The sequence below is a fragment of the Chiloscyllium punctatum genome, chromosome 14 (assembly GCF_047496795.1).
Source record: "Chiloscyllium punctatum isolate Juve2018m chromosome 14, sChiPun1.3, whole genome shotgun sequence".
NCBI lineage: Eukaryota > Metazoa > Chordata > Chondrichthyes > Orectolobiformes > Hemiscylliidae > Chiloscyllium > Chiloscyllium punctatum.
In genome coordinates, this window is record NC_092752.1 from 37,487,077 (window position 1) to 38,640,509 (window position 1,153,433).

Genomic DNA, 1,153,433 nt, shown 5'->3' on the forward strand with positions numbered 1-1,153,433 from the left:
CCGGACCTCTGTCACCACACTCCATACCAGGCCACTGTAGCCACACCCATACGGGGACACAGCCACCACACTCCATACCGGGCCACAGCCACCACAATCCATACCAGGCCACTGTCACCACACTCCATACCAGGCCTTTGCCACCACACTCCATACCGGGTCACAGCCATCACGCCCCATACCGGGTCTTTATCACCTCACTCCATACTGAGCCACTATCACCACATTCCATACCGGGCCACTGTCACCACATTCCATACCGGGCCACTGTCACCACACTCCATACCGGGTCTTTGCCACCACACTCCATAACGGGCCACAGCCACCACATTCCATAATGGGCCACTGTCACCATACTCTATAAAGGGCCACTGTCACCATAATTCATACCGGGCCACAGTCACCACACTCCATACCGGGCCACTGTCACCACACTCCATACCGGGCCACAGCCACCACACTCCATATCAGACCAGTGTCACCACACACCATATCAGGCCACTGTCACCAAACTCCATACCAGGCCACTGTCACCACACTCCATACCGAGCCACTGTCAGCACACTCCATACCGGGCCACTGTCACCACACTCCATACCAAGCTACTGTCACCAACCTCTATACCAGGCCAACTGCCACCTCACTCCATACCGGGCCACTGCTACCTCGCTCCACACCGGGTCACAGCCATCACGCCCCATACCGGGTCTTCGTCACCTCACTCCACACTGAGCCACTATCACCACATTCCATACCGGGCCACTGTCACCACACTCCATACCGGGCCACTGTCACCACACTCCATACCTGGCCACTGTCACCACACTCCATACCGGGCCACTGTCACCAAACTCCACCCAAGCCACTGTCACCACACTCCATACCAGGCCACTGTCACCACACTCCATACCGGGCCACAGTCACCACACTCCATGCAAGGCCATGTCACCAAATTCCATACCAGGCCTCTGTCACCACACTCCATAAAGAGCCACTGTCACCACACTACATACCGGGCCACTGTCAACACACGCTATACCTGGCCATAGTCACCACACTCCATGCCAGGCTATTGTCACTAAACTCCATACCAGGCCACTGTCGTCACATTCCATACCGGGCAACTGTCACCACACTCCACATCAGGCCATTGACACCACACTCCATACCGGGCCACGGCCACCACACTCCATAGCGGTCTACTGCCACAACACTCCATACCGGGCCACTGTCATCACATTCCATACCGGACCACTGCCACCACACTCCCTTCCAGGCCACTGTCACCACGCTCCATACCAGGCCACTGTCACCTCACTACATACCGACCCACTGTCAACACACTCCATACCGACCCACTGTCAACACACTCCATACCGACCCACTGTCAACACACTCCATACCGACACACTGCCACCACACTCCATACCAGGCCACTGTCATCACCCTCCATACCGGGCCACTGTCACCATATTCCATGCCGGGCCATTGCCACCACATTCCATACCGGGCCACTGTCACCACACGCCATACCAGGCAACTGTCATCACCCTCCTTACCGGGCCACTGTCACCATATTCCATACCGGGACACTGTTACCACACTCCATGCCAGGCTATTCCCACCACACTCCACACCAGGCCACTGTCACCACACACCATAACTGGCCACAGTCACCACACTCCATGCCAGGCCATTGTCACAAAAATCCATACCAGGCCTCTGTCACCACACTCCATACTGGGCCACTGACACCAGACTCCATACAGGGCCACTGTCACCACACTCCATACCGGGCCACTGCCACCACACTCCATACCGGGCCACTGCCACCACACGCCATACCGGGCCATTGCCACCACACTCCATACCGGGCCACTGTCACCACATTCCATGCCGGGCCATTGCCACCACACTCCATACCGGGCCACTGTCACCACATTCCATGCCGGGCCACCGTCACCACACTCCATACTGGGCCACTGACACCAGACTCCATACAGGGCCACTGTCACCACACTCCATACCGGGCCACGGTCACCACACTCCATACCGGGCCACTGCCACCACACGCCATACCGGGCCATTGCCACCACACTCCATACCGGGCCACTGTCACCACATTCCATGCCGGGCCATTGCCACCACACTCCATACCGGGCCACTGTCACCACATTCCATGCCGGGCCACGGTCACCACACTCCATACCGGTTGGCTGCCACAAAACTCCATACCGGGCCAATGCCACCACAGCCAATACCAGGCCACTGTCATGACATTCCATACCGGGACACTGTCACCTCCCTCCATGCCAGGCTATTGCCACCACACTCCACATCAGGCCATTGACACCACACTCCATACCGGGCCATTGCCACCACACTCCATACCAACCCACTGCCACCACACTCCATACCAACCCACTGCCACCACACTCCATACCAGGCCATGGACACCAGACTCCATACTTGTCCACAGTCACCACACTCGATGCCAGGCCACTGTCACCACTCTCCATACCGGGCAACTATCACCACACTCCATACCAGGCCACTGTCACCACATTCCTTTCAGGGCCACTGTCACCACACTCCATACCGGGCCACTGTCACCACACTCCATACCAGGGCACTGTCACCACACTCCATACCAGGCAACTGTCATCACCCTCCATACCGGGCCACTGTCACCATATTCCATACCGGCACACTGTCACCACACTCCATACTAAGCCACTTTCACCACACTCCATACCAGGGCACTGTCACCACTCTCCATACCGGGCAACTATCACCACACTCCATACCGGGCCACTGTCACCACACTCCATACCGGGCCACTGTCACCATATTCCATACCGGCCCACTGTCACCAAACTCCATACTAAGCCACTTTCACCACACTCCATACCAGGGCACTGTCACCACATTCCATACCGGGCCACTGCCACCACACTCCATACCAGGCCACTGTCACCACACTCCATACCAGGCAACTGTCATCACCCTCCATACCGGGCCACTGTCACCATATTCCATACCGGCCCACTGTCACCACACTCCATACTAAGCCACTTTCACCACACTCCATACCAGGGCACTGTCACCACACTCCATACCGGGCCACTGCCACAACACTCCATACCGGACCTCTGTCACCACACTCCATACCAGGCCACTGTAGCCACACCCATACGGGGACACAGCCACCACACTCCATACCGGGCCACAGCCACCACAATCCATACCAGGCCACTGTCACCACACTCCATACCAGGCCTTTGCCACCACACTCCATACCGGGTCACAGCCATCACGCCCCATACCGGGTCTTCGTCACCTCACTCCACACTGAGCCACTATCACCACATTCCATACCGGGCCACTGTCACCACATTCCATACCGGGCCACTGTCACCACACTCCATACCGGGTCTTTGCCACCACACTCCATAACGGGCCACAGCCACCACATTCCATAATGGGCCACTGTCACCATAATTCATACCGGGCCACAGTCACCACACTCCATACCGGGCCACTGTCACCACACTCCATACCGGGCCACAGCCACCACACTCCATATCAGACCAGTGTCACCACACACCATATCAGGCCACTGTCACCAAACTCCATACCAGGCCACTGTCACCACACTCCATACCGAGCCACTGTCAGCACACTCCATACCGGGCCACTGTCACCACACTCCATACCAAGCTACTGTCACCAACCTCTATACCAGGCCAACTGCCACCTCACTCCATACCGGGCCACTGCTACCTCGCTCCACACCGGGTCACAGCCATCACGCCCCATACCGGGTCTTCGTCACCTCACTCCACACTGAGCCACTATCACCACATTCCATACCGGGCCACTGTCACCACACTCCATACCGGGCCACTGTCAGCACACTCCATACCAGGCCACTGTCACCAAACTCCACACCAGCCACTGTCACCACACTCCATACCAGGCCACTGTCACCACACTCCATACCGGGCCACAGTCACCACACTCCATGCAAGGCCATGTCACCAAATTCCATACCAGGCCTCTGTCACCACACTCCATAAAGAGCCACTGTCACCACACTACATACCGGGCCACTGTCACCACACTCCATACCAGGCCACTGTCACCATACTCCATACCGGGCCATTGCCACCACACTCAATACCGGGCTAGTGTCACCACACGCCATTCCGGGCCACTGTCACCACACTCCATTCCGGGACACTGTCACCAAACTCCATACTGGACCGCTCTCACCACACTCCATACCAGGACACTGTCACCAAACTCCATACCAGGCCACTGTCACCACACTCCATACCAGACCTCAGTCACCACACTCCATAAAGAGCCACTGTCACCATACTCCATACCGGGCCATTGCCACCACACTCAATACCGGGCCAGTGTCACCATACTCCATACCGGGCCATTGCCACCACACTCAATACCGGGCTAGTGTCACCACACGCCATTCCGGGCCACTGTCACCACACTCCATTCCGGGACACTGTCACCAAACTCCATACCGGACCGCTCTCACCACACTCCATACCAGGACACTGTCACCACCCTCCATTCCAGGCCACTGTCACCAAACTCCATACCAGGCCACTGTCACCACACTCCATACCAGGGCACTGTCACCACACTCCATTCCGGGCCACTGTCACCAAACTCCATACCAGGCCACTGTCACCACACTCCATTCCAGGCCACTGTCACCACACTCCATACCAGGCCACTGTCACCAAACTCCATACCGAGCCACTGTCACCACACTCCATGCCAGGCCACTGTCACCACACTCCATTCCGGGACACTGTCACCACACTCCATACCGGGCCACTGTCACCATACTCCATACCGGGCCACTGTCACCATACTCCATACCGGGCCAATGCCACTGCACTCCATACCGGGCCACTGTCACCATACTCCATACCGGGCCATTGCCACCACACTCAATACCGGGCTAGTGTCACCACACGCCATTCCGGGACACTGTCCCCAAACTCCATACCGGACCGCTCTCACCACACTCCATACCAGGCCACTGTCACCAAACTTCATACCAGACCATGTCACACCACACTCCATACCAGGGCACTGTCACCATACTCCATACCAGGCCACTGTCACCACAGTCCATTCCGGACCACTGTCACCAAACTCCATACAGGACCTCTGTCACCACACTCCATACCAGGCCACTGTCACCACATTCCATGCCAGGCCACTGTCACCACACTCCATACCAAGCGACTGTCACCAAACTCCATACCGGACCACTGTCGCCAAACTCCATACCGGACCACTGTCACCAAACTGCATACCGAGCCACTGTCACCACACTCCATGCCAGGCCACTGTCACCACACTCCATTCCGGGACACTGTCACCACACTCCATACCGGGCCACTGTCACCATACTCCATACCGGGCCAATGCCACTGCACTCCATACCGGGCCACTGTCACCATACTCCATACCGGGCCATTGCCACCACACTCAATACCGGGCTAGTGTCACCACACGCCATTCCGGGACACTGTCCCCAAACTCCATACCGGACCGCTCTCACCACACTCCATACCAGGCCACTGTCACCAAACTTCATACCAGACCATGTCACACCACACTCCATACCAGGGCACTGTCACCATACTCCATATCAGGCCACTGTCACCACAGTCCATTCCGGACCACTGTCACCAAACTCCATACAGGACCTCTGTCACCAAACTCCATACAGGACCTCTGTCACCACACTCCATACCAGGCCACTGTCACCACACTCCATACCAAGCCACTGTCACCAAACTCCATACCGGACCACTGTCGCCAAACTCCATACCGGACCACTGTCGCCAAACTCCATACCAGGCCACTGTCACCACACTCCATGCCAGGCTATTGCCACCACACTCCATACCAGGCCACAGTCACCCAACTCCAAACCGGGCCACTGCCACCACACTCCATACCAGGCCACTGTCACCAAACTCCATACAGGACCACTGTCGCCAAACTCCATACCGGGCCACTGTCACCACACTCCATACCTGGCCACTGTCACCACACTCCATACCGGGCCATTGCCACCACACTCCATACCGGGCCACTGTCACCAAATTCCATACTGACACACTGTCGCCAAACTCCATACCAGGCCACTGAAACCACATTTCATAACGGGCCACTGTCACCATACTCCATACCGGGCCATTGCCACCACACTCCATAGTGGGCCACTGTCACCACATTCCAAACCGGGCCACTGTCACCAAACTTCACACCAGCCACTGTCACCACACTCCATACCAGGCCACTGTCACCACACTCCACCGGGCCACAGTCACCACACTCCATGCACGGCCATGTCACCAAATTCCATACCAGGCCTCTGTCACCACACTCCATAAAGAGCCACTGTCACCACACTACATACCGGGCCACTGTCACCACACTCCATACCAGGCCACTGTCACCATACTCCATACCGGGCCATTGCCACCACACTCAATACCGGGCTAGTGTCACCACACGCCATTCCGGGCCACTGTCACCACACTCCATTCCGGGACACTGTCACCAAACTCCATACCGGACCGCTCTCACCACACTCCATACCAGGACACTGTCACCACCCTCCATTCCAGGCCACTGTCACCAAACTCCATACCAGGCCACTGTCACCACACTCCATACCAGGGCACTGTCACCACACTCCATTCCGGGCCACTGTCACCAAACTCCATACCAGGCCACTGTCACCACACTCCATTCCAGGCCACTGTCACCACACTCCATACCAGGACACTGTCACCACCCTCCATTCCAGGCCACTGTCACCAAACTCCATACCAGGCCACTGTCACCAAACTCCATACCGAGCCACTGTCACCACACTCCATACCAGGCCACTGTCACCACACTCCATTCCGGGACACTGTCACCACACTCCATACCGGGCCACTGTCACCATACTCCATACCGGGCCAATGCCACTGCACTCCATACCGGGCCACTGTCACCATACTCCATACCGGGCCATTGCCACCACACTCAATACCGGGCTAGTGTCACCACACGCCATTCCGGGACACTGTCCCCAAACTCCATACCGGACCGCTCTCACCACACTCCATACCAGGCCACTGTCACCAAACTTCATACCAGACCATGTCACACCACACTCCATACCAGGGCACTGTCACCATACTCCATACCAGGCCACTGTCACCACAGTCCATTCCGGACCACTGTCACCAAACTCCATACAGGACCTCTGTCACCACACTCCATACCAGGCCACTGTCACCACATTCCATGCCAGGCCACTGTCACCACACTCCATACCAAGCCACTGTCACCAAACTCCATACCGGACCACTGTCGCCAAACTCCATACCGGACCACTGTCGCCAAACTCCATACCAGGCCACTGTCACCACACTCCATGCCAGGCTATTGCCACCACACTCCATACCAGGCCACAGTCACCCAACTCCAAACCGGGCCACTGTCACCACACTCCATACCGGACCACTGTCACCAAATTCCATACTGACACACTGCCACCACACTCCATACCAGGCCACTGTCACCAAACTCCATACCGGACCACTGTCGCCAAACTCCATACCAGGCCACTGAAACCACATTCCATAATGGGCCACTGTCACCACATTCCATACCGGGCCACTGTCACCACACTCCATTCTAAGCCACTTTCACCGCACTTCATAACAGGCCACTGCCAGCACACTCCATACCGGGCCACTGTCACCACCCTCCACACCAGGCCACTGCCACCACACTCCATACCGGGCCACTGTCACCACCCTCCACACCAGGCCACTGTCACCACACACCATACCAGGCCACTGTAACCATACTACATACCGGGCCACAGTCACCACGCTCCATGCCAGGCCATTGTCACAAAACTCCATACCAGGCCACTGTCAACATACTCCATACCGGGCCATTGCCACCACACTCAATACCGGGCCAGTGTCACCATACTCCATACCGGGCCATTGCCACCACACTCAATACCGGGCTAGTGTCACCACACGCCATTCCGGGCCACTGTCACCACACTCCATTCCGGGACACTGTCACCAAACTCCATACCGGACCGCTCTCACCACACTCCATACCAGGACACTGTCACCACCCTCCATTCCAGGCCACTGTCACCAAACTCCATACCAGGCCACTGTCACCACACTCCATACCAGGGCACTGTCACCACACTCCATTCCAGGCCACTGTCACCACACTCCATACCAGGACACTGTCACCACACTCCATTCCAGGCCACTGTCACCAAACTCCATACCAGGCCACTGTCACCAAACTCCATACCGAGCCACTGTCACCACACTCCATACCAGGCCACTGTCACCACACTCCATTCCGGGACACTGTCACCACACTCCATACCGGGCCACTGTCACCATACTCCATACCGGGCCAATGCCACTGCACTCCATACCGGGCCACTGTCACCATACTCCATACCGGGCCATTGCCACCACACTCAATACCGGGCTAGTGTCACCACACGCCATTCCGGGACACTGTCCCCAAACTCCATACCGGACCGCTCTCACCACACTCCATACCAGGCCACTGTCACCAAACTTCATACCAGACCATGTCACACCACACTCCATACCAGGGCACTGTCACCATACTCCATACCAGGCCACTGTCACCACAGTCCATTCCGGACCACTGTCACCAAACTCCATACAGGACCTCTGTCACCAAACTCCATACAGGACCTCTGTCACCACACTCCATACCAGGCCACTGTCACCACATTCCATGCCAGGCCACTGTCACCACACTCCATACCAAGCCACTGTCACCAAACTCCATACCGGACCACTGTCGCCAAACTCCATACCGGACCACTGTCGCCAAACTCCATACCAGGCCACTGTCACCACACTCCATGCCAGGCTATTGCCACCACACTCCATACCAGGCCACAGTCACCCAACTCCAAACCGGGCCACTGTCACCACACTCCATACCGGACCACTGTCACCAAATTCCATACTGACACACTGCCACCACACTCCATACCAGGCCACTGTCACCAAACTCCATACCGGACCACTGTCGCCAAACTCCATACCGGGCCACTGTCACCACACTCCATACCGAGCCACTGTCACCACACTCCATACCGGGCCATTGCCACCACACTCCATACCGGGCCACTGTCACCAAATTCCATACTGACACACTGCCACCACACTCCATACCAGGCCACTGTCACCAAACTCCATACCGGAACACTGTCGCCAAACTCCATACCAGGCCACTGAAACCACATTCCATAACGGGCCACTGTCACCATACTCCATACCGGGCCATTGCCACCACACTCCATACCGGGCCACTGTCACCACATTCCATACCGGGCCACTGTCACCACACTCCATTCTAAGCCACTTTCACCGCACTTCATACCAGGCCACTGCCATCACACTCCATACCGGGCCACTGTCACCACCCTCCACACCAGGCCACTGCCACCACACTCCATACCGGGCCACTGTCACCACCCTCCACACCAGGCCACTGTCACCACACACCATACCAGGCCACTGTAACCATACTACATACCGGGCCACAGTCACCACGCTCCATGCCAGGCCATTGTCACAAAACTCCATACCAGGCCACTGTCAACATACTCCATACCGGGTCATTGCCACCACACACCATACCGGACCACTGCCAACACACTCCATACCAGGCCACCGTCATCACATTCCATGCCGGGCCATGGTCACCACACTCCATACCAGTTGACTAACACAAAATTCCATACCGGGCCAATGACACCACAGCCAATACCGGGCCACTGTCACCACACTCCATGCCAGGCTATTGACACCACACTCCACATCAGGCCATTGACGCCACACTCCATACAGGGCCACTGCCACCACACTCCATACCGATCCACTGCCACCACACTCCATACCAACCCACTGCCACCACACTCCATACCAGGCCACGGACACCACACTCCATACCAGGCCACGGACACCACACTCCATACTGGTCCACAGTCACAACACTCGATGCCAGGCCACTGTCGCCACCCTCCATACTGCGCAACTGTCGACACACTCTATACCGGGCCACTGTCACCACACTCCACACCAGGCCACTGTCACCACACTCCATACCGGGCCACTGTCACCACACTCCATACCGGGCCAATGTCACCACAGTCCTTATCAGGCCACAGCCACCACACTCCATACCGGGCCAATGTCACCACAGTCCTTATCAGGCCACAGCCACCACACTCCATACCGGGCCACAGCCACCACACTCCATAACAGGCCACTCTCACCACACTCCATACCGAGCCACTGTCACCACACTCCATACCGGGCCAATGTCACCACACTCCATACCGGGCCAATGTCACCACAGTCCTTATCAGGCCACAGCCACCACACTCCATACCGGGCCACAGCCACCACACTCCATAACAGGCCACTCTCACCACACTCCATACCGAGCCACTGTCACCACACTCCATACCGGGCCAATGTCACCACAGTCCTTATCAGGCTCAGCCACCACACTCCATACCGGGCCACTGTCACCACACTCCATATCAGGCCACAGCCACCACACTCCATACCGGGCCACAGCCACCACAGTCCTTATCAGGCCACTGTCACCACACTCCATACTGGGCCACTGTCACCACCGTCCGTACGCGGTCACTGTCACCATGCTCCATACCAAGCCACTGCGATAAAGTCTTCGGTAAAAAGTATAAATATAAAGGAAAAAAATTCAAAGTTAAACATTACAGTCCATCTTACAATTAGATAGGAAATAAGGAAATAGATTTAAAAGTTCAACAGTTCTTTCTTAAGTGCTAACCCAATTGGTAAACTCTGAAGATAATGCACAGCTTTGGCTTATATTCTCAATAACATGGAATAATGACGGAGTGATTTGATTGAGTGTTTGGGGACTTTGAACAGAATTGATAGAGCAGATGGAGAGGAACCTTTTTTGCTGATGCAGGTGGATAGGTTAAGGGGGCATAACATCAAAATCAGAATCATTCTGAGAGAGACATCTGATAGAATTTTATACAAACCCTTCTCTGGGAACGAGCAGGCAGCTAGTGAACATAAAACCGGGAAACCTGCTGTGGATTCCTTCATCATCACCAACCTGCCTCTGCTGGAAGTTTATTTCTTCCATTGAGGCCGAAAGCCCAGTTTTGGATCAGCCTCACACCTTCAGCCTCTGATGCATGTTCTTTGCTGCCAAAGTTTTCTAAATCCAAGAACAGGCTCAAACCAATTTCTGGGCCTTGGTGTTGAGCAATAGCTACTGCTTCCATCATTTTGGCACAATGATCTCTGAAGGTTACAACCTGTAATTAGGAATACATTTCAGAAGAGAACAGAGGATGTTGTTTCATGAATCAAAAGAAGCATTGTTCATTCATGACATCTTTCTGTCTGAGTCATAGTTTACTAAATGACATGCAACAGTTATGACAAGTTTATGAACAATTTCTAAAAGAAATAACTGGTATTCTGTTAGGCAGACCAAGGTGTGTATTCAGAATTTTGAAGTGTTTACATAAAGTTAACATCACAGCAACATGACTTCCACTTAAAATTTCAGATCATTCTCACAAAGGTTCCTGATCTGACTCCAGAGCAGGTTAAGTAAGAAATTCAAAAATTGTCCAGTTTTAGTAGCATCAAGACCACGGTCCATAACAGAGCTGAAGAATGTATTGCTGGAAAAGCGCAGCAGATCAGGCAGCATCCAAGGAGCAGGAGAATCGACGTTTCGGGCATAAGCCCTTCTTCAGGAATCCTGAAGAAGGGCTCATGCCTGAAACGTCGATTCTCCTGCTCCTTGGATGCTGCCTGACCTGCTGCGCTTTTCCAGCAACACATTCTTCAGCTCTGGTCTCCAGCATCTGCAGTCCTCACTTTCTCCATGGTCCATAACACCAAATCATTGGACTTTTAATTAGAATATATGTTTCTTCTTTTACGAAAAAACATACAGGCAAATAATCCCTATCAATGTAAATTCAATGGCTGTCAAGAGAGTAAGGGAGAGGGAACCTGCAATGTCACATATGATGAGGTGACAAGGAAGCTTCAACGGGATGAACTTAAAATGGAGAACCACACTAGACACTGACCTGTAATCTCATGGGAGTTACCTCAGACTGTGAACATGAGGTAGAGAAGACAGCAGTCCGAATGAGAGACATGTTTTGTGTCTTCCTTTTTCAAGAATACACAAGAGTAGAGAATAAAACCCATTTTAAAAGCTTGCCTATGAGCACTAGTGGAAGAAGGTGCACTCATGAGCTCATGTGCTTGTGTTTACTGGCCTGTGTTTGAGTGTTGGTGTGCTAGGAATGTCATAGTTGGAGAACCATACTACAGTGGTCACTACTGTGCTTCAAATAAAGGCCTCCCTCACTCTGAGTGCAAGAAGCTAACTAACCAGCAAGCCAATCAAAAGGAAACAGGACAAAATAAAAGTTCTGAATTGGGGGAAGGCTGGTTTTAACAAGATAATGCAGAACCTGACCACAGTGGATTAGGAGCAGCCACTTGCTCCAAAGTCCAGATCAGAGCAATGGGAGACATTTATGAAGTAAAAGTGAGAGCAGAGCACCAACACGTTCCTGCAAGGATAAAGGAAAGCACCAAGTATAGAGAAGCCTGATTCAAGATTGGATCAGAAAAGATAACAAGCTTATGGTAGATGCTGAAGACTTAAAACAGCAGATGCCCTAAAGGAATATATAGTGTGGAAGCGTTTGTTGAGAAGAGAAATCCGGGGAGCAAAGAGGGAACGTGGAAAAGCACTCATGGGTAATATTCAGGAAAATCCAAAGGCATTTTCTCAGTGTGTTAGGAACTAGAGAATAACCAGGGAGAGAGCAATATCCATAAGGGACCAAAGTGAAAATCTATGAATGGAGCTGGATGACATAGCTGAGTTTTAAATGAGTATTTTCCAACTGTATTCACAATAGAGAAGGACAGTGCAGGTCCAGAAATCAGTGAGGGGGCTATGAGATACTTGAACAAATTAACATTGCAAGGGAGGATGTCTTAGCTGGCCTGAAAGTAATTAATCCCTCAGGTCCAGATAAGATGTAAACTAGGCTGCTGTTTGGCAGAGAGATTACAGGAGCTCTGACTTAATTTTCAAATCCTCTGTGGTCACAAGACAGATGCCAGAGAACTGGAGGATAGCTAATGTGGTACTATGATTTAAGAAGGATGATAAGGTCAAACGAGGAAACTGCAGGGCAGTGAGTCTGACATGTCTAGGAGGGAAACTATTGGGAAGAAATGTTGAGGGCAAGAATTAATTGCCACTTGATCTGTTCATGACATCTGGCATTTTTCAGACAGTCTCTTGCCTCTTTCTGCATTTGTACCAAGTCCTGTATGGATGATATCAGCTGTTTCTTACCTGTAGGGATCTGGACTCCAATAATCTTTGAAGATCTCAATAGTCACACCCTCCATCAGCTTTGGGCAAGTATTAATGTGGTACTCATTAGCTTGAGACCCTGGACCTAACCTAGAACACGTCCACACTGAGCTGACAGTGGAAGATACAGGTGAATACTGTACTTGTGCAGATTCTGAGTCATCATCCCCAAATGTGTTGGTCAAAGTGGAGTTGGAACTAGGAGTAGGCGGCTTCCTCTTCATTGACTTGTTACATGGACCTGCCGTGGTGAACAAAGAGAATTAGCCCATAGCTTTGCTCAATTACATTTCTCAATGATTTATCAGGCTCAACCTTTCTGTCCATTTGTCAACAGCAGATGCAAAACCCCAGTCTCTCCATCAGTACACACTTGGGCTTGGTACTCCATGACAAATCCTGCAACGTTCAAAATGGGTAAGGATTCTGATAGCAGGTGACCCTCCTTCAGTCATATTGAACTCTTTCCAATTATGGATAGCTTCCTCCTGTATGACCACTTTTTGAGTATGCATACCTCTCACACCCAGGGGTTGGTGGAGGAGAGAGATTAATACATCTGACTTGCAGGAAATGGGTACTTTTCCATATGTCTTTCAAATGTCTCTGCTATACATTTAGTTCATGAAGTAACTGTGATATTTGGCACCACTGCCAGCATGCGACACTTGGCTCAGGTTGATTTGTCTGGATATTTTCCAAACAACTTGTCCAGATATGTCATGACACACCTCTGGAGCAGGTGGGTCTTGAACCCAAGACTCCTGGCTCAAACGTAAGGATACCACCACTATGTCACAACAGCTCTAAGAATGATTCGTTCTTACCAGACCAAAAGAGGATAGATCATTGGTGAGTCTGAACACAGGCTTGGCTTAGTTAACAAGATGGTCATTTGCACGGTTGCAGTCAGTATGTTTGACATGACTAGTTCAGTATAATTACTAAGGATCCTGTAGAACTGTACAGGGTACATCTGCTCCCTTTAGGTTCTCAGGTAGACCTCACCTACCTTCCACCCAAAGACTAAACAGGAGTTGCTGGAAAAGCTCAGCAGGTCTGGCAGCATCTGTGGAGAGAAATCAGAGTTAACGTTTCGGGTCGAGTTATCCTTCCTCAGAAATTGACCCAAAACGTTAACTCTGATTTCTCTCCACAGGTGCTGCCAGACCAATGAGCTTTTCCAGCAATTTCTGTTTTTGTTTGTGATTTGCAATATCTGCAGTTCTTTTGATTTTCATCCAAAGGCTGTTTGACATAATCAGATCAGGTAGGACTAGTGCAATTTCGACGTTAACTCCTTCAGAAACGTTACCTTACACTGCATTAATGTGTAATAATCAAAATATCTTTTTGCCTTGATGGCAGTGCCCTGTTAATGGTGAATACCACTGGTGTTGCCATAATAGCAGCATAAAACAGCCAACCCCCCAGGGGCTGCAGCAGGGCTTCCTGCTGCCTCGACTCCACTGGCCCCTGGGGGGGACTTTAACAACCACGAGGGCCGCGGTGCGGGTGATGACAAAGGACCCTTTACTGGGTCGCCGAGCGGCGGAGGGGAGGTAGGTGTTATCCCCGCTCCTCCCTCCCAGACTGTTTTTCCGGGGGCCTTGGCCCTGGGGGATGACCTTTTCCTGGGGGATGACCTTTTCCCCAAGGAGCCAGGCGTCCCGGTGTCGGGAGGAGAGCGGGGCCCCGAGCCTCCGCCGCCCGACGACCCGAACTCGGGGCGTTCCGGGACGGGGTGCGCCGAGGAAGGTACCGCCGGTGACCCTGGGGGTGGGGTCGCCGGGGGTTCGAGGCCGGTTGGCGGCGCCGGACCAGCCCCCATCCTCTCGGTGGGGGAGGGGTCGGCGACCGAGGGCGACCTCCCGGAGGAGGGTTCGGGATCGGTGGCGGACACCGGGGACGACGCGGACTCCGTCTGTAGTGACGTTTTTGAGTCCCAGGTGCCCCCTGCCGATCTCCCCCTCATCCCCCTCGAGGAACTCCGGGAATTTGTCGAGGAAACTCGAGGTCGCCGGGATAGAGCCCAACTGGCGCTCGACCGCTGGAGCTCTTTTGAAACAGTTTATTGGTCGGCCCACGCTGCTCGCCAGGCGCCTGGGCTCGACGTCAACGAGCGAAAGCGAGTCAGGAACTTCCTGGGGGCACTCCTGGTGAGGGCGAGGGACTCCTGTGCCCCTCCCTCGTCCTCCCAGTAATTGTATTTGTTTTTTAAACTGTACTGGTGGTGGTAGCACAACGCTTCCGACATGGAGACAACTATAGCCAGCCTCAACATCAACGGCAGCAGGGAGTCACAGCGCAGATTCCAGACCCTCTCGGTCCTTCGGGATGGGAGGTATGCGGTGTGCTTCCTGCAAGAAACCCACACTACCCCGGGAGACGAAGCCACCTGGCTCCTGGAGTGGCGAGGGGGGGTCTACATGAGTCACCTCACCCGCAGATCTGGCGGGGTGGCTATCCTGTTGGCCCCGCATTTTCAGCCGGAGATCTTGGGGGTCAGGGAGCCGGTGCCAGGCCGTTTGCTTCACCTGACGGTTCGGCTGGGGGGCGCGGTGCTTCACTTGGTGAACGTATACGCTCCCCTGGCCGGGCCGAGGCAAGCGAGCTTCTTTCAAGAACTGTCCACTCATCTGGCTTCCATCGACGAGAACCAGTGCGTCGTCCTCGGGGGAGATTTTAACTGCGTCCTCGAGGGCAGGGACCACGGCGGTACCCGCACTGGCTGTGCGTCGGGGAAGAGGTTGGGGGACTTGGTCAAGTCCTTCGACCTGGTGGACGTCTGGCGGACTCTCCATCCCGACTCCATCGCCTTCACCTTCGTGAGGCCTGGGGTCGGAGCGTCCAGAATCGACCGCCTGTACGTTTCGCGGGCGTACGCCTCCTGTTTTCCGAAGGCCTCCACGCGGCAGGTGTCGTGCACGGACCATCGCCTGGTGTGGGCGGAACTCCTTCCGTTCGGCGCCAGGCTCGGCTCCGCGTACTGGCACTTTAGCAACCTGCTGCTGGAGGACGAGCGGTTCCGGGACTCGTTTCATCGTTTCTGGGCCGGCTAGAGAAGGAAGCGGGGAAGCTTCCCCTCCCTGAGGCTATGGTGGGACGTGGGCAAGGCTCACGTCCGCGTCTTCTGTCAGGAGTACGCGAGGGGGTCGACCAAGAGGCGGAAATCCAGGATCGTGGAGTTGGAGAGGGAGATGCTCGACCTGGAGTCACGCCTCGGTCAGCCCGACGCGGACCCGGCCCTGCGCGGGGTGTACGAAGAGAAGAAGGCCGCGCTCTGGGACCTGCAGCTCGTCGGGGCTCGGGGCGCGTACGTGAGGTCGCGGATCCAGCTCCTACAGGACCTGGACCGCGGCTCCCCCTTCTTCTACTCGCTGGAAAAAAGGCGCGGCACCCGTCAGCAGCTCCTTGTGCTGCTGGCCGACGACGGGTCCCTCGTCTCGGATCCGGAGGGCGTCAGGGCCCACGTCCGAAACTATTACACGGCTCTGTTCTCTCCGGATCCGTCCAGCGAGGACGCTCGCAGAGTTCTGTGGGAGGACCTGCCGCAGCTCAGCCCGGAGGACGCCGGAAGGCTCGACGCTCCCGTCACTTTAGAGGAGCTGACCGGCGCCCTCGACCGGCTCTCGAGGGGCAAAACCCCGGGGCTGGACGGGCTGACTGTGGAGTTCTTCAGGGCGTTCTGGGACGTCCTGGGGAACGACTACGCACAGGTCCTGGGGGAGTGTCTAAATGCCGGACAGCTGCCCCTTTCTTGGCGCAGGGCGGTCATCGTCCTGCTGCCAAAGAAGGGGGACCTTCGTTCTTTGAAGAACTGGCGTCCGGTCTCCCTCCTCAGCACGGATTACAAAATTTTCGCCAGGGTGTTGTCTTCTCGCCTGGCTTCCGTGCTGGCCCACATGATTCACCCGGACCAGTCCTACACGGTCCCGGGCCGGAGGATACACGACAACGTCCACCTGGTCCGGGACCTGATCCATTTCTGTCGACGGGCTGGTCTGCCGAGCGCCTTCCTGTCTCTCGACCAGGAGAAGGCGTTCGACAGGGTCGATCACGAGTACCTGCTCGGGACTCTGCGGGCGTTCGGGTTCGGGACGCGGTTCGTCGCCCGGATCCGACTTTTGTACGCCGCCGCAGAGTGTCTGGTTAAAGTTAACGGTTCCCTGACGGCGCCCCTTCGCTTCGGGAGAGGAGTGCGTCAAGGCTGCCCCCTGTCCGGCCAGCTGTATTCCCTGTGCGTGGAGCCTTTCCTGCGCCTCTTGCGGAGGAGGTTGTCGGGGCTGGTTCTGCGCGGCGCGGGCACGGGGGTGGTCCTCTCGGCCTACGCCGACGACGTGCTCCTCACTTTCACCGACCCGGCTGACCTGGGGAGGATGCGCGAGTGCCAGGCCGTGTACTCGGCAGCGTCTTCCGCCAGGATCAACTGGGCCAAATGTTCCGGACTACTGGTCGGTCCGTGGCGGGTGGACTCTCTGCCGGAGGAGTTACGGGGGTTCAGCTGGAGTACCACCCATCTCCTCTACCTGGGGGTCTACCTCAGCCCGGCTGAGGAATCCTGGCCGGCCAACTGGCAGGAGCTGGAGGCCAAAGTCTCGGCTCGCCTAGGCCGCTGGACAGGACTGCTCCGAGTGCTATCTTACAGGAGTCGAGTGCTGGTCATAAACCAGCTGGTGGCCGCCATGCTGTGGTACCGGCTGGTCACTTTGGTCCCTCCTCCTGGCTTTGTCGCTGACATCCAGAGAACGTTGGTCGACTTCTTCTGGGACAAAAAGATGCACTGGGTCGCCGCGCAGGTTCTGAGTCTCCCTATCGAGGAGGGCGGTCAGTCGCTGGTGTGCGTCCGCACCCAGGTCGCGACGTTCCGCCTTCAGACCTTGCGGCGATACCTTTACGTCGAGCCTCCTCCTAGGTGGTGCGTCCTGGCGACGTATTTTTTCCACCAGGTGCGTAACCTCAACTACGACACGCAGCTCCTGTTCGTCGACCGTGACGGTTTGGAGGTCGCCCTCAAGGTGCTGCCTGTCTTTTACCAGGACCTGATCACTGTCTGGAACATGGTCGAATCGCGTCGCGCCTACCCTCCGGCTGGAGTAGCGGCTGTCGTCAGGGAGCCGTTGCTCAGGAATCCGCACCTCCGTACTCGCGGGTTCGAGTGGCTGTCGGAGGGGAGGGCCGTGGCGGCGAGGGTGACCAGGGTCGGGGACGTGCTGGGTGCCGGGGGCCTGGGCTGGACGCTGCCGCAGGACATAGCTAGCAGGGCAGCGGTAGACGTCCGGTACGTGGCCACCGCCATCCGACGCCTTAAAACGGCGGTGCTCGGACCCGACATAGTGCACCAGTTGGAGGACGCTCAGGTGTGCGGTGGGATCCCGTCCGCGCTCACCCCGGCCCGGACGGAATTTCACATTGGCCCCAGGGTCCCGTACTTCCCGCGGGAGCCTGTGCCCCACAACCTGAGCCGCCTCCGGAATTTTAATTTTGTTGCTTTTAGGGACATAAAAAGGAGGGCCCTGTATCGACTGCTGCTGCACACCGTCCACCTCTTCTCCCTCATCCACCGTCCGGACACGCCTTGGCGTGCCCATTTGCCACCGGGCGGTGGAGATCCCCAGTGGAGGGCTCTCTACACGGGAGTCCTCCCCCTTTCTCTCGGGGATCTGGGGTGGAGGGTGCTGCACTCAGCAGTCCCCTGTAACCGCAGATTGCGGTGGTTCACGGACTCCCAGCCCAACTGCTTGTTCTGTGGTGCTGTGGAGTCCGTGGACCATGTATATATTGGGTGTGGGCGTTTGCACTCCCTTTTTGATTTCCTCAAAAACCTTCTCCTCTGTTTCTGGCTGCACTTCAGTCCCACGCTCCTGATCTTCGGGCACCCGGTACGGAGGAGGGAGGGCAGGTCCGAGGACCTCCTCGTGGGTCTGCTCCTGGGCCTGGCCAAACTGGCCATCAACAGGTCCAGGCAGCGGGCCGTGGAGGGGGTCGTTAGGGCCGACTGCCTGCCCCTCTTCCCGGGTTACGTTAGAGCCCGGGTGTCCTTGGAGAAGGAGCACACGGTGTCCACCGACACCCTGGAGTCGTTCAGGGAGAGGTGGGCGCCGCAGGGAGTGGAGTGCATCATTTCTCCCTCCAACTCTATTTTGATTTAGTCCCTACCCTCCCCTTCACTGTTTTGCTCACACAGCATTGCCCTTTGATGTGAAGGGCAGTGCTTGTCACTGGGCACTCGGGTGTTTTCCTATCTTCCTGGTGGTGGAAATTGAATAAAGATTCGTGCCCCTTGTGTCTTTCACTGTGTCTCACATCTGCACACATACACACCATGGGTGCTGGGGAAAAAAATAAGCACTACCGCACTTAGGCGGTAGTGTGGGGGTTTTAAAAAAAAATGAAACAGCCAACTTCACCTGTTGCTCAAATCTTTGATATACCGAACTCTTCCAGGGCAATCAGAGATAGACTACAACTTTCAGAGTCTTAAGTAGTTGACTACTTAGTTTCAAACAGTGAGAAGTTGTCAGACCAGTGTAATAATTACCTCACAGGATGATATTGGTGTGCCCCTATTTCAACACAAGCTTGTACAGTGAGCAAAAGGCTCTGACCCTATTTCCCAGGTTGCAGATTAGACCAATCTTATAGAGTGTGAGTCTTGAGGAATCCCAATGAATATATTGGCCAGTGAGGTAGTCTTCTGCTAAACAGTAGAAAACCCTGCCAGATTTCTCAACTAGCACGTCAAAGAAAGAAAGCATATTTGATTTCTCCATTTCAAAGGTGAATTTAAGGGCAGGATAGACCCCTTTAAGACATGCAAGGAAATTTTTAAATACAGATGTAGATTCAAATACAGCAAACACATATCTGACATATCTGAAATATGCAAGAGGAGGAGAAATTCTTCTACACGCAAATGGCAGTAGAAGTTTGGAACTTGCTTCTAAAAATAGCAGTAGATGTCAGATGAATTGTTAAATTTAAATCTGCAATCGATAGCTTTGTGTTAACCAAACATACCAAAGAACATGGAGCAGTTGGTGGGGATATGGAGTTAGGTCACAGCGATGATTTCATTGAATAAAGGAACAGGCTCAAGAGCTGAATGGTCTATTCTTGTTCTTATGTTACTATGCTCCCAATCCCTTCTTGGCACTGGAAATATCACTGGATGCATGTCCTCTATGACTAATGATCCGATCCAGGAAAATTGGCCAAAGTGAAGGATGATTCAGAAGAATGGGTGGACGTTTTATCCAATTGTTATCCTGTCTCAAATCAAAGGCAAAACAAAATCCTGTCCTATCGCTGGATACAAATGATAAGCAGAAGCCGTAGTGGATATTTTATTTTTTATGTCCAAGAGAGCAGGGGGCCATGTGTATCTCAGCAATATTTCTTAATGATGCTCAAAGCATAGCTCAAGCAGTAAACTTTTCTGCCCTATACTCCTGAATATCACAGATGTTAATGCCTTTTGGGTAACCCAGTAATACTAATGCCTCCAAACATGAATGCCTGAATTTAGTCAGGCCATTAGGGAAGTTGTCAAATGGAGGCCTGAGAATGGTATGCAAAATTTGGTTTGTGAAATTAAATACTTTGAAAAGAAGAAAGCAATCGTTTAAAAAGGGAGAACAGAAGTGTCTTGAGTAAACGGTTAGTTCACTGATGCCCTGCTCCTAGGAATAGATTTGTAGGTAGGACAACAGAACATGAGCTTCTACCCTCCAAAACAACTCTCCCTCAAAATCTACTCTCTGACCAGGCGCAGAGGACAGTGAATTGGCCTTGCATTTTAGACTGATTCTTAGGATTTCAAGCTGCAAAAGGTTTGTTGGAGAATTAAGATGAGAAAATTGGTCTGGTAGCCAGTACTGTTTCTAAAGCTTGGGTTTAGCGTGACAGAGACAAAAGCTTTGAGGTAATTTTCTCAATTACTGTATTTGCATTCCTTCTATTGACAACTGTTAGGAGATTATATTTAAAGTGCTAGCCTATATTATTGTTAAATACCTCCTTCATCAACATAAATATATGTGTTTTTGATTCCATTCTGGAGTCAGTACTTCAATTACATTTTTTCCTCATGCCAACACAACTTCTCTTGTTCCTCTTTCAGCCTCATTAACATTGTAGGCGAATTTTATAAAACTCCACTTATTTACATACTGAATCACAAATAAAACTCCATAGATGGATGGAGTGAGGGCTAGAATTTCTGGCAATTATTCTCTTTTGTAACAGACAGAGAGCAGGAAATGTTGAAGGAAAGAGCCAATCCTTTGAACGAAATAAAGAAATGACCATTTACTTGAATGAGGCAGCTTTATCCAGTTTTGTGCATTCATGTCTAACCGTGCAGCTAAATTTCCAATAGGCTGGGAAATTGTAACCGATTAAATGGAAAATAAAATCATTTTTAAATAGGAGTATAACATAGCTATCTTCATTTCTTCCATGCTCCTCAGGTGGTGAAGGCAGTGAAGTGATATATCACCAAGATGTAACGTAATGTGGTACATTGATGATTTCTCTGTCATGTTATGACATGTATGTTAGCTTCTCTAGCATAAGGATGAAGCTTGGATCACATAAATACTGAAAAAAAGAGCATGAATTTTTATTAAAGCTCCTGTTATCTACATATATACAGGGATTTGCAAGTCTGGGCACAAGCTAATTTGAATGTGTTGCATTGTGCGTCTCTCAGTGTGTAATGCTGCAGATGAAAAGGGATCAGCAGGACTGGGACTGAGATCTTTAGACCATTAGACCACATGCCATTGTATGGTGATGACAGCATGAGCATGCCCTTTAAAGTTATATCACAAGGCATAAGCCAGTACTCCATTTTCTTAACAATTACACAGACATGTAAAAACAGTGTTACCACAATGAATGAATCAAATTTTGATATAATATTTTGACACCTCATTCTGGTCCGATGATTGTATACCCATCTGTCGGGGTATATGTCATTCCCAGATGCTCTTGGCTGACAACTTAGTTGTTTTGCTGTTGGTTGGTGTTACTCAGCATCACCATACAGTCCTTGATGTTGAAAATGTCTACCTCATTCTCTGCACACATGATTGGTATTATATATCGGTCTGAGCTGATTTTGGTTCCTTCACAATGTAGTACCATGGTCAGTCATTACCTCAAATGAACTGGGCTGATTGCATATCTTAGATATCTTTGCTGGTATCCAGGTATTTGTGAGCAGGTTTCTATCTCACACTCTCTGTCCTGTGCATCACTGTGACAGTCCCCTACAAACCTGATGATTGTGCATCTCTTTCATTCTTTTCTGTCTTTCAGGACGGAAATCCTGAGCTGTTGCATTCTCACCACTCTGATTGCGATTTGAAACTCATGAATGGTTACCATGATCATACTGGTGTGATACTGTGCATACTGGTTGTCTTATCACCGCTTGACCGCTTGGTATGTACCAAGTGGAAGAAGTTGGGACTCATAACTGAACCTGCATATTAGCACTGCAGTGTCATTATGCCATTGTACAAAAGGGATGATTCATTGTACACTGTGAGATAGTCTTCAGTATGTTATACCATGAAGTGCCACTTGTTGGAGTACATACCTTTTAGGATATAGAGTGGTAATATGGTAGATATAGATATTTACAAAAAGAAATAAAACCAGATAGGCAACCTGGCATCAGTCTAGGCAGTAGAAATGCCACCCCACCAACTGTGCAAAGTCCTTCTTACTAATAGCTGGTAGGATAGTGCCAAAATTGTGAGAGCCATCTTACAGTCAAGCAACAGCCTGATTTAAACATACTCAAAGAATTACACCTCATGGACAATATCCAAGACATCACCAGCATCATCCCTGGATATATCCTGACCCACCAACAGGATAGGTCCAGCAGAGGTGGCAGAACTCTGGTAATTGAGAGGGAGTTGTCCTGGGCATGCTCAACATTGATTCTGGACATCATGAGCTCAAACGTGGCATCAAATCAAACATGGGCAAGGAAACCACTTGCTGATTATTATGTACCACCTCCTTATCTTGGCAATGTTGAACACCACTCTAAGGAAGCACTCAGGGTGACAGTGGCACAGAATGTATTCTGGGTGGGAGATTTCATGGCTACCACCAAGAGTGACTCAGCAGCAGCACTAATGATGACATTGGTCAATCCTAAAGGAGATAGCTGTGCGACTGAGACTGTGGCAGATGATGAGGGAACCAATAAGAGGAAGAAATATTACTGACCTCATTCTTACCAATCTTCCAACTACAGATGAATCTGTTCATGAAAATATCAGTAAGAGTGATGACCACACAGTCCTTGCCGAGACAAAGCCACATATTCACATTGAGTAAACTTTACATTGTGTTGTGTGGTACATGAAACCAGGACAATACTCACTTACAATACTAATGGAGTTGTAACAAAAACAAAGCATGTTGGAAATACTTAAGGAGATCAATGGAGACTGGAATTTAATGTTTGTGGTGTCAACACTGTTCTCTAGTAAGACAACTGACAGCGAGCATACCTTGGATATTCCAGGTCCTTAAAATCCAAAGACAATTTCATGACATTCAGGCATTTACCTGATTGGATTCTCAATCCTTGTCACCCTCGGCAGAATTTTGCCACCTCTTAGAGCTGTTTTCAGGGTGGGTAGATCTTTACCTATTGGTGGTCTGGGAATCCAGCATGTATCTCTGTTTGGCATGGGTTACTAATGTAGAAGCATACCACCCCATTCCTCACCACCACCACCATAGGGTGCAAGCAATACATTGTATTAACCCACCTGCCAATGGCTGAATAATACCCCCAGTAAAATGAGGACTTTCAGTGGACTACATGGAGCCTCGATTGGCTTTTATGTAGAAAAGCTGCGCTCAAGCCTTCCTGCCCAGCACTAAATTGAGGGGGACTCCGAAAAGCAATGGAATCTCCACAATACACACACTCTCCGACACTTCCCAACTTGCCCTCCTGAAGCAAAGGAAATTAAAATTCCAACTGAGCATCACTAATCTGAAAGATTAACTCTATTTCCCTGCAGAGATTGCCTGACCAACTTCTAGCATTTTGTGTTTTTGAGTCGGTTATACAGACTCACCGGTATTTTACTTTTGTGCTGTCATAGTAATCGTTGTTTGAATGAGGCGTGAAATTGAGGCCCTATCTGTTCTCTCAGTGGACTCAAAGGATCACATGTTATTGTTTGAAGAGGAGCAGAAAAGTTCTTCCAGTATCAATGTCAACTTTCATCCCTTGACCACACCTAAGGCAGATAGTCTGATCACTTATTTTATTGTTTGATGTTGATTCCCAGGTAAGCAACATGCCAATTTCAACTCTCCCAAATTTTTAGAGTTATACAATCATACAGCATGGAAACAGACCTTTCGGTTCAACTCAGTCCATGTCGAACATAATGCCAAACAAGTCTGACCTGTCTGTATTTGGCCCATATCATTCCAAACATTTGTTAGTCATATATTGTAACTGTACCCATACCCACCAATTTCTCTGGATGTTCATTCCATATACTAACCATTCCCTGTGCAAAAATATGCCTAGCATTTCACCTCTAAAGCTTCCTCCTCTCCCCTTAAAAATATGCCCCAGTCTTGAAATCTCCCACATCCAATAGGTTAAAATTTTCCTGTATACACACACACACACACACACACTCACACACACGCACGCACACCTGCTCACACACACACACACGCGCGCACCTATGCACACACACATTCGCACACACCTGCTCACACACACACACACACGCGCGCGCGCACACACCTGCTCTCACACACACACACACGCACGCGCACACACCTGCTCTCACACACACACACACACACACACACACACACACACACACACACACACACACACACACACACACACACACAAATAACTTTTCATCTTGCTCAGGCAAACTGGATTCCGAATAGTTACATGGCTAACTTCATTTTAACCTAAATTTAAAGACAAACAATCCAAATCAATCTTATAAACTTGATAACAATATTGAAACATCTTAAAATCCATCACATTTGTATTATTTTCAGGAATGCTCGAACACTTGATCTTTGGGCAAACACAGCATTTGGTACTAGCAATGTGTTACAAGTAGAAACTGTGGGTGATCAGTTAGTCTGTTTTCACAATGATACTGCTTGAGACCAGAATTCAACCTGGACACTAGTCCAACTCCCTGCTTTTTTTTTCAGTCAGGTCTGGAGTGACTGGAACAGAGGTCAGCAGGTGAAGGCCATAGAACAGGAGTTCCCTGATTGGGAGCCCTGGCTGACAGACATAAACAAGAGTGTCCATGCAGCATTGCCCTTTGTGGAGGAGGGGCACTGCTGGTCACCGGGCCGCTCTGGTGTTTCCTTTCATCTGGGTGGTGGAATATAACGAAAGATTTACACACGTGTTGTTCTTCACTGTGTCTGACACCTGCACACACACAACATGGGTGCTGGAGAACAATAAACACTACCGCTTTTTGGTGGTAGTGTGGCTGAAAAAAGAGAATACAAGAAAGAAAAATAAATAAAAGAAAAATAAATAAACAAATAAGAGTGTCTGGGTTTCTGCTCACTCTAGGAGCTAGTTCTTAGCCAGCTGGGTCAGTGTCATGTACTGTGCATGCGTAAATAAAGGGTGACTTGGTAATTGGAGGACGGGAAAACATTGTGGCTGGAAGAGCTTTTTTTGAGGTATTTTAAGTGTTGGAGGTGATTTCCTTGAATTCCAGAAGCAATTATTACTGTTTATTAGCTGCTGCATTGTTTTGGAACTTCGGGGAAAAAAAAGATCAAAACAACAGCACTTTAAAAAGGAGGACAATAGACAAAGGTAGAAACCACATGGTCAGAGAGAGAGAGAGAGAGAGAAACCTACACAGTCAGAACGAAATCTGGCACAGCAGTGAGCTACCACAGCTACTGCCTGAACTGTTTGAGTTTAAATATACATAAGGGGCAACTTTTTCATGCAAAGGGTGGTGTGGGTATAGAATGAGCTGCCAGAGGAAGCGGAGGAGGCTGATACAAATACAACATCTAAAAGGTATCTGGATGCGAATATGAATAGGAAGGGTTTAGAGGTATATGGGCCAATGGGACTAGATGAATTTAGGATATCTGGTTGGCAGGAACAAGTCAGACAGAAGGGTCTGTTTCCGCCCTGTACATCTCTATGATTCTATGGATACTGGCATTCGTGGGGTTATTTCAGTGTCTTAACATCTATAATGTTTACCTGAAAAATTGCAATGACGACCTAAGCCTCAGTTTAACTCTGAAGGACAGCATGTCCAATCAAGCAGCTATTGGTATAGGCACTGTGATGTTGCATCTGACATTCTGCTATTGACTTCAATATATTTTAACCAGAAGGATGTGGCAAATGCAGGGGTGTTATAACAATTCTACCCTTAGATGATATATTTCAGGAAATAGCTCTTATCCTCCATCCACCAGCACCATCACTGTCCAGATTCTTTATCCCTGGTCCTAAAAACACCAATTCATACCGGGTATGGTTACACAGCTACTGGCTGACTTCTTGGTAGCTCACCGAACGAAGCATTCATCTAGATAACAGATAATGAACGTGCATGTCTTTTCGGTGAAACAGAGCTGCAGCAGCAGCAGCAAGGTAAATAAGTTCCACTGGTAATCACTCATAAAGTGTTTCCTCATTCTTAAAAAGCAGTAAAGTGGTAGCTGAAAAGTCATCTATTGTTTTCTATTACATTCAATCAGCCAGTGGATGGCCTCAGTTGAAACAAGCCTGGAAATTAATAATCCACTAACTCTGAACTGAACTATTCAGTTACTGAAGAAAGCTTTTAATGAAAAAAAAATAAGCTTGACTGGAAATTTAACACACGATATGCATAGATTTCTGGGTTTAAAGAGGATAAGATAACAGGAGGATTTCTGTTTATTATTTACCTTTCAGCCTTTGAAATATTATTGATTTGATGGCTTCATTTTACTTACCAACCCTTTTCAGTCCTTTGCTAGCCCAAACTTCACTCTGGCCCTGATTTGCAATGAGGTCTCACCCTTCACAGTCTGGGAAAACAAGAACACAAACTTGCACTGCAATAAAGTCATAAGACATGGAAGCAGAAGTAGGGCCATAATCCTTAACTCCATTTTCCTGCCTTTTCCCCATATCCTTTGATTCTCTTACTGATTAAAAAGCTATTTCAGTTTTGAATTTACTCAATGTCCCAACCTTGACAACCCTGAGGTAAATAAATTCACAGACTCATTACCCTCTAGGAGAAGAATTTCCTCCTCATAGCTGTCTTAAATATGCCTTATTCTAAGATTATGCCCTCTGGTCCTAGACTCACCCATGTTGCACCTTTGCTGTCAAGTCCACTAAGATTCTTGTACATTGCTGTAAGGTCTCCTCTCATTCTTCTACATTCCAATGATTTTAGACCCAATCTACTCAACCTATCATCCGAAGACTGCCTTTCCATACTTGGGATCAGCCTAGTGACTTTTCTCTATACTACTTCCAATACTAGTGTATAGAGTCATGGAGAAATACAGAAAGGAAACAGACCCTTTAGTCCAATTCATCCATACCAAGCAGACATGCTAAATTAACCTAGAATCTTTTGCCAGCATTTGACCCATATCCCTCTAAACAATTCGTATTCGTTTGCTCACCCAGATGCCTTTTAAATGTTGTAATTATACCAACTTCCACCACTTCCTCTGGCAGCTTATTCCATTCACGCGCCACCCTCTGCATGAAAACCTTGCTCCTTAGTTTCCTTTTAAATCTTTCCCCTCTCACCTTAAACCTATACCCTCTACTCCTGGACTCCCCCGCCTTGGAAAAAAGACCTTGTCTATTTACCCTATCTATGATTTTATAAAACACGAAAAGGTCACCCCCTCAGCCTCCTATACTTCAGGGAAAATAGCTCCAGTCTGTTTAGCTTCTCCCTGTAGCTCAAACCCTCCAACCCTGGCAACATCCTCTCCAATCTTTTCTGAATCCTTCCAAGTTTCACAACATCCTTCCTATAGCAGGGAGACCAGAATTGCATGCAATATTCCAATAATGGCCTAACTAATGACCTGAACAGCCACAACATGACCTCCCAACTCCTATACTCAGTGCTCTGACCAATAAAAGCAAGCATTCCAAACGCCTTCTTCACTATCCTATCTACCTGTGACTCCACTTTCAAGGAGCTATGAACCTGCACTCCAAGGTCTCTTTGTTCAGCAACCCTCCCCAGGACCATTAAGTGTATAAGTCCTGCCCTGATTTGCCTTTCCAAAATGCAGAATCTCACATTGTGTAAATTCAACTCCATCTGTCAGACTTTGGGAAATCAGGAGGGCAAAAAGGGGATGTGAGATAGCTTTTGGCAAATAGAGTTAAGGAGGATCCAAAGGGATTCTATGAATACATTAAGGACAAAAGGGTAACTACAGAGAGAACAGGGCCCCTCAAGGATCAGCCACCTACGTATGGGACTACAGGAGACGGGAGAGATACTAAACAAATATTTTGCAAGAATGTTTCCTGCAGAAAAGGATATGGAAGATAGAGGACATGGAGAAATAAATAGTGGCATCTTTAAAAATGTCCATATTACAGAGGAGGAGGTGCTGGATGTCTTCAAATGCATAAAGGTGGATAAATCCCCAGGACTTTATCAGGTGTTCCCTAGAACTCTGTGGGAAGCTAGGGAAAAGATTGCTGGGCCTCTTGCTGGGATATTTGTATCATCGATTGTCACAGATGACGTGCCGTAAGACTGGAGGTTGGCTAACATATCACTATTTATGAAAGGTAGTAAGGAAAAGCCAGGGAACTATAGACCAGTAAGGCTGATATCAGTGGAGGGCAAGTTGTTGAAAGGAATTCTGAGGGACTGGATTTATACATGTTTGGAAAGGAAAGGACTGATTAGGGACATTCAACATGGCTTTATGCATGGGAAATCATGTCTCACAAACTTGATTGAGTTTTTTGGAGAAGCGATAAGAGGATTGATGAGGACATGATCTATATGGACTTCAACAAGGTTCCTCATGGTAGACTGGGTGGCAAGCAATAGGGGAGAACTAGGTATTTGGATACAGAACTGGCTCAACAGCAGAACACAGAGGGTGGTAGTGAAGGGTTGCTTTTCAGACTAGAGGCCCATGATAAGTGGTGTGCCACAAGAATCGGTGCTGGGTCCACTGCTTTGCATCATTATATAAATGATTTGGATGTGAACATTCGAAGTATGGTTAGTAAGTTTGCGGATGACACCAAAATTGGAGGTATAGTGGACAGGGAAGAAAATTACCTCAGAGTTCAAGGGGATCTTGATCAGATAGGCAAAATGTGGATTTATCCATTTTTATGTGTTTTAAGATATCCAGACTTCCTTCTCTGTAATATGGACGTTTTTCAAGATGCCACTATTTATTTCCCCATGTACTCTATCTTCCATACCTTTCTGCACAGTATACACTGATGTAAAATACTTGTTTAGTATCTCTCCCATCTCCCGTGGTTACATACATAGGTGGCCTTACCAATCTTTGAGTGCTCCTATTCTCTCCATTGTTAGCCTTTTGTCTTTAATGTATTTATAGAATCCATTTGGATTCTCCTTAACCCTTTTTGCCAAAGCTATTTCATGTCCCCTTTTTGCCCTCCTGATTTCCCTCTTAAGTATACTGCTATTGCCACTATACCCTTGCAGGGAATCATTCTATACCTGACATATGTGTCCTTCTTATTCTTGACCAAAACCTCAATTTCTCTAGTCATCCAGCATTCCCTACACATACCAATCCTGCCCTTCACCTTAAAAGGCATATACTGGCTCTGGACTCTCATTACCTCATTTATGAAAGCTTCCCATTTTCCAGCCATCCCTTTACTTGCAAACGTCTGCCCACAATCAACTTTTCAAAGTTCTTGCCTAATACCATCAAAATTAGCTTCATCCAATTTAGAATTTTAACTTTTAGATCCGGTCTATCCTTTTCTGTCACTATTTTGAAACTAGAATTATGGTCACTGGCCCCAAAGTGCTCCCCCAGTGACACCTCAGTCACCTGCCCTGCCTTATTTCCCAAGAGTAGGTCAAGGTTTCTACCTTCTCTAATAGGTATATTCACAAACAGAATTAGAAAATTTCCTTGTATACACTTAACAAATCCAAGCCCTATGGCAGTCCCAGCCTAAGTTTGGAAAGTTAAAATCCCCTACCATAACCACCCTATTATTCTTACAGATAATAAAATCTCTTTACGAGTTTGTGTCTCAATTTCTCACAGATCACTGGTGATCAAATGTGCAATCCCAATTAGACAATTATCCCTTTCTTATTTCTCAGATCCACCCAAATCTATCCTTAAATTAAGCTCCTGCACTACCTGCCTACCTTGCTTACCTTTCCTGGGGTTAACCCGTCTATCTGACTATATCTGCAGCTTTTCTCCCTTCCTATAACTGCCATCCATCACACCCCCTTGCTCTTGTAAATTCCTGTCACTCCAACCAATCCATTCAATCTGATGGAATTCACAACCAACGGCATTTATTGCAGATATAATCCTCAGTAACCTGTAAACGCTCCCTAAACTCCACATCTGACAAGAACAGCATATCACTCTACTAAAGGGCCATTTATCCTTAGACAGTATTCCAGCTGTGATCTGACATGGGCCGTGTACAGTTTTAGCACTTTGTTGTTTCTCTGAGATTTTAGTTTCTTTTGCCAGTTAACTCTTTACCTACTTGGTTTATTTATTCATTCATGGGTTGTGAGCATCACTGGTTGGGCCAGCATTTATTTTCCATCCTATATTGTCCTGGAGAAGACGGGTGTGAGCCCTATTATAGCTTCCCCAGTCTCATTCTCTCAGAGGTCCATGTTAACCTTTGACCTCTCTCTTCCTTTTCATATATTTAAAGAACCTTTCAATCACCATCTATATATTACAGCAAACTTCGTTTCAACTCTTGATTAAACTTCAAAAATATAAGCCATGAGTATTAAGTTAGCCTGAAGCAGTGTTTTGTAGAGGAATAAAATGGTGCGATTTTCTGGGTCTGCAGATTGGAAAAAGCAAAAATGGCCTTTAGTAGAGTGATATGATTTTTCTTGTCAGATATGAGAGTTTACAGAGAGGTTACATGCTACTGAGGATTATATCTGCAATAAATGTCATTGGTTGTGAATCCTATCAGATCAAATGGATCCGTTGGAGCGGTAGTTAATGGCAATGAGGAATTTACAAGAGCTACAGGGTGTGATGGATGGCAGTTATAGGAAGGGAGAAAAGCCGCAGATGCAGTTCCATAGATGGGTTAACTCCAGGAAAGGTAAGAGAGGTAGGCAGGTCGTGTAGGAGTCTTTGTGGTTATCCCCATTTCAAACAAGTATGCTGTTTTGGAAAATGTAGGGGGTGATGGTGATGGATTCACAGGGGAATGTAGCACGAACAGCCAAGTTTCTGGTATCGAGACTGGCTGTAATACAATGAGAGGTACGTTCGGTTCCAAGAGATTGATGGTGTTAGGGACTCTCTACTCAGAGGCACAGACAGACTTTTCTGTCTGAAAAATCAGAATGGTATATTATCTCCCTGGTGCCAAGATCAAGAATGTCTCAGAGAGGGTGCAGAATGTTCCCAAGGGGGAGAGGGGCCAGCAGGAGCTCATTGCACACATTGGAACCAACGACACAGGAGGGGAAAAGGATGAGATTCTGAAGAGAGAATATAAGAGAGTTAAGCAGGAATTTAAAAAGGAGGTCCTCGAAAGTGGTAATATCTGGATTATTCCTTGTGCTATGAGCTAGTGAGCGTGTAAATAAGAGGATAGAGCAGATGAATACATGGCTGAGGAGCTGGTGTATGGGAGAAGGGTTCACATTTTTGGATCATTGGAATCTCTTCAGGGGTAGATGTGACCCTATACCTGCGGTAACCTGTACAAGAAGGACGCATTGTACCTGAATGGGAAGGGGATTAACATACTGACAGGGAGATTTGCTGGAGCTGCTTGGGAAGATTGAAACTAATAAGGTGGGGGGGGGGGGTGAGATCCAGGGAGATACTGAGGAAAGAAGTCAATCTGAGACTGGTACAGTTGAGAAAAAAGGCCAATCAAACAGTCAGTGCAGGCAGGGACAAAGCACAGAAAAAGGTAGGACTGATAAATTAAACTGCATCTAATTAAATTATTTCAATGCAGGAAGCCTAACAGAGAAGGCAGATGAATTCAGGACATGGTTAGGAACATGAGACCGGGAAACGTCGATTCTCCTGCTCCTTGGATGCTGCCTGACCTGCTGCGCTTTTCCAGCAACACATTTTTCAGCAGGGATGAGACTGGGATACCGTAGCAATTACAGAGACATGGCTCAGGGATGGACAGGACTGGCAGCTTAATGTTCCAGGATACAAATACTACAGGAAGGACAGAAAGGGAGACAAGAGAGGAGGGGGAATGACGTTTTGGATAAGGGATAGCATTATAGCTGTATTGAGGGAGGATATTCCCAGAAATACATCCAGGGAAGTCATTTGGATTGAACTGACAAATAAAAAAGGGATGATCACCTTATTGGGATTGTATTATAGACCCCCTAATAGTCAGAGGGAAATTGAGAAACAAATTTGCAAGGAAATTTCAGTTATCTGTAAGAATAATAGGGTGGTTATGGTAGGGGATTTTAACTTTCCAAACATCGACTGGGACTGCCATAGTGTTAAGGGTTTAGATGGAGAGGAATTTCTTAAGTGTGTACAAGAAACATTTCTGATTCAGTCTGTGAATACACCTACTAGAGAAATTGCAAAAGTTGACCTGCTCTTGGGAAATGTAGCAGGGCAGGTGACTGAGGTGTCAGTGGGGGAGCACTTTGGGGCCAGCGACCATAATTCTATTTGTTTTAAAATAGTGATGGAAAAGGATAGGTGAGATCTAAAAGTTGAAGTTCTAAATTGGACATGATCTGGAGATGCCGGTGTTGGACTGGGATGTGCAAAGTGAAAAATCACACAACACCAGGTGAGAGTCCAATAGATTTGATGGGAAGTACAAGCTTTTGGAGTGCTTCCTGATGAACCACCTAATGAAGGAGCAGTGCTCTGAAAGCTAATGCTTCCAAATAAGCCTGGTGGACTATAACCTGGTGTTGCGTGATTTTTAACTTCTAAATTGGAGAAAGGCTAATTTTGACGGTATTGGGCAAGAACTTTCAAAAGCTGGTTGGGGGCAAACGTTCACAGGCAAAGGGAAGCTGGAAAATGGGAAGCCTTCAGTAATGAGATAACGAGAGTCCAGAGAAAGTATATTCCTGTTAGGGTGAAAGGAAAGGCTGGTAGATGTAGGGAATGCGGGATGACTAGAGAAATTGAGGGTTTGGTTAAGAAAAAGAAGGAAGAGTATGTTAGATATAGACAGGTTAGATCGAGTGAATCCTTAGAAGAGTATAAAGGCAGTAGGAGTATACTTAAGAGGGAAATCAGGACGACAAAAAGGGGACATGAGATAGCTTTGGCAAATAGGGGTAAGGAGAATCCAAAGGGTTTTTACAAGTACATTAAGGACAAAAGGGTAACTGGTGAGAGAATAAGGCCCCTCAAAGATCAGTAAGGCCAGCTATGCATGGAACCGCAGGAGATGGGGTAGATACTAAACAAGTATTTTGCATCAATGCTTACTGTGGAAAGGAACATGCAAGATAAAAATGTAGGGAAATAGATGGTGACATCTTGAAAAATGTCCATATTACAAAGGAGGAAGTGCTGGATGTACCTTAACGCGTAACACATAAAGGTGGATAAATTCCCCGGAACTGATCACGTGCACCCTAGAACTCTGTGGGAAGCGAGGGAAGTGATTGCTGGACCCTTTTTGAGATATTTGTATCATCGATAGTTGCAGTTGAGGTGCCAGAAGACTGTAGGTTGGCTAACACATGGAAGGTGGTAAGGACAAGCCAGGGAACTATAGACCGGTGACCCTGATGTTGGTGGTGGGCAAGTTGTTAGAGAGAATCCGGAGGGATAGAATGTACATGTATTGGAAAGGCCAGGACTGATTAGAGATGGTCAACATGGCTTTGTGCGTGGGAAATCATGTCTCATGAACTTGATTAAGTTTTTTGAATAAGTAACAAAGAGATTTGATGAGGACAGAGTGGTAGATGTGATCTTTATGGACTTCAGTAAGGCATTCGACAAGGTTCCCTGTGGGACTGATTAGCAAGGTTAGATCTCATGGAATACAGGGAGAACTAGCCATTTGGATACAAAACTGGCTCAAAGGTAGAAGACAGAGGGTGGTGGTGGAGGGTTGTTTTTCAGACTGGAGGCCTGTGACCAGTGGAGTGCCACAAGGATCGGTGCTGGGCCCTCTACTTTTCATCATTTATATTTTTTTTTGGATGTGAGCATGAGAGGAATTGTTAGTAAGTTTGCAGATGACACCAGAATTGAAGGTGTAGTGGACAGCGAAGGTTACCTCAGATTACAATGGGATCTTGATCAGACAGGCCAATGGGCTGAGAAGTGGTAGTTTAAGTTAGATAAATTCAAGGTGCCGCATTTTGGGACAGCAAATCTTAGCAGGACTTATACACTTAATGGTAAAGTCCTAGGGAGTGTTGCTGAACAAAGAGACTTTGGAGTGCAGGTTCATAGCTCCTTGAAAGTGAAGTCGCAGGTAGACTGGATAGTGAAGAAGGCGTTTGGTATGCTTTCCTTTATTGGTCAGACAACTGAGTACTGGAGTTGGAAGGTCATGTTGCTGTTGTACAGGCCAATTTAGGAATATTGTGTACAATTCTAGTCTGCTTCCTCTCAGATGCTATGAAACTTGAAAGGGTTCAGAAAACATTTACAAGAATGTTGCCAGGGTTGGAGGATTTGAGCTATAGGGAGAGGCTGAATATGCTGGGGATGTTTTCCCTGGAGTGTGGGAGGCTGAGGGGTGAACTTACTGAGATTTATAAAATCATGAGGGGCATGGATAGGGTATATAGACAAAGACTTTTCGCTGGGGTGGGGGAATCCAGAACTAGATGGCATAGGTTGAGGGTGAGAGGAGAAAGATATAAAAGAGACCTAAGGGGCAACATTTTCACACAGAGTGTGGTATGTGTATGGAATGAGCTGCCAGAGGAAGTGGTGGAGGCTGTTACAATTGCAACATTTAAAAGGCATCCGGATGGGTATGGAGGGATATGGGCCGGGTGCTGGCAAGTGGGACTAGGTTGGGTTGGGATATCTGGTCGGCACGGTCGAGTTGGACTGAAGGGTCTGTGTCTGTGCTGTACATCTATGACTGGCATCTTATGAACCAGCACTCTTGCTTATCTGGCAAAAATTACATACCCAAATACCACGAGGTTTACCATATAATTCTGTCCAATTATTGCTTTTCATTTATTTACCTCAATGTAAATACATGTGTTGTTTAATCAAATAGTCACACAGAATATCAATAGTTGATTCAATTTTGAGTCAATTTCTCCTCAAAAAACAGCAATCTCCACAATGTCCGAGTACTCAGTTAAGGGTGGGAGTAAGAAGGCACATTGGCAATGAGTTTTATTTAAGGCAAAATTGTATTGTTATTTAAGTGGCTTTTGCTGTAAATAATATATAACAGCGATGTGTATACTCTCTGATTGCATTTCTATTACTGAATGTATGCTTTTACATTGATTATCCAGACCTCTTGATTATCCGGATCATTTGATCAATTGGAACACTGCTGGTTAATAAGAGGTTTAATGTATTTGCAAGTTGCCCCTCAACGTTTATCTTCTTGTTTTAATTACTTATTTGGCGTCTTTTAGCTGTTTAAAAAAAATTATCTGGTTGACCACTAGTCATTGCCACATCATTGTATTTTATTTCTTTCAATTTGATCCAATTACCTATCCTTATTAATCATGGTTAGCTTATCTCCTTCCTAGTGTCCTTCTCTCTCACCAGGAAACATGTTTGTGGTGTACCCTGTGAACTATTTTCTTAAATATCTGCCATTGCTCTTCAACTGCCTTTGCTGGGAAACTCCTTTTCCAACCCAGTCCAGTTACTATTGTCCTTATTTCTTTGTAATTATTTTTTTTCATTCAGTACAATTGTTTCCAATCTAAGTTCCTCCCTCTCAAACTGAATACTAAACACTACCCTGTTAAGGTCACTTGTCCATAACCAATTTTTTAACGCTGGTATCACTTATTAAACTTGCCAAATCCAAAATAGCCTGATCCCTTGTTGGATCCACAATATACCATTCCAGGAAACTGTCACAAATACCCTCTTTGAATTCCTTCTCAAGGCTACCTCTTCAAATCTAACTATCCCAGTTTACATGAAGGTTAAAGTCATCCATGATTAATATGATGCCTTTTTGACATGCCCTCACTTTCTCCTGGTTTACTCTCTATCTCATCGTATAGTTCCTGTTAGGGGACTTACAGACTACACCTACCATGGTCTTCATCTCTTTTTTTGTCTCTTAACTTCACCAACATGGCTTCCACGTCTTCCAATGCTACCACAATAAGAATGAGGCATTCCCATTTTATCCATTTGGTGATGCTAGACATTTATCAAAACCATTTACACTGGCTACATACTTCAGCTAATAATGTTCATATTAACAATGTCCATTTGAAATGTTTTAGAAAGCAGCCTTTACGCTGAAACTTCTATGGGAAGTGACACATCTGGGGAGGCTGTAGCTGTTGGTCACATGTCCTGGGTTTATATAGGAACACAAGAATATGAGAAATAGGAGCAGGAGTGAGCTACTCAGTGCCTTGAGATTCTTCACCATTTAATGAGGTAATTGCTGACTGTTTACTTCAACCTCATTTTCCCACACTATGCCTATATGTTTTTAATAAAAAGGAACCTATTAATTAAAGTTTTAAACATACTGAATAACTGAGCATTCACAACCTTGTGGGGCAAGGAATTCCAATGATTCATCACACTCTTGCTGAAGAAATTCCCCATCTATCTTAAATGGTGCTCTTTACTGTGGGACCATTCTCTGGTTCTGTACTCCCAGCCAGGAGAAATATCCTTCCAGCAAATACCCATTTAATCCCTGTAAGCATTTTGTATGTTGAATTATATCACCCTTCATTCTTCTAAACTTGAGAAAATAAAGATCTAGTCAATTTTCCTCCTTCCTCATATTCCTTCCATCTCTGGAATTAGTTTAGTGAATCTTTGCTGCACTCCCTGTAAAGCAAGTACAGAACAACCTCGGTTATCCAAACATCAGTTATCCAAATTTCAGATTATCCAAACAAGATCTCAAGGTCCTGTATATGCTTCCTTTGTTTACGATCAGATCAGTTATCCAAATAAAAGATTCCCCACCCCTCTTGTTCGGATAATTGATGTTGTTCTGTATATCTTTCCTAGGTAGCCATGAGATGGAGATGCTGGTATTGGACTGGGGTGGACAAAGTTAAAAATCACACGACACTGGGAGACCAAAATTGCGCACAATACTCCAGATGTGGTCTCACCAACACTGTATATAATTACAGTAAGGTATCTTTGTTGCAATTTACTATTACTTGGTCATATAGGCCAACATTCCTTTTGCCTTCTTGATTGTTAGCTGTACCTGCATTTTTAACATCCAAGTCCCTTTGAAGTTCAACACTTCCCATTTTCTCACCCTTAAAGAAATGCTGAATATTTCTGATTTTCCTACTGAAATGGCTAACCTCACATGTCTACACATTATAACCCATTTGCCAGATTTGAGCCTAATCACTTAAGCCTCTCCAAATTCACTTGAAGCTACTTTGCTGGATTCTCAGCATTCGCACTTACAGATAGCTTTGTAACATCTGTAAACTTAGAAATATTGCTCAATATTTTATTCCCACGTCAAGGCTTGAATACAGTAAAAAAAGGCTGATAGTTCAGTCAGTACTGAGGAAGCAATACATTGTCAGAGGTGCTATCCTTAAAATAAGATGTTAAACAGAGGGCCCATCCTTCTGCTTAGACTGCTATTAATGATCCCATGAAACTATCTTAAAGAATGACAGGAACATTATCCATGGTGGCCTAAACAGTATTATCCTTCAGTCAACATCACAATGAACATATTTAACAGGTCATTATGACATGGCAGTTTGAGAGGGTTTGTGTGCGTATTGGCAGTAGTGTTTTCTATATCACAATGATGACAGAACTTTGAAAAGTATTATATTGACTGTAAAGTGCTTTTGAGATGTCTGATAGTCATGAAAAGGGTACAGATAAATGCAGGGTTTTCAAAAGGATTTATTCAATAATCTCCCATGATGTTGCATATGGGGAACCAAGACTGAAAGCATGACTATCTATTTCCTTTGAGGGAAGGGATTTCAGGTAATAGTCCCAACTGGCAAAGTAACCCTGTGGATTATTAAGAACTCATTGAATACGGGCAGTCAAACAAGTATCTCTCTCTGGCACGGAGACTGATCACCTGGACCGTTGGGTTCGAAATTCCATCAGCCAAGACCTGCTATTTCCAGGGATCCAATAGCCAGAAGGGAAATCATTCATTTCTTCTTCTTTCAGGGTGGGGCTCATGAAGTGAATAGGGTCTAGAGGAAAGGTCTTTCAAAAGTGGAAAGTTTCACCTAATGTGTGGCTTGCAAGAGAAATAGGATTAGAGGATGAGGAAATAATTGGATTTGTGGACAGGTGCGATTCAATCAACATTTTATACTGCGTTAATTTATGCAGCGTTTTGCTTGCTTACTATTTCACAGTTAAGATTTACTAATGATGTCCATAGGTTTCCTGGAGCATACCTGGAGCAGATGGATGAGGTGCTGCAGTGCCACCAGTGGTTGGAAGATGTAGTACAGGATAATGATTTTACATAAGCAGTTTATATTAAAAATGTAGCATTGGAATTTATATTATAGTTCACAAGAATCAAGCTTGTATACAAGAATGTGTTGAAGGTAACTTTACTTGTTTAGGTTTTACAGAAAAACATGCAGTATAATCAAGTGCCTGCTCCAGATCTGGAGGTGATCAAATGGAGTTGAGGATCCTTTGCTTTTCACGACAGCTGGAATACAACTGGCGCTTGGAAAAACCCCCAGTAAACTAAGCTCATAACCGAAAAAAAGTTTGTAGATGACTCAATTATTTTTCTATTATTTGTTCATGGGTAGTGCCTACTAGGCCAGTATTTATTGCCTATGGTAATTGCCTTGGAAATGATGGTGAGCTATGTCCTCATGATGAGCAGTCCACATGATGTAAGTACACTCCTATGCTGTTGATGAGGGAGCTTTAGGATTTCAGGCAAGATCCACAATTTGTATTTTTTATTTCTCCATGGATAAACAGTATGCTACAATCACCTTAGACAAGAATGAGTAAAAAGGTAATTAGTAGGACAAGAGAAAAGTCTCAACAGAATTGTTAATTTACTACTCCCAAGGCAAGGAACAATGTCTTTACCTGCAATGGATATTATGAACCACAGAGGTCATGAACAGATCTCCAGTATCTAAAGAAACAACCAGGAGAGGTACTGAATCATAACTAGTGCAAAGTAAACCAGTCTCAAAAGTTGTATTCACAAGAGATTTGGCTGTTGCGCATTCCACCCCAACCTCATAGCAAACTCAACAATTATAGCAATTACACACACTGGAGTAGGGCATTCTGACCCTTGAATGGTGCTCAACTATTCTGTTTGATACGGACTGATCTACACCACTATTCTATTTACCAGCCTTCTTTCTACAATCCTCAATGCTCTTATCTAGCAAAAAACTATTTGTTTCAATCTTGAAGTTTTCAATTGAGCCAACATCCACAGCACTCTAGGCCACAAACTCATTTATGAAGTCAGACTTCAAGATTCCCCTCTAAAATAACCCAGCTCTAATTTTAAGGTTCTTACCTTTACTTCTTAATGGTCTCACCAGAATTTCTACAAATCAGTCCTACTGAATTCCTTAATTAGCTTAATGAGATCATCCTTCACCCTTCTGAACTTGTATATAAAACATACTTCTACAACTGGTCTCGTACTTAACCCTGTATGTGCTGGCATTTTTCTTCTGAATCTATTCTGTGCCCCTTCTAAGGCCAATATATATTAATTTCCTGAGCCAAACCAGCAATATCTGTAACAAGATCATGGTGCCATTTGCTGGGGAAAGATCACCTGTCACTTCTGCTGTTAAGAATCTCACACAGTCCACCATCAGATGGTCACCACAAACGTGACCCAAAACCTCCAGCTGTCATTCTCATTCTCTATTTTGCTTTCTCTCTTGTCATTGGTCTGCCAATCCATTCTCAAGACATAGCACTGCATCTGTCAATTGGTCACTTGAACATGTTCTGTACTCAACACTAAATTTGACAATTTTAGATCGTACCCATTGAGTTTCTTTGGTAGCTTCTTTATTCTTCATTTAATTCGATCAGGCAGAAGATACAGAAGCTTGAACACACAAACTAGCAGGTTCAAGAACAGCTACTTCCTTACTGTTATATGAAGACTGGCAAATGGACTCTCCAACTTCAAATAATGTTGATCTTGTTAATGTTTATCTCGTTCATGCACCTCCTGTGTAGTGTAACCTGTATGCCTCACTCTGTGATCTGTATGTGCTCGCTTACTATGATCTGCCTGTACTGCTCGCAAACATTGCTTTTCAATGGACTTGGGTACACTTGACTACAAAAAAAAACAAATGCAAATCTTGTATTCAGTTACCAGCTATCCTACCATTCACTACTTTTCTCAATACATCTTTTGTTCCTTCACTTAGCCCACTCATACTGGCCTTGCAACAAGTGTCTTGATATTTAATCTCACCCACCTGACCCGTGCAAACTTTTGTTTTAATTCTTCTATTTTCATTCGCTCGAAATGTTTAATTTCCAATTCCCTCCAATTCTAATGAATTACCAATAACTGAATAATTCCAGCATTTACTAGCTTCATATTTCCAGAATCTGCAATATTTTTGCATTTGAATTTGCTTCGGATAAAGGATGCATCTTAGCCAAGGCACTGGTAAATATCTTGATCCTTTTATCAAATAGTTCATATCATCTTTTATATTTACTTGAGATTGGCAAGTGGGGTTTTCATTAACTTTTCATCTGAAATACAGCATCTTAACAATGCAGTACTATCTTAGAATGGTATTGCAATGTCAGCCAAGATAACGTAATCAGGTGCTGCAGAGTGATTTGAACTCTCAATCTCAGAGTTAGATACCAACTGACGTAAATTGAAACTCAAATTTGTGCAAGCAGTAAAATAACAATGGAGATAACTACTGGAATATGATCAAGTAACAGTGATGTGTTTCTCCCTCACGGTTTGTGTCACATCTGTATGTGCATGTTTATATCCAACTTAATCTGTTAGGAATGTGTTCACTAGAGCTTAGAAGCTCAGAAATCTAAAAAAATAAAATTCTAACAAGGCTATACAGCCTAAATGCAGGAACGATGTTCCTGCTAACAGAGGAGTCCTGAACCAGAAGTCACAGACTAAAGGATACAGGGTAGGCCATTTGGACTGAAATGAGAAGAAATGTCTTCACCCAGTGAAGAGCCTGTGAGATCCTCACCCTCGTCTAATACACAAGAATGCTGCCCATTCCTAAGAGGGCATCTCACCAGCAAATAGAGGTCTTTAGGGTTAACTTCATTATCATCCAACTCAATGGTATCACCAACATTGTTGCTTCATTTACCTTCTGAATGATGACGCGGCAAGGTTGCTGACTGATTTCTCCCAACATCGTTGGATGCTAAGGGATGGCACTTTATACAGGCCCTCATCATCACAATTCCAGTTGTGTCACTCGTGTCTATGTACCTGTACTGCACTGATCATACAGCTCAGTTAAAGTACAATGAAATCTGCTGCTGGCTCTCGAAGTACAGAAATATTTGCAGTACTCAATGACCTAAAATCTTAAGTCTATTCAGCCAATTTTCAATTTTCTGATCTGATCAGCTTTTCAATGAAATATTGTACATTTACAATAAGAAACATTTTCCCACTTAAAATACTATGTACATGAGTGCTTTAAGATGCTAAAAACATTTGTATCTAAAATTAGAGTGGCTGGTTTTTGCTTCTAAATGGGCCCTATTCTAGTTTTAAGTCAACATGCTAGATGTTCATACTCATTACTTAATCAATCTTTGGAAAAAACATGATATTAATACTCAATATCCATTTAAAATGTCTCCAAGATAATAGCTGTTCACTTCGCTGTGGTAAGGCTAATACACAACAGGTTGTAGTCCACAAACTGTTCACCTTGAAATATCCTTCACAAAAGATTACAATAAAAGATTCATGCTTTTCACAAACTGGACAAAATAAACAACAGCTAACATTAGAAATCAGAATTCATTTTCTTCTAAGTAGTTTTATATGCTGACATGTGGAATACGCTTGGTCATATACCTGAGACTATAATCAAGTAATTTGATCTACATATATCAGGCCCATTTGCCAGTCACTTATTTCTCCATTTAATGCTTGACAATTGCTGATTTCAAGAAATTTGTAAGAGGAATTTCTATGTTCATGTCTTGCAAAAGTCACAAACGGGCCAATGGATCATAAGTTGATAAGCATATGCCTTGACATTATTATTCATGGAGCTGAACACTGATGATCCACTCAGCATTACTCACCTTCATTGAAGAAGAACAAATGGGAGGGAGAGAGTGCAGAGATGGGGAGAAAATGGCATCTGAATGACTTTAAAATTAGAACAAATATAGCTTGAAAAGTTTCTACATTAGACCGGAATCACTTCAGCTCTGCTGAAGAGTCATGTAGACTTGAAACATTAGCTTGCTTTCTCTCCATGGAATCTGTCCGACCCGCTGTGATCTCCAGCATTTTTTGTTTTCAGTTCGGAATTAAATCAATTTTCGTAACATCAACATTCCTTCAGAGATGTGAATGTCTACACTGGACAAATACAGTAATTGATGAAGGTCTTTAAGTGAATTGGAAAAATAGCCAGCCGGCTACACAGTCACTTACTGTGCAAGTTTAAGTTACTCTTGATTTACAGCATTATATTATGCAAATCAACTAGTGATGATCGTTGTCTTAATGTGTTGGAGATCATCATTACTACCTGGATTAAAATGAATTTTTTATTCAAATCTGTCTTATTCTGGATAAAATACACCAAATCCAAAGGAAATATTCTAACATCCCAAATCACTCTACATTCTATTTCATGGAATTTCAGATCTAACAAGAAACTTCAAAAACAATCCAAATGCTCTATGCTTATTGTTCAGTAGTACTAAATATAGTCAAAATTTACTTTCACTGAGACACAGCAGCAGACTGGAGTCTGATATAAAGCAGCAACGTTTTGCATTTGCCCACTGAGCAACTATGTAGCATTAGATGAAGGGTTTAATTCCACTTTGAATCTACAGTGGTGTAAATAACTGAAAATCAGTGTTTTTTTTAAATTGAAGCAAAGTCCTTTAAACAACGGCTAATTTTTCAGAAGTTGGACTACGTTCCCTAAGTAATTCACGTCAAGCACTTGGGAATATTTGAGAAATGTAGTAAGGCATGATGGCATAAGTCTACTTGGAACATTGCATTAGAATCTAAAATATGTAGAAAAGATTCAGACAACACAAGTATTTTCATTAATTTATATATTTCTGCCTTATATAGTTAACATATGCATTTTCTTTTGTGCCACCCTTAATTCTTCTCAGTAAGTAATGCTATTTGTTATATTCAGAAATGAGTAAAATTTCAGACAGCTTTTTGAAATAAATACCATAAAATAATAGAGCTTCACATAATAAATATTCTTTACAACAAAAAGAAGTTTTGAGACATTTTAAAACACTTGTAATTCCTCAACTTTTTTTTTTACATAAAATATACACATGATATAGCCACTGTATGGCTCAATACAGAACTTATTGGGGCAAATTTAGGAAAATAAACCAGAATACTGTCTCATCAATTTTACGTCAACTTGACATTTAATTATGGATGTCACAATAAAATACAAAGATATTTATCAAGAGCATTTTGCTAATACCTCTGATATCCAGTTATCACCTCAGAAAATATTGTTATTCCTCTGTATTAAACACCATTAAACTAAAAAATTAAAGGGGCATTCTGTACTCCTGTATTAAAAACACCCACTGGGGGGTTAGGTTGAAATAAAACCCAAGGCTGACCTATCTTGTGAAACAAAACTGTTTTACAATATGCTGAACATTGTTCAGAATACTACAAATTTGCTATTGTTTGGACAAGTGCAGAATTTTGAATTAAGATAAAACAAATTATATTCCTTTCTTTATAAAATAATATTACTCTTTCCTATTGTTTGATTAACTTGTTTAAACATAAAAGTAGTGTGAAGAACTTGAGGCATGCAGTATACTACAGATTTTGAAATCACACTCGCTCACTGTGTATCATCCAATGAACCAAGTTGTATACTTTGAAAACTTGGATCATATTCTTCTTTCTAACAGGTTGCCAGGGACTTATGCATTGTAACAGAGGGAAACATTCCAAGGTCAGCTAAATGTTGTAAAACTATAAACTGAACCAAAACAGCACATTAACAGTTTCTCGACAAATAACAAACAATGGAAATCTTGTCAATTAATACAGCTAAACTAATGATACCTGTTGCTAAAGTAGTTTGAGGTGGCCAGAATATGCACTCCCATTCAGAGAAAAGCACATTGAGTACAAAGCAAAGAACACAGCTTTATTCTCATATCTGCTTCATCCCTTAGTTAGGGAACAGGGAAAAGCTTACCTGGATAATTTTGGGAGAATTTTGTGACAGCACAGAAACAAGTAACAAAAATTATAAAGAATTAATCACATTACTTTAAACGTCAGAGAACATCTGGCTCTTTCAGAGTGGGTATTGTTTTGTGATAGTCACTCCAATGCAGGCCATTGTATTGTGACCACTGCACCAGTGGTTTCCCTTAATTATCTTGTTGGTTTGCAATTGTATTGTAACATCCATATATTAAAACAGATTAAAAAACCCCCTCAGAATCTGGTTAATTAGTTTCACTTACGCTAACTTTGTTGATGATTTTGTAAAGAATACCAGAATATTTTGTGCAACATGAAAAAAAAATCTGTGGACAATAGGGATTAGTTAAGGGGGCTGCTTGCAGGTGAGAAAGCAATGGTTTACTCCTGTGAAGTGATACAGATGTACCTTCACCTCTGGGGACCTGAAACATTCACGACCCTAAGCCTGACAGGCAGAACTGGAGCTGTACCATGTTGACAGAGAGCATCCATCTCGCGATTGTAGAATGGGTAAGATTAAAACAGTTGCTGCACTTTGACATCAAGTCTGAGGCTGAAGTGGATAAACACACAGGCATGATTTCAAAATAAAAACATGTAAAAAAAAGCGTTAAAGATCTTGGCTGCCCCAGATCAAGAGGGCTTGTCCTCCCCTGGAGTGGGACAGCTCTTGAGTTTGCAATACACAGTATTTGAATTCTTGCATCGGCACCCAGGCCGGTTTACACGGTCATAGCACCCCTGGCAAAGTTTAATACAGCCCTTAGCTGGAAGGTAGCAGAGTAAACAGGGCAGAAACAAGGACATTAAACCCATGCACAAGAATCTGGAGCAGCAGTGTGAATGGGAGCAGGAGCAAGGATTATCAGCACAGGAGTCTTCGTCATCATTGGAGCAGTGGTAGAAGATTCCCTTTACTAAGCACATGCACGTACCATACTCCACCATGCTCTCTGCTGAGCACAGGCACTGCCTGTTACAAGCCAAACGTGAAGGGAGGGTCCTCGGTGCTGTACACTCTCTGCACTTGCATTTCCCACATTGCTCACATATAAACCTATGCTTTGCCAGATCCTCCTTCCCTAAGCATTTCAGCTCATTGGTTGTGCAGAGAGACGGTTTAGGTTGTATTCTAACCATCCTGTCCGATCTGTGGTGGCTGGAGGTTGGCCGTGATGGTGGTGAACGTCCCAAAAGCCCTTGCTCAGATGACGCACTACTGTTGCTCCCTGAGCTAGCTGCACTACCCGTGCTGGTCGATCTGCTCAACACAGGCATCCTGGTCGAGGAGTGGTGACCAGCATGTGTGTGGTGAGTGGACCGATGCTCATAGTTATTATTCACATTGATCGGTATCACTTCGTGAGTCCTTTCATGCTTCTCATGCCGTTGTGAGAGTCTGCTGCTGTTAATGCTACTAGCCTTCTTCGCAATGGCAGGGCCTTCTGTGTATTCATTGCTGGTCCTGATTGCTTTAATCTGATCGAGGGATAAAATGGCAGTGTGCTGCAGCTCCCGTTCATAGTCCAGTCTCTGCCTGCTGTTGAGAGGGGGTTGCTGGATTACCACCAATGAACCACCACCGCCATGCTGAATACGGGTCTCCATCTGCGGCGATCACAAATTCCAACATTCACCAGAGGCTTGGCATGCATCTGAAATTCTGCCAAAACAAGTGAAGAAGAAAAAGCTGTGTTAGAGTCACATTGTTACATTCAGCAATAACTTACGGGATCACAAGGATCCCAGGCTACTGCGAAAGAATAGATTCAGAAAGCACTTAACCAACTGGACCGCAGCCACAGCTCCCACAATGAAAACTGCATTTGGATTCACAAGACAGTCTTGCTGGCAACAAAAGTTATTTCTACTTTGAGCCAGATACTGATTAATAGTCTGTACACTCATTCAAACTCATTAGTTTGCAATGGGAAGGCTTTCCTATTTCTTGGTAAGATTGTTCAATCTGTCAGGAATGGGGTCAATCCAGTGCTTGTCAAATTCTGCAAACAACATGGTGCCACATGAAGGCAAAGTCTATGGAGAGAAAGCTTTGAGGGAGGCAGGAAAGTGTTTTTTCTCTTTATTACAGCACTTTTGGTTTTTGTGTATTAATGCATATTTCATGTACTATACATAAAATATACACACATTTGCACGAGGGGAAGGCAGTGTAGGGGAAGTGCTAAAGTCACTAGAGTAGCCATCCAGAATCCCAGGTTTATGTTCTGAGAACAATGTTTTGAGTCAGAATCCAATAAAAGTTTGGAGTAAAGAGCTAGCCTCATAGTGACCATGATTTCAACTATTGTAAAACGACACTGGCTTCACTAATTCCCCTTAAGGAAGGGAATCTGTCATCCTTACCTGATCTGGCCTACATATGGCTCTAGACCAACAGCAGTGTGGTTGACTCTTGACTGCTCTCAATCATCTGTGGAAAGTGGGCGAGTTAAGAAACTCTAAACAGCGAGTCATCACACAGTGCTTAAGGGAAGGATCGGTATTGTTGGGGGGGAAAAAAAATACATTCTGATGAAGCTTTTCATCTTACAATCAGGACAATTTACGAGAGAAGTGGAAAACTAAACAGAGGGTGCAAAAGCAAGATGTGCCATTTTTTGAGGAACATTCAAGTTCTCAACTACCAAATAACTACAAATGATAAGTATTGAAAGGCAAGGGAAAATAGGCAAAGATAATGACTGAACAAAAACAGAGACTGCTGGCAAAACTAGATTTCAGGCTTATCAGTATCTGTGGAAAGTACAGTTAATGCTACGTGTCTGGTGATTCTTCATCAGAACTGATGACAGCTAGGTAAAAATGGTACTACACTGAAGACAAAGTTAAGGGAAGTTATAAATTATTGTAAGCTGGGAGAGACAAAAATGTTGGAACACCAAAGGTTTTTCCAGATATGGTTTGATGTGCGTGTGTTTGGGCACATGCATTGTTTTTGGGGGTGGACGCACGGAATTCAAAACACCGGAGAAAAATATGCACCCAAGATGAGCAGCATCTAGGGACTGCTCAAATAGGATGATACACAAATATGGATGAGATTTGAAGAGAGTTTGATGGAATACAGTGAATTACTGAAGATCAAGAACTAACATATGAGGGAAGAAACATTTAGGATTGAAAAGGAATCATTAAGATTAGTTTTTATCAGTTTTCAAAAAAAAAAGTATGGAATTTTTCAGGTCAACAGTTATAAAAATGTCCAAAAAAGTGTGAAATCCCTGGATGCTCACATTAATAATCTAGCTCATTTTGCATGTTATAAATGCTGCGCCCATCATAGGTGCAATATGCACATATCTCCAGACTCCACTTTTGGCAGGGATGGAAACACCACTGAAATTTGGACTTTTTTTGGAAAAAAAATACACAGGTCCCATTCTTTAGGTACTGCACTTGAGACTACAATATTTATATTGCAACAAACATAGATTTCCATTCTCAAATGAGCATAAAGCAACAACAGCAACACACTGGCACGGTTTACACTGGCTGGTACTTTTCACATTCACGGCCTGAGGGGTGATCTGGGGGAGTGGAACCATATACCCATTATAGGGCCTGTGCAGTTTTCACCCCAAGGCAGTGAAAATTGCCAAGTCCTGATGGTGCAAGGAAAATCACTGCAGGTGAACATGGTCGTGAGTTTGTTAAAAACCAGAGGACAAAGACTTGCTTGGGTCACAATTTTCAAATCTGTCTGCCAGAGTAGCAACTAAACATAGTTTTTTTTTCTAATTTTGCTTTGAAAAGAGACTGGATAGTGAGAAACCAGTTAGGAGAGTTTTCTGCCCCGGCAGTGTGGTACAGAGAGGAGTAACATTCCTGACAGGCAGTGTGCATATGAGTAGGGGTTGGTGACCAAAGAAACGCAGTCCTGCTAACATCGGAAGACAAGCTATAGAAAAGGTTCTTCTTTGCTTAAATTCTCAAGAGTTCCATACAACAGGTCACTTCAATCTACTTCACCATACACTGCACAGGAGTTTTCACCACAGGAAGAATACAATTTGACATCTGCAATGAAAACGAATAACCATTCTTTTTGCTTTTTCTACCCCAACCCCGTCCTTTTGAACATTTTTACGAGATCTCCCACCTTCTCATTCCCTCTCTGCTTTGAAACTTGTCTCTTATCGGAGCTCTCACTTTCATTTTGTTTTCCTCTCCTGATCAACAGCCAATACTTTTCCCCCAATGGAAAGCTTGGTGTCCAGGATCGGTTGGCTCAGTTGACTAGACAAAGGTTTCTAATGCAGAGTAATGCCAACGGGATGTGTTCAATTCCTGCACTGCAGGAGGATACCATGAAGGACCCGCCTTCGCAGCTTCTCCCATCACCTGAGACATGGTGACCCTCAAGTTAAACCATCACCAGTCGTATCTTGCTAATGAGACAGCAACCCAATGGTCTGGTACGACTATGATTACTTAAGGAGCGCTGTAGAAATACAGGTTGAAAATTACTTTAACATTTCCTTTGGCCCATTCGACCTTGCCCATGTAGGTGACAAACATCATCCTTTACCTGTTGACTTGGAAACCGGAGAAATGCAGGGTTGACCAGTCCATTTGTACAATAATTTACTTCTCCATTTGACCACGCAACTGAGAGCTAGAAACACCCAACCTATGAATCACAGAAATATCTACCCCAGATCCTGACACCACATCACAGTATTGGAGAATAAAAGCTTTTATAATTGAGAGTTATATCTTTTTCTCCCCAAGGATGTGCAGTATTACAGATTTTAACCTTGCCCAAGACAGGCATAACAAAACAATATGGCTGTCCAAAAGATTCAGTAGCCTGAGCTGTTGAAATCTGTTTTTAAATTCTAGGCTACCTCATAATAAAGGCACGTTCTTGCCAAGAGCAGAACCATTATTGTATTTTCCTTCTTCCAACCTTTGCTCATACAGTGGGTGGAAGTTTACACAAGTGGCTCAGTGAAAGGAAAAGGTCACTAGCACCAACTCCCACACTATACAGTTAATCACTCGCTGCTCTCAAACACAGTCACTTTTCAACAGGTACTTCGCTGTTGAAAAATTAAAAATAGTTGCATAATAAAGATCAATAAAATTTAATAAATGAGTATCATTAAGCAGCCCAAGTGACAAATGATATAATGATAAGAGAAATAAATCACATTTAAACTGCTTATATCATAAATTAAACCTTTCACAATTTTAAGAATGATTAGACATTCATAAGACACTTCCCTGATGTCTCAGCAAGTCTGATGTTCAATCCCTGCTCTGTACAGTTAGCAGATTTCAGCTGTAATAAAGGCTTGGATTTCTGGGATACAAAAGGAGGACACAGGAAAGAGAGAAAAGAGATCACATTTGATCAAAATCCATAGCCTTGTGATCCTCTCTTTACAACCGCTGGTTCCTCACTAACAATCTGTCAGCACTCATCTACATTTGCGAATGCCAGACAGGAGGAGACACCCGATGGCTTATTAACATACAGTGAATGGGAGTGACTAGCGCTTCAGCCTCTATCTCCAGGAAATGAAGGGCAAAGTAAAGTACATACTGATACAAGTACAATGTTGAAAAGTGGTAGTGTTAAGTTGTTCATCATCCACGGTCAATAAAGACCCCCTTCCCTACCACGAAATCATTTTAAATTGCAGATTACCCTCACAGCAGCTCAGTGAATCTGCTTCAATGCTGAATAATAAAAACAAGCAGCAGTGTACATCCAACTAGATGGAATCTTTTAGAATTAAGGAAAGATCAAAGAAGAGTACCAGGGATGAGAGCATAAATTGCTGAGTGGCCTCAATTCCCTACCTAGAAGACCATCACACTGGAAATCCCACATGCCTTGATTTCACCAGCCTGGCCTCCCGTTGGCTGGATTACTTAGAACAATATAATCTTATCTGGAATGGGAGGGGCAAAACGTTCAGTCTTTGCACAAGCGGTGGTTGTGCCTCAAATTATCAACGCTCCCAGCAGAGAATGTGCACAGAATCACATCAGCATTGGTTCTCCAAATGAACAATTTCCTTAGTTCTAATCTTCTCGGGGAGGCATGGTGGCTCAGTGGTTAGCACTGCTGCCTCACAGCACCAGGGACCCAGGTTCAATTCCAACCTCGGGCGACTGTCTGTGTGGACTTTGCACATTCTCCCAGTGTCTGTGTGGGTTTCTCCCAGGTGCTCGGATTTCCTCCCACAATCACAAAGATGTGCAGGTTAGGGTGAATTGGCCATGCTAAATGGCCCATAGTGTTAGGTGCATTAGTTAGGGGTAAACATAGGGTAGAGTAGGGGAATGGGTCTGGGTGGATTACTCTTCGGAGGGTCGGTGCGGTCTTGTTGGGCCGAAGGGCCTATTTCCATTCTGTAGGGAATCTAATCTAATCTAATCTACCTTGCAGACCTCCTCTTCAGACAGCAGTCCAACTCCAGTTGAATCTGCCTCCATCATGCTCTCAGGCAGTGTGTTCTAGACCTTAACTCCTCACTGCCTGAAAGGTTTTGCATGACATGTTTGGTTCTTTTACCCATGACTTTACATCTGCACACTCTCATTCTCCATCTTTTCACAGAGGGGAACAGTTACTCCTCAGCTATTCTATCCAGGCCCCTCAGAGGAAACATTTTCTTTCTTAGATGTGAGAAACCCATGGAGAATAGGGCTACTGCAGTAAGTTAAATTCTGAAGATACAAATGCACTCAGGACATGTAATAGTGATACATAAACAACTGTTTTGTTGCTACATTTGAGTGTGAAAAATTGTAACTTATTGTCCTCAAAAGACTAAAAATTAGTCTAAAAATGACCAGAGGAGAAAATAATTAAGCTTATACTGACACTATAAAATCGTGCTGATTTTTTTTTTAAATACAAGAAAGGGTTACTAATTGTATACAATATTTTAAAAATAAAAATGAACTTTAATCTTCAATTTTTATTTTAAAAAGATGAAAAAAGTGGAGTTTGCAGCTGGGGGCTAACATATTAGTTTCTTATGCACAACACTGGCCAGAGGACAATAGCAGAAACAATGCTTACTGCTATCAGCCTTCAGTAAGTATCATGCCATCATCTTGGAGATAGTGAGAACAGCAGACACTGGAGAGTCAGAATGGATAAAGAGTGGAACTGGAAAAAAGCACAGCAGGCCAAGTATTTCCTCAGCTGCTGTTTGACCTGCTGTGTTTTGCCAGTTCTTCTCTTTATCCACTCATAGCATCATCTGCCTGCTTTCTTTCATAGTTGTTTTGAGCACAGAACTGTGAATTACAGCACCATATCCTTTTTCAAAAATCATTCTAACGGCAATGGCAATAGAGATGACAAGGGCAAATGCAGCACAATTAATGAATTGCATACTTAATACATAACCACTATTCCTACAAAGTAGCTATTGATTATATAAAGCACTGTACCCAAACAACCTTGCTTCATTTCTCCCTCAAACTAAAAGGTTGTGTCAAAAGTTTAAAACTGGAAAGATATAAGACTATATAATATATTGCATTAAACAGAGGAGAGCAATGGGTTAAAACAATTTCTCTAACCAGAGCTGCCAGGATCTGCTGGATTTCCTGAAGCACCTGGTACTCTACTCCTGTGGCAGATTACACCAAAAATGAAACACTGGAACTCGGTCAAAACAAAAACAGCAATAAACTGGGAGACTACCACCATGTGGTATCCATAATGTGGTTTTAATTTGCAAGCTTCCACAGCGTTGCTTAGTGCTAGGCTTATTTTTGTGCAAGACGCATTTTTTGCCTTAAAATGCCACAAAAATGCAACCAACTCACTCAGTTTTCCACACGTTATGGTATGGCTAATAAATACAATACTGTCCTTAAAATACTTGTACAAATATTACTGATTTGGAAAAAGCAGGAAAATTATTCATGACTTTAACAATGAAGTTTGGAAACTCTTCCCACCAGAACCATTAAGGTTTGATTTCACTTCAGAATAAAGAGCAGAGGCACAGTTGAAGGAATGAGAACTGGGATGTGCAAAATACCCCCCCAAGAACCACGCTCTGACTGGAAATTAATTAGAGTGAAACATAACTATTTTGCCATTTAAGCACCAATCTGACTAGATGATATCTGCTGTAAAAGCATTCCTTGAAAACTTGTGAAGCACCGAGTCTAAGAATGCAGTGTCTGCCTTTCTTGAGAAGCAACAACATTAAGTGTGAGGTTGGAGCTAAATTTGGAGCTCTTGTGGTGTAGTGGTAAGGTCCCCAACTCTGAACCAGGAGGCTCAGGTTCAAGACCACCTCCTCCAAAGGTGTGTTACATCATCTCTGATCAGGTTGATCGGAAAATATCTGTGAGTGTTGCTGCTAGAAGATCCAGAATCAAGTGTGTTCAACCCGATTTCCAACCCTAAACAGCAGCACCTGAAGCATTACTTTCCACGACTGAACCTCACCCTGAAATGTCTAGAGCTTAAGCATATCCAATTAAGGGATGTGGTAAATAATTTAAATATTAGGCTTTCAGTCCCTTAGGCAAGTAACCATTGAATAACTGGTGTAAGATAAATTGAGACACAGAGAGAGAGAGAGAGAGAATATTAAAGAGGTCAGGGTGGAGACAGAAAACTGAATTCAAAGCCCCAGCAAACTAAAGAATTGCTATCTGTATAGATTTTAATTTTAAAAACAGGACATAATTCTCAAGGTTAAAAAAAGTGATTTTTTTTCCACAATTACTGACCCACTGAATGGGCTGCAGCCTCAAGCCATGTGATTCCAAAAATGCATATTCTTGCAATGTTAGTTATAAAAAAAACCAGCAGGCATTCTCCCACTTTAAATCAAATGAGGATCTAGATAGACTTTCTAACATACTATTTAAAATGAACTGGATTGATGGAATATTCATTCAACATTGACCAGAAGTGAGTAGTTACAATATTTTTTACACAGTTTGAGTAGGAATAATTGCCACGGTTCCTAGACATGTTCAACTAAAACAAAAATGGTGATTTTCTGATACCGGTCTGACACCTTAGCCAACAGAACATTTGAGTCTGAGCAAAACTGGGGCAAGAATGGGTAGTGGTGCTCAGTGAATTGTTCTTGCATGGATACGAAGGGCTAAATGGCCTCCTGCCATAGTCATTCCACGGGAAGAATTATCCCATTATTACAGAGAACAAATCAAGTTTATTTTTCCACAACTTTGTAGATACGTTTCCATCATTTAATTGATAGTTATCTATTACTTCATAGCCAAAGCCTATGATGTTTTATCACAATGCGATGTCAGGAAGTATATTTTAAAAATTTTCATAGTGGATGAGTTAACTATAAATCCAACACATTTGCTTTTGTCACATAAGTATATATCTTACTCTTTGCAAATTACCATTTAAGTAAAAGGTGAATGACGGCCAGGTTTAGAAGTCAGATCCTCACCAGCAGAACATACTGTACTGCTGAACCCCTGTCAATGACTCAAATTCAAGGCGTCTCGCTGGAAACTACATCCGCAGGAGCCATTCGGCGCTGCATATTTTAACATGGCTCTTCACCACCAAGGTTTAACAAAACTATTCAGAGCTTGGGAACGCACAAAGAGACCTGCACGCTAGCACCTGCAAGTCACGGAAACAATGCACCCTCAGACTGTTTCGGTTCTTTTAACAAACCCGGGGGGAAAAAAGAATATCCAGTGATTTACAACTCGAAGGTGCTGCCTGTCTGTGCTTGCAAGACAGCGACCGACATGCCGGGGGGGGGGGGGTCACACACCCAGAGACTGACCCACTTCCCTCCGCCCCCCCCCCAGTGACTAGGGTCACCCAGGTACGAACCTCAACGGACTGAAACCCTTGCAGTCGAACCCCCTGCCCGTCCCCAACAGCTCACACCATTCGTGACCTTGGCATTTGACTTTGGTCTCTGGCCTGTGCTGTCTTGTGCTGGCAGAGCTGCCGGATTTATTTTTTACCGAAGGTTTTGCAGGGGAGGGGGCTCCCATGGCAATCCTCATTAACAAAAAAAAACAAGAAGCCACCGACTCTGAAAGGGGGGGGGGGGCAATCAAGCCACGTTTTAGGGGTTTACAAGTCGGGAAGTGACTAACAAATAAAGAGGAGGGGGGCAGCTCCTGGGGACCCCCCCCCCCACCACGGAAAGGTAGCCCCCGTCTGCAGACACTGTCCCCAGCACGTCGGGGGGGGGGGGCGGCCGATGGGAACCACTCAAAACAAAAAAAGAGACAAAGTCCCATACGCTGAATTCACACACAGCTAACCGGAGAGGGGGGGTGGGCGCGGTGGGGGAAGAGAAAACGCCCCCTTCGCTCCTCAGCAACTCTCACCACATCGCGCTCTGTAAATAACTGCAGCTTTCAGCTTCTTTGGAGACTGGATCGCGCAAGGGGAGAGGGGGGGGGGTGGGAAGAAGGGTCCCATGCCACTTCCAATGTTACTGCAGGATCAGAATCCCCTGCGCTTCAGCCCACGCCGAGGAACGTGAGTGCTCCCCCCCCCCCCCCCCCCCACACACACACACACACACACACACACACATCACCTTGCTGCAAACAAGCAATCGCTGCTCCGAAACTCCGCACACACTACCCTCTGGCAGCGCGATGGGCCAAGGGGAAAACGATCCACTCCACATTCACGAAACCCCTTCCCCCTCCTTCGATTCCTTGCTAGCAGTTTCCCGACGATGACCTCAATGTAAATTACTCAGAGAGACAGACACAGAGAGAGAGAGAGACAGAGAGAGAGAGAGCGCACTTCAGGAGCCCGCAGTCACAGGGTCTCGGTTTAATCGATCGTTCACCGAGCCCACGAAAAGTAGCAGAGAGAGAGAGAGAGGGGTGGGAGGGGAGTGGGGGTGGTGGGTGGGGGGGTGAAATTATGAATGAATCGAGTAGCAGCAACAGGCTGGCGCTGGGAAGGTATGGAGAGAACCACACGGGGGCGGAATTTCCAGTAACAACACTGGGGTCATTCAACTATTTTGACCATTTTCACAAGTGGAAGAGGATTCAACCTGAAGATTACAATCTCCAGCAACAGAAAAAAAGTAAACATTCCTTTTTGCATTTAGGGATTAAAACCATATTGGAGGGGGGGGGGGGGAGTCCAACAAGCGTTTGTAAAATCTATCCAATTAGATACAGTTTTAAAGTTATAAATTATTGAGGGATCTTACCTATTTCCATATATCCACCAAGTACAAATCCATTTTATTGCTGCTTTTGCCAAGTCTTTTCCAAGGTAGATCCCCAGACTGCAGCCTTTACATCAAAACCAAAGTGTGTATTTACAAGACACGCCGTCGGGATCGAAAATAAGACTGAACGGGAGTGCAATTTGTCGAGCTGAGGGGAGCAGGAGCCCGCGATGCACTGACCCCCGAGATGCAGGCGTGCCGTGCGGCTGCAGGGTGCGGGAGAAGGGGGATGGCTGGCGGGGCTGCTGACCACTCGCGGCGCACTGGCCCTCCCCCGTCCCCCCGTCCCCGGTCCTTCGGCTGACTTCCTCAGCGGCGCCTCCCCGCAGCAAGCTCTCGCTGAGGGTTAAGTGGCTTGAGGGCTGTCTCCTGGCTCGGGGACTCACGCTCTCCGCAAAGGCTCTTGTTCCCGCACCTTTGGCTGCCTCACACGGAAGGGGGTCACCTGCAGCTGCATCGGTGTGTCCTGCTCCCGATTGCTGGAGGGGTTGAAAGAGCTGCCACTCTTGTCTGTGCTTGTGAGAGTTGCAGCCTTGCTCCTCTCTGCACGGTGTTATGGAGAGAGAGAGACACTGTGTGGTCAGCTATCTCTCGGCACGGCGAGCTGCTCTTCCCCCAAAAAAAAGCCGTAGCTGCGCCAGACTGCTCCGCTCTCCGATTGTCCTCAGTGCCACTGGCGACCGCTCGTCCCGTCCCCTCCACCGCTAGCCCCGCACGAACACACACACCACGTTCCCCTCGCCCTCATTGGTCGCCAGCTCGCATTCCACCGCTGCTCATTAGCCGCAAGAGCGCATTCCACCGCCGCCGATTGGTCCCCGTCTCCGGCTTTAGGGATTGGGCGGGGGGGGGGGGGAGGTGAAACGAAGAGGATACGGCGCATCCGGTCGGCGCTGATTGGCTGGGCCGGTGCAGGGCACAATCATTGGGCGCTGATTGGACAGAGGCAGGAGGGTCCCGCCTCCTTCCCCACCCCTTTCCCTTGTTCCCAGGACGCGGATTGGTCGGCCCGGAGAACACTGGGTTGCCGCTGAGAGTAGATTGGTGGGTAATATCCCGCTAATTGGGTCAGAGGAAACGGCGCATCCGACCAGACAAGATCACTGCAGTACTGGCTGGCTGTCTCTATTTTCATTGAGACTTCCCAGTACAACTTCCTCTGCAATCACTACGATTCACACAATTCCTATTCTAGCCTAAATCAGTTGGGTTGAATTTCATAGGAATAATTTCATATTAGAAACATTAAAAAATCATTAGTTACTATTAGAGTGGGTATCAAGCCTACTGGAGTTCTCACCAAGTTTCGCCCTAATCTCAGTGAGATTTAAGAAAATACACATTTTGTACCTTGGCTGTTGAGGCACACCCTCCTCAAACATATTCTCTCTCACACAGAGAGACATAGCTCTCCGTGTCCTACAAAAGAAAGTTTCCCTAATGCTGAACGAGCCATTGGAGAAAAATCATCTCTAAGCCCCTCACGCCGCCTTGGGCCCTCGGCGGCTTTATTATTCATTTGTAAACTAAACCGCAGACCGGAATTGAGTGCAATTCTCCCTCTATCGCATCCTGCTGGTTCCCATTATACAGAGAAAGCTTTCAGATGAGAAAAACGAATGTGGTTTACAAAAGAGGCAGAGGAAACATTCATCAAAAAAAAAAGACCCGCAACGACGAAATCTCGCTTTCAAAGACCGTCACTGAGCACGTACAAGTAGTTTAGAATTTTTTTTTGAATTTCGTTTGGGGTTTTCTACTTACCAGCAAAAAAAAAGAAATCCCCGCGTCGGAATATCGGTAACCCAGGTACTAAGGAGCTGAACTTTTCCAACAGCCCCTACCTTTGGATAATGCTTTTGTGTTCAGATTACACGGGGGAGTGGACGGGGGCGGGGGGGGGGGGGAATCCCGACTTCCTAAACTCCTCTTTGTTGTAGCTCCAGTCATTTGAATGCACCAAAACAACTGTCTCCTGCCACCGAACACACGCTGAGAATGTTAATGCCAGCGCAAAAACTTCTGAATGGGGCGGGCAGCCTACGCTGAGTGTCTTCAGAAATAATTTATGAGGAATATTGAATAATTCCTGGCTGGACCCATTAAGCGAATTAGAACTGCGAAATGGGACAACTTGTTTGTTTATATAGAGAGAGGCAGTGCGTGTGTTCGCCTGGGTATTTTAATGATACATTTAATAATCTGGCACAACACATGAATGTCTTCCGTTCATCCTGAGTACAGTACATCTGCATTACCAAGTACAGACGCTTCCTTTGTTGCTGTGCTGTCTCTTTGAATGTTCCTTTGGGGCGACCTAGTACCTTTGGCTGGTTCCATTTGCGCAGGAAGTCGCTCATTCATTAGCCCTCTGGCTTCCCTTTCATCTGTAGTCTAACTGATCATTAAACCGCCTTTCACGCCGGAACGGCTGAAGACCCGTTTAAAGAAATTAAGGGATTTATCTGTTGGTCCATCAACCCTTCCAGACCAGTTATCGGGGGTGGGGGGGGGGAGGAATTTCATTAGCCGACAAGATGTCAGACCCGGAGGCCAAGGAACTGACCAAATGGGGGCTTCAAAGAACTCTGCACGGCAACGTCAAGTTCCACAGGAACTGCACCTGGAATTTAAAGATCATCTACCCTGCTGTGGCGTGTTTGAACATCCAGGCGTCCAAACATTCCCCATTCTACACCAACCCCCCCTGTCCGGAACAGATACAAATCCCGTCCTGGAAATAACAACAACAAAAAGGAATTCAAGGATCGATTTCATACAGTCAGACTTAACCAAAAGGATTCATGTGAGAACTGACCCAAACCCCTCCCTCTTTATATGAAGGACATGTCAAATCTGAAAATGAACTGCAATCTCTGTGTAATTCATATTTTAGTGAGGAATATTGCCGCTCAAATCGGGTTGACGAGAGGCCAAAACATTGCACACCCTCCCCCCAATCTAGCTTTAATTGTATTTTGTTTTTCAAGCGATACATTGATATATCCACCTTGTTAAAGCACCAGGCTTGTTTTCCCATTGTCCGTGGTGTAGAGAGGCACAGGCACGGAATGAGGAAATCAAACCGTTTCACCTTGGCCCACAGACTCCCGATACATTTTAGTGGGTATGTTGTAGGTACGTTTTTACTAACTCCCTTTCCTACTCCCCACCCCCATCCTCCCTCTTCGGCACGTCTTCTGCGACAGTGCTGGCAGTTCTCTTTGATAATCTTTAATTGTATCCATTGGCGTAAACTCCCTGGGTGCCATGGGCTCTGAATCCAGGACACGTCCAGTGCAATGTAATTAAGACATTGCAACTGTACAAAATAGATAAGCACCCACCCACAAACTTCATTTATGATTACTCTTCCCCATGCTGGGAAAACGATCTCCCCTGTGGAATAGGTGTGCGATCGGTGGGTGGGCGGGGGTCTCAATGATTAGATGTCCCTCGCCACGACCAGGAAATCCTTTCCAAGCGACTACTTACACATCCCTATTACCCCCAAATAACAAACCGGGGATAAGGAAATGATCACCTCCTTCAGGAATTTGTAGAGCCGCGTTTGCTGCAATGGGCCCGAGCATTGGGCGAATCGAGGTAAACATACAGGAACTAGTAGAGGCGCGATTTAGTCTCTGTGCTAAACTCTCCTCACAAAAGCATGAGAGCTCTGCAATGCGATTTGAAAAGTGCGTGCGTGGAGATTCAGGGCTGTTATCTCCCTGCCAATGAAAAGGCCGGCGGAGCTGTCAGCATACTGTAATATGCCATCACCTGGGCGTGCTGCTGCTCCTCACATTGAGCGAAAGCTTGGGTTTGATTTCCGAGGCCTCCTTTCCCGGTGCTGGCGGCTCCCGGGAACCCAGTGGGAAGGGACAGGCGGGAAGGGCGGATCGTGAAATGGGTCTCGCTCGGCAGATAGTATCCAAGCTTCGCGCTACAAATGGCTCTGTGGTTTTTTTGGTTATCTGACATTGATGGACGCTGTTTACTTTTTGATATGGTAAATGTGTCAGTCAGGGTCTCGGCAGAACCAGTCACCCCAGTCTGCTGTATTACACATCGGGGCTGCTGCAAGACACACTGTGTTATGGTAATAACTTACAAAGCCCTTATCAGCCAGTGCTAGAAAGATCTTGGGTAAATTAGGGCTGTTCGTTTTTTTTTAAACCGGAAAACTATTTTACTTTGAAACGTTTTGTAGCAATGTTTAAATCAGAACTTAAAACAATTTTCCACATGGCAGGATATTGATACATACCAAACAGTAAAAGTATTTCACAACGTACATTCGAAATGCAAACATCTTCCCAGCTGGAGTGAAGAACCATGTGAATGAGGATTGGTTTTGAAGTGCCCTCATTGTGTTTGCTGGGGGTTGGCACATTTCAAATAGAAGGGCAGTCACAAATTGCAGAGAACCTCGATTGTGCTTCTCTTCCCCCGCACCCACGCTTGGGCAAGAACTGAAGCCGTTTTGGTGTGAAATCTCCGCTCATGGGCGGTGTATTTAATATCGTTTCTGCAACTTTGGAACTCTGTAATGGATCGCGTTTGACAATTTCTTTGAATGGAGTCAGTTTCAGCCAAATCCCGATGATGACCTGGGTTGGCATTTTCTTTTTGCAGCAACACAGCAGAGGGCAGTAACTAAGGACACTAGAGCAGTACCCTGCATCAGCAACAGTATAACTACAATCCCCGAACAAGCCTCAAGCGACGCGACCAAAACAGCGTTAGAACCAGGAACCGCTGCAGGACCTGACTGCATGTGAACAGAGAAATACAGTTACTATTTCGAGTCACAGAGATGTACAGCATGGAAACAGACCCTTCAGTCCAACCTGTCCATGCCGACCAGATATCCCAACCCAATCTAGTCCCACCTGCCAGCACCCGGCCCGTCTCCCTCCTAACCCTTCCTATTCATACACCCATCCTGATGCTTTTTAAACATTGTAATTACACCAGCCTCCACCACTTCCTCAGACAGCTCACTCCATACCCGCACCACCCTCTGCGTGAAAAAAGGTCCCTTTTAAATCTTCTCCCTCTCACCTTAAACCTTTACCTTCTAGGTTTGGATTCCCCTAAACTGGGGAGAAGATCTTGACTATTCACCTTATCGATGTCCCTCATGGTTTGATAAATCTCTATAAAGTCACAGCTCAGCCTGCATGCATTCTTCAGAAATGCAGTTTGCCTCAGAATGATACTGACCTCGAAACGTGAACTGTTATTTCTCTCCACACGGATCCAGCCAAACCTGCTGAGCTTCTCTAGCACATTGGTTTTCAGATCTCCAGCATCCCCGGGATGTTGCTTTTGTGTTAAGGTTAGAACCAGGTCTGATTCTGATGGTACTGGGCCAACTGATTCTCTGATGGTTTCCTGAATTTTGTTTTTTTTTTGTTGTTTGTAGCGAACTGCAGTAGTTTATATTTCTGGGAACTGCATCCCTGCGATAATATTGAAGTGGCTGCTGTACCTTTTCGAGCCCAGTTGCAATCTCATTTCAAGCTACAATACCCCCGTGTGGTAAGGTAAAGAGGACACTCTCGCCTGGTGCCCACTCAGGCTTTAAAATGCCTCGCAAATCCAGGATTTATTTCTCTAACCTTACCCAAAGGTTAGGAAAATGAAAGATTGCTCTGGGCATATTGTCATCAACATGTTTGATGCACCATGTTACTCAAAGACAAACTCAGTGCAGGGGGAAGGAATCAAGTCAGTAGGATCTTCCTAGTTCCGTCTGGGGGCAAATAGACGTGGGTTCAGTTGAACTGTCAAAGTCATTGAACAGAATCACCACTCCACAGCCACAGCAGTTAGACCAGCACCACGTGATAAAAGGCAAAGTTGCCATAATCTTACCAGAGTATAGTGGTGCTCTCCCATGCCAGAGGGGTGGCTGCTGGTGGTTTAATCAGAGGGTCACCAGGCCACAGGCCAGAGGAGAGGTTGACATGGAGAGTCTTTCATGGTAACCTCAGCTGGTGTGGGAATTATACCCAACACTGTTATACAATTTCACATTCAGCCAACTGAGCTAATCAGTTCAAAAGGTATAGGAACAGAATTCGGCTATTCGGCCCATCGAGTCTGCTGTGCCATTCGATCGTGGCTGATATGCTCCTCACCCCCATTTTCCTGCCTTCTTCCCATAATCCTTCAACCCATTACCAATTAAAAATCTGTCTAACTCCTCCTTAAATTTACTCACTGTCGCAGCATCTTTGGAGTGGCGAATTCCACAGATTCACAACCCTTTGGGAGGAGTAGTTTCTCCTCAACCCTGCTTTGAATTTACCAACCCTTATCCTGACTCTGTGATCTCTCACCCGAGAAAGCTCCACAAGAGGAAGGATCTGCTCCACGTCTATTTATCCATACACTTTATCATCTTGAATACCTCAATGTGATCTCCCCTTATTCTTCTAAATTCCAGAGAGTATAGGCCTAATCTGTTCAATCTGTCTTCATACAACAAATGGTCCCCCTCCTAAGTGATACCTTGGCTGAGGCCATGAAGTGTTGTCCTCATCGGATCTTTCCTGGTTACGTGGTATCACAGTGTCACCCCAAGCTGTTATCATGGTTTCCTAATCTAATCTAATCTAATCATGCTTTCCTTCTGGCATTCACGTTTGCAAAGACCCCTGAGAAAGGGATGCAGTGTTTTGGTAAGGTTACTCCCAACCGCTCTGTAAAACAGAGCTTCTATGATTTAGGGCCTTGAATCAAGGGATAGACACTGAGACAAACAGCAGCTGCGGCTGGAAAACCATCCATTAAAGCCAAAATAAAGTCTTTGTTCTGCCCCAAAACTTGCTGAACCTGCAGCTGTCTGGGACCAGCATTTCAGACTTTCACTTGGCCTTGGTCAAAGAGGGGCATTGGAACTTGGAGAAGAGAACATTCAGGAAATAAAGTTAAAAATCACACAACACCAGGTTAGAGTCCAACAGGTATATTTGGAAGCACTAGCTTTCCGAGCGCTCCAATCAATCGGAGCAGCGCTACCGCTTCCAATTAAACCTGTTGGAGTATAACCTGGTGTTGTGTGATTTTTAGGGAGTAAGTGAGGACTGTAGATGCTGGAGATCAGAGCTGAAAATGTGTTGAAGACACATTTACCAACCCTTATCCTGAGAAGAAGGGCTTATGCCTGAAACGTCGATTCTCCTGTTCCTTGGATGCTGCCTGACCTGCTGCGCTTTTCCAGCAACACATTTTCAGCTCAGTTGTGTGATTTTTAACTTTGTACACCCCAGTCCAACACCGGTATCTCCAGATCATGACTACCATTGAGGGACTGGCAGCTGTGGAAACCCAAGTTCAATTCAAAGACCAAATACGTGGTTTAATTTGAGTGAGGGACCGTGGAGTGTCATATACTGCAGTTAGCCACATTGCATGGGCATTACACCGGCTCTTCCACGCTTATAATTCCACGCATCATTTTTATAGCGTTTCATCTTTAGAGAAACCCCTGCCCCCGCTAACTAAGCGGGGAACATTTCACAGCAGCTCGAAGCCAAAGGCAACCAGAAGTTCCTCCTGGGGAATAGCGTGGAGAGGGTATTACAGCGGGTGGAGGGTAAACTGGAAGCTATGAGCTGTTTCATCATTCTTTGCTCGTTTGGATTCGCTCTGATTCAAAGCTCACTCATTATCACAATCTACTTTGTAAACTATAACATATGCACTGAGTGGAACGTATGCCAAATTGTAAACAAAGAACAAAGAACATAAACCATTTCGGAAAAAAAAAGTTGGTTGGGACAATACTTCAAACTAAACCACGATAAAAGACAAATGAGGGAAAGACTGCTTGATGTCAGGAAGCTCTTTGCACAGAGTAACCGGGCTGTGGAATGGGCGTCTGAGGAGATGAAAGCCTCTGAGTCATTTAACAAACAATTGAATGTGACGGTGAGAGACTGCCGAGTCTTTCTGGATGGATAAGCTAACAAGGGCCTTCCTCAACTCTATCGATTTGGTGATCTGGCCCTTCACAATTGATTTGCAATCTGCAGGGGTGTCAGAGTTCACTATGTCGAGTCTCGTTCTGCTCAGGCTGTTTTTTTTTTACAAAAAAATAGTCCACTCCAAATATTTCTGATAACAGCCCGTTACATTAGATGTAGTTAATGTAGCAATACATTATGCGGCTGCATAATCTTGGTAGGATTCGGTTATGTCGCAAGTTCAGTTTCCGGTCATTCAACTCATACGTTATGGTGGCTCAGCGGTTAGCACTGCTGCCTCACAGCACCCGGGGTCCTAGGTTCGATCCCGGCCTCAGGCGACGCTCTTGAGTGGAGTTTGCACATTCTCTCCATGTCTGTGCTGGTTTACTCCCCTTTCCTCCCACAATCACAAAGGTGAGGTGAATTGGCCGTACTAAATCGCCCAGCGTGTTAGGTACATTATCCCAGAGGGAAATGGGTCTGGGTGGGGTCACTGATTGGCCTTGAAGGGCCGGTTTCCCCGCTGCGGGGAATCCCAGCGCTTTGGTCGCACCTAATTAAGGGCCGAGCCCTCAAGACACTCCTTTGATTGACAAAGGTTGGGAGCATTGTGAAAATGGCTCCGTAGACCCGGTCTAAAGATGAACAAATTATGACTAAACTTCAGCGGCGAATGCGTTATGGGACGGGAATGCGGTGCAGGGGCTGCCCGCGTCTATCAGTCAATCTCACAGAGAGAGCTGGGTTCCCGCCTGGTCTCCCCAGTTCACACTGAGCTGACCTCGGCCATCACTCTGACCCCATTCAGTCCAGATGTAACCGTTTCAAACGATCCCAGTAATCGTTTTCAATTTAAAAACCGGAAAAAAGCTTTGGGCGTGGGATTATAGTTGAGAAATTCCATTTTGCAAAGCGCCGGTTCATCACCAGATCCCGGTTTCTGTCTCCCGGCCGGGACAGCCGGACCAGATTCAGCCGGGACTGTTCCCTCTGGGAGCTTTCCTGCAAATCTGTTTGCGGCGGATGTCGCACAGCTCCTTCTGGGGGAGCAGCGGGCGGAACAGCTTCGCGGCTTCCCTCCTCATTCTCAACTCAAAGAGAGTCAACCAAAACCCTGAGGTAGATCCCAGCAGCTACAAAGGTCGCAAATGTTCCTGGAACCGGAACTCATCGGAAGTCAATTTGCTCAGCAGAGATAGAAAATGAACTGAAACCTGAGTTCATGTTGGTCCGGGAATCCCTCCCGTTTACCAGCTTCCCGGTAATTGAATTCCCCCATCCCCAAAGTACTGGCGGTCACCAGGAGATTTAGAATCTCCTCACTTTAAGGGACTGAGACTTAAAAACAACAAAATAGGGTCCTGGCGAATGAAGCTCTGATTTAAATTACTCCCGTTTCTTTTAAAGAATGCCCCCTTGGTTCACCAGCAGAATTATTTTCATGCCAAGTATTGGGTACACAAGAATGACATCCTTAAGCCAAGCAACATCGGAGTCCATTTGGCCCGTTATCCCTGTGCTGGATCTTTGAAAGAACTATCCAGGCCCACCTCCTTCCCCATGGTTGAACAATTTTCCCCACATATCCAACTCCCCTGAAAGTTACTGATGTACCTGGTCTTACCAGACAGTGAGATTACCAAACCTGATCTCTCCACACCAGAGGCTCCCTGCCTCATTCCTAATGAAGGGCTTTTGCCCGAAACATCGATTTTCCTGCTCCTGGGATGCTGCCTGATTTGCTGTGCTTTTCCAGCACCACTCTAATCTTGATTCTGAACTCCAGAATCTGCAGTATCCAGAATCTTCCACCTTACCAAACATGATAACAACTGTCTTTTTCTTTAGCGTTACAGTAGCGCCTCGACATACGAACGACCCCGTTCACGGACAAATCAATTTACGAACAGGATTGTACATAAAATTTTGCTTCAACGTACATGCGAAATTCAAGGTACGAACAAAGGTACGAACGCAAAAAGCCCGTGTGCGACCATATGGTTTCATTGTTCTGCTTTGCTACGCGCTTGTTGAACACAAAAGCTCTCGGGCCCTGCGTGATCTCATTCAGTTCCTCTTTGGCGCATGCGCTGTGAACATCGTTCGTTGCTACATCCAAGTATTCTTACGCTATCCGAACAATGGGAAAAATTGATTCAGTTCGCAAACTTTTCGGTTCGCGAACCGGGTCCCAGAACAGATTAAGTTCATAAGTCAAGGCGCTACTATAATTGAAACATAAACATGGTCATTTTGGTTCAGCCTCTGAGCTGAGGACTGAAATTTATAGAGCCAGTACATCAAAAGGTGATCATCGGGAAATTATGACCAGCTGACTCCCAAGTTCAAATTTTATAATTTGAAACATGTAGGAAAAAAGGAAAACTGAAGCAATTAAGCATGGCCGTCCTTTGAGAGAATTGATTAATGTGATGCAGAGATAACTCTAGGGTAAGTGAAGCTTGATTTCCCATGGACTACTCCAGTAGGGTTACTGAGACAGCAAGTGCAGTAACATCCACATTATTGAAAAACTGGACACTGCAAAGTCTCCAAGCCGATTCCTTCAGAAGCCCAGCAGAAAAGAAACAAGACCCCTGAGCAATTCAGAGAACGAGCAACCCCAGAGGAACCTCAGTTATCCGGCATTCGATTATCCGAATATCAGATTATCTGCAAGATCGCAAGGTCCCGATGCTCAACTAAACTGTAATCCAACATTGGATTATCTGGAATTGGATTAACCAAGCAAAATACTGCCTGCTGTATCCGTTGGATAATCAAGGTTCATCTGGTATCTTTGTTCCTTTTGAAAGTCGACCTCTTTGAGGGAATCATGCAATAAACCCTTTACATAGGACTCTTGAAAAGACTGTGTCTTTTTATTTTTGAGGTTTTCTTAAATTGTGGACTGAAATTCGAATTTTTTTTTCTTAGATACTTATTGTGAACATACTTGCATTACGTGGGTTATTAACAGTGGTTGCAGATGAACTGGAACTGAGAAGGTGATATACAAATGGAGCTTTGGTTGGTAATGAGTAGCAGATTCGTTTGTAGACTGGTGATAAGTTAACAACGACAAAGGCCTTCAACCTGCCAACAAACATAAAACCATAAGATATGATGCAGCATTAGGCCATTTGGTCCATCGAGTCTGCTCCTTCATTCAATCATGGCTAATATGTTTCTCAACCCCATTCTCCTGCTTTCTCCCGATAATCATTGATCCCCTTACTAACTAAGAACCTATGTATCTCTGTCTTAAATATACCCAATGACCTGGCCTCCACAGCTCTCCGTGAGAATGAGTTCCACCAACTAACCCCCCTCTGGTTGAAGAAATTCCTCCTTGGCTTAGTTCTAAAGCATTGTCCCTTCTCCCTGAGGCTGTGCCCTTGGGTCCTATCTCTCCTACTAGTGGAAACATCTTCTCTGCTTCCACTTTGTCCAGGTCTCTCAGTATTCTGTAAGTTTCATAAACATAGTTCATTCCAGCGCAATACAGGCCCTTCGGCCCTCAATATTGTGCTGACCTGTGGAACAATCTGAAGCCCATTTATGCTACACTATTCCATTTTCATCCATATGTTTATCCAATGACCATTTAAATGCCCTTAAAGTTGGCGAGTCTACTACTGTTGCAGGCAGTGCGTTCCACGCCCCTACTACTCTCTGAGTAAAGAAACTACCTCTGATATCTGTCCTATATCTTTCACCCCTCAGTTTAAAGCTATGTCCCCTTGTGATAGCCATCACCATCTGAGGAAAAAGGCTTTCACCGTCCACCCTATCTAACCCTCTGATTATCTTATATATCTCAATTAAGTCACCTCACAACCTTCTTCTCTCTAATGAAAACAGCCTCAAGTCCTTCAGCCTTTCCTCATAACACCTTCCCTCCATACCAGACAACATCCTAGTAAATCTCCTCTGAACCCTTTTCATAACTTCCTGTAATGTGACAAGAACTGTATGCAGTACTCCAAGTGCGGCTGCACCAGAGTTTTGTACAGCTGCATTATGACCTCATGGCTCTGAAACTCAATCCCTCTATCAATGAAAGCTAACACATCGTATGCCTTCTTAACAACCCTATCAACCTAGGTGGCAACTTTCAGGGATCTATGTACATGGACACTGAGATCTCTCTGTTCATCTACACTACCAAGAATCTTACCATTAGCCCAGTACTCTTTATTCCTGTTGTTCCTTCCAAAGTGAATCACCTCACACTTTTCCACATTAAACTCCATTTGCCACCTCTCAGCCCAGCTCTGCAGTTTATCTATGTTCCACTGTAACTTACAACATCCTTCAGCATTATCTACAATTCCACCGACCTTAGTGTCACCTGCAAATTTACTAACCCATCCTTCTCTGCCCTCATCCAGGTCATTTATAAAAATGACAAACAGCAGTGGCTCTAAAACAGATTCTTGTTTCAATCGCATCCCCCTCATCCTTCCAAACTCGTGAGTACAGACTCAGAGTCATCAACTGTTCCTCATATGACAATCCTTTTTTCCCAAGGATTATTCTTGTAAACATCCTCCAACACCAGCACATTCTTCCTTAGATACAAGACCCAAAACTGCTTGTGATATTACAAATATGGTCTGACCAGAGCCTAATACAGTCTCAGCAGTACATCTCTGCTCTTGTATTCTAGTCCTCTTGAAATGAATACGAACATTCCATTTGACTTCCTAAGTGCCAAATGAACTACAAGTTAACCTGAAGAGAATCCTAAACTAGGACTCCCAAGTCCTTTTGTGTTTCAATTTTCTGAAGCATTTTCCATTTAGAAAATAGTCTACACCTCTATTCTACCTACCCAAAAGGACGAACTTCACATTTTCCTACATTGCATTTCACCAGCCACTTCTTTGCCCACTCACTGAGCATGTTCAAGTCCTTCTGTGGCCTACCCGCTCTCTCAACACTACTTGTCCCTCCACCTATCTTTGTGTCATCTACAAACTTGGCAACAATGCCCTCAGTGCTTTTGTTCAGTTTGTTAATGTGTAATATGAATAGTTGTGGTCCCAACACAGATCCCTGAGCAACTCCTGGCTGCCATCATGAAAGAGGTCCATTTTCTCTACTCTCTGCCTTCTACTAGTCAGCCAATTCTCTATCCATGCCAGTTCCTTGCCCCAACCCATGGACTCTTATCTTATTTAGGAGCCTACTGTTTAGCGTCTTGTCAAAGTCCTTCTGGAAATCCAAATAGATCACTTCCACTGGTTTTCCTTTGTCTAACGTTGTCATTACCTTCTCAAAGAATTCAAACAGATTTGACAGGCATGACCTCCCCTTAGATGAAGCCATGCTGACTGAGCCTATTTTACCATGCACTTCAAAGTATTGCGCGATCTCATCCTTAATGATGGACTTCTAAAATCTTACCAATAGCCAAAGTCAGGCTGAAAGACCTATAGTTTCTGGTCTTCTGACTCCCTCCCTTCTTAAAAAAGTGTGAAGTAGTTCACTTTGGAAGAAGTAACGGGAATGCAGAGTACCGGCCTAATGGTAAAACTCTTGGTGGTGTAGATGAACAGAGAGATCCTGGTGTCCTGGTGCATAAATCCCTGAAAGTTGCCACCCAGATTGATAGGGTTGTTAAGAAGGCATATGGTGTGTTAGCTTTTATTGGTAGGGGGATTGTGTTTCAGAGCCACGAGGTCATTCTTCAGCTGTACAAGACACTGGTAAGGCTTCACCTGGAGTATTGCATCTAGTTCTAGTCACCACATTATAGGAAGGATGTGGAAGCTGTGGAAAGGGTTCAGAGAACGTTCACTGGGATGTTTGCCTGGTCTGGAAGGATGGCCTTTTGAGGAAAGTCTGAGGGAACTGAGGCTGTTTTCATTGGAGAGAAGAAGGTTAAGAGGTGACTTAACTGACATGTATAAGATAATCAGAGGGTTAGATAAGGTGGGCAGTGAGAGCCTTTTTTGTCAGATGGTGAAGGCTAACATGAGGGGACATAGCTTTAAATTGAGGGGTAATAGATTTAGGACAGATACGAGAGGTAGTTTCTTCACTCAGAGAGTAGTAGGGGTGTAGAAAGGCCTGCCTGCAACAATAGTAGACTCGCTGACATTAAGGGCATTTAAATGGGCATTGGACATAGATATGGATAATACTGGAACAGCATAGGTTAGATGGGCATCAGATTATTTTCACAGGTTGGCACAACATCGCGGGCCGAGGGGCCTGTGCTGCACTGTGATGTTCTATGTTCTATTAAACAGGGGTATAACATTAGCCATTTTCCAGTCTTCTGGTGCCTGACTCCAGTGATTCCTGAAGGATCACCACCAATGCCTCTACAATCTCTTCTGCAGTCTCCTTCAGAACTCTGAAGTGTAGTCCATCCGGTTCAGGTAATTTATACACCTTCAGATCTTTCAGCTTCTCCAGCACCTTCTCCTTAGTGATGACCACTACACTCACCTCTGTCCTAATTCTCCTGAAATTCGGGTATACCACTGGTGTCTTCCACTGTGAAAACTGATGCAAAATATCTATTCAGTTACTTCATCATCTCTTTCTTAACTATTACTACTTTTCCTACCTTATCTTCCAGTGGTTCAATGTCCACTTTTGCCTTTCTGTTACCCTTTAGATATTGAAAAAGAAATTCTTGCAATCTTCTTTCATATTGGTAGCTAACTTAAACTCATATTTTATCTTCTTCCCCTTCCTTAGTTTTTTTTAGTTATCCTCTGCTGGTTTTTAAAGGCTTCCTAATCCTTTGGTTTCCCACTAATCTTGACCATATTGTATATTATTTTTTGCTTTTATGCTTCTCCGACTTCCCTCATCATCCACAGGTGCCTTGTCCTCCCCCAACTTGGTGCTTTTTCCTTTCTGCTGTGTGTCCCAAACTATGTGGTTCTCAAGTAATTGAGCAGTTTCAGACTGTGAACAGGTTAGAGGAGCTTTCAAACAGCCACCAGTTTAGGAGCTCTCTCTGTTCCCTGCAGAAAAAAACAACTTAAACCGGAAGAAAACCAATTTATCTTTCTTTCAGAATTTGTTGTCAGCTGTGATTTTTAGTCCGAACATCCTAGAGTTTTTATCAGTGAGCTAGCCATCCTGTTTGTCTTACAGACCACAGAAGACATCCAGAGAAGGATGACTTAGAAGCAGCATTCTGATTGGTAGAAGAATCAAAGAATCATATCAGCAACTGCGTGAACAGGAACTGAGTTCCTAGTTATCCCTTGTCTGTATAAGAGCAAATTTATAAGGGGTCTTGAGTTTTAATTAGTGGAGTTCATATACTGATGGTTAATAATTTCCCTGTACTGCTTTTCCATGCTTTCTGTCAAAGAGTGTGGAGCTGGAAAAGCACAGCCAGTCAGGCAGCATCCGAGGAGCAGGTGAGCAGGTAAGCTCTTCATCAGGAATGAGGGGGTGGCCTCAGGAGGCTGAGAGATTACTGGGCTGGGGGAAGGTAGCTGGCAACGCGATGGGTGAGGGTGAAGGTGATAGGGCGGAGAGGAGGGTGGAAGGATAGGTGGGAAGGAAGATGGGCCCTTTGGACTGTTCAAGAGGGCAGTGCCAATTTGGAGATGACCGAGGGGTGCAGTGAGAGACTCAGTGAGAACCTTGACTAGGGAGGAAGGAAAATCTTCACCCCCACCTTCAACCACCTATTGTATTCCCAATTGCCTTCCCCCCGGCCCCCACTCCCCTCCCACTTATCTCTTAGTCCCCATGGGCCACCCCCTCATTCCTGATGAAGGGTTTATGCTCGAAACGTCGATTCTCCTGCTCCTTGGTTGCTGCCTGACCAGCTGTGTTTTTCTAGCACCACACTCTTTGACTCTGATCTCCAGCATCTGTAGTCCTCACATTCTCCTCCATGCTTTCTGGCAACCTGGATCTAAAAGGTATGTGCTGAAAATGTGTTGCTGGAAAAACGCAGCAGGTCAGGCAGCATCCAAGGAGCAGGAGAATCGACATTTCGGGCATCAGCCCTTCTTCAGGAATGAGGAAAGTGTGTCCAGCAGGCTAAGATAAAAGGTAGGGAGGAGGGACTTGGGGGAAGGGGCGTTGGAAATGCGATAGCTGGAAGGAGGTTAAGGTGAGGGTGATAGGCTGGAGTGGGGGTGGGGGCGGAGAGGTCAGGAAGGAGATTGCAGGTTAGGAAGGAGGTGCTGAGTTCGAGGGATTTGACTGAGACAAGGTGGGGGGAGGGGAAATGAGGCAACAGGAGAAATCTGAGTTCATCCCTTGTGGTTGGAGGGTTCCTAGGTGGAAGATGAGGCATTCTTCCTCCAACCATTGTGTTGCTATGGTCTGGCGATGGAGGAGTCCAAGGACCTGCATGTCCTTGGTGGAGTGGGAGGGGGAGTTGAAGTATTGAGCCACAGGGTAGTTGGGTTGGTTGGGTCCGGGTGTCCCAGAGGTGTTCTCTGAAATGTTCTGCAAGTAGGCAGCTTGTCTCCCCAATATAGAGGAGGCCACATCGGGTGCAGCGGATGCAATAAATGATGTGTTGGAGGTGCAGGTGAATTTGTGGCGGATATGGAAGGATTCCTTGGGGCCTTGGAGAGAAGTAAGGGGGGAGGTGTGGGCGCAAGTTTTGCATTTCTTGCGGTTGCAGGGGAAGGTGCTGGGAGTAGAGGTTGGGGTGATGGGGGGTGTGGACCTGACGAGGGAGTCACGGAGGGAGTGGTCTTTTCGGAATGCTGATCGGGGAGGGGAGGGAAATATATCCTTGGTGGTGGGGTCCGTTTGGAGGTGGCAGAAATGACGAAGGATGATATGATGTATCTGGAGGTTGGGTGGGGTGGTAGGTGAGGACCAGTGGGGTTCTGTCCTGGTGGCGATTGGAGGGGCGGGGTTCAAGGGCGGAGGTGCGGGAAGTGGAGGAGATGTGGTGGAGAGCATCGTCGATCACATCTGGGGGGATATTGCGGTCTTTGAAGAAGGAGGCCATCTGGGTGTACGGTATTGGAATTGATCCTCCTGGGAGCAGATGCGGCAGAGATGAAGGAATTGGGAATATGGGATGGCGTTTTTACAGGGGGCAGGGTGGGAGGAGGTGTAGTCTAGGTAGCTGTGGGAGTCGGTCGGTTTATAGTAAATGTCCGTGTTGATTCGGTCACCCGAGATAGAAATTGAGAGGTCTAGGAAGGGGAGGGAGGAGTCTGAGACGGTCCAGGTAAATTTGAGGTCGGGGTGGAAGGTGTTGGTAAAGTGGATGAACTGTTCAACCTCCTTGTGGGAGCACGAGGTAGCGCCGATACAGTCATCGATGTAGCAAAGGACCATCAACCCAGATGGCCTCCTTCTTCAAAGACCGCAATTTCCCCCCAGACCCATTCTCCTCCATTGCCAGACCATAGGAACACGATGGTTGGAGGAAGAACGCCTCATCTTCCGCCTAGGAACCCTCCAACCACAAGGGATGAACTCAGATTTCTCCAGTTTCCTCATTTCCCCTCCCCCCACCTTGTCTCAGTCAAATCCCTCGAACTCAGCACCGCCTTCCTAACCTGCAATCTTCTTCCTGACCTCTCCGCCCCCACCCCCACTCCAGCTTATCACCTTGACCTCCTTCCACCCATCGCATTTCCAACGCCCCTCCCCCAATTCCCTCCTCCCTACCTTTTATCTTAGCCTGCTGGACACACTTTCCTCATTCCTGAAGAAGGGCTCATGCCCGAAACGTCGATTCTCCTGCTCCTTGGATGCTGCCTGACCTGCTGCGCTTTTCCAGCAACACATTTTCAGCTCTGATCTACAGCATCTGCAGTCCTCACTTTCTCCTCTAAAAGATATGTACATTGGGGAACATTGAGTACTTAATTTTAAAAAGATAACTTTTGTGACAACTTCAGACTACCTGGCCTTGATTTCCAGCTGCTGTGGGTGGCACAGTGGCAGAGTGGTTAGCACTGCTGCCTCACAGTGCCAGAGACCCGGGTTCAATTCCCGCCTCAGGTGACTGTCTGTGTAGAGTTTGCACATTCTCCCCGTGTCTGTGTGGGTTTCCTCCGGGTGGTCCGGTTTCCTCCCACAGTCCAAAAAATGTGCAGGTTAGGTGAATTGGCCATGCTAAATTGCCCGTAGTGTTAGGGGCAGTGGTAAACGTAGGGGAATGGGTCTGTGTCGGTGTGGACTCGTTGGGCCTAAGGGCCTGTTTCCACACTGTAGGGAATCTAATAAAAAATCTAATACTGGTGAGGGGTAAAATAGCTACATGTTGCTTTTTCAAAACCCACTGATTATTTACAGTAAGAGAAGGGAATTGAGGATTCAGATTTCTCTTATTTGTGTCTGTGAAATGATATGCAAGTGGATATGCTCTGATGAAGTTAAGTTATGCCCATTGCTTTTGTTCCCCAGGCACTAACTTCACTGATCTCCAAAGCAACAATCAGAGGTTGGCCCAGCTTGTTGACAATATTGCCGTTAACTCTGACATGGAATCCTAACCACATACCCATACCAACTGTTTCCATTCCTGTAACATGAACTGATTGTGGTCCTCCTTCAGCTCCTCTGCTGTTGAAACACTGATCCATGGCTGTGATACTTCTGGATTTCAACATGTCAATGCATTCTTTGCCAGCCTCCTGTCATATACCCTCCCTAAACGTTGCTGCCTATGACAGTTATCTGACTTGTACCAAGTCCCATTTCTCATCACTCTTCTGCTTGCAAACTTAAATAGATTCTAGATTCCCTAAAGTGTGGAAACAGGCCCTTCGGCCCAACAAGTCCACGGCGACCCTCTGAAGGGTAACCCACCCAGACCCATTTCCCTCTGACTAAGGCATGGCCAATTCAGCTGATCTGCACATCTTTGGACTGTGGGAGGAAACCAGAGCACCCAGAGGGAAATCCACACAGACAGGGGGAGAATGTGCAAACTCCACACAGACAGTTGCCCAAGGCTGGAATTGAACCTAGGACCCTAGTGCTGTGAGGCAGCAGTCACTAACCACTGAGCCACCATGCCACTTAGATTGATTCCAGGTTGAAAAATGCCTCCATTTCATAATTATTATCTTTGTTTTCCAATCCCTCCATGATCTCACCTCTCCCTATCTGTGTAATCTCCTCCAGCAATACTAAACAGTGTGAGATATATGGCCTTTTCTGATTGTAGTTTCTTGATCAACTTTGAAATTAATCTCTCCACACTGTGATAATTGTGCCTTCTGTTGTCAACCCCCAAAACTCTCTAATTTCTTCATTTAACACCGTTTTGTCTCTGCCTCCTTTAGGACTGTTTTAAGAACCTACTTCAGGTCATTTAGGCTCATAGTTCTCCCAAAATATTATGTTAATTGAGAAGAGCACACACCGTACAAATTGAACATTGAAGCTGGGGCCTTCTAGTTTTGTACTGCTCAGCATTACACAAGGTGTAATCAGTATCTATCAGCAATCTTGTCGTTATATTGTTGAACTGGGATCTGGTACCAGTATCTCAGCAGAAATGATCTGTGTACTTGATATATCCAAGATTTTATGAATATAAACTGACTCAGTCAAGTGGATGCTAATGATGCATTGAGTTTGGATATCTAGTCCAAACAGCTAATTTGGATTCTATATGAACATCGGGGCACTTACTGCAGTGATCATAACTCTGCATATCCATGAGAAATCATTAGAGAATGATAAGCAGCAGGAGAACTAGCAATTTTTTTTTCTTTCTTCAAGCCTTCAAATACTGCGTGGAATTTGAGTACTTCTTCTGCCACTCAACTGTGACGTTCCCATTGTTAAGACATCTTGTTAGCACGATTATTTGTTTGGCCACAGTGAGAGTATTGTGGATTCCACAACCACCTGATGAAGGAGCAGCACTCCAAAAACTAGTGCTTCTAAATAAACCTGTTGGACTATAACTTGGTGTTGTGTGATTTTTACCTTTTAGGGAAGGAAACTGCCATCTTTATCTAGCCCACCCTGCATGTGACTCCAGACCCACAGTAATATTGACTCCCAACTACTCTCTAGGCTATTAGGAATGGACAATAAATGCTGGACTAATCTGTGATGTCCACATCCTGTGATTGAGTAAAAACAAACCTTCTTGGCACAAGGGAAACAGAGAGAGATTTGATAGAGGGTGGACATGATTTGATAGAGGGTGGACATGATTTGATAGAGGGTGGACATGATTACGATGGTGTTAGATATGCTCTTTGAGTACACCGTACAAGGACTGGAGGGACCCAGATTTAAAGTTTTGGCTAAAGTAAATAGGCACATGTAAGGAAGAACGTTTTACTCAGCAATAGTAATAACTAGGAAGTTAAAAAGGTTACAAAGTTACAAATGCTGAATGTTTCAAAAGCAAATTGGGAAGCTGCTTGAGGGAAATAAATTTTCAGGGCAACTGGTGAATGGAATTGACTGGGTTAATATACAGAGAGCTCTACAGAGAGCACTGACTCAGTGGGCCAAATAGCCTTATTCTGTCCTGTATTTCCTCTTAGAATTGAGTATTATACTACATGGTGATATTATGCAATGAGCATATTGGGATTTGAATTTATATAACTATTGAGGTGTCTAATATTAATGAAAGCTAAACGACCCAATTAAAAATATTCTATCATAATGCATTTGTACTTCCTTTGAAGACTCTGGGATTAATAATCTGGGATTTTCAGAGTCTTTCAAAGAATTCCATGTGGACAAATAGCTATTAATAAATGAATACAAATGTGCATCTTTCATAAAATATTCTGATGCTATTTACCTGTAGCACCCATCATGTGAATGTGCGATTGTTAGCACCATAATATGCAGGAAGTCCATCTGTTGATTCATGTACAATCCATATTTTGTGAATGCTTTTTAAAATTCATTTGTGGGTTGTGGGTGTTGCGGGCTGGGCCAGCATTTATTGCCCATCCCTCGATGCCCTTGAGAAGATGGTGATGAGCTGCCCTTCTTGATTTGCTGCTGTCTATCTTCTGTGGGTTGACCCCACAATGCCCTTAGGGAGTGAATTCCAGGATTTTCCATGTCAGGAGGGGAACTTGAAGGTGGTGGTGTTCCCATATATCTGATGTTGAAAAAGTGGGATCTTGGACAGAAACCCACAACTGCAGAAGCGCATTACTAACAGTCTCCAAGTAGTCAGGGCTTGGGGAAAGTCCTAAGATGTTTAGAAGTCAGTTTGAAGGAAGTTGCAGAAGCAGATGCTGTGGGGTAACAGAGAAGACATACTACAATACTGTTAAAAACCTACTTTTAGGAAAACCTAATTGAAAGCTGAATTATCAGTTCATTTTAAGGGTTTCAGGAAGAGGTATTACCTAAACATAATAGCATCCAGTGAATACACAGCAATTTGCCAAAAGGAAGCCGATTACAGCTATGCCAGTTGATCAAAAAACTCCAGACGGAGAAAGGGTAACTTCTCGTTAAGACTTAAGTATCTATAAAGTATCGAGCATTTAATATTTAGATAAAAACAGATAACTCATATTTTCTTGTATATGGAATATAGTCATAAGAGACTGCCAATGCACTTTTAACAAAAGAATGAAAAGTTTCTTACACAAAAAGAAAACACAAACTATATGACACTAGCCAAGAAAAATGTTGAAGAATATATTCCAGACACCAGAAAGTAAGAGTAATCCCTTTATCCAAGTAATAACTTTACAGATACTCACATTTTACTGAGAAGTTACCCTTTTTCCATGTTAATGTTCGGTGACCTCCACGAGTGAACAAATACAAAAGTGAACCTTCTGGTCTATCAAGTTTCCTTCTGGAATCTGACTTGTTCCATATTACCATCAGCTAGGATTAGAACGGTGGTTTGTGGCTTGACACTGCCTGCAAGGATCTGAAAGTTGTCAAAAACATTTTCATAGTTTTATTTTAATTCTACCTGTACTCTAGAAATAAAAATTCTTGTCAACAAATTCAAAGCCAATCATGATTTGCATAATTTTAGAATTGTGGTCTTCATCACTGTCCTTTAAAATGCATTAATAAAGAAAATGTTTTCAATAATTAGCAAGTGTCACACTACATAAACAGCTACAATATACAAACAAACAGGGAACAAGTAGAGGCTCCTCCTCCCTTTCAGCCTACTCTGCCATTCAACGAAACCTTTGCTGATTTGACTTTAACCTCTGCTCTACACATCTGCGTGTTCCTGATAATCAAGAATCTATCAACCTCAAATAAAACAAAGAACTGTGGGTGCTGAAGATCTGAAATGAAAGCAAAAATTGCTGGAGAAATTCACTGGGTCTGTCAGTATCTGCGAAGGGAAAACAGTTAATGTTTCAAGTCCAGTGACCCACCTTCAGTTTAGTTCCCCCCTAAGAGGAAACTTCATTTCCACATCCACCTGATCAAGTTTCGTCAGGATCTTTAGAAGAGCTTTCTCTTCACTGGGGAGTCAATTTCTCAGACAGTTTCACGTTGGCTTAGTGGTTAGCACTGCTGTCTCAAAGCACCAAAGACCTGGGTTGGATTCCAGTCTCGTGTGACTGTGTGGGGTTTGCATGTTCTCTCATGTCTGTGTGGGTTTCCATTGGATGCGTCAGTTTCCATCAGATGCTCCAACTTCCTTCCAAAGATTTATGCTAGAATGGGGGATTTCAAGATCAGGAACACATTTTTCAGGTTAAAGGAGAAAGATTTAAAAAAGACATGTGGGGTAAATCTTTTACACGGTAGGGTGGTTTGCATGTGGAATGAACTGCCTGAGGAAGTGGTGAATGTGGGTACAAGATATTTGAATAAGTACATGAATAGGAGAGGTTGGAAGGGATATTTGCCAGGAGCAGGCAGGTGGGACGAGTTTAGTTTGGAATTATGTTTGGCATGGACTGATTGGACTGAAGGGTCTGTTCTTGTACTGTATGAGTCATAGAGTCAGAGAGATGTACAGCACTGAAAGAGACCCTTCGGTCCAACTCATCTATGCCAATCAGATATCCCAACCCAATCTAGTCCCACCTGCCAGCACCCAGCCTATATCCCTCCAAATCCTTCCTATTCATATACCCATCCAAATGCCTTATAAATGTTGCAATTGTACCAGCCTCCACCACTTCCCCGGCAGCTCATTCCATACACGTACCACCCTCTGCATGAAAAAGTTGCCCCTTAGGTCTCTTTTATATCTTTCCACTCTCACCCTAAACCTATGCCCTCTAGCTCTGGACTCCCCCACCCCAGAGAAAATACTTTGTCTATTTATCCTATCCATGCCCCTCATGATTTTATAAACCTCTATAAGGTCACCCCTCATCCTCCGACGCTCCAGGGAAAACAGCCCTAGCCTGTTTAACCTCTCCCTTTAGCTCAAATCCTCCAACCCTGGCAACATCCTTGCAAATCTTTGCTGAACCCTTTCAAGTTTCACAACATGACTGTATGGCCTATATGTGCAGGTTAGATGGATCGGCCATGCTAAATTGCCCTGTATTACCTAAGGATGTGCAGATTAGTCATAGTAAATGCAGGGTTATGGGACAGGGTAGGGGTCTGTGTGGGATGCTTGATGGGCCAAATGGCCTCTCTCCATACCGTAGGAATTCTATGACTCTACATGGTTTAGGGGTAAATGGAGCAGTTCACCATTATATTGCAGATGTACTCCTATTGTTTTAGTCAGGACTTATTCAGTCATTTTAAGAAGCCCTGTTTCTGTCCATCATAAAGATGACAAGGAAATTAAGCCAATAGTGAAATGCACCCTTTATCCTGCCTTAGCTGTTCATAGTTAATTTCTATAAGCTTCCCAGTATATGGGGTGGGACGTTGTGAAGAGGGGATAGAGGGGTGTAGTTACTCAAATATACGGTGCCCTGAAGTACACATAGGTCAGAAAATGTGCAGAGGATCCCAGGGATAAGCTGATGATTGCTCAGGCAGGCATAAAAACATTTGGAGTCCCAATTCATTCCCTCCCTCAGGCCCAAAAGATAATAGAGACTTCTTCAGGCAGCTGTCTGGCCACCAACAGCAAGTGCTGAGCCTGGTGAACAGGAGCAAAATTGTCCCTGGACTTGCTTCACAATCTGTGGTTCAAAGGCCAGCCCTGCAGAGGGCTTGCTCTTGATATTTGATGGGAAATGCAGGGAAGGACAATCGTCGGTACTGAGAGCTGCAGCAGATTTCAAGTGTACCGTGTCTGTGGTCAAAACTGACCGCAGGCCACTCTAAAATATTATTGTGGTGTCAGTGCCTGGAATCTCAGTTACAATTTAATAAATGTGCACTTTTATTCTTAATTTGAACAAATTATAGACAGGGAGAAAGATGAAGAATTTATATTCCAGTGACTTTTGTACATTAAGCCAATAGTGAAAAATTAATAAATCATTAATGAAATGGGAAGTACGGCCAGCCTTGTAAATTATATTCATTGAGAACTCACATTCTTTGTTCATTCTAATACATCACTAACCTTAAAATGTTTGATAGCTTTGAGCACTGGTTGTATAGCTCCTTCCTCCTTACACTGTTATTCCACAGCCTCTATAACCATTTCAAGTGCCTGGTGAACATGTGGCTGAAAGTTATAAGTAATTGCCTCTTTTCAGATTCTATTGTTTCGTCATTATTTGTCTTTTTCCAGCCTCATTATTGTCCTTCACATCACTGATTATGTGATTTGTTGTCTTTTACTGAAAAGTTGCTCAGCAATTTCTAGATTATATGAAATAACTTGGCAGCTTCATAAATGTCACTGATAGGAATTTGGTGTTAAACAACTTTGAACTAAGCCTTAAACACAATACAGTCATGTAAATGATCAGAAAATTGCTGACTGTAAGTGGATCAGGTGACAGTGCCTAAAGTCCCCAAACTGTTCTTGTTTCACTCCACCTCCCCAGGCATTGTTATGGATTGTAGATGAAAGTAGACACTTGTTCCATGCTGATCAAGGCTGGTTCTGAAATTCATATTTTGGCATCAATGTTTATTCTTTCCAATGTGATAAGTGTCAGTTTCAGGAGAAAGGACATATTCCACAATTTGCAATTTGAGATTCAGTACAGTTTTTTTTTAAATTTCAAAAATATACTTTATTCAAAAAGAATCTCTTTATACATAGTCACAGACGCAGCTCAGTCTGTACAACAGCATATGAAGGAAACAAAACAAATAAATGATAGTTGTTTGACTCTATCCAAACAAACCAAAGGCAAGCCCTACTTGAAGGTTATTATATTTACCTGCATTTGAGGCATGAGGAGGGTCCAGTATCTGAACGGACCCCCCATTTAACTTCAGCAGGAAATCCTCCAACAGTAACCTTTCCCCACTGCCCCTTGGCAGCAGCTCCTCCAAGCTTTAGTGTGTCCCTCAGCATGTAGTCCTGGAGTTTGGAATGTGCCAGTCTGCAACACTCAGTCAAGGTCAATTCTGTTCTGAAGACCAACTAGTCGAGATACTGTGCAGTATACTATTCTGAGTTGCTAGTGAGGGACAACTTGCTTCGCACTAACATCTATATCAGTGATTCCCATGTTTCTTTGGCCACGTACCTTTTCAGTTGTATAACCATTTTGTGCACCCCTACAGACAGTTTATTTTAAAATTAGATTACTTACAGTGTGGAAACAGGCCCTTCAGCCCAACAAGTCCACACTGACCCTCTGAAGAGCAACCCACCCAGACCTATTCCCCTACACCTAACACTACAGCCAATTCGCCTGACCTGCACATTTTTGGACTGTGGGAGGAAACCGGAGCACCCGGAGGAAACCCACGCAGACACGGGGAGAATGTGCAAACTCCACACAGACAGTCGCCTGAGGCGGGAATTGAACGGGGGTCTCTGGCGCTGTGAGACAATAATGCTAACCATTATGCCACCGTGCCTAATTATCCCTATCCTCACCACACTCCTTACAAACCTGTTCCTCTTTCCAACTCCAGTTCCCCTCACTTACTGTACAATATCTCTTCCTAATCCATTTCTTCACTGACTCATCCATTCATTTATAAGACCCTTTCTCAATCGCTTCTCTTCCACTCTCTCACTTGGCAGTTCCTCATTCCAATCTCCCCCAATCACTCACTCAAGTGGTCACACCCACTTCCCCATACTGCTGCCCCTCCGTACACTCACACATGCAACAACTCCTGTTCCCAAAGACTCCATCCCCAATCATTCCTTTTGCTCAGTTGTGAGGCTGCTTCATCAGCTTGTTGGCCTTGACCAGGCAAGCCATAGCCACCCAGTAGTGCGCTGACCGCTGAGTCCAGTCTGCCCAATCAGCCAGCATCATGTAAGTAGCTGCAGCTTTTTGCACCCACCGTCATACTGATGCTGATGCACATGTGACTCCACTCACCGTCCTGCTGCTCCTTCAGTCACAAGTTTTTTTTCACTTCCCCTTGTTGCTAATAAGCGCAACGTCTCATTCAGAGTGCCTACCAGCAGCCAGCATGAGGGAGAGAGTAACCTGTGGTTGGAGGGAGCAGTGGTTAGTGCTCAGCCCAGAGGGTTAAAGACTCCTGGGCTACTGAGAGGGTGAGGTAGAAGTCAGAAAAAAAATGTCATCCTTGAAAGTGTGCGATTACACAATTAAGAAAAAAGTACCCACTAAACACATCAGCCATACCCTCTTTTAGGGTGTGTACCTGTCTGAGGAAACCATTGCTCTACATAGTGGTGTAACTCCAATCTGTCAAGTTCACATTCACTAACCTCCAGAAAGCCGCTTCACATGTTGGGTATGTTGTGTTCTGGCTACATCACTCATGTTCTCAAGCCATCAGTTTAATTTATTAAATTCCTTGAATTGAAGCATCAACTAGAAATTACTGAACTCCTTTCTTTACCTATTTTCTAGCTTTGACTTTCTGCCTTCTATCACCAGCTTTATCTCTCCCTTCTGACTCTTCATTGAGGATCTCATCCCACTGCCAACAGTTTGCAATATTCCTCACAGCACAGCACTAGTTATTAGTTTGGAACTTAATAGAACTGGAACTATCAGGTTTTATACATTCCCAAACTGGTCTGGATGCCTGAGGAATCTGTAACAATTATTCCTGCACTATTGCTTCAAACCACATTCACCTGCGATATCCTCAAGTTTCTGTACTCACTAGCATTCTTAGGAGCCATTTGGAGATTATTAACTTTGAGGACCTGCTTTTAAAATTCTTTCCTACCTAAAATCTGCCTGCAGGACCTCACCCATTTTTCCATCCAATGTTATTGATACCAATATGAACCGTGAACTGTAGTGTTCACCCTCCTTTCTCATCATTCAGTAATATCCTTGAAATCTTTACATATTCGCTGAACTATAGAATTTCCTGTTGCTCTTGTTCTCCCCCTCCCCCACCACCTCTGCACAGCCGAGCCCATCTATGGCCTTGGTACTAACTGTATCCCCCAGAAGAACCATCACCATCAACAGTATTTACAACAATACCAATTAAAGAGTGAAAGGTGCTCAGGTAACTCCTGCACTAACTGCCTGCTCCTCCTTGTTTGTCTGGTAATACCTCATGCCCTCTCTACCTGCTTAGTCTTAAACTCCAGGGTGACCACCTTCTGAAATGGGCTGTCATGTAGTGATACCAGCTTCTGCACATGCTCTGAAACCAAGAGCTTGAGTTCTCCCAGCTGATGACATTTCATGCATAGTAGATTGTCCAGTACATGAGAAGCATTCTGGTAATCCCACTGGATGCACTGTTCGATAATACTGAAGTCCCCTGCTTATATTTATTAGTTTGATAACTAACATTTTTGGTTTAACGCATTGCCTTAACATAGCAAGGGAAAAATCACCAAAACTAATATTCAGCACTGTTCCAAAATTTAAATGGTCTCCCATTTAAAGCATTCTCAAAGAGGGTCATGGGTCTTTGAACTATCTTTCTCAAAATTCAGCAGAAGCAAAACATTTTTTTGCGTTATTTGAATTTTCTTTCGAGGCGAAGATAGATAAACTAGGGGTTAGAAGGTTATCAGGAATGGCAGGAATTTGGAGAAACTGGTTCAATTGAATGGCAGAGTAGGCTTGAGGGGATCAGTATCATTTTCCTCCTAACTTCTATGGTCGAACTTCAAACTTCATTCCTTGCCTCAAAGATGCTAAGCCTGGGTCCAGAGTTGGACAACCCTCCCATACCCCAATTGCCCATCCTTCATGCATGTGTCCCCAGCAGTATACTGTTTGACTCTGTGTGAATTCTAGACAAGTTTGATCTTGGTATTGTATGACATTTATACTTTCCATTAAAAGTAACTACATAGTAATCAGGAACAGAATTAGACTTTGCTTTTCTCTCCTTAGCCTGAGAGCATGAATTGTAATCATCTACTATCACAATGAGCTAAATGGCAAGTGGAAAGAGATTATCATTAATCCAAATATTTATCTAAAATCAGATTACTCAGCACAGATCAGGGATTCAACAAAGAATTTTTGTGGGCTAGTTTGCCTCAGTATCATTCCAAGTGGTAAATTTAAAATTGAGACTTGTGTGGGGGCATGTCATTACTATTGTTTATTCTCAACAATAACATAACAAGTGAAAACGGCATTTAGCAGAATGTATCTCCACTGTGGTGTGTTACCTCAGCGTTATTATAATTATGTAGCTCTTCCCTGAGGCTTTTCCCTGACTGTTGATACTATGTAACTACAAAGCCAAAAACATGTTTTAATTAAGACATTCCATCTACCAATGATGCATCAAAACAATAATCTGCTCTGAAAAGTCTGTTCCCACTTTGACAGTTCTATTAAATTACACCACAGTAACTGGAACAATCTGTAACATATTAAAACAATCTGTAATATTCTAACCAAAAAAAACTCATATTATTCTAACAAAATTCATTCTATCTCCATAAAAAAGGATCTCGTTCCACACTTTTTCCAAAGTGTATCAATTCTACGTTGAGTCATTTTTCATTCATGTATGAAGTTTCATTGATATCTGTCTCGTACTTTTTGAGATATATTCTATACAGACTGATAGGGGGCAAAAACATTTCCTCCACCATATAAAAGATGTAAAATAACAAAGGAAAGATAATCAGCAAAATGTGAGAGGAAACAAAATGAACAACATAGTATATCTCGCTTAAAATTGTCATTACATTCCAGAAATGTATGACTTTAAGTGAATGCAAGTTTCCACTGCAACTTACGTTGAAGCTGGAGTTAGATTCCTTCAGATATTTGCTTGCCTGGGAAAAAAAGAATATACAAGTTGAAATATTTTGCATCACATATGGACCACTGTGCATTCAGAGCTGAAATACTTTGCAAAATAAATCACTAAGCATAATATAAATCCTGTGTCAATTCACATTTACTTGAAAACATTATCTGAGGATTATTGGACAACGTTTTTTCTTCTTCTCCAAATAGATGCCTCTGTATCAGTTAATGCCATAAATTATCCCTTTTGTTTACTTTGGCACTGATTGTCCCATTTGGTTTCTCTTGAAAAAAGTAATGATTTATCTAATCTAATCTAATCTAAAGCTCCTGTGCGTTCCCATGGCACCAGCTGGATCCTGATGTCAGATGACGCCAATGCTGATTGGTGGACAGTGCAATGAAATGCTGTGTGAGGGAATGTAAAATGGGAAGTACCAAAGTAACCTGAACAGACTGGCGCTAACAAAACAAAATGCAAACAAAACAATGTTGAGTGGGACAATGTGAAATAAGGGTTTGCTGTATATTACTAACTCCTACTTGGTCTGAATGGAGCTGTGTTGCGTTCAAGGGTCTAGTTAGCTCAGTTGGCTAAAGCATGGTGCAGGATAATCCCAGCACAGGGTTAATACCTGTACTACCTGTTGGGCCTGCTCTTGGAGCCTGTCAACACATGGCCTAACAGAAATGATGATTAGAAATCCATCCAAGATGTAACAAAGGGTGAAAGGAGAAAGTTACCCCAGGCTAGTCATCCACTGCCACCTCCAAACAGACCCCACCACCAGGGATATATTTCCCTCCCCACCCCTTTCCGCCTTCCGCAAAGACTGTTCCCTCTGCGACTACCTGGTCAGGTCCACGCCGCCAAACAACCCACCCTCCCATCCTGGCACTTTCCCCTGCCACTGCAGGAACTGTAAAACCTGCGCCCACACCTCCTCCCTCACCTCTATCCAAAGCCCTAAAGGAGCCTTCCACATCCATCAAAGTTTTACTTGCACATCCACTAATATCATTTATTGTATCCGTTGCTCCCGATGTGGTCTCCTCTACATTGGGGAGTCTGGGCGCCTCCTGGCAGAGCGCTTTAGGGAACATCTCCGGGACACCCGCACCAATCAACCAAACCGCCCCGTGGCCCAACATTTCAACTCCCCCTCCCACTCTGCTGAGGACATGGAGGTACTGGGCCTCCTTCACCGCCGCTCCCTCACCACCAGACGCCTGGAGGAAGAACGCCTCATCTTCCGCCTCGGAACACTTCAACCCCAGGGCATCAATGTGGACTTCAACAGTTTCCTCATTTCCCCTTCCCCTACCTCACCCTAGTTCTAAACTTCCAGCTCAGTAACTGTTCCCATAACTTGTCTGGACTTGTCCTACCTGCCTATCTTCTTTTCCACCTATCCACTCCACCCTCTCCTCCTTGACCTATCACCTTCATCCCCTCCCCCACTCACCCATTGTACTTTATGCTACTTTCTCCCCACCCCCACCCTCCTCTAGCTTATCTCTCCACGCTTCAGGCTCACTGCCTTTATTCCTGATGAAGGACTTTTGCCTGAAACGTCGATTTCGAAGCTACTTGGATGCTGCCTGAACTGCTGTGCTCTTCCAGCACCACTAATCCAGAATCTGGTCATCCACTGCAGCTACCAAGCTGGATCTTTCTGTCTGGGATTATGTGAAATCAATGAAGGAAATAGAAACAGGAGAATGTACCTTTCATCCATAAAAACAGTAAACATTTTTGCATATATCTAGCTACGCAAATCGCGCTGTTTGTAATTATTTACAAATTGGACATATTTGAAAAATTCAGCCTTTCCACTACTATTTTGTATTTAAAGGTACAACAGGACAGATTGAAAATCTAGATGCTGTTGTATTATGCCTCATGGTTAGTATGCCTTGAACAGAAACACCGATGTTATCATCACTGCATTTAAAGTATGAAGGGCTCACACCCCAACCCTGGGATCACATGAAGCATTGCACACCACTGGATCAAAGTGCACTGTAGTAACGGGATAGCTTAAAATGAATCCAAATATTTAGGTATCTGAGGAATGTAATGTCTGTATACAATAAGTAACACAATCAGTGTCTGTTTGGATTCTGCAACACTACAATAACTATAACCAGTCTCTTATATTATGAGGGATAACTTGAGATTTCTGCATCAGGCAGAATACCCTGCTGGAGGGAAACTCACTTAATGGTCAGTGGTATTTTATAAAATACTCCAACATTTGGTCAGCAGATATTTGGAAAACTGACTGAAGACCAACGGTACATGAGCTTTGGATAACAGAGGTTTTGAACGAAAGGACAATTTCAACAGTCTCAGTTTTGGTGAGTACAGAAAGCCATACATCTGTAGAGGCCCTGGTTATGAAGAAGACAGAACTGATTTATTTTTGATGAGAAAACAGTTTCTTTCAAGATCCAAGAAAGTGTTCTATTTGCAAATAAAAATGCCAAAGTTATAAATACAGCCAGTACTAAAGGCTACATTCTTTAAGTACAGTGAATACGCTACCCCTCCTTCTCTTTTACAAAAATAATCTGAAGGCTGCTGATCCAATTTATATAGAAGGTTTTGAAACCACAGCACGTTTAGAAGAAAATACTGTTTATAAATACTAAGAAAAAACAGCATTTACACAAACAGGCTTACCAGCCTTGTACAGATATTTATTTCTCCAACTCAGTGCAACAAAAAAGCTCACATTGTCCTTGGCTTTTATTCTCAGAGAGGTTGTAAAAGCAGCAATTCTGAAGAGTCTGGGCTTGGATGGACTTCAGGGCCAATTTGATTATAATGAACAGATACTGCCTCAGCAAAATGGCTTACAAATACTTGTACAATGCAAGAGGAGTGGCCAGTTCTCCCAGCTCAGCTTCTCTCTGGGTTGGTTTTAGCAGTCTGGCTGTTCACTGAAAGCAGGCAGTCAGGCCGTGAAGCTGCTGGACCCAAAGAAGCAGCTCCAGGCTGATCCTCCCTCTCTCTGACTTCTCTCCTGTGTTTGATTTTTTTTCTTTTGGCCAAGGGGTGTTTCTGAGATTGTTGCAGGAATGTGGAACTGCATCCTAAAGTTGGGATAATCTGTGGTATTCTGTTCTTTTTTGTTTGTGCTTAATTCGGTAATCTTTTTGAAACTAAGTGGTTTGACTAATTGCATCACTCCTGGAATATCCACTTTACACCTGCCTAAAACAACCAGCAAAGTTAGGGTCTGGGCTACTGTCTGAAAGTGTTTTGAGAAGGTCTGGCCTGGTCCATAACAATGTGATGTGATTAATTTTCCTCAGCCCACCGCCTGAAGGAAGAAACTGCAACAAAACTGCAATTCTTAAACCCTAAGCCTACAATTCCTAAAGGAGTAACAACATGGGGAAATAATGAGTAGAAATAAAAAAGGAAAAACAAAAGGAGAGAAAAATAATACCAATAAAACAAATAAAGACACTGCAATGTAGTCCATATCTGAAATAAAACTGAGACTTGCAAAACAATTGGGGAGGCAAACACTTAAGTATGGCAGATTTATTGGACTACAAATATTCAAATAATATACACACTTTCATTTACAGACCAAGCAATAAATGAACTGAGAAAAGAAAAAGAAAATTGCTTGCCATCAGTAGGTAGTGGCTTTGCAGAATTAACATATCCAGTCATTCAATGGGCAACCAGAAAGATTCAGGAAGATCCGGAATATTCTGAAAATCTAAATCCTAATTAAATGTAAAATTAGCAGATTCCAACTTATATCATACAGAGAGCAAACCCAGCGTCGATTAAACTGTTTGTTGGAACATGATACGGCAAAGAGGATGGCTGTAACTTTTCCAAATCGGAACTTCAGTAAAGATTCTTGACATAGTTAATGTCTCTAAACCCCCCATTAAAGTCTTTAGGAACGATCAGCCAGGTAAGAGAGAAGGCCTATATAAATGACGTCTTAACTGAGGATGGATGGAAATATAGAAGCATAGTAGCAGGCCAACAACAAATGCATGCATCAGCTACCGGCATTGCAGTAATCAGCAAAACGCCACAAACCGACAGAATCTGTAACAGAGGCAGCTTGTCACATCCTTCCAAAAACTCTCTAGCTTTTCTTGATACCTGCAAAGCACATGGCACCGAAGAACTCTGGACCTGCATGTGCAATACATCTGTTCCAAATGTGAAGCCAGGTCCAGACAAAACACAGGCACCAACAGCTACGGTAGCAACACTGACAGCTGGGCAAGTTTTAAGCAAGTGTACAAATGCAAGCGTGTCAGTGAAGTTCAGAGTCAATGAAGTGAAAGGCAAATTTTGGAAGATGACCAAGCTTTCCTATTTTACAACTATTAATATCCAAATCTTCTGAACCACCAGGATGAAACATAAATATAAGTAAAGTTTGACACAGGAGCTCATGTTAACATATCACCATTATGCATTGAAAGACATGAAGCTCAGCCAATGAAAGACCATCTTACAGTGTATAACAGATAACCAATCTCATATATTGGCAATCTCAAATGCAAATACTCAGATGGTTTTGACATGATCAGAAATTTGAAGAGGATCCACTTAGTTATAACTCCACTTAGAACTTCTAAGGAATGGGGCTTTGCTGGCTGAGAGTTTTTTTCCCTCATCCCCAGTTGCCATTGAGAAGGCAGTGGTTCTTATCTATAACCATGTATATCTGTTTTGGATAAGCTTTTATCTTTGGAAAAAAGTGGTGTGTGTTAAGTTTCACAGTCTGTACGTCTTTAAGACCCATGCTCATAATGTCATCGCTTCCTTATAGCTCTTGACTTGAGAGTACAAAGGTCTCATTCTAAGCCATGAGGTTTGAGATCCAGTCCCACCTGCCCCATGTGTGTGTCATAACATGTCTGAACAGGTGGATTCAAAACTTGGATAAAGGTCTCATACTTCATCTTATCCTGGGATCACTTGAAGCATGGCATGCAACTGAAAGTATAGACTCCAGTTCTGAAGAAGAGTTGTGTCAGACTCGAAATATTAACTGTTTCCTGTCCACAGATGCTGATAAAGCAGCTGAGTTTCATCAGAACTTTCTGTTCTTATTTCATGTTTCCAGCATCCACATTATTTTGCATTGATTAGTCCTATATAGTGTCTGACTTTCAGACTAAAAGAATGTCATTACACCATACATGATTTCTTTTTAACTCGCAGAAAAGAATAATATCACTTTTATTGTACCAGAAGCATAGGTACATCAAAGTTCAGTATCGGTCTCAAAATGCCAGTCACCCTGAAAATGTCAGTTTTTCAAACCATTGAAATGAATCAATCTGGGTGGAGAATGAGAATGACGCATCCTAAATTTCATTTTATGCTTGTTCTTAATCTTCAAAGGCCTTTATGCTTCAACATCTCAGGATGTTGTGATTCTAAAGCCACTTTCCCCATCCAATGACTCAGTCAACATTTTTCAGAAGGACAAGGTGACAGGAAGAATTGCTCAAGTGGAATTCAACTTACACATGGTGACTCTGACTGTGTCACAGGTTATACTTTCAACAATCTTACACCTCATTTCCTCAATCCAATGGTGTGGCTGTTATTATCTGACTAAATCTGCACAATATGAGGCCATGAGTAAGTGCAAGTTACTGTTGGCACAGTCATAGCTGATGCTGATGGGAGAAGCTTTACTTTATTCTACGCACATTTTAAAGTCAGAACCTGGCTTCAATTCACATTTATTCCCTATATTTTGTTAAGAACATAGAAACTAAGTTTATTGGAAATGACTGAAACTCCTGGCGGCAGGCCAAAAAGCAGACACTGTGCTATTCAAGAGGAGTTCTCCCCCTCACTTGTGGGAACAGCTTCAATGTGACTGATGCCAACTTGAGAGAAAGGAGTGAGATATGTCACTGGTATGCTTCTGGGAAAGAAAGCTCATGACTGAATGACTAAAGGGCTTTTAAAGGGATAGGAATCTGAAACATGCTTACATGATTACTCTTAAGTTTTGATCATTTGTGCAGGTGAAGAAAGGAACATTAGCACAATTTATTCACATCAACACTGAGTAATTTATCACAATTAAGATTTATTCACAGCCTTTCTGAAGGCAGCCTATATCCCTGTGTGTAGCAGACAGAATATTTACATTCTGACTGGACTTTGTTACTGATACTGATTCCATTTTCCTTGGACAATTTAGAGGTTATGCACAGTGTTGGTCTAAAGGCTAGCATTCAAGCTCAACAGGTAATAAAGAAGCTTCATTTCAAAGGGAATGATGTACAAAAACAAGGAGGCCTTGCTAAAACTTTAAATGGTACAAGACACTGTCAGGCTACAGTTGAGATAGTGTGAACATTTCTGGTCGATTATCTAATGAAAGATATACTGGCATTGGTGACAGTCCGGAGAAGATTCATTATATTGATCTTGGGGTATGGTTTTTTTAATATAATGAAGATAAGTTGGGCTTGTATTCATTGAAACTTAGAAGAGGCAACCTCTATAACATATAAGATTCTGAGGGTGCTTGGCAGGGTAAAAGCAGAGAGGTTGCTTCCCCTTGTGGGACAGTGCAGAACCACAGGGTTTAATCCCAGAATAAGAATTGTCTATTTATGACAAAATTGAGGAAAGATTTCTTCTCTCAGAGGGTGGCAAATCTCTGGAATTTTCTTACCATAGACAGTTGTCAATGCTGGGTCACTAAATACATTCAAGGCTGAGATAAACAGATTAGTCAAGGAGTCAAGCGTTGTGGTGAAAAGGCAGGAAAGTTGAATCAAGGATTATCAGATCAGCCATGATTGCATTGAATAGTGGAGAAGATTCAATGGGACGAATGGACAATCTCTACTCCTTTATCTTATGATCTTCCGGATATACCTAGCTTGAACAGTTCTCATTTTGAACTTAAATATGTGGAAGTGGCACTCAGATATTACTCTCGAGTCCTAACGCACCTTTTGGTGTCATCAAAGTCTATTGCAATACCTTTCTTAAGCTACACACAAGCACACATATGTATACATGAATGCACATAGACTGTACTCACATAGATAACATTCAAGGAAAGGATTTTGCTTCCTCCCAATTTTAACCATGTTCTTAGCTAAAATCAGCCAACTTCACATAGTCCTGGGTCTGAACTTGGACATCTTGGTTTGTACAACTCGGTATCAGACTATTCAGTGGTTTTAATGACGGCAGCTTCAGAAAGAGAAGGCTGGTTAATCATTTGTCACTAAGTTACTACATTAAAATATAGAAAATAATGGATGTCAAGAAAATGAAAATGACATCAGGAGTGGTGGTATAAAGCTTAGTTTTAACTACTTGAAGAAGGATATTAAAGGGAGGTAGAAAGATTTATGGGTGCCTGGCCCCAGCAGATGAAAATAAAGGCCCTAGAGATTTAAAGAGGGATGTTATACAATAGGCTGAGTTGTTAGAGTAGGAAATATGGGTAGGCATGTTAATCAACCGCATCTGACAAACGTGTCTCATAACACCATGTAATGACTCAGATGACGGGAAGGAAAGCTATGTATCCAAATTTGCCAGTGGCACAAAGGTTGGTGGCATTCTAGGTAGTGTAGATGTATAAAATTGCAAAGATATTGGTTGGTTAAGTGAATGGACAAAATTGTAGCAAATGAATTTCAATGGAGACAAATGTGAGGCAATTCACATTGAACCTCAAAAGGACGTTGCTGTGGGTCTGAAGTCACATGTAGGCCAGATCAGATAAGAACAGCAAATTTCATTCCCTAAAGGACCTTAGTGAAACAGATGGATATTTACCCCAACAACTGGCAACAATTTCATGGTCAAATTAATCTATTAGCTACAGGTTTTGTTCAATTCACGGTCATGGTGGGATTCAAATCCGAGTCACAGAACATTACCTGGCGCTCTGGATTAATAGTCTTGAGATAACAACACTAAACCGTCACCTCCCCTTGTCTGAAATATGAAAAATTCGAAAAAGCGCAAGCCTAAAGAAACTGAGGGATCCTGGTCATGAACAGGGAAAGAAAATAATCAAAAATGCGAACGGAATGCTAGTTCTTTGTATTTAGAGGAGTAGAAGTCACGCTTCAATCATCAAATAAAGCCCTGGCTAGACGACACCTGGAGAACATTGAACAATCCTGGGTACCATACCATAAGCAGAATATATTGGTCTTGGAGGGAATGCAATGTAGACTTACTACAAAGATACATGGACTGCAGGAGCTCCCATCACAAAGTGAAAGTAAAGAGAGTAGGTGTATTCTTTCTGGAATTTCGAACATTGAAAGGTGATTTGATCAAAGTTTTAAATTATTTAGACAAACTAGTGAGCAGCTCTGGGTTTTAAAATTCTCATCCTTGTTTCAGAATCTCTTGTCCCTGACCTGCATGGTCTTGCCCCTCCTCATATTTATAATCTATCCTTGCACCATAATGCTCCATGATAACAGAGTTCCTTTAATTCTGGCCCCTGATTGGGGGGGGCATGGTGGCTCAGTCATTAGCATTGCTGCCTCACAGGTTTGATTCCAGCCTCAGTTGACAGTGTGGAGAAAGTGAGGACTGCAGATGCTGGAGATCAGAGCTTAAAAATGTGTTGCTGGAAAAGCGCAGCAGGTCAGGCAGCATCAAAGGAGAAGGAGAATCGACATTTCGGGCATAAGCCCTGCCCGAAACATCGATTCTCCTTCTCCTTTGATGCTGCCTGACCTGCTGTGCTTTTCTAGCAACACATTTTTAAGCTCAGTTGACAGTATGTGTGGATTCGGCATATTCTCCTGTGTCTGCATGGATTTCCACTGGGATCTCCAGTTTCCTCCCACAGTCCAAAGATATGTAGGTTGGGTGGATTGGCCATGCTAAATTGCCTATAGCGTTCAGGAATGTGCAGGCTAGGAAGATTGACCATGGGAAATGTAGTGTATAGGGGAATGGGTCTGGGTAGGATGCTGTCTAGGGGGTTGGTGTGAACTCAATGGACGAGATGGCCTGCTCCCAAAATGTAGAGATTCTGTGAACTGATTTTAATTGATCCACAATTGATGATCACATTTTCAGTTGCCTAGGTTCTAAGCTCTGGAATTTTCTTCCTAACCTCTCCAATGCTTAACCTCTCTTTCGTCCTTTTAAACACTCCATAAAACCTATCTTTGACCCAAGTATTTGGCTATTTGCTTAAATATTGCCTTATGTGGCTCAGTTTCTATTTTTGCTTTAGAACTCTCATGTGAAAGCCCTTGGAATACTTAAGAATACTATATATACAGAAAATGTCATTGTGAACAGAGAGAAACTATTTCCGTTAGTTGGGGAATCTAGGGCTAGTGGCGTATTAAAAAAATTAGACCCAGAACTTTCAGAAGTGAAATCAGGAAATATTTAATGCAAAGATTAATAGACATTTGGAATTCGTTTCTGGTAAACAGAAATTTTTGCCAAATTAAATGTATTTTTAATTTTTCTTGGAATCACTGGCTGGATCAGCATTTGCTGCCCATCCCTGAATGTCCTGAGTAGGTGCTGGTGAGCTGGCTTCTTGAACTGCTGGAATTCTAGGGATGCAGGGCCACCTATAATGCTGTTAGGAAGGAAGCTCAGCATTTTGTCTGTGACAGTGAAGGAATGGTGATGTATTTCCAAGTCAGGATGGCGTATGGCCTGGAGGGAACTTTCAGTTGATGGCGTTCCTGTGCTTTTGTTGTGCTTGTCCCAGTAGCTGATAGAACTCCTGGTTTAGAAACTGCTATCAAAAGAGCTTCAGTGAACTGCTCTTATGCATTCTGCAGATGGTACACACTGCTACTATTCTGCATCAGTGTCAAAGAGACTAAATGTTAAAGATAGTGAATGGAATGGACTGTCTTGTCCTGGATGATACCAAGACTCTTGACCGTTGTTAGAGCTGTACGGAAGAAGCTCTGGACAATGTGGTCAGGCTGAAAAGGCAATTAGAGTCATAGGGTCATAGTGATGCACAGCATGGAAAACAGACCCTTCGGTCCAACTCGCCCATGCTGACGAGATATCCCAACCCAATCTAGTCCCACCTGCCAGCACCCGGCCCATATCCCTCCAAACCCTTCCTATTCATATGCCCATCCAGATGCCTTTTAAATATTGCAATTGTACCAGCCTCCACCACATCCTCTGACAGTTCATTCCATACATGTACTACCCTCTGCATGGTATGTTCCATTTCCATGTGCTTTCTTGGAGGCAAGATTCTTGTAGAAAGACGAAAACAATCGATGCATTTAATGGGACAAGATAAGACCCCATGGCATTGGAGGTAGTATTTTGGCATGAATAGGAAATTGGGTAACGTGCAGAAAATGAGTTATTTTTCAAGTTGGTGACGTGCAACCATTGAGGTTCCATAGGGATTGGTGCTGGGTCTTCAACTGTTTACAATATATATTAATGGCTTGGAGGAAGGAAGTAAATAGAGATCCTGAAAGGTAAAACATTGGCAAATGGAAAATAATACAGGGAAACATGCATTTGTTCACTTTGGAAGGGAGAACAAAAGAACTGAATATTATTTAAAGGAAGAAAAAGTGTAGAAAGTGCATTACACCGGGACTTGGTGGTATTTGCACATGAAACAGAAAGTTAGCATGCAGGTCAGCAGGTAATCAGGAAGGCTAATGAAATATTGGCCCTTATTTCAAGGAGTTGGAGGAAAAGACGTCTTACTGCAACTGTAACAAGATGCTGGTGAGGCCACATCTGGAGTACAGTGAGCGGTTTTTGTCACTTTATTTCAGGAAAGATATCATTTCATTGGATACATTTCAGAAAAGGTTCCCTGGGTAATCCCTAGTGTGGAAGGATTGTCTTATGATCAAAGGCTAAATGGGTTGGGTCTCTGCTCACTGGAGTTTAGAAGAATCAGAGGTGATCTCACTGAAACATATAGAGTTCTAAAGGGGCTTGAGGGTAAATGCTTAGAGGATGTTTCCCTCATTGGAGAGTCCAGCTCAACAGGAAATAGCCTCAGAATGATAGGGTTCAATTTGAGATTGAGATGAGGACGAATTTTTTCTCTCAGAGGTTTTAGAGTCTTTGGAACTCCTTGTCACAGACAGCTGTGATGGATCAATTCTTGTTCAGTCCAGGAATCAAGAGTTATGGGGAAAGGGCAAGAAAGCGGAATGTGAGGACTAGCAGATCAGTCATAATCCTATTTAACAGTGGAGCAAACTCAAGGAGTCCATATTTCTTATGGTCATAATTCATTCCATTGTGGAAATGGAGTGAAACCTTCAGGTTCTGAGGAAGCATCATACCAGACTCAAAACATTGCGTCTGTTTCCCTCTCAGACCTATTGAGTTTCTACAACATTTTTCAGGTTTCCAGTTTTCACAGCATTTTGCCTTTGTGGAAATGGATTGGAACTACCGGTCAGTTCATTAAATTGTCAAGATTAAATCATGTGATTTCAAGTCTCCCCAACTTTCATTGCTGCCACTTACCAAGGACTAATGTCTCTGCTAATATAGCTCTTGCTGTAATAGCAGCTGCTCTCCTCCAATCGAATGTGACTCCGGTGTCCAAATGGGAGACAGGTTGACAGCCATATCCATGGACCATGCTGAAGAGACTTCTTGAAGCTGAAGCACAGTTGTCAACAATAATTGCATGGGTTCCTGGAGGCTGCCTCTGGGAATATTGCATCTAATATCCCAAAATGGAATTGAGGCCAGTGCTGAGATTGTGTTGCACCTAGACATAAATTCAGTGCATGGTTTCTATAAACAGCAGAAACTAAACTAGAGGTCATAGAATTGATTAGTGAAAAAAAACCTGGAACTACATAAATGGGGTGAATAAAATGGCTTTTGGCAAGTGCGAGGTAAGTGAAGTGATTCATTGCAAGTACAGCTACACAATCCTTTATATAAAACGATCCCAAAGTTTCTTTTGTGACGTTTTTTCTCCATATCAAGGTTGTTTGGTGTGTAAACATTTAACCCCACCCCACACCCACTCAGATGTGACATGGTGGCGTGGCCCAGCATTGGCAGGAGTTAATTCTGTCTCAGTGCTGGTAGTACTCACAGGTGCTTCTGTTCAGTAAGATTTAAAAATATTTCACCACTAAACTGTCAATTATTTCAAAATCTGAAAAAATCTGAATTCCAAAAACCAGCTGGCCCTGAGGGTTTCGGATAAACGATGGCGTACCCTGTATATCAGCAATTTTTCTCATTGTATTTTACTCAACTCACTATAGTAATTGGCATTTCAGCCCTTTTGGTGAGTATCATGTCCAATTTCTGTCCATCTTAGCACATGCTGTTCCTGGAGCAACTTGCCACTTACTAGAGATCCTGGAATTGACTGGCTTCCTCAGCACTGATGCCATATTTAAAAGGTCACTGAACATCTGCATAAGCACTGTCCATCTGGACCAAGCCAGGTTCTTGATACTGGATTAGTGTTGCTGGAAGAGCACAGCAGTTCAGGCAGCATCCAACGAGCAGCAAAATCGACGTTTCGGGCAAAAGCCCTTCATGAGGAATAAAGGCAGTGAGCCTGAAGCGTGGAGAGATAAGCTAGAGGAGGGTGGGGGTGGGGAGAAAGTAGGTTCTTGATAGTTGACCCAGACAAGGCAGACAGGAGGAAACTTGCTGTGAAGGCTTGGTCATGGAGATTCTATTGGACAGAGTGGTGTGCAAGCAGGACTTGCACTTCCCCCTGGACTGCAGTGGATGCCATGATGCCAGTCTGATTCAAGGTTCCACCCAGGTTAGAAGTGTCTCAGCGAACTGGAGGTGTGCATACTATGTGAATGAATGTAAGGTCCACCATCTTCTCTGATACCTCTCACTCACTTTATTTATGCAACTGTATCTAAATACCACCAGTGATCATTCTGTATCACTCTCATTATTGCATGTAACATCTTCCCCACTCGCCTTCACCCAACCCAAGCTGTGACATTACTAACACTATACAGCCTTTGGGCTGCATGCATGCCTCCGAGTTGCGAAGTGTTCTTGCTGTGGCATTACAATGACAGCTGCCAGAAGAGCCCAAGGTGCAGCGATGAAGTGGCAAAGTGTCCTCTAAGTGAATAAGATGTGCCTTTAAAGATCATAGCTGCTGGCACATATTAACAAGAAAAAGCAGCATGGTGGCTCAGTGGCTAGCATTGTTGCCTCATAACGCCAGGGACCCGGGTTCAATTCCAGTCTCGGGTGACTATCAGTGTGGAGTTGCACATTTTCCCTGTGACTGTGGGGGTTTCCTCCGGGTGCTCAGGTTTCCTCCCACAATTGGAAGATGTGCAAGTCGGGTGAATTGGCCATGCTAAATTGCCCATAATGTTCAGCGATGTGTAGGTTAGCTGCATTAGTCAGGGGCGAATATGGGGTAGGGAAATGGGTCTGGGTGGGTTACTCTTCAGAGGGTCGGTGTGGACTTGTTGGGTCGAAGGGCCTGTTTACACACTATAGGAATTCTAAAAAAAAATTGCCAAAGTCTGTGGACCTGGTGTGCTTGAGGCTGGTGCCATAAACTGTGCCTGAAATGTTAGTGCCTGTTGACCAACACGGATGTTCTTTAGAGCAAACACCAAGTTCAACCCACCAAGAATACTTTGTGGTTTCCAAGTTGAGTTTTCCTGACATGAAGTTTGCATGGCAGGTTTGGGATAATTGCAACCATGGTGAACTGGGTAGTTGACAAAGTGTTTAACAAGTCATAATGAGTGTCAGTTGGGACCTTGCTACTGCCTAGCAAGAATCTTGCAACGCTCCTTGTGAATACAAGATGCAGTGAGATGATCTTGATTTTGAGATGGGTCTTGCTGGACATCTCATTCTATTATTCATCTCACCATGGCTCACGTCACTCAGAGCCTACAATAACAAAGGGAATTGGAAAATACTTAAATGGAAATAAATACAGAACTATGAAGAAAGAGCACAGATGGATTAATTAGATAGTTCTGCATAGTATTATCATTCTCTCATTCTGGAATGGAAGCTGGAATTTGTGATGGAATGGTTTTGTGGGGTGGGATGGAGTGCACATTCCAATTTGGACGAAGCTGCTAACATCTGGTTCTGCCCAGCAAGTTGGTGGGGGGGGGGAAGAAAGGATTTTAAGCAGTCCAATGTTTGGTGGCTTCTATACAAGGACAGGTTTTCTCGAAGATTAAGATTGCACTAAAGCTGCTCTGCTCAGACGCTTGACAACTTTGGAAGTTGTTTTTATCAGTTGGTATGAACCTAATGCAACATTTTTGGGTAGTATACTAAGAGAGTTCTGCATTATTTCAAATGTTGTGTGCTGCATTGGGTGAAATGGCTGAGGCTGTAGCTGCTGTCTCAGACAAACGTAAATGATGCCATGCTGTTGTTTTTGAAGAAACGCAGGGCAGGTGCCACTGATATGTTGACTGACATTTATTTCCAACCAATGCCTTAAAAAATAGAAAAGTAAAGCAAAGCACCGTGGACTTTGGGTATCTGGAATAAACACCCAAAATACTGCAAATACTCTGCATATCTGTTAGCAACTGTGGAGAAAGAATTACAGTTAACATTTCAGGTTAATGATGAGATGTGGTCTTTAGATCAAGTCTCTTGTGACGAGTGAGGAATTTTAATCCTTTACTACTTCTTCAGCCTGTTTCTCTTCCTGATTTTCTTAATGCTTATGAGAATCTTTGTATTTGTTTCTGTTAAGGATCCATCTCTTAGAAAAGACTACATCCCATATTTGAAGTAACAAGATATTCATCAGGGCTCCTGTTCCTGACTATCAGATGGAGTATGGATAGGATTAGACTCATTAGTGACATTCCCCACAGTCACACAGCTAACCAACACACTCTTGGCTCAGGGATGAAGCTGACCATTTGACCAGAAGTCAGTACCACCAAACCAATATCTTCAGAAAATGAGGGAAGAAAACTAGAGAATGAGAGAAACCTTCAAGTAGCTTTTGTATTTGCAGCATTTCAGATATTTATAAAGCAGAAACAAGAAATAACATAGAGTATATATATTTGTAAAACATGATAGGAGGTGTCTTACATTCAAACACACTATTAAATGACTTCTCTATACAACCACAATGGGGATAGAAAACCCCCAGTACATATTGCAAATAGGAAGCATGAGGTTGTTTAATTGACATGCTATGTTGCTGTACCAAACTCCTGAGAGATGAAGTGGTACATGTGGACTGTCAAGACTAGGATACATTTCAAAGTGGGACAGTCGTGCACAGGGAAGGTAATGTCCACTTTTCCTATTCACATACTGCTAAAAGGGCCTTTTAAAAGCCTGGAAAAATTTTCCTCTACAGGAATAATGTGTGGCAAAGTTAGTTAATTATAACAAAATACCAATTAAATATAGTTGATTTGAAATATCAATCTTTATTTGTTGAAATTAACACATGGAGGTTCCAAATTTATTACTTAATTTTTTTCATAATGAATTTGATGTCTTCAATAAATGAATTTCATTTCATTCTTATAGCATATGAAGTCCACTTTGCAGCTGGTAATCAGTATAGAAGTCAATAAGCTTCTGAGGTATCCTTGGAGTGACAATTTCAAATGACTGCTCAAAATGTCTTTTCATAATTATCTTGGCCTCAAGATCTTCTTGCAAAGCCAAGAGGGCTGCTTCTCTGCAAATAGCAACGATCTGAAAAGAAAGGTCAATAAAAACAGAAATGATTTAGAGCAGAATTATTTGTTGGTATAGAACTTAAACAATTATTAAAAAGAGAAGACAAAGTTCTTTGTATTGCACTCATCAAGACTGAAATGCAATCAACCTAATTTTGGAAAGGAAACAACGTATTTTATAGCATGAGAAGTTGTTATTGATTGGTTGTTTAACAGAGGCATGGTGATGCAGCCAGGCTGTTAATTGCCAATCTTACTTAAATTGACTGTAATTGAAGCCAGGAAGCATTGACAGTGACTCTGAGAGATTGGCTGTTTCCATAGTCCATTTTGTTCCTCATTGAAAAGGTGCAATGTATAGATATGTTCCTTTTGCAGGAGCTTGTGTGTGAAGAACTGAGCTTCTAGCACATACAAGTAATTGGAATAAGTTAAAAATCACACAACACCAGGTAATTTGTCCATCCTAGTCCAACACCAGCTCCTCCAAATCAAATAATTGGAATGCTGCCCATGGCAAATGATCAAAGAGATTAGATTAGATTAGATTACTTACAGAGTGGAAACAGGCCCTTCGGCCCAACAAGTCTACACCGACCCGCCAAAGTGCAACCCACCCAGACCCATTCCTCGACATTTACCCCTTCACCTAACACTACGGGCAATTTAGCATGGCCAATTTGTGTGGTTTGATACAGTCTACCGTTGTTGAGATGAGTGACCTACATACCTGGCATCACATTTGCATTGAATCTCATTATACATTTGTGTGGTGGGCAAGACATCTTTTTGAGTTGATGGCAGCATCCTGTGAGTGGGGAATAACACTTGCTTGTTTATAGAATCATAAGGCACAGAATAGGCTCTTAGGCAATGAATCTTCCTCGACAAAATCTATTCTAAACCCACACTAGTCCCATTTTCCAATAATTGGCCTATTACTTTGAGAATTATGATATTTCAAGTGCTCATCCCAAGTTCTTTTTAAAGGGTGTGTGATTTTCTGCCCCAACTACTGTCCCAAGCAATGCATTCCGGGTCCCACTAACCTCTGGGTAAAAAAAAATCTAAAATCCTCTCTCAACTTCCTACCTTTCACCTTAAAATTATGCCCCTTTGTTATTGGCCCTTCATCTAGAGGAACAGCTGCTTTCTCTCCACCCAGTATGTGCCCCTCATAATCTCTCAATCAGGTCCCCTTTCGTCCTTCTCTGCTCTAAAGAAAACAACTTGAGCTTATCCAGCCTCTCTTCATAGCTAAACCGCTCCATCTCAGGCAACATCCTGCTGAGTATTCTTTGCAGCCGGTCCAGTATAATTACATCCTTCCTGTGGTGCGGTGATGAAAACTGCACACTGTGGCCTAACCAAAGTTTTGTGGAGTTCAACATAACCTCCCTGCCACATAATACATGCCACGATTGATAAAGGCAAGTGTCCTGTTTGCCTTCTTAACCACACTGTTAACCTGCTCTGCCACTTTCAGGGATCTATAAACAAGCACGTCAAGATCCCTTTTGCTCCTCTGAGCTTCCTGATGTCCTGTCATTCATTGCGTACTCCCTTGACTTGTTACTTCTTCCAAAGTACACAACCTCACACTTATCACGGTTCAATTCTATCTGCTGCTGAACTGCGCGTCTGATCAATGCATATATATCCCCTGGTAAGCTACAGTAACATACTGCAAAGTAGTAGCATAAGAGAGCTCACTTCACCTGATGCATGAATTTTGAGGCACCTTTCCCTTCCATAGTAATCGAAAGTGGATTGGGCACAGGAGAATCTTTTTTTCTTTAGTTCAGGAACACCGAAGAATTCTGATGACTATAAGTCCAGTTATCTTCACTGAAACCAAAGATAAAACTTGGGACTGTCCCTACCTACGTAGCTTAATTTTGTTTTTATTCACTGTATGTTTTAGTTTATTTTTATGTCTTTAAGGATGGCGGTGGAGAGTGGTGACACTATACAACACTTTTCATTGTTTTTTGTAATAAGATACATGTGACAATAAATAAATTAAAGCAAGATTTGGAGATGACGGTGTTGGACTGGGGTGTACAACATTAAAAATCACACAACACTAGGCTATAGTCTGCCAGGTTTATTTGGAAGCATTATCTTTCGGAGCACTGCTTCTTCATTGTGGATTCCACAATCACCTGATGAAGGAGCAGCGCTCCACAAGCTAGTGCTTCCAAATAAACCTGTTGGACTATAACCTGGTGTTGTGTGATTTTTAACTAAATTAAAGCAAATCATTTTTTTATTGAAATCCTCCTGACTAGATTTACTAAATAAAGTGTTAGCAAAATGAATAACTTGCTGATTTAACACTTGTCATGATGTCAGAATATTTTTATCACTTGTATAAATTGAAGTCATTTTATTTTACATTGTTGGTATTTTCCTGACAGCACAACGATATTACAATCAACAGCTCTGTTGCACTACAACTCTGTTCAAACTAGTTCACCATCACAGTCCTTGAAATTCAATAGGAAGGAAGAATTTGGTGAAATCTGATGAAAACATTCTTGCGTTATGATGCTCTCTCTGCAACATGCATTCATTCCAGAATGGGAAAGAAACTGGATTAGTGCCAGACTACACTGGATCTGTGTCGGTTTGGCATTCAGCTACTGATAGCTGACATGCTTATATTAGTGCTCCTTATGATCAACATTCACAAAGTCGATGGCTGCATTCTTTCTACTCCAGTATTACGTGATAGCTGACTGTGGTGCTGCCCATAGTCAGACATCCTGACAACTTATAGCCTATGAGAAAATAAGTTGGGGGCGGGGGGGAATGGGGGTTGGTATACTGTTTGTCGCTATCTCAGGATGTCTCAAAATGCTTTCCCATCAATGAAGTACGTTTGAAGTGTACTCACTGTGGACAGGAAATTCAAAAGTCAATTTGCAGATGGCAAGATTTGACAAATAATAATTGAAACAACCAGATCATCTGTTTTAAGCTTCTGGTTGAAGGTTAAATGTTGACAATGACATTGGTAGACTCCCAATGTCATGGAATCATATTCATCCATTAGAGTAAAAAAGCAGACACATGGTTTAATGCAAAAGCTGAAAGATGGCATTACAAACAGTAAAGAACCCTATTAGTACTGCATTGAAGGATAGTGCTCGGTTATGTGCTCAAGTCCCTGGAGTGGAACAACGAAACAATAAAAGATTTCTGGCACAGTAAAACGGTTGAGTAGCACATATACTATCACATTTGAATGAAAAGTAAGTTGATGTGGTAAAGGACAAAAAGTCTTGAACATCAGTTGATATCAAATTAGGAGTTTAAAAAAGTGAGGGCTTTTGTCATTGGGTTTAGGGGAGCAATAAATCTACTTTGTTTGAAATACATTGCATTGAAATGTGCAATTCTCAAGTTTTCAAATCTGCTAGCCACAAATAGATGTAAAGTCCGATAGGCTAACCCCAAACACAAAGAAACAAGTGTCAATTAAGGAAGACCTTTTTTTGTTATCTCTGTCAGTTACATAGAGGTAAATTTCATTTTTAGTATAAATTTGTACATCTACTCTGACCTCAAACCAGTGGTTCTTCATCATTAAATCTTTTAACTATCTCTGCCAGATACATCTAATTACTATACAATGTGAGTCAACGGCAATAGCACTTACTGAGTTGAGCTGGGCAATAGAGAGCAATTATACATGGAGTCGGAAGAGAAAGGCAACCTTTTATCTAGATTAGTCCAGGGCTTCCTACATTCTATCCAGTTGATCACTTCAGACATTCTGTTGTATCATCAGTTTTAGCCATTGTTTCCACAGTACAGCAGAAATTAATTAGTTAAATATCCTTATTTCATTAAGCCAAAAACTCATATCAATTGCAAGGGCAGACTCATGGGTAAATGACTCATGGGAAAGATATTGGAGAAGAGAAATAAGTAAGGATAGAGAGAATAAAAACTCAATGCATTACATTTCGATTGTTGCTTGTCAAACGCAGATTTCAAAGCGAAAAGCGATTTTTCAAGGAAGTATTAACCGGTGACTGACATGTGGAATAGTGAAATAACTGAAACTAAAAGCACTGAATTTTTGTTGGGTTGAATATGTGTGAGCATCTCATTCTTCATTCAGTACGCAAGATAGAAAGTGTTGGCAAACTATTCAGTTCCAGGGAGAGGGGATGTAGCTTCACCTGACAAAGCAGAGGCTGAGCCAGTACTTTCCCTTGTTTCACCAACCAGGGATTATGATCTGAGATCAGGATAAGTGGAGACCTTTTCGGTATGAATGACCCATTCACTACCTTCATTACCTGAATCATTCTAAGTTACTATGAGCAGCTTCCCAATGAAGTGGAAGCAAGTTCTTGCAATCCCAATGTAATAGGTGGTAAAAATGTAGCATTGTGCAAAATAACATGAACAATTCATATGACACTTCTTATATGAGGGCAACAGTTCATGGTGCTTAACATGGTGAAACCATGAACACGTGGAGCAGGGAAAGAATGAGACTTTGAAGCACAACATGTTCAGACGTACAAGTGCTATCTTGGGACCTAGATACAAGTGATAACTTGGTGCAGATGAGGAAAGAGGGCTTCTTTTTAAATATGCTTTTACTCAGCTGTTAGTGAGTGTTCAAAGCTTTATTGGGATGAAGAGATAAAGTTTAGTGAGCTTTGAAGAATCCCTGAATTCAGGCAGAAATTTAAACTTGTATGGAGAGATAAGATATTGCATTAAATTTAGAGATTACATTGTTAAACCTACTTAGTACAATGACATATAATAGTTGACTTTTCCTATCCCTATAACTTAAAATTCCCCGTTCTGTACCTCTCATCCCACTGGCAAATCAATACTTCAGCTTCTCGCTCTCTAAAACTCTATAGCCTCTTATCTTTTGAGCATCCTTACATGCCATCTTTGGTCACCTACCTAATTACACTTCATGTGGATCAATGTGGAGTCGACTCTGCCTCAATGCTTTTCTACTTTAAATATGTTTTATCAATGCTGTAATAAAGGAGTCAGAGTAGCAAAAAGTAATCAATCAGAATGCCCTATTTCTTAGAGTTGTTAGTGCCTCCACTGAAGTTGGAGTTAATGAAACATATTTAGAAAATGTGGGCTGGATTTTCCAAAGAGAGGTAATCTCATACAGATTGTCACTTTGTTCCTTTTTAAAATCCATCAGAAAATTCCAGTCAGGGCTCCTTCAGAGTCACAGAGCCATACTTCCATTCTGACAGATTCTTCGTAGTATAGAAGCATAAGGGGATAAAGGGAACATGACCATCCCCCACTCCCCCTCACAGTGGTCAGTTGCAATATTCAGAGTCACAGAGCCATACTTCCATTCTGACAGATTCCTCATAGTTTAGAAGCATAAGGATATAAAGGGAACATGACCACCCCACACAGTGGTCAGTCACGATATTCTGAAATTTAAAGGCCACTTATTACAGACAGTCAGTCTGACTGCTCCTGTGAATGGGTAAGGTAGGGCAAGTGTGAGGTTAGGATGCCTGGAGGGAGGGCAACTAAGTAGGGTTCCAATGCACAAGGTGACAAGGGCACTGGGGGTGGGGGGGTGTGGGTTCTGGGTCTCTTAGCTGAACCAGGGCTGAAGAGGGTTGGGAGGTAGGTGAATGGAGTAGGGCAAGTTGGATTTGGCAGTGGGGAAGTGAGCTGGATAAAGAGAGGGATGTTAGGTCAGAGGTGAGGTGACGTTTGGAAATTTTAGGTAAGTGTAGTCAAAGAAATGTATGTTAAATTAGGGATCAATTGAATAGTTAATCAAGAATTAGACTAGGTATTAAATAATCTAATTTCCCCTCAGGACGGGAAAAACTTCTGGCTGTAAGAGCTGCTCCTTTTTTTGAGGTATTTTAGGTGTTGGAGGTGATTTCCTCGAATTCCAGGAGCAGCAATTACTGTTTTATATGCTGTTGCATTGTTATGGAACTTTGGAAAAAAAAGTCAAAACAACAGCAGTTTAAAAGGGAGAAGAGCAGACAATAGGAAGCACATGGTGAGGACAGAGCAGGAGAGAGAGAGAGAGAGAACCTGCACAGTTGCTACCTTTGCTGTTTGAATTCGTGTATCGCTGGACATCGGAGTGCATCTGGGAAAATTAACAAACAGTGAAATTCACAACTAATCTTGGAGGAACTGTTGGGCGAAGTTCACAGCACAGAATCAGATAAGGTAATTGTTGTTTTAAATCTGTCCAAGAGAAAGGCTGCAGTAGTGTGTATAGTAGATTCTTTCTTGATGATATGTTTTTTGGAGATAAGTCTCTTGATTAAACTTAAAATATATGTCATAGCTATTAATTTAACCTGGGGCAGTGTTTGTAGAGGAATAAGATGGTGTTATTTTCTGGGTCTGTAAATTGTGAAGGAGCAAAAATGGCCTTTGCAGTGATATGTACTTCTTGTCAGATGTGGGAGTTTAAAGAGAGTTTAAGGGCTACTGCGGATTATATCTGCCATAAATGCTGTTGGATGCGAATCTTTTCAGATCGAGTGGATCAGTTGGAGAGACAGATAGAAGCGATGAGGAATTTGCAACAGCAACAGTATGTGATGGATGGCAGTTATAGGAAGGGGGGAAAGTCTCAGATACAGTCACATAGATGGGTTAACTCCAGGAAGGGTAAGAGAGGTAGGCAGCTAGTGCAGGATTCTTTTGTGGATATACCCATTTCAAACAGGTATGCTGTTTTGGAAAATGTAGGGGGTGATGGATTCTCAGGGGAACATAGCACAAACAGCCAAGTTTCTGGTATTGAGACTGGCTCTAATGCAACGAGGGGTACGTCGGCTTCCAAGAGATCAATTGTGTTAGGGGATTCTGCAGTCAGAGGTACAGACAGACGTTTCTGTGGCCAGCAGAGAAAAAACAGAATGGTGTGTTGTTTCCCTGGTGCTAGGACCAAGGATGTCTCAGAGAGGGTGCAGAAAGTTCTCACGGGGGAGAGGGGTCAGCAAGAGGTCATTGTCCACGTTGGAACCAACAACATAGGAAGGGAAAAGATTGAGATTCTGAAGAGTGATCACAGAGAGTTAGGCAGGGATTTAAAAAGGAGGTCCTCAAGGGTAGTAATATCTGGATTACTCCCAGTGCTACGAGCTAGTGAGGGCAGGAATAGGAGGATAGTGCAGATGAATGCATGGCTGAGGAGCTGGTGTATGGGAGATGGATTCACATTTTTGGATCATTGGAATCTCTTTTGGGGTAGAAGTGACCTGTACAAGAAGGATGAATTGCACCTAAATTGGAAGGGGATTAATATACTGGCAGGGAAATTTGCTAGAACTGCTTGGGAGGATTTAAACTATTAAGGTTGGGGGTGGGGTTGGGACCCGAGGAGATAGTGAGGAAAGAGATTGATCTGAGATGGGTACAGCTGAGAACAGAAGTGAGTCAAACAGTCAGGGCAGGCAGGGACAAGGTAGGACTAATAAATTAAACTGCAAGGGGCCTAACAGGGAAGGCCGATGAACTCAGGGCATGGTTAGTAACATGGGACTGGGATATCATAGCAATTACAGAAATATGGCTCACGGATGGGCAGGACTGGCAGCTTAATTTTTCAGGATACAAATGGTACAGGAAGGATAGAAAGTGAGGCAAGAGAGGAGGGGGAGTGGCATTTTTGATAAGGGACAGCATTACAGCTGTGCTGAGGGAGGATATTCCCGGAAATACATCCAGGGAAGTTATTTGGGTGGAACTGAGAAATAAGAAAGGGATGATCACCTTATTGGGATCGTATTATAGCCCAATAGTCAGAGGGAAATTGAGAAACAAACTTGTAAGGAGATCTCAGCTATCTGTAAGAATAACAGGGTAGTTATGGTAGGGGATTTTAACTTTCTAAACATCTACTGGGACTGCCACAGTGTTAAAGGTTTAGATGGAGAGGAATTTGTTAAGTGTGTACAAGACAATTTTCTGATTCAGTATGTGGATGTACCTACTAGAGAAGGTGCAAAACCTGACCTACTCTTGGGAAATAAGGCAGGGCAGGTGACTGAGGTGTCAGTGGGGGAGCACTTTGGGGCCAGCGACCATAATTCTATTTGTTTTAAAATAGTGATGGAAATGTATAGACCAGATCTAAAAGTTGGAGTTCTAAATTGGAGAAAGGCTAATTTTGACAGTACTAGGCAAGAACTTTCGAAAGCTGATTGGAGGCAGATGTTCGCAGGTAAAGGGACGGCTGGAAAATGGGAAGCCTTCAGAAATGAGATAACAAGAATCCAGAGAAAGTATATTCCTGTCGGGTTGAAAGGGAAGGCTGGTAGGTATAGGGAATGCTGGATGACTAAAGAAATTGAGGGTTTGGTTAAGAAAAAGAAGGAAGCAGATCGAGTGAATCCTTAGAAGAGTATAAAGAAAGTAGGAGTGTACTTAAGAGGAAAATCAGGAGGGTAAAACGGGGACATGAGAGCGCTTTGGCAAATAGAATTAAGGAGAATCCAAAGGGGTTTTACAAATATATTAAGGACAAAAGGGTAACTAGGGAGAGAATAGGGCCCCTCAAAGTTCAGCAAAGTGGTCTTTGTGTGGAGCCTCAGAAAATGGGGGAGATACTAAATGAATATTTTGCATCAGTATTTACTATGGAAAAGGATATGGAAGATATAGACTGTAGGGAAATAGATGGTGACATCTTGCAAAATGTCCAGATTACAGAGGAGGAAGTGCTGGATGTCTTGAAATGGTTAAAGATGGATAAATACCTAGGACCTGATCAGGTTTACCCGAGAACTCTGTGGGAAGCTAGAGAAGTGATTGCTGGGCCTCTTGCTGAGATATTTGTATCATCGATAGTCACAGGTGAGGTGCTAGAAGACTGGAGGTTGGCAAACATGGTGCCACTGTTTAAGAAGGGCGGTAAAGACAAGCCAGGGAACTATAGACCAGTGAGCCTGATCTCGGTGGTGGGCAAATTATTGGAGGGAATCCTGAGGGACAGGATGTACATGTTTTTGAAAAGGCAAGGACTGATTCGGGATTGTCAACATGGCTTTGTGCATGGGAAATCATGTCTCACAAACTTGATTGAGTTTTTTGATGAAGTAACAAAGAAGATTGATGAGGGCAGAGTAGTAGATGTGATCTATATGAACTTCAATAAGGTGTTCAACAAGGTTCCCCATGGGAGATTGATTAGCAAAGTTAGATCTCATGGAATACAGAGAGAACTAGCCATTTGGATACAGAACTGGCTCAAAGGTAGAAGACAGAGGGTGGTGGTGGAGGGTTGTTTTTCAGACTGGAGGCCTGTGACCAGTGGAGTGCCACAAGGATCGGTGCTGGGCCCTCTACTTTTTGTCATTTACATAAATGATTTGGATGCGAGCATAAGAGGTACAGTTAGTAAGTTTGCAGATGATACCAAAATTGGAGGTGTAGTGGACAGCGAAGAGGGTTACCTCAGATTACAACAGGATCTGGACCAGATGGGCCAATGGGCTGAGAAGTGGCAGATGGAGTTTAATTCAGATAAATGTGAGGTGCTGCATTTTGGGAAAGGAAATCTTAGCAGGACTTATACACATAATGGTAAGGTCCTAGGGAGTGTTGCTGAACAAAGAGACCTTGGAGTGCAGGTTCATAGCTCCTTGAAAGTGGAGTCGCAGGTAGATAGGATAGTGAAGAAGGCGTTTGATATGCTTTCTTTTATTGGTCAGAGTATTGAGTACAGGAGTTAGAAGATCATGTTGTGGCTGTACAGGACATTGGTTAGGCCACTGTTGGAAATATTGCGTGCAATTCCGGTCTCCTTCCTATTGGAAAGACGTTGTGAAACTTGAAAGAGTTCAGAAAAGATTTACAAGGATATTGCCAGGGTTAGAGGATCTGAACTATAGAGAGAGGCTAAACAGGCTGGGGCTGTTTTCCCTGGAGCGTCGGAGGCTGAGGGGTGACCTTATAGACGTTTACAAAATTATGAGGGGCATGGATAGGATAAATAGACAAAGTCTTTTCCCTGGGGTCGGGGAGTCCAGAACTAGAGGGCATAGGTTTAGGGTGAGAGGGGAAAGATATAAAAGAGACTTTTTCATGCAGAGGGTGGTATGTGTATGGAATGAGCTGCCAGAGGATGTGGTGGAGGCTGGTACAATTGCAACATTTAAGAGGCATTTGGATGGGTATGTCAATAGGAAGGGTTTGGAGGGATATGGGCTGAGTGCTGGCAGGTGGGACTAGATTGGGTTGGGATAGCTGGTCGGCATGGATGGGTTGGACCGAAGGGTCTGTTTCCATTCTGTACATCTCTATGACTCTAAATGGATATTGCTGCAGGGTTCCAGGTATATGGAATTTCAAGGGGAAATCTTTTGATGTCTGCTTCATTGAGTCTTGTGCAGGATCTCCATCTCCAACTCCCATCTCCACTTCAAGGGCAATGATTTGCCCATTGGAAAATCCAGGCCAGTGTGTCAAATTATTAGTGCCAAACCAAACTAATGAAACAGGCCCAAACTAGATACCTTGGGAATGAGATGGCCTTCACTGATGACAATGTTTAGATCTCAGGAGATGCAACAGTGCAGTCAATGTCAACTCAGATGAGTTCTTCTCTTTATTATCTCACCTTCCGCTTTAGTATTCATAATATTCAGTTTAACTTGAGCAGCATTTGACAGAATTCACTGCTGTTCTGCATGACAGCCTGATAGAATGGCTAGGTTTTGAAATGCCCACAGCAAATGCATTCCACACATGAACAGAAATAAATACACAAGCTCTGCATTCTTCCAAATAAACACATCTTGTTGTACTTATTCAATGTGCTGTGGAGAAAACGCCATTCAGTGGTAGGTCTGGGACCACAAATAGTTCAATTAGGTTCTTTATGGTTCACTGTAAGTTCTGGACTTCCTTTGCTTTTGCTGTGTACATTGCAACCAATGATAGATTAAACAAGGAAAAAATAATAAAACTTATCTCAGACAACTTTGTTCTCTCATCAACATAGCCACAGGAATTGTGAAGTAATAAAGCAAGGAGAGATATAATATTGGTGATCTATAACTAAAATACACAGTTTCAAAATACAAATATTCTCCAGTAATATGAGCAATTCGCTTCGCTGCTTTTCGAGTTTGCTAATGAGCTAATGAGTTGTGTGCAAGTGAGAGTACAAGGCTTGTTAATCATTATTCAAATTAGCTTTCTCACCAGTGATCCAAAATGGAGCCTGTCAGTTAGTTAATGTTAAACACCTGTTTCCTTTATTATGCCAAACATTCACAAAATCAAAGAGTTGTTATGGTGCAGGAGAAGGGTGTTTGGACCATTGTGTCAGCATTGGCTCTCCAAATAAGCATATGATTTAGTGTCTTCTTCTGCTTTTTACCCACATCCTTCACAATGTTCCTATTTAAATAATCATCTCATACCTTCTTGTAAGCCAGACTGAACCTGCTCTCCACCATAACTGCAAGCACTACATTCCAGACCGGAACCACTCCTTTTATGGAAAAGCTTTTTCCACAACAACACATTTGCCTCTTTGAAAATTTGAAAGACACTAAATCGGTCTCTTCTCATTCTTGATTCAGGAATAATGTCTCTCTATTTTATGTTTTGCACTTTGTTGAGACTTCATAACAATTGAGTGGCTTGCCAGACCATTTTGGATGCTATTTCGAGTCAACCACATTGCTGTGGGTCTGGAGTCACATGTAGGCTAGACCAGGTGAGAATGGCAGATTGTTTTCCTGAAGGTCATTTGTGAACCAGATGGATTTTGCTAATAATTGACAATGGTTTCATGGTCATCCATAGATTCTTAATTTCAGACTTTTTTAAAAATTCAAATTCTACCATCTGCTGTGGCAGGATTCGAATTTGGGTACCAGACATCAGTTGAGTTTCTGGATTAATGGTCTAGTGATAATTGCCTCCCCTTAAGTCCTATACTATTGAAGTCCTATACTGTCCTCCTCACACATTACCATACATCCAGGTTTTGCATCATCCACAAAATTTTGAAATTGTCTAATGCATACCAACATCACGATCACTAAAAACCAAATTTTGGGGAAATCCATTATAAAACATGCTCCACTCAAAAAATATCTATTGTTCGTTAGTCTTTTTTGAATCAATCAGCCAGTTTTGTGTCCATGTTGCTCCTGTACTTGTTATTCCATGAGTTACAGCTTTTCTCAAATGTCTGTGTGGCACTACATTGAACACCTTTGAAAATCCACATATGCCACAATAACAACATTACCTTCATCAACCCCTTCTTTTACCTCTTCAAAAAACAACTCCAGTATTAGGTAATCATGATTCGCTCTGCTGACTCTCTGTTATCAACTCATCTTTTTCCAGGTAACAACTAATTCTATCCCAAATAAATGCTTTAGGAATTTCCCCAAGAGTGAAATTAAACTAACTGGATACCAAGAATAAATTTATCAATTAAAAAATTACACCACAAAAAATGATTTTCAAATATAGCCCATGAAGTTTTGTGTTATCAACATAGACATGGGAGCTAACTTTATGTTGATGGATGGTGTCACTAAAGTGTAACATGTAAATAAGGAAACGCCGAGATGATTGTGCATAGATGGGAAGTGATGTGCTGACCATGGAAGTAGATCACAGATAATAGGACGTCAAAGTGATTGATGTGATTGGCAGAGGTGAAGGAGGATAAAAAAGGATATTCTGAGAGAGCGGCATCACATGGTATGCAATGGTAACGTTGACATAGTTTGTTTGTGTATTGTATGCAAGGAGTAATCCAGAGCAAGGAATTCAAAAAGAATGGCGGGAAGGGTAGACATGGTAATGACAAGCTTGAGAGAAGACCAAGAGGCTAGAAAGTGGAAAATGGGAAGTGATTGGGGGAGGGCAAGGTTAGAAAGAGGCGGAATTGGTCTTCTGAAGAATGACTCATGACTTAAAGTACCACCCTCTCCCCAACTTCAAGAGCAGAATGAGAACAGGGATTAATGACCATTTTTGCTTTGCCTTCTATTTGTTTTTCAGATGCTGTTTGAAAACAGTGCAGTGAAAGAAAATCAGGCCTAAGAAGTTTATTATCACTTTTTAAACCTGCTATTCTTGTCTATTACCATTAAGCTAAACACACAGAAGAAAATATGGTCTTGTATTCTTAAATGATGGTCTTGACATTTGCACTTTATGGGTAATTGTGGTGTTCCACTTCATTCACCAGAATAAATTATAAACAGTTATACACTCCTATAAAGAAGGCTGCATTACATTAGACTAACTATGATAAATTCTTGGCTGTACTCAACAGTGGAAAAATGCATGCATATGTGAATGATCACTTTAGGCTATTTTATGTTTTCCTTTTGTAGAAATTAGAGCTGCACATTCTGCTAATGTCATTACAATTGGTTGAATTATAAAAATAAAGTAAGAATTGATTTTGTTAATTTTCAAGATACGTTGCTGGTGAACTGACAGAAATGGATCAGAGAACGTTCAACTCAACCAATTAATATGTACAATCATGCAAAACTACCAACCAAAAAAAGACACCTTCAAAATTGGACTGGAATAAAATTGTATCACGGGTTTGCAGATGATGAAAAACTTTATTGAGACACGATTATAGAACCATAGTCATTATAGGAGGCCATGCTGATTTTATTTTATGGCACTTGCCTATATTTTACTAACATGGAAGAGAAGATTTTATTAACTACTACAGAAATTAAAATGCTTTTGCAAAGGTAGCAGATGTCTGTGAGAAATGTTACCTCAGGTGGAAAGTACATTAAATAATATTCTTTTATACTGTCAATGTAGCTAAAAATAACTTATCTGCCTCCCACTCAAACTTCTATTAAATTCGTGGTGCTTGCAAGTTGAGGAAGTGCTTGTCATATAAAAGGAAATTTAGGGGCTCTTGCGGCACTTTGGTAGTGCCGCTACCTTTGAGTTAAGAGGCAAGAGTTCAAGTCCCACCTGCCCCAGATTTGTGTAACTCAAAGTAACATCTCTGACAGGTTGATTAGAAATTATCTGTGGTGGAATATTTGCAGTGGTGTGCATAACTGCTGTGGGAAATATCAGAAGTTCTCATGTGTTCTAGTTCCTCCTTAAATCTAAAATCACACATGCCGGACTTTGCAACAAATGTAGGTTGGTCTTGATGATAGCACAGTATAAACTTACCATAGTCTCTAAATTAATGACAGAATGGGTTCCCTATCCTTTATTTGATGTGACCCAGAGATGTGGTGTTACTGTTTAAAAAGTTAGAATTCTCCTGGGGAATGTTATTTCCTAAACTCTCATTAAATTACGTTGACTGATTTTGGGAGTGACAGATTCCTTTTTGATCAGTTGCTTTTATTACATTTACAACAAGAGGTAACAGCAGATGTAGGCCATTCAGTCCATCAAATCTGCTCTGCCATTCAATTAAATCATGGTCTGATGAGATAATCCTCAACTCCACTTTTCTGCCTTTACCTCATAATCCTCGGTTCCTTAATGATCAAAGATCTCTGAATTTCAACCTTGAATATACTTAATGACCCAGCCTTGAGAGCCCTCTGTGAAAGAAATTACTCTTGTCTTAAATGGGCGATCCTTTATCTTGGGTGACTGTGTGGAGTTTGCACATTGTCTGCATGGATTTCCTTCGGATGCTCTGGTTTCCTCCCACAGCCCAAAGATGTGCAGGTTAGGCGGATTGGCCATGATAAATTGTCAATAGTGTCCAGGGATGTGTAGGGAAATGCAGGGCTATGGGGATAAGACAGTGGGGTGGGAATGGTGATGCTCTTTGGAGGGTCGGTGCAGACTCGATGGGCTGAATGACCTCTTTCCGCACTGTAGGGATTCTATGATTATTAAGGGCTTTTATTTGTATTTCTGTTTTGGGAAGACGAGGAAGAGGGATCCCATGTTGACACATTTGTAGGAGATAGCCTTAGGTTTCCATTATTATTATAATGGATGTGCCCTAACACAAGGCCTCCATGGACTGCAGTGGTTCAAAGCAGAAGCTTACCACCACAGTTTCTGTAGTATTAGAGATAAGTCATAAATGCTTGCTAGTGACATCCATATACCATGGATGCATTTTTAAAAATCTCTCGACTTAAATTATCATTAAACCAAAATGGGGGACCACGCAATATACTTATTTAGCTTGACTTTGTAAATCATTTTCTTTGCCAACCTCTGCTTTTTTTACTTTTCCTTATTCTGCAGACATGAGCATTGCGAGCAAGAACAGTATATATTGTTGGGCCTCTCACAAAGTGATGATGAGCATTCTTATTGAATCATTGCACTTTACACGTATTGAAATACTGTTACATAAGGAGTTTAACTCTGACAATGAAGGAATGGTGATATATTTCCATGTTTGGATGATGTGTGACTTGGAGAAGAACCTGAATGTACTTTCAACTGTTGCCATCATCTTTCTAGGCATTGTCACTAGGCAAGTGAAGGAAGTGATTTTAAAAAAAGTTGCTGAAGTGCATCTTGTAGATAGTGCACACAACAGACAGGTGGAAGACTGTTTTTTTAAGATGGTGAATGGGTTGCTTATTTACAAACTACTTTGCCTTGATTGGTGTAAAATGCTGTTGTCAGTTGCAACTATTCAACCACTTGAAGGGTATTCCAAATCAATCCTGACTTGTGCTTTGTAGATTGTGGAAAGGCTTTATGGAATCAAATAATGAGTCACTCTCTGTAGAACAGCCATTGGTAAATGTGCTCTGTTAGTTACTGCATTTATGTGGGTGGTGGAATTTAGTTTCTAATCAATACAAATTCCCAGGATATTGATTGTGAAAGACTGAACAATTATATGCCATTGAAAGACAGTGGAAAATGGTTGAACCTTCTATGCTGGAGATGGTCATTGCTGGTATTTGTACAGTAGGAATGTTACTTGCTTCTCCGCAGGCGAGCGAGCCAGGTTGCTGTCCAAGTGCTGCCTGTGGATATGGATTGCTTCCTTATCTGTTCAATTTCAAATTGGATTGAACATTGTGTAATCATGAACAAATAACTCCACAGTTGACCATATATTAGAGGTAGGAGTGGTTACTGATCCAGTACCTGAGGATAGTTGGACCTTTGCATATTGTCCTGAAGAACTCTGAGCTCTAGACCTGGGGCTGAAATGATTGGCCTCTGACAACCAGAAAAGCAGATTTCTTTGGGATGAGATATGATCCTAGTCATTGAAGCCCTGATCGCACTTAGCTTCAGATTTACTATGTCTTATTGGCATTACACTTGGTCAAATACTGCCTTGATGTCAAGGTGTCATGACGATGGATGAGAACCTCAACGAACATTTCAAACTTTTAATCTCAACACATGCTTATTAAAAGATCGCCGCACATGCATCAGATTGAAAATCTGGTTCGAACTGACAGAATGCCTGCAATTAAGTATTCAATGATTCTCACTGGTCACCAACTGTGGCTGTGTGGGAAACTATACTCAATGTCAATCATGGTCCTGTATAATCCCCTGGAAGTGGGAAGTAGTGTGGAACCAGTCTAATAGTATTTCCCATTTGTTTTTGGGGATTCTTGCTGCTTCCAGTCATGCTCTCATAGGCTATTAAAAATTCAACTCATTAACCCTGTTTCTCTTTCAACAAATTTTGTCTGATGTGCTGAGTACTCCTAGCCTTTGCATTTTAATCTGCATTGTCAGGCTGGGTATACTTCAGATAGAGGCTCAATTATTGGCAGTTATCACTGTAGGAATTAATCCTGCAAGATGTCGTGAGGTGCTGTGGGTAATTGTAATTTGGGCTCTGCCACTTTCTTCTCAACGAACCTAAAAAAAACCTACCAAACCAAAAATAACTTAGCAGCTTAACATGCAATTAGGCATCTCCTGAAACATACCTAAATATGGAAAACATTGTCATGTGTAAAGCTGCAATATCTGTTTCTCAGTGTGGACTTATGAGTCAGTGAATATAGGAGATAGGGATTAAGCCATAGTTCCAAGAATCATGCCCAGAATCCATCAAGGGCTAGGGATGACTGCAAACCTTTTGCATTCACTGCCTTTGTTATGTGTCTGTCTTTAAAAAGAAATATACAGAAGAAATAGGAATGAATGACTATATAATATTTAGGTTGCTTGTGCTGAGTACATAAGTATTCATTCAGGTTCCTTGCATTGGATACATGCTTGATGTGTGTTGCTTGCCATGTTCAATGAGCAACATGTGGGTCTACCTTCTGACATAGCAATATTACACAGTGCCCAGAGATATGACCATGTCTGGTACTTTTAGGATTACGTACAGTTGGCAAAACACAATGTTTCTCACTCTCTGATTGTGCACCACATAGAATGAGATGGAGTATAGATACAGTGTAAAATAATGTCAGAAGGTGAAACCAAATATTCATACACTTGTGGTAGAAACCTCTTGTAATGCAGAGGATTGTTTCAGACCTTGTCCCTATGTTTCAGCTGTAGGAAGGGAATAGAATTTGCTCTGGCACCATGTTCATGCTGCTTGAAGTTGCTCTTCATTGCAGTAACTCACATACACAAAAGTAACCACCCTCTCCTATAGGGCCTTTAAAGGCGTGCCACTGAGTACACAGTTCTCAACCTGTACCTGTCTTTGACTTATCGGTTGCAAGACATCTTTACAAATGATAACAGCTTTTTAACAGCTGTCAATGCCAGATAATCCACCCTAAACATATAGCACTTCCAGTGCCTCATATGCTGTGTGCACAACTATTAGTCATTAACTTTATTTCCTGATGTCACAATTTTTGATCTTACTTTTTTGTCAACATTTACTATTACAAATGGTTAGGTCAACATTTTCCAATGAACTTTGTTATGTTAACTGTCACAATGTAATTGCAGGCTGTGGTTACCAGCTGGAGACAGCTTAACTCTCTCTACCAGCAACATTGCAATCTCACAAATTCATTACTATTCATCGGATGACTGTGGATAGCACTACTGGCAATTTAATGGACAATCTTAATAAAGTGGCCTTACATTAAGGGGTCCAGCGGAAGCAACACAAGCATCCGCACTATCGAATTAATTAGAGTTGCAGCATTGCCATGCCGAGTCTCTGTTGCTCACCTATATATCTTTGTTAAACAAGCTTGCTAATAAATAGGTTTCTCTAAACCAGAAAGAACACATTTCCTTTCAATAATGCAACAAAATAAGTCTGTATTTCCACATTCCTGGGAGCAATTTTCTGTACAACATTTTTGATACTTCAGGTTCTTAATCAGGTATAAATATAACATTTTGTTTATCCATTTAAATTGAGACACAGAATGCTCAAAATATCTGGTGGTCATCTCCAAAACATAAGAATCATTCCTTATAAGTTAGATGTGATATTAGCCATATATGCATTGACCTATATAGTTTCTCAATTTTCACAATGCTTACAAAAGGTTACTGGAATAGTAATGATTAAACACAGCAATGAAACAGTTAAAATCAAACTTGGTACGTATTAGCTTAATGTTTATATATCTTACACAGCACTAATTAAACCTTTTCCATCTTCTGCTGAAAAGTATATTTGGGCGACATGCTTCCAATTATTATTTTAAATTCTGAATTGACAGTAACGCTTTGTTATTGCCAATATCCGCTGAATGCAGCAAATCAACATTTCTCATGTATAGCAGTAAACTGTACAAGACAGCCTTTATTCCTATTACTGTTAGATAACAAAGCCCTTTATTTATCATCCGCCTTGTTAATATTTCAGACAACTGTTTTAATTTTTGGCATTTTTAGTGTCAGAATGCAGGAGAAAAACTATACTGATAACAAATAGAACCATTGTATTCTATTGCAGTTTGCAAACCTGGCTTATCGCTGATCACAGGCTGATCTTTGTGAGTCTCTTGAGACATACAAAAATGACTGGTCAGCAGTAAATTCTAGATATCTACACAGTCATTAATTGATCAGGGTTAGGCAAGCCATTTTCAAGAATGAAATTGCCTTGATATTTATGCAAGTTTGTCCCAGTATGAACCCATAATTCCATTGCTTGATCTCCCATTGCTTGCTGAGTATCAATGAAGCGTTTTTTTTAAAGCCCTTAACACCTGTACTATTTGACCAGCAGCTCATCACAGTGATATGACTGCATGGGGGGAAGAAACCAATGATAGTGAAATTGGATTTACATTGACTTTGAAAACATTGTTAACAGGGATTCAAAAAGTGAGGGATGAAATAGTGGATTTCACTTTAGAAATCTCATAAACCCTACTTTACGTTAATTTCTCAGCTTATTTCCAGAAGTCAAAGATCCAAACTTGCATAGTGTTACATGAGCACTAGTTGCTCTTCTGTAGCACATACAAGTGCCCACTTTCATTTATGATTTTAAACAGTTTTGTTTCATTATTCTTCTGATGATGGACAACTGAATTCAATCCTTTTCTCACGTGATGTCTAGATGCATGCATTACAGCAGGTCAGAGTCAAGAATCTTCTCTAGTGAATGGAAGAGCTTTGAATTACACTGAGTATAATAGTGTATCAGTGCATAAGAGTACATTTCAAAGTGCACAATTTTAAAATAAAAAAACTTTATGTATCAGGATAGACCTATTTTAGGTCAAGAGCTTTTGAGGCACTTCTGATGTAATCAAATTATGCAAAATGCAGCTCTGTTCTGGATGTAGGTTTGCTGGCTGAGCTGGAAGGTTCATTTCCAGACTTTTTGTCAACCTACTAGGTAACATCTTCAGTGGGCCTCTAGGCGAAGCACTGTTCATGATTCGTGCCTTCTATTTATATCTTTGGGTTTCTTTGGGTTGGTGATGTCACTTCCTGTGATGTCATTTCTTGTTCTTTTTCTCAGGGGGTGGTAGATGGGGTCTAACTCGACGTGTTTGTTAATAGAGTTCCGGTTGGATTCCATGGCTTCTAGGAATTCTCGTGCATCTCTCTGTTTGCCTTTTCCTAGGATGGATGTGTAGTCCCGGTCAAAGTGATGTCCTTCCTTATCTGTATGTAAGGATACAAGTGAGAGAGAGTCATGTTGTTTTGTGGCTAGTTGGTGTTCATGTATCCTGGTGGGTAGTTTTCTGCCTGTTTGTCCCATGTAGTATTTGTTACAATTTTTGTACAGTATTTTGTAAATGGCATTAGTTTTGCTTCTTGTCTGTATAGGGTCTTTCAAATTCATTAGCAGCTGTTTTAGTGTGTTGGTGGGTTTGTGGGCTACCATGATGCCAAGGGGTCTGAGTAGTCTGGCAGTCATTTCTGAGATGTCTTTGATGTAGGGGAGAGTGGCTAGGGTTTCTGGATGTGTTTTGTCTGCTTGTTTGGGTTTGTTGCTGAGAAATCAGCGGACTGTGTTCATTGAGTACATATTCTTTTTGAATACACTGTACAGGTGATTTTCCTCTGCTCTGTGTAGTTCCTCTGTGCTGCAGTGTGTTGGCTGGTTGAAATAATGTTCTGATGCAACTTCGTTTGTGGATGTTGGGATGATTGCTTCTGTAGTTCAATATTTGTAGTTCCATATGTGTTGTTTTCATGTAGATGCTGATTTGAAGTTGCCCATTGGCTGTTTGCTCTACTGTGACAGTAGGAATCATGAACAGTGCTTCGCCTAGAGGCCCACTGAAGATGTTACCTAGTAGGGTGACGAAACATCTGGAAATGAACCTTCCAGCTCAGCAAGCAGACCTACATCCAGAACCTCAACCTGAGCGACAAATCTTCTTAAAACTGGCTATGCAGCTCTGTTTTTTGTAAAATCTATTGTGGAACCAATCTCAAGTACATTAAGTCACTTTTAAATTGAAAAAGTAGTCCATAATGTTTATTCATCTGAATATAGGATGAATAATATGACTGCAGGGCTCAGGACTTTTCCGATTTATTTTTCTCAGCAGTGGACAACCTGGGTGCTGCAAGAATCAGCACTACCTAAACTTGAAATCCTGGCTTTGCATTATACACCCGTGTAACATGATAATATGAAAGCACCAATTCAGAGCAATTGAATGAACAGAGAGACACAGTAGCATTTGCCCATATCACTGAAGAACATTGCACGCAGGTAATACTACTCATGCAGAGGAAGGAAGGTCAGCCATATAGTGTTATATAATGTTAGCAAGGCACATCTAATTATATTAATATGTCATTACATACTATCACACCTCAGTGCAAGAATCTTGACTGACTTGCCTTGTCCTAGCCTTGGAAAGTTGACACCAAGGAGAAAGTGAGGACTGCAGATGCTGGAGATCAGAGCTGAAAATGTGTTGCTGGAAAAGTGCAGCAGGTCAGGCAGCATCCAAGGAGCAGGAGAATCGACTGAAGAAGGGCTCATGCCCGAAACGTCGATTCCCTTGCTCCTTGGATGCTGCCTGACCTGTTGCACTTTTCCAGCAACACATTTTCAAAGTTGACACCAACTGTAGTATGTCAAGATATCAGTGACAATGTATCCCAGTGCATAGCATTCTGCTCTCATAATGGTTATAAATTCTGGTATGCCATAAATATTTTTCTAGTTTTAGTGGTGTCAGTCATTCTTGTAAAATGTCTGGGAGCCTTATTTATCAGAGGCTGATTCACACTGCCGTATATATCTCTTTCTGCATGTTCTAGGATGAAGCACATTAATTATATACTAGATAATCATACCTTTTATATGAACACTATTTAAAACTGAGATTCTGTGAGGGGAAGTGAAGCTTAATATAAATAGTAAAGCTGCTTTATTTTGTATGGTTTAAAAAAAAATTGTTCAGAGGATGTGATTGCTGCTGACAAGACCAGAATTTATTGCCCATCTTTAAGTGTCTCTGGAAAGGTGATGGAGACCTGCCTTGAACCTTTCTTATTTAAATTCACTATTGTAACTATCTGCCTTGTATGCTTGCTTATGTTCCCCCTTAAAGGCGTCCATACTATTTGCTTCAACAACGTCTTATGGAAGTGGTTTCTACACCCTCACCACTCTTTGGAGAGAGAAGATTCTTACAAGTTTTTCTATTTAGAAGGCACAACTCCAAAGATCAGCCATGATTCTAGGTGTGCTTGGGGATGCTTGAACCCTAGGTAGGGGATTTATTTATTTAATTTGTAGCAGGCAATGGGAAATGGAGATGCTATCATGCCTTTCTAGTTGTGTCAGTAGTTCCCACTTCTGAGAGTACAGCTAACAATGTGTCCGAGCTGGTTGGCCAGAATCGGAAGCCTGCCCTTAATCATACAGGGCTTGAGGTTAATTTTTAATTGCCCTTTAGACTCTAATCCCAACATTTGTGAATTCCTCAACCAGCTGTACATGGAGAACAGGATCAAAACCCAGCAACACAAATTTTGCCCACCTGTCAGGCCTCAGGCTGTCTTTCACGGACTGGTGGTGCTAAAAATCTATATCCCAGCAAAAGTCATGTCTTACGGAGTGGAAATACAAAAATAAAATTCTGGTCATAACTTTTTAAGATGTGTCATGGCTTTTAAGTGCTAATATGCTGAGACAGATGAAGCTCTGCATTCACTGTCAAAAATCAAACCATTTTAATTGAAAATAATTGTCATTTTGAAAAAGAAAGACTGTGCCATTTAGACTATGAAGACTTGAGATTGAATCTCTGGTTAGGTTAAGTTGTCTAACTTTAATCAGAGATGAAATAAGCACTACATCTGACTTTAGATTCAAGGTGGTAAAAAATCATGGTGACTACTGTGGTATCCCTATCCAATCAACAGTGCTGGAAGGTACATGTGAATGTGTGACAAGGAGGTAGGATGGACCTGAGTCTAAAAGACCTACTGATACAGTCTTTGCTCATACGTAAACAATAGCCATAGTATAAGACGGTTGCTGTTCTCCAGGGGACTTCAGTCTCTCATGAATTAGCACTGTCAGGAGAAAAGTGAAGAATAAAAAGGAGTGGAAAAATAACTTCTAGACCAATGCAGTAGCACAGCAAGTGACATAAACTTTGATCTTTCCATTCAAATATAAAAGTATGAAAATTTGATAATAAGCTATATAAGCAAAAGAATTTGATCACAAAAATGGCCAAAATTTGGAATGTATCCACCTAAGACTAGTTATCCTGATGCAGCTAAACCAAATTCTTGCAATTTGGCAAATTTGTATCAAAGTATATGCATAAAAATCAATGTTATGTCTATGAATATATCATTTGAGCAATTCACTCCAGACATAAGATTTTGTTTTTAACTGTAAGGAGTTCAAACTTTGAGATTATTTATTTGCCTCACCTTGTAACTGGAAAGGAATTATTCTAGATTATAGTCAAAAACCCTAGTGGACAAAACTGAACTGGGAAAGGCCGAGGAATAGGATATCTGCTGAATGTCTTAACTAAGGTATAGCACATAGCATTGAGGACTAAGATGATAATTTGCTTAAGGTATAGAACAGGCATCTTCATACCACAGGAAATGCAGCAAGTCACGGATCAAATGGCCCAAGTATTTCATATATAGGATAAAATGCTACTATATACATCCAATGTCTGCATGGACACTCCACATTGAAGAGCTTTGTAAAGTTGCAACAGGATTTTTATTAGTTTTTATAATTCAAGCCCTTTCTAGAGATTTGCCCATTTTTGTGATCATGGATACTTTGCCTCACTTTGTATCTCATTATTAATACACTTGATCTTTTTTTTACCTCTCCCTGTTTTAAGGTCCTCCTCAGCCATATATACAGCCAGTGCAATATGTATCTTTTCAATTCTAGGTGCCTTCAGTTCACTAGTGAGTATCTCAGAGTTTAGAAGTTAAAAATTTAATCAATGAGCTGGCCCATTGGTTCACTGTGTTGGTTTTTACACTGAATGAAGGCTATTAGCACTGCTGATCAGGTGTGTGTCAGGGATCACTTAGTGGGATCATCATTTACTAGTATCCAGTAATGCTCCACTGAAAGCTGCTCTCATAATGGCCACAGTCAGTTAAAAAAAAACTATCCACACTGTAACAGGAAGATCAGATTGTAACAGCTGTGCTGTACAATTGAACTCTGCTGGCACAAATATTCTTTTATCTTCCTAATATTTCTCCATGGTCATCTGGAAGAAGACTTCAAGTTTGCTCCACTTGCTTCAAATGCCGATTGAAAAGAGCCCTACATTGGGAGAAGCAATTGATGCACTCATTTCCCCAGCTTTCTGCACTACACACACACATTCAGACAATAAGTGGGTACTGTGACTAGAGCAACATACACCAGAGAAACACAGTACAATAGCACCATTCTGCAACCTTTGATGAGAGGTGTACCTTCTTCTTTCCAAGACTTTATGTTCTCCAAACACCTTCCAGAATCTTTCAGTGTTTTGCTGAAGTCACAAGGATTCACGCATTAATTGTTCAGTTCTACAGTCATTAGTTAAAAGCAAAACTTTACAGAAAATGGTGGGAGAAAATACCTGTCATCTTGTAATTTGAATTACTTTGCTACTGAGAACAAACACACATGATTTACAGAAGGAATTACTAATACATTGCTTGGAGTTGGATAGTTCCAGGAGAAATGCCAAAATCAGAACCTGAATCTTTACAGTACGTTTATTGACTTGTTCAATCTTTGACACAAACAACCATGTGAACCTTTGAAAGATAACGGAGAAATTCAGCTGCCCTGAGAAATTAATCACAATGGTTAACAGTTCCATGAAGTTCCACTCATGTGTGATCTGGATGACAGTGCCTTATTCCCTCATTTATGAACTTTAAACTGGATTGCGTGCTCGCTCCAATCCTCTTCAACTTGTTTGTTTCAAAAATTAGATTAGATTACATGACAATGTGGAAACAGGCCCTTCGGCCCAACAAGTCCACACTGACCCGCCGAAGCGTAACCCACCCATACCCCTACATTTACCCCTTACCTAACACTACAGGCAATTTAGCATGGCCAATTCACCTGACCTGCACATCTTTGGACTGTGGGAGGAAACCCACGCAGACACGGGGAGAACGTGCAAACTCCACACAGACAGTCGCCTGAGGGGGGAATTGAACCCGGGTCTCTGGCACTGTGAGGCAGCAGTGCTAACCACTGTGACAACGTGCCGCCCATGAATGATCTCTGATGCTTTTGATGATGGTGATCCTGGCTTTGGAATCAGATTTTGCATAGATGGGAAGCTGCTCAACCTGAGACTGCTGGAGGCAAAGACTAAAATGTCCAAAGGGCATGTTTGATGATTTTCTGTTTGCTGATGAGTGCGCAACAGTTCGAAATTAAAAGCTGGATATATGTGCTTGGACTTACTCTTTGATGCTTACAACAACTTTAGCTTTATGATCAATACAGAGAAAACTAGAAAGTGCTATACAATTGTGGAATCATATTGAACAGTAGATGTTTTATTCTGGAGTTTGCAAGTGCAGGCTAGTTGAATACAATCTGAACTCTAATTAAATTAGATTCTCTACAGCGTGGAAACACGTCATTTGGCCCAACAAGTCCACACCAACCTTCTGAAGAGTAACCCACACCCCTCCATTTACCCCTGACTAATGTACCTAACACTATGAGCAATTTAGCATGACCAATTCACCTGACTTGCACATCTTTCGATTATGGGAGGAAACCGGAGCACCCAGAGGAAACCCATGCAGACATGCGCAGAATGTGCAAACTCCACACAGACAGTCACCCATGAGCAACCAAAGGAACATTCTTTTGATTTGATCAGCCAAACTCCAGGACATATAGCCAATGAACCTAGCATCACATCCACAATGAAATTTATATACAATGCTGCTCAATTGTGAGATAGAACATCCTTATGGACTGATGGCAGCATCCTGTTAGTAGAAAATACCACTCACCCCAGTCTCTGCATAGCACTTGTTGAACAATCATAAGTGCGCTAATGACTACACTAACAAACATATTAAGACAACCAATCAAGTTGTGACATGGCTCATTTATGCTGGCTAGAAGTGATATATATTCATACAACACGACCTGTTCTCTGCAAACAAAGAAGGAATATGCTCTATCCTTGTGTCTTTTTAAAATCACCCAGGAACTGACAGAGCCTATAGCTCACCATTGCGGAATCTCTCAGTTTATCAGATTTAACTTGTCAATCAATCAGTGCCCTTTTCTCCTATGTTATAATTTGTTTATGAAGTTTAGCATTCTTATATTTATCCCGATTATTGTAAAATGGAAAGCTTTCATAATATGTTTCTAGTTTCAGCAATATTCAAGTTTTTCTATGACCAAGTGACTGTAAAACAACATTCACATTTTTAATTTAGGATTTGCTTCAGGAGAAATTTAAATAATTTTGAAACTAGAGAGAGCGTAAAGTAACAGTTTTAGGGAGGGAGTTTCAGGTAGTAAGGTTGAGACGACTGAAGGTGATGCCATGGATTGTAGAGCAAAAGGAAATTAGGAATAATTAGGAATTACTGAAGCAAGAGCAGCTTCAGCTGAGTAGAAGAAGAGGATCCGCAAAAGACAGTTGTGTTGTGTGTGAATTGGAATGGGACCAGCATCCTTGGCGGGGGGGAACATTTGCTTGTGCTGTTTGGAAGGAGGACAGGGGAGCATGTGACTGGAACGGTCTCTTTGATCCAGATAGAATGCTTAGCACGGAGAGGTGAACAGCCAGATTTAGAAATTTCGAAGTGTCAGCAACTGAGTCAAGAAAGCTAAGACTTTATCAGTGAATTTGGCAAGTTTGGATGGTATTTATTTTAGTACTAGGTGTTTGATGATCAATGTAAATGAGTTGCGGTTACAAGTTAAAACATGGGGTATGATGCCACTATTGTCACTGAGACATGGTCGAGAGAGGGACAGGACAGGCAGCTTCCAAGCTACAGGGTCTTCAGATGAGATAGGAATCGAGGCAAAAGAAGATGAGATATCACAGTATTGGTCAGATAATCTATTACAGCACTAAGGAGACATGACATCTTAGAAGACTGCTCATATGAGGTAGAACCTGAAATATAAAAAGGAGCAATAACATTCCGGGGACTGTATTGTCGACCCCAAAACAGTCCGAGAGAAATAGAAGGGCAGATATGTAGGCAAATTTCAGAGAAGTGTAAAAATAACAGGGTAGTGATAGTGAGGGATTTCAACATTCCCAACATTAACTGGGGTAGCTGCAGTGTAAGCTTTAGAGGGTGTGTGATTGCTCAAATGTATCCAGGAAAGCTTCTTAAGCCAGTATGCAGATGGTGCGACAAGACAGGGGGATAGTCCTCATCTTAATTTTAGGTAACAAAGCCAGAGAATATAGGTAGGGCTCTAAATGAATATTTTGTGTCAGTATTCACTGGTGAGAGGAACAATGTGGGTATAGAAATCAGGGAGAATGACTATGATATATTTTAAAAAGTTATCACAGACAGAGAGGACGTTCTGCTGGTTTGGCAAGCTTAGAAGCAGATAAATCAACAGAATTGGATGAAATATATCCCAGGCTGTTAGGTGAGACAGGGGAGGAAAAATAATATCCAATCTCTTTGGCTATGGGAGAGGTACAGAGGACATTCAATGTGGTCCTGTTATCCAAGAAGGAAGGGATAAACCAAGAAACTAGAGGCCGGGCAGTTTAAGTTCAGCATGGGGAAACTATTGGAAGCAATTTTAACAGCATTAGTTTGTACTTAGAGAGGTAGAGATTAATCAAGAACAGTCAGTATGGTTTGGTTAAGGGGAGGTCATGAATGACCAATTTGAGTGAACTTTTTGAACAGGTGACCAGGTGTGTTAATGAAGGTAATGCTTTTGATGTAATCTACTTGGATATCAACAAGGCTTTTGATAAGGTCTCAAATGGGAGACTGATATCAATGGTAAAGTCCCATGGCATCCAAGGTAATTTGGCGAATTGGATCCCAAATTAGCTGAGTGGCAAGAAACAGAGGGTGATGGTCATGTGTACTGGTCCCTTAAGGGAGCAGGATAGCAAAATAAGATAGTTAAGAAGGCATAAAGGATGCGGGCGTTTATTAGCTGAAGCACAGAGTTTAAGGGAAGGGAGATTATGCTGGAACTTTATAAAAAATTGGTTCGGCCACAGCTAGAGTATTATTGTACAGTTCTGGAATTCACATGAAAGGAGGGATGTTATTGCAGTGGAGAGGGTGCAGAGGAGATTTGCCTGGGTTGGAGAGTTCCAGTTATTAGTAAAGATTGGGCAGATGGGGATTGTTTTCTCTGGAGCAGAAGAGACTGAGGAGTTACATGATGAGATGCATAAAATTATAAGGGACTAGATAAAGCAGGCAGGAGGGGAGATCAGTGATGGGGGCGTAGAGTTAAAGTTATGGGAGGTGATGAGAATTTTCTTTTCATTTGGAAGGTTTCAAGAATTTAGAACGCACTGCATGTAGGGGTGGTAGAAGCAGAAACCCTTATAACATTTAAGAAATACTTACATGTGCACTTAATGATGCCAAGGCATACAAGGCTTTGGGCCAAGTGCAGGAAAATGATATGAATGAATGATTTATTATCACGTGTATTTTACAGTGAAATACAATTAAGTACAGTGAAAAGCTTTTAATTGTCACCATAATCCGGCGCCATTTTGATAGTTTAAGAATAACAGAAAATGAAAAGATATAGCTTAAAGAGGTTTACCTGCATAGGGGTTCTGAGTTGACCTAGAACTACCACTACCTCACCAGACCCAACTAACTTCGAAGTTGCTGATCCTTGGCACTTTCTTTCACCTCTGGACTGATTGACCTTTGCCATCGCCTCTGCCAGGCACACCAATGTCGGAGGCTATCAATGCAGTTGATGTTGCCATAGTACCTTCTTGCCACTGCCATTGCGGGACCCTAACAATGATGAAGGTGCTGATCCTCAGGTGCCATCTTTTGTCAGTGAGCTAATCCCAGCGGTGTTACCTCAGGGTGTGTTCACCTTCACACTGGGCTCACTCTCTCTCTGCTGTTGGCAAGACCACCCAGTCAGGTTTCACACACTTTCCTAGTTTCACTCGTTAATTTAAGACATTTAGAAGGAGAATGCCATGATCTCTGATTATGTGCAAATTTCCTTTTTGGTGACTTTCTGTTTTTTTTAACTGACTTGTACATAATATCTCTACAATCTGGGCAGTCCTAATTTTCTGTGCAGATTGCCAACAATGAACAGGCCAAATTAATCCAGCTGGAGTCACAGTACTTACAGAATACAATGTCCATTTACTGTCAGATTCGGCACATAGTCTTCCATTTCTACTGAAATATTTTCTTTCATCACAGCGCTGGTAATGATGTAATAATTCCCAAAATGCATTCTCTTCAAGTTCTCAGGATGCATCCTTTTCTGGAACATGGATCCCCATTCATAGCATCTCTTTCTGGAATTCATCTTTATTGTTGCACATGAAGAACACCCTAGCATTCAGTATCTGATACTGTAAACGTTGCCTGTGAAACGTGTTTTTACAGAAAGGGATCTTCAAAACATAATTTGATGGAATTATGCCACTAGATTCTAAACAGATACACATGTTTAAGAATTACCTGACCATACAATTGGTATTTTGTGGTGCCAACAATAAAACGCAAACTGTCCGGTAGACTGGAAAATACACTGTTTCTCCACACAAGGGAAATGAAAGCTCCTCAGACATTTTGCAGTAGTATAGCCTATCTAGGCACCATATTTTTTTGCATACTCGACATTTTAGTCTTGAAGCTCTCATCAGCTCTTTTCGGATATTTGCTGCTGGGAAGCCATTAACTCCTTCATTCTCTTTCCCATGTTGATACAAGCCACTTGACATAATTAAACAACAGTAACGCAGTTATCCCATTATCGTAAGTTTTCTTGTCACCATATTTTTCAGAACAGTCCTCATTCCATCGATAAAATGCAAAAGGGATTTTGTCCCTGCTCCAGCTTCTGTTTTGCATTTGTGGCAAAATTAACTGCAGTACCTGATTTGGAAAACTTTCATCAAGCTGGCTTCCCCGTCAGCTGTATTGTCCACTTACACCAGCCCCTCTCCTCCCTCTTTGTTATCCTGATTAGAATAGTCAGGCAGTTTTGGCCAGTGCAGAGTCTGTGGGCCAAAGGTCTTTTTTCTCTGCTGTAGGCCTCTATGACCCTCTGATGACTACGGATAAGATCTTGAAGGAACAAGAGATATTTACAAAGTTATGAAGGAGAAGCTAATAGATGGCTTTCTAAACAAGAACAAGGGTTTTTAATTCAGTGCACTAAGGAACAGGGAATTTAGTAAAAACACGATTGATAGTTCAAATGAACGCGATATGGCTGGAGAAATTGCTCATGCAGGATGCAACTTCTCAGGCCAGGAAGAAGGAAGTTCAAGAAATTAACAATATATTTTGTATTATGCATCTGATTCATTAATTATTGAATCCCAGATCAGGAAATACTTGGTTCACAGTATAGCCATTCACAACTACATCACCACTTTGGTGAATTAATGCATTACGTTGAATAGTTTTTTACATGGTGGATTATTTATATAATATTGACTTGTGGTTTTGCTGCATCGTAGAAGGAGAAACTTCCCTCAGGGCTTTTCCTGAAAGTTACTGTGCAATTACAGCTCTACAGACAATATCAGAAATATCAAGCATTTTATCAACTTGCCCAGTATTTCACATGCTGTGTGAAAACATTATTCAAAATTGATTTTCATCTCTTGATTATAACAGCATGCATGTATGCTTTGCAAAGTAAATTTTGGCATGAAAAATCACTTCTTCTTTCTCAAAGGACATGTTATTTATTATTTAGTTTAGTGGATTCCCAATATTTTATACTGGCAATGACAGAGATGGTTAACTGAGTTGGCTGGATGGCTGGTTTGCACTAAAGAGTGATGTCAACAATATGGGTTCAATTCCGACACTGGCTGAGTTCACCTTCTCAATCTCATCCCTTGCCTGAGATACGGTAACCCTCAGGTTAAATTCACCAGCAGCCGTTGCTGTCTAATGATGGGACAGCTCTATGGTCGGCTGGACTGTGACAACTAATACATTTGCAATAGCATTTCTCAGCCTTTTTGCTCTCCAAATCATTAAAAATAAATAGCAACTTATTTTAAGGAAATTCTTTCTCCTCTCTTCAATTTTCTTTCTAACTCCATCCACTTAACTCATGCTGACATTTGGTTGCCAATACACTCCTAGCAAAGAGGTTAGTCACAACATAACCCCAGAGCCCGGGACATGGAAGACATCAAGGCCCAATAACCAGGGCCTAGGTCTCAAAGAAGCTTGTTTGGGGATGGGGCTGTTGTCCTTGGGCTGGGGTAAACCTGCTGTCCTCAGGTTCAGACCGGGGCCAGTAGCAGTGCCAGGGCTTGTGAATTCTATGCTTGGCTCAATTTTTGCGGCTTGAGAGTAGGGTATGTGAATTTTGCACAGATTAAAGTTAAGTTGCACCTTGTTCTTATCCAGTCACCAAAAGCATTCTCTAGCTGTGGTAACTAAAATGCAAATTCAATTAGTGAACTAGACTTCCTGTTGAGTTTGGGAAATCAGGCAGCTTTCCAAGTTTGGAAACCTGAGTCATCTTCCCATACTCACCATAGTTGTTTTTCCTGGAAATTGGATAGCCAGGCTTCCCAAGACCTGAAGCAAAGTCAATGTAGTAATGGTGGTGAATTGAGTTGTTAGAAGGGCTGCGTAGGTTGGCTGGGTTAACAGCCTAACGCTCCAAATAAAAAAAAGTTCTTAAATCCTTTAAACCTCATCCCAAACTTCCATTACCGATGCCCTCTTGGCACCTCCCCTCCCATCACCATATACCCTTCACCTCCCCTCACATTTCCTTGCTTCTTCTGTGTCCCCTCATAGCACCCATCCCTCCTCCATGCCTCCCAAACATGCTAGGCAATCTGATATTTCTCATGCTCCCTCTTAGCTCTCTCAAATTTGCCATGCCTCCTCTAAAAGTCTGCACCTCTCATGCCCCTGCATATTCCCATTTCAAATTCCATATATCGTCCTATCCCCCAATGTCCTTTGAAAGCTCCCATGTCCCAAGTATCCTCCAAATCCTCTCACCCTGTCCCTCAGGGTATGTTTGAATTGAATGCAAAAATGTTTAAGAATCTAACTGAGCTGTCACATGCAAAGACACTTCCTACTAAGTAAACCTTCTATCCATAAAACATCAAAGAGAGATAATCCTTTAATGACATCAATATGGTCAATAAAATGTGAACATAGTGGTTCTATATCTTTTGAAACCAGTAGCTTTCATCATGGTTCCAGAAATCAATCAAATTTCAGGAAAATGTCAGCATCTTAAAAACAGGAGTCCAGTGAAACTGAAATACACTTTTATTAAGCTAAAAATGGTGTTTCGTTTCCATTTCAAAGCAGTTTGTTTATCAATTAATGCAGTGTACTGGTGCTTACATTTTCATTTGTTAACATTCCACGAAAGGAACATTTTTTTGCAATACTAAAGATGGCTGTGCATTAAATTTCAATCTAAAACATGGCAATAAAGTTTCCCAGAACATTTTCCGACTATCCTGAATGTATTATGGCACTTTTTTGTTCGGAAAAGTATACTTATGTATATCAACAGTAATGGAATGATCAACCTCTCTTTGCAGAGCAGAGACATGTAATCAATCAGTGCATTAAAGCACATCTACAGTCCAAAATAGTCTAAGAGTAACATTTAAAGGAGTCAATACATTTAACAGCTGTCAAAATATGGTCTACTAATCTTATCTATTGTTATGAAGTTGAAGGTGTGTACTGTACCTTTAAGAGAAAGTGATTGCTGCTCTCAACTGAGAGATTACTTGTGTATATGACTAGATGTCAGTCCCAGAGTGTACTGGAAAATTGAAAATATGTAACATTTGGCTGAGAAATGGATACCTGAGTTTTGGTTACTGTTTTAACAACAATTCAAATTTGAAAAATGTGTTGCTGGAAAAGCGCAGCATGTCAGGCAGCATCAAAGGAGCAGGAGAATCAACGTTTCGGACATAAGCCCTTCTTCAATTCAAATTTAACCAGTTTAAATTATGCCCCAGGATACTAAAACCCAATCGAGTTTGAATGTATTGTTTTGCCAACATTGAATCAATGAGATGATCCGACGTTGGGGGATATAAAATGCGAACATTTTCAAAATTGGTCAGAGAGTAACTGCCGTAGAGACAGAAACACAGAGAGCTAATTGCCCATCTAACATCTTGATCTCACAGAAATTAGAAAACACTCTCTATCAAAAGTATCTTTTCATATGAAACATACTCACAGTAAAAAGAAAGAAGACGAAAGAAGAAAGACACAGAAAACGATAGCTGCCGTGTGGTTTTGAAATTAAGTTGATGTAATTTTAGTAAGTGTCTTATTGGAACAGCATTTTATTATAGAGTTGGAGGCAGATAGTAAGCAGTTAAGAGAAAGGGGGGGGCTTAGGGTTGTGAATAGTTGTTGTTTAATGTTCACTTTTAGAGTTAAAAAATAAATTGTTTTCTTTAAAAATAGTGGATTTTGGAGGCTCTCTACCAACAAACAAGAACTGGTATGAACTGAATTTAGAGTTGAAGAGTGTGGTGTTGGAAAAGCACAGCAGGTTAGGCAGCATCCAAAGAGCAGGACAGTCAATGTTTCAGGCATAAGCCCTTCATCAGGACTGAATTTTTATCAAAGGAGTCTGAAACCAGTTAGACATGAACAAACTGGAATCTCCTGTTTGATTTACATGTTTATGAGATGTTCACATATATAGAAAAAGAAAAATTGCTTATAACCATCTAGCTTGGAGATAATTAACCCAGGCTTGGGAATACACAAATGAGCTAAATTTCAGACAACTGTTTTGCCAGAGCTGGGAGTGGAGGATTTGTACCCAGAGCTGGAGAAGATTTGTCTCACGCTCTCAGGTCTCTCAGAAAAAACAAAAGCCAGACACTGCAAGTTATACAAACATCAGAAAACCAAGAATACACAGATATCTGCAATATTGACTGTTGCCATTGACTAAGGATATATCTAACTGGCTGTAATCTCAAATTAAAATCTAACACTTAAAGAATACAATCAGGATTTTAAAATGCATATTATTTTACCTTATTTTTGGTTCTGGATGCTATCCCCTTTTTAACTTTACTTGTCTTTGTGTGTACATGCTTCTGATGTTACGTTTTTATTATTTTTCTTGGGGTTAACAAGCACAGTAATAGAATTGCTCTTCCAGTCATTCGAGAAAATGTGTAATAGGCTTCCTATTGTTTCTGATGAACCAGATAATGGCATTTTAATTGCAAAGAGGTATGGTTGCATGATTTTAAAAAAACACTTTTTCTGCAGCCAACTGAGGAGAATTAAAAAGGGGAGAGCCAATTCACCCCTTCCTTACTTAGTTTTAACATAGTTCGTGTTGGAATGCTCCAGACTCCTCAGCATTCTTTCTCTAGTGGTCACAAACTCGCCAACATTACTGTTTGAGATGATTTGTAGACACCGGTGTGGGACTGGGGTCTACAAAGTTAAAAATCACACAATACCAGGTTATCGTCCAACAGGTTGATTTGGAAGCACTCGCTTTCAGTGTGCTGCTCCTTCATCAGGTGATCAGATGCACAATCACCTGATGAAGGAGCAGCTCTCCGAAAGCTAGTGCTTCCAAATAAACCTGTTGGACTATAATCTGGTGTTGTGTGATTTTTAACTTTATACAAGGTCTGAGATGCACTGCAAATTTAAATTTTCAGTCAAAATTCCTCAGGTCTAATTTCTTGAAGCCATTCACCTCTCATTAGAAGTCAAAACTCCAGTCTCCTGTCTTATTTTTTCCTCTTAGTGCTATTGAGTGCTACAATATTCTTTCATATTGTCTTAATTCTCATGCTAGTGCTGCTCACTGCCAATTTGTGTGGTGGGTACAGTAGCTGCAGTACAAAAATTAATTTGCTAGGTTTGCTAATATGGTTGCCAGGCAATCCCATCTGCAATTTGCTAATCCGTATGGCTCAGTACAGGATGGTGCATTTTGCTTGCATTTCATAGGGTAGGACATTGAGGTCTTCTCCAGGTTTTAGGTACTTCAAACATGCCAACACTTCAGTCAGTATTGGGCAACTACTGCACAGTTGGAGAAGGTACCTGTTAGATGAGAGATAATCTAAGACAAATTCACCTGGTGTCCTGGGGAACAAGATTTCATCACAAGGCTCTATATGTAACATTCTTATGTACAAATTGGTGCAATGTATTCCTACGTTAAAATAGTTGCTGCATCACTGCATTTGAAATGATTTTCTGAGATACATGATCACGTGCTATCCAAGTACAAGATTTTTATTTTCTAAGTTTAATAAAGTTCACTTTCTTCACCCTCTAGTTTATCCAGCAGAGCACTGTTGAGAAAGCAACTACGATAAGGTATCTCTGCCAATGCTGCAACTGATAAGAGGTTACAACATGTCTGGTTTGACTTGTGCTTTTAATTTTCAATCTGTCCCTTTGGATAAAAGCCCAGACTTTACTTACTAGTTTGCCTTTCATGGTCCAGTGATGATCAAGAACCCATGCGAGAAATTGGGCAGAATGCTGCACCCAATCATTCTGTTTCATAGCATGTTGCTGAAATAATGTGATGTTCCATTGCATTTTACTGCTTTACTTTTACAGGATTCCCTCCTCCACAATGGAGGTACTTGGCCCTTTTTGTATACAGTAATTTAAAAAAAAAGTCTTAATCTTATTTTATTTCGTTAAGGCTACACATGTACATTAACTTGTTCTACCTTTGTTTGCTTTTGCATAAACTGAATGAACTAGACTGCTGGTTTATCGGTTTATGCTTAAGACAGTTTCTCAGTGACCTTTGGGTATTTGTGCCACCAGTTACATCCACACACAGATTGTGCTTACTTTTTGAAAATCCCAATTCAAGTTTACCAAGTTTGCCAAGACCCATTCATTTAACCACTTAAGATAAATTAAAAAGCAATAAGTGTTTTCTAATCATCATTGAACAGAACTCTCATACTTCGGCAAATTGTATAATTCCAGTCAATACTTTTAAGCAGTGGACAAAGACAGGCCATTAAAATGGTCGCTGCAAGTCATGTAGCTATAGAATTTGAGTGACAAATAGCACCTAATTTCAAGTGAATACCAAATAAAAAATGGACATTCATAGCCATTTGGAAATTCACACATCTCCTTGTTTATGGATGGGTCAGAACAAAGGGACAGCAGAATCCCTAGATTGTCTCTTTCCAGGGTTGACTCACAAAAGAGATCAAAGTTCAATCTAAGTGAATGGACATGACCAAGCTTCTGTGATAATATAATGGTTTTCCCATCCAAACTAGACTCGGTGAATGTCAAAGATGTTAAGCAACACAGGACATTTGAATCAACTTCAGAATTACCTTTTTTTGTAAAAGGACTTTGAACTTTTAAAAACACAAACAGATCAGCCATGATCTTATTGGCTGGCACTGCAGGCTCCAGGATCTGAACGGATTACTTGTGCTCCTATTTTGCATGCTTGTATACAAGCCATAAAGCCACCTGTTCATCGGTCAGAAATTAAGATTATGAATTAGCTACAAGTCACCAACCAATCAAGGTGGTTAACATTAATACCTTGGCAGTGGAAGATTCCAAGAGAGAAGGACTCCCTCAACCTATTCTAACTTGAAGTATACCTCAAGCTAATCTCATAGAATGTTGACTACAAGAACCCACACAAGTGCTGTGAATCCTTCACTTCACAAGGTCCTCACTTCAACTTTAAAGCATCAACTGAATTCAAGAAACCAGGCCTGCCCATGGTATAGAGGCTCAGTTAAGCAAAATAATTCAAACTGCTATATTTTTCTGGCTCTGGCTGACTATGGAAGTGAGAACAACTGTGTGAGACATCACAATTAAATCAAATGAAATGTATGAAAATAAATACCTATTTTATAACTTTCAAGAGCTAGCTGGTGGAATGATTTAATTGTGATATGCACATCAAGGGTGAGAAAACTCACACCTGTTTCACACAAAACATTATGATTGTATGCAGAAGAGAATACATAAATTATATCCATGGCAAAAGCACTGATGTAAATGAAATATAGCAATGATAAAACATCCATTACTTAATACTTTTGTCATACTTACATGGAACTTCATCTAGAAAATGTTCACTCATACCATTGCCAACATTGAAACAAATTATCATGCACCTAAAACATTACCATAAATGTTCAGGTCCCAAGAATGAAAAAGGAAATAAAACAAAAAAAAGACTTTGCAAGGATAAAGTGGGTAATTGCAATAGTTAATGAAGAACTGAGTTACGCCATGAAGGAAGATCTCAGGTTTGAACTGCAATATATACGTTGCTCAATTTCAGCTTGACTCGCAGTAAAATTATTACAATTGGCCTTAGTATCCCTTAGTTATAGAAGTTAAAAATAATCAAGATGAGAAATAAAACATTAAAACCCTCAAGTCTCTACTACCACTGAATGAACTCATGGCTGATCTGTATATTAACACTCTCTACCTCCATTACTTCAGAACCTTGTCATAGTTTTACCTAACAAAAATCCATCAACCTGCTTGGAACATTTCAACTAGTCAGGCTTCAAGGAGGTTTTGGGACTCACTATCCACCACATACATTTATACACTGCAAGAGGACAGAATGGAGATAGGCTGACATGGCTGACAATTGTGGAGTAGTCTGGAGGTGCTTACTGTGAAGAAAGACTGCTTGGGTATCTTTAGTTTATTTTTAAACAAAAATACATATTATTTTAAAATTTGACAATGTGGAATTGGGAGACTTCCAACCTAGTATTTTTCATCCTGTTGAATCGTGCGAAGAAAACATGCAATCAATATTTATTACAACCCTTTTGTGAAGGTGTTGGCTCTAGATGTGATACATCTCTTGGAGTATCTCTCTTCACTCCAAGAGACTGATATCTTGGTTACCCTTTAGGGGAGAAGTGTAGAGTACTGAAGTGTCAAATAAAATTACCGGAAAGCTTAATGCAGACTATAATACATTAGTATCGAGTGCCTTATTATTTATGGAGAGTGTGTGCTACTGCTATATTTTGTCATCTTCCATCATGTAAAATAATTTTTCTCCTGTGCTACTTCATTTCAGTAAAGCCTAATCAAGTTGACATCTACTGCTGCTGGGTATATTGGCCCTAAAAGAGTTCTTAAGCAAATGAAAAATATTGATTCCATTCCTGAGAGTCCTGGTTCCAATTTTCTAGAGGAAATTAAATCATGTATAAATCAACTGTCAGGCTCAAACCTACCAGGAGTGAAATGTTACTTCCACTAAAGAAAAAAAAGGAAGTCTCTGTTACATTGAGGACATGCCAAGAGAAATAAAACTTTGCCGAAGCCAATATGAAAGCTATTTCAGATAATCAAAGTGGGTTAGAAAAGGAATCATATACTGTCTGACAATTTACACCCAGGCTATGGTTATTGAGGAAAATAAAAAAAAGATTTTTAGCCATATACCAGGAGAATATATAAAATATGATTTATTTGATAATCATTTATTCATTTCAAATTGCATTTTTAGGGGTTAATGGCTATAGACAAATTGTTAAACTGTGCTTGTGTGATTTTTTTAAATATACTGTTGTACCTTATGGTGGTAGCAATGTGGGTTTAAACACTGAAATAATTTAATCTTGAAATGACTGGTGTTCAGTTGGCTAAAGGAATTGTTAGCAAGTGCTTTTCCTGAATTCAGTGCTGTCTTTTCCTGTCAGGCTAAGTGACTACTGCCGGTCCTATAATTTGATTTGGATGCTTATGATGGGGAAAAGCTTCTCACAGTCTCACAACAGTCATCTTGACAGAAGCAGTTTAGGTCATGAGTTTTCCCAGCACAGTCACAAAGGAGAGGAGTTAAGGACCTTTGCTATACTTTATTTGATCAACAGAAGCACTGTATCGATTTATAACAAAGAAAGAAATCTTGGATATGGTTGATTAATTTTTGAAGAACTTACTAAAATACTCCAATAAATATTACATCAGTATCTAAAAGAACAGTACTTACTAAAGAAGATATGGTTACACAGAAACAGGAAACAAAAATTATGTTTTTATGTAGTGGCTATCAAACCCAGCACTGCCCCAAACACTTCACAGTCAAGTGACTTTTCAACTGTAGATCCCATTATAATGTAGGAAATGGAATATAACTAGATGATTCAATTTTGAGTTCTGAAGTTGGTTTAACTATTTGGACTAAAAGGTATAGGGAACAAAGTTATTAGATAATGGGCTGACTGGCATATCGAACTTAGAACATGTAATAAGGCTTTGCTGAAAACCCAGAATTCCATTAGTCTATTGGAACCCATACATACAAAGTAAAACACTATTTGTTTGGCAGCTTTTTTCTTAAATCTATTTGGCAAATTGCTCAATTTTTATCTTCATACTAAACAAAGTTTTGGTTTGGATTGTAGTTTCCACTAGTGATGCTTTAAAGGTCTGGTTGGCTGCCACTTGTGTAGCATTTTAATAACAGGTGCTTTAAAGGAAGTTTTGATTTTTATAAGCATTTCCACACATGGAATTGTTACATAGAGTTCTGTTTCTCGGTCATGTGTAAATTGAGTGAATGGGCATGTAAATGCTATGAGATGGCATGGACAGTACAGGAACCATGGTGGAAGGTTGGCTGAGGGTCATGTAATGGCATGGATGGAGCATGGAAGTAGTGGGGCGGGGATGTGATGGGTGAGGGCTGGAGAGTCTAATATTAAATTAAATGACTGGTATAATGTCAAAGCAAACAGAGATAAGCCTTTTAACTAGCCCTTGCCTCAACACACTGAGGCCGACTCCAAAGTTGTTAAGGATGGCAAGCCTGACTCCATCCCACCTAAAATGATAACTGTACTTTGTGAGGCCCATTTTCCTTAGATAGGTGCACTGAGGTGAATTTTCTTGACTGCAGCCGCCCATCTTCTAACATGAAAATCCAGCCCATCATTTGAGATTATAGGTACAGACATATTTCTAAATGTGGTCTGCAAAAGATTGGCTTGCCAATGACATTCCAGGCTACAGATTTGGATTTCTCCAATAGCATTATCTTAGTTGCACCTATCAGAAATCATTGGGTAGGGCTTTTCCAAGTTAAGGGCCTGATCTCTGGTGTGGTTTTGGGCTGTGTTTAAAATCTGTGAGGCCCCTTGCATCTTTGTTTTCTATAGTTGTCATGGCCTAACTGGTCAAACTTTGAAAGCAGATTCCTGTCCTGAAAAAACAAACCAATGAAATGATAGATTTTTAAACTGAAAAACCTGGCAGTCTGAACAGCTAACCCTGCACCCCCCCACCCCAAATTTCAAAGGATTCCAGTCTCCCTGCTCCTGCTCTTACAAGTCTTCCCATTCCCTAACATACACAGGTCATGGAAATTTTCAAGCCTTAAAATGAAGCCACAATGAGAAAAGGTTTGGAAAGAGCTTCATTGGTTAATTCAAACCTAAGTGTCTTTTTCATTGATATATGATACATAAAAAGATGGAGCAACCAGAAGGTCAACCACAGAATTGTGATCATTTCTACCTGTATAGCTTCCATTTAATGGTTCCAGTGCAAGGAATACATTACAAAGACAACAGAATTTGGCCTTTTTTGAAAATAGTGAAAAGTTGAGAAGCAGCCCCTTCAAAGAGCTGAAGAGAGGCTGCAACTTTTCATATTGCACATTTTCATGAATTATAAACAACTAAATCGCATACTTCCTCGGAGTCTGTGAAAGTATTTAAAAATGAAAAGCACAAGACCATTCTGTCTCCACCCAAACAACAATGTGCAATTATAAAGTGCCTTCACTGTAATAAAACACCCAAAGGCACATCACAGGTTACCAAACAAAATTATATTTTGTTATAAAGTATATTAGGAGAGGTCAGAAGCTTAGTTTAAGGAATAACATACAGGAGAAGATAGTTAAGAGTTCTTGGGAAGGAATCTTCCAGCTTAGGGGTCTAGGCAAGTAAAAGCAAAGCTCCTGTCAGTGGAATGATAAAATTTGAGAATTTGTAAGAGGCCACATTTAGAGGAAGACGAAGTTGAGTAACTGAAGGTAGTTACAGACAAAGAGAAAGTGTGGCTATGGAAGGATTGAAAATAAATGAAAAATTTAAAATTCAGGCATTGTCATGCTGGGAAGTGAACAGCAGAGTTTTCATAGCTTAAAAATGTATTGCTGTTAAAAGTTATGGAGAGTGTAAAATGGAAAGGTAGCCAGGACAACAGTGGAACGATTGAAACGAGAGTTTTAAAAAATGCATGGATTATTCACATTTTACATAGATGATTTGGATTTGGGGACCATGTCTAGGGTGTCAAAGTTTGCAGATGACATTAAGATGTGTTAAAAATCATACAACATCAAGTTATAGTCCAACAGGTTTATTTGGAAATATGAGCGTTCAGAGTTCTGCTCCTTCATCACCCTACCCCAGTCCAGCACCTCTACATCATGATTAAGATGAGTGGTAGAGTAAAGCTTGAGACAACTGTGAAACTTTGCAGAGGGACATAGATAGTTTAAGTGAGTGGGCAAAGGTCTGGCAGATGGAGTACAATGTTAATAAATGTGAAGTCATCCATTTTGGTAGGTATAACAATAAAAAGGACTATTATTTGAATGGTAAAAAGTTGCGGCATGCTGCTGTGCAGAGGGATCTGGGTGACCTTGTGCATGAATCACAGAAGATCGGTCTACAGGTGCAACAGGTAATTAAGAAGGCAAATGGAATTTTATCCTTCATTGCTAAAGGGATTGAGTTAAAAGCAGGGAGGTTATGTTGCAGCTGTATAGGCTGCTGGCGAGGCCATACCTGGAGTACTGCGTGCAGTGTTGGACTCCTTACTTGAGAAAGAATGTACTGGCACTTGAGGGGGTGTGGAGGAGGTTCACTAGGTTGATTTGGGTTAGGGGTTTGGGTTATGAGGAGAGACTGAGTAGGCTATGACTATAATCATTGGAATTTAGAAGAATGAGGGGGGATCTTATAGTAACACATAAAATTATGAAGGGAATAGATAAGATAGAAGTAGAGAGGATTTTTCCACTGTCGGATGAAACTAGGACACAAAGACATAACCTCAAAGATAGAGGGAGCAGATTTAGGACCGAATTGAGAAGATACTTGTTTACCCGAAAGCTTGTGAATTTGTGGAATTCCACATCTAGTAAAGTGGTTGAGGTTTCTTCATTGAATGTATTTAAAGCTAAAATAGTTAATTTCCTGAACAGTAAAGGAATTAAGGATTATGGTGAGAAGGTGGTTAAATGGAGCTGAGGCCATGAAAAGATCAGCCATTGAATGTCAGAGTGGGCTTAAAAGGTCAGATGGTCGACTCCTGCTCCTATTTGTCATGTTTTTATAGATCATTTGTGCAGTGAATGAATTGAGGCAGTAGTACAGGACTCCTATTTTACAAAGGTGTCTTAACTGGTCCTGATGAAGAAGAGGCTATAGAGTCAGTCGCTCAGTTCAGGAGTTGCCAAAGTTTGAATGATTGTCTTTATCAAGAGTCAAGGGTAGCTTTATTTGTCATTCCTACCATATACAAGTGACACTGTAAAAATGAGACAGGACCAAGGTGTTACTTGGACAGCACAAAACTACACGATCATATGCAGGGCTGCATAAAGTGCAGAAGAAGTGCAAAAATGCAAGACAGCACAGTAATTCCTGACACTTCAAGACAATAGGCAGAGTGGTATACAAATTACAGTGTAATAGAAGAATGATAATTAATAAAATATTGTTCTAGCAGCAATTCAAAGTTGTGTAAACAGTTTCAGATGGAATAGAGTCTGATCATACAGTGTTAAGGAGCTTGATGGCCCGGGGGAAGAAACTATTGCACAATCTGGCCGTGAGAGACCAAATGCTCCAGTATCTTCTGCCTGATGGCAGGACGGAGAGGAATTTGAGTGAGGGGTGTGTTGGGTCTTCTACAATGCTCTTAGCCTTTCGGATGCAGCGTGTGGTGTAAATGTCTATAATGGAGGAAGAGGAACTGTGGCTGTCCTCACTATCCGTTACAGGGTCTTACGATCCGAGATAGTGCAATTCTCGAACCATACAGTGATGCAGCAGCTCAGAGTACTCTCAATGAACCCGCTGTAGAATGTGGTGAGGATGAGGGTGGGAGGTGGGCTTTCCTCAGCCTGCTCAGGAAGTAGAGACGCTGCTGGGCTTTCTTGGCTATGGAGCTGGTGTGGAGGGACCAGGTGAGATTCTCCGCCAGGTAGACACCAAGAAATTTGGTGCTCTTCACGATCTCCATGGGGAAGTCATCGATGTCCAGCAGAGAGTGGTCATTCCATGCCCTGCTAAAGTTAATGACCATCTCTTCTGTTTGTCCATGATATGCACCAGTCCGTGAGCTGCTACATCTCCTCTCTTATGCTGACTCGTTCCTGCTAATGAGACCCAATTACAGTCGTGTCATCAGCAAACTTAATGATATGATTTGAGCAGTGGACTGCTGCATAGTTGTGTGTCAGCAGGGTGAGCAGCAGTGCACTGAGCACACAGCCCTGAGGGGCCCCCGTGCTCAGTATAATAGTGTTGGAGTTGCTGTTCCCAATCTGGACTGATTGAGGTCTCCCAATCAGCAAGTCCAGAATCTAGAAGACAAAACTATAGCTCGCACTTGGTCTTTATTGAACTGGCTGTAAGATGAGTGCCTGCAGTGAGTGATTCTAGGTCACTTAATTATGGTAAACCAGGAGACACACTCTCACAATGAGGCATTTCTATTCTCAACATCTCCCCTTTATTGTGATTTTCCCAAGTTACACTATGCGCACAACTGCTGTCATGAATTAGCAGTTTGCTATTCTCATCAATCTCAGCAGACTCATTGCACAAATAAAGTTTAATCTTATAGAGGTCTGCATGATGTGGACTATGATGAGAAATGCAGCAGAAGGGTACACAGGTCCAGTGATGTCCATCTCGCATTAGGAACAACTTTGTGCGTTCTTTAACTTATGGGTGTTGATTCTTGCTAGGCAGCAGTGAGTTACCCATTAACAGGGATTATTGCTTGTTAATGACCTGATTAACTGTCAATCTCACTTCAATCCTACTAGATACTGCAAGAAAAGTGGATGCTGAGAATTCTTGACATGAAAATTAGAGCAGATATCTGGCAACTTTATCTAGCTATGTGCTCCAAAGGACCTTAATAGTAGACGCAAGGCACCAACGTAGAATATTACAGGACAGTACAGGTCCTTTGGCCCTCAGGACATGCTTCATGGGCACCGGCCACAGGCCACATGGACTCTGTATCCATCAACATTGGCATCTGTCATGCCAATCTCTGAGAACCCAAATGGCACATCACTGATCCACTTGCAGTATGCTTCTAAACTTGAATGCTGCACCTTGGGGTGCAACGGCAGTGGTCATCGTAATTTTGTGGCAAGGACGCTGTTCTCTCAGGGGTACGCATCCAGTTTCTGGATGGGGCAAGGCTGCATTTCCAGCCTAGTTGTTTGCTTTCAGAGTGCTCACTCATTTTGAGCTTACTTGGATGCTATCAACATTTCTGTGTTGTGTTACCTTACCTTTTGCACTTTCTCTATAAATACCAAGCTCACAATGCAGTTGTATTGCCTTGCTATTTAACGCAGACATAAAGTCAGAATGTTTGTCATGGTTGTCAGCAATCCTCAGTCAAGAGAAATAACTTTGACCACTAGCCACAGTAGGTCAGGACTGCCTCTGATATCAGTCCAGGGGCTTGGACACGGTCCGTTTAACTGCTCAAGGCAGTCAGAATCAGGATTCTCTCCTCATAAGGGGTAAGGAGCCGAATGCTAGGCAGTACATGAGCCATCCTGACTCTTCCTGCCCTAATTGGGGTGCTTTCCTCATGGAATGAGAGGTAGGCAAGTATTAAGACAAATGAAAGCGGGTGGGATAACTGTTAGCTTTAGTGTTGTTGGAGAAGGGTCCAGAGTGAGTGAGTAGACAGCATTGTAACAGCAGAATTAGTGGTGTTGGGTTTGGGGTGGGTCACACCGAATGAGGGAAGTTGTTGCAAGCAATTACGCATGACCTCTGATGGAAGGTGCATACATAAGTAGAGTAGCATAGATAGAGTGAGTGTGAGGTCATGGAGGGAGGATCGAGGCAGCTACACTGGAGGAGTGGAGAAGGTCAGTGACCTTTTTTCTACATTGCTGTGCATTCTGCCAGGCAGCTGGGACTGTATTGATACAGGTGGCAACCTAAAATCAGACTGACATGGTCTGATGATCTGGCCTCCACTGCTGGTTATAGAAGATGAGGACATCATATCCCTACAACCCCTTGTTGACCAGGGCCTTCAGGTACCTGCCAATTTTCCCTTGTTTGTCGTGCCCGGACAAATATCAGGAACCATGCAGGCTAGCTGTGGACTAACAACACTTGCCCAGATGCATAACAGCATTTTTAAGATGACACCAATGCCAGGGATGTGCATCTGGTCTGGGATAGCCTGGTAGTGGTAAGTCATTCTGGGCATGGTGAGTGGTCTCCCTTGTCTTTCATACTTGATCATTTGCTTGAAGCAGATAAAGTGTGTTTGCCATACAAACTAATGTAGGTGTGAAGTTGATGTCGCATGGTGGCATATAGTGACATGTCCACCCCCTGAACTGTTCAACACTTCTCACCATTACAAGCTGTCTGCCTCTCCCTTTCTCAGAAAGGCAATGAAAGCCACAAAAGCTGCAACCTGTAAGTTAGCATTAAAGACCCTGTGCACTAAGAAAATAATGTAAAGTAGACAGAGGCTGGCAAACTCCAACTAAGAGTAAAGTAAGCTGGCATTAAGAAAGCAGATAATGCAACCTGTGTAGACTTATGAGATTCATTTGTAATCCCCGCACTCAAAGCAACTAGGCAGAAGCATGCAAGTCACAAATATCCCACTGTGCTCCACTGTGATGGTTTCATAGAGCTAAAATGGTGTGTGAGTTGGTTTGATGATGATGATGTGTGAAACTGGTGGTTTGCTGATGATGACTTGCTAAGGAGGAAGGTGGCCATGAGCATGCAAAAATGTTGCTTTGAAGAAGCAGTTGCATGATGGTAGGGATGAGCATTCGGTGAGCTGCAGCCACAAGGTACCTGCGCTGATTTACACGTTGGGAATTGGTACCATCTAGCTTCTCAGGGTTGGAGAGGGGGATTGGAATTGGCATATGCATAAAGTGAATTGAAGCTTTAATGGAATGCAAGTACATCAAAATAAGGTTGTCTCTGCTCAATGCTGAGATTCTGAAATTGTTCTTCAAGGTTTGAGTGAAGCATCATAAAAGTTTTTCTCAACATCGAAGCTCTGACTTCTTCATGCCCTTTGTAATTTCCCTCTTGTATAATTGTTCACACACCAGGAGGAAAGAGAAAAAGTCTGCCCCATGTTTGAACAGTTAGTATTATTGTGATTCCAAATGTTTACCGAATTTCTAACTGCTCCTTCACAGATTTTAAGAACCTTGTATGTCAAGGTTCTCACATAAGGTAAGGGTGGATGGCAATTAAGGTAATATATTAGGATGAATAAACAATTGAATAAAGGATAGAAAACAAAGAGTAAGAATAAATGGATCCTTTTCTGGTTGAGCTTTTGCAAGGCTAAATATTCCTGAAGAAGGGCTCATGCCTGAAACGTCGATTCTGCTGTTCCTTGGATGCTGCCTGACCTGCTGCACTTTTTCAGCAACACATTTTCAGCTCTGATCTCCAGCACCTGCAGTCCTCACTTTCTCCTAAATATTGTGACCTCAACTACTCACAAGAAGGGCTGAAAACAATGCAGCCAAACATTTTGAACATCTAAAGCATGTGGGAAAGTAAAGTGCGAGGAGAACAGACACTAGGAAAGGATATAGATGGACCAAGAGAACATGCAAAGAGGGTGCCGAGTATGGGAAATGTGAGGTTATTCACTTGTAGGTCGTGGGTGTCGTTGGCTGGCCACAATTTACTGCCCATCCCTAGTTACCTCTGAGGAGATAGCAGTAAGCTGCTTTCTTGGACTAATGTAGTACATGTGCTATAGGCAAACCCACTAGGGAGGGAATTCCAGGATTTTGGCCCAGCTACAGCGAAGGAGTGGTGATATACTTCCAAGTCAGGATAGTGAATAGTTTGGAGGGACACTTGCAGGTAGTGGTGTCCCCATGTCCTTCTTGAACTAAGTAATTGTGGGATTCCAAGAAGCTATCTAAGGATCTTTGGTGAAATGATGCAGTGCACCTTCTAGCTAGTACACACTGCTGCTACTGAGAGTTGCTGCTGAAGGGATTGGATGTATTGATAAATACTGAATTGAGAAGCTGCAGCTGTAGAAATCATTGTGAATTATTCCTGCTGTATGGTATTCATGCAATGGAGGCCACTCTTATTTTTGTGCATCAGGTTTACAGTAAAACTGGTGAACCTTGCATAAAATGACTGCAGATTTGGCACAGATTCTATAACAATCCTGAAAAAGGCTCCTTGCAGGAATTTTCTCCAACAGCTATGGAGAGGTGTCTCTAACCCTCTTCACAGTGTCAAGGTTAGTATACTCATCCACCCACAAAATACCACCATATAAAGCAGTAAAAATCTTATGCATGTACATATTGCCAAATGACAAAGCTCCTCCAGCACTGCACTTCTGTTCCTTTACTGGTTTGACTTGTAGTTAAACCAGTCTCTGATCACAAACTAGACCTACACCACTCCCAAACCTGATGGCTGTGACTGGCTCTTGGGCCAAAACATTCACATAAATCTCTCCCTTCCAATGCCCTCCAGTACCTGAACTTCAGACACCAACACTTCAATAGCTCTGAGCGGAGTTTCTCAAAATGTCGACAGTCACTGTAGGTGTGGTTGTCCAGGATCTTTATGCTCTCTGCAAACCTTCATACATTGTCTGCGTTGCCAAACCTATCTGCCTCTTCTGATCATTTTTTCCTCGTGTAACTAAAATTGTATTACAGTTAGGGATTATTTTTAAGGTGCTCTAGTTCTTGATCCTTTGTTTTACATTGCGTTATGTCTTTTGTTTATCAGCTTTTTTTATCTCAAGTTTTGTATCTTATTGATATATCAAATCTGAAGTAAGCACCCATTCATTGCTTTATTTAATATTAAACTTATCCTCATGGATTGTTCAATGAAAAAGCTTAATAATACATAACACATGATTAAGTCATTAGTCAAGTGAATTACTTAACTGTACTTCTTGACACTACCATTTCTGATGTCCCATTTTCAAGCTTGCTACATCACCTTTGCATTGTTTGTTTATCACTTTATATCTGTGTCCTCATGTTCGTTTTTTTCTGAGCAGCAACAACTTCTTCCTATCCACTGTGTCCAGCCTGCTCTCAATATCAATCTATCATCATAACAGAAGTTTTTCATTCCTGGGACAGTTTTGGTAAATTGCTTCTGTATTTCATACATCTTTCGTATAATGTAGCACCTGCAACAGAATACAATACACTAGCTGAGGTCAAACAAGCATCTTCCTGCAATGACAGAGTTGTTCTACGAGAAAGGTTTGGGTAGAATAGGTCTTTGCTGTCTGGAGTTTAGAAGAATGCCAGGTGGTATTGTCGGTACCAAGGGCAATGGTTGTAGGATAAAAGGTCAGTCATTTTGAAATGAAAGGAGAAATTCTTTCACATACATCGGTGAAGTTTTGGAGTTCAATGGATCGACAGCTATTCAAGGCTGAGAACGTTACGTTTTTGGACTAAAAGTCTGAGGGTGGAAAATTGGGACTGACTTTGACGATCAGTCGTGCTCTTATGATTACATGGAAAATGATGTTTTGTTGATGGATCTTGTCATTGAGGGGCAACAAGTAGATATTTTGCAAACTTTTTAAATGCTCAAGTTTATCCATTGAAGATTAATGCCACAACCATTGCCTGCCATCTTTGGGCACGATTTAAAAGATGGTTAAAAACTATAGTGTGTTTCTGGATCAGAACTTTCTTATTTTGTTCAAAACCACTGTTACATTTGGGCTTTTTAAAACTTTATTCCATGTTAACAAAAAGTTCTTTTTTTAACTTTTTCAGTTTATAAAAGTTATTCACTTAAGCTTAAAAATACACTGTTCAGAGATGGTCAGAACACTAACGAGATGTTATCTCCATTATTCTTCACAATTATATATCATTTATTTTAATTCTAAGATAACTCTCTTCTTAAATTTCACAAGACTGCTATCATTAATCCAAGTTAGCTTAATTACCTTCAGGATGCTTTTCACTCACAGGAAATCATCCAGCTGGTTTATGCAAGCCTGCAGCAAACTCACTGTCAGCATGAACTGATAAGCTGTTCCAGAGATCAACTACTCTTTACAAAAAGAACTTCCTCATGCCTAATATAATTTACTGCTTTTGTGACTCGTACTGGTGTCTCCTAGTCTTGCTCTGTCTACCTAGCTCAAATACCCTGTTCTTCATTATTTTTAACAACCTCTCATATTTCCTTGAAATAGCCTTTTATCTTGCGCTGCACACCTCACTCGTCCAGTTTTCAATGCTTATCATGATAACTAAATTGATTTGGAGGAGCCGGTATTGGACTGGGGTGGACAAAGTCAAAAATCACAACACAAGATTATAGTTCCACAAGTTATGGTGACTAAAGGCACTTAAACTAGGTAATAAGTCAGTGGCCTTTCTCTGAACCTTGACTACTCAATTGACCAACAAAGATGTTCTGTATTTCACTGAAGAAATTGGATATTGCCAACACCATTGGCACATAGGATGTCCTGCTGCTACATCAGCCCACGTTCAAAAACAGCCAGGCATTGCTGTTCGCAATCATTCCTATTCCACAATGTATTCAAAGAAAGTCATGTGGGATCCTGCCTGGTCTTAACCACATCCAGACAGAATTTTACATTGACAGAATTGCAAAACCTCATTTACATTAAGGTTCAGAACTTTTGAATGAATCAAAAATCACATTGTTCACATACAAAGCTGCATTGTCAAAATCTCTGAATGACCGTTTCATCCAATGTATTTGTCTTTATCAAACCAGCAAAGAAATGCATTTTAAATGAATTATTGTAATGCCATGTGGGCTGATTATTTTGTTTCCCTAGTTTTGAGGATCACTTGACCTGAAACATTAACTCTGATTTTTGGTCATAGATGCTGGCTGACCTGCTGAGCTTTTCTAGCAATTTCTGCTTTTGTTTCAGATTAATTTGTTCTTATCTTTAAGTATTGAATAATTGAATAACTTGCTGTGGCTTACTGCTTGTATGCATTACTCAAATGTAGGAATATTCTATTAATTCATGCCTGTGTGCATTTGTCAGATTGCTTGATATTTTCCACAATGGAAACTAGAGCACGTGATATATTTGGGAAGACTCTGGCATAGTGGAAATGTCACTGAACTAGCATCCTGAGGCTCAAGTTAAAGTCTGAGGACATGGGTTCAAATCCCACCTGGTGGAATTAATCAACAAAAATATCTAGAATGAAAACTTGTTGCAGTGGGTTGGCCTTCATGGAGCCCTGAACTTGGTGGCTAAAAAGTTGGTGATGATGCGAAGATGTGGTTTAGTGGCTGGCTGTTAATCAGATGGAGTGGTATCTTTATCCCACATCAGACAGTAATCGGGTCAGGCAGAAGCATTAGCCACTTGTGGGACACATACAGTCCCCAGTGGAGAATGCACGTGGAGTTGGATGTGAATTCCAGCTGGTGCAAAACCCAGTGAGGTCTGTGAGGAGGAAGGGGGTCAAGTTTGTGATTGCCTGGGAGGTGGAGGAAGGTGTGCAGGAGAGAAGTATACAAAGGCATGGTGTTGCAGGCAGGGCAGTACAACAAAAGAAGTATCCCCTTCCTTGCCCACCACTGACCTGTGTAACTGAAATTGCAGAGCTACACATTGGCTATGAGTAAAATACTGACAGAGGAAGGATAGGCCCAAGAAAGGCCAGGCAGACTGTCTACATCTAGTAAAATTTCATACAGATCAAGAATGAAAGACTAGGTGGTGGGATGTCCACATCCCATGAAATAATAAGGACATCCTGCATGATCTACAGTAATCAATATCACACTTATGGAGCATTTATTAATTTTGGGCACATTGTCCTTTTCTAATTCACACACTGGACATGTACATCATTGGTTGGGCCAGCATTTATTGCTTGTCCCTAGTTGCCCTGAGGAAGATGGTGGTGAGCTGCCTTCTTGAACCTCTGTAGTGTGCGCGCTGTAGGTAGACTCATATTTGAATTGAATTGAATTGAATAGAATCATTTGTCACATGTATTCAATATAAAATACAGTGAAAAGTTTATACCGTCGCCATGCACAGGTGCCATTCATATTAACTTAAAATAAAAAAAAGACAACTTAAAGAGAGTCCAACTTTTCCTTTTCCACTGCAATAGTCACACTGTGGGCTTCACTAGCCCATGCCATACTGCTGCCAGAGTCTCATTCCAGGACTCTATTAGAAATGGTTTTCCAGGATTTTGACTCAGCAACAGTGACGGAATGCTGATCTATTTGCAACTTAAGGTGGAGACTGGCTTGGTGGGAACTTGCAGATGGTGTGTCTCCATACATCTGCTGCCCTTGTCCTTCCAGATGAAAATGATCATGGGTTTGAAGGTGCTATCTAAGGATCTTTTGTGAATTTCTGCAGTGCATTGTTGGTGGAATGGCTGAATGTTTTGTGGATGTAGTGCCATCAAGTGGGCTCCTTTGTCCTGGATGGTGTCAAGCTTCTTGAGTGTTGTTGGAGTTACACTCATCCAGGTAAGCAGGGTGCCATTCCATCACATTCCTGACTTTTGCTTTGTACATGGTGACAGACTTTGAGGAGTCAGGGGGTGAGTTACTCACTTCAGGATTCTGGCCGGCTCTTAGAATTAGAATTCAATTTTATCGTCACATGCACTCAAGTATAGGAATATATAAGCTCAGTGAAAAGTATACAAAGTTGTCATTCTCCTGTGCCATCTTGATTACAAAACCTGAATCTTAAAAAAATTCAGCAGCAATAAACAAAAGCCACAAAGTTAAAAGAAGTTCAGATCTCAAAGTCTAAATCTTATCTCCATAAAGGTGTTTAGAACCACCGATACAGGCACTGGGGCCTAACCGCGGTTTAGAGTCTTGGTCAGCCTGCTAGGCTTGCTTAGTTGCTGGGAGGAGCCATGTTCTTGCCACCATCTCTGAATGCTGGAGGAGCTTTGCCACCACTGCTGGCCCCAAATGCCAGGAGTATGTTCTTGCTGCTGCTGCTGCCATTGCCGCCTTCAATCGCCAGAGTGGGCTGCAACCGCTGTGGCCACCTGCCAGAAGGCTGCTGCCATTCCGTCAGCAGACCACTCTCCCTGCCAATACGGCAGTACTGCCATCTCCGATTGCTGAGAGGAGCTCGGGAGGAATCACATCTGTGGCCATTGCCACTTGATCTCTGGAAGGAACCATATCTGCTGCCGCCGCCCGAGACTGTTGGGAGGCGGCCACCATTCCACATATGGCTCAAGTTTGCTGCCATCCAACCTGTGATGTTGCAAAGGACTTCAAAGAAAAGAAAAATAAAGGTAGAAAAGAAAACAAAAAGATAAGTAAAATGAAAAAAAAGAAAGTAGATGGGAGTGGATGAGATTTGGGCTCAGACGCTTGCATGCAGCCCTACTACTCTGCCACCATCTTATCAACAATGCTTGTAGCCACTGTATTTACATGGTTAGTCCAGTTAATTAATGGTAACTCCCAGGATGTTGATAGTGGGTGATTCAATGATGGTAAAACCATTGAATGTCAAGGGACAATGGTTAGATGGTCTCTTATTGTAGATAATGATTGCCTGGCATTTGTGCAGCACAGAAGTTACTTGCCACGTTTCAGCCCAAGCCTGGTATTGTCGAGGTCTTGTTGCATTTGGACATGCCCTACCCAAGTATCTGAGGAATCACGAATAGTGCTGGTCACTGTGCAATCATCGATGAACATTCCCACTTCTGAGCTAATGATGGAAACAAGGTAATTGACAAAGCAGCTGAAGATGATTGGACTTAGAATACTAACCTGAGGAACTCCTGCACAGATGTTCTGAAGCAGAGATGATTGACCTCCAACAACCACAATCATGTTCCTATGTGCCAGCTATGGCTCCAACCAGCAGACAGTTTTCCCCTGATTCTGACTGACCCCAAGTTTTACACGGGGTTCTCGATGCCACACTCAATCAAATATGGCCTTGATGTCAAGGACAGTCACTCTCAGCTGACCTCTGGAATTGAGTTCTTTTGTCCATTTTTGAAGAAAGGCTGTATTAAGGTTAGGAGCTGACTGGCCTTGGTGAAACTCAAACTGGGCTTCAGTGAGCAGGTTACTGATGAGTAAATGCTCCTTGGTAGCACAGTGGACAATGCCTTCTATCACTTTACTGATTATTGGGAGTAGACTGAAGGGGCAGTAATTACCTGGATTGGATTTGTTCTGCTTTTTGAGTATAGGACATTTCTGGGCAATTTACCACATTGTGGAACAGCTTGGCTAGTGATGAAGCTAGGTCAGGAGCATAAGTTGTCACTGCTAGTGTCAGAATGTTGTCAGCGTCCATTGCCTTTGCCTTCAACTGTTTCTTGGTATCACATGGAGTGAATCAAAATGTTGAAGACTGGCATTTGTGATGCTGAGGACCTCTGGAGGAGGCCGAGACGAATCATCCACTTGGCACTTCTGGATGAAGATTGTTGCAAGTGCTTCAGCTTTGTCTTTTGCATTGATGTTTTGGGCTCTCCCATCTTTGCTGATGGGATATTTGTGGAGCATCCTCTTCCAGTGAATTGTTTGATTCTCCACCACCATTCACGAATAGATATGGCAGGCCTGCAGAGCTTTAGTCTGATCCATTGGTTGTGAGATTTCTTAGCTCTATCACTTGTTTTTTTTATGATGTTTGGAACACACGTAATCCTGCTTTGTAACTTCACCAGATCTATCCATCATTTTTACGTAAGACTGGTGATGCTCCTGGCGTGCCCTACTGCACTCTTCATTGAACCAGGCTTGATAGCAATGATATGGTGAGGAATATGCTGGCTATAAGGTTGCAGATTGTGTTGCAGTACAATTCTACTGCTGCTGCTGCTGCTGATGAACCCAGAGTTTTTAGACACAAGAGATTCTTGACCGTTATCAGGTCAAGACAAAAGTACTGAAGAAAGCTCTAAGGCGACTATCCATTGCAGCGCCAGCTAATGGCATAAGTCAGACACTGGAAGCCTCATGTGGTCTCTGTTGCTATTGTGCAACTAGGTTAGATTTAAGAAATCTAACTCAAATAAAACTCAGAGGATCCAAACTTTGAAGTAATTAGGTCAAGATCAGTGTCGCAAGTCAGAGAACTGGTAATATTTTGCATGCATCAATATGAAAGCTTGATGTTGAGTGATGATAAATTTAATTTATTTAGAAAAAGAATTGAAAATTTCATACAAGCATAATGTCCACCAGAGGACATTATGCTTTCTTTTATTGGTCAGAATATTGAGTACAGGAGTTGGGAGGTCATGTTGCGGCTGTATAGGGCATTGGTTAGTACAGGAGTTAGGAGGTCATGTTGCAGTGTACAGGACATTGATTAGGCCACTGTTGGAATATTGCATGCAATTCTGGTCTTCTTCCTATTGGAAAGATGTTGTGAAATTTGAAACGGTTCAGAAAAGATTTACAAGGATGTTGCCAGAGTTGGAGGACTTGAGCTATAGGGAGAGGCTGAACAGGCTGGGGCTGTTTTCCCTGGAGCGTCGGAGGCTGAGGGGTGACCTAATAGAGGTTTACAAAATTATGAGGGGCATGGATAGGGTAAATAGACAGAGTCTTTTCCCTGAGGTCGGGGAGTCCAGAACTAGAGAGCATGGGTTTAGGGTGAAAGGGGAAAGATATAAAAGAGACCTAAGGGGCAACCTTTTCACACAGAGGGTAGTACGGGCATGGAATGAGCTGCCAGAGGAAGTGGTGGAGGCTGGTACAATTGCAACATTTAAGAGGCATTTGGATGGGTATATGAATAGAAGGGTTTGGAGGGATATGGGCCGGCTGCTGGCAGTTGGGACTAGATTGGATTGGGATATCTGGTCGGCATGGACGGGTTGGACCAAAGCATCTGTTTCCATGCTATACATCTCTATGACTCAAAGTGTTGTCAAATAATGAGATAAATAAATACTTATTGGCTATCAACATGTCACTTATCAATAAGTTAGTTGTGCAACAACAATCCAACAAATCCATAATTTATATAAATATCATTCAGTTTAAGATTGGGTGTTCTCTTGGCTTCTTTGGGATTAAAGTTTGAATGAAGTCCAAACTTTGCATTCCTGTAAGTGACAATAAAATAAGTTGAGACAGTCGCAATCCAATCATAATGAATTTCGATCCACTTCATATAATTGGCCACAATTTGAGATAACTGCCCTCAATAAAGACGATGCATGGCTCATGAAGAAACAGAAATGATTAAGCTAGTTCATTGCAAGGCAGGAAAGTATGTTTTCAGTTGTAGTAGTTAAAGTACATTGTTTGGGCATGTTAGAAGGATCTTTACGATGTAGTTAGTAACTGAAAATGCCATTTACATTCATTTGCTGGTTTGCTTAATGCAGTGTTAATTTGTGCTCATGCAAAACTTTGTTGATATTATCCTAATTCACACCAGCTACTACAGACCTATCAACCCTTTGACTCTGCTGGCCTTAGTTTCAAGCTATATTTGAAAGTCTCAACATTTTCAACCTTGTGCTTAAAACCCATCGTATCTCTCTAACATTCTTTAACTCTATAAAAACTCTCCACCCAGAACTTACCATTCCTCTGCTATTAATCTCTGATGCACATTCCTTTTGTCCCACCATTGATATAACTTCAGCAGTCTCAGTAGGGACTGCACTTTGAAACTATCTTCACAAACCTTCCATTGTGCATCCCCTTTAACACAGAGATAGATAACATCGAGTGTACAGCAGTGAAACAGACAATTTAACCATTTTGGTGTTTATGCCCGACATGAACTCTTCCCACTCTATTTCAATTTACCCCACCAACATAATAACTGATTTCTTTCTCCTTCACTTGGCTTCCCTTAAATGGACCTGCCACTCATCCTATTTGATCCTTGTGGTAGTGAGTTCCACTTTTCAAGATTCTTTATACAAGACAAAGTGCCATATAAGATATTAGCATGTACAATTAAAGTGCATAAAATTGAGGATAGCGTACTGACATGGAAAGAGAACTGATTGGCAGATAAGAAACAAATAGGAGTAATACACTGATCTTTTCCCAAGTGGCAGCCAGTGACAGTGGGGTATCACAGGGAGCAGTGCTTATCCCCAGTTATTCACAATATATATGACTGATTTATATGAGGAAAAAATGTAATATTTCCAGGTTTGCAGATGGCATAAAGCTGGGAGGGAGGATAAACTGAGAGGAAGATGCAGAGATGTTTCAGTGTGACTTGAATCTGTAGAATGATTGGGGAAATGCATGACAGATGAAATATCATGGAAAAATGTGAAGTTATCAATTTTGGTAGCAAGAACAGGAAGGCAGATCATTAAGGGTGGTGGTATAGTGGGAACGGGGGAGGTGTAATGAGGCCTGGGTGTCCTTGTACACCCATCAAAGTAAGCATGCAGGTGCAGCAGGCAAGTGATATGTTGGCCCTCATTGTGAGAGGAATTGAGTATCGTAGCAGGAATGTCTTCCTGAAATTGTGCAGAGCCTATAGAAGACAATCCCCTATACCAAGTCTCATCCTCGTGAGCCTTCTCTGAACCACCTCCAATGAAATTATATCTTTCCCTAAATAAGGGGACAAAAACTGCTCACAGTGCTCTAGATATAGCAACTTGTACAACTGCAGTAATATTTCCCTACTCTCGTACTCCATCCTCTTGCTTTCCTGGTTATCTGCTACACTTGTGTGCTAGCTTTCTGCATTTCATTCACACATACCCTTAATATCTTTGTGTTGCAGCTCTCTGAAGTTTCTCTCTATTTATAAAACCAGGAGACTAAGTTAAATCAGCAGCCCTGAACATATTGAATGATGGGAGTAGGCTCAAAGGGTTGAACGGCCTACTCCTGTTTTTGTTTTTCATGTTTCTATATTTTAAAGAAGATTCTTCTAAGCTTTCAACTGGATACATTGGTGACAATGTTATATTTACAGTCCCATCAGTACGATGAAATTGGTAAATTGTGGTTTTACTTTGTCCTTTTCCTGATGACTGAAACATTACTGAATCTCTGTCCATGCATTAGCTAAAGTGCCAGACAACTTAAAGAAACAAAATGTCTGTCTGATATAACAAGAGTCTTAAGGACTAAAATTACAAGCAGGACAACCACACTGGTTTGTGGCTAGGCTGGTCTTAATAAATTACGTTCACTGAATTAACATGAGTTCAGGAGCTGCAATCAGTGACAGTCTGCCCTTGTTTAAATTGAAACAAACCTTGGCAGTTAACTGTCAGATATCATTAACTGGTAATATCGTTTCCTTGGCAACATCTCTATCAATTGGAGTCCACTCGCAGATCAATCAGCATATAAATCAATGGAGTTTAAGAGTAAAACACTCTTAGAATTCATCTCAGTTCTGAACATGATTTGGAGGAGTTGTGATTTCAATTTCAAATTTTAAAACATTCTCAACAGTGATCCCCTCCTTTCATATTTTCCTGAATTTTGGCATAAAAGATGTTTTTCATTGCATGGCTCTTTAAAACTTGTGTACACCTGCATCAGGTGGTATTGTGGTAGCATTAACCACCAATTGCCTTAACTTACTAAAAGTAAGGTATGTTAATAAGCAGTTTGATTGCTGTAAGGAAACAATAAATCTATATCAGAATATGATGTTTCATCTAAGATATAATACTCCACTGTGGCTGAATGTTATTAAAAACATTATAATTATATTTTATCAAGGTTTGTTTTGTATCTAAAGCAATGGGGAAGGCCATAGCAACTAGTTGACTTCTAAATTTTGTTTTGTTAATTATGAAAATTCACTGAAAGCCTAATAATATAAAAATATGCTTCCACTTGATAAAAACAAGATGAACAAGGAATACCCTGACATTGGTGAAGTACAGTTTAGCCTTCACTGCTTGGGCATTAATCTAGTGGAGCAGATTGCTGCTGTTATAGTGTTTGACTGGTTTTCGTTCCATTGATTGCAATTAGAATGAATTTCTGGTAGGTTAGTTAACAAGTAGGCAATCCATTCTACCAGACTGATGTCCAGGCAACAAAGACAAAAATCTACCTCAATGGGACTAGCTTACATATCAGAAATTTCTGGACAGCCCACTTACAAAGTACATGGGTGGCAACCTGAATAAGGTAGCCTGAGCTAGGTGTAACAAAGGTACAGCTTTGTGGTTTCAGGTTCAAAAGAATGTACACATACAGCCATTAAACAATAGCCCAATATATCTTTAAACATCTGAAGGAACATCTGGGACCCAGTATTTCCTCTTAAACATAACATCATTGAAGCAAACATTCTGCATATGAGGGCATGTTTGTCTTCACCCATTATTCTCAGAAATGAAAGCAGTGCATTTTCATAGGCTAGGGAGCTGGTAATTATTAAACATGCCTGCACTGGAATAATCTTCAGGCTTTCACTATCTTACTTTTCTCTCTCATTGTGTATAAGTGTAAACATACTATGCAAGTGGCCTCAGACAGACAAAAAAAACTACCACCAACTGATTCCACCTGGGTCTTACCAAAGGTTGGGGTTATATGGTACCCTCCCCACAGGATATAAGGAAGAAAACCAATAATGACAGATTGAAACTGGGCACTCTTTCGTATTTGTGCACAGTCACAGCGACACATGCTTTATGGATTAGGGTGGCCAAAGACTGTTTCCACGAGCACTCTCTCTCAGCGCAAATTAACTGCTATGTTTATTCAGCTTTACCTTTAAAATACTGCAAAGTCCTGAGGACTGGGGTTAAATTCAAGGCAGAGCAAATATCTGATTTTCCATTCTTAGCTACAAAATGAAAATTTTTCACAGCACCATTCAGTTCATCATTCTTGCTCAGTGAGGGGAGTTAACCATTTATTGCTCCTCTATACTCGGCACTTACTTCATATTTATTTCTTTGTCTTAGAATACATTTCTGTCTGATTACACCTCTCTGAAAGCTCTGGGATGTTTTGTTAATTTAAAGACACTTATTAAAAGTGAAGGCTGTCCTATGGGGGGTGATTAAATATAATGGATCTCTACTCTATGGAGTTGAGGAAAATAAGAAGTGATCTCACGCAATATGTACGATTTTGACAGGGCTTCATGGGGCAATTGCGAACAGGCTGCTATCCCTCTTTCAATAATAAGGTGACACTGTCTCCAGATATGGTGTAGCCATTTAGGACTGAAGGGAACTTTGTGCAAGGGGGTTATGATTTTTTGGAATTCTCTATTGCAGAGGGCTCTGGATTCTCTACTGTTCAGAGTATCAACAGAATCTTGGTTGTTAATCTGATCTTTCATTGTGGAACCAGAATCACTACTGGACATTCACAGGTGACAGGAATGGAGTTTCCAATTTATTATCTGTCCATGCAGCCCTGCTCTTACTATTCTTCAAGAATCAGGTACTGTATTGGGAGAAAGGACTGCCCTGCCATTGCTAACCTCCCAACACTTTCATCATGTTACAATGATCTATGATACAGGGAGACACTTGATAGCATTTTCCTCTTTATGTCTTTTGATTTCCACGACGTTTATAAGGAAGGTCCCGTTAATTTAGCTACCACTTCGTGGAGCAATACGAATCCCACCACAGTACTATCTGAATCTTCCAGTTGACCACTGGCTGGTTCCTTTAAGCCTGCCATAAATATTTAACTCAAAAAACATGTCCAAGCTCATAGTATAGTCAGACCAATGGACAGAAATCTCATACTGACTTTAAGGGAGGATTTAAACCTGAGATCTTTCAGTTGAAACACCCAAGCATTATTTTAATAAAGATCAAGTTACCAGCTCACAGGCTATTTCAAACAGTTGTTGCCTGTTTACTTCACAAAATTGAATATTAAAAAAAAAGGGTGGCACAGTGGCTCAGTGGTTAGCACTGCTGCCTCACAGCACAGGGTCCTGGGTTCGATTCCCGCCTGTTTGTGTGGAGTTTGCACATTCTCCCCGTGTCTGCGTGGGTTTCCTCTGGGTGCTCTGGTTTCCTCCCACAATCCAAAAATGTGCAGGTCAGGTGAATTGGCCATGCTAAATTGCCCGTAGTGTTAGTCAGGGGTAAATATAGGGTAGGGGAATGGGTTTGGGTGGGATTCGCTTCGGAGGGGCGGTGTGGACTTGTTGGGCCGGAGGGCCTGTTTCCACACTGTAGAGAATCTAATCTAAAATTAGCAATATCTATTTGTTACCTAAAACTTTGTGTACTTCCTGTATCATATCTGGTAAATTTAAAGCTGCAACTGTTATACTATTGCTTTTGCAACAAGGCAATCACTTCCTTCAAAATGTTACAAAACACTCCATACATTGAATTATTATACTTCACATCACAGAATCATGCAATTGTTACAACACAGAAGAGACTATTCAGCCCATTGTCTCGTAATAGTTCTCTGAATGTGCAATTCCCCTACCTTCCCATACACTTTCCCTTTAAAGATAGCAATCTAATTCCCTTTTGAATGCCTGAGTTGAATTCACCATACTATCAGGCAGTGCATTCCAGATTCTAACCATTTGTGGTGTATGGAATAATAGAACATCAGGTGTAACTTAATTTTAACGAGTAAACTTTATGCAGTACCAATCTACAGAAAAGTGCAACACACAGAATGGTTGTCTACAGTTTCTATCACTGTAGAAACAGGGCTATTAGTAAGAAATAAATAGCCATGGTTCATAAAGATCCATAGACTTCATTCTTCATTAGAAATAATAACCACAAGAATGATGAATTTTAATGGTGTTGGTGCTGCTCCTAAATTGTGGAGAAACTAGGTCTCCAAGGACTGATCAGTTTAACTGAATCAACATTAGCAAACTTGGGTTAACTTTCAAAGTTAATATATTCTTGACTTTTAGGATACAGATAAATGAAAAATCCATAATAAGTATAAAAGATTGAACACATAGGAATTCTAAGGTTCCTTCAGGACCATATAGCAAAACACATGACCCAGTATTTTAATAAAACAGGAAAGTCCCAGTTCCAATATTTGGTTGCTGTCTTCAATGATTTCAGTGTGGAAGGCTTGTGCATACAATTGGTCTCTGTTAACCTTTAATAAAACAACAAATTGCAGATGCTGGAAATCTGAAACGAAAACAGAAATTGCTGGAGAAACTCAGAAGGTCAGGAGAGTCCAGTGACTCTTCATCAGAATTCAAAGTTCTGAGTGAGCCATTTGTATCCAATGAATGACAGAGCAAAATATGTACTTTTGCTGACATTGTGGTACTTCCTCAAAACCATTTAGGTAGAAAAACATCTGAAATATTTAACAAAGTTATCGTGGACAAACCACTTAATAATGACCAGTGGTATATATCTTGGATATTAGGCTAAGGCTTTCTAAAAAAAGCCTAAAGCATTTTTTTAAATACACATATATTTCTTTCTGAACGGAAGTATTTGCATCAACAAGAGAATCTTATCATACACAAGCAAACTGGATCCATTGTTGCTCAAGAGTGGAGATCCAAAAGAACTAGACACTCTTGGGATATCTGAACACCTTTGCTGTGGGTGTCAATAGTTGTGCATATTGCAGCGTACACTGCTCTAAAATTTTGAATCAGATTGGTTTGCAAACCTCTTTCAAGCTGTTGATGTTGGTAAACAAATACCATTTCACTGAAAATTAAATGTTGTTTGGCACTTCTAATCCAAAGCGACTTTGGTCTTCATTGTATTTATATGGTAACTTTACGAAAGCTAGTGTGCTTCCAATTAAATGTGTTGGACTATAACCTGGTGTTTTGTGATTTTTAACTTTGTACACCCCAGTCCAACACCGGCATCTCTAAATAGCCCAATATCAGGAACACTATTGGAGACAATACGTAAAGTCAACAGAATAGAAAGTTTGAAACTAAACATGCCAGCTCTGGGAGGCTCCCTTGAGAATGGCGTACAGCTACCTTTTTATCAGAGAAACTGAGACACCGCTCCCTGCTGATCAAAGCTAAAGTCAACAATTCCAAAACATCCTGTGGTTTCAATTATTTAGCATTTGATTGTAACCCAATCAACATATTCACATCAGAGGCATAAGACGCAAATAAATGTAAATTCAGATTGTGCTGCCTGCATGTCATATCTCTCAAATATCTCACTTAGACCTTGCACGAACTAACTGTAAACCTATTGAACTGTTCACATTTTTTTGGTCAAAGAGAAATTATCAGTGGCTTAACCTTTTATCAGCACTTGAATAAATTCTCATTATGAATACTGCTTACAGCACTGCTGTCAAAATCGAATCAGTTATGGAACTGCACAATGCCAATGCTCTAACAACATTATATAGAACAATATTTGGCTGCTTTCTTTAAAACATTTTTTTTTAAAATCAAACTAAATGTGTGTTATCTGTTGTTAACTGGTAACCTCAGTAACTGAAGAAATTACTGGACATCAGATGAACATTGTTACAAACAACATCCTTGTAAATCTTTTCTGAACCCTTTCAAATTTCACAACATCTCCTTAAAGATTTCTAACAGACTTACTGGGTTTGACCTTACTTTGATGAAGTAGTGCTGATTCAGCACTATTTTACCATGCATTTCCAAGTACTTTGCAATCTCATGCTTAAAAATGGACTCTACGATTTAACTAACAACTGCGATCAGGCTAACTGGCTTATAATTTCCCTCCTTCAACAGGGATATTTCATTGGTCAGTTTCCATTTCTCTGAGACCATCCCTGACTCCAGTGATTCTTGAAAAATCACCACCAATGCCTCCACAATCTCCCCAGCTTGCTCCTTCAGAGCTTTGTAGTATTGCCCATCTAATCCAGGTGATTCATCCACCTTCACAACTTTCAGCTTCACCAGCACCTTCTTCTTCGCCACTACATTTACCTCTGCCGCCTGACTCTGTTGAAGTTCTCGTATGCTACTGGTGTTTTCCTCCAAGAAGTCTCTTGCAAAGTGCCTTTTCAGTTCTTCTGTTAGTTCTTTGCTCTCCATTACTATTTCTCTGGCTCATTTTCCAGTGTCCAATTTCAAGTTTCGCCTCTCTCTCACCTTTTATATATGTACAAATAACTCATGTAATCTTATTTTATTTTACTCACTAGCTTACCCTTATATCTCATCTTCTCCACCCTTAACTGCTTTTTAGTTTTCTGTAGGTTTTAAAAGGCTTCCAAATGCTCTGGTTTCTCACTAATCTTCACCATTTTGCTCGCTTTTTCTTTTGCTTTTGTGCTGTTCCTGACCTCCCTTGTCAGCCATGGTTGCTTCTTCCTCCCCCTTAATATGTTGCGTGGGAGAAAAACTTGGATTCTTTGCTTTATACATTGCATGGGTTTCCTTTATCTAATGAACTTAAAATAGGTCATAGGTACATTTTGGGTGTTTAAATTGCTACTAGATGGCAGGGATGTTACTGGAAAGCAATCCACTTATGAATGTTGGGAGTTGCAATTTCTTATAGGAGAAGGAGAATCGACGTTTCGGGCATTAGCCCTTCTTCAGGAATGAGGAAAGTGTGTCCAGCAGGCTAAGATAAAAGGTAGGGAGGAGGGACTTGGGGGAGGGGTGTTGGAAATGCATGAGCCCTTCTTCAGGAATGAGGAAAGTGTGCCAAGCAGGCTAAGATGAGCCCTTCTTCAAGATGCTGCCTGACCTGCTGCGCTTTTCCAGCCCCTTGGATGCTGCCTGACCCGCTGCGCTTTTCCAGCAACACATTTTCAGCAGTTGCAATTTCTTATCCAAACATGTATAACAATAATCCTGACTATAAAAAAAAGTATTATCTTGTTTATTTAAGGAGGAAATAGAAAAATTGAGCATGGCTCAAAAGCTGGAGTAGGAGGGAAAGCATCAACTTTGAGACAGTGGAACCAGTTCAGGTGAAGTTGAGGTCCTGGACAGTCTCCACCAGAACAGGATGGGATGAATATCATTCCAGGGTGCTGCTAGGAAGGCCTTATATGGGATAGGCAGTGATTGTGAACCTAAGGGCAGACTCAATTTTTAGACTTTGGCTGATAGATGACAAGTAACATTTGTTTACCAGGTAATGATCAACTCAAATAAAAGAGAATCTAACCATTCCCTCCTGATATTTAATGGCATTGCCATTGCTGGATTCCCCACCGCCAATGTCTTAGGGGTTACCATTGACCAGAACTGCATTGTACCAGCCTATAAATATTGTAGTGACAAGAGCAGGTTAGAAGGTGGTAATTCTGTGATAAATGATCCATCGCCTGACTCCATGTCCACCATCCCCAATACAAAAGTCAGGGGTGGGATGGAATAGTTTTCACTTCCTTGCATGAATGTAACACCATTCAGTACGAAACAGTCTGCATTATTAGTCCCACATCCACCATGTTCAATAATCAATTCCTGTACCTCTGACAAACTGTGGCAGTCTGTTGTCCTCAAACTTCTAGTGGTAGAGAATTGCAAGTTTGGAAGGGGCTATCAAAGAACCCTTGGTGAATTACTGCAGTGTATCTTGTAGATGAGACACATCCTGATTCGGGATGATATTGGGACCATTATTTCACTGTCACCAGGTCAAAGTCCTGGAATTCCCTTTCTAACTGCATTGTGTATGTATCTACACCCCCTGGACTGCAGCGATTCAAGAAGGCAGCGTACAACCACCTTCTCAAGGCCAATTAACCCAATTTATGGGCAATAAATGCTGGCCCTCATATTCTGTGAATGGTTTTTTAAAAAAAAACTAGCCTCAGTGTTCTATCTAATACGCTCACATCAGTTAGCTACTAATAATCTCTATCAAACACAACACATATGTAACACTGATTGCCTCACATCTTAGCTCTGCCGTAAGTCGCATACTGTATCTCATAGCTTTCATGTACTACTAATTATTCATCCATGTCAGCTGCATCACTCACCCACACACTTCCCTCCCTCTTGCAGGGTAAGGTGACAACAGCATCTGATTGGAAGGTGACTGACATAGCTGCATATCCTTACTCCAAGGAGATGGGTTTGTCATTATTGGAGCAGCTGAAACAGAGATTCAAATCCCAACAAGCGTTGTTTCTTTTTAAAAAGATCTTTTGTGCAAAGTGAGCTGGCAAGTCCAACATCACTAAAACAGATTGCTTTGTCATCATCTGCTGATGTTGGCTGGACCTTGCCATTTGCTATATTAAAACCGTGATTACAGTCTTAAAAGTAATGAATTGGCAATGAAGTACTCGCTCGAAGACTCCCAAGATTTTGAATGGTACTATATACAAGTAACCCTCCAATTTCATTGGTTCCAGAAAGCATATAATTTTTGCCACATAGACAAGCAGACAGATAAATACATTTGCTTGTTGCCTTGCAGATATGTTGTATTTTATTGCGTGTGTCTGGTAATTTGCAATAGCAGTTTGCTCTATCATAAAAAAAAACACACCATTTCATCAAGGTGTGTTTTTTTTAATGACAGTTCAAGAAGTGCTCGCTTTGGCAGTAGACATACTAACATTGGAACGATACAGAGAAGATTAGCATGACCCCTACACAAGGATGACATGCAAATTTGTGAAGCGTTCCACATTTTGGGGCAGCACGGTGGCTCAGTGGTTAGCACTGCTGCCTCACAGCACCAGGGTCCCAGGCTCGATTCTAGCCTTGGGCGACTGTCTGTGTGGAGTTTGCACATTTTCCCCCGTGTCTGCCTGGGTTTCCTCCGGGTGCTCCGGTTTCCTCCCACAGTCCAAATATGTGCAGGTCAGGTGAATTGGCCACGCTAAATTGCCCATAGTGTTAGGTGCATTAGTCAGAGGGAGGTGGGTCTGAGCAGGTTACTCTTCGGAGGGTCACTGTGGACTGGTTGGGCTGAAGGGCCTGTTTCCGCACAGTAGGGAATCTAATCGAATCTAATACGTAAGACTTAAGAAAAGCTTAAACCAAAAAGTGTTACTAAATTGTTTTGCAAAAGAGCTTGATGTGACTAAGATGGTTTCCTGGAAATAAACAAACTTAAAATTGAGCTTTAATCCAGACCATTTAGCCAACTTAAAAAATACTAATATAGCAACTCCAGAACCTACCATTCCCTTCTCAACTATTTTCAGTTCTGAGCTTAACTTAAACAAAATAAGTGCAACTGCTGTAACCAAATAGAATAAATGACAGAATATTCAGACTGTCTCTGATTGTTTCCCCATGCTTTGGGTTTTCTCTCTGTTCTACTTATAGACAGCTCCCTTATTACTCTTTTCTTAACTGTTTGATGGGGAATCAACTTGTCTTATTTCATGCTGTCAGATAAAGAAATTATTCATGGATTTCTTAATGGATCTATTAGGAATTAACTGATATTTATGTGCTTAGTTTTGAATTTTCCCACAAGTGGAAACATCCTTCCGATCAAAACATTCATAAATTATCAAGCAACCTTTCAGTTTTCCCTTGTTAAGAGACAAAAAACCCATTTAATTATACCCTCTCAGCTTTGGTCTTATTCCTGTACTGAAATATGGTTAGTTTCATACTCAGTGGCATAAACCTTCCAATCTCACTACACACAGCCAGCTGGGAACAGGGTATGCGTAACCTTTAGAAAAACATCTGGCCTCGTCAGGTTGGCTTTTTCTCACACAGTTAAGTTAAATCACTGAGAAGCAGTTCATCACGGCAAAGACAAATACAAAGGTGTTCATTAATCAATGATTAATGTATTTCAGGGTTTGTTTGGACATGTGACTTCTCTTTGTAACTACATTTATTCTACAGTGGATTAATTGGCAATTAGCGCTCACATTCAAGTTCACTGTTGCTGCAGTGATGATGTTTTTTGACCTTCAATCAATGAGTACGAAGTTCTGATTTTTTTTGACAGCACAGAGACTAATTTTTTTGCAACATACACAGGAGAAACAATGGTTCCAGTGAATGCTAATGGCTGCCATCCAATCTTTATGTGCACTTCAATGAAGTGCAAACAATCAACTATCTGATTGAAACAGGTTTTCCTGCTATTCGAAAAACATTACTGCAACTTCAAAAATATTATAAATGTTCACTCATTTCTCGATAATGTGAACTTTTCATCACAAAGTCAGAAGTGTGAAGGCTCTTGGTTCCATTAACAGCTCCTCTATCTTAGTCAGCAGAGATACAGATTTATAATGATGCCTATTCATGTAACAGCTACATGTAAATGCAGGATTTGATATATGGCTGACAACCATCTCCTTTGGCACAATTACCCAATGTCACACCACACTACGAGCCTGAAAATAGGATAACATGTCTAATGCCAAAGCAAACAGTATTCACCAGAATTACCTACCAGCTAGGTGTTCTCCCTGCTAATTCAAAGGAATATAAACCTCTGCACACTCAAAATGATCTATACCGAGACTTGATTTGAGTTTATTTCCTCCTTACTACTGAGTTATGAGCAAAAATAGAACAAGACCAACTATATTTTAGAAACTAGAATAAACTAGCATGGTGCTTTTTCACTAAATTGAAAGGTATCCTGAGACTGAAACTGTCCTAGTATTCAGATCCAAAGCATTGCAACTCCAGAACATTATGGGGGAAAAAAAGTTTACAAAAATGCTAATATTATTGCATTTATGTGAAAGCAGATTCCCTTTCACAGCATGTAAAACACAGCAGTATAGGGCAGCAATCTTTTTGATACCACAGTCACTACATTGAATTAAGTTTTGTTCCATTAATGGAGATTGTCCATTGGAACTTATTGTGGCAGTTTGTTCCGGTTCTTACTTTTTCATTCTCCACCTCTGTAATCACGACACAATCATTCCTATTAACATACATTTACACTGAACAATTCAAATGCTATTAAGAAGAAAAGAATATTGTGGCACTTTATGGTTGAATAAACACCAAATATACTGAAGGGAGTATGTAGGAAATCTGCGAGTTAAATCTTTGTTGTGTCAGCTACATATGGCATAACTTATGGTTTTTTTTACATGTTAAAACATGAATTTATGTTGATTTTGATTTGAATATTGCAGTAAAAATCTTGTTAATTGAATGGTCCCCCATTCAGGTGGCCTGGTTTTTTCACATTATTGCCTCCTTTGGGATTATAACAAAACTGATATTTCCTCTGGGATGCTAATCACAAAGAGAATGAAATGGGTTTGCTGCAATTTTCCATCATTTAAAAAAACATGATTTTATATTTAATGTTGCTGCATTCATAAGGTAGCTTTAATGAGTACTATTAAGGCTCAGACTTTCATGGAGACAAATAATTTGTCTCTTTCTGTCTTAGAAGAATTTAGTAAAGACAATTTGACATTTGTAGCCAAGAAATAGTGGGTCCCCTTAAAATCAGCAGCTGGGAAAGTGAAGATTGCCACTTTAAGCTCAAGTAAGGAAAGGATGCTAATGTCACTGTTCGCAAAATTGCAAACTTTGAATTAGAAGAAGAGGATGGCTTTACAGAGAAATGAAAGCAAAATGAAACAACATAAATTTTAAAGAGGGAAACATTAAAAAAATTCAAAGGGAAAGAGAACCAGAACAAGAAACTTAGGATGGAGAAGGAGAACGGGAAAGAAAAAGAAAAATCAGTGAGGTGGGAGTATAAGATGCACTTTGTCATTTTAGAAATGTGTCACAAAACTTAAGTAGTCTGAATAAAATTGGACTATGACTCTTATTGAATGTTTTCACAGGGAAAGCTTTGAAGATACACTTATCTCTTTCAGAAGAGCAATTAAGATGACGATGACAGAGTAAAGAATGATGTTCTCAATGCCTATGAGGTGGTAGCAGTGACTTACAGAAAAATAATGCTGACATTTGACAAAAAAAATGGTCAGACCTTTGTAGGCTTTACTGGAGAAAAACAGATGAACATCAATAGGTGATGTTGATAATAAATGTTAAAGAAACCTCTGAGGTTTTTAGGCAAGTGATTTCCCTGGAAAAATTCTAAAATATTATCCCTTTGGGAATAGGGTCCCACCTAAAAGAACAAAAAGTTAATAAAATAAAGAATGATAAGTAGTGGCCTATGGTTACAAATGAGCTCATAAGTCTTACAAGTCACAGTAGTAGTCTCTAGTTTGGAAACTTACAGAGAAATTGGAGATCAGAGCTTTACTAGTCAAAATAAATCAGGTTCTAGTGAAGAAGATGGAGGCTCTCTTCAAGTTAATAAAAATGAGAGGATGGAGGATAGGTTTGGCTCAAAAAGACTAGAAAGATAATCTTGTCATAAAGAAGTACATTTGAAACCTAAATATTGGAAATGGAAAAAACAAGACTGCAGCAATCTTGGCTGCATAGCATAGGAAATACCGTCCTTGTGAGTAAAGTTTGTGAAAAGGAGGTAGTTTCAGATGAATCAAGGTAGCAGAAATTACAGAAGGCTTCTGTTTAAGTGTAAAGTGTGCCTACAATTTTCAAATCAGGCTGACAAGTGAATTTCTACCCTTAGCATATACTGGAATAACACAATCACTGATGGTGGAAGATGATGTGAAGTTTTCTCCAGATCACTGAATGCAAAGTGCATGGCATTGAAGCAAGTTTTATAGGACTAATTTAATTGTAACCATATTAATGCTGGTGTTTTTTCCAAATTTGCCTTCTGAAGTTGTGGATATATTGTTAGAAAATGACTTGTCTGGGGATACGATATGTGCATTTCAGATGGTTTCAGGAACGTCTGCTAAGGATGCTGAAACTGATTTTACAGGGAAAACTGTATGGCTAGAAGAACCAATTCTTTGTGAATCTATGCTGAACTTGATCTATTGATTAAAGATACATCAAAGAGTTAGAATCTGAGCTCACTGGTTTAAAAATGACTTTGGAGCATCAAGTTAAAAAGGAAAAGGTAAAGGCAGCTGAAGAAATTTTTACAACAATCTGAAATAAAAATGCAGGAAATGAATTCACAACATATAGCAAAGTAAATCGCAACTGTACTCAAAAGGAATGATGAAAAATACAGAAATATGCTTTGTCAGAAATTGAGAAAGCTGGGTCAAGCACTAACACTATACATTGCAGGAAAAAAATATTTGTTCTTGATCATAATTTGTAACTTCAGAAAGAAGACACAACAGTTGTTGAAACTGAATTGGAAAAGCTCAAGTGGGATAAGGAAAGTGAAGAAGAGATTAGTAAATTTGTGAATGAAATTAAAATGATTCTTATGCTTTCTTGGCTGGCCTTCAAAATAACTTAAATAAATTTCTTTACGTAACTAAACAGGTCTTTACTTGGCAGAAATATGGCAGGTAAAATTTAATTCAGTGACATGTGAAGTGATTAAACTTGGCAAGAAGAATGAGAACAGGCAATATAAACTTTACAAATGAAGGCATGGGGTATGAAGAAGACGTGAAGCTGAACCTTGATAAAACAATGGTCAAGGCACAGCTAAAGAAATGAAACCAATTCTGGGCACTGCACCTTTGGAGGACATCAAGGCCTTTACTGGGAGGGTTTCCAGGGTTGAAAGACTTCAGTTATGTTGAGAGACTTGGGAAGCCAAGGTTATTCTACTTAAACAAGAGAAAGTTTTGGGATAGAAGTGTCCAAAATAATAGTGTATTGATAGAAATAAATAAGGGATAACTATTTTTAGTTTCATAAGGGACAGTTGCAGATATCTTTTAAAAATGACAAAAGAACCACAGATTAGTTAGATTACTTACAGTGTGGAAACAGGCCCTTCGGCCCAACAAGTCCACACCGCCCCGCCAAAGCGCAACCCACCCATACCCCTACATTTACCCCTTACCTAACACTACGGGCAATTTAGCATGGCCAATTCACCTGACCTGCACATCTTTGGACTGTGGGAGGAAACCCATGCAGACACGGGGAGAACGTGCAAACTCCACACAGTCAGTCGCCTGAGGCGGGAATTGAACCCGGGTCTCTGGCGCTGTGAGGCAGCAGTGCTAACCACTGTGCCACCGTGCCGCCCGTGCCACAGGTGATAAGAGCTTTTATGGTCCATATTGCATAGCCTGAAAGCAACGTGGGAGCAAATTTAACACTAACATTCAAAGGAAACTAGATCAATTGAAAGGGAACATTTGAAAGGAAACAAAGAAAGAGAAGGTAAATGGTACTAATTCTATAAGAACATTAGAAGAATTAATTTAGGTAAGAAGAACCAAATTACACCACCTGTGGTATAACCTGTTAAGATTCAACATAAAGAACTTGATGCATGTAACTATAGATATAAAACTGCACACACTACTTTCTAGGTTATAGTTTATAGATTGCCATAAATCATATTTGTAAATATAAGATACCGAAAAAAATCCACGTATTTAAATATTAACACAAGCATAAAAAAAATTTCTCCAACTTATAAATGCCCTTCTGCTCATGAAAGTTCAGCCACTTGTTATAAATAAAACTGTCAAACTAAAGACAGCAAGCTCCTATAAACAGCATTGAAATCAAACACCAATTAGTCTGTTTTGATCGTGTTAACTGAGGGAGGAATATTGGCTATGAAGTTTGGAGAACATACTATTTTTCTTCAAATAGTAGCTTTAACGTATATATTGGCAGGATTCAAATTTGACATTTCATCCTGGAGGCTACACTTATTAATCATTCTGCACTTTCTTACCCTGTACTAAATTAAATGATCAAATTGAGGAGTCGACTTGAAACCATGGTTTCATGTCTCAGAGGTAAGAGAATATATCAAGTTATTCAATATGATCCATAATATCACTTCAAATAATAATTTGGCTCTCTCTTTCGGTTGCTGATTTATTTGCTGTGCGCTTCTACACTTTTCATATTCTTCAAGAAAAACTCAGCACTCGTCTCAAGCTAAACTTCAGTATTGGAGCTCTTGTCTCAATAAATACCAAACCCCTGATAAGAACAAATGAATTTACCCTTGCAAGTCCACAAGGACAAGAGTAACTTTTGGTATTTGCTACAGAAATGCAGTGCTCACACTTGTATAGCATTACCAAAAGTCCACAACCAATAGAAATAAATACAAACCAACAAAATTTAAACAAAGTCAAAAAAGATAATGAGAAAAGCAGACAACTCAAAATACAAAATTTGGCAAAGACTTGGGTGATCCTTTCTGATGAGTTAAAACAATTTCAGATTTTATCAGAACAGTCCCTTGTCAAAATGGACAGCTTCTGTTATTTGGTTGATTTATCATTTTTGGAATTGACCTGAAATCAACAAGTCCAGCAAAAAAAATCCCTAGTGTGTAGCATCTGTGCAAACATCTTTGCACCCTCAGATATACTTACTTTCAGAAACCAGATAAATTACCATTTTATATCTATAGTTACAACTTTCCCAACCACACCCCCTTCAGAGTATACTCAGTAGATTGTTGTGAAATTTCAAAATGTTGCCCAAATTTCACAGCTACTCTGGATGCCAAATGGATGGTCAATAAACAAATCAGCTTTTGTCGTACACAATTATGATTGAATGAAAGTACAATGTAATTCAGCCAATATTTGCCAAGTTATAGCATAAATAAATGTAATTTATTAACCATAAAAAAACAGTTGTTGTGAAGGTCAAAACACAAAGGTACTTTGTAATGAGAGAGAAATGTCAAAAGAGAAATAAACAATGTCTTGATCTTATAAAGAACACTGTGTGCTCCTTTCAGCAAAGCCTGTCCTGCTGCCAAAGACAGATAAAGATAAACTATCAGGAACACATCAAACAGATTGCTATGATGTTAAGTCAATCACCTTGACTTCTGTGATTGGCACAAAACCACAGTTCCTAGATGACCTAGGAGTCACCACCTTTGTACAAATCTACATTGAAACTCCAAAAGCAGAAAGTGCTCAAAATACCGTTTCCAGATACAGGCAGAATACTAGAGATATGCAGATAGTTTATTTCCTTCCTTCCTTTGTAAGTTTTTTTCTCTTGTGTCTTCAATGTTTCTACTGCTGATTCTTAAATCAGATGGTCTGGAGTGAGAGAACATGTTTTTGATTTGTTTGGCAGCATATATTTATATATGACAGGATGAAGGGATACTGGTTATTTATTTCAAAGGGGAAAATGAATAAGAAAAAGGAGCAAGAAGGATCAAAGGAATAAATTTTCTGGGTTGTGACTTGATATAATGGATGCCCAATACATCACATAACACCAATACGGCATAATGGTAAAATTAAATAGACCCTTTTTTTGTCTTTTGCATGTGATGAAGCTGTAGACACTTGCATTTTGAGGAAGAAATATTATTAAATACTTACTTCCCACTCTCCTCATCCTCCTAAAAAAAACTGTTTTCTATAGCCGTTAGACTGAGCAAAATGGAATTAGTGCTCAAATCGTTTGCCTTCTCACTATTACTCTCAAGCCGATTTCTCTTCAGAAAGTCATCTAATTATCTAATTAAGTCAGCTTTACCAGCTTCCCCAATTTCACCTGTCTGTTACCTTTTGATGAAAATAACCCTGTTAGATTCCCATCCCAACTGATATTTGAAAACTTCACTGTAATGGACAATTTGCTTAATCAATATTTCCATTTCTCTCACAGAATTACAAAGATGTGTGATTAATTTTTAACATTCTTTGCTTTTTTGGGGGAATGTTTCATTTTAAACTGAAAACCAAGGAAACCAGCTTTAAAAGAGCTACCAAGCCTAATGATGCCCCACCTCCCCTCTCCATGAGCTTCCAGTTGCCTGCCACTTCTGACAGACACCATGTTCCAATTCCAACATTCCCATCTTAGCCTTACTGCAGAGCTCCAGTGAAGCTCAGAGTAAGCTGGAAAAACAACACCTCATTGTCTGCTTAGGTGCCTTGAGGCCCTCAGGACTGAGCATTGAGTTTAAAGATTTCAGAGCCTGAACACCTACCTCCATGTTCATTACCCAGCACAATCAAGCCAATTTCAAATATCTTTACTGCTTTTTAGCACCCATTCAGCATTTATTTCTCTCTTTAATTATCATCAATAATCCCTTTGTTTGCCTCTCTTCTTTGTTCTCTCCTCTCAGCACTGTCTCCATATATTCTACTCACTCCTTCCCCTCCTCCCAGCCCCACCCTCTGCCCTGCACAAATACTACCATTTTGCCAGTTGCTTTCAGTTTTGATGAAGTGTCAATTGACTTGAAACATTAACTCTGCTTTTCTCTATACAGATTCTCCAGACCTGCTGAGTTTCTCAGACAGTTTCTGATTTTGTTACATGCAGTAGTACATTCACTGATGAACGGTCTCACGTATCTCCAATTGGGTTAAGTGAATTCATAGTACTCTTGGGATCAGTAACTCCTGTCACCACAAAAAAAGAAACAAGATTGAAGAGTTCTACTGAAATTAATCTGAAATATTAAATCTATTTTTCTCTCCACATATACTGATTGACTCGCTCAATGAACACAGGCAGTTCTACTATTAAGTGGTGATGTCATGTTATAGAAAATAGTGCATTAGAAACAATGGGCCTATAGGAACGACAAGGTTGGGGCAAACCACCAAAAACATCAAGAAAAATCTAAACAAAAATAGTAGTTAGCCTAACACAATCAATAGCACAGTGTAAGTACACTTTTAAATAATAAATTTCAATGAAATAATACAGTAAATTTAACACTTTAAACATTTAAGGGCTTCTGAGTCTGAGTTACAGTACAAAACTGTATTAAGACGGGAATGAGGGTCATCATTGGCATCATCATCATTTTTAAAAAAAAGGACCTAAAATCACTGAACACAGCATTGTACCTTTCATGAAGCTCTTCACTAAAAAATGTGCAAGCCAGCTGACCAGGTGAAGTTGATATGGAGTCCACTCCTCTGCGCACCGCAACACCCAGTGCCAGGGATGGAATTGCACAATAACCAATAATAGTTCTCTTTATTTAACAAAGGTCCGTAATTCACAAGTCGCATTACAGACAAGTCACGTTTACGAAACGTGTTATAGAAGTATTTAAAATAAATGAGAGCTAAAATGGTTGTACTTAGTTCGGATTTCCATGAACTGCAGTAATGTGTTTTTATTTCAGGTTAATAGAAGTAGTTCTGTATATGCTTAATTTCTTTTTGAATAAGTCTTTACAATCTTGTGCAATACAGTTTAAATTTATTACAACAACATACTTGTTGCAAGTTTCCTTCTTACACCAGAGAAGTTATTTTTAAGAATGGCCTAAATGTTGTTTCTGAGCTTTCAGCTGAAACACTGTGGAAAAAAAACCAGCAATTTTGTACACGCTATACTGCTTTCAACAGCTATGATTAAAACTGTTACAACAAATATCAATTTCTGCAGACTATTCTGATTACAGGTCTCAGCTCCTGTAACTTACAGCTGTCCGTCCTCCAACATTCTGGCGGATTATTACTAAAGCTCTCATCTTCCAGAATTTTATTGCACTGTAGGAAGCAGCAATGATGCAGACTGGATGGAATTAGTTGCAACTCAGTTCAATTGTAACAGAGACTTTGCTAAACATCTACCCCAGACAAGGACGTACAAAGTGACTGTGCAACACGTGCTAACATGCCAAGCTACCCTTTCCTTCCAGTTCCCTTGGAGACAGTTTTCAACATTCACTGTGTCTAAAGTTCTAAGTATATTATTTAGACAAACTGTTGTGTGTGCGTGCGTGTAGGAAGTAGTTACTGTTTACACCCCCAAGGATGAATGGATGTAAAGGCTGACCTTGTAAAGCTTCAACCACTAACAAGGCCCAAACTAGAAAGAAACAGGTGACCACCACACAATATATTTCAACTGAAGTGATTGGTTATTCAAGAATAATGACGCAAACAGCATCGATGAAAATTGTGTTGAGTTAGGATGGGAGTTAATCAATCATCGACAGACTAATTAAGAGGAGTAAAGATATATATCCAGCCATACCACTAGGCATACTAATGCCAAGTTTACAACTTGGGTCAGACACAATGTCCAACTACTGTCTTTTCATACTATCCAAGCACGACAACTTCAAAATAAGTTGCAATATCAATCTGTTGCACCAGCACAATAGTTCAACATTTCTTGCTACCATCTTCACAACGCACTGAGCAAAATGGTGAAATGACTTACAATTAAGTGACATGAATTCTGTATGGGTGAACTCGTCTGTTTTTGTAAACTTGTGCTCACAAGGGATTTGATCTTAATTGTCTAAATTTATTTCACCAAGCATGTTTAAGAGCTGAAAAAGGAAAAGACACTGCCATACAATTTAACATGATAGTATTTGATTTAAGAAGGTCAATTTGCCAACTTCTTGCATTTATAATTCAAACAATTATAGAATGGTTATCACACAGAAGTTGACCATTTGCCCTGTCATTTCTGTGCCAGTTCTTTGTAAGCCCACTATCTCATGACCACATATTTCTTTTCTCTTTAAGTACTAATCAAATTCTATTTTGAAAGTCACAGGTGATTCTGTCTCTGACACTTACAGGCCATGCATTCAGATTTCACTCACTGTATTAAAACAATTTAATTAATGTCATTGCTGACTCTTTTGCTAATCATCTTTAATTGATATTTTCTGGTTGCCAATCTTTTACCAATGGGAACAATTTCTGCTTGCTCCTCTGCCTAGACTTTTCATAATTTTGAGCACTTCTGTCAAATTTCTTCTCAAGCTACTATTCTTAGAAGAGAACAGGACCAGTTTCTCTAATCTATTCATATAAATGTACTTGTACTCAGGACACCTTGTCGATGTTTACCTCAGCTCCAGAATATTTCTGTGACTTAGCTACCAGATAATCCAAGCTGATATCATCATTGATTGGCATGGTACGAAACTGCAGTCTGAAGATCTCTGCTCGAGTGGCTGCATCGGGCAGTGGCACATATATAATGCGGTCAATTCGTCCTGGACGCATCAAAGCCTGCAAGAAATGAGAAAATCTTACACAGTCTGAAAATTCATGCACACAACTCCACAACTAATGCAGTCTAATAAACACTACCAAGCAGTAAAGTGTCCTTTGAAGTGTCACACTACATTACAATGCAACCGGCTATCATTCACATTACTGAACCAAATCACAATGCTCTAACAATACAGTTGAAGCAGAATGTGTTGCATATTCCTTGCATTCTGTATTCTACAAAACAAAAGTGGATACAAGGGGATGTGGTGGTCGCTGAAAAGCTGGGAGAGAGACAACACTCTTTGGGCAGTAGAAGCATCACCTTCAGTATGCAGAGCTGTGCAGCATTGGGCATGACAAACCAGACAGGACTTAATTGACAGCAGCTTCCAACAGATGCGAGTTGGGTGAAATCATCATTCACTGACTGAAAATTTGCTGTTGCTCAAAAGGCAAGCATCCTGTTTATTTCCAGAAACAAAAGCAGTCTTTTTTTTATTTATTTTCCTTCAGGTTTCTCATTTAATAACAATGAATGTTTTCAACTGTTCAAAGGTATCGCAACATATGATACTACTACAGTGATCAAAGACAAAATGTCATGCGATGCCAGGACAATAGGCATTCCTTCAGACAAGGCTCTAACATAGTACGGTACCAAGGATGGATGTGATGTGCAGCTTCATTCTTGTAACAATCAGACCCATGATGATGTAAAGTGGCAATTAATTTCTAATTTCCACTGAAGTGTCTCCCTGTGCCAACTATATAACCCTAGAGGTTTTCCTTTTTACTTTCTCACCCAGTATACTTACTGTGGAGGGCTATTCCTAGTTGGCAGCAAATGGCCTGGTGCACAGCTGGGCTATATATATGGCTCTGGTGGCAAGAAACCCAGAAGGTGACGTGGAATAGACAAAGTTTCTTCCGTGGGGTGGGGGAGTCCAGAACTAGAAGGCATTGGTTTTGGGTGAGAAGGGGAAGATATAAAGGAGACCTAAGGGGCAGCTTTTTCACGCAGAGGGTGGCACGTGTATGGAATGAGCTACCAAGGGAAGTGCTGGAGGCTTGTATAATTGCCACTTTTAAAACGCATCTGGATGGGTATATGAATAGGAAGGGTTTTGGAGGGATATGGGCCGGGTACTGGCAGGTGGGACTAGATTGGGTTGGGATATCTGGTTAGCATGGATGGGTTGGACCAAAGGGTTTGTTTCTGTGCTGTACATCTCCATGGCTTCTGCCACTGATTAGTGCACAATAGACTGAGAGCAACATCAGTAAGGTGGGGTGTATGTGCAATGAGGTGTTTGGCAGAGGACTGCATGAGAAAACTCAGCAGAACTCAGAGAAAACCCTCCATCAAACTCCCTGAAATTGACACCTACCTAATGCTGACTAAAATTTAGCCCATAGTCAGTGTTCTTTTCCTATAAATGTTTTTGCATGTCAGACTCATGACTGACAGACTACACTGACTCTATTACACTGAGACAGAGAGAGAGAGAGAGAGAGAGACAGAGATAGAGACAGAGATAGAGAAGTGGGGGAGGGAGGGAGAGACAGACAGAGAGATTGAAGGGAGCTGAGTAACATGATGTCATCTAACTGTCTTAAAGGTACAGTCCCTGTGTGGGCTGCAATCTGCATCATTATACAACAGACTTACCCCAAGGACTACCAGAACCAAATGCTTAACCCCCTGGAGCCATCATCACAAGCAGGAAATTTAGGCCTCACCCTCAACCCAAACAATCCATCCATAAATGTTTGTCTCTACTTTGAAAGGTCTAACAGCTTTGCTTCTAATAATTTAAGCTTCAAAATCCATGCATCTATATTTTTGCAGAGCATATCAACAAAAAAAAAGTGAAATAAATCTTCTTCCAACAGGTCAGCATGATCTCTTACTTAGGATAAAGCTTCATGCCATTTCAATATTAATCGATTCTGTCTTTGACTATTGCAATAAATTAGTCTGTTCAGTTGTTTATTGGCAATGATTGGAATTGAAGCAACTTTCTAATACAACTGCTTATATTTTCCAAACTTTTATATTTATTTAAAGTTATGTGCCATGTCACAGAATTTGAAATGGCAGTATTTGGAATGGATAAACAAGAGAATATTTCAACTTTTAGAGCAATATTCAAACTGATGGCAAAACAGGTCTGACAGAGGTGAGTGGTGTTCCATTAAAACTTAATATTAAAAAAAGTAAATTGTTATTAACTACAATAGATTCCCTCAACTGCTTTACAACCAAATCTAATCAGTGGGGAAAATATTTGCTTTAGGGAATAATATTTGGAGCCAAACGTTAAAGTCACCTGCGCAAAAGAATCAACTCAATGGAAGAATAGAAAAAAATCAGGCAAAGAAAAACATTTTTAAAAAGTGCCTTACTTTTTGCGCAATGCAGACGAATGTGAGGAGGTTATGCATTGATGGACACCTTCAAGCATATGTGATTAGGTTAGATTCCCTACAGTGTGGAAACAGGCCCTTCGGCCCAACAAGCCCACACCGACCCTCCAAGGAACAACCCACCTAGACCCATTCCCTGACGTTTATCCTTGACTAATGAGCCCAACACTACGGGCAATCCAGCATGGCCAATTCACCTGACCTGCACATCGTTGGACTGTGGAAGGAAACCGGAGCACGCAGAGGAAACCCACGCATACACAGGGAGAATGTGCAAACCCCACACAGACAGTTTCCCGAGGCGGAACTTGAACCCGGGTCCCTGGTGCTGTGAGGCAGCAGTGCTAACCACTGAGCCACCGTGATGAGCATGAGTGTGAGTCAAAATACTTGGAACAATGATGAAGTGAAGGAGTGATACTATAGGAGCATTTATAGGCAATTCTATTGGTAACATTTCAAGATTAAAAGTAGGTCTCTGGGTAGTATTGTAGAACAGAGAGACCTAGGGGCTCAGGTACATAATTCTTTGAAGTTTGTGTCACACGAGACAAGGTGGTTAAGAAGGCATTTATAAAACTGGCCTTCATTGCTCAGACCTTTAAATTTAGGAGTTAGGATGTCATGTTGAGGCTGTACAGGGGTTGGTGAGACCTCTCCTGGAGTCTGTGTCAAATTCTGGTTGCCCTGTTACAGCATTGAAATTTTTAAGCTGGAAAAGGTTCAGAAAAGACCTACCAGAATTTCTGTTGCGAAGAATGGAGTTATAAGGAGAGGCTGGATAGGCTGGAACCGTTTTTCACTGGAGCATAGGAGGTTGAGGGGTGACCTTAAACAAGTTTATAAAATCATGAGGGGTATAGATAAGGTAAATGGCAGGTATTTTTTCCCTAGGTTAGGCGATTTAAATACGAGGGGCATATTTTTAAGGTGAGAGGAGAAAGATTTAAAGAAGACATCAGGGGCAACCTTTTTTTTAACACAGAGTGTGATTGGAATGTGGAATGAACTTCCAGAGGTCGTTGTGGATGCAGGTGCAGTTGCAATGTTTAAAAGACATTTGGATGAATATATGAATAAGAAATGTTTGGAGGGACATGGGCCAAGTGCAGGCAGACAGGACTGGTTTAGTTTGGGATTATGGTAGGCATAGACTGGTTGGACCTAGGAGTCTGTTTCAGTGCTGCATGACTCTATTAATGGATAATTATAAGAGAAACAAAGAAAAAATAAATGCTATCTCTATGGTTATTTATGTAATGAAAATATTAATCATAACCATTGGGAAATAAATTCAGCAGTATGATTGGCACCTCTATGTGCTTTGAAGATATAAGACATGTCTGACACTTGGTTTATAGATTGTGACAAAATAATTCTGCATTCAAGACTTTTATTTTTCACAACTGCCACAATTATGAGCAGTGGGAGAAAGCAGGATATCATTGCAACTGTATGTGTTACTGTTAAGATTAATATTACTGAAAAAAAACTGTTTGATAGTCACTTATTCTGTGCTGTAAACAGACTCACGTTTAGACATTCTAAATTGCTACATTAGGCGATGAAGGATAATTACGTAAATCCTGGACAAGAAAACAACTGATTCACAAAGAAATTGTACCCAATTCCTGAGACTTTTGCAATGTAACTTTCTACTCTGCCATGTTACATGGTGAACTGCATTTGTTATCATAACAATTGGCACCTACACATTGTCTTCAATGTACAACAATGTCTAATGTTCTTCACAGAGGAGAACAGGATATCTTGCATTGCTTCACCCCTGGTCTAATGTTGCCCTTCATTTCACAACGATGAGTGATAAAGTCTCAACACTATACTGTTGTGCAAAGTTGGATCACCAGTTCTGCAATCTACAAAAATGACCTTCATTTGTCCACAAGAAGTTACAGGAAAATTATTTTGCCTACTTCAAGGCTACTGAAAGATTCAATACAAATCCTGGTTGTTTGCAAGTTTTAATAACTTACAGAAAATACTTCAATTCTTTAAACCAGACAAGCATTCAACCTAATCTTTATAAATCAGTGTTGCTGTAAGAAGAGTAAAAGGATCCTCTGTACCCCAGGACTGTCTGTTCCAAATTTCTTGAAATGTTTTATTTCAGGCTGCCGCCTTTGACAAACATGAACTGACATAGTTAAGATTAGACAATAATGTGATTTTTAATGTAGCGTTGGTTAGTCTACATGCCAAAAAAATCTACTTAATATTATGGGCTGCAATTGAAGTGTTGCAACAAGATAAATAACTTAAGAATGGGAATATTCTGCAGACACTGCCAATGGGAGCAACAAACTATATAATGTGGGTGTGTTTGTCAGTGGATAAGGAGGTGGGTGGTGGGGGTTGTGGTTTTCAAACTTTTGTTTTACATATTGCAAAAAACGTTTTTCAACACATTTTTTACATTAGTTCTGCCTGAAGAATTTGAATCTTGGAGCAGCTTCAATGAGTCACAGTTGGCTACCTGAAGCTGGCCATGAAAGGAATTAAATGTACGTTCAAAACCATATTCATACAAATCAATGGGGCCACAAGCAAATCAGCATGGTCTTGTACATTTCAGTCTGGCCATGTACAAATTTGCACTGTCATGAACATATCAAGTGCTTATTAGGAATATGTCACAACAATGAGAGTTTACCCTGCCAGAATGGGGACAAACAGCAGTGAGTGTTTGTGAAGTCAGACATATTTAGTGTTTAATCAACATGGAGTCTCTGGAATCCTGCAGGCTGTTTCTGTCAGGATGACAGGTTTGGAATATATTCAGCAAGGATGAGATCTGCCTAGACCAGCTCCTGAAGGGGAATTACCATCCTTCTGTGCAATTCTGCTTTTTTTTTTGTAACAACGTGAATAACTGCAGAACTCATTTAGTGCCCAGAAGCAAAGGCCTTTTTTTCCCTCCTCCTCTCAGCAAAGTAGAGCTATCCATCACTTAACAGACTTACTTCCTGTTTTGAAGCAGTTGGGGAGGTATAACTTCCAACCCAAATACTTGGCTTGGCAAACCACACTCGTGTTGATGGACACATTTAGAACCACTTCATTCAACCTGAATTTTGGTGTAGTGCAGGAGGGGGTGGGGAGAAACAGTACACGACTGAAACAGCTGGAGGAAAGGTTCGCTGAATCTGCCATCTGTGACTAATACCAGTTTGCGAAGTCAACATCAGCGCATTAACCTTTTTAAAGAAAAATCAGATTTTAAAATGCATTTTAAAAAGATGTCCTTTACTCATGAAAAAAATACTGTGCAGAAACAGTTGGCTTTACAATAAGGTGCTGCAATTAATTTGACCAGTTTGGTAACCAACTTGATAATATTAGTCTGCCTTTATATAAACAGGGGAACAGAAGCTGTTTTAAAGGAAAGCAACTGAAATATATTCATGCGTCAAAAAATTTAAAATAAAGTAGAAAGCAATGCCAGCATAATGACAGAAAGAGAGGCAGTAAAAGAGCCAGGATTGTTCACACATTCCTTCAGATGCAAATATATTTAATGAATAACTGAAACCTTACACACCAGAAAATGGTCAAACATCAGTGGTCTGTAAATCTTACTATAGACATATGTTTCCTCACACAATAATGTGTCAAGAAAACCTGAGTAAAAGATCACTCACAAACCAATAAGGGCACAAATCAACTCCCATCTATTTGGCTATAACATCACTCTTATGTAGCTAATCAACCAGGCAGCTTAAGGGCCACCTTTATCTGGGTTTTGTGAAAACAATTTTTGCATATTCTAACAGTTGTGCTGTGCTGAGATCTTTAACTTCCACAATTTGCAGTGTTTAATATTAAATAATATATAATATGGTGGGTTTACTTAACCGTGCATTTCACTATGAACCAAGCCTCCTGTTACAAGTAGGTGAGAAGAATAGTTGTTAAATGGCTTTTCAACACTCCCTACTGAAGTTTATGCTGAAGACTGGTCACTCAAGGGAGGAACAGGAGAGCTAGTCTTGCTTGCAGGTTCAGGACAGGGTGAGTGAGTGAATGAGTGTGTGACTGAGTGAATTTGAGTCAGTGAATGTGAGTCAGTGTAATTTCAGAATTCCAAAGCTTATTTAAATAATTTGCTTATTTAACTTTTACTTCCAGATTAAGTTGCTGTTGAGCCTAATAAACTGCTGTGCTGCCAGCCAAATCTGAACAACACCATTCCTGATGCACTCAAATTTTTAAATATTAGATTCAACCTTGACAAAGGTATATTTGTTTCTCACCTTAATGAACTTTCTTCAAGGTTGAACTTCACTAGGGAGCAACAAAATGCTATTTGACAATTATTATTCGTCCCTAACAGAAGCAAGAAACTTGATTCATTGTGAAATATATGGAGTTAAAATGGCAGTGGACACTGAACAAGAAATGTACAACACTGAGCCAATAAGTATTCCACTCTGACAATAAATGCTCAAAATCTCCACTCATACTAAGGAGGAGGGAATTAAAATTCCCCTCAGTGTCAGGGAATGTAAACATCACAGTTAAATCCAATTCTGATCTCAGCAAACACACTGTTGTGTTGATCATTGTTAGACTTCTGTTCATTGCTGAAGCCTGATCCCTCAATGAAATTCAAACCAATCCAATTGTGACCTGGCAAAATTCCACCTCGTGCTCCTAGTGTTTTGTTTTGGTTTATTGCTTGAATTTTATTGGGGGGGTGGCAGTGAGTGGATGTTGCGACTTTTTTCCTTTTCTTGGCAGTAAGGTATGGTTTTAAATTTTCTGCAATATGACAAGGATGCCAATTGCAGTAGACTGTTGGACATTCCAAGAGGTGGTATCGTTATGAATTACAGGTTAGGAAATATATGCCATTGAAATCATATGTAAATTCAAAAAGCAAAGTTAGGATCCTTTTGTTCAAGAGAGGAGAACTTAGTAGTCAGTCTTGTTGACTACATCTAGCAGATTGCAGCCAATCAGCTCAAGTCACTTTGGTAGTACTAGTCAACCAACAATCCACCTTTGTTTACTCGCTGGAAAAGATTTAGTGTTGTGAATTTCTCTGCACTTGAATTAGGAATCATTTTATTATAACTCCGATCTCTCAAAGCTGTTGTAGATCATAAATCTCTGGTAATCTAACATTCTTATTGTGTACTTCAAAAACAACAATCCTGGTTTATCAAATTGTTAAATTTATTTTCTGTTTGAGAAGAAAAAAAGATGAAAGACAGTAGAACGATAAAAGGAAACAAGAAAAAAATTTCACACAATGCAATGAGTTGCTCCTCATAAGAAAACAACTATTAAGAATCATAGCATCCCTACAGCGTGGAAATAGGCCATTAGGCCCAACAAGTCCACACCGACTGTCCAAAGAGTATTCCACCCAGACCCACTCTCATACCATATTGCTCTACATTTACCCCTGACTAATACACATAGCCTACACATTCCTGGACACTGGGGGCAACTTAGCATGGCCAAATCACCTCACCTGCACATCTTTGGACTGTGGGAGGAAACTGAAACACCCGGAGGAAACCCACACAGATGTGGGGAGAAGTGCAAACTCCACACAGTCGCCATTTAGAAATTAGGATTAATTAAAGCATCTAGCATAGTTTTATAATAGATTTGTCATGCCTGACAAATGTAATTATTTTCTTTGAGAAATAATAGCATGATGATAAAAGACATGTATTAGATAACGCAACCACGATTTTTAAAGGTTATAATATAGGATGGCTGTTGATAAATTAAGGCATTTAGTATTGATGGAAGTTTGTTGACATGAATAGTATTATAGATCAGACCAAATGCCCTCAAGATATATTAAGAAGATAATCTAACCCTAACTTTTTCTTATTTTAAAGTTAAGTGTAAGGCATTGTGTTGCAGATGAAATTTGATTGGTCAAACTACCAGACTGGGGAAACAAAACACGCTTTATAAATGCTCTATAATTAAGATACAGACAAAATAAAAGAATTGGCTTAACTGTAACTCTATCAAAATGCCTAACAAAATAATATACATAATAACTACTAACAATTAACTGCTCCAATATAGTAACATCCCATAAACACACTCTTGGCAAACACAATTCAAAATAAAATAGATCGTGTCATATGCAATTCTAGAAGCAGGACAACAACCTTAACTTTCAGCTGTAACAGAGAGAGGAATAAGAGCTTCTATATCCAACTTTAAGACTTCAGCAACTGCGACTGAAAAACTAAAACTAAATATCCTGAGTTTCACCCCACCCATTCAGGCTGCTTCTATTGTTCCAACTTAAAAAAAAAACCCAAGGCCTCACAAGATGTTTACTTTATTGGCTTTGGAGCAGACTGCTCGGCATAACTGCCTCAACCTTCCCAAAAAAAGGACAAAATACACCTCTTAAAACCACAGCATCATCATAGTGTGGTGCTAGTGAAATAAAAAGAAAAACAGAAATACCTTGAATGTACATAGTGCCTTTTACAGGCAAAGGGATTCTGAAACATTTTGCAGCCAATTTTCAAAGTGTCGTCAATGTTGCTACGTAGTCAACACTGTAGTCATGATTAATGAACAGCTTTTGGACTTACGATTCAACATTATCTGAAAATCTATAAAACACGGTGGCACAGTGGTTAGCACTACTGCCTCACAGTGCCAGAGACCCAGGTGCAATTCCCGCCTCAGGCAACTGTCTGTGTGGAGTTTGCACATTCTCCCCGTGTCTGCGTGGGTTTCCTCCCAGTCCAAAAATGTGCAGGTTAGGTGAATTGGCCATGCTAAAGTGCCCGTAGTGTTAGGTGGAGGGGTAAATGTAGGGGAATGGGTCTGGATGGGTTGCTCTTTGGAGGGTCGGTGTGGACTTGTTGGGCCAAAGGACCTGTTTCCACACTGTATGTAATCTAATCTCAACAGGTGTGTGGATTTCCTCAGCCACATTCATTGGTATTACGCATTTCACTTGCTCAGTTTTGTAATGGGCTTGGCATTTTGCAGAACGAAGAAAATAAAAGAAGCATGGATTGAAAACTGGAGGTATCATTCAGTATTCAGAGGGTTAACAGCAACAACGCACGATGGAACTTACTTAAATCTCAAAGCACCAAGCTATCAGACTTGTTAGAAAATATGTTGTTCATGCATTGCTGTCCAGATACTTCGGGCTTAGCTGTGAGAACTGTGGAGAGATAGCATCTTGCCCACAGTATACAACTTCAAACTTGAGCCAAAATACAGATCGACATCTGGATTGAGATCAGGATCTGACTATACCTGAGCACCTGTTTCGATGAAGCAGCTGATTAGCCAGCAGTAACTGAGCATGGCACGACTCTGACAAGGTCAATTCTAACTTTCTAAAAACACAATGACTGCAAATGGAATATGGGTTTTTAAGAAAGGATCAATTGGTTTGTAAAATAGTACCCTATGCACCCCACTTTATATTAGCCTGTACAGACAAACTTCAAAGCAACTTAAAAGATAATTTCTGATTAATCATCTCCCGAGCCTCTATAGCAGTTTTACAGCATTTTTAAATTGAGACTCAGGTGTACCCGAGAACTCTGTAGAAAGCATGGGAAGTGATTACTTACTGAGATATTTGGATCATTGATTGTCATAAGTGGTGCCAGAAGACTGGAGGTTGGCTAACATGGTACCACTATTTAAGAAAGGTGGTAAGAAAAAGCCAGGGAACTATAGACCAGTGAGCCTGACATTGGGTGGTTGACAAGTTGTTGGAGGGAATCCTGAAGAACAGGATTTACATGTGTTTGGAAAGGCAAAGACTGATTAAGGTCAGTCAACATGGCTTTGTGTATGAGAAATCATGTATGATTAACTTGATTGAAGTGTTTGAAGAAGTAACATAGAGGACTGATGAGGGCAGAACAGTGGACGTGATCTATATAGACTTCAATGAGGTGTTCGACAAGGTTCATCATTGTTTACTGGTTAGCAAGGTTAGATCGCATGGAATACAGGGAGAACAAGCCACATGGATACAGAACTGGCTCAAAGGTAGAAGACAGAGGGTGGTGGTGGAAGGTTGCTTTTCAGACGGAAGGCCTGTGACAAATGGTGGTGCCACAAGGATCGGTGCTGGGTCCAGTTTTTTTTGTCATTTATATAAATGATTTGGATGTGAACATAGGAGATATAGTTAGTAGATTTGCAGATGACACCAAAATTGGAGGTGTAGTGGACAGTGAAGAAGTTTACCTCAGAGTACTATTGGATCTTGACCAGATGGGCCAATGAGTGGCAGATGGAGTATAATTTAGGAAAATGTGAGGTGCTACATTTTGGAAAGGCAAATCAGGGCAGGACTTATACACTTGATGTTAAGGTCCTGGGGAGTGTTGCTGAACAAAGAGACCTTTGGATGCAGGTTCATAGTTCCTTGAAAGTGAGTTGCAGGTAGATAGGATAGTGATGTATGTTTTCCTTTATTGGTCAGAACATTGAGTATTTGAGTTGGGAGGTAATATTGTGTCAATACAGGACAATGGTTAGGCTACTTTTGGAATAGTATCCCTACTATAGGAAGGATGTTGCGAACTTTGAAAGGGTTCAGAAAAGATTGACAAGGATGTTGCCTTGGTTAGAGGGTTTGAGATATCGGGAGAGGCTGAATAGGCTGGGGCTATTTTCCCTGGAGCGTCAGAGGCTGATGGGTGACCTTATAGAGGTTTATAAAACATGAGGGGCATGGATAGGGCAAATAGACAAGGTCTTTTCTCCGGGTTGGAGGAGTCCAGAACTAGAGTGCTTACGTTTAGGGTGAGAGGGGGAAAGATTTAAATGGGACCTCAGAGGCAACTTTTTCACGCAAAAGTTAGTGCATGTATGGAATGACCTGCCAGAGGAAGTGGTGGAGGCTGGTACAAGTACACCACTTAAAAGACAGCTGCATGGGTACATGAGTGGGCAGGGGGGTGGTTAGAAGGATATGTGCCAAGTCCTGGCAAATGGGACTAGATTAGGTTAGGATATCTGGTCGGCATGGACGAGTTGGATTGAAGGCTCTGTTTCTGTGCTGTACATCTCTATCACAGCACTGCTGCTTCACAGCACCAGGGAGCCGGGTTCGATTCCAGCCTCGGGCGTGGAGTTTGAACATTCTCCCAGTGTCTGCATGGGTTTCATTCGGGTGCTCCGGTTTCCTCCCACTACCTGAAGATGTGCAGGTTAGATGAATTGGCCATGCTAAAATTGCCCACAGTGTTCAGGAATGTGTAGGTTAGGTGCATTAGTCGGGGTAAATGTTGAACAATAGGGTGGGGGAATGGGTTTGGGTGGGTTGCTCTTCAGATGATGGGTGTGGACTTGTTGGGCCAAATGACCTGTTTCCACACTGTAGGGGTTTGATGATTCTATATCTATTTCCATGTGGGTGCAGCAGGCACTGCATGAACAAAATGATTCTTAGAGAGACACCAGCAGCGTTGGTGTGGTCAGATTTTCTTTCACAAGTGTTCTGGCATATTGCTTGAGCTTCTGACTTGCTTGTTCCATCTTCATGTCGTAGTTGTCGATTTTCCCAATCATGAGTAGATGGTAGTCAATAATTTATTTCTCAAAGTCAATGGTAGATCAATCATTTGGACACAAATGTGAACAATCCAAGAGGAAAATGTAGATGCGGTTTTGCATTATTGCATTAAGTATGAACATTCTGACTGATCTCTGTTTTCCCATTGCTAAGCCAGTCCTTTTAGTGAGTATAGTGGTATAGTAGGTGATTGTATTGTTTTGTTCTAGAATGCCTGTTATAGATACGTTCCAAGCTCGGAGCTAATGTGGAACCACAGAAACAGAGGAATGTAGTAAGCAGTGAAGAAGACGGGGAACAGATTTGACAATGGAGAGGGTGGATTGACAACAAGGATGGTGAGATGTATGGTCCAGAAAAGAGGGGCAGCAGGAAATGAGGCATTGTGGAACAAAATGGAGCAGGGCTGAGTATCACAGATAGTATTCTATGCATAAGCATTCACTGAGATTATCAAAGACACTAGCACAATCTTGCTGTAGCAGCCAATATTAGATGTCCCCTCCACAAATAAATTAGATTTCCTCCAATGTGGAAACAGGGGATTTAGCACAAACGTGGACATTGAGCACTGAAAGGCCTATCAGAGTAGCCAAAGGGAATGGTAGCTGGCAATTTATTAAGAATGGTGTGCAAACGGACCGGGTGCTGGCAGGTGGGACTAGATTGGGTTGGGATATCTGGTCGGCATGGACAGGTTGGACCGAAGGGTCTGTTTCTATGCTGTACATCTCTATGACTCTGACTCAATTGTGCATGAGCTGGAGCCACAAGGGACACCAGATAAATCTTAACAGCCAGAACTTTCAAATGTGTCTAAATGCAGTGTAAGTGTTTCTATTTCAGAGTGCTCTTCTGCAACTGTGCTGAATGAAACTTATAGACTCATTTAAAGATAGTTGTGTGAATTTATTTCATGGTGCTTTGGTCACCTGCTGTGCTCCTGCCTACTGAGAAGAAAAATGGCACACACTACAGGAGTATGTATGTCTGGCAAGTTGCCATAGCCAAGGGAAAATGCCACTTATTTGATGCTTTAATTCCAATAACTGGCTTCCTACTACTGCCAGATGAGTTGCTGGCCAGGCAAGCAGACATACTGCCCTTAACAAAAGTTACAAAGGACCAGTCTGATGAGCTGCCCGCTAAATAACCATCTCGAAGAAGCAGGAAGAAATCCTCCCATAGATAGCAACAAAGAAAATATCGGGAACTATAAACTGAGAATACAAAATATTGCTTAAGTGAAAAGAACCCATAGTATAAAATTAACATAAAGTAGAAACTTAAATCGAAGAAAGTTGCTTAGGGAAATATGGTCCCATGATATAATGAATAAAAACTCTAAATTAATCACAGACATATTGACCTTTTGTGCAAGGTGCTTTTTTTAAACTAAGTCTTCAAGCCAAGCCTGACTAATAATGTAATTTCTACGAATGGCATTTGCTGATTACTCAAAGATTTCCTACGTAAACACGGAATGTCACATCTTGTAGAGTGCCATGAAGCTTCAAAAGAGAGAAACTTCAAAAGGCAGAGGTGAAGGGCAATCTAATTACCTTCTCTCAATAGGAAAGCATCTCCTGCAGATCACATCTGGACTGTGGGCATGAGTCAAACTCCATGTTTGTATTTTTCACTTCCAGAAATATACAAAAAAGTTCTTAAAAATCAACTGTGATCCTGGTCTGTATGTGTTTGTGGGCTGATGCATAAATGTGGACTAATGTGCAATGAAGGTGAGTTTAAAAACAGCCATTAGACATCCGTGGATCTGCAGACAAACAGAAAAAGCACACTCTAGAAGCCAGTCACTGTCAAAAAAGGAACAGGATGACTAAGTTTAGCTAACTTGCAAAGCCAGGAGTTTCAAAATCAAATGTTCAATTACCAGCATCAAGTACCACCCAATTAACAGCTGCAATGTTTTACCATTTACTTTCACTAACAACCCTTAGACTGATCTGTATATCTTTTAATTTCTTTTTTGGATTCACTTTTTATTTCTACTGTGTGGATCTGTAATGCATTATACTTCTTCTTGTGTTATATGTATTATGTTGTGTGTTATTTATATGAATATATATTAATAACCTAGTCCTTAGGCTTCAGGGCACAGTTTCACAATTTGAGGATGAAACAAAAACTGGATGCATTGTGAATTATGAGAAGGTCAGTATAGAACTTCAAAAAGGATACAACCAAGTTGATGGAATGGGTAGACAAGTGGCAGGTGCAATTCAATGTAGAGAAGTGTGAAGTGATTCATATCTTTTTAGGAAAAAAAACTAAAGAGACATGACAAAACAAAGGGTATAATTCTAAATGAGGGTGCACAGACAAAGGTACCTTGGTGTATATCTCTACATGATTGAAGGCAGTATTACAGATTAACAACATGGTTAATAAAATTCTAAACAAAAAACTGAAACAACTGTAGATGCTGGAAATCAGAAACAAAAACAGAAATTGCTGGAAAAACTGTGAGTCTGACAGCGTCTGTGGAGAGAAAGTAGAGTTAACGTTTTAGGTCCAGTGACCTTTCTTCAGAACTGATGCCAGGAAAAGGTTGGTATTTATGCAGAAGACAGGGTAGGGTCATCCAATTTGGGTGACCACTTTGCAGAATACCTAGGTGCCGTTCGCAATAACGACCCTGTTGGACCACTTCAACACACCAGTATGTTCCCTGGCCGTCATCTCTGTCTCAATGCTCCAGCAAACCTCTGGGCTGCTACCACACAGAACCCATTGTCAGCCACTAATAGTTTCCATTGGCAGCTATTCATTTTCCCAGGCTGACCTTTACCCACTCCTTCGTCTGTCCAACTGCGTTTTCTCTCTTTGGGCTCTATCTCCACACGTTGTTTCCTCCTCCACTATCGACCCACCCCATCTTCTGCATAAATACCAACCTTTTCCTAGCTACCACTAGTTCTCAAGAAGGGTGACTCAACCCTAAATGGTAACTCTGCTTTCTCTCTAAAGATGTTGCAAGACCCGCTGAGTTTTCCAGCAGTTTCCATTTGTGTTAATCAAGTCCTTACTTAGGGTAAAAAAAAAACTATAGCAGAGAGGTATCAGAAGGTATTCTAACTCATACTTGTACTAAGTAAGTAATTAACTAACTAAGCAGAGATGGCTGGGCAGGTGATGTGCTGTTGCTGTATGATGTGGGAGCTGGCTGATCCCACTGTGAACGGCAGTGACCACATCTGCAGCAAGTGTTGGTTGCTGGAAGAACTCCAGATCAGAGTTGATGATCTGGAATCTGAGCTTCAAACACTGCGGCATATCCGGGAGGGGGAGAGTTACCTGGACGCTTTGTTTCAGGAGGCAGTCACACCTGGGAGATTAATTAATTCCCACTCAGCTAGTGATCAGGCACAAAAGAGTGTGACTGTAAGTGAGGCAGGTAGGGGGACCCAGAGTTCAGGAGTGGAGGAGCCTCAGCCCTTGACCTTGTCCAACAGGTACGAGATTCTTGCTCCCTGTTCGGATGAGGAAAAGGGCTCTGGACAGGATGACCCAACTGACCAAGGCACCATGGTGCAGAAGGCCATTCAAGAGGGGGGAGCTAATAGACAGGTAGTGGTTATAGGGGATTCTATAATTAGGGGGACAGATAGTATCCTTTGCAAGCCGGATCGGGAGTCTCGCATGGTGTGTTGCCTGCCCGGTGCCAGGGTGCGAGACATCTCTGACCGGCTTGAAAGGATATTGGAGCGGGAGGGGGAGGATCCAGTTGTTGTGGTCCACGTTGGTACCAACAACATAGGCAAGACTAGGGTGGAGGACCTGTTTGGGCATTACGAAGCACTAGGCAGGAAATTGAAGCACAGGTCCTCAAGGGTCATAATCTCCGGATTACTGCCCGAGCCACGTGCCAATTGGCATAGGGACAAGAAAATTAGGCAAGTAAACACGTGGCTAAGGGATTGGTGTGGGAAAGAGGGATTCCACTTCATGGGGCATTGGCATCAGTTTTGGAACAGGGGGGATCTGTACCGTTGGGACGGTCTCCACCTGAACCGATCAGGTACCAATGTTCTGGCGAAGAGGATAAATAGGGTGGTCAGTAGGACTTTAAACTTCTGAGTTGGGGGGAAGGGAAAGTGAAAGGGAGTATGGAGGTAAATGGAAAGATAAGCAGCAGGATAGCATGTTTCCAGGCGGATTTAAAATTGAGGCAGACTGAGAATGCAGAAAAAAGCAAGGATAACTTAGGACATATGACTTACAACATCTCTAATAAGGAAGTTAGCATTAAGGCACTTTACCTGAATGCTCGTAGCATTCATAACAAAGCCGATGAATTAATGGCACAGATAATAGTGAATGATTATGATGTAGTAGGCATCACAGAGACTTGGTTACAGGGGGGTCAGGACTGGCAGTTAAACCTCCATGGTTTTTCGACTTATCGAAAAGACAGAGAGGTGGGCAGAGGGGGTGGGGTTGCCTTGTTAGTTAAGAACAAAATTAAATCTATGGTATTGAATGACATAGCGTCGGATGATGTGGAGTCTGTGTGGGTGGAATTGAGGAACCACAAAGGCAAAAAAACCATAATTGGAGTTGTGTACAGACCTCCTAACAGTGGTCAGGACCAGGGACGCAACATGTACCGGGAAATAGAGAAGGCATGTCAGAAAGGCAAGGTTACATTGATCATGGGTGACTTCAATATGCAGGTGGACTGGGTAAATAATGTTGCTAGTGGATCTAAAGAAAGGGAATTCATGGAATGCTTACAGGATGGCTTTTTGGAACAGCTAGTCATGGAGCCCACAAGAGAGCAGGCTATTCTGGACCTAGTGCTTTGCAATGAACCAGACTCTATAAAAGATCTTAAAGTAAGGGAACCCTTAGGAAGTAGCGACCATAATATGGTAGAGTTCAGTCTGGAGTTTGAAAGGGAGAAGGCGAAATCTGATGTAATGGTGTTACAGTTGAATAAAGGTAATTATGAGGGCATGAGAGAGGAACTGACTAAAATAGACTGGAAGCAGAGGCTAACCGGGAAGACACTAGAGCAAAAATGGCAGGAGTTTGTAGGTATAATTGAGGACACTGTACAGAGGTTCATTCCCAAGAAAAGAAAGATTAACCGGGGAGGGATTAGACAACCTTGGCTGACAAAGGAAGTCAGGAAATGTATTAAAGAAAAAGAGAGATCCTATAAAGTGGCTAAGAACAGTGGGAAATCAGAAGATTGGGAAGGATACAAAAGCAAACAGAGGATAACAAAGAGTGTAATAAGAAATGAGAGGATCAAATATGAAGGTAGGCTAGCCAGTAATATTAGAAATAATAGTAAAAGTTTCTTTCAGTACATAAGAAACAAACGACAGGCAAAAGTAGACATTGGGCCACTTCAAACTGATGCAGGGAGCCTAGTGATGGGAGATAAGGAAATAGCAGGAGAACTTAACAAGTACTTTGCGTCAGTTTTCACAGTGGAAGACAGGAGTAATATCCCAAAAATTAAAGGGTGTCACGGGGCTGAGCTGAGTATGGTTGCCATTACGAAAGAGATAGTGCTAGAAAAGTTAAAAAGTCTTAAAATTGATAAATCTCCTGGCCCTGATGGGATACACCCTAGAGTTCTGAGAGAGGTTGCTGAGGAAATAGCAGAGGCATTGGTTGAGATCTTTCAAGAGTCACTGGAGTCAGGAAAGGTCCCGGACGATTGGAAGATGGCTGTAGTAACCCCCTTGTTCAAGAAAGGATCAAGGCAAAAGATGGAAAATTATAGGCCAATCAGCTTAACCTCGGTTGTTGGTAAAATTCTAGAATCCATCATTAAGGATGAGGTTTCTAAATTCTTGGAAGAGCAGAGTCTGATTAGAACAAGTCAACATGGATTTAGTAAAGGGAGGTCATGCCTGACAAACCTGTTGGAATTTTTTGAAGAGGTAACAAGTAGGTTAGACCAGGGGAACCCAGTGGATGTGGTCTATCTGGACTTTCAAAAGGCCTTTGATAAGGTGCCACACGGGAGACTGCTGAGCAAGGTGAGGGCCCGTGGTGTTCGAGGTGAGCTGCTGGGATGGATTGAGGATTGGCTATCTAACAGAAGGCAGAGAGTTGGGATAAAAGGTTCTTTTTCAGAATGGCAGCCGGTGACGAGTGGTGTCCCGCAGGGTTCGGTGCTGGGGCCACAGCTGTTCGCATTATATATTAATGATTTGGATGAGGGAACCGGGGGCATTCTAGCGAAGTTTGCCGATGATACAAAGTTAGGTAGACAGGCAGGTAGTACTGAGGAAGTGGGGAGGCTACAGAAGGATCTAGACAGGTTGGGAGAGTGGTCCAGGAAATGGCTGATGGAATTTAACGTGAGCAAGTGCGAGGTCTTGCACTTTGGCAAAAAGAATATAGGAATGGACTACTTTCTAAATGGTGAGAAACTTAATAAAGCCAAAGCACAAAGGGATCTGGGAGTGCTAGTCGAGGATTCTCTAAAGGTAAACATGCAGGTTGAGTCTGTGATTAAGAAAGCGAATGCAATGTTGTCTCTTATCTCAAGAGGGTTGGAATATAAAAGCAGAGATGTACTACTAAGACTTTATAAAGCTCTGGTTAGGCCCCATTTGGAGTACTGTGTCCAGTTTTGGTCCCCACACCTCAGGAAGGACATACTGGCACTGGAACGTGTCCAGCGGAGATTCACACGGATGATCCCTGGAATGACAGGTCTAGCATATGAGGAACGGCTGAGGATACTGGGATTGTATTCGTTGGAGTTTAGAAGATTAAGGGGAGATCTAATAGAGACGTACAAAATAATACATGGCTTTGAAAAGGTGGATGCTAGAAAATTGTTTCTGTTAGGCGAGGAGACTAGGACCCGTGGACACAGCCTTAGAATTAGAGGGGGTCATTTCAGAACGGAAATGCGGAGACATTTCTTCAGCCAGAGAGTGGTGGGCCTGTGGAATTCATTGCCACGGAGTGCAGTGGAAGCCGGGACGCTAAATGTCTTCAAGGCCGAGATTGATAGGTTCTTGTTGTCTAGAGGAATTAAGGGCTACGGGGAGAACGGTGGCAAGTGGAGCTGAAATGCGCATCAGCCATGATTGAATGGCGGAGTGGACTCGATGGGCCGAATGGCCTTACTTCCACTCCTATGTCTTATGGTCTTATTCTTTATTAGTAGAAGCACAGAGTACAAGAGCAACAAGATTACGTTAAACTTGCCAAAAGAAAGTACTAGTTCAGTCTGAACTGGAGTTATTATGTCAAATCTGGGCATCACATTTTAGGAAATTTAGATTAGATTAGATTACTTACAGTGTGGAAACAGGCCCTTTGGCCCAACAAGTCCACACCGACCCACCGAAGTGCGACCCACCCAGACCCATTCCCCTACATTCACCCCTGCACCTAACACTATGGGCAATTTAGCATGGCCAATTCACCTAACCTGCACATTTTTGGACTGTGGGAGGGAACTGGAGGACCCGGAGGAAACCCACACAGACACAGGGAGAACGTGCAAACTCCACACAGCCAGTCGCCTGAGGCGAGAATTGAACCCGGGTCTCTGGCGCTGTGAGACAGCAGTGCTAACCACTGTGCCACCCACAGAGAATATGGGAAAGATTTAGAGAGTTCAGTAACTATGAATGAGAATAGTTCCAGAAATGTGGAACTTCGGTCACATAGATAAATTAGAGAAGTTAGGACTGTTTTGTTGAAAAGGTTTGTGTTACATTTCACCACTAAGGTTACCTGCTCACCACCAGAATTTGCTTGCCTCATGAACACAATGTGATAGGTACACAGAAGCAGGAGTACGAGTAGGAGTAGATCAATCAGCCTCCCTGCATTCTAGATCATAACTGCTCCATGTTATGCTACATAATTTCTCAAATTGAGGCAATGATTACATGTGTCAGAGTTAGGAGAAATTAAAGATCTTATATAAAATTCCCTAAACAGAATCAGCACAGCACTTTCAGCTTAGTGCTTTAACATTTACCAGTGGAAACTTAAATTGAGAACTAATGAAATTCAGTATATATCAACACTCAACAGTAAGCATTTATCATTATAAAACTTGCCCCTACATATTGACGTATGTTAGTGTGAAAATGTTCTTTACAGTGCGTGTTTGTCAGTGTGAAATTGTCAGTACTGATAACTGACATGTGAAGTAACGGTCCATTGAGCTGCGATAATACAACAAAGCTTCAAGGGCCCACAGCTGGTGGAACGGCCGGGCATTCAGCTTCGAAAAACAGAAAAATGTAAAGAATTTTAATTTTGTTATTTTGCACAGGAAATGCATTTAAAAAAAACTCCCCGAAGCCCCATACAGTGAAGTCCTTCTTCTGTAGGATAACAACACTTTATATTTCACTTCAAAAATGGAAGTACTATAACAACAAACATATTTGATACTGAATCCCAAGAAATGGTGTGCAGAATATTAAGTCACAGCTGTGCAGACTTATGGGCTTTCCCTGCTACACACTGAGTAATCTCTGACTTGGACTGTTTCCCACATCCCACTCAGATTAAGCCAAATAAGAGGACATTTGTACAACCATATGGAAGCCTGCTGCACATTCTGCACATGAAGCGTCACCTGTCAAGGGTACCATTCAATGCTTACTTTTCAGGTCAGATTAAGCAGGCAACAAATGGCCATTGCTTCTCTGTTCTTTACTGCACATGCCACTGAGTACCACTAACTTTGAGCAGTCCTGTTTAGTACAAAGAGTCAATGTTAATCACTACACAGATCAATAAAAATAATACACAGCTTTTTAATGTTTCCTGCATTTTTTCAAAACTGGGCAGCTGGTACAACCAAGTGAAATAACAACAGACTAGTGACATGAACTACAAACACAAGGACGTTCCCCTGCACTTTCTAATATACTCGTAGCTGATACTCTTTCATTTGGGGCCAGTAATTTATAATTTTAGCCACCTTTCTTCATTGTATTTATTATTCTGGGTATGTGATTGGCTCACAGCTTCCAATACTATGGCTAAAAAAGTTAAAAGTACAAAGACAAGTTGTATGGACAAGGTTTGTAGCTAGGACAATTGAAAGTTTCAAAATTGAAACTGATCAGCCTTTTGTTAATCCAAACTGAAACTCCATTTGAACAGGTTTCACCTCCTTCAGCATCTGGTGTTGCCATACTTTAGATTAGATTAGATTAGATTACTTACAGTGTGGAAACAGGCCCTTCGGCCCAACAAGTCCACACCGCCCCGCCGAAGCGTAACCCACCCATACCCCTACATCTGCATCTACATCTACATCTACCCCTTACCTAACACCTGACCTGCACATCTTTGGACTGTGGGAGGAAACCGGAGCACCCGGAGGAAACCCACGCAGACACGGGGAGAACGTCGCCTGAGGCGGGAATTGAACCCGGGTCTCCGGCGCTGCGAGGCAGCAGTGCTAACCACTGTGCCACCGTGCCGCCCACTGTAAAAACTGTAGAAACTGTATGAATGAACTGTAAGGTACACAGTTTGTTGTATGATTCATTAGATAGCATGAAAATAGAAAGCCTCATGCTCTTTTAATTGAACGTTTAATTAGGAACATATGACATGGAGCAGAATTAGACCATTTGGTCCTTCAAGTCTGCCCTGTCATTCAGTTAGATCTCGACTGATCTGATTGTGATCTCAACACCACTTTCATGTCTGTTTCTTCACAGTTCTCAACTCCCTTGTCTGTCAAAAATGTCTCTAACTGTTTTGAATAAATTCAATGGCACAGCCCCCAGTAATTTCTGGGAAAGAAAATCCTACATATTAAACAGAAAAGAAGTTCTCACCTCCACCTTAAGAGAGAGATCTTTCGTTCATAAACTGCGTCTTTTAGTCTGGTCTTCTCCACAGAGCAAATAGCCTCCCAGAACTCATTCCATAAGGTCCCTCAGAATTTTATGTATGTCAGTCCCCATTATTCAAAACTCGAATGAGTACAGGCCTGGTCTGTCCAATTTTTCTTGGCAGGACAGCCCCTTCATCACAGGAATGAGTCAAATGAACCTCTTTGAGCACAATTACTGACACAGGGAATGGAGTCAGGAGATGTATACCTGTAAAATTTCACTCTGTCAATTAAACTATCCCAAAGAAAAAACTGGTTCTGGTTCATTCCTTCACCACCTTGTTATCAAGAGTTTAACATACCTAACCTCAGAGTTTTTGATAATGATCCTCAATGCTAAGTGTTCTGTTCCTTAGCAATTCTGTATGCTGAAGTGCCCGAAATAATGTTATGCTAGTTTTTGTGAATATCTGAATTTAGCCTAATTCAGACTGCTTCAGGCTCCTTCCAGTCTTTTGAAAATACAGGATATTCTGGTCGTTTTCTTGATGCGTCAATAAGTATATGCACCAGCTATTATAACAACCACAAAGATTGTGGGTCAATGTGGAGGCAGCTGCAATTAGTATGGCTGAAGCCCAGTTCAGCTGCTGTTAGCATGACTGGTGGTGAAAATTAAAGTCAAAACTTCTATGGGAAAAGGAATTATTAGCTAAAGGTGTTATTATGAGGGGTATCAAAAGATTGCTCAAATAGGTGGGTTTTTAAAGAGAGAATTATGCAAGGAAAGGGAAGTGGAGAGGCATTTGGATAGAGGTAATTCTAGACCACTGGATCCTAAGTGTTGAAGCCAAATCCATTTGTGGTAGACTGCGAGTGGGAGAGAGAAGGAAAATAAAACAATGTTAGAATCTCAAAGAGGACTGAGGGCTGGAGTAGGTTACAAAACCTTTGACATGGATAGTGCAGGGACATGAATGGTTGTTGCAAGTTCCGGGGTTTATGTGTTTCAGTAAGAACGAGGAAGTTGGTAAAGAGGGGGAGGTTTGGCATTGTTTCTCAAGGACAGTATTACAGTGGCAGAAAGGACGTTTGAGGACATGTCTACTGAGGTAGTATGGGCTGAGGTTAGAAACAGAAAAGGAGAGGTCATCCTGTTGGGAGTTTTCTACATGCCTCTGAATATTTCCAGAGATGTTGGGGAAAGGATTACAAAGATGATTCTGGATAGAAGCGAGAGCAACAGAGTAGTTGATATGGGGGACTTTAACTCTCCAAATACCAACTGAAAATACTGTAGTTCAAGTACTTTAGATGGGTCAGTTTTTGTCCAATTTATGCAGGAGGTTTTCCTGACACAGTATATAGGCAGGCCAACAAGGGGAGAGGCCACATTGGATTTGGTACTGGGTAATGAACCTGGCCAGGTGTTAGATTTGGAGGTAGGGGAGCACTTTGATGATAGTGACCACAATTCAGTTATGTCTACTTTTGCAATGGAAAGGATAGGGATACACTGAAAGGCAAGAGTTGGAGCTGGGGGAAAGGCAATTAGGCAAAATTTAGGATGCATATGATGGGGAAGGAAACTGCAGGGGATGGGCACGATTGAAATGTGGAGTTTATTCAAGGAACAGCTACTGCATGTTCTTGATAAGCATGTGCCCATCAAGCAGGGAGGAAGTGGTCAAGCGAGGGAGCTGCGGTTTCCTAAAGAGGTTGAATCTCTTGTTAAGAGGAAGAAGGAGGCTTATGTTACGATGAGATGTAAAAGCTCAGTTATGTCACTTGAGAGGTACAGGTTAGCCAGAACGGACCTAAAGAGAGAGCTAAGAAGAGCCAGGAGGGGACATGAGAAGCCACTGGCAGCTAGGATCAAAGAAAACCCTAAAGCGTTTGATAGATATGCCAGGAATAAAAGAATGACGAGAGTAAGATTAGGGCCAATCAAGGACAGTAATGGGAAGTTGTGTGTGAAGTCAGAGGAGATTGGAAAAGCATTAAAAGAGTATTTCTCGTCAGTATTCACACTGGAAAAAGACAAGGTGGTCGAGGACAATACTGAAATACAGGCTACTAGACTAGATGGGATTGAGGTGCATAAGAGGAGGGGTTAGCAATTCTGGAAAGTTTAAAAATAGATAAGTCTCCTGGGCCAGATAGGATTTATCCTAGGATTCTCTGGGAAGCCAGTGAGGAGATTGTCGAGTCTTTGGCTGAGATCTTTATGTCGTTATTGTTTAGACTGAAGACTGGAGGATAGCAAATGTTGCCCCTTTGTTCAAGGAGGGGAGTAGAGACAACCTTGGTAATTACAGACCAGTGAGTCTTACTTCAGTTGTGGGTAACGTGTTAGAAAAGGTTAGAGTTTATAATCACCGAGAAAGGAATAAGTTGATAAGGGATAGATAACACAGTTTTGTGACAGGTAGGTTGTGCCTCACAAATCTTATTGAGTTCTTTGAGAAGGTGACCAAACAAGGTGGATGAGTGGAAATCAGTTGATGTGGTGTATATGGATTTCAGTAAGGTGCTTGATAAGGTAAGCTATTGCAGAAAATATGAATTCTCATGGGATTAAGGGTGATTTGGTGGTTTGGCTCAGAAATTGGCTAGCTAAAAGAAGACAGACGGTAGTGACTGATGGGAGATGTTCATCCTGGAGTTCAGTTACTAGTGGTGAACCACAAGGATCTGTTTTGTGGCCACTGCTGTTTGTCATATTTATAACTGACCTGGATGAGGGCGTAGAAGGATGAGTTAGTAAATTTGCCAATGACACTAAGATTGGTGGATAGTGCTGAAGGATATTCCAGGTTACAGAGGAACACAGATAAGCTGCAGAGCTGGGCTGAGAGATAGCAAATGGAGTTTAATGCGGAAAAGTGTGAGTTGGTTAACTTTGGAAGGAGCAACAAGAATATAGACTACTGGGCTAATGGTAAGATTCTTGGTAGTGCACATGAGCAGAGAGATCTTGGTATGCATGCGCATATATACCTGAAAGTTGCCACCCAAGTTGATAGGTTTGTTAAGAAGGCATACAGTGTATTGGTTTTTATTGGTAGGGGGATTGAGTTTCGGAGCTATGAGGTCACGTCACAGCTGTACAAAACTCTGGTATGATCGCACTTGGCGTAGTGTCTGCAGTTTTGGTCACCACATTATAGGAAGGATGTGGAAGCTTTGGAAAGGGGTCAGAGGAAATTTACTAGAACATTGCCTGGTATGGAGGGAAGGTCTTATGAAGAAAGGGTGAGGGACTTGAGTCTGTTTTCGTTGGAGAGAAGAAGATTGAGAGATGACTTAATTGAAACATATAAGATAATCAGAGGATTAAGTAGGGTGGACAGTGGGAGCCTTTTTCCTTGGATAGTGATGGCCAGAATGAGGGGATATAATTTTAAATTGAGGGTTATAGATATAGGACAGATGTCAGAGGTAAGTTCGTTACTCAGAGATAGTAGGGGCATGGAACGCACTGCCTGCAACAGTAGTAGACTCGCCAACTTTAAGGCCATTTAAATGGTCAATGGATAAACATATGAATAATAATGGAATAGTGTGGGTTAGATGGGCTTCAGATTGGTTTCATAGGTTGGCGCAACATCGAGGGCCGAAGGGCCTGTAATGTTCTATTAAACTGAAAATGGTTGAAATCACAAACAAAGATAAGGACTTTAGAAAGGGGTTTTACCTTTTAAATATGTTTATTGGTTGTGGGCACCATTGTCATTATATGTTATTGTATTGCCTGTAAAAAGCTAGGAGCTAATTAATAGGAAAGAATTGTATAAGTGCTCTAAAGAATAACATTTATGGCTACACTGGAGACTTCTAGTTTTCATGTAATATGGCACAAAGCAAGTTTCCTACCATGCAGCACAGCAAGTTAAAATATAAAAAAAACTCAAGGCTTTCTAAACCTGAAGTATGATTATTTCCAACATTTGGAAGCCTAAAGCAGCCAGAATACACAACAGCAGGTAAACACCAGTACTTATTGCCTACTTGAACTGCTGCAATGTGTAATGTGGGTTTACCCACAGTACTGCCAAAGAAGTTGTCAATAGGTTTTGGTCCAGCACGATTGAAAGAATAGCCATGAATTTCCCTATCAAGAAATGTATTACTTGGATAGTAGCTTATAAGCAGTGTTCACATCTATCAGTTGCCCTTATTCATCAATATAGTAGAGGTTGCAGGTTTGTAAGGTGCCATCAAAGAAATCTGCACATGTAGTTGCTGTCTATCTTGTAAATGGGTGAAGAGAATTCACTGACGCTGATTACATTGAATGCCAAAAGAAAAGTTTAGGCTCTGTAAAGTTGAAGATGGCTATTAGCTGGCATCCTTGTGGCAAAAATGGTATTTGTAACTTAATAGCCCAAACTTATTTCCCTAAAGGATTAACTGAATCAGATAGGTTCTTACGAAAACCTGATAGCTTCACTATCATTAGTATTGATAGTTTTTTAAGTCATGGAATGGGTGTCAATGCAAGTCAATGAGATTAGGGGTAATGGATGAGGAGAATTGGTTAAGAGTGAAATACAGGCAGTAGAGTTTTAAATCTGACAGCAATTACAAAGAATGTTTGGGCAATCTGGAGAGCATTGCAAGAGTCGAGATTGGAGATGACAAAGGTGTAAATGAGGGATTCCACAAAGTATGTGGGAGGGTGGTGACACTACAAGGATGGAAAGAGAGATCCATGTGATAAAAATGATTTAGGGTTGAAGTGGCTTTTTACGGCAATGAAATTGATGGAACTATTTGAGGCAAGTGGTGGTGTTACATTCTTTATATATTAAAGAATATTCTGCCCTCTTCGTGCATCTCTAATTATCCACCGAAACCCATTCCCACATCCTCACCCTTCTCCTGATCCCATCCCACACAAAAGTCTTGTCTGAGCCTAAATATTCTGGATCCATTGTTCTCTTTGTTGCAGGATGTTTAGCAAGACACCCTAATGAGATCTGCAGCTGCTGGGATCACTAGATCTTGCAAACTAATCTGATTAGCCACCATCTCTGAAGGGGAGGATTCCTGTCCAAGCCCATTTCCACTTGTTTTGGTCGCTAGCAGCATGTTATCACAACAAACTTACCATTTTTTAGGTCATGATTGGAGTTTGGGGGTGGGGGGGGGAGGGGTGGTGTGAAGTAGAAGTGGTCAACATTCCTGTAAATTCCAAACCAATAACCAGCTACAATCAAATTCTGCAATTCATCTGAACGAGGGAGTGGACAAAATGGCATGAAGATTTCTATTTTCATGCTACCTAATGAGTCATGCTGGAATTATGCCTGTTTAATGACTAACAGCATGATCATATTAAGCTGTGATGCCTTCTACTGTTGACTTGCTTGGTGACGCCATTTAGGTAAAAACAAGGACTGCAGATGCTGGAAACCAGAGTCTAGATTAGAGTGGTGCGGGAAAAGCACAGCAGGTCAGGCAGCATCCGAGGAGCAGGAAAATCGATGTTTCAGGCAAAAACCCTTCATCAGGAATAGAGGCAGGGTGCCTGCACAGTGGAGAGATAAATGAGAGGGGGGTGGGGGTGGGGAGAAAGTAGCATAGAGTACAATAGGTGAGTGGGGGTGGGGATGGAGGTGATAGGTCAGAGAGGAGGGTGGAGTGGATAGGTGGAAAGGAAGATAAGCAGGTAGGACAGGTCTTCCTGGCGGTGCTGAGCTGGAAGGTTGGAGCTGGGGTGAGGTGGGAGAAGGGGAAATGAGGAAACTGGTGAAATCCACATTGATGCCATGGGGTTGAAGTGTTCCGAGGCAGAAGATGAGGCGTTCTTCCTCCAGGCATCTGGTGATGAGGGAGCGGCGGTGAAGGAGGCCCAGGACCTCCATGTCCTCGGCAGAGTGGGAGGGGGAGTTGAAATGTTGGGCCACGGGGCAGTGTGGTTGATTGGTGCGGGTGTCCCGGAGATGTGTCCTAAAGCGCTCTGCTAGGAGGCGTCCAGTCTCCCCAATGTAGAGGAGACCACATCGGGAGCAACGGATACAATAAATGATATTGGTGGATGTGCAGGTGAAACTTTGATGGATGTGGAAGGCTCCTTTGGGGCCTTGGATGGAGGTGTTATTATTGACGACCGACTTGACATTGACATTTTTACAAACCCACCGACTCCCATAGCTACCTGGATTACACCTCTTCCCACCCTACCTCCTGCAAAAATGCCATCCCGTATTCCCAAGTCCTCTGCCTCCACCGTATCTGCTCCCAGGAGGACCAGTTCCACCACAGACCACACCAGATGGCATCCCTCTTTAGAGACTGCAATTTGCCTTCCCACGTGGTTCAAGATGCCCTCCAATGCATCTCGTCCACATCCCGCACCTCCGCCCTCAGACCCCACCCCTCCAACCGGAACAAGGACAGAACGCCCCTGGTGCTCACCTTTCACTCTACCATCTTTCGCATAAACCACATCATCCAAAGACATTTCCATCACCTCCAAACGGACCCCACCACAAGGGATGTATTTCTCTCCCCACCCATTTCCGCTTTCCACAAAGACCGTTCCGTCCGTGACTACCTGGTCAGGTCCACGCTCCCCCTACAACCCACCCTCCCATCCTGGTACCTTCCCCTGCCACCGCAGGAAATGTAAAACCTGCACCCACACCTCCGCTCTCGCCTCCATCCAAGGCCCTAAAGGAGCCTTCCACATCCATCAAAGTTATACCTGCACATCCACCAATACCATTTATTGTATCCTTTGCTCCCGATGTGGTCTCCTCTACATTGGGGAGACTGGACGCCTCCTTGCAGAGCGCTTTAGGGAACATCTCCGGGACACCTGCACCAATCAACCACACCGCCCCGTGGCCCAACATTTCAACTCCCCCTTCCACTCTGCATAGGACATGGAGGTCCTGGGCCTCCTTCACCGCCGCTCCCTCACCACCAGACGCCTAGAGGAAGAACGCCTCATCTTCCGCCTCAGAACACTTCAACCCCAGGGCATCAATGTGGATTTCACCAGTTTCCTCATTTCCCCTTCCCCCACCTCACCTCAGCTCCAACATTCCAGCTCAGCACAGTCCCCATGACCTGTCCTACCTGCCTATCTTCCTTTCCACCGATCCACTCCACCCTCCTCCCTGACCTATCACCTACATCCACACCTGCATTCACCTATTGTACTATATGGTACTTTCTCCTCAGCCTCACCGCGGTCTCAGTTATCTCTTCACTCTGCAGACATCCTGCCTCTATTCCTGATGAAGGGCTTTTGCCCGAAACATCGATTTTCCTGCTCCTCAGATGCTGCCTGGCCTGCTGTGCTTTTCCAGCACCACTCTAATCTAGACTCTGGTGATACCATTTGCAGAAGAAGAATGATCACTTCTGCCGGATACCAAAGGGGAGGCTTAAACAATGGAATTCTCCCCCATGTATTGCAGGAAGAACATGTTGAGGAAATAAATTAATTATGCGTGTAGATACTGAGGCACAGATCACTATGCTTCTTTGCCACTATCCCACTATTTTTACGTATGAACTCTTCTGCATGTATGAACTTGTGAACTTATACTACTTTCTAACCAATCTCTAGGAATTCTGAAGTTGTTGTGCTGATTTATTTTCTAATTATGACTTCCTTGTAGCGTAAATCAAACTTACCTCTGTATGAGCTCGTGTGCCACAGCAAACCCCCTAAGCACAGAACTGAAGGGGAAATTGGTGGGTCAAACCTGTGTCATGTTCTTCTGTTACTTATTACAACTGTTCAACACATTCCTTTCAGCAAATGTGAAAGCCTCTGATTAATGGTAGGTCGGGGTTTATGAGCTTCCCCCCCACTTCCATTTTGGAGGCCTGTTCATGTCAAAGATTTTGATTTTGATTTCGGGTGGAATTGGGGTATGAAAGGGAGCAGCAAGCTTGCACACAGACGCCTAGAGAAATATTACCTTCTAGACTCTTTTTTTTAAACATATGCAGGATCCAAGTCCTCCCAAACACAGCAGAAATCATAAGTTGGCAAGTGAGTGAAAATAGGAAAGCAGTAGGCCAGCTTCAAGGAAATCATGAGAACAGTTCCCTGCACAAATCATTTTATCAGACAGATCGGGAAGTGGACACCTGTCCTTTTGGTGGGAGGAGCAAAGATTGGTGCAGAGAGTCTCCTGAGGATTCCTGTGGAGTCTGGAGAAGCACTTTTGTTTTTTTTTTAAAGAGATCTAATGTCGCTCGGCAATCTTCCAACCAGGCACCTGTCTTCAGCAGGTTTAACCTGACAGGAAATTCACCACGACCTTCCTGTTCAGGCCTCAGATAGAAATGACACATATCATCTTCTCCCGATTCTTAGTATTCATCACACAGTGTATGCCAGTTTGGGAGTTTGTGAGGTTAGGGAGATGGCAGTTAAAATCAAGACAAAAACATAAAACTACCCATTCCAAGAGTAAATTTGGAATGAACTATCATCCATTATATAGAATAAAATAAAATACAGGCATACTGAATTATGTTCCTAATTCCATTTCTCAGACACAGAATTAAGTGAAACATAAATTGAAAAGCAAAAATATTGTAAATGTGAATATTGAAAATGAGAAGTGCATTTGTTACATGATGTGTTCTTTCCTGGGTCAGGTCTTTTTCGTGACATTCCAGCCACGGTTAACATTTGCTGCATGAAGCCAACTGTCAAAACACCAATTACTTCAAGAATGTTTAAACAATGTTTCAGGCATGGAGCCAACTGGCTCGAAAATGCACAAATTAATACAAGCCGTATGTAAAGCAACGTTTTATTAACTGTACATTCCTTTCAAATACTACAATGTCGGGCCCATAAAAGCAATAAATTAGGTGGCATGTCTGCATATCACTGGAAATGAGGTTCTGACATACTAACTGTTTCGATAGTACTTTTGATATGGTCTATAATTATAAATTGTTCCTTTTTTTCCTTTTTCAGCAATTATTCATCAATTAATACAAGAAACCATCAATACAATGGTAGACTCCAAGAAGATACAGACAGGCAGAAAAAATACACAGTTAAGTGGTTCATGAAATTTAACAGAGAAAAGAATGAAGAAATACATTTTGGTCAGGAAAATGAGTAAACGGTACATCAAATAAAGGGTACCGTTCCAAATGTATTGCAGCAACAAAAATACCATTTGGCACATGCACAAACCATGGAAGATGGCAGGGCAGGTTGAGCAAATTTGGGTTTTGGGTTTCAAAGATTGAGGCATTGAATATGAAAACAAGAATCTGAGTTATCCAAGATGGAAGATAGGAAAAATCTCTGACTGCAACAGGCTGCTCCTTTTTTGAGGTATTTTCGGTGTTGGAGGTGATTTCCTCAAATTCCAGGAGCAGCAATTACTGGTTTATATGTTGTTGCATTGCTTTGGAACTTTGGAGAAAAAAAAAGTCAAAACAACAGCACTTTGAAAAGGGAGAGGAACAGACAAATGCAGCACATAGTGAGGTCAGTACAGGAGAGAGAGAAAGAAAAAAACAACCCACACTGCTCCCTGACACAGCAGTGAACCTGCGCAGTTACTGCCTTTGCTGTTTGAATTCATGTATCGCTGGACATTGGAGTGTATCTGGGAAAATTAACAAACAGTGAAATTCACAACTAATCTTGGAGGAACCTGTTTGGGAAAGGTCACAGCACAGACACAGATAAGTGAATAGTTTTAAGTGCGGCCTTACACTAAGTCTGCAGTAGTGAGTACAGTGGGTTCTTTTTTGATACACGTTTTATTGAGATATGTCTCTTGATTAAACTTAAAATATAAGCCATAAGTATTAAGTTAGCCTGGAGCAGTGTTTTGTCGAGGAATAAGACAGTGTTATTTTCTGTGTCTGCAGATTGGAAGCAGCAAAAATGGCCTTTAGTAGAGTGATATGCTCTTGTCGGATGTGAGAGTTTTGGGAGAGTTTACGTGTTACTGAGGATTATATCTGCAATAAATGCTGTTGGTTGCGAATTCTACCAGGTCAAATGGATCTGTTTGAGTGACAGTTAATGGCAATGAGGAAACTACAAGAACAAGGGGGTGTGATGGATGGCAGTTATAGGAAGGGAGTAAAATTGCAGATACAGTCACATAGATGGGTTAACTTGAGGAAAGATAAGAGAGATAGGCAAGTAGTGCAGGAGTTTTCTGTGGCTATCCCCGTTTCTAAAAAGTATGCTGTTTCAGAAAATGTATGGGGTGATGGATTCTCTGGGGAACGTAGCATGAGCAGCCAAGTTTCTGGTATTGAGACTGGCTCTAATGCAATGAGGGGTATGTCGGGTTCCAAGAGATCGATTGTGTTAGGGATCTCTCTAGTCTGAGGTAGATAGACGTTTCTGTGGCCAGCAGTGAAAAATCAGAATGGGGTGTTGCTTCCCTGGTGCCAGGATCAAGGATGTCTCAGAGATGGTGCAGAATGTTTTCAAAGGGAAGAGGGGCCAGCAGGAGGTCATTGTCCACATTGGAACCCACGACATAGGAAGGGAAAAGGTTGAGATTCTAAAGGGAGAATACAGAGAGTTAGGCAGGAATGTATAAAGGAGGTGCTCAAGAGTAGCAATATCTGGATTACTCCTGGTGCTACGAGCTAGTGAGGGCAGGAGTAGGAGCATAGAGCAGATGAATGCATGGCTGAGGAGCTGGTGTATGGGAGAAGGATTCACATTCTTAGATAATTGGAATCTTTTCTGGGGTAGAAGTGACCTGCACAAGAAGGACGGATTGCATCTAAATTGGAAGGGGACTTATATACTGGCAGGGAGATTTTGTAGAGCTGCTCGGGAGGATTTAGTAAGATTGTGGGGGGTGGGGGGGGGGGGGGGGGGAGGGGTGGTGGGGTGTGGGACCCAGGGAGATGGTGAGGAAAGAGATCAATCTGAGACTGGTACAGTTGAGAAAAGAACTGAGTCAAACAGGGCAGGCAGGGCCTAAGCAAAGAACAAGGTAGGACTGATAAATTAAACTGCATTTATTTCAATTCAAGAGGCTTAACAGGGAAGGCAGATGAACTCAGGGCATGGTTAGGAACATAGGACTGGGATATCATAAAAATTACAGAAACGTGGCTCAGGGATGGACAGAACTGGCAGTTTAATGTTCCAGGATACAAATGCTACAGGAGGCAAATGAGGAGGGGGAGTGGCTTCTTTGATAAGGAAAAACATTACAGCTGTAACTGAGGGAGGATATTCCTGGAAATACATCCAGTGAAGTTATTTGGGTTGGACTGAGAAATAAAAAAAGCTCAATCATCTTAATGGGATTGTATTATAGACCTCCTAATAGTGAGAAAGATATTGAGAAACAAATTTGTAAGGAGATCTCGATTATCTGTAAGTATAATATAGTGGTTATGGTAGGGATTTTAGCTTTCCAAACATAGACTGGGACTGCCATAGTGTTAAGGGATTAGATGGAGAGGAATTTGTTAAGAATGCACAAGAAAATTTTCTGATTCAATATGTGGATGCACTGATCAGGGAAGGTACAAAACTTAACCTACTCTTCGGAAATAAAGCAGGGAAGGTGACTGAGGTGTCAATGGGGGAGCACTTTGGGGCCAGTGACCATAATTCTATTAGTTTTAAAATACTGATGGAAAAGGATGGACGAGATCTACAAGACGAAGTTCTAAATTGGAGGAAGGCCATTTTTGATGGTATTAGGCAAGAACTTTCAAAATCAAGATTAGAGCGGTGCTGGAAAAGCACAGCAGGTCGTGCAGCATCTGATAAGCAGGAGAATCAACATGTTGGGCAAAAGCCCTTCATCAGGAATGAGGCTGGGAGCCTTGGGAATGGAGAGATAAATGGGAGGGGGTTGGTGGGGGGAGGTAGATGAGAGTGCAATAGGTGGATGGAGGTGGGGGTGAAGATAGCTTTCAAAAGCTAATTTGGGGCAGATGTTTGCAGGTAAAGTGATGGCTGGAAAATGGGAAGCCTTCAGATTTGAGATAATGAGAGTCCAGAGACAGTATATTCCTGTCAGGGTGAAAGGAAAGGCTGGTAGGTATAGGAAATGCTGGATGACTGAGAAATCGAGGGGTTGGTTAAGAAAAAGAAGGAATCATATGTCAGCTTTTGACAAGATAGTAAAATGAATCCTTAGAAGACTATGAAGGCAGTAGGAGTATACTTAAGAGGGAAAACAGGAGGGTAAAAAGGGGACATGAGATAGTTTTGGCAAATAGAATTAAGGAGAACTCAAAGGGTTTTTACAAATACATTAAGGATAAAAGGGCAACTAGGGAGAGAATAGGGCCCCTCAGACATCTGCAAGGTGGCCTTTGTATGGAACCACAGGAGATGGGGGGAGATACTGAACAAGTGTTTTGTATCAGTATTTACTGTGAAGAAGAACATGGAAGATACAGAATGGAGGGAAATAGATGTGACATCTTGAAAAATGTTCATGTTACAGAGGAGGAAGTGCTGGATGTCTTGAAACAAATAAAAGTGGATAGATCCCCAGGATCTAATCAGGTGTACCCTAGAACTCTGTGGGAAGCTAGGAAGTGATTACTGGGCTCCTTGCTGAAACATTTGTATCATCGATAGTCACAGGTGAGTTGCCAGAAGACTGGAGGTTGGCTAACGTGGTGCCACTGTTTAAGAAGGGTGGTAAGGACAAGCCGGGGACTACAGACCGGTGGGCCTGACGTCAGTGGTTAGCAAGTTGTTGGAGGGAATCCTGAGGGACAGCATGAACATGTATTTGGAAAGGGAAGGGCTGATTAGGGATAGTCAACATGGCTTTGAGCGCAGGAAATCATGTCTCACAAACTTGATTGAGTTTTTTGAATAAGTAACAAAGAAGATTGATGAGGGCAGAGCGGTGGACGTGATCTCTTTGGACTTCAGAAAGGCATCTGACAAGGTTCCCCATGGTTAGCAAGGGGTAGATCTCATGGAATACAGGGAGAACTAACCATTTAGAGAGAGAACTGGCTCGAAGGTAGAAGACAGAGAGTGGTGGTGGAAGGTTGCTTTTCAGACTGGAGGCCTGTGACCACTGGAGTGCCACAAGGATCAGTGCTGGGTCCACAATCTTTTGCCATTTGTATGAATGATTTGGATGTGAGCATAAGAGGTACAGTTAATAAGCTTGAAGATGACACCAAAATTGGAGGTGTAGTGGACAGTGAGGAAAGTTATCTCAGAGTACAACAGGATCTTGATCGGATGGGCCAATGGGCTGAGAAGTGGCAGATGGAGTTTAATTTAGATAAATGTGAGGTGCTGCACTTTGGGAAAGAAAATCTTAGCAGGACTTATACACTTAACGGTAAGGTCCGCGAGAGTGTTGCTGAACAAAGAGGCCTTGGAATGCGGGTTTATCGCTTCTTGAAAGTGGAGTTGCAGGTAGACAGGATAGTGAAGGCGGCGTTTGGTATGCTTTCCTTTATTGGTCAGAGTATTAAGTGCAGGAGTTGGGAGGTCATGTTACAGCTGTACAGGACATGGGTTAGGCCACTTTTGGAATATTGCGTGCAATTCTGGTCTCCTTCCTAGTGGAAGGAAGTTGCGAAACTTGAAAGGGTTCAGAAAAGATTTACAAAGACGTTGCCAGGGTTGGAGGATTTGAGCTACAGTAGAAGTTGAACAGACTGAGGCTATTTTCCCTGGAGCGTCAGAGGCTGAGGGGTGACCTTACAGAAGAAGTGGTGGAGGCTAGTATGATTGCAACATTTAAAAGGCACCAGAATGATTAGGAAGCGTTTGGAGGGATATGGGCCGGGTGCTAGCAGGTGGGACTAGATTGGGTTCGGATATCTGGTCAGCATGGATGAGTAAGACCGAAGGGCCTGTTTCCATGCTGTACATCTCTATGACTCTAAAATTAGGATGAACATTTATTAACCTCTTCTTCAGACTTACTTGGAGAGCTGCGTCCAACTTTGAGCATGCAGTAAAGATGGGAAAGCGTTCAACAGGGTGTAGAAAACATTTACAAGAATTTTCCAGGATTTCAGTTATGTGGATTATGGAAGAAGCTGGGCTTGTTCTCCTTAGAGAAGGGAGAGAGCAAGTTTAATAGAGGGCAGGATATTATAGGGACCCGGGTGAAATGGGTCACGGTGAAATTTATGGCAGAATGAAATTAGAAGTCCGGTGAGGCCTACCTTGTCTTCGGAAGTATCTTGCTCCATCTTGTATCTTGCTCAATTGTATATGTATTTGGCGAGTGGAATGACATATTTCTCATTAGACATCAGAGAGTTGCCAATTAAGATGGATTAGAGCATGCTAAGTGTCTACTTGATGTAGCAAATCACCTTCTTAATACACAGCTTCCCATCTTACTCAACATGCCAAACAAGCTAGATAGCAAGAATTCTTGTTGTAGACATCAGACTGGATAATGATGACTTCAGTTCACTGCTAGCTGCATCCAACCTCCATCTGGCACCAACATCACAGGACACTCTCCATGGCAATGGCATCCGACATTCATCAGTCTGTAAGAATCCTCATGGCTCATCTCCAATCCAGTTACAAGACAATTTTGCACTTCAATGTGCTACAGTTGCATCTGCAACTATCATTGTAATACTGCTACAAGGCCACTGTGCATTCAGGGACATACACCCAGCTCATGGGCTAGACCAGGCTACATCTCTAGCTTGTTTACTCATGTCCTAATGCTCATTCTCTCTGAGCCTAACTAGATGCTCATTGCATCCCTACCTTTCTGGGCTTTGCCCTCTTAGCCACAACTACAGGCTCATATTACCTCTGTCTTGCCTTGCCGTTCAGCACAGACATAACAGCAGGAAGATTGTCATAGCTGGCAGTCGTCCTCAGTCAATTCAGTTCAAAGAAAAAAAAAGGCAGATGTAAGGTTTAGGAAACTGAAGACAGACAGAGCGCTTGAAGAATATAAAGGAAGCAGGAAAGAACTTTAAAAAGTTAGAAGGTCTGAACGGGGACAATGAAACGTCCTTGGCAAACAGATTAAGGAAAATCACAAGGTGTTTATAAGGAGCAAGAGGCTAGGTAGGAAAAGGCCAAGTCCACTCAAGGGAGGTGGAGGAAATTTATGCATGGAGCCGGAGGAAGTGGGTGAGGCTCTTAATAAATACTATGCATCATGGGGTGGTCAGAGTCAGGATCCTTTCCACACAGGGTATGAAGAATTGAATGTTGGGCAGCCCAAGACCCATTTTGACTTCTTCTACCCTATTATGGGTTGTTTCCCTTGTAGAATGAAAAAATGAATGGGGGTGATACAGCTGTTAGTGCTCTCAGGGACTGGGGTGGGTGAGAGTGAGTGGAGATCTTTTAGGCAATACAATATAATTAAATAGAAGAATAGAATAGAATAGAATACCTACAGTGTGGAAACAGGCCATTCGACTGAAAGAGTCCAAACCTACCCTCTGAAGATCATCCCTCCACCCATCTCTGTCTTCCTCGTGGTTAGCACACCTAAGCTTCACATCCCTGGACACTATCAGCAATCTAGTGTAGCCAATCCACTTAACTTGCACATCTATGGACTGTGGGAAGAAACCAGAGCACCCGGCAGAAACCCAAACAGACACAGGGAGACATGCAAATTCCACACAGACAGTTGCCCAGGGGTGGAATTGAACCTGTGACGCAGCAGTGCTAACCACAGAACCACTGTGCTGCTCAATGGGGAGAGTGGTACAGCATGAGTTTTGGTGGGAAGTGAGTACAGTAACAGAGACAGAGTCAGCGTAAGGCATCAGGGAGAAGATGGTGGCACTTATGCTGGCAGAGTGCAGAAGATCTTTGACCTTCTTCCTACATTGTTATGCATTCCACCAGGCAGCTGAGACTGCACTAACCCAAGCTGGTATGATCTTGTGTTGTGGCATCCAGTGCTGGTTCTGTGGGGATAGGTGATGCCACATTTGCACCATCTTGTCCAGGAGGACTTCTAGGTCCCTGTCTGCAAAGTGGTGTTGCAATTTCCACCTCTCTGCCACATCCTGGATGAATGGTAAGAACAATGCTGTGCAACTCCGGACTGACAGAGATGTCTGGGTGCACAACAAATCTTTAAAGATGGTGCAGGTGTAAGGAATGGCACATAATAAGGTGCAATGGAATCAAGCATGACGGACGCCATAGTGGTGGTCTGGACTGTTGAGAGGCCATGTTTGGTAAGATACAGCAAAAAATCTCGCTGGATTGCAAAATAAGAATGCATCCAAGAAAATTCAACACAACTTACACTTTGCCAAACAAAATGTAAGATTCAGCCCAGAGACATTCAAAATGTCTTTGGGAGTCCAGGCCGTGCAGATGTAAGAGAAAGTGTTACCATTGGTGGAAGTGTTGAGGATTAGTGGAATACTGATTTAAGGTGATTAGTGTAATAGTCAATGGCAACCTGATATGAAAGATATTTTATGCATTTTTTTAGTATCTGGAATGCACTGCTTACAAGTGCAGTGTAAACAAATTCAATTGTAGTTTACAAAGGGAACTGGATAAGCACTTAAAGAAAAACAATGAGAGGGCTGCAAGGAAAGTGAGGAGGAGAACCAGTTAGCTGTTGTTGTGGAGAGGGTGAGGTAGGCCGAATAGTTTTCTTCTAAGCTGTAGCTAACCAAATTTTCTGGGGACGAGAAAGCAAAGACCCATACAGTTGTTATTGATCATTCTTATACTTTTAATTCTGTAAATCTTTTATAATCTATAAAGAAATCTGATCTGTCTCACTGCTGTTGTAACAGTTAGCCATGAATATATGAAAGGATAGTCTATTTACTATCAGACTAACTAATATGCTGTATTTTCTGTACCATTTTCCCCACACTTGAAATACTAGTTCAAATCCAACCATGACAAATGATGTAATCTGCATTCAATAAAAATCTGGAATTAAAAGTTTGTCCAATGGCGACCACGAGTCAATTCTTGTTTAACAAAACAAACATCTGGTTAACTAATGTACTTGAAAATGAAAATTTACCATTCTTACCTAGTCTAGCTAGCATATGGCTCCAAACCCACAGCAATGTGAGTGTCATAGAGTCAGAGTCATAGAGATGGAGAGCATGGAAATAGATCCTTCAGTCCAACCCGTCCATGCCAACCAGATATCCCAACCCAATCTAGGCCCACCAGCCAGCACCCGGCCTATATCACTCCAAACCCTTCCTATTCATATATCCATCCAAATGTCTCTTAAATGTTGGAATTGTTCCAGCCTCCACCACATCCTCTGGCAGCTCATTCCATACATGTACCACCCTCTGCGTGAAAAAGTTGTCCTTTAGGTCTCTTTTATATCTTTCCCCTCTCACCCTAATCCTATGCCCTCGAGTTCTGGACTCCCCGACCCCAGGGAAAAGACTTTGGCTATTTATTCTATCCATGCCCCTCATAATTTTGTAAACCTCTATAAGGTCACCCCTCAGCCTCCGACGCTCCAGGGAAAACAGCCCCAGCCTGTTCAGCCTCTCTCTATAGCTCAAATCCTCCAACCCTGGCAACATCCTTGTAAATCTTTTCTGAACCCTTTCAAGTTTCACAACATTTTTCCGATAGGAAGGAGACTGGAATTGCAAGCAATATTGCAACAGTGGCCTAACCAATGTCCTGTACAGCCGCAACATGACTCAATACTCTGACCAATAAAGGAAAGCATACCAAACGCCTTCCTCACTATCCTATCTACCTGCCACTCCACTTTCAAGAAGCTATGAACCTGCACTCCAAGTTCTCTTTGTTCAGTGACACTCCCTCGGACCTTACCATTAAGTGTATAAGTCCTGCTAAGATTTGCTTTCCCAAAATGCAGCACCTCGCATTTATCTGAATTAAACTCCATCTGCCACTTCTCAGCCCATTGGCCCATCTGGTCAAGATCCTGTTGTAATCTGAGGTAACCCTCTTCGCTGTCCACTACACCTCCAATTTTGGTGTCATTTGCAAACTTACTAACTGTGCCTCTTATGCTCGCATCCAAATCATTTATGTAAACGACAAAAAGTAGAGGGCCCAGCACCGATTCTTGTGGCACTCCACTGGTCACAGGCCTCCAGTCTGAAAAACAACCCTCCACCACCACCCTCTGACTTCTACCTTTGAGCCTTTTTTGAGGTATTTTAGGTGTTGGAATGACCTTAAATTGCTCCGGAAATAGCCTAGCAAGCTATTGTATCAACCCGCTACAAAGCCTAATGAAACTGGATGGACCATTTGCATTGACAGAGGCATGAGAAATGGCAACCCAGTCCTGTCTATCCTGCAAAGTCCTCCTTACTAACATGGGAAGGCTTCTGCCAGAATTTGAAGAGCTATCCCACAGACTAGTCAAACAACAATATGACACTGTCTGTGTAGCATAATTTGTGGGTATAATCATGTCCCAGGTGCCACCATTACCACCCATCAGTGTGTCCTGTTCCAGTGGCAGGGCAGATCTACCAGAGGTGATGGCACAGTGGTATGCAGTTGGGAAGAAGTTATCCTGAGACTCCAGATACAATGAAATCTTGAGGCAGTGGGTGAACCATAAGCAAGGAAATCACTTGCAGATGATCAATCCAACACTATGGAAGGTTTTAGATTAGATTAGATTAGATTGTTGTGGTTCTGTTCGCCGAGCTGGGAATTTGTCGAACAGAACCACAACAACGAGCACCCGAGCTACAAATCTTCTCCCAAACTTAGATTAGATTAGATTACTTACAGTGTGGAAACAGGCCCTTCGGCCCAACAAGTCCACATTAACCCTCCGAACAGCAACCCACCCAGGCCCATTCCCCTACATTTACCCCTTCACCTAACACTAATGGCAATTTAACATGGCCAATTCACCTAACCTGCATATTTTTGGACTGTGGGAGGAAACTCACGCAGACACTGGGAGAATGTGCAAACTCCACACAGCAGTTGCCTGAGACGGGAGTTGAACCCAGGTCTCTGGCGCTGTGAGGCAATAGTGCCACCGTGCTGCCCAAAATATTTAAATTCCCTACAGTGTGGAAACTGGCTCTTTGGCCCAACCAGTCCACACCGGCCCTCTGAAGAGTAACCCACCCTCCTCTGACTAATGCACCTATCACTATGGCAACTTAACATGGCCAATTCACCTGACTTGCACATCTTTGGACTGTGGGAAGAAACCGGAAAACCCAGAGGAAACCCACGCATACACGTGGAGAATGTGCAAACTCCACACAGACAGTCGCCCAAGGCTGGAATCGAACCTGGGAGCCTGATGCTGTGAGGTAGCAGTGCTAACTACTGAGCCACCATGCCGCCCTTGGCAAGGTTGTGGCCCTGAACTTGCTGTACAACTAGCCAAGCTGTTACATTTCAGTTTGAAAACTGGCATCTATCCAAAAATGTAGACAATTTCCCAGGTATGCCATTATAAAACACAGGACAAACTGTACAATTATGCTCAGTTCAGGTAACCTCAGAGACACTCAGGTCCTAACCTCATCACAGCCTTGATTCAAACATGGGCAAAAGAGCTGACTTCCAGAAGTGATTGCCTTTGGCATCAAGACATTATTTGACCAAGTGTGGAACAAGGAAGCCCAGCAAAGGGGAGTCAACAGGAAACAGGGGAAATCCCTCTGCTGGTTGGAGTCATACCTTGCACAAATGAAGGTGGGTGTGATTGTTGGATGTCAATCATCTTAGACCAAGGACATTACTGCAGGAGTTTGGAAATATATCACTGTTCCTTCATTGTTGCTATGTGAAAACACTAGAACACCCTCCCGACCAGTATTTTGGGAGTAACTGCAGAAGTTCAATAAGACACTTCACCATTACTTTCTCAAGAGTCATTAGGGATGGGTAATAAATGGCCACATTTTAAATAAAGTCAAAAAAAAAGCAAAGCATGAAATTAACACTATTCAAAGTTAGTGTGCATCGAATTCCAAGTACCATGTCAGCAAAACAATATTGAGTTTCAGTTGGAATCTGGTCTGTCAACTGCAATAACACAGGTCTGTTTCTTTAAAATAATTTATCTTTTCCGACATTCAACCATTTTCTCACTGCTGTCACACATCTGAGTATCTTGTTCCGCAGAACCATATCATGTAATTCAAATAAAATGAAATTGGGAAGGAGAAGCTGGAAAAAAAAACAGACAGAAATGAGGAACTACAGATTTTTAGAAATGAAGTCACAAATGAAGAGGAAAATTTGAGAGATAATATAGGCAAAAAAAATCATAGAATTCAGGCAGTGGATAACAAATACAACTGATAGCAGGAAACAATATAAACTTGGGGGACAGCAATACTGCATGAACAGTGGATATGATGGGATGTGTGTTTAGATTATAAATGAAAAAGATCTTTCAGGCCATTTTGATCTCATCCTTCACATATAGTAAAATTACCATTTTCCAATACAGTGTTGCCCTTGGACAATGAAACTGGACATTATCAGTAATGTATGAAAGTTAGTACTGATGTTTGAGACATAGACCCATGGTGTGGTGTCAACAATTAGGATTAGTAAAAGATCTGTCACTCCAGTTAATGATTATCAGATAGCTTTAAAAAATAACTCTCAAAATGCACAGCCCTCAAAGGGGATGCAAGTGTAGACAAACCCGAGAGTACACTTACAGAGCAGGTTGAGAAAGTGATTAAAAAGGCACAAGGGATCCTGGATTTATAAAGGCTTAGAACACAAACGCAAAGACGTTGTGGTGAACATTTTGAAACCTCTGGTTGAGCCTCATCTGGAATATTGAGTCTAATTCTGAGTACCTTGGGGAAAAATGTGAAAATATTGTAGGAAGTATAGAAAAGACTTAAAAGCATTCTAAAATGAGGAAATTTAGTTACATGGATATATTATAAAGGCTTGGAGAATGAAAGTTTAAAGCTGATGCGACTGAATGTTAAAAATCATGTCTGGGATGTAAAAGGAGTGGACAGGGAGAAAATGTTCTAAATGACGGAAGCACTGAGAATCAGAGGTCACAGGTTTAAGGTGATTGGGGGGAAAACCCAATAGAAACACAAAGATGATTTTTTTTAATCCTGTGAGTTAATGATTAGGATCTGTAAAGTAGTGCCTGAGAGTGTAATGAAGGTAGACAGAATTATGGTTTTCAATAGGTATTAGATAAACAGGAGGGAACTGGTTGGGTATAGGTCGAGCAGAATTATTCACGCAGAGAGCCTGTACAGACATAAGGGTTAAGGGACCTTTCTCTATGCTGTAGCCATTCTGTGACGGTATATTTGCATGTTACTCAGAATTTCAGGATTTATTTTTCTGTTATTCTTTCATTTGCTGTGGTAACACTGACAAGGCTGACATTTATAGCCCATCACCAACTGCCACTGAGAAGGTGGTGGTGAGCTTTGTTTTGAACTGTGGTTTAGACTTACAGAGGTCTGGAGCACAAAAAAGGCACCTTCAGCCTATTGCATCCATATTAGTCAAAACAACCAGCGAACGATTCTCATTCCATTTTCCAGCACTTGGCCCATAGCTTTGTATGTCTTGACATCACAACTGCATATCTACATACTAAGTAGTTATGAGAGTTTCTGCTTCTATCACCCTTAAAGGCAGTAAGTCCAGATTCCCACCACCCTCTGGGTGAAAACATTTCTTCTCACACCCCCTCTAAACCTTCTGCCCCTTCCCTTAATTTATGCTGCCTGGGCATTGATCCCTCCATCACTGGATAACATTTCTTCCTGTCTACACTATCTATGTCCCTCATAATTTTATACATCTCAATCATGTTTCTTTTCAATCCCTGCCTGCTCTAAGGGAAAAAAAATCCCAGTAAAACCAATCTCTCTTCATAACTGAAACTCTCCAGCCCATGCAACATCTTGGTAAATCTCCTCTGCACCCTCTCTAATGCCATCATATTTGTTCTATAATGACAGTTCCAGAAATGAATACAATGCTCAAGCTATGGCCTAACCAACATTTTACACAACTTCAGCGTAACTTTCCTGCTCTTAAACTCTGCTTCGACTAATAAAAGCAAGAACACCATATGCCTCCTTAACCACTTTATCCACATATCTTGGTACCTTAAGGGACGGGTGTCCAGGCACACCAACGTGCCTCTGATTCTCAATGCTTCCCATGGTCCTCCCATTCATATGCATTCCCTTGCTTTGTTTGCCATGCAGAAAAGATGTTCTGAAAGTGCTTGTAGAAAATAACACAACAGTTGTAGATTTATTGCCATGGGTGGCATTTTGTAATGTGTGGCAGAACAATGTTTTCTTTCTGCATATAGCATTGAGTATGAATTTGTTGGGGATGTCTGTAGTTATTTGTCTAATGCCTCATTTGAGTTATTGTTGTTTAGTTGTGATTTAACTAACTTAATATTAAAATAAATAAAGTGATTACATAGATATTTATTTTCAGAGATTTTAGGATTGTATAATAATAATTTAGTATTGTACTCTCAACTCTTCCATATATATTTAACATTTTATTCCTCCTTTGCACAGATCTTAATTTATTTTCTTGATATTAACTTTGGAATCAACAAATTCAATGAAAATCAACTTCCCTAGACATAGGCACAAATTGATTTGTCTATTTGGGTATGCAGTGTGGAGTCACAGGTAGAGGCTAGGAGTTGGAATACACATGCCCTTTGAATTCAAAGTGCCTGTTGTAGCTGAAGAAGTGGCCTGTGTTTAAAATGATAAATTAATACACAAATACATTTTTTTCTCCTACCACTTCCTCAGCCCACCCAGTGATAACACTTCTCCTTGAGCTGACTGGTCAGTCATAGCTGGCTTGCTCATGTCCTTTATAAGAAGAGAATCTGTATTTTATCATACTGGCTTCCATGTGACTCCTGAATCATAGTAATGCGGTTGACTCTTAACTGCTCTCTGAAATAACCAAGCAAACTACTCAGTTGAATTTAGAAGATCACCACCATCTCCTTAAGGACACTTTGGAATGGAAAGTAAATGATGGCCTTGCAAGTGATGCACACAGCCTGTGAATGAACTAAAAAAAAGTAGCCTGAGAGACAGTGAAGACCAGAAATCCTCCTGTGCAGCTGATGGTAATGCAGAAGGTTGAATGTGGTTCACATATTTGCAAAAGTCACAAATCATCTTCACTGTAAAAGCCAGGAGGTTTAAAATTCTCTCTCAATGCTTCATCGAGTAAGATACTTTTGGACCATTAGCACCGATAAGGAAATGCATCTGCCAAAGTTCTGTCAGAGTGTTCCCTAACCAGTACTTTCAGTGACTTTAAAAGTGCCGACAGTTTGTCCCATTGATGTTCTTTGTTATTTGCAATACTTGATAAATGGGTACATTAATTCAAGCTCTTTGTATCATGATACAGGAAACTATTTAAAATCACAGAAAATAAATGACATGCAAACACCTCATTCACAACTCATAAACTTAACTCATAACCGCAAGCCAGAATGGCCTCTCAAGGTCAAAGGTAAGGGAATGTTAAAGGTGAAACGACTAGAATAAGAAATCAACCTCCACTCATGACTTGGAGATGCTGGCGTTGGACTGGGGTGTACAAAGTTAAAAATCACACAACACCAGGTTATAGTCCAACAGGTTTAATTGGAAGCACACTAGCTTTCGGAGTGTCGCTCCTTCATCAGATGGTTGTGACACAACCACCTGATGAAGGAGCGATGCTCCGAAAGCTAGTGTGCTTCCAATTAAACCTGTTGGACAATAATAACTTGGTGTTGTGTGATTGTTAACTTCATTTATGTCACCCTTTACATTCCTCTAACTCTGACACTAGAGGTCATTCTAACACCCAACAGAGTGAATAAATAATTTCTTTCTATATCCGTTGCCGTAGGACAAAGCTCTCCCAGAATTCCTTTGGAATTCAAAACTTGATTTTGTACTCCGTTATCATGTCTCTACTGTCTAGCCAAATAATAAGACTGGTTACACCCTGATGTGTTAGCCAGTGTCTTGTGTTAGTAGGGGTTCTGTGGTTAGCTTCCATTTCATAAAAGTGTCGTAACCACAAGAAAACCTAGTAAATTTCCCTAACTTTGCTAACCTCAAATTCAAGAACCATCCCCTTTCCCTATCCCAAGTTGGTTTAGTTTACATCTTAATATCTTCTCATTTAGTCATCTACAATGGCTGACATGATAAGTAATGGTAAGCAACCAGATCATCGGTGAAGGCCGAAGCGTGATTTTTGGCAAGCAGGTATTTCAGCTATTTATGCTTTGGGGAACCATTCAAGCCAATGAAACGACGATCAGAAGCCGACTGACAGCTCTACAAAAGTGACCAGCTGAAAAACAGTTCTGATCATAGGCCTAAGATATTGTTACTCTGAAGGTGAAATGCAGCATGGGCTGTGAAAGCTTAAATTGCAGACACGCCCAGGTTTCACCATTTGTAGTGCAGTTGATAGTTCTTTAACGTTTTTGAGTAAGTGCTCTGTGTATATGAATTGATGCTTTCTGTTGCAACATTTGACTGACAAAACACGAAAACAGTGATCATGAACTATTCTTCGCCCTCTCTCCCTAGTTTGCAGAAGAAGTTCTCCTCTCTCTTTTACCTCCCAGTACATGTCACTACGCTTTCTCTTCTTTTGTCCTTATTCCACAATGACAGCACTATTCACTTCCTCCTTAATATCTCAAACCTAAGTTTATATTTACAGTCTTCTCCATTTTCTCAATCCAATATGGTTTTTTCCTGCATATTTCAAAGCTGGAAATCCTTCCTAACTTTTTTTTTATTTTATGTGATCTTTAAACCAGCTGGTACATAGTCCTTACTATCTAGTTGTTACCTCTCACTTGGAATCATGTTAGCACTCTATTTCCCTATCCATTCAGTGGTGTCATCAGATCTGGTGGGTGTGTTGATCCAGAAAATGTCGGTTATAACTAAGGGGCAGTACCCCTACTCTGACTGCAATCCCTGCTAATCAGTACAAGGACAAATCTGCAGATGATTGGGAAGAGACTGTGACTTGGGAGACCAAAAGACTCATTGTGGGCTCTCAGGGGATTACCTTTGCTTCTCCTGCACCCGGGAACTGCCCAGAAAAGTAAACGGCTATAATCTTCCATGGTTTCATCATTGCCTTCAGCTGTGATTCTGCTTTCATGTTGAAGATAGTGAGGAACTCTTCCACTTTTTCCTTACGTTATGTTCAGCACAGGTAATGTCACTGTGCCTGATTTTGGCACTGAATGCAATATTCTAGCTGTGTTAAAATTAGGGACAGTGTCTCTTTAACTACAATCTTCCATTCCAATTTGAAGTGTACAATATATTGTGCAACAGGAAATTCTTACTAATATTTCACTAACAGCTGCTGAGCAGTAAATAACATTTTTTGAAAGCAGGCTAATTACTCAATAGAAGTTGACTGTGTGTAAACAGTGGGTCCTTGACTGAAGACCAATGGATTGTTTTTAACCCGTGGTAAACCTATTCTTGTTGAAGCAATTCTGTTTGTAAGGAGTTTGGCTTGACCATATGTAGCATGTATATGTATACAGCCACACAGATGGCTGGTCCAAAACTCCACTAGTTCTTGGAATTACTAACATAGTTAGAATGGCTAGGGTCAGAAGGTGAGAATGGAAGGAGAGCTGAAACAGAAAAGTTCAAAACATTTCCACTAATTAGTAACCACGCTAAAGAAGTGAATTGAAATGGAAAGATAAAACAGAACAATCAAAATGCATCAGGGTAAGAATAAAAACAAATGACATTAAAAGAAGGTAAAAGTTTTCCTGGAATTAGATTAACACTTTAGAATTATATCTTTCATAAAAGTTGCTCATTGTCATGATAGCAGTAAATATGGATTAGCAATTTTCAAACTTGATCTTCTGATTTTAATATTTTCATGACTTTCATATTTTTTAAAGGAAATACTGACTTGATATCACTGTAATGGTAACCAGAATAGGTTGAGCTGAACTCAATGAAGCAAATGTGAGATAAATAAACACAGTCTGAGTGAAAATTAACATTTTCTTTAAAGGCACTGAAACTCAGTCAGACATCTCCTTCTTTTGATTTACACCATTTTGGAACTTTCATATATTGGGATGAAAGTCAATAGCAGATTATCCTTCTTGACAAGGAAACAATGATGTCCAACAGGGGAATATACAAGTGAAATATCTTCTAGGATAACATCTTTTGAGCAGGAAAGAGGAAGAACATGGATTGGTAACAACAAGAACTGAAAGACTCTGTCTTACCCATTTCCTGATAAAGCAGAAATAGCCATTCATGGAGAAGCCAAGGATTCTATAAATTTCACTGCTGCTGACGATGTAAAATATTAACTAAACTGATTCAAATTTCACAATTCAAGATGACTGAAAGTATGTTGAATTCTGTGTCTATGTTGCAGCTTTGGTGACCATGTTTTCCCCTGCCTGGACCTATGGTCTTGAATTTCTTCTCTAAATGTTTTTGCCTCATTGGGTTACCCTCTCCTCCTTTAAGATACTTGTTAAGATCCACTACTGAGCAAGATTTTAGTTCATTCTCAGTGAAGCTGGAAATACATTTATATAATATATGCATATATTTAGGATTTGATAATTTTTTTATATCACTCAGGATTATTTTAAATAAGGAAATTTTAAAAAAAATGTAAATGATAATGGTAGGATATCATTATGACTTTTCTTCTTCTAATTCCCACACAGAAATCTGTCAATTTGACATGTAAACCCACAGGCTTTGAGCAGAATCCTAGGCAAACAGGGAGGAAAGAGTTAATCTAGGGACTGGATTAAGAGTGTGATCATTGAGAGGGATGGAGAGAGAAAATGGTGCCTTGTGGCATCTGGGAGAATGCATAACAAAACTAGAGGGAACGCCATATTGGAACTCGGAGGTCCGAGGAGGAATCAGTGAGATTGCCGGAGATAAAGATAGATACAAGTGCTGGGACAGCACTCTTGAACCTTCTGAGTCACAAGGAGTCATGGAAAAGGCACACCCCTTCCTGAGCCAGAAACTCATGTGTCAACAGGGAAGTGCAAATCAGATTTCCAATTTCAGTGTAGAAGTTTATCTTAAGTATGTTAAGGAAGTGTCCTGTCTCTCATTAATATAATAATGGGTGTATATCTGGTCTGTGTTAATAATTATAAGCCTACCCACCATTCTCCATCCAGCATGGGGGGGTTAATATTGAGCCCTGTGTGTAAAATAATAGTCTACACTCTCTGCATGATGAAAATTGAACAAAAACTGTAATGGCGAAGCACATATCCATTTCTTATTTGCATATTGAGAACGTTTAGGAAAAGCAGGAAATATGCAGGAGAGAAATTACACCAACATGCAGAACCAGAACACCACAAATACTTTGAGAGAGGAAATCAAACATATGAAAATGAATGCATAGCACGCGATATTTTACAACTCTATAGCCTCTGGTATCTGTTTAAGCATTGAAATTGCTTTAGCCTCCCAGGTCACTAGGAAGAAAAGTGACCAGAATTCCTGCTCCTAATATTTATCCAGTGACCCTTGCTAGCCACGTACAGATGTGAGTTAATGAGGATAAGACTAGGTTTAGCTCTGATGTAACCAGGTAAACTAGGTCAGGACTACAGCGAGCATTAGAAGCCAGACTTAGATACCTGTGTTAACAACAGAGGGCCCACACATGATTACATCATAATGCAAACACTTAAATGTTGTATTTCAATTCCCTTAAAGTTGTTCTGCATGACATGATGGTTGACCAGTGTTGTACTCAGTTTATAGCACATATCCACCTTTAATATTAGTTGTGTACATTTAGAGGTTTGTCTTCTGGCTCATACTGAAGAAATTATCAGTTCATATTTGAGACTGTTTTCACTAGCAGGACAACAAAAATATTATACAAGCAAAAACTTAATTCATCCAGTTTATGTTACAGTGCAGTTGTTTATCAGGACTGTAAGACACCTCCTTAGTAAGTCGTAAAATCTGTCATAAGCAGAACTAAATTTTTTGCAAGCATTAAGGAAATACAGAGTATTACATAAATGGTTGATGTCATTTTGACCGCAGTGCTGAATTGGGATAGAATGCAGCAACCCTTTAAAATGTCCAGGTCAGATGTCTACCAATTAGGGAGCAACACTTGCTCATCAACCATACTTAGGATCTTTAAACAACTCGGAAGAGCTGAAGTTATTTTTGTAGAATGAGTGAAACCAGCAAGAGTGCTGTGATTGACCGAAGAAGCCCACAGATCTCACGTGGATCAGGGAATTTTGTTGAACATAATTGAACTGACTGTGAACAATCATTGGAAAAGCGCATACTTGATGAAGAATGGTTACTTGGATGATATGATCAGTGCTCCTGGAAATACATCCAAGCAAACAGTCAGTGTCTTAAGGGGAGGAGGAGCTACAGGCAGGGGGATTGGGGCAGAAGAACCTGATGGCAAAATTGAGAGAAAAAAAAAGCAAACCAAATGGAGGCAAAAGTTTAAATTTAATATATGATTTACTCACTTAAATACTTCATACAGAAGTAAATATTGATTGAAACTACAAGTTATATTAATTCTATAAGGCACTTTCATGTTTTATTGAGCTGATCTTATACTTGAGAAAAGGAAGAAAAACCGATACAATCCTGCCATTAAATTCCTAAACCAACAACATATTTACATTGTTTGCATTTGACTATTTTCAAATGGAACACATGAGGAACAACCAGATACTATCGAACTTCAGCTCACCTGCATTTTGCAATTCATGGCACATATCCTGCAGCTTCTTTATTTAAAGTTAAGGTCAGGCATATTTCAAAATTGTAAATTGTCAGGTTTTGTCTATCGGAAATAAATATCTCCATACCTATGTTAGGAATTTAGAAAACAATTCTCAGTAATTGCTGGTGAGACAGGAAGGAAATGCTTTTGAAAATAGGTCCTAGGAATGTGGGTAGAAGATCAGACTAACAATGTTGAAGCCAATAGGTGGGTGTACACTTTAACAACTGTTTCTACCTGACAGTCATATTTGTGTTTCCACAAAAGAAGTTGGATATAAAATGCTACACAGGAACCACTGCAGGTAAATACTCATGAGGTTTTTATCTTCTACATACAAGATTTATTCTTTCTAAGTAGCAGTTTTTACAGAGCAGCCTCCAGGCATTCCAAACCAGATGTTGCCTAATTGTTTGCTATCATTCAGATGATATACTGGACAACAGGTACAGGTATTTGAACCTGCTCTATGCTTTTCAGATTTAAGGAACAGCACTGATCAGAAACCTTGGAATCCTTTTCACGCAACAAACTTAAGGGATTGGAGTCTGTTGCAGGGTTCTCATTCCAACACAGGGCTGAATTCTGGATTGGGAACTTAGAACTGCCAGTGACAAAAGCCTGGAAGTAATTTTTGAGGAGGGAGCTGGGCCCCATTCAATTAAGGACGGTGAGTGTGTTTCCAAGAGATGAAGGACATCAGCTACTTCATTGTCAGAGATGCGAATTGCTGATCCAGGTCAGGGAAAGAGAGAAAGTCTCAAGAAGAAAATTTAAAAAAAAATTACAAATACAAAAAGGCCTCAGCAGCTAGGTTACCAGCAAGGAGGATAAACCCCTCCAAAATGGCCTAAGGCCACAGCTGTGGTCTACTGTTATTGAAGATGGGGTGGGACATCCAAAAGCATTGAACCCTCTGTCTGCCATGGAGAAGCTGTTTGCATTCCTCAACCAGGCTGCAGCCTCTGTGGAGATGGAATCTATATGCCAATCATTGGTAGAGTGGTCCTAATAAAGATAATGAACTGGATATATGCTACTTGTGGGTAATAAACAGTTTTCTACTACAGCTCCCTTAAACTCTCAAAAGCGTCCAGTGGGTGGAAGTATGCTGACAAAATCAACTGTCAACCCCTGGCTGTGGGTAGGTCCACCTCCTTTGCTGCCTCTGCAGCCATTTGAGAATTCAACCCAAGGTGTTCACAGAATGATGAACAGTAACTTGCTGGTACAAGCAACTGATGGCTCAAGGCTAGTAAGCCAACTGTGTAGTTGGCTTCACCAAAATGCATCTCTGGTTACAGTTGTTATTTCTCAAGATGATCTAAAATTAAATATTTGATTAATATTTATTAATTCTTTTTTCTGGACTAACCTTAAAAATCTTCTCAATGAATTTGTCCTGATGTAGATGCCAGCAATGTCACAATATTGTCTACATGCCACAACTCACAGGGCCAGATTTTCCATTCAGTTCAAACAGAGACAAATACTAACTTTGCATTTTAAAAGTCGTCATTCTGAGCTAGCAAGAACATCCTTGTTCAATGAAAAAGCATTCACGCATACTGTTCCTTATAAAATTTGATGCCAGGTAGTTTTAACTCATCCGAGTGAAGGATGGAAAACTAGCTAGATTTTCTATTTGTTCCAATTCTCAAAACCCGCAATTACATGAAGACTTGATTGGTGCAATTATGTGCTTCAAAGTTCAAATTGCTGACTGTACTCAAAGGCTGATGATGTACCTGCATGGTATGTTCAAACTTTGCCTGAAGTCAACTGTACAATATCTTGGTTTTCTGAGGCATCACTTTAGATGTTCCAGAAACAACAGAGCTGGAATCTCACATTGTACCAATCTGTGAATTGCTTCTGATTCATTGGCTTATTATTGGCATACGTGCAAGGGCATTGGGGATAAAAAGGGTAGGGATTGCCAAAAATCTTTAATTGGTTTCAAACATTGTCAGCACTGTCTTCAATCTGTTTAATAGCCACAGGCTAGATTTTGCTCACTGCGATGTTTGGGTAAATTGGGTGGATTCAGGTCTTAGGATTCCAAGGCTAATAGGAAGTGTCACATGTATCCAACAGGCTAAAGTTCACTGAACAGCTTACATATTAGTGGGGCCTCATTCAGACCCAATTTCATTTTGTAGATTTACCACTAGAATAATGCATTGGAGGCCCACATATTTGTGAAACTATGTTGCTGGATTATTGTTGTGATCGGGAGCAATGGATTGCAAGAGCTTCTGACTTGAAGAAATATAACATCACTTGTTGTTATGAGTGGTGTTTCCAAATGGTCAAGTCACAGCAAGTCACACCAAGTATCTGAAGGTCTCAGAATCAAATGTGTTTAAATTCTAGTCTGCGGTCACCTTAGCTGGCACAGCAGTTAAGGCAATTGTTCTCTAATCGGTGAGTTACAGACATAGTGAATGGGATAGCGAGCTACCTTTCCTCTGGGACTGTGTCCCACTCCAGCACAAATGCCTATGCTATGCTCATCTCTAGGTCTCTCTTCCTTAAACTCCTGTTCATGACTGCTTCACCACGTCTCAAAATCAAACTCTGATTGTGAATGCAGCAGCAATATCTCCACTACTGTGCTCGAGTCTGTCTGATCCCAACCTCATTACCACGCAATGTGCTGGGTACCAATATCGACCACCTCATGATCCTCAATAGTGTTTCTGCTACTTTTCAGCAAGGTCATGAGCTCAAGATGAAGTAATGAACCAATAAGTGTCAAAATATTATTATTTTATATAAAGATCTTTAAATGCATACTACATCATAAATATTAAAATATGTTGTTACAATTTATTAGTTCTATATGGCATGTTACTATTCTTATTGCTATTAGTGTTGGATTCCAGGGTTACATTAATTTCCAATTATTGAAATAGAGACACACAGGAAAAGGGTTTGGGAAACACTGAGTTTAGGTGATAAAATAACCCCAAGAAGACACCTCCAAATAAAAACAGCCATGATTTTCATGCATCAGGTCTGTCAAGGTTTCAGGTCAGAACCCTCCATCAGGACTGGGGAGAGGGAAGGAGCCTGAGAAATAGAGGACGCCACACGGGGGCAACGAATGCAAAAAATCAGGTTATGTTTACCTGCATTTCCTCTAATCTGATTTATTGCATCTGTTGACCCCAATGTGGTTTCCTCTACATCAGAGAGATCGAGTGCAAACACGAGGACCGGTTCAGGGAACATCTATGGTCCGTACGCTCCAATCAACCCCACTTTCCAGTTGCCAGCCATTTCAACTCCCCTTCCCCCGATGATTTGTCCATCCTGGGCCTCCCCCACCATCAAAATAAGGCCACATGCAAACTGGAGGAAGAACAGCTGATCTTCTGCCTTGGAAACGTACAACTATATGGCCTTAACACAGAATTCACCAACTTTCAAACTCCCCACCCCCACCTCATCCCAGGTCCAGTCCTCCCTCTCACCCTGCCTCCAACCTGACTTAGCCTGTGCATCTTCCATCCCACCTATCCTCTCCACCCTTCCCAATGACCAATCACAATGATCTCCTACCTGCATCCACCTATCGCCATCCCATCTATCTTCCCCCAGCACCCCTCTTCCCCCTCCCCAGTCCTGATGAAAGATTCCAACCTGAAATGTCAATTTCTCTGCTCCTCTGATGCTGCTTGACGTGCTGTGCTTTTTCCAGCGCCACACTTTATCGACTCTGACCTTCCATACTATCTCCCGATCTGCCAAAGTTCAAAACCTAAGCTCAGAGAAGAGCAGATGCATTGAATGTGGAGGGGTAGAAGTGGTGGTGGAATGGCACTTCAGAGAGAACCTACTTGTTTAAGATGGGAATGGAATACACTGGAAGTTTTGGGGATGGGAAGGGTGGTAATGAGGAGAGGAAGAGGAATATAGTAGGACAAAGCATGTCAAATTTCACCAGCATAATATCCAGCTCTAACAGAATTGTTCATACCATCATGGTTCATATCATTATCATTGCAAATTTTGAAAATTGTACTTTTGTATGTTTGCACATGTTTAATTCCAGAAAATAAAACTGCAAACATTTTGAAGAAGGCTTGGTCTTGACATTTTGATGTTGTCATAAAAGATGATATTTTTAGGGATTATTATGAAATACAACAGATGATTACTGTATGAGCAAAAGTAAACTTCCAATAATTGCTTCCAATTTCCACACCCAACTTCTGGGGCTAAGCTGTACCAAATCAGACCTCTTGCTGCCACAACATCAATTCTGAAAGATTACGTTGTATTCTTAATTACAGAATATGACAGATTTGGCACAAATACCTGCGAGGGACTTCTTTCAGACATAACATCTAGTTCCATAATTTCAGATCATAACCGTCAAACCCAGTTTTTGTGAAAAGCAGCTGCTGATAATGATTCTGCTGTTGCCATTTATACCTTCTATCAATGGATGCTTTGTTTCTACACTTGGCCCTTTTGTCTGTGCCTGCCATTTAATTACTTAATGACCCTTGTTTTTCACGTAGTTCCTTTTATTCTCTCTTGCCCCTCTTTTTCCTGTTTCTTTTATTTGTAACTTGTATCAATTCTGATGAAATACCTAAAATACCAAATTTGTTTCTCTCTCCATAGATACTACCAGATCTGCTGATTGTCCCAGCATTTTTTGTATTTATTTTATATAAGTACCTTGTAGAAGTAGATTTTATACTAAGGGTAAGTGATGGCAGAGGGGTAATGTCACGGGACCAGTAATCTAGAAACCAGGTGAATATTTTGGGAACATGAGATTGAATTCCACAACGGCAGGTAGTGATGTTTGATTTGAATAACATTTTGAATTAAAAGCTAATATAATTGTGACAATGCACTAATCATTGATTAAAATCTTACTTGTATGGGTTTTTCTAATAAAGTGTCAGCAAAGCTATTTTGCACTGGGATTCAAGAATTAAATAATTATTTATAGTCATTGAATAAGTATTTTCATGGCATTTCTTCAGAAGAAAGACACATTTAAAGGTGAGGTTGTTCCTTAAGAAGAGGGTTAACTCTTGTCATAAACTACAATGACATCAGTTATCAGTGTAACTGATTGTATATTCCATTGTATATTCTAGTGAAAGGCCAGGGCACTGCTGCCATTAGCTGAGCAGTAAGGGTCCCAAAACAGCAAGAAACAATAAAATGATATGTCTTTGATGACACAAGATCATTTTTGTCACAGGCTTCTCTATTTACATCAGGGTATAAAGTAAATACCTGACCTAAAACGTCAAGAAAATGCAGATGCAAATATGTTATGCATGTAATTATACCATGCAGAAATTGTTTTTTGCACTTTACATGTGACTGTCAATCCCTGGCACCAATTGCATATTGGCTCATTATGAAACTTCCACCTCCAGGCTATGAATCTATGTTGGTAAATTTCCTGCAAATACACTCATTCAACACAGCTGTAAAATTAAGCCTATAATTTAAGAAAGCAGGAAACCAAGTACGTTTTGGTGTTTTATGGCTATTTTTAGAATAATTTTCACTTTATTTTCCTCATTGCTCTTTAAACTTTCTCTTTTTAGCATGTATTTGTAAAACATCAACATAAATCATATTGAAAGGTATTGATGATCATGCAACCTGAAACCTGCTGTGACTATGTGAATGAATGATAGTTAGTTGACTTGAAATGATAACAAACTTAATATGTAAAGTTTGGTGAGAGATTTGTGCTTTCCTTTTCTGATTCACACATTTCGACATTCTAAACTTTGCTAATGAGGTTTTCAGGAATTTTGGTTGTAATAGATAAATGGGACACAAATGGGGATACTTCCCTGATTTTCCCTCCACTTCCCTTCACAAGTCTCACAAAAAGCAGTTAAAGTTTTGCCACTGGGGTGAGGTAACTAGATTTATCAGTATAAATGAAGGTAGTTGCATAAGATCCTGTACAGGAGGAGTTCAAAAGATGTAGTCATTAATATGAGATGTGGTAGCAATGATCAAATACAAAACAGTGTCCTTAAATTGTGGATTGCTAGAATTACACCAAGTCAGCAATCCTGAAGCCATGTGTATTTATTATTTATTTATTTTTAAATCAATGGAATAAACAGAATGAATCATTCTTTTTCACACTTGAAGACTTAAACGGCCTCCCCATATTCTTAGAAATGGTGTTGCGGGTTTTTCAGAATTAGAAATCCCTATTGACAAATCTCCTTTTTTGCTCTTTTCCTCTCTTTCCCACCTTGCAGCCTCAGCCATGACTAACCCTTTATTGTAATTTTACATCACTGAATAGCACTGAACAATGTTTCAGTGTTATTAAGTGATTTTTTTTTAAAAAAACGTACATGTCATCCTTTCATTGGTTGCTGAATACATTTTATCCTCCTGTTACTACAGGGATTCAGAAATCTTAGATGGTTAAATCTTATAATTTAGCAGTGCAACATGAAAGTGTCTGAGAAGAGCAATTAGGAGGAAAGAGGAGAATAGAGAAGGCCCTTTTTGAGAACCAAGTTTGTTTTGCTGTCAGCATGATACCTGATCTACCTGTCTCTCTTGCATCACCTGAATACCACTGCCTCAGAATGGCAGCAGCTCTCCCCTCCAGCCACGTGAATAAAAGGCATTAACCTGCCAGTGTTAATCTGCACACAGGAAGTTAGATCACTTTCAGAATCAGAAAACATTTAGGTTCGCCAAACAAGATACTCCAGCTGGCTCCTTTCAAACACAGGAAAGATGTAAATCTGGATCGAAATGTGATATCTCAAAGTGTTCCATTCATCTACGCTAATCCACATAACATTGTGCAATCAGGAGGGAATGGAGGTGGAGAGAACTTTTTGACACATTTTCTTGGCCATTGCTGATTTAAAACAGAAACATGCTTTTCTACATATCATGTGCACCAACTTTTTGCCTGAAATGTTCCTGTAAATTAGTAAGTGCTTAATCTAATGAAACATGAAATGCAACATTTCATATGAAGCATTTTTTTTGCAGTAAGGCAGCGAGTACAACAGAGACATGCTTGTTGTGACTACAGTTAATCCTGTGTATATTTATTTTCTTGTATACCTGGAAGCATATGAGCATAAGCCTTGTTGCATTACATCTCCAGAATCATCTAGGGAAGGACTGTAAAGGCATCATTTGCAATCAGATGCAAGAAATAGGAAAGGTTAATCTGTAATACCGATTCCCAAAAAACTGGCTCAGTGCAGAATGAGGCTGGATTGGATGCTTTGGCCTTGTCGGCAACAAGAATAAGCTTAAGAATGCACACAGCACCTGCACCCGTGTACAAGGACGTACTGTGTATGCTGTATCAACTACTCTCTAATGCACTTATGGTTCAACCTCTTCTTGTCAATACTTTTGATATTAGTACAGTCATAGAGTCCTAGAACAGGAAAATAGTCCAACTCATCCATCCAGATAGCCTAAATTAATTTATTCCCATTTGCCAGCATTTGGCCCATATCCCTCTAAATCCTTCCCATTCACATATCCATCCAGATGCCTTTTAAATACAGAGGAACCTTGATAATCTGAATATCGGATTATCCAGCAAGATTGCAATGTCCCGAAGCTCGGCTAAACTAAGTTGTCTGGCATTTGATTATACGGAATTTGATTAACCGAACGAAATACTTCCTGCTCGTGTCCTTCAAGGTAATCGAAGTTCCTCTGTATTATTATTGTACCAGCCTCCACCATTTCTTCTGGCAGTTTGTTCCATACACGCACCATCTGTGTGAAAACGTTGCCCCTTACGTCCCTTTTAAATCTTTCTCCTCTCAACCTAAAGCTATGTCCTCTAGTTTTGGACTCCCCCACCCCAGCTATTCACCTTATCAATGCCCTTCATGATTTTATAAACCTCTGTAAGGTCATCCCTCAGTCTCTGATGCTCCAGGGAAAGTAGCATGGAGGTACAGTCTTAAATTAAAAGCTTTTAAAAAATACTCTAAAATATTTGCTGACATTCATTAACCCAGGGGAGATGTTTAGCTGCAAAGATTAGAAAGAAACCTGTTAGTGTGTAAAATATCCCAGCTAATGTAGAAAGGCCAAAAAAGCCTACACCCAAAACAGCTTTCCAAAAAAGGAGCCATTTCTCAACAGATACTAAAAAGGCTCATTTCTCCAAAGCTTCATATCAACTTTAACTATAACTGTCAAAAGCTCTTAAATGGAACAAGGAAAATAAAATTTGGCAGTAACAGTCGCGATCCAGTCTGCATTGTTGGAACTTGCATTAGTTCTACAGAGACAGAAGCATAATAATGTATCATTGACTTACTGATTTATACATAATATACCTGACTATGAGCAAGCATGAAATGCCAGAACCTGGGGCATGCACATGCGTGTGTTTGTTTAAACTGTGTGTGCATTTGCATCAAACGAACACGCGGCATAGACAGATCTGCTCCAAACAGAAAGTGGTTTAATCTCTCCCTGTGCTTGCACAGGCAAAACTGAAAGGGGAAAATTACCTGAGGAGAAAAAGAGCTTGAATTACAATCCTCTGCAATTAATTTATTTTTCTTTCATTCCAAAAACAACTGTATTTGTCTAGTTTGTGAAGTAAGCATTGTTTTAAAGTGTGCATAACAGAAATGATACAGTTTTGTACTTGGGATAATTTGATGAAAGTCTTTAGAGCACTTTTGCTGGGATCAGTTGTAAACTTCTAATGTGTGCCTCAGGAAATATTCAGTCCCACAGTACATATTTATTTTCCTCTCTCCCTTTCATATCTCTTTTTGAGATTCCAAGGAGCTTTGGAAGCATATTTATTCTTGGCTCAGTTCCAGAACAATGGGATGGCTTTTACACCTCAAAAAGGGTGGACTGCACCCACGATCACAATCACGTAAGATGTGATGATGTAGGGTTGGCAATCCGAGGCTATTACACCAGTCTCAATATTATGGAAGATGAGCAGGCATGGAACCTGGAAGCCTCCCCTTCACTTTGAAATCACCAATGAAAAAAACTACTGAGCTTGTTAAAGACACAACTGTAGACAATTTTTCATTGCTAACTCAATTTTTCAGGTGCTAGAGGGGAAAAGGTTTGGCCTTGTGTTTTGCCATATGTAAGAAGGTGGAACACAGATAAAGGACTGCTAATGGGACCATGGTTTTATAGAACAGCAGAGTCTGATGGTAAATGTGCACCATTTGTATGTTTTTAGGACTTAATGTTTTTCACAGTTTTGGAAGAATTAAGGAGAGATTGAAAGGACAAGGTACCATGTATCAGTGGCTCTCACTGATTTCTCCCTCACAGCATAGTCCTTCTCTTGCTGACATCCCAGTTTTAGTGACCAGTTGGGGACAGAAACCCTTCTCACACTGATAATTGCTGCCTTTGTACTGATGGCCACTAATTGGTTATCCAAAGCTTGATTTGTTGAATTGCAACAATGGTATTGGGACTAAGTAGAGCTTTCACTTGCCTTTCTGTCTTTTTTTCACTCTACCAAAAAACATAAAATTCAGCCCATCATTATCTCAATGTGACTCTCCAGATATCAGGAGTATTTTGTGGGCTATTCTTAGCTTCAGGATCACCCTGTATCCAGGTCCAGAAAAGGACTCATTGATAAAGGGACTTGCTCTGGTTCTTGGCAGCCCTTTGGAACATAATATCATAATAAAACCCCACTTTCTGACAGGCAATTTCATGAAGTTCCTTGAACACAATCTCGCATGCAGTACAAAGGAGCTAGGAGAGATATCCTCAATGAAAGTTAACAGTCTGCGTATCATCCAAAGAATCTTGGTTGAAAGCAATTTTCACAAAATATGTACCTATTTGGATCCTGGTTTAAAATTCACATGGTAGGAATTTTGTCCTCATTGAGAGCACCAGTTGCTTTTGTTGGACCAACATTTTGTTTTTTTTGTGTCCTATGAGAGCAGAATGCCTCTTCAAAACCCGTTGTTCCAGTAGATGAGGAATGGTTCAACAGCTCGTCTTGAATAGAGGGACTGTTATATCCTAAGAGGGGAACACATTTCAATAGTGACCCTTATCTCTAGATGTGCAGCTGTGATTCTAGATCGAAAGTTAGAATACATGGAATAGCAGAGGCAATAGATCAGCCTGTACAGTTAATGTAGGAGTTTTCCAGCATTTTGAACAATGTCTGGATGTTGGTAGATCACCTTTTGTAGCATTTGGTGACTTTGTCGGCTTTTTTAAAGAAGCTGAGATGATTCTGTGGCTATAGGCCTGATTATGAGGCTGAGCCACTTATGGTCATAAAAGTGTGGGTGCCAGTAAGGAGCCTGGGCTAAGGAGGCAAAAAGGGTAAAGTAAACAAGAATGTTTAATGGCTTTTTATGCATAATCCATTGTGATGTACAGGAACTATATCTTCCATTTCTTATTAACTTTCAGGGCTTTGTTGGGGAAAGTCTGTCAGGAATTGACATCTTAGAATCTTCACCTTAAATCATTAATCATATTATAAAGCTTCTAGAAATACTTAAATTTAAAAATAAAGCTGCTGAAAGGGTCAAATATCACAGTTTATCAAGCATATTCTGCGCCAAAGGAAATTAGAATAATCAATTTTCACATGCACACAGCTATATATTTCATTTTAAAAGGATCTGAAATGTAGTTAAGCTTGAATTAAATAAAATTAACTGTTCCTAATTCACAATTTTGAACATATTTGAAATTGTTGTAATGTTAATAATCCGTCATTTTCTATTCACCTCTACCACCAAAACAGTTGGCAGAACTGAAATGGGGTTAGTAAAACAAAGCATGTTTCCGCCTCCTGTTGTACCATGTGGGAGTGAGAGTAAGCACATTCTTCATGTCATCATGGTAATGTATTTACAAGGGAAGAATAGCCAGGTATAACCTTTATAAGATCATATCTGTCTCTTGATTAAATTTTAAAAATATCAACTATAAGTACTAAGTTAGCCTGGAGCACTGGTTGTTAGAGCAAAAAGATAGTGCTATTTTCTGGGTCTATAGACTTTGAAGGAGCTAAGATGGTTTTTAGTAGAGTGAAATGCTCTTCCTGTTGAATGTGGGAGTTTAGAGAGAAGGAAGCATATGCCAGGTATAGACAGGAGAGATCGAGTGAATCCTTAGAAGAGTGTAAAGGCAGTAAGAGTACGCTTAAGAGGAAGGCAAAATGGGGACATGAGATAGCTTTGGCAAATAGGGTTAATGAGAATCTCAAGGTTTTTTATAAAAGCATTAAGGATAAAAGGGTAACGAGGGAGAGAATAGGGCTCCTCAAAGACCAGCAAGGCAGCCTTTGTGTGGAGCCGAAGGAGATGGGGCAGATACTAAACGAGTATTTTGCATCAATGTTAACTGTGGGGGAGGACATGGAAGATATAGAATGTGGGGAAATAGATGGTGACATCTTGAAAAATGTCCATATTACAGAGGAAGTGGTGCTAGATGTCTTGAAACTCCTAAAAGTGGATAAATCACCAGGACCTGAGCAGGTGTACCGTAGAACTCTGTGAGAAGCTAGGGAAATGTATGCTGGGCCCCTTGCTGAGATATTTTTATCATTGATAATCACAGGTGAGTGCTGGAAGACTGGAGGCTGGCTAACATGGTGCCACTGTTTAAGAAAGGTGGTAAGGAAAAGTCAGGGAACTACAGAGCCTGACATCATGGTGGGCAAGATGTTGGAGGGAATCCTGAGGGACAGGACGTACATGTATTTGGAAAGGCAAGGACAGACTAGGGATAGTCAGCATGGCTTTGTGCATGGGAAATCATGCCTCATGAACTTTATAGAGTTTTAGAAGAAGTAAGTAAGAGGATTAATGAAGGCAGAGCAGTAGATATGATCTATATGGACTTCAGTAAGGCGTTTGACAAGGTTCCCCATGGGAGATTGGTTAGCAAAGTTAAATCTTAAGAAATACAGGGAGAACTAGCCACTTGGATACAGAACTTTCTCAAAGGTAGAGACAGAGGGTGGTTGCGGACGGTTGCTTTTCAGACTGGAGGTCTGTGACCAGTAGTGTGCCACAAGGATTGGTGCTGGGTTGTCTACTTTTTATCACTTATACAAATGATTTGGCTGTGAACATAGAAGGTATAGTTAGTAAGTTTGCAGATGACACCAAAATTGGAGGTATAGTGGACAGTGAAGGTTTCCTCAGAGTACAAAGGGATCTTGATCAGATGGGTCAATGGGCTGAGGTGTGGCAGACGAAGTTTAATTTAGATAAATATGAGGTGCTGCATTTTGGAAAAGCAAATCAGAGCAGGACTTATGCACTGAATGGTAAGGTCCTGGGGAGTGTTGCTGAACAAAGTAACCTTGGAGTGCAGGTTCATTGTTCCCTGAAAGTAGACTCGCATGTAGATAGGATGGTGAAGGAGGAGTTTGGTATGCTTTCCTTTATTGAATATAGGAGTTGGGAGGTCATGTTGAGGCTGTACAGGACGTTATTTAGGCCACATTTGGAATATTGCGTGCAATTCCGGTCTCCTTCCTCTTGGAAGGTTGTTGTGAAATTTGAAAGGATTCAGAAATGATTTACAAGGATGTTGTCAAGGTTAGAGGATTTGAGTTATAGGGAGAGGCTGAATAGGTTGGGGCTATTTTCCCTGGAACATTGGACGCTGAGGGGTGACCTGATAGAGGTTTATAATATCATGAGAGACATGGATAGAATGAATAGACAAGATCTTTTTCCCGGGGTGGGGGAGTCCAGAACTAGAGGGCACAGGTTTAGGGTGAGAGGGAAAAAACTTAAAAGAGACCGAAGGGGCAACGTTTTCATGCAGAAGTTGATGCGTGTATGGAATGAGCTGTCAGAGGAAGTGCTGGGGAATAGTAAAATTACAGTACTTAAAAGGCATCCGAATGGGTATATGAAGAGAAAGAGTTTAGAGGGATATGGGCCAAGTGCTGGCAAATTGGATTAGATTTGGTTGGGATATCTGTTCGGCATGGACGAGTTGGATCAAAGGGTCTGTTTCCGTGCTGTACATGTCTACGACTAGATTGGGTTGGGATATCTGGTCAGCATGGATGGGTTGGACCGAAGGGTCTGTTTCCATTCTGTACATCTCTATGACTCTATATGCAAGCTACATGATGATTCATTTCAATGCTGTTTTGTTGTATGTTTGAAAAAAACATTGCTAAATTTATTTTAATGAAGATTGTGCTTTTAGTATTCCTAACTTCTTTTAACAAACATTAACCCAATCATAAATGTTATTTGCTCGCAACGCAAAAAAGTTGCCAGAACTCAAAAGCTGTATTCTGCTATTACTCACACAGTGTGATTTAACATTACAATTACATTTAATAACAACTCATTAATGATTTCCTTCCCTTTCTTCAACCCCTCCCATTCTTTCATGGTGAAGGGGGAAGAAATTGTAACGATGTAACTCTTTATCTTAAACTTCGGATATCCAAAAGTGCATTATAAGTGAAGTACTGTTATATATGCTATTTGTTCTTAAGAGGTTAATGTTCATGTTACATTGGTTTCATCCATTCTGTTGGTGTCACACTCACTCTATGGAAGAAAGGTGTTCTACTCTTGCTTTTGGAGGGAGCAGATGTACCTATAACATCTTCTTATGCTCTTAATAATTATAGCATTCCACATGCTGTTGTACTTATTGCTATCATGCAAGTAACCCTCAAAATAGTGCCTCTCTGTAAATACCCTGCAGTGGTGCATCCTGTATTGTTAATCACTACTTAGGCCTAATCAAAGAAAAGACAAAGGAGATCCGCTGGCATCAAACTATCTCAAACAATTTTTATTCAGTACCACATACTGATAGAAGTGGCAAAAAGCACAACGTGCCAACAGCGATAATCTGGGAAAATACCACAGAAACAACAAATTCATGAATGACAAGATTAATCAAGTTTAAATTCCATTGGTTGAGGGATTACGGAGGGTGGGACATTGTGTGTTTTTTTTGCCACTTCTGGAATAATGACATGACAATTTTTACATTGAATGTAACAGATTATTCAGACTTCGAAATCGGGAAACTTACTTTATGTATTCTCCACTGTAATGTGTTAAACTCTCCTTTAAATGGTCTATTGAGAATAGAATGTGTCCATATTACCCAAGAACTAACCATGCAATAATATAACCAAGGGGTGCAATTGCATATCTGTTCTTACACGTGTCTTCTTCAATTTTCACAAAAGTAGACGGAGTAAATATTTGGTGAGGCCACATATTAATAGTTAAAATAACCTGCTGCTGCTGCTTATAGATGGTCCATCCAGGTGATCTGCTGTCATCAAAATGAACCAGTTGCATTTTTATAGCGCCTTTAAAATTGAAAGATAACACAAGGCATATTGCAAAATAGCAGTCAGAGAAAGAAATGGATGCCAAGTCAAGGAGGGACCAAAAGATTCATTTCACGGTGAGTAAATATCCAATGTACTTGACAGCATCTGATTCACTCAGCTAAGACAATTAATAAAACTGTACATGAAAATATGATAGCTGGATCACAATATCCATTTGTTACAATTGCATATAGATACTTTAAAGGCTTTTGAACCGAATATGGACGTGCAGCAGATCTTTCCTCTTGTGCGGCTTTCTAGGGTGAGAGATCACAGTCTCAGGATAAGGGTTGGTAAATTCAAAGCAGGGTTGAGGAGAAACTATTCCTCCCAAAGGGTTGTGAATCTGTGGAATTCGCCACTCCAAAGATGCTGCGACAGTGAGTAAATTTAAGGAGGAGTTAGACAGATTTTTAATTGGTAATGGGTTGAAGGATTATGGGGAAAAGGCAGGAAAATGGGGGTGAGGAGCATATCAGCCACGATCGAATGGCACAGCAGACTCGATGGGCCGAATAGCCTAATTCTGCTCCTATATCTTATGAACTTATGAACGTTCTCTCAACCCACTGATCAACAAAATGTTGCACCCAGCATGTAAGACCGTAAGAACAAGACAAGGAACAAAGTCTCACATTGATCAGTTAGATCAACGAATCATGAATTAGCAGTGAAGGTTTGAACCAGAAATTTCCATCTAAGATATTAACTTCAAAATTAATCAAGGTACAATAAATAGGGAAAAAAAATAAAAGATTAGAGCAAGGAGGGATAAAATAGCAAAGAATATAAAGGAAGAAAAAACGTATTACAGAAAGCAAACCATCGAGTGCACACTGACTCTCTGAAGAGTATCCCATACAGACACCGTCCCTCTATCCCTGTAACCTTGCATTTTCCATGGTTAATCCACTTAGCCTGCATATCCCTGGATACTTTGGGCATTTTAGCATGGCAAATCCACTAACCTTTATATATTTGGACTGTGGGAGGAAACAGGAGCACCAGAGCACCCACAGTGCTAATCATTGAGCTACCGCACTATGTTTATTAAAATTTCTGACAATAATTAAAATCTGAAGGAAATCAGTGCCAGAGGGGTTATTTGACAGTAATTAAGATTTAAAATGCCATAAGCTCAAATAGCAATTTCATGCCATTCCATCCGTTTCAAAGTGAGCATCTCTAGTGAAAGTACTAAATTGGGTGAAGACTAACTACCGCACTATTTGGCAGAAATAGGGAATGTGAATTGGGAGTGACTGTTTGAAGGTGATTCCACATCTCGGATGTGGGAATCTTTTAAAGGCCACTTGATTAGAGTTCAGGACCACCATGTTCCTGTGAAAATGAAACATAAGAATGGCATGATTCAGGAAATTTGGATGACGAGAAATTGTGAGCTTAGTCAAAAAGAAAAAGAAAGCATATGCTAGGTTTAGGAAATTAAAGACAAACCCCTCAAGTAAGTCAAAGATAGCAGGACAGAACTCAAACAAAGAATTAAGAGGGCTAAAAATGGCCACGAAATGTCTTTGACAAACAGAACTTTTAAAAATCCCAAGGCATTTTTTATATATATTGTACACCACAGATATATGGAGCAAGAGGGTAGATAGGGAAAGAGTAGGTCCACTCAAAGACAAAGGAGGGAATTGATCAGTGGATCCTGAGGAAGTGGATGAGACCCTTAACAAATACTTTGCACTGGTATTCACAAAGGAGAAGGACATGCTGGATGGTGAGTCTTGGGAATGGTATGTTAAAATTCTAGGCATGTGAATATAAAAAAGGAGGTGCTGCTCGGTGTTTTGAAAAGCATTAAGAGAGACAATCCCCCAAGATCTGATGGGATCTATTCCACAATGCTGAGGGTGGCAGGTGAGGAAATGATTGAGGCCTAGTACAAAATCATTATATCATGTTAACTCACAGGAAAGGATCCAGAGGACTGAAGAATAGCCAACATTGTTCCTTTGTTTAAGAAGGGCAACAGGGACAATCCTTATGTCAGTGGTAGGGAAATAACTGGAGAAGATTCATGATATAATTTACTCACATTTGGAAAAATATAGACTTATTGGTGATAGACAGCATGGCTTTGTGTAGAGAACATTGTTTCTTGCAAACTCAATTGAGATATTTGAGGATGTGACAAAGAGGATTGATAAAGGCAGGGCAGTGGATGTTGTTTACATGGACTTTAGCAGGATATTTGACAAGATCCCTCGCAGCAGGCTGATACAGAAGGTGAAGTTACATGGGATCCTCAGTGAGCTGGTAAGAAAGATGCAAAACTGGCTTGATATTAAAAGACACCGAGCAGCTGCAGAATGGTGTACTTCTGACTGGAAATCTGTGACTAGTGGTGTTCCACCAGGTTCGGCGCTAGGACTCAGCTGCTTGTAATATATATAACTGATTTAGAGAAGAATGTAGGCAGTGTGATTAGTAACTGTGCAGATGAAATAAAGATTGGGAGAAGAGTATATAGTGAGGCGGATTGCCAGAGGATACAGCAGGATATAGACAGGCTGGAGACTTAGTTGGAGATAAGGCACATGGAGTTTAATCGAGACAAATTCGAGGTGATGCATTTTTGAGATCCAATACAGGAGGGAATTACACAGTAAATAGCAGGACACTTAGTACCATCAACATATAGAGGGATCTAGGTGCACAGGTCAATAGTTCCCTGAAGGTGGCAATACAGATGGATAGGGTGAACAAGAAGGCATCTGGTATGCTTGTTTTCATCAGTCAGGGCATAGAGTATAAAAATTGTTAAGTCATATTGCAGTTGTACAGAACTTTACTTAGTCCATATTTGGAGTATTTTGCACAATTCTGGTCACCACACTGCCATAGGATGTTGCCTGGTTTGGAGGGTATTAGTTATGAGGAAAGATTGGACAAACTCGGTTTGTTTCCACTTGAATTTTGAAGGCTGAGAGGTCACTTGAAAGAAGTTTACAAAATTATGAGAGGCATGGATAGATTAGCCAGGGTAGAAATTTCAATTATGACTGAACATAGGTTGAAGGTAAAAGGGGGCAAGTTTTTTTTTTACAGAGAGGATTGTAAGTGCTTGGAATGCACTGTCAGAGGTGGAGGAGGAGATGGATATAATAGTAAAGTTCAAGAGGCATCTTGACAGATATATGGATAGTCAGGAAATAGAGGGATATAGACTGATTAGAAGCAAGAGGTTTCTGGTTTAGAAAGGCATCACATGTCGTCGCAGTCTTAGTGGGCCAAACAGCCTGTTCCTGTGCTGTATTTGTTTTTGTTTCTATGAGATATGATTGCTTAGAGTTTCTGGAGAAGCGTGATATCTCAGATAGCAATTTCTTAATTTAAACATTTAACTGGGCATGTGCAGCTGCTGCAAGTTGTTGTCTGTACACCTTTCCCACTCCCAGTCCCATCAAGAAAAATAATCTGGCATTGTTAAGTACCAATGCGCTCATTCCTCAAGCGAAGTAGTGGTAAAAAGCTCCAGCAAGTGTATTGCTAAACCAGATGATCACAAGTTCAATATCAGACGAAAACAAAATTTGGCACAGGAGTCATGCTTTTCAGGGTGGAATAGTCAGACATCATCTACCATCTAACGTCATGTACTTTGATTAGTGACTTAGGAAGAGGCAGTCAATAAACTGCTAATATATTACAGAACAGTACCCCAGATTAAATCAATACTTTCAAGAAATGGGAGAAAAGATTAAGTATGTATTTTATGCAAATTCTACATTAACTCTTCAGTCTTAACAAAACAAACCTCACATCTGATGTTCACTTTGAGGTGGCAAGGATGGTGTGGGAAGTTTGAAAATATCCGGATGCTCAAGGAAGAGGGTGAGGTGGTCTTGTTGAATGCACCAAATAGACCCTATTATATTTTTGCTCTTTTATTTAGTGCTCAGCAGACAGCAACGTGGGTGGTTGTGGGATGGTGACTGACAACTGGCAGTAGGGAATTTTGATGCTTGGGGATAGTGGTGGGGAGAGAAGTAGGGAAAGGAGGACCTCATACAATCACAAGAAAGTTAGAGAAGGTTAGTGATGGGGTTTGTGGGAGGAAAAGGAGAGATGGAGAGGAAACATTGGGCCACTGGGGCTAGAGAGTGGAAGTTATGGATTTCGAAAGGGGTGAGAGCAAGGCCACAAGCATTAAAGAGGAGACTGAAGGTTGGGGGGAGCATTCAGACTCCTGCTGGCCCGCAAGTAGTGTAGGTAACATGCACCAGATCTTGTGGACTTACCAGCTTCCAATTCCTTTTACAACCAGGTATTCTGATTGGTGGGAAACTTATGCTTCATGTGTAAAAAATTAAATTAGTTTTCCAACTGGAATGTGGGAATCTGATTTACATATGTTAATTAATGTCCCTCCTCTTCATATTTGAGAACTCACTTTGGACACTACCCAGCAGCAAAATAATAACAACCAGCATATATTCAGCACATATTTGGGGTTGCATTTCCTGCTTTGCCGTTTATAATTGCCTGCCACCACAGAACCTTTCCTAATTGTCATGTGGGGTTAATGCCAAGCACTGATGTTCATTAGCAATGCAGATTGTTACAGCTGTATAGGGAATGCATATGATGCAGCAGATATCAAAGAAAACTGCTCCAATCCAGCTGGTTTAATGGTGCATGCTGCACAGTACAGGTTGCCTCTCTACATTTCTTATCTTTTCAGCATAATGACAGGATTTGCTGACTCCTTCCTTCAAAAAGATGGAGATCACAAAAGGAACACCTGGAAAAACACGGATGTGGCCTCTTTTACTTATTGTCCTTCTAGCCAATCAACCTCTTTGAAAATCAATGCCCCTCAGCCACAGGAATGCTAAACAATTCTTTTCAGCTACCTTAGTCTTCTCATCTAGCTTTTCACACGCCAGGAAGTTCCATTCGCAAGACTTCTGCTTGTACATGTCTCCACCAAAACAATGCAACACACAAGGTGTATTTTACCGTTATTAAAAAACCAACATAGTTAACATCAAAAGATTTAATTAGCTAGAGAAGATAAAACGTATTTATCATAATGCTTCAATTGTTAAGGAACTATTTTCTACTAATAAAAGGTTAATTTTTTTTAGTAATCAAAATTATAATTCAAATGCTATCACTACTAACATGACTAAGTGTGAATGTTCAAAATATTGCAACACATTAAAGAATTCCTGTTTAAAAGATAAAGAGAAAATGATAAGTATTAACAATAATGAAAGTTTATCGAACACATTTTCTAAATGCAGCTAACCTCAAGGGTTAAAAGCTTTTTAAGATTGACACTGTGCAAAAAGTAATGATTTGAAAATGTAGACATGAAAAATTGCACACTATGAGTTTCTACTCAATTCAGTAATATGGTAGGGGTCTACTCTTGATCGTTATTTTTGCCAGTCTTTTCTCTTTCTGTTTCCTGTCAAGCAGCCAGTTTACGCTAGTCTTCATAATCAGTGCTGGCAGGGAGTTAAACTCTTGGGAACGTCACATAGCCAAAATCTACAATGTCCTCACCCAATGTCTATATACGTACAGACAGCAAGTATCCCAAACCTGGGAATGTTCATTGACTTTCTATTCAAATGCCAGAAACCCTCAGAACATTTGTTGCATCCTTACTGCTGCTCTGAGTGAACTTTAGATTAATGTGGCATAGATGGAGGAAAAATCAAACCAGGGATTCTCCTGGTTCATTTGGCTCAATTACTTGCTCTATTATATGAGGAGCACAACTGGCAAGTGAAAAGTATAAAAGAATGAAGCCTAAAGTTGCACCAAGAAATGAATTCTCTTTGTGGAATTTGATTCTTCGTTGTCAAAGATTTAGGGATACCATCAATTAGGTGATCTAACATTTTCGTTACTTGTTCAAACTTGACATGAGTTATGCTAGTATAAAAGACAGATGCAGACTTCTCCATGATTTAAGAGCAAGGTCTTAGAGGGAAACCACACTAAATCACTCCTTGCCTAATGTTTTCAATTGTCAGGTTGACAATAACACTTCACAACAGATTACCCCATATATCAGGCTTGCAAATACATCCAAAGAAACTTTGGCATGTTAGCTGACACCACAGAGATAGTGTAACTAGAATGACCTGGAACAATATGAACTATACTCACTATTCAGTAGACTGGATGTTGTTTATCAGTTGGTTTAACTATTATTTTGCCACAGAATCAAAAAATCATTGTCCGGGTCAACAAATGCCCTTAGTTATGGCAACCAAGAACACAAAGGGTCTACGAACATGAATAAAAATGTTTTTTTTCCAAAGGAAGAAGCGTGCGATGCAGATAAAATTTCAGTACCATTATTTCCTGAGATAAATAAAACTCAGATACAATCTTTGGCAGTAATTTCAGATATAGGCGTACGACTATCTTATCTATACTGATTATAACAAGGTCAGCCAGGTGGGCCTCACAGAATATGAGTCCCCTGATTGGGCCTGTTAATCTGGTCCAATCAGAGGCCTCTAGTTGATGGAAAAATACAGGAGGGTCAGATATCCTGTTCACTCTGACAGTTGGCTCTGAGGGAGCTGGATCAGTGTCAAGGTCTTTCCATGTTGAAATAAAAGGTGACCAGGTAATGGGATATCATTATGGTGTGGAGTTATTTCACCATCAACATGTCAAACTAAGTAAAGTGGGTCTACTACTGATGCATAAAGTGACTAACATGGTGTACTCAAATAATTGCAGGCAGAGTTTTAAAGTAGGAAATTGAAATTGTACTAGGTTCTCATTCAACTAGCAAAAGTCACATACTCAGATAGTCATAGAATCATATAACATGGAAACAGACCCTCTGGTCCAACTCGTCCATGCTGACCAGGTTTTCCAAACTAAAATAGTCCCATTTTCCTGTGTTTGGCCCATATTCCTCAAAACCTTTCCTATTCATGTACCTATCCAAATGTCTTTTAAATGTTACAACTGTACCTGCAACCACCACTTCCTCCGGCAGTTCATTCCATATGCACACTACCCTGTGTGAAAGAAAGCTGCCCCTCACGTCCCTTTTAAATCTTTCCCCTCTCACCTTAAAATTATGGCCTCTAGTTTTGAACTTCCCTACCCCAGGGAAAAGACTTTGTTATTCTCTTTATCTATGCCCCTCATAAATTTATAACCCTCTATAAGGTCACCCTTCAACCTCCTATGCTCCAGGGAAAAAAAGTGCCAGCCTTTCCCATCCTTATAATTCAAGCCTTCCAGTCCCGGTAACATTATTGTCAATCTTTTCTGCATTCTTTCCAATTTAATAGCATCCTTCCTATAACAGGGTGACTAGAATTGTAGGCTGGACTCCAAAAGTGGCTTCACCAATGACGTCCAAACTCAATACTCTGACAAATTAAGACAAACGTGCCAAATGCCTTCTTCACCGCCTGACCACCCGTGAAGCCACTTTCAAGGAAATATGTACCTGAACCCTTAAGTCTTTCTGTTTGGTAACAGTCCCCAGGGCTCTACAATTAACTGTGTAAGTCCTGCCCTTGTTTGCCTTACCAAAATGCACTATCTCGTATTTATCTAAATTAAACTCCATCTGCCACTCCTCCCACTGGCACAGCTGATCAAGATTTGGTTGTAGTCTTAGGTAGCCTTAGCTGTCCTCACTGTCCACTATACTACCAATTTTGGTATCACCGCAAACTTACTACTTGTGCTTCCTGCATTCTCATCCAAATTGTTTATGTAAGTAATTTATCATTTGACTGATTTAATGTGTTAGTTTGTCAATAAGCTGAAGATCATCAGGTAGTCACCAAATTAAGCTTATGACATAAGAAAAAGCAAGAGGTTTCAATTGCATATTTCTAACAAGTACACTGTCGAATGTAAATTCTGGAAGCATGTTCAATAGTGACAATTCCAAAGGTTTTGTATTCCAAGAAATCCTGCTCAAAATAATTTTCACTTCTCATTATAGGTTTCATTGGGTTAGGTTTCCAATTCTAATAAGGTACCTACAATCGAAGGCACAAAAACCTGAATGGCTTGGTTGGCTCTTTCAGGAATCAGCCAATAATAAAAGGTCTGAAACCCTGAGCCTTAAAAGAATTTCAACATGCACAATCACCAAATGTTGTTAATCGGATTTATCATTAATTAGATTCCTATGACCCAGATCTTTCAATAACTTGCCTCAATGTTGCTTATAATACAGAAAATTTTAAAAAATATTTCATAAAGGCATATTGAAATAAAAATGAACACAACTGCAAAAACAATACTATGATTTTTAAAAATTAAAGTATGGGATCTATGCATCAACGGAAAGTTGGCAAGACATTTATTTCCCATCCCTAACTACTCAAGAGGAAATGGTAGTGAACTGCCTTCTTGAACGACTGCAATTCATTTGGTGTGTTGAGGAGGAAATTCAAGGATCTTGACCCAAAGCCAACAGTGTATTTTTAAATCTGGACGGTGGGTGACTTGGAGGGGATATTGTATGTGGTGGTATTCCAAAGCATGTGTCATTTTAGAGGAAGTGGTTATGAGTTTGGAAGATGTTGCCAAAGAAACCTTGGTGAATTGCTGCATTGTATCTTGTATAAGATACACCCTGTGCAGGTGGGTTAGAAGGTGTGAATGTTTAAGCTGGTGTTGGGATGTTAAACAAATATGTTGCTTTATCCTGGATGCTGCAGAGCTTCTTTAGTGTGGTTGATGTACACTCATCTTGTGTCTTGTAAAAGGTGAACAGGCATTGTGGGATCAGCAGGTGCATCAATTGCCTCAGAATACCCAACCTCTGATCTGTCAACTGCAACACTATATGGATGGTTTAGTAAATCGTGACCTTCAGAATAATGATACTGGAAGATTTGTTGATGACAATGCCTTTGAATGTCAGGGCAAGGAGATAAAACCCTTTTGTTGAAATGGTCATTACCTGGCATTTAACTGGCTCAAATGTTAATTGAGACTATTGTCAACTGAAGTCCCAACTTTGGTAGTTTTTGCTACATTGGTGCAGAGTTCCCTCAGTAATTGAGGAGCTGCACATTGAACCAAATGCTCTGAAATTATTAGCAAACATCCCCACTTCTGACCTTATGATGAAATGATTAAATATGCTTGGGCCTGGGATTAATTTGAGGAACCTCTGCAGAGATGTCCATGCTGAAATGATTGGTCTAAAACAAGCACAGACCTTTCCTTCAGTTAACCAGGGCCAGGATGAGAAATCATGGGCTCAAATGCTGCTCCTGTTTCTGTCTCAATTGACAATTCCCCTAACCTCCATTTTTAATCCTCAATAGCTGTCAAACATCTTAGAGATGTGCCTTATATCCTACAGAAAAGGACAGTGAAGCACAGGAGGAGGTCATTCAGACCTTTGAGTCTGCACCAGTTCTTTCAGCAAAAAAATCTACTTATTTGTACCTTCCCCATGTTCTTCACCAAGTATTTATCAAATTTCCTTTTGAACAGTAATTTGAATCTGCGTCCACCACAATATCAGTGAGGGAATGCATTCAAAATCCCTACCATTATTTATGTAAAAATTGATCTTTAAGTCACTCCTGATTTTAATTCAAAACAATTTAGATAAACTTAATCTAGATCATTGGATTATTGACCTTTAAGCCATTGGAAACATTGTATTTATTCTCACTCTGCATAAGTTTATACACCTCCATCTAGTCGTCTTAGGTCCAGGAGAACAACCATAGCTTCTCTGTATTCCTTCACTCCTGGGAGGTGAAAATTTCTGAACCCTCTTTTTAAGCATTCACATCCGTCTAGTGCACAGTACTGGAAACCACAATCTTTGTAAGCTCAAACTTTAAATAGGTTCAGCAAATTTCTTCACTTTGTAAGACCTTCAAAAATCACAGGTTTCAGTATGATACACTTTACAACACAGCGTTATGAGATATGCCACCTGTTCTGCTTCCTTGAAACTCGCCCCATGCCAGAGGTTAAAATAATTTTCTTTTGAGAGTTCTTCTTCAGATTTTCCAGAGCAGTACCTTTTCAGTTTCAGATCTCATTTCTCATTCTCACTAAATCATATATTGGGTGCTGCATTTATGTATTAACAATACCCTCTGTATTTACGATGCCATATGGGACATTATTAGACTCAGACAGAAATAGAATTAGAAGAATTCATCAATATCCTTAATCATTATTGCTCCATTAAACTTCATGCTACAGCCCAGAAGGGAAACATTAATTTCCTTGACAATTCCTTCACATTTTTCAAAAGAGGCATAAATTAACAAGTTTCTTTTGAAAATAACTATTACTGTACATACTTTTATGGCAAATAGCCATCACCCTTGACACACCTTCTGGTGAGGCCACAGCTAATGTATTTCCATTCCCACATGTGCACAGAGCTGGAACATTTCAAACAGACAGTTACTACTCTATTGTTGTGACCATCCTTATTTTAGTTTTATTTTCTCATTTTTGGTTTGGAACTATGAGCTGAAGTTGAGAAGCAAACTTTGAACAACAACTTATTTTAGAAAGGAGGAAATAGCAAACAAACTGATTTTTACTTAAGAGAACTAAGCTAGAAAGATAAATTGCAGATTAATTACTGTCCGAAGAACACTACAGACATTTCAGCACTAAGATGTTCTAGACTCAGACTGTCAATTGGTTGGATGGTGAATTAGTCAAAATGGATTGATGCTGACCAGCCAATCACAGAGAATGTTGGTAAAAGAGTGGAATAATAAGAATAAACCACTCGTGACAAGGGTTTTGAAGTTGTGAGTCAATTTTGAAAAAGCATCTGGACGGTCCTGCTATGTTCTATTCTCTCTCTTTGGTTTTCACTGCAGTTGTTGACTTTGTTGGTTGTTCTGATAAGAAAATATCCCTCTGTAAGAAGTGAGGGAATAATCCTGGAAAGCTAGTGGACTTATTTGCATGAACTGGTGATTTCAAAATTCAAACAGGATCTATAGTTTACTTGACTCCAACAATTTCATTAACCAAGGATTTCTGAAGGCCTGGTACCAATTTTGAAACTGTTCAACAGGCAAATTACAATTCTTTTTAAAATTTAATTTATCCCTTAACTATGTATGTCTGTCTGTCAATTTTTGTGGGAGTTTTGATTAAGAGGGATTGGGCTTAGATTCTAGATATTAAGTAGGCTGCCTTGTTATTTATCCACATTCTGCTAAAGTTACATTATTAATTACAAATTGTTAATTTTTGTTTAAGTTATAAATTTTCTGCCAATAGCTGTTATTTTTAAAGTCTGGTTAGGAATAATTGAGCAATTTTAAGGTCATTGAATGTTTTAACTGTACTATGTTGTGAATCCAGGGAGAGGGTGGGAACCTGGTTGGGTTTGGTTTACTGTCCCCATTCCAGATTTAAAATTTTAAAGAGGTTTGTCATTACAAATGTATTTACTGCATTTATCCATATAACTGCTTCTGTACTTTTCAACCTTAAGTTAGAACACCCACACTCTTTCTTTTTATAATTACTTACTTCAGTGATTTCAAGTCTTCCTGGTTACCATTTTGCTGTGTATTCCTTAGTTGACAGGTTTAAAACTGTTCTTTCTCCTTTTCAGGCTGCGCTTCCCCTGCAGTCTCTTTCCTGCCCTTTGTGCAGGCTCCAGCCTTCTACCTTTCCCCTGGGAATGCTGTTCAAGTTAATAATGTTGCAGTATCTGGTAAGCTCAGCCAATTCTTATCACCTAGAGTGAACCAGACTGACTGAAGACTAGCTGCTGTAAGTGCTGGAGACTTTAGTGAACAAAGCAAAGAAGATTTGTACTAAGGAGGCAATTAAAGGAAAAGAGAGGGATAGAGAGATGGAGAAGTTCAGGGAGATATTTAAGTGTATAACCTCTAAGTTCTCAATGGTAGTGGTCTCGCTTTCAAAAGGGACGTAGACAGAAAACTGGAAATTATAGATCAGTCAGCTTTACGTTGGTAGTGAAGGAAATGCTAGAGTTAATTATATAAGCTTTAATAGCACCTGGCAAACAGTGGCAGCATTAGGCAGAGTCAGAATGGATTTACAAAAGAGAAATCATGCTTGACAAATCTGGAATTCTTCAAGGAGTTAGGTGGATGTGGTTTATTAGACTTTTAGAAGACATTCAATAAGGTCCTATACAGACATGAGCATATAAAATTAAAATGCATAGGATTGAGGATAGTGTATTGAGATGGATAGAGAACTGATTGCTGCAAGGAAACTCTGAGTAGCACTCTTCTTCTAATGGCAGCCAGTGACTAGTAGAGTACTGCAGGGATCAGTGCTTGGACTCCAGTCATTCACAATATATAGCAATGATTTAGATGAGAGAACTAAATAAAATATTTCCAAATTTGCAACGTTGGGTTGGGAGGGTGACCTGTGAGGATGATGCAGAGATGCTTCAATGTTATTTGAACAAAATGAGTGAGTAGCAATGCATGGAAAATTAAATATAATGTGAATAAATGGGAGGTTATCCAGTCTAGGTAGTAAGTACAGGAATGCAGATTATGATCTGAATGACTATAAATTGAGAGAGGGGAAATTTTAATGAGGCCTTGTAAACTAGTTGCTAAAGCATGCAGGTAGCAAAGATGACCAATGTATGTTGGCCTTCATAGTGAAAGGATTTGAGTACAGGAGCAGAGATGCCTTGCTGCAATTATACAGTGCCTTAGTGAGATCACACCTGGAATATTGCAGTTTGTTGTCCTACAAAGGGAGTGAAGTGAAGGTTTACTAGACTGATTTCAGGGATTAAAGGACTGACGTAGGAGGAGAGATTGAATCGGTTAGGATAATATTCCCTGGATTTCAGAAGAATGAGCAGGTATTTCACAGAGAGAGATGCAGAGGTTCAGGGTGATGCTAAAGTGTATAACCTCATAGTTCTTGATGGTAGTGGGCTCCCTTTGAAAAGGGATTCAACACAGTAAGAATGTTTCCGAGTCCAGGAGCAGGATGTCGGATAAGCCACTTAATACTGTGATGTGAAGAAATGTCTCACTCAGATAGCAGTGAACCTATGGAATTATCTGCTACAGAAAGCAGTCAAGACCAAAACATTGTATGATTTCATGATGGAGTTGGATATACCTATTGGGTCTAAAGGGATCCCGGAATATAGGGGAAAAGTAGGAACAGACTGTTGAGTTGGATGATCAGCCACAATCGTAATGGATGCACAGCTGTTTTGAATGGCCTACTCCTGCACTCATTTTCTACAATTCTATATTTAAACAAAAGGCCGTTTGGATTGCAGAGTTTGGGCATGCGTTAGTGTTATAGGAATGATGGTTAGAGGAAGTCAAAAATATAGGGTGGGCAAAGTCAGAAAGGGCTGTAAACACAGGATTCAGTGTCTTAAAGTTGAAACAATTAAAAACCAGGAGTCTGAGTCTCCTTTTGAGTATGCTCAGCGTGTTGCAAGACGAATTCTTCCTCTCAGGAGGTCAAAGATGATTGTAAAGGATCATGGTTAGAAGCATTCTTAAATTGTACACCTGAAATATCAGAGGGATTAATTCGCCAGTTAAAAGAAAAAAGGTGTTGTGGAGCCTGAGAAGGTGGACAGGCTCCCTGTTGCAGGAGACTTGTCTTAATGACTCATCTTATGGTCCTTCGGCCCACCCTCTTAAATTTCTGACTGATGCACTATCTAAGCTGATGGCCTTAGCATCATGGCATATTATTATAGTGGGGGACTTTAATTGCCTTATGGATCCTATGCTGAACAGAATGCCCAAAGGCTCCCCAAATCTTTCTTCACAATCTAAGCATATGGGTGATCTATGTGTAGAACTGGGGTTGATAGACGTTTGGAGATGTTTACACCCCACTCGCAGAAATTGTACATTCTTTTCCAATCCTCATAGATGCCACACAAGGATTAATTATTTCCTAACTCCCGCAGCTTTCTTAGATTTGGTGGTATCCTGTTCAATTGGGAATATTGCCATCTCTGATCATGCAGTGGTGTATTTAATGCTTAAGACTAAGGGTGATGCAATGGGCTCATGGTACTGGTGAAATAGATCCTTCATCCTCAAGGACACTAAGTTTGTAGAATAATTCTTGATGAAATTTGAAGCATTTTCGGCCACCAACTCAGGTTCAGCTAGTAATCCGTCCATGCCTTGGGAGACTGCTAAGGCCTATGTTAAAGGGATAATTATCTCTTACTCTGCCAGCCGGAAGCAACAGAAGGGGGAGCAGCAGCGTCTGCTCAAGGCACAACTGAAGGCACTTGAGACGGCCTATCACAGTAGGCTATCAGTGACTAAGCTGCAGCGGATCACAGCTCTCCGATCCACCTTAATCTCCACACTCACGCAAACTGCAAGGAAGGAATATTCCTTTGTGAAGCAGAAGCTGTTTGAGCACAGTGATAGGCCAGGTAAATACTTGGCATTTTTGGTCAGGAAGAAGAATGCCTCCCAGTGTATTACTTCTATTAGGGAAGGGAATGGGACTCTTACTTACGATGCTAAAATGATCATCGAGGTGATTCACAGGTTTTACTCTGAACTTTACCAGTCTGAATGCTGTGAGGACAGATGGGATAAGATGGAGCCTTTTTCTTTTGGAATTTGGATCTTCCCGGTGTGTCTGCTGAGCAGGTGTCTTGCCTTAGTGCTCTGTTAACAGCCCAAGAGATACAGGAGGCGGTGAAGCAACTTCAAAGTGGTAAGGCGCCCAGCCCTGATGGTTTGCCCAGTGAGTTTTATAAAGAATTTGTAAACATACTGTCAGGACCGATGCTAGACAAGTATAACTATTCATATAGTCATGATTGCCTCCCGCCATCCTTGGGAGAGGCTAATATCTCCCTTATCCTTAAGAAAGGGAAGACGCCAGAAGACTGTGCTTCTTACTGACCCACCTCACTTTTAAACTCTGCTTTTAAAATTTTATCAAAGACTCTGGCATTGAGGTTGGAAAGGATGTTGCCCTCTATTGTTATGGAGGATCAGATGGGCTTTATAAAGGGTTGCAGATCTTCTAATAATGTTAGGAGACTGCTTAACATGATTCAAGTGTGCCAGCAATGGTCAGTTCAAGGGTTGGTGGTTTCCTTGGACACAGTGAAGGCATTTGACCAGATGAAATGGCCATATCTTTTTTATACCCTGGAGCAGTTTGGCCTGTGTGAAGTGTTTACTAGATAGATAAGGGTCCTTTACAGTGATCCTATGGCAGCAGTTCTCACTAATGGTATAAGGTCTGATCATTTTAACATTGGTTAGGAGCAGTCAGCAAGGCTGTCCCCTTTCACCTTTGCTCTTCACATTGGTGGCTGAGCTGCTGGCAGAGGCCATTTATGGGGACCCTAATATACCTAGCCCAAAGATAGGGTCAAAGGTGCATAAGATCACATTATATGTGGATGATGTTCTCATTTTATTGCTAACCCGGCAGAGCCTGGTGTCCTATTTGATACAACGTATTAATTCATTTGGCTTTTTCTCAGGTTACAAGATCAATTTTTCAAAATTGGAGGCCATGCCTGTTGGGGTGTGTGTGTGTGTGTTGGGTTCCCCTTTAAGGTGGCCCAGGGAGACTTTCTTTATTTGGGTCTGTCACCTCTAGTTTTGATCAGTTATTCAAGGCTAATTTTGTTCATTTGTTTGACAAGATGAAACAAAACCTTCTAAGATAGGGGGGCTCTTCTAAAATCATGGCTAGGTTGAGTTGCTCTTATTAAAAGTAATGTTCTTCCTTGCTTATTATACCCTCTGCAGATGCTTCCCTTGCTTTTTCCCAGACAAATGATTCAGAAATTAAATGGTTGGTTTTGGTCTTTTTCAAGAAATTGCAAAAACAGGTAAAATCAGCAATTTTAATGATTACCATTACTGTGTGACTAATCCTTCGCAGTTTTTAACTGCTATTTACTTTTGCATTGAATAATGTCCTTTATCTCTCTATGAAGGCTCTGGAGCTTTGATTATTTCTGTTTGCATTATCGTCATAAATCTAGCAACAAATAAAAAGAACATAAAACCATAGGGCCCTGCCAAGGTCAGAAGTGGAGGCAGATATGGGCCCATTCTAGCCAGCATGGAACCTTCCTGATTCAATCTCCAGCAAGAGCCATTTTGGTTGAGGCAGGTTCAGCGTCGGCTCAGCTACCTGTCCCAATAAGATAATAAGCAAATTAAGACACTTGTTGGAGACAGATAAAGAAGGTCAACAAGGATTTTCCACTTGGCTTCCAGTTTCCCTGGTGAGAGAAGGGGCAGTTTAACTGCGTGGAGGCAGGCACCCAGCAGCAGATGGAGGACCCACATCCTATGTAGATCTACAGGCCCCCCATGGCTGACTAGATAAGGATGCAGCCAAGATCCACCCTCTAAGTGGGCTTCCCCACACCCATTCCCCAACAATGGTGGTCTGGTTGTTTTTGTTCCTTTTTTAAATTAACCTTTTAAAGAAATTGGTGAGACAGTGTCTTTATGTTGATACATTTAGTTAGTTAGTACTCCTCTCAAGTTTGAAGGCCCGAGATTAGCCCACTGGTTTCAAACACCGGCCCACCAGATTGAATTGGATAGGGAACTTGCCTCTTTCAATGTCAATAAAGGGGTGTCCCAGTCAAAATCTGACAAAATTGCTGCTTCTCCTACAGGTGAGTTAACAAGGCGAATCTTGTTTCCCAATTCCTAAGTGAAAATTCAGCCTCAAGTGTTTGCAAAATAATGTTAAAATAAGTTAATAAAGGAACATTTAATTCAGGAAATAAATTTGCAATTACACTGCAGCTGGTATGGAACACCTCTCAAGTAATGAACTCCCACCAGTTTGCTTCCTTGTAACATCAGTTTGACAATTAACAACTAAATTAAGGACAAGATCTTGCATTAAGATTAAAGTATAAATAAGTTGCAAGTTGGCATATATGAAGTTTAATTTTGATGCAAGATTATCCTTTACTTCAAATCCTGGGAGTATCTGAGATTTTAGTGTATGAGACAATTGTAAAAGGTCTGAGACAGGTTACTTGATACATTGCATCTGACAATTCCTTTTCTCTGAGTGACAACAAAATGGAAAGCAAAGATGCACTGGGACATTCAGGCGCCTGCAACACTGTACAAAGGGGAAAATCTTAAAAGTGTAATTGGTATCCTGGCTTTATTTTCAATCTCTCTGCTATCTATCATCATCATGATTCATGCAGATGTTACAATAAAAACAAATAAATTGGAAGCTGCAGGTGAAATTCAATACAGTAAAGAACAGATGCATTAATGGTCTATTTTTCCTATGTTCTTCTATCAGCAACTCCATTGTGCACAATTCCCCGCAAGAAACACTGTATAAATGAGACGATTCTGCCAACTGATTATTAATTATGAACCAAGAGTGTACACATCATTCCAATTTGTCTGTTGTGGGAGTGGTGAAATTAAAAAAAAAGCTTTTTACTTATGCCTTCTGGTTAGTTTTGTTCCACAGCTAAAATATAGTTGATGGAGTGTTTGTTTTATGCAAATAAACGTCTATTCACAAATATGTCTTAGGTAAAAGAAAATCCTCAAGTTAATCTATCACAAAAGATATTAATGTGTTAGTTAGGAAAGGAAGCTTTAATAGAAGATTCTCTGGAGCACATGGCTTACAAAAGTCTTCGCAATGAATTAAGGTTATATTTATCACTTATTCTTCATTTTATTAATATTGTATATTTGCTGAAATATTGAGTGTCAATCACATTGTCAAATTATTCAGTAGTGAATAATTGGGACAGAGTATTCAGAAAAAATTATAGAATCTAAAGTGAGCATCAATAGGTATTGCTATTTGATTGAGCTACTTGTATGTTAGCCACTTGTCACTCTTGCTCCCTTCAACTATCACACTTAGTAATTTATGATCTCTAGCTCTCCTATAGTGATGTCATCAATATCTGCGAAACAAACAAATTCAAAATATGATGAGTTATGGATAAAAAAGTCCAAAAGGGACCAATAAATCAATTGTAATTCCATGAAAATGATTGTCCTTAAAATAAAATTCTCAATGTTCAAATTTTACAAATCTGTATACATATCAATGGTGTCAAAGAGATTTTGCACCACCACGTCAGATTTGGTGTCACGGGTTTAATTTGATCATATTTTCTCATGAGGTATGTTTCAGTGGATTGGGTTCATATTCACTGGAATTTACAAGAATGAGTTGACCTTACTAAAACACACAAGATTCTCAAGGGGATTGACAGATATGCTGAGAGGGCGTTTCCTCTCATGAGTTAAAAATCATACAACATCAGGTTACAGTCCAACAAGTTTAATTGGAAGCACTAGCTTTCAGTGCGCCACTCCATCAGGTGGTTGAAGGAGTGGCGCTCTGAAAGCTATTGCTTCCAATTAAACTTGTTGGACTATAACGTGGTGTGGTGTGATTTTTAACTTTGTACACCCCAGTCCAACACTGACATCTCCAAATCATGACTCCTCTCATGAGGAATGCAGAACTAGCAGCACAATGTAAAAGATAAGGGGCCTCTCATTCTAAAAGAGGAGGAGGAAGAATTTCTTTTCTTAGCGGATCCTTAGTCTTTAGAATTCTCTTCCACAAATAGTAGGGACTACTGGGTTATTTAATATATTAAAGAGTTAGTTAGAACATTTTTGATTGACAAGGGAGTTGGAGGGTAGTGGAGGACAGGCAAGAAAATGGTGTAAAGTCACAATTAGATCAGCCATGATCTTGCTGAAACACACAGCTGGCTTGATGGGCTAAATGGCCTATGTTTGCTCCTATTTTTGTGAATTTATCATGATTATAAAAGGCATCATCTATGAAATGGTTCACAAAGTCAAGAACACCTCAACTTGAATTAGAAATTCTAACATTCAAAGATTCTAGATACTGAATTTTAATTATAGAATAGTCAATTGCTCAAACAAAAGAATAAAAGGCATGTTCAAAGTTTTACTCTAATATCAACATGTGAAAATTGGGACACACTGTTTTGGAAACTATCTTGCGAAAAAGCATAATGTAGATTTTCTGAGACAAGAACAGCGATGAGAAGATACATTTAAGAGGATAAAGTTTAAAAATAAACCTTGGACTGCATTTTAAACCAGCATTTTGTGTTTATTTTCATTAGGATTGTGTTTGCTGAATTGAAGAAGATAAAGGAAGACTTACTACCAATGTTCAAAATTATGCAACAGCTTGAGAGAGTGAATAGTGAAAAAATATTGAATGAATAAGAAGAGGATGTGATATCAGGAATTGCATTGAAAGATAAAATGACAGGAAAGGGTTATTCATCCATGAGTGTGAATGCAATTTCAACCAGAGCTACTAAAGTCAAACCCCATTATAAAGCTAAATAAGCAACATGCAACTGCATAAAGAACAATATTAACAGGATACAAAGATAAGAGCTTTAACATAGAATTGCCACTGGTACTTTTACAATGGACCAAAAATGGCTCTTTCTAAAACTTTCATTTGTAAAAGATGTGTAACATACACAAATACATTCACATGGTAAGAAAGGAAGCATAATTTGTTGAATTGTCATCAAACTGAGTTTGAATTCAAATCAGATCTTAGAATATTTTCACAAGCTTCAATTTAGGCTTAAATAAATAAACAAAGAAACACTAGGGAAGATTTACTCCAGTATGTATATTGAATATATAAATAAGCTGATAAATGATGAATTTATGATTTTGTTGCACATAACCCAGTAATGAAGTCTTCCTCAACTGTGTCTGCGCATGGCCCTCCTGATAAGACCATAAGACATAGGAGTGGAAGTAAGGCCATTCGGCCCATCGAGTCCACTCCGCCATTCAATCATGGCTGATGCGCATTTCAGCTCCACTTGCCAGCGTTCTCCCCATAGCCCTTAATTCCTCTAGACAACAAGAACCTATCAATCTCGGCCTTGAAGACATTTAGCGTCCCGGCTTCCACTGCACTCCGTGGCAATGAATTCCACAGGCCCACCACTCTCTGGCTGAAGAAATGTCTCCGCATTTCCGTTCTGAAATGACCCCCTCTAATTCTAAGGCTGTGTCCACGGGTCCTAGTCTCCTCGCCTAACAGAAACAATTTTCTAGCATCCACCTTTTCAAAGCCATGTATTATTTTGTACGTCTCTATTAGATCTCCCCTTAATCTTCTAAACTCCAACGAATACAATCCCAGTATCCTCAGCCGTTCCTCATATGCTAGACCTGTCATTCCAGGGATCATCCATGTGAATCTCCGCTGGACACGTTCCAGTGCCAGTATGTCCTTCCTGAGGTGTGGGGACCAAAACTGGACACAGTACTCCAAATGGGGCCTAACCAGAGCTTTATAAAGTCTTAGTAGTACATCTCTGCTTTTATATTCCAACCCTCTTGAGATAAGAGACAACATTGCATTCGCTTTCTTAATCACAGACTCAACCTGCATGTTTACCTTTAGAGAATCCTCGACTAGCACTCCCAGATCCCTTTGTGCTTTGGCTTTATTAAGTTTCTTAAGTTTCTTAAGTTTCTTATGCCCGAAATGTCGATTCTCCTGCTCCTTGGATGTTGCCTGACCTGCTGTGCTTTTCCAGCACCACACTCTCGACCATGGCCATCATATATTGATTACAGGTTTGATAGCTTAAATTCTTCATATCATACTTTTGTTAGTGTATTTTCATTGGATACAGTTTACAATAGACTGGATATGTACACAGCCTAATTAAAAAAAAAGACAACTGATGAACCAATAGTTTTGTGTCATATTTTCCTTCCTATACTTTGTTATAAAACAGATGCCCATGAATGCAGAACATAACAAGCAATTAAGGACAAACCGCTCCATGTGATTCTTTAGATGAATTTTATATTTGCTACGCACAGAGTTTAATATTAATATAGAATGAATATCTTCACATTAGAATGAAGTATTAAAATTGTTTCATTACCTTGTCCTGTCCATTCTACTGCACAACCTCCTTCACTAAAAGGATGGTTAATTCGATATTGGTACTGCTTAGTTACTGCTCTCCTTCTCTAATCCTCACAACAGAAGATAGAAGCGGGGTTGTAACAATAAACTGGCTTGGAAAATCCTTTGTGTTGTCTGCCTTAATTTTATCAATGGTACAATATTGATCCCTTGGATCAAGACAAGGTCAGTTTTCTAGCAGTGTATCATGTACTGTAAAGAGGTGTTAATCTAATGTTTAGTGTAAAGGAACAGTATTAGTTAACGTGTTTCTCTTTGTTCCCATGCAACATTCCACACAATTTAGTGACATATTTAAGTTCTGTTGTGAGAATTAGCCTGTCAACACTCACATAACAAAGATAGGATGTCAAAAGAATAACCAGCGCCCATGGAACAGCATCTCAAAATGAGTCAGCACATTCAGAAAAGGCAGGGAGAAGAAGTAAATGATTATTTATTTTCTTTCATTCTTTAAGATGAATTTCAGAGTTTATTTCTGCAATTTTCTGTCTCTCTCTCTCTCAAATTTCATCCGAGAACTGCCATTTTGCCAGATCAACTCACCTCCATTTCTACATTTAGGAGAAACTGTGTGCTGGATGTTCAGAATTACAAAATCTACTCTAAGGTATAAAGCAACGCCATGCAGCAGCATGTTTAGAAACTTTTTTTTTAACAACAAGTATTTCATATTTTCAGAAGTTTAGAAAAAAATTAAGTGTTGCAGACTGTGTCTGAAGAATTCACTCCAGAATATGACAGGAAGTTCTTGACACCATTTGGCACCATTGTAACGCAATAGTTAGCACTGCTCTCTCACAGTGCTAAGGACCTGGGTTCGAGTCCAACCTCAGGCGATTGCTTGCGCGAAGTTTGCATGTTCTTCCTGTCTGCATGGATTTCTTTCGGATGCTCTGATTTCCTCCCAATGTCCAAAGATGTGCAGGTTAGGTGGATTAGCCATGCTAAATTGCCCATAGTGTCCAGGAATGTGTAGCTCGGCAGATTAGCCACAGAAAATGCAGAGTTACAGGGATAGTGTACAGGGTGGGTCTGGGTGCAATGTTCTTCGGAGGTTTGGTGTACACTTGATGGGCTAAATAGCCTACTTCTACACTGATTCTACGATTATGATTTATATTATGTACAGAAAATGATCAGGCCTGGAGGACACTTTTGAAAGTAGATACTCAGCACGTTATTTTCCTGCACACAATGAAGGATGGTTATTAACCTCACTCATAGACACAGAGATGTGCCAGAGATATCATACTCCATGCATCCTACATGATGTTCATCTGCTATAAAAGTCAAACGTGATTGAATTAGATTGCCATCTTCTAGTGATAAATGCAGACAATTAACAGCATATTCTATGGTATGCACAAAGCACAGAGGTATGTACAAACTTCACCAGATTGATGTCCTTCTTTAAATAAGACAGAAGAGGAAGAAAATCCTGTTCATGCTGAATATAAGCATTAAAACTGTCATGTGATTTCAGCATCTTTACGTTCAATGCAGGTGCTGGAAAGCTGTCCTTTTCAAAGTGACATTGTATTATAACAAACTGGATCTTCATCCTACCTGGATGTTAATGAACCTATTCCCCGAACCACGTCAATATGAGGATTATCAAAGCATCACATCAATTCTGCACTGCCTGCATAGAAATCCATACCCATGAAATGTGATGGTGCTTCTACAAAGCCTAAAGAGATTTATGTGCTGCAGAAGGACATTGTGCTGCAGCAAAAATTAAATCATTTCATATCTGTTGTTCCAAGTAAATAAAATTGTCACTGAACTATTTGCAGCAATTTCTGCAAATGCAAAATCACCCCATAGACTTATGTGTGTGTGTGTCATGAGAAAGAAAGTGTGTGCGTGTGCATGCGTGTAAGTGCGCATGAATGCGTTTGTGTGTGTGCATGCTGGGTAAAGTGTGTGTGTGTGAGTGTGATGGAGTGTGTGTGTGTGTGAGAGACAGACAGTGTGTTTATGAGTAGGTGCCTACGTGTTTATGAGTGAATGTTTGTGTGTATGTATGCTTGTGTGTATATGAAAGAGTGTATCGTGTAGTTGGGTTGCCAGGAGTGTGCTAGTTACCAAACATGCACACATGCAAACACACTCTCTAGCGCAGACACACATAAGTGTATGAGGTGAATTTGCATTTACAGAATTATATTTGCAGGTACATTCTATTTTGCTCAAAAAGCACACAATCTGCAGGTAGTCAATGCAGGCAGTCAATCCATGTAATATTTTATAATTTCCTACTTTGGAAACAGAACCAGTCTGACTCAAGATTGGGGTACAGACAGACTCTAACCACACACATTGTCTGAGATGTCACTTTTTTTTAATACAACCTTAAATTACCTTGAGAATGTGACTTAAAAGAAGTTCTGGGATTTACATATTAATGAACTGAAACCTGCAACCCATTCTAAAAGATGAAAGATTTAACAGCAATATGGGTTTGTTCAATATACCATTGCAGTTGCATGACACTGAATTTTTTGCGATAAATTCTGCGACTTGTGGTGCTACTCCACAACCACCTGAAAGAGTGGCGCTCCGAAAGCTGGTGCTTCCAAATAAACCTGTTGGACTATAACCTGGTGCAGTGTAATTTTTAATTACAAAAGTAGGGAGTTCTGCATTTCTGAGAGGAGATTCCGTTCAGGGTCCCCTCAGAAATGTGGAGCTGTACCTTCATTTTAAAAGTTCTTTCATAGTATACAATATGTCAGGGAAATGCACACCATATCCCCTTTCCACAGCAGTTAGCTGTCATACTTTGATATTCAAAAGTCCTCACAGCCACCTTGACACATGCTGTTGAACTGTAATTGGTAAGGTAAGCTTGATGTTAGGGTTCTGGGAGGGTTGGTAGGATGCCAAGTGGATAGATTGCTACCTGGAGTGGGGTTGAGTGCGAGGTGCCAAGAAAGTATTTAGGGTAGGCTGGGAGGACTGGAGAAATTGGGATCAACAAGGGTTGGGGAGGTTAGGTATCAGTCTGGAGGAGTACAAGTATGGAAATAGTGGTGGGCATTGGGGAGAGATCAGGTTAGGCTTCATGTCAAGTCTGGTCCTGTGGGCATAGAGGGATGGATGATGAAGCCTGGCAACAGTGGTGGGATGGATTAAGTGTGAACTGTGGCCTCATGCGTTAGTACTTCTACAGCTTCTGCCATTTACAATATACTGCTGTCCTGCATTAGCAATTCCAAAATCTCGCTTTTTCCAGATTAAATTCCATTTGCTATTTCTCTGCCCAAGTCTCCAGCCAATCTATATCCTGTTGTATCCTCTGGCAGTCCTATTCACTATCCACAGCTCCTCCAATCTTTGTCTTATCCACAAAGTTATGCATCAGGCCACCTACATTCTCCTCGAATCATTTATATGTATTACAAACAACAGGGGTCCCAGCACTGATCCCTGCAGAACATCAGTGTAAACAGATCTCCAGTAAGAAAAGGAAACTCTTCCACCGCATCTCTCTGTCATCTATGACCAAGCCAGTTCTCTATCTTACTAGCTCACTGCAGATCCCATGTGACTTCACCTTCAACTTCAGCCTGCCTCGAGGGACCTTGAGAAAAACCTTGCTAAATTCCATGCAGACAACATCCAACACCCTGCTTCCATCAATCATTTTTGTCACTTTCTCAAAAAAAAATCAATCAAGTTTGTGAGACATGACCTCCTTCCGCACAAAGTCATGCTGCCTATTGCTAATAAGGCCATAATTTTCCAAATTTGAATCAACACTTTGAATGTCCCTAAGAATCTTCTCCAATAATTTCCCTTCCACTGATGTAAGACTTGCTGGCCTGTCATATCCCAGATTATCCGTGTTGTCGTTAATAAACAAAGAAACAACATTGGCTAATCTCCGGTCCCCTGGGAACACTTGTACGATCAAAGAGGATACAAAGATTCTGCACAAGGCCCCAGCAATTTCCTCACTTGCCCCCAGTATTGTGATAGATCTCATCAGGTCTACCTTAATGTTTCAAGCAAGCTATTAAGCAAGCTTTCACTGGTACATAACAAGGGCATTATAGGAGAACTATATGTATAAAACACCTTGGAATTTTCCTTATTTCTGTTTGCCAAGGACATTTCATGGTCCCTTTTAGCCTCCTAAATCATTGTTTAAAGTGTTTTTCCTGCTTTTTAAATATTCTTCGAGGGCTCTACCTGTCTTCAGTTTCCTAAACCTTATATATGCCTCCTTTTTCTTTTGTTGAGACAAAAAAAACACTGCAGATGCTGGAATCCAAGGTGGATTAGCAGGAGGCTGGAAGAACACAACAAGCAGGAAGTGGAGAAGTCGATGTTCTTCAAGAGCCTTTTACTTTTTGGCTAAGTTCACAATCTCTCTTGTAATCAACTGGCGTTTAAAAGATTCCCATATTGCAGATGTAGATTTACCCTCAAACAAATAATCTACATTCCCCCGTTCTTGTCTCATATTGCTGACATTAGCTTTCCCCCAATTTGGTACTTTTATCCAGAGACCATCTTATCCTTATCCATAAGTAACTTAAAATTGTAGAATTATGATACCTATTCCTGAAATCATTCCCCACTGAAACTCTGATCACATGGTTGGGCTCATTCTCCAAAACCAGGCCTAGTGTAGCCCCTTTCATATAGTTAGGTTATTTACATATTGCTTAAAGAAACCTTCCTGGACGTACCCATCAAACTCACCCTCTTCTAAGCCCTTGGCACTAAGAGTCTCAGTCAATACAGGGGAAGTTGAAATCACCCATTACAACAACGCTGTTGTTTTCACATTTTTCCATAATCTGTCCACAGATCTGTTCCTCAATCTCCTGCTGGCTTTTGGGAGACCTGTAGTATAACCATATCAAAGTGATTGTACTCTTCTTATTCCTGAGCTTTACCCATACAGTCTCCACTTGCCACCTTCTCTCAATGGCTGGATCAGTACTCCTCCATGTTGAACACAATTGAAAGAATCACTCAGGGTATTAAGGTTACAGATTATCCTCTCGTTGGAGAACTCCGAAGTACATTCCAAAGAATCATTCAGTAGTAGCACTGATTGGGCGACTGAGTTCTGTAGAACATATTTGCCTGACTGAATCTGCAGCAGGTTATGAGAGAACCAACACAAAGGAAAAATCTATTTGGATCCATCCTCCCCAATTTACCTGCCACTGCACAGTTCTTGTAGAGTAGGACCATGTTATGTGGCACCAACTCTATGCTAAATGTAATACAATTTAGAACAATTCAAAAGATTAAAAGTGGTCCATCATAAGACACGGTGGGCGATCAGCAGCAGGGGTTCATTCCACTACAACCTGCTAATTCATAGCCCAGTAAGCTTCTTTCTTCATAATTAACTTCAGCCAATGGATTGAACCTGATTCAAACAGCAGTGCAGGACAGCACACCAGGACTAACACCAACACCAAAATGAAGTCACAACACAGGATTCCAAGCATGCTGTGGACAAAGCTAAGCAATCTTACAACAAATGGACTGCATGAAAGCACTGTCAGAGTTTTAAACTGAAGTGGAGAATTAAACAATATGAGGAGGATCCAAGAACATATCATTTTCAATAATGACTAAATCCAACACACAAGTGCAAAAGGCAAGATTAAAGCACCTGCAAACGTACAGCCAAATGTGCCAACTGGATAACGTATTTCTTGCATTCTGATGCTTGATCCCAAAAACAGCAGAGTACAATTTGTACAACAAACGATATAAACCCTGACAACATCCAGCTTGTATCGTTAAGACTTTGACTCTAGCACAGTGATTCTTGAAAAATAATCCACAGACACAGAGGTCTGTTGGAACATTCCAGGGCTTGCAGGAAATAAACTATCTACTCTAAGTCAGAAAGAAAAACACAAGTGGGAGAAAAGGAAGAAACAACAAAAAGGACAGCTGTGCACTTCTTCTGAATTAATGGCAGTTAGTGTGAGAGTCTTTCAATACAAGGCAAGGACAGACAGAGACAGAGAGAGAGATCATGGAAGGCAATGTGGACATATACAGTAAGCAAATTGTCATTATAATCGTGCCCAGCCTGCAGAGCACTTCCAATATTGTCTACAGCTATTAAACTCTTTTTAAAAAAATTCATAGAATCATAGATTCCCTACAGTGTGGAAACAGGCCATGCAGCCCAACAAGCCCACACCGACACTCCAAAAAGTAACCCACCCAGACCCATTCCCCTTCATTTACCCCTGACTAATGCACAAAACCTACACATCCCTGAACACTATGGGCAATTTAGCATGGCCAATTCACCTAACCTGCACATCTTCAGATTGAGAGAGGAAACCGGAGCACCCAGAGGAAATCCACGCGGACATGGGGAAAATGTGCAAACTACACAGACAGTCACCTGAGACTGGAATTGAACCCAGATCCCTGAGGCAGCAGTGCTAACCACTGAACCAACCTGCTGCTGTGAAAAAAGCTATAGGTTTGGACTTACTTAAATCATCCACCACGTTGTTGCAATAATATAAATTAATTATATGACTAAATTACACAGATAAACTGGAGTAGATTTGCATAAGTCTGTAAACTATTTCTAAGAATGTCACGTTCAAATGAGTACTCTGTAACAACTGAAGGAAAGGATATGCAACTGTTTACAACAAGCTATTTTGTTTTACTTAAAATAGTATATTGCTTTGAACCTGTTAAATATATATATTTAGTGTGTGACTGCTTTTAATAGTGATTTGGCCAATAAATGTTTGTATTGAAAGCTAAGTATGAGATTAGCAGGCAATCTTTGACTACATTAAAGCAATGCAGTTGCCATGGATGAGAATATTAGAGGAGTCACATTTATCCTTTATCTGTATTGTCTCATTATTGCCTACATCAATTAAATAGTCTTCACCCTGCTCAAGTAAGTATTTACTGGCTGTGATGCAGACATTTCTGAAGTACTCCATAAGTGCAGCACTTTGTGTTACAAGTAGTATTTGGAATTACACTTTAGATTGGGCATCATTGTTGACTAATCCATTTGAAAAGGGATACATTTACCATGTCTCTACCTAGCTGGTGGCATATACCTCAGGGTGAAAAATCATTCATACATATTTGTCAATTAAAAAAAAGCAAGACAATTCAAAACAAGACAATTACTGCCCTATCAGAATATTTTCAACCAATAACAAAGTGATGGAATCGGTTGTCAGCAATACAGGTTATGTCTCAAACCCAGATGTCTGAATACTGGAATTGTCCATAAACTGTACATTTTTATAAACAATTATGCATCAGTTTTATTTGTTATTAAATGAGTAAAACACTGGGACAATTTCAGCCAAGGACTGCTCTGGCATTGTGGCCTGCTGGACTAGTTATTGGCTTCACACAATGGTGCCTTCACACACTCTGAATGGCTCAGCAGGGTCTAACATGTTAATCTTACTAACACGTACTCAGTAGGTACTCATGGCCAACGTTGTGTATCTCATATGCTGCAGGCAAGGATGCCCAGAGGCATGGTATATTGGCGAGACCAAGCAGATGCTACAGCAACGGATGAATGGACACTGCGCACCGGGGAACACTTCTTTTGTTACAAATTCTGTCGTATGATCCTGCTCCAGAGCTACCTGATGAAGGAGCAATGCTCTGAAAGTCTGTACTTCTAAATAATACTTAGAACCTGGTGTTGTGTGATTTTTAACTCTGTCCACACCAGTCCCACACCAGCACCTCCACATCTTGTCGTATTATTTAGCTTCCTTCAAGTATTATTTCTTAACTAGTACACGTGAACATTTTTAGACAAAATATTTGGATAGTTTTCAGCCAAATTTATAGTTGCAAATCAGTGTAAAGATTCATCTACACATTAAATCAATGAAATGCCTCAACATCATCAGAAGAGTATGTTCTACTTTGCCATGTAATATTTTCATTGCAAAATTTCTTGTACTCTTTTGAGTGGGGATATCATTTATTGCCATGAGAAGAACTTTCATATATACAGCCCATTATCTACAGCCAACAGAATTTTGTTAAGAGACATAAGTTATTTCATATTTCATAGTGTGGAGACAGAGTGCCTGAAGATGTAAGGTGAAAATCTAAAGGTGAAAGCTGAAGGTGAAAAATACTTCAATAATCTGGGTTATTGTGAAGAAACATGAAACTATTTGTCACTTTTGATAATGATAAGAGATCAAAGCTGACAGTGTGCCTATGTGGATATGGGTGAAGACAGAACAAATTACTGCAGATGCTGGAATTTGTACTGAAAACAACAAATGCTGGAAATCACATGTGGGTCAGGCACCATCCATGGAGACAGAGCAAGTCTAGATGGCTCTTCATCAGAGCTTTTGATTAGATACCCAACATTATGGAAACAGGCCCTTCAGCCCAACAAGACCACACCAACCCTCCGAACAGTAACCCACCCAGAGCCAATCCCCTACCCTGTATTTACCCCTGACTAATGCACCTATCTCTACGGGCAATTTAGCATAGCTAATTCACCTGACTTGCAAATCCTTGGACTGTGGGAGGAAACCGGAGGAAACCCACGCAGACATGGGGAGAATGTGCAAACTCCACACAGACAGTCACCTAAGGTGGGAATCAAACCCGCGTCACTGGCACTGTGAGGCAGCAGTACTAACTACTGAGCCACTGTGCCGCTGAAGTGAAATGTGGAGGGACAGCATTTATGCTATAGTTCAGAGGGGTGCTGGTGAGGGTAGTGGGTGAAGGGTGCTAATGGAGAAAAGATGTTAGTAGTTTACATTAAGTGAGCGGAATGTGAGAATGGCAGAACAGTTGTGGTAAAAACAATGACTGCAGATGCTGGAAACCAGATTCTGGATTAGTGGTGCTGGAAGAGCACAGCAGTTCAGGCAGCATCCGAGGAGCAGCAAAAATCAACGTTTCGGAAGAACAGTTGTGGTGCCCCACAGTATATGCAAAAGGCCAAAAAATACTATCCAGCTCCAAACATTGAAATGAAGCATTAGGTGTACTGCTGTCCCCTGAAGCTATACACTGCAAGGGGTAAAGGCCATCAGGATAAACAAAAAAATCAGCTAGAAAAAGTGTGTGGAAATCCTTTTAGAATTATTGAAGGGTTAATGAGTAGATTTTTTTCTGCAGTCCAGGAGTTGTCAATAAAGAATGTCAACAGGAAATAAAGGAAGTAGATAATTCAGCACCTTGCTTTCAATTGTTAATTCAGAGCTTTCTTTGCCTGCAGCTCATTTAGGTTAACGAAAGATCAAACATATCCCACCCAGGGTTTGGAATCCTGACATCATTTGCTGTTTAACATCTGATCACAATCCTGTGTCACTTAGTTTTACCCAGTGAGTAATAATCAGCCACTTGCTTCACAGCTAACTGTTTAATTCAGTCCAGGACAGGAAGCACCCCACAGTGCCCAGGCGCACCTCATGCTGAAACTAACAAAAACTGGCTGTCACATCTCCCTGAAAGTGACACAGGCACACACACAGACAGCAATGCGCTATGCGTCCCTGGCCCCATCACCTCCCCCATGGCCACGCAGTTACCAGACAGTGGAGTACTCAGTGATAATACTTAACACAACTTTTGTCTACTGTGTTCTTGGAGGAAACTGCTCCAGTCACACTTTTATTCTTTTGGCACAAATCCTGTATAAATGAGGCATAGCAAACAAATAGAGTGGCCATCAATCAAAAAGTAACATTCCTCTGTTAAAGTTGTGATTGATGTTTGCCCATCTCTCTCCCTTTCTTTTTGAATGGGGACCATATAAGACATAGTCCCATTCAATTCATAGTTCCATTTCATATAAAATATAATAACATTTTCTACTAAAGGCAAAATAATTAAAACTTGCTAAGGGGTATGAGCATTCCCTCAGTTTTTGGCAAGTAGGAGAAAGTGAGGGTTGCAGATACTGGAGATCAGAGTCAAAAAGTGTGGTGCTGGAAAAGCACAGCCGGTCAGGCAGTATCCGAGGAGGAGGTGATTGGATGCATTGAGCAGAAGCTTGACCCAGTGACTGATAATAGTTACGCTATCTTACTCGTCACCGTTCTTTCAGCAAGGTGTTGATTTCATCTTGCGGGATAATTTTACTACTCTCTTCAGGCATTTTGTGCAAGTAGTTGTTGTTTCATTAACAACTTGCATTTATATAGCACCCTCAATGACAAACAGTTTAAATGTCTTAGTGCTTTACAGAGGGCTGTAAAAAGTATAGACAAAATAGATGCAGGAACTCTAAGCCATAGTCAATTGGCTAGAAATGTAATTAAACACGTCATCTTATTATTAATATGTCACATAATAAACTGGTACATTGTATTTATGTACTGAAATAATACAACAGATAAGATGTCAATGCTGGTAAATTAATTTTGTCCTTTCAACATTCATTAAGGGGAAAGTGGAGACAAACCTGAAACAATATACTGTAAACTGCTCGGAAACGCTTCACTGTAAGGTAATGTCTGCATTGTAGCCACTTTAGTGACTTTATGACCATATAAACATAACTGAAAATGTGTTGCTGGAAAAGTGCAGCAGATCAGGCAGCATCCAAGGAACAGGAGAATCGACGTTTCGGGCATCAGCCCTTCCTTATGCCCGAAACGTCGATTCTCCTGTTCCTTGGATGCTGCCTGACCTGCTGCGCTTTTCCAGCAACACATTTTCAGCTCTGATCTCCAGCATCTGCAGTCCTCACTTTCTCCATATAAACAAGACCTCCTTTCTAAAGAAGTAAATGGGTATTTATTTATCTAGAATATGTACAAGAAAAATCATTTATAAATATCAATATTTTACTCTTTCTGACATACATTCTATAAAGTGGCTGAAATTATGCCTCTTACACGAGCGACCCATCAAAAGTCCTATACAATGAGAATAAAACTTGCTTAAAATACTCCAGAATTATCTTTTTGGGTTTGTTCAACAGGTCTTTACAAATTCAATCATAACAATTTCTGTCCCTCCCCACAGTGGTCTTGGTTTGATCTGACAAAAAACTGATTAATCAGTGAATTACTAAAGTTGTAACAGATCTTGTTTAGTCCAATGAAGAGTTAGCACATAAATGCCGGTACGTCTGTTGGGGCTCTTACAATTGGCTGCTGTAATTTCTGTGGAAGATGAGCAGAAATCTCACTTTGGATATTAAACTGAGTGTGCCCGGGAGGAAATTCCCAGCAAAAGAGGTGCAGCTCAACAAAATATTTTGAAACATTTTTACAATATTTTGAAGACAAAGTTAAGACAAGGTGCAATCAAGCGATACAAGTCACAACTGCACCATATTTGATTACATCTGCTGTTTGAGCTGATCTGCAAAAATAGAATTCTGGAGCTGGTTTCAGCACCTCAGAGCATTTCTCTTATCAGAACACCTCCTTCCAAAATTTCTGACAGAGCCAGTGGTGGAGCAATAACGTGTTTTTGAATCTAATACGTTTTACTGCTAATACTTGACTGAGATTCAATCCTGAAGGACACTAGTTACGCAGTGCACAGGGCTCAATAAAGTATGTTGAAATAGGAAAATGAGAACAATACCTTGTTCTACAAGCACAAAATAGTCAGACTTAAGGTCAGGGAAAGATGTACCTTTACCGCGTGCTTCACTGCATAACTTAATATTCTATTGACAAGGGAAAATAAACATGTTCTTGTTTTACATTCCATACCTCAACAACTTCTTCATTCCATTTTTCTTTACTTAAATCACCGTCAGTGGGTACATTTATGGAATGCATGCCCTGACTCATCAAATTTATTGGAATGTCAGAGGGAGTGACAGTTGTTGCCACAATGCAAGCCCACAATGGTACAACTGCTGGGCAGGCAGACACATGCTACCAGCATAAGCAGACATTTCTACTTACACTTGATGTATGCTCAAAGTATAGTAACCTTCTACCACAAAGCAGTACTGGGTACATGTGATGCATCATAAGATCAAAACTCCTACATAATCGCTATTTACTTTGACAAACTTTGACATGGCAGCATTCCTTGATAATAAAATTTAAAAATGCTTTAGAATCCAAGGTTTGGAGGTACTGTAAGCTGCAGCATTGTTTATTTAACTAATTTTTCAGAACTTTATGAACCATAATCTGTGAACCATTCTTTAAGCAGTAAAGCTTCTCTTTGGAGGCCAATTTTCTGCCTTTAATTTGCCCACTCCACTGCATATAACACCTCATCCTTTGCCTCAATAACGATCTGATCTCTGTTTTTGAAAGCAGCAATACCATTTATTGGTGACAAATGACCTCAATGCTACATTCAATTAGCCATTTTTTAAGTAAAAGTTGCACAAATGAACAGTAGAAAGCTATATGACCACAAGAGGTGTCACATACAGGTTCAAACTGATTGGCATCCAACATCTGCATGCACACAATACCAACAACAATTACTGTTCAGAAATCAGGAGCTGGAACTTTGGCTGATTTTTCACTTCTATTGTCCAACTCTGTTACATCATCACTGTCAGCTGAGATTAGTTTACAGAACAGGGATCAGAGATCCAAAACTGAGCTCTCCCTGGTCTGTCTAGTTCAGCTCACTGATATTTCATTGACCATTCACAGGCACTCTTATACCTTGGTTTCATGGCTTGGAGGTGCTGGTGGTGGACTGGGGTGGACAAAGTTAAAAATCACACAACACCAGGTTATAGTCCAACAGGTTTATTTGTAAACACTAGCTTTCGAAGTTCTGCCTCTTCCTCAGATCATAAGACTTATGATCTTGCGTCTTAAAATCTTATTCTCCACAATCATCCGAGGAAGAAGCTGGTGTTGTATGATTTCTAACCATGGTTTCAGGCGTTGTGTCTCATAAAGCACTCTGATTACCTTTGTTAAGATTTTCCCACACAATAAAGTAGACAGTTTACAATATTTTCAGCTGCAGTTTCACAAATCCTGGATTTATATAAACTAATGCTTCATAAATATTGCCAGGGTTGGAGGATTTGAGCTATAGGGAGACGCTGAACAGGCTGGGGCTGTTTTCCCTGGAGTGTTGGAGACTGAGGGGTGACCTTATAGAGGTTTACAAAATTATGAGGGGCATGGATAGGATAAATAGACAAAGTCTTTTCCCTGGGATGGGGGAGTCCAGAACTAGAGGGCATAGGTTTAGGGTGAGAGGAGAAAGATATAAAAGAGACCTAAGGGACAACTTTTTCACGCAGAGGGTGGTATATGTATGGAATGAGCTGCCAGAGGATGTGGTGGAGGCTGGTACAATTGCAACATTTAAAAGGCATTGGATGGGTATATGAATAGGAAGGGTTTGGAGGGATATGGGCCGGGTGCTGGCAAGTGGGACTAAATTGGGTTGGGATATCTGGTCAGCATGGACGGGTTGGACCGAAGGGTCTGTTTCCATGCTGTACATCTCTATGACTCTGGAAAGAAATTATTAGTGAAGACAAATGTGGATCTAATACAGGAAGACACAGAAGAATCTATAATGGGGCATGAGGAAATGGCAGAAAAAGATAAACTAATACTTTGTGCCTGTCTGCACAGAGGAAGATACAAAAGCAATTGCAAGAAGGCGGAGGACGGAAAAAAAACTGTGGCTGTAAGAGCTGCTGCTTTTTGTGGTACTTTCAATTTTGGAGCTGATTTCCTCAAATTCCAGGAACACTAATTATTGCTTTATAAGCTGTTGCCCTGTTTTGGAATTTAGGGAAAAAAAGGGATCAAAACAATGGCACTTTAAAAAAGGAGGAAGTGAGACAAAGGCAGAGATTGCATGGGAAGTGATTCAAATGAGAAAGAAGCCTACACTGCTGTCTGATCCAGCAGTGAATCTGCTTTTGTTGTTTGAGTTCAAGTACCTCTGGACATAGGACTGCATCAAAGAAAGATCAACAAACAGCAAAATTCACAGCTGACCTTAGAGAAACCTGTGTGGGACAGCTTACTGCAGGACAGCAGCTAAGTGGATAGTTTTTAAGTGTAACCTTATTGTTATTTTTTGTAAATCTACAATACTGAGTAGAGTGGTTTTTTTTGATTATATGTTTTATTGAGATCTGTGTCTTGATTAAACTTTCAAAACATAAAATATAGGTACTAAGTTAACCTGGAGCCTTTTAGAGCAGTAAGACTGTGCTATTTTCCAGGTCTGTTGATTGTTAAAGTGCAAAGATGGCTTTTAATAGAATGGTTTGCTTTTGCAGCCATATGTGGGAGATTGGGGAGACCTTCCATGTTATTGAAGATTATGGCTGTAAGAAATGTGCTTTGTTGTGGATCTTATTGGATCGTGTGGATCAGTTGGAGCCGCAGTTAGAGGCAATGATGAATTTACAGAAGCTAGAGGATATGATTGATGGATGTTATAGGAACAAAAATCAACTGAAGACATAGTCAGATAGACGGATGATTTCCAGGAAATGTAATGGAGGGAGACAGGTAGTGCAGGGGTCTCCTGTGGCTGTCCCCATTTCAAATAAGAATGCTGTTTTGGAAAATGTAGGGGGTGATGATCTCTCAAGGGAATGTAGCAAATATAACCAGATTTCTAGTAATGGGACTGGTTCTAATGTAACGTGGGGTACCTGCGGTTTGAAGCGATCGGTTGTGATAGGGGACTTTCTAGTTAGAGGCACAGACTGTCCGGTGAGAAATCAGAATGGTGTGCTGCCTCCCTGGAGCCAGGATCAAGGAAATCTCAGAGAAGGTGCAGAATATTCTCAAAGGGGAGTGGAACCTGCAGGAGGTCATTGTACACAAAAAAAGTAATGACTCAGGAAGAGATAGGAATGAGGTTCTGAGGAGAGAATAAAGGAAGTTAGACAGGAATTTATAAAGCAAGTCCTTGAAGGTAGTAATATCTGGATTACTTCCAGTGGCATGAGCTAGTAAGGGGAGGAATAGGAAGAGAGCAGATGAATGGACGGCTAAGAAGCTGGTGCAGGGGAGAAAGGTTCACATTTTTGGATCATTGAAATCTCTTCTAGGGTAGAAGTGACCTGTGTAAGAAGGATGGATTGCACCCGAATTGGAAGGGGACTAATATACTGGCAGGGAAATTTGCTGGAGCTGCTTAGGAGGATTTAAACTAGTAAGGTGGGGGTGGGGGGGTTGAACCCAGTCTGACAGTGAGGAAACAGATCAGTCTAAGACTGGTACAGTTGGGAAAAGGAACAAGTCAAACAGTTAGGGTGGGCAGGAATAAAGCAGAGAATGAGGTAGGACTGATACATTGAAATAAATGCAGTTTAATTTAAGAGGCATAACAGGTAAGGCAGATGAACTCAGGGCATGATTGTGAACATGGGACTGGGATATCATACAGCGGTGTGGCTCAGGGATGGACAGGACTGGCAGCTTAATGTTTTAGGGTACATATGCTAGAGGAAGGATAGAAGGGGGGGGGCAAGAGAGGAAGGGGAGTGGCGTTTTTGATAAGGGATAACATTATGGCTGTACTTAGGGAGGATATTTCAGGGAATACATCCAGGGAAGTTATTTGGGTGGAACTGAGAACTAAGAAATGGATGATCACATTGTGGGTCAATGTGAAGGCAGGAATGTGTGGTGGTCACCCTTACAGATACTGTCATGGACAGATGCATCTACAGCTGGCAGATTAGTAAGGATGAGGTCAAGTATGTTTTTTCCTCATGTTGGCCCCTTAACTACCTGCGGCAGACTCAGCCTTGCAACCATATCTTTTAAAACCTGACTAGCTCGATCAATAATACTGTTGACAAGCCACTCTTGGAAATGAACACTGAATCCCCCACCCAGAGTACATTTTGTGCCCTTACAATCCTCAGTCCTTTAAGTGTTGTTGAACATTAAGGAGTACCAATTCCAACATGGTTTATTCCTGCTCCCAGTTCTTATGTTTCCAGGGCATCCTTGTGTCATTACAAAGGATAAGCGGCGACCCCGGATTTCCGAATCCAGAGAAAGTGGAAAGCAGAATGCAAATGATTGGAAAACACCAAGCAACAGTTACTACAAAATCAATGAAAGTAAATCTGTTCTGTCAGAGGCGGACAGAGAATACATGAGGCAACAAAAGTATCAATGATGGCAGCAGAACTCTGTTTAGGAGAAACTTACTTTCTCTATGTCCAGAAGCTAAGTGGCAGTGAGGTTAAATAGATATCAGCAGCAGCACATATTTCTGGTCAGATTCAGAACTGTGGGCTAATGGGGATTGATAGAGACTGAAACTGTAATGTTACCATTGCGGGCTGGTACTGTCCTCTCGACATTATTAAAAATCTATGGAAAATGATACAACCATGACTGTATCGTCTGCACAATGACTTCATGGTAATTTCACTGGAGTAGTTGTTCCACAGGCCTATACAGCTCAGAAGGTGGTCACTTGGCTAACTCTTCATTAAAGTTTTACTAAACAAAATCTTGCTTTCCCCATCGTCTTGAAGCATTTTTGGATTCAAATATGCATCTAAATTTCCCTTAAAATATCAAAGAATACATTGCGCAAATACATTCTTCAGTCTCCAGTCCCTCAGGTAAAACAGCACACTAAGAGGTGTTTGAAAAAAATGTGTTCAGATCCTCTACTATCGCCTCTGATTTTGTTCAATTGCTTTGGGTGCTTGCCATTAAGTCTCAATAACTTAAAATCCATTATTTTCTGTAGTTATCTTTAATAATTGTTCAAGATTCTCCTTAGTTTACCAACATTCTTGTAAAAATCGATCCTCTTCATTCCCAAGCACTCCTACATTCTCTTTAATTATAATCTTACTTTTCATATGCTTATGAAAGCTTTTACTATTTCATTTGTGCGAGCAGCTACCATCTGTTTGTATTCATCTGTAGCACTTCAGGAATCCTGAAGAAGGGCTTATGCCCGAAACGTCGATTCTCCTTCTCCTTTGATGCTGCCTGACCTGCTGCGCTTTTCCAGCAACACATTTTTAAGCTCTGATCTCCAGCATCTGCAGTCCTCACTTTCTTCACAGTATAAATAGGACAAGTTCAGCAGCAAGGAAGTCAAATGTTGATCTGTTGCCACTGGCTGTATTATACCAGGTGAAATGTATTCAATGTGCTATTTGGTAATGAAACAGCTGCTATCTTGACCTTTTTTTTGCTTTGTTGATTTGACAATCATTGACAAATTCATTTTCTTACATGAAAACAGAAATCAATATTTATATATACTTCTGCCTGAGGGTTGAATTAGGCCAGACAGGAAGAGGAAGCAGAACTTGAAAAGAGCTTGTATTTATGAAGTACATTTTAGGCCTTTAATACTGTCAACCAAACCTCAAGTGCTTCAATAGAAATAGTTTATTTTAAAGTAGTCACTGTCAATTTATACACAAAAATAGCAACTGATATTGGTACAGAAAGATGTAGTATGTGGTAAGATCATATTTGGCAAATTCAACTATTTCAGAGATGGTTGTTGAGGGATTAGACCAGAATAGTCTTCATCGACTTCAATTTATGCTGTACAATCTTGTGAATTTTGCAATGTCTCCTCCGCAATCCATATCTACTCCACTGTCAGCTTTGGCTCAATCCTTCCAGCCCCTATGGTGTCCCTCCCCACCAACAACTTCACTTTTTGCCAACATCTCCATAACTCCCACTCTTATACATCCCTATCTCACCATCATCATTAAACATTCCCCAATACCAGACCTCTACATCAATGCCCCCCTGAGTTTGCCACCTTCTGCCTATTTATAACACCATCCCAATTTCTCCAGGCACCCCACGTCAAAGTTCCAACGAATTCTTCAGCCTAACTTCCAATGTCCTTCTGGAGTCATGGTGGCATAATATGTGCTGAATTGTACCACAAGTAAATAAACATTTCTTCATTACGCGAGTCTTCTACTATTATACAAAACTGTAACATTCTAACTGTTTGCTCTGTAGCAAAACCACACAACACTCAAATTAGAGAAAACGTTCAGTTTCTCTTTATATGTGGGTACATCACCAAACGATCACACAGACAGCAGGGATCAAAAGTGACAGGGAATTCTAAGCTTCTCCTCAGGCAGCAAATGTAAGAGTTGGAAGGATCCTATAACCAAGTCAGCCATCCACTACATTCTGCCAACCTCCTCCATTTGCACTCAACCAGCAGTAGTGACCCTTCCCACTCCAGCTTGAAAACAGGTGGCAACCATGGCATGAGTAGTAGTGGGTCAAGTAATGGTAAGAAAGTTGACAGAAACCTTTAGCAGAAGCAACTCTAAATTAATTAACGTGTTCACCGGAGCCCCTGAAAGAAGTCAAATCCTGCCCCAGACATGCCGAGCTGTATCGGCCTTGGCATTTTGATTTTTGCTTTGCTTGTTTTCGGAACTGTGAATGTCATTGGCTTGGCCAGCATTTATTGCTGATCCATAATTACGCGGAGGATAACTAAGAGTCAACAAAACACCTGTGGTTCTGGAGTCATATGTAGGCCAGACTAGGTAAGGATGGCAGATTTCATCCCTAAAGGACATTCATAGGCTTTAACCAGATGAGCTTTTAACAACAATCTGCAGTGGTGACACAGTTGCCAGTAGACAGGTTATCTATTCCAGAGTTTTCAAAATTCAAATATCATTATCTGCCATGATGGGATTTCAACCCATGTCCTCAAAGCTCAGTAATGAATTACTAGTACAGTGACATGACCACTACGTCGCTGCCTCCCAAAAATGAAGCTGTTTTTTATGTTTGCCAAGAACCAGCATGACCTTGCACTATGAAATGCTTTCAAAGAGATGATGAAGTAATACAAAACTTCATGTAGTATAACCTGAAGTGGGATCGGCCAGTTGGAGACACACGGATGCAAGGAATAAAGACGGGAATACAATGAAATAAATCCTGTCCATTGTGATGATTTTAGTGATGATCACTAGAACAAGCCATGGAGGTGACAGCCTAGTGGCATTATTGGTACACTGTTAGTCCAGAGACTCAGGTAATGTTCTGGGGACCTGAGCTCAAATCTGACCATAGCAAATGGTGAAACTAGGAGATTACAAATCCACTGCCAATTGTCGGAAAAAACAATCTGGTTCACTAGAAAACTCTGGGTTTATGCTCGATGGAGTTCAGAGGGATGAGGGGGATCCAATTGAAACATACAGGATACTGAATGGCCTGGACAGAATAGATGTTGGGAAAATGTTTCAATTGTTAGGAGAGACTAAGACCCAAGGGCATAGCTTTAGAGTAAAAGGAAGACCTTTTAGAATGGAGATAAGGAGAGACACCTTCTGCCAGAGAGAGGCGAATCTGTGGAATTCATTGCCACAGAAGGCTGTGGACGTCAGGTCATCAAGTATATTTAAGTCTAAGATACAAAGGTTCTTGAGTATCGGGGGATCAAGGGTTATGGGCAGAAAGTGGGAAAATCAGGCTGAGAAACATTTCAACCATGATTGAATGGCAGAACAGACTCGATGGGCTGAAGGGCCTAATTTCTGCTCCAATGTCTTATGGTCTTAATGTCCTTATCAGATCTGACACTACATGTGATTCTAGGCACCACAGAATGTGGTGGATTCTTAAGAGCCCCTCTTGGCAATAAATGCTGACAGTGATGCCTTCTTCCCATGAATGAGTAAAAAAAAAGATAGTATATAGACACCAGAATAAAATCTTTGTGAAAAGATTTGTTATAGCAAAGGGTTAGCCTAACTATCACACAAATATGGCTAAAATCAAGCTTAATCTCTGCAGTGATAAGCTTCTCTTTGTAATGATCCCAGATAAAATGAATTTGAAGTTTCAGCTCTATTCCTAGAGGATACAGGCACATAACACAAAAATGTCAATCAAACTAAAAGTGTAGTACATAACTTTTCAGAATTACAGTTAGCTCATGATGGGTGTTGACACTTTTGAGTGAAAGCCCACTGGAACAGGACTGTTGTGCACCAACAGAATCAGGGCTGCCACAAGGTGGTAGTCTGGCAATGGGCAAACACGTGTTGAAGAGCTAACAAAATGCTCCAGTATTTATTTCTCACCACAACTCAATAAGGATACCATTTGTCTAATGGTGGGAAGTTTATCCTTCCACTGAGATATGTTTGCATTAATCATTTATGCCCAGCACTGTTGACATACACAAATGTGAAACACTACTGGTAACCCATTGCACACACATGACTATATTTGCCCAATACATGCTGCAGGGTGAGTGATAGTTCTTGACTGATAGTTCTTAAATCTACTTTCCTGCTTTATCCCCCAGAATCTTTGATTCCCTTACTGATTAAAAAATTGCCTATCTCAGCCTTGAATACACTTAATGACCCAACCTTGATGGCCCTCTGGGGTAAAGAATTCTATAGATTCACTACCCTCAGAGAAGAATTCCTCCTCATCTCTGTCTTAAATGTGCAACTGCTTAATCTGGGATTGTGCCCTTTGCTCCTAGACTCCCCCACAGGGGAAACAGCCTTTCCATATCTACCCTGTCAAGTCCCCTGGGAATCTTGTATGTTTCAATAATGTTGCCTCACATTCTTCAATATTTTAAAGGGTACAGGTCCAATCTAGTCAACCTCTCCTTCATACCTGGCATCAGTCTTGTGAATCTTCTCTGGACTGCCTTCAATACCAGAGTATATTTCCTTTGGTAAGGGGTCCAAAACTGTGCATAGTATTTCAACTGTGGCCTAATTAGTGTCTTGTACACATTTATACTCCATTTTCTTTGACATAAAGACCAACATTCCATTTGTTTTCCTATTATATGCTGAACTTGGGACGGTAGCTTTTCCATTCATGGGCAAGGATTCCAAAATCCATCTGTTCCATTGCTTTTTGCAATCTTTTCCCATTTCAATAATATTCAACTCCTTTACTCTTCCTGCCAAAGTGCATAACTTCACATTACATCCTACCTGCCAAGTTTTTGCCCACTTGCTTAACCTGTCTACCTCTCAGCAGACTCTTTGTGTCATCCGCAAACCTGGTGATAGTACATTCACTTCTCTCATCGAAGTCTTTAATATATATTATAAGTAACTGTAAGCCCAGCACTGAACTTCACTAGTTACAGGTTGACATTCTGAAAATGCCCCATTATCCCAACTCTCCATAAGTGAGCCAATCTTCTATCCATGCTAATATATTATCTTCAACAAAAGGGCTTTTATCTTAAGTAGCCAACTGTTTGATACCTCATCAAACACTGTCTGAAAATCCAAATATATTACATCTACTACTCCCCATTTACTTATCTTGCTTGTTACCTCCTCAAAGAATTCTAGTAAAGTTGTCAGGCTCGATTTCCCTTCATGAATCTCTGCTTGATGATATTACCTCTGTTATTACATCATAATAGACTCTAAAATGTTCCTGATAACAGACATTAAGCTAAACCAGCTTAAGCTAACCTTTTGTCTGTCTACTTCCCCTTTTAATAAAGGCATTATTTCAATCCTTTTGGGGCATTTCTAGAGTCTATGGATTCCTAGAGGATTACTACCAGTGTATCCATTATCACCATACCTACTACCCTTAATATCCTAGGATGCATCCCCATTAGGTTCCCTGGTATATTTTTCCCCTTTTGATAAATATTGTTAATTATTTCCTCTCCTTCCTTTGCACCTTGTATACTTAGCAATTTTGGAATGCTTCATGTCTTCAACTGTGAAGACTGATGCAAATGATTTATTCAACTCTTGCACCATTTCATTGTTCCCTGATATTATTTCTGCAGCCGCATTCTCTAAAGGGCTTATGTTAACTTTGGCCTCTTTCTTATATTTAATATATTTAAAGAAACCCTTGCTGTGTGTTTTCATATTACTTGCAAGTTTACCCTTACAGGTTATTTTCTACTTTTCTTTGGTCATCTTTTGACGGTTTTTATAACTTTCCAATACTCTGGTTTATCACTAATCTTTTCTACAATGGAAATAAACATACAACCTGATGCAAGCTTAACCTCCCTAGTTAAACAGGGTTGGCTTATCCCCTTCCTAGAATCCTTCCAGCCAACTGGAATATGTCTTTGCTTAAGCCATGAACTATCTTCTTAAATGTCTAACATTGTTCTCAAACATCTTTGCTGCTAAACACCTTTTCCAGTCTACCTCAGCTAGCTCTGCCCCTCTTCTTTTGTAATTACCCCTAAAGCTTAGCACAATTGTTTAAAAAAACATAAGAAATAAGGACATGAGTAGGCCATTTGGCTTCTCGAGCCTGCTCTGTCATTCAATAGGATCCTGGCTGTCCAACATTCCTAACATCCTTTTTCCTGTCTTTTGCCCGTAACCATTGACTCCATTGATCAACTTTGATCCACTGACCAAGTTTCAATCTCAGCCTTAAATACACACAAGGACTCTGTCATCACAACTCTCTGTGGCAAGGAGTTTCAAAGACTTAAGTCTTCTGAGTGAAGAAATTACTTTGTAACTTTGGCACTCCTTTATTCTGAGATTATACCCTCTGGTTCTAGACTCTCCCATAATGGGAAATGTCATCTCAATGACCCTGTCAAGCCCTTTAAGAATCTGATATGTTTCAATGAGATCACCTCTTATTCTTTTAAACTCCAGTGGGTACAGCCCCAACCTGTTTCAGCCTTTGCTCATAAGACGATCCTTCCACACCAGGGGATCATCTAATGAACTTTATCTGAACTGCCTGTAATGAAATTATATCTTTCCTTAAAAAAGGGGACCAAAACTCCTCACAGCACTCCAGATGTGGTCTTATCAGCACCTTGTAGAGTTGAAGAAAGACTTCCCAACTCTTATACTCCAACACCCTTGAAGTAATAGCCAATATTTTATTAGCTGTCCTGTTTACCTCTGCCCCTGTGTAAGTCTGTGTCTCATGCATAAGTATCCCCACTTAGTGTTTCAGTTTTCTGCAGTTTTTCTCCATTTAATTAACACTTCATTTAAATAATTCTTCTTCTCTCCCTTCCAAAATGAACAACTTCACATTTTCCCCCATGTTATACTCCACTTGCCAACTTATTGCCCACTTCCTTAAGCTATCAATATCTCTGTATACCATTTGTATCCCCCGCGCAACATACCTTTTTACAGAGTTGTGCTGTCTGCAAATTTGGCTACAGTATATTCATTTCCTTCATCCAAATTTCCAACCCAAGTTCCTCCCTGTCAAACAGAATTGGTTGCCAGAAAAAAAACATTCCAAAGTTGTTCTCAAAGCCACCTTAAGATAATGCAGCATCTCTAACTCCTGGGATTCTCTTGTCCAAGAACTTTCAAATTGCACATATATATATGACACAATAAATATTCCAAATGATGATGATTTATTTAACACCTAACTTTAGAAAGATTCCCAGGGAATCTTACAAATTGAAATTACAGTGACCTGAGAAGGCAAAGATCTGGAGCAGTGTCTAAAAGCTTGGTCAAATGATGGGTTTTGAAAAAATGGTTAAGGCAAAGAGAAAAGTGGAGGAAAGGAAGGTTTTAGAGCGAGTTCCAGAGAGTGAAGGCAAGGTGACTATAGCTTCAGTGGTAAGGCAAAGGGAGAAGGAACAACACAAAATGTCAGATGATGTCTCCAAGTGCTTCTTAGTCTATGATATATAATTGAAGTATTGTTGCTATTTTATTGTCCTAAATTATTTTATGGGTGGGAGGAACACTGGAAGAGGTGTTACGACTCACTGGGGGGTGCCTGTGCATGCCTCTCTATTCCTGGCGTCATATCAAATGTTAAACTGTTTTTAATAGGTACAAGAGTACTCAAATTTACCCAGCCAAGATTGATAGAAAGCAGGGACCAGATTTCTGCCAAAAAAATATTATTTATTACAAATAATTAGGCTGTAGCTACATGTAAACTGACATAAACTATTGCCAAATAAAATTATTGACTAAAACTCTAATTTCCTTATAAATTCTGCTTTATACACAGATAAACAAATAGAAAAATAGATTATTGGTAGGAAAATGGGAAAGTCTTTTCAATGACCTTTGCTTTCCAGTTCTGATATTAAGATGATTCTTCTTTGTCTCGTCAGACCCCTTATTGTTCAGATGTCTTTCTCTGTACTACTTACAAACATGTGGAAGTACCCACAGTGGCTGATAAACTTGGAAAATATCTCTGATCTGTCAAACGAAAGGTCACACTTTAAAGCAAATGTTACACAAAAGGTAGCAGGCATTCTTCAGGTTCAAATTGAAGTTTTCATGAAGAAGAACAGGTAATGTCTGGGTTGGGAGAAGATCAGCACTTCTTTTTTTCTCTTTCTCTTTCTCTGTAACTTGCTTCCAGCTCCAAGCTGCTCAGTCACCCGAGCTAGCAAAAGATATATGCTATCGGACAGATAACTGTCACTAGTCCATAGACTAATCAACTTGTTGCTGCCAACAGGAGCTGCATCAGTACACACCCTGAGCTCCAGATTATCTGCAACCCAAACTTCATTTGCTGCTTGTCCAAACAATTGTTTACAAAGCCTGCCATAGGTGTCAGGTTACTTGCTCTCAAAACTGCAACACTTTCAAACACTATTCTTTTAAAAACAACATTTTTTTCTAAGTTCAGCCCACAGCTTTTAAAATAGACAAAAATAGAAAAATGTAGTCTTACAGAGGTGACAAACATAGATTAGGACAGGTCTCTGAGCAAATTAACATAATTAACAAACTTAATGTGATGAGTCATTGAAAGTTGGAAAAGGATAGCGAGAAAGATAGATGATGAACAAAGAAATGTTAGTGGGGACAGAACACAGACAGCAGTGTTTTGGGCAAATCAGAGTTTATGAATGTCTGGACATTAGAAAACTGGACATTGGAATTATTAATCTTCAGATGACAAAAGCAAGGATAGGCATTTCAGCTGCAAGTAGGTTGATACGCACAGAGATGGGTATCTTTGTAGGACTGAAACAAATGGTGGCAGCTGGGATGTGGGGCTCAAACTTTAGCTCATGGATAAACAGGATACAGTCCATCTCAATGTCATCAAGTGGCAGGTACTGGGTTGAAATCAGCAAAAAAAAACTGTTCATCGAAGTCTTGTTCATCCATCAGCCTTGTGTTGGCTGATACACATTTGCTCCTGATCTGACAATTTTACTTGGAAAATTCTCATCCTTGTTTTCAAATCCTTCTGTGATCTCAACCTCTTTCTCTTCCTCCAGCTTTACAAACCTATGTTTCTTCAATCAAGGGCATCCCCAAATTTAATTGTTCTACTAGTGTTAGCTGAGCTTCAATCTGCAACAGCTTTATCCTTAGGAATTCACTCTCAAAACCCATCCTAGCTCCTTTCTCCTTAAATTAATCCACTCTTGACAGAATCTTTATTTATCTTTCCAAAATATCTCTTTATTGTATATTTTGAATCAAATCTACCTACCAATCCTGTTCAGCAACTTGTGATGCTTTCCTGCTTTAAAGGCTTTATATAAGTACAGCTTATTGTTGTCACAATGGCAAAGGGAGTTCCAGGATTTTTATCCAGTCTCAATGAATGAATGGTGGCGCAGTCTGAAATCAGCATTGTGAGAGCTTGCACAATAAGCAAGAGGTCATGGCTTTCGAAGGTGCTATTGAAGCAGGTTTGGTTGGTCATTGCACTGCATCTTGTAGAATTAGTACAATGTGGTAAGTGTATGGAAAAATGATTCCTGACTGTAGCACGATTAGTTTGTATGTGATGTGCTTTTGCGGATAAATGAGATGATCTTTCTCACTAAGTGGACAACAGATATGTAATTGTCACTCACTGCTCCTGAAATAGATAGACTTTGTACAAGATGGGGTGCAGGTTGGTGGTAAAGCTTTTTCAGTTATTCACTTAACTTGTCATTAAACCAGTTTACATTTCAATTGCATTGTGAGAAACTGCACTGGCTCATTCAGTGAATACATGTGCTTTTATTAATTTTGTTCCAAAGTATAGATGTGGCAGAAATTAGATTTTAAAAGAATATTTTTGACTGTAAGCATTATAAAAGACTTTGCAGAAATAATGAAGTCGGATAGCCTTCATGACTTAGATGGAAATAACTTCCACTAAATAGAAATAAATTCCAATAATTCTACACTTTTCTACCAAGTTAGCATGTGTGATGGTTTTCAAAAAAAAACAGGATTTATCTGGGGCTTCATGTAAGGACTTTATAAATACAAATCAAAAGTTTTCATGATATGTAACCAATCATTCAAGCTTATGAGGTGAGGATATAAATTATTCCATCAATTTGTGTTCTTGAATCATAGATCACAGCACCTTCATCAGCACCAACAGAGATGAGTTTGAGCAGCAGCTGAGTTACAATTCTCTCTCTTCGCCCTTTGTCCTCACTAAGAGAACTACTTGATGCATAAATTCATAGAAAAGCCCCAACTCTCTGAACTACTCATTGTCATATATCATGGTGCTCTGTTTACTTTGTGTTGTTTGGAATGATTCTCTCATTAACTGTTCATAACACTTTAGCTATTTACTACCAGTGGTTTGTAGCCAGGATAAATTTCCTTTCATATTATCAACACTTTGCACGTACTTGTTTCCACAATGTTTATTATATTAAATGTGCAACATAATTTTCTTGATAACCATTTACAGCAAATTCAGTTTGTTAGTTTGTGGAAATCAGCAAAAGGAAATTATATTAATTGACTGTGTTGTCAATAATTAGGTTTGATTTGGAAGAAGATGCAGCTCATTAATTTCTGCAGAAGCTTTTATTCTCCATTTTCTGTCCATTTCTTCTGTAGAGCTAGACATCTGATTAGATATGGTTCCAGGCCTACCATTAACCAAATTAAAATTCTTTAAGGATAAGAATAGATGATGCCTGTATGTTTGTTTGCAGTCAAGGCTGACATTGCCCTAAGACTCAGAAAAGTGCACATTCTGGTAGTCACTTGTCCACAACGAAGATTGGGAATCTTGTCGGATTTGGTTCCTTTCTTGGCTCAAAGATGGTTAAATCCTTTGCTGATGTGGAATATGAGTGATGGCAGATTGGCTATCTATCATTCATCTTGCCAATTTTCCATTTCTATTGACTTCACCCCTGTAAGTTAAATCAGTCCTTTAATGTCAGCTGTAGCTGTTTAAGATGTCAGAAATCAATTAATGGCACAGATTAGGTACAGATTAAACCAGGACATTCCTTGCACCATAAGAGATAATATCAAGGGGCAGATATCTGTGAAAATTAGTGTATTATCCCTTCCACTCATAGAACTCAATGTTCAGAAGTAAATCTAAAAGAAAGTTGTAATACTTTGAAAAGTGTTTCTCCAACTTTACCCCATCACATTCTTATATCAAAACTTTATTTTGTTAACTCTAGCAGTTTTGGATCTGGTCCTACTGTTATGATCTCAACTGATGGTAATATTTGACAAGTCAGATCTCAAGATGAAGTCGAGCTTGATAGATCATAAGTTTAATTTTTTTCCAGTTGGTTACCATAGTGAGTAGCCATTGAACATAATCATACAAGGTTGTTCTTGCTTTAAAAAAAACACATTTATAGCATGAAAAAAGAAGCGGCTGTAACAATTTAGAAAGATCATAACATAAACAGGAAAGCAAAATTTCAGTCTTCTTCCTGGGCTATATCATCTTCAGATACTCAATCCCAGTGAAAATATTAGCTCACAGGGCTTGCATAAGTTGATGTAATCCTAATACAACGTATGCTTTACACTTCTGAATTACATAGTTCTATGTGTAAAGAGGATTTTATGACAAAAGTTTTTTAAAAACTTTTTACAGCCATATATTTCCAGAGGGCCTTCATTTCTCTTACTCTGTAACCATTCCCACAGGCTTGACTAATAGTATACAACATTATGTAGAGGTGATGGTGTTGGACTGTAGTGGACAAAGTTAAAAATCACACAACACCATGTTTCAGTCCAACAGGTTTATTTGAAAGTACAAGCTTTCGCAGCACTGCTCCTTCATCAGGTAACTAGCTGGGCAGGATGCATAGGACACAGAATTTGTAAGTAAAAGATCAAAGTGTCATAGAACCAAGCAGCGATCAAGGAGCCTTTTCAAAAACTGCTGCACAAAAATGCGAAAAGGGAATGGACTATAGTATAGATAACGCTGTTTGATACAATAAAGGTGAAGATAGCATCTCTGCTAATCCTTGTACATTTCAATGAGTGTATATGTCACAAAAAATCCATCAGAAAATGTAATAAGTGCTGTACTTTCATGGTACAGTGAAGAAAGCAAACAACCATTTGTTTATGCCTCTCACCTGTTGTTGGACCCTGAATACAATTATTCGACTGGAGGGCAAGAAGCACTAACCTGCATCTATGACTGTGAATCATAGCACATAGAAGTAGGCCATTTAGCCTCTTAAGTCTGTTATACCATTCAATGAGATCATGGCAGTTCTGTGGCCTTATTCCATATAGCTGCCTTTGGCCCTTATCCCTTAATATCTTTACTCAACAAAAGCATACCTATCTCACATGTGTCTCTAGGTCCAATGATCCAATGACCAGTCTTCAGAACTAATTGTGTTTTGCTTTGTTCTTTTTATGGAAAGCAATGTGGTTAATTCGGCTGAGCATCCCTCAACATCTGATCAGACTAAAAAAGTGAGCTTGGTGTAGAGGGCATCCTGCGATATTGAAACACACCTCTGTGAGTAAGAAAGCTGTAAGATATTGGCTTTGCTCCATTGTGAAAACTGTGGCGTTCACAATATTATGCCAACAGTTTTTAAGAGTTCAAGAAGTGGATACTTGTCTGAAATTCTTACTTTGTTGCTACCTTAAGATTGATGCATTCTGTTAAATCTGCCATTTTTGTGTCATGAATAACTAGGCTTTATATTCTTGGGAATTAATTTATTTTCTCAATTCTATTGTCTGCTTTAAGTTGTTCTAGCTTTTGCGTTACTTTGGCACATGTTACTAATGGAAACAGTCTCAAACCAGAAGAATGGATGGATCAACATGAGGAGCATAACAGTATTCCTTAATTTTCTCAAACCTGGTAAATAAGGAAGGATAAAGTTGCACAGAGTCAATGTCATTGATCACATTGATGTGCACACCAAGCCAAGCTTAATGTACAGATTGAACTCTGTAGGACATTTTGCCTGTGTGTAGAATGTGAACTTTTACATGGCAAAGTTTTGCAGCACTGTTTCAAAAAAAAGAGTAATTGTTCACTAAACCTTACAAGTACCTGTTGCAGGACAGAGAAAAGATTGAGACAGGTAATGATAGCAGAGTTTGTCGCTTAGTATAGATACTTTGGTGGTAATCAAAACCATATTTGTAATGTTTGTACTTCATAGGGTTGATTCACCCTGACCAGCATCAACTAGTGCACAATTTTTGATTTTTCTTTCATCAGCAATGGTTGCACTTTACTTCTTTCCCCATGTTCTTTGATCTCAAGGAGTAATAATATTACATTTTATTGGTTTTTACATTTCCACAAACCCCTGAAGACAATTTATAAACAGCCTACTCTTTTGGTGCAGAATTTCAAATTAAATCTGCACAGCATCTTCTTTCTTGGCAAAGGCAAATAATGAAGTACTGATTTAGTTCCTCAGCTTGGCACTCTGCCTCTATCTGCAAGTATCCTTTATGGATTTTAATCAACCACACCCTTTTGCTACCTATATGCCTGTAGATTATGAAGGTTGATCAGGACCGAAGAAGTTAACTAATTCCACTATTTTGAGGTCCGGAGAATGAATAAGTAAAGGTAGGCCTTTCTATCATTTTTTTTTCATTTCAACATGCCAAGAACAAGGGTTAAGTAAAACAACAGATAGCAACAACCTTGGAGGGAGGGGTAAATTTTGCTTGCTGTCCAAGATTTAATAAGTAGTATTAGAAGAGGCTCTTTGTACATTGGAATATTAATCAAGCCTCGAGTGGATTGGCTTTTTCTCATTCCTTCATGGAATATAAGTATCAGTTGCCAGACCCACACTTATTGTCCATCTGTAAACACTTTCAGAAAGTGATGATGAGCCACTTTTTCATCCAGTGTAGACCATGTGTGGTACAGGTACAATTACAGTGCTGGTAGGAAGGGAATTCCAAGATCTTGAGTAGGCTACAATGATGCAACAGTGATTACTTTCAAGTTAGGATGGTCAATGTTTGAAGGAGTACTTGCAGGTAGTGCTGCTTCCTACAGTCACACTCTTTAAAGGTCCTGTTGAAGGACATTGGTAGGGTTACAGCACTGTACTTTGTAGATAATAAAGGCTGTAACCATGATATACTGATGGTGTAGGTCTTGGATGATTAGACTGACATCAAAAATCCTATCTATTGTGTCATGTGGCACTACAACCATGCTGAATGGGACAGATGTTAAACACATTCAGCAGCTTAGAACTGGGCATCAGCAACAGCAGATTATATTCAACCAGAATGTGTAGCCTCATATCCCTTTCTGCTATGATCAGCAAACCAAATCAACCTTGAAAAGTGCAGGAGGACATGCCAGCAGCAACACAAAGCATGCTGAAAAATGAAGCCTGGTCAGGCTATAACACAGGATTACATGCATGCCAAACAATGGAAGCAACATACAATACATAGGGCTAAGTCACCCTCATGACCAATTTATCAAGTATAAGCTCTGCAATCCTGCCTCATCCAGTCATGAATGTGCAGACAAATAAATAGGAGCTGGATCCTCCAAAAATATTCTCATCCTTAATAATGGGGAAAGCCTGCACATTAGTGTAAAGGACAAAGCTGAAGCACTTGCATCGACCTTCAGCCAGAAGTGCCAAGTAGATTAATCATCTCAGCTTCCTCCTGAAGTTCCCAGCATCATAGATACCAGTCTTCAGCCAACTCAATTTACTGGCATTTACCAACAATGTGGAAAATTACAAACAAAAACAAAATTACTGAGAAAGCTCAGCAATTCTGGCAACTTCTGTGGAGAGAAATCCAAGTTAATGTTTTGAATCCAGTGACCCTTCCTGAGTTCTGAAGAAGGTCACTGGACCCAAAACGTTCACTCTGATTTCTCGTCACAGATGCTGCCAGACCTACTGAGCTTTTCCAGCAATTTTGTTTTTGTTTCTGATTTCCAGAATCCACAGTCCTTTTGGTTTTAATGTGGAAAATTACTTATCTGGGACAAATCCAACTGGAACAATTTCTGCTCTATTAGTCTTCTGTCGATCATCAGTTAAATGATGGAAGGCATCATCGATAGTGCGATCAAGCGGCATTTTCAAAGGTATAACTTATTACTCATACTCAGTTTGGGTTTTGTCTTGGCCACTCAGGACCAAGGCTAGATTGAGATTGGTCTAAGATGGTCAAAACAACTAAACTCCGGGTAGAAAGTGAGAGTGAGCTGACCTTGATATCAAGGCAGCATTTGACCAAATATGGCATCAAGATACTGGAGACAGTGGGAATCAATTGGAAAACGCTTCATTGGTTGGTGTCATAGCTTGCAGAAAAGGTGATTGTGGAGGTCAGTCATCTCAGACCCAGGACATCACTGCCAAGCTACCTCAAAGTAAGCATTTTCTAATCAACTTGGTCAGAAATGTTATTACATACCTCTGAAGAAGGTGGGACTTGAACCTGGGCGTACTGACTCAGAGGTAGGGGAGCTATCATCGCACTACAAGATGCTTAAATCTTTAACTAATAGTTTTTTTATGAGTTAATGTTTCACCATCTACCATGGTAGGATTTGAAACCAGGTCGCTGGAGCTTTTTCTGGGTCACTGGATTATTAATCCAGCAACAATACTACCATATCATGGTTCACCCTGACAACTTCCTCAAAATCCCGTCCTGGGCCCAACCACTTCCAGCTGCATCAACAATGATCCTGTATCCTCTTACTGATTGGAAATCTGTCTATCTCAGCCTTGAATATAATCAACCACCCAGCTACTATGGTCCACTAAAGAATTTCACAGAATTGCTATCCTCAGAAAAATTATTTGACAGTTTTTTGTTGACCAAAGGCAATAGTAGGTACTTGAAGTTAATCAGCCACCAAGTGGCAGTACAGGTTTAAGACAGTAAATGGCAACTTCCGTTCCCATGTTCCTAATTGTACATGCCATAGTAAAAAAAATCATAAGAACAGTTTTGAAGCAGGTTCAAAATCTTAACTATGTTTCTCTCTCCATTGATGTTGCCAGGCATGCTAAGTATTTCCATCATGTTTTGTTTTTATTTTAAATGTTTATGTCCTTGTCCTTTGCTTGGCTTTTTAAAACGTGCCTGCCATTTGTCTACTTTGACTATTTCACTGTAATGTTATTGGTTTTTGTCTCTTTAGCTAAACTGTTTCCACAACTGTCCTAGAGGCCATGAAGGTTTAATAAACTGTTTGGAAGAAATCTGACATGTGCTTCTAACTTGCTCTCATGTTTATAGCTGAAGCAGAGCCAACATACGCTAATTGGAGTTGCACTGCAGGAAGATGTTTATGTACTAATTAAGCCACTTCCTGCACCAACTGCTTCTAAGAAAGTAAGGAATGCATGGCAAAAAGCCATTCAGACGTACTAACGTCATAGTCTGCCAATGTTTTTATAAGGTAAAATCGTACTTGAAAATTTTGCACTTTATTTAACCTTGAGTACCAGAGTTAGCTTTTAGCACCTTAACATTAAATAAAAGCTTTATAAATACTGAATATAGTATTTCTCTGAAGGAAATTACTGGCCAAGATAAAACACACTGGAAGAATAATTTATTTATGTTTCATTTCTCAAGCATTTCAACATAAGATATAGAACAGATCAGCAGCAGAAATATGGAGCTAAATCACAGCTTGACCCTAACAAAAGTGACCAATTGCAGGAAATCACACATATATGGCACGCAGTGAATTACTTCAGAAACTCACATTCGTATTTCTATATAAATCTGCATGCAAATGTTGTTCTCCATTTTGAGATGTGTGGAAGAATGACCTTTGCTGACGATAGTTTCAACCTATATTTTTTCTGAAACTCTTTTGTTCTGTATACTGACATGTTCATTAGCCCTTTGAATTTTTTACCATAAAAATATAGATGGGTAGTATAATAACAAGTTCTGTTCGAATGAATTTTAGTGGCAAAGGGGAAATTATGTCAGAATATGAAGCAGCCTGGGTCCGCATGTAACCATGTGGAAGACATTCAGGTTGTGTTATTAAGTAGCATGTAAAGCTTGCATCATAGAAGTGTTAAGTAATTAGTGTTTCCTACAACAAAAAACAAACCACCTTCCTTCAATATTCAATCACGTTACCATTATTTATTTCCCTGTAACACCGTCCAGCCAATCACCAATGACCGATGAGAAACCGAACTAAAACAAGCATATAAATTGTTCCAAATTCAAGCTTTATGTACAAAAAGATGTTATGAATTTGCTGTCTGAAAGCTACTAACTGAATTTTAAAGGAAAAACAGAGGTCACATTCCAATAACTTGCATCAATGTATCTTCTAAGCCATTAAAATGGAGACAAACAGCCTGCTAAACCTCAACAGAAACGATGGAAAGGTATGAGAGTAGGGTCCATTTACAATCCCATTGGGAAATCATCCTGACAATCACCTGGATACTGAACAGGGTGAGGACAAATCATTGCATGGAATCATTTGAGCTTTGGGACACTGGCTATGGAAGGAAAACACTCTAGCATAATACAGTAATGTCAGTCAGCCAATTGGAGTTGATTTGCCAAGATCATATTTGGGTTACCAGGCAATTGGAATGAGAGGATCATATAACAAGTCAGTTAACTCTATCTGTGCTTTCTCTGTAGACCAATGAGTAAGAATATCCCATCTGACTTTCCCTCCCACTCACACTCAATATCCAACTTGCAACCTTTGAGTCATAACTCCTATTTGACTATCCATATCATGTCAGCAAAGGGTACAGAATCAACTTAGCTGATGCTATCTCTGGAGTAAGAAATCAATCAACCATAAACATGTTAACTGCCTCAATACCAAACCCAAAATGACCACCAAGTTGAGCCTGAAGCCAGCCTTGTCACCAACCTCAAAATCTGTGTACTCATTTAATTTTACTCGACTTTAAATTGTTCAGCATATATCTCCCCAATCTGTTTGTGTATATGAGAAAATTGGAACATTTTTATTATTTTACGTAGATTGGTTAAGCATGATAAATATATATATATTTTAAGTGATTCAAGGAAACAGGTCTGTGTCTTTTACAGTCTCAACACATAAATGGTTAAAAACTCATTGAATTAGTAAGTATATCCTTTTGAAAAAAATACATTTTGGTGAAGTCATCTTTACAATGAAACACCGTGGCTCCACTGCAGCAGCAGGGGCAGTGAGGGCACGGACCAAGGGAATGCTGGGAAGGTAAATTTTCCTGTTAAATACTAAGCTCGTGAATAGGTGGAGCAAAGGCTCAATGGAAGTGGATGCGGACACAGGGATTGCTGGGTACATGAACTGATTTATTTGGGCATTGGCTAAACCCGAGACACGACATGTGTAATGTCTCCTACCCGTCCTCCTCCTCCTCTAACCAAAATAAAAAAGACCGTGTGGAGGGTTAGTAAGGTAAGGCTCTTTATAGGTTTGTTTATTCAATCTCTCTTGGCAATTTAGAGTGGAGGAGTTGGAGGCTAGGGCAGTTGATTGCTCCTCTTGCAGGATGTGGGAGGTAAGGGTCACCACTAGTGTCCCTGCTAACTTTGCCTGTGAGAAGAGCACCTAACTCCAGCTGCTCACAAACCACGTTAGGAACTGGAGCTGGATGAACTTCGAATCATTTGGGAGATTGAGGGGGTGATAGAGAGGAGTTATAAGGAGGCCATCACACCTAAGTTACAGGATAAAGGTAGCATGGTGACTGTCAGGAGAGGGAAAGAGAATAGGGGCAGACAGTGCAGGGACCCCGTGTGGCCAGCCCCGTGAACAATAAGTATACCGTTTTGGATACTGTTGGAGGGTCTACCTACCAGGGGAAAGCTTCAGCGGCCAGGTCTCTATGGCTTAGGAGGGAGGTGGTGGGAGAATCGGAGAACGATAGTGATAGGAGATTCAATGATGAGAGGAACAAACAGGAGATGGTATGTTGCCTCCTGGGTGCCAGGGTCAGGGATGTCTCAGACCGAGTCTACAGGATTCTTAAGGGGGAGGGAGAGCAGCCAGAAGTCATGGTACACATCACTGCCAATGACATAGCTAGGAAAAGGGATGAGGACCTGATAAGAGAATATAGGGAATGAGGTTGGAAGTTAAAAGGCAGGATCAACAGAGTTGTCATCTCAGGATTGTTACCGGTGCCATGGGCTAGTGAGGCTAGAAACAGAGAATGAGTGCAGGGCTAATGTAGGAGGGAGGGTTTCAGACATGTGGATCATTGGGACACATTCTGGGGAAGATGGGACCTGTACAAGAAGGACAGGTTGCATCTGAACTGGAGGGACACCAGTATCGGGGCAGGAGGTTTGTTAGACTATTCGTGAAAGTTTAAACTAGTTTGGTGTGGGGTGAGAAACAGAGATACGGATGTGAGGATGGGGTAGCTAGTGAACAACCAGATATAGCATGCAGAGAGTTTGAGAAGAAGGATAGGTATTTGATAGGGCAAAGTTCTAGTTAGTGTGATGGGTTGAAGTGTGTCTATCAGTACTTGGAATAATGATGGTGTGGCCATTATGGAGACTTATATATCACAGGGGCAGGAATGGTTGTTGGATGTTCCGGGGTTTAGATGTTTCAAAAGGAATGGGGGGGGGTGGCATTGTTAATCAGGGATGGTAGCACAGCTGCAGAAAGGGAGGTCGTCGAGGAGGATTTGTCTCCAGAGTCAGTATGGGGGAAAATAGCAACAGTGGTACTATTGACTATCTGAAAGAAGTCGGTGGGGCTTTTGTCATTGAAAATGGGCTTTAATAGACATTTGCAGATGACACAAAAATAGGTGGAAAGACTAGTTTTGACAAGGATACAAACAGCTTATGGTGAGATATAGACAGGTTAAGTAAGTGGGCAAAAAGTTGGCAAATGGAGTATAATATGAGAAAATGCAAAGTTGTTCATTTTGGAAGGCAGAACAAAAGAAAAAAATATTATTTAAATGGAATGAAACTGCAAAAATCTGTAACACAAGGGACTTGGGGAGCTTGTGCACAAAACAAAAAAAGCTGGCACACAAGTGCAGCAGATAATCAGGAAAGGTAATGAAATGTTGGCCCTTACTTCAAGGGTGTTCGAGTATAGGTGTAGGGAAGACTTACTTAAACTGTACAACAAAGTGCTGATGAGACCCATATCTGCAATGTGTATTTCAGGCAGAGAGAGATTGATTCTTCATCAGTAGGGGGAACAAGAGTTATGAGAAAGGGCAGGAAGATGAATGTGAGGAATATCAGATCAGCCATGATCTTATTGAATGGCAGAGCAGATTTGAAGGCTGAAAGGCGTACTCCTGTTCTTACATTTTATGATCCTATGCAGCATAATCTTGACTTGTTACTTGTCAGTTAGATGCCTAGGTCCTGTTGGAGACTGGCATTAACTGCTTCATTATTGGATGCGTTGCAGATGAAGCTGAACATTATACTATCAGCCCTAACTAGATCAGCTCTGAACTTATTATGAGGGAAGACATTGATGACATAACTGAAGATAGACCACACCACATCTATTGGTTCCACTTTGACCACATCCTCCGATATCTATCTAACATATTTAACAACCTAAGCTTCTCTTTTATGATCACTCATCCATAGAAGATCTCTTACCACGAGATAACTAATTACTCTGTTTCATTACACAGCACCTTTTTCCTGGTTGACTACACAATGTATTGTCCTTTGCACAAGCTCATTTTCCCCACTATTTTTGTCAATAAGATTTGTCCAGACTTTGTGAACTGTTGAATTGCCTTGGTTACAAATTCCTTTAAAGTCTTGATCCAACTGAGCATTTAAAGGTCAATATTGCTGATCCCACCTGGAATGTGATGCAGCTCAGGCATTCTCTCAACTTGCATGGGACTCTTGAAGGCTGCCCAGTAACACCAATCATGATGGCCACGGTTTTCCTGGAGGTTCTTCCTATGAAGAGACCGAGTGCCCAACGTGGGTCAGTGGTTAGCACTGTTGCCTCACAGGACGAGGGATCTGGCTCGATTCTACCCTTGGGTGACTGTCCTTGTGGTGCTTGTATATTATCGCCATGTCTATATGGGCTTCCTCTAGGTGCTCCAGTTTTGTTCCACAGTCCAAAGACGTGCAGGTTAGGTTGATTGGCCATGCTAAATTAGCCATAATGTCAGAGGATGTGTAGGTTAGATAGATTAGGCATGGGAAACGCTCGATTGCAGGGACAAGGTGGGTTTGGGAGGGATGCTCTTTGGAGGATCAGTGTGGACTTCATAAGCCTAATGGATTGCTTCCATACTTTTTGTACTGAGGGATCCGGCATCATGAAAAGGAGTGCTTGATTTTCACATTCTTCGTAAAGCAATTGGTAACACAGCATTTAAGGAAATATGGTGAGGGACACACACTAGACCTCTGGTACATTATTAACAGATGTTGAAATTAAAAGCAGAAGTGTACTTTTACTCCACCCCCATACAGTTGAGATGTGCTGCCTCAGCAAATGACATGAAGGATTGAAACAAGTAACAATCACATACATAATAAATATTGATCTCAGCATGACGAATGGCAACAGTTGGGGTTAAATTGGTGAACATGTGGAAACCAATTCCAAAGCTGCGTAAATGTATCTACTTCCATTTTAACTGCAGCAGATTTGGGATGCAGCCAAGTAACCCATTCTTTGGAAGCTCCATGTTCAGATCTTGGAAGGCCATAATTGCAACTGGGTTCCCAATGATCAGGCAGCGAAAGGGAAACAGCAACTGTTTTCCACCAAGTAGGGTTTTTTTTCTGGCATTCCTTGTGGGCCAAGAGGAAAATGATTACTTTCCTTTTGATATGAGCTGTCCTTACCTGTCATCTTCCATAACATCTTTCCCTTCAATTTCTCTCAAACCCTTTCCACTGACATCTCCTTTGCTGGCTACTACATTTACAGAATCACTCTCCAACTAGGTGAGGTGATGGCCTCATGGTATTATCACTAGACTCCCACCATGTCCAACAGGGGAATTTGAATTTAATAAAAATATGGACGTAAGAGTCTAATGATGAACATAAAACTATTCTCGATTGCCAGAACCAAAACACATCTTGTTTATTATTAGACTCTTTGTCCTTACCTCAGCTGGCTTATATGTGACTCCAGACCCTCAAATGTGGTTGGCTCTAGAGGGCAATTAGGAATGGGCAAGAAATTTTGGCCAGTCAGTGACACCCACATCCCATGAATGAATAAAAAAAACTCTAGTTGTGACCATTTGATATAATTCATTTTAGGCTTTCACCCACAATGGTTAACCAATCTTCAGTCAGGTAGGCTGTTAGATTGGGAACATAGTTAAAAAAAACTATATAAAAAAATTATAATAAAGTCCTGCCAGACTCAATTCGTGGAATTCCTACCTTTCACAGTTAAAAGACTCCTACCATTGTTCACTATCCAACTACTGGCAAATATCAGGGCTAATATGTCATGACAGCTATCTGTAAGGATTCAACTGCCATGCACCTTTAATTTCTGAAAAGATCATTCTTTCTATTTGGGCCTACAGTTAAAGTTAGAATTAGACTGGCGGAGGAAGGATGTCAATGTAATGTGAACATATTGTGCCAAGTCATACAAATCTGTATATATTTACATGTCCTAGCTTTATTCTCCCGTGATTTTGCTCTTCAAGTTAAAAACATCTCCTTGTACATTCCACCTAGACATCTATACATTCCTCATGTAGATATTTTGTTCTTCAAATCCTCTCAGGATTACACACAGCTGTTATTGTCTGATATCAGAAACAGAATCTTAATATATTTTTTAATAATGGCAGCAGGTTCTACTGTCAACATGTGCACAAATCCCTATGAGCCAAATGACCCCTCTCTCTGTCTCACCAGATGATGATGTCCTCTGTTCACAGGATGTTAGAGCTTAATATGGAATCAACATTAAATTACAAACAATTTAAAATTTGAGGGTGGTGAAGGATGACGGTAAAATAAATTCATCACTATTTCTTAGAATGACTATTGATATTTTATTGAGAATGAGAGTTTTTTTATGTAATGCTAAACAAAATATCTCATTATTATACTATCATTGGAGATTTGCCAGTTAATCATTAATACAAAAACATTAAATTTGATGAGTTTTGGGTAAATGGCATAAATATTCCTGGCTTTGAGAAAATGCCCACACATTTTGAGACCCACCTCTAAAATGCATTAATGTGCACAAACTGTCAGGAAAAACGTAAATGCCAAATTCATAAGCCGCACCCACAAGGTAGAACAAACATCACCCAATCACAACGCATTGCCGTCCATGCTCTCAGAACTAGATTAGATTACTTACAGTGTGGAAACAGGCCCTTCGGGCCAACAAGTCCACACCGCCCCGCCGAAGCGTAACCCACCCATACCCCTACATCTACATCTACCCCTTTCCTAACACTACGGGCAATTTAGCAATTTAGCCAATTCACCTGACCTGCACATCTTTGGACTGTGGGAGGAAACCGGAGCACCTGGAGGAAACCCATGCAGGCACGGGGAGAACGTGCAAACTCCACACAGTCAGTCGCCTGAGGTGGGAATTGAACCCGGGTCTCTGATGCTGTGAGGCAGTAGTGCTAACCACTGTGCCACCATGCCGCCCACTAATCACAACATTGTCATTAAACTAGCAGATACAGGAGAAGCCACTGTCATTCAGAATAGAACAGACTACTGCAAGGAAGTGAACCGACAACTGAACAACCAGGAACACTGCAGGCAATTTCTGGCCAATCCGACCAAAGAACACACACCCGTGAACTGAACGGATCAATGAAGACTGTTGATCCAATCCTACAGAGTTCCCTACGCACTCTCATCCCACATACCTCTCATGCAGGGGACCTCTTACTGCCTTCCGAAGATACACAAAGCCAACACACCTGGTCGTCCCATTGTTTCAAGCAACGGAGCCCTGTGAGAACAACTCTGGCTATGTCAAAGGCATCTTGAAACCCATTGTATAGGTGATCCCCAGTTCTGTCACGATACTACACATTTCTTACAGCACCCATGGACTAGTCAAACCAGGAACATTCTTCGTCATAATGGACGTTTTGGCACTCTACACCAGCATCTCTCACAATGACAGCATTGCAGCAACAGTTTCAGTACTCAGTACCAACAACTGCCAATCTCTGAGCACCATCCTATAACTCATCCGCTTCGCTCTTGACCACAATGTCTTCATCTTTGACAACCAGTTCTTCATCCAGACACACCAGAATAGCCATGGGGACCAAATTTGCACCCCAATATGCTAACATTTTCATGCAAAGTTTGAACAAGACTTCTTTGCTGCACAGAACCTCCAACCAGCACTATACACCAGATATATTGACGACACATTCTTTCTCTGGACCCATGGCCAGGTGTCACTGAAACAACTACACAGTGATATTAACAAGTTTCATCCCACCATCAGACTTGCCACGCACTACTCTTTAGTATCTGTCTCATTCTTGGACACATGCATCTCCATCAAGGAAGGCACCTCACTCTACTGTAAACCCACGGACTACCTCACAATGCTGCATTTCTCCAGCTTCCACCCTAAATATATTAAAACATAGGACAAGCCCTATGCACACACAGGATCTGTTCAGATGAGAAGGAATGTGACGGACACCTGAAGGTGCTGAAGGTCATCCTCATGAGAACAGGGTACGATGCTCAACCCAACGACTGCCGGTTCTGACGGTGCCACAGCGAGAAACCGTAATGAGCTGCTCAGGAGACAGACACGGGATGCAGCAGATAGGGTACCCTTCATTGTCCTTTACTTCCCAGGAGTGGGGAAACTACACTTGCAACACACTATCAATGAGGGCGAACACCTCACCAAGACCTTCCCTACGCCTCCAGTTCTTGCCTTTAAACAACCAACAAACCTTAAACAGACGAATGTTCACAGCAAACTGCCCAGCTTTCAGGACAACATCGATTGCAGCACCATATAACCCTGTCCGGGCAACCACTACAAAACGTTTCAGAATGTCTACGTGGATACTACCATTACTGTATGGACACCATCCACCAAGTACATGGCAGGTACTCGTGTAACTCAGCCAATGTTGTCTATCTCATAAGCTGCAGTCAAGGATGGCCCCGAGGCATGGTACATTGGTGAGACCAAGCAGATACTACAACAACGGATGAATGGAGACTGCACAATAATTGCCAGACAGGGATGCTTCCTCCCAGTTGGGAAACATTCAGTGGTCAGGGAGGTTCAGCATCAAATCTTAGGGGGACCATCCTCAAGGTGGACTTCGGGATACACAACAATACAGAGTGATTGAGCAGAGGCTGATAGCCAAGTTCGGTACCCATGAGGATGGCCTCAACTGGGACGTTGGGTTCATATCACACTACAGGTGACCCCACTGCACTACACACTCGCACATACACTCACACGCACACTCTTACAGACACACAATACACCCCTGAAAGGCGCACACACGCAAACGCCCTCTCAAATGTGTACGTACACACACACACACAAACACCCACACACATATGCATGCGCGCACACACAAGTCTATGGGGTGAATTTGCTTTTGCAGAATTGTAATTACAGATACATTCTATTTTGTTCAAAAAGCACACAATCTGCAGGCAGTTAATCCACATAATCCTTTATAAATTTCTACTTTGGACACAGACAGACTCTAACCTCACACCTCTAATGCATTGTCTGAGCTTAGATGTCACCTTTTTTTTAATAAAACCTTAAATTATCTTGAGAATGTGATTTGAAAGAAGTTCTGGGATTTACATATTAATGAACCAAAACCTGCAATCTATTCGAAAAGATGAAAGACTTAACAGCAATCTAGCTTTGTTCAATATATCGTATCAGTTGTACGCAGGACACTGTGATCTTTTGCTATAAATTCTTTGTCTTATGATCTTGCTCCACAGCTACCTGATGAAGGAGCAGCGCTCCGAAAGCTAGTTCTTCCAATTAAACCTACTGGAACTATAACCTGGTGTTGTTTGGTTTTTAACTTTGTCCACCCCAGTCCCATACTGCACCTCTACATCACATGTATAAGACGAGCTCTCTCTTCCCAAACATCCTGAGTAAAGAGTTTTATTCCTATGAAGAGTACATTAATAATTCTTTTATGTTTGGCAATGGATTCATGTTTTTAATTCAAACACTTTGTAGATCAGGATATTCTAGTTAATACAGTTTGCAGTCCTATCCAAAGAGGCAATCAGTAAATTGACAGTTGCACAACATTTTTGTGAATTCAAATTTAGTTCTAGGTTTTGGCCCCAGTCTCCCATTATGTCAGAATTGAGGGAACAATCTGTGTGCTCTCTAAGGGTCAACTTTACATTTGGCTATACATTAGATACAATCTGTTTCTGGAGCCTGAAAAGTTGTCATAGTTTGCATTTTCTTACATAATTATAGAGGAAATTGTTGGAACCACTGCTTTTTTTTCATTTTTGGTTTGGAACTGTGAAGTGGAGTGTTAGACTTTGGACTTTGAGTAGCTGCAGAATGATATTTGTATTTTGGAACTGACCTGGAAAGTTAATTGCAGATAGATTATTGCTCGAAGAACAAAGCAGATGGTTTGGCACCCGAAATGTATCATGCCCAAGAACTGGCAGCTATTTAGATGTTAGAAGGGGCAATTACAGGAAGGCTAGAAATGGTCAGTCAAACAAATAGAATGCCGAAAAAAAGGAAGGAGAAATCGAATTGAATTGGTTTTGGCTGTTTTTTAGGCAGAAGGCAACTTGGCTGTGAGACGTGCTAGACCAATTTTTGTTTGCAATTTAGTTATCCTCCAGTTATTAAACTATTGAAAGTTCTGAGAAAATAACTCAGCGTTATAAGACATACATAAAAGTTTCCAGCGGTTGGCAAAAGCTGATGGCATTGACCAGGGACTTTGAAATGTCAAGCAAAATATAATGTCCCACATGCCTGTGAACAACTCATTATCCAAGAGTTGCATGAAGGTTTACCAACAATTGTTCAAGACTGCTTAAGTGAACTGGCCAGTTACAATTCTTTTATGTTACTGTGAATTAATCCCTTGACAGTGGCTGTCTAAGTATGAGAATTACAGGCTATGATCAAAGAGGATTGGGTTTAAAATCATAGAAATGAACTTGTTGTTTAACTTTGCTCTACTAATATGTTCATAAAAAGCTGTTAATTTCGTTTTAAGCTATAATCGCGGTGTCTAATATCGAGTAATCATAAACTCTGTAAACAGGGCAATTTTGAAGGTCATTGAATATTTTAATTTCACTGTGTTGTGATATCCAGTGTCAAGAGATAAACAGACCGTCACTTGAAGTTAAATCAACTCCTTAATACACAAATTTTCCTGAAGTTTTTTTAAAAGATAAAAAGTTGCAAACCTGAGTGGGTTATGTAGCTTTTCTTCTAACTTCTATAAACAGTTCACATTGATTAAATTTAAAAAATACAGAAAGTAGCTATCTTCTAATTTTTCTCTCAATATATGATACATGCATAACACAATACCTCTTCCTGAACCCAACCCAGTGCAATGCTGAGGTATTCTGTCTCAATTTAGATAGTGTAGCAAAATAAAACTATACTGCTGTCAGCAGGCTAAGACAACATTAACACTCCACTATGTTCCACATCATCACATTAATTCATTCAGATTTATGCTGAACTTTAATATTCTTTCATTGCGACATAAAAAAAACAAATCAAACTGAAGAACAGGATGTCTGCGGACCCAAGTTCAGTATTTCCTCCCAGTGAGGCATATTAAAAAAAGGCCAGAGAAGAGAAACAGTTGAAAATTCTGGCACACAGCTCTGTGGTATTCACACAGGAATTTCTCAAATGACTCAAACTAGAGCAGAAATAGCAACGTTGAGACAATTCCAAAGGGAACACTGGTTTAGTTCAAGGATTTGCGTCAATAGAGGGTGAGGGATGCACATCCACCGTCTTACTTTACAAACCAGATGCAATAAATTATATATCACAAATAAACGTCCATTGACAACATCCTTGTTTTAGCTTGAACTTCAGCACAGCATTAAATTTTGTCTTTATAGGGTGTGGGGAAAAGAAATGAGGACTGCCAGTTGACTTTCTCTATTATGTCACGTGGAGACTGCCTTTGATAATCAAAAAAACACTCATATAAATCACTTACTTTATTTACACGTAAGGAATGGATACAGGGATTGTCAGTGCCTGTCGGATAGCAACTAGGCATGAATCAACACTTCTGGGAACAGCAGGAAAACAGACAGGGAATGGGGTGGGGGAATGGCTGTAGAAAAGGCAATTTAAATTTTCATCAGCGAAACTCAAGGGAATCTTGTTTAAAAATTACAAATGATTGAGATTAAAATGTTTAATATAACAACAACAACAACAACATGTTCTTATTTTGTTCAATTCAAAAAGTTTTGAGAATTTTTATGTTTAAAAATTGATGGTCAATGATGTCATGGGGTTACCAGATTGTAAGGATGACTAAGTTCTGTATCGAATAAAGCAGGGAACTCAATACACATAGTCAGTGCTGAATCACCTTGGGCTTTATGACTTCTAACAATGTTATGTTTGCTTCTCAACAGTCGGCTCAAATACTTAAACCAAAAGATATTCAAAACATGATTTTGAAATGAAGAAAAACATAGAAGAGTCTTAATCATCCCTTTTACAATTAGCAGATGAGGACTCAGGAAGTGTAACAGTTAGTCTCAACATTCCAGAATGGTGGGAAGGGGTCATGAACAACCACGGCCAAGTGAGTGGGCAGCCAGCTTTCAGGTTTCTGCCTATACCTCTCAGAAGTAGCTAGTAAGAGACATACATGTTAAGCACATGGAGCAACAAAATACCATATGTTACATCAAGCCTACAAGGCCTTTCAATGTAATCATGGCTAATTTTGGACTTCAACACTATTTTCCTCCTCATATCACTGGATTCCCTAACACACCAAAAGTCTTTCTATCTTAGTCCTAAATATATTCAATGATGGTGTATTCACAGCCCTCTGGGACAGAAAGTTCCAAAGACACTCCAAGCTTTGAGTGAAGAAGTTTCACTTCATCTCAGTCCTAAACAATCAGTTCCTTTACCTGAAGCTGTGCCTTCCTGTTCATGATTCTGGAAACAGGGGAAACATTGTCTCAGTGCCTATTCTGCAAAATCCCTTCATTATCTTGAATGTCTCAGTAAGATTACCTCTCTTTCCTCATTGCTCCAGAGAAATAGACTCAATTTTCTCAGCCTCTCATTATAACATAACCTTCTCATTCCGGAATCAAATTAGTGAATAATCACTTCAGCAATTCCAAAGCAAGCACCAAAACTGCACATAATATTCCAGGTGTGGTCTTATTAAAACTCTGTTCAAATGTAGTATGTGGATAATTGCTTCCCAACCTCTATTCTCTTACCAAAGGAATCGTTAGCTGTTGCTTGATACTGATACAAGTTGACATGTTCAATGTTAGGAACTCAGCAATTGGATCTATGGTGTGGATCATCAAATCAGCCATTTAATACAAACAGTCCTTCAAATGGATTCTATTTAATTTGTATGGATGCAAACATATACCAATAACAGGAATAAGAAAACAAAATTGTAAGGGTTCAACATCATTAATGGCCTTATTCCAAATCAGAACAATAGGTGTTGAAACAGGACTGTTCCCAAGAACAGAGGTATCATTGTAATAAACCATCAATCCTCTAAAATGTGATTAACTCTTTTCAAGCTTGTTTGAATTATAAAACTAGATAAATGGCTCCGATTCTCTGTAAACCTGCAAACCACGAGAAGACTGCTTATTTAGTTCCAACGAAGTACCAATGCTTTGTTTTACATATTTTAGCCTCACTACAATGCAATCTTCAGACTGTCATCTTAGACCTAGTCTCCGTCAGCTCTGGGTCCCAAACACTGAGTAACTGGTTACTTTGAAAGCACATCTTTTAAACACAGAAATAAATATTTACGAGTTCATTCAATTGGAAAACAGTGGGGAAAGAATTTGTAACCGTCAGATCATAATTCACTTTAATCAATGGCTGCATCATGCAGCAGTTATTCCAAGTAAAATCTGGTCTCCTTCCTATCGGAAAGATGTGGTGAAACTTGAAAGGGTTCAGAAAAGATTTACAAGGATGTTGCCAGGGTTGGAGGATCTGAGCTATAGGGAGAGGCTAAAAAGGCTGGAGCGTCGGAGGCTGAGGGATGACCTTATAGAGGTTCACAAAATTATGAGGGGCATGGATAGGGTAAATAGACAAAGTCTTTTCCCTGGGGTCGGGGAGTCCAGGCATAGGTTTAGGGTGAAAGGGGTAAAATATAAAAGAGACCTAAGGGGCAACGTTCTCACACAGGGTGGTGCGTGTATGGAATGAGCTGCCAGAGGATGTGGTGGAGGCTGGTACAATTGCAACATTTAAAAGGCATTTGGATGGGTATATGAATAGGAAGGGTTTGGAGGGATATGGGCCGGGTGCTGGCAGGTGGGACGAGATTGGGTTGTGGTATCTGGTCGGCATGGACAGGTTGGACCGAAGGGTCTATTTCCTTGCTGTACATCTCTAAGACTCTATATCACCAAAACTCTAAACATTGCTTATTTGACCTTGCAATGTTCAATAATCACAACATGATCAAATGCAGGAGTCTGTCTAAAGTTAATATTCTCAACAAAGATGGCTTCCTTTTAAAAAACTAAATATATCTGCAATTATTTAATCTTCTCCACTCTGCTCCAATTTTGCATGTTTCGCTTGCTCTTTCAGTGCTAAACTCCACACTGATCCACCTGAACAAGGCAAAAGAAACCTCAGGCCAACCTTTGTAGGCAGATTACAGCATCGAAAGGCCCTTACACAAGTCTGTGACCAGCTGGCTACACAGAGTGTAACAATTAGATAATAGCCGGGCATTTAAATGGTCATTGCATAGACATATGGACAAGAATGGAATAGTGTAGGTTAGATGGGCTTTGGATTGGTTTCACAGGGCAGCGCAACATTGAGGGCTGAAGGGCCTGAATTGTGCTGTAAGGTTCTATATAATAGGCTGAGATTAATGTGGAGAAATGCAACGTTTATATTTGGAAAGAAAAACAGGGAATGGGTGCATACACTGAAAGAAATATGCTACAGAGATAAAATCAAAGACATCATCATAGTATCGCCGCTGAATTCATTATCAGGTCATTTCCACACATTGTAACTTGAAAAAAAGAGTAAAGCACAATAATTAGAAAAAAAACACAGCCAGCACATAGTTTTGTTCTGCAAGATCAAGCTAATGCAACATGCCCACAGCTTGGTTCTGGTGCCCAGAACTCAAAATTGACAGAAAAAAAAACAGACACAAATTCATCCATGATTTCAAGCTTAACCTCCTCTAAATATAGTCCCTTGGTAGTTGGTGTTTCCCACGATATGAAACCGCAGTGCCTGGATTTTCCCTTCCTAAGGCGATATGACCTGCCGAGGAAGTGACACAGTACATCCATCACCCATTGTGGTTAGTTGGTTAATGTAGTAGACATTGCTGTGAGTCACATTCCACAACCACAGCAGGGTAAACCCAAGCATTGGATCACTAAACTGCTTTAACAGGGTAAAAACAATGACTGCAGATGCTGGAAACCAGATTCTGGGTTCGTGGTGCTGGAAGAGCACAGCAGTTCAGGCAGCATCCAAGGAGCAGCGAAATCGACGTTTCGCACACAGAACTACTTCACACTGTAACAAGTATACTTTGTTTAGACACACACAATAAAATTGTCAAGCTGTAACCACAAATAGAAACAGCAATTAGATTAAAAAAAATTGTTAAAAACTGAAGCATATACATTGAGTGCAGAAATTGTCAGTAGCAATGATCTCATACAAAACATTTTGGCTTTAGAAAGTTTATTGCTGTAGTCACAATAGTAGAGGAATACAATACAAGCATTCAACACAATCAGGTTAGCAACAGTAATTTCAACACTGAATACATAACTTTCTGAAAAAATAGCATTGCTAACTCACATTAAAAAAATAAAGACAATACGTGCAGTTTCTTAACCCTTTGATGCATTGCCTTGAAATAGACAAAGAACAAATGCAGCAATCAATTGAAATTTAATGCTTTATGGCAGATGATAATAGTTGAAAGACTGAAAATCATTCAAATACTGGTGAAATTGCAAGACATGAAGTATAAGGAAGAGTTGATCATAAGCAGACTATCAACAGCACATTAACAATTAACAAAAACGTAGCTATCACAATTTATCAGATCCTAAACTGGGACATCTGCCAATTTACCAGATAAAATGCTATAGATATAACAAAGAATTTTCTCAGGAAAGTTAAACTATGATGGAAGTATCAAATTATAAGCTAGATTAACTATAATGGCTTTAGAATAGAAAATGCCCAAAGGACCAGCAGTGAAGAAAAACTTGGCCTGAGTAGAAGTATTGCTTGAAACTTCCATTTAAGGAAATTAAATAATAGTATAAAAACTTAAATCCAAGAATGAAGAAATTTAATAACCTCTTAAGGTTGAAATTAAAATTTTCATAATACTTTAGAGAATAGATGAAAATGATAAATCTAGACACATGAGTATGAGAATCAATTTATCATATTGTGTGGTCATTTTGATTTGATACATTAGTACATGATAAGCAAAGGTCGGTATGATTTAAGTAAGCCATCGATAGTCACAGGTGAGGTGCCTGAAGACTGGAGGTTGGCAAACGTGGTGCCACTGTTTAAAAAGGGTGGTAAGGACAAGCCAGGGAACTATAGGCCAGTGAGCCTGACCTCGGTGGTGGGCATGTTGTTGGAGAGAATCCTGAAGGACAGGATGTACATGTATTTGGAAAGGCAAGGACTGATTAGGGATAGCCAACATTGCTTTGTGCGTGGGAAATCATGTCTCAAAAACTTGATTGAGTTTTTTGAAGAAGTAACAAAGAGGATTGATGAGGGCAGAGTAGTAGATGTGATCTATATGGACTTCAGTAAGGCGTTCGACAAGGTTCCCCATGGCAGACTGATTAGCAAGGTTAGTTCGCAGGGAATACGATCGCATGGAGAACTAGCCATTTGGATACAGAACTGGCTCAAAGACAGAAGACAGAGGGTGGTGTGGAGGGTTGTCTTTCAGACTGGAGGCCTGTGACCAGTAGAGTGCCACAAGGATCGGTGCTGGGCCCTCTACTTTTTTGTCATTTACATAAATGATTTGGATGCGAGCATTAGAGATACAGTTAATACGTTTGCAGATGACACCAAAATTGGAGGTGTAGTGGACAGCGAAGAGGGTTACCTCAGATTACAACATGATCTTGACCAGATGGGCCAATGGGCTGAGAAGTGGCAGATGGAGTTTAATTCAGATAAATGCAAGGTGCTGCATTTTGGGAAAGCAAATCTTAGCAGGACTTTTACACTTAATGGTAAGATCCTAGGGAGTGTTGCTGAACAAAGAGACCTGGGAGTGCAGGTTCATAGCTCTTTGAAAGTGGAGTCGCAGGTAGATAGGATAGTGAAGAAGGCATTTGATATGCTTTCTTTTATTTGTCAGAGTACTGAGTACAGGAGTTGGGAGGTCATGCTGCGGCTGTACAGGACATTGGTTAGAACACTGTTGAGATATTGCGTGCAATTCTGGTCTCCTTCCTATCGGAAAGATGTTGTGAAACATGAAAAGGTTCAGAAAAGATTTACAAGGATGTTGCCAGATTTGGAGGATTTGAGCTATAGGGAGAGGCTGAACAGGCTGGGGCCATTTTCCCTGGAATGTCGGAGGCTGAGGGGTGACCTTATAGAGGTTTACAAAATTATGAGGGGCATGGATAGGGTAAATAGGTACAGTCTTTTCCCTGGGGTCGGGGAATCTAGAACTAGAGGGCATAGGTTTAGGGTTAGAGGAGAAAGATATAAAAGAGACCTAAGGGGCAACTTTTTCACGCAGAAGGTGGTACAGGTATGGAATGAGCTGCCAGAGGAAGTGGTGGAGGCTGGTACAATTGCAACATTTACGAGGCATTTGGATGGGTATATGAATAGGAAGGGTTTGGAGGGATATGGGCTGGGTGCTGGCAGGTGGGACTAGATTGGGTTGGGATATCTGGTCGGCATGGACGGTTTGGACCGAAGGGTCTGTTTCCATGCTGTACATCTCTATGACTCTATGACTCTATTTGCAGTGGAAAATAGCTTCCGTTTTTCAGGGAATGCTTCTCAAAAATATGAAACCTGGAAAGCAAGTTGCAATAAATTTAAAATGGACAGCTGAATTGGCCAAAATTTCATTGATGTAATTTAATATGGATAAGTGAGGAGTTATCCATTTGGTTGGAAAATTAGAAAGGCAAGTTATCAGCTAAATGGAGAGAAACATCAGAGTGCTTCATTGCAGAGCGATCTGGATGTTCTTGTAGACAAACTGCACAAACTAGTAGACAGGTACAACAGGCAATACGGAAGGCAAATTGCATTTTGGCATTTATTGCGAAGGGAATGACATACAGAAGCAGGGAAATGTTGCTGCAACTGCTTAAGGCATTAATGAAACCACATCTGGAGTACAGAGGAGGAGAGATGAGGGATTTGTCTTCTGAGAAGAGATTGAGCAGTTTAAGCCAACAGTTTCTGTGGTTTAGAAAAATGAGAGGTGATCTAATTAAGGTATATAAAATGCTAAAGGAATTGACAAAGCAGACATAGAGACGATGTCTAGATCAACAGACCATCGTCTTAGAATAAGGAGTAGAAGAAGTAAAAGAGAGATGAGGAGCAATTACTTCTCTCACAGGGTTGTGAATGTATGGAATTCACTATCCCACAGTGCAGTAGATACTGGGAATTTGAGTATAGTTGATGGTCGCATTTTTAATAAGTAATGGGTTGAAGGGTGAAAAGGAGTGGGCAAGAAAGTAGAATTGAGGCCAAGATGAAATCAGCCATGATTGTATTAAATGGTGGAGCAGGTTTTGTGGCTGAATTGCCATGATGTAGACTTCGACTGACACAGAATTTAAGAAATTCAGGTATTCAAGTCAGATTTGCATTTCAAACGTATACACAAGGGAAAGTGTGGATATATAATGAAATCGATGTCATCTTTGCAAGCAGATCATTGTCACTGGGAGCACCACTATCTAGTCTGAAACAGCTGCTGTTGTTTCTATTCTGGAATTCAGTTCTACACTCAAGCGGTTTTCACCTTTATGACATTGCTATTGGTACCTTGCCTACCAATAATATTTGATCTCATGATCTCTTCCTGCCATCAAAGCCGAATTTCTTTAACTTCCCGGCCAAACTTTTTTTCAAAAAGGTCACTACTCTAAAACCTGTAGGCCTTAATATCAACATGACAACCACCAATTCTAACTCCCAATCTCAGAGAGACACAGGAGAGCTAAAAAAAAATTAAAACGCTGTATTAGAATCTTTGCTTTCTCACCTTAATTCTACACCCTCCAGATTTGGAGTCCCCTACCCGAGGGCAAAGACCTTGGTTATTCACTCTATACATATTTTTCATGGTTTTATAAACCTCTATAATAAGCTGGATATCCGAAGGAAGCCTTTGATTTCCATTCTACCCAATCATGGCCTCTCTCGCCGTTCTGCTACGGACTTCTCACCTTATCTCCCCAACCCAATCTCGCACGATCTCCCCCCTCCACCCCACAAAGACATTTATTTTGTCTATCTGCCCACCCCCATTCTCTTGTTACCTCCTGCAGTGCCCTCTCTCCATGCAATCTCTGAATTCTTTACTCAAATTGTGCCCTCTTTCTTCTCCTACCATCTCCAGCCTTTCGTTGTCCCTTTTGCCTGTTAGGATCTTTATCTTCAGTCTCTCATTCACATGCGCACACACACACACTTCAAAAGTTGCTTCATTTCCCATAATCATCATTACAATCTTCAATGATGCTTTTGTTCCCATTCCCAATCTCTTGTTCAAATCATCATTCCCTTTCTCAATACACTGCCATTTTATCCCTTACATTGATTATCTGATCTAAGCTGCTTGTAAGACAGCTCTCTCTACCCAATCCCCCTCAAATCTACTGAGTCATAGAGATGTACAGCATGGAAACAAATCCGTCAGTCCAACCTGTCCATGCCAACCAGATATCCCAACCCAATCTAGTCCCACCTGCCAGCACCTGGCCCATATCTGCAAACCCTTCCTATTCATATACCCATCCAAATGCCTCTTAAATGTTGCAACTGTACCAGTTTCCATCATTTCCTCTGGCAGCTCATTCCATACACGTACCACCCTCTGCGTGAAAAAGGTGCCCCTTAGGTCTCTTTTATATCTTTCCCCTCTCACTCTAAACCTATGCCCTCGAATTCTGGACACCCCGACCCCAGGGAAAAGACTTTGTCTATTTATCCTATCCATGCTCCTCATAATTTTGTAAACCTCTATAAGGTCACTCCTCAGCCTCCGACACTCCAGGGAAAACAGCCCCAGCCTGTTCAGCCTCTCCCTGTAGCTCAGATCCTCCAACCCCGACAACATCCTTGTAAATCTTTTCTGAACCTTTTCTTGTTTCACAACATTTTTCTGATAGGAAGGAGACCAGCATTGCACGCAATATTCCAATAGTGGCCTAACCAATGTCCAGTACAGCCGCAACATGACCTCCCAACACCTGTACTCAATACTCTGACCAATAAAGGAAAGCATATCAAATGCCTTCTTCACTATCCTATCTACCTGCGACTCCACTTTCAAGGAGCTATGAACCTGCATTCCAAGGTCTCTTTGTTCAGCAACACTCCCTAGGACCTCACCATTAGGTGTATAAGTCCTGCTAAGATTTGCTTTCCCAAAATGCAGCACCTCGCATTTATCTGAATTAAACTCCATCTGCCACTAGTCAGCCAATTGGCCCATCTGGTCCAGATCCTGTTGTAATCTGAGGTAACCCTCTTCGCTGTCCACTACATCTCCAATTTTGGTGTCATCTGCAAACTTACTAACTGTACCTCTTATGCTCGTATCCAAATCATTTATGTAAATGACAAAAAGTAGAGGGCCCAGCACCGATCCTTGTGGCACTCCACTGGTCACAGGCCTCCAGTCTGAAAAACAACCCTCCAGCACCACCCTCTGTCTTCTGCCTTTGAGCCAGTCCTGAAATCAAATGGCTAGATCTCCCTGTATACCATGAGATCTAACCTTGCTAATCAGTCTCCCATGGGGAACCTTGTCGAACGCCTTACTGAAGTAGATATAGATCACACCTACTACTCTGCCCTCATCAATCTTCTTTGTTACTTCTTCAAAAAACTCAGTGAAGTTTGTAAGACACGATTTCCCACGCACAACGCCATGTTGACTATCCCTAATCAGTCCTTGCCTTTTCAAATACATGTACATCCTGTCCCTCAGGATTCCCTTCAACAACTTGTCACCAGCGAGGTCAGGCTCACCGGTCTATAGTTCCCTGGCTTGTCTTTACTGCCCTTCTTAAATAGTGGCACCACGTTTGCCAACCTCCAGTCTTCAGGCACCTCACCTGTGACTATCGATGATACAAATATCTCAGCAAGAGGCCCAGCAATCACTTTTCTAGCTTCCCACAGAGTTCTCAGGTACACCTGATCAGGTCCTGGGGATTTATCCACCTTTAACCATTTCAAGACATTCAGCACTTTCTCCTCTGTAATCTGGACATTTTGCAAGATGTCACCATCTATTTCCCTACAGTCTATATCTTCCATATCCTTTTCCACAGTAAATACTGATGCAAAATATTCATTTAGTATCCCCCCCATTTTCTGAGGCTCCACACAAAGGCCGCCTTGCTGATCTTTGCGGGGCCCTATTCTCTCCCTAGTTACCCTTTTGTCCTTAATATATTTGTAAAAACCCTTTGGATTCTCCTTAGTTCTATTTGCCAAAGTTATGTCATGTCCCCGTTTTACCCTCCTGATTTCCCTCTTAAGTATACTCCTACTTTCTTTATACTCTTCTAAGGATTCACTCGATCTATCCTGTCTATACCTGACATATGCTTCCTTCTTTTTCTTAACCAAACCCTCAATTTCTTTAGTCATCCAGCATTCCCTATACCTACCAGCCTTCCCTTTCAACCCGACAGGAATATACTTTCTCTGGATTCTTGTTATCTCATTTCTGAAGGCTTCCCATTTTCCAGCCGTCCCTTTACCTGCGAACATCTGCCTCCAATCAGCTTTCGAAAGTTCTTGCCTAGTACCGTCAAAATTGGCCTTTCTCCAATTTAGAACCTCAACTTTTAGATCTGATCTATCCTTTTCCATCACTATTTTAAAATGAATAGAATTATGGTCGCTGGCCCCAAAGTGCTTCCCCACTGACACCTTAGTCACCTACCCTGCCTTATTTCCCAAGAGTAGGTCAAGTTTTGCACCTTCTCTAGTAGGTACATCCACATACTGAATCAGAAAATTGTCTTGTACACACTTAACAAATTCCTCTCCATCTAAATCTTTAACACTGTGGCAGTCCCAGTCGATGTTTGGAAAGTTAAAATCCCCTACCATAACTACCCTATTATTCTTACAGATAGCTGAGATCTCCTTGCAAGTTTGTTTCTCAATTTCCCTCTGACTATTTGGGGGGTCTATAATACAATCTCAATAAGGTGATCATCCCTTTCTTATTTCTCAGTTCCACCCAAATAACTTCCCTGGATGTATTTCCGGGAATATCCTCCCTCAGCACAGCTGTAATGCTATCCCTTATCAAACATGCCACTCCCCCTCCTCTCTTGCCTCCATTTCTATCCTTCCTGTAGCATTTGTATCCTGGAACATTAAGGTGCCAGTCCTGTCCATCCCTGAGCCATGTTTCCATAATTGCTATGATATCCCAGTCCCATGTTGCTAACCATGCTCTGAGTTCATCTGCCTTCCCTGTTAGGCCCCTTGCATTGAAATAAATGCAGTTTATTAGTCCTACTTTGTTCCTGCCCGCCCTGACTGTTTGACTCCCTTCTGTTATCAGCTGTACACGTCTCAGACCGATCTCTTTCCTCACTATCGCCCTGGGTCCCATCCCCCACTCCCCCCTCTCCCCCTCTACCCTCTACCCCCCCCCCCCCCCCCCACCTTACTAGTTTAAATCCTCCCAAGCTGTTCTAGCAAATTTCTCTGCCAGTATATTAGTCCCCTTCCAATTTAGTGCAATTTGTCCTTCTTGTACAGGCCACTTCTACCCCAAAAGAGATTCCAATGATCCAAAAATGTGAATCCTTCTCCCACACACCAGCTCCTCAGCCATGCATTCATCTGCTCTATCCTCGTATTCCTGCCCTCACTGGCTCGTACCACTGGGAGTAATCCAGATATTACTACCCTTGAGGACCTCCTTTTTACATTTCTGCCTAACTCTCTGTAATCTCCCGTCAGAGTCTCAAACTTTTCCCTTCCTATATCGTTGGTTCCAATGTGGACAATGACCTCCTGCTGGCCCCTCTCCCCCATGAGAACATTCTGCACCCTCTCTGAGACATCCTTGGTCCTAGCACCAGGGAAACAACACACCATTCTGCTTTTTCTCTGTTGGCCACAGATACGTCTGTCTGTACCTCGGACTACAGAATCCCCTAACACAATTGATCTCTTGGAAGCCAACGTACCCCTTGTTGCATTAGAGCCAGTCTCAATACCAGAAACTTGGCTGTTCGTGCTACGTTCCCCTGAGAATCCATCACCCCCTACATTTTCCAAAACAGCATACCTGTTTGAAATAGGTATATCCACAAAAGACTCCTGCCCTCGGTGCCTACCTCTCTTACCCTTCCTGGAGTTAACCCATCTATGTGACTGTATCTGAGACTTTCCCCCCTTCCTATAACTGCCATCCATCACATACTGTTGCTATTGCGAATTCCTCATCGCTTCTATCTGTCTCTCCAACCGATCCACTCGATCTGAAAAGATTCGCATCCAACAGCATTTATAGCAGATATAATCCGCAGTAACCCTTAAACTCTCTTTAAACTCCCACATCTGACAAGAAGTACATATCACTGCAAAGGCCATTTTTGCTCCTTCACAATCTACAGACCCAGAAAATAAAACCGTCTTATTCCTCTACAAACACTGCCCCAGGTTAAATTAATAGCTATGGCTTATATTTTAAGTTTAATCAAGAGACTTATCTCCAAAACATATCATCAAGAAAGAATCCACTATACTCACTACTGCAGCCTTTCTCTTGGACACATTTAAAACAACAATTAACTTATCTCATTCTGTGTTGTGAACCTCGCTCAACAGTTCCTCCAAGATTAGTTGTGAATTTCACTGTTTGTTAATTTTCCCAGATACACTCCAATGTCCAGCGATACACGAATTCAAACAGCAAAGGCGGTAACTGTGCAGGTTTTCTCTCTCTTTCTCTCTCTTCTACTGCCTTGTTTCCTCTTTCTTCTTAATTACCTTAGTCAGTACACAAGGATCCATCCTTGGTTGTAGCCTTATGCCGTGATTTTGAGTCTGTCAAATAGGCTGACTTTCAATTTGGTCAGCTGCCGGGTGGGAAATGGGAGGAAAATAGTAATTTCCTCAAATTAAAATCAATAGCCTCTACGTCACCAATCTTGGTGGGTTTTTCCTTCGCTCCCACACTCGCCCGACCCTGTATCTTTAAACGCCAGGGCAACTAACTCTCCATGAAGCTGAAAACTGTGCCTGATTTAAATACGACTCCCTTATCTGGGGAGAATCTTCTCTCTGCATGTTAGGATGGTAGGAAACGTTCATTCTCAATCTTTTGTCTAACCCCTCTGCATATGTAGAGAAATCGGTCTTTCAGTTAGACATGATTTACTCAACCTCAAGCAACACTCCTTGATAATCTTGAACAAAAATCTCTCTCTCAAATTGAAAATTTCAATTACACCAGGATCCCCTGCCATTGGCATGGAAGGGTGGTTAAAGACATGTATGGAGTGACAGTGATGGGGTGTACTGCACATACGGAGAATAAATTCCACTTTTCTGCTCCCTTTTGTGTGAGGAAATGTTTCCCAATTACAATGCTGAATAACCTAGCTCTGATTTTAAGAATACATACGGTTGTAGTCAGCACCATGTGAAACAACCATTTAATATCGACTGTGTCTCTTCATCTTAGCATTTAGAGTTTACAATTGGATTACTCAATAAACTTCTCATCTCAAGAAAACACAAGCTAAGTTTAGGCAACCACTTTGTATTTTAACTTGGAGCCTCGGTTTCATTCTGGGGCATTGAAACTTCCTTGGTCTCTATTTTGTTGGGACTAATACAGCTGTTGCACGTCTGTAATTTCCCTTTTAAACTCCTGTTCTTTAAATTGCAGAACTTCTTACAACAAACCCTTCTTTACTTTACTCTCCAGACACATCTGTCTTTCCTCCTTCTTATAATCTATAGGATGCTGGGTGAGATATCAGCTAATCACTTCTTCCTAAGTTAGCTCACTGTTGGAAATTTTTTCCAGCGTTCAGATCAATTTCTGTAACTCCAGATAGGATTTCTATCATGGTCAATCAAGAAAATCTCCAAAGAAAATCCCAGCCCGTTTCCATTACTCTTCCAGCTCTGGTAGCTCAGTATGTGTATGCGGCTTTTAGACTTCTTTCTTAAAAAAAATTCATTGTGTGGGGCAATGTATTTTTCTTCATTCACAGCAGCCTCTATCTGTGAACGACATGTTTTCGCTGCTGTTGGAGATCTAGGCAAGGAAACGATTCAGGAGGCTCCAGTCTCATATTATCACCAAAATGGCTGTATAAGATATTATAATCAAGTAGGTGCTCTCGTGGGGCAGTGGTAGTGTCCCTACATCTGAGCCAGGAGGCCTGGGTTCGAATCCCACTTGCTCCAGAGATGCATAATTAAATATCTGAACAGGATGGTTAGAAAATATCTATTACTACCAAGTTTGATCGTTTCAATACATGCTATCCAAACACATGAATTAAGTAAGGCAATAGTCACAGAATAGCAATCAGAAATAGCCCTTGAATTTGCTCCATTTGCTCCAGTTCTACTGCAGATTAGAAACAGTGAAATCTGTTTAGTATTGCAACAACCAACAAGGCCTGAGACAAAAAAAAAGTCTGTGTTGCAGAATTTTAAAATATAACGCCTTTTAGCCTACGGTGCTTGTTCCTTTGTTTCTGGATAATCTTGCTGCTAAAAGAACAGTTTGAACTAATTAACCTCAGTTCATGCCATAAGAAGCTCTAAGCTGTTTAGCCAAGGGATTTAAAAGGTTATTGCTGCCACATTCACACACAAAAAATCTGACATAATTAGTGGAGAGTAGTTCCTAGTTTAACCCCTTCCAACACAGAGTCATATCAGATGATTTCCATTCAAAAATAATAAAGATACATGCTCTTCTCAGGAGTAAAGGGGTTTTTAAATGTTTCACTTCCTGAATAAAAGCAAAAAAATCTAAGCTGAACAGTTCTTTTTTCTTCAGTTTTGTTGAGTTTCCACAGATAGCTTTTACTTGTTGTATAACAATCTATACGAATGAACAAAGTAATTCTTTTGACCAATGTTGGAGTGAGATATTTTTAAGAATGGACTAAAATATTTACTGGCATAGGGATTGGATTTTATGAACCAGCTTGGGACTAAGTCAAACATTCCCCCACCGTATCTAACATTCTTTCCGCCTTTTACAAAGGCATTAACTTTTTACGGAGTACTGTTGCATTTAATCTGCTAAAGGTGCAAAACAGGCTTACAAGAATGGTAAACAATTTGAAAACTCAAGAACGATTGAACAGGTTTGGTTTTTCCTCTAGAAATGTACTGAGGGTCTGCTAACAAGAGGTCTTCAAATTTTTGAAGGGGTTCCATAAGGTGGGTGAAGAGAGAATGTTTCTCTTTAGGGATAATACAAAACTCAGATTTTCATAGAAGACAGTCACTACTAAATTAAATAAGAAATTCAAAGGAAACATTTTTATTTAGAAAGCGGTACAAATGTGGAACTTGGCTTCCACATGGACTAGTTGAACAAGTAACCTCCGTGCATTTAAGAGGAGGCTAGATAAATACTTGAAGAAGAAAGAAGTAGAGGATTAAACAGTTAAAAACTTGGTTAGAGACGCAAGTTTTATGAAGTGTCATAAGTGAATAACGTGAGACAGAGAGGAGAGAGTTCTAAGATGGAAGTTCCAGAGCTTTGTATAAATATCATAAATAGGTCCTGGATGCTTTTGACAAATGACACTCGTGCGAGTTAGTGAGTGTTATTGAACTATTTGCCCTGTTTACAGAGACACATTTTTAGCAGGACTCCTTTAGAACCTCTTTCATCAGGTTCTGGTTCCATGTGAATGGCATCACTAATAATACACAGCAGGTAATAGCATAACAGCCATTAACGTCATACTGCACCTCATCCCAACCTCCAAGTCCTTCATTCTCACCAGAAGACATCTGCATCATAAACTAGTTTATTTATCTTATTCTCCTCTCCCATAGCTGTTGGGTCTGAATCAGAGAAAGAAAAGGAGAGACTGTGGTGGTTTGGTTAATCTGCCTGAAAATCTTTTTTGTTTCTTTCAGAGGAGGGGTCGCAACACAGGCAGCTAGTGAAAGAGTATGTGAACAGTCAGCTGAGATATTAGATATCCTCCTGCTTATTCAAGCATCATTCCAAGTCTCTAAGGGCCGCTTGCTGGTAGTCAACAATATTGATCTATTGCATCTGAGGACGCTGTGGTCAGTGTTGACCAAGTAGTAATGAGCATGAACCAAAGGACTCAAAACTTAGGCTAAGTCAGTTCTGGCCCTGGACCTAGACAGACTGCCCAAGACAGAGTGCTGGTAGTACCCATACCTTAGGTAAATAATTGAAAATCATGACTGTCCTTCTGCACGGTCATCCAAGTTGGCCTCTATGACACTTGATTAAAAAACAGGCAGGAGACTTAGAAGTAAAATTTGTAGCCTCTAACCTAATAGAAGTCCCGAAAGGCATCATTCTGTTGTATAAAAGGTGCTGACCAGTAATGAAGCAAGACCAGGTGGATGAGGTCTAAAGATATGTCATTGGGCTTGAAATGTTAACTCTATGTCTCCCTTCACAGGTAATTGCCAGACCTTCTGAGTTTCTCCAAAATGTTGGTTTGATTCAAGATCTTCAATAGGGCACTGTCTGTATAGCCTCCCTCATGCCCCCTCCACCTATTTAGTTTCACCATTGACTTGGTATTGAGCTCAAATAATAATTTGTACATGACTATAGGAGTCAGTGAAATGCATTTTCTGTAGTCTTAGATATATTCTGCGGTGGGGTCAAGCCTTGGAAACTTGGATTCTGTATGGTATCTTTGCTAGCTCTTTTTAGGAGGGTTACCAATGTCTTAAGATCTGTCTAAGTTGTAAATTTGAGGACTAGGACATAGCCAGAGATCTTTTCTTAGGGTGGCCATCAGGGCTTCCTTATTGATGATCACATATCTTTGCTGCATGAATGTCAGTGCCCCAGAAGCATGGTAGACTGATCAACCTGTGTCATTACATTGGATCTAGAACAAAAACAGCTCCTAGACCAATGAAGGTGCATAAACTATAAAAATATTGGGCAGGTCTGGGTCATAAAGAGTCAGAGTTTAGATAGACATAGGCCAGGTCAAAAGCTGTCATGGGAATGATTTCCAGTAATAAGCCTGGCTCGGTTTCAGAAATAGACATTGTAATGCATGGATTTGCGTTAGATTGAGTAATAACTTATCCAATTGGTTACTGTGCCTATAAAGTAAGGTGTTCATTGCCACTCAATAGGGGTGAAAAAGTCCTGGTGGCTGCTGTACCTCAAGGATCTATTACCCCAATGCATCAATAATTTAGATGAGTAAGGTGATGGCGTGCCTGAAAGCACACATATGAGCAGCTTGAGACTAGCGCTTGAAAATGTTGCAGCACCACCTGCATCCTGCTCCACCATGGCAGAACAATGAATGAGAACATTATCCACGTCGATGTGATTCTGTTGAGGCCCATGGAGACACCCATCATGTTACGTTGGAAGATTTCAAAGGAAAGTGATTAAAATTCTTAATAATAAATGTGGTTGAGATTTTGGACTATCTATCAAAAGGGGTCTGCAAAATGCTGCTCGTACATTCCATTTTGTAAAGACCGAGTTCCCATGAGCTTTGAAAAACTGACACTGATGGTGAATTTCCCACCCTGAGGCTACATTTATTGACATAAAGGTGTAAAGCATTGCTATGATTAGATAATAGCATCAGACCAGAGCACCAAAAAGTGAGCTAGGCCCATGGCTTCAATCTCCATTTTGATCTTTTATAAAAGAGGGCGTGGAATATTTTTGCAGGTGAACAGACACATCTGCATAACAGTTGGCTTTAGGGTGATACACCAAGCCATTTGAAGCTTTACTTGTTTTGTGAATAATGTTTGGAAATTGTTCCTTCAATTTCTTTTCACCCTTGACCACAACGTCTTCAGCTTTGACAACCGGCTGTTTATTCAGACACGTGGAATCGCCATGGGGACCAAATTTGTAGCCTAATATGCCAACCGTTTCATGCAAAAGTTCAAACAAGACTTCTTTGCCATGCAGGACTTCTGACCAGCGCTATACACCAGATACATGGACGACATTTCTTTCCTTTGGTCTCACTGCAAGGAATCACGAAACAACTACATAGTGATACTAGCTGAAAATGTGTTGCTGGAAAAGCACTGCAAGTCAGGCAGCATCCAAGGTATAGGAGAATTGACATTTCGGGCATGACATTGATTCTCCTGCTCCTTGGATGCTGCCTGACCTGCTGCGCTTTTCCAGCAACACTCTGATCTCCAGCATCTGTCGTGCTCACTTTCTCCACATAGTGATACACATTTCATCCCACCATCAGACTTACAAGGGACTAATCTTTAGAATCAGTCTCATTCTTGGACACATGCTTCTCCATCAAAGATGGACAGTTCAGCACCACACACGATTGCAAGCCTACGGATAACCTCACGATACTATATTTTGAGCTTCCACCCAAAACAAATTAAAACAGTCAGCCCCTATGGACAAGCCCTATGCATACAGAGGATCTGCTTGGATGAGGAGGAACATGATGGATATGTGGAGATGTTGAAGGTTAGTACTCATAAGAACAGGATACGATGCTTAGCTAATCGATCGCCAATTCCATCATGGCGTTGCAAAAAACTGCGCACACACACACACACACTCTCTCTCTCACAAGCACACTCACACACGCACTTGTTTACTCTCTCTCCCACATTCACTCTTGCATGAGTGTTCTCTCTCTCAGTCTCTCGCACTTGCTCTTGCACATGCTCTCTCTCTTGCATTCACTCTCACATGCCCTCACTGGCACTCGCTTTCGCACGCGTAAACTCTCTCGCACTCACTCTCATGCTCTCTCTATCTCATATTCGCTCTTGCGCACACACGTGGGGTCTCTCCCACACTCGCTATTACACCGCTCTGTCTCTCTCTCTCTCTCATGCATGCCCTCTACCACTCTATCTCATGACTGCTCTCTCGCGGTCTTTGTCTCCGGCACGCATGCAGGGTCTCTCTCACTCGTAGACGCTCTCTCTCGCACCTGCTCTCGTGCGCATTCTCTGGCATTTGCGCTCTTTCTCTCGCGAGCACTCTTTCACACACTTCCACTCGCTCTCACGTGTGTTCTCCTTCTCACACTCGCAGGCACGCTCTCTCTCGCACATGCTCTCCCTGTCACTCTCGCTTGAAAGCGCTCTCTCTCTCTCTCTCTCTCTCGCACTCATGCACAGTCACTCTCACACACCCTCACACTTGCTCTTTCCCACACTCTCGTTGTCTCCCGCATACCGTTGGCTCTCTCGTGCACTTACGCTCTCTCACTCACTTTTGTGTGCGCTCTCTCCTCTCTCTGTCGCATGCACTCTCTCCCTAACGCGCCCACACCCTCTCACTTGCACTTGCTCTCGCAGGCGCACAATTTCTCTCATGCTCTCTCTTACATTTGCTCTCATGTTCTCTCTCTCACTCACTCTCGTGAGCACTCTCTCCCTCCCTTGCACTCACTCTCTCTGTCTCTCGCACATGCTCTCGTTCTCTCTAATGCATACACGCTCTCTCACTCACTCGCACTTGCTCGCTCTCGCACTCACTATCGCAAGCACACTCGCACTTTCTCTTGCGCATGTTCTCTCCCTCCCTTGCATTCGCTCTCCACCTTGCACTCACTTTCACACTTGCTCTTTTTCTCTCACTGTCGCACACACACACCACCCCCATTGTCACACACACACACACCACCCCCACTGTCACACACACACACACACACACCACCCCCACTGTCACACACACACACACACACCACCCCCATTGTCACACACACACACACCACCCCCACTGTCACACACACACACACCACCCCCACTGTCACACACACACACACACACCACCCCCACTGTCACACACACACACACCACCCCCACTGTCACACACACACACACCACCCCCACTGTCACACACACACACACACACCACCCCCACTGTCACACACACACACACCACCCCCACTGTCACACACACACACACCACCCCCACTGTCACACACACACACACACACCACCCCCACTGTCACACACACACACACCACCCTCACTGTCACACACACACACACCACCCTCACTGTCACACACACACACACAAACCCCACTGTCACTCACACACACACACACCACCCCCACTGTCACACACACACACACCACCCTCAGTGAAAGACACACACACCACCCTCAGTGTCTCACACACACACACACACCACCCTCAGTGTCACACACACACATCACCCTCACTGTCACACACACACACACCACCCCCATTGCCACACACACACCATCCTCACTGTCACACACACACACAACCCTCACTGTCACACACACACACCACCCCCACTGTCACACACACACACACACCACCCTCAGTGAAAGACACACACAACCCTCACTGTCACACACACACACCACCCCCACTGTCACACACACACACACACCACCCCCATTGCCACACACACACCATCCTCACTGTCACACACACACACACACCACCCCCACTGTCACACACACACACACACCACCCCCATTGCCACACACACACACACACCACCCCCACTGTCACACACACACACACACCACCCCCACTGTCACACACACACAGACACCACCCTCAGTGAAAGACACACACATCACCCTCACTGTCACACACACACACACAACCCCCACTGTCACACACACACAACCCCCACTGTCACACACACACACCATCCCCACTGTCACACACACACACAACACCCACTGTCACACACACACACACCACCCACTGTCACACACACACACACCATCCCCACTGTCACACACACACACAACACCCACTGTCACACACACACACACCACCCACTGTCACACACACACACACCACCCACTGTCACACACACACACACACCACCCACTGTCACACACACACACACCACCCCCACTGTCACACACACACACACACACATCACCCTCACTGTCACACACACACACATCACCCTCACTGTCACACACACACACACACACCACCCTCACTGTCACACACACACACACACACCACCCCCACTGTCACACACACACACTACCCCCACTGTCACACACGCACTACCCCACTGTCACACTCACACTACCCCCACTATCTCTCACACACCACCCCCACTGTCTCACACACACCACCCCCACTGTCTCACACACCACACCCCCACTGTCTCACACACACCACCCTATCTCACACACACCACCCTCACTGTTACACACACACACAACCCTCACTGTCTCACACACACCACCGTCACTGTCTCACACACACAACCCCCACTGTCTCACACACACACCATCCCCACTGTCTCACACACACCACCCTCACTGTTACACACACACACCACCGTCACTGTCTCACACACACACACACACAACCCCCACTGTCACACACACACACCATCCCCACTGTCACACACACACACAACCCCCACTGTCACACACACACACCATCCCCACTGTCACACACACACACACAACCCCCACTGTCACACACACACACACCCACTGTCACACACACACACAACACCCACTGTCACACACACACACACAACACCCACTGTCACACACACACACAACACCCACTGTCACACACACACACACCACCCCCAATGTCACACACACACAGACACCACCCTCAGCGAAAGACACACACATCACCCTGTCACACACACACACATCACCCTCACTGTCACACACACACACACATCACCCTCACTGTCACACACACACACACCACCCTCACTGTCACACACACACACCACCCCCACTGTCACACACACACACTACCCCCACTGTCACACACACACACTACCCCCACTGTCACACACGCACTACCCCACTGTCACACTCACACTACCCCCACTATCTCTCACACACCACTCCCACTGTCTCTCTCGCACACCACCCCCATTGTCTATCTCGCACACCACCCCCACTGTCACACACACAACTCCCACTGTCACACACACACAACTCCCACTGTCACACACACACACACCACCCCCACTGTCACACACACACCATCCCCACTGTCTCACACACACCACCCTCACTGTTACACACACACACCACCGTCACTGTCTCACACACACACACACACAACCCCCACTGTCACACACACACACCATCCCCACTGTCACACACACACACACAACCCCCACTGTCACACACACACAACCCCCACTGTCACACACACACACCATCCCCACTGTCACACACACACACACACAACACCCACTGTCACACACACACAGACACCACCCTCAGTGAAAGACACACACATCACCCTCACTGTCACACACACACACATCACCCTCACTGTCACACACACACACACACACATCACCCTCACTGTCACACACACACACACATCACCCTCACTGTCACACACACACACACACACCACCCCCACTGTCACACACACACACACACATCACCCTCACTGTCACACACACACACACACACCACCCCCACTGTCACACACACACACACCACCCCCACTGTCACACACACACACTACCCCCACTGTCACACACGCACTACCCCACTGTCACACTCACACTACCCCCACTATCTCTCACACACCACCCCCACTGTCTCACACACACCACCCCCACTGTCTCACACACACCACCCCCACTGTCTCACACACACCACCCTATCTCACACACACCACCCTCACTGTTACACACACACACAACCCTCACTGTCTCACACACACCACCGTCACTGTCTCACACACACAACCCCCACTGTCTCACACACACACCATCCCCACTGTCTCACACACACACACACAACCCCCACTGTCACACACACACACACCATCCCCACTGTCACACACACACACACCCACTGTCACACACACACACCCACTGTCACACACACACACAACACCCACTGTCACACACACACACACCACCCACTGTCACACACACACACACACACACCACCCCCACTGTCACACACACACAGACACCACCCTCAGTGAAAGACACACACATCACCCTGTCACACACACACACATCACCCTCACTGTCACACACACACACACACACATCACCCTCACTGTCACACACACACACACCACCCTCACTGTCACACACACACACACACACCACCCTCACTGTCACACACACACACACACCACCCTCACTGTCACACACACACACACACACACCACCCCCACTGTCACACACACACACTACCCCCACTGTCACACACGCACTACCCCACTGTCACACTCACACTACCCCCACTATCTCTCACACACCACTCCCACTGTCTCTCTCGCACACCACCCCCATTGTCTCTCTCGCACACCACCCCCACTGTCTCACACACACCACCGTCACTGTCACACACACCACCCCCACTGTCACACACACACCACCCCCACTGTCACACACACACACACACCACCCCCACTGTCACACACACACACACCACACCCACTGTCACTCACACACACACCACCCCCACTGTCACACACACACACACACCACCCCCACTGTCACACACACACACACCACCCCCACTGTCACACACACACACACCACCCCCACTGTCACTCACACACACACCACCCCCACTGTCACTCACACACACACCACCCCCACTGTCTCACACACACCACCCCCACTGTCTCACACACACCACCCCCACTGTCACTCACACACACACCACCCCCACTGTCTCACACACCACACCCCCACTGTCTCACACACACCACCCCCACTGTCTCACACACCACACCCCCACTGTCTCACACACACCACCCTATCTCACACACACCACCCTCACTGTTACACACACACACAACCCTCACTGTCTCACACACACCACCGTCACTGTCTCACACACACAACTCCCACTGTCTCACACACACACCACCGTCACTGTCTCACACACACACACACACACACAACCCCCACTGTCACACACACACACCATCCCCACTGTCACACACACACACACAACCCCCACTGTCACACACACACCATCCCCACTGTCACACACACACACAACACCCACTGTCACACACACACTCACAACACCCACTGTCACACACACACACACACACACACACACACACACAACACCCACTGTCACACACACACACACACACAACACCCACTGTCCAACACACACACAACACCCACTGTCACACACACACACACAACACCCACTGTCACACACGCACACCACCCTCACTGTCTCATACACACCACCCGCATTGTAACATACACACCACCCTCACTGTCACACACACACCACCCTCACTGTCACACATACACCACCCTCACTGTCACACATACACCATCCTCACTGTCACACACACACACCACCCTCACTTTCATACAAACACACACCACCCTCAGTGTCATACACACACACACCACCCGCAGTGTCATACACACACACACCACCCTCACAGTCTCACACACACACCATCCCGTCTCACACACACACACTACACCCACATACACACACAACACCCACTGTCACACACACATACAACACCCACTGTCACACACACATACAACACCCACTGTCACACACACACACAACACCCACTGTCACACACACACACAACACCCACTGTCACACACACACACCACCCACTGTCACACACACACACCACCCACTGTCACACACACACACACCACCATCACTGTCTCATACACACCACCCTCACTGTCACACACACCACCCCCACTGTCTCACACACACCACCCCCACTGTCTCTCACACACCACACCCCCACTGTCTCACACACACCACCCTATCTCACACACACCACCCTCACTGTTACACACACACACAACCCTCACTGTCTCACACACACACCACCGTCACTGTCTCACACACACAACCCCCACTGTCTCACACACACACCATCCCCACTGTCTCACACACACCACCCTCACTGTTACACACACACACCACCGTCACTGTCTCACACACACACACACACACACACAACCCCCACTGTCACACACACACACCATCCCCACTGTCACACACACACACACAACCCCCACTGTCACACACACACACCATCCCCACTGTCACACACACACACACTGTCACACACACACACAACACCCACTGTCACACACACACAAACACCCACTGTCACACACACACACACCACCCCCACTGTCACACACACACAGACACCACCCTCAGTGAAAGAAACACACATCACCCTGTCACACACACACACATCACCCTCACTGTCACACACACACACACATCACCCTCACTGTCACACACACACACATCACCCTCACTGTCACACACACACACACACACCACCCCCACTGTCACACACACACACTACCCCCACTGTCACACACGCACTACCCCACTGTCACACTCACACTACCCCCACTATCTCTCACACACCACTCCCACTGTCTCTCTCGCACACCACCCCCATTGTCTCTCTCGCACACCACCCCCACTGTCTCACACACACCACCGTCACTGTCACACACACAACTCCCACTGTCACACACACACAACTCCCACTGTCACACACACACACACCACCCCCACTGTCACACACACACAACCCCCACTGTCTCACACACACACCACCGTCACTGTCTCACACACACACACACACAACCCCCACTGTCACACACACACACCATCCCCACTGTCAAACACACACACACAACCCCCACTGTCACACACACACCATCCCCACTGTCACACACACACACAACACCCACTGTCACACACACACTCACAACACCCACTGTCACACACACACACACAACACCCACTGTCCAACACACACACAACACCCACTGTCACACACACACACACAACACCCACTGTCACACACGCACACCACCCTCACTGTCTCATACACACCACCCGCATTGTAACATACACACCACCCTCACTGTCACACACACACCACCCTCACTGTCACACACACACCACCCTCACTGTCACACATACACCACCCTCACTGTCACACACACACACACCACCCTCACTTTCATACAAACACACACCACCCTCAGTGTCATACACACACACACCACCCTCAGTGTCATAAACACACACACCACCCTCACAGTCTCACACACACACCATCCCGTCTCACACACACACACTACACCCACATACACACACAACACCCACTGTCACACACACATACAACACCCACTGTCACACACACATACAACACCCACTGTCACACACACACAACACCCACTGTCACACACACAAACACCCACTGTCACACACACACCACCCCCACTGTCACACACATACCACCCCCACTGTCTCACACACACACCACCCTCACTGTCTCATACACACCACCCTCACTGTCACACACACCACCCCCACTGTCTCACACACACCACCCCCACTGTCTCTCACACACCACACCCCCACTGTCTCACACACACCACCCTATCTCACACACACCACCCTCACTGTTACACACACACACAACCCTCACTGTCTCACACACACCACCGTAACTGTCTCACACACACAACCCCCACTGTCTCACACACACACCATCCCCACTGTCTCACACACACCACCCTCACTGTTACACACACACACCACCGTCACTGTCTCACACACACACACACACAACCCCCACTGTCACACACACACACCATCCCCACTGTCACACACACACACACAACCCCCACTGTCACACACACACACCATCCCCACTGTCACACACACACACCATCCCCACTGTCACACACACACACACACCCACTGTCACACACACACACAACACCCACTGTCACACACACACACAACACCCACTGTCACACACACACACAACACCCACTGTCACACACACACACACCACCCCCACTGTCACACACACACACACACCACCCCCACTGTCACACACACACACTACCCCCACTGTCACACACGCACTACCCCACTGTCACACTCACACTACCCCCACTATCTCTCACACACCACTCCCACTGTCTCTCTCGCACACCACCCCCATTGTCTCTCTCGCACACCACCCCCACTGTCTCACACACACCACCGTCACTGTCACACACACAACTCCCACTGTCACACACACACAACTCCCAATGTCACACACACACACACCACCCCCACTGTCACACACACACCACCCCCACTGTCACACACACACCACCCCCACTGTCACACACACACCACCCCCACTGTCACTCACACACACACCACCCCCACTGTCACTCACACACACCACCCCCACTGTCTCACACACACCACACCCCCACTGTCTCACACACACCACCCTATCTCACACACACCACCCTCACTGTTACACACACACACAACCCTCACTGTCTCACACACACCACCGTCACTGTCTCACACACACAACCCCCACTGTCTCACACACACCATCCCCACTGTCTCACACACACCACCCTCACTGTTACACACACACACCACCGTCACTGTCTCACACACACACACAACCCCCACTGTCACACACACACACCATCCCCACTGTCACACACACACACACACAACCCCCACTGTCACACACACACAACTCCCAATGTCACACACACACACACCACCCCCACTGTCACACACACACCACCCCCACTGTCACACACACACCACCCCCACTGTCACACACACACCACCCCCACTGTCACTCACACACACACCACCCCCACTGTCACTCACACACACCACCCCCACTGTCTCACACACACCACACCCCCACTGTCTCACACACACCACCCTATCTCACACACACCACCCTCACTGTTACACACACACACAACCCTCACTGTCTCACACACACCACCGTCACTGTCTCACACACACAACCCCCACTGTCTCACACACACCATCCCCACTGTCTCACACACACCACCCTCACTGTTACACACACACACCACCGTCACTGTCTCACACACACACACAACCCCCACTGTCACACACACACACCATCCCCACTGTCACACACACACACACACAACCCCCACTGTCACACACACACACAACACCCACTGTCACACACACACTCACAACACCCACTGTCACACACACACACACAACACCCACTGTCACACACACACACACAACACCCACTGTCACACACACACACACAACACCCACTGTCACACACGCACACCACCCTCACTGTCTCATACACACCACCCGCATTGTAACATACACACCACCCTCACTGTCACACACACACCACCCTCACTGTCACACATACACCACCCTCACTGTCACACACACACACACACACACACACACACACAACCCCCACTGTCACACACACACACCATCCCCACTGTCACACACACACACACAACCCCCACTGTCACACACACACACAACACCCACTGTCACACACACACACACAACACCCACTGTCACACACACACACACAACACCCACTGTCCAACACACACACAACACCCACTGTCACACACACACACACACAACACCCACTGTCACACACGCACACACAACACCCACTGTCACACACGCACACCACCCTCACTGTCTCATACACACCACCCGCATTGTAACATACACACCACCCTCACTGTCACACATACACCACCCTCACTGTCACACACACACACACACACCACCCTCACTTTCATACAAACACACACCACCCTCAGTGTCATACACACACACACCACCCTCAGTGTCATAAACACACACACCACCCTCACAGTCTCACACACACACCATCCCGTCTCACACACACACACTACACCCACATACACACACAACACCCACTGTCACACACACATACACCACCCCCAATGTCACACACACATACCACCCTCACTGTCTCACTCACACACCACCTGTCACACACACCACCCTCACAGTCACACACACACACCACCCCCACTGTAACACACACACACCACCCTCACACAGACACACACACACAGCACCCCCACTGACACACACACCACCCTCACTGTCTCACACACATCACCCTCACTGTTACATACAAACCACAATCACTGTCACACACACACCACCCTCACTGTCACACACACACACCACCCTCACTGTCACACACACACACCACCCTCACTGTCACACACACACACACAACCCACAACTGTCACACACACACCACTTCCACTGTCACACACACCACCCTCACACACACACACACACCACCCCCACTGTCACACACACACACCACCCCCACTGTCACACACACACACCACCCCCACTGACACACACACACACCACCCCCACTGACACACACACACACACCACCCCCACTGACACACACACACACACCACCCCCACTGACACACACACACACACCACCCCCACTGTCACACACACACCACCCCCACTGTCACACACATACACACCCTCACAGTCACACACACACCACCCTCACAGTCACACACACACACCACCCTCACAGTCTCACACACACCACCCTCACTGTCTCACACACACCACCCTCACTGTCACACACACACACACACACACCGCCCCCACTGTCACACGCACACACCACCCTCACTGTCACACACGCACCACCCTCACTGTCACACACACACACACCTCTCCCACTGTCACACACACACCACCCTCACTGTTACACACACACACAACCCTCACTGTCTCACACACACCACCGTCACTGTTACACACACACACCACCGTCACTGTCTCACACACACACACACACACACACAACCCCCACTGTCACACACACACACACAACCCCCACTGTCACACACACACACACAACCCCCACTGTCACACACACACACACCATCCCCACTGTCACACACACACACACAACCCCCACTGTCACACACACACACCATCCCCACTGTCACACACACACACACCCACTGTCACACACACACACAACACCCACTGTCACACACACACACAACACCCACTGTCACACACACACACAACACCCACTGTCACACACACACACACAACACCCACTGTCACACACACACACACCACCCCCACTGTCACACACACACAGACACCACCCTCAGTGAAAGACACACACATCACCCTGTCACACACACACATCACCCTCACTGTCACACACACACACATCACCCTCACTGTCACACACACACACACACACCACCCTCACTGTCACACACACACACACACACCACCCCCACTGTCACACACACACACTACCCCCACTGTCACACACGCACTACCCCACTGTCACACTCACACTACCCCCACTATCCCTCACACAACACTCCCACTGTCTCTCTCGCACACCACCCCCATTGTCTCTCTCGCACACCACCCCCACTGTCTCACACACACACGACCCCCACTGTCACGCACACACCACCCTCAGAGTCTCACACACGCACCACCCTCACTGTCACACACGCACCACCCTCACTGTCACACACGCACACACCTCTCCCACTGTCACACACACACCACCCTCACAGTCTCACACACACACCACCCTCACACACACACACCACCCTCACACACACACACATACCAACCCCACTGTCACACACACACACACCACCCCCACTGTCACACACACACACGACCCCCACTGTCACGCACACACCACCCTCACAGTCTCACACACACACCACCCTCACCCGTACACACACCAACCCCGCTGTCACACACACACCACCCCCACTGTCACACACACACACCACCCCCAGTGTCACACACACACACCACCCTCACTGTCATACACACACACCACCCTCACTGTCACACACACACACCACCCTCACACACACCACCCCCACTGTCACACACACACACCACCCCCACTGTCACACACACCCACCACCCTGTCACACACACCCACCACCCTGTCACACACACACCACCCTCACTGTCACACACACACACACACACACCACCCTCACAGTCTCACACTCTCGCACGCACCACCCTCACTGTCACACACACACACCACTCCCACTGCCACACACACACCCCACCACCACTGTCACACACACACCACCCTCACTGTCTCACACACACACACACACCAACCTCACTGTCACACACACACACCACCCTCACTGTCTCACACACACACACACACACACCACCCTCACTGTCACACACACACACCACCCTCACTGTCACACACACACACCACCCTCACTGTCTCACACACACACACACCACACTCACAGTCTCACACTCCCGCACGCACCACCCTTACTGTCACACACACACACACACCACCCCCACTGTCACACACAAACACACACACCATCCCCATTGTCACACACACACCACCCCCATTGTCACACACACACACCACCCCCACTGTCACACACACACCAGCCCCATTGTCACACACACACCACCCCCGCTGTCACACACACACCACCCCCACTGTCACACACACACCACCCCCATTGTCACACACACACCACCCCCACTGTCACACACACACCACCCCCACTGTCACACACACACCACCCCCATTGTCACACACACACCACCCCCGCTGTCACACACACACACACACCACCCCCACTGTCACACACACACACACCACTCCCACAGTCACACACACACCACCCTCACTGTCACACATCACCCACACTGTTACATACACATTTCACTGTTACACACACACCACCCTCACTGTCACACACACACCACCCCCACTGTCACACACACACACACACACACACACACACACCACCCCCACTGTCACACACCACCCCCACTGTCTCACACACACACACACCACTCCCACTGTCACACACACACACACCACTCCCACTGTCATACACACACACACCACTCCCACAGTCACACACACACACCACCCTCACTGTCACACATCTCCCACACTGTTACATACACATTTCACTGTTACACACACATCACCCTCACTGTCACACACACACCACCCTCAGTGTCACACACACACAGCACCCCCACTGACACACACACACCACCCTCACTGTCTCACACACATCACCCTCACTGTTACATACAAACCACAATCACTGTCACACACACACCACCCTCACTGTCACACATCTCCCACACTGTTACATACACATTTCACTGTTACACACACATCACCCTCACTGTCACACACACACCACCCTCAGTGTCACACACACACACCACCCCCACTGTCACACACACACACCACCCCCACTGTCACACACACACCAACCCACTGTCACCCACACACACCACTCCCACTGTCACACACACATACACCACCCCCACTGTCACACACACATACACCACCCCCAATGACACACACACATACACCACCCCCAATGTCTCACACACACACCACCCTCACAGTCACACACACACACCACCCTCACTGTCACACACACACACACCACCCTCACTGTCACACACACACACACCACCCCCACTGTCACACACACACTCCACCCCCACTGTCTCACACACACTCCACCCCCAATGTCACACACACACACACCACCCTCACTGTCACACACACACACACACACACACACACCACCCTCACTGTCACACACACACACACACACACACACCACCCTCACTGTCACACACACACACACCACCCCCACTGTCACACACACACTCCACCCCCACTGTCTCACACACACACTCCACCCCCACTGTCACACACACACTCCACCCCCACTGTCTCACACACACACTCCACCCCCACTGTCACACACACACTCCACCCCCACTGTCTCACACACACACTCCACCCCCACTGTCTCACACACACACTCCACCCCCACTGTCACACACACACTCCACCCCCACTGTCTCACACACACACTCCACCCGCACTGTCTCACACACACACTCCACCCCCACTGTCACACACACACACTCCACCCCCACTGTCACACACACACACCACCCCCACTGTCACACACACACACCACCCCCACTATCACACACACATACACCACCCCCACTATCACACACACACACCACCCCACTGTCACACACACATACACCACCCCCACTGTCACACACACACACCACCCCCACTATCACACACACATACACCACCCCCACTATCACACACACACACCACCCCACTGTCACACACACACACACCACCCCCACTGTCACACACACACACCACCCCCACTGTCACACACACACACCACCCCCACTATCACACACACATACACCACCCCCACTATCACACACACACACCACCCCACTATCACACACACATACACCACCCCCACTATCACACACACACACCACCCCACTGTCACACACACATACACCACCCCCACTGTCACACACACATACCACCCTCACTATCACACACACACACCACCCTCACAGTCACACACACACACCACCCCCACTGTCACACACCACCCCCACTGTCACACACACGCACCACTCCCACTGTCACACACACACCACCCTCACAGTCTCTCACACACCACCCTCACACACACACCACACCCACTGTCACACACACACCACACCCACTGTCACACACACACACACCACCCCCACTGTCACACACACCACCCTGTCACACACACACACACACACCACCCTCACATTCTCACACTCACCACCCTCACTGTCATACACACACACACCACTCCCACTGTCACACACACACACACCACCCCCACTCACACACACACACACACCACCCCCACTGTCACACACACACACACCACTCCCACTGTCACACACACACACACCACTCCCACTGTCACACACACACCACCCTCACAGTCTCACACACACACACACACCACCCCCACTGTCACACACACACACACCACCCTCACAGTCTCACACTCACCACCCTCACTGTCATACACACACACACCACTCCCACTGTCACACACACACACACCACCCTCACAGTCACACACACACACACACACACACACCACCCCCACTGTCACACACACACTCACCACTCCCACTGTCACACACACACACCACCCTCACAGTCTCACACTCACCACCCTCACTGTCATACACACACACACCACTCCCACTGTCACACACACACACACCACCCTCACAGTCTCACACACACACACACACACACCACCCCCACTGTCACACACACACACACCACCCTCACAGTCTCACACACACACACACCACCCCCACACACACACCACCCCCACTGTCACACACACACCCCACCACCACTGTCACACACACACCCCACCACCACTGTCACACACACACACACCACCCCCACTCACACACACACACACCACCCCCACTGTCACACACACACACACCACCCCCACTAGCACACACACACACACCACCCCCACTAGCACACACACACCACCCCCACACACACACCACCCCCACTGTCACACACACACCCCACCACCACTGTCACACACACACCCCACCCCAACTGTCACACACACACACACCACCCCCACTCACACACACACACACACCACCCCCACTGTCACACACACACACACCACCCCCACTCACACACACACACACCCCACCACCACTGTCACACACACACACACACCACCCCCACACACACACCACCCCCACTGTCACACACACACACCACCCCCACTGTAACACACACACACCACCCCCACTGTCACACACACACCCCACCCCCACTGTCACACACACACACCCCACCCCCACTGTCACACACACACACCACCCTCACTGTCACACACACACCCCACCCTCACTGTCACACACACACACACACCACCCTCACTGTCTCACACACACACACCACACTCACTGTCTCACACACACACACCACACTCACTGTCTCACACACACACACCACACTCACTGTCTCACACACACATACCACACTCACTGTCTCACACACACACACCACACTCACTGTCTCACACACACACACCACACTTACTGTCTCACACACACACACCACCCCCACTGTCACACACACACACACCACCCCCACTGTCACACACACACACACCACACTCACTGTCACACATCACCCACACTGTTACATACACGTTTCACTGTTACACACACACCACCCTCACTGTCACACATACACCACCCTCAGTGTCACACACACACAGCACCCCACTGACACACACACACCACCCTCACTGGCTCACACACACCACCCTCACTGTTACATACAAACTACAATCACTGTCACACACACACCACCCCCACTGTCAGACATCACCCACACAGTTACATGCACATTTCAGTCACACACACACACATACCACTCCCACTGTCACACACACACACCACCCCCACTGTCACACACACACACACCACTCCCTATCACACACACACCACTCCCTATCACACACACACACCACCCTCACAGTCTCACACACACACCACCCTCACAGTCACACACACACACCACCCCCACTGTCACACACACACACCACCCTCACTGTCACACACACACACACCACTCCCACTGTCACACACACACCACCCTCACAGTCTCACACACACACCACCCTCACAGTCTCACACACACACCACCCTCACAGTCTCACACACACACCACCCCCACTGTCACACACACACACACACCACCCCCACTGTCACACACACACACACCACCCCCACTGTCACACACACACACACACCACCCCCACTGTCACACACACACACACCACCCCCACTGTCACACACACACACCACCCACACTGTCACACACACACACCACCCTCACTGTCACACACACACACCACCCTCACTGTCACACACACACCACACTCACTGTCTCACACACACACACCACACTCACTGTCTCACACACACACACCACACTCACTGTCTCACACACACACACACCACCCTCACAGTCTCACACTCTCGCACGCACCACCCTCACTGTCACACACACACACACACCACCCCCACTGTCACACACACACACACACCACCCCCACTGTCACACACACACACACACCACCTCCACTGTCACACACAAACACACACACCACCCCCACTGTCACACACACCACCCCCATTGTCACACACACACCACCCCCATTGTCACACACACACCACCCCCACTGTCACACACACACCACCCCCACTGTCACACACACACCACCCCCATTGTCACACACACACACACACACACACCACCCCCACTGTCACACACACCACCCCCATTGTCACACACACCACCCCCATTGTCTCACACACACCACCCCCACTGTCACACACACACCACCCCCACTGTCACACACACACCACCCCCACTGTCACACACACACACACACACCACCCCCACTGTCACACACACACACATCACCCTCACTGTCACACACACAACACCCTCAGTGTCACACACACACAGCACCCCCACTGACACACACACACCACCCTCACTGTCGCACACACATCACCCTCACTGTTACATACAAACCACAATCACTGTCACACACACACCACCCTCACTGTCACACATCACCCACACTGTTACATACACATTTCACTGTCACACACACACACACACACCGCCCCCACTGTCACACACACACACCGCCCCCACTGTAACACACACACACACCGCCCCCACTGTAACACACACACCCCACCACCACTGTCACACACACACACACACCACCCACACTGTCTCACACACACACACACCACCCTCAGTCTCACACTCTCGCACGCACCACCCTCACTGTCACACACAAACACACACACCACCCCCATTGTCACACACACACCACCCCCACGGTCACACACACACCACCCCCACTGTCACACACACACCACCCCCACTGTCACACACACACCACCCCCACTGTCACACACACACACACACCACCCCCACTGTCACACACACAAACCACCCCCACTGTCACACACACACACACCACCCCCACTGTCACACACACACACACCACTCCCACTGTCACACACACACACACCACTCCCACAGTCACACACACACCACCCTCACTGTCACACATCTCCCACACTGTTACATACACATTTCACTGTTACACACACATCACCCTCACTGTCACACACACACCACCCTCAGTGTCACACACACACAGCACCCCCACTGACACACACACACCACCCTCACTGTCTCACACACATCACCCTCACTGTTACATACAAACCACAATCACTGTCACACACACACCACCCTCACTGTCACACACACACACCACTCCCACTGTCACACACACACCACCCTCACAGTCACACACACACACACACAACCACCCTCACAGTCACACACACACCACCCTCACAGTCACACACACACACACCACCCCCACTGTCACACACAAACACACACACCACCCCCACTGTCACACACACCACCCCCATTGTCACACACACTACCCCCATTGTCACATACACACCACCCCCATTGTCACACACACCACCCCCATTGTCACACACACACCACCCCCATTGTCACACACACACCACCCCCATTATCACACACACACAACCCCCACTGTCACACACACACCACCCCCACTGTCACACACACACCACCCCCACTGTCTCACACACACACACACACACCACTCCCACTGTCACACACACACCACTCCCACAGTCACACACACACCACTCCCACAGTCACACACACACCACCCTCACTGTCACACACACACCACCCTCACTGTCACACACACACACACCACCCCCACTGTCACACACACACACACCACTCCCACAGTCACACACACACCACCCTCACTGTCACACATCACCCACACTGTTACATACACATTTCACTGTTACACACACATCACCCTCACTGTCACACACACCACCCTCAGTGTCACACACACACACAGCACCCCCACTGACACACACACACCACCCTCACTGTCTCACACACATCACCCTCACTGTCACACATCACCCACACTGTTTCATACACATTTCACTGTCACACACACACACCACTCCCACTGTCACACACACACACCACTCCCACTGTCACACACACACCACCCTCACAGTCACACACACACACACCACCCCCACTGTCACACACACACACACCACTCCCACTGTCACACACACACCACCCCCACTGTCACACACACACACCACCCCCACTGTCTCACACACACCACCCCCACTGTCACACACACACACCACTCCCACTGTCACACACACACACCACTCCCACTGTCACACACACACCACCCTCACAGTCACACACACACACCACTCCCACTGTCACACACACACCACCCTCACAGTCACACACACACACCACCCTCACAGTCACACACACACACCACCCTCACTGTCACACACACACCACCCTCACTGTCACACACACACCACCCTCACAGTCACACACACATATACCACCCTCACTGTCTCACACACATACCACCCTCACTGTCTCACACACATACCACCCTCACTGTCACACACACACATACCACCCTCACTGTCTCACACACATACCACCCTCACTGTCTCACACACATACCACCCTCACTGTCTCACACACACCACCTCACTGTCACAGACAGACACACACCACCCTCACAGTCTCACACACACACCACCCTCACTGTCACACACACACATACCACCCTCACTGTCTCACACACATACCACCCTCACTGTCTCACACACATAACACCCTCACTGTCTCACACACACCACCTCACTGTCACAGACAGACACACACCACCCTCACAGTCTCACACACACACCACCCTCACTGTCTCACACACATACCACCCTCACTGTCTCACACACATACCACCCTCACTGTCACACACACATACCACCCTCACTGTCACACACACATACACCACCCCCAATGTCACACACACATACCACCCTCACTGTCTCACACACATACCACCCTCACTGTCTCACACACATACCACCCTCACTGTCTCACACACACCACCTCACTGTCACAGACAGACACACACCACCCTCACTGTCATACACTCTCACACGCTCCACCCTCACTGTCACACACACACACACACCACCCCCACTGTCACACACACATACACCACCCCCAATGTCACACACACATACACCACCCCCAATGTCACACACACATACCACCCTCACTGTCTCACACACACACACCACCTCACTGTCTCACACACACACCACCTCACTGTCACACACACACACACACCACCCTCACAGTCGCTCACACACACCACCCTCACAGTCTCTCACACACACCACCCTCAGTCTCTCACACACACCACCCTCACAGTCTCACATTCTCACACCCACCACCCTCACTGTCACACACACACTCCACCCCCACTGTCACACACACACACCACCCTCACTGTCACACACACACACACACACACACACACCACCCTCACTGTCACACACACACACACACACACCACCCTCACTGTCACACACACATACACCACCCCCACTGTCACACACACATACACCACCCCCACTGTCACACACACATACACCACACCCACTGTCACACACACACACCACCCTCACTGTCACACACACACACACACACACACACCACCCTCACTGTCACACACACATACACCACCCCCACTGTCACACACACATACACCACACCCACTGTCACACACACACACCACCCTCACTGTCACACACACACACCACCCTCACTGTCACACACACACACCACCCTCACTGTCACACACACACACCACCCCCACTGTCACACACACACACCACCCTCAGTCACACACACACACACCACCCCCACTGTCACACACACACACCACCCCCACTGTCACACACACACACCACCCCCACTGTCACACACACACACACACCACCCCCACTGTCACACACCACCCCCACTGTCACACACACACACGCACCACCCCCACTGTCACACACACACCACCCTCACACACACCACCATCACACACACCACCCTCACACACACCACCCTCACACACACACACCACACCCACTGTCACACACACACACACCACCCCCACTGTCACACACACACACACCACCCCCACTGTCACACACACACACCACCCTCATGGTCACACACACACACCACCCTGTCACACACACCACCCTCACAGTCTCACACTCACCACCCTCACTGTCATACACACACACACACACCACTCCCACTGTCACACACACACACACCACTCCCACTGTCACACACACCGCCCTCACTGTCACACACACACACCACCCTCACTGTAACACACATACACCACCCCCACTGTAACACACATACACCACCCCCACTGTCACACACACACCACCCCCACTAGCACACACACACACACCACCCCCACTAGCACACACACACACACCACCCCCCCCCCACACACACACACACACACACCACCCCCCCCCCCACACACACACACACACACACACCACCCCCCCCCACACACACACACACACCACCCCCCCCCCCCCACACACACACACACCACCCCCCCCACACACACACCACCCCCCCCACACACACACCACCCCCCCCACACACACACACCACCCCCCCCCACACACACACACCACCCCCCCCACACACACACACCACCCCCCCCCACACACACACACCACCCCCCCCACACACACACCACCCCCCCCCACACACACACCACCCCCCCACACACACACACCACCCCCCCACACACACACACCACCCCCCCACACACACACACCACCCCCCCACACACACACCACCCCGACACACACACCCCACCCCCACTGTCACACAAACACCCCACCCCCACTGTCACACACACACCCCACCCCCACTGTCACACACACACCCCACCACCACTGTCACACACACACCCCACCACCACTGTCACACACACACCCCACCACTGTCACACACACACCACCCTCACTGTCTCACACACACACACCACTCACTGTCTCACACACACACACCACTCACTGTCTCACACACACACACCACTCACTGTCTCACACACACACACCACTCACTGTCTCACACACACACACCACCCTCAGTCCTACACACACACACGACCCTCAGTCCCACACACACACACCACCCCCACTGTCACACACACACACACACACACACCACCCCCACTGTCACACACAACCCCCATTGTCACACACAACCCCCATTGTCACACACAACCCCCATTGTCACACACACACACCACCCCCACTGTCACACACACACACACCACTCTCACTGTCACACACACACACACCACTCCCACTGTCACACACACACACACACCACTCCCACTGTCACACACACACCACCTTCACTGTCACACATCACCCACACTGTTACATACACATTTCACTGTCACACATACACCACCCTCAGTGTCACTCACACACACCACCCTCACTGTTACATGCAAACTACAATCACTGTCAAACACACACCACCCTCACTGTCACACATCACCCACACTGTTACATGCACATTTCAGTCACACACACACACACCACCCCCACTGTCACACACACACACACCACTCCCTATCACACACACACCACTCCCTATCACACACACACCACTCCCTATCACACACACACACACCACTCCCTATCACACACACACCACTCCCTATCACACACACACACACCACTCCCTATCACACACACACACACCACTCCCACTGTCTCACACACCACCCTCGGAGTCTCACAAACACACCACCCTCACAGTCTCACACACACACCACCCCCACTGTCACACACACACACCACCCCCACTGTCACACACACACACCACCCCCACTAGCACACACACACACCACCCCCACTAGCACACACACACCACCCTCACTGTCTCACACACACACACCACCCTCACTGTCTCACACACACACACCACCCCCACTGTCACACACACACACCACCCCCACTAGCACACACACACCACCCTCACTGTCTCACACACACACACCACTCCCACTGTCTCACACACACACACCACTCCCACTGTCTCACACACACACACCACCCCCACTGTCACACACACACACAACCCCCACTAGCACACACACACCACCCTCACTGTCTCACACACACACACCACTCCCACTGTCTCACACACACACACCACTCCCACTGTCTCACACACACACCACCCCCACTGTGTCACACACACGCACCACCCCCACTGCCATACACACACACACCACCCCCACTGTGACACACACACACCACCCTCATTGTCACACACACACCACCCTCACTGTCACACACACACACACACGCCACCCTCAGTCTCACACACACACAACACCCTCAGTCCCACACACACACCACCCTCACTGTCACACACACACACACCACCCTCAGTCTCACACACACACCACCCCCACTGTCACACACACACACACACCACTCCCACTGTCACACACACACACCACTCCCACTGTCACACACACACCACCCCCACTGTCACACACACACCACTCCCACTGTCACACACACACGACCCTCACTGTCACACATCACCCACACTGTTACATACACATTTCACTGTTACACACACACCACCCTCACTGTCACACACACACCACCCTCACTGTCACACACACACACATACCACTCCCACTGTCACACACACACACCACCCCCACTGTCACACACACACACACCACTCCCTGTCACCCACACACACCACTCCCACTGTCACACACACACCACCCTCACACACACACCACCCTCACAGTCTCACACACACACCACCCTCACAGTCTCACACACACACCACCCTCACACTCTCACACACACACCACCCTCACACTCTCACACACACAGCACCCTCACACACACACACACCACCCCCACTGTCACACACACACACACACCACCCCCAGTGTCACACACACACACCACCCCCACTAGCACACACACACCACCCTCACTGTCTCACACACACACACCACTCCCACTGTCTCACACACACACACCACTCCCACTGTCTCACACACACACCACCCTCACTGTCACACACACACCACCCTCACTGTCACACACACACCACCCTCACTGTCACACACACACCACCCTCACTGTCACACACACACACACGCCACCCTCAGTCTCACAAACACACACACCACCCTCAGTCCCATACACAAACCACCCTCAATGTCACACACACACACACACACCACCCCCACTGTCACACACCACCCCCACTGTCACACAGACACCACCCCCACTGTCACACACACACACCACCCCCACTGTCACACACACACACACCACTCCCACTGTCACACACACACGACCCTCACTGTCACACATCACCCACACTGTTACATACAAACCACAATCACTGTCACACACACACCACCCTCACTGTCACACATCTCCCACACTGTTACATACAAACCACAATCACTGTCACACACACACCACCCTCACTGTCACACATCACCCACACTGTTACATACAAACCACAATCACTGTCACACACAAACCACAATCACTGTTACACACACACCACCCCCACTGTCACACACACACACACCACCCTCACTGTCACACATCACCCACACTGTTACATACACATTTCACTGTTACACACACACCACCCTCACTGTCACACACACACCACCCCCACTGTCACACACACACACACACACACCACGCCCACTGTCACACACCACCCCCACTGTCACACACACACACACACCACTCCCACTGTCACACACACACACCACTCCCACTGTCACACACACACACACCCCCCTCACTGTCACACACACACCACCCTCACTGTCACACACACACACACCACCCTCACAGTCTCACACGCACCACCCTCACTGTCACACACACACACCACTCCCACTGTCTCACACACACACACCACCCCGACTGTCACACACACACCACCCTCAGTCTCACACACACACCAACCTCACACACACACACCACCCCGACTGTCACACACACACACCACCCCCACTGTCACACACACACACCACCCCCACTGTCACACACACACACCACCCCGACTGTCACACACACACACCACCCCCACTGTCACACACACACCACCCCCACTGTCACACACACACACCACCCCCACTGTCACACACACACACCACCCCCACTGTCACACACACACACCACCCCCACTGTCACACACACACGACCCTCACTGTCACACATCACCCACACTGTTACATACAAACCACAATCACTGGTCACACACACACCACCCTCACTGTCACATACATATTTCACTGTCACACACACACCACCCCCACTGTCACACACACACACCACCCCCACTGTCACACACACACACCACCCCCACTGTCACACACACACACCACCCCCACTGTCACACACACACACCACCCCCACTGTCACACACACACACCACCCCCACTGTCACACACACACGACCCTCACTGTCACACATCACCCACACTGTTACATACAAACCACAATCACTGTCACACACACACCACCCTCACTGTCACATACATATTTCACTGTCACACACACACCACCCCCACTGTCACACACCACCCCCACTGTCACACACACACACCACTCCCACTGTCACACACACACCACCCTCACACACACCACCCTCACAGTCTCACACACACACCACCCTCACTCACACACACACACACACCACCCCCACTGTCACACACACACCACCCCACTGTCACACACACACCACCCCACTGTCACACACACACCACCCTCACAGTCACACACACACACACACACACACACCACCCTCACAGTCTCACACTCTCGCACGCACCACCCTCACTGTCACACACACGCACCAACCTCACACACACACACACACACCACCCCGACTGTCACACACACACCACCCCGACTGTCACACACACACACACCACCCCCACTGTCACACACACACCACCCCCACTGTCACGCACACACCACCCCCACTGTCACGCACACACCACCCTCACAGTCTCACACACACACCACCCTCACAGTCTCACACACACACCAACCTCACACACACACACACACCATCCAGACTGTCACACACACACACCACCCCGACTGTCACACACACACACCACCCCCACTGTCACACACACACCACCCCCACTGTCACACACACACCACCCCCACTGTCACACACACACCACCCTCACAGTCTCACACACACACCAACCTCACAGTCTCACACAAACACCACCCCGACTGTCACACACACACAACACCCCCACTGTCACACACACACAACACCCCCACTGTCACACACACACAACACCCCCACTGTCACACACACACCACCCCCACTGTCACACACACACCACCCCCACTGTCACACACACACCACCCTCACAGTCTCACACACACCACCCTCACAGTCTCACACACACACCAACCTCACACACACACCAACCTCTCACACACACACACACACACACCATCCAGACTGTCACACACACACACACACCACCCCCACTGTCACACACACACCACCCTCACAGTCTCACACACACCACCCTCACAGTCTCACACACACCACCCTCACAGTCTCACACACACCACCCTCACAGTCTCACACACACCACCCTCACAGTCTCACACACACACCAACCTCACACACACACACCACCCCGACTGTCACACACACAAACACCCCCACTGTCACACACACACACACCACCCCCACTGTCACACACACACACACCACCCCCACTGTCACACACACACACACCACCCCCACTGTCACACACACACACACCACCCTCACATACACACACACACCACCCTGACTGTCACACACACACACCACCCCGACTGTCACACACACACACACACCACCCCCACTGTCACACACACACACACACCACCCCCACTGTCACACACACACACACCACCCCCACTGTCACACACACACCACCCTCACTGTCACACATCACCCACACTGTTACATACAAACCACAATCACTGTCACACACACACCACCCTCACTGTCACACATCACCCACACTGTTACATACACATTTCACTGTCACACACACACCACCCTCACTGTCACACACACACCACCCTCACTGTCACACACACACACACACCACCCTCACAGTCTCACACGCACCACCCTCACTGTCATACACACACACCACTCCCACTGTCTCACACACACACCACCCCGACTGTCACACACACACACCACCCCCACTGTCACACACACACACACCACCCCCACAGTCACACACATACACCAACCTCACACACACACACCACCCCGACTGTCACACACACACACCACCCCCACTGTCACACACACACACCACCCCCACTGTCACACACACACACACCACCCCCACAGTCACACACACACGACCCTCACTGTCACATATCACCCACACTGTTACATACAAACCACAATCACTGTCACACACACCACCCTCACTGTCACACATCACCCACACTGTTACATACATATTTCACTGTCACACACACACCACCCCCACTGTCACACACACACACACCACCCCCACTGTCACACACACACACACACCACCCCCACTGTCACACACCACCCCCACTGTCACACACACACACCACCCCCACTGTCACACACACACCACTCCCACTGTCACACACACACCACTCCCACTGTCACACACACACACACCACTCCCACTGTCACACACACACACACCACTCCCACTGTCACACACACACCACCCTCACAGTCTCACACACACACCACCCTCACTCACACACACACACCACCCTCACTCACACACACACACACACACCACACACACACCACCCCCACTGTCACACACACACACACCACCCTCACTGTCACACACACACACCACCCTCACTCACACACACCACCCTCACTCACACACACACACACACACCACCCCCACTGTCACACACACACACCACCCCCACTGTCACACACACACAACAACCTCACACACACACCAACCTCACACACAAACCAACCTCACACACACACACACCACCCCGACTGTCACACACACACACCACCCCCACTGTCACACACACACCACCCCCACTGTCACACACACACCACCCCCACTGTCACACACATACACACACCACCCCCACTGTCACACACACACACACCACCCCCACTGTCTCACACACACACACACACACACACACACCACTCCCACTGTCACACACACACACCACTCCCACTGTCACACACACACACACCACCCCCACTGTCACACACACACCACCCCCACTGTCACACACACACAACAACCTCACACACACACCAACCTCACACACACACACACACACACACACACACACACACCACCCCGACTGTCACACACACACACCACCCCCACTGTCACACACACACCACCCCCACTGTCACACACACACCACCCCCACTGTCACACACACACACACCACTCCCACTGTCACACACACACACACCACTCCCACTGTCACACACACACACACCACTCCCACTGTCACACACACACACCACTCCCACTGTCACACACACACACCACTCCCACTGTCACACACACACACCACTCCCACTGTCACACACACACACACCACTCCCACTGTCACACACACACACACCACACCCACTGTCACACACACACACACCACTCCCACTGTCACACACACACACACCACTTCCACTGTCACACACACACACACCACTTCCACTGTCACACACACACACACCACTTCCACTGTCACACACACACCACTTCCACTGTCACACACACACACCACTTCCACTGTCACACACACACACCACTCCCACTGTCACACACACACACACCACTCCCACTGTCACACACACACACACCACTCCCACTGTCACACACACACACACCACTCCCACTGTCACACACACACACACACCACTCCCACTGTCACACACACACACACCACTCCCACTGTCACACACACACACACACACCACCCCCACTGTCACACACACCACCCCCACTGTCACACACACCACCCCCACTGTCACACACACACCACCCCCACGGTCACACACACACCACCCCCACTGTCACACACACACCACCCCCACTGTCACACACACACCACCCCCACTGTCACACACACACACACACCACCCCCACTGTCACACACACACACACCACCCCCACTGTCACACACACACACACCACTCCCACTGTCACACACACACACACCACTCCCACTGTCACACACACACACACCACTCCCACTGTCACACACACACACACCACTCCCACTGTCACACACACACACACCACTCCCACTGTCACACACACACACACCACTCCCACTGTCACACACACACACCACTCCCACTGTCACACACACACACACCACTCCCACTGTCACACACACACACCACTCCCACTGTCACACACACACACCACTCCCACTGTCACACACACACACACCACTCCCACTGTCACACACACACACACCACTCCCACTGTCACACACACACACACCACTCCCACTGTCACACACACACACACCACTTCCACTGTCACACACACACACACCACTTCCACTGTCACACACACACCACTTCCACTGTCACACACACACCACTTCCACTGTCACACACACACACCACTTCCACTGTCACACACACACACCACTTCCACTGTCACACACACACACCACTCCCACTGTCACACACACACACCACTCCCACTGTCACACACACACACACCACTCCCACTGTCACACACACACACCACTCCCACTGTCACACACACACACACCACTCCCACTGTCACACACACACACACCACTCCCACTGTCACACACACACACACACCACTCCCACTGTCACACACACACACACCACTCCCACTGTCACACACACACACACACACCACCCCCACTGTCACACACACCACCCCCACTGTCACACACACACCACCCCCACTGTCACACACACACCACCCCCACTGTCACACACACACCACCCCCACTGTCACACACACACCACCCCCACTGTCACACACACACCACCCCCACTGTCACACACACACCACCCCCACTGTCACACACACACACACACCACCCCCACTGTCACACACACACACACCACACCCACTGTCACACACACACACACCACTCCCACTGTCACACACACACACACCACTCCCACTGTCACACACACACACACCACTCCCACTGTCACACACACACACACCACTCCCACTGTCACACACACACACACCACTCCCACTGTCACACACACACACACCACTCCCACTGTCACACACACACACCACTCCCACTGTCACACACACACACCACTCCCACTGTCACACACACACACACCACTCCCACTGTCACACACACACACACCACTCCCACTGTCACACACACACACACCACTCCCACTGTCACACACACACACACCACTTCCACTGTCACACACACACACACCACTTCCACTGTCACACACACACACACCACTTCCACTGTCACACACACACACACCACTTCCACTGTCACACACACACCACTTCCACTGTCACACACACACCACTTCCACTGTCACACACACACACCACTTCCACTGTCACACACACACACCACTTCCACTGTCACACACACACACCACTTCCACTGTCACACACACACACCACTCCCACTGTCACACACACACACCACTCCCACTGTCACACACACACACACCACTCCCACTGTCACACACACACACCACTCCCACTGTCACACACACACACACCACTCCCACTGTCACACACACACACACCACTCCCACTGTCACACACACACACACACCACTCCCACTGTCACACACACACACACCACTCCCACTGTCACACACACACACCACCCCCACTGTCACACACACACACACACACCACCCCCACTGTCACACACACCACCCCCACTGTCACACACACACCACCCCCACTGTCACACACACACCACCCCCACTGTCACACACACACCACCCCCACTGTCACACACACACCACCCCCACTGTCACACACACACCACCCCCACTGTCACACACACCACCCCCACTGTCACACACACACCACCCCCACTGTCACACACACACCACCCCCACTGTCACACACACACCACCCCCACTGTCACACACACACCACCCCCACTGTCACACACACACCACCCCCACTGTCACACACACACCACCCCCACTGTCACACACACACACACACACCACTCCCACTGTCACACACACACACACACACCACTTCCACTGTCACACACACACACACCACTTCCACTGTCACACACACACACACCACTTCCACTGTCACACACACACACCACTCCCACTGTCACAAACACACACACCACTCCCACTGTCACACACACACACACCACTCCCACTGTCACACACACACACACACCACTCCCACTGTCACACACACATACACACCACTCCCACTGTCACACACACACACACACCACTCCCACTGTCACACACACACACACCACTCCCACTGTCACACACACACACACCACTCCCACTGTCACACACACACACACACACCACCCCCACTGTCACACACACCACCCCCACTGTCACACACACACCACCCCCACTGTCACACACACACCACCCCCACTGTCACACACACACCACCCCCACTGTCACACACACACCACCCCCACTGTCACACACACACCACCCCCACTGTCACACACACACCACCCCCACTGTCACACACACACCACCCCCACTGTCACACACACACCACCCCCACTGTCACACACACACCACCCCCACTGTCACACACACACCACTCCCACTGTCACACACACACACACACACCACTCCCACTGTCACACACACACACACCACTCCCACTGTCACACACACACACACCACTCCCACTGTCACACACACACACACACACCACCCCCACTGTCACACACACACCACCCCCACTGTCACACACACACCACCCCCACTGTCACACACACACCACCCCCACTGTCACACACACACACACACACCACCCCCACTGTCACACACACACCACCCCCACTGTCACACACACACACCACCCCCACTGTCACACACACACACCACCCCCACTGTCACACACACACCACCCTCACTGGCTCAAACACACACACCACCCCCACTGTCACACACACACCACCCCCACTGTCACACACACACCACCCTCAGTCTCACACTCCCGCATGCACCACCCTCACTGTCACACACACACCACCCCCACTGTCACACACACACCACCCCCACTGTCACACACACACCACCCCCACTGTCACACACACACACACCACTCCCACTGTCACACACACACACACCACTCCCACTGTCACACACACACACACACACCACCCCCACTGTCACACACACACCACCCCCACTGTCACACACACACCACCCCCACTGTCACACACACACACACACACCACCCCCACTGTCACACACACACACCACCCCCACTGTCACACACACACACCACCCCCACTGTCACACACACACCACCCTCACTGGCTCAAACACACACACCACCCCCACTGTCACACACACACCACCCCCACTGTCACACACACACCACCCTCAGTCTCACACTCCCGCATGCACCACCCTCACTGTCACACACACACCACCCCCACTGTCACACACACACCACCCCCACTGTCACACACACACCACCCCCACTGTCACACACACACACACCACTCCCACTGTCACACACACACACACACCACTCCCACTGTCACACACACACACACACCACTCCCACTGTCACACACACACACACACCACTCCCACTGTCACACACACACACACACCACTCCCACTGTCACACACACACACACACCACTCCCACTGTCACACACACACACACACCACTCCCACTGTCACACACACACACCACCCCCACTGTCACACACACACCACCCCCACTGTCACACACACACCACCCCCACTGTCACACACACACCACTCCCACTGTCACACACACACACACACACCACTCCCACTGTCACACACACACACACCACTCCCACTGTCACACACACACACACACACCACCCCCACTGTCACACACACACCACCCCCACTGTCACACACACACCACCCCCACTGTCACACACACACCACCCCCACTGTCACACACACACACACACACCACCCCCACTGTCACACACACACACCACCCCCACTGTCACACACACACACCACCCCCACTGTCACACACACACCACCCTCACTGGCTCAAACACACACACCACCCCCACTGTCACACACACACCACCCCCACTGTCACACACACACCACCCTCAGTCTCACACTCCCGCATGCACCACCCTCACTGTCACACACACACCACCCCCACTGTCACACACACACCACCCCCACTGTCACACACACACACACCACTCCCACTGTCACACACACACACACACCACTCCCACTGTCACACACACACACACACCACTCCCACTGTCACACACACACACACCACTCCCACTGTCACACACACACACACACCACTCCCACTGTCACACACACACACACACCACTCCCACTGTCACACACACACACCACTCCCACTGTCACACACACACACCACTCCCACTGTCACACACACACACACACCACTCCCACTGTCACACACACACACACACCACTCCCACTGTCACACACACACACACACCACTCCCAATGTCACACACACACACACCACCCCCACTGTCACACACACACACCACTCCCACTGTCACACACACACACACACCACTCCCACTGTCACACACACACCACCCTCACTGTCACACATCACCCACACTGTTACATACACATTTCACTGTTACACACACACCACCCTCACTGTCACACACACAGCACCCTCACTGTTACATACAAACCACAATCACTGTCACACTCACACCACCCTCACTGTCACACACACGCCACCCTCACTGTCACACACACACACGCCACCCTCACTGTCACACACACACAACCCTCACTATCACAGACACATCACCCTCACTGTCTCACACACATCACCCTCACTGTTACATACAAACCACAATCACTGTCACACACACACCACCCTCACTGTCACACATCACCCACACTGTCACACATCACCCACACTGTTACACACACGCCACCCTCACTGTCACACACACACACGCCACCCTCACTGTCACAGACACACCACCCTCACTGTCACACACACACCCACCACCCTCACTGTCACACACACACACACACCACCCTCACTGTCTCACACACACACACACACCACCCTCATGGTCTCACACACACACACACACCACCCTCACGGTCACACACACAGACACCACCCTCACTGTCACATACATACACACACCACCCTCACTGTCTCACACACACCACCCTCACTGTCTCACACACATCAGCCTGTCTCACACACACCACCCTCACTGTTACAAACAAACCACAATCGCTGTCACACACACACCACCCTCACTCACTCACACACACCACCCTCACTCACTCACACACACCACCCTCACTCACTCTCACACACCACCCTCACTCACACACACCACCCTCACTATAACATACACACCACCCTCACTGTCTCACACACACACCACCCTCACTGTCTCACACACACACCACCCTCACTGTCTCACACACACACCACCCTCACTGTCTCACACACACACACCACTCCCACTGTCTCACACACACCCCACCCTCACTGTCACACACACACACCACCCTCACTCACACACACACCACCCTCACTCACACACACCACCCTCACTCACACACACCACCCTCACTCACTCACACACACCACCCTCACTCACTCACACACACCACCCTCACTCACTCACACACACCACCCTCACTCACACACACCACCCTCACTCACACACACCACCCTCACTATAACATACACACCACCCTCACTGTCTCACACACACACCACCCTCACTGTCTCACACACACACCACCCTCACTGTCTCACACACACACACCACTCCCACTGTCTCACACACACCCCACCCTCACTGTCACACACACACACCACCCTCACTCACACACACACCACCCTCACTCACACACACACCACCCTCACTCACACACACCACCCTCACTGTCTCACACACACACCACCCTCACTGTCTCACACACACACCACCCTCACTGTCTCACACACACACACCACTCCCACTGTCTCACACACACCCCACCCTCACTGTCACACACACACACCACCCTCACTCACACACACACCACCCTCACTCACACACACCACCCTCACTATAACATACACACCACCCTCACTGTCTCACACACACACCACCCTCACTGTCTCACACACACACCACCCTCACTGTCTCACACACACACCACCCTCACTGTCTCACACACACACACCACTCCCACTGTCTCACACACACCCCACCCTCACTGTCACACACACACACACCACTCCCACTGTCTCACACACACCCCACCCTCACTGTCACACACACACACCACCCTCACTCACACACACACCACCCTCACTCACACACACCACCCTCACTCACACACACCACCCTCACTCACTCACACACACCACCCTCACTCACTCACACACACCACCCTCACTCACTCACACACACCACCCTCACTCACACACACCACCCTCACTATAACATACACACCACCCTCACTGTCTCACACACACACCACCCTCACTGTCTCACACACACACCACCCTCACTGTCTCACACACACACACCACTCCCACTGTCTCACACACACCCCACCCTCACTGTCACACACACACACCACCCTCACTCACACACACACCACCCTCACTCACACACACCACCCTCACTCACACACACCACCCTCACTGTCTCACACACACACCACCCTCACTGTCTCACACACACACCACCCTCACTGTCTCACACACACACACCACTCCCACTGTCTCACACACACCCCACCCTCACTGTCACACACACACACCACCCTCACTCACACACACACCACCCTCACTCACACACACCACCCTCACTATAACATACACACCACCCTCACTGTCTCACACACACACCACCCTCACTGTCTCACACACACACCACCCTCACTGTCTCACACACACACACCACTCCCACTGTCTCACACACACCCCACCCTCACTGTCACACACACACACCACCCTCACTCACACACACACCACCCTCACTCACACACACCACCCTCACTCACACACACCACCCTCACTCACTCACACACACCACCCTCACTCACTCACACACACCACCCTCACTCACTCACACACACCACCCTCACTCACTCACACACACCACCCTCACTCACACACACCACCCTCACTATAACATACACACCACCCTCACTGTCTCACACACACACCACCCTCACTGTCTCACACACACACCACCCTCACTGTCTCACACACACACACCACTCCCACTGTCTCACACACACCCCACCCTCACTGTCACACACACACACCACCCTCACTCACACACACACCACCCTCACTCACACACACCACCCTCACTCACACACACCACCCTCACTGTCTCACACACACACCACCCTCACTGTCTCACACACACACCACCCTCACTGTCTCACACACACACACCACTCCCACTGTCTCACACACACCCCACCCTCACTGTCACACACACACACCACCCTCACTCACACACACACCACCCTCACTCACACACACCACCCTCACTCACACACACCACCCTCACTCACTCACACACACCACCCTCACTCACTCACACACACCACCCTCACTCACTCACACACACCACCCTCACTCACTCACACACACCACCCTCACTCACTCACACACACCACCCTCACTCACTCACACACACCACCCTCACTCACACACACCACCCTCACTATAACATACACACCACCCTCACTGTCTCACACACACACCACCCTCACTGTCTCACACACACACCACTCCCACTGTCTCACACACACCCCACCCTCACTGTCACACACACACACCACCCTCACTCACACACACACCACCCTCACTCACACATACCACCCTCACTCACACACACCACCCTCACTGTCTCACACACACACCACCCTCACTGTCTCACACACACACCACCCTCACTGTCTCACACACACACACCACTCCCACTGTCTCACACACACCCCACCCTCACTGTCACACACACACACCACCCTCACTCACACACACACCACCCTCACTCACACACACCACCCTCACTCACACACACCACCCTCACTCACACACACCACCCTCACTCACTCACACACACCACCCTCACTCACTCACACACACCACCCTCACTCACTCACACACACCACCCTCACTCACACACACCACCCTCACTATAACATACACACCACCCTCACTGTCTCACACACACACCACCCTCACTGTCTCACACACACACCACCCTCACTGTCTCACACACACACCACCCTCACTGTCTCACACACACACACCACTCCCACTGTCTCACACACACACACCACTCCCACTGTCTCACACACACCCCACCCTCACTGTCACACACACACACCACCCTCACTATAACATACACACCACCCTCACTCACACACACACCACCCTCACTCACACACACACCACCCTCACTCACACACACACCACCCTCACTCACACACACCACCCTCACTCACACACACACCACCCTCACTCACACACACACCACCCTCACTCACACACACACCACCCTCACTCACACACACCACCCTCACTCACACACACCACCCTCACTCACTCACACACACCACCCTCACTCACTCACACACACCACCCTCACTCACTCACACACACCACCCTCACTCACTCACACACACCACCCTCACTCACTCACACACACCACCCTCACTCACTCACACACACCACCCTCACTCACACACACCACCCTCACTATAACATACACACCACCCTCACTGTCTCACACACACACCACCCTCACTGTCTCACACACACACCACCCTCACTGTCTCACACACACACACCACTCCCACTGTCTCACACACACCCCACCCTCACTGTCACACACACACACCACCCTCACTCACACACACACCACCCTCACTCACACACACCACCCTCACTCACACACACCACCCTCACTGTCTCACACACACACCACCCTCACTGTCTCACACACACACCACCCTCACTGTCTCACACACACACACCACTCCCACTGTCTCACACACACCCCACCCTCACTGTCACACACACACACCACCCTCACTCACACACACACCACCCTCACTCACACACACCACCCTCACTATAACATACACACCACCCTCACTGTCTCACACACACACCACCCTCACTGTCTCACACACACACCACCCTCACTGTCTCACACACACACACCACTCCCACTGTCTCACACACACCCCACCCTCACTGTCACACACACACACCACCCTCACTCACACACACACCACCCTCACTCACACACACCACCCTCACTCACACACACCACCCTCACTCACTCACACACACCACCCTCACTCACTCACACACACCACCCTCACTCACTCACACACACCACCCTCACTCACTCACACACACCACCCTCACTCACTCACACACACCACCCTCACTCACTCACACACACCACCCTCACTCACACACACCACCCTCACTATAACATACACACCACCCTCACTGTCTCACACACACACCACCCTCACTGTCTCACACACACACCACTCCCACTGTCTCACACACACCCCACCCTCACTGTCACACACACACACCACCCTCACTCACACACACACCACCCTCACTCACACACACCACCCTCACTCACACACACCACCCTCACTGTCTCACACACACACCACCCTCACTGTCTCACACACACACCACCCTCACTGTCTCACACACACACACCACTCCCACTGTCTCACACACACCCCACCCTCACTGTCACACACACACACCACCCTCACTCACACACACACCACCCTCACTCACACACACACCACCCTCACTCACACACACCACCCTCACTCACACACACCACCCTCACTCACACACACCACCCTCACTCACTCACACACACCACCCTCACTCACTCACACACACCACCCTCACTCACTCACACACACCACCCTCACTCACACACACCACCCTCACTATAACATACACACCACCCTCACTGTCTCACACACACACCACCCTCACTGTCTCACACACACACCACCCTCACTGTCTCACACACACACACCACTCCCACTGTCTCACACACACCCCACCCTCACTGTCACACACACACACCACCCTCACTCACACACACACCACCCTCACTCACACACACACCACCCTCACTCACACACACACCACCCTCACTCACACACACCACCCTCACTCACACACACCACCCTCACTCACTCACACACACCACCCTCACTCACTCACACACACCACCCTCACTCACTCACACACACCACCCTCACTCACTCACACACACCACCCTCACTCACTCACACACACCACCCTCACTCACTCACACACACCACCCTCACTCACACACACACACACCACCCTCACTCACTCACACCACCCTCACTCACTCACACACACCACCCTCACTCACTCACACACACCACCCTCACTCACTCACACACACCACCCTCACTATTACATACACACCACCCTCACTATTACATACACACCACCCTCACTGTCTCACACACACACCACCCTCACAGTCTCACACACACACCACCCTCACTGTCTCACACACACACTCACACACTACCCCCACTGTCACACAACGACCACCACCCCCACTGTCACACACACACCACCCCCACTGTTACACACGCTCTCTGTCTCTCTCACACACACAGTCACATGCACACAGTCTCACATACACACACAGGCTCTCTCACGCTCACGCAGTCACACACGCTCTCTCACACCGTCACGCGCCCTGTTTCTCTCTCACACACGCAGTCACGCACTCTGTTACACGAGCGAACAGTCAGACACGCTCTCTCACACACAGTCAGACATGCTCTCACATGCAGAGTTGCGCACACACAGACACACACAGTCACACACACTCTCTCTCACACACTCTCTCTCTCTCACACACACACACACACACACACACACACACACACACACACACACACACAAAACAAACTGGGGAGAATTATTTCATTCAAGATTCTTTTCTGACCTCAGCTGAAAACAGATTCGAAGTGGGATCTCACACCTGACGTGCATTGTCTGGAGAGATATCATCTCGTGTACATTGATAAAACCTTTAATTATCTGGGGACAAAGACTTGAAAGGAATCTGGATTTGCATTTTAATCAGCAGCCTACCTCCTAACTGACTGAAGGATTCAACAAGGGAAGCTAGTTTTAATGTTGTTACCTTTTTGTTTGTACACACTGTGTCTTATACCTGCCTATGTACCAGGCCTGAGGAAGGTGTGGAGCTCTGAAGCTTGAAATTTTGGTTGGTCCATAACCTGGTGTTGTTCTGAGTTTTGACCTTGGTGACCCCAGTCCAACTCTGGCATCTCCATATCTCGCTGCCGAGACATTACGTGGCCTCTGTGGATCAGTAAGGAAGACTCCTATTTGTGAATCACCAATGATCTCAGTGATTGTTTTCCCTTGTGATGAAGAGTGGTAGACACCTGAACTTGTCTCTTCAGTGGTGTGCCCTGACCGTGGAATCAGAGGTAATTGGCTGGCTGGAGAACACAGGCTTCAATCAAGGAGGAATCATCTTCCTGTGCCCAATTTAACCATTTGACCACATATAAGTCATTCCCCTATGCTCTCGGATTAACGAACCTTCATTCCCCTATGCTCTCGGATTAACGAACCTTCATTCCCCTATGCTCTCGGATTAACGAACCTTCATTCCCCTATGCTCTCGGATTAACGAGCGCCGATGTCTGTCACCATGCCTAACCCCGCCCCCACGCCGATCTCCGTCACCACGCCTAACCCTGCCCCCACGCCAATCTCCAATACCATGCCAAACTCCGCCCCCCATGCCGATCTCCGTCCCCGCCCCCACCCCCAACCTCGCCCCCACTCCCAGCTCCAGCCCCACACCAGGTCCTCGCTCCCAGCCCTGCCGTGTTTTCACCATCCCTCCAGAACTACCCCTCTCTGAGGATGAAATATCAGTCCTCAGCAGAGGCCTCACCTTCATTTCCCTACGCTCTCGGATTAACAAGTTCAACACACTGTGTGAGATCGAACAATTCTTCCGCCACCTTCGCCTCCACGCCTACTTCTTCAACCAACATTCTCGCCCACCCTCTGATGACCCCTTCTCCCACCTCCAACAACCCCATCCACCTGGACACCCCGTGCTGGCCTCTTACCCGCCCTCGATCTCTTCATAGCCAACTGCGGCCATGACATTAACCGCCTCAACTTCTCCACCCCTCTCACCCACTCCAACCTCTCACCCTCGGAACATGCAGCCCTCTACTCCGTCCGTTCCAACCCCAACCTCATTATCAAACGAGCAGATAAGGGAGGCGCGGTAGTAGTTTGGTGCACTGACCTTTACACCCCTGAGGCTAAACGCCAGCTCGTGGACACCTCCTCCTACTGCCCCCTCGACCATGACCCCACCTCCCACCACCAAACCATCATCTCCCAGACCATCCATAACCTCATCACCTCAGGGGATCTCCCATCCACCGCCTCCAACCTCATCGTCCCACAACCCCGCACCGCCCGTTTCTACCTCCTGCCCAAAATCCACAAACCTGACTGCCCCGGCCGACCCATTGTCTCAGCCTGTTCCTGCCACACCGAACTCATCTCTGCATACCTCGACACGGTCCTGTCCCCCTTAGTCCAAGAACACCCCACCTACGTTCGAGACACCACCCACGCCCTCCACCTCCTCCATGATTTTCGTTTCCCCAGTCCCCAACGCCTTATCTTCACCATGCACATCCAGTCCCTGTACACCTCCATCCCCCATCACGAAGGACTCAAAGCCCTCCACTTCTTCCTTTCCCACCGACCCAACCAGTCCCCTTCCACCGACACCCTCCTTCGACTGACTGAACTGGTCCTCACTCTGAACACCTTCTCTTTCCAATCCTCCCACTTCCTCCAAACCAAAGGAGTAGCCATGGGCACCCCGCATGGGCCCCAGCTATGCCTGCCTCTTCGTCGGATATGTGGAACAGTCCATCTTCCGCAGCTACACTGGCACCACTCCCCACCTTTTCCTCCGCTACATCGATGACTGTATCGGTTCCAAAACCATACAACCCAGATGGCCTTCTTCTTCAAAGACCGCAATTTCCCCTCAGACGTGGTTGACGATGCCCTCCACCTCATCTCCTCCACTTCCCGCTCCTCCACCCTTGAACCCCGCCCCTCCAATCGCCACCAGGACAGAACCGCACTGGTCCTCACTTCCCGCCCCACCAACCTCCATGTACAGCGTATCATCCGCCGTCATTTCCGCCACCTCCAAACGGACCCCACCACCAGGAATATATTTCCCTCCCCTCCCCTATCAGCATTCCGAAAAGACCACTCCCTCCATGACTCCCTCGTCAGGTCCACACTCCCCACCAACCCAACCTCCACTCCTGGCACCTTCCCCTGCAATCGCAAGAAATGCAAAACTTGCGCCCACACCTCCTTCCTTACTTCCCTCCAAGGCCCCAAGGGATACTTCCATATCCACCACAAACTCACCTGCACCTCCACACACATCATTTACTGCATCCGCTGCACCCGATGTGGCCTCCTCTATATTGGGGAGACAGGCCGCCTACTTGCGGAACATTTCAGAGAACACCTCTGGGACACTTGGACCAACCAACCCAACCACCCCGTGGCTCAACACTTCAATTCCCCCTCCCAATCCGCCAAGGACATGCAGGTCCTTGGACTCCTCCATCTCCAGACCATAGCAATGCGATGGTTGGAGGAAGAGCACCTCATCTTCCGCCTAGGAACCCTCCAACCACAAGGGATGACTCAGATTTCTCCAGTTTCCTAATTTCCCCACCCCCCACCTTGTCTCAGTCAAATCCCTCAAACTCAGCACCACCTTCCTAACCTGCAATCTTCTTCCTGACCTCTCCGCCCCCACCCCACTCCAGCCTATCACCCTCACCTTAACCTCCTTCCACCTATCGCATTTCCAACGCCCCTCCCCAAGTCCCTCCTCCCTACCTTTTATCTTAGCCTGCTGAACACACTTTCCTCATTCCTGAAGAAGGGCTTCTGCCCGAAACGTTGATTCTCCTGTTCCTTAGATGCTGCCTGACTTGCTGCGCTTTTCCAGCAACACATTTTCAGCTCTGATCTCCAGCATCTGCAGTCCTCACTTTCTCCTCATATATAAGTCAAGTATTCTTCAGTGAGCCAGAAGCTGTTATTAGCAGCAGTGTGGATTTTTAAGTTTTCGATTTGGAGCTAAAAGTTATCTCCTGCTTGAAGTGCTTGCAAATGCCTCCTTTCATGGCAGATGTTGCACTGTGAATCACTAGCTAGTCAGTCTTGGCAATGATGTGTTGTTTTCCCACCACAAAGACACCTCTTTGTATTCATTAACCCATTGCTAATTGGCTAAACAGCAGACGATCATGTTTGCAGACAGAACGTAGGTGTTCTGCAAAGCAGTTGACCGATCAGCAATACATTTCCCTAATGTGAGCACTGAATACAGCAGACTAGATTGAGTGAAGTGTAGGTAAACTACTGCTTCACCTGGAATGTATGTCTGAGGTCTCAGACAGTGAGGAGGAAGTTAACAGGCAGGTGTTGTATCTTCTGCGATTGCATGAGAAGGTGTCGTGAGGGAATGGTGAGGTGTTGGGATGGAGAAACAGTGGAACAGGGTGTCCCAGACAGAATGATCCCTGCAGAAGGCTGACAAGGTAAGGGAAGGCAGGGAAATAGGTGTCTGGTGGTAGCAGAGGTGATGGAAATAGCAGTTTGTGATCCTCTGGATGCAGATACTGATGATTGAAAAGTGAAGATGGGGGACCCTGTTGGCGCTGTTGGGAGAAAAAGAGAAGGGGTGAAGACAGAAATGCAGGAGATGGGTCAGAAAAAGCTGAGGGCCCTGTCAACCTTGGTGGTGGGACAAAGGTAAACTTTTTTGAGGCCCCTCTGAGGAAGGTGATATTTGAGAACAGATGCAATGAAGGCAGAGAAATCAGGAGAATGGGATGGTATCTTTACCAATCTCGGGTGTGAGGATGTATAATCCAGGTAACGGTGGGAGTTGGTAGGTTTGTAATGCATATCGGTGGTCAACCTAAGCCCACAAGTGGAAACAGTGACTTTGAGGAAGGGAAGGGAGGAGACAGAACTTGACCAGTTGAAGGTAAGAGCAGGGTGGTAGTTGGAAGCAAAATGTATCCATTCTTTCAATTTTGGGAGCGAGAGGGAGAGGGAGGCAGCACCAATAATGTCATTAATGTTTCAAAGAAAGAGTTATGGGAGGGTCCTCAGCAGAAATGAAACTAAGCATTTTCCATGAGCAATATGATTGCAAATGCTCTTTCCAGAGTTTAAACAGCAAATGGTGTAAGAAAAACAATCAATCAGTCTGATGTTATTTTAATGCTATGATGTTTAAACACCGCTAATCCTAATTATTACATGTACTTAGAGTTAAGCTGTTGTAGCTTTATTAGTACAATACCTATACATGCAAATGAGTAAATAAAAGAGTTCTCTGTACAGTCTGTAATCGGCTATTTGTTAGATGTTTATGATGATAAGGACTGGTATTTTCAAAACCATTGCAAAGAAACAGTCATTGTGGTTAAATCTCCTTTCTTTCTTTGTGTGGTGATATCCTCTTTTGTTTTATTCATTTTAATTATGCAAGCCAGCAAGCTGTGAACATTTTGGCAGTCAGAAACTTGGTGCTTCAATGTTCGCTACTTTCGAGTCCACCCCTAATTGCTGATTTCATTTCTGTTTAGTAATGGGGTGGGGCTTATTTTCAAGTTTCAATTTGTCACTCAAAATAGTACATGGGTTACTGAAAAGAAGTTCAAGAGTTACAGTCAATCAGATGGAGTGAAAAAGAAAGAGGGAGGAACAAAAGGACATAGGCACAACAGTAGGCTATTTAGTCCATTGCGCCTGCTACATCACTTAATACGATCATGGTTGATTGAACTCATCAATGACTCTAACCAACACGATGCCCATAACCGTTTACGCTATTGATAATCAAAAGTCTACTTTAAACATATTCAAAGATTGAGCTTACACAGACCTCTGGGATTGAGAGTTCCAAATATTAACCACTCTGAGTAAATAAAATGTGTTTTCATCTTAATCCTAAATGGCATTCCTCTTCTTTTTAAATTGTGCCAACTGGTCTGGACTCCTCAACAAGGGGAAACATCTTGTCTATCCTTTTAAGTATTTTGTAGGTTTCAATGAAATATCTCTCATTATCTAGAGAATACAGACTCAGTTTGTCCAATCTCTCTCCGCAGGACAGTCCTGCAATCCCAGAAACAAGTCTGGTAAACCTGTTTTAACATAGCATAGTAAAGCTAATGATTTGTTGTTCCAAACTGTGAAATTTTGAGAGGTTCCAACACTTTAAAAATAAATTACTGGTCCCTCGCCAAATCGTAACATAAATGTGATGGTCTGGTCTGGGATCATAATATGGGGCACCTGAAAAATTTTTATGCAGTCAGCCAGAGTCAACATTTTTTGTGTTTGACTAAATTATTTGCTTTTTGAAGCAGTAACTATCAACATGAAATAGATAAAGGGAAACCTGTACAAGTAGTGTATGTAGAATTTCATGTTAGTATACAAAATAGGAAATCACCCTTAGTTGGTCATTTATTAGCATGGATAGAGAACTGGTTAGCTAGCAGAAACAGAGAATAGGCATAAATGCATCATTTTTGCATTGGCAAAGTGCAGTGCCATAGGATCAGTGCTGGGACTACAACTATTTACAAACTATGTTGATGACTTGGATGAACAAATTGAGTCTATGATTGATAAGCTTGTTTATGACACGAACATAGGGAGCAAAGTTATGACAAGGTGGCTAAGAGACTTCAAAGGGATATAAATAGGGTAAGTGACTTGAAAGAGTTTAACCGATGGAGTCTAATGTTGGAAAGTGTGAACTTGTCCACTTTGGCAGGCAAAATAAACAAAAGCAGCATATTCTTTGAATGGATGCCCTTACCAGATATAGGGATCTGGATGTCCTAATAAAACGTTAGTATGCAAATATAGCAAGTGATGAGGAAGGCAAATAGGATTCTGTCCTTTACTGCAAGAGGAGTGGAACATAAATGTTGGATGTTGCACTACAGGTGTATAGAGTATTGTTTACAGGAATGTATGAGATATCCAGGGAAGATTAACTGAACTCATTCCTGGGAAGAAGAATTTATTCTGTGCGGCAAAGGTTTTCAGATTGGGCCTGTTTCCAGATTGGACCAGTTTATTACAGGTGATCTTACTGAAACATATGAGACCCTGAGAAGAGTTCAGCGTGTGGATGCTAAGACGTTGTTTACCGTTATGTGCGAGACTAGAACTAGGAAACACGATTTAAAGATGGAGTCTCCCATTGGTGATGGAAACAAGGGGAAATGTCTTTTCTCAAGGATTGAGGGTCAGTGGAACTGTCCACCAAAGTGAGTAGTGGAGACAGTGTCACTGAACATTTTTAGGGCAGAGATTGATGGTTCTTTAACAAAGAAAGGAAACAAAAGTTATCAGAAACAGGCAGAAAAGTGGAGTTGAGGCAAAGCTATATCAACCATGATCTTACTGAATGGTACAGCAAGTTTTGAGAAGCTGAATAGCAAGGCTACTCCTGCTCCAGATTCATACATTTGCATGCTAAATAAAACAAATAACGGCTAATGCTGAAGATCTACAACAAAAACAGAAGTTGCTGGACAAACTCAGCAAATCTGGCAGCACGCTGCCACACCTGCCGAATTTCTCCAACAATTTATTTTATATATCTGTATGTATGTCTAGCTTGATGTCACTTCCTGCCACACGGTGTGAAGATGGCACCAATGAACAGGAAAATAGTATCAGTAACATAATAACTGATGGAGAAGCTCACCCTTACTTACACAAGAGTGTAATATAAAATGCCTGAAATAAGAAGTCATGATTACTTGCATACAGATTTTCATATCAGCATTTGCATTTGTCTTACAACACATCTGTTGCTCTCAACTTGTTAATGTAAATTCTATTTGCTGGGAGTCAATATTTTCCTCTGAATTAGAATTTAAGGTTTGTTCATCAGAACCTCAAAGAATTACTGACTCAATCTGTAAAGCTCTGAAGGGAAATAAGCAACTCAGCACTTGTGAAATTGTGCACTGACCCACTAATTGAATCCCTCTGCACAGAAGAAATGAAGTAAAGGTCACTGGATGCATTTAATTCAGATCATCTTTACACTAGCAGTGTTAAGTGCAACAGGAGAGAACATATTTTATAAGAACGTCCAGTGCAGCACTGAAGTGTCAGAGCTGGCAAGATATCTGGGTGTTCAGCTGGAGTTTCAGTGATCCAAAGAGCAGTGAGTTTTCCCCATGACCTGACCAAAATTCTTTGTTCAATCATCATAACTATTTAATTCATTTCATTGTTGTTTACTGTGGTGCAGAATAACTGCTGAACATTCCTATAATAAGTAACTGCACTTCAAAAGTAATTAATTGCATGACATGCTGAGACATTTCCAGGAGGTGATAAGACACTACACAATCGCGTATATTTCAATGAAGGTAATCAAAGATGTCTTGTTTCACTGGAGTTAAACTGTCAAACTATCTATAATGACAAACACTGAAGCATCCCTATGTAAACAGATCTGGCACATCTGGGGGTCTCATGAACTGTATAATTAAAATACCCTACAAGAATATTTGACCTTTGTCTATTCAAAGAACAGAAAAACCTAAATGAAAACAATGAAGGTCTGATTATTACCTGGATTTCTCTGTAAATCTAACTCCTTTTTGGCACCACCACAGTACTGTCAACATTTTATTTTGTTTCCATCTCAGAAGTTTTGAAGCTAGCTTTAATCATGTAAAATTTGAAGCAGACACAAAGCTCTTCTAAGGTTTTTATTTCACCTTGAATTAGTGTCTTACATTTAAAACACCTTTCATCATCAGCTTGTATTGCCTTCGGGTGCCTATAAATTCCTCTTTGTCTCTGTAGTGCTGTCTATCAGGTCATGTCATCAGTTTTACTGCAGGCAAGAGACACCACACCTCTTCCTGAGACAGAGACAACAGAACAATTACCAAGTCAGGCCTCAATAGCAACCATTACAACCATTCTTCTTTGCTTAGCAACTTATCAGAAACAGGTCACTAAGTTAAACAAGGTTACATTCCCAATGGTGAAATTCCCTGTAAAGACAATCTAAATTTGTTTAATATTACATTCCACGACACTGCAATCCTGTTGCTATAAATCCTATGTCATATGATTCTGCTCTACAACCACCTGAAGAAGAAGCAGCGCTTCAAAACCCAGTGCCTCCAAATAAACCTGTTGGACTATAACCTGGTGTTGTGTGATTTTTAACTTTGTACATCCCAGTCCAACACCGGCATCTCCACATCACTCCAGTGATAGATATGGCTGATATCTTGGCTACATGAGTTTGTGTGTGTGTTTAAAATTGTGTTGCTGGAAAAGCGCAGCAGGTCAGGCAACATCAAAGGAGAAGGAGAATCGACGTTTCGGACATAAGCCCTTCTTCAGGATTCCTGAAGAAGGGCTTATGCCCGAAACGTCGATTCTCCTTCTCCTTTGATGCTGCCTGACCTGCTGTGCTTTTCCAGCAACACATTTTTAAGCTCTGATCTCCAGCATCTGCAGTCCTCCTTTTCTCCTATGTGTGTGTATGTGTGTAAGAGGCACAGAAATAATATATAGGTTTATATCTGCCCCTCCTTAGCCACCTGACGAAGGACCAACGCTCCAAAAGCTTGCACTTCCAAATAAACCTGTTAGACTGTAACCTGGTTTTGTGATTTTTTAACTTTGTCCTCTCTACTTAAGTAATTCCTACTGTTCGTTACATTTCTCTGTATTAGTTTCTCAATTCACTAAAAGCTGATTCAAACCCCAGCTCATTACGACAAACATGTAAGTTCATTCATGGGCAGTTTAAAACTATTTTTGAACCCTGTTCAAGCTGTTGAATGTTAATTTAATAATTATGTTAAGTTGATTACTACAGCAGCTAAAATAAATTATCTGGAGGGCATCAAGTGTCAAAGCAAGAATATAACAATCTGGAATAAAACTATACTGCAGGAAATGAGAGAAATTCATAGGAAATGCTTCCATACAGTCAGCATATTCCACATGAAGAAGAATGTGGATTTATAGTTGTTCCGTTTTTTTTGCATATGTAAGCCTAAGTCATATTTTACTTTTATAATATACTCTGATTTTATTTATATTATTTCAAATTTGTTTGCATAACTGAAATATTGGAAGGCAGGTGATTTACTTCTTTATGTCACATTAATTTGATTTGATTGATTATTGTCACATGGTAGTAAAAAGTTTTGTTTTGTGTGCAATACACACAGCTCAAACCATGTGGAAGTGCTGCCAGAGAAGGTGCACAAAGAGCAAGGTCAACATCTTTTTTGAAATTTGAGAGGTCCATTCAGAAGTCTAACAACAGTGGGCAAGCAACTTATCTTGAATCTGTTGGTACGTGGTTTCAAACTTGTGTATCTTCTGCTGAATGGAAGAGATTGGAAGAGATTACAACCGGGGTGGGAGGGGTCTTTTTAGTAGCTAATTGTTTTAGTTACCAGGAGATGCACAGTTCTACCCATTCTTTCCCTGGAAGAAAACAGCAGGCTTCCATTCAGAAATATTGCCCCTGAATATTTAAAAGATTTTGAGAATTTGTTTGAAGCAAAAAAAGTTTCATAGTACAGAATAATATTGCTGAAAGGTATAACATTTTGTTGAAGCATTTCATCCAATCATCAGGAAAATATTCAAAATTACAAATGGTAAGGGGAACAATATTTTTATACTGCATGAGCAGAGTATGCTGACTGGTTGGCAAGTGGATTCTGATTGGTAAAGATCTTTCCAGGGAGAATGCATGTCCCTGTGACGTTCTTCTGCCACTGCTTCAATGCAGCCAGAACCAAGACCAACCAAAGACAAAGTCACCAATCCTCAGATGCCACCTTTCTCTGCGGGCCTACCCTCCCTGACATAGCAGCCGCCAACTCCGATGCCAGGTCCTATGCTTGCCCTGGAAAAGTAAATAAGGGCTTACTCGAGTTGGCTCTGGGCTCACTGGCTGCGATCATGAGGTCCAAGTTGGACTCACTCAAGTCCATTCTGAGCTCATTTTCATTGGTGAAGGCATTGCTCTGAGGAATGAACCAGAGTCTGTCACCTACTTTGTTCAGTTGAATCAGGCATGTGCACATTTCCAACTGTCGAACTTAATATTGAATCCAGCTGTTTTCAGTATAGATTCCAGCATCTGCAGTAATTTGCTCCTACAGGTTAAGAATTACTCTGACAACCAGTTTAAGGTAGTCAAAACTGTAGTGTACTGTATTTATCAATATTAGAAGCTACATAGGTTAATACACAGGGTCCTGTTTTTTGAACGTATATTCACACTGGGCTTATTTTAACTGGACTAAATAGGTAATAGCTACTCTATGGTTCATTCTTCAGGGCAATGCTTTGACTCATTACAGTCAAGTGGTCTAGTTTAAATTTAGACAAAACGTAACAGTTAAAAGTCAATTATTCAGTGGGCGGCACGGTGGCACAGTGGTTAGCACTGCTGCCTCACAGCGCCAGAGACCCGGGTTCATTTCCCGCCTCAGGCGACTGACTGTGTGGAGTTTGCACATTCTCCCTGTGTCTGCGTGGGTTTCCTCCGGGTGCTCCGGTTTCCTCCCACAGTCCAAAGATGTGCAGGCCAGGTGAACTGGCCATGCTAAATTGCCCGTAGTGTTAGGTAAGGGGTAAATGTAGGGGTATGGGTGGGTTGCACTTCGGCGGGGCGGTGTGGACTTGTTGGGCCGAAGGGCCTGTTTCCACACTGTAAGTAATCTAATCTATTCAACTACAGTATTCAGCAAGTCAACATGTCTATTAACCAGAGTCCACATCCCAGCCAAATCAGCTTGCTCTGCTTTACAGATCAAAATTGCTGTTCCCTTTTACACTGCAATTCATAGAACATAGAACAATACAGCGCAGAACTGGCCCTTCGGCCCACGATGTTGTGCCGAACACTTGTCCTAGCTTAAGTACCTACCATGTACCTATCCAATTGCTGCTTAAAGGTCACCAATGATTCTGACTCTGCCACTCCCACAGGCAGTGCATTCCATGCCCCCACTACTCTCTGGGTAAAGAACCTACCCCTGATAACCACCCTATATCTTCCACTCTTCACCTTAAATTTATGTCCCCTTGTAACACTCTTTGTACCCAGGGAAAAAGTTTCTGACTGTCTACTCTATCTATTCCCCTGATCATCTTATAAACCTGTATCAAGTCACCCCTCATCCTTCGCCGTTCCAATGAGAAAAGGCCTAGCACTCTCAACCTATCCTCGTACGACCTATTCTCCATTCCAGGCAACATCCTGGTAAATCTCCTCTGCACCCTCTCCAAAGCTTCCACATCTTTCCTAAAATGAGGCGACCAGAACTGCACACAATACTCCAAATGTGGCCTTACCAAGGTCCTGTACAGCTGCAACATCACCTCACGACTCTTGAATTCAATCCCTCTGCTAACGAATGCTAATACACCATAGGCCTTCTTACAAGCTCTATGCACCTGAGTGGCAACTTTCAACGATCTATGAACACAGACCCCAAGATCCCTCTGCTCCTCCATCTTACTAAGAACCCTACCGTTAACCCTGTATTCTGCATTCTTATGTGTCCTTCCAAAATGGACAACCTCACACTTGACAGGGTCGAACTCCATCTGTCACTCCTCAGCCCAGCTCTGCATCATATCTAAGTCCCTTTGCAGCTGACAACAGCCCTCCTCACTATCCACAACTCCACCAATCTTCGTATCGTCTGCAAATTTACTGACCCACCCTTCGACTCCCTCTTCCAAGTCATTAATAAAAATTACAAACAGCAGAGGACCCAGAACTGATCCCTGCAGAACTCCACTTGTAACTGGGCTCCAGGCTGAATATTTACCAGCTACTACCACTCTCTGACTTCGACCGGTTAGTCAGTTCTCGATCCAACTGGCCAAACTTCTCACTATCCCATGCCTCCTGACTTTTCGCATAAGCCTACCATGGGGAACATTATCAAATGCCTTACTAAAATCCATGTACACTACATCCACTGCTCTACCCTCATCCACATGCTTGGTCACCTCCTCAAAGAATTTGCGTGAATGCAAGATGAAAAGCTTTGATAAATTGTATCTTTTTCAGTCATAAACCATAAGCTGATCTCTAGTATGTCCCAATAGGTCAGGGTATCATGTAAGCAAACTTGACCCCTATTATTTCTTTTGCATTTTGAAATTTTATATTTCATCTGCAGAGAGCACAGTAAACTCATGAGAGTTTAGTACATACCCAGCAGGAATTACTATTGTCAGGAAGCCAAGATACGTTCAGCAACTGAATCATTGCAAAACCTGTAGTGGACGGCTTTTTGCCATTAAGAAACAATAAATTTCACAGAAAGAGTTTCATGGTTAAAACAGAGAATTGCTTCTGCTTGCATTCACCATTCAATCCATTCTTGAGTCAGCTGGATAAGCAGAGAGGAGAGATTAAAACATTCCAACACAGAGAAGCTTTGCTAATCAGTTCTGAAAATATTGTCAGAACCAGAGGACACAGTTTAAAAATAAGGGGTAGGTCAATTAGAACAGAATTGAGGAGAAACCTCTTTACCCAGAGAGTGGTGAAAATATGGAATGCTCTGCCCCAGAAGGCAATGGAGGTCAAGTCTCTGAATACTTTCAAGAAAGAGATGGATAGAGCCCTTAAAGATAGTGGAATCAAGGGTTACGGGGATAAGGCAGGAACAGGATACTGATTGTGGATGATCAGCCATGATCATAATAAATGGTGGTGCTGGCTCGAAGGGCCGAATGGCCTACTCCTGCATCTATTGTCTATTGTCAGAAACCAGCCTTTTCAAAGTTGATATGTCTTATGCTCACAATCTGTTTATATATTCAGAATACAATAAGACCTGAGACAACATTTACTGATGAAAATAATACCCTGTGGATTGCCTGGCCTGGAAAGACAGAACAGCTTGCTGGTAGGTTTTTTCTCACTCTCCAGTGACATAATTATCAATGATCTGAAACAATCATATAGTATACATGAAAATGTCATCAAGCCACGCAGACAGACAATGCTGGATTACGGTCTCTTGATTCTGTATTGTATAAAGTTTCACATGGCTCATTTGTTTTGACCTAAAATTAAAGAAATTTACCACTTGAAGTTAAGCTTCATTCTACATTCCCACTTATTTGTTCCTCCAATCCTATCTGCCCACTCCTTAGTTCTAGATCTGTACTGGACGATATTTGAGTAGATTTGTGTGTGTAGTGTAAGTGTGTTATATAAAGAATATTTACCCTATCAAATGAGTAATTCAATTTTTCTTCACTCTACATCTTGCAAATACCGCAATAAGTTCAGGTGATTGTTCTTCAGAGGAGTCAAGACAGCAGTTGCAAGGACTAACTTGCTGAAGGCATCTTTGAACAGTACAGTTAAATCTAGACAGCAATGATAATTAAGTGTACAAATGCTCCATGCAGCTACTTAGTATATTAATACACATAGTTTAATGGGTATGGAAAGTGCTGAATTGAGGTCTCAATTAGGAAATAGCTTGTAAAAAAACCAGATTTACAAGTGGGTAATCCCGATAAAATTTAAATTCGCTGGGGTTACAGAAGACTAAAATTAACGAATAAATATAAGCAAGCTGCAGATCTACGTGGAACTGTTGCTGAATACACTCAATAGAGTTGCCACCTTTCAGGATTTCTCATCTCCTTCTTCAGTCTCAGAATCTTTGGGTTGCATTATGTTCAGGTTTGGTGTATTAAAATAAATTGAATTTGCCAAGTTGTTCTTTCAAAATTCCACAGGTGCAGGCAGGGAAGATATGTACTCAAACCAGACAGCACAGCTTTTGGAAGGTAATTACTTTACTCATGCAATTGTCTTATTCCAGGCTCATAAGCTTAGCTGGCCCCCATTCAGTCTTAAATGACCTGCCATACCAAATTCACATTTTCTGGGGGCTGGAGAAGTTTTCTATCATCTAATTATATATTGGTTAGTATATGCACATCCTGACTGCAAGATGTTAAGACCTTTTTCTGGAGTGACAAATGACCTGTCACACTGAATTCAAGCATTCCAAAGCCTGAGCAAGCACTGTACATTTTGGGTTTGCAATGCCTGTCCAACATCTGGTTGGAAATGTTCCTCTAGTGAAGGAGGAATGTAACAGATTTTATTGGTCGACCTGTTGGTAGACAGGCAGTCATCCAACCAGCATCAGACACCTCTCCCAGGTACCCAAAAAAGGTTTCGAAAGTAGAGTTTTCGAAAGGTAGATTTAGACCTTGGTCCTGAAAATAAAATCCACGGGGTAGTTTTCATGTTTAGAAGCAAAAGGAATACCAAAATGAATCAAACTAGTTCACAAAAGAAGTGTGTGTTTCGTTATTTTGCTCATTTAAAAAAAAACGGAAATAAAACTATGTAAATGGATTTTGCTCTATTATTCTCTGTGGTCACTTGCTTTCTTTGAATTAAAACAATTTTGTATTTCATAGTTGGTCTTTACTTTCAGATGGTTTGATCCTCTTTTGAAAAGTTGTAGAGTCACTACAAAACAGGAAGAGGTTGTCCACCCACTGAGTTCATCTCAGAAAAGCAATTCAAACAGTACCATTCATATCCTTTATTATTGTCCTCTTGTAAAACTATTTCCTCAAATGCCTTACCAAATGGCAATAAGGTGGTTTAGCAAAAAGATTTAAGAACAGCTTTATATCTGAAAATGACATCAATTGCAGAACTCACACTGTATACTTTAAACTGATTGGAAAATTTAAGATGGAAAAGAAAAGCAATAAATAAATTGGATTTGCACCACATTAAAATTTAGCTGATTCAAAACTTGAAATAACAACCAGTAAAAAGTAATATAAAAATTAAATGCTTCAACAATAATGAAAATAGAGCATCCATTCAAACATGGCTCAAAGTCACGTGTCTAACCTCATAGATAAAACTGAAATGCCCCTAATCACTTACAAATGTGCTTTGAACAAAAATAGTTTATCTAATGGTACAAGCATCACAACTGAAGCATTTTATAGTTGAATATGAATAAGCACATTTGAATCAATATCATATCATCTGGATGGCTTCCAAATATTTTACAATCAATTAAGTTTGGAACTGTTGCTGCATAGGCAAATGCAACAATACATTGTGGAGCATTGGTGTGTACAGTCATCAAATGAAATGAGTAATTAGCAAAACCTACAGAATTAGCAGAGGGAAGAATGCTGACCAGAAAAATTTTGCATTTTTTTTAAAATGGGATGTGTCATATACCCACAGAGTAGGTATATACCTCTATGTCATATACCTCTATGCCCACAGAGTGGTGGAGAGTGAGGCTGTCAATGATTACAAAAGTAAATTGGCTCAGCACTTGAAGGCAATAAATCTGCAGCTTTACAGCGATATAGCAGGAGGATGGTATTGACTGGATTGTTCCATTGACAGTCACTATGCACTCGAGCATCCTCCTCCTGCATCACAAAGATTAAAATGACTCCAATGGTTATGAAAAGGCAGCAAGGACCATTTTAACATATCCTGTCCAAAAGCTGACAGTTTCAAAAACATTTCTTTGATACTGAAATGAATTAACAGCCGAGATTATTTGCTTGTGTCCGGAGGTGGAGCTTGAATTTACATTGACTCCTAGATCTCGATTTTAAGTTTCTCAGCCTCTTCTTTTACATGACTCTAGGCCCTCACCTACTCCCGATTTCTGTAAACTGTCCCATTCCATCAACCCTTCAAGATAACTGTTCTTTCAGTTCTGGCCCCTTGTGCACCTTTAAATTAGACCACCACTGGCAATTATGGCTTCACCTGATACACCCATGAGCACTGGAATTCACTCCCTGAAGTTCTCTCCGCCTCTCTATTTTGTTTTTTTTCTTTAAAGCCATTTCTTAAATGCAGAGAAAATAAAGAGAGAAACAGTGGTAATACTTCAAATTGATGATGATGACCCTGCAGCAGAGCTTTCTAAAATATTAACTATTTTCTCTCCACAAATGATGCCTGCATATTTGCAGCATTTTCTGTTTATATGTCAGATTTCTAGCATCTGCTAAATATTTGCTCTTGCTCCAGAATCATAAAGCTGTACATTATGGAAAGATGGTTTGGTCCAACTCCTCTAAACTGACCAGATGTCCTAAATTAATCTAGAGCCATTTGCCATGATTTGGCCCAAATCTCTCCAAGCTCTTCTTATTCATCTACCCTTCCAGATGCTTTATAAATGTTGTAATTGTACCAGCCTCCACCACTTTCTTTGCAGATCATTCCACACACGCACTACACTCTGAAAAAATTGCCCCTAGGTCCCTTTTAAATCTTTCCCCTTTCACCTTAAATCTATGCCCTCTAGTTTTGGACTACCCTAGGGTAGTAGACTTTGGCTACTCAGCCTATCCGTGCCTCTCTTGATTTTACGAACATTTTTTAAGGTCAACCTTCAGCCTCTGAAGCTCCAGGGAAAACAACCTGAGCCTATTCAGCCTCATCCTATAGCTCAAACTCTCCAACCTGGCAATATCCTTGTAAATCTTTTCCAAACACTTTCGAATTTCACAACATACTTCCTAAAAGTAGGGAGACCAGAATTGAACACAGTATTCCAAAAGTGGCCTAACCAATATCCTCTGCAGCCAAAAATCACCTCCCAGCTCCTATACTCCATGCACTGACCAATAAAGACAAGCAAACTAAACACCTTCTTCACTGTCCTGTCTACCACAACTCCACTTCCAAAACTTTATTCAACAACATTCTCCAGGATCTCATCGTTAAGTGTGTAGGTCCTGCCCTGACATGCCTTTCCAAAATGCAGCATCTCACATTTGTCTAAATTAAACTCTATCTGCCACTCATCAGCCCATCAGATTAAGGTGCTAGGTTTTAACCTATCTTTTTGACTAGACTTGTGATTATTTGTCCTAATAACTCATGCGTTAGCTTGGTGTCAAATCATGTTTTCTAAAATGTAAAGCATTATAAAGTGCCTTGGGACCTCTTAATTTACTAAGTTAAAAGCACTATATAAATGCAAGCTGCAGTTCAGTCAGAGACTCCAGGACAGCTGCAAATAAAAGGGAGAAAAATGGTAACACAAGTACTGTAGCAGCTGCAGGAGTGGCTTTAAGTGTGCCTAACAGTAGTGTGGCTGAGTTAATGCAGCCATGTCTATACTGATGAGCTAATTGTGTGTAAGACAGATGGTTTGATTCTAGTACTTGAAAAAAGAATGTGGTGAAGGGCAGTGACTGAAGTCCTACTTGGAAGAAAATCTTAAGAAGAACTGTCAAATTGTGGCCACAGTTACTTTCTATAATAGTACTGAGATTTATTGAAAGAAACAGCTACATGAGAAGAGACAAAAGTATGTACAAGGCGTAAGGAGAGTACAGATAGTGGTGTACAGGGGAAGAAGGAAAGAAAAGAGAAAACGGAAATACAACAAAATAGAGAGAGAGAGAGATAGATAGTAGCAGAGTGCACCCCACTAAGGCCTCACCCTGATAGTCAATTGCCTAAACATACAAGATCAGAATACATAATTCTTAGAGAACATAAGAACAAAGATATCATCTTTAGAACAGTAGTTTTGAAGCAAACATTTCTGCTTTGATTTTTAAAGTTATAATTTCCTCCAGAATTGAGGTTTGGTGACTTTTTGATTTTGAGGGGGAGAAAAGCTAGAAGAGACATCTGGTCATCTTTATATGATCAAGTAAACAGTGGTGTGTTTTAACTCGCCCACTTCAACACATCATATGCATAAACAAAAACTGTTCATAAATACTTAGTGAATATAATGTCATTGGTAGGTATATTATAACCAATTTATTATATAAATTTTAATTGCTCTGAAAATTGGCTCATTTCTAGGGCACTCGCTGACTGCCAAACCATATTTTTGATTTTTTTTTGTTCAGGCATGTTAAGTAAATATATTTTTCCAAATCCACAAATGCTGAAACCACAGTGCTCTCCATTCCTGCTACTATAGTTGCTATCTTGCAACAGTTGTATTAACCTCTTTTTGGCCTTCATCCTTTCTGGAAAAAATGTGAACTCCCAAAAAGTAATATTATCATACTACTGGGTTTATTCAGTTTCTGTAAACTCACTTATATGTGTAACTGCCCAACACTCACCAGTACCTTTGTTAGAAGTACTTACTCATGCAATCAGGTAAACTGTGCCAATCAGAAGTGCAGGAAGGGCAGTCTTTCCACCCACCCAGGTAAGTCTTGAAATAGTATTCTTGTCCCACAGACAGTAAGCTTTTTTGCTTATAAAAATAAGAGACAAGTGTATTTTGAATTGACAGCTAAACTCTAAACTTTATTGTTCATGAAGAAATGGAATAACTTGTCTATAGTTCTCCTATAATGCACACTTGTTAAATGTGATTTGGTTGCAACGGAATTTGTGAATTGTGGACTTTCTAAAATAAATATAACTCCTGTTCGCTGTTCTGCGATTCCATCCCAGGCACTAGCTGAACAGCAAAACCCAGCCTTCAGGGTCTTCTGTCTGCAAAACGCAAATTCAGTGTGTTCAGCTAAAACAGGAATGCAATCAGCTCTGCCGGCCTTGAAATTTAGATTGAAACTGGGAATTGTAGTCTACTTTTAGAAGGAACGTTATTTCAAATTGGGGGGAGAATCTTGAGGAGGACTGAATTTCCACATCGGCATTATGTAGTCAGTCAGCTTGCGTGCTTTCTGGTGAAGAGCTTCATGAAAGGTATGGTGCTGTAGTCAGTGATTTAAAGTGTTAAATTTACTGTATTATTTCATTAAAATATATAATTTAAAGATTTACTTAGATTGTGCTACTGTTTGTGTTAGACTAACTACTATTTTTGTCATGATTTGGAGATGCCCGTGTCGGACTGGGGTATACAAAGTTAAAAATCACACAACACGAGGTTATAGTGCAACAGGTTTAATTGGACGCACACTAGCTTTCGGAGTGACGCTCCTTCAAACGTCGCTCCAAAAACTAGCATGCTTCAAACTAAACCTGTTGGACTATAACCTGGTGTTGTGCAATTTTTTAACTTTGTACTATTTTTGTATCAATTTTTATTGATATTTTTGGTGATTTGCCCCAACTCTGTTTTTCCTATAGGCTCCATTCTTTATGTTGTGCGATGTTCTATAACACCCTGTCGCACGGGAACATAATTAGCACATTATAGGAGAAGTACCTGTACACAGTATTCAAGGTATGGGATAAAGTCAATAGAAAGAAAGTATCTTAACCCAGAAAAATAAAGACAAAATCAGCTTAGATCAGGCCAAGAAACATGAAGGGTAAGAAAACATTAAGTGCAGTTGTTTATAGGCCCCCTACCAGTATATATCAGAACATAAATCAGAAATTAGATGCTCATGTCACAAAAATTATACTGTAATCATTAGGGAGTTTAATCTTGATCTCTACTGAGCAAACTAAATTTCCAGTTACAAATTTGAAGGATAAGTCCATAGAATGTTTATAAGATGGTTTTCTAGATCAGTGCACCTAGGAACCACCTGGAGAACAAGCTGCAGTGGATCTAGCAATATGCAATGAGAAAAGGTTAATTGATAATCTTGTAGAAACGTGGCCCCTAATTAGGAAATACCATAACATGGCAGAGTGTTACACTGAATTTGAAAATGAGTTAATTCAATCTTAAGTTAGGGTTTCAGTCTTTCAAGCCGAGATAGCAGGTCTGGAAAGGTAGAAGACAGAGGGTGGTGGTGGAGGGTTGTTTTTCAGACTGGAGCCCTGTGACCAGAAGAGTGACACAGGGATCAGTGCTGGGTCCACTACTTTTCATCATTTATGTAAATTATTTGGATGGGAGCATAAGCGGAGTTATTACCAAGCTTGCAGATGACACCAAAATTGGAGGTGTAGTGGACAGCGAAGGTTACCTTAGATTACAACAGGATCTTGATCAGACAGACCAATGGGCTGAGAAGTGGTAGATGGAGTTTAATTTAGATAAATGCGAGGTGTTGCATTTTGGGAAAGCAAATCTTAGCACAACATATACACTTAATAGTAAGGTCCTGGAGAGCATTGCTGAACAAAGAGACCTTGGAGTGCAGGTTCATAGCTCCTTGAAAGTGGAGTCGCAGGTAGACAGGATAGTAAAGAAGGCATTTGGTATGCTTTCCTTTAATGGTCAGAGTACTGAGTACAGGGGTTGGGAGGTCATGTTGCGGCTGTACAGGACATTGGTTAGGCCACTGTTGGAATATTGCATGCAATTCTGGTCTCCTTCCTATCGGAAAGATGTTGTGAAACTTGAAAGGGTTCAGGAAAGATTTACAAGGATGTTGCCAAGGTTGGAGGATTTAAGCTATAGGGAGAGGTTGAATAGGCTGGGGCTGTTTTCCCTGGAGCGTCAGAGGCTGAGGGGTGACCTTATAGAGGTTTATAAAATCATGAAGAGCATGGATAGGGTAAATGGACCAAGTCTTTTCCCTGGGGTGGGGGAGTTCAGAACTAGAGGGCATAGGTTTAGGGTGAGAGGAGAAAGGTAAAGGGGCAACTTTTTCACGCAGACTGTGGTACATGTATGGAATGAGCTGCCAGAGGAAGTGGTGGAGGCTAGTACAATTGCAACACTTAAAAGGCATCTGGATGGGTATATGAATAGGAAGGGTTTGGAGGGATATGGGGTGAATGCTGGCAGGTGGGACTAGATTGGGTTGGGATATCTGGTCGGAATGGACAAGTTGGACTGAAGGGTCTGTTTCTGTGCTGTACATCTCTATGTATCTAAATACAGCAGTCAATTTGCCATAAGTAACAAGTGAGATAAATAATCAGATAATTTGTTTCAGTGATGTCAGTCAATGGAGAATCACTGGCCAAAGCATTATACTGCCTTTTAAATTGTCGCAAAAAAGTTCAATTTAACATATCACTCAAAAGCAGCATCATTAACAAAGCAACACTCCCTTAATATTTGTAGTGAAATGTCAACCTGCATTAACTGCTACAGCCTCTGGAGTGGTACCTGAACTGATGCCATTGTATTTCAGAGACAATATTTGATTGCAAACAATAAACACACACAACCCTGCTTCACATCCAGGCTTCTGCTCTGTCATCTGATGAAGGGCTTATGCCTGAAACGTCGATTCTCCTGCTCCTCGGATGCTGCCTGACCTGCTGTGCTTTTCTACCACCGTACTCTCGACTCTGATCTCCAGCATCTGCAGTCCTCACTTTCTACATCTCAGTATCCACTCTGATTTGGCTTCAATGTATGTTTATGCTTGGTAAAACAGTCAAGTTGGAAAGGAAGTTGTGGGAGAAGCGTTTTAAAGAAGTTCAGAGTAATCAAGTATACAATTAAGGACATATTTAAACTATGTAGTTTAAAGAGCATTTCTGTTTTTATTGTGTCCAAATCAAGGAGTGGACAGGGTTTGATAATAGAAGTTATAGCAGGCCCGAAAAACTGGTAAATGAAGAGATAAGGTATCAATACATTTTTTAAAAAACTATTTGTAAATAGTGAAATGCTCCTGACTACCCAATCAGAAAATAACACTCTTCTGCTACACCTGATATCCTTTTAATAAGACATTTAATTCCCCCATGGCTGCAACACATTTTTTTTAATATACCCTCCAGACTAGACCATGTTAACTAACAAATTTCATCGATGCATCTTATTTTTAAGCACTACAATTGGCTTCAGTGCCCTTGAAAGAGACAACTGGGGAGGGGAAATAAAATTCACCCACTCTTACCAATTAGGCACACTTACCCATAACTCCTAATGAAAAATTCACATTTGCAGACATCTGATAAAGATAAGGTCATTTGAACCTTTAAAACTGTACATAATTAATAGGTTATTGACAAGTCATTGCATCATCTCTTACATAGAAAGAAAACCCATTTGAATGAAATATTGGTGCTTTCACAGCATATCGAGTTGGATCTCAACATGAGACAGCACCTACAGGAAAGGAAATGATTTTGTTTTAAAGAAGAAATATTCCTCAATGTGAAGTAGTTCCTTAATATCGCTTCTGACTGATATTTTGAGCTCCTCCACTGACACTGCACAAAGAATATATATCTTTTTTATCCTTTACTCTGATATTACAAATACTGTTAATGAAGACACAAAATGAAAGCATCAAGGGTAAAATTTCACTTAGGCTACAGTAGTCATACTCACTAGCTGGAGAACCAGCAAGAGGTTTTGCTGCCTACTTAGAGAACCGTTGCCAAATTAATTGCAATCAGATCCTGATCTGAGCAACTGGGTCTTCCCTGGAATCAAGATCCCAAAGGCTGAAATCACAACAGATCAAGAACTGACAGTGAATTACAAGTCAGCAGCTGTGTCTTGCTCAATAGTACCACCAGGAAGATGGTAGATGCTGCTGGCAGTCCACCTACCTGAGGCCCAAGATTGCTGAGGGGCCAGGCCACAGGAGGGTAATGGGAGGAGGGAGGGTTGCAGGGAAGGGGTTGGCCATAAGGGCTGGGGTGTAGCTCTCAGCAGAGAACCCCACCCGCCTTCAAACAAATGATCCCTCCCTTCAATACTGGAATGTCACAAGCAATTTTGACAGGGTTTGTTTTTCAGATTTCTCTCATACTGCTGGATGACTATTAGCAGCGATAGAATGAGGTCCTTGAGTAAGTCTTCCCATCCTGAATTTACCTGGGTTGGAGACAATATGTTAGAGATACTCATCCACCACCCTCCAGCCTGATTAAATTAAATTATACCCTGCCCACAAATACACCTTTGTTACCTATTAAATGCCTACCATGTATTTTCTGTAACACACCTATCACTAAATTCCAAAAGTTATGTTGCAGAGGATTGCAGATGATTTACAAAAGTATATTTTACAGAAGGTGCAAACCAGGAAGAGATAACAGAGTAGGAAGCAATCAGCTCTTAAATCTAGAAACAATAAAGAGGGTCACAAAATATGCAGAGCTGAGAAATATATTTGTGTCCTCAGTAAAACAAATACATAGCCAGAAGGGTTAATTTTAACAGCTAATAGCAAACTTTTAGCTCTTCATTGAAAGCTTCTGCATATGTTTCCAGGTATTAAGTTCAAATAATTTATTTCAAAGTCCTTTCATCCTTTACCTCTACTACTCAGCTTTCTGATAAAGCTGCACATCTTTTACTTATCTCTGTCCTGGGAAGTACTTTCAGGGGTTGGGCTCTACCACTGGAAGTCTGAGCTTGAAACTGATTCTTGACAAACCAGACTGATTATATTGTTTATACACAAACAAAATTGTTCTAAACAAGTTATTTGAGAGTCATGGGGCTTTATTGAATATCGTGGGAAAATTTATTTAAAGGAAAGAAGGCTCTCTATCACAGAGATTAATAGTTCACATGCAGAGGAAAGGGAAGTTTGTTCTTTGTATGCCATCTCTCTGTTAATGCAAAACATCCTTGTCTTCAGAGAAGGCAGCTGTCAGCATATTCACACATACACATGCACACACACAATCCTGTGTTCTCATTGTGGAAAGCCAAGGGGAAAGCTGAATCAGGTCTCATGCGTCATCTGTACCAGGATCAGTGACACTCGCGTTATTGCTGCTTCCAAAGCAGCAAAATTAGAAATTCAAAATACTCTATAAACAAACTTTTGGACCATAAAAGACCTGACAAGGCATAGCAAGTTTCTACACTGCATGGCTTCTTCCCCTCTGCTGGCTCAGAACCTTGCTGCAAGGAAGAGACTAGCAACATTAACATCTAGGAACATATGCTGGATTGTAAAAGTACTAAATGTGAATTCAAAAGTTACTAAAAATTCAACAAATTTAATTACAAATTATCACATAAGTTTACCATGTTTATCAAGGTTAGTGTAACAGCCACACAACTCTGTACATTGCTGCACCATGTGTGGGATAATTGGAGAAGACTGTGTGAAGAACAATACTGCTCTTGTGTATCACTGTAATTCATTGCTGATTCAGACATCAATCTCTTGACTTCCTGCTGTCTGGAGCTTTGCTCATATGACAAGTTTCAACCCAAACTGAATGTGGCTTGGATTCAACTTGTGTGGACATTTTCGAGTGTAAAACTGACACTCTTACATTTGCCACTCTTGCTATGCCATTTATTATTAGTACAGTACTTAGAACGCAAAAACAAGTCTAAAGTAAATCTGGAGATCAGCTCTAGTGTAGACAAATAGATGGTATATTACCATGACATCACTAAACTGAGGCTGAGCTTGTTCACCGCTGTGTCTGGCTCTAAGCCTTCTTTCCTTTCCTATTTACAATATTGATTACAAATTTACATTATTAGATCTCAATAGTGGTGGCCAAACTGATGCAGTAATGGCCACTTATGGTCAATTGTCAGAGATGAAGCAGGATTTTCCAGTTAACACCTACATTCTCACAGGTAGCAGGAGCAGATAAGCTATCTACACAAGCTTCTCTGTGGCTGAACTGGTGACCCAGCTGGAACATTCATTTTTTATTTTCAATTTAAAAACATTGGAGGATAGGTACTTCTATCTTTGAGTAGCCTGTCCCTCACTAACCTGCCCTGGCACCTGCTGGTTCTAATTTGGAGGACATTTTCTTGCCAATCCAGCCTCAGAATCTGACAAACTTGCCCTCTAGCCACCAACTGGTCAATATGTGGCAAATCAGTGAATAACTGTTTTCCAAACATGCAAGGTTCTCAGTCCTATTGAAGACAGTCAATGGGATCCTGAAACCCATAGAGAAAATCCTGTCCTTGGAGTAAGTTTGATTTAAATCAGTTTAACACAGTTTAATTTTAAAAATCTCCCTCTCAGTGTTTAATATTTTCCTTTTATTAAATTTAAAGATTTAACTATTTTATGCTAATATGTGGAAGGTTGGTGGGCAAATCAATGGCAGATGCATTCCTGATGAAGGGCTTATGCCCGAAACGTTGATTCTCCTAACCTAACCTACTGTGCTTTTCCAGCACCACACTCTTGATAATGGCAGATGGAGTATAATTTGGATAAATATGAGGTTAGTCACTTCGGAAGCAAAAGCAAGAAGACAGATTATTACCTAAGTGGCTGGAACATGGGAGAGGGCAGAGTGCAGCGGGACCTGAGTGTCCTTGTGCACCAGTCGCTGAAGGTAAGCATGCAGGTGCAGCTGGCAGTAAAGAAGGCAAATGGTGTATTGGCCTTCATTGCGAGTAGTTTTGAGCAGGGATATCACAGTTATAGAGGGCCTTGGTGAGGCCACACCCGGAATATTGTCTGCAGTTTTGGTCTCCTTTTCTGAGGAAGGACGCTCTTGCTCTCGAGGGAGTGCAGCAAATTACCAGGCTGATTCTAACTGGACTAGACAGGGTGGATGCACAGAGGATATTCCCATGGTGGGTGTATCCAGAACCGGGGTCACAGTCTGAGGATTCGGGGAGGACCATTTAAGACAGAGATGAGGTAACATTTCTTCACCCAAAGAGTGGTGAGCCTGTGGAATGCATTACCACAGGAAGTAGTTGTTGCCAAAACATTGAATGCATTCAAGAGGTGGTTAGATATAGCACTTGGGCAAATGGGATAAAGCAGGATTAGGCTATTGAGTTGAGAGATCAGCCATGATCATGATGAATGGTACAGCAGGTAGAGCCTACTCAGGCTCAAAGGGCTGAATAGCCTCCTCTTGCTCCTTTCTTCTGTTTCTCTGAATGCCATGTAGTAACATTTACATTACCTTCTGCTCAGAAAGGAAGACCTTGCACTTAGGTTAAGCATGTTAATTGATTTTAATCTACAAATAGTACTTTCAGGCTGCAGGAAAAGGGTTTTTCTCATGGCTCCTTTCCCAAAGTTGGTGGATAGGTGTGTCTCTAAACACACTCATCAGAAGTTATCTGGCTGTCTTGACCTCTGCTGTGCTAACTAAGTTCAGCTGCAGATTTGCACAATCTAAAGCTATTCCTGGATTGGGATAGAGAAAAAGAATCTCTGTTTGGCCTCATGGTGTTGATTTCTATTCAGCACCAGCTGCGAAAGATACATTTGTATGTACAATAGCTGAAAATAGAGATTGTTTTGACAGTCCCAACTTTGATTGTTGCAATACTCACATCTCTGGGTAATACGCATTGTCTAGATTTAATGATGAATGGTAATGACCGTGAGATAATCAAGATGGCAGTCACCATCCTAGAATCATAAGCCAAATTAAACAAAAGATCTTAAAAAAGATAATCAGGGGAAAAAAAAGAAGAAACAGGGAAGAGGAAAACTATATGGTAACACTTTCTCATTCATCCAAGATTTCAGTTAAAATTGTAGTGATTGGCTACAAGATAGCCAACAATAATAAAAAAGGTTCATTTTCTCTGATTTTGTTCATATAAATGTTTTGGCAAATCCTTTAATCTTTACTGAGGTTTTTGTTAAGGCCAGGACCCCTATGATAATTTGAAATTATCCTTCATGTTGCCTCACCACTAACCAGATGGCGCCAAGTGACACTTGAACAGCAATATAGCTGATAACTCGTAAATAGCACCTTTAATGCAAAGAAACATTCCAAGGCACTTTATAGCAACATTATAGAATCAAGTATGACTTTGAGCCATATAAGGGGATGAACAAAATCTTAGTTAAATATGTAGGTTGTAAGGTGTGTCTTAAAGGAGCAAAGGGAGGATGAGATATAAAGAAGATATTCCAGAATTTGAGCTCAAAACAATTGAAGGCACGACCATCAATGACTGACTAATTAAAATTGGGAATGTATAAGGGTCCATTACTTTTTGTCAATTACATAAATGATTTGGATGCGAGCATAAGAGGTACAGTTAGTAAGTTTGCAGATGACATCAAAATTGGAGGTATAGTGGACAGCAAAGAAGGTTACCTCAGATTACAACAGGATCTGGACCAGATGGGCCAATGGGCTGAGAAGTGGCAGATGGAGTTTAATTCAGATAAATGCGAGGTGCTGCATTTTGGGAAAGCAAATCTTAGCAGGACTTATACAGACCTTAATGGGATGGTCCGAGGGAGTGTTGCTCAACAAAGAGACCTTGGAGTGCAGGTTCATAGCTCCTTGAAAGTGGAGTCGCAGACAGATAGGATAGTGAAGAAGGCGTTTGGTATGCTTTCCTTTATTGGTCAGAGTATTGAGTACAGGATTTGGGAGGTCATGTTGCAGCTCATTGGTTAGACCACTGTTAGAATATTGCGTGCGATTCTGGTCTCCTTCCTATTGGAAAGATGCGTGAAACTTGAAAGGGTTCAGAAAAGATTTACAAGGATGTTGCCTGGATTGGAGGATTTGAGCTATACAGAGAGGCTGATCAGGCTGGGGCTGTTTTCCCTGGAGCGTCGGAGGCTGAGGGATGACCTTATAGCGGTTTACAAAATTATGAGGGCATGGATAGGATAAATAGACAAGGTCTTTGCCCTGGGGTCGGGGAGTCCAGAACTAGAGGGCATAGGTTTAGGGTGTGAGGGGAAAGACATAAACGAGACCTAAGGGTCAACTTTTTCACGCAGAGGGTGGTACATGTATGGAATGAGGACGTGGTGGAGGCTGGTACAATTGCAACATTTAAGAGGCATTTGGATGGGTATATGAATAGGAAGGGTTTGGAGGGATATGGGCCAGGTGCTGGCAGGTGAGACTAGATTGGGTTGGGATATCTGGTTGGCATAGACAGGTTGGACAGGTTGAAGGGTCTGTTTCCGTGCTGTACATCTCTATGACTCTATGCGCGCCTTTGGCTTGGAAGGCTATGCTGTTGGAGGAGGTTACGTCAATACAAAAGGACGAGGCTTTGGACAGAATTGATAACAAAGATGAAAATTCTAAAATCAAGACCTTACTTCACCAGGAGCAAACATCATCAGCGAACTCAAGACTGAAACGGGTGTGGAACTTCTTGTGTTTACCAGTTCTCTATTCATGCTAATGCATTACCCCAATGTCGTGAGTTCCTATCTAGCGCAACAAACTTGTACTTGGAATCTTATCAAATAACTTCTTGAAATCCAAATACACTACATCTACCAAGGAACCCTCAAAGGGCCTCCAGCAAATTTTCAAATGCGGCAGCATGGTTTTGGATGACTTCAACATTAGATCATAATTAGCCATAGTTCAAAGGGGACCTTTGATATCTCTCTGTTACAGAAAAACAAGTGGTTATACAGTTTGTATGCTAGTATGCAGGTAAAGCAGGTAAAAAGGAAGATTACTAAAATTTTGGGATTTATTGCTAAAGAAGAGCATATAAAAGTAGGGAAGTGTTGCTGCAACTGAACTAGGCACTAGTGAGACTGCACCTGGAGTACTGCATACAGTTTTGGTCTTCTTACTTGAGCAGGGATGTATTTGGATTGGAAGCAATTCTGAAGAGGTTCAATAGATTGATTCCGGAGAAGAGGAGTTTGTCTTATGAAGAGAGATTAAGCAATTCAGGCCTATGGAATTTAGAAGAATGCGTCGAGTTCAAATTGAGGTATGTAAGATGCTAAAGGAAAGTGACAAAGTAGATGTGGAAAGGATGTTTACTCATGAGGAACAGCCTTGAACAAGAGGTCATAATTTTAGGATAAAGGGTAGCAGATTCAGAACAGAGATGAGGAGAAATTAATTCTCTCAAAGGGTGGTGAATCAATGGCTTATTACCCCAGCATGGTAGATGCTGGGATACTGAATAAATTGAAAGACAGATTTTAAATTAGTAATAAGTTGATGGATTACAGAGATCAGGCAGGAAAATGGAATTGAGATAGAGATGAGATCAGCCATGATTATACAAGATGATGGAGCAGGCTTAAAATGCTGAATTGCCAACTCCTGCTCATAATACTTATGTTCTTGAAAGGCAGTACTCCACATCAAGCACGATGGAAGGCGAGGAAGCAATGGAAGCAAGAATTAGTGGAGACATTGACTAAAGTGTTCTAGAACATGCTGGATTCTGGGAGAGTTCCAGCATATTGAAAAACTGCTAATGTGACTCCTCTGTTCATGAAGGGAGTCAGAAAGCAGGAAAACATCAGCCATCTGTCATTGGGAAAACACTAAAGTTTATTTTCAAAAAAAGAAACAGCAGGACATTTAGAAAAGCGTAGCACAATCAAACAATCAACAAGGTTTTGTGAATTCAGAAATCATGTTTGACAAATTTGCTGGAGGCCCTTTGAGGGTTCCTTAGTAGATGTAGTGTATTTGGATTTCAAGAAGTTATTTGATAAGATTCCATGTACAACTTTGTTGCGCTAGATAGGAACTCACGACATTGGGGTAATGCATTAGCATGAATAGAGAACTGGTAAACACAAAGAAGACAGAAAGTTGGTCTGTTCAGTGTGGAAATGTATCACCAATGGACAACCACAAGGATCAGACCCAAGGTAGCAATTATTTACCAGCTGTATGAAGAAAGGGGCAGAGTGTAATATATCTAAATTTGCTCATTATAAAATATAAGTGGGAGGGCATGTCATGAAGAAGTCATACAGTATCTGCAAGAACACATATATAGGCTGAGTGAGTGAACAAAAACTTGGCAGATGTAGTTTAATGTCAGAAAGTGTAAAGTCACATACTTTTGTAGAAAGAATCAAAAGGAAGACTATTATTTGAATGGACAGACTTCAAAAAAAGTGCAGTGCAGAGGGATTTGGGTGTTTCTTTGTTCTTCTGTTCATGAATTAGCACAGCCTGCACAATAACTGAACCTACACTATTGGTGTCATTCTGCACCAGACTCAAGTGGTCCAGTCCACTCAGCTCACTGAAACCTATAACTCAAGTTTACAATGGGTAAAATGTGAGGGACTAGCTGGAGGTGTGTGGGAGTAATTGAACCTAGAGGTAACAAAGGCAGGAATGAAGGTTTCAATAACAGATGAGATGATATTATTTTAAAATTCAACTGAGAAGTTCAAACCACTTTCTACTCTTTCATAATTTTAAACATCCTATAATTTTCTCTCTTCAATACTATATATTCACTGAAGGGTGGCATGCTGGCTTAGTCCTTAGCACTGCTGCCTCACAGCGCCAGGGACTTGGGTTCAATTCCATCCTCAGGTGACTGCCTACATGGAGTTTGCACATTGTTCCCGTGTCTGCATGCATTTCCTCTGGGCACTTTGGTTTTCTCCCACAGTCTAACGATGTGCAGGTCAGGTGAATTGGCCATGTTTAATTGCCCATAGTATCCAGAATTCACAGGTTAGGTGGATTAGCCATAGGAAATATAGAGTTACAGGTATGGGATGGGTCTGGGTGGGATGCTCTTTGGAGGGGCGGTGTGGACACAATGGCCCGAATGGCCTGCTTCCGCACTGTAGGAATTCTAGGATTCTATGAGGTATTGAAAACCAAATTTATTAACAGCCTTATTAAAGGTAGAACTTAATTTATGATGTAGCATAATGTAGCATTCACTTTGATTCTTTTCAGCATAGCACAACCATATAATCATAGTAAATCTGCAGTAAATCCTACTCCCAGGACAAAAATAAGTAATGCCAGGAATTGCAAATTCCCATAGAACTTCCTAGAGTATAGACAACAGGTGTGGAGCACTGACATCATAAACAAGCATGACTAAGTAGGATATGTTGGGCAGCTACGTGACAGTATTCCTCATTGGGATACTCTGAATTAAAAGAATATCTGAAAAACGTCTCAACAGGGAAAAAAATGATATGCAGTTAACATTTGTTACTTAAGTGACAAATCTTCATAAGAAACGCAATATTGTTCAAGACAACAATATAGAGCAAAATGAATACACCCATTTTGCCAGAAAATACTATTATAAATATTTTTTAAAGCATAGTTCAACTTCTTTGAAGAAAATGACTAATCCACATAAAAACTACAATGACAGTGCTTACAGATATAGAAAGAATACATTTTAAAGATTTCAATATATAAATGGAAAATAAGAGGTACACTGTATTACCACACTGTGAGAACCAAATTACCATGCAAAACTTGGAAAATCTGAAACTATGAACTAGCAGAGATAAATGAAAATTAAAAATATTCTATTTTGAATATGCAAATATATATTTATACATGAGAAGTGAAAAAAGGTGCAAAAATTCGGTGCAGTGATAATGGAGATCTTCATTGGCCTAGCATGGACTCGAAATTAAAAGTCTCTTGGACAAAGACAAGGAAGCATTCCTGAAATATGTACGTTAGGTTTTTTTTAAATCAGTATGTTTCCAATCTAACAACACTGGAAGCAGCACTGGATCTGTGCATTTGCATAACAGTGATCATATCATCATTCAGTTTAGAATGATCATTAAAAAGGACAGAAAAAGCAAAGAGGGTTGAGTTGGAAAAACAATATTTTCCATGTGGATCAGGCAAAAAGATTGCCAGGTAAAACAGCAAATTTAAAAGATGGGAGACCACCAAATGCATAATTGTGCATTGACTAGATATATTCTCACAAAAAGGAAAAGAACCCAAAGCTAATTTCTGGATTGAAATGGAACAAAAGAAGGAAGCTTAGGATAAATGAGACAGCAGGAACCAATCTGAATACAAACAGTAGAGGAGTAAAAAAAGAAAATAAGAGGAACATAGAAATTTATGATTGTAGATTAGTAGGCATTGTAAGAAGCTTTTATAAATGTATTTCATGACAGTAAAAGTAGTAAAGGAAAGAATGAATCTAATTAGGTACAAATGAAGATCTTGTGGAGACGGTGAGCGTGACTGAGTACGAAATGATTATTTTCAATAAGTCTCTGCTAAAGAATAAGATAAACTTAATATTAATGTAAAAGAAGAGGAAGAGGAGAAATTCAGTAGGATAAAAATAAAGATAGGCTCTTGCTACAGAGTACCAAAGCAAGGAAGCTATGATAAACCTTCATAAAACACCAGTTAGGATCTGGTTAGAATACAGTGGCTAATTCTGGGCAGCAGAGTTTAGGAAAAATGTTAAAGCTTTGGGGAGCAGCAAAAAATATCAACAGGGATATGGGACTTTAGGCATGATGTCAGGATTGCCCAATTTAAAGCAGAAAGGTGTGAGGGGAGACATTATAGAGATGTCTTCAGTGACACGAGGGTCAACATTCAAAGAAGACAGATTTTAAAAAGAAAAAGGGGCCAGAGGCAACAAGAAAATCACCATTAATGCAGCAAAATTTTATTATCTATATATTGCTGGGAAGCATGTGGAAGCTGATGCAACAGCATCTTCAAAGGATGACTGGATGAATAACTTGAAGGAAAATATTGCAGGACTATAGGGAAAGGGCAGAGGAGGAGAACTAATTGTAAAGTTCTATTAAAATAGTGGCAAAGATATAATAGGGCAAATGGTACACTACCATGTGATAATCAAGCTATGATTTGAGAAGATAGAAACAAATTGATAAAACTATCATATGTCAAGAGTGCAGCAGTTACTTGACAGTCATGAATGGCCACACCTCCTGGATAACAGTGGTTAGCATTGCAGTGGAGCGAATATATCATTTTTGCCCACAAAAATGTAGGAGGAAGTGATATTTCCTATCACCAAGAAGATATATTTAAGTTAATTGCAGCTGATATGAGGAAAGATGTTTGATTATATTTGCTATAAAAGAGGGGGTTAAGTGTCATTGCTTCAGAAAAACTCTAACCTCAAACTACGAAATGTGACCATTTCAGATGTTGAGACAAACAAGATTGGAGACATTTCATTTGGTAAAATTAGCAGAGTACATGCCCAACAAAATCTTCATTTTAGTCTGTTCTGAGTGATCTCCCTGGAGTATAATTCAGCTTCTTTATCACCAGTGGGTTAAGAAATAACAGGGGATAAGTGAAACTGCCTCCTTAATGAGTCCATTACAATGCTAACACATTAAAAAGATGATAGTCTTTAATTTATAATTCTCTTGCTGTTTAATACATATAACAATAACGAATACCATTACAACAGCAGTAAAGTATGAACAATCAACTTCTAATTTCTATCATCTATTTACTATACTCAGACCTTTCATAGACTAAAATATTTTCTTAAAAAAGACGAAACATGGACCTAGAATGGCTGTGGTGGTCATCTAAACCACAGATTGAGGCTACCCTTGGGAGATTCATGCAGAATAAACAAAGTCATCTGCACTGAAATCACCATTTTTATCTGAAGAGATCAAAATCAGGCAAATGAGTCTTTGCAAAGCAATTCACATTTCTTGGTTAGCTCACATGTATGATAAGTTCAAGTATGGGGACATGAAAGGCTTGAAGGCCAGTTAGCCAGGACAATGGGGCTAGAATTCAGAATATGCAGTGAACCACATTTCAACAGCTTTTGAGCAGTGGAGAAAGAAGTAAAATGTATTTGCAATGAGAAAACCTAGAACTTTCTAAGTTATAGAGTCTTAGAGATGTATAGCACAGAAACAGACCCTTCTGTCCAACTCATCTATGCCTACCAGACATCCTAACCTAATCTAGTTCCACCTGCCAGCACTTGGCCCATATCCCTCCAAACCCTTCCTATTGATATACACATCCAAATGCCTTTTAAATGTTGTCACTGTACAAACTTCCACCATTTCCTCTGGCAGCTCATTCCATACACGCACTGCCTTCTGTGTGAAAAAGTTGCCCCTTAGATCCCTTTTAAATTTTTCCATTCTCACCCTAAATCTACACGCTCTAGTTCTGGACTTCCCCAACCCAGGGAAAAGACTTTGTCTATTTACCCTATCCATGCCCTTCATGATTTTACAAACCTCTACAAGGTCACCCCTCAACCTCTGAAACTCCAGGGAAAACAGCCCCAGCCTATTCAGCCTCTCCCTGTAGATCAAATCTTCCAACCCTAGCAACATCCTTGTAAATCTTTTCTGAACCCTTTCAAGTTTCACAACATCTTTCCAATAGGAAGGAGACCAGAACTGCATGCAATATTCCAAACGTGGCCTAACCAATGTCGTATACAGCCACAACATGATCTCCCAACTCCTGTACTCAACACACTGACCAATAAAGGAAAGCATACCAAACATCTTCTTCACTATCCTATCTACCTGCGACTCCACTTCCAAGGAACTATGAACTGCACTCCACTTTGTTCAGCAACACTCCCCAGGACCTTACCATTAAGTGTATAAGTCCTGCTCTGATTTGCCTTTCCAAAATGCAGCACCTCACATTTATCTAAATTAAACTCAACCTGCTACTCCTGAGCCCAATGGCCCATCTGATCAATATCCCATTGTCCTCTGAGGTAACCTTCTTTGCTGTCACTATACCTCCAATTTTGGTAGCATCTGCAAACTTATAAACTATACCTCCTTCATTCACATCCAAATCAGTTATATAAATGATGAAAAGCAATGGATCCAGCTCCAATCCTTGTGGCATACCACTGGTCACAGGCCCCAGTCTGAAAAGCAACCCTCCACCGTCACCCTCTGCCTTCTATCTTCAAGCCAATTCTGTATCCAAATGGCTATTCTCCCTGTATTCCCGGTGATCCAACCTTGCTAACCAGTCTCCCATGGGGAACCTTGTTGAATGCTTTACTGAAATCCATATAGATCATGTCCACTGCTCTGCCCTCATCAATCCTCTTCATTATTTCTTCAAAAAAGTTCAATCAAGTTGTGAGACATGATTTTCTACGTACAAAGCCATTTTGACTATCCCTAATGAGTCCTTGACTTTCCAAATGCATGTAAATCCTGTCCCTCAGGATTCCCTCCAACAACTTGCCCACCACTTACTCTTGACTGTTTCTCTCATTCTCTTGGAATCCAGTACATCATAAAAAGTAAATTAGGAAAACCATTCACTGACAGCATAAAAATATCTACGGGTTCCACTTCTGCTAAGAAAACAAGCTAATTATTAAACAATCATGCTCTCAAAATTCAACAATGCAAGAACTTCAAGGGCTGTTTAAAACATCAATTTTCCTCTGCTCTGACAAAAAGTCTTCTGGACTCTAAATGTTAGCTTGCTCCCTCTATCTATGCTGCCTGACCCACTGTGCTTTCCAGCACTTTTAATTCCAGTCACTTTTCTTCTCCCTGTCTGTACCAGAAACGCTCTGCTTCTTAATATCATTATCTGTGTTTGCGCGCGTGTTGAATGTCACATTTCTTGGGGTTCTGACCCAAGCTGTGCCAGAAACAGGCAATTTGAAATGACTTTCCCTGAATTAGCCAAACAGCAGTCAATGTATAAGCCTGGCATCCAAGTCAGTCCAGCAAGTGGACTCCATAACAGAAAGAATTGTAATCTACCATTGTGAGTAAAGGAGAGAATGAGCATTTCGATCCTGAGGAACCCTCTAAACATCCTTTAAGTATTTTTAAACAAATGACCACAGTTGCTGGGTCACTATCTTGGAAGGGGAGTGTAGCTATGTCTAGGTGAGCAGGAAGTGCCTAAATGCTTGCAGGAGAGCTTGCATCCCAATGTGCTATTAGTAGGTCACCTTCATGCAAGTAGACAGCAGGCTAAGTGGAAAATTCCACCCTCATCTCATTTCTGGAAAAATGACATGGTGTGAGATGGTGCTGGAAAACTAGTATATTGGCCAGCCACTCAAATGCCCATCTCAATTGCAGGCAAAAGTTATGTCTGATTTCACAGTACAATTGTTTTCAGGGATTGAATGAGCGTACATTAGATAGATTATATATAAAAGAGTATACATATAGATATGCAAAAAAAACTATTCTTTAAACCAAATAATTTGGTGGCTTGGCAAATTTTGAATGCCTTTTCTATGCTATATTGTACTGAGAATTTTTCTATGTTAACAATATGAAACAAATAGAAAATTTGCATCCTGTTTTTAGCAGTTAAGCCTGCTTTTCGATCTTTCCACAAATCTTAAAAGAATAAGTTACAACTCTCCATTGGTTAACAGAGAGTCATAGAGATGTATAGCTTGGAAACAGACCCTTCAGTCCAACCCGTCCATGCTGACCAGACATCCCAACCCAATCTAGTCCCACCTGCCAGCACCCAGCCCATATCCTTCCAAACTCTTCCTATTCATATACCCATCCAAATGCCTCTTAAATATTGCAATTGTACCAGCCTCCACCACTTCCTCTGGCAGCTGTATATATTTCTATATACATACGCACTTCGAAAAGACCAAAAAGAAAAGGCAGATCATCTGTGGAAAAGCAGGGGAGTGGTACTAATTAGATTTTTGGTTTGTTTGTAGACATATGGCAGAGTAAATAAGGAGCAGAAACAAGGGAGTAAGGGGCTCCCAAAGGCACCAAGGTGTTATTTGTTTTGTTGCGGAAAGCACATTGGGGGTTACATGAGGGGGTTTTAGGATCCTGTGGATGAAGGAAGCAAAGTGGAATGAGTCCACTTAACTAGTCTTCAAGAACCAATGTCTCGAAAGCCGCCTGTCTTCATAATTAAATATGTGCAGACATTCACGAGTAGCTTTGGAGGGCGGCACGGTGGCACAGTGGTTAGCACTGCTGCCTCACAGTGCCAGAGACCCGGGTTCAATTCCCGTCTCAGGCGACTCTCTGTGTGGAGTTTGCACATTCTCCCCGTGTCTGCGTGGGTTTCCTCCGGGTGCTCCGGTTTCCTCCCACAGTCCAAAGATGTGCAGGTCAGGTGAATTGGCCATGCTAAATTGCCCGTAGTGTTAGGTAAGGGGTAAATGTAGGGTTATGGGGGGGTTGCGCTTCGGCGGGGTGGTATGGACTTGTTGGGCCGAAAGGCCTGTTTCCACACTGTAAGTAATCTAATCATAGTAATCTAATCATAAAAAAGGCTGCACTGGTCGCATGAAGTGACAGAGCATGGAAACAGACCATTCGGTCCACCTCACCCATGCCGACCAGATATCCTCAACTGATCTAGTCCCATTTGCCAGCATTTGGAGCATATCCCTCGACACACTGCATTTTGCATGTGTTGCTGCAAAGGTAAGCTGGGGTGACACCAATGCAATTTGCCCTGCAACATTACCAATGGAACCTACTACTAAGGCATTAAATAATGATGGGCAGACAAATGCATTTAAATGGAAGTTAAACAAGAGTGCACGAGAAATTAATGAGGCTAACATGTATAAAGAAAATTATTGGGAGAGAGAAAAAAGGATACAAATTTGTCGTATTTCCAAAATGAGAAAACACAAGATATCCTGCTATAAATAAAACTTATTTCAAAAAGAAAAATCTCTCCTTTAAATAAAAAGCAGGAATTTTAAACTACATTATTGTGGTGCAAAGTATTTTGTAACAGTCAATATCAGGAGCTTCAAGTAGAAGAAAAACATTGTGAAAAAAACAGCAGGAAATGAACATGACTGTAACCACTTCATGATGAGAATATATTTAATTTAGTTAGCCATTAGGGCATATGGGAAACACTCGTCAACTTCAATTGATACAATTTTTCTGTTCTAATCTTCCTTTCTGCATTCATGACAGACTGCTCATGAAGTCTCACAAACAATCAAGCTCTGAGCTTGGGACACTGGCCCCCAGAATTCTATAACTTCATCTCAAGTCTACAAAGCCCTGCTTTTTTCTGTTACTGTCTGTCAGAGAACACAGGATTGCTGTGCCTTGGGCTACAGAGCATGGGCAGCCTGTTTACAATTACTCAATTCCTGTTTTTAATGATTCTCCTTCAATGACTACTAACTGCTAGTTTTGTTCTTCAGGAACAAGGGAGCTATTAGTGAAGCATTAAGGAAGGAAGGAAAAGGGAAAGCAAGGGGGAAGGCTGCCAGGCTCAGAGGCAATTCAGAAGTTGCAGCAGTATCCCCTAAGGTTTTACAGGCACATATTTGTCATGGCACAAACAAAGTTTTATCAGATGAAAGACATGACTATTTACAGGTCTGAAGTAGTTGAATCCCTTAAAAATTGAAGGGTCATAGCTATTGCCTTTCCACACCCTGTCTACCCCACCTCCTATCCTCCCTATACATGTTTCCAATGTCTCAATGATCAGGCCTTGCTTCCATCTTGTTCTTACATGAAATCCATGCTGACAATTGCCTTGACCTCAAACTCTGCCTAATTTAGCAGTGCTGAATTGTGTGCATAGAAATGTACTTTGCATGACCACTGATGTCTCATAGTACTTTACAACCAATAAACTATATTTGCAGTGTAGTCAGTGTCAATTTGTGCACAGCAAGCTTCCACAATGGCCAGATAATCTGTTGTTTTAAAATACTGAGTGGAAATGAAACTTAGAAACAAGCAGCAGGAGTAGGCAATTTGGCCATTAGAGTCTCTGCCAAGCATTCAATAGCTGATCCTCTATCTCAATGCCATATTCCTGTTTTCTCCTCTTACCTGTTGATGATTTTAAAATCTAAACATTTATCCCTTTCTTGAATATATTCAATGATGTGGTCTCCACAATCTTTTGAGGTGGGGAATTCCACCAGTTCACCACTCTGAGTAAAGAAACTTTTCCTCATCTCAGTCCTAATTGGTCTACCCAGTAGCAATGAGTTTATGTCTCTCTGGTTCGAGACTCCCCAAACAGGAAAAACAGGCTGCATCTAATCAGTCCAGTCCTGTTAGAATTTTACATATTTCATTCATCTCCCTCATCAATGTAAATCTTGTGAATACAGGCCCAGTCAAACTGAGCTCTCCACAGAGTACAGCCCTGCTATCCCTGGTATTAGCCAAGTGAACTCCACTGCACTCTCTATGGCAAATATATATTTCCAGTACCACCTTGCTCCCTTACATATTCCACTGTCTCTCCAGCTCCAGGGTTTCAAAAAGGTCTCCTATCATTCTTCTAAACTCCAATGAACATAGTCCCAACCTATTCAATCTCTCCTCCGAAGAAAACTTCTCCATATCTGGAGTCAACCTACTGAGCCTTCTCTGTTCTGGTTCCAATGCCAGTATATCTTTCATTAGATAAAGGGACCAAAATTGTTCACAGTATTCCAGATATGGTCTGACAAGTGCCTTGTACAGTTTTAGCAAGATATCCCAAAGTTTATTTCAAAGGGAATGGAGTATAAAGGCCAACAGTCCATTTGTCTCCCCCACTGAACTTGGATGCTAGCTTTTCCTGATTTATGCATAAAGAATCCCAAATCACCGTGCTGTACTTTTCTGAAGTCTAAGTGAATTTCAGCTCTTCTGTTCTTCCTGCAAAAGAGCTGTACCTCACATTTCTCCACATGATATCCCATTTGCCAAGGCTTTGGCCACTCTTTAACATACTCTTCTGTTGACTCATTGTGACATTGTCACTACCTGTCTTCCCACTTATTTTTACATAATCTGCAATCTTGGTGATAGTACATTCACTTCTGTTATTTGTTATCCAAGTTATCAGTATAAACTGTTAATAATTGTGACACCATCACTGATCCCCAGGGCTTATGGTCCTATGAATACTGGAAATTTCAAAACAAATTAATCCTTCGGAAGAACTGGGTGTATGTTCAAAACAAGAATTGATCTTTGTCTTTCAATTGTTGCCAAACTTGCTATATATTTGCAGTATTTGCTGTTGCTGCTGCAATCTATGAGCTGTACCGAGATCAGACAATGATATCCATGACGTGCAGTAGCAGGCAAAAAGTAGTAAAAATAAGCATTTCAATAATGATGGTTTGACAATACCTTTACATAGATTTTATTTTTCTTCTTTTTTTAAAACATTTAAATGCTAATTTACTACATATTCTAAACATATTTTATCTTATTTTTAGTTGCTTTCAAGTTTATTTATGTTTTCCTCGTTCCTTCCTTCTCTTCATGATGAACTTTAGTGACCAGAGAAACCTTCTCAAAATATTTTCAATTGACTCAACTAGGTTTTAAAAGTACATTTTTGAGCTAAAAGCTTTGATTTGTAAAACCAATACAGCCATATCGACATAACCGCATATCAAATCTTTAAATTGAAAATAGTTGCTCAGTACTGGCAATTGAAATTCAATGTGGATTCTTTCTGATGTCTTAATGAATAAAGTTAATTTAAGGAAAGGATAAATAAAGACATATGTAATTGATAAATCTTGATTTTGACACAATTCTAATCTGAATGTACAACTGCCATGATTTGGAAATGCTAAAACAGTGACTGGCACCTTCAGTTGAGCATGATTATTTGCAACCTTCATGAAGCAATATATTCAGCTTCCAAGCACACCATGCCACTAAAGCCATGGAATGCATTGGTTGGCAGACAATGGCATGATTCAGAATGGCTCACAGATTATTAGGTGCAATACTGAAGGCTCCCGTGGAACGAAAGAGCAAGCCTAGTGTTCAAAGTGGAGAACAGAGACCGCAGAGGTCCTGTACATTGGTATTCACATGTTCCACACTATTACATTTTTCAGACAAACTATCATATCTCTCCAACGCTTCTTTCTATTCCAGTACAAAATAGCATTTAACAGTTACCTGCCTGACAAGGGGAACATGACTCTAAGATGAGGTAGCAATGCAATTGGTAATCAGGAGCAGAGTGGCAGAGGCAGACCTTTGGGACATTTCACTTAAAGATCTGCGTTTCCTTATATATCTACAACCAATCCTGATCCTTTACCTCTCAAACTTTACCCCACTTCAATGCTCCATATGATCTCATCTCACACATCCAGTGCTTGTGATCACATGTACACCATCCTAACCCTAACAACTTAACCAATCTAGGTACCCGGAAGCAGGATCCTGCAGATGTATGGATCCTGCAGATGGAAAAGGAAGAGGAGTGACTTTGTGCCCTGGAGAAGGAGAAGGAGTACATCAGGAGAATAAGGCACTGCTTCAATTATTATCAATGTCAAAAGGATCCACTCAGAGACTGGAAGTCTGAGTTCCTCACAGGATAGGCTGGAATATCAATCCTCATATTGAGTCGCACTGGGCACCAGCCACAGTAGTGGAAAGGAACACCATGATCTTCCCAGGGAGAAGGGAACAAGCAAGATCACATACGGCTCCGCTGTAAACAACTCAGATCAAGCTATTAAGCCCTGCTAAAGAAAGCAGCTGATAGATTTAATAAATCTATGTTTGGGTGACTCTGGACTGCTCAGTTGAAAAGGCCTTGCAGAGTCTCATCTGCCCAGAAAGCTGTCCTCTGGTAGGCCAATGAAATGACTACCTCAATGTAATGGTGTAAGAATAAGACAGTTGTTGCCTAAAAGTTTCTCTTCAGATACTAGCATTTCTGCTTCCACCTCTGTCCCACCAAAACCCACACATGGAGCATTTACCATGGCTAGCCTACACATCCCTGCACACTATAGGCCAATTTTTAACATGGCCAATCCACCTAACCTGTATATCTTTCGACTGTGGGAGGAAACCCACGCAGAGACAGGGAGGCTATGCAAACTCCATACAGTCACCCAAGGCTGGAATCAAGCCTGGGTCCCTGTCATTGTGAGGCAGCAGTGCTCACCACTGTGCCACCATGCTGTTCATTCTTACCTATCTCTGTGTCATCTGTAAATCCAGCTAACATGCCCTCAATCCACTCACCCAAGTTATTGGGATATAAATTGTAAAATTTGAGGCCCCAGCAAAGATCTTGCAGAACCCCATTTGTCACATGCAGCCTTTCGCATATTGTGTTTTCTTCCAGCCAACCAACTTTTTGAGGAAGGGTCTCTGGATCTGAAACATTAACTCTGATTTCTCTCTACAGATGCTGCCAGACCTGCTGAGCTTTTCCAACAAATGTTTCTGATTTTCAACTTCGGCAGTTCTTCAGTTTTTATCAGCCAATTTTCTATCAATGCTAATATTTTACCCCCTACAACTTGTGATTCTACTTTGCGCAATAATCATTTTTGTGGCATCTTGTCAAATATTTTCTGAAAATCCAAGTACACCATGTCAGTGGGTTCCTTTTTATCCAGATTGCATATTAGACCTTCAAAGAACTCGAATAGATTTGCTAAATAAGATTTTTCTCCTCCAAGGTGGTGGTAGAGGGTTGTTTTTCAGACTGGAGGCCTGTGACCAGTGGAGTGCCACAAGGACCGGTGCTGGGCCCTCCACTTTTTGTCAATTACATAAATGATTTGGATGTGAGCATAAGAGGTACAGTTAGTAAGTTTGCAGATGACACCAAAATTGGAGGTGTAGTGGGCAGCGAAGAGGGTTACCTCAGATTACAATAGGATCTGGACCAGATGGGCCAACGGGCTGAGAAGTGGCAGATGGAGTTTAATTCAGATAAATGAGAGGTGCTGCATTTTGGGAAAGCAAATCTTAGCAGGACTTATACACTTAATGGTAAGGTCCTAGGGAGTGTTGCTGAACAAAGAGGCCTTGGAGTGCAGGTTCATAGCACCTTGAAAGTGGAGTCACAGGTAGATAGGATAGTGAAGAAGGTGTTTGGTATGCTTTCCTTTATTGGTCAGAGTATTGAGTACAGGAGTTGGGAGATCATGTTGCGGCTGTACAGGACATTGGTTAGGCCACTGTTGGAATATTGCGTGCATTTCTGGTCTCCTTCCTATTAGAAAGATGTTGTGAAACTTGAAAAGGTTCAGAAAAGATTTACAAGGATGTTGTCAGGGTTGGAGGATTTGAGCTACAGGGAAAGGCTGAACAGGCTGGGGCTGTTTTCCCTGGAGCATTGGAGGCTGAGGGGTGATCTTATAGAAGTTTACAAAATTATGAGGGGCATGGATAGGGTAAATAGGCAAAGTCGTTTCCCTGGGGTCAGAGAGTCCAGAACTAGAAGGCATAGGTTTAGGGTGAGAGAGGAAAGACATAAAAAAAGAGACTTAAGGGTCAACTTTTTCACGCAGAGGGTGGTACGTGTATGGAATGAGCTGCCAGAGGAATGTATTGGAGGCTGGTACAATTGCAACATTTAAGAGGCATTTGGATGGGTATATGAATAGGAAGGGTTTGGAGTGATATGGGCAGGGTGCTGGCAGGTGGGACTAGATTGGGTTGGGTTATCTGCTCGGCATGGACGGGTTGGACCGAAGGGTCTGTTTCCATGCTGTACATCTCTGACTCTATGAGTGCTCTTACGAACAGCTGCATGTTTTTTTTCCTTTCACTAAATCATCTGTGGGTTTGTTTTTGCACTTATTAATGACCACCAGTAAATCACTTGTGTTTTCCAAGTGATTAATTTGAATGCAAGCCTCATTAAGGTCAATGCAGACCATCAAAGGTAATGGAGAGTTAGGGAGGGGGCTAAATTAAAATGGAGTTGGAATCTTGAATTTTCTATTGCTTCTATAACCTCCTTAATGATACAGTTGAACACCACCACACACAAATTTCAAGCTAAATGGCCCATTGTCTCTTATGTTTTCCCTCTGTCTCTTCTTGAATGAAGAAGTGAAATTTGCTACTTTTCGGTCTAATGGGACATTTTAAGAACCTAGCAAAGCTAAGACAATTAATATCAATGTATCTAATACCTCATTAGCCACCTTTTTAAACCCTTGAATGAGTTCCATTAGGGCTTAGCAGCCCCATCAGTTTGCTCAGAACTGATTCTCTGGTGACAAAGTTCTTCTTTCCCTTCTGTGTTCTGATTTACAGTATCATTAGAATATCTTTTGTATCCTACCTGGTGAAGTCAGAAACAAATGTGTTCATTTCATCTGCCATTTCCTTATTATGTATTGTGAACTCCCATTATTACACTTCAGATTGCCAAAATTCACTATTTATTCTTCACCTGTTTTCTTACCCGTAGAAACTCTTGCTATTTGATCTTACAATTTTAGCTAGCTTTCTCATGTACTCTAATCCCATTAGCCTGATTAACATTTTAGTCATTCCCTGCTGAAATTTATGTCCTGACATATCATCTGACCTGCCACTATATGCGTTTTCCTCAAGTTTGATGTTTTCCTTAACTTCTTCCTTTAACTATTTTTATTATTCTGAATGTCAAGTCTTCTCTAATGATTTATCTCATAGACTCGTATCTCAGTTCACTTCAACATGTTTCAGTTTGATGCCAACATAGTTGCAATTTTTAAAGCTAAAAATAGTATAAAACTCATGATTCTTCTTTTCAAACTGAATGAAAAATTTAATCATATAAGGGACACACACATCTGTGATTTCAACATAATGGTATGAAGGCCAAGTGATTATACGTTGGCTATTACTATACAGTGCGTTCTGGTACAATGCATGTTTCATCAACGCTAATTGGCTACAGCGCGACTGACGAATTATAGACACAGTGTTACACAAACTTTCTATTAAACAGGCATAGCGATTTTCTACAGTGGTTTCCCGTAGTGTAATTTTCTGTAATGTGAGGTTGTACAGCAATGCAACTGTCATGTTAAAACATGCACTAAGGCATTAGTTAAACAAAAGCGGGAATACAATGAAAAGTTTTGGGTTCATTATCTAAGTAAAGATATACTGGCATTGGAAGCAGTCCAGAGAAGATTCACTTGGCTGATAACAGGTACGGAAGAACTGTTTTAGAGGAGATGTTGAGTAGGTTGGGCCTGTACTCATTGGAGTTTAGAAGAATGAGAGGCAACTATGTTTAAACATATAAGATTCTAGGAGTCTTGACAAGGTAGATACGATGAAGTGGTTTCCCCCTGTGGGAAAGTCAAGGATCAGAGGGCATTGTCTCAGAATAAGAGTTCGCCCATTGAAGACAGAAATGAGAAGGAACTTCTTCTCTCATTGGGTAGCAAATGTGCAGAATTCTTTCCTGCAGAGGGCTGTCAAAGGTGGGTCAGTAAGTTTTATTCAAGGCTGAGATAGTCAAATTTTGAATCAGGATTGAATCAAAGGTTATGAGTGATATGGACCAGGCCAGAATCCCTCAAAACATTTCAAGAAGGTAGTCTAGATCCTAACTTTTCTAGTTGTTTTGAGCAGGTGTAAGGTGGATATTCCAGGAGCGATGCAGCTTGTCCAACCACTCAGTTGTAAACAAAACACAATTTATTTATAGACTACTGAATGAAACATGAACAAAAGAGAACCAAATTTAGAATAACATAACTTATCTGAAAACTCAATCGACTCTATCGCAACCTAATGATGTTGTTCTAAATACTTGCAACATCCTCATAAACACTGCCTTTGCAAAAAAAGGTAAAATCAAACACAGGTTCTTACAGGAGAGATGTCAGAAAAAGAGTCAGCAAGAAAACTTTTGTTGAATCCGGGAACCATTTCCCCACCGCTCCAAACTGACTGCTTGCTAAAACCAGACCAAACCAAACCCTGAACTGGGAGAAACAGCTATTCTGTCTTTCATTGGACTAGTGTTTTGAAAGAAAGACTTAAAAGCTTTCTCAAGTAAATATTAGCAAGTTTTGAGAAGATTTGTAGCTCAGGTTGAGGTTCTGGATGTCAGTTTGCTCACTGAGCTGTGGGCCTCCGGGCGAAGCTCTGCTGATAATTCCTGCTTTCTATTTATATGTTTGAGTTTCTTTGGATTAGTGATGTCATCTCCTGTGGTGATGTCATTTCCTGTTCTTTTTCTCAGGGGGTGGTAGATGGGGTCTAACTCGATGTGTTTGTTGATAGAGTTCCGGTTGGAATGCCATGTTATCTCAGTCGAAGTGGTGTCCTTCCTCATCTATATGTAAGGATACCAGTGAGAGAGGGTCATGTCGTTTTGTGGCTAGTTGATGTTCATGTATCCTGGTGTCTAGTTTACTGCCTGATTGTCCAATGTAGTGTTTGTTACATTTCTTGCAAGGTATTTTGTAAATGACATTAGTTTTGCTTGTTGTCTATATAGGGTCCTTCAAGTTCATTAACTGCTATTTTAGTGTGTTGTGGTCTACCATGATGCCAAGGGGTCTGAGTAGTCTGGCAGTCATTTCCGAGATGTCTTTGATGTAGGGGAGATGTCTTTGATGTTAGGGTTTCTGGACGTGTCTTGTCTGCTTGTTTGTGTCTGTTGCTAAGAAATCAGCGGACTGTGTTCATTGGGTTCATAGGTGATTTTCCTCTGCTTTGCATAGCGCCTCTGTGCTGCAGTGAGTGTTGGCTCATTGAAATAAGGTTCTGATGCAGCTTCGTTTGTGGGTGTTGGGATGGTTGCTTCTGTAGTTCAATATTTGGTTTGTTTGTGTTGTTTTCCTGTAGATGCTGGTTTTCAAATTCTCCATTGGCTGTTCGCATTACTGTGACATCTAGGAATGGCAGTTTGTTGTTGTTTTCCTCCTCTTGAGTGAATTTTATGCCAGTAAGGATGGTCTTGAAGGTTTCCTCTAATTTGTTTCATTTAGTGATGACAAAGGTGTCATCCACATAGTGGACCCAAAGTTTGGGTTGGACGGTTGGCAGAGTTATTTGTTCAAGTCTCTGCATTACTGCCTCTGCTAAGAACCCTGATAGCCAAGATCCCATGGGTATTCCGTTGGTTTGTCTGTAGGTTTTGTTGTTGAAGGTGAAGTGGGTGGTAAGACATTGGTCCACTAGCTTGACGATACTGTCCTTGCTGATGAAGTTGGTGTTTTTGGTGTATGTGCCTTTGGGTCTTCTAATCGTGTAGGCAGTGTATACTTGGCCAGGTTAATGCTGATTGATCAAAGAAGACCATTATTTCATCCTCTTCTTAGTATCTTTGATGATCTTCAGGAATTCTTGGATCGAGTGGATGGAGTGGAGTGAGTCTTCTACTAAATGTTTTAGTCTTTGGTGTAACTCCTTGGCCAATCTGCAAGTTGGTGTTCCAGGTAGCGAGACTATGAGTCTGAGGGGGCTTCTGGTCTGTGAATTTTGGGTAATCCGTAGAAGCTTGGTGTGTTGGATCCATCTGGTTTCATTTTTTGGAAGTCAGTCTTATTTATTTCTCCAGATTTCTGAAGTTTTTTGAGTAGGGCGGTGATTCAGTTCTCTAGTTGTGGGGTCGGGTCTGTCGCCACTTGTTGGTAAGTGTTGGCATCTGCAATCAGTGTGTTCACTTTTTCAATGTAGTCTGTTTGATTTAGAATGACTTTCAAGCGTCCTTTGTCTGCAGGTAGAATAACAATGTTTTTATACTTTTTTACTCTTTCCAGTGCTTTCCTTTCTTTTAAAAAAAGTATTGACTGTGTTTCCTTCCTTTTTTCTGTTTAATGTTGGTGCGACTACCTGTCTGATAGTTTGCTGAGTTTCTTCTGTGAGTTGGTTGTCTTTTAGTGTTGTTTCTAATGCTGCTAAGAAATATTTCTTGTCCGCATGCTGGCAGTTGTAATTTAATCCTCGTACTGAGACGGCTTTTTCAGTGTCTGTTAAGGGTCGGTCAGAAAAGTTTTTTTATCCATGCTTCTGTGTTGTCAGTGTAGTTACTTTGTGTAAGTTTGTCTAGGTTTTTCTGCAGGTCTACTTTTTTCATTTTCTGCGTTTGTCGCTGTCTAATATCTATGCTTGTTGTACTGTGTCTGTCCATTCATGGTCTGTTTCATGAGTGAGTAAAGATACTTGGTGCAAGCTTTCCCGGTTGTATTTACGGAGTCTGTTGTGGGCATCATCAATCATTTCTCTAAGCATTCTGCGGATGGCTGTTTTGCTATGTTATTCTTTTGGCTAGTGGGGTGTTAAGGGGAGGTTCGTACTTAAGACATTGCACATCAACTAGCCACAAAACGACATGACCCTCTCTCACTAGTATCCTTTCAGACAGATAAGGAAGGACACCACTTCGACTGGGACAACACATCCATCCTAGGATAAGCCAAACAAAGACACGCACAAGAATTCCTAGAAACCTGGCATTCCAACTGGAACTCTATCAACAAACACATCGAGTTAGACCCCATCTACCACCCCCTGAGAAAAAGAACAGGAATTAACATCACCACAGGAGATGACATCACCAACCCAAAGAAACCCAAACATATAAATAGAAAGCAGGAATTATCAGCAGTGCTTTACCTGGAGGCCCACTGAAGATGTTACCTAGTAGGATGATGAAACGTCTGGAAATGAACCTTCCAACTCAGCGAGCAAACCTACATCAAATAGATATTTCCAGACACATCAGAACCTCTGCCTTTATGACCCCTTTTGAAACAAAAACAAGGACAACATAACCTTATTAAAGGAGCAGCATTATCACATGGGGAAAGATATAAAAGTGGATTTGTAAATTATTAGATCAGCCGTGATCTCATTGAATAATGGAGAGTCGATGCGGTGAATGGCTTCTTCTGTACCTACAAATTTTGTCTTGTTGCGGTCACTGTATCCAGAAATGCCATTACAAAGGTCATTAATAAATCCTGCCTCCTTAGATAATACCAAATCTAAAATGACCTACTCTGATAGTTTCTTAGAGTTGCATATTCTGGAACCAATTTTGAAAGTATTAAAATAATTCCTTATCCATATTACAATTGTCCCAATTTGATTCTTCCAGGTTATTAAACATCAATTAAAATCACCCATGATTATCACCATCCCTTTATCACAAACACCCAATATTTTGTCTTACAGATTTTAGCTTACATTGTGGTTACTACTGCTGGATTATATTATTCCCACTCCTGACTTATTTTTCTTACTTTCCACATTTGCACTTAAACCGATTCAACATGTTGATCTTCTGAACTGAGGTCATCTTTAACTATTGCACCTACGCTATCTTTGATTAATAGTCCCAAACCTTCTATCTTTACACTGCTTCCTATTGTTCTTATATATTATACATTCCTTAATATTTGGGGCTCCAATTTTGTCTTCCTGCGTCTACATCTCTGCAATGACTATCATATCATATTTGTTTACTTGAATGTATGCTATTAATTTATTTTGTTGTGACTGCTACATGCATTTAAATATTTATTGTACTAAATAGAACAGTTTCAGTGCTGCCATCCCATTCCAGCCAGAGAGGTCAGCTTTAGGGAACTCTGAATGAAAGCCTCAGGAAGTCAAACGACGAGCTCTTAATGAGCCCTCTAATGGCCTCAACACAGTCTATTAAGAAGCCTTCACCTTCGGGCTGCTTCCTGCCTTTCTGTTTTCAGAAACATCAGCAGTCAGAAACAGAGGTTGCAGAATGGCACATAGACTGCTAGTGACATCTTTTCTTGCATTTTATCTTCAAACAGCTCAGGAAAATTTAGCCGAGAAGGCTACTAAGCTGACTGCTATGTATTGCAGCCAATCCATAAATTGATCCCTTGTGTCTTAATGATAGGAACTGGATTCAACGTTTTGTCTGATAAAAGTACTTTACTGTTTCATCATAATCTATCATTTATATTTGACTGTTTTTTGCTTTATGGTTTAACAGTACATTGACTTTGCTCATTGCTTCTCAACAGCGTTTGGTTATTTCAACACGTTATGTACCACGAGACTTTGAGAAACATTTCCTCTAAGCCATTAAAACTGTTAGTGACTTGGTTGATGTTCTACAGATAATACTGAAGTTTAATTACTGAAGTCAAACTAATGAGTCTGTTAGATACCCAACTGATTGCTCTTCCTTTTGAATAGGCATGTCACACTGGCCTGCTTCCCATCAACTAGTCAGTGTCCAGTGATGAGCCATGATCTTGTCTTTGCATTAAAAATCTTCCTTTCTTGGGTAAATGATACCCATCCTGGAATATTAATGTTTTGGATCCTTTTAGTCTTATTAGATCTCCCATTTCATAAAAATATCAATGTAATTCACCTTGTCTAAGTTATTGGCATTTGAGGAGTGCATATTATTCATTTTCCCTTTGAGTAAGTAATTGTTTTATTCAGAGTGTTTGCTATCCCATCTTAATCTTCTAATTGCAAACTTCTGGTATCTTTTACAGTTCCAACTTTTCCTTTCACTATTTTACTGAAGGTCACATCTGAAAGTATAGTCATCTTCCATTACAATTAAAGAAATACTTTGCCTTTCACAGTGAAAATTCTAAATTCATAATGACAAGTGAGTAACTTATTTTTTTCCTTCTCAAATTAAGGAAATACAGTACAGCCATATCAGAGTTTTAAGGCAAACTCCGGAAGGTTATAATTCACAATGCTGTCTCTCAGTGCCAGACTTGCATGCATTCACACTTTTGGTCTACCTGCTGCATGAGCTACAAAGGTTGAAATAAAAGAAAGTTCATCAACAGTGGACCACATTAATTCGTGAAGTTGGTATTTGTGGCAAGTTGTACTGGTGTCTCCTCAAAACATAATCCTGGGCAAATAGAAAAGTGTTGCACATGCAAAAGCCACAGTGAAAATAGCAAACTTGGCAAGTCATGAAGCAGAACGTAATAACAAATTACATCCTTAATCAGGTATGGAAAAATAATTATGAAATAAATCAGTTAGGAAGAAAATGTACTAATATCACACTAGATAGGAAATAAGGCAATAATCTAGATTGATCAGTTAGGGAATAATTATTTAGACATTAGATGCTGTAGGCAAAGTTTCCTGGACTAAAACAGTTGGGCATGTTAATATTATGTGGCACCACTGCAGACTTAAAATATTACCCAACCGAACTTCCTTGAGCTGTTTTTGATCAGGAAACCTTGCTTGCAACACCTAATATTTAACATAATTATCTTCTAAATGACCAGTATAAGTTATTACCTTGTTTCCTAAAAGGGTAAACCAAGAATGACTAATTTCAAATGCAATACCCCAGGATATTCTGCTTTGATGTACTTCCAGTATATCTTGTTTATTCAAATGAACCATTCCTGACCCCAAGTGGTTTTCCAAGTTCATATCATTTTGCACACTTGAGGAAGACAAAGACAGTTAGTCGAGGTTGAATTAGTCACAACTCGCTGTGGGAGTTAGTCTGAGAGAAATGTTGCCTACTATGTTTATTGACGAAAGTGCAAATTTACTCAGATAAGGGAGTCCCAAATTTTGATGTATTAATGGACAGGAATAGACTACATAGCTTTTCTCCCTGACACCTAAATATGGTCAATGTGGAATATTAAGCTTAATATTCTTGAATCAATCACAAGAAAATTAGTCTGGGACATGATATAATGCATACAAAGAATGCATAATAGTTTTTGAGATCCAAATTCCTTCACAATAGGAATAGTTAGCCACAATTCATAGAAGCTAGCATTCTGAAATTACGATGTACTGTCTTCAACTGTAATGGAAAACTGCCAGCAAATTATGACACATCTGCATTGGTAATTATTTAATGTTTCAAAACTATCTAGAAAATCAGCTAGAGATCAAATTGACTTGATTGCAATAAATAGATATTTCAGAAACTCAGTTAAACAGTCAAAATCATATTCTTTGGCAGTATGTAATAGCCATACAGTGGTTGCTACAATAGAAGTCAAGCTGAAAATTCCTAAGAAAAAGGAATTCCAAAGAAATAGGATATTTAATTACTGAAATATTCTGTCATTAAATAAACATTCTAGGTAGATGATAATAACAACCTTGCAGGTGGAAGAAATGACAAATGCAGAAGAGAAGTTCAACATGTTCAAAGAGGTCTTGACATATGGATGGATAAATAAGAAAAACAAAACTGTTGTATTCAGAGCATAACAGACTGAACTATAATATAAAAAGTGCAAAAAATGAGAATGACAAATGGTTAAACAGCAAACACATTTCAATCAAAACAATAAAAAAAATCATCTCCTTAAAATTTGTTAATGGCATTTCAAAATAGAACAGTTTGATGAAATGCTTGAAATAAAAGGATGGTTCAATTTTAATGAAAAAGGACTGAATCAGGAAATTATGGAGTAATACATAGAAGAACCACACAATGATGACAGAGGACCTTGAACAATAATAAAAATTAAAGCACAGGCTCAGAATATTTTTTTTAAAGGCAGTGGAGTACATTATGAAGACAAAGAAGAGTGGGAAAGAACCTGTATTGGGTGAAGGAAGAAAATTATTGAAACAACATGAGATTAAGAACTGAATAAGTGACTATTATCATTAATAACATCTACAATTCAGGGATAATGGATTAGAGTGGTGCTGGAAAAGCACAGAAGTTCAGGCAGCATTCGAGGAGCAGGAAAGTTTATGTTTCGGGCAAAAGCCCTTCATCAGGAATACAGGCAGAGTGCTGGAGGATGGAGAGATATATGAGAGGAGGGTGAGGGTGGGGAGAAAGTAGCATAGAGTACAATAGGTGAGTGGGGGTGGGCATGAAGGTGATAGGTCAGGGAGGTGGGTGGGGGAAGGTAGCAAAGAGTACAATGGGTGAATGGGGGTGGAATGAAGGTGATAGGTCAGAGAGGAGGGTGGAGTGGATAGGTGGAAAGGAAGATAGGCAGGTAGGACAAGTCATGGGGACAGTGCTAAGCTGGAAGTTTGGAACTGGGGTTAGGTGGAGGAAGGGGAAATGAGGAAACTGGTGAAGTCCATATTGATGCCCTGGGGTTGAAGTGTTCCGAGGCGGAAGATGAGGCTTTCTTCCTCCAGGCGTCAGGTGGTGAGGGAGCTCCATGTCCTCGGCAGAGTGGGAGGGGGAGTTGAAATGCTGGGCCACGGGGCGGTGTGGTTGATTGGTGCGGGTATCCCAGAGATGTTCCCTAAAGCGCTTTGCTCGGAGGCGTCCAGTCTACCCAATGTAGAGGAGACCGCATCGGGAGCAACGGATACAATAAATTATATCTGTGGATGTGCAGGTAAAACTTTGATGGATGTGGAAGGCTCCTTTGGGGCATTGGATGGAGGTGAGGGAGGTGTGGGCGCAGGTTTTGCAATTCCTGCGATGGCTGGGAAAGGTGCCAGGAAGGGAGGGTGGGTTGTAGGGGGGTCGGGAACCTGACCAGGTAGTCATGGAGGAAACGGTCTTTGCAGAAGGAGGAAAGGGGTGGGGAGGGAAATATATCCCTGGTGGTGGGGTCCATTTGGAGGTGGCGGAAACGTCGTCGGATGATTCCATGAATTCAGGGATAATGCCAAGTAATCTCTTTTTAATCACCTTGCCAGAGAAACCAGGTACAATAGACTGTGAGGTACACAAAACAATCGACTTAATCATTCATATAGTAAAAGATCATCCTCAGAATCCAAAGTTAGGGAGAAAATTTAAATGGATACTTCTGAAGTATGGTTATATCCAAAACGTTGACTTCTCCACCTCCCGATGCTGCCTGACTTGCTGTGTTCTTCCAGTTTCTGGTTTGTCTACATGCAGATTACATTTTGTTTTCTCTTTCACAATGTCACAACATCTTTTAAAAACTTTGACAGGATGAGCTATTGAAATGCAAACTGACAACTACCAAAGTAGAATATGCAGAAGAAATTTACGAGGATGTTACCATGACTGGGAAGTTTTAGCTATAAAGCAAAGATAGTATTGGTCGGATAGTTTTCTTTGGAAGACAGGAGGATATTGTAAGAAGATTGAAGACCAATAAAATAATGTGGGGCCCAGACAGAATGAATAGTAAGAATTTATTTAGAAGGGAAGGAACCTGGGGCGTTGATCAAAGTAACTGGTAGAAGAAGCGGAGGATTTTTTTCACCTGGGAATGATTTAGAACTCACTACTTGAAAGGATGGTAGTGGCAGAACACAATAACATAATTCATAGGTGTGAGGTAGAACATAGGGGTCCTCGATCCTACACCAAATGCCTGATATTGGGCTTCAAATCCACCTTCCTGCCCACTCCCCATAACCGTCAACTCTTCCAGAGACTAAAAATTTTTTTTCTCAAATAATATCACATTTAAAATTATTTGAATATGCAAATGAAGTGCATAAATATAAAGGTATCGGCCAATAGCTGGAACATGGGATGAGGCTAAACACAAAGCTGAATTATCTCATTCTGATATACAAACATCTCAGAATCTATCATATAAATATACAAATTAGGAACAAAAGCAGGCCATTTGGCCCTTCAAGCCTGATTTGCTTTAATTAAGATTATGACTGCTCTCATTGCTCAGAATTCCATGTTTCCATCTACCCCAGACTACCTTTGAATAGCTTGCCAAATAAGAATCCTTCATCTCCAACATGAGAATATTCGATTATCCTGTTTCCATTGCTTCCTGAGACAGAGTTGTAAGGTCACACAACCCTCAGAGAAAATATTTCCCCTCAGCTCTGTCCTAACAGGGTGACCTCTAATTTTACTGGTGTGTCCTAGTTCTGGAGTTACCAAATCCTTTCCATGTCTACCATGTCAAGACTATTCAAGATCTTACAGCTTCAATAAAATCATTCCCCACTCTTTTAAACTCAATTGCAAACAACAGTCTGTTCAACTTTTCACCATAAGACAAGCACTCTATGTTACATTCCAGGTATCAGTCTAATAGACTTGCTCAGAACCAACACAAAACACAACCACAGGAACATAAGAACACTGGAACAAAGTCTAGGCTGTTCCACAAATGAGATCATGGCAGAACTGTGGCCTAACTCCATATACCTGCCTTTGGCCTATATCCCTTAATATCTTTGCTTAACAAAGATATAGCTATCTCACATTTAAAACTAACAACTGATCGAGCATCAACTGTCAGTTGTGGAAGGGAGTTACAAACATCTAGCACCCTTTTTATATGGAAGTTCTTTCTTCCTCTCCTTCACGGTTTTAGACTTTGCCCCTTAGTTCTAGAATCCCCAACCGATATAAACAGTTTATCTTTATCTATCCTGCCTTTTCATGTTAATACCTTGAAGATTTCAATCAGATCACCCCTTAACCTTCTAAATTCTAGGTAAAACAAGCCTCATTTGTATAATTTCTCCTCATAACTTAAACCCTGAAGGTCAGCTATCATTCTGGTAAATCCATGTTGTATTCCCTCTAAGGTGGTGCCCAGATCGGTGCACAGTACTCCAAATGGGGTCTAACCAGGGTATTGCAGAGCTCAGCAGAACTTCTGCATCCATGTATTCCAGTCCTCTGGATATAAAGTCTGGCATTCCACTATCCTTCTTCATTATTTTTTGCAACTGTTCATTCATTAATGCACCTGAAATCCCAAGTCTTTCTGGACATCCACTGTATTTAACTTCATGCCATCTATAAAATACCCTGATCTATCCTTTCTCGAACAAAAATGAATAATCTCTCATTTAATGAGGTTGAACTCCATCTACCACTATGCCCATTCACATATATTATAAATATCCCTTGCGATTTTATGTGATCATCTACATTGAAATGATGACTTTCTATGCCATTATCCAAGTCTGCAATAAACAATATGAATAACTGAAGTGAAACACACATCTTTGTGGAACGGTACTGATCACATCCTGTCAACTTGAGTCAACTGATCACATCCTGTCAACTCATTATCCCTACTTTCAGTCACATCAGTAATTTGCCTCCATTCCATGGGTTTCTACTTTCATTAAAAGTTTATGTGGGATTTTATCAAATGCATTCTGGAAGTCCACATAAACAACATCCATAGACATTCAACAAAATAAAAAGTACCGTGGATGCTGGAAATCAGAAAAAAAACAAATTGCTGGAAAAACTCAGCAGAACTTGCAGCAACTGCGGAGAGAAAGCAGAATAAATATTTCCTGTCCAGTAATCCTTCTTCAGAACACCACTTTGTTTTGCTCCATTGATGCTGCTAGGCTTGCTGAGTGTTTCCAGCAATTTCTGTTTTTATCCATAGACATTCCCCTATCCACTACCTTAATCACCTCTTCTAAAAATTCAGTCAGGGTTGTCATGCATGACCTACCTGTCATGCTGTCTCTTCCTGATTAACTGAAAATTTCCAAGGCATTCAGATATCCCATCTTTACTTATAAACTGCAACAATTTCCCCACTACTGATGTTAGGCTAACTGGTCTAAAATTCAGTGGTTTTCCTCTTTCACCCTTCTTAAAAAAAAGTAGAGACGTGCAATTTTCCAACTCAGAGGGATGACTCCTGTATCTAGGGAGTATCTGAAAGACTCTTTTTAAATAAGGGGACCAAAACTGCACACATGGAGATGTGGCCTCACTAATGCTATGCAGAAGTTATTTTATGTTCAATTCTTTTTGAAATGAAGGATAGCGACCTACGAACAGCTGAATTACTTGCTTCAACTTGTATACTAGTTTTTTTTGTAATTTATGCAGTTGGACACCTAAATCCTGCTGCACTTTGGTTTTCTGCAGTTATTCTCCATTTAAACAATATTCAGCTACTTTTTTCTCTCATCAAAGTTGCCAATTCCACATTTTATTCCATCTATCTGATTTTTGCCCACTCACTTAAGCTATTGGTCTGCATCCTGGTTATGTCACCTTCCCAGTATATTTTCCTACTTTGTGTCATTTGCAAATTCATTGTCATTCCTTCGCTCCACTCGTCTAAATCATAGATATAAATTACAAAAAGGTGACGATCCAGCACAGACCTCTATGGGACTCCATTTGTCGCACCCAGTCAACCTGAATGCATGCTGTTTTCTGTTAAGCGCCAACTGTCTATCCATTCTGGAATGTCTTAGCAGCTGCAGGCAAATAAAAGTTCTTGTTTCTTTTTCTTTAAAATAAGTCGACTGGTTACCTACTTCTTAGCTGAAATGAAAAGTTCAGGCTGCTCTAAGCTTCATTTATGACTAAAAATACAGAGTTTCTAAAATGGAAGCTGCCTACATCAGGACATTGCCTGCATCTGAATCGCATCTTTTCTTGGCAGGAATCTGCAGTGGAAGCTGTGGAATTAAACTCCAGTATGCAAATAATTATGGGGCAGTAAAGGCAGCTGGAATTGCGAGGGCATCTCCACAGCAGCCACAAGTTCGGTTCTTAGAGGTGTCTACATACTATTGAGGGAATGTTGATATTATCATCTATTTACTATGACATTTATTTGGACAATTTCCAAAAGAAGCTGACTTATTCTGGTGCACAGTTCACAAGACTGTTGTATGTTGGCAGATGATTTGATGACAGAAGATACCAAAGTCAATGTTGTTACTGCCCTCAGTCAACAGCTGCACACCATTACTTTGAATACTAGTAGCTCCAGGACCGACAAAGGATTTTCTCCAAACTCTGCCCTATATGTACTGTCAGCATACTGACTGGATGTAGATGAAACAAAACATATTGGCATGTTAATTTCCTGATTTCCCAAAATGCAATCCTTAAGTAGAAATATCAGACATCGACCTTACTTACCTTAATATACCTTTTTCATATTTGCAATGCTCAATCTTTCTGTTTTGAAGCAAGCTAACAATCCCTTTTCTTTTTGTCCTGCCATTGCATTCTTGAACCTTACACATTTGGATTAGATTCCCTACAGTGCAGGGACAGGCCCTTCGGCCCAACAAGTCCACACCAATCCTCTGAAGCGTAACCCACCCAGACCCATTTCCCTCTGATTAATGCATCTAACACTATGGGCAATTCATATTTGCTATGTTCAGTCATCAATATAACTTAGTTCTGAGATGAAAGTACCAACTGTGCTAAGGTAGAGGTTTCACTAAGTTCACTATCTAGGTTCTTTAGGAACATAAAACCTTCTACATGAACATCTAAAATAGTTTCAAATCCAATCACTGACAAAAAATAATTTAGTGTACCACATTTCTCTCAATATGAAGTTTACATCAAAAGCAGCAACATTTTGGTTTTCCATGTCAGGATTTATAATTGAATAAAATAATAGTAAAATTTATTAAACTGCAATCAAATCTGCCTGGCCAACCTTCACGAACCTCTTATGTTAACAGAGACAATAGACACTGGTAATGTAGTAGATGTAATTTATTGAAATTTTCCTTAAGCTGCCACATAATAGATAACGCAGCTCAGTGGTTAGCACTGCTGACTCTGAGCACCAGGGATCCAGGTTCAATTCCAGCCTCGGGCAACTGTCTGTATGGAGTTTGCACATTCTCCCCCTGTCTGCGTGGGTTTCCTTCAGGTGCTCCAGTTTCCTCCCACAGTCCCTAAGGTGAATTGGTCATTCTAAATTGCCTATAGTGTTAGATGCATTAATCAGAGAGAAATGGATCTGGGTGGGTTACGCTTCAGAGGATTGGTGTGGACTTGTTGGGCCGAAGGGCCTATCCCCGCACTGTAGGGAATCTAATCCAAATGTGTAGGGTTCAAGAATGCAATGGCAGGAAAATAAGAACAGGGATTGTTAGCTCGCTTCAAAACAGAAAAGAGTGAGTAGGAATAAAAAGTAGTTATTCAGAGTGTCAAAAGGTGGGAATTAGTGGTCCACAAAGATCAATGCTGGGACCATTGATATTTACATGTCACTTCAAATTAAATAATTTGGACTTTGGAATCAAAAATGATTTGTAAATTTGCAATGGCACCGTAACAAGTCAAAGGAAGGGCATTAATACATTTGCAGAATGGGTGAATAATTGACAAAAGAAGTTCAACATAGGTAAATGTGAGGTACAACTTTCTAGTAAGAAGACTAGGAGTCCATCTAAGCGGTGGTGGAGTACAGGAAAAAAGAGAATTCAAACAGACCAATTACTAAATGTTGCCTAAGTTATCAAGGTCATAAACCAAGTGCTAGGATTTATCTCTGAAAGGATATAATTTAAAAGCAGGGAAGTTATGTTCAACATATTTGAAACGTTACTGAGTTCACACATTAAAATACTGCTTGCAGTTGCTATTACAATAATACGAAAGAAAAGGATATAGTATCATTAAGTCAGAAGAGGCCCTTCAGCCCATTGAATCTGTACTGACTTATCTACACTAATCACACTCTCCAGTACTTGATTTGCATTGATTTATTGTCGTTGCATGTATCTAGATACAGTGAAAAGTATTGTTTTGCATGCTCACTAGACAAATCATACCTTACATAAGTCAATCAGGGAAATAGATCAGAATGCAGAGTTACAGCGACAGAGAAGGTGCAGATAAAGATCAAATCTAATATATGACAGGCCCATTCATAAGTCTGATAACAGTGGGAAAGAAGTTGTTCCTAAATTTTCAAACTTTTGTATCTTTTGCCCAATGGAACAGAGTGGAAGAGAGCATAGCTGGGTGGGAGGAAGCTTTGATTATATTGTGTGCTTTCCTGAGGCAGCAGGAAGTGTAGACAGGGTCAATGGAAGAAAGACTGGTTTTTGTGATGGATTGGGTGAAGTTCATGACTTGGTAATTTCCTGCGATCTTGGATACAGCAGTTGCCATTCTAAGCTGGGATGATTCTGGATAGGATGCTTTTTATGGCACATCTATATAAATTGTTAAATGTCTTGTAAACATGCCAAATTTTCTTAGCTTTCTGAGGGAGTAGAGGTGTTGGTGGACTTTCTTGACTGTAGCGTCAACATGGACGGAACAGGATGGATCATTGATGATATTTACTCCTAGGAAGCTCTCAACCACATCCACCTCAGCATCACTGATACAGACAAAGGTGTGTCCTCCACTCTGCTTCCTAAAGTTGATGACCAGCCTCTTTATTTTGTTGATATCGAGGGAGAGATTCTTGTCTTTACACCATGGCACTAAGTTCTCTATCTCTTTCCTCTACTCTATCCCTTTGTTGTGTGAGGTCCAACCCACTATCATGGTGTCATCAACAAATTTGTAAATGTAGTTAGTGCTGAATTTGTCCATACAATTGTGAGTATATAAAGACTATAGTAAAGGGCTGAGTATGCAGCCTTGCGAGTCACCAGTGTTGAGGATTATTGTGAATGAGGTGTTTTCACGTATCCTTACTGATTGTGGTCTGCAGCTCAGGTATTTGAGGATCCAGTTGCAGAGGTAGGGGTGAGCAGAGTCGTAGGTCTCAGAGTTTGGAGATGCATTCTTTTGGATTTATGGTGTTGAAGGTGGAGCTAAAGTCAATACAAAGGGGTCTGACATAGGTGTTCTTGTTATCTGGATGTTCTGAATGAGTGTAAGGTCAAGAAGATGGAATCTGCCATTGATCTTTTGTGACAGTAAGCGAATTGTAGCAGAATGAGGCAATCTGGGAAGCTGGAGTTGATGTGTATTGTTATTAACCTCTTGAAGCACTTCACGATGATCGATGTAAGAGGCATAAGGCAGTAGGCATTAAGGCATGTTGCTTGAATTTTCCTGCACCTCACATTGGAGTAGGAGAGGTTAAAGATGTCTGCAGATACGCCCACCAGCTGGTCTGTGCAGGATCTGAGTGCATGGCCGAGGACTCCATCTGGGCCAGTCGTTTTCACCTTCAAGGCGGCCAATCTGAAGTCTGTAACGGTGACTGTTGGTACAGTTGCACCCGAAGCTGTCGGTGTGGGTGACATCAGTTCACTGACCTTCTGTTCAAAATGAGCATACAATGCATTGAGCTCATCAGGAAGGGATGCATTGTAATCAGTGATTCAACACGATTTTGCTTTGTGGTTTGTTATATCACATAAAACATGCCATAATTGACGTGTGCTCATGTGATTAGTCTGGAACTCTAGCTTAGTCTGCAATTGCCTCTTGGTGTTCCTGATGGCATTACGAAGATTGTACCTAGATTTCCTCTATAGGCCAGGGTCACCCAACTTGAATGCCTTAGACCTGGACTTCTGTATAGGGTGTGGATCTTCCAGTTCACCATAAGCACGCAGTACTGTACATGCTTATTGATGAAATCTGTGAACAAAAATGGCATACTCATTAAGGGTGGCTGCTGAGTTCTTGAGCACAGACCAGTCCACCGATTCCAAACAGTCACACAGGAGCATATCCATTACCTTAGACCAGAGCTGTACGGCTTTCTGTACCAGATCCTCACACTTCAGTTTCTGCTTGTGAGCTGGAAGGAGGACCTCAGCCTTTTGCAGGCTGGGGAATGGAGTAGTAGGTGTCTTTGATACTTGTGTAACACTGCTCCAAAGTGTTTGGTCCTCTGGTGGGACACGAAAAGTGTTCATTTCATCTTGGCAGCACACTCGAAATTGGACTGGTTGAAGTCACTGGCTATGATGAACAATGCCTTGGGGTATTCCTGATGAAGGGCATTTTCCCAAAACGTCGATTTTCCTGCTCCTCAGATGCTGCCTGACCTGCTGTGCTTTTCCAGCAGCACTCTCATCTTGACTCTGTATTCAATTTCAAGGCTATTTATTGCAGTGTCTATTCATTAAGAACCCTCTTCACTCCTGCATGGGATGGGACGTAAACCATCAAGATAGCAGAAGTAAACTCCCGTGGCACTTCATTGTTACATGTTCTAGGTTTGGAGGTAGTATCTCACCAGAGTCATCGCATACAAGCAACAAGAGGTTTTGAAAAAATTCAAGGCCATGGACCTTGGCTATGACATTTCAAATGCTCATCCATGTACCTTTTAAAAGTTGTGAGGTTTCCCACCTCTACTGCCCTCCCAGGCAGTGCTTTCCAGTTTCCTACCACTATCTGTGTGAAAAGGCTTTTTTAAAAATCCCTTCTAAACCTTTTAGCATAAAATTAGGCCCCCTTGTTATTGACTCTTCAACTAAGGGTAACAGCTGCTGCCTATCCACACTACCTATACCCTCAAGATCTTATACATCTCAATCAGGTTCCCCAACAGCCTTCACTATGCTAAAGAAACCAACCCAATCTTATCCACTTTCTCTTTACAACTAAATGCTCCAAAGCAAGATATATCCTGGTGAATGTCCTCTGGACTCCTCCAATGTTATCATGGTTACCAGAACAGTATATAGTAGTCCTGCTCCAGCCAAACATATGCATAACAAACATGTTATGCATAGCTTCAACATAACTTTACAATCTATGCCATAACTAATATATAGAGACTAACAAGGATGAGAGAGGATTTACAGGCATGATACCAGGCATGATTTGTAGGTTTATATATCAGAAGAGGATGAACAGCCTGGGTCTCCTCTCTTGAGAAATGAAGGCTGGGAGGGGAGGTGATTTAATACCGACCTTTAAATTTCTGAAATCTTTCGAGTGATGTTTCTAATTGTGGAGAAGAGAATAATAAGAGGCTATCAACGTAAGATAATCACCAAAATTCCAATAGGGAATTCAGAAGAAGCTACTTTGAGGCAAGAGAGTCTAAGTCTTTAAGATTAGGAGTGGCTAATAACAAATAGTGTACAGGCATTTGAAGGGAAGTTAGACAAGCATTTAAGGGAGAAGAGCATAGAGAGTTACAAAGATAAATTTACTTCAGAAAATACTGAAGGAAGCATGAGTGGGCATGAATGCTAACATGGACTGATTAGGCTGAATGGCCTATTTCTGTGCTACCTATTTTATGTAATCCTATATTTCAAAGGCTACAACAGAAGATGCAAATTTTCCATTCAATTCAATTGTGTAAAGCATTAGCAGAGTATTCTACAAGTTATCTTGGTTTTTAATGGTATCACTACCGGTAATCTCTCCTTTCAGACTTATCTGAGAAACATAACTTCATTACTGCAGTTGAACTGAGTAGGTTGTAGCAGTTCTATCTATTTTCTTGAATGCCAAAAAAGTTCTTTTTTAAAGTTGTGTGTATTTAAGATTGCTTGTTCTAATATATTTTACAAAGATTTGGATTTGATCCGATTTTTAAAATATATTCTTCACCTGAAGAGGAAGTTAGTAGTAATGCTGAATATTTCACATATTTTATATTACAAAGAGGCACTCTACAAGGCTGTCCATGACCACTTTAAACAATATTTATTACAGCAAGAAACCATTAGCTGCAGTGATCAGGCAAGATCCTGACCTCTACAGAATCCCAGCAGGAGAAAAATCTTGTGAATCACCTCTTTATGCTGATGACATTTTTTCTGTTGATTGGAAAGTTGCAATGTTCTTTCCTTTTACTGTTATACTTAATTATTTCTCTTTATTGCTTTCCGGTTATTAAGCAAACTGGGAAAACACGAGGAATTTGTATTTATATTTGCCCACCAGCATTTTTTTCCTGTCTAGTTTTTTTTAAAACTCCCCCTTCAGATCTTTACTGCAAGTGGACTGTCAGCCTGTTCACTGAACTCTGCCAAAGGAAGGGTTGAGGTTATCTGCCTCTAATTTTCCTTCACACCCATTTGTGAGAGAAGTGTCTAACTTTCATTCAGACTTTCTAAACTCCAAGTTCCCTGTTTCTCATTATCTGGTTAGGACAGGAACTTTTCTGCAAGCGATTCTTGACTTATGATGAATTGCAAATACTGATACATTCTGATTATGAGATTTTTGAAGGAAATGTAGCCTGACAATTTTGAAATTAAAAAAAACAGAATGCTGGAAATACTCAACAGATCAGCAGTTTTCTTTATACTTCACACGTGGAGGGATGTTTAAAAAATCTTTTCTGAAGCGTGGAATCAATCAAAGGGCAAAATGAAGTGGTGGCAAAACAAAACTGTGGTTTTGGACTGCGCTGAGATAGACTGAGTCAGTACTGCATAAGAGAGAGGTCGAGGGGGTGTGTGTAGCAGTGTCTGACATACATCATGAATCCGAGGATGCAGTCAGAATAGTTCAAGAAGTTCTGAATGTAAGAGTGGTCAGATTAAAATACCAATGGTGAAATTTCACTTGAAAACTATGTGGAATAAGTTGGCTAACAAAAAAGTACTATCATTACTGGAAATCTGAAATAGAAACAAAGTCCTGGAGAAACTCTGCAAGTCTGACAGCAGCTTTTGAAAGAGAAACCAAGTGAGCATTTTGAGTCCAGAATGATGTTTTTCTGAATTGTTCAATAACAAAGTCAAGGTTAGTCTTGAGAGAATAAAGTGCAGCAAGTTCAGAGGGGGATAGATTAGAGGATGAAGGGTGTAGAGAAATTAAGGTGGTCAATGTCACGTGGACAGTTCTCAATGAAGAGATCAGGTTCAAGAGAGTCATACTAGACCTGGAAAGTTTACTCTATTTATCTCTCCACAGATACTGCCAATCTTGCTGAGTTTCTCTGCACTCTTTTTATTATGGAATAAATTGGAGTTGGAGACTGTTGCTAAGGAAGGAGATATGGCTACACACGTGTGTTTTTGTAGAAACCTGATTGAACAGGAGAAAGGAAATAGAAAGAAATGAAGTGAATAAAATAGTAAAGGTAAACAGGCCTCTTTTGTAAAGAAGAGAGTTTCTTCATGCTGGGAATATCTGGAAGAGGATTTAACTCACATTCAAAACTGGAGCGGCACGGTGGCTTAGCGGTTAGCACTTCTGTCTCAGTGCCAGGTAACCAGGTTCGATTCCAGCCTCGGTCGACTGTCTGTGTGGAGTTTGCACATGCTCCCCATGTCCGCATGGGTTTCCTTCCACAATCACAAAGATGTGCAGGTTAGGTGAATTAGCTGTGCTAAATTGCCCATAGTATTCAGGGATGTGCAGGCTAGGTGCATTAGTCAGGGGTAAATGTAGAGTAATTGGCGAGGGGAATGGGTCTGGGAGGGCTACTCTTCAGAGGGTCGATGTGGACTTGTTGGGCTGAAGGGCCTGTTTCCACGTTTTAGGGATTGTGTGATGAAAATTTTGGAAATCTGAAATAAAATCAGATTTACCTTACCTGATGTGTATTTCTAGCATTTTCTGTATTTATTTTTCATCTGCATTAGTCAGCCTGCATATTTTACTGGTTTGCTGTGTAGCAAACTACAGATAGCAAGCCTCTATCACAGAGCGAACAATTGCTCGTAGTATGCAACTTTTTGCCTCAGACCTCTGTTTGTGATTCCTCTTTCCTTTTCTGAGAAAATGAAACAGCCACAAATTTGGTACCAAGACCAAGGTCAACAAAATGAATTTGGGCCTTGATATTAAATATCCATACGACCAATGTGGACATTTAAAAGTGAAACGAGTACTCAGTGGCCTCCAGTCTACTGCTCATGTATCTGCTGTCCTTTATATTGCAGGATATTTGGTCTTTCAAATGTACTGATATGGAGAGGCAGGGCAGCTTCTTAGAATATTTAATCCAGACTCCCACAACAGTAATTGGAGCCTACAATTTACTGCTTGCCAGGAGTCCGAAAACTTGGCAGTCAAAGGAAAATAGGAGTTGTCCTGCAGTAATTTTCTTCTTCAACACATTGTGACCAGAAGGAAAAGGAGTACTTCCCTCCTTTTTAAGCATCTCAAGGAGGTTTGGCTTCCACTCAGCCCTGAATGCTGATCCTCTTTGCCACTCTCCCCAGCTTTAATTGCCAACCATCCAACAAGCCCTAACCCGGTTCCCATCCCTCCAACTCTGATTGCCTATTTCCTGCTGCCATCAAGCCTGCTAGGTTCTTAAGCTTTCCTGCACCCTACCCTCCTCCCTGTTAGTACTGGGGTCTTAATCTTTCAGTTAATTTTGCCTACTAAACTGTATTTTAATTTATGCAAGCATGAGTTGTATTGCACACCTTATCAGAAAAATCACAATGGAAATCGATGAGAAATTGGAACACCCACTAACTCTTTGATGTGAAAACATTTTTTTCAACATCTGAAGAAAACTTAATAATGTCTATATTTGACAGTTATCATGATTGAACATTGTGCCAATTTGGTGCATTCCATTATCTAACTCTCATTTTACACTCATGCCTGCAGTGTTTCTTTGATCAAGGTAGGGGGCAAACTAGCAATTTACATTTTTGCAAAGCAAACAAAATATGAATCAGGAGTTTTATAAAAACAAATTTTACTGCTTCAAATAAACCAATACTACTCACAACCAATCATCTCCAGCCATTGGCTTCTTCCTCATTTTTTTTTAAGCTGTCTGCATTTTTAAAAGGAGTTAACTTCATAACATCTAACACTATTTGACTACGTAACTGGGAAAGACATTCTCATAATTCACCACTTGTTCAGTCGATTTTCTCCCCACTACCATTCACTCCTAATGACTGACAAAAATACCCATCTGAGTTGGGAGCCCTGTTTAATTTGGGCGGCACGGTGGCACAGTGGTTAGCACTGCTGCCTCACAGCACCAGAGACCCGCATTCAATTCCCGCCTCAGGCGACTGACTGTGTGGAGTTCGCACATTCCACCCGTGTCTGTGTGGGTTTCCTCCGGGTGCTCCGGTTTCCTCCCACAGTCCAAAAATATGCAGGTTAGGTGAATTGGCCATGCTAAATTGCCCGTAGTGTTAGGTGTAGGGGTAAATGTAGGTTAATGGGTCTGGGTGGGTTGCTCTTCAGAGGGTCGGTGTGGACTTGTTGGGCTGAAGGGACTGTTTCCAAACTGCAAGTAATCTAATCTAATCTAATTTCAATTCTAACTTAAGGTGCACACAAATCAATTGTCCTCTCGTCATACTTTTGCAAGTCAACTTAATTCTTTCCTCACCCATTCCTAAAGCAGTAACTCTTCTCAAGATATGGTTACACTCTGGAACTATGCCTAAATGAGTATTCTTCATCTGTGAGTAGAAACTGTTAAATATCAGCTGAATATTAATCTATGAAAAGGTTCAGAGACAATTTGTATCTGATAAATGCACGCTTACCAGTAGAAGTCCCTGAACAATAATTTGAACTAATTATTATTGTAACCCTGAATGACACTTAAATTTGCTAACATTGTGACACAGATGATTTGATTTACAAAACATAATCAAGTGTATGCTTCTGACCCAGATGAATCAATGCACAAATTATTGAATTACTGAGCAAATCAGTTACATCTCAACTCTAATTCCCTTTACCAAATGAATTAGCTGATCACAGCAAAAATAGTCATTACAAAAAAAACTCTGTATTTTTGACAACAGATAGCTAAAACAAAAGGCAAGTGTGCAATTGTTCCCACCTGAATTTGTGCCTTTAAGGGAGAGAAAAAAAAATCAAAAATAGCTAACTCAATTTGGAAGACTTCTTATAAAATTGATATACTTCGATAAAACTCACAAATGAACTATGAAGAAATAGATTTATCATTCATATTTGCTCAAATCTTTTAAGTTCAAATCCAAATTATCCTTCCATAGAAATCTAAGGTCTTTGCACCACAAAATCTAGTTGCCTATTTAATGAGTCCAGATTTTCACATTCTCTGCTTCATTCAGAAGATCATTGTAGTCATTACTCATTCTGTTTGAAATACTTCCTGAAATTAGTCTAAACCATAATAGTCAAAGTAGAAAAACCATTACATTACTACCATATCACTACATTATGTCTGAATGTTCTGGTAAATCTTGACAAATGTGCATACAATTTTTGGTATCATAACATGTACATTTTGGTATCGTTAGCACCAAGTGAGAATCTTTGGCATAGAATGCATCAGCACTGTGGCTTTTCTAAGAATTCAGAAACTATTTAGCATTTTTAGCATTCAGGAAGCTGTGGAATCATGAGGCCTGTAACCTGTGCACTATCTCTGAACCATGAATATACAAGTCTGTTGAGGGACAGCTCCTAAGCTTTGCATGAAAGAAATAATGGATTTTATGTTTTGAATGATCTATAGATTTGATTGCTCCCAGACCTTGGAGAAGTGCATGCAAGTAACTAGATAGGTTTTCATACTTGAGAAATACTCTCAATTTCTATTCTCTAAGTGTACATATGCAAGATATGACATCATTGATTCCAGAAGCATATTTGGGACAGGTTAAATTATTCAATATTGCACTTGACAGAACGTCTTCCCACTAAAATGCAAACTCTTATTTTCAAAAACAACTCTTGCTTGTGTTATAAATAATGTGAGCAAGAGTCTTGTTTATTCAAAGTTAAATACAGATCCATGACAGTGAAATGGTTAATTCTTTTTTCTCCATTCTTATAAGTGAACAGGCTTTTTATTCACCCACTATTTCATCACAAAATCCAATAATCCCATAAAATGGACTTGCAATCTGATCACTAGTGCTAAGAATTTGAGAGATACAGGTATTTAGGTAAGATTCTTTCTGTTCGAGACTAAGGTATTAGCTTCATCAGTGACATCTGCTTATCTTTTGAACACATGATCCACAATGTGGATTACATAAATTGCCTGCTAAACAAAATAAAATGTAAAGAGATTAATGCATTGCAAGATTGACAAACTACTAAAGTAGTAATATTTGTTCATGAAACATCAAAAAATGCAGAAGCAGGAATGTTCCCTAATGTTAAAGCACCAGTTTAAAAATATTAAAGTCTAAAAAGTTAAAAATATTATATTTTTTAAATTTATTATTTCAAACCTGGTTTTGGCCACCAATATGCTTGTGCAGTCATTAAGGACTCCTGGACTCTCATTAAAATGACACACTCCATATATACTGGCTCCAAAATATTTCCACTTGACTCCAAAAATTGTATTTTAGAAGCCAAAATCCTTCCAGGCAAAATGACTCATTTTGAGTGCTGGAACCTTTCATTCTGTCTTCTCTACACTTTTACAATTTATGTTGGGTACTTATTGGAATGTGTTTAAATATTTAGATTTATATCAGATAAGAAAAAGCACCAACAACTCACTTTAATTAAACGTTAAGTTTAACATGTATATAATTTATATATAGAAAAGACATGACATACGTTTTCAAGTTCTATTATGGGCCAGTTTAAACTTGTTTGAAGCTAAAGGAGGGGAATATGCCAAAGTTATAAAAGGTAACACTGGTGGCTCCAGGGTACAAACAAGGGGAAGTAAAAAAGATAGGAAAAAGAAACACTTGTAAATTTTTAATATAAAATATAATCAAAACCTGCTGGGTCTTTTTACATTTTTAAAGTAAATCTATGCATCACTCTGATAGAATGCTCAATATCATACTATCCAAAATAACTCACCACACAATCTCAAAGAGAATGTCAACACATTGTCAGGTAGTTGCAGCATTTTTCTTTGGTCAACGTATTGTCATTGGTTTCAGTAAAGAAGCATTGTAATATGCAATGTGGTGTAAATTGTATATTACAGCAAACATCATAACATGAGTTTACTTCACTGGTAGGGACTTTATAAGACATTTTTCACTATCTCAGTTCACAAATGGATGACTTGGTGCAACATGACAGCTGGAATTTTATCATGGCAGCGAGGGTCAAAAGCAGGAGGTAACTCTGTCTCTGCTGTTTATGGCAACCCAACCATGTTTTACAAAGCCCAGTATGTAATTACTTATCTTCAGGGTTACTATCGGCTGCCAACTCCCAGAATCTGCCAGTCAATTGAAGAGCCGGCAGCTCAGAAGCACCACCTGACGTAGACACAGCTAAGATTATACCCAGAAGTCATGGAGAGATACTGACCTCCGTCAGCATAAATAGGGAAGAGAGAAAACCACGATAGCTTACCAAGCCTTCATAAGAGGAGCTGGTGAGGGCATGTGGCACCTTTGAACCAGGAAGGGGTGGATGAGTGCACTGCCATTGGGCCAAAAGAGTGACCAACTAGGAACTCTCTAAACTCAAGGCACTGCTGGGCAGCTGCCAGGAATAACACGGTGATTTCCCTAAGTAGTGCAATGCCTTCCTGTGTTGGTAAAATACCAGCAGTGAGAAGAGCTCTTAATTGGCCATTAAAATCATTTAATTAACCTCTGAATGGTGTGACATTAAGCACCTCCCCAAATGCTGATACTACCAAATTACAGGAGAAAGACCTCCCCTTTCTGCTCAACTTACTTTGACATTTTTTGGATACCTAACAAACAGAGGGGCTGGTAAACTCCTTCTATCATAAAAAATTCACATGCATTTTTGTTTGTTCTACACTGTAGGATAAAGTCTAGGCAGGGCTGGGAATTGTGAGATAAAGCAGAAGCGACCATCATTTTGATGGAAAATCTACAAGTTAAGAACTTCAGAATGAGAAAAGGCCAGCCCATTAACATTGCCCTTAGGCCATGAACAAAACTCACAAAGCCCATTTTTACTCACCTTTTCAGGTCAAACACACATCCTTGCATTCTATGTTCAATCATAAATCTGTCTTTTATTGTGGAGGTGTTGGTGTTGGACTTGGGTGGACAAGGTCAGAAGCCACGATACTAGGTTATAGTCCAATAGGTTTATTTGAAACACCACAAATGTTCAGAGCACTGCTCTTTCATCAGGTCAAGTCACATGACAGAGGTGTAGCACTCCAAAAGCTTGTGATTTTAAATAAACCTGCTGGAGTATAAGCTTGTGTCGTGTGACTTCTGACCTTGTCTTTTATTGAATATTTTCAATGAGTTCACATTCATTACACTAGATGGCAGTCTATTCCACTGGATAACAGTTATTTTGCCTTAATCCTAAACTGTATATTTTTCACAATCCTTAATTGCCTCTTCCTCTTTAGCACAAATATCCTGACAATCCCTTTCTGAAAGGACTGGGTCAGTAGAACACTGTACAGGAGATGCAGTTGCTAAGCAGAACGGTTCTTTCACCTGTACAATGCCTGACAACCAGGTCTGTCTGTTCTAGGGATCTGACATGAAATTAATATGGACAATTTCAAATTTCTAGTGAACACAGTTTCACAGTGCTAAACGACAACACAAACTGATTGTAAATTGGAATATTCGTTCAAAGTGCTCTCAAGACAGTCTTATGGAAAGATGCCAACTTCCACAGATAGGGATGCTCTGCTGGGACTGATAGAATATCATGTTATTGCAAAAGTGAAGGAGTTTTTCTGTCTATCTGACTCAGGTCACATCTGAGGTGAGGTTTCCTTTTAGTGATTTTGGATGTGCAAAGTGGAAAAGTGCTCCAGTACAAACACTGATTCACAGAAAATCATACCCACCAAGCATATAAAAAACCTGAAGCTTGGATCATATCTTCCATTTTTTAATCATCAAGAATTATAAATAACTTGTTCCTGATGTATTCCTGACTCATGAAATAAATCAATCATTAACTGATCTTCAAAGCCTTAAAAGTGTAATTAAATTGCTAAGAAGTGATAACTTTGTGTCAATTACTGATATCTGCAAAGTTCTGTTTCTTCTATTGCTCAATGGTCCTGTATTTGGTAACCTTAATACCAGAAATTACATCATGACATCAACCTTTCACACTAGTGTCAGGGTCAAACTAAAATGTATCTGACAAATTAAAGTAAAATGATCAAGAACATTGCAAGGATTACACAAAAAAACTGCTTTAGATAAACTGAAGTGTTGAAATATCATTGTATTTACAAGCAGCAAAGAAAATATTTTTGGTGAATTCAAAGATTCCTGACACAAGGATTGTTGTGGGCATCTGTATTTGATGTTTTAACAGTTTAGAAAGAAAGAGATTATGCTCGTCAAACAAAGAGATACTGTCCCATTCATTACAGAGCAGCAGAGCCACAGTCCCATGGTAGACTGAGGGACAAAACAACACACTGATTTAAAGCCTTGTCACAAGTATAGTTGGGCAAGAAAATCTGACAATACTGCAAAAAACAGTGGTATTTTATTGGCAAATTTCAAAAATGCTTAGACAGTTTTCCGATTCAATCACAGAAGAATATACTTGGGGCCAGACTTTCCCTTAAGGGGAAATTGGAGTTCAAGATAAGGCAGAAGTGATACAAGTGTAAACTGTGCACACTCTGGAATTGTACTTACACAGAAGTGGCTCAGACTCTCCATTTAGAAAATATTTATAGAACACACAAGTAAGAAGTCTCACATTCCCAGGTCAGATGCAGCACTGATATATACACAACAAAAGCTCTTTCTGTGCAAAAGCTGTTCAACATTCATGCACCTAAGTGCCAGACAGAAAAAGAAAACCAAATGTAACCATCTTCACTTGTGATATCATGTCCAAATTCCTCAATATCAATATCCTGGGCATTGTCATTGACCCAAACGTAACTGCAACAGCCACATAAATGGTGTCTAGATTAGAGTGGTGCAGGAAAAGCACAGCAGGTCAGGCAGCATCTGAGGAGCAGGAAAATCAACATTTCAGACAAAAGCCCTTCATCAGGAATAGAGCTCTTCTGAGAATATAAGAGGGTAAAACCAATGACTGCAGATGCTGGAAACCAGATTCTGGATTAGTGGTGCTGGAAGGGCACAGTAGTTCAGGCAGCATCCAAGGAGCTTGTATATAGTACAGTAGAGGTCCTTTGCAATTCTGAGAGAATGTGGCCCTCAGCTGAGGCAGGGCTGACTGTAGAGGGGTTAGGTGCCAGCGTATTACTGCGAGCGTGGAGTGGAGGATCCGGAAGGAGAACCGTTGCTGGTGCTTTTGAATCTATAGTCTGTACTGGTTGTCTGGTTCGGTTCCGAACTCTGCTGGTTTAAAGGTGGTCCGGACACCGTATAGGATTAGTTGGTTACGGAGGAAGGCACTGAGAAAGCAAAGTGGCTGTGGTAGCGAGTCTGTTTCAGGACATGGTTGGAGAGCTTCAGGGCAGAGGAGATGACCTGGGGATTGCAGTGAGAGAGAGACTCACTGAGATTTTTGTAGAGAGAGGAGGAAAACTTCTTCAAGGCAGGCATCCTTGCAAGAGGATTTGCAGTAGGGTTAAAATGGTGTCTAGATTAGAGTGGTGCTGGAAAAGCACAGCAGGTCAGGCAGCATCCGAGAAGCAGGAAAATCGACATTTCGGGCAAAAGCCTTCATCAGGAAACGTCGGCTTTCCTGCTCCTCGAATGCTGCCTGACCTGCTGTGCTTTTCCAGCACCACTCTAATCTAGACTCTGGTTTCCAGCATCTGCAGTCCTTGTTTTTACCTACATAAATGCTGTTCCTATGAGAAAAAGATGCAGGGAATTCTGAGGTTCACAACTAACCCTCAGACTCTCTAAACCTTGTTTATCATCTGCAAGGCACAAGACAGGAGTATAATGGAATAGTCTCAACTTGCCTGGATTAGTGCAGCTCCAACAGCACTCAAGAAACTCATACAAACCAGGCCAAAGGAGCCCACTTAATGAACTCTTGAAAGATTGACTCCTGCCATCAAAGGGACACAGTGGGTTGTACCCAAAACGTTGATTGACTTTTCCACTTCCTGATGCTGCCTGGCTTGCTGTATTCTTCCAGCCTCCTGCTTGTCTACTTTGAATTCCAGCACCTGCAGTTTTTTTGTCTCTAACCAGGGATACACAGTGGCAACAGCATGTACCATCTACAAGATGCACTACAGCAAAGTGCCAAATCTTCTGAAACACACCCTCAAGGCTCACAAACTCTACCACATGGAAGGGCAATACCACCATCTGCAAATTCCCTGCCAAGCCACACATTATCCTGATAATGGATATGTGCCACCAATACTTCCTTGTCACTGGGTTAGAAACCTGGAACTCACTTCCTAAGTGGCCTGAAGGTGTATTAAAGCAGATAAATTCCAACTGTTCAAGACTATTCATCATCACCTTCTCAGTGGCAATTAGGGCTGGGCAATACATGCAGGCATAGCCAATGACGGTCACATCCCATAAAAAATGTCTTTGGTCTGAATCTTGTTCTTGCTCATGAAGTACATGGATCATAATCAGAAAATCAGTGGCGCTTCAGAGGACTGGGAGAACTTTAAACATCAGCAGAGTTACTAAAAGAGCTCCGATGAATTACAAAAGGGAACTAGAGGAAAACATAAGCACTGATACCAACAGCTTCTATAAGTATGTAAAAAGGAAGAGAATAGTGAAAGTAAATGTTGGCCCTTAAAGATTGAAAATGGCAAGGTAATATTGGGAAACTCAGAAATAGCAGTGGTGCTAAACCAATATTTTATCTCTGTTTTCACAGTGGAAGATGATAATTTTTCCCCAAAAAAACTGCACTCGCTACAGAGGAACTTGGTAAAATTATTATAACTAAGGAGGTACTAAATAAGCTGATAAGATTAAAGGCAGCTAAGTCCGAGGAGCCTGATGGTCTTCACCCTATGATATCAAATGAGGTAGCAGCAAAGAGAATGGATGGATTAGTTACGATATTCTAAAATTCCCTGGATTCTGGAAAGGTACCAGTGGATTAGCAACAAACTTGGTGACACCCTTATTCAAAAAAGGAGATAGGCAAAAAATGGGTAACTACAGAGCAGTTAGTTTGACCTCTGTAATGGGGAAATTGCTGGAGTCAATCATGAAGGAGGAGATAACTGAACACTTGGAAAAACCCAAACTCAATTAATCAGTGTCAGCAGAATTTCAAGCAGGGCAAGTCACGCTTGACAAATTTGCTGGAGTTCTTTGAGGATGTCACCAGCAAGTTGGATAATGGGGATCCACTGAATGTGTTAACTTCCAGAGGCATTTGACAAGGTGCCGCATAAAGGACTGATTCAGAAAGTTAGATCTCAGGACATTAAGGGTAGAGTACTGGCTTGGATAGAAGATTGGCTAACTGATAGGAAGCAGAGCATTGGGATAAATACGTCCTTGTCTGGATAGCGAACTGTAACTAGTGACTGTAACTGTAACGAGCTGCAATGTTCAGTCCTCAGACCTCAATTATTTACAAATATTATAAAATATGTATAAAATAGAAAAAATCATGGATGATACTAAAATAGGTGGGAAATTAGGCTGTGACGAAGAGATAGAGTTTAGAGATGGATATTGATAGGCTACGAGAATAGGCCAGAGTCTGGCAGCTAGAGTTTAATGTAGATTACTGCGAGGTTGGCCATTTTTGCTGGAAAAATAAAAGGGCAAATTATTATTTGAATAGGAAAGTAGATTCAAAGCGCGTCAATGCAGAGGGATCTGGGTATCTTTGTACATGAATCGCAGAAAGTGGTATGCAGGTGCAACATATAATAAGAAAGGCAAATGGAATTCTGGTACTTGCTGCAAAAGGATTGGATTTTAAAAATAAAATGTTGTTATTACAAACATATAAAGCAGAGTCTTGAGCTGAGTGGCCTTGTGAAAGACAAACTGAACACCTTTGAGCAGATTATTGGGTTAATAGTGCTTGATAGCACTGTTAATGAGACATTCCATCACTTTGTTTGTAGACTGACCTAATAATTTTCTGGTTTAGATTTGTCCTGCCTCTTATGGTCAAGTCCTAGTCCAACATTATTCCACATTGTCATATATATGCCTGTGCTGTGAGTGCAGAGCAGCAGCTTAGCTAAGGGAGCAGCTAGTTTAGGAGCACAAGTCTTCAGCATAAACCTAGAGCTTTGCTTATTCAGTATTTGTGGGTATTTGTTGACATCATATGGAATGAATCAAATTGACTGAAGACTGATATCAATGGTGCTGGGGACTTCAGGAAGATACTGTGACGGATTGTCAGTTTGCCATTTAAGCCTTGGTCATTTGCACACCAGAAGGTTCCTGACTTGGTCACGATTAGTATGAGTATGCTTAGGTTCCATGTGGGCAGTGGATGATAGGAAAGAGAGGAAGAATATTTTGACCAAGATTGTTTGGATACATTGCCGTGATGTCAGAAGCCTTGAGAAAGGATGAGGCACAACCCTATAGATAGTGAGGATGAATTGCAGGGAGACTGGCAGAACACCAAGGGAAATATATCAGATTGCCACTTTAGTTTACAGATAGTGATTGTGAAATAATATTTAAACACTCAGTGGGCATCTCTACTTTGAGACACACTTGTGTTCCCTCTCCTGGTGGGTCTGCTGGCTGGAGATTGCTGTGTGCCCTCCTACTTAGCCTGCAAGCTCGCAGGTCTGATTACCATCATAAATGGATGGGATTCCCAGAGGTGGCTTCTTAATTGATCACTTCTGGGAATATTGCAACTCATGTAAAAACAAGGACTGTAGATGCTGGAAACCAGATTCTAGATTAGAGTGGTGCTGGAAAAGCACAGCCGTTCAGGCAGCATCCAAGGAGCAGGAAAATCAATATTTCGGGCAAAAGCCATTAATCAGGAATAGAGGCAGAGTGCCTGCAGGGTGGAGAGAAAAGTGAGAGGAGGGTGCGGGTGGGGAGCAAGTAGGATAGAGTACAATAGGGTGAGTGGGGGTGGGGATGGAGGTTATAGGTCAAAAAGGAGGGTGGAGTGGTTAGGTGGGAAGGAAGATTGGCAGGTTGGACAAGTCATGGGGACAGTGCTGAGCTGGAACTTTGGAACTGGGGTGAGGTGGGGGGGGAAGGAGAAACGAGGAAACTGGTGAAATCCACATTGATACCCTGGGGTTGAAGCGTTCCGAGGGGGAAGATGAGGCGTTCTTCCTCCAGGCGTTGGGTGGTGAGAGAGCGACAGTGAAGGAGGCCCAGGAGCTCTATGTCCTCAGCAGAGTGGGAGGGGGAGTTGAAATGTTGGGCCACAGGACGGTGTGGTCGATTGGTGCGGGTGTCCTAGAGATGTTCCCTAAAGCGCTATGCTAGGAGGCATCCAGTCTCCCCAATGTAGAGGAGATCGCACATTTACTTGCACATCTACCAATATCATTTATTGTATCTGTTCTCCAAATGCGGTCTCCTCTACAGTGGGGAGTGTATAAGTCCTGCTAAGATTTGTTTTCCCAAAATACGGCACCTCACATTTATCAAAATTAAACTCCATCACCATTCCTCAGCCCATTGGCACAAGTGATCAAGATCCTGTTGTAATCTGAGGTAACCTACTTTGCTGTCCACTTCACCTCCAATTTTGGTGTCATCTGCAAATTTACTAACTATAACTCTTATGCTCACATTCAAACCATTTATATATATGATGAAAAGTAGTAGACCCAGCACTGATCCTTGTGGCACTCCACTGGTCACAGGCCTCCAGTTTGGAAAGCAACCTTCCACCACCAACTGGCTCAAAGGTAGATGACAGATGGAGCATCTGTTGTGGACCGGGGTATTTTGAGAGAATTGGAATTATAATTAGCTTCATTGTTACATGTACCTGCATGTACACTGAATAATTTACAATATGCTACTTAAAGCGCCATCTTAGGTACCAAGGCCTGGAGTCCAAGTCCACACTGAGGCTGGAAGTCTGAGTCCATGCTAAACCTGGAGTCTGCGCTGGCTAAAACTGTCCAATAGCTGGTATCATACAAAGGATCTCAGATGTCAATCATCTCAGTCCAAAGATATCATCACATTACTTCCTCAGGACAGATTTTTTTTAAAATCAACTGACTGAAATGTTTTATGACACCTCTGGAACAGTTGGAACTTGATCCCATGCCTTCTGGCTCACAGCTAAGGACACTATCACTGCATTATCATAGCCTCTAGCTCCTCAGGGTGTTGTTCTAGGCCCAACCATCTTCACCTGCTTGTCAACAACTATAAAGTCAGATGTGGGGATGTTCATTAATTATTACAGACTTTTCAGCAACAATATCAGAGGTAAAAATAGAAATGGTTGGTAAAGCTCAGCAGGTCTGGCAGCATCTGTGGAATGAAATCAGAGTTAATGTGACCCTTCCTCAGAACGGTTTACGAGTGAAGTACTCCTTGCCTGCAAGCAACATAACATTAACAATACATAGGGTGGTGCTGAAAAGTGTAAGTAACATTCATGCCATGCAAGTGTCAGGCAATGACCACCAACACAAGAGTAAGTCAAACCATGCCCACTTGATTCTCATAGAAGCAGCCCAGATTTTCCAATCAGGATCAGAAACCCTACTTCCAACCTTAATCAGACAAAAATAAACACTTATTTTGAGGAATTCTCTTTGCAAACATCATGGATAGAAGATTCTGAGCTGAAGCAGTCTAGTCCAAGGTAGGAATCCATGCAAAAGGGCTCTTCTGGCACTGTGGTAATGTCTCTACCTCTGAGCCAAGAGGCCTATGTTCAAGTTCCACCTGTTCGAAAGGTGCAAAATAACTGAATGGGGTTGGATGTTTAAATGGCTACCCAAGAGCTGGGGCAGATTTTAATTCTATTGCTTTACCTGGGTAGCTATGATTAGCTCTGTAGGTTCAATGGCTGGTTTATGATGTAGAGTGATGCCTACAATGTGGATTTAATTCCTCCACTACCTGAAGTTGCTATGAAGGACTCTCTGCCTCAGTCTCTAACCCTCAAGTTAAACCACCACCAACCATCTCTCTGTCTCCCTCTAATGGGAAAGGAGGACCATTATTTTTCCTATCTGAAGTCAGTCAAAACCCTCTGAAATCTCTTAGAGGGCTCCTAGTGCTGACTAATTGTCCATTGGAAGTTTAAACAAAGTCTGATCACATGATGCCACAATGATCTTCCTATCAGGAGAACTGGCCTTTACCATTAGTGAAACTTCACTACCAACATTCAAGAAAATTAACATTAGTCAGAAACAGAATTGGACTAGCCATATAAATACAGAAGCTACAAAAGCAGGTCGAAGGCACCTCACCTGCTGACTCTCCAAAGCCTGTTCACTATCTACAAGGTACAAGTCAGGAATGTGATGGAATACTCCTCACACGCCTGAATAAATGTAGCTCCAACAAAATTCAACAAGTCTAATACTAATCAGGCCAAAACAGCCCATTTGATTTAAACATATTCCACCTCTTTCAGCATCCACTTTCTCCATCATTAGTATAAGATGTACCAACTGTAAGATGCACTCAAACAGCTCAACAAGACCCCATGATAGGACTTTCCAAAACTGACCCCTACAATCTGGAAATAAAAAGACAGTAGACACATGGGAAAACCACAATGTGAATTCTCACCTGCAAACCACACTTAGGACTATATTACTCCTCCCTCACTGTAACTGGGTCAAAAAATTGGAACTCCTCCTTTCATAGCAGTGTGATTATATCTAAACCATATGGACGACAACAGATCAAAAGGCCATGGCTCACCACCATCTTATCAAGGGCAATGAGGGAGGGGCAAAATTCTCATCCCATGAAAAGAATCAAAATATTATTCTGTTTAGTAGCAGACATTATGGAGCCATGCTGTACTAGGTTTGATATATGGTACCAGGGAGATGTTATAATATTAAGGTTTAAATACTGTATTTTAATGTTTGGAGTAATAAGCTTTGACCTAAGCTGGTGTTATTGCAACATTGAATTACATGGAATTGATTATGAGATAGCAGTTTTGTGACACTGAGTGCCCATTTTGAAAACTTTAAACCTACTAAATTGAGTGTCAAGAAAGATGGGACAGTTTACTATCAATCCTTTATAAATCCAACACTTGAAGTCTACCCACAATAATCAATTCTAAGTGGACATGTTAAGGTGACATGTTGGCTAAAGATGCAAGCACACAGATCAGGCACAGCAAGAAGAGAAAGTAACAAAAACAGCTTGAAGTGTGAGGAATGAAAGACATGAACTTTTCATGTGTAAGCTGGTGACTCAATGGATTTCACAGCTATTTCAAAGCTGCAAAATAACTCTTTCTGCAGCTTAATTGTGGAATCACAGCTGAAATTAGCGGCATGGTGGCTCAGTTGTTAGCACTGCTGCCTCACAGCATCAGGGTCCCAGGTTTTAATCCAGCCTCAGGTGCATGTCTGTATGGAGTTTGCACATTCTCCCCGTGTCTGCGTGGGTTTCCTCCAGGTGCTCCGGTTTCCTCCCACAGTCCAAAGATGTGCAGGTCAGGTGAATTGGCCATGCTAAATTGCCCATAGTGTTAGCTGCGTTAGGTCTGGGTTGGTTGCTCTTCGGAGGGTCAGTGTGGACTTGTTGGGTCGAAGGGCCTGTTTCCACACTGAAGGGAATCTAATCTAATCTAAAAAAAAATTAAATCCCTCTCTCAAGGTCAAACAGCAGGCAGGCAGCCAGGGAGGATCTTTGGAATCCCAGTCCTGTTCTTTTGGTGACTGCAGTAAAGATCCAACAGGTCAAGAACGGAGAAGTAGTACACGACAAAATTTATGCAGTACATTTCAATTCAGTCTCAGGAAATAAGCAGCCACATTGTATTTCAAAACAAATTGACATTTATAGTGCCATATGCAAAAGTGAGGACTGCAGATGCTGGAAACCAGAGTTTAGATTAGAGTGGTGCTGGAAAAGCAGCATCCAAGGAGCAGGCCATGATAATTCAAAGTACTTTACAGTGCTAGATTCTCAATTTTATCATTTTATGTTAACGATAAAATATTTAGATAATTTCACAAGTTTTCTATTTAACTCGATGTGTACAAAAGCGTTTTTCATCATTCATGTGATGCAACTTGGGCCACTTTCCGTGTAGGTATTTTAGTGAGAAAGATTTGATTCATACTACTCTTGTCCAGTTGGATTCATCATTGCTGATTGCCCCCAATTTAAAGGTAACATCTATTCAGGATTGCAAGTCTCAGAAGTGGGTTTTTGTGTGACTGAACAGAACAATTCTTGGCCCACTGATCTTTTGGGCACATGTGTTCTGGACTGAAGGATTTGGTTCCTTTTCTTTCTTTCTGTACCACCACTCTTCCTCATTATTAAGATATTGTAACTCAAAGAATGATGCAACATGAAAGCTATTCGAAAAATTGCCACCATCTTGAATAATCAGCAGCAAGCTCCTTCCATTCATTTATATCAATGCAGCCACGCTTCAAGAAGATATTCAGAACAACTACTGCAATGTTTTCTTTGACCTCCTCTGGAATGCAGACCAGTTGAAAGTCAGGAAAACAGGATTCTGCAGGTGAAAATGCTTTGCAGCCATTCAGTGTCCAGTTTTCAAAGATTTTGACTGAATGCTTGTGGAGCTGATTTCAAGAAAGATATGATCATCAGTTAAGTGGTCATCCCATTTAATCTGGAGGATGCCAGAGTCTCTGTTAGGAAAATTTCTCTATTTCTTTTATAATACACAATCCAGGACTCATGGTAGAAATGAAATACCAATGTAACAACTGCTCTGCATACGAGGACTTTTGTTATATTATAGACGTCTTTGTTGTCAAACATGTGCTGTTGAATCTTACAGAAAGCTGAGCTCGTGCAGCTAATTCGATTAAGAACAAAGTACTGCAAATTCTAGAGATCCAAATTAAGAACAAAGTGCTGGAGAAACTCAGCAGGTCTGGCAGCATCTGTGGGAGACAGAGTTAAGGTTATAACTCTCATATGACTCTTTTGAACCTAAGGGGTTAGAAAATGATAGCTTTAATGTTGTTGAAAAAGGAGGAGGTGGAGCAAGTGGAACAGATGATGAAAGTGACCAGAACAAAACACAAAGGAAACACTAATGATAGTATAGGGGAGATATAGATGCAGAATAAGTATTCATGATTCAATGTTGGATCTTATCAATGTTGATTGCCATGATATGGTCAGAGATCAAAATATTTCAGTTCCTCTTTCAACATATATGGGAGGTGTAATATTTGACTGTCCAAGTGTAGCTTGATATTGGAGTTTTATCTCAGGAACATGACAGCACATGCTCCTTAGAAAGTCTATTAAGTCTTAACGTTTAAAACTCTATTCCTCACCTCTGCATGTGCTGCCAGCATCACCACATACCAATGCTGGCATTGACGTCAGCAAACTAGCCCACTCTAATGTCACCTTTATATAGCTTTTAAAAGCAAATTTGCAAAAATAATTTAAAAATTTGCTGCCATTGCCTTTCAATGGTGGGGCTCGAATGTAAATTTCTTGGAAAAACAGCATGTATTCTATTCTCACTCCAGGAGCTGCTCATGCAGACAAAGTGATAGGTAACAAATGGAGTATGCATAATGAGAGCAAGACAAGCATATCCAATACTTGATACTAGTTACAGAGGCACAGTGATTTCAAATCCTCAATCCATGACAAACAACTGACTGTAAGAAGGTAATAGAGACTGTGACGGAGGTGAGGTGGTTTCACAAATGCAAGATGGTGGTCTCAAGCCACAAATAAGAAACTACTGATCCCGGGATAACCCTAAATGGGGCAGCAATTTCTGTAATTACAAGGACATTGGCTTTTCCTTTGCACATGCACACTCACTGTGAAGCCTGAGGTAACATTTATACAATTCACAGCCTTTACATTAAGCGCACATGAACAGATATGCAAAAATCACCAGAGAACTACGTTTCCCTCCAGACATCATAAACAAGTGTAACAATTTTTAACATGCCGAACAGCAAAGCAAATCAGACCTGGTTCACAGCCAATGGAGGAAACCTTTCGCTGGAATTAAAATAGTAACTCACGATCCTTGTATTTTGATTAATAGATCTGGTACTCATTATATTTTGCTTTAAGCAAAATCCAACATGCTCACAAACTAATGCAATCAAAACCATGATATCACAAATTTAGCATGTATCCTGTTCAGGAGAAAATCAGTGACTAAAATAACTTTAAAATGATCCTTTAAAGTGGTGAATTTGTCAAAATAACTGCTCATAACATCAGTATCTGCCAATACCCTGGTTCCTGATCAAAATATACAACACAAAAGAAATTCAAAATACAGTAAAACCATTCTAATCAATGCCATGGAATTTATATTTTTTATAAATAAATAAAGCTATTTCAATTTTTATTTGTATTTCTGTTGCAAATTACAACCAAACCAGTTAATCAGATTGATATCAGTATCAAATACTTGAAATGCAAAAACCAATTACTTGCGTATTTTTATGACCTGTTCTTTGTCTTTTCAGCTTATATCTAAATGTACTCCAAATATTGTCCCACATTTCTCTTCTAATTAAAGTACTACTTTTTGCTGATGTACATTGTCCAGATGTGTTCCATTATCTTGTTCAAGTGCCCACTTTTAATGTGCCAGCCTTCACAGTGAGTGCCAGCAGTAGGGGACAACACTGTCAAGTCTTGTTCTCAAAACAAAATTAAATAGAAATTATTGTCAATACACAACAACTAATAGACAGATTAATGTTTTGATTCTACATTCTTCAGAAAGCTTTTACCTTTTATACTACAGAGACATTTATTTATTCTTGTCCAACATCAATAGATACAGATTTCAACAAGTATCACAATGGTCTGATCAAAATTTGGAATCTGGCTGACTTTCCACCAAATCTAGAACCAATCAGGTCATTTGTAAAATCAGTACAGTCCAGGAAGTGAACAGGAGGATTTGGATCTGTTTAGATGCGTATTACACCTTTAACCATTGGTAGAGATTTACTCAAGAAATCTTCAACACTTTTGTTATTCCTTTTAGACACCCTTCCCAGGGTGTGATGCTGTTTTACCCCACTGACTACAGTGAACTGTAATCTGTTTGGGAAGTGCACAACTGTCAGCTGCTTTGATCCACTTTGAGCTTTCTCCAATAATTAATTGGAAAATAGGAACTGTTTTTCTCCCTCTTTTTCAATGGGAGAATCTGGTCATGTATCACTCACCATCAAGAAACATTAAACCAACAGCCGTCTGCAAGCCTTATTTCTTCTTGTTTATTTGGCTGGAGATGATCTCTCACTCACTCACTCTCTCTCTCACACACAATAAATAACATACTTTTCCAATTCTCTTTGTCCACTAGTTGTATGATGCAACATTCAAAATTAATGGCTTTCAAATTTTAATTCCAACAGTGAAATGACATCTCTAAAATTCCAGTCCAAAAATTAGTTCCAATAAACCATCTCTCCCTTCACCTGATAACAAAACCCAAAGTTTGAATGGAGAATAACAAAGGACTAACAGCACACACCATTTATCTGGAGCAACCATAACAGCTGAGGTCAGATTGCCCTACAGGCTGTGCCATAACAGTACCTCGCTAAGAGACTTGGCACTAAAACCCTCAGCAATGCCACAAAGTTGCTGTACATATTGACTTAATTCCAGTCAATAGTTAAGGTTTGTTTGTTTAAATTAATTTTAAACATCATTATCGATATTATTCACTGAAAATTTAATTCTACAAGCATAAAGGCAGTTTCATACGTGTGGTAAGCCACTTGCTGTTAACAGAAGAACTAGATAGGAATTACTGCCTTAATTACTGGAAAACCTAACTTTAAAAAAACATTCTTAAAAAAACATTTACTGTTTTAATAAAACAGTAAATAAAACAGCTCACAAGCTGCAGGGCTTATTCCTGATATCACTTTTTCAGTAGAAGATACTGGGAAACCTGTGGAGTTTTCAAATACCAGTTTTTCTGACTACCTTGTAAACGTGAAGAGGCAGACTAAGAGACCCAATCCAAGTTGACTGCAATCAGAACTAGATTAGAGTGGTGCTAGAAAAGCACAGCAGGTCAGGCAGCATCGGAGGAGCAGGAAAATCAATGTTTCAGGCAAAAATCAGGATTCTGATTTCCAGCATCTGCAGTCCTCACTTTTGTCTGCAATCAGAACTAGACAGCTACCATCAGTCTATGACCATCAGGAATTCAGTTTCATCAGCAAGAAATCGAGTGGATGTTCAAAGTCAGTACATTCCAGCCTTTATTCCTGGATCTTTGGCCAACAGGAGTTGATAATCCCTTATATCTTTTTGAAAAAAGTCATCTTTGCAGAGATTTAACTTTTGTGTTGTGAGATTAAATCTGTGTTTAGGATTAAGAAAATGTAGTTTTAATTCTGGGTCGTAGTTGCATTTTTAAAACAGTGGTAAATACATTTGGTTTACAATAAGCACATTATTTCAGTTTATTAACGAAGCCTGATGAATGCTTCTTCTATTCTGGGTAACTGCACAAAATAAAAGCAAGTTGCCATTTTGATAATTAAATCAACACATTTTTACTAACTGTGCAACTGGTGAAGTACTGGGACTTAGTTATCAGTGCATTCTTCCTGACATAGTTGTATTGAGGCTACTGCATTGAGAATTCAATAATTTTGAGTATTAAAAGCTTATTTTCTTTTACTGCCATCTCTTTTCTACTCCCCCTTACATTCATCTTTGTTTATTTTGATTTCTTGGATTTAAATCATGTTTATATACCCTGGTTTCGACTCTGTTGGTGGAACTTAGTGTCCTCCCCCCACCTGCATTTGAAGGTGGGGATATTTAACCAGGTAGAAGAGTGCCAGGAATCAATCTTTCTGCCTTCCTGCACTGTCCTGATTAAGACCAGATAAGATGGCTCATGGATTACCTTTGCTTTCCACTGCAATATCAAACGGTTATCAGCAATACCTTTTCTAAACTGTTAGAAATTTATTTTCTTTCATCTCCACATGACACCGGAGGTCTTCACATATTGGATATGGGACGGAGTGGCTATCAAAACAACATGGAGTTGAGGTCTCATGGGGGCAGCAGGGGGGTAAGTAGAGGGTTAGGGAGTATGAGGAATAGCATCCATGATACCTAAAAGCTGCTGGAACAATTGGGATGAATTCTCAAGAATCAAGCAAGGCCTTTCAAACAGACTGCCTGACCCCATGGCTGTTTACAATCTGAGCCTGACTCTATACCATCTCCACCACACAGAGCAAAAAATTGGGTGCATTGTCTTACCTGAGCAATCTGCCTTGGGAGTGAAAATCTTTTTACAATCCTAATTGTTATATCTGTCTTTTAACTTTCAGTGTTTCTTTACAAGCGTACCTTCTGAACACTAACACTTAATAGATTTAATTCATTTAAGAATAATTTTTTTATTCTTCTGCCTCATGAGTGAAAATCCATTCTCAAATGGCACACACTACTCCAAGTATGGTCTTGCCAAAGCTCTAGAATATTGTAGCAAAACTTCCTTATACATTTTCCATCCTCATCCTAACACTCATGCAATGAAGACACCATATCTTTTTGCAATCTTAATTGTTATACCTACCCGTTAGCTTTCAGTGTTCCTTTACCTAGTGTGCCCTCTGTACACTAACATTTAATAAATTTTCTCCATTTAAAAACAATTTTTTTATTCTTCTTACCTAAGTGAATAACCTCACATTTCCCCAATGTACTCTCCATCTGTAATGCTCTTGCCCACCCACTTAACCTGTCAGTATTCCTCTATCGAGCCTTCAGGCTGAATTGTTGCTTTGGCAATGGGGAAACAGGAGCTGGGATAGTACCAGGTCCCAAACTGGCCACTGGGGAAAACAGTAACTCAATAAAAGTTTGACCTGGACAGCCCCTTAATTCGAATGGAGACAGTTTCCTGTCCAATTAATGACAGCAAACCAGCTTCAGCCTTCCAGTTGAGAGGAGCATCCAACTGCAGTAATGAGAAACTAACAAAAAGGGTGCTTCATGTACCCTCTTTGCAACTTGCTAAAAATTTAGAGGTACAATAATGAAATTATGCTAGGCCATCATTGTCAAGAGATGGAAGGGGCTGAAATGGTCTTTTTTCAGGCTAGTCTTTTGCTGCGCTCACATCCAAGCAGGCAAAGAGGAAAATCCCACAGATCTGCCTGTTCCACTGACATCCTTGCTTCATAGCACCTTATCAAAAATCAAAAATACATCCATTGGTTGTCCTCTATCTACCTGCTATTTTCAAAAAAATCTGTAATTAATTTGTCAAATGCAATTTCTTTGCCGAGAAAATCATGCTGCTTCTGCCTAATCATTTTCCAGGTGCCTGTTTCATTGAATAGCCTCAATGCTGTCCTGGTCAAAGGTTTACATAAACCACGTGGGAAGCCATCAGTGTAATAAACAAGAAGCATCATTGGTTTGCAGCTGACTGTAAAATCTAGGCCAATATGTGTATGTGACACAAGGGGACGAAAAAAAAGTGTTTAAAATGAATTCGCAGTAAGTGAGGGAACCACATGGATATACTTTACATCAAGACATGATATAATATGCCGTTTTGCAAAAGGAATCTAATGCACACTTGCAGACAATGGTTTGACATAAATCACATTCAATGTCAAATATTCCTAAAGAGAGCTGTAGCATGTGTTGCCAACTCAGATCCCCTGTACAAATGTGTCAAAATAATTAGTTAAGAAACCTTCTTAGGTTTCTTAACTAGGCTTTTCTTTTCACCAAATGCTACTTGTAATTTCACAAACTGCACAATTACAGCTGAAACAATTTTGTTTCTATAATACTTAAGTCAAAACTTATCAGATCAACAAACAAAAAACTGAATGTCACATCTGAATATATTTTATTTTTGGACTATGATTGACGAATGAATTACAGTTCGCATAACCATAATAACAGTTGCCTAGAATTTTCTTCTTTCATCTTCAGAATTTCTGTTTAACCTAAATTAGATACTGTGTTATACAAAATGTAAAATAAACTTTATCAAGTAAACTAACCTGGTATTTCCTAATGTCTAAGTATTGAGCATCATGTCATGACTGTGGATAAAAGCAAATTACTGCGGATGCTGGAATCTGAAACCAAAAGAGAAAATGCTGGAAAATCTCAGCAGGTCTGGCAGCATCTGAAAGGAGAGAAAAGAGCTGACATTTCACAGCTTTGACAAAGGGTCAGTTAGGCTCGAAATGTCAGCTCTTTTCTCTCCTTACAGATGCTGCCAGACCTGCTGAGATTTGCCAGCATTTTCTCTTTTGATGTCATGATAAGCAATGCACAATGTTACAGCATTAACTCTTTTGTGCCCAAGTTAACAATTATCAACAGCATTCAGCAGCATGAGATTCAAGCTTGGACACAGCTTTACAAATAAATTAACTCAAGGAGAAATGAATTCACTACTATGAACCATACTGTAGCTGTCTGTACCTCTTCTTGTATATGCAGATTCCTGTCTCAGCTATCTTTTCAGTTTAATGTTAGCTCCTTTTTGAAATTTTTCAAAGGCTAAATGTTTTCTGAAATTATAAAGTCAGCTGGAGAAATGGAATTCCAACTGTCTTACAACTGTGTTGACAGATCCCTGCTTCAATCCACAGACCTAGCTCAGCAAAGAGAGGGACGTAAAAAGGTAAGCACATAATCAGCATATTACATTCACTTCCCAAGCTATGCAAAATTTAACACACTTTTTCTACTCCTTGACAACCATTCAATCCCCATTCAATTTAGAATTACCTGTGTACTTCCCTCAGCATTAATCTGTGTTTTAGATTCGATTCCCTAGTGTGGAAACAGACCTTTCAGCCCAACAAGTCCAGACTGACCCTCCGAATAGTACCCACCCAGACCCATTTCCCTCTGACTAATGCACCTAACACTATGAGCAATTTAGCACTGCCAATTCACTTGACCTGCACATCTTTGGATTGTGGGACGAAACCCAGAGGAAACCCACACAGACACGGGGAGAATGTGCAAACTCCACACAAACAGTTGCTCGAGGTTGGAATCAAACCTGGGTCCCTGGCGCTGTGAGCAGCAGTGCTAACCACTGAGCCACCACGCTGCCCTTTTTATACTTTTATACTTATATAGCATACGTGGATCATCAGACACAGGTTGCGAACATATGTATTATAATAGAACAAAATTGACACTTCACTTTTGACTTATTTACCAAAGGTTAGATAGATTCAAAATATTTTTCATCTGCATAAAATACAAGAGTCCAAGTAGAATTAAAGGATCATTCATCACTTCAGTAAAATGACCTTCAGTAAGGTCAGATTTTGTTTCTTCTGAATGCTGCTATTGTGAAACCCAGCATAACAATTAATTATGCAAGATAAAATTAAATAAAAATACTAGATTTTTAGCTATGGAATCTGATGGCACAAGGGGCGGCATGGTTGCTCAGTGGTTAGCACTGCTGCCTCACAGCACCAGGGTCCCAGGTTTGATTCCAGCCTCGGGCGACTGTCTGTGTGGAGTCTGCACATTCACCCTGTGTCTGTGTGGGTTTCCTCTGGGTGCACCAGTTTCCTCCCACAGTCCAAAAACATGCACGTCAGGTGAACTGGTCATGCTAAATTGCCCCTAGTGTTAGGTGCATTAGTCAGAGGGAAATGGGTCTGGGTGGGACTCTTCGGTGGGTTGGTGTAGACTTGTTGGGCCGAAGGGCCTGTTCCTACACTGAATGGAATCCAATCATTTCCCAAATCAAAAAGGCATGGTCTGACATGCTTTGCTTATTTAGAAAATAGAATTGCCAATAATGCCTAAAAATTGTCGCCATCATTTTATAATACAGAATCTCCAGGCTAAAAGCTATTAAAGTTTTATTGCTCTATTTTTGACTCTTAGAAGTCAATTTGCAAGTGCACCTACATTCCCATGTGCTTGATAAACATCAATGTGCACAGAGATGTGCATGTGTATCTTTAAAAAGCCTGGGTTATAACAGAAGTTATAAAGTCAACAGTCTTTTTTAATTTATGAATTGCTATCAAATTATTAACTGTGAGAATGCATAGTGTCAACCTGAACTACTAATATTTGAGATTGTGAATTTAGCTTCACCATCAGCTGGCTTCTGTTTTAATTCTGCGTTTGAAAAAGAATCTCTGCTGCTTGAGATTCACACATGGGGAAACATCAACATCAAATAAATGTGATTTCAAATTGAGTGTAACAAGTCATTGGTAATCCAGAAATACCACGTGCACTTGGCAAATATCATGCTTAATAGGAGTGCCCCCTACTGTAAAATATTAGGCATCATCTGTAATTAACACACAAATTAAGCAACATGGCTCGACAATGGAATATTTCTACGTTAACTTGGTTAATACGCTTCTAAACATTCTAGGGAAACACTGAGGATATAATCCTTCTCTGATAATAGTGTGTGATGGACAATAAAGAATTAGCAACCCATTTTTTCCAACTTTGCCCAATTTTCTTTCCCACTGTTAACCTTAAAAGACCACATCCTATCTCTGAGATTTTAAAAAACTGAAATTTGACACCTGTGCAACTTGAATTTAGTCTGCATCTGTTGTACATTTACTTCATTAACAATCTTCAACATGTAACTGGCAATCTCAGCAATCAGTAACATCTAACAATGTCTTACTTTGCCAATATTAACTGACAACAGTGTCAAAGGTCATTCTAATGAAGTACTTTTGAAGCGTCATTCTTTTCGTAATTTAGAAAGCAACCACTTTTATAATTGAGTGAAATGTTTTGAGTACTTATCAACCTAAAATTGGCAACATAACTCAAAAGGTAAAAGGTGCAAAACCTCATTGATAGGGTGTCTCAAACCTACACCTGGTCATCTATCCAAATAGCTTACAAACGCAACATCAAATTTTGTTTGTTGATGCATCTTATAAAGCATTTTAAGCTTTTTAACTGTGTTCCTAATTCAGGTTTATCAAGTCATGAGGGGTCTGGATAAGGTGAATAGCAAGGGTCTGGGATTGGGGAGTTCAACACTAGGGGGCATAGTTTTAAAGTGAGAGGCAAAAGTTTTTAAAAAGCCATGAGGGGCAGCTTTTTTTATTTTTACACACAGAGTGCACTGCCAGAGGAAGCGGTGGATGCAGGTATAGTTACAACATTTAAGAGACATTTGGATAAGTACATGAATAAGAAAGGATTAGAGGTATATGGGCCAAATGCAGGCAGGTAGGACAAATTTAGTTTGTTCCTGATGAAGGGCTTTTGCCCGAAACGTTGATTTCGCTGCTCGCTGGATGCTGCCTGAACTGCTGTGCTCTTCCAGCACCACTAATCCAAATTTAGTTTGGTAACATGTCAGTGTGGACTAATTGGACTGAACAGTCTGTTTCCATGCTGTTTTGCTTTTTGATTCTGTCAAAGAAGATATATGCAAGGACAAAGTAAACAAAAATAAAACCATAGTTTAAACATCATTGGTCTGGGATACTGTGATTTTTAAAGTTTTCTGTCCTGACAGGGTGAAGAGCTGATTAAATTTTCATTCTGCCCTGGGTTGCCATTTCTCTACAGCAGGATATGAATCTGCTTTTAATTTTCTTTAATGCACAATCCAAAATCATTAATGAATACAAAATTTCACAAACAAACACTGACCAAAGTAAAACTCATAAAATGAAGCATACTTAGCACACTTGTTTTAAATAATTAAATATTTGAACATAATGCATTTCAGTCAGCATTATATCAAACAAAGACTAATTAAAATTTTGTGATTTTCCAAAGTATAATCAAGTGTATTTTGACTTAAAATTCTTTTCATTATGAGCAATTCAGCCAAACCTTTTACTTAAAGTTATGTCAAAATTATGACACAAGTAGCCAGTCAACCCAAAAGGTCAGTGCTGTTGCTCAATTGCTGGACAACTACTCCTACACGTAGCTACCCACATTTATCCCAGATCCTTATACAGCACATCCTTTCTCTTTATCCACACATCTAACTTAATGGTTAATCTTAAAACATTCTCTGATTCAAAGACTGGCTCCAGAACCGGATTCTTTTTGTCCAAGATTTTACAGTTAATCTTATGTCTATTCCCCTGGTTCTAGACCCTTAGTACACTGCAAACTATCTTTTCTGTCTATTTTGTATAATTCCCTCAATTCCAAATTACTCCTTTTCTAACCAGATAAAGCACAATACACTCTCAGGCAACTGAATTTTCCATTAATGTCTTTTCATGTGAATTGTATGTTTGCTATCTCTTCGATTCTTTTTTTAACTCTGAGCTCGCGTTTTTGAATAGTTTGCACTATTAAACCAGCTGAATGAAGTGTCATAGATCCCATGTTCAGTACTGTGAATAAGTTAACTTGAAGTGGCTGAGGAACAGAACATTTAAAATACTTGAAACAGATCTAGCCAGGAATCCTTAAGCAATCATGGAACACAGGCAGACGAGAACACTGCCACTTGATTGGGAGATGGAATATTGGAGCTTGGGAAATCAGAGGTCAAATGTAATGAATCAACCAATTTATAAGAAATAGGCCAAAAAACAAATTGACAGTAAGTGATTTGTAGCTCAACAAACTATAACTACCAGGCTGACAAAATAATGGTGATAGGCAAATGGGACAGCACATGGGACACACTAAATGTGTAAAATATCAGTCCAGCTGATTTTTGTACCTTTAGCCCTGGTGGGTCATAGTATACACTGTAACCTGAGTGGAAAAGTAAGTGATGATATAAAATGTAGCCACTATGCACAAATATTTTAGTATATTTGTGATCTCCCATGTATACTGCTTATGGCAAATTGTATGTTGGAATGGAGGGGGAGAGAGGGTAGACATTTATCTATATCATGCCTTCAAGTCACTGTTCTTGTCTCTGCTACTACATCTGGTGACCATTAGGCTTCAAACCCAATTGATCCTACTCTCCCATCCTAACTTGCACCCACTGTTATGCCTATTTAACTATTTACTTTCCAAGTATCCCACACTCTTCAATGTCTTAGTGGTGTAACTGTTTGGCCTTATTATTAAGTATCCATATTCTTCATTCTTGTAACTTTCATGCATAGGAAGAAACTAATATAATGTCAACATCAGGATTTGTTTATGAATTAATATTCTTCACTCTGGCAACTTCAAAACAGAGAATTTCCTGCTACAATATAAACTCAGACTCTTGAATTCTGCTGATATTTCTTCTGAATGTAGTATTACATTAAGGATGGAAGCTTTATCTTTCAAATAGATACATAAATATATGAAACAGAATTTTTGTTTGCCAAAATAATTAACTAAACATTTAATTAACCACAACTCAGTGAGAATGTATTGCCCTGCTCCCAAAAGTTCTCCAGGCACCCTAGCCCCATAGTTACTTTTGAAGATTACAGTTTCACCTCCCAGTCATGCATCCTGCAGTCCTCTCACTGGAGCAGCCAAAGGCTATGACCCTCATCTTCAGCAGATATTATTCCTTCTTCTCGTGTAAGCTCAAATGCAGATGCAGTACTGTACACAGTAGCAGCAGAGCCATAGGAACATTTGTAAAGATAATCCCATTCATTTATTGAAACAACTGGGGTCTAACTTGCCAGGTGGAGAGCCAGTAACAGACCTGTGCCACATCTCCCAGCAAGGTACATCAAACCACATGCCAGTCAAATGAAGGGCAGTGAAGGGCCTTCACCTGGAATTAGCTCCCTAGGGAGATGAATATCCCATCTAGTGAGAGCTGCTGATCACCGACTGGCAGATCCTGGTGTCAGTTTCTTGAATTAAGGATTCCAGGTAGAGGGGAACAGGGAATTTGGAAGAAATGGAGAGAGGTACATACCCCTTCAATGTGGTGCTGACTGTCTTTGATCAAAGCAACCCCCCCTTACTCTACTCCCCCCACCCTACCGCCACGCCCAACCTCCCCCACCCAGACTGTACAGTAGCCCAGAGATCAACAGCTGTCCTGAACCCCACATGACCACAGGCCCTGCTTGCAGTTGGGTTTATCCCTCAGTGATCCTTAATTGGTGGTAGGATGGAAACGTTGACTCTCAGGCCCTCCTCCCAAGACCTTAATTATGGAGGAGGCAGAAAGGTGAGAGTATTTAGCTACAGCACCATTGCACCTCTTGAAGTGCCCCCTTCCTGTCTCCAAGTTCGTCAGCACTGGAAGTAGGAGGATTCACCTACTATTTCTACTTTGTTGCATTGCTATTAGTGTTGAATCTGAGTTGCATAAGCCCACTGGGACAACTGGGGTTTCCACAATTCAGAACTGGAAAGGTTACAGTGTTTACATCAATGACTTTGACTTGTGGGCACAGTGCCCAATTTCAAAACTTGCAGTCTCAAAACCTGAAAGTAGTGTGGAGTCTGAGGAGTTTAAGAGGATGGGCTCAAGCTGGTGGAATAGACAAGCTGGTGAAATTAATGCAGAGAAGCATGAAATGATTTATGTCTTAAAAAAAAGGAAAGGCAATATAAAATAAAAATCATAATTTTGGATGTAAATTTGTTCGCTAAGCTGGAAGGTTCGTTTTCAGACATTTCGTCACCATACTAGGTAACATTATCAATGAGCCGCCAGTGAATTGCTGGTGTTATGTCTCACTTTCTATTTATGTTTCCTTGGATTGGTAATGTCATTTCCTGTTCTTTTTCTCCTGCAAGAACTGTAACAAACACTAGTTTGGACAAACAGGCAGAATACTAGCCACCAGGATACATGAACATCAACTAGCCACAAAAAGATTTGGCCCACTGTCACTCGTATCCTTATATACAGATGAGGAAGGACACCACTTTGACTGGGACAACACATCCAAACCCAGGACAAACCAAATAGAGTCATGCACGGGAATTCCCTGAAGCGTGGCATTCTAACTGAAACTCTGTCAACAAACACATCGAATTGGACACATCTGCCACCTTCTGAGAAAAATAACAGGAGATGACATCACTAACCCAAGGAAACCTAAACACATAAACAGAAAGTGGGACATAACATCAGCACTTCACCGGAGGCTCACTGATAATATTACCCAGTATGGTAATGCAAGTCTGAAAATGAATCTTCCAGCTCAGTGAGCAAACTTACATCCAGAATCTCAACCTGAGCTATAAATCTTATCAAAACTCACAAAAGTAATAATTCTGAAGGAAAAGAGAAAGTTAGGGCATGTGTACACAAATCACTGAAGATGGCAGAGAAAATCGTTAAAAACACATGGGATCCTGTTTTGTGAGCAAACACAACACAAAAACAAAGAAACCATGATGAACTTTTATAAAACACTGATTCACTATCAAGTGGACCATTATGGCCAGCTTCGGCAACATACTTTAGGCAGAATGCAAAGGCTTCAGAGAGATGCGTGTAAGACTTAGAACATCAGTTACAGGGAAAGAGGGATAGATTGGCAAAGTTAGAATTGTTCTACTTGGAAAAGAGTAGTTGAGAAAAGATTTGCCGGACATGTTCAAAATCATAAGCAGGCTAGACAGAGTATATAAGAAAAAACTGTTCCCATTGGTGGAGGTATTGCGAACCAGAGGGTAGTGATTTTGGGATTACTGGCAAAAGAACCAGTGGTAACATTAGGAAATTCCTTTTCTCATGATGCATTGTTGGAATGTGGAATACTGCTATTAGGTGGGGTTACAGGGAAAAAGAAGGGAGTAGGAGTAGTTAAATTGATCTTGAAGAAAGTCAGTATAGACTGAATGGGTCAAATGGTCTCATTTTATGCTGTAACCATTCTATTAGGAGATCAGCTAAACAGCAGGAGCCAGAGACCAGGGATAATGAGCAGGCACTCCAATTTGCAGGATGTAAGTAGTGGTGTTCTGCAAAGATCTGTGTTGGGGCCCCAACTATTCAACATATTTATCAACAACTTAGATGAAGCAATAAAGAGTTAGGCATCCAAGTCTGACATTTACACAAAGACAGGTGATATTGTAAATGAATATATAAATTTACAAAGAAATATCGAGTGGAAAATCAAGGATATTTGGCAGTTTGTGCACATAGATTATTAAAGTATCATGAACAGATTCAGAAAAAAAAAGACAAACCAGCTACTGGGATGCTAGTCTTCATATGCAGAGGACTAGAATACCAGGAGGTAGATGTTGTGCTACATTTCTACAAAGTCCTGCCTAGATAATGCCTGAGGTACTATGAGCAGTTCTTGGCATCATACTTTCAGAAAGAAATATTGGCTTTGGGGAAAGAGCAACATAGAATTACTAGCATGTTACCTGGACCCAAAGGGTTAAATTACACAGTGGAATTACAATTTGGATGATGTGATCAGTTTTCAAGATTATGGGAAACAGATAGACTGATTAGAGAGAAAGTATATCTGTTGGTTGGAGAAACTAGAGTGAGGATAGGAATGAAATTAGGAAACACTTATTCATGCAAAAGGTGTCAGGATGGTATGTATCAAAATTACAATTATTCCCAAAGGTAGCCCTGTACATTATCAGCAATGGTTATTTAAATTTAACTTCTCTGAATTATACAATATTTTGAATAGAAAACCACCAATTAATTGTGCCTGCCTCACATCACAATTGACTGCACAAATCCTATTTTTTTTCGAAATGCTCTTCTCGTGTTTGTTTCTTCCTCCACTGAATACTGTGTTTGATTGAGCTTCAACTGTCACTGGTGGCTACTCCTTCAAATAGCTCTCCCTATGTTTCTATCATTGAGGAGGCTAAGTCCTCATCAAGTTTTCAGACTTCAATGATCCCTCACTTCCCAATGTGTGCTAACCCAAAACAGTTGCAGTGGGTCAAACAATTCTACTCAAAGCTTTACTTTTACTGTTGCAGGCGTTTTTTTGCCACTCACAACTGCTTATCATTTTCAGCAACATCAACCTTCATTGCTAGGCCTTGCTATAAACCATGCTGGGAGGGTATCCTCTTTCACTATTGGGATCACATTAGATATGTGCAGAAATTTATTCCATGTTCACACTGTAACACCAAAAACTATGCGCCTTTAGATTTCAACATAAAGCTATTAATTCATGGATGGAAATGAACTTCTTTACATTGCTTCATTACCCTAACCAAGTGAAAAGCAACCATAAAACTACACTATTATTAAAACCTACATCTAATCAAGATTCAGCCTCGCCTTCCCTTTGGCTTTGTGTCAACTCTGTATGATTACATTTCACCCTTGAGACATTTTCTATTTTAAAGATGCTGTATAACTGCAAGTTGTTACGGAAGATATTTCCTCCATTGCAGCACATTGCAAATACTTCTGCTTGTGTTTCTTTTGCACATTTTTCACATTGATAGCTGCTTTAGCTGAGAAGCCATAAATCAGATCACAATAGACAACTAGGACCAAAAATATCTCATTAATCTTTATTTGTCAAATGACACATATCAATTCTAATGCAAATTATTTACTTGGTACTGCAACCTTAGGTCCTATATGATCAAAGTTGCTTGGAAAGAAAACACCAGGGTCCTGACCTAAACGGTAATCCAGTACTTCATTCAGCAGTTGTGTTGTACTTCACATTCAATGTATTTGACACTCAAAATAGACACAGCAAGGGGTAAAATAATTGATTTTTCAGCTGCTCAAGTAACTTGTGTTGAAAATGACTAAAGTCCCAGGGGCTTATTCCCCTTTCATTGCCCTATTAGATGCCAGTATGCGTTCTTTAACAAAGATTAAGCCATCGTTCAAGAGGTTGAAATATTAATATGGATCATGACATACCAATCCATCAGTACTCTGTTTGGGTATATACTTCCTGATTTCAAAGTCACAAAGTTCACATCACAACCTTTTTTTTCTTGTTTTACTGTGCACCAATGTGGAATTTGACAGTTAACTTGTGCCTAAAAATCTGAAGTCAATAATTTTTGAGCTGGTTATTTCCAGAGAGTTAAACTGCCATTCAAGATTCACTTTTATCACAACCTCTCAGAAGAAACACAGATAAAATTACATGAACCTGTGTCATAGATGAAAGATAGTGTATCTGATGCAGCCAAAAAGTAATATTTCACCTTTTTGAAAGATGGATGTCTTATCCGGTCAAAGAATTTTGATCCTGATAATCTGTGGGGAATGAGGAGGGAAGGACTGCCTGCTGGCTAAATCTTGAAGTTTGGGTTTGTATCAATTCCTGCTGAATTTAAAACAGTTTTTGCAATTAAATACTTTTCCAACAAATTTGACAGCTGCAACCAACCAGACTGGGTGCAGGGTGAGAGTCAACTAATTGCCGAAGTCCAATAAACTGAGTGTGTTTGTGGGAAGTATTCATACCTCCCTTCTGATTTCATGATTTCTATATGCCCAGGGAACACAGTTTGCAGGCATTAAAAGTAATATTAAAATGGAGGCACAAACCTCCTGAAAATAATCCAGTGATTGATATGACACTTGGTCACCATTGTTCACTGTCCTCTGACCCATCTTGTTAAAATTCAATGTTGGCAGATTGCTCATTCCTTTTATTTTTAACCTTGCTTAAGGACAGGAAGATGAAAGGAGAAAAAAAACAAGGAAATACTGAGAAATGAACAATTACTAGCTGGTTGTGATCTGCAACTACATCACATTACAAGAAGAATATGATTTATCATCTTTAGTCTGCTCTGCTTTGCATGAGTAAAAATTTAAGGTGCATTTCAACAGTACAAATATAAACCATTGTTAGAGGTTAATTACAATGCTGCAGCATATTATTGCAATGTACAATATTACAAAATATTCAGTACACTTTTTTTAAACTTAGTTTGGAATATTTATTCTCCTGCCTCCAGTAGCTAAAAGAAAACATGATCAGGTCTGTTGTTGCTCTGCAAGTTAGCTTAGGCATGTGAGTGAATTATTATCCATCCAGAACATGTTTATCTTCTGATCTAGAGAGGTTGTTCAAATGAACATAGGACTTTTTGTTCATTGAAACTTATCTCTTTAGTCACACAACTCGCTTATCATTACTTAGCATGCAACTGCATTGTGAATTGCCTTTGTTATTTTGGTTTCCATGTAATCTATTATTCTAAATATTTATCCCTTGGGAAGAATAATTTCCTCATTAGTCGGGAAAGGCAAATCTCCCCAACTTTACTTGCATGGGACTCCCCGACTTCTGACTGCTGCAGTGGGGTTAAGTGGGAGAACAGCTCAAAGCAGGTGGAATGTTCTTCTGGAGCCCAAACTCAGTATGGGTCAAGAATGAAATGTACAATGTTGCTTCCACATACATGCAAAGAGACACTCACTTCCCCAACTGCATTAGATCATTATGTTTGTGAAGCCATAACACAGTGTAAATACAGACTATGATGGAACAATGGCAACAGAACTGTTGCTAGGTGTGATGTGTAGTGATAGTATTCGCACAATTCTCTCTGCCCAGTTAAATGTCCTCCTCTTTCTCTTGAACTTGACTTTAGCATTGAGTACCAACCGTAATGTGTTTATAAGAGATAACACTTTATGAAAGTTATAGAATTTGTGTAAATAAATTACATATCAAACATTTTAATTACACCTTATCATTAAACAGGACATCTAATCCTTATATCATATTATTTTCAACAGGTGTGCAGAAGTTGCATATGAAAGGAGTCGGGTCAGGATTCACTGGGTGGAAATCAATGCTCATGATAGTGGGTCCAACCACTGGTTGGCAAGTCAGTGACAACTTTACAGTAGCCACTCCACATCCCCGATTCAACTTAGCGACAATTTAGTATACACCATGATGATGTGCTTCATCACATTCTGGGCAAATTTCCCACCTCTGAGAGCCGCCAGCTAAACAGTGCTGCCATGAGCAGTAGCTATTGTCTATATTTACAGCAAACACAGACTGCAGGATTGTTGCTGGACCCCAGAATAAATGCAGGGAAGACACTGCAATGGGGGAGTGGGGTATCAGTTTTATTGATCAATACCAGTTACAGATGGATGAGACCTCAATTGGCTTCAGGGCAGAAAGGTGGTATACAGGCATTCCCCTCCTGTATTTAAATGACGTGAATGGTGGGGTGGTGGTGGTGGTTTGGGGAGAATGGGGAAGTCAGCTGGGTGATGGGATTTCTACACAGTTACAAAGATCCCACCTCTCACCAATTAGCTAATCTCTGGTGGGAGAATTAAATGGAGGTAAAGGAGTGACAAAAAAAAAGCTTCACTTCAGAAGATAGCCTCATGAATGGAGTTATTGTATTTTGAGAATTTTCCTTGCAGCAGTTGCACCAAATATGAGGATGCAAGTCACTTAAGGAATCCATGGGTATAAAAAGTCATCAAACATAATAATGACATCAATTTATCCAAATTTCAAAGATTTGAAATTATCTTTCTGTATAGATACAACCATCCTTACCTTGTCTATCATATCCGGCCTGTTGGTGGCTGCCAAGATTGTCACATTATGGAGCTGTTCAATTCCATCCATTTCAGTCAGCAATTGTGCAAGGACTCGATCAGCCACATTCCCAGCACCAGCAGAACTGAAACAAAACATTGGATCAGAATGTTTTCAACAATACATAGGAAAAAATATCTTCAATTAGAACACGCCAAACTCAGAACTGAAAATTTCTTTTCTGACCTCCTAAGAAGCATCAATGAGTACAGCACGTTTCATGTTACTTTTACCATTAACTTTTTGCCCCATCTTGTAGTTTTTATTTCAGGGGTATACACACAAAAAAACATTATTCTGAAAAAATGTACGATTATTCAACATAAACTACAGACTACATAAATGGCATATGCACCAGAAAAATGTTTCATTTCCTTACTATAAATTATCTTGTCCCAAAGTATGTTGTTGAGCAAAATGACTTTTTATTTACTCTTCTCACGCATTCAGTTCTTCATGATAATCCTGTTGAGAGATGTGCCTTTAAGAATAATTTGTTTTGTCACTTTTTTTTTGAAAGCAATTTGTTGTAAACTTGGAGTCAAGCGGTCTGCTTTGAGCACATCTAGCTTTGGATTTTTTTTAAAAATGAAGCTGTCTGTGTAGAGTTTGCACATTCTCCCAGTGTCTGCGTGGGTTTCCTCCAGGTGCTCCAGTTTCCTCCCACAGTCCAAAGATGTGCAAGTCCGGTGAATTGGCCATGCTAAATTGCCCATTGTGTTAGGTGCATTAGTGAGAGTGGAAATTGGTCTGGGTGGTTTACTCTTTGGAGGGTCGGTGTGGACTGGTTGGTCAGAAGGGCCTGTTTCCACACTGTAGGGAATCTAATCTAATCAATCAGTCTGAAGGGATGGGGTCAAGCCCCCACAGAACCAGGATTTTAGTCCTAGTTTTCAGTAGTTGCTGGAATCTTGAAGCTGGATGTGGAAGTTGTCATTCCTCTTTCTGTTAGAACTAAGAGCTTCTCTTCCTGAGACAAGCTATTTTACTATATTTGCCTTTGCCAAGGATAAATTTATGGAATGCTATGATATTGGATCAATTGCTGTTTAGTAGTTAAATAATTGAGTTGAGTTTAAATAATTTTATTGAGTTTTCCAGTAGAGTTATTATTTCTTTCATTGGTATTTTAACTATAATGTAAGAATTAAATGTATTTTGATTCAATCCTGGTTGCTTGACCATTTGGAACAGATTGCCTTACACTTGCCTTTCACAATTAGAAAAAGTTGAGGTCTGAATGTGTTGTGAAGGGATTTGGTTTGGTCCACTTGCCATGATCAAAATCTGTATAGAACAGAATTAGAATCCCTACAGTGTGGAAACAGGCCCTTCGGTTCAACAAGTCCACACCGACCCTCCGAAGAGTAACCCACCCAGACCCATTCCCCTACCCTATGTATTCACCCCTGACTGATAACCTGAACTATGGGCAATTTAGCATGGCCAATTCATCTAACCTGTGATTAGACCTGTGAACCTGAGAGAGGAAACCAGAGCAGCCGGAGGAAACATTGGGAGAATGGGCAAATACCACACAGACAGCCACCCAAGGTGGGTATTGAACCTGGATCCCTGGCACTGATAGGTAGCTGTGCTAACCACTGAGCCACCATGTTGCCCTTGAGTTGTGTGTGGATGAGTTCAAATATTCACTTCCTGAAGTAATGAGGATTCATGTGGAACAGCAGACTGCCAGATTAGCTGTGGAAATGGCAGATGATTATGAACTGGTTTATAAATTGGCTTCCGCATCAATTTCAATCTGTGACGAACAGAAATTGGAGAAAAAAGAAATCCTCAGGTGGTAACAGAAAATAAGATCTCATTGAACATAGTAAAGATTGTTTACCACAGGTCAAAAAGGAAACCAATTAGAGGGAATAGTAGTAAAAAATTCAAATGTTTTCACTGTGCTAAAGTTGCAGAGTTGGTCATTTAGAAAAAGCACTGGGAAGATGAATGTGGAAAAACAGGATAAGCCAGTGAGAACTGTTGAAATGATAAAGGAAAATACAGTGAAAGCTAATAAGCTGTAAAACTATGTACGACCTGATCAGGGCTTGGTTGAGAAGAAAGTGTCAGATCTCTTTAAAGAATTTACTTGCGAGGCTAAGGTTTATTCATGTATGTTAGGATGAGCAAGTAAAGAAATTAATATTTTAAGACATATGGGAGCAAGTCAATCTTTGATGGTGAGAGATGAGGAGAAATGTAATTTGGAATGCGTATTGCTAGAAAAGGTGGTAATATGTGGAATTCTTGATAAGAAGAGCAGTGTTCTATAACATAAAGTGAGGTTGAAAAGTCCAATGAAAAGTGGTAGTAGTAGTAGAGAAATTCCCTGTTCGAGTTTCAGTTTATCCTTAGCACTGATATAGCTGGAGCTCAGATGGGATTGGTTTCTACTGTGGTTGAGAAGCCAGTGGAAAACCAGACAACTGAGGTGTTACAGGAAACATATCCTAGAATTTTTCCTGACTGCGTGGTAACAAGGTTACAAAACACAGGTGGAAACAGGAGGAGAAATCAAACAGTAAACTTAAGGAAGTTGAATTTCAATTATCAGAAACTGGTTGAGAAAAAAGTGGACAATAAAGTGGGTATTTTTACTTCAAAGAAAGTAGATGAATTACAACAGAAAGATGAAAAACTACAGCAGTTGTACAAAAAGCATACACAGGTGTAGAATCTGTATGTTTCCGATAATGCTACTACCTTAAAAATGACATCTTCAAGAGGAAATGGAGACCATCGCATACTCAGGTGGATAAGAATTGGGCGGATGTTGTATTACCAGTGGGTTATACAAAGGAAATGTTGCAGATAGCACATGAATTACTAGTTGGGAGTCATTTTGGAGTAAAGAAAACTTAAGCCAACATATAAAACCATTTTTATTGGCCTGGACTGCATAGGATGTGGTTGACTTCTGTCAAACATGTCATACATGGCAGGTAATTAGAAAACCTAAGGCAGTGATAGAACCAGCAGCTTTATTATCAATTCCCGCATTTCAAGAACCTTTTACAAGGGTCTTCAATGATTGTGTGGTACCGCTACCTAAAACAGAAGTGGGAATCAGTATTTGTTGACCATAATGGACGTGTCAATTGATATCCGGAGGGCATTCCCTTATGCAATATCATGGCTAAAAGGATTGTAGAAAAGTTACTCAATTTTTTTTAATAGATATGGACTCATCACAGAAATACAATCAGATCAAGGGTCAGATTTTACATCAAAATTATTCAAAGAAGTTATCAGAATCACAATGAACATGAGAATGGTGGCGTCAAATTTTAATGACCATGTTGAGGGCTTGTAGTCAAGACTATCCAGAGGATTGGGATAAAAGAATTCCATTTGTACCTTCTGTAATTAGGGATACATCTAAATTCAGTTCAGTTAAATTAGTTTTTGAGCAGGAGGTGAGAGGACCACTGAAATTAATTAAGGAGGAATTTGTGAGTCAGAGTTCGGAGACCACATATTTGGACAGTGTGTCAAATTTAAAAAAGAAGAATAAGAAGAGCAAGTGAGTTGGCTAGACAGCATTTAGAAGTAGCATAGGATGTGATGAAACAGGAAGCAGATAAGAGATTAAAAATTCACAATTTTGTCAGTGAAGATAAAGTGTTAGTGTTATCCCAGTGGAAGGTGAACGTTTAAAGACAAAGTTTAGTGGACCCTATCAAATCAGAAGGAAATTAAATGAGGTGAATTATTTGATAAGAATGCCAGATAGAAAAATCCGTGTGTGTCATGTGAGTATGCTCAAAAGATATTTTGATGGCATGGAAAGCAAAAGGAGAATGCGTTACTGATTACAAAACAGAGTGAAGAACCAAGTTCAGGTGATTCTAAATTGTTCAAAAAAGGGAATAGGGATAACCCCGGGAATTACAGGCCAGTTAGTCTTACTTCTGTGGTAGGCAAAGTAATGGAAAGGGTACTGAGGGATAGGATTTACGAGTATCTGGAACGGCACTGCTTGATTAGGGACAGCCAGCACGGATTTGTGAAGGGTAGGTCTTGCCTTACAAGTCTTATTGAATTCTTCGAGGAGGTGACCAAGCATGTGGATGAGGGTAGAGCAGTGGATGTAGTGTACATGGATTTTAGTAAGGCATTTGATAAGGTTCCCCATGGTAGGCTTATGCGGAAAGTCAGGAGGCATGGGATAGAGGGAAATTTGGCCAATTGGATAGAAAACTGGCTAACCGGTCGAAGTCAGAGAGTGGTAGTAGATGGTAAATATTCAGCATGGAGTCCAGTTACAAGTGGAGTTCCGCAGGGATCAGTTCTGGGTCCTCTGCTGTTTGTAATTTTTATTAATGACTTAGAGGAGGGAGTCGAAGGGTGGGTCAGTAAATTTGCAGATGATACAAAGATAGGTGGAGTCGTGGACAGTGAGGAGGGCTGTTGTCGGCTGCAGAGGGACTTAGATATGATGCAGAGCTGGGCTGAGGAGTGGCAGATGGAGTTCAACCCTGCCAAGTGTGAAGTTGTCCATTTTGGAAGAACAAATAAGAATGCGGAATACAGGGTTAATGGTAGGGTTCTTGGTCAGGTGGAGGAACAGAGGGATCTTGGGGTCTATGTACATAGATCTTTGAAGGTTGCCACTCAGGTGGATAGAGTTTGTAAGAAGGCCTATGGAGTATTATCGTTCATTAGCAGAGGGATTGAATTCAAGAGTCGTGAGGTGATGTTGCAGCTGTACAGGACTTTGGTTAGGCCACATTTGGAGTACTGTGTGCAGTTCTGGTCGCCTCACTTTAGGAAAGATGTGGAAGCTTTGGAGAGGGTGCAGAGAAGATTTACCAGGATGTTGCCTGGAATGGAGAGTAGGTCGTACGAGGATAGGTTGAGAGTTCTCGGCCTTTTCTCGTTGGAACGGCGAAGGATGAGGGGTGACTTGATAGAGGTTTATAAGATGATCAGAGGAATAGATAGAGTAGACAGTCAGAAACTTTTTCCCCGGGTACAACAGAGTGTTACAAGGGGACATAAATTTAAGGTGAAGGGTGGAAGGTATAGGGGAGATGTCAGGGGTGGGTTCTTCACCCAGAGAGTGGTGGGGGCATGGAATGCGCTGCCCGTGGGAGTGGTAGAGTCAGATTCATTGGCGACCTTTAAGCGGCATTTGGATAGGTACATGGATGGGTGCTTAATCTAGGATAGAAGTTCGGCACAACATCGTGGGCCGAAGGGCCTGTTCTGTGCTGTATTGTTCTATGTTCTATGTTCTATGTTCTATGTTCATTCCTCAAATTGGACAATGAGGAAGTTCTCAAAAATTGTAAATAAATTATTGAGCTATCTTCCAGAGGAAAATCGAAATGACCTAAAAGCGTTATTACAATCATAAGGGAAATACGAAGGATAACCTGGGAAGTAATAATGGGGTTATGCATGATGTCATATAGGAAATGCTGTTCCAATTAAGCAACATCCTTTAGACCTAACCCTCTAATTTTGGCACAAGTTCAAAAATAAATTGAAAGCATGTTCAAAGATGACAATCTCCCTAGAATATTCATGGAATACTCATTCCTGGAATATCTGGATAACAAGGATACCTATATCATGCTCTGCCTTATTGATTACAGTTCCACCTTCAACACAATAATTCCAAACAAACACATCTCTGAACTCAGAGACCTAGGTCTTGATTTTCCACTCTATTACTGGATCCTCGACTTCCTGACCCATAGCTTGCAATCACTAAGAATAGGTGACAACACCTCCTCCACCATAATCCTTAACATAGGTAGGCTGCCACCTACTATACAGTCACGGCTGTGTGGCCAAATTCCACCCCAACTCCACTTACAAGTTTGCTGTTGACACCACCATCGTACAGCAGATCTCAGACAACGACGAGACAAAATACAGAAAAAAAAAGATTTTGTACTTAGCACATGGCGCAAAGACAATAATTTCTCCATCAATGTCAAAAACGCAGGAGCTGGTCATTGACTTCAAGAGCAGAGTGGAGAGCACACCCCTGTCTGCATCAATGGTGCTGAGGTGGAGATGGTTGAGGGTGCCTAGTTCCTGGGAATAATTATCATCAACAATCCACCCATGTTGAATGCAATGGTCAAGAAAGCACAACAACATCTCTACATCCTCAGGAAGCTAAGGAAATTTGGTGCGTCCACAAGGATCCTTACCAATTCTTATAGATGTACCATAGAAAGCATTCTACCTGCATGCATCAGTGTAGTTTGGCAACTGCTTTTCTCAAGACGGCAAGAAACTACAGAGTCGTGAACACAGCCTAGTCCATTATGCAATCAGCCTTCCAACCACTGACTCCATCTATACCTCCTGCTGCCTTGAGAAAGCAATCAGCATAATCACAAACCCCTCCTACCCTGGTTATACTCTCTTTCACCCTCTTCTATCAGACATAAGATATAAAAGTTTGCATACAAGTTTCAAGCACAGCTTCTTCCCCGTTATTATTATATTTCTCAATGGCCCTCTCAAGTTTTAAATATGATGTTGATCTCACTGTGCACCTTCTCTGCAGCTGTAAAATTGCATTCTTTGCTTTTCTATTACCCAAATGCACAGGATATGATCTGCCTACACTGCATGCAAAATAAAGCTTTTCACAGTACCTAGGTACATGTGACAATAACAAATCAAACCAAATTAAATAAAATAATTGAAGTGAGCTGCAACAATGGAGCTCATCCACAGTAATTATGCCAAAACCTTGGGGTACCCAACGATTATGGGTAGACTATTGCAAAGTCAATGGAGTTACTAAATCTAACTCATCCTATTCAATGTTTGGAAGACTATATTGAGAAGGTGGGATAGGCAACTCAAATTTCTAACTTGGACTTACTCAGAGAATATTGGCAAGTACCTTTGTCCAGAAGAATGAAGGAAATTTCAGCTTTCGTGACATGGAATGGACAGTACCAGTTTAAAATCATGCAACTTGGTATGAAAAATATGCCAGTCACATTTCAAAGACTAACCAATAAAGTCATTTTGGGATTACTTAATAATATGGTGTACAGAGAAGATCTGGTGAATTTTAGTCACACGTGAAAAATGCATTTGGTGCATCCATTGGATTTGTTCGATGGACTTCAGGAGGGGTGCTTGGTGATTAAAAACCTGGCAAAGAGTGAATTCGTAAAGGTCTAAGTCACTTTTCTGGGCCATGTTATTGGACATAGACAGATGACCCCATGGGATGTGAAAACAAAGGTTATTGGGGAGTTTCCCATACCACGGACCAAGAGGGAAGCACGATGATTCTTGGGACTGCGTAGTTTTTATAGAAAATTCATACCATATTTTAGCAGTGTGGATGTTCCACTGATTGACTTGTTGAAGAAGTGCAGAAAACTTCAATGGACAGAGGAATGTCAAAGACATTTGACTGCCTGAAAGCTGTGTTAACCACCGCCTCAATATGAGCCACAGCTAACTAAGCAAAGTCATTTAAGGTGGCTATCGATGCAAGTGATGTGGGTGTTAGTACCGTACTGTTACAAGACAATGACAAGATAGAAAGACCTATTGGGTATTTTTCCAAAAAGTTGAATACTGATCAACAGAAAAATTCCAAAATTGAGAATGAGACCTTGAATTTAGAGTTCATGTTGCAATATTTCAACATTTATGTTGCTGGTAATATTGCTGATCATAACCCCTTAAAGTTTGTGAGAAGATTTGTAGCTTGGGTGCTCGTTGTTGTGGTTGTGTTCGCCGAGCTGGGAATTTGTGTTGCAGATGTTTCGTCCTCTGTCTAGGTGACATCCTCAGTGCTTGGGAGCCTCCTGTGAAGCACTTCTGTGTTGTTTCCTCCAGCATTTACAGCAGTTTGTCTCTGCGGCTTCCGGTTGTCAGTTCGAGCTGTCTGTTGCAGTGGCCGGTATATTGGGTCCAGGTCGATGTGTTTGTTGATAGAGTCTGTGGATGAGTGCCATGCCTTTAGGAATTCCCTGGCTGTTCTCTGTTTGGCTTGTCCTATAATAGTAGTGTTGTCCCAGTCGAACTCATGTTACTTGTCATCTGCGTGTGTGGCTACTAAGGATAGCTGGTCGTGTCGTTTCGTGGCTAGTTGGTGTTCATGGATACAGATTGTTAGCTGTCTTCCTGTTTGTCCTATGTAGTGTTTTGTGCAGTCCTTGCATGGGATTTTGTACACTACGTTGGTTTTGCTCATGCTGGGTATCGGGTCCTTCGTTCTGGTGAGTTGTTGTCTGAGAGTGGCTGTTGGTTTGTTTGCTGTTATGAGTCCTAGTCTGACTTGTCAGTTCAGAAATGTTTTTGATGTATGGTGCTGTAGAATAGAGGCACCTAGGGGTGCAGGTACATAGTTCTTTGAAGTTTGCAACTCATATAGACAGAGTGGTTAAAAGGCATTTGGCATGCTTGCCTTCATTGCTCAGTCCTTTGAGTTTAGGAGTTAAGAAGTCATGTTGAGGCTATGTAGGACATTGATGAGGCTTCTTCTGGAATACTGTGATCAGTTCTGATCAACCAGTTGTGGAAAGGATATTCTTAGGCTGAAGAGGGTTCAAAAGCGATTTACCAGGCTGTTGCTGAGCATGGAAGGTTTGAGCTATAAAGAAAGGCTGGATAGGCTAGGACTTTTTTCACTGGAGCATATGGGGTTGAGATGCAACCTGATAGAAGCTTATGAAATAATAGAGTTAATGGTAAGCACTGGGGGTTGCATTCCACTTGCAAGTCAATTGGTCAAACTATCTGTCTTGAAGCAAAACACACATACACTATAATTAAAGTACAGACAAAGTAAAAAGGAAAGAAAAGAAATGGCTTAACTGTAACTCCATCAAAATGCTTAACAAAATTATATATATATATATATATATATATATTAAGCACTACTAATTAACTGTCGCAATATAGTAACATTCCATAAACACAAAAATAAGTAGTTAGAATTAGAATCCCTGCAGTGGTAACAGGCCCTTCAGCCCAACAAATCCACATCGACCCTCCAAAGAGTAACCCACACAGACCCATTTCACTACCCTATATTTAACCCCTGACTAATGCACCTCACCTACATATCCCTGAATACTCGGGGCAATTTAGCATGGCCAATTCACCTCACCTGCACATCTGTGGATTGTGGAAGGAAACCAGAGCACCCAGAGGAAACCCACAGAGACACAGAAAGAATGTCTGTGTGGAGTTTGCACAGTCCCCTGAGGGTAGAATCGAACTCGGGTCCCTGGCGCTGTGTGGCAGCAGTGCTAACCACTGAGCTACTGCGCCGCCCCTAGAATAGAATCCCTACAAGCGTGGAATGAGGCTCTTCAACCCAACAAGTCTACACGGTCCCTCCGAAGAATATCTCACCCAAACCCATTCCCCTACCCTATTACTCTACATTTGCTCCTGATCTGTACATTCCTGAATGCGATGGGCAATTTAGCCTGGCCAATTCACCTAACCTGCACATTCTTGGATTGTGGGAGAAAACTAGAGGACCCGGAAGAAACCCACAGAGATACGGGGAGAATGTGCAAACTGTACACAGCCTGAGGCTGGAAGCAAACCCAGGCAGTGCTAACCACTGAGCCACCATGCCGCTCTTGGGGTCTAGGCAATCTTCATATACTTTGAGGGGGTTTCATCTGGTTCATAACTAAAATTAATGTTCAAAATGTTAACACTTGACAGAGTTTGAACTCTTCAAACTTAAAGACGTAATTATGAAGGAAAAATCTAATCTCCATCAAAGTTAACTAAAATTAAGTTTTTTTGAGACAATTTTATTTAAACGTTGCCAGTGGAAGAATTATTACAGCCCAATTAAATTTGTCATATTCTACAATTTAGAATCTCCATTTAACCTAATACACACTAAATCCAGCTACGATGGCTTGAATAAAACTATACTGCTCCTGTTAATTTTTCCTAAACACTTATGGAGCATTTGACAAGATTTATCACACCAACCTTCCTTAATACTTCTACCATACAATGGGATGGACTGGGCTTGCCTGGTTTCATGATCATCTATATGATCATAACCTCAAATGATGGCTTCTCTTTGTATGCACTGTTAGCTCTGGTTTACTCTCAAGGATCGATTCTTGACCCTTCCAGTTTTTCACTTACATGTTCTTCCTTCACAATATTATCTGAAACCAGAGGACCAGCTTTAAATATACACACATCTCCAACGTTAGGTCACCATCATCTCTCACAAACCCCCCCTCCCCTCACTGTCTTTAAGTTGTTAAACTGCATCCAGAACTAGATGAGCAGAACTTTCTTGAACTAAATATTGGAAAGACCAAAGCCGTTGTCTTCATTCTCCACCAAGTCGGTTTCCAAGTCATTGGCTTCCTATCTATCCCTGGCAACTGTCTGAGGTGGAAAGAGAATGCTTGCAATCTTGGTATTTAACAAGACAGGCTTCTGACCAAACCTTCATACCATCACCATGGCTACCTATTTCCATATATGTAACATCATCTAACTTCACGTCTGTCCCAGGCCTCCACCTGAGATCTCCAGCATCAAATCAAGCCAATTTGATTAATTCTTCATGATATCAAGAAGTGCCTGAAGACATTGAATACTGTAAAGGATATAGACATCAACAATGCTCCAGCAATAGTAGTCAAATTTTAATCTCTAGAACTACTCGTGCCCATATCCAATCTGTTTCAGTTCAGTTACAACACTATCATCTACCCAATCACAAAGTGGATACTTGAAGTATGTCTTGTCCACCTCAGAGATAGTGAGGACTGCAAATGCTGAAGAAGTCAGAGTTGATAAAGTTCATCATCATTTCTTCATCGAGTCCTGATGAAGGGTCAAGCCCAAAATGTCGACTATCTTCTTCCTCAGATGCTGCCTGACCTGCTGTTCTTTTTCCAGCGCCACACTTTATCGATTAGGTTTTGTCCACAAAGGTAAGACAGATCCAACCTCGGCAATTATTGACCTATCAGTCTACTTGCAGCTATTAGAAAAGTCATGAAAGGAGGCACTCACAGTGCTGTCACTTGCAAAGGTATAACTTGTGCAATGACACTTAGTTTGGATTCCACCAGGGTCAGTTGGCTTCTAATCTCAATATAGCCTTGGGCAGAACATGGGCAAATGAGCTGAATACCAGTGGTGAGGTGACAGTGATCGCACCTTAAAATTAATGAAGAACTCTGCTTCCATCAGCTTTTCAGGAAGAGAGTTCCAAAGACTCATTGCTGCCTTAAACGGGCATTCTTGCCCCGATTTTTAAACAATGTTCCCGCCCCCAGTTCTAGTTTCTCCCATGAGAAACAACATCTTCGCCACAGCTACCCTGTCATGCGCCCTGACAACCTTCTAATCAAGTGACCTCAGGCTCTTCTGAACTCCAGATAATGGAAACAACCCGGCCAAACTTTTCTTATAAGGCAACTCAAATCTCCTCTGACCTGTTTCCAATACATTTACATATGATTGTTTAAAAATAAAGTGACCTGTAGGGTGCACAGTAATCCAGATATGGCCTCATCAATGCCATGTACAACTGAAGCATAACCTCCCTATTTTAATGGTCAATTCCTGTCCTGATAAATAACAACATTTTGCTGGAATTACTAATTATTTGCCGTACCTGCACACTAATCTTTTGCAAATTCATACATGAGAACACACAAAGCTCAATATCCCAGAGAACCAGAATCTTACTGTTTAAATAATGACTTTCTTTTGCATTGTCAAAATAAACAATTTCACATTTTTCCACCTAAATACAAATTTCCCAGAGTTTTAACCATTTACTTAGCCTACCCATATCTTTTGTGGCCATCCATGTCCTCGTCAAAATTTACTTTCTTACCTACCTTCGAATCATCAGCAAATTTCACAACCATACTTTCCATCCCTCCATCTAAGTCATTTATATAAACATTACATCTCACCAACCTAAAACCAAACATAGATGTTTCTGTTGGCTAATCAAACTTTCTGTCCATGTCAATATGCTACACCACCAGCTTTTCTATTCCACAATACCCTTTAAACCCTTAAATGTAAATGTTTTAAACTGAAATTAGCGGATGTACTGTGCTTTAAGTACAGCACATTTATCAGTTCTCCTTGATCCATAGCACATTACTTCCTCAAAGAACTCAAGCAGATTGGCCAAACATGATTGCTCTTTCACAAATCAGGTTGAATGTGCCCAATTCCCTCAAACTTATCTAAACACCTTATTCCAACTTCTTTAATATTAGCTTTCAACACTTCCCTTCAGATAGATAATAAACTAACATCCTTGTAGCTCCCCGCTTTGTATTCCTTTTTTAAAAACTAAAATTGATCAAGTTTCATGACAATCCCAAATCAAGGGAGTATTAGAAAATTAAAACCTAAAAAATTAAATCACTAATTACCTCGCAAGCAACTTCTTTTAAGACTCTGACATGACATTTATCCTGACCCTAGTCAACCTGCAGTTCCACTATTTATTCAGTTCCACATTTATGTAATGTTCCCAGAGTTCCCCACTCCCTTTCATTTCCTGATGTATTGCAGATTTTGGTATGTTACCTATATCCTCTACAGTGATAACCCATTCAAAATATCTATTCAATTGATCAGCCAGTCCCTCTTTTCCATTTTTATGTCTCTAGTCTCGCTTCTGTAGGACCAAGACCACTTTGTTAAGTGTTTTCTAAATAATTATATAAATTCTTAATATATGTATTTATCTGGCTAGTTTCCTTTTATTCTTTAAACTTTCCCTTCTTATTAAATTGGTCATTCTTTGCTTTTTTTAATGTTCTGCCCAATCTTTTGGCCTGCCATCTGCCTTTGCATAACTATAACCATTTTCTTTATGTTTGATGCTATTTTAGTTTAGCCACAGATGAAGGGCCTGTCTTCTACAATTTGTCTTACTTGTTGGAGAATATCTTTTCTGTGCAATCTGAAATATCCTCTTAAATGTTTGCCATGTCTATTGACTTATCCTTTAACTTATCAATTCACTTTAGTCAGTTCTTCTTTCTGGCCCTCATAATTGCCTTTATTTAATGTTTTGTATAAAATGTCAGACATTCTCCCTCGCTGAAACAAAATTTAAAAATCAATCACATTATGGTCACTGCTACCTCGGGATGCCTTTATTATGTTATTAGATTGTTAACTAATCCTATCTTGTTTCACAATATGATGTCAAGCATAGCCTACTCTCTGATCTGCTCCAGATCAGCCTGTTTTGAGACACTACCCCAAACATAATTCTATGAATTCTTGACCTAAGCTGTCTTTGCCCAAACGGTTACCTTGAATTTATTCAAGTTCTCTGCTCTAACATCTTCCAAAAGACCAGGTACCATCAATCTCAATCCCTCTGTTCACTGACCAACATTGGATCTCAGTTAAATAATACTTGATTTTAAAATTTTCTTCATTTCACTTCATGACTTTGTCCCTCTGTGGCCTCTTAAACATACCACTAAAAGCTAATGGCTCTGAAGGTGCTGATGTTAGTTATACTGGCTCCATCCATTCTACTTAAGTCATACACAGTCTATAAGTGAGGACAGGTAGTTCTATGCTAGCTTTTGGAGGGTTTAGATGATCCTGTACCAGAATCACTAAGATCCCATCGATTATGCCGGGGTAAATGCGGTAGTGTTTATGCTAACATGCAAAAAATCCTCTTCTAATATTTCACTTTTCCCAAAATCTCCTGGGGCTAGATTTTGCTGGGCACCATGCTCCCTTCTTTTCATATCCAGAAAAATTGGTGACCCCATTGGGACTAGGTTTTTCCAAATTTTCCAAATGGACTCTTTTTCCCTCTATTTCCATCAGAAAACAGAACTGCCCTCCATGAGGTAGATAGAGAAAAAAAACGTTATCAGTCAAAATGTCTGTATTGTAGATCAGTAGAAGCTATAATGTTGGATTACATGAACATTTGAAGGGATTAACAGAATACTAATAAAGACTATATTCAAATTTTGGTTTGATACACTTAATCCACCAAGTCTTAGACATATCCAATTGGAGCAAAGTTCCTGAGGTATTATCAGGGAACTGGTAATCTATTATAAAATAATCTATTCATAGAAATCACATCTACATCCTTGATCTACCAGGAAAATTATTACATTGCTAGCCATATATTGTACAAAAGCTTTACACATACCAAATTTTTCCCTCTATTTTGATGAATACTGTAATTCACAAGCTATTATTAAAAGCCAGATATATAGCAATCAATTTCTCCTTCAGGATTTCAACCAGCATCTTTGCACACCTTTTCATAAAGGTCTCAGTAATTGTACATTTTTTGCTAGAAAATATTTCCAGCAAATAAACCCTGGATTTTGTCTAATATTATAGTCGATAACTTGTTTCCAAAATTTTATTCCAAAGAAAATTTTATTATTGCACTCAAAGGTTAATAAAACCAGTGAATATTTTCAGTGCTTAATCAAATGTGCTCCAAAAGAACTTGCATTGACATAGGGTGGAATCTTGTGTTGCACTGGGGGAGGTAGGGAGCAAGGCACGTGCAGGGAGAAAATTGCACAATAAGTCAAAAATCAGGTTCCTGACAACAATATGAACATTTGCAATTAACTTCTTACAACGTTAAAGGTGATCAAGCTTACTGGTGGCAAACACTGGAAAACCCATTTTTGTAAGCATTTGCTTGTCAGGCATGGTCAGTAAAAGGGCTAATTTATTTGAATAAAGTTTCCTTTCTCCAATCAAGTATATTGCAAATGGCCAATACACGTCTTACAATGTTCAACTATATATAAGTGTGCAGCTAGTGAAATACTGTACTTGCTAGACTTTGGAGTGAGTAACTACTATTTTGTTCAGTTTAGGAAGAGAATGCCAACAGATTGAGAACAAGTGATGAGAGTCTAAGCTCGGTGGATAACTGAAGGAGAGAGGCTAGAGGTAAATGCTCCAGGGTTTAGAAAAAACAGGGAAGGTGGAAAAAGAGGAGGGGGTGTAGCATTGCTAATCAGAGAGTGCATCACAGCTACAGAAACAAAGGTTGTTGAGGAAGGTTTGTCGACTGAGTCAGTATGGGTGGAAGTTAGGAACAGCAAGGGAACAGCCACCGCTTTGGGGGTTTTCTACAGAGCACCTAATAGCAGTAGAGAGATTGAAGATCTCATAGGCAAGCAGATTCTGGAAAAATACAAAAGTAGCAGGGTTGTTATGGGTGATTTCAACTTTCCCAATATCGACTGGAACCTCCTAAGTGCAGATGGTTTGGATGGAGCCGTTTTTGTCAGGTGCGTTCAGGAGGGTTTCCTTACTCAGTATGTAGACAGACCAACGAGGAGAGACACCATTTTGGATTGGTGCTCTGCAACGAGCCAGGACAGGTGTCAGATCTCGCGGTGGGTGGGCACTTTGTTGAAAGTGATCCCAACTGCCTCACATTTAGCATAGCCTTGGAGAGTGAAAGGAGCAGTTACTGAGGGAAAATATTTAATTGGGGAAAAGGAAATTATGACGCTATCAGACAGGAATTGGAAAGTGCAGACTGGGAGCAATTGTTCCATAGAAAGGGCACAGCACACATGTGGAGACTACTTAGAGAGCAATTGTTGTGAGTGATGCACAAATTTGTTCCTCTGAGACAGGTAAGAAGGGGTAAGATTAAGGAACCTTGGATAACGAGAACAGAGGAACTTTGCATCAAAAGAAAGAAGGCATCTTACGTAAGGTGGAGGAAGCAAGGATCTAGCACAGCTTTAGAGGACTATAGACTAGCTAGAAAGGAGCTCAGAACTGGACTGAGGAGAGCCAGGAGGGGGCATGAAAAAGGCTTGGCAAGAAGGATTAGGGAGAACCCAAAGGCATTTTACTCGTATGTGAGGAATAAGAGAATGATCTGGGAGAAGGTAGGGCCGATCAGGGATAGCATAGGGAACTTGTGCGTGGAGTCTGAGCAGATAGAGGAAGCCCTAAATGAGGTTTTTGCTTGGGTTTTCACCAAGGAAAGGGAACTTGTTATAAATGAAAACTTAAAGGAGCTGGGATATAGTCTTGACCAGATCAAGATTGATGAAGTTGATGTGCTAGAAATTTTGGAAAACATTAAGATTGATAAGTCCCCAGGGCCAGACCTGATTTATCCTAGGCTGCTCCAGGAAGTGAGAAAGGAGGTTGCTAAGCTGCTAGCTAGGATATTACAGACCAGTCAGTCTTAAGTCTGTGGACAGCAAAGTTTTGGAAAGAATTCTGAGGGATAGGATTTATGACTATTTGGCAAAGCATAGTGTGATTAAAGGCAGTCAGCATGGCTTTGTGAGGGGCAGGTCATGCCTCACAAATCTTACAGAGTTCTTTGAGGAGGTGTCAAGACAGGTCGATGATGGTTAAGCAGTGAATGTGGTGTATCTGGACTTCAGCAAGGCATTTGATAGGGTTCCCCATGGTAGGCTCATTCATAAAGTCAGGAAGTATGGGATACAGGGAGATTTGGCTATCTGGATTCAGAATTGGCTGGCTGACAGAAGGCAGAGAGTGGTTGTAGATGGGAAGTATTCTGCCTGGAGGTCAGTGTTGAGTGGGGTCCCGCAGGGCTCTGTTCTTGGGCCTCTGCTCTTTGTAGTTTTTATAAATGACTTGCATGAGGAGGTTGAGGGGTGGGTTAGTAAATGTGTAGATGACACTAAGGTGGGAGGTATCGTTGATAGAGGGCTGCTGCAGGCTGCAGCGTGACATAGACAGGATGCAGAGCTGGGCTGAGAAATGGCAGATGGAATTCAACCTGGATAAATGCAAAGGGATACATTTTAGAAAGTCAAACTCATGTGGAGGAACAGAGGGATCTGGGTGTGCAAGTACATAGATCCCTCAAAGTTGCCACCCAAGTGGATAGGGTTGTTGAGAAAGCATATGGTGTTTTGGCTTTCATTAACAGGGGTATCGAGTTTAAGAGCCATGAGGTTTTGCTGCAGCTCTACAAGTCCCTGGTGAGACCACACTTGAAATATTGTGTCCAGTTCTGGTCGCCCTACTATAGGAAAGAAACAGGCTTTGGAGAGGGTGCAAAGAAGGTTTACCAGGATGCTGCCTGGACTGGAGGACTTGACTTATGAAGAAAGGTTGAATAAGTTCGGACTTTTCTCTCTCTGGAGAGAAGGAGGATGAGAGGAGACCTGATCGAAGTGTACAAAATAATCGAGGAATAGACAGAACCAATAGCCAGAGACGTTTCCCCAGGGTAGGTTTGACTGGTATGAGAAGTTATAGTTTGAAGGTATTAGGAGGAATGTATAAAGGAGGCTTCAGAGGAGGTTCTTTACGCAGAGTTGTGAATGCATGGAATGCGTTGCCAGCTGTGGTGGTGGAAGCAGAGTCATTGGGGACATTTAAGCGGCTGCTGGACATACACACGGATAGCAGTGAGTTGAAGGGTGCATAGGTTAAGTTACTACATTTGACATTAGGATTAAATCTTGGCACAACACCGTGGGCCAAAGGGCTTGTTCTGTGCTGTACTTTTCTATGTTCTATATTCTGTGTAACTGTCATGGGTCAAGTAGGCTGGCAAAGGAGGAAGATTGCCTGGTCAAGAGAGACAGGCCGACCAGGAAACGAATGAAGGGTTAGAATGTTTAATGGTTGCAGGCAACCACTCCAAGAGCTGGAGTAATATTCCTGGCTTGCAAGGAATGAATGCTTGGTTGCCCTTAAAAATGAGGCAAGGAATTTTGACCCTTTAAGATAATTTGATTGTCTGGAAGCCCAGAGATAGGACTTCCTTCCAAGGGCAGGCAGAAATCCCATCTCCAGCCACTAAATGCCTTTTGGAGCCTTAAAAAGCTGCGGAGCAGCTGGTATCAATGGTGATGCATTCCCCACAGACTTGGGTGTTGGTCAGGGAATCATCCAACAAAATGTGACCTGTCCTGATTACATATATTGCTTGGCCTCTGAAATTCAAGGAGGGACCTATACTCTCTGCAGCACCAGTCACAGGCTCTGGTCCATGATATAAAAAAAAACTGGTTTTTCAGAGCAGACTAGAGAATAGCTTTTGCTATAGGGTTAGTCTGACTTGACAGCCTAGCTCAAGTCTAGTCCAAATGAATGGAATGGAAGCCTTTTGTAGTGAAAAGAGGGCTGTGTTCTCGGATGGGAAGGTGTGGGGTGGAAATCCTGTCATTTACCTGCCTCTTTGCAATATAGTCCAAAAGTAAGGGAAGGGCAAAGCACCACTTTCACCCAGAGACCAAGTTCGGCCCTTAAGTGGCCACCTAATGTCTTCATCCCACAATCACTAATATTTGAGCAGTAGGTTTTGAGGTGCATCACACAGGCAACCGACCAGGTAAACCCTGATGAACATGCCTACAGCCTGGTTTGGGGCACCATTGAAGCAAATGATATCGAACAATGTGAGTAGCTAATTGTAAGGCTCATCCATGGGAGAAGACCTTGCCAGGCCTTCCAAGTACCTCATCTTCCCCTTGCTCTGGCCACCTGTCTGGTTCCTACAAACACATCCAACTTATAATTCACAGATCTCCATTGACAATCCTGTATGTAGGCTGGTATGCAGTGCAAGCAAGCAGCTACAACTCCCACTGGCACTGCTCGAACTGGTGTCTTGCCAGTCTATGATTGAAGTTCTGTCTCACACTAAGATTTCTGGAGCTAGCATGTTCATGACAGAAAAGAAAATGCTAAAGCAGGCATAATCCTTTTGAAATGTTGTTGTGCCAGGATAGCCACAATATTCCAGCTGATGAATGCCCGTCCATCCTAACACAACAGTTAAATATACTTGTAAACTCTGTTCTCTCTGGTAAGTACTTTCTGTTCATTTTGGTCTGCATGCATCTTTCCTTAGAACCATACCATCTTTCTATTTAAGTATCAAGACTTTCTTCCTTGTCTTTTCTAAACTTTTAAAATGATTTATCCAACCTGCTTCAATACTATGACAAAATACTGTTCAAACTTTGATGTAACCAATCATTAGAGGACTAAGGCAGGATACTGTGCTTCCGAAACCTTCTGAAAAACGTCATTCTTCCATTTCAAAGATCACAGAAGCACAGCAGTTCCAGGATGGCAAAAGTTCCCAAAATGCCTATAGTTCCTCTAGCAGACTCCCACTCATCGGAAAGTTATGCTTCAACTGGAAGGTATTATTGAATCTGACGTTTCTGTCAGGTTGCGCAGCAGAAGACTGTCAACGAAGTAATCTCTGCTAACTCAATCTTTTCAAATCCGTTGCCATGATCATAATTAACTGTCATGCCGCTTTATTTCCTCTATTTGCGGATTCCAGCAAAATATGGCTTAGCAGTTTAAGACTTTATATGGTGTTCAGCTCTCCTTTATTCATCACAAGAGGTGGTAAACATCTTCCTTAAGTAGGACTCTCAAATCAACTGTTGATGGCGAATAACAGAATCTTATTTGTTAATTAAAATAACAGGATTCTATCATGGTTAACTACCATGAAAATATTACCTTCAGACAAATCATGAATTAATCAACCAAACAAAAAACAAAGTTGCCTTCTCAGCTATTTCTGCTCAGACAAATGAACACTGGCCAATAAAGCATAATACCGACAATGCCACTGAGGTTCAGATTCTTCCATTTTGTAAACTGACTAGATACATCACGTGCGCAGCATGGTGGCACAATGATTAGCACTGCTGCCTCACAGCGCCAGAGACCCGGGTTCAATTCCTGCCTCAGATGACTGTCTATGTGGAGTTTGCACATTCTCCCCGTGTCTGCGTGGGTTTCCTCTGGGTGCTCCGGTTTCCTCCCACAGTCCAAAGATGTGCAGGTCAGGTGACTTGGCCACGCTAAATTGCCCATAGTGTTAGGTGAAGGGGTTAATGTCGGGATATGGGTGGGTTGCACTTCGGCAGGTCAGTGTGGACTTGTTGGGCCGAAGGGCCTGTTTCCACACTGTAAGTAATCTAATCATGTGATCGAAGCAAAACAAGGAAGCACAGTTGATATTCAAATTTACTTTCTTTAAAAATAATATAAATTTAGACCCCAGATCCAGTGCCCCACAAGTTGGCATGGGTACAAACAGAGAGGATCCCTACATTTTGATTCTTTATCCAATGACTCCCACTGAAGAGACAACTTTTATGACGTGTTCAATGTTGAAATAGCCTGCTGACATTGTCAAGATTTACATACAAATAATGACCAGAGATGACAACAATAAAGAAATGGGTTTTCTTTGTTTAACATTCCTGTTAGTGTGAGCAGTGTTAATACTCCTACATCGATTATTTACAGCGTCACTTTTTATAATTTTCACATTTCAAAAGTCTTATCTGTGCAGACTAAAAGGAATTTTCAGTTCAATTTGTAATATGGTAGCAAAAACAGGAAAGTGGATTATTACCTGAATGGTGATAGATTGGCAAGTGGGGAGATATAACAAGATCTGGGTGTCCTTATACACTAGTCACTGAAAGCAATTATGCAGGTCAAGTTGGATCTCACAAATCACCAGGTGTCTAGAACCATAGATCACAATCTGAGGATACAGGGTAGGCCATTTCAAACCAGCACGAGGGGAAATTTCTTTACCCAGAGAGTGATGAGCCCAGAATTATACAAAAGATGCTCTTTGGCCCATCAAGTTTGTACCACTACAAATACACTAAATCTACACTAATCCCACTTTCCAGCACATAGCCTTGAATGTTATGAGACTTCAAATGTTCACCTCAGTATTTTTGTAAAATAGTAAGGTTACCAGCCTGACCTCCCTTCCCAGACAGTGTTTTCCAGACTACCATCACCCTATGGGTGCAAAGAATTTTGCTCAAATCCCCTCTAAACCCCCTGCCTTTCATTTGTGTGCACCTGAAGTGGTGTCTGTGGAATTCTCTGCCACAGAAATTGGTTGAGGCCAAAATATTGTATGTTTTCAAGAAAGAGTTAGATACAGTTCTTAGGACTAAGGAATCAAAAGGCACGGGATGAAAGTAACAACAGGATACTCAGTTGGATGATCAGCATAATCATATTTATTTAAAAGATATCAATTCATTGGAGACAGTTCAGAGAAGATTCGCTAGAATGGTTGCTATAACAAGGGACTGATTTAGGAGCAAAGGCTAAACAGGTTGGGACTCTATTCATTGGCGTTTAGATGAATGAGAAGTGATCTAAGTGAAACTTATAGAATTCTTAAGGGGCTTAACAGAGTAAATGTACAGAGGATATTCCCCCTCATGGGAAAGTCTAAGACCGGAGGGCATCATCTCAGAACAAAGGGGCACCAATTTAAGACTGAGATAAGGAGGAATTTCTTCTCTGAGAGAGGAGTATCTTTGGAACCTCTTGCCACAGAGAGCTCTGCGCAGAGTCCTTGTGAATATTTAAGGCTGAGTTAGAGAGATTCTTGATCATTAGAGGAAAAATCAAAGTTACAAGAAAAATGTTGAAAAGTGGATGTGAGGAATGTCGGATCAGCCATGATCTCATTTAATGGCGGAAAAGGTGCAAAGGGCTGAATGGCATACTCCTATTGCTATTTTATGTGTTTCTATATTTATGGTGGTGTCTTGGAGTTAAACTTGGGACTAAATGTTCAACTCTTTGGAGCATGGAAAGCTATCTAGGATACAGGTTAGACCCACTTGTGCTGTTAGCTGAAATATTTAAGTGTGTTTAGGGTGTAGGTTTGCTCGCTGAGCTGTAGGTGACTTGGAGGTCGCCACTGATGATGTTACCTAGCCAGATAATGAAACATCTGGATATCAAACCTACAGCTCAGTGAGCAAACCTACACCCTAAACCTCAACCTGAGCTACAAACCCTCACAAACCTTGCATTTAAGTGTGTGTATAATCACAATAATGTATCAATTTTAAGACAATAGGATGCTTTACGAGCACATATCAGAGAAGTTCATACTTCTTTCATTAAGTAGGAGAGGCTGGCTAAATAGATAAAAGAACTATTAAAGCTCTTGCAATTGAGATAGGATATGTCTGATCCAAGACTGGCTTAATTAGCATTTGAACTAGTCAAGCTTTACTACAAAGCTAAAAGTGCAGTCAGATATTCAGCTGTTAGCATCCCTGCTTAATGTGAAAATAAGATAATTTCAAATTATTTAGAAATTAAACGTTTCAGCGATGAAGGGAAGTATCATCCTCCTTCCACAGTAGAAGGCATGAAGAGATTCCATGTTGAAGCACAAAACCAAGAAGAAATGTTTGTTTTGATTACTTTTAGGGGTTACAAATCTGTGAAATGAGTGTAGTGCATCAACAGAGATAGCAGCAAAACCCATGTGGCATACGTTGTTTTTTTTCCCCATCATATGAGGAGCAATATGAAATAGAATTCCTTTCATTAATATACTGCAAAATGTTTTTCTGGTTTCCTACAAGGCTATTATCAGTCTGCCTTTCAGCCGATAAAAGCGTTGTACATGGTAGTGCACACATTGTTCCTAGGTCACAGGTTTCCAGGTCACATTACAATGTAACTATGTACGGAGGACTAACATTGCCAATCATTGAAGATTTTCTTAAGAGTAACAACCAGTCACACTGACCTTAACAGAACATCAAATACAGACTTAAAATTACAAATAGTGTCCAGAAACTCAAAGGAAAATTACTTATTCTGTATCAAGTGAATGAATCTATGAAGTATGCGCATCTCTGCCAGAGAAAAAGAGAACAGGAGAAACAAAGTAAAATAGGCAGAAGTAGAGAGAAAGAATACGTGAAAGAGACAAATACAGAAGAGGGGGAAAAAATGCACATCTGTATGTACTTATGAGTATATCGGGACACATGCTAAATATTATTTATTCAAAAGATGACACCACAGTACTCTTTTCCAGCAATAAATGTTTGATTCTAAATGGAGATTACTTTTTAAAAGTTTTCAAGATACATAACATATTAAACAAACTAAACAATATTTTTTCAGCATAAGTTAGAAGCTAAAGTTATGACGGTTAAACTTAGATCATACTTGAAATTATTCCAGGGTTGGGTGTTGGGGTAGGGGTTGGGAAGGGTGGAGGAACTGACTAGCTAAAGCAGCTGAGTGCTTAACATTGATCTTTAACATCCTGTTCTATAAATCCCACGGCTGCTAGTTATCTTGATTCACCTGTCTCAATCAAGTTTTGGCAATTTTAATCTGGACTAACAAATGTAAAGATGGAAAGATATTCATAAAATGTTAACAGATAAAAGAAGAAAATTTAAAAAAGAAAACTGAATGCACTTAGAAACTGCAAAACGTCCATTCACAAAAAAGGAAAAACATTTTTGTTGTAATGCATTTGTTCCATTTGAATTAAAAATGAATATAAAAATCTCAACTGGAAGCCCAGCAATCACCCAAATTTGGTTTTTAGCGCCATCCATCTATGATTGCTTCAGATCACAGAAATTAAAGAATTTAAAGTATTAAAAACATTCAACATCATTAATAAAGAAAGCTTTAAAATAATTTGTTAACATCTAACACAATTACAGACATAAAGAATGACAGAATCAATTTTAAAAGGAGTTTAAAAATTGCTCCCTATAAACTCAATCAATTTTAGCACCCTGTACAGTAGGCATTTCTGGTCTGCTTTTGGAGTATATTTAATGGTATCATCAGGAATAACTACATGACAAGTATATGCATTTAAGTGTCCACTTACATATAGGTACATTTTATTTAAATGCATGTGACAACCTGAGCTACAAATCAGTAAGCAGTAATCTGGCATGAATGCATGTGTCCATGCCTTTAAGGGTCACAAAATTTTGCAGTGTACAAAGAAACAGGTGTTTCCATACATCACAAAAAAAGGAGGTATTTTCAAAGGTCAGTACCTGGAAGCAACAGTCTCCAGAGATGGTGCATTTTTTTAAAAATGAAACTCAATGTGGTCACACATTCCTACTGTGCAAAATCAGCTTAAAAAACAAATGGTTTCCAATGACCGTCTTGTCTGAATTCTCACCCCATTTAGTTTCAGATTAATTTTATGGGAACTGGGCTTCATATTTCACTATCCATCTGGCAGCAATTTCACAAAGGGATGCTTGTATGTGTCGCCCTACTTCTGTCATTATTATGAAGACAGATGTTTCATCTGTATCAACTGCATTCATTCATGCCACCAAAACATTCTCCCTTGGTGAATCCTAGTGCAGACTTTTAAAATGAAAAGATGTCTACCCTAATACTAATTAATTTCAAGCAACGATAGCACAGAAATAAATCAAATTTAATTTGGGTCTTCTCTATTTCGTAATTCATTCTGCTTTCCTCACTAAAACTAACCTAGGAATAGATCCCTAACCCTACTTGGGACACATTCAGTGAACACAGTCCAAGACGTTGCCCATTCCCTTCCAAGATCATTCAATTTGAAATAAAGTACAACTTCAGCTTGGTCCAAAATGCTTTCCAGTGAATTAACTAATTTGGAAGTCTGATGAACCAATAAGCTTGATGCTTGTACCCTCGATGGGCAGCACAAGTCAGGAAATATTCTGTCCTGCTGCATGTGCCTCAAAGGAAGGTGCCCCCAATTGACTAAACTTTCATATCAGGGTTGATGTGCTTCTGTGTATGTGGTGCAGAGAAGGACCTGCTCAGTACTAGATTGAATCATGTAAAATCCCTGCCTTGGCTCTCAGGCATTACATCCCAGTTGTTTAGTTGGATGTTATCCATCGTTCTTTCATCTCTATCACCACCCAACCAGAAACATAATACCTTCAAGTTCAAGGCCAAATCATCCCCCACCCATCCCTCATGCCAAATGAATGCTACCTCATGCCAACCCATGCTTCACCACTATTTGTCCCCACACCTCCCATGGCAACTCACTGTGTATTCAATCAACGGCATCAGGAATCATGTAGAGTCAAAACAAACCAGTCTCCAGTAGCTTAGAAAATACAGTACCCCCCATTCAGAAAAGTCTATGTATTTGCTTTGTTAATAATTGTTATAACAGCAAACACATTTCTGTACATAATTCCACAAAACTAACTAATCCTTTAATAAGCTTTTTGAGCTGTCGATCAAACTGTGAACTTGAGATACGCCTCAAGTTGTCGAAAGTGCCAAACATTAACAGTAAAATAATGATGGCCCTTTGAGAAATTTTAACAAATGACTGTTGGAATGCTAAAACAGCTCTGTTTTAAATTCTCACTGGCACAGATTGCATTTTTAAACTGTTTAATCTATTAGGAATTTAAGTAAATCCACAACTTGAGATTTTTTTTAATTCTCAAAGACACAGACAGGCTGTATTTTCAAACATTTTTATCCACATTTTGCAACTATGTACATCTACTCTAATAAATAATGACTTTTGACCTGTGGGTCAAAATCCTTGTTACAATGAAAACAGGATCTGAATTCAGCAGTAAGTTGAAAAGGCACAACTGATATTGTTTTTCCTCATGTGAGAGTCATGCTCTGCCCCATATATTTCTCAGTCAAGAGAGGCTACTTCATCACATGAGTATTTCCCACAAATTTTGTTTTATCAAAAGCACTCTTCTTTGAGTTGTGTCATGAAGTTAAGAGTGTCAGCTTAGATAATGAGCACATGTTCTCAGTGGACTTTAAATCATACTTCCTAACAACATACAATCAGTTGAAATTGGACAGCGATGTAATTTAATTCAAGTAGGAAGTTGCAATTGCAGTTTATCAGCCAATCACTCACATAATTAAAATTATCCCTTGTAAAACAGTTCTAACTCAGAGGCAAGAGCAGTCACTGAACCACTTTATTTCTTCAACCGTAAATACTTTGATTTGTTATCTTCAAACCTATGAAATAAATCTCATGTTGGATTTTAACTTAGGATTTTAAGTAAAGCTGGTAACTAGTAACAAAGTTATTATTTGTATATGGCACTTTAATTGAGGAAAGCATTTCTACAGGGAAAAAAAAAGCTATCTTCAACAAAGTATATTTAATACCTGTGCTTTGCAAACAAACATGGTAGAGGGGATAAGATTCTGTTAATTTAAATGGGTCTCTTGACAAGGCCCAACCTATGTACTTAATAAAACTGAGCAGGGAATAGTCACATTCAATGTCATCTTACTCTATAATACTAAAAAACTACTAGAAATGATAGATATATAAACATATCATAAAGATTCAATTATCACAAAATGTTCACAACATGTTAACATGATGTCGACTTGAAATGTATACCTACTGGAGCAAGATATTCAGAAATAGAGGAAATAGTGTGTACAGCATAAAAGAAAACAGAATGCCAAAAAATAATTTATGATTTACTTAACCTAGGAAGATCTATTATACAGTTTTAAAAATATATTTCTATTGAAAAATAGATTTTTTTAACATTACAACTACAAAACAATACAAAGAACACAAAAAAAGGTGTTAAAAAAGCCCAATCTGCCCTCATGTACAAATGTATAAATATATATAGAAAAATATATATTTTAAAAAACCAACTAAGTATTTAACTAATTAAATAATAACCAACAACAAACTAATAAATAGTAATAACTCAAGTCTGCCAAACAAAACACCCATACATTCACAGTTCCCCATCCCTGGATATTGGACTCGTACAGCACAATCATTATGGTTATATAAAAGCCCTTATTAGTGTAGCAGATTTATATCTGTATCCAGGTATTCCAAAAAGGGCTACCATGTTTTATAGAAATTCTCAGTTTTGTGATGTACTATACTTGTGAGGAAATCCAAGGGATATGCTCCATAACAATCTTCTGCCAACCCGACAGACCCAGAGAGTTTTCAGATACCGAACCTAGCAAAATATTCTTTCTTGCGCAGAAAGTGAGGATATTGAAAAGTTTTTTCTTATGCACATCTGCAGGGAACACACTGAACAGGCCAAAGAGAAGAGAGATCTAGTCCTTCTCCATCCTTACACCAAAATCTCCTCCATTGCACCTGCTCCAGCATGTTTGAAGCCTACCACAGGACCAGAGACAATGGGTAAGAGTGCCCGTACCAACCATGCACTTGGGACATATTGAAGATATTCCTGGTTTAAATTTTGACAAACGGTCTGGAGTCAAGTGGACTCTGTGGAGAACCTTTAACTGTCCTATTGCAAATTGATATCTTTCTTGCGTTTTTCCAAATATCTTCCTATGCCTCTGAGGTGACCTCAATGCCTAGCTCTCTCTCCCACACCCTGCAGAGTCAATCAAACTCATCTGAGGGGCCACCCCCTCCAATTGATGATATAAAGTGCTCACAGAAAGTGAATTCTTAGTACCCTCCTCTCTCTGTCAGATCCTTAACTTGAAAAAAACGAAAGGAGGTCCCTGTTAGATAGCTCGTATTTCCATGCTAACTAGAACATAGAACAGTACAGTACAGAACATGCCCTTCAGCCCACGATGTTATGCCGACCATTGAGCCTCATGTGAGGCAAACCTAATGTACAAACTCTCAAATTTCTGTGACCATATGCATGTCCAGCAGTCTCTTAAATATCCCCAATGACCTCGCTTCCACAACTGCTGCTGGCAACGCAGTCCATGCTCTCATAACTCTCTGTGTAAAGAACCCGCCTCTGACATCCCCTCTATATTTTCAGCCAAATAGCTTAAAACTATGACCCCTCGTGTTAACAATTTCTGCCCTGGGAAAAAGTTTCTGGCTATCAACTCTATATTGTACACCTCAATTAGGTCCCCCTCTTCCTTCTTTTTTCCAATGAAAAAAGTCTGAGCTCAGTCAACCTCTATTGGTAAGATAAGCCCTCCATTCAGGCAGCATCCTGGTAAACCTCCTCTGAACCCTCTCCAAAGCATCCACATCTTTCTTATAATAGGGCGACCAGAACTGGACAAAGTATTCCAAGTGCGGTCTAACCAAAGTTTTATAGAGCTGCAACAAGATCTCACGGCTCTTAAACTCAATCCCCCTGTTAATGAAAGCCAAAACACCATATGCTTTCTTAACAATCCTGTCCACCTGGGTGGCCATTTTAAGGGATCTATGCACCTGTACACCAAGATCCCGCTGTTCCTCCACAGTGCCAAGAATCTGGTCTTTAATCCTGTACTCAACTTTCAAGTTCGACCTTCCAAAATGCATCACTTCGCATTTATCCAGGTTGAACTCCATCTGCCACCTCTCAGCCCATCTCTGCATCCTGTCAAAATTACGCTGCAATCTACAACAGCCTACTGTCAATGACACCTCCAACCTTTGTATCATCTGCAAACTTGCTAATCCATCCTTCAATCTCCTCATCCAAGTCATTAATAAAAATTACAAACAGTAGAGGCCCACGGACAGAGCCCTGTGGAACACCACTCACCACTGACTTCCAGGCAGAATATTTTCCTTCCACTACAACTTGCTGTCTTCTGTTGACTAGCCAATTCTGTATCTAGACAGCTAAATTTCCCTGTATCCCATTTCTCCAGACCTTCTGAACGAGCCTACTATGGGGAACCTTATCAAATGCCTTACTGAAGTCCACATACACAACATCCACCACTTGACCCTCATCAACTTGTCTAGTAACATCCTCAAAGAACTCAATAAGATTTGTGAGGCATGACCTGCCCCTCACAAAGCTGTGCTGATTGCCTTTAATCAAGCCTTGCTCTTCCAGATGGTCATAAATCCTATCCCTCAGAATCCTCTCTAACACCTTGCAGACAACAGATGTGAGACTGACTGGTGTGTAATTGCCAGGGATTTCCCTATTTCCTTTCTTGAAGGGAGGAATTACATTTGCCTCCCTCCAGTCCTCAGATACGACTCCGGTAAAGAGCGAGGATGCAAAGATCTTCGCAAGCAGCGAAGCAATCACATTTCTCGCTTCCCAAAGGAGCTGAGGACAAATCTGGTCTGGAACTGGCGACTTGTCAATCTTATATTTTCATCACATCAGCTTCCTCAAACTCTATCTGTTCCAGCATGCTTACCTGCTCCTCAATGGTTTCATTCGCTACAAGGTCCTTTTCTTTCGTAAAGACAAATACAAAAAACTGATTTAGGGCTTCCCCTACCTCCTCAGACTCTATACACAAGTTCCCTATGCTATCCCTGATCGGCCCTACTCTTTCTTTGATCATTCTCTTATTTCTCACATACATGTAAAATGCCTTTGGATTCTCCCTAGTCCTTCCTATCAAGCCTTTTTCATGCACCCTCCTGGCTCTCCTCAGACCATTTTTGAGCTCCTTCCTCGCCTGCCTGTAATCCTCTAGAGCTGAGCAAGACCCTTGCTTCCTCCACCTTAAGTAAGCTGCCTTCTTTCTTTTGATAAGATCAAAAGATCAACTGACCAAAGGACATCATTGTGTCTCCCTCAAATAGATCGCCTATGCAAGACTCCCATTAGCCGCCCAATGTTTGAATCCTGAACCTATCATCCCTGGTTGAAAACCCGGTGTACGCACTATAGGTATAAGAGAAGACGTTTTGCCAATATTGCCTTCCCTCTCCCGAACTGCCCTCTATACTTTAACAGTACTGATGGCGATTGGGTTATGGCCATATTCCCTGACTGTCGTCATATTGTCCAAAAACAACAAGCTAGTAAGGATACAGCTTGCCTGGAAGATTTCGATATCTAACCATATTGAAAGAGAGTCCCCACAGGTCCAAACACTCCCACAGGACAAAAGCGAGCTTAGTTGGTAGCTTTTGATGTCCAGGAGATCCACTCCCCCCAATCCATGAGGCAATTGTAGTTTAGCTAATTTAATGAGGGGCCACTTGCGATAACACATAAAAGAGCTGAACCAGCCATTCAGTCTCCTGAATGTTTATCAAAAATCAACCCTCCTATGACCATTTAAATGGGAATCGATATTCGCCCTCAAGACCTAGCACCTTCGTAAGACCACCCATTGGCATAGTTTCTGATTTTGCAAGATTAATCTTGTACCCCGAAAAGGCAACAAACGCATTGTATCAGGCGAGGCACCGAAACTGCTGGATTTGATAAAAAAAGGACATCATCTGCGTACAACAAAATCTTATGTAATTTTGACCCCACTTCTGGAGCTGATATATTGGGATCCCTATGAATGGTGATTGAACCATTGGCCGAGTCCAATGTAAAAATCAATGGCGAAAGGGGACAGCCTTACCGGCTGCTCCTAAAAATGGTGAAATTGCTTGATTGCACCCCAATGGTGATGACCACAGCAAGAAGGTCACCGTAGAGAACCTTTACCCATCTTATAGAGAGTGCACCCAAGCCAGAGTATAGAAAAGTATAGCCAATCAACTCGGTCAAATGCCTTCTCTGTATCTAGAGAAATCACCAATCCCTGTATTGACTGTTGTTGACATGCTCAATTATTGGAAGATCTGCAGCCCTTTCTGAAGCCATCTGGTCCTCTTTAACAACAGAAGGTAACAGCCTTAACGCAAGAGCCTTAGAGAGGATTTTTAAAGTCCACATTTAAGAGTGAAATGGGTCGGTACGAAGCACAGTCCTCCGGGACCTTCCCTCTTTTAAGAATAAGCAAAACATTGGCCTCTCTGAGATGGCAGGATACAATCATGGCTGTATGAATCATTAAACATGTTGAGCATCGGGCCTGACAATATGTTTATAAATTCCTTATAGAATTCACTGGGATGTCCATCAGGACCGGGCGACTTTCCACTCTGAAGCTGCTTCACAGCCTCCTGCACCTCTTGCTTTAATAAGAGGGCATTGAGAAAACTGAACAAGTGTCATGCCCAGGAGTTCCAGATCCTTGGAGAAAAGACTCCAGTTTGGCCCGCCCCACCTCACAACTCTCAGATTGAATCACTGGAATTCCACATTAATCTTTTTTGGAGTCACATGTTAGGTTCCCAGACCAATCCATAATCGCCGTAATGGCTTGAGGGATACTCCTTTTCCTGGCGAGATATGCCTGGCCTGTCATCATGCTCATATAACCTTTGCTTTGCAAAAGTATGCTCCTTCTTTGCTATCTGCATGAGCACGGAATTCAATGCAGATCACAGCGCTGTAATCCTCCGTGGCTTGACCAACAAGGGCCTGTCAAAGTAAGCCTTCGCGGCTGCCTTCCACTGTGCTTTGAGGAGACGTTGCTGATCACTCTTCTTCTGCTTCCTACTGGCAGAGTAGGAAATAACTAACCCCACCCCCGCCGTTGGCTTTGGCAATTTCCCAAAGGATGGATGGGCTACTAACCGAGCCTGGGTTAATGTCTAGTTTTGCCTGAAATTCTCTAGAGAAGTACTCCACAAACCTATTATCCTGGAGGATAAAGGGATCCATTCGCCAGTGCCTCAGACCCACTATAACATCCTTAATCTTAACCAACAGGTACACTGGAGCGTGATTGGAGATGGTAATATTAGCTATTGTACAAGATGCCACCAAATCTAGGGTTGCCACGGGGGTCAGAAAAAAAATCAATCCTGGTGTGATATTTGTGTGGATTGAAAAAAAAATGTAAAATCCCTGCCTGTAGGGTGGAGGCGCCTCCAAATGTCCACCAACCCTAACCCCACACACAGATCCACTAACTGTTAGTTTGTACAGAGGGTAATAGAAAACATAACATTTGCCATGAATTAATGTAGTGGAGTAGCACATTTTAATAGTGGCTCAGAACAAATTCAATCAGGCCTCATGTATATGGGAGCGATCCTGAAAAGGCTACAGATTTTTTTTGTTTGCTCCAGAAAACTTAATGGTCATGAGGGAAGGATTCTTCTCTGTACAGCTGCAAAATTATTACTGCCATAGTTCCTGCATTTAATAGCAATGAGGTGATCAAAATAATTTGAATACAGTAATGTGCATGTTTTAAAAGTAATGAGTAGTTTCAATCTGAACAGTGGGTCAGTTAACTTAACCAATCGTGCATTGACAAGTAATTTTAATCCTCTCCTGAGCAGTATTAGTATACCGACACAGAAAGTGTAAGTTGACAAACTCACCCCAAGGATGGCACAAATGAAGTTTATCGTTCCTACTATTTCAATCTTGGGGGTGTGCCTAATATATGGGAGGGCAGGAATTGCACCCTGTGATTGTTGGACCATTGTAAAAGATTACAAATAAAAGTAGCTTTACTTCACTTAGTTTTAACTATTATAAACTTCAGCATTAATTTGACTGATTCTGTCCACTGATATTATTAGTTCAATAAAGTAGCAACTTCACCAGTTACCCTATGAAATGCAGAATTTAAATTACATTATTGACAAATTGCTCCTAATTTAAAATTTCCCACCACTAGATACACTGTTTATTTTTGACTGAGTTTAAACCTTTTGCCTGTGGATTTTGATTTACTGCAGATCTCAAGGTTACAGGAGTGTAACCAAATGCAAAACTTGGTTCTTGTATCCCTTTTACAAAATACTAAACCTAAATGTGGGTCTCCAAGTCTGTCATGGGTTGCCACAATTTCAATACACAGAGCTGATCCTGTATGTACATGCATTTGGGGCCTTTGGATTACACAGCACAGAGAAACTTCCAAAGTGGATAACATGCAAAATTTGGCACCACGGTGCATAAAAGGTCACTCTCGCAAAACTAGAAAAAATAAACCTGATTCATAAGCAAATATTTTAATTCGGTGAGACAACAGCAGCTTTTTTTGACACTTGGAAAATACAAACTAAAGAAGTAAGAAGTGCTTTTTCTTAAAGTGATTCCTATCTCCAACTCTACAGTTCCCAATTTGCAGCTTAGCTTAGCGATTCAATTTGCATTTCACTCATGCAGTAACTGATCTGTATTAACTGCCTTCTTTATATAATGTATCAAAAGTAGATAGTGTTCGATTATTCTATTTCTCAACTGTGCCTAATGCATTTTAAACAGGCAAAACAATGACCAAGATTACAGATAGATGTTTTTTTCAGTACATTTCTCAAGTAGGAACTGCCAGTTAGGTATCAGAAGCAAAGGTACAGAATTAGAACTATTAAAGTTCATATATTACAAACATTTCCAGATAGAGAAATGCGTTTCTTGAATTTTGAGAAAGATGCAATTTGTAAATGGCTAAATTCAGAAACGAGTTATGGGAGACACTGGATTCAAATATGGCATGTACATTCTTAGCATGAAAACTTGCATGGCCAAAAATCGAAAACGAACTTAGTTGGCCAATTGTTTACCACATGCAAATAATTTGAGGTTAGATTATGTTGCCAAATCAGTACATGCTCAAGTTGTACAATGTCATTTCAAGTTTCACCAGTTCTACCTACTGCAAAAGATGAATCCACACCCTATAAGAGTGTGTAGACTAGCTACGTAGTACCTGCATCAAACTGTAGTAAGCAGGGAAGTCAAACTCTAAATCCAAAATTACGTTGATTGAAAAGATAATGAGATAAACACCACAGAAAATAAAATATACTTTTTGAAAGAGCAGTAGAAGTCAACTCAATAATTTTCAAAAGAAAATGGATATACACTTATGGAGAAAGAGATTAATCGATTTCTGGATATTAATCAGATTAGTGGATATGGGAGAGCATGGGGAAGTGACACTGAGGTCAATGAACAGGTGAAATAGGTGTGATGGGCTAAATTACCTCCTTTCAAAGAGCTAGCATGCTCTTTGACAAACGATTTGTTTCAGCGCTGAATCATTCTATGATAAATAATTATTACTTAGAAATTTTAAACCCAGTGAAAGGTATATCAGCATACCATTCATTATAATCTAAAGATGTGAAGTTAGGACTTAATATAACCCTAAGGTGCGAAGAATAAATCACTGGAATAAATGAACTCAAGTCCCTTTAAAAGTTCTCACCCCTGAAACATTAACTTACCTGAATTATCTTCTCTACATTTTAATTTCTATTTATTTCTGTTTTTCTGTACTTTCTATTTTTATTTCCAGCAGATGTGGCTTTCAACTACCTTGGCTTGATATGATAACCACCATGGCAGGCAAAGAAAAGTGATGCACAAGAAGAAAATATAGTTCCCACAATATAAAATAGGTGGAAGAGTCATAACTGACCAGTACTAATCCATTTCTGTGACCACAACAACAAAACTAAAGGGACCAATAATCAAAGAAACAAAAAGTGATTTTTAAAAAAATGAATTCTGGGATGTGGCCATCGCAGGCAGGGCTGATATCTGATGTTCATACCTAGTTATCTTTGACAACGTGGCTGGGCCTTCTTTGCAAACTGCTGCAGACCATGAAGCAGCAAAGGAAAAAGCATCAGCCATCATTTTATTCATGAGTATTGGACTGAATGTTAAGATGTTTGTTTGACAGATCCAATTATTTGACGGAAACATCAAATGAAAACTGCTGCAGTCCAATATTGCTAATTTATGAGGAGTTCAAAGACTCTGACCCAGCAAAGAAGAAATAGTGAAACTCACCTAAATAAGGAGTAGGTAGAACCTGGAAAGGAAACGGAGACTATTGTATTCCCATACAATGCACATGTTGTCCTTGTCCTTCTAGGACAGGATTGCTAAAGTTGTTGCAGTGTATCTTGCAGTTAGAATTTCCAGTGCAGCAACTGGAGGGAGTGGTTATTTAACATGTAAACAACTAACTTAGTAAACAACAGCAAACACATCTTTAGAAGGAACAAGGCTTGCTGGCTATGCTAGAAGAAAGTGAGAACTGCAGATGCTGGAGATCAGAGTCAAAACGTGTGGTGCTGGAAAAACACGGCTGGTCAGGCAGCATCCAAGGAGCAGGAGAGTCGACGTTTCAAGAAGAGTTTATGCTCGAAACATCAACTCTCCTGCTCCTCAGATGCTGCCTGACCGACAATGCCTTTCCAGCACCATACTTGTGGGCTATGCTGTCAAGTAACTGGAAGTCACTCTGAACCTGACTGTACTGGGAAAGCTACACCCATAGCAGTGCTTAGTGTAATTTGCACCACAACACAAAGGGTGCACGAAGATTTTAGGCATGGTGGAAATGATAAAATGCAAACTGATTCTTCAGAGTTTTTCAGCTCCTCAAAGAAATAATTTAAATAACTTAAAAGGGATTGAGGATCTGAAAAGTGACTACAGAGAGTTAGGTTGGAAGCTGAAGAGCAGGACGAGTAGACTTGTGATCTCAGGTTTGCTACCAATGCCACAAGATAGTGAGATGAGGAACAGTCAGAGAATGCAGCTTAACACGTGCCTGCGGGAGGGCTTCAGATATCTTGACCAGTGGGATACCTTCGGGGGAAGGTGGGACCTGTACATGAAGGACGGGTTGCACCTGAACTGGAGGGGCACAAACGTCCTGGGAGGGAGATTTGCTCGTGCGATTCGGGAGGGTTTAAACTAGTTTAGCGGGGGGGGGGGGGGGGTGTGGGTGGGAATCACAGCCACATGTCGGAGAGGCGGTCAGTTGCAGGTGGGACAGTGACAGGATATATTGAATTTATCAGGAAGGTTTCTCATGCGATGAAACAAAGGGATCGGTTACAGTGTGTCTGCTTTAATGCAAGGAGTGTCCGAAATAAGAGTACAAACTTCAAGCATGGTTCAGTACTTGGAGATGCAATGTTGTGGCCATAACGGAGACGTGGATTTCACAGGGGCAGGAATGGTTGCTTGATGCTCCAAGGTTTAGAACGTTTAGAAAAAACAAGGAGGGTGCAAAAGAGGAAGGCTGTAGCATTGCTAATCAGAGAGTGCATCACAGCTACAGAAACAAAGGTTGTTGAGGAAGGTTTGTCTACTGAATCAGTATGGGTGTAAGTTAGGAACAGCAAGGCAACAGCCACCGCATTGGGGGTTTTCTACAGACCACATAATAGCAGTAGAGAGATTGAAGATCTCGTAGGCAAGCAGGTTCTGGAAAAATGCAGAAGTAGCAGGGTTGTTGTTATGGGTGATTTCAATTTTCCCAATATCAACTGGAACCTCCTAAATGCAGATGGTTTGGATGGAGCCGCTTTTGTCAGGTGTATTCATCAGGAGGATTTCCTTACTCAGCATGTAGGTAGACCGACGAGGAGAGACACCATTTTGAATTTGGTGCTCTGCAACGAGCCAGGACAGGTGTCAGATCTCGCGGTGGGTGGGCACTTTGGTGAAAGTGATCACAACTGCCTCACATTTAGCATAGCCTTGGAGAGTGAAAGGAGCAGTTACTGAGGGAAAATATTTAATTGGGGAAAAGGAAATTATGACGCTATCAGACAGGAATTGGAAAGTGCAGATTGGGAGCAATTGTTCCATAGAAAGGGCACAGCACACATGTGGAGACTTCTTAAAGAGCAATTGTTGCGAGTGATACACAAATTTGTTCCTCTGAGACAGGTAAGAAGGGATAAGATTAAGGAACCTTGAATAACAAGAACAATAACAAAGAAAGAAGGCATCTTACGTAAGGTGGAGGAAGCAAGGATCTAGCACAGCTTTAGAGGACTACAGACGAGCTAGAAAGGAGCTCAGAACAGGACTGAGGAGAGCCAGGAGGGGGCATGAAAAAGGCTTGGCAAGAAGGATTAGGGAGAACCCAAAGGCATTTTACTCGTATGTGAGGAATAAGAGAATGATCTGGGAGAAGGTAGGGCCGATCAAGGATAGCATAGGGAACTTGTGCGTGGAGTCTGAGCAGATAGAGGAAGCCCTAAATGAGTTTTTGCTTGAGTTTTCACCAAGGAAAGGGAACTTGTTATAAATGAAAACTTAGAGGAGCTGGGATACTGTCTTGACCAGATCAAGATTGATGAAGTTGATGTGCTAGAAATTTTGGAAAACATTAAGATTGATAAGTCCCTAGGGCCAGACCTGATTTATCCTAGGCTGCTCCAGGAAGCGAGAAAGGAGGTTGCTAAGCCGCTCGCTAGGATATTTGCCTCCTCACTCCTTACAGGAGTTGTACCAGAGCATTGGAAGGAGGCGAATGTTGTTCCTCTTTTCAAGAAGGGTAATAAGGAAATCCTGGCAATTACAGACCAGTCTTATCTCTGTGGTCAGCAAAGATTTGGAAAGAATTCTGAGGGGTAGGATTTATGACTATTTGGCAAAGCATATTGTTATTAAAGGCAGTCAGCATGGCTTTGTGAGCAGCAGGTCATGCCTCACAAATCTTACTGAGTTCTTTGAGGTGTCAAGACAAGTCGTCGATGGTTGAGCAGTGGATGTGGTGTATATGGATTCCAGCAAGGCATTTGATAGGGTTCCCCATGGTAGGCTCATTCATAAAGTCAGAAAGTATGAGATACAGGGAGATTTGGCTATCTGGATTCAGAATTGGCTGGCTGACAGAAGGCAGCGAGTGGTCGTAGATGGAAAGTATTCTGCCTGGAGGTCAGTTTTGATTGGGGTCCTGCGGGGCTCTGTTCTTGGGCCTCTGCTCTTTGTAACTTTTATAAATGACTTGGATGAGGAGATTGAGGGATGGGTTAGTAAATTTGCCGATGACACAATGGTTGGAGGTGTTGTCAATAATATAGAGGGCTACTGCAGGCTGCAGCGCAGCATAGACAGGATGCAGAGTTGGGCTGAGAAATGGCAGAAGGAGTTCAAACCTGGATAAATGCGAAGTGATGCATTTTGGAAGGTTGAACTCGAATGCTGAATATAGGATTAAAGACAGGAGTCTTCGCAATGTGGAGGAACAGAGGGATCTCGGTGTGCAAGTACATAGATCCCTCAAAGTTGTCACCCAAGTGGATAGGGTTGTTCAGAAAGCATATGGTGTTTTGGCTTTCATTAACAGAGGGACCAAGTTTAAGAGCCATGAGGTTTTGCTACGGCTCTACCAGTCCCTGGTGAGACCACACTTGAAATATTGTGTCCAGTTCTGGTTGCCCTACTATAGGAAAGATACAGAGGCTCTGGAGAGAGTGCATAGAAGGTTTACCAGGATGCTGCCTGGACTGGAGGGCATGCCTTATGAAGGAAGGTTGAATAAGCTCGCACTTTTCTCTCTGGAGAGAAGGAGGAAGAGAGGAGACCTGATCGAGGTATACAAAATAATGAGAGGAATAGATAGAGTCAATAGCCAGAGATTTTTCCCCAGGGCAGGATGGACTGGCGTGAGAAGTTATAGTCTGAAGATATTAGGAGGAATGTATAAAGGAGGCGTCAGAGGAGGTTCTTTACGCAGAGAGTTGTGAATGCATGGAATGCGTTGCCAGCTGTGGTGGTGGAAGCAGAGACATTGGGGACATTTAAGTGACTGCTGGGCATACACATGGATAGCAGTGAGTTGAGAGGTGTGTAGGTTAAGTTACTATATTTTACATTAGGATTAAACCTTAGCACAACATTGTGGGCCAAAGAGCCTATTTCTGTGCTGTACTTTTCTATGATCTATCTACTTATCGATTTCTATGCAATCTTTACTATAAACAATTGTGCTTGATAGTATACAACTGAAACATCGTTAAAAGGAGATAAACATTGGAGTTCTTCAATTTGCACTCTTTAGGACAAGGATACAAGAAATAGATTTGCAAAAGGGGACAGGCTGCTGTTTGTTTGGGCCTTTTTGACATTGATATTCAGCAGAAACAGTTAAGTGTCTAGATTAGAATAGTGTTGGAAAAGCACAGCAGGTCAGGCAGCATCTGAGGTGCAGGAAAATCGACGTTTTGGGCAAAAGCCCTTCATCAGGAATTCCTGATGCCCTGAAGGGCTTTTGCCCGAAACGTCTATTTTCCTGCTCCTCGGATGATGCCTGACCTGCTGTGCTTTTTCAGCACCACTCTAACCTAGACTTTGAACTCCAGCATCTGCAGTCCTCACTTTTGCCTACAAACAGTTAAATGTCAATTTTAGTTTTCAGTCCAGGCAGGAAGACTTTGACTGGCCAGGTTATTATGGTGTCGGACATATACTCCAAATCATTAAGGTTCCAAGTAAGAAGGGATGAACTTGCTCCCTTCTTTATTCACTCACTCCCTGGCTGGTTGCAAGAAGGTTTATCTTAATAAGGATTCCTCCCTTGTGGTTGCCTTTCACTTTTCATTCAAGCAATTTAATCAAGCTTTCATGAGCTAATAAGAGAGTAAGTTTATTAATTACTAAACATGAAAAAGAATTCTCACACCACACATTAGGAATAAGGAGTGAATCCAAGAAAAGTTAAAAGATATATGATTTGTCTGTATGGATTGTGAAGAGAGTAGAACACAGATATTGAAACCCTTGTTTTTGGGATTTGGCTTTGCACTGAGTTGAATTCCATTTGTCCAGTTTCCTTTTGACAGCTGTTGGCTGGAGCACTGTGTGAGAGACTGCTTTTGTCCTGGTTCTTTCTGACTGGTTTGCTGATGAATTGGCTTCTGACACGCAAAGCATAAGCATCACTTTATCTACAAAGTCTTCTACCATGACCATAACACCACAACAGCACTTGAACCCAGACTAGAATACCTCCTTCCACTCGCACATGCTCACCAGGACTGCAGTCAGTTTTAAACCCTGCTTTTTAAAATAAGTTTATTCCTGGAAGGGCAAAGCACAAAAATGCCTACAAAAGGTGGCTTTCTGCTCATACGGGAGAAAATATTCAGCCTGCTTGTTATCTCTTCTAGTTATGGATCTCTCTGAAGTTTCCTTGACAAATTGACATTCCATGGGTCCCACATGGGACTTTGCTTAACACCAATTAATTTACATTCACACTCCTTTTTTTTAAGGAATTAAACATTTAAAAATTACCCACAGAATTCTGGAGTTCTGATCCATCATCATTTCAGTTACCATGGAAATGCAGCAGAGACCAGCATTCTCTTAGGTCCTTTTTATTGTTTCCCAATGAAAAAGGTGTATTATAAGAACAAATTGTATCTACTTGAAATTGGAATTGAATTGGCTTTATTGTCACATGTACTCCAATGAATGCAGTGAAACGTTTATATGTCGTCACGTAAAGCGCCATCTTAAGTAAAAAGGTACCTAGATACAGTATCGTTGTTCTAAGGTCTTAGAAAACAGAGAAATAAAATGCCCAGCATTGTAGAAATAAAAGTCGATAACACTCAGATCCTAGGTGTTAATATATGTAGAATGTGAAAAAATGTGTTACTCCGAATCCAATGGACAATTCTAAATTGGTTTCCAGTGTAATTATTATCAATCTGGATTATTTAATAAATAATGCCCAACAGCTAAATTACAACTAATCATGGAAATAGTGTTCTGTGAATAGTCATCTTTTAGCAGTCTTTGCTACCAGACACAGCAGTGAAGTATAAATCACCTTCATAAAATGGAATCTTGGCAAGTTAACAGTACATCTTATTAACATTTGCAGCTGAATGAGAATTATCTATCAAACGTCGGAAAATCATGTCAACAAAGAAAACGTTCAAGTTATTCATGGTCAGCTCTCCATCCTCTTGAGACTAACTTTTGCAAAAAAGACGCGAGAACAAGTTTGCTACATAACAGTGAACCATCCAAGAACAACAGCTTCACATCTGCAGAAATGTTGATGTTATCACATCAAGTCTTCAGGGAAGGAGATGGGTCAAAGCATTTAAGAGGACAAGCAAGCATGGCCATCAACAGGACTCTGGAACACAGGGAGGTTGTGGTAATAAGACTGGAATCTATTCTAAAGGGAAAGGAGTTCAATTCCAACTTGTATATTTCAGAAAATAAACTACTCTGGGCTTTGGAGTAAATAAATTACTTTCAGATTATACAAGGTTCTTGGTTTTGTATAAAGGTGCATTGCATGCCAAACAAGCAAGTCATTGGTTAGACCTCAGCTGGGGGACTATGCACTATTCTCAACAAAATCTGCTTTAGGGAGAATGTCATGATCACAAAGAAGGGATAGAGCATTTATTATAATGTTACCGAAAGATGAGAGATGTTTGTTACCTGGAGAAATTGAAGTTGGGTCTTTCCTTCTTAGAGAAGCAAAGGATAAGAGGAAACCAAATTGAGGTATTCAAAATTATACAGCATTTTAATTGAGCTTTTTTGGTATGGACATGCAGCAGGAACAGTTAACTGCCAATCTTAGTTTTCAGTCCCACCAGGAAGACCCTGATTAGCGCGGATTTAGTATTATGATAAAATCCTAAGGTTCTCCAAATTATTATGGTTTTGGACGTATGCTCCAAATCATTCAATTTCCAAGTGAGGTAGGATGAACAGGCTCACCTTCATTATTCACCTGCTCCCTCGGTTATTGAAACAAGGTTTATCTTTAAAAAGGGCTCCCTAGTAGATGCCTTTCTCCCAGAGGCAATACATTTTCGATAAATGGCAAAAAAACTGATTCCTCTAGAAGGTAGGTGATTAATCAGAGGTTAAAGATTTAAAATAATTGGCAAAAGATTTAAAGGGGCAATGAAGAGTAATTTTTCCATATAGAGGCCTGTAATGATCTGAAATCCAATACATGAAAGGCTGGCAGAAGTATATCCTTTTTGGAAAATTAATTTGAAGATAATAAGGGAAAAGGTAGGAGTGTATGATTAAATTGGACAGCTCTTTGAAAGAAATTGCAGAGGCACAACAGGGCTAAAAGGCTTTCTTTCTGTGCTGTAAGATTATACAACTCAGAGAAAGTAGAAATGGGCATTTTGGTTATATAAATCAATAGACAAAAGGAGGTCAGAAAAGAACTTTTGTGCTGTTTTTCTTAATTGACTCAGGATTTACCTGACTTCTCTCAGGATATTACATGGCTTTGAGGTGGGGTCAGAAACGCAAAACATCACATTTGTATGGAAGAGGATTGAAGGGTATTTCCTGTCTGTCATATTGTGTATACTCATATTTCCTTATGTCTGGCAAACTGAAGGTAAGGTTCAAACACTAGTAAAACAGTGAAAATGCAATACGTTTTTCTACACACAATCTTCTTTAATTGGCAATGTCAACCCAGGTAGGGATAATAGAAACATTCTATTAAGCAAGTCAAATCAAACAAAGCAAAACAAAGCAAACTCTTGGAAGACACAAAGCCCAAAAGAAATTATATTGGATTTGAAAAAAAAATTCTGGCATTCAACCTCCTTTTTACAAGGTGATCATCGGGTTCCCAACTGTTAGAGCATTTTAAGGAGAGTAATGAATCACCACACGTGGTTGGTGATGATCAATTCACAGTCAAGAGTGTGGCGCTGGAAAAGCACAGCAGTCAGGCAGCATCCGAGAAGCAGGAGAATCGATATTTCGGGCATAAGCCCTTCATCAGGGATGGTTGCCCGAAATGTCGATTCTCCAGCTCCTCGGATGCTGTCTGCCCTGCTGTGCTTTTCCAGCACCACACTCTTGACTCTGATCTCTTGCATCTGCAGTCCTAATTTCTCCTCGATAATCAATTCACAGGTTGATTGTCACACGTTTCCCCAAATGTAAACAGTAGTTCTTAATGATCTGTTCCTAGCACATACTTATTTAATTTGCTGGTACCATTAGCAATCAATCTAGTGCCTTTGATACTCACCTGCCCCTCTCAACAGCCAAAGAATCTATTTCATCAAAAAAGAGGACAGAAGGTGCTACAGCTCTGGCCTTCCTAAAGATCTGTGTAAATAAGAACAATGGATTTTACAATTGGCAATTAACATGTACAAAGGCATAGTAAATTAGTAATTTTGTGGAACCTTTAGAAAACTTCTAGAAGAGTAACAGCATAAAAATATAGTTAGCACACTTGTCAGCGTGTTTCAAACACTGCACAATCCCACTAAAGAAGGTTTATTAAAGATTTGCAAAGAGCTCATGAACTTATGAAGATTTCATAAGTTATAAAGATGACAGAAACAAGTGACTCAATAAGGTCTCATGATACTGTTCATTCCAATTGACATCACTCGATGACATATTTACAGAAGAAAATCATCTTCCATATAACTTTCCAGGATGGTGTTATCTCTCGATCCTCAAGCTACCAACTCAAACATTGTAAAAACTACAAGAACTGCAGATGTGGTAAATCAGAAGTGAAAACAGAAATTGCTGGAAAAGCTCAGCACATCTGGCACCATATGTGGTCAGAAAATGACAGTTAATATTTTGGGTCGAGTGACTCTTGTATTATGTGTAATAGCAGATTGGGGTGTGGGGGGTTGGGGAAAGGACATGGGAGAGAGCTCAAGCTCTGAAGTTGTTAAACTTGATATTGAAGGCTACAGGTTCCCCAAGTGGAAAATGAAGCGCTGAGGCTCTCCCATGTCCTTACCCCAACCCTGACACCCTAGGCCTTGTTATCACAGTGTCTGCTATTTCACACAACCTATTGTTAGCCACTACCAGTCGCCATTAATAGCTATTCACTCTCCTAGCGATCATTATCCAATCCTTTGTCTGTCTAACTGTTCTTCTCTCTCTTGGAACTCTATCCCCACCTATTGATTACTCCCTCATCCCACTCTATCTTCTGCATATAAACCAACATTTTCCTAGCCACCATCAGCACTTGACTCGAAACATTAACTCTGACTTCTCTGCCAGACCTGCTGAACTTTTCCAGAAATTTCTGTTTTCATTTCAAATATTGTAAAGACGAATTTTGTTTTTCCTTTCCCCTTGCACATTTCCTCCTAAACCTCAGGTTGCACATACTTCTACAAGTGATAGTTGGTAACTTATCCAAATATATATTCTCCAGATGAGATCCAAGACTACACAATGATGGGTCCTACTTCCAACAAGTTCTCTACACAACCAATATTCGTACAGAAAATTTAAGCAATTTTCACCTATTGATGATTACAAGCTGCATTACAATAAGAGATATGGTTTGAACAGAGGAACAGAGAGAAAAAAAAGAGTTCCTGGAAATATAGCATTTACCCCATTTATTTCAGTAGTGCATCATTGAGCGATCGACCGCAGAACTGGTACAAAATTTTATCATGGCCTTTTAAGTTATTAAAATTGCAACACCGGCATCTACCACACAACGTGGAAATTGCCCAGATATGCTTGAACACAAAACACAGGACAAATCTGACCCAGCCAAATATTGCCACATTAGTATATCTCAATCATCAGTAATGAAACATGTCATCAAAAATGCTCTCAAGGAAACCTTGCGTAGCAATCACCTGCTCACTGACACTTAGTTTAGGTTCCACCGTGGCCACTCAGTTCCTCATTACAGCCTTGGTTCAAACATGGGCTAAAGAGGTTAATTCCAGAGATTTACGTGGGAATGACTGCTCGTGACATCAAGCAGCATGTAATCAGCTTTGACAGCAAGGAATCCTAGCAAAACTGGAATCGAGGGAAAACTCTCTACTGGTTAGAGTCATATGTAGCACAAAGATAGATGGCCGTGGTTATTGGACGTGAGTCATCACATCCAGCTCCAGGACACCTTTGCAGGAGTTCCTCAGGGGACTGTCCGAAGCCCAACCCTCTTCAGGTGCTTATTAGTAACCTTCTCTCCATTCTGAAGTCAGAAATGGGATGCTTGCTGACGACTGCATAAATGTTCAGCACCATATGCAACTCTGCAGATACTGAAGAAATCTATGTCCAAATGCAGGAAAATTTATCCAGGCTTAGGCTTAGGCTGACAAGTAGAAGTAACATTTGCACCTCACAAATACCATCTCCACCAGAGAATCTAAACATCTCCCCTTGACATTAAATGGAATCACCATCACTGAATACCCTATCAACATCCTGGGGATAACTACTGAGCAGGAATTTAATTGGACTAACTACAGTCCATTCTGATACAATGCAATAGTTCAGTTCCCATGTGATCCCGCATTATAAGAAAATTGCAAAACAGCAATGCCATTTAAACTGATGGGGCCAGAATTGCTTTATACCCAATTGAGGTAAGAAAAGATTGCATTCTGCAAATCATGGTCTAAATTCTTCAATCGTGTTATAGCCAAGACATGTTGAAAAACCAACTGTACATAACTACTGTGGCTACAACAGCAGATTAGGAGATTGGGAGTCCAACTAACGTCCTGACACCCCAAAGATTGTCCATAAGCTACAAGGCACAAGTCAGGAGTGTCACTGAATACTCCACATTTGCCTGAATGAGTGCAGCTCTAACAACACCAAGAACTAGACACCATAGCTGGACATGACAGCCTGCTTGACTGGCATGGTACCCACAAATATTTCCTGTGTCTACTTTCACTCAGTAGCAGCAGTGCAATACCATTTACAAGGTGCACTGCAGGAATTCACAAAGGTTCTTTAGATCGGACTTCTCAAACACACGACCACAACAGAAGGACAAGGCGAGCAGATGTATGGGAACACTACCACCTGCAGGATATCCTCCAAGTCACTCATCATCCAGACTTGGAAATATATTGCCATTTCATCAGGGTCATTGGGTCAAAACCTTGGGAACTCCCTCACTAATAGCATTATGGGTTTAACTATACGAATTGACTACAAAGATTAAAAAAGACAACTTACTGCTACCTTCACAAAAGCAATTAGGGATAGGCAATAAGTGCTGGCCCAGCCAGTGATACCCACATTCCAAGAATGAATTAAACATAGTGGATTACTGAAAGAACAGTTTTGACAGTGGTTGGTCAAAATATCCTTCTATTAAAGCATGTCCACAGAAAACATATCTTCAATGAACATTTTCTCAACAACATGTAGTTTTCAGCCTAGCAAGCCAGGATCGAAATCATAAGCATGTGTGAAGAAACATGTGTGAAGAAGCATGGCTTTGTGGGCAAGAGGTTGCTGGTGAAGAGGGCTGGTGCATGAACTGGTACCTGTTAAAGTAAACTTTTTGCTAGTTTTGGTTGACTTGAACTCCAAGGTCCATACAAACTACCAGATACTAACTGTGGAATTGATTAGTTGTAGAGTTTTCATACAGATGATTTTAAGAGAGTGCTTCAGTGATATGTTTGTGCACTGCACGATGTCAATACACAGATTAAGTCAACAAAGGTGGTCCCTGTCTTCAGGACTTTCTGGAAACTAGCTTCAATGTGAGGTCTGTGTCAGGAGCTGATTGGAGCAGCTGCAATCTGTGCATAACCCTGCCTATTAGGCGAGGATTAGGGATGGACTGTTTCCAGGGTGGAATGTATTCTGTTTAGCAGAAAGCATTCCAAGATGTTCTATTTAATTGACAGTTGGGTGAAAGGATGGCAAACTTCATGAGTTCGCGGATGCTGCTCCTGACTTGGCAATGACCACTATCTTGGATTGATGCAAGATGTTTGGAATGGTACCTATACTGTGGGAGGTAATGCTATGTAGGTTTGTTGCCCACTCACCAGGGTCCACTTCCTCATACTCAGAACCAAACTTGAATTTTATAAGCGAAGTATTTGCCAACTATTCAACATCGTTGAAGTAAAACATTCTGATGTTATTTCCCAAGGTCTATTTTTGTGTTAGAAGTGAATGGGGTTACCACTGAAGAATAGAAGGCTCTCCTTTTTCAGACAGATATTTAGAAAATCAGTCAGCATTATTTTAATCCTGTATATAGCTATTGATTTTAATTTATAAAAAAAAACTTCAAACAGCAAATCTATCGGCTACAACAAGTAGATTTAACTTGAATATTGAATTACAAGTCTACGTCAAAACAAGCATGAACCACACAACACTGTACACGGTGCCAAATCAATAATTTTCTTTTTCTCGTCACACATATTTGTGGTCTCTCTATGTAAAACTATCAGCTATATTGCAAACTGAGATCAATTCAGGTACAAAGCCTCATGCAGACTAGAAACGCAAACTCAATTAACAGAGTAAGACAGAGTACAGTTTTGATTCAACAGTACGCTCAATTGAATCTCACATTAGAGGTATTCTAACTTATTGCATCCTCTCTTTTTCAGTGTACATATACGAGATCATAAATTGAATAAATGACACAGAGGATAACAATGGCATTTAACATCATTGCAGTATTGCCTATGAAACCCCAACATACAGTGCCAGTACTGAAAGACACAGATTTAATATTTCGGTCTGCTCAGTTTTCTTATCTTAACTCTGCTGGGCTGACAATGGAGGTCAAGTGTTTCCTTACCACTCCTCAAAAATGTAGCAGCAATTACATTTCCCATCTTAAACTACTCTGATGTCAAGAAACCAGATAGGCTGGGCAATTTAAATAATTAAAATCAAGTTATATCCAACTATCTCACTTTTTCCTTATTTTGTTTCCATATTAATCTGCTGTTTAGAGTACAAGGAGAACACCCACAGTAAAGCAGGCAGGTCTTCCTTTAAGCATATAGATTAGCAATGACAATGGCAACAGCACTCGCTAAGCAATGTAAGTTTGAGACAAAATCAGAGGGCCAGTGGGGGAGGTCAGAGAGGATGGCATTGATGGCTTCCTATGCAGTCAGGTAAAATCTGCTGGAAGTGAGCTCCTGGGCCAGAATAGGCCCAACAGGCAAATTTAAGGTTAATTCAGGACATTTTTTTCCCCCTCGGCCAAGAGTGCTCCTATAAGCATCAAAGGAATTCAGATCAACCTTGAACCTCATTCCCTTCTTTCAGCCAACCCTTCCTTTTTCATTATCACCCAAAGCCAATCACAGCAATGAGTCCCTAACCTATTGACTGGCCTCCAGATGCTTATTTGTGATCCCATTGGCGAACTGCTGGGTGGGACACTGCATCATTTGAATTAAAGGGGCCATGCCACTGAGAAAAATCAGGAAAGGGGAAATATGTTGAAAAATATATGTTCAGTATTGCATGCATTAGAAGTTAATAATTTTAGTAAGGAAGCTTTAAAAAATACTATTTATAATTTACAGATTTCGTTTAAAGGCACTGCAAAATGTTGTCATATTCATCCTGCATTTGTATTGTATTGGCCATCAGAAATAGATAAGATTCCCTACAGTGCAGAAACAGGCCCTTCGGCCCAACAAGTCCACACCGACCCTCCGAAGAGTAACCCACCCAGACCCATTCCCCTACTAATGCAATGGGCAATTTAGCATAGCCAATTCACCTGACCTGCATATCTTTGGACTTCAGTTCATTACACTGACAAGTGCTTTTAAGTAATTTTTTGTTATAAAACTTAAAATCGTACAGCCAAGCAACAAGTAACACAATATGAAGTACAAGCATTCTTATCCAACCTACCTCTCTCACAGCACGCTCAGACTCTCCTACGTATTTACTCATTAGCTCTGGTCCCTAAATAAGAACAAAAACTTTAAGTTAGTTATTTAATGATAGTGTAAAGAGAGATATTAAAGGCTCTGAGCAAACAACCAACAGTAACAATATAACATTACAAATAGGTTAAGATGATGCCCTTTTTCGACCAAAATACAATAATTCCTCCAATATTTTGTCACAATACTTAACACCACCTAAAATAGACTGGGGCAATAGGCGAACCCACTCCTGAAATCCCCAAATAGCTCTGAAAAGTTCATTTGCAAGGGTGACCAGGGAAAAGTCATCCTCCTCTGTTAGGTTCAATTGAAGGAAATGGTGAGGAGATTCTCCCCCAGTCAGATAGCAGGGAGGTGAGAGGGAGAGGGAGAAGGAGAATGCATACAGGGGGTGGACATTCCGTGGGCGGGTGGGAGAACAAGGAGTCTGCAGAGGCAGGGAAGACAGCGGGAGAAGGTAAAGAAGAGAGAACAGTCATAAATCTATCAACGAAGGAAAATCAGATAAAGAGGAGCTGGGAACACTTGAAATCCCTAAGATAATGTTTTACTAGCAATTTAATGTAAAAATCTAATTTATTAAAACAAATATTCAAGAACTATTCTGTGGGCGGCAAAGTGGCACAGTGGTTAGTACTGCTGCCTCACAGTGCCAGAGACCCAGGTTCAATTCCCGCCTCAGGTGACTGACTGTGTGGTGTTTGCACGTTCTCCCCATGTCTGCGTGGGTTTCCTCCGGGTGCTCCGGTTTCCTCCCACAGTCCAAAGATGTGCAGGTCAGGTGAATTGGCCATGCTAAATTGCCCGTAGTGTTAGGTAAGGGGTAAATGCAGGGGTATGGGTGGGTTGCGCTTCGGCGGGGCGGTGTGGACTTGTTGGGCCGAAGGGCCTGTTTCCACACTGTAGGTAATCTAATCTAATCTAAACTACTACATGTGAAAAATTCAGATGCCATTACAATGAACATTGTTATATTTAAATCTGAGATGCAGTGAAAATGATTAAAGAATTTAAAATTTTCCTACTTTGTGAATGTGGGAGAAATGCAAAAGCTACAACCTCACCAATTAATAAGGTGCGTTTAGAATGATAGCTTTTTGTGTAGAAGTGCTTCAGTTATGTATAAAAAACATTTTTGTTAATAAATTATACTTGTTATCATATGCCACTTTAAAGGAAAGAATGCTTTCTTCAACTGCAGTAGCTTTAAATTTAATTACAGAAGATATTGAAGAATTATTCAAAAAGTGCTCAAAAAGTCCAAATGCCTCATACAAATAATGTTGTTATGTGACTGCATCATCTAAGACAGTTTGTCAATATGAAAAAAACCCCAAAATCAAAAATCAGCCCTCAAAAGGAGCCCTCAAAAAAATATTTTGTGCCCTGATACCCTATCCTGCAGTCCTACTCTCAACTATACCAAGTTGCTTATAGAAATGTTGGCATTGTTCCAGCCATTCTGAAATACCTGCCCTTCAATGAGTGCACATGATGCTCTCCAACTTGGCGGTTCCTCAAACTGAGCTATTCAAAGTATTTTAAACGATACTTCTTCAAGCACATTGTTGCTAGTCACTGAAGTACTTGAATAAGCCAGCCGTGTATCATTTTCATGGTTTTACATAGTACAATACAGCACAGTACAGTCCCTTTGGGTCTCAATGTTGTGCCAACCTTTTATCCTACTCTAAGATCAAATGGTCCTACAAACCCTTCGTTTTACGATCCATGTGCCTATCCAAGAGTCGGTTAAAATGTCCCTAATGTATCTGACCCTCCCACCACCGCTGGCAGTGTATTCAATGCACCCACAACTTTATTTGTAAAGAACTGACCTCTGACATCTCTCCTAAACCTTCCTCCAATCACCTTAAAATTATGCCCCCTTGTGATAGCCACTTCTGTTCTGGGAAAAAGTCTCTGCCAACTTTCACTGTATCGCATGCCTCCTTACTTTCTGAATGAGCCTACCACAGGGAACCTTATCAACCGCCTTGCTAAAATCCATGGACACCATTTCCACTGCTCTACCTTCATCAAAGTATTTTGTCACATCCTCAAAGAATTCAATAAGGCTTGTGAGGCATGACCTGCCCCTTACAAAGCCAAGCTATCTCCAATCAAAGTATGCTGTCCCAAGTAATCATAAATCTGGTCTCTCCGAATCCTCTCCAATCATTTGCCTACCACAGACGTATGACTGACTGGTCTGTAATTCCCAGGATTATCCCTATTCCCTTTCTTGAACAAGGGAATAACATTTGCCACCCTCCAATCAAATCAAGTATATATACAGGACCATCCTACTTAATTTCAATTCATAGGCTAATCACCTTATCCCAAGGATTCGTCTTGTGATTTTTTTTTACATTCCTACTAAGGCAAGTAATTTCTTCCTTAGTAAGGAGACCAAAATTTACAGAATCCTTCAGGTATGGCCTCACCGAGTTTCCATTTAAGTACCGTAAGATAATTTCACTGTTACTCACCAACTCTTCTGTTAATACAAGCTAATGCGTCATTTAGTTTACATCTACATGTCAACTTTGATTTGTGTACGGGTGCCTCTGAAGTGCCACATTGCCCAGACTTTCACCATTTAAAAAGTATTATTCTTTACTATTTGCCATCTAGAATGCATAATTTTTCATTTTCCGATATTATCATCTATTTGCCATGATCTTACCCATATACTTACCCTGTCCATTTCCCTTTGCAGATATTTGCATCTTCCTCACTGCTCACTTTCCCCATTTAACTAGGTATCATCAGCAAACTTTGATTCATTCTACGCAGCACCCTCAAAGTCATTAATATCAACTGCATGCTCAAGAAATGATCTTCGGTGGTACGCCCCAAGTTACAGCTGGTTGTGGAAAACAAACAAACTTTCCCATTTTCAGTTGAAGTAGGGTTGAGTAGGGTTCATAGTGTCTGATCTGCCGTGTCTCACAGTGACTTGTCTCACATATTCTCCTCTTTTTCATCTCATTAATTACATACTGGGTACATTCTCACACTTCTTATGCAGTCACACCATAGGAGAGGTGGAGATGCTCACCACTGCTGAGTCCTTCCAGCATTTACACCACTAGCAATATATTTAAAGAGTACCTGCACACAATTTCAGACACGAATGACAGGAAGTCGTTATGCTCACATTATGCTGTCCCATCATCACTGATGAAACAACAAATTAGCTTCTTATTTTACCAAAAGGCCTACTGATACTATTGTTTGACTATTAATCTAGATCCAGGTAATGCTCCGGGGGCTGGGGCTCAAATCCCACCAAGGCAGATGGTTTAATTTGAATTGAATAATAATTTGGAAATAAGAGTTTAATGATATCATGGAACTACTGTCGATTATCAAGGAAAATGCCATCCGATTCTCTTTAGGGAAGGAAATTTCCAACACTTACCTGGTCTGCCCTACATGTGACTCCAGACCACAGCAATATGCATTCCCTTCTGAGCAAGTAAGGATGTGCACTAAATGCTGGCCCAACCAGTGACCCCTACTTCACATGAATGAATAAAAAAAATTTAGCATCTATTATCGTAATTGGATATAAACATATAACTCTCACTGTTGCACACATCATTTCTATTCAATAGCTCTCAGCTCTTTGATCTTCCTGAACTACTAACCTTCCTATCATCTATGCTTCCTAATCAATAGGACAATTGTGACGATGCTGACACTTTAAAAAGGTTATTTTGTCCTTGATCTTTTTTCAAGAGAGGTCGTAAAGGTAGAGGTGCCGGAAAGTCTACTCTAACAATGGCAGAGGAATGGCCAGTTCTCCCAGTTCAGTTTCTTTCTAGCTTGGCTTACGTTTTGCAACAGCTTCTGAATGCCTGCTATGAAAAAGGTTCCATGCTTCAGATGATCCTTGGCTGACTTCTTTCTGAAATCTCTCCTGGCTGTAAGAACGTGTGTTTGAATATATCTTTTGCCAAGGGATGTGTTTATAGGATGTTGTGGTAATTGGAATAGCTCCTTAGTTAAGTTGTAATAGAGTCGATTGAGTTTTCAAATAGTTAAGCTATTCTAAATTCTGTTTTGTTTTGTTCATGTTTCAACTGTAGTATACAAATAAATTCTGTTTTGCTTAAAGCTAAGTGGTGTGACCAGCTGCATCAGGTCTGGAGCATCCACTTCACATCTTCCTCGAAAAGAAGAAAAAAAGCTCGGGCCTAGGCTACCTTCTTGAAATACTTTGAGGGGCTCTGGCCTGGCACAACACACCTCACCATCTCTCCTTCATTCGTACCATATGCTCTTCCAACCACTTTCATCATCTTCAATCCTGTTGTTTGTCTCATTTCAGGAGAACTGGCTCACCCCACTGAAATAACACCTCTATGTAACCCTGACTGAATTCCTATACTGGTACTACTTGATCTGGAGTACTGACTCTGGCACAATCCCTGATTGCAAATATAGGGATCCCCAGACTCTTGCAGGTGCAAGCACCTAACTGACTCGTGAACATTCTGAACTGGAACAGACCAACCCTTTGACAGATTTTGGCAGCAACCCTGACTGATTATAATCCACTTTACCACCTCTGGGGACTGCTCCTCTTTAATTATCAGAAATGGCCATTTGATTGAAGCACATGCAACATGTTTAACATGTAGGCACATTCTATAGGTATGACATGGATGTAAACATATTGGCATACATAGACAAGTTCATCCCCTTGACTGTTCAGTGCTTCCAGTTTGTGACAAGCTGTGGGTGCTAAAAAGCAATACAAGCCCTTCAGCACTGAAGATCTTATGCACTAAGTGAAAATGGAAGCCAAGAAGTTAGCTGCCTCCAAAGAAGCAGTAAATTGACTGAGCAATAAGAATTAAGTTCAGAGCTATAAAATGTTATTTATATGCACGATCTACATGTATGTCCCTGTATGCAAAATTACCTGGCAGAAGTGTGCAAGTTGAACTCCAAAGCAAAGACTTGAAGGGTTGAATTAGTGTGATAGTTTTACCGAGAGCAAGCATGATGATATAGGAGGCTGCTGGCTTGCTCATGATAATGTACGTGGACAAATGTAGAAGGAAGCCATTGGACTACATTATGCAGAGATGTTGTTGTCAAAATAGAGTTGAATGAAGACTGGGACAAGTAATCAGGGAGTTGCACCTGACATGTAACTGCCCTGATTTACCAGTTGCGAATTTGCACCACCTAGTTTCTCAAAGAAGGGGAGGAGAATTGGCAGTGGCATAGAAATTAGATGAGTTGGGCTACTAATTCAAGATGACAACATGCGAGCTCCTGCCCAGAGCACATCTGCTTTTACTTTTTTTTTCTTCCTTTGCAGCTTTCTTTTTCTTACTTTAAACCACTTATCTTCTATGGAGAGTGCCAGCCAGCATGGGGGCAGTGAGAGAGCGAAGGGGAGAGCGAGAGAGCAATGCAGTGGAGGCAAGCCAGCTTGGGGGACAGCAAGCCTAGGGTGGAGGAGAGCAAGCTCAATGTAGAAGACAGCAAGCTCAGCACAGGGGAGATTGAATTCTCTTGGCATCTGCGGCATCGGCAACAGCAGGGAGATCGAACCTAACACGGAGGTGATCGAAACCTTGTGCACAGTGTGAACCCAGTATGGCTGAGCACTTAAGGAGGACTATAATGTTGAACTTTCAACTGTAATTCCTTATTCTTCTATTTTGTACCTTGGTATTTTGTATCTAATATGGCATCGAGAATGGTGACATTGTACACTTTTCACTATATTCCCGCATCCCCGTACTTGAGTACATGTGACAATGAAATCTGATTCTAACTCTAATAAGCTGCAAATGCAGAGTAATTAAAGCTCAACAGCAAGATTCTGAAGTCACCACTTAAGGCTTAAGGAAAAATAAAATTGAGAACTTTTTCTTGATATCAATATTCTGATTTTCTCATTTTTGCGATATTTTCTCAAGTTCTCACCATTGCTTACTTCTCCAGGGATCCTCCTTTCTATAATGTACTTTGCCATTTCTGCCCTCTTATACATTTTAGTCACTCAATCACTGACAACTTTCTTTTCAGTTACAAAGTCTTTAAGCTCTAGAATGCCACCACTAAACTTCTCAGCATCTCTGCTATTATTCATTAAGATGGACCTTAAAAGTTCATACAAATTGTAAATCAAATCGCTCAAGATAATTTTCTTTTGCTGGTGTCCAAAGCAGGAAGAAACTTAGAAAGGACACTTGACAAAATCATTTCTATTTTGCAAATATTATTCGTGTTGTTTGAAATCCATTTTGATGGACAGATAAACCTAGGTTTAACATTTAATTTTCAGTTTTGAAGCTCTGTTATTGCAGAATGGAAATGTCAATGAGATTATGTATTAAGATCCATGGAGTATCTTCATTGCAAATGAAATGACAGTGCCATAAATGAGCCAAATTCATGTATTGAAAACTGGGAGTCGTATGAGTTTACATACAATTTTCACATCTTCTTGTATTCTTAATGCAATATTACTCAAGGAGATTGATTATTTTCCAAAATCCTGAGCTAAAGTACCATTTGGTGACACTGTAACTGTATTCCTCTTGCACATCCTTAAACAGAAAAGCTACTCATGTATGATGAGAGAATGCAAGACAAGCTGGGAGTAAAGGTATGGGAGGGTAACTCCTTATTTAATTTCCCATGACATCAAGTCCCCTTATTTTTACTTAAATATATCTGGAGCAGTTCCCAGATAGCCTGTTTTGTGAACTCATTTTGTTTCACCTGCAGGACATCTGGAGAGAGCAATTTAATCTCAAAATTTATCCATGTATTCACAAAGGAAAAGAAGAGTAATCCTCCTAGGATGTGGATAAGGGCATAATGGCAACTGTTCAAATTAGAGGAAAATAAGTTGCCACAAAATTGAGCTGAACAGATGTTGATTTAACATGCAGCTGTGGAAATTGGATAAGGACTACAACATGCTGAGGAATTCTGTGGGGAATAAGTTAAGGTAAGTGCAGTAAACAGTTATTAAATCATTGTTACAATATCAGAGGCATCAGTTCACTGAGGCAAACCACGAGGCAAATTCCAGAATGTAAATACCTCAATCTTACCACCCATATCTAGTAGTTAAGATGCAACAGAAGATTGCACGAATATTTGTGTGTTGGTAATATAAAAGAAAAGATCAGTCACGTCTATTAAAATTTTGGCTGTAATAACCAATTTGTGGATTTGAGCAAAATAACATCATTTTGAAGATTTTCAGAAATGCTAAAGCAACACAAGATGACTTATATAGTGGAATTATATCTTTTTCAACATTTGACATTAGTGTGATCACTAAGAAATCTCAAGGTAAAGTTCCAAAATAGTAGAACCTTGTTTTAATCCCAATTTTATTGTTGGCAAGCACAGGTCTACGTTATCACAATTCCTGGCTAAACTCCATTCTTTGCTAATCATAAATGACTGAAGAATTTTGAGAGATTTCTCCTGAGAGTAATTTTCCATCCTAGTCATTAATGTGACTGATGAAATGGTAACTCCGTCTCTCCCTGATATTCGGAAACAAATCTTCCAGCTGCTAGTTATTGCAGTACCAGGCTCCTAGCTGTTATGATGAGGACATAATGAAAATATTCAAAAGAATAAATTTATGAAACAAGCTGCAAGCAGCAGCCATCAAGATCACTAGTAATGCATAATCATTTCTTCCCTAAAGTTTTTCATTTTAATGCGAATTATTAACTTGGGGAGACAGTTATACAATGATAATGTCAATGGACTAGAGATCCATTGCCCCACACTAATGTTATGGTGAAATGGGCTTGAAACCCACCAAAGCTGATGGTGGAATTTGAATTCAACAAACTCTGGAATTGAAAGCTTGTTTCATTCACTAATGTGCTTTAGAAGAAGGAAATCTGGCATCTTTACTTGGTCTCATCTTCAGTGACTCCAGACCCACAGCAATGTGACTGAATCTTAAATGCCCTTTAAAATAGTCCATCAAGTCACTCTGTTGTATTAAAATTGCTACAAAGTCTCAAGAAAGGAATGAAACAAGACTAATAATCCGGCTTGATCCCAGGCACCAGAAACAATAATAGCAAACCCAGCCTATCGATCCTGTAAAATCCTCAATATCAACATTTGGGGGCTAGCGCCAAAATTGAGACAACAGACCCCGCCTCCCATTCTGCCAAGGACATGCAGGTCCTGGGTCTCCTCCATCACCTAACCCTAACCACGCAATGCCTGCAGGAAGAACGCCTCATCTTCCATTTTGGGACACTACAACCACACGGGATCAATATGGATTGCACCAGTTTCCCCACTTCCCCTGTCCTCCACCTTTTCCCAGTCCCAAGCTTTCAACTCGACACCGCCCTCTTGAACGGTCCTACCTGTCCATCTTCGTTCCTACCTCTCTGCTTGACCCTCCTCTCTGACCTATCATTTTCACCCCCACCTTCATCTACCTATCGCATTCCCAGCTAGCTTCCCCCACCTCCCCCAGCCCCACCCCCCTCCCATTTATCTCTCAGACCCCTTGGCCCACAAGCCTCATTCCTGATGAAGGGCTTATGCCCAAAACATCAACTCTCCAGCTCATTGGGTGCTGCCTGACTGGCTGTGCTTTTCCAGCACCACACTCCTCAACTCTGATCTCCAGCATCTGCAGTCTTCACTTTCTCAAAGCAGACTCATAGACCCATCAAGGAACAGCCTGACACTGTCATTCTCATGGCATCATCCTCAATAATGGGGGAGCCCAGCTCCCCCAAAAGACATGGCAGAAGTAATTAAATCCAACTTCAGCCAGAAGTGCTGTGTAGGTGACCCTTCATGGCTTTCTCCTGGAAGTCCCTGGTGTCATTGAAGCCAGTCTTCAAACAATTTGAATCACTCCACACGACATCGTGAAACAGAGGAAGGCACTGGCAAAAGCTTTGGGCCCTGACAATTACATGGCAATATATCCTGAAGACGACGACATATGCTCCAGATCAAATTGCACCCCCATTCAAGCTGTTAGAATGCAGCTTCAACACTATGCATAACTATGTGGAAAATTGCCCGGATATGTCCTGCCCACAAAACCAGGACAAATTCAAAGTGGCCAATTACCATCCAATCAGTCTACCCTCAACCATCAGCAAAGAGATGGAAAGGTTTGTCAATAGTGCTGTCAGCAACACTTGCAAAGGAATAATTTGTTCATGATCAGTTTGAATTTTGCCGAACAACTCAGTTTCTAAATTGATCCGAACACCAGCAAAAAGGCTGAACTCCAGACAGGAGTCAAGAGTGTCTGCCCTTGACATTAAAGCTCATTAAACTAGTATGTTATTAAGGAACCTCAGTAAAACTAAGGAATCAATGGGAATCAGGGAAAACACTCTCTGATGGTTGGAATCAAAGGAAGACGGTTGGAGGCCAATCTCAGACCATGGATATCCCTGCAGAAGTTCCTTAGGACACTGTCTGAGGCTCAACCATCAACTCTATCAATGACCTCCCCCCCCATCATAAAGTCAAAAGCACAGCACAATGCTCAACACATCTGGAAGTACTCACATACTGAAACGTTTTTTTAAAAGGGGGTTTGAAATAATCAAAAGTTTGAGATGACTGGAAACTGTCATATAACTTATCTACAAAGACAGACAATTATAATTGAGACTGTCACAGCAGTGTTCCCACCATTGTTCACTTCTACCATGAAGTTTGATCATCAACTCTATAAAAAGCTCTTATAAAAGGGTTTGCAGAAACTCAGTCACTGCTCTTCCAAAGCAATAGATCTGAAGAAGGGTAACTGGACCTGAAATGTTAATTCTGCTTTCTCTCCACAGATGCTGCCAGACCTTGAGTTTTTACAGCAATTTCTGTTTCTGTTTTTTTGTTCCAGCATCCAGAGTTCTTTGGTTTTGTTTTTTAACAACATAACCTACTGTTTCTGAAAAAAATTAGTTCATCCACTTATCTTCTATTGCCCCCACTTGTTAACAGCTGTTGTGGTGTTGGGAAATGCAAAGGGAATTTCACTTGTGGAAACAAAAAAAATCAATGGTTAGCATGACAAGTTAAACATCAATGTCTTTTATTACAATTAATATAGTGGATCAGCTCAGAGCAAGCATTTGTTTTGTAAGTAAAAGAAAACAAAAATGCTGGAGAATCTTTCCATTCATATCAATGTCTTATGACATCTATGAAATAAACAGGTATGTTTACAATCCCAAACTTTCTTAGGGAACTTCAATCATCTCACTTAAAGGAACATAAGAATACAGGAACAGGAATAGGCCATTCAGCCTTTGAATGTTTCAGCATTCAATGAGATCATAGCTGACCTGGGGCCGAGCTCCATATGCCTGTGGCCTATATATTCTTCCTAAGGTCTGGTGCCCAGATCTGCTCACAATATTCCAAGTGAGATTTAACCAGGGTTTTGTATAACTGTAGCGTTACTTCTGCATCCTTATACTCCAATCCTCAAGATAGAATTCCATTTGCTTTTTAAATTATTTTCTGCACCTGGTCATGACATTTTCAAGATTGATGCACCTGAACCCCCCAAGTCTCACTGGATGTCCACTTATTTAACTTCATATCATGTCAAAAATACCCGGATTGTTCCTTTTCAGTCCAAAATACATAATCTCTCAGTTGCTTCCACTGAACTCCATCTGTCCATTGGTTTTGCCTATTCACTTAGTCATAGAGATGTACAGCACGGAAACAGACCCTTCGGTCCAACCTGTCCATGCTGACCAGATATCCCAACCTAATCTATCCCACCTGCCAGCATCTGGCCCATATCCCTCTAAACCCTTCCTATTCATATAGCCATCCAGATGCCTTTTAAGTGTTGCAATTGTACCAGCCTCCACCACTTCCTCTGGCAGCTCATTCCACACATGTACCGCACTCTGTGTGAAAAAGTTGCCCCGTAGGTCTCTTTTATATCTTTCCTACCTCACCTATGCCCTCTAGTTCTGGACTCCACAACCCCAGGGAAAAGACTTATTTATCCTATCTATGCCCCTCATGATTTTGTAAACCTCTCTAAGGTCACCCCTCAACCTCCGACACTCAAGAGAAAACAGCCCCAGCCTGTACATCCTCTCCCTATAGCTCAAATCCTCCAACCCTGGCAACATCCTTGGAAATCTTTTCTGAACCCTTTCAAGTTTCACAACATCTTTCCAATAGGAAGGAGACCAGAAATGTACTCAATATTTCAACAGTGGCCTAACCAAGGTCCTGTACAGCTGCAACATGATCTCCTAACTCCTGTACTCAATACTCTGACCAATAAAGGAAAGCATACCAAATGCCTTCTTCACTATTCTATCTACCTGCAACGCCACTTTCAAGGAGCTATGAACCTGCACTCCAAGGTCTCTTTGTTCAGCAACATTCTCCAGGACCTTACCATTAAATGTATAAGTCCTGCTAAGATTTGCTTTCCAAAATACAGCACCTCGCATTTATCTAAATTAAACTCCATCTGCCACTTCTCAGCCCATTGGCCCATCTGGTCCAGATCCTGTTGTAATCTGAGGTAACCTTCTTTGCTGTCCACTACACCTCCAATTTTGGTGTTATCTGCAAACTTACTAACTGTACCTCTTATGCTCACATCCAAATCATTTATGTAAATGACAAAAAGTAGTGGACCCAGCACCGATCCTTGTGGCACTCCACTGGTCACAGGCCTCCAGTCTGAAAAACAACCCTCCACCACTACCCTCTGTCTTCTACCTTTGAGCCAGTTCTGTATCCAAATGGCTAGTTCTCCCTGTATTCCGTGAGATCTAATCTTACTTATCAGTCTCCCATGGGGAACCTTGTCGAATGCCTTACTAAAGTCCATATAGATTACATCTACCGCTCTGCCCTCATCAATTTTCCTAGTCTAGCAAGATCTCTTTACAATTTTATGCTATCAGCTGCACTAACTACAATGACACTTAACTTTGTACTATGAACGACGAGTTATGCTTAATCACTTTTTTGCAACAAATTAATCATGAAAACAAGCAAGAATGCATGAAAGGCTATATCAGTGCATTGCAATGGAAAATGGACATTATAAATAAAAGATGCAAACACGGCGGAACCACCAGTGAGTGTAACATGGTGGAGTCTCTGCTAGCTTTTTATTACAGCAATAATAAATCTAACTTTGCTGTCCTATACTCCACCAACGTCACCATCTCCTACATTTGAAATAGCATCTATCACTTCAAATGTTTCCCTAATTTACCTACAAAGGTTACAATTTTACAGTAATGTACCAAGATTCTAGTCACAAAATATGCAATTTTTGATTTTGTTTGGCTTCTTTGGTGACAGGAAGAGAAATCTAATGGCAGGATTCAATCATCAAATTACAGGAAATGATTTGGGAAGCAACAATGTGTTCAAGGGTATCAGTTGTGGAAAGGAGTTTGGTAGTGGAGTGATACCTTTCAAGTCAGATAAATCAAAGATACATTTCTTGGAATGGGGTGATGACGATTTAGGAAGGGTGAAGCACAATTGCTGAAGAGAGGGAAAATACACAATGTCACCTTATCATGGGGCCCACAAAAGACAGGTTAGGTGATCAGCAATGCTGTGGGAATGGGGTCAAGGGAACAGGGAATGAAGCAGGATGAATTCAAAGTGGAAACTAAGGAATAGACAGGAGAAAACCTTGAATTTACAGGTCAGGTAGAGAAAGGTTGAGGGAAATGTTTACTTTGCTTGGCGAGAGACACATGGTGATGGAGAACCGAAGAGATGAATGTAAGAGTCTCACCTTCAAGAAAAAGAAATCCATAAGCTTCTTGTATTTGTTAATGGAGATAACATGAAAAATCTAGACTAACTTACAAACAATGGTTAGTTATGGGACTCCAACGTCCATGGAACCAGACACCTAGCAAGTGGGCAATGCCTATTGTAGGGCAAAGAAGAAAATAGACAGAAAAAGGAGAAAGAAAAACATGATCTACATGAACAATAAATCAATGTTTCACACAAGGCAGGGCGCTGTTTATGTTTCAGGCAAAACAACTACAACACCTTAAGCAAAAATATTAACTCAATGGGACATGCATAAATCCCTGAAATGCACAACATGAATGAAACATATGAAGTGCAACTTGTAGGTGGTGGTATTCTCATGGTATTGCTGCTTTTGTTGGCTGTACTCAAAGCTTGGAATTTCTGTCCAAGGAAGTTTGGCAAGTGACTGCAGTGTATCATCTAGATAATAAATCCTACAACAGCACTGGATTAGTGGCGTTAGAGGTGGAAATTAAGTTATATTGTACAGGCAGCAAGTAAAAAAGAATCATATCTCTTGAATGATGTCAAGCTTCTGGAGTGTTACTGCAGCTGTATCCACCCACTGGAGAGCCTTCTATCATTGTCCTGACCTGAGACTTTTATATCACAGTAGAAAAGCAGGACATGAGCCACTTGGCATTCACCCTACAGGACTGATATAACTGGTGAATTATGGTCCCAAAACTCCCAATGTTTATAGGGAAGCAGTTAGGAAGACTCAAGGTCAGATTATACCTTTCCTTGATGGAAATGGCCACTCTTGGCACTTGTGGCACAAATGTTATTCACTATTTGAAAAACAGTCTGGATGTTGATCAAATCCTACCAGCAAGTACAATTTCATTATCACAAGGAGTTTATTGGAGCTTAACATAATGGAGTCATCAGCTCACAGTGTTATTTCTATGTTTATAGCCAAGAGAATATCACCAATAAAGCATCTAAAATAGTTGGGCCAAGTAAACTAACCCTAAACACTGCATATTAAAGTTACTGGGAGATATTGAGGACTGCAGATCCTGGACGTCAGAGTTGAAAAATGTGGCATAGAAAAGCACAACAGGTCAGGCAGCATCCAAGAGCAGGACAGTCGAAGTTTCTGGCATAAATTGTAATCCAGGATACTTTTTTAGGGACATAAATTCAACTTACAAAACAGTGAAACATGAATTAAATATATAAATGCAACTGGAATATAAAGCTGGCATCACTAATGTTGACTAACCATCACTGATTGCTATAAAAACCCATCTGGTTCACTATTGTCAGTTCCGAAGAGGCACATTAATTATGTTTCTCTGCCCACAGATGCTACCAAACCTTCTGAGCTTCTCAGTATTTTCTGTTTGTGTTTCAGATTTCCAGCATTTGCAATATTTTGCTTTTATATTGTTTACTAATATCTTTGCGCTGTCTGAACTACACATGGTTCCAAATGGGAATATAGTTGATTCTTAACTGCCCAATGAAATGGCCTAGCAAGCCACCAAGTTCAAGGGCAAGAAATGCTGACTTTCCGAGAAACATTATATCTCGTGAAAGAACAAGAAAAACATATTACAGAAATGTCTTGAAGCTGAAATGATTGATTCCCAACAGCTTAATATAAATTCCAACCACTGGAGGGATTGCTTTTTAACACCCACTGACATCAATTTTGTTCTGGCTCCTTCATATCATGCTTGTTGGATGCTATCTTCAATCCATAAGACAATTACTCATCTCTCTTTACAATTTAAATTATATCAATGTATATGTATCAATATTGGAATATGGTCTGGAGTGGAGTGATTTGGCAGAATCCAGCCAGCTTTGCCAGTGAGCTCTCATTTTAATGTTATAAAGTTATAGGGATGTGCAGCATGGAAAGAGACCCTTCAGTATATAAATGTTAAAAGATTAAATGGGAATATCTTTTTGGACATTAATGTAATATTAAAGAGTTAGACTGCAAAACTGAACATTCTGGAAAGGTGGGGGAGGGCGACATTCTGTCTCACAAAAAAGCCCGCAGAAGGCAGATGACTATCCATTGTAATTTACACTTAATTTAGACAGTCAATTGCTATTACTCCCCTCCTGTTGTCAAGTTAAACTATAATTCAATCTCTTCCATCCAGAAATGCTTTCTGGCCAAAGGTGTGTTGCACCTGCATTGTCTTGGGGAATCACTGAGTCAGGAAATCGCATGCATAACAATTCTCCTGGATTAAGGCATTAGCATTATCTCCAAGGATGATCTCATCCTACCAATGTCCCTGGGGTAAAATGTGACTGAGAGTTGTCTTGAGTGGCATGTGACTCTGGGGGAGCGGCCAGAACATCTGAAGCATTGCCAACTGACTTGTATAAAGGGAATATATTTTCTTTGTTCGGGGTCTCTCTTCTGGCTCAATTTTGCACACCTGTGTAGGGTATCAGAGAGATTACCTTGCTTGCAAGCTCAATTAAACTTTAACAGTTTGCAGAAGTTGGTGTGTGCAATTTGCATCTCGTGTGTAAAACCTCAAGAAAAGAACCTAACAGGTCCAACTCATTTATGCCGACCAGATATCCTAAATTAATCTAGTCCCATTTGCCAGTATTTAGCTCATATCTCTCGAAACCATTCCTATTCATATGCTCATCCAGATGCCTTTCAAAATGTTGTAATTGTACCAGCCTTCACCACTTCCTCTGGTAGCTCCTGTACATGGACCACTCAATGCATGAAAAAGTTGCCCCTTAGATTCCTTTTAAATCTTTCCCCTCTCACCTGAAACCTACGCCTTTAGTTTTGGACTACCCTACTATCGGGAAAAGACCTTAACTATTCTCCCTCTCCATGCCCCCATGATTTTACAAACCTCTATGAGGCCACCCCTCATAGTCCGACAGATAAAATAGCTCCAGCTTATTCAGTCTCCCCCAAAAACTCAAACGTTGCAACATCCTTTCAAATCTTTTCTGATACCTTTCAAGTTTAACAACATCCTTCTTACAGCAAGGAGACCAGAATTAAATGCATATTCCAAAAGTGACCTACTAATGTCCTGTACAGCCACAACATGACCTCCTGACTCCTCACCTCAAAGCACTGACCAATAAAGGAAAGCATACCAAACGCCTTCTTCATTATCCTGTCCACCTGCGAATCCACTTTCAAGGAACAATCAACCTACACTCCAAGGTCTCTTTGTTCAGCAACACTCCCTGGGACCTTATCCTGTTTTCTTGAATTGATTGGTATTGATGTGAACTACAGCTACTTACTGCACCACAAAACATTTTCTTAAGCCCATTTAAAAAAAACCAGCGCATTTAAGACCATAAAATATATGAGCAGAATTGAACCATTCAGCCATTCAAGTCTGCTCTGCTGATCAATCATGGTTGACACATTACACTTTTAAAACAAACCTTTCAATAATTGAACCCAAGAACAGGCATCACTTTGGTCTGTCTGATACAATGTCTGTGAAAAACTTTTCAATTTGTACAATATTACCTTCACAGCTAGGAAATTCAATCCACTCTCATTGGCCAAAGCTTTTGCTATCATAGTCTTTGAGCATCCAGGAGGCCCATAAAGCAGGATTCCTTTGGGAGGTTGAATCCCCATTCTGGTAAAGGATTCAGGGTGTTTATGCGGCCATTCAACAGCCTGCTTGAGTTTCAGCTTCACATTTTCCATCCCTCCAATGTCTGACCATGATACCTAAGCAATGAAAAGCAGTACAGGGTCACCTTACTCATCCAAACACTTTCATTTTGCAGCTAACAACTGGAAATTAAGCAACACAAGTAAATAGCATCATTTTATAAGATGATGACATGACAAAGGACTATCACATACCGATAGTTCTTCTGTAACACTATGGTTGCGCTCTTGTGCAACCCTGCATTATAGAAAAATTGCACTTTAGAAATAACACTTGAAGTGTTTGGCAATGTAACTGCATTACAGCCAACACACATTGAAAGTTGGCACTTTAGAAAGTGTGCCTAATTCATCAATCATGTTACAGCTAGTTTGCATTAATGAAACACACATTATAACAGAATGACCTGTATAATGATTCTTCTGTATTCACGAGGGTTCTGGTCAGGAGACCCTCCACAAATGATGAAATTCGAGATTGTGGAACTCATTTTAAAAAATGGTCATAACAAGGTAAAAATTGCTGATACACTATTTTTGCCGATAGTTGCCAATTTTTGTTCTTTTTTTTGGCACGGATGGATGAATTCGCAATTTGTGATTTCACAGATACAAAGGGTTTACTTTTGTTAATGGGCAATTATGGGATCAGGGGTGTGCCAGTTGATCAAATATTATGGAAAATCAAGAGGTTAACCGCAGTAAACCCTGACCAAGCGACCCTTTAACATCACTCAAAAAAAATTTAGAAACATCAACTCACCTCTTAAAGAAAATGTAAAAACACACAGTAAGTAATAGAAGCTTAATGCAGGGGGTGTACACATCACCATTATACTTTATTTACAGCATAAATACTCAGACTTGCTGGAGATTGCAGTATTTAAGGTATAGAAGTTTTGCCAGTTTATCAAGAGTGCCGGTTGATAAGGTGCCAGTCAAAATAAAGTTTGCTGTATATCACTTGTGTTTGTTCAGAAATTGCAGCCAAATTTCATGTTAAGAAGGCCAATTTGAGATAAAATTCATGCAACACATTGCAGCTCTGGACTTAATTTGCCTCATAACTTAAAGAGGCCATCTCAAAGTAACATTCACAGTAAGCAGAGCCTTACATAAAGAACATTGCTTTTGATTTTCTTTATTTGTCTCTTCAAGGCCCTTGGGAATAAATGCCCAAGTGTTAATTTTTCATCTGCAGATTCAAAAGGTTCAATCCAGGCAAAGGTCAACAGTATAAACTCCAACTGTTTCTTTCCCTCTTTTTTTCTGAGACACATGGCTTAATTTCCACCCTTATTTTGATTACCTGCCATTTCAGCACAAAACTGGAATCAAATTTGGGACTTTTAGGAAAGTTATTACTTTTGGTTAGAGAAAATCCCAAAATGCATTTACGAGGAAACAAAAGGTGTTTTTATTGTTTTCATAACAAACTGGCCTAATACAAATTTTCAAAACAATAAAAGCAATTGTTGGGGCTGTGCTAGATAAACTTGTCACACCAATTGAAAATGCAAAATTAATGTATAATATTTGAAAAGGTGAGAGCTTTATTATTCCTTAGGAATTAAATCAGAAACTATTTCACAAAAGGGTTAAAGAGAATAATTCACGAAAGAAGGCTATTACGCTAACAGGGTTTGCGATAACCAGATGGGATTTGAAAGTAAAACAGGATTGATGGAAAGATATAGGAAGATCAATTAAACAAAAGCAGATTTGTTGGGCCAAATTGTCCTTTCCTGCGTTAAAATTTCATGTATTTGTAGAAAACCAAGCAGTTAAGTCACAAAAATGCATTCAGGGAGTTCTGACAGCAGAGTCTTTGATTTTCTTGATCATGACAGAATTCTTGCACCATCAATTCAAAACAGGAGTTCACCTTAGCCTAGGGGATTCTTTTCTAAATTAACCTTACTGTTACCTACTGAATGAGTTGATGAATAAAGAATGAGCAAGCCTGTTTCATCTCTTTTCACGTAGGAACCTAACAGTTTAGCATTTTCCACCTGAAACTGTAATGAATTAGGGAAGCGACCTGGGGTCTGGTCATAAAATATCACATCCATTCAGCAAAAACATGCTTCACTTTTGTATGGATCTTAAATTTAGTCACTGCATTGATAAGGTAAATATTTTCAATTTAGTTTGTAGGTTTGTTTTCCTGACACTTGCAGACAAAGATGAAAACACAAGGGAAAGAGAGAAGACTAAACATAGCCTGTCACAAATAGCCTAGTTAATTGATGCAGAGGAGAAAGCTCTCAAGGTAAGTGGCCTCCTCTGAGTCAGATAAGCAGAGACCTCAAGAGAATTACAAATGCCTCAGCACAGGTGTGCTGATTTCACTTAATCACTGACTGAACTACAGTGATATTCTCATGATTTAGAACTTGCGACTACTTAATCATGTCTTCTAGGACCTTCATGTATACAGCTAGTGTTGCAGGATATTCACGAAGATGGTACCTCCAAGGAAACAAAAATAAAAATTGCTGGAAAACTCAGCTTTCACAGCATCTGTGGAAAGAAAACAGAGATAACATTTTGGGTCCAGTGACCATTCTTCAGAACTGATTTTAGCCAGAAAACATTGGTAAATATGATGAAGTTTTTTTGGAGGGAGGGGTGGGAAAGGAGGAAAGAGTGAGGGATAGGTGAAGTTAGAACCCAGGAGAAAGAGAAACCATTTGAGCAGACAAAAAAACTGGATAAACATCAACTTGGGAGATGCAATAGCTGACAATGGGGACCATTAGTGACTGAAAATGGATTGCTGTAGAAGCAGCCCATGTGATGACAAGACCTGGTGTGTGGAAGTAGGGGGTAAGGAAATGGGGAGGGGGGGGGGAGGGGGGAAGGTGGTCAGGTCCTCAAAATATGAACTCAAAATACAGATCCTGAAGGTTGCAGGGTACCCAAGTGGAAAATATGACTGTTCTTCCAGCTTGCACTGAGCTCTGCTGGAGCACTACAGTCAGTCTGAGACAGAGATTTTGGCCAGGAAACACAGTGGTGTGTTGAAAAAGCAGGCAACAGGAAGCTCAGGGTCATTTCTGAGCACAGAATGTAATTGTTCTGCAAAGCGGTTGCCAGTCTGCATTTTGTCCCCAATCTGAGCAGTGAATATAGTAGATTAGACTGAGTAAAGTAAACTGGTGCTTAAACTGGAAGGTGTGTCTGGGGCCTTGGAGAGTGAGGAGGGAGAACATAAATGGATAGGTGTTGCACCTTTTATGATTTTTGCATAGAAAGGTACTCTGGGGTGTGGGGAGCATTGAGTGTTGGAGTGGACCAAAGTGTCCCAGAGGGAATGGTCCTTGCAGAAAGTTGACAAGGGAGGAGAGGGAAATGTGCATCTGGTGGTGGCATTCCTCTGGAGGTGGCAGAACTGGTGACTAATGTTCCTTTGGGTGTGGATACTATAGGAATGGCAGGGAAGAGAAATGGGTGAGGGTCAAAGTGTAGGAGACAAATCAGACACGACTGAAAGCCCTATAAACCAAGGTGGTGGGAAATCCTTGGTTGAGGATAAAGGTCAACATTTCAGGGGCCCATTTGTCAAAGCTGGCACCATCAGAACAGATGCGACTGACACAGAAAAACCAGGAGAATGGAAGAGTCATTACAGGTAGCAGAGTGAGAGGATATTTGGTCAAGGCAACTATGGAGAGTTGGGGGATTTATAGTGGACAATGTTGATCATCTCACCCCAGAAATGGAAACAGAGATGTCAACGAAGGGAAGAGAGGAGTCAGAGATGGACCAGGTAAAGGCAAGAACAAGGTTGAAATTGGAAGTAAAATTGATACACTTTTGCATTCCAGATGAGACAGAGAAGTAGCACCGATTATGTCACTGATGTCCCAGAAAAAAAGACTTAAGAGTGGAGGCCCAGGTATCATTGGAACAAGGAATGTTCCACATACCCCACAAAGAGACAGGCATAACTGGGCCCATCTGGGTACCTAGGGCCACACCTTTGACCCGAAGAAAGTGAGAGGAAATAAAAAGAGGTGTTCAAAGTGAGGAGAGGATCGGCCAAGCGAGGAGTGAGGTGGTGGACAGGGACAGTTCAGGCCTTTTTTCCCCAGGAAGAAGTGAACAGTCCGGAAACCATCTTGATAGGAGATGGATGTGTAAAATATTACATATCCATTTAGGGTGTAGGTTTGATATCCAGACGTTTCATTACCTGGCTAGGTAACATCATCAGTGGCAACCTCCAAGTGAAGCGAAGCTGTTGTCTCCTGCTTTCTATTTATATCTTTCTCCTGGATGGGGTTCCTGGGGTTTGTGGTGATGTCATTTCCTGTTCGTTTTCTGAGGGGCTGATAGATGGCATCTAGATCTATGTGTTTGTTTATGGAATTGTGGTTGGCCAGCTAGCCACAAAAAGGCACGACCCTCTCTTCCTCATAGCCCTATACACGGATGGAAAAAAAATCACCGTTTCGACTGAGACAACACACCTATCCTGGGACAGGCTAAGCAAAGACATGCCAGAGAACTCCTAGAGGCCTGGCACTCCAACCACAACACCATAAACAAACACATAGATCTAGATGCCATCTATCAACACCTCAGAAAATGAACAGGAAATGACATCACCACAAACCCCAGGAACCCCATCCAAGACAAAGATATAAATAGAAAGCAGGAGACAACAGCTTCGCTTCACTTGGAGGTCGCTACTGATGATGTTACCTAGCCAGGTAATGAAACATCTGGATATCAAACCTACAGTTCAGTGAGCAAACCTACACCCTAAACCTCAACCTGAGCTACAAACCTTCACAAACCTTGCATTACATATCCATGGTAAAGAGGATGCGGCTGGAGCCTGCAAACTGTATATTCTGAAACCGATGTAAAGAGTCAGAAGATCATGGATTTAAGTGGGAAGGGACTGGTTAAGAGAGAGAAAAACATCAAGTTGAACTTGGACAAAATAAGTTCTGTGGAGCAGAGGCAGGCAGAAACAATAGATTTGCTTGGGCAGTCCGGTTTGTGGATTTTGGGAAGAAGGTAGAAGCAGGTTCCATGGGGTTGGGAGGTCTATGAGCTTGGAGGCAATGGTAGGTGGGGTGGAGATCACCAAACAAAATTAGATTACTGACCATTATGGACACAATGGCCTAGTGTTCATGGTCTGGGGAAAATAGGAGGTGGCGTCCGAGAGCTTGCATTCAGCCTCTGAAATACAAAGGTCAGTATACCAGACAACAGCACCATCTTTTCAGCAGGCGTGATTACAAGGTCAGAGTTGGATTAAAGTTGTTGTCTTAGAGGACCTCACTTCTTCGAAAAATACACTGATACATGACCTACAGACCTACCAGTGCAGATACTCACATTTCCGTGGGTCCACAGACAGTTTTATTCGATGTGTCAAACCACATAAGTGTGCACAGGCTGACATGAATGATAGGACAAAGACAAACAGTTAAGAAGTGCAATTCTATTCAAGGTCTGCTCAGCTAAATACACATATGGAACTATGGAACTTCAACGGGGAAGAATAATGCTAGATGTGCAATGACGTAGCCAAGAACTGACCAAAGGTCCATGTACACGCTGCACAGTAGTGGAGGGGAATAGAGGAATCCAACCTAGATTGCGACGTGAATTTGTGGCCATAGAGTTCGGAAAATGTCTATAAGGAGTGGCTGTTTTTGTGGCTTTCAACATGCAGGAATTACTCATTGTTTTAAAGAGGACACTAGATACCATATTCCGACTTTACAACATGCCACTGATCTCCACCAAGTTAGGAGGGTCATCAACGGAGCAGAAGACTTAATGTGCCCCTGTCCAAGAGAAGGAGTATGGTGAAATAAAATATGGAAGTGAGAACTCCATTAAAACCATTGCCACTTAGTGATCAACGTCTGCTCCAATGCCCAGTCTCAACTCCCTACTCCTGAAAAGGAATTTGCTTTGAGTGAACAGGATACATCAGCTCCATCTCATCAAAAATATGGCCCTGTTCAGTACAAAATGTCGAATTTCCTCAAAGGAATGATGGATGACTCTTACTGAGAAGCAGGTGTGACTGCTATTTAGCTCATTAATGGATTTCATCATGTCCTGGATTGGTAGGCTAGCAGGAAGGCATTACATTAAATCCAGAGTGATGCTGTTCTTCAATAGGAGGAATGAAAGCTGCCAACTTCATTGGCTTCTCTCACGGATCTTTTATTGTGACTCAGTCTATCTTGCCAATGCTCTTTCGACAAGGAGACTGAATAGCTCCTGGCTTAAAAAAATTACATCTTAATACTGCTAAATCAACTCAAAACTCAACTGGAGCACAAGTACTTAGCAAATATAAATCTTAATTAAAGCAAATTTCAGTATCCTGAATCCAAGGCTCAATCAATTTGATTGCTTTATATGCCACAATGCATTTAGTAAGATTAGTGAGTGTTTTCTTCCTGTTTGTTACAAAATACACAATCATTATTCACTTTATTGGCAATAACTAGATCACTGAATTTACTTTACAAGCTATCATTAAAAATCAAGTTTTTGATCAATAGAAATATGCAACATAACATATGTCCAGTAAATAATAATGATATGGAAAATTAATTGCCTGTGAATGATAACGTTTATTAATGTGCATATTAATCAGAAATTTATAGCAGTATCAGAAATCTTGTGAATTATGAACCACAACTGGTTGCTGGTCACTGTTCATGTTGTGAAATTAGCATCTCATCCTCACTTTCATCATGACTTTCATGAAGTTGCTGCATTTGTATATTAATTGCTAATTAAACTTAACATAAGTAGTATGCTCATTAGCTATCATTTCAATGACAATGGCACAGTCTCTGGATCATCACAAATCAGAAATATGACCCATGATGCACATCAGGACTCTGGAAGTTCTGACAAACTGACCTCTGTGGAAATTGCCTAGGAAGTCTGAATTCCCAATGGGCAATTCCCTTACTCTCCCAGATATTCTGAAAATGTCCCAATCAGACTTGAATACCTCTCAAGACCCAACTTGACTAGCTCCTAACCCAATAATCCAACCATTTTCAACTGCTCCAACAAGATCAGACTACCCCCAACCACACAACAACCCTCTGGCCCTACTTTACCAACCCACTAACCTCTGTCATGACCCACCTGCCACTCTACCCAGTTATCTCACTCTACCCATTCATCCACTCATTAGCATCTCACAATCCGAGTTGCAACATGATAAGCTCAAATATCCAGGATAAAAGGGAGTGCATTTTCTGCACTGATCCTACGTGCAGCTCTCTGCAAGAATTTCGGTGCTATGGAAATTCTTCAGTCTGCTGGATCAGAAGTTGAATCCTTTTAAACATAACCAGGTAACTGGTTTTCTGACTGATCATTGTTGGAGGCAGTGGTTCTGATGTGGAGTTGAAGACTTAGGCTATATATTAGCTTATGACTACCAATTAACTTCTGCTCAGACTGAACAATTAAAAATATTCCTGCAGGATATGCTTTGAATGGAGATTTAAAAAATCAAGTTTACAAATGTTGTCTTCTTGCACAATTCCTTCTTTTTTCACTCTCTGATCCAACCTCTGAATTCCTCGTTTATTTCTCTTTCCATATCTCATTTGACAATGAATTCATTCACTCTCTTCATCCTTTCTCTGTTTATTTCTCGTTGATTAATGAGATACACTGTTCCTTTGTTTATCAAGGTTCCAGATGCCATCACTTTGCTGCTCTCAGTATCTTGTGGGTGATTTTTTTAAAAACAAAACATCAACTGCAGGAATGAAACTATTAGGCATACGGTCATCTGACTTGCCCCCACCACCCCCAGCAAAATTTACATCAATACATTATATTGTTTTTATTTTGAAATGAACAGTGAGCTGCATATATTAGTCATATCTGTGGAATAAAACCAGATTCAACCTGGCAGTCAGTCAGATCCTGTTTATACCACACATACAATTTATTTCCCTTTATCGTAGAAACAATTTTCATTTGTTGTTGCTATTCGAAAACAGAGTTTTGATTCCATTGGAACTGAGCTGCTCTACCGCACAAACCTTGGCTCAGGCTGATACTTAGTCAAGTACTACAGGGTCATGCAACTTTCTGTGCAAGTCATCATGTGGATGACAAGAAAATAAATGTAACTTAGCGCTACCCATTATTCTATATATAATACAGTACTACCCATTCACTGCACATCCCCCTCCAGCATATTATTCAAATGTCAGCCATCTATTATGCAATACATTAAAGCTAGAGTTACCCAACAATTATCCTGCAATGTAACTGACTGCCATATAACCACTGGCTGCACAAAACTTAGGCAATTCTGTCATATATTTGACCTGTGCACTACACAACACAGGAAAAGTATTACCTTCTAAACAATTTACAATACAATAAAAGTATAATGGTCATAGTAGTTTGAATATATTTAGAATTCCGAACACCACATTGATACTTTCAGGCAATACAAGGCAAGTCAGCTGCTTTGGTGCTCACCAAAATTATGAAGCAAAATTTGTTTCCTAGTATATCAATAAACTTCTTTACTCAAGTTCACATCATTCTGAAACACACTTTATTTTTCTCTATTCTTTCACTATAATGTGAACACTTCTGGTCAGCATTTGCTGCCCATCCCTTATTCCTTTGAACTGATTGGGTCTCTCGGTAATTTCAGTTGTTCTTATGTCCCATGTAGACTTGATCGATTAAGTACAGCAGATTTCCTTTCCTAAAGGACATGTGCAAATTGGGTAATTGTACCAAACAGCAGAAAAAAATGATTACTTCAAATATAAATACTGGTTTGCTCAAATATCTCACCGTCTAAATATTAATCTAAGTATAAACTCCTTTCAATAGACAGTTAAGGAAAGTTAACAATCAACATGAATAACCATCACAAAATAAACTAATCATTGTATTCTCAGTGCCAACAAATCAACAAAACCAACAATCAAGATCCTTCAAAAGAAAACATTTGCTATTTGTTCACAGGAAATTTGACTTTGTGGCTCAAGATGAGAATATAAACAGTGACTATTAGCTCAAGCTATTGGCTTTCTTTCAAATATCAATTCTTGACTTATGTTTTATTATCCTTTTTTTGTCTTAAAACCTAGAAAATTGCAATGCACAACCTGAAACCCAATCCTGTGCCTTTAGCAAAAACTTCATCAATATTCCTTTACCCAATACCCATGCTTCTGCAAGCTTCCACCAACCTCCAACTTCTATTTCACCTCCAAAGTCCTGAGATTTTTTTTCCCCTTCCAAATCTTTCTCATCTATCTATTTTTAGCACCTCACCAATTAGCTTTCACCTCTGGCCGCAGCAATGAAACAGCCCCGAAAGTCACAAACAACATCCGTTGTGGTTGTGATGTAGCATCTTTGTCAGATTTTCTTCAACACAATTGACCCCATTGTCTTTCTCAAATGGCCCTCCTCTGTTGTTCAGCTGTTTGAGACTGCTCTCAAAGGGTACCACTCTCAATATATTCAACCAAAGGTAGAGGACGATTCCTCATGTGGCCCCAAAGATGTGGAATTCCCAAAGATTTACCTTCAGCCTTTTTCTCGTGACAGGGCATGGAGTCAGCTTCCAAACGTATACTGAAGGCCCACAGCATTTCCCCCTCCTGTCTCAACCTGGACTTCAAGACAAGTTCTGCCTGAGCCTCCAGTTAAACAACGCAAAGACTTAAGTCACAAACTCTACGCTCTCAACACAGATTTCATCACATTTTCCAACCATGTGACTGAGTGTGGCATCAAGGCACTTCACATAAGAACTCTTGTGTAGGAGTGGGCTATTCAGCCCCTTGAGCCTGCTATGCTGTTCAATACAATAATGGCAAAACTCACCTCGGCTTCAACTCTACTTTCTTACACCTCTCCATATCCCGTCAACACATTACTAATTAAAAATCTGCCTTTCTCCTCCTCAAATTTACTCCATGTCCTGGTACCCACTGCACTCTGTAGTAATGAATTCCACAGATTCATGACCCTTTGAGAGAAGCAATTTCACCTCATGTCTAAGTCTTCTCCCCTTACCCTAAAGCTATGACTTCTCTAGATTGCCCCACGAAGAGATATCCTTTATATGTCTACTTTGTCAATCCCCTCTAGCATCTTGTAAACAACAGTTAAACTCCAGAAAGTATCGACCTAAACTGCTCAATCTCTCTTCATAAAACAAACCCCTCATCTCTGGGATCAATCTAGTGAATCGCCTCTGAACTGCCTACAATGCAACTACATGGGACCAGAAATGTGCACAATATTCCAGGTGTGCCCTCACTAAGGCCTTATACCCTTTTCACAACACTTCCCTAACTCTTATACACTATTTGTTGTATGTGCATTCTAGCTTTCAGTGATTCATGCATGAAGAGACCCAGATCCCTTTGCACCAGAGCACTCTGAAGCTTCTTTCCATTTAGAAAGTAAGTTTCATTTCTACTCTTCCAAGCAAAATGGATAACCTCACATTTATCCATGTTAAACTCCACCTGCCTAATTTTGGCCTCTTTCTGCCAAATTTTGTCCCTATTGACTCCACTTTTGCTAGAGACAATGGGAATTGGGGGAAAACTGCCTGCTGATTAGAGTCATACCTGAAACAAATGAAGATGCTTGTGGTTGCTGGAGGTCAGTCGTCTCTGCAGGCATTCCTCAAGAAGGTGTCCTTAGCTCAAACATCTTCAACGGCTTCATCAATGATTTTCTTTCCATCATATGATCAGAATTGGGGACATTGTGACTGCATAATGTTCAGCACCATTCACGACTCATCAGATACTGAAACAGTCCATGTCCAAATGCAACAAGATCTGTACAATATCCAGGCTTGACTGATAAATGGCAAATTACATTTGTACCACCAAAATGCCAGACCATGACCATCTCTACAAAAGAGAATCTAACCACTGCCTTTTGACATTCAATGGTATCGCTATCACAGATGTCCCCCCATTACCAACATTCTGGGGGTTATCACCGACCAGAAACTGGAATATTCGTTTGTATACTATGGTGACAATAACGCGTCAAAGACTTGGAATCTTGTAGCAAATAACTCAACTAACTCCCCAGAGCCTGTCACCAACTATAAGTCACAAGCCAGGAGTGTGATGGAATACTCTCTACTTGTGTGGATTAGTGAAGCTTCAACCATACTCAAGAAGCTTGACATCATCCAGACAAAACAGCTCGCTTGATTGGCACATCCACAAACATCCACTCCCTCCACCATCGATACTCAGTAGCAGCACTGTGCACCGTCTACAAGATGCACTCTATAAATTCATGAAGGCTCCCTAGACACTACCACTACCATAAAGGACAAGGGCAGCAGATTCATGGAAACATTACCACTTGCAAGATTCCTTCCAAGTCACTCACCATCCAGACTTGGAAATATATTGCCATTCCTTCAGTATTGCTGTTTCAAATTTCTAGAACTCTCTCCCCAAATGTGTATCTCTACCAAATGAACTGCAGCTCTCAAAAGGTAGCTCACCACATCCTTCTCAAGGGCAACTAAGGGTGGGCAAGGATTGCTGGCCCAGCCAACAACACAATCCTTGAGTGAATTAAAAAGAAACAATAATTCAGATTAAAATTTGAAAAATCATACAGCACCAGGTTATAGTCCAACAGGATTATTTGTGCTTCCAAATAAACCTATTGGATCACAACCTGGTGTTGCATGATTTTTAACTTTGTACACCCCAGTCCAACATCGACACCTCCAAATCAGATTAAAATAAATCCCATCTGGAGTCAGACAGTCTAGATCAGGAAGGATATTGTGTCCTTTGCTGAGAGTGATACAAATCTATTAGAATAATAACAGGACTTAAAAGGGCTAAATTAGCAGGCTGGCTTTAATCCTCTAAGGTACGAAGGTACTGTATTTCAAGTAATAAAAAAGGATTCAACAGGCTAATACACAGCAAGAGCAATTGTAGTAGGGGAATGAGGGATGTGGGTCCTTTTAGGGTACAGAATACGAGAAAGAATAGCCGGCTTATATGATTTAACCAAGTCAGAAATCATATATGCACTTAATAAAAGCCGACGAAGTAGTAAACTAATTACCACAGCTGTGTCTTGAGATTTCACTCACTATTGCCGGTTTACTCATTCATTAATTCAATTTCATGGAAGTGCTATTTTGATAGTAACTTTCTTAAAGGGGACAGAGATCCTATTCAGCATGTATCTAACAAGTATGTGATGGAAAAAATTTGTTTGGTGTCCTGCAAGTGACTAAAGTGCCGGTAGACAGTTCTGAGGGGGGGATTAGTATAATCTTTTTATAGGTTCGGGTGACGTGGTGTGGAGAGACCATAGTTTTATGAATGAATGAAAGAAATGTAGAAGTAGTAAATACAGATCGCTTGCGAGTGGACTGGTAATAAATATCTCAATACAAAACCATAGAATAAGACGTTTTAAGGCAAATGACTCTCTGCATCACTAAAGGACAATCACCTGGACGACAGAGGTATTGTTAATTGCTAACCAGTATGAGTAAGCAGGGCAGAACCTTAGTAGATCACAGAATATTCAGAGGCAAAAGGGTACAAGATAAGCAATGAACAGGCACCAGGTGTTTGAATACAACTAGCAGATGTGTGATACACAACAATCTGATGTAATCAAAATGCCTAGTTAATTGAATTGTAAATTTGATGTAGTAATTTACAGACCTGACGTAATTAATTACTTGATCAAACAATTTACAGACGTGATGTAATCATTGCCCAGTTGATTGATATATGGACTTGATATTTTGATGCAATAAAGTACACAAATAGTATTGTGCGGGTGTTTGACAGAATAAGCTCGATTGTCCAGGTGACAATCTGGAGTTCCTCTCCTTGCTGTAATCTATTACCGCTTGAATAAACTGCTGTTCCTGCTGAATTCCGGACGCTTCCAAACTCTTTTTGCCTCAAAGACCAAGGTCACTCATACAGTAATAATTTTAAAATAAGAGCGAAGACTTTGAAAAATGAAATAAGGGAGTGCGATTTCTGTGCAAAAGTAGTGAAAGCTGGAGATCATTTCATAAAAGTGTTTGGATGCTCAGTTAATTTAAATTTTCCAAATCGCGACCAGAAGCTTGTTGGGTAAAGATATCAAGAGTTAAGAAGTGAAATAGAGTTGAGATAACTTGTCATGATCGGAGTGCAAGAACAGTCTCAAGGTTGTGAACAGCCCAATTCTGTTCCAATTTATGGATTTCCCTTTCCACCCTATCTTTCTTATCCCCTCATGTCCCATTTCATTCTCCTGCCCCACTACATTTCTCCATTTTCCAACTCTTCCCCTTGCACCACTTCTTGACATTTTTCTTTCTTGATCTAACAGAGATACAATACATTTGGAAATTAGATTACCTTCACTATATACCCTAACAGGCATTAAATCACAATGTCAAAATGGCTTCCTTTCAAAAAAGGCAGTTTGAGATACAAGCTGCATTGATACACCTGTTATAATTTATTGAATTATCTTGTTTGGACAGAAGGCAGCCAGTTTAATGTTTAATGCTCAGTAGCATACCTTCAAGGTGATCCACTAGGCGGCACGGTGGCACAGTGGTTAGCACTGCTGCCTCACAGCGCCAGAGACCTGGGTTCAATTCCAGACTCAGGCGACTGACTGTGTGGAGTTTGCACATTCTCCCAGTGTCTGCGTGGGTTTCCTCCGGGTGCTCCAGTTTCCTCCCACAGTCCAAAGATGTGCAGGTTAGGTGAATTGGTCATGCTAAATTGCCCGTAGTATTAGGTAAAGGGGTAAATGTAGGGGAATGGGTGGGTGGCGGGTCGGTGTGGACTTGTTGGGCCGAAGGGCCTGTTTCCACACTATAAGTAATCTAATCTAAATCTCACTAAATCTGATTTCAGGTGCAACAGAGCAATAGTCAATATTATGCAAACAAAAAAAATTGAATTGAAATTCCCTGAAGACATTACTCTGGACAAAGTAGAAGTTAAAAATAAAAATATGACATTTCAACATCATCCTTTCTGCAAACCATGGTTAACATTTGTTTCTTCCCTTCTATTCAGGGTACACCGTTATTTAAAATCTAAATATTCTTCCTATGATAACCTGAGAACCTCCTCCTGAACTAAGCCAGTTGTTTCTTTCTTGGCAAGTAAAGTTGGAAGCTGAAAGTTAGATTTTACAATATATAAATATATAGACATTTATTACAATAATGTCAAAATACTTACTTTCGGCACATCAATAGTCACCTCCCTCATAGCACTAGGTCTGACATCATTCATCGCTTGCAGGAAGTCATTAAAGGTTATCTTCACTGATTCAGCTACCTCACTGTCTGAGGGGTTGGCGCATTCTCCAAGTGCCCGACGCAATGCATGCAGACCTGGCAGAATGAAAAGCATTTTTATGGGTCACCTATTTTGCTCATTTTTCTTAACAACTGAGTTTTTAAATAATTATACATCATGTTACAAGATATTTCAAAATTTTGCAAATTATTTCTAACAGAACCATATGACTTGCACATCATTGATGTCTATTTCAACCTATTGACAAGTGTATTATGCACTTTGCAAACATGTCAAGTAAATACTGGATAAAATATAAAGTCAGTGTAAATCCACAGTTTATTCAAAAAGCACCTTCATCAATAGCACGACATCAATAAGTAAAGCGCATATCAGTATTTCAAACTGAAAATATGTCTTATCTACTTTTAAGCAGTGCAAATGAGCAGACAGTTGGTATTTCCCTTTATTAAGCAAATAAAGGACAGCTGAGCAAGTTTGTCACAGATGTTGTATTTCATGATTTTAGCTCAAATAAAATTAAACTGATGACAATAACATCTCCTTTGTCTGACTGTAAGGAACTCACATACAGTGAGTTTTGGCAGTCTTAATCTAGCTCCTCTCATGCATGAACCCAACAAAAAACTGTTACTTACTGGAAATATAAAGCAGGCAGGTGGGCAAAGTAAAGCATGTCATATTATTGAGGTGATTTTCTAAGGTTAGGTCACTGGTAAAGCCAGGGTAAAGGGAACTGTGCTTTGCATTTGACAATAACAGATTTGAGTACAATTGGAACCAGAAATCTTAACAGCTCCATTTCCCAGCACGGACACTCAGTGGTTAGCAATATTGCCTCACAGCACCAGGGACCCAGGTTCAATTTCAGGCTTGGAGGACTGTCTGTGCGGAGTTTGCACATTCACCCAGTGTCTGTGTGGGTTTCCTACAGGTGTTCTGGTTTCCTCTCACAATCCAAAGATGTGCAGGTTGGCTAATTGGCCATGCTAAATTGCCCATTGAGTTCAGGGATGTGTAGGTTAGCTGGATTAGCCATGGGAAATGCAAAGTTACGGGGATAGGGTAGGGGGGTGAGTCTGGTTGCGATGCTCTTTGGAGGGTCGGTGAGAACTTGTTGAACCGTTTGGCCTGTTTCCAGACTGTAGGGATTCTATGATTATTGACATTGTGTAGCTTTTAGTAGTCATTGCTGCACCTGCATACCCAGAATTACTCTTTCAGCTATAACAGATGAATGGTTCCTAAAAATGTCTGTCCTTTTATGTTATTCTTCATTTTTTCTCCTCTACCAAAGAGGAAGGTCGATAATGGGGTATGGTACCATAGTTGTAAGCATAATAATGTCTTCAGAAACACTGGTATAGATGGTGTTCATTGTAGATAGACAGAGCAAGAGGAGGCATATTTTCTTTCTTTCAACTCCACATATTTTAGTGAAACAAATTTTGAAATCTCTAACTAGAGGAAAGAGCTTTTACTGTTCTGCGAGTATAATTATTAAAAGGATTTTAATTCAACTTATTTTGTCACAGAGTGTGCGAGAAGATTAATCAAATGGCATGTTACATACAAATCTAATCCCACCTTCTTGATTCCCATCTGTTCACTCTAACTGGAGTCACCTAATTAATGTTTACTCCCATCTCCCCACCAGCCCCTAACATTGTTCCAGCTGTAACTGGTCTAACACAATAATGATCATGAAAGTAAGTTGTACATTAGTTGCTCACTAGTATTGTAAATATCTCAATAGCATTTTTTTCATAGGAGTCAACAGGTTCTGTGGAAAATATATGTTGGAAAATCTTGAAGCATAACGATAATCGGTTAACATACGTTGCTGTTAAATTGCAAAGTTGCAAGTAATCTGCAGCAAGGAAGAGATATTCCATAAACTGTAAATCGCCACGAGTTACTAGATGCCTTGGCTACAGTAACACTCATGAAAATGACAGTTTCTCCTTAACTTCCCCACACATTTTGTAATCTAGCTGCATTTGCACATTACATTTGCCACAATAAGTTAAGTTCCAGTAATCGAGTAGATGGGTTATTTAGAACTCTGTGTGCTCCCTTTGACATCTCGGCTTCGCCTCTGTGTGTTCCTGACAATGTCTCTCAACGTGTGCAGTGTCTTCCCAAATGCGACTTCTTCATTTTTGCCAATTACAAGCTGAGATCTCTTATGTGTTGACAGGTTGGCTTGGCCTCTTCAGGAATGCTTTGAGGACATACATAAAATATTTCCTCCTGGGTGTATCCTGCTACAACGGAGTTCTCAGTAAAGTATGTGCTTCAGGAGTCTCACATCAGGCATACGAATGACGCATCCCACCGGAAAACCTAGTTTTGAGCGAGTGGTGGCTTGATGCTAGGCAAATTGGCTTAGGAGAGGGTACTGGATCACTATTCTTCACCAAATTTGCAGGATCTTGAGAACACACATAAACTGGTGATACTTTAGTGCTTTGAAGTTCTTGCTGTAGGTCATCCAAATCTCTGAAGCATAAAAGAATACTGGGATCACTGCTACCCAGTAAACCATGGCCTTAGACTCTGGTTTGGATCTTTGTTCTCAAATACTCACTTGCTGATATATTGCAGAATCTTCCTCATCAACTTACCGTTGTCCATCAACATTTATGTGAAGAACCATTCATGCAGCAGTATCTTGGTTTTATGTGGATTAATTGTTGCAAAATGGTATTTTGTTTTCATAACTTACTTTAATCGTTTGATGTTCTTTCTCCATAAAAGAGAAACTTATTAAACAAAGATGTTGGTAAGAACTTACCTGAATATATCATAAATGTACAGTGGTAATCATAGAATCCCTACAAAAGGAAGCAGGCCATTTGGCCCAACAAGTCCACACCGACCCTTCAAAGAGTATCCCACCCAGACCCATTCCCTTACCATAATACTCCACATTTCCCCTAACTAATGCGCCTAGTCTACACATTGCTTAACATTATGGGCAATTTAGCATGGCCAATTCACCTAACTTGCACATCTTTGGACTGTGGGAGAAAACTGGAGCACCCGGAGGAAATCCACGCAGACACGGGGAAAATGTGCAAACTCCACACGGGCAGTCGCTCGAGGCTGGAATCAAACCCAGGACCCTGGTACTGTGAGGCAGCAGTGCTAACCACTGAGCCAACATGCTGTCTTAATATTTCAACCTTTTTCCATTTAAAGTTGTAAACTGTAATCCTCAAAGTTATTTATTGCTTTAAGACATTTTTCACATTAGTGCGTCCTTCCCCTGCGACTGATTAAATGCTGCAGGTTACATTTAGGAAACTATTAGACAAGCTTAACCTTGCCCAGAGCCAAGAGTGGCACAGGATTTGGGGGAAATGAGGGACAACAAATCAAAGTGGAAGCCTTGCCTGATTTTTCCCCATTCTAAAGCCAAGGGTAGAAGCTCAATTGCTGCACAACCCAGTTTGAGATAAGTGGATACACAAAGAAAGAACCTTGCCTCACATCACCTGCTGTATGTGGCCCAATTACACAATACTTAATAACTGAGACAGCTAGCAATAATTATAAGATTTATGCTGATTTTTTTCAAACAGTTTTGAGTAAGAAATGATTTGTTTTTCATGTCTAATTTCTTTTTCTGGGAAACAAGTTACAGGTTTGAACTAGGCTTATCAGACCATCACCTACCTAATATCGATAAGGTCATCAAAGTTCATTCCTTGGTGTCTGTTTTTCCCTCAACAGAAATTAAAAATATTGAAACTGAAAAGATGTGTTGTTCACTTTCAGTAATATAAATATATGCGACCCACGCAACTGCAGCACTGTTGTGCTTGTAGAGTGACATTAATATTTTTCCTTTTCCATTCAAAGATAATCAGAGATAGTACAAGGTTCTTTTTTTTTACATATTTCCTATAAAAGAATCCCATAAAAGAACATAGTAATAGACCAGCATCCATAATAATATATCCAGAATAAAGATCCCTTTAGTTGAGAAGTGTGGTGCTGGAAAAACACAGTATGGCCAGGCAGCATCCGACAAGCAGGAGAATAGACGTTTCGGGCATAAGCCCTTCTTCAGGAATCCCTTTATCCTGCTTAAGGGAATAAAGAGAACTGCACGAGTGCGAAATTTTCCTGTTGAAAGATGATCAGCCTGAAACAGTGGATGACTTTCTTCACAACAGTGGGTGAAGTGGAGGCAAGGAAGATCTGACCGTATGAAAGAGTTCCTGTGTGTGTCTCTGTGTGTCCATGTGCTTGCGTCTGTGAGTGAGTGAATGGTACAGGATGATTCAAGATGGCTCCCTGTTGCAGAGAAGTCTCCCAGGATGAGCTGTAAAGCAGACTGAGTTGTGGATAACCATAGAGTGGGCATGCCAAGTAACATTAAGACCCCAACTGGGTGAGATTTTGTGGCCATCAGTCCAAAGGCACCTGGCCATAACAGGATTCATGTCTCTCAGTGGGGCTGTCACTTCTCTAAAGTTGCTGCTCCTTTGACAGGATTTCCTCAAAGGGAAGATGAACATAGGCAGCTAAATTGGAGGCCAGCTCCCCGATGATAGTGCTACTAGAGAGAGAGAGAGAGAGAGAGAGAGAGAGAGAGAGAGAGAGAGATGGGGGGGGCGGAGAAAGAGAGCAAGCGAGCAAGGGGGGGCGGGGTAGAGTGATAGAAAGGCAGGGGAAAGAAAGAATGAAAGAGAAGGGGGCGTCAAGCGAAAGATGGGGAGTGTGGAGAGAAAGACAGGGCAAAAGAGGGAGAGACGGGGGAGGGGGAGAGACAGAGAGAAAGAAAAAGAGAGACAGGGAGGAGCGAGATTGAGGGAAGGAGAGAGATGTGGGGAGACAGAAAGAGATTGGTAGGGAGAGAGGGGGATGAGAAAGAGAAAGACAGTGGGGGAAGGAGACAGAGAGAGAGATGGTGAGGGATGCGAGAGAGAGGTGGTGGTGGGATGGGGGGGAAGAAAGAGACCGTGAGCGAGCGAGAGATGGGAAGGTACGAGCAAGGGGGAAACGCGAGGGCAAGGAAGCAGAGAGAGACAGGGGAAAGGGAGACACAGAGAGCGAGGGGAGTCAGGAGACGGGGGTGGGGGGGGGGGGGGGGGGGGAAGAGGGGGAGAGAGAGAGAGAGAGCGAGCGAGAGCGAGTGCAAGAGAGAGAGAGGAAAGCAAGAGAGGGGAGAGCGACAGCGAGAGGGCACACAGGGAAGGCGCAAGAGAGAGCATGCTGGGAAGGTGCGCGAGAGAACCGAAAGTGATATCACCCACCACAACAGATCAACAGATAAATAGCAAGTGGGACAGAACATCAGTGCTTCATTGAAGGCTCACTGACGATGTTACCTAGTATGGTGACGAAGTGTCTAAGAACAAATCTACCAGCTCAGCGAGCAAACTTACAACCTGATCCTCCTGAGCTACAAATCTTCTCCAAAATCGCAAGGTTGGATCAGTTCAGTATCAGTATCAAGATAGTCCATCCCCCCGCCACCTCCCCCTTCAAATTGATAATGCCATTGATGTCATGGGAAATGGTCCCTTTGTGTAAATGTTCATTGCCTGCCATTGAGTGGTGCTAATATTATTTGTTACTTATTGGACTGAGTCTGCAAGTTAATTTGTTGTATGTGGGTACAGTCTCTGAGGAGTTGTGAAAGGTGCTTATCATTGTGTAATTATCAAAAAATATCCAATTTCTGTCCTAGTGTTGAAGGAAAGGTTATTGATGAATTCACTGAAGATAGTTTGGCCTAGCTCATTAGTCTGAGCAACTCCTTCAGCAATGCCCTGGATTTGAGATGATTGATCTCCAACAATCACAACATCATCTTTTGTGCTAAACCTTACTGTGATGTTGAGGACTTCAGGAGACATCCAAGAAGGATCATCCATTCAGCATTTCAGGCTGAAGGTATTTGTGAATGCTTCAGCCTTAGTTGTTGCATTCAGCTGTAAGACTCTACCATCTTTGAAGCTAGAGATTTTCATGGAGCTTCCTCCTCTTGTTTATTAGTTACTTAATTTTCCAGACCCATTCACAACTGGATATGATATCACTGAAAAGCTTTCACCTGATTAGCTAAATATGAAATTACTTAGGATTGTTTATCACAAGTGAGGATTGCAGATGCTGGAAATCAGAGTCTAAATTAGAGTGGCACTGGAATCATGAAGAAGGGCTTTTGCCTGAAGCATCGATTTTCCTGCTCCTCGGATGCTGCCCAACCTGCTGTGCTTTTCCAGCACCACTCTAATCTAGACTGTCCATCACATGCTCTCTCTGCTATTTTTGCATGTAGTCCAGTGTTGTCATTTCAGCAGGTTAGCACCAACTTTTCAAGTAAGCCTGCTACAATGCCCAACATGCACTTGCATATGTGTTGTTGAATTTGTTTTAGTGGTAATGGAGGATTGAGCGATAGAATGAGTCATAGCAGTTTATAATTCTGCTCTTGTTGGCCTATAATGCCTCATGGGTGTCTAGTTTTAAGCTGCTAGATCTGTTTTTAATTGATCACATTTGGCATGATAATTGTGCCACACATCATATTGGAATGTATCTAAAGTTAAATAAAGTGGTTGGTAATCAAATGCTGCCAAACACATCTTGGGACAAATTACTTCCATACTTGAATTTAAATGCATCAACTAAATACTCTTCCTGAGTTCTTGGCACAAACGAACAAATTAAAAACTAGATGTTAAAAACATTTATATCAAGCAGAAAAAAGTATCTCTGTTTCTGAAGTTGATTTTGTTAAAACTATTTTAAAGTTTAGACAATATGCATATTCTTTTAAGCAGCTTCGGAAACATTATGATCAGCAGTTTTGGAAGACAATGAGAAGGGTTGCAGGAAAATAAGCAAAGCTTTCTGAACCGGATTGTTGCTCAAGTGTGGATATCAGGGAACTGCAGAGGCACGTGTGAATGTGATGCTCCGTTCAGTTAAACAGCTTTCCAACACATTGTCAGGGTTTATATATAAATAATTGTCATACTGGCAAGGCAAAAGATGGCAACCAATACATGTGGAAATGACATTACCTCAGCAATTATTGAAAAGCTTCTGTAGGCAAAGAAAGAAAAATTACAACATTAAAAATAAATTGTAATCCTGTGTTCTATTAATGTAAAATGCTGTTTCTGATCTAGAGCAGGGACAAAAGGTCAAAATCTGCAGAAACAAATACCATCTCATATGTGGAGATCTGTCTGAGATTATTTGGGCAATCAACAGTTCAATGGAAAAAAGAAAAACATTTAGCATAAAATAATACAAAAAAAAACCACAAACTGCAAATTGAACAAAGTGTCTTCCTGTTTCCTTTTCTTATTATCTCTGCTAGTCTTTCCAAATACTCCCCAGTGAATACTGTGGTCAGCAATGATGCTTAACCTTTTAAAGACTGAATTTGACTCAGTGTTCTGCAACATAAAATACTTTTGAATGGCAGAATTTCATTATATAAAGTACTATGAGAACATGATCCATTTATTTCACATTTGTCATTTTCTTAGATAGATTGCACTTAAAATGAGCAAGGGTTAAGGCACACAAAGCAAAGGAAGCTATTTGCCATCAAACATGTTCCTATCCTGTTTATTTTTTCAATGTCTGACCAAACCTCCATAAGAACAGTTAATTCTTTAGTCCAGCACAAGGTCAAACTGTTCCAGGCCCAGTCCTATTTTCTCCCTCAGGCTATACATCAATGCTCTTCCGAAACCACTGCCGGATAAGTGGGGGACATGTTCTGAATTAATACAAGAAAACATCTGGTGTAGGCTTGGGCAAGGAAAATCAATCTGATTACAGAATCCAAGCATTTTGTTTTCCAACCACATTAATTAAAGTAAAGTTCATTCGTGTTCGATTGCCACCAATAGCAAAAAAAAACAATTTTGATAACAGAATGTGTTTCCTGCCTTTACAATTTTGAAAAGTAGACAAGGCACTTCTTTAGCTGATTAACTTTACAATTGCCAGAAAATATGATGTTCAATTCTCATCACCATAATTTCCTATCTAAAAGATTAATATTCATACAAGCTGAATGTTATAATGCGCAAATAATTGGTCATAGATTCATAGAGGCATATATTACAGAAACAGGCCTTTCAGCTCAACTCGTGCATGCCTAACCTGAACTAATCCTATTTGCCTGCATTTGGCATATATCCCTCTAAAACTTTCCGATCCATGTACCTATACAAATGTATTTTAAATGATAAAAATTGTACCCGCCTCTATCACTTCCTCTGACAGCTCATTCTATATACACATCACCCTCAAGTCTCTTTTAAATCTTTCCCTCCTCAACTTAAACCCATGTCATCTAGTTTTCGACTCTCTACCAGAGAGACAGACAGAGACAAAGGGAGAGGGAGAGAGAGTGAGAGAAACCTCCCGAGATACAGGAGAGAGAGACAGAGCGAGAGCGCGCGCAAGAGAGTGGGGGACAGCAGGGGGGAGGCAAGGGTGTGAATGAAGTTGTGCTGTCCAGTTTCAGGAACAGCAATTCTGACTCAGGTTTTGGGCTAACATTTATTTTTTTGGGGGCGATGCAGTTGTTGACTGGAGAACGCTGTTCCATCTCGGCCCCATTTGTGACAGTGTGAAATGACTGTCTTCTGACATACTTGATCTTGCTGTGTTGGTTAAGTGTAACACACAGACCTGGGCACAATTTCATCCTACCTGGCTAAGACAGGGCATGCTCTTTGTACTGGGCACTGCTGCCAATGGCGGAGGTTAACCCCAGTATCAACAGAAACCCCAACCTGGAGAGGAATTAATTGAAGCGATGTCCAAGGGGGTCAACTCTACGTATGATTTCAGTCGCCTTGCTATAGGAAAGATGTTATTAAACTGGTAAGGGTGCAAAAAGGATTTACAAGGATGTTACCAAGACAGGAAGGCTTGAGTTATAAAGAGAGGCTGGGACATTTTTTTTAATCCCCTGGAGTGTAGAAGGCTGAGGGATGACTTTATAGAGGTTTATAAAATCATGAGGGGCATGGATAAGTGAACAGCCAAGTTCTTTTCCCCAAGATACAGGAATCTAATAACAATTGGCATATTTACAAATGGCTTCCTCACCTTCTTAGTCAAATTATTGCTGAACTGTATGCGGTGATTTTCCAAGAATTGAGCAGAAGTATACCTTGCAAAAAAAAACTGGGTTCAAATTACAGTTGACTTTGAAATAACACACCCCTCACTGGACACTCTAGCCTAAAAAAAGCTAATATAAGATTTTAATACAATTTTTGAACACAATCTTCATGGGCTACTATTCTAGTTATGAAGGATCCAAAATCTCACGTGTTAATTTGTATCAATTATCATAAATCCAAGTTTTAAAAAAAGCTATAGCTCCCAGATTCTCCTACAGCAATTACTAACACATTATTCCCTATAAAAAAAGAGAGAAAGAATCAGAGTCAGAGTTATAGAGATGTACAGCACGGAAACAGACCCTTCGATACAACTCGTCTATGCCGACCAGATATCCCAACCCAATCTAGTCCCACCTGCCAGCACCTCCAAATCCCTCCAAATCATATACCCATCCAGATGCCTTCTAAATGTTGCAACTTTTCCAGCCTCCACCACTGCCTCTGGCAGCTCATTCCATACACGTACAACCCTCTGCGTGAAAACGTTGCCCCTTAGGTCTCTTTTATATCTTTCCCCTCTCACCCTAAATCTATGCCCTCTAGTTCTGGACTCCCCCACCCCAGGGAAAAGACTTTGTCTATTTATCCTATCCATGCCCCTCATGATTTTATAAACCTCTATAAGGTCACCCCTCTGCCTCCAGCACTCCAGGTAAAACAGTCCTAGCCTATTCAATCATTCTCCATAGCTCAAATCCTCCAACCCTGGCAACATTCTTGTAAATCATTTTTGAACCCTTTCAAGTTTCACAACATCTTTCCGATAGGAAGATCAGAATTGCACACAACATTCCAACAGTGGCCTAACCAATGTCCTGTACAGCCACAACATGACCTCCCAATTCCTGTACTCAATACTCTGACCAATAAAGGAAAGCATACCAAACACCTTCTTCACTATCCTATCTACCTGCCACTCCACTTTCAAGGAGCCATGAACCAGCACTCCAAGGTCTCTTTGTTCAGCAACACTCCCAAGGACCTTACCATTAAGTGTATAAGTCCTGCTAAGATTTGCTTTCCCAAAATGCAGTATCTCATATTTATCTAAATTAAACTCCATCTGCCACTTCTCAGCCCATTGGCCCATCTGATCAAGATCCCGTTGTAATCTGAGGTAACTTTCTTCACTGTCCACCACACCTCCAACATGGGTGTCATCTGCAAACTATACCTCTTATACTCACATCCAAATCATTCATATAAATGATGAAAATAGTGGACCCAGCACTGATCCTTGTGGCACTCCTGGTCACAGGCCTCCAGTCTGAAAACAACCCTCCACCACCATCCTCTGTCTTCCACCTTTAAGCCGGTTCTGCATCCAAATGGAGAGTTCTTCCTGTATTCCGTGAGATTTAACCTTGCTAACCAGTCTCCCATGTGGAACCTTGTCAAATGCCTTACTGAAGTCTATATAGGTCACATCTACCGTTCTGCTCTCATCAATCCTCTTTGTCACTATTTCAAAAAACTCAATCAAGTTTGTGAGACATGATTTTCCACACACAAAGCCATGTTGACTATCCCTAATCAGCCCTTGCCTTTCCAAATACATGTACATCCTGTCCCTCTGGATTCTCTCCAACAACTTGCCCACCACTGACGTCACGCTCACTGGTCGATAGTTCCCTGGCTTGTCCTTAACACCTTTCTTAAACTGTGGCACCACGTTAGCGAACCTCCAGTCTTCAGGTACCTCAGCTGTGACTATCGATGATACGGCGGCACAGTGGTTAACACTGCTGCCTCACAGTGCCAGAGACCCGGGTTCATTTCCCGCCTCAGGCGACTGTGTGGAGTTTGCACATTCTCCCCGTGTCTGCGTGGGTTTCCTCCGGGTGCTCCGGTTTCCTCCCACAGTCCAAAGATGTGCAGGTCAGGTGAATTGGCCATGCTAAATTGCCCGTAGTGTTAGGTAAGGGGTAAATGTAGGGGGTATGGGTGGGTTGCGCTTCGGCGGGTCGGTGTGGACTTGTTGGGCCGAAGGGCCTGTTTCCACACTGTAATCTAATCTAATTTTAAAAAAATTTCAGTAAGGGGCCCAACAATCATTTACCTAGTTTCCCACAGAGTTCTAGGGTACACCTGATCAGGTCCTGGGGATGTATCCACTTTTATGTGTTTCAAGACATTCCGCACTTCCTCCTCTGTAATATGGACATTTTTCAAGATGTCACCATCTACTTCCCCACATCCTATATCTTCCCTGTCCTTTTCCACAGTAAATACTGATACAAAATACTAATTTAGTATCTCCCTCATCTTCTGCTGTTCCATACAAAGGCCGCCTTGCTGATCTTGGAGGGGCCCTATTCTCTCCCTAGTTCCCCTTTTGTCCTTAAGGAATTTTTAAAAACCCTTTGGATATTCCTTAACTCTATTTGCCAAAGCTATCTCATGTCCCCTTTTTGCCCTCCTGATTTCCCTCTTAAGTATACTCCTCTTGCCTTTTATACTCTAAGGATTCACTTGATCATTCCTGTCTATACCTGACATATGCTTCCTTCTTTTTCTTAACCAAACCCTCAATTTCTTTAGTCATCCAGCATTCCCTATTACTACCAGCCTTTCCTTTCACCCTAACAGGAATATCTTTCTCTGGACTCTCGTTATCTCATTTCTGAAGGCTTCCCATTTTCCAGCCGCACCTTTACCTGCGAACATCTGCCCCCAATCAGCTTTTGAAAGTTATTGCCTAATACCGTCAAAATTGGCCTTCCTACAAATTTAGAACTTTTAGGTCTGATCTATCCTTTTCCATCACTATTTTAAAACTAATAGAATTATGGTCACTAGCCACAAAATGGCCCCCCATTGACAACTCAGTCACCTGCCCTGCCTTATTTCCAAAGTTTTGCACCTTCTCTAATAGGTACATCCACATACTGAATCAGAAAATTTTCTCATACACACTAAACAAATTCCTCTCCATCCCTTAATATTTTGGCAGTCCCAGTCTATGTTTGGAAAGTTAAAATCCCCGACCATAACAACCCTATTATTCTTACAGATAACGGAGATCTCCTTACAAATTTGTTTCTCAATTTCCTCCTCAATTAGGAGGACTACAATACAATCTCAATCAGATGATCATCCCTTTCCTATTTCTCAATTCCACCCAAATAACTTCCCTGGATATATTTCCAGGAATATCCTCCCTCAGTACAGCAATAATGCTAGCGCTCATCAAAAATGCCACTCCCCTTCCTCTCTTGCCTTCCTTTCTATCCTTCCTGTAGCATTTGTATCCTGGAACATTAAGCTACCAGTCCTGTCGATCCCTGAGCCACGTTTCTGTAATTGCTATGATAGCCTAATCCCATGTTCCTAACCATGCCCTGAGTTCATCTGCCTTCCCCGTTCGGCCTCTTGTATTGAAATAAATGCAGTTTAATTTATCAGTCCTACATCGTTCTCTGCTTTGTCCCTGCATGCCCTGACTGTCTAACTCGCCTTTGTTCTGAACTGTACCAGTCTCAGATTGATCTCTTTCCTCACTATCTCCCTGGATCCCAACCCCCATCTTACTAGTTTAAATCCTCCTGAGCAGCTCTAGCATATCTCCCTGCCAGTATATTAGTCCGCTTCCAATTTAGGTGCAATCCGTCCTTCTTGTACAGGTCACTTCTACCTCAAAACAGCTTCCAATGATCCAAAAATATGAATCCTTCTCCCCTACTTCTGTAATCTCCCTTCAGAATCTCAACCTTTTCCCTTCCTAGGTCGTTGGTTCCAATTTGTACAATGACATCCTGCAAGCCTCTCTCCCCCATGAGAACATTCTGCACCCTCTCGGAGACATCCATTGATCCCAGCACCAGGGAAGTATCACACCATTCTGATTTTTTGCTGCTGGCCACAGAAACGTCTGTCTGTACCTCAGACTAGAGAGTCCCCTAACACAATCGATCGCTTGGAACCTGACGTACCCCTCATTACATTAGACCCAGTCTCAATACCAGAAACTTGGCTGTTCATGCTACATTCTCCTGAGAATCCATCACCCTCTACATTTTCCAAAACAGCATACTTGTTTGTAATGGGGATAGCTACAGAAGACCCCTGCACTTCCTGCCTATTTCTCTTACCTTTCTCGGAGTTAACCCATCTATGTGAATGTATCTGAGACTTTTCCCCCTTCCTATAACTGCCATCCATCACACCCCCTTGGTCTTGTAAATTCCTCATTGCCTCTAACCGCCTCTCCAACCGATCCATTCGATATGGTAGGATTCGCAACCAACGACATTTATTGCAGATATAATCCTCAGTAACCCTTAACTCCCACATCCAACAAGAAGAGCATATCATTTTACCAAGGGCCATTTTTGCTTCTTTCAATATACAACCCAGAAAATAGCACTGTCTTATTCCTCTACAAAACACTGCTCCAGGTTAAATTAATACTTATGGCTTACATTTTAAGTTTAATCAAGAGACATAGCTCAGTAAAACATATAATCAAGAAAGAATCCACTCTACTCATCAATGCAGACTTTAAGGCTGCACTTAAAATCTACTTATCTGCTTCTGTGCTGTGACCTCACTCAGACAGGTTCCTCCAAGATCAGTTGTGAAGTTCACGGTTTTTAAATTTTCCCAGACGCACTCCGATGTCTAGCAATGCATGAATTCAACAGCAAAGGCAGTAACTGCTAACTCTGTCAGTTAGCAATGTGAGTTCCTTTCCCTCTCTCTTGCTGACTTGCACTGACCACACCATATGCTTTCTTTGTCTGTTTCTCTCCCTTTTAAAATTGCTGTTGTTTTGATGTTTTTTTCTCCAAAGTTCCAAAACAATGCAACAGCATATAAAACAGTAATTGCTGCTCCTGGAATTTGAGGAAATCACCACCAATACCTAAAATATCTCAAAAAAAAAAGGAGCAGCTGGTATAGCCAGAACTCAGACTCTCAAGCATATTCCACAGATATGATTGACTTTACTGCAACACCATACAGTCAATCTCAGACCAAAGAGAGCACAGCCTGTGATCTGTTTTTTAAACTACTATATTTCGTGATAGTGGTCAAAAATCAAAAGAGTCAAAACTGGGTCTGTTGCATAATGTGTACACAGAAAGCATAAACTGGGGCATATTACAATAATTATATATGACTGCTGTAGTCAATTATTTCAGAGACAGAATGGCTTCTGCAGTTCAGTTGTAACAGGAATACAGATAGGTGGAGGGACACTATCATGATTTGAATCATGGAGATTTGGAAATTGGTTCATATCCTGAAGATCACCTTCAAAACATTTCCCTGGCAGGCTAAAAGATTATCCATAGCCTAAGATCAGTTAGATTGAACATGATTTGTGAGTAGAAAAGATTTAATGAATGTCATGTCCTGTCCCTCATCTCATGCTGTTTTTTTGCAATGCTATCTATCGTATTATCAAAATGAAGTGAAATCAAAATCTTCCTAAAAGTAAAATACCTTGCATTTGTGTCGTGCCTTTCATAAATTTGAGATGTCCCAAACTTAACAGCAAATTAACTATGTTTGAAGCGATGCAAGGACACACTGTCAGGCAAACTCAGCAGGCCTGCCAGCATCTGCAGACAGAAAGCTATGCTTTGAGCCCAACATGACACTTGTTCAGAATTTGAGATAGATAGAAAAGTAATGGGAAAACTAAATAAAAGAGGGGGTCAAAGATTGGTTAGAAATTGAGGGAGACAACAGGTCTCTCAGAGCAAAAGACAAAAAGAGAGTGGCAACAGTTTCAAATACATGTGGTTCTTCTACAACACAATGGTTGCATTCTTCTTCAACACCTTATTATAGAAAAATCGTGGTTTAGAAACAGCGCTTAAAGTGTTGGCGCTGTAACCACATTACTGCCAACACATGTTTTAAAAGTTTGCGCTTGACAAACAAATGTCCCCAATTCGTTAATTGCGTTATAGTGAATTCACATTAACAACAGACCCTTCGGTCCAACACATCCATGCCAACCAGATATCCCAACCTAATCTAATCCCACTTGCCAGGACCCGACCCATATCCCTACAAACTTGTCCTATTCATAAACCAATCCAGATGCCTTTTAAATGCTGCAATTGTTTCAAACTCCACCACTTCCTCTGGCAGCTCATTGCATACACACACCACTGTGTGTGAGAAAAAGTTGCCTTTTAGAACTCTTCTATATCTTTCCCCTCTTACCCTAAACCTATGCTCTCTCGTTCTGGATTCCCCCACCCCACAGATAGGGTCTATTTATCCTATCCATGCCTCTCATGATTTTATAAACCTCTAATAAGGTCACCCCTCAGTCTCCAACACTCCAGGCAAAGCAGCTCCAGCCTATTCAGCATCTCCCTATAGCTCAAATCCTCCAACCCTGGCAACATCCTTGGAAATCTTTTCTGAACCCTTTCAAGTTTCACAACATCCTTCTGATAGGAGGGTGACCAGAATTGCACGCAATATTCCAAAAGTGCCTGAACCAACACCTGTACAGACGCAACAAGACCTCCCAACTCCTGTACTCAATACGCTGACCAATAAAGGAAAGCATACCAAACGCCTTCTTCACTATCCTATCTACCTGCGACTCCACTTTCAAGGAGCTATGAACCTGCACTCCAAGGTCTCTTTGTTCAGCAACACTCCCTAGGACCTTACCATTAAGTGTATAAGTCCTGCTAAGATTTGCTTTCCCAAAATGAAGCACCGCACACCTATCTAAATTAATTTCCATCTGCCACTGCTCAGCCCATTGGCCCATCTGATCTTGATCTCTGAGTTGTACTCTGAGGTAACCTTCTTCGCTATCCACTACACCTCCAATTTTGATGTCATCTGCAACTTACCAACTATACCTCCTACCTTCACATCCAAATCATTTAGATAAATGACAAGAGGTAGTGAACCCAGCACCAATCTTTGTGGCACACCACTGGTCACAGGCCTCCAGTCTGAAAAACAACCCTCCACCACCACCCTCTCTGTCTTCTACCCTTGAGCCAGTTCTGCATCCAAAATGACTAGTTCTCCCTGCATTCCATGAGATCTAACCTTGCTAACCAATCTCCCACGGGGAACCTTGTCAAACATCTTACTGAAGTCCATATAGATCGCATCCACCATTCTGCCCTCATCAATCCTCTTTGTTACTTCTTCAAAAATCTCAATCAAGTTCGAGAGACATGACCTCCCATGTACAAAACCATGTTGACTATCCCGAATCAGTCCCTGCCTTTCCAAATATATGTACATCCTGTCCCTCTGGATTCCCTCCAACAACTTGCCCACCACTTCACCAGTCCATAGTTCCCTGGCTCGTCCTTATCATCATTCTTAAATGGTGGCATCATGTTAGCCAACCTCTAGTCTTCCACCACCTCACTTGTGACTATCGATGATATAAATCACTTACCTAGCTTCCCACAGAGTTCCAGGGTACACCTGATCAGGTCCTGGGAATGTATCTACCTTCATGCAATTCAAGACATTCAGCACTTCCTCCTCTGTAATATGGACATTTTTCAAGATGTCACCATCGACTTCCCCACATTCTTTCTCTTCCATGTCCTTCTTCACAGAAAACACTGATGCAAAATACTCGTTTAGTATCTCCCCCATCTTCTGCTGCTCCATTCAAAGGCAGTCTTGCTGATCTTTGAAGGGCCGTATTCTCTCCATAGTTACTCGTTTGTCCTTAAAGCATTTGTAAAAACTCCTTGGATTCTCCTTAACCCTATTTATGACCTTTGGGTGTTAAAGCAGCATGAAGGGTCAGCACTGGTTGTAAGCAGAAAGAAGATATATACATGGAATGGAAGGTTTCAAAATAAATAAAGAAAACTATATCAAATCAGAGGATAGAATTCATAGTCTGAAGCTTTTGAACTCATTGCTAACTACAAAGTTGTAAATTTCCCCCATGGAAAATGCAATGCTGTTCCTGCAGTTTGCATTGATCTTCAATAGAACACTGCAGCAGGCTTAGAATATAAAGATGAGCATAAGAGCAAGATATTACACTGAAATGGTAACCACCTCCAGCATAACCCCACCAAAAAGTCATCGCCTCCATTACCCTGAAAACAACCAATGCTGGAGTCCATAACTCGTCCATAACTCATCCATAGCTTTTAGCACATCACATCCTCTGCATAAAAAGTTTCACTTTTAGAGTCATAGAGATACACAGCATGAAAACAGACCCTTCGGTCCAACCCGTCCATGCCGACCAGATATCCCAACCCAATCTAGTCCCACCTGTCAGTACCCGGCCCATATCCCTCCAAACCCTTCCTATTCATATACCCATCCAAATGCCTTTTAAATGTTGCAATTATACCAGCCTCCACTACTTCCTCTGGCAGCTCATTCCATACACGTTCCACCCACTGCATGAAAATGTTGCCCTGTAGGTCTCTTTTATATCTTTCTCCTCTCACCCTAAACCTATGCCCGCTAGTTCTGGATTCCCCGACCTCTGGGAAAAGACTTTGCCTATTTACCCTATCCATGCCCCTCATAATTTTATAAACCTTTATAAGGTCGCCCCTCAGCCTCTGCGCTCCAGGGAAAACAGCCCCAGCCTATTCAGCCTCTCCCTACAGCTCAAATCCTCCAACCCTGGCAACATCCTTGCAAATCTTTTCTGAACCCTTTCAAGTTTCACAACATCTTTCCGATAGGAAGGAGACCAGAACTGCATGCAATATTCCAACAGTGGCCTAACCAATGTCCTGTACAGCCGCAACAGGACCTTCCCCTCTCATCTTAAACTTAGTTTTGGACACCCCACCCCAATGAAAAGATCTTGCCTATTTACCCTATCCATGCCACTCATGATATTATAAACCTCTATTAGGTCACCTTGCAGCTCTTCAATCCCTCCCTATAGTTCAAACCCTCCAACCTTGGCAATGTTTTTATAAAACTTTCCTGAACTCTTTCAAATTTCGCAACATCATTCCTATAGCGGGAAAACCAGACTTGAATGCAATATTGTAAAAGTGGCCTAACCAATATCTCGTATACTTACTAACCATACCTCCTATACTGACACCCACATCATTTATACAAATGAGAAAAAGCAGAGGAATTCACACTGATTCTTCATGCACACTGCTGGTCACAGACCTCCAATCTGAAAAGCAACTCCCCACCGCCACCTGGGTCTCCTCCCTTGGAACCATTTTTAAAATTCAAATGGCTAGTTCTCCCTCGGTTATTAAAAAGCATTCAAGTGTTTGATCAGCCCTAAATGCATTGTATGGTGGGACAGGCTCAATGGCCTATTCCTACTTTCTAATGAAATGTTAACTCTGCTTCACTCTCTACAGATCCTGCCAAAGCCTGCCATGTTTCTCCAGCACTTTGTTTTCATTTCAGCATCCACAGTATTTCACTTTTATTTTCGAAGGTAAAATCGCTACTGTATTGCAAAAACATAGCATCTAATTAGCAAAACAGTAAACACCTGCAAACAGCAATTGATCAAGATCAGGTAATTGTTTTACTTTTTGATATTGATTGAGGGACAAATATTGGCTGGGACACCAGGGAGGATTTTCCTCCTCTTCAAAATAGTTCTACTGACAGCACACAGATAGGATGATTTTAACATTTCATCCAGAAGTCATATGATGTGGAGGTGCCAGTGTTGCACTTGAGTTGACAAGGGTGGTGCCAAGGACTCCGGAATTGTAAATGTTACATGCCTGTTCAAAAAAGTCACACAACACTAAGTTATAGTCCAACAGGTTTATTTGAAATCACAAACTTTTGGAGTGTTGCCCCTCCATTAAGTGAAGTGAAGAGAGCACGCAGGCACATACTTTATAATCAGAGAAATCAAAAGATCATAAAAATGGTGCGAGTGGAGTGTCAACAGGCCAAACAATAAATCTCTGCGAGTGTCAGATGGTGTGAGTGAAGTGTCAACAACTGAATAACAAGCGAAGGGATAATTTATAATCGATTAATTGAGGCAGAGACTTAATTACAAAGATTTAAAAATAGGGTGGTGCTAGAGACAGAGCAAATGACTGGAATAACATGCTAAGTATAAGAGTCGCATGCCGGTGTTCAACCCGGGCATCATGTGACTTTTGACCTTTTCTTCGTATGGCATTGGAAAGTCAGCCTAGTGTGATTAAATCTCGGACATGGAACATAAACTACAACTTCTGGATGGTTATATGAATAGGAAGGGTTTAGAGGGACAAGTGTTAAATGCTGGCAAATGGAATTAGATTAATTCAGGATACCTGGTAGGCATGGACGAGTTGGACCAAAGGGTCTGTTTCTCTGCTGTACTTCTCTATGACTCTATAACTAGCTACTTAACCACCAGTTTGATACTTTTGAGCAAGAAAGTTCAAAGTCCATTCTAGAGACATGAAGAACAAAAATTTGAACTCAAACTCCTAAAGCAGAATGGCAACAGTGCTACCTTTTTTAAAAAAAGAATTTTTGTCTTACAACTGAGACTATACCCACTAGTACAACATACAAACACTACTCTATGTAACTTAGTTTATAACAAATAAAGTAACTCCAGCTTCCTATGCGGTATTCTCAAATAGACATTAGATTAGATTAGATTAGATTACTTACAGTGTGGAAACAGGCCCTTCGGCCCAACAAGTCCATACCGACCTGCCGAAGCACACCCACCCAGACCCATTCCCCTACATTTACCCCTGCACCTAACACTACGGACAACTTAGCATAGCCAATTCACCTAACCTGCACATTTTTTTTGGACTGTGGGAGGAAACCGGAGCACCTGGAGGAAACCCACGCAGACATGGGGAGAATGTGCAAACTCCACACAGTCACCTGAGGCGGGTAAACTAAACAACAGTCAAGGAACAATGAGCAATCTTAAAATAGGAATATGTTGAAGGTGAAATCCCATCACGGGGAAAGGTAGGTTGAAGAAAATCAGAGTTTGCTAGAGGACTATAGTGATAGAGACAAAGATAGAAACAGCCAAACAAACTTAGCAGGTCTGGCAGCTCTAAAACAAGAGAGTGAGAGTACCTGAAATATCAACTCTATTTTCTCTCCACAGATGTTGCAGCACCTGAATTTTTTCAGCAACTTCAGTTCTCATTTGTTTCAGATGTTCAGCATCTGCTGTTCTGTGTTTCATTTTATAACTTGTATCTATATATCACCTTTAACATCATAAAATGTTCCAAAGTGCTTCACAGGAGCATTAGCAAACAAAATCTGGCATCAATTCATACAAAGATAAATCAGGTCAGGTGATCAACTTTTGTTCCTAGTATTAGGTTTTAGGGAGCACATTCATAGAAGACAGACAGACAGAGAGCTGAAAAGATTTGATAATTGAGTTGTGGAGTCTGGGGATACAGCAGCTAAAGGCATGGCTGTTGATGGTAATTAAAATGGTAGGTGTTTAAGTGGACAGAATTAAAGGTGTGCAAATCATTTAAAGAGCTATGGAGCTGGAGGACATTACAGAGATGGGGATAGGCGGGCCATGGAGGGATTTGAAAACAATTATGCGAGTTTTAAAATCAAAAAAATTACCTAATGGGGAGCCAGTGTAACTCAGCAACCATGTGCAGTGGATGAACTTGAATTGGCGAGTGTTAGAAACAAGCAATGGGTTTTTGAATGACTTCATGTTTATAGAGTGTAGAAGTTTATGAAATACTTAAGTCAACTTTAGTAAAGATACTTATGAGGATTTCAGCATTAGATAAGTTTGACGTGGAGTCAAGCAATGTCACAGAGATCAAATTGGACAGTCTTATTGATGGTACTGATGTGATCAGATGCTCACAGTCTGAACGGCTTTGGAGCGGAATGGAATCAATGGCTAGAAAAAAGAACTTCTCATGGGTACCAGAGGCAACAGCCTTAATCTCCTTGAAAAGTACTTGGGAGAAAATCCTGCTTATCCAATACTAGATGTCTGATCAGCTGTTTGACATTAGAGAGACAGTGAAGGAGTAGAGAGGTGTAGAACCAGGTATCATCAACATACATGTGGAAAATGACAAAGCATTTTAGATGATGTCACTTGAGTGGCACCTTGTAAGTAATAAATAGAAGATGGCCAATAATTAGATATTAGAGGACATCAGCATGCAAGAAGGGAACAAAGTCTTCACTGATCCTTCTCTGATCAGAAGATTTTTAAAAATAGATCCAGGCAAGTGCATCCCACCCAGTGGAGAATTTTGAAGGCACCTATGAGAATAGTGTACAAGTTATATGAATACTAGATTTAAAAATGGAGGCAAGTGTTTTGTTTCAAAAATAAAAAACAGAGGCCTTCCAGTATAGTGATAAAATTCAGCATTGTCAGAGTGCAGGTGACTGTAAACCTCTGTGGTGTTAATGGAAAGATGTTTATACTGTTGTACTTATGACAGATACAGTAAACGTTTAAGCTTTGTTTCCAATTCAGAAGAATCTACATTTGTGCCAGTTTTTTTTAAGTTCCATTCCATAACTCACCAGTGTTGAGTTTAGAAGCAAATTTACTTTCTCTCCTACGAGTAGTTCAGTGAACAAGTCATCTCAGCAAAAGGGTTGGTGAAACATCCAAACCAGGAAAGCTTGGTTAGCTGTTAGCACTGAGCAAAGTTTGATGCTCAGATTTGTAGACATGTTCATTTTGACTAATGTGGAAAGGACTCAAAGAACTGCCTTTATAATTTCTTTGCACTACACTTTCAGTCGTCAGGTTAGTCGACCAATAAAGAATTGAGGTAGAGGTGTAACATCCCAGGGCCCAAATCGCTGTTATGAATAGTGTTGGGAAATAGGGTAAAACTTAATTTTGCTGTGCGTTTTAGAACAGTCCAATATTTAAATAACTTAGTTTGATTTATTTTTGTATGATGAACTTCTGTTGTTCAAGAAGATCTGCAACCTTGTGTGAATGTATTTCACGCAATAAACCATCACATAAACTAGCTAAACAAAAGAAAACATAACTGTCTATCAAGCCAGGCTTCATTCTAGGATTTCACTCATGCAACAGTACTGTCAACTGGGATCATGGCAGCTTGGAGACAAATAAAGTGTGGTCAGTCACATCAAAGCCTTCAGACATACTCATAAGGACAAAGAGGGATCGTTTATCTTTGTTGTAGGCACACAGGATATGATTTGTGGCTTTGGAAAGTGTGGGTACTGTGGCATTAATATTTTAATGTGATTTTTGTTAACACCCTTGTTCGACTATTTCTGTTGCACACAAGTCTCTTATAATGCACACACTACCCTGATTCACTGACTGCCAACAGTTTCATTTTACATGAAACCTTTTGCCATGCTGTCCAGTTACAATTCTGGGATTCAAGAAAGTATTTCGACTGTCTTCAAAAATCACACATCAATGCCCTGAACTCATGTTATGAAGAGATAATCTATTCCTCAGTCGCTCAGCTAACCCCATTTTCTACAGCTCGTTGTTAAGATACAAATTTAGTTCTCAAATGAGCTAACCAGGTCCATGATCATTCCAGTAGATGGCAGTCTACTACACAATATCACAGTTATACAAAAAGTTAGATTCCATTCTGCAGCATTAACACCACTGATTATCTCATGATTTTGAAAATGATGTTCACTGTCATCAAATGCTGGTATTAAACACTCACAGTTAAGGTGCATCCTCAGAGTAAGGCTCATTTGCCTCTATTCCAACAATGCACTCTGTCTTAGCCACAGAAGTACCTCTTGCACAAAATACATGCACTTTTCCATACCAGCCATCATTTGACTTCAAAGTGATCACCAATGATCATGGCAATTTGTGTTAAACTAACAGCAATTAGGGCGATTTGAACAGAAATGAGAATATTCAAATGCATTTTGCACAACACAGCAAACAAAGGAGACTATTATTCCATTAGTCTGGGTTGGATTCTATTCTGGGTTCAAGGTGAAAGGCCAGTGGTTAACCTAATGCACCACCTTGCCTCCATAAATTGTCCTTTCCTAATGAGCTCCTTTTGGAACTCTTTATCACTCATATCACAAGTCTGGGGCAAATTCCTAGTCACCAACAGGAAATCATTTTGGGATGGAATAAAAATGAAATATAAAGAGTTGTACATAAAGATCAAACTGTTTTATTCTGAGCTTCAAACTGAGCGTCGAAAGAAGGTGAACTCCTTCAGCTCTCAGTTTGCCTGCTCAGTGAGACATTCTCCACTATGGCTGTGAAGAATAAATAATTAACTTTATCATAGCAGATCTTGTTGTGCTCAGAACAATGCATCAGATAAAGCACAAATTATGCTTCACATGACTTGTGATCTCCACTGAACCAGTCTGTAAATCAAAGTACACAGAAATGAACAAAATGAAAAAGTCCTGTATGAATCTAAGAAGTCTTTGCTGACAATAAGGGGAGTACCGATGCAATTAGTGCATTCATCTCCAAAACACTGCATGCATAGTAATGGTTTACACTAACCAGGGACAAAAATCAATGTCATCTGCTTTCAGCTGTAAAATAGATAAAAACTTATATCAATGCAGATAGGTTTGACTTTCACCAACAGTGTTGGTGTCAGAAGCCACAAACAGCTCATTTGACTCTATTAAACATCAGAATGACACCACTCAATTACCTTTCTGCATAGCAATGCTGAATAAAAAGAGAGCATAACACATTTTTACAGCAAAGGGTACCAATAAACACCTTGCTACTCCACTTGGCCTGCCCAATGCCCAATTACAACATACAGGAGCAATAAAGTTGCAAACAAGTAAAAGTGTTCAGGCACCATTTGCCAAAATAGGCTGTCAGCATTTTGTACAATGCTAATCCAGTCAAAATGCCTGCTTGTAGCTCACAATAGTTGTATATTGACTTCTATGGAGAGGTAGTCTTGGAAGCAATCATGTTAGCAATTCCATTTCATATATGTTGTTTTATATTTCACAGTTGGTTCAGTACTAGTACCGCATCTCAATAAATATACCTGTACTAAATTACTCTAAAAGAATGGCTGCATTAAAAATATAACTGAGCTTATCTGGATCATCCACTGGGGAAAAATTATGAAACTGAACTCATTATACAGAGTCACTGAAAGCAAGAAACTGTTTCTGCTTGTTGGTGAGGCTGGGATTGGGGAATACACTCAAAAAATTAAAGTCAAACATTCAGAACTGTTCACTTTACATCTGTGGTTAACAAAAACATTGGTCAGAGATATTAAAGAGATATTGGCAGAGACAAAATCTATAGGGTTAGGTCAGAAAATTAATCATAATCTCAGTGCATGGCAGAACAATCTTAAAGGATTAAACAGTCCAGAGCAGTGATAGTAATAATTGGTACTTAAATCCAAGAGTTCAGCAGGGATTTTGTTTTAAATAAACCAGATTTTCTGTTCCTTGCCTTTACCAGTGACATTTGCTGGCAGCACCTTCATGTGTAGGTTTTAATTAGAGGAGCATCAAACTAATTCACTAATATGCTAATGACAAAACAGCCAGCCAACACTAACCATTTATGTTCAAATATGGAAAATAGCTATTGGGCAGAATTCTCGCCAGATATTCCAGGCAAGGAGGGGGAGAAAATTCATGCCATAAAATGCATTACACCAGGTCGTTTTGTTGTTTGGTTTGTAGGTGTACTGAGTATGGTTATGGACAGTCTTATTAACCTAATATTAAAATAGAGATTGTTTTTAAAACAATTCCTCCAGTATATTTTAAAATTTCTATCAATTAGTAACTGAAGAATATAATCATAATCCAAAATAATCCAAATATTGAAATGTAACAACTAGTGGTAAGATCTTCGAACAGTGAGAGAAGAGTCAAATAATCTAATTCACTATCATTTGCATTCTTATATCTTCAATGGGAAGACTTCTATGCTTTGTTTACACAGATTTTACCAGCTGAAGAAACCACTGAACCACCTAATCTGCATCAACCACAAGGATACCACAGGCAACAAGTATTTTCAAGAGAAAAAAATTCAAGTTCAGTTCTCTACACTGCAACAGTGGGGAGATGTAGAGAGTCAGTTCACCAAGCTATACGACTAATGACCCTAATCACACCATAATAGGTAGATGCTCAGCAGAAGTCATGCTTTGTACACAGTGAAACAAACAAAACTTTTAGAGATGATCATGGACCACTGTCACACACTCAAGGCAGTGCTTATGCCCGAAATGTCAACTCTCCTGCTCCTTGGATACTGCCTGACCTGTTGTACTTTTCCAGCAACACATTTTTTGACTCAAGGCAGCAGCTAAGAACAGACAACCCACTCTTTCCTTTAAGAAAAAAGGAATTACTATTCTAAGAAATAATCTATTTCCACAGAAATCATTGATTTTTATTTAAAAATAAAGCAAATTTTTAAAAAACTTTTCCACTGCAGTAGATGTCATTAAAAATGCTGCAGTTTCAGTAACTGTTCTCTGTCCTCAGCTGATACGGAAGTTGAGGAAAACGTACTTGAAAATTGTGTCTTAAAAATACCTTTGCCATTCACCCAGACGTCAACTTCAATGCCTTTTCCTTTAGTTTAACCTCAACAAAAACATCTCTGAGCAACTCGTTCTTTCAGCACTACGATTTTAAGTAGAATAAAACTGGGCCATTAAGTTCACTCTGACATTATTACTTGCACTTTCTTCTGTTATTTTCAATTCTAATACCAACTGTAGATAAGTATAGGTGTATTACACATCTTTTCTCAATAATAAATTGGTAAATGGCATTTCAACACATTTCTTACACTTAAATGTGTGTTGTCTTACACTTGGTGCTGACTGCTAGACATTATAAAAGTGACAAAAATGAACTGACTATCCCTGTGATTCACACCACCAACACCTCACTGTCCGCAAACTCTGTGGACAGATTTACATGAGATCACGACTTGTATTTGCAAAAAGGCATGTGAAAATCAATGTTCTATCATGCTGTGTTGAAGATACTGGATGTCGCACAAGCGCTCCCACTGCCTAAAACTTGTAACATAACATACAAGAAATAACATTAAATAACATTTCAATGCAAAGGATTTATTTCTATATAATAAAGTAAGTGTGGCTTGCTTTGTTTCACTTAAGCAAATCACGTTCTCAAACAGCACTGATTAATATGTGGGTCACTTATAGTTTTGTTGTTCTACCCTATTTTCACCACAAGATGGTGCAAAAACAAAAACCAAACCATAAAAACAAGTCCACCTTGATTACCTGCTTCCTTACAAACTGCTGCCAGATCTGCTCCAACATACCCGTGAGCCCCATCTGCAAGCTGTGTCAGTTCAACCTCAGTCAACAAAGTGGGAACATTCTTCAGGAACTTTCTTAAGATATCTGCACGACCTTCAGCATTAGGAATACCGATCTCTATTTCCTTGTCAAATCGTCCAGGTCTCCGAAGTGCTGGATCCAAGGCGTGAGGTCGATTTGTTGCACCAAGGACAAGAAGCTGTCCTTCACTTCCCTCCTAACAAGAAAAAAGAAATTACAATCCATCAGTACATATTCCACTATAGTTGTTTGGCTTAAGGCTCCATCCCAGCACTCCAGACTTTAAAAAAGCAAAATCCTCAAAATGTAAACTTTGGAAGATAACTGCTAGCATTTCATTGCTGCAGAACTTCACAGAGTGTAATTTGTTTATCTCTACCCAATAAACACCCTGACAATACAACACCACATAAATATATATATCTACAGTAGAAGTTAATCGTATTTATTCGAGGAACTACATGTCACATTTGATTACAATGGTAATTAACTATTTTAACTGCGATCAAAATAAATTATTCCAAACAATGTTTATACTTTGATTCCACAATGAAGAAACTAGAAATGGCTAATCTATTAATGGGTACGAAAGAAAATCAGAACTCACTTTGCATCATAATCAGAACAAATATATTTCAATAAAGAACTTGCATTAAAGACACTGCAAGAAAAGAGGTGGCAGTGGATCATACCTTCACAGAATTATCATTTATGTGTGTAAACAGAGTGCATATCACTTGCTCTCAATAATATGTGTTGACTATACACATCTTTATATGTCCTAACCTTGAACAGACAGTATCCTTGAACACAGGTGAGCTCCCGAAGGACTGCAGAATTGCTAATGTTGCCCCCTTGTTTAAGAAGGGTAGCAGGAAGCTGCTGGAGAAGATATTGAGGAATAGGACCTATTCCCATTTGGAAGAAAATGGGACTATCAGTAACGGGCAGCACGGTTTTGTGTGGGGAAGGTCATGTCTTACAAACCTAATAGAATTCTTTGAGGAGGTGACAAAAGTTGATTGATGGGGGAAGGGCTGTAGATGTCATATACATGGACTTTAGTAAGGAGTTTGATCAGGTTCCCCATGGTAGGCTGATGGAGAAGGTGAGGTTGCATGAGTCCAGGGTGTTCTAGTTAACGGATAGAGAAATGGCTGGGCAACAGAAGACAGAGAGTAGTAGTGGAAGGGATATTCTCAAAATGGAGACCTGTAACCAGTGGTGTTCCACAGGGATCCTTGCTGGGACCACAGTTGTTTGTGATATATATAAATGATTTGGAGGAAGGTATCAGTTGCCTGATTAGCAAGTTTGCAGATGACACCAAGATTTGTGGAGTAGCAGATAGTGGAGGGGACTGTCAGAGAATACAGCAGAATATAGATAGATTGGAGAGATGGGCAGAGAAACGGCAGATGGAGTTAAATCTGGGCAAATGCGAGGTGATGCATTTTGGAAGTTCCAATTCAACAGCGAACTAAACAGTAAATGGAAAAGTCCTGCGGGAAATTGACGTACAGAGAGATCTGGGTGCTCAGGTCCATTACTCCCCGAAGGTGGCAATGCAGGTCATTAAAGCGTCAAGAAGGCATACGAGATGCTTTCCTCCATCAGACAGAGTATTGAGCACAAGACTTGGCAGGTCACCTTACAGTTGTATAGGACTTTGGTTCGGCCACATTTGGAATACCTTGTACACTTCTGGTCACCATATTATTAAAAGAATGTGGATGTTTTGGATAGGGTGCAGAGGACGTTCACCAGGATGTTGTCTGGTGTGGAGGGTACTAGCTATGAAGAGAGGTTGAATAGATTAGCATTATTTTTATAGAAAGACAGAGGTTGACAGGAGACCTGATTGAGGACTACAAAATCATGAGAGGTATAAGCAGGGTTGATACCAAGAAGCTTTTTCCCAGAGTACAGAACTCAATTACTAGGGGTTCACAAATTCAAAGTGAGAGAGAAAAAATTTAAGGGAGATAATAAGTTCTTTACACAGAAGGTTATGGGGAACTGGAACACGTTGTCAGCGGAGGTGGTAGAAGTGGGAACGATAGCGTCATTTAAGATATAGCTAGACAGATACACGAATGGGCAGGGAGCAAAGGGATTCGGATCTTTAGAAAATAGGTGACAGATTTAGATAGAAGATCAGGATTGGCCCAGGCTTGGAGGGCCAAAGGGTCTGAGTTCCTATGCTGTAATTTTCTTTGTTCTTTGAAACCACTCATATTCTGTATGTTTTGCAAATAACCGTTTTTTTCAGTGTTTGCCTTTGAGTAATATTTGCTCTATAAGGTAAAATGTTCAGATAGAGTTAATGTTGAGTTGGACTGAGGTCCACTCAATCTGGTGATGTTACACATTCTTTGGATGAACGGTTAGTCTTGCATGAGATCCTGATGGAGTAATTCTGCCTCCCCATTGTTGTAATTTTGCCAAAATAGTTAATGTTGATTGTACATAAAGCTATAATGCGACAAACTACACTTAGTTATATACAATTGCCCTTCTTTCTTAAGTCTCAATTGTGGTCTATCTTCTACTACTGATTACTCAACTGTGTTGTATCCAAAAGACCAATAATGCAGAACCCCCAGCCAACATTCTGGGACATTATGAATCCCATCATGACAGGTGGGTCTTTTTTAAACCTATCTGCCCCTGTTCAGCGGTTATGTCCATACTAAGATGTCCATCAAGAGGAAGCATACGGTGTCCAATGGCAAATTAGAGGCCTTTAGAGATGATAATACCAGAAGATACAGGAGTAAAATTCGGCTATTTGGCCCATCAAGTCTGTTACAGGATTCAATCATGGCTGATATGTTTCTCAACCTCATTCTCATCTTTTTTCCTCTGTAACCTTTGATCCCTTTACTCATCAAGAACCTATCTATCTCTGTCTTAAATTCACTTGGCATCAACAGTCTTCTGTGGCAATGACTTCCACAAATTCACCACCCTCTGGCTGAAGGAAGTTCACTACATCTCAGTTCTCTTGGGTTGTCCCTTCACTTTGAGGCTGTGCCCTTGGATCCTAGTCTCTCCTCATAGTGGAATCTCTTTAGCGGCGATTCTATCTAGGCCTCTCAATATTCTACAGATTTCAAATAGAAACACATCCCCTCCCCATTCTTCTATACTCGGTCGAATACACACCCAGAGTCCTCAACTGCTCCTTGTCTGACAAGCCCTTCATCCCTAGGATCATTCTTCTAATTCTCCTCTGGAACCCCTTCGACGCTGGCACATTCTTCCTTAGAAGAGGACCCAAACTGCTCACAGTATTCCAAATGTTTCTGACCAGAAACTTATACAGCTTCAGCGGTATATCCCTGCTCTTGCATTCTTAGCCCTCTTGAAATGAGTGCTAACATTGTATTTGCCTTCCTAACTGTCAAGTGAACCTGCATATTAACCTTAGGAGAATCCTGAACTAGGACTCCAAAGTCCCTTTCTAATTTAGATTTCTGAAGCCTTATCCTATTTGGAAAACAGTATAGACCTCGATTCTTCCTACCAACTCATAACCTCACACTTTCCCACATCATATTCCATCTGTCACTTCTTTGCCCACTCTCCTGTCCAAACCTTTGTGCAGCTTCCCCATTTCCTCATCATTACCGGTCCCACCATCTATCTTTTGTCATCTTTAAACTTAGCATCAATGCCCTCTGTTCTACTATCCAACTCATTAATATATAATGTGAATAGTTGTGTTCCCAACACTATTTCCTGCAGAACTGTACTTGTCACCAACTGTCTTTCTGAAAAAGAACCCTTTATACTGACTCCCTGCCTTCTGCCAACCGGTCAATCCTCTATCCATTCTAGTACCTTGCTCCGAACATTATGGACGTATTTGGTAGCATCCCGTGCCTCCTGTTCTGGAAATCCAAATAGATCACATCCACTGGGTCTCCCTTGTCTAATTTGCTTGTTACCTCCACAAAGAATCTAACAGATTTGTCACACATTACCTTCTCCTGATGAGGTAGTGCTGACTCAACCCCATTTTACCCTGCCCTCCCAAGGACTCTGCAATGTCATCCTTAATAATGGATTCTAAAATCTTGCCAGTGACTGTGATCAGGCTAGGTAATCTATAATTTACCATATTTTGCCTCCCTCCTTTCTTAAACAGGGGTTTTACATTAGCCATTTTCCAGCCCTCTAGGATACTCCCTGACTTCAGTCTTCCCTAAAAGATCACAACCAATACCTCTACAAATCTCCTTCAGCACCCTGGTGTGTAGTCCACCTGGTCTGGGTGATTTATTTAACTTCAAACCTTTCAGCTTCCCCTGTACCTTCTCCTTAGCGATGGCCACTGGAGTCACTGGTTGACACCGCAGAGGCTAGCTTGCATCATCACTCCTGATAATGAGATTTTTATTTGATAAACTTCCATTCTATAAGTTTCTGATAGCTATGCGTTGCTTCTGTTACAATGCCTTACTGGGGGCTATTTAACCCGTTAAAGGTAGTTTTGTTAAGACTAGGAAGGAAGATTGAAGTAGTATTCAAGCTTACTCTAATTGGCTCAAATCCCATCACTCTTAAAATTTAAAGGAACTTGTAGAACAGCGGTAATATCCCCATCTCTGAACCAGAAGGCCCAACTGTTGCAGAGGTGAGAACATCTAGGAACAGGCTGATTAGAAAATATCTAGAAAGGAGAACTGATGATTTGGCAGCATGGCCAAGCTTTCAAAGGTGCTAGATTTAAGCTCGAGTCTCCTAAGGTTCAAATCCCACCATTGCAGGAATTTCAGGGGCCTAACTTCAAAACTCACCTGTGTCATAACATGTTTGAGCTGTTGATTGAATAATTATTCTGTTAACCATTTGATTTGTGTGTTTGGTACAGAGTTCCACCTGGGGCTACCTAACTTGGTCAGAGTTTTAGTTAAAAGACTAGAAAGAAGGACTTGTCGCAGGAAACTATGCCTTTCTGCATGTCACCAGCTGTTGGCAACATAAAGATAGGATGGTATTGGCCAGATTTTGTGGCCAGCGATAAAGGAAGGAATTTGTCAAACACCTCACATATAGCTGCTCACAAAAGTTTTAATGGACTTCAGGGTGCCACCCTAGACTTTGGGTATTTATTCCAGGGTGACACCCTCTACCGAGTATCTGTGGGCAGGATTAATAAACAATAATGTTCTTTCATCAGTCAGACTGAACGTTCTTCTATGCTAAAATGCATAGAATCCAAAACAAGACATATAAACATAGAAATAAAAACCAAGTGCAAGAGAAACTCAACAGATCTCGCAGCATCTGTAGAGAGAAAAACAGAGTTAATGTTTTGATTCCAGTGTGATTCTTCTTTGGAACTGTGGAGTACAAACATAGAATCATGATTACACCACAGTGGAGGTCAATTTGGTTGTTTATGTCTCTGCGGAAGATCATACTGCCTGTCTCCACTAACATGCCCTTGACTGGTGACCCTGCAAATTTATTCCCCTCAGATGCTTATCATAGAATATGAACAGTGCAGAAGGCTAGTTAGGATATCATATCTGTGCTGGCCCTCAAAAGGAGAAAATCACCTACTGCCACTTCCTAGCCTTCTCCCCTTTTCTTTGATTTTTTTCTTTTTCAGATAATAATCCAATTCCCTTCTGAAAGCCTCAATTAATTCTGCCTCCAAAACAATTTTATGCAGTTCACCCAGATCTTGATCGTGTGTTGAGTGAAAACATTTTACCTCATATCACCCTTGTTGCTTTAGTCAAGTACCTTAATTCTGTGCTGTGTGCTTTACAATGTTTCCATACAGGAACAGTGTCTCCTGGAATACTCTAGCCCCCTTTCAGAATTTGGATACCTCCATCAAATCTCCTCTCATTCTTTCTGCTCTTAGGATAAACAGTTCCCCTTTCAATTCCCTTAGAAAAGCCTAAATGAAATCCACCTCTACCACACTTGTGGGAAGACTTATGGCTAAATAAATAGCATCCTTACCCTCTGTTCAAATATTTAAATTGGAATCCATTCCCAACACTCACTAAGGCAAAGAGAGATGTATTCAGAACTCAACCAAGCAAGGAGAGTTTCAACTCAGTTTAAGTATCAACCTCCAATCCCTTTCAACATACATCAATGGCATGCAGTAAGAGTAGAAGAGATTCCTGGCCAGCCATATGACAGTAAGAATATTGTCGGCACTACCATAACTATCTATACCCTTCAGACTACAACATGTAAATACAGTCATGTTGCCACAGAATGGACTCTGAATGAACTGTAACTTAGTAGCACTGCATACTCAAGCAGCATATGCCAAAAGCTAACCACACAGCATATGTTTTAGATTAGATTTCTTACAGTGTGGAAACAGGCCTTTCAGCCCAACAAGTCCACACCGACCCGCCGAAGCGTAACCCACCCAGACTCATTTCCATCCATTTACCCTGGACTAATACGCCTAACACTATGGGCAATTTAGCATGGCCAATTCACCTAACCTGTACATTTCTGGATTGTGGGAGGAAACCAGAGCACTCGGAGGAAATCCACACAGTCACAGGAGAATGTGCAAACTCCACACAGACAGCCGCCTGAGGCTGGAATCGAACCTGGGTCCCTGGTACTGTGAGGCAGCAACACTAACCACTGAGCCACTGTGCTGCCCCAGTGAGATCATCTCTTTTGCCACACGTACTTTGTTAATGTCTTCGAGTTTTGATCCTTTCACCCACGTAAGGAATTCTCTCTATCTACTCTGTCTAGACCTCATGATTCCGAACACCTCCCATCAAATCCCTTCTCATCACTAAACGTAAACAGGGTCAGTTTCTCAAAAATCGATCAAAGTCTTTCCAAGCTGCTTTGAAAACCTGATTACTTTATTTGTGTCCTAAAAGTGAAACAGAATCATATGGCATCTGCAGTCATACTTTACCCTTACTCATGTTCCATTGCCTTGGTCAATAGGATGAACACTTCTAACACATTTAATCAATCAACACTGAGAACTGCAGGAAATATAAATTAGATTCAAATGATGTGCTGAAAGCAAAACAAAATGTGAAATACAGATACAGCTAATATAGAGAGGCAGACAGAAAAAAGTCTTTCTCTGTAAGAGTCCAATGCTAATTTTCTTAGAGGGAATGAGACACCACAATTTTGAAATTAATACCCAGGGTTAGAGAGTTGTTCAGTCATAACCAACAGTTAACAAACCATTAAAAGGACACTTACACCTGATGTACTAGCCTGAGCATTTAGTCATCCATATTGCAGAATTGTTTATGAGACAAATACACAGCAATATCATACCATTGTCATCATAAGCAGTGTCATAGCATTCCTTGTACAGAAGTTGGGTATCTTGGATAACGATTAGTGGATTTTCATGTTCAATATTACTATGCTGACACCAGGAGTTACTGTCACATTTATATCATAACTAAAGCATTAATAGCATCATGCAATTCTTTCAACATAAATTCTAAAGTTAAGAGTATAAATGGTTATTCTTCCTTTGATACTAGTGTTTTAGGGTGAGATTCCACAAATATACTGGACAATTTTCCAATATCTCATGCCAAAGTCCAAGAAAGGATCACTTAGCAGATCAACCATGCCAGAAAGTTCCACTATCTGGAAATTATTGGACAGAGTTTTTGTTTCTGGGATGGAGTGGTGAAAGAAAGCGAGGGGAAAATATGTTCAAAAACTGGAGGTTGGTTAATGTCGTGCCACTCTTTAAAAAAAAGTGAGTCGGACATCAGTGGTGGGCAAGATGTCGGAGGGTACCCTGAGGGACAGGAGGTACATGTATTTGGAAAGACAAGGACTGATTAGGGATAGTCAACATGGCTTTGTGCGTGGGAAATCATATCGCACAAATTTGATTGAGATTTTTGAAGAAGTAACAAAGAGGATTGATGAGGGCAGAGCAGTAGATGTGATCTATATAGACTTCAGTAAGGCAGTCGACAAGGTTCCCCATGGAAGACTGGTTAGCAAGGTTAGATCTCATGGAATACAGGGAGAACTAGCCAGTTGGATACAGAACTGGCTCAATGGTAGAAGATGGAGGGTGGTGGTGGAGGGTTGTTTTTTCAGACTGGAGGCCTGTGACCAGTGGAGTACCACAAGGATCGGTGCTGGGTCCACTACTTTTCATCATTTATATAAATGATTTGGATGTGGGCATAACAGGTATAGCGAGTAAGTTTGCTAATGACACCAAAATTGAAGGTTTGGTGGACAGTGAAGAAGGTTATCTCAGATTACAACAGGATCTTGATCAGATGGGCCAATGGGCTGAGAAGTGGCAGATGGAGTTTAATTTAGATAAAAGTGAGGTGCTGCATTTTGGGAAAGCAAGTCTTAGCAGGGTCTTTACACTTAATGGTAAAGTCCTCTGGAGTGTTGCTGAACAAAGAGACCTTGGAGTGTAGGTTCATAGCTCCTTGAAAGTGGAGTCACAGGAAGATAGGATAGTGAAGAAGGTATGCTTTCTTTTGTTGGTCAAAGTATTGAGTACAGGAGTTGTGAGGTCATGTTGCGGCTGTACAGGACATTGGTTAGGCTACTGTTGGAATATTGCATGCAATTCTGATCTCCTTCCTATCAGAAAGATGTTGTGAAACCTGGAAGGGTTCAGAAAAGATTTACAAGGATATTGCCAGGGTTGAGGATTTGAGCTATAGAGAGGGGTTGAACAGACTGGGCTGCTTTCCCTGGAGCATCGGAGGCTGAGGGGTGACCTTGTAGAGGTTTACAAATCATGAAGTGTATGGATAGGATAAATTGACAAAGTTTTTTCCCTGGGGTGGGGGTGTACAGAACTAGAGGGCATAGGTTTAGGGTGAGAGGGGAAAGATATAAAAGAGACCCAAGAGGCCATATTTTTACTCAGAGGGTGGTATGTACATGGAATGAGCTGCCAGAGGATGTGGTGGAGGCTGGTACAATTGCAACATTTAAAAGGCACCTGGATGGGTATATGAATAGGAAGGGTTTAAGAGGGATATGGGCCGGGTGCTGGCAGGTGGGACTAGATTGGATTGGGCTATCTGGTCAGCATGGACGAGTTGGACTGAAGGGTCTGTTTCTATGACTCTTTGGCATTCTCACCAAACATAGAAGAAAACTGAATTAAAATTGTAAATACAATTACAACTAAAATTGTTATATTACAAATGAAGGCCAGATGAAAATGCATGCAATTTCTCATTTCAAGAGTTTCACATTCAATACTCATGCTTTCATAGTAAAGAAGAAATGGCCGTTTAGAGGGGATCTGCCCTCTATCTCTTGGACTTGCTGCTGTCTGTGGAGTCTTTTTGTTTGCTCCTACTTTATTACTCATAGCACTTGTACAAGAAAATTTGGCACTGCCATTGCTAACTGCAATTTAGATCTAACAAACACACAACATTTGTGTTGTTTACAACAAATGGGGGAAGACAGAAGGGATGCCAAGTAGGTGACAGTGCAAGTGAAGTCAGCTTGCAGCCACCACTACCGGAGAACCCAATATGTACTTACAAATACATATAAAAGAGACATACTTAATCTGGACCTAGCTGAGGAACTGAGAATTCATAGAATATACTTGGCAAGAGAGGCTGTGGAACAGTTTAACCCAACCTAGGACATGAACCACCTCCAAAACCAAACTCTCCTTGAGACAAGACTGACAAATGGTTGTTAAGATACCAACAATATTTAACGTTTATACCCAAGCTAATAACAACAGACCAGAAGGGAACATCTACAATGGTCAATTAATTCTCAACACAAAGACAAATGAAGCAAGTGGCGCATACAGTTGCTTGATCCAGTATCATTGTTTCCATAAACAATAATAAGTTGGACCAAAGGGTCTGTTTCCATGCTGTATATCTCTATGACTCTATGATTCCCAGAAGTGCAGAGCATAATCTAAGTGTCCATAAATGGCTGGTGAGCACAACAGTGAATCCATAACCTGCAGATAATCTGTGAGCATCACTGTGCAATAATGTTGGTTTCCCTGGCAAGATTCTACATTTTAAAGGCTGGTGTGCCCTCAATATTTTATGCTGTAAAACAATTTGAGAATACTTCCTGAGAGATCCCTCGATATTTGGCTCTTAAGGTATCAAATAACCACTGAACACAGAGTGACGTGCATATAATCAAAATCATTATGGAATACTTCTGAAGCATTTTGAAATATGGTTCCGATCCCTTCAAATCTCAAAGAAGATGCTGTATCTAGCCTAGATAGGTCTCTAAGATCATAGTAATCAGTTGCATTACTCTGAAATTTCATAATACAATGACATACATTGACCCAGCACCTGAAGGAGGACGACAAATGCGGCAAGGAACCAATAATAGCAGGAGGAGAGACTGTTTTAGTGACGACAGCTGCTATATATCTGCTATTAGCATTGCAAACTAGTTAGCACAATCCTAAATACCCTATCCACCACAAGAATTCAATACCATAGCTACAACAATGAGCACTCTTGTGCTCTTTAGTGGTTACTCCACTGTTCTGATTTTTCGTCCATTATTCATTCAAGCTCTCCAGGAGTCATACTTGTAAATGGACAGTGTGGTTAGTGGTGACAGGTGCTTTCAAGGATTAAATAAATGGTATAGAATGTTGTAAACTACTGAAATGATGAGGGCATGATTTATGTTCCTTGTTTAGAGAAGAAAGGAAAGAAGAAAGCTTTTATATTTCGATTTTTATGACAGCAGAGGTCTCAAAGTACTTCATGGTCAAATAGATACTTTTGCTTTGTACTGTAATCGCCGTTGCAATGTAGGAGACATGGCAATTCCAGCAAATATGCTGGGCGCTGAGAAATTACTTAAACCAAGATTCATTATTTTATGAAACATGCACATTAAAATCATGAATCTATTCAACAGCAGGCAATTAGTTCTTATGGTACACTATTATTGAATCCACATATCATAAGATCCTAAGAAATCATATCAATCAACAGTGCTTAAAAAAAGTGAAACAAAACCTCGACTTACAATAATACTTGATTGATGTTACATTTTTCACTATTCCCTCCAACATGGATATAGTGTTTCAGAGATACAACTTTATGGAAACTGTGATAAGATTATTTTTTACCCTTTCCTAATAAAGGCTATTTCAGAAGTCACTTTCACAAAAAAAGACATCTTCCCGTGCACCCACAGCCATGTGTTCACAGTGGCAGAAAAATGTACTGAAGTACCAGTGCATAAGTTTAAGTTATCAATGCTCAGAGAACCCACATTCAGTTGCAAATAGCAGTGATGAAACAACACAGAAGATAACAGCTTTCTAATGTGGTTTGCAGAGAGAAAAAAAAAAGTTGTGATCAGGCTACTGTCTCAAACCTCCAAGTCTCTGTCCTAGAGTTTTAGCTGATTAGCTTCTGCCCACTCCACCACACAAGATCCTAGCTCAGGGAACCCATAAGGAAAATTTAAACATGAAAACATGAAAAATAATGAGGAATACTGTTATGAAGATGTGGGTGTACTTTAAGAGAGTTAAAAGCAGCAGAACGACGGGATACAGAACCAAGTATTCTCAATAAGGCAACAATGTAACACTTGCTCGAACAACTCTATTAGCTTGTTGCCTGGAGACAAAAACAAATTTGAATTCAGCCAATCAGTTTAAATTATACCCTGAAAAATATCAAACTCCAATCCAGTCTGAAGTTAGCATATTGACAATCTGAAAAGCTAATGACAATCTGATAGGGGGAAATTTGAACAGTTGAGAGGAGAACTGACAAGCCCAGCATGTAACAGACTGCTTGAAAATAGCTCTCTTAAAAGTACCGTTTCGATCAGTAACCTGTGATGCAGAAATTCCTAAGAAGAAGAAAAGACGACACAGGAAGATCCGAATAGAAGAGCGAAAGCTACTTGGTTTTGAGATAAGAAGTGTGGTTTTGTAAATCTTAATTGGGCGTTTTATTGGACTAGTATTATAGAAGGGAAGGTAAAATCTAGGGAAGGAATTGTAAATAGTTGTTATTTAATTATTCTTTGTTATACTTTAAGAAATAAAGTTCTTAATTTTTACTTTAAATAGTTCTTGGCCACTTGAATTTTTACAAATTACTGTACGGGATTAACCTTTTCTATGTTGCTGGTTTTAAATTTAGGAGGGTTTACCCGATGTCGTAACATTACACTTGCGAAAAAGATCTATAATTCAGCTATAGTGACTTACTGAGATGCCCTTTTAGAATAAAAGTTGTTGTAAAAACATAATAGCTAATGACAAAACAGGTGCAATAAAAGATGAGCCATCGACAAGAGGCACATTCTCACCCAAGAATGGAATAAATGTGAAAACAAGCTAACAAAGAAATCAGTCAAAACAGCAAGATAATACCTTGCAAACTGCAAGATCTTAGACCAATCAACTACAATATTCTTGACAAAATATCTGTGAACAACAAACAAACCATTTTTAGCACTAGCTGCTTACTCACCGAGCCAATACCATCCATTAGTGTGAGCAATGATGCTACCACTCGCTTCTCAACTTCATGGTGAGCTCCTTCCCGCTTTGGGCATATAGCATCAAGCTCATCAATGAATATTATTGAGGGCTGACTGGAAAAAAAGAGATATGCCATTCAATACAAGGATAATGTTACAATCTGTGAAGAACGACATAGCAAATCTGATGGAAACAAATCTTTTCCATGTTCAAAGTTCTAACACGTTCTTGTCCTAACAATCTAGAAAGTAAGAGATTATTGCATGAATATGAACTTTAATTTGTGTTTTAAATTTAAAATTTATTCAAATTCACTTTCTGCTAGTTTCCAACTGTTTTTTATCTGACAAATACAGTTTACGTTTAACGCTTTTAGTTAATAGGTCAGTGATTCGGTTTTGGATGTCAGTTGCTCTTTTTCTGAAAAGTATTGCTCATTATTTTCAAATAAACATTTTCAGCGCTAAGTGTTTTCATGATCAAAGTCTCAACAATTGAGACAACAGATTCAACTTTTATGGCACACCAGCTGGGACTTGCCCTATGAATTTCCTGTTCAGTTTCGGAGCTCCAGATAACCATGTGTGTAGGAAATGTTGCCAGGTATTCAAGATCAAGTTGGGAATTTCATGGTTATACTACAATGTTCGAGATCATTGAGCAAACAGTAATCAGAAGATAGAAGTTGAAACCAAGAGTTTGAAAATCATTAAAGACAAAATGTGAAAGCAGTAGCTAAAGAGGATATTCAGAGAAAAGATAATTTATTTACAAATTAAGCATATCCCTTTAAAGAAAAAGGGAATGGTGTCCAAAAACATAAACCTTGGGAGAAAACAAAAATAAAAAGGTAAAATACAAAAAAAGCTTATTATCAGCTAAGAATCAATTAATATGGATTAGTACAAAATGTACAGGTAGAAGTCAAGAAAGTTAATTTGGGGTGGAGGAGATTACTGTAAGATTAATGAAGATCATTAACTTGAGTGTTTGAGTATATCCCAAACATGTGAAGTATAGTTAACTAGGGAAATCCTCATTTTGGACGCAAAAGACATGGAAAAAGAAATAAATGAGAAACTTGCATTGCCTGTCTTCACAAAGGAAACAGATGATGTGAAGTATCGTGTGAAGTGCCCAGTATATTACAAACTATCAATTAGGACAACTAAGGATGGATAACAAATACTGGCCAGCCAGCAATGTCCCCATCCTGTAAAGTAATAAAAACAACTTTTTAACAAGTTCAAAAATTGAATACAAACCAGGTGTTTGGTTAAGGTGGCTGCCACAAGGAATGCAATGTTTTTGCATTTGGACTACAGACAGCGTTAAGTTGAATAAATACCTAATTACATAAGGGCACATTACCAGCCAAAGGAATTCATATGTATCTTGGTTTAATGATGCATCAACAGAAAAGGATTATGGAGTTTCCAGATTACCTGCTGTATGTTTCATACTAGACAAATGGGAAGATAAAAAACTTAATTTATAGTTGATATAAGTGAATGGCCACTGTCAATTTCCCATACAGCACCATAGAAATTAAAGTAACATTGTACAAAACATTTGTTATGCCATAATTAGAGCACCAAGTGCAATTTTGAGTATCCTAATAAAACCAGGGAATGTAAACAATAATCCACCTGAACAATCAGAGGAATAGGATACATAGAGTAATAAAAAGATCTCTGGTTTTGGAACTATAGTCACTGGAGCACAAAAATCTAAAAGGATTTCTCAGAGATGTGTAGAATTCCTCAAGATTTTGTACTGTGAAAAAACTGATTCCTCTCTAGATTCAGTGACAAGGAGTATTCAATTTAATATCATTTCTAAGAATCAGGAGAGGGATTATGAAAAATTTTGCTATAGAGTTATTGGATCATGCAATGTTCTATCACCAAATTGTTGAGACAAAGGTCATTTCACCTTTTAAGAAAAAAAAAGTATGTGAAGAAGAAATAATGGAGCTGTAAGAAATGAGTTTTGGATTGCTGTAGCAAAGATATGGCAAAATCAAAATGGGTCAGATAGATTTCTGTGTCCTCCTTATCCTTCATGTTAATTACAGTATTTTGCATTTCTCCCCAGAGGTACCATTGAGTTGCTTCTGCAAAGATGCGTCTCAATCTTGCTTCACTTTCTCCAAAGTACCTGAAACAAAGGCAGATACTTAGCAACATATAGACTAAAATAGCACTCAACACTTAAAATTTCAGTGTCAAAGAGAAAGATGAATAATCACAAACATGGAAACACTCATCTTATTAGCATTTCTACTCTGTGGTCGGCATCGCTATCTGTAAAATAGATTCTAAAAAATATCAACATGCTGAATCATTTAAAAATTCAGAAACGTTCACCAGGACTGATAGCTGCCAAAGAGAAATTTTCCTCACATTTCTTCAACCAGTGTCGGGTACAAATACTCCCAGAACTAACCACCTAAAGTTCCTTCCACTCTGCCTCAAAACAATTCGCTGCTCCAGTATTGGTAAGCAACCACCAAATGCGCAAACACCCAATTTTTCAATAAACTGGCAATGCCAGACCACTTTTCCCCCCCCCCCAAAATGCATTTCTCATCAACCTTTGCACTGAGGAATTTGCATCATAGGTGATTTTAATGTCTCCCTCAATTCATCATGTTCTCAGTCCTGTAAAATCATTAAGTTCCAACTCTTTCTGGATCTCACGTAAACTTCCAAACTGTTCATGACCATGAATTTCTTGCATCCCACATGGCCTTAATCTCCCCATCATATCAACTGCTTATAAAACCTTCCCTAATCACATCTTTGCAACATGCTCTACCCACATGCCAATTTCCCCTACAAATCTTATTTCGTTCTGTATCCATCCATAGTCGAGAGTGTGTTGCTGGGAAAACACAGGTCAGGCAGCATCCGAGCAGCAGGAGAATCGATGTTTCAGAGAAAATAACACTTTTCCCAAGTTCACCAAAAGTGTGCTCTCAAATTCCCAATTATTATGTCTGTGGCTCCCTGTTTAACACAATATTTCTTCAGCGTCTCATCTACTGAACCACACGCTCACCTCCACCTTTGATGCGCATTAAAACCAGTACTCTCTCTCTTCAGACAGGCCATTCCCATGGTCATCATTTCTGAATTTGTTAAGTTCAAGGCACAGGAACTTGAGTGGCTAAACAATTATATATCTGGCTGGACCACATAAGCATGAGCAGGTCCAGCTCCCATCTGCTAAGACTGCTCACTTTTATGCTATGGCAACCCCCAGCACTTTTTCTTTTCTGCAAGTTAAAGATGAACTTTCAACTAGATAACCACACTGTGATTAAGACTGCATAATTCTGCTTCCATAATTGCCCATAATGGCAATACTGTTTCATCTCCTCTGCTGCTGAAATATTTATTCATGCCTTTCTTCCCTCCAGATTTGATATTCCTCTTGTCATCCTGGCTGGTGTCTCACATCTATCATCCATAAACATGAGGGTAATCAAAACTCTTTTGACGTTCTTCCAACTCATATCAAATGCCACTAACTCATCACCCCTTCTCTTGCTGACCTATACTGGCTCCAAGTTAAAAATTCTCAGCCTTTTTTCAAGTCCTTACATAACCTAGCACCTCCCTATTGCGTCAATCATATCCAGTTCCCTACCCTCCAAACTAACTGTACTCTAATTCAGCCCTCTTGAACATCCCTAATTTCAAATCGCTTTACCATTGGGGGACAAGCCTTCAGCTGTGTTGACCCCAGATTCTGGAACTTCCGCTTTGTACCTCCCCATCTCACTTGCCTCCTCAACCACTCCTTCAAACATTCCTTTTTGACCAAATTTTTTAACATCAGACCAACTGTCTTCCAATGTACCTTGGTGGTATATTTTGTCTTAAAATATGTCACAAGAACTGCACTGTGAAATATTACATTGAAGGTCCTGTGTAAACATAATGGTTGCTATTTACCTTACTGACTTATACTGTTACAACACGAGGTAAACCCTTTTACTAATTTAAACCTGACACACAGAGAAGTTTACCTTGTGCCATAATCTTTAATTTCAAGAGGCAAATAACTATCCCAGATTTGACTATTTAAAGTAAAAATTAACAATTTTACTCTAAGTCCAACAGAGAACATTAAAACCAGTATTGACAACTCATTTCTCTTAAACCTATCTTTTACCTCCCCCTCTGCAATACTGGCACAATTAAAAAAACCCAATTAAGATTTACAAAATAAAAAAAACATCACATTTCAAAACGAGTCAACTTTGTCAATTTTACTCTGAGATTTTCCTCTGGGTTTTCCTGGATAATCTCTTCTTCTTCTGCTGCTGCACAACGTTTCTTACCGACAGGTACCTTTCAGAGAGCTATTTGGCTAGCAATCTATACTTGTTGGTTGTTCTCCCCCTAACCGTTCAAAATGTCCAGTCTTATACCCCAAAACATTGGATCATTTCATTGTTTTGATGTCATCAAGACATTATATTTCAAATTCAATTGGATTTGGTATATTGGGACATAATTTAAACAGATTGGCCGAATTTGAATTTGTTTTTATTCCATGGCAACTCAGCTGCACTATTGGTTTCACAGTCAAATGTTACATTTTAAATTCTTTCAGCACACTCCATGCATCTCTAAGTTTGTGCCAGCTTCCAGTCTCTCTTAAAAGGTACAGTACACACCTATACCTTCATAACAATATGTTCGGCAAAGTTGTTTCAACTATGGGTTCTAATCGCATCATGATATATCATTTGATTTACTTGCTCATAATTTCAGGTCCATTGATGACGGAAACATGAGCTCCAACTTCATTAGCTATAGCTCTGGCAATCAAAGTTTTCCCAGTACCAGGAGGTCCAAACAGCAAAATTCCTCGAGGGGGCGCAATTCCTAAACCACAACAAAAACAAAATGCATAGTAAAGCCAAGGCAGCACTTTTACATGGCAATAAAGATCTTAAATTTTTCTGAATTCAGGAAAAAAAATTTACTCAAGAATGTTACACTCACTACCACGTTGAGTGGTTACAGTTAAAGGAGAGCCTCGATAAGTAGAGCTTAGATAAATGTGAGGTGCTGCATTTTTGGAAAGGCAAATCAGAGCAGGACTTACACACTTAATAAGGTTCTGGGGAGTGTTGAACAAAGGGACCTCGGGGTGCAGGTTCATAGTTTCCTGAAAGTGGAGTCGCAGGTAGATAGGATAGTGAAGGTGTTTGATATGCTTTCCCTTATTGATTAGAACATTGCGTATAGAAGTTGGGAAGGTCATGTCCTGTACAACTGCAACATTGGTTAGGCCACTTTTGGAATATTGTGCACAATTCTAATCCCCATCTTATCAGAATGATATTGTGAAACTTGAAAGAGTTCAGAAAAGATTTACAAGAATGTTGCCCGGGTTGGAGGATTAGAGCTATAGTGAGAGGCTTAATAGGCTGGAGCTGTTTTCCCTGGATTGTCAGAGGCTGAGAGGATCACTTTATAGAGGTTTATAAAATCATGAGGGACATGGATCGGGTTAATAGACAAGGTCTCTTCCCTGGGGTGGAGGAATCCAGAACTAAAGGGCATAGGTTTAGAGTGAGAGGGGAAAATTTTAAAAGGGATCTAATGAGTTGCCAGTAGAAGTGTTGGAGGCTGGTACACTGACATTTAAAAGATATCTGAATAGGTATATGAATAGGAAGAGTTGAGAGGGATATGGGCCAAGTGCTGGCAAATGGGATGAGATTAGATTAGAATATCATGGGCAAGTTGGACCAAAGGGTCTGGTCTGTGATGTACATCTCTATGACTCTAAATACTTGAGTAAATGGAATTAGGAGGATACGTTGGTAGCATCAGATGAGGTACGAGCTAGTGGAAAATAAACACTGCAACAGATCTACAGCTACAAATGGCTGGAAGGTTCTATGTACTTATCTAAAATCCAATGAGTATATCATGCAGCAAGGTCAGGAAAATGGATAGAGTATTATAACCTAGAAACTGTATATTACTTGATAAATTAATGCCTGAAAGTAACAATTCCTCATTTTTTCCCGTTCTGAACATATTGATATTGAAATATTATTTTACAATTGCTAACAATTATTTGTGATCACTTCATCCACATGAGCCTACACAGTGGAAGTCAACTGTAGTTGAGATTCATCAGCTGTATAAGTTTTGCAGCGGAAATCCTGCCCTTCTCTAGTGGCATAAGTTTGTATGTTCTAACAAAATTCAGCAAATAGCAATCAGGAACTAGAACACTAGTTAATTTTGATTTGCCCTTTGCGAAGTTCATTAAGCTAACTGAACCTCCTTGACTAGTATGGCTAAGTTCCATACTCAGTAGTTTCATTCAGAGTCTTGTTTTTCTTTAAAAACAATTTTTACTTTCTTTTTAGGGAGTCCTACTGCCAACCCATATGCTTTATCAAGACAATAAGCAGGTGCCCTTCTACTATATATTGACCAATGTTACTTAAATTTAGGAAGTATGCATTAGACCTGGCCAGCTTTACCTCCCAATTGAAAAATATTCAGCCTCAGTCATATTTAGTTCATTGCATTAACCATTGTTCATTTTTGATATCAGAAATGTTGGAATGAGAATTGTGAATCATCAACAAACCAGGAGGGTCTATTTAAAATAAAAACTACTTTGATGTTACAAAACAAAACCAAAGCCAATTACAGGGTTTAGTAAATTGATGACTAAGTAAGTAAGATAGACGAGATTCATTCTGAGGAAAGTTCTGCAGTCAAAACCAAACACTACAATTCATTTTGAAAGGAATATAACTGAAAAACAGAAACACTAGTATAGCCTATTAAGATAAATGACCAGTTTGTGTAGTGAGGTCTGTGTAATAAAATCAAAACCCAAGCTTGTCCAAATAATTACTTACCATATAAATCTGTAATGATAACGGAGTAGAAGATAAGGTTTGTAAAAGAGGAGAACGATAATGGGAAGACCAACTTCTATTTAACCACTATTTAATAAATGCATCAATCCAAGAGTTTAACAAAGAAACACGTTAAAAGTAATTCAAACAGGAGCATAAGTAATAGGAAAAATAAGTTGTTTGGTCTCTTGAGCCTGCTCCAACATTTGGCACCACAATGAGCCACATTCTAAAAAACAATGTTTAAATCAAAATGATTAAAGTAACATTGAATACTGAATAATCCAGTAGTTCCAAAACAAAAATTCCTGACAGGTCTACCTTTGGTTCAGCTTTGATATTCTTAAAGAGATCATTAAAAAAAAACTGGTGAATTAGCATACTTCAATGCCAATTCAGCCCACCATTCTCCAGATCAGACTTAATGCAACATTCAATATCATTGGTCTCCTACGTAGCTCATGATAAGATATCAGGTTGCAGATGGCCAGGTGGAACTGCAACCTGCTCAACTTCCCAATGAATGACAGCACAGATTATAGAACTATAAAGAAGATTAAAATTGATACATTCTCCATTGTGGAGAGATGCAGAATGGCCGTAGACTAACAGTAATGGAGGATATCACAGCTCCAATTCTGTCCTTGACTGATGTCCGCGCATTTATTTTTCCTACTGAATGACAAGCAAACATAGAAATGTCTCTAACCAGTGCACAAGGATCAATTGATCTGAAAAAATGGAGCAATCAGAAATTAAATGTGGGATGTTGGTGTCTACCTGGTTACATCTACGTCACAAGTGCCTTTACCTAATAACCCACTTGAAAGTTAAGTGATATAACTATAGACTTAATATTTGAGTCAGTGCGCTAAATGACCCTAGTTCTTATTGTCTTTATTTTAAACATAAGGAGGATTAGTGTTGCTCAGTTCAATGTTTTGTGAAGAATTAGATTTAAGCCCACAGTACAGACATCACTTGCCAGAAATTTTCTATATACTTAGTTTCATGCCTAACTTTGCAGAAGCTTTAAAAAGAATTCAAATTAACTTATAAAATAAGATAAGTTAATTCAAGTCATACACTAGTGACAGATAGTTTTCAGCAGACTCACATTATGGGTGATTCTGAAGTCAGAAAAGAAAGAACTAAGAAGAAAACCATTTATCTCAAAAAAACCAGGAAAACTTTAGCTATGCTTTTAGATATCATACCATAGGATTTGAACAGCTGAGGTTGTTTCAAAGGTAATTCGATAAGTTCTCGAATAGTCTTCAGCTGATTGTCCAGTCCTCCAATCATATCATAAGTGACTCTGGAATTGGATTCTTGCATCCTCTCCTCGTCGTTGTTTTGTTCCTGCATGAACTTGACTTGAGTGAGCAAAGAAATTTGATAAAATGTATCTCTGCTACTTCGCAGGCAGTTGTCAGACATCAAGATTAACTTCTCTACTGGGGTGTCACACTGATTTTCACTTTTCTGAACAGATTCAGATTTTTCAATATTTTCATGGTTACTTGCTAAAGAGCACAGTGAATCATTGTGCAATTCTGGCATTTTCTCATTGTCCACCATACTGTTGTAGGTTACAATGGATATATTTTGAGAACCCATTGGAGGAGTAAGAGGATCAGGAGTAGCATTGTTTTTCTGGACAGAGGTATCATCTATGGTCAAATCACTGAAATCTCTGGACAAATCCATTGTGGTTTTCTCATCTACTGATTCATCAAGTAAAGGTTCTACATTCAGTTGTGAATCACTGAGTGAGACAGTTGACGGCATCTCCAACACTGCACCATCCACTCCTTTTATCTTCTTCAGTATCAAGTGAAACATGCGACCATAAAGTACAAGGTTCAGGAAGTTGCCAGGCAATACTATCTTCCCATCTATGCAAGAAACCAAGTAAAAATAAAGATACTCATAAAATTGACAATAAATATCCAAAACGTCTTGTCTATTTACAAACCTGTGCACATACGAGCAAATGGAGTTTTGTATCCTATGATTTATCTAGTATATAAAATGAAATCAAGTTGGAAGAAATCACTGGCGTGGCATTAGCCAGCCTTGTTAGATCTCTGATCTTGTGCCATGACTCTATTGTGAAACACTCTACCCCTTTTGTTACCTTATACAGGGTCTCAATGAAAACTCAACAATATGTACTAATAACACGAAGTATTAAATCAAAGAAAATCTTTAAAAACTCTGCTGGCAGTTAAAAAAAAAATTGACCGCTGAAGAAGAAATCAGGATTTATAGAACATTAACCTCAATCAATCACATAACTTTCCTAACTTGATTGACTGCAAGGACTTGTCATACAATGAAGACTGATCAATTATTCAGTTCCTAAAAAGGGCACACATCATTAACTTGCCTATAATTCAGCATTATGTAGACCTGAAAATAAGAAGGTGTCACACTATGACAGTGATATTCTGAGCTTGGAGATAAACATTTAAAGGTAGCATTCAAAGTTCACCTTACAAAAGTTTTGCAAGTACACAAAGTAGTATGCAGCAATCGAGCTTACCCATACTCCTCAACAAGTAGTCTGATAATTCTTCTATATTGAAGAAATCATTTTGATCTCTGCAATCAAGATAATCAATTGCCAATTAAAATAATTTCATATAACATGCTGGAAAAAAGTATAGTCATTTCAATTAATAAACTACTGCATATCAAAACATCATTAAAAAATCTAGTTTAAATTACTCGACTATATATATTTAATCTAGATCTAAAATCCTATTCCTGTTTCTGGTTATCTCAGTTAGTCCAGCACGAGAGTATTAATTTCAGTCGGAATTGGAGTTAGGATTGAGTACCATAGTTTTAGGGCTCATGGCAGTATCCCTATCCCACAGTTTTGGTCAAAAGGTCCACCAGAGTGGTGTCATAAAAGATGGACAAAAAAAATAGAAAATGATCCCTGACATTTCTTCAGCGTAGAATACAGTTCCTCGTGTGATATTTTATTAAATAAATTAATTTAATTGTGTCACTTTTCTATAAGACATTAAGTGTCACCACCAAAAAGCTAAAAGCAGATTCTATAATCACTTCTTAGAAGCAATAATACAAACAAGTATATTTTGCTTTAATTATGATCTTAGGATACAAGCAAGATACTGTTAACTTATACCCAAGTACATTTCTACAAGTAGCTGATAGTGAATCAATAGATACAAACCTTAAAGTAATATATATTTCTTCTGCCTGTAATACTGGACCAAACAGTGGTTCAACAGTAACTGTACTATTCAACTTGACCTTTAAATTCTTCTGGGTAACTTCACTTAACCCAATCTTACTCCCAGGGAAACTTGGGATAGGCCATGCTGTGCAAACCTGCCAAACAAAGGTCTGTTAGCCTGGAACCTAGAAGATCTGTACACTGAAAGAACTAATGTACTCAGCCACAACAAACTATATTATAAAGAGAGGGCTGGGAAAGACAGATCCAGCTCAGATGTTAGGAGATGGCTCTTTTTTCAGAGAACAGTGGATCTGTGAAACAGGGTGCAAGGTCCCACAGTGACTTCTGATTCATCAAATTCCTTAAAGCGAGAGCTAAACCTATTGCTGGTTAGGATAGGATCATCTGGTATAAGCGATAATGGGATCGTGATCATATGGGCCAATGGGCTGAGAATTGGCAAATGGAGTTTAATTTAGATAAATGTGAGGTACTGCATTTTGGAAAGGCAAATCAGAGCAGGATTTATACAATTAATGGTGAGGTCCTGGAGAGTGTTACTTAACAGAGACCTTGGAGTGCAGGTTCATAGTTCCTGTCCACCTGTAGTTCCTGGAGTTACAGGTGGACAGGATAGTGAGGAAGGCGTTTGGTATGCTTTTGATTATCGGACAGCAAATTGAGTTTAGGAGTTGTGAGGTCATGTTGCGGTTGAACATGACATTGGCTAGGCCACTATTGGAATACTGCGTGCAATTCTGGTCTCCTTACTATAGGAAGAAAGTTGTGAAACTTGGAAGGGTTCAGAAAAGATTTACGAGGACCTTGCCAGATTTGGAGGGTTTGAGCTATAGGCAGAGGCTGAATAGACGGAGACGATTTTCCGTGGAGTGTCAGAGGCTAAGGGGTGACCTTATAGAGATTTTAAAATCATGGGGGGGGGGCATGCATAAGTAAATAGAGAAGGTCTTTTCCCTGAGGTGGGGGAGTCCAAGACTAAAGGTCATAGATTTAAGGTTAGAGGGGAAAGATTTAAAAGGAATCTGTTATAGATCAGCCAGACCCTCTCAAACTATTTCAAGAAAGTAGCCCAGACTCTCACTGTTCTAGTTGTTTTAAGCAGGACTAAGTGGATATTTCAGGAGTGATGCAGCTTGCCCAGCCACTCAGGTTTAATTTATTTATACATGAACAAAAGAAATCTGAATTTAGAATAACATAACTATTTGAAAACCTAACTGACATAAAAACACAACTTAACCAAGAGATGCTCCGAATACCTGCAACATCCCATAAACACCCCCTGACAACAAGGTAAATTCAAATACAGGTTCTTACAGGAGAGTGAAGAGAGAGAGAGTGAGAGAGAGAGAGCAAACATTGAGTCTACATGACTCTATATCAATGCCGGCATGAAGTATGGAAGGGCAGCATTTATGCAAATGGTGGGTGGAGTGCTGAGGGAGAAAGGGTGTTGATTTTGCAGATAAAGCGGTCAGAATGTGAGAATAGCTCTCTCTCTCTCTCTCTCTCTCTCTTCCCTGAAGGGTCTTCAAAGGCCAGCTGTCCAGATTCAAGTCTTACTTGGCTCTGAAGTATGTCACATGTCCAAGCAGGTTGATTAAAAATAAGTAAAAATAGAAGGGTCTTACATGGTGACCCTACCTCTAAGCCAGAAATTCTTAGTTCTAGTCCAGCCTCAGAATGTGAAAGCCACAGTGGTGTATATCTTAACGTGTCTAAACAGATTGATTCACAAAACAGACAGTGTAAAAACAATGCATTTTCAAATGTTTAAAGGCTGATTACAATGCTATTATTCACCACTTGGCTTTCTGAAACTTAATACAATAGCAGAGAGTGGTTGGCTAAAAGTTAAACGTTAGACTACAAGAGTTCAGCTTCCTTCTGAGGAAAACAAGCAATGTCCTAATGAGTAAAAACATCAACTGACCGTAATAGACATATTGTTGTGGTTCTGTTCGCCGAGCTGGGAATTTGTCTTGCAAACGTTTCGTCCCCTGTCTCGGTGACATCCTCAGTGCTTGGGAGCCTCCTGTGAAGCGCTTCTGTGCTGTTTCCTCCGGCATTTATAGTGGCTTCACAGGAGGCTCCCAAGCACTGAGGATGTCACCTAGACAGGGGACGAAACGTTTGCAAGACAAATTCCCAGCTCGGCGAACAGAACCACAACAACGAGCACCCGAGCTACAAATCTTCTCCCAAACTTTGAAGACATGATATACTTGTGATGTTTTGCTGAAGTCAACAGATCAACTGCTAAAGATTAAGCAGTGTTAAGGATCAATCATGCAAACTGCATGTTTGGAAAGTGATCAAAGAAAATGTGCCTCAGCAAGCTGACTCATGAACAGCAGTTGCTTGATCAACAGTTGGAAGTTATGTTGGAGCAGGCTGATCATCTGTTTTGGTCTGATATTTAGACAAGTCCACATGAACCATCTCAATTGTAATTGTAAACACTGTACAGATAAACTTGCGATATTTTACTATTAAAGTATTATTTTATAGTATACCTTGTCTCAGTAAAGAACAATTGGGCATACCTTGTTACTGAGACTGCCTTGGGTTATTGGTGTCCAGAGCAAGCCTGACAGATTAGGCAAGATAAAACTAAAAGTCTACAGGATCCTAGAGAAAGGGTGTCCTTCAATATAGTGTTTTGTACAGGAAATGGCCATCTTTGAATTAATTTCTTCTGAAATTTTAATTGTTTCTATCAACTCTAGTTTTTAAAAGACAAAAAAGAATATTATCTGTATGCAAGTGATGGTCGCTAACTGGGAATTCTCTTGTGCTCCTCAAAAAAAGGATACAGGATGAAATTGTGGTTATTGAGGGAGGAGGTGCATGCTTGTAAAATGTATTTCTCTACATATAGACTTATCAAAGTGTTTAAAGAATAATTTCACTGCTTTCATTCACTCCTTCTGGAGGATAATCTCAGATCAGGAAAGCATTATAATGCTCACTGTTCATCTGTATTGGATGTAATCACAACTCAAAAGAAGTACCAATTAGAGACTGAACAGCTGGCTTCATCACCACTCTATCATCATATTCAATATCCATCCACCTTATTATAAAAAGAAGGTGCTAGGGAAATTCAGAGGTCTGGTATCATCTGTGGAGACAGAAACAAAGTTAATGTTTTGAATCCGGTATGACTCTTCTCAAGAAATTCCAATGAAGTCACATTGGACTCAAAACATAAACTGTTAGTCTCTCCAGAGCTGCCACCAGAACTCAGCATTTTCTGTTTTAATTTCACAATTCCACCAATAATAGTACTTTACTTTTCTCCATACCTTTTATCACTCACATGTGGTGCCTGCAACACATTTTAGTGACAGAATATATTGGACCAATTCAGCCAACAGCTCACCAAGTTTACTGCTACAGTACTTCTCGCCACTGTGGTTTACCACCAAGAGTAGCAAGAACACAATGCGAACAGAACATCTTCAAGTTCCTATCCATTTCTTAGTTTATGGACAAGTCTAGTGAATTATATTGTTGTCTATTACAGTTGGCCCAAAGAAGCTTGGCTGCATATTATTGAACTGCTGTAGTCTATGAAGATGTTGTTTTCATGGAACATTGAATGCACAGTGAGGAAGGAATGGTGAACTATTTCCAAGACAGGGTACTTGTGCCTTGAAGGTGATGTCGGATAAGAAATAAAATAGGAACAAGAACTACATTTCTCCAAGACCTTTGTGCATTCAAAAAGATATGTTACCTTCTCTGGCACTTACCTCCTGTTTGCCAGCAGTGCTGGTAAGAAGGATTGGTCGACCAATGTAGAGATTTGCCAATTTTAAGCTGTTGAGACTCATTTGAGCAAGACACCTTCGGCAAGCTTTGGGAACCTTCTCATTTGCTGCAAACACAGAAATTAATACTTGAAACCAGTTAAGGACTGGATACTTAACTTTTCAAATATTCTTGCAACCAACCTGCCATAATTCAACCTCCACAACATTCAGCTGATCCAAAACTCCATGTTCAACAATCCCCACCATTCTATTCATCATGATCTCAAAATATCTGTACTTACCTTGTGATTAGCTGGAGTTTATCTAGTCATTAGGTACTTCATATTTTAAAATGAATCCCATTAATTTAGTACCAAATGAGTATTCATACACCAAAGCCATAGTTACATATTGGTCTGCCAAATTAACAAATCTCTATTCACTGATACATGGAACAGAACACATGAAGTGCTATATTTGAGATCCTGTCCTTAAACTTCTTCAGTACGAGCTTAAATTAATTGTATAGGACGTCTGGTCAATTTCTTCCTCTGTTATTACTTCCCATATTTACACCAATTTCTTCTGCAGGAAGTTCAGCACAGTTGCATTTTTATGCTGAAAATTTTGGATTTATACCAATACAGGGACTAATATCGCTTTTGAAAAAAGTTTCTCTCTGTGGAAAATATTCCTTATGAACTACAATTATCCAGTAGCTCAACCAAGTAGTAATTCTTGAGCCATGACAATAAGTGTCATTAAGTTGCTTCATTAGGAGGCATAAATCTTAGTTTCAATCAATTTTGTGCAGTTTCAAACTGGGTTCATTGCAGAGCAATTCAGTCAGTCAAGGAGAACACTAAAGCCATTGGGTAGAGTTCTTTTACCAAGTCAGCTTGGGGATTTTAATTTTAGTTTCAATAGGCTTTAGAGCCTTGTTTTACAAAATCAAAAGAATCAGGATGAAAAGTCATGAGCTAGAAATCAAGTCTCAAACGTGAGCTGATTTAACTGAGTTTATAGTCTCTACACACCAACAAAGCAGTTCATACAGTTACAGGGGGTAAATATGCCCTGAACTGTCCCCTTGGTACGAGAATATCAATTTTAATCATGAAAGGTAATTGGTACTTAAACCAATAAATCAGTCAACCTCCACAAAATTCTCAACCTCAATGATGGCAGAAACCATCACAAATGCAAAAATTTAAGGCTGAAACACTTATAACCCTTTTCATCCAGAGTTAAAAATCACACAACACCAGGTTATCGTCCAGCAGGTTTATTTGGAAGCAGTAGCTTTCGAAGCGCTGCTCCTTCACCATTCAGAGTGGATGATTCATCTCACCTCCTCCCCGCCTTCACAGATGCTTATCTTCAGACAAACAATTCATTCTACCTGATAACAAGAAATGGCTGAACACATTAGATGCAGCAGGCACTAGGCCTGACAACTTCTGGATGTAGAACTGTAGATTTGAGCTCCAGAGCTAGTCATTCCCATAGCCAAACTGTTCCAGTGTAACTACAACATCTATCTATCTGAAAATGTGAATTATTGCCCAGGTAAATTCTATTTTCACAAAATAGAACAAAATAAATTCAGTCGATTAGTCGAATTAGAAGCATCAAAGTGGTGGAGGTACATTGACAGTACTATCAAATGACACTTAGTCAAAAATACCCTATTTATTGATGCTCACTGTGAATACTAGGACTACTCTGCATCAGACCTTATCATAGCCTTATCTAAACATGGACAACAAAAAAAGCAGAGTAACTGCCTTTGATATCAAGGCAGCATTCGACTGGAGATGAAATCAAGCCCTGGCAACAGTGAGATCAATGGGAATTGAGGGAAAACTCCCAACACTTTTGAGTCATACCAATCACAAAGGGAAGATGATTGTGATTGCTGTATGCCAATCATTTCAGGCCCAGGACATCACTGCACAATACACCAAACAAGTGCAGATGCTGAACATCTGAAGCAAAAACAGACATTTCTGGATAAACTAACCAGGTCCAGCAGCATCTGTGGCGAATGGGCAGCATCAGAGTTAACTTTTCAAGTCCACTGACTCTTCACCAGATATCTTCATCTCTGACCACCAAACTCCAAATGTTAACCATGCTTTCTCCCCACAGATGCTGTCAGATCTGCTGAGTTTCTTCAGCAATTTCTGTTTTTGTTTCATCACTGCAGCAATTCTTTTGAATAGAGTCCTAGGTCATGACAAAGAACAATCAAATTGAGAACTTTCAAACTGACCCTTTTCCAAGTTAGATGTGATGCGAGTAAAAATGGAACCAGAGACTGAAAGTAAAAACTGTAATCAATCAAGAAGCAATCTTTAAGGAAGAGATGTTTCAGACACAGGTTAGGTACATCGCAACAAGAGGAGAAAAAAAAAGGGTTCCTTGGATGATGAAGGAGATTGAAATTATGTTGTAATTAAAAAGGAGGCTGAATGATCCATGACGAGTAAAAACCAGATCAAATGGAATAGGTTGACAAAGGAAGCAAACGAAAGCAAGATGGCAAGCGGAAGTATGAGAACAGAATGGCAGTCAGCATAGAGTTACAGAACATAGAATCCCTACAGTGTGGAAACATGCCATTTGGCCCATGAAGTCCACACCAACCCTCCAAAGAGTAAACCTCTCAGTCCCATTCCCCTACCCTGTTACTCTATATTTACCCCTGATTAATGCACCTAACCTACACATCCCTGAATAATACAGGCAATTTAGCATGGCCAGTTCACCTTATCTGCACATCTTTGGATTGTGGGAGAAAACCAGAGCACCCGGTGGAAACCCACGTAGACAAGGGAAGAACGTACAAACTCCACACAGACAGTCGCCCGAAGCTGGAATTGAATCCAGGACCCCTGTGCTGAGAGGCAGCAATGCTAACCAATGAGCCACTCTGCCACCCATTTAGAATCACAGAGATATACAGCACAGAAACAGACCCTTCAGTCCAACCAGTCCACGTTGACCAGATTTCTATGTAAATCTAGTTCCATTTGCGAGCATTTGGCCCGAATCCATCTAAACCTTTTCAACTCATTTACCTATCCAGATGCCTTAGAAATTTTGTAATCATATCAGCCTCCACCACTTCCCCTGGTAGCTCATTAAATACATGCACTACTCTCTGTATGAAAATGTTGTCCCTTAGGTCCCTTTTATATCTTTCCCCTCTCATCTTAAACCAATGCCTTCTAGTTTTGGACTCCCCCATTCCAGGGAAAAGACCTTGTCTATTTACCCTATCAATGCCCTTCATGATTTTATAAACTTCTATAAGGTCACCCTCAGCCTCTGACACTCCAGGGAAAACAGCCCCAGTCTATTCAATCTCTCCCTATAGCTCAAATCCTCCAACCCTGGCCACATCCTTGTAAATCTTTTCTGAACCCTTTCAAGTTTCACAATATCGTTCCTATAGCAGGGAGACCAGAATTACACACAATACTCCAAAAGTGGCCTAATCAATGTCCTGTACAGCTGCAACAAGACCGCTCAACTCCTGTACTCAATGCTTTGACCAATAAAGGTAAGCATACCAAACGCCTTCTTCACGACTCTATTTACCTGCGACTCCAGTTTCAAGGAACAAGAACCTGCACTCCAAGGTCTCTTTGGTTCAGCAACACTCCCAGGACATTACCAAGTTAAAAATCCCACAACACCAGGTTATAGTCCAACAGGTTTAATTGGAAGCACTAGCTTTCAGAGCACTGCTCCTATCACCTGATGAAGGAGCAGCACTCCGAAAGCTAGTGCTTCCAATTAAACTTGTTGAACTATAACCTGGTGTTGTGGGATTTTTAAACTTTGTACACCCCAGTCCAACACTGGCATCTCAATACCAGGACATTACCATGAAGTGTACAAGTCCTGCTCCAGTTTGCCTTTCCAAAATACAGGACCGCACACTTATCCGAACGAAACTCCATCTGCCACTCCTCGGCCCATTGGCCCATCTGATCAAGATCCCATTGTGCTCTGAAGGAACCTCCCTCGCTGTCCACTACACCTCCAATTTTGGTGTCAGCTGCAAATTTACTAATTCTATCTCTAATGATCAAATCCAAATCATTTCTATAAATGAGGAAAAGCAGTGGACCCAGCATCGGTCCTTGTGGCATACCACTGGTCACAGGCCTCCAGCCTGAAAAGCTATCCTTCACCATCACTCTCTGTCTTCTATCTTCAAACTAGTTCTGTATCCAAGTAGCTAGTTGTCCCTGGATTCCCCTTGATCTAACCTTGCTAACCAGTGTATCATGATGAACCTTGTGAAATGCTTTACTGAAGACCTTATAGATCATAACCACCACTCTGTCCTCCTCAATCTTCTTTGTTATTTCTACAAAAAACTCAATTAAGTTAGTCAGACATAATTTCCCATGCACAAAGCCATGTCGACTATCCCATATCAGTCCATGCCTTTCTAAATGCATGTAAATCCTGTCCCACAGGATTCCCTCCAACAACTTGCCTACTACCAATGTCAGGCTCTCCGTTCTATAGTTCCCTGGCTTTTCCTTACCACCTTTCTTAACTAGTGACACAACGTTAACCAAGCTCCAGTCTTCCCACACCTCACCTGTCTCTTTCGATGATACAAATATCTCAGCAACAGGACCAGCAACGTATTCTCTCCCTTCCTACAAAGTTCAGGTATACCTGATCCAGTCCCAGGAACTTATACGTTTTAAGATGTCCAGCACCTTCTCCTCTGTAATATGCACATCGTTCAAGAGGTTTTTATCTCCCCACATTCTCAATCTTCCATATCCTTCTCCACAGTAAGCAGTGATGCAAATACTCATTTATTACCTCAACCATCTTCTACGATTCCATACATGGGCAATCTTGCTGATCTTGAGGGATCCTATTCAAAGAACAAAGAAAATTTATAGCCCAGGAACAGGCCCTTCAGCCCTCCAAGCCTGAGCTGATCTAAATCTACTGTTTAAACCTATCGCCCAATTCCTAAGCATCTGTATCCCTCTGCTCCCTACCTACTCATGCATCTGTCCAGACGCATCTTAAATGAATGTACTATGCCTGCCTCTATTACCTCTGCTGGCAATGTGTTTCAGGCACCTACCACTCTCTGAGTAAAGTACTTGCCACGTGTATCCCCCTTAAACTTTTCACCTCTTACCTTGAAAGCGTGACCTCTCGTTATTGAATCCTTCACCCTGGGAAAAAGCTTATCTCTATCTACCTTGTCTACACTCATGATTTTATAGACCTCAATCAGGTCCCCCCCTCAATCTCCTTTTTTTTCTAATGAAAACAATCCTAACCTACTCAACCTCTCTTCATAGCTAGCACCTTCCATTTATCCTCGTAAACCTTCTCTGCACCCTCTCCAAAGCGTCTACACCCTTTTGGTAATGTAGCGACCAAAAATGTACACAGTATTCTAAATGCCGCTGAACCAACGTCATGTACAATTTTAACATGACCTGCCAGCTCTTATACTCAATAACCTGTCCGATGAAGGCAAGCATACCATATGCCTTCTTGACCACTCTATCCACCTGTGCAGTCACCTTCAGGGTACAATGGACCTGAACTCCCAGATCTCTCTGCTCACCAACGTTTCCCAAGGCTCTTCCATTTACTGTATAACTTGCTCTCGAATTAGACTTCCCAAAATGCATCACCTCACATTTGCTTGGATTGAACTCCATCTGTCTCTTCTCTGCCCAACTCTCCAATCTATCTATATTCTCCTGTACTCTTTGACAGTCCCCTATGCTTTCTGCTACTCCACCAGTCTTCGTGTCATCTGCAAACTTGCTGATCATACCAACACTGCCCTCTTCCAGATCATTTATGTTCATCACAAACAACAGTGGCCCCAGCAACGATTCCTGTCGAACACCACTGGTCACCTTTCTCCATTTCGAGAAACTCCCTTCAACTACTACTCTCTGTCTCCTGTTGCTCAACCAGTTTTTTATCCACCTAGCTAGAACACCCTGCACATCATGTGACTTCACTTTCTCTATTAGTTTACCATGGGGAATGTTTTCAAACGCCTTACTAAAGTCCATGTATATGACATCTACAGCCCCTTCTTCATCTATCAACTTGGTCACTTCCTCAAAGAACTCTAATAAGCTGGTACGGCAAAATCTCCCCTGCACAACATCATGTTGCCGATCACTGATAAGCCCATTCTTTTCTAAATATAAATAGATTTTATCCCTCAGTACCTTCTCCAGCAACTTTCCCACCACTGACATCAGGCTCAGTGGTCTGTAGTTATGTGGAATATCCCTACTACCCTACTTGTACACGGAGACATGAGCAACCCTCCAGTCCTCCAGCACCTCACCTGTGTTTGAGGATGCCACAAAGATATCTGTCAGGAGCCCAGCTATTTCCTCTCTCTCCTTCCTCAGCAAACCTGGGAAAGATCCCATCTGGTCCTGGGGATTTGTCCACTTTAATAACTTCTAGCCCACCCAACACATCTTCCCTATTTATGACAACGGGATCCAGAGTTATGAAACTTCTATCTCTAATCTCAACATTCATCATGTCCCTCTCCTCAGTGAACACTGATGCAAAGTAATCATTCAGAATCTCACCCAAGCTCTCAGGTTCAACACACAGCCTTCCTTCCTTCCTTATCCTTTAGTGGACCAATCCTTTCTCTAGTTACCCACTTGCTTTTTATATAAGAATAAAAGGTTTTGGGATTCTCCTTAATTCTGCTAGCTAAAGCTATTTCATGACCCTTTTTAGCCCGCATAATTCCTCGTTTAAGACTGGTCCTACTCTTCCGATATTCCTCTAGGGCCCGTTCTGTTCTTAGCTGCCTGGACCAGATGTACTCTTCCCTTTTCGTCTTGGCTAGTTGTACAATTTCTCCTGTCATCCACGATTCACAAATCTTGCCTTTCCTATCCTTTGCTTTCAACAGGACATGCCTATCCTGCAGTATATTTGAAAGCCTCCCACATCAAAGGTGGACTTCCCTCCAAATAGCTGTGTCCAATCCATATTTCCCAGCTCCTGCCTACTTTTGATATAATTGCCTTTGGGCCAGTTTAGTACTCTTCCCTTAGGGCCACTCTTATCTTTGTCTATGAGTATTCTAAAACTTACAGAATTGTGGTCACTGTTCCCAAAGAAATCCTCTACCGCAACTTCTACCATCTAGCCTGGCTCATTCCCCAACACCAGGTCCAATATGGCCCCTTCCCTTGTCAGGCTATTGACATACTGCTCTAGAAAACTCTCCTGGACTCTTACAAATTCTGCCCCATCCAGAGTCTGACACTAAGTTCATCCCAGTCAATGTTGGGAAAATTAAAATCTCCCATCACCACTACCCTGTTGCCTCTACATCTTTCCATAACCTGTTTATCCATTTGTTCTTCTACCTCATGCTCACCGTTGAGAGGCCTGTAATTCTCTCCTTAGTTACCCTTTTGTCCTTGAGGTAGAATCCCTTTGGATTCTCCTTAACCCTATTTGCCAAAGCTATCTTATGTCCCCATTTTGCCCTGCTGATTTCTCTCTTAAGTATAGTGCTAATCCCTTACACTTTTCTAGAGATTATTTTTTTCCCTGCTCTCTACACCTGACATATACTTCCTTCTTTTCCTTGACCAAAACTTCAATTTCTATAGTCATTGAGCATTCCATACACCAACCAATGCTGTCCTTCACCCTGACAGGAACATACTGTCTCTGGACTCTCATTATCTCATTTTTGGATTCTTCCCATTTTCCAGCCCGCAAACATCTGCACCCCCCCCCCCCCCCCCCCCCAATCAACTTCTGAAAGTTCTTGCCTAATACTATCAAAATTGGCCTTCCTCCAATTTAGAACTCTAATGTTTAGATCATATCTATCCTTTTCCATCACTATTTTAAAACTAATAGAATTATGGTCATTGGCCCCCAAAGTGCTTCCCCACTGACACCTCAGTCACCTGTCCTGCCTTATTTCCCAAGAGAAGGTCAAGTTTTTCTTCTTCTTCTCCACTAGATACATCCATGTACTGAATAAAAATAAGTTCTTATTCACACTTAAAAAATTCCTCTCCATACAAGCCCTTACTGCTATGGCGCCAGTCTGTGTTTGCAAAGTTAAAATCCTCCACCATAACTATCCTAATATTCCCAAAAGATAACGAAGATCTTACAAATTTGCTTCTCAATTTCCCATTAATTATTAGAGGATCTATAGTGATGAATAAGGTGATCGTCACTTTCTTATTTCTCAATTCCACACAAATAACTTCCCTGGACATATTCAACTCCACTTACCCGCATTCTCCCCGCAGCCCTTAATTCCTTGTGACATCAAGAATTTATCAATTTCTGCCTTGAAGACATTTAGCGTCCTAGCCTCCACTGCACTCTGCGGCAATGAATTCCACAGGCCCACCACTCTCTGTTCTGAATTTACCCCCTCTAATTCTAAGGCTGTGTCCACGGGTCCTAGTCTCCTCGCCTAACGGAAACAATTTCCTAGCGTCCACTCTCTCCAAGCCATGTATTATCTTGTAAGTTTCTATTAGATCTTCCCTTAATCTTCTAAACTCCAATGAATACAATTCCAGGATCCTCAGCCGTTCCTCATATGTTAGACCTACCATTCCAGGGATCATCCGTGTGAATCTCTGCTGGACACGTTCCAGTGCCAGTATGTCCTTCCTGAAATGTGGGGACCAAAATTGGACACAGTACTCCAAATGGGGCCTAACCAGAGCTTTATAAAGTCCCAGTAGCACAACAGTGCTTTTATATTCCAACCCTCTTGAGATAATTGACAACATTGCATTCGCTTTCTTAATCACGGACTCAACCTGCATGTTTACCTTTAGAGAATCCTCAACTAGCACTCCCAGATCCCTCTGTACTTTGGCTTTATGAATTTTCTCACCATTTAGAAAGTAGTCCATGCTTGTATTCTTTTTTCCAAAGTGCAAGACCTCGCATTTGCTCACATTGAATTCCATCAGCCATTTCCTGAACCACTCTCCCAAAATATCTAGATCCTTCTGCAGCCTCCCACTTCCTCAGTACTACCTGCCTGTCCACTTAACTTTGTATCATTGGCAAACTTCGCTAGAATGCCCCCAGTCCCTTCATCCAGATCATTAATATATAATGTGAACAGCTGCATCCCCAACACTGAACCCTGCGGGACACCGCTTGTCACCGGTTGCCATTCCGAAAAAGAACCTTTTATCCCAACTCTCTGCCCTCTGTCAGACAGCCAATCCTCAATCCATACCAGTAGCTCACCTCGAACACCATGGGCCCTCACCTTGCTCAGCAGCCTCCCGTGTGGCACCTTATCAAAGGCCTTTTGGAAGTCTAGGTAGACCACATCCACTGGGTTTCCCCGGTTTAACCTACTTGTCACCTCTTCAAAGAACTCCAACAGGTCTGTCAGGCACTCCCCTTACTAAATCCATGTTGACTTGTTCTAATCCGACCCTGCTCTTCCAAGAATTTAGAAACCTCATCCTTAACGATGGATTCTAGAATTTTACCAACAACCGAGGTTAGGCTCATTGGCCTATAATTTTCCATCTTTTGTCTTGATCCTTTCTTGAACAAGGGAATTACCTTGTTCAATCTTCCAATCTTCCAATCATCCAATCTTCCAATCATCCTGGACTTTCCCTGACTCCAGTGACTTGTCCTATAATCTGGCCACACACTCAGATGACAAGCAACATGAGTTTGACTGGGACAACACTACTATTATAGGACAAGCCAAACAGAGAGCAGCCTGGGAATTCCGAGAGGCATGGCACTCATCCACAGATTCTATCAACAAACACATCAACCTGGACCCAATATACCGGCCACTGCAGCGGACAGCTGGAACTGACAACCGGAAGCAGCAGATACAAATCTCTACAAATGCCGGAGGAAACATCACAGAAGCGCTTCACAGGAGGTTCCCAAGCACTGAGAATGTCACCTAGACAGGGGACGAAACGTCTGCAACATAAATTCCCAGCTCGGTGAACAGAACCACAACAACGAGCACCCGAGCTACAAATCTTCTCCCAAACTTTGAACACCTACGGGCAAGAGACGCTTATCAATCTTATCTTGTTCTCTGTTTTGTTCCTACCTGCCCTGACTCTTCGACTTACTCCTTTTCCCAAATGTGTCAGTCTCAGATTGCTCACCTTCTTCACTATCTCCTTGGGTCAATCCTGCCCCATGCTACCCACATACACACCAGTTTAGATCCTCCTAAGCAGCTCTAGCAAATCTCCCTGCCTATATATTGGTGATTTTGGACAGGTAATTTATATTAGACCGCTTCCAATTCAGGTGCAATCAGTCCTTCTTATACAGGTCACTTCTACCCCCAAAGAGATTCCAATGATCCAAAAATGTGAATTCTTCTCCCTGCACCAGCTCCTCTGCCATGCATTTATCTGCTCTATCCTCCTTTTCCAACATTCACTACCTTGTAGAAGCAGGAGTAATCGGGATACTACTATTCTCAAGGACTACATTTTATTTCCTGCCTATAACTTCCTATATTCTCTCCTCAGAATCTTGTCCTTATCTCTTCCTGTATCATTGGTCCCAATGTGTACAGCAACTTCCTGCTGGTCCCTTTGCACCCTCCCAGAGAAATCCTTAATCCTGGCACCTTGGAGGCAACACACCATTTGGATGTCTCGCAGTCAGCTACTGTCTGTCCCTCTTACCAGAGATGGCATTACACACCTCTGGAGCAAGTAGGAACTGAACCTAGGCGTCCTGGTTCAGCGATAGGGACATTATCACATATACACAGCCATATGGCAAGATATAATACTTGGAGTTCTTTGTATTAGTATTTACTAAAAAAGGAGAAACATGGCTACATGATTGTAGAAACAAAGATAGTGAAGGCAATGGTTAATGAGAAAACTGAAGAAGGAAACAGTACTATACAAGGCGCTCTGGTATAACGCAACAGTTGTTTTCCTCTGCAACCTCCCACTATTTAAAACTGCTATAGAAAACCGTGCTGTAAAAGATAGCTAAACACGTTCAATAGAAAGTTTGCATTATCCAAAAAGAGTCCATAATTCATCAATCACGAGATGGCCCATTTGCATTGACACACGTTATACCAGAACAACCTGGCACTGCACAGACTGAAACCTGAAATCAAGCTAAACAGTCCTTGATGGGCTCTGTAGCAAAAACACAATCAAATAGTTAACAGACATTTATAAAAGATAAACAGGAACTTCCTAAATAAAAACATCATTTTGTCAGGTGATGATGCATTCCAAATCCTGCAATGTCCACCGGTCTCTAAAGGCCTTGATCGTGCCAGTCAATAACACAAGCTCCCCCTCAATGGGCACCTGGGAATAGAGATAGTGCAAAAGAGAGGCAGGTTGTCAGGCACTATGATCCTCTCCATGACCCACTGCCCGAACCTGTTAATGGCCACATTGGCCAAGTCTCAGGAGTAGGCCCTCGCAACTGCCTGCCCCTCAAAGCATGGGATGCCCACAGATTAGGACTGTAGGACTGAAGTGCAACTGAAAATCTCAGAGCAGCCCCTCCAAAAAACCAATAAAAGGGCTACAAATGAAAAGATTTAACAGGAATGTAAAAAACCATCTCCCCAGGCTACAAAAGCTACATGTGCAGGCACCCAGTGAACTTACTTAACCTACTTTTACATGGTACTGCTGCTTACAGCACTTCCCACCCCAGATCTCTGATCGAAAAGGAGAGGTCCCTTTGGTAGAGGGCTCACTACTCCAGATTTCTGTTGCTGAAGAGTAAAATATTACACCCAACAAAAGCAAGGAAATGGAGACTCTACAGCAGCAGGGAGAAGGTGAGGACTGCAGATGCTGGAGACTAGAGTCGAGTGTGTGGTGCTGGAAATGCACAGAAGGTCAGGCAGGATCTAAGGAGCAGGAGAATCGACATTTCGGGCATAAGCCCTTCATCAGGAATGATGCTTGAGAGCCGGGGAGGGGGGCGGGGTGCTTCTCAGCCCTCCAGCCCACAAGCCTCATTCCTGACAAGGGGCTTATGCCCGAAACGTCAATTCTCCTGCTCCTTGGATGCTGCATGACCTGCTGTGCTTTTCCAGCACCATACTCTCGACTTTACAGGAGCAGCGCAGGTAAGAAATGCCTCCATGATGGCCCACTACACACTTGAGCTGTCTCAATTTTTGATGAGTTATCAAGCAGTGGATGGCTTGGGCCATATACTGAATGTTGACCAATGACCCCTTGGCCAACTGCTCTGGCCTTATCCAACCCACTCCTTCATCCAGTTTCAAGTCCAGTCACCCTTCTCTATTTCTTTTCACAGATGCTGCCAGATCTGCTGAATTCTCTAGTAATTCCTGTTTTTGATTGTTTCAGTTGTCCAGCATCCACAGGCAGGTCTTGAATCTGAACTTGTGCCACATACACTCAGATACAAAGAACTCCTCTGCCATGACTTATGTCTTTGAGTGGAGTTCTTTGTATCAGTGTTTACTAACGAGAAATATGATGAAATATTTGTTTGAAGCAAAGGTAATGGATGTAGCAGATAGTATAAATAATGAAAGGAGTAAATACTAGAAAGACTGTCTATGCTTGGGATAGGTAAGTCATCTGGTCTGGACTCCCAAACTGCTGAAGGAACGGAGGGTGGATAGAACAGAAGTGCTTCCATGAATTTTCAAGCTTCACTAGATAAGGGGGAAGTGTCAAAGAATTGCATTATGGCAATTGTGGAAACACCACCCTGACTTGGAAATATATCACTATTCCTTCACTGTCGTTGGGTCAAAATCCAGGAATTCCCTCCGTAACATCATTGTGGGTCTACATGCAGCATACAGACTACAGCAGTTCAAGAAGGCAGCTGACTACCACCTTCTCAAGGGCAACTAGGGATGGACAACAAATGCTTGCCTGCTAACGATGCTCACGTCCCACAAGGCAGAATTTTTTTAAAAACTGCAGCACTCTTACTCAAGCAAGGTTCCTAGATCAGTCCTAGCACCCATACAGCAGTTAGTTTATCAATTAAAGAGAAAGTTTAGGAATCTTTAATGAGGGAAAAAAAGTCAACAGTCACTTGAAGAGTTGAGTTAATTGACAAATATTCACAGATTACCAAAAGGCAGATAATTCTTGACTAATTGAATTTCAATGTTTTGAACAAATAAGAAAAGGATGATAGTAAAGATATAGTGGATGTTGACTACATGGATTTTTAAGCTTCCCACCACAATCTCAATGGCAACTAGGAACAGGCAATTAATGATGCCAATGAGACACAACCGGTGCATGTATTTAAAAAAAAGATGTTTCACTAGATGATGAAAGAGAGAAGGGGAAAAGAGAGAATACAAAGGCTGAGTTTGTTTTTCTTGGAGCAGGGAAGATTAAGGAGAGATTAGATCAGGAAGGCCAGACAAACTTCTTTCCATTAGCCGATAGTATAAAATCTAGTGCACACAGTTCTAATAGTTTGGTCAAAAGATACAGGACTACTACAAGAAATTTTTCTTTAAAAACTTGCAGCAACTGGTAATGCTCTGGAAATATTGTGAAAACAATTATTTAAAAAGGAAACTGGATGGGCACTTGAAGGAAATAAACTTGCAAAACTACAATGATAGGTCAGGGAAGTGTGACTGACTGGAGTGCTCTGCAGGGAGTCAGCATAGACCACCTCATCCTAGTTTCAAACTTCCAGCTCAGTTACTGTCTGCTTGACTTGTCCGACCTGCCTATCTTCTTTTCCACCTATCCACTCCACCCTCTCCTCCTTGACCTATCACCTTCATCTCCTCTCCCGCTCACCCATTGTACTCTATGCTACTCTCTCCCCACCCCCACCCTCCTCTAGCTTATCTCTCCATGCTTCAGGCTCACTGCCTTTATTCCTGATGAAAGGCTTTTGCCCGAAACGTTGATTTCGCTGCTCGTTGGATGCTGCCTGAACTGCTGTGCTCTTCCAGCACCACTAATCCAGTATTTGGTTTTCAACATCTGCAGTCATTGTTTTTACCTTATAGACTTAATATGCTGAGTGACCTCTTTTGCATTGTAAATTACTGCATCGGAGTGTGTTAGAATATTCTCCACTTATGTAGATGAATGTGGTTTCAACAATACTCAAAAAGGTCAACACAATTCATGAAAAAGCAGCTCATTTGTTTGGTACTTCATCTGCAACCTTAAGATTCACTTCTTTCATCACTGGTGCATAATAATTGTAGTGCATCAATTCACCAAGTTTCCTTCAACATCTTCCAACCTGTACTTTTTTAACCACCAGACTTGTGGGAGACAACCCCACCACCTGTAAAAGTTCTCACCGAGCCACACACCATCTTGAACTGGAAATATTTTGTTCCTTCACTGACACGAGGTCAAAATCCTAGCATTCTCTATCTTAACAGCACTGGATGTACCTGCACCGTATGGACCAAAGCAGTTTGTTGACCTTCATCTTAAGGGCATGTTGGAATCAGAAACAAATGAATAACCAGCAATGTCTACATCCCACCAATAAATAAAGATGCAATGTAAACTGGGAATTGCTACGTTGATAGCATAAGCAATTGTAAGGCTCAGATCATTAAACAGCAAAATGTATAATCACGAAACTAACAAATCCACTAAGTCTGCACTATCAGTTATTTAATTCTGACTTATGTTGAAAAAACAAAAGCATTATATTTAATAAACTGAAAGGCATGCAGCGATCCAGTGAGCTGAGAAGCGGTACTCTTACCTTTCTCCAGACTGTCTGTGACGGTCAGTGACAGACAAGCCTGGGGGTGTGTGCCCAACCTACCCTCTACTTCTGCTGTTCGGAGAGTCCCAGGAGATGGGGCTGCAGGTGAGCAACAACCCGGCTCTACTCTCGGCGACACTGCCTCATCCCCCTCACCCCTGGTCACTTTGGACTTAATTTTCTTTTTCGAAGACATGGTGTAAAGGAACTAAGCAACACAACGCTGTTTCCATGCGGCGCCTCCGTCGTTAAACTTCCGCTGTCAAAGGGGAAAGGGCAACTACGCTCTTACCGTAATCAATCACAAAGAACAGTCCATTCTTTCCTACTTTCCAATCAGGGTTATATTTGAAATAGTACTGGGTTGCCACTGCTTGTTTTATGTGATTCTCAAAATATGTTGCCGTTATATGAGTTTAATAAACAATTTCCAACTAAATTATTTTAAGAAATGCAAATCAAACATGAAAGTATTTGATTTAAAAAACAACAACTGCGGATGCAAGATTCTGTGCTCAAATCTAAGAAAGGTTACATGGCAGCAATGTTAGCAATACGCTTGTAAGCAGTAAGAAAAGACTTGTATTAATATTGTTCCTTTCACCATCTCGTAATGTCCCAAAGAGTTTCACAACCAATTAATCACATTTGAAGTGCTATCACATTTCTGTATAGGGAAACAGGACAGTCAATCCACCACAGGTTTGCACAATCGGCTATGAGATATATGATCAAATAATTTATTTTAAGATTCTTATTCGCTAAAATATGGGAGAGAATTTCCTGCTGCTCTTCAAATACTACCATCGAAATATTCTAGATCCAGCTGGGAGATTATGTTGATGTCAGAAAATAGAACATTCCCTCAGTATTGTATTGACTGTCAGTATGGAAAGATGTGTGAATCCCTAGTCTTAGATGTAAAGTCACTCCCTGTTGATTCACAAATGAGTATGCGACCACTGAGAAGAATGAGAAAAGCAACAAATTAAAGTGTAATTATTTTAGTGAAACTGTTTGGACAGGTTATGACACAGACCTTCTGACTCAGAGGAAGGAACATTACCATTTCACCTCAAGAGCCCTAAATAAACTATATGGAGCTGCTCTAGTTATACGTAATGTAGTTTAGATTTTCAAAAACCCAAATCAGTAAAAAATCTAACTCTTAACAAGTGATACATGTCAACATGCAGTTATACTATGAGACACGAAATGCAAGTCTGGACTGGAGGATCCATCAGTTCATGTAAAATTATACTTAGGGTACAAGTAGAGTGCATAGTCTTGAAGCACAATGGCCAGAATTCATAGATGAAGTTCACTTGCTCCAGAGGTATATCATAACATGTCTAAATGTATTGATCAAAAATATTTGCACTTGGAATGCCATATAGTTTCTCTGTTATGCAAGAACAAATATTCAGGTCTCTCTCTTGGGCTTAGGCTAAAACCAAAACAGGATAGGGTATTGCATTATGTTAGTTATTAGAGAGTAACTGAAATTGCATCAAAAAAAGTACAACATACAGAGCAGGTAAAATGGGTCCCAAATAATATTAAATGAGCTACCTGTCAAATTCATTGAAGAGTGTCATTATCCTTCTAAAAAAAAACTAAATGACAGCTTAATATCTTTAAAACTCTTTTCAATCATTACCAAACCAGGTATTGTACAGTAGTCACACGTAGACAGGGTGGTGAAGAAAGCATTTGCCTTCACTATTTGAGTGTAGGAGTTGAGACGTCATGTTGAGGCTGTACAAGGACATTGGTAAGGCCACTTCTGGAATACTATGTACAGTTCTGATCACCCTGTATAGAAAGTATATTATTAAACTTGAGAAGGTGCAGAAAAGATGTACAAGGGTGTTAATGGGACTGATATGTTTAAGTTATAGCGAGAGGTTGAAGTAGGCTGGGGCTTTTTTCCCTGGAGCATCACAGGCTGAGGGGATGACCTTATAGTGGTTTATGAAATCATGAGGAGCAGGGATTGGCTGAATAGGCAAGGCCTTTTTGCAAGGATGGGGGACTCCAAAACTATAGGACATAGGTTTAAGATGAGAGGGGAAAGATTTAAAAAGGATCTGAGGAGTGGGTGGGCGTATGGACCCAGCTGCTAGAGGAAGGCAAGTACAATTACAAAATTTAAAAGGCATCTGGATGGGTATATGAATAGAAAGGGTTTAGGAGCTAATGGGACTCAGTCAAATTAGGATGTCTGGTCAGCACGGACAAGTTGGACCGAAAAGTCTGTTTCCGTGCCGTATGGCTCTATCAAAATACGATTCAGTCAGCACTTAATTTGTCTTGTTTAGTCTTTCTAATCCACAAATTGATTCAAGTCCAAATTCTAAAAGTACTTAGAACCTGATTGAATGAACTCAAGAACCTTTCAAAATTAAATTTTTGAAGCTGATTGCTTCGAAAGAACTCGTACTGCAACTTGTTCTCGATCAATTGACTGATGAACATTATCAGTAAACTGAGCATGATGTACAGTTGGAGGTGCAATTGATACAAATGCTAGCTGCCCAAGGACATGTGGAGGGAACATGCAGTGGTCTTGGAAAGCTCAATGTTTTTCGTAATGAGAAGATATTGCAGGGATATTGGGTGCAAAATAGTGAAAACATTATTATCTACATTGAATGAACAAAATCACATAGCTAAGACCGTGCAGAAGGAACCCATTCAACCCATCATGGCTACAACTGTTCTAATACCAACAGCCTATGTCCTATCTTTTCCCATATCCCTTTGTTAACTATGTTGATCCAAATAGCACAGCACAGATATAGAGTCATAGAGGTATTCAGCATGGTAACAGACCCTTCCGTCCAACTCGTCCATGCGTAAATTAATCTACTCCCATTTGCCAGCATTTAGCCCATATCCTTCTAAACCCTTCCTATTCATATACACATCCAGGTGTTTTTTCAATGTTGAAAATGTACCAGCCTGCACAACTTCCCCTGGCAGCTCATTCCATACACACACCACCCTTTCTATGAAAAAGTTGCCCTATAGATCCTTCTTAAATCTTTCCCCTCTCACCTTAAACCTATGCCCTCTAGTTTTGGATTCCACCGCTCCAGGGAAAAGACCATGTCTGTTTGCCCTGTCCATGCTCCTGATGATTTTATAACCTCTATAAGGTCATCCCTCAGCCTCTGAAGCTCAAGGGAAAATAGCCTCAAACTATTCAGCCTCTTTCTTTAGCTCAAACCTTCCAACCCTGGCAACATCCTTGGAAATCATTTCTGAACACTTTCAAGTTTCACAACATCCTTCCCATAGCAGGGAGACCAGGACAGTGTGCCGTACTCCAACAATGGCAAAACCAATGTCCTGTACAGCCATAACATGACCTCCCAATTCCTATAGTCAATGCACTGACCAATGAAGGCAAGCACACCAAAAGCCTTCTTCACTATCCTATTTACCTGTGACTCCACTTTCAAGGAGCTATGAACTGCACTCCAAGGTCTCTTTTTTTTTTCAGCAGCACTCTCCAGGACCTTATCATTAAGTGCACAAGTCCTGCCCTGCTTTGCCTTACCAAAATACAGTACTTCACATTTATCTGAATGAAACTCCATCTGCCACTCCTCGGCCTGATCAAGATGCTGTTGTACTCTGAAGGAACCTTCCTCGCTGTCCACTACATCTCCAATTTTGGTGTCATCTGCAAACTTACTAACCATAGCTCCTATGTTCACATCCAAATCATTTATATAAATAATGAAAGGCCGTGAACCCAGCACCAATCCTTGTGGCACACCGCTGGTCACAGTCTGAAAAGCAACCCTCCACCACCATCCTCTGCCTCCTACCTTTGAGCAAGTTCTGCATCGAAATGGGTAGTTCTTCCTGTATTCCATGTGATCACCTTGCTAACCAGTCTACCATAAGGAACCTTGTCAAATGCCTTACTGAATTCCATATAGATCATGACATACAGCATACAGAAACAGACCACTTAGTCCATGATAGCATTTATGGTCCATGCAAACCTCTTCTTATGTTTCCTGATCTAAATCAATCATATTAAACTTTTGTTTGATTCTCCCCTCAGTGTTTTTCTAGTTTCCTTTTAAATGCACCCAGGCTATTTGTTTCAACTACACCATGTATTACCAATTTCTACATTGTCAACATGCTTTGGGCAAAATGTTACTGTCACTTTATGTTCTGGATGTTTTTGTAAAGATATTTTAGATACAAGATTAGAAAACAGAGTACAGTACGGTCTAGCACAGAAACAGGCCCTTCAGCCCACCAAAACTTCACCAACACATAATTCCTTTCTGAACCTTTTGCATCCATGCAATCAGTATCCTTCTAATCCCCATCCATATATCAGTTAAGTTCTGTCTGTACCATACCATCAAATGTTCCTGGCCTATTTTAATATCAAAGAGCAGAAACCAACACATCCCATTCTAAAAGGTGAAAGAATTTGATCTAAAATTGTTTAATATATCATCACTTCTTCATCACACTACTCATTTGGCTATAAATTCTGTCTTATGATCTTATTCTCCACAACCACCTGAGGAAGAAGCAGCGCTTCGAAAACTAGTGTTTCGAAATAAATCTGTTGGACCATAACCTGGTGTTGTGTGATTTTTAACTATTTTAATAAAGGGCATTTTCGTCTGTCATTTCTTAAATAATCTAACATCTCTTTACCTCATTTTAGAAAACGATACCTGTTTACCATTATTGGTCAAATCACCTTCCCTAGTGTGATCACCTTGAAATATGATGAGCTATTTGAAAAAAAAACTGAAATGGCTGCCCCTGTTTGAAAGCGACTCATGCCAAAAGTACGACTGAGATTGTCACTGTGGAGTCAAGAGTAGAGTGGTGCTGGAAAAGCACAGCAGGTCACGCAGCATCCGAGGAGCTGGAAAAATCGACGTTCCGGGCAAAAGCCCTTCATTATCACTGTGGAGCCATATCATTCACATTTCCGAACTGACAGCCAGACTACTGCGACCACTAGGACACATAACAGCACACAAACCAACAGCCACTCTCAGACAACAACTCACCAGAACGAAGGACCCGATACCCAGCATGAGCAAAACTAATGTAGTGTACAAAATCCCATGCAAGGACTGTACAAAACACTACATAGGACAAACAGGAAGACAGCTAACGATCCGTATACACGAACACCAACTAGCCACGAAACGACACGACCAGCTGTCCTTAGTAGCCACACACACAGATGACAAGCAACATGAATTTGACTGGGACAACACTAATATTATAGGACAAGCCAAACAGAGAACAGCCAGGGAATTCCTAGAGGCATGGCACTCATCCACAGGTTCAATCAATAAGCACATCGACCTGGACCCAATATACCGGCCACTACAGCGGACAGCTCGAACTGACAATCGCAAGCGGCAGATACAAACCACTATAAATGCCGAAGAAAACATCACAGAAGCGCTTCACAGGAGGCTCCCAAGCACTGAGGATGTCACCTAGACAGGGGACGAAACGTCTGCAACACAAATTCCCAGCGCGACGAACAGAACCACAACAACGAGCACCCGAGCTACAAATCTTCTCACAAACTTTGAACATTCACATTTTCCAAGGTGGCAAAACTAGGCAGAGTGGTGCGGTGACTAAGACAGGTGCTTTAATTAGGTGACGCTCGGTAGCAGCCGGCTCCGACTGTCAGGTTGCAGTCAGCCAAAGAGCAAATGCTTCGCTCGGCGGTTGGTGCGGGGCAGACAGTGGCGCGAGCCTGGCGGCGGGCCGTTACTTTTGGAACGTGGGCCCATTGTCTCCGCACGCGGGAGATAACTGGAGGCGCTGGCGGGGCCCTCCTCAAGACCGCCAGAGCGGACCGCTTCGGGGCGGTCAGCGCCCACCTAGAACCCGGGCACTTTCCGCCAGAACTGGACGAGATCACATTTCAGAACCTGCTCCAGGGCAAGTAGTCAACTTTAACCTCCGAGTTTCCATATCATTTCAGCACAGCCCAGACAAAGCTGAGGGACATTCTGTTCGGTTAAGTGGTGCACAAACTTAGAAATGTGCAGATCCCCATTTGATGATTTGTTACGTGACCGAACAATGTGCTTGTTATTTCTTCATTCTGCGAAGTGTCACTCACTATTTCTTCATTTTAAAATGCCATCCAATTTGCTGTGTTGTTATAAGACCATAAGATGTAAAATCAGAATTAGGCATTCGGCCCATCAAGTTGCGACTAATATATATTTCGCAACCCCATTCTCCTGCTTTCGTCCTGTAACCCATGGTCCCTTTATTAATAAAGAATCTATCCAGCTCTTTCTTAAATATATATTAAACATATATATATATATATATATATGGCCGCCACAGCCCTCTGCAGCAATTAGTTCCACAGATCCATCATTGTCTTGCTGAAGAAATTCCTCCTCATCTCAGTTCTAAAGGGTAATCCCTTCATCTGATGCTGTGCCTGAGGTCCTAGTTGTTCCTACGCCTATTGGTGGAAACATCTCCACATACACAGCGTCCAGCCTCTCAGCATTCTGTTTGGACTGTTTTGGTACTCTGGGATGCATTCCACCAGCCCCCTCCCATCCTTCTAAACACCATAAAGCACAGACTCAGAGTACTAAACCACAGCTCATATGACCTTCATCCCCAGGGTCATTCTTGTAAACCTCCTCTGGAGACCCTCCAATGCCAGCACATCCTTCCCTAGGTACAGCCCCAAAAGTGCTCACTGTATTCCAAATGCAGTCTGACCAGAGCTTTATACATCTAGAGCTGTACATTTCTGCTCTTATATTCCAGGCCTCTTGAAATGAATGCTAACATTGCATTTGACTTTCTAGTTGCCAGTTTAACCTGCATGTTAACCTTAAGACAGTCTTGAACTAGTACTCCCAAGTCCCTTTGTGCTTCAGATTTCCAAAGCCTTTCCCTGTTTAGGAAATAGTCTTTGTCTGTATTCTTCCTCCCAAAATGCATAACCTAAACTCGTCCACATTGTATTCCATCTGCTACTGCTTTGCCCATTCAATGTTATGACTTGTACCCAGGCATTTTATTACTCTTCTCGATGAGATATCTCAAACTGTTGGCTACAGGGTGAGGAAGGATGAACTGACTCCACTTGGGTATTTGCGAGCCAACTTGGTTGTAACAAGGTTAATTTTTAAAAGGATTTCTAACCTTGTGGCTACCTCTCTCTGAGTACCAAATGAATTTATGTTGTAAAAAGAGCTAATGAAACCAGGCTTCTTTCATTTAACAAAAGAGTGGGCTTATTATTATGAATGCAATTAGAAGTAATATTGCAAAACACATAGATACAGATTAAAAATAAGAACTTGAGACAAAACATAAGTTTAAAAAACAAATTATTCTGTGATTATGAAGAGTAGATAGTTGAACGTGCGACTGTTGTCAGTAACATTGACACTGATTGTTGAACAGTTAGTTTTGAGATTATTGGCTGTGTAGGGTGATGGAAGGTCTTTCAGAAGTTGCTGTTGGGAAGCACTGAGTGACATGAACTTTTCCCTTTTCTGTACCTGTAATACAGGAGTGTTTAAGTGCTGTTCTCAGAGCTGTGACCTTCACAACACACAAGTCCACCCACAAAGATGTTGGGCCACTAACACATGCAGACCACGATTGAAGGTTATTTTAAGTTTTATCCCAGTGCACTCTTGACAGGAGTCTAAGAGAGAACATATCTTTCCTTTTAGATTATAAACTGGAATAAGGTAGTCGGGCCCTGTTATATAGGAAAGAAGTACCAGTGCAGGTTTCCTGTCTACAATTTGAAGGTCAAGTGGGATTGCATCATGTACACAACAAATGTTGCTTTTTGGAGCAGTGAGATGAATATTCTGAGTGTCAAAGTGGTATCAGGAGTATTTTAAGCTGTGGACAAACTACCTAATGATAGCCTTTGGATTGGTCCAGCTGCAGTTTGTTACAGATTTGTGAATGCAGTGCAATCAGACATACAGAGGCCTCGAAACAAAAAGCAACACAAGCCATTCCTTTCTGTGAGTGATTCAGACAAAAAAAGCTACAGATTTTAAAGAAAAAAGTCTAATGCAAGAAAAGATTGAGGTCAACCAAATAGCTAATGAATTCAAGATTGGTATTGGTCTGCAGACAACATTGTGTCATTATAAGTCATCAAAAATATCAAAAGAACTGTGAGAAATCATCCTACCCTGGTCTGGTTCTTGAACTGCAGAATTTGTTTTCCAAATATATTTTTTCTACCCACAATATTAGTGTCAGACCTTTTTTTGTCTTATTTGTGAATGAATATGTCTTTTGTTTAGGCCTTTAAACTATTATACTATATCAGTGATCCAGCTTTTGCCATTTGTTAAAGAATAATTTTACTTACAATAAATCATTACTTTCTGTTAATGATGAAACCTCGTGGCAAAGATTAGTGGAAAACGAGGGGATTGGGAAATCTTTAAAGGCCAACCGAAAGCTACGAATAAAGCTATAAAGAAAGGTAAGGTGGATTACAAAAGTAAACTAGCTCAGAGTATAAAAACAGATTGCAAATGTTTTTACAAATATATAAAACAAAAAAGATTGATAAGTTAAACATTAGTCTTTTAGAGAATGAGAAGGAGGATTTAATAACTGGAGATGAGGAAATGGCCAAGGTATTTTGTGTTGGTCTTCACATTGGAAGACAGCAATAACATGCCAATATTTGATAACAAAGAGGCTACGGCAGGTGAGGGTCTAGAAACAACCATTATCACTAAAGAGATTGTAAAGGGTAAGCTAATGAGGCTAAAGGTAGACAAGTCTCCTGGCCCTGGTGGACTGCATCCCAGAGTACTAAAAGAGATGTTGGGGGAAATAGCAAATGCGTTTGTGGTAATTTATCAAAATTTGCTGGAGTCTGAAGTTGTTCAGACACATTGGAAAATAGCATGTGTGACATCACTGTTTAAAAAAGGAGGTTGACAAAAGGCAGGTAAACTGGCTCATTAGCTTAAATCCTGTAGTGGGGAAAATGCTTGAATGTATAATCAAGGAGGAAATAATGAAACATCTGGGACAATTTTTATCCATCGAGCAGATGCACCATGGGTTCATGGAAGGCACGTCATGTTTAACTAATTAACTGGAATGTTTTGAGGACATTACGAGTGTGGTAGACAACGGGGAGCCAGTGGGTGTTGTGTATCTGGATTTCCAGCAGGCATTTGACAACATGCCGTATAAAAGGCTGCTCCATAAGACAAAGATGAATGGCATTACAGGTAATGTATTAGCATGGAGAGAAGATTTTTTTAACTAACAAAGAAAAGAGTCGGGGGGTAAATGGGTGCTTTTCTGGTTGGCAATCAGTGGCTAGTGGTGTGCCTCATGGATCAGTGTTAGGATCGCAATTGATTCCAAATTACGTAGACAACTTAGAGTTAGGGACTAAGTGTAGTGAGTCCAAATTTACAGATGACACAAAGATGATTGGATAGCAAAGTAAGCAGAGGACACTGAGAGTCTGCAGAGGGATAGAGATGGGTTTAGTGAGGGGAAAGGGTATGGCACATGGAGTACAATATTGGTAAATGGGAGGTGGTTCATTTTGGTAGGAATAACAGCAAAATGGACTATTATTTAAATAGTGAAAAATTTTGGAATGCTGCTGTGCAGAGGGACCAGGGTGCCCCTATGTATGAATCACAAAAAGTTGGTTTGCAAATGCAGGTAATTAAGAAGGTAAATGGAATATTGTCTTTCATTGCAAAAGGGATGGAATTTAAAACTAGGGAGGTTATATAGGGGGCTGGTGCTGCCACACCCGGAGTGCAGTATTGTGTACAGTTTTGGTCTCCTTATTTGAGAAAGGATGTACTGGCACTGGAAGGAATGCAGAGGAAGTTCACTAGGTTAAATCTGGAATTGACAGGACTGGCTTATGGGGAGATATTGAGTAGGCTGTGACTATATTGTTTGGAATTTAGAAGAATGAGGGGATCTAATAGAAACATGAAAAGCATGTAGGGAAAAGATAAGATAGAAGCAGGGAGGTTATTTCCGCTGTCGGGTGAATCTAGAACAAGGGGGAAATTGCCTCAAAATAAGGGTAGCATATTCAATAGACAATAGACAATAGATAATAGGTGCAAGAGTAGGCCATTCTGCCCTTCAATCTGCACCACCATTCAATATGATCATGGCTGATCATCCTTAATCCATATCCTGTTCCTGCCTTATCTCCATAACCCTTGATTCCACAATCCTTGAGAGCTTTATCCAACTCTTAAATGAATCCAGAGACTGGGCCTCCACTGCCCTCGGGGGCAGAGCATTCCACACAGCCGCCACTCTCTGGGTGAAGAAGTTTCTCCTCATCTCTGTCCTAAATTTTTAAGCTGTGTCCTCTGGTTCAGCACTCACCCATCAGAGGAAACATGTTTCCTGCCTCCAGAGTGTCCAATCCTTTAATAATCTTATATGTCTCAATCAGATCCCCTCTCAGTCTTCTAAACTCAAGGGTATACAAGCCCAGTCGCTCCAGTCTTTCAGTGTAAGGTAATCCCGCCATTCCAGAAATTGACCTCTTGAACCTACGCTGCACTCCCTCAATAGCCAGAATGTCTTTCCTCAAATTTGGAGACCAAAACTACATACAGTACTCCAGGAGTGGTCTCACCAGGGCCCTGTACAGCTGCAGAAGAACCTCTTTGCTTCTATACTCAATCCCTCTTGTTATGAAGGCCAGCATGCTATTAGCCTTCTTCATTACCTGCTGTACCTACATGCTTACCTTCATTGACTGGTGTACAAGAACACCCAGATCTCTCTGTACTACCCCTTTACCTAAATTGATTCCATTTAGGTAGTAATCTGCCTTCCTGTTCTTGCCACCAAAGTGGATAACCATACATTTATCCACATTAAACTGCATCTGCCATGCATCTGACCAATCGCCTAACTTGTCCAGGTCACCCTGTAATCTCCTAACATCCTCCTCACATTTCACCCTGCCACTCAGCTTAGTATCATCAGTAAATTTGCTAATGTTATTACTAATACCACCTTCTATATCATTAACATATATTGTAAAAAGCTGCGGTCCCAGCACTGATCCCTGCGGTACCCCACTGGTCACTGCCTGCCATTCTGAAATGGAGCCGTTTATCACTACTCTTTGTTTCCTATCAGCCAACCAACTTTCAATCCAAGTTAGTACTTTGCCCCCAATACCATGCGCCCTAATTTTGCTCACTAACCTCCTACGTGGGACTTTATCAAAAGTTTTCTGAAAGTCCAGGTGCACTACATCTACTGGATCTCCCTCATCCATCTTCAGAGTTACATTCTCAAAAAATTCCAGAAGATTAGTCAAGCATGATTTCCCCTTCGTTATTCCATGCTGGCTCTGACCTATCCAGTTACTACTATCCAGATGTGTCGTAATTTCATCCTTTATAATAGACTCCAGCGTCTTTCCCACCACTGAAGTCAGACTAACTGGTCTATAATCTCCTGCTTTCTCTCTCCCACCTTACTTAAAAAGTGGTATAACATTAGCCACCCTCCAATCCGCAGGAACTGATCCCAAATCTATCGAACTCTGGAAAATAATCACCAACGCATCCACGATTTCTCAAGTCACCTCCTTCAGTACCCTGGGATGTAGACCATCAGGCCCCGGGGACTTATCAACCTTCAGACCCAACAGTCTCTCCAACACTAATTCCTGGCAAATATACATTCCCTTCAGTTCATGTCCTTCAGCCTCAGGGAGATTGCTTGTGTCTTTCCCAGTGAACACAGATCTGAAGTACCAATTCAATACTTCTTCCATTTCTTTGTTCCCCATAATATATTCCCCTGTTTCTGTCTTCAAGGGCCCAATTTTAGTCTTAACCATTTTTTTGCTTTTCACATACCTAAAAAAACTTTTACTATCCTCCTTTATATTTTTAGCCAGTTTACCTTTGTACCTCATTTTTTCTCTGCGTATTTCCTTCTTAGTAATCCTCTGTTGTTCTTTAAAAGCTTCCCAGTCCTCCGTTTTCCAACTTATCTTTGCTATGTTATACTTTTTCTGTTTTAACTTTATATGTTTGTTAACTTCCCTCGTCAGCTATGGCCGCCCATGCCTCCTCCTAGGATCTTTCTTCCTTTTTGGAATGAACTGATCCTGCAACTTCTGCATTATACACAGAAATATTCGCCATTGTTCCTCCACTGTCATCCCTGCTAAGATATTGCACCATTGAACTTTGGCCAGCTCCTCCCTCATAGCTCCATAGTTCCCTTTATTCAACTGAAAAGTTGTCACTTCCGATTGTACCCTCTCCCTCTCAAATTGTAGATTGAAGCTTATTGTATTATGGTCACTACTTCCCAATGGCTCCTTCACTTCGAGGTCCCTGACCAATTCTGGTTCGTTGCACAATACCAGATCCAGAATTGTCTTCTCCCTGGTCGGCTTCAGCACCAGCTGTTCTAAGAATCCATCTCAGAGGCACTCCACAAAGTCTCTTTCTTGAGGTCCAATACCATCCTGATTCTCCCAGTCTACCTGCATGTTGAAATCCCCCATAACAACTGTAGTAACATCTTTGCGACAGGCCAATTTCAGCTCTTGATTTAACTTACATTTAACTTTACCCTTAGTATTTCTCAGCTCTATCCACACTGACTCTCCATCCCCTGATTCTAGGTCCCCCCGCACAAGGGACTGAATATCATCCCTTACCAACATGACCACCCCACCCCCTCTGCCCATCAGTCTGTCCTTACGATAGCACGTGTAGCCTTGAATATTCATTTCCCAGACCCTGTCCACTTGAAGCCACATCTCAGTTATCCCCACAATATTGTATCTGCCAATTTCCAAAAGAGCCTCAAGCTCATCCCAGAGGACTAGAAAATCGCTAATGTGACACCCCTGTTTAAAAAGGGAGTAAGATAAATGACAGAAAATTACAAACCTACTAGCCAAACCTCAGTCCTGGAATCCCTTGTGAAGGATGAGATTTCTGAATACTTGGAAGTATATGGTAAAATAGAGCAGAGTCAGCATGGTTTCATCAAAAAGAGGTCATGCCTGACCAATCTGCTAAAATTCTTTGGGGATATAACAAACAGGTTAGACCAAGCAGAGCCAATGGATTTTATCAACCTGGACTTCATGAAGCCCTTTGATAAGGTACCGCACAGGAGGCTACTGAGTAAAATAAAGGCCCATGATGTCAGAGGCAAGGTGCTAGCATGGATAGAAGCTTGGCTGTCAGGCAGTAAACAGAATAGGGATAAAAGGTTCTTCTCAGGATGGCAGCTGGTGACAAGTGGTGTTCCGCAAGGCTCAGTGTTGGGTCCACAACTTTTCACTTTGTACATTAGTAATCTAGATGGAGGAATTGAGGGCATTCTGGCTAGGTTTTCAGGTGATAAAAAAATAGATTAGATTAGATTACCCTGACTAATGCACCTAACACTACAGGCAATTTAGCATGGCCAATTCACCTAACCTGCACATGTTTGGACTGTGGGAAGAAACCGGAGGAAACCCACACAGACACTGGGTGAATGTGCAAACTCCACACAGACAGTTGCCCAAGGCGGGAATTGAACCCTGGTCCCTGGCACTGTGAGGCAGCAGTGCTAACCACTGAGCCACCGTGCCGCCCCATAGAGGAACAGGTAGCATTGAGGAGGTGGGAAGGCTGCAGAAGGATTTGGACAGGCTAGGAGAGTGGGCAAGTAAGTGGCAGATGGAGTACAACTTAGGAACGTGTGAGGTCATGCACTTTGGTACAAAAAAATAGAGGATGGACTATTTTCTAAATGGGGAGAAAGGTTTGTGAGAGGAGAAATGGGGAGAAAATTCAGAAATATGAAGTGCAAAGAGACTTAGGAGTTCTAGGCCAGGATTCTATCAAATGAAACTTGCAGGTTGAGTCAGTAGTTAGAAAGGCAAATGCAATGATGGCATTTATTTAGAGATTTCTTTTGACATTTCTAAGTCCACCTTTGCCTTGTTTTGCAGTAGATCTCTCAGTGGTGCATCTGACGTTTTGGACTGAACTTTTGGGAGTGCACAAACAGTTCCAAGAAGCTCATGATTTCTCATTTCTTTGTGGAAATGGGAAACTATGCTGTTGTCTCTCCTCTTTAAAATGGAAGTATCAAAAATAGTTGGTTAGCCCTACTGTGACATTGTAGCAAAAATACAAAGTAGTGGTGAACTGAAACTTACTAAATTAAAATAACATTGCATCCCAGCCCCTGCAGTGCCCACCGGTCTTTGAAAACCTCTGGCGTATTGTTCAGCACCTCGTGCTTCCTCGCCATGGACCCGATTGCAAATGTAACTTCAAAAAGGGAGCAGTCCAGCCCTCCATGACCCGCTGCCTGAAGCTGTTAATGGCCACTTTGGCCAGGCCCAGGAGAAAACCCATGAGAATAAGAGGGCCCTCTGATGTCTCTGCCCCTACCCCATGGAGTGTGCTTCGATCAGGAGTGTGAGGCCGAAGTGCAATCAAAAATTAAGGAGCCACATATTCAAAAAACTAAAATAAGGCTGCAAATGGGAACATGCAACATAAATGTGATTATACCATTTGCTTTAGGCCTTCAAAACTAAATGTGGTCGGCGCCTAGTGTGCTTACACAACGTTTGATTGCGTGGGATTGCTGTGTGCAGCAGTCTCCACCCCAGATCCCCAATGAAGAAGGAGAGGACCTCTTTGTGGAGAGCCCTCCAATGGGGATCTCCACCACTAGAGGGTAAAACATTATGCCAAGGTGTGTCTGAGTGGCAAGTATGCAGCAGCTGTCCATACAGTAAATGTTTCTTCAACCTCATAAACACCATATGCAATGACTTATCTCTTTTATCAATTAAAGTAAATGATAGAGCAAGAAAGGGAGCAAATAACTAAAGAAATAGGTTAAATTATGGGCAAACAAAATATATAAGGGTAGAAAGAGGAATAAAGAAAGGGAATAAATGAAGAAAGAAAATGACAAATTTTTTTTTAACAAAAACATACAGAATTAGAAAACATAACCCAGCTTTTTTTTTAAATTGCTGTATTGCTCATTTAGAATTTCATGGCTGTTTGAAAAGCAGATGTGCAAAATGTGCAAACATTTATGTCCAGTGGTATAGAACTAGTTGGTATAGTAATAGTAGAGAAAGCATTCATTGTTTGCAACAATGCACTGGTTTCTTTGAAGCAGAGGATTTAGTACATAATGAAATGTCAAAATCCATGTTTTTCATCTTTTTTCATCCTGGTAATCATGTCATATAATGCTAGTGAAGTTTCTGACTAATTTTTGTAATCAATCTCTCAATTAACCTACAGCAGATTCAAATGACAAGAAGAAAAACAGTGTTGGAGAACATTGAGACCTGTAATCCAAAGACATCTTTTTTTCCTACCTTGAGGTGTATAAAGTTATGTTTTGGGACAGTGTCTTTTGTTAAAAGTAAAATGATGCTGTGGGTGGGGTCCTGGGACCTGTTCTTAAATCTGCCTGACAGCAAGCCTCAGTGATTAAATCATTGGACTTTAAAGTGGGCCTAGCGAGTTACTTAAAAGGAGGTGAAAGTTGTTTAAACTTAGAGACATTAGCATGATCCTGCTTTAACCTCCAAAATCCCAGAAAGTGTTAAGAATGTTGGATTGTAAACACTTGTGTTCTGAACAGTCCATTTAGTTCCAAGGTTAAATTTGTTTTCTGAGAGGCAATTAATTAGCAACTAGAGCTGCATAAGAAGCCTACGTGATTGATGTTTCATAGTGATGGGTTTTAAGGTAGGAAGGATAGAGCAAAAAGCATTATGATACCAGGTTATAGGCTTTCTTGAAATATCACTGTACATCACAGGAGTCCACTGGGATGAGAGAGCGAAAAGTCTCAATGGTTCATCATTGCAATGTGGATGGAACCTTATGGACAGGTGGAAAAGCGGAAACTTGTGAGTTAAAATGAAGTTGGGTGACTCCCTAGTTAATGCTAGAAAGTGGATCTCCAGTAGTACTCTCACTGTGAAGGATATTCTGGGGTTCAGTGTTTACCAGACTAAGAAAATAAAAGAATGATTTATATTTGAACTGATTTTATCAGACATTAATGTCTACTTTAAAGGAAATTTAATGTATAGCTATGAAATATGTGAAATTTAAAATGTAAACACAAAATGCTGAAAATACTCCGCCGGCCAGGCAGCATCTGTGGAGACAGAAACTGAGTTAACACTTCAAGTTCATGATGTGCTCTATTCTCATGAAGGATCCCTGATCTGTACAAATACTGTCAGGCTTGCTGAGTTTTTCCAACACTTGCTGTTTCCTTTGCAGCAAAAGTAATCCCTTCTTCCAGCTCACTAAAAGCAGTCGGGCTTATTTTGAGCCTGTGGTTCCCCTCAAGCAACTTAGCAGCAACCGCCTGAGATCTGGTTTCGCGCAACAATAATCATAATTATTTTTTCAATAAAAATATTCAAGATAACATGAACAAGTTGTTGAGCAAAAAAAATGCTAAAACACTGAAACTGATGTTAATATAATTATAAAAATAAATAGCAGAACTAATTAATAAAACCTTTTTTTTACGTCTGCTCAAACAGAGCTAGACAGAACTGTAGTAGCCTACTTGTGGAACCTTTCAGAGAACACCTCTGGGACACCTGGACCAACCAACCCAACCAGCTCAACACTTCAACTCCCCCTCCCACTCCACAAAGGACATGCAGGTCCTTGGACTCCTCCATCGCCAGACCATAGCAACACGACGGTTGGAGGAAGAGTGCCTCATCTTCCGCCTAGGAACCCTCCAACCACAAGGGATGAACTCAGATTTCTCCAGTTTCCTCATTTCCCCTCCCTCACCTTGTCTCAGTCAAATCCCTCGAACTCAGCACCGCCTTCCTAACCTGCAATCTTCTTCCTGACCTTTCCGCCCCCATCTCCACTCCGGCCTATCACCCTCACCTTGACCTCCTTCCACCTATCGCATTTCCAACGCCCCTCCCCCAAGTCCCTCCTCCCTACCTTTTATCTTAGTCTGTTGGACACACTTTCCTCATTCCTGAAGAAGGGCTCATGCCCGAAATGTCTATTCTCCTGCTCCTTGGATGCTGCCTGACCTGCTGCACTTTTCCAGCAACACATTTTCTGAACTGTAGTAGGCCCCAAATCCTAGTCCCCACGCAGACACGGGGAGAACGTGCAAACTCCACACAGTCAGTCGCCTGAGGCGGGAATTGAACCCGGGTCTCTGGTGCTGTGAGGCAGCAGTGCTAACCACTGTGCCACCGTGCCATCCATTCTCAAAGATGACTCTCAAGTTTGCCAAGAAAGTTTAGAAGAAAAGAGAAAGGCCATACTTTTAGAATTAGCAAAGAAGTTAGATTTTTCCCCCCCTTCCTTTCTGAGCCACAGTGCCAGGCTCAGTGCCAGAGACCTGACAACTATGACTTTCCCCTGGTAGGCTGTCCCCACCAGCAGTATCCAACATGGTATACTTATTGCTGAGGGGAATGGCCACAGGGGATCCCTGCTCTGGCTGTCGGTTCCCTTTCCTCCCCCTTTCCCCCCTTCCATTCTAAACCACGATCTATATGCTTCTGGTACCATTTCATCAGCACCTAAAATAACCTGTTTAATCTCTTCGTAATCTCTGGACACCTCGTCTGACAGTGCGGCAAATACGTCACTAGTTCTGCCTGCCAGTTTAGTCTGAACTAGCATTACCCATAAATTCTCGAATGACTCCGAATGCCAAGCCAATTTTTTTCAAATGAAATAAAGAACCATGCAGGTGGAGGCTATACTCGACGGGGACATCATCGAACCAAGCCAGAGTGAGTGGAGTTCGCCGATCACCATAGTTCCCAAACTGGAGCAGGACTCAACGATTCTGTGTGGATTATTGGAAGGTCAAAGCTATGACAAAATCGGACTCCTATCCGATTCCTAGATTGGAGGACTGTACCAAGAAAGTCGGGCAAGCCAGTTACATCACCATGTTGGATTTAATGTGTGGTTACTGGCAGGTACCTTTATCAGAGTTGGTGAAATAAATTTCTGCATTTGTAACCCCAAATGGGCTATATCAATTTAAAGTGATGCCCTTTGGAATGAAGAACGCACCTGCCACTTTCCAAAGACTCATGAACAGAGTTGTGGTTGTGTTAACAAAACTGTGCAGTTTATTTGGATGATATCGTGTTCTTCAGTAAGTCCTGGAAAGATCACATGGTACAGTTGGCAGAGCTCTTCGAACGGCTACGTGAAACAAAACTGGTGATAAACTTAAATAAAACTGAATTCGCGAAAGCAGAGGTGACATTTTTGGGACATAACATCGGTTATGGAAGGCTGATCCCACGGAACACAAAGACAAAGGCCATCAAGGAATTTACAGAACCAACCTCGAAGAAGGAGATGCTTTGATTCTTAGGACTCAGCTGATTCAATCGGCAGTTTGTTCCAAACTTCAGCAGTGTAGTGGTACTGTTCATCAATTTGCTGAAGAAGTTTCGGTGGACAGATCAATGTCAGGAGGCATTCGACCATTTGAAATCAATATTAACCACCAAACCAGTTTTAGCTACACCAAACTTTTCAAAACCTTTTCAAGTTGTCATTGATGCTGGTGAGAAAGGAGTTGGAGCTGTATTCTTACAGGAAGATGAGAATGGGATTGAACTGCCAGTTTTTTTGAAGAAGAAGATCAACATTCACCAGAGGAGGCACTCCACAATCGAAAAAGAACTTTTGAGTTTGGTATGTCACGAACAATGTATCGGAGACAGTTGTGTACACTGATCACAATCCGCTTACATTCTTAGAACGATTTAAAGACAGGAATATGAGACTCTTTCATTCGAGTCTTATGTTATAGTCTTTTGATTTAAAAATCATAAACAGAATAAACTTGATATGCAGGTCAGAAGAATGTAATCACAGATGCATTATCGCGGATTTAACTGATAGAGGTTAGATGCCAATCTTCAGTCAATTCTATTAACTCATGCGATATCAAGAAATGGCTGAAGATACCAATATTTAGAGCTGTACTACAACGGGTCAGCTAGGGACACAGGAAGTTCTGAGGCACACATCTTCAGTATTATTGCCAGAATATTGTTGGTCCCACAGCCTTGTAGTATTCAGTACCTTCAGCCATTTCTTGATATCGCATGAGTTAATAGAATTGACTGAAGATTGGCATCTGCGGTGCTGGGGTCATCTAGAAGAGGTTGAGATGGATTGTAGACTCACACTCCTGGCTGAAGATTGTTACAAATGCTCTAGCATTATCTTTTCCACTGATGTGTTGGACTTCTTCATTGTGGGGTTGGAGATATTTGTGGGACCTCTTCCAGTGAGTTGTTTAACTGCCCACCACAATTCAAAACTCCGCTGAGATTAGATCTGATTTGTAGGTTATGGAATCACCTGTCTATCATTTGCTGCTTACACTGCCGAGCATAAGTATGCCTGCTCCTGGATGTCCTCCTGCACTATTCATTGAACTATATTTGATCATCTAGCTGGATAGTAATGGTCGAGTATGGAATATGCTAGGCTATGAGGTTGAAGATTGTGTTGGAGTAAAACTTGGCTGCTGTTGATGATCCACAACCCCTCATGGATGCCCAGTCTTTACTTGCTAGATTTGTTCAAAGTCTGTCCCATTTAGCACAATGATAGTGCCACATGACATGATGGAGGCTATCCTTAATGTGAAAATGGCACGTTCCCTCCACAAGACTGTGTGGTCAACCCCACTAATGCTGTCTTGGACAAAACATCTGCTGCAGGTAATCTCAGGAGAATGAGCTCAAGAATATTTTTCCATTCTTGCCAATTTCTTCACCACCTGACGCAGACCCAGACTAGCAGTGATTTTTTTTTTGAGACCTGAATAGCTCAGTCAGTAATGGTGCTACCAAGTCACTCTTCATGAAGCACATTGAAGCCCTTACCCAGAGTACATTATGTGCCTCTGTCCTTCCTCTAAGTGATTTCAACATGGTAGAATACTGTTTGACTGATGCCATGAGACTTTATTGGCTCTGGAGTCAATGTTGAGGGCTTCTAAGTTAACTGCCTCCCAAGTATAAACCACCTTTGGGTCACCACCTCTGCTGAGTCTGTCCTGGCCTAAGATCATCAAAATACAAAAGGAGAGGTTGAGAGAGTTCTTCCTACACAGAAGATTGTTAGGCTATTGATCCAAAAACAGTAGTGGAGCCAGAACGCAAGTTCGATTTCAAAAGGAAGATGGATAAACATTTGAAAAAGAAAAGTTGAAATGGCATGGGTAAAGGGGAGGGAATGGGCACAATGGATAGTTCTCAGAAACTAGCATATGTATGATGACATGAATTATCTTCTATATCCTACAGTTTGATGTCTTAATTAAGGATACAACACATAATATACAAAATCACTTTATGGATGAAGAGTTATTGTTTCAGATGTAACTTGTTCTATAAGCATTCAAAAAAATTTGAGTCAGGATCACTGGTAATTATTCTTCACATGTGAGCCTAGACTGTGGATGTGTATTCCGGTTGACTGAAGAATAATGTGTATGAATGTGAGGTGATATATTTTGGGAGGAAAATATGGAATTGAATTTACAACCAATAGAATGACATGAAACAATGGGAAAATTCGGTGACTCCCTTAAGGTTCAAATACACAATTCCCTGAATTAAGGGAACACACAGTTTTTAAAAAAGGCTAGCTGGGTTTTTGAGTTTAGTAAATGGGGCTGTAAAATTCAAGAGTGACAAAAGATTATTGCCATCCCTTCTTCAGCAAGTTCATTGCTCTCTATTATGAAAGTCTCTTCTGTTTCAGAGTTAATTTGATTGAACCTGTCTTTTTAGCTTCCACTTTCTGCTTGTCAATGTGTCACAAAACTAACATCAAACAAGATGGTGGAAGGAACAATGTTTACAATTCACCACATTAAATAGGATTCAACATATTCTATTTCTTTTGTAGATGCTATCAAGTACTGGAGAGCAGAAGGCAAGGTGGCAGTCTGGCTGCATGTTCCTATTCTCCAGAGCAGATTTATACCTGCAGCAGCTGCTCAAGGTTTTACATTTCACCATGCTGAAAAGGACCATTCCACATTGGCACTGTGGCTAGCTAAGGGGGAAAGCAGGCTTCCTGCTTATGCTACACATCAAGTCGGTGTGGCAGGTGAGTGAATCTTGATCAGTAATTTAATGTGAGTAGTTCTTTTTTTTTAATTCAGGAAATCATAGTGATCAAGAAAACTTAAAAATAATCACTGATGAAAAATTCTAATCCTCAAGCTAAACTAAAACTGCAGTGCTATTACAAAATCGGATATTTTTCAAGGCCCTGAATTTTCACAGACACAGAATTGATCTACATCATAGGTAGAATAGCACTGGAGCCCTGATTCCAGAAGTCCCGCCCCAAAGCCAACATTCATCATTTTGCTAGGTAAAAGGACTGGAGAAGGAATGTCCTTTGCACATTTGTGGTTCGTTGAGGCAGTACCACATTTGAAAGTTCAGTTACATTCAGTAAAAATCAATTTTCATTAGCAAGGTTTCTGAAAAATTATTTATGGGCTTTGTGTATTTTTTAAAGGTTTTTTTAAAAATTCTCTTGTGGGCTGTGGGCATCACTAGCTTGCCAGTATTTTATTGCTCATCCCTCATTGCCTTTGAGAAGTTGTTGGTGAGCTGCCTTCTTAAATGGCTGCAGTCCAAATGCTGAAGGTTGACCTACAATGCCACTGGGAGAGAAGACCATGATTTTGATGCAGCAACAGTGAAGGAATAGTAATATATTCCCAAGTCAGGATGGTGAGTGGCTTGGCGGGGAACTTGCAGGTTGTGGTGTTCCCATGTATCTGCTACTCTTGTTCTTTTAAATAGAAGTACTTGTAGGTTTGAAAGGTGCTGTCTGAGGATTTTGATGAATTTCTGCAGTACACACTGTTGCTACTGAGCATCTGTAGTGGAGGGAGTGGATGTTTGCCAATGTCGTGCCAACAAGCGGGCTGCTTTGTCTTGGATGATGTCCAGCTTCTTGAGTGTTGTTGGAGCTTCAGTCATTCATGTAAGTGGACAGTATTCCATCACACCCTGACTTGTGCCTTCTAGGTGATTCGCAGCAGTATTGCAAGCCTCTGACCTGCTTTTGTAGCCACTGTGTTTATGTGGCAAGTCCAGTTGAGTTTCTGATCAATGATAACCTCCAGGATATTGATAGTAGGGGATTCAGTGATGGTAATGCCATTGAATGTTCAGGACCACTGGTTAGATTGTCTCTTATTAGGATGGCTGTAGGACAAGGGCAGCAAATACGGCGCACCACAACCTGCGAGTTCCCCTCCAAGTCACTCATTATTCTGAATTGGAAAGATATCACCGCTTCTTCACTGTTGTTGCATCAAAATCATGGAATTCCCTCCCTACTGACACTGTGGGGCAAACTACAACATGTGGACTGCAGTGGTTCAGGAAGGCAGCTCACCATCACCTTCTCAAGGGCAACTGGGAATGGGCAAGCAAGTCATGCAGCGTCCAAGGAGCAGGAGAATCGATGATTCAGACAAAAGCCCTTCATCAGGAATGAGGCTGTGAGCTGAGGGGTTGAAGAGATAAGTGGGGGTGGAGGAATGTGTTGGTGGGACTGGGGGGAAGGTAGCTGAGAGTATAATAGGTAGATGGAGGTGGGGGTAATGGTAATAGGTCGGAGAGAAGGGTAAAGCGGATATGTGGAAAGGAAGATGGACACGTAGGACAGGTCATGACGGTGATACCGAGTCGCAAGGTTGGAACTGGGATAAGGTGAGGGGAGAGGAAATGAGGAAACTGGTGAAATCCACATTGATGCCGTGGGTTTGGAGGGCCCCAAGGTGGAAGATGAGGCATTCTTCCTCTAGGCGTCTGGTGGTTAGGGTTTGATGATGGAGGAGGCCCAGGACCTGGATATCCTTAATGGAGTGGCAGGGGGAGTTGAAGTGTTCAGCCACAGGGCGGTGGGTAGGTTATTGCGGGTGTCCTGGAATGTTCTCTGAAGCGCTCTGCAAGTAGGCGTCCTATCTATCCAATGTGGAGGAGACCGCATCGGGAGCAACAAATACAGTAAATGACATGTGGAAGTGCAGGTAAAACTCTGTTGGATGTGGGATGCTCGTTTGGGGCCTTGGAAAGAGGTGAGGGGGAAGGTGTGTTCGCAGGTTTTGCGAGTCCTTCGGTTTTGGTAAGGGAAGATGCCGGGAGGGGAGGGTGGGTTGGTGGCGGCCGTGGACCTGACAAGGAAGTCGTGGATTTTTGGCAGGGGAGCTTACAGGAGCAATTTGAGACAATATCATTCTTGATGGATTCAGGCATGAGTTATATACGGTGTATGTAAATTCGTTCTGAGAGCTAAAATAATCTGGGCATCAATCTCTAGGGAGGCAATTGGACAGGGGTGGTCTCTTGCTATGACCCTCACACCACCTATTTTTAGCATTAATTGAAATCAACCCCCATTCATTCTCAAAAATATGCTTAAATCTTCAGAAAATTAATTATTTGTTCTTGTACCTTTCAGTACAAATACTTCTTGTACTTCTGAACATTCACTTTCACAATGAATGCTAGAGTAATCAAGTAAAGCCACAGAGTTGTCTGGTGCAGTTAAACCAGTTGTAAATTGTGCCAGAATTGGGTCATTTATATTGACCAGAAAACTTCCCACATGTGAAAATTATGTTATTATTTGTTTTCTTCACGGCTGCACAACAGAGTTGAAATTCTGTCCTATATATTTACTCTATTATGCTGCAACTACTGCCATTACCAGCCTATTATAACCAGGTGACAGAAAGATTTTCGGGGAGGTGATCATGCTTCCCTCTCTCTTAAACCTCATCCTCGTTTCAGTTAGTTGGAACAATTCTGAGTCACTGAACTTGAAACGTTAAGTCTGCTTTCTCCCCACAAATGCTGCCAGACTTGTTGAGTCTTGTCAGCAGTTTCTGCTTTTATTTCAGATCTCCAGCTTTTGCAGTTCTTAGTTTTGTTTCAGCACTTGTGTTAAATTTAGTTAAACACAGCAAACTGAAGGAGAATCAATTTTCAGGTACTCTTGAGTGAAAGAGTGGAATTTTATTACAGAAATAAAAAATGAGATAAAACATAACAACCAACACAAAAACACATGCAGTGAACTTACATGAAAGCTGGGAATAGATGGGATATCAAATACAGGCAGGAATATTAAGACAGTTGCAGTTTACAGTTTGTTTTTTTTTAAGAGTCTTTGGGATACATGAATGAAACCTGTATTCCAATTGCTTAGCTGTTGTCCTGTTGCCTCAGGAGTGGTATAGCGAGATGTAATCCTTGATTTTCAGTCAACTGAGGTTTTCCAAGTTTATTTCCAAGTTCAGCTGTGGCTTACTGAGATTGGATAGAGAGAAGGAGAGAACTTTCCACATCCTAGCTGTGTACAAGTCATGCTGTGTTCTCTCCCTTCATTGGTCAAAAGCAAGCTATTGAAATACGGTTCATTTTTATATACCAGTCTAGTTGCATTGTCTTTTAATCAGAACTGACAAAGAATCACTGCAATAGAAACATTAATTCCATTTTTCTCTGCCTATAAATGTTGCCAAACCTGCTGAGTTTCTCCAGCACAATAGGGTGAATAGTCATAGTCTTTTCTCTAGGGTAGGGGAGTCCAAAACTAGAGGGCATAGGTTAAGGAGAGAGGGGAAAGATTTTAAAAATAGAGCGAAGGGACAACTTTTTCATGCAGTAGATATGTGTATGGAATGAGCTGCCAAAGGAAGTGGTGGAGGATGGTACAATTACAACATTTAAAAGGCATCTCGATGGGCATATGAACTGGAAGGGTTTAGAGGGATACGGGCCAAATGCTGGTAAATGGGACTAGATTAATATAGAATATCTGGTCGGCAGGGAATTGGGTTGAAGAGTCTGTTTCTGTGCTGTACATCTCCATGGTTCAATGACTTTCTCTTCTATTTCAGATTCTAGCATCTGTAGTTCTTTGTTTTATTTAAATATTTTCTGTAATCCAACAGTATAAGTCAAATTTTTAATGAGCTGTTGTAGAACATGGGCCCCTTGTAGTATTTCTATTGCACCAAATTTGTAATGCTGATGTTTCCTGAATCAAACGCTACATATAATTTTCCTGTTGTTTGGTGAGGGATTGGTGTCATCTGTATGAATGCCCAAACTCCAGCCAAAGATGACTGGATGAGTGATGAGAGCAAAAGAAAATTGGTATCCAGCTCTTTGCAAATCACTTGCTACATTTCTTATTCCCATTAAGATCAGGCTAACATTTTTCTGTCGAAAGCAGAAAAATAAGACTGCTTTCTGTTCCAGAATATTCAGTATTTTATCTGCTTATTCATAACAAAGATAAATGGTCCTACCTGCTGTGACCTGAAACCTCCTCAGGAACTACTAGAAATTGCTATTTGTGGAAAATTCTGTCAAATGTCATTCCAATTACTGTTACCATGAACTTAAGGTATTTTCAAATGCAGCAATATATCCATAAAGAGATCTTACCTGTTAGAAATTAAATAAACTGATAATGGGATTTATTAACCAACAATCAACCTGTATTAGCTATAGTTTTAAAAAAAGCAAATCATTTGTCTGCCAAGTTTCGTGATTTTTAAAGAGTTGGTCTCTTATTTTGATGAAAAATGTTAAAGTGGTACTGATGGTGGTTCCCTCATCTAAGAACAAATATAGTTTTGAAAAATAATCCAAGAAGTATTTTGAGAATTTAATATTTCTTCTAATATATGTACAGAATCCAGATCCAATATCAGTACATGCAATTTATAAAGAACAGTTCTGTAAAAATATGTAAGCCTCTGCAAAAGTCTACTTTTGATAGTACTGCAGTGAGGAAAAGGTATCACAGTATAGTGCAGGCAAAACTAATTTTATCTGTCTTCCACAAGGCTGATTCAAGGGTAATTAGTAATTTCATCGAACAAACACATGTGGCAATTTACATTCATTGCTCTTAAAAGATAGAACATAAAACTGTACAGATTAGGAACAGTCCCTTCAGTCTACCATCTCTGTGCCGACCATGGTGCCATTCTAAATTAATCCCATCTTCCTGTATGCGGTCACAATCATCTATTCTTTGCCTATTTATGTGCCTGTCAACATGCCTTTTCAACTTTGCTAACATATCTGTTTCTATCACCTTCCCTGGCAACACATTCCAAGCATCTACCACCCTCTGTAAAAAGCTTTCCTCGTACATCTCCCTTAAACTTCTCCCCTCTCACCTTAAACCTATTGTCCATGGCAGACCCCATCACCTTGGCCCTACACTCATTCCTGAAACATCTGGATAACAAGGAGCAGGAAAATCGATGTTTCAGTCAAAAGCCCTTCATAGATCAGAGGGGAGGGTGGAGCAGATAGGTGGGAAGGGAGATTGGCAGGTAGGACAGATCATGAGAACAGTGCCAATCTCCCTTCCCACCTGTCTGCTCCACCCTCCCCTCCCCTCTGATCTATCACCTTCATCCCTATTGTACTCTTTGATACCTTCTCCCCAGCCCCAACCCTCCCCCATTTATCTCTTCACCCTGGAGGCTCCCTGCCTCCATTCCCAATGAAGGGCTTTTGCCCGAAACGTCGATTTTCCTGCTCCTCGGATGCTGCCTGACCTGCTGTCTTTTCCAGCACCACTCTAATCTAAACTCTGGTTTCCAGCATCTGCAGTCCTCACTTTTGCCTATCTGGATAACGAGGTCACCTACATCAGACTCCTATTTATTGATTTCAGCACCATAATTCCAATTAAACTCATCTCCATACTCTGAGACCAAGGACTCTGCTCCCCTCTCAGCAACTGGATCCTGAACTTCCTCACATGTGGACTGCAATTAGTAAGAATAGGCAGCGACAACACCTCCTCCACAATAATCCTTAACACCGGTGCATCACAAGCCTGCGCACTCAGCCCCTTTGTATACTCCTCATACACTTATGACTGTTCGGCCAAATTCAACTGTAACTCCATTTACAAATTTGCTGATGACCCCACTGTGGTGGGTCAGATCTCCAACAACAAGACAGAGTGCAAGAAAGAGGTCGAGAGCTTAGTGGCATGGTGTAAATACAACAATCACTCCCTCATTGTCAGCAAAACGAATGAGCTGGTCCTTGACTTCTGGAATGAAGTGGAGGACATGCCTTTGTTTGCATCAGTGCTGCTGAGGTGGAGGTGGTTGACAGTATCACATTCCGAGGAGTAAATATCACCAACAGACAAGATGTTAAAGACAAGAAAACACATCAATGCCTTTACTTCCTCAGAAGGCTAAGGAAACTCAGCACTCAGCATGTCCACAATGGTTCTTACCAATTTTTATAGATGCATCCAATCTGGATGTATCACAGCTTGGTATGGCAACTGCTGTGCCCAAGACTGCAAGAAATTTCAGAGTTGTGAACGCAGTCCAGTCCATCTCAAAAAGCAGCCAACATAATCAAAAACCCCTCCCATCCTGGTTATACTCTCTTGTACCCTTTCCCATCATGTATAAGTTATAAAAGTTTGAAAACACATACCAAGAGTTTCAAGAAGGCCTTCTTCCTTGCTCTTACCAGACTTACGAACAAACCTCTCATTTATTAGAGTTGATGTTTGTCTGCACCTTCTTTGTAGTTGTAATACTATATTCTGCATTCTAAGCTATTACCCTGATGTATTTACATAAGGTATATTATGTCTGGATAGCGTGCAAAATAATATTTTTCTCAATACACGTGACAAAAATCAATCTAATCAAACCTGTGCCCCCTAGAATTTCACATTTCATTCCTGGGAAAAAAGACTCTGACTATTCACCCTATCCATGCCTGCCATAATTTTATATACTTCTATCAGGTGATCCTCCATAGCTGCAGCGAAAACAATCCTCTCCTTACAAGTGATACACTCCAGTGGAGGCAACATTCTGGTAAACCTTTTCTGTATCCTTCCTATGGACTAGAACTGCACACAATACTCTAAATGTGGCCGAACTAAAGTCTTGTACAACTGCAACGTAATTTGCCAACTTTTATACTCAATGCCCCAATTGATGAAAGCAAGCATACATATGCCTACTTATTCACTTACGTTGCCACTTTCAGGGAGCTATGAACTTGGATCCGAAGATCTCTATATATATATCAATGCTTCTAAGGGGCATGCCATTAACTGTATACTTTCCTCTTGCATTTGACTTCCCAAAATGCATCGCCTCACTCTTGTGCAGATTAAACTCATTCTGCCATTTCTCATCCAACTTTCTCACAGATCAGTATCCTGTTATATCCTTTGATAAACTTGCTCAGTGTCCACAACTCTTCCAATTTCCATGTTGTCTGCAAACTGACCACCTACAATTTCTTCTTGTCATTTATATAGATTACAAATGACAGATCTTTACTGATCTTTACTGAACACCATTGTTCACAGACCTCTCCAAAACTCTGTCATCTATGACAAGCCAATTTTGTATCTATTTGCCGACTTAGCGTGGATCCCATACAACTTAATCTTCCAGACCAGCCTATCACGAGTTACCTTTTCAAGTGCTTTAATAAGGTCCATACAGACAACACCCATTGCCCAAACCTCATCAACCATCTTTGTCACTTCCTGAAAAAAAATTAACCAAGTTTGTGAGACAAGACCTCCTCATATAAAGTTATGCTGACTATAAATTCATATTTTTCCACATACGAGTAAATCTGTCGCTAAGAGTCTTTTCCAGTAATTTTTCTACCACAGATGTAAGGCCCACTGCCTTATAATTTCCTGGATTATCCTGTTGCCCTTCTGAAACAAAGGGATAACTTCAGTCTTCTGTGACCTCACCTGTGGCTAAAGCTGAGACAAAGGTCTCTGTCAAGGCCCTAGCAATCTCCTCCCTTGCCTTCTTCAGTATCCTGGGTTAGATCCTATCAGCTTCTGGGGACTCACCTACCTTAATGTTTTTGAAGACACCCAATATTTCCTCCTCCTTAAATCAACATTCCCCTTCCTTATCTTACTGTCATCAATGTCCTTCCCCTTGGTGAATACTGATATGAAGTACTCATTAGAGATCTTGGCCACTTCCTCTGGCTCCATGCATAATTTCTGTCCTTTATTCTTGAGTGGACTTGACTTTTTTTCTAGTTACCCTCTTGCTCCTAATATAGAATGTAGAACAACACAACACAGACCAGGCCCTTCGGCCCTCGATGTAGCGCCGACCTATGAACTATTCTCAGCTCGTCCCCCTACATTATCCCATCATCATCCATGTGCTTATCCAAGGATTGTTTAAATCTTTCTAATGTGGCTGAGTTAACTATATTGGCAGGTAGGGCATTCCATGCCCTTACCACTCTGAGTAAAGAATCTGCCTGAGTAAAGACATCTGTCTTAAATCTATCACCCCTCAATTTGTAGTTATGCCCCGCCATACAAGCTGATGTCATCATCCTAGGAAAAAGACTTTCACTGTCTATCCTATCTAATCCTCTGATCATCTTGTATGTCTCTATCAAATCCCCTCTTAGCCTTCTTCTTTCCAGTGAGAACAGACCAAGTCTCTCAGCCTTTCCTCATAAGACCTTCCCTCCAGACCAGGCAACATCCTGGTAAATCTCCTCTGCACCTTTTCCAATGCTTCCACATCCTTCCCAAAATATGACAACCAGAACTGTACACAATAGTCCAAGTGTGGCCGCACGAGCATTTTGTATAGTTGCAGCATGATATTGCAGCTCCAGAAATCAATCCCTCTACCAATGAAACCTAACACACCATATGCCTTCTTAACAGCACTATCAAACAGGGTGGCAACTTTCAGGGATCTATGCATGTGGACTCCATGACCCCTCTACACATCCACACTACCAAGAATCTTTCCATTAACCCAGTACTCTGCCTTCCTGTTATTCTTCCCAAAGTGCATCACCTCACATTTAACTGCATTGAACTCCATGTGCCACCTCTCAGCCCAATTCTGCAGTTTATCCAAGTTCCCCTGCAACCTGTAACATTGTTTCAAACTGTCCACTACTCCAACAACTTCGATGTCATCTGCAAATTTATTATCCACCTGTGCCTTAAGTCATTTATAAAAATGACAAACAGCAGTGGTCCCAAAACAGATCCTCATGGCACACCAGACTCCAGGCTGAATATCAACCACCACTCGCTGCTTTCTTTCAGAAAGCCAGTTTCTAATCCAAACAGCTAAATCACCCTCAATCCCATGACTCAGCATTGTCTCCTACCACCTACTATGTGGAACCTTAGCAAAGGCTTTACTGAAGTCCATGTATACCACATCAACTGCCCTACCCGCATCTACATGCTTGGTCACTTTCTCAAAAAAACTCAATAAGATTTGTGAGACATGACCTACCCTTGATGAAACCATGTTGACAATCTGAAATCAAGTTGTTGCTTGCTAGGTGATTATAAATCTTATTTCTTAAATTCCTTTCCAAAACCTCTCCTACAACAGTAGTAAGGCTCACTGGTCTACAATTACCTGGGTCATCTCTACTGCCCTTCTTGAATAAAGGCACAACATTTGCAATCCACCAGTCCTCTGGTACTAAACCTGTAGACAATTATGACTCAAATATCAATGCCAAAGGGTCTGCTATCGCCTCCCTAGCTTCCCAGAAAATCCTCGGATAAATATCATCTGGCCCAGGGACTTGTCGGTTTTCACTCCTTCTAGAATTGATAACACCTATTCGTAACTAACCTCGATCCTTTCTAGTCTAATATCTTGTACCTCATTCTTCTCCTCTGCAATATTTTCATTTTCCTAAGTGAAAACTGATGAGAAATGTTTGCTTAGCACCTCTCCAATCTCCACAGGGTCCACACTCAACTTCCCACTTCTGTCTTTGACTGGCCCTATTCCTACCCTAGACATCCTTTCATTCCTCACATACCTATAGAAAGCTTTGGGGTTCTCCTTTATTCTATTTCCTAAAGACTACTCGTGTCCTCTCTTTGCTCTTCTTAACTCTCTCTTAAAATCCTTCCTAGCTGATCTGTAACTCTCCATTGCCTCATCTGAACCATCTTGCCTCAGCAATACACAAGCCTCCTTCTGCTTAACAAGAGATGCAATTTCTGTAGTAAACCACAGTTCCCTTACCTTATCACTTCCTCCCTGCCTGACAGTGACATAGCTATCAAGGACATGCAATATCTGTTCCTTAAACCAGCTACACATTTCCATTGTTTGCATCCCCTGTATTTTGCTACCCTATTCTATGCACCCTAAGTCTTACCTAATCGCATTATAATTGTCCTTGCCCCATCGATAACTCTTGACCTGTGGCATGTACCTATCCCTCTCCTTCGCTAAACTAAATGTAACTGAATTATGGTCACTCTCTCCAAAGTACTCACCTCCAACTAAATCAAACACCTGGTCTGGTTCATTACCAAGCACCAGATCCAGTGTGGCCTCCCCTCTTGTCAGACCTTCGACATACTGTGTCAGGAAACTTTCCTGTACACATTGGACAAAAACTGTTTCATCCGATATACTAGAGTTATTGCATTTCCAGTCAGTGTTGGGGAAGTTAAAGTCCCCCATAATGACCACCCTGTTCCTTTCACTCCGACTCAGAATAATTTTGCCAATCCTCTCTCCCACCTCCCTGGAACTCTGCAGAGGCCTATAAAAAAACTCCAAGCAGTGTGACCTTTCCTCTCCTGTTTCTAACCTCAGCCCACACTACCTCAGTAGACGAGTCTTCGTCAAAAGTTCTTTCAGCCACCGTTATACTATCCTTGGCTAACAAGGCCACACCTCCCCCTCTTTTACTGCCTTGTCTATTCTTAATGAAAGATCTAAACCCTGGAACCTGCAACATCCATTTCTCACCCTGGTCTATCCATGTCTCCGGAATGGCCATAACATTCGAAGTCCCAGGTACCTATCTATACTGCAAGCTCACCTACCTTATTTCAGATACTTCTGGCGTTGAAGGAAACACATTTCAAACCAGCTTGCTGACTGCCAGCACATTCCTGTGACTGTGAAATCCTGTCACTGTCCTCCCTACTGTCATCCTCCTGTGCACTACAACTACACTTCAGGTTCCCATCCCCTTGCTGAGCTTGTTTAAACCCATCCAAATAGCATCAGCAAATTTCCCACCCAGGATATTAGTACCCCTCTGGTTCAAGTGATGACCATTCTGTTTGTACAGGTCCCACCTTCCCCACAATGAGCCCCAATAATCCAAGTACCTGAAACCCTCCCTCCTGCACCATCCTTGCAGCCACGTGTTCAGCTGATACCTCTCCCTATTCCTTGCCTCGCTACCACGTGGAACGGGTAACAAACCAGAGATAACAACTCTGTTTGTCCTAGCTCTCAGCTTCCACCCTAGCTCCCTGAAATCCTGTCTTACATCCCTATCCCTCTTTCTACCTATGTCATTGGTACCTAAATGGACCACGACTTGAGGCTGGTCACCCTCTCCCTTAAGGACCCCAAAGATACGATCTGAGACATTACCAACCCTGGCACCTGAGAGGCAACACACCAACTGTGAGTCTCATTTGTTGCCAACAAATCTTCTATCTGAACCTCTAACTATTGAGTCCCCAATGACTAACATTCTGCTCCTTCCCTTCTGTGCAACAGGGACAGGCCCTGTGCCAGAGACCTGGGCTCTCCTGCATCCTCCCCAACATTATCCAAAATGGTATACATGTTTTTCAGGGGAACGGTCACAGGGGATCCCTCCACTGATTGATTGCTTTTTCCCCCTTTGAACAGTCACCCGGCTTTCTTCGTGCCTAGGAGTAACTACTTTGCTGTAGCTCTTCTCTATCACAGCCTCTGCCTCCTGAATGATCCAAAGTTCATCCGGCTCCCGCTCCAGTTCCCAAACATGGTCTTGGAGGAGCGAGAGTTGGGTACACTTCCTGCAGATGTACTTGGTTGGGACACTAATAGCACCCCTCGCCTCAAACATCATGCAGGAAGAACATTCCTATCCCTGCACTGCCATCCCTGCTAGTCCCCTTATCACAAAGTAAAAATGAAGATGCTTACCTGATGTGTCCCTGGTCTTTAATGTTAAAGGAGGTGGTTAGGTGGGAGACCCTTCAAAGGTAGGGTCTCGGTTTGAGAAAACACTGACTTATATAGCTGGACAGAAATAAAAAGTAGAAGTCCCTCTTTTTCCAGAAACCTCTGCTCTCTGATTTCAAATATAAAAGCTCAAATCAGTGACTCACCGCCTCCGGCAGAATTAAAACAGAATTGGAGGACTCCTGCGCTTGAGCTAAGTTTTTTAAAGGTTCAAATCGGTGACTTACCACTCCCGGCAGGCCCCTGGTCCAAGCTCCCACCCTTCGAGTTGTTGCTGTAGCTGACAAACAGAAAAAAAAGTGCTTTCTCCTAAAGCCTACTTGTGGCCCTTTCTTATTTAAGTTCTTTTCTGCGTCCTTTATGTTTCTTTATATTCCTCAGGGGCCTTGTTTAATTTCAGTTTCCTAAATCTTAGATATACTTCCTTGTTATTTTTGACTACACTTTCAATATCTCTTGTCACCCAAGGTCGTGAAACTTACTATCTTTATCTTTCATCTTCACAGGAACATGTTAGTTCTGAACTCTGATCAATTGGCCTTTAAAATATTCCCACATGGCAGGTATGGATTTCCCCTCAAACAGCTGCCCACAATCTAATATCTCCACTTTCTGCCTAATACTATTATAATTAACCCTCTTGTAAATTAGCACCTAACAAATTCTGCCCCATCTAAACCACTGGCACTATGGGTGTCCCAGTCAGTGTTGAGGGTGTTAAAATCACCCACTACAACAGACCTATTTTTTATTGCAAAAACATATATTAATCATTTTAAAAAAAAACTTTATCTACATTCACTGATATTAATGCAGTTCTGCACAGTCTTGGCATATCAAGAAAAACAAAGATTGGAATTTAACATTCCCTGCAGTTGCAAGAACCAAAGGCATTTCTTACTCATGCAGGACAGTATTTACATTCGAGGCAACAAGAGACTCCAGTAATTGAATAGATCCTCTTTAAACTTTGGCAGAAAGACCTTAGACAGTAGTCTTGCCCCACTGCACTTTGGTGACAGCTGCCCCAAACTTTAGTGAGTCCCTCAGCATATTGTCCCGGGAATTTAGAATGTACCAGTCTGCAACACTCCGTTGAGGTCAACTCTTTGCAATGGAAGACCAACAAATTTTGGACAGTCCAAAGAGCATCCTTCACCAAGTTGATGGTCCTCCTGGCATAGTCAATATTTGTCTCAGTGTGCATGTCGGGAACAGCTCAAAGAGCACAGGGCCTTGTATCATGAAGCTACTCAGGATGAACCTCGACATAAACCACTGCATCTCTCTCCAGACCTCCTTCGCAAAGGTACGTACTAGAAGGAGACATGTGACAGTATCTTCACCAGCGCAGCCATTTTGAGGGCAGCGTGCTGTGGCGTTCAGAGACCAGGCATGCATGAAGGATTTGACAGGTAATGCCTTTCTCACCACCAGCTAAGCCACATTTTGGTGCTTATTTGAAAGTTCTGGTGATGAGACTTTCTACCAAATGACCTTGATTCTTTTTATATCTTTCCCTGATCTGCTTACATATCAGTTCGTCTGTCTCCAGCTGCCTAATGGAAGACCTATAGATAACACCATCAAAATGGTTACACCTTCTTTATTCTTAAATTCTACCCGTATGGCCTTGTTGGATGAACCCTCCAAGATGTCCTCCCTTAGGATAGCTGTTACATTCTCCTTAATCAGTAATGCAATTTCCACATCCTTCTTACATTCCTCTCTACCTCGCCTGAAACATTTAAATACTGGAATCTTGAACTTCCAGTCTTGCCCGTCACTCAACCAAGTTTCTGTAATGGCTATCACATCATAGTTCCATATGCTAATCCAGGCTCTAAGCTCTTCTGCTTTACCTGTTATACTAGGTAATGAGAAGGTACTTCATAGATAATATGATATAGTAGACAGGATAGAGAAATCCAGTACACTGTTTTAGGTTAAACAGGAAAAGGAGGCACTAGCCTGAATATTTTGATTGCTGGGCAGTTGTTCTTCCTTGCAGATGCAAGTTGCACATGGGGATCCTGTGGAATCCCCATCATAGTAGACTTCAAAGGAATCACCTGGGAAATTGAAGATTCCACTGATCAATTCCAGTATATCTGAAACCCTCTGAAAGTCTCCATTTAAATAGGTGACTTTGGAGAGTTCTGATGAAATTACGTTTAAAAACGTTATGCAGGAAAATTTACATTATTAACAACATAGTCTAACTCCTGGATAACTTTAACAGATTCCATGCTTACCTCACTTCCAACCACACTGCTCTCCTTTTACCTCCTCCCCTCTTGGGTCTTTACAGCACCCAAGAACCTAACATCCCACCGTCCAAATGTACACCTGACTGCCCCCGCAGCTACCTCCTCTCCCAGTACTGGACGCAATCCACAATATCACCACCGCCTTCCTTACGCTGCTGCAGGACCAAAACCTAGCTGCCCACCCACACCATTGCTGCTGCTAGAGAATCCAACCTAAAAGCCCCTTCCCATACAGGACCTCTTGCCTGAACCCATACCCTGATAAACCTAACCTATGGCAACCCCCTCCCCCCACCTTTTGTTCTCAACTTTCTAACAATGGGAAAAGTTTCACTCTATATGCAATGTAAAGACCTTTTATGATTTTGAACATATCTACCAAATTACCTCTCAACTTTCTTTAAAGGGTGAAATTTTAGCTTCTCCATTCTGTCCATGAAACTGAGATGCCTACAATCCACGAATCAGGGTGGTGCATCTGATTTTACAAAGTGTGCTTTTAACAGAAATGGGTAGTCTTAAAACAATAACAAAAAGTCCAAACATATTACAGAAATGGGGTCTCTGCATAATCATATGCTTAAATCAAAATTGGAGGAAATTCTGTAATATGAAGTAGGCTGAAACACAGCATGTCAGTACCTAAAAAGAGAAAAACTATTTGAAGCAGGACTTTAACTTGAATTGATAATCTGTGCAGTGTCACATCGTGGTAACAGATTCAATACCAAATGAGATTTAAAAGCTTTGCATAGGTCTTAAGGTTTTGACTTTTATTCATGTTAGGGAGCTGGAGCTGGATAAACTCTGGATCGTCCAAGGTGCTCAACACTTCATAGACAAGAGTTTTGGTGAGATGGTCACATTTGAGGTGCAGGCAGGGAGTCGCTGGGTGACCATCAGCAAAGACAAAGGGAGTAGGTAGAGAGTGCAGAAATCCCCTGTGGCCATTCCCCTCGAAAATAAGTGTACGGTTTTGGATACTGCTGGGGGATGACCATTCAGGGGAAAACAGCAGTAGCCAGGTTGGTCACACTATGATTGGCTCTGGGGCACAGTGGGAAAGGGTAAAGTTAAACAGGACCTTAGTGATAGGAGACTCGATGGTTAGGGGGAACAGACAGGAGATTCTGTGGCTGCAAACAGGAATCCAGGATTGTATGTTGCCTCTCAGCTGCAAGAGTCCAGGATGTCTTGGAGCGGCTGCAGAATCTCCTCAAAGGGAAGGGTGAGCAGTCAGAAGTCATTGTGAATATTGACACAAATGACATGCATAGAAATAGGGATGAAGTCCTGGGGAGTGATTATAGAGAGCTAGGAAAGAAGTTAAAAACCAGGACCTCGTCAGTGGTAATCTCCAGATTGCTTCCAGTGCCATAGGCGAGTGAGGGTAAGAATGGGAGGATTTAGCAGATTAATGCTTGGATAAACAATTGGTGCAGGGGGCAGGGATTCAGATTCTTAAATCATTAGGATCTTTTCAGGGGCAGAGGTGACCTGTTCAAGAGGGACAGGTTGCATCTGAACTGGAGGGGGCCCAATATCTTGGTGACCAGGTTTGCTAGTGCTACAAGGTAGGGTTTAATCTAGATTGGCAGGATGGTGGATACTCAACAGCAGGAAGGCAAGTGTGAGGTTGGAAGTAGATACAGTAATCAAAAATAGTGAAGTGAAGAGACCGGAGAGGCTGGAACACGACAGAGAGCAAGGAATGCCTGTTGGATTAAATTGCCTCAATTTCAATACGAAGGGCTGACAGATAAGGCCGATGAACTCAGCGCGTGGATAGGTGGTGAGATTGGGATATTATGGCTATTTCAGAGACATGGCTAAGGGAGGGATAGAACTGGCAGCTTAATGTGCCAGGGTACAGGTACTTTGGAGGGGATAGAAGTGGCGAAAAGAGGGGAGGGGAAAGTTGCATTTTTGATTAAGGTGAGTATCACAGCAGTAATCAGATGAAATAACTGAGGCTTTGTGGGTGGAGCTAAGAAATAAGAAGGGGATGTCCTATTGGCCCTACAAATAGTCAATGGAAATTAGAGGAACAAATATGCAAGGAGACTGGGGAGACTTGGAGGAGCAACAGGGTTGTCATAGCAGGAGGTTTGAATTTTCCGAACAGAGACTGGGACTGCCATAGCATTAAGGCCTTAAATGGGGTCAAATTTGTTAAGTGCGCTCAGGAACGTTTCCTCAAGAAGTATATAGAGGGTCCTACATGGGAAGGAACAAAACCCCGAGCTACTCTTGGGAAATTAGGCAAGACAGGTGACGGAGGTGACAGTGGGAGACCACTTTGGGAGCAGTGACCATAGTTCTATGAATTTTAAAATAGTTATGGAGAGGGATTCAAGGTGAATTTTGATGGAATTAAACAGGAGCTTGCAGGGGTTGATTGGAGTAGTTTGTTTTCAGGCAAAGGGGCATCCAGCAAGTGGGAGGCCTTTAAAAGTGAGATAGCTAGAGCTCAAGATCTATATGTTCCTGTGAGGGTGAAAGGCAAGGCTGACAGGAATAGGGAACCCTGAGTGACAAGAGATATTGAGCCTTTGACCAGAAGAAAGGAGGTATGGCTCAGGTACAGGCAGCTGGAATCAAGGGAATCCCTGAAGATGTACAAGGGATACAGGAGTTTACTGAAGAAGAAAATCAGGAGGGTGAAAAGAATGCATGCGATAGCCTTGGCTGAGAAGATTAGGGTGAATTCAAAGATGTTCTTTGAGTATATTAAAGGAAAAAGAATAACCAGAGAGAAAATAAAACCCCTCGAAGACCAAAGTGGACATGTATGTGTAGAACTGCAGGAAATGGGCAAGTCCTCGATGAATATTTCTCCTCTGTGTTTACCATGGAGAAAGACATGAAGACTTGGGGAAGTTAGTGGTCATATCTTGGAGACAGTACATATCACAGTAGGAGAGGTGTTGGATGTATTAAAATGTATAAGGTTGAATAAATCTCCTCGTCCTGACCACATATATCCAAGAACACTGCAAGAGGCGAGAGAAGAAATTGTGGGGCCTCTGGCTGATACTTTTGCATCATCGTTAGCTATGGGTGAGGTCCTGGAGGGTTGAGAATGTTGTGCCGTTATTCAAGAAGAGCTGCAAAGAAGATCCTGGGAACTATAGACCAGCAAGCCTAGTATCTGTGGTAGCTAAGTTACTTGAGAGGATTCTGAGATAAGATATACATGCACTTGGAAAGACAGGTTTTGATTAGGAGTAGTCAGCATGACTTTGTGCGTGGGAGATCATGCCTTACTAATTTGTTCGAGTTCTTTGACGAAGTCACCATAAAGGTTGACGAGGGCAGGACGGTAGATGTAATCTGTATGGAGCTGAAAATGTGTTGCTGGAAAAGCGCAGCAAGTCAAACAGCATCCAAGGAGCAGGAGAATCGACGTTTTGGGCATAACCCTTCTTCAAGAATGAGGAAGGTGTGTCCAGCAGCCTAAGATAAAAGATAGGGAGGAGGGACTTGGGGGAGGGGCATTGGAAATGCGATAGGCGGAAGGAGGTCAAGGTGAGGGTGATAGGTCGGAGAGGTCAGGAAGAAGATTGCAGGTTAGGACGGCGGTGCTGAGTTCGAGGGATTTGACTGAGACAAGGTGGGGGGAGGGGAAATGAGGAAACTGGAGAAATCTGAGTTCATCCCTTCTGGTTGGAGGGTTCCTAGGCAGAAGATGAGGTGCTCTTCCTCCAACCGTCGTATTGCTATGGTCTGGAGATGGAGGAGTCCTTGGTGGAGTGGGAGGGGGAGTTGAAGTGTTGAGCCACAGGGTGGTTGGGTTGGTTGGTCCGGGTGTCCCAGAGGTGTTCTCTGAAACGTTCCGCAAGTAGGCGGCCTGTCTCCCCAATATAGAGGAGGCCACATCGGGTGCAGCGGATGCAATAAATGATGTGTGTGGAGGTGCAGGTGAATTTGTGGCGGATATGGAAGTATCCCTTGGGGCCTTGGAGGAAAGTGGGGGGGGGAGGTGTGGGCGCAAGTTTTGCATTTCTGGCGGTTGCAGGGGAAGGTGCCGGGATTGGAGGTTGAGTTGGTGGGGGGTGTGGACCTGACGAGGGAGTCACAGAGGGCGTGGTCTTTTCGGAATGCTGATAGGGGAGGGGAGGGAAATATATCCCTGGTGATGGGATCCGTTTGGAGATGGCAGAAAAGACAGCGGATGATACGCTGTACATGGAGGTTGGTGGGGTGGTAAGTGAGGACCAGTGGGGTTCTGTCCTGGTACTCTGTTCCTCCACCGCATCTGTTCTACTTCCCGCTCCTCCGCCCTTGAGCCCCCAGACGTGGTCGACGATGCCCTCCACCGCATCTCCTCCACTTCCCGCTCCTCCGCCCTTGAGCCCCGCCTCTCCAACCGCCACCAGGACAGAAAAGACCACTCCCTCCGTGACTCCCTCGTCAGGTCCACACCCCCCACCAACCCAACATCCACTCCCGGCACCTTCCCCTGCAACCGCAAGAAATGCAAAACTTGCACCCACACCTCCCCCTCACTTCCCTCCAAGGCCCCAAGGGATACTTCCATATCCGCCACAAATTCACCTGCACCTCCACACACCTCATTTATTGCATCCGCTGCACCCGATGTGGCCTCCCCTATTTTGGGGAGACAGGCCGCCTACTTGCGGAACGTTTCAGAGAACACCTCTGGGACACCCGGACCAACCAACCCAACCACCCCGTGGCTCAACACTTCAACTCCCCCTCCCAATCCGCCAAGGACATGCAGGTCCTTGGACTCCTCCATCTCCAGACCATAGCAATGCGATGGTTGGAGGAAGAGCACCTCATCTTCCGCCTGGGAACCCTCCAACCAGAAGGGATGAACTCAGATTTCTCCAGTTTCCTCATTTCTCCTCCCCCCACCTTGTCTCAGTCAAATCCCTCGAACTCAGCACTGCCTTCCTAACCTGCAATCTTCTTCCTGACCTCTCCGCCCCCACCCCACTCCGGCCTATCACCCTCACCTTGACCTCCTTCCACCTATCGCATTTCCAACGCCCCTCCCTCAAGTCCCTCCTCCCTACCTTTTATCTTAGCCTGCTGGACACACCTTCCTCATTCCTGAAGAAGGGCTTCTGCCTGAAACGTCGATTCTCCTGCTCCTTGGATGCTGCCTGACCTGCTGCGCTTTTCCAGCAATACATTTTCAGCTCTGATCTCTAGCATCTGCAGTCCTCACTTTCTCATCGTAATCTGTATGGATTTCAGTAAGGCCTTTGGTAAGGTTCCACATGGTAGGCTGCTCTGGAAGATTAGATCGCATGGAATTTAAGGGGAGCTGGCAAATTTGATACTCAATTGTCTTGATTGTAGGAAGCATAGGGTAATAATGGAATGTTACTTGTTGGACTGGAGGCCTGTGACTCGTGAAGTGCCTCAGGGTTCGGTGCTGGGTCCATTGCTGTTTGTTATCAATATTAATGATTTGGATAAGAATATACAAGGCATGATTAGTAAGTTTACAGATAAATAGGAGGTACATGGACAGGGAGGAAGGTTATCAGAAATTGCAGCAGGACCTTGGTCAGCTGGGTAAATGGGTTGAGAAATGGCAAATGGAGTTTAATACGGAAAATCAAATAAGATAGGAGTTTCATGGTCAATGGTAGGGATTTCAGGAGTGCAGTGGAACAGAGGAACCTTGGAGTTCAGGTGCACGGTTCGCTGAAAGTGGAGTCACAAGTACACAAGTAGACAGGGCAGTGAAGAAGATCTTTGATACACTGGCCGTCATTGGTCAGGGCATTGAGTATAGAAGTTCCGAAGTTACATTGCAGTTGTACAGAATGTTTGTGAGACCGCACTTGGAGTATTGTGTTTTGTTCACCTTGCTATTGGAAGAATGTTATGAAACTGGAAAGAGTGCAGAAGAAATTTACAAGGATGTTGCCAGGACTCAAGGGTCTGAGCTGTCAGAAGAGGATGGAAAAGCTAGGACCTTTATCTTTAGAGCATAGGAGACTGAGGGGGGAATCTTATAGAATTGTACAAGATCATGAGAGGCATGCATAGGGTGAATGCACTCAGTCCTTTTCCTATGGTTGGGGAATCGAGGACTAGAGGGAAAGAATAAAAGGGAACCTGAGGGCAACCTTTTTACACATATGGAAATGAGCTGCCAGAAGTGGTTGAAGCTGATACATCGACAACATTTAAAAGACATTTGGACAAATACATGGATAGGAAAGGGTTGCAAGGATATGGGCCAAGTGCAGGGAAATGGGGTAAACGTGGATGAACCTTTTGATCGGCATGGACCAGTTTGGGCCAAAGGGCTTATCTCCATTTTGTGGGTCTCTATGATTCTGTGTATATGAGTGAGACATGTTAGAATTTTGTTTCATATTCACATGGCTCCTTTGGTCTGTCCATGGTGGATACTGAGTTAGTGGATATCGAAGTGGGGAAAGAGGGGTCATGGGAGTGGGTAAGGTGTAATAGTTGGCTTGGCCAGGCCATTGAAAATGATTGGCCAAAGTCATGGTATGATCAGTGAGGCTAGAGGGTCTAAACATTTCTAAAAATAGAATGAAGTTCTAGAAAACTGAAGTGGGCAGGGATGGGAAGGAGAGAACGTTGGATGGTCAGTAAGAAGCCCTTCAAAGCAGGTACATTGGCAGATACACTTCATAATGAAGTAGACAAGCAGGAGGCTGGAAGAACACAGCAAGCCAGGGAGCATCAGGAGGTGAAGTCGATGTTTCAGATATAACGCTTCTTCAGGACTAGGGGTGGGCAAGAGGGGAGCTACAGATAAAGGGGAATGAGTGAGGGTTTTACATGGAGAGAAGGGCAGTGAAATGAGGTAGCGATAAGTGAACACAGTTCGATGGGAGGAATTAATCCGGTTGGTGGCTGGAAGGAAGGGTCAGTCGTGAAATGAAAGGGAGGAGGAGGAGGGGCTGGATAGGGAGTCGAGGGTGATGGGACAGGAGGTTATTTGAAATCTGAGAACTCAATGTTGAGTCTTCTTAATGTAGGAAAATTGTTCCTAATAGCGATAGGTCAGTGGGGAGTGGAGCAGTTAGGTGGGAAGGAAGATGGACAGGTCACGATGGCAGTGCCAAGTTGGAGGGTTGGATCTGCGATGAGGTTGGTGGGGGAGATTTGGAAACTCGTGAAGTTAATGTTAATGCCGTGTAATTGAAGAGTTTCCAGGCAGAAGATGAGGCGTTCTTCCTCCATTTGTCTGATGGCTTTGATTTGGCAGTGGAAGAGGCCCAGGACTTGCATGTCCTTGGGGGAGTGGGACAGGGAGTTGATATGGTCGGCCACAGGGCAGTAGCATTGTTTGGTGCATATGTCCCAGAGATGTTCTGGCGTCCTGTCTGCCAGATGGAGAGGAGGCCACATCGAAAGCAATGGACACAGTAGATCAGATGGGTGGATGTGCAGAAAAATCTCTGCCGGGGCCTTGGATGGAGGTGAGGGTGGAGATGTAGGAGCAAGTTAATTTAGATAAATGCAAGGTGCTGCATTTTGGGAAAGCAAATCTTAGCAGGACTTGTACACTTAATGGTAAGGTCCTCAGAGTGTTGCTGAACAAAGACATCTTGGAGTGCAGGTTAATAGAATCACAGGTAGATAGGATAGCGAAGAAGGCGTTTATTATGCTTTCCTTTATTGGTCAGAGTATTGAGTACGGGAGTTCGGAGGTCATGTTGCGACTGTACAGAACATTGGTTAGGCCACTTTTGGAATATTGCAAGCAGTTCTCGTCTCAATCCTATCAGTAGGATGTTGTGAAACTTGAAATGGTTCAGAAAAGATTTACAAGGATATTGCCAGGGTTGAAGAATTTGAGCGAAAAGGAGAGGTTGAATAGGCTGGGGCTGTTTTCCCAGGAGTGTTGGAGGCTAAGGGGTGATCTTATCGAGGTTTATAAAATCATGAGGGGCATGGATAGGACAAATAGACAAAGTATTTTTCCTGGGGTCGGGGAGTCAAGAACTAGAGGACATAGGTTTAGGGTGAGAGGTAAAAGATATAAAAGAGACCTAAGGGGCAATTTTTTCACGCAGAGGGTGGTGTGTGTATGTAATGAGCTGCCAGAGGAAATGGTGGAGGCTGGTACAATTGCAATATTTAAAAGGCATCTGGATGGATAAATGAATAGAAGGGTTTGGAGGGATATGGGGCAGGTGGGACTAGATTGCATTGGGATATCTGGTCGGCATGGATGAGGGGTACCAAAGGGTCTGTTTCCTTGCTGTACATGTCTATGACTCTGACTCTTATCCCTCCTGCAGTGGCACTAGAAGGTGCCAGGTGTGTAGGATGGGTTGGTTGAGGGCATGGACCTAACAATGGAGTCACGGAGGGAATGGTCTGTGCGGAATACAAATAGGGGTGGGAGGGGAAATATATCTTTGGTTGATGGAGACTGATTGCAGGCAGCAGAAAAAACGGAGGATAATGCACCGTATCCGGAGATTAGTGGGGTGGAAGGTGAGGACCAGTGGGATTCTATCCTTGTTGCAGTTGGAGGGATGGGGCTCAAGGGCGAAAGTACAGGAAGTGAAGGAGATACGCTGCAGGGCATTGTTGATCATGTAGGAAGGAAAATTGTGGTCCTTGAACTAGGAGGCCACCTGGGATGTCCGGGAGTGGAATTGCTCCTGCTGAGAGCAGATACGGTGGAGGCAGAGGAATTGAGAGTAAGGGATTGTGCTTTTACAGGAGGGATAAGTGGGAGGAGGTGTAGTCAAGGGAGCTTTGGGAGTTGGTGGGTTTGAAATGATGTCTGTATTGAGTTGGTCGCTGGAGATGGAGACAGAGAGGTCCAGGAAAGGGAGGGAGGTGTCAGAGATGGTTAGGGTGGAAGGTATTGGTGAAGTTAATTAACTGTTCACCCTCCTCTTGGGAGCACAAGGTGGCGCCAGTACAGTCGTCATGCAGCGGAGGAAAAGGTGGGAGAATGGTGCCCACATAATTGCGGAAGATGGATTGGTCCACTCACAGCTCCTTCCCACACCTCTTGCCAGGAGGCCAACTTATTTAACTGGCCATGTTTTAGCTGCTATGTGGGGTTTTGTTTGCCAGCTACAAGATTCCAGATAGCACAGAAATTGGGCTTAATAGATACCTTAATCATCTCAGTTAATCGTCCTGCGTCCCTAACTAGGTCTTCCTGAAAATGACCCTGGAATAGAATGGTGTCAACAAGCTTCACAGAATGTTGTGTTTATTTTCCTCAGTTCCTATCCCATTGGCCTCTGAAAATAACCTTAGTTGCTATTCTGGCCAGTACTGTGACTTGGACTTTGAAATGCCAAGTTTCTTTAGACTGCGTAGTGCAACGTGGTGACATAACATGGCAACTGAAGGTTTATTTAAAAGTAGATATGTATTGTAATCAAGATTCTCTATTAGTATATATCTTATAGTACATGTGTCCTGCTACAATTTCATCAACAGTTTTATCAGTTATATAAATTGCAGTTGTTATTTCAGAATTAGCATACTTTTAAATCTGACAGCAGATGGCAGCATTTGAGGTAGTTATCCTGTTCCGGTGTTTGTCGAGAACATGTTTGAACATGTTTTCAAAGTTTTTGGCACCAGACAAGGAAACAAGTTGGATAATCTGCAATGATGTTCCCTTGACCAATTTGCGTAGTATGCCATGTAAATAAATTGATTTAATTAGGTGATAAAGAAGATTAAATTTCTGGCTTATTTGTTTTGTTAAAATAAGATAATCCTTCCATTTTATTCATTCTCACGTTCTGAATTTTGCCCACTTTACCAACAGGGGCTTAGTGATGCGGTAAACAGTGAGAAAGTCATTAGATGAGTCATCCTAGGCATGTTACATTTTTGCCCCTCCACTTGCATAACCCAGGAAAACAGGCACCACTGAAATGAATGATCTTATTCACACAAATTAAAGGTTAAGAGATGTTTGCCTTATTTATACGTTTCTGAAAACAGACTTTGAACCTCAGAGACTAATCTGTCTCTGCTATATTGTTGATAATTGGAAAATACTGTGGACAGTGTATTGAATCCGATATTTATCCGATGAAAAGAGTGAGTGAAGTAATGTGTGAATGCCAAAGTCACAAGTTTGCTCCAAGAGTCCTATTTGTTAGGGAAATTTTGTGTCATCATTGGCTTTCCCAATATGATAATGGCCATGAGGAAAAGAGGCTTCCTTGTATTGGTGGGTTCTGTCCCTACCTCTGAATCAGAAACCCAGATTTTGAGTTCCACTCCACAACTTGATGGTTATGAAGTTTACATGCATAACATGGTAAAACAGGTGACAATCAACCCGCAAATCCTTCTACTTAACCTCGGGCAGATGCTAAGAGCAGAAGAGACTTCTGATCAGCTATATTTGATGCAGAGTGGCAACCCTCTAGCTATGGCGACTGGTTAACAATCTGTTCTGGTGAAACAAGCTATGGAAAACAGCCAGTTTTCTGGGCCTAGTGATATCGTTTTAACTACGGATGTGCAATATTTCTATTTATCATCCTCCATCAGGATGGTCTGAAAGCTCTCTGCTTCTTCCTTGAAAAAAGGCTACCATAGTCTGTGCACCACCATACCCCTTCCCTTGGCTTGTTCTCACTTTGAACAACTCCACCTTTAACTCATTTCTTTTCTCTAAGTCACAAGTACCACGGATCCCAGTTATGCAATGTTCTTTGCAGGGTATGTAGGACATTCCTTGCTTTAGTTGTGCACGGGTCCCCATCCACAAGTCTTTCCCTGATACACAATGTCCTCAGTGTTGCTTCTTATGCTCATCCGGAATTGGAAAAATGAATCAGTTTTGTTTCCGATTTCCATCCTTCTCTCACCTTCAATTCATCCATCCCTGACTCTTTCCTTCTGTGTCTTGACTTCACTGTTTCCATTTCTGAGGCTACACTGTCAACCAATATTCATTCCAAGCCCATCAACCCCCATGGTCACCTTGACTGCACCTCTCCTTAATCTGTGTCCTGATTTGATTCCATTCTCCCTGTTTCTCAGTCTCCATAATATCTGTTCAGATAATATTACCTTCCACCAGCCCGTCTCCGAATGATTGCCTGTTTTCTCAATTGAGGATTCCACCACCCCTGTATTTGTTGACAAAGCCTTCATGTTTGATCAATCTCTTATAATTCTACCTTCGTTCCTTCCCCTCCTTCTCAGAACAGTAGAATTCCACTAATCCTTAGTTTCCACCTCACTAGTCTTCACACTCATAGGATCATGCTTCACATTTCCACCACCTTCAGCAGAGTGCCACCACTAAGCACATGTTCCCTTCCCTTCCACTGTCAGTATTCAGCAGGGACCGTCCTTTCCATAACACCCTAGTCCAATCCTGCATCACTCCAAACACTTGCCCGCTCCCCCATGGCATCTTCCCATGTCATCGCAGGTGTAACACTTGCCTATTCACCTCCTTTCTTTTATGTCCAAGATCCCAAACACACCTTGCAGGTGGAGCAGCATTTCAGTTATACTTCTTCAAACCTATTGCATTTGCTACTTGAATTGCTGTAACTTCTGCATTGGTGTGACCAAATGCAGACTGAGTGACCATTTTGTGATACACCTCCATTCTATCCATAGAAATGACCCTGACCTACCAGTTGCTTGTCATTTCAATAAACCACCTTGCTGTCATGCAAACATTTCTTTTTTGGGCCTGCTGCAAGTTTCCAGTGAAGCACAGTGCACATTTGAGGAACAGCACCACATTTTCCACTTAGGCATTGTACATCATCAAGGTATCAACATTGAATTCAATAGCTTCAGTAACTCAGAAATTTATGCCTGCCTTCCACTTCTCCAACAAGTGATATGTTTGTATTTTGTTTACTTTGCACTTTATAGCAAGGACAAATTCTCTCCCTTTTATATCTTAATTTACACTCTTTTTAACCTGATTTTTCTTTCTCAATATTAAGTCTCTTTCTTTTTTGTCTTGGGTCTATAAATCATCTGCCATCTTGCTTTTCCTCTGCCTGTCAAAAGCATAAAACAAACCTATTTTCACTGAAAGAAGTGTGTTTGTTAAGATATAGCAAGAAACTCTGCTAGGGCTCATGGTGAAAATCCCTTCAAAGAGCTTGATCACAGCAAGTTCTGAAGAAGAGTAATACCAGACCCGAAATGTTAACTTTGTTCCTTTGTTCACAGATGCTGTTAGAATGCTGAGTTTCTCCAGCATTTTCTGTATTTGTTACAGAAAATAAACATAAATGTGTGCTTTATCTGCCTCACATATCTCTAGAAGCGACAAGTCTTTTAAGTCTATGGGGAAGAAATTCTATAGCATTACTTTGGGAGAAGATTAGCACAAAGCAGATTTATCAAAGAATCTCCTGCAGAAATTCTAGGTGCACCACTCCAGGGATCCATTTGATTAAGTTATACTTATTCAGTGATGACAATATGGCTATTAGAAAAATATTGCTTTAAGCCAGATTTTGTGTATTATTTCAGTGAAAGAAAGCAGCTGTTACAGTTTACACACTCACACATTCCACTGTGTTCATCTGTAAATTGAAATGTCATGAAAATTATATTTCATGGACTTCACAATGAATCACTATTTTTTTAACCAAATTGCTTTTCCATTACATCTAAAATGGGACTAATTAATCTTTCTTATGGTGTTATGAGTACACCTTTTTTCAACTGATGATATCTTATCTATTTTTCTAAGTTTTTTGTTTGCTCGACATGGACATTTCCACACTAATTGATGTCTATTTGGAACTTTCTACAGAAGATATCCTTTCCCAAGTGGATAGGGCAGTGACGTATGATCACCACATTAAAACTAATTAATGTTTTAATATGAAACCACTTACTAAAATTTGCCTCAAATTTTCTTTTTATTAGACGCTAATATTTCAACATTTTTACAATTACCTTACTCAAACAAACCATTCAATGTGTTGAGTCTGTACTAATCACATGCCAGCTTGTCTAACGCCATTTTGCCCACCCACTAGTGCCGATGTAACAGAAATATCAGATTAACTCAATAAAATCTTAATTTTTCTCTATCTTTTCAGTACCGATCAATTTGCTGTGTTTTCCCACAATCAGTTTGATTCATGACTCACAGCATTGTGGGGTTGGATCTTACATTATTTTTGCTGTGATCAAGCTCTTTGAAGAGATTTTCACCATGAGCCCTAGCAGAGTTTCTTACTATATCTTAACAAACACACTTCTTTCAGTGAAAAGTGCAAGCGAGCATGCCAGGAGCAGCAGTAGTGCCAGGTATACTTGAAAACAAGTCAATCTGTTCAAGCTTCAACATTGAACTTTTGCATGCCAAACAGCATAAGCAGACAGTGGTGGAGATAAGCAATTCCATAGCCGACAGATCAGACCTAACCTCTGTAGTTCTGCCACATCCAGATGTGAATGGTGATGGGCCATTAATCTTAATCACAGGAGTAAGTGTTGGTCCCTCAATGTTTTACAATGTATATAAATAAATTGGATTAAGGAACTGAAGGTATGGTTGCAAATGACACAAAGATAGGAAAGAAATTTGTGAAGAGGACATAATGAGACTATAAAGGGATATAAATAAGTTAAGTGAGCAGTCATAGATTTGGCAAATGGAGCATAATGTGGGAAAATGTGAGTCTCCATTTCAGTAGGAAGAATAAAAATGGAGCATGTTATCAAAATAGTGAGAGATTGCAGAACTATCTCAGGGATTTCAGTGCACATGAATGTTAGTAAGCAGGTACAGCAAGTATTTAGAGAAACTCACAAACTGTTTATTGCAAGGTAAATTGAATATGGAGATGATGCTTCAGTTACACAGAGCATTAGTGAGACCACATGCAGAGTACTGTATACAGAATTGTATTTGATTTGATTTCATTTGATTTACTATTGTCATTTATACCGAGATACAGTGAACAATATTGTTTTGCGTGTTATCCAGGCAAATCACATCTTGCATAAGTACATCAGGGTAATAGAACAGAATTGTACTGTACTGTATGCGAGAATCTAGAGAGGGATATAGACAGTTTGAGTGAATGGGTGAAAACTTAGTAGATGGAATATAATTTGGAAACTGAGAGGTAATTAATTTTGACGGGAAGAATAGAAGTACTGAATATTACTTAAATGGAGAAAGACTACAGAAAACTACAACACAGAGGGATTTGGGTGTCCTCATACTTGAATCATGAAAAGCTAGCATCCAAATTTAACAGGCAATAGAGAAAGCAAAATGGCTTTTTTTTTAACTTCAAAGATAAAGGAGGATAAAAATAGGGAGGATTTGTTGAAAACTATAGAAGAAAATAGGCCACAGCTGGAATATAACGAACAGTTTTGGTCCTCATAACTAAGAAAAGATATACTGGCATTGGAGGAAGTGTAGAAAACGTTCCCTGAGTTGATTCCAGGTATATATGCATTTTCTTAGAGAGGAGAGATTGAGTAGGATGGACTTGTGGTCACTTGAGTTCAGAAGAATGGGATGATATCTTATCAAAACGTACAAGATTCTTGGGGAGCTTGATAGGGTAGATGCAGTTAGGGAGAGTGTGACCAGACAGCAGAATCCCAGTGTTAGAGGTTACCTATTTAAGACAGATGACCAGAAATTATTTTCTCAAAATCTGTGGAATTCTTTACGACAGAGGGCTGTCAAAGCTGGGTGTTTATTTTCCAATCAATAAGGGGATCAAGGATTATGAGGTTAAAGCAAGAAATTGCAGTTGAGGAATACCAGATTAATCATGATCATGTTGAATGGCAAAGCAGACCCACTGAGCTGAAGGTCCTACTTCTGCTCCTATACCTTTTTGTCTCCTTATTTAAGGCAGAATGTGACTGCATTGGAAGCAGTTCAGAGAAGGTTTACTGGACAAGTACTTGGGATGACTGGGGTGCCTTTTGAGAAAATGAAGATGGTAGGCTTGTATGTGCTAGAGTTTAGAAGAGTAAGGGGTGACTTGATTGAAGTATATAAAAACATGAGGAATCATGACAGTCAATGTGGAAAGGGTGTTCCTCTTGTGGATAAAATCTAGAACCAAGAATTACTGTTCAAAAGTAAGTGGTCATCTGTTTAAGACAATGAGGAGAATTATTTTTCTCTCAGTAAAAACAGTAGATGCAACAACTTGAATATTTTTAAGGCGGAGGTAGGTAGATGCTTGATAAGCAATGGGATGAAAGTTGTTTGTTGTAAGCGGGAATGTGGAATAATCAGCTCAGCTACGAATAATGAAGCAGGCTAATAGTTTTGGAGTAGGAGAAATACCTATGTTCTATTAAGTCTCCTTAACAGAAATGCAGTGCTGAATTTTACTGGAATTCAGCTAAACGTCAATTTTGTTGAATTTCAAAGATGGTCTCTCTGAGTGAAGTTTAGCAAGATTTCTCATGATACCTTCTCAAACTTGCCTCATTACTAATGCACCATGCCCCTCTGATTTCCTGCACATTGTATCCTCCCATTTACCATAGGCACACTCACACTATCTCTTCTGCTACTCACACTAAGGCTCCATGTCTACCACTCTCACTATCACATTGTAACATCTTCCCTCACTCATTCTCACCCACTCAATCCCTACACCACTAATCCTGACCTCTGTTTTCTAGGTAAAAACAAGGACTGCAGATGCTGGAAACTAGATTCTAGATTAGAGTGGTGCTGGAAAAGCACAGCATGTCAGGCAACATCCGAGGAGCAGGAAAATCGAGGTTTCGGGCAAAAGTCCTTTATCAGGAATAGAGGCAGGGTGCCTGCAGATTGGAGAGATAAATGAGAGGCGGGTGGGGGTGGGGAGAAAGTAGCATAGAGTACAGTAGGTGAGTGGGGGTGGGGATGGAGGTGATAGGTCAGAGAGGAGGGTAGAGTGGATAGGTGGAAAGGAAGGTAGGCAGGTAGGACAGGTCATGGGGACGGTGCTGTGCTGGAAGGCTGGAGCTGGGGTGAGGTGGGGGAAGGGGAAATGAGGAAATCCACATTGATGCCATAGGGTTGAAGTATTCCAAGGCGGAAGATGAGGTGTTCTTCCTCCAGGTGTCGGGTGGTGAGGGAGGAGACCCAGGGCCTGCATGTCCTTGGCAGAGTGGGAGGAGGAGTTGAAATGTTGGGCCATAGGGTGGTGGGGTTGATTGGTGCGGGTGTCCTGGAGATGTTCCCTAAAGTGCTCTGCTAGGAGGGGTCCAGTCTCCCCACTGTAGAGGAGACCGCATCGGGAGCAACGGATACAATAAATGATATTGGTGGATGTGCAGGTAAAATTTTGGATGTGGAAGGCTCCTTTGGGGCCTTGGATAGAGGTGAGGGAGGAGGTGTGGGCACAGGTTTTGCAATTCCTGCAGTGGCAGGAGGATGTCGGGAAGGAAGGATGGGTTGTTGGGGGGCGTGGACCTGACCATGTAGTCATGGAGAGAACGGTCTTTGCGGAAAGTGGAAATGAGTGGGGAGGGAAATATATCCCTGGTGGTGGGGTCCGTTTGGAGGTGGCGGAAATGTCGTCCAGTGATGTGGTTTGTGCGAAGATTGGTAGGATGGAAGGTGAACACCAAGGGGTTCTGTTCTTGTTGCGGTTGGAGGGGTAGGGTTTGAGAATGGAGGGGCGGGATGTGGACGAGATGCGTTGGAGGGCATCTTTAACCACATGGGAAGGGAAATTGCGGTCTCTAAAGAAGGAGGCCATCTGGTATGTTCTACTCACTCAGGACACCTCACTACCCGTCTTTCATCAGATTAGCCATTGGGCTAGCCACATTCATCTCACTCAATTCCATTCTTTGTTTCTTTCTGAAGGAAAAGACTCATTATTGAGCAAAAAGAGCCAACGAGGGAGGTGAGGTATTTGATATTCAGCTCTTTGCCATCGACAAAAAGAGGATCCTGACATTGACCACTGTAAGTGGCAGACATCTGTGCCCAGATGCCTGGACTGATATTGTTGGCTGCCCTTGACTTGCCCCTCAGTCAGGAAGACTTGGTTCTGTGTTTCCTTTGATTTGATTTAGGACTACTCCCCTTAGACTTTGAGAAGTGGACATTTGATTGATGCATATGCAGTCTATTTGCTGCATAAACTGGTAACACAAGGTGCAGATAGAGTCTTAGAGTTGTACAGCATGGAAACAGATTCTTTGATCCAATTCGTCCATGCTGGCCAGGTATCTAAAATTAATCTAGTCCGATTTGCCAGTATTTGTCCCATATCCCTCTAAACCCTTCTTATTCATGTACCCATCCAGATACCTCTTAAATGTTGTAATTGTACCACTTCCTTTGGCAGCTCATTCCAAACGTACACCGTGCTGTGTGTGAAACAGTTGCCCTTTAAGTCTCTCTTAAATTTTCCCCTCTCATCTTAAAGCTATGCTCTCAAATGTTGGACTTGCCTATCCTGGGAAAAAGACCTTAGCTATTCACTCTATCCATGCCCTTCATGATTTTATAAACTTCTGTAAGGTCACCCATCAACCTCTGACAATCTAAGGAAAATAGTCTCAGCTATTGCTATAATACAAACCTCCAATCCTGGCAACATTCTTGTAAATCTTTTCTGCACCCTTTCAAATTTAATAATATTTTTCCTATAACAAGAAGACCAGCGTTGAACAAAATATTCCAAAAGTGGCCTAACTAATGTCCTGTACAGCCGCAACATGACCTCCCAACTTCTATACTCAATGCACCGGCTGATAAAGGCAAGTGTGCTAAATGCCTTCTTCACCATCTTGTTTACCTATGAATCCATGTTCAAGGAACTGTGCACCTGCAGGTGTCTTTGTTTGACAACATGCCCCAGGACTCTACCATTAAGTGTATAATCCTGTCCTGACTTACCTTCCAGAATACAACACCTCACATTTATCTAAATTAAACTCCATCTGCCACTCTTTGGCCCATCTGATCAAGGTCCCATTGTACTCTGAGGTAACCTTCTTCACTGTCCACGCCGCCGCCAATTTTGGTATCATCAGCAAACTTATTAACCATTCCTCCTATATTCACATCCAAATCATTTATGTAAATGACAAAAACAGTTGACCCAGATCCTTGTAGCACATCACTGGTCACAGACCTTCAGTCTAAAAAACAACCCTCCACCACGCCCTTCTGTCTCCTACCTTCAAGCCAGTTTTGTATCCAAATGGCTAACTCTCCCTGGATTCCTTGCTAACCAGTTTACCAAGTGAAACCATGTTCCACGCCTTGGTGAAGTCCATATTGACAACGTCCACCCACTCTACCTCATCAATTTTCTTTTTCACTTCTTTAAAATCCTCAATCAAGTTAGTGAGATATGATTTCCCACACAGAAAGCTATGTTGACTATCTCTAACCAGTCCTTGCCTTTCCAAATCCTGTAAATCCTGTCCCTCAGAATCCCCTTGAACAACTTAACCACCACTAACATCAGACTCACCAGTCTATAGTTCCCTGGCTTTTCCTTACCACGTTAGGATACAGATATCTCAGATAGGGGCCCAGCAATCACTTTCATCTTCCCACAAAGTTCTAGGATATACCTAATCATGTTCTGGATTAGTGGTGCTGGAAGAGCACAGCAGTTCAGGCAGCATCTGAGGAGCAGTAAAATCGACGTTTCGGGCAAAAGCCCTTCATCAGGAAACGTCGATTTTACTGCTCCTCGGATGCTGCCTGAACTGCTGTGCTCTTCCAGCACCACTAATCCAGAATCTGGTTTCCAGCATCTGCAGTCATTGTTTTTACCTACACCTAATCATGTCCAGGGGATTTATCCACCTTTATGCAATTTAAAATGTTAAGCACCGCCTCCTCTGTAATAAAGAACAGAGAAAATTTACAGCCCAGGAACAGGCCCTTTGGCCCTCCAAGCCTGAGCCGATCCAAATCCACTGTCAAAACCTATCACCCAATTCCGAAGCATCTCTATCCCTCTGCTCCCCTTCTCCTCATCTATTTGTCCAGACATACCTTAAATGAATCTACCGTGCCTGCCTCTATTACCTCTGCTGGCAACGCGTTCCAGGGGCACCTACCACCTTTTGTGTAAAGTACATGCCGCGTATATCCCCCTTAAACCTTTCACCTCTCACCTTGAACACATGACTTTTTGTTATTGCATTCCTCACCCTGGGAAAAAGCTTATCTTTACCCTGTCTAAACCCTCATGATGTTGTAGACCTCAATTAGGTCCCCCGTCAATCTTTTTTCTAATGAAAATCCTAACCTACTCAACCTCTCTTCATAGCTAGCACCTTCCATACCAGGCAACATCCTTGTAAACCTTCTCTACACTCTCTCCAAAGTGTCCACATTTTGGTAATGTGGTGACCAGAACTGTACACAGTATTCCAAATGCGGCCGAACCAAAGTCTTGTACAATTTTAACATGACCTGCCAGCTCTTGTACTCAATACTCCATCCAATGAAGGCAAGCGCACCATATGCCTTCTTGACCACACTATCCACCTGTGCAGCCACCTTCAGGGTACAATGGACCTGAACTCCCAGATCTCTCTGCTCAACAACTTTTCCCAAGGCTCTTCCGTTTACTGCATAATTCGCTCTAGAATTAGAGTTCCCAAAGTGCATCACCTCACATTTGCCTGGATTGAACTCCATCTGCCTCTTCTCTGCCCATCTCTCACACCTAATCTATATTTTCCTGTATTCTTTGACAGTCCCCTATGCTTTCTGCTACTCCACCAATCTTTGTGTCATCTGCAAACTTGCTGATCAGACCAACAATGCCCACAGTGGCCCTAGCACTGATCCCTGTCGAACACCACTGGTCACCTTTCTCCATTTCGAGAAACTCCCTTCAACTACTACTCTCTGTCTCCTGTTGCTCAACCAGTTCTTTTTCCACCTAGCTAGAACACCCTGCACACCATGTGACTGCATTTTCTCCATTAGTTTACAATGAGGAACCTTATCAAACACCTTACTAAGGTCCATGTATATGACATCTGCAGTCCTTCCTTCATCTATCAACTTGGTCACTTCCTCAAAGAACTCTAATAAGTTGGTAAGGCATGATCTACCCCGTACAAAACCATGTTAATATGGACACCTTTTCAAGCTAGCACTCTTGAAGTTACTCCACGATGCCCAGTATCCCATCACCAAGTCGCTCTTTATTTACAGATGCATAATACATGACACTGATCCATCTAGCATAGAGCCAGCTCTTAGAGTAAGCAGTAGCCCTGACACTCCTATTTATTTTTTTTATTTTTTTTTATTTTTATTGAGGAGATTCTAACTCCTGTTTATATTTTTTTTTATTCAGTGAAGGGGAGGGATCTCCTGTGTTTTTTTTTTAAATTTAACCCCCACACTACCACCTAACTGTGGTAGTGCTTATATTTTTCCCAGCACCCATGGTGTGTGTGTGTACAGGTGTGAGACACAGTGAGAAACACAAGGTGCACGAATCTTTATTCAATTTCCACCACCAGGAAGACAGGAAAACACCCAAGTGGCCAGTGACAAGCACTGCCCTTCTCATCAAAGGGCAATGCTGTGTGATCAAAACAGTGAAGGGGAGGGCAGGACTAAATCAAAATAGAGTTGGAGGGGGAAATAATGCACTCCACTCCCTACGGCGCCCACCTCTCCCTGAACAACTCCAGGGTGTTGGTGGACACTGCGTGCTCCTTCTCCAAGGACACCTGGGCTCTAACGTAACCGCGGAAGAGGGGCAGGCAGTCGGCCCTAATGACCCCCTCCACGGCCCGCTGCCTGGACCTGTTGATGGCCAGTTTGGCCAGGCCTAGGAGCAGACCCACGAGGGGGTCTTCGGACCTGCCCTCCCTCCTCCGACACTCCTGTTTATATCTGTAAGCCAGGGCTCCCTGATTAGACGAGGTTAACAGCTGCAATCAGGAAACTCATATTCTATGAGATCCACCTGGCTGACATTGTGCCAATCACTACAGCTTATTTCTCCAAGTTCTCTAACTTCCATGCCCTTCTCCACTGTAAATACTGATGCAAGACATTTGTTTCGTGTCTCACCAATCTCCTGTGGTTATACATATAGATAGCCTTGTTGATCTTTAAGGGGCCCTTTTCTCTCCCTAGCTACTTTTTGCCCTTAATGTATTGTAGAATCTCTTTAGATTCTCCTTAACCCGATTTGCCAAAGCTATCTTGTCCCCTTTTTGCCCTCCTGATTTCCCTCTTGAGTACTCTCCAACTGCCCTTATGCTCCTTAAGGGATTCACTTCATCTCAACTGTCTACATCTGCCATATGCCTCCTTTTTTTTTCTCTCTAGTCATCCAACATTCCCTACACCTACCAGCCTTGTCCATCACAGTAATAGAAACTTACTGCCTCTGGGCTCTCATTATCTCACTTTTGAAGCCTCCCATTTTCCAGCTGTCCTTTTACCTGCGATTAATTTCTCCCGATCAACTTTTGAAAGTTCTTACCTAGTACCATCAAAATTTGCCTTACTCCAATTTTGATCTTTAACCTTTAGATTAGGTCTACCCTTTCCCATAACTATTTAAAACTAATAGAATTATGATCACTAGCCCCAGAGTGCTCCCTCACAGATATCTCAGTCACTTGCCCTGCCTTATTTCCCAAGAGAAGGTCACGTTTTTCTCCTTCTCTAGTAGATACATCCACATACTGAGAAAAAAAAATTTCTTGTGCACCCTTAACAAATTACTCACCATCCAGTCCCTTAATATTATGACAGTCCCAATCTATGCTTGGTATATTAAAATGCCTTATTGTTACAACCCTATCATTCTTAAAGATATCTGAGACCTCCTTACAAATTTGCTTCTCAATTTCCCACAGTTGGTGGGCCAAAATGAAAGCTGTGGCAGCCAGAAAAATGTCTTCACTGACTGTCCACAAGCTCCTTTTCCTCTGCAGCTTATGCAGTTGTTGTTCCCACACTTATCGGATAACATTAGCATAACCAATCATGCTGGCTAGTTTCTAAACTATACATCGTCTGCCACGCTAGTTCCCTCCATTACACTTAACCTATCACATTACAATACCATCGTCTTCAGTATTAGCTTGTCTATCAGTGATTTAACTAGCCTATCACAGTGAAGTGCACTACCATTATCTGTTACTGGAGCTCTGTAATATGATTCTGGGCATGCATATCAACACTAAGTTAACTACATAACTGCCAGAGTAACTTCCATAGCAGTAACATTTCAATGATAGGTGCCGGTGTGATCCAAAATGTAGCAGAACTCTATTGAAGTTCAGAAGCATATTTGAATTCAAGCCGGACCCTTAAAGTGTGATGAAGCTGGTAAAATGTCTAACGTAAACATCTATGGGTAGGGTTGTGCGGTCACTGCCAATGAATATGTCCTGAGATGGGATATTGGTGACTGTTGTTAATGATGGAGAACGCATTTGAGATTTGGTAGGGGTGTGAGAAGGCATAGCATTGTCATTGAGAGGAAATTGATTAGTATTAGAATTGACATCCATTTAAAACAATGTAAGTGAAGAAATTGAAGGCTGCCTTAAGGGTGTGAATCTTCAGTTCTTGATGAGAAAGAGGCTAGAAATATGCTTGATTCTTTGTGTTCATCTCTGCAACCCTGCTGGAGTGGCATTGGAAAGTGCAAAAGTTCTAGTGTAAATGGTAAGTTTGCAATTTAAGGCATAGTCACCATCAAGCTTACCTACTTTGTGCTAGCTGAAAGCCTCGATTCATGGTGTTTGAAAAGGAGAAATTAGAAACAACTGTTAATATTTTAAATTTAGACAAAGGCTGTGATGAGACTCTAGACTAGCCACAATCAACTGAGCAAGTCTGTTAATAAATGAAACAAGATCCTGTGCAGGGTGTCTATGAATAATTTAATATAAATAAAGCTTATATTCACAAGGGACAAGAATTCTACTTTCCAAAAAATAACAGCCACAACACCATGAAACTCAAAGGAAAAGCATATAGTAATGCAAAAAATAGCACAGCTTCTATCCAATGGGAGAAATGCAAAGAACAGGAGAGGATGAAAAGAATTACCAGGAGGTATAAAAAGAAAATATGAAAAAAAACTTGAAAGGCATATCAAAATCAACACAAATATTTTAAATGATGGTCAGAAGTAACATGGGCTTCTTTCCAATGTTGCCAATGAAAATAAGGAAATGTCAGAAATATTGAATTACTTTGCATTCCTATTTACAGTAAAGGAAGATGTCTGCATGCAAGGTATCCCATGGAAAATAATAATGAATCTAGCTTAGGGACCTAACAAAAAGTTCTTTATGAAAAATCTAAGAAAATAATTACATTGAAGAGTGAAATTAATCTGATCCTGGGAATTTATCATAGTTTTTATAGGAAGTAGGTGGGAAGTTTGCAGATATCCAAACTATAATCTTGCCATGTTATCTTGATTTGGGAACTGTTCCTTAAGATTGGAAAATTGGATATATCAATTTAAGAAAGGTGAAAAAGGAAACCAGGGAACTATAAGCTAGAGAGCCTTACATGTGTTACCAGGAAATTACAAGTCTGTGTGTAGTTAAAGATAAAGTGACTGAATACCTTGAAACCTTTCAGCTGACCAGAGGCTCTCGAAGGGGAGTTCAAGTCTCACCAACCTTATTTAATTTTTTCAGGAGATTGCAGGGGAATAGCAATTTATGTGAACCACTAGAAGACATTTGATAAGAGACTCTTAGCAAAGTTGAAACCCATGAAACTGAAGGCAGATTATGATCTGGTGGTGAAATACTTCCTAAAAGAATAACAATAATAATGCTACTATTGGCATCTTTCAAGGATCAATTTGGAACCTCAACTATTTAGAATGATACAAAGTCAAAGGTGGTGTAGATTGAAACACATAATTACAAAGATACTGGTATAGTAAGTGAATGAGCAGAATCGTGGTAGTTGGTTTCAGTGTAGGAAAATGTGAAGTTATTGAAATTGGAATAGGTAGGATAGAACAAAATAAATTCTAAATGGTGAAAATTTAAACATAGACTTGGAGTTTAAATTTACACGGGGGTGTATGGTAAAGGTTAAAGTGAGCCCACCTACATTTGACCAGCTCACTCAGCAGCCATTTAACATCCTTTGGAACATAATTGGCTTGAAATGGGGTTTCTGCTTCCTATCGGAAGGACATATTGTCCCAATAGTGCCACCAGGATTGGTATCCAATACTGGAACCACAAGGAAAGTGAACTGTGGTGGCACCCATTCTGTGAAATTTAGAAGGTAAGCAGATGGTTTTACCAAGAGGAGCAGATAGAATAGACGGAGAAGCCAGTTGCTTGCTCCTAAAAAAAAATGTTTCCTCGTGATACGTTTCTCTGCTAGTGATCAGGACTTGCTACGTATTAAAACCATAGTTGTTAGTTTTATGTTATATGGTTACATAGTATAGCATGTTAATACACTGAAGTTGACCTCTTAGATTCATCATCCCTTGTAAACGTCACCTGTTGAAAGCCATTGTGTGAATCTGCTTTGTGCTTTTGGAATTGACTAACAGCCATACTCAGGTTTGAGTACAGGTCTTAATTCTGCATCTCACATCCAATTTGTAAGATTATTATTCTATCTTGTGTAAATCTGCCTTTGAGGCAAGTTGACCTGTGAATTCTGTTCAATTGAAATTTAAAGCCTGCACCATGCTATTCCAAATCACTTTGTTAACTGATCAAATAATAATTTCTTTGATATTGCTTACTAAAAACATGTACCATTTATAGCCCAATAAACTAAATAGAAGCATTTGAAACTATTTCAAAACGTATCTTGAAGACCACGCCCTCCTCCCTGCATGTGTTTACAGTAAGTATACAGTTTAAACTGACTTCAGCTGAACTTTCACTGTATCACATCTGTTTCCAGCACGAAGACCAATTACATGTTTCTCTTCAGCACAAAACCTATTTATTCAGAGGGAGGAATAGGAAAATATAATGCAAAACAGAAATTCATTCAAGATAGAAGAATAAAAAGAAATGTAATAAAAAATGTTACAATTAAACTTTAAAAACCTTAAGAGTCACACTGAGGAACTCACTGACTTAAGCGAAAATAAAATAATCAGCTTTATATTAGGCAAATAAAAAATATTTAAGCTACAACAATTATCAATCCTTTGGCCCGACATACGTCACCGAGGTATGATCTAAAAACACCAAGGTAGAGAAAGAACTGTTAGAAGAATTAAAAAAATAAGTTTTAAAGAATGTGAGGGAGTTGGAAAGATAGCACCGTTGGAGAGAGAGAGAATTCCAAAGCATGAGATTAGGTGACTAAAAGCCAAATCGCCAATCGTGTGTCAAAATGGATGGGCCCAAAGTCAGAAAAAGAAAGAATTTGATGGAGGAGGTGAATAGACAAGAGTTAATTGTAAGGTTGGATGAGATTACAAAAAGGAGGAATGGGATCATTAAAAGATTTATTAAATTAATGTATTAAGACATGGTGTAGGTCAGCAAAGAGAGGTAATGGGCTAGATTGACTTAGTGCAGGATTAGATAAGGTTAGTTCAATCTACCTGTGTTTAAAGAAGTTAGAGGTTAGGTAACTAAGTAAGAAAGCATTAATATAAATCGGGAAAAAGCTGGAAATATTCAGCAAGTCATTCAGTATCTGCAGATATTCAATTAATACTTCAGGTCAACGAGGTCATCAGAAGTGGAAAAAGAAAACAGAATTCCAATATCGAGGCAAAGAAAATGAAAGGGGAGGATAGGACGAAAGGGGTAATCTATGATAGGGTGTTAAAAAGGTGACATTAAGTAGCAAAAGCAATAACAGTTCAAGGCAAACCAGATTGGTAGTGGGGTGCTTGTGAAAAGAAATAAAAAGATGGTGCTAGAGGAGGTGTAAATGGGTTATTAGTGAAATTACCATCAATTACTGCCAAAAGAAAAGTAGGGGCAGTGGTTATGAACTGAGGTACATTTTCATTTCATTTTCAGTTTTGATGCCAATCTGACATGAACTTTCTTCACTCTTCATGTAGTACTAGACCTGCCTGGTGCTTTCACTCCTTTTAGTTTTTTTTCCAGTTTCCAGCATCTGCAGTCTTTTGATTAATGCATTATTGGGATTGGAAATGACAAAGATGAAAATATCAGTGGAAGATGGGATGAAGCAGAGGAGAGCACTTTTATGAAAGTGAATATAGCTGGAGAAAACATGAATTCTAAAGATAAGTTCAGGATCAATTAATACCAGTTTTTAAACAGTAGTACAACTGGAGACCAACTGGCTAGTAAAGAATCATGGAATTGATTGCAAAAGTTTGTTTATACCCTAGACTGAGACCAGACATCTGTTCCTTAAGGCACTTGCATCACGGCATATGACATTCCAGTATAAAGATCTCTCCTTCAGTTACATTCTTAGTGTGATGGGCTTAGTGTAGTGTTTTCAGTTAGTTAGCAATGTCTAAGCAATATACATAAATATCAGTAAGAACAAAATGTGAACTTTGAGATTTTAGAGAAGATTTATAGCTCAGGTTGTGGATCAGGTTGTACATTTGCTCGCTGGGCTGGTAGATTTGATCTCAGATGTTGCATCACCATGCTAGGTAACATCATCAGTGAGCCTACGCTGAAGCTTTGGTGTTCTGTCCCACTTGCTATTTATCTGTCTCAGTTTGTTGTGGTAGGTGATATCATTTCTGGTTCTATTTCTGAGAGGTTGGTAAATAGGGTCCAAATCTATATGTTTGTTAATGGTGTTCAGGCCTACAAGAAAAACTGGCCAAGCTCTCTCACAGCAATAACACAAACAATTCAGAGACGTGGATAAAGAACCTGTCTGATCACTCACAGACACGGAAAGAGCCATCCTAGTATGAGGGATGAACTTCAACCACAGGGACGCGGATAAAAAGGACTTCCCAACGGCACTGGAATCCACCCTGAAAGACAACGGACTTACAGAAGAAACCCAGTAGACCATATGACAGACAGTAGCACCAACACTAAGCAGAAAGGAAAAAAGGAACACCCTCAACACACTGGAAGGAAAGCACTGGAAGGACTGAGAAAAGACAGAAATATCATAATCCTACTGACAGACAAAGGGTACATGACCGTCATCCTGAACAGGACACAATACATTGAGAAAGCAAACACACGACTCACGGATATCAATACCTACCAACAGGTGGCGATGGACCCAGCTCCACAGCTAGAAAATAGCATGACAGTGACCCTGCAGAAACTACATAAGATAGATGAAATTAACAAGACAGACCTCCAAAGATAGAATCTGAAGGATCCAACACACCCTGTTTCTACAGATTACCATAAGTACATAAACAAGGGGCTCCCTCAGACCCATAGTCTCACTTCCCAGTACACCGCCATACAGACTAGCAAAGGAACTGCAACGCAAACTGAAACACCTAGTAGAAGACTCAGCCCACTCCATCCACTCCACCCAGGAATTCCTTAACATCATCAAAGATACCAAGATAAAGGACGACGAGGTCATGGTTTCATTCGACGTGACTGCACTATTCACATCAATAAACATCACCCGAGCCAAAGAAACACTGGCCTCGCTGCTAGACGAATGAATGACACAAATGCCTGACAGCACCAACTCCATCACCAAACTCCATCAGCATCCTCAAACTAATAGACCTGTGCCTCACAATCCACTTCACCTTCAACGACAAAATCTACAAACAAATCAACGGGACGCCTATGGGATCACCAATATAAGGACTTTTCGCAGAAGCAGGTATACAGATTTTAGAACAAACAGCCTTTCCTAGATCTAGCCCAAGCTTTGGGTCCACTATGTGGATGACACCTTTATCACCAAAAAACACAACAAATTAGAAGAACCCACAAACACATAAACAGCATCCTTATTGGTATAAAGTTCACCAAAGAGGAAGAGAACAATAACGGACTCCCCTTCCTGGATGTCACTGCAGAACAAAAAGCTAATGGAGAGCTGCAGACCAGCATCTACAGGAAAGCCAGATACACTGACCAGATACTCAACTACAGGAGCAGTCATCCCAACACCATAAATGGAGTTGCATCAGAATATTATTTAACTGAGCCACAATATACTGCAGCACCCAGGAACTAAGAAGATGAGGAAAAACACCTATACAATGCATTTAGGATAAGCGGGTACCCGATAAGCACAGTCCGCCGATTCTTGCACAACAGACCTAAACAAGAAGACACAACATGCCCAGAGACTCTAACCACCCTGCCATACATCAAAGACATCTCTGAGATGATGACCAGACTACTCTGGCCTCTAGGCATCATGGTAGCCCACAAACCTACCACCACACTGAAATAGTTCCTGATGAATTTAAAGGACCCAGTAACAGCCAGCAGAACGAACACCATATGCAAAATACCCTGCAAGGATTGCAACAAACATTACATTGGACAGACAGGCAGGAAACTAGCCACCGAAAGACATGACCAACTATCACTGGTATCCATACACACAGACAAAGAAGGACACCAGTACGACTAGGCCAATACATCCATCCTGGGACAGTCTAAACAAAGACACGCACGGGAATTCCTAGAGGTCTAGCATTCAAACCAGAACTTCATTAACAAAGATATAGGTTTGGGCCCCATTTACCAACCTCTCAAACAGAACCAGAAATGATATCACCTACAACAGTTGTATATTAATCGCTAAATTGCCTTCTCTGTTTTTGTTTGGTTCTCCTTTGCTGGATTTTGAATTTATCCCAGTCTTTAGGGTTATTACTCACTTTTGTCTCTTTATAAGTTTTTCTTTCAGCTTAATACTCTCCTTGATTTTCTTAGTTAGAATCTTTTCTCATTACTGGGAGGAATTTTTGCTGAGAATCATGAATCAACTTGTTAAATGTCTGCCACTGCTTTCTTACTGTCATTCCTGGTATTCTGTCCACCTAGTTCACTTTAGCTATCTCCATCCTTATTTAATTGTGATTCCCTTTATTTATGTGGAAAACATTTGTTTCTGACTCACGTTCCTCATTCTCAACTGAAATATTAAATTCCATCATATTTTGAGCACTACTTCCTCAGGGATCTTTTACCCTGAAGCAATTTATTAAACCTGCCTCATCGCCCATTGCCAGATCCGGATAGTCTGCTTTCCACAATTGACAGTACACCTCCAGAACTAACTGGTAAACACCTAAGATAGCCATTTTCAATACCTCATACTAGCACTTTCCTCAGGCAAACTAAGTATCCCATCAGCACTTTCTGCCAAAGCTTACATTATAGTAATAAGTATGGCGAGTTCTGAGAAGATTTGTAGCTCAGGGTTCTGGATGTAGGTTTGCTCACTGAGCTGCAAGGTTCATTTCCAGATGTTTTGTCACCCATGAGGTAACATCTTCAGTGGGCCTCAAGGCGAAGCACTGTACATGATTCCTGCTTTCTATTTATATGTTTGGGTTTCTTAGGGTTGGTGATGTCATTTCCTTTGTTTTTCTCAGGGGGTGGTAGATGGGGTCTAACTCAATGTGTTTGTTGATAGAGTTCTGGTTGGAATGCCATGCTTCTAGGAATTCTTGTGCGTGTCTCTGTTTGGCTTGACCGAGGATGGATGTGTTGTACCAGTTGAAGTGGTGTCCTTCCTTATCTGTATGTAAGGATACTAGTGAGGGTCATGTCGTTTTGTGACTAGTCGGTGTTAGTATATCCTGGTAGCTAGTTTTCTGCCTGTTTGTCCAATGTAGTGTTTGTTACAGTTCTTGCACGGTATTTTGTAAATGACATTAGTTTTGCTTCTTGTCTGTATAGAGTCTTTCAAGTTCATTAGCTGCTGCTTTAGTGTGTTGGTGGGTTTGTGGGCTACCATGTAAGAAATATGGATGTTTCCGTGTTTTACATCTTTATGAAACTGTTTTGGACTGGCCCTTTAACTGCTGTGCCATTTGCTTGAACAAGATTAAGAAAGCTTGTACTTCTCTTTCTCAAACTTAGGAAGTGAATGAGCAAAACAAGTTGCCTTCGCCCTCACATCTAAGCCAGTAGTGTCTTAATGAGACACCATGGGTTTCGTGCTCCCCTTCAGATCAAGCTTTCTTAGGTCAAACTCCTTTCCTCACAGTTTTTCCAGAAACTATTTCTCTTCTGATTTTGTTGTTTGCTCTTTCCCACTTATATGTCTCTGTCTTTCTCATTCCCTCTGTTTCTCTTGATACTCTTAATTTCTGCTGCTCCAGTTTTAATCTTTCAAGAACTATCTATGTTTCATCATCCAAAAGCCTAAGAATTGAAAATGCTAGAAATCAGAAACAAAGTCAGAAATTGCTGGAGTGAAGAAGGGTCATCGGAACTGAAATGTTAACTCTGCTTTCTCTCCACAGATACTGCCTGGCCTGCTGAGTCTTTCCAGCAATTTCTGATGTTATGATATTTCATCATCTTCAGTTTTGACCTGTAATCTGTTGGACACCCCTTTAAAATTTCAAGATTTCTGACTTCTAGACAAAACATTAATCCCATGTGTATCATTAAATCTTTCACTGTTTAGGGGGCACAGAGCATTTAAATCCTCAAAGGTAACACTCTAATTCTGCTCTAGATGCTCTGACATCAAGTGCAAACTCAAGATAGCCTTTCACAGTTTTTCTTACCTTCAAACTTGGTCTAACATTACCCCCCATCACCAAACCATCATCTCCCAGACCGTACAGAACCTCATCACCTCAGGAGATCTCTCACCCACAGCTTCCAACCTCATAGTCCAGTAACCCCGCACTGCCCGGTTCTACCTCCTTCCCAAGATCCACAAGCCTGACCACCCTGGCCGACCCATTGTCTCAGCATGCTCCTGCCCCACTGAACTCGTCTCTTCCTACCTCGACACTGTCCTATCCCCCCTAGTCCAGGAACTCCCCACGTATGTTCGAGACACCACCCACGCCCTCCACGTCCTTCAAGACTTTCGTTTCCCTGCCCCCCAACGCCTCATCTTCACCATGGATATCCAATCCCTCTACACCTCCATCCGCCATGACCAGGGCCTCCAAGCCTTCCGTTTTTTCCTCTCCAGACGTCCCCAACAGTACCTTTCCACCGACACTCTCATTCGTTTGGCCGAACTGGTCCTCACCCTTCACAATTTCTCCTTTGAATCCTCCCACATCCTCCAGACCAAAGGGGTAGCCATATGGGCCCCAGCTATGCCTGTCTCTTTGTTGGCTATGTAGAGCAGTTAATCTTCCGTAATTACACCAGCACCACTCCCCACCTCTTCCTCCTCTACATTGATGACTGCATTGGTGCCACCTCGTGCTCCCGCGAGGAGGTTGAGCAATTCATCAACACATTCCACCCTGACCTTAAATTTACCTGGACCATCTCTGACACCTCCCTCCCCTTCCTGGACCTCTTCAACTCAATTAATGATGACCGACTTGACACTGACATTTTTTACAAACCCACCGACTCCCACAGCTACCTGGATTACACCTCTTCCCACCCTACCTCTTGCAAAAATGCCATCCCGTATTCCCAACTTCTCCGCCTCCGCCAGATCTGCTCCCAGGAGGACCAGTTACACCACAGAACACAACAGATGGCCTCCTTCTTTAGAGACCGCAATTTCCCTTCCCACGTAGTTAAAGATGCCCTCCAACGCATCTCGTCTACATCCCGCACCTCCGCCCTCAAACCCCACCCCTCCAACCGTAACAAGGACAGAACGCCCCTGGTGCTCACCTTCCATCCTACCAACCTTCGCATAAACCAAATCATCCACCGACATTTCCGCCACCTCCAAAAAGACCCCACCACCAGGGATATATTTCCCTCCCCACCCCTTTCCGCCTTCCGCAAAGACCGTTCCCTCCGCGACTACCTGGTCAGGTCCACGCCCCCAAACAACCCACCCGCCAATCCTGGCACTTTCCCCTGCCACCGCAGGAACTGTAAAACCTGCGCCCACACCTCCTCCCTCACCTCTATCCAAGGCCCTAAAGGAGCCTTCCACATCCATCAAAGTTTTACTTGCACATCCACTAATATCATTTATTGTATTCGTTGCTCCCGATGCGGTCTCCTCTACATTGGGGAAACTGGACGCCTCCTAGCAGAGCGCTTTAGAGAACATCTCCGGGACACCCGCACCAATCAACCACACCGCCCCATGGCCCAACATTTCAACTCCCCCTCCCACTCTGCCGAGGACATGGAGGTCCTGGGCCTCCTTCACTGCCGCTCCCTCACCACCAGACGCCTGGAGGAAGAACGCCTCATCTTCCGCCTCAGAATACTTCAATCCCAGGGCATCAATGTGGACTTCAACAGTTTCCTCATTTCCCTTTCCCCCACATCACCCTAGTTCTAAACTTCCAGCTCAGTAATTGGCCCCATGACTTGTCCGGACTTGTCCTACCTGCCTATCTTCTTTTCCACCTATCCACTCCACCCTCTCCTCCTTGACCTATCCCCTTCATCCCCTCCCGCACTCACCTATTGTACTCGATGCTACTTTCTCCCTACCCCCACCCTCCTCTAGCTTATCTCTCCACGCTTCAGGCTCACTCCCTTTATTCCTGATGAAGGGCTTTTGCCCGAAACGTCGATTTCGAAGCTACTTGGATGCTGCCTGAACTGCTGTGCTCTTCCAGCACCACTAATCCTAACAGTGACAATTTACCATTCTAAATCCTTTACTTCATCTGTGGATTAAAATGGCAACATGAATCCCCAGATCCTGGCCAAAGTTCTGTAATTTGTTCTACTTCCAGATGAGATACCCCATACCGTTAATCTCCTGGATAAGGAGAAATGAACTGGCTCCCTTCCTTATTCATCAGTTGGTTGCAATAAGGTTAATTTAGAAGGATTCCTTCTCTTGTGGATTAGTTCTCTGAAACCAGTTGAACTTCTATTTTAAAAATTAACAAATTTAGCCAGGCCTTTCTGAATAAGTGAAAAGAATGAATTTATTTATTAATATTCATGGGAAGAAATACTGATACAAGACACAGATTAGAAATAAGAGATAAGTCCATGAAGATATGATTTAAAAACATTAAATGTATTGAATCACTGAATTATTCATGAAGAACACATAAAATAATGTTGTGACCGTTATGTGGTTGCACCAGTGGCATTGATATTGGCGGTTAAACAGTTGATTTTGAGATTCTTGTTTTTTCAGGCTAATTTAGGTACCTGTGTCCATATTCATTTTTTAACTGGTTTCCAGCAGGCTGAGTGAGAGACATTCTTCCTTTCTTCATCTGGAGTGTAGGGGATTGCTGTCAGGTCTGGTACAGTTGCAACTATTTGTGATGATAAGCAATCTTCTTCAGGAATGTCAAGGATTAAAAGAGTTTTTAGATTAGATTAGATTAGATTACTTACAGTGTGGAAACAGGCCCTTCGGCCCAACAAGTCCACACCGCCCCACCGAAGCGCAACCCACCCATACCCCTACATCTACCCCTTACCTAACACTATGGGCAATTTAGCATGGCCAATTCACCTGGCCTGCACATCTTTGGACTGTGGGAGGAAACCGGAGCACCCGGAGGAAACCCACGCAGACACGGGGAGAATGTGCAAACTCCACACAGTCAGTCGCCTGAGGCGGGAATTGAACCCGGGTCTCTGCCGCTGTGAGGCAGCAGTGCTAATCACTGTGCCACCGTGCCGCCCACAGTGTAGCTAAACATTGGTCATCTCTCCCAAGCAACAAGCTCCTTGACTGCAGATAGCCTCAGATACCATGTCTTTGATGATTTCAGGCAAGGCAATGCTCTTTGATGTGGACAATACTGATGCAAAAAGCAATGTACAAGGATTGTGGTGGGACCCACACTGCACAAATATTCTGCCTCCCAGTTTGTGTGTTAGAGCATGGAATCAGTGGTGATTCCTCACAACTCTCAGCTTTTCAAAGGAGTTTTCTGCCATTCAAAGGTAGAAGGAGTAAAATGCAAAAGTCAAGAATCCATTTTCTCTCATAGCACATTGGTCCATAAAGTGTTACCTCTCTCAGTTTGAATACTGTCCTCCAGGATGCTGAAGTATTTCAGGACAGATAAGGTTGAGAAGAGCTGTCAAAACGTGTGGCGCTGGAAAAGCACAACAGGTCAGGCAGCATCCAAGGAGCAGGAGAGTTGATGTTTCAGGCATAAACCCTTCATCAGGAATGTTGGGGAACCCAAGAGGGCTGAGAGATAAATAGGAGGGGAGTGGGTCTGGGAGAGAAATGTAGCTAGGAAGGCAATAGGTGGATGCAGGTGGGGGGTGATGGTGATAGGTCAGAGTAAAGCGTGGAGCTGATGGGTGGGAAGGAAGATGGACAAGTGGGAGAAGCTCAAGAGGGTAGTGCCAAGTTGAAGGGTTGGATGTGGGATAAGGTGAGTGGAGGGAGAAGAGATGTCTCAAGATTGCTCCCACCCTATTGCTTATCATGACAGACTTCACTGCGTAACACTCACATCACATCTTGGCAGAAGCTTTAAACATTTATTCAACAATAGGGCTATGCAAATAGGGCAAGAAAATGGGACTAGCTGGGTAGCTCTTTCAGGAGCCGGTACAGACACTGTAATTTCTTTTCTTTGCGTTCACTGATTGGATGTAGGTATGCCTGGCTAAGCCAGCTTTTATCACCCATCCTTAATTGCCCAGAGGGCAGTTAAGAGTCAACCACAATCCTTTGGGACTGGAATCACATGGTAAGGATGACAGATTTCATTCCCTTACAGGAGATAAGTGAACCACATGGGTTTTTTCAACAATTGACAATGGCTTTATGGTCATCATTAGACCCTTAATTCCTGATTTTTTAAAATTGAATTTAAATTCCGCCATCTGCCATGGCATAATTTAAACTCATGTTCCCAGAATATTAGCTGAATTGCTGGATTAATAATAGTGATAATACCACTAGGCCATTGCTTCCCCTTTCTATGATTCTATGAAGACAGAAAAATTCAAGAATTGCAAAAATAACCAGATCCTATGTACTTTGGACTGCCCTGAGGTTAATTGCCTTATAACCAATAGAGAGAGACACAACGAAAGGAAATCCAAACCCAGCTTATTGATCCTGAAAGTAGGTTTCAGTTAGGTTCTCTCTGGCTTCTTGCATTTGATGGTGCTTTGCTCTTTCATGGTCTCATGGATGTCCCTCCCAATCAATGTCTTGATTTTCACCTTCATCTTCAGAGGATTACTGTTGGTCCCCTAATTCCTCTACCTCTAGAACATCATGCTTTTGTCAGCTCCACTTGAGAGGGGCGCAGTGTGCCATAATGATATAACACACTTTTTCTGGCCTAAACTACTGGAGCAGTCCAGGCTTGAAATCTTATCTTGAGACCTGTGGTCTGTTATACAATTAGCTTGGTAAAAGTGTGACCATCACTGAATTTTCATTTTGCATCAGTCTGAGGACTACATGAAGGCTTATTGAGGTCATGTGAGCAGAAGGAGCCCTTCTCTCTGTACAGCCATCTCTGTATCGTTTGAGGACCTTAGAAAGAGGTAGAGATGTGTGTGTGTTCAAAGCATGTAAGTAACATGACAGCTTCTAGATATCTGGCATACACCTTCACAATCTGGCATCGATGGTCATAGATATGCTGAACATTGATGGGGTGGGAAATTTTTAAGTTGAAAAACTGCAAGTTGGTAACATGGCACTTTCAAAGCAACATGTGTACAGTCTGTGCCACCCAGCGCCTGCGCGAAACCAGTGATATTACAAAATCACACAACCTGGCTACTTAGACTCTCCTCATCACAGTAGTGTAATAGAAATTGGTAGAAGCTTGAGAAAATAGCATCAGTGACATCCCAGATGCATTTATGGATTGAGGATTAGGAGATCCCACACTGGTCCCCAGTTACTTCTTGAAGCAAGTCACCGACATAAAAATGCAACTCAGCTGTAACCTTGACAGCCATGTTTCTTCTGAGCACAATTGCTGCTGTAGTAGCTAACACAATTGAGTGATGACAGCCCAGAGTGATTACCCTTCATCTGCAACTGCACTGCTTTTCTAAGCATTGTAGAGAAAGAGGCCTGTACATGTAGGGTCTGTTCATTGGCTTCTGCCTCCTTCAGGGCTCTTCATCTGCTGCTTCTCCCTCTGGAGGCTGTGCAGCAGCTGCTGGAGGTAGCTGTTCTTGCTGGGCTTACTAACAATGTTACAATGGCTCTCTCCTTCAAAGTTGTCTTTGCCTATACAGCAAGGCCACAAGGAACATACCAACTGTCTAGTCCATCTCAGGTACATAAGCTGATAAACTGGGAAATATTGGAAATAAAACAACATTTTAGTAACAGCATTCCTGAGCCCTTACATCAATAATGAAGTGTCATGTTATGCCCTGACACAGGGTGGTATAGAAGCTTCACAAGGAGGCCAGTGTTATGCCTTGATAAGGAACTCTCAGGTATGTAAGCTTATTCAAATTGCAGAATCAAAGTGCTAATTCTTTTTCGTAGGAATGCAATTCTGTCAATTCATCCACTGTCACAGCACCCTTTCCAAAAAAAATGCATTTGAATATCACATACCACATTGGTTTGAGAATGTGGCAGCTCAGGGATGTTCTTTTCCAGCATCAAATATGAAATGTGATTCAGAATTGCAAATATGGATAGGAGTTTTAATTTAGCATCTGAATGGATCTGCCTCTCTGACAGGATAAGAAGTCAATTAGTGCAAATGTTTTTGCTTGAGATCATATTTAATATTCATTTTTGCAAAAAACCAATGAATTGTAATTTGATTGGTGGCATTACTGAATCAGTGAATACATGATTAATGTAATTGTTCCTTTTGAAGCCTCATCTTCAAAGAATTATACTCCACCCTGAAGAGTAAAACAGTAACTTACTCCATCCAACTGTGCATGCAGTGACAGCCATCTTGTGCTATTTCATTCGACTTTATATCAAAAATAACAAGTTTCATGTCCACATGAGTGATTTGCACGCTTTGCCTGATATGCACAATGATATCCTGTTTACAGTGCACGCGCCAAAGACGAACTGAATGAGACCACGCGGGGCCCGAGAGCTTTTGCGTTCAACAAGCGCATAGCAAAGCAGAACAATGAAACCATGTGATCGCACACGGGCTTTTTGCATTCGTACCTTGAATTTTGTACGTACGTTGAAGCAAATTTTTACGTACATTCCTGTCCGTAAACCGATTTGTTCGTGAACAGGATTGTTCATATGTCGAGGCGCTACTGTATTTCCTTTGTGTTGCTCTGCCTGTATGCCTGATGACCTTTCAGCTCCACTCGTTCAGTTTCCATTCATTCCCTTTATGTAACTACTAATGCCCCCAATTTACTCCTGAGTCCATGGCTTTGGGAATTGCCATGCCTTTGTTGGCCATGTGCTCTTCCCTTTTCAAGGCCACAATGATTGTCACTTGTGAATTCTCCTGCCTTTTGCAACTTCCTGACTCCTATCCATATTGAGCTCTCATCTTTAAATCTTTTATTGCCCCCTTTCACTGTAATCATTCCCACAGTAAGCCAATAGAATGAACCCTATCCCCAGACATGAGCATCCCATTTATCCCAAGGAGTCCACAGACTGACCTTGGTAGTTCTATGATGGACTGACTTGCCATGGCATTTTCCAGTGAGAAAGACCCAGTCCCTGACTAACATATCTGTAATCTCCAGATAAGTTGCACTTGACTTATAGGAATGACCATGGCCCAATTCCAGATTGCAAGGATATGGATCATGGCTTCAGAGCCAAGCATCTGACTAGCCATGGTCAGTTCTCTGGATTGGAATCATATGAGGTCCATGACTGAATGTGACAATATCCTCTGTTTGGACTGTAGTCCCCTTGACCCCACTAAGGTCTGATTCCCCTTGACATTCAGACATGGTAATTTACTTGCTGCATTTGTGGTTGTATGCTGTATAAGCTGCTAGTACATGCATAAGCAGAACATTGATGTAGCACAATGCCATTCACCCCCTTAAATTCAGTGCTTTGAGAAACTGCCTACCTCTCCCTCTGTAATTAAAAAATAATCCAGGTGACAGAAGCTGGCAGCCTGTAAGTTAGGACTGAAGAGCATATGCACTGAACTGCAATGCAAACCACAGAGGCTGGCAGCTCCCAATATGCATAAAGTGTGTGATGCAAAGGAAGTTAGCAAACATGTTTCCTGTGTAGATACATGAGATGTGTGTGTGCACGTCCGAATGTGCAAAACAATCTGACAGAAACTTACAAGTCACGGTGCCTCTGAACTCCAAAGTGAAGTCCTGAAGAGCTGAAATGGTGTGTGAGTTGGTCTGAAATCAACAACAATGGTGTGGTATAGTTGGTGATTGGTTGATGTCCACTTGCATGGATGAAGGGTGGAAGAGGACATTGTCCATGACTTAGCAGCTGTGTAGAAATGAACTGGTTTAGCTAATAAAATGCAAACACATGGAAACAAGGTGGACAAGATCATTCGCAAGACCCACTTACTATTATAGGGTGAAATTCAAAATTTTTCTTGGTGTTCAGAATCTAATTTTTCTATTTTTGCCTTTATTTTCCCCACTTACGATTGTCAACACTGCTCAAGGAAGTGAAAAATTCCACCCAATGTAATTATTCAGCTTCTCTACTATTCCCCTATTTCCTGTTATAAATTCTTCAATCTCTGCCTGTGTGAACCCACATTTGTCTTTACTAATTTTTTTTCTTTTTACATATAAATTCCCCATAATGGTAGTCACCAAGTGATGCTGTTACACTATATTCTCCCTCCCCCTGTATGAGACCTGTGTGACATCAGTCCTCAGGCTCCTAGCTTCAAGAGTGCTGTTTAAATCACTGTTTAGTTTAAAACCACAGAGAGCATGTTTATTAGGATATAAAGGATAGGGGCAGACAATATTTTGTTCTGTTAATTTGCATTTAATTAGAGCGGTCCCTATCAATGTCCCCTGTCTTTCCACAGCATTTGGGAGTGTGGGTGTCATTGGTAACCCATCCAAATACTTTTTTATTCCAATATTTTCAACTTCGAATTTCAACTTTGTCACTAGGGATAATTGGAATCCCCTAGCATCAAGTCCAGCACCTCGCCAAGAGTGTCCTTAAAGTAATCATTGTACCACACCCTGGTGAGCTGTCACATCTGACAGCTAGAGATGTTAATGTGAGTTCTCTCTTGGAACAAATGTTTGAGCTGTTCATCACTGATCCAGATGGGACCTTCCTTTGCCTGGCCTGCCTGGAGCCTTTCCTCAGCTATTCAATCATTCAGTTTCTATAGGTACTGCACAGGGTGTGGTTTTGTTACTCACCGTCATTCCAGATTTTGCCATGGATGATCTGGTTAATCATCTTGGCCAAACTCTCCAGTATGGTCACTAAGTGTTGGCTAGCCTGATTCTCCACTAGTTGTCCTCTGGTGCCCTGTTGGTTGTCTGTATTTAGTCCTTCTAGGACTTGTTTGACTTGATGGGTCAAGCTCCTGTGTTTATTGTCCCCATAAGCAAAATCAAAGATATTGACCATTGACATCCTGCCCATATGCTGTGGTAGATCAATAAAGGGTTCCCTTCTCTGTACATTAACTGCTCGTCTGAGTTTTCCCTCATATTTCCCTGTACCTCGTCCCTTTTTCTGCAGGTCAGGTGGGAATATAATTGTTTTAATGGGGAAGGACCCCATTCCAATAACTGTATCCCTAATACATCTGCTGTGACTGGCATTAGCTTGTGTTGGGTTTTGCCTGTGGGTTTAATGACTGGTGCGTATTTAGGACAAAGCTGCTTTTTAAAAATGAATAACAAAAAGAAAACACGAGGTGATAGAAGAAATGTTCCCCATATACAGGATGTAGTGGAATGGTTTGTTACCCAGTGTGCAGGTTGGGTTCGCCTGACATACCAGGATCATCTGAACTGTATTGTGTGTCATATCATTCACAATCACAAAGGAGGTTCTGTGCCCCGTGCTGTTGGTGCTGCGTCCTCTCTGTTAATGACTGTGCATCCTGGTCGGCAGGTGGATGCCAGTGGAGTCAGGGGTTGAGGTGTCACTGGACAGGGAGTACGTCACCTCATTCGGTCCTGGGGAATCTGGGAGAAGGTTTATTGCTGCAGTCACCATGCGGTGTTGCTGGGTAGGTTTCCTGCGAGGCTTGTACTTGGGTGGATTATGACTAAAAGCACATGGAAGTGGTGGGAACTGCCATGTGGGGTATAGGGCTTCGTCTCATTGATGTGCTACCAGTCCATTCTATTCGTATCGCGCAGGAGTTTATTGACAGAGGGGCTAACTTTTATCTGCAATGGAGTGAAGCTCCGAAAATTTGAAAGCAAGGAAAGATTGGTACTCATGAATTGTTGTCCAACATTGTACTCGAAAGGGTGGACTTTCACATCAAAATAGGCCAACTCTGTTTTCATTTTGTTCCAGTTTTAAAGCTGCAGCTATTTGTGCGGCCTTGATGTTTTCCAGAAGAGTGCGTGCAGCAGCTTCATGTGCAAGTGCGTCTAAACCATGTTCTGAAAGGTCCAATCCTAATGAGAGTCCGAGACCTTTCATTTGCCAGCCTGTCATTAGAAATTGTAGAGTGAAGCTTGTGGAGTTGGATAGTGAATTTCTGACTAACATGAGTATAAAGGTCATGTCCCATGTAGTGCTGTTCTGCTGTATGGTTTTTCGCATTAACTCCTTGAGAGTATGGTTTTTACGTTCTACTGTCCCCACGGAGTATGGGTGGTAGGCAATGTAAAGTTTCTGAGTAACGCCAAGCAGAGACATGACTTTCTGCATGACGTGGGCTATGAAATGGATGTCTTGATCAGACTCGATGCTGCAGGGAAGGCCCCATCTTGTAAATATATGTTGTGTCAAGATTTTGGCTGTGACCTTTACAGTGTCTGTACATATGGGAAATGCTTCAACCCACTTAGTGAAGATGTCGATAATAACTGAGATGTATTTATAGCCACAAGGGCTGGTGGGTAGGGAGTTGAAGAGTGTGCTGCTGGAAAAGCACAACCGATCAGGCAGCATCTGAGGAGCAGGAGAATCGACGTTTCATGCATAAGATGAAGGGCTTATGCTCGAAACTTCGATTCTCCTGCTCTTCGGATGCTGCCTGACCTGCTGTGCTGTTCCAGCACCATATTCTTTGACTCTGAGCTCCAGCATCTGCAGTCTTCACTTTCTCCCAGGTGGGTCGGGAACCAATGCAGTCAATTTGGAGGTTAGTCTATGGTCCCTGTACTGGTTATAGATTAGTGGTGCTGGAAGAGCACAGCAGTTCAGGCAGCATCCAAGGAGCTCCTTGGATGCTGCCTGAACTGCTGTGCTCTTCCAGCACCACTAATCCAGAATCTGGTTTCCAGCATCTGCAGTCATTGTTTTTACCCTGTACTGGTTATGTGTGTCTCAAGTATGCTTCATTACTACAGTGATAAGTGTTGTTCTGTGCACAAATTAGGCAGTTGTCGATGTGATGTTCGACATCTTTGTCCAAGTTAGGCCACCAACACGAGTTTTAATTTTGTCTAGACAGACCTCTATCACTTATTGGCTGTGGGTATTATGGAAATGATAGATAATTTGGTTGCGCTCCCTGAGGAGTACTACATAAGAATCCTTCTTTGAGAAGGAGGCCATCATTTAGTGAAAGTTTAGTTTAACAATGTTTGTATTCATTGGGGTGCCTGCCTTGGGAGACCTGTTATAAGTCAGGGTCAGAGCTTTGGCCTCCCTGAGATCTTCAATGTTGGCCTGTTTAACAACAATAACCATCTTCTGCATTGGGTCCAGGAGGAGTTCAGGGATTGGTGGGTGCCAAGAGTGCCCTTGTCAAGCCCCTAATCCAACTAGCTCATCAGCTTTAATGTTTCTGGGCAGGGAGGTTTTGTGATGGGCTTGACTTTAACCACACCATAGATTTGTTTTGAGCTTGTTGGAATATGAATTTTTGTAGCAGTGCTGTTGGAAGAAGTTTGCTGTCTGCTGAGATGACACCTCATTTTCCAAGCGTGGTAGGAAGTTGGTGAGGCTGTTACAGATGTACATCGTGTCTGAATGGATATTGTTTGGCAGTGGGAGCTGATCACTATTGGTGACTACATATGACATCGCCACTAACTCTGCAGCTTGAGCACTCATGTGGCTCAGGAACTGTAGGACCAATGCAAGTACTACTTTTCCCCTACGTACAACAGCATGTAAGGCACAACCAGTTTTCCCAATGCCATTTTCTACTGTGGCAGATCCATCAGTATAAACTCTCAATGGTTGCATTTGTATCAGACAGTCTGGGTTTTAATTTTGGTGAGAGTGGACCTGTGGGGCTACCAACAGCCACAACCTGACATTGGTGTGCCTCACTATAGTATGCTAGATTATGGGCCAGGAGGGTAGGAGTTTTCATCTGCTTCACAGTTATGTTCTGGCCTTGAAGTAAAAGGGTCCAATGTGCTATGTGATTTTGGCTGATGGTGTCATCTTTAATTCTGCCATTTAACAACAGTTGTATTGGAGTGTGCTCAGTTAGGCATGAGAGACAAGGGTGTGGACACAATTCTTCCATTAAAGAGAGATGCGCATGATGTCCCTGAAAACGTAGTCAAATTGGATGCAGAGTCTATGGGCAAAACTCAGGGGATGTTCCCCTTGTTGTCAGCACTTGTGCAGAGTTTCTATGGGGTCTGCCTTATCCTACCCTAAGCAGGAAGGACCACTGCCTTCATGTCATCAAGGGTCCCTCTCCTGAGTCCTGGAGGAGGGCTGAATTGACCGCTGGACTGAGGCATGTAGTGATTAATTTGGTTTTCTCCTCAACATCCAGTCCTTGTATGACAGACTGTCGGGTAAATTTCATCAAAAAATGTGTATGGCTCTGAGGTGGAATCAAAGAGTTTCATTTTTTTGACAATGTCTGCCAGCTGGGTGGCTGTAATAGTTGTGGTATGTGTAGTGCAATCATCAGCTCTGTGATGATAGGTGACCACAGGATTCATGGGCTGTGGTGCCGGCTGTGGGTCGGTGTGTAGGTCAGGACTTGGATTGGGATGGGTGCTGGAGCAAGATGGTGGGAGTCTCCACATATGAGCAGAGGTAGATTGGATATGGGTAGGTCAGTGCAGAGCCTTTTGTTATATCCATGGGGAGGTAGAATCCCAAAGGCGTATGCTGTCTTATTCTGGGCGGAGACCTGTTTCTCTCTGGACCGTATTTGTTCCTGGCACTTCTAATGCTCCATTTTGGGTTTTAAGCATATTGTTCTGTGTTTGCGGGCATGGAGGACTGCTTGGAGCTCACTACACTGTTGTCTCAGTCTGTCAAAATACAGTAAGGCTGCCTCCCAATCCCTAGCTCCGTCCTCTTGTCATAGAATCTTTAAAGTTGTGACTAGAACTGTCCCATATGGATTCAGTTTTCCTGCAGCTTTCTATCTTGCCCTTTCTTTGAGAGCTCTAGCCTTGCATTCTTGTCTTTCAAAGTTTGTAGTTTTTTTTCTGGAGCAACCACCTCAGCTGCCTTACCCCTGGAGTCTTCCAGGCTGCAGACAGCAGCAATTGCTGAGGCAAGCTTTGCAGCTTTCTTCCCTAGTTCTTTATGGGCTTTTTGCCACACCTGCTGTGGAACCTTCATCTCAAGACCAGTCTGGCTTACAGCAAAATATTGCCCATTGCATTTTTTAAAACAGATATTGGTTCAGGAGAAAGTGAGGACTACAGATGCTGGAGATCAGAGTCGAAAAGTGTGGTGCTGGAAAAGCACAGCAAGTCAGGCAGCATCCAAGGAGCAGGAGCTTCGATCTTTCAGGCATAAGCCCTTCATCAGGAATGTTGGGAGGAGGGAAGGGGCTGAGAGATAAAGAGGAGGGTGGAGGTGGAGATGGGGAGAAGGTATCTGGAAAGGCGATAGATGGATGCAAGTGGGGGGTGATTGTGACAGATCAGCGGCCATGCAAAATTGACCATAGTGTCCAGGGATGTGTAGGCTAGGTGCATTAGTCAGGTAAAATGTAGGGGTGTGAGTCTGGGTGGGATACTTTTCGAAGGGTTGGTATGGACTAGTTGGGCTGCATGGCCTGTTTCCACACTTGTGGGGATTCTATTCTATTAATTTTTCTTCCTATTTTACCCCACTACCGCCTAACTGCGGTAGTGCTTATATTTTCCCCACACCAGGTGTACAAATCTTTATTCAATTTCCACCACCAGGAAGAAAGGGAACACCAGGGTGGCTAGTGACGAGCAATACTCTTCTCATCAAAGGACAATGCTGCCTGATCAAGAAGTGAAGAGGAGGGCAGGGGTTAAATCAAAATCAAGTTAGAGGGGGAAATAAGACACTCCACTCCCTGCGTTGCCCACCTCTCCCTGAACAGCTCGAGGATGTTGGCAGACACTACATGCTCCTTCTCCAGGGACACCAGGACTCAAACGTAGACATGGAGGAGGGGTAGGGAATCAGCCATAATGACCCCGTCCACGGGCCGCTGCCTGGACCTGTTTATGACCAGTGTGGCCAGGCCCAGGAGCAGACCCTCAAGGAGATTCTCTGACCTACCCTCACCCCTCTGTACCAGGTGCCCAAAGATCAGGAATGTGGGACTGAAGTGCAACCAGAAACAGAAGAAGGTTTTGAAGAAAATCAAAAAGGGGGTGCAAATGCCCACACGTAATATGCACGTGGTCTACTGACTCTGCAGCTCCATCTATTCTACTCCATTCTAAACCTTTAATCTAATCCATTTAAAAGGAAAGTGTAGTCACCTGGCTTATGCTTTGTCTGTTACAGTTTAAGGTACCTGGTTTATGGCTCAACTGTGGTCATTGCCAGCGTCTCACACATTCAGTTTATATCCTGGCCTTTGTGTAGAGCAGCTGCCCTCCTAACAACCAGCTCAGGCTGAATGTGCAAGATACCAGGCAAGGTTGGCAGTTTGGGTTCGGAGGATCTTAAGGGCAACTTCAAACCAAAACATGTTAGCAGGGTTGCCAAATGTTGACTGAAACAGGGTGTTTCTAAGACTCCACAGACTCCTCAACCGGTGTACAAAATATTAATTTACCCAGGTACCTAAGCACTTATCAGGAAATGACTATACAGTACGAGTCCACAGTCATTGAACCATTGAAGACAACAAAGACTAAGAGTTAAATTTTATACTTTTAACAACTCTATTACTATCTAATTCTTTAGGAACTTGAGATATTTCAAAGATAGGCTGTGTTTTTCCAGCATTACATTTTTCAACTCTGGTCTCCAGCATCTGCAGTCCTGAGTTTTTCCATATTTCAAAGATACTCATAATTTTGCTGGTATAGAGTCATAGAGGTGCACAGGACGGAAACAGACCTTTCAGTCCAACACATGCATGCCAACCAGATATCCTAACTTAATCTCGTCCCACTTGCCAGCACATGCCCCATATCCCTCTAAACTCTTCCTATTCATATACCCATCTGGATGCCTTTTAAATGCTGAAATGCCTCCACCACTCCCTCTGGCAGCTCATTCCACACACACACCACCCTCTGTGTGAAAAAGTTGCCCCTTAGGTCCCTTTTATATCTTTGCCCTCTCACCCTAAACTTATGCCCTCTAGTTCTGGATTCCCTTTGATGTGTCTGCTCTTGGGGCCTGGAAGTTTGGTTTTATCCCAGAATATACACCTTGTCTTTTGTCTTACTAAGGCATTTCTCCCCCAGGCATCTAGTGTTGTTTGTTTGTCAGGAAGGGTTGAATTGCCCTTTGACATTTTCTGATGTGATCTGATGACTCCCTGGTTTCAGTTGTCTGGGTTTGGATCTTGCAAGGTCTTGCTCCCAGGCAAAATTGTCTCTTGTCAACCCAAAAACAGAAGTTACTGGTAAAGTTCTAAAGAGTCATGGACATGTACAGCTCAGAAACAGACCCTTCGGTCCAACTCATTCATGCCAACCAAATATCCCAACCTAATTTAGTCCCACTTGCCGGTACCCGGCCCATATCCCTCCACACCCTTCCTATTCATATACCCATCCAGATGCTTTTTAAATTTTGCAATTGTACCAGCCTCCACCATTTCCTCTGGCAACTCATTCCATACACGTACCACCCTCTGCTTGAAAAAGTTGTCCCTTAGATCTCTTTTCTCTCTTTGCCCCTCACCCTAAATTTATGCCCTCTACTTCTGGACTTCCCCCCACCCCAGGGAAAAGACCTTGTCTATTTACTGTATTCATGCCCTTCATGATTTTATAAATCTCTATAACCCCTCAGCCTCTGACGCTCCAGGGAAAACAGCCCCAGCCTATACAACACAATACGCACACACACAGAGACGCACACACACACAGACACTCCTACTGACACACACACTCTCCTACAGACATGTACACTCACGCAGACCCTCTCTCATACGCTCACACATACAGTCCCACACTCTCACATGCACCCTCTCACAGACTTACACCTCTTTACACTCACATTCACACGCACACAGACAGTAATAACCCTCCCACACACACACATCCACATGCACACATGCACATATAATTTTATGGGGTGAATTTGTACTTGCAGAATTACATTTTACTTTGCTCAAAAACTGCAAGAATCCATGTAAGATTCTATAAATCCTTTTTTTGAGATAAGAATCAGTCTGACCATTGTGGCACAGGGCAGATCACATCTAACTCACATTATCTGGGCCGACATGACATCAATTGCTAACGTTCACTCAACAATTAACTATTAAATGTTCTGGAATGAGTTGCCAGAGGAAGTGGTGGAGTCTAGTACATTTGCAACATTTGAAAGGCATCAGGATGGGTGTATGAATAGGAAGGGTTTGGAGGGATATGGGCCAGGTGCTGGCAGGTGGGACTAGATTGGGTTGGGATATCTGGTCAGCATGGACAAGTTGGACCGAAGGGTCTGTTTCCATGCTGTACAATTCTGACTCTTATGACTGGAATGAAGGGGCCCCAGGGCTGGTTGCTAAATTTACTCACAAGAAATATAGGTAAGAATGCAAATTGTTATATTGCCATAAGGAGGCTACTAAGTTGTTAGGAAATGAGTAATAAAATGGATAATAACATGGTAAAATCTGAAATTTTCCATCAGGAAGGATGAAGTAAGATTCATATTATCTAAATGGTGGGAGATTGCAGAGGTCTGGGATGCAGAGGGATCTGGGTGTCCTCTTACATTAGTCACAAAGGTTTATGTGCAAGTATGAAAAATAACTAGGAAAGCTAATAAAATGTATTGTTTATTGCAAGCGGAATTGATGCTGCGGTTATTCAGGGCATTGATGAGACCACATAGGGTCATAGAGTCCTACAGCACAAAGACATGCCCATTGCCCCAAATTGGACCAGGCTGACCAAAACATCCATGCATGCAACACCATTTCTGTACATTTGGTCCATATCTTTCCAAACCTTTCCTATCCATGTATTTCATTGGCTGTGAAGTGCTTTGGAATATTCTGAGGCCACAAGAGTGCAAAATAAATGTAAGTCTTTCTTTCATTAATTCAAATTACATGTCCATAAAATATCTACAAGTTGTGATGTTGAGTATTGGAACTACAAAAAAGTTCTACACACTATCAGGTATACCAAGAGTTTTTGAAAGCAACAAATCAAAAAATATCTACCGGTAAAGTAAAAGAAAATCTGAAATACTGAGAAATATGATGTTTCAGACAAAACTTTGAACTTTTTTTCAATGGAAAAATGTGGTAATGGAAGTATTATTAATGACCTAAGAAACACATAAAAAAGAATGATTCTTAATAGACTGCTAATTCTAGATTTGTCTACATCCTTTAGCAAACCCTGAAAAATATTTTTTTGGGGATGCCTATTACTTTGACATAAAACTTGAGATTAATTTAGCGTATGTGAATAAAACTAAATCAACCAATTGGCCTTAATGATTTTTTTTTCACTAATTTCTTTTTGAATACTTTCAATCTCAACCATATAGACTTTCTGTCAAGTTGGTGAATGAACTACCTACCATATGTTGTCCCTTTAACCAAAACTGATGTATACACAATGAGACATCCATCTGGATTGTCTTGAGCTGTGGGTGTCTGCACAACCACTGCCCCTGAGGCAACTTACTCTTTATCATTAAGGCTTTTCAATCCCTTATGTATTGCAACACCCCTTCACTTACACTTGCACATAGTAGGTTATCAAATACAGCTATCTACTATTATATCTAAGACCTCTCTTCACATTTCATTCTAGACTGGTCTTCTCTCTTTGTTACTGATATCAGAGTCATGAAATTAGCTACATGATCTTGATCTACATGAATCTCATTATACCAAACTACATTCACTGATAAATTTAATTAAAGTTCAGTGTTCTACAATTTTTTTTATTCATTCATAGGATGAGGGCATTGCTGGCTAGGCCAGAATTTATTGCCCATCCTCTAATTGCCAAAAAGCCAGTTTAGAGTCAACCACATTTTGCTTTGCTAACCTCCGTTTTTCCATTTGTACCTGAAGATTAACTGTAAACTATTATGTAAATATACATATGTCTATGTGGCTGTTTTATCAAAATACATTTTATATTTATCAAAGCAGTCATTTTTTTTTGATGTTTCAGAGACTGACTCCTTCTCCAGTCAATGTACTCACCTTTTCTCAGGAATACTTCTGGCTTGGTTTTTAATCCAAGTTGCAGGTTCTGTGGTATAATGTTTTCTAGAAATATTTATGATTCACAGCAGAACTGGCCTCCTTATAACTTTCAGCAGTACAAGATTTCAAAAGGGAACATTTGTAATGTGTAATGTATGTGGAGAAAAGCCAATTTTCAAAGGCTAGCATTTGCAAAGGTTGATTGGAAACAGCAATTTTAAAGTAAATTCATGACAAAGCAGTGGAAGGCATTCAAAGAGGAAATAGTGAGAATACAGAACACATATATTCCCACAAAGAAAAACAATACTGTATTCTCAAATCTAGTGCCCTTTGAATATTAAGGGATGTAAGGCTAGAACGAGAAACAAAAAGAACCTGGAGACACGAGAGCTTAATACAGCATAATTCCTCTGACATCATAGAAAGTGCAACAAAAAAATAGGAAATTAGGAGCAAAAGGTGTTTGGAAAAAAAAGCTGACAAGTAAAATTAAGAAAATCCAAGGATGTTAGTAAATACATGAATAGCAAGGAGATAGCCAGAAAGGGCAGGATCATCTTTTTTTAAATAGGAAGGTCATGTTTGATGACTTGATTGAATTTTGAGGAGGTCAATGAGGGTCACACAATTGATCTGGTTCAAAATGTATTTTAGGGAGGCTTTTAACAAGGTTTAGATCTTTAAACAAGGTTTAGGTCACCCTAGTTAACCTAAATGCCAAGTTGGATCCAAAATTGCCTGAGTGGCAAAAAGTAAAGGGTAATGGTTGACAGGCATTTTTGAGACTAAAAAGCTGTTTCTATGGAGACCACAGGGATAAGTACTATATCCTTGCAACGTATATATCAATGGTTTATATTTAAATGTAGGGAACATCATTAAGCAGTTTGTAGATGATATGAAAATTGGCTTTTGAGAAAGTGAGGAAGAAAGCTTTAAAGCTATATTAATGGACTGGTCAGGTAAATTTAAAAAATGGAAAATAGAACTCCATCCAGAGAAATGGAGATAATGCATTTGGGAAGAGAAAATGAGCCAAGATAATGCACAATAAATAGAACACCGGGAAGTGTAAAGTAGAGGGATCTTAGACTGCTTGTCCACAGATTCCTGAATGTAGCAAGACTTAAGATAGTTAAAATCACTAAGGCGGGGGAGGGAGAGGGGTGTATTTCCTTTAATAGATGAAGTATAGAATATTAGTCCAGTGAAGTTGTGCTAGATTTGTAAACACACTTATTAGACCATAACTAGGACTCTAGTCATCCCAATACAGAAATGCTATGATTGTACTAGAGAGAATAAAATGGAGATTTATGAGGCTATTACCAGGACTTCAATTTTTTAGCTCTGGGGAAAGGTTGAACAGACTGGGATTGTTTTCTCTACAATTGAAGCAGTTGATTGGAGACTTAATTGAGAAGTAATAAATTATGAGGTGCATAGGTACAATGGATAAAAGGGGCCCAAGCCCTTAACAGAGAGGTCAATTACCGAAGGAAATTAATTTACAGTAGTTAGTAGGATTAGAGAAAGATGAGAATTTTTCTTTTCACCCAGTGAATAGACAACATCACTGTCTGAAAGGGAAATAGAAGTGAAAATATTCATCACATTTAAAAAGACTTTGATATTCACTTGAAAAACCATAACCTAAAGTGTTATTGACCAACAGCTTGTATACCTAATTTTCTAGTGTAGGCTACTATGATTCTAAGAAATGGTTTGCTGCAAATTTGTATCTACTATAAAAACCTTATTAGGTTCAGTGACCTTAGTTTCTTACTTTCATCAGAGTCTTATTTTCACATTGCCCAGTATCTAGTTTTATGAAGTAACTACCTGAAAGTCACCATTCATATACTTATCAGTTAACTGATGTCTTCTATGATACACTTAATGGAGAATATGCAAAGCTTTTTTTGAACTTCTGAGAAAAGCAAACACAAACCAACAGTATGTGAGTGAAGGAGAGACAGCTTACAAGAAGTAAAACACTTTTTAAAGTCAGACTACATATTCTGATGATGTATCACTGGACTTGAAATGTTAACTTTGTTTCTGTCTCCACAGATGCTGCCAGACCTATTGAGTTTCTCCAACACTCTGTCTTTGTTTCTTTTATTCTTTGTTTTTCTTTTGTTTTATGATGAATTCTGATGGTTACAGCACTGCCTTTGTGAATTATTAGTGTTTCTTTATCTACCTGAATAAATCAAGAATTTTTTTTTTAAAAATACTTAACTTTATTTGGGAGATCACTTAAAGGAAGGGGTGAGATAAATACTTTCACAGGACTACCAAGTGTAGCATTGAAAAAGACAGGTCACTATTGCTTGGTTCTCCTGTTTTAAGAAGTTTCTGAGGCTTGTTACGCAAAAAGTCCACCCTAAAAATATTACAACTACCTAGCAGAGGCTAAGACTCTTGACCCAGAAGTATGGCCAGTTCAGTGGCCGATTGAAGTCCCTATCTTGGCAGGACCCCAAAACAAGGCAGAAAAGGAAACCTGGGCAATCTAGTTCTCTACTTCCACACCTTTACATCCACAACCTAGCAACCTTAGAATAAACACAAACATTTGAAGATATTAACTTATAAAAAGGACACTCAGGTTTTACTTTCTGTAATAATTGTTTGCAGAAATTTATTTCATGCTAATCTCCTGTGATCTCCAAATCCTGTACTGCAAATTGGGCACGTATTCAGGCTTTGTTTCTTGTCCATCCTGCAGGTGCTGTGTTTGATGAAGCCACTGGTAAAGTTCTGGTTGTGCAAGATAAAAATAAGGTAAATTGAATAGCAATAACATATTACATTCCTGTTGGGTAAGCCTGACATTCCAAGAAAAAGCCAATTATTGGTGCATAACAGTGTTTGTCTGATTGTTGCTAGAAAAATTCAATACAGGGGGTTCTGATATAATGCGATAGTTCCGTTCTTATGTGACCTCGCATTATAAAAATATCGCAATAGTTGTGACATCTCAGCTAATGGGGCCGGAATTGCATTATTGTCAATACAGGTAAGGAGCGTTCACGTTCCACAAATAGCAGTCTAAATTCTTCAGTTGTGATAAAGCCAATTCATGTTGAAGAAACATGCGTTATAGCAGAACCAATTGTAACTCATAATCATATACCAGTCAGATAATTGATGTCCAGTGTGAAGCACTTACTTAAATGGGGAACAGATAAGGCTGCATTTGACATTCTGCACAAAAATTAGGAAAATCTACTCATTGTGACTTTATGCTTCCATCCACAATATTACCAAACTAAATTATCTGGATTTAAGAATTAGGGTACAAGTTAATAGCTGGAGAACTTACCAAAAATCAAGCATAGCAAAGTATATGGAAAAAGTTAAAAATCACACAACACCAGGTTATAGTCCAACAGGTTTAATTGGAAGCACACTAGCTTTTGGAGCGACACTCCTTCATCAGGTGATAGTGGAGGGCTCGATCGTTACCTGCAGCATATGATTTCAAAATCTGACCGTCCTTCTTGACAACTTATGCAATCTGTGTTTGCATTTGCACAGCAACTCAAAGATTTCTGCACAGGCTGAATGCAAGTTAGGCATCCATGTTTACACTGCCAAACAAAACAAGTTGAAGGGGCTGCAAACTTAAGAGAGTTCAGGCAATTTGTTTGAAAACAAAATTATAAAATATTTTGATTTGGACTCAAACCGTTATTGGAGTAGTTATGATGTCCAGGAGAATCTCATACTTTTGTTGACGAATTTTACAGCATAAGAACTGCAGAATAATTTGCGATATGTTAGCACACCCAAATGTTTTTGTTACCCATTTAGGTACAGAGTAGCTACATTTGAAACTACCGGTATCTTAAGAGGGGAACATTTATTTTACAGGACCCCAATACACATTGCAGTTGATGGTATTCAGTAGCTCCAGTCCAAGGAAATCCTATTTCGCTAAAGGTTTTGTGAGATATATATACATATATATAAAATATATCTTTCATGTGATCCTGTTTTGTTTCTGATATCACTGTTTTGTATGTTGAATTGGTAGTTTATGTTTCGCCAACAATTTAAAGAAATGCACTCGTACTGGGATGACAAATTTCATTCCTTTGCTTTTTACGACTAAATCTTTGGCTTGGATTTCCATAGAGTTGTGAAGATTGTGAAAATCTTAAAAACTGGCAGTGAAGACCTGGATTTAAACTGCCATAGTTGTTTAAAAGACCAATCCTCCACAAATGAAAAAAAAAATTGTGTGCCTGTGTCTATAATAGTTGAAAGATCTCAAATGACCAAGTTATTCAAATAACCAGCTTTTAAAAATTGGGGGAAAAAAGCCTATCTGTGCCTGAGAGAGATGAAAAAATGTTCTAGTCATTCCAATAGCTGTTTATTAACATGGTCAAATGTGTTATTCTTATGGTATTATTAATACTTTCCTGAAGAAGGGCTCATGCCCGAAACGTCGATTCTCCTGCTCCTTGGATGCTGCCTGACCTGCTGCGCTTTTCCAGCAATACACTTTCAGCTCTGATCTCCAGCATCTGCAGTCCTCACTTTCTCCTATTATTAATACTTGACAGCTTCATAAATTATGGTTACAGAAACTGTAAATTCACAGTTTAGTTGACTGTTCAAATAAATTATTAGATGATTAGCTGTATTTGATGCAGGATAGTGAATATAAACACTTGTTTTTATCAGGGATTAAGGCCTTGAAGAGATTTAAAAGCACTGAATGGATTTTCACAAATGAGAGTGATTTTCTTTTAATGTAGTGGAGACTGTAATTGATATTTAAAACATTATTTAATCTGAAACACATCTCCTGAGGTCTGCCTGTGTTTGATACCAGGTGGATTGGCCGTGTAGAGTGTTAAGTGAGAGGTCACAAGTTGGTAGGGAATTGGCATGAGGGCTGTAAGGGGGTATTGGGAGGGTGCATAGAGCAGCATGGGTTACCAAAGGGTGGCCTGTAAATTTAGAGTCCTCTTACGGCTTATAAAAAAAGGTTTAATTTTATTGAGAAAGTTTCTTAGAGTTTGAGAAAGCTTGATTTTTTTCTATTTCCCTTTCCAAATATACAAATAATATTAGCTAACCTTTAGTCCCCAGTCACCACATCCTTTATTAGGCAATTCTTTTGTCAATTTAATAGATTTTGCCTTTGTTATCCCTTCCTTTTTTTAATATGCAAGGGTGCAAACCATCCAAACCATATATATTTATAATTTTAACTAATTTATCAATTATCAGCCCTCTTTCAAACTAAAATGTCTATATCTTGGGGCCTTTTCTTGTAATGTTATGTGCAGTCTCTTAGTTATGCTGATATACACTGAGGCAATTATTTCTGTAATTTCACCGTCATTATAGATGAGCATATTTGCACATCCCTTAATGACCCTATTCATACCTAATTTTGTGTGTCTATAAAATACGTTGTGATATTCTTTGAAAATTTTGTTTTTAAATTGTGTTTGCTTTTTTTTTAACATCTTTACTAACTCTTCATATTCCTGATGGTCATTTTCATCCTTAATTTCAATGTACTTCGTTTAATCTTTATTTGTTTTGTTTTAACGTTGCTCTTATTTCTTTATTCATTTTCTTCTTTACCTGTGAAACATTTGCAATCAGTTTCATTCCAGAATTGCCTCCTTCTGAGGTTCCCACAGATGCCAGTTTAATTCACTCCACATGATACAAAATAGGCTAATGGCTCTGAAACATCCTGATGGTAGTGTGAAAGATTTGTGCTCCAGAACTAGCCATATCCTAGTGAAATTGTTTCAGTATACCCAAAAAAGTGGAGAATTGTCCAACACATTAGCTTAGTATTGGGCACTGCCTGAACTGCAGAATGGTGCACAAAAAAAATAGATAGCTGCCCCAAAAGCCCCTAGGTTCTTTTAGGACAGGGAGATCTCCAAAGCCAGGAAGTGGGATTGGACCAGTGGTGCAGATAAAAAAGCAAAAGTGACATCCTGTTGAAATGCATCCGATGCAAATTTGACCACACCAGCTATACATATAAATTGTATTATTAAGCAATATTAGGCTTACTCTAAGATTAACTAACCTTTAATTATTTATTTACATCAGCTGGTGGACGCAGATTTCAGCACCCATGTCTAGTGTATTTTAGCAGGCAATCAAGTAATGTGGTTGCCACACAACATATTTGAAATGTCACCCCTTCTGTTCCATCCAAGAGATAACATGAACAAGTTAGTAAAATGGGCAGATAGACGGCAGTAGCAAATTAAGAGTATGATAATATATACAGGAAGGATTAACAAGTATGAGATTAAACATTTATCGGATGGCACTAAATGGCCTGGAATAGACTGAATTGGAGATTTGCATCCATGGTTGTCAGAAAGTGCCAGTACTTTCTGATACAGCTATAAAAGAAGCTCTATTGTACAAGAACATAGGACCATAGGGTACAGGAGCAAAAGTGGATCATTCAGCCTGCCAAGTCAACTCCACAATTCGGTGAGATCACGGCTGATCTGATAATCTTCAACTCCACGTTCTTGTATATTGCCTATAACTCTTGATTTCCTTACTAATTAAAAATCTGTCTATCTCAGTCTTGAATATACTTTATAGCCCAGCCTCAACAATCCTCTGTGCTAAAGAATTCCTCAGATTTATCAACCGTTAAGATAGAATCTCTATTATTAAGAACATAGTGATAATGTCACTGGACTAGTAAACCAATAGTTAATAAATCTGGAATCAAATGCTACCCTAAAGGTGACCCAGATTAATGAGAAAACAAAGTGAATTGTTAAAAAAATCAGTCAGGTTAACTCATCATCTTCAGGGAAGGAAATCTTCCATCTTTACCTAGAGAAATGTGGTTGACACTTGAATACCATTTGAAATGTCTTGCCAAGCCATTCAGTCTGGCTGCTATAAAGTTTAAAGAAAGGAATGAAACTGAACAGACCACCAATAACCTAGGCGCTGGAAAGAAGAATAGCAAACCCTGTCCTGTCAATCCTGTAAAGTCCTCTTTAGAGCATCTAATAGTGCAAACATTAAGAAAGCAGTCCCAGAACCTGACATAGTGGCACTCATGAAGCCATATTTTACAGGAAAACCCCAATCACCATCCCTAAGTATGTCTTGCCCCATATGCAGAACAGATCTACTAGAGATAGTGGCACAGGGATGTACAGGCAGGAGGGAGTTGTTTTGGGAATCCTCAGTATTGACTGTAGAGCCCATGCAGTCTCATTGCATCAGGTCAAAAATTGGGAAGAAAATCTCCTGCTGATTACCACCTAACACACCATCCCAGCTGATGAATCACTATTGCTCCATGTTGAAAATCAGTTGAAGGAATCACTGAAGAAAGCACTGAAGCTTAGTATCCACAAATGTACTCTGAGTAGGGAATTTTAATGTCCATCACCAAGAGTGGCTTATTAATACCACTACTGGCCGAGTTGACTAAGTCCCAAAAGACATAGCTGCTAGACTGGAGTTACTGTAGGTGAGGAATGCTGAATGAATGAGAGGGAAAAATTATTTGGCTTCATCCTCACCAATGTACTTGTCAAGAATGCATTTGTCTATGGCAGTATCAGCTGGAGTGAACACTGCATAGTTCTTTTGCTGACAAAATCCTTCACTTTGACAATATGTGCATTGGGTTGTGTGGCACCACCAGCCTACTGGATGGAATAGATTCTGAACAGATCTAGTAACTCAAAACTGGTGATCAATGAGGTGTTGTGGTTCATCAGTGATAACAGAATTATGTTCAATTTCAGAGCTGAATCTTTGATATTTGTTAGCAAAGAGTGAGTTGTGTTGAGTTTTATGGAATGATTCTTGCTGCAAGGCTGAGTGAGCTTTCTCAACATATTTTACCAAACCTACCACATTAATTGCCATTTGAACCCTTGTGGCAAGAATCACTTCCAATTCCCACCCCATCTTATCACATGCCGTTCTTGAAGCAACTCACCACTCAGCGGAGGCCCTCCCAAGACCAGAATCCCTTGCAGCCAAGCTATCTTCCAAAGCCCCTGCACAGCTGCAGGGGTGCAGCCATCAGGAAGTTGTGCTATTCAGCTCTGGAAGGAGTGAGGAGAGGTTATGAAGAAGGGGAGGCTGGCACCACACCGAGAGGGACTTGGTGATCCTCGTGGAAGGAGAAGTAGAAAGCAGTCCTCTTCCTGGAGGACAGGCAGAGAGGCCACAACAACATGCCATGCCACCATGGTTGGAGATCTTCACCTGGGTAGGTGCCATCTTCAGATTGAGGATGACTGGGAGCAGTATAAGAAGGTCAATTATCTTCTCCACTCCACTAGGGTAGGTGCTGTATTTTGCTGTTTGCTATCTCACACTTATTTGTGCAACCTCACCCACTTCCCGCCAGCCCTCATGCTCTGACACCTAGGAGCATGCAGATGTGGTCAAACCTCCACTCTGCCTGCTCCCCCCACACCACGTCTGACCTTTGGAAGTTCCAGGTGAAGACGGTCAAATTGCCTCTGGCAAGAAGACCCGCTGCTTGTTTGACCTGTTCGGATAAATCCCCCAAGATTGCCCAGCTAAAAGTAGAGGACCGCCCACTACAGAACAGGCTCTCCTCCCATTTGTGGAGCAGGAGAGCTCAGTACATTGCAGAGGGAAGGAGAGAAGGATAAAGTTCTACCAACAGCTTATGAGCGTGATGACTGGAAAATGCATGAAAACTGTTTATCCAGCATACCATATGTTGTAAATAGTTGAAAGTTTAGTTTTCATTGTTTTTTTCAATAGTTATTATATTTCATACTCCTTTGCACTTCACTGTTCTTGTGATTCTTTCCCTATCTGTTTTGACTATAGATACTTTGTCATGCTGTGCATCATTCCTTGGCCATTAACCTGGTACAGTGTTTAGGGTGATATGACTGCTAATATGGGAGCAGACTTAGCAATCTACGTGCATGGCATCAGCTCACTATGACACCTTAGACTGCTCCCCTTCATCTTTGGTTGTGTGCACAGGAATGTACATCTGAAGAGTTCTCCAGCAACAGTGACAGGAATATGAAACCAAGATGTCCAGTGCTGTAGGATGGCCGGAAAGTCGGGACCCTGCATGCCTGTATTGCAAAGCTATTGTGTTACAGGACAAGATTATCACCATATGAATGCCCAGTGACTGGTTGCAGAAGCAGGCCCCTTCCTCATAAGCCAGCTCACTTACCCTGCCTATTGCAATTTCCTTTGCACCCGATCTCCTCAATGTTGCACTCTAACTATGTGCTTCACAATTGTAACAGGTTTTCTGAGTGGCTTTCAGCCTCAATGTTAACGCACCATCATGATCCCCAATATCACCCCCTTCTTTCTATGTTCCCATTCTGTCAACTCCACAGGCTTCACTCTTCCCCAAGTCATCATCCAAGCTGTATACATGTGACTTCAACAGCTACCTGTTCCTTCCTTCTTCAAGCTGTTGATTTTGGATGAGTTTGTGATCACAGTTACTTAATATATGCAGTTGACAATTTGTGGCAATTTCCTGAGTTTTTTGAGTTTGTTATACAGTAATTCAGATATGATACATTAGTCAACTAGAAAAAGACAGTATATAACCATGACCAGAGTCTCTTATAGCACAGTAGCAGTGCTCTACATCTGAACGAGGAGGCCTGGGATCAAATACCTCTTGCTCCAGAGGCGTCTCATAACATCTCTGAACAGGTTGAGGAGAAAAATCTACAACCATGGCCATTGACATTGTACACTGATACCAGAGGGAAAACAGGACTTAATGCAGAATGCATGGATCTTGTCAAAGTTGTCTATTATCTAGCTGAGGTGTTAGGAGACACTAGTTTGGATCTTCCTCCTCTTCTGGTTTATTTATCATCTGGAGAAAACAGTTCTCTGAAGACTGCTTGACACGAATCACCCAATAAGGACAGTTGCCTACAATGACCGCCTGAAGATAACCACTCTGTGAAGACCACCCTCTGCCCCAGAGTATTTATTGATATAATCTATTTCTAGGGCCAGGTAGTTTATACTGTGTCAATCAATTGTCTGAATCCTTTTGTCAATAACCATTGGACACCTATTCGTGTCATTGAATAACCATCACCCATTGCCCATCTCATTTGAAAATTAAGTTTCATGTCTTCAAAGCACAAAACTTTTATTTTCAAAAATATTGCCCTAATAGTCAGGATTTGTGGCTATTGATAATTTTTGTGGAAGGGTAGTTACTACTGTAACACAGTTAAATGTGGTCTCAAACTGTGCAGGAACTATTCAGTATGGAATAATAAATGCACAATGTTTAACAAGGCACCCCAATTTCAACAGTCCTCCCTTTGAGAAGGAAATATATTTAATGACATCTCACAATTATCTTTAACTAACCTATTTATTTCTAAGGTTCAAGTTTAGATCCTTAATTTCTTGATGTTATGTTGCAGCTGACATAATAAAGCTAAAGGAACTGCTAATATTAACATTTGAGCAGCTGTTATACATAAGGGGCAACATCCTCAACCCAGGGATCTGACTGATATTGTAGAATCGATCATATCAGACACACTGTCCTGGCTTTTGAATTTCTTCCATTTCTTTGGTTGAACCACTTTAACTAAATGTTGTTTTCTGAGGTACTGGTCATTATCTAGGATTGAACTGAGATTTAGAGACAAAGAGGGAATTGGGTGGCCTTAAGTGCCTCATTCTGCATGGCGATATTTATTCTCAGTGCTATGATATTATGTATGGAACCTCCTATTATAGCTGTCTCAGTAAGTTGGCAGCAGAACGTGGGCTTCCAAGTGGGACAGATATCTCACTCTTTGGTCTCCCTGATTTTTGCTTTCATTTTTCCTTATATCAAGTTTTTGTATTTCTTCCTCATCCTTTGAGAACTTTGGCTTATCCTTAGCTGATTACGGTACATTTGATTAGAATAACCAATTATATAAGCCCTTTAAGTTCAGCAGCTCTCCCTCGCCTATACCTATACGGTGGAATTTTCTTATTTAGCATGTTCTTTCCTTAGCCTTCAATTGTCTTAATTCTCAATTCATTTCATTTTAATTTAATTTATACCCACTCATAGCAATCTCTTTGGATTGTGTGTCAGTGCCTTCTCATTTAAAATGTATCTTGCTGCTCTTCAGGTTACAGTAGCCATTTTGTCAAATAGATGCACGAGTCTGAAACCTTTTCTTCAGTTCATTTTCACTATGCATTCCCTTATGTTAGTTACTTCAGATATATTTCAAATTGCACACATTTTTAAAAGGGACCCCAATTTCCAACACTGTCCCCATAATTTCTACAGACAAAGTTAAGAGCACAACTGTGGCCCACTCACTCAAGCAACTTGATCTACTAGTACTAACCCTCACTTCTCTAGACTTGTGGACACATGTCCAACTGCAACGTCCTTCCCACATTCCCAAATTATTACCTATGGAGACAAAGGACTGAACATGACCCTTACTCTGGAGGATAAAGGCACTGTCCTCCTGTGCAATGCCACCTCCAAACGGATGCCTGATCATGGCCAACGTCTGGGACTGTTCTTGATTAACTATGCTGGACCACCCTGAATGACTAGGCATCCCCATAGTCTTCACATTCCTTCTCTAAGACTTCTAGACATGTTATACTGCTTGCTTTAAATGCTGTGTATTTGGCACAAATACTGAAACCACATGGTGCAAGTAATAGACCGATGTGCCACACTGACGCATGGCAAGATGCACTTGCACTTGGCTGAGGACTGCAGCACAGCCATCTGCTTGGTTGTGCAACTATGCCATTTGCCAATGTGAATCATGGCAGGGTAAGGCAATACATGTATGCTGCATATATGCCAGTAGACACCACATAAATGTGCGCTGAAAGAGCAAGGGAGCAGTCCTGATAGGCAGGCTAGTCTACATCATGTAATGGGCTCCTTTCCCTGTGTAACTATACACTGCTGGTTACTAGTGTCTCCTGCAAACCAGTTTGTCCTTGCAAGTGTCGTGCCAATACATTGGAAGATATTGGCAATGACTCCCTGAAAGTGCAGTGTCAATGTCCACGATGGAAGGGTTCATGGGGCTAGTGCTGCCGAATCATGCCGTGTTCTGAAATTTTTCTGTGGGCAAAGTGGAAGTAAGCAGGTAGTTGAACCTACCAAAAAATCTCTCTCTGTTTTCTCTGTTGAATTTTCCTGACAGCTGATTACTATGGCCAGTTTGGTAAGATCACAACCCATGGTCGGAACTATCCTAATAGCCAGCAGCATATAGAGGAACAGATATGTGGACAGATTATGGAAAAATGTAAAAACGAAAGGATGTTGTGGTGGGTGATTTTAACTTCCCCTATATTGACTGAGACGTCCCTTAAACTGGGGCTTCGAGGAGGAGAAATTTGTTAGGCACATCAGTGAGGGTTTCTTGAAGCAATATGTAAATAGTCCAACTAAGGAAGGGCCATACTAGACCTGATGGTGGGAAATGAGCCTGGTCAGTGATCAAAGTTTCACTGGAGGAGCATTTCAGGAACAGTGACTATAATTCCATAACTTTTAAGTTATGTATGGATAAGAATAAGAGTTGTTCCTGAGTGAAAGTATTAAAATGGGGGAAGGCTAACTGTGACAATATTAGACAGGAACTCAAGAATGGAGATGGAGTGGAGGGGGCCAGTGATTGTTTGAGGGTAAATCCACATCTGTCATGCAGAAATCTTTTAAAGACCAGTTGATTAGAGTCATAGAGCATGGAAACAGGCCGTTTGGCCCAACTTGTCCATGCCAACTTGGTTTCCTAAACTGAACTAGTCCTGTTTGCTTGCGATTGGCCAATATCCCCTAAACCTTCCTGTCCATGTACCTGTTCAAATGTCTTTTATATGTTGTAATTGTACACGTCTCTACCACTTCCTCTGGCAGCTCGTTCCATATAGACACCATCCTCTATGTGAAAAAGGTGACCCTCAGGTCCCTTTAAATCTTTCTCCTCTCAGCTTAACCCTATGCCCCCTCTAGTTTTGAACTCTCCTACCCTGGAGAAAAGATCTTGGCTGTTAACCTACTGATATTATAAACCTCTGTGAGGACACACCTCAGCCTCCTGTGCTCCTGGGAAAACAAGTCCCAGTCTTTCCAGTCTCTCCTTTTAATTCAAACCTTCCAACCTTGGTAACAGCCTTGTAAATCTTTTTTGCACCCTTTCCAGTTGTATTACATCCCTCCTGTAGGAGGATGACAAGAATTGTAGGCAGTACTCCAAATGTGGCCTTACCAATCTCTTGTACAGATGTAACACGACGTCCCAAGCCTGTACTCAGTGCTCTGAACCATGAAGGCAAGCGTGCCAAATGCTTCTTCACCCACCTTGTCTTCCTGTTATGCCACTTTCAAGGAACTATTTACCTGCAACTCTGTGTATTGTCTCTCTGGTCAATGACACACCCTATAACTCTACCATTAGCTGTGTCAGTCCTGCATGTTCATAACGTGGCCACAGTTTCCAGTGTGTGTACTGTAGAGTTATCCTAATGCCGCATAAGCAAATGTTTTCTGTCATTGTGGTGAAAATTCCTGGTAGGATGTTCAGTATCCAACATAACTGCTTTATAGCAAACAGTTTTCTTTCCATTGTTCTTGAATTTATGAAGCCTTATCTCTGTTCTCCTTAGTAGAACTGGAATCTCCCCTAGCGAGCTGTTTCCTATACCTTTTCTGGTTTTTGTACCTACTACTGCTTTATAGTACTAGATGACTTGTGAATTGCAAACTTCTCAAACTGAATCTTTACCTTAGCCAGACTGTCAAACTTTGTATTTGGGAATTCTTGAACCTCTAGAGAAAGATTCTATTCCTTTAATTTGAGCTAAAGGAGTCTGTGGGAGATATAATCGCTGGACTATTAATCCAGAGATCAGATAATGTTCTGGGCATCCAGATTCAAGTCCTGTTATGGCAAGTAGTGTAATTTGAATTCAATAAAATAAATATTGAATTCAGAGTCAAATAACAATCATACAACCATTGAGGATTGTCAGGAAAATTCCATTTGTTACACTAATGTATTTTAGGAAAGGTAACTACTATTGTTATCTCATCTGACATACATGTGACTCCAGACCCACAACAACGAGGTTCTCAACAGACAATTAGGCATGGGCAATAAATGCTGGCCTCGCCAGAGTTGCCCACATCCAATGAATAAAAACAAAATTCTGCAGGTTGTGGGTAATGAAGAAGATCCAGTGAAAAGGGACCACAGTTTGGATAGATAATAGCAAATGATAAACATAACCATGAAGCTTTATGCTGTCAGGCTACATGACAATATGTTTTTTTTCTGAGATACGTGAAAGAATACAAGTAATAGTCAAACTCCCTATTAGTTCAGATAAGCCCATTGCCTCAGGTCCCATAGGTCTGGTAGGGCTATAGATTTGTGATGCTTATGGTGTTTCAGCTTTAATTGAGCAACAAGATTTATTGCTGATTCCTGGTCATGCCCCTTTGCATTACAAAGAGATGAGTTAATGAGTGTCTCCTTGAAAGAAAAATGTACATGTATGGATGTACACATATTAAGAGGAAGCAGAAGCAAAAGGCAAGCAGGATGGGAGGATATTGAACTTTGGGTAAGTAGATGTGAAGTGATGCATGAGCCATGAGAAAAGTAGATTGTGCAAAGGCCAACTAGTTTGAATAAAATTGTATTTTTGCAACTGTCAAGGGAACAAGGAAATGGTGAATCTCATTTTGAATGAGGTTGAGAAGATTTGTAGCTCAGGTTGATGATAAGTATGTAAGTTAGCTCGCTGAGCTGGAAGGTTTGTTTTCAGACGTTTCATCAACATGACTAGGTAACATTATCAGTGAGAGTCTCTGGTGAAATGCTGGTGGTATGTCCCACCTCTCTATTTATAGGTCTTGGTTTCTTAAGGTGGGTGATGTCATTTCCAGTTCTTTTTTTCAAGGGAAGGTAGATGGGATCTAAGTCGATGTGTTTATTGATGGAACTCTGGTTAGAATGCCATGCCTTAAAGAATTATTGTGCATGTCTTTGTTTCGTCTGTCCTAGTTAAAGTGGTGTTCTTTTTGTCTGTATGTATGGAAACTAGTGATAGTGGATAGAAGCATCAGTAGGTCAGATAGCCTTTCAAGCTTGCTCCACCATTCAGTAAGATCATGGCTGATCTTCTACCTCACTTCCATCTTCCCACATTATCCCCAGATGTCTCAATTTTCTTAGTACCCAAAAATCCATTGAATTTTTTATCTTGAATATACTCAACAGTTTAGCAGCAACAAGTCTCTGGTGCAGAGATCTCCTAAGATTCTCAACTCTTGAAGTGAAGAAATTTCTCTTAATAGAACGTAGAACATTATAGCACAGTACAGGCCCTTCGGTCCTCAATGATGTACCGACCTGTGAAACCAATCTAAAGCCCACCTAACCTACACTATTCCATTTTCATCCATATGTTTATCCAGTGACCACTTAAATGCCCTTAAAGTTGGCAAGTGTACTACTATTGCAGGCAGGGCATTCCACACCCCTACTACTCTCTGAGTAAAGAAGCTACCTCTGACTGTCCTATGTCTATTACCTCTCAATTTAAAGCTATGTCGCCTCGTGCTCGCCATCACTGTCCGAGGAAAAAGGTTCTCACTGTCCACCCTATCTAACCCTCTTATTATCTTATATGTCTCAATTAAGTCACATCTCAACCTTTTTCTCTCTAGCAAAAACAGCCTCAAGTCCCTCAGTCTTTCCTCATAAGACCTTCCCTCCATACCAGACAACATCCTAGTAAATCTCCTCTGAACCCTTTCCAACGCTTCCACGTCCTTCCTATAAGGCGGTGACCAGAACTGTACGCAATACTCAAAGTGCGGCCGCACCAGAGTTTTGTACAGCCGCTGCGTGACCTCATGGTTCCGAAATTCAATCCCTCTACCAGTAAAAGCTAACATACCGTATGCCTTCTTAACAACCCTATCAACCTGGGTGGCAACTTTTAGGTATCCATGTACGTGGACACTGAGATCTCTCTGCTCATCGACAGTAGTAAGAATCTTACCATTAGCCTAGTACTCTTTATTCCTGTTACTCCTTCCAAAGTGAATCACCTCACACTTCTCCACATTAAACTGCATTTGCCACCTCTCAGCCAAGCTCTTCAGCTTATCTATGTCCATCTGTAATTGCAATATCCTTCGGTACTATCCACAACTCCACCGACCTTAGTGTCATCCACAAACTTACTAACCCATCCTCCTTCACCCTCATCCAGATCATTTATAAAAATGACAAACAGCAGCAGCCCCAAAACAGATCCTTGCAGTACACCACTAGTAACTGAATTCCAGGATGAACATTTCCCATCAACCACCACCCTCTGTCTTCTTTCAGCTAGCCAATTTCTGATCCAAACCACTAAATCACCTTCAATCCTATGCCTCCATACTTTCTGCAATAGCCTATCGTGAGGAATCTTATCAAATGCCTTACTGAAATCCATAAAACACCACATCAACCACTTTACCCTTATCCATGCCATACATTTCTTTGACTCTTTGACCTGTTTCGTCATCTTCTCAAAAAACTCAATAAGGTTTGTGAGGTATGATCTACCCTTCACAAAGCGTTTGGACTATCCTTTATCAACCTATTCCTTTCTAGATGATTATAAATCCTATCTCTTATAACCTTTTCCAACACTTTACCCACAACTGAAGGAAGGCTTACAGGTCTATAATTACCAGGGTTGTCTCTACTTCCCTTCTTGCACAAGGGGACAACATTTGCTATCCTCCAGTCTTCTGGCACCATTCCTGTAGACAATGACGACACAAAAGATCAAAGCCAAAGGTTCTGCGACCTCTTACCTGGCTTCCCAGAGAATCCTAAGATAAATCCCATCCGGCCCAGAGGATTTATCTATTTTCACACTTGCCAGAATTGCTAAAACCTCCTCCATGTGAACCTCAATCCTGACTAGTCTAGTAGTCTGTATCTCAGTATTCTTCTGGACGACATTGTTTTTTTCCAGTCTGAATACTGAATGAAAAATATTCATCTAGCGCTTCCCCTATCTCCTTGATAGCTGGTCCCTTATCATGGGACTGTGACCACATGTTCTAGATTTCCCACCTAAGGGAAATATTTTTTTCAATATGTTGCCCTCTAAATTTTCATTTAGATCATCTCTCATTTCAAATTCCGGAGAATATAGGCTTAGTGTAATCAATTTGTCTTCATAAGACAATCCTCTCATCCCAGAAGCCATTCCAAAGAATCTGCATTAGATCCCTTCTCAGGGGCAAGTACATTATTCCTTAGATAAGAAGACAAAAATTACGTACAATACTCCGGGTATTGCATCATCAAGGCTCAGGCTAACTTTTGTAAGACTTCTTTACTCTTTCCTTCCAATACCCTTCGTAACAAAAGCTAACATAGCACTTAAAACCAAAATACTATGAATGCTGGAAAGCTTAAATAAAAACAGAAAATTCCAGAGAAACTCAGCAGGTTCTGAAGAAGAGTTATATCAGATTTAAAACATTAACTGTTGCTTGCTCAACAGATGCTGAGTTTCATCAGCATTTTCTGTTTTTTTTTGCCAACGTACCAGTTACTTACCTAATTGTTTACTGTACCTGCACATAGACTTCCAGTGATTTATGTACAAGGATCAAATGCAGTATTTCCCAGTTTCCCACATTAAAAAAAACTTCTTTATTCTTACAACTAAAATAGACAACTTCACACTTCGCTGCAATCGTTTTTACCGGTCGTGTTCTCGTCTACTGAGCCCAACACGTTTTAGCCTTCTACAACCTCTTTGGATCCTCTTTATCTCTCAGTTTCCCACTTAATTTTGTGTGATCAGCAAATTTGGATAAGTTCCATTCAATCATTTCACCTAAGTAATTGAAAAAGCCTGTAAGTAGCTAAGGCCCAAGGTAACCCACAGGTTACATACTGCCACCCAAAAAAGACCCATTTCTTCCTACTCTGTTTTCTGTCCATCAACCAGTCATCAATGCAGACTATTTATTACTTTCATTTTCATGATACTTGTTTAATGACCTCTTGTGTGTCACCTCATCTGATGCTATTGAAATTCCAAATACATGACATCCACTGGTTCAACAGCTTCATATTTTCTCATTAAGTTCACTGTGCTAAATATTTTCTTAGTGAAGTATGACCGTGGCAGCATACATGCTGCCTTACAGGTCCAGCACATTAACATTACAACTGCAAACTATTCTACTCCTCACTGTCTCATATGTCATTCAGTTCAATGACTGATATCCTTGTAGCAGTCATAGTGCCTTTCTTCTGCAGTAGCCCACTATACTATCAGAATTTGAGTCTCCATGCCAAACCAGGGGCTGACTGCTGACCTTCTGGTTAATGACGCCATTGAGTGATCGACAAACATACGTCCAACCATATAACCAACATAAAAGGTTATCAAGCAGATGATGAGTGCACCAGAAATGCTTCAGGAATACTCTGGAAGAAACCTCTACATTATCTTCCAGAGTGTGTGTTATGATTCCGCGTGACCTTCCGCGTTTGGAGGAGGCAGCCAAACACAAAACCCTTCCAGCTAGACATTTCATCAACAGCTCAACTGATTGCACTAATAATGAATATAATCCCAATTCACTATGCACCAACAATCCTATACATTTCCTAACTATCACAGCATCCTGTTGGTCAGAATGTTGACATAAAAGAGTTCAGGACCAACATGTTCCTATGAAAATGAAGGATAAGGATGACAAGATTCAGGAACCTTGGATGACAAGAGAAATTGTGATCTTAGTGAAAAAGAAAAAGGCATATGTAAGGTTTAGGAAACTGAAGACAGACAGAGCTATTGAAGTATATAAGAAAAGCAGGAAAGTACTTAAACAAGGAGTTAGGAGGTGTAAAGAGGCGCCATGAAAAGTCCTTGGCCAGACAGAATTAAAGGGAAATACTAAGGCATTTTATACGTATATAAGGAGCAAGAGGTAGCTAGGGAAAAGGTAGCTTCACTCAAGGGAATTAATGCATGGAGCCGGAGGAAGCGGGTAAGATCCTTAACAATACTTTGCATTCATATTCACAAAGGAGAAGGACATGAAGAGGGGTATACTGACATTCGAGGGAATGTCTGTATAAAACAGGTGATGGTGGTGTTGGGTGTTTTGAAAAGCATTAAGGTAGAGAAGTCCCCATGACTTGATGGGATCTAATACTGCGAGAGGCAAGTTGGAAACTTTAACTCCCCAACCTCTTCCCCTCCCACCCCCCCACCCCCCAACAACTCCGCCAAGGACATGCAGGTCCTGGGCCTCCTCCACTGCCAAACTCTGACACCTGGAGGAAGAATGCCTCATCTTCCGCCTTGGGATCCTCCCACCACACGGAAATAATGTGGATTTCACCAGTTTCCTCATTTCCCTCCCCTCACCTTATCCCAGATCCAACCTTCCAACTCGGCGCCTGTCCTACTGTCCATCTTCTTTCCCACCTATCCGCTGCACCCTCCTCTCTGAACTATCACCATCATCCCCACCTTCATCTACCTGTTGCACTCTCAGCTACCTTCCCCCTAGCCCCACACTGCTCCTATTTATCTCTCAGCCCCCAACTCACAAGCTTCATTCCTACTGAAGAGCTTATGCCCGAAACGTTGATTCTCCTGCTCCCCAGATGCTGCCTGACTTGCTGTGCTTTTCCAGCACCACACTCTCAACTGAAATCTTTATATTTCTATTTTTCACGAGGGAGGTCCCAGAGGACTGGGAAATAGCCAATTGTGTTCCTTTGTGAGAAACTATGAGAGACAATTTAGCTTACCCTTGTGATCTGGATTTTTGATTTTCAGGATTTTGTCTCGTTTGTCTTTTTCCACCCATTATATTTGTGTGTATTAAACTGTCTTCATCTGTCTTTTATCTGTTGTCTGTAAATTTAGTTAGGATAATAAAAGGAAAAAAAATAGTCGACATAATGGTAGATTTATAATCCTTTCTCAGCCATTTGAAGTAGTTAGGTGTGGTTACAATAAATAGGATTGTTTACTGTTAATGACAAAATTTGGTGTGAATTGCTTTTGTCCTGAATGGCAGTCAGTCAGACGAATTAATCATATGAGTGGTCTTTTGTGATGGCTTGTCAAACAGTGAGCCATGATTAGCACTACATATTGCATAGTTAAGTCATGCCAATATACTTGTTTTGAATCTTTCCAACAGCAAAGTAGGCTTTGAATATCTTTGAAAAAGGGCTGTATTTCCAAGCACATACAGTTTGCTTAGAGTCATAGAGATATACAGCATGGAAACAGTCCCTTCAATCCAACTCATCTAAGCCGACCAGATATCCTATATAAATCTAGTCCAATTTGCCAGCATTTGGCCCACATTCCTCTAAATGCTTCCTATTCATATACCTTTCCAGATGCCTTTTAAACGTTGTAATTGTACCAGCCGCCACCATTTCCTCTGGCAGCTCACTCCATACACACACACCACGCACTGTGTGAAAATGTTGCCCTTTTAAATCTTTCCAGTCTCACCTTAAAGCTATGGCCTCTAGTTCTGGACTCCCCCACCCCACGAAAAAGATCTTGGATATATGCCCTATGATACCCCTCGTGATTTTGTCAACCTCCATAAGGTCACCCCTCAGCCTCTGATGCTCCAGGGAAAATAGCCCTAGCCTATTCAGCCTTTCCCTATAGCTCAAACCCTCCAACCTTGACAACATTCATGTAAGTGTTTTCTGAACTCTTTAAAGTCTCACAGCGTTCCATCCTAAAGCAGGGAGAGTTGAATTGCACGCAGTATTCCAACAGTGGCCGAACCAATGTCCTGTACAGCCGCAACATGACCTCCCAACTCGTATACTCAATTCATTGACCAATAAAAGCAAGCATACCAAACGCCTTCTTCATTATCCTATCTACCTGTGACTTCACTTTAAAGAAACTATGGACCTGCACTCCAAGGTCTCTTTGTTCAGCAACACTCCCCAGGACCTTACCATTAAGTGTACAAGTCCTGCTCTGACTTGCCTTTCCAAAATGCAGCACCTCACATTCTTCTAAATTAATTTCCATCTGCCACTTCTCAACTCATTGGCCCATCTGATCAAGATCTCATTGTACTTTGAGGTAATCTTCTTCACTGTCCACCTCACCTCCAATTTTGGTATCATCTGCAAACTTAGTGACCGTGTCTCCTGTTATATAAATGACTGATGGTCACAAGCCTCTAATCTGAAAAGCTACCCTCCACCCTCTGTCTTTTACCTTCGAACCAGTTCTATATCCAAATGGTTAGTTCTCCCTGTATTCCATGTGATCTAACCTTGCTAACCAGTCTACCATGAGGAACCTTGTCGAAGCCTTACTGAAGTCCATATTGATCGTGTCCACCACTGCTCTGCCCTCATGAATACTCTTCATTGCTTCTTCAAAAAACTCAATTAAATTAGTGAGAAATGATTTTCCATGAATAAAGCCATATTGATTCTCCCTAATCAGTTCATGCCTTTCCAAATACATGTCAATCCTATCCCTCAAAAATTCCCTCCAACAACTTGCCCACCACCAATGTCAGCCTCACTGACCTAAAGTTCCTTGGCTTTTCCTGACGACCTTGTTTAAATGATAGCACCATGTTAGACAACCTCCAGTCTTCCGGCATCTCTCATGTGGCTATCGATGATACAAATATCTTAGCAAGGGACCCAGCAATCACTTCCTTAGGTTCCCGCAAAGTTCTAGGGTACACTTATTCAAGTCCCAGGGATTTAACCACCTTTTGGATTTTAAGCCAATTGGCACCTCCTTTTCTGTAATCTGAACATTTTTCAAGATGTCGCTATTTATTTCCCCAAATTCTATATCTTCCATATCCAGTCCACAGTAAACACTGATGTAAATTACTTGTTTAGTATATTCCCCCATCTCCTGCAGTTCCACAGTCTTGCTGAGTTTTGAGGGGCTGGAGATGGAGATGGAGATCAGGATGGAAGATCCTCTGCTTTTTTACATCCTCAGAAGAATTCACAAACTCAACAAATGCTTTTTCTCCGCCATATCAGACATAAAAGAACGTAAGTACAACAAGTTTTCACGTTGGGATTTCCTCGACCATTTCAGAATCTTCTCCTGGCCTCCGGAACTGCTCAGACTCCATTAGCCATGTGGCTGTTCCAGCCACCACCACCGCAGTGAGCGATGATGTCACTTCCGCCTCCACCAGACCACAGCCACTACCGACCATATTGCCTCCGCAATCGCTGTCCAGACAACCATCTCCGGATCTCTGGCGCTGTGAGGCAGCAGTGCTAACCACTGTGCGACCGTGCCGCCCACCAAGAGGGATTTTAAATTTCCATACATAGACTGGGACTGCCATTGTGTTAAGGGTTTAGATGGAGAGGAATTTGTTAAGTGCATACAAGAAAATTGTCTGATTCAGAATGTGCATATACCTACCAGAGAAGGTGCAAAACCTGACCTACTCTTGGGAAATAAGGCAGGGCAAGTGACTGAGGTGTCATTGGGGGGGCACCTTAAGGCCAGGAACCATAATTTTATTAGTTTTAAAATAATGATGCAAAAGGATAGACCGGATCTAAATGTTAAATTTCTAAATTGGAGGAAGGCCAACTTTGATGGTATTTGGCAAGAACTTTCAAAAGTTGACTGGGGACAGATGTTTGCAGATAAAGGGATGGCTGGAAAATGGGAAGCCTTCAAAAATGAGATAATTAGAGTCCAGAGACATTGTGTTCCTGTTAGCATGAAGGGCAATGCTAGTAGGTGTAGGGAATCAAGAAAAAGAAGGAAATCAAGAAAAAGAAGGAAGCATATGTCAGGTTTAGACAGCAGACATCAAGTGAATCCTTAAGAGTATAAAGGCAGCAGCAGTATACGTAAGAGGTATATCAGGATGACAGAAAGGAGACATGAGACAGCTTTGGCAAACAGGGTTAAGGAGAAGCCAGAGGGATTTTAAAATACATTAAGGACAAAAGGGTAACTAGGGAGAGAATAGGACCTCTCCATCTCCATCTCCAGCAACCAACATTTGCTGCAAATCCACCAACTCCCACAGCTACTGGACTACACCTCCTCCCACCCTATCTCCTGTAAAAACACTATCCCTTATTCCCAATTCCTCTGCCTCTGCTGCATCTGTTCTCAGGAGAACCAGTTCCACCATAAAACATCCCAGATGGCCTCCTTCTTCAAAGACCGCAATTTCCCCTTCCATGTGGTTGACAGCACATCTCCTCCACTTTCTCCTCCTCTGCCCTTAAACTCCACCCCTCCAATTGTAACAGGGATAGAAACTCCCGGTCTTCACCTTCCACCCCACCCCACTAACCTCTGCATACTTCGCATCATCTTCCTCCACCTGCAAATAGGCCCCACCACTAGGGATATATTTCCCTGCGCGTGCCTATCTGCATTCCAGACAGACCATTCCCTCCGCGATTCCTACGCCAGATCCATGCCCTCCCCACCCTGGCACCTTCCCCTGCCACCGCAGCAAGTGCAAAACCTATGACCGTATCTCCCCACTCACCTCAGTCCAAGGCCCCAAAGGATCTTTCCACATCTGACAGAAATTTAACTGTATTTCACACACGATATCTATTGTATCCGTTGCACCCAATGTGGCCTCCTCTACATCAGGAAGACAGGACACCAACTTATGGATCGTTTCAGAGAACATCTCTGGGACACCCACACCAACTGACCCCACCGCCCCATGGCTGAACATGCAGGTCATGGGCCTCCTCCATTGCCAAACTCTTACCACCCGACGCTTGGAGGAAGAACGCCTTGGGACCCTGCAATCACATGGGATAAATGTGGATTTCACCAGTTTCCTCATTTCCCCTTCCCCCACCTTATCCCAGTCCCAAGCTTCCAACTTGGCAACACCCCCTTGACCAGTCCCACCTGTCCATCTTCCTTCCTATTCACCCACTTCACCCTCCCCTCTGACCTATCACTTCCACCCACACCTTTATCTACCTATCACATTCCCAGCTACCTCCCCCCGAGTCGCACTTCCCCTCCCATTTATCTTTCAGATCCCCGGCCCACAAGCCTCATTACTGATGAAGGGCTTGTGCCCGAACCGTCGATTCAGGATGCTGCCCGACCTGCTGCGGTCTTCCAGCACCACAGTCTCGACTCTGATCTCCAGCATCAGCAGTCCTCGCTTTCTCTTAATTTCAACTTTGGCAAACTATTTGTTCCTGACCTGAGCTTGCAACCCTATATTCCCTTCATGACCATGACTGTCTACTTCCTAGTCCTGTCACCCACTTGTTCCCTAATCTTAGCTTATCTAATTAAACCCTTATGCGCGCTTGTAACTTCGAGACTCAGCTATTCCAATGCTGTTCTATTTGGTCTCCCAACCTGCACCCTCTGTAAAGGCCGATGAGGGGAGAGGCCATTTTGGATTTGGTGCTCGGCATGAACCAGGACAGGTGACAGTGACCACAACTGCCTCACATTTACCGTAGCCTTGGAGAGGGAAAGGTGAAGTTACCAAGGGAAGATATTTAATTTGGGAAAAGGAAATTATGACACTATCAGACTGGAGTTGGGAAGTATAGATTTGGAGCAATTGTTCCACAGAAAGGGCACAGCAGACATGTGGAGATTGTTCAAGGAGCAGTTGCTGTGAGTGATGCACAAATTTGTTCCTCTGAGACAGGTAAGGGGTAAGATTAAGGAGCCTTGGATGACGAGAACAGAGCAGCTTCTCGTCAAAAGGAAGCAAGGATCGAGCACAGCTTTAGAGGATTACAGGCTTGCTAGAAAGGAGCTCAGAAATGGACTGAAGAAAGCCTGGATGGGACACAAAAAAGGCTTGTCAGGAAGGATTAGGGAGAACCCAAAGGCATTTTACTCATATGTGAGGAATAGGAGAATGATCAGGAAGAAGGTAGGGCCTTCCTGATGAAGGTCTTTTGCCCGACATGTCGGTTTTCCTGCTCCTCGGACTCTGTCTGACCTGCTGTGCTTTTCCAGCAGCACTCCAATCTTGACTCTGATCTCCAGCATTTATGGAACATAGCATGATTAAAGGCATTCAGCATGGCTTTTGAAGGGGCAGGTCATGTCTCACTAATCTTATTGATTTCTTTGAGGAGGTGACAAGACAAGTCGACGAAGGTTGAGCAGTGGAGTGGTGTCCCGCAGGGCTCTGTTCTGGGGCCTCTGCTCTTTGTAGTTTTTATGAGATGAGGAGGTTGAGGGTTGGGTTAGTAAATTTGCAGATGACACAAAATTTGGAGGTGCTGTTGATAGTATCGAGGGTTATTGCAGGCTGCAGCGTGACATAGACAGGATGCAGAGCTGGGCTGAGAAATGGCAGATGGAGTTCAACCTGGATAAATGCGAAGTGGTGCATTTTGGAAGATCGAACTCAAATGATGAATATAAGATTAAAGACAGGATTCATGGCAGTGTGGAGGAATAGAGGTATCTTGGTATTCAAGTACATAGATCCCTCAAAGTTGCCACCCAAGTGGATAGGGTTGTTCAGAAAGCATATGGTATTTTGGCTTTCATAACAGGGGGATCAAGTTTAAGAGCCGCAAGGTTTTGCTACAGCTCTACAAGTCCCTGGTGAGACCACACATGGAATATTGTGTCCAGTTCTGGTCACCCTACTATAGGAACGATACAGAGGCTTTGGAGAGGGTGCAAAGAAGGTTTACCAGGATGCTGCCAGGAACTGGAGAGCTTGCCTTATGAAGACAGGTTGACTAAGCTCAGACATTTTTCTCTCTGGAGAGAAGGAGGAAGAGAGGTGACCTGATCGAGATATCAAGGTAACGAGAGGCATGGATACAATCAATAGCAAGAGACTTTTCCCCAGGGTAGGATTGACTGGCACGAGGGTTCATAGTTTTAAGATATTAGGAGAAAGGGATAGATGGGACTTCAGAGGTAGGTTCTTTATGCAGAGAATTGTGAATGCATGAAATGAGTTGCCAGCGGTGGTGGTGGAAGCAGAGTCATTCGGGACATTTAAGCAACTGCTGGACATGCACTTGGACAGCAGTGACTTGAGGGGTGTGTAGGTTAGGTTATTTTATTTTACATTAGGATTAATCCTCGGCACAATATTGTGGGCCGAAGGGCCTGTTCTGTGCTGTACTTTCCTATGTTCTATGTTCTAAACTAGAGCTCATCCAGAACTCTCCTGTCCATATCATACTCTCAAAAAGTCCAGCTCACCTGTTACCTTTGTGCTCTCCAAATTGCATTGACTTCCTGTTTGTCAGCACCTCAATTTAAAAACTCTTCGCTTTGTTTTTACATTAGTGAATGGCCCTACGCTGTTTTTATCTCTGCAGCTTCCCCAGCCCCTCAGCCTTTAATGTGAGTGGTTAAAGAGCGGAAGATAATGGCTCAGATTTTTTTCCTGACATAATGTATTCCTGGCTGCTGCACATTCATGGTAGCAAGTATTATAGTCAACAATTCCACTCCCTCAGAGAGGCATGCAGTTCATAAATATATGTAAATTGGAATCTTAATAGCACCCTTAATGTGACTTTAACTACTAAAGTTTGTATTTAACACAGGTTGGCAAGATTATCATGGCAATCCTGATGTAATTGTTTCATGAATCAGAAATTTGCTCTCTCATTTCTCTATAGGCTTCAATTTTGTTACCAAGGTTTTAATTTTAAGAACATTTCTTTTAAAAAACATATGTAACATGGTTTTGGCTTTAGATGCATTCTTTTGTAGCAAGAGGAACAAGAGCTTCTGCAACAATGGCAAATGAAGGAGGAATTGCAAGAGGCTGATAGTGAAGGCAATAGAGGGAACATGCACGCAGAAGCCATACACACTTTCCAGGGTATACAATCAGAGGGGCAGAATTTGAAGAATTGTCCTTCAAGAAGCTCAGATACTTCAAGCTGACCAGCCAGTAACCATTGCTAATCAGAAAACTTTTTCAAGTAATAACTGTCCAACTCATTCACAACTGTAAGAGATTCATATAGGTATACGTTCAAAACTGAGAGCTCTGCCATGATATCTTCATTAATCTAATGTCAATTTCGTATTCGCCCAATATTTCAAGCTGCCAACCATGTTTACAATGACTAGAAATCCAGCATCTATTGTATTTTGCCCTTGCATTGCAGGAATATTACTTGGGAGCAAGGCATATATCTTCTGCCATGACTAAATAGCAGCATCTTAACCCCCCCCCCCCCCCCCCGGTACGTCTGAGAGTAGTCCGTTGGGTTATGAAAGTTTATGTTCAGTTGTTTTGAAAGCTGTGGATGTTCCCTGCAATTGGTGCAAGGCTGGGCCGACAGAACCAATTGTGGAATGCTGCGAGAGCAATTGATGTACAGGATGAAGAAGGAATGAAGGACTCAGTACGTAACGAGAAAAGAGATGCAAAATAATCAAGATGGAAGACCTGGTACATGTTAGAAAGAGCATCTTGGAGCTGAGGTGAAGCTTTGCCTGGAGATCTTTCATTCTTCCTGCTCCTTTGAGTTCAGACCTCTAGTAGTAATAGTCATGCAGCCTTCACTCCATTGTGACCCAGTCCTTCAATTGGTCATCTTAAAATCATCAATCTGACATTCAGATTTGTGATATAGCAACAAGTCAGGTACAGGAAGTGAAGACATATTAAAACCTTCCTTGAATTTTGACAGTTTATGTGGAAAAGAAAACAAATTATTGCCTAATCAAGTAATTAAATATGCAAGACAGTAAAAGTTTGTTGTACTGTTCCTGGTGCAAGAACCTAGCTGCAATGATCTTGGAGGAAATGACATCTAGCAAAGTAGACTGCAGAGTTAAGAACTGAGCACCCTACAAATAATAGAAAGTTGACTCCTACATTTATCCTTCAACACAAGACAGCCAATGTCTTTTTTTCCTAGTGCTTTTGGTGTTCTTTCTATAGCAACCATCAAGATTCATTTGCCTTCCTGAACAGAGTTCCAAGAGCTCTCAGCTGCCACCAGCACCGTTGTCTGCTTCTGTTGACTCATTTGACTCACTAATACGTTCAACTCATAGGAATAGGAGTAGGCCATTCAGCCTCTTGGGCTTACTCAGTCATTCAATAAGATCATGGCTGATCTATGGCCTAACTCCATACTTCTGTGTTTGACCCATATTCCTGAATACCCTTGCTCTATAAATATTTGTCTATCTCCAATTTAAGTTTAACAACTGAATTAGCATCGACCATCATTTAAAGAAGAGACTTCCAAACTTCCACTACTCCTTGCATATGGAAGTGCCTTTAACATCTCTCCTAAATGGCCTCTCCATAAGTCTTAGACAATGCCCCCGATTCTAGAATCTTCAACAAGTGGAAATAGTTTATCTTGATGTACCCTATCTTTCCTGACCAATATCCTGAAGACCTCAATTAGATCACCCCTTAATAATCTATATTCTAGAGAATAAAGGCCTAATTTGTCTCATCTCTCATAATGTAACCCTTGATGTCCAGATATCATCATTATAAATCTGCATTGAACTCCCTCAACACCCAAAACATCCATCTAAGGTATGGTGCTGAAAATGTGTTGCTGGAAAAACGCAGCAGGTCAGGCAGCATCCAAGGAAAAGGAGAATCGACATTTCGGGCATCAGCTCTTCTTCAGGAATGGTGTCTTCAGGTATGGTGCCCATCTGCTCACAGTACTCTCAGTATAATCTCACTAAAGTTTTCTATAATTGCACCACAACATCTGCATCCCCAAACTCAAGCCCTTAAAATATGAAAGCCAGCATTCCATTGGCCTTCTTGACTATTTTCTGCACCTCAGTATACTGAGCTGGTGCCTACAACACATGAGTGCACCATTGGGTGGGGTAACTTCCTTTGAGAAGTCATCTTCTTCTAATTAGGTAGTTAGCCATAGTCCACAAGGACCATAGGCATCTCTCTCCAATAGAAAAAGAGACAATTAGCTATGTTTAGCTTCAGGGGCTCCACTCCAGAACCACAGGGCAGACTGAAGAGGAAAATCTCTGAATTACCAGGGATTGAGTTTATGCTATTGGCATGATAAATGTTAGACCAGGCAGGTTGACAATGAGGTAAAAACAATGACTGCAGATGCTGGAAGAGCACAGCAGTTCAGGCAGCATCCAAGGAGCAGCAAAATAAGGTTGACAACCAGAACATTTCTGTTCCCATAGTAGAGGAGGATGGAGATTTACTTATGGTAATAATAAAAGTGTCTGTACTAATATGCATAATTACAGAATTGATGTGCTGAAATAGTCAAAGATCAGCCATGATCTGAATAGTGGAGTTGGATTAAGGGGTCACTAGTCTATTCCTACTTTTTAAAAACAATGTTTTTATGTAAGTGCAGGGTGTAATTGGTGGTGGAAGATGAGTGAGAATTCACTGAAATCAGTCACCTTGCCTTCAGTTTTAAGTAGTAATGTCACTGCATGAGGAACCAAGGCTCAGGCTAATGATCTCAAACATGCAATCAAACCCCACCATGACAGGTGATGGAATTTAAATTCAATCATTTAATGAAATACTTGCTGTTGAAAACTAGTATTAGTAGTGGTGAGCATGACACAGAGACCCAATCAAATCAGCCTGTGTCCTTTATTTGCAAAACAGTAAAACTAAAGTACTCAATGACCTTCAAAATTGACCCCAGTGGTTCCTAAGCAGACATTTTGAATAACAAGTACCAGACTTTGTATAAAATCAATACTAGACACCATGTTTATAGCACAAAAGACTTAAGAATTTGAGTGATACAATAACTTTAACAGAGCGGAGTTAGTGAGTGCAGGTTTGCTCACTGAGCTAGAAGATTCATTTTCAGATGTTTCATCACCACTTGCGGTAATCTCTTCAATGAGTCTCCAGACGAGGGTTTCTATGGACTGATGTCATTTCCTGTGCTTTTTTTTCCAGGGGGTGGTAAATGGGGTACAAGTGTTTGTCCATAGAAATAGATATAAATAGAAAGCAAGAATCATCAGCAGTGCTTCGTCCGGAGGCTCACTGAAGATGTCATAGAGTCATAGATGTACAGTATGGAAACAGACCCTTCAGTCCAACCTGTCCACACTGACCAGATAGCCCAACCCAGTCTAGTCCCACCTGCCAGCACCTGGCCCATATCCCTTCAAAGCGTTCCTATTCATCCAAATGCCTCTTAAATGTTGCAATTGTACCAGCCTCCAGCACATCCTCTGGCAGCTCATTCCATGCACATACCACCCTCCACGTGAAAAAGTTGCCCCTTAGGTCTCTTTTATATCTTTCCCCTCTCACCCTAAACCTATTCCCTCTAGTTCTGGACTCCCTGACCCCAGGGAAAAGACTTTGTCTATTTATCCTATCCATGCCCCTCAATTTTGTAAACCTCTAAGGTCACCCCTCAGCCTCCAACGCTCCAAGGAAAACCACCCCAGCCTGTTCAGCCTCTCCCTATAGCTCAAATCCTCCAACCCTGGCAATATCCTTATAAATCTTTTCTGAACCCTTTCAAGTTTCACAACATCTTTCCGATAGAAAGGAATATTGCATGAAATATTCCAAGAGTGGCCTAACCTGTACAGCCACAACATGACCTCCCAACTCCTGTACTCAATACTCTGACCAATAAACGAAAGCATACCAAACACCTTCTTCACTATCCTATCCTATCTACCTGCACTCCAAGGTCTCTTTGTTTAGCAACACTCCCTAGGACCTTACCATTAAGGTGTATAAGTCCTGCTAACATTTGCTTTTCTAAATGAAGCACCTCGCATTTATCGGAATTAAACTCATCTGCCACTTCTCAGTCCATTGGCCCATCTGGTCCAGATCCTGTTGTAATCTGAGGTAAACCTCTTTACTCTCCACTACACCTCCAATTTTGGTGTCATCTACAAACTTACTTACTATACCTCTTATGAGAAAACATCTGAAAATGAACCTTCCAGCTCAGCGACATCCAGAACCTCATCCGTAGCTACAAAACTCAAGAACAGTTAAAAGAAAGTAACCTAATTAATATTTAAGATTTAAACCCAATCCTCTTTAATTCCAACCCCCACCACACAAGGACAGACAAATAGATAGTTCAGGAATAATCAAAGCTCTGTACAGTTCAAACATAACCTCCATATTCTTATAACATATGCCTCACTGATAAAGGCAAGCATCCTATATTCCTTCTTAACTGCCCTATTAAACCTATCTTCCCACCTTCAGGGATCTCTAAGTAAGCACCCCAAAATCCCTTTGGACTTCCTAGCGTCTTACCATTCATTGGGTACTCCCTCATCATGTTGCTTCTTCTAAAGTACATCATCTCTCATTTATCAAGATTAAGATCCATCTGCCACTGATCTACCCATCTGACCAATCCAGTGGTCAGACCATTTAAGAGCCTCAATTGGCTTCTATTCTATTCTTGACCCTTCTGACCTGAACTTAATTAGTGGTAGTTGGGCAGATCGTAGGCTGTCTGCCCCACACCTTCCCATCATATTATACATTCTCATGCCACTTCAAGCCCCCTCATTTACGGAACAATTCATTTCAACTAACAGACCAAGTGCACTTTCAATCTTCCATCTAATCCAAAACACAATTTAAATCAGAATATAAACAGCTAGAGTTTAAAAAAATATATAAACAGCTAGATCCTGTTTAACCTCATTCCTGTGGTGATTATAGTACTGAAACAGCAAATTAAAGATTGCCAGTTCAAGTTCCAAATAGCAAGTTAAGCTCAAAACATCTGTGGACTATACCAGATAAATTACCATAAAAGCTACTATGTTGTTGTTCAAAATCTTACCAATATCTTTTGAGAAGGAACTGAGCATCCCTACGTCATTTGGGCCCATGTGTGACTCCAGCCCCAGCTATAGAATTGACTCTAAAGGGCCAACACATCAGCTAGTTGATGGGACATCTAACACTAGGCATCAAATTACATATATCCGATGTTAACTGTATCAATGTAGTTACGTAGATTGTCGAGCTGAAGGGGATTACAAACATGGGGAGAAGCAAGGCCTTGGTGAGATTTGAAAATAAAACTGAGAATTTTAAAATCAAGGCAATTAACCAGGAGTTAATGTAGGTCAGCTAGTACAGAAGTGAAACTTTGTACGAGTGAGGACATTTTGGATGATCACAGAATTTACAAGGATAGTAAATAGGCAACCCATCAGTAAAGTGTTAAAATTCTCTAATTTAAACATCATAAGAACAAAGAAATAGAATGGTGGTCGTGATTTATGTCGATTTTCTCTCACTTTAAGTAATTCATTTAAAATCTTCATTTTTAAAAAAAAAATCTTTCATAATATGTGGGCATTGCTGGCCAAACCAGAATTTGTTGCCCATCCCGTTTGCCCTGGAGAAGTTGATGTGAGCACCACCTTTTTGAATTGCTACATTATGTCTGGTTAGGGTATTTCCAGTACAGTAAGGAAAGGAGCTCCAGAATTTTGATCCAGCAACAGAGAAGAAACGACAATATGGTTCCAATATGACTGCATTAGTGGTGGAGCAAGTGAATGTTTCCATTGGTGGATAGGGTGCCAATCAAGTGAACAGCTTTGACTTAGAATCCCTTAAAAGTCTCACATACCCTGTGTCAGCAATGTATATCTTTCCTACACCCTTTAGTTCTTTTCTGAATTTTTGTACTTTGTTCCATGTATTCCATCCTCGCTGGCAGAGTCTTCAGCAATCTCTGCTCTACTTTTTGAAACTTCCGATATCCCTCTGTCCACTTTTCAATACATAGAATCATACAATACAAAAGATGCCCTTCAACCTATTGATTATTTACTGCCAAAATTACACTGCATCTACACTAGTTCCATCTTTCTGCAATAGGTGCAGAATAGGTTATGACACTTCGAGTGTTCATCCAAGTGCTTTTTAAATCATGTTGTGGCTGTACAGCACATGGGTTAGGCCACTTTTGGAATATTGCATGCAATTCTGGTCTCCTTCTATCAGAAGAATGTTGTGAAACTTGAAAGGTTTCAGAAAAGAATTAAAATGTGTGTATACGAGACAAAGAAACATCAGTTGGACTGACCTAATAGCAGAAGATACTGCAGTTTGAAAGTGTAACATTGGGTTGGCTTTATGTTTTTAATTACCATTCAAAGCATTGGTTGTGGCTAGAATCATAAACAGGGAATTTGACTGAACCAAGATGGTTATTTCCATCGATTTTGTGCTTGGCTACAACAGTTTTCAGATTGTTTCCCTTTTAATTCCACCTAGAATTATAGTCATTCTGTTCCACTGTCCTATCTAGCCAAAGACAGTATGATTTTCCTTACAATATCCTTCTCATATTAGCTATTAGAATAACGTTAAGAACTTATTCAATCTGAATCAATTTTATTTATTGATTAAAAGTATGAACCTAATTTTTGGGAGTTTGTCAACAATATCATTGACGTAATTGAATTCAAGCTTTTAGTCTTTTTCTGCCAGAGGCAGATTTAGAAAGTAATTTGTCACTGGTAACTTTCCAATCTAACAACCTCCAGACTTCTATTCTGAAATGAAAACAGAAGCCTGATACACCTCAAGACTCGTTTTGTCGATGAATGCATATTAATGATGATTGTGAAAGAATGTATTCACAGCCAAGCTGAATTATATTACTTCCTGTTGCCACTATGGAGATTGGGTGAAAAAAATAGCACCACAGGAACAGACACCTACTATTTGGGAAGTAGTAAGACTTAACAATGTATTTTTTCAGCATCAAGTAAAACTGCTCTCCATTTCACTGTGCTGGGCCCCAATTGGTCTCGGGCAGTTTGGCAAGCGCAGTTTGATTTTGGCAGGCAGCCTTCATTTGCAGATAGAGTTTGTATTTTTATACTGCACAAATACTAAGCTAACAAAATTCTCAAAATATATATGTAAATAAATTTATCATTTTGACTACATATAGAATACAAATCGCCAATAGTGGCTTTGGAGGTTGCTAGCTGTCTTCAATGAAAATCTACAAGATGGGCAGATTGTGTGCTTTTTTAAAAAATACTATAAGTTCAACACATGAGGCTGAACATAGAGAAGACAACTTTGTGCTGAGGGGCCCTTGGGCACACTCTTGCAAAAATTCATTAAAATAAAGTACAACAAAATCAGATAGTAAGATTGTGGACAGAATAAGCTTTGTTTATGGGAAGCAATTCAGTACAGTTATGCTGAGAAGTTTATTTTATTGGTGTATTGGTGAATGCTTCATATTATTTCAAGAGACTCCCAGTTCTCTCCCCAATCCCTCCCGAATTGCAAGTACTGTAGTAAAGTCCTGGAACACAACCACTGCCACAGGGCTTAACATAAAAGTTGCAGAAAGAGAACAGCTATTGGAAATAAAGTCCAATCTGAGTTATGACTTGCTCAGATTTTACACTCCGTTTTACTGAAACTAATGAATACAAAGCTTTGCATAGTTCTGCTGCTGATCCAATGGAAACAAAAATTATTTTGAGCTCTGCATCGTGAGGAAATTCAAGAGTATGTGCATGGTGAATACTGCCTATACTGTTTGTAGACACTGGCAGAGAAAGAGACAAGGCATATCGAACTGCTGAGTTCCAACATTTAAGAATGTAACAAGGAGCTTTGATCCGTCACAACTCTAAAGGTTTCTTTATTAACATCATCATACCCAAAGATTAGTTTAGATTGAAACACAATGAACTGAAGATTGTCACATTGTCATAATTTGCTCACCTAAAATTTGGAATTGGAGTTGGTTTGTTAATCCAAATTACTACTTACAGCTGCACCACCTATTTCTTTCCCTTCAATCTTTCCAAAAAAAGATTTCACTTGAGCAGGTCAGTTTCTAATTCAATTACATTGTTGGCTCCCAAGTTTCTTTTAAACTGCAAAACAATTCAACAGAGGTGTTGCAGTCTTCAACATTCAATGCTCCGTTTAGGGAAATTACAGCTCAGGGAATATCACTACACATGTACTGAAAGGCACACATATACACAGGGGTTTTCCATTACCTACAAGAAGTCACAGTACATTTGTGATCCACATGTAATTACTACTTTAAAGTTAAATCAGCTTGAAAGTTCACATCAGATAAAACCATTTTTGAAACATCTCACCATCATTATGGTATTGACAAGCCAATGGGACTGGATCAATTTTGAGTTCACATATTTTTACAGTTTATATTAATAACTTGAATGCAGAAAAAAAAAATCATATTTTAAGGTTTGATAAATTTGATTTAGGGGATGCAGGGAGAGAGTAGTAAAATGAATAGTGGCAGCTTTGAAAGTACACAGTATCTTGACTAAGTGGTTGAAATTGTGGCAGATGAAATTTAATGTGAACCAGTGAAAACCAACTTAGGAAATAGTCATGCTGGAATGAAAAATGAGCAACAGTGACTCTGTGAATGGTGCAGAGCTAACTGCAGATTAAATTGAAACAAGAACAATCTATCAATCATCAATTTAAGCACACTTGGATGCTATATTTCATTGTTATGAAATTGTCTACTGTGTTGGACAAACTGCTTCTTGAATATTGTGTCTTTGAGACAATGAAGGTAATATTCAAAGCCTAGAGACAGCGTAGAGAAAATCCACAAGACTGATTGCTAGTATTGAGGCCCTAACATTTGTGGGGAAAGGGGGAGGGTGCAGTGAGGCTAAAAATGACTAGTATCTACCAATACTGGGAACCTGGAGATACTGCTAACCATAACTCGACTCAGAACACAATGCAAACAGTGAAGTTTACAGATTGTATCAAGTTGTGGGGCCAGAGATAGGTTAGTTAAATCAAATAGACAAGCTCAAAATAATAATTATTTATTCTTATTCTATTGTCAGTCCATCAATTGGTGGCCAGGTTCATAGCTTGGACAACAACTGGGTGGGTTAGTTCAGCAGAAGGTGGTCAAATGCAATTGTTGGATTGTTGAATATTTTAAATATTTCATATATATCTCTGAGTAATATTAAGCAGATTCTAGTTCAGATCTGCAACAGGTTTATTTGCAATACATTAAAAATCTAAAAAAATCACATAATTTTCTGAACACATCAAAGGCCTCACTCAAAGCTATAGTCTTTTTGCAACTTTCTTAGAGTACTTAGCTCTTGAGCTCCATCCACAGGCTTAAGCAATCAAATACAGTATGAATAGATCATTTACCAGAATGACATAATCAAACACAGATCAAACACAGTTGAATACAACAGAGACCAAAGCCAGAAACTCTTAGAGATGCTCATTCCCTGGCAATCTGGATGCAAGATCAGCCAAAGTAGTAGGAGAGAGAAAACACATGGCGTGTTTGTGGGAAGATCAGATCTGATGATGGTGGTGGCAGGGAGATTGGATGTCACAGTACAGTGGGAGAGAAGTATTGTTCGCTACAATGGGAGAAATAATTGCAATTGGACATTGCAACGGGAGGGGGAGATGGAATATCACAGTGCAAAGAGGCTGCTTGGAAATTATGATGAGAGGAGGGTAATCAGACATACAGTAGGGATGGATACTTAACATTGTGATGCAGGAGAAATTGAATATCATGCGGAAAACTAGGGTATTGCAGCAAGACAGTGATTGTACATCATTAATGAGAATGAACATCACGACTACAATGGAAGGTCAGAAATTGCACACATTGGAATAGAGAGGGGATAGAGTTGAGGAATTCAGAAATTGGGAGCAGGATTGTGAACCAGAAATTGGTTAATGTGGTTCCTAATGGCTTCCTTGAGTCAATGGGGGTCGCATCTTGCTGCTTTTGGACCTCAAGGAGTGCTGTAAAATGAACTTAACTTTATGAAACCTGTCTCCCTTTCAGTGCCAAAAGCCAGCAAGTAGCTGTATATTATCTGACTTCTGTATGATACGAAAAGCAGATGCTGCATTAGTAACTATTGCTCTGGTTTCCTCCCACAATCCAAATTTATGCAGGTTAGGTGATTGGCCCTGGCCCGGGTTACAGATATAGGGCAAGGGGATTGGGTTTGGGTGGGATGCTCTTCAGAGAGTCGATGCAGACTCGATGGGGCAAATGGCACTGGAGGGATTCTATGATTCTATTTTTAATCTCCAACTCCCTGGCAATAAAGGCTGACTATGCTGACTTTTTACGTTTCACATACAAGAACACCCAAATCCCTCTGTGCTGCACTTTTCTGGAGTCTTTCTCAATTTAAACAATAGTGTTCCTTTTGATTCTTCCTACCAAGCGCATGAATTCACAATTGTCTTTTTAAACTCTATCTGCCAGAGCTTTGCCTCAACCTTTCTATATCCCTAATATAGACCAGGCCAGACCCCCTCAAAATATTCCAAGAAGGTAGCCCAGACCCTAACTTTTTCTTATTTTAAATGCAGATGTGAAGTGGATGTTCCAGGTGTGATGCAACTTGCCAAATCACTTGGCTTTCAGCAAAACTGAATTTATTTAAACACTAGTGTTGAAACATGAACAAAAGAAAACAGAATTTAGAATAATTTAACTACTGGAAAACTTAACGGAGCCAATCCTGTAGCATCTTATAAACAGACCTCTTGGCAAAAAGGTAAATTCAAACGCAGATTCATACAGGCAGGTGGAACAACGTCCAGTGAGAGATTTCAGAGAAAGTAAGAGGAATCCTTTACTGAAGCTTTCAGCACTTCTGGACTTACACACTTTGTGACTGCTACAGCTAAAAAAAACTAACCTGAATTAGGAAAACTGGCCACTCCCCTGTCATTATTAAGCTGTTTTTAAAACAAAACCCAAAGGCCTCTTAAACCTAGACTTTTCGGCACCTCTGTTTTTACAACCTCTCTTCAGAAAAAAGACAAAATAATCTTCTTAAAGTGACAGCATCGTCATAATTCCCTTGAAGATTCCTTATGCTGTCATAAAGCATGCCCTTCCTATTATTGCATCATCAACAAAATTGAATGTGTCACACTTTGCCTCCATTTCCAAGTCATTAATATAGATAGTAATTGTGGCCGTACGATTTATACTTCACTAGTTACGTATATCCAACTTGAAAAAGATCATTAATCCCAAAACTCTGTCTTTTGTGTGTTAACCAACACTCAATATAAGCTAATAGCATTACCCCCATACGTGAACTCCCATTTTATGCAATAACCTTTTGTATGGCAGCTGATCTCACGCCTTCTGGAAATCTATATTCACTACATATGCTGGTTCCTCTTGAAAATCTGCTTGTTACATCCTCAAAGAACTCTGGCAAATTTGTCAAACATTATTTCCCTTTCATAAGACCATGTTTGTTTTGTTTGTCTTAAGCTTTTCTAAAGGTCCTGCTATTTCTTCCTTCACAATAGACTGTAGAATTATTGAATTAACTGCTTACAGTCTTCTACTTTCTCTTGCTTCTTGAACACAAATATAAGCAGTTTTCCAATACGTTGGAATTCTCCCGAAATCCAGTGAATTCTTAAATGCCTCCATTGTCTCTGCAGCCACTTCCTTTAAAATCCTTGGATGCATGACACTGTGTCCTGGTGACTCGTTTGCGTTTATTCCTATTTGTTTGTCAAATAGTTTGTCGCTCATGGCATAGACCGTTGTAAGGTCTTTCTTCTTGTCAGCACCTGATTAATAGACAATAGGTGCAGCAGTAGGCTATTCTGCCCTTCAAGCCTGCACCACCATTCATTATGATCATGGCTGATCATCCTCAGTCAGTATCCTGTTCCTGCCTTATTTCCATAACCCTTGATTCCACTATCCTTGAGAGCTCTATCCAACTCTTTCTTAAACGAATCCAGAGACTGGGCCTCCACAGCCTTGTGGGGCAGAGCATTCCACACACCTACCACTCTCTGGGTGAAGAAGTTTCTCCTCATCTCTGTCCTAAATGGCCTACCCCTTACTTTTAAACTGTGTCCTCTGGTTCGGCACTCACCCATCAGCGGAAACATGTTTCCTGCCTCGTGAGTGGTAATCCTTTAATAATCTTATATGTCTCAATCAGATCCCCTCTCAGTCTTCTAAACTCAAGGGTATACAAGCCCAGTCGCTCCAATCTTTCAACATAAGATAGTCCCGCCATTCCAGGAATTGACCTCGTGAGCCTACACTGCACTCCCTCAATAGCCAGAATGTCTTTCCTCAAATTTGGAGACCAGAACTGCACACAATATTCCAGGTGCGGTCTCACCAAGGCCCTGTACAGCTGCAGAAGAACCTCTTTGCTTTTATACTCAATCCCTCTTGTTATGAAGGCCAGCATGCCATTAACTTTCTTCACTACCTCCTGTACCTGCATGCTTGCCTTCATTGACTGGGGTACAAGAACACCCAGATCACTCTGTACTGCCCCTTTACCTAAATTGACTCCATTTAGGTAGTAATCTGCCTTCCTGTTCTTGCCACCAAAGTGGATAACCATACATTTATCCACATTAAACTGCATCTGCCATGCATCTGTCCACTCACCTAACCTGTCCAGGTCACCCTGTAATCTCCTAACATCCTCCTCACATTTCACCCTGCCACCCAGCTTTGTATCATCAGCAAATTTGCTAATGTTACTATTAATACCATCTTCTATATCATTAATATATATTGTAAAAAGCTGCGGTCCTAGCACTGATTCCTGCGGTACCCCACTGGTCACCGCCTGCCATTCCGAAAGGGAGCTGTTTATCACTACTCTTTGTTTCCTGTCAGCCAACCAATTTTCAATCCAAGTCAGTACTTTGCCCCCAATACCATGCGCCCTAATTTTGCTCACTAACCTCCTATGTGGGACTTTATCAAAGGCTCTCTGAAAGTCTAGGTACACTACATCCGCTGGATCTCCCTTGTCCATCTTCAGAGTTACATCCTCAAAAAATTCCAGAAGATTAGTCAAGCATGATTTCCCCTTCATAAATCCATGCTGACTCTGACCTATCCTGTTACTGCTATCCAGATATGTTGTAATTTCATCCTTTATAATTGACTCCAGATATCTTTTATCTTTGGGATATTTATAGTATCCTCCACCTTGAAGACTGGGGTAAAATATTGATTTGAAGTATTTGCCATTTCCTGTTATTTTTCCCCAGTTGCATCCTCCAAGATTCAACATTCCCTCCCCAGCCCATCACCCCTTTCCTTCCCACAACTACTCCCCCCCCCACACATCGCCCCATCCGTCCTTCCTCCTTTAGCCTCCTCAAGACACCCCCCCAATACCCCACCCCTGAGCCATTTCCACGTATACAACATCCACCCCTGAGGATAGATCAGTCTGTCCTCAGCAAAGGACTCATGTTTATGCCCCTCCAACCCCACCTCAACGAGTTCCATGCCCGCCATGACGTAGAGCTCTTCTTCTACCGCCTCCTTGTCTTCTTTGACAAAGATTTCCAACCACTCTCCAAGGACATCTTCTCCCACCTTCAATCTTCCTCTTCCATTTGGACACCATCTCCCAACCTCTGACCTGGCCTGGAACTCTTTATTGCTGACTGCTGATGTGACATCAGTCACCTCAATTTCTCCACACCCCTCACCCACTCCAGCCTCACCCCATCTGACCGTGCAGCATTCCATTTACTTCACACCAATCCTCATTTTATCATCAAACCCACCGACAAAGGTGGGGCACTGGTAATCTGGAGGAAGGACCTCTATATAGCAGAGGTTGAAAGCCAGCTCTCTGACACCACATCTACCTCCCTTTTGACAATGTCCCCTCCATGGCCCACTCTAACTAAACCTCCCACCAAGAATATGTTCCCCTCCCCATTGCTCTCTGCTTCCATAAGGACAATTCCCTTCACTACTCCTTGGTTCATGTCACCTTCCCCTCCAAACCCTGTCCTCCCTGACACCTCCCCTACAACCTGTCAACACCTCACCTCCCAAACAGTCCTTCCAGGTGACACAGAGGTTCAGCTACCTCTCCTTCAACCTAGTTTACTGTATCTGGTGCTCCCGATGTTGTCTTCTTTATATTGGTGAGACCAAATGTAAGGGCACATTTTGTCGAGCATCTTAGTCGGTCCCATAAGGGCCAGCCTGACCTTCCAGTCACCACCCATTTCAGTTCTCCCTCCCACTCCCTCTTCGACATGTCCTCTACTGCCACAATGAATCAAACTGCAAATTGGAGGAACAACACCTCATCTTTCGCCTGGGCAGCCTCCATCCTGGAGAACTCAACATTGAGTTCTCAAATTTCAAATAACCTTCCCATTCATCCCCAACTGCCTTTCCAGGCCAGCCTCATCCCTTTCATCCCTTCAACCGACTCTTCCCTCCAGCTACCACCAGATTCATTCCTCTTATCAACCAATATCTGTATTCACCTAACACTACCTCACCACTCTGCTCCAATCCCCATCCATACCCTTCTCCCCCCCCTTTGCCTGCAGCTCCCCTACCCTCACCCCCATTCCTCAAGAAGGATTATACCCGAAATGTCGAATTCTCCACCAGCTGATGCTGCCAGGCTAGTTGTGTTCTTCCAACCTCCTGTTTGTCTATCCTACATTTACTTAAGCTTTTCTCTTATCTATTCAGAGACCCTTTTGCTGTTTGTATTTACAATTCTTGACAATTAATTTCCTCCCTTGAGCAAGTGGGAAATGATCTGACAAATGAAGTGGAATGTGGAAAAAGGTGAATTTCTCCATTTGACAGGAAGAATGAAAAGACTATTAGCTAAATAGTGAGAAACTGCAGCACTTTGAGATGCAGAAGCATCGTAATGCATGAATCCCAGAGGTTTGCATGCAGGCACAGCAAGTAGTTAGATTATCTAATAGAATGTTACAGTTAGTGAGGTGAATGGAATATAATAATAGATAGATTATGTTTCAGTTATGTAGGGCATACATAAGATCAGTTCTGGAATACTGTGTACAATAATGATCTTCTTATTTACAAAAGGATGGAAATGTGTTGGAAGCGGTTCAGACAAGGTTTATTAAACTAATAATCCCTTGAATAGAACAACTAGGCTTATATTCACTGAAAATTTGAGGCATTTTGACTGAAGTATAAAAGATCCTGAGGAGTTCTTGACATGGTGGATGTAAAAAACATGTTTCCTCTTGTGAATTGGGATTACAGTTTAAAACAAGGGTTGGATGCTAAATGGAAAGATGAGGAAAAAACATTTCCTGACAGAGGGTTGTGAATCTTTGGAACTCTTCTGAAGGTAGTAAAAGCAAAATCTTTTAATATTTTGAAGTCGGTAGGTTTTTGATAACCAAGGAAATGAAAAATTGTACAGGGTAAGTGGTAATGTGGAATTGTCAAATAAGCCATGATCATATTCAGTGGTAAAGCAGGCTGAAGTGCCTGAGTGGCCTACTCTACTCCTAATTTATATGTTCATATGTATGTACATATAAACTGGAGGGAAAGGGAACAGAATTAGGCCCACTATATTCTTTGATATATATTAATGAATAGCATTTGAGTATACAGAGCACAAGTTTCCAATTAACACAAAACTCAGAACTGTAATAAATAGTGAGCTTTCTATTAATGGTTGGAATTTAATGACAATGATGAGGAAGAACTAATTGAAGCAAATATCAGACCATCAGGTAATTACCCAGATAGTATTGGGCCTTTCACATGAACAAGACTCCAGTCGAACTGAAAACCTGTCCTTGAGAGCTGATGGCCAACTTTTCAGTATGGGGAACTGAACTGGGAATGGTGGCCACTGATGATTCTACATTCAGGTTAACGGAAAGATCAATGATGTTTTCCTAGATAGGTGCAATTGTGAGCAGGAAAAGGATTGTGGAAAGGATGTTTTGGCAAGGTGGAGGAATGGTTGGAAGCAAGGACTGGACAGTGGCTTTCCAAGAGGCCAGTTTCAGGACAGGAAACCTATTATTGGGCACTGAGTGCCTGTAACAAGTGACTTCCTCCCAGTAGGCTGTTGGAAAACATTTGGGGTTTGGCCACCCTCACTGGTTGAATATCAGTGGAATGTACCCTTAAGTGGATATTTAAAGATCTCAGTTGGATTTTGGACAGCAAAGAGGTCCCCACCATTCACTCTCCCACTCAATCAAGCAGTTTCCTCACTCCTGCAAACAGACCATCTACATTAAGTTATGCCTAATGACCTACAAAGAGAGATATTGGGAATTTATGAAGACCACAATGGCAGGAAACATCATGGTCGAACCAACTTTTAGACAGGGTGGGAGATTTTGAGATGTAAGAATAAAGTCAGCAGTGTATATGCAGCATGTCAAGCATGTGCAATTTATTTATTCATATGATGTGGACATCATTGGCTAGACCAACAATTAATGCCCATCCCTAATTGCCCAGCAAAAGTGGTGGTGAGCTACCTTCTTATGGAGTCATAGAGATGTACAGCATGGAAACAGACACTTCAGTCCAACCCGTCCATGCCGACCACATACCCCAACCCAATCTAGTCCCACCTGCCAGCACCCGGCCCATATCCCTCCAAACCCTTCCTATTCATATGCCCATCCAAATGCCTCTTAAATATTGCAATTGTACCAGCCTCCACCACTTCCTCTGGCAGCTCATTCTATACACGTACCACCCTCTGTGTGAAAAAGTTGCCCCGTAGGACTCTTTTATATCTTTCCCCTCTCACCCTAAACCTATGCCCTCTAGTCCTGGATTCCTTGGTCCCAGGGAAAAGACTTTGCCTATTTACACTATCCATGCCCCTTATAGTTTTGTAAACCTCTATAAGGTCATCCCTCAGCCTCCGAGGCTCCAGGGAAAATAGCCCCAGCCTGTTCAGCCTCTCCCTATAGCTCAAATCCTCCAACCCTGGCAACATCCTTGTAAATCTTTTCTGAACCCTTTCAAGTTTCACAACATCTTTCCAATAGGAAAGAGACCAGAATTGCATGCAATATTCCAACAGTGGCCTAACCAATGTCCTGTACAGCCACAACATGACCTCCCAACTCCTGTACTCAATACTCTGACCAATAAAGGAAAGCATACTAAACGCCTTCTTCACTATCCTATCCACCTGCGACTCCACTTTCAAGGAGCTATGAACCTGCACTCCAAGGTCTCTTTGTTCAGCAACACTCCTTCGGACCTTACCATTAAGTGTATAAGTCCTGCTAAGATTTGCTTTCCCAAAATGCAGCACCTCACATTTATCTGAATTAAACTCCACTGCAATCGTTGGGATGTAGATACACCCACAGTACTACTAGGAAGGGAATTTCCAGGGTTTTAACCCAGTGATATGGAAGGAATTATGAAGTAGTTCCAAATCAGAATGGTGCGGTGTGGTCGGGAAAGTGGTTGTGTTTACATACATCTGTTGCTGTTGTCCTTCTAGGTGATAGTTTGGGTTTGGAAGGTTCTGTCAAAGTAATTTCCTGGGAGTGAGATGAATGATCTCCAACAATTCCAACTATTTTCCTTTATGCAAGATAACTCCTTTTCAGCAGGTTATTGCTGAATAAGTGTCACTTGAAAGCATTGTTCATGACCCTTCCAACAATTTGCAGATATTGCAGCATAAACTGACAGGGTCATAAATGACAAGGTTAGATTGCTGGAGAAAGTCAGCAGGTTTGCCAGTATCTGTGAAGAGACAAAGTTAACATTTTGAGTGCAATGACTCCCTCCAGCATTGAATAGAGAATGAGCAATTTGTTTGAAACAAGTTGGAGTTGAGAGGTCGGGTGACCATTACCTGCCCATACATATGAAATGACACAAAGTTAAAAATTAGTCTGCTTGTCTGGACAGAATATTAGCTATGAATGACCATTTGGGACATTTAAATAAGAAATCATGAAATTCAACAGATCTTTCTTGTGGATGTTTGTGTCAAAACTCACTTCGGAAAATGTGTTGGGTTTCTATATTTAACTAGAAACTATTCATTACAAATATAAAGTTTTAATCACAGGCAAGCAAAATATGAATTATTAACTGGCATACCTTCTTAAACCCCAACACACAAGCAGATTGACATAGACAAATAGAAAAACATAGATGTTATGAGTGGAGAAAAAATATTAAGGAACACAGTCCAATAGCATTGATCCACAGGATTCAATGAGGTGTTCTCTTACTTCTTCCAAGTCCTTTTAGTCTCCAGACTTCTTTCCAAGTCTTTTCACTTCTTTACTGCAGGCACAGCATGGTTGTTCAGTCTTTCAGTAACTCTCAATAGCAGCTTATAGGCAAATAGTGAATCAGACTGTCTAGTCTTGTTCAATCCTTTGTTACTTCCCTGCAAGGAGAGAGAGTGGTGCTGTGTTTTCAAGGTCTGGAGACTTTCTGCCTCTATATTGTTTGTGTACTGGCTGTCCCAACTGCCCAGGAGCCAAGCAATAGCCATGATGTCATGCTGACGACTCCTGGTTCACACAACTAGTTCTGATTGAAAAACCAATCAATAACCTGACTCTGGACAAAACTGTATGAAACATGCACCCACAGTGCACATGAATCTCCAGCGTCTTCCCCCACTGCTTGAACCAAGCAGCAACATAAATACAGGTTACAATGAGTTCCAGTCACTTGTTTAAAACTACATCTTCTTCTCTAGTTTTCTTGGTTTAAAGTAGTATATATTTTCCCGTTTGGTCCTCAGTCCAAAAATAAAGACATAATGTTAAAAACGTGGTCTTTACAAATGGCTGGCATTGTACAAATACCTGCAGTAAACAGTGTACCCTGCAGACGTTTTGGGTACAGGCTGGATTTTTCAGAATGATGGTGAGGAGAAATCTATTTTATCACAAAGAGAGGCAAATGATTGAAACTGAAACCTGTTGTGTGTTAATTCTCAATCATCAGGACCCATGTGTATGGTTCCTGATATGGCTAATCATTTGCTATCTTTATATTAGATGTAGATCCATCAATCTGGTTTCCTTAACAAATAGAAAATTATTGATTATTGTAAAGCAAAATTTGATTCCACAAGGATACAAAATTGGTTTTCGAAATATAAATATTTACTGTCTAAATAACAACACACATCAGACTAAAGGAAAAACATGGTATGTTTGAAGAAATTCACTTTAAAAAAGTTTGGCTAATAAGTTTGAACTCCTCAAGGCAACACAAGTGTAAGCTTTGAGATGTTCATGTGGCTGTCAGTCTGATATTCTGGTGCACCAAGATTGGAAGTAAACAAACATGTTCAGTTGTCACTAGGAAAATTTTCAGGTGCTATTTAGAGACTCCTCATTGAGAGCATTTGGAGCAAAGCTATAGGTACCATTGTGGATCCACGACAAGGATTCTTCCAGAAACAGGAGAACTGAGCTGTGAAGCTTCTATCATTCAATAGGTTTCTTCCCAGCTGAAAATCCAAACAACATTTCCAAACAGAATGAGCACCCTCTCAGTTTAGAAGAAGCGAGATTATTTTCCCTGAAGTGAGTTCAACCAATGAGACCAGCAATGTCTGGAACCATGTGGTTTCCAAGAAATGCCTGTTTTTAAAAAAAATCCCATGTCTTTTCATTGACCTTTAAATAAAACAATATAGAAATCTCCACAATGTTACAAATTCAAGTTTACAAATAAATTATTTTTTTAAATGATGTTTTAAAAACATTCATACTTCCTTTCAATTTTCTTTTACTACCATGATGTCAAAGTGCAACCCCAACATCACCAGCTAAGGTGGAAGCATTCTGTGCAAGGTCTCACCTGGTTGTCTCATATTTGATTTGATTTGATTTGATTTGATTTATTATTGTCACGTTTACTGACACACAGTGAAAAGTATTGTTTTGCATGTTAACCAGATAAATCATACCTTACATAAGTACATCAGGGTAATAGAACAGATTGCAGAATTTGGTGTAACAGCTATAGAGAAGATGCAGAGAAATATCAACTCTAATAATATGAGAGGTCCATTCATAAGTCTGATTACAGCAGAGAAGAAGCTGTACTTGAATCTGTTGGTATGTGTTTTCAAAAGTTTGTGTCTTCCGCCCAATGGAAGAGATTGGAAGAAAATATAACCGGTGCGGAAGGGGTATTTGATTATATTGGCTGCTTAGCTGATGCAGTGGGAAGTATACATGGAGTCACTAGAAGGAAGGCTGGTTTTCATGATGAACTGGGCTATGTTCACAATTCTGTAATTTCTTGCGGTCTTGGGTAGAGCAATTGCCATGATGCATCTGGATAGGACACTTTCTATGTTGCATCAATAAAAAATGTTAAGTCATTGTAAACTTGCCAAATTTCCATAGCCTTCTGAGGAAGTAGAGGTGTTGGTGTGCTTTCTTGACAGCAGTATTAACATTGATTGCCTAGGATAGATTGTTGGTGATATTTACTTAGAGTCATAGAGATATGCAGCACAGAAACTCATCCATGCTGACCAGATATCCTAAATAAATCTAGTTCATTTGTTAGCATTTGGCTCATATCCCTCTAAACCCTTCCTACTCAGCTACCCATCCAGATGCATTTTAAATGTTGTAATTGTACTAGCCTTCACCACTTCCTCTAGCAGCTCAATCCATACACTCACCACCCTCTGCATGAAAATATTGCCCCTTTTAAAATATGTCCTCTAGTTTTGGACTCCCCCACCCCAGGGAAAGGATCTTGTCTATTTACCCTATCCACACTTCTATAAGGTCACCCCTCAGCCTCCAATGCTAAAGGAAAAATAGCCCAAGTCTACTCAGCATTTTCCTTTGGTTGAAATCCTCCAACTCTAGTAACCTCCTTGTAAGTTATTGCTGAACCGTTTCAAGTTTCACAACATCCTTCCTAGAGCAGGGAGCCCAGAGGTGCACGCAGTATTCGAATAGTGGCCTAGCCAATGTCCTGTACAGCTGCAACATGACGTTCCAACTCCTATACTCAATGCACTGACCAATAAAGGCAAGCATACCAATGCCTTCTTCACTATCCTATCCACCTGTCACTCCACTTTTATGGAACTATGAATCTGCACTTCAAGGTCTCTTTGTTCAGCAATACTCACCAGGACCTTGCCATTAAGTTTATAAATCCAGCCCTGATTTGCCTTTACAAAATTTAACACCTCACATTCACCTAAATTAAACTCCATCTGTCACTCCTCGGCTCATTGGCTCATCTGATCAAGATCCTGTTGTATTCTAAGGTAACCTTCTTCACTGTCCACTACACCTCCAACTTTAATGTCATCAGCAAAATTACTAACCATACCTCCTATATGCTTATCCAAATCATTCATATGACGAAAAGCAGTGAACCCAGCGTTGATCCTTGTGGCACACCACTAGCCACAGGCCTCCATTCTGAAAAGCAACCTTCCACCATCACCACCCCTCTCCCCACCACCCTTGATCCAGTTCTGTATCCAAATAGCTAGTTCTCCCTCTATTCCATGTGATCTAACCTTGCTAACCAGTCTACCAAGAGGAATCTTGTCGAATACCTTACTGGAGTATAACGATCACCTCCACTGCTCTGCCCTCCTCTGTTACTTCTTCAAAAAAAACGCAGTCAAGTTTGTGAGACATGATTTCCCACACACAAAGCCATGTTGACTATCCCTAAGCAGTCATTGCCTTTCCAAATACATGTAAATCCTGTCCTTCAGGATTTCCACCAACAACTTGCCCATCACCAATGTCAGGCTCACCAGTCTATAGTTCCCTGGCTTTTCCTTACCATCTTTCTTGAAGGTGGTAGCACGTTAGCCAACCTCCAGTCTTCTGGCACCTCGCCTGTGGCAATCGATGATACAAATATCTCAGCAAGGTCCCAGCAATCTCTTCCGTGGCTTCCCACAGAAAGGTACACCTGATCAGGTACTTATAGGAACTTGAAGCTCTCGACCACCTCCACTTCAGCACCATTGATATAGACAGGCATGTATCCTCAACTATGCTTCCTGAAGTTGAGGGAGAGATTGTCATCCTTACACCAGCTACAAAACCATGTGTCTCATCCTGTACTCTGTGTCATCATTGTTTGAGGTCCGACTCATTGTGGTGGTGTCATCAGCAAACTTGTAATGGAGTCAAAGCTGAATTTGGCCACATGGTTGTGAGTATATAAGGAATATAGTGAGGGGTCGAGTACACAGTCTTGTGGGGCACTGGTGTTGAGGATTATTGTGGAGAAGGTGTTGTCTAACCTTACTGATTGCAATCTGTAGATTAGGAAGTTGAGGATCCAGTTGAAGACAGGGGAGCAGAGTCCTGGGTCTCAAAATTTGGAGATGAGTTAGGTTATAATTTTGGTGTTGAAGGCAGAACTAAGTTATCCAGATTCCATCAATGAGTATAGGGCTGGAGAAATGGCGTATGCTATGAACCAATTACGATAGTAGGCAAATTATAGTGGGTTAATGCAATCTAGGAGGCTGGAGTTGAAGTGTGTCATTGAATCATGGAATTCCTACAACGTGCAAGCAGGCCATTTGGCCCACACCGACCCTCCAAAGAGCATCCCACCCAGACCCACCCCCTCTCTCTCTTATCTCTGTAACCCTGCAATTCCCACCTAGCCTGCACATCCCTGGACACTATGGCCAAATTAGCATGGTGAATTCATCTTATCTGCCTGTCTTTGGACTGTGGGAGAGAACCAGAGCACCTGGAGGAAACCCCATGCAGATATGGGAAGAATGTGCAAAGTCCAAACAGGCCTGAGGCTGGAATCGAACCCAGGTCCCTAACAATGTGAGGCAGCAGTAATAACCATTGAGCTACCATGCTGCCCCTTTTTCATATGCATTGTGTGCCATAACTAACCCATCAAAGAACTTTGTAATAATGGATATAAGACCATGGCAGGCATGCTATGGGGCTTTAAAGGTTTCAGCCTACAGGGGGCTTCAGCACTGAATCTCACCTGAGAGATCTACTGGGGTTGATGGTGGAGGTGATGAGAAGAAGCTTGGTGAATCCTAAAATGAAAGTACAGGGTAGCTGACACACACTTCTCCTTCACCTGGTATGTAAGTACCTCTCTGTGATGGCAAAGGCCTCCTGGATGGAGGTCCAATGTGTCATTCCTCCCTGCTGCCAAGCCATTGCTACACAGAGCTACAACTGCAGATTAATTGCTCAACCTGCCTCTCCATCCCACCTCTAACCTCTCCAATGGCTGATACATGGCAGAAATCATGGTATGTATGAACCCCATGCAAAACTGCATAATCTCTGCCACCATTGCCATATTTACATCTATTCTCTGTTGCATTTACTTCCTTTTGCCATGACCAAAGGCTTGTTCACGGTTTTGGGCTCAAGAGAGGCCTGACTTTCATTAGTTCCTCGATTATCTCAGGAACCAGCTGTCGCATCCTCCCTCAGCTGCTGGAACATGTCTGGTGAGCTCACCAGCTTGCACCTGAATCTCTATTTGACCCATCCGCACACCATGTGGGTGTAATTGTATTAGCAGAGGCGGATGATGAGGCAGATGACCATACACTTGATGAGACAATGCTTCTTTATCCCCAAAGGAAGAGTCTTCTGGCTGCTGCCTTGGCTGTGGCCTGGCGCTTGGATAATAACCTATGTGCATATATGCTATTGCCACAATGATAGTCATTTTTTCCTTACTCCTAGCCTGTCAAGCCTCAGCCTCTGTCACCAACTGTCTTGATGTGCCTCAGGTCATGAACTATATGCTGTCCTCTCCCTGACATTGAGCATAGTTGTTCTGCATGGCATAAAGCACAGAGTCAATGATATTGAGTGATACTTAACCCCCTTACCTGCGGGCACCCCATCACGTGTTCCTATCATTGAAACGTTGTATCCGAGTGTTCACAAAACATTGACATGTGGCACGTGCTGTCAGAAATCCACTTCTCTCTTGGACTGGACGAAGGTGTGGTACATAATCCCACAGTTCCTCCCCTCCTATATTTTCTTAGTCTGGCAGGAAGCCTTCATTAAGCTGTTTTCAGGAAGGTGCACCTCCTGCCTTTCCCCAACAGCTTGAAGGGGAACGTGCAGAAAGGCATCGCTGAACATGGAATCGGTCTGTTTTGGCAATCAGATATTTTTTTCAAAGAATGCCATACTCTTAATCAGTGGAATGTCCTGGCAGTGATGAACAGGCATCCTCTTTGAACACAACACACTTTAACAGGTTGCCGTATTGATGCAAAGTTATCAACTGACAGAGGGTTATCAATGAAAAGCTTCCTTTACCACCAAATTGAACGTGCCTTCTGTGCAAGACACTGGTGCTTCTAATATTGATTATAATCATATGGGATAGGGGCAAAAAAGAAAAAGAAGTCATCCAGAGGAATGACATACTGTTGACAAACTCTCAGCCATATTACAGATTACCAAAAGCTCAGTCAAAGGCTCAAAAAACTCTTAAATGGGGTCATCATGTGGAGAGCTGTAGGTAGAGTATTCCAGAGCTTGGGGGTTTAACAACTGAAGGAGCATCATGAATGATGGAGTGTTTAAAATCATGGACACTCAAGAGACTAGAATAAGGTTATGGATTTGGAGGAGGTTATAGAGACAGGCCACAGAAGGATTTGAAAACAAAGATAAGAATTATAAAATCAAGACCTTCTTGACTGACAACCAAAATAGGTCAGCAAGCACAGAGGTGATCGAGAGGTAGATTTCTGCACATTAAGACGGAGACGGCAATACTTTGAATAACTTCAAGTTTACAGAGGGTAGAATGTGGGAGATCAGCTTAGAATATCTTCTAGGTTTGACTATAGGTTATGGAGGCAAGAGTGAGCATTTCAGTAGGTTGTTTCTTTTGACCGGCACAGACTCGATGGCCAAAGGGCTTTTCCCTGTCCAGTAGGTCTCTGACTCTACAGGAAAATAAAAAATCAGACCAAGTGAGAGGATTTCCACCTAGCTAAGCGACAATTTAGCTAAATTTACATTTGAGAAAATTTGCAAGCATCCACTATCAGATGTTAATCATTTTAAACCATTGCATTGTTGAGAAGGATAGTGATGGTGAAGGAGATTTGTGTATGCTGACAACATGCTATGGGCTGTGGCCTGGAATTTTGTTTCGGGTGCATTCAGAGAGCTGGGAAGTTTCCAAGTTCATGCCACCCTCGTGGAGGTGGTTGTGGTTGGAGGCTAGGGAAGGGGTTGGAATGCTGACAGGATCTTCATTCCAGGGAAGCTTGGGGCAAGTAACATGAGGAACAGAGGCATTAGGAGATAGTGAATACTGCAGATACTGGATAAGTCAGAATCAATAAAGTGTGGCACTGGAAAAAGCACAGCAGGTCAGGCAGCATTTGAGGAGCAAGAGTGTCGACGTTTCAGGCTTAACCCTTCATCAGGACGGGGAGGGGGGTGGGGGGAAGGGGGCTGAGAAATAAATGGGGAGGTGAGGCTGGGAGAAAGGTAGTTGGGATGGTGATAGGTGGCTGAAAGTAGGAGGTGATTGTGATAGGTCGGTGGAAGGTGTGGAGCGGATGGAAGGGCAGAAAGATGGACATGTAGGTCAGGTCAAGAGGGCAGAGGCAAGTCGGAGGGTTGGATCTGGGGGGAGGGGAGATTTGGAAACTGTTAAACTCAATGTTGAAGCCCTGTGGTTGTAGGCTCCCAAGGCAGAAGATGAGGTTTTTTTCCTCCACACTGATGCAGGTCAGTGGCAGCCACAGCAATGCAGAATTCCAAGGCATACTTAAAAGGTATATTTTATTCTCTGGAACTTCATCCCACTTATTTTCTGAATGATTAGGTGCTCTAATCCTTGCCCCTCATACCCTGTCCACTTCCCATGTCGATTTATGCCAACTTATACTCCCCCACCCATCATCCTTTGTCCTTAAACCTTCCATGCCAACTCACCCAGAATCCACCATTGACAAACCTCCAAAACTGTGCTCAGATTAAATAAAGTAATAAATATCTAATACAGACTTTATTTAATAAAACCATTATCATTCATAAAAGTCCATTCAATGTGTTTAACATCCATGTAATTAATCCTGTATAAAAATAAACATTTGTATTTATAACTATTAAAGACGGGTAGTTCTTCAATAACCTTTAAATTGTCAATCGAACAGTTTACAGGTCCACTGTGGTGACAATAGGTTGTGGAAAGCAATCAAGCATTAGGAATGCTCTGATGATAGCGTTTAGCATTTTGAAGAAACAGATACTGAATTTGCTATAATAGGTTTTTCAATTCTCAGACCTAGTTCCAATTTTTAAAATTTACAGTTCTTCAATGCTTACGCTGGATTTTTGCAGAGTTGAGAGACTACACAGATCTTTAAGCAGATGAGACCCAATTCTAGAATTCCTATCCTTCCAAATTTCATCAGCATGGGAGAAATGTGTAAACAGTCCCACTTATGGCCTGCACTATCGTGGAGATGGGAATCTCCTAGTTTTCCTGCAATTTTCATGAAGTCAGGTCAACATCTAGAGACCTCAATTCCTCTCTGGGATGATGAACTTTATGAACCATTGTCTAGATGTGGGAACCTTCTCAAAGAAAACCTCAAAAGATCTCATAAATACTCTCATTCCATTATGTTTTTTCTCCTGCTTCAATTGCCCCTTCATTGCTTCATGCTGTTCCACCCATCCTAGTATCACCTCATATCCTCCATACCCTACTGTAGAGTTAATTGGTTTGTGAAATGTGTATCAATTGTATAATTGGAAAAGCTAAATAAAAGTTATTCGTGACTTTAAACCACTGTTATCAGAAACTATAACTAATTGACACCTCTATCTTTTGTAAACAAATGCTGTACCATTGACAAAACAGAGTCAAGAGAAAGAAAATCATACAATGTTTTCCCTGGTGTGCACTTACTCAAAATAATGGAAGTCTGGCCTCTTAATTTATGCTAATTATCTCTTTTAACAATCCCACTTTGGCATTTGACAGTCTGTGGCCACCTCCAAAACTGTTTATGGACTTGGCAGTCTATTTCAAGTACATACCCAACTCCATGGAACAAAAATTATGCCATCCAACATGCTTTCTGCTGCATGGTCAGTACCAATCCAGGAAATTTCCAGATTCCCTATACCCACCTCTCCACATGAAAACCCCCAGTCCCTTAACCCATCTTCACAAGAATTTGTGCCTAGTCTGAAAATACTCAAGACTAAGTTCAAGTGGCTGAATTGAATTTGGGTTTCCATCATATGAGAGTCATTCTTCTGGTCCCAATTCCTCTTCCTCAACTTCCTTGGTGAAAATAGAATCAGCCAGAAATTGAGGCAGGACTTCCAGATCCAGGTTCTGCCTGATACTTCTCATGTCTCCAGGTCTCTGAAAATCTAGGCACGTGTTTTCAGATCACGTCACCCAAGGGCAGCTTGTAATTCAGAAAGACGGGGATGATTCTTTATTTGTGATTGTGAGGAAATAGTGGATTACAAGTTCACTGTAAATGTGTTTGCAACCGAACTGCATTAAATACACTAAATAAAACCATCCAGTAGAGTCTCCTTTTCCAGGTATCAAAATCTAGATCACTTTGCAAGAGGTGATATAATGAAAGCAATACATTGAGTGAGCTAGAGTTCAGGGATGAGGTTTTTCAGCTCAATTCAGCTCACACTATCCAATTATCGCACAGGCTAAGGTGTAAGTGACTTGGTGCAGGATAAGAGATCTGTTTATATTTATCATTAAGACAGATAGATTTGTAGCTGTTAAAGACATCAAAAGGATAAGATGATAGTGTGGGGAAAAAAGTCCTGAGGTAGATCAGACATGAACCAGTTAAATGGAATAGGTTTGGCCCTCTCTTGCTCCTATTTTCCATGTTATAGGAATGAGCCCAAGGATCATAAAATACTAAAAAAATATAACACCTATAAAAATGATTCTGATACTGATAGTTTTTCCCCAGAATGTTTGAGGCACTTTGATCATAGTTAAATGTAAGTTGTCTCCAGAACACCTTTGACCAGAACACAGAAGGCATTCTAATTACCTTTGCTTCCTTTTTATAATCTGTACAGATTATTTAAACCACATTGCAATAATTTCATATTAAATCCAATAGACATAAAATCAGATTGATGGCAAAAAACGTTCAAACAATTTAATGCTTTTGGTGGGACTCTACACAAATTTTACAATCCAGAATTGACTTGAACAGTTGTTTTAATGTTTTCATTAGATAGACATTGAAATACAAAAAACAATTCTCATCTATTTAAACAGACCAGATAATACAGGAAAAACTTTTAAACCAGTGCAGTACAGGACAGTACTACATAATACAAACTTTCATTGAGTACATTGAACAGGATTCAAATACATCAACACACTTCAAAAGGCCACTACTGAAAATTAATACAATAATGCATTAGTATGATTACAACCTTGCTGCAGCCTGTAGAAGTTTCTAAACATAGCAGCTTGTCTTTTTTAAAATCAACTCCACTACTCTCCCTATTAATTTAAGAACTAGCAGCATTTTTCAATTGTTTTCTTTTTAAAAGGAAATAAGCTTCCTTTCTTTGAAAAGAAACTCAACACTTCTCTCCCATTTGTTCCTAGAGCATCAGTAGAATGAAACACTGTCATCATTTCACATACTTTAAAAAAAATGTAGCTGCTTTATTTAATTTAAAAATCAACAGAAAGCATTTTAATAGTTTTGCTTTTAAAAGGTGTTTTAAAATGTAGCGAGTAATATTATATCACATTTATAACAGTTTACTTTTAGTGACTTGCACTTTTATTTTTTTTTAAAAGATAAAAAATGCTTGGAAGTTTCCAGGAGGCCTCTCTGATTTGGGTGAAGATATTGGTGAGTACATATAAATAAAGCAGCTTTGAATGTGTTAAGCCAACAACTGTAATAATGCCATCCCACTGCCCTCCAGTACTTTAAATATTTAAGAGCAAGAATAAATATTCTCAAATATATTTGCATTTCCATTTTGAATAATTTTGGTTGTTTTGGGATTTACTTAGACTTCAGTATTCAAACGTTACTTGTAGATTTATTAGTTCCACTGTAAAAGAAACAAGTTATAGTTTTAAAACAGCGTTTGAATTATTAACTTATAAAACTCAATTCTTAATTGACTAAAACTAAATTATTTAAACAAAAAGAAAAAATATTAGGGTGTTGCTAACAAAAGTAAATAACCAATTAAGATTTCCTTTACTTTATAAATCTAGTCAGCTGAGTGTTACGTATCAAAGAAAGACCGGTTTTGTGAAAACAAATCATTTGGTGCTTAGGAGGCACTGTAAAGGGTACAAGACCAATTCCACTGCTGGCAAATAATTCTGGTGGAGAAACAGATCGCTAGATTAATTGAATCAATTTTAAATTCATGTTTAAACAATTTTGATAATTTGGTTTTTTTAATTTACCAGTCTGTAACATGTTACTAGGGGGTACTCATACATATATTTGAAGTAAGAACTGACCATCTCATTATAGGATGACTTAAAAAAAGAAACATTGATTTACCATTGTTTATCTTTTATTGCTGTCTGTTTGCTACTGGCAATAATCTAATGGATTTTCTGTAACATTTTATCCTTTGCACAAAACTGTCAGTGTGAAAATACTTGTGCTTCGAGAATAATATTGCAAGTTTAAAACTTTCTGATTTAAATGAATGCTGTTCAAGAATATCAGAATTAAAAATTGTATAATAAAAACTCACTTAATTCCAACTCAAAGGAGTCCTCTTATCAGTGTTTTGTTGCATCGAGAATGCATTGGATAATTCTGAAATTTGTTCACATACAGTCTAATTCTTGCAGCTGTGCTGTTTCTTTTATGCCTGAAATGCTTTTAAGCAATTTTGGGCATAAAAGCTCAGTGTGTATGCTATATTATCATCAAGCTAAACCTGTTTTACAGATTTACATCTGTATGTTAAAATAAATATTCACATTGGCAAGGGATTTACAACCTTCAGCAGAGGCCAGTATGCTGTTGCTAGTGGGTATCGATTAAGTTCTTTTTTTGTTCAGCTGGGGTTTTATTGTGCTGAGACAATGAAGTTCAGGACCTTTGTATAAAATTCCTTGCAAAAAATATTTTGATTCTTAAAGAGTTAGCCTAATCAAATTGGTCTCTTGTGAAGTAACTGTCATAAAAAGGACAGGAAACATATACAGAGCACTTCAGAATTTGGTACAAAACAGAACGGCAAAGATCATTGCTGATCTACTATAAATGAAAAATGTATGTGATTTGAAAAAGTAACATTAAGGGATGATCAAATGAAGTAAAATGTAATTGACAAAAACATCTCACTTTGGAATAATATTTACTTGCATTTGTAAGTCTTCACAGCAACTGGATTTGATTGACAACCTTAAGTTAAAACAAATTATTTGATGTCTTTATTCCAAACAATTAATGGAATCAGTTATTTACCAAGATAAGTCTTGTCTTCCTCTTTATTGCCATTAACACAGGTTAAACATCTGCTTAACCTTTTCTGTGATTTAAAGTAACATTCCATTTTTCAAAACATGTATTGATAAAATTAGTTTTCACTTTGTTTAAATTATCATATTAAATTGTTAATAATGGCTTTCAATGTATCAGAGACTGACATTTTATGTAGAATAAATGACAGAATGCCCATTGACCACATATCCCAACTATCTCCAGCTTTGACAGAAGTGCTTTACTTTGTGTAATCTGCGGCCCCACTATGCACGTGCTAGATGAACTTAATTTAAAAACAAACTTGGTTCCCTACTATTCTTTGCAGATGGAACAGTATGAATCAGCAAGCGGCTATAATGGATAATGTCCCACATATGCAAACAAAACAAAAACTTAAACATCTAGATATATTAAATCAGCAATAGGTAATTTATACAAAAATTAAAGCATTGCTATCAGGAACAGTTTAAAAGGAAAATAGAATGCATAGGTTAATGAAGATAGTAACCATGTATGGTGTTCAGGAACGATTATTGCAGAATGCTGCAGAAATAATCTGGTCTTGTAGACCAAAACAAGATTCATTCAATTTATGGGGTATGCAAATGAATTACTTGCAATACTCATAATTGCACAAAGGTATACCTGTACAGTTTTATGAAGTTCTGATATTGTAATTATTTTACAGTACCATGATAGAGTGGGTTACATTCTTTTTAATAATATCCAGTGATGGGTGTGATTTTTAACTAAAAATGAACTAACAGTTTCTCAAGGTAAAGTAACACAACCCATGGAGGAAGTTGACACATGCCTTAAAGCTGTAGCATTCAATCTGATCATACGGGCTTTGACAGGTATTCAATGTAATTGAATGAGTCTCCAAATAGCAGGCCAACAAACCCAGAATTGGAAAGTGTACACGTGAGATGCCATGAAAAACTTGCACGCTATTTATGCTGACTTTGTAGGTGTTGCAATGCTGCACTTCTGCAATTAATGTATGAAATCTCAAAATGTTGGTAGTTACATTACCATTTCAGACATCTTCCAAAAATGCTTAAAAATAAGTCTGGCTATTGATTCTAGGTGAAACAGCTGTCCGAGAAGTATTTGAAGAGACCGGAATAAGGTCCAAATTTTTATCACTTCTCAGCATCAGGCAACAGCATAACCATCCAGGAGCCTTTGGGAAGTCAGACATGTACATTGTTTGTCGTCTGAAAGCTGTCTCGTTTGACATCAATTTTTGCCAAGAAGAATGCCTGCGGTGTGAATGGATGGATCTGGAGGAGCTGGCCAGAAGTGAACACACAACACTTATAACCAGCAGGATAGCCAAGCTGATATTTTATGGATACAGGGAAGGCTTTGACAAGATTGATGTAAATATGAGAGAATTCCCAGCAGTTTATACAGGCCTTTTTTACAAACTTTATCACAAAGAATTACCAGAGAAATACGAGAAGCTGCAACCAAATGGAATCAAATAGGTTATGAAGGAAAATAGTTATTATGAAGATTAGAAATTGAATTTGTTCTATCTGTCCAATCAAATAAACAAATAATTGGTGCAATATAGAATGGGTAAAATCCAATTTTGTTCAGTGTTGAGAACTACATTTTTGCAACATTTTTATCCAAATCTATAAAAACCAAGCTTCTCAATACATCACTTCAATTTCAAAAATGACAGATTCCCTCAGGTTTATAGTTCATATGTTTAAATATTGAATTAAAGATATATATATATATATATATATACACAAAATGCCTCTTGTTATCATTCATTCATCTATTTCTTCTTTTTCAAAATTGTGTTTACAAATGAACCTGCAGCATATTTTCATTTCATTCTTCATTTATAACTTCACAAAAAATAGTAGGGGAAAAATACTAAACAATTTTTGTTTAGACTATGTTTGGGTATATCAACAAATTTTACTTCTGTATTTTTTGACCAGAATAAACACCCCAAAAGCATTTACAGAGCTAATTATACAATTTAACTCTATGCAATATATCATATCTTGAAAAAGGAAGCAAACAGCTTGAGGAAAGGAATTCCAGAGTGGAGGGCTAGGCAACTAAAGATAATCTATTACGTGTGGGAGGACACAGGGAAAAGACCAGAGTCAGAGGAATGCAGAATTCTCAAATGGTTGTGGGCTGGAGGCTATTACAGAATTGGTGAGGAGCAAGATTTGAATAAAAGGTACTGAATTAAAGATAACAGCATGGCTAGATGGCAAGCAATGTTGGTCAGTAACTTGAGAGGTTATGGTTAACCAGGACTTGGTGTAAAGTAGCATTCAGGCAGCAGTTTTGGGTTATTTTAATGTTAAAAAGGTGTAAGGTTGGAGATTGTCAAGAGAGAATTGGAATAGCTGCACAATTACATTTGGAAGTTAAGACATGGATGAAGGATTCAGCAACAGATGAACTGAAGTAGGAAGGACAACAGGTAGTACAGCGGTTGTACAGGCAGTCGTGATGATGGTGGTGTTGTGTGATTGTGTGTAGCCCAGCTCAGAGGCAAATAGGATAAATGGTCAAATAATAACAAAGCAAACAGTCTGGCTCAAGTTCAGCAAATGGCCAGTAATCAAACAGTGATTAAGAAACAGAGTTTGTGGCAGAGGCTTAAGATAATGGCTTCACACATCAAACACCTTGGACTTTTACGGCTTTGAAAACAATGCTCCTGGTAAATGAAAACTAATTTATGATAAATGTATCAATTTGTTTTATATCACCTTCAATAACGTTCTTCAGACTACAGTATAATGTGTTCCATATGAAATCAATGTTGGGAAAATTATGCAAAATGACTGACTAAGATGGGTAGGGAGAAGAGACAAAAGTAAATTAACTCAGCAGATTTACTTCAGTCTCCTTATAACGTGTACGATGGAAGGGAAGGGAGCACTGCAGGGAAAAAAAGGCGGATGTATTTTTAAATATGTGTCCATGGAGCTGTGTCCAGTTGAAACTGTATTTATGATGATCTGATTGTGCTAATTTCCAATCAATGCTGCATTATGTTTGTTGAAATTTGAACGTGTCAGTGTCACACAGTCCAGAGCATCAGTTATATAATTTGAAACTATCACAACACTGACTGTGACAGTGAAGGATGTTCAATGTCTCTAACAGAAAGCACATAATCCTGTAGGGTTCATTAGTTTTACTCAATATATATTGATGCACACTACTTTGAGTTAATTTAATGGCTAAGGTAATTCTTGGTTATTAAGACCATAGCCATAAAGGACTAGAGTCCAGTCTAACCTAATTTACATATATTTATTTAAGTAATCTACATTGATCATTGCTTTTCTTTGGTCACCCTCAAATCATTCCAGCCCATAATTAAGAAAATCCATTATCTATTTTGCAGTCCTCAAAGTAAAACAAAAAATGAAAAAGTTGCTAATAATTCAAAAAAGTCAGTAAAACAGCATTCCAAAAATGAACAACATTTCCACAACACCTTTTGGATAGTTAACAATACATCCAAGTTAAATATTTAGGACTCTGCACATGAAACAAAGAACCAATGAATTACTGAATTTATATTTTTAAAAATGAAATATTTCAATCTGGCAGTGGGCAAATTGAAACACCTAAATGGTCGATTCTAATTGTGGACTTGTTGCCAGTTCAAATTGTGTCAGGGAATCAAATGCAACAGTTATTGGGACTGTAGTGTATGTAACCCTTTGAATGACTTGATAAGTAAATACTGTATCACAACATTAACCTCAAGTTTAAATCAAAATTACTGTGTGTTATACAGTTATGAACCAAAATTAACCATTGATGATTTACCACATAAACCAGTATATGGGATTATATACAGGACATTTTGGTGTTTAACTCTGCATGATTTTAAAAAACAAATTTGTGATAACATTTTACTAAACATCACATTTTGTATAGCGTGATATTGCACAGCTGATTTACTGCAGTTTGTAAAACCGCCAAAACAACTTGAGAGCATGGCGACAAGATACTGTGTACACTGGTGCCTTTCACAGCAATAAAACAGTCATGTCAGTTTTGTGTTTGCAAAATTGCCACTTTTAAATAAATTGGGAACAGCTGGAAAAGACTATGAGCACTTTGCAGACATCGGCAGAAATAGAATTGCTTTCTGTCCTGGTCCAGTTTTTGGTCCGGGTTTGTACTGTCCAGTTCTTTTGAGAGCAACATACCAACTTTCATATTTCTTTGAACGATATGTATTGTAGTTATTTGGCTCCAATCTTTCATGGAAGAAACATTCATCTGTTGGCAATTTCTGAAATAGAAAGAAAAGTAAAATAATAGTTTATTTTTCCTCAAAACAACATGGGGGATTTCTTATCTATTTGTCCATGCATAAGATTTTAATGTTTCAGAAAGAATTAAGTCTGTGTTCACTTCCTGTTGTCACATTTTTACAACTGTGTATAATGGTAGGTGACCAAATAAGCCTCTTACACTTTAACCTCTCAAAGAGCTGTGACACTGTGGAATTCACTTCCAGAGTTAATGACAGAGGCAGAAAATATGACATTTAACATTCAGTCGAGTAGGTCAGTGAAGTAAAATACTAGATGTTGAGAAATGGAATGAGTGGATAAACATAATTAGGGTTCTTGCATGCCTAGAACGTAAGTGTTTCATATTTAAGATGACTAGCTGGTGCCCATAGTGTAGGTTTGATGAAGTATCTGTGTAGAGTCTTTTACTTGTAATTCCCAGACATTAGACTAACTGGTCTGTAACTCCCAGGATTATCGAGCATATTAGTCTGTTTCATGCTGACCTCAGAAACGTCAAAGTCCCTCTCGGTAGGGAATACAGAAGCAAAGTATGCATTAAGGACCTCCCCTATTTCCTCTGACTCCAGGTGCTAGCTCCCTCCACTATCCCTGAACAGCCCTACCCTCACTCTGGTCATCCTCTTGTTCCTCACATTAGTGTTGACTTTTTTAAAGCATAAACAATTTGATAGAGATTTTCAGAGGGCTGAATTTTACAGGGCATAGTTTTCAGTCTCCCTGCTAACTGACAAGTCGATTGATCCACCAACTCAAAAGCCAGCTGCTCTAAAAAATTTAATGCAGGTGCAGCATTGATTTCTTTAGGGTGAAACTTTCACTGTTTTATAAAGGTATTGGTTCTGAATGGGTTAATGTTTATGTGATATTGGCTCCACCTATTGCACCAGTGTATCTCATTCTGCTCTGGCTTTTGGAGGAAGTTATGTATTTTTACCAGCTGCTTAAGATCCTAACAATCATGTCTTACCCAAATGGAGTTGTACTTCTTTCTATCATACAATAAACCTTTTTATTTGAAGAAGAACTGTATCTCTTCTGTAGATACTCTACAGTGACACACTGTGTATCATTAATCACTATTTTGGCCCAAAACAAAAGGCAGTCTAGTGACTGCAAACTACTTAAAAACATTTGCTGAGTTACTACATAATGGCAGAAGTGGCAAATTCTACAAGATTTAGCAATAGTCATCAGGGAAAATACCATATTGTTGTAGCAGTACAGATCTGACTCCCATGAGTAGAACAAATCCAAAAGACCAAGGAAAGCAACAGATTTGAACCAAATTAGTTTATGACTTTAACAGCATTACACTTTAAGATGACAGTCAGTCAGCAGCTGAAATGCTATTCCCAACAAGTGGAGACAACAATTGTGGAAGCAGAAAGGTGGCAAACTCAGTACTCTAAAGGAAAAACTTCATTCCAAAGCTGGTCAGAAGCTCTCGGGCAGAAGTGTGGACCATGCAGGAATAGAAAATCCGGCTACACAGATACAAAGGCCTTGGTGTTGAAGGTTGTGTGTAGACCAACTGAAGACTCCAGGAGATAAGGTTAGAAATCCCAAAGGAAAAAGGAATAGCTTATGCACATCAACTTTAAGAGTAGTACCAGATAATGGACCAGATATATGTCAGATTTGCTCTAGTTTGTACAGTGTTATTGAAGTCTGCATTTCCAGCTGGGAATTCCGATCCTGACTGCTTCAAAAGCAGGGTATACCTGAAACAAAGCAAACGCTCTTATGTTGCGGGAAAGTCAAACCACACCCCCTTTTGTAGCAGTCAGTGTGTTGTGGTTCTGAGATTTAAATTGACCAGCACAGCCTGACATTTGGACAGCTGCTGTGAAAGGTTAAATGAGGTGCTACATTTTGGAAAGGCAAATCAGGGCAGGACTGATGCACTTAATGGTAAGGTTCTGGGCAGTGTTGCTGAACAAAGAGACCTTGGAGTGCAGGTTCATAGTTCCTTGAAAGTGGAGTCACAGGTAGCTAGGATAGTGAAGCAGTGTTTGGTATGTTTTCCTTTACTAGTCTCAGCATTGAGTTTAGGAATTGGTTTGATCACTTTTGGAATATTGCTTGCAATTCTGGTCTCCCTGCTATAGGAAGAATGTTGTGAAACTTGAAAGGATTGAGAAAAGATTTACAACGATGTTGCCAGAGTTGGAGGGTTTGAGCTATAGGGAGCGGCTAAATAGGCTGGGGCTGTTTTCCCTGGAGCATTGGAGGCTGAGGGGTGACCTTACAGAGGTTTACATAATTATGAGGGGCATGTCTAGGGAAAATAGACAATGTTGGCACAGTGGCTCAGTGGTTAGCACTGCTGCCTCATAGTGCCAGGGAGCTGGGTTTGATTCCCGCTTTGGGTGACTGTGTGTGGAGTTTGCACATTCTCCTTGTGTCTGTGTGGGTTTCCTCTGGGTGGTCTGGTTTTTTTCCCACAATGCAAAGATGTGCAGATCAGGTAAATTGACCATGCTAAATTGCCCATGGTGTTACATGCATTAGTCAGGGGTAAGTATAGGATAGGGGAATGGGTCTGGGTGGGTTACTCTTCAGAGTCGGTGTGGACTTGTTGGGCTGAAGGGCCTGTTTCATACTGTAGGGAATCTAATCTAATCTTTTCCCCAGGGTGGGTAGTTCAGAACTAGAGGGCATGAGTTTAGGGTGAGAGGGGAAAGATTTAAAAGAGACACCTGGGGAGCAACATTTTCACTCAAAGGTTGGTATTTGTATAGAATGAGCTGCCAGAGGAAGTGGTGGAGGCTGGTACAATTACAGCATTTAAAGGACATATGGATGGATATATGAATAGGAAGGATTTAGAGGAAACGGGACTAGATTAATTTAGGTTATCTGATCAGCATGGACGTGTTAGACCGAAGGGTCTGTTTTCGTGCTGTACATCTCTATGACGCTAGATAAGGCAAGTCTGGGGTTAGGATGCGAGGCAAGCATTCCATCACTTATGGTATGTTTGTGTGCAATAATTCAGCTTAATAGTTACCCAGGAGTTAGTTGAAGTCTTTAATTATCTAACAATTAACTTAAAAAGTGTAACCCTCTAAATTCTCAAATATTAAGGATTATTTCAGAGGGTTCCAGATCCAGAGGAATTAGCCATCAGAGTCCCAGACAATTCCCATTGAGTTAGCTGTGTTTGGAATTCCACAGGGTCCTGACCTGCAACTCCAGTTTGCACTGCAGAAAAGATTCTCCATCAGAAAATCCAGATCAGTGATTAATACGACACATAGAAGAAGAAAGCAACATGTATGCATGTACATCATTTAACAAAATTGGAATTTGATTTATTCATTGAAACCCATAATGGGCTGGAATCATAAAATCGTATGAACACTTTTTTTTAGCTGCAATACAATGAGAAATTTGTTAAACTTGAAAGAAGTTCAGAAAAGAATTACAAGATGTTGCTGGGATCAGAGGATTTGAGCTGAAGGGAGAGGCTGAATTGGCTGGGGCATCTTTCTGCTGCAGCGGAGGTCAATGGGTGACCTTATACAGATGAACCTCAATTATCCGAATACCAATTATCCGAAAATCAGATTATCCGAAGAGGATCTCGAGCTCCCGATGGAAAAATTACATCAAAGTCGTGTTTCCAACAGTGATCATGCCTTTTGTTTACAGTGATTAAATAGGCACCGTCTCCAAATAACTGACTACCCGCTCGCGCTCTCTCCCCACACTTTTGCTGGAGTTCTATACAGGCGTGTACCCTAAACTCCCCCCTTCCCCACATAATCTCTCCAACATTGTCCTGTACAGGGCAAAGGTGGAACCTGTCAAAAAGTTGCAGTAAAAAGTTATGTGTGGGGCTGTGTGTGTGTCTGCGCGCTCTATTTGGAGACTTACCTCACAAAGACGGCAGCAGCAGTCTTGTTGTTGGTGTCCAGTCCTGCTGCCCCGGAGAGGGAGTGGGTGTGTACGGACTTGGGAGGGCAGGTGGGGTGCGGTTTTGGGGGTGTGGGTAGGCGTTGCACAGGGTTGGGGGTGGGGGAGATGTTGCACAGGGTTGGGGGCGGGTGGACAATGTTGGGGCGGGGTAGGTGTTGCATGGGGTTGGGGGCAGGGGGAGGTGTCGCATGGGGTTGGGACGGGGGGAGGTGTTGGGGGAGGGGAGAGTGTTGCACAGGGTTGGGGGGAGGTGTTGGAGGCAGGGGAGGTTTTGGGGACGGGGGGAGGTGTTGCATGGGGTTGGAGGCGGGGGAGGTGTCGCACAGGGATGGCGGTGAGGGGAGGTGTTTGGGGTGAGGGGTGGTGTTCGGGGCAGGGGGAAGTGTCGCCCGGGGATTGGGGCAGGGCAGGTGTTAGAGCAGGGGGTGATGTTGCACAGGGCTCGGGGCGGGGGGTTTGTTGGGTGCGGGGGAGCTGTCACACGGGGTTGGGGATGGGGGAGCTGTCACACAGGGTTGGGGATGGGTGGGTGGTGTTGGGGGCAGGGTCTCGCGCACTTTGCGCTGCTGCGTCTCCTGAATGAGGAGCAGATTTTAAAAACTCCGAGCCCCAGAGAAAAAGCATTTAAATCAATTAACCGAAAAATTGATTATCCGAACAAAATAGTGCCCGCCCATCACGTTTGGATAATTGAAGTTGCCCTGTAGAGGTTTGTAAAATAGCGATGAGCATGGATAGGATGAATAGCCAAGGTCTTTTCCCACATTTGGACAGTGCAAAACTAGAAGGCATAGATATAAGGTCACGATTGGAGATGCCGGTGTTGGACTGCGGTGTACAAAGTTAAAAATCACACAACACTAGGTTATAGTCCAACAGGTTTAATTGGAAGCACACTAGCTCCGAAAGCTAGTGTGCTTCCAATTAAACCTGTTGGACTATAACCTGGTGTTGTGTGATTTTTAACTAGATATAGTGTGAGAGGGGAAAGATTTAAAAAGGGACCTGGGGGGCAATCTTTTCACATAGAGGGTGGTTTGTGTACAGAACAAGCTGCCAGAAAGTGGTGGTGGAGGCAGGTACAATTACAACATTTAAAAGGCATCTGGATGGGTAAATGAATGGGAAGGGCTTCGAGAAAAATGGGCCAAATGGAACTAGATCAGATCAGGATATCTGGTGGACATGAATGAGTTGGACCAATGGCCCTGTTTCCATGCTGTATAACTCTGACTTTATAAGTGTGACAGAAATCTTCTGTTAAAAGAATGGAACAACTATGTGTGACACTTTAGGCAGACATACAAGAATGGTCCCCTTGCCCAAGGTTATAGAACCATGTCAGCAATCTGCAGCACACTCAGCATTCCTTCCATCCCCTTAGCTTTGCTGGAAGAGGGTCATGTGGTTATGTTATGTGAAGTTTGTCATTTTGCAGTCATGGAGATGTACAGCACAGAAACCGATCTTTCAGTCCAACTCGTCCATGCTGACCAGTTATCCTAAATTAATCTAGTCCCATTTGGCCCAAGTCCCTCTAAATCTTTCCTATTCATATACCCATCCAGATGCCTTTTAAAATGCTGTCATTGTATCAACCTCCACTATTTCCTTGGCAGTTCATTCCACACATGCACCACCCTCTGCATGAAAAGTTGCCCCTTTGGTCCCTTCTAAATCTTTCCCCTCTCACCGTAAACCACACACTATCCATGCCCCTCATGATTTTAGAAACTAAGATTATTCTTCAACCTCCAGCACTACAGGGAAAATAGCCCCAGTCTATTCAGCCTTTCCCTATTGCTCAAGCGCTCCTCCATTGGCAACATCCTTGTAAATCTTTTCTGAACCCTTTCAAGTTTCACAACATCTTTCCTATAGGAGGGAGTCCAGAATTGCACACAATATTCCAAAAGTGGCCTATCCAATGTCATGTACAGCCACAACATGACATCCAAATTTTATACTCAATGCACTTGTGGACAGGAGAGATTGATAATCTACATTGATTTTGCTGAATTTAAATTATAAAATGTTACTCAATCTCAAGTGAAGAAACAAAGCTGTAATCCTGGTCGATCTGCTTGTCCTGCCCAACAGTGAACAATCGGTCAGAAACTTGCAGCATTATTTTCTTCTCATTCCAGGAACAGTGATTGATTGGCTTTGCCAAACTTCGTCACACTTTTGGTTGTGAAATTTAGATACCAATATATCCCAAGCATTTGAATGCCAGTGTATTTTTATCTATTTTATTGATAGTTGATTTTGTAAAATTTGGTTAAACCATGGTAAAACTGCAATACCTAAAAATTCTTATACAAACCACAATGAGTAAGACAAATGCTGTATAAAAATACTGAAAAGACAACTTTGGCAAGTCCCATATTAGTTTATGAAGGCTAAATCCAACAAAACTATGTAGCATTCGAGTATTCAAATATCCACTTTCTACTGAGGTATTAACTTGGACTCTGAATACCTGGTCTTATTAAAATTAAGGTTACAAATTGGGGTTTGAAGTGTGCATTTTAAAAATCAAGCAGTAATAAAACCAAGAAAACATATTTCTAACTCCAAAAACTGCAGAATGAAGACATAAAAACTTTTTAACAAATTAATTTCAATAACTGTTTTTAAACTTAACAGTCATGTTGATTAAAAAAAAGAACAGTAGCATTTCAAATCATGTCCAAAAATAACAGATTCAGACCATACTGTTTACCCCCTTGCACTTTGTTCAGCTTCCAAATAAGATGCATTCCTCTTACTTGCACTTCTGCACTTCCCAGTGTGAAACTCTGAATACAACAGAATTTCTCAAGGAAATGTAATTCTTCAATTCTGACTGAGTAGCAGAGCACAGAAGTTCCATGTGTAGGAGCTTTCTTAAATGACTGAAATATTAATCAATTTAAATTTCCTCAATTTAAAAAAAAGTATGAATGATGATTTTAATCCTGAGGATTTGCATCATATCATTGATGTTCTGGAAAACATTTTCCTTTTTTTTCCTAAGAATATGGGTAATTAATAGAAAGGGTCTGCATCTAAACCATATCGCCTCAAGCAACAGAAATAACATCTTAAAATATTTGCAAACAGAATAAAATTGCTTCAATATTCGCAAAGCTTCACAAATGGCAAATATTTCCATTAAAGCCCATTTCAGAAGATAAAACCCAAGCTCATTTTTTGAGCTCTGCTGCATTCTGTTACTTTAAAAATAACTTGTTACAAATGTAATGGTCTGCCTTTAAAGTACTCCTCATTCCAGCAACCTGAAAAGATGTAACTTATATTAGAAATATGCCCTGTTAAATATTAGAAGTACTATTCCAATAATGACATTTATTGAAACAATCTGAAAAGATCATCCACATAGCTAAATTATCTGAATTTTTGTAAAGAATTTGAAACTCCAGTGTACAAGTCCTAACATAAGCCCAATTTTGCCTCCTATCAAATCTAGAGTACTGATATGATGTGACCTAGACAATAGGATTCTGATCTTCAGATTCCTGAAATGAAATCAGAGGCTTCAGCAAATAATTTGTTGCTCTCATGAGGAAGCTACTGTGAGATAACAGGCTGAGAAATATAGAAAGTAAATACCACACAGATTAGAAAATGCCAAAATGATCAGGAAAATAAAGCCACCCATGTTAAACTGAAGATACAGACTGCAAACGTTGCTGTCTTGCACTCCAAATTCCAACACATTTCCTTGTCCAAATTCTTCTCTTTACCTCTCCTGTCTGGAGGGTAACAGGTTATATGCTGGTGTACAGTTGCACTTGTAGCAGCAAATGACAGACAGCTAATGGTTTTTGTTACCCAAGAATGGATGTGTCAAGTAATCAATTACCCCACAACCAGGATACTGCTAAAACACCAAACAGAACAATTCTGGATGCCAGAATAGACAAACACCCCTTATACCCACCTGCCATACTAATAAGAAACACATTGGAAAGGTTTTGCTGTCAAAAAAAGGGGATAATGGCACTCTCCATAATTTACTCATAAATAGCATAGTAATTGGAAGGAGAGGTAGTGAAATGAGAAAATCCAAATGTAGTTGTCTAAGCTGCACCATTCCAAGGTTATTAAAATGCTATTCTCATAAAGCTATCTGGTTGCCAAAATCAAATCAAATGAAATTTCATTTACATAGGGTAGATAGGATCTAAACTTGCATGCATTTAGGACTAGTAATTGGTCATGCAAGTACCACTTTAATGGATATTTGTAAATTACTGTCAAACAGCCTATCTGGCACTGAAATGATAAAAGCCCCCTTCAGTCACAGAATTGCTTGCTCATCTTAACTGCAATTTTTACTTGTTTTCCTCTACTTGTTTAATTATTGACTTCAGCCCCTTGTATAATTTAGCAAGATTTCCCTCCTTTTACGTTCCATTCCCTTTGAAATAAATGCCAGATTCCATTTGCCTTCTCAATTACCTGCTGAACCTGTAAACTACCCTTTTCAAATTTCTGCATAAAGACTCCCAAAATCCTCTGTGCTGCAGTTTTCTGCAGTCAATCTGAAACCAAGAGGTGTTAGCCTGACAGTAAGTTAGGAAAGTGCTAGACTGAAAATGGCAGAGGTGCAGATAGTGAGGAGGATTGTCAAAGGATAGGGCAGGATATAAATAGATTGCAGATTTGGATAGAGAAATGGCAGATGGGGTTTAATCCGGACAAATGCAAGGTAATGCATTTTGTAAGGTCAAATTCAGGTGCAAATTATACAATAAATGGCAAAACCGTTAGCAGCATTGACATACAGAGGGATCTGGGCGTACAGGTCCACAGATCCCTGAAAGTAGCAACATAAAAGGATAAAAGGTGGTCAAGAAGGCATACAGCATACGTGCCTTCATCAAATATAAAAGTTGGCAAGTTGTGATACACATATACAAAATGTTGGTTAGACCATATTTGGAATATTACTTGCAGTTCTGGTTGCCCCACTGCCAGAAGGATGTGGATGCTTTGGCGAGGGTGCTGAGAAGGTTTACCAGGACATTATTTGGTCTAGAGGAATTTAGTTATGAGGAGAGGTTTGAGTCAAAGTTGTATAGCACAGAAACAAACCCTTTGGTCCAACCCGTCCATAGTTACCAGATATCCGAAATTAATCTAGTCCCATTTGCTAGTATTTAACCCAAATTCCTCTAACTCCTTCATATTCATTTGCCCATCCATATGCCTTTTAATTGTTGTAATTGTACCAGCCTCCACTACATCCTTTGGCAGCTCATTCCAAATATGCACCACCCTCTGCATGAAAAGGATGGCCCTTAAGTCCCTTTTAAATCTTTCCCCTCTCACCTTAAACCTATGACCTCTAGTTTTGGACTCCCTTACCCTGAGGAAAATACCTTGATTATTTACCTTAGCCATGCCCATAATTTTGTAAACATCTATAAGGTTACCCCTGAGCCTCTGACGCTTGAGAAAAAATAGCCTCAGCCAATACAGTCTCTCCCTAGAGCTCAAACCTTCCAATCCTAGCAACATCCTTGTAAATCTTTTCTGAACCCTTTCAAGTTTCACAACAACCGTCCTATAGCAGGGAGACCAGAATTACGCACAACTATTCCAAAAGTGGCCTAACAAATGTCTTGTAGAAACTCAGATTGTTTCCACTGGAAAGACATAGGCTGAGAGACAACCCGATAGAGATCTACAAAATTATTAGAGGTATAGTTAGGGTGGAAACATCAACTACAAGCTGGGACAGGTTCAAGGTAAGAGGGGAGAAGTGCAGGGAAAAGTTTTCACAGAGGGTGATGTGAAATGCATCGACAGTGGAGGTGGTGGAATCAGGCACATTAGCAACGTTTAAGATATTATCTTGATAGATACATGAACAGGAGGCAAACAGAAATAGATACTGCATTTGGACAATCAATAGCAATTCTAATTGGAATTGGCACGGGCTTGGTAGGCCAAGGAACCGGTTTCCGTGCTATATTGTCTTAAATTTGTTTTCCTTTCTCAATCTTCAAGTCTTATTGGTTCAAGGATATGTTGTTTGCCCTTTTAAGTCCTAAATGACTTGTTTCTCTTGCTTTAGTTATCAGCTTATGATTTAAAAAGAGCTTTTGTGATGCAGTAGTACTGTCCTTACCTTTGAACCAGGAGGTTCAGGTTTAAACCTCATCCACATCCTTGGACAGGGAGATTAGAAAATATCAAAATATTTTAACTAAATGGCAAATGGTGATAAATAGCAAAGAAAGTTTTGCAATATTAGATAGATTATATGAATCAATTACAGGCAGGGATGGGGAAAAAAAGAGAGGTTTAGATATTTAGTAGAGAGGCAAAGACACATGATCAGGAGGCAAACAGGGGGTTAGATACTAAATATGGGAAATAAGTACTGTAAAAGCAAAATACTGCAGATGCTGGAAACCCGAAACAACATAAAGTGCTTAAAAGTACACAACAGCATGTGAGGAAATGAAGCATGGAGTGATAAACTACAGAAGGAACATGGGAAAGAATAATTGGTAGTCAGCAAATGGATCAGTTAGACGCCTTTGCAGAGCCATAAAGCACACCAATTGAACCGAGTAAGGTTCTAGAAGCTTTCCCACCCCTCATGTGGAGGAAGTCCCGTCTTCTGAAGCTTCCAGTCACTTGGCTGACAGCTTCAAAAGACCTAGCAATGCTCCAGTTCAGTAATGGGCACTGCTGGGATTGCAGAGAGGTCCATGCAAGAGGCCCCATGAATCCCAGGTCAAGGCAAGTCCAGAGGCTTTCAATGGGGCTTTTTTTGGCAATTTGTGATGGTGATCTATTGTGGGTGGGTGGGTTTGGGGGAGGGGGAGAGAGAGAGAGAGAGAGAGACACACACACACACAGACAGACAGACAGAGGGGGGTGTGGGGAGAGAAAGAGAAAGATGGATTTCAAAAGGCAGTGCAGTAGGAAGGGAGGGAAAGGAGATATTTTCAGGGGTTGCTCCTGATGGGCACTCTGAAGAAAGCACCTCCCCATTTCTTTGTCATTTTAAGTACTTTAAAAAAGCATTTGAAGTTCTCACTCCCATCATATGATGTCACAGGCAGCATAAATTGGGATGAATTAAGCTTTTAACAAGCTCATTTGACACTTAATTATTTGTTTATGTTTGGAGGAGAGGTTGCTGATTTTTCTGCCTGACCATACATTGGAGATGCAAATCCTGACCCAAAACGTGTCATTCAGAAGGGACATGAAATCTCCAGCTTATGTTTTGAGTTGATCATATGAGATTGCAGCTTCACTCAAATCCGTGCAACATTTCAATAGGCTTTAGCAATCAGAAGTAGGTACAAAAACCAAATCCTTTTTCTTCCCCACCCAGACCTCAGACCTAACTGTCAATCATACTGTCGTCTCAAAGTTCTTCAAGCTAAAATCAGTATAATTCAGCATTCAACAAAACCTTCACCTTGTATATGAAAGAAAAATTTATTAACTCACAGGGAAGAGGAGTCAGGAATGTTGCAACATGACGTGTACAAGATCAGCAAGCTCATTCACAGCTCTATTAACAAAGCATTTAACATAGCCTTCCAAAAAAAATCGATCCAGATTCAAATAAAAGCAGAATCAAACCTGTACTTTTTTTTAAAGATTAGATTACTTACAGCGTGGAAACAGGCCCTTCGGCCCAACAAGTCCACACTGACCCGCCGAGGCGTAACCCACCTAGATCCATTCCCCTACATTTACCCCTTCACCTAACACTACAGACAATTTAGTATGGCCAATTCACCTAACCTGCACATTTTTGGATTGTGGGAGGAAACCAGAGCACCCAGAGGAAACCCACGCAGATACGGGGAGAATGTGCAAACTCCACACAGACAGTTGCCTGAGGCAGGAATTGAACCTGGTCTCTGGCGCTGCGAGGCAACAATGCTAACCACCGTGCCACCCACTTCTGGTACATGATTCACTATACTGACTTACTGATAAATGTCTGCATCTCGATGCATACTTTCATTTTAAATCCTAGTTATGGTTTTACTGACCAAGATCAATATGCTTCAAAAATTAAGTCAGTACTGAAGCTGTAAAAACAAAAGTGTCATGAAATGCTTGTGTCAGGAAACCTCTTTTTTGGGGAACAAAGAGAAAGGGGCAGTCTATTATCAAAAATTTATAAAAGAGTGGAGATATTATTTCTGTTTACTTCTCACCATGTCAAAATTGGTGGGATGATCCCTCATAGGTTTCATCTCTCTGTGTGATAAACTGAAGCATTATACAGATATTTCTGTTGTATGTATGCAAGATGGGCTGTACGAAACAAATTTTCTAAAGCGATTCATTGCAATCAGTAAATTAAAAATATAATTTTGCCTAAACTTTCTCATAAGAATCTACTCTCAATCTTCAACACTACAATTCTAATATTTCTAACACCTCCTCCCACAGACATTGAGAGAATGCCATTAAAAATTTCATTAAAATTAGTTTTAACTTTTAAAAATTCTGTATCTGAGTGTCATGCTGTATAATTGGCACACAAGGCCGAACAGCCAGCAGACTTTCACACATTTAATTTTGGCAAGATGCTGCATTTTATTCCCTCCAGGTGATCTCAATATCTAATAGGTTATTCTTGGCCGCCATCTCAGTATTCAGTATTCTATTCTGAACACATAGCCTCTTCAGCTGGCTCAGTCTACCTACTCTCTTTTCTTCCCCTATTATGCATTTACTTGGGTTTACTGGAAGAACTTATCAAGCTTTTTTTCAACTTCCTAAAAACTCTCAACCTTCACTTCCCATGGGAATTCCAGCTCCAAGTTGCCAGCCATCCCACCTTGGCCATATTGTTGTTCTTTCATTGCAGCTGGCCCAATATTTTGAAACACTTTTTAAGAGCTTGTAAGACCACACTGATTCAAGATGGCCTTCTCCAATTTCAAGATGAACTAGGCATTGTTATTAAATAACAGCCTTGTCAGCAATAACAATAAACCCAAGTTTGAAATTTTAAAATAAGCCGATGTCAAAATAGTCAAGTTTCTTCTCTGTAGTCCTTGTTTCCTGGTTTCAGTCACGTATCATTGTGGATACAACAGATTCGTACAATCAGATGTTTGTCAGATAAGATTTCTTTAAAGGCTATCTGGTACATTTGACTACTAACTGGTTTGCCAATTCATCCACGATTAGTGCTGCAGTATATTCTAGTTACAAAATAAGTGAAGTGCCTGGAATCAGTTGCATCTACGCTTGCAAATTTGATTTCATAGAATCCCTACAGTATGGAAGCAAGCCATTCAGCCCAAGTCCACACTGCCCCTCCAAACAGCATCCTAACCAGACACACCTCCCTACCCTATCCCTGTTAATCTGTATTTCCCATGGCTAATCCACCTAACCTGCACATCTTTGGACTGTGGGGGGGAAATCGAAGCACCCCAAGAAAATCCACACAGACGTGAGGAGAATGTGCAAACTCCACTTAGACAGTGGCCCAAGGCTGGAATTGAACCCGGGTCCCTGGCACTGTGAGGCAGTAGTGCTAGCCACTGAGCCACCGTGGCACCCCTGATTTAATCAGTTTCAACTGATCTTTGTTTCATTCTAGAGAAACCTTATGAGATATTTTATAATTTTGTTGTTGATTTCTGTGCATTTGCAGTTTTTCTGCCAATAGTGATACATCATCTGGAAAAATCTTAACATCCCAAGTGTTTGCATTCTCCTCTGTCTCGGTCTCTTTTTAAACTCAAGCTAACAGACAGAAACTCACCATATCCTAGCAGGAAAATAACTTATTTTGCTAATGGTTCAGCAGTCGTTATTAGTACATCTGTAAATAGCGACACTTCCAGTATATAGCAGCAGGGTGAGTGGGCAGGAAGAACTATAGCTCACTTCACAACTTCAGTTATTATCCTCATTTCATAAGTCAGCTGGGTGCAAGCAATGTTTGTGTTTGTCCCACCTCAAACAGGCTGAATCCCTGTTTGTGTCCACACGTGAGTGATTTAAAAAACGACTCCTAATTTAAACTAGAAGAAAGGAAATAGAGGAATGGCAGGATTGGGAGAAAGAATGCACACCTCAGACAAAACCCCAAAATATAAGCATTAAATAGATTGAATACAGTCATCTTTTTGCTATCAGCCCCTGAGTAGTACTGCAAGGGATTTTAGAGGTTGGAAGCTGGAGGTTGGCCAGGATGGTATTAGCAGACCCTTTTTTGTAGCAGTATGTGAAATATCCCAGTTTTTAAAAAGTGATAGTTTCTGCGTTAAAGAACATCACTAGAAAACTCTATATCATATGTACTTGGCAGTTTCTAAACAATTTCAATGCTACTGTCCAATAAAGCAATTCAAAATGAAATGCAAAGAATTTCTATTGATTGGATCACCAGATGAAACCTTTTTTGAAAAGTTGCAAATCACAACTCTGCATTCCTTAAATAAGCTAAGCATCCAGCCTAATGTCAAATACAAAGTTAACAATATTTCTAACTCTGTCTCTCCTAATCAGTTTACATTTCACCTCACATCAGTTTTCTGGTGACATATTTTTCAAGAACAGGAATACTATATAAAAGAGTACATACAATCTCATTTCACACAAGACTGCTAAGGAGTTTCTGGCAAGAATTTCTAACAGGATTTGCAAGTTCAATCATTGCCAATTCTTCAAAATGTCATTCTACCTCAGCTTATACCTTTCACATAACTGAACTAAAGGTATGTCGTCTGGACAGGCGCTGAATTATTGCAGATGTTAGAAGATAGGTGGAGGGGCAGGCAGTATTGAGGTGGCAGGAAGGCTGTAGAAAGATTTAGACTAGAGGCAAAGAAGTGGCAGATGAAATACAACATGGGGAAAAATATGAGATCATGCACTTTGGTAGAAAGAGTAGAGGCATGGACTATTTTCTAAGTGGGGAGAAAGTTCATAAATCTACAGTGCAAAGAGATTTGGGAATCCTAGTCCAGGTTTCCCTTAAGATAAACTTGCAGGTTGAGTCAGTATTGTTAGGAAGATCATTCATCTCGAAAGGACTAGAATATAAAAGTAGGGATATATTTCTGAGGCTTTATAAGGCTCTGGTCAGACCACATTTAGAGTATTGTGAACAATTTTGGATCCCACACCTGAGGAAGATGTATTGGCCCTGGAGGGGTCCAGAGGAAGTTCACAAGATGATCCCAGGAGTGAAAGGCTTAACACATAAGGAACGTTTGAGGACTCTGGGACTATACTTGATGCAACTAAGAAGGATGGGGGGAATCTGATTGAAACTTACAGAATACTGAACAGCCTGGACAGAGTGGACATTGGGAAGATGTTTCCAGTGGCAGGAGAGAAGAGGGCCTAAGGACACTTATAAAGGGAAGACCTTTAGAATGAAGATAAGGAGAAGCATCTTTAGCCAAAGAGTGAATCTGTGGAATTCACTGGCACAGGAGCCAGGTCATTGTGTGTATTTAAAACAGAGATAGGTAAGTTCTTGATTGCCAAGGGGACCAAACATAACAGGAGGAAAGCAGTCACGATCGAATGGCACAGCAGACTCGATGGGGCAAATGGCCTAATTTCTGCTCTTTTGTCTTATGGTCTAAAAGCCATATGACTGAACTTAGATTCTAACTAAAATATACCATCTTCAAGAATTATGAATAATTTTTGCACTTTACCAAATTCAAATGATAGAAGTTAAAAACCACACAACATAGAACAAAGAACTACACAGCGTAGAATAGGCCCTTCGGCCCTCAATGTTGCGCTGACCTGTGAACTAATCTGAGCCCTTCCCCCTACACTATCCCATCATCCATATGCTTATCCAAGGACTGTTTAAATGCTCCTAATGTGGCCGAGTTAACTACATTGGCAGGCAGGGCATTCCACGCCCTTACCACTGAGTAGAGAAGCTGCCTCTGACATCTGTCTTAAATCTATCACCCCTCAATTTGCAGCTATGCCCCTTGTTCAACCAATGTCACCATCCTCGGAAAAAGATTCTCACTGTCAACCCTATCCAAACCTCTAATCATCTTGTATGTCTCTATTAAATCCCCTCTTAGCCGCCTTCTCTCCAATGAGATTGGACCCAAGTTCCCTCGGCCTTTCCTCATAAGATCTTCCCTCCAGACCAGGCAACATCCTGGTAAATCTATTCTGCACCTTTTCCAGTGCTTCCACATCCTTCCTGTAATGGGGCAACCAGAATTGTAAACAATACTCCAAGTGAGGTAGCAGTTGCGTTCTATACTATCGCAGCATGACATCATGGCTCTGGAACTCAATCCCTCTACCAATAAAACCTTAATACATCGTATGCCTTCTTAACAGCACTGTCAACCTGGGTGGCAACTTTCAGGAATCTATGTACATGGACACCAAGATCCTTCTGCACATCCACACTACCAAGAATATTTCCATTGACATAGTATTCTGCTTCCTGTTTTTCTTCCCAAAGTGAATCACCTCACATTTATCTGCATTGAACTCAGTTTACCACTTCTTAGCCCAATTCTGCAGTTTATCCAAGTCCCCCTGCAACCTGCAACATTCTTCCACATTGTCCACCACTCTGACTTTAGTATCATCTGCAAACTTAGTAACCAATCCACCTATGCCTGCGTCCAAGTCATTTATAAAAATGACAAACAGCAGTGGTCCCAAAACAGATCCTTCTGGCACACCACTAGTAACCGGACTTCAGGCTGAATGTTTTCGATCAACCACCATTCGCTGCCTTCTTACAGAAAGCCAGTTTCTAATCCAAACTGCTAAATCACCCTCAATCCCATGCCTCCGCATTTTCTCCAATAGCCGACCATGTGGAATCTTATCAAAGGCTTTACTGAAATCCATGTACACCACGTCAACTGCTCTACCCTCATCTACATGCTTGGTCACCTTCTCAAAAACTCAATGAGGTTTGTGAGACACGACCTGCCCTTGACGAAACCATGTTGACTATCTCCCATCAAATTGTTGCTTGCTAGATGATTATAAATCCTATCTCTTATAATCCTTTCCAAAACTTTTCCTGCAACAGATAGAAGGCTCACTGGTCTATAAATACCTGGGTTATCTCTACAACACCAGGTTATAGTCCAACAGGTTTATTTCGAAGCACTAGCTTTCAGAGCACTGCTCCTTCATCAGGTAGTTGTGGAGTAGAACATCATAGTAAACTTTTGCTATAAATTCTGTGTCCAAGTGTCTTTTTCAATATATAATTTCAGTTACATCACACTGTAAACTTTTGCTATAAATTCTGTGTCCTACTATCTTATATTCCACAAACACCAAATAAACCTGTTGGACTATAATCTGGTGTTGTGTGATTTTTAACTTTGTACACCCCAGTCCAACATCAGCACCTCCAAATCAAATGATTGAGTTCGTATTTACAGGTGCACACAATTATTGAAGAAAATATTGTTATGTATAGTCGTCAGAACTTATTTTCTATCAGTTTTTGTAATCAAAGTAAAATAGTCAAGGGCAGAAATATACTTAATGCCATATATAATTGAAGGACACTCTGTCTCTCTACTTCACTGCCAGAGTTTCATTGAGAATCAAGTGTTGAACTGATTGGGCTATACCTAATCATTGTACCTGAAATTTATAAACTCAACTTCCCTTTGATGCACCCTTCCCACCCTACTTCCTCATGCCCCCAAAACCTACAACGAACCTACCAGAAAAACTCAGCTACGAATCAAGACAGCATACAAACTTCTTTAATTTACCAGCACATTAAGGCTTGTAAGCCATGTCTTACCTAATACACAGTAGCAATAGAAATTCCCAGGGATAGGAACTGTCAACTTCCCCTTAAAATGTTGTTTTGACTTTGAATTTGCAACTTAAAAGGTGCTTTCAATAACCAACCACAACAATTAAGACCAAACCAGCTACTTAATTTACAGCTGACTGATACCAGAGGGAGACAGTGAGGTGTGCAGATGCTGGAGATCAGAGTTGAGTGTGTGCTGCTGGAAAAGCACACCAAGTCAGACAGCATCTAAGGAACAGGAAAGTCAACGTTTCAGGCTGGAGCGCTTCATCAGGAATGTGGGAGACATTATTCCTGATGAAGGGCTCCGGCCCGAAACGTCGACTTTCCTGCTCCTTGGATGCTGCCTGACCTGCTGTGCTTTTCCAGCAACACTGAAACCAGAGGGAGCGGACTGAAGTATATCATGGATGCATAACATGACACTTGAATTCAGTTCTACAAATAATTTGGAGCTCTTGTTTGTCTACCTTTGAAAGGAATTTTTTTGGTGGTAAATGTTAGCATGACTGATGGTATCACACCATTCAAATGAATAGATCAAAAGACATAAATTAGTTAACATTTCACTAACTATTAAACTCTGAATCTGAAGCTGTTGTGCTTGTTGACTGATGAGTTGTTACTAGCATGTTGACAATAATAGTAAATTAGAGGAATACCCCCTAACACAGAAATCAGAGTAGCTGGTGAACTGAATGGCAACAGGAATGTGGCAATGATTGGGAATTCAGTGTACACGGTGAGAAAAGTAATTCTAACCAAAGTCCAACAGTAATTAAATAACTTCACTGGAGAAAATAAAAGTGACAACACTTTGAGAGGAGTAGCAAAATCCAAGGTAATTGATGTAAATAAATAGGCAAATATCAAGAAATGCTTGCATGTTTATTATCTTGTGTTTTTTTTGTTAAACATATTAACAATATAATACTACTGCAAGGAACTGCAAGTCAAAGAAAAACAAGGCAAATGATTACATTCTATGTGCATTTAAGGGTGATAATAATTGCTCAGTAACTAATTGCCAATTTAACAAGCTAAATCCATCTTTTTGATTAATCCATACATTTATTAGAACTGTATTTGTTCATGATAGCCAAATATATCAATTAATCCATAAAATAGATCTAATTCAAAAAGACATGAAGAAATGCATAAGGACTGCATTTTGTGTACAAAGAGACTGTCCAGAATTTTCACTTTTACCACAAATGTATCTACCTCAAGATACTGCTGTTCAGAGATGTTAAGCTGAAGTCCAAGGTAGAAACATGGAGGAGGAATTATTAAACAATTCACTCCAGAGGGGAGAATAAGGTAAGTGGGGCATGCACAAATGGGGAGGGAGAGAGAAGAAATGGGGACGTTGAGTATTTGCAAATCAGGAACAAGACTACAAAAGAGCATGTTTTCTACTGGGTGCCAGAAAAAAAATAGTAACATACTCTCAACAGTTGGTAAAGAATTTTGAAAAGGCAGGGAAAGATCCAGCTGTTAAACTTTGTCAGAACAGTTGACATCAGAAAAATTAAGGAAGAACCCTGCCACAAACAAATCAGGAGCTAAACCAAAAAGCAGCATCTCACGGATCATCATATAATTATTACTCTCACCACAGCAAATTGCTGTGCAGGCACTGCTCAGAAAAATGAACATGTAGTTAAACAAGTAACATGAGAAAGAGTGCTTTCATTTCATGAAGAACAGTCACCACTACAAGAAAAGAAAGAACTGTCTTCTTCAGACAGGCTGTACCTGAACTGTGTTGGTCCCAACAGAAATGTAATCTAAGGCCATTACCAAGACTTTCAACAAATAAGGAAGAAGGAAACTGCTGGAAATTTCAACAGTAAAAGAATTATATAAAAGATCTTTCACCAGCATATAAATACTGAACAGGTAACAAGGGGTCGAGTGGGTCCTGTGAGAATCCCATATCTATCCAGATGGCCAGGGGAAGAATACTTAATGAGTACTTAGCTTCAGCTTTGACCAAGAGAAATCTGACTAAATATTAGGAGATCCCAAAATGATAGAGATAATAGTTCAGGTAAAATTGAGAAGTAAGATCTACTGAAAAGGGTGGCTACGCTTACAGTGGAGAAGTCCCTGGTCTGGATAGCGTGCATTCTGGATTAGTGGTGCTGGAAGAGCACAGCAGTTCAGGCAGCATCCAAGGAGCAGCGAAATCGACGCCTCAGAACACTTCAACCCCAGGGCATCAATGTGGACTTCAACAATTTCCTCATTTCCCCTTCCTCCACCTCAACCTAGTTCCAAACTTCCAGCTCAGCACTGTCCCCATGACTTGTCCGGACTTGTCCTACCTGCCTATCTCCTTTTCCACCTATCCACTCCACTCTCTCCTCCCTGACCTATCACCTATCCCCTCCCCCACTCACCTATTGTAATCTGCTACTTTCTCCCCACCCCCACCCTCTTCTAGTTTATCTCTTCACGCTTCAGGCTCTCTGCCTTTGTTCCTGATGAAGGGCTTTTGCCCGAAACGTCGATTTCGCTGCTCCTTGGATGCTGCCTGAACTGCTGTGCTCTTCCAGCACCACTAATCCAGAATCTATTTTCCATCATCTGCAGTCATTGTTTTTACCTCCTGGATAGCTTGCATCCCAGGATGCTAGAGGAAGTGAAATTTCAGAGAACAAAAATACTTGTCATAATCTCCCAATCTTTCCGAATTAAAAAGGCAGATGCTGAACAATTAGAGAGAGTGGACAATGTGGCACTGTGATTCAGGAAATATGCAAGGACAATTTTCACAACTATAGGCAGTTAGTTTAACCGTTGGGAGTAAAGTTTTAGAAGTAAATCAGGAAAAGAAAACAACAAACTCTTGGGAGATGTTTGATTTAGTCAATATTATCCAGCACAGAATTGTAAAGGGCAGATCATGCTTGAATAATCAAATTTAATTTTTGGAAGTGGAAGAAAGACTTGATAGAAGTTATTATTGTTTCTTTCCTGGCCCACCTTATCCAAACACTTATAATTACCTACACTAATATGACGCAGGCACAGTTTTAAGGTTTATACTAGAGAATTGTGATGAATGACTTTTTAAAAAGTCAGTGAGTGGTATCTGGTACTCACTATCCAGGAGAGAAGAGTAATGGAAATAGACGCCATTAATGACCCCAAAAGGAAACTTGATAAGAAAAGAATAAACTTGGAATTGAGCTGCAGAATGGCGCTAATTAGATTGTTCCATACTGAGCGAGTAACAACAGTTTTTGTTCGGCTATATTTTCTAACCCAATCATAATCTTGTACACCATTGTTAAACATTCCCTCAAAGTAGGCCAGATAGCTTCCTTCTACGCAATAAATGACTTTATGATTTCAAGAGAGGAAAAAGCAAAGTAAAAGGATAATATAATTGGTCAGACAGTGAATACAGATGTAGAGCTAAAAATGTTAAAATATCTCTTAAAAAGTGATCATTAAAATAACAAACCGGTGGTACAGGGCAATTTTCAAAAACAGCCAATTTGTGGACAGGACCCATAGATCAATGAATTATAGATTTACTTGACCAAATATTGTTGCATCATCACTAGAGGAAAGGTACTGAACAATAGGGAATGACAACAAATAAAATGCAACTACAGAATCCATATGGATGAGTTTAAAAAAAACAGATTCAGCACCCATTCCCCCCACTCCCACCCCAACTGTAGCTGAACAGGAATGGACAAAAAATTATCAATAATGTTCATAGCAGTATCGAATTTGTCATCATGAGATATTTCAACTATTCCCCAGATAAACTAGCAGGAAGAGGTTGTGATAGGAGAAAAGGGTACAGAGTTTTCACAGGACTCCTTTTTCACTCAGTACATAACTAACCCACCAAAGGAGAGCTAATAATGAATGAGAACAGACTACAGAAGAAAGAATAGGATAGCAGTAGTAATGACACCATAAGGTTTAATGCTAGGATTGAGAGTAGGCCAAAGACTAAATTAATGGATCGAAAATGAACAAATGATAAGGAAATGAAGATGAATTTGAACAAGGTAAACATGGGTGGTGGGGAAAGAACTTAAAAGCATTAGAAAAAAGTTGATCATTAAAAGGATAATCAATAGAGCTTGAAGAAGATTCACTAAAAGACAAAATCAAGTTACTGTACTAAATAAAGAACTAAAACAAAACAATCTATAAAAAATATAAACATAGAGCAAGATAAGTTTAAAAAAATACACTTGGGATAGAATGAGAAAAAATAGTTGACAAACCCCCAAAACTAAGGTCTTTATGGCATACACACATACTTCAGGAAACTAGGGAGTAAGCGGCAAAGGCATTAGTTTAAATATGTTCCATTGAAGAAGGGATCGTGCCAGAGGGGTAATAGCGAACAGCTAATGTTGTTTCTAAACACAAAAAGAGAGCAAAGATACAATGAATAAAATAAAACTCAACATGTTTTTTGCATTAAGTGAAAAGGTTTGCTGTTCTTCATGCTGATGAAATACAGCTGGTTTTCTGACTCCTTTGCAGGGCCTCCTCTCTCCTGACTACGATTCTGGTATGCTCCTTCATGCAGAAGATACTTCAGTGTAAGTTGTCCACCTTGTAGGGTTTTCATTTCTTGAAAGATATAGACTGTATACTAGGGCTTCCCAAAATTTGAGGGCTTGGACCCCGAGTGCAGTGGTAAAATGAAATTCTGTGGTTCCAAGCTATGAACGTTCTGAGCTCTGACTGAGTGAAAAAGCTGCCATCCCATGCTAACATACAGGACCCCACTTACAAAGGCCCTCCACATCCAACTGTCAAATCTCACTGAGAGGTCACAATATTTAAGCCTCAAAGTATGGTCACAGTGTTAAAAAAAATTTCGAAACACTTTATTAGTTATAGTGACATAGTCCACAGGCACACAAATTCTGTTTTTTTTTAAAGATGGACAGTACCATATGTGGTATCCTATTCAACTGAGGCATCAGGCCTCCAGACCTTCACTGTTGCAATAGTTGTCACTAATAATATGGAAGGATAGTACTTCAATTGCTTAACACAATTAAGAGCAACAACAAACTGTAAACTTTACAGCCTGATGTTTCTCCCATCTACCATGATCGTCAAGTCAAGAGACCCAATACAGGTTGAATATAAGGCAAGGAGAGCATACCGAGAGCAGTACCAGGTATACTCAAGAGGAGGTGCCAATTTGGCATACGTACTTGCTAAAAATGGAAGCTACAGATGGTGATAAGTGATCTACAGAGTACAGATCAGATTTAAGTTTTGCTTTTCTGCCAGAACTAAGTCTGATTGATGATGGATAATGAAAAATAATAACCAGAATAGAAGACTCCACGAACGTACCCATCCTTAATGATGGCAGAACCCAACACATGGCTCCAGGCTCCAAAACAAAGTGAAATTGGATAGACAACCTTCAATTTAGGTATTAGAAACAACAATAGAAAACACAGCCCTGTTGCATGCAAAAGTACTCCTTTTTGGGGATTTGTGCCAAAAATAGGAGATCTGACTCACTGATGAATTAAACAACAGCCTGATATTGTCTGTTATGTATGACTCCATGAGCATGGCTGTGACCCAGACACTGCCATCACCATCCCTGGCTGTGTCCTGTCCCAACTGCAGTCCCGGAAGTGGATGCAGTGATATACAATTGGGAGGGAATTGTTCTAGGAGTCCTCAACACTGACTGGAACTCAATGTTTCATGGCATCAGGTTAAACATGGGCAAGGAAACCTTCTGCTAATTATCATGTACAACTCCTCTTCTGCTGATGTCAGTAAATCTTACTGTCAAAACACCACTTGGAGGAAGAAATGAGGGTGACAAGCATACAGGATCTTCTCTGGATGGGGGACTTAAACTTAGATCACCAAGAGTGGCTCAACAGCATCACTGCCTGAACTAGTTAAGTCCTAAAGGGCATAGCTGCTAGACATAGCTGAAAACATCCTCCCCAATTCAGCTCATCCTCACCAATTTGATGCTGCAGTATACCTCTCTACAACAGCTCTGGCAGAGGTGAGTACTGCATAGTCCTTGTGGACCAGGTTTCATCTTCACATTGAGAATACCATAAAACCATTAGTCATAGAAGCAAAATTAGGTCATTCGATACATTAAGTCTGTTCCACCATTCAATCATAGCTGATATATCTCTCAGCCCCATTCACCAGCCTTCTCCTAGTAACCTTCGATTCCCTTACTAATCAAGAACTTATCTTTCTCTCTTAAATACGCTCCATTGTTTTGTGTGACACTATCGCACTAGATGGGATAGATTTCAAACAAATCTAGTCGCTCAAGTCTGGGCATCCATGAAGTGCTGTAGGCCATCAACAACAACAGAATTGTACTTCGACACAATCTGCAACCTTATTCCGCAACTGCACCAATACCATGGAGCCAGGGGATCAATCCAGATTCAAAACAAAAGTGCAAGAAAGCATGCCAGAAGCTGCACTATGCATATCTAAAAATTGAGGTGTCATAGCATCATAGAGATGTACAGCATGGAAACAGACCCTTCGGTCCAACCTGTCCATGCCAATCAGATATCCCAACCCAATCTAGTCCCACCTGCCAGCACCCGGCCCATATCCCTCCAAACCCTTCCTATTAATATACCCATCCAAATGCCTCTTAAATGTTGCAATTGTACCAGACTCCATCACATCCTCTGGCAGCTCATTCCATACACGTACCACCCTCTGCATGAAAAAGTTGCCCGTTAGGTCTCTTTTATATCTTTTCCCTCTCATCCTAAACCTATGCCCTCTAGTTCTGGACTCCCTGACTCCAGGGAAAAGACTTTGTCTATTTATCCTATCCATGCCCCTCATAATTTTGTAAACCTCCATAAGGTCACCCCTCAGCCTCCGATGCTCCAGGGAAAACAGCCCCAGCCTGTCCAGCCTCTCCCTGTAGCTCAGATCCTCCAACCCTGGCAACATCCTTGTAAATCTTTTCTGAAACCTTCAAAGTTTCACAACATCTTTCCGATAGGAAGGAGACCAGAATTGAACTCAATATTCCAACAGTGGCCTAACCAATGTCCTGTACAGCTGCAACATGACCTCCCAGCTCCTGTACTCAATACTCTGACCAATAAAGGAAAGCATACCAAACGCCTTCTTCACTATCCTATCTACCTGCGACTCCACTTTCAAGGAGCACTCCAAGGTCTCTTTGTTCAGCAACACTCCAGAGGACCTTACCATTAAGGTGTATAAGTCCCACTAAAATTTGCTTTCCCAAAATGCAGCACCTCGCATTTATCTGAACTAAACTGCATCTGCCATTTCTCAGCCCATTGGCCAATCTGGTCCAGATCCTGTTGTAATCTGAGGTAACCCTCTTCGCTGTCCACTACACCTCCAATTTTGGTGTCATCTGCAAACTTACTAACTGTACCTCTTATGCTCGCATCCAAATCATTTATGTAAATGACAAAAAGTAGAGGGCCCAGCACCGATCCTTGTGGCACTCCACTGGTCACAGGCCTTCAGTCTGAAAAACAACCCTCCACCACCACCCTCTGTCTTCTACCTTTGAGCCAGTTCTGTATCCAAATGGCTAGTTCTCCCTGTATTCCATGAGATCTAACCTTGCTCATCAGTCTCCCATGGGGAACCTTGTTGAACGCCTTACTGAAGTCCATATAGATCACATCTACTGCTCTGCCCTCATCGATCTTCTTTGTTACTTCTTCAAAAAACTCAATCAAGTTTGTGAGGCATGACTTCCCACGCACAAAGCCATGTTGACTATCCCGAATCAGTCCTTGCCTTTCCAAATACATGTACATCCTGTCCCTCAGGATTCCCTCCAACAACTTGTCCACCACCGAGGTCAGGCTCACTGGTCTATAGTTCCTTGGCTTGTCTTTACTGCCCTTCTTAAACAGTGACACCACATTTGCCAACCTCCAGTCTTCTAGCACCTCACCTGTGACTATCGATGATACAAATATCTCAGCAAGAGGCCCAACAATCACTTCTCTAGCTTCCCAGAGAGTTCTCGAGTACACCTGATCAGGTTCTGGGGAATTTATCCACCTTTAACTGTTTCAAGACATCCAGCACTTCCTCCTCTGTAATCTGGACATTTTGCAAGATGTCACCATCTATTTCCCTACGGTCTATATCTTCCAGTAAATACTGATGCAAAATATTAATTTAGTACCTACCCCATTTTTTGTGGCTCCACACAAAGGCCACCTTGCTGATCTTTGAGGGGCCCTATTCCCTCCCTAGTTACCCTTTTGTCCTTAATATATTTGTAAAAACCCTTTGGATTCTCCTTAATTCTATTTGCCAAAACTATCTCATGTCCCCGTTTTGCCCTCCTGATTTTCCTCTTAAGTATACTTCTCCTTTCTTTATACTTTTCTACATATCAACATGGGAATACTTCAAATCAAGACTATTTGCAAGCCAAACACTTAAGCAGCAACTGATGGAGCAGGCCAAGAGATTCCACAACAAATAGATCAGATCAAGGCAGTGCAGTCCTACCATGTCCAGTTTTGAATGGTGGTGGATAATTACACAACTTAATAAAGGAAGTGACTCCACAAATATCCATATCCTCACTAATGAACAGCCCAGAACATCAGTGCAAAAGATAAGGCTGAAACACTTGCATGAAGCCTCCAGCAAGTGCACCAAGTGAATGATCCTTCTCAGTCTTCTCCTAAAGTTTCCAGCATTACAAAAGCCAATTTTCAGCAAAGTCAATTCATTCCACACCATATCAAGAATAACTTCCACGTGATATCAAGAAATATCTGAAGGCAATGGACACCTCAAAGGTGATGGCCCTTTCCAATAGTACTAAAGACCTGTGCTCTAGAATTTACCACACTCCCTAGTCAAACATTTTCAGTACAACTACAGTACTGGCATTTACCTGGCAATGTGGAAAATTGCCCAGCTATGTCCTGTACACGGAATCAGGTTAAATTCAACTCAACCAAATTACTCCCTATCAATCCACTCTCAATCATCAGTGAAGTAATGGAGGAGATTATCAACAGTGCTCTTGAGCAGCACTTACTTAGCAATAACCTAATTACTGACACTCATTTTGGGTTCCACAAGGTCACTCAGTACCAGACTTCATTACAGCTTTCATTCAAACATGGTACAGTTGAATTCTAGAGGAGAGACTGACTGCCCCAGATATAAAATGTGTATTTGACTGACGTTTGGCATCATGAAGCCCTAGCAAAACACAGGAAAAGGCTCTCCAACGGTTGGAATCTTACCCAGAGGTTGGAGTACAAGAATAAGGAAGTATTGCCTTAACTACACAAGATATTGGTGAGATCACAGAATACTGTGAGCCATTTTGCTCCCCTTATTTAAGGCAAGATATTATTTCATTTGAGGCAGTTCAAATAAGGTTCCCTACTATGGAAGTATTGTTTTATGAGCAAAGGTTAATCTGGTTGGGACTCTGTTCAGTAGAATTTAAAACAACAAGAGGTGATCAAATAGAAACATGAGATTCTTCAGGGGCTTAACAGGGTAAATGCTGAAAGGATGTTTCCCCTCATCTAACAGTCTAGGATCAGGGTCAGAGGAGCAAAGTCTCAAAATAAAGTGGTACCAATTTAAGAGTGAGATGAGGAAGAATTTCTTCTGAGGATTAGGAATCTTTGGAACTCCTTGCCACAGACAGCAGTGGGGGCAGAGTCATTGTATGTATTCAGTGGTGAAATAGATAAGACTCTAGATCAGCAGAGGAATCAGAAGTTATGAGTCAAGGAGTGTCAGGTAAACCATGATCTCTTTTTAAATGGCAAAGCAGATTTGAAGGACTAAACAGCCTACTCCTTTTCCTATTTCTTATGTCCTAATAGTACAAAAGATGATTGCAATGGTTGTTGGAGGTTAGCCATCTCAGCTCCAGGGCTCCTCTGCTGGAGTTCCTCCGGGGTACTGAGACCCAACCACCTTCAGCTGCTTCAATGACCTTCCCTCTATTATAAGGTAAGAAATGGGAGACGTACTGATAAATGCAAGATGTTCAGTAACATTGACAACTATTCAGATTCTGAAGCAGTCCATGCCTGTACATAAGAGCTGGGCGACGTTCAGACTGGGACTTCTAAGTGACAAATAATGTTTGTGCAACACTAGACAATAATCACTTCCAATAAGAGCACGTTTAAACTCTACCTCTTGGACATTCAATTTGTCGAGTGAAGGCAGTGATACACTGAGTAAATTGTGACAATTCAACACCAAATAATCTGCTGAATCTAAGTATGCTCCAACCAGACATGTACTATTTTAGAATTTGGTGCTGTTATTCATGCCAGCTTTCCAAAAGAAGATCAATGATACCCTTAGTTTATTTTCTCTATTGCCAATTACCTCCTTAAATGTCTCTTCCCTGTCCCCTTCATTCTTAACAACATGTAAATAGCTCAAGGTCTGTCACTAGGTTTGAAACAACCTGTTCATTGTGAGCTTCCTCCTAATGTCCTTGCTAATACAGTTCAACATAACCCCAAACTCTTTTCTTCCTCATTTTCACCCCACCTGCCTTTATGCTTCCTTAAACTAATCCTGTCCTTGAGACCGAGCTCTTACTTTGTCCCTATTCTAACTGTTGACTCCCCAAATTCCCTTTCCAGTCCCAAAAATAGCTGACATCATAAATGCTCTCAAATATCGTACCCCCTTTTTCAAAATTCAGATTCCAGATCAAAAACCTCACTTTCACCTTTCCAATTAATTGTACCATATTCACCTTCCTAAATATGCTACAAAACAAAGGTACATATTGGTAATCTGAAATAAATACAGAAAATAATGTTGCCTATTGTTGAATATTAAGTAGCAATGTTCAACAAGTGAAGGGATTTTTCAACTATACTTGCAAAATTTGTACATAATGATGGAGGGACAATGTTGTAATTAAACTTTATGGTCAAATTGCAGTTATATTTTCACATCTTTCAGTACTTTTGCATTATGCACTGCACAATTTGTGATCATTGGAGTTACCATTTTAATTGCATACCAGAGTGAAAATAAGGTTTCATCATACAACTATAACTCACCCTATCGATTCTCCATGCAAAGTAGAAATTGTCCCCTTGCATGTCAATGTATCTTTTGTTTTTGCTTACTTCATTCTCTCTTTATATATGATTCTGGAAGCATGTAATAAAGAGTTGCATTCTGTAGCATCTTCAGCATGATTGATAAACATCCCATGAAGGCAGAACATGCAAGAAATAGTTGTGGAAGAATTAAGGGATGGCCAATGATTTGGGCAAAGAGGTATATTTTGAGAAGATTTATAAAAGCAAGAAAGAACAGTCTGTATGTTGCCCTGCTCTTTTCAAAAATATTTTTGAATAGAAAGATATTGTTAGATCTCTCTGGTTTTTGCTTCCCAACATATGTCCTTTAGTTTCTGGATTTGGTTTTGGGCATCAGCCTTAAATTGTTTAAATTCTTTCTTTGCAACATATGGTCTTGGATTGTTCTACCAGGAAATAAGGTTACTGGTTGTTGTTCTCTCCATGAATCATTGATCCACATTATTCCCTTAGAAACCAGATAGCCACTTTTTACATAATACCTTGGTAGTTTAGAAATGGCAAACATGGACATGAGCTTTATCAATACATAAGATAGTTGGTGCTAGTAATCTTTGTGATAGGAGAAAATTCCCTCCATTCTTTCCCCAAATTATAAAATATATCAAGTTTTAGCTAAGTCAACAATAACATTCTGCAATTTCCAAGATGTGCAAGATTGGTGTTGCATGACATTAATGAAGTCATGTTTAAGCCTTTAAAATTCCCAGCTGATGTTGCCCATGCTGCTGAGAAACTTTGCAGCATTTTCTATTTTCACATTTTTACATTTTCAAAAGGATTTGTTTCAGCAAAACAAAACATAGACAATAAATGGCTTCGATCCATAGCTCACCAGTTACAGGGGATATAAATAATACTTATTCCAATGGCCTACCTGTTGAATCCATGTTTGAAGAAACATAACGTCATAAGGTATGTTTGGAGAAGTAGAAATGTTCTGTAGCTCTTCCAGACAGCTGGCTGTATCAGATTGGGTAAATAGACTAAAAAGGTATGGTGGCAATTAAATAGTGGGAAATATTTAAGTAAGTTATTCCAAATGTTCAACAAGAACATGAGAATGAACCATCAGTGAGTTACTTAGGAAGTGATGATGGTTTTAGATTACAACAAGACACTTATAATGCTACAAAGAATAACACTAAGCCTGAAATGATTTAGAAGCCATGAAACGACATTGAAAATTGATTTTAAAAAAAGAGGAAAAAATAATTCTAACATAAAACTAAGCAAAAATAAGTCATTCTAATATATAAAGAATGATTGTAAGAGCTTTCACATGCATGCAAAAATATAAGTAGCTATTGTCCCCTTAAGGAATGAGGAAATAATAGGTGTTAAACAAATGTTTTGTATCTGACTTCACAGAAGACAAGAATTACATATCAGAAATAGAAGACAATAAAAGGACTAAGTACAGGCCTTAGAACAATAACAGAAAAGAGTAAAAAGCAAGAGGGAAATTTGCGAGAAGTAAAGCAAACGGATTCCCAAGACCTGATGGCCTACATCATAGGATTCTATTAGAAGTAGCTGCAGAGATGGTGCATCCACAAGATCCAATTATTTAAACTTCCCTCTGTTTTAGAAAGTTCACAGGGGACTGGAACTTGGCAAATATAACACTACCATTCAAGACAGTAGAGAGAGAACGTAGAAATCTACAAGCCACTTAGATTCTAGCACAATTAATGTGTAACTATTAAAGGAATTATTGACAATGCACCTAGAAAAATCATGGTATGATCACGTAGCATCAAGATAGTCTTTACAAAAGAGGAATCATGCTTGAAAAAAAAATTTAGATTTGGAGGATGTAACTCATACAATAGATAAAGAAGAGACAGTAGAGGCAGTACATTTGGATTTCTAAAAGCCATTGTTATTTTTAAAATTTATTTATACAATATGGGCATTAATGGAGAAGCTTATGATGATACAATGGCTTTAAGAAGTGTATTCAGTCCTTTTTTTAATGAAGATTGGGACAGAGGTAAGAAGCAGTCTGCTTCAAAGCCTATAAACAACTTGTGAGACCTTGGAGTTTTTTTTCTTCTAAATTTGGAACAATTGAAGCAGCCTGAATGGGTAGGATCAAGCTCCCACAGAACCAGGATTTTTAAGTGTTAGCTTTTCAACAGCAGTTGCTGCTGGGGTTTTGAAGTTAGATGCCTCTACTGTCTCTGCTTTTTCTATTCTATGAGCTACATGCTCCAAATTGAAATTTTTTTCAATCGTGATTCATCTTTCGTAAAGACTATCCTGATGCTGTGTGATCATACAGTGATTTTTCTAGGTGCATTGTCAAGAATTACTTTAATAGTTACATATCAGTTGTGCTAGACTCTAAGTGGGATGAAGATTCCTACGTTCTCTTTCTCCTGTCTTTCCTCTCTGTTACAAACTGGGGATTCTCTTCCAGCTGCTAGAATTGCATGAAAGACAATCTATTTTACTGAACTTGCCTTTTGCAAGGCTGTGTTTTGGGATGTTACTATATTGGAACAGTTAGTGTTTACTGGTTTAATAAGCTAGTATTGTTAAGTTTTCTAATTGTGGCATTATTCCAATTTCTTCCTTAGTTGTATTTTAACTATAGTCTATGAATAAAGTGAGTTTTGCTTCATGACTTGACCAAATTGCATCCAGAATGAAACGCCTGGCACTTGCCTTTAAAGTAATACAAGGTCAGTATCTAGGTTATCTTCCTAATATAATATGAGGGGGGGGGGGTTGGTCTGGTCCATAACAAGCCAGCTTTTATTTCCCATTCCTAATTACCTGTATAAGATGGTGGTGAGCTGCCTTCTTGAAACACTGTAGTTTACATGGTGTAGATATGCTAAATTAATTAGGAAGAGAGACTTATATAATTTTCACCCAGCAATAGTAAAGGAATGGCAAAATAGATCCAAGTCAGAATGTTGTATAACTTGCAGCAGAACTAGCAGTGTTCTGAGGTATCTGCTGCACTATCCATCTAGGTGAGAGGTTGCAGGTTTGGAGGGTGATACTAAAGGAACCTTTTGAGCAGCTAGCAGTGCATCCTTTAGATGGTACATACTGTTGCCACTGTGCATCAATGTTAGCGTGAGTGAATGTTGAAAGTGGTTGACTGGGTGCAAATCAAGTGGGCTGCTTTGTTCTGGGTGATGTTAAGCTTCTTGATTGTGCTTAGAGTTGGACTCTACCAGGCATATGGAGAGTATTCCAAGATAATCTTGATTTGTGCCTTGTAGACAGTGGACAGGTTTTGGGAAGTCAGGAGGGTGTAACTTCTGTCTTATTTGAAAAAAATACCCAGAAAGAACTCCTGACATCTGCAGGAGACATTCCAGACAAGTAACAACACCCCTCTGCAAGAGAAACAGGATTGAATACATCTCCTAAAGGCACAGTATTATCACAAAGTATACAATATTCTTAAGATTGGGACCGTCAGCTAGGAGGCCTGGGTTCAAGTTCCAACTGCTGTAGAGGTATGCAATATCATTTCTGAACAGGTTGGTCAGAAAATTACAAGATTCTTAAGGGGTAGACACAGGACACTTTCCCTGGTTGGGGAATCTAGAACATGGGCTCATTAGGATAAGATCTCAATCATTGGAAAAAATGTTCCTCATCTCATCCAATCATTGAACATATTCAAATGTGTAATGGAATTTTGATGTCTTTGGAAATCAGACAAATGGGGAGCCAGCAAGAATATGGAGCTGAAGATCCACCAAAATACTGTTAGGTTTTAGAGAAGGCATGTTGTTGTGGCGGGGGGGAGAGGAGAGGGGAAGAAGGGGGAGATGCTGTAATTTTGTTTGCATTTCTTATTGTCTTTAATTTCTTCTTTTTAGTTATCACAACTCCTTAAATTTTAGGATAGCTATGAATAAGGATAAGCTAGGACCTTGCAGGAAGATACTAAATTGGGGGAGAGCAAATTACATCAGTATTAGGCAGGAACCAGGGAATGTTATTTGAGAGGGGTTGTTATGAAGCAAGTCGACATTTAACATGTGGGAATTATTTAAAGACCTGTTGAGCATTCAGGACTGGCATGCTCCAGTGAGGAGGAAGGACAGGGATAGCAAGGCAAGAGACCCTTAAATAACAATGGAGGTCGTGAGTTTTGTCAAAAGGAAAAAAGAAACATATGTAAGGTTTAGGAAGCCAAAATCAAAATATAAAGAAAGCAGGAAAGAACTCAAGCAAGGAATTAGGAGAGGCAAGAAGGGGCCATAAAATGACCTTGGCAAATAGGGTTAAAAGAGAATCCTAAGGCAATCTATATATACTTTTAAAACAAGAGAAGGTAGGACCACTCAAAGACAAAGGACAGAACTTGTGCTTGGAGGGAGGATGTGGGGGAGATGCTAAATAAGTACTATGCATCAGTATTGACCCAGGGGAAGGACATGAAGGATAGTGAGATTTATGTGGAGCATGCTAATATGCTAGGGCATTTTGAGATTAAGAAAGAAGTGATGCTGAGTTTCTTGAAGAGCATTATGTGGAAAAGTCCCCAGGGCCCAATTGTATCTATCCCAGGGTATTGAGAGAGGCAAGAGAGGAGATTGCTGGGGCCTTGACCAAGATCTTGTATCCTTGCTAGCCACTGGGGAGGTCCCGGAGGACTGGCAAATAGCTAATGTTGTTCCTCTGTTCAAGAGGGGAATTAGGGATAATCCAGGAAACTACAGACTGGTGAGTCTCACATCAGTGGTTGGGAAGCTACTGGAGAGAATTCTTAGGGATAGGACTGATGCACTTTTGGAAAAGCATGGCCTAATTAGGGACAGTCAATGTGGCTTTGTGCAGGACAGGTCATGTTATTAACTTGATTGAATTTTTTGAGGAGGTAAAGATGATCGATGAAGGTCGAGCAGTGGATGTTGTCTACATGATTTTATTAAGGCCTTTGGCAAGGTCCCTCATGGTAGGCTTATTCAGAAGATTAAGATGCATGGAATCCATGGTGACTTGGCCATGTGGATTCAGAACTGGTTTGCCTATAGAAGGCAGAGGGTAATAATGGAAGGTGTTTTTCAGGCTGGAGATCTGTGACCATTGCTGTTACGCAGGGATCCGTACTGGGACCTCTGCTATTTGTGATATATACAAATGACTTAGATTAAAATGTAGATGGGTAGGTTAGCAAGTTTATAGACAATATAAAGATCAATGGAGTCGTGGATATTGTAGAAGGTTGTCAAAAGATGGAACATAGATCAGTTGCAGATCTGGCCAGAGAAATGGCAGATGGAGGTTAATCCAACTAAGTGTGAGGTACAGCACTTTGGGAGATCAAATGTATACAGTTAATGGCAGGACCTTGAACAGCATTGACATAGAGGAATCTTGGGGTTCATAGCTCCCTGAAAGTAGCCACACAAGTAGATAGGGCGATAAAGCCGGCAAATGGCTTGCTTGCCTTTATTGGTTGCGAATTAAGTACAACAGACAGGGTGTCATATAGTAGCTTTAAAACTTTGGTTAGGCCACATTTAAGAGCATTGCATTCAATTCTGATTGCCCCATTACAAGGATGTGGAGGCTTTGGAGAGGATGCAGAGCTTTAAAGGAGAGGCTAGGTAAACACGGGTTGTTTTTCCTGGAGCAGTGGAGGCTGACGGGAGACTTTTTCGAAGTGTCCAAAAATATGAGATGCATAGATAAGGCTGATGGTCAGAATCTTTTTCTCTCAGAGTTGAGATGTCTAGAGAGCATGCACTTAAGGTAAGAGAGGGGGAAGAGTTCAAAAGGAGATGTGAGAGGCAAGTTTTTGTACACACTGTGATAGTAGTCTGGAACACGCTGGCGGGGGGGGGTGGAGGAGGCAGATACTATAGGGACGTTTAAGAGACTTTTAAATAAGCACGTGGATACGCAAGCAATGGGGTGATTTGGACCAAGGGTGGGCAGAAGGGATTAGTTTAATTTGGCATCATGTTTGGCACAACATCATGGGCTAAAGGGCCCATTCCTGTGCTGTACAGTTCTAGGTAGTACAAAGACCACCATGAGAGAGTGAACTGCAAAAAGGTTTGGATTCCAACAAATTTGTTTCAGACAATGTCTTATACATCAAGAATATTTGGAATTGTTTCTGTACAGTTAAAAATGGAATAGGTATTCATATAACAGTATTGAAAAGCTATGTTTTTTGCTGTTCTTGTTACTTAACAAAGATGATTGCCTGGATGGGAGTCACACCTTCCAATCTCCCTAAAATGAAAACACCTCACTGAAGATTTGGATGAATGAGTTTTTATTCCTGGACATAGTATGGACCAAGGAGCACAGAGTATCCCACTTACCCTCAGATGTCATAGGAAAAGGCAATTGGTAATTTTGTTATTACACACTACTCTTATTCAAGGCACATACCAGATACTTACATTCCTCAAGGACCTGGCCCTGAAAACTGGCTTTTGCTGTGAGGCAACAATTCTAAATTCTAACATCTCTATTGTGTGAAAAAGATAAAGCAAAAGCTGTTGATTGAGAAGCTGGACAGATGGAATTTGTTAGATCCAAGACCTTTTTTTTGTATCTACTTGAGTCCAAATGTGGCTGCAAAGTACAAAATGCAAGTACTTAACTGATCTCAGTATAATTTTGAGTTGTTTTTCGTAGACTGAAAAGACCAACTATTGTTACCTTTCTGCCAATTGTGAGAGACGAGAAGTGTACTGCACATGATACCTTTTGGGAGCCAGTATTGTGGTATGCAAAAAAAAGCCAGAGAACTGGTTTTTCAACAAGACTTGGTGATCTGTTCTTCAATGATGCAAAGTGAAATATCTGTATTTTAAAAAATCTGAAGCAGATGAAAGCAGGGTTCCATTCCATTACTTTTAACTTCGCATTTTCCAACATCATAACCGAACTCACCCAAAACTAGCTCCCCAAGTCCTCACAGACTTCCATTCAACTATCATTCATGTTCACTGACCTACACTGGTGATATCCTCCATTGACTGAGGTTACCTTTCACCCAAAGGCTTAGTGACCTTCAGGTTAAACACACTACTCTTCAATAACAGAGCAGCTCTATGTCCTCTGGGATTGTGAGAACCTTCACTTATTTTTACTGTGAGTCTTAGCCCAACAAAATTTTGATTCCAAAATTTCTCAGTCTTGCACCCAATGCACCATTTCTATAACCATTTCCCTTCTTTGGCATGTAACCTTCTCTGACCAAACAATTCTTTAAGAACTCTGTATTCTTCCAATTTGGGCTGTTTATGTTTCACTGGTTTCCTGCACCACTCTATTGGTGGCAAGGCTTTCAAACAGCTCAAATTTCAGGAATTTTCTGCCATAAGCCTGTTTGCTTCACTTTCTCTCTTCCTTTAAGAGCTTTTGGCAATCTGTACTAACATTTCCCTACATGACTTAGTGTCAAATTATGGTCTGTTAATGTTCCCGTGAAGTACCTTTAAACGTTTTACCATGTTAAGGCTAATACATAAATGCCCGTTTAGGTCATTTCATTTGGCTCACCTTGATGCAAGATATTTGTTGGCGAGGACATTTCCAAAATCTGCTTCAAAAGAAGGATCAACAGATTATTTTTTGCACTCAATGTCTTTTATTCACTTATGGGATGTGAGCATTGCTGGCTGGGCCAGCATTTACTGCCCGTCCCTAGATGACCTTGAGAAGCCAGTGGTGAGGTGCTTTCTTGAATCTAATCAGTCTATGTGCGGTAGGTAGCCCTACAATGCCATTAGGGAGAGAATTCCAGGATTTTGAACCAGTGGTAGTGAAGGAATCGCAATACATTTCAAATTCAGGACAGGTTGGAAGGAATTTGCAATCTCTGGTGTACCCATGTATAAGCTGCCCTTGTCATCCTAGATCATGACCATGGGTTTGGAAGGTGCCGTCTCAGCCCTTTCAGAATGCAGCTTGTAGATAGTACACACTGCTGCTACTGAGCGTCAGTGGTAGAGGGAGTGGATGTTTGTAGATATTGTGCCAATCAAGCAAGCTGCTTTGCCCTGGACAGTAACAAACTTGGAATGTTGTTAGAGCTGCATTCATCCCAGCACGTGGAGTGTATTCCATCACACTCCTGACTTGTGCCTTGTAGATAGTGGACAGGCTGTGGGGAGTCGAGGGGAGTTACTCACTGCTGTATTCCAAGCTTCTGACCTGCCCGTTAGCCAATGTATTTTATGGTGAGTCCATTTGAGTTTCTGGTGAATGGTAACTGCCAGGCTTGTAATGTAGTGGGGGATTCAGTGATGGTAACGCCATTTGATTGTTTCCTGTTGGAGATAGCCATTGCCGAGCATTTCTGAAGCACAAATGTTACTTGTTACTTTTCAGTCCAAGCCTGGATATTGTCTAGGTCTTGTATTTGAACATGTACTGTTTCAGAATCTGAGTGGTTACAGAGATTAAGCTGAAGAGCTGAGCTGAGAGGTGGCAAATGGAGTTTAATGTGGAAAAGTGTGAGGTGATTCACTTGGGAAGGAGTAACAGGAATACAGTATACTGGGCTAATGGTAAGTATGGATGAGCAGAGGTCTGTGTCCATATGCGTAGGTCCCTGAAAGTTGCCACTCTGGTTGATAGGGTTGATAAGAAGCTGTGTTAGCTTTTATTCATAAAGGAATTGTGTTTTGGAGCCATGAGGTCATGTTGCAGCTGTACTAAATTTTGGTGCAGCTGCAACTGGAGTATTGCGTACAGTTCTGGTAGCCGCATTACAGGAAGGATGTGGAAGCATCGGAAAGGGTGCAGAGGAGATTTACCAGGATGTTGTCTGGTATGGAGGTAAGATCTTATGAGGAAAGGCTGAGGAACATGAGGCGTTTTTGTTAAAGAGAAGAAGGTTGAGAGGTGACTTAGAGACATACAAGATGATCAGATAATTAGATAAGGTGGACAGGGAGAGCCTTTTTCCTCAGATGATGGCTAGCATGAGGGGATATAGCTTTAAATTGAGGGGTGGTAGATATAGAGCAATGTCAGAGATAGGTTCTTTACTCGGAGTAGGAAGGGCGTGGAATGCCCTGCCTGCAACGGTAGCAGACTCGTCAACTTTAAGGCCATTTAAATGACCATTGGATAAACATATGGATGATAGTGGAATAGTGTTGGTTAGATGGGCTTCAGATTGATTTCACAGGTTGGTGCAAAATCGAGGGCCAAAGGGCATGTTCCGCGCTGTAATGTTCCATATTCTATGAGTCATTGTGAATGGTGCTGAATATTGTTTGCCAATAATTGCAGACTTCTAACCTCATCAACAGCCTTTCCTTCATTATAAAGCAAATGACGATGGTTGGACCCAAGACACTGCCCGGAGGAATTCCTGCAGGAGATATTGTAGAGCTGAGGTGACTGACCTCCAGTAACCACAACCATCTTACAATGGGCTTATAACTCCAACCATTAGAGAGTTTGCCCTGATTTCCATTGACTCTAGTTTTTCTAAGGCTCCTTGATGCCACACTTCGTCAAATGAGCCCTTGATATCAAAGATGCCACACTTAATGTGGTGTGCAGCAGTTTTGTCCATGTTTGAATCAAGGCTGTAATGAGGTCAGGAACTGAGCAGCCTGGTGGAATTCAAGCTGGGTGCTAGGGAGCAGGTTATGGTGGAGCAGGTGCTGCTTGACAGCATTGCTGATTACACCTTCCACCACTTTCCTGATGATCAAGAGTAGATTTAATGGGGTTGCGGTAGTTGGATTGTATTGTTGTGTGCACCACATTACATAAAAGATGCAAATTCACTGGTGAGAGTGCAGAACTAATTTACTAGAATGGTTCCAGGTATAAAATATTTCAGCAGTGAGGATAGATTGAGCAAGATGGGATTGTTCTCCTGAAGAAAAAAGCAGCTGAGGTGGTCTGATTGAGGTTTTCAAAATTATAAGCATTATTTAAATTTCATTTGAGAGAAAAGTTGGCAGCCTGGTGCTCTGTGGTTAGCACTGCTACCTCACAGCACGAGGGTTCAGCCAATTCCACCCTCAGGTGACTGTGTGGAGTTTGCGCATAGTGCTATGTAGGTTTGCTCTAGGTGCCCTAGTTCCCTCCTACAGCCCAAAGATATGCAGGTTAGGTGGATTAGCCATGTTAAATTGTTCAGTGTCCGGGTTGTGCAGGGTAGATGGATTAGCCGTGGGAAACACACAGTTACAGGGATAGAGAAGGAGGTGGGTCTGAATGGGACGCTCTGAGGGTCATTGAGGATTCAACGGGCCGAAAGGCTTATTTCCAGAGCATAGGGATTCTATGATTCAATGAGAACGGTATTTCTGCAAAATAATAAATGGGTATAATTAATAGTAAAACTCAGGCTTGTTTGATTGCTCCTTATTGGAATGTAGGAATATAATGTGAGGAGACAAAAGCTCAACAATGGCTAGCCAATCCTTCACGTATTATCACATCTGTGGAGACCTTAATAGAACTGAGGGTGAACCAATAACAGGAATGCAATAGTTCAAAAAGTCAGCACACTACCACCTTCAAGAGGAATTGAAGACTTGCAACAAATCCTGACATTGCCAGTAACACATCCCATGAAAACATATTTTTAAAAAGTCAACCAACATAAATAATACACCGTTCTGGTTTGGAACAGGTTGTGGTTCCCTGGACATTTTAACCATCGGAAAGTGGAAACTACTACCCTGGTCGAAAGGCGACAGAATGAAAAGTGGAAGTGACTCAAAACAGGAAACGTTCTTCATAAAAATAACATAAAAATATTTGGATTCTCCAAACGTTCTGGAGGCACTGATCCAGTGAATACCATAGTTGTATAAATCAGGAAGATTCTATTTTCAGCCGTCGCTAGTTCACTTTTTGAGACTGGAACAGAGATACTAGAATTGACCTTGATGCTCATTAATCAGGGAAGAGTGAGAGGGAGATAATATTAATGACAGACATCATGATCTACATGACTAGTCATCAAACGCCGAGCATGAAGTGAGGTTTTGAAAAGTAACTAACAGAACAGGTGCAAAGATGAAATCAACACTTCAGTCCAAGAATGGGTGAAAAGTGGTAAGAAATAAACTGAAAATATAATAGAAATACAAATACAGCCAATAGACAACAGGTTATACAATCCAGAAAAGAAATGAACCTGATTGATAGATCCATCTCAAATTATTAGATTAATAACCAAAGTGGGAATTCGCATTTGGATTTTGGATCACAGAGATGAATACTGGATTTCAACAACCATCAGCTGGAAAAGCCATCTGTATTTACTCAATTAAAATAGCTATAGCATTTGTTTTCAAAAACCTAAGTATTACTGCTGAAGCCAGAATAACATTTTCAGGTCCTGCCACTTACACATTCTTATGGGAAAAACCTTGAGGTAATAAGATCTGGAAAGGGCGAAAGAAGAACACTAACTATATAGAAGGGGAAAATTCATCAATGTGTTGTGCATTCAAAGCACAAACTGAAATACCATGCATTGAGTTTAAAGGCCAGAACAATCTATTATAGGAGGATGAATGGTTCTTTCTGTAGGTCAAGTTTAGATGCCAGCTGCTATAAAGGTGAACTCACTGTCTTAAAGGCATCATCACTACAATCTCAATCCTAGAGGAGGGGCATCCAAGAAGTTAGTGTCCTGCTAGACGTGCAACTCTTGCTGCCTTAACTCAAACTCAGTTGGTGCCATTCCTAATGAGTCAAGGAGAATAATTTGACATTGTCTTGCCACTATCAGCAGAAGACGGTGAGCTTCTGGATATATTTCTGGCTGACTCTCTACATTTCATGATGATGAATGACTTTTTAACTGGAGCCCAGTGTAAATGGAAATGCATCAGCAGATAACCAATGGCCCATTTGAATTCCTATGGGTTTGATTCCCTGAGGAGCTAAAGAGGAATATTCCATAGTATTTATTCCCTTACTGGCCTTGTTTCTAATTTAATCTCTCCAGGGAGGTTAAATAGCTGCTCATTAGAAAGGAACTTTCATTCAAAATACAGAAATACAAAAATGTTACGTTTATGCCACCAAGAACACGCAAGAATAATGTGCTCATTTCTAGTTTCTGTTATACACAAACATTACAAAGGCACTTGGCAATAGTGCAATTAACATTTACAAGGACAATACCAGAACCAGGAATATACAACTGTCAGAAAAGACTGAACATGCTGGGTCTCTTTTTTTCTAGAAGGTGGTAGACTAAGACATGGAGAGATCTCTAAAATTACTAAAAATGCATTTGTGGAAACGATATTTTATTTGTGGAAGAGTCCAAAATTAGGCACCACAAAAATAAAATAATCACCAAGAGATCCAAGAACGTGGAACGTTTCCACGGAGGCATTTGAGCTGAACAGCATAGCTGCATTTATCTTTATAAAGAGGAGTAAAAGGATATGTTAATAATGCAAGATGATTTAAGGTGGGAAAGGCCCATGTGCATTGAGTCATAGAGATGTACAGCATGGAAACAGATCCTTCGGTCCAACCCATCCATGCCGACCAGATATCCCAACCCAATCTAGTCCCACTTGCCAGCACCCAGCCCATCCCTCCAAACCCTTCCTAACACTGCCAAAGGATTGATGGGACATACTGCCTGTTTTGCTGCTGTCAAATACAATGCAATGATGTGCCAATGGGACACAATTTAAATTTAGCTTCTGCCTGCCAGAATTCCCAATATTCAGGAAACTCAATAGCGAAATAGAGGGGGCAACCGCCTCCTCTGGGATATAATGGATTTTACAACACCCATTGTGGGCCGACAGGTGTGTTGACTTCTCAGGCCCTGCTATGATCATTTAATGCTTCCTATTCGCCTCCCAACTCCATCACCTGTCCCAAGATCCAAACCAACATTCTTCATTATGTCTTACCTACAAACAATCACATACTCTCAAATGACGGAGGACCATGCCACAGCCTCATCCCTTTCAACACCCAGCAGTGGGAATGATGTCAATTTGACTGACTGTTTGGCAGGAAATAGAAGGTCCCAACAGTTACATTTACAGTAGCTAGTAGTTCCTGGCTGTAATCCTGGGTATCTGAAGATGTAGGGAAATGTGAGATGAGGAAGGGTGGAATAAATGAGAGAGTACATACATTAAATCAAAAATTGAAAGTCAATTGTGAAATAAACAATTTCTTTTGAAAAAAAGTGAATCAACTTTGTTAATTGCCATAATTACTTTCCATTGCTGTTAATCCAAACATTTGGGATAGCTGCAGCATTCATTCCAAAAAAGATGTGCTCACAGCTCTAACATCCCATATTTTGTTGGTCTCAAAACTAATAGACATGTTAGAAGTTTAAACGGAATCTGTTAAAAATGACATAAAAATATAAAATATCAAGTGATCCTTCAGATAACCTTACATTAGACATTCAGAAAAAAAAGGAAAACATTGTAAATCAAACTGTTTATTCATATTTCTGATTAATACTAATCTGTCAATACTTATTTAAGTGCTATCTGGCCCAAAGTATCCTCTAATAAAAATGGCAGAAAGCCATGCATTACTTTGAATATCACAACAGTTAAATAAAGCCATTCCTTCATAGGCAACCCTCTCCCAAAACACACTGCTTTTAAAAATGTTATTCCTAATGTTCCTTGCATTTTTGGGCATCTATCTGCACTATGTGGATTTAATGACTTACACAATAATTTAATTTCTTTCTCCCTCATCCTCTGAATTTGGATAATGCTGAATGTTTAGTGATGCATGCAGGTAGCAACGTACAATCACCTGTTAGCACCAAATGCTCTTCGGTCATACAAAATAGAAAAGTGAATAGAATGCATAAAATCAAAACTAATCCTTCAGTCGCTGCTTGTACAAACTAACTCTGATTGATCAAAGAGAAACAAACCCATTCTTTTCCCTAGCCATGAACATTTTAACTTCCTCCAAAACCTCTCCAGCTTTTATCAAGTAATTCAGAATAAATCAACCAACCTCAAGTACATTTCTGATGAAACAGCTCAATCACATGCTACATTAAGTCGCTGAACCTTCAGGATCATAGAGTCTGATCAATTAGAAACATATTCATTTTAACACAAACTTTAATAAAGCACAATTTGTATGTATAGGTAATTTTTAAAAATCAACCTGTTCATAAATGTGATGGTATGCCTCTGCAGCAGGTGGGACTTAAACCCAAGATTTCTGGCCTTACAACAATATCACTGCACCACAAGAGAGACCCCTGTTGGCAGTGGCTGCATGGTTGACATGAGGCTAGCTTTTTATTTAAATTTAAATGTCACTCTGCCATGGGTTCAAAAACCTCCATGTCTCCCAGAACATTAGCTGTGACTCCCAATTGTTGTGCTATGACATAACCACTGTGCCAACTCCTCCTCTGCATTTGCATATATAACAGCAATTTTGATAACCACTGGACATATCAAAGTTCTTTACAGCCGATGACATCTTTTTGAAGTGAGGTCACTGCTGCAACGTCGGAAATGCAGAGAACATGAACACAGTAAAATTCCCATATAAACAGCCATGAGATACTAACCATATAATTGTTTTAATGATGTTGACCAGGACATGAGGGATACCTCCCCCACTCTTCTTCAAAACAGACTCAAGGAGGGTTTTTTTACATTCAGTGTGGGCAGATGGTTTAACATTGCATCTAAAAGAGGACACCTCCAACTGTGCAGGGCTCTCTGTTCTGCATTGGAATGTCAGCCTTGATTCCAGAATCTTGGGACTCAGAAGCAATTTTGCTAACCAACGGAACCACAACTGACACAACAAACTCAGATCCAAGAGCTGAAGGGGTGTGTCAACATAACAACTCACCATTTAGTCTACTCAACACATCTAACAATTTTTCTTTGATGTATTGGTCTAATTTTCCTTTATCTATTTAATGTCATTACCAATTTTCTAGTACAATTTAAATTTCATCTGCTGGTCTTCCTCCCACTTATCACCATGTTCCATTATTAAATTTGCAATGACAAAACTCTATTACCGCCTCAACTTTAGTAAATGCAACACCTATAAGCACCAGGTCCCAGGGGGCACACAAATGCCCCAGAATGCCCACCTCCTCATATACTCAAATGTGACTTTGGTAGGAAGCAAAAAAAAACGTGGATGCAAAAGACGAAGCAACATCGCCTTTAACAATAAGGAACTCCAAAACAGTTCTCTTGTTTGTACTCTTAAAATACTGTTAAAGAAACATGAGTTCATTTGTTTGGAAAAGGCTACCACCCAGCTGCAAACTTGATACCTCTGAAGGATATATTACTCATGATAACGCAAGCCATCCAACACAAAAAATTCAAATGAATATCTGTGGGAGTCCCAGCCAAACATCCAGCTACATGATAATAAACATAACAAATTGCTTTTAAAATTATCAAGTATAAATGTCCTATTATGTTGAAAAAGAGATTTGTGAAAAAGTAAAACCAAAAATCTGGTTTTGACAAAGTCTAAACCTAATAAGCAGTTGGCAATCAAAACAAATAGGCAGCTTCTTAATCATCTGGCTCTTGACTTCACAGTAATACAGCTATTTTCAGAGTTTAATTTAATCCTCAAAAAGGATGGAATGCAACATTTTCTGATGTTACAAAAGTCTGTTGAAAGACGAAGATACACAGATGAAATTTGGACTAGAAAATAAGGAGGCAACCTGAATAGAAGTAGTTAAGGCTGTGCTGTGATGATTTTTGTTATATTCATTTAATTTGATCTGTGAATTGTAACATTCAGGGAATAGCCAGTCCAATGATATTGCTACATTTGACTGTTGAGTTGCAAAATTCAATTGTTCCACATGATAGAGGCAGGGCTGGTAGCAAGGCTTTGAACTGGCCACTTGGAACAGTTCAAGGTTTGTTGAATATGCAATTTTAGTCAGTTAAATGGAGGCAGAGGGGAAATCTTTGGGATGTCAATCCAACACTTAAGATGAGGGAAAAGCCGGGTGTGGGGTTTTGCTCTCTATTTCTGAGAAGATATTACTGCCAGAGTACAATAAATTTTCAGGCATATTCTCAGATTGGAGAGAGATCATGCAAGTTAGCCTTGTATTCTCTAGAGTTTCTAAGAATGAGGGGTGATCTCATTGAAACCTACAAAATATTTAGAGATAAACAGGGTAGATGCAAGCAAGATTGTTCCCCTGGTTGGGGAGTCTAAAATCTGGGGGCATAATTTAAAAAGGGAGATGCAATTTAGTTTGTCCTTCTCTCAGACAGTTTTAGTCAGAAGATTGTGAACCTTTGGAACTTTCAACCAGAGGGCTGTGGATGCTCAGTCTTCAGTATGTCAGAGGTAGAGATTAATAGATTTCTGACTTCCAGTGGGGTACAGGGCAATAAGGATGGAGTGAGTAAAAGGCATGGAATGTTCAATCAATGATTGTATTGAATAGTAGGGCAGGTTCAACAGGCTGAATGGCTGACTCCTGTTCCTATGTTCTACACTCTCAGACTAACTTTTGGGTCATGAATTCCAGAGATTCACAACCCTTTGGGAGAAGTAGTTTCTCCTCAACTCTGTTTTAAATTTGCTACCCCATACCCTAAGACGATAATCTCTCATCCTAGAATTCCCCACAAGAGGAAACATTCACTCCACGCCTGTATATCCATATCTTTTATCTTGAATACCTCAATTTGATTTCCCCTCATTCTTCTAAATTCCAGAGAGCGTAGCCTAAACTCTGTTCAATCTCTCTTGATATGACAAACCCCTCATCTCTGGGATCAATCTCATGAACCTCCTCTGAACTGCCTCCAATACCACAATATCTTTCCTGAAATAAGGGGACAAAAACTGCGCACAATACTTCAAGTGCGGTGTCACCAGCGATTTGTATATTCGCAATACTTCCTTACCTTTATATTCTATATCTTTAGCTATAAAAGCCAACATTCCATTCACTTTCTTTATTTCCAGCTGTTCCTGCATGCTAGTTTTCTGTGACTCATGAACAAGGACACCCAGATCACACTGCATTGGAGCACCCCAAAATCTCTCCCCATTTAAAGAATAGGTCGCCTTCCCATTTTTTTTTTGGCCAAAATGCATGATCTTACCAACATCCAAGTTAAACTCCATCTGCCACATTTTGGTCTACTCTCCTAACCTATCTATATCCATTTTTAAGGTTTGTATGTCCTCATTGCAATTTACTGTTCCACCTGGATTTGTGTCATCTGCAAGTGTGGCCATAGAGCCTTCTATTACTACATTTAAGTTGTTAATTTACATTCTGAATAGCTGGGGTCCAAGGGCCCATTACTGCTTATTATCTATATCAATGATTTGGATGAGAATGTACAAGGCATGAGTAGTAAGTTTGCTGATGACACTAAAATAGGCAATATCGTGGACAGTGAGGAAGGTCGTCAGAAATTGCAGATGTGGGCTGAGAAATGGCAAATGGAGTTTAATGTAGACACATGTGAGGTCTTGCATTTTGGAAAGTCAAATCAAGGTAGGAGTTTCATGGTGAATGGTAGGGCCTTAAGGAATTTAATGGAACAGATGGATCTTGGAGTTCAGGTGCACGGTTCTCTGAAAGTGGAGTAGTTCTCTGAAAGACAGGACAGTAAAGGAGGCTTTGGGCACACTGGCCTTCATCAGTCAGGACATTAAGTATAGAGGTTGGGAAGTTATGTTGCAGTTATACAGGACATTGGTGAGACCGCACTTGGAATATTGTGTTCAGTTTTAGTCACCCTGTTTTAGGAAGGACGTTATTAAACTGGAAAGAGTGCAGACAAAATTTACAAGGATGTTGCCAGGACTCAATGGTCTGGCTTATAGGGAGAAGGTAGTCAAGCTAGGACTTTCTTCTTTAGAGCATAGGAGACTGAGGGGGTGACCTTATAGGGAGACTGAGGGAGACCTTATAGGGGTGTACAAGATCATGAGGGGCATGGATGGGGCGAACGCACTCAGTCTTTTTCCCAGGGTTGGGAAATAGCACACTAGAGGGCATCAGTTTAAGGTTAGTGGGGAAAGAATAAAAAAGGGAACCTAAGGGGCAACCTTTCTTACAGAGGGTGGTACCATATGAAATGAACTGCCAGTAGAACTGGTTGAGACGGGGACATTAAAAGGCATTTGGACAAATATATGAATAGGAAACGATCAGAAGGTCTGGGCCAGGTGCAGGGAAATGGGATTAGCATGGACAGACATTTTGGTCAGCATGGACCACTTTGGGCCAGTCACCTATCCAGGTTAATAAATTACCCCTAATCCCATATGATCCAACTTTGTGAAGTAACTTTTTGTGCAGCACCTTATCAAATGCCTTTTGGAAGTCCAGATATATTACATCTAACATGATATATTAGTCTAACATGATTTGTCCTTCATAAAACAATGTTGACTCTGAATGGTAGCATTTTGACTTTCCAAATGTCCTGATATTGCTTTCTTGATAATTGATTCTAAACACTTTCCCAACAGCAGAAGTTAAACTAACTGATCTGCAATTTCCCACATTTTGCCTCCCTCCCATTTTGAATAAGGGTGTTACATGAGCATTTTTCCAATCCACTGGAACCTTTCCTATGTCCAGGGAATTTTGGAATATTGTAACCAATGGATCCACTATCTCTGCCACCACTTCCTTTAATACCCCAGGATATAGGCCATCAGGCCCAGGAGGCTTATCTGCCCTCAATCCTAATAGTTTGCTGAGTAACTTTTCCCTATTGCTGTACAGCACCACGCTATGTCAATATCACACCTATAGCAACTGCCAGAGTATATAGCAAACATACAAACTGTATGTGCTTCGACTTTGAAGATCCTTCTGTCATACATGGTTGCTGTTGACAAGGGCTGCCCTCTCCAAACATGGTTGATGACTCCTTTACATAACCTGCTGACTAATGCAGATAAACATAGCCCACCAAACCATCAGGGCCATCATGGAACAAATCATAGGGCTCCTCCAGAGGCGGTTCAGTTATCAGAAGAACTCTATGGGGTATTCCATTACACTTCAGATAGAGTATGCTACATAAGCCCAGCATGCTATGCCCTGCACAATGGGAGTTGGCAAAGAGTAGATGTTCTAAATGCTGAGCAGCTGGGAGAGTGTCAGCAGTCTTTGAGGATAAGAATGAAGACATGATCAATTCAATGTTCCCAGACAATGACAGGGAGGTCATCGTGCACAAGACCCAGGTAGAACTAAATTGATACCTACTTCTAAGATGTACGAGTTGGGTGAAGACATCATTCAGTTGTCAGTTTTGTTACTGCAAAAGGCAAGCAGCTCCTGCTTACTACCAACAGCAAATGCAACTTTTTTTTGGTGTATCTTTGCCTTTTCTGTTCTGGAACAGAAGTATCCCTTACCAACTGCTTGGATACTTTATATCACGTGTTATTCCTATGTTCGAAAACAAAGACATTATATGTTCTGATGAGTGTTAGGGAAAGAGCAGCAGTCATTCAGAAAAGTTCTTAATATCCAGTGAAACTAAGGAAAGTTAGTTCTTGAGGCTTCATTTCATAATCTTGCTTCCAAGAAATGAGTTCTCCTATGATTGGTATCAGTGTCAGATGTATCATGACAGAGTGAGAGATGGTATCCTCAGACCATCTCAACATCATTTCTACTTAACCACTTGTGAATTCACCTGCATTGCTAATGAACATGTATACTTCAATACAACATTTATACTGATAGATGCTGAGCTTTCAGTATCTTTTCTCATCAGAACAAATGTACTAAGGGGCAGAGTTTGGATGTTAATTGAGCACTGGACATCATCCTTCCTTGAATGTATACACTCCTTTATTATAGTTGGATAGAATTAATCTTGGTCTCCAAAAATGTTTACACTCATGAATGATCACTTAGACACACACAAGGTGACAAGTGGAAAACATGAGTGGAGGCAAGGATCTAGCACAAAGCATGCATGTTAGTGAGGATAGCACAAAGGAGAAAGTAGGACTGCAGATGCTGGAGATCAGAGCTGAAAATATGTTGCTGGAAAAGCGCAGCAGGTCAGGCAGCATCCAAGGAGCAAGAGAATCGATGTTTCAGGCATGAGCCCTTCTTCAGGAATGAGGGAAGTGTGCCAAGCAGGCTAAGATAAAAGGTAGGGAGGAGGGACTTGGGGGAGGGGCGTTGGAAATGCAATAGGTGAAAGGAGGTTAAGGTAAGGGTGATAGGCTGGAGTCAAGAGAGGTCAGGAAGAAGATTGCAGGTTAGGAAAGTGGTGCTGAGTTCGAGGGTTGGGACTGAGACAAGGTGGGGCGAGGGGAAATGAGGAAACTGGAAAAATCTGAGTTCATCCCTTGTGTTTGGAGGGTTCCTAGGCGGATAGCACAAAGGCCAAATGTAAATACCAATGTCTTGGCTATACTCATGAATGCAAGGGTTGAAAGATCCCTGTCATTTGCAGTTCTCTAGGATGCTTCTGAAAGATCACCAACATAACATTTATCATACTTGAAGAAGCTGTTCAATTTTGACATGGTAGCCAGGGTATTAACTTGACAGTGAGTCATGTGATGATTGAAAGTGAGTATTGACAGATGTAAAAGGGTCTTCACAAAAGAAGAGTCATCTACCCAACCTGTGTCCTCAAAGCAATTTTTTTCTTATCCTCCCCCTACATTTAGTAGTAGTCCTAGAGGCTGCATCTGAGGTGATGGAGCCTGCATTATAGTGGAATCGGTTACCCTGGAAGATCTGGATAGTCAACTCCAGGGATGTTTGTGGTTATAGGGCCCAGATATGCTGAGAATGTCTTGTCGAAATTCCCTCTTCCCTGCAACTTCTACATGGAAGAGTTCATATGCAGGACAGAGGTGCAGGGATCTGTCTCAAGACAAAACTTCTGAAGGACCTGTGTATGTATGTTTCCTCCTTTGTCTCTGGCATTAGTTTTTCTCCTAGAAAGGAAGGAACACCCAGAGTGAAGTCAAGGCCCACCTGGGCCCTCACTGTCAGTTAGAAGACATTTTCTCCTGCAAGATGGCATAAAGAGGGATTGACTGAGATACAAGTGGATGGAAGAACTTTATTGGTGATTCAGGAGCAAGAGAAATGATGATATATACCCAGTGAGTGAGTAGGAAATGCAGATTTGGGATAAGTGAGTGAAAGCCATTGAGTGGAGATGCTGATGTTACTGTCCAATGGCAGAGTAAGAATGAATGAGAGGTGGCAGAGAGATGATCCTTGCAGAAATCAGAAAGTCATCGACTGCCTTCTGCACTACTATATATCTCATTTGGTCCAAGTCACCAATCATTATGTGGCATTATGTGGGTTCAGACTGGCTGTGTCTAGTGGTATGGTCTCATCTGGCAGTGCTTAGGAAAAGGATGGTTCTCTTCTTGCTACCTTACCCACCAGCTCTTCCAGGTCCTTATTGCTGAAGCAGAGTACCTGCCCCAGGCAGGAATGGAAGTAATGCCCTACCTGATAAACATCAAGCAGTGTAAGGCTAACTGCTGGTTTGCACCAATTGAAGTGGTGGGTTTAAATGTGCTGCTACTGGTGTGAACACTGGAAGTTCCCAGTAGCAGTGAGCATTTAAACCTCAGTTGCCTTTGACAGTACAGCCCAGATGCATAATTAATGAGGTGAGTAGGAGAATATAGTGGAGCAAAAGTAGCTATTAAGCTTGAAAGGAAACCTGCCATGAAACTCCCCAGAAACAACTAGCCCTAAAAATGTGAAAATTCAGCATTTTATATAAAGTTTATTGTGGCTTGATCAAAACTGGAATCTTGTGGCGTTTTTCTATTACTGAGGAACTGGGATCTCTCACTTTGACGAGGGACCCATATACCTTTTTTAAAAAGAAGTGGATAGACTAACACTAATTTGGCAGTCTGGTCTGTGATCACAATATGCTGAAACTGAGTTTATTGGAGGTTAATGCACATAAACCTTCAAAAAAAAAGGTGCAAGGGCACATTAATAAGGCCATTAAAAAGAAAAAAGTGTTCAGGAACCTTAGTTTGATAAATAGAGGCTTCTGGCAAATGTTGACCTCCAAAAGGAACAAAAAAAGGTGTGTTCAAGTCAAGTGGGATCTAAACAAAAGTTATGAAATCTGAATCTAAGCCATCTGGAACTTGCCCACTTACAGTTTTGACAAAGGAACATTGGTTGACAGTTATCAATCCATTTGCAGGAGGCATGTCCCTCATTTAAACATTTGAATGAGGTTGCATGCCTTTTTTTCTTTAATTTAGGTTTTTATCACTGATCAGCTAGTTTCCCAACAGCTAAAGGAATAGAAGGTTTAAATGCCTCCCCAGCACTGCCCATGTGTCTGGGAAAGCATAAATGTTCCGATCAGCCAACCAATGCAAACCAATTCTCACCATCCATCCTCTTAGACAGTCAGTCTCTGATTGCACCTTTAACTCCCTCCATTTGAGAAACTGACTTCTGTTACCCTCCACCACTTTCATTCAGAAAGTACATTTTTAATAGCATAGCCATACATGAATGGTAAATTTGGATTATTGTAAAGCCATGCAACCCTGCTCCTCAGAGACTGATGAGCGCAGTTTATCTGAAACTGGTATTGCTTTTGTGGTCCTTTACAATCGGGGAAAAATAAATCTGGATTAAACAAAAGTCCTAACAGAGCATGAATGAAGGTTAGTGAAAAAGGTTTTATAATAGAGGAGCACGAACAACAAATCATTTAACAAGCAAATAGAAGGAAGTAAAACTGAATTTGTACAACACATTTAAGGCACTGGATGGCAAACACAAACTCATTTGTTTTTCACTTCATGGATGTGGGCTCAAATGTAAATGACAATAATGAAGATAAGTTCTCAACCTTCATATAGTTATATAAGACTAAGCTGAAAATAATTGGAGCAGTCTCAGTTTGCATGGCCTTACAGCACTAAACTGCTTTGAATATTGGCTTACTCATTTTAAAAAGAACATAGACGCGGCTGGCAGAGGAAATGGAAAATAATGCATAAGATGATATTCTGTTGACGTTGTGGTTAAAAGATTGCCTGGACAAAAGGGGAAAATCACTGTTACTCTTGCATTACATGACATTCAAGCATTTACCCTGACATTAACTAATCAAAATGAAGATATGTTTCAAAGATTTCACAAAAAAACCTTTAAAACGAAACAAGAATGTATGGATAGGTGTCTATAGATCTAACATTTTATCAAACAATTTGATGTACGAAATGATCATGGTAAAGAATGAAAAAAATGTGTTCATAAAGCATTTTTCATTATTTCAAGACTTCAGTTTTGCAGCCAAGTATTCAACTGTAATGATGGGAAATTCAGTAGCCAATTTGCATACAGCAAGCTCCCATAAATATTGAGATAATCCGCTTGTTTCAAGTGATGTTAGTTAAGCAAGAAATATTGGCCAGGACATTGGAAGAACTTTATATTTATCAAATGCACTCCATCAAAACTGAATTAAAATGTCACTTCAGATTATAGCCTCTGGAGTGAAGCTTGACATACAGCCTTCTAAACTCAGGAGAACTGCACCAGAACTGACCAATGATATTGTAAAAAGAACAATGAACGATGAGAACTGGAGAATCTACATATTAACAGAAGTGGAGATAGAGTCATAGAGATGTAAAGCATAGGAACAGACCCTTCGGTCCAACTCGTCCATGCCGACCAGATATCCCAACCCAATCTTGTCCCACCTGGCAGCACTCAGTCCATATCCCTCCAAACCCTTCCTATTCAGATACCCATACAGATGCCTCTTAAATGCTGCAATCGTACTAGCCTCCACCATTTCCTCTGGCAGCTCATTCCATACACATACCACCCTCTTGAGTGAAAATGTTGCTCCTTAGGTCTCTTTTCTATCTTTCCCTCTCACCCTAAACCTATGCCCTCTAGTTCTAGACTCCCCCACTCCAGGGAAAAGATTTTGTCTATTTATCTTATCCATGTCCCTCATGAATTTATAGACCTTTATGATTTTAAAGGTCACTCCTCAGACTCTGACACTCCAGGGAAAACAGCCTTAGCCTATTCAATCTCACCTTATCGCTCAAATCCTCCAACCCTGACAACATCCTTGTAGATCGTTTCTGAACCCTTTCAAGTTTCACAACATCTTTCCGATAGGAAGAACAGTACTGCACATAATATTCCAAAAGTGGCCTAACCAATGTCCTGTATAGCCACAACATGACCTCCCAACTCCTTTACTCAATACTCTGACCAATAAAGTAAAGCATACTAAATGCCTTCTTCACTATCCTATCTAGTTGTGACTCCACTTTCAAGGAGCTTGAAACTGCACTCCAAGGTCATTTTATTCAGCAACACTCCCTAGGACCTTACCATTAAGTGTACAAGTCCTGCTAGGATTTGCTTTCCCAAAATGCAGCACCTCGCATTTATCCGAATTAAACTCCATCTGCCACTTCTCAGCAAATTGGCCCATATGATCAAGATCCCGTTGTAATCTGAGGTAACCTTCTTTGCTGTCCACTACACCTCCAATTTTGGTGTCATCTGCAAACATACAAACTATACCTCTTATGCTCACATTCAAATCATTTATATAAATGACAAAAAGTAGTGGACCCAGCACAGATCCTTGTGGCACTCCACTGGTCATAGACCCCCAATCTGAACAAGAACCCTCCAACATCACGCTCTGTCTTCAACCTTTGAGCCAGTTTTGTATCCAAATGGCTAGTGCTCCCTGTATCCCATGAGATCTAACTTTGCTAACCAGTCTCCCATGGGTTGTCGAACACCTTACTGAAGTCCACATAGACCAAGTCCACCACCCTGCCCTCATCAATCCTCTTTGTTACTTCTTCAAAACACTCAATCAAGTTTATGTGACATGATTTCCCATGCACAAAGCCACATTTGCTATCCCTAATCAGCCCTTTCCTTTCCAAATACATGTGCATCCTGTCCCTCAGGATTCCCTCCAACAACTTGCCCACCACTGACGTCAGGCTCACTGGTCTATAGTTCCCTGGCTTGTCCTTACCCCCTTCTTAAACAGTGGCGCCATGTTAGCCAACCTCCAGGATTCTGGCACCTCATCTGTGACAATCGATGATACAAATATCTCAGCAAGGGGCCCAGCAATCACTTCCCTAGCTTCCCACAGAGATCTAGGGTGCACCTGATCAGGTCCTGGGGATTTATCCACTTTTATGCATTTCAAGACATCCAGCACTTCCTCCTCTGTAATATGGACCTTTTTCCAAGATGTCACCACCTACTTTCCTCCATTCTTTACTTTCCATGTCCTTTTCCACAGTAAACACTGACGCAAAATACTTGTTTAGTATCTCCCCCATCTCCTGCAGTTCCATACAAAGGCCGCCTTGCTGATCTTTGAGTGGCCCTTTTCTCTCCCTAGTTATCCTTTTGTCCTTAATGTATTTGTAAAACCCCTTTGGATTTTTCTTAACTCTATTTGCCAAAGCTATCTCATGAACCCTTTTTGCCCTCCTGATTTCCCTCTTAAGTATACTCCTCCTGCCTTTATACTCTAAGGATTAATTTGATCATTCCTGTCTATACCTGACATATGCTTCCTTCTTTTTCTTAACCAAACCCTCAATTTCTTTAATCATTTAGGATTCTCTACACCTACCAGCCTTTCCTTTCACCCTGACAGGAATATACTTTCTCTGGACTCTTTATCTCGTTTCTGAAGGCTTCCCATTTTCCAGCCATCCCTTTACCTGCGAACATCTGCCCCCAATCAGCTTTTGAAAGTTCTTGCCTAATACGGTCAAATTTAGCCTTCCTCCAAATTAGAACTTCAACTATTAGACCTGGTCTATCCTTTTCCATCACTATTTTAAAACTAATAGAATTATGGTCACTGGCCCCAAAGTGCTCTCCCACTGACACCTCAGTCACTTGCCCTGCCTTATTTCTTAAGAGTAGGTCAAGTTTTGCACCTTCTCTAGTAGGTACATGCACATATTGAATCAGAAAATTTTCTTGTACACACTTAACAAATTCATCACCATCTAAACCTTCAACACTGTGGCAGTCCCAGTCGATGTTTGGAAAGTTAAAATCCCCTACCATAACCACCCTATTATTCTTACAGATAACTGAGATCTCCTTACCAATCTGCTTCTTAATTTCCCTCTGACTATTAAATGGGTCTATAACATAATCCCAATAAAGTGATCATTCTTTTCTTATTTCTCAGTTCCATCCAAACAACTACCCTGGATGTATTTCCAGGAATATCCTCCCTCAGTGACAGCTGTATTGTTATCCATAATCAAAAACGCTACTCCCCCTCCTCTCTTGCCTCCCTTTCTGTCCTTCCTATGGCATTTGTATCCTGGACATTACACTGCCAGTCCTGTCTATCTCTGAGCCATGTTACTATAATTGCTATGATAGCCCAGTCCCATGTTCCTAACCATGCCCTGAGTTCATCTGCCTTCCCTGTTAGGCCTCTTGCATTGAAATAAATGCAGTTTAATTTATCAGTCCTATCTTGTTCTCTGCTTCCCTGCCTGCCCTGACTGACTCACTTCTTTTGTCAACTGGAGTAGTCTCAGATTGATCTCTTTCCTCACTATCTCCCTGGGTCTCTCCCCACTGTCCCCACCACCCCGCCCCAGCCCCCACAACCTACCTTACTACTTTAAATCCTCCTAAGCAGCTCTAGCAAATCTCCCTGCCATTATATTAGTCCCCTTCCAATTAAGGTGCAATCCGTCCTTCTTGTACAGGTCACTTCCAGAAGAGATTCCAATGATCCAAAAATATGAATCCTTCTCCCATACACCAGCTCCTCATCCATGCATTCATCTGCTCTATCCTCCTATTTATACCCTCACTAGCTCGCAGCACCGGGAGTAATCCAGATATTACTATACCAGAGGATCTCCTTTTTAAATTCCTATCTAACTCTATATTCTCCCTTCAGAATCTCATCCTTTTGCCTTCCTATGTCATTAGTTCCAATGTATACAATGACCTCCTGCTGGTTCCTCTCCCCTTGAGAATATTCTGCACCCTCTCTGAGACATCCTTGATCTGTAACTGCTGTAATCTGTAATCACGAGGGAGGCAACACACCATTCTGATTTTTTGCTGCTGGCCACAGAAATGTCTGTAGGTGCCTCGGACTAGAGAGGTCCCTAACACAATTGATCACTTGGAACCCAACATACCCCTCATTGCATTAGAGCCAATCTCAATACCAGAAACTTTGCTGTTCTTGCTACATTCCCCTGAGAATCAATCACCCCCTAAATTTTCCAAAATAACATACTGGTTTGAAATGAAGATAGCCACAGAAGACTCCTGCCTACCTCTCTTACCTTTCCTGGAGTTAACTCATCTTTCTGACTATCTGCAACTTTTTTCCCTTTCTATAAATGCCATCCATCACATCCCCTTCTTCTTGTAAATTCCTCATTCTCTCTAACTGTCTCTCCAACCAATCCATTCGATCTGATAAGATTTGCAACCAACTACATTTATTGCAGATATAATCTATATGGAACTTTTATTTGAAAAAGGATGTCTGCGGTCTGCTTTATAGACGAATTGATACCATACTAGAACAGATTTAATATTTTGTTCAGTTTAATTAAAAACGAAAAACAGTACTCAAATCAAGAATCAAATTAAAATTCTAATTGTTGCCAACAATTTAAAATGTTCATCCTCAGATTTCTTGATTTTTGATCTTCTCTATAACATTATATAATATCATTGAAAATTTCATCTGATGTGCAGGTATCATTTGTGTGTTGGTCAGTACTTTAAATTAAGCTGGCACAGCAGCTAATTAGGTCTTATTTTGGGATATACAATTTTTCAAAATAAATTTGTTATAAATGTACTTAGAAATATATTATTAATCATTATAGTTCTACTGATGCAGCAGCTAAAGGGAGGCCAATTTTTGACTCACTTCATTCACTGGGATTGCCTTTTTACGAGAAAGTCCATTTTCTTTTATCTATACATATGGATCTGCTTAGCATACAGTACAAGTGTCTAAAATATATCCTGTTTTATGAGCAGTTTTTTTTCTTTTACAAACCAGAAAATATCCTTAAGACTCAAACTGACTGTATATCATCAAGTTCAGTTAGCTGTGCTTGAGCCATCCAAGTCTGAATGGTATAGCTGAAAATATGTTGCTGGAAAAGCACAGCAAGTCAGGCAGCATCCAAGGAGCAGGAGAATCGACATTTCGGGCATGAGCTCTTCTTCAGGAATTCCTGAAGAAGGGCTCATGCCCAAAACATCGATTCTCCTGCTCCTTGGATGCTGCCTGACCTGTTGCGCTTTTCCAGCAACACATTTTCAGCTCTGATCTCCAGCATCTGCAGTCCTCACTTCCTCCCAGGATGGTATAGACAAAGGACAGCACATTCAATATGTGACCACATAAAAATGTATAAATGAATGGTTCAAAAGAACACCCACAAACAGAAACTTTGTAAATAAGATGTCAAAACAATTCCACTTACCGAGCCATACAACTTGCCATCTTCATTCATAGCAAGAAAACGGTTCGCACAGATTCCCTTGATTGATATTACTCCAATAGCTTCTGCCTGTAGTTGTAGTTTAACTAGGGAGCAAAATAAAATGTTGGTTTTCAAAACATTTGAATTTGGTGCCATTAAAGCAATTTATTTTAAATGGTGCTGGGATGGGAATAGGAGCAGAGGAAATGCTTTTGAGGTTCAACATATACTATTTCAATAGCTAAATGGCAGGAAACAGATTAACCAGGGATAAAGAGTCTCATTTGAAGGTTTGTAGACCAGCCACTAAGCCTAATGAAATTTGTTGCACAAATCTATTTGCAGTGTCACAAACATGTATTTATAGTATTATATATTCTGTAAGTAAAGCAAATCTGTTTTTAAAACACATACAAAGGGCTGACCTTAGCACTTATTGGGCAAGTGCAAATTGTATCAAGCTTTTTTGGAGGGATTCCCGCTATGAGACCCAGTGAAATTTCTCGCTGTAACTTGCCCAGCACACCTTATTAACTACCTACCCTACCCCACTGGCATCCCTTATGTGCAGTTCTAGTCCCATCTTACCACACAACATGCCCAGAAGAACTCCATGAAAGATTGGCAGTCCTTGCGCCTGCTCCATCTCTGAAAGACCATTGTGCACTCAGAAAAGTGTTGGCAATCTTGCATTACTCCTCACAACAGGCACAAAGCCAGACTGCTCACAGCACATAGCTGGCATAGCTGACACTCCTTTGCACATACATCTCCATTCTCTTCAAGTCACCATTTAACCACATACTTTGCACGCTCTTCGATATATTCCATTGAAATGATCTGCAAGTCCCTGTCCCCAGTGTCCAGAGATTGCCTGCATTTTGTCATTGTCTAGTCACATACAATCAAATATTCAGATAAGTCTAAACAAATGTTGTCAACAGCCAGCAAAACGTAATATAAAAGAAGCAAATTCAGGTTGAAGTTTGCACTCAATGCAAACCAAATGCTGGCATCTTGACTTTTACATCCATGATAGTGTTCTGCATCCAGCTTGCACCTAGTGGAGTTGGTGCCGATCAGATCCTGTCTGGCTGTATCACCGGACGCAGCTCGGCTCTATCATCTACAAGGAGAGATTGCTCCAATTCAACGTCCTCATCTTTCTCCTGTTCCCCTGGTTCCTCAACATCTATCACATCATCTCATTTTCTGCACAGAGCATAACACACTGCAATTGTACACACTGTCCACACTACACAAGCAACATCCGAAGTCTAAGCATGTTCATTTTGCATGAGTATGTAAAGATGTTTCAAATTAATTGTAATTGGTGTTTGCAAACCCACGCTTCATGCATTTACCCCTTCAATTTACGAACATCCAGCAGACTTGGACTCGACACTTTCAACCAAAGTAACACTGACTTCACCCACTTTGAGTGTTATTCCCGGCATGTTTCAGTGGCATTGTTAATCTACAGAACAGCAAGTGATAGCAGGAACATAGCTCGTAGCGGATTAATCAGCATCAGGCCCCAAGTTGGTTGTCAGGTTACCCCCTGCCCCCCAACCCTTCCCCAAGTCTCCAATGTCTCAGAATAAAATGGCACCAATTTAACACTGAGATAAGGAGGGATTTCTTCTCTCAAAGGGTTGAGTATTTTCATAACTCTTTGCCATGCACAGCTGTGGGGGCAGAGTCTTTATGCATGTTTAAAGGTGAGGTAGATAATTTCTCTACTGATCAGGGATAACACAAGAAAAAAGTGTAAATGAGGAATGTGGGATCAGCCATGATTCTACTGAAATGTGGATCAGGCTCAAAAGGGCTGAATAGCCTACTCCTGTTCCTATTTCTTAAGATCCTTATAGTCTTATTATACCCTAACATCCCATTTCCACCCATCCAATGTGTAGACCTACCATATTGAACGTTGCTTCCAACCATCCTCCCTTCTCCCTAAACCCCAATATTACATCTTAATAATGCCCACCCTGCGCCTCCCCACTGCAAAGTCACAGAAGTGGAAGGTCTCACCCTCACAATTTCCCTCTGATACTGTTCTGCATACCCCCTCCCATAGACCTGGAGCTTTCCCACCACTGTTCTTATTCCCATGTCCACAATGGTCTCTGCTTTTCCCTTACTCCTACTGGCAGTGATCCCCCCTGCTGCCTCTACAGGCTCCCCTTGCACCGTCTTTAATGATCAGACATCAAGGACTGTTTTTGCCCTGGGCCTCGCTGACTGACATCAATGAGCAGCCCCTAGACATGACCAACCAGACTCTGATGACTGTTTTTGCAGCTCCCTGATGTTATGTGATTCCCCGGACTGCTGGTATTGGCCATACAGGACTAACTGTTTATCCATTCACTGCACCACAAACATCAGCTCCTTGACCATGAACATTCCAAGTTGATTGCTGACTACAGTCAAGTCAGTGGACTGTGTGACCTACTGTACCAGGCCTCTGACTGACAGCCAGCACCCTTAACTGGACCGAGGAGTAACCTCCACCCAATTTCCAATATGGACATTTGATTGAATACATGTGCAGTGTGTTTGCCGCGTAGAATGCTGGGTTATGCTGTCAGTATTAGACTGACACCCTGGTGTGTCATACACTAACCTGCCCCCTTCCTGGGCATGTCTCTACTGACAAGCAGCTTATGTGTTTTGGCAACGAAAAGCTCAAAAAAAGCTTACTTGATAGGGTTTGGTTTATGTTTAAGCACCAATGCGCTAATAGATATGGCATGACAAAACAAGGCACAGATGCTGTATGCAGGCAAGCACTAAAATGAGCTGGCACTAAAAGAAAGAGTGACCAGCTCCAAGATGTATCCTGGCAAAATCCATGAGCTGAGTGCCTGCCTAGCATGGCAAGTGCCCCACCATAGTCTTTCAATGCTAGTTGCCGGTTAGGCTGGCAAAACAAGTTTGTGTTTCCTAAGCAACGTGAAAGTGGATTTTAAAAAGTACCATGGTGATTATGAGGGGTTGGCAAATGCTGGATGCCAGTGTCCATGGATGAGCAGTGTGTGTTTTTCCCATTCGCTCATGGGACATGGGATTCACTGGTTGACCAGCATTTATTGCCTGTCACTACTTGCCCTTAAGGTGATGGTGAGCCGGTTTATTGAATTGCTGCAGTCCACATACTGTAGATTGACTCATAAAACCCTTGGAGGGGGTATTCCAGGATTTTGACCCAACAAGTGAAGGTACAGTGACATATTTGCAAGTCTGGATGATGATTGACTTGGAGGTGAACTTGCAGGCAGCGGTTTTCCTGCCTATCTGCTGTTCTTGTCCTTCTAGATGAAGTGGTCATGGGTTTGGAAGATGCTGTCTATGGATCTTTGGTAAATTTCTGCAGTGCATCTAGTAGATTGTACACACTGCTGCTAATGAGCGTTAGTGGTGGAAAAACAGGATGTATATGGATGTGGTGCCAATCAAGTGGGCTGCTTTATCCTGGATGATGTCAAGCTCGAGTGTTGCTGGAGTTGCACTCATCCAGGAGTATTCCATTGCATTCTTGTCTACAATTTTCAAGGCACAAGTCAGGATTTGGAGAGTCAGGAGACGAGTTAGACACCACAGCATTCCTAGCCTCTGGCATGCTCTTGTAGCCAGTGTTTATGTGGCAAGTTCAGTTGAGTTTCTGGTCAAAGGTAAATCCCAAGAATGTTGATAGTGGAGGATTCAGTAATGGTAACACCTTTGAAATGAGAAGGGGCAGAGATTAGATTCTCTCTCAGAGATAGACCTTGCCTGGCATTTATGTGGATTTTACTTGCCACTTGTCAGCTCTTGCTGCATTTGAACATGGACTGCTTCAGTATCTGAGGTGTTCCAAATAGTGCTGAACATTCTGCAAACATCTGCAAACTTCCCCACTTCTGACCTTATGATAGAGGGAAGGTCATTGATGAAGCAACAGTCATAACCATCTTATGTGCCAGGTATGACTCCAACCAGCAGAATGTTTGCCCCCAATACCCATTGATCCAGTTTTACGAGGGCTTCTTGATGCCACACTTAGTCAAATGTGATCTTGATGTCAAGGGCTGTCACTCTTACTTCACCTCTGGAATTCAGCTCTTTTGATCATGTTTGAACCAAGGCTGCAATGGGTCAGATGCTAAACTAAAGTTGAGCATCACTGATCAGGTGTTGCTTGATTGAACTGTTGACAAGACCTTCCATCATCAGACTAGCAATACCAACAATGTCTCAAAAGGACTATGAAGCAACACAGTAATAATCAGAGGCATATTCTAAAATCTAGGGGTGGGAAGGCAATGTAACAGACATGGAGAGGAATGAACTCCTGAAATGTGTACAAGAGAACACCCTTCTTAGGATGTTCAAGCCCAATGAGGGAGGAAGCAATGGTAGATCTAGTTTCAGAAAAAGAAAAAGGCGCAAATCACACATATTTCAGTGGGAAAACATTCGAGAAGAGAGTGATCTCAATACCATTAGGTTTACAGCACTGATGGAAAACACCATAAAAAATGGCCAAAGGTGAATACGCTCAGTCTTTTTATGGAAACAATGCCATCATGTTGTAAAACGATTGTTTGAAATGTGCAGTCAGCACAATGTTAAGCATTCCTTGGTGTAGCTCAGAACCCCTGCTCATTTACTACAGAGGAGAACAGTGAGAAAGTGTACGATTTGCTGGCCTTTGGTTTTCTTTGCACCCTCTCCACAGCCAAGCAACATTCACCTTTTCCAATGCTTCTGAAGACAGTCAGCCTCCAGAGGTCATGGCTTTCAGCAACTGGCACCCAGTTATTACTGTCAATAACTGTCATGTTATATTGTTTTTGTTCAACTTGCAGGCCCTTGTAGCAAAGAAATAGACCCCCAGGTGGTCTTGAAGTAGTGGCCAGAACACTACAGATGAAGGTCTTTGAGAATATGGCCATCATACTTCTGATGAACATAGCACAAATGTGGGTGACATAGCAGTGAGTGGACACCGATAGTTAGCATGTTCACGGACCTCTGGTTTGGTGACTTAGTCTTGGCATCTTCTGGCAGGACAATGTCTGATACAGTGAAGGTTGAAAATGGTCAACCTGTTCTCTTGTCCAGTATATGTTGCCCAGGTCTCACCATAGTGTACTTCATTACAACAAAAAAAAATCGAGAGTGTGGTGCTAGAAAAGAACAGCAGGTCAGGCAGCATCTGAGGAGCAGGAGAATTGATGTTTTGGGCATAAGCCTTTTATCAGAAATGAGCCCTTCATTACAAAGAATGCAGAGTTTGGCATTCTTGGTCAGGTTGTAGTCATTTCACACTGTTACTGAATTTGGACATAAACACAGAGCAAACATTGCAACTATTATGGATTTCAGCATCAAGGAATTGCTAGGGATTGTGGAGCCAAGATACATGCAGCTATGAACAACCTCCATAGCAATATCTTACTGATGTTGGTCACATTACTTCTGAAGGACTGTTAGTGCAGTATCATCAGCCTAAAGTAAATGTCTGATGAGGGCATGGAGCATCTTTGTCTTGGATTTCAGGCAAGCAAGGTTGAACAGCTTTCTGGTGTAAGTAGCTACCCTTAAATCACTTAACAGCACTAAAACAAAAGAGAAAAATCTGCTGAAGACTATTGACACAGGTGACTGACTGTACTAGGAATCAGAGGGTTCTAATACTGCATGCCAGAGCTGAATGTACTGTGGTGGAAAGAGTTCACACTGAGCAGCTTCAATGAACAGCCAGTTTTGTCCAGCAGCTTAAACAAACCATGCCACCTCACATGGTTGAATGCCTGATAAGACTGATTAAGCCCATGTTCAAAGCACTTCTTTTGCAATTCTAAAATCACATGGATTCACAATAGATGCATCCAGCCAGGAACTGCAGAGTGAGAAGGTAAACATGGGCAAATACTTTTCCCATGTCGTTTAGCAGGGACAACTGTTGCTCGCCAGGGTCTAGGCTGAGACTCCAGGTCCATAGCAAGGCCGAGATGCCTGAAGGAAGAGAAGTGGTGGTCTAGGACTGGTACACCTGCATGGTGGTCTTTTATGGCAGAGGCTTTCGGTCAAGTATTCCAGTGGACTGGTGTTGTGGTCTCATCCCAGCTGCATCTTTAGGCTATCCCATCGATCCTTAATCAGCTTTCCTCAAGCCTAGGAGCCATTAACTGAACTGTGATGAACTGTGTCTTAATTTTACTTTTTTTGTTATATTTGACTTCTGTCATTGATGTAGGCCCCATGGTGGAGTGGCTTATGAAACTTTTCACTGTATTTTTCATATAGAAGTACACATAACAATAAATTTCTATCTATTCTAATTGTTGTAATCAATGCAGTCAGACTTTTAAATACAGGGTTACAATCTTAACATCATAACTATTATGGAGGACTGCCCTCTCCCTCAAGCAGATACAGAAGAAGGTTGTTCAGATTCTGATGCAGTGCTGGTTTTCTTTAGTTGAAAACTTCCAGCAGTACAACATCGGTACCTGGAGTTTTGCCCATGACAAGCAAATCAATAGCTGGACTCCTCCAGAGATAATCAACCCATGCCATGATAGGTACACTTTCTATAGTGTCCAGAACTTCCTCGGTGACATTGTTCTACCTTAGACAATAACAAGGGAGTATTGATCTATCTCTCCAGTCTTTAACTACAGTTATTGATCAACTCTGTCTTTGTTTTCAATTGACCCATTTTTCTTTGGCTGAAGCTGTTACCTTTTTAATCCTTTCAAAATCCTACAAATTTCCCATCTCAAAATGGATGCCTGAATATTTTATCAGGCAACCTGGAGTACATTCAGCTCTGGCATGCAGTATTAGAACCCTCTGATTCCTAGTACAGTCAGACACCTGTGTCAATAGTCTTCAGCAGATTTTTCTCTTCTGTTTTAGTGCTGTTAAGTGATTTAAGGGTAGCTACTTACACCAGAAAGCTGTTCAATCTTTGGGACATTTCCTAGTCTGCTTGATTTTAGATTGAGCAGCTTAGTGCATTCAGGCTTCTCTTTCTTAATTAAGGAGAGTGAACCGCTGAGTTACAAATGACAGGTTCCATCATAATGATGTTAGCCTCAAACTACTCTTGCTTCCCATATGTCAAAAATGTAAGGAAAGTTATGGTAATGTTTATAAGTCAGTAGTTTTACCAGAGCTAGAATATCCTATCCAATTCTGGACACCAGGAAGCACAAACATGTCTTGCCAGTTTTTGGCAGGGGTTCAGAGGAGATTTACCAGAATTCTATTGAGGAGCACAAACATTCGTTCTGTGGATAAACTAAGGAAACTAAAGTTGGTCTTTTCAGAACAGAAGAGGTTAAAAGGGGGAGATTTACTACAAGTATAAAAAAATTGAAGTTACTTTTATAACCATTCATAGGATGTAAACATTACTTGCAAAGGTGTTTATTTATTTCAAATATTTTTAAAGTGTATTGCTTTGCCAAATTCTGGAGGACTTTGGGGTGAGAATTAAAAGAATTTTTGGGGACAGTTGAAACTTGAAGCCATACCTCCTGGCCCAGAGGCCAGGACACAACCACAAGATCCCACCACTGTATTTAAAAAAAAACTCAACACTCTTACACATAGCTGAATTGTTTCTTTCCCATTACCAAATCAGTGTCTCCAAATGAATAATTTATATGCAAAGCCCATTAAGGGCTCTGCCACTATACTTACATGGTGTGACAAATTTGGTTTCTGGTTAATTGTGGTCCCAAGATTGTTTTGAGTGGTAATTGCAAAGAACATTAAGTGCAAATAGTTGGGATTTTCTCTTGGTGAAGGTGGTCCAAATGGCTCCACAATTCATTACAATTCACAAAAATATTAATACAATCTGATGCACAACAGTTCTGGTACAATTTTCAGAATCAACTCTCTAATGATGGCAAACCATACAAGATTACTGGACATGAAATCATAGTGAAGGGATAAAAGTTTATTCTAGTCTATTGAGAAATATTCTGGAGAATATCAATCTCAGTGCTTTTACTCCCTTCAATGTACAACCTGGAGAAAAATTATATTGCCAAGTTGTTACTGCTGCACTGTAGAATGCCCTCCTAAATCACTAATTTTGACACCCCACCTCTATTTCCATAGCCTTGTATTCTTATATGCTCCTAAGTGGTTTTCATTACAAACCATTGTTCTTGCACACATAGGAGTTCTACGCAGTGTGGGCCTGAGGTAGACTGTAGAAATGAAACTTGTTCACAAATGCACAGACACAAAATGCTTCATTGTTCATAGAGACTTTGGCAGAAGTTTCATAAAAGCATGTTTCAGACGGTTGCTACAGAGGTCTTGCCAATCCCCAAAACTTATAATTACATTCAAATGCTGCCTATTTGGAAGTGAATGAATGTTAGATTTAATAGAAGCTTCTGCTTTCCTCCATGTAATACTAGGCTAGGAGGCTCCACAAAAGAAATCACAGAGCTAAAGAACAATACATAAAGAGGTCATCTGACTCATCAAGATAACGTCACTTCTCTGCTAAGCAGGGTCCTAGTTCCCCAATCTCACCTGCAGGTTATTTCCCTCAGTAGATAATCATAATTTAGAATCTAGCCAAATTTTTCTTTCCTCCTCTATTGCCACCTCATCCAACATCTAGCTCAGAGCTCCAAATTGATCATGCTTACTTAAAGCAGAAGTAAAATCAGTGTAAATCACCTGTCAACCTCTTTCTCTCTAAAGAAAACAGCCTTAAGTCCCTCAGCCTTTCTCAAAAGACCTTCTCTCCATACCAGGCAACAACCTAGTAAATCTGCTCTGAACCCTTTCCAAAGTTTCCACATCCTTCCTATAATGCAGTGACCAGAACTGTATGCAATATTCCACATGCGGCCGCACCACAGTTTTTTTTACAGCTGCAATATGACCTCATGGCTCTGAAACTCAATCCCTCTACCAATAAAAGCTAACACACCGCATGCCTTTTAACAACCCTATCAACCTGGGTGGCAACTTTCAGGGATGGACACCAAGATCTCTCTGCACATCTACACTACAAAGACATTAGCCCAGTACTCTGTATTCTTGCTGTTCCTTCCGAAGTGAATCACCTCACACTTGTCTGCATTGAACTCCATTTGCCACCTCTCAGGCCAGCTCTGCAGTTTATCTCTGTCCCTTTGTAACCCGCAATATCCTTCAACACTATCCACAACTCTACTGACCTTACTGTCATCTACAAATTTACTAATCCATCCTTCTAAGCCCACGTCCAGGTCATTTATAAAAATGACAAACAGTAGTGGCCCCAAAACATATCCTTGCAATACACCACTAGTAACAGAACTCCAGGATGAACATTTTCCATCAATCACCACCCTCTGTCTTCTTTCTGAACCAAACTGCCAAATCACCCTCAATCCTATACCTCTGTAATTTTAGCAATAGCCTACTGTGGGGAACACCTTACTGAAATCCATATATACCACATCAACCACTTTACCCTCATCCACCTGTTTGGTCACCTTCTCAAAGAACTCAATAAAGTTTGAGAGGCACGACCTATCCTTCACAAAACCGTGTTGACTATCCCTAACCAACGTATTCTTTTCTAGATGATTTATAAATCCTATCTCTTATAACTTTTTCCAACACTTTCCCCACAATCAAAGTAAGGCTCCCTGATCTATAATTTCCAATGTTGTCTCTACTCCCCTTCTTGAGCAAGGGGACAACATTTGCTATCCTCCAGTCTTTTGGCACCATTCCTGTAGACATTGATGACAAAGATAAAGCCAAAGGCTCTGCAATATTCTCCCTGGCTTCCTAGAGAATCCTTGGATAAATCTCATCTGGCGCAGGGGACTTATCTATTTTCATACTTTCCAGAATTGCGAACACCTCCTCCTTATGAATCTCAATGCTGTTTAGTCTCGTAGCCTATATCTCCGTATTCTCACCAACATTATCTTTTTCCAGTGTGAATAGTGACGAAAAATATTCATTAAGCATTTCTCTTATCTCCTCAGACACCACACTCAACTTCCCACTACTGTCGTTGATTAGCCCTAATCTTACTCTAATTTCCGACATACTTATAGAAAGCTTTAGGGTTTTCCTTCATCCTATCTGCCAACAATTTCTCATGTCCCCTCCTGGCTCTTCTTAGTTCTCTCTGTTGGTCTTTACTGGCTAACTTGTAACTCTCAAGCTCCCTAACCGAGCCTTCTCATCTCATCCTTACATAAGCCTTCTTCCTTTTGACAAGCGATTCAACTTCTTTAGTAAACCACGGCTTCCTCGCTCGACCATTTCCCCCCTGCCTGATAGGTACATACATAAGGACACGCAGTAGCCGTTCCTGGAATAAGCTCCATATTTCAATTCTGCCCATCCCCTGCAGTTTCCTTCCCCAGCCTATGCATCCTAAATCCTGCCTAATTGCATCATAATTGCTTTCCTTCAGCTATAACTCTTGTCCTGCGGTATCTACTTCTACCTTTCCATCCCTAAAGTAAACAAAACTGAATTGTGGTCACTATCAAAGTGCTCACCTACGTCCAAATCTAACACCTGGCCTGGTTCATTACCCAGTACCAAATCCAATGTGGCCTCGCCCCAGCTGGCCTACCTACATATGGTGTCAGGAAACCCTCCTGTACACCTTGGACAAAAACTGACCCATCTAAAGTACATTGTATTTCCAGTCAATATTTGGAAAGTTAAAAATCCCCCTAACAACTACCCTGTTACTCTCGCTCCTTATGAGAATCATCTTTGCTATCCTTTCCTCTTCATCTCTGGAACTATTCGGAGGCCTATAGAAAACCCCCAGCAAGGTGACCTCTCCTTTCCTGTTTCTGATCTTAGCCCATACTACCTCAGCAGACGAGTCCTCAAACATCCTTTCTGCCATCATAATACAGACCTTGACTAACAATGTCGCACCACCCCTTTTTTTTAAACCATCTTCTCGGTTCTTACTGAAACATCTAAACCCCAGAACCTGCAACAACTGTTCCTGCCCCTGCTCTATCCACGTCTTCGAAATGGCCACAACATTGAAGTCCCAGGTAGCAACCCATGCTGCAAATTCACCCACCTTACCCCGGATACACCTGGCGTTGAATTAGACACAGTTCAAACCACCTTCTTGCTTGCTGCTGCACTCTTGCAATCTTGAAACCTTATTTCTGACCTCACTACTCGCAACCTCTTGGCCGCCGGAGTGACAATTTGGGTTCCCATCCCCCTGCTGATTGTAACTGCTATATTAAAAACTAACCAACAGCTTTCAGGAAATGTGATTTTATTTTTAAGAAAGTCATTAAAATATGCGCTCTCACTCTGATCTGCAAAATATATCAGCTTGTTTCACTGGTCAGAGACACCAGAAGTTCAAAGTTCACGTCATTATAGCATGACAAAACAGCCCACTCTGGATATATTCTGGCTAACTCAACACAGGAAGCAGAGTTAGTGGATGCATAGTCAAGTTAGCTGTGAGTTTACTCTAACTATTAGTGATCGTCCACCAAAAACAAAACGGTAGAGAAGCCAAGGAAGGGACCATATGAAAACAATGGAGGATCCTTCCTCCCTCTCTGTTCCCTTTGCTCTATACTTAGATTGTTACAATCTCTAGCTTTTTCCAGTTTTGATTAAATGTCATCAGTTCGAAACATTAACTCTCCTGGCTATACAACATTACTGTAACATCACCAACATCTGCAATATTTTGAGTCTTTTAAAAAACTGTAAATTTGCCTTCTACACACCCACGCCAGCCCCCAATCACCACCCACAAGTTATAACTGCAACCATTTTTTTCCTCAATAATGTAGAATATTGCGAAGTCATGTAATTAAGTATTTTTTTTGTTTGTGAAATATCAAGCTTAAACAAATCAGGTTTCACTTACATCATTGCTGAATTCCATAATCTTTGGTGGTAACAGACTCAAATATTGCTGTGGTTATCAATGAATGACTTACAGCAAAGAAATGAACCAATAATTTAAACAAAGATGCTTTCCAACTATAAGTGCAGCATTAAAATATAAAACTGAAAGGACACAATCAATTGTTACCATATGTTTGCAACTATCTACCCAACGTAATGAATAATAGGCTTAGGAATTTTGTTGCTAAATGTTTGTGATGTCCTTGAGTTAATTTTCAAACTGAACGCATCAATTTGTAAGAATTATAATAGCCAGCATCACAAAGGATGCAACTATAGATTTACAATTCCTTACATATCAATGTCTTAAAAATGGGATTCCTGATCACAAGATAATGTCAAGTATTGGATATCAGGAGAAACATCAGGTCATGTGTAGAGGATAGAATGAGGCAAGAAAGATGGATGGAGAATAGGAAAAGGGAGAGAGAATGGAATTTACACTAGTTCCTCTGAGTTCTAACTTCCCTTGCCCTACATGTAATAAAATGTGGGTGACTCGTGATCTATAGATCACCTGTCACGTCAGGTGAGGCAGAAGTTGAGAAGGAGATGGTTCATGGTAACCTCAGCTGGTATGAGAATTGAACCAACACTGTTGTGTCCCTCTACACTGAGAACTAGCCATCCAAACAACTATGTTAACCAACCCCAACCTCTGCAATATTACATGCAGTGCAAAATGAAAGAGAAAAAGAAAACAATGTACATTAAGTAGTAATAAAAAGATATTTATATAAAATGCTATTTGTGCCAAACAACATGTCAGTAATCTCAAAATAATACTATATTGTATTGAATAATGAAATCACCTGTGGGGGCAGAAACAACAATATTCATAAACTGACATTTCATAATGTAAGCTTTGCAATGGAAAAGAGCATTACTATACAAAAACATACTTGCCTCCTACTACTCCTAGTTCTTATGTTTTTACCCCCAGTAGCAGGATTTACAGACCAATATACAATTCATAACAACCAGTTTGGCCATCCTACAAGGAGAATCTGTTGTGGAACTCAACCCAGAGGCTTCTAGCTCAGAAAAAATAATGTCACCCACCGTGTCACAAGACATTCAACACATTACCTGAGGAAAATTTTTAACTGTAATTATCATTTTTCTATTGTATTTCTAGGGAGCAGCTCAGGAAGTTTGGGAAGGGTCACCGGCTTCATTCTATTGGTACAGATGTGAAAACTGGGAACTGGGAACATGGAGGGGGTAACAGAGCCTGTCAAATGGAGAACCAGGGATTGAGTGGTTGACTGAGACAAGGAGATGATTAAGACAATAGATTGCAAAATAAAAATGGAGCTGGTGTGAACCTGTGGACCAAGATTTTCCATGGATGCAGTAGTAGCAGCAGCAGCAGCAACAAGAGCGCTACCAATACAATAGCAAGTGAAACCTTGCCAATGTTAAATGGTAAAATATAGCTTCCATTGCTAGATGAATGGGAAATATGGGAAAAAGGCCAAGCATTTGAACAGGAGAAACCCAAGCTGTAAAAGTGGTGAACACAATCTTTGAACAGACAGCTATTTAGATGTTCAGAGCCTTTAGCTCAGTAGCCACATGTGGTTCATTTAGAACATAATTTAAAGGGAAAAAATAAACATATTAAAAGTAGGAATATGAAAGAAAGGGTTTAGGAGAAATGGTCCTCATTACAACGCTGTTTGGATTCTTACTGTCTCGCAGTTAGGAACCCATGAAAATGAACCCCAGCACACTGAAGGGTGCATCAACTCCAGGCACCATCTACTGGGGAGGAGGTGTCAACAAAAGGGGAGAGTTAGAAGGAATCTGCAGAGCAGAGGAGAGGTGGTGGGTGTTAGGGACCACCTTGTGATTCGCTTGCAATTGCCGAAGTATTCCTTCTGAATCCTTCGATAAGCTGCCCTGATCAGTGAGAAGCAGTAGAAGAGCATATTATTTATTTATTATCTGGAACCAGCACTCCTGCCTCTGATCAGTTGTTAGTCAACATAGAGCTCAGGCCTCCCCCTCACTTTGAACTAAGATTAAGTTGAGGCAAAGAATCTATCTGGTCATTCTTGCAAAGAGCCATTATGGAATCAACAAGCTAAACAGCCTCCTATGCTGCAATCATTTTATGGTTCTGTTCCATTACTTTGCAATGTTAATTAGGCTACTGCCTACTTTTTGAAAAATCTTTGTCAGAAACCTAAATTTCTGTACGTTTTAATGTCAATTTAAATTTTAATGTCAATTCTTGCCTTTTTTTAAGGGGAAGGGTAAATATCTGTAGTTTCCCCAAACTATTAGCATAAACTCATCAGAAATCAACTCTAAATTCAAAACTTAATTATTTCAGAAAGCAACAGTTTTACCTTCACTGATTATACTCTTATCTGTGTGCAATGTACCATAACATTTTTAAAAGCAGTTTGCCTCACTGAAATTGTTACACACATGATAGCATTTGTGTATTTACAATGAAGGAATTGTTTGGAATCTCTCCATGAACTAAAATGCACCCTTCGCAGAAGGCCCTCTGCAATTTCTCCGCATAGGCACTTCTTTAAAAGATGATTTAATATGGGAGATTTTAGAACTACAGAACCTTTCCAAAATTCCAGTGACATAAGTTGATCCAAGCAGTAACTCTGAACTGCAGAAGGTTTTGCCTAAGCTCTTATAAGGAAAAGCTTAATAATTCACAAGCACACAAGCATTAAGAATTATGAGTTGCTAGTGTTTTCCCAGTTTAAGCAGGGGCAGTTTAAGTAGGTAGTCTTTGAGTTGGAGTGTGTTTGGAATCATAGAATCCTACACTGTGGAAGCAGACCATTCAGCCCATCAAGTCTAGACTGACCTTCTGAAGAGCATCCCACCCAGGACCCCACTCACCCACCCTTACCCTATTCCTGTAACCTTGCATTTCCTATAATAACTAATGCTGTAAATTATTCTCTAGCTGCAAATTCCTTTTTGAAGTCTATTATTGTAGTCTTCCCCCTCATTTAAAGCAATACCTTTGTCCCTTCTGTTCATGGAAACTATTTTCCCATCTATATCTCAGCTGTATTATTGCTTCTTAATTCTATAGGGTGGGAAGCACAGGAGAGGGGCAAATAGATTGTCAAATTTGCAAACATTCACATTCAGCTTGGAAGAGCGGCTTCATTCTTGTCAATGTTTGACAAAATTGCAGCTCGCTAATGACTGTGAGACAAGCAATTGTTCGCATAAAAGCGATGAAAGAGTCAGGAAAGATAGTGGCAGATAGACAGCCTGATATATCTTCAGGGCAAGAAGTGGAGGGGGCTTGGAAGAGATCCTTTGAGGAACAGTTGGGGAAGCAGGAAATAAATCTTTTTTTTCATTCCTTCATGAGATGTGGGAGGTACTGGAGAGCCAGTCTTTGTCTCCAGTCCCAAGTGCCCTTGAATGGAGCAGCTTGCCAGGCCATAAAAAGCAGGTAGTTGTCATTGTGGGTGCAAAGTCACATGTAGACCAAATTAGCAAGGACAATAGATTTCCTGCTTTAAAGGACATTACTACAAATGGGTTTTACTACAATAGACAACAGTAATGGTGACCATCCAAGACTAGCTTTCAATTTCAGATTTTAATTCAATTTAAATTCTACAAGCTGCCAAGGTGGACTGTGGACAGATGTCCATGATTACTAGTCTAATAACAACATTACCATTACACCATCATCTCCCAGACGGCAGGAGGCTCATGGTGTGTGGTCAAACAATTCAAAGGCTGCAGAAGGACAGTGTAGCTTGATCACGATCACAAATGATGTTGTATGTGACCACGATCAATGCAATTTCAGTGCTGTGGCATGGTTCACATGGTTCACACCTGATCCAAAAGCATGGAAGAGTGGTACCAGTTAAGAAGCAACAATACAGCTGAGATATAGATGAGAAAATAGTTTCCATGAACAGAAGGGCCAAAGGTATTGCTTTAAATGAGGGGGAAGACTACAATAATAGACTTCAAAAAGGAATTTGCAGCTAGAGAATCATTTACAGTATCAGTTATTATAGGGATCAGGAACTAAAGATGGTTGGTTAACAATCCAGGTTGAGAAATCAGAGGATTGTCTCAGAATGAGTTCAGCAAAGACCAAAGGAAAGATAAAAAAGGAGCTAGAGAGGAAATCAACATTGAGACTTGGAGTGTTAAACAGAAGGAAAGTTGCAGCAGAAACAACTGAAGAGATTATCTTAATTTTATTAACAAATCTGAAACAAACAGTTCAAAACACAAAGAAATCAGCCATGGTCCGATTGAATGGCAAAGCCAGACTTGAAGACTGAATGGCCTGCTTCTGCTCCTATTTTGTATGTTTGTAGGAACCTTAAAGTGATGTTGCTGCTGTGTTGAACTTGGGCAAAAAGAAGGATTATTGAAAAAAGATGTACAGGTGATGGTACAAAGCTGAAGAGCATGCTAATGCCTTGTGATCATAAAAGTACCTATTTGTTCATTTGTCTTCACCGTCTCCTGCCTTATCCAATCTGACAGGCAATAGCAAATGCAATCGAAGTCACTTTCTGCCTTTGAGCATTGCACTTCAGAGCCAAGTCCTAATCCTAGTACTTAGTGCTGCTAATTAGACTCTGAGCTCACCTCAGACATAATTATAGACTTTTTATATTAAAGTCGCATCTACAAGTGTGGCAAAAGTGGGGGTCAGAAATGATCCATGTTTTGAATTCCCGAATTCCGATTGAAAATCACACCCCACTTTTTTTTGCAATTTTCACTCACTATTTAAAAAAAGCTTAGAAGAAATGTACCTATATACATATTAGCTCATATTATTTTGCACAACACTTAAAGAGAACTTAGAACTTACAGAGTCATAGAGATGTACAGCATGGAAACAGACCCTTCAGTCCAACCCGTCCATGCAGACCACATATCCCAACCCAATCTAATCCCACCTGCCAGCACCCAGCCCATATCCCTCCAAACCCTTCCTATTCATATACCCATCCAAATGCCTCTTAAATGTTGCAATTGTACCAGACTCCACCACATCCTCTGGCAGTTCATTCCATACACGTACCACCCTCTGGAAAAAGTTGCCCCTTAGGTCTCTTTTATATCTTTCCCCTCTCACCCTAAACCTATGCCCTCTAGTTCTGGACTTCCTCACCTTTCTGTTTATCCTATCCATGCCCCTCATGATTTTATAAACCTCTATAAGGTCACCCCTTAGCCTCCGACGCTCTAGGGAAAACAGCCCCAGACTGTTCAGCCTCTCCCTGTAGCTCAGATCTTCCAACCCTGGCAACATCCTTGTAAATCTTTTCTGAACCTTTCCAAGTTTCACAACATCTTTCCGATAGGAAGGAGACCAGAATTGCACGCAATATTCCAACAGTGGCCTAACCAATGTCCTGTACAGCCGCAACATGATCTCCCAACTCCTGTACTCAATACTCTGACCAATAAAGGAAAGCATACCAAACGCCTTCTTCATTATCCTATCTACCTGCAACTCCACTTTTAAGGAGCTATGAACCTGCACTCCAAGGTCTCTTTGTTCAGCAACACTCCCTAGGACCTTACCATTAAGTGGATAAGTTCTGCTAAGATTTGCTTTCCCAAAATGCAGCACCTCGCATTTATCTGAATTAAACTGCATCTGCCACTCGTCAGCCCATTGGCCCATCTGGTCCAGATCCTAGCTGATAACTCTTCAGTCAGGAACTGATTTGAATGTTATGGATAGAGATAATCACATAATCTGCAGAACACAATTACTCCTGAAAGTGGAGATGTTGTGACCATCATATTTTCTCTACTTTTCAGAGCAAATAATAATAACTCAAATGAGAAACGCAGGTAAAACTTTGGCTTGTAGGAGCAAATTATTACAATGCTGTACTGAAGACAAAAAAAAGGTTAGAAAATCAGGCAGTAGGTGTGGAGAGAGAGAGAGAGAGAGAGAGAGCGCTAACATTGAGTCTACATGACTCTATATCAATGCTGGCATGAAGTATGGAAGGGCAGCATTTATGCAAATGGTGGGTGGAGTGCTGAGGGAGAAAGGGTGTTGATTTTGCAGATAAAGCTATCATAATGTGAGAATAGCAGAACAGTGGTATGTCTAACTGCCAGACTTGAAAGAAAAGAAAGTCAACACTGGAGTTGGGAGGGGGCACGTGAGAGAGCATAGTGACAGAGGATATAACAAGTAAAGCTAAAAGAAACAGAAGGAATGGGAACAGCTTTACAATCTGAAGGTGCTGACCTCAATATTGAGTCCAGAAGGTTGTAAAGTGTGTCAAAACAGCCTTTCCATGTGAAGTAGCATTTCACCTGTATCTCCTCCAATCTTGTGTTTTACATTTACTCCACCCAATGTGGCCTGGAGAAACTAAACACAGAACGGTGATCCCTTTGCAGAACACCTCCAGTCTGTGTGCAAGCCTGACCCCAACCTTCCCGTAACCAGTGATTTTAACACAACATCCTGCTCGTATGTTGACTTGTCTATCATCTTCCACCTGGGCAGCCTACAGCCTGGAGGAGTCAACACTGAGTTCTCCATTTTCAAATAACCTCCCTACCTATCTACCAAATCTCTTCCCAGCAACACCTCCCCTCCCTTCCACTGCTCCCTGCCACCAACCAGATTCATTCCTCCAAACCAGGTGGTACCCTCTTGCCTGTCTTCTCCTATCTCCACTTAAACCAGCCTGCACCCGCCACCCCCTTTATCTGGAGGTGCCCCTATACCCACCCCAAGTCCTGAAGAAAGGTTATACCCAAAATGTCGACTTCTTCACCTCCTGATGCTGCCTGCCTGCTGTGTTCTTCCAGCCTCCTGCCTGTCTACTTTGAATTCCAGCATCTGTTTTTTTTTGTCTATAACCAGACTTGTCTGTCCTCAGCATGCTGCAATGCTCCAGTAAAATCACAATGCAAATTGAAGTAGTAACATCTCATCTTCAGACTAGGCACTTTCCAAACAGCTAGTTTTAACAATGAGGTCAACACCTTCAGATTATGAGGTGAGCTAGAGAACTGCAGATGCTGGAGATTAGAATCAAGAGTCTAGTGCTTGAAAAAGCACAACAGGTCAGGCAGCATCAAAGGTGCAGGAAAATTGTGTTTCAGACAAAAGCCCTTCATCAGGAATGAGATTATGAACTTAGTCCAATTCCTTCCCTTTCTTCTAGCTTTACTTGTTACATTCTCTATCACCGTGACCTCTCTTCCCTCCCATCTCTCCAGTGTTGACTGTTTGTTCTTTCCAGTTTCCCAGTTAGACACACCATGGTTCTGATATGGTCACTTTCCAATCACTTAATCTGCACTATCAGCACCTTTTCTCCCCACTCCCTCAACCACAGCATAAAATGCTGTCCCCTCCACTTCACGTCAGCACTGAAAAAGTCACCTAGACTCGAAACGTTAGCTTTCTCTCTCACTAGAGATGCTGCCTGACCCGTTGTAATTTTCAACTTTTTTCATTTTCAGAACTACAGTTTGTCCTTAATCAAGATATTCACATAAATTCACATTTGCAAAACAACTATTTTCACTAAAGGTTCTCTGGAGAATATAATTTAGAGCATGTTAAAATCACCATAGTTTACTCTTTATTCATCAGGACAGCAGAGCAGTTGCAAATTATATTCTGTGATCTATTGCAAGACCCTGCAATTGTTTGATAACCTTGGCAATAGCAATCTTTGATGGGTGAAGGAAAAGCTGATGAAATCTCCAAGACATCTCTTTCCAAAAAGGCTTGTGTAATCAATCAATCACTTGATAAGCCACCAGTGTAGCCTTCAACAGGATCTGGTTCCCAGGATGAAAGGCCCACTTGCCAAATCTGCCAGTTGGAGGCTAGCAATTCTTTTGAACAGAGAGACAGTGTTTGCTTCCAGAATGAAACCCACCCATGACCACCCAGGCCACAGATGAATAACAGTGGAGAGGGCTCAAATCTCCATCCTCATACTGATTGCCTTTCAACAAAGGACTACAAATGGGGCCAGAAAGCAAACATACCAGGGTTTCAAATATATTCAATTAGCAGCAGAGTGAAAAGGCATCCATGTGCCTTCCCATCATGGACATATTTGGGGCGGAGGTGGGAAAGATGGTAGCAACCCCAAATATCATTTTCCTATCTGCAGAAATACCCTTTCTGCCACCAAATTCATCCTGAGAAAGGGCACAAGTTTCCACCTGTTTTGCTATTTTCTTAGTACAAGTGGGAGAAACACTGCTATACAAACGGTCTGTAAAAGAACTCAACAAGTTATTCCTGGAGAAGTCCTTACTTTTCCTTTGCATAGAGCTTTTGAGACCCCCGAAGAAAAATTCTTAAGAATTCAGAATTAGGAGAAGTAAATTATACAAGATCATACTAAGTATCTCCTTTAAACCAAAGATCTACGCAATCCACAAATACCTAATTCCCTTTGTATGCAGAAAAAAAGCTTTTGATAACTCTCTTGAATATTGAGGACTGTGAATTCACAATTCTCTAGGGTAGCAAACTCCAAACATATTTACAACCATTTGTGCGCAAGAACAATTTTTCACCGGAGCTCCAAATAGTAAAGACCTTAATCCAAGACTGGTTCCCAGTCCTAGATTTCCCAGCAAGAGGTATTATTTACTGAGTCAATTCCCTCAAGCATCTTATGTTTTAATCTGATTACCTCACAGATTCAGAAAATGATTACAGCACAGGACACCATTGCCACTTGGGGTTCTTGCCACCTCACTGCAAGACTAACTCTACCCCTCACATTCCTTCATTGTTTTCCATGGCCCTGCAAAATTCACTTCAGCTAAATTATCAAATTCCATTTTTGAGAGTCATGCTAGAATCTACCTCTCCGTACACCATCATAATTACGGAAAGACTTGTCAATGTTGTGTCCCTTGCTAGTTTCTGCTCTCATTCTCTATTTTCCTTGGTTGTCCTCTGAAGAATATTAAAATTCTCCCAATACTCATGTTTACTACTTATTTTGGAAGCATTACAAATTTATTCCTTTGCTCGATAGCTAACTTAACTCCTCATCTTGGCCAGAATTTGATCAATTTTACTTTCAGACTTTTGTGCTTTAAAAACAAATGGGCAAATGTTGCAAGCATTTCAGGAGTTCTTTAAGAAAATAGCAATGGCTAGTATTTAACGTAATTTCCCAATCTACCTTGGGCAACTCAACCCTCATAACTATATAATTTATTATGTTTACTTTCAATACCCTGGCTTCAGAATTAACTAAAAATAACTTTCAAATATAATAACTTTACCATACAACAGTCACTTTTCCCTAATAACCTTTCAGTTTATAATTAATCCCATCTCATACCACAATTCAAATCCAAAGTAGAATGTTTTCGAGTTGGTTCCTCAAACTGGTTTACATTGTGCACACATTCCATTAACTCGCCCTCCATGTGATTACTGAAAATATATGAAATACACATTACTGGACATTCTTAAAGAATTTATAACACTTCAATAAGATCATCGCTTATTCTTCTAAGTTCTCAAGAATAAATCAACTTCATCTATGCAGTCTGTTCCCATCTAAGCAAGTCAGCCTGGTGAACCTTTGCCATACTATCTGAGGCAAGTAGAACTTTTATTTGAAAAGAAAGTTGTACACAGTCATTTGTGATGTGTCCCCAAGATTGCTCTGAATGCTGAAGTTATACAATATAGCACAGGAATAGGCTCGTCAGTCCACCAAGCCGGCAATGATTCCTAAACCTTATTTAGACCTGCTACTCATTGCCCATGTGCAGCATCTATCCTTCTGTTCACCTCGTGTGCATGTGTCTATCAAGATAAACCTTAAACATTGCTATAATGCCTGTTTCCACCATCTTCACAGGTAGTGCATTCCAGACACCCACCACTTTCTGAAACATTTTGCAAACACTTCTCCCTTAAACTTTCCCCCTCTCATCTTGAACCTGTGCCCTCTTGTAGTTGACCCTTCCACCCTGGGAAAAAGCCTGACTATCCACCCTATCTAAGCCTCTCAATTTTGTAGATTCCTATCAGGTCACCCATCAGCCTCTATCTTTCCAGTAAAAACAATCAAAGTCTTTCCAACCTCTCCTCATAACTAAAACCCACCATACCAGACAATATCCTAGTAAGCCTTCGCTGCATCCCCCTCCAAAAGCATCCACGTCCTTTTGGTAGTGTGGTGACCAGATCTGCACCCAATATTCCAAATCTGCTCGAACAAAAAAGTTTTGTAAGGCTGTAACATAACTTTCCAACTTTTATATTCAAAGTCCTGGCCGATGAAGGCAAGCATGCCTTATTGACCAGTTTATGCACCAGGTGTTGCCACTTTCAGAGATCTGTCTGCCCAGATCCCTCTGTATGCCAATGCTCTTAAGGGTTCTGCCATTTAGTTTGCACCTGAATTTGATTTTCAAAAATGCACCACCTTGATGATGCCTTGGTTAAACTCCATTTGCTATTTCTCTGCCCAAATCTGTAATCTACCTACATCCCGCTGTCTCTTTTGACAATTCTCCTCACTCTTTGCAACTCTACCTATTTTGACATCATTCGCAAATTTACTAATCAGACCAACATTCTCCTCTGGATCATATATAGCTACTCTGTCCTCCCCACACAAAAATATTCAGCTTTATTATTTTCCTAGCCAAGTTGATAGTGTCATATTATATTCCATGTTTTATATTCTTGTCCATTCACTTAACCATTCATGTGGAATTTATTACTACAGAAGGCCGGGTCACGGAGTATATCGAAGAATGAGATAGATAGGTTCTTGAATATCAAGGGGATCAAGGGTTACGGGGAGAAAGCATGAGAATGGGTTTGAGAAACTTCAGCTATGATTGAATGATGGAGAAGTCTTGATGGGCTGAATGGCCTAACTTCTGCTCCCATGTTTATGGTCTTTTATCCTTTTGAAGTTTCTTTATATTCTCCCCATCACTTACTTTTCTATGTAGCTTGGCATTGCCAATAAGTGTGGTTGATTTACATTCAGCCTCCTCACCTAAGTCAGAGAAAAGAAACAGATGATGCCCAAAAAGGATCCTTGCAATACAGCATTAGTTACAATTTGCCATTCTGAAAATGATCTGCTTAATTCCAATTTATTTCTGTTTGTTAATCAATTTTTAAAATCAACAGTATTTTATTAGACCCACTTATGAGCCTTCTGTTATAATAATTTTGTGACCTTTCAGAATCATAGACTCCCTACACAGTGTGGGCCATGGGCCCAACAAGTCCACACTGGCCCATCCCCCTTACACTATATTTACCCGACTAATGCACCCAACCTACACATCCCTGAACATTATGGAAAATTTATCATAGCCAATTCACCTAACCCGAGATGCTTTTTGAAAATCTAAGTACACCATGTTCACTGGTTCCCCCTCATTTACCCTGCTACTCATAAACTTCAAAATAAAAGTGGATGCTGACTCAGTCTACTATTTCCTACATAATTTAAATCATATCACTAATAATATTCTAGTGTTTTCCCTGGTATTAATATCAAGCCAATTGCAGATCATTCTTTCTTCCTCCTTTCTCAAATAGGCATGTCACATTGTCTACCTTCCACTCTAAAACCTAAGGAATATTACGTGCAATTCGGGTCTCCTTTTTCACACAGAGGGTGATACGGGTATGGAATAAGCTGCCAGAGGAAGTGGTGGAGGCTGGTACAATTGCAACATTTAAGAGGCATTTGGATGGGTATCTCTATAGGAAGGGTTTGGAGGGATATGGGCCAGGTGCTGGCAGGTGGAACTAGATTGGATTGGGATATCTGGTCAGCATGGACAGGTTGGACCAAAGTGTCTGTTTCCAGGCTGTACATCTCTATGACTATAAAGAAAACTCATTTGGTGGTGCAAAATTTCATATTGATACGAAGCACATGGCAGAAGCTTAACACTTGCACTCATCAGGACAAATACAAGAACACCATTCTCCATACAAATCACAATAATTTATACTACTTCAAAGTTTGTGACAAGATTTGTAGCTCGGGTGCTCGTCGTTGTGGTTCTGTTCGCCAAACTGGGAATTTGTGTTGCAGACGTTTCGTCCCCTGTCTAGGTGACATCCTCAGTGCTTGGGAGCCTCCTGTGAAGCGCTTCTGTGATGTTTCCTCCAGCATTTATAGTGGCCTGTCTCTGCCGCTTCTGGTTGTCAGTTCCAGCTGTCCGCTGCAGTGGCCGGTATATTGGGTACAGGTCGATGTGTTTGTTGATAGAATCTGTGGATGAGTGCCATGCCTCATCCCTGGCTATTCTCTTTTTGGCTTGTCCTAGAATAGTAGTGTTGTCCCAGTCGAACTCATGTTGCTTGTCAGTTGCGTGTGTGGCTACTAAGGATAGCTGGTCGTGTCGTTTCGTGGCTAGTTGGTGTTCATGGATACGGATCGTTAGCTGTCTTCCTGTTTGTCCAATGGAGTGTTTTGTGCAGTCCTTGCATGGGATTTTGTACACTACGTTGGTTTTGCTCATGCTGGGTATCAGGTCCTTTGTCTTGGTGAGTTGTTGTCTGAGCATGGCTGTTGGTTTGTGTGCTGTTATGAGTCCTAGTGGTCATAGTAGTCTGGCTGTAAGTTCAGAAATGTTCTTGATGTATGGTAACGTGGCCAGTCCTTTGGGTTGTGGCATGTCCTCATTCCGTTGTCTTTCCCTTCAGCATCTGTTGATGAAATTGCGCGGGTATCAGTTTTTGGCAAATACATTGTAGAGGTGTTCTCCTTCCTCTTTTTGCAGTTCTGGTGTACTGCAGTGTGTTGTGGCCCTTTTGAACAGTGTCTTGATGCAACTTCTTTTGTGTGTGTTAGGGTGGCATTCATCCACAGATTCTATCAACAAACACTCGACCTGGACCCAGTATACCGGCCACTGCAGCGGACAGCTGGAACTGACAACCAGAAGTGGCAGAGACAAACCACTACAAATGCCGGAGGAAACATCACAGAAGTGCTTCACAGGAGGCTCCCAAGCACTGAGGATGTCACCTAGACAGGGGACAAAATGTCTGCATCACAAATTCCAAGCTCGGTGAACAGAACCACTACTATTTATACTAATTTACAAAGGGTGCTGATTGCTGTTGATTTTCCAATCAGTTAATGCCCTGTAATGGCGAAAGCAATGGGAAACAATAGGTTCCTCAAACCACAAGTAATTCAAAAAACATGGAAGGCTTAAATATATTCATTCTGATTGGACAGAATAGGTAACAAATGTTTGTACCCCCATGAAGCATAAATAAATAATGTCAATAGCTTGATGGATTATCTCAAATTGGTCATTAGTGTTGCTATTAGCACACTCGAGATTGTGGAGCAATTGTTATCCAGTACAGAATCACATCTAACAGGAGACATTTCAGTTTGGGGTTTGCTGGTGTGGACTGCTCAAGTCTTGATTATACTCTTCACATGACAGACAATTCAACAAACATGCTGTTTGATTCAAATAGCTAACTGTTGGGACATATAGCCTAGTTGCTCTATTAATCTACCCATGTTGACATTTGTATTAGCTCTGTGATTGATGAAGCAACTTGTTCATCTTTCAAGCTTAATGCAGACAGAGTACAAAGCAATCCATTGGGACAATGGTTATCCTGATAAGATCACTGTTAATTATATATCACAAACTCACATATGGGCCAGAAGCCATCAAGTTTGTATCTTAAAAGTACATAGTCAACCAAAATTACACTAGAAAGACAAATTTTTTGAACAATAAATAGAAGCTGTTTCATGCTATACTATTCAGTGGCTACACAAGTGATATTTTTCGTACATAGGATGTCGCCTTCAGTCCACAAAGATGTTGTCCATCTTTCTTCAGTTTTTCATAATATAGACCATACTCAGCCTGTCACAGAGTCATAGAGATGTAGAGCATGGAAACAGACCCTTCGGTCCAACCTGTCCATGCCGACCAGATATCCCAACCCAAATTAGTCCCACCTGCCTGCCCTTACAAAACTCCATCACAATATCTACGGCTAGATGTGATTCTGTTCTGAAGCAGCACCTACTGCACAATCCTGTGTGCGCTAATAATTAGCCTAACTATGAATTATGTAGCTCATTTACATTTGCTAGAAGCAACATACATTCATATATAGTGACCTGTTCCCTGCAAATAAAAGGGAATAGGTTCAGCCTTGTGCCTTGAATTGTCCAGGAGTTTAGTGATTCTATAGTTCTTTGGTGCATAGCAACATATCAGAACCCTTTTCTCATTTAATGTTCTTGCATTTGTCCTGATGAGTGCAAAATGAAAAGCTTCAGCAACATCTCACTTTTCAACAATAAGGTTAAATTTCTCCAAGCCTTTCATTCTCTCTCAAGTTTTGTTGACACTATTACAGGAATGTTTTGTCTACTATTGTGAAGAAAAACACAAAAAAGTTTAATGTCTTGGCTATTTCTTTATTTTGCATCCGAATTTTTCTTGTCTCATCCGTAAATCTCTTATGTAAAAAGGTTTTTAATTATTGGCTGTTATGTCCCTCACTCAGCTATTCTTGTATTCTACTTGAGAAATTTTTAAGTCACTTTTGCTGAATTCTAAAATCCTGTTAAATGTATATGTTTACTTAAATTTATGCCTCCTTCTTTAAAAACCTATTACTATTGTTAATACCTCTGGTTAGCCATAATTTGACCACATTTTCCAGAACTAAAAAAAAGTCCTTTCTGGCTATTTCCTCAATATATTCATCTAGCAATCCTAAAAGCATCTTAAATCTCTACATCACACACAGTTACTGCATATTTGATTTTCATAATCCAATAATATGATAATTAAAACCTATGACTACTGTTCAACATTAATTCCATGCTCCTATATCCCAGATTTATACTTTCCTTTCCCTTAAAATTTACTGCTCAAGAACTTTAAGCTACCCTGACTCATATTTAAGAACCCACAATGCTTCTCAGCCCCAACTCAATTCTACATCTTGATTATCCCAGGGAAGATGCTCTCTCCTGCCTTTACACCTTCCTTCCATTTTGCGGACTGCTCTCAGTCAAATATCCTAAAATATTTAGATTCAAATCATGATCATTCCACAAGAACAACCCACTTAATTCTTTCATTTTGTTGCAAACATGGACAATTATAGTATCTCTTTATTTTGTGTGTTACATTTGGATTTCCACACCCTTAAGTGCCAGGGTATTGTAAGATTAATTAGCCACTATCTTGTCCAATGCATTGGCACCCTTACACCCATGGGACTGGCCTGCTAATCCATTGCAGCATATTCAATTTGATTTCATTGATTCATTTGGAGGAAGCATGTTCTTGATTGTCATAGATACTCACTCCATTTGGGTAGAGATCCCATCGTTATTCCTGAGAGTACAATTCAAAATCAATGTGAACTCTTCAGTTATTGTGGACTGCCATAATAACCTGAGTAATAACGTACCAGGTTTGGATCTCAGGAGTTTGAGAACTTTATGGAAGCAAACAACGTACAATTACATCACTTCTGCATCTTAACCATCCTTCCACCAAGTGATCTGCAGGGAACTTCGTACAGAAGATGAAACAAGAGGTGAGATCAGCAAAAGGGCATTTGTCTAAGCAAGAAAAGTATCCAGGTACTTTTTGCAGTCATACAGAAACACACATGCTGTGACCACAGCATTTCTAAGCATTGTACAGCAGCTACAAACTTATTTTGATCTTTTGAAACCTTTGAGAAGGACAAATAGTTAAACATCACCAGTAGAATCAAGTCAATAGATGGACAAGGCAAAACATTTAAACTTTAGTACTGGACAACCTGTGCTAGCTCAGAATTATGTTCCTGGAGTTAATCATAGAATCCCTACAGTGTGGACACAGGCCATTTAGCCCAACAAGTCCACACCTACCCTTTGAAGAGTAACTCACCTAGACCCATGGCCAATTCACCTAACCTGCACATCTCTGGATAGTGGGAGGAAACTGAAGCACTGAAAGTAAACCCACGCAGACATAGGGAGAATATTTGTGTGGAGTTTGCACAGTCGCTCGAGGCTGGAATTAAACCCAGATCACTGGTGCTGTCAGGCAGCAGTGCTAACCACTGAGTCACCATGCCATCGAACAGAGATGCCATTAAATAGGTTCCTACCATAGTGATCACTCAGACAGACCTAGGTCATACAGTTCTGACAGCAGATGATCTCATCTGAAGGCAGTATAGAGATCAATTGTTACAAGGTTACACAAGCACCATTCGCAGGACCTGACCTCAGCATTCCATATGAGACCTCCTGGAACCAAGAGTTGCCTGCTCTTGATTTTTCTCTTCCATCTATTACAGTGGATGTAGCTTCTACACCTATTTGAGCTGTGAATCCTGAACTTGTTGGTACACCCACACCAATGGTACCTTCCTGTACACAGACACCAGGAATTCACATAACTCTCCACAAAAACGAAGACCACTTCAAAAAATGTTAAAATGTGTAGTTACGGCATATCCATGTTGTTTTGGGGCCATGTAATCTCCAGGATTAACCTAGGCTAACAAGACTGTCAAACTTCATACCCAGGTTAAGATTATATTTTATTTATGGACGCTTCATTTAGGTTGTGGGGCGGGGAATGTCGATGTGTGTCATGAATTTGATACATACTGTGTTCTCTGCTTGGCTTTCCGTACTTTTATGTGCTAAATCATTGTGGAATGTAATCCACTTGTTTGTCCAATCTAGAAGTCTATATGTGTGCAATAAACTGAGTTGTACAATTCTGAATGTTATATGGGCAAGGCTGTCTGTTCAAGATATAACAATACTTTAGGGTTAACACTTTACTATTTTCTAGATATCACCTTCACACAAACATTTTGTTAAATTCTGTTCCTTCCTTGACTCAGACTTTATATATTTATCTACTACACTCTGCTATGCAACCTATTTCTAAATTTAAAAAAGCAGCAAAAAGATGTTTTCTATTCATAAAAACAGAAATTGCTGGGAAATCTCAGCAGGTCTGGCACCATCTATGCAGAGAAATTGGAGAGTTAACATTTTGGATCCAGTGACCCTTCTTCTGTACTGATTCTGTGGATTTCTCTCAATATTGCTGCCAGAGACAAATCTACAGAATCATTCTGAAGAAGGGTCACTGGATACAAAATGTTAACTCTGAATTCTCTCCATAGATACTGCCAGGTCTGCTGAGATTTTTCAGCAATTTCTGTTTTAGATTTCCAGTATCGGCAGTTTTTTCGGTTTTTTGATGTTTTCTAATCAACCTTTCAAGATGTTATTACACACTCGTAAAGCAGGTAGGGCTTGAACCCAGGACTGAGTCCAGCAGCAGAAATATAAGCTTGCCTAAATCCTCCAATCAACCTGAACTGAAGTATTGCTCCAACTTATTCAAGATCGATCAGCCATATTCTATTTCAATTCATTTGAACACCTCCCAAACTCAGTTGAAGTGGAGGCATTACTAATGGAACAGTTCCCTTTCCCTTGACCCATACTGCTGTCAGTACCTCAAGAAAATCAAAACTCCTGCTTCCCACAGCACTCCTTAAAACATACGTTTAACCTTCTAATCTGCTCATATATATGCCAATTTGTGCATGGTCAAACAGCAATCCAAAGATTATTACCTGTGAAGTCTTAGCTCCTCAAACCTTCAATATCTCATTCCTGGGTTTATTCACGTCATTGGCTCATTTTAAATTCACTAGTTTATGAAAATCATAGTCTGTTCTGCTAGAATGCAGTAGTTGCATTCCCATGTGACCTGGTTATAGAAAATTGCGCAGAAGTATTGGGGCCCATGGGAAAAACACGGTTAGGGGCAGACCAAAAATATCAGTCAAAGTTGAAACAAAAAAGTAGTAGTTAGCCGAACACAAATAATAGCACAGTATAAGTAATTGTTAAAATCATATTTTAAATGGAAATAATACAATAAAAATTTAACACTTTAAAAGGGATTTGAGTTACAGTACTGTACTTAGACAGGGGCTGGAAGTCATCATCAGCATTACTTTCAGGAGCAATTCTGTATGCAGGATTAAGAAAGAAAGCATTTAATCCAGAAATAGGTGACTGTGGTTTACTGTCCTCAGGCTATTTCTTGGGGGTTGGTTTAAAAAAAAGCATCTAAATTTTGCTACTCTGCCATCTTTCTTCCTACATGAAGGAGCTGTTGATAGGATGCCAGGTAAAGACCTTAGGCCACGAACAGCTATCCTGCTGTATTCTGCATAGTAGTCACTGCATTCTAAGAGGTCCAACTGCTTCTCAACTTCCCTTAGGATAGAAGACAAAAGAGAAATGGAAAGTTCTCATGTTACTGCATCCTAGACTTCTTAGTCATCACCTTGAGCTTCAATTTCCCCCTCAGCAACAAGTTGTAGAAGATCAGCTGTGAAGAGGTCTTCACAATGGGATTCAAGCTTCTCCTCGACATCCTCAGTCTCCAATTCTTCAAATCTAACTTGCTTTGCAACAGTAACACAATGTTCTTTGATTGCCACAAGTTCCTCTGATGGTTCAATGCCTTTAAAATCATGAAGAAAATCTGTGAGAAGCTTCCACCAAACTGCATGCAAGCAGTCCTTACTGATATCACCCTAGACCTCCATAAGCATGACAATATCATTCGTAATGTTAACGGTCTTCCAAAATTGATGAGTACTGTCCTCATTATCCCCCTTAGTAGCTGCAATCAGCTTCCTGAATGTGCACTTTAAATAAGGTGCTGCTTTCTTCATCGATTTTTTTCACCAAAGGAGGAAATGACAACGCACATTCCCAGTCTGCACTGGCAGCTTCGCCACATAACTTCACGTTATGAAAACCATAGTGGTTCTTAGATCCAGTAAATGAGCCATTACTAGCACTGAAGGCAGGCACATCTGCAGGACTTCCAGCTTTTTTCCTTAGGTCCTCACAATTTGGTAAGGTTTTCTGTTTTATGGTGAGAAAGGTGATCCCAGATCACTTTTTCAATTAATCTTCTGTCCACACACTTAGAAGTCGCTTCATCTTCTCAAGATCCTTTGTTCATGTTCTCTCAGAATAGAGTAATAGCCAACAGGAGTTCACGTTTTTTAAAAAAAAACTGTTCCTCAATTCACCAATTGCATTACAGTCAAATCGTGTTGATGAAATGTACGTTAAAGGAGAACGACCTACATTCTAAAGTCAACATGCCATATTTGTAATAGAAGACAATGTATGCCAAGAAAAAAAAAACACACAGACGTGTGCACAGATAAATGGTTAACTAAATTGCTGGGTAAGGAAACTTTGTTTTAGCCAGACAAACTAACTTAAGTGCAACACATAAAAGCAAAGAAACAAATCCAGAACCCCATAATCTATTTGTCAGAAAAGGCATTGATTATATATATATTTGGCAATCTGGTACAAACTTCAGTGAACGCAAGTCTACAAAACTACATACTTTATTCTACATTACCTGGCAACACTTCAGACTACAGCTTTGTACTTTTTTGCAAAACATTTAGATTTTTCTTTCCTTTATTTAGCTTTTGTCACACACTACTCAGTGCTCAGAAAGTAACTAACCACATTTCAGGCTTGCGAAGGAATAATTGACCAAATGTGGTTGCTTTCCAATTCAACACTAATTCCAACTGCAGCCCCTCATGAGAACCTTTAGTGGGCCTCCATCAAAGGTAACATATCAGTGCTCCAGAAAATGAACTGCAAGGAAAGCTGTGGCTGAAAAATCAAGCTACAGGCCTGTTATTTTCATTTACTTTCCTACTCGTTTTCTTTAATTTGATTCTTGTAATGATAATTTTGCAAATCAATATACTTTGCACAATAAGCTTGCACAAATTTCCCAATGTTTAACAAACCTCAGGTCATTAAAAACAATATTGGAAGAGAAATAAAAATATACAAAACTTCTGCAGAAATTCAGCAAGTCTGGCAGTGTCTGTAGAGTTCTGAAAGCTCAAATTAGATTCAAAGCATTAACTGTTTGCTCCTCCACAGATACTGCCAGACTATTTACAGAATCCCTCTAGTGTGGGAGCAGGCCCATCGAGTCCTCCAAAGATCATCCCACAGACCTTATCCATGTAACTCTGCATTTCCTGTGGCTAATCCACTTAGTCTGCACATCCCTAGACACTATGGGCAATTTAGCATGACATATCCACCTAAGCTACATACCTTTGGACTGTGGAAAGAAAGCGGAGCACCCAGAGGAAATCAAAATTTCTCATCAGTCAGTTTAAGTGTTACTGCATTTGTTCTCCCCAGGTATACATATTAACAAATCACACAATCCAACTCTATTACAATTCGAATGGCAAGAACCCCATTGACTCCTCGGGTATTTCACTGAATATTTATAACAATTTTATTGTAGCACGCAGATCTTCACACAACATACTAATTTATTTGCCATCAAACCTCCTTACCTGCTCATTCATCTGAAGATGATCCTGTTTAAATTCTTATATTTGATACATATAGAATGGTAGAGTAAGAGAACACCCTGCCTCATTTACAATTTCTTTTGGAAACACAAAGTGATGGTACATTTTCAATAAGCTTCATCAACATCTCACTGGAATTGCTGCAAGTTTCTGTTTTTATTAATGTTTTAACATGATTGCCTTTGTAGCAGGCATTACTGGAGAGTGTAAAGGAGGAAAGGAAAGTGGATAGATCAATGCAAAGGCTTTGAGTGGTATTCGACAATGAGTCTTTAATAAGGTGCAAGAGGAAGAATAAGGTTAGGTGTTTGAAGAAAAAGGCTGAACATACAGAGGAAGTTGCAGATTTGATATGAAGCCCATGCTATCACAATAATGGAGGATCGAGCAATGGAAGCTACAGGCAACTAATAAATCTTCAGTAAAGAACAAAGAAGGTATTGCTGAAAATAAAACATTTTGTTACAGCTTTGCATTGAGCAATCAGAATACTTACAAAAATACAGTTTAAAGGAAAAATGCATTTTTATACTGTATTAAAAAAATACTGATTGGCGCACTCTCCGTGGCAACACCACAGTCAGTCAGGGAGGCAAACAAATCACCCAGTTCCCATGAAATTCAGTTCCAGGAGTTCAATTCTTCTTTTGATCTTTTAATTTAAGATCATGGACATAATATAATTATTCCACATTATTTCTCTTGATGTCATTAGTCTCCAGAAAGCTATTAATTTATGTCTTGAACCTCAATGATTGAGCTTTGACAGCTCGGAGTTCTCTACCCTCACACTGAAGAGATTATTCCTGATCTCAGTCTTTAACAACCTGCCCTTATTCCCAGATGGATGCCCCCTCGCTCCATAGTCACCAGCCAGGGGAAAAATCCTATCTATATCCACCTCATACCTTGTAAGAATCTTGCAAATTTCAAAATAAACTCTTACTCTTCAAAATTCAGTCTCTCCTCAAAATAAAACAATCCTGCCATCCTAGGGATTAATGTGGGCATCTTTGCTTCTAGACTCAATATCAACTCGCTGTTTGCCTTTTTTTAAAAGGCATACTTAGACCTCACAGACAAGGACACCAAGATCCCTTTGGATACCACACTTCTCAATTTCTCACCATTTAAGAAATAATCTGCCTTTAGTTTTATTTACCAAATAAACATCTCCACACATGTTTACATTCAATGTTCAAGCCCATTTACTTAGCCTGTCCAAGCCCACCATGTCTCCTTGTGCTCACATCCAAACTTGGAGTCATCAGTAAATTTGAAAATATTAGAATTAGTTCCCAATTCCAAATCATATTACACACGTAACACACAAGATACAGACTGAGATAAGTTGTGGACCCACCACTGACTCTTGCTGGACCCCAAGAGTAACAGCCTGCCATCCCTCGACAGTTGTTTTGCCCAACTTGGACTTCTGTCTATTAAGCAACTTTCAATCCTTACTGGTATATTCCATCACTCTCCCCACCAAATCCCACAAGTCTAATTTCATTTATTGACCTCCTATCAAGTACTTTATCAACAGCATTTCGAAATTCCAAATATAACACATCCACTGGTTTTCCTTTGTCTATGCTACAAGCAACATTCTCAAAAAGTTGTCAAACATGATTTCCCTTTCATAAATCCATGTTAACTGTACCCAATTTTGCCATTTTTTCCCCTAAATGTCAGTTCTCAAATCTTTTCATAATAGATTCATAATAGAAGCTAACAGGTCTGCAGTTCTCCACTAATTCTCATCTAAAATAGTGGGGTTACGTTTGCTTTCTTCTAGTCAGCAGGAATTTTCTCCGAATCCATAGAATTAGAAAAGGTAACCAACAATACATCCACTATTGCCACTTCTTTCAATACTCTGATGAAGCTCAATTGGTCCAGATTTATCAATTCTCACTCCAGCTAGTTTTTCAAGTATCATCTCTTTAGTAAAATGAATTTGTTTTAGCTCTTCAACTGCACAAGATCCTAGGCTGCTGAGTATTTCTGGACAATTTTTCATATCTTCTGTTAAAACAGGTGCAACTCAACTGTTGCCATTCCTACCATTTCCTTGTTCTTCACCATAAACTCTCCTTCCCCACCTGCAAATGGGCCCACATGTATCCTTTCATATATTGTAAAAGATGGACCGCAAGAATATGTTCTCATTTGCTGTTCTTTATCAGTTTCTCGGCCCTCCTTTGTTGAGTCATAAATTGCCCCAATTCTCAGATTTACCACTTTTTCTGGCATTCATTTAATCTAATACAACCCTTTGCTTCCTTAACTAACCATAACTGATCAAGCTTTCCCTTTGGCTGTTTGTGCCCTAGAGAAATTCATATATATTTGAAACCCTGCAGAATTTATTTACAAATTAGCCATCATGTCAAATGTTTTAGTGCACACTCCTAATCCATCCTGGCCAGCTTACTCCTCATACCTTGTCTTCTTTGCTCAGATTGAAGATCCTAGTTTCAGAATGAACAATGTCACATTCAAACATCACATAAAATTCTATCACTGTATGGTCATATCTCCCAAAGACTCCATAACAGTAAGATTATTAATTTGCCCTTTCCTATTATACAACAGAAAGTCCAAAATAGTCCAACTCCAAGTTAGCTCCTCAACACATTATTCCAGAAACCCAATTTGCCCACACTCTGGGAATTAAAGCTCCACAATATTGGATTAAGCAGCAGTACTAATCTGTGTGCAAACTCAAGTTGCCTATTATCAATGTTTTACCCATAAAATCATGCACTAATTATTTCCTAATTCATAACATGTCTGATTAGTAATATAGTTTGGTGTTCTATAAAGTCCCAATGTTTGCTTCTCCTTGCTGGTTCTGAGTTCCACTATCAAGGATCCTGTCCTACTAATTTGCTGATGTTATCCCTTGTTAGGAGTGCTACCCAATACAGTATCCTCTTCCTTTTCATCAAGCCTTCCTAAAATGTTCATTGATATTCAGTACCCAATTTAAGTTACCTTGTAGTCACGTGTCTAATGATAATTAAATGAACATGCATTAAAATAAAACTTCTGAATTGCAGTCTTCAACATTAACTATTTTAAAATGTTAATTCTAAAAATGAATAACTTTCTCAACTGAGATCATAATGTTGCTTCTTAAACTTCTATTCGTCTTTCCCACATTTCTATATTCAAATCTCCAATCAGGGATCCACCCTCAGTGCTGAAATAGTCCTCAAAAAGTCAAAAATAAATCATGTGCAATTTTAATCATGGTGCATTATCCTTCTTCAATCATTCTGCTGTCTTTGATAATAGTCAACCATACCATACTCCTCCAATACTTGTCAGTTAAACCGCTCAACTGGACTGCCTTACATAATTACACTCATACCAAATTGACGACAATCAGATTATCTCCAGCAATGGCTTTTCATCCCTGCTGCACAGCATTGCCCCGGAGTCCCCCATGGATCCCTCGTTGGCTGCTGCTTCCTCTATGTTGTCCCTGACAGGATCATCTACAGACAATAAGAGGTCAGCTTCCATATGTATGCTGACAGCATCCAACTCCATCTCTCCACCACTTCTCTTATCCATATAATTGCCTGTGTTGCCACACTGTTATGATGAGCCAAAATATCTATTAATTAAAAACCAAAGCCATCACATTCAGACATTCACAAACACAGTACCCTTGACACCAATTCTCTCTCTCACTATTATTTCAGCCTGACTGAGATGTTCACAATTGCAGCATTGCATTCACTCTGGACACAAGCTTCAAACTACACATCCAATTCACTATATCAATTGCCTAGTTCCATCTCTAACATTGTACCTCACCCTATTTGTTGCTGAAATTGGCATCCACTGGTTTATGACCTGTGGGCTGACTGTTTTAATGCTCCCTTTCACAACCTCCCATATTACAGCCCATGTTAAAATAATTTGCATTTGGTGTATCTAACAAAGGAAATCATCCCATGGTGTTTCACAGGAGCATTATGTGCCAAGCATTTGACACCAAATCAGGAAGTATTTGGTAAGACAATGAAAACTTGGTCAAAGACTTAGGTTTGAAAAGGGAATCCTTAAAAATGCAAGGAAGACAGGAGAAGAGGTTCATAGAGAACTCCAGAATTTAAGACCTAAGCAGATGAAACACAGCTACTACTGGTTACAACTTTTAAATACAGCATACTCAAGAGCAATGATCCCTCTAAAGCAACCTTGTTATGCAGCTAGGAAGCTCCACTCTCGACAACTGCCATTCTGACATATGGCTTCCATGTCCATCGGCTACAGTTGAACACAGATCTCAGGGGTCCTTACAGCAGCAAAAAAAAAGAGAGAGAGAGGTCGAGAAGAATTTTAAAACAAGAATGAGAACTTTTAAATTGATTCATGGTGAAGTATTGCCTGAAATCAGCAAACATAAGGGTAATGGATGAATGGAACTTGTGCAAATCAGAACACTTTCGAGTTTTAGAGGACCATAATTCTGTGGCAAGCGGACTATAGAAGACTGCCCAAGAATGCAGTCATATCTAAAAGGATTTTGACAACAAACAAGCTGGGATAAGCAAGGAAACATCAGATGGTGTAGAAGTGAGACATACATTTGGCAAAGGTGCAGAAACAGCATAAAGAGGTACACAATCCTTTTTCCGAAATCCGAAAAGCTCCAAAATCCAAAATTTTCTTTGTGAAGTTTCTTTCTCGGTAATAACGTTGTTTGGCATGCAAACAGTTAATCCAATTCCACACCCACTTGACCCACGTCACTCAGATGTGACATGGTGGCATGGCCCAGCACTGGCAGATGACAATTCTGTCTCAGGGCTTGTACTATTCACAGGCGAGTCTGCTGTTCGGTAAGAGTTTTGTAATTTCACTGTTAAACTGTCACTTATTTCAAAATCCAAAAAATTCCAAATTCCAAAAACCAGCTGGCCCAAATGGTTTTGGATAAAGGATTGTGTACCTGTACAAGCCAACTATGACACAATGGTGGTGTACAGCCTCGTTCAGCTTCAGACAATTGGAAGGTGGAGAAGATACCCGAAGGCATGGTATTTGCTCATTGACAGAGGACAATGTTGCTGGAAAAAAAACATTGGTTGCCAGTATACCAAAGCCTTCAATTCAAATTCTCATCCAAATCAGCAAGTCTCTTTTTGGGCTTGCATGCTTCCCTGTATTTTTTTTTAAACATTTGGCAATCTCCTAACCACCATTATATTTGATACATGCCTTCCCCTTTCAGTCCAAGCAAATCCCTGGAATTCCATCCCCAAGTGATTCATCCTCTCTTCCTTTATGGCCTTCCTTAAAGCTCACCACTTTTGGACCAGCAGAACCTAAAGAGAAACTAGATATAGTCAATGGCATAGCAATGGGTTTTCTGTTTGTTTTGTGGATATGATATTTTAGTGGGTTATCAGGAAGGGAAAATACGAAGGATGTAGGCAGCTAAAAGTCACTGTTGCAAAGTTATTCTGAAGCAAAGTCAAAAGAATGTATCAATAAGGCAGAGAGAAAAAGATCCTGGTTTCAGGTCACATAAGGCAAAGGTCATTTCTGAAAATTAGACTACATGCCTAAGAGTAAGTGGTTAGAAAAAAAAAGAGCTTTAACAGTTTAATATTCCATGATACTTATGACATGCTTGCAACTTTCTTTTACCATATCATTCTTGATTCTCCTGCCTCTCTCTCTCTTGCAATTCATTAGGGGTTAGTACCTGTTCTCGGTCAATGGGAGCAGAGTTCACCTGGACCATCTGGGTAGTAACACTACCACAGTCCACAAGTTATGGATCTACAGAGCATCACTCTCAATGAGTAAAGGAGATTCCCAATTCCATGAATAGTGTTAAGGATTAATATCTGTTGTGAAATATGGGAGGAGAGGAGAGGAGAGGAGAGGCCTTCAGGTCAGTGCATAGGAGTATTTCCAACATTTTAGTTTTTGTTATGCATTCTTATTACTCTACAATACGTTTTAGCTCTGAACTAACATAATAAAATCAGGATTGTATATAGACATCAACCACCATATTTTATGCAACTTTCCTCAACTTGTTTGCATGATAGAGCTGTGGTGTGCTAGCAAAGCAGTTCTACAACAGTGGAACAAATACCAATAATCCATTCCACAACAAATTGGTAAACTGATGCACCATCGTAAATTAATAGAATCTGAAAACATCTGGGTGAAATCACATTCAGTAATATTCTATCATATTACAAATTATATCACTGCAAACCAATCAGAATGAAAAAATTATAAAGTACTCAATGATTGCCAGTAGCCTGCAGTCTTATATAACCACAAACTGTATATTTTATTGGCAACTCTTATGTGGAAAAATCTACCCAGGGTGAGGGAGAAGGCTTCAATCTGAACTCCTATTCAAACTGGAGTTTAAAAAAAAACACACAAATCCTTGAAAAGGCTCCCAAGGAAGTGTTAATGAATTATATCTTAACATAAAGGTTTCATATATAGACATTTAATCCCATTAGATACATTATAAAAATTGTGCTCGCATTAGCTCTATATTACTGCAGTTACAACAAGGAGCAGAGAAAACACCAAAAGGAAAATTCAGAAAAATGTTTCCTACGGCTTTCCACGAAGAAAAACTTAACTGTGCTTTTTTAATTTTAATTGCTGGACAAAGTTCACCTAGAATGTTCAACATGTTAAAAACTCATCCAACATTTACATTTTTTCTTTTGCCTCAACTCAGCTTAAGAATCCATTTATTCACATTCGAGACCCTTCGGTCCATAAAATTGTACAAAATTACCAGAGAAACTATCAAAACAAATCCCCTCCCTTCCCCTCATATGTTTCATTTTTTTAAAAATAAAGTAGCGCTGCATGCAGCATTATTTGAAGAACTGAATAACATTTAAAAAAATCCTTTTCCCCCAATGTCAAATGGAAATTTTCTATATACACATAAAAAACTGCACTGAAGTACTGTGTGTGTAAGTAATTAAATGCTCTGTCTCGGTGATACTGTTCTCAAGTAGTTTTGTAACAGCAGCATGCAGCTTTTCAAAATGTTTCCAACTGACCTATTACAACATAAATGAGACAGCGATTTATCCATTACTGTAAAACAATACGTCATTATCTGCTTGTTTTTGTTTCAAGGCTATTAATAAATTTGTCACTGCGGAGTTAGCTCAAATAATACAAAGCTTGTTAAGCAATTTGGCATTAACTAAACTCATGCAAGTTGCCATATAAATGTTTCCCCCTTAAATTTTATACATAATAAAATTATGAAATACAAGTGTTTTTACTTCCCTTCTACCCCGATTTTGTAGCTCTTATTAAAACTCCATAGATATAACACTTCAGTGAAAGGGTTTACCCTACTTTTGAGTTTTCACAGGGAGCAACTCAAATAACATCCTCTAACATCAGCTCCACTAAGACCCTGAAAAGATAAGGAGTTGAGTGTCGCAAATACTATGATTATTTACCAAGTGGCCTAACATGCAAAATATTTAAAAAATTAATATTTTCCCAATGCTTGTACCATTTGTAAACTTTTCTGTCTGACTCCTCACAATATGGATGAAACGATACATTACTTGAGATTTCAACATGACCATTTATAATAATAAGTAACTCTAAACATTTGAAAGCTTACAAATGCCCAAAATTAAATCTACTCTAATATGTGACACAATATGTAGTTCTTTCACTCAGGTATAAATTCTCAGCGCTGTCTTAAAAAGAAAATCACAACAACCAGTAAAAAGTGCTCATCTAGGCCATTGTATATAATAACTGGAGGTTCAAAAAAAATCTATGAATGCAGCCCTTTGCTATAGATTTGCTGCAAAATTGGATTTGCAAATATAATTATGATGCACCAATTGTTTTACCCATTTAGAAAAAAGTATTCACATGATAAAACTTCTGTGAACTTAAAGAAATCAATTTCCTACCACTCAAATTATTTTCAAAGATATGTGACCTCTGAAAAATACTGCAGCATTACCACATGTAAAAAAGTGAAACATTTTAAAATTATTCCATTCTTGACAGAGCAATTTTCTTTTAGCTTAATATTCATTTAGGATATGGATAAACATAAGTTTTTGATACAGATTATACTTTACAAAGCTTTAAATATTCAACTATTTTGATTCTGATACAACTAGGAACAGCACTGCAAGTTGGATCCTACCCCTTGCTCTTTATTAAATTTATTATTAAATGCAACATTATAGCATATAGCATAATTTAGTTAGGAATTAAATCAATGTTATATAGCTGCTTAAATTCCAGTGACAACACTTCTTTCTTAGACATTGCCATATGTTCTCAATTTAACAATCATCTCCATGAAACAAAATGCAGGTCAGGAGATGGCGTCATTGCATGTGGTGCTGTGCAAGTGGTATGCCCGTCCTAAATGTGGTTGATATATTTCTGTTCATTTGGTTTGTGGTTGCTACAATATATAATGTAATAATGTTGGCAGGTTGTTGACTAAAACCTTACGTGCTCTATTTTCAAAGCTAACCCTGCAAAATTAAACATAATGTTATATCTAGACTGGATGCCTTTCATGAATTTGAATTCGTATGATAAGTGGAATGACAGAAGGTTTAGTCACTTATACTGGTAAGCCAAACCAAGAGACTGCTCAAGTACAAATCATATATGTCCCCAGTAAAACCAAAAATTTTCATTGTTTTATGTGAAGGCCATAACATGTTAGCCAGCTATCAGCTTTCAAAACACAAAGGAAATCCAAAATTTAATTTGTGAATTTCACTGCACAATTTTCTTCAAAAAAATTTCCTTTCACAAGTTGTGCTAACAGATATTACAAATCAGCATAGCTTTGGTGTTGACTTGTGTTAGGGCTCTTCTAGTGTCTGGGTAGTGTCCATACTACTAAGCCAGGAGAACTGGATTCAAGTTCACCCTGCAGAAGACTTGCGTAACAATATCTCTGAACAGATTGATTAAAAATATCAATAGATTTGTGTTACCTGAAATCGCTGAGGTCATTTTTACCAGGTACTTAATATTCGTAGGAAAACTCATTTGGCCATTGCTTGGAATGCTGACACTGATGCCTACCACAGCTCAATAACTGAAAGTTACAACGTGCCTACCCTGCAGTTTAATGATACTAGAGTAAGTCTCGACGAGGACTGGTTAGAACGTTTTCCCGATTTATGCACACAAAACAAACGCCATTAAGCATGTCAAAATGTTTAATGTACTGCATGTCGTTTTAGAGAAAACAGATGTTGCTACCCACTTTGACATGAAACTTCGTCGAGTTTTCCGACAATAATAGAACCCATTTTTCATTCGTTTTCGAGAATAATACGCAAAGCACGAGATACATAGTGCTACAGAGTGAACTGCTTCCCATCTCACAGTGCCCATCTCTAAAACTGAACAGATGGGTGAGCAAAGAAACGGACAGTTAAAAAAAAACCGTGGAAGTCTGTGCAACATTAGGAAACTCGGTCAATGTCATAATACTTCCGCCACTAAATGATGCAAACTTATTGCAATGTGAGCTCTACTGGAGAAAGACAAACATCTGACAACTGAAGGAAGCAATTCATTTCAATTACGCACAAACATCTTGTAACAATAGAGGAAACCGGAAAAATACAGAAACCAATGACCAAAACCTAAACCTAAACTATCAAATTTGGATTGCCCTCCCCCATGAGCTAAACAGTGTATGCGTGTAATATGGTTCAATCTTGGTACACGTATTTTGTTTTAGCTAATGTTTCTGATACTCATTTCATAAATCAACATCCAAACTGGGAATTACCTAATTTATGATCGCAATTGCTTCAGCCGAGATGAACAAAGTGGGAGCAACAGACTTTGGTTTAATATTTAAGCGTTTGACCTACTGACGAATTAAATCACATTCCCGTCGCTCCCACTAATAACAACTAAACTTGTGTTTTTCTTAATGTTGAAAAACCACAATTCAATGGTATTCTGTTCATTTCCTTCCCGGCCGATAACATTTACAGAATCTATTAAGCAAGATGAATGAGGGTTGTGCTGCAAAATTAGACAAAATAATAATTGTATATCAGAATGCAAGGATGTAAGCATATTTTTAAAAATCATTATTACTGAGATGATTTGGAGGTGCCGGTGCTGGACTGGGGTGTATGTAATTATTACTAAGATAATAATGGGGATCTGGAGTGATGAGAGTGGGATACTTTGTGCTCTACTGTTACAGTTTAACTGTTAATATGAACGCGATACCTATTAAAGTTCATTTTTGATTCACAGAAAATTTAATACCATAATCTCTTGCTGGCAATGAAGTTGTTATGGAAGGGTGGGGAGCGTGAACACAGCGGGTAATTATATTATTTTCCTTGTATCTATCTTGCAACTAATCCCAACTACTTTTCAGCGGACGATGACTGAGGAGTTTTGTTTGACAAACTTTAAAATGAAGTACAAAAAGATCGCTACCTGATAAAAGGTCGACAGCAGACAAGTCAAAAGGTCTACATATGATGTTAGAGTTGACGCGGCAAAGTGGAGAAATTTGTCTCCACAACACGGTCAATCAAGCAGCCGCAAGGTTTTGATGAATATCCTCCAAAGATGGAGCAGATACTGGGGTGTCAAGGTAGATAAAGGTGTACAGTTCCTTGTGTTAAGTAAATCAAATCTATAAATATAAACGATTTGTGAAATTGGCGTTCAGGACGAGATTCGAAATTATGAATTACAACCAGGGCCGGATGGAAACGGTGAAACTGAAGTTAATTATTATGTAGCAATCACTGCTAAACTGAGATTTCGAAGTGAAGAACATGAATGGAAATGGAATGCGCATCTCCTAATGGCTTGGTTAAAAAAAGAAAATTAAGCCTCAGGTAGAAGATGTCAAGAAACACACACGAAAGAGGAGTTTTCAGTAAAACGTTAATGGAAACATGCAACACTCACTGTTTCCATCATTCTTCTCACGGGTTCCGTCCACCCTGCCATCCGGCAAGATCCTCAGGAAGTAGCCCCCGTTTTTACAGTAAAGTCTTTTGGGCTCCTTGAAGGATCCGGGCGGGAAGGGGCTGCTGCCGGCATCAGAGAGTGTGGGCAGGGTACTGACCCCTCCTGTTCCAGCCGCCGCCGCCATGTCACAGGCCGCCTCAGACTCACGCTGCCCCCTTGCCCCGGGCTGGGCGCCTCTTACTCGCCCACCTCCCCTGGCTTGTCTCTCCGAGACTGTCCTCCACCCCCTCCCCACCCCGCTCTCCTTTATATCGAAAGGGGAACAGGCGACTCCTTCGTCCACTCACTTCTTCATGGAAAGGGCGAAACAGTTGGTTGATTCTTTTTTTGTAAATTCACTTTTTTCCCTCGAACTTAAGAACAAGAAAATGCTGTTTTCCTGCTTGTTCTCACTCTCCTAAAAGTATTCAGACGACACAGAGATTGACGAGAAACTTTATGATAAGGAACAACGGTTCATTCCATCACTTCGCAGTTGCTTATTCGTCATGATTCCCGGTATTTGGCGGAGCACACACACACACAGCACTCTGTCCGTGTGTTGCTGTGAAAAGTGGGAACGCCACTTGCTGGAAATGTTTCACTTTCTGACCCAGTCCTGATGCTAAAACCACACACCCCTCCCGAAGTGCGCAGCCTGCCGGCCACATCAGCGCTCGCGTGTGTCTGACATCCAACTTGTTCTGCTTCTTGAAGTCAGGGTGGGATGGGGACAAGATACAAGGTGCTTTTAAAGGGACAATGCCACACACATATGGGCTTCTCGGAGTGTTAGTTCGTGATGAATTCATCCTGATGAAGTGCTTTTGCCCGAAACATCGTCTCTCCTGCTCCTCGGATGCTGCCTGACCTGCTGTGCTTTTCCAGCAACACACTCTCGACCTTTTCTCACTCGACAACTGGAGAATAACCACAGGCGACTTTAATTATTTCTCAGTGGTAGCTGAGCTTGAAAGTTATTTTGAAACAAATTCAACATTTATAAAATAAATATACAATTGACTCAGCAAATAACACCATCTTTCTACAGTACAACACTGACAATAGTGCAAATGTATAACATGGCTGGGGAATTGATTGAGTGGCAGGTGACAGAATGTAAGGATAGTGAGTAAATACACAAATGCCTCAGTACTACACAACTGGGTTCAATTCCAGTCTTAGGCGAACATCTAGGAGAAAGTGAGGCCTGCAGATGCTGGAGATTAAAGTTGAGAGTGTGTTGCTGGATAAGCACAGCAGGTCAGGCAGCATCTGAGGAGCAGGAGAATTGGCGTTTCTGGCATAAGCCTTTCATCAGGAATCAACACTGGGATAGCAAGCCAAACGAACTCAGTCTCACTATCCCACAAGCCTCATTCCTGATGAAGGATTTATGCCCGAAACGTCAATTGTCCTGCTCCTCGGATTCTGCCTGACCTGCTGTGATCTTCCGGCACCACACTCTCACCACTTAGACAAATGCCTGTGTAGAGTCCACATGTTTTCCCTGTGTCTGCCTGGGTTTCTTCTGGGTGTTCTAGTTTCCTCCCACAGTCCAAAGGTGTGGACTGGCCATGCTAAATTACCCATAGTGTCCAGGGATGTACAGGCTAGGCGGGTTGGCATGAGAAATTCAGGGTTTCAGGAATGGGATGGGTCTGGTTGGATGCTCTTTGGAGACCACTGTGGACTCTATGAGTCAAATGGCTTGTTTCCACACTGTAGGAATTCTATGATGATATTTCTGTGACTTGGATAATGATATGGAAAGTCATATCTAAATTTGTTGATGACACAAGTCAGGCAGCATTGTAGACAATGTAGTTGATAGCATAAAATTACAAAAAGATATTGATAGACTAGGTGAATGGGTAAACTGTGGCAGATGGAGTTAATGTAAGCAAGTGTGAGGTTATCTATTTTGGACTGAAAGGGGATAGATCAGGGCACTTCCTAGTTGGTATGAAGTTAAACATATGGATGTCCAAAGACAGTTGGGGTTCAGATGCAGAGATCTTTAAAATGCCATGAAAATAATCAAGTAGGTTAATGAATTACTGGCATTTATAACTAGAAGACTGGACTACAAGGATGGAGAAGTTATTCTGCAGCTTCGCAAAACCCTGGTTAGATCATACTTGAAGTACCATGCATAGAGCTGGGCACCACACCTTTAGGAGGATATATTGGCTTTGGAGAGAGCACAACATAGGTTTTACAAGAATGATACCAAAGCTTAAAGAGAAGTTATGAGGAGAAATTATACAAATTAGGCATGTTTTATATAGAATTTAGAAGGGTGATCTGATCAAAGTCATCAAGACATTAATGGAAAACACAGGGTAGATAAAGATATATTCTTTCTCCTGGTTGGTGATTCTAGAGTAGGAGACATAGTCTGAGGATGAAGGCCAGACCATTTAGAAGAGATATTTAGAACCAATGGATGGTAGATATTTGGAACTCTTTCACAAAAAGCAGTTGATGCTACATCAGTTTTTAATTTTAAATCTGAGATACTGTTTTTATTAAGCAAAGGTCTCAATTGTTATGGACTAAAGACAGGTAAATGGAGTTACGCCACTGATCAGCCTGATCTCATTAAATGGCAGAACAGACTGAAGGGCAGAATGGCCTTCTCCTGTTCCTATGTTCATATGTAAAACACATTGAGGTATAAAACATCTCTAGTCTTTCATTCCCCTTTCCACATGTTTTATATCAAGTAAATTAACAGCCACCACCAAATCCTCACTTTCATGGGTACATCTGTGGAAAAACTATTATTTTGTTTATACCATATATGGAACAGAGAATATATGTGCCAAATTTTCATTCATACTATAGATACAGAGTTTGCTTGTCAGAGTTCACATTTGAAATAGGCTATGGTTTACCAGGAGAGTGTGGATGAGTTCACAGTTAAGTGACTCACAGTTTTGCCCAAACATGTCCCTATGGCGGTAGATAGACATTGGCTAATTTCCTGCTTCGAGATGCCATACTACATACTGACATTGGAGAAAGTGAGAACTGCAGATGCTGGAGATCAGAGTCAACAGGTGTGGCCCCAGGAAAGCACAGCAGGTCATGCAACACCCCAGGAGCAGAAGAGTCGATGTTTTGGACATATGCCCTTCATCGGGGATGGCTTCCCTAGCGCCACATGTTTCTACCACATATTGACATTACAAAGTTAGGAGAATGAGTCTGCTGCAAAAAAAACCTGTTAATTTGCTCAGATGATATTTTATTAATTTCCCCGACATCCTACCTTAACACATTTGAATTAATTAACAGCTATGTAAACAAATTGTTAATAAGATTTCTTGTCTAAATTATTGGATACATTGGATTGGCAGCAAAACGAAAATAAACTTGACAGAAGATATACCTGAAGTCAGAGTGAAGAAAGAGGAGGCCAGAACATGGCCAAATATAGAAGAAAAACAAGTCAACCAGGACTCAATCAGAAACTCCACGACTATGAATGTTACTGAGTTTGACATTCAGCATTTCAAGCAGTGACACACCTTCCGCAATAAAGGAGCAGGACAGAAATGCTTGGAGAATTCATGACAAAAAAAATGCAATTACCTTTCAGTTCTGTACCTTTTTTTTGCAATCTTGGATGCATTGTATTAGTGGCCCTCGGTTTGAAAGTGGGGACGCATTTAGTGCTTGCTGGTTTGTTGAAGCAGCTGCAATCCTCGACAATTCGACAATGTATTTTCCTCATGACAATAACAACTGTATCAACTATCTCTTCGTGCTCAATTACCTTCCCAAATATTTTTATTAAGACAAAAGCAGGAACATATCCATTGCAAATGGATCTTTACACTGAACCCACATGGTTACCGTACATCATATAAAATAAAGATTTGCATCTGCAAATCGTTTTACAAGCAATGATATAGTTCTAACAATAGTCGTTGTTTTAATTTAGGAATGGTTGTTTGGGGACACAAAAAAGGTTTGCTGAAATGTTTCTGATGTGTTCTAGGAGATATACACAAACCAAATACACGCACAAGTCACTCCCGTTATCTTCATCACTTTGCCATCATTTCAGTACGAAACAGAACTAGTCAAAACTTGTAGAACCAGCCAACTCATATTAACGAAGTAAACTAATATTTACGACTATGACAGAAAATGTACCAACAGATAATCCAAAACAAGAAAGGCTCTCAATTTAGTTATTATACACCAATAAAAATATTATCAATTAATATTTTTATATCAAAAATATTAATATCAAAAAAGTCATTAAGCTGTCCAATTAAATATTTTAGTTTTATTTTATACATTAAGATCTATCAGTAAGTGCTTGCAGTTTATACTTGTACAGCTTCAAAGCTAGATTAGAGCTGTGGAGCCAAAAGTAGGAGAGAATAATATAATGAACTTTTTTTTTCACTTACAGAAATGGCTACCAGTGTAACAATGTATACAAAATCATTTTGTTGTTTATCAGTCGTGGGATTGAACAACTGTGGGCTAATGGCTTCATTCTGTGCTATAACTTTTATGTTGTTTTATAACAATCTATATCGTGGTTTGTTGTTTATCATGATTTACTGATGACAACAACAATTATCAATATTGCAAGTAATGCAGACAGGAGCATAACATTTCAAAGTGCCAATGGGAGATTGAATGACTGAGAAAAGACTGCTTTCAACACCGATAAGCATGAGGTTATGTTTTTGGACCAAAAAGGAACAGATCAAAGTGTTTTTAAACAATGAAAACCTGGGAGTGGTGGTGATTCAAGGTCATTTGGGAAAGGATTGGGCCCTGGCGTCATTGTCTGCCTTTGGCTTCTTCACCATTTGGGAGATTTTCAAGGCTGCTTGGGCCTCTTCACAGGCTCACACAAGTCCCTCTGGGAACTCTGCTATGTGATTTAACATAGAGACTGTTATTCTGCTCTACAAACCTCTCCTTGATTAATTTAAGAATGTGTTGGACTCAGTACTTACAAAGTAATTCAAATGGAGTAAAATCAATACAGTCATAGGGGAAGTCCTTGTTGAGAACAAAAGTCAATCTCATTTTTATATCAGTTTTGGGGTACTCATGGCAATATACTCATGGCAATAGAATTGTTGTTTCCAGAGTCTGGTGGTACTATTTTATCTCCCCTGTGAGTGAATTTTTTTTATTTACTAATGGGACACGGGCAGCTCTGGCTGGGCCAGCATTTATTGCCCATCGCTAGTGGTGATGGTGAGCTGCCTTCTAGAATTGCTGCAGTTCATGTGCTATAGGTAGGCCCACAATGCCCAAAGGGAGGAAATTCCGAGATTCCAGAATTCCAGAGACAGTGAACAAAGGGCTATATTTCTAAGTCAGGATGGTGTGTGGCTTGGAGGGGAACTTGCAGGTGATGGTAGTCTTCATACTTTGAAGAGTTTCACTGGTTCAGACCCAGATTGTCCATGACTACCTGAAATATTTTGGCAATAAAATCTGAGTCCTGGTCTGATTGGAACTGTATGGGCAGACCGTACTCAATGAAGAATTGGGTCAATTCTCCCACCGCTATTTTGGTTCTCAGGGGAACTCTCTGCAAAATGGGCAGCCATGTCCATGATGGTAAGGATATACTGACAACTAATGTTCCTTCTAAGTTGTGTGGTCATGCAGCCAATCCATGTTTTTGTTCATGCCAGTTGGTATGCTTTTGGTTTTGGACATCGATGCCATGCAGAGATCACAGGGGTGGTGCATCAAAAATAAAAATCGGACAAGATATTGCTGATAGGCCCTCTGTTTTAGTTAGGCATCCAACACAGTCCATTAACATCTTGCTGAATGGTTCCCTAAAGGCAACAGAGTAATCAATAGGTAGAGGTTTTACTGTAGGTCGGGGATTTCCCATAAACAGGAAATGTGGTAGGTTCTGTAAAACATTACTACACCTTTGTGAATCTGTAGCCATCAAAATGTTGGCTGATGCAGGATTGTGTTTTACATATATCAACATGACCAACCATCGGAATGTTTTGTGCTAGCCAAAATATTTCACCACAGAACCTTAGTGGGTGAACGACATGTTGGATCACTGTCCCCTTGTTTGCAGGTCTGTGACGTTCATTTTCTCATCAAGCCCTAGTTTATAACATAATAGCTTGAGGGGCTACTTCTGCCTCAGTGTCAGTCAGAGCAATCTGAGCTATTAGTTTTAATAGTCAGTCAGCTTGTTCGCTGCTACCAAAGAAATTCCAATTATTACCTCTATGGAATCTTCTAGCTTCTGAAATAGGTTCCAGATAACATGACTCGAAGATCTTCCATTTGCAGTTATACCCCAGCCACTAGATGCACTTGTCTGCCCCACTTGACAATACAGTCTGGGAACATGTCAGGCACTTTCTTCAGCAGTTATTCTGTATCACTGACCTCAGCTGGTCTCTTGGAGACCACTAGGGATGCAATCCCCTTTGCTCCTGCTAGATCATTGCCAAGAAAGAAGTTGATTCTATCCATAGGCAAACTAGGCACAATGTTATGGTCACTGTTTGGCACAATGTTGCACTCCAGATACACTTGGAAAGGGAATGGACATACTCTCCCTCAATCCCTTTTACCAGTACTTTGGCAATTATTGCGCTGTTTTGGTTGGAAAATGGTGCTTTTCCTCATCAGTAATGTTTGGCTGGCCCTCGTATTCCTCAATATCACTCATTCGCATCACCATTTTAAAATTTGGCCATTCTTCATTCAGATACAAAATTCCCAATAACACTCAGGGATTTGCTTAACTTCATGGATCACGGTCTTAATTCTTCATGAAGAATGAATAGTTGAATGTTGCAACTTGCAATGGAGGATACTGGTTGCGTTGACACTGACATCCTTGGTTTTGTAGGCTGATTTGGTGTTCCTATATCCTGATTCCTCTTTTCCACTGATTTGCAACACTGAATGTGAAAGAGGGTATTTGCTGACAACACTGGGTGACTTAGGGGTAGTTCTTTGATTGTGACCTACACAGCAAGCTAAAACTTGAACACAGGCTGGTATACACAAGAATATTCAGAACTACTAGTCCACTCCAGTACAACTGAAATTGGCTTTTACCAATTTCTGAAGTGTACAATACATCTGTCAACAAAAGTGGCTTCCTGGCAAGAGAGGAGAAGTAGTCAGTCTCCTGTTATCTCTTTTTATAAAGTCTTTTCCTTTTTGAAGAATCACTGAAAACATTACATGTGTGACATTCAACTGGATTCACACAAAACTTCACCAGTCACTAAATTTAAATCCATAGTCTTTTTTGTAGCAGTGTTTCTTTCAAAAAAACCCAACACATTTTGGAATTAAAAGTTAAAACATGTCAATAAGTACTTTGGGTTCTGATCCATTGTCATAACAATATCACATCTTAGAAGTCTGTGCCATTTACACTGGAAACTGCCATGATGCCTACTGGCTTGATAACTCTCATGTTCCTAAGTCATTTTAAAAGGCAGATGCCTTACAAGAATGGTTACTGGAAACAAGTGCTACCCTCTGCAACCACAACTGATGACTCCTTTATGCAGTCCCTGACTGAGGTAGAGCTTGGATGCAGCACAACTATTCTTCCACCATTGAGCAGATTGTAGGCTATCTGAAGATAGGTTATGCTGCTGAGATAGGTCTGGGGGTGAGGGTTGGTGTGTTTACAGTATCCTCCTCACAGAGAATGGCACAAATTCCTGGCATACTGTACTCTGCACAACTGGAGCAGGTAAAGAGACAATGTAATGGATGCTGAAAAGCTGAGAGTGCCAGCTATCTCCCATGAAGGAAGATGAGGACAATTCACAGGAGGAGCATTACATTCAGCTCAACAGAATAAAACAAACCAGACATCTGGTTCAATAGATGCAAGCTAGGTGCAGTGATCATTCATTGTTTGTAAATTTGTTGTTGCTCAAAATGCAAACAGTCCCTGTTTATTCACAGAAGCCAAAGGAGCTTTATTTTTTGTTTTACTTTTGTCGCTGTTAAGTAAAAGTTATTGTTTTCAACCATTTGAAGACTGACCAGCTTATAATGCTCCCATGTTGAAAAATGAGAAGATGTTATGTTACATGGGGTGTAAGGGAAAGAGTGGCACTCCTTAAACAGGGTTCTAAGATGGTATAGCAGTAAGGATGATAAACCTGTGTCGCTTGACTGTTGTTGCTGCAGTTACAATGACAGTCAATCAGGCAGGTGATAATATAAAATAGCAATACATTTATGAATGTGAGCTTGTATTTGCAATGAAGTGTCATCTGAGCTATCCATATGCCCCCAGAAGCATTACCTTTTACTTTACCTTCCACGATGTATACTGTGAAATGCTGGCAGCAACTGACCTGGTGCACAGCTGGATTTTAAATATGGTGCCAACACTGGAAATCCGAGAAGGTCCCAGCAGCAATGGATACTTCCACCACTGCTGAGTGCATAATAGTGCAAACAGGGTGATGTAGAGGTCAAGCAGACAGATATTAATGTGAGCAACGTAAAACTGCATGAAAAACATACTAAGGCTCACAAATAGAAACACTCCAGAAAACTCCCTGAAATGAACACTTAGCTGACTTCTGGTAAAGTTCGCCATGTAAAAGAAGGGTTGGGGAGGTGGGGTAGAGAAATGGAGACTTTCTGGTAGGTAATTCCAGTTCTGGCCTCAAAATAAAAACATGATTGCCAATTGTGGGGTGAATATATAATATGGAGCAAGGTAAAGAAAAGCCAGGATTGAAAGAGCACAGAGATGTGGAGGACTTATTTGCTACTCATTCATTCACTGTTGGCATCAATAGCAAAGCCAGCGTTTATTGCTTACCCCCAATTGTTCTGAAAAGGTTGTGATGTGCCAAGTTCTTGAAACACTGTGTTATAGATACTCCCTCAGTGTATTCCAGAATTTTGATTCAGTAGCACTGATAGAACTGTGAACTATTTCCAAATTAGGAAGCAGTATGAGAGTTTATAGGCAATGGGGAAAAAGCAGAAGCAGTATAGTGAGTTGGATGATCAGCCATGATCATACTGGATGGTGGAGCAGGCTTGAAGGGCTGAATGGCCTACTTCTTTTTTTTATATTTCTATAAGAATATAGAAAATATTTTAAAGCCCCTAACAGGGCATAATAGGTTAAAAATTGACATGAAGTTGAAAAGGATATCAGTACATGTGACTAATAGCTTGGTTAATGAAGTTAGCTTTAAGTGATATTCTTGATGAAGAGAAACAAATCAAAGGAACCCTGGAATTACCATAGCTTGGTGGATGAAAGGAAGAGAAGAATGAAGGAAAGGTACCTTAGTGTCTAAGAAATCCTTGTACTTGTTGAAATGAGGTTGGAAAGGAGAGTGAATTATGGAGACAGTTTGTAAGTGGAGAACAGAGTTTAGGACAGGCTTTACAAAATTAAGTAGAAAATTGAAAAGCAGAACATCAAAGATAGTAGTCTCCAGATTTCTCTTGGTGCTACACTGTGGCGAATGCAAGAATAGAAAGAGGAAAGCATGTTTGGAGAGATGGTTCAGGAGGGAGAGCTTTAGATTCATGAGGCATTGAGACTGTTTATGGTGAAGGTGATACCTGTGCAATTTAGGTTACCTCTAAACAGGAAGAGGACTCTCATGGGGAGGATTGCTAATGATATTGGGTCAGATTTAAAATATTTAGCAGTGGATTGGATCCTGACAAGTAGTTCATTGGGAAAAGAAGTTGAGATGGAAGTAGAAGTTAAAGCATGAATAAGTAAGTCTGGAAAGCAGAGGAAACCTAGGCTTGATAAGAAAGAAGTGAGACTAGCAAGGTTAAATGGAATATATTTTAATGCAAGGAGACTGAGGAGGAAGGCAGATGAGTTGACATCATGAATGGCATGTGGCAGTATGATATCCATACTTGACAAACTAATGGGACGGAATACAGATGAGTCACCAGGACCTGATGGCCTGCATCTAAGGGTTTTAAAGGAAGTGGCTGCAAGATAGTAATGGCATTGACTAAAATATTCCAGAACTCACTGGATTCTTGCAGGATTCGAGGAGACTGGAAAATCGTGAAAGTGACACCTCTATTCAAAACGATAGGAGACAGAAACCAGGAAACTGTAGGCCAGTTAGCTTAACATGTGATATTGAGAAAACACTAGAGTCCATTATTAAGGTATAAATAGCAAGACATTTTTTTTTTAAATTTGATTTAATCAAATAAAGTAAACATGGTTTTGTGAAAGGGAAACCATGTTTGACAAATGTGGTAGAGTTCTTCAAGGATATAACAGCAGAATTGATAAAGGGGACCCAGTAGAGGTAGTTTATTTGGGATTCCAAAGGCACTCAACAAGGTGCCATATAAAAGTCTATTGCAGACAGTATTAGGATATGGATCGAGAACTATGGGAGACAGAGAGTCAGGACTAATGAGTCTTTAAGTTTGAAAAGATGTAATTTGTGGAGTTTCACAAGGATTTGTCATAGGGCCTTAGATATTTACGATCTAAATTAATGATTTGGAGGAAGGGGAACAATTTAATGTATCTTAACTTGCTGTTAATACAAAAGTATGAGGGAGGACACGTTACTATGAGGACATCAGAAATCTTCAATGATATATATATAGACAAACATTTGACAGATGGAGTTTAATATAAGAATGTACGACAGCGAGAATGTTTTGCAGGTAGAATCAAAAGACAGACAATTATTTAAATGGAAAGAGACTCTAAAACAATGCCTCACAGAGGGATCTGGATGTTTTCATAACTAAAGCACAGAATGCACACATGTGAAGATTTGTGCTCCAGAACTTGTCAGGCCCATAAACAAGCTGTTCTCGTAAACACTGATATCTACCCTATAATGTAGAAAATTGCTTAGTAATGCCTTGCAGACAAAAAGCAGGACAAATGTAATTTGGCCAATTACTGCTCTATCAGTCTACTTTTGATCATCAGTAAAGTGATGAAAGATGTCATCGACAGTGCTATCAGGTGCCACTTCCTCAATAATAATCTGCTCACCGATGCACAGTCTGGATTCTTTCAGGGCCATTCTGCTAATGATCTTGTTCAAACCTTGGTTCAAACATGGACAAAGAGCTTATTTTCAGATCTGAAATGAGAGAAATAGCCCTGACATCAATGCCACATTTGACTGTAGCATCAATGAGCCCCAACAAAACTCAAGTCAATGGGAATCGGGGGAAAGCTCTCTGCTGTCATACCTACTACAAAAGTAGATAATGGAGGTTGTTGAAGGTCAAACATCCCAGCTCCAGGACATCCTTGCAGGAGTTTCTCAATGTAGCACCAAGGCCCAATGTAGCACCATCTGCAGCTTCTTCATCAATAACATTCCCCCATCATGAAGTCAGAAGCGGGAATGTTATTGATCAGTGCACGATGTTCAGTACCATTCTTACTCCTCAGGTACTGAAGTGGGTGGTGTGTAAACGCAGTATGACCAGCACAATGTCCAGGCGTGGCTGACAAGTAAGCAATAACATTTGTGCCATACATGTGCCAAGAAATTACCATCTTCAGTAAGAGAGAATCTAACTATTGCTCTTTGACACCCATTGGCATTACCATCAGTGAATTCCCCATTATCAGCATCCTGGAGATACTTCAGTAACTGAACTGGACTACCTATTTAATACTGTGGCTACAAGAGCAGATCAGAGAGTAGCAGGAATCATGCAGTGAATTGTATCCGTTGCTCCCGATGCGGTCTCCTCTACATTGGGGAGACTGGGCGCCTCCTAGCAGAGCGCTTTAGGGAACATCTCCGGGACACCCGCACCAATCAACCACACCGCCCCGTGGCCCAACATTTCAACTCCCCCTCCCACTCTGTCGAGGACATGGAGGTCCTGGGCCTCCTTCACCGCCGCTCCCTCACCACCAGATGCCTGGAGGAAGAACGCCTCATCTTCCACCTCAGAACACTTCAACCCCAGGGCATCAATGTGGACTTCAACAGTTTCCTCATTTCCCCATCCCCCACCTCACCTTAGTTCTAAACTTCCAGCTCAGTAACTGTCCCCCTGACTTGTCCGGACTTGTCCTACCTGCCTATCTCCTTTTCCACCTATCCACTCCACCCTCTCCTCCTTGACCTACCACCTTCATCCCCTCCCCCACTCACCCATTGTACTCTATGCTACTTTCTCCCCACCCCCACCCTCCTCTAGCTTATCTCTCCACGCTTCAGGCTCACTGCCTTTATTCCTGATGAAGGGCTTTTGCCTGAAACGTCGATTTCGAAGCTACTTGGATGCTGTCTGAACTGCTGTGCTCTTCCAGCACCACTAATCCAGAATCTGGTTTCCAGCATCTGCAGTCATTGTTTTTATTTTCAGGCAAAACCTTGCCAAAGCAATGAGAGGCATTTAAAGAGGAAATGACAAGAGTACAGGGTAAATCTGATCCAGTAATGAGAAAGGGGGTCCAAAATCAGAGAACAGTAGATCTCAAGGAACATAAGGTTTAGGTTTAAGAAAAATAAAGAAATTTAAGGCAGAGAGAAAGTGCTTAATGGACAAACTACTGGAGGTTTTTGCATGGAAAATGAACAGATGAAGAGGCTTGAAGAATTGACCACAATATTAGATTTTTCTAGTAACTCAGATGATGCAAGTGATGATCTTTCTGATGAGATCAAGGTGGGACCGAGCAGAAACAGATCGGAAATGGATCAGTGGTGAGTGAAATGTTTTTGGCAGAAGAGCAGGAAACTGAGAATATAGCAGCAATAGGGCAGGTACAAGAGCCTAGGTAACTATGCAAACACCAAATGCTGGTGATATTGCAGATTATTATAAGGTCAAGAGAAATGGACATCAGCCTTTGGGAGAATGGATTTTCTGACTAGGACACGCACACACTGCAAAAGCTGGGATTCCCTGCTTAACTTCTGGATGTACATCTCTGCACAGCTAGTTTCTCAGCTTTTATCTTTGTTTTCATAGAATTCAAAACAACAGAATGGCAGAGCAGAATCTCAGCAGCCAAATCTTAAATTGCAGTCCAGCAGAGCAACATAATCTTGATCTGGATTCCGGTGGGACTTTTGAAATCCTGCATTGTGGCTTCACAAAACTGTCACCTTATTTTTATGCTGTTCAATATTCCTCACTGAATCAGGATTGGTCATCTAATTTGATAACCATTGATGAGTATAGTGGGCCATGAGGTTGCAGATTATGGTTTATTACAATTCTGTCGCTGGTGATGACTCATAGCTGCCTAGTTTTAAGCTGATAGATGTGTCCTATTTCGCTAAGCAATAGTGCCACATGACTTGATGGACGGAGTCATCAGCAGTGTCAAGATGGAATGTGATATGCACAGTGGTCAGTTCTACTATTACAGCCATGATAGAGGCATCTGCTCACAAACCCAATCAGGAACTACTTCAAAACTAGTCCTGAAAGTAAACAAGAGCCTTGGGAGAGGATTACAGCAGGTTAACAAGCAAGTCACATGAACAGATGAAATTCCCACTGTACCATTTACATGATAATAGCTGGAGGAGAATCCAGCCCCAAACCTGAAGAGAACCAACAAAATTGCTTCTGCCACAAAAACACGACAGAACCCTGAAGTGCCTGTGCCATTTGACAAACTAAAGTCTAGTTATACTGCACCAAGCATTCCTCCAGATTCTTTTAATCATGTCACATGAGTGATGTGGATTTTGCTGGCTGGACCAACATTTATTGCACTTCACTAGTTTCCCTTTAGGAAGGCAGTGATGAGTTGTCTTCTTGACTTGCTTCTGGCTTTATGTTGTATGGACACCCTGAACATTGTTTTGGGGGGAGTTCTAGAAATTTGAGACAGTGCTAGTGAAGGAATGGTGATACATTTCCAAGTCAGGATAGTGAGTAATTGCTTTGCCCTATCTAGTGTAAGGCTTCTTGAATTTTATTGGAGCTGTATTCATCCAGCATTGAACTGTGGTCCTATTGACTCAGGTTTTGTCAGGAAGCCTTGATGCTATAATCTATCAAACTTGGCCATGACGCTGAGCACAGTCATTCTCACCTCACCAATGGAATTTAGCTCCTTTTGTCCATGTTCGAACTAAGGCTGTAATTATGTCAGGAGCTGAGCAGCCAAGGCAAAACCCAAACTATGCATCAGTGAGCATACTATTGCTAAGCAAGTGCTGCTTGATAGTTAGGGCCCCAAGAACCAAATCCTGTGGCACTCCACGTCATATTTTGCCAACCTGTAAAAGACCTACTTATCCCAACTCTCCCCCTTCTGTTAGTTAACCAATGTTCTATCCAAGCTAATAAATTACCCCTAAGCCCCATATGATCTAACATTGCACATCATTCTTCTGTACAGAACCTTATCAGATGCCTCTGGAAGCCCAAATATTTTACATCTACAGGATTCTCATGTTCTACATTGTTTGTTATATCTTTGAAGAACTCTAGTAAATTAGTCAAACATGATTTACTCTTCGTTAAATCATGTTGACACTGATGCATTTAAACTATCCAAATGTCCTATTATTAGCTGCTTAGTAATGGATTCTACCAATATCCAAATGACTGATGTTAAACTAACTGATTTGTAGCTTCCTATTTTCTGCCATACTCCCTTTTTGAATAAGGGCATTATATCAACATTTTTCCAATCTACTGGAATCTTCCCATGGAACTTTGGGATATTATAATTAACAGATCCAGTACCTCTGTTACCAAATCTTTTCAGACTGTAGGATGTAGGGCATCAGGCTCTGGGGTCTTGCCTGCCTTCCATCACAATAATTTGCTCAGCACCTTTTTAATTGTCATGATGATTGTTCCAAGTTCCTACCTTTCTATAACATCTGTATTATGTGTTATTATTAGGGAGTTACTGGAGTCATCCACTGTGAAAACTGAGGCAAAATATTGATTTAATGCCTCTGCCATTTCTGTGTTCCCCACTATTAACCCACCGGTCTGATCCTCCAATTACCAATATTCATTTTAGCGACTCTTTTCCCTTTCATATATTTACAGAAGCTTTTGTTATCTGCTTTGATATTTCATGCTATGTTTCTTTCATAGTTTACCTTTACTGTAGAGTGAATCGAAGCACCTGAAGATTGGCATTAACAATGTCGGAACCTTGAAGGAGGCCGAGATGGATCATCTACTCATCACTGCTGGCTGAAAGTTGTCACAAATGCTTTAGCCTCATGCTTTATGCTGATGTGCTGGGGTCCCTATTCATTGAAATTGAGGATATTAGTGGAGCCTCTTGCTCCAATTGTTTAATTGCTTAATTGTCCTCCACGATTCATTGGATTTGGCAGGAATGCAGAGCTTAGATCTGATCTGTTGGAATCGCTTAGCTCTGTCTTATCATCTGTTGTCGATGCTGTTTAGCAGGCAAGTAGTCCTTTGTTGTAGCTTCACCAGGTTGACCCTTCATTTTTAGGTATGCTTGATCTGCTCCTGACATGCTGTCTTGTACGCTTCATTAAGCTAGGTTAAGCTTCATTAAGCTAAGATCCCTATCCCATGGCTTAACAGTAATGAGAGAGTAAGGGGATATACTGGGCCATGACAACACAGATTGTTTTTGAATTCAGTTCTGCTGCTGGTGATGTTGGCCCTCATGAATGCCCAGTCTTAGGTTGCTAGACTTCTTCATGATGATCATGATGACAGCAGTACACAACATGCTGGAGGATATCTTGAATATGAAGATGGGACCATGTCTCGACATGGTCCATCCTTGCCAATACTGTCATGGAAGATTTAATTACGATAGGTAGATTGATGAGGATTCAGTCATGTATTTTTTTTTCTCTAGTTTGTCCTTCACCATCTGCCACAGGCCCAGTATAGTAGCTATGTTAAATAAAAGCAAATACTGTGGATCTTGGAAAGCTAAAATTAACACAAGGAATTCTGGAGAACCTCAGCTAGTCTGGCAGCATCTGTGTCATAGTGGACATGTCGTATTAACTCTATTTCTTTCTCCACAGATGGTTCTAGAGCTGCTGAGTTTCCACGGCATTCTCAGTGTTTGTTTCTAAAAGCTGTGTCCTTTAAGACTTCACCAGCTTAGTCAGTAGTGATACTCCCATGCCATCCTTGGTGATTGACATCAAAGTCTCCTAGCCAGAGTGCATTCTGCACCTTTACCACCCTTGGTACTTCCTCTAAGTGCTGTTCAACATGGAGGACTACATCAACTGAAGTGATGGGGCAAGTGGTACATTGTAATCAGCAGGTTATTTCCTCGCCCACGTTTGACTTGATGCAGTTAGACTTCATGGGACCAGAATCAATGTTGAGGATGCTTAGGTGAACTCCTTTCTGTCTGCATACCACAGTGCCTCCCCTTCTGCCACGTCTGCCCTACTGGTGGAACAGACCTACTAAGGAATGGTATTGGTGTTGCCTAGGACATTATGGTTTGATAAAGGGAATATAACTGAATATAGCAAGGCTGTGGAGCTTAGATCTGATCTGTTGGTTTCTGGAATTGGTTCACTTGATCTATCATTTACTGCTTATGCTGTTGACATGCCAGGAGTCCTTTGTTGCAGCATCCAGGTTGGTAACTAGGGGTTTGATCTCCTTTCTTGATGGTAATGGTAGAGTGGGAAAATATACCAGGCCATGAGGTTGCAGACTGTTTTTCAGTGCAGTACTATGCCCAGTCTTGAGTTGCTGCATCTGTTCAAAATCCATCCTACTTAACATGATGGAGGGTATCCTCAACATGAAGAAAGGGGTTGGTCCCCACAGGGACTGTGCAGTAGTCACTTCTTCATAGACAGTATCTGTGGCAGGCAGATTGGTGAGGACAAAGTCAAGACTGTTGTTACCTCACAATCTGCCGCAGTCCCAGTCCAGCAGTAATGTCCTTTAGTACTCCACCAGCTCAAAGGGTAGTGGTGCTGCTGAGCCACTGTTGATTGTCAACATTGAATCCCTACCCAATGTCTACTCTACACCCTTGTCACACTCAGTGCTCTCTCCAAATTTTGATCAACGTGGAGGAGCATTGAATCATTAGCCAAGAAAGATGGTATGTGATAATTAGCAGGAGGTTTCCTTGCCGAGGTTTGACCTAATACCATGAAACCTCATACTGCCTAAAGTCATTGTTGAGGATTTCCAAGCCAACTTTCTCTTGACTGTAGAACACTGTGCCACCACCTCCGCTGGGCCTGTCCTGCTAGTGGGACAGGACATATCCAGGGATGGTGATGGTGGTGTCTGGGATATCATCTGTAAGGTATGACTCTGAGTCTGCCTAATTCAGGTTGTTGTTTGACTAGTCTGTTAGACAGCTCTCTCAATTTTGGCTCTGGCCCTTACATGTTAATATGGAGCACTTTGCAGGGTCAACAGGGTTGTCATTTCCGATGCCTAGGTCAATACCAGGTGATCTGTCTGGTTTCCTTCCTTTAGTGTTATTGAACAGTGTTTCCTAGATTTTTTTCCACTCCACCCAAAAAACCATTTTTTCTTATTGAGGGTCTATTTGTAGGGGTTACACAGGGTTTTAAAGAGAGTTTAGTTTTAACTAGTAAAGCCATATATGGATAGTTCACAATCGTTTACATGTGATGTGTTTATTTATAATAATTTTAATTCTCGTTAAGTATAGGAATCTGATCAGTGCTTTCAATTATTTTGGTTCCAGCAGTTAAGTTGGTGACTTTTCCCAGTTTGGTAAAACCATTTGATTTTATGCAGACCTTGCGATTCAACTCAACTTCCCAAGCGGGTTGTCACAATATATTTAGAGCAATCAATCACTGCAGATAAGTTGTGCTATTAATGGATTATATGTTGCTCTTTAGTATTATTATTGAGGATCAATTAGCTCAATTGGTTGGTTTGTAATACAGAATGATGCCAACAGCATGAGTTCAATACCTGCAGAGACTGATACTACCATTAAGGATTCTCCTTCTCAACCTGCCACCTGAAGTGTGGTGATCCTCAGGTTAAATCACCACAAATTGTTTCTCTCTAATGAAAGAGCAGCCGTAAGGGACTCTGGTGACTTTATTTACAGGTCATTCTCTTATAACGCGACAGTGGTGTTCCTCTGCAACCTTGCGATGTAGAAAATCGTGCTATGGAAAGCCATTGTAGAAAATCATGCTGTAGAAGATGTGCCAATAGAAAATCACTATACCCATTCAGTTGAAAGTTTTCATTATTCAAACAACATCCACAGTCACATTGTAGTCAATTCGTACTGATGAAACATGCGTTATAGCAGAACAACCTGTAGTAGTATTAAAATATATTAATTACACTAGTTACACAGTGAATGCCTAGAATTAATTTTGGCACTCATAAACAATGCTATTGGTTTTGTTTTGACTTCCTTAATTGTAAATAGTGATATAAACTAGTAATGATATCTTGAAAATCCTCCATATTACAGCGGAGGAAGTGCTGGACATCTTAAAATACATAAAGGTGGATAAATCCACAGGATCTGATCAAGTGTACCCTAGAACTCTGTGGGAAGAGACCACTGGATCCCTTGCTGAGATAGCCACAGGTGAGGTGGCAGAAGACTGGAGGTCAGCAACTTGATACCATTGTTTAAGAAAGGAGGTAAAGAGTAAGCCTATGTCAGGGTGGGTAAATTGTTGGACGGAATTCTGAGGAACATGATTTACATGTATTTGGATAGTCAACATGGCTTTGTGAGTGGGAAATTGTTTCTCACAAACTTGACTGAGTTTTTTGAAGAAGTGACAAAGAAGATTCATGTGGGTAGAGTGTGGACATTGTCTATATGGACTTCAGCATGGCGTTCAACAAGGTTACACATGGTAGACTAGTTAGCAAGATTAGATCACATGGAATCCAGGGACAGCTAGCCATTTTGGATACAATATTGTCTTGAAAGTAGGAGACAGTGGATGGTGGTGGAGGGTTAATTTTTGGACTGGAGGCCTGCGAACAGTAGTGTGCCACAAGAATCGATGCTGGATTCATTGCCTTTTGTCATTGATATAAGTGATTTGGATGTGAACATAGGAGGTATGGTAAGTAGGTTTGCAGATGACACCAAATTTGGTACAACAGTGGACAGAAAGGAAGTTAAGTTAGAGTACAACAGGACCTTGACAAGATAGGTAAATGGACCAAGGAGTGACAGATAGAGTTTAATTTAGATAACTGTGAGGTGCTGCATTTTGGAAAGACAAATCAGGGCAGGACTTAATAGCAAGGTCCTGGAGAGTGTTGCCAAGGCCTTGGGGTGCAGGTTCATAGTTTCCTAAAAGTGGAGTCACAGGTAGATAGGATGGTGAAGAAGATATTTGGTATGCTTGCTTTTATTGGTCAGTTCATTGAGTATAGAAATTGGGAGGTCATGGTGAGGCTGTAGAGGGATTGGTTAGGTCACTTTTGAAATAAGGCATTCAATTCTGCTCTCCTTGTGATAGGAAAGATGTTACGAAACTCGAAAAGGATCAGAAAAGATTTACAAGAATATTGCCAGGCTTGGACGGTTTGAGCTTTGACAAGAGGCTGAAAAGGTTGGGGCTGTTTTCCCTGGAGAATCGGAGGCTGAAGGATGATCTTATAGAGGTTTATAAAATCATGAGGGACATGCATATTGTGAATAACTAAGATCTCTTACCAAGGGTAGAGGAGTCCAAAACTAGGGGAATAGGTTTAAGGTGACAGGAGAAAGATTTAAAAGGGATCTAAGGAGCAATAGCCCTTGCTCCTTGGATGCTGCCTGAACTACTGTGCTCTTCCAGCACCACTAATCCAGAATTTGGTTTCCAGCATCTGCAGTCATTGTTTTTACCTCTAAGGAGCAATGTTTTCACGCAGAGGGTGGTATATGTATGGACAAAGCTGTCAGAGGAGTTAGTGGAGGCTGGTAGAATTAAAATATTTAAAAGACATCTTGATGGGTAAATGAATAGGAAGGATTTAGAGGGATATGGGCCAAATGCTGGCAAATGGGACTAGATTAGTTTAGGATATTTGGTCAACATGGTCAAGTTGGATCGAAGGGATTGTTTCCGTGCTGTACATCCCTATGACTCTATGATTACCTAGCAAGTGTTGTTTGGTTTAAGAGCTTTCTCTACAAATAAGTCATCAATCTCATGTAGCTTAAAATAGCTACAATACATTCAAGATGTAAGAATCAGAAGTGCCTTTAAAAATCAAAGAGGCACAATGAAATGTGCATTTTACATTTTACTCTTGTTAGAGGCCTCACAAAACCAGAGCAAATTAAAGCTGAAAACCAAGAACATGAATACACTTGTAGTGCCATCCAATTCAAAGGACAGAAATTAAAAAAACCTTTGTGATCCTGAGGTATCATCCAGGCAACCCCCCCTACCATCCCAAAACACAACTGGAAAACAAATCTTTCAAAGAAAATTACTTGGTTGGAGGCTGATTGGTAATATTGTAGAGATTTACAAAATCATGAGGGGCATGGATAGGTTGAATAGCCACGGTCTTCTTCCCAGAGTATGGAAGTCCAATCCTAGGGGGCATAGATTGAAGGTGAGAGGGGAAAGATTTGAAATGGACCGGAGGGTTAACCTTTTCACGCATGGAACAAGCTACCAGAGGAGGTGGTGGAGGTGGGTATAGTTACAACATTTCAAAGGTATTTGAATGAGTATATGAATAAGAAGTTTTTAGAGGGATAAGGGCCAAGTACTGGCAAATGGGAATAGATTAATTTAGGATACCTAATTGGTGCACACAAGACTGTTTCTGTGCTGTTTTACTCTGTGACTCTGCCACTCTATAATTCTCTGTCAACCAAATACTTAAAATTCCATAGTTAGCAGGGCAACCCAGACTTCAGCATAAAGAAAACTTGCTGGAGAAACTCAGCAGGTCTGCTAGCATCTGTGGAGAGAAAACAGAGTTAACATTTTGAGTTCAATAACCCTTCTTCAGAGTTGTTAATGGTGAGTATGCATCTCCAAAAGAACAGAGTGTGGTGTCCACCAATACCCTTGAAGCCTTCAAGGAGACATGAGCATTGGGGTTTGGAATGCATTATTTCTCCCTCCAAATCTATTTGAATAAGCTTCCCTTCCTTTTTCCCTTCTTCCTTCTATATCTGTTATGTTTGCACTGCCTGATGGGCAGTGCTTGTTAATTGCTTCCTTCATTAGAAACATAGGTGACTTTATGGGTTCTTCCCCTCTCAACTCTATTTTAATTTAGTTCTGTCTCTCTTTCCTTTCCCTACCCTTTTGTTATACTGTTAACTGTGATGCCCCACCAGATGCAATGCATGTAATTAAATAATTTAAATTGAGACACAGATGATCTGAAGATGGTTTTACAAAAATAAAAGAGCTGGAGTTCTGTGGATCCATGAAGCATGTGTATTTTGATTGTCGGCAGTTGCACACCCATTTTGGTTACATAAAAATCTTGGTTTTGTTCATATACTTCTGCCCCACACACCTAATCTTTGGGCATCCAATGCAGGGTGGGGAAAGAGGGTGGTGTGGTGGTGGACAAGCTGAGGATCTGAAATCCGAATACAGATTGTTGTCGGGAACAACCATTTAATGCATGTCCTTACTAACAGCAAAATGGCTTCTTAATGCAAGTAACATGACAAAATGGCTTCTAGGCTGCAAATTGACAATTCTGCTTAAAATGCCTTTTAACTGTGCTAATTGCTGCATTCCTGAATTAACCATAGAGTACTGAATCAACGATTCGCAGACAATACTTCCTTTACAGCATAGAAATAACTAGACTACATAAGACATTAATAGCCATCCTGACTTACCTTGCAAGCGCAGATGCAAAGTGAGATAAAGAAGCTTGGATGTGTAAAACAAAGTTGATTCCCAAGAAATATCATTGGGCTAAGTGGCTGTTAATAACGTCATTTTATTAAAATTGATTGGTAATTGTTTGAATCTGCTCTGTAACCAAGGTTGTACTTATTTTCAATAGAAATATAAAAATGTCTTTGTCTTAAGCCATGTGCGCTGTTTCTCTGAGGGACACAGAAGTGTTTTACCTCTGTGTTGCTGGACAAGTGTGAAATCTTACAGAACCAGACTGAATTGCTAGTGTTTATTGACTGATTGCGGAACAGAGAGACCTCACCCGCTCCCCGGGGTGGGTCTAGATCTTCAAATTCAGAGGACCTCCTCATGAGTATGCTCCTAAATCTGAACCTGGCCAAGGTGACCATAACCAGCTTCAGGCAGCTTGCCAAGAAGGGGGTCATAGTTCCCTGCAGCCCCTTTTCTGTGGCTCCACTTGTGACTGGGTGTCCCTAGAGATGGAGCAGGTAATGTCCACTAACACCTTTGATGCCTTCAGAGAGAGGTGGATGCCTTATTTCCCTTTGCCTGCTCCATTTTAATTTAATCCCCTCACTCTTTTTCTACATGCCCCATATTTGTTATTGCTGCACCTCCCCGGTGAGTCTATTCTTGATTTTTTATTTAGTAACAGGTGATTTGGAAGTGGTTTAAAAAAAACAAGGAGTTGGATTCTATCACAAAGGCATTCATTGTCAGACTCTTTTGATTTAGTTCCCTCCTTGTGTTTCCTTTCCTTTGATTTTTTTATTATTGTGGCAATGCTTGCACTTTGATTAATTAGGAGATTTTGAAATTTGGTGGTAGGTTTTTGTTTTAAGGAAAAGAATTAGGTTCTTTACAGTGGGGAGTTCAATTCTGGACAAGGAAAGGGTCCAGAAGGGAAACTTGGAAAAAAGTGTTTGCACTAGAGATTAATAACAAATGATAAATTTGTAAATCCCTGAATGTCTTTCACTGCCTAATTCAACAGATGGAAATTGATCTGTTAAAGACTCCCGAGGTCTCCAGCAGCACAGATGCCAGTCTTCAGATAGGTTGATTCATTCCATGTGACTTTAAAAAAATGGCTGAAGGCACTAGATTCAGAAAAGGCAATGGGCACTGACAATATCCTGCTGTACTGAAGTTGTTTCAGTACAAAGCTGTTTCAGTACAGCTGCAGCACTGTCATTTACATAGAGTCATAGAGTCATAGAGATGTACAGCATGGAAACAGACCCTTCAGTCCAACCCGTCCATGCTGACCAGATATCCCAACCCAATCTAGTCCCACCTGCCATCACCCAGCCCATATCCTCCAAACCATTCCTATTCATATACCCATCCAAATGCCTTTTAAATGTTGCAATTGTACCAGCCTCCACCACTTCCTCTGGCAGCTCATTCCATACCTGTACCACCCTCTGCGTGAAAAAGTTGCCCCTTAGGTCTCTTTTATATCTTTCCTTTCTCATCCTAAACCTATGTCTTCTTGTTATGGACTCCCCCACCCCAGGGAAAAGACTTTGTCTATTTATCCTGTCCATGCTCCTCATAATTTTGTAAACCTCTATAAGGTCATCCCTCAGCCTCCTGGTATTAAATAGAACAGGTAAGTCCACTGCACAATAAGCAGAATAAATTAAACACAGACAGTTACTGTCACAATAGCTATTCTCAATCATAAGCAAAGTGATATAAAGGGTTTTTGATTGTGCTATGAAATGTCACTTTTTCACTGACACTCAATTTGGGTTCTGTTAGATCTACTTAGCTCCTAAAATCATTAGGGCCTTAATCCAAACGTGAACAGAAGAACCTTTGACTTCAATGTAGTTTGTCAACTGAACATAACATCAAGGAGCCAGGCCAACAAATATACATGGCACCTTAGTGTTTATGCTCATCTGGATAGAGCTAGATCTGTTCTGAATCTATCCAATTTAGCCAGCTGGTAGTGCCACAGAACACAATGGATGATATCTTCGGTGTGAAGAGCAGCCTTTGTGTCCACAAAATCCGTGAGGTCATCACTGCTGTCATGGACAGATATATCTGTGGCAAAACATTTGGTGAGTGTGAGGTTAAGTAGAAATTACAGTTTTGCTGAATTGTTAACAGCCAGCTGCAGACTCAGTATGTCAGATATGGCCTTCAGGACTGAGGCAGCTAGGTCAGTAGTGTGCTATGGAACCAACTCTTGGTGGGACATTGACATTTCCAACTCAGAGTCTCAGAGTACATTCTGTGTCCTTGGTCTCTCAGTGCTTCTTCCCAGTTTTGTTCAATAGTGTTCAGCTGAGGGAAAGTGGTAGGGAATACTCAGCAAGAATTTTCCTTGCCTGTGTTTGTCTTGATGCCACGAGAAGTCATGAAGTCTGGAGTTAACGTTGAGGTCTCCCATGTTTACTCTTTTCCAATAGTGCACTACTGCACTGCCATATCTGGAGGATGCATCCTGCCAGACCGAGAGGACATATCCATGGATAATGATGGTAGCACCTCTGAGATTGACTGTAAGATACAGTTCCGTGAGTATGACTGCTTTAAGCTGTTTGCTGATCAATGTTGTGGACAGCTTTCCTAATTTTGGTGCAAACCCCTGATGTTAGTAAAATGAACTCCGCTTGACAGGGGTCAATAAGGCATGTATGTCATTGCTGTTTCTAGTGCTGAAGTTGAGACTGAGTGTCCTGTTGATTTTCTTTTCCTTTTTGATATTTCTGTAGCAATCTGTTGCAAGACAGGGCTTTAACAGTTCAATTCAGAAGGCTGTTACGAATCAGTCATATTATATGTGCTTGGAATCACACGTAGGAAAAATTGAGCAAGGATGGAAATCCTTCCTTAAAAGATGGATTTTTGCAGCTAACTGATAGTTCCATTCTTACCATGGCTGCGCTAACTGAAGTTCTCAATTTATTTCATAATTGAATTTAAATTTCATGGTGGAATTTGAACCTATATCCCCAGAACAGTAACATGCACCCATGGTTTGTTAGTTCAGCAACATTACCATTACATCACCTCCCCCTTATCAGCTGATGAAATCATTATTCGTCCCTTTGTTACACTTAGTCTTGACTATTCCAACATACTGTTGGCTGGTATCCCACCTTCTACCCTCCATAAACCTGAGGCCATTCAGATCTTTGTTGCCTACATTTTAACTTGTATTAAAAACTGTTCACCTTCACCCCTGTCCTAATTGACAGCATTGGCTTCTCGTCAAGCAATATCTTGATTTAACATTCTCATCCACTCATTCCAATCTCTGTCTAGATTTGTCTCTCCCTATCTGCTTAAGTTCCTCCAGCTCACAACTGTTTAAAAATTGGTTATCAATATTATCTCATTCTGACCCTTATAGCATCCCTAATTATAACTACTCTTGTTAGTGACAGTGACTTCACTAAGATGGAGGTGAAACAGATGCAGTGTGTGTATAGGTACATAATGTATCTGTGTGATCCTAATCAAGTAAACAAGAGCAATTATCTGGTTCATTTCTCAGGGTATTGTCTTGATCAATCAAAGTTATCCAGCCTAGGTTAAAATTTAAACAAAGATTGGCAGTATACTGACAGTCATTGTTATTTGGTATATTCTCAATAGCAAACCAATCAAAATCCACTTGACAACCAATCAGCATCCCTTTCTTTTACAGTAGAAACATTGATTTATCTTTATTTTTATAGTTCTTGTGAATAGTCCTGATGAGTGCAAGACAAAACATTCTATCAAACAGTGTCTTTTTTTCAGAAATAATTATTGTTTGTCTTTATTAGAAGCAGAAGTAATGTAACAACATACCACTACTCTTAATGAACAATGTAAAATTAATATCTAAATAACTCACATACTGAACTGCGTCCCAGAGGAACTGAAAGAGCAGCTGTGAACAATGCACTTTTAGTCAGAATGGTTCCCAAACTGTTAATCGTTGCAATAAGGTGCTGCATAATCCTGTCACCATTTCATTGCCAATTTCCTGACCTCTGGGAATTGTCAACAGACATTAATTTTAAATCAGAGTCCTAGTTATACTAAAGGAACTTTCTTATCAATACTAATAAATGGTCTATCTTTCCACAGCAGGTGATATAGTTCCCCAAAATCATTCAGCTGCAGTATGCAAATAATAAATCTACTTCCCATTCACCTCCTCACATACACACACCCATGACAATTCTGTCGTGCCTTAACTACGTCAGAAATTAATTCATACAACAAATGGTTACAAATATATATTTGCAGATATAGACAGAGAACAAAATCTCATTGAGGCAAATATTTTTCTTCAGGTCTTGTTTGTAAACAAGATGAAAGGAGACAAAGAATCTCCTGAATTTATCATTGTTGCCAGATTTCTCAAACTTTAATTAAAATAAACAAAAAACAATGGTGATATTATCGGTGCACAACCTTCTGCTTGATTTTTCTCTTTATAAAGCGATGTTTTATACCTAAATACTAAAGAGGAAATTAAGCCCAAATTATCTCTAATAGTTAAAAAGGATGCCTCACTTTGGTCAAAATTCCATTACACCATATCTAAGGCCTTGACAGATGTGAGACAGACCATGTGGGTCAAATTGCTCATTTGTCTGCCTGCCAGGATTTTGTACAACATCTTTTCTCCTGGGTATTCAAACTATTTTTGGAAGCCCCTGGAATTGCACTAAGAACTGTGCTTTTTCTCCTGAAGACTTCAGTTCAGCATCTGCCTATTTACATCTGGAGACAGCCAAATCGTTCTGTGTAAATCATTCTCATGTAACATTTGATTAAAATTCAGCTATTTGATAGCAAATGATGTAGAAGCACAAATTGTGACTGCTTCAGAAGTAGTTTAAGTATTGTGTGCTTTAAATTGATGTATTGGTTTCTTGCTGTGTTTTCTGTACTTACATGATTGAAGAGAATTTTGTCATCAGTAAAGTGGGTGGATAGGGCCCACATTGCTATTTCCCCGAGGATTCGTCGAGAGATTTGAACAATATTTCTTTTGGGTTTTCAGAATTGGTGGCAAGGCAGAAGTGCGGAACATGCACCAATGCCACCATCCCACACATACACACACATACTCCAAGCACTGCCCCATTGTCCCTGGCTTCCATTGGAAACATGCTGATCTGAAGTTAGAAATTCAGGTAGGCCAAATCCAAATTAAGGTTTGGATTTATTTATTTTAAAGCATTTTGCATTCTAAAAGGGATGTGCCAAAAACATCAGCAATGAAAATGAGCAGTGCTTTCAAGCAGCAAGCAACATTTTACAAAGCATACAGCACTAAGTACTTTGAATTTAACATCTTTTAAAACTCAAATCCTACAAAGAGCTAATAATGTTTTAAACTGTAATCTAGCCTTTCCTAACCTCAGTTTAGAAGTTCCTTTGACTTAAACTGACAGTGACTGTTTCATTTTTTACTACCCTTGTTTGGTATTAATGTGCTTGGGCAGAGAATAGCCTTGAAAGCTTAATTGTGCTTGTGACTTCTGTCTGTTTCTACTAATTATTAGTTTTAACCTGAATTAGATAGTCTGACAGTGTGACATTTACCAGTGGACAGGAGGAGGTTATAGAGATAGGAAAAGGTGAAGCCATAGAAGTATTTTAACACAAGGATGAAAATTTCAAACTTGCAATACAGCATTCATACTGTATATAAGAGTATTGAATTCACAGGATTTGATGTGAGTATGGATATTGATACAGAATTTTTAGGTAAGCTGAAATTTATGGAGAGTGGAAGACAGGAAGCTATCATAGAAATAAAAATAGAAACTAGGAGCAGAGGTAGGCCATACAGCCTGTTGGCCTGCTGAGCCTGCTCTACCATTCAGTATAATTATCGCTGATCCTCTATTTCAATGCCATATTCCCACTTGCTCTCCAAACCGTTTGATGACTTAAATATCTAAAAATGTATGAACATCTTTCTTGAATATATTCAGTGACCCAGCTGCCACAGCCTTCTGTTGTGGAGAATACCACCAGTTAGTCTCCCTCTGAGTGAGGGAATGTTTCTCATCTCTGTCCAAAATGGCCTACCCCATATACCGAGACTGTGCCTTCTGGTTCTAGCTTTCACAACCAGGAGAAATATTCTCCCTGCATTTGCTCTATATAACTTTGTTAAGATTTAATTGTTTTGATCAGATCTCTTCTTGTCATTCCAAACTCTGGTAAATACAGGCTTAGTTAAACCAAGCTCTCCTCATAGGGCAGTCGTGCCATGTCTGGTATCAGGTGAAAGTGAATACTGCAGATGCTAGAGATCAGAGTCAAGATTAGAATGGTACTGGAGAGGCACAGCAGGTCAGCCAGCATCTGAGGAGCAGGAAAATCAACGTTTCAGGCAAAAGCCCTTCATCGGGAATTCCTTGATCATTCTATAGCCTCCTTGCATCCTTCTCACAATTGACAATCTCAGATAATTTTGTGCTATTAGCAAGCTTTGAAATATTACATTTGGTTTCTTTTTCCAAGTCAATAGCTTGGGCCCAAGCACTGATTCCTAAATGAGCAAATAGTCACCACCAGCCACATGGAAAAAAGCATTCATTTTTTTCCCACTCTTTGTTTCTGTTCTGTCAACCAACTTTCAGTCCATGGCAGTATATTACCGACAGTCCTGTGTACTTTAATTTTTCCCATTAGCCTCTTATGTGGAAACTTATCAAAAGCCTTGTGTAATTCAAATATACCACATTCAGTCCATGACCTATTCTGCTAGTTAAATCTCAAAAATTGCCAGGAAATTAGTTGTCGATTAGTTAAGCATGATTTCCCTTTTATAAATGCAAGCTGACTTTGTTTACTCCTGTTAATGCTTCCCAAGTGTTCTGTTATTACGTCTTTCATAATAGACGCTAGCATTGTCCCCACTGCTGATATTAGGCTAACTGATCCGTATTCTGTACTGGGGAGTTTCTAGGCTCCAGTCAGAACTAAGAACATATGAATTTGTTATTTTCTGTAACCTCACAGAGAGACTTTCGAAGCTATGCACTCTCTACAGTCTGAACAAGCTCTGTGAGCACAAGCTAAATATTCATTTATGTTGCATAACTCATCTTTTAAAGGAACATTGTCCCAACCTAACATGCACTAATTATAATACATAATGATCTGTCATCCTTTTTTTTCTGATTTTCCTTTTTTACATAGTGAGGTTACATATTCCACTCTTCAATCTGTAGGAACTGCTCCAGAGTCTAGGAATCTGGAAGATAACCATCAATGCATCCAATATTTCCTGGGCCACTTCCTTTAGTACTCTGGGATATAGATTATCAAGCTTTGTGAATTTATCAACCTTTAACCCCACTGACCTCACAAACGCTGTTTTTTTAAATGAATACTGTTTTGATTTTGCAATTCTTTAATCTCACTTGACCATTGGTTCCCAAACAATTTTTTGAATTTTTTGTTTGCTCATTTGTGAAGATAGACCAAAATATATATTCAATTCTTCTGCCATATCTTTGTTTTTGACTGTGAGGGACCTATTTTTGTATTTGCTAACTGCTTTTACTTCACAGATTTATGAAAGCTTTTATAGTCAGTTTCTATGTCTCCTGCAAGGTAACTCACAAACTCTACTTACTCACTCTTGATCAATCATTTTGTCCTCTTTTGCTTACCTTGTCTCCTTTCTTTGTTTGCATCTCCTTCCTAAATATTAATACCCCTGGATGTTCTGTTCCCATTGGTTGCTATGCAGCTATGACTGTTTAATTACAACTATGTGATAACTGTGTATATCTATCTGCTAGGAGAAAGTGAGGACTGCAGATGCTGGAGATCAGAGCTGAAAATGTGTTGCTGGAAAAGCACAGCAGGTCAGGCAGCATCCAAGGAACAGGAGAATCGACGTTTCAGGCATGAGTCCTTCTTCACAAAATTTCCTGAAGAAGGTCTCATGCCCGAAATGTCGATTCTCCTATTCCTTGAATGCTGCCTGACCTGCTGTGCTTTTCCAGCAACACATTTTCATATCTATCTGTGCGACTACCTCACTAAACTTGCTGTCCATGACAATTTCAGCATCTCAGATGCTCCACAGTAAGTCCATCTGCAGCTCCAGCCATGAAATGTGGTTAACCAGTAGCTGTAGCTGGACATATTTCCAGGGCAAATGTTTGTGAAGGACACTGGAAATGTCCATGATCTCCCATATACTGCAGGAGGACCATATCACTGGTGCAATCTCTGGTGCTATGACTTCCCATAAAATACAGCTAGTAAGTTATTTACTTTAAAGAATACTAATTATTCTGGGGAATTACTTCCACTCTAAACACTCCAACTGCAGACTAAAGTCCCTATCTTGTCTTATTTAAGCAGTTCAATTTGTAAGAAATATAGAAGTAGAAGTTATAACCTGACCCAATGTATGCTTTCTTAATTTTATTGTGGGATGTGGGCATCGCTAACTGGCCAGCATTTAATGGCTTGAAGTTTGTCATTGGGTGGAGGAGACAGACAGTCATGGAACATTCAGGGACATTGTGGTGACGATACAGTTGGATGTTGGCTGTTAGATGGGACGAGCAATCGTGAACTACAGCGGCCAGGGACCTGGTCTGACTTACACGTCAGACATTTGCAGTGTCTAGTTTCTCATGGAAGGAGAGTGGAATTGGAAATGATGCAAAAATAAAGCAAATTGGTTTAATAATGTGATGCAAAGTATGGAAATAAGATAGTTGCCGCTTAATAGTGAGAAGCTGAACGTGCCATTTAAATAATGATGGGAATGTTGTCATTAAAATTCTTGACCTGATCATCACACTATAGAAAGGATGTGATGGCACTAGAGGGGTGTTAAGGAAATTCATCAGGCTGTTACCTGGGGTGGACAATTTCTGCTATGCAGTGAGGCTAGATAAGCTTAGGGTGTTTTGTTTGGAACAGAGAAAATTGTGGGGTGACCCAGTAGAGGTATATAAGATCATGAGGGGCATGGACAGTGTGAATAGAAAGCAGCTGTTCCTTTTATTCAAAGGGTCAATAACAAAGGGGCATCATTTTAAAGTGAAAGGCATGAGTTCATAAGAGGATTTGAGTTGCCTTCTTGAACTGCTGCAGTTCATATGCTGTAGGTTGACCCTTAGGAAGGGAGTTCCAGGATTTTGACTCAGTAACATTGAGGGACAAGTGATGTATTTCTAAGTCAGCATGGTGAGTGGTTTGGAGGAGAACTTGCAGTTGGTGTTGTTCCAATTTATCTACTGACCTTGGTCTGGTCCATAACAGTGGTAATCAGCAGGAGGTTTCCTTGTCCATGTTTAACCTGAAGAGTCTAGATCAATCTGCAGTCCTCACTTTCTCCTCGAGTCTAGATCAATGTTGAGGACTCCCAGAGCAGCTTCCAACCAACTATATACCACTGTGTACCACCTCTGCTGGGTCTGTCCTGCCAGTAGGGACAGGACATATCCAGTGATGGTGATTGTGGTGTTTGGGACATTGTCTGTAAGGTTTGATTCCAGGAATTTGAATATGTCAAATTGTCACTTGACTAGTCTGTGAGGCAGCTCTCCCAATTTTGGTACTAGCCTTTAAATGTTATTAAGAAGGACTCTGTAGAGTCCACAGGGCTGTTATTACTTTTGTATTTTTCCAATGCCTAGGTCACTGTCTGGTCGCATTTCTTTGCTGTGACATTATAGCATTTGATACAACTGGATAGCTGCTAGGCCATTTCACAGGGCAGTTGAGAGTCAACCACCTTGCTGTTGGTCTGGAGTCACATGTAGGCCTGACCAGGTGAGGATAACAAATTTTCTTCCTTGAATGATGTTAGTGAGCCAGATGAGAGTTTCCTGACAGTCAATAATGGTTTTGTGGTCATCAATAGATTTTTAACTCCAGTTTTTTTTTATTATTGAATTCAGTATCCATCATCTGCCATACAGGATTTGAAGCCAGATCCCCAGAATATTAGAGCTGAAAAATGTGTTGCTGGAAAAGCGCAGCGGGTCAGGCAGCATCCAAGGAGCAGGAGAATCGACGTTTCAGGAATGACTTTCTTCAGGAATGAGGAGAGTGTGCCAAGCAGGCTAAGATAAAAGGTAGGGAGGAGGGATTCAGAGGAGGGGGCATTGGGAATGCGATAGGTGGAAGGAGGTTAAGGTGAGGGTGAGAGGCCGGAGAGGGGGTGGGGGCAGAAAGGTCAGGAAGAAGATTGCAGGTCAAGAAGGCAGTGCGGAATCCGAGGGTTGGGACTGAGATAAGGTGGGGGGAGGGGAAATGAGGAAGCTGGAGAAATCTACATTCATCCGGTGTGGTTGGGGGGTTCCTAGGTGGAAGATGAGACGCTCTTCCTCCAGGCGTCGAGTTGCCATGGTTTGGCGATGGAAGAGGCCAATGACCTGCATGTCCTTGGTGGAGTGGGAGGGGGAGTTAAAGTGTTCAGCCACGGGGTGGTTGGGTTGGTTGGTGCAGGTGTCCCAGAGGTGTTCTCTGAAACGTTCAGTAAGTAGGCGGCCTGGCTCCCCAGTGTAGAGGAGGTCACATCGGGTGCAGCGGATGCAGTAAATGATGTGTGTGGAGGTGCAGGTGAATTTGTGACGGATATGGAAGGATCCCTTGGGGCCTTGGAGGGAAGTGAGGGGGGAGGTGTGAGCACAAGTTTTGCATTTCTTGCGGTTGCAGGGGAAGGTGCCGGGAGTTGAGGTTGGGTTGGTGGGGGGTGTGGACCTGACGAGGGAGTCGCGGAGGGAGTGGTCTTTCCAGAATGCTGATAGGGGAGGGGAGGGAAATATATCCTTGGTGGTGGGGTCTGTTTGTAGGTGGCGGAAAGGACGAAGGATGATACAATGTATCTGGAGGTTGGTGGGGTGGTAGGTGAGGACCAGTGGGGTTCTGTCCTGCTGGCAATTGGAGGGTCGGGGTTCAAGGGTGGAGGAGTGGGAAGTAGAGGAGATGCAGTGGAGAGCATCGTCAACCACGTCTGAGGGGAAATTGCGGTCTTTGAAGAAGGAGGCCATCTGGGTTGTCAGTATTGGAATTGGTCCTCTTGGGAGCAGATGCGGCAGGGGCGAAGGAATTGGGAATATGGGATGGCGTTTTTACAGGGGGCAGGGTGGGAGGAGGTGTAGTCTAGGTAGCTGCGGGAGTTGGTCGGTTTATAGTAAATGTCCGTGTTGAGTCGGTTGCCTGAGATAGAAATGGAGAGGTCTAGGAAGGGAAGGGAGGAGTCTGAGGCGGTTCAGGTAAATTTGAGGTCGAGGTGGAAGGTGTTAGTAAAGTGGATGAACTGTTCAACCTCCTCGTGGGCGCACGAGGTAGCGCCGATAGAGTCATCGATGTAGCGGAGGAAAAGGTGGGGGGTGGTGCCAGTGTAGCTGCGGAAGATGGACTGTTCCACATATCCTACGAAGAGGCAGGCATAGCAGGGGCCCATGCAGGTGCACGGCTACTCCTTTGGTTTGGAGGAAGTGGGAGGATTAGAAAGAGAAGTTGTTCAGGGTGAGGACCAGTTCAGTCAGTCGAAGGAGGGTGTCAGTGGAAGGGGACTGGTTGGTTCGGCGGGAAAGGAAGAAGCAGAGGGCTTTGAAGCCTTCATGATGGGGGATGGAGGTGTATAGGGACGGGATGTCCATGGTGAAGATAAGGCGTTGGGGGCCGAGGAAGCGAAAATCATGGAGGAGGTGGAGGGCGTGAGTGGTGTCCCGAAAGTAGGTGTGGAGTTCTTGGACTAAGGGGGACAGGACCGTGTCGAGGTGTGCAGAGATGAGTTCGGGGGGGCAGGAGCAGGCTGAGACAAAGGGTCGGCCGGGGCAGTCAGGTTTGTGGATTTTGGGCAGGAGGTAGATTTTGGGCAGCATGCAGAACAATACCATCCCCATCATTTCTCCATAAAATATTACAATAGTAATCAGCCCTCACCAACCATCTCATACAGATCAATACCATCCCCATCAAATCTCTACGAAACATCATAATATTAATCAGACCTTACCGACCATTTCCTGGGCCTATATAGATTAAGAACCTGTCAAATACCTTTAAGAAACTAACTGACAAAACAGCGCTTCCTTGAAATTGCATGAATTAATGAAACTCATACTGACAAATCGTAAGTAAATCTCGCAACCCAGCTGCAGTAATCAGTTTAATATCCTCCATTCGTTTATTAGGCATACACACATTTTTTAACTTACTTAGAGCATTTAGGCCTAACATTTTTACTAATATTTACTAATTTAAAAGACAAAAGGACACCTCCTAACTATGTAAGCCAACTAGACAGACATCCTTTCAAACCTTTGTGAACTAGAGATAAAAAATAGTAACACCATAGTAATGGAATTTTATTATATGTAAGAACTATATACAAAGAGGCTCTTGTAAGAACTGTATTTCAGGATTTTATTGCGGCCTTGATCTTGTGCTGTGATTGCTGAATAAAAGGGGCTATTTTCACCACTCACTGATTCCGGTTGTTATTTGAACCCAATCCCACAGCAAGATCTACATTATTTGATGTTAGATAGTCCATTCAGCAGTTTAATAACAGCAGGGAAGGAACTATTCTCGAACCTGTTGGTGTGTGTGTTCAAGCTTCTGTATCGTCTGCCTGACAAGAGAGATTGGAAAAGAGAATTACCAGGGTGGGAGGTCTTTAAACTGAGTAAAGCATGATATAAATTGTGTGAAAAAGTACTGTGTCAAAGTATTGCCAAGAAACTACAGTATTGTCACACAACATGTATTGTTCTTTCTTGGCATGTACTTTATTTCTTTCTGTCTACATGATGATATTTCTTGCTGCCATTTCTCAAAAAAAAACTGCAGAAATCCTCAAACGTAACCAGGGAAAATCAAACACAGAGGTTCAGATTGGATAATGATTGCATTGTATGGAATGCATGGTAAATTTTACATTGCACTATTATGAAATTTGGATACTATAATCTGGAAATGCAGCCAGATATCATAAAAATTTTTAAAAATGGGAATCATAGATTCAGAATAACTATACACAGAATGAGGCCATTTGGATTGTCATACATGTTATAGTTTACTAAAAGCAAGTTGTACAAAGTCCCATGCTATTGATTTTTGTCTGTAGTCTTTTATGTTCCTCATCCTCATAATCATCTCCCATTTAAATAATTTGTAGAATCAGCTTCCGCTATCTTTCTGATAACTCTGTAAGTGAGTAACTACCTCCTTAATTTCCCTTGAAACCTTTTTAATGATTTTCAACCTATGGCCTCAAGTTATTGGCCTAATCACTAGAGGAAATCTCTTATTATCTTGAAAGCAATGATTCCTGCTAGACCCAAAAGCCCTTAGAGTCATAGAATGATAGAGGTCAACAGCATAGAAACAGGCCCTTCAGCCTATGCCACCCAGTTTTCACAATTTAAACGAGTCCCATTTGCCTGCATTTGATCCATATCCCTCCATACCTGTCCCAACCATGTACCTGTCTAAATGTTTCTTAAATGACAAAACTGTACTTACTTCCACCACTATCTCTGGCCACCCATTCCAGACACTGATCCCGTTCTGTGTGGAAAAATTGCCCTCTAGACCCTTTTATATTTCTCCCTCACCTTAAATCTAAGCCTTCTAGTTTTAGACTCCCCTATCATGAACAGGTTTCAAATCTCAGCCATACGATAAATCTATATATGCTCAACACTAGAAATCTAACCAAAACAAAAGCTTAATTTTTGTTCCATCCTTTAGGACACATTTTTCCTATAGGATCTTTCAGTGTTAGTTTCTCCCTATGCCTTTTATAACTTATTTCACTGTGTAGTTTTAACTTTTGATTTACTATTGCCAAAAGTCTCATTTCGACAGAAGCCCATGTGGCTAAGGGATTGGTGTGGGAAAGAGGGATTCCACTTCATGGGGCATTGGCATCAGTTTTGGAACAGGGGGGATCTGTACCGTTGGGACGGTCTCCACCTGAACCGATCAGGTACCAATGCTCTAGCGAAGAGGAAAAATAGGGTGGTCAGGAGGACTTTAAACTTCTGAGTTGGGGGGAAGGGAAAGTGAAAGCAACAGGGAGTATGGAGGTAAATGGAAAGATAAGCAGCAGGATAGCATGTTTCCAGGCGGATTTAAAATTGAGGCAGACTGGGAATGCAGAAAAAAGCAAGGATAACTTTGGACATCATATGACTTCCAATATCTCTAATGATAAGAAAGTTAGCATTAAGGCGCTTTACCTGAATGCTCGTAGCATTCATAACAAAGCAGATGAACTAATGGCACAGATCATAGTGAATGATTATGATGTGGTAGGCATCACAGAGACTTGGTTACAGGGGGGTCAGGACTGGAGTTAAACTTCCAAGGATTTTCAACTTATTGAAAAGACAGGGAGGTTGGCAGAGGGGGTGGGGTTGCCTTGTTAGTTAAGAACAATATTAAATCTATGGCACTGAATGACATAGCGTCAGATGATGTGGAGTCTGTGAGGGTGGAATTGAGGAACCACAAAGGCAAAAAAAACATAATTGGAGTTGTGTACAAACCTCCTAACAGTGGTCAGGACCAGGGATGCAACATGTACCGGGAAATAGAGAAGGCATGTCAGAAAGGCAAGGTTACATTGATCATGGGTGACTTCAATATGCAGGTGGACTGGGTAAATAATGTTGCTAGTGGATCTAAAGAAAGGGAATTCATGGAATGCTTACAGGATGGCTTTTTGGAACAGCTTGTCATGGAGCCCACAAGGGAGCAGGCTATTCTGGACCTAGTGCTTTGCAATGAACCAGACTCTATAAAAGATCTTAAAGTAAGAGAACCCTTAGGAAGCAGCGATCATAATATGGTAGAGTTCAGTCTGGAGTTTGAAAGAGAGAAGGCAAAATCGGATGTAATGGTGTTACAGTTAAATAAAGTTAATTATGAGGGCATGAGAGAGGAACTGACAAAAATAGACTGGAAGCAGAGGCTTGCGGGGAAGACAGTAGAGCAAAAATGGCAGGAGTTTGTGGGTATAATTGAGGACACTGTACAGAGGTTCATCCCTAAGAAAAGAAAGATTATCCAGGGAGGGATTAGACAGCCATGGCTGACAAAGGAAGTCAGGAAATGTATTAAAGAAAAAGAGAGATCCTATAAAGTGGCCAAGAGCAGTGGGAAATCAGAAGATTGGGAAGGCTACAAAAACAAACAGAGGATAACAAAGAGAGTAATAAGAAAGGAGAGGATCAAATATGAAGGTAGGCTAGCCAGTAATATTAGAAATGATAGTAAAAGTTTCTTTCAATACATAAGAAACAAACGACAGACAAAAGTAGACATTGGACCACTTCAAACTGATGCTGGAAGCCTAGTGATGGGAGATAAGGAAATAGCAGGAGAACGTAACAAGTACTTTGCATCAGTTTTCACAGTGGAAGACATGAGTAATATCCCAACAATTAAAGGGAGTCAGGAGGCTGAGTTGAGTATGGTTGTCATTACAAAAGAGATAGTGCTAGAAAAGCTAAAAAGTCTTAAAATTGATAAATCTCCTGGCCCCGATGGGATACATCCTAGAGTTCTGAGAGAGGTGGCTGAGGAAATAGCGGAGGCATTGGTTGAGATCTTTCAAGAGTCACTGGAGTCATGGAAAGTCCCGGATGACTGGAAGATCGCGGTTGTAACCCCATTGTTCAAGAAAGGATCAAGACAAAAGATGGAAAATTATAGGCCAATTAGCCTAACCTTGGTTGTTGGTAAAATTCTAGAATCCATCATTAAGGATGAGGTTTCTAAATTCTTAGAAGAGCAGAGTCTGATTAGAACAAGTCAACATGGATTTCGTAAGGGGAGGTCATGCCTGACAAACCTGTTGGTATTCTTTGAAGAGGTGACAAGTAGGTTAGACCAGGGAAACCCAGTGGATGTGGTCTATCTAGACTTCCAATAGGCCTTTGATAAGGTGCCACATGGGAGGCTGCTGAGCAAGGTGAGGGCCCATGGTGTTCGAGGTGAGCTACTGGGATGGATTGAGGATTGGCTGTCTGACAGAAGGCAGAGAGTTGGGATAAAAGGTTCTTTTTCAGAATGGCAGCCGGTGACGAGCGGTGTCCCGCAGGGTTCAGTGTTGGGGCCGCAGATGTTCGCATTATATATTAATGATCTGGATGAAGGGACTGGGGAAATTCTAGCAAAGTTTGCAGATGATACGAAGTTAGGTGGACAGGCAGGTAGTACTGAGGAAGTGGGAAGGTTGCAGAAGGATCTAGACAGTTTGGGAGAGTGGTCCAGGAAATGGCTGATGGAATTCAACGTGAACAAATGCGAGGTCTTGCACTTTGGCAAAAAGAATAAAAGCACAGACTACTTTCTAAACGGTGAGAACATTCGTAAAGCCAAAGTACAAAGGGATCTGGGAGTGCTAGTCGAGGATTCTCTAAAGGTCAACATGCAGGTTGAGTCTGTGATTAAGAAAGCGAATGCAATATTGTCACTTATCTCAAGAGGGTTGGAATATAAAAGCACCATTGTGCTACTGAGACTTTATAAAGCTCTGGTTAGGCCCCATTTGGAGTACTGTGTCCAGTTTTGGTCCCCACACCTCAGGAAGGACAAATTGGCAATGGAACGTGTCCAGCAGAGATTCACACGGATGATCCCTGGAATGGTAGGTCTAGCATATGAGGAATGGCTGAGGATCCTGGGATTATATTCATTGGAGTTTAGAAGATTAAGGGGAGACTTAATAGAGACGTACAAGATAATACATGGCTTGGAAAGGGTGGATGCTAGGAAATTGTTCCCGTTAGGTGAGGAGACTAGGACCCGTGGACACAGCCTTAGAATTAGAGGGGGTAAATTCGGAGACATTTCTTCAGCCAGAGAGTGGTGGGCCTGTGGAATTCACTGCCACAGAGTGCAGTGGAGGCTGGGAAGCTAAATGTCTTCAAGGCAGAAATTGATAAATTCTTGATGTCACAAGGAATTAAGGGCTACGGGGAGAATGCGGGTAAGTGGAGTTGAAGTGCCCATCAGCCATGATTGAATGGCGGAGTGGACTCGATGGGCCGAATGGCCTTACTTCCACTCCTATGTCTTATGGTCTTATATTCAGTGATGTTTACAAAAACAAGTGTTAACATTGCTTTGTTATTGCCAGTGTTAACCATTTCCTCATAGAACAGTTAGTAACACAGATTAATTTCCAATTCACTCCTCAAAAGCCAGCAATTGGATCACAGGATATTTTCACGGCATCTGGTTCGTTTTCACTAGGTCTTTGGACCTAGCAGGCATTGCAGTACCATTTGAAATGTTGTTTTTCTCAAAGCATGTAGTGTTCAACTGTAGAAGGGATATTTTTGAATATACAACACTACATTAACCAATTATTTCTTTACCTCAATGCAAAAAAATGACGGGTTTAAAACTACTAGTAATTTTTATCACAATTAAATGGAAGAGTCAATGTTAAAATTACATTCTCCACATCCCTGTTCTTAATCTGTCAACCTAAGCAGGAGAGTGATAAGACAGCAACATGGTCCTTTCAGTTATATCTCTGTACCATATCACATGAAAGCTTTTGCATGAGTTTTGCACACATTGGTTCTTTTGCATAACCATATGTGCATGGCCCCGCAGAACTAAATTTAAAAGGCTTGAGTTCTTAAGACAATAGCTCTCACACTCCAAAAAAATTAGAAGGTGTGTCATTTGAAAGCCTCTATTAAGTCATCTCTTAAGCTTCTCTTTATCAAGGAGAACAGCTTCAACTTTTCCAAACTTTCCCCATAGCTGAAGGTCTTTTTCGCTGAAAATAACTTGACAAACCTCTGTACCCTTTCAAAGCCTACATATCTTTCCAGCAATGCAATTTCTTACAACATCCACAAAACTGCAGCTGAGGCCTAATCAGTGATTTATAAAATTCCAGTTTGATTTCTTTACTCTCATAGTTCATGCCTCAATATGCAAACTCAACTAAGCTATAGACCTTTTAATGATCTTATCAACTTGCCACGTATTTTAAGTCTTTGGTTATATAGATTCTTATCCATTTTGTGCCATTTACTTATGTGCAGTATTCTCATATAATAATTGTTCATTTCATATTTCATTGCATTGAATTGAAACAGTCAATCCACTCCTTATTTCACCTCTCCTAACTGGGTCACCCTAAAGTCTACCACTATCAGCATCAATGCGTATTATGTAAGTACAGTTTTTAAAATCTAGATATCGAAAAACTTGAAATGATTGAAAATTGGGCACTTTAATAAATTGACAGCATGAATTTTAATTCTTATAGAATGATTGAAATACCTTTCTGGCAAGTTTAGTTAGGTCTTGCAATTGTGTAAGCTTTTTATTAGCGTTGCTACTAGTCTTTTCCCATAGTTTAAGTAGTCCAAGGGACTCTTGACCCCAGTGAAGCACTTGGCCCATTCTACCCAACTCAGCCTGACCCAAACTATCCGACCTGTACCAGCAGTACAACAACTTCCAGACTCATCAAGAAACCTAACCATGAAAAAAATGAAGGATTGGTCTCAAGGACAGTTCTCCCAGGGCCAATGAGCTCCTGTCCTTGGTTCAGCCTTGGTTGAAACCTCGACAATTAGAACATAGAGCAGTACAGCACAGTCCAGGCCCTTTGGTCCTTGATGTAGTGCTCAGCTTTTATACTACTCTAAGATCAAACTAACCTACGTACCTTTCATTTTACTATCATCCATGTGCCTATCCAAGAATCGCTTTAATATCCCTAACGTATCTGACTTTATTACCATTATTGGCAGGGCATTCCATGCACCCACTACTTTCTGTGTGTAAAGAACCTACTTCTGACATCTCCCCTAAATCTCCCTCCAATCACCTTAAAATTATACTCCCTCATCATAACCATTTCCGCCATGGAAAAAAGTATCTGGCTATCTACTCTAACTAATGCCTTCATCATCTTGTACACCTCTATCAAGTCACCTCTGATCCTTCTCCGCTCCAATGAGGAAAGCCTTAGCTCCCTTAACCTTTTTTCATAAGACATGCCCTCCATTCCAGGCAGCATCCTCGTAAATCTCCTCTGCATCCTCTCTACAGCTTTCACATCCTTCCTATAATGAAGCGACCAGAACTGAACACAGTATTCCAAGTGTGGTCTAACCAGGGCTTTAAAGAGCTGCAGCATAATGTTGCTGCTCTTAAACTTAACTCCCATGCTAATGAAAGCCAAAACACTTTCTTAACAACCCCATCAACTTGGGTGGCAACTTTGAAGGATCTATTGACATGGACCTCAAGATCCCTCTGTTCCTCCACACTGCCAAGAATCTTGCCTTTAACCCTGTAGTCTGCACTCAAATTCAACCTTCCAAAATAAATCACTTCACACTTTTCCAGGTTGAATTTCAGAAGTCAGTTGAAAGAGACTGTCCTTGACATTAAAGTAACATTTGATTGGCTGTAATATCAAACATCCCTAGCAAGCCAGGGAATCAGAGGAAAATGTTTAATTGGTTAGAGTCAAACCTGGCACAAAAGAAGATGTATGTTGTTTTTGGAGGTCAATCATAGCAGTCGAAGGTCATCAATTTAGAAGTTTCTCAGTTTATTGTCTTAGGCCAAATCAACTTCAGTTTCTCAATGACCTTCCCTCCATCATAAGCTCAGAAGTGAAGATGTTCACTGATGATTGCACAATTTTCAGAACCATTTATGACTCTTCAATTACTGAAGGTGTTGGTGTCAATGTGCAACCTGGACAATATCCAGACTTGGACTAATAAATGGCAAGTAACAGTCAAAGACCATCTCTAGCAAAGGAAAATGTAACCATCACCCCATAACATTCAATGGTATTATTATTGCTAAATTCCCCACTCTCAATATCCTTGGTGTTACCATTGACAAGAAGCTGAATTGGAGTGGCCATTTAACCATGGCTACAAGATCAGGTCAGATGTTAGGAATTTTGCAGAGAGTAACTCACTGCAATGCCTGCCCACCATCTACAAGACACAAGTCAAGAGTGTGATGAAGTAATCTGGACTTGCCTGGATGTGTGTAGCTCTAACAACACCTTGACTTGCTTCATTCACATCATCCAGGACAAAGCTGCCAACTTGATTGGCATCCCATCTATCAACTTCAACATTCATCCCCTTAGCCGATCATACATAGTGGCAGCAGTGTATACCATCTACAAGTTGAACTGCTTAGAATTCTTACAGCGTGGAAACAGGCTGTTTGACCCAACAACCCACACCGACCCTCTGAAGAGTAACCCAACCAGATCCAGTCCCCTAACCTATTGCTCTACATTTCTAGTGGGCGGCACAGTGCTCTAGTGGGCAGCACGGTGGCACAGTGGTTAGCACTACTGCCTCACAGCGCCAGAGACCCGGGTTCAATTCCCGCCTCAGGCGACTGACTGTGTGGAGTTTGCACATTCTCCCAGTGCCTGCATGGGTTTCCTCCAGGTGCTCCGGTTTCCTCCCACAGTCCAAAGATGTGCAGGTCAGGTGAATTGGCCATGCTAAATTGCCTGTAGTGTTAGGTAAGGGGTAAATGTAGGGGTATGGGTGGGTTGTGCTTCGGTGGGGCGGTGTGGACTTGTTGGGCCGAAGGGCCTGTTTCCACACTGTAAGTAATCTAATCTAAAAAAAATTTCCCTTGACTAACCTACACATCGCTGAACACTATGGGCAATCTTAGCATGGCCAATTCACCCAACCTGCACATCTGAGCATGTACCTGAAGGAAACCCATGCAGATACGGGGAGAATGTGCAAACTCCACACAGCCAGTCACCCGAGGCTGGAATCGAACTTGGGTCTCTGCCACTGTGAGGCAGAAGTGCTAACCACTGGGCCATCGTGTGCTAGAGTCATCAAATTTCCTTGGACAGGACATCCCAACCTGTGGCTTCTACCACCTGGAAAAGGTGAGGGAACAAGGATGCCACCCTTCAAAGCCACTTGCTAAAGACACCACCCCTCAAAGACATGCATCAATCTGACTTGAAATGATATTGCCGTTCCTTCACAGTTACCAGGTAAAACTCTTGGAACTCCCTCCCTAACTGCAGTGGTTCAAGAAGACAGGTCACCATCACCTTCTCCAGGATAATTAGGAATGCACAATAAATGCTAGTCTCACCAACATCACCACTTCTGTTATTAAAGGAAACGCTAATGCTTTAGGACTGGTCATTTGGAGCAGAGGTGATTATAAGGACAGATTGAGGAAATGGAAAAGAGTTACTGAAAAAGGCCAAAAAAGAAGAAAATTAAGACATACAAAACAATATGTGAGTTAGGAAACAGTATTTAAAAAACACTAACTATTCCTATGCACAGCTAATTAAACCTTCCTCCAGTGAGCTAAAAGCAGACACATAAGTGGTGTTGCGGACCAAAAACAATTGCATCAGATGTTTCAGATGATAAACCAAAGATAAGTTTGACCTCTTATTGATTTAATATTGGAAAAGCAATCAAAAAAGAGAAAGCAGAAAAAGAAACTGTGTAATATCAGCACACACCAGGACAATGATCTTTATCATTGCCAGATCTGAGTTTTGTTTTTCAGAATTTGTTATTATAAATCATTGGGAAGAAAATGCAATTAAATATGTGGCCAATGTCACAGGTTTTCTGCTAGACTCTGTTAAGCAAACAAAGAAAATGCCTTCTGGAGGCAGCAGTATTATACAGAAACTGGGAAACATATACCAGAATGATTCTTTCCAGAAAGCAATACATAGAACAAAAGCTGTATTTGCTAGACAGTGAGAAACAATGTAATGTTTCAATCTAGATTTCAACAATACAGTGGAACCAAATGCTGTAACACCTCAATAGAGAAAAAATATCAGTAGGTACTTCACTTAGGTCTGAAAGGATGAATGCCAAGACAAAAATGATAAAATTTGGAGAAGGGCACCAATAGTTTGGTTAAAGAGAGTTCTTCTAAGGATACCATGTTTCAAGAATCCTAACTGTGTTACCAGTTAACATTTTAATATGATTATAAATTAAATTCAAACAACATGGGACAGAAATCATGAACAGGATTTAATCAGGCCGTTGGAAGTGCACTAATAAGTATGGGAGGCGTAGAATCAGGAGAATAAAAGGAGGTGGGATGCTGGTTGATTTCCCACTCCCTGTGATTCATTCAGAAGCAGAGAAGGTTAAGAATGGCCTTTTTCCCTGGAGGCCAATTAATGGCCACTTAAGTGCCTCATCCCACCACTATTGATATTCCTGCAATGGCGAGATGGGGGTGGATTGCCCTATGGTATACCAATATGCTGCCCAGTAAAAGATGGCCTACTTGCAGGTTTGTGGTCGGAGGGAGCTCCTGATTAATTTGGTACTTTATGACCCACTGAAAACTTCTACAACCAGACCCCTGCCCTGATGATGAGGAACATGTGTACTGAAACTCCTCTCTCTGCCTTCAGTAGAAACCACCCCCAACCAAATACCAGGGATAGCCCAAGTTGCCCAACAAACCCAATGCACTTACCTGGGATCTGGAGCCTTGATTATTCATGTTGCCTGATTGCAATCTCATCATTGTCCACTGTCCTAGTAGCACTTCTGGGACTGAGAAGCCTGTGTTCTTGGACATGGTATCTCCATTCTTAAAGGGACCAAAGCCATCTTGCCAGGCAGTAAGCTGCTTAATGAGTGTTGAACTACAAAAGGGCTCTTGGAAATGATGGTGACCAGGCTGCCCTCAGTTTTCCAGCTTGTTATTTCAGCCATTACTGTTGCCATTAAAATCAGCTCCAAGACTGCAGATTAGGAGAATCTCTTTTCTTCCTTCTTTCCATCATATAGTAACTGCAAACAACTAACTGGTGAAGCAATGTCAAGCACTTGAGTGGTTTATGTAAATGATTTATGAAAGAAACATATGGAAATACTAACAGATGTTTATCAGTTCTATTTCACTGTCTAGTATAAACATGCAGATGCTTAAAAGCAGATACTGATAACCAAAACGAAAATTGTTTTTTGGTCGATTTATTAGTTGGTTCAAAAATTTCCAAAAGTGTATCTGCAATCTTAATGTTCCATTAAAAGTCAGCAAAGAGCTCCCAATCATCAGTCCCTCTGTGAGACACACATTCCTGTCCAGACTCTCTACTTCCATAGATCTCCTGAACTTAGACATACATAAATGGCCATCAGTAGAATTCACTGCAAAATTTCACATTTCCTTTCTTCTTTCATTTGCACCGAAATCAGAAAACCAGCATGATGAGACATCACAGCACATTGCAGCTTGACAACAATAAGTTTCTATAGGTATGTAAAGAGAAAAGGAGTGGTGAAAATTAACATTGGTCCCTTACAGTCGGAGATGGGTAATCTATAATGGGGAATAAAGAAATAGCTAGCGAACTGAATTCATACCTCGTTCTGTCTTCACAAAGGAGGACATGAATAACACACTAAAACAATGAGGAATACAATGATTTAGTGAGAGAGAAGAACTGAAGCAAATTTGAATTAGTAGTGAAATGTTGTTGAAAACTTGATGGGATTGAAGGCTGATAAATCCCCAAGACCAGATCATTTACATCCCAGAGTACTTAAGGAAGTGGCCTTAGAAATAACGGATGTATTGGTGGTCAGCTTCCAAGATTCTTTAGACATTGGAACAGTTTCTACAAATTGGAGGGTAGCTAATGTAACCCCACTATTTAAAAAGGAAGATAGAGAGAAAACAGGGAATTATAGACCAGTGAGTCTGATGTTAGTAGTGGAGAAGATGCATTACCATATTAGAGTCCAAGATTGCACAGCACTTGGGCACAGTTGTAGAATAGTCATAGTCAGCATGGATTTACAAAAGAGAAATCATGCTTGACAAATCTACTGGAGTTTGAGGATGTAGTAGAGTTGTTCAGGGAAGCCAGTGGATGTGGTTTATTTGGGCTTTCAGAAGGGTTTCAGCAAAGTTCCACATTAGATATTAATGTGTAAAATTTAAACCACATGCGAATGGGATAGTGTATTGAGATGAATAGAAAATTGGTTGGCGGACAAGAAACAAAGAGTGGAAAAAATAGGTCTTTAACTGAACAGTAGACAGTAACCAGTGGAGTATCGCAGGGACTGGTACTAGGACTCCAATTATTCACAATATATGTTAACGATTTAGGTGAAGTAACTAAATGTAATGTCTCAAAATTTGTAGATGATACAAAGCTAAGCTGTGAGGAGGATGCAGAAATATTGCAGTTTAATCTAGACAGGCTGAGTGAGAGGGCAAATGTGTGGCAGTGCAGTACAACATGGATAAATGTGAAGTAATCCTCTTTGATAGCAAAAATAGGAAGGCAGATTATTATTTGAATGGCTGTAAATCAAGCAAGTGGAATTTTCAATGAGACGTTGGTGTCCGAATGTACTGTTTGCTGAAAGTAAGTTTGCAGGTGCAGCAGGCAATAAAGAAGGCAAATTGTATGCTGATCTTCATAGTGAGAGGATTTGAGAATAGAAACAAGGATGCCCTCATGTAATTATGCATGACATTGGTGAGGCCACACCTGGAATATGGCTTGCAGCTTTGGTCTCCTTACTATAGTGAGTGTGCACCAATTGATTCATGGGATGGCATGACTTATGTATGAGGTGAAATTGAACCAGTTAGGATTGTATTCACTAGAGTTTAGAAGAATAAGGGGATATTTCATTGAAATCTACAAACTTCTATCAGGACTAGACAGGAAGTGCAGGAAGGATGGTCCTGATGGTACAGGAGTCTAAAACTAAGGGTCAACATTTAAGAATAAGGGGTGATTCTTTGAGGACTGAGATGAGGAGAAATTTCTTCATCCATAGATTGATGAGCCTGTGGAATCCACTACCACAGAAAGCTATTGAGGCCAAAACATTACAGGTTTTCAGGAAGGAGGCAGACCTAGCTGTGGTGGCTAAAGGGATCAATTGACACAGAGGGAGGGTGGGTTCAGAGTTTTGAGCTTGATGATCAGCCATGATCATATTGAATGATGGGGCAGGCTGAGAGGTCACATTGCCTACTCATTCTCCTATTTTCTATGTTTCTATAAGCAGGGCACTGCACACGGTGTTGCTTCATTGCTTCTCAGAAATGATGTGGCTTTTCCAAATACTTTGTTGTTTAGCTACCACTACTTGATGAAGTATGCTACAGCATCTCATGAACTATGAATAGTTAATTAACTGTCTGATCTGTGGCCCACATCGGTGCATCTGTGTTACAATTTCCTAATCTTCATGGAATCATATCACAGACTACATTCGCACCCAGAAGATCCTCCTTAAGTAGTGAAAATTTAAATAGTTTTGGGCAGCACATTATTTGACATGAGCATGTACTACTTGAAGTATTCCACAATATTATACTTTCAATTTTACTCCTTTGACAAAACAGAATAAAAAGGAGAAGGTATTGAAGGTGAGTTGCAGTTCCCTCCTTCTGGGGATATAGGATCGAAGCAGGTGCTTGCTGGACCATATGGACTCGGCCTTGAGGTGAGCAAAGGTTAAAGGTCAATTTTGAAAAAGCCAGATCCTGCTGGGATTTCTGCTGAATAAGAAATTGTTAGCAGTGCTGCAGTAGGATACTCAAACCAGTTGTAAACAAAGTAAGGCCGTATAATGGTAAGGAAACAAAGTTGGCCCTGGACTGATCTGAGGCACAAACGAGGGAAGATTTTGAGGCCCAGGGACAGGCAGCAATGCGTACTATGAAGATTTTTCATCCAGACATGTCTTCATTGGGTCTTCATTGCTCTCCTAGGCACTACCACCACCTTCTGGATGAGTGGTGCTGGAAGAGCACAGCAGTTCAGGCAGCATCCAACGAGCAGCGAAATCGACGTTTCGGGCAAAAGCACTACCACCACCTGTCATTCGGTGGTCCTTGGGTCAGCAAATATAAAATTAGGCAAATTGTCAACTGCAACTGTACATTTTTATACACTGGAAAACTAATGACAAACGTTTTTACTCACAAATATATGGTAAAATAATGACAGGCTCAAAATTGGATATTCTAAATTAACACACACTGGAGAAATCAATCCTGATGGAAAATTAGCCAAACTAAGCTAAACAGCAGGCAGCAGCTATTGGCTACTGAGAACAGTGGAAGCAGAAGTCAAAGAGATCACAAAGGTTTAGGGAGAATCAGTTACAACTAGTCCAAGGGTAGTGAAGTGGGGAAGTATCAATCAGACAATATGACACTTCGACTTCCAGCCAGTGTCTGAGGATGTGCTCTTGACACTTCATGGCATGGGACCATGAAGCTGTTGGCATAACCCCATTGGATGATTTGAAACCAGCTCACGATCCCATTGGCCAAAGGCCACAGAACATTCTGGAAGGTCCAGGCTAAGGGGGATAGAAACACATATTTGGAAATGCACCCACTTAGGGAAGACTCACAGTAAGACTCACAATAACGCCCGTGGCAGAAGACCATGTGGCAACCAAAGGAAGAGGTAACCCATGAATTTCAAGACCTACCTTTGTAGAAGAGAGCCAGCCCCACAGCAGAGAGGAAAAAGATTGGCCCAGTTCAAGCACATGGTTTGTTGTGGGTAATACCCTTTCTCAGGTGGATAAAGATAGATAGACAGTAAATATTATCAGACTGCATTTAACAAGAAATATTTTGTTAATAAAATCGAGTTGAATCACAAATCGAATTCTATATCCCATTGTCTATCTCACTGATAAGAGCACTCGAGTAAAGCGTTTTAATGACATAAACTGTTCAAAGTGTTTAAAGTGTGGATAACTTTGTCTTTCCTGGGTCGGCTTTGATTAGAAGTGTTTGTGTCAACCTCTGAAATCCAGTGTAAGCTGTCCCATGTGATGGCCAGCCTTCAAGTTGTTGCAAGAGAATAAAGGTTTCCAACCAGTGATTGGGTCATAAGCCAAGAACGTGTAACGTGAGGAGGACAAACAGCAAGAGTTATATAGGATTGGGGTCCCACGGAAAAGGAAGTCTTGAAGAAAAGAGGCAAGGAAGCCGAACACAGAACAGGGCCAGGGGACACTCGAAGTGGAGTGAAAACAGATATTGAGGTTGGGAAACTACTTGGGTATAGTGAAGCTAGAGTTAGGTCATGGACCGACAAGGTAAGAGATAGTCATAAAGGTTGAGAACCCAATGTCACAGAGAAATAAAAAAACAATTAATTCAGGGTGAAGGACCCAGAGTGAGACAGTGCATCAGAGAAGGAAAGAGAGAAGGAGGAAGCAGGAAATTAGGAAGAAAAAAAAGAGAAAAGTTAAAGTCAAAACTTTAATTGGCACAGTGGTTAGCACTCCTGCCTCGCAGCGCCAGGGACCTGGGTTCATTTCCAACCTTGGGAGACTGTCTGTGTGGAGTTTGCACATTTTCCCCATGTCCTGGGGGGGTGGGGGGGAGCGGGGGAGATGTGTTCATGCTCTTCAGGAGGGTCTAAACTAATTCAGTGGGGGGATGGGAAACTGAATTGTAGCTCCATTGTACAGGAGGTTGAGAGTAGTGAGGTCATGAATAAAGTTTCAAGGTTGCAGAAGGGTACCCGCAGACCTCTGAAATCCAGTGTAAGCTGTAAGTGTAAGAAGGTGGGTTGAAGTGTGTCTACTTCAATGCCAGAAGCTCCAGAATAAGGTGGGTGAACTTGCAGCATGGGTTGGTTCCTGGGACTTTGATGGTGTGGCCATTTTGGTGACATGGATAGAGCAGGGACAGGAATGGTTATTGCACGTTCTGGGATTTAGATGTTTCAATAAGAACAGGGAAGGTGGTAAAAGAGGGGGAGGTGTGGCATTGTTAGTCAAGGACGGTATTACAGTGGCAGAAAGGACATTTGACAAGGACTCGTCCATTGAGGTAGTATGGGCTGACGTTAGAAATAGGAAAGGTGAGGTTACCCTGTTAGGAGTTTTCTGTATGACTCTGAATAGTTCCAGAGATGTAGAGGAAAGGATTGCAAAGATGATTCTGGATAGGAGCAAGAGTAACAGGGTAGTTGTTATGAAGGACTTTAATATTCCAAATATTGATTTGAAACACTATAGTTCAAGTACTTTAGATGGGTCAGTTTTTGTCCAATATGTGCAAGAGGGCTTCCTGATACAGTATGTAGATAGGCCAACAAGAGGCGAGGTCACATTGGATTTGGTACTGGGTAATGAACCAGGCCAGGTGTTAGGTTTGGAGGTAGGGAGGACTTTGATGATAGTGACCACAATTCAGTTTTGTTTACTTTAAGGATGGAAAGGTAGAAGTAGATACCGCAGGACAAGAGTTATAGCTGAGGGAAAGCAATTACGATGCAATTAGGCAGGATTTAGGATGTGTAGGATGGGAAGGAAACTGCAGGGGATGGGCAGAATTGAAATATGGAGCTTATTCCAGGAACAGCTACTGCCTGTCCTTGATAAGTATGTACCTGTCAGGCAGGGAGGAAATGGTTGAGCGAGGGAACCGTGGTTTACTAAAAAAGTTCAATCTCTTGTCAAGAGGAAAAAGAAGGCTTATGTAAAGATGAGAAGTGAAGGCTCAGTTAGGGCACTTGAGAGTTACAAGTTTGCCAGGAAGGACCTAAAGAGAGAGCTAAGAAGAGCCAGGAGGGGTCATGAGAAGTTGTTGGTAGATAGGATCAAAGCTTTCTATAGGAATAAAAGAATGACTACAGAAAGATTAGGACCAGTCAAGGAAAGCAGTGGGAAATTGTGCTTGTGATCCGAGGAGATAGGAGTGGTGCTAAATGAAAAATTTTCATCAATATACACACAGGACAAATACAATGTTGTGAGGAGAATATTGAGATATAGGTTATTAGATGAGACAGGATTGAGGTTCACAAGGAGGAGGTGTTAGCAAGTCTGAAAAGTGTGAAAATAGATAAGTCCTCTGGGCCGGGTGGGATTTACCCTAGGATTCTCTGGGAAGATAGGGAGGAGATTGCAGAGTCTTTGACTTTGATCGTTATGTTGTCATTATCTACAGGAATGGTGCCAGAAGACTGGAAGATAGCAAATGTTGTCCCCTTGTTCATGAAGGGGAGTAGAGAGAACACAGGTAATTAAACAACCGGTGAGACTTACTTTGGTTGTGAGTAAAGTGTTGGAAAGGATCTATAATAATCTAGAAAGGAATAATTTGATTAGGGATTGTCAACATGGTTTTGTGAAGGATAAGTCATGCCTCACAAACCTTATTGAGTTCTTTGAGAAGGTGATGAGGGTAAAGCAGTTGATGTGGTGTATATGGACTTCAGTAAATTATTTGATAAGGTTCCCCACGTTAGGCTATTGCACAAAACACAGGAGGCGTGGGATTGAGGGTGATTTAACGGTTCGGATCAGAAATTGGCTAGTTGTAAGAATACAGAGGGTGGTGGTTGATAGAAAATATTCATCCTGGAGTCCAGTTACGAGTGCTGTACTGCAAGGATCTGTTTTGGGGCCATTGCTGTTTGTCCTTTTTATAAATAACTTGGATGAGGTCTTAGAAGGATGGGTTAGTAAATTTGTGGATGACACTAAGGTCGGTGAAGGATGTTTCAGGTTACAGAGGGACTTGATAAATTGCAGAGCTGTGCTGAGAGGTGGAAAATGGAGTTTAATGTGAAAAACTGCGAAGTGATTCACTTTGGAAGGAGTAACAGGAACATGGAGTACTGGATTAATGGTAAGATTCTTGGTAGTGTGGATGAGCAAAGAGATCTTGGTGTCCATGTACATAGATCCCTAAAGGTTGTCACCCAGGTTGATAGGGTTGTTAAGAAGGTGTACAGTGTATTAGCTTTTATTGCCAGAGGGATTGAGTTTTGGAGCCATGATGTCATATTGCAGCTGTACAAAACTCTGGTGTGACCATATTTGGAGTATTGCTTACAGTTCTGGTCACTGCATTATAGGAAGGATATGGAAGCTTTGGAAAGGGTGCAGAGGAGATTTACCAGGCTGTTGCCTGGTATGGAGGGAAGGTCTTATGAGGAAAGGCTGAGGGACTTGAAGCTGTTCTTGTTACAGAGAAGGTTAAGAGATGACTTTATAGAGACATACAAGATGATCAGAGGATTAGATAAGGTGGACAGTGACAGCCTTTTTCCTTGGATGGTGATGGTTAGCACAAGTGAACAGCGCTATAAATTGAAGGGTGATAGATATAGGACAGATGTCAGACGTAGTTTCTTTACTTAGAGTGTAGTAAGGGTGTGGAACATCCTGCCTGCAACAATCGTAGACTCGCCAACTTTAAGGGCATTCAAAAAGTCATCGGATAAACATATAAATGATAATGTAATGTAGGTTAGATGGGCTTCAGATTGATTTCACAGGTCAACGCAACATTGAGGGCCAAAGGGCCTGTACTGTGCTATAATATTCTATGTTCTGTATGGGTTTCCTCCCATAGTCTGAAGATGTGCAGGTCAGGTGGATTAACCATGCCAAATGTGGAGTTACAACAGTAAGGAGGTCTGGGTGGGATGCTCTTTGGAAGGTCAGTGCAGACCTGAAGGGCTAAATGGCCTCTTTCTGCACTGTAGGGATTCTATAATTCTATGATTCTAACTTGCCCTGCAAAGGGGAAAGATAAGTGCATTTGGGACACTATACTCAGATGGAAACAGTCATTATGAGATTGGCTAAGAGGAAATGGACAAACAAGCCTGTAGAAATTTCAAGAATGATGAAGATTGGGAACCCACTTCTCCCTTTCCAGTTGGAGTAGATCATTTGGCATCCCTAGGATCTTACTCTGCCCTGACCCTATAATCTAGCAGGATGTCCATAACAATAATCCAACTACTTATATAACCCCATTTGCTGTGGCACCATTGGTGTAGATAGCAAAGAAGACCCCCATGTCTGAGCCCAGAGCTGACCCCTGTATGATTTTCAACAGCACCAACTAACCAAGGATTCTCCATGGACTCAATGTTGAGGAATGGACGGAAAAGCACACAGGAACTGTTGCTGAATTTAAACAGGCCCTAGCACTGACTCCCCACTCCAACCACCCAACCCAGAATGTCCCTTCACCTTGGAAGTTGCAGCCATGGGTCACACGCTGATAGCTGGGCTTCACCAAAAACAACACAATAAACTTAGACTGGAAGCTTATGCCTCCCAGATTGTTTTACCAGCAGAACAGAGCTTCTCTATATGTGAGAAGTACTTGCTAGTCATGTTCTGGTTGGTACAACATTTTTTGTATATTATCAGCCTGAATGCCCTCATTATTCAAATAGAGCTCTCCCCCCATTGAACTTTTGCTAGATGTCAGGATTAAAGATGCTACATTCAGCCAAATCTGCATAGTGTGCTGGATCCTAATGTCATGGGGTTAGAACATTGCTGTCAAATATCCCAAAGTGACCAATTTTTGAGTGACTATTTGAGCTATAGAGTGTCAGGTTGTGGCAAAAATATCCCCAAGGGACAATTTATGTCAAAACTAAACAGGGGAAGACCCAAGGCAACCTGGGGAGCCAAAGAGAGAATAAAAACAGAAGTTGCTAGAAAATCTCAGCAGGTCTGGGAGCATCTGTGGAGAGAAATCAGAATGAACCTTTCAGGTCCAATGATCACCCAGAAGAATATTTGAAGATGGATCCTCTATGGTGGAGAATGGACAGTAAGAGACACGATGTGTTATATATATGGAGAACCATAGAGGCAAACCCCTAGTTAGCAACTGTAACCTACATGGTCAGCCACCCTGAAATATTTCCCAACAGTAGAGAGACATTCAGGCAGAGGATTCATCCCGGCAGACTAGAAACCAGTACCATCTGCATCCCTGCTCAAATTTATTCTCCAATCTGCCCAAGACCACAAATACGGCATCGTTAAGGTTAGAACCCACCACTGATCTTCCCCAACTGGGAACATAAGGGCAGACAAATTGGCCAAGCGATGTGCCCATGAAGGAGAACCTTGGCAGCCCCCACCCCCCACCATTCCAGAACAAATAGACACTGTCACCGTGAGCCAAAACCAAGGCTGAAGATCTGGTACAGGCTCAAAGCAGCAACACCAAGTTAAGGCAAGTACAGGAGGCAATGATCCCTACTTCAGATAGTAAATGGAAGGACTAAGGGTGGACTTCAAAGATGGACAGTATGTGGTACTGGTCTAGGACTGAACTCAAGTGATTTATCATTGCCACGATATCTAGGGTCATCAAGGGAAAGAAGACAAGACTGAAAGAGTTAAGGGATTGTGTTGGTGGCCAGAAATGGAAAGACATAAAACATTATGCTGAAAATTGTGTCGTCTGCACATAGGACAATCCATAGAAGAATGCCAATAAAGGAGAGTTAAGTCATACTAGGCAAGTAGTAGCAACATTCAGTGGCCTTCAAATAGACTGCACTGGCCTCCCCACCACCCTTTAAAGGCGCGTGTCAATATATATAAGGTCATAGAGTCATTGAGATAAACAGCACGGAAACAGACGCTTCATTCCAAACACGCACCTCCTTCTGTGTGATAAAGTTGCCCCTTAGGTCCCTTTTATATCTTTCCCCTCATCCTAAACCTATGTCGTCTAGTTCTGGATACCTCCACTCCAGGGAAAAGACCTTGTCTATTTATCCTATCCATGCCCCTCATGATTTTATAAGCCTCTGTAAGGTCACCCCTCAGCCTCCGACGCTCCAGGGAAAACAGCCCCAGCCTGTTCAGTTACTCCCTATTGCTCAAATCCTCCAATCCTGGCAAATCCTTGTACATCTTTTCTGAACCTCCTTCCAGATTAGAAATGACAGCTTCCAACTGAACCATCACTGACAACATGTGTTGCACCTGTAACTTAGAAAAGCATCTGTGCTTCACTGAAACATTTAAAAAAAACAGGAGGAGGCCATTCAGCCCTTTGAACCTGCACCACTATTCATTAAGATCATGGCTGATCCTGCATTCTCCCCATTCCCTTCAATCCCTCTAGTTCTAAAGAACGATAAGTCCTTCTTGTGAACATTTTTAGCAAATGGGTTGAGGCGGTGCCAATCGAATCAACAATGCTAAAGTTGCAGTGGACATCCCAATGCATCATGTTTTCATTATAGAGTCATAGTCATAGAGATGTACAGCATGGAAACAGACCCTTTGCTCCAACTCGCTCATGCAGACCAGATATCCCAACCCAATCCAGTCCCACCTGCCAGCACCTGGCCCATATCCCTCCAAACCCTTCCCATTCATATACCCATCCAAATGCCTCTTAAATGTTGCAATTGTACCAGCCTCCACCACATCCTCTGGCAGCTCATTCTATACACGTACCACCCTCTGCGTGAAAAAGTTGCCCCTTAGGTCTTTTTTATATCTTTCCCCTCTCACCCTAAACCCATTCCCTCTACTTCTGGAATCCCCGACCCCAGGGAAAAGACTTTGTCTATTTATCCTATCCATGCCCCTCATAATTTTGTAAACCTCTATAAGGTCACCCCTCAGCCTCTGACGCTCCAGGGAAAACAGCCCCAGCCTGTTCAGGCTCTCCCTGTAGCTCAAATCCTCCAACCCTGGCAACATACTTGTAAATCTTTTCTGAACCCTTTCAAGTTTCACATTCCAACAGTGGCCTAACCAATGTCCTGTACAGCTGCAACATGACCTCCAAACTCCTGTACTCAACACTCTGACCAATAAAGGAAAGCATACCAAACGCCTTCTTCACTATCCTATCTACCTGCGACTCCACTTTCGAGGAGCTATGAACCTGCACTCCAAGGTCTCTTTGTTCAACAACACTCCCTAGGATCTTACCATTAAGTGTATAAGTCCTGCTAAGATTTCCTTTCCCAAAATGCAGCACCTCGCATTTATCTGAATTAAACTCCATCTGCCACTTCCCAGCCCATTGGCCCATCTGGTTCAGATCCTGTTGTAATCTGAGGTAATCCTCTTTGCTGTCCACTACACCTCCAATTTTGGTGTTATCGCAAACTTACTAACTGTACCTCTTATGCTCACATCCAAATAATTTATGTAAATGACAAAAAGTAGAGGACCCAGCACAGTAGAGGATCCTTGTGGCACTCCACTGGTCACAGGCCTCCAGTCTGAAAAACAACCCTCCATCACCACCCTCTGTCTTCTATCTTTGAGCTTGTTCTGTATCCAATGGCTAGTTCTCCCTGTATTCCATGAGATCTAACCTTGCTAATCAGCCTCTCAAGGGGAACCTTGTCGAACGCCTTACTGAACTCCATATAGATCACATCTACTACTAGATGGGGGTCTTCCCTGCAGTGTAGAATAGGACCAGGGAATTCATTTCATGGTCCAGGTAATGCTAGTGATGATGAATATGTTTGACATTACCCAAAGGTTCCACATCACCTACCATCCTCGATCCAGTGGGATTGGAGAGAGAATGAATCACACCCTGAAAGGTCACCAAACAACTCAACCTGGAGCATTGTCCACATGCTCATAAAAAACTCACCCTACTGTTCAACTGGATTCACCCTGATGTTCTAATGACTGGACACCCCACAAGAGGTATTGAACCCTTAACAGGACTGGACTTGACAGAGTCTGAGGTCAAAGCCCTCTGCCACAAGAAAACTGTGAAAATTCTGTTCGAAAATGTCCAGGCTGCACACAAAGCAGCAGCCGTGGACTAGCAAAAAGGAGAAAGAAAGCTGAGTAAGGTGTACCTCAATGGGAAAGTAAACCCGTTAGAGTTTGAGGTAGGACAGCAGATAATGTTACAAATTTTCCAGCCATATTTGCTATAAATTCTGTGTCTTACAACCTTATACTGCACACCCACCTGATGAAGGAGCAGCACTCCGAAAGCTAGTTTGCTTCCAAACAAACCTGTTAGACTATAATCTGACGCTGTGTGATTCTTAACTTTGTACACCCCAGTCTAACACTGGCACCTCCACATCATGATTTCCAGCCAGGAACATTCCTGTCCCCACTCAGTGATAGACAAGGCCAGTCCGTCCATATACAGAACTTTTCTAAATACAGGAGAGAATGAGTGGTAACATGTTCATCAGTTAAAGGCTTATGGAGCACAAGGCAACACCCTTCAACTCCATGTGCTTCCAGGGGAACTGGGGGAAGCGGCCCCTAAACCGAGTCCTCCTTCAGACCCAGATTAGTCATTGACCCTGAAGGTGGATACCAATGGGAACATCCTCCACCCACCCTCCAGCTTGGTGATTGGAGGGAGCAGAGATTACCTGACGTATGCAGGGCAGCCTAGAGTGCACTGAACCTAAAGGAGGGCAGGGCATATGGCAGAGGACTGTAAAGGAACTGCAAACAGGAGGGTCACCTGACCAAGGATTGCAAGGAGTCCAAAAGCTTCAACCTATGTGGGGAAGCAAGAGACATGTACTAGGGCCACCCAAAATTAGGGAGGGAGGCACTTATACTCGGATGGCCGGAGGTGGCAACATGAGCCAAACTTTGGGAAAGGCTCACATAAGTGTTTTTAATAAGGAATATTTTGTTAATAAAATTGAATTAAACCACAAACCAAATTCTGTGTCCCTTTGTCCATCTCACCAACAAGAGCTCTTGTGTAAAGTGTTTTTAATAGATGAACTGGTTGAAATGTCCTAGACATGGACAACGATTATGATTACTTGGCCTTGTCATTTAGAAGGTGTGATTTCATAGGGGTTTCATGGAACACATTTTACTTTTATTTCTTACGATGCTTCCTGAAATTTTCCAGATGCTTTGATATGGAATAGTGATATTCTGTTTCATGCCTAAGAATTTTCAATGCAGGAATTCTTGAATCTTTGCATTGTGATCAGCTGATAAGATGCTTGCCTGTGAGAAGGGAATATTGTATAGTGGTTCTTAAACAGTACTGGGAGTGGCATGAGAGCAGAGTCGAAGAGTGCGGTGCTAGAAAAGCACAGCAGGTCAGGCAGCATCCAAGGAGCAGGAGAATTGACGTTTCAGGCATAAGCCCTTCATCAGGAATGAGGCTCGTTGGCCAACGGGGTTGAGAGATAAATGGGAGGGGGGTGCGGCTAGTGGAAAGAAGATAGCTGGGAATGCGGGAGGTGGATGAAGATGGGGGTGAAAGTGATAGATTTGAGAGCAGGGTGGAGCAGATAGGTGGGAAGGAAGATGAACAGGTAGAACCGTTCAAGAGGGCAGTGCCGAGTTGGAAGGTTGGAACTGGGATAAGATGGGGAGAGGGGAAATGGGGAAATTGGTGAAATCCACATTGATCCCGTGTGGTTAGAGGGTCCTAAGGTTGAAGATGAGGCGTTCTTCCTCCAGGCGTGGGTGGTTAGGGTTTGGTAATGGAGAAGGTCCAGGACCTGCATGTCCTTGGCAGAATGGTAGGGGGAGTTAAAGTGTTCAGCCACAGTGCAGTGGGGTTGGTCAGTGCGAGTGTCCCAGAGATGTTCTCTGAAACCATTTGCAAGTTGGTGTCCTGTCTCCCCAATGTAAAGGAGACCACATTGGGTGCAACAGATACGGTAGATGAAGTGTGTTGAAGCACAGGTAAATTTCTGTTGGATGTGGAAGGATCCTTTGGGGCCTTGGACATGGGTGAGAGGGGAGGTGTGGGCACAGGTTTTGCACTTCTTGCGATGGCAGGGGAAGGTGCCGGAAGAGGAGGGTGTGTTAGTGGGGGGCATGGATCTAACAAGTGAATCACGGAGGGAATGGTCTCCCTGAAATGCAGATAGGGGTGGGGAGGGAAATATATCTCTGGTGGTGGGGTCTGTTTGTAGGTGGTGGAAATGGTGGAGGATGATGCAGTGTCTCTGGAGGTTGGTGGGGTGGAAGGCTTCTGTCCTTGTTGCAATTGGAGAGGTCGGGTTCAAAGACGGAAGTGCGGGAAGTGGAGGAGCTGTGCTGGAGGGCATTTTCAACAACATGGGAAGGGAAATTTCGGTCTTTGAAGAAGGAGGTCTTCTGGGATGTTCTAGGGTGGAATTGGTCCTCCTGGGAGCACATGTGGTGGAGGCAGAGGAATTTTACAGGAGGCAGGGTGGGAAGAGGTGTAGCCCAGGTAGCTCTGGGAGTTGGTAGGTTTGTACTGCATGTCCATGTTGAGTCAGTCACTGGAAATGGAGAGGGGGAGGTCCAGGAAGGAGAAGGAAGTGTCTGAGATGGTCCAGGTGAACTTGAGGTCAGAGTGGAAGGTGTTGGTGAAGTTGATGAACTATTCAACCTCCTTGTGGGAGCATGAGGTAGCGCCCATACAGTCATCGATGTAATGGAGGAAAAGCTGTGGAATGGTGCCGGTGTAGCTGTGGAAGATGGACTGTTCCATGTACCCAACAAAAAGGCAGGTGTAGCTGGGTTGCATGCAGGTGCCCACGGCTACATCTTTGGTGTGGAGGAAGTTTCTCCGAGTAGCATGTGAGCAGCCAACTTTCCAAATCATAACTGCGAACTAAGGAAGGTATAAACTGTGAACAAAGAAACAGAACATTCAGTTGCTGAGACCAGATTTGGAATATTGCTTTCAGTTTTAGGACCAGGCCCCCAGGAAGTATTTATTTTATCTTGGATAAAATGTGTATATTCACCAGAATTATACTGGGGTTTAGAGGATTAAAGTGTGATGGTAGAAAATATAACTTTGGCATATATTCCAATGAAAGGAGAAGATAGAGGGGTAATCTTATTCAAGAATTTGAAATGTGAGAAGTATTTGAGAAGGTAAACAAAGAAAGTAAAGGAAATTAGAATCCCTAACAGTGTGGAAGCAGACCATTCAGCCCACTGAGTCTACACCAACCCTCTAAAGAGTATCCCACTCAGACCCACACCCCTATAATCCTACATTTCCCATGGCTAATCCACCTAGCCTGCACATCCCTGGACACTATGGGCAATTTAGCATGGCCAATCCATTTAGTGTGCACATGTTTGGACTGTATGTGGAAACTGGAGCACCCAGAGGAAACCCACACAAGCACAGGGAGATTGTGCAAACTCCACACAAAGTCACCCAAGGGTGGAATCGAAGCCGGTTCCTGGGGTCCTCCCTACAGGTTCAGCGTGTCCCTCCTTTCTTGGCATCGATAGAGTGTAACATAGAGGGGGCAATCGTATGATCCCAACCATAAAGGGACCATCATACACCATAACACTCTTCTCCTCTCCACCAACTGATTGAAAGGGTTTACTTGCCACATACTAGCAACTCAACTGCCTTCAAGGGTGCTCGGACGTGAAGGTATCCTATCCTGGAGACAGTAACCTCAGCAGTGGCTACCATTGGTGCTTCAGGAAGTATTCAATAAGTCAATCAGCATCTGTGGAGACAGAAGCAGAGTTAAGTTAGATAGAGGAAAAAGAGAGATAAATTCTGTTCTCTACACAGGTTGAGAATTTCCTTTTACTCTTTTACATTTTTCCATGGTTGAAACAATCTAAAGAATTGTAAACTGCCATTTTCCTGCAGCCATGCCAACTTGAGTGATTACTGGGAGGATACAAAAGAATGTTTGAGCTTAGTCACATTTTTATGTGTACCCTTGAAAAGCCATCACTTTCCCTTACTATTCAGTGATAGTTAGGAATTCATACTGTGGGAAATTAACCTATGGGTAGGGAAAGTTTTCTCATTCTAATATAAATCAGGTGGACAGCCAAAAAGGCACGTGCTGCTTGGCTTGAAGAAGTCAGTACTTATGGAAGCCATACCATTGTCGTGGAGGGACTCCACTCAGTGGGCCACCAATGCCTATCGATCGTGTGTCAGCATGAAGTTGGAGAACTAAGCAGGGTGGTCAATTTTAAAGCTGTAGGTGCTGTGAGTGAAGGAAGCAGAAGTTGTGAGGAACATAAGAAAAAACTTTGCAGTACCGATAAAAAAGACATTCATTGTAAAAATCTGTAAGCAGCAAACCCACAATGAGCTGCAAAACAAAAAGCAGGAAGATGAAAACACTGCTGGGGGTCACAGTTATGCCATCTGACTCCAATTAACATTTATCCATGAGTTCTCATTTGCCTCCAGTGAGCACTCCAGCTGTCCAGATTGAAGTGTGTCTGAAAATCAGAATGGGAGGAGGATGTTGGGGTGGGGGGGTGGGGAGAAGTTGAAGAAAGGAGGATACTATGGTTGGAATCAAGTCATGAATCATGACTCCTGTGTTCCTGTTTTTCAGTGCAATAAAGGCCGGAAGGACAGGGAATTCGTCGTTACGTATATATAAGCTGGAAGGCTCATATTTTAACTTCACAGAACATTTTAAGTTAATTTTTTGTTCAGAAATTCAAGTTGAAGAAAAGATTCTAATCGCAGGCCATCTAACCCGTAGCATTTTGTTGCATCAGTCTATATGATTAGCTCCATATGCTCTTCCTAAACATTAGGTAGAGAACTGTTTCCAGATGAGTTTTCCAGTCCTTTCTCCCAAATTCTTCATATTCTAATCTTAAATTAAAAGCCATTCATTTGTGTTGCTCTTCAGGGAGTGTCAATCTCTAAGTGCATGTGCAACTAAAGAGTAGATAGAAAAGCTTATTTTTTGCAACAGTTCTACTATGAAGATAAGGAACTTCCAGATGAGAAAGAAAAATAAAAACAAAAATTAAAAGTTTCAAGTTTGTTCCCACATGTAAACTACCAACAATGTTCTAAATGTTTCTAATCATTTTTCTTCATGAGGCAATGGATATCTGAAAATTGTATGTTCTTGCCCCCTGCTGATCAGACTTGGATAAGACTATAAAATACATACTGGAAAACATTATAATCTGACTGAGATCAGTAGTGCTTTTCTAGCTGGGAAACTGCATTAGGTCTATAAAAGTGTAAAGATGCAACAGTCTAATCAATTGCAGGCATTAAACTCCCATGTAACTGGAAGCTGTGGCAAATTCTTCATGAATGTGAAGCACTATAATCAAACAGAGCAAATGATATGTTGTCATTTACATAAAGTCAAGAATGCTTGACATTTGCTAATACAAGTGGCTATTCAATTTAAAGGATGGATTTCCCTGTTGCTTCATTGGGAAAGGAACCATGCACTTACTCATTCTGACAGAAAATTCTGGCTTTGATTCCTGAGTTATGTTGACTTAACTAATCTTAGCTAAGGCTGTAGTTTCAATGTTACACTGCCAGTGCACTAAAGAAAAGAATTGAAGCAGCAACAGATTGTGATGCTAGTTAAAATTCAGCAAACACTAATGGAATATGTGGACTGGACTAAATCATAATAGTTCATTTGTGAAGGAAAGTCGCTGAGGCAGGTTACCTGTGGAAATGTACCCATGCCAGATGTTAACAAAGTGGCTTGAGGAGTAAGTGCATTTGCAAGAAAGGATTATTAACACAGCTTGAACAGTTGGGGAAAAAAAACTTTAAAAATGAATAGCTAAAAGATAGACACATTCAGTCTTACTATTGCAGACATGGTCAAGTCTGTATTGAAACAAATTAATAAAATTAATTAAGTCTCACCCTTAAATCTGTGATGGCATTCAGCTGGTCCAAATTGCTCTAAAGCATAGAATGCAGACTAAACAATATAGACAGATCTAAATTATTTCCACCTTAAGATTCTTTCCTTTTCTGACATTTTAACAATTATTTATTTTTACCTTAACTTTGGCAGAAAGAAGTGTCTGTGATCTCTGTTTACTATGGGTCTACTTGCAATGTAGATTACTCATAGTTCCTGAAATAACAAGAGTATAAAATAGGCATTTTGGTTTTGATTTTTTTCATAATTATATAAAAGCATGTTCAAACAAGACTGAGGAAGTACATTCATTTGACAACTCTTCATCTTAGGATGTGGGTACACACATTCCCACACCCAGTTTCCTCTGAAATTTTCCTCTACAATTTTATGGCTCACAAATTCCAAAATGTTACAAATATTTTTAAACGTCTCAATGATTTTATGATTTCCAACACTTTTGAGAAGAATTCTTAAAGTATAACAAATCATAACAGATCGTTTATGTTAACTAAGAGCTAATTTTAATAAAGCAGAGAAAGGGATTGCTGTTGAAATTGTGTAGGCTTCGGCTATGATCAGAACTTCTGCAAAGAGGTGAAGGGCGACATATGGCAAAGAGCTTCACTGACAAATAAAATGCTTGTTTGTAGTACCACGCACTTTAACAAGTAGCATCAAGAAGCATATAGTTCCAAGTCAGAATGTTGTATGACTTGCACGGTAACTTGCAGTTTATGATTTCCCATGAAATGTTGGAGGTCATGAGGTTGGAAAGTACATATTGCCACCACTATGGCAGGAAGAGCGAATTATTAATGTAGTAAAGTAACATCAGTACATTTAATTTGTGTTTGTGTCAATGTGAAATATTCAATTATTATCAACTAAGTTGAAGTAAATATGAACACCAGCAATTTGTTGCTTCTTCTATTAGTCCTAGGTGCCTGTCGGGCTCCCGGCCATGTAAGGGATCATTGCCAAGAATGATCCTTATCTGCATGACTCATGCAGGCATTGGAATGGGGGGGGGGGGGGTTTGGGGGGTTAAATTTAATTAATAAGATCTAGAATCAAAGCCAGTCTTGGTAATGGTGACCATGAAACTACTTGTGATTGATCCTACTTCATTGTAACTATACACAGAGAGAAACTTGTTTTCTGTAATAAATAGCATTTACGTAATCCTAATTATGGTAGACCTGAAATGAAAGCAGGGCAAAATGGCAGTGTGGTTCAGATTGTTTGCTTTTGACTCCCAGAGAGTATATTTGTTCTGGTAAGACTCTGGTAAGTGGTAAGCATGTAGGACTTGTTGAATGCTAAATGGGACTGTTGGACAAAATGTTAAGTGACTCATAAGTGTTTCAGATATTTAGAAGATTGTTGTTCTGTAAGTAGTTTGGGAAGGAGAGAAGCTGGGTTTTGAATACACGGGAACCACAGTGGCTCAGGATGAAGTAAAGTCATAAATAGGTTCCAGATAACATAACCTAAAATATAACCCAACATAACTGGGTGGCACAGTGCCTCAGTAGTTAGCACTGTAGTCAGCACCAGGGACCCAGGTGGGGAGTGTGTGTGTGTGTGGTTTGCATGTTCTTGTGTCTGTATGCATTTCCTCTGGGTGTTCTAGCTTCCTCCCACAGTCCAAAGATGTGCAGGGTAGGTGGATTAATCACCATGGTAAATTGTCCATAGTGTCCAGGATTGTGCAGGCTAAGTGGATTAGCCACAGGAAATGCATGGTTATGGGGATAGGGTAGGGGGGTGGGTCTGGGTGGGATGCTCTTCAGAGGGTTGGTGTGGACTTGATGGGCTGAATGACCTGCTTCCACACTGTAGGGATTCTGTGGTTCTAAAATAAGTAAAGAGACACTGCTATCAAGGGCAGAGTGTGTTTTTTTTATAGGTTAGGGGTATGAGACTCCACCAAAGTTTTTGTATATCCCTGCTGAACTCCAGCAGAAATAATCCAGAAATCCTGAGATACCTTGCTCCAGCATTTTCCTTTCATTTGTGGGATGTGCACATTGCTGATAAAGCTAGCATTTTTTGTCAAACTACTTGCCTTTGAAACAGCGGAGGTTACAATATCCTTGATCTTGTGCTGCTAAAGAATATTTTTGTGCTGCTCAAGCATATTTACAGCAGGCCTTTTCATACTTGCCTCTAGCAAGAAGACCCTGGGTATATCTAGGCCTTCCAGACACAAGTGCCCCCAGGATCATCCAATTAAACCATCAGGGCTTATTGGCTTTGTTGTTCCCTCCACCCCAACTGTGGAACCAGGGACATTACTAAGAGGGTAAGTATTGGGAGGGGCAGGAAGAACAAACTCATCGAATGTAATTTGGTATGGGTAACCCTGCACTGTATGTTTTTTGGTATGTTTTATAAATTTACTATTTTGACCTTATATCCAGTTGTTTGTCTCTCTGCGAAGCCCTGAATGTCATGATGCTGACTTTCATAGGCAGTCAGGATGTACCATGGACTGATGTTTGTCCTGAGAGCCTGCTGCGGCATCTGGAAGTTAGATGAACAAGGTGTCTACGTGGCAATTGGTTCTGATGATGGTATTGTGCCTAATCCAACAGCATGCCTTGTATTCCCTGTCCTGTCCTCTGTGAGCGATATTAGAGTCATAGAGTCATAGAGATGTACAGCATGGAAACAGACCCTTCGGTCCAACCCGTCCGTGCCGACCAGATATCCCAACCCAATCTAATCCCACCTGCCAGCACTTGGCCCATATCTCTCCAAACCCTTCCTATTCACATACACATCCAAATGCCTCTTAAATGTTGCAGTTGTACCAGCCTCCACCACATCCTCTGGCAGCTCATTCCATACACGTACCACCCTCTGCGTGAAAATGTTGCCTCTTTGGTCTCTTTTATATCTTTACCCTAAACCCATGCCCTCTAGTTCTGGACCCCCCGATCCCAGGGAAAAGACTTTGTCTATTTACACTATCCATGCCCCTCATAATTTTGTAAACCTCTATAAGGTCACCCCTCAGCCTCTGATGCTCCAGGGAAAACAGCCCCAGCTTGTTCAGCTTCTCCCTGTAGCTCAAATCCACTAACCCTGGCAACATCCTTGTAAATCCTTCTGAACCCTTCCAAGTTTCACAACATCTTTCCGATAGGAAGGAGACCAGAATTGTACGCAAAATTCCAACAGTGGCCTAACCAATGTCCTGTACAGGGTAAAAACAATGACTGCAGATGCTGGAAACCAAATTCTGGATTAGTGGTGCTGGAAGAGCACAGCAGTTCAGGCAGCATCCAAGTAGCTTCGAAATCGATGTTTCGGGCAAAAGCCCTTCATCAGGAAATCAGGTTTCCTGATGAAGGGCTTTTGCCCAAAACGTCGATTTCAAAGCTACTTGGATGCTGCCTGAACTGCTGTGCTCTTCCAGCACCACTAATCCAGAACAATGTCCTGTACAGCTGCAACATGACCTCCCAACTCCTATACTCAATTATCTGACCAATAAAGGAAAGCATACCAAATGCTTTCTTCACTATCCTATCTACCTGCGACTCCACCTTCAAGGAGCTATGAACCTGCACTCCAAGGTCTCTTTTTTCAGCAACACTCCCTAGGACCTTACCATTAAGTGTATAAGTCCTGCTAAGATTTGCTTTCCCAAAATGCAGCACCTTGCATTTATCTGCATTAAACTCCATCTGCCATTTCTCAGCCCATTGGCCCATCTGGTCCAGATCCTGTTGAAATCTGAGGTAACCCCCTTCGCTGTCCACTACACCTCCAATTTTGGTGTCATCGCAAACTCACTAACTGTACCTCTTATGCTCGCATCCAAATCATTTATGTAAATGACAAAAGGTAGAGGGCCCAGCACCAATCACAGGGCTCCAGTCTGAAAAACAACCCTCCACCACCACATTCTGTCTTCTACCTTTGAGCCAGTTCTGAATCCAAATGGCTAGTTCTCCCTGTATTCCATGAGATCTAACCTTGCTAATCAGTCTCCCATGGGGAACCCTGTCGAACGCCTTACTAACGTCCATATAGATCACATCTACTGCTCTGTCCTCATCAATCTTCTTTGTTACTTCTTCAAAAAACTCAATCAAGTTTGTAAGACATGATTTCCCATGCACAAAGCCATGTTGACTATCCCGAATCAGTCCTTGCCTTTCCAAATACATGTACATCCTGTCCCTCAGGATTCCCTCCAACAACTTGCCCACCACCGAGGTCAGGCTCATCAGTCTATAGTTCCCTGGCTTGTCTTTACCGCCCTTTTTAAACAGTGGCACCACGTTTGCCAACCTCCAGTCTTCCGGCACCTCACCTGTGACTATCAATGATACAAATATCTCAACAAGAGACCCAGCAATCACTTCTCTAGCTTCCCACAGAGTTCTTGGGTACACCTGATCAGGTCCTGGGGATTTATCTACTTTTAACCGTTTCAAGATATTCAGCACTTCCTCCTCTGTAATCTGGACATTTTGCAAGATGTCACCATCTATTTCCCTACAGTCTATGTCTTCCATATCCTTTTCCACAGTAAATACTAATGCAAAATATTCATTTAATATCTTCCCCATTTTCTGTGGCTCCACACAAAGGTCGCCTTGCTGATCTTTGAGGGGCCTTATTCTCTCCCTAGTTACCCTTTTGTCCTTAACATATTTGTAAAAACCCTTTGGATTCTCCTTAATTCTATTTGCCAAAGCTATCTCATGTCCCCTTTTTACCCTCCTGATTTCCCTCTTAAGTACACTCCTACTTTCTTTATACTCTTCTAAGGATTCACTCGATCTCTCCTGTCTATACCTGACATATGCTTCCTTCTTTTTCTTAACCAAACCCTCAATTTCTTTAGTCATCCAGAATTCCCTATACCTACCAGCCTTCCCTTTCACCCTGACAGGAATATACTTTCTCTGGATTCTTGTTATCTCATTTCTGAAGGCTTCCCATTTTCCAGCAGTCCCTTTATCTGCCTCCAATCAGCTTTCGAAAGTTAGAACATAGAACATAGAACATAGAAGAATACAACGCAGTACAGGCCCAAGCCCACCTAACCTACACTAACCCACTATCCTCCATATGCCTATCCAATGCCTGTTTAAATGCCCATAAAGAGGGAGAGTCCACCACTGCTACTGGCAGGGCATTCCATGAACTCACGACTCGCTGAGTAAAGAACCTACCCCTAACATCTGTCCTAAACCTACCACCCCTTAATTTAAAGCTATGCCCCCTTGTAATAGCTGACTCCATACGTGGAAAAAGGTTCTCATGGTCAACCCTATCTAAACCCCTTATCATCTTGTCCACCTCTATCAAGTCACCCCGAAACCTTCTTTTCTCCAATGAAAACAACCCCAAGTGCCTCAGCCTTTCCTCAGTTCTTGCCTAATACCCTCAAAATTGGCCTTTCTCCAATTTAGAACTTCAACTTTTCGATCTGATCTATCCTTTTTCATCACTAGTTTAAAATGAATAGAATTATGGTCGCTGGCCCCAAAGTGCTCCCCCACTGACACCTCAGTCACCTGCCCTGCCTTATTTCCCAAGAGTATGTCAAGTTTTGCACCTTCTCTAGTAGGTACATCCACATACTGAATCAGAAAATTGTCTTGTACACACTTAAGAAATTCCTCTCCATCTAAACCTTTAACACTATAGCAGTCCCAGTCTATGTTTGGAAAGTTAAAATCCCCTACCATAACTACCCTATTATTCTTACGGATAGCTGAGATCTCCTTGCAAGTTTGTTTCTCAATTTCCCTCTGACTAATTGGGGGTCTATAATACAATCCCAATAAGGTGATTATCCCTTTCTTATTTCTCAGTTCCACCCAAATAACTTCCCTGGATGTATTTCCAGGAATATCTTCCCTCAGTACAGCTGTAATGCTATCCCTTATCAAGAATACCACTCCCCCTCCTCTCTTGCCTCCCTTTCTATCCTTCCTGTAGCATTTGTATCCTGGAACATTAAGCTGCCAGTCCTGCCCATCCCTGAGCCATGTTTCTGTAATTGCTATGATATCCCAGTCCCATGTTCCTAACCATGCCCTGAGTTCACCTGCCTTCTCTGTTAAGCCCCTTGCATTGAAATAAATGCAGTTTAATTTATTAGTCCTACCTTGTCCCTGCCTCCCCTGACTGTTTGACTCACTTCTGTTCTCAGCTGCACCAGTCTCAGATCGATCTCTTTCCTCACTTTCTCCCTGGGTCCCACCGTACCCCCCCCCCCCACCCCTTACTAGTTTAAATCCTCCCAAGCATTTCTTGATGCAAATGACCTGGTCAGCAACGTTCGTGGCAGGGAATTTCATAGCAAACAGAGATCAATGCATTAGGAGAGCCAGTGTTTAGGGACTCCATAGGTCTGAGTCCGGTGGACAGTTGACAGAGCTATATGTAATATTGTTTCCCTTAAAGGGCTTCACATTGGATAATCTTGCAGCCCCTTTTCTCTCAGGTTGATTTACTTACCCCTCCCACTCTGTGTGGTTACGGACATTTCCTTTTCCAAGTCCATTTTTGAAATCTAGTATGATAGAAGACGACAATGGCTTCCCATCTCCATCTACATGTTGGTGACCCTGAACATCTAGCCCCCTTCCTGATAACCCTTCCCTTGAAACCTATGGGCTTCACACCTCCCAAGGTCTCCATCCAACCCATCTACATGAGCATGCATTTCCCATCTTTCCCCTCAGCTTGTGGCATAAGAAGTGCCCGTGCTAATGTTGATCATATCCTGTTCAGCCCTTGCCATCCATGCCTTACTGTACCCCCACCCCTTTCAGATACTGTTGTTCCCTTTCACAATTGTAATCCCCCATTCCTTAGCATGCAACTCCCAACATGGTCCAGCCTCTGGACTGTGTGGGCTTGAACCTCTGACTGAGAACACCTTGGCTGGATGCCTCACTGTGACAAAATATCTGGACTGGTATCAGAAGCTGTCTTTTACTTACTGTGCCACACTAGTTTCTGGTGTGCTTTGCAAAACAAATCTGCTTCATGAGCACCATGCAAGTGCATCAGAGATGTGAGGTTGTGAGCTACTGCCAAATCCCAGAACCAATGTCCATGAATAAATGGTGCATGAGCATGGAGCCCATGGTTTGTGCCATGACATGTTATTCGGTCCTGTGCAACATGTCGGCTCTTCACGGTGAGCAGTGAGCTGAGTTCGGCAGGTACTAGCTCTGATTTCCATGTGAGATTTCTGGACATCTAACTCACACAGCATATGGCACAATGAGAAGCTGATTGTTTATGAGGTGAGTTGGGCCATTAATACAGCAGCTATCAATCAACAATCCCTCTTAATGGCAATTTTCCACTGCCTCGTGAGAAACTCGCCTTGACACCCCAGAAGACCACGAAAGATAGAGCGAATGTTCTCGATGTCAAGATGGGCCTAGCCAGATTACTTGTCCAATTCTGCCACAATCTTTGCCACATTGCTCAGATCTATATGAGATTCCTCCAATTGAAAGGTTTGACAATAAATAGGTCATGACTTGGACTGAAAGTATTAATGCTTGGTTTTCAAAATAAAAGACATTTCTTTAAGGCAAAAATTGTGATCATCTTTCAAGTTCTGCTAACTCTGCAATGGCACCTGCAGATTTTCAAGATGGTGATGGAGTAGCAGGGCTGCTTGTGGGCTCTTGCGTGGGGCTTATACACTCCCATCTGCTTTGTGTTTTTTTTGCTTCTACTCTTATCCTCTTGCTTTTATTCTCTTTTATTCTCTCTTCTGTGGCAGATTGGGGACTGCACGGTGGCACAGTGGTTAGCACTGCTGCCTCACAGCACCAGAGACCTGGGTTCAATTCCCACCTTGGGCAACTGTCTGTGTAGAGTTTGCACATTCTCCCCGTGTCTGCGTGGGTTTCCTCCGGGTGCTCCGGTTTCCTCCCACTGTCCAAAGATGTGGAGGTCAGGTGAATTGGCCATGCTAAATTGCCCATAGTGTTAGGTGAAGGGGTAGATGTAGGGGAATGGATCTCGGTGGGTTGCTCTTCGGAGTGTCGGTGTGGACTTGTTTCCACACTGTAAGTAATCTAAGTAATTGGCTGGTAGCATCGGTGCGGCTTTTCCTGGTGATTGGAGGCGGTGGCAGCAGAAGCAAAGATGTCATCCTTGTGTTTGGGGCCAATGGCAGTAGCAGCAAAGCTCCTCCAGAAATCGGGGGCGAGGGCGGTGGCGCTGGCAGTACCGGTAGCAGGGGACTTTTCAAGATGGCGGCACCAGCAAGGCACCAACTGCAGTCGAAACAGGATTTTTGACACAGCGGTGGGCCTGGCCTGACAGAAGAGCCTGGGACTCCTGAGTACAGTGGATCCAGAGGAGGGACTCCCACTGCTGGTGTGGCAGCTTGGCAGTGTGTTATGCTTGGAGGGGGAAATCTCGTGGCATATTTGAGGCAGCAGTGGAACCGGGGACACTTGGTTGCAGGGCAAGTGTGAGTTCAGCGGCATCAGCGAAGTGGGCCCAGCGGTGAAGATATGGCACCTAAAGTGTGGTGCCTCTGATGTTGGTGGGTGTGGTGCAGGCAGTGGCGAGGCTGTGGAGATCTCTCTATCAGTTACTGGAGACTGGGTGCCGGCATGGACTGGGCTGAAAAGACTGTTATTCTGAACTTTTTATTTCTTTATTTTTAAAATTTATTCCTAAGACCTGCAATGGACTTTTTATTTCCTCACTTTTCTAATTTTTCTCTCTAAGAATTTGTTCTTCAGAATCTGTTCTTAGGTACCTTCATACCAAAGATAGCACTGTAATGTGGTGACTTGTAAACTTTTCACTGCACTTAAATTTGAGTTGGTGACAATAAAGTTAATTCAATTCAAATCAATTCAGATTGGAATGTCATAAATGTAACCCCACTCTTTAATAAAGGAGGGAGAGGGAAATCAGAGAGCCCTGTGTCAGATGTGAGGAAGGTACGAGGATGTATTTTAAAAGATGTGACTACTAAATACGATGTATTTAGAAAATAATTGCACGATTGGGCAGGTTGAACATGGATTTGTAAAAGGGGAATGGTGCTTGCTGAACCTGATTGATTTTTTTTGAGATTGTTACTAGCAGAGTGAATAATGATGAAACAGTGTATTTGGATTTTCAAGAAAATCATAGTTCTAGAACCCGTGGATACAGCCCAGAATGAAAGGCAAGCCATTTGGTACAGAGATCGGGGGAACCTCTCCACTCAGAGGGTGGTAAATCCTTCGAGCGCTCCACTGAAGAGGTCTTTGGGAGCTTAGTTGTGAAATATGTTCATGACAGAGATTGATAGATTTCTAGTTACTAATGACATCAAGAGATATGAAAATAGCTCAAGAATATGGTGTTGAGGTCGATGATCATGATCTAGAATGGCAGACCTGGCTTAAGGAGCTGGATGGCCTATTCCTATCCCTTTATTCTTCAAAGAAATCCAACAAATTGGTTAAACATGTTTTCCCTTTTACAAATCCATGTTGACTTGAAATGTTATAAGTACCCTGGGTTTAATATCTTTAATAATAATTGCATTATCTGCCCTGCAATAAATATGAAGCTAACTGACATATAGTTTCCTGTTTTCTGTCTCCTGCCCTGCTTAAATAAAAAAAATCACTATTTTCTAATTTAGTTGAACCTTCCCTGAATCTAGGGAATTTTGGATAGAATCAACATATCAGCTATTTCACTGGCCATTTGTTTTCAGACACTATAATGAGGTCTATCAGAACTTCCGGATTTGTCAGAATGTAACTCCAAAAATGTGGTCAATCCCACTTCCCTGGGAACTGGAGTTTTTTTTTAAACTCCTCTCTCCTTTCCATTCCCTGATTTACAACTATTTCAAGCATGTTATTTATATCACCTACAGTGAAGATTAATACAAAAAATATCTGTTCAACTTATTCACTGTCTCTGTATTTTCCATTATTAATTCCCCAGATTTATTTTCTTCAGGACCAAAATTCTTTTGCTTTTAAAATATCCATAGAAATTCTTCATATTTTTATATTTCTAGCCAGCTTTCATTAAACTCCACCCTCCATTAATCTTTTAATCAATCTTTGCTGTTTGTGATATTCTGTCAAATTATCTGACCTGCCACCCATCTGTGTTCAATTTTATGTTTTTTTCTTTCAGTTTGATATTACAGCCATAGTCATAGAGTCATTTAGAAACAGACCCTTTGGTCCAACAAGTCCATATTGAGCCTAATCCCAATCTAAATTTGTCCCACCTGCTCCTTACAAGCCTTTCCTATTCATGTATTTATCTGTGTCTTTTAAACATTATAATTGTACCCACATCCATCAATTCCTCAGGAAATTCATTCCACACGCGAACCACCCTTTGTGTAAAAAATTTGCTTCTCATTTCTTTCTTAAATCTCTCTCCTCTCCCTTTAAAATATGTTTCCCCGGACTTGAAATATTATCTTTAACTTTTAGAGTTAACCATGAATGATGGCTCCTCTTCTTGGAATTTTGTATTTCTCATTGGAATGTATCTACTTCATGTATTCTGAAATATTCCAATAACAGCCTGCTTATTTTGCCAAATCACCTCAGCTCTCTTTGCTTTCATACCCGATTACTTACCTTTTTTTAAGATTAAAACCTTGTACCGATGCCTCACTCAATCAAGTATTACATAGAACATAAAACAGCACAGTACAGACCCTTCCACCCTCAAAGTTGTGCCAACCTTTTATCCTACTTTAAGATCAAATGAACCGACACACCCTTCATTTTACTATCATTCATGTGGCTATCCAAGTGTTACTTAAATGTCCCTATGTATCTGATTGGATTACCTCGCTAGCATTGCATTCCACACACCCACCACTCTGTATAAAGAACCCTACCTCTGACATCTCCCTAAACCTTGCCCCAATCGTGCTCCCTCGTGATAGCCATTTCCACCCTGGGAAAAAGTCTCTGGCTATCCATTCTGTCTATGCCTCTGATCATCTTGTACACCTCTATCAAGTCACATCTCATTCTTCTTCGTTCCAATGAGAAAAACCATTGTTTCCTCAACCTTTCTTCATAAGACCTGCCTGTCAGTCCAGGCAGCATCCTGGTAAATCTCTTTTGCACCCTCTCTAAAGCTTCTACATCCTTCTTGTAATGAGACGGCCAGAACTGAATACAATTTTCCAAGTGTAATATGGTCCAACCAGGGCTTTATAGAGCTGCAGCATAACCTCACAGCTTTAAACTCAATCCCCCTGCTGATGAAAGCCAACACACCATACGTCTTCTTAACCCTATCAGCTTGGGTAGCAGCTCTGAGGGATCTATGGATGTGGATTAAGTATTAATCCTGTTGGGCAGTGCACAGTTGCTGGCCTGTTTTTGGCAGTCAGCCACTAAGGAGGGATGTAGATTTCTGTTCCCAAGGTCCTTAATCCTTCTGCTTCCCAAGCACTTATTTCAGTGGTCCTTACAAAACAAGGTGATCCCGGTCTCTCACCTGCTCTCAAGCAGATGTGTGAGAGCTCTGTCACCTCCAATAAGTGCCCTTGAGTATTCCAGGAATGATCTCACCAAAGTTCTCTACAATTGCAGCAAGACTTCCTTATTCGTGGACACCAATTTGCTGGCAAAGGAAAAACAGCTATTTCTTAATGGCTTGCTGCATCTGCATGCTAATGTTCTATCTTTCTTGTCTTCTGTTCCTCTGAACAACAACATTTACAAATTTCATGTCTTTTAAATGATATTTTCTGCTATTTTATTTTGTGAACAATGTGAATAACCTCACATTTTCACACATTATATTTCACCTGCTACCTTATTGCTAAGTGACTTAGCCTGTCCTTACCTGTTTACAGCTCCTTGAACCCTCTTCACAGCTTGAATTCCCACTTAGCTTTGTATCATCAGCAAACTAAGATATATTGTTCCTGATCTCTTTATTTAATTCATTGTTTCAGGCTGTAAACAGCTAAGGCCCCTGTCATGATCCGTGCAGCACTCCACTCATAACAGTCTGGCAAATTTGAGATATTCCATTTATATTTATGCTTTACTTCCTGTTTGTTAATCAACCTTCTATGAACTCCATGCATCCTTACCTTCCATCTTTTACTATTTAGGACTCTAAATGTGCCACATCCAATGGCATTACATTGTCAAAAGCTCAAATAAATTTATCAAACATGAGGTTCCTTTTATAAAACCATGTTATCTTGAGAATCATGGAGTCATAAAGTTTTTACAGCAGAGGAAAAAAGCTCTTTGGCCTATTGTGTCTGTGCTTGTCATCCAACATCTATCCATTCTAATCCCATTTCCCAGCACTTGGCCCCTAGCCTTGAATGCTTTGGTGTTCCAATTGCTCATCTAAATACTGAATGTCTTAAGGGCATCATGCTATGATTTTCTATGCACATTAAGACTTCCATAAATAATATATTCCAGAACTATCCTGACATTAATGTCAGGCTAGTAGTTCTGTAAAAAAAAAAGTATTCTTTCATACACTCATAAACTGATAGACATTCACATGAAACAGGCTATTCACTCCATCATGTCGACACAGGTCAACAAATAACACTTTCCAGCTTATAGCCAATAGCCTTGGAGGCCAAGGCAACATCAATAAATATCTAAATACTGTTTAAATGTTGCAAGACTTTCTGACGCAACCAACATTTCAGGAAGTGAGTTCCAGACTCCCATTGCCCTCCGAGTGGAAAGCATTCTCCTCAACTCTACTGTTAATGTTCTGTGTCTTACTTTAAATCTATGCTCCCTGGCTAATGACCCCTCTACTAATGAAAACAAAAACAATGCTTTCTTATCCTTCCTATCTGTTCTCCTCATAATCTTATATGTCTTCTACCAGGTGGCTTGTCAATTTTTACTGTTCTAAAGAAAACAATTCCAACGTTCAAATCTTTCCTTGTAGATCAGACCCTCCATCCCAGGCAATTCTCCTCTGGACCCTCTCTTGTGGAACAACATTCTTCCTGTAATATGGTGACCAGAATTGCACACAATACTTCAGTCGTGGCCTAATCTGCATTTTATACCATTCCAGCATAACTTTCTAGCCCTGTATTCTATGCCTCAGTTTATCAAAGCTAGTATCCCATATGCCTTCTTAACCACCTTATCTAGCTCCCCCATTACCTTTAGGAATCTATGGATATGCACACCAAGCTCCCTCTAACTTTCAATACTTTCTGGGGCCCTACCATTCATAGTGTAATCCCTTACCTTGTTATCCCTCCTTCAGGTGTTACCTCACATTTTTTAGGTTGACTTCTATCTGTCACTGTTCCACTCTGCCCAACAGTCTGTTGATAGTCTCCTGCAGTTTATGGCAATCCTCCTCACCCTCCCAACTTTCATGTCACCTGTGAACTTCTTGATCTTACCTCTTACATTCAAATCATTAACATACACCCCACAAACAGTAATTACCCTAACACCAAGTCCCGCAGAACCCGATTAGAAATAGCCTTTTATTTACAGAAACATCCCTCTATCATCATCCTCTAAGTTCTGCCTCTCAGCTAATTTTGGATCCCATGTGCTTCTTTGCCTTGGATCCCACAGACTCTTATTTTCTTGACCAGGCTGCCATAAGGGATGTTATCAAAACCCTTGCTAAAGTCCATGTAGTCCACGTCAAATACATTACCTTTCAACACTCCTGGTTACCTACCTTATAAAATGTATCAAATTTGTCAAACACAACATTCCCTTAACAAATCCACCCCGGATTAAATCATATCTTTCCATTTGCAGATAATATTCTGTCCTTCAGAATTTTTTCCAATAACATCCCCACCATTGACATTAGACTGACTGGCCTATAAATTTCTGGTCAATATTTCCTTCCTTTTTTTTCAATAATAGGGTACTGTAACTGGTCCTCCAGTCCTTTGGCACTTCACTATGGAGAGACAAGGTTGTTGCCAGGGTCCCTGATATCTCCTCCCTTGCTTCCCTCAACGGCCTGAGACACATCTCATCTGGGCCAGTGAATTATCTCTTTTTAAGGCTGATAATTCTGCTAGTACTTCCTTTCCATCTATTTTAATATATTCTAATATTTCACAAACCCTCACCTTTCCCTTCTTGAAAAATGCTAAATTCTTGAAGAATCCTAGGTTGTAGGTCATTACGTACTTGCTGTTTGTCAAATTTTACCCCCCTAGGTTTTTCTATCTGTTCTCTGCTGATGTTAGCTACCTTAATTCTCACATTCCTTTTAGCTCTGAGGTGACTCTTGGTTTTGAACTGTAACTTGGGTCTTCTAAGATGAAGTAAAAAGGTAAAAACAATGACTGCAGATGCTGGAAACCAGGTTCTGGATTAGTGGTGCTGGAAGAGCACAGCAGTTCAGGCAGCATCCAAGGAGCTTCGAAATCTATGTTTCGGGGAAAAGCCCTTCAGCAGAAATAAAGGCAGAGAGCCTGAAGCGTGGAGAGATAAGCTAGAGGAGGGTGGGAGTGGGGAGAAAGTAGCATAGAGTACAATAGGTGAGTGGGGGAGGGGATAGGTGATAGGTCAGGGATGAGAGGGTGGAGTGGATAGGTGGAAAAGTAGATAGGCAGGTAGGACAAGCCCGGACAAGTCATAGGGACAGTGCTGAGCTGGAAGTTTGGAACTAGGGTGAGGTGGGGGAAGGGGAAATGAGGAAACTGTTGAAGTCCACATTGATGCCATGGGGTTGAAGTGTTCCGAGGTGGAAGATGAGGCGTTCTTCCTCCAGGCGTCTGGTGGTGAGGGAGCAGCGGTGAAGGAGGCCCAGGACCTCCATGTCCTCGACAGAGTGGGAGGGGGAGTTGAAATGTTGGGCCACGGGGCGGTGTGGTTGATTGGTGCGGGTGTCCCGGAGATGTTCCTTAAAGCGCTCTGCTAGGAGGCGCCCAGTCTCCCCAATGTAGAGGAGACCGCATCGGGAGCAACGGATACAATAAATGATATTAGTGGATGTGCAGGTAAAACTTTGATGGATGTGGAAGGCTCCTTTAGGGCTTGGATAGAGGTGAGGGAGAATGTGCAAACTCCACACAGACTGTTGCCCAGGGGTGAAATTGAACCCAGGTCCGTGGTACTGCGAAGCAGCAGTGCTAACCACTGAGCTGCCCATAGTTCTTTAACCTATGATCCGCCAACAAATTTGGCTCCTATTTGATCCCCAATGTTTGCTGATAAGCTGGTTATCTGACTTCTACCTATTTCATTGAGTTATCGTGTTCAGACCTGCTTTTTCTCTGCCTTCTATTCAACAATCAGTGATCTTTCAGATTTAGTTTATTCTAGCCTCTGCCTTTCTTTTAATTATCTTGGTTAAATAATTATTTATAGATGTTCTTATTTACTATTGTTCAATTCTAATCTCTTTGTTTTTCATTCTTTCCTCCCTTTCAAAGCACTGAGTCATGTTGGACAGTTTTCCAAAGATCTTGACATTCTTCCATGATCTCACTCTAAGAAGCTGTGAACTGTATACAAATGTGTGAATATTGAATGTCAGCAGGCTGTTCAACTGCAGGGAGCTGCGAAACTAAATCCAATCCTTTCTCCCATTTAACATCCACACAGAGGTGTGTTCTAACAGAGGTCATTCAAGAGAAATCAGGAAGGGAGATTTTGTTTCCTTTCTCAACTGTGAAGCTAACTACCTTCATGACTGTGGGATGAGGTCAGCTAAATATGTTACTATATTAGAATACAGATCAATCACAAATAATTCACTATGGTGCACATAATGATGTGGAACCTATTTCCCATCTGCTGTCTATCACCTCCACCCACTACCTTGCCAACTCCTATTTCTTGCCAATCCTAGCTAAGTGTCGAGAGTTGTCACAGGTGGCTGTACAAAACTTTCTGTGTTTACTAGGTCACTTTAGGATGTACCCTTTTGAAAGGAAAAACTGATGAATTGAAATTGTGATCTGTACAAAATGGAGTGATGACACAAGAGTTCTTACACTTACATCCAGTCTGGGAACAATGATGTTATAAATTTTTTCCAAAAGCAATTTTATTTGCTCATAAACTCTAAGCAGTCTATTGCCAAAAGCGACATCTGGGGAAAAAAAAACGAGGAAAATTGGCTTCCCTGAAAGGCATTGTTCCCTGTTGTATTCAGCAGCTACTGTTCTCCAAATATCTCTGACAGCATAATAAACTGAACCATGTAAACGAAATAGCTTTTGATATTCACCTTAGAATAGGGAGCACCATAGAATTAGCTTAGCTTTGTTTCAACTAACAAAATGTTGTTTACAAAATATGTAAGAAAAAGAATATTCAAATTAAATTGCAATCGATTTCATCTCCTCAAAAATAAAGGCAATGGTTTTTAACAGGTTGGCCTAGAATTTCCTTTTGTCCTGCTCTGATCCTATTGAATACAGTGAGGTAGAATTGTTCAACCGGCATTATTTGTGCTGTGACCCTACAAACTTCACTGTATTTACAATTTTATAAAAATTACCTTCATACAAAGAAACAACATTTTTTGCTTCCTGAATCATTTGGATGTAGGAAAGACAACTACAAACTTTGGGGGTAAAAAACATGCAAGTGTAAAACATGGAAGTTGCCATAACTAACTGAGTTGGGATTTGAAATTTCACATTTAATGCTGGGTTCAAATTTAGAGATTTAGTCAACAGTGTGTTTGTGGCAAATCAGTCCTCAAGCTGTCCTGTGGGAAGTTCCTAACTAGTAATAGATTTGCATACCATAACTACAAATATTCTTTATAATTACATTCTATCTTCATTATTAATTCAGCCAAGAGTCTCGTTGCACCTGATTCATATTTGCTAAAAAAAAATGTGCAACAGTTGGTTTTGTGTATCTGTGTCAGAAGTCAGCAATTTTGAGTTTGCGTTGAGCCTCAGGACTGGCAGAAGAAAGCCAGATGTGATAGGGGTGTGTGGAGTGGGGTTGAAGGTATGGAAGAGTGGAAGAGAGGTTCAAGGGTGGGTGCAGTTGAGAATGAAGTGAACTTGATATTTTGAATGTGGGGAGAGTCAATCAAGGTGAGAAAATTAAGGGCCTAAAGGATGCTATCAGTACTGTCCTAATGTAAGCCCATCTCAGAGTCTTTAGGGTCTGGAAGAGCCTTTAGAGGGCTTTGAGTTCACTTATCTCACTTCAGAGTGGTCTCAGATGTTATCCTTTATTCTCCTGTAACCCTCAACTCTCCTGTAACCACCAATGTGTGTCAACAATGAGGTATGAGTACATTTAGCTCTCTGACTAAGCTAGTCACAAATACTGATGAGGCACACATGAATAAAGTGTAACCAATGTAATTTGAAATACTTACAAAGGAAATTTGAATTTGAAAAATGCCTGTGCCAACTTTGTGCTCTCAATAAGTCATACGTTATTCACAATGGAGTTGAGTAGGAAAGTTGTGACCGTGATGGAAAGCCATCCTTTTGGCATAAGGCTCTTTAATAACTCATCCATATCTGCTGTGTTGCAACAATGGTTTCTCACCATCTCTTTCCTATGCAAACAGTCAGCACTTACAATGTTATTTGGAATTTATAAATGTGATGTCATCCATTTTGGTAGGAGTAATAGTAAAAAGGATTATTACTTGAATGGTAATAAGTTGCAGCATGCTGCTGTGCAGAGGGACCTGGGTGTCCTTGTGCATGAATCACAAAATCTTGGTCTGCAGAGGCAACAGGTAATTAGGAAGGCAAATGGAATTTCATCCTTCATTGCTAAAGTGATTAAGTTTAAAAGCAGGGAGTTTATGTTGCAGCTGTATAGGGTGATGGTGAGGCCACACTTGGGGTACTGTGTGCAGTTTGGTCTCCTTACTTGAGAAAGGATGTACTGGCACTAGAGGGGGTGCAAGGGAAAGTTCACTAGGTTGATTCTGGAGTTGAGGGGGTTGGCTTATGAGGAGAGACTGAGTAGACTGGGATTATATTTATTGAAATTTTGAAGAATGAGGGGGGATCTTATAGAAACATATAAAATTATGAAGGGAATAAATAAGGTAGAAGCAGAGAGGATGTTTCCACTGGCAGGTGAAACTGGGACAAGAGGGAATAGCCTCAAAATGAGAGGGAGCAGATTTAGGACTGAATTGAGAAGGAACTTCTTCACTCAGAGAATTGTAAATCAATGAATTCCTTGCCCAATGAAGTGGTTGATGCTACTTCAGTAAACGTTTTTAAAGCTAAGATCGATTTTTTTTTGAACAATGAAGAAATTAAGGGATACGATGACAGCGTGGGTAAGTGGAGCTGAGTCCGTGAAAAGATCAGCCATGATCTATTGAGTGGTGGAGCAGGCTCCAAGGGCCGGAGGGCCTACTCCAGCTCCTAGTTCTTATGTTCTTATGAATTGTATGGGAACCAATAAGAAACAAGAAAGTGGACTAGAACCTACTTTCTGTTCTTCCTTTGGAATGGCAATCCATGGTTAAAATTCCCACTACTGATATTCCTTCACATGACTCTTCAGTAATACCAACAATATTTTAATGGATCAGCTAAGGTACTGGTGAACCACCAGATTTTGGATTTAATAGTAAATTCTTGGGCTATGAGATTATTCCATAAAGGTATGTACTGAATTTAATCCAGAATCAAATAGCTTGGCGTGCCTGAGAATTTCATAAAGTGAAGCAATATTATTGAATTAAGCTGCACATTGATTTAGTGACATTTTGTTGATCCCACCTGCTTTCAATTAAGTGACTAAAACAAGTTGCAATAAATTGAGGAATGGGTGCCTGAGTCCCATTCACTTGCCAGCCCTTTGCTTGCTGATCTACTTTGGATTGCAGCCAGGCAAAATTTCTATTTTAAGTTCTTATATTTGTTTTCAATTCTCTCCACAGCCGCTTCTATCTCTATAATATCCTTTCCATACTCTTCAAGAATTCTATGATTATTTAATTCTGACCTCTTGTGCAACCCTGATTTTAATTGCTTAACCACTTGTTGTACCTTGAGTTGCCTAGGCTCTAACCTCTGAATTCCTTCCATATACCTCTCCACCGCGATGTTTGCTGTCTTTCTTTAAGACGTTCCTTGCAAACTTTCCTCTGTCACCAGCCGAACCAACTGATGCAGAGCCAGGATTGCAAAATTGGATTACGCAGGTCCTGACCACACATATATTAATCACTCCAGAGAAAGCAAGTGCAGAAAAGCAAGGTTTCTCTGACTAGGGCTATTTAAAAATTGGAGGTGAGGTATCTTAATTTGCATATGGAAGGCAGAACTAATAGCAGTACTGTAGAAGTTTGCTGAAAGGATCTTTCTGGTAAGGATCTATTGTGCTTGTTTGGTCAGATGTGGTAGAGAAGAACCATCTGGTAAGCCAATGAAAATAAACTTTTGTGTTAAATATGATGTAGTTTATTATATGATAATCATTAAGTACATGTTATGATGCTATGATAGACATTGTTCTTGAGACTATGAGGAAAACTTTGATGTTAGTTTGGTCTTACTTTTTTGAGATCTAAAGCTGTATTTTACCTAAGTCCATGTGATAGCATCACATTGGGTTGTGCTTCATGCACTCTTCAGACTCCTCTGGCCTTACACAAGATTTCTCCCTAAGCTTTTTTCCCAATATTAATATCTCACATTTCTGTATATAATTACAGGCAAAATCATATAGGCACCTGAGTGATGTGGACTATGACAATGTATGTGGCAAATTGGACAAGAAAAATGGTGAGGCTCATTTTGATGTTGGCAGCTTCTTGTTTCATTTTTTATGATTTTTGTAAGTGATGGGGCGAGTTTCTCACTATTGCCTATTAATGGAGATTGTTGCATGTTGAACATTTTGCTGACCGCCTAACCCACCTCATCAATACTTAACTCCCTCAAACAAGGTTAGCTCCCTCTCTAAACTCATCAAACAAGGTGAACATTGAGAAACCCCGAATAGAAACCAGTGCAGGTACCTGGTGAATCCAGTTCACTGCTTGAAATGAATGACCACCATTTTGAACACTGGGCATGACTGCTGCAGGATATTCTCCCTGGGCACTGGCGAAATGAACGTCACTGATAATGTGCCAGTCTCCAATAACTTTCATGGTATATATCCAATCCACATACAGTATCCTTTTGCACCAGAAACTAGCATTATAATGCTGCAAGAAAGATAATGCAGTCAGGGACACATACCCAGTTTGTGGACTGGGCCAGGTTGCATCTCTGAAGTCTTCACTTGTTGTCATAGCATATGGCCACTCTGACCCTTCCCAGATGCTCATTGTGTTTCTTATATTGCTTTCTTACATTTTGCTCCCTCAACTGGAAATGCCAGGCTCATATTAATTCTGTCTTGCCTTGCCATTTGGTGTAGACACAAATGAAGGAAACTTGTCATGATTGCCAGCAAGCCTCAGTCAAATCAAAGGGAGTTTCAGTCAGTGGGTCCTGATGCAGTAGGTCAAGAGCAGCCTCTAATACCAAGCCATAATCTCCCTTAATTGGCAACTTGGTTCTGGCTAATGAGAAACTCATTTCACTACAGGGCAAATGCATAAAAGATGAAACGAGATCGACCGCTGAGAACAGTCTTGCCTAATTCTGCCACAAATCTCACCATAACCCAGATCAATTAGGCCCCTATTAGATTCTGCCCTAACATTACAATTAAGTAAAATAATTATTTGCTGTGCCTGACCTTTTGCAATTCATTCACTGTGACACCCAGACCACTCTGCATCTCTGAACTCTACAATTGCTGTCATTTAGATAATATTCTTCTTTATTTTTCTTCAAAATAGATAAAATGGACAATCCAACATTTTCCTACATTATGCTTCATTGGCCAAACATCTGTCTACTCTTTAACTTATCTATATCCCTTTGTTTTCTTTATGTCATTTTTGCAACTTAATTTTCCATCTACCTTCGTCATTAGCAAATATAGCAAACATTCCTTCCACTTCTTCATTCAAGTCATAGAGTCTTAGCATCATGTAATGTGGAAACAGACTCTTCAATCCAATCTGCTCACACTGATCATAATCCCAAAATCAGCTAAGTCATTACAACATCCCTACAACAAGATCTTTATTAATAGTTTCTAACATTTCCCCCTTTAACAGATATTAAGCTAACTGGTTGAGAGTTTATTGCTTTCTGCCTCCCTCACTTTTAGAATAAACAAGTTACTTGCACTATTTTCCATTCTAACGGAACCTTCACTGAATCTAGAAAACTTTAGGAAATTATAACCAATGCATCAACTATCTCACTTGTCAGTTTTTTAATGATACTACAATGAAGTCCGTCAAGAAATTGGAATTTGTTAGTATGTAACTTTAACAATTTACCTCACTTCTCTGGTGATTGTAATTTTCTTTAGTTCCTCTTTTTCTTCCTGTTCAATCATCTGCCATTTCCTTACTTTCTGTTATTAATTCCTTAGACTCACTTTTTTATATGACCATACAACAATATAGATGTAGTTTATTGCATGATAACAGGGCACATTGGTATTATAGACCTTGTTCTTAAGACTATGAGGGAGATCGAGATGTTAGATTTTACTCCTTTGAGGTTTAAAGTTGTTCTCCCTTTTGAGTTTACATATCTTCATCTTTACTTAACTGTCCCCACAGACTGGTGGGGAAAAATGGTAGACTCACACTACTTAGGCTTGTGAAGACCACAAAAATATGATTTCTCAAAAAGTTTCAATCTCTGTTGAAATCCCCAGTGACTGTAGTCAAACTAGATTCTGGCTTTTCACTCAGTGATCCATAAATGTTCCTGCTGTCTCTTGTCTTGTCCTGCTGTGAATCTGGAACACCCAGCCTTTCACTGTACATCAATAGGTCGTCTATGACTGGGAAATGCTGTCAACCCTCTGAGACTTTGGTCTGTCCAATCTGCAGCACAATACTGACAAACACTGAAGCATTCTTGGTCTGTCTTCCATTCCTGTCGTATTTACAGGACTTTATTTTGGCTCATTGGTCACTGTGCCAACATCGTTTTATCTGGTAATGCTGTTAACTGTCACACAGGAGAGTGCATCGTATTTAGTCTCCCTGGTACATTTCATAGTTTAGGTTAGATTAGATTAGATTACTTACAGTGTGGAAACAGGCCTTTTGGCCCAACAAGTCGACACCGCCCCACCGAAGCGCAACCCACCCATACCCCTACATTTACACCTTACCTAACACTACGGGCAATTTAGCATGGCCAATTCACCTGACCTGCACATCTTTGTGACTGTGGGAGGAAACCGGAGCACCCGGAGGAAACCCACGCAGACACGGGGAGAACGTGCAAACTCCACACAGTCAGTCGCCTGAGGCGGGAATTGAACCCGGGTCTCTGGCGCTGTGAGGCAGCAGTGCTAACCACTGTGCCACCGTGCCACTCACTTAGAGTTAAATTTGAGTTGAAATCCTTTTAACTGTTGAGGCGTACTTTCTAAAGTTTTTGCATCCAGTAGAGAGACTAGTGGTTTGTGGTCTGTCTGAGTACTTTCAGGACAAGAAAGTAGTCTATAAATGTTTTTCAAGCCCATGTATCTGAAGGAGCCTCCTCCTCTGTGACTGCACATTGTGTCCCTGAGAATGTTCATGAAGCATTGTACAGTCGGTTCGATAATAATGTGCATTTCCTTAACATGAATTGGCTATAATGCCATTGAAGAATTTAGGTCATTATTTGTAGAACACAAAATTTCCTTACCTGTATTGGCTATAATGTGATTCCGGTCCCATTGGTTTAAATGGTGCTGCTATTATATGATTTTCTTATGACGAGGGGTCACATGGGAACAGAACTATTGTGTTATATCAGAACAGACTGTATAGTGGCTTCCAACTCTCATCTGGTTGCTCCTGGCAAAGCAAAGATCTGAAGCCTATAGCTGAAACATCAACAGCTATTTTGGGTGGAAAATATGGAAATTAGTGAGCCACAATATCCAAGGAAGTCAGCATGACCTTGGTGTTTTGGAAAATCATCCTCAGGATTATCCTTATGTCTCCGTAATGCCTTGTCTCAAGGGTCTTATTCAGCAAATGTTTTGCCAATTGGTTCACCTGAAAAACCTTAGCAGGTCATGAATTGATTTTAGAGTGGGGAGTCTCTTCATGGCTTTTGTTTTCTGTGGCTCTGTCATTATCCTATCATTGTTGACACTGTATCCCAATAAGTGAATAGATTCTTTGGAGAATTCACACTTTCCATTAAGGATAACATTCAGCCTGTCAGTGCTTTAAGACTGCATGCAGCTCTGATCTTGTTTAGCATCTGGTTTGTATTACTATGTCATCTATGATGCCTAGTAGAATGTTGGACATAGTCTGATGAAAATCTTTGGGACTGAAGAGATTCTAAATTGGAGTACATTGAAACCATTCTCTCAAACGGAGTTATAAATACAATTGGAATGTTGACTCTTACCCAATGGAACCTGCCAGAACCCATTATTCGTGTCCAGCATAGTGAAATCTTTACTTTTGGATAATTTGGCTAAACTCTCAGTAACCAGAGAAATAAGGTTGCTTTCTTTGCCTTGTTGAGCTGTGTGAAGTCAACTCCAAATTTGAATGGACAATGAGTACAGTACCTGTACAAACACCACTTGTTACCAGGGAAATTCATCCCATTCTGGTCAAATCTCCTCAAGCTTTTCATTAAAGGTTGTGGAATATTTCTGGGTGTAAAAGATAATGGCTTTGTATCATTCTGCACTGTGATGCTGAATTCAGTACTGATCTTCTCTCATCCTTTAAACAATTAAACTTTCTTCTGTGAAAAACAGAAACTCTAATTTGACTGTTTAACCACTTTGATCTTTCAAAGAAGATTGAGCTCAAGTCATGCACTCCTAGTCAAGATGTGGAAGTGCCGGTATTGGAGTGGGGTGGACAAAGTCAAAAATCACACAACACCAGGTTATAGTCCAACAGATTTACAGGTCATTCTGGTATAACACATGTTTCATCAGCACGAATTGGCTATTACATGATTTACGAATTGTGGACACTGTTTGGATAACACAAACTTTCTGCTGAACAAGTATAATGATTTTCTACAGTAACTTTCCACAGTGTGATTTTCTATAGCAGTTTTTCATAACATGATTTTCTATAGCGTGATAACGCAGAGGAACATAACAGTCATGTTATCCCAGAACATTCTTTATTTGAAATCACAAGCCTTTAGAGCGACATTCCTTCATCAGGTGCAGTGAGAGAGGGCACCCTGACACAGAGTTTATAGCAAAGATATGAAAGGATCACTAAATTGGTGTAAGTGTAGTGAACAAACCTAAAATGGCTGATGGAGAACTCTGTTAGAAAGGAGATGCATGTCTTGATTGATTAAGATGCAAATTCAGAATCTTTTTAAAGTCACTTCCCCAAGATAGAGTCATAGAGTCATGGAATCCGACAGAATGAAGACAGGCCCCTTCAGCCCAAACAGATCCATGCTGATCAAAATGTCCATCAATGCAAACCCCATTTCCCTGCACTTGGCTCTTATCCTTCTAAACTTTTCCTATCCATATATTTGTCCAAGTGCCTTTTAAATATTGTTAATGTATTTGCCTCAACCAATTCCACTAGCAGCTCATTCCATATGTGTACTACCCTCTGTGTAAAAGAGTTGCCCCTCAGGTTCCCTTTTATTTTTTCCCCTCTAACCTTAAATTGATGCCCTTGACTCCTTGATTTCCCCAATCCTGGGGAAAAGACTGAATGTATTCAACCTATCCATGCCTCTCATGATCTTATACATTTCTATAAAGTACCCCCTCAGTCTCCTACACTCTGAAGAAAAAAGTCCTAGCTTGTCTAATCTCTCCCTATAACTCAAACCGTTGAGTCCTGGCAACATCCTTGTCAATTTTTTCTGCATTCTTTCCAGTTTGATAATATCCTTCCTATACAAAGTGACCAAACTGAACACAATTAAAGATCCTCTTTGGATTCACCCTAATCTTCTCAGACATGGCTATCTTGTGCCCCCTCTTCGTCCTCCTGATTTCCTTCTTTAGTAAACCCCTATATCCCCTGTACACCTTCAGGGATTCCCTTGATTCCAGCTGCCTGTACCTGAGCCATACCTCCACCTTGCTTCTGGTCAAAGCCTCTTGTCACTCAGGGTTCCCTATTCCTGCCAACCTTGCCTTTCACCCTCACAGGAACATATGGACGTTGAGCTCTAGCTATCTCACTTTTAAAGGCCTCCCACTTGCTGGAGGCCCCTTTGCCTGAAAACAAACTACTCCAATTAACCCCTGCAAGCTCCTGTCTAATTCCATCAAAATTCACCTTTCCTCACTTTAGAACTTGAACCTATGGACCAGTTCTGTCCCCTTCCATAACCATTTGAAAATTAATAGCACTATGGTCATTGCTCCCCAAGTGCTCCCCTACTGTCACCTCCCCACCTGTCCTGCCCTATTTTCCAAGAGTAGGTTGAGTTTTGCCCCTTCCCGGGTAGGATCCTCTATCTACTGCTTCAGGAAACTTTCCTGAACGCACTTAATAAATTCCACCCCATCTAAGCTCTTAACGTTCTGGCAGTCCCAGTCAATGTTAGGAAAATTAAAATCCCCTGTTATGACAACTTTATTGCTCCTGCATGTCTCCCTAGTCTCCCTACATATTTGTTCCTCTAATTCCTATTGACTATTTGGGGGCCTACAGTACAACCTCAATAATGTCATCATTCCCCTATTATTTTTTAGCACTATCCACAAATCCTCATTGGATGATCCTTCAGTTATTTTATCTCTGACTACTGCTGTAATACTCGCCTTTATCAAAAATGCAACTCCCCCTCCTCTCCTTCCCCCAACTCTGTCCTGCCTAAAGCACCTGTATCCTGGTACATTAAACGAATAAATTTTCATCAATATCTGTCTAACTTTCCAAACTTCAATCAGGCAGAGATACAAAAGTGGCACCTCAGTTCAGACACTGGATTGTAGGTGTGGGCCTTGTTTTAAATCAGGCTGGTGTTGTCCTGAAACTAGGAGTTTCTATATTGCCACATTGACTGACTGATTACAAATTGTGTGCTTTTGGAACAAAATAGAATATATCTGCAAATAAAGAAACATCTTGGATAAAATGATTCACCCTTTAGCTTTATATATGTGTTTGTGTGCATGTGTGTATGTGCGCGTGCGCTTGAGAAAGAATGTGAGAGAACATTTGTGAGAGAGGGTTTGTGTGTGAGAACGGGTTTATGTGTGAGAGAGGGTTTATGTGAATGTGTGAGTGTGATTTTTGACTTGGTCCTTTCCTAGTCAAGAGTGAGAATTCTTACTTGTATCTAATTTGTTTTGTTTTCCCTATAGCTTCTGCATTCAATTTTTTTTTGCATTAGTAGATCTGGATACTTACATTTTTTTAACAATATAATTGTAATTTCTTGACTTGTCCAAGTAAAATAGCTTTTGCAGTTTTACTTGCTGTAGGGAATATTTTGTCTGTAACTTAATTGTTAATGCAAGGAGTAGTCAGTCGAGTGAAATGACGTTTGTGCTTTTTTTCCAAGGTAGTAGTGTCAAGTATAATAAAATACATTACAGTTGGGGTTAGCCCTAAGCCTAGGAAAGTGAGTGTGGTGTATGGCAATAGGATGGGGTTAACCATAAGCCTAGGAATGGTAAGTGTGGTGTAATGGTGATACAGGCCTTCTGGCGTTTGCTCCGCTTTTAATAAACATTTTCAAAATATGAAAATGTAGCAAATTCAGTACAGATTAAGACATCAATATTATCCAACATCAGTTGCCAAATTTTACACATCTGAGTTAATTAAAACTTTTTAAAAATTTTAAAATGGAGTTTAAGTCAAGCATATTATTCCGGTGCTAAGAAGGTTTTCATGACTTTGGTTATGTAATGTCTATTTGTATATGTGACCCTGCCTTGAGAATGTTCCACACAGCAACAGTGTCTGGCCATATGCTTCGTGGTTAACACAGGAAGTTCACTACCACAAGTAGGACACTGATCCAAATCCTGGCAAATCAATAGTCAATGAAAATAGTTACTATATGATGGAGATGGAAGACAAAGAATCTCCTTAACCCAACTGGGCAAGCTACTATGGGAAAGTTAAATCTGATGGCCAAAGCAAACTAGTTGAAAAGGGAGGGAAAAACTCCAAAGACAGAAGATTCAAACACACAGCAGTTATTCTGGATTTATAAAAAGTAGTTGTATTTGGGGTGTCATACCAATTCTATAAGAAAAGTGGCAGAAGTCCAAACTCGAACATGTTCCCACTAACTTGTACCTCCCCACTAACTCACACACCCATCCCTAGGCCCTTTCACAAAATCCCCAATCACCAGGCACCATGCACAGTCCCACACACCACCTCAATTCACTCACTACACGATCTCCATATCCACACTCACTCACTCACTCACCAGCCTTTACTTTATTTTATTTTATTCGCTCCCCCCCCATTAGTAGCTTGCCTTTCATTCAGAAGGTGTGTGAGAGAAAGCAGGCACAATGTACATTCTCACCGAGTTTATATTGTGAGCAAGCTTGAATAAATTACTCTCTGTTTCTTCATCTAAGTCATTCATCTGTAAAAGGTAAAACATCATCATAATCTTACCAGGTCAGAAGGCGGCTCTCCTGTTGGAGAGAGAGTTAATTGGTGGTGGTCTCATCTGATGGCCACCATACCTCAGGCGAGTGGAGATGCTGACTTGGAAAGTATTTCATGGTAACCTCAGCTGAATCCATTCTCTTGGTTCATTCTGCAGCACTAACCAGTTTTGATTTGATTTGATTTATTATTGTCACATATACCTGGGTACAATGAATAGTTTTGTTTTGCACGCAGTACAGGCAGATCATACTATACTTAGAGCAATAGGGTAATAGAACAGAGTGAAGAATACAATGTTACAGCTGCTGAGAAAGTGCACAAATAGTGATAAAAATCACACAATGCCAGGTTATAGTCCAACAGGTTTAATTGGAAGCACTAGCTTTCAGAGTGCCGCTCCTTCATCAGGTGATAGTGGAGGACACAATTCTAAGGCACAGAATTTATAGCAAAAATTTACAATGTGATGTAACTGAAATTATACATTGAAAAATACCTTGATTGTCTCTTGAGTCTTTCATCTGTTTGAATACCATGATAGTTTCATTTCTTTCATGTGTAAATCACAAAGGTCCAAGGCTGAATGTCCTGGACCACTGAAGTGTTCCCCAACTGGGAAGGAACCCTCCTGTCTGTTGATTGTTGTGCGGTGCCCATTGTCGTAGCCTTTGCTCGGTTTCCCCAATGTACCATGCCTCCGGGCATCCTTGCCTGCAGCGTATAAGATAGACAACGTTGGCTGAGTCACATAGGTACCTGCCACGTACAAGGTGGGAGGTGTCCCTATGTGTAATGGTGGTATCTATGTCCACAATCTGACACGTCTTGCAGCCCCTACTGTGACAGGGTTGTATGGAGTTGTCCTGAAAGCCGGGCAGCTTGCTACGAACAATGATTTGTTTGAGGTTTGGCGGTTCTTTAAAGGCAAGTAGTGGAGGTGTGGGGAAGGTCTTGGCGATGTGCTAATCCTCATTGATAATGTGTTGCAGGTCACGAAGAACATGGCGTAATTTTTCAGCTCCTGGGAAGTACTGAACAACGAAGGGTACCCTGTCGGTTGCAGCACGTGTCTGTCTCCTGAGGAGGTCATTACGGTTCCTTGCTGTGGCACGTTGGAACTGGCGGTCGATGAGTTGGGCATTGTACCCCTTTCTTGTGAGGGCATCCTTGAGTACTTCCAGGTACCTGTTACGTTCCTCCTCATCTGAGCAGATCCGGTGTACGCATAGGGCTTGTCCATAGGGAATGGCTGTTTTAATATGTTTTGGGTGGAAGCTGGAGAAGTGTAGCATTGTGAGGTTGTCTGTGGGTTTGTGGTAGAGTGTGGTGCTGAGGTGTCCATCCTTGATGGAGATGCATGTGTCGAAGAATGAGACAGATAGTCAAGAGTAGTCCATGGTGAGTTTGATGGTGGGATGAAACTTGTTGATATCACTGTGTAGTTTTATCAATGACTCCTCACCATGGGCCCAGTGGAAGAAAATGTCATCAATGTACCTGGTGTATAATGTTAGTTGGAGATCCTGCATAGAGAAGAAGTCTTGTTCGAACCTGCGCATAAAAATGTTGGCATATTGGGGTACAAATTTGGTCCCCATGGCTGTTCCGTGTGTCTGGATGAAGAACTGGTTGTCAAAGGTGAAGACGTGATCAAGGATAAAGCGGATGAGTTGTAGGATGGTGTTTGGAGATTGGCAGTTGTTGGTGTTATGTACTGAGGCTGTTGCTACGATGCCATCATTGTGGGGGATGCTGGTGTAGAGTGCTGACACATCCATTGTGATGAGGAATGTTCCCGGTTCGACTGGTCCGTGGGTGCTGGGTTTCTGTAAGAATTCCGTAGTGTCGAGACAGAAGCTGGGGATCCCCAGTATAATAGGTTTCAAGATGCCTTCAACGTAGCCAGAGAGATTCTCACACAGGGTCCCATTGCCCGATACAGTGGGACGTCCTGGTGTGTTGGCTTTGTGTACCCTCACAGACTTAAAACACTCTACACTCACTACACACACATATACACTCTCTCTCACACTCACAACCCCCAATCTAGACAGACAGACAGACACACACACACACACAGACAGACACAGACAAAGACCCACATGGGGTGAATTTGTACTTGCAGAGTTACATTTTACTTTGCTCAAAAACTGCATGCATTCATGTGAAACTCTATTATCTCACTTTTCAGATTAGAATCAATCTAAACATCATGCCATAGACAGAGAACACAGGGGGCTAACACCTTCAACATATTGTCTAGCTAACACTCATTGTTACAGCTAACCTGAGAATGCAACTTTTTTAAAAAAGGGCTTTGTGATTTACACATGAAAGAAGTGAAACTATTATGGTATTCAAACAGATGAAAGACTCAAGAGACAATCAAGGTATTTTTCAATGTATAATTTCAGTTACATCACACTGTAAATTTTTGCTATAAATTCTGTGCCTTAGAATTGTGCCCTCCACTTTCACCTGATGAAGGAGTGTTGCTCCGAAAGCTAGTGTGCTTCCAATTTAACCTGTTGGAGTATAACCTGGTGTTGTATGATTTTTAAATTTGTACACCCCAGTCCAACACCGGCATCTCTACATCACAAACAGTGAGATCAACATTAAATTTAAAATTTGAGAGGTCCATTCAGAAGTCTAATAATGGTTGTCCAGCCAGCTGAGTTAACTCGTTCAGATAGATTGTAAGCAACTGAGGCCACAGCGGTGATCCTTGCAACACTCCCTGAGTTGCAGCTTGCCGATTTGAAAATGTTCCATTTATCCATACACTTTGCTTTCTGTTTGGCCACATAGAGGCTTGTTTAACAATGTGTTACTTTGAATTCCGTGAGCCCTTATCTTGCATTTTAACTTTTTTATCTGGTACATTATTCAATAACCTTTGGAAATCCATTCATTTTATCTGATACAGATTGGATCACTGCTTTGAAAAACACCTCCACTCCGTCCATAAGAATGACCTTGACCTGTACTGGCTTGCCATTTCAATAAATTCTCTTGGTCTGATGATAACATTTCCACGGAGCTGTTGCAGTGCTCCAACAAAGTTCAATGTAAATTGGAGGTGGAACACCTTCTGCTTGGGCACTTTACTGGCTCAGGACTCAATATTGAGTTCAACAACTTCAGTGCATGAATACAATCCTTCATCTTGATTAAACAACCACCTCCACCATGGCTTGTTGGATTTGTTTCCAGCAGAGGTAACATTTGTTTTCCATTTTTGCAGCTATGATTTACACTAACTTTATTTCTCTACCTCTCCTTTATAACCATAAGCACTCCTTTTGTCTTTTATTCTGGCCACCCTCACCATCTGTTCCACGTAATCCATCTCTGTCAATAACTATGACATCTCCTTTCAGTTCTAGAGAAGGCATATCGGACTTGATAGGTTAACTTTGTTTTTGATTCTCCATGGATGCTGCCAGACCTGCTAAGTTTCTCTAGCATTTTCTATTTTGATTTCAGATTTCTATCATTGACAATTTTTATTTGCTTTAACTACTTCTCTCCCTTTTGTGTACTTCCATAAGGTCTTACAATCTATTTTTATTCCTGGTTAGTTTCCTTTCATGTACTACTTCATTTTTGTCAACTTTTTCATCACCCTGATTTCTAAAACGTCCTAAACCTTTGGCTCATTCCCAATCCTTGGAATATTATAAACTTCTTCTTTTAAACTAATGCTTTTCTTAACTTCCCTGGTAACCCAGCCTTTGCTGGGTTAATAAAGCAAAGTGGTTAGCACTGCTGCCTCACAGCGCCAGAGACCTGGGTTCAATTCCCACCTCAGGCGACTGACTGTGTGGAGTTTGCACGTTCTCCCCGTGTCTGCGTGGGTTTCCTCCGGGTGCTCCGGTTTCCTCCCGCAGTCCAAAGATGTGCAGGTCAGGTGAATTGGCCATGCTAAATTGCCCGTAGTGTTAGGTAAGGGGTAGATGTAGGGGTATGGGTGGGTTGCGCTTCGGCGGGGCGGTGTGGACTTGTTGGGCCGAAGGGCCTGTTTCCACACTGTAAGTCATCTAATCTAATCTAAATGTGGATGCTGGAAATCTGAAACAAAAACAGAAATTCCTAGAGAAACTAAGCTGGTCTGGTGTTGAGTCTCTGGAAACGATGCAGTTCTGAATAAAATTCATTTGACCCACAATTTTAACTCTGCTTTCTTTCCTTGCTGAGTTTTTTTTCTCAATGAAATGTATTTTTGTTGAAAAATTTGTATAATTTATGTAAATATTTACCATTGTACATTTTAATATATTTAACCAAACAATCTCAGTTTACTCTCTTCTCATATCGATGTAATTAGATTATTTTAGTTTGTTTCAGTTTAAGATACTTGTTGTGAACTTGAGTGTAAGAGTGTCCAACAGGAGTGATTCTTCGATGGACAAAAAAAGTTATTGTGCTTCCTGCTTTTTCTGTGCTTGTCTACTTCTTATGTTCAAACATTGAGCACGCGAATTCCATCATACACTCAAGCCTACTAAACCAGCTACATTCACTGGATGGATGGTGATCATAAACCCAAAAACACACAATGTTGAGTTGTACTGTAAAGAAAAGATAGTCACTGAGGAATGTCTTTGTCTGGACATCATTGAATACCTGCTTGCTATGGAGTAGCTGTATAGCGAACTAATAGAGGAGATTAGCAAAGTCATTGATTCTCTTATTACTTGTGAAGCTCACATTAATGATGTCAGAACACCTGAACTTATCTAGCACAGGAAACCAGACCTACTGAAGGATTTGCACTAACTGCTCTGTCTGTATAGAGGAAGGGACTGTGTCTCAGGATGTACATAATGCGATGATTTTGATCTTGTATTGGAACAAGGTTGACCAGAGCAAATCAGTAATTATTGGAGTATCCTTTGTGGAATCTCCCTGCTGTCTGCCACAGGGAAGATCATTGTAAAGATCCTCCACGATCAATACCTCCCAGTGAGCGAATAGCTCCTTTCAGAGTCACAGTGTGGTTTCTGCCTCACAGAAACATTTGGTTCAGTCAACTGTGAAGGCTAATAGAGTGTCCTTCTCAAATTTTATTGTATTCAGAAACTTGGTTCCATCTCCCATCTATTCCATGATGATATGTAAATCAAGATCCTCACCAATGGAACCAACAGAGACTCTATTGTAGTTATACTGTCAACAAACAAGACTGTATCATTGTACTAATGCCAATTCTATCTTTCTTATTGCAATACAGGTCATTCTGCTATAACACGATTGAAGAATTGAGGATGCTGTTTCTAAAGCACGAACTTTTAAAACATGTGTTGGCTGTAATGTGATTACATAGCCAACACTTTAAGCATTGTTTCTAAAGCGCTGTTTTCTATAATGCAGGGCTGCCCAAGAACCCAACTGCCTGTACTACATCTCACCTCCAGCAAATTAACTCCAGGTATATGGACACTGTACGGAAGAAACATAAAATTGTTCAGCCTACTCCATCTTCAAACCAAAGCTACAGTCACTCCAGCTTCAGTAATGAGCTCTGGCATACAAATACAGCTTGTGTGTGCATTCACCCAGAAACTGAGCTGCAGTCTATTGTTGACTTCTTTTCTGAAGCATATGAGAAACTAAACAAACAGAAAATTAAGGGCCTCTTCCAAACATCCCACAGCAAGCTATCTCCCTTGTTAAGATCGATGGTGAAATCCTACAAAGTGTGGACCAATTGTCACTGTTTGGAAGCCCCCTCTTGACAAAGACAGACAGGAATGACAAAATTCATCATCGCCTCCTATATGTTAGCTCACCCTTTAGCTGACGGAGGAAAAGAGTGTGAGAACGAAAATCTTAAATCCAAGGCTGTGGTGTACCAGATAGTGGAGATCCTGACACTTACATATGCTTTGGAGACTTGGACAAGCTTAAAGCACTGCAGATACATCATAAGCTCTACCTTCAGGGGATCACCAAATCCAGACAAGCAGTGTAACAGCAGGGTCTTCTTCAAAGCCAATTTGCCCAACTCTGAGGTCTTGATCACTCAAAACTAGCTTTGTTGGGAGGGACATGTCACTTTTGTGCTTGACATCTAACTCCAAAAACAACTGCTCTATTCAGAACTTGATCATGACAGGAGACTCTCCGGAGAGTAGATATACTTTAGGGATGTTTTCAAAGAATCCCTGAAGTGGTGAAACATCCCTTAGATTGTTGGAATTCCGTGGCTTATGACCAACCAAAGTGGGAAAGGAGAATTATGGAATGCACAAAGCACGTCAGGGGTCATTGTCATAAACATATTGAGGCAACTACATTGAAAAACACTCAAAAAAGACAGAAAGCTGTCAAAGCTGTTGGAGTTAGCAAAATCGCAATTACTTTCAGAGTTCAGAGGTACTGAAGTCAAGGCTGGTAACAGTGACTACCACACTCTAATTTCAACTCCTGACGCATTATTCATTGCTCATGTACCAGGAATTCACCCCAAAATAACAACAGCAGTCTCGCAAACAGTTGCAAATTGTCCAGACAATGTTTCCACTGTGGTAGTGCTTACCCACACCAGACAGAGTGTCCTGCGTCTAGTAAACAGTACGAGGCTTGTGGGAAGCCCAATCATTTTGCTTGTATTTTTCACTTGCCAACAAAACCATCCAAGACTAAGGTCCAAGCAGGAGGCTGGAAGCACACAGCAGACCAGGCAGCATCAGGTGGTAGAGAAGTCAATGTTTTGGGTGTAATCCTTCAGTACCCATGTACAGAAGGGCCCATCTACACGTATCACAGGATAAGGGTGAAAATAGAGGCAGATGCTCTCTTTTAAACGTGGCAAACAGTCACATGTGACAATGACCTTTTGGCTGTTTGGACATAGATGTTTTTATTGATGCAACACATCTGTCACTGTCATGGGAGACAATGTACAAGAAACTCCAGGATTGCCCTGTTCTCTGCAAACCAGGAAATGTGAAGTTTTCATTTTACAATGATAAGCCACCGAAAATTCATAGGATGTTTGAATCATCAATCTTATTCAAGGACATCTGAAGGCTGCATATCAGGAGAATGTGACATGTTTATCAGTTTACACACATCTACAGATCAGCACATGAGTTTCATCACATATATCATTCCTATGCATAAACAACATTCCCACATTGTATGCTCATTGTTTCATTGGTATGGGCAAACTGAAAGTTGTTATGTTTGCATTATGTTTAGATATCAATGTGCTCCCATTACTGCATCAGAGATGGCAAATACTAGTTGTCATGTGAGGAAGCAGAATGAAAAGGAACTCCAGTATGCAATTGAGCTTGACATTATTGAAAGTTTGGGATAAGCCTACCTCTTGTCTTACTGATACAAGTTTGTCAAGAATCCCAAAAGTAACTGACAGTTTAGAATTTGCATTGATATGTGGTCAATAAACCAAGTTATATAATGAGAAAGACATGTGGCTCTGACAATTAAGGATATCAGAGAGAAAGTGCATGGTACTAAACATTTTGCTAAACTTGACCTCAATACAGGACACCATCAAATCAAGCCCACAGAAGTATCAAGGTATCTTATAGTATCCCGTGATCACATTTGACCTCTTCAGTACAAGAAACTTAACTCTCGAGTCAATTCACCAGGTGAGGTATTTCAGCATGTGATTCAACCTGCACTTTAAGGATACAAAAGTTTGCTGAACATCAGTGATGACGTCCTCATCTACCATATTGAATTCAAGATCCATTTACTTGCGTCTCTATGACATCTTGGAGAATTCAAAGTCAAGCGCTGTTCAATAAAAGCAGAATTTTTTGGTCACATGTTCAGTGGTGAGGGAACATCACCTGATCCATGGAAAGTCGAAGCCATTACAAATGTTGTGGACCCTACAAACATGTAGAAAGCCAGAATCTGTAAGAAATCATAATGTACTGTAATGGTTTTGTTTCTGACCCCACCACGCTTTATTTTCCTATACCTGATATGATGGAAGTGACCACTAAATGGGAGTGGACTACATCATGTAAAGAGGTGTATACCAGATCAAACAATGGTTGCCAGCGAGTTGCATTAATACACATTTTGACCCTGAGAAAAACATCCAGGCGGGCTTGGATGCAGTTGCCTTAGGTGTTGTTCTCGTACAAAAAGGAACTTATCAATTATGATGGCAAGCAAATCACAAACATTGTTGGAGCAAAGTAATTCACATGGAAACACTCTCAATTATGTCAGATTTATAGACCATTCGCAAGCATGTTCAACAATCCCCATAGAAAATTATTAACTTAAGTAGAATGTTTGATACTCAAATAATTAGAGTATGAGTTCCATGTCGAGTATCAGTGAAGCAGGCTCAACCTAGCTGACCATCTTTTGTGATATCCTTTGTCAATAGTTTGTGCTATTTGCCATGTGAAACAGTTGCTAATCCACATCTTACAACTTCATAAGCCAAATAATGTGCCAAAGTCACCAAATTAGCTGACTTCAAAACAAGGGTTACGACAAGTGTGAGGACTATTGAATCATGAAACTAGAAAGACAGGATTGAACAGCATCATAAAAAAAAATGCTCACTTTGCAAGATTTGCACAAAATTTGACATGAGGATCCCATTTCAACTGCATCTGATTTCATGTGATGAAACAATGGCATCATTGTTCCACAGTCATTTGAGGAAATGTGTTTCGATTTAGCCAAAATAAAGCAACTCCATAGGTTAAAGTATGGTTCCCAGGAATTGACCATATTGTTGAACATAAAATCAGTCAATGTTTGTCATCTCAAGTGACCACAACATCAAATCTTTGTGAAGCCCTCAAAATGTCCAAACTATGTTCAGGCCTACATATTGAGGTTATCATTGATTTCACAGATTTGCCTACAGTGAACACCTACTTATCACTGATAATTACAGCAGGTTCCCAGTCGTGGAAATAGTTATATTAATTTCAACAAAAGTATTCATCCTAAAGCTTGACCAAATATTTGCTTTGTTTGAATCCCTCAAACAGCAAGAAATGATAATGGAACCCCATGGTAAACAATTATGAACTGTCAGCATATTACTCAACAAATTAAACTTTAATCCTCTTTCTAAACATCCCCTTACACACACACACACACACACACACACACATACACAAACACACACACACACACACAGATTGGGAAAGGAACTTAGTGACATAAGAGTAGCAGAGATTACTCTTAAAATTCTTGTGCTTGTCAGAACTCTGCTTCTCGGTAATCCTTCTCCAAATGTTTACACTGGTTTGCAAGAGTGGCTGATTTATTTATAAAATGTCTCTGATTTCTTAATTAAAAGTTACAGTTTGCAGCAACTGCTGAAGGGAAAATAAACTAGTTTTCTTCAGGCTTAAAGTAGCTTTCACTGCAGACAACATAGAGAGCAACTGAGCTGGTTGGACGTTTGCTGTCTTTTCATTATCTTGTTCAGGCCCAAGCTGTTCAGTTACCTGAGAACAATTACATAGATGTTGACAAGTTGTCATTCAAACCCATCACTAGTCCACAGACCAATCAACTATTTGTACCAACCAAAGCACTATCTGTCCATAATCCCTTGGCTCTAGTTAATCTGGAACCACACCTTAACCACGACCTGAACAAGCAGTTTACAATGAGTGTCAGCTTACTTGCTTTCAAAACAGTACCTTTCTCATTTCAGGCCACAATTAAAAATGGTCTTTACAATTTCAACAACAGAAATGGGTTCTGTTTCATACCTGGGTAGGTTATATGCAATTGACAGAGAAAGTTTCAAACGCTTTGATATATACTGTTATGATCTACATAGCAACTAACCGCTCTGAAAACAAGATTAATTTTCCAACAACTCATGGAAATAACCAAAGAATAAGGTTTTATGTCTTAAGATTTTCACTGCATCAAACTAACTTAAACATTGATCAAACATTCCTTTGTAGGAAATTAGCACATCATGTTAAAGAAATGATGCTTCCATGTTCGATAACTTGGCATAGGTTTTTTCACTGTATGGTGTACTTCTGGCAGATGCGCAGAATAACAAGAACAAATTACTTTCTCACTTTAGGTCAAAATATCCAGAGCTCTTTGAAAATTGTTCCATTCAACCAAAGTATTCCAGATCCAACTTTCACCAGGAAAACCCATTTTGACGATTCCCTGTTCTGTATATTTCCAAAAGCTCCATTTGTTCTGTCTCCTTAGTTTTGACCAGTGATACTTACAGTTATTCTGCTTGGTTATTAACACCAAACATTATTTACTCTGCTCCCACAACACTGGTTTCTTTGTCTCGATCTCTTTCTCTGAGTCTTGAAATACAGGTGTTCACTTATTGTAGGTGAGTGTATCGAGGGGTTAGAACTGTCACTTAATTACAATATATTTCTGTTTAAAGTTTCTTCCCCTTGGAAATCAGTTATATGAGCCTCTGCCCAAGTGGATCTTTTTGGTATGATCTCACCATTTCCTTTCTTGGAACTTTCTTTCACCTTCAGTTATAACAGACATTTTAAAACACAGCTGCCTTATAGCATTTAGCGTTCATAGCAGTGTTATAAAAATCTGAAACATGAAAGTACTTTCAAGACATGATATCAATTTTCTCAACAGCCAATCACCGAAGTGAAACTTGCAGTTTATGTTGGTGTATCTTTTAAAATTAAATACTCTATGATTTTAATGGGTTTGCTACCCACACTTTATTTTTAATCATACGTTTATTAATAATATTTCTAATAGTAATAGTTCTAACTCATTTGATCTTTGGTTTCAGAAAACAATTATATATTCCAGGAGTTTATACTATCATGTAAATCTTGGCATAGAATAACTGCTTATGTTCAATCCTTGATACACTTTATCCGATTCTCATGAGTATGTGCAGCAAGACTGAGCTAATTTTGTTCTTGGACAACAAAACTTCTTCAAAACTTGAACTATTTTACAGCACTTATATATGAATTGTATTTTCTTAGTCTTGTGATGTAATAAATACCTCTAAAGAAATATACATATCTGCTCGAGCAAAATTAGATAGTCAAACATTATGTTACCCTGCAAGGTTGCTCCGAACTAATGTTAGCTTTGATTTAGCACCCCCTTCTGTCAAAATATAGTATTAAATGATAAATACTCAAAGAAAGTGAAATGTACAGCAATGCATAAAAATATGAAACATAACTTCAAACAAAATTGCACAAATCTCTCCATTCTTCCAGATTTTATAGATTGGCGGGGGTGGGGTGGGATCCTCAAACTCAGGGAGGCAAGTGCGAGGCTTGAAGGACAAATGGTAATCAGAAATAACAAGTTAAAGGGACAGGTCAGGCTGGAACACAACAGGGAGCAAGGAATACCTGTCGGATTAAACTACATTTATTTCAATGCAAAAAGGGCTGACAGGTAAGATCGATAAACTCAGTATGTGGTTAGGTATGTGGAACTGGGATATTATAGCCATTACAGAAACATGTCTAAGGGAGAGACAGGACAGCCAGCTTAATGTGTCAAGATACAGTTCCTTTAGGCAGGACAGAAGTGGTGGAAGGAGAGGAGGGGAGTTGCATTTTTGGTGAAGGCAAGTATTACAGCAGTAGTCAGAGATGAAATAACTGGAAGATCATCCAGTGAGGTTTTGTGGGAGGAGCTAAGAAATAAGAAGGGGATGGTGATGTTATTGGGGTTGTACTATAGGCCCTCAAATAGTCAACAGGATTTAGAGGAATAAATATACTGGGAGATTGGGGAGACTTGCAGGAGTAATAGGGTTGTCATAGCAGGGGATTTTAATTTTCCTAACGTGGACTGGGACTGCTAGAATGTTAAAAGGGCTTAGATGGGGTGGACTTTGTTAACTGGTTCAGGAGAGTTTCCTCAAGCAGTATATAGAGGATCCTACTCGGGAAGGGGTAAAACTCAACCTATAGGGCAGGAAAAGTGACAGAGGTGACAGTAGAGGAGCATTTTGGGACCAGTGACCATGGTTCTGTGGCATATGGTGGATTAATGTTACTTCTGCAATTATGCAATTCCATCTTACAAAGGAGGTGAACTCACACCAGTGTGTAATTGTTTTAGCCAAGAGCTGAGTCAACAAGAATGGAAACAATGTGGAGGAAATATATAATTGTTTTTATATTAGCTAAAACTCTATGTCAGAAGGTAGACATTATGGGCAAGTAGATAAGATGTTGTGAGGGGATGAAGTTAAGCTAGATACGCCTGTACAAACAGTAGATATAAACATGTGCTTCCCACTTTTACAAAAACACAGGAACAAACCCCAATTAAAAGGGTCATAGGGATCAGAACGGCCTCGGGAAAGACACAGATGAAGGGGGTAGATAATGATGAAGAAGGGATATGCCTAACAATGACCTATAACAGGGTAAGGTCAAACAGCCTTGTGAGACCAGAAATAAGCATTTTATCACAGACAAGGCCGGATAAGGCAAGAGGCAAACAGGGGTAATGGGGGCCGGTCTTAGGGAAGTGGACGATGTAAGCAGGGGAGGGAGCAGTGTAAAACAATAGACATCAAATCATATAAATGTTATGTATGAATTGAATTTAGTGTGTGTATGTCTTTTGCCTCTTAGACACGGGACAACACACCCACTTGCAAGTGTAAAATAAATGACACTATTGATTCAGATCTTGTCTCGGACTGAAATTATTGAAGTGTGTGAGCTTTGTTTCTCACAATTGGGGGCTCGTCCGGGATTTTCTTCCATCACCGGGGGGAGTGGCTGGCCTTGGACACTGGGAAGACGCGTCCCGTTCCCCATTGAGGAGCGGTCTCGTGTCCTGGTTTGGTCTGCTCCCTTGGGTGACTGGTACGAATCCCACAAGAGAGACATCTGAATCAGACAGTGATAGGAGCTCGATAGACAATACGGCACAAAGGGGCCAGGCAACTCTGTGCACAGACCAAGGTAAGAAACCTGACTTTTAAGTATTGCCTTGGTGGCCGGGATTGAGTTTTAGTAGTTAATAAGGGACTAACGAAGGAACTCAATATGGGTTGTGTCGTAGGTAAGGAAAAAGCCTCTGGGAAAACAAAAGAAGGAAAAAGCAATGGAATTGGAGGCGGGGTCCCTTACAACATACCTCCAGAAAGTTCTTTGGGGAGGATGTTGTGGAATTGGCAAAATAATACTTGTACAGGGGAAAAAGATGATTAAATATTGTTGCTTCATATGGACTAAGGAATCCATTCTTCGTCCCGTCTCTTTTGGCCAAAATTCAGGTCGGACAAAGACTGGGTTTGTAAATATCTGAATTTATTTGTCAATGAGTGAGAGAGAGAGAGAGAGAGAGAGAGAATGAAGAGAGCTGTACAGCTGGTAGAAAGTTTAACCCTTTGTGATTTGGTTTGAATGCACATTTGTTTGTTGGTGATTGAATGTTTGCGTTTTATTCCCTGGAGCTTGAGTTCCGGGACAGTTTTGAATCTGATTCTTATTATGGAAACTTAACATGATTTCTTTTAAGGTTAAGGATTCTGTAGAGATTATGAAAAAAAGAATGATAACTCCTGTTCTTTTTACAGGTCATGACTGCCTTACTATCAGTTTCTAACTAATCTCTTCTATCTTTACATGAAAGCGATTTATGGAGGACAGTTGAAGTTTCAGTTCAACATTAGATTGTAGTAAAAACAAGATCCTATGGTTAATATCTGTGACCTTGGATTCGGCCATTGTTCATGCATTAGAAGTTTTTTTCTTTAAACTTGAATAGACAAATAATTTTAAGGCAGCTCTGATTATTTCAAGACCTATAGTATTGTAATTGAGCAATGATTGGTCAGTACTACTTAAGAAAACTAATTTTGGATTTAAATTAAGGGACTAAAACTGGGTGATTACAGTGGATTTCAAAATTGAGAACTGTATGCATTTTACATTTTGAATATTAAATACTGAATAAATGAACGTAAATATATAAATATATTTACAAATTTGGAACAGGCTTTAAAGTTAGTCAAGCATGAATTGATGAATTGGTGTTTGAAGTTATGGGGAGCTAGAAATATTGCAATATTTCATTAAAAAAAAGAAAGAGGGGAAGAACGTAATGACTTATCCCCTTCGGGAGGTACCAATAGGGGACAAAGATTGGGTTTGTAAGTGTCCCCCTCAGCAGTGGGGAGGTCAGAATATTTAAAAAAGAAATGAAGGTCCTGGTTGAGGATCTGGTAGGGTTGTCTGAACAAACTGATCAATTTTTGGGGCGCAGTCTGTATACCTGGGCTGAGTTAATGTCTATTTTGAATATACTATTTACTGGGGAAGAAAGGGGACTTATATGGGGAGCAGCCATTAAAATATGGGACAGGGAACATCCGATTGGAGATGGAGATGCTGGACAGGGAGAGGTGAAGTTTCCCCTCAGAGACCCCCAGTGGGAAAATCAAAATCCGGAGCATAGAGAAGAAATGAGGGAATTGAAAGACCTGATTCTAAAAGGAATAAAAGAGGCAGTTCCGAAGTCACAGAATTTGACTAAAGCCTTTGAAGTTAGACAGGAGAAAGATGAGACTCCCTCAGCTTTCTTGCAAAGATTAAGAGACTCAATGCGGAAATATTCTGGAATGAACCCTGAGGACCCAGTGGCACAGGGTCTTTTGAAAGTACATTTTGTGACAAAGGCATGGCCAGATATACAGAGAAAGATACAGAAGATAGAAGGGTGGAGTGAAAAGCCATTAGATGAATTGTTAAGAGAGGCACAGAAAGTGTTTGTAAAGAGAGAGGATGAGAGACAGAAACAGAAGGTGAAAATGATGGTAGCTACGGTTGATGAGGTAGTTAAGAAAAGAATGGAACCAATATTGACCAACCGGAGGGGTGGGTGGCAGCATGTAGGACAGAGAGGAAGGGGGAAAGGGAGAGAGAGAGGGAGAGGACAAGGGGGAGTATTTGATAGAGGGTTCGAGCGACAGGGGCAGAGCTGGAAGACTCCACAGGCAGGATGTTATTATTGCGGAAAGATAGGGCATTTTAAGCGGGAATGTCCGGCTCTGAAAAGGGAAGAGAGGGCAATTCCGCTTATGAATTTTGATGAAGAATAGGGGTGTCAGGGGTTCCTGCCCTCGGGGGGCCACCAGGAACCCTTGATAAACCTGAAGGTGGGACCCTATAAGGAAGAGGTAGTCTTCCTAGTAGATACGGGGGCAGCACGGTCATCACTGAATTTTAAACCAAAGAAAGTAGAAATGTCGACACGGTCAATTACTGTTTCAGGGGTTAAAGGGGAGGGATTTACTGTTCCAGTATTTGAACCTATGATGATAGAAGGTCCTAAGGATAGGGTCAAAGGGGAATTGTTGTATATCCCTGATATAGGAAGTAACTTACTAGGGAGAGATTTAATTATCCTCTTAGGACTGGAGATTGGAATTCAGGAAAAAGAATTAGTTGTCCAAATGGCAATGTTGACAGAGGATATGGAGAGAGAGATAGACCCTATTGTATGGGCTAGAGAAGGGAATCGTGGAAAATTACAGATCCCCCCCCCTTGAAATAAATTTAAAAAGGAAAGGGGACATTGTCTGTGAGCGACAATATCCCATTTCCATAGAAGGTAAACGAGGACTGCAGCCAGTAATTGAAGGATTGATTAGAGATGGATTGTTGGAGCCATGTATGTCTCCTTATAATACCCCAATACTACCAGTGCGGAAATCCGATGGAACTTACCGATTGGTGCAGGATTTGAGAACATTATATCAAATAGTACTGATCAGGCACCCAGTGGTGCCAAACCCCTCTACGTTATTAAGTGAGATCCCTCATGACCACAAATGGTTTAGTGTGATAGATTTAAAGGATGCCTTTTGGGCTTGTCCCTTGGCAGAGGAAGGTAGGAATTTGTTTGCCTTTGAGTGGGAAGACCCTAAGACAGGACAGCAACAGCAATACCAGTGTACTGTGCTTCCCCAGGGGTTTACGGAATCCCTGAATTTATTTGGACAGATGTTAGAACAAGTATCGGAGAAATTTAGCAGCCCCAAGGGGACTACCCTGTTGCAGTATGTAGACGACCTCTTAGTAACAGGAAAAAGAAGAGAAAGAGTAGTAGAAGCCACTAACAAATTATTGAATTTCCTGGGCCAGCAGGGACTGCGGGTATCTAAAAACCAACTACAATATGTGGAGCAAGAAGTGAAATACTTGGGACATTTAGTTAGTGAGGGAAAGCGAAAGATAAGCCCGGAACGGATAGAGGGAATAGTGGGAATGCCACTGCCCAGCACTAAAAGGGAGTTACGCAAATTTTTAGGTCTAACGGGTTATTGCAGATTGTGGATTGATTCCTATGCACTGGAGACTAAGAAATTGTATCTCAAACTATTAGAGGGGGGAACCCAAATGTCTAAGTTGGGATGATGAGGAAAAAGAACTAGTTGAGAAACTCAAAAGAGATTTGATCCATGCCCCTGTGTTAGCCCTACCTTCCCTAGATAAACCTTTCCACCTCTTTGCTACCGTGGATAAGGGAGTGGTTTTGGAAGTATTAACCCAGAGGTGGGGGAAGGGATTAGTACATGAAGAATTGATTAAACGGGTCTTGGAGTCCCTATTACTTCCCCGAGAAATAGCAGTAGTGCATGTAAATGGTCATCAGAAAGGAAATGAACCAAAGGTTAGGGGAAATAGATTAGCCGATGAGGTGGCTAAGGAAGCAGCCCTGAATCCACAAGAAGTGGCGATTCATTCCCTAATACCTACTGTCCCAGGTCCTCGGGAAGCTCCTATATTTACTGAAAGTGGAGAAAAAGAATTGAGAGATTTAGGGGCTGTAAAAACAGCAGACGGGCATTGGATGTTACCTGATGGAAGGGAAATGTTAAACAAAATGATGATGCGAGAGATTATGGCCGTCCTACACCAAGGCAGCCATTGGGGAGTACAAGCAATGTGTGATTTAGTTCTTAGGGAATATGGATGTAAAGGAATATATACAATTGCTAAACAAATATGTGAGGGATGTATCATATGCAAAAAGGTAAATAAGAAAGTCTTGAGAAAACAGACCCCGGGAGGAAGAGACCCAGGACTGAGACCTTTCCAGAGTATACAAGTAGATTATACTGAACTCCCCAGGGTAGGCAGACTAAAATATATGTTGGTCATAGTAGATCATTTATCTGGTTGGGTTGAGGCATACCCCCTAGCTACCGCCACTGCAAGTGGAGTGTCTAAAACAATATTGGAGCACATAATTCCCCGATATGGGCTCGTGAACCATATTGATTCCGATCAAGGAACACACTTTACTTCTAAAGTGTTACAGGGGGTAATGAAAGGGTTGGGAATTTCCTGGGAGTTCCATACTCCGTGGCACCCGCCATCATCAGGAAAGGTTGAGAGAATGAACCAAACACTCAAACGACAGCTCTCTAAATTGATAATAGAAACTAGACTCCCTTGGACCAAATGTTTACCTATAGCTCTCTTGCGAGTACGAACAGCCCCAAGGAAAGACTTGGGACTATCCCCCTATGAAATCTTATTTGGATTACCTTACTTGGGAACGAATGGAGAATTGCCAATTCCCGAAACTAAAGATTTGTTTTTAAAGAAGTACAGACTGGGTTTGTCCTCCTCTTTGTCTTTCCTAAGGAAACAGGGTTTATTGGCACAGACTCCACCCCTTGAATTCACCGTTCATTCCATCCGCCCGGGAGATTGAATCTTAGTAAAATCATGGACAGAGACTAAATTGCAGCCAGACTGGGAAGGGCCGTACCAGGCTCTTTTGACCCCTGAAACAGCGATAAGGACAGCAGAGAAAGGCTGGACTCACTACACTCGGATCAAAGGGCCAGTGGACCCTCCCGTGGAGAAAGAAGTCTGGACAGCCGAATCAACGCAAGATCCGCTGAAACTCAGACTAAAGAGACTTTGAGTAACTAATTATACAGTGGCGACGCGAGCGCGGGATTATTTCTGTAAGATTGTATATTAAGTCTTTTTGTGCTTCAGCATGATGTTTAGAATACTGGGAATGCTTAGAGTTATGATGCTAGCTCTCTTAGTATTGGCATTTCATCAAATATCATTTTCATATGTATTATTAACGGTTCCTGAATCTGATAACCCACAAGTAATAGACGCTGATGTATGTAGCTTAGTAAATTGTGGGGATGTAGATAATCAGAGACAGTACCGCAGCTCTGAGATACATCTTAAGTCCTATGGGGATAGCCTTGGGGATGGTACTTGGTATAACAGTCTTGTCACAGTACACCGGGCCCCCTTCCGACCAGCTCGCGATTGCCCTGATAAAAAGTGTAACCCAATATACCTAACAATAAGGAAAACCACATGGCACGAAACAATCCTGGGGGGGGGGGGCACCTATGAGATACAATGAAATGAAATGTTTGGGATAGAAATGAAAGCAAATGGGAAGGATTTCTTGGGCTGTTGTTTCCGAATTAGTGTAGGACAGGGAAAACGGGTAGAACTACTGGGTAATAAGATACAATCTTTCACCCCTCCCGATGATCCTAAAGTAGTAAAATTTATAGAGGTAAAGGACTTGAAACAGACCATTGAAATAGAAACTGGGTACGGGGATGCAAATGCCTGGGTTGAATGGGTAAAGTATACTGTAAAAAGTCTGAACAAAAGCAATTGCTATGCATGTGCCTCCGGTCGACCAGTGGCCCAGGTGGTTCCCTTTCCGCTCGGGTGGAAGCGAGACAGGAAGGGCATGAAATGTATGATAGCCCTGTATCAGGATGAGACTGCGTGGAATGATAGGAATTGTACCTCCCTATCACTGATGTTCCCTCCCTTGGAGAAGAAAGATGCAAAAGTTCCCCCCCTGTTTTCTGCCGCAGTTGGAAATCACACCTCGTGTGTGCGTAGACGAGGTACAAGTCGGTCGAAAGATTTGGGGGAGCTGAAACTATGTACAGAGATTAAGAATGTCACCGAAACGGAGAAGGGAGGGCACTACTCAGCATTAAAGGTTCCCCGAGCGGATCTGTGGTGGTACTGTGGAGGCAAAATATTGAGACCCACGCTATCTCCGGATTGGAGAGGGATATGTGCAATTGTACAATTGGCAATTCCATTTACCCTGGCATTTGAGAAGGAAAACAAAGGAGGGAAAAAGGGAAGGGGTAAGAGATTACTGTTAGACACTTCTTTCGATGACAGGATTTATCTTGATTCGGTAGGAGTCCCTAGGGGAGTACCGGATGAATTCAAGGCTCGTAACCAGATTGCAGCAGGCTTTGTGCCAGCTCTCTTTTGGTGGGTAACAATTAATAAAAATGATCATACGCTGTATACGAGGGCTCACCCAAAGGTTGATTGAAACAGCCTTAATGAAACAGATGCCCCTAAAAGGGAATCAGGCTGAAGGACTTTATCGACTAAATAATGAGCAGATGAGTGAGACCAAGATGGATGAAATCTCCGGGATGATGCTTGCGAATTTCGGGAGCGATGCTTAAAAATAAAATATTTGCAGAAGATAACAAATGGTAATTAAAAGAAAGAGGGGGAATTGTGGGATATGGTGGATTAATGTTACTTCTGCAATTATGCAATTCCATCTTACAAAGGAGGTGAACTCACACCAGTGTGTAATTGTTTTAGCCAAGAGCTGAGTCAACAAGAATGGAAACAATGTGGAGGAAATATATAATTGTTTTTGTATTAGCTAAAACTCTATGTCAGAAGGTAGACATTATGGGCAAGTAGATAAGATGTTGTGAGGGGATGAAGTTAAGCTAGATACGCCTGTACAAACAGTAGATATAAACATGTGCTTCCCACTTTTACAAAAACACAGGAACAAACCCCAATTAAAAGGGTCATAGGGATCAGAACGGCCTCGGGAAAGACACAGATGAAGGGGGTAGATAATGATGAAGAAGGGATATGCCTAACAATGACCTATAACAGGGTAAGGTCAAACAGCCTTGTGAGACCAGAAATAAGCATTTTATCACAGACAAGGCCGGATAAGGCAAGAGGCAAACAGGGGTAATGGGGGCCGGTCTTAGGGAAGTGGACGATGTAAGCAGGGGAGGGAGCAGTGTAAAACAATAGACATCAAATCATATAAATGTTATGTATGAATTGAATTTAGTGTGTGTATGTCTTTTGCCTCTTAGACACGGGACAACACACCCACTTGCAAGTGTAAAATAAATGACACTATTGATTCAGATCTTGTCTCGGACTGAAATTATTGAAGTGTGTGAGCTTTGTTTCTCACAGTTCTATTAATTTTAAAATTGTAATGGAGAGGGACAGAACTGGTCCACCGGTTCAAGTTCTAAAGTGAGGAAAGGTGAATTTTGATGGAATTAGACAGGAGCCTGCAAGGGTTAATTGGAGTAGTTTGTTTTCAGGCAAAGGGGCCTCAAGCAAGTGGGAGGCCTTTAAAAGTGAGATAGCTAGAGTTCAACGTCCATATGTTCCTGTGAGGGTGAAAGGCAAGGTTGGCAGGAATAGGGAACCCTGGATGACAAGAGGCTTTGACCAGAAGAAAGGTGGAGGTATGGCTCAGGTACAGGCAGCTGGAATCAAGGGAATCCCTGAAGTTGTACAGAGGATATAGGGGTTTCCTAAAGAAGGAAATCAGGAGGGTGAAAAGAATGCATGCGATAGCCTTGGCTGAGAAGATTAGGGTGAATCCAAAGAGGTGTTTTAAATTTATTAAAGGAAAAAGAATAATTAGAGAGATCAAAGTGGATATGTATGTGTAAAACCACAGGAGATGGGTACTCAGTGAATATTTCTCCTGTGTTTACCGTGGAGAAAGACGTGAAGACTTGGGAACCTGGGAAAGTTGGTAATCATATCTTGGGGACAGTCCATATCACAGTAGAGGAGGTGTTGGATGTATTAGAATGTATGAAGGTGGATTAATCAGCCTCGGACCTTCGGGTGACCATCCTCCAAGGTGGACTTCAGGGCAGGCAGCAGAGAAACGTGGCCGAGCAGAGGCTGATAGCTAAGTTCGGTACCCATAGGGAGGGCCTCAACTGGGATCTTGGGTTCATGTCACATTACAGGTGACCACCATTGCACTGTCCACACATACACAGATACTCCTACACATACACACGGACACACATACACACAGACGGCACACAACACCCACACATACCCTTACAGACACACACACTCCCACACTCACACATGCACCCCCTCACAGACTTAAGACACTTTGCACTCACTACACACTCACATACGCTTTCTCACACTCACAATCCCCAACCCAGACATACAGACACACACAAACAGACAAAGACCCACATGCACACGTATATTTTGTGGGTTGAATTTGTACTTGCAGAGTTACATCGCACTTTGCTCAAAAACTGCATACATTCATGTAAAACTCTGAGCTCAAAAACTGCATGAATTTATGTAAAACTCCGTTATCTCATTTTTTAGATTAGAATCAATCTAAACATCATGGCATAGACAGAGGACACAGGGGGCCAACATCTTCAACATATTGTCTATCACCATTGTTAACAGCTAACCCGAGAATGTCACTTTTAAAAAAAAGGTTTTGTGATTTACACTTGAAAGAAGTGTCACTGTATTCTAGTCTTAACAGATAATTCATTTTTCAATGTATAATTTCAGTTACATCACACTGTAAATTTTTGATGTCAATTCTGTGTGTTAGGATTGAGCCCTCCACTACCATTTGATGAAGGACCGTCGCTCCGAAGGCTAGTGTGCTTCCAATTAAACCTGTTGGACTATAACCTGGTGTTGTGTGATTTTTAACTTTGTACACCCCAGTCCAACACTAGCATCTCCAAATCATGAGTAATCTCCTGGTACTGACCAGAAAAATCCAAGAACACTGCAAGAACCCAGAGAAAAATTGTGGGGACCCTGGTTGATATTTTTGTATCAATGTTAGCCATGGGTGAGATCCCAAAAAAACTGGAGGGTAGCACATATTGAGCCATTATTCAAGAAGGGCCGCAAATAAAATTATGGGAACTATAGACCAGTAAACTTAACATCTGTGGTGGGTAAGTGTCACAATGTTGGTCTTTATACAAGGTTACTATGCCCTTGAGTTTTCTTTCCAGAGAGGAGGTAATTGACCAGGCTCCAACTAGGCTGGGTTAAAAAAATTTATTGGAACTTTTGTTTTGTTTACCTCTAACGGGTAGTGCATCCGGCCTTTTTATGTCTTTAAAAAGAAACCAGTATAATCAAAGGGGAGTGGCCAGCTAGCTGTGTAGCTAGCCTTCATTTAAATTAGAGTTTTTAATTCAACTCAGCAGCAGTGTGTGTGAAGAAAGGCTGCAGGGACAAGTCCGGCCGGGTACTCCCTCTCTCTCTCTCTCTAACTGCAAGCGTGTAAGCTCTGGTTTATTTTACTTTTACTGTTGGTGCTAAGGGATGTATTTATTGGGACTGTTGCAAGTATTTTCAGAACATCATCACTAAATTGGGATAGTCTGTCGGATTTTTGGGTAGGATAAGTTATCCGGTATTCTATTTGCTGTTCTTCGTATTTCATTCCTTAGTTTTGTAAATAAATTCTGTTTGTTTAAAACTTGACAGTTGGATCAGCCAATTCACTCTGGGAATATCCATGGTACACTAACTAAAACAAATAGCAAGGTTACAGTCTGGGCTACCTGCTTAAAAATGTTTTGAGGGGTCGTGCCTGGTCCATGACAGGCTGGGGGCTCTTTGTGAGATATAAACAGCGAGTGGTAGGTGTTAGTGTCTTTTATTTCAGGTGTTGATTTGGTTGTATTAAACAGTGCTCGGAAAGCAATTGCTCTTTCAGTCACCAAGGAGGTTCTGAAGGTTGAAGAAGTGACCTTGGGGGTTTTACAAAAGGTAAATAAAACCAAGCTGTGGGAATTAATAGACAAGCTTGAGTTGAATTTACCTCCTAATGTGAGGAAAGATGAGATGATTGAAGCAATGGCTCAGCATTTAAACTTGCTGGAAACCCCCTCAGGATCTGTAGAGATAGCTAAACTTCAATTGCAAATGAAGAAGCTTCAGTAAGAAGCAGAAATGAAACAGTTTGAGTTACATTTAAATGCAGAAGAGAAAGAAAAAGGACTTCAGAAAATGACACTTAGAAAGGAAAGTCAGCTTAAAAGGATGGAGATGAAGGCTGAGGGTAGGCTTAGTGAGGGAGAGAGTGAGAATGAGCAAGCCCCTGGTAGTCAAAGACCTGGTGAGAAACTGTTTAAGTATGTTCAAGCATTGCTGAAATTTGATGAGAAGGACGTGGAAGCCTTTTTCATCTCATTTGAAAAAGTGGCTAAACAAATGCAGTGGCCAGTGACCATGTAGATTTTGTTGATCCAAACCACAATTGTAGGTAGGGCTAGTGAGGTATTCGCCTCACTTTCAGAGGAGGTACCTGGGGAGTACGAGGAGGTGAAAAAAGCCATCTTAAGTGCAAATGAGCTTGTACCTATAGACAATGTTTCAAGAATCTAATTTGACCCTGCTCAAAGCTATATTGAGTTTGAAAGGATCAAACAAAGTAACTTTGATCGATGGACAAAAGCTTTAAAAATATAGCAAACTTACGATGCTCTTAGACAATTATTTTGGAGGAGTTCAAAAATTCATTGCAAACTCATGTGGAAGAGCAGACAGTTAAAACAGCAATGTTAGCAGTTGAAGGGGCTGATGATTATGCGTTGGTGCATATAACACGGTTTGGTTTCCAGAATCAATTTCAGTCCATGAAGGATAGAAGTTGGGGCAAAGAGAAATCCTCATGTGCAATGGGAAAGGTAGATCTCAGTGAAGATCATAAGGAGAACTCACCACAGGGTGAAAAGGAAACCCTTGAAGGGAACGAAGAGGTAAAAAGCCAGTGGAGACTCAGGCAACTGAAGCAATGCAGGAATTTTACCCTGGAATCTTCCCTGATCGTGTAGTAACAAGGTCACAGAGTCACCAGTTGAAACAGGAGAGATTAAAATGTACAGATAAGGAAGCTGAAGTGGCATTAGCAGAGACTGTGCTCGATCAGGTAGTTGAAACAAACAGGAGCAAATAGGTAATCATGTTAATATCTTTAGCTCTACAAAACTCATTGAGTTACAGCGGAAAGATGAAAATTTAAAGCAGTTGTACCAAAAGGCATATACAGAGAAGGAATCTGAATGGGTGTTATTACCTGAAAAATGATGTCTTAGTGAGGAAATGGAGACCATCGCATATTCAAACAGATGAGAAATGGGCAGAAATTCATCAAATTGTCTTGCTAGTGCAGTACAGAAGGAAGATGTTGTGAGTGGTGCATGAGCTACCACTTGGAGTTCATTTAGGAGTGAGGAAAACAAGGCTAAATTTCAAAGACATTTATACTGGCCTGGACTGCACAAGGATATGGTTGAATTTTGCCAGATGTGTCATACATTTAGGTAATTGGAAAACCACAGGTGGTAATAAAACCTGCACCTGTGTGTGAAGAAAGTCCAGCCGGGTACTGTCTCTCTCTCTCTCTAACTGCAAGCCAGTAAGCCCTGGTTTGTTTCATTTTAACTCTTTCTGCTAAGGGATGTGTTTATTGGGTCTGTTGCAAGTATTTTTGGATCAGCATCATTAAGTCTGGATAGTCTGTTGGGTCTTGGATAGGATAAGTTATCTGGTATTTTATTTTCTGTTCTTTGTGTTTCATTCTGTAATTTTGTAAATAAATTGTTTGTTTAAAACTTGGCAGTCATATGAGCTAATTCACTCCAGGAATATCCACTGTACACTTACCTAAAGCAAATAGCAAATTTATGGTCTGGGCTACCTACATAAAAATATTTTGAAGGGTTGGACCTGGTCCAATACATAAGTTACTTGAGAAGATTCTGACGGATAAGATATACACATGCATTTGAAAAGACAGGGTTTGATTGGGAGTAGTGTCAAGATTAGAGTGGTGCTGGAAAAGCACAGCAGGTCAGGCACCATCCAAGGAGCAGGAAAATCAATGTTTCGGGCTAAAGTCCTTCATCAGGAATCCTCACTTTTGCCTTTGACTGGGAGATCATGCCTCAAACATTTGCTTCATAAAGAGTTATTTGATGAAGAGACCAGGAAGGTTGATGAGGGCAGGGCAATAGACGTAGGCCAAAGTGAGGACTGCAGATGCTGGAAATCAGAGCCTAGATTAGAGTGGTGCTGGAAAAGCACAGCAGGTCAGGCAGCATCCGAGGAGCAGGAAAATCGACTTTTCAGGCAAAAGCCCTTCATCAGGACTGGTAGGCCTTCAATAAGGACTTTGATAAGGTTCCACATGGTAAGCTGCTCTGGGTGAGAAGGGAAATTGTGGTTTCTAAAGAAGGAAGCCATCTGGTGTGTTCTGTGGTGGAACTGGCCAACCTTCGCATAGGTGCTCACCTTCCACCCTACCAACCTTCGCATAAACCAAATCATCCGACAACATTTCCGCCATCTATCACCTTCATCCCCACCCCCATTCACCCATTGTACTATTTGCTACCTTCCCCCAATCTCCTCTCTTACCTATCACCTTCATCCCCACCCCCATTCACCCATTGTACTATTTGCTACCTTCCCCCAATCTCCTCTCTGACCTATCACCTTCATCCCCACCCCCATTCACCCATTGTACTCTTTGCTACCCTCTCCCACCCTCCTCTCTGACCTATCACCTTCATCCCCACCCCCATTCACCCAATGTACTCTTTGCTACCTTCCCCCAATCTCCTCTCTGACCTATCACCTCCATCCCCACCCCCATTCACCCATTGTACTTTTTTCTACCCTCCCCCAACCACACCCTCCTCTCATTTATCTCTCCACCCTGCAGGCACTCTGCCTCTATTTCTGATGAAGGACTTTTGTCCGAAAGTCGATTTTCCTGCTCCTCAGATGCTGCCTGAACTGCTGTGCTTTTCCGGCACCACTCTAATCCAGAACGTAATTTACTGTGTCTGGTGCTCCCAATATGGTCTTCTCTACATCAGAGACTCCAAATGTAAACTCAGGGCAGATTTTGCTGCACATCTCAGCCGGGCATGCAGTGACCAAACCTGACCTCCCATTTTAATTCTCCTTCCCACTCCCTTTCCAATATAACCATCCTCGACCTCCTCCATTGCCACATCGAATCAGATCGCAAGTTGGAGGAACAACACCTCATCTTCCACTTGGGCAGCATTGAGTTCTCCAATTTCAAATAACCTCCTTTCCCAACCCCTGACTTTCCTCCCAACCCATCTTCCATTCCTCTGATCGATTCTTCCTTCCAGCTACCAACCGGATTCATTCCTCGCATCAACCTACCAGGTGATACCCTCTACCTGTGTTCACCTATCACTACCTCTCCACCCTGCAACCCCACACTCCCCCACCCCCGTATCTGCAGCTTGAGAAGATTGAGAAGAGACTTAATATGGGTATTCAAAAGTCTATGCAGTATAGGCAGTGAGAGGCTATTCCCACTGAAGAAAGAACTGAGAACAAGAGCGTGCAGATGTAAGTAATTCAGACAAGAAGCTATGATTGACACGAGAAAAAAACATTTCTATGCAGTCGGAGAGTCTGTTGGAGATTGGCTAAATTGATGCTTCCAAATTTGGGTCATCACCTGAAAATGAAGAATTTCTAGAGCTGAAAAGATGGAGGCAGTGGCAATCAGTGAATTTATCCTTTAGGGTTTAGAAGGGATGTTGGTCTCTGAAATGGCACTGAATCAGATCATTCTTGAATTCTAAAGATTGTCATGCTCCAAGAGTTCTTACCCAGAGTGAAATTTGGGATCTTAGTTATGTTTTAAAACCACAATTTCCATTTTAAATATAGTTCCTGCCTGAAATAACTTGGCACTGACAGCCCAGAGGTTTTAAAATGGCACTGACTGCACGTGTTAACAAGATAGATAGAGATTGACATCTGTACCTTCTTCACAGGTTCAATGTCAATTTTTAGATTTTTCAATTTTAAATACTTTAGAATGTTTTCCCACATTATTTGAGGAACATTAATGATATTAGTAACAAGGGATGTAAAGTACTTAATATTAGCAAAGAAATACTGGAGAAATGAATGGACTAAAGCCCAATAAATCTCCTCGACCTGATGGTTGATATCTAAGGGTTTAGAAAAGATGGCTCAAAGATAATATATGAACACATTGTGATCATCCAAAATTCTATAGGTTATGGAATGGTCCCAAGTTTGTTAATATTACCGAGCTATGTGGGAACCCATGCTGTGTGGAGGAATAAAACATCTATGTGTGATTGAACAAAAAAGTGACAGGTGGAGTATAATTTGGTAAAATGTGATCAATTTGGTAGGAAAAATATAATTAAAACAAAAGCTTTTTTTTCTAAAGAAAACTATTATGTCTTTATGTTCAGGCAGACTTGGGTGTGCTTGGACAAGAAGCACGGAAAATTAACATGTAGGAACGGCAACCAATTAGAAAGGTTAATCTTTATTTTACAATAGGCTGAAGTACAAAAGTATAGAAGTCTTGATGTTCTTGTGCAACACTTTGATAAATCACCACTGGGTCTCTGTGCTGGATAAAAGATCAAATAGAATGTATCATTAAAATTTAGAAGGATGACTGGTGGTCTAATTGAAAGATATAAGATTCTGATAGGGCTTGATAGAGTAGATGCTATGACATGATTCCCTCCAGTTGGAGAGTCTAGAACTCAAGGAATATAGACTCAAGGTAGCCATTGGGAATAAGAACAAATTTCTTCATTCTGAGGTTTACAAATCTCTGGAATTCTCAATTTCTGGATCTTAAAAGATTCAAGGATTAGGCAGAAAGCTAGACGTCATAGATAAGGTACAATTTTATTGTTCAGCCCAACAGGAACTGACACAATTAGAGGTAGAGGTCTTTTTTGATTGTCATATCTGGAGTATCATTGTAGTCCACCTCCAGCAAATATGCACAGGGTACTCAATCTGACTTGTAACTGTATAGATTACTGCACAGCCTGCACAACTTTATAATCCAGTCACCAAAGGAGTGGGAAGATTCTGATGTACGTGTGATATTTACTACTATAATGGCTAACATTAATATTTTCTAATCAACCTATTTAGAGATGTTATTACACACCTCTGCTGTGGGTGGAACTTGAACCTGAGCCTCTTGAGACATTTGCACCTATTGGTTCGTACAACATACTTTGCAAATAAATTCCAGCTGTCTATATTTTATTGTACCAATTTGCTAATTTGTGTTCTATAACAAGAAATAGAAGTAGTGGCAATCCAACAAGTAAACCTTTTACAGTAAATTTAGAAGGACCAAAACCTCATGTAATGGGCTGAGTACCTGTGGTGGCAGCTTAAATATCTTGCTGTCTACATTCACGACTAGATTAAGCTTTCAATCTGTTTATACACATATGCATGTCTTCTTTTGTTTTAAGCGTATCTTTTCTAGCACCCATATGGTGTGCATGCAGATGTAGGGCACAGTGAAGAACGAGTGCAGAAACCTTTATGCCTGACTTCTATTTTGGAAACTGCATACTTGCTGATCTTGTTATTCATGCTATAGGAATGTTCCCTCTCTTAATTGGGCTTCACTAACTGTATAGGTTTTAGCTTTGGTGCCAGTGATAATTTCAGCATCTGCCCGCAGTACCAGTAGCACTAGATTCAAAGCCCTTCGCCAAGCTTCTAGCTTAACTGTTACATTGTCATAGACTTCATAATCAAAGCAGTCATCACTCAGACTGCTACAGGAACTTCTACATGGTATATCGACTTTCACATGTTGCTCCGATAACTCTGAAATGATAGGAAATGTTCCATCATTATCGTGAAGGCACTTTTGCACTTCTGACAAAGCATCTAGTGGTGTTTCATACATGCCAGTATTAAACATAGCAGTCACTAGATACTCAATCAAGCCATCAGCCAAGGCTTGCAAGACTTGTGATTTGAACAATACTGCAGTTTCTGCAAACCATGAAGAATGATGTGTTCCAATGCAACTCGTTTCATTAATTCCAAGGGTGCAAGGAGAGTTTTTAAGTATTTGCTGCTTTAGATGGCATAGGCAGGCAAGTTCAGTGGCCCCTGCACCAGGAAAGATGCATCTTTCACTAAGGGCATGTTTTAGACGGTATGCACAACTCCAGAATTGGTCCACTAATGTCTGCAGCTTACACCTTAAGGGGCTACAAAGCACTACTGTGATCACAGCAGTTTTATATGTATTTATCTGAACAGCAAATCTTTCTCCTGAATTTGGTATATTTCCATGTTCCATTTTCCATAAACATAGATGTGCTCCAGTTCCAATGCAATTCTCTTTTACTTGCGTAATATAAGTTACATGGATACCTTCCATAGCCTTTGTTAATCTTTGAAATACAGGTTCCTTAACTTCTTGAATAACTAAAATCTTTTCTTGCAGACACTTATTCATTAAATATGGAGATGTTAGTCCTTTCACCAGAATCAAATTAATATGAAATTTATGAAGTATATCCATTGTTCTACATAACCATTCTTCTTCTAAAGTTTTGGAAATGTCCTCAACAGTCTGAGTGACCACTTTTATATCTGAAATTCTGTTGAATCCTGGATGACGGTACTTATCAGTCAAATCTCCACTTATAAATATAGTATGAAGAGGCAAAGTTGCCAAATCCTGAACAATTTTAGACTGATCTTCTGAAATTAATGTGACAAAACCAGGACTAACACAGGACTCATGCTCAGGTGGTCCTGGTAAGAAATACGTAACCAATTTATCAATGTTAAATTCTGGGAGAGGTCTTTTAATAGTTTCTTGCAAAATACTTTGAGTCTGAATTTTGTAAGCCTCTATTGCTAATTTCATCATCCTATGGTTTCCATGGCTCAACGATAAAGCCAGGGTAGTAAAGCGAGTAGAATCAGCTGGAGTAGAAAATGAATCCTGTTGAAAACTATTTGACAAATCTGGCAACGCTTCTTCTTGTCTGTTTATATTTGAATTCACAAAGTGTCGGCTCATGTTTATTCTTGCTTTTGCTTGGTTGCGTGTATAACTTGGGTGACCTTGGTCAGAAGAGGCATGAGTAATTATATTACTTGAAAAAGACAACATAGAGGAGCCATGCTCATTGCTAATGCTGTAGTTGCTGCTGGAATTCATTTTTATTGATATATTTGACTGAAAGTGAGCATCTTCCTTTACAACTGATTGCATTTCGTTTGTCGGCTGGGTGGGAAAGCTAGTTAAAGTACATGATAATCCATCAGCTTTAATCGTTTGCGACCTTTGTTTACACTGTGAGTTTTCCAAAATGCTGTCTATGGATATCTGACGTGATATTAGTATTTCAAAGCAATGTTCTAGCCCTCCATACATCTCAGATACTATGATCGGAATGGGAATCCCTTGGTTTATACAATTTAAAACTGCTTTACTCCATGCTCCTGCAAGGAATAGGAGAGTGGATGTTCCACTTTTGTATTGTTTGTGGTGTGCTTGTATTGCTTCATTCAACAACTGTCCTACTGGACAATCCAATTGCAGGTTCTCTAGAAGTCTGAAGGCAGAGCAGATCACGATAGTTTCACTAGTCTCATCATCTACAATGAACTTGTACTTTTTTGAGCCAAGCAATGAACTTCCTGATGCAGCCACTGCAGAAATCTGCTCCAGGCCTAGGTGAGATTTCCGGTTTAGTAAGCTGCACTGTATTCCAACAGACTGTAAAGAGAAGAGAAAACCAGAAGTACAATTAGTCAGAATTTTGTAAATTTAACCCTTCTCCTCATCCTTTGTTCAATGAAATGGTGGTAACCTGCATCATAGGTATTTGTTGTTGTAATATCAATATATTGTAAGAATGATCACAGTACAATGTCTTGGAGATGCAAATTGTGGGCAATGATTGATGAAGTTGCCTGTACAGCAAAGTACAAAGCATTCAAAACAAAGTTGGGGAAACTGAAGCAAGGAATCTTTAGCGAAGACCTAAAAATAGTATGGTTAACTGAAACATGACGAAATAAAGAACGAGACAGATGTAAATAAAGTCAAGGAACCAAACATACCGATTAAAGATTGATATGGGAGGAATGGGTTTCAGTGCATAGGGATTGGCACGGAGTACTGAGATAGAAGGGAGCTGTTCCAGGCACAGGCTTCATGGGAACCATGCAGGTACCAGTGTCCTGCTTAATTAAATAACTAGAACTGTGGACTTGGCTTTAACCTGATTGGAAGGGGCAGGAGAGGACTAGGGTGGAAGAAGGATACACAGAATCATAGAACCTGCCCCTATCCAGCTTTGCTTGTTATTGGCTCCCTGACCACATAGGTGTTTTTCATGGTGGTGGAAATATTGAATAAAATTATTTGCACAATGGTGTTTTCACTGAGTCCTTGCACTTAAACACAAAAACACCCCAAGGGATTCAGAATCTCTTCAGTTCAGGGGACACAGCCAGTAAAGAAAAGAAAAATAGAATCATAGAACCCTTACAGTGTAGAGGGACACGACAAAACAGATTCGAATTAGGCCAATCAGTTTAAATTATACCCCAATAAATACCAAACTCCAATCCAGTTTGAATTTAGTATATTGACAATCTTAAAAGCCAATGACACAATCTGATGCTTTGGGTAGAAGACTGGAGAAAATTGAACAGTTGGGAGAAGAGCTGCCAAGCCACCAGCATCTGCAGACTGCTGGAGAATAGCTCTCTTAAAGGTACTTTTATCGATCAGTGACCTGTAAAACAGAAATCCCTAAGAAGACAGAGGAAGATAAGATTTGACATCTGGCTGGTTTTGAAAACTTGAAATTTTGGTAAATCTTAATCGGGGGTTTTATCCGACTAGTATTGTAGAAGGGGAAGGTAAAAGATAGGTTCGAGGAAGGAGTTGTAAATAGTTGTTAGTTAATTATTCTTTGTTATACCTTAAGAAATAAAGTTGTTAATTTTTACTTCAAATAGTTCTTGGCCTCTCAAAGTTTCACAGATTACTGCATGGGATAAATCTTTTCTGTGCTGCTGGTTTAAAGTAAGCAAGAAGGTTTACCCTGTGTCGTAACAACAGGAACTCCCAAGTCCTTTTGTGTTTCAGATTTCCAAAGCCTTGCCCCATTTACAAAATAGTCTACACTTCTATTCTTTCTACCAAAGTGTATAATCTCACACTTTTCCACACTAGATTCCATCTGCCACTTCTTTGCCCTTTTTTAAAGTTTTTCCCAGTTCCTCAACATTACCTGTCCCTCCACTGATCTTTGTGTCATCTGCAAACTTTGCAATACCCTCAGTTCCTTTGTCCAGATTGTTAATGTATAACGTGAACGGTTGTGGTCTCAACACAGATCCCTGTGGAACTTCACTTGCTGTCATCCTGAAAAATATCGCTTTATCCAACTCTCTGCATTCAGCCAGTCAGTTAATCCTCTATTCATGTTAGTTCCTTGCCCCTAACACCATGGGCTCTTGCCTTATTTAGCAGTCTCCTGTATAGCACCTTGTCAAAGGCTTTCTGGAAACCCAAATAATCATTTCCACTTGCTCTTCTTTGTCTAACTTGATTGTTTTCGCCTCAAGGAGTACTAACAGATTTCTCAGGCATGACCTCCCATTGATGAAGCTGTGCTGACTCAGCTCTATTTTACCATGCACTTCCACTCTGCAATCTCATCCTTAATAATGGACTCTAAAATTTTACCAATGATCAAAGTCAGGCTAACCAGCCTATAATTTTGGCCTGTACATGGAAGTGCATGGTAAAATAAAGCTGAGACAGCACAGCTTCATCAAGGGGAGGTTATGACTGGCAAATTTGTTAGAATTCTTTGAGAAGGTAACAAAGGTTAGAGGGTTTGCACTATATCGAAAGGCTAAACAGGCTGCGGCTATTTTCCCTGGAGCATTAGAGGCAGAGGGGTGACCTTATAGGAGTCTATAAAATCATGAGGGGCATGGTTAAGGTGAATAGTCAAGGTCTTTTCACCAGGGTAGAGGATTCCAAAACTAGAGGGTTTAGGCTTTAGGTGAGAGGGGAAAGATTTAACAGGGACCCAAGGGACACCTTTTTCATACACAGGGTGATGCATATATGGAATGAGATGCCAGAAGAAGTGGTGGAGGTTGGTACAATTACAATATCCAAAAGGCATCTGGATGGGTATATGAATATGAAAGGTTTAAGAGGGACATGGGCCAAATGTTGACAAATGGGACTAGATTAATTTAGGATATGTGGTCGACCTGGATTATTTGGACCAAAAGGTCTGTTTTCCTGCAGTAAATCTCTGTGATCTAAGTGGTCCAATGTCCACTCTTGCCTCTCTCTTATCTTTTATATATTTGAAAGAAATATTTTATATTACTAGCTAGTTTACCATCATATTTCAACTTCTTCCCCCCTTTATTGCTTTTTAAAAAGTTATCCTCTGCTGGTTTTTAAAGGTTTCCCACTAATCTTCACTACATAATACTCTTTTTATCTAGCTTTAATGCTGTCTCTGTCTTTCCTCATCTACCATGGTTGTCTCATCCTTTTTTAGGATGTTTCTTTTTCCTTGGGACAAATTGCTGCCATGCCCTCTGATTTATCCCCAGAAACTCCTGCCAACGTTGACCAACTATCTTCCTTTCAGTTGTGAGGAAGGGTCACTGGACCCGAAACATTAACTCTGATTTCTGATCACAGATGCTGCTGCCAGATCTGCTGAGCTTTTCCAGCAACATTATTTTTGTTCCACCATCTTCCCTGCTCAGCTCCCCTTCCAATCAACTCCGGCTAGTCTTTGTAGTTAACTTTACTCAATTGTAATACTTTTAGATCTAATTTCGGCTTCTTCCTCTCAAACTGCAGGGTAAATTCAATAATGCTATGGTTACTGCTCCCTAGGAGTTCTTTTGTCTTAAGCTTTCCAATCAAGTTTGCCTCATTACACATCACCAAATTCAGAACTGCCTGTTCTCTAGTAGATTCTATCACAAGGTGCTCCAAACAAAAAAATTTGGAGACATTCCACAAATTGTTTTCTGGGATCTGCTACTAACCTCATTTTCCAAGTTTACCCGCATATTGAAGTGCCCGTGATTATTGTAATAGCACCTTTCTTACCTTCATTTATCTCCTGATTTATTTTCTGCTTCAAATCCTGACTATTGCTAACAGCTAACAGCTGTACATAATGGCCGTCAGGGTCTTTTCTCCTTTGTGGTTGCTCAATTTTGCACTTAGATTCTATGCCTTTTGGCCCTATATTGCTCTTTGTCGATTTAATTTAATTTATGATTGACAAGGCAACCATCTCCCCCGCAACTACCGTGCATCTGCCTCTCCCCTCAAGATCCCAGCCCCGATCCCCTTGTAGCCATGTCTCTGTGGTGCCCACAACATCGTACCAGCCAATTTCAATCTGTGCTAGAAGTTTGTTTACCTTTCTTTGTTTACTGTAAGCATTTAAGTACAACATCCTCTGTCCGCTATTGACTACCGCCCTTCTTATTGTCCCTTTCACTTGTCCCCTATCTGCTACACCTGAAGTTAAATTCCTGACCCCTTGCAAATGCTCTGTCCTAGTATTTGTTCTGGACACTTTTATAACCTCTCCTGAGTCTAAACAATTAGGAATGCAAATGATAGTCCTCTATTCTCAATCATCACAAAATAAATTGCCATCCTGCAAAGATGACGACCATTGCTTGGGAGATGTACCCGTGGACAGCAGCTCACAAAATCCTGCTGGTGTCATCAAAAGGTCCATGTAAGCAATTAGAGATGAGGAACTTCAGGAGTGTGGCAACCTTGAGGTCCACTGGCATTGCATGTCCACCTTGCTAACTAGGAACAAGATCTTGCTCCAAAAGGATGCAGATGTCAGCAGTGAGCTGCTCAGAAGGCTCAAACCTTCTGTTGCTCTTTTCAAGTAGAGTAAACCAATATGCTATTTATGAAGTTAATGAGGGGAACAAAGACTCCTTTAAGGTGAAATTATGCCAATCCCCTTGTCTTATGAGGTGGAACATGTTTGAGAATCATAAGAAAGAGCAGGAGTAGGCAATTTGACCTCCCAAACTGCCTTGCCATTCTAAAATCAAGGTAGACCCCATTTGTTTGACAGCACCTCGTAGATTTACTGCGAAATCGATATTTAAGTCAGCCTTGAATACAACGACATAGCTTCTGCTGCTCTTTGGACAACTGAATCTTTTTAACAAAAACAATGCTCTGACAGAAGAAATTTCTCCTCATCTGGGTCTTAAATGGAAGTCTTCTTATTTTGACTCCGATTTATAGATTCCCTTAAAAAGGGGAAATATCTTTGCAGCATCTACCCTCTTATTCAAGACATTATCTCTTGTACAAGCTCAATATCCTTAACCTTTCCTCATAAAATAATCCTTTCATCATAGAAGTCAGCCTATTGAATCTTCTCTGAGCCTGAGCACGACTTACTCACTTTTATCTTAAGCTCTATTGCAATAAAGGCCAATCACATTTCTACTTATTTACTGTATCTCCATAGCAACATTTTGAGATTCATGCATAAGGTCACCCAGATACCTTTTCAGCATTTTGCAGTGAACCTCCACTAAATGCTCTGTTACCTTAGCTAAAGTGTCCACATTTCACCTCTCCATTTGCCATTTTATCTCAGACTCATTAATCCTTTGCAGGCTCTTTGCACCAGTTTGTAGAGCTGTAGCTTAGAACCTTTGTTAAGAAACAAGAATGGTAACAGTAGTAGATAATATCACCAGTTGCACAGAAGCAAATTGTATCAAAGCAATTTCAGATAACAGAGTTGAATGCATGCTTAGAATAAATAGATTTCATTCCTGGGACTCTGGCACCAGTACTGGAGAAAGAGAGAGCTCTGCCATTGGGTCAGTTTTCATCTGAATCACTGGCAAATTGTATAACTGAGGCTGTAGAAAAGACTTTCAACTACTTGGAATGGGGTTTGCATGAGGGGAAGGTTTGAGAAGATAAACAGAAAGAACAAGACAAGTGTCTTGATTGCATGATGGGAATACATTGACGATAACCAGAGTGTGGCAGGAAAGAATGGAGTGTACAAACATAAGAATGCACCAGCAAATAAGGTCAGTTGGTATAAGTTGTAAAGAGACAGAAGTAAAGGCTCTTTAGCATAAATAAAAATAAATTGTTATGATACAGCACAACTGTAGCAACCATTCATTTGGTTTCCTCATTCAAATCATTGATTTAGATTGAGGTCTTAGCATTCTTTGAGGATGTAAAAGCAGAAAAGGGAAGTCAGTATTTGATTTTCTAAAAGGCATTTAATAGGGCTGCCATCCATAGGATTATTACAAGATAAGAGCTTATGGTGTTGGGGGTATTTGGCTAACCAATGGAAAACAGAATAAGGATAAATGAGTCAATTTGAACTTGGCAAACTAATTGATGAATGATCGCTCTAGGACATACACTGTCTCCAGTAATCATCAATGCCACTGTACTATTTGCTGAACGCCTGTTTTCAGGAATATTTGGTATCCAGTCACGTCCTTTTCATAGCCAGATCTCTGGTTCAGAAAGTTTAACTTTCTGGACTGATTTGGAGAAGTGCAGTCTATACAAGTTAAACTTCCTGCACATTTTCGCCAGTCATGCATTCACCTGCTCTATCTTCCTATTATCTCAAAGAAATACCACTCACGTGCCTACATATCTCACACTCAACCAAGATGGTAGCAGAGTAGCAGGGCTGTATGTGGGGTCTTGCCTAGACCTCAACCACTCCCAATCTGCTTTCTGTCTTTTTCTTTTTATTTCTGCTCTTTTTCTTTTGTTTTTCTTTTCTTTGATGGGTTAGTTGGCTGCATTGGCGCAGCAGCGAAAGTGGGCTGTGCACAATGGTAGCAGTCTCCCAGCAGTCAGAGTGATGGCAGTTGATGCCACTCCTCCCATTATTTTGAAGTTGTGGTAGTAGCAGTAAGGACGTCCTCCCAGCAGCCAGCGCTGGCAGCAACCTCTTCAAAATGGAGACACCAACAAGGCGATATCTTGGATAGGGGTGCCTGGAACTAGACTCTTAGCATGGTGGCAGCCTGGCCTGGCCTGGCCAGGCAATGAACCAGGGACCCCTGTTTTCAGTAGGCCCAGAGAAGGGATCTCCTGGCGCTAACAAAGTGGCAGCTGCAACATGGTAAGCCTGGAGTGGGGTCTCCTAATGCTGGCAAGGTGGCAGCATCATGGTATGCCCAGAGCAGGGAATTGGGGCATAATCGAGGCAGCAGTAGAGCCAGGGACACCTGATTGCAGCCAATGTAGGCCGGGTTATCAGCGAGGCGGTGGCAGCCAAGGACTCCTGGTTGTAGGGCAAGTGTAGATTCAATATAGGACTCTGCCTTGGCGAGGTGGTCCCAGCGGCAAAGAGATGGCACCGAAAGAGTCGCGACTCATACATTCATGGGTCCTGAACAGCTGGCATCGAAGCAGTCGAGTAGAGTGGCAGCACTTGCGTCGCTGGTGAACTGGCTCAGAAATCATGGTGCAGGTGCCAGAATGGAGATACACTCTCTCTCAGATATATCTTTTTACTCCTCTTTTTAAAAACCTATTCAAAATGTTGCCAGATTTTGGCAACAGTTGAAGCTTTTCACTGTATTCTAAAATATTATTCACTGTAAAGTACAAGTGACAAGAAACCATTCAATTCAATTAAGTTCCAAAATTTTAACCCCCAGTTCTAACCTTTGGTTATCTATTGCAGAAAGATGAGGTAAACCTTTTTTATAAAAAAGTAGGTTTTCTTTGAGAGCCATTTATTCGTCTGGGATGAATGTAGAGTAATCCACCTGGTGGGCCAACTGCCTCTCTCATTTCTGGATTAGTGGTGCTGGAAGAGCACAGCAGTTCAGGCAGCATCCAAGTAGCTTTGAAATCGACGTTTCGGGAAAAAGCCCTTCATCAGGAATAAAGGCAGTGAGCCTGAAGCGTGGAGAGATAAGCTAGAGGAGGGTGGGGTAGGGAGAAAGTAGCATAGAGTACAATGGGTGAGTGGGGGAGGGGATGAAGGTGACAGGTCAAGGAGGAGAGGGTGGAGTGGATAGGTGGAAAAGAAGATAGGCAGGTAGGACAAGTCCGGACAAGTCTCAAGGGGACAGTTACTGAGTTGGAAGTTTAGAACTAGCGTGAGGTGGGGGAAGGGGAAATGAGGAAACTGTTGAAGTCCACATTGATGCCCTGGGGTTGAAGTGTTCCGAGGCGGAAGATGAGGCGTTCTTCCTCCAGGCATCTGGTGGTGAGGAAGCGGCGGTGAAGGAGGCCCAGGACCTCCATGTCCTCGGCAGAGTGGGAGGGGGAGTTGAAATGTTGGGCCACTGGGTGGTGTGGTTGATTGGTGCAGGTGTCCCGGAGATGTTCCCTAAAGCGCTCTGCTAGGAGGCGTCCAGTCTCCCCAATGTAGAGGAGACCACATCGGGAGCAACGGATACAATAAATGATATTGGTGGATGTGCAAGTAAAACTTTGATCGATGTGGAAGGCTCCTTTAGGGCCTTGGATAGAGGTGAGGGAGGAGGTGTGGGCGCAGGTTTTACAGTTCCTGCGGTGGCAGGGGAAAGTGCCAGGATTGGAGGGTGGGTTGTTTAGGGGCGTGGACCTGACCAGGTAGTCGCGGAGGGAACGGTCTTGCGGAAGGCGGAAAGGTGTGGGGAGGGAAATATATCCCTGATACTGGGGTCTGTTTGGAGGTGGCGGAAATGTCGGCGGATGATTTGGTTTATGCAAAGGTTGGTAGGGTGGAAGGTGAGCACCAGGGGCGTTCTGTCCTCGTTACGGTTGGAGGGGTGGGGTCTGAGGGCGGAGGTGCGGGATGTGGACGAGATGCGTTGGAGGGCATCTTTAACCACGTGGGAAGGGAAATTGCGGTCTCTAAAGGAGGAGGCCATCTGGTGTGTTCTGTGGTGGAACTGGTCCTCCTGGGAGCAGATCCGGCAGAGGCGGAGGAATTGGGAATACGGGATGGCATTTTTGCAAGAGGTATGGTGGGAAGAGGTGTAATCCAGGTAGCTGTGGGAGTCAGTGGGTTTGTAAAACATGTCAGTGTCAAGTCGGTCGTCATTAATGGAGGTCCAGGAAGGGGAGGGAGGTGTCAGAGATGGTCCAGGTAAATTTAAGGTCAGGGTGGAATGTGTTGGTAAAGTTGATGAATTGCTCAACCTCCTCGCGGGAGCACGAGGTGGCGCCAATGCAGTCATCAATGTAGCGGAGGAAGAAGTGGGGAGTGGTGCCGGTGTAATTACGGAAGATCAACTGCTCTACGTAGCCAACAAAGAGACAGGCATAGCTGGGGCCCATACGTGTGCCCATGGCTACCCCTTTGGTCTCTATCATTTGTCAGTGCTCATGTGACCCTAGAGGGAAAGTATAAAATAAAAACAGAAAATACAAGAAATACTGAACAGTTCTAGCGATATCAATGACAGGGAAACAGACTTAATAGGCTTGATTTTCAATATTTGGCTGAGGGTGGAATGCTGGAATGGTTAGCTCAATTGACTGGATAGCACATTTGCAATAGAAAAGGATGCCATTAATATAGGTTCAATTCTGGCATTAACTGAGGTTACCATGAAGGACTCTCCTTCTCAACCTCTCCTGTTGCCTGAGGCATGATGATCTTCAGGGTAAATAACCACCAGTCATCTCTTGCTATGGTCTGGCATGACTGTAGCAAATTTACCTTTTATTTAAGAGGTTGGATGTTGGCATGCTTTGAAAAAGTGCTCCCAGACAGAGTTTTAAATTTTCAATGCCCCTTCAAAGTGGTTCTCTTTAAAGAGATTTTAGGGTGCACGTTGAGGGATAACACCGAAGAGCATGTTGATGAACTGAAAGGACTGGTGAGTTGAATAACAATATTACCAACATGGTATGCTTTAAGTAGTTTGCCCCCACAACTCATCACTTTCCACATGCTCCCTTCCTCCACACCCCACCAGCCAAACAACTGACCCAATTCTCCCCTCAGACAGTCAATCTGCTTTATTCTCTCACCAACTGTGCCATCCCCACTCACTCAATCCTCTTTTGTACTTTCCCACAGTGTGAGACTCTCCAATCTACACAGTCCCAGATTTGGGACCGCTTTCCCCCCCCCATCCCACTCAACTAAGTACCAAACAAGGTAGCTTTGAGAATTTGCCTTTCTTGGAGACTCAGGTGCAGACCATAGCCAACAGTCCCACCGCTGAGGAGTCAGTATGTATGGATGCTATATGCTTGCATGAACAAAGATATAAGCGTAGTGGAAAATGGAAAGTCCCATGCAATATCCCAGTAGTTGCTCAAAATGGTGAACAAAGTAAAAAATCTCACAACACCAAGTTATAGTCCAACAGGTTTAATTGGAATGGGGTAAAAACAATGACTGCAGATGCTGGAAACCAGATTCTGGATTAGTGGTACTGGAAGAGCACAGCAGTTCAGGCAGCATCCAAGGAGCAGCTCCTCGGATGCTGCTTGAACTGCTGTGCTCTTCCAGCACCACTAATCCAGGTTTAATTGGAAGCACACTGGCTTTCAGAGCGTCGCTCCTTCATCAGGTGGTAGTGGCTAGTGTGCTTCCAATTAAACCTGTTGGTCTATAACCTGGTGTTGTGTGATTTTTAACTTTGTACACCCCAGTCCAACACTGGCATCTCCACATCTCGAAATGGGGATCCGAGAGGCCAATGTACAGACACAACGTAAAATTATAGTGTGCTCCCTGGGCCAGATGGCGTTCTTGCGATCCCGATCAGAGATTAAATGCAACATTTCAGCTCTAAGCCTTTCACCAGAACACAATAATGAGCATATTAACATGGCCAGGTTTGTTGAACTTTCATGAGGATCGCAATGAGATTTTCTATGGGGGTATGATCGGATTGGGGACTCCTCACGAAGTGACTTGCAGGTGGAGTTTCTTTCTCATGACGATGCGTCAACCTTCATAGGACAATGAATACAAAGCGGAGCCCACACCTTCAGGCACCGGGGCTGAAGGTCGGTCATTACCTGTGAGTAACCTGCCACCTGCTCCATTCGCTGCGCAGCCGCCTCCTGATCCCAGCTAGTTATCGGGCCGAAATCTCCGTTCTAAACCACGGAAATGACACATCTAAGTTTTGTAACCCTCCAGTTAACCACCCAAGTGTTGGTCAAAAAAAAACACATATAAATCATTAAACAAAAGCCGCCACTAAGACCTGCACACGGTTATTGACGTTTGGTAACCGTCCGCGCGCCTGCGGCCTGTTTGAGTCGGTTGCTGCGATACCAAGCGCGCGCCTTCCCCGCCAAAATTGACGTGATCGGTTACGCCCGCTCCCGGAGATCATTGGTTCGCTAATCTGCGTCATCACCCAGCCGGCCCGACACCAGTTTGTTAATGGTCAGCCGGGGTGCCGGTTAAGGTGACGTCAGCGCGCTCGCCCCGATTGTTGACGACTGTTGTGTCCGTTTGTCTGGGAAACGAAGTGAGGTCCTCGAGAGTTTGTTTACGTTGGAAAGATAAAACGGTCGGCGCAAGATATCAGCCTCGGGTTTTGTTTTATATAGTTTAACTGCCTGCTTCGGACAATGGTAAGGTTGGGTTGATTATTTATTCAGTAATTTACTGAATGATTAGTTTTCACTTTCCTCCACTTTATAAAACGTGTCAGAGGTGCCCACTGAGAACTCCTGGTCCAGTTAACGATATCCAGAAGGATTTATTGATTTCAATAAGTGGACCCTTGTTTCTTGGTGTGTAATTCATAATTAAATCTACTACTGCAAGTTTCGGCTAAGTCAAATCAAATCAAATCAAATCAAATTTAGCCTATGTTAATAGGCTTTAAAACCGAGTTTTACTTTACAGGAAAATAAGTTATACTTTCAGTTAAATGTTTACAGATCCAAAGTGTTGGTTATGATTCATTCGATCAAATGGGCATGCCACATTTCAGTCTCTCGAATGATCCCTTTTTTTGAAAGTTGAAGCCAAAGCAACCATATCATATGAGTCCCAGCTTTAAACTTTCAAACGCCTTAATGTGCAAATTGTCATTTTATACGAAGCAGCTCTATTTACAACTTCAGAAAAACGGCTGTTCTTTTTTGGACAACAGTTGGTATAAGGCGTTCTGCTGGATTATAAACTTTTGGCCTAGTAACATGGAGAATGTGGTAGTTTGAGAAATTGTAGTTATTATGTACTTTGAAGATTTGGAAATAAGTTGCTTATTTCTAAGAAGACAACTAGTTCATTTAATATAGCGTTGGGGGAAAAAAACCTGCCCTCCCTACAAGGCCGATATGTCTTTTGAAGCTGTTGTGTTTGGTGTCCATCAGCTTCTGGAATTTAAAAAAAATTGACCAAATTCCAAAGTAAAGATGGATTTGTATCTAACCAGAACAATGTACTGTATACATGATTTGGATTCTTCAGGAAACCTTAAATCAAATGCAGAGTAAATGAGACAAAGCTACCCCAAGGAGGCCACTCTACTAGTGAAGAGGCCTGAGAGATCAGACGAGTAGTATTTCTCTGAAGTATCCTTGCAAATCACTCAGTCGCTTCAGTTGCAAAGCAAAACAGCGCCAAACTAAACTTGACATGAACTCAGAACATTCCAAAGGCATACCTAGCCAGTCAATTTAAAAAAAAATTGCCCTCACTAACATCTGGGGACTGGTACCAGATTTGGGGGACTACTCTCCTAGATTAGTCACGCATTTACAGAACAACCTGATTATGATGACCACCAGAAATTAGTGTACAATAGCTAGTACTCATTGAAATCCTCAACTTAACTCCATAAGTCTGTGGTGTTGAACCAAGTTTGGGCAAGGAAACATTCTGTTGATTTGCATTCACTGCCTTCCCACAGCTCCTAAATCAATATGTTAAACACACTGAAGTGCTGTCTCCGTGGTCCTCCTCAGCCAATTCCTGACATTCCCCCCCCCGCCATCATTCAATGGATACTGATATTTATTCAAGAGTGCGGTGCTCAAAAAGCACAGAAGGTCAGGCAGCATCTGAAAAGCAAGAGAATCAAAGTTTCAAGCATAAGCCCTTCATCAGGAATGCTGATAGTCATTTGATTCAAAATGCAGAACTAGGCCTGAAGCATGTTTCTCATGTAGTTAGATCATGGTTTGAGACAAACAAGCTGCAGATGTTGGAATCCAAAGTAGACAAGTAGGAGGCTGGAAGAACACAGCAAGCCAGGCAGCATCAGGAAGTGGAGAAGTCAACATTTTGGGTATAACTCTTCAGGAATGGAGGTGAGCATAGGAGGAGCTGCAGATAAAGTGGGTTGGGATGGGGAGAGGGGTGGAATGGTGACGTAGAGATAGGTGAACACAGGTAGTGTGTACGACCTGGTTGGTCAATGGGAGGAATAAATCCAGAATCCAGTTAGTAGCTGGAAGGAAGGGTTGGTATGTGGAATGGAAGGGAGGAGGCAGGGCTCCCAATGATCCCCCAACTCTCTTCCCAGTGCCCTCTTTCAAACATATTCCAGAAATTTATTACCTTGCTTGTCCATCTTTTCCAATCTATATTAAAGCTAAAATCCTCCATTAATAATATCGGGTACAGCTGAGAACAAAAGTGAGTCAAACAGTCAGGGCAGGCAGGGACAAGGTAGGACTAATAAATTAAACTGCATTTATTTCAATGCAAGGGGCTTAACAGGGAAGGCAGATGAACTCAGAGCATGGTTAGCAACATGGGACTGGGATATCATAGCAATTACGGAAACATGGCTCAGGGATGGGCAGGACTGGCTGCTTAATGTTCCAGGATACAGATGCTACAGGAAGGATACAAAGGGAGGCAAGAGAGGAGGGGGAGTGGCATTTTTGATAAGGGATAGCATTACAGCTGTGCTGAGGGAGGATATTCCTGGAAATACATCCAGAGAAGTTATTTGGGTGGAACTGAGAAATAAGAAAGGGATGATCACCTTATTGGGATTGTATTATAGACCCCCCAATAGTCAGAGGGAAATTGAGAAACAAACTTGCAAGGAGATCTCAGCTATCTGTAAGAATAATAGGGTAGTTATGGTAGGGGATTTTAACTTTCCAAACATAGACTGGGACTGCCATAGTGTTAAAGGTTTAGATGGAGAGGAATTTGTTAAGTATGTACAAGACAATTTTCTGATTCAGTATGTGGATGTACCAACTAGAGAAGTTGCAAAACGATACCTACTCTTGGGAACTAAGGCAGGGCAGGTAACTGAGGTGTTAGTGGGGGAGCACTTTGGGGCCAGTGACCATAATTCTATTCGTTTTAAAATAGTGATGGAAAAGGATAGATCAGATCTAAAAGTTCTAAATTGGAGAAAGGCCAATTTTGATGGTATCAGACAAGAGCTTTCAAAAGCTGATTGGGGGCAGATCTTCGCAGCTAAAGGGACGGCTGGAAAATAGGAAGCCTTTAGGAATGAGATAATGAGAATCCAGAGAAAGTATATTCCTGTTAGGGTGAAAGGGAAGGCTGGATGACTAAAGAAATTGAGGGTTTGGTTAAGAAAAGGAAGGAAACATATGTCAGGTTTTGACAGAATAGATTGAATCCTTAGAGTGTAAAGAAAGTCGGAGTATACTTAAGAGGGAAATCAGGAGGGCAAAATGGGGACATGAGATAGCTTTGGCAAATAGAATTAAGGAGAATCCAAAGGGTTTTTACAAATATATTAAGGACAAAACGGTAACTAGGTAGAGAATAGGGTACCTTTGTGTGGAGCCACAGAAAATGGGGGCGATACTAAATGAATATTTTGCATCAGTATTTACTGTGGAAAAGGATATGGAAGATATAAACTGTAGGGAAATAAATGTGACATCTTGCAAAATGTCCAGATTACAGAGGAGGAAGTACTGGAGATCTTGAAACGGTTAAAAGTAGATAAATCCCCAGGACCTGATCAGGTGTATCAGAGAACTCTGTGGGAAGCTAGAGAAGTGATTGCTGTGCCTCTTGCTGAGATATTTGTATCATTGATAGTCACAGGTGAGGTGCCGGAAGACTGGAGGTTGGCAAACATGGTGCCACTGTTTAAGAAGGGCGCTAAAGACAAGCCAGGCAACTATTGACCGGTGAGCCTGACCTCGGTGGTGGGCAAGTTGTTGGAGGGAATCCTGAGGGACAGGATGTACATGTATTTGGAAAGGCAAGGACTGATTCGGGATAGTCAACATGGCTTTGTGCGTGGGAAATCATGTCTTACAAACTTGATTTGAGTTTTTTGAAGAAGTAACAAAGAAGATTGATGAGGACAGAGCAGTGGATGTGATCTATATGGACGTTAGTAAGGCGTTCGACAGGGTTCCCCATGGGAGACTGATTAGCAAGGTTAGATCTCATGGAATACAGGGAGAACCAGCCATTTGGATTCAGAACTGGCTCAAAGGTAGAAGACAGAATGTGGTGGTGGAGGGTTGTTTTTCAGACTGGAAGCCTGTGACAAGTGGAGTGCCACAAGGATCAGTGCTGGGCCCTCTACGTTTTGTCATTTACATAAATGATTTGGATGTGAGCAGAAGAGGTACAGTTAGTAAGTTTGCAGATGACACAAAAATTGGAGGTGTAGTGGACAGTGAAGAGGGTTACCTCAGATTACAACAGGATCTGGACCAGATGGGCCAATGGGCTGAGAAGTGGCAGATGGAGTTTAATTCAGATAAATGCGTGGTGCTGCATTTTGGGAAAGCAAATCTTAGCAGGACTTGTACACCTAATGGTAAAGTCCTCTGGAGTGTTCCTGAACAAAGAGACCTTGGAGTGCAGGTTCATAGCTCCTTGAAAGTGGAGTCGCAGGTAGATAAGATAGTGAAGAAGGTGTTTGGTATGCTTTCCTTTATTGGTCAGAGTATTGAGTACTGGAGTTGGGAGGTCATGTTGCGGCTGTACAGCACATTGGTTAGGTCACTATTGGAATATTGCGTGCAATTCTGGTCTCCTTCCTATCGGAAAGATGTGACTCTTGAAAGGGTTCAGAAAAGATTTACAAGGATGTTGCCAGGTTTGGAGGATTTGAACTATAGGAAGAGGCTAAACAGGCAGGGGCTGTTTTCCCTGGAGCGTCGGAGGCTGAGGGGTGACCTTGTAGAGGTTTACAAAATTATGAGGGGCATGGATAGGGTAAATAGGCAGAGTCTTTTCCCTGGGGTTGGAGAGTCCAGAACTAGAGGGCATAGGTTTAGGGTGAGAGGGGAAAGATATAAAAGAAACCTAAGAGGCGACCTTTTCATGCAGAGAGTGGTACGTGTATGGAATGAGCTGCCAGAGGAAGTGGTGGAGGATGGTACAAATGCAACATTTAAGAGGCATTTGGATGGGTATATGAATAGGAAGAGTTTGGAGAGATATGGGCCAGGTGCTGGCAGGTGGGACTAGATTGTGTTGGGATATGTGGTCGGCATGGACAAGTTGGACCAAAGGGTCTGTTTCCCTGCTGTACATCTCTATGACTCCTAAATTACTCTGGCATTGCCACCCACTTGCCTAATTACTGAAATTATACAATATAGCATTTCAGCGCTGATTCATAATACCTATTACAGTTTAAAATCTGTTATTGTTCCTCAATGCCATCCATATGATCTCCACTGAATGCTGTGCCTTCGTTAGATCCTCCCTCTCCATTTGAAATAAGTCCATGCGAATTCTGTCTGATCCTGTTTCTGTATTCCAAATGCTTTGCTATTAATAATGAACATTTTATAATGAACATTTTCCCTATGACCAATGTCATGCTAAGTGGCCTATAATTCCCTGTTTTTCCCTATTTTATTTTAAACAGTGGGGTTACATTAGCTTTCCTACAATCCAAAGGAACTGTTTCAGAGTTCATGGAATCTTGAAAAATGATCAATATGCATCCAGTATTTCTAGGGCCACTTCCTTAAGTACTCTAAGTAGACTAAGTACTCCTTAAATAGATTGTCAGACTATGGGGATTAGTCAGCCTCTCATCCCATCAATTTCAGCAACACCAAATTCCTAATAAAACCAATTTCCTTCTGTTCCTGTGTCACACTGGACCATTGTTTGTAAATCACTACAAGCTACCATTAATTCAGCTACTTATTAAGAAATCTCAAAGACAAGCAAGTACTGAAACAGTGGTTTAAACTTTATTACATGTAGCAACCAAAATATGACATGTTAAGCAAGTTAGGTCTCAACTCAATTTGGATATTGCCCACTTAATAGTGGAATTTAGCTACGATTCAACCAACAGTGTCCATTTCTGGAACTGTCCAGAGTTCAATCCTTGTGCACTGTCGTTCTTCGGAGTTCTGCTGCTGAATTGTTCTGGTGTTAGATTCTTATAGAATTTTCTCGCTTTCAAGTTTGTGGTGTGACATTAGTGGTAATTCTTTCATTCCCAATGTTGTTTATACTTTTGAAGACCTCAAGTCTGTAGCTAACTGCCTTATGAGAAATAGCTTCCCTGTTCCTTGTTACATTCAGGGTTTTGAGTCCGTTTGTTACTGCCTGTCCTGCAATTAATCCTTTACTTCAGGGCATTCCTTCTTACAGATAGTCTTAAAAGCCAGGCGCCAACTCAAAGACACCTTCTTCTAGTGGCCCCTCAACCATGACCCCACCCCCCCCATCACCAAACCATAATCTCCCAGACCATCCACAACCTCATCACCTCAGGAGAGCCCCCATCCACAGCTTCCAACCTCCTAGTCCAGGAACCCCGCACTGCCAGATTCTATCTCCTTCCCAAGATCCACAAGTCTGACCACCCCAGCCGACCCATTGTCTCAGCCTGCTCCTGCCCCATCAAACTCATCTCCACCTTCCTCGATCCTGTCCTATCCCCCCTTGTCCAGGAACTCCTCACATATGTTCAAGACACCACCCACGCCCTCCACCTCCTCCAAGACTTCTGTTTCCCTGGCCCCCAACGCCTCATCTTCACCATGGACATCCAATCCCTCCAAACCTCCATCCGCCATCACCAGGGCCTCCAAGTCCTCAGTTTCTTCTTATCCCAACGTCCCAACAGTACCCTTCCACTGACACTCTCATTCGTTTGGCTGAACATGGTCCTCATCCTTAACAGTTCCACCTTTGAATCCTCCTACTTCCTCCAGACCAAAGGGGTAGCCATGGGCACACGTATGGGCCCCAGCTATGCCTCTCTCTTTGTTGGCTACGTAGAACAGTTGATCTTCCATAATTACATTGGCACCATTCCCCACCTCTTTCTCCGCTACATTGATGATTGCATTGGCGCCACCTCCTGCTCCCGCGAGGAGGTTGAGCTGTTCAACAACTTGACCAACACATTCCACCCTGACCTTAAATTCACCTGGACCATCTCTGACACCTCCCTCCCCTTCTTGGACATCTCCATCAATGATGACTGACTTAACACTAATATTTTTTACAAACCCACCGACTCTCACAGCTACCTGGATTACACTTCGTCCCACCATACCTCCTGCAAAAAATGCTATCCCATATTCCCAATTCCTCTGCTTCTGCTGTATCTGCTCCCAGGAGGACCAGTTCCACTACAGAACACACCAGATGACCTCCTTCTTTAAAGACCGTAATTTCCCTTCCCACGTGGTTGAAGATGCACTCCAACGCATCTCATCCATGTCGCGCACCTCGGCCCTCAAACCCCTCCCTCCAACCGCAACAACGACAGAACCCCCTTGGTCCCCATCTTCCACCCTACCAACCTCCACATAAACCGCATCATCCACTGACATTTCCATCACCTCCAAACGGATCCCACCACCAATGTCATTTATTGTATCCGTTGCTCTCGATGCAGTCTCCTTTACATTGGGGAGACTTGATGCCTTCTTGCAGAGCACTTTAGGAAACATCTCCGGGACACCCTCACCAATCAACCCCACTGCCCCATGGCCAAACATTTCAACTCCCCCTCCCGTTCTGTCAAGGACATGCAGGTTCTGGGCCTCCTCCACTGCCACTCCCTCACCACCGATGCCTGCAGGAACAGTGCCTCATCTTCTGCCTTGGAACGCTTCAACCCCAGGGCATCAATGTGGACTTCACCAATTTCCTCATTTCTTCTCCCCCCAACTTACCCCAGTTCCAACCTGCCAGCTCAGCACCATCTTCATGACCTGTCCTACCTGCCAATCTTCCGTCCCACCTATCCGCTCCACCCTCCTCTCCGACCTATCATCTTCATCCCCACCTCCATCCACCTATTGTACTCTTGGCTACCTTCTCCCCAGCCCCACCCCCCTCCCATTTATCTCTACACCTTGGAAGCTACCAGCCTCATTCCTGATGAAGGGCTTTTGCCTGAAACGTCGATTTTCCTGCTCCTCGGATGCTCCCTGACCTGCTGTGTTTTTCCAGCATCACTGTAATCTGGCCTCTGATCTCCAGCATCTGCATTCACTTAATTGCCCATTTGTTGTGAGTCAGCAGGTTATCGAGCAGTATTATCCCCTTTTTCACAGGAAACAGCTTATTTATGTTCTTTCAAACCTTTCCCAGGGATGGTTAATTAATTTTTAATTAGGGTCATGAACCTAATTGGAGGAAACTATAATGGTATGAGGTGTAAGCCATGTATGATAAACTGGGCAGCATGACTTAAAGAGATGACAGTGGATAGCTTTTAATTCCTTTAACTCCTTGTCCCTTTCATTTCGGGGAATTAATTTATTCCAGAAAGAGTTATTTCTGATTCTTTCAGTCCATGAAGCAATTGAAATTTTGAAGTTTATATTGTCACACCATGTATTCCCAACATTTTTGGCACATTCTGTCTTCACAAAGAAAGATGCAAATAATCAAAATATATGTTTAATTGGTCTCCAACTCTTCATTTCCCCATTGTAGCTTTTCCTGTTTCCTCAGGGATCTATGTTTGCCTTTATTAATCTTTACCTCTTACCTAAATAAAAAGTTTTTACAGTCAGTTTGTATGTTTCCTGCAAGCTTACTCTTGTACTTGATTTTTCCTTTCTTAATTAATCCTTTTATATTCCTTTTCTGAAATCCAGGTCTCCCTCTCTTTTAGGCCAATCTGTATGCCTCTCTTTGAGTCTTATACCATCCTTAATTTCCCCTGGAAATTTGCCATGGCTATTTCACTTTTCCCAGTTTATTTCTGTTCATCCAGACACGAATGAACAATTGTGGCATTTCCTCCATGTACTCTTTAACTGTTTGCCTTTGTCTATCCACTGTCATCTCTTTAAGTAATGCTGCCCAGTTTATCGTAGCATTATAGTTTTCCCCCAATTAGATTCATGACCCTAATCTCAGACTCAATTCTACCAATCTCCCTCTTTATGAAGAATTCTATCATGCTATGTTCACTCTTCTCCAAGGGGCCTTGCATATCTAGATTGCCAATTATTCCTTTCTTATTATACAATATCTGGTCTAGGATGGTCTGTCCTCTAGTGGGTTCCTTAATGTATTGATCCAGAAAACCATCTTGTATACATGCCAGGAATTAGTCCTCTACAGCATTGTTACTGATTTGATTTGCCTAATCTATATGCAGATATAAAAACATCTGTAATAACAGCTGTACTTTTATTCCTTGCATCTCTAAGTTCCTGTTTAATGACTTCCCCAATGTTATCCAAACACTTTGAGGGTCTATATGTAACTCCCACTATCCGTTTCTGCTGCTTGCTGTTTTTAAACTCTCCCCACTCAGATTCCACTTCACCGGAGCTAATATCCTTCCTTACTGTTGTGTTGATGTACTCTTTTAACTAGCTTTGCTATCCCATCTCTTTTTCTTCTCTCCTTGGGTATTCACTTCCCATCTCAGGGCACCTTTATAGCCATTTCTGCACAATCCCAACTATAGCATATCTATTGCATTTATATCTATTTGTGCAGCTAATTCATCCGCTTTATTGCAAGTGTTTCACATATTAAGACACAACACTTTAAGTCTTCTTGTCTTAACATTTTTAGTGTTGTCCATCTTTACATTGCACTACTGCTTGAATTCTCTGCTGTTCATTTTTCTTACTTTCAGTTCTGTCTTTTGATCTTGTCCTTGTTTCCCCTTTCCACTATTTCCCGGTGTGGATTCCCATTACGTTTCCACTTTAGTTTAAATACGTAACAGATGTGATCAGTTTTTATTTGTCAATCTAAAATGCCATTAGGCTCATTTTAATTTCCAATTTTTAAAAATTTTTCAAAGGATATGGGTGTCATTGGCAAGGCTAGTGCTTATTGCACCTAGAACATTTATCTTGAGTTGCACTTGAATGTGCGGCTTCCTAAGGCATTTCAGGCAGCCGTTAAAAGTCAACCATATACTGTGGCTGTGCAGTCATATGTAAGCTAGAGCATTTAGGCATGGTGGATTTTCTTCTCTACAGGACATTAATAAACCAGATTAGATTTTACAACAACTGATAGCTTTCAGTCTATTGAATTTAAATTTCAGTAGCAACCATGGTGAGATTTGAACCCATGTTTCCAAAGCATTAGTCTGAAGCTCTGATTTACTACTCACCCCTATTATAAACATATGGCTCATGGTTAATGAAAAGAACAAAACGTAACACTGTGCATTTTGTACCATACACTGATATAGGGAGGTGATGGGATGGCCTAATGGGATTATCACTAGACTATTAATTTGCAGACCCAGGTAATGTCCTGGAGATACAGGATCAAATCTCACCATGACAGTTAGAATTTGAATTCAATAAAAATTGGAGATTAAAAAAGGTTGCTAATTGTCCAGAAAAATCTAAGTGATTCACTAATATCTGTTAGGGAAGGAAGTCTACCATTCTTTTCTGGTCTGGCTTACATGTGTCTCCAGATCCCAGCAATGTGGTTAACCTCTGGGCAATTAGGCATCAGCAATAAGCACTGGCCTGGCCAGTCTTGTTCATGTCTTGTGAATGGATTTTTAAAAAAGTTTATACCAAACCAGTTTTGAAGTAAACTTGATAATTTTTATTTAAGTTTAGCATTGGGTTTGGGGAATCAATGTACAATTTGTAATTGATGTCAGTATATAACTCATTTAAGCACAATAATACCCTTTATCCGAAATCCGAAAAGCTCCAAAATTTGAAGTTGTTTCGTGAAGTTTTTATATCATTAACAAGGTTGTTTGACATACAACAGTTAACCCAACTCCACACCCACTCGATGCATGTCACTCAGATGCAATGTGGGGGTAAGTGGCCCAACACTGCCAGGCCTCAGTTCTGTCTCCGGGCCCTTTACTTACAGTGAGTCTGCTGTTCGGTAGGATTTTTAAAATTTCAGTTGAACCATCACTTATTCTGGAATTCAAACAATTCCACATTCTGCGAACCATCTGGTCCTGAGCATTTTGGATAAAGGATTGTCTACCTGTACTTGGAACGCACTAATTAGATACAGCTAGTATTGTAAGTATTGGGACTATTTTGACTGTCGCAGAAAAGACTGAAGGAAGATGTAATTTTTTTTAAGTTATGAAGAACTTAGATGAAATGAATAATGAAAGATGCTTTCCTCTGTATGAAAGTCCTTCAATTTAAAACCATCACTGACAGGAAGAAGGGAGATTTGAAGCAATCCCTTTATGCAAGATAGTTTTGGGAAACAGGGACTGTTTTAAGGGAAGAATACATATTTAGGTCTGAGAGAGATTTGATGTTTTGGGAAGAGACCAGGACAAAGTTAGTTTTAGATTGTTCTGTTGTAAAGACTATGTTCTTATTCATCTGTATTTTTAATTGGGGACTGAAATGGGAAATGGAATGTTTCAAAAATCGAGGATTGTAAAGGGATTGTACTTTATAAAGTAAGTCTACCGGCACACATTGTTTAAACTGTGTTTGTTTTATTAGTTGGGGGCCGTTTAGTTGTTTTAAATTACATTAGATTAGATTACATTACAGTGCGGAAACAGGCCCATCGGCCCAACAAGTCCACACTGACCCGCCGAAGCGCAACCCACCCATACCCCTACATTTACCCATTACCTAACACTACGGGCAATTTAGCATGGCCAATTCACCTGACCTGCACATCTTTGGATTGTGGGAGGAAACCGGAGCACCCGGAGGAAACCCACGCAGACACAGGGAGAATGTGCAAACTCCACACAGTCAGTCGCCTGAGGCGGGAATTGGACCCGGGTCTCAGGCACTGTGAGGCAGCAGTGCTAACCACAGTGCCGCCCACAGTGACCATGAGCCAGGGAGTGTGTACCAAATGTAGTTCAGTTGGAAACAAGTGGCCAGTTGATTTGTGGAATATTAACCAGTTGCTGATATCAAACGCCATCTGCCTACTGACACAATATGTTGACTCCCAAGTAGCTGTACAGCTTGTGGGTGGGACCAAGGTAGTAGAAGCTTCAAACCTTTGGAAAAGAAAAGGCTATTATTTCTGCAGTGGGTTGCGCTTCAGCGGGTTGGTGTGGACTTGTTGGGCCGAAGGGCCTGTTTCCACACTGTAATGTAATCTAAAATCTAATCTAAACAAAAGTACACTCTAAGAAAGCCAATTTATTTTCCCTCACCAGTTGCTGTAAATTGTGACTTTTAACCAGTGTCCAAGATATTCTAATTTGTGAATCAGTTGTTCTGAGCCTCCTGGAAGGAAGTGAAAGACAACTTGAAGAAAGTGAGAGAGAGGGAGAGATTGATCGATGAACAGGATTTCCTGTCCAAACGGATCATCTCAATGCCATCCTAGTTTTCCCCTTCTACCCTTAGCACCCAAGTTTTTTTATGTCTGTCTTTGTGAATAGGCAGTTTTGTAAGGAGGCTGTGTTTTAACTATTGGACTTATATTGTGATGGTCCATGATTGATTACTTGTAGTTAGATCATATTTATTTATAATCTTAACAAGTGTTATTATTTATTATTAACCTGGTTGATGGTTTTTGTCAACTTGAATCTTAAAAAACAGGCAATTGGGAACTTTTATGCATCTTCAACTTCTGTGACAACACTTGGCAGAGTGGGCTTTGATTTCCAGTGTGATCCCCCAGTGAGCTGTAATGGAAGCAAAGAGCTGAAAGATGTATGAAATGAATGATCACCTGACTGATTTATTGTCACGCTTACTTCAGTACAGTAAAAAGCTTTGTTTACGGGCAGTAAAGGCAGATCATAGTATTCATGGTTGTACAGATCATAGGGTGCAAACATTTAAGAGTAAGACATACAGGTTGTGTTGTATAAATATGATATAAATGAGGCAAGATAAATATTAGCAAGATCAGCATTATTTGAAGTTAGAGAGTACATTCATTAGTCTAATAACGGCAGGGCCGACGATGTTTTTGAACCAGCAGTTGTACGTGTTCAAGCTTCTGTATCTTCTGCCTGATAGAAGAGGTTGTAGGAGAACATTACAGGGGTGGGTTGAGTCTTTGATGATGTTGGCAGCCTTTCTGCAGCAATGGGATGTGTCAGTGGAGTCCATGGCTTCCATGATGGTCTGGCTTCTAAAGTTTTGTACAGTCCTGGCCAGTGCAGTTGCTTTACCAGGCCATTATACATCCAGATAGCATGCTTTCTACGGTGCATCTGTAAAAGTTGGTAAGGATCCTTATGGGCACCTGTGCTGTATGTCTCCGTGGCTATATTAAAAGAGTGCAAGTAGGTTCTGTTTGTGCAAATCATTGGCATTTAAAAACACATATCAATCACAATTTTCTTTTTCAAAAATTGTCTTTAGGCATCAAGTTTTAGGAAAACTGGCATTGGATCATCACAACGCAAAAGGGCTGGACCAAGACCTGATCTAACAGAGGAACAAAAGCAAGAAATTCGTGAGGCTTTTGATTTGTTTGATACTGATGGTTCTGGAACTATTGATGTAAAGGAAATCAAGGTACTTTCAAATAATACAATCATCATTGTTATGCAATATTTAGTAATCATTTAAAAACACACAACACATATGACATTAAAAGTGGCTGAGCAGGTGGAGCAAACAGTTCATAAAACATATGGTGTCTGTTAATACAGACAAGTCAGATTCCGGAATGAAATATGCCATCATAGATTATGTGTTAACCCAGTGGTTATTTGGCAAGTTTTGAGAAGATTTGTAGCTCAGTTGAGGCTTTCAATGTAGGTATGCTTACTGAGCTAGAAGGTTTGTTTTCAGATGTTTCATCACCATACGAAGTAACATCTTCAGTGAGCTTCGGGATGAAGCACTGGTGGTGTAGCCTGCTTTCTATTTCTGTGTTTGGATTTCCTTGGGTTGGTTATGTCACTTCCTATGGTGATATCATTTCCTGTTCTTTTTCTCAGGGATTGGTAAATGCATGGTATTCCAATCAGAACTCTATTAATAAACACATTGACGAGGATCCCATTTACCACTTCCTGTGAAAAAGAACAGGAAATGACATCACCAACCCAAGGAAACCCAAACACATAAATAGTAAATGGACTATACCACCAGTGCTTCATCTGGGGGCTCACTGAAGATGTTACCTAGTATGGTGATGAAACGTCTGAAAACAAACCTTCCAGCTCAGCCGCCAAACCTACATCCAGTGGTCATTTGTTAAAACATAGTCTGAGTTTATTGTGTCACAGAACAGATATTTATTCCACAAAAGATGAAAAACAAATAATCTAGACACCGTTTGAAATATTTTAAATGAAACACAATAAAACAAACTCTCATGTATTCTCCAAAATCATCAATTTACCGTGATTCAAATCGAGATAAATTAAACATATAGAGTAGTAATGTTTAAGTTTGAAATCGCTGATTGTCTTCTAGCTCTTTGCTATGAATTGTAAATTCTTCTTACATGAACACTCTCAAAACTGAAAGCTTAGACTTTCTCAGCTTTTGAATAAACTGCAGATTTCTAACCAAACACTCCACGTCTGGAAGCATTCTCCTGTCCAAAGGAAGCAGTACCAACTTTGCTAATCTAACTTCATAACTGAAGATTCTCATCCCTGGAGCCATTCTTGCCAACCTCTTCTGCACTGTCTCCAATGTGTTCACATTCTTCATGAAGAACTGTACATAATATTCACCTGAACATATTAAAATCATTCTTAGATTTTGAATTTTAGAATAATACCATATGGGGTCGACTACTTGCCTGAACGTTGGTTTCTTAAAAAAAACTATATGAGACAGTCCTCCTGGAGCAGTGATCTAATCCAATATGCGTTAGAGAGCAGGGGCTCCTGAGTATTGATGGGAGATTTGTTTTTACGATGGTGGTTTATAACCAGTAGGATAAATATTCAGAGCTATTAGCTTGTTTTGGGTTCAGGATAATCAAGGATTGACTTTAAGTTAGAAAGTCCAGACATTAAAAGATTTTGGGAAGCTCACAGGAGATTTGACTATTAACAGAAGCAAATATAATTGTTGTCCTATAGAAGGAGTACAGAACAGTTCAGGGAAAGCACAGCTACCTCAGTAGAAAGGTTTTGTTTGTGCAAACTATACAAGAACAATAATGTTTGCTTCTGAGTTGATTTTATAATGCATCTTATTGCATTTCAAGATGAAATGGGATTTTTAAGATCTATTATTGTCTTAATGTTTGAATAGCATTTTGATAATGCAGCCTCTCAATATTGTGCTATAATATAAATTGGAATTGTATGCTCAACTTTGAGGTTAGTTTTGGGCCCAACATCTCCTTGAACCTCACTAGTACCTGCGTACAGATTATAGTACTTTTTAAATCAAATGATTTTGATTATTTTTTTAAAATAAAATTTGACAACTTTTAATTAAATGTAATTGTTGACAGTTGTTTGACCTTCATGGTAATGCATCATGTTAATGCTGCCAATGTAACTAATTCATCACTGCAATCTATACATATAACACAAAAAAAAAGACTTGGAGTGTGTTTTTTCTTAAAAATTTACATTAGTGTGCTGGATGGTACTGGTGAAGAAAGGTACTCAGTATGCATAGTCATTGCTGAAGCTTAAAATATCTCCTTGCACCTAAATGTTTTGACTGATCTTCTCTCACAGTGAAGATTGAACAATCACTGCTCCTTAAACTATGCCAGTTACTATGGTTCAAAAGCATATCATGGTATGTAAAATGCTTTTGGACTTCTGGAGATTCTGAAAAGAGCTGTATACACTCAAAACTGGTTACTGAGCCAAAATACAAGATTGGGTGTCTCCTGTTTAACATTCAGAATTGTAAAGTAGGATTAACAACATCATTCCTGGATTAGATAGAAACCAAAATGCCTTTCAGTTGGTTTCTAGAACATAGAATATTACAGCGCAGTTCAGGCCCTTCAGCCCTCGATGTTATGCCGAACTGTGAAACCAATCTGAAGCCCATCTAACCTACACTTTTCCATTATCATCCATATGTTTATCCAATGACCATGTAAATGTCCTTTTACGTTGGCGAGCCTACTACTGTTGCAGGCAGGGCATTCCACGCTCTAACTACTCTTTTTGAGTAAAGAATCTACCTTTGTCCTATATCTGTCACCCCTCAATTTAAAGCTATGTCCCCTTTTGCTAGCCATCACCATCAAAGGAAAAAGGCTCTCACTGTCCGCCGTATCTAATCCTCTGATCATGTTGTATGACTTGATTATGTCACCTCTTAATCTTCTCTCTAACGAAAACAGCCTCCAGTCTCTCAGCCTTTCCTCATAAGACCTTCCCTCTATACCAGGCAACATCCTGGTAAGTCTTCTTTGCACCCTTTCCAATCCTTCCACATCCTTTCTATAATGCAGCGACCAGAACTGTATGCAGTAGGGCTGCACTAGAGTTTTGTACAGCTGCAGCATGACTTCATGGCTCCGAAACTCAATGCCTCAACCAATTTAAAAAAAAAACACACTGTATATCACCTTAAAAAACCTATCAACCTGGATGGCAGCTTTTAGGGATCTTTGCACATGCACATGGACACCAAGATCTCTCTGCTCATCCACACTATCAAGAATCTTGCCATTAGCCCAGCAGTCTATTCCTGTTACTCCTTCCTAAGTGAATAACCTCACACTTCTTGGCATTAAACTCCATCTGCCACCTCTCAGCCCAGCTCTGCAGCTTATCTATGTCTCTCTGTAACCTGCAACATCCTCCGCACTGTCCATAGCTCCACCAACGCTTGTGTCATGTGCAAAGTTTCTGTGCCCTCATCCATGACATTTATAAAAATGACAAATAGTGGCCCCAAAACAGATCCTTGCTGTACACCACTTGTAACTGGACTCTAGGATGAATATTTCCCATCAACCACCACCCTCTGTCATCTTACAACTGGCCAATTTCTGATCAAAACTGCTAAACCACCCTCAAACCCAAGCTTCCGTATTTTCTGCAATAGCCTACCATGACAAACCTAATCAAATGCTTTACTGAAATCCATATATACCACAACCACCACTTTATCCTCATCTATCTGTTTGGTCACCTTCTCAAAGAACTCAACATGACTTGTGAGGCATGACCTATCCCTCACAAAACCATGTTGACTATCCCTAATCAACTTAGAATTTATAACAATATAGAAAGGACTGTCTCTCATAACGTTTTCCAACACTTTACCCACAACGGAAGGAAGGCTCACTGGTCTACATTTACCATGGTTGTCTTTACTTAACTTCTTGAACAAGGGGACACCATTTGCTATTCTCCAGTCTTCTGGCACTACTCCTGTAGACAGTGACGACATAAAAACACAAAGCCAAAGGCTCTGCAATCTCTTCCCTGGCTTCCCAGAGAATTCTAGGATAAATCCCATCCGGCCCAGGGGACTTATCTATTTTCACACTTTCCAGAATTGCTTACACCTCCTTTATGAACCTCAATCCCACCTCATCTAACAGCCTGTATCTCAGTATTCTCCTCGACAACAAATGCTTTACTGAAATCCATATATACCACAACCACCACTTTATCCTCATCTATCTGTTTGGTCACCTTCTCAAAGAACTCAACATGACTTGTGAGGCATGACCTATCTTTTTCCTGTGTGAATACTGATTGAAAAATATTCATTTAGCGCCTTGCCTATCTCTTCAGACTCCACGCAGAACTTCCCACTGCTGTCCTTGACTGGCCCTAACCTTACTCTCGGCATTCTTTTATTCCTGACACACCTGTAGAAAGGTTTAGGGTTTTTCTTGATCCTACCTGCCAACAATTTCTCATGTCCCCAACATACCCCACCCAGGATATTGGTACCCCTCTAATTCAAGTGTAGACCATCCTGTTTGTACAGGTCCCACCTACCCTTGAATGACCCCCAATTATCCAGATATCTGAATCCATCCCTCCTGCACCAACCCTGTAGCCATGTGTTCAACTGTTCTCTCTCCCTATTCCTCACTTTGCTAACAGTGGCATGGGTAACAAACCAGAGATAACAACTGTTTGTGTTAGCTCTAAGCTTCTACCTTAGCTCCTTGAAGTTTTGCCTTACATCCCCATCGTTTTGTTATGTCGTTAGTGTCCATGCGGACCAGGACTTGGGGTTGCTCCCCCTCCCCCTTAACCATCACAAACACAGAATCCGAAACATCACGAATCCTGGCACCTGGGAAGCAACACACCAACCATTAGTCTCTTGTTGGCACAGAATCTCCTATCTGTCCCCCTAATATGGAATCCCCAATGACTAATGTTCTATTCCGCTCCCCCATTCCCTTCTAAGCAACAGGGACAGATTCTGTGCCAGAGGCCTGTATCCCATGGCTTGCCCCTAGTATGTTGTTCTCCCTCTTCCCAACAGTATCCAAAACTAGCCGCAAGGAATCTCTTCCTGTTCCCTTTCCGTCCCCTGACTGTAACCAATCTACCTTTCTCCTGTACCTGAGGTGTGACTACCTCCTTATAACACCTCTCAATTACCTCCTCAGCCTCCCAAATGATCTGAAGTTCATCCTGCTCCAGCTCCAGTTCCCTAACATGGTCTCCAAGGAGCTGGAGTTAGGTGCACTTACCACCAATGAAGTCAGTATGGATACTAGTGGTGACCCTTACCTCCCACATTCTACAGGTGGAGCATGCAACTGCCCTAACATCCATTCCCACTGCTGTGAATTCCCACAGAGACTATTGGGGGAAAAAAAACTAGTAACCTTACCAAATTGGCACACGGCACCTTTTACTCATTAGAGGAGGAGGATGGGTGGGAGACACTACTGAAGTAGTGTTTCGTATAAAGCAACTGCTTAAATATACTACCTCACTTACTCAGCCGTCCTGTATCCACTCCTGCTCAGTGCATGCCCCACCTATTCACAAGCTAAATTTTTAAAGGATTAATTTACCTTCCCAGCAGTTCCTGGTCCTCACTCTCACCACTCACAACTGTTGAGGCATGAAATGCTTCAATCATATTGCACTTTGCCGTTTAAAACATACTTGTGCCACCTTCACCTGAATTCCATAAATTTGGGTCAGAAGATCTGGCCAATTGCATCAGTATTATAAAGTTGAATGATAACTTGTGATAATTTTTGATAACTTTATTTTTAGGTTGCCATGCGTGCATTGGGATTTGAACCTAAGAAAGAAGAAATAAGAAAGATGATTTCAGATATTGACAAAGAAGGATCTGGTAGCATTGATTTCAATGACTTCTTAGCTATGATGACTCAGAAAATGGTGAGATGTTATATATGTTTATATACAATCAGAATTATTGTTCAGATCTTACTAGTAATGAGAGGTTAATCAAGAATCTGATTAAACTAGTTTACCACTTCATTTATCTCAGAGTGAGAAAGATTCCAAAGAAGAGATTTTGAAAGCATTTCGGTTGTTTGATGATGATGGCACTGGCAAAATATCATTCAAGAACCTTAAGAGAGTTGCGAAAGAATTGGGTGAAAATCTAACTGATGAGGAATTGCAGGTAATTTTTAAAAATATTTTATCTGGGTAGTAAGCTATTACTTGTATTAGCCACGTGGATGTAGTATTTAAGACAGTATCAAGGCTCAAAATTCAGTCTTAAATTTTTTTCACTTGCAGCACATACTGACTTACGATTATTTGGCTGGATGGATGGCCAACTAACTTATAAATTAAGAGATGTAGCAAACGCGTGCACCAAAATATGTCACTGCTTTACTTTTCATAGTCAATTTTTTCAAACTTAATTCCTCTAATTCTTTCTCTTTTCTGCTTTTCTTCTCTATTCATTATTTGCCTTTAGGCTAAGCCTGACTTGCATCAGGCTTTTGGGAGATGGTCTGTTGACATGAAGCCCAGGAAGTTCTCACCTGATCTTGTAAAACACACCTCATTAATTACCTGCCCCACCCCATAGCATCCATCCCTTCTGTTTTCCACCATGTTACCATGCACCATTTTTGGAATGACTTGCCAATCAACAGATATCCCAGAATTCACTGTCATTCTGAGTGTCAGTGTCATATTAAAAATCCTGTTGTTCGCCTGTCAATCTGGAGCTGCCCTGCACAGTTGCTAACTTTTTCCCTGGACATGGTAGAAGCGAACTTGCTTTGCAGACAGTGTCCTGGACTGGTATAGGTGTTTAAGTGCGATTTCCTTCTTCTCAGGACCAGCAGTAGGACACCAGTCTATGCTTGCTTGGTCCGAGTTGCCACACTGGTTAAAGTAGTTTCAGCTGTCTGGGGGACTGCATAGCTCTAAGAAGAAGAGCATGCCCTCCTCTACTTATGGGGTAAGGTTCACCATCTTCTCTTTGATACCTCAGACTCAATCCATCTTTCTGACCAAGGCTCATGCTCTATAACTGTCACTATTTTCTGCTACATCTTCCCTGATCACTCTTACCCAACCAATCCCCACCAGCACTCACCCTGCATGCCTCTATGCACTGACTTGGGATCTCTCTCCACCTGCACAGAAAATAAGTGCTGTGCCACTCATTCTCATCATCTGTAATACCTGCCTCTTTCATTTCAGAAGTAAAACTGGCCATAACAGGGCACAATAGAGTCTGAATGGTGGTGTGCTGCCAATCGTTTGGTTTGCTCTTTATGAGGAAAGGATCCAAGCTGACTGCCCAGAGCTGAGTCTGCTGTCCTTGATATTGTGTTGAGACTCCCTATGTGAATAAGGCAAGACACTAAACATATGAAGTTGGTATCTCTGGTTGAGGGAGTAAAGCACAAAAAGGCAAGGAAATGCAAGGCAGGGAAGTTTTTAGGATCAAGGTGGTCTCAGTGTGAATAAGTGCGATGACAGCAAGGGAGGGGCCTGGAAATTGAGCCTGGTCCAGTCCAGTAGCTGGGTGCATGTAACCAAGCTTGGAGTGTCCTTGCTGCAGCATTACGATGATAGCTGCCAGGGCATCCTGTGATTATAGCATTGAAGTGCAAAAGGGACCTGTTAGTGAATTGGATATCTGCCATGAGGTTCTTCAAGACTGGGCTATGTCAGATGACAATGTTAGTTGTCGTGGTGTATTCGTGGCTGCTGCCTACGGACTGTGCCTGTTGCCTGGTTTCCAATGTGAAAGTTATTTAGAGCAAGTGGTGAGCTATATCCACCAGCTACATTTCCTTGACGACTTTTCCTGACTTCTTGCTGTTTGTTGAATTTGGTAAGTGGGTATCTGCACATAAATGATTTAAGTTGTGGTATTTTTAAGGTGTTTAACAAGTAGTAATGACCATCAGTAGGTATGTTACTGTTGCTAAGCAAGAATGTTACACTGCTTGTGAAAAGCATAAAAAATGGAGCAAAATGATCTTGACATCAAGCTGGACCTTGCCCTCCTTGTTGCCTGATAATGCTACACATCTCGCCAATGGTCATGTTAATCAGACCCTTAAAGGATTCTGCCCAGTGTTTGATTTATCATTGTTTCCCAATTTGTACTTTGCTTATTCTTATGAAACATATTTCTTTTTGTCACACTTCTTTCCTCTCACCAAATGTTCTTTCCATTTGTTTCTCCTTACCTTAATATCTTAGACGTTTTCACTCTTACTGCTTGATTTTGCTGATTCTTCTGATTTATTTTTCAGTAACTCTTTCTTTGTTGCACACTAACAACGTTGTGAAGGGCAAGCATTGAGTTTTCTGGAGCAAATTTCTCTTCGTGTGAGCGCCTCCTACACCACTAGCTCTTAGAATTGCAGGAGTCATTATTAGATGGTGATGTTTACTTTCTTTAATTTCCTGCTCCACCCTCCTTGCTCCCCAATCATGATTTGGTTAGTTAGCTACTGGTAATCTAAAGTTCATAATTTGGGGAATTGTGGTTGATAACCCACATCCTGCCATTTTATGCTGAGTGCACCTACAGGCTGCACTGTAATTCTACTTTAGCTTCATGTTTTGTATTCACTCTTTCAAAGTTAGTGTCGTCATGAAATCATAGAACAGTGCAGTCCAGAATAAGTCCATTTGGCCTTTTGTGCTAGTTCCTTTTTAGAACCATCCCGCTAATGCAATTTCCCTGTTTTTTCTTTCCCCTATGTCTCTGCAGCATTTTCTTTCCTTCAGGTGTGTACGATTCAATACGTATCCACCATCCTATTAACAACATATTCCAAATCCTAACCCCTCTTCTAAATAAGACTTTTCCTTGTGAAGCCTTTGATTTTTTTGCTAACCACCTTAAAATCTGTGCCTTCTGGTTATTAATGCATTAGTTATTAGAAACTCATCCTTTGCTTATTCTGTAAACTCTTCTAATTTTTAAACAGTCTTTAACTCTTTCTGCTCTAAAGAGAGCAAGTCCAAATTTTCCAACCTATCCACCCAATTGCAATCCCTTGTATATTATACTAAATCATTTCTGTAGTGTCTCTAAATCTATCACATCCTTCCTAGAATGTGATGGACACATTTAAACAGTAGTCAAAAAGTGTGGTGCTGGAAAAGCACAGCCAGTTAGGCAGCATCTGAGGAGCAGGGGAGTCAACATTTCAAGCATAAACTCTTCATCAAGAATGATGAAGAGCTTATGCTCTAAACATCGACTCTCCTGCTCCTTGGATGCTGCCTGACCGGCTGTGCTTTTCCACACCACACTTCTTGATTCTGATCTCCAGCATCTGCAGTCCTCCCTTTCTCCCAGATTTAAACAGTATTACAGCTGAGGCCAAACTAATATTTTCCTAGCTTTTGTACTTAGGACTTTGGGCTACATAAGCAGACATATCTGTTTTAATAATTCTTTGTCCATCTTCAAAGATTCATGCAAATCCTTAAATCTCTCTTTTCTTGCACCATTGATGTGAATCTACTGGGAACTTCTTATGTGTGAGGCTGAGAGATTCCTCGAATACATTTCCAGGAGGTAGGCTGAGTGAACAATTGAGAAAAAGAAGTCAGTCTGTGTAATCTGGAGGTAATATAGAGATCCCTTGAGAATGTTGAACTGACAGTTAAGTAGGCAGTTCTGAATGATTGCATAAGTTGTGATCATTTGAAGGAAATGAGCTATGAGCAATGCCTGGACATCATAGTATTCATAGTTGTTAATACAAGCAGCAGGTATGAAATACCATGACATTAGAAATTGAGGATTCCAGTGAGCATCACAGATAGATAATTATTTTGCAGAGTATCCTACAGGGTTGAGATCTCCAAATTGCAGTGTAAGTACTGTAATTGAGCAAATTATTTTGAGAAAGAAAAGTAAAACAGCAAGACATTCATGGTTGTAGTGAAGCCAGCTGGGGTCCTGGAATTAGGAGATATAATTAAGAAGACCTAAGCATGAGTGATCTCAGGATTTCTTCCTGAGTTTCCTGTATTAATAACATGAAGAATAATTGTGTGATTGGTAAATGTAAAAAGGAAAAATTCAAATTTCTGGGTATTGGGACTGTTTCTCTGACCAACAGAGCAGTGTTCAGAATAGGTATGCTTCACCTGAACAATGTTACCAACTCTGGAGGTCTGATCATGTGATGTCTCAATGTTATGATGTTTGCCTACTTAAGATCAGGTCCTCTGCATTTAAGAAAAAAATAAGGAATTGCGGATACTGGAAATCAGAAACAAAATTAGAAATTGCTAGAAAAATTCAGCAGGTCAGGCAGCATCTGTGGAGAGAAAGCAGAGATAATGGTCTGCATCCAGTAACCCTTCAGAGCACTGTATCTTTGTACCTTACTGTGTACCTGTGGCTGTTTTATATAGAATTTTAAGCAATAGGAAATCCCTCTACAGCAAGGGTGGCACGGTGGTTCAGTGGTTAGCACTGCTGCCTCACAGTGCCAGGGACCTGGGTTCAATTCCCACCTTGGGCAACTGTCTGTGTGGAGTTTGTACATTGTCCCCATGTCTGCGTGGGTTTGCTCCAGTTTGGGCCGAAGGGCCTGTTTCCACACTGTAGGGAATCTAATCTAATCTAATTTAAGTGAGGAAAAAAAATTCAAAAATGACAAAGACAATTACTTTAAGAAATCGGAGAAATTTATGACGTGGAGATGAATCAGAGATGCAGGAACTTTATTTCCTCAGTAACTCTCTTAAATTCACTGATAACCAATAATGGGTTCTTCTCAATAGTGTAATCATACAATAGTTCACTATAAAACACTGGGATTTACCAGATATTGTGAAAAATTTCCAAACTTTATTTTGTGTACAAACCAGTAACACAAATGTATCTGGCCAATCACCACCTCACTGGTAACTCATTTGGAATTAAAAGTGGGTCTTAGGTAGAGTCATAGACTCCCTACAGTGCAGAAAGAGGCTACCCGGCCATTGAATCTACACTGACTCTCTGCAGAAAATCCCACTCCATCACCACAACCTCTCATTTGGTTTTTACCATAGCTAACCTGCACAACCCTAGACACTTTGGGTCATTTTTTTTTAAGCGTGGCACATCTACTTAGAGTCATAGAGATGTACAGTACAGAAGAAGACCCTTTGGTCCAACATGTTCATGCTGTCCAGATATCCTAACCTAATCTAGTTCCATTTGCCAGCATTTGGCCCATATCCCTCTGAACCATTCCTATTCATATACCCATCCAGATGCCTTGTAAATATAGAAATTATACCAGCCTCCACCACTTCCTCTGCCAGTTCATTTCATACATGAATCATTCTCTGTCTGAAAAAGTTGCCCCTTGGGTCCCTTTTAAAATTTTCCCCCTCTCAACCTAAACTTTTATGCCCTCCAATTCTGGACTGCCCAACCCCAGATAAAAGACCTTGTCTATTTACCCTATCCATGCTCCTCATGCTTTTATAAACCTCTATAAGGTCACCCCTCAACTTCTGATGCTCCACGGGGAAAACAACCCCAGCCTTTTCAGCCTCTTCCTATAGCTCAGATCCTCCAACCCTGGCAACATGTTTGTAAATCTTCTCTGAACCCTTTCAAGTTTCACAGCATCCTTCGAATAGGAAGGAGACCAGGATTGCACACAATATTCCATAAGTGGCCTAACCAATGTCTTGTACAGCTGCAACAACCTCCCAACTCCTAGATTTAATGCTCTGACCAATAAAGGAAAGCATATCAAATGCTTTCTTCACTATCCTATCTACCTGTAACTCCCCTTTCATGGAACTGTGAACCTGCACTCCAAGGTCTTTGTTCAGCAACACTCTGCAGAACCTTACCATTAAATGTATAAATCCTGCTCTGTTTTACCATGCCAAAATGCAGCATCTCACATTGATTTAAATTAAACTCCATTTGTCATTCCTCAGCCCATTGGTCCAAGATCCCATTGTACTCTGAGGTAATCTTCTTCGTTCTTCACTACACCTCCAATTTTGATGTCATCTGTAAGTTTACTAACTACACCCCCTATGTTCACATCCAAGTCATTTATATGAATGACGAAAAGCAGTGGACCCAGCACTGATCCTTGTGGCACTCCACTGGTCACAGACCTCCAGTCTGAAAGGCAACCCTCCACCACCACCCTCTGTCTTCTACCTTTGAGCCAGTTCTGTATTTAGATGGCTAATTCTGCCTGTATTCCATGACGTCTAACTTTGTTAACCAAAGCTGCGCTTTTTCAGCAACACACTTTTCAGTTCTAATCTCCAGCATCTGCAGTCCTCACTTTCTCCTAACTTTGTTAACCAGTCTACCATGAGGAACCTTGTTGAATGCTTTACTAAAGTCCATATAGATTACGTTCACCACTCTTCCCTCCTCGATCCTCTTTGTAATTTCTTCAAAAAACTCAATCAAGTTGGTCAGACATGATTTCCCACGCACAAAGCCATGTTGACTATCCCTAATCAGTCCTTGCCTTTCCAGATACATGTAAATCCTGTCTCTCAGGATTCCCTCCAACACCGATGTCAGGCTCACTGGTCTATAGTTCCCTGGCTTTTCCTTACCACCTTTCTTGAATAGTGACACCACGGTAGCCAACTTCCAGTCTTTCGCCACCTCACCTGTGACTATAGATAATACAAGTATCTAAGCATGGGGCCTAGTAATCACTTCCCTAGCTTCCCACAGACTTCTAAGTACACCTGATCAGGTCCTAGATACACCTTTATGCATTTTAAGATATCCAGCACCACTTTTTCTGTAATATGGACATTTTGCAAGATGTCACCATTTATTTCCCTGCATTCTATATCTTCCATGTCGTTTTCCACAGTAAATACTGATGCAAAATATTTGTTTAGTGTCTCCCCCATCTCATGCACTTCCATACATCGGCTGTCTTGCTGATCTTTGAGGGGCCTATTCTCTCCCTAGTTATAGTATTGAAGGTGCAGCAAGGGGAAATTGCATAATCAGTGTTTTGATAATAATTGGATAATCTTATTTTTAGGAGTCAGTAGAGATTGGTCAAACCAAATGGACAATTACTGTGCTATTTACATTCACCCACAACAGCCTTGTTTTCTTGTCTCATCAGACAATAAGAAGAATGACACTGAAAGAATGGTGCACAGTACTCGCATATTGGTTTAAATTCTGTTTCTCCAAGTTCCTGGAGTGAAACTGGAACACACAACCTTTTTGTTCAGAGTCAAAAGAGATACCGCGATACAGAGGATTTAATGGCAATGAAGACAGAAATAAAACAAAATGAGGGAGCAGAAAGTAAAATAAAAATAGAAAAGCTAAAAAAGAAAAAAATTACTGGAAAGTCCCGAAAATAGAGTATGGTTGCCAAATGGACAGCGGCAGGTTTATATCTGAAGCATTGAAGTTTTAAAATAGAACTGATTAGTTGATGCCAAAAATTGCAATGGGCAAATAGCATTAAGAAACATGGCATACAATAAGGTTAGACTAGAAAATGAACATTATTATTCCTTTTCAATATTTTGTAAATAGGATAGGAGAAAACAGGTCATCAGTGTTAATCAAAAATTCTATTACAGCAGCAGAATGTAAGGATTAGACGTAATACTAAACCAGACTGGATATATTTGGTTAGAGATTTGGGAATAAGATAGAATAGTTAGGCTGTTGGTAGTTCATTGTAGACTATCAAACAATATTGCTATTTATTAACTATTATTGAACTCGTGTAGGAAATATAAAACATATATGGAAATATATGAAAACAAATTTAGAAATAAGAAAAATTCATTAATAATTATCCAAAGATATACGCGGCTGAAAGTAGGAAAAGTGTTGAGATATCACTACGATGATGTAAGTTTTGCAAGAGCAGTCGCGGGGCCACTGACTATATATTCAATATTCATTGAATGTTGGTGAAGTCTGAGTGGCTGTACATGAATCAAAAGTTTATCACCGTTTCTGGGTTTGCTTCCTAGATCTTTAATTTTGTCCAGTAATAGAAAAGAGACAGTTGAATCTAATTCTAGATAATGAAATGGGGCAAGTACATAATTACATTGCACTTTACAGTACAAAACATTATTTGGCCCAACAAGTCTACACCAATGTTTATGCTTAATACAAAAGTCCTCCCTCCTTTATTTCATTTTACTCTATTAAACAATAAAGGGTAAAGTTGCTGAAGTCACAGAAGACAATAGGGCTTCTCTCCCATTAGATTTTAATTATGCATCAGCCTATCTAATATCTGCTTTTTAAATATGGTATATGTCAATTAAAATTGAACCCAACATTATTATGTGCAAATAGATGAGGATATTCAGGGGATTAAGCGATGCACTGTGAGTTGCAAATTTCTGGAGTTTTCTAATTGACTAACATCTCTCCATCATTTGCTTTGCACACAAGCAAATTTGCTCTTGCTATCCCTGTTTTTAAGATCTTGCTGGGTTTGCACAAAAGTTAAGGATGAAATTTATCAGCAATTACATTTTTAACAATGGCATTGCAATATCAACTATCACAATCAAATTCTCAGATCCATAAAGGAAACAATTAAGATTATTCAATATATTTCTCCTGCATACAGACTATTGTTTGAGATTTTTAAAAAAATCTTTAGTTTTCCTTTTGTTTTCTCTCTTAATCCAGTTGCTTAAATTCCTCTCCTAATCCAATTTGTTGTGTTCCAATTAAATTTTACTTTTGGTTCTTCATTTGACTTCAATTAACTCAATTTAGTTTTCCTTCCTTCTCCCTTATTTCCATGTTCCTTTCTTAATCCATAAATCTCATTGTCTAGGCAGAAATATTTGTAACTACTGTTCATTCAGGTCCCAGATCTCTCATTGGCCTTGCAATGTCTTTACGAGCTTGTATTTTCAACAAGTTACATAAAGCACATAAACACTTTGAACTGAGGGGTGCAGGAAAAAGTCTGAACAGCGTATGTCACATGAAACCAAAGACCTGGCCCACCGTGTTATCTCCCATAAAGCAATGAGTCTCCATGTTCACTGTAAAAAGTGGCACTGGTAATTTGCAAGTACGTTAGTCAAATAGGAAAAAATGCTACTTCAAATAATGTTTAAAAATTTGTTTCAATTCATAAACAGGAAATGATTGATGAAGCTGACCGTGATGGTGATGGTGAGATAAATGAACAAGAATTTTTGCGGATCATGAAAAAAACAAGCCTCTATTGATTTTATATTGTTCTACAGTCTTAGAGTAGTACTATTTGTGACTTGTTTTTATTTAAGTAATAAAGAATGAAGAAAAGCTGTTGAGTTTTGGTATATTTGAATTCATAATGGTTATTTAATTTTAATGCAGGAAATGCAAATTTTAACAAGTAATACACGTTTCACTATTATTGATCATTTACTCATTTTCATAGAAGAGATCTAAAAATTACATTCTGCTCATTTTTAAAACTCTCTGTTGCTCCACGTTGTATTGCACAATTCAGTTTCTGTAGTATTCTGAAATAGCAGTTAATAATGACCTTTTCATTTCTGATCATTACATTCCACTTTATAAAAAAGTGTCACAGAAGTGCAAATGTCACAATTAAAATTTCTGGCAGTACACAGTCAACGAGTCATGTAATTTAAAAAATGTAAGTATTCTGATAAAACTGTGTGATGCTCTCAAGTGAAATATTAATGCTATGTTTTGTATCTATGTAACGGATATTCTTGCCAGTGGTGTTGTTCAAACCACTCCTGTTTATTGGTTGTTTTTAAAACACGTTATTGGAAATGGTCTGGATTTGTCTAATTGTTATTCAGATAACATTAATTTAACAGTTCATCTGGTGGAATCAGTGGATAATGGGGAACTGTAGTTTGAAGTAAGTGTATTAAGTGTAGTAGGATTTTTAAAACAACTATTCTCATTTTATACATTTTGAATTCTGAAAAATAATAAACATTATTTTTATAAAATCAAAATGATTTGAATGGTGGAAGTCTAAAATAAGAACAGAAGAGGCTATAAAACCACAAGATCTGTGGACAAAAAAGATTCTAAACAACTTCTGTTTAAATTCCACTCACTTTCCACAGATAAAACTATGTTGCAGTAGGTACCTACATGGGTCACTGTTATGCCTGCCTTTGTTGCATATGTCAAACATTAATTATTCTAGTCCTACTCTGGCCCTCCACTCATCTCTTGTTTTTTCCAGTACATTGATGACCAATGCTACCTCTTACACTTGCCATGAATTGGAAAGTTCCCTGGATAATTCAATCCTATAAGTAGAATAGACAGAATCTGAGGACGTGTTCCTTCAATTGCAGACTTGTTTTCCTTCATTGTTGTTGATAGGATTATCTATCACTGGCAGCTGCGGGAAAGAAGCAGCCTGTGACTGGAGGAGCAGCAAGAACATATGAGCAAATATACAAGTTAGGAGTCCACCATTCAGTCCCTGGAGCCTGCACCATCATTTAATAAGATTGTGGCTGATCACAACACAACATTAACTCCCCATTTCTACTTAGAGTTACCAAGAATCTATTCACCTCTTTCACCATTCACCATTCCATTGCCCATTGAGGAAAGGTGTTCCAAAGTGTCATGACCGTCTAAAAGAGAGATTAAGTCCTCTTTACTATTGTCTTAAATAGATGACCACTTACTTTAAGCAATAACCCCTAGTTCCTGTACTCAATACTCTGACCGATTAAAGGAAAGCATACCAAACGCCGTCTTCACTATCCTATCTATCTGCGACTCCACTTTCAAGGAACTATGAACCTGCACTCCAAGGTCTCTTTGTTCAGCAACACTCCCTAGGACCTTACCATTAAATGTATAAGTCCTGCTCAGATTTGCTTTCCCAAAATGCAACACCTCGCATTTATCCGAATTAAACTTCATCTGCCCCTTCTCAGCCGATTTGACCCATCTGGTCCAGATCCTGTTGTAATCTGAGGTAACCTTCTTTGCTGTCCTCTCTACCTCCAATTTTGGTGTCATCTGCAAACTTACTATCTATACCTCTTATGCTCACGTCCAAATCATTGATATGAATGATAAAAAGTAGTGGACCCAGCACCGATCCTTGTGGCACTCCCAGAAAAGGAAACATACTTTCCACATCAAACCAGTCAAACCTCCTCACAATCTTACTTGTTTTGCTGGCAGTCAGTAAGGCTGCTGAGGCTGGGGTGTGTGGACAGCTTGGGATGGTGGGGAATGAGATGCAACACTTACCAGACCAAAGCCTGGAGATCAAGTGTTGGGACTTTCAGTGTAAATATTTATGATGTCTCATCTCAAAATGTCTCACATAGCATGAATTACTTAAGCTGTATTTGACTGTGTTAGATGAAAATTTAGCTTTGAAAGTATGTTCCTGGTCATAGCTTTTGAGTGTAGAAGTGTGTGTCAGTTTTTTAAACTTCTGCTGTTGATGTATGACTGCCAATTTAAATACTATAATGTCTGGGAAATTAATACTTTCCTTGCATGCTCTGATTTGAAGTTTAATGTAGCAGTGATGATTGTTGAGGATTTTGCTGAATTTTTCTAAACCTTCTGTTTCATTCCACATACTAAAATATTAATGCATATGCAGAAAATGATGTTGCTACTGACTTCATAATCCATTAAAGGAGTTGGTGAGTGTTTAAAAAAGAGGCACAAAAACCAAAATGTAACCCCTGAAAATGAGAAAAGTAGCTGTCGAGAAAACGTCATGTTGCAGCTGTACAGGACATTGGTTAGGCCACTGTTGGAATATTGCGTGCAATTCTGGTCTCCTTCCCATCGGAAAGATGTTGTGAAACTTGAAAGGGTTCAGAAAAGATTTACAAGGATGTTGCCAGGGTTGGAGGATCTGAGCTACAGAGAGACGCTGAACAGGCTGGGGCTGTTTTCCCTGGAGCGTCGGAGGCTGAGGGGTGACCTTATAGAGGTTTACAAAATTATGAGGGGCATGGATAGGATAAATAGGCAAAGTCTTTTCCCTGGGCTCGGGGAGTCCAGAGCTCGAGGGCATAGGTTTAGGGTGAGAGGGGAAAGATATAAAAGAGACCTAAGGGGCAACGTTTTCACACAGAGGGTGGTACGTGTATGGAATGAGCTGCCAGAGGAAGTGGTGGAGGCTGGTACAATTGCAACATTTAAGAGGCATTTGGGTGGGTATATTAATAGGAAGGGTTTGGAGGGATATGGGCCGGGTGCTGGCAGGTGGGACTAGATTGGGTTGCGATATCTGGTCGGCATGGACGGGTTGGACCGAAGGGTCTGTTTCCATGCTGTACATCTATGACTGTCTCTAAGTGGCCTCAAATGTGTTGTGTGAGATTATATATGATTCAATGTTTTAGTGTACAGGGTGTTAATGGTAAAAAAATGGGAAATTCCATTTCGAATATCTAAAATCCTTGCAGAAAGAAGAAGAATAACAGGAATATATTTGCCTGTGTAAGTTATGTTACAACGACACTCATTCAGGTATTCCTGAATAGTTAGGAATACCTGAATGAGTGTCGTTGTAACATAACTTACACAGGCAAATATATTCCTGTTATTCCTTGTTGTAACTAAATGAAAACAGAAAATGTCTTTCGCACTCAGCAAGTGGATAAAGGCTGTCCAGCAAGTACAAGGCTAAAGTTAGGAATACCTGAATGAGTGTCGTTGTAACATAACTCAAGAAGTTTGACACCATCAAAGACAAAGAAGCCTGTTTGGAACATAGAATCTAACATTTTACATTCACTCTGATGCAGAGTGGCATCAGTGTGTGTCATCCACAACACTGCAACAACTCACCAAAGGCGTCCTTCGATAGCACCTTCCAAACCTTCAACTTTTACTACCTAAAGGAAAAGGGCAGCAGATACATGAGAAAACCACCAACTATGAGTTTTCCTTCAAGCCCAAGCACCATCCTGGCTTGGAACTATATCGCCATTCCATCAATGTCGCTGGTACAAAATCCTGGAACTCCCTCCCCAGCAGGACTGTGGTAGCATCTGAGAGAGAGAAGAAATGAGTTTAACATTTCATTCTTCATCAGTACTGTAGCAATGTACCGACTTTTAAGCAAGGCAGGGAAAGGTGAAATAATGTTAAAAGGACAAGAAACAAAGAATCACTGCAGAGAGATCACCCAATTATTGATTTGCCTTCCCAGCATAGAGGAAGTTAGATTGTGAGCAGCAAATAAAGTACACCCAACTGTTAAGTTAACTGTACAAGTTAATTGCTATTGTTCCTGAAATGACTTTGATTATGAAAATGGAAGAAGTAAAAGGAGATGTCCTGTGCTTCTGTCAGAAAGGAAGTGGGTGTTGGGGATGATAGAAGAATGGACCACTCTGAAGAATGGTTATTAGACTTGAAATGTTAACGACATTTCTCTCTCCACAAATGCTGCTAGATATGCTGAATTTCTCCAGCAATTTCTGTTTTTGTTAGTGGACCACAATATTGTGACAGACCTTTTGAAATGTAGGAAAGGGACGTAAGGTCGGAATGACAGAGGATGGTGTTTTGAATGTGGATGTTGTTGGGTTGGAAGATGCAAACCAGGGAAACCTATCATTGTACTGCGGCTGTAACGGGAGTGAAAGCAGATGTTCAGGAAATGGAACAGACATCATTTGAGAGCCGTGCCAAGAAAAGTTGATACAATATTACTGGTATGAAGGATTTCATTGTTAGAACTGATGAACTGGAAGAATGAAAGAGAGTCTCTTATAAGAAATAGGGATGTGAGGTAGTCTAGTTAAGGTAGCTAACTGCGTTGATGAGCTTATAGTGAATATTGAGAGGCAATCCATCCTTGTAAGTGGGAACTGAGAAATCATGCGAGGAGGTAGAAATGGAATATAAGGAAATCATGGTCACTAAAATGTTTTGTTCAAATTGAGATGTAGGACATGTCATCAATAAATTCATCAAAGTACTTTCAAGAGGAAAGGAAGAGGTCCTATGCGGTTGATATATTCTACATACTTCAGTTTTATGCAAGAGTTCATACTCATCAGGATCTCACTTAGATTCACCTTACAAAGCTTTTATACTGAGGTGACGAGACTGAAAAGATAATGTCCTCAGTGCCACCCTGTTGACAATAAATGATCTTGAATGATTCACATAGCCTTCTGTTGTTATCCCTGGTGTTTTGTTTGCTTTCTTCCTTAAATTAGAAATGCATTTTTGATGGTCTGCATAGTGGTTGCAATATTAAGCCATACCAATGAGATTCAGTCTTTGAGTTAGCTGTTCTCAACGAGTAGCAAAGGCTTCAAAATCTGCCTCAGGAATCCTAGGATAAGTGGCGAAAAAATGCTCAAGTTATGTGTTCCAGCAACTAACAGTGGCGCGTATAGATGTATATACAATAGATACAAGCTCCAGGTAAGCATAGCTTCATTATGTTGTTTCTCCTTCCCCAATGCTTAAGTTCATCATTGCTTAAACTTGTTTAAGCTTGAACACCTTTTTAAAAAAAAATGTTTGGATAAGGTATGGGGAGTTGCCAGAACCCATGGGAATCCACCCAACTGTTGAGTCAGTGCCTTCAGGGGAATGAGAAAAAGGAATCACCTATGATAAAAAGGTAAGTCTCATTAACGATATGGATGGAACTTTCCCTTACTTTATAGCAGTGGGGAAAAATTCTGTATGTTGGAAGTTCAAATCATTGTCTGTATTGAACTAATTGCCAAAGGAGGAAACTGGTTTACTAAATCTAAAGTAGTTTCAGGTATGAAATCTTTGAAGATATCATCTCATTTACACTTCTTAATGTTTCATGTCAGTAGTTTACAACAGTTATCTCAAGGGAAGACCTTAAAAAGTGATCAGTATAACTCTCAAGATCTTAAAATGGCAATGCAAATTTTTAACCATAACATGAGCCCTGAACTAATCATTCGATTGCTTCTTAATCCAGCAAATTGGAGAATAGTGACATTTGCAGACTGATACAATTTAAGCATTTTATTGTCTCCTGTGACACAAAACAAAAAGTATTTGCCACAGGTCTGTTCACAGCTTCTTATTGAATTTTGTGTGGGTGGATGGTTGGGTTTTTTTTTGCGGTCAGGTTTTTTTTGAGTTGAAATGCTTTGTCTTATTGAGAACAGTAGATAAAGAGGTTTCACAAATGAAGTTGCATCAGAGAAAATAGCATTTGCCCAGCTGATTGCCCCAGTTCTAGGAAACCTGCGCAGAATTGCTTTTAGGTTGAGAAACTCACTGATAAAATAGTCTTTCTACACTGCGGTTCTGACCATCACTCTGTACTGAAGCTGACTTTCAAACATTGATTGGGTAGTGCCTACCTTTGATAATATGGGAAAAGTAGATTAAAGCCTTACCAATTGGACTAAATTATGTAAACTCAACAAGTAATTTCTGGTTAACATCTGCCTGATCTCAGACAGGTTGGAGTTCAGTATGGGGAGCATCGCAGCCGGATTCATGGTAAGTGCTGGGCTTCGAGACTCACATGGCCAAGTGTAGGACCCCATAGCCTCCAGAGAAATAACAAGAGCTAAGCAGGACAAAAGCAAAGTCGAACACTGTCGGGCCTTGACTTATGATAAGCACAGGCTGAGAAGAAGGGGAGCGCACTACACCAACAGTTCTTTCTGTGGCCCCAAATAAGGTGGCAACCTTAGAACTTTGGGTTTAGTTGTAAGATCTACATTGATTATAATTATAGTCTGAGACAGTCATTTGCGATACAAATGTAAATATGCTGGTAATCCAGCTAATTTTCTGAATACATGGGTTCAAACCCCACCAAGGTAGTTGGTGAAATTTAAATTCAATAAAAATCTGGAATTAAAAACTCATCTAATGGGTGACAACTGTCAGTTGTCATAAAAGCACATTTGGTTCACAGATGTCTTTTTACCTGCTCTGGCCTATATTTTATTCCAGACCCATAGCAATGTGGTTGACTCTTAACTACCCTTCCAGCAATAAATGCTGGCCAAGCCTTCGTAGCCTACATCCCATGACTGAGTAACACAAAACACCTGAAAGTTTACTATTCTTGACTAGTTACACGACCCAATCCAGGTAAGAATATGTTTTCACAAATTTTACAGAATGTATAAAGTTTATCACAGTAATTTTTTTCTTTAGTACTTGTAATCAAAGCAGTGGTTTTACAGTCTACTCACTTTAATATACCAGTTCGCAATATTGACTGGGTACAGGTCTCTTATTCTGTTCTATTGACTGAATTTCATCTTCAGTTATTGATCTTTCATCTTGTGTAATGAACCACTAAAACTCAGGGCTTTTTATCTCTTACTGGCCAATATCCGTGTGCATGATCAGGGCTATAATGAACTCTAATTGGTTTAATCGTGTATCATCAATCTAAGATTTGCTGAACAAAAATGCCCAATTCCTGATTAGAGTCAGAGATGTATGCATGGAAACAGACCCTTCAGTCAACTCATTCATGCTGACCAGATATCCTAATCTAATCTAGTCCCATTTGCCAACACTTGACCCATATCCCTGTAAACCCTTCCTATTCATATACCCGTCAAGATGCCTTTTAAATGTTGTAATTGTACCAGCCTCCACCACTTCCTCTGGAAGCTCATTCCACACATGCACCAATTTTTGTTTGAAAATGTTGCCCTTTGGGTCCCTTTTAAGTTTTTCCCCTCTGACCTTAAACTTATGCCTTCTAGACCCCCTCCCTCCAGGAAATGACCTTGTCTATTTACCCTATACATGCCCCTCATGATTTTCTAAATCTCTAAGTTCACCCCTCATCCTCCAGTGCTCCAGGGAAAATAGCCCCAGCTTATTCAGCCTCTCCCTGTAGCTCAAATCCTCCAATCTTGGCAACGTCCTCGTAAATCTTTTCTGAAATCTCTCAAGTTACACAACATCCTTCCAATCAGAGAGAGACCAGGATTGCACACAATATTCCAAAAGTGTTGTTTTTAAATGTTGTAATTTGTACGAGACCCCACCGCTTCCTCTGGCAATATTCTAAAAGTGGCCTGACCAATGTCCTGTACAGCCGCAATGTGACCCTCCCAACTCTTGTACTCAATACTCTGTCCAATAAAGGAAAGCATACCAAACACCACCTTCACTATCCTATCTACCTGTGACTCTACTTGCAAGGAATTATGAACCTGCGCTCCTAGGTCTCTTTGTTCAGCAACACACTCCCTAGGACCTCAACCATTAAGTCCTGCTCTGATTTGCCTTTCCAAAATGCAGCAAATTTATCTAAATTAAACTCTATCTGCCACTCCTCAGCCCATTGGCCCATCTGATCAAGATCTTGTTGTGTTTTGAGGTAACCTTCTTCACAGTTCACTACACCTCCAATTTTGGTGTATCTGCAAACTACTATGTCATAGCCAAATTATTTATATAAATGATGAAAAGCACCTAGCATCTTGGTGTTCACATATTAATCATTTTGTAAGTTTACCTTTTCTCTGACAGCTTCTCTATCTTACTGTATCAACTCCATTACCAAGATATGCAACACATACGTGCCAACGCAGAGAATTTAGTGTCACCACTTTGTATTAACTATCATCCCAAATATTACTAAAAAGTTCCAAACAACAAGATTACAAAGCTCACTATAGTAGTTAATTCCAAAGTAATAAACAGACACACATATCCACACCCATATTCCTTGATTTCCTGAGAGAAAAACATCTGTTTAACTTAGCCTTAAATATATTATTATACTCAACGATGAAGCATCGACAACCATCTGGGGTACACAGTTTCAAAGATTCACAATTCTTTGAGCAAAGAAATTTCGTATCATAATCCTAAATGATCATTCCCTGCCCCTTGTGTTCTAGATTCCCCAGCTGAAAGAACAGAATTCTGTGTTTAATTTGTTTACCTGGTTCTTCAGAAACTTAAAAACCAGATCTGCTATTCTTCCAGAACTGTTACTTTCCCTCCAGAATCACGTAGGTCTTATTGAGATCAACCCCACCCCCGCCCCCAGCCTCCACACATGTCTCTTGCAAAATTCAGAGACAGTAAACTCAACTTGGTCAGTTTGTTATCATAGGATAACCTAATTTCCCAAGAATTATTCTATTGAATATTTGAACTAATATATCCAACGTTGGTATATCTTTCTTTAGATATGGGGCCCCAGGACTGGAATTTGACTATTCAATGAAGGTGCAAATCAAGTCACAAAGCACAACTATGGAAAAAAAATTCCTCTGCCTTTCTGACACCACGCTGTTATATTTGGCCTTTTCATGAGTTGAGAAGGCCTTTGGTTACAAGCACACATGCATGTCTTAGCTACCATCATCAGATATCAATAGTAGCTCCAAACTCTTAAGGTGTCAGGTTCCCTTTCATTTTGTTCGTCTTTATTTTGACACAGGTGCAGCACCAGGCTCCCTTCAGTACATAGAGGAAAAGATGCAGTAGCCTGAAATACTTTGTTTGTCTCACACCCAGCGCTAGGGCAGGAGCTATTACAGCACTCATAACTAGCGATATTCTGATACTGTTCTGCTTCCGGGGATTGGGGAGTCCAGAACTAGAGGGCATAGGTTTAGTGTGAGACGGGAAAGATATAAAAGAGACCTAAGGGGCAACTTTTTGACACAGAGGGTGGTACGGGTATGGAATGAGCTGCCAGAGGAAGTGGTGGAGGCTGGTACAATTGCAACATTTAAGAGGCATTTGGATGGGTATATGAATGGGAAGGGTTTGGAGGGATATGGGCCAGGTGCTGGCAGGTGGGACTAGATTGGTCGGCATGGACGGGTTGGACCGAAAGGTCTGTTTCCATGCTGTGCATCTCTATGACTCTGTGAACCTTCCATGAATGTAAAGGTCAAACTGAAAGGCAGAAGAAGGTGTTGAAATGCCAAGGGCAGGGCATTGAAGGCATCCTGCAAACAAATGCTGATGAGGATTGCTACAATTACTATATCTTAGCAGCATGAAATATTTCGTTTCGCTAGGTTAGTTTAAAAAAAACCTCCCCTTTCCAGGGTAATGGGCACTGGAACTAAGGTAAATTAGTTTACTGAGGTAAGCGGTGCTCTGCTCAGAACTGAGTGTTGGCTGTAGGTGCTTTCATCGGCTTTCATGACATTTAACAAGTGATGATTTGATCAGGGTATCTGTCATCATGCAGAATAGTTTTCATATGCTTTATCTCAGCATGAAGTCAGGAGATGGCTAGTTTCCTCTACTTGCCTTCTTCAGTTGAGTTTTTTTCAATAACTGAATACTTTCATGTCTGTGAATTGCTTCTAGCAACATTTATATTCCTGGGTGGGAGATAAACCAAAGCTTGTGTACCTTTAACAAAGTGTGCTTAGAAGCCTGTTGTACAGGCTATCTTATGCCCATTGCTGCTCAACTCACATCTTTATAAAATAGTTTTTTTTAACTCGTTCAAAAGTTGGACTTTGCTGTTGGCCAAGCATTTATTGTCTATCCCTAACTGCTTTGAGATGTTGGCGGTGAGCTGCCTCCTTGAACTGCTGCAGTGCATTTGCTATAGATTAACCCACGATGTTGTTAGGGCAGAAGTTCCAAATGGTGGGGTCCATCTTAAACTTCGATTTTAGTATTAAATTGTTTAACTATTTAAATAAAAGGCATACCTAAAAATGACGTGTCAACCTGGTAAAATTATCAACCAGGCCTATGTGTGCCAAACAGTATAAGCAGCAAGTGAGAGATATGGCTAAGTGATCTCCCATTCCTGAAGAAGGGCTTATGCCCGAAATGTCGATTCTCCTGCTCATTGGATGCTGCCTGACCTGCTGCGCTTTTCCAGCAACACATTTTTCAGCTCTGATCTCCAGCATCTGCAGTCCTCACTTTCTCCTAAGTGATCTCCCAACCAAAGGATTAGATTTAAGCTCTGCAGTCCTGCCACATACAGTTCTGAATGGTGGTGAACAATTAGACAACTCACTGGAGGAGGAGGCTCCACAAATATTTCCATTCTCAATTATGGAAGAGACCAACATATCAGTGCAAAGCATTAGGCTAAAGCATCTGAACAATCTTCAGGCAGAAGTGCCAAGTGAAGATTCACCTTGGCCTCCTCACAGATATCGGTTTTCAGCCAATTCAATTCATTCTACATAATATCAAACAAACAGTTTGGAGGCACTTATACTGCAAAGGCAATGGGCCCTGACAACATTCTGGCAATGGTACTGAAGACTAGGGCTCCAGAGCTTGCTGATCCTCAATCCAATCTTTTCCAGTGCAGTTATACAGTACAGTAGCATCTATCTGACAATGTGGAAAGTTACCCAAGGAACAAATCTAATCTGGCCAATTACCACCCCATCAGTCTGCTCTCAATCATAAGTAAAGTGATAGAAAGTGTCATCAAAGTATGATAATGCAGCATCTGCTCAGTGACAACATACTCACTGATTCTCAATTTGGGTTCTGCCAGGGCCTCTCTACTCCTGACTTACAGCCTTTCTTCAAATATGGACAAAATTTTTGAATTCCAAAGGTGAGCTGAGAGTGACAGCCCTTGACATCAAGGCTGCATTCAAATGAGTGTGGCATCAAGGAGCCTGAGCAAAACTGGAATCATTGCAAATTTGTGGAGCAAATTCACTGCTGGTTGGAGTTATATTTGGCACATAGGAAGATGGTTGTGATTGTTGGAGGTCAGTCATCCCAGCTCCAGGGCACCTCCGCAGGAGTTCCTGAGGGTAAGATCCGAGGCCCAGTCATCTTCACCTGCTTCATCAATGATCTTCTCTCTACCATAAGGTCAGAAATGGGGATGTAGACTGACAAATGCACAATATTCAATGCCATTTGACTCCTCCGGTAGTGAAGCAGTCTGCTTGATTGGGATTACATCAGCAAGCATCCATTCCCTCTACCACTGACATTCAGTAGCAATAGTGTGTACTATCTACAAGTTGCATACAGACATTCACCAAAAGCCCTTATACCCATGACCACTTAGATCTCGAAGGACAAGGGCAGCAAACACTTGGAAGCATAACCACTGCAAGTTCCCCTCCAAGTCATTCATCATCCTGACTTGGAAATATATTGCTGTTCCTCTCGTGTTACTGGGTCAAAATCCTGGAATTCTTTCCCTTAACAGTATTGTGGTATACAAAATATGAAGAAAATAGATTTTGGTCAGTTTTTTTTTGTCAAGTAATTCGTATGGTGAAATTAAAGCCATTCTGCTTTTCCTGGTTGTGATGATCACGCAAGTTCAACACTGCATGACTGAAGAGTTTATCTGCATTGCACATATTCTGCAATTCACTCAACTTCTCAAGGACACATAAAGCAATTTTAGAACCCAACTGGATTGCAATATCACCTTCTTGTTTTTTAAAATAAATTATTTCCTTAGCTTTTGTGTTTATCTCTCCTGCTGTCACTACTTTCACACGCTATTCTATTTCTCTTCCTGACTTTTAAGTCTAATTTACTCAATTTATTTGTAAGTCATTTGCTCCAGTTTGATTTCTTTCTTTGTTTAATTTGTTTGAGGAAATAGAGCATGGGATAGAATTATTCATGAATTCTCAAATGCAATCTGGATATCGTATTATTTGGTTTGCATTCCAGCAATGTGCAGCATGAAATTATTTCTCAGGCCCCCTGGAGGTAGAATTTCATGGCTGGGGTATAAATATGGGGGTTCTGTTGCAGGATGACTCCCTGACACGTTCCCATCCTTTTAAGTGTTAATGAGATGTGGATTTCATTGGGTAGGTTGGTATTTATTGCCCATCTCTAATTGCCAGGAGGCAGTAATGAGTCAAACACATTGTTGTTGGTCTGGAGTTATGTGTAGTAGGGATAGCAGAACTCCTTCCAGAAAGGAAATTATCAGCCTATATCAAAGTGTGTGTTGAATACACATCCTTAGAACATTAGCCTGAGTTTTTGGTTTACTTGCCCATTGACATTACCATCGCACCACCACCATCACCTCACCAACTGCAGGGGAACGTCCAAAGGACAGGTGAGGGGAAAAAGTTGGTACTCCAAAGAACTAGTTGGCCAATTATGTCACCTAAGAGGCTATTTAAGGGTCATTTTCCTACAGCGAGGTGATATTCCTGACTTTGGATTGGTTCACCCGCCTGATGAAAGCAAACCCTGCAGGGTCTCCAGCAGCAGGCTACAGGTCCTGCTGAGTTCTTTAAATCCAAGCCGCTCCCAGAGCAGCAGAGGCCATTGACCATCACCTCAGCCAGGAGACTGCCTATGATAGGTAGGGTCTCCCATTGAAAAACGATTTTTAACCAACCTGTTTGGGCATGTTTTGACATACCTCTGGGGCAGGTGGGACTTGATGCCTGAGGAAGGGGCACTACAAGTGCATCACAAGTGCATCTCCTCCCCCTAGTTTAGCAATGAATGTCCACGTCTTCTGATAGAACCCCTGTTATCTGCAACCTAGTTAGTTTGGGCTCTCACAGGAGACCTATTAGAGTCATAGAGATATACAGCACGAAACAGACCCTTTGGTTCAATTTGTCTATGCCAACCAGATATTCAAACCTAATCTAATCCCATTTGCCAGCACTTAGCCCATATCTCTCTCAACCCTTCCATTCATATACCCATACAGATATCTTTTAATGTTGTAATTGTACTAGCCTCCAGAACTTCCTCTGACAGCTGATTCCATATATGCACCACTCTCTGCGTGAAAAGGTTGCCCCTTAGGTCCCTTTTCAATTTTTACCCTCTCATCCTAAACCTATGCACTTTAGTTCTAGTCTCCCCTACCCCAGGAAAAAGACCTTGTCTATTTACCCTATCCATGCCCCTCATGATTTTATAAGGTCATCCCTCAGCCTCCGACGCTCCAGGGAAAACAGCCCCAGCCTATTCAGCCCCTCCCTATAGCTCAAATCCTGACAACATGCTTGTAAATCTTCTTTGAACCCTTTCAAATTTCACAGCATCCTTCTGATAAAAAGGAGACCAGAATTGCATGCAATATTCCAAAAGTGGCCTAACCAATGTCTTATACAGCTGCAACATGATCTCCCAACTCTTCTATTTAATGCTCTGACCAATGAAGGAAAGCATACCAAACGCCCGCCTTCACTGTCCTATCTACTTGCAATTCCACTTTCAAGGAACTGATTGATTACCTCAAGGAAGAGAGTGCCGACATCATTGGGAATGGATCCTACGTATGGTGTTAATATTGTTTAGGTCTGAAGTTGAGATTAAGAATTCTGTGGGAAGTACTCTTCTGCATGATCAGTTTGGCTGTCATAATCCTCACTTCTGAATGACTGGAAGATCCGAATTTTAATGATTAAGGCAGATACGACTGTATAGTGTAAGCTTTGTTCATGGACAGAGCTACTGTGTTGCTTTATGATACTAAAAGGAATTGTGTAAAAGAAGAATTGTACATTTTCATTAAAATAAATTGAAATGTAAGTTTGTTTATTAATTAGAAACACAAGGAAGAAGAAAGTAGTTACAATAGTCATTGGACAATGTCTACGTGTTTAGAGTCATAGAGATGTACAGCATGGAAACCCGTCCACGCCGACCAGATATCCCAACCCAATCGAGTCCTACCTGCCAGCACCTGGCCCATATCCCTCCAAACCCTTCTTATTCATATACCCACCCAAATGCCTCTTAAATGTTGCAATTGTACCAGCCTCCACCACATCCTCTGGCAGCTCATTCCATACATGTACCACCCTCTGCGTGAAAAAGTTGCCCCTTAGGTCTCTTTTATATCTTTCCCCTCTCGCCGTAAACCTATGCCGTCTAGTTCTGGACTCCCCAACCCCCGGGAAAAGACTTTGCCTATTTATCCTGTCCATGCCCTTCATAATTTTGTAAACCTCTATAAGGTCACCCCTCAGCCTCCGACGCTCCAGGGAAAACAGCCCCAGCCTGTTCAGCCTCTCCCTGTAGCTCAGATCCTCCAACCCTGGCAACATCCTTGTAAATCTTTTCTGAACCCTTTCAAGTTTCACAACATCTTTCCAATAGGAAGGAAACTAGAATTGCACGCAATATTCCAACAGTGGCCTAACCAATGTCCTGTACAGCCACAACATGAACTCCCAACGCCTGTACTCAATACTCTCACCAATAAAGGAAAGCATACCAAACACCTTCTTCACTATCCTATCTACCTGCGACTCCACTTTCAAGGAGCTATGAACCTGCACTCCAAGGTTTGGTGGGTTTGGGGATGGTGAGATAGTGACAGATCCTTAGAGAAGTACAGTCACAGCACTTATGTAAGATTGTGCGCTGGTTCAATTACTTACATTTTGGTGAATTCAGGGAAGCTGGTGATTGGGTTTTCACTTGGTGATTCCCATTTCACAAAGTGATCAAGAGAAGTTGCAGTGATGCTGAGATCAAAGGAGAGTTCATGACAGGTAGTGTAATCGGCTCCAAACTCTGCTTAACTGGCAACCACGGGGCTGGAAATAAAAAGAGGAGCCATTAAAGTAACAGCCGAATGCAATATTTTGGCAAACCTCTCAAGCAGTCTCAGCTTGACTACAGAGAAAATGTCGGAATTGGCCTCGACGGTGAGTTGTTTTGTGTAATAGGCTGATAAGCTGAAATGTTTCCTTTGGCCAGCTACATCAAACACCAGATATTCCAATCAAATGAAACTTAACCAACATTGGGCCATCTCAGGAAGCCAATGTGCCTGTCACCTGAAATAAATTGGCTACAAAACTGCAACTATCTAGACTAAAGTGTCTCCAAATCGACTGTAGGAGTGAAGTACAATTGTGCTACATGAGGGAGAGTAGCTATAGTGGATATGATAATGAGTGCTCCATGTGCACTTCTTACTTCAGACTTGTGCCTTGTGCCATGGTCTATAACTGACTTCCTAAAGATGTAAATATTCTCACCAACTGATAGAGGTCCATGGAACACATTGAGAGACTTCTTGACCATTCAAGAACTACATGCCCTCAAGTGACAGCAAGTGCAGATGCCCATGTGTCTGCAGCTGATGCTACACAGCTTCTGAGAAAAGCCAGCTGAAGCCACATGCTCACTATAATGAATATCATCTCAGGTCAGTTAATGCCATCACTGGCTTGGACAAGCTCTCAGCCAATCCCTTGACTTATGTGGACCGAAGGGTCTGTTTCCATGCTGTACATCTCTATGACTCTATATACATGCAGACCACAAACTAGATAATTCTGGATACACCAAATGTGCACATCACTGGAAGAATCCAGTCAAAAAGGTTGAAGATGGTGGTGACTTTGATAGTCCCAGGTAATGCATAAGCATCAGATCCATTAGGGAGAATTTCTTCTTTCAAAGATATGCAGATGCCTGCAACCACTTGACACAATTCGATGTCTCCTGACTCCTGAGACACTGCTTGAACACACTGTTTGACAGAAATGTTTCCTGTGAATGGCACGACTCAGCTGGCTCCATTCCTGATGCAGCTCTCTGAGATGGGCAGATACATTTGTGTGGCTAGCAGGCTGCTTTGTCATGTTGCTCCTCAACTGAGGTCTGGACTGTAGGATGTAGAAAGACTATAATGTTTATCATTTTGTTTTATTTATTTATTTTCCTAATTTAGAACTTTTAGGTGTTTTTCTTTATCTCTCTATTTTTGTAACTAAGATTTGTAACTAGATACTTTGTACCTTAAGATGCTGCAGTGTTTGGCAACATTGTACACTTTTCACTGTATTCCCATTCTCTTGTACTTAGTACATGTGACAATAAAACCTAATTCTAATTCTAACTGTAAAGATTAGGTCAGCATAAGCAGCACTGGATCTGATTTGATAGAATAAAATTCCAAAGTCTAGAACGAGTTTCCAAAGTATTGAATAAACTTCCAAAGTGTAGAAAGTTGCCACAGCTAAAGTGAAACCAGTTAACAAATGGCAAGTAACATTTCTGCCACACAATGACCACAAATATTCACCGACAAGTGAAAGACTAAATACTCCCAGGCATCAATGGCATCACCACCATTGAATCCCACACAGTCAAAACCCTGAGGGCTGCCTCTGACCAGATGTATAACTCATACAAATTCTGTGGTTATAAGAGAGAGGCAATATATCCTGCAGCAAGTAACTCTCATCCTGACTCAACAAAGCCTTTCCACCATCTGCAAGACAGAAGTCAGAAGTGTAATCAAAATGCTGTTCACTTACCTGGATGATTGCAGTTTAAGAAGTTCAAAGCAACCCACTTGATCAACACTACAAACATAAGCTTAAACCTTCACTCCCTGAGAGATTGGAGTGAAAATATTCACCCAAGCATATTCAAATTCCTTTTTTGAAAAAGTCATATTAGGCTGAGCTATAACAGCTCTGATAACTTCTGCTTCTTTTTATCCATTTTTCTTTCCTGAGAGACGAACTAACTGGCCAAGCCATTGGATTGAATTTCTTTTTATTGCAGATGGATAACAAGCCAAACAGGGAGGGGGTCTTCAAATATTATAGCATTAACTTTGTTAATAACCACATTATACTTTGAATTACATTTATCTATTGACTGCAGTTTTTCTGGTTCTGAGTAGAAGAATTCAAACTTTCTAAGTTTGGAGAGGTTTGATGTTGTTTTGCATAGGCAAATCTAGAAAGGGTAAGCACCTGTACTCAGCTTTATAAAACTTTATTTCAGGCCACAGAGAATTCAAGAGCTGAAGGAAATAGTGAATTAGAACTGTTATTTGCATCCTCATTTCTTGCTCAGTAAATCCATGTGTCTGATCAGAGAAAATAGAATGATCCAGACTAACGCATATTTGCAGAAATTGTTTCTGTCATCTCCTGGCTATCACAGTGATAAGCAATTCATTTACAAAAGTTAAGAATGGTTATGTATGTCATTTCCTTTTTTCCTGCTCTAATGAAAGTCAAACCTCTCCAAATGTTTAAGATTATTTACCTCTACTCTGAAAAGATGCAATATGATTAATGAAAATGTACTTAGGAGATTAACAATTAATTTTGCTCTGTGACATTGATCGCAAATAAAATTTTAAAGAAAAAATCACTTTGCATAATGTATCTTTTATTTATATGATTTACCGTTACAGCTTAAACTTATTGTTGATGCCTTCACATAATGGCAATATATTGTATATGTAACAAGTCAATATATATTAGTAGATTTGATTGAATTTAGTTTCTATACATGAAGGCCAACTTATGATTTATGCACAAATAGAAATTGCTAGAAAAGTTCAGCAGGTCTGACAGCGTCTGTGAACTGAAATCCGAGTGAATATTTCAGGTTGAAATCAGAACTTTGTTTCTGATTTACAGCATCCACAGTTCTTTTAGTTTTTATTTATGATTTATACAATTTACCCTTCTCGATTTCTGAAAAGAAAAGGTAATTTTTCAGAATTATTCTTTTCCTCCTATCTTACTTTATAAATCTAGCAGAAATATTATTCAAGATGCAACTCCAATAAAAACATTGAAACATTTAGATTTATGAATGAAATACTGAATAAGATAACTAAACTGCTATGCTGCACAATGAACACTAGAGATCTCTATTACTGTGTTAGTAAAGAACACAGCATTCATAAGCACACTTTAGAATTGGAATCAAATGTATTCAAAGAAATAATGAAACACTGGAAAAGCTCAGCAGCTCTGGCAGCATTTGAGGAAAGAGAAACAGAGTTAACATTTTGTGTCCAATATGATTTATCTTTAGTTCTGACTTGGTCTTGAAACATTAGCTCTGTTTCTCTCTTCGCAGATGCTTTCAGATCTATTCAGTTTCTCCAGGAATTTCAGATTTCCAGCATCTACTGCACATCAGCTTCTATTCAAGGAAGGCTTGCCACATGAAACTGGCTGCAGATGAAGTCTGAACATAGAGGGAGTCGTATTTTAACATGTAACAAGGCATCAATTATCATTTTTTCACAAATTTCTTTATTTTCACAGGATTTTCATTCTTTTATCAAATTTATTTTTGTTGAGTGCTCGTTGTATATCACATTTTAATGGTAAAAGATTTGGATAGGTGCTGTTTTGTAAATTTAGAGATACTTAAAAAAACACAGTGGAACACCTACAGTTATCCGTCACAGATCAGCTGACTATTTTCTAGTTATTAATATGGTCATTGGTTTCTGTGGGTGAAAGTAGGTCTCCCAGCTCCACTCATACTTGTACAAGACTGAATAAAGTTGGATCAACCAGTTAAACCTTTCTCTTGACGTTTAGTCAAAATGGCAGTATTTCTGCTACTTTCATATTTATCCATATACTGTATCTCTCTCTATACACCTTTATGAATCATAGAATTTTACAGCATAGAAACAAGTGATTCATTGAGGTTAGTCTGCTCTCTGAAATAGATACTCACTATGTTGCATACTCCTTTCTTTTTCATTTGTACCATTTCATTTTTATTTCTTTCAAAAGTTTTAATGGATTCAAATCAGTCACTTTGTTGGGACATTTCATATCTAAATGGTCCATTGCATAAATAGATTGTTTTTCTTTATTTTTCCATAGAGTCTGGTATTTGTTACCCTTTATAATTGTCCTTCAACCTATTGGCTTACTAAGCAATTTCAGAGAACATTTGACATTCATTCATAGCTGTGGATATGGAGGCAGGGCATGGCCAGACTGGGTAAGGGCAGCAGATTTCCTTCCACACAGGACATGAGTGAACCAGACTGGGGGTCTTTACAACAATTGCAACAAATTACCAAGGCTAGCTTTCTGTTCCAGATTTTCATTCGTTTAAATACCACTAGTTGCTGTTGTGGGATTTGAACCCCTGTCCTCAAATTAGCCAGGACTCTGAACTACTGGCCTAGTCATGTTGCCTCTATGGTATTACTGCCTATGATCTAGAATTTTAGGCATTCATGAACCTAAGCACCTGCTGTATTGAGCACCTGCTGTACTTACTTTAAAGTTTTAATTTTCCCCAAACACACCACCTTTTATTTATTTGTAGGACAGCAGATATATTTGCATAATTTTTGAATTTGCTTGTCTCATATTTTGAGAATAGATTCAAACACTGAGGTTTAAAACAATAACAAAAGTAGATAATGCCGAAATACTCAGCAAGAAAGAGCAACATTATGAAGACTGAAACAGAGTTAACATTTCAGGTCGAAGACCTTTCATATGAGCTAGAAAAAGTTCAGTTTTTGAGCAAGAATCATAGAATCTCTGCAGTATGGAAGCAGGCCGTTCAGCCCATCAAGTCTCCACCCACCTTCCGAAGAGTCTCCCACCAAGACCGATGACAACCCCCCCCTTATTCTCACACTTCGCATGGTTAATCCACTTAGCCAGTATATCCCTGGACACCTTAGCATGGCCAATCCACCCATCCTGCACATTATTAGACTGTGGAAGGAAACCGGAGCACCCAGAGGAAACCTACGCAGATACAGGGAGAACATGCAAACTCCACACAGATAGTCACTTGAAGGTGGAATTGAACCCAGGTCCCCAGCACTGTGAGGCAGCAGTACTAAGTGACTGTGCCACTCTAAGAGGTGGACCAAAGTCAAAAGGACGGTCTGTGATAAGAGAGGTCTGGAAAATAGGAGAGATTGAGTGACAGAAAGGTTAGCTTGATCAGGCAAGAAAAGAAATAAATATACCTAGAGCAGGTGTGATATTGTCTGGAAGCAAAAATAAGAGAAAAGAAGCAAAAAATGGAAACACGGAAAGAAAAGGAAACAATGTTGTATTAATGTTTGAACCGAAAATTAATCTCAGTGTTAAATCTGGAATGTATAAAGTGTCTAATGGAAAGATGAGGGTTCTGTTCTTCAAGCTTCTACAGAGCTTCAGCCTCCTATTGTTCAAAAGCCTATTACATTTCCCAGTTCTTACAAAAAAAGTCTTTGATCTCAGCCATTAACTTTGCTTCAAAATCCTGGAACTCCCTCTCGAACAGCATTGTGACTGTTCCTACACCAAATGGGCTGCAGCAGTTCAAGAAGACAACTCATTGCCACTTTCTCATGGACAGCTAGGGCTGGGCAATAACTTCTAGCTCAGTCAACAAATCTTACACCCATTGAGTAAATAACAAGTAGGAAATTGCTGTCAATTCAGTTGTTACTGATATTGATAGATTTTTATTAACCAAAGGTATTGTGGGATGTGGGACAAAGACAGGTCTGTGGGTTGAGATTACTGATCAGTTATTGGATCCACTTGAGGGGCTGTATGACCTGTTTCTATTCCTATGTCCCTAACGTTGTGACTCGAAAAGCAGTGTCGCGCATCCACGCGTATGAGAAGACGGGAATAATGGGGCTTGTCATTCACTGCAGCAATATTTTAAATTTACACAGTCATTTAAATTACTGTCACTTCAATAAAAATGTAGCTTTATACATGGAGATCTTACATAAGATATCAAAATGCTATCAAAGTTTTTAAAAGGATTTAAAAGGTTTTTAAAGTTAGCATAAATCAGTAATTGGGGGCTGAATCTTAATTTGTTTTAGCTAAGCGTGATTTATGCTGTGAGCACCCACTCAGAGCAAGTAAGCAGTATGATAGCAAATGAGCAAAGACATAGTCTTTCCAGTTCATAAACTGGATACATATTCCTGTGTTCTTACAGCAACATTGTGATGATTGTTGCTAGTGCAGCATTAAAATGTAGAAGTGGGTCATAGAGTTGCCATGAAGATTCTTGGAATCTGGCACATGTTGGATGCTAATGTCTATGGAAATGGTGCCCATGGGGTATGCTGTAAGATGTCGGTGCCTGGTGTCCAACATGAAGGTTCTTTGGAGCATGGTGTAAGCTGACATCATCAGGGGCCCGCTCCAAAATGTCAAGAATTCTCAACGTCTTGTTTGCTTGGCTTATTTGGCAGGATAGGAAGCTAAATAGTAATAAGCATGGTTCTGCTATTAATAAGACAATTAACAAGCTATAATCCACCTGAATTGGCAAGTCACTGCTGCGTAGAAAGGAAGTCACTTTTCCACTCGGCAAAAGTGTAAAAAGTGCTATGGATTGCTCCGGACATTGACAAAGGCCTGTTGGAATTCCTACATGATTCTTCCAACAGTCTCATCATAGGCCACAACATTCAGGCCTTGTAAGATCCTGCTATACGAGTCATATCTTAATCTGGAGTGAATTTTAATGTGATTTCATGGGAAGTTTTAATCCAACTAATTTGAGTCAGATTAGTCCCATCTTTAGATTTCCAGGCCAGTTCCTTATGTTACAACATAATGGAATACTGGTTCATGCAAATACCACAAATGCAGCAATGGAGCAATGACTACAATATAACTACATGTCTTAGATATGAGTTGATAACTTGTAGCTGTGCAGAGCATAAAGCAGAGTATACAATTAATTCCTCATCTGCCCTGACATTTCAGCATTGCTGTTTTGTCGCTTATTGTCTTCTACTGCCTCGACTGTTCTTCCCTTCTGCTTCTCTACTTAATGCCTGGGGTTTCCTAGAAAAATTCCCCAGCAAAATGACACATCTCTGACTTCGAGTCTGTTTTCCAGACTAAAACTTACAGAAAACGTTTGGCCCAATTAGTGTTGCCATGATTCATATTGTGCCATAACATCTTGAAAATATAAAAACACCAGTGGTGTGATGAAAAGCAGTTGATCATAACTCATCCATGTTCAAGTTAATTGTGATCATGTTTAAGCTGGATCTATTGTAAAGTTCTTACTGCAGCCACTTGTACTGAAAGATCATCACAGAGATGCTATCAATGTAGTTTAAATGATTCCCACATAATCCTCAATCTCAATGGAGCAAAAAAGCCTCATTACTGCAGTTTGAAATCATTTGAATTGACTGTTATTTAAAGTAATGAAATTAGACTTGAAATGTCACCACAAAACAATTATTATATGCAATCTGAAGTAGATCTCTCAGAGTTAGCGCAAAATTATTTAAGCAACTTCATTGATCTGCATATATTTATTTACATACTCATGTTAAGGGAACGATTTTAAATAAAATCTCAGTTTATGATACATTGTTAAGCTAAAACCCATTAAAATATTTGTTTTGTCTGTATGTGTTAGGCATAGTATAAATTGTCTTGACTCTCAACTTTTATTTATCTTGGTCTTAGTCCTGTATTTTCCTCCCTAAATTTCTTCATCTCAGTCGCGCTCGCTGCTTCTTTAAGACACCAAGTTATTTCTTTGGCCAGCTGTCCTAATATATCTTTATGCATTTTGGTGTCACATTTTGTTTGATAATCTTTCCTGTGAAGCACCTTATGACATTTTACCACATTCAAGGTACAATATTGAAATTGCAATTTGTGTGTGTGTGTGTGTGGTTCTCAGGAAAATGTGTAACAGAAATGTGGAAGTTGTTTAGGGAGCAGTTGGTGATAGTGCAGGATAGGTTTGTCCCACTGAGGCAAGGGACGGATGGTAGGGTGGAGGAACCTTGGGTGACAAGGAATGCATCTAGTCAAGAGGAAAAAGGAATCTTACTTAAGGTTGAGGAGGCAAGGATCAGACAGGGCTCTCAAGGGTTATTAGGTAGCCAGGAAGGAACTGAAGAGTGGACTTAGGAGAGCTCGAAGGAGGCATGAAAAAGCTTTCGTGAGTAGGATTAAGGAAAACACTGTTGCATTCTACACTTATGTGAGGAACAAGCAGATGGCCAGACTGAGGGTAGGGTTGATCAGGAACGGTCGAGGGAACTTGTGCATGGAGTCAGAGGAGGTAGGAGAAGTTCTTAATGCATACTTTGCTTCAGTACTCACCACTGAAAGGGAACTTGTCATTTGGGAGAACAGTGTGAAACAGACTGATATACTCGAACAGGTTGATGTTAAGAAGTAGGATATGCTGAAAAGTTTGAAAAACATAAAGATGAATAAGTCCCCTGGGCCAGATGGAATATATCCTAGGTTACTACAGCAAGTGAGGGAAAAGACTGCTGTGATTGGAGGTTGACAAATGTTATTCCCTTGTTCAAGAAAGAGAATAGAGATAATCCTAGAAATTACAAACCAGTCAGTCATATATTTGTGGTGGGAAAATGATTGGAGAGGACTCTGAGAGACAGGATTTATGATTACTTGGAAAACCATAGTTTGATTAGAGATATCAGCATGATAGGATAAATAGACAAAGTCTTTTCCCTGGGGCTGGGGAGTCCAGAACTAGAGGGCATAAGTTTAGGGTGAGTGGGGAAAGATATAAAAGAGACCTAAGGGGCAACTTTTTCACGCAGAAGGTGGTACGTGTATGGAATGCGCTGCCAGAGGATGTGGTGGAGGCTGGTATAATTGCAACATTTAAAAGGCATCTGGATGGAAATATGAATAGGAAGGGTTTGGAGGGATATGGGCCGGGTGCTGGCAGGTGGGACTAGATTGGGTTGGGATATCTGGTCGGCAAGGACGGGTTGGACCAAAGGGTCTGTTTCCATGCTGTACATCTCTATGACTCTATTCAGCCTCTTCTTAACTCAAACCCTCGATTCCCAGCAACATCTTGGTAAATCTGTTCTGAACCATCTCCACTTTAATAACAACCTTTCTGTAACAGGCCACCAGAACTGGGCATAGTACTCCAGAAGAGACCTCGCCAATGCCCTGTATAACCTCAACATAACGTCCCAACTCCTATATTCAGAGGTCTGAACAATGAAGGCAAGCATGATAAATACCTTCTTATCTACCTTATTTATATATGATAAGGTAAACTTCAAAAACTTCAAAGATCTCCTAGGTGTCTCAGTTTTATAACATCATCCAAGGTCCTATTTTTAATTGTATAAATTCTAATATGATATGATATGATTAATAAAGTAAATCAAAGATTTACTTTACTGATGCTGAAAGTGGTGTAATTTATAGTATATGACATCGGTTATGACTTTCAAGTAATTCTGGGGTTTACCTTCATTCCTTTTGGTGGGTGGAATTTAGTGTGATGGCTCATTATGGTAAGGAAAGAAGCCATCCATAGATGGAGGCTGAACTTTGGGTGTGGGAAAATATGGCTTTTGGTGATTCTGCTCCCTATTCACTATTTGTATGTCCCGATCCCAATCTGTTTACCTTTCCATTATCCACTGTCCTTTGTACGAGGCCCTCACACTCACCTATTACTCTGTCTTATTCCCATCACCCAAAAGATGAACAAGAAGCCCGTGGTTAACAAACTTAAATCAGCCTCCATGTTTCCCTCCCCCTTTTCTTCTGCTCCCCCTGTATAATCATTGCTTTAAAACTCAACAAAATCAAACTATAACAAAAAGTAAAGGACTTGTGTGCCTTTCTATTTGCAGAAGGAGAAATTACTTTGTGTCACTTCCATTTCTTGGTAATTTAATAGCAATTAAATTAGTTGGGAGCACTAATTGCTGGGCATTATTGCCAGGACTCAAATGTTCTCTGGGTGAGAAACCTGCAGACACTGGAACACTCACGACTAATTTCTCGACAACTTGAAGGTACCAAAATACACTTTGAGCAAAAGTGCTACACACACTTCCCTCAGTTTTCTAGATTTGGAGATGCTGGTGTTGGACTGGGGTGTACAAAGTTAAAAATCACACAACACCAGGTTATAGTCCGACAGGTTTAATTGGAAGCACGCAAGCTTTCAATTTCAGTTTTCTAGGACTTTAATAGTTTAACCAGTTGGCCTTATAGGGTTTACAGGATATGAGTGATTGCTAGCTTTTGCTAGTTAGGATTATTCAGAGTTCTGGAACCAAGATGGAATTGAGAGACAGAGTGGTTAATATCTGGTTGAATAGTGGAACGATCTGAGGAACTTCTTCTGTTCCTGTCAATTATTCAGCAAAGCCATCAACATCCAAAGACAGAAAAAAAACACATTCATGTTTGGGATTAGATTAGATTACATTACAGTGTGGAAATAGGCCCTTCGGCCCAACAAGTCCACACCAACCCACCGAAGCGTAACCCACCCATACCCCTATATTTTACCCCTTACCTAACACTACGGGCAATTTAGCATGGCCAATTCACCTGACCTGCACATCTTTGGACTGTGGGAGGAAACCGGAGCACCCGGAGGAAACCCACGCAGACACGGGGAGAACGTGCAAACTCCACACAGTCAGTCGCCTGAGGCGGGAATTGAACCCGGGTCTCTGGTGCTGTGAGGCTGCATTCAAACCTTGCCAAAGCAGCACCAGCTGCTCTATATTACATATTACAGAAGAGAGTCTATTTACTTTTTGAAAGAATCAATTTAATATTAACATTGAACAACTCTTTTTTTAAATGTTATCATCCCAGTAGGCAGCATAGTCTTATTCTGAACATTTGGTTCGATTTAGTAATGTGGTCCTCAGTATTTGTGCAAACCTGATAGTATCAATACCTGATTTACAACCTAAAACTTGATTTCAAGTTGAAAAACATGATCGGATGGAAGAATGCGGTTATTATTCATAACACGGAATTAGTAATAGACAAGTCAAATCTGTTCATGCCTCAAATGTCAAGATCATGCATCAGGATATGAACATGTCACTGTAGACACATTTTTAGTGTTTATTTTATTTTTCCATTGTAAATGTGGGTATAATGGCAAAAAAATTTGAAAACTCAAAAGATAATGGAATGAGAACAGAGGAAACTTAAGGTATATCATCAGTTTATGACAAGCTATCCTTTGTGACCTGGTCAATGTTGATGCATAGGAAAGGATTTTATTTCTGATTATGAACAGCCAGGGCTGACTTTTCACTATAGAGATGGGAAAAAGGAATCAGGTTTGTTAACAGGTCAGAAATCCAGCCCAGATGGGAACCTGATTAAAATTCAGATCTTTGTACGGGTAATCACTTACTCCTAATGGAGCATGTTTTCTTGTGAACTTAGAGTAAGTAGAAGCAGGGACAGAGGTAGTCGGACAAAGTGTGAGGCTCATTTGGATTGCCCATGGCAGCCATCGCTGGTGCTGCTGGTTGTCCTGAGCAACAGTTCTCTTGTTTGAACAAAGGCTAACCATGACACAAGAGGAGTGTGATAGGTCACAAAGGAAGGCTGGAGGCTTAGCTCATGACATTGGCTACCCAGTCTTATCTCACTACTTTCCAAACTTTATTTGCAGGATAAACTCTTGCTTAATTGATGCAAAAGTGGCCAAAATGCTGGTGGTTACGAGGGAGAGGAGGGAGATTCCCTTGTTCATTGATATCTCCCTCCGCCTCCTCTTCTTCTTTCTCACTTACCTTCAATCCCCAGTTCTCTGCTGACTATCTGTCTCCTTCCAGGGCTTCACCATTCTCAAGTTCAAGGTCAGAGTGACTTTGGCATCTGACAGAATGTGGTGGCAAATGCTGCAAGGCATAAGGTCATCAGTGACAAGCACATGGAGGTTTTGTGGCCATTTACCTGGAGAGTCACAGTCTGCTATGACACAGGGTCTCAGTCATCTTATAGTGAGAGTACAAGTTCTGTTGACTTTCTATCCCCTTTTCTTTCTCCTATCTTTCTGCCCCTCAGAGCTCCACTTTTCCTGCAGTGATTCATTGTGCAAAATCGAACCATCATGTCTCAATGGCCACATGCAGCCTTTCCTCTAACTATATTGCTACCCAGTTGTGATTAGCAGCCTTTCCCTGTCCTTTTTGGTCTCTATGACATTTGTGGTGCTAATTCAATTCAATGTTGAGTTTGCCTGCATGCTGGTACCTGCACAGTAACAAGCGAACTATCTTACCAAATTTCCAGTCCCCATTGCCCAGCTGGAATCACTGCTAACTTCCATTTCTAACTCAGCTGATTGAAACTAACAACTCCTAAAACCTTTGCATCCTTTCAAATATTTGTCTACTCCCTCCAAGTTCTTTTTTTATATCAACTTTTATGGATATGTGATGACACACCTCCATGATCAGCAAAATCTGAAGTACGACCTTATCGTGGACCTTCTGGCCGAGATATAAGGACACAATATTGTGCCACAAAATCAACTCAGTAGAAGTGCCAGAAACTGTATTCTGTAACTGGCAAGAGACCAATATTGGCATTTCCAGGCCACCAAGCCTAAGTTCCCAAATTCAGAATCCCAGTGTTAGTCTCAAGCACTCTCAGGTCAGCTGTAGAGATTGGAAATTCTGTCAAACTCCCTATACACCAGCTAGGAGATAAGAATTACTTTGGTTTGCTATTGGTCATAAATTTATAAACAGAGATATAACTCATCTCACTGCACCATTAATATAATTTTTTTCTACTTACAGTCAATCTATCATCTTTGTGGTCACTTTGAGTCATATAACTTATTCCCTGCAGATGTCAATGTAGACTTGTGTGAGCAATACTCACTTGAAAGTTTATTCAAAATGCTTGTGATTATTATGGGTACAGACTTTGCATCCAGAAAGCAAGAGGAAATTCAATTGTTTAAGTGTGGGTAAAATGCAAATCCAGGGACATAAGCTTCAAGTCCAATATTGACACAGAGTTTAAGTTGGCAGATGCCAAGGCCTAGGAACCCCCAAGAATATGAAAGCCTTCTGTTGTTGGTGTTTAACTTGCTAAAACAATGCAGCTAAGCAGGACAAAGCAAACCTAAGCTTCACACTGAACCAAGTAGAGAATGCCAGAGAAACTCAGCAGGTCTGGCAGCATCTGTGGAGAAGGAAACAAAGATAACGTTTCAAGTCTGGTATGACTCTTCTTCCCACTGCTTAATCTTCTAGCTCGATGGTTGCAAGATGACCTGGAGTTAAAGGGGATGAATTCCAAATCCTCAGTAACAGGTCTAGCCATCCAGAATTTGTTAATCAGCCTGACATGTGAGTCCAAGTATAGTCAACTACTGGCATCAGTGGATGCTTACATGATAAGGCATCAGATTTCAGAGTCTGTTACAGAAGATAGATTCAGTTCCAGTCTTAAAATGTCAAAGTTGCCTTGTCTCCAAAGTGATTTGTTTTAATCTAAGTAAAATGCAATTCTAGGGAATGGTAGCACAGTGATTTAAAATAGACAATGCTGGAAATACCCAGCAACTGCAGAAAGAAACCAAGCTAACACTGCAGATTGGTGACCTTTCTTTAGAGTCTGAAAAAAGTTAGAGATGTTACAGGGTTAAAGCAATTACGGAGGCAGGGAGTAGGGCAGAGGAGGGTAAGAACAAAAACAAACTCCATGAAAATGTGGAAGACAAAAGAGATTAAATGGCATAGGAGATGATGGTGCAGACTAATGGGGCAAGTAAAGAAACTAAAGCTGTGTTTAGAGCTCACCTTAATGAGAAAATGCAGAACCATTACCTTTAGCTGCCATCCAAAAGTAAAAAAAAAGGGAGCAATTGTTATGATCTTAAGTTGTTGTACTGAATGCTGAGTCTGGAAGGCAGTAAACAGCTTAATTGAAGGTCAGGGTGTTGATCTAAGTTTCACTGGAGCAATGTAGGAGGCTGAAGATATTGAGGTCAGACTGGAGTGGAGAATTAAGATGAAGGCACACCTGACGGAGGTGTTCTGCAAAGCTGGCACTCTAAACCTACACTTAATCTCCCCAGTGGAGAGAAGCCTCGTTCTGAGCAGCAAATAGAGAGTATTAAATCGAAAGAAGTAAAACATTGCTTCAACTCGATAGTTTTGGAACTTTGATGGTGAGAAGGGCAGGAATAAAAGGGCAGGTGTAGCATCTCCTCTGCTTGTTTGGGAAAGGAAGGAGAGGATCTAGGTATCTTAGAAGGAATGATCCTTTTGGAAGGCTGAAAAGAGAAGGAAGAGAAAGATGCTCTTGGTTTAAAACTACTCCTTGAAATGGCCAGATATTGTCTAGTCCAGTTAAGGGCAAGTAGGAATGGACAATCATTACTGCCCTCGATGCCCAGATCCTGTGAATGAACAGAAAACTATAAAGTTGTTTTACTAATTCACTGATTTACTCTGAAGCTGCTGGCAACATTTAGATTCTTAGGTCAGGGTACGGTGTAAGTATAATGCATTTGGAGCCCTTACTGCCTAATTTTCCTCATTTCCCTCCATCCTGTTCACTTTAGAATGGATAGCATATTGATTGCACATTCCTTGCAATCCATAAAAGTTTCCCCTGTGAAGAATAATCAACTTCACAAATCCCACAAACAAAATCAGACACTGAATTCTAGCAACACACAAATAAGTGCTCCATATACTCATTCTAACCAGTTGGCATTGTTGGTTGGGAGTGGAACTATTTTCAATTAAATAGGTCATCACCTATCGTTTAGTGTGGAGGAACTTCGATAAAAATATTGAGTGCCTTACCTGTAACTGACGTAATGGCTAATTTCACTTTCTAAGACTTAATAAGACTCACAACAAGAAGTATTTAAATCCAAGAGTGTCACCTTTCACTCAGTAGTTACTTTGATCTTTCCAATTTCCAGGAATCTTATGAGACTACTTATGTTGGCATAAGGGTGCTGCTTAATATTGTCAACATTGAGAATCACAGAATTTACAGGCCTTCTTGAAGTAGTGGCTTCTCTATCTTTGAAAACAGAACTGTTAATATCAGTGACAAACATACTGCTGAGTGAGTAGCAATCTTTCGGTAACATGACTGAGTTCACTGGTTAAGTAACCACAGAGGATGACCAAAAACGTCCAACCAAACCAACAAAATAAGGGACTGGAGCTACATATAAATCACTGTAAGCTAGACCAATGCCAATAGATACAGGGCAGAGTTAACAAGAAGAAATTGCATAGTCTAAACATCCAATGTGTGCAAAAGAGATTGCTTCTTATAACTCAAAAGATATTGTCTAGTCCAGAATTGCAGGATACTGGAGAAAGTTCTTATTTAAACAGAGCAGCTGTCTTTCATGATGGACCTTGAAACATTTAAAGCCTCTCTTGCACCCCATCCACCCAAAGCCTAATAATGGTATGAAGCAAATGACTGAAATAAGAGTTCCTCTCTGAAAGAAGTTCAGGAAATTAATGGTTCTCCAGAAAAGGAAATGGACAAACCATGTGGCCTACAAGGAACAATGTTCTCCTCAAAGGATAGCTGAAAGATAAAGACATTTAAAAGGGACCTAAGAGGTAACTTTTTCATGCAGATGGTGGTGTGTGTGTGGAATAAGCTGCCAGAGGAAGTGGTCGAGGCTGGTACAATTACAACATTGAAAGGGTTCTGGATAGATTCCTTACAGTGTGGAAACAGGCCCTTCGGCCCAACCAGTCCACACTGACCCTCCGAAGAGTAACCCGCCCAGACCCATTTCCCTCTGACTAATGCACCTAACATTATGGGCAATTTAGCATGGCCAATTCACCCAACCTGCACATCTTTGGACTGTGGGAGGAAACCGAAGCACCCGGAGGAAACCCGCACAGACATGGGGACAATGTGCAAACTCCACACAGACAGTCACCTGAGGCTGGCATTGAACTTGGGACCCTGGTGCTGTGAGGCTGCAGTGCTAACCACTGAGCCACCAGATAGGGAAATGAATAGGAAGTGTATAGAGAGATATGGGCCAAATGCTGGCAAATGCAACTAAATTAATTTAGGATATTTATGGTTGGCATAGATGAGTTGGACCAAAGGGTCCATCGCCGTGCTGTGCAACTTGATGACTCTTTCCTCCATTGATGAAATGATCCATGGATCAAAATCAAAGTCAATGGCTCCCAAGTAAACAAATAGCCATTCTTCCACGTCTGAAGAAATTGTATCTGGGCAAATGGTGAACTATCCAGACAACCTACATTTAGAGAGTGAGAGATTTGGAGGGAAGTGAGGTAGTGATAAATGTGATATAGTGTTATTTATATATGACTTCATAATAAGTCAACTATGGGCAAAAACCTCAGAAGAGATGTTGTATGATTTAATAGGTCTATAAAAGGTATTAAAGTTCCATTAGCTCTAGTTTCTATACATATAAACAAAGAAGGACACCACTTTGACTGGAAACACACATATCCTAGGGTATGCGAAAGAAAGACACACACAAGAATACTTAGAGGCATGGTATTCTAACTAGAACTCCATCAATAAACACATTGATTTTGAACTTATGTACCTTCCCTTGAAAAAAAATCCAGAAATGACATCACCCACCTTAAGAAACCAAGACCTATAAACCGAGAGATGGGGCATACCACCAGCGCTTCACCGGAGACTCTCACTAATGATGTTACCTCGTCATGGTGACGAAATGTCTGAAAACAAACCTTCAAGCTCAGTGAGCTAATTTACATACTTACCATCAAGCTTTGCTACAAATCTTCTCAAAATTCACTTCCGTCAGCTCAGTACAATTTGATGGTGTCACACACAGTCTTTGGATGAAGGCAATGAGTTTTTCAGTGGCCTTCACACCTAGCAGATATATTTTATACAACTTCTAAGAGTAAGTAATTATGCCAGACTTGCAATGTTGTTGTACTTATGGATTTCATGCCTAAAAAGATCCTGTTAACCAAAACAAGTATCTCTTCTGTTTAGATTCACTAGTGATCCATACTCTACCACTGACAATGAGACATAGTGCAGACAAAGGAGGACTGGTGGCAGCACGCTACGTCAAACAATCCCTACTCTGTGCCTCATACTGGCAACAAAAGTGGCAGTTCGTATGAAGGCCAACAGTGGCAACCATATACCCCGAAAACAACATGTTAAATGTGACATTTTCAGTATTATTGTAACAGGGGCTAGAATAGCAAGTTCTAAAGGGGAGGAACAGAGACAGCACATGACCAGAAAACAATTGCAATGAATGTAAAAAGTGAGCATAGCTCATTCATGGCCTCCTTATTGAAGTGAAGGTTCATACATTGTTACTTCAAGAAGTTAATATGAGACAAGTGCTTACAGAATATTACTGTGCATATGGAGTGCTGTTCTCCACCTATCATTGGATGTGTTGGACCTTGCCCTGGCACCAGTCTATCTGCTCCAGCCAAATGCAACATCCCAGGATTTGAGAGAGTAGCCCTTGTCACTGACCAAACAAAAGGGCACCTGTGACTGTTCCAGAATGTAGGGGTTGTGACAGCTCCCTGATAAGTATGTGTTGACCTGCATAATCTGGCTGGTGTGGTCACAGATGACCTGCATATTCATGGAGTGTAAGCCTGACCTATTTGCCAGCATTGCTGTTTGCTGATAGGGTGCTCTCATGGCTACATGGCTATAATTGATTAAACTCTGCACTAGTAGATATCCTGCAGTGCCAAAAACCAACACTGCCCAAGCTGCCTGAGCCACAACTTCCAACAGGAAATCAATAAATAAGCTAACCTCAGTTAACAGAGCATCACTGACCACACAGATCTATTCATGAATGGATGCTTGTGAGACTGTGCAGAGGTCCGTAGTGGATCCCTGAATTGATCCACTCACACAGAAATTGAGGATCGCTGTTACCCTCAAGGCAACTAGAATGAGATCCCCTCCTACTCTGAGGACAGCGATGCTTATCCAGCAGCTGACAAATGGAGGTGACGGCTTCCCAAGAAAGCATAAGACATTGTTGACACTAATTATTTGTCTTTTGTAGATACAGTCAGTTCTGCTACAATGCAGTTGTTCCGTTCTCGTACAATCTCATGTTATAAGAAAATCTTGTAATAGCAGCACCATTTCATCCACTAGAGCCAGAATTGCGTTATCACCAATACACACTTTAAAAGGTCGCACTATAGAAACATTGTCCCCAATTCATCAATCGTGTTATAGAGAATTCGCATTAACAAAATATAGCTTATAGCAGAATGACCTGTACCTGCATCACACCCTGTTTCATTCAACTGTCCCCATTTGTCTGACCCTTCTTTCTCCTTCACCAGTCCCCAGATTGAGCCCCAGACATTAGCTGAGTGCATTATTGATTATGTCCTGGACAGACCCTTTTGAAGCTCAGACTGACTACGGGCCCACGACAGCCAGATATACTGCAGCACACCCCGAGACTGACAGGAACAAATCCCCTGGCCTGATTGGAGGACACATTGGACAAGGCAACTCCCTCTTCATTGCTTTTGTGATTCCTGTGGTTCAGCCATAAGCAGCCCCTATTTGCAGTGTGGTGTGTTAAAGCAGGCCCTTTGATTTGATTTGATTTGATTTGAACATAGAGCATAGAACATTACAGCGCAGTACAGGCCCTTCGGCCCTCGATGTTGCGCCGACCTGTCATACCAATCTGAAGCCCATCTAACCTACGCTATTCCATGTACGTCCATATGCTCGTCCAATGACCACTTAAATGTACTTAAAGTTGGCAAATCTACTACCATTGCAGGCAAAGCATTCCATACCCTTACTACTCTCTGAGTAAAGAAACTACCTCTGATGTCTGTCCTATATCTATCACCCCTCAATTTAAAGCTATGCCCCCTCGTGCTCGCCATCACCATACTTGGAAAAAGGCTCTCCCTGTCCACCCTATAACCCTCTGATTATCTTATATGTCTCTATTAAGTCACCTCTCAACCTTCTTCTCTCTAACGAAAATAGCCTCAAGTCCCTCAGCCTTTCCTCGTAAGACCTTCCCTTCATACCAGGCAACATCCTAGTAAATCTCCTCTGCACTCTTTCCAAAGCTTTCATGTCCTTCTTATAATGCAGTAACCAGAACTGTACACAATACTCCAAGTGTACCAGAGTTTTGTACAGCTGCAGCATAACGTCATGGTTCCGGAACTCAATCCCTCTATTAATAAAAGCTAAAACACTGTATGCTTTCTTAACAACCCTGTCAACCTGGGTGGCAACTGTCAAGGATCGGTGTACATGGACACCGAGATCTCTCTGCTCATCTACACTACCAAGAATCTTACCATTAGCCCAGTACTTTGCATTCCAGTTACTCCGACCAAAGTGAATCACTGCACACTTGTCTGTGTTAAACTCCATTTGCCACCTCTCAGCCCAGCTCTGCAGCTTATCTATGTCTCTCTGTAACCTACAACATCCTTCGTCACTATCCACAACTCCACCGACCTTAGTGCTGTCTGCAAATTTACTAACCCACCCTTCTACGCCCTCATCCAGGTCATTTATAAAAATGACGAACAGCAGTGGGCCCAACACCGACCCTTGCAGTACACCACTAGTAACTGGACTCCAGGATGAACATTTCCCATCAACCACCACCCTCTGTCTTCTTTCAGCAAGCCAATTACTGATCCAAACTGCTATATCTCCCACAATCCCATTCCTCTGCATTTTGTACAATAGCCTACTGTGGGGAACCTTATCGAATGCCTTGCTGAAATCCATGTACACCACATCAACCGGTTTACTCTCATCTACCAGTTTGGTCACCTTCTCAAAGAACTCAGTAAGGTTTGTGAGGCACCGACCTACCCTTCACAAAACTGTGCTGACTATCCCTAATCAAATTATTCTTTTCTAGATGATTATAAATCCTATCTCTTATAATCTTTTCCAACACTTTTCCAACAACTGAAGTAAGGCTCACTGGTCTATAATTACTAGGGTTGTCTCTACTCCCCTTCTTGATCAGGGAAACCACATTTGCTATTCTCCAGTCTTCTGGCACTATTTCTGTAGACAATGATGATTTAAGGATCAATGCCAAAGGCTCAGCAATCTCCTCCCTGGCTTCCCAGAGGATCCTAGGATAAATCCCATCTGGCCCAGGGGACTTATCTATTTTCACACTCTGCAGGATTTCTAATACCCCTTCCTTGTGAACCTCAATCCCATTTAGTCTAGTAGCCTGTATCTCAGTATTCTCCTTGACAACATTGTCATTTTCTAGAGTGAATACTGTCAAAAAATATTCATTTAGTGCTTCCCCTACCTCCTCTGACTCCACACACAACTTCCCACTACTATCCTTGATTGGCCCTAATCTTACTCTCGTCATTCTTTTGTTCCTTAAATACCTATAGAAAGCCTTAGGGTTTACCCTGATCCTATCTACCAACAACTTCTCACGTCTCCTCCTGGCTCTTCTGAGCTCTCTCTTTAGATCTTTCCTGGCTACCTTGTAACCCTCAAGTGCCCTAACTGAGCCTTCACATCTCATCCTAACATAAGCCTTCTTCTTCCTCTTGACCAGAGATTCCACTTCCTTCGTAAATCAAGGCTCCCGCACTCTACAGTTTCCTCCCTGCCTGACAGGTACATACTTATCGAGGACACACAGGAGCTTTTCCTTGAATAAGCTCCACATTTCTAATGTGCCCATCCCCTGCAGCTTCCTCTCCCATCCTATGCTTCTTAAATCTTGCCTAATCGCATAGTAATTGCCTTTCCCCCAGCTGTAACTCTTGCCCAGTGGTATACACCTATCCCTTTCTATCATTAAAATAAACATAACAGAACTGTGATCGCTATCACCAAAGTGCTCACCTACCTCCAAGTCTAACACCTGGCTGGGCTCATTACCCAGTACCAAATCTAATGTGGCTTTGCCCCTTGTTGGCCAATCTACATACCGTGTCAGGAAGCCCTCCTGCACACACTGGACAAAAACTGACCCATCTGTCGTACTCATACTATGGTTTCCCAGTCAATATTTGGAAAGTTGAAGTCCCCCATGACAACTGCCCTGTCCCTCTCACTCCTATCGAGAATCATCTTTGCTATCCTTTCCACTACATCTCTGGAACTATTCAGAGGCCTGTAGAAAACTCCCAACAGGGTGACTTCTCCTTTCCTGTTTCTAACCTCAGCCCATACTACCTCAGTTGACGAGTCCCCAAACATCCTTTCTGCAACTGTAATACTGTCCTTGACCAACAATGCCACACCTCCCCCTCTTTTACCATCTTCTCTGTTCTTACTGAAACATCTAAATCCTGGAACCTGCAACAACCATTCCTGTCCCAGCTCTATCCATGTCTCATTATTTATTTATTGTAGTCACATTACCTAAATTCAGTGAAAACCTTTGTTTTGCGAACAATAACAAATAGATCATAGCACTCAAGACCCACATAGATCATAGGATGCTTAGAGTGAGGCATACAAAGTTATAGCTGTGCAGGAGCTATAAGGTTCCCCTGTTTGCTGATTTGCCATGTGCCAGTTGGGCGTGGGGATGGCCCAGGAAGTCAGCATGCCTGAGACTTCTTAAGTGCTTCTTGATTGGTTAGGAGTTAATCAGGAAGGCCAATTAATTCTGCCGAATTGTAGTATTAATAAGATGCAAATACATGCAGTTAGGGTTTTGCCATCTGCTGGTGACATAATCAACCTGTCACTCAAGGGACGAGAACTCAATTGCTGAAGTTTATCTCTACAGTGAGTATTTGTTTTTTTTCAAAATGATCATGGCTGATCATCCAGCTCAGTGCTCTGTTCTCACGTTCTCACGTTCTCCCCATGTCCTTTGGTTCCCTTTAGCCTTAAGAACTATATCTAACTCCTTCTTAAAAACATTCAACAAGCTGGCTTCAGTTGGTTTCTGTGGCAGAGAATTCCACAGGCTCACTATTCTTTGGGTGAAGAGATTTCTCCTCCTCTCAGTCCTAAATGGCCAACCCTGTATCTTTAAACTGTGACCCCTGGTTTAGGAGTCCCCTGCCATTGGGAATATCTTTTACCCTATCTAGTCCTGTTAGAATTCTCTAAGAGGTTTCTAAGAAATTCCCTTCATACTTCTAAACTCTAATGAATATAATATTCCTCTCTGAGTGAAAAAGTTGCCCCTCAGGTCTCTTTTATATCTTTCACCCTAAACCTATGCCCTCTCGTTCTGGACTCCCCCACCCCAGGGAAAAGACTTTGTCTATTTATCCTATCCATGCCTCTCATGATTTTATAAACCTTTATAAGGTCACCCCTCAGCCTCCGAGGGAAAACAGCCCTAGCCTATTCAATCTCTCCCTATAGCTCAAATCCTCCAACCCTGGCAACAGCCTTGTAAATCTTTTCTGAACCCTTTCAAGTTTCACAACATCTTTCCGATAGGAAGGAGACCAGAATTGCACGCAATATTCCAACAGTGGCCTAACCAATGTCTTGTACAGCCACAACATGACCTCCCAACTCCTGTACTCAATACTCTGACCAATAAAGGAAAGCATACCAAACACCTTCTTCACTATCCTATCAAACCTGACACTCCACTTTCAAGGAGCTATGAACCTGCACTTTGTTCAGCAATATTCCCTAGGACCTTATCATTAAGTGTAAAAGTCCTGCTAAGATTTGCTTTCCCAAAATGCAGCACCTTGCATTTGTCTAAATTAAACTCCATCTGCCACTCCTCAGCCCATCTGATCAAGATCCATCTTCGTACATCAATCCTGTTGCCCTAAGAATCAGTCTGGTAAACCTTTGTTCCACTCCGTCCAAATCCTGAACATCTTTTTCAGATAAGGAAGCCAAAAGTGCACACAACTGCATGTGCAGTCTCATCAAGGCCCTATACACTTGCAGCAAGACATACCTTCTATGCTCAAGTTCTCACTATAAAAGCTGTTACGACAGAGCATTTGTCTTCTTTGCTTCCTGCTGTACCTGCATGCTCACTTCCAGTGACTGGTGTACAAGAACACTCAGGTCTTGTTACATTTACCCCTATCACAACTCAGATAATAGTTTGCCTTCCGATTCTTGCAACCAAAGTGAGTAATCTCATATTTGTCCATATTAAACTTCATCTCCTATACGTTTGTCCATTCACTCAACTTGTTTAAATTATATTGAAGCATCTCTGCTCACAGCTCACCCTCTCACCCAACTTTGTATTACCTGAAAACTTGGAAAAGTTACATTTATTTTCCTCATTAGCATTTATTATGAACAGTTGGGGCCCAAGAACTGAACCTTACGATATCCACTAATCACTGCCTGCCATTTGAAAAAAACCTGTTTATTACTACGCAGATATTGGGCTCCCCGCATTCCTAATGAAGAGCTTATGCTCAAAAGGTCAACTCTCCTGCTCCTTGGCTGCTGTCTGATTGACTGTGCTTTTCCAGCACCACACATTTTGACTCAGATCTCTGGTTAAAAGAGATTTGTGGACCTTGATGATGTAATTGAAGGCTAATCTGCTTATATCAAGGGTGACCTGTCCAGTTTCTGACATGTGCTGTTGTTGCCTGCTGTGAAGAACAGGTTAAAATCATAATTTGAAGAAGATAGCAGGACCTCAATGGTTCCATTCTGCCAAGCCAGTCTGGTTAAAATCATTGCTTCAGGCTCTTGATCACCAGATCTCTTAGATTTACTGTTCTTCCAATTCTCAGTCCTGCAACCATTGGAAACTGTTTGCCTTTATCCACTAAGTTCCATAATTCTGTCATTTAAATACCTCAATTTATCAGAGAACAGTTGCGAAACTGAAGCAGCATCAAATGTGAATCATGCTAACCAAGTAATGCTATGAATGTGTACATAAACTCAACATGTTTAATGACAAATACAGGGATTAAAAGGGAAACTGACAGTTGTAAACTGTTATCCCTTTGTCCACCAAGGTGTGAAGACTGTTAACATTTTGACATTTTAACTGTTTCAAAATGGTGGTTTTATATCAAAAGTGTTCCACAGATAAATACATTTGATTAATACACTTCTGTTGTCATTAATCTTTGGTAAAAGTATGCATTAGATATTCTGCAAGTCATTTCTCAAGTTGGAAAATTGTGGACTGTGCAGTTGGGAAAGACTCAATTGATCCTGACAGGCAGCGTTTTATTTCAAGAAAGTGTAAAATGACAGCCCTCTGAAAACATTATTTTAACTCCTTGAGCTTGAGATGTATTTAAGTTTATTTGGTCTTAAATAAAACCAGAATAGCTGTTTAAAATCTTGGGAATTAAATTGCCTTGCTCCTGAAAGTGGTGCAGGGACTGCAATATTTGATTAATATGTGGCCATTGCTTTCTGTACAGGCAACACATCAACTTCATATTGCTTGCAAAACTCTATGCCTGCTACTCTATCAACATATGGTGAGTTGCTGCATGCCTAGTTAGGGGAGTCCATGTTTGTTCAAAATCAGCACCAATTAATCCCAGCCTTCACTTTGTTGAGAATAGCTAACATTCTGACTGGAGCAGATGGTCCCTTATGGAAGAGAGTCTGAGCTGGAAGAAGAGTGAATTATGGTACCATGGGGAGATAGGCCTTTTTCATAGTGCACTGAATACTCTGGTGGAGAAGACCATCAGGTGAAAAGAAGAATATCCAAAAATGCCCAGGCATGCCTCCAATTGAACTTCATGAAAGTAATGGAAAAAGGTTACTGTAGCTCTCAATGTGAGGAGTCAGGTCCTGATAATCCAGTTATGCTGTCATAAGAAGGTCGTTGAACCACACAACTGATCAAAGTAAGTGAATGTATCCTAAGATGCCATGTACCATCAACTGCACTACTAACCTCACACATTGCTTGATGCACTAACACTTCATCACTCACCTACCAACAATTTATATTGATCACACCTCCAAATGAGGTTTCTGTAAGACTATAAGATACAGGAGCAGAATTAGGTTATTCCACCCATCGAGTCTGCTTTGCCATTCAATCATGGCTGCTGTGTTTCTCAATCCCATTCTTCTGCCATCTCCCCAAAGCCCTTGATCCCCTTACTCATCAAGACCCTCTCTATCTCTGTGTTAAATACACTCAGGTCTCAGACACTCTGTCTTAAACACACCCAGGTCAGAGCTATTGATGCTAATAAATGTACTTACTGTACTTGGATTTCCAGAAAACATCTGATAAGGTGCTGCATCAAAAGTTCATGGCACATGGGGTAGCATGTTGGCACAAGTAGAAGATCTGACTAGCTAACAGGAGAGAGAGAGTAGGCCCATATAGGACACTATATCTATCTATCTCTGTCTTAACTACACTCAACGACTTGGCCTCCACACCCTCTTGTGGATCATACCTGAGGCCTCCTCCAGAGATGCTTTGCATCAAAGATGCCAGCCTTCACCAATTCAATTCTGCTATGAGATATCAAGAGACAGCTAAGGGTTACTGGATACTGCAAAGGTGATGGGCACTGACTATATTCCGACAGTAATATTGAAGATACATATTCCAAATTTAACCTTACCCTGAGCCAAGCTATCCCAGTACAGATACAATATGGACATCTATCAGGTGATGGAGAAAGTTGCCCAGATTGTCCTTTCCACAAAACCCAAGAGAGATCACTCCCTAGTCTAGTTTCGATCATCAACAAAGAAATGAAAGGGAAAATGAACTAAAGAGCTTAAATCCTAAAAGTGAGGTGAGAATGATTGCCTTTAATGTCAAGGCAGCATTAGGCCAAGTGTGGCATCAAGGAGTTTGAATCAGACCCAGGAGAAAAACCACAGCTGGTTGGTGTCATACCTGGCATACAGGACAATGGATGTTGCAAATTAATCATCAAGTCTGAGGATGTCGCTGTAGGAGTTCCTCAGGGTAGTATCTTACATTTAACCATCTTCATCCACTTGAATGATGATGTTCACTCCACTATAAAGTCAGAGGTGGGAATTTCATTAATGCTTCAACAATGTTCAGCACCATTTGCGTCTCCTCAAATACTGAAGCAGTCAGTTTTCATAGGCAGCAATACCTGGGCAATAGCCAAGCTAGGGCTGATAAGTAGCAAGGAACATCTGTGCCACACAAGTGCCAAGTAATAACTCCAACAAAAGATAATCTAGCATTACCCCTTGATATTCAATAACATTAGCATCACTGAATCAACCTATCAACATCCTACTGGTTGCCATTGACCAGAAAGTGAAGTGGTGCTACAAAGAGGCAGTGGGTGGATAGGAATTCTGAAACAAGTAAATTTGCCTCCTGTCTTCCAAATACCTGTTTATTATTTAAAAGTACAAGTGAGGAATATGATGGAATACTCTCTACTTGCCTGGATGGTGCAGCTCCAACAGCACTCAAGACGTTTGATACTATTCACGACCTTGGGGGGAAAAACGTTCCATTGGTTGGAATATATCAAGCAGAAAGAAGATAGTTGTGGTTGTTGGAAGTCAATTATCTCATTCCCAGGACATGCTTAGCACCTTTCTCAACTCTGGCTATTAAAGCAGTATGTATCCATGTGCAACAAGTCTTGGACTGCAACCAGGCTTTGGTATATGGCACAAATATTAATTGTCTTCGATGGGATAGGGAATGACAATCTCCAACAACAGAGAATCTAACCATTTCTCCTTGACATTGATCAGAGGGAAGTAACATTGATGAATTAAGTGGATGGGAAAAACTGTGGCAAATGCAGTTCAATGGATCGAAATATGAGGTCTGAACGAAAAAGCCAAAGAACTGGGAATACTGGAAATCAGAAACAATCTCAGAAATTTCTGGAAAAACTCAACAGATACAGATTACAATAGACCAGATTGAGTGAAATACAGGTAAATCTCCATTTTACCTGGAAGGTGTGTCTGTGGCCTTGGATAGTGACGGGGGAGAAAGTAAACAGGCAGGTGTGACATCTTCTGTGATTGCAGGGGAAGGTGCCATGGGGCTAAGGGGTGGTGTTGGAAATGGATGAAGAGTGGACTAAAGTGTCCCAGAAGGATTGTTCTGTGCGAACAGCTGACGAGGGAGGAGAATATGTGTCCAGTGCTGGCATTCTGCTGGAGTTGGAGTTGGCAGAAATAGTAGCTAATGATCTTCTGGATGTGGATGCTGGTGGGATGGTAGATGAGGAAGAGGATGAGCCCATTGCTGTTGTGGGTAGGAAGTGAGGGAGTGAGGGCTGAGGTGCTGGAGGTGACTTGGGCATTGGCTGAGGGCCCTGTCAATCACAGTGTTAGGAAACCTTAGTTGAGGAAGGAGGTGAATATTTGGGAGGCCCCTTTGTCAAAATTAGCATCACTGAAACACATATGATAGAGACAGAGAAACTTAGAGAATGGAATAGATTATAGGAAGCAAGATGGCACAATGGCTCAGTGATTAGCATTGCTGCCTCACACTGTGAGGGACCTAGGTTCAATGTCACCCTTGGGCAACTCTCTCCCCTTATCTGCATGGGTTCCTGTGGGAGCTGTAGTTTCCTGCCACAGTCCAAAGATGTGCAGGTTAGGTGGATTGGCCATGTGATGTAGGATTGTGGGGAGGTGGTGGGTCTGGGTGGGATGCTCTTCAGAGGGTCAGTGTGGACTTGGTGGGCTGAATGGTCTGCTTCCACACTGTAGGGAGTCTATGATTCTATTCTATTCTATTTTAGGGTGTGAGGAAGTACAGTTGAGGTAACTGTGGGAGTCAGTGGGTTTGTAGTGGACATTGGTGGCTAGCCTATCCCCAGAAATGGAAACAGAGATGTCGAGGAAGGGAAGGGAGGAGACAGAGATGGACCAGGTGAAGGTGAGAGTAGGATGGAAATTCGAAATTCAACAGTTTAGTCTACTTTATTCACTACTCACAACTGTTTAAAAATTCATTCAGGGGATGTCATCATTGGCTAGGTCAGCATTTAGTAAGAGTCAACCACATTGCTGTGAATCTGGAGTCACATGTAGGTCAGACCAGGTAAAGATGGCAGTTTTCTTTCATAAAGGATGTGAGTGAATGAGATAGGTTTTTCCTGACAATTGACAACAGTTTCATAGTCATCATTAGATTTTAAATTTCAGATTTTTATCGAATTCAAACTTTGCAATCTGTCATGGTAGGATTTGAACTTGGTTCCCCAGAGTATTATCTGGATCGCTGGATTCACAATCTAGTGACAATGCCACTAGGCTGTCTGCCTTCCTCTACACTGGGGTGATGAAGTGCATGTTGAGTGACCACTTTGCAGTAAACCTACATTTTGTCTGTAAAAATGACCCTGAGCTTCCAGTTGCCTGCCACTTCAGCACAACAATGTGTTCCCTGACCAACGTCCCTGTCTCAGGCTTGCTACAGGCTGGAAGAGCACATCTCATTTGCCACTTGGGGAGCCTGCAGCCTTTGGGACTCAAGATCAACTTCAATAATTTTAGGGCCTGAGACCTCCCATGTCCTTACCCCCAACCCCCACCAGGAAATGTGCTACTCCCACAAAAAACCCCTTATAAATCACTAAGGATCCCCATTGGCAGCTATTGATTCTCCCACGCTGACCTTTACCCACTCCTTTGTCTACTCAGCTGTTTCTCTCTTTCTCTCTCTGGGCTCCATTTCCACCCATCATTTACACTTTCCTCCACCCACCACCCCTTCTCTAGTATATACAGAGGAACCTCGATTATCTGAAGGACTCAGGGGGAGAGTATTTCATTCAGTTAATCGAATGCCAGATAACATAGTTTAGCCAAGCATCGGGCCTTGCAATCTTGTCAAATAATCCGATGTTCGGATAATCGAATGCCGGATGATCAAGGTTCCTCTGTATACCAACCTTTCTGAGCTACAATCAGTTCTGAAGGAGGACTCAAAACGCTAACTCTGCTTTTTCTTCACAGATGCTGCCAGACCTGCTGGGTTTTTCCAGCAATTTCTGATTTTGTTGTTGTTGACTTTGAACTGCAGATGGACTAATCTGGTGACAAACCAGTAACGCAAAGCAAGAACAAAAGATTTCAAGATGCAAGTAAAGAAATTATGAAAGCGAGTGGATATTAGAGAATGGATAGATTATACGAAGCAAGATGGCACAATGGGGGTCAAAATTATTAATTATGAATGACAATGGGGGTCAAAATGATTAAATCAGAACCAAGCTTCCTCAACTAGGCCTGTATTTCTTTGAGTATAGAAGATTAAAGTCTGATTGAGTTAAGCTGTTTAAGATGCTTCAAGGAGTTGAAGGAAAGATAGGGAGAAATGACTTCCTCTGGTGGGGAACCCTAAGGACAAGAAGCATAACCTTTAAGCCATCCAGAAATGAAGTCAAGAAATTTTGAGTCACCCAAATAAAGTATAATGGAAATCATGAACTCTTGTTGCTAAATCGTTGTGGATTCTGTGTAAACTGAAGCTTTCAAGACTAAGATTGTCAGATTTCTATTAGTTAAGGATATAAATCCATCTTATAGGCATCATAAACTGTGAGGAAGACAACATAGAACTTCAAAAGGACACAGATAAGAGAGGGTATATAAGTGACAGATGAAGTTCAATACAAGGATGTGTGAGGTGATGCGTTTTGATAGGAAGAACATGGATAGACAATCTAAAATGAGGGTACAATTCTAAAAGTAGTGCAGAAGAAGATGGCAGGACAGGTGGAGAAAACAGTTTACAGGCTTTGTTAATAGAGTACAAACACAAGGGGCTGATGTCGAATTTACATAAGGTGGGTGTTCAACCTCCACTGGAATATTGAATACAGTTCTGGGTGCCACACTATAGGAATGCATTGGAGAGAGTGTAGATGAGATTTACAAGAATTGTTCCAGGGATAAAAAATTCAATTATGAGGGTAGATTGGAAAAGTTGGTAGTGTTATCCGTGCAGAGAAGAAGGAAAGAGGAGATCTGATAGAAGATTTCAAATTCATGTGGGAACTGGATAGATAAATCAGGGAGAAATTATTTCCATACGTAGAAGGATATGGCACAAATTGGACAAGAGAAACTTTGACAGGAGTGGTTCAGGTCTAGAATAGACTATGTGGAAGTGTGGTAGAGACAAATTCAATTGAGGCATTCAAGAGGGCATTGGATAATTATTTAAATCAAAACAATATGTAAGGATATGGAGAAAAGGCAGGAAATGGCACCAAGTCGTGATGCTTATTTGCACAGCCGGTGTAGATACGATGGGCTGAATGGCCTCCTTTTCTGCTGTAACCCTGTCGCAATTCTGTAATTGTGGTGCAAAGGCAAGCAAATGGATATGGGTATCAATCATGACCTGACTGAGGGGTGAAACAGGATTGTGGGGCGAAATATTTTAATCTTGTTCCAATCTTTCTGCATTTTGAATGCTTAGATCAAATATTCTCTTAGCCTTCACTGTGCTAAGAGAATGACCCCAGCTTCTCAAAGTTCTCCAGTCTTCATACTTAGTATCATTCACGCAATTTCCTTCTACAGGCATCTCCAAGACATGAAGTGTGGTTCTCAGAATTTATCATAATCCTTTGGCAAGGCCTAACCAATATTTTAGAAAGGTTTTGTGTAAATTTATTGTTTTTGTATTCTATTCCAAAATGTAAGAATTCATTTTTTTTAACAGCCTAGTCAACATGTGCTGCAACCTTCAAAGATTTGAGTACAGTACATAAACCACCAAGACTCTCTGTTCCTGTACATCCTTGAAATGTGTCCTATTGTGGATAGTAAAAGCAAACAGACTGAACCAGTTTTGTCCTCCTGGCCTTTTGACCACAACAGAATTGTTTTAATTTTTTGAAAGGTCAAAAATTCATTCATGCGTATCTCTGGCTCAGCCAGCATTTATTGCCTATTTTTGATGAGTCATCAATATTTAATCATTATTGCCTTATCCTGAATATAGAAGGTCAATTACTAAAATGATTCACTGCAGATTCCCTTTAAGATTTAGTTATTTATTGTCATATTCAATCCGCAGAGTGGTTGTACGTGACTTCACACACTCACATACATGCACACTAAAGAGATTAAGTTCAAAACAGAGGCTTCAATTCTAAGAATATTAAAAAGAAAAGAGCATAAATATCAAGTCAATTGAATATGAGAGTTCACATGTCACAAAGTTTCTTTAGAGACACATCAGCAGTTTCTGGCAATGTTTGCAGTCAGTCTACCAATTGTGTTTTTTCAATTAAATTCAAGTTCTTCTAGAAAGCAGAATTCAAGGAAGTTTCTAACTTTAGAAGTCTTAGTTGTTAACCTGAAGTTTTCTGTTGCTTCAATTGGCTGGTGTTAACAGCCACACTAATTCAAAAGTTTGGAATGTATGTTTAAAATTTTTGAGGATTTCAAAGAAATTTCAATCACAAGACAATGAGTGAATCAGCCAAACATGTCCCTCTTCAATGTCCTGATAGAAACTTCCAGAAATGTAATTAACTGGCATGTTGGCCCAGAATAGCCACCTTAAAGAATCAAGCGAAGTCAATTTATTAAAGCAATTTGAAATAATAATTTGTAATATTCTTTATGTTCCTATGGAAATTATATTTCTCAACCCCTCTAGAAAATAAAGAATTCTATTTCTTTGTTTAAGCACAATCTCTTAGCCTTGAAAGCTAGTTGGACTACACCTGGTGTTAAGTGATTTTTAACTTTACCTGGAAGGAGGAGAGCGTCCTGGGAGAGCTCCAAGGCAACACAGTTGTGAGCATTTTCATAAAAGGGTACAAGTCCAACTGTGGTAACTACAGGGGAAACTCCATGCTGTCGAGTGTTGGAAAAGTCATCACCAAAGTCCTCGTCAGCTGTCTCCTCTCTGGGGCTGAGGAGCTCCTTCCAGAATCACTGTGTGGCTTTTGGCCTTGGACGGGCACAACAGACATGATTTTCACCAGGAGAAATGCAGAGGAAAGAACTGACACCGCCCCCCCCCCACCCCCTACATCACCCCCCCCCCCCCACCGTACATGGCTTTCTTCACGCTTACAAAGGTCTTTGACACCGTCAGTCAGGAAGCATTATGAAGCTTCCTTCTCTGCTTTGCCTACACCTTGACTTTTGCCACCTGCTCCATAATGATACGCAAGTCATGGTAATGGCAAATGGCTCCATCTCAGACCCATTCCCCATTTGGATCGGTGTCAAGCAGGGCTGCATCATCACCCCAACACTGTTTTACATCTACCTTGCTGTAATGCTTCATCTCACCAGTGACAAGCTCCCTGCTGGAGTGGAACTAATTTACAGAACATATGGGAAATTATTCAACCTCTGCTGCCTTCAAGCTATAATCAAAGTCACTCCAACCAGTGTCATCAAGCTGCAATGCGCAGGTGATACTTGCGTATGTACGATCTCAGAGGATGTACTCCAATCATCATTAGCACCTTTACGGAGGCACATGAGAGCTTGGGTCTCACCCTGAACATCCACAGGACAAAGATCCTCCACCAACCTGGCCTATCATTGTGGAGTGAAACCATGATCATCAAGGTCCAGAGAATGTCGACCACGTCCAATACCTCGGGACTGTCTTGTTGACCAAAGCAGTTATTGATGAAGAGATCCAGCACTGCTTCCTGAGTGCTAGGTCAGCCTTTGGCAGCCTGAGGAAAGGGGTGTTCGAGAACAACAACATCATATCCCACTCCAAGATCATGGTTTACAGAACTGCCTTCCTATATGGCTCTGAGGTGTGGACTATCTACAGCAGACACCTCAAGGCACTGGAGCAATGCCACCAATTGCTGCCTGTGCAGGATCCTGCAAATCTGCTGGAAAGAAGGATGCACCAATACCAGTGTCCTCGACCAGGCAAACATCCCCAGCATCGAGGCACTGACTACCTTCGATTGGCTATGATGGGTTGGGCACATTATCCACATGACAAACACGAGACTCCCCAAGCAGTTACTCCACTCCCTGCTTCAAAATGGCAAGCGAGCCCCACTTGGACAGAGGAAGGGCTTAAGAGTTACCCTGAAGGCCTCGCTGGTGAAGTGCAGCATTCCTACAGACACCTGGGAATTACTGGCTCAAGACCAGCCAAAGCAGAGGAAGAGCATCGATAAGGGTTTAAGGCACCTCGAGAACTGCTGTCAGGGAAAAGTGGAAGTCAAGCCAAAGCAGCTTAAGGAGCATGCTGCTATGCCAATGGCCGACCCATGTGTAATAGAGCCTGCAATAGCCCCACTGGTCTGTACAGCCATGTAATAGATTCACCCTGAGAGTGGAAAAGAGTCAACCTCATGTGCAAGGGATTGCCAATAACAATGATATATTTGACTCTTTCACATATAAAACTGACAGGTGAACTTCTGTACCTGGATTAGTGGTGCTGGAAGAGCACAGCAGTTCAGGCAGCATCCATGGAGCAGCGCAATTGACGTTTCGGGCAAAAGCCCTTCATCAGGAATAAAGGCAGTGAGCCTGAAGCGTGGAGAGATAAGCTAGAGGAGGGTGGGGGTGGGGAGAAAGTAGCATAGAGTACAATAGGTGAGTGGGGGAGGGGATGAAGGTGATAGGTCAGGGAGGAGAGGGTGGAGTGGGTAGGTGGAAAAGGAGATAGGCAGGTAGGACAAGCCCGGACAAGTCATGAGGACAGTGCTGAGCTGGAAGTTTAGAACTAGGGTGAGGTGGGGGAAGGGGAAATGAGGAAACTGTTGAAGTCCACATTGATGCCCTGGGGTTGAAGTGTTCCGAGGCGGAAGATGAGGCGTTCTTTCTCCAGGCGTCTGGTGGTGAGGGAGCAGCAGTGAAGGAGGCCCAGGACCTCCATGTCCACCCGCACCAATCCACCACACCGCCCCATGGCCCAACATTTCAACTCTCCCTCCCACTCTGCCGAGGACATGGAGGTCCTGGGCCTCCTTCACCGCCGCTCCCTCACCACCAGACGCCTGGAGGAAGAACGCCTCATCTTCTGCCTCGGAACACTTCAACCCCAGGGCATTAATGTGGACTTCAACAGTTTCCTCATTTCCCCTTCCCCCACCTCACCCTAGTTCTAAACTTCCAGCTCAGCACTGTCCCCATGACTTGTCCAGACTTGTCCTACCTGCCTATCTCCTTTTCCACCTATCCACTCCACCCTCTCCTCCTTGACCTATCACCTTCATCCCCTCCCCCACTCACCCATTGTACTCTATGCTACTTTCTCCCCACCCCCACCCTCCTCTAGCTTATCTCTCCACGCTTCAGGCTCATTGCCTTTATTCCTACTGAAGGGTTTTTGCCTGAAACGTCGATTTCACTGTTCTTTGGATGCTGCCTGAACTGCTGTGCTCTTCCAGCACCACTAATCCAGAATCTGGTTTCCAGCATCTGCAATCATTGTTTTTACCTTGGACTTCTGTACCTGTCTCATTTTACCTCACACTGTTTCAGTGACTATTCTTGATATTAAGCAGCTTCACCTGAATATGGCATCAGGGTGCTGGGAAAACTTGAGTTACTGTGAACCAGAGGGAAATCTCTTTGCTGGTTGGAGTCAGATCCAGTAGGGAGGAAGATTGGAGGCTAATCATCCCAGCTCCAGGATATCACTGCAAGAGTTCTACTGGGTAGATATGTTCAAGTCCAACTTGTTCAGAGATGTTATGACACACATCTGGAACAGTTGGACTTGAACCCAGTCCTCTGGCTCAGAGATAGGGACAACACTCTGCTACAAAAGCCTTCAGTTCCAAAGGGTAATGTTTTAGGCCCAATCATCTTCAGTTGCTTCATCAATGACATTCCTTCCATCATGAGGTCAGAAGTGAGGATGTTTGCTGATGTCTGCTGGTGCTGATGCATTCCATGTCCAAATCCAGCAACACCTGGACAATATCCAGGTTTGGGATAACCAGAGGCAAGTCACATTTGGGCCACATAGGTACGAAGGATAGATCATCCTCAACAAGAGAGAATCTCATTGTTGCCCTTTGAATTTAATGGCCTTACCATTCACTATCAAAATCCTGGGGGTTACCATTGACTAAAACTGAATGGGACTGGTCATATAATTACTGTGCTACAAGAGGAGATCAGAGGCTAGGAATCCCACACTGAGTAACTCACCTCCCGACTCCTCAAAGCCTGTCCACCATCTGTGAGATACAAGCCGGGAATGTGATGGAATAATGTTCACTTTCCTGGATGAGCGCAGCTCCAACAATGCTCAAGAGGCTTGAGATCATTCAGGACAAAATAGCCCATTTGATTAGCACCACATCTACAACATTTATTCCATCCACCTACAATGTACAGTTTCACCAGTGCATACTATCAACAAGATACAATTCAGAAATTCACCAAGGCTCCTTCGACAGCACCTTCCAAACCCACAAACTCTATCATCTAGAAGGAAAAAGGCAGCATGGGAACATCACCACCTCGAAGCTCAACTCAAAGTCATTCACCATTCTGAAATGAAAATATATTACCATTGCTTCAGAATCATTGAGTCAAAGTCCTGGAACACTCTTCTTAATAGCATTGTGGGTCTATTTACAATAAGTATTCAGTGGTTCAAGGAGGAAACTCACCACAAACTTTTCCAGGCAAGGACAATAAATGGCAACTGGGAAAGGACAATGAATTTTAATCCAGCCAGCAAAGCCCACATCCCCGAATGAATTAATGAAGGTAAATGTTATCAAGTAGATCACCTCTGCTGACAGTGCACAAAGGCTCAGATTAGAAACATTTTCAGTCACCAAATTTTTAAAGTAGTTACCACTGGAAGGAAATTTAAAATTCACTTTGGGTCCTAGAGATAGCTTATGTTTTACTAACCAGTCATGGATATGCAATTCTCTTGATTGGCTTTTTGGAGAGAGGAGTTTTACTCCTTTTTAGATTACTTACAGTGTGGAAACAGGCCCTTCAGCCCAACAAGTCCACACCGACCTGCCAACGCACAACCCACTCCCCTACATTTACCCCTTCAACTAACACTACGGACAATTTAGCACAGCCAATTCACCTAACCTGCACACTTCTGGACTGTGGGAGGAAACCCACACAGACATGGGGAGAAGGTGCAAACTCCACACAGTCAGTCGCCTAAGGCAGGAATTGAACCCAGGTCTCTGGCACTGTGAGGCAGCAGTGCTAACCACTGTGCCACCATGCCACCCTTGTGTGACTGTATTCAAAATCCAGAAGCTTTTTGACAGATCACTGAAGACTTGAGTCTCTAGGATAATGGAATGGACAATTTAAGTTCCAGACCCTTGGGAGGTGGTGTTCTGGATTAAGGGGTAATGTTATTATTAGTTCAGTTGTGATGGGATCAGCTGGACCTCAATCAGTTTCATGTCTTTTGGATCATCCACGCTCACTGGTGGCTGGCTCGCTTACAGATTCATGGAGTCATAGAATTGTACAGTATGGAAACAGACTTTTCAGTACAACTCATCCATGCTGACCAGATACCTTAAATTAATTTGGTCCCATTTGCTAGTACTTGGCCCATATCCCTCTGATTTTGCATTAGTGGTGCTGGAGGAGCACAGAAGTTCAGGCAGCATCTGAGGAGCAGCAAAATCGACGTTTCAGGCAAAAGCCCTTCATCAGGAAGGGCTTTTGCCCAAAACGTCAATTCCTGATGAAGGGCTTTTGCCCGAAACGTCGATTTTGCTGCTCCTCGGATGCTGCCTGAACTGCTGTGCTCTTCCAGCACCACTAATCCAGAATCTGGTTTCCAGCAGCTGCAGTCATTGTTTTTACCATATCCCTCTGAGCCCTTCCTATTTATATACCCATCCAGATGTCTTTTAGATGTTGTAATTGTACCAGTCTTCACCACTTCCTTTGACAGCTCATTCTGTATGCACACCACCCTCTGCATGAAAAACTTGCCCCTTAGGTCTCTTATAAAACTTTCTCCTCTCACCTTAAACCTATACACTTAATGGTGAGGTCCTGGGGAGTGTTGCTGAAGAAAAAGACCTTGGAGTGCAGGTTCATAGTTCCTTGAAAGTGGAGTCACAGGTAGATTGGATAGTGGAGAAGGCATTTGGTATGCTTTCCTTTATTGGTCAGAGCAGATCATGTTGCAGCTGTATGGGAAATTGGTTAGGCCACTTTTGGAATATTGCATGCAATTCTGGTCTCCCTGCTATAGGAAGGATGTTGTGAAACTTGATCAGGTCCAGAAAAGATTTACAAGGATGTTGCCATGGTTGGAGGATTTAAGTTATCGAGAGAGGAGGAACAGGCTGGGGCTGTTTTCCCTGGAGCGTCGGAGGCTGACCTTATAGAGGTTTTTAAAATCATGAGGGACATGGAGAGGGTAAATAGACAAGGTCTTTTCCCTGGGGTGGGGGATTCCAGAACTAGAGGGCATAGGTTTTGGGTGAGAGGGGAAATATTTAAAAGGGACCTAAGGGGCAACGTTTTCACACAGAAGGTGGTGCATGTATGGAATGAGTTGCAAGAGGATGTGATGGAGGCTGGTACAATTACGGCATTTAAAATGTAACTGGATGGCTATATGAATAGGAAGGGTTTAGATGGATATGGGCCAAGTCCTTGCAAATGGGACTAGATTAGGTTAGGATATGATTAAGATTACGATTACTTTACAGTGTGGAAACAGGCACTTCGGCCCAACAAGTCCACACCAACCCGCAAACCACCCATACCCCTACATTTACCCCTTAACTAACACTACAGACACTTTAGCATGGCTAATTCACCTGACCTGCACATCTTTGGACTGTGGGAGGAAACCAGAGCACACCCACGCAGACACAGGGAAAATGTGCAAACTCCACACAGTCAGTCACCTGAGGTGGGAATTGAACCTGGGTCTCTGGCGCTGTGAGGTAGCAGTGCTAACCACTGTGCCACCGTGCTATCAAGTAGCAGTATCTAGTCGGCATGGACAAGTTGGACTGAAGAGTCTGTTTTTGTGCTATACATCTTTATGACTATGACTCTATGTCCTCTAGTTTTAGACTTTCTGACCTTGGAAAAATGATCCTGGCTATTCTCCCTATCCGTGCCCCTCATGCTTTTGCAAGCTTCTATAAAGTCACTCCTCAGCCTTCGACACTCCAGGGAAAATAACCAAAGCCTATTCACTCTCTCCCTATAGCTTAAACCCTCCAACCGCGGCAACATCCTTGTAAATCTTTTCTGCATCCTTTCAAGTTTAACAACTTAATTCCTATAACAGGGAGACCGGCATTAAATACAGCATTCCAAATGTAAACTAACCAATGTCCTGTACAGCTGCAGAATGCCATCCCAACCCCACCAAGGGGATTACGGACCACAATTACTTAATGTAGGCGGTCAACCGCTTGTAAAGATTTTCTAGTTTATTATTTTGTTAAGCGGCAGTACCCTCGATATGTTACATTGGTTAATTAGACAGAAAACTATGTAATCTGTCACAACAAAACTGAAAACCTTCCCTCTTGGTCCATCTTCTATCTAAATGTGGCAGCTGTTGAGTGAACACTGACCCTCTGAAGGGCACTGATCTCTAATAGAATCTGAGAATCCTTACAGTTGACATGATTGAATTTGTTAAAATACCCACTTTCTAGGGCTGGTAGATTATGTTATGTTAATCATCAATTTGAATCCTTGTAGCCAAGGGACACAGGACAATTTCTAATTCCATCAGGAAAACTGCTGCTCCTTTGTCCACCTTCATCAAAAGATTCTTTTTCATTTTTTTCTGGGAAAAAAAACTTTAATTTTCCTAAACACTATATGATAGCAGGGTACATATGGTGGCAGATAGTACTTTGACGTCAGCTTATGGAACATTGTGGCCTTGATGACTTTTATTATCACCTTATTTCTGTCTTTGTTTTTTTGTGTGTTTTGAGAAAGAGGAACAGCACTGTAGCAGCAATTAGATGAGATCTCATTCTGTACAGGAAATACTAGAAAACTTCAGTTTCAGTAGGATCCCAATTTCTAACACTTCTCAAAAGTAGTTTTAAAAAAATGAATGTATTTGAGGTAGTTAAGGGCTTCAGAAGTTGTTTCTAGTCAGGGAAATGTATATGATTACAGTCAGATTTTCCTTAGCAACCACAAGCATATGATCTCCCCATACATGCCTGAACAATATTTGGAGCTTGGAAGCCTTTCCTTATTCTCAAGCTTCCCTCTCTTTTTCCCTCACTTTTTCCCTTTTTCTTTCGCACCTTTGGGTTTCTTGTTCCTCACTTTATTCTGAAACTCTAGCTCTATTCTCAGCTATTCCAGCTGGATTGTAACAAGGGCTGGCCAGTCTGTTTGGGTCCTAACTTATGTACTACCCTTTCTGGGTTTGCATTGAGGTTAAAATAATTGACCAGCATCATAAGTTATTCAGATCACTTTGTCTCATTGGTTACTTTTATCTGTTTTACCTTAAAAGCCACTTTCAGTCATTCTATGCTTCAGCATGCTAATGAATTGCCTTTTCAAAAATTCATTCATGTGTTGAGAGTTTGATTTATTGCCCATTGCAGAGAGCAGTTAGGAGTTAATCACATTGCTGTGTCTGGATTTACATGTAGTCCAGACCAAGTAAGGATTGCAGTTTCCTTCCCAAAAGGACATTAGTAAACCAGATGGTTTTTTTTTTCCTGACAATCAGCCAACAGTTTCATTGTCATTATTAGACTCTGAATTGCAGATTTTTAATTGAATTCAAATTCCATCATCCGCCATGCTAGGATTCAAATTCAAATCCCAGAACATGACCTGGGTCTCTGGATTAATATACCAGCAATAATACTACTAGGCCATCACCTCTTCAGTTCTCTTCTTCTGAATACATCTTTGTATTATAGTCTGCTATTTTATTTGAGTGTTAGTATAAGAAAATCTACTGCTTTTAATGTCAGATTCAACTCATTCTTCAAAGAATTATAGTAAATTGCTTAACCATGATTTCCCTTTCACAAAACCATCTTGACTCTGTCTGATTGCCTTGAAGTTCTCTGAAGTGCCTTGCTATAATTTCTTTAATGCCAGCTTCTAAAATCTTCTCTTTGACAGATGTTAAGCTATCTGGCCTGTACTTTCCTCCTTACTGTCTCCCTCCTTTCCTGAATAAAAGAGTTACATTTACAATTTTCCAATTTAATGGAGGCTTCTCCAGATCCAGTGATTTTCAGAAAATTAGAAACAATGCATCAACCAGTTAAACAAAATAAAGAACTGAGGATGCTGGAAATCTAAAACAAAAACAGGAATTGCTAAGAGAAACTCAAATGGTCTGGCAGCATCAGTGGAGAGATATCAAAGTTAACGTTAGGATCCACTGACCCTTCTTCAGAGGACTACTAGACTTTCTGAGTTTCTCCAGGAATTTTTGCTTTTGCATCAATTGGTGCCTTCTTTTAAAACTTTGTTATGAAGCTTATCAGGACCTGGGGACTCGTCATCACACAACTCCAGCAATTTACTCAGTCCCGTTTTCCCGGGGATTGTAATTTTCTTTGCCTTTATTTTGCCCATTTGTCATTTGTTTCCTGACACTTCTTTCTTCAATCTCTCTTAACCTTTAAGTGGCTTGCCCTTCTGTTCCACGTGCCCCTCCCCTCCGTTCAGCAGCATAAAACCAATGATTTTTCCACATCTCTTCAGTTCCATGGAAGAGTAATTAGACCTGAAACATAAACTCTGTCTCCCCACAGTTTCTGCTAGATCTGCTGAGTTTCTTCAGTGCTTGCTGTTTTTATTTCAAATCGACAGCACTTTCATTTTATTTCATTATAGAACTCTCAGTTCAATTGAATATTTAGAGTTCAAGTGGTTAGAATCCAGAGCTGTAAAGATTTTGAAGTTGGATGAATAGCTGGTGGTGTTTGTAGATAGACAGTTGGCTTTTGGGGTGACTTCAAGTTCTTTTAGAAGCAGGTTGGCCAACATTTTTAATTTTAGACAGACCTGGTTATTAACCTTGAGCCCATGGGTACTTATATTAGCTGGTGTTAACAAATTGGAACATATATTTAAAATTTTCCAGATTTCCAAAAGAGTTTCAATCGTAATACACTGGGTATCATCAGACAATATGTGAACAGTTCAGCCATGTTCCTTTGCACTTTACTAATAGAAGCTTCCAGAACTTTGGTCAACTTGTACATCAATTGATCCAGGCAGATATCCTATAACAATTGTCATTTTAAAAAACAAATAAAGATAGCTATTTGTAATATCCTCCCTGTCTCCATGGATATGACATCACCAATTAATTCGCACCTCTGCTCCTTTGTGTTCCAATGTGCAACACTCGCACTTAATCTGCATTAAATTTCACTTGTCAGATGGATTTGACTCAGTCTGTCTGTGACCTCCTGATTCTGTTACTATTGTCCTCTTTGATTGCTACATTTCTGAGGTTATTTTGATGCCAGAGGATGGCCTTTTGTGTTGCTTCTTGGAGCAGGAACAAGGCAAGAGATGCCAAAAGTTATGCCCTGATGGTGGGATGACTGTTTACCATTAAACTCTCGGAATAGGTTAGGTGGGCTTGGATCGGCACAACATCGAGGGCCAAAGGGCCTGTACTGCGCTGTATTTTTCTATGTTCTATGTTCTATGTTATGCCCTGTTTACCCAAGTCAAGGTCACTAGTTCATGTTCAAAGAAGTATTGGGCCTAATATCCTGTTCCTTAGGGAATATCAAAAATAAAAAACCATGCTGTGAATCAGAAACAAAAACAGAAGTTGCTGAAAAAGCTCAGCAGATCTGGCAGCATCTGTGAAGAGAAATCAAAGTTAACTTTTTGGGTCCAGTGACCCTTCCTCAGAACCAATATACATTTCCCTCTAGTTGAAAAAAAAACTGATTAACCATATTATTTTGTTTTCTTCCTTGGCCAATTTATATTTGTATTGCCAGTGTTCTTTTAACTTCATGGAATTCAATTTTGCTAATAAGACTATCTACTTTGTCAAATGCCTATTGAAAGTTCATATACGCTATCCTCAGGAACCTTCTCTGTCAGTTTATCAAAGAATTTGGTGAAGTCAGTCATGTGCAATTTGCCTTTTAACGAATCCAGACTGACTTTCATTTATTAGCCCATATCTTTTCAAATGGCAAAAAAAATTATTCCAGGTTTATTGTCTTTAAAAGGTTCATCACTATTGACACTACATTGACTACAGCCTGTTGTTGCTAAACACGCAATATACCCCTCTTGTTATTTTTTATACAGAGCTGCAACATTTGCAATCCTGCCAGCATGTGAGGTGGCACAGTGGCTGAGTGGTTATCACTGCTGCCTCACAGTGCCAGGGACCCAGGTTTGAGTCCAGCCTCAGGTGACTGCCTGTGTGGGGTTTGCACTTTCTCCCCATGTTTGCGTGGGATTCCTCTGGATGCTCCAGTTTCCTCACACTGTCCAAAGCTGTGCAGGTTAGGTGAATTGGCCATGCTAAATTGCCCAAAGTGTACAGGGATGTGTAGATTAAGTACATTAGTCAGGGGACACGTAGAGTAACAGGGTAAGAGAATGGGTTGCTCTTCGGAGAGTCGGTGTGGACATGTTAGGCCAAATGGCCTGTTTCCACACTGTAGGGATTCTATGAAACCTAGTTTGTCATCAGAGCCTCTGCAATTTCCCTATTTCCCTCAGTAAAATAGGGTATGCCCCATTCAGACTTTTCTAGTTGAGGACTCAAACCTTTTTAATAACAGATGGTCTGTAACCAACAAACAGATAATAGAATCATGGAATAGTACCGCATAGATAATGACCCTTTCATCTCAGGTGACTGGCATAGAACTGAAGGGAAGAGAGTGAGTTGTTTTGATCTAGAATCCAAAGCCTTTAGGAATGGGAGAGCACATTCAGCAGCAGAACCGTTCAAAGACAGCTGCAAAAATACTTGAAGGGAAGACAAATTACTGATCTATCAAACAAAAAAAAGGTGAATTTTTTTGTTTTCATCAAAGAACATACTTGTGTCAACTGGCTTCCTTATTGTACTGTATCAATCTACATTTTCACAAAAACAATTACAAATGCTCTCAAACTTTTTCAAGTTGAAAACCCCTCTGCTCAGCAACAGCCACTGAAATAACTATTCCCAGCTTAGAACGCTAAGATGGAGCCAAAGAAAAGTTGACACAACTTTTGCCCACATTTGGCCCAGTTCATGAAGACGCAATAAAAATTGCATTTCTGTAAACAATGATTTTTTTCTTACCTTGGAACACAAACAGAAAGCATTGGCTCCACATAAGGTGCTCTTCTTTTAGCCTTTTCCCCTTCCATGCATGGAAATGTGAATTAATACTAGATCATGATTCCTCAACTCTTCATCCTGTAATCACATGAAACACACCCAGAGTGAGCATGTGACTCCTATGTGTTTTCATTGAGAGTTTATCACTGCAACCAAAAAGATGGAGAGAATAGAGATTGGAGTGGAGCAGGAGCTGTGAAAGGAGAGAATGAGCGAGCAGGCTGTGTGAGTATGGGGAGCCAGGATAGTGTTTATGAGAGTGGGGAATTGGTGTTCACAGGTTGTGAGAGTGGGAAGTTGTGCAGTCAGGGAAGGACGCTGTGAAGGATGGGGTTGGGGATGTGGAATCATGGTGGTGGTGGGGAGTTGGGTGGGTGCAGGGTTGTGAGCCTGGCTATTTTAGGGGATGGGCTGTGACAGTTGGTATTTGGGTAGGGGACAGGGATGTGGTGAGGAGCTAAAAACCTTTTTAAAAACACTGATAAGACAATGAATATAACACTGAAAAGGATGACGGAAAATGAGTATTAGTCCATGCTGAAAAGTTTTGAAAACTACTGGTGCCAGATTTCTGACAAACGAAATGACGAGTCTCATGGCTACCTCCAGTAAAAATTTAGATCCAATGAGATAAAACCAGAATATGCCAGTAATCTTATCCAGTTTCACATGGGCTTTATACTAGTCTATGTGGGTTTATTACACTGGGCTGGAGGAATAATAGCTCCAAAGAGCTTTACCTGACAGTTGCTTTTACCTGAGAAAAGATTTGCCTAAAAGCAGCTTTTCCTGACTGTGGCTTTACATAAGACTAACTTTACCAAAAAGCAACTTCACCAAAGAGTTCTTTTATGTAAGAGTGGCTTTATTTGAGATTGGATTCACTTGAGAACGACTTTACCTAAGAATGCCTTTACCTAAGAGTGGCTTTACCTAACCACAACTTTACCTAAATGTGGCTTTAACTAAGAGTGACTTTACCTGAGTGACTTTATCTAAGAGCAGCTCTACCTGACAGCAACTTTAGCTTAAAGCAGCTGTATTCCAACTTTACCTTGAAGGAGCTTTACCCAAGAGCAGTTTTACCTGAGAGAGGCTTTACCTTTTTATATTTACTCACAGGATGTGGGCCAGCAGTCATTAATTTATCATTAGTTGTCATTAAGAAGGTGGTGGTGAGCTGCCTTCTTGAACCTTTTGAGTCTATGTGCTGTATTCGCATCCACAAAGCCATTAGGGAGGAATTATGATCCAATGACATTAAAGGAATGACAATCTCCTTGTCAGGATGATGAATTGTTTGGAGTGGTGCTTGCCAGGCATTGACATTCCCAGGTAACTGCTGCCCTTATCTTTCCATATTAGCGTGGTCATCAGTTTATTGCTTAAGAAACCTGAGTACATTTCTGTTAGGCTTCATGCAGATGGTACATGCTGCATGACGTGTTTGAATGTCAGTGGTAGATGGACTGAATGGTTTTGGATGTGGTGCAAATCAAGTGGGCTGCTTCGTCCTGGATGGTGTCAAGCTATTTGAGTATTGTTGGAACTGCACCCATCCAGCCGAATGGGAAGGATTCCCACACACTGCTGACTTGTGCCTCATTAATTCAACTATGTACAAGGGCAGAACTTATCCAGTTAATGGTAGGCCCCTGGTGAGTGTTGTCAAACAGAGAGACCTAGGCATTCAGATACATAGTTCTTTGAACATTACATCACAGGTAGACAGGCTGGTAAAGAAGGCATTTGGCACACTTGCCTTTATTTCTCAGACCATTGAGTATAAGGGTTGGGACTTCATATTGTGGTTGTACAGGATGTTGATGAGGTCACTTTTGGAGAACTGTATACAGTTCTGGCCATCCTGCTTTAGGAAGGATATTATTAAATTGAGGAGGGTACAGAAAGGATTTACAAGGATTTTACCAGGCCTGGATTGTTTGAGTTATAAGGAGGCTGGGCAGTGACCTTATAGAACTTTATAAAATCATGAGGGGCATAGATAACGTGAATAGCAAAGGTCTTTACCCTAGGGTAGGGAATTCAAAACTAGGGAACATACTTTTAAAGTTCGAGGAGAAAGATTTAAAATGGAACAGAGGGGAAAAGTTTTCATAAAGTGGGTGGTTTGTCTGTGCAATGAACTGCCAGAGGAAGTGGTAGATACGGATACAATTACAACATTTAAATGATATTTGGACGTATAAGAATATTAAAGCTTTAGATGGATATGAACCAAAGAAAGGAAAATGGGATTAGTTTAGTTTGGGAAACTTGGTTGACATGTACGAGTTGGATCGAAGGGTCTGTTTCCATGCTGTATCATTCTATGACTCTTGTAACCTATTTGTTTTAGCTACAGATTCTCTGTATTGGTTATAAGCTCTTTGTAATCTCTGCACAATAAAATATAGCTAGATGTTTTTCTTTGGCAACCACTGTCAATATTATTCCCTGTTCATGATAAGTTACTGCAATACATTTATCAATGTTAGCAAGTTTTGAGAAGATTTGTACTGGAAGGTTTGTTTTCAGATGTTTCATCTCCATACCAGGTGACATCATCAGTGAGCCTCTGGTGAAGCACTGGTGGTATGACCTGCTTTTTATTTATGTGTTTAGGTTTCCTTGGGTTGGTGACATCATTTCCGGTGGTAATGTCTTAGGAAGGTGGTGTGTAGGAAATTCCAAAGTATTGATCCAGTAACAATGAAAAGTGAGTTAATGTCAGGATGGAACATATTTGGAAGGAACTTGGAGATGATGGTTTTGCTACAGATAAGTTACCCTGATCCTTCTCAATAGTAGAGAATGTAAGGCTGAAAAATACTGTTAATATAATAGAATCTCACAGAACAATATGTTGTACTGCTGCAATAGATATTCAGAAAATTATTTGCACCCATTCTGGGATATGTAGGGTGCAATCCTGGGTGAATAAGCCATAAAATGGTAAAAACCTAGATAAATGGATGTACGTTTGCTCACTGAGCTGGAAGGTTTGTTTTCAGACATCTTGTCACCATGTTAGGTAATATCATCAGTGAGCCTCCAGCAAAGCACTTGTGGTATGGCCTGCTTTTTTTATGTGTGTTTAGGTTTCATTGGGTTGGTGACATCATTTCCTGTCTCTGTTTGGCTTGTCCTAAGATGGATGTGTTGTCCCAGTCGAAGTAGTGTCCTTCCTCATCTGTATGTAAAGATACTAGTGAGAGAGGGTCGTGTCTTTTTGTGGCTGGTTGATATTCATGTATCCTGGCGGCTAGTTTTCTGCCAGTTTGTCCATTGTAGTGTTTGTTACAGCTCTTGCAAGGTATTTTGTAAATGACATTAGTTTTGCTTGTTGTTGTAAGAACTTTAAGAACCTCAACTATACACAAAAAGACATGACCCTCTCTCACTAGGATCTTTACATACAGATGAGGAAGGACACCACTTCTCCTGGGACAACACATCCAGCCTAGGACAAGCCAAACAGAGACATGCATGGCATTTCAACTGAACTCTACCAACAAACACATTGGATCCCATTTACCACCCCCTGAGAAAAAGAACTGGAAAAGACATCACCACAGGAAATGACATTACCACCGGAAATGATGTCTCCAACCCAAGGAAACCTAAACACATAAATAAAAAGCAGGTCATACCACCAGTGCTTCACCAGAGGCTCACTGATGATGTTACCTGGTATGTAGATGAAACATCTGAAAACAAACCTTTCAGCTGAGCGAGTGAACTTACATCCAGAACAAAGATGTCCCACTGCTACCTTCTTAGTGCAACTAGAAATTCATCATATGTTTGAGGCCTTGCCATACTATAGAATAAAACAATATTATTTGATCATTTTTATTTTCCTGAAGTATTTTACACATATTAGGATATTACCCTTTATTGATTAAATTATTTGTTGCGTTTTCTGCTTATTTAGATGAAATAAGGAAATCTGTTATATTGTTTAGCATATCCTTATCTTGTTTTGCGTAGCTGTTTCTTCATTTGGAGAGTTTACCAAAGGTCAATGCTGTGGTGAGTAACAGGATAATAGGGAAACAGATCAATGAACTCTGTCTAAATTGAAGTGTTAAAGTTCCTCTGACCTTTTAGTGTGCAGATCAGTACTACTCTTCATAGCTTGTCACTTTGATAATTCCATTTCATAGATTCTGCGTTCTACTTTGTAATACAGTATTCATGCTTTTATATTTTCAATATAAATATGCACATCTTATATTAATGCTACATAATTTTGCAGAAGTAAATTTTTCATTGTCAATCAAATTCTATTTTGAAGCATAAAATTTTTGTCACAGTAACATGTGAATGAAAGGACAGATAAACACTTTCAAAGAGAATTTTCCTGTGGAATATTAAGAGCTTTTAATAGCAGCTATTTATTTGTAGTATTCTTCTTCTTGCATCAGGAGAGGAAATATCTGCACCCTCATCAATAAAAAATGCCATTTATTAAAACACAACATGTAACACTGCAGAATGATTATGTGTGATCTTCAACAGAATATCTGCTTCCGCCCAACACTCTCATTTTTACATCCTGGTTGCTCACTAAAGCTCGTAGCCCTTTCTATGACTGGCATCTAAGACAAAGCTATCACAAACTCTAGTGGGTTGACTAATGTACAGGTGCAGATCTGGAAGGATGAAGTAGAGAGAATGTACTTACAAAAGCAAAATTAGCAAATATTGTGTGGTACTACTATATTTGCAAGTACCACTTAGTACATCTGTGGCAAATGGTCTACTACATTTGTAGGCAGTTTTCATTAAGTGTGCGGTTAATTCATGTGCAGTTATACTTTGTTTTCGCGGTTACAAATGCCTATCATGTCTGCAGTCAATGGATGCTAACTGCTATTTATATGTTAAGTGCTTAAGATTAATTTCTTTGCACATGCACTTAAAATAATTTGCATTTACAGTGATTACCTACAATGATACTAGTGTCATAAACTTGATTTCCATTTTAAACACAAATTACAATGACAATGAATGTTGACATTTTGTACCTTATGTGGCTAATAGACAGTCCCAGTATTTTAGGTTGGCTGGCAGCATTTCATATTCGATATATGATCTGATAAAACCCGGGTGCAATATATGAAGAGTCGGCTACTTCAGAAGTTCTATATGAAGCAAAATTCTTCATTTTATGTTCATAAAACTGAAATCTTAAAAATACGCACAGTTGCTGTAGCCTATATATTTGACTCTATAGTTTGCAGCAATGAGCATCAATGGAATTGATCTGTCACATTTTGCTATCTTATTTATGCTGAGTCATATGTTTTGCATAAGTTAATTCTTTTTCAGTTATTTTCTCGGAATCAGGGTCAGAATTCTAATGGTATTAGTGTAACAATAACTTTTCAAAACTTTTCAGAAAATAGGTGCCTTTGCTCATATTTGAAATGAATCAATATCTTTGCTGGATTTATGTTGTAAACTTGTGAATGTAAGACAGTACTTGGTGAAATTGTCTATACATAGGAACATATGAACACTTGGCCTTTCGACTCTTTGAGCCTGCTCTATCATTCAATAAGAACATGCCTAATCTACATTCTTGCATATGCCTAATAATCTTTCACCTCCTTGGTCATCAAGAATCTATCTCTCTCTGCTTTAAAAATATTTAAAGATTCTGCATCCACTGCCTTTTGAAGAAGGGAATTCCAAAGACTCACAGTGCACTGAGAAAAATTTTCTTTCCTTATTTTAAATGAGCAAGCCCTTATTTTTAAACAATGGCCCTAGTTCTAGATTCTCCTACAACAGGAAACATCCTTTTAACATTCACCTGGTCAAGTCCCATCAGGACCTTATATGTTTCTATTAAGTCACATACTTCTAAACACCATACTACCATGTTTCTATTAAGTCACATACTTCTAGGCCCTGCCAGTCTAGCTTTTCCTTGCCAGGCAATCTGCTCATTTCAGCGTCAGTCCAGTAAAGTGTCTCTGAACTGCTTCTAATGCAGTAACATCCTTCTGTAAATATGGGAACCAGTGCTGTACACATTAATCCAAACCTGATCTTACCAATGCCCTGTGTAACTGAAATTGTTCCTATTTGTGCATTAAATTCCTCTTGCAATAAAACATAACATTCTATTAGCTTTCTTGATTACTTGTTGAACCTGCATACTAACCTTCTGTGATTCATGTACAAGGACATCTCTCATAATGTTTTATCTGGTGTCCTGCCTCTTTCTCTCTATCTAAAACATCCACCTCTCACTCTCATAGTTTTTTTCTCTGTTATTTGCTCTCTCTCTCTCTGGCTGCATTTTATCTGGTGTTTGCTGTCTCTCAATCGCATTGATTTGGCGCCTGCCCTCTCTCACCATGTTTTATTTGGTGTCTGTTCTGTCTCACAATGTTTTATTTGGGGCTGCTCTTTTTCTCGATCACCTTGTTTTATCTAGTATCCATTCTCTCTCTCATTGTCTCTTGCAGTGTTTTACCTGGATTTCACACCTTGAGTATGGTGAATAATCATGGTATGACTGCTAAGGAAATAAAGCTTCATAGAACTGCAGAGCAGTCTGTTAACATGACTTTCCTTCACTATGCTGGTACAATTAGGGCAATCCTAAACTTGGCCCAAGAGGGTCCACAGTACAAAAGAGACAAAAATGAACATAAAATTGGTCAGCTCAATTGGAGGTGGTGATCCCAAATTTTTAAGCATTCTAGAAACCCGAAAAGGTACTGAGCTACTTAATGGAAGATTGATTAACAACCTAAATGTATTACATTTTTTTTCCAATTCCACTTTTTGAATTAGTTTTATTTTAGAATATGAAAGGCAGGTTGCAAGCACTGTGAAAGGTATTTGCATTTCATGATCACTCATTGAAAGGCCAGCTCACCAGTTGCCTTCCCAGTTAAGCATTTTGTGAGAGATACTTGTTGGGCTTTAGAATATGTAACTGCTACTGAGGTATCTTTGAGCAACATTCTTCTCTGCCATTCCATGGTGGAGAGTAAGTGACAGTAATCACAGGGAATGGAGGATGACCAAAGGAGTGAGGCTGAATGGTGTCAGTTTCCTTGTGGGTAGTTGGAGCTAGACTCAACCAGGCAAGGGAACAGCATTCCAATACAATCCTGACTGCCCTTATTGACAATAAGGTGAAAGGGTAAATGTAGGACAATGGATCTGGGTGGGTTGCGCTTCAGTGGGTCAGTGTGGACTTGTTGGGCCAAAGGGCCTGTTTCCACACTGTAAGTAATCTAATCTTATTCAAGGCTTGGTGCATTTGAAGCTGATAATCTTTAGTATCAGAGCTGCCACAAATTGTGCCATTAACAAGTTCCCATCTTATGACATTATACTGTAACCGACCTTATGCAGTGAAGATCTGGAGCTAAGATGATTAAACTCCAAGAACCGTAGCCATCTTTGTTTGAGCTAGGTATGTTTCCAAGAGAATTTTCCTCCTGATTCCCATTGACTCCAATTTTGATTGGAGTCTTTGAGACCACAGTCAGTCAAACACTGCCTTGATATTGAAGGCGGTCCTCTCACCCCACGTCTGGAGTTCAGCTCTTTTGTCCATATTTAGTCCACATAGTGAGGTTAATAAGTCAAATAACTTAAAACGAGTATCAGTAAGTAGGTTATTCCTTTGCAAGTCCTCGCAGTTGATGAACCCTTCCGTCATTCTACTGATAGAGTCATAGAGTGGAAATAGACTCTTTGGTCCAACCAGTCCATGCCAAACATAATCCAAACTAAACTAGTCCCACTTGCCTGTTCCTGGCCTATATCCCTCCAAACCTTTCCTATTCATATACGTATCTAGGTGTCTTTTAAATGTTGTAACTGTGCCTGCATCCACCACTCCCTCAAGATGTTCATTCCACATGTGAACCACCCTCTGTGTAAAATATTTGCCCTTCATTTATTTTTTAAATCTCTCTCGTCTCCTCCTTAAAAAAATATGCTCCATAGTCTTAAAATTCCCCACCCTAGGGAAAAGACACCTACCATTAATCCTATCTATACCCCTCATGATTTTATAAAACTCTGTGAGGGCCACCTTCCAACCTCCTACACTCCAGTGAAAGAATTCCCAGCCTATGCAGTCTTTCTTTATTTGCAAACGTTCCGGCAACATCCTGGTAAATCTCTTCTGTACCCTCTTTAGCTTAATAATATCCTTCCTATAACAGGAAGACCAGAATTGGACACAGTATTCCAGAAGAGGTCTCACCAATGTCCTGTACAACCTCAACATAACTTACCAATGCATATACTTAAAGGAATGAACACTGAAGGCCAGCATGCTAAATGCTTTTTCAGCCACTCTGTCTCTATGTGATGCAAACTTCAAAGCATTATGTACCTGAACCTTTCTGTCCCTACCATTAATTTGATCAAGATGATAATACCTCAGTAATTTTCCATGAGGTCAGGTAAATACCAGTGTTATAGTTTAACTGGAACAACTTAGCTAGAGGCATGGCTAGTTCTAGTACTATTGTCAGAATGTTATCAGGGCCCATAGCCTTTGTGGTATCCTGTGCTTTCATGCGTTCCTTCATGTCATAGATTCATAGAATTTCCAGTGTGGAAAGAGGCTTTTCAGCTCATCAAGTCTGCGCTGAACCTCTGAAGTACATCCTACCCAGATCCCTCCAAGCCACATATCACCTTGACTTGGAAATGTATCGCTGTTTCTTCACTGTCATCATGTCAAAATCGTTGAGGTCCCTCCCTAACAGGTCCCTGGGTCTCCAACAGCTCAAGGATGACAATAGATAAAATGGCAGCCCACCTTTTTTCGGGCAATTAGGGATGTCAATAAACACTGGTCTAATCAACATCACCCACATTGATTAGATTACTTGCAGTGTGGAAACAGGCCCTTCGGCCCAACATGTCCACACCAACCTGCTGAAGCGCAACCCACCCATTCCACTACATTTACCACTTTACCTAACACTACGGCCAATTTAGCATGGCCAATTCACCTGACCTGCACATCTTTGGACTGTGGGAGGAAACCGGAGCACCCGGAGGAAACCCACGCAGACAAGGGGAGAATGTGCAAACTCCACACAGTCAGTCGCCTGAGGCGGGAATTGAACCCGGGTCTCTAGCGCTGTGAGGCAGCAGTGCTAACCACTGTGCCACCGTGCCGCCCACATCTCATGACTGAATTTTTAAAAAATCAACGGATTCACAGTATTGTGCAAATTCAGTTCAATCTCTTTGAGTTGAACAAAAGATTATCCTTTGAACTTCACTGTTCATACCACACTATGTTTCTATTTACCATAGTTAGTGAGAAGTACAGTACTGCATAATAATGTTCAATAGAGATTAACTTTGAGCGCATTTATATTTTAACTGTAGTTCTGTGCAGTTACTGTAAATGCAGTCTGAAGTGTTAGATAAGGAGAAATTTCTTCACCCACAAGTGGTGAGTCTGTGGAATTCTTTGCCACAGAAAGTGGTTGAGGCCAAAATGGTCAATGGTTTCAAGAAGGAATTAAATATAGTTCTTAGGCTAAAGATATCAAAGGGTATGAGGAGAAAATGGAAACAGGATACTAAGTTGGATCATCAGCTGTGATTATGTTGAAGGCTGGAGCAAGCTGGAAGGGCCAAATAGCCTAGCCCTGCTCCTATTCTCTATGTTTCTATTTTAGGGTGCACTCTTACACTGTAGTGAAAACAATAACATTCTCTACTTTCGGTACTCTTCAGCTATGTTTTACAGCCAGCACACATCTTGACCCCTAACCCCCATCTGAAAACTTAACTTTTTGTTGCACTAACAAAGCTTCACACCACACCATCCTTTAAGTTTGAATGCATCACATGTAGAATCTTGCATTTGTTTTACTTTCAGTGGAAGATTGAGTCAATTACAAGTTGAGAGAGCAGATCTGAAAGGACATTTCAGTTCAGACTGGTTACAAACCATACAGGTACAATGGTGTTTTCAGTGTTTCACAGACTTTGAGTTTTCCATGAGTAAGTACAGAAATGTGATACTTATCAAAGGATAATCGTAAGCAGTCAAATTCATGGTGAAAATCTTCAGTTGACTTGGCTCATCTCTCATCAAGTCAATCTTCTGTCTTCGCTTCTTGATGATGCACATTTACCACTTTACAAATCCTTACTTTGTACATTACCACCAGTTGGTCTTTGTGCCATATTAAGTAAAACTCTGTTTCTGATTGGTCAGTCATGACCTAACTGCCCTTTGATGATAGTACTTCGAGCCTGGTTTAGATCATTGTCATTGTCAATTCATGAAGGCTCCAAATTTAAACTTCCTTGTTGTTTCTTCATTAACCATGGCCACCTTAATGTGATTATTATGCGCTTGTCTCAATTCACAGCAATCTGGCAAAATATGTTTACAATCAGCGCTAGCTAAAAGGCTAACATCTTCCCTGAGATTGTCCACCTTCTATTGACTTTTGAATAAATAATTTGAATTGAGCCTTTCCGTTGCCTCTTAAAATATCATGATTTGCAAGAACTTTAACTAAGACTCAACGAGCTGATCAGGCTAGTTTTGTGGTCATGTTACATACAAAATACAAATTGAACTCATGTACTTAAGGATATGACAACTAAGTTCCAACATTACTATAATAAAATAACCTTTTCTGACAATAGCCCCAACTTGAGGATGAACAAATTGTATCCCTAATAACAAGGCTTGAACGTTTTCCTTAACAATACATTACATTCTTCTAACTGCAGTTGCATTTTCCTATCACTGATTGCACTAATTTTCCAATTTTTTTTGTAGTTTCAATGACGATCATTCTCCTTCTCAGGTTCATCATCATACCTCTTTGTATACCTGAGACTGATCATCAATACTCATTGAATACATGCTAGCAGATGTGATGTTAATCCTGTCTGAGAGGGCACAAAAATGTTTGAACCTATGTCCCACAAACACCTATTATTCAAAATGCTGTTAATTCCTTCTCCGTTGCTTGATTATATTGTCTCAAACTTAGCATTGCTACGACACATGAATAATTCTTGGGACATAATTGTCAGGACCACCATGGAGCTTTCAGAAGGGCAAGTGAGGCGATTTAATTGGGAGGGAGGCAAAGGTTTTGTCTCTGGACAGTGGATTAAACTTTTGGAATGAAGTTCTCAGAATCGTTCAGGTTGTCCAGCAGTTGGGAACCTGTTTTGCATTCATTAACATGTCATAAATACTCATTAACACACCAGCCCATCAGAATTGTGTTCACAGAGGCAAATGTGTGAGTTGAAAATGAGAAGCAATTGTGTTCTTAAACTGGATTATATCTACAAGGCATGGTAGACATCTTCCTTCGAGCTCTGGTCAATAAAGTGTTAATCTGTTACTTTGCTCTTTCAGAAACAATGCATTCCATTATATAAATTATTTCAGTGTTAAAGAAGACTCTGCATGTTAACCAACTCACGAATAGGCACAGTCTTAGAAACCCCACAGTATGGAAGCAGGCATCGAGTCCATACCAACCCTCCAACAGCATCCCATCCAGACATATCCCCCTAACCAACTCTTTGTAACCCTGCATTTCCCATAGCTATCCATCTAGCCTGCACGTCCCTGCACACTACAGGGCAATCTTGCATGGCAGAGACATCTAACCTGCACATCTTTGAAGTGTGGGCGGAAACCCATGCGGACACAGGGCAAATGTGCAAACTCTACACAGACAGTTGCCCATGGCTGGAATTAGAGTTGAAAAATGTGATGCTGGAAAAACACAGCAGGCCAGGCAGCATCCGTGGAGCAGGAAAATCGACGTTTCGGGCATAAGCCCTTCTTCAGGAATCCTTGTAGAGGGAGGAGGAGAGCTTCTTCAAGGTAGGCATCCTTGCAAGAGGATTCGCAGTATGTTAAGATCAACTAGGGGAAAGTGAGGACTGCAGATGCTGGAGACCAGAGTTGAAAAATGTGATGCTGGAAAAACACAGCAGCTCAGGCAGCATCCGAGGAGCAGGAGAATCGATGTTTCGGGCATAAGCCCTTCTTCAGGCTTCACTAAAGCTTATGCCCAAAACATCGATTCTCCTGCTCCTTGGATGCTGCCTGGCCTACTGTGTTTTTCAGCATCACATTTTCCAACTCTGGTCTCCAGCATCTGCAGTCCTCACTTTCTCCATGGCTGGAATCAAACATAGTTCCCGGTGCTGTGAGGCAGCAGTGCTAACCACTGAGCCATGATGCTGTCTATGCAATGCCTCTTGCATTTAAACATTTCCAGTTTGAGGAATGAATGCTGACCGGGTCCACTACTCTGTATAATCAAGACAGCCACTCTAGCTCACTAAAGCAAACTTAATCAACATAAATGGGATCTAAATGGGGCTACAAGCTAAAATGGGCATCATCAAGAAAAAAGTTGACAAAAAGGCAACTCAGTGCAAAGAAAGAAAGAGTTTGGAACTTAAAGGGCACTGAAGGGATCCTAAGGAATAGAAGCAGCAAACTGAGTTGTCAAGGTGAGAGTCAATTTAAAAGACGCTACAGGACAATGAAAGGTGGGAGCTGGATATTAAGGGTGGGGTGAGTTGGTAATTGAGGGAGTAGTAAAATAGTAAAAAGGCTGATGGTAACAGGGGGAGATTGAAGAAGGACAGAGAGGAAATCTAGGAAAGTATGAGGCATTAACAATAATATGGAGGAATATATACTCAAAATGGAGAGGATTAAAGGGTGAAAGAAGCAAAGAAAAGTTCTTCATCTCTCTCAATGTATTTTCCCCAAATGATGTTTTGGAAAATGCACAGTGCAGGATGATGGGGCACAGTTCTGTTTGCACATGTTTAAGGACAGTAAATTCAAAGCCAAAAGAAGCTTTCACAACAGAACCTAGTTAAAGCTAGTGTATGAACTCTCCATCAATCACATTCAAGATGAATAAGGTGCAACATCTACAAATAGTTACTTCCCAACAATGTCTGATCAGTTATTAATCTTCTAAATGGAGGGCACTTAAGATTCATGAGCTGATGGTGATTGAGGGTGTGGGAAGGAGACTAATCAATGTTGAAGGACTGTTCACAGGCCACAAGGTAATGACATGGGAATAAATGAACTTTCCAAAGTGTAAGGGGGAATAAAGAATGGCAACAATACGCATATTGTGTTATTTGCCGGGTAAGCTTCTGCACAGCATAGAAAGCACAAGTGTCTTGGACATAACAGCATCAAGAAAGGGGAAAATCAGTCACTGGATATAGAAGGTACATGTACAGGTAACTGTAGGACAGGCAAAACTGAGCAATCTCTAAAGGGTCAAGAATCAAATGACTATGTCAAGATAATTCTTGCTATTTCTTCACAGATCAGAACTTCCTTACCACATGCTGGAACCACTGAAAGTTGCAGTTGTCTTAGCATTGCCGAGCCAAAGAACACAAGGAAGGAGAAAGGTGGTGGGGGGGGGGTGCGTTGTGGGGTGGGGTGGAGGGGTGTGGGGGGTGCAAGAAGAGAAGTGTAATGTTTTGGCAAAATCAGAGACATGAGGCTCAATGGTCTGCTGCTGTGGGTGAGCAAGCACAGCATGAATAGGAGAACCAGGGTCTTCAGTGCCATTGAACAGATGATTGTGAAAGACTGCCCAGAACATGTGGCAGATACCTGCCAGATGCACCTTTGCGTGACTAGGAAAGCTACCACCTGCCTCTTCTGGCAGTGCGATGTGCAGGCGCTCGGTTTGAGAGGAAGCATTATGCTGGAGGTTCTGAGGATCATAGGCACCAGCACTTTTCAAATACTAACTGGGGTCTAAAATGACATCGCCCATTCAGCAGCTCACATATGCATTCACGAGTTCACAAATGCCGTTTACAGGAAAACAAATCAGTTTGTCTAGTTCACCATAGCCCCAGGCAGTCAAGCTGTTGATATGTTGGCTTTGCATCCATCATGGGATTCTTTCAAGTCCAAGGGGCTATTCATTGCACACTTATGGTACTCTCAGCTCCCTATACATTCAAAACTATTTCAATATTCATTAATATCTCTCTTCCAAACATTACATCTTGATGTCACTTCAGCAGCTTCAGCTAACGCTGCTGTCTACTTGCTACAGATAACATGGAGGCATTTGGGTTCCTGGCAAAGGGGAAATGGTGAGGCAGGGCTCCTCTGGAGTGATCAGAAAGAATGGTATCCAGCTGCCTACCTGTTGCTCCTCATTCTAGTCACTGTCCAAAGCGTATCCCTAGCCTTTGAGGGAATGGGGCACCTGGAGGGACATCATAGACCCCTCTCACCAAAACACTGAATGAATGTAGCCATGAGTCGACCAATGAAATGAAGACCTGAGTACTTACTCATCAGGTCCTAACTGTCCTGCTGGAGCTGGCTCATCACAGCAGCCAACACCCATTCCATGAGAACAGACTTGAACTCCTGTGATGAAGCCACATCATCAGATAGAACTTGTGCAGACTCTTCAGCCTTTCACTCCAGTCTGCACGTGATGTATGGCACCTCTGCCAGATGCTCCACTCTGCATCTCCAGCAGCTTAGTCCAGGCCAGCTCTAGAGGCTCCTCATTTGTACTGCACTTACCAATAGAGTCCTGAGTGTCAGAAATCGTAGTCAGCTACTTCTTCTCTGGCCATGGGCCCATGCCAACTCTGTGCTCACTAGCATGTGACCCGAAGCATACTCTAGATATAATCCTCACCGAGGTGGATGAAGAGCATGGTGGAATACCTTAATGGTGCTTCCTCTGAGGGTCCCAGCTGTTGTTCCTTTGATATATGCACTGTGCGTCTGGGAGAAATTGTCCTGGATGATGGTGCTCTTCCTTGTCTGGCCCTAGTTTGTATCTGTGATCTTGAGGCTGCAGAAAAAAATACATAAAGTTTTGTTAGTGTAGACACCACGCTCACTCATGATTTCATTAAGATATTGCTGCTTGAAGGGTAAATGTGAGTAACTGCTTGGAGACTTTTTCACTTGAAAGCTGAACATGTCTGATCTCCCCTTCAGCACATGCAGTCTCCCCATTCTTGCCTTGGGCTTTGCTGCCTCACAGCTGGTGAGGACTCTTGATTAGATTAGTCTCCCTACAGTGTGGAAACAGGCCCTTCGGCCCAACCAGTTCACGCCAACCCTCCGAAGAGTAACCCACCCAGACCCATTTCCCTCTGACTAATGCACCTAACACTACAGGCAATTTAGCATGGCCAATTCACCTGGCCTGTACGTCTTTGGACTGTGGGAGGAAACCAGAGGAAACCAACGCAGACGCAGGGAGAATGTGCAAACTCCACACAGACAGTCGCCCAAGGCTGGAATTGAACCTAGCACCCTGATGCCGTGAGGCAGCAGTGCTAACCACTGAGCCACTATGCCGCCTCTTATGTCAGGCATTCCCACCACCACCACTGGCTGTGCACGTTTTTCTCCTGTAGAAGGGGAACAGCATAAAGAGGCAGGAAGGAAGTGCTGGCCCCTGTTAGGCCTCTCCAACTTCAATTTTCCAGGTGCCATATTTAAAAAGCATCCCAACAGCACTTTAATCTCTGCACTGGACCTCAATTCATCACCAGACTTACCCTTAGCGATGTTGGAAAGAAGAATGACCTATTTTTTAGCAATGCATCCTCAGGAATGCTTCTACAAGGTGCCTACAAAAGAAGGGAAGCATTGTTTCCCAGGGTGGCATGGTGGATCAGTGGGTTAGCACTGCTGCCTCAGCACCAGGGACCTGGGTTTGATTCCAGCCTCGCGTGATTGTCTGTATGGAGTTTGCACATTCTCCTTGTGTCTGCATGGGTTTCCTCCAAGTACTCTGGTTTCCTCTCACAGTCCAAAGATGTGCAGATTAGGTGGATTAGCCATGGGAATGCAGGATTACTGAGGTGGGAGTGAATTGGGTGGGATGCTCTTTGGAGGGACGGTGTGGATCCAATGGGCCGAATGGCCTGCTGCTGCACTGCGGTTCTATGATTCTATAAGAGGCTATCTCAAATCAACAAGGCAGCCAGGACTGTAGTGGTGAGCCCCTTAGTAACTAGAGGCAAAACTGGATACAAGAAAGTGAATGATCTCTAGAGTGCTACCCGGCAGGGCAAATATCAAAGTGTGTTCATTGCTTCGTGGCCCTATGAGTGTGACGTAGCATTGTAAAATTGGCACTGCACGGGACTGCATTGCACACAAGCGCATTTTGTTCTGATTAACTTTATCTTCTATCTGTCATAATATCCCAGAATTGTGATCCTAGCTAGTGGTCATAACTCCAGATAATTTATTTTTCAAAGTAATTGAAAACATTTGTTTAAATAATTGAAAATATGTATTTAAATTGCATTTATTTTTTCACTCCAGTTCTCAATTATCATTGAAGTGCTAAGAAAAGCAAAATCACAATTTGGGGAGGTAGACATATATTATGTGCACATTTTCTTTCGACTGGAATCTTTCCACATCTGCAGCAGAATTCAGCCAGCAACCATCCAAAACCCTGGGGGAGAAAAGATTGTCAAAGTGACAAAGCTTGGATTGTCTCTATCCCAGACTATCATTATTCGTTATCCCTCATTATTCCCTTTCTTTTAATCAACACAGATAAGTCAATTTTTAACACTCCTGCCATAAATGTTATCCTAGCTTAGTTTTCTCACTCTCACCAATTTAAAACTCAATCATATGCATCTGTTAAACAAACACTATTTTAAGATGACATGCAGATACCATAGAAGGGTAACCGACTCATTCCAGACACCGTTTTCTGTCTTTATTCATTCATAGGATGAGGATTTCACTGACAAGGCAGCATCTCTTGCCCACCCCTAATTGCCCAGAGTCAACCACATTGCTGTGTATCTGGAGTCACGTGTAGGACAGACCAGGCAAGGATGATAGTTTCCTTACTTGAAGGACATTAGTGAACTTTGGGTTTTTCGTGACAATGGATTCATGGTCATCACTAGACTCCTCATTCCAAATATTTTTATTGAATTTAAATTCCACCATCTGCTGTGACAGGATTCAAACCCAGATACTCTGACATTATCTGGGTCTCTGGGTTGACAATCTCACGAAAATGCCACAATGCCATCACCTCCCCGATTAAATAAAAAATGAGTCTGGATTGGTTTTGGTCTGATAAATGCAAATATCCCCACGTGGGTCAGTCATTTTGTAGATATAAAATGAAATGAAGCATGAAACCTCAATAAGATACACAAACAGAAACTGTCATGGCAGAAGCTGGTCCTGATGATGGATCAGTTGGGGTTGGTGTAGGAGGGTCAGAGTAAGAGGAGGGCATTGAAGTGGAGAGTGGGGTAGGTTACAAATTATACTGAGGAGGCGCTAGGATGTGGGAGGGAGTAGGGCATGAAATGCAAGGGCTGGCCTTGGGGTTGGAGGAGTGGAAACATAGGGGACTGCATCGGTGAAAGAGTGGGTGAAAGGAGGAATGCATAGGTAACTGGGAGCAAGCAGCAGGTAGGGAACATGATACTGGGGGTTGCAGGACTAGATGGGAAGTATGGAATGGCTGATTGCAATGCAATATCAGATATAATAGTAAGGGACAGGATGAAGATTAAAGAAGTACTCAGTTCTAAAGATATTAACTTCATTGCAGTATTACCAATAACTTCAATTTTACGGAAGGAAGCATGTTCCCCTATAAGAAAAATCTTGTTTTACATGTCACCAAAAATATTTCATGGCAACACCTTACTTGGGAAATACATTAACTCCTATTATGTAGCAAACATAGCACCCAGTTGTGGACAGTACGAGCTCACAAAAAACAAATGAGATGATTGTCCAGTAAGTCTATTTTTAATATTTGTTGAAGGAAGAATGTTTAGTAAAATCATGTCTGCACTTAGGTAATTAAACATAAGCAGGCATTCTTCAACCTTACACTGCAGAAATAGAAAGGGTAGGAGAGGGGCATGTCTGAGACACTACAATCATGGGTTGGAAGGTACTGTCAAAGGACGCTTGGTGAGGTGCTGCACCGTACCTTGTGCATGGTGTACACAACTCCAACTGTGTATCAGTGGTGGTAGATAGAGTGCCTATCAAGTGAGCTGCTTTATTCTGGATATGCCAAACCTCTTGAATGTTATTGGAGTTGCATTCATTGGGACAAGTGAAGAGTATTCTATCACCCACTTGACTTGAGCCTTATTGATTTAGACAGCTTTCGGGGAGGTGGGCTACCCACTACAAAAATCTTTATGTCTCATCTACTCTTGAAACTACTTCATTTATCTGGTTGGTCTAGTTATAGTTCCACTGAATGTTAACGCCAAAGATGCTGATGAAGGGGAAGTCAGCAATGGCAATGCCATTGAATATCAAAGGGTAGATGCTGTCTTATTGTGATACCTGCATTGTGCTAATGTTACTTTCCTTCTTATCAGTGCAAATTTGAAGTTTGTTCAGGCCTTGCTGCATGGAGATATTGACTGCTTCAGATTCTATGGAATTACAAATGATTCTGAACACTGTACAATCATTAGCAAACTTTCCACTTTGACTCTGATGGAGGAAATGTTATTGAGAAGCACCTCAAGATGGTTCAGTCCCAACATCTTATGCTTCTAATATATCATCCAGCAACCATGGGATTCTCAGCTTCCTGAATTTTCAATGGCCCAGCTATTATTTTGATGCTAATACCCTGAGAAAAATGCAGCCGCTTCATGCAAAACAGCAGCCCATTTCAAGGTATTGGTCATTGTTGAGGTCTGAACCATGAGGGAGATTCTCATTATTTTTAGAATCCATTTTTATAGCCTTTACACATATATTTGTGGTTAGGCTTCTGTCAACTTAGAAAATCTGTCACTTGCAAAGCACATTTAAAATCATCAACATAACAGTAACTTATCAGGGTAGGATATCATCAAAAACATCAAAAGCACTCTTTTTTTGACATTTCCTAGTAATTTTCATTTTTAATTTTAGTGGTTTTCTTTCTGCTCCTGAATAAATAAAATATTGCAGTTCACACTAACCTGTGATTCTTCTTGTTGGTTACTGTCCCATAAACTTTGAAATTAAGTTTGCTAGACCTAGATTTCCAGTATATTTACAACCCTCGCCCAGACTAGAACAGAATATGCAGACTGGAAGAACCAGCAGGAGACTCTGTTAATATTCTTTGATTTGGGTCAGACATTGTCACGGAAGATTCTTGCCAAAATAGTTACGAGTTTTACTATAATGACATCTTATAAGAATCTGCCAGTTTGGATTCTAATTATGAACTTAGCCCTGTGGACTATGCTTGACTCAGTGCTTGTCAGCAGACCTGTAAGACACCAACTGAAAGGGATTTTCCACTCATTTTCCGCTCAATGGTAACATCAAGGATACTGATGAAGGTGAATTCAGTGAGTGAGTAAACTGGAGGATAATGACTGAAAGTCATGTTTGGAACTAGCCACGACTTAAGGAGAGATCACAGATCTCATGTTCCTTCATTCAATCAGTTGCCTTCAAGTTCACAATCTACAAGATTTTCTCTTCATCCGGGATCAAAGATCTTACCCCAACTGTGCTGATACAATTTGAGAGTTACTGCCAAATGTTCCTTCGGATTGAGGAAGTGGAATGAAAGGAGACATGTTGTGGATTAATAAAGATGAGAATGTGTTTACCACCCACTTGTACAGCTAACTTCTGCATTCTGTAATGTACTCATGCTTCTTTTCAGAGCATTGACACCATCTGGCAACATCTTTTCTTTATAACCTTCAAAGCTGCATCTTGAAGTGGTACTGTTTTATCAGTACTTGTGTTTATTCCTCTCCTCAGTATTAGTGTAGCTTCCAAAGAACTAACAGTCCCTGAGTGATTTCAGCTAATCATGAACAAGGATCCTAGAACACCAAAACAGATTGTTAATAAAGTAATCTCACCTTATGGCAGGGATGTTAACTCCCCCAGGACCAGGAAGATAGGTGGGGAGTGTAAAATCAGATAACCTGACTGATGGTAGCACACTCGACCTTCACTGGCAATTATTGGCCACCTATAAACCTTGTCCTACTGCTGCTAGTATTTCAACAGTGCACAGGTAAGCATACCATGCACAGGCTCACCATGTAAATCTTGATAATATGGCTGCATCTGGAAGGTAGAAGTGGCCCACACGGGCATTCTCTCCCCAGTGGAGGTATCTCCCAACAATGATTCTCCATCTCCATGTGTAGCCTTTCTCCCTGGCCACTTGATTGTGGGTCTCCTCCCCAACCACAGTCCCCAACATCCTGCATTCCTGGAGCCTGTCTGACTTAATCAGGTAAAACTGACCTAGTTATCTCTGTGTCCAGACTCCATTATTTGTAAAGTGCACATCTCAGAAGTGAGACTTAGAGACATAGAGGCATAGAGATGTACAGCATGGAAACAGACCCTTCCATCCAACTCGTCCATGTCAACCAAATATCCTAAATTAATCTAGTCACATTTGCCAGCACTTCGTCTATATCCCTCTAAACGCTTTCTATTCATGTCCCCATCCAGATGTCTTTTAAATATTGTAATTGTACCAACCTCCACCACTTCCTCTGGCAGCTTATTCTATGCCCCCACCACCCTTTGCATGAAATAGTTGTCCATTAGGTCCGTTTTAACTCTTCCCCCTCTTACCCTAAGCTTATGCCCTCTAGTTCTGGACTCCCCCAACCCAGGGAAAGACCTTGTCTATTTACCCTTTCCATGCTCGTCATAATTTTATAAACGTTTCAAGGTCACTCCTCAGCCTCCGATCTCTAGGGAAAACAGCCCAGCCTGTTCAGCCTCTCCCGATAGCTCTAACCCTCCAACCCTGGCAACATCCTTGTAAATCTTTTCTGAACCCTTTCAAGTTTCACAACATCCTTCCTATAAGAGGGAGACCAAAATTGCACAAAATATTCCAAAAGTGATCTAACCAGTGTCTTGTACAGCTGCAAATGACCTCCCAACTCCTGTACTCAATACTCGGACTAATTAAGGAAAACATACCAAACACCTTCTTCACTATCTTATCTACCTGTGACTCCACTTTCAAGGAGCTGTGAAATTGCACTCCAAGGTCTCTTTGTTCAGCAACACTCCCCAGGACCTTACCATCCTGCCCTGATTTGCCTTTCCAAAATGCAGCACTTCACATTTATCTAAAGTAAATCTCACCTGCCATGCCTCAGCCCATTGGCTCCTCTGATCAAGATCCAGTTGTAATCCAAGGTAACCTTCTTCACTGTCCACTATGCCTCCAATTTTAGTGTCATCTGCAAACTTACTAACTACACTTCCTATGTTCACATCAAAATCATTTATGTAAATGACGAAAAGCAGTGGACTGGCACTCCACTGGTTACAGGCCTCCAATCTGAAAGGCAACCCTCCACCACCACACTCTGTCTTCTACCTTTGAGCCAGATTTGTATCTAAACTTTGTTAGATAGTTCTCCCTGTATTCCATGAGACTTAACGGCACGGTGGCACAGTGGTTAGCACTGCTGCCTCACAGCGCCAGAGACCTGGGTTCAATTCCAACCGCAGGCGACTGTCTGTGTGGAGTTTGCACATTCTCCCCGTGTCTGCGTGGGTTTCCTCCGGGTGCTCTGGTTTCCTCCCACAGTCCAAAGATGTGCAGGTCAGGTGAATTGGCCATGCTAAATTGCCCCTTAGTGTTAGGTAAGGGGTAAATGTAGGGGTATGGGTGGGTTGCGCTTCGGCGGGGCGGTGTGGACTTGTTGGGCTGAAGGGCCTGTTTCCATACTGTAAGTAATCTAATCTAATCTAATCTAATCTTAACCTTGTTAACCAATGTGAAACATTGCCGAACGCCTTACTGAAGTTCATATAGATCACGTCCACCACTCTTCCTTCATCAATTCTATTTGTTATTTTTTCAAAAAAACTCAACCAAGTTCGTGAGACATGATATGCCACACACAAAGCCATGTTGACTATCCCTAATCAGTTCTTGCCTTTCCAAATGCATATAAATCCTGTCCGTCAGGATTCCCTCCAATGACCTGTTTACTAATGAGGGCTGAAGCCATGATTGAACTCAATTAACAATTCAGTGGTTGATAAATCAGGGAGGGGATTATTAGAAAAAAAAACAAAGAGCTGTGGACACTAGAAATCAGAAGCAAGAACAACACTTGCCGGAGAAACTCAGCAGGTCTGGCAACATCTGTGGAGAGAAAGCAGAGTTAACGTTTCCGGTCCAATGACCCTTCTTCAGAACTGATTGCAGCTAGGAAAAGGTTTGTATATGTGCTGAAAATTGGGGTGGGGGCAGGGAGAACCCAGAGAGAGAGAGAGAGAGGACAATAGTTGGTCAGACAAGGGAGTGGGTAAGGGTCAGCCTGGGAGAATGAATAGCTGCTTATGGAGATCATTCGTGGCTGACAATGGATTGTTTATGGTAGCAGCCCATGTGATGACAAGGCCTGGTGTGTGAGGGTTGGGGTACGGACCTGGGAGGAAGTGCTGAACTCAATATTGAGTCCAGAAGGCTGCAGGGACCCTAAGCCGAAAATGAGATACTGTCCTTCCAGCTTGTGCTGAGCTTCACTGGAACACTGCAGCAGGCCCGAGGCAGAGATGCTGGCCAGGGAACATGGTGATGTGTTCAAATGATGGGAATCTCAGGGTCATTTTTGTAGTCAGAATGTAGGTGTTCTGCAAAGCGGTCACTCAGTCTGCACTTTGTTTTCCTAGTTTAGAACAGACCACATGGTGAACAGTGACTACAACAGGCTATAAATTCTGCTATAAATTTTGCTATAAATTCTGTGTTACGATCGAGCCCTCCACTATCACCTGATGAAGGAGCGTCGCTCCGAAAGCTAGTGTGCTTCCAATTAAACCTGTGGACTATAACCTGGTGTTGTGTGATTTTTAACTTACAACAGACTAGGTTGATTGAAATGCAAGTACACCACTGCTTCACTTAGAAAGTGTGTTTGGGGTCTTGGATAATGAGGTGGGAGGAGGTAAATGGGCAAGTGTTATACCTTCTGCGATTGCATGGGAAGGTGGTGTGGTAGTGTAGGCAGTTGTTGTGAGTGGAGGAGGAGTAGGTCAAGCTGTCCCTGAAGGAACTGTCCCTACGGAAGGCTGATGAGGAAGGGGAGAGGAATACGTGTTTAGTGATGGCATCCAGTTGGAGGCAGTAAACAGGGCTGCTTATGATCCCTTGGATGTGGATGCTGATGGAGTGGTAAGTAAAGACCAAGGGATCCTATCGCTTTTGAGAGAGGGAAGAGAAGGGGTGGGGGAAAAAGTGCAGGAGGTGGGTCAGACATGGCTGAGGACTCTGTCTACCATGGGGTTGGGGAATCCTTGGTTGAGGAAGAAGGTTGACATTTGGGGACCCCCTTGTCAAAGTTGGCATCGTCAGAACAGATGTAAGAGAGACAGGGAAACGATGTTTTTTACAGGAAGCAGGCTATGAGGATGCATACTAAAGGTAACTGTGGGATTCAGTGGGCTTTTGATGGATATTGGTGGCCAGCATATCCCTAGAAATGGAAACAGTCAAGGGACATAAGGGAAGGGTCAGAGATGGACCAAGTGAAAATGAGAGGGAGGTGGAAATTGGGAGTGAAAATGATAAATTTTTCCAATTCCAGACGAGAGAGGAATGCAGCATTGATGATGTCACCGATGTTTCAAGAAAGAGTCATGGAAAGGGACCTAAGTAGAATTACAATAAGGAATAGCAGGGGGAAAGGCTATTATGATGTGATGAGGCAAGATTTAGGATGCATAGGATGGGGAAGGAAAATGCAGAGGACGGGGACTAGTGAAATGTGGAGCTTATTCAATGACCAGCTACTGCTGGTCAGGCAGGGAGGAAGTTATCAAGCGTGGGAACCATGGTTTACTAAGGAAGTTGAATCTCTTGTCAAGAGGAAGAAGAAGGCTTATGTTAGGATGAGATGTGATGGCTCAGTTCAAGCGCTGGAGAGTCACAAGTTCGCCAAGAAAGACCTAAAGAGGGATTTAAGATGAGCTAGAAGGGGACATGAGAAGCCGTCGATGGATAGGATCAAGGAAAACCCTCAAGCTTTCTACAGTTACATCAGGAATAAAAAATGACTAGAGTAAGCTTAAATACTGGATTAGTGGTGCTGGAAGAGCACAGCAGTTCAGGCAGCATCCAACGAGCAGCGAAATCAACGTTTCGGGCAAAAGCCCTTCATCAGGAATAAAAGCAGTGAGCCTGAAGCATGGAGAGATAAGCTAGAGGAGGGTGGGGGTGGGGAGAAAGTAGCATGGAGTACAATGGGTGAGTGGGGGAGGGGATGAAGGTGATAGGTCAAGGAGGAGAGGGTGGTGTGGATAGGTGGAAAAGAAGATAGGCAGGTCGGACAAGTCAAGGAGACAGTAACTGAGCTGGAAGTTTGAAACTAGGATGAGGTGGGGGAAGGGGAAATGAGGAAGCTGTTGAAGTCCACATTTATGCCCTGGGGCTGAAGTGTTCTGAGGCGGAAGATGAGGCGTTCTTCCTCCAGGCGTCGGGTGGTGAGGGAGCGGCGGTGAAGGAGGCCCAGGACCTCCATGTCCTCGGCAGAGTGGGAGGGGGAGTTGAAATGTTGGGCCACGGGGCGGTTTGGTTGATTGGTGCGGGTGTCTCGGAGATGTTCCCTAAAGCGCTCTGCTAGGAGGCGCCCAGTCTCCCCAATGTAGAGGAGACCACATCGGGAGCAACGGATACAATAAATGATATTGGTGGATGTGCAGGTGAAACTTTGATGGATGTGGAAGGCTCCTTTAGGGCCTTGGATAGAGGTGAGGGAGGAGGTGTGGGCACAGGTTTTACAGTTCCTGCGGTGGCAGGGGAAAGTGCCAGAATGGGAGGGTGGGTTGTAGGGGGGTGTGGACCTGACCAGGTAGTCACGGAGGGAACGGTCTTTGCGGAAGGCGGAAAGGGGTGGGGAGGGAAATATATCCCTGGTGGTGGGGTCTTTTTGGAGGTGGCGGAAATGTCGGTGGATGATTTGGTTGATGCGAAGGTTGGTAGGGTGGAAGGTGAGCACCAGGGGCGTTCTGTCCTTGTTACGGTTGGAGGGGTGGGGTCTGAGGGCGGAGGTGCGGGATGTGGACGAGATGCGTTGGAGGGCATCTTTAACCACGTGGGAAGTGAAATTGCGGTCTCTAAAGAAGGAGGCCATCTGGTGTGTCCTATGATGGAACTGGCCCTCCTGGGAGCAGATACGGCGGAGGCAGAGAAATTGGGAATACGGGATGGCATTTTTGCAAGAGATAGGGTGGGAAGAGGTGTAATCCAGGTAGCTATGGGAGTCAGTGGGTTTGTAAAAAATGTCAGTGTCAAGTCAGTCGTCACTAATGGAGATGGAGAGGTCCAGGAAGGGGAGCGAGGTGTCAGAGATAATCCAGGTAAATTTAAGGTCAGGGTGGAATGTGTTGGTGAAGTTGATGAATTGCTCAACCTCCTCGCGGGAGCATGAGGTGGCGCCAATGCAGTCATCAATGTAGCGGAGGAAGAGGTGGGGAGTGGTGCCGGTGTAATTACGGAAGATCAACTGTTCTACATAGCCAACAAAGAGACAGGCATAGCTGGGGCCCATACGTGTGCCCATGGCTACGCCTTTGGTCTGGAGGAAGTGGGAGGATTCAAAGGAGAAATTGTTAAGGGTGAGGACCAGTTCGGCCAAACGAATGAGAGTGTCAGTGGAAGGGTACTGTTGGGGACGTCTGGAGAGGAAAAAACGGAGGGCTTGGAGGCCCTGGTCATGGCGAATGGAGGTGTAGAGGGATTGGATATCCATGGTGAAGATAAGGCGTTGGGGGCCAGGGAAACGGAAGTCTTGGAGGAGGTGGAGGGCGTGGGTGGTGTCTCGAACGTATGTGGGGAGTTCCTGGACTAGGGGGGATAGGACAGTGTCAAGGTAGGTAGAGATGAGTTCAGTGGGGCAGGAGCATGCTGAGACAATGGGGCGGCCAGGGTGGTCAGGCTTGTGGATCTTGGGAAGGAGGTAGAACCGGGCAGTGCGGGGTTCCCGGACTATGAGGTTGGAAGCTGTGGGTGGGAGATCTCCTGAGGTGATGAGGTTCTGTATGGTCTGGGAGATGATGGTTTGGTGATGGGGGGTGGGGTCATGGTCGAGGGAGCAGTAGGAAGAGGTGTCCTCGAGTTGGCGTTTGGCTTCAGCGGTGTAGAGGTCAGTGCGCCTGACTACCACTGCGCCCCCTTTATCCGCTGGCTTGATGGTGAGGTTGGGATTGGAGCAGAGGGATTGGAGGGCTGCGCGTTGTGAGGGTGAGAGGTTGGAGTGGGGGAGGGGGGACGACAGGTTGAGGCAGTTAATGTCCCGGTGGCAGTTGGAAATGAAGAGGTCGAGGGCAGGTAATAGGCCAGCGCGGGGTGTCCAGGTGGATGCAGTGTGTTGGAGGTGAGCGAAGGGTTCCTCGGAAGGTGGGCGGGAGTCCTGATTGTGAAAGTAAGCTCGGAGGCGGAGGCGATGGAAGAATTGTTCGATGTCACGTCGTGTATTAAATTCATTGATGCGTGGACGGAGGGGGATGAAGGTGAGTCCTTTGCTGAGGACTGATCGTTCGTCCTCAGTGAGTGGGAGGTCTGGAGGGATGGTGAAAACTCGGCAGGGCTGGGAGCTGGGATCTGGTGTGGGTGTAGAGCTGGGAGTGGGGTCGGAGCCAGTACCTGGAGTGGGTGTGATAGTGGGGGGAATGGGGGTGGAGGCATGAGCTGGGGTAATGTTGCCCTCGGGGTTCTGGGGGGTGGGGATAGTGACAGTGGGGTCTGTGGGGGCCGTGTCAGCAGAATGCAGGTGAGTGGCGCTGGTGGGGGCGGAAGTGGTGGTGATCATGGCAGTAGGGGTGGTGGAAGTCACTGAGCATGTGGCATCAGCGATGATGTGAGGGCTGGAAGTGGCTGTGGGAGTGGCCATGATGTGGGCGGAAGTGACATTATCACTCAGCGTGGGGGTGGTATTTACCTTAGAGTAAGCTTAAAGCCAATCAAGGATAGTAGTGGGAAGTTAAGCATGGAGTCAGAAGAGATAGGGGAAGGGCTAAATAAACATGTTTTGTCAGTATTCACACTAGAAAAAGACAGCGTGGTTGAGAATACTAAGATACAGGCTACTAGACTAGATGGGATTGATGTTCATAAGGAGGAAGTGTTAGCAATTCTGGAAAGTGTAAAAATAGATAAGTCCCCTGGGCTGGATGGGATTTATCCTCGGATTCTCTGGGAAACTAGGGAGGAGATGGCAGAGCCTTTGGTTTTGATCTTTATGTTGTCATTGTCTACAGGAATAGTGCCAAAAGACTGGAGGATAGCAAATGTTGTCCCCTTGTGCAAGAAGAGGAATAGAGACAACCCTGGAAATTATAGACCTGTGAGCCTTACTTCAGTTGTTGGTAAAATGTTGGAAAGGGCTATAAGAGATAGGATTTATAATCATCTACAAAGAAATAAGTTGATTAGGGATAGTCAACACGGTTTTGTGTACGGTAGGTCGTGCCTCACAAACCTTATTGAGTTCTTTAAGAAGGTGGCCAAATAGGTGGATGAGGGTAAAGCGGTTGATGTGGTGTATATGGATTTCAGTAAGGTGTTTGATGAGGTTCCCCATGGTAGGCTATTGTATAAAATACGGAGGCATGGGCTTGAGGGCGATTTAGCAGTTTGGATCAGAAACTGACTAGCTGAAAGAAGCTGAAAGGTGGTGGTTGGTGGGAAATATTCATCCTGGAGTTCAGTTACTAGTGGTGTACCACAAGGATCTGTTTTGGGTCCACTGTTGTTTGTCATTTTTATAAATGACTTGGGTGAGGGCATAGAAGGCTGGGTTAGTAAATTTGCGAATGACACTAAGGTCAGTAGAGTTGTGGATAGTGCTGAAGGATGTTATAGGTTACAGAGGGATAAAGATAAGCTGCAGAGCTGGGGCTGAGAGGTGGCAAACAGAGTTTAAAGCAGAAAAGTGTGAAGTGATTCACTTTGGAAGAAGTAACAGGAATGCAGAATAGTGGTAAGATTCGTGGTAGTGTAGTTGGGCAGAGAGATCTCAGTGTCCAGGTACATAGATCCTTGAAAGTTGCCACTCAGATTGATAGGGTTGTTAAGAAGGCATACATTATGTCAGCTTTTATTGGTAGAAAATAAGTTTCGGAGCCATGAGATCATGCTGCAGCTGTACAAAACTCTGGTACGGTCACACTTGGAGTATTGCGTACAGTTCTGGTCAGTGTATTATAGGAAGGATGTGGAAGCTTTGGAAAGGGTTCAGAGGAGATTTACTAGGATGTTGCCTGGTCTGGAGGGAAGGTCTTATGAAGAAAGACTGAGGGACTTGAGGCTGTTTTTATTAGAGAGGAGAAGGTTGAGAGGTGACTTAATTGAGATATATAAGATAATCAGAGGGTTAGATAGGGTGGACGGTGAGAGCCTTTTTCCTCAGATGGTGATGGCTAGCAAGGAGAGGCATAGCTTTAAGTTGAGAGGTGATAGATATCAGAGGTAGTTTCTTTACTCAGTAGCAGGGATGTGGAACGCACTGCCTGCAGCAGTAGTAGACTCGCCAACTTTAAGGGCATTTAAGTGGTCATTGGATAGGTATATGGATGAGAATGGAAGAGGATAGGTTAGATGGGCTTCAGATTGGTTTCATAGGTCAGCGCAACATCGAGGGCTGAAGGATCTGTACTGTGCTGTAATGTTCTATGTTCTATGAATATTCCACGTATTCCATAGGCATAACTACTGGGGCCAATGTTGGTATCCGTGGCCATACCTTTGACCTGAAGAACATGACAGGAGTTAAAGAAGAAGTTGTTCAAAGGGGGACTTCAGTCCTGCAGACATGGACTTACCCCTGATATACCAACCAGTCAGATGGAGACAGAAACTCCATGAAACTTTGAGGCGATAAACTAAGGCCAGTTCAGTAAGCACCATGCAGGTGCAGTGTTCAAGGAATAGGAAAATAAGCAACACTAATGAATATGAAAATAGGGGTAGACATCGAACCCCTGAGCATGCTTCACCATTCAATGGCTGATCAGTGACATAATTCCAGATACTTACTTCGGATAACTTAAATTTATCAATCTGAGATCTAAAGCAAACTTTAATTTAGCATCAAATGCCATTTGCAGAAGAAAGTTATAAACTTTTACAATCCTTTTCATCCCTATAAAGCCTGGCCCTAATTTTTAGATGATGAATCTCATTTCCTCTCCCCAACCTTTCTATTTATCCTAATTGTTCTTCTTAATACCTTGAAAATCACAAACAAATCAGCCTCGTCTAAAATCTATCAAATATGACCCATATTTGTGCAATCTGTTTACATAAATTAAACATTGAAAGCTGGGTATCATTATGGCTCACCAATTCTGCATTCCCTCCAAGACCAAGCCTTCACCATTTGACAAGGACTCTCCAGTGCTCTCCCTGTCTCCAATACCTCTTGCTCTTGCTCACTTGTGATGTGTGGCTCACCATGTGATAATACAACTCGCTGCCTTGGAGGCCTTAGCAAGCTGCGTGGATCTCCTCTGTCATGTCCTCAGCCTGCTGCTGCGCTAGCTCCTATGTGTTACATGACAGATCTCTAGCTGCTGATTAATTTAGCATGGTCAATTTTCTGTCAGGCCTGATTTCTCCAGTGGATTGGTGATGAGGCTCCTAAGTGGCCATTAACCATTCGACAAAAGGGCACCCACTCAATACCTCTTCCACAGGTTGGGGGCCGACATGTCAGTGGCAGGAAGGCCACACACTGAACTTCGCATCCCCCCACCTTCAAACACACCAGCAGAGGATTCTATATCCAAATGTCTGCGAGACCATTCTGCTAATCTCCATTATCTCATGCTCCTCCATGAGTCAGGGTAATGATTGCCAAAGAGTCACCCCTTCCCTCTCCTTAGCAGAGAAAGCAGAGAATTATGAGCATGAGAAATAGAATCTTTCAAGGGGATTGAAGGACAGCCTTTGAGGAAAGTGATTGTGAGGGATAGGTGCCTGGTAGCAGTAAGATGGGGGTATTGGCTGCTCAGAGGAGGCTGTGAGAAAATTCACGGGGAGAAGGAGTTGTTGGAGCTGCAAGCTTTATTCATCTTGAGGAAGAAGAGGCTCAGGAGGTCAGACTAAGAGTTTTGACACTTTAATCTGTGATGCCATTCACCTTTCTGAAGCTGACGAGATAATTGAACCTCTTTTGCTGTCTTCACCTCAGTGACTTTGAGCCACACCACTTGGGCTCAGAGATTGGCTTTCATCCTGTTCGCTGGAAAAAATGTTTCATTGTGAATGTGTACAGCATTAACTACAAGTTTACCTCTAAGAACCATGATGCACAGCTTTCCCAAGTTGACATTCCATCAGTCCATGCTGCCTTTGTCCTGACAATTACAAAGTAGATCCATTCTGACCCCTTCAAATCCCTTCTGAGTATTAAACTACTAATGTTGGTTGAAAGCATATCTTCCTGCTCTGATTGACCAGGAAAGCTGCGAGCAGAATGCTATAATACTGTGACTGGATAGGGCAAGTAGACAAGTCTTTTTTCTGAGTTGGGGGAGTCCAGAACTAGAGGGCATAGGTTTAGAGTGAGCGGGGAAAGATTTAAAAAGGATCTAAAGGGCAATTTTTTCATACAGAGGGATATGGGCCATGTGCTGGCAAATGGGACTAGATTAATTTAGGATATTTGGTTGGCACGGACAAGTTGGATGGAAGGGTCTGTTTCTGTGCCATACATCTCTATGACTCTATGACTGATTTAAAACTTCACAACAAATTTCACTCCATACTTATTTATGTTCCCAAGCCACAGCCGTTGCAAAGGTTAAAGTTGTCTTCAAACATTTCTGCCACTGACTTTACCTAACTGACTCATAGTTTCCAGGTTTACACTGATAATAAAGTGCAACAAGATGAGTCTATTCAGCCTGAACTAACTCCATAACATCCCCTCACCAACGTCCTATACAACCTCAACATAATGTCCCACCTCCTATACCCAAAGGTCTGAGCAATGAAGGCAAGCGTGCTAAACATCTTCCTCAACACCCAATCTATATGTGATGCAAACTTCAAAGAATTATGTTCTTGAATCCCTCGGTCTCCCTGTTCTACAATACTACCCAAGGCCTTACTTTTAACTGTATAAGTCTTGCCTTTGTTTGTTTCACCAAAATGCAATTTGACGTAATATTCCTTATCTAAATGCATCAATTCTTGAAAGGATTTCATATTATATGCCTCAGAGAAAGTAAGGCCCCAAATTATAGAAAAAGCTGCAGCTCCTCAGGCTCTCAGGAGAATTGCTCCTTGCTTTTCGTCTGTCACCATGTCATTTTCCCAGAAAATAATAATGCATTCTTTCTACATATTGGGTCCAGTCTTCAATGGCAGACTCAATCAAGGCAGGCTTCCCAAATAATGGCTGATCCCAACTCAAAGATGGCTATTGTGAGCAAGTTTCTTCAGGAATGTGCTTTACTCTTGTCGCCACTGAAATAACTGCACTGAGGCTGGTATCCTGTCACCAGGTCGCCCTTTATTTACACATGAACGGTCCTTGACATTAGTACTGCCTCTTCATAGTCAGCTATCAGAGTGCCAAAATTTCTGGCACGCCTCTTTTTATCCGTCAGCCAGGGCTCCCTGATTGAACCAGATTAACGGCCCCAGTCAGGAAACTCATACTTTATAAGGTTCAGCTGGCTGACCTTGTTACAATCACTACACAACCCATTGAACCTATGACACCATGCAATAAGATCATGTTTATGGCCATAACAACACTGTCTTGCCTGCTTCCCCAATGCATGAATCTATTGTCAGTCAAAAATTTGTCTAAATTCAAAAGATGGCATCTTACGCAACAGTCTGCACAGCTGTAACAAGATCTTCTTACCTTTGTACTCCTTTGTAATAAAGGGCAGCATTCTATTGGCCTTCTGAATTACCTTCTATGTGGACATTAATCTTTTGTGATTCACGTTCAAGGACATCCAGATGCATAATTCTGCATAAATAAGAGCAAATGTCTGTAGATCTGAAACAAACTCAAAATACTGGAGAAATTCAGCAGGGCTGGTACCTATTCGGAGAGAGAGAAAAACAATGAATGTTTCGAGTTTGTCATGAATTAAAAGTGATAAACCATGAAATAGAGTTGTAAAATATGTGTAATACTTTTTTTTCACCCCAATTAGCATTCCTTTGTCTTTTGAACTGGGCCTCCACACCATTTGTTCCTCTTACCCCTGCTCCTACCTCTGCCATTTTCCAACTCCTTGCATTTCTGAAAAAGTCATATTGGATTTGAAACATTAACTCTGTTTCTCTCTCTCTGAAGATGCTTCCCGATCTGCTGAGTTTCTCCAATGTTTTCTGTGTTTGTTCTAGATTTTCCTGCAGTTTCTTTCCATTTAAATAATCTGTTGTTCATCTTTCCCTGACCAAATGATCAACCTGACATTTTCTCATATTTGACTCCATCCGCCAAACTTTTGTTCACTTACTTGTCCCTTTCAAGACTCTTTGTAATCTCCTCACAACTTGTTTATCTATGCAATTTTGTATCATCTTCAAACTTGTCTATAATATAGTCAGTTTCTTCGCCCAAGTCACTAATGTGAATGTTTAATGGTGGAGACCCCAGCACTTAACCCTAGAATATTCCACTAGATACATTGGTCAATGCAAAAATAACCCATTTATCCTGGCTATCATTTTCTTGTTAGTGAGCCAATCTCTGTTCATCTTACGATTTTGAAGTAGTCTATGACCATGCGCATCAAGAACTAGATGACTTTCAGGCTTGGGCTGTTAAGTGACAAAGTAACATTGTGCCTCAGAACAGCAAGTCAATGACCATCTTCAACAAAAGAGGATTTATCAATCTCCCCTTGTCATTCAATGGCATCGCCATCATTGAATCCTCCACCATCAACACCCAGGCTGTTATCACTGAAAAGAAATTTAGCTAAACCATCTATATAAATACTATGGCTGCAACAGCAGATCAGTAGTTGAGAATTCTGTGATGAGTAATTTACTTGCTGACTGCCCAAGCCATGAGTTCAGAGCATGACAGAATAATATCCACTCTCCTGGATGAGTACATCTCCACCAACATTCAAGAGGCTTGACATCATCTAAGACAAAGCAGCTAGTTAATTGACTGTCCCCCTTCAATGTCACTAGGTCAGAGTCTTAGACTTCCCTTGCTAGCAGCATTGTGGACACACAAAAATCTGAGGTGATTCAAGAAGGTGGCTCACTAACATCTTCTCCAGATTGGCAATAAAAGCTGAACTTGTCATTGATGGTCACATCTCAAAAATGAATTTGAAAGAAATCTTAACATTCAAGGAGGATCAAAATATTTTCTCCAGATCTTCACAATTTCTACCTTCCCTCAGTATTTAAGGATGCATTGCATCTGTACTGAATGACATTTTCTACTTTAATAATTGCCAACTTTCTGAGCCTCACCCTGTTATCCATTTTGATCCTATCCAATATTGTACCTTAATATCCAAGCATCCAGCTGAGGTACAAAATGACGAGATCACATTAGACTTCAGTGCAGGAAATGATTTTGCCAACATATTAGTAAAGGAGGAAATGGTGGAGATATTGGATGGATTCAAAATAGATAAAGAGTGATAGTGGCAATCATTAAAATAGGAAAGTCTCCCAGAACAGAAAGAATTATATAGCTTTTTGATTCATAATTGCTACTATCCTTCTTTTGACTCAACCTTTACTATTTATGTATTTGTAAGGTACTTTTAGATTAATATAAACTATTAATTTATTCTCATACTCTTCGTTGTTCCTCTTATTCTCTATTTTAAATCTTCTCAATCCATATAGAAGTTGACACTTTAATTTTTAATAAACCTTAAAATTGTGATAGGCCTCTTTTATCAGTCCCATTTCATATACAATTATTTGTTAATCAGGACAGTATAGTATTGGATATCTTTCCCTTCTCTTTCTATACTTGAACCATCTCTTCTTTGAAGTTCTCACGTTATTCAATTACAGTGGTTTGTCTATGGTTTTTGATTTCAATCTACCTAGACCAGATTTTTTTTTAACTGATTGAAATGATCTCATCTAGTTATCCACTTGATTGTAACTTGTCCTTTTATATAATAACCTTGGTCATATTATGATCACTGTTTCCCAAATGCTCTTCCACTGAAACATGCTCCATTGTGTCTCTCCAATCCCCAGAATCATAACTTCCTTTGAAGGGTTTGCAAGTAAAGATTTTTGTCTGACCATATGTACATAATTTAATCCCTTTGTTGTATATCAGTTAGTCCTAGCTTTGGAGAGATGAATAAATCAATGATACATTCAAACAATGAATGGATTATTTCATATTAAAGAGCTATATCCACTTTGTATAAGCATGTCTTACTCTGCAGAAGCCATGAGCATTCTGCCTTCAAATGTCTCTATGTGTTTTCTTAAATCATCGATATGGGATGTGCTATTCACACAATTAGAGGTATTAACCTTTACATCCTCATTATTAAATTCTGTCTTTGCCCATTTCTTAAATATTAACGTACCACATCTAACCACACATCTCTGATATCACATATTAAGTGAAGCAAGAGTCCTCAAAACTCTCCCCGGTTGTGTTTTTTTCAGACTTCAACAATAAATCAGCCATTCAAGTCTGCTCCAACCTTCATGCAATCTCAATAATTTTCAACTTCACTTTCCTGCATTTGGCCCATGAACTTTGATTTCCTTACTGATTGGACAATGGAAGCTCATGAGGCACGTTGACTTCTCATCCAAAGATGCTTGCCAAAAGCAACATGGTACTTATGAACAACTCACCAACCTTTGGACATTAAATGAATTCTCAACCTTGAATATACTTAATGGTCTAGTCTCCACAAAAGAATTCCAAACATTTATTATCCTCCCAGAGAAGAGATTCATCCTCATCTCTATCTTAATATGTGATTCTGAGATATGCCCTCTCGTCCTAGATTCTCCCACAAGAGGAATCAAGCTCTCTGCATTACCCTTGTCATGTCCCCTAAGAATATTATATGTTTCAAAAAGCTTGCCTCTCATTATTCTATATTCCAACAACTATAAGCCCAAACTGCTCCACCTCTCTTCATCAGACAATCCCTCCATTCCTGGTGTCAGGCAAGTGAACCTTTTCTGGACTGCCTCCAGTATCAGTGTAGTTTTCTTTAGATAAGGGACTCAAAGGTTTTCACAGTAGTCCAGCTGTGGTCTGATTAATGTTTTATATAGTTTTAGCAAAACCTCCCAATTGTTATACTCCATACCATTTGGAATAAAGGTCAACGTTCAATTGCCTTCCCTTTGGCCTTGATATTACTTGGACGCTAGCATTTTGTGATTTATGCACAAGGACTCCCAAATCTCTTTTTACTGTTTCTTCCTGCAGTTTTTCTCCATTTAAATAATATTCTACTCTGTTGTTCTTCCTCCCAAAATGCATGAATTAAAATTTTTGCAAAATATAATCTATCTGTCAAGTCTTTGCCCATTTATTTAACCCATCTGTATCCCTCTGCAAACTCTTGTATCATCCTCACTATCTGCCTTCTCACTTACTTTTGAGCCTTCCACAAACTTGGCTATAGTACTTACATTTTCATCATCCAAGTTATTAATCTATATTGTAAATAATTGTGGCCCCATCACTGATCCCTGTGACAATCTACTCATTCCAGGCTGAAAATGCAACCCCACTCCCACCTTATATTAAATTTCATAGAATCCCTACAGTGTGGAAACAGACCATTCAGCCCAACAAGTCCACACCGACTCTCCAAAGAGCAACCCACCCAGACCCATTCCCCTGCCCTTCTATTTTACACTTACCCCTGGCTAATGCACCTAACCTACACATCCCTGAATACTAGGGGCAATTTAGCATGGCCAATTCACCTAACTTGCACATCTTTGGACTGTCGAAGGAAACTGGAGCATCCCAAGGAAACCCACACAGACACAGGGAGAATGTGCAGACTCCACATAGACAGTCACCTGAGGCTGGAATCGCACCCAGGTCCCTTCCACTGTGAGACAGCAGTGCTAACCACTGAGTCACCATACTGCCCATTTCTCTCCTATTAGTTAGCGAATCTTCTATCCATACCAGCATACTACCTCCAATACCATAGGCTCATATTGAATAGCTTAATGTGTGGTTCCTTATCAAATGACTTCTGAAAATCCCAATATATTTCATCCATTTTTTTTTTCCTTGATCAATTCTGCTTGTTATTTCCTCAAAGAATTGTAGTAAATTTATCAGGTATTATTTATCCTCCATAAAGCAATGCTGGCCCTTTAGATCATATTATATATTTCCATTACACCCTTTATAATAGACTCAAACATTTTCCCAATAATTGATGTAGATAACTGGCCTGTAACCTGATTTTATCTCCTTGCTGTTTTCAATTAAAGGTATTATATTGTCAGTTTTCCAAACCTTTGGGATTTTTCCAGAACTTAAGGATTCCTGGAAGATCACTACCAGTGCACCAATTCTCTCCATAGCTACTTACTTTAGTGTTCTAGGATGCACTCCGACAGGTCCAGGGGGCTTAGTGGCCTTTAGCCCCATTAGTTTTCCTAACACCTTTAGTCTAGTGATGGTTATTTTATGTATTTCCTCTCCTTTTCCTCCTTGATTATTTAGTAATTTTGCAATGGTATTTGCATTTATTCAATTCATCTGCAATTTCTTGGTTCCCCATTATTATTTCCTGAGCCACTTTCTCTAAGGGGCTAATGTTCACCTTGGCTTCAAGAAATAACTTGTTTTTATTCAATCGTGGGACATGCATGTCGCTGACTGGCCAGCATTTATTGCCTGTACCCAGCTGCCCTTAAGAAGGTGGTGATTAGCTGCCTTCTTGAGCTGCTGTAGTCCTCATTCTGTAGGTTGACCCACAATGACCTTAGGGAGACAACTCCACGATTTTGACCTGCAAGAAGGAAGGTACAGCAATATATTTCCAAGTCCGGATGATGAGTAGCTTGGAGGAGGGCTTGCAGTTGGTGGTGTTCCTGTGTATCTGCCGCCCTTGACCTTTTAGATATAAATGTTCATGGGTTTGGAAGGTGCTGTCTCATGACCTTTGGTGAATTTTTGCTGTGCATGCTATCTAGATTATAGAGAGTTCACACTGATGTTATAGAGAGTCAGGATGTGTGTGGATGTGGTGCCAATCAGGGGGGGCTGCTTTGTCATGAATGGTGTCAAGATTTTTGAGTGCTTTTGGAGCTGTACCCATCCAGGCAAGTAGAGAATATTCCATCACACTCCTAACTTGTACCACCTGTGGGTCGTAGACAGGTTTTGGGGCATCAGGAGGTGAGTTACTTACTGCAGTATTCCTAGTTTCTATCCTGCTGTTGTAGCCAGTGTATTTATATGGTGAGTCCAGCTGAGTTTCTGGTCAACGATTTCCCCAAGGATATTGATAGTGGGGGATTCAATGATGGTAATGCCATTGAATGTCAAGTGGTGGTGGTTAGACTGTCTCTTACTGGGGATAGTCTTTACTTAGCATTTGTGTGGCATAAATGCTACTTGCTACCCCCCTAATGACCCAATGCCTGGAAGAAGAACGCCTCATCTCCTGCCTCAGGACCCTCCAACCCCACAGCATCAATGTGGATTTCACCAATTTCCTAATTTCCCCTCCCCCCCACCTTATCCGAGTTCCAACCTTCCAACTTGGCACCGCCCTCATGAACTGAGCCACCTGTCCATCTTCCTTCCCACCTATCCGCTCCACCCTCCACTCTGACCTATCACCATTACCCCACCTTCGTCTATCTCACTCACCCCCCCCAGGCCCACCCCCATCCCATTAATCTTACCACCTCCTCGGCTCACAGCCTCGTTCCTGAAGAAGGGCTTTTGCCCACACTGTCGATTCTCAAGTTCCTCAGATGCTGCCTGACCTGCTGTGCTTTTCCAGCACCACACTCTTGACTCTGATCTCCAGCATCTGCAGTCCTCAATTGCGCCTGTTACTTGCTACTTGTTAGCTCAAGCCTGGATATTGTCTAGATCTTATTGCTTTTGAACATGGATTGCTTTAATATCTGAGGAGTCGAAAGTAGCGGTGGACATTGTGCAATCATCGACGAACATCCCCCTCCCACCTCCCCACTTCTGAACGAAAATGGAGGGAAGGTCATTGATGAAGCAACTGAAGATGTTTGGGCTAAGGACACTATCCTGAGGAACTCCTGCAGAGATATCCTGGAGCAGAGATAACTAACCTCCAACAACCTTGACCATCTTCCTTGTGTCAGTATGACTCCAACCAACGGAAATCTTTTTCACTGATTCCCAATGATTCCAGTTTTGCTTGGCTCCTTGATGCCATGTTTAGTTGAATGAGATCTTGATGTCAAGGTGTTGACTCATCTCACCTCTGGAGTTCAGCTCTTTTGTCCATGTTTAAACCAAGGCTGTAACAAGGTCAGGAGCTGAGTGGCCTTTGAAGAATTAAAGCTGAGTGTCACTGAGCAAGTTGTTGCTGAGCAGGTGCTGCTTGATAGCATCATTGATGACACCTTCCACCACCTTACTGATGATTGATAATAGACGACTGAGGTAGTAATTCGCCAGGTTGGGTTTTTGTGGTCAAGATGTACCTGGACTATTTTCCATAATGTAGGGTAGAAACTAGCGGGTTTTGAGAAGATTTGTAGCTCAGGTTGAGGTTCTGATGCAGGATTGCTCACTGAGCTGGAAGGTTCATTTTCAGACGTTTTGTCACCATATTAGGTAACATCTTCAGTGAGCCTCCGGCCTGGTGACAAAACGTCTGAAAATGAACCTTCCAGCTCAGCAAGCAAACCTACATCCAATGTTGTAACTGCACTGGAAGAGTTTGCCAAGGAGACCTGCAAGTTCTGGAGCTCAAGATTTCATTTCTTTAACACCAGCATTTTTCAGCATTGCTGCACATTTTGAAAAGAAAGTAACCTGACACTGTGATCAGGCATCATTTGTACAGAGGCTTGAGCAAACAATAATTGATTAATTTGCAGCCAAAGGATTGTCAGATGGGGCACTGGTTGGCAATATGAAATGGATTGGTCTATGCACTAGTGATCAGTTATCAGTGATAAAGATGGGTTCTCAGGTAACTGAACAGCTGGGGCTGAATCAAGATACAGAGAAGTGATCAAAATTCCATCAGCTCAGGAACTTTGTCTCTGTTGTCTGCAGCCAAACCTATTTTAAACCTGAATAAAATCAGGTTATCTTGACTTCAGCACTCGATGTGTGCTGTGACTTTTAATTGATAAGTCACAAACTTATAAGTTTACCACCCATCCTGTGTCTCTTGCAAACCTTAGTCGAATCATAGAATACTTACAGTGCGTAGAAGCAGGTCATTCCGCCCATCGAGTCCACATAGTCCCTTCGAAGAGCATCCCACCTTGACCAATTCTCCTGACCTATCCCTGTAACCCTGCATTTCCCATAGGTGATCCACCTAACCCACACATCCTTGGACTCCAAGGACAATTTCGCATGGTCAACCCACCTAACTAGAACATCATTGGACTGTGGGAGGAAACCGGGGCTCCAGGAGGAAATCCACATAGACACGGGAGAATGTGCAAACTCCACACAGTCACCCGACGGTGAAATCAAACCTGGGTCCCTGGTGCTGTGAGGCAGCTGAGTTACTGTGCTGCCCTAAACCTGTGGAAGCATTTGGCAAAGGAAAGCTGAGAATAAACTTTTTGATCATTAAGAACCAACTTAAAAAGAACCATAATCTCACAAGATGATTCTAATGCATCAAATGTATACAGTGAGAAAATGGTTCAGGGCCTGTTTATGAGATCTCTTGTAAGGCCAATCTTAAATTGCATAGAACACAACATGTATACTGACCAGTGAACCGAGGGTTTGTGGTGGACAGCAATAGAGAATACTCTGGCTGATCTCTCAACTGGGACGTTGAGGAAAGGGAGTTCATTTCATTGTTCCATTTCAAAATTGGTGGTACAAAGGGTGGTGGTAAAATAAATCAAGATAGGCCACATTACTGAGTTGAATTAGCTTTATTGTCACGTACTCAAATATGTACAATGAAAAGTTCACCAGTCACCACTTATGGTACCATCTTATGTATCAAGTTCTACAGTACAAGTTCTGAGGAGAAAAAACAAATTAGAAAAACAAAGAAATAAAAGGTCCGACATTGCAGATTGTAGGAATAAATTAGAAAATAGAGAAATAAAAAGTTCACAGCAGCCTTCCAACCCAGTCCATGCTGTCACCCAGCTTCCTTGACTCCAGACTGAGCTGGGCTTCACCTCGCAGTTTCAAGTCCAGGAGAGAACTTGAGACTGGAAATCCATGCTGAGGCTATGCTGGATCACTGAAAGACCACCACGTTGGGCTGAGAAGACACCACGCCGGGCCAGGAGGCTGCCATGCCAGATTGAGAGGACACCTCGCAGGTTCTGTGCTGAGTCTGGGAGTCTCAGGTCAAAAGAAAGAATAGAGAAGAAAAACAAACAGAAAAGAGGAAAAAAGATGAAATGGACGGAGGGACAAGCTACTCTGCTGCCATCTTAGATATGAAGCTTATCAATCTGTCTAATGTACCAATGATCAATGATTCATTTATTTCCTTAGTCCTCATCATATTTCTCTATGATTACCTAGTGTCAAAAACTCAGTTATGCATCAAAGTGTCTCCTTGAACACATGAGAAAACCACAATTTGCTAGTCTTCAAGGATACCTTACTTCTCATTATCAATACAAGGTGTGCCTATGTTGGACAAAAGCAAATTCTTTAACATTGCCTTCTGCCCACACAAAGAAAAGATGCCTTATAAAAGTCACAGCACAGTGGTTCAGTGGTTAGCACTGCAGCCTTCACAGCACAGGTTTGATTCCAGCCTTGGGCAACTGTCTGTGTGGAGTTTGCACCTTCTCCCAGTGCCTGCATGGGTTTCCTCCCACAAAGATGTGCAGGTCAGATGAATTATAGAACATAGAACATAGAAGAATACAGCGCAGTACAGGCCCTTCGGCCCTCGATGTTGCACCGATCAAAGCCCACCTAACCTACACTAACCCACTATCCTCCATATGCCTATCCAATACCCGCTTAAATACCCATAAAGAGGGAGAGTCCACTACTGCTACTGGCAGGGCATTCCATGAACTTACGACTCGCTGAGTGAAGAACCTACCCCTAACATCAGTCCTATATCTACCCCCCCTTAATTTAAAGCTATGCCCCCTTGTAATAGCTGACTCCATACGTGGAAAAAGGTTCTCACTGTCAACCCTATCTAACCCCCTAATCATCTTGTACACCTCTATCAAGTCACCCCAAACCTTCTTTTCTCCAATGAAAACAACCCCAAGTGCCTCAGCCTTTCCTCATAGGATCTTCCTACCATACCAGGCAACATCCTGGTAAACTTCCTCTGCACCCGTTCCAGTGCCTCCACATCCTTCCTACAGAATGGCGACCAAAACTGCACACAATATTCCAGATGCGGCCGCACCAGAGTCTTATACATTGGCCATGTTAAATTGCCCGTAATGTTAGATGCATTAGTCACAGGGAAATGGGATTGGGTGGGTTACTCTTTGGAGGGTCGGTGTTGACTTGTTGGGCTGAAAGGCCTGTTTCCATGCCGTAGGGAATCTAATCTAAAAAAAAAGGATGCATTAATGAGATTACTTGGATTTAGATTACATTAGAGGTTTCCAACCATCTACCTCTGTGATCCATTGAGGCAATCTCCAAAGAAATCTGTTCTCAAATTTAGTTCTGACATTTTAAAAGCTACTTGGAAATAATATTTTTCTCTATTTAGCATATTGGTCTCATTGAACATCGAATAATAGAGCATATCTTCTCAAAATTCCAATTTCTGATTCAGATCCTTGCAGGAAGCAGCGACAAGAAACTTCCTATAAGAGACATTCCATTTTTACGACAGTAGCTGCCTTATTTATGTAAGTAAACCCCATTTAAAGGTCCCAAAGGCTATTTTAGAAACTGTGAAGTTAAGTGTGTAAGGTGACCGTATAAAGGGGTAGAGTAGCAAATAGGTGAGGAGAAACATTGGCAGTTGGGCAAGGGGTAGGGTGGCGAGTGGGTGATTAGACACTACAAGTGCCAATGGAAGGCAAGGGAAGCCAGGTTGGTGTGTAATCAGGTTGGTAGAGTTGAGTCAGGTCTAGTTGGTGATCTGTAGGTAGGCATATTGGATTGATGGGGGTGGAGGTGAGTGGCGGTTCAGGAATTCAGGAATAGAAGTTTGGCGTTGAGTTGGCAAGGCTTCAGGTTGGGGATCAAGAAGGTAATTGGGTCAGGGAGGTTGGTTCATGGGAGACGTGGGATGGGAATGTCAGATCAGAAGGTTGGGGGCTTGATAGAGATATCCTGAGGGGGCTGCTGTCAGTTTTATAGTTACCCAAGTCTGAAAATTTTTTCATCAGTTATTAATTCCTCGGCAACTATCCAATATCTCTGACTCCAACTCAGAGTTGGAGACTTTTTTTTTAAAGGGATTGTATGTAGGGTTGGATTTTTAAACTGTCTAGGTATTTCTCTTGTAGTCAGTGCATCAGGATTTCTGAGGGGTTGTGACATGTATTTTTAGGGGTATGCCTGGACTCCGAGCATCCAGACACCGGAAGATCTGGGTCATTGTGTGTTTGAAATGTGATCTGAAATCACTGGGCAATTAAGTCTAGCTCTAACTCCGGCTGGTTCAAGAAACAAAAAACCCTACCAGAAAATCTTTCATCAGAATTTAAAATTCTGCTGAATTCTTGTTTTAACCACTTGGAAAAACAAACCACACAAAACATATTTAAATGGAACAAAACTGAAGAAACTTGTCAGTTGAACCGAAGAGGAACTATTTCCTATAAATAAAAAAAAACTGCATTTTTGTAAATGCTTTTAACTGCAAACTTTCAGGTTTCAAAGAGGCTTTAGATAAGAATCTGTTGTAGTTCATTGAGTAATAAAACGTCCTTCACTGCATTTTGTCTGACTCATCAAGTTAAGATGTAGCCACTGAAAGTCATCAGGTATGGAGTTTTCAATTCCTCTATTAGATTGTGTAGGTGTGCTTATTACCAGAAATGACCACCCCATGCAAATCAGCTTTTGACTAAAGAACTGCAGAAATGACTGAACAAGTAAGATGAAAGTGTTCAAAGAGTCTGAATCAACAAAAGCTCACCTTACTTACTAGTTAACAAATAACACACAGCTTTTTAAGTCAACCTTAAAGAACATTGAATCAGATTTTCATTTCTCTAGTGTGGTTTTTAGATAAATGCACCCATCTAACACCATTAGCAAACTTTGGAGTTCTCATGTATAAAATGCATCATATAATAAGTACGTATTTAACTTTATAATTTCAAAAGGAAACATTTGACCACATTCTCTCCCCCAGTTTTCCTTGTAAGCCTCCCAATATTGTCTTTTTCTTCTGGGGAGTGGGAGGCAGTGAAAGTAATCTTTACTCTGGTGTTGTCAACATCTGTTTGACAGGATGTATATCTAACAGTCTAAAGAGATGAAGCATCTTGGCAATGAAGCATCTTATCAATAGAATTTGACTGATGCACTTGAGTAATGGGATGTTGTTCCAAACCAAAGCAAACAACTTTTACTTCCAACTCTCAACAATGATTTGCACAAGTTAATTGCAATACAGGCAGCACTGCCTGCACATCAAGGAACACATATCTAGTTCTTTATTAAATTGGACTCTCTTTTCTTCAGGATGCATTTCCTGATATTCCAGGATTAATGCTTGCTGCAAATAAATATTTTAATTACAATCCAATCCTAGCCCATTTTCAAAGTAGATCCAGAAGTTCCTAACTTTTGTGAAATCTGTTGCTTTTAATGTGAATTTGTCATGAGATGCTGATATTTCCACTAGAATTTCAGAAAGGCATTGTAGAAATTCCCAATTCTGAGTTTTCAGAAGGGTCATCAGCAGATACATTTTTTTTTGCATTATGGCAATACATAGACAACACTTAATTAATTTCAAGTTAAAGTAGTTCATATTTGGTATGCCTCTCCGCTTGCTTTCTGAAGATAGATTCACACAGAATTGTGATAACTCCAAACCTGAGTTTTTGCACTGAAATATCCTCAAGAAAGTAGATTTATGCCTACCACTAAAACAGGTGGAGCCAGGGGATCAGTAGCAGAACTGATAGCAAGTTGAATACAAGCCAAAAAGCAGAGAAATAGCGTGAAAGGGAGTGGCCTCAGAAGCCTGAAAGTAGAAAATGATATTTCAAATGGATCAGTGCTGGACTATTGTTGATCGCAATTGACATAAATAATTTGGCTTGCAAATTAGACACCTGGATTCACAGTTTCTGGAGGGTATCAAATTATAATACTGAGGAGGATGATGCAGATTCACAATCATGAATTCAGGTTAACAGTCAGAATAAAAACGAAGCTTTTGCAGTTCATGTCTAGAAGAGTAGAATTGCAAAGAAGAGAAGTTTTGCTAAAATTGTATAGAATTTTGGTTAGACCACATTTGTGCACATCTCTAGCGTCTGTATTTCAAAAAGCATATAGTGTCTGATCTCGATTTTATCCTGTTCTGGCTGTGAAATTTTTTCAGTGAATAATCCTTTGCAGTTTTTGTTGAAAGGATGTTTACATTGTGAATGTAAGTGTTTGAAAGTATTTTACAACTGCCTTCAATGTTCTCCCTACCCACATACAGTTTCTTGCATCTGGAGCAGTTAGTGGAGCCTTCCGTCAAAAACATGCTGTGAACAGCTGAGAAGTGGTTCAGCTTCAGGTTTATGTTCCACGAACATACGTTAAACACTTCATTGATCTTAGGAACAACAAGTTTCTCCTGATTATATACAGCATATTTTGGATTAATCCGAACTAAACTATGAAAATTGCACTCTCCGTAAATTAGTCTCCTTTACACAACACACTCTTAATTTACCATTGATCTGCAGAGGGAACTAAAATACCAATTGGTTAGTCTAACAATTGAAAGTGAACTTACTTTTCATGACTCCAAACGATAGACCCATATATCAGACCTACTCCACAAAATCCCTCAAATCAAATGCAGCTAAAGCAATAAATGAAAAATGTATTTATTTATGAGTTATACCTGAGAACCCATTGTCGACAAATAAGGACACAATGAATTGCGTTAGGTTCAATGCAAAAAACTGATACTGTCAGTAATAGAAATACGAGACATCTTTTTTAAAATAAAGCACAAGATGCATCAAAGAAAAACAAGAGTTGTAGTTAAAAAGCACCTTTCATAATTCGATGGCCATAAGACTAAAAAATATAGGAGCAAAATTAGGCCATTCAACCCATTGAGTCTGCTACGCCATTCGTTAATGGCTGATATGCTTTTCAACCCCATTTTCCTGCCTTCCCCCTGTAAATCTTGATCCCCTTACTAATCAAGAATCAATCTATCTCAGTCTTAAATATACTTAATGGCTTTGCCTCCACAGTCCTTTTTGGCAATAACTTACACAGATTTCCACTAATCGTTTGCTGAAGAAATTCTTCCTCATCTCAGTTCTAAAGGGTCATCACTTCACTCTGAGGCTGTGCCTTCAGGTCCTAGTCTCTCCTATTAGTAGAAACAACTTCTCCACATGCACTCTATCCAGGCCTCTATCAGTAAGATCCTCCCATCTTTCTAAATTCCATCGAGAATAGACACAGAGTTGTCAGCCACTCCTCAAATGACAAGAACTTAATTCCCGGGAATCATTCTTGTCGACCTCCTCTGGATCACCTCCAAGGCTAGCACACCCATCCTGAATGTGGGCCCAAAATTGCTCACAATGTAGTCTGACCAGAGCCTTGTACAGCCTCAGCAGTACATTTCTGCTCTTGGAGAGGCTGAACAGGCTGGGGCTGTTTTCCCTGGAGCATCGGAGGCTGAGAGGTGACCTTATAGAGGTCTACAAAATTATGAGGGGCATGAATAGGGTAAATAGGCAAAGTCTTTTCCCTGGGGTCAGGGAGTCCAGAACTAGAGGGCATAGGTTTAGGGTGAGAGGGGAAAGATATAAAAGAGACCTAAGGGGCAGCTTTTTCACAGAGGGTGGTACATGTATGGAATGAGCTACCAGAGGAAGTGGTGGAGGCTGGTACAATTGCAACATTTAAGAGGCATTTGAATGGGTATATGAATAGGAAGGGTTTGGAGGGATATGGGCCGGGTGCTGGCAGGTGGGACTATCTTGGGTTGGGATATCTGGTCGGCATGGACAGGTTAGACCAAAGGGTCTGTTTCCATGCTGTACATCCCAATGACTATGACTCTTTTGAAATGAATGCGGACAGTGCACTTTCCTGCCTAACTGACAACTGAACTGTCATGTTGACCTGACAAGTATCCTGAACCTAAGTTCCTTTGTGCTAAAAGGCTGAAGAGTCAATCAATTACCTTTTGAAAAAAACAGTTTAATGTATAGATAACTGGAAAGATCAGCTAACATAGAAGAGTGGAGTTGAGTTATGATCTGTCAAATGGTGGAGCAGGCTTGAGGGGCTGAATTATCTACTTCTGCTCCTAGTTCTTCTGTTATTATGTTTTTAACTTGCACTTAGTTCTCACAAACAGCGTTTGGAATCGCCATTGAAACTGAGGGCACCAGGAACTCCTTGCTTTTCTTAGTAACATTTAAAAAAAATTTCAGATAAGGGATCAATTTAACTTCAAATCCAAAAGACACCAATGTGCCCAATAGCCTGCTTTAAAGAGTCTACCCAGATTTTACAATCATCTCCAAAGTGGAGCTTGAAACTACAAGCTTAGACTCAAAGGCAAGATTGCATTTCATTGAATTTATTTAGTGTTTAAGACATTTGAAATGCTATGATCATTTGTACAACATAGTCATTCCTTTATCAGGTTCTAGCAACAGAAATTAGAGACATTAGAGTGGTTGCCATCATTGGTAACCACTCTCTAACAATTGCAATTGTCCATCTGCTATGAACTGAATTATAAAAGCTGTTCTCTGAAATGGGAATAAACTAGTGAAGTTGAAACACATTAACTGCAGGACGCCCTACAGTAATTCCCCATGCTGTTTCAGACAGCAACGTCTTCAGGGCCTTGCAGAGTGGATCCTGAAAAGGGCTACTCAGTCATGGAGAAAGCTGCCAAAACACTCTTCTATTCCTATTCCCAGAGTGAAATGACTGAGCCCACCACCTACATTTAGTTCCAAAGTTGGGAACTTTTAGATCTTACAATCCTGTCCCCCTTCCCTCCTGCAATCACCTCGGGGCTTATGTTGTATGTGTGGGGCTTTGAATTCCTCTAGGCATGCACTTTTTGTGGGACACCTTTTAATATGGGAAGGCTTTTGTACATCAGCATAGACACGGTCCTCAACGGAAGGTAGATCCAGTTTCAGTGGTAAGAAAACCTCTATGATTTGGGATTTCCTTAGTGCTGCAGGCTTTACCTGCCGTCTCAGCCACTGATGTCTTCTGTTCAGTTCGCCATTGACGACTTGTTTTGGACTGTGCTTTGTCTGTTTCCTCCCTTCCAACCTTACTGCCTTGGATGGCCCTGCCAGGAGTTGAGAACTCCCAATGGCATTGCTCTTAGGATCAATGGAACACTCAAGCCTCTCCTCCACAGCAAGGTGGCAATCCATGGAATGGTAGAAACATTTGATATTGATATTATTGTGTTATACTGTGCTGACTTACTTTCGCTATTTACTATTTTCACAAAATAAATCTCAGTCTTTCACCTGTGACATATTGATCAAACTGTTCACCAAACTCTCCTTAAATTGTTTTTTGAATAATAAATCCTGAGCTAAAGCTAACAGATCTACTTGCAGCAGTAGCAGTATGTAATTTTAAATGTTTCAGACTTCTGGTCACATCAATTTCAGCGTTAAAATGCCAAAATTATCGAGCAACATAAAGTGATCGAAATTTGTGTCCTGGTGTCATGGAATGGATGAAACAATTGATGCTAAAGACTAGATGTGTATCCTTGTTGAGCTCTTCCAAACATCCATTGCAGGAGAAAGGTTGGATGCATCACTGTAATTAAATTCCATATCTGTGCCATTAGAAATATTTTGCTTAGGAGGTAAATACATATGCAGAATGGACCATCTAGAGAGAAGTAAGAAAAATACAGCAGAAAACTTTAATGGGGAATTGATAAGTTTTTAAAAATGTATTCTTTCATGCTATTGTTAACAGGCGAAGTATTTGCTGTTCAACCTTAATTGTCCATGATGTAAATGTGTTGGTAAGCATTTCAGAAGGTAGCTATGAATTAGTCACATTACTGTGGGTCTGGAGTCACATGTAGGTCAGACAAAGTAAGAATGTCAGATTTCTTTTCTAAAGGTCATTATTGAAAAAGATGGGTTAATATCATCAGGAGTGAGTGATTGAAAGCTATTCTTTGTCATGACAAATCTAATATATTACAAGTTATTATTAATTATTCCCTATGTCCCTGTAGGTTCAGCTTTATTTATACTACAAAAAGCTTTCCCAAAATAGGACAAAACTTAGAAAACATTTACTTTACAGCTAGACACACTCATTTGTCAGAGACAAATGGAAAGTTTCCAGTGTCTGTATCTGCCAATGGGCAGAGATTGGTTATGTTAGTCAATAAGGGACTATTGAGGTCATTCACAGGGGTTGTGGAATCAGTTACTAAAATGAAAATATTAGAGATAGAAATTTATTGTCAGATGTACTTTTACATGAAAATTACAGTGAAATGTTTTGTAAGTTGCCTCACCGCAGTGCTTATATAAATGACAGAAGTCATACATAATATATACATAATAATAAAAAGAAAGCAAAATTAAGACAAGGTTCATCACAGTTCTTCCACAGCTCCTGGGCTCGGGGAGAGCTAATTTAGGAAGGATGGAATACCTTGAAGAAGCAGCCAGGCCGAGACCACCATGCTGGGCCACTGGATCCTAGACCTGAAGCCTCCGCTGATAAAGAATGCCATGCTGGGCCGAGACTGCCGACTATACCGACATGGATGCAGATGAAGAAGACCTCTGCAGGGGGATGAGACCTCCATGATGGGGCAATACTGCCACACAGGGAGACCACCTCACCAGGCCGAAAGCGCCTTTCTCCTCCTTCAGGTACCTGGGCCTAGCTGTGGACCTGGAGCCTCGGTCTAACCTGCGTGTCTGCTCTGTGGAGTCAGCCAGGACCTGTTCCTGACTCGCCAGGAGACCTGGACCTAAGATGGAGCCGTTTCTGGCTTGACCTGGTATTGCTGCTGCTGTTGTCGCTGGAAGCTTCCTCCTTTACCTGCCAATTTCCAGGCTTAAAAGAAAAGAAAACAAAGAAAAAATAAAAAGACCAGAAGTAAAATGAAAAAAAAGGAAAGAAAACTGACAGGAGTGGATGAGCCCCAGGCTCAGCTCCCCTACTCCGCTGCCATCTTGAAAAGACCATGCTGCATTTTCCATGTACCCACCATTTGTTTAATATCCAATTCTGATGGGGAGTGAGAGAGGATCAGGGTTCTGCTAAATCATGCAGCAGCACACAGTAAACCTAACACTCATCTTTTCATACAAGTCTTTCCAATCGTTAGATAAACAGCAGTTTCAAGAAAATCTGATTGGCATTTATTTCTGATAGGGGAATCTCCTATGCCAAGGTGAATAACAACACCTACTGGTCTGGCTGATACCAGGTCACATATACTCATCCAACAAAACAACCCAGCGCCCACAGGAAAGATTGCGTAGATTGGACGTTATAATAAATCACAAGCCGCAGCTAAGTCTGTCTTTCTCTTTTTGTCATATCTGAATCTGTTCCCATTATGTAATATTTTACCGTACACTTGATCAAAATTAAACATAACCCAAGCAAAAATGCTGATATATACAAAGTTAGTTTTCCCGTGGTGTGCATGTTTATCCAGTGAGTAACTTAGTTGTACAGACATTCAATATACCAAATTTAATTTCTGGTACTATTAGTGGATTTGAGCTAGGTGTACTATCTCTCACTGTGGTATTGCTGGGTTTGGGAGGGAACATTGACTAACATTCCTCGTGATTGCTATCCAATATTTTAGTTTCTTGTCATTCTACAACAGAGTACAATTATGTTAAGATATGATGGATAAGTAAATAGCCTGCCACTGTTCATTGTCAAGCCACATTGGGACGGACGGTGGCTCAGTGGATAGCACTGCTGCCTCACAGTGTCAGGGACCTGGGTTTGATTCCAGCCTCGGGTGACTATCTGTGTCGAGTTTGCACGTTCTCCCTGTGTCTGTATGGATTTCCTCTGGGTGCTCTGGTTTCTTCCCACAATCCTAGAGATGTGCAGGTTAGATGAATTAGCCATGCTAAATTACCCATAGTGTTCAGGGATGCTTAGGTTGGTACATTAGTTAGGAGTAAATATAGGATGATAGGTGGGGAAATGGGTCTGGGTGGGTTACTCTTCAGTGGCTTGTTGGGCCGAAGGGCCTATTTCCACATTATAAGGATTCTATGATTCTACATGTCTGGGTGTCATAAGAACTGAATATTGCCATGTAAGCTCTTACCCTTGTATAAGCAATCATGCCACTACGTTACTAAAACTTGCCTTTCTCGTTTACTGTTTCATTTTGGTTCTCATTCAATGCATCTGCATTAAAAATGTTAATCCTTCTGAGGGTCAGTTTGTGTTTATTGGAGTACATGACTGTTGTTGCTTTGCCATACTTGCTTCAAAGATTAAACTTATGAATATGTGGATGGATCAGGGATTTGTAAAAAAAAAATTAGTTTCTGAAGGATCTGAGATAATCTTATTTCCAACATAACAGAATTTCAGTCTCATTATAGAAACATGGGAAAATAGGCGCAGGAGTAGGCCATTTGGCCCTTCGAACCTGCAACACCTTTCAATATGGTCATGGCTGATCATGCAATTTAATGTTAATTTATTGTCAAGGCTGGATCTTTACTCAGTAAAACATATCGCAATAAATAAAAAAGCACCGTAACTTAATACTTAATGCTGTTTAAGTGAATGCAATGTGTTGCGAAGTGAGTAAGGCCATAACTGATCATTCCACTAAGTTCTAAGCAATTGTTTCCTTAACAATTTCACTTTTGCTTATTTCTTAATATCCTTCATATTTCTTGACATTGTGTTCTTAAAGACAACCTTCACCATCCAAACTAAAGAAAAGCTTCCAAATATCACAGTAGCATAGTGGTTAGCACTAGCTACCTCATTATACCAGGGCCCTTGGGTGACAGTGTGGGTCACCAAACTTGGGTGACAGTGTGGAGTTTGCATGCGTGACAATGCTCCTCTCTTAACAAAGTTATGTTACCCTTGGCTTCTTTAAAAAGGAGTTGTAAAAAGCAGAGGTTCCGATTTGTCTGGGATTAGAACACTTTGATTATGGTGAACAGATACTGCCTCAGGCAACAATCAGTTGTACAATGAAAGGGGAGTGCCCAATTCTCCCAATTCATGGACTTTTCCAGTTTGGTTTAATTTTTAGCTGGGGACTTGGAAAAACAGCTACAGTGAGAAGAAATTCCACACTGATTCTCTCTCTGACATGTCTCTTGTAAGAATTTGAATTTACCTTTTTGCCAAGGGAAATGTTTATGGGAATGTTGCAGGAAATTGGATCAGCATCATTAAGTTGTGATAGAGTCAGTTGCATTTTCAGATAGGTTAAGCTATTCTATATTCTGTTCTCTTTTGTTCGTGTTTCATTTGGTAATCTGTAAATAAATCCTGTTTTGTTTAAAGCTGAGCGGTTTGACTAATTGCATCACTCCTGGAATATCCACATTACACCTGCTTAAAACAACCAGAAAAGTTAGCGTCTGGCCTAACTTCTTGAAATGTTTTGAGGGGGTCTGGGCTGGTCCATAACATGTTCTCCCTGTGTTTGTGTGGGCTTCCATTGGATGCTCTGGTTTCTGCTCAAAGTCCAAAGGTGTACAACTTAAGTGGATTGGCCATGCTAGATTTTCCATAGGTTATGCGATTGCAACATTTAAAAGGCATCTGGATGGGTATATGAATAGGAAAGGTTTGAAGGGATATGGGCCAGGTACTGGCAGGTGGGACTAGATTGGGTTGGGATATCTAGTCGGCATGGACGTGTTGGACCGAAGGGTCTGTTTCCATGCTGTACATCTCTCTGACTACATCCGGGGATGTGTCGGCTATGTTGGTTAGCCATAGTTAATGTCGGGATAGGGTGGGGGACTGGGTCTGAGTGTGCTACTCTTCACAGAGTCAGTGCAGAATCTTTCTACATCGGAGGGATTCCATGACTCCTTAACACCCAGCCATTTGGCCAATTGATTTTGATGCCTCAGCTAATATCTCATTCTCTGTCCATTTCCTTAAGACTCTGTGAAACAAGTGGGAAACTCTTTCAGCATTCAAGTGTGATATGAATGTATATTGTAGCACCTGCAAACAAAGTTCAGTGTGCATACCTCTTTATTTCTGAACTGAGATTTTAACTAATTCAAAACCCAATTACGCCATTAAAATCAGACCCAAAATTACTTTAAGTTCAATGATAGTAATTCATATTTCTCTAAAAATATTTAATGCAAACTTGTTATGTTGGATTAATATTTTGTCTTCATCAGGTGCTCTGTTGAATGAAGCAGCAAGTGGCTTTTGCGTCATCTGCTCAAACAGGTCAGGTGATCTTCACCCTTTATAAGATGAGGATCAAGGCTGCTTCCTGGATATCCCAGGGACTATTTTTCACTTCTTCTTTAAACAGATAGAAGGTTGGTGCCTATGTCCACTCTAATGTATCACTTATTAGGACCCTTTTGAAATAAATGTTCGTTTTTGTGGAACCATTTTCTTTAATGCATGAACAAATGAGTTCTAACTACATGATGTCTGACAGCCAAATATCCCCGACAGACTTACAACATCCTGGTCCACACTTTTGTTTGGATTTGGAAAGTTATAGTGTGTACAGCATAACCCTTGCAATCAAGACCTTTACAATGTCTTGGCTTCGGATGACACATTACAAGCGATATTCATTCCTCACAATGACCATCTCCAACAAGAGGAAAAGTAACAATTACCCTTGACATCCTTTTTTATTTGTTCAAAGGATATAGGCATCACTGGCTAGGAGACTGCATTGGGAGCAACGGATGTAATAAATGATATTAGTGGATGTGCAGATAAAACTTTGATGGATGTGGAAGGCTCCTTTAGGGCCTTGGATGGAGGTGAGGGAGGAGGTGTGGGCGCAGGTTTTACAGTTCCTGCGGTGGCAGGGGAAGGTGCCAGGATGGGAGGGTGGGTCGTAGGGGGGTGTGGACCTGACCAGGTAGTCACGGAGGGAACGGTCTTTGCGGAAGGCGGAAAGGGGTGGGGAGGAAAATATATCCCTGGTGGTGGGGTCTTTTTGGAGGTGGCGGAATTGTCGGCGGATGATTTGGTTTATGCGAAGGTTGGTAGGGTGGAAGGTGAGCACCAGGGGCGTTCTGTCCTTGTTACGGTTGGAGGGGTGGGGCCTGAGGGAGGAGGTGCGGGATGTGGCCAAGATGTGTTGGAGGGCATCTTTAACCACGTGGGAAGGGAAATTGCGGTCTCTAAAGAAGGAGGACATCTGGTGTGTTTTGTGGTGGAACTGGTCCTCCTGGGAGCAGATACGGCGGAGGCGGAGTCCGTTACATTGATGACTGCATTGGCGCCACCTCATGCTCCCGCGAGGAGGTTGAGCACTTCATCAACTTCACCAACACATTCCACCCTGACCTTAAATTTACCTGGACCATCTCTGATACCTCCCTCCCCTTCCTGGACCTCTCCATCTCCATTAATGATGACCGACTTAACACTGACAGTTTTTACAAACCCACCAACTCCCACAGCTACCTGGATTACACCTCTTCCCACCCTACCTCTTGCCAAAATGCCATCCCGTATTCCGAATTCCTCCGCCTCTGCTGTATCTGCTCCCAGGAGGGCCAGTTCCACCACAGAACACACCAGATGGCCTCCTTCTTTAGAGACCGCAATTTCCCTTCCCACATGGTTAAAGATGCCCTCCAACACATCTTGGCCACATCCCGCACCTCCGCCCTCAGACCCCACCTTTCCAACCGTAACAAGGACAGAACGCCCCTGGTGCTCACCTTCCACCCTATCAACCTTCGCATAAACCAAATCATCCGCCGACAATTCTGCCACCTCCAAAAAGACCCCACCACCAGGGATATATTTCCCTCCCCACCCCTTTCCGCCTTCCGCAAAGACCGTTCCCTCCGTGATTACCTGGTCAGGTCCACGCTCCCCTACAATCCATCCTCCCATCCTGGCACCTTCCCCTGCCACCACAGGAATTGTAAAACCTGCGCCCACACTTCTGCCCTCACCTCCATCCAAGGCCCTAAAGGAGTCTTCCACATCCATCAAAGTTTTACCTGCACATCCAATATCACTTATTGTATCCGTTGCTCCCGATGCGGTCCCCTCTACATTAGGGAGACTGGACGCCTCCTAGCAAAGCGCTTTAGGGAACATCTCTGGGACACCCGCACCAATCAACCACACCGCCCTGTGGCCCAACATTTCAACTCCCCCTCCCACTCTGCCGAGGACATGGAGGTCCTGGGCCTCCTTCACCGCTGCTCCCTCACCACCAGACGCCTGGAGGAAGAACGCCTCATCTTCCACCTCGGAACACTTCAACCCCAGGGCATCAATGTGGACTTCAACAGTTTCCTCATTTCCCCTTCCCCCACCTCACCCTAGTTCCAAACTTCCAGCTCAGCACTGTCCCCATGACTTGTCCTACCTGCCTATCTTCTTTTCCACCTATCCACTCCACCCTTCTCCCTGACCTATCACCTTCATCCCCTCCCCCACTCACCTATTGTACTCTATACTACTCTCTCCCCACCCCCACCCTCCTCTAGCTTATCTCTCCACGCTTCAGGCTCTCTGCCTTTATTCCTGATGAAGGGCTTTTGCCCGAAACGTCGATTTTGCTGCTCCTCAGATGCTGCCTGAACTGCTGTGCTCTTCCAGCACCACTAATCCAAAATCTGGTTTCCAGCGTCTGCAGTCATTGTTTTTACCATCACTGGCTAGGCCAACATTCATTTACCGTCCCTAATGGCTCAGAGGGCAGTTGAGAGTCAACCACATTGCTGTGAGTCTGGGGTCATATGGAGGCCAGACCAGGTAAGGGTAGACAAGCAGGAGGCTGAAAGAGCACAGCAAGCCAGGCAGCATCATGAGCTGGAGAAATCAATGATTCGAATGTAACCCTTCTTCAGGAAGGGTTACACCTGAAATGTTGACTTCACCACCTCCTGATGCTGCCTGGCTTGCTGTGTTCCTCCAGCCTCCTGCTTATCTATCTTGGGTTCCAGCATCTGCAGTTTTTTTTGTCTCTGACCAGGTAAGGAGGGCAGATCTCCTTCCCTGAAGGTCATTAATGGACCAAAAGTGTTTTTATGATAATTATTCATGGTCATTAACAGATTCTTAATTCAAGATTTATTTCATGGAATTCAAAGTCCAACATCTGCTTTGGTAGAATTTCAACTTGGGTTCCCAGAACATTAGCTGAGTTTCTGAATTAATAGTCAAAAGGTGTGGCACTGGAAAAGCACAGAAGGTCAGGCAGCATCCGAGGAGCAGGAGAACCATTGTTTCAGGCATAAGCTCTTCATCAGGAATGTGGGGGTGAGGAAGGGGTCTGGGAGATAAATAGGATGGTGGGGATGGGGGTGGGGTAGCTGAGAAGGCGATAGGAAAATGAAGGTGGGAGGTGATGATGATAGGTCAGAGGAGAGAGTGGAGCGGATGGTGGGAAGGAAGATGTACAGGTGGGGCAGTTCAAGGGGGCAGTGTTGAGTTGGAGGGTTGGATCTGGGATGAGGTGGGGGAGGGGAGATGAGGAAACTGGTGACGTTGACATTGATGCCCAGTAGTTGGAGGGTCCCAAGTCAGAAGATGAGGCATTCTTCCTCCAGGTGTCAGATGGGTAGAATTTGGCGATGGAGGAGGCCCAGGACTTGTATGTCCTTGGGGGAATGGGAGGGGGACTTGAAATGTTCGGCCACAGGGCGGTGGGGTTGTTTGGTGCGGGTGTCCCAGAGATGTTCCCTGAAACATTTCGCGAGTTGGCGTCTTGCCTCCCCAGTGTAGAGGCGACCACATCATGAGCAATGGACACAGTAGACGAGGTATTTAGATGTGCAGGAAAGTATCAGCCAGATGTGTAATAACCTTTTGGTACCTTGGATGGAGGTGAGGCGGGGAGGTGTGGGCGCAGGTTTTATATCACTTGCAGTGACAGGGGAAGGTGTGGGTGTGGAGAATAGGTTGGTGGGGGGCATGGACCTAATGAGGGAGCTGTGGAGAGAATATTCTCTGCACAATGCCGATTGGGATGGAGTGGGGAATATATCTTTGGTGGTGGGGTCTGATTGTCAATTGCAGAAATGGCAGAGGATAATGTGCTATATCTGGAGATTAGTAGGGTGGAAGGTGAGGACTGGGGGCTCTATCCTTCTTGTGGTGGGAGGGGTGGGATTCAAGGGCGGAGGTGCGGGAAGTGGAGGAGATGTGCCGGAGGGATGGGAAATTGATCACGTGGGAAGGGAAATTGCGGTCTTGGTGGGGGGGGGGGGCGACACGGTGGCTCAGTGGTTAGCACCACTGCCTCACAGCACCATGGTCCCAGATTCGATTCCAGCCTCGGGTGACTGTCTATGTGGAGTTTGCACATTCTCCCTGTGTCTGTGTGGGTTTCCTCTGGGTGCTCCGGTTTCCTCCCACAGTCCAAATATGTGCAGGTCAGGTGAATTGGCCATGCTAAATTGCCCATAGTGTTAGGTGCATTAGCCAGAGTGTGGGTTACTCTTCAGAGGGTCAGTGTGGACTGGTTTGGCCGAAGGGCCTGTTTCCACACTGTATGGAATCTAATCTAATCTAATCTTTGAAGTAGGAGACCATCTGGGATATCCGGGAGTGGAATTGCTCCTCCTGGGAGGAGATACAGCAGAGGAATTGGGACTAAGGGATTGTGTTTTTACAAGAGGGTGGGGTGGGAGGAGATGCAGTCCAGGTAGCTGTGGGAGTTGGTGGGTATGAAATAGATGTCCATGTTGAGTCAATCGCTGCAGATGGAGATGAAGAAGTGGAGGGAGGTGCCGAGATGGTCCAGGTGAACTTGAGGTTAGAGTTGAAGGTGTTTGTGAAATTGATGCACTGTTCAACCTCCTTGTAACTGCAGAAGATGGAATGTTCCACGCATCTGATGAAGAGGCAAGCATCGCTGGGGCCCATACGGGTGCCCAGGAACCTCTGGTCTGAAGGAAATGGGAGGATTCAAAGGAGAAGTTGCTGAGAGTGATCATCTCCCCCGACCTAACACCATCAGGCCCCACCTGCATTTACCTATCGCCTTCCCAGCTACCTCATCCCCACCCCCACCCTCCTATTTATCTCCCAGCCTCCTTTCCCACCCCCACTTTCCTGATGAAGGGCTTATGTCTGAAACGTCAATTCTCCTGCTCCTCAGATACTGCTTGACCTGCTGTGCTTTTCCAGTGCCACACTTTTTGACTCTAATCTCCAGTATCTGCAGCCCTCACTTTCTCCTTTCTAGATTAATAGTCCAGTGATAATGCCTCGAAGCCTTTGCCACCCCTAAATTATTCAATAAATTCACCATTTCTGAATTTCCCACTATCAACATATTGAAGGTCACCACTGACAACAAATTGCACAGGACTACCCATACAAATACTATCGCTACAATAACCAGTCAGAGACTAGGAAAGCTGCAGTGAGTAATTCTCCTCCTGACTCCCCAAAGCTTGCCCACCATCTGTCAGGTTCTAGTTGGAAATTTGATAGAATACTCCCTAGTTTCCTGGATGATAGCAATTTCAATAGCACTCATGATGCTTGACACCATGCAGAATAAAATAGTCTACTTCACTGGCACCACATCCCCAAACATGCACTTCCTCCATCACTGATGCACATCTATAAAATGCACTGCAGAAGTTTATCAAGGCTCCTTCAACAAGCATGTTTCAAATATCCAATCACTATCATTTAGACAGACAAGGCCAGCAGGTATATGGGACCACTACCACCTAAATATTCCTCTCCAAGCCACTCACTGTCCTGACATGGAAATGTATCGCCATTCCTTCAGTATCCCTGGATCAAAAGCCTGGAATTCCCTCCCTAATGGGATTGTGGGTCAACCTACAGCATGTGGACTGAAGCAGTTCAAGAAGGCAGCTCATCACTGCCTTCTGAAGGGCAATTAGGGACGGGCAATAAATGCTGGCCAGCCAGCAGCTCCGAAATCCCACAAGTGAATAAAAAAAGACCTTAAATCGATGTAATACTGCATATTCATTTTTAACGGTAAAAACCGATACAATTTTTTCAATTGTGCTTTCCCCTCCTAGGAAGAAGTTCTTTCAGTAGCTACTTACATACTGTGGATATTCTTCATAAATGCTCTGCATTTTGTTCACTTCTAGTTGACTAAATAGTATTTCAGGGAAAAACAATCTCTGATCCGTTGTCTCGTGAAGGAAATCATGTGAACATATTCACAAGACAATACCTTACTAACTGCTCAGTGACCTGATTTTCCTCATAATTGGAGTTCTATGTTAAAGTCATAATTCCTTGGTGATCCTGCCAACTTTTGATTATTATTTAAGCAACTAAACTGTATTCACAAGGCTAAAATCTTCAGAAGCTAAAAGACAACATTTTGTCCTCTTACCACTGTATCACTTGCATTTGGTAGTGCCTTTTATAATCACTGGATGTGTCAAGGTGCTTTACTGACACTGCTGATAAAGTCACTGTTGTAATATAGAAAATGCAGCAGACAATTTAGGTGCATTAGGCTCCTAAGATAGCCAAGTGATAATGGACAATTTGTTGTTGCGATGGCAACTGAGGGATAAAAACCAGGATATCAGGAATAATTCCCCAACAGCCCTTTGCTCCTAGGTATATAAAGTAATGAGAGGAATGGATAAGGTGGATGATCAGAGTTTTTTTCCCAGGACAGAAATGTCAAACACTAGGGGGCACAGGTTTCAGGTGAGACAGGGCAAGTTTAAAGAATATGTTCGAGGCATGTTATTTACACAAAGGGTGGTAGGGGCTTTGAACACACGGCCAGGGGAGATGGTAGAAGCAGATGTGATAGCAACATTTAAGAGGCATTTAGATGGACACATAAACAGGTAGGGAATAGAAGGATTTGGGTCATGTGCAGGCAGATAAGATTAGTTTAGAATGGCATCATGGTTGGCACAGACTTGGTGGTCTGAAGAGCCTGTTCCTGTGTTGTTTTGTTCTACATTCTATCATACTTCTTCTGGGGCTCAACTAATAATTTATATAGATTTAGCACGATTTCCCATCTTTTCTGCTCTGTGCTTCTATCTTTAAAGCTCAGAATCTGAAATGATTTATTAGTTGTTTCATTAACCTTCCCTGTCACCTTTTAAGATATATGCTGAACCACTTCCAGGGCTCGCTCTCTCTTCTTGAACACCTTTTTAACGATGGACCATTTAGCATGTATCACCTCTCCTCATTTTTCCGATAAAAAAATGTGTCATCTTATGCCAGTTCACAACGAATTCCATCTGCTACTCGACAACCCATTCCACTGGCCTATTTCTTCTGAAGTCTTCCTCACCTATTACTCAACTTAGAAGTACCATGTCAACTGTAAAGTTCAAAATAGTGCCCAATCTCCCCAACTTTAGTCATTCATGTCTATCAACAACAGTAGTCCCAGTGTTGAACTCTGAGACATCATGGTATACTTTCCTCCAGTCAAATAAACTGAATGACATGGCCAATGCCGAAGAAGGTGAGAAAACACGACAAGAATTTAGAAATGCACTTCTTGACATGAAAAAGTCTGATTTTCTTTTAATATTTTAACAGGTAGTTGAGAATCTCACTCATGTGAGGTGAAGAGTCTATTTGTGTGCATTAGCATCTCATTATTATCTCATCTCAGCTTGTTTATTTGCCGGTTGTTATTTTCCCAAAGTAGTGGACAGAAACTAGATGCCGCCAACTCCTAACTTGAAAGTTAGCTCGGTAATCTGCTCTAATCAGCTTCTTCTCCATGGTCAGCATTTTCCAACACCTCAGGACATGCTTCATTGGCAGTAACTGCCTGCACATTCCACCCATGGAGGTTGGCATCAGCAAAGCGCCAGGCTTACCACATTTGTCTTGGCACATCTCGGACTAACTTATAGTAACTTCAGCAGCTCAGTACTGCAGATTGGAACCCCCTCAATGCTGCTGGTAGACTATATAGGTTATGCTATCTCCTATTTCCAAATCCCTCCGCTTCCGCCTTATCTGCTCCCAGGAGGAATAGTTCCATCACAGAACACACCAGATGGCCTCGGTCTTTAAAGACTGCAACATCACACCCCACCCACCCACCCCCTCTCCCCCCTCTCCCCCCACCCCCCCAGCCAACATGGTTGAAGATGCCCTCCAATGCATCTCATTCATGTCCTGCACCTTTGCCCTAAAAACCCACCCTTCCAACCGCAACAAGAACAGAACCTTCCCCGGTCCTCACCTCCCACCCCACCAACCTCCGTATACATCACATCATCTGCCGACATTTCTGCCACCGACAAACGGACCCCACCACCAAGGATATATTTCCCTCCCCATCCCTATCTGCTTTGCACAAAGACCGCTCCCTCCGCGACTACCTGGTCAAGTCCACGCCCTCTAACAGCCCATCCTTCCCTCCCAGCAACTTCCCCTGCCACCGCAGGAATTGCAAAACCTGAGCCCACACTTCCCCCCTCACCTCTGTGCAAGGCCCCAAAGGAGCCTTCCACATCCATCAAAGTCCCATCTGCACTTCCACACATGTCATTTACTGTATCCGTTGCTCCCAGTGCAGTCTCCTTTACATTGGGGATACCAGATGCCTACGCACAGAGCGCTTCAGAGAACATCTCAGATAAATCGCACCAATCAACCCCACCACCCCGTGGCCCAACATTTCAACTCGCCCTCCCACTCTGCTGGGCCTCCTCCATCGCCACTCCTTTACCACCTAATGCCTGGAGGAAGAATACCTCATCTTCTGCCTCGGGACCCATCAACCCTTGGCATTAATGAGGATTTCACCAGTTTCATCATTTTCCCTCCCCCTACCTTACCCCAATTCCAACCTTCCTGCTCAGCACTGCCCTCATGACCTGTCCCACCTGTCCATCTTCCTTCCCACCTATCCGCTCCAACCTCCTCTCTGACCTATGACCTTTTTCCCGCCTGCATCCAACTATTGCACTCTCAGCTACCTTCTCCCCAGCCCCACCCCCTCTCCCATTTATCTCTCCACCTCAAGTGCTCCCAGCCTCATTCCTGACGAAGAGTTTTTGCCCGAAACATCGATTTTTCTGCTCCTCGGATGCTGCCTGACCTGCTGTGCTTTTCCAGCACTACTCTAATCTTGACTCTAATCTCCACCATCTGCAGTACCCACTTTCACCTATAAGTTATAAGGGCAGAATTACGTTAACAATCACACAGCACCAGGTTATAGTCCAACAGGTTTAATTGGAAGTACTAATGTTTGGAGTGTTGCTCCTTTATGAGGTGGTTGTGGACACAATGATCTGATCAGGGAGAATTTAGTGCTTCCAATTGTACTGTTGGACTGTAACCTGGTGTTGTGTGATTGTTAACTTTGTACACTCCAGTCCAACACCGGCATCTCCAAATCAAGCAGAATTAGGCCATTCAGCCCATTGAGTCTGCTCTGCCATTTGATCATGGTTGATATGCCTCTTAACCCCATTCTCCTGCTTTCTCCCTGTTAATCTTGATCCCTTTGCTAAGCAGGAACCTATCCATCTCTGTCTTAAATACATTCAATAACTTGTCCTCCACTGCCCTCTGTGGCAATGATTAACCACCCACTGGTTGAAGAAATTCTTCCTCATCTCAGTCCTAAAGGGACACCACGTCACTCTGAGATTCCCTTGAGTCCTAGTCTCTCATATTTATGGAAACACCTTCTCCACATCCACTTTATACAGGTTTCTCAGTATTCTATAAGTTTCACTCAGACTCCCCCATACCACCTTGTACACTCCATCAACTAGAGACCCAATGTTACTTTTTTTTAGATTAGATTAGATTACTTACAGTGTGGAAACAGGCCCTTCGGCCCAACAAGTCCACACCGACCTGCCGAAGCACAACCCACCCATAACCCTACATCTACCCCTTACCTAACACTACGGGCAATTTAGAATGGCCACTTCACCTGATCTGCACATCTTTGGACTGTGGGAGGAAACCGGAGCACCCGGAGGAAACCCACACAGACACGGGGAGAATGTGCAAACTCCACACAGTCAGTCACCTGAGGCGGGAATTGAACCCGGGTCTCTGGCGCTGTGAGGCAGCAGTGCTAACCACTGTGCCACCGTGCCGCCCACCAACTAGGAAACAGCCACAATCTTATGCATTGAAACAGGGTGCATCTCAGGCTGTTATTTTTTTTTTCCGAGCTCTCACTCTCCTTGTGCTTACCTGGATGCCCACATAATATCTGCCCAGCTTCTCCTGCTAGTGTATTACCACTCCATTATGAAGTATCAGGCTGATAGTAGTACCATTTTGCCCTGACCTTTACCACGTACAGAAAATCAGGTAGCTTGTCACATTTGCCAGCAATGATTAGACAAGAGAGTGAGCATGCTGGTGTATGGTCTGTGCTATATCAATGTCACACCTACAGCATACAGCATCAGCTAATATGCATGTGCTTCAGCCAAGTGTGTACCATCTACAAGATGCACTTTGGAAATTCACCAAAAATCTGTAGACAGAACCTTCCAAACCCACAATTACTACAATCTAGAAGGACCAGGGCAGCAGACACATAGGAGAACCGCCTGCAAATTCCCCTCCAAGCTACTCACCATCCTGTTTTGAAAATAGATCGCCATTTCTTCTCAAAATCCTGAATTCCCTCCATAAAATTGTGGAATTATCTATAGTAAGTGGGCTTCAATTAGATTAGATCCCCTACAGTGCGGAAACAAGCCCTTCAGCCCAACCAGTCCACACCGACCCTCTGAAGAGTAACCCACCCAGGCCCATTTCCCTCTGACTAGCACCTAGCACTACAGGCAATTTAGCATGTCCAATTCACCTAACCTGCACATTTTTGGACTGTGAGAGGAAACTGGAGCAAACCCACGCTGACAGGGGGAGAATGTGCAAACTCCACACAGTCAGTCTCCTGAGGCAGGAATTGAACCCAGGTCTCTGGCGCTGTGAGGCAGCAGTGCTAACCACTGTGCCACTGTGCCGCCCATGAAAGGGCGCTTAGATGGAATGTAGCTAAGGACACAGTGCTTAAACAGCAACTGGCATGAGATAATATGGTTGCATGGGTGAGGGAGTGTTCACTGTGCTAGCTATGTGCTGTGGGCAATGTGATATTGTGGCTGCTGTGCTGTTGTCAGTGAAGGACAACACTGGATTGTCTATGCTAGTCTTGGTGCATAATGGCCTTGCATGGCTACAAGGGATGGCAGAACTTTTGGCAGATATCCAGAGGGGCAAATTATTCTAGGAACAATGCATGGTAAGAAGCAAACAGAATCAGATGTAAGAGGAGTGAATGGGTACTAAATGAAACAGTTTGGTAATATATGGCAAAAAGCCTTGAAGCAAGAAACCCTCCAAAAACCCGAAGTAACTTGGGGGAAGAAAAGGTTAAATCCTGAGTATTTTTAAAATAGTAATTATTAAATGGTCATGTTCAGAGGTATCTGAATGTACTTATTTATTAAGACACAGGTACAGAAAGAAATTAGGAGAGCAAATGGTTACTTGTAAAAGGGTTAGATACAAGAGTAAGGAAGTCTTGCTGGAGTTGGAAATGCCTTCAGTCAAACTGCAAATGAGGCACTGTGAGCAATTTTAGTCTCTAAACCGACGGAAGGATATGCTTGTCTCAGAGGAGTGTAAAGAGCTTCACATTGAATCTTGGGAAGAGAGGTTGTCTCATGAGGACAAATTGTGTAGAATGTGCCTTAGCTTTACAGAGTTCAGAAAAATGAAACTTGAAACACATAAAATTCTGTCGTAGCATGACAGCGAAGATGAAAAGAGACTGCTTCTTCGGCTGCCGAGTCTACAATTGGATTCATAGTCCCAGGTTAAGCAATCAGCCATTTAGGAATGAAATAGGACAATTAACTACACTCACAAGTCCTCTAGCTCAAACGGCTATGGATGTTCAGTCATTGAGTAAATTCAAGATTCAGATTGAACATTTTGGGATTCCAAGATGGGAATTGACTGGAAAGTTGGAGTTGAGGTTACCTGATCATATTGGATATTTATACAAGGGGCTTGATGACATCAAGACAACATTCAACTGAGTTTGACATCATGGAGCCCTAGTAGAATCAATAGGCAGAAAATTATGGGAGAGGGGGGCAAATTATTCCCAAATATCCACCACCCCTGAAAGGAAAGCTGGTGGTGAGCTCATGTAGCAGACGAGCTACATCACCAAATTGTGTGACTGCCAACTCTCATTTGGGGGGAAATCCAGGCTTACAAAGCCACTGGTCAAACAGGGTTGGTCAACAGCACCATCACTCCCACTGATACCAGGGCTCAGTGTTTGGATGTGCTAGGCCTGCAGGAAGAGATCTGCCCCAAGAAGGTAACTCCTGGAGTTTTGGGATGGGAGGGAGTTCCTACTGGCCTGTGATGGAGGGAGAGGGGTGATGGGAGGCAAAGTTGTGTAGAACAGGCAATGTAAAAAGGAAGGTGGGGTGGCATCTGAGGAAGAAGGAACCCCTGATGCTTGCAACAATTCATGTTAAATCACCTCTTCATTGTGATGTTCCTTTGCGGTTAAAAGGTGTTCATAAAACATATCTGTGGAATATAGTAATTCCTTCAGAAATTGATGATGAGCATGCAGGTTACCAATGACAAAATATTGTTACAAGTATTATAATAATTGACAGCAGTTGATTTAAATGCTACAGTACAAATTTTGCCTGAGTGGCATGTACTAAATACTGTATAACATTTCCCCAAATTCTGCAGATAGTGACAAGGAAACTCATGGAGATAGAAACAGTAGCCTGAATTAGCCTTTAATCTCACTAACTTCAATTCTGGAACCTGGAAGCTTAATAATATTATGGACTGAAAGCTATAAAGATCATCTGTTCCCAAACAATTGAATCCATTAGCTCAATTTAGCAACATATTCTACTCAAATCTTTAAACAATAACTCTGCTAAATGAGATCCACTGGATTCTTCTGTGTTGTGTTTCAGTCTAGGACTCACATGGGGGAAGCCAGTGGTGTTATGATGTCATTATTGGACGAGTAATCCAGGGGAGCAGGCTCATGAACCGGGGGCGTGGGATTGTGAAACTTGCATTTAATAAAATCTGAGAGCTACAGTGATAGGTGAAATGACACATTTGAAAGCAAAGCTTTTGAAGGTTGCACAATGAAAGTGGTTTTTTTACATTCTTGAACATAGATTTACCTGTTGGGCATATTCTTGATCACACATGAAGCAGTCCGGAGATCATAGCTGCCTAATTTATACTGAATTAACTCCATCCATTCCTAACAGTTTTACAGCAATTTAAGATGACATAGCTTTTTTTTTTCACATTGAAACACAGTTGTTTCTTTCTTTTAAAAAAAAACAGTTGCTGGGGATTTCCAGAATATGTGTCTTTTCATTGACCACTGTAACTTCAATATAAACCATAGAAAGATATGTAAGTAAACCATCCACTGAAGACTGAAAGATCACCAAGAAAATTCCGGTCGAACTTTGAGTGCAGCAGGCCACAGAGCAGCCTGTTTCTTTAATTGGTCCAAAGGTACCACCATGGAGAAAGGGAAAGAGGGAGTTTGGCACCTTTACAACGTCAAACATCTCAAGATCTCAAGAGAGACCTAAGTGAAACGTGATGACTATCATTATGAATGCTGCCTCCTCCATTCTGTACATCTAACAGCTCTGCAAGTGAACACTCACTTTATCAAGTCAGTCAATATAGGAGAACACATTGTCTGGTCTCAGAACTAGCATTTCTGTAATATCCAAGATAGATCTTCATTTGGTTTTCTAACATTTTTCTCAGGGATTGTCCTCATAACCCTACTATTTTAAATAATAACCATAGTGCAAAAGATTGAAGTTTGTCTACACAGTGTTTGAGGGTTATTGAGTCATAGAATCATAGAGTCATACAGCACAGGAACCTTTCGGTCCAACTTGTCCATGCCGACCAAGTTTCCTAAACTAATCTAGTCTCACTTGCCTGCATATGACTGTAAACCTTTCCAAATGTCTTTTAATTGTTGTAACAATACCTGTATCTACCACTTCCTCTGGCAGTTCATTCCATATACATACCACACTCTGTGAAAACCTTTCCCCTCAGATCCCTTTTAATTGTTTTCTCCTCCCAACTTAAAAGTATGCCCCCTAGGTTTGAACTCACCCATTTAAGGGAAAAGACCCTTGATATTCACCTTATCTATACCCCTCATGATTTTATAAACCTCTATAAGATCACCCCTCAACCTCCTTTGCTCTAGTGAATAAAGACCCAGCCTATCGTTATAACTCAAACCCAGTAACATCCTAGTAAATATTCTCTGAAACTTCTCCAATTTAATAACATCCTTCCTATAGCAGGTTGACCAGAACTACACATGTTACTCAAAAAGTGGTTTCACCAATGTCTTTTACAACTTCAACATGATGTTCCAATTCCTATACTCAATGGTCTGAGCAATGAAGGCAAGTGTGCTAACTGCCTTTTTAAACATCCTGTAAACCTATGTTGCAACTTTCAAATAAATATGTACCTGAACACCTTGGTCTCTCTGTTCGACAAAACTAACCAGGGCCCTACCATTAACTGTATAAGTCCTGCCCTTGTTTGTTTTCCCAAAATGCAATACCTTGCATTTATCCAAATTAAACTTCATCTGCCACTTCTCAGCCCATGGCCCAATTGATCAAGATTCTTTTGTAATCTTAGATGCCCTTCTTTACTATCATCTATACGAACAATTTTGGTGTCATCTGCAAATTTATTAACCATGCCTCCTAAATTCTCATCTGAATCGTTTATATAAATGACAAACAAAAGTGAAACCAGCACTGGTCCCTGCTGAATATTGCTGGTCACAGACCTCCAGCCAGTAAAACAACTCTCCACCACCACCCTCTGTCTCCTACCATCAAGCCAATTTTGTATCTAATTAGCAAGCTCTCCCTGAATCCCATGTGATCCCATGTGACCAAAATCCATGTAGACAATGTTCACATCAATGTTTTTTGGTTATATCCTCAAAAGACTGAATCAGGTTTGGGAGACATGATTTCCCACACACAAAGCCCTGCTGACTATCCTAATCTGTCCTTGCCTGTCTAAATGTATGCAAAGGAGAAAGTGAGGACTGTAGATGCTGGATATCAGAGCTGAAAATGTGTTGCTGGAAAAGCGCAGCAGGTCAGGTAGCATCCAAGGAGCAGGAGAATCGACGTTTCAGGCATGAGCCCTTCTTCAGGAATGACTGAAGAAGGGCTCATGGCTGAAACGTCGATTCTCCTGCTCCTCGGATGCTGCCTGACCTGCTGTGCTTTTCCAGCAACACATTTTCAGCAAATGTATGCAAATCCTATCTCACAAAATCCTCTCTCACAACTTATTCACCACTGATGTCAGACTCATGGGTCTATAGTTCCCAGGCTACTCTGTTTAGCCTTTCTTAAATGAAATTAGCCAACCGCCAGTCATCTGGCACCTCACCCTTGGTTGTAGATGATATAAATATTTCTCTAAGGGCCCCACAACTTCTTCCCTAACTTCCTGGGAGATACTATTTTTAATTATAGAATCCCTACACCGTGAAAACAGGCCATTTGACCCAACAAGTCTACACCAACCCTCCAAAGAGTTACCCACCCTGACCCATTCCCCTATTACTCTGCACTTTACCTCTAACTGAACACTATGGGCACAATTCACTCAGCACCTCTTTGGGTTGTGAGTGGAAACTAGAGCACCCACAGGAAACCCAGTCACCCAAGGCTGGAATCAAACCCAGGTCTCTGGTACTGTGAGGTAGCAGTGCTAACCACTGTGCCACCATGCTGCTCTTGATCAGGTCCTGGAGATTTATCCACCTTAATGCTTTTTTAAAGCCTTCAGCTCTTCCTATTCTGTAATGTGGACTATTTCCAAGACATAAACATTTATTTCCCCTGAGTTCTAGCCTCCATTTTCTTTTCCACAGTAAAATCTGTTGCGAAATATTCATTTCGTCTGTCTCCCATACCCTGGGGTTCCATAAATTGATGACCTTATTGATCCTTAAGGGGCCCTATTCTCTCCTTAGTTGTTCTTTTGCTCTTAATATACTTGTGGAATCTCTTTGGATTATCCTTAAGCTTATCCTCCAAAACTATCTCATTTTGCTTTTTGCCCTCCTGATTTCCCTCTAAAGAATGCCCCTACATCTTTTATACTCTTCAAGAGATTCACTTGATCCTAATTATCTATACTTTATATATGACACCTTCTTATTCTTGACTGAAGCCTCAATAATTTTATCCATTCATTGTTCTTCACCTGGGAATGCAATGTCTCTGTACTCTCATTATCTCACTTTTGAAAACCTCCCACTTGCCTGACTTTTGTATACCTGCAGACAGTCTTGAAAGTATCTGTCTCACACCATCAAAATTTGCCTTCCTCCAATTTAAGTGTTTCAGCCCAGTCGCCCCACAGACAAAATACTTCAATGACTCATCGGTGCAGAGCCCACTGTTGAGTTGTGCAGGTCACGAGGCTTTTACATCAGTTTGTTGTTTGTGCGGAACTCAATGTTTTTGACAAGAATCATGAGGAGCGTTGACCTCAATGACTCTTGATCACATTCAATCTCCAGGCTCGCTGGGCACTGAAGTGTCATCCCTGGATCAGATAACCGTTTCTCATGAGTTTACCAAGCGTAAGGTAATATGATGATGCAATATTCCCACCTCTGTGTTTATAACTGCATTGAGGTGATTCATTGGACCTGGATATACTGAAGTAGATCTGAAGTAGATGTGTGCCAATAGAGGCTGGGAATAACAGAGAGGTGGGGTGGGTGGCTGCAGACAAGAGCGGAAGCTGGTTCATCATGTGAGAGCTGAAGGTTGGGAAGGTGACAAATGGGGAGGTGTGGGATGTCCAGAAACAAAGAGCTTGAGGTGATCCTCGAAAGATCAATATGTGAGGATGGTATTGGTGTGTGGGTGGGAGATGGTCTATTCTGAATGAGTTGTAGGCTGTTGTAAGAATCAGTTTGTGTATCAATACTGGGAAAGTGAGGACTGCAGATGCTGGAGATTAGAGGCGAGAGTGTAGTACTGGAAAAGCACAGCATCCGAGGAGCAGGAAAATCGGTGTTTTGGGCAAAATACATCCTTTGTTTAGAAAGCTTTCCTGGACACGCCTTGCAAGCATGGCGAGGAGTGTTCAGGATTTCTCCAAAGCTTGTTTTGTACTGTACTTAATAAAATATTGCTTGTTCACAGAACTTGGTGAGTTGCAGTCGTATCAGGTGTGTAAGAACCTCAGAAAAAAAACCAAACTTAACAGAGGGAGATTTCAAGATGGGGGTACATTTTTAAGGTAAGGGGAGGGAGGTCTAAAAAAAGACAGAAGAAGCATCCTTTTTACACAGAAGGTGGTTAATGTATGGAATGAACTTTCTAATGAAGTGGAGGGTGCAGGCACAGTTACAACGTTTAAAAGACACTTAGATAAGTACTTGAATAGGAAAGATTTGGAGGGATATGGGCCACGGGCAGGCAGGTGGGACCGGTTTGGTTTGGGATTATGTTCAGCATGGATACTGGTTGGACTGGAGGGACTGTTTCTGAGCTGTATGACTCTATGACTATGACTAATTAAGGCCATAAGACATAGGAGCAGAAATTAAGCCATTTTGCCCACCGAGTTCGTTCTGTCATTCAATCATGGCTGATAAGTTTCTCAACTCCCATTCTCCTGCCTTCTCACTGTAATCTTTGATCCTCTTAATAATCAAGAATATATCTATCTCAGTCTTAAATATACTCAATGACCTGGTCTCCACAGCCTTCTGTGGCAATGAATTCCATGGATATACCACTTTCTGGCTGAAGAGGTTTCTCCTCATCTCCATTCTAAAGGGTCTTCTCTTTACTCTGAGGCGGTGCCCTTGCGTCCTAGTCTCTCCTGCTAATGGAAACATCTTCCCAATGTCCACTGTATTTAAGTATTCTATGAGTTTCAATTAGATCACTCCTCATCCTTCCAAATTCGATTGAGTAAAGACCCAGAGCCTTTAAACTCATACAGCAAACCTTCTCATGAACCTCCTCCTGACCCACTCGAGGGCCTGAGAAATGGGGCCCAAAATTGCTTACAATATTCTAAATGTGGTCTGACCAGAGTCTTATAAAGCCTCAGAAGTACATCACTGCTTTTATATTCTAGTCATCTCGAAATAAACACCAACATTGTATTTGTCTCTGTAAGTACTGATTCAACCTGCAAGATAAGAGAATCCTGGACTAGGACTCCTAAATTCCTTTGCACTTCAACTGTCTAAATTTTCTCCCCATTTAGAAAATAGTCTATGCCTCTATTCTTCCTACCATGACCTCACAGTCTCCCATCCTGTACACCATCTGCCACTTCTTTGCCCACTCTCCTAACTTGTCTAAATCTTTCTGCAACCTCCTTCCTCCTCAATACTACCTATCCCTCCACCTATCTTTGTATCATCTGCAAACTTGGCCAGAATGCTCTCAGTTCCTTCATCTAGATCATCAATGTATCAAGTGTAAAATTGTGGTCCCAATACCGACTCTTATGGAATACCACTAGTCACTGGCTACCATTCTGAGAACGATCCATTAATGCCCACTCTCTACCTTCTACTACACATCCAATCTTCTATCTATGCTAGTACCTTGCCTCCAACACCAGAAACATAGAAACACAGATGATAGTGCAGGAGGAGGCCATTTGGCCCTTTGACCCTGCTCCACCATTTATCACGATCATGGCTGATCATCCAACTCAATAGCCCAATCGAACTTTCTCCCCATAACCTTTGATCCCATTCCCCCCTTCCACCCAACAAGTGCCTTATCTAGCTGCCTCTTGAATACATTCAATGTTTTGGCAACAACTCAACAACTGCTTCCTGAGGTAACGAGTCCACAGGCTCACCACTCTTGGGGTGAAGAAATGTATCCTCGTCTCTGTTCTAAATGGTCGACTCCGAATCCTCAGACTTTGACCCCTGGTTCTGGACACACCCACCATTGGGAACATCCTCCCCACATCTACCTTGTCTAGTCCGGTTAGAATTTTATAAGTCTCTGTGAGATCCCCCGTCATTTGTCTGAACTCCAGGAAAACAATCCTAACCTAGTCAATCTCTCCTCATAAATCCGCTGAGATCGTGAGTTACTTGCAAGTTTGATGCAGAGTGGACAACAACACTACAGTCATCAGCAACCTTGAATTGAACTGAATTGAATTTGTTGTCACGTGTACCCAGGCACAGTGACAGCTTTGCCTTGCGAGCAATACAGGGAGATCACAGAGTTAAGTAGCATAGATAGTAAATAAGAGGTAAACAGAGGCAAAAATAAAAACACAGGTACAGGCGAATGTCAAGAATTTGTGAGTCCATTCATCCATTCAGTATTCTAACAACAGTAGGGTAGATACTGTTAGGAAACCGGCTGGTGCGTGTGTTCAGGTTTCTGTACCTTCTCCCCGATGGTAGAGGTTGTAGAAAAATATTGCCAGGGTGGGATGGATCTTTGGGAATGCTGGCGGCCTTTCCTTGACAGTGGGCCTGGTAGGTGGATTCTATAGATGGGAGGTTGGCCTTAGTGATTGTCCGGGCTGAGTTCACCACTTTCTGTAACTGTTTTTGATCTAGAATGGTACAGTTGCCATACCAGGTAGTGATACATCCAGACAGAATGCTCTCGATGATGCACCTATAAAAGTTGGCAAGGGTATTTGCCGTCACGCCAAATTTCCTCAGCTGTCTGAGGAAGAAGAGACATTGTTGGGCCTTTGTAACCAGTGCGTCCACATGAAGAGTCCAAGAAAGCTTGTTGTGGATGACCACTCCCAGGAGCTTGACACTCTCTACTCGTTCCACATGTTAATGTGTAGGGGGGCATGAGTAACAGCCTGCTGAAAGTCAATAATGAGTTCCTTGATTTTGCCATCATTGAGAGCTAGGTTGTTCTCAGTGCACCATTTTTCCAGGTCTTCCACTTCCCACCTGCAGTCTGTTTCGTTGCCATCTGAGATTTGACCGACTGTGGTGGTGTCACCAGTGAACTTGTAAATGGCATTAGTCTGGTATTTGGTGATACAGTCATGGGTACACACTGAGTACAGCAGGGGGCTGAGTACGTACCTTTGGGGAGCCCCAGTGTTGAGTGTTAGTGAGGGTGAAACAATGTCCCCAATCTTCACTGATTGTGGCCTGTGGGTCAGGAAACTGAGGATCCAGTTGCAGAGAGTGGGGCTTAGCACAAGATCACTAAGTTTAGTAATCAGTCTCAAGGGGATAATAGTGTTGAAGGCTGAACTGTAGTCAATCAGAAGGATTCTTACGTTGCTGTTCTTGGTGTCAAGATGTTCTAGGAACGAGTGAAGGGCAAGTGATATGGCATCTGATGTGGATCTGCTGGTCTAATAGGCAAATTGGAGTGGGTCAAGAGTAGTAGGGAGGCTGGAGTTGATTAATGCCATGACCAGCCTTTCAAAGCACTTCATGATCACTGACGTTAGGGCCACTGGGCGTTAGTCATTGAGACATGCTGCATGAGCCTTTTTAGGCGCAGGGATGATGTTGGCCCTCTTGAAACAAACAGGGACAGTGGTCAGCTGCAGGGAGAGGTTGAAGATGTCCGAGAAGACCTCTGCCAGTTGATCTGCGCGTGCCCCAAGTGCACGGCCTGGTACTCAATCTGGTCCCATCACTTTCCTTGGATTCACATGAAGGAAAACTGATCTGACCTCTGATGTAGTGACTGTTGGGATAGGTTCGTCAGGACTTGTCAGAATAGGTGTTACCTCTCCGCCGAAATTCTGCTCAAGGCGAGCATAGAAGGTGTTGAGACAATGGGAGGGATGCGTCATCGTCTGCTATCTTGCACTGTCTCTTTTTAGAACCTGTGATGTGAGTCAGTTACTGCCATAGTCACCGGATGTTTGTCTGGGTCTCTAGTTTAAATCGGTATTGGTCCTTAGCTGTCTTAATGGTTCTGTGAAAGTCATACTTGGATGCCTTATATTTGAGTGAGGCCTGATCTGAAGGCCTGACGCCTGGTTTTTAGCAGGTTCTGTACATCCTGAATCATCCAGGTTTTCATGTTGGGGAACATCTGGATTGACTTCCTCAGAATGCTTCCACACACTTGCTAATAAAGTCTGTGATGGTGGTAGTGTACTCGTCCAAGGTACCTGCGGACTGCTTGATCCTGTGGATCATGTTTGGCTAGAGCTAGAGAGGCTGAAGAGTTTTCCATCCAGACAATATTTAATGCTCACACCAGAGGGTGGTTTATCTTTGATGAGGTGAATAAATACTATCAGAGAGATTGTAAATAGTGTAGCTAGGGGCATCATGCAACTTGTTGGACATCAGCTAGGATTTTGGAAATTTATGTTTCAGATCTCCCATTCAAGACAATTGCAGTCATATCAACATGAAATTGCAGGGTTGTGGTGAAGTTTCTTGCACCTCTTAAGTATAATCCACAGAGTCTCAATATTTACTGAATCAAATGTTTTGATCTTGTTGTTGTGGTTCTGTTCGCCGAGCTGGGAATTTGTGTTGCAGATGTTTCGTCCCCTGTCTAGGTGACATCCTCAGTGCTTGGGAGCTTCCTGTGAAGCACTTCTGTGATCTTTCCTCCGACATTTATAGTGGTTTGAATCTGTCGCTTCCGGATGTCAGTTCCAGCTGTCCGCTGCAGTGGCCGGTATATTGGGTCCAGATCGATGTGCTTATTGATTGAATCTGTGGATGAGTGCCATGCCTCTAGGAATTCCCTGGTTGTTCTCTGTTTGGCCTGACCTATAATAGTAGTGTTGTCCCAGTCGAATTCATGTTGCTTGTCATCTGCGTGTGTGGCTACTAAAGATAGCTAGTCTTGTCAATGAATGCATTGGAGAGTTCCTCATATTGTTTTCTTGGAATTTTTCTTGGATTTTCTTGGATTTGTCTACAAACAAAGTATATGTGACGTAGGTCAGATGATGTAGAATCTGCGTGGGTAGCTTTGAGGAACTGCAAAGGTGCAAAAAAACCATAATGGGACTGATATAGAGGCCTCCAAACAGTAATCAGGGTGTGGGGCACAAGATACACCAGGAGATAGAAAAGGCGTATAAGAAAGGCAAGGTTACAGTGATCTTGGGTGATTTCAATACGCAGGTGGACTGGGAAAAACAGGTTGGTAGGGGATCACAAGAAAAGGAATTTGTGGAATGTCTAAGAGATGGCTTTTTGGAACAGCTTGTGGTGAGGCCCACCAGGGAACAGGCAATACTGGATTTAGTGTTGCGCAATGAGGCAGACTTGGTAAAGGTGCTTAAGGTGAAGG

The 1,153,433-nt window shown here is 41.6% G+C and overlaps 7 protein-coding genes, 2 long non-coding RNA genes, 1 other non-coding gene and 1 pseudogene across 24 annotated transcripts; 5 read left to right on the forward strand and 6 right to left on the reverse strand.

Moving 5' to 3' along the window:
- Positions 1-44,304: 44,304 nt before the first annotated feature.
- Positions 44,305-58,555, reverse strand: spry1 (sprouty homolog 1, antagonist of FGF signaling (Drosophila)). 4 transcript variants are annotated; one of them, XM_072584185.1, is made up of 2 exons: positions 58,462-58,555; positions 44,305-47,135 (listed from the first exon to the last, which is right to left on the reverse strand). In XM_072584185.1, exon 2 carries the CDS (start codon positions 47,078-47,080, stop codon positions 46,106-46,108), a length of 975 nt encoding a protein of 324 aa, XP_072440286.1. In that variant the 5' UTR covers positions 47,081-47,135; positions 58,462-58,555; the 3' UTR covers positions 44,305-46,105. The 4 variants fall into 4 exon arrangements, with proteins under 4 accessions (XP_072440286.1, XP_072440284.1, XP_072440285.1 ...); XM_072584183.1 differs by lacking the exon at positions 58,462-58,555 and adding an exon at positions 56,677-57,499; XM_072584184.1 differs by lacking the exon at positions 58,462-58,555 and adding an exon at positions 56,041-56,297.
- Positions 58,556-101,252: 42,697 nt separating this feature from the next.
- afg2a (AFG2 AAA ATPase homolog A) lies at positions 101,253-619,435 on the reverse strand. 8 transcript variants are annotated; one of them, XM_072584191.1, is made up of 17 exons: positions 613,680-613,823; positions 603,747-603,801; positions 598,890-599,014; positions 595,105-595,262; positions 594,442-594,500; positions 593,111-593,791; positions 589,755-589,884; positions 587,087-587,143; positions 584,973-585,096; positions 572,425-572,680; positions 545,955-546,109; positions 531,532-531,741; positions 515,176-515,229; positions 509,546-509,625; positions 467,120-467,246; positions 178,600-178,764; positions 101,253-101,546 (listed from the first exon to the last, which is right to left on the reverse strand). In XM_072584191.1, exons 3-17 carry the CDS (start codon positions 598,968-598,970, stop codon positions 101,370-101,372), a joined length of 2,514 nt encoding a protein of 837 aa, XP_072440292.1. In that variant the 5' UTR covers positions 598,971-599,014; positions 603,747-603,801; positions 613,680-613,823; the 3' UTR covers positions 101,253-101,369. The 8 variants fall into 8 exon arrangements, with proteins under 8 accessions (XP_072440292.1, XP_072440293.1, XP_072440289.1 ...); XM_072584192.1 differs by lacking the exons at positions 603,747-603,801; positions 613,680-613,823 and adding an exon at positions 619,294-619,435; XM_072584188.1 differs by lacking the exons at positions 603,747-603,801; positions 613,680-613,823 and adding an exon at positions 619,118-619,289.
- Positions 130,241-131,476, reverse strand: LOC140485447 (G2/M phase-specific E3 ubiquitin-protein ligase-like; annotated as a pseudogene).
- LOC140485798 (U6 spliceosomal RNA) lies at positions 167,358-167,460 on the forward strand. The gene has a single exon (XR_011962461.1). It is a non-coding gene; the product is annotated as a U6 spliceosomal RNA (small nuclear RNA).
- Positions 229,566-263,982, forward strand: LOC140485728 (uncharacterized). Of its 2 annotated transcripts, XR_011962419.1 has the most exons (4): positions 229,566-229,615; positions 229,792-229,981; positions 259,435-259,517; positions 262,815-263,982. It is a non-coding gene; the product is annotated as an uncharacterized lncRNA (long non-coding RNA). The 2 variants fall into 2 exon arrangements; XR_011962418.1 differs by lacking the exons at positions 229,566-229,615; positions 229,792-229,981 and adding an exon at positions 258,037-258,379.
- LOC140485729 (uncharacterized) lies at positions 412,857-416,565 on the reverse strand. The gene is made up of 2 exons (XR_011962420.1): positions 415,806-416,565; positions 412,857-414,903 (listed from the first exon to the last, which is right to left on the reverse strand). It is a non-coding gene; the product is annotated as an uncharacterized lncRNA (long non-coding RNA).
- On the forward strand, positions 619,412-842,243 carry nudt6 (nudix (nucleoside diphosphate linked moiety X)-type motif 6). 4 transcript variants are annotated; one of them, XM_072584198.1, is made up of 6 exons: positions 619,797-622,200; positions 634,703-634,906; positions 648,166-648,286; positions 700,490-700,545; positions 753,507-753,561; positions 756,265-756,668. In XM_072584198.1, the coding sequence occupies exons 3-6, from the start codon at positions 648,271-648,273 to the stop codon at positions 756,666-756,668; spliced, it is 531 nt and encodes a 176-aa protein (XP_072440299.1). In that variant the 5' UTR covers positions 619,797-622,200; positions 634,703-634,906; positions 648,166-648,270. The 4 variants fall into 4 exon arrangements, with proteins under 4 accessions (XP_072440298.1, XP_072440297.1, XP_072440299.1 ...); XM_072584197.1 differs by lacking the exons at positions 619,797-622,200; positions 648,166-648,286; positions 756,265-756,668 and adding exons at positions 619,412-619,643; positions 841,649-842,243; XM_072584196.1 differs by lacking the exons at positions 619,797-622,200; positions 648,166-648,286 and adding an exon at positions 619,412-619,643.
- Positions 752,822-860,947, reverse strand: fgf2 (fibroblast growth factor 2). Its single transcript, XM_072584200.1, has 3 exons — positions 860,257-860,947; positions 816,852-816,955; positions 752,822-759,478 (listed from the first exon to the last, which is right to left on the reverse strand). Exons 1-3 carry the CDS (start codon positions 860,441-860,443, stop codon positions 759,290-759,292), a joined length of 480 nt encoding a protein of 159 aa, XP_072440301.1. The 5' UTR covers positions 860,444-860,947; the 3' UTR covers positions 752,822-759,289.
- A 101,329-nt stretch (positions 860,948-962,276) lies between these two features.
- LOC140485730 (uncharacterized) lies at positions 962,277-970,360 on the forward strand. Its single transcript, XM_072584201.1, has 2 exons — positions 962,277-963,089; positions 967,785-970,360. The coding sequence occupies exon 2, from the start codon at positions 968,545-968,547 to the stop codon at positions 969,490-969,492; it is 948 nt and encodes a 315-aa protein (XP_072440302.1). The 5' UTR covers positions 962,277-963,089; positions 967,785-968,544; the 3' UTR covers positions 969,493-970,360.
- Positions 970,361-977,623: 7,263 nt separating this feature from the next.
- bbs12 (Bardet-Biedl syndrome 12) lies at positions 977,624-991,409 on the reverse strand. Its single transcript, XM_072584202.1, has 3 exons — positions 991,347-991,409; positions 991,156-991,236; positions 977,624-980,847 (listed from the first exon to the last, which is right to left on the reverse strand). Exons 2-3 carry the CDS (start codon positions 991,180-991,182, stop codon positions 978,691-978,693), a joined length of 2,184 nt encoding a protein of 727 aa, XP_072440303.1. The 5' UTR covers positions 991,183-991,236; positions 991,347-991,409; the 3' UTR covers positions 977,624-978,690.
- Positions 991,410-991,546: 137 nt separating this feature from the next.
- cetn4 (centrin 4) lies at positions 991,547-1,020,600 on the forward strand. Its single transcript, XM_072584203.1, has 5 exons — positions 991,547-991,722; positions 1,004,827-1,004,982; positions 1,010,613-1,010,741; positions 1,010,854-1,010,991; positions 1,019,952-1,020,600. Exons 1-5 carry the CDS (start codon positions 991,720-991,722, stop codon positions 1,020,039-1,020,041), a joined length of 516 nt encoding a protein of 171 aa, XP_072440304.1. The 5' UTR covers positions 991,547-991,719; the 3' UTR covers positions 1,020,042-1,020,600.
- Positions 1,020,601-1,153,433: the final 132,833 nt, after the last annotated feature.

Excerpts from the sequence above, each read along its gene's own strand:
- fgf2 (XM_072584200.1), bottom strand. The coding sequence starts at position 860,443 with ATGGCGGCGGCGGCTGGAACAGGAGGGGTCAGTACCCTGCCCACACTC. Across the intron at positions 816,956-860,256 it reads TGAGAAGAATGATGGAAACA|TTAAACTACAACTACAGGCA; the intron begins GTGAGTGTTGCA and ends TTTGCTCCCTAG. Across the intron at positions 759,479-816,851 it reads ATGGCAAGTTGTATGGCTCG|AAATTGCCAACAGATGAATG; the intron begins GTAAGTGGAATT and ends TTTCTATTTCAG.
- afg2a (XM_072584187.1), bottom strand. The coding sequence starts at position 613,878 with ATGTCTTCGAAAAAGAAAATTAAGTCCAAAGTGACCAGGGGTGAGGGG. Across the intron at positions 599,015-613,679 it reads CACAGACAGTCTGGAGAAAG|CAAATGAGAAGGTTCCCAAA; the intron begins GTAAGAGTACCG and ends CTGTGTTTGCAG. Across the intron at positions 515,230-531,531 it reads TGAATTTCCTAGCTGTGAAG|GGACCAGAGCTAATGAGTAA; the intron begins GTAATATTGTAC and ends GTTCTTATTTAG.
- cetn4 (XM_072584203.1), top strand. Across the intron at positions 1,004,983-1,010,612 it reads TTGATGTAAAGGAAATCAAG|GTTGCCATGCGTGCATTGGG; the intron begins GTACTTTCAAAT and ends CTTTATTTTTAG. Across the intron at positions 1,010,742-1,010,853 it reads CTATGATGACTCAGAAAATG|AGTGAGAAAGATTCCAAAGA; the intron begins GTGAGATGTTAT and ends CATTTATCTCAG.
- nudt6 (XM_072584196.1), top strand. The coding sequence starts at position 619,412 with ATGCTTCGCTCGGCGGTTGGTGCGGGGCAGACAGTGGCGCGAGCCTGG. Across the intron at positions 619,644-634,702 it reads ATTTCAGAACCTGCTCCAGG|ATGCTATCAAGTACTGGAGA; the intron begins GCAAGTAGTCAA and ends TTTCTTTTGTAG. Across the intron at positions 753,562-756,264 it reads TGATTTGGGTGAAGATATTG|GTGAAACAGCTGTCCGAGAA; the intron begins GTGAGTACATAT and ends TATTGATTCTAG.
- bbs12 (XM_072584202.1), bottom strand. The coding sequence starts at position 991,182 with ATGGAGCAGGTGGCAGGTTACTCACAG. Across the intron at positions 980,848-991,155 it reads AGGTGGCAGGTTACTCACAG|TCTGTTGGAATACAGTGCAG; the intron begins GTAATGACCGAC and ends TTCTCTTTACAG.
- spry1 (XM_072584185.1), bottom strand. The coding sequence starts at position 47,080 with ATGGAGACCCGTATTCAGCATGGCGGTGGTGGTTCATTGGTGGTAATC.
- LOC140485730 (XM_072584201.1), top strand. The coding sequence starts at position 968,545 with ATGTTTGGGATAGAAATGAAAGCAAATGGGAAGGATTTCTTGGGCTGT.